The sequence below is a fragment of the Eumetopias jubatus genome, unplaced genomic scaffold (assembly GCF_037043125.1).
Source record: "Eumetopias jubatus isolate StellerSeaLion01/CBP00866 unplaced genomic scaffold, mEumJub1_p1.0 scaffold_12, whole genome shotgun sequence".
In the NCBI taxonomy this organism is placed as follows: Eukaryota; Metazoa; Chordata; class Mammalia; order Carnivora; family Otariidae; genus Eumetopias; species Eumetopias jubatus.
The window spans coordinates 96,269,446-97,183,204 of NW_028274818.1; the positions used below are offsets into that span (position 1 = coordinate 96,269,446).

Consider the following 913,759-nt stretch of genomic DNA (forward strand, 5'->3'; position numbering starts at 1 on the left):
TGTTCCCTCTCTTGCTGTCTCTCTCTCTGTCAAAAAATAAATTAAAAAATCTTAAAAATAAATAAATAAATAAAATTATACTTAGATATCTGTTTCCATCTCTGCATCTGTCAGCTTTTGGCTAATGTGCTATTTTTCTATTCTTTTTCTGAGTCATTTATTATGTTTTCCTGCTACCTCTCTTCCTGGCTCTATCTTTATATAACACTGAAACAATTAACATGTTTCAAAATGGAATTTTAAAAATTGGAATAGAGGGGCACCTGGCTGGCTCAGTCGGTAGAGTGTGCAACTCTGGATCCTCAGGGTCATGAGTTCAAGCCCCATGTGGGGTGTAAGTCTTACTTAAAAACTGGAATGGGAAAAAGACTCGTTTGTGCTTCTGTACTGGGCCCTGAGGTTTAAATTATTTGGTTACTGGTGCTTTTGTCAAATGCTGGGACCCATCTGACTGAGAATAATTTTGTGTCTCAGGATGAGAAACAGATCCTCAGCGAAGATATCTATTGCTCTCCTGAAGCCCGGCTTTTACTGGCCTCTTCTGCCATCCAAGCAAAGGTGAGACCATAGAACTGTCGATTGTTTGGAGAGAGTTTTCATGTTCAGGAGAAAGAAGTGAGTCAAGTTCCTGTCTGGTGGAGAAGCCACCAGTGAATGTCACAGGGAAGTGAAGTCAGTCTTGTCCAGGGAGGTGGGCCAGACTGTAGGCACCGATGAGTTGTGAATATCTGAGTTTCCCGGAGACAAGGGCGTCCTTGAGTGCTCCATCATAGTGTGTCTCCAAGTGGGGAACCTGCATCACAGTCACCCGCGGTGTTCATTAAAAAGTCAATTCTCAGCCCTCCCCAGACCTACAGAGTTTGAATGTCTGTGGACAGGGCCCGGAAATCTGTGTGTTAAGCAAACACTCTGGGTGAAGGCTGATTCCTGTGTGCAGTAAATATGTGAGAAACTCTCCTCTGAGACAGCTTGTCGAACTGGAGAGGGGACCTATGAGTGGGTTATAAGATCTATTTAAAGGGGTGTGCTTAGAATAAAAAACATTACATAGGACAGAAAAGATGAGAGTGTATTCTGTAGGAGGGCTAAATATCAGTTCATGAGACTCGCATTTTATTGTCATGTATGTGTGTGTGTTTGTGGGGGGGGGGTCCTTCTGTAGAATGTACTTCTTCCTGGGGTTGTGGTCAAAAGGTTTGAAGGTGCTTTGCTCTGGTAGCTGCCTGGGGAGGAGGCTTTGAAATAGCAGCTGTAGGAGGCAGAGAACGGCCCTGGGAGGCCAGCCTGCGCTGGCTCTCTGTCTGGGTCTACCTGGGACTTTGATTTCTGGCCCCGCAAGCCAGCCCACCTCCTGGAGGAAGGATGCCCCCCGGGCCGCGCCTTTTGGCAGGAGCCCTGCATGGCAAGAGCATCTCACAGCGGCCCTGCTTCCTTTACAGTATGGCAGCTACCACACCCCCCTTCCCGCACCAGCTGTCTCATCCTAGTGGAGCTGTTGCCTCAAAGAGTGAGCACGTTCGAGACCGCCGTGTGCCGAGTGGGTGTTTGGGGCCCGGTGGATGGTTCCTGATGGCTAGAAAGGGATCCAGCGCTACCGTTGATCATCCCTCCTCACTCCTCACCTCCATCCACATTCTACCAGTTCTTGGGGCCTGGCTTCCTAACCCCCTTCTCCTCCTAAAAGCCTTTGTTTTCTCTCATTATTATTTTCCGCCCTAAGTTTTGGGTTAGGTTTGGTCGGGTTTAGTGCCTTTGGAATATGTTGTAGGGTACTGTCTCTTTGTCAGACACGCGGTATAGATCTTGTCTTTCCTCGGGTAGCAGAATCTGCGAGAAAGGCTTACATGCCTTCTAAACTTTCCTTGCTGTGCTAGGCACTTAGTAGATGTCTGGTAAATGTGAGTTGGACTGAATCGAAATACAGGCTCAGACTTGCCAAATAAAGAAGGATCATGCCTATGTGTTTCATGAGGATGAGTGCTTATTTCTCAAGCTCAGGCTGAGGGAGAATCACATGAATGAAGAAGAATCATCATAATAACCGCTCGTGGACTGCCTCCTCTATGCCAAGACTGTGCCGCGTGTTAACATGCATCATTTACTTTGTGATGCTCATTCCAGCCCTGCCGTGCTACACATTATGACCGTCACTGTCATTTTACAAAGGAGGAAACCAGGGGCGCCTGGGTGGCTCAGTCGTTAAGTGTCTGCCTTCAGCTCAGGCCCTGATCTCAGGGTCCTGGGATCGAGCCCCGCGTCGGGCTCCCTGCTCAGCACAGAGTCTGCTCTCCCTCAGCCCCTCCGCCCTGCTTGTGCGCGCGCGTTCTCTCTCAAATAAATAAATAAAATCTTTAAAAAAATAGTCATAAGACATTATAAAAAAGGGGCAGACGTACAGGGCGTGGCTGAGGCTCCGGTGACATTACTCACTATCCCCCTTTTTCCATAGATGATCCGTGGTATCTCAAATATAAAAATATTCCCACAAACTTCGTGGACATAAAAACACTATACCTAGAGGCGCCTGGGTGGCTCAGTCATTGGGCGTCTGCCTTCGGCTCAGGTCACGATCCCGGGGTCCTGGGATCGAGCCCTGCATCGGGCTCCCTGCTCGGCGGGAAGCCTGCTTCTCCCTCTTGCACTCCCCCTGCTTGTGTTCCCTCTCTCGCTGTGTCTCTGTCAAATAAATAACTAAAATCTTTAAAACAAAAAACACCATACCTAATGAAACGAATACAAAATACAAACAGCATCAAAACTCATATCATTTCAGGAATATTATGAAGGGCAAAGCAATGGCTTTAAAACAAAACTATGGAGAACGGACCCCAGACATTTTGCCACTGCGAGTTTCATCACGGACTTGTACCGCAGGGATGAGGCCAAGATGAATCATCTGAAAGTTGCACAGGATGCAGAAATGTCTGGGGTCTCTCACTCCCCCTTCAGCGGAAGTGTGTTTTATCTTAATTCAGTCTCAAGCCTGAGTTGAGGGGCCATGAAGTTTTCATGGGCACCTGGGCTCCAGGGGCTGCTTAGAAAATGCATTTATGGATTATTTCCTGGGAGAAAGATAGTACCATTTCCATCCAGCTTCCAGGTCTAAGGGTCTAAGCCGTTTTCTGGGAATATTTGGTGAGCTTTGGTCAAGGGGGAGGCAGTTTACTTGCAAAATCAAAACGTGGTCCTTTTCTTTCCCGAGTGCCTGCCTGAGTGGGTCTTTCTGCCTTCCAGTGTCTTCTGGAAAGACATGGTTCCCATAGGGCAGCACCTTTTCTTTCTTTCTTTTTAAAGATTTTATTTATTTAACAGAGAGAGACAGTGAGAGAGGGAACACAGGCAGGGGGAGTGGGAGAGGGAGAAGCAGGCTTCCTGCCGAGCAGGGAGCCCGATGCGGGGCTCGATCCCAGGACCCTGGGATCATGACCTGAGCTGAAGGCAGACGCTTAACCGACTGAGCCACCCAGGCGCCCCTGCACCTTTTCTTCTTTGGGATCCCTTTTCCTTTTTCTCTCATATACGCCTGAGATATCTGTGTCCCTCTGTGAGATTCAGTTAACCCTTACGAGTGGCTTTATAGGTGGCCCGAGGACCCCAGGGGGCTTCCAGGGGACACTTAGTGTCTACTAGTCCATTGGAGTCGCTGAAGGTCTGGGGCTGGAAGGTCCGTCTCAGTGCCATGTCCCTCCCACTCGGGTTGTGCTGAGTGGTGGTGATCGTGTGTGTGCTCTGCGGGAACAGTGACACAGAGGCCAACGGAGCTTCTCCATCATCACCAGTACATCCTCTACCAAGTCCAAGGGCTTTCAGGGGACCGTGCTTCTTGCGCTCATCAAAACCCTGTGAGGGCATCTGAAGATTCTGAGCTCCAACCAGCAGGGGGGCAACTGAGCACCCGCCATGGGGAGTGATAGGTCAAGGCTGGTGGTGGGGGGAGGCAGTGGTGGCAGCTGACTTCTGACCCGGACCCTCCCCCTCCGTACGCCGGCCTCCCTCCACGGCAGTGACCCCAAGGAGGCTGCTGATGGGCCGGAGCTACTCTCCTGTGGTGGAGACGGCTCTTGTTCATCGGGGATGGTTTTCACCGCTCGTCCTGCTGGGCCCGGTGTGGGATGGAGGGAGTCTGAGCCAGGGTTTCTCAAGAAAACCCAAAAGCTTTTGTTACTAATAAATGCACCTTTCAGTCAAGTCGAACTTTCAAAGCAGTTCCCTTTGGGAAATTTATGAAGCTATTCAGAGTTTGGATGTTTGGACTCCGTCAGGACCAGTCTGGTCAGAGTCCCTGGCCTGAGCACACCTGTTAGAGGCCCCAGCACCCCTCCCCCTATTAGGCGGGCCAGAGGCCCCAGCACCCCTCCCCCTATTAGGCGGGCCAGCAGCCCCAGCACGGGGCAGGGGCCAACTGGCAGGCTCTGGGCCTCAAATCCTGTTTTGTTCTGGTTACGCAGCTTCCGAGGGAGGCTGGGGCGGATCTGGGCAGGATGATTCTAGAAACCCCAGCATCTGCTCCAAGAACACCTCCCACTCTCTTTCTCATTCCAGTACTTTATTGGGGAAATATACACATAAATAAAATGTAAAGAAAATCCATCTCTATTCTTTGCCTGGAAGTAAAATCAGAAATCTCCCTAGTATTTTTCTTCTCTGCCTTCACATTTCAGTAGAAATTGTATTTTAACATCTGCCACAATTTATTATTTTACAGGAAAATACAAACCACACAGATCTTTTACTTGGTGTGGACACAAATGGAATTCACATTTACAGCATCAGGGTTTTTTTTTTTTCCCCCTCCAAATAAATCTTTTGAATGGAGCAGCATCTACAATGTTTCCCACAGGGAGAAAGAAGTAGTCATATCTGATTTCTCAGTGTTTTTTGAGAGTCAGTAGAACAGACGTGAGCACAGTAAGGCAAAATCTCCACCTTCCCAGATGTTTCTCCTTATTACCTGTGAACTCCTTGAGGGCAAAGGGTGTGTCTCGCTTGCCACTGTGTCCCCAGCTCCTGGCATTGTCTATTGATTGTTTTGAATTGAGGAAGAAAAAGCTCTGTCTTTGTCATCTTAAAGGTCTCTTCTGAAAGACCCAGGCAAATGCATCACAGAAAAGGAAAGAAGCTGGGCGCCTGGGTGGCTCAGTCGTTAAGTGGCTACCTTTGGCTCAGGTCATGATCCCAGGGTCTTGGGATCGGGCCCCACATTGGGCCCCACATCGGGCTCCCAGCTCAGCGGGAAGCCTGCTTCTCCCTCTGCCCTTGCTTGTGTTCCCTCTCTCGCTGTGTCTTTCTCTGTCAAATAAATAAATAAATCTTTAAAAAAAAAAAGGAAAGGAAAGAAGGTTTTGAAAACACAGCGTTTTCAGATGTTGAAATCGCTGGCAGGCTCCTTGTCTTCAGGTCCTTGCCAGTCAGAACAAGTTATCTGTGGATGCCCCGGCTTCGGGTTAGTGGTAGAGCCACCCTGGTCCTTCTGTCCTGGACCACGGAGGGGAGTACGGAGCTCACTCTTATGACTCGAAGGGGCAGCTTCACTGAGCCCACTGTGTTCTAGACACTGTTCTGAGTATTTTATGCGTGTTATCTCACTTAGATCATCACCAGTCGGCGAGGTAGGTATTGTGAGCCTTCTTACACAAACACAGACATTGAGGTTGGGTGAAATTGGATAAACTGTTCACATGTCTTAGCAAAGCCTTCCTGGTCATGAGTCACGGAAACAAACGAGCTCAGTTTGGCAAAGGAATCAAAAAGGGAGGGGCAGGGAGGATCCAGGGATGTTCTGCTGAACCCACAGTCAGATTTGCCCCTAGACCCAGGAAGGCCTTGAACTTGGATCAGCAAAGAGCTGGGAGTCTGGCAAACACACCCCTGATTCATTCGTCTGGCCAGCTGCAGAATGGCTTCTTTCTCTCGGTTTCTTCATTCTTATGGAGAATGATGGCTGGCCCCAGAGCTCCTGAAATCATGTATTACAAGGCCAGCCACCTGCTAAAAACCTGATTGTTGCTTGCTCCCGATCCTAAACCCTTTACAGGGACAATTGCATCTTTTATTAGGGTTTGCACCCAGGCACACACATGTCGTTGCGAGAGTTTCTCTGTGTGTGGAAATGAAGGAGGATTTCAACCACCTCCATTTTGACTTCAAACTTTCTAATTGATTAAGGTCTTTCCACCTTATCGCTGAACTCAGGCAAAGAGCCTGCAGGCAAAGCATCCCCTGATGGAAACCGAAACTACCCGCTCGAGCAATGACAGCCCTGAGCCAGCAAGACCCCACCTGTGACTGACCCCAAGACAATGATGATCTGACCTTTACTGCCCACCTGCAGGTGCCCACTGATCTTTGCCCCACATTTTCCTTATATAAACCTGGAGGTATTTTCAGCATTTTGGAGACAGTCTGGAGATGGTAGTCCACTGTCTTCCCGGTATCCGCCTCACCAAAATAAATTCATTTCTTATTTCACTGTCACTTGTCTCTCTGCAAGTGACTAGACCTGGTCCATTTGGGACCCCCGTAACCAGATGCTCCTGCACCCCCGTGCCCCAGCTCCAGAAAGACAGCACGATGGATTCTAGGCAAGCAATGGAAGAGTCGTGGGGTTGACAAACACTAAAAATGCACCTGCTGCATATCAAGTTCACACAACTAGTAAGATTTAAATTCCTGTTTATCTGAATTTATTTCAGACTCTGGGCTTTTTCTATTCCTATAATGCTTTAAAACAAATGTTTGATGCTTTCTTTTTAGTTCCTTTAGCCTCCTCAGATGGTTATCAAGTTTCTAGAAAATTTGTTGCAGAAAGTTTGCTGGAGTGAAAGTCTTTCCTCTGGGGCACCTGCACCTGGGTGGCTCAGTCAGTTAGGTGTCTGCCTTCTGCTCGGGTCATGATCTCAGGGTCCTGGGATCAAGCCCCACATCTGGCTCCCTGCTCGGCGGGGAGTCTGCTTCTCCTTCTCCCTGCCTCTCTGCCTACTTGTGCTTTCTATCAAATAAAGTGAAATCTTAAAAAAAAAAGTCTTTCCTTCATATACACTTGGTTTCTTGGCATTCCTATGTCCCCCTCCGAGCTCCGAGCTATCTAAATGCTTGTTCTTAGCTTAAAATATTGATTTACAAACTCCAGTGTGCATCTGAATCACTTGGAGAGTTTATTGAAATGGATTGCTGGGCCCTCCCCTCAAGTCTCTGATTCATTAGGTCTGGAGTGAAGTTCAAGAATGTGCATTTTTTAACAAGTTCCCAAGAGATTCTAATGCTGCTGTCCCAGGGACTACCCTTTAAGAACTGCTGAACTGGAAAAGCCAAAGTCAAGAACAAATCCCCTAAGACACTCAATTGTCCCCGTGCTTTGTATAGTTGACCCTTGGGCAACTTGGGTTGAACTGTGTGGGTCCACTTTTATGTGGGTTTTTCTGGTAAACACAGTACAGTACGGTATATGATACATGCAACACACAAAATATGTGTTAATCTACTCTTTATGTTATTGGGCCTCTGGTTAACAGTATGCTATTAGTAGTTAAGTGTTTGGGGAATCCAGAGTTATGTGGGGATTTTCAACTACTCCCCCTGGTGGGGAGGGTGGGGGTGGGCACTTCTAACCCTTGAGCTGTTGAAAGGTCAACTGTACTAATGGAAAGGACTGAATTAACAAACATGCAGAGAAAATTCAGCCATATTCATTATTTTATTTGAGCAAATTTGGTAAAGAAATTGCTCAGAATCGTTTCTCTGAAAAGCTCTGGGTATACTCATAATTTTTCAGCAAAACTTGGAAATGGAAATTTATTTATTTTATGTTATTTATTTTATTTTTTTAAAAGATTTTATTTATTTATTTGCCAGAGAGAGAGAGGGAGGGAGAGTACAAGCAGAGCGAGTGGCAGGCAGAGGGAGAAGCAGGCTCCTTGCTTAGCAAGGAGCCCAATGTGAAACTCAGTCCCGGGACCCTGAGATCATGACCTGAGCCGAAAGCAGGCGCTTAACCATCAGCCACCCAGGTGCCTAGAAATGGAAATGTGTTAATTCTTACTGTAGAGAGCTGGAATCAGGAAATGCAACAGCCGCCATGAATTTGTAAAATGATAAAGACATATAAGAGAGAAAAGTTTGTCATTTGATATTCTTTGGTCCTTTGAAAAGGAAACTATTTTCCTACGAACACATTTAAGAATGCAAGGCCCCCAGGAGCCCTTGCAGGGTATTATGGTGTGAGGTAAACAGAAATGGCTAATTACTGGGCCACCCTGCCCGCCCTGCCCACCAGGCTTCTGGAAGTGCCCGAAGTGAGTGTCGGGGCTGGAGGTCAGGATGCAGAAGGCTGGAGGGGAGGGGAGCTGTGGCACACTCTGCATTTCACAGATTCGACAGCTGTGTTTTGGAAATCAGAATATCTTCATGAGGACAAAGTGGACTCTTGAGAGGCAATAAATGAAAACACAAGACAAAGAAGTGAGGGCTTAGAAAAAAGTGAATTAATTCTCGTTAGAAATTCTGTGTTTTGCAATAGACTTCGTTCCTACACCATTTACTTGCTATTCCTGAAGGAGAAGGACTAATTTTTAAAACTAAAATGTCTTCTGAGATGTTACATATCCTCCTGCTCAGAAACCTGATCTAACATGGTGACTTACCTTGAAGATACTTCCCTTCTACTAATTGCCTGGTAATAATTTTTGGTCAAAAGTAACACAGTATGGGGTGCCTGGGTGGCTCAGCTGGTTGAGTGTCTGACTCAACATGACTTGGCTTCAGCTCAGGTCATGATCTTGGGGTCCTGGGATTAGGCCCCGCGTTGGGCTCTGTGCTCAGTGTGCAGTCGACTTGTCCCTCTCCCTCTCTCCTCCCCCGACCCAGCTCCCATGCACACTCTCTCTCTCAAATAAATAACTAAAAACTTTTGTAAAAAGTAACACAGTATGACCATGTAGAAACAGAACGATATAAGCCTTCTGTTTTAAAAAGGGTTTATGGGTTTCCCTCCAAGAAAGGAATTATCCTCAAAATGAAAGGAAACTCTGAATCAAATCACTGATCCAAGTGCTTGTTAATGCTGTGTCTTAAAATGGCTCAGTTTGTGGGGCGCCTGGGTGGCTCAGTCGTTAAGCGTCTGCCTTCGGCTCGGGTTGTGATCCCAGGCTCCTGGGATCAAGCACCGCGTCGGGCTCCCCGCTCCGCGGGAAGCCTGCTTCTCCCTCTCCCACTCCCCCTGCTCGTGTTCCCTCTCTCGCTGTGTCTTTCTCTGTCAAATAAATAAAATCTTAAAAAAAAAAAAATGGGGCACCTGGGTGGCTCAGTTGGTTGGGCGACTGCCTTCGGCTCAGGTCATGATCCTGGAGTCCCGGAATCGAGTCCCGCATCGGGTTCCCTGCTCGGCGGGGAGCCTGCTTCTCCCTCTTACCCTCTCCCCTCTCATGTACTCTCTCTCTCTCATTCTCGCTCTCTCAAATAAATAATCTTTAAAAAAAATAAAAAATAAAAAAATGGCTCAGTTTGTGCTGAAAAGAAAATGAAATTTACAAGTTCTGAACTCTGCCAAGACCTTGGGCCAGCTGATGATCTAATCTCAAGAGAGGGTTCCAGGCAAGACCAAACTTAGTTATGTTCTGTGGTTTCCTTTGTTGTGTTTCTTTCCACCTAAAGAGATAAAGACTCTTACTATCAAACTGTTTTAGTACAGAGCTTTATAGACTTTTAAACCTTTAAAGCCCTATGAATGTGAACATTTTTTCCAAGTGTTTTAGATAGTGGTGGAAAGACACAATACTTGGTTAGGGTAATAGATAATAGTGTTCCTCATTCACTGATGGTAAATGAACACTTTGAGTTTAAATTTTCTTCCTGCCTTTCTGGATTTTTAGAATTGCTTTCATCCCTGGTGACTGCTATAATTAAAACCATCCCTTTTGCAGATATTTACAAAGTGCTTCTAACAGTTTCATCCCTGGTGACTGCTATAATTAAAAGCCTCCCTTTTGCAGATATTTACAAAGTACTTCTGACAGTTTCAAAACCTAACACACTAGGGAGTTAGATTTTCATAATCTGGGACACCTGGGTGGCTCAGTCGGTTAAGCGTCTGCCTCCAGCTCAGGTGATGATCCCAGGGTCCTGGGATCGAGTCCCACATCGGGCTCCCTGCTTCTCCCTCTGCCTCTGCCTCTCTCTCTCTCTCTGTCTCTCATGAATAAATAAATAAAGTCTTTAAAAAAAAAAGATTTCATAATCTATGGGGAAATAGGAGATGGATGCCTGATTTGAGGAGACATTCACAGAATCGTCCAATGACTTATCAAATGCTTACCGTACGAAGCTCCTGTCTTCTTGGGAGCCTCACTCTGCAGGGGCAAGGTGGTGATTACTAGAACCAAGGCCTGGCTTCCCAACATAATCTAGGCAGATCCCCTCCTCATGTTTGATCTTCATGTCTGTCCAGCACATTTTATCAGTGAGGACAGAGGCTCAAGCTAAGGTGACCCTCTGGCTGATATCCATCCACATCTGTCCAAATGCGGAGGGAAACTTCCTTGCCCTCTGTTTCCAAAGAGCACAAAACTTGGACATCCCCTGAATTCAGGACATGAGGCTCACCGGCAGGTGCCTTGGCTTCACGGAAAGCAGCATGGCAAACTCTGAAAGTGGGGCCTGGCTGAGTTTGATGTGGATCCAAGTGGGCTGATGCTCCGTGGTATGGATGGGTACGGGCTTTGCAGTGCTCTCTTCCTCATTGCTTTGGTAGCTGGAGTAGCAGAGGTTTGTCCACCAGAAGCAGCTCTGGGAAGAGGTGAAGAGCCCTTGAAACCATTTGGAGAGATGACTCTTCCAGGTGGAGTCTGAACCCTGCCGACCAGGTGAGTAGCATCCTCCAAGATACAAAGTACCTTGGACGCTACTGATTGGGAGCCTGTAATCTCTATGAATCTACTTATGACCGAAGGGGAGTCCCCCATTCCACACAGGGACATTTCTCCAACCTCCCCTGCAATACAGTGTATTTCAGAAGCATCTCACATAGAACCGCCATCAAAAAGCCATGGGAGAGATGCAGCCACTGAGGAAAATGGTCTGGCAGTTTCTCAGGGAGTTAAGCACAGAATTATCATAGGATTCAAATTAGTTTGTTAGCGTTGCCATAACAAAGTGCCACAGACTGAGTGGCTTAAACAACAGAAATTTATTACTTACAGTCTGGAGGCTGGAAGTCCAAGATCAAGGTGTTGGCAGAGTTGGTTTCTTTGGAGGCCTCTCTCCTAGGCGTGTGTCTTCACATGGTGTTCCTTCTGCACCCGTGTCCAAATATCCCCCCTTATGAGGTCACTAGTCATATTGCATTAGGGCCCACCCCAATGACCTCATTTCAACTTAATTACTTAAGAACCCTATCTCTGAATGTAGTCACATTTTGAGGTACTGGGGCTTTACAACATACATTTTTGGGGGACACATTTCAGCCCCTACTGCTCAGCAATTCCACTCCTAGATATATACCCCAAAGAATTGCAAACAGGTGGTCAAACAAACACTTGTATATGAATGTCCATGGCAGCACTATTCCCAGTAGCAAAAAGATAGAAACGACCCAATTGTCCATCAACTGGTGAATGAATGGATAAACAAAAATGTGTTTTATCCATACAGTGGATTATTCAGCCATAAAAAGGAATAAAATACTGATATAAGCTACAATAATGACATACATTGAAAAGGTTATGCTATGTCAAAGGAGCCAGATGCAAAAGGCCACAGACGGTAGGATTCCATTTTTATGAAATATCTACAATAGGCCAATGCATAGAGACAGAAAGTAGATTAGTGGTTTCTGGGAGCTGGGGGGTGTGGAGGGGGAATAAGGGGTCACTGCTAATGGGTGTGGAGTTTCTTTTCGGGGTGAGGAAAATTTCTGGAATTAGGTGGTGATATTGGTACAACACTGTGAATGAACGTAGTATCACTGAATTGTACACTTCTAAAATGATTAAAATGGTAAATTTTATGTTATGTGTATTCTACCATACATGCAAAGAGGACCATGGAAGATTATGGCTGGACACGTGGCCTGGTGTCCTTAGCGTCTCCCTACCGCTGGCACCTCACTCCCTTCCCACTTGTCCTGAGGCTGCAGATGCAAAGCCCTCTGCTTCTTTCATATCCTCCAGAGAGGACTTGCCGAAACCACTCTCCACCATCCTCTTCTCCCTCCTGGTTGGGTTTCATGTGTCCGCTAAAATGTTTTCTCTTTGGGGGCGCCTGGGTGGCTCAGTTGCTTAAGCGTCTGCCTTGGGCTCAGGTCATGATCCCGGGGTCCTGGGACCGAGCCCTGCATCGGGCTCCGCACTCAGCAGGGAACCTGCTTCTCCCTCTGCCCCTCCCCCAACTTGCGCGTGCACGCTCTCAAATAAATAAATAAAACCTTAAAAAAGATAAAGAAACTGGACAGGAAAGAAGCCCCAATTTTGATGCCTTTAACACTGCCTTCATTTAGTAGAGCTGTGGCTGTCAAAGAATTCCCCCGCAGGCCGGTTAACACACGGATTCCTGGTCCCAGCTCTAGAATTTCTGACTCAGGTGTTCTAGGCTGGGGCCTGCGACTGCGCATGTCTGATACATGTCCAGGTGCTGCTGCTGGGGACTGCGTTTCTAGAACCACTGAGGTAGGGAAAGGTCCTTACCTCCTCTAGGGATCCGCCTTTTGGCATCCCGTGCTCCCGCGCCTGGGATGCTGCGCACGCACACCGGCCCCGCCCCGGCTGCCCTCCCAGGAGGGGGCGGAGCTGTGGGCGGAGCAGGCTGAGGGGTGGGGTCTGCTTGTCACCACCTGTGGCTGGAGCTGCAGGAGAGGGAGGCTGGAGAAGTCCCGCGAGGAACCTCCATGCCGTTGTCCACAGTGACTGCCCCGGTTTACACCCCCACCCACAGTGCATGAGGCTCCCGTGTTCCCCACATCCTCGCCAGCCCTTGTTTTTTGTCTTTTTCATACCAGCCGCAACATAGTTGGATCTAGAGGGTATTATGCTAAATCAAATAAGTCAGAGAAAAACAAATACCATATGATTTCATTCATATGCAGAAACTGAAAAACAAAAATACATGAACAAGGGGCGCCTGGGTGGCTCAGGAGGTAAACGTCTGCCTTCGGCTTAGGTCGTGATCCCAGGGTCCTGGGATCGAGCCCTGCATCGGACTCCCTGCTCAGCGGGAAGCCTGCTTCTCCCTCTGCCACTCCCCCGCTTGTGTTCCCTCTCTCGCTGTGTCTCTCTCTGTCAAATAAATAAAATAAAATAAAATAAAAAATACATGAGCAAGACAAACCATAAGAGCCTCTTAATCACAGGACACAAACTGAGGGTTGCTGGAGGGGAGGGGGTGGGGGATGGGGTAACTGGCGGATGGACATTAAGGAGGGCACCTGATGTAAGGAGCACTGGGTGTTTTACACAACTGATGAATCACTGAATTCTACCCCTGAAACTAATAATACACTATATGTTAATTAATTGGATTTAAATAAAAAAATAAAAAAAATTTAAAAACTGTAAAAAAAATAATAAATGAACAAACAAAAACAGACTCATCAATGCAGAGAAACAAACTGGTGGTGGCCAGAGGGGAATGGGGGAGATGAGGAACTAGGTGAAGGGGATTAAGAAGTACAAACTTCCAGTTACAAAATAAGTAAGTCACGGGGATGAAAAGTACAGCATAGGGAAAATATCAGTAACATTGTAACAATGTTGTATGGTGATGGATGGTAAGTGTGCTTACAATGATGAGCACTGAGGGATGTATAGAGTTGTGGAATCAGTATGTTGTGCACCTGAAACTAATATAACATTGGATGTCAACTATACCTCAAGAATAAAAATTGTTTTAAAAAAGTTCTCTGAGGTGGGAATATTCCATAGCCTATCTCATCTGGGAGCAACGGAAACATCTGTGAGGCAAGATCTTAGAACATTTATCCAGACGCTGTGGCTTGCTTTTCTGTGACTTTCTATTTTGATATACTTTCAAACTTCTAGAAAAATTGCAAGAATAGAGGAAAGAACTCTCCAACATCTCTGGCCCAGAGTTACCATTGTTTATCTTTGTCCCATTTGCTTTCTGTCTCTTTCCCTCTCTCTGTAGTAGATAATTTTTTCTGGGCCATTTGAGTAATTAGCAACATCATCCCTCCCCCGTTGCTCATAAATATTTCTGTATTTCCTAGGAATGAGGACATCATCTTATATAATAACAGCACATTTTTTTAAAAGATTTTATTTATTTATTTGACAGAGACACAGCGAGAGCAGGAACACAAGCAGGGGGAGTGGGAGAGGGAGAAGCAGGCTTCCCGCTGAGCAGGGAGCCCGATGTGGGACTCGATCCCAGGACCCTGGGATCATGACCTGAGCCGAAGGCAGACGTTCAATGACTGAGCCACCCAGGTGCCCCTAGAACCACAGTACAGTTCTTACAACCAGGAAATTTAACATTGATCCAATACTGTAATCTAATCTCTGACCCACATTCAAATTTTGTGAGATGAGACCCCAATACCGTCACTTAACAGCTTTATTCCCCCAGGACCCAATCCAGGATGACACATGCATCCGGCTGTCCTTGTCTAAACCATCCTTGAGCCTTTGCTATTCTTGACTTTGTGTGACGTACCTGTAAAGGAATGGACGGGAATTGGATACTCAGGGTTCAGCCCTTAGCCTGGGGATGTGAGTTGCTGTTGCTATTGTTGCTTTCATGGTGTTGGTGGGGTTTCCTGAGTCTGAAATTTCCCTTTTCTTTGACACTTATCAGAGTAGTTGATTAGAGATGGAGACCCAGTCTTGGGTGTCACCCTCCAAGCAGCAGAACTGAAAAACACAGGGCGCCTGGGTGGCTCAGTTGGTTAAGTGACTGCCTTCGGCCCAGCATGATCCCAGGGTCCTGGGATTGAGTCCCGCATCCGGCTCCTTGCTCTGCAGGGAGCCTGCTTCTCCCTCTCCCTCTGCCTGCTATTCCACCTGCTTGTACTCTCTCTCTGTCAAATAAATAAATAAAATCGTTTAAAAAAAAAAAGGCCATGCCTTTGGAATCCTTCGGTTTATCAGCTGATGAACGTTAATGTGGGTTTGCCATCACGACCCACATCTGCCACCAGTCTCAGAGGACGGGAGTGGGGAGTTATCTGGGTCCAGCAGGCTAACAGGCCTGTGAGGTCCCACCCGTGGGGATGAGCGCAGTGGAAGAGTTGCGGAGAAGGTGGGCCAAACCGGAGAAGGCCCTGCCAGCTGTCCATAGTGTTCATGCAGCCTGTGCTCTGGCCGCTTTGAGGCCAGGATGAGGAGGCTGCCCTTTTCAGGGACTCAGGGGCCAGTCTGGGCTCTGTCACTGCTCAGTTCAGGGATGTTGTCTTTGAACAGAACCAAAGAGGCTGATCTTCCAAGACAAGACCTACAAAAAGCTTAGAAGCTGAAGGAAGAGCCAATGGAAGCTCCGGGCTGTGACCCAGACTTGTGTGCCTGTGGGTTTGTTATTCTGATCGGGGCCCGGAGCTTACTTTGGGCACTCTTTCAAGCACATCATGGGTATTACCTCAGCTGGTCCCCATCTCTGGGCGGTCGGGGATATTCAATCCCCATCCATTCCAAAATCGAGGAAACAAAGGCCCTGTAAAGCTCCTCCCCTCTCCCATGGCTCCCCCAGCTGATCTGGACCCTGAACCCTGCCACGTGGGAGGCAAGACCTCCGGGTCTCCTCAGGCTGCCTCCTCTCCCACTGGCTCTGCCGATGGGGAGGAACGGAGGGAGGAAACGTAGGGAGGGCTGAAGAGGTTTTACGTGACTGGTGCAGTTGTCATATGACCTTGGCATTTTCTGCTTGTGGCAGATGCCCAAATGTGGGCTCATGGCCTTGTGGGGTGCTTTTGTGGGTTTTTTGGCCCTCTACCCTATGGGGGCTCCTAATGTATGGTTCCCTTATCACGGTCCCCCCGCTCAACGGCGGAGTATAGCTGCCTTCTCAGTTCCTGATTGTGGCAGTTGGGGTACCTAACTCTTAGGTGGGGTCCTTTGCAGATTGTTTGGGTCAACTACCTTCCTCAAGGGGATGTCCACCCTTGCCCTGACCCACGTGGGAGAGTGCCTTGCTCTGATGAGGTTCTCTCTGCTGTCAGCTTTTTGCCTTTAGACCTTTCCAGCCAGGAGGTAGGAATCAGAGTCTGTGTCCTTAAAGTTCTGAGGGATACAATGCAGAGCTCTTCAACTCCTGCCTTGTTTCCGTCAGTGTTAGCATGTCCTGCATAGATGGCCGGCATTTCTCTTGTGAGTTCTTATCACCTATTGTTTTCAAGAGCAATTTAGGAGATAATAAGTCGAGTCTGATTTTGATGTCCTGTTAGGGAATGATGTCACTTAAACACCATGTGAGATGGATAGGGTATTTTCTCCACTTTAAGGCGAGAAAACCAAATGCCAGAGACAATAATAACCTTGTCCCGAGTTCCATAGCAAGTCTGTGTTGGAGCCTGGTCCCCTGTGCCAGGTTCTGCCCCTGGGGAAAATGATGTTCTCTTCCTCAGTCAACAGATTGTTCTGTGGCTGTGGACATGAATCACTAAACTCCTCTGAAATAAATTAACAATGTATTGTGCATGTGCTCTGGGATGGGTTAAGGCTTTACATGCATTATCAGCTCCATTTTACTGATGGGGAAATAAAAACTTAGAGAGAATAAGTGATTTGCCCAAGGTCAAGCAGCTACTAACCAGCAAAGCTGGGATAAAATCAGGGTTTTCTGACTCTAGAGTCCACACCTTTTCTTCTATAGTTTATAGAATAACTGAAGTTATAAAGTCCCCGATTGCACAGAGGGAAAGAAATAGGAATGAATATAGGCAAAGTTCCACAATTTGCTGAACAGGAGTTCCTGAACAGAAGTTCCTCCCCTCCCCCCATTATCTTTTTATCTTTTTCAGCCCTTGTGCAATAATTCCCAACAGCCTTTGACTCCAAATGAGTTGACTTTGCATTTGAAAATGGAAATTGGGTTTGGGAGATAGGGACCTAAAAAGAGACTCTCTCATTGGAGGCCAAAAGAGAGAGGTAAGAGCCTTGCAAAAGCCATTCGTGATGCAATGAACCTGTTAGGAGTTGCCCTCTGAAGCCTCCGGGCTAAGGGCAGGAAGGGGCATGAACACTAACCATATGGTGTACCTGTTGGGTAGGTCCGGTGTAAAAATGCCAAGATTTGAGTGCAAATAGATGCACAGGTAGAGTGAGTGTACAAGTGCATGGCTGAGGATTCTACGTCTCCATCTGGGTCAATGTCATATAAGGAGAGGGTACGGTAGGGAGGAGAGAGGAGAGGAGACTGTTGTTAACATATCACTTCAGAAGCAAAAGGACAGTGGGAAAAAGAACACAATCCTTCCCAAAAGCCTCTGCTTGTGATCTGGGATGTGGTCATGTGGAGCAGTGGTTTTCAAGCTGCAGGTCATGGCTGGCACAGAAAACGATAAAGAAGGAAAAAGGAAAGTAGTAAAAACAGAAAACATTAGAGCACAGTGCATGTAGTAAGGGCATTTTTCCTCGGAAAGATGTATCTCAATGATATATGTACACATATGCTGGTCAGGATGGAAGAGGGAAAATGATGTGATAGTGGGTTGCTCTAGAAATGTCTGGGTATGGTGCCCCGCTCATGTACCCTTCTGTGGTCTCCTATGGGCTGGACGGCTTGGAGAAAAGCAAAACACATGCCAATATCCGTGATGAACATGGATGCAAAAATCCTCAACAAAATACTAGCAAACCAAATCCAACAATACATTAAAAAGAATCATTCACCACGATCAAGTGGGATTTATTCCCAGGATGCAAGTGTGGTTCAATATTCATGAATCAATCAATGTGATATATCACATCAATAAGAAAAAGGATAAAAACCATACGATCATTTCAATAGATGCAGAAAAAGCATTTGGCAAAGTACAACATCCATTCATGATAAAAACCCTCAACAAAGTAGGTTTAGAGGGAACATACTTCAACAAAATTAAGGCCTTATGTGAAAAACCCACAGCTAACATCATACTAAATGGTGAAAAACTGAGAGCTTTTCCCCTAAGGTCAGGAACAAGGCAATGATATCCACTCTCACCACTTTTATTCAATATAGTACTGGAAGTCCTAGCCACAGAAATCAGACACAAAAAAGAAATAAAAGGAATCCAAATATGTAAGGAAGAAGTCAAACTTTCACTATTTGCACATGACAGAATATATAGAAAACCTGAAAAGAACCCACCAAAAAAAACTACTAGAACTGATGAATGAATTTAGCAAAGTTCCAGGATACAAAATCAATGTACAGAAATCCATTGCATTTCTATACAGTAATGATGAAGTAGCAGAAAGAGAAATTAAGAAAACTATTCCATTTACACTTGCACCAAAAATAGTAAAATACCTCGGAATAAATTTAACCAAGGAGGTGAAAGGCCTGTACTCTGAAAACTATAAACACTGATGAAAGAAACTGAAGACCACACAAAGAAATGGAAAGACATTCCATGCTCATGGATTAGAAGAACAAATACTGTTAAAATGTTCATACTACCCAAAGCAATCTACAGATTTAATGCAATCCTTACCAAAATAGCAACAGCATTTTTCATAGAACTAGAGCAAGGATCCTAAAATTTGTGTAAAACTACCAAAGACCCTGAATAGCCAAAGCAAACTTGAAAAAGAAAAGCAAAGCTGGAGATGTCACAATTCCAAATTTCCCATTTTATTAGAAAACTGTAGTCATTAATACAGTATGGTACTGGCACAATAATAGACTCATAGATCAATGGAACAGAATAAAGAGCCCAGAAATAAACCCACAATTATATAGTCAATTAATCTTTGACAAAGGAGGTAAGAATAGGCAATAGGAAAAAATTTCTTCAACAAATAGTGCTGGGAAACCTGGTCAGCTACATGCAAAAGACTGAAAGTGAACCACTTTCTCATACCATACACAAAAAGTAACTCAAAATGGATTAAAGACATAGATGTGAGACCTGAAACCATAAAAATCCTAGAAGAGAACACAGGCAGTAATTTCTCTGACATTAGCAGTAGCAACATCTTTCTAGATATGTCTCCTGAGGAAAAGGAAACAAAAGAAAATAAACTATTGGGACTACATCAAAATAAAAACCTTCTGCACAGCGAAGGAAACAATCATCAAAACTAAAAGACAACCTACTGAATGAGAGAAGATATTTGCAAATGACAAATCTGATAGAGTTAGTATTCAACATATATAAAGACCTTACACAACTCAACACCTCCCCCCAAATAACCCAATTAAAAGTGAGGCAGAGGGCGCCTGGGTGGCTCAGTTGGTTAAGCGACTGCCTTCGGCTCAGGTCATGATCCTGGAGTCCTGGGATCGAGTCCCGCATCGGGCTCCCCGCTCAGTGGGGAGTCTGCTTCTCCCTCTGACCCTCTTCCCTCTCGTGCTCTCTATCTCTCATTCTCTCTCTCTCTCTCAAATAAATAAATAAAATCTTTAAAAAAAAAAAATAAAAGTGAGGCAGAAGACATGAACAGACATTTCTCCAAGGAAGACACACAGATGGCCAGCAGACACATGAAAAGATGCTCAACATCTCTCATCATCAGGGGAATGCAGATCCCTGAATACAATGAGATATCACCTCACACCTGTCAGAATGGCTAAAATCAACAACATAAGAAACAACAAGTTTAAGCAAGGATGTGGAGAAAAAGAAACCCTCGTGCACTGTTGGTGGGAATGCAAACTGGTGCAGCCACTGTGGAAAACAGTATGGAGGTTCTTCAAAAAATTAAGAATAGAACTACCATACCATTCAGTAATTGTGCTATTGGGTATGTACCCCAAAATACAAAAACACTAATTTTGAAAGGATATACATGCCCCTTTGTTTATTGCAGCATTATTTACAATAGCCAAATAATGGAACAGCCCAAGTGCGCATTGATAGATGAATAGATAAGGAAGATGTGGTAGATATATACGATGGAATATTACTGAGTCATAAAAAAGAATGAAATCTTGCCATTTGTAATGACATGGATGGGTGTAGAGGGTATAAAGCTAAGTGAAATAAGTCAGTCAGAGAAAGACAAATACCGTATGATTTCACTCATGTGGAATCTAAGAAACAAAACAAGCAAAGGGAAGAGACAGTAAGAGAGAGAGATACCAGGAAACAGACTTTTTTTTTTTAAAGATTTTATTTATTTATTTGAGAGAGAGAGTGAGAGAGAGAGAGCACAAGAGGGGGTAGGGTCAGAGGGAGAAGCTGACTCCCTGCTGAGCAGGGAGCCCGATGTGGGACTCTATCCCGGGACTCTGGGATCATAACCTGAGTCAAAGGCACTCACTTAGCCAACTGAGCTAGCCAGGTGCCCCAAGAAAGAGACTCTTAACTATAGAGAACAAACTGATGGTTACCAGAGGGGACATAGGTTGGGGAGGGTGAAATAGGTGATGGGGATTAAGAGTACACTTAATCATGATGAGCACTGAGTAATATATGGAATTGTGGAATCATAACATTGTAAAACCGAAACTATTATAACATTGTATGTTAACTATACTGGAATTAAAAAAGAGAGAGAGATACCAACAGATTGTTTTCCTTAAAGGTTGTAGCAATTTACACTTCCATCAGGCAATGCATGAAAATACCTGTTTCTCTACATTTTTGACAATATCAGGATTAGTCTTTTACCTTTTCTTCAATATGATGGATAGAAAATGATTTCTCATTACTTTGTATTCCTCTGAGAGAAGCTGACTATCTTATTCTGCATTTATTTCGAATTAGCGTCCATATTTCCAGTGCTCGGCATAAGGATAGGACCTTTATACTGGTTTGTCCTAACTTGTTGGCATTCCACCTGTCTTACTCTTCCAACCATATTTTCTTTAAGTTTTCTTTTTTTAAAAATTTTTTATTGTTATGTTAATCACCATACATTACATCATTAGTTTTTGATGTAGTGTTCCATGATTCATTGTTTGTGCATAACACCCAGTGCTCCACGCAGAATGTGCCCTCTTTTCTTCAAGCTTTCTTGAAGTGTCTTTTGTCATCCAGGAATTTCGCCTTCATGTAGTTAAATCTCTTACTATTTTCCTTTATAGTTTCTAGGTTTCTGTTTTCCTTAAGAAAGCCTGTTCTGTTAGGTTAAATATTTTCCTATATTTTCTGACACTTTTCATGCCTTTATTTCTACACTTAGTTCTATAGTGCATGTAAAATTTATTTTTCTCTATGTTATGATGTAGGAGTCTGTGTTAGATAGAAGACATTATGCAAATGTTATTTAGCAATCAGCCATTTTTGTTCACCATAATGAAACATTTGTAATCTACAGTTTCTACTTCTATCTTAACACATTACCACAAACTTAGCAGTTTAAATGCACTTGTCGCCTTGAAGTTTTGTATGTCAGAAGCTCACTTGGTTTTTTCTTTTTTTAAAGATTTTATTTGTTTGATAGAGAGAGAGTGAGAGAGGGAGAGCATGAGTGGGGGGCGGGCTGGAGAGGGGAGAGGGAGAAGGAGACTCCCCGCTGAGCAGGGAGCCTACTAGGGGACTCGATCCCAGCACTCTGGGATCATGGCCTGAGCTGAAGGCAGATGCTTAACTGACTGAGCCACCCAGGCGCCCAGATGCTCATACAGTTTATGTCAGAAGCCCAGTATGGGTCTCACTGGGCTAAAATCAAAGGTCAGCAAGGCTGTGTTCCATCCCAGGGGCTCCAGGGATTATTTCCTTACTCTTCCAGGTTATTTCTTAGAATTTAGTACCTTTCAGCTGTCCGTTTCCTCGATGGCCGTCAGCTGAGGGTCCTTCCCAGCTTCTGGAGGCTGCCCTCTGAGTTCTTTGGCTCATGGTCCCATTCCTCCGTCTTCCATGCTAACAAGGGCGGGTAGAGTACTCTCATGCTGCAACCCTCTCTTGCCTCTTCTTCCCCTGAGCTTCGTCTTTGAACAAGTCAGTCTGCTTTCCTCTTCCATTTTTAAGAGCTCATAGGATTACACTGGGACCACCTGGGTAATCCAAGATAATCTCCCTACTTTAAAGTAACTTTAATTCCATTTGCAAAATTTCTTTTGCCGTGTAGAGAAGTATATTCATAGGCTCCAGGGATTAGGGCATGGGCATCTTGGTTGGGTGGGTAAGTGGAAAGGGGCATTATTCTGCCTACCAGAACTTCTTTTATCATATATTAAGTTTTCATCTATTTTGGGTTTGGGCCCCCATCTCTGGGCTCTGTTCTATTTGCCTGTTCTGTGCCAATTCTACATTGCTTTGATCATAGCAGCTATATGGACAGTTTTATTATTTGGTAAGACAACTTCCTCTTGATCTTTTTTTTCAAAATTGTCTGGGCAGTGCTGTCCAGCCTTTGTTCCAGACTCCTAATCCCAGCCACAGTGATTTGGTTAGTAATTTTGGAGTTGCCCTAGCAGGGAGTGAGGGAAGCAATCACTTTATTAAAAATTTCTAAACATTTTATATAAATTCTTATGCTAAGCATTTTATAAAAAATTCTTATGCTATTGGTCTCATGAACATAAACTTTGGGACTACTGTTGAGAATACAGATTTTGAAGTTCGGTGATAAACATTTTATTAGGGACTAGCTGGCTTCCTCAGATTGCTTGGGAGAATGAACCATTATAAACGAACGGTTCGACACAAAAACACACTATGTAGAGTTGCTCTTGTGAGAAGCAGCTTTGTGATAAATCAGTACCTGTGATTGACTGCCCTTGTGTCTTTGGATCAGGGGTTTGTATTTGCAAGCAGTTTGTCTTCTCCATCTGTGGCCAGTTAATGCCACAGGCTCACTCAGCTTTCCTGATTGAAGTTATAACAGCCAAATACATATTATTTTTAAATTAAGTTTTTAATTCCAGTGTAGTTGAACATTAGTTTCAGGTGTACAATAAAGTGACTCAACAATTCCACATATTACTCAGTGCTCATCATGGTAAATATACTCTAATCCCCATCACCTGTTTCACCCATCCGCCCATCCACCTCCCCTCTGGTAACCATAGTTTGTTCTCTATAGGTCTGTTTTTTTTACTTTTTTTTTGGTTTACTCATTTGTTTCGTTTTTTAAAGTCCCCATGAGTGAAATCATATGGTATGTCTTTCTCTGACTTACTTTGCTTGACATAATACTCTCTAGGTCCATCCACACCATTGCAAATAGATTTCTTTTTTATGGCTGAGTAATACTCCATTGTGTGTGTGTGTATCACACATTCTTTATCCATTCATCAGTTGATGGAAATTTGCTTCCATAATTTGGCTATTGGAAATAATACTGCAATAAACACAGGGATGCATATATCCTTTCAAATAGTGTTTTTGTATTTTGGGGTACATACCCAATAGTGCAATTACTGGGTGGTATATGGTAGTTCTATTCTTAATTTTGCATGTGTGTGTGTGGGGGGGGTATCTGTGCAGACCAGAAACCTGCCAAGTGGCACATCAGCATGCGTTAGTATGAAGGGTGGGAAGCCTTAGCTCAAAGCGTTGACACCTATTCTAGCTTGGAAGATGGATTTGACAAAGTCATTAGCTGGACGAGACAGTCTTCTGCCATGCTCACTTGACAGCCCTGAGATAGCATGTATCACTGCACAGACATTTATTCCACATTTACTGGGTCCAAACGTCAATGGCTCATCTCCTGCCCTTGAGTAGCTCACCATCCAGCATGCTAAGTGGGAATTTAAGGAGCTCTCTAGAACACAAGGCAGGGTGAAATCCAGGCCTTGGAGAGGATTTCAAAGTGGTGTGAGGTCCCACGGGCTAGAGTGACTGTGTTCGGGTACAAGCAACACTTCACATAAGAGCAGTGCTAACAGGAAAGGGTTAATTCTAAAATGACATTCTGACCAAATGTACACAAGCTTGCATTGAAAAAAGCAACAGAAACAGCTCACTCCTTCAAACAACCCATTATAGCACCATTCCTGGAAGCATGATTGAGAACCAAAATTTTTAACTACTTTTGAGTTATGAGATTAACATATGGTAAAAATTTATTTTTTATAGGTTCAGAAGCGTGACTCATTATAATGTGATCTACATTTGACATTTCTTAAGGTTCCAGCTTTTTAGGAGATGAATAATGAGAATGAGAAACACTTTAAAAGTGATGTCTAATTGTTGAACTTTCCTACTCAAGATGCAGCTAATGAACATTTCTAGTGACTAGGACTTCCAACCTGAAACACTAAGCTGGAGATAAACTGTAAACTCCACTGGTTAAAAATTATTTTCTGGGCCTTCGAGTTTAGATCAGCTTCATGAAACAATAAACTGTAGCAGTAAAATGTATTCGGTCAGAAGGCCATCTCAAGGATTGGTATCAAAACAGTAATTCAATTTCAGCATTACATGAAGCATGTGTTCCAAAGATAGCCAGCAGGAGTATTTCTTCTAACACCATGAGAAAACAATTTTGACTTCGCAATTTCAATTAATTATTTTAAAATGGGCCATTTCTGAGAACTTGTATTAGCAGTGAATTCTGTGTGCTTATAAAACCCATCTGGACCTGCTCAAGTCAAAAACTTCTGTCCACAAAATACAACATGTTAATTTTGAGTGAAACCCCAATTTGTATTCCAGAACGTCTCTTTTGAAGGTAAGTAGATTTTAAAAAACTTGCACGTTGTCCATTTAAGTGTTTAAGTACAAAATAATTTTATTCAATTACTTCCCAAATAACTAAGATTTATCAGGTGTCCATCAGGACAGGCCCGGCTCTAACCACTCCTCATAGGATTTATTTCATCCTGCTGAGAATTCTCCAACCCTAGCCGACAAAAGGCAGAGAAAAGGAAGGGGGCTTGGAAGCTGTCTAGAAATACAAGCCACAGTTTAATAAAAATAAAGAGTGGTTTTATTGATTGCACATAATTCCGCTATATTATGTATTATAAACTTTAAGGATTAGAAACAAATGACTATTTTTTAGTGAGAATAATCTAGGTTACGGCAGCACGTTCAATGAATATTACTTTAGTCCTGCAGTGGTCACAGAGCTAGCTTTCAGATAATCAGGAAGTCATCATCCAAACTATGTATTAGGCCACACATTCCGTTAAGACATTATGTTTTCTTCAGCAAACACTATTTATCATATCCTCCTCCATTTATCTTATTATAATGTACAGAGTTTAACTTTTTACCCACAAGACCTGCCTCAGGTAACTTGCATGCTGCCAAGCACAAGGCATGACACAGCAGCAAAAAGCTACTCTGCCCTCTGTATCTTGGATTTTTCATTTTTGCCTAAAACCCCACTTTATGATTAAAACTGAATGAATCCTCCCACAGTGTAATACGTATTAGGAGTCTTTTTGTGTACACATTACCACAAAGATCGAAAATGTCAAATAGTTTGAGCAAGTATTTGGCAGACCACAGAAAGAAGAGAGGACTGTGGGAAAAGAAAATGCTTTAGTGTTTTAGAGCTGAAGCGCTTGACGGATGTTATTCAAATTTCTCATCTCCTTCTTCCACATCTTTCAAGTTGAGTACTTCCAAAGAACCTTTGCCTTTTGTCTCCTTTTTTATTAGCTCATCGATTTCTCGGAAGCAGCCCGGGTCAATCAGACACACCTGAAACATGGAACACAGCTGCTCACCTCAGGAAGACGAGCAATGCAAAGGAACACAGCGTTAACTTCCTCTAGGACAAGCGCATTCCACTTTCCGGAGGTCCCTACTGCTAGAGTCCTACAGCGCAAGAGCGAACACAACGCACAGGGCAGCAGACTGGGTTCTAGTCCAGCCTTTGTCTTTTTCTCCCCCAAATTTTTATTTAAATTCTCGTCAGTTAACACAGTGCAATACTGGTTTCAGGAGAGAATTTAGTGACTGATCGCTTACATATAACACCCACTGCTCATCATAACAAGTGCCCTCATTACCCACCCCCCATCCGGCCCATCCCCCACCCACCTCTCTCCATCAACCCTGAGTTTGTTTTCTATCATTAGGAGTCTCTTCCGGTTTGCTTCCCTCTGTCTTTTCCCCCTTCCTTACGTTCATCTATTTTGTTTCCTAAATTCCACATATGAGTGAAATCATAGGTATTTGTCTTTCTCTGGCTGACTTATTTCGCTTAGCATTATACTCTCTAGCTCCACTCATTTTGTTGCAAATGGCAAGATTTCATTCTTTTTGATGTCTGAATAATATTCTACTGCATATATATACCACAACTTCTTCATCCATTCATCAGTTGATGGACACTTGGGCTCTCTCCATAGTTTGGCTATTGTTGATGCTGCTGCTACAAACATCAGGGTGCATGTACTCCTTCAAATCAGTATTTTTGTATCCTTTGGGTAAATACCTAGTAGGGCAATTGCTGGACTGTAGGGTAGTTCTATTTTCAACTTTTTTTTCCCCCCAAGATTTTATTTATTTGACAGAGAGACACAGCGAGAGAGGGAACACAAGCAGGGGGAGTGGGAGAGGGAGAAGCAGGCTTCCCGCAGAGCAGGGAGCCCGATGCGGGGCTCGATCCCAGGACCCTGGGATCAGGACCTGAGCCGAAGGCAGACACTTAATGAGTGACCCACCCAGGCGCCCTCTATTTTCAACTTTTTGAGTAGTCTCCATACTGTTTTCCAAGTCAGCCTCTGTCTTTAAATATGCATGTAAGCCCTATGACAGGCATTCACCTCCCTGTCTGAGGACCTCTCTGGATTCCCTGGCTGTAAAGTGAATGGGACTAGAAAACTATGGTTCTTTTTGTACCAAAATTTAGCATGAACATTTATAGTTCAGTGAAAGCACTGCTTTTTATTGATATCTGAAGGAGAAAAAGAAGCTTGAAGGCCCATTTAGAAATCACCTGTGAAGTTCTGAAAAGATTTGAGAACTTCAGAATGTCAGATGTGTTGCTTCACATTGAGTGGAATGCTCAACAATCCCAGTCTAGAGCTCATTTAAACCGAAGCTATTGCAAAGTCTCAAGGCATGAATTTGCAGACAATGGAATCTATACTGTGTCTGAACAGTGGGGAGTGAGGACTTAAGACCCAAGGCTTTTGTTGTGTCTACAAAATGTCCCGTGGTAGGGGGCGCCTGGGTGGCTCAGTTGGTTGAACATCCAACCCTTGGTTTCGTGTTGGGTCGTGAACTCAGGGTTGTGGGATTGAGCCCTGGGGTTGGGCCCCACGCTCAACAGGGAGGCTGTCTGAGATTCTCTTTCCCTCTCCCTCTGTCCTCCACCCCCTCTCAAATAAATGCATCTTTAAAAAGAAAAAAAAATGTTCTGTGGTATATAAGGCTGTCCAACTTTTAGTCTTATTTCCAATTTCCTCACAACAGAAGACTCACTGTAAAATATATTCTTATCCAAAATCAGCATGAACTAACAACAACAACAAAAAATCCTAAGTGTGCTTAACTACAGTTTAGTTTTACTTAGACCTTGACATTTTTACTTAGTTCTATGTAAGAGGTTTTGGAAACGTTTTATTGTTCATACCCTCTAAATGTTGGTTACACATTTATGACTAGAGAATAGATGACTTTGGTAACACGAACACAAAAGAATAAGAGTGTTTTCATCTCACAATTTCTAACTGCTGACCGTAGTCTTCACTCTCTATGACTTTGATCAGTGGCTTGAGCTTTTCTTTCAGCTTCTTCCCTTCATTCACTGGAAGAAGGAACCGGAGTCTCATGTGAGCACGTTCAATCTGCATTTTCTCCTTTAACTGCTTTATCACCTCCAAAGCCTAGCAAGACAAAATTGAAAACAATGGCATTTCTTTGCTTCGTCTGCTGCATTACCTTATAAGGGATTCAAAACAAAGCAGTTTCCATCTGGTTGAATTAGGTGATGGTTCTTAGATGGACACAGAGAACGTAAGCAACTGTAAGAAAATATAGATAAATTGGACTTGAAGATTACCAACTTTTGTGTTTCAAAAAACATCAAGAAAGTGAAAAGACAACCCATTAAATAGAAAATATTAGCATTTCACACATCTGATGAGGTACCAGTATCTGGAATATAAACAGAACTTTTACAACTTGACAATAAAGATACAAATAATTAAAAAAATGGTCAAAGGATCTAGATAGTGTTTTCTCCAAAGATGACCCACGGTCAATAAGCACATGAAAATATGCTGAAATCATAGTTATTAGAGAAATGCAAATCAAAACCAGAATGATACACCCAGGATGGCTATAATGAAAAAGGTGAATTAATTACAAATTATCATCAAAAATGTGGGTAAATTGGAACCCTTGAACACTGACTGTGGGAATGTAAAATGCCGCAGCTGTTTTGGAAAATGGTTTGGCAGTTCCTCAAAAGGTTAAATATAGTTACCACATGACCTAGCAATTCCATTTCTGGGTACGGAGAAATGAAAACACGTACACACAAAAACTTGTAATGAATTTCACAGCAGCATTATTCATAATAGCTAAAAAGTAGAAACAACCCAAATATCCATCAACAAAATATGCTATTTCTATACTTTGGGTTATTATTGAGTTCTAAAAAGAAATGAAGTACTAACATGTACTATAATAGGTATGAATTTTCAAAGAGCCACATATTGTATGATCCCATTTATATGAAACGTCTAGAAGAGAAAAGTCCATAGAAACAGAAAACAAATTTGCCAAACACTTGTGAGAGGGAGGAAACAAGGAGTGACTGCTAATGTTGACAGGGTTTCTTCTGGGGGTGATAGAAATGTTCTCAAATTAGGTAATAGGGAAGGCTGCAAAAACTTTGTGAATATATCACTGAATTGTATGTGAAATATATAAATTAAAAAAAATGTAAAATATAGAGTTGAAATGACTCTTTAAAAATCCAAGTTTTGGAGCGCCTGGGTGGCTCAGTCAGTATCTGACTCTTGGTTTTGGCCCAGGTCATGATCTCGTCTTTGTGGGATCCAGCCCTGTGTTGGGCTCCATGGTCAGTGTGGAGTCTTCTTGAGACTCTCTCCCTCTGCCCCTCCCCCAGCTCATGCGCGCGCACACTCTCTTATATAAATAAATAAATCTTTAAAAAAAAAAAAAAAGTCCTAAGTTTTATCTTTAAAGGTTTGATTTGGAAAGTTAAGAGAACTGTAGTACATTTGTGCTTCGTTAAAAAAAAATTCCATTACTCCTCCCTATAACCCCCATCATTTCCTTCCCCCTCCCCAAAACCTCTACCCAACTGCTTCTAAGTAGTATCATGTTATTATTACAGACTGACTATTTTAGTGTTTTCTTCAGAGACAACTGATTTTCATTTGGATACTTTTTGACATTAAAAACCACTCACCTGCTGTTTGGTACTCTTATTGGTTTTGACCGAATAGTGGATGTCCTTCATAGCTCTCTCAATAAGGATAACAGTGTATGGTCTCTTTGTTTCAGGGTTCACACACTTCTCAGCTACAATAGTTGCAATGTCCCTGAACATCTGCTCCAGCTGCGTATGCCGTTCTTTATCTGACACTTGAACCTCTCCTTTAGTCAAAATCTAAAAAAACCCAACAGATTTAAAAAAGCAATGTCTTTATTGCACAGTATTTGTTAACCACAAGAATAACTTGGGGAGAAAATTAAATTCCATCCTTCTCAGCTACTGATATACAAGTAACAACTTGAGCTTCACCTAAAAGGATATGCTGGATTATCTTGCCCTCTAAGATCTTATTTAGGTGGGGAAAGGAGAAAAGGCAATCTTACAAAGGTTGTAAATGGTGAAATCCTTGAAAAGAAATTCTATTTTCAAGTATATTACACTGAAAATATATAAATGGACAAAATAAAGCAACTCAGTAGAAGACTTAAATTTTGGAGGCTTGGCAAAATTGTCATGTCCTGAAAACGATGCTATACAACAAAAAAACCCAAGTAATCTGATTAAAATGAGCAGAGAACCTCGATAGACATTTTCCCAAAGAAGACATACAGATGGCCAAGAGACACATGAAAAGATGCTCACACCACTTGTCATCAAGGGAATGCAAATCAAAACCACAATGAGTTACCACCTCACACTTGTCGAATGACTAGAATAAAAAACAACAACCAAGAAATAGGAAGTGTTGGCGAAGATGTGAAGAAAAAGGAACCCTCATGCACTGTCGGTGGGAATGCAAACTGGCGCAGCCACTGTGGAAGACAACATGGAGGTTCCTCAAAAAGCTGAAAGTAGAGCTACCATATGATCCAGTAATCGCCCTACTATTTACCCACAGAAAACAGAAACACTAATTTGAAAAGATACATGCACCCTCATGTTTACTGCAGCATTATTTTTTTAAATTTTTTATTGTTATGTTAATCACCATACATTACATCATTAGTTCTTGATGCAGTGTTCCATGATTCATTGTGCATAACACCCAGTGCTCCACGCAGAACGTGCCCTCTTTAATACCCATCACCAGGCCAACCCATCCCCCCACCCCCTCCGCTCTAGAACCCTCAGTTTGTTTTTCAGAGTCCATCGTCTCTCATGGTTCGTCTCCCCCTCCGACTTACTCCCCTTCATTTTCCCCTCCTGCTATCTTCTTCTTTTTTCTTACCATATCTTGCATTATTTGTTTCAGAAGTACAGATCTGTGATTCAACCGTCTTGCACAATTCACAGCGCTCACCATAGCACATACCCTCCCCAATGTCTATCACCCAGCCACCCCATCCCTCCCACCCCCCACCAGTCCAGCAACACTCAGTTTGTTTCCTGAGATTAAGAATTCCTCATATCAGTGAGGTCACATGATACATGTCTTTCTCTGACTGACTTATTTCACTCAGCGTAACACCCTCCAGGTTCCATCCACGTCATTGCAAATGGCAAGATCTCAATTCCTTTTGATGGCTGCATAATATTCCATTGTGTATATATACCACTTCTTCTTTATCCATTCATCTGTCGATAGACATCTTGGCTCTTTCCACAGTTTGGCTATTGTGGACATTTCTGCTATAAACTTTGGGGTGCACGTACCCCTTCGGATCCCTACATTTGTATCTTTGGGGTAAATACCCAGTAGTTGCAGCATTATTTTTAATAGCCACGATATTGAAGCAACCTGTGTCCACTGATAGATGAATAAAGAAGTGGTGTGTGTGTGTGTCTGTGTGTATAAATACAATGGAATATTACCGGGCCATAAAAAAGAACGAGTCTTTCCATTTGCAATGACATGGATGGACCTAAAGGGTATAATGCTAAGTGAAGTAAGTCAGAGAAAGACAAAAACCACATGATTTCACTCATGCGTAATTTAAGAAAGAAAACAAATGACCAAAGAAAAGAGACAAAAAAACCCAGACTCTTAATTATAAGAATAAACTGGTGGTTGCCAGAGGGGAGGTGGGTAGGGAATGGGTGAAATAGATAAAGGAGATTAAAAGGTTTGAACTTCCAGTTATAAAATAAATAAGTCACAGAGATGAAAAGAACGGCATATGGTTTATAATCAATAAGACTGTAATAACACTTTTCTGACAGGTGGTGACACTTACGTTGTACACCTGAAACTAATATAACACTGTATATTTATTATACTTCAATTAAAAAAAGTGATGTTACAGGGGTGCCTGGGTGGCTCAGTCCATTAAGTGTCTGACTCTTTGATTTCGGCTGGGATCATGCTCTCAGGGTTGTGAGATTGAGCCCTCCAGGCAGTGGAGCCTGCTTAAGATTTTCTCTTTCCCTCTCCCTCTGCCTCTCCCCAACCTCTCTCCCCATCTCTCACCAAAAAAAAAAAAAAAAAAAAGTGATGTTATCAGGTTGAACTACTGTAGGATAACTATTCACTCCCAAAAAATAACGTTTTAAAGTTTAACATACTTATAAGTACTTCTACTACAAAGAACATTAGAGTCAATTATGCCGCAGATGTTAGAACTCACCTGCTTACAGATTTCCGTCTGGTCGTCTGTTCCAAATGCACTGATCAGATCTTCTTTCTTTGCAACCTGACCTTTAGAAACGTTTACAAACACTGAGTGGGTCTGTAGAACTTCATCAAGGTCTTTTTCCCTTGTGACAGCAGGAGAGAAAACCCTAAGTGAGCACACCTGAAACTTGGAAATTCATTCGCATTTAAATACAAGATGGCAACGATATGAATACCAAGAAACAACAAAAACTCCTAACCGACCCTCAGTGCGAGGGAACCATTTTCAAAACTCAGAACCGCATTTGTGTTCCCACTTATCCACTGAGACAAACGTCACGGGAGTATGCATGAAACACTGAACGGGGGCGGAGGGCGGGCTGCTGCCAGAGAATCTCGATCCCTAGATGGCAGCAGCGAAAAACTACGCACCTCGGTGAAACTACTAGGCAAAGATCTGTGATCAGGCTGTTCTGCTACGGGAACTATCTGGAAGGCTAGGTCCCAAACCTTTAATGCTATTTTGGCAAAACGACCATATTTTGGAGGTTTCTTGGCTGTAGGTTTTACGACACCAACCGATTAAAACAAAGCCCCAAACCAACAACCTAAACCACACCAACCAAATAAAAAAGGAACCCTTGATTTAGGCGCTAAGCTCGGGAAGGACAGTGATTCTCACGCTTTCCATTTCCTTCCCTGCCAAGACCCCAGTTCATTCGAAGACCAGGGGTAGGCCGCCTCGGAGGCAAGTGTCCGGCCAGAGCCCGGAGGGAGAGGGTCACTCACACGCCGCTCCGCCAGCCGACGACTTTGTTTTTGTAGCAGGCGATTTCGAAGCGCTTCCCGGCGCGCTTCATCCGTACCACGGCCACATTGGTTAGGCGGATCTGGTTGGTGGGGGTGAAGATCGACATGGTAGCTGCTCAAAGACGCTGGGTCCCGGGAACCAAGGCTAACCCGCGCCGCCGGCCTGAGGACCACCTGCGTCTCGCTGTAACGACCCAGCGGCACGCGCCTCGACCGCTATCTGCTCCGACGGCCGCCACAATACACCCAGTTGTCTTATTGCGCAGGCGTCAGGTGTGGCAGAAACCAGGAGAGGAAACGAGAGCAACAACGCCTGCGCACTGTGGCTTTTACGACATCGTTCCGCGCCCGACAGGAGAGGCGCTCTTCCTTAACGTAATATACTTCCGCCAATGAGCTAAGGAGCTCTGATTGGCTGGTGAAGTTGATGTTTTAGCGACCGGGTGGAAACGTGGCCTCGGCCCCTCTTAGTTCCGCAGAGTTCGGGGCCGCACCTACCTTAACTCTTTATTGTGGACAAATTGTAAGATTAAGAAAGTTGAGAAAAAAGTATGATGAACCCCCATGAGCCCATCGTCCTGCTTCAACAATTATCATCATTTTGCCATTCTTGTTTCATTCTCCCTCTCTATTGGAGTAGATTAAAGCAAATTATAAGATTTTAGCTTTAAATACTTCAGTCTATACTCCTTCCGGATGCACCCAACAAGATCACCCAAGGTCCTTAGTATCATCTAATAGCCAGTCCACAACCAAATTTCCCGAAATAATGTCTTTTTATAGTCGGTGTGTTTCAACTGAGGACCAAACAGGACCACAGATGGCATTTGGTGGAAGATACACCCTTAACTCGCCCGCCTTTTCCACGTTTCTTCCCCCTATGCCACGCCTGCCTAGGCTTTGCTCCCCATCGGACCCGCCCCTTGCACCTCTGCACCAATTCGGAAACGTTGGGATGCGCTCCGGCTTCCTCACCCTGAGCGGTGAGCGGTGCTTCCCTCGGGGCCCGCCCCTTCCCCTCTGAGCCAATCCGAGCGGGACCGGGAGGGCTTCGGTTTCCTCGCGCGGAGCTGTAGGCGGGGCTTCCCTCTGGACCCGCCCCTTCCCCCTGTGAGCCAATCCCGACGGGCTGGCGAGTGGCATGGCTGCCCCCAGCGCTGCGGGTACGGGGTATACTGATAGTGCTTCAAGGTAGTTTGGCGGTCTCCTGGTATCCGCGCCGGCCGCCAGGTGTTTCAGGTCTGCAGTCCTAGGGTCTGTCGGGCCGCAGGGCCTGGGCTCTGAAGAGAATGGGTAAGGGCCCCCCGGCGGGCAGAATTCGCGACGGGGGAGGAGAGAGGAACCCGTTTTTCTCAGATCCTCTCCCAGCGGAGTGGTGTCCTCGGGCCCGGTCCTTCAGATTGTACTTGTCGGCCCGGGACGGGAGCCGCTGACAGGAGGGAGGACTGAACCTTGCTTTTGACCTGGCTTTTGCCTCGTGAGGCTAGGGATGAGTTCAGAAGGAACTATGCTTCTAACCTCAAGTAAAACGCAGAGAAAACTGCCCACTCTCTTTACCCACGTGTGTTGATTGATGGCTTTTGGTTTTTTCCATGGTGGAGCAGCAACTGCAAAACCCACTTTTGTCCTTTCCACAGTGGAGCAGCACCTGTAAACCCCACATTTTAGGCTTCGCTTTTTGAAATTGCCTCCAGGTTCGACATTTGAGGCCAGATCTATTCATATATCACTCCAAAAAAATGGGGTGTGAGGTCCGTTGAGAACCCTTTACAAGTAGCAGTGGGTCTTTAAAACTAGAAGAAAGGGAATAGTTTAGTACTTTTTAAAGCTTTTCTTATGGAGCACACAAAACAAAGCAAAATTCATAATTCCACATGAAGTATTTCAACTTCTCTTACTTCCAAATGCTATATCCAAATGAAGGTACAATTTTGTATATATTCCTGCGTTAGTATTATCTTTACGATAATTTTATCATTACCACATGCAGTGGTGTATTTTATTAGAGTTGATTTTTTATAGATTTCTTCGCTGCGTTCTTGAAAATTAAGGTTGGTTTTATCTTATTTTTTATGCTTAAAATCAGGATGAGCAGCTTTATATATGTAGCTTTAAGTGAAATTATATGTATGTATCATTTTAAATTTAGATCCTTTGGATACATGGGACTTCTCATCACCTTTAATGTCATTATGGATAAACAGGTTTTACGTCTATTTGGGCTTTGCCTTTGGCATTAGCCTTTGGATTTGTTTCCAGATTGTCATCAGGAAGCAGGTAAGTGGAATTATTATTATTTTTTTAAATTATTTTTTAAAATATTTTATTTATTTATTCATGAGAGACAGAGGGAGAGAGAGAGGGAGAGAGAGAGAGAGAGAGAAGCAGAGGGAGAAGCAGGTTCCCAAGGAGCAGGGAGCCCGATGCGGGACTCGATCCCAGGACCCTGGGATCATGACCTGAGCTGAAGGCAGACGCTTAACCATCTGAGCCACCCAGGCGCCCAAGTGGAATTATTTTTTATAGGAGAGTGTTAAGATACTAGATTTACAGGGCGCCTGGGTGGCTCAGTTGGTTAAGCGACTGCCTTCGGCTCGGGTCATGATCCTGGAGTCCTGGGATCGAGTCCCACATCGGGCTCCCTGCTCAGCGGGGAGTCTGCTTCTCCCTCTGACCCTCTTCCCTCTCGTGCTCTCTCTCTCTCATTCTCTCTCTCTCAAATAAATAAATAAAATCTTAAAAAAAAAAGATACTAGATTTACAGAGAGGTCAGAGTGCAGATTTTCTAAGGTTTTCAGAAAAGCTAGAAGGAACTTTCAGTCACTTTTATGTTTGGTCTCCAGACTTTTTTTTTTTTTAATGCCTAAAGAATTTATTCTCGGTTTTTAGAGACTAAGTTATTATGGACTACGTTATTTATGTTTTCTTTGATGGGCTGTGGATGTCTCACTCTTAAGATACAGGAAGATTTTGTAATGAAAAATTAAACTTGTAAAAAACAATCTTTTTAGCATCTTCAAAGGGCAGTTATCTTCTCTTTTCTTACCACTAACTAAGGATCAGTAGATAAGTTCCTACTGTTATTCCACTAAAGCACATTATGGATGAATGTATGTATAGTTTTGTCCTGGAGGAAATAGGGATCTTTATAGTCTTAAGAACTCTGGGTCCAGGGGCGCCTGGGTGGCTCAGTCGTTAAGCGTCTGCCTTTGGCTCAGGTCATGATCTCAGGGTCCTGGGATCGAGCCCCCCATTGGGCTCCCTGCTCGGCGGGAAGCCTGCTTCTCCCTCTCCCACTCCCCCTGTTTGTGTTCCCTCTCTCGCTATGTCTCTCTCTGTCAAATAAATAAATAAAATCTTTAAAAAAAAAAATCTGGGTCTAGCCTTTAAAGGACCTAATTATACCAGGGGGTTAATATTTGAGGAGTACACCAGAAAAATTAAGAGAATAGTAAAATAGGTCAGTATCTGTGCTGGTTTTCGTCCCAGTTGAAGATGGGAAAAGATTCAAACTTGATGGATTTTGTGCAGTTGTTTATCTTCAAGGACAAGAACTCACAGAAATCTGTTCCAAAAGCAACTGGGGATTTGATGAAAAATGGTTATATCTCTCTTCAAAAGAAGGAAGTCTTTGTGTCCGGAGTGAAGATTTTCTATGGTTCCCAGACTGGAACAGCAAAGGTAAGAACTTTATGTGATACTTTTCCTTGGGTTCCCTGATCTTTTAGAAGATCCCTTAAAAGTGTCCACTCACAGTGAATGGAATTGGTCTTCTAACTTTTTTTTCATCTTCTTTTTTCCCTTTCCCAGCTTACATTTTTCCTTTCTGGGGTGGTGGGTGGGTTTTTATTCCTTGTGCCCAATTCCAGCTAATTGGTGGTATCTAAGGGTCACTGTCATGAAGGATCTTTGTTCTGAAGCTTGCTTCCGCCTTAGCGGAATGGAGAGCTCTAAGCCCATTATTGATGGTGGGTGTAGAAGTAGGGGATAGTGAAAAGAGAATGTCAGCAGTAGTGTCCAGTATGGGTCCTGACTTTCACAACTTCACACGTCTACTTTATAAAATGTGTTTTGATTTAGTAGTGTTAAAAGTGTTAACAATAGACATTGAATACTGTTTAAAGTAGATATATGCTGCAGATGTATATGCTGCTGGCTACTTTGTTATGAAGGTCACAACTATTTAGTGCTTTCTAGGAAAAGATTTTAAGGTGAACATGGAAATGAAGTTTAAAAAAACAAGGTCAAGTTATTTTTGTATAGTACTAAACAGGGTGGTACTGCCCTCTTGTGGATATTTTGTAGAATAATATTTCTTAGTTTTTCAGATCCATGGTACTTTGCTCTACATCATAGTTGAAGGTCACTTAATATTAAGTTCAACTGTAAGCAACAGAGGTGGTAAACTGTGAAAGAAATGTAAAAAAAGGCATCTGAGCAGCCAAAACAAAGTCCTTTTATGTTATTTATAAAAGATCTTATTCATAGCTTCTCTCGTGTGTTAATTTTTTCTAAAAGATCAAATCAACACTTGCAGATTGTAACAAATCCAGGCGTGAGGAGGGTTCATAATGAAAAGTACTCTCTAGTGAACCTCTTTTTAACTATTTCTTATTTTTGGTTCCTCTGATGGCTATTATTTTAACCCGTGTGTGCTGTATTTCTAGATTATTAACGTTAATTTTAAGTTACTGACTCCTTACTTGACACATTACTCAAATCTCAGTGGCTTTATTGTCGGCCACCTCTTTGTTAATATGGGTTAGATGACCCTCCTTAAAGCTGTGCCATTTGAATTTCCTTATTTTGCTTTCACACTGAATGGACTCATATTTAGGCTGGGTAAGGGAGATTAGTTTTTCCTTACAACTTTGAAGGTGTCACTTCACTGTCAGGGCTGTCTCCTCATTCTTTTGTAGATGACTTGATTTTTTTGATTCTGGAAGCTTTTAGAATCATTTCTTTGTCCTTAATGTTTGGAACTTTTCTTTTTTTTAAGTTTTATTCATTTACTTGACAGAGAGAGAGCACAAGCGGGGGGAGAGGGAGAAGCAGGCTCCCTGCTGAGCAAGGAGCCGGACTCGATCCCAGGACCCTGCGATCAAGACCTGAGCCGAAGGCAGACGCTTAATCGACTGAGCCACCGGGGCGCCCTTATGTTTGGAACTTTTTTGAGATGGTGTCTAGATTGGCGCTTTTATTGGCTGTTGTGCTGGACACTTGGCTTTTTTGAACATTTGTGAGCATTTCTGCTGATTTCTTGGGCAATTTTTTTTCCCCTTCCATTTTCTCTTTTTTTCTTCCTGGGACTCTTGTTAGCTGGATATTAGAGCTTTTGGATGACTTCTTTGTCTTAAATCCATCCTCTTTTACTTTTTGTAACATTTTCTTTCTAGGTTGTGGGATTTCAATTCCAAACCTTCTTTTTTGAATGTTTTATTTTGCCTATTATATTTTTCGTTGCAAAAACATCACTTTTTTTCAGTTTTTATATTATCTTGTTAGTTGTTTAAGAATATATCTCAGTAGGGGCACCTGGGTGGCGCAGTCGTTAAGCGTCTGCCTTCGGCTCAGGTCATGATCCCAGGGTCCTGGGATCGAGTCCTGCATTGGGCTCCCTGCTCAGCGGGGAGCCCGCTTCTCTCTCTCTCCCTCTGCCTCCTCCGGCTTGTGCTCTCTCTCTCTCTCTCTCAAATAAATAACATCTTAAAAAAAAAAAAGAATATATCTCACTGAATTAGTTTTTCTGTTCCCTGATTTATCTGCTTTCTCACTTTTTCTGTTGCTACTGTTTCTCCTTCCTGCTGCTTTTTCTTACATTCTTAGTGATCCATGGTTTTCTGTTAATATTTAGGACAGAACGATGGGGTAGCTGTTGTGGATTTTCTCTGTTACTGTGTGCACAGGTTTGTGTTCTCTAATTATAAATTTTCTGTGCTCGATGGGTCAGGGCATGCCATATTACCAGATGTTCTGTGCACAGTGGGTCAGGGCATGCTATGTTACCTATTGACCCCATATCTCTCTCTAACTACCACCTCAATTTTTCTTTCTTTCTTTCTTTCTTTCTTTCTTTTCTTTTCTTTTCTTTCCTTTTTTTAGAATAAAGCTCCTTGAACGTGTCTGCACCACTCTCTCCAAATCTCCAGTTTCCCTACTTCTGTTTTCCTTGGGCCACTCTTTGGCTTGCATGCCCCGAGTGTTCCCAGTGACTTCCATGTTGCTAATCAATTCTCACTCTTCATCTTCCTTGACACTGTTCTCTAGGTCATGCTCCTACTCGGCCAAGGCTAGTCTTCCTCACTGTCATTTGCAGATTTCTCATCTTCTTGGCCTCGAAAGATTGAGTGTCCCAAGGCACAGTCCTTGTCTTTATTTGCACTCACTCTAAGGGATCTTGTTATCTAGAGCAATTTCGCAAATTTTTCTATAAAGGGCAAGGTATTTTATTTTATATACTGTGTTTTTAGGTTTGTAGTTTTTGTGAGCCATATGGTCTTGTCGCAGCTACTTAGCTCTGCAGCTGTGGTGTGGAAGCAGCCACAGACAATGGGTAAATAAGTGGCATGACTGGGTCCCAGGAACTTTTACCTACAGAAGCAAATAGAGGGCTGGATTTGACCCATAGGCCTTGGTTTGTGTTCAGTGGTGGTCTCCCAATATGTTTTTAATCTGAACTGTTCCCCTCAACTCCAGACTCTCATATCCAGTGGCCTATCGTAGATCTTCATGGGATGTCTGGTAGGCATCTCAAAATTAGTATACTCCAACTGAACTCCCCTTTTTTTGCGTAGACCTTTTCCACTTAGAATCTTTACCATTTCAGTAAATGGCAACTTTATCTTTCCAGTTGCCTAGTTAAAGAAAAAAGAAACCCTTTGAATTCTCTCTTTTTCCTACTACCCCCATGCCGTTTTTAGCAAATGCTGTTTGTTCTACTTTCAAAATGGATCCAGGTGCCAGTCACTTCTCTGCACCCTGGCTCACAGCACCCTTTGCTTTTGTCTGGATCATAGCAGTCACCTCACTGCCTGTCAGTCCCCTTCATTCAGCACTGCTCGGCCCGTCCCCTGGCTTCAGTGTCCTCTCAGCTCAGGAGCCACAGGGACTTGGAAACCTTAAGTGAAATCACGTTCCCTTCAGCTTAAAAACCCAGCAATGACCTCCTCATTCACTTAGAGTAAATCACAGTGGCCTCACAGTGGCCAGGAGGCCTTCACATCTGGTTCTCCACTATGTCTTTTACCTCTCGTCCTTGGTTGCCACGTCTCCAGTCTTACTAACAACCTTGCCAAGCCTGCTCCCTCCTTTGGGCCTTTTCACTTACATGTTGTTCTGCTTGGGGTAGCCTCATGGCTTGTCTCGCACGTCCTTCAGGTTTGGCTCACGTCTATCTTTGAGGCCTCTTATACCAAATACTTGTCATTTTTCCACACCAGCTCTCCAGTTGTGACACGAACTACCCAGAGTTTTTGTCAGACTCCACAGGTATAAGGACCCAGTCTGCAAGACTGTCTCTGCTTCAGATGCCAGTCACTAGTCCCAGGGGCCACCTGTGCTTGTGACTGGACCAGCTATAAACTCGATCCCACAGTCCTCTCCTTAGGTTCCGATCATTTCCTAGAAGGATTTGCAGAATCAGGAAATTGCCCAACTAACTATGCTTCCTGGTTTATTAGTAAGGATACAAGGCAGAAACAGACAAATGGCAGACACGCATAGGGCAAGGTCTGCTGGTGAGGGGTGGCTCGGAGCTTCCGTGCCCTCTCTGCCCACCACTTCCTCAGCACATCAGTGTGTTCACCAACCCAGAAACTCCGAGTCCTGTCATTTAGGGGTTTTAAGGGACATTTTAAATCATTGGCCATGGATGATTGAACTCACTGGGAGCAATGGTGCTGAAAGTTCTAAGCCTTTAATTACATAGTTGGTTTTGTGGTGACCATCCCCCATCCTGAAGCCACCTGGGGCCCACCTCCCCATGAGTTATTTCATTAGTTTACCAAAGTCGGTAAGTTCCAAGGGTTTTAGGAGCTTTGTGCCAGGAACTAGGGAGAAAGACTGAATATGTATATATATATTTTTAATCTCATGCACCTGTCCTGACCCTCCCTGTTTAAGATAAAACTGTCCCCAGACCTGTCTCTCCCTGTGTTCTTACCCCTTATCCTGATTTATTTTCTTCCATAGCACATCATCTGATTAACTATGTCTTTTCTCATTTCCATGTTTGCTCTGTCTCTGCCCATTAGAACGTAAGCTCCCAGAAGCAGAGACTATGTGTGTCTTGTTCACTGTTGTGTAATATTGCCCAGACCTGAGACTGGCCTAGTAGATGCCCAGTAAAATAATAGATGCTTGGTAGGCTTGGCTTTCATCCTGGGAGATGGGGAACCAAGTGTAAAAGACTACTAAGCGAAAAGTAGGAAGACGTTTTTCAGAGTGCCTAGAAGTTAGCCGTGGGGCTAGAAGTGTTAGCTTTCCCCAGACATTTGGTTCATTTTGTCTGGAGAAGAGCTAGCGGGTGTTTTGTCTGGGGGTAAAGGGCAGATGCTGCCTAGGGTTGGTGTGCACTTGTCCTGTATACAAATTGTCTGTTGATTGGTTCTTCTCTGCCCCAGGTTTCCCTCGCAGCTTCGCTGTAGTGGCCGCTTCTGAGCCCAGAACCTCTGTAGGGTTTTGTCAGGCATATGGGCTCTCCCCTAGGGCTTTCTCCTCCCTGTCACCCTGCTTCTGTTTGCTTTCTGTCTTCCAGAAATGTGTCGCATTTCTCATATATCACATTCTCTTCCCTCTTTAGTATTTCTTATCACCTATATATTTATTCTAGTGGGGCAAGGCAGCTGGAATGTCAAAAAGCCAATTTAGATGTAGTCCCGCGTATGTACTTACAGAGTGAGAACAGCACGGTTGAATGATTGATCTCTATAAAGATGCTTGAGAAAATGGAAGAAGTGAGAATACGTGTTTGTGTTTATGATGATAAGTGTCAGTCAGTGAATAAGTTTTCCAAGATAAATGCCTTATTCCTTTGCCAGCAAGAGTAAATGAAGACTGTATTTTGCTTATTTAGCTTATTGAAGACTTTGTGATTTTTTTTTTTTTTTTTCTATTAGGGATTTGCAACAAGTCTTGCTGAAGCAGTTACCTCCCTAGATCTGCCTGTGGCTGTTATTAATCTGAAAGAATATGATCCAGATGATCATCTAGTAGAGGAGGTTGGTAATTATGTTATTTTTTTCTTCAGTCCAGACTCTCAAATGTAATTGACCTCCTGCATTCTGGGATAAATAGAATCTTCAGAATAAATTTGATTTTCATGCTAAGGAGTTTTCAGTTGGTTGCGTTTCCATTGTCAGTCAGAGGTGTTGAATATGTGGTGTGGGACCTGTCCCTCTGGTGTGTAAGTCTTTCCTGCGGCGGGGGTAAGGCTTGGAAAGGTTGGGTGGTTTGAAGTTCCCTCCTCCCTCCTGCTACGGATCTCATAATCAAGTAAGGGTGATGGATGGCAGTGTGCTGAGCCTATGAACCATGTATGAGCTGACTGAGAGGTCAGGAGCCACTTGGGTAGCAGAGAGAGTATGGGTTTTGGAGTTAGAGAAATCTCTTACTACCTGTGTGACCTCTGTGCATTACTTAAGATCTACATGGGTTTAATTTCTTCAGAGAAATCCCCTGCATTCTTCTAGCTCTACTCAGGGGAGTTTGCCTTATAGTAGGGGTTCTCAGGGTGTGGTCCTTGAATTTCCAATATCAGCATCTCCTGGGAACTTGTTAGAAAGGTGCTCCAGATGATTCTGAAGCACGTAGAGCAGGGGTTGACGAATTTCTTTTGTAAAGGGCCAGATAGTGAATATTAGCTTTGTGCAGTCATAGGCAATCTGTAAATGAACGAGTGTGGCTGTGTTCAGTAACACCTTGTTTAAAAAAACAAAACAAAACAGGCAGTGAGCTGGACTGGGCCTGTGGAACATACTTTGCCAGCCCCTTCTTAGTGGATAACCCAGCTGTGACTGTCCATTTCTTTCTCCCATAAGAGAATAGTGGAGTGCAAATGAGTATACTTGAATCTGCTCAGAATTACTTGTGAAAAATTATTAGCAACCTTTGAGTCTTTATTATTAATAATGGATTGCGTATAACTTATCTCATGACTTAGAATTTTTTTTTTTTTAAAGATTTATTTATTTATTTATTTGACAGAGAGAGACACAGCAAGAGAGGGAACACAAGCAGGGGGAGTGGGAGAGGGAGAAGCAGGCTTCCCTGCAGAACAGGGAGCCCGATGCAGGGCTCGATCCCAGGACCCTGGGATCACGACCTGAGCAGAAGGCAGACGCTTAATGACTGAGCCACCCGGGTGCCCGATGTCAGCATTTTAAAAAGGGATTTTCTTTACTGATAAGTTGTTCTTGAATATTCTTCTGAAATAATTACTTTCTTGGTTAGGTTACTAGTAAAAACGTTTGTGCCTTCGTGGTTGCTACATATACTGATGGTCGACCCACTGAAAGTGCAGAGTGGTTCTGCAAATGGTTGGAGGAAGCATCCAGTGATTTTCGATTTGGCAAAACTTACCTGAAGGGTATGAGGTACGCTGTATTTGGCCTGGGAAATTCTGCCTATGCGAGCCACTTCAACAAGGTAGGTATGTGTTGAATTATAGGGATAAATTTTCTATTATAATTAAAAAAAATTCACACACACACACATTCACATGTGTATGTGAAGTAGTCCCCAAACTTTGGTGTTTACTAATAAACTTCTTGTGTTACTCTTATTTATTTATTTATTTGACAGAGAGAGACATAGCAAGAGAGGGAACACAAGCAGGGGGAGTGGGAGAGGGAGAAGCAGGCTTCCCGCTGAGCAGGGAGCCCGATGCAGGGCTCGATCCCAGGACCCTGGGATCATGACCTGAACCGAAGGCAGACGCCCAATGACTGAGCCACCCAGGCGCCCCTGTGTTACTCTTTATAGTGGGGAATTGCTACACACATGTTTCCAAGCTTGGGGTATAGCAGGTTCTCAAGTAAATTTTTATTGAATAAAATGCTTATTCCTCCTGTTGTCTGTTGTCATAGTGACCTGGATTCATGGCCATCGCGTCCAGTCTGCTGTCCCAGGCAGGACCTTGTGGTTGAAAGATCACTGATTCTTTGGACTTTCTCAGCCGCCTGTTCTGTTGTTGAACAGCCTTTATGGCTCAAACTAACCCTGAATACAGTTGAGCTTGTTGTCTTTTAATCATTAATTTTTAAAGGGAAGTAGAAGAAAAACATTCACTGCCTTTTATGTAATAAAACATTGTTTTCTTAGATCTTTTTTCTAAATGAAGGTAACTTGGCTCCTTTTGCATTCTCTTCTCTATACTTTAAATAATAAAAATACAGAGCCTGTTTCTAGTGGTTCTAAACAGTTAACTAGAACTTTTGTATATGTACCTCTTCCCAAAATGGGCCCAGCCTGGCTCAGCTGTCTTTGGTAGAATGTGTGTAAAGGTGAAAGTGCAGATCTTTCCTTAAGCTTGTTTTCAGTCAGTTGTTACATCAAGATGTGTATTTCTGCCCATATTTTCAAAGGAAGTAGACCCAAAAAATGGTACAATTCAGATATGTAAATGTTTTGTTTAATGCCTTGCCACTCAGAAAGCCTATTTTGAACTCTTCACTGTGCTTCTTGGTAATCCCTGTGCCTCAGCTTAACTGCTTCTCGCAGTGCATTAAAGTTTTGAATTGATGAAGTCTGAGTCTTGCCAAATGGGCTGCATTTGCCCTTTGTTATTAAAATGGGCTTTGCTATGTTTTGGAACAAATTTATTTTGCTAATGAATTATGTTATTCTGACCACAACTTAGAATAGTAGTTTTCAAAGTCTCTTTTAGGTAGTAATCCTTACGTTAGTAAAAGGGTTTCTTCCCTTGTTTAAAGAGTCTTTTGCCGGATCTTATCCGATGTAACCAGTGTAGTGTTTGCAGGTTGCAGCTGGGCCTGGAGGGGCCTGTTTAGGCCAAGTTCCCTGTTCCCAGCAGCAGCCAGTGACGGGGTCCCAGAGGAACTTGGGCCTTTTGCAGAGCAACCTCCCAGCCTGTGATTTAGAGGATCGTGTTTTAGCGCCTCTGTCTTCTTGCAGGTTGGCAAGAATGTCGATAAGTGGCTCTGGATGCTTGGTGCTCATCGTGTGGTGACTAGAGGGGAGGGGGACTGTGACGTGGCTAAGAGCAAACACGGCAGCATTGAAGCTGACTTCAGAGCCTGGAAGACCAAGTTCCTTGCCCGGCTGCAGACACTTCAGAAAGGAGAGAAAAAGCCCTGTGATGGCAACTGCAAGAGAGGCCAGTGCGAGTCGTCTGCGGTACGGAGCCCCTTTGTCCGGGTCTCGCTGCTTTCCTCCTGTGTGTGGGGATGCTGGACCTTAACCTCTGCCCCGAGAAACGCCTTCCCTGGCTTCTGGTTAGAAGGAACATCTGTGGCTTCCATGGGGGCGTTTTAGATTGCGTGCGGCCTTCCGAGTGAAGCCAGTGTGGGCAGCATACTTTCCTGTTTCCCTGCTTTAATGGTTGCGTTGCCAGAGTAGCAGACTTCTCCCGTAGTGGGCGGGTCGGAGGCAGAGGCCTGAGGTTACGTGTGTCCTGTCTTCATATCCCCTAACCAGGTCTTTCTCCTGATCTCTCTTACTGAACGACTCCTTATTAGTCAGACTGGAAGGCTGCCCGTCATCCTAGATTCCTCTCATTTTGTTCCTCACAGTCTTTTTTTTTTTTTTAATTTTTTAATTTTTTAAACATTTTATTTATTTATTTGAGAGAGAGAGACAGAGAGAGCACACAAGCAAGGGGAGAGGCAGAGGGAGAGGGAGGAGAAGGCTCCCCGCTGAGCAGGGAGCTGATGCGGGGCTCGATCCCAGGGCCCTGGAATCATGACCTGAGCCGGAGGCAGATGCCCAACCATCTGAGCCACCCGGGTGCCCCAGCCCCTCACATTCTAAACATGTCTCTTTGGTCCTTGTTCAGGGACCCTCGTTCCTTGGAAGCCCGTGTCACCTGACTGTTTCACCACTGCTTGTCTTCACGGCTGTCTGTCATCCTTTGGTCACCTGCTCACTTGTGTCATTCAGGAACCACTTTACTTGCTGACTCACTTTCTCTTCACCCTTGTTCCTGTCGTTACCTTTTGGGGCAAAGCCGTCCGTGCAGGTGATTGATCCAGTGTCCTGGTCTGCCCGGTGCCTGGCCTTCGACACCGCCAACAGCCATTGTCTTTGCTGACCTTGGCCTCTCACTTCCACGGTCACTTCTGAAATTTTATGTTCCCGTGACCTTGACTCTGATCTCTCTCAGGCGTCCTGCTTTAAAATTCTTTTGATCCCATACCTTTTTCATTGGGTAGTGAAAACTGCTTACTTCACTTCTTTCCTTACCCAGTTTAGCTTTTATACTCATTCTTTTATAAACAATCTTCAATCGCCTTGCCTTCCAGTCCCTTTTCTAACCCAAATGGTCAAACCCCAAGCCAGGTTGAAACCTGCCATTTGCCTTCCTATTTGCCTGCTGCTTGCTCTTTGACCCTGGATTCCTCACCACAGGCCCAGGTGTGCACTCAGGCGTGCCCAGCAGTGTCCAGCATTCTTGTGTAAGTTCCCTTTCTCGCTCTCCAAGATCACTATTGAATACTCTTTCTCCCTGCTCCTTCCTCCAGCTATCTTAGGAAGCTGCCAGAGATCTTGTATGGTGTCCTCCACCCCATCTACACATCCTCTCCATCTCTTATGCCACAAGGAGACCTCGGGTCTGAGTCCTGTCAAAGCCACTCTGCATGCTCTGGAATCAAGGGCTTTGTCTCTGTTTTGTGTCGCTTTCTCTCCGCGGTGTTAGTCTCTTCCCCTCCACTAGATTGTTCTGTAAACTTATGGACATGCCTTGAAACCATCCTGTTCAAAGGAAGAGGAAAAGCAAGTAAGAAACAAATGTTTCTTTTATTCTGTATGTTTCAGCTGCTGCTTCATTTTTCTGTTCTCTTTTCTAGCTAGTCTTTTTGCTGTGCTTATCTCCCCTCCCATTGGCCCTTAATATTTTTTACACTGTTTCAAAAAATTGAGGTAAAATTCATGTACATCCGATAAACAGTTGTAAAGGATACAACCCAGTGGTGTTCAGTACACTCACAGTTCAGTGCAAAGCACCGCTTGTTTCAGAGTGCCCCTTTTGTATGTGTTGGTACACTTGTTCATTTTTCAGACTGGTCAGTTTCCAGCTGATCTGTGTTCATGTTTGCTGGTTTTTCTGCCTGCTCAAATCGACTGAAACCCTCTAGTGAAATTTTTAGTTTGGTTATTAGACTTTTCAGATCAAGAATTTCTTTGTTTCCTTTCTCTAATTTCTGTCTCTGTGTGTTGATGTTCTCAATTTGTTGGGACATTGTTCTCCTGGTTTCCTTCAGCTCTTGGAGCATATTTAAGACCGTTGACTTGAAGTCTTTATCTAGTAGGTCTGTGTTTCCTCAGGGATGGTTTCAGTTGATTTCTCGCAACTGAAATAGGCCAGAAGTGAAGTAAGCAGTTTTCGCTATCCAGTGATAGGCCTATCATGACCTGAGCCGAGGGCAGATGCTCAACCGACTGAACCATCCAGGTGCCCCAAGTTTCCTTTTTCTTGATTCAGTGTTTACTCGGTTCTTGTAAACCTTTGTCAGAACTCTGGGAATTAGAGTTAAATGTGTTGGTTTTTACTTAAGTTTTGGTTGTTTCTGTGGGAGAATGGGCCATTTGAGTTATCTACTCTGCCATTTTTGCTGTTATCAGCCTCGGGTCTTAACATTTAAACAAACAAGTAAAAAAAATTTTTTTTTTTAATCAAAAGTAACACTTGTATCTTTAAACCCTCAAATAGTGCTTCTAGGCTTATAATTAAAAGCTGTACTTTCTTGCCTTATTCTAATTCTTATTTTCCCAGGGCAGTCATTCTCAATTCTGGCTTTTCCATCAGATATTTACCTCTATATTCCTAACTAATAGGCCCTTCTTGGTATTTCTTGATTTTTAAAACACTTCAAAATCTCTGTCTCTGTCTCACATAGACACACACACACACAGTATCACTTCCTTCTCTCATTTTCTTTGTACAGTTGTATCACACTTTCTGGCCAGACTGTTACTTGTTGTGTCATAGTTGTGACTGTGTACCTGCTCCCATCTGTCCTGTGTTCTGTGGTATTACATGTTCGTTCCTACACATTTACTTCCCTTAGAGAGTGGCTACATCTGCTTTGATTTCTCTATAACTATCACTAATTCATTCCAAAATTCTAATGGAACTGAAAATTATTTTTCAGTATTCTATAGTTTTTGTTGATTTCTCGGAGGCTTCTCATGAGTCCTTTCTCCTCCACGTCCTTGGAGGCGTGGCTGCTCTCCAAGACTTGGTGTGGGTGAAGTCCTTCCTTTGGCTTCCTGGGTTGGATTCCCTGATTCTGGTATCTTCTATCTTATTTCTTGGTTGGCTCTTGTTTTTGGAGCACATTCTCTAGTAGGTCCCCTAGAAGGGTTGTTTTGGAAGTAAATTTCCAGAATTTTTATATCTGCATGTCTTTATCATGCCTTCACAGTTGATTGATGCTTCATGGAGTAAAATTCTAGCTTGGAGTAATTTTTTTTTCCCCCCCAGAAAATTGACCACATTGATCCACTGTCCTCTAGTTAGAGTATTGCTTTTGGGAACTTAAGTTTAACTTGATACTGAATTTGTATTACAAGATCCACTTCTGCCCCTCCCAGAAACTTTAGAAACTTTGAATAAAATCCCTCTATCTGTTCTTTGCTCTGTTTTTTCCCCCAAATTTTCTGCCTGTCTTTCTGCTTTCTCCTCTCGCACAGAACATTTATTTCTAATTTATCTGTAGATGAGAAGTGCAGCCTCATGGGGTCCCAGCTTTGACTTTGGTCTTCTGAGACTTCTGAGACTTTAGTCTCTTCTCCCAGTATTTGTTTCCTTGACTTAGCCTGCCCTTTCCTGGTCCTATCCCGCTGTCAGTTAGGTTCTCCAGAGTTCAGCAGGTACTCTCAGCTCCATCTCTCGCTTACCGCTTAGGATTCCCTTTTTAGTTCATATTTGTCCTCTTTGAATTAATCATATGTTTGGCAACTCAGTGATACATTTAAAATTATGCTATTACAATATTCTGTTATTCAGTGCTATTTTCCATAGGAGGGGTATTCAGTGTCCTCTCCCTGCAGCTGGGAGCAGAAGTCCCAGGTCATGCTCACCTACTCTGGTTTGGCTCTCTGCCCCACAGTGCTGCTCTTTCCCAGGTCCCAGGACATTGTGGTGTCAAGCCCCATGGACATTTCTCTGTCTTCATTTTACTTGCCCTCTCAACAGTATTCAGTACCGCTCCTTCTTTGAATCACTCTCTTCTCTTGACTTTCACGATACTGTTCTCATGGTTTTCTCCCTTTTTCACTTGGGATCGCCCTCCCTTATCTAACCTCTACATGGTGGAAAGATTCAGGGCTTGGTGAGAGGTTCTTTTCTTTGTTGATACTTTTTTCCCGGAAGGGCTTATCTAGTTTCATGGCCTTAAGTTCTGTCTATATGCTAGTCATTCCCAGGTTTATGTTTCCATCTCTGAAGTTTACCCTGAATTTTGTTCTCTTCTGTGCATCCTCTTTAAAATCTCTGCTTGGATGTCTCAGGCATCTCATGCTTTACAAATTCAAAATGGAGCTATTCATTTCCACTCTCTTGGTCTGTTTCTCCCCAAATCTTTCTCATCTCAGTAAACAGCACCACCATCTCAGTTACTTAAAAAAGAAACTTGAGGGGCACCTGGGTGGCTCAGTTGTTAAGCGTCTGCCTTCGGCTCACGTCGTGATCCCAGGGTCCTGGGATCGAGCCCCGCATCGGGCTCCCTGCTCTGCGGGAAGCCTGCTTCTCCCTCTCCCACTCCCCCTGCTTGTGTTCCCTCTCTCGCTGTGTCTCTCTCTGTCAAATGAATAAATAAAATCTTAAAAAAAATTATATAAAAAAAAGAAAAGAAACTTGAGAGCCATGCTTAATTCCTTCCTTTTCCTTATTGCTACATTTAGTTCCTCACTAAACCTGGTTGGTTCCGTGCCTCAAACAGAGGTCAGGAAACTTTTTCTGTAAAGGGCCATGCTTAATTCCTTCCTTTTCCTTATTGCTGCATTTAGTTCCTTACTAAATGTTCCTTTCCTAAACCTGGTTGGTTCCGTGCCTTAAACAGAGGTCAGGAAACTTTTTCTGTAAAGGGCCAGTTGGTAAATATTCCATCTTTGTGGGTCATATGGTTTCTGTTGCAACTATTAATTCTGCCACTGTATCACGAAAGTAGCTACAGATGATCTGCAAATGATGGTTGCCTTTAGATTTGGCCTGAGGCTGGCTGCACTTGGCTTGTGGGCCATAGTTTGCTGACCTCTAGCCTGAAACATCTCAAATCTATCCAGTGAACTCACAATTTGGGAGGTTTGCTACTTTGAACGATGTGTTTCTGAAGCATTGATGTTCCAGGAGGAAGAGCCCTTTGAGAGCACCAGTGAGGAAGAGTCTGGTACTGAAGACCATCAGAATCTAAATTCTGTTGTTGATGTTGAGGACCTCGGCAAAATTATGAATTATGTGAAGAAAGAAAAGGTACTGTAACTCTGGGAAGGAGTGGACTTGGATCCTGCAGTTAGCTAACATCTCTTGCGTTCTATATTGGTGTGTGGTCCACCTGAGCTCATTAGGCAGTCTTATTTCTTTGCCTCCATCTTGAGAGTGTTACATTTCTTTGCCATTTTTTAACAATTTGCTAAAAATTTTAGTTCAAATTTTTTAGAGAGAGTGTGAGCAGGGGAGGGGGGAGAGGATGGGCAGAGAGAGAGAGGATCTCAAGCAGGCTCCACACCCAGGGCAGAGCCTGACACAGGGCTGGATCTCAGGACCCTGAGATCATGACCTGAGCCTAAATCAAGAGTTGGATGCTTAACTAGCTGCTGCCCCACCTCTTTGCCATTTTTACGTGAGCTTGGATAGGATAGGATAGGCAGATTTTAGGGCAGGAGCTGAGGAAAAGGTAGATGGTTAGAGGGGCTTCATTCAGCATTGTGGCTGAAGAGATGGGATGAAGAGTTTGAGTGTGTTGAGATTCCAAGTGGAACTCTCTTGAAGTTGCTTCCCTGTCATATAGACTGAGTGGTGTTGGGCTTAGGGACAGCTCCTTGGTTTGTAGGTGCTGAGATCAGCATAGATGGAGGCTCTAGGAATCTAGGAGATGTTAGTTTGGGTTGTCATTGTCACAGTGCGAGATGAATGTGAGAATGTATAGTGCGGTAGGATTTTACACAGATTTCAGTGATCTGAAATTAAAATAGTATAATATACACAATAGCATAAAAGTATGTAGACTCAATTTATGTATGAGTTTTGGGAAATGAGAATATCCTACTAAAAATGTATCGAGTGCGTAAATTTTAGAAACAAAAGAAGTAAAACTATGGAAAAATCCAAGAAAATCAATGATAAAATTAACACAAACCCAAATGAAAGAAATCAGTAAGGTAGCAGGGTATAGTAATAATATTTCCAAACAATAACCAGTTAGAGGCCATAGTGGAAGAGAAGACCCCCCCCTCTACAGCAGCTATATAAAAGATAAGTATGTAGAAATAAATTTAAAAAGAAATGTCCTGAAATCTCTGTGATGAAAACTGAGAACATTCCTGAAAGATATAAAAATGCCTCGAACAGACATACCTCTTGTTTTTAGATACGGTGACTCAGTGTTCTAAAGATGCCGATTCTCTTTAATACATAAATTTGATAAAATCCCATTAAAAGTTTCAATAACCTTTTTTTTTTTCCTGGAGCCAGACTCATTGATTCGTATGGAAAAAATAAACATGCAAGAATGGTTAGGAAAGCCTTGATACAGTAATAAGAAAGACTAGTCCTACTAGACATTAAAACTTACTATAAGGCATCTGTAATTAAAAGTGTTTTGGCTCCTTTTGAGACAGATCGATGCAACAGAATAAAATTTCAGGAATAGACCCAAAAACATACGGGAATTTCGTATATAATAAATCTGGTATCTCTTTTCCCTGGGGGAAAAATATACTTTTAAGATAGGTGATACTGGCAACTAGATAGCTACCTGTGAAAATTTAAAATTGGCTCTGCCTCTTACATATGTTAGAATAAACTCCACTGGGTCAGAGATCTCAATGTTGAAAAAAAAATTTTTTTTTTTTTAAGATTTTATTTATTTATTTGAGGGGGAGAGAATGAGAGATAGAGAGCACGAGAGGGAAGAGGGTCAGAGGGAGAAGCAGACTCCCTGCTAAGCAGGGAGCCTGATGTGGGATTCATTCCCGGGACTCCAGGATCATGACCTGAGCTGAAGGCAGTCGCTTAACCAACTGAGCCACCCAGGCGCCCGAAAAAAATTTATAAATAACAGAGTTAGATGCATTATTTTATATCTTGGAGAGGGGTGTTCTGTATGATTCAAAATCTAGAAGCAATAAAAGATTGAATTTACCAATGGTTTTTGAAAAAGATTTGCGTGGTTATAAGCATATCAAAAGACAAATGATAAAGAGGGGAAAATATTTGCCCCTTATATATTAAAGGAGTTAATTTTTCTGCTGTACAAATTGCTCTTAGAAGTTGAAAGAAAAAAGACCTAAAACCTAATGGAAAAAATTGTCCAAAACACCTAAATAGGCAAGTCTCTAAAAAAACTCTACAAATAGACTTTAAGCATGTGAAAAAATGCTCGAATTTATTCATAATGAAGGACATGCACATTAAAACTACACTGACATTTCTCACCTACCAAAATAGCAAAAGTTCAAAAACTGGAAAGCACACATAGCTGGTGAGGCTCTGGGAAAACAGGTACTCACGCCTTGCTGAGGGGAGTCCAGAATGGTGTAACCTGTATGGAGGGGCTTTTGGCAGTCTACCAAATTCTCATGCATTTACCTATGATCCAGCAGGCCCAGTTGTGTGAATTTGCCTTGAAGATACATCTTTACAAATACAAAACAGCAAACACGCAAGGTTATGCTAAAAGCATATGTAGCAAACAACTGCCAGATATTGGTTGAAAACATGATATATCCACACTATATAGTTATTGCTGTGCAGCTGTGAAAAATAATAAGGTGTGCGGGGGAGCTTGGGTGGCTCAGTCGATTAAGCATCTGATTCTTGATCTCAGCTCAGGTCTTGATCTCAGGGTTGTAAGTTTGAACCCTGCCTTGGGCTCTGCACTGGGCATGGAGCCTACTTAAAAAGACAATAAGGTGGATCCATGTGTGTTAATGTGATTTTCATGTGGTGTTGGATTTCATTTGGGAGTTGACCTGAACATAAGATTTTTTTTTTAAAGTGTGTTTATTGTCATGGCACATTTGCAAATTTATAATTTGAGTGTGTATGTGTGTATAAATAGTATTTTGTAGCTGTGTTTACAGAAAGAACCTTTCCCTTTTTTTTTTAAGATTTATTTATTTATTAAGAGAGAGAGCATGAGCAGAGGGGCAGAGGGAGGGGGAGAGAATCTCAAGTAGACTCTGTGCTGGGTGTGGAGCCTGACATGGGCCTGACGCGGGGTTCGCTTGATCTCATGATAGTGGGATCATGACCTAAGCCGAAACCAAGAGTCGGACGCTTAACCGACCATGCCCCCCAGGTGCCCCAGAACCTTTCGTGTTCTGACGCCAGCTAACACCGAGTTCAGTTCAAATGACCTGCTGTTCAGTTCAATTCCAGTACTACCTGGAGTTAGCCTCAGACTCTGCACTTTTAGGTTATAGTCTTGCACAAGACTGCCTCCACTTCAGATGGCAGCTCTAAGTTGGGGGCCACCTGCACTTCTGATCAACTGGTTATAAATTTGGGGGTCTCATGATCCCCTCTGTTTTGATAACTTGCTAGAATGACCCAGAACTCACTGAAAGTACTCTACTCACAATGACAGTTTTAAAGGATACAAGTTAGAAACAACCAGTGGAAAAGACACAGGGCAAGGTCTGAGAGCAGAGGGGTGGGGAGGAGACTCAAGAGTTTCTGTAAATCCAGGCTCATCATCCCCTCCCACCACACCGAGTGGTCACTAACGAGGAAGCCGTACTGATTTTGAACATCCAGGACTTCTATTGGGATTTCATTGCATAAGAATGGCAGATTAGATCATTGGCCATGTGACTGAACTCATTCTCCAGCTGACCTCCCTCCCTGTTTCTTTCCCTGGAGATCCAGCTGGCCCAAAGTTGCCTTGCATGGTTGGTCTTTCTGATGACCAGCCCCCATCCTGAAGCTATTTAGGGGCCCCACCTGAGTCACCTCATTTGCATAACAATGACCCTTCTGGCACTTAGAAAATGCCAAGGTTTTTTGAAGCTCCCTGCCAGGAACTGGGGACAAAGAACAGATGTATGCTTTGTGATGCCACAGGCCTAGAAACAAAGGTAGTGAGCACTCAGATCTTGTTTTCTAAATATCATTCTTCACTTAAAGGAACCAGGGCTTCTTAGGGAAATGACTGCTTCCAGGGTTGAGGAAGGGAGAGTAACAGATGGGCCTGGGACATCTTGTTGGGCAAGTAGATGCTCAGTGACTGATGGAGATATGTCAAAAGGACATAGGAACCAGCTTGAAGAATTTCCCACAGGCCAAATTTGGGACAATTTGAGCATCAAAAATAAACATAATGATTATATAATGAACATAATGGATTCTGTTATATCTATTAAAAAAATCAATCCTTGTGCTACTCAACAAAGAGGAGGCACAAGAGAAAGTCTTTATAGAAGGTTTTCAGATAATAAATATAGAAGGCATGATCAAATTAGGAAATCACTTTTTTTCAATCCCCAGTGTAATAATTGATTTAAGCAAGGATTGGGTGAAATGCCTTTGGGGAACACATAGTCACATAGTCTCAAAATATCATCCCAGAAACTAACCCACTTAGACGTGCCAAAAATAAATAAATCAGTGGGGGGAAGATACCCTCTCAGATGTTTTGCTATTTACAAAGGATAAAATGTACCTTTACAAATGGAGTGATGGAAATCCCAGTAAAAGTTCTGGATGTTAAAGCTCATATAGCTTCCTAGTTAGTGAACACATGGATGTGGTGGGAAGGGATGATGTGCCTGGATTCCACACAGAGTCAAATTCAGCTTCATCATATGTATTAAAACGGCCTGTGTCCCTCCTGATATGTTGGGTATGGTAAGATATGTATATCATCACCTGTATAGTTCTGTGTCAAAAATGTTTAGCCTGAGTCTAATCATGGGGAAACAATCCGACAAATCCAGAAGGTGGGACAGTCTTGGAGACAACTGGCCAGACTCTAAAAAGAGTCAATGTCTGGGGCAGCTGGCTGGCTCAGTTTGTGGAGCATACGACTCAATCCCAGGGTCATGAATTGAAACCCCATGTTGGGTGTGGAGCCTACTCAAAATAAAAAAAAAAAAAAAAGAAGAAAATAAATAAATATATATTTTAAAAGATTTTATTTATTTATTTGACAGAAGGAGAACAAGCACGGGGAGAGGCAGAGGGAGAGGGAGAAGCCGGCTCCCCGCTGAGCAGGGAGCCTGACGCAGGGCTTGATCCCAGGACCCTGAGGTCATGACCTGAGCCGAAGGCAGGCGCTTAACAGACGGAGCCACCCAGGTGCCCCCAAAAATAAGTAAAAAGAGTCAGCATCATAAACAGTAACAAGGCATGGAGGGGGACAGTTCTAAGGTTTAAAAAGACTAATGAAACATAATCAAATGCATTGTATAATTTTTGATCTTGAAGAGAAAAGGCCATTGTCTGGACACGTGAGGGTATTTGAAATGGATTTTTTAGTAGATAATATTGGATCTTCGTTAATTTCCTTTGTTGTAATAATGGTATTGTAGTTCTGCAGTTCTGTCTTGCCTTTTTAGGAGATGCATTCTGCAGTTTAAGGGTGAAATGTCCCGGTGTCTACCACATGCAAGTGGTTCCTTCTACACACACGTGTATTTTATAGGTGTGTGTTGGGGGGGTGTGCGTGCGTACACGGTTTGATAGATAGGTAATGATCAAGCAAAAGTGGTGCATATAGGTAGAGGGACTGTGAGTCTTCATTGTACCTTTCAGCTTTTCTGAGGATTTGAAATAGAAAATATGGGAGGAACTGCTTTCTCCCCATGCTCACAAAACAAAACAAGAAAAACCTAGTATCAAGTGAATTATAAACTATTTATGATATTGCCATATGAGAATATCTCCCATTTTTTGATAGGACCAATTTTGAATTATATAAGGTCTTAAGAACTTATTTCATCCATAAAACATGAGGAGGGTGGTTTTATGATTTTATGCAGGGTGGTTCCATACTATAACAAATGGTAATTGAAGGAAACAAATTTAACGTTTAATTTTGCCTAAACTTTTTTCACTACAAATTAACATACCTGTAATAATATATTTAGGAAATAGAGAAAGGGCAAAATCTACCAATAATTCTGTCTCCCCGGAAAAATCATTAGTCTTTGGAATGTTTATTTTAATTTTGTTTCATATGTACCTAAATCTCTATTATAAAAATCTTTTTTTTAAAGATTTTATTAAATTATTTGAGAGGCAGAGAGAAGGAGAGAGAGTGAGAGGGAGAAGCAGACACCCCACTGAGCAGGGAGGTTTAATCCCAGGACCCTGGGATCATGACCTGAGCTGAAGGCAGACACTTAACTGACCGAGCCACCCAGGCACCCCTAAAAAATCTTTATCATGTTCTCAGGTAGTCTTTGCAACCTCATTTAAAAACCTTACAGAAAGGGGTGCCTGGGTGGCTCAGTACGTTAAGTATCTGCCTCTTGATTTCTGCTTAGGTCATGATCTCAGGGTTGCGAGATTGAGCCTCGAGCCCAGCGTGGAGCCTGCTTAAGATTTTGTCTCTCCCTCTCCCCCCCTCTTCTCTCCCTCTCTTAAGAAAAGAAAAAAAAAAAACTTACAGAAAAGTCTTTTTTTTCCCCTTCCAGAAAAGTCTTTTAAAAGTACAAACTGGTATAGCTTACTTTTGGGAAGTTATCATCAAGGCTGCTTTATTTTGAGTTTTACTGTCCCTTTCAACCTGCACAGAAGGGGAGAATTGGCAGACTCCATGACTTTTCTGGTCCTTTTTGGTTACAGGCACTTTAAGACACCAAGTCCTAATTTGGTGGTAGAATGCCCAATCCTATGTAATAAGTACTAAGTCACACTAAAGAAACTCAGTCAGTGTTTCTAATTTAATTCAAAGGTGAAATTCCTCCCCTCTTTTCTACTTTGCTGGTCTATTTGCTAGCTGCTGTTTTGGATCTGCTTAGGGCCTGGGGAATGGATGGAGAGGCAGGAGAGAGAGACGTAGAAAGTTCTTACGTGGCACTGGCATAACATGCCGCGGTGCTCTCTCCCCTCGTCGGGTTTAAAGTTGACTCTTCTTCCAGGCAGCACTGTCATTGCTTCTTTGGAGACATTGTCCATGGCGTCTCCTGACCTGGTTCCTTGCACTGACCAAGTGTACTCTGATGGTGGCTTATTCCTTCCTCTGAGCCCTGTGGCTCTGCCTTCATCTCTTTGAGTTCTGCCATCTGTTCTCTCTAGTTCCCGGGTGGTCTGCATCTAGGACCTCCCCCCACCTGCACCCCTCTCTGCTCCCACGGGAACACTCCTGAGTTCTTTATTCTGGGAGGACGGGCTGATTCCTACCCAGTGGCAGTGCGCACTTGCTGAAGAAACTAGTCAGTCCTTTGGTGTCTGGATTTCCTGGGCAGGAGTCCTGCACTGATTAGTGATGCCCTCTGAGTGCAGGGGATACACAGCAGCTTCTTTGAGGGGCCCCATTGGAGCCTCTCTCCTGGGACTTGAGGTGAGAGGTAGGCACCTACCCCCCAGCCTCTCTCCATTTGAGGCAGAGGGGGTGGATCTCAAAATATCTTACCAACATTCTCCAAAGAAGTTTTCAAAAATCCTCTGTCCTTACCTCCACGTGCTCTACCCTTTCACATCCTTGATGTGAGGGAGGCATTTAAAAAAAAATTTTTTTTTTAAGATTTTATTTATTTATTTGACAGAGACACAGCGAGAGAGGGAACACAAGCAGGGGGAGTGGGAGAGGGAGAAGCAGGCCTCCCCCGGAGCAAGGAGCCCGATGCGGGGCTCGATCCCAGGACCCTGGGATCATGACCTGAGCCGAAGGCAGATGCTTAACAACTGAGCCACCCAGGCGCCCCTAAAAAAATTTTTTTTTAATTTAAATTCAATTCAGTTAACATATAGTGTATTATTAGTTTCAGGGGTAGAACTTAGTAATTATCAGTCACATATAACACCCAGTGCTCATTACATCAAGTACCCTCCTTAATGCCCATCACCCAGTTACCCCATCCAAAGTTGGCTGGTTCTCAGATAGTCCCTTTGAAAATATGTTACTTGATCTGCCCCTCCCCCTGAAGTTGCATTTAATACCCTGTTTACATGTGTTTAAAAAATCCAAAGAATACGGCTCCCTCTCCCTAGTCTTCCTCAATCTCCTTTTCATAGGAAGCCACAGTTTACAGTTGGGCAATATTCTTCCAAGTGTTTTACTGCCTTTACAAACACACCTGCATTTTGGTCTGACTTTGTGTTTCTGGCTACACAGATGGGATCTTTTTGTACTCCCAGGTCTACAGACTGTTCTTTTTCCTCTAACATGACAGCTTTCCAGTGCTGTCAGAGAGCTCTACCGGCTTCGTTTTAATGTTTGTGTAGTGGTCCGGGACTGTGTCCCATAATGTAGTTGGCTCCTGTTGATTAACGTTTAGGTGTTTGAATACTCTTGCTCTTATAATTTTTGCAGCTGGTATAAACTTATCTCAAGAATAAGTTCATAAAATTGAAATTTCTGGATCAAAGGGGATTTTATAATTTTAATAGATATTTCCAAATTGCCCTATAAAAAATTGAAGTCATTTTTGTTTATTATAGGAGAGAGATGAGATTTCTCTATATTTTTGCCAACCCTCTGGGATTATCAGTCTTTTAAGTCTTGCCAGCCTGACAGGTGAAAAATAATAACCTGATTTTAATTTGTATTTCTTTCATTCTGAGTCAGATTGAACAAGTTTTCTTTTCCTGTGAACCATCTCTTTCTGTCCACCTGGTAGTAGATAAACTACAAGGTCTGAGGGCATAGTCCCCATGACTACTTTCGATTCTGACACCAGTTGCAAATTTTGGGGGAGGGGGCTCCTGAAAACCACCCTCATGTTTGATAATTTGCTGGAAAGACTCACAGAACTCCCTGAAAGCTGTTATCTTCATGGTTGTGGTTTGTTGCTGGGAAGGGGTACAGAAAATTGGCTAAAGGAAGAGATACGTAGAACAGAGTTTAGGAGGCATTCATTCATTCTTCTCAGGATGTGTTGCCCTCAGCATTGATATGTGATGGTAAACGTGGTTATTGCCAACCCGGGAGGCTTATCTGAGCTTCATTGTCCAGTTTATATTGGGGCTTCAATATGTAGCCATGACTGATGGACTGCCCATGTGATTGAACTCCATCTCCTGCACCCCACCCCTTCCAGTCTAGTGCGGTCTGAGGGGCCCACCATGAGTAACAGACACTGCTTTCACTCAAGAAATTCCAAGAGTTTAGACGTTACTTTCCAGGAACTGGGGGCAAAGGCCAGACTTCCCTTCAGGCAAGGCCAAATTTTTTACTACATGCTGTCCTGTATCCATTTTTATATTGGGTCATTTGGCTTCTTTTGTAAAGCTCATAACCAAAAAAATTCTTGGTTGATTGTTAAGCTATAATATCTAAAATTATTTTCTCGATTTAAAATTGCTGTCCATCTTTCCTGTTGTTTCAGCATTTTTGTTACTTATTTTTATTTTTATTTATTTTTTATTTTAAAGATTTTATTTATTTATTTGAGAGAGAGAGAGTGAGAGACAGAGAGCACGAGAGGGAAGAGGGTCAGAGGGAGAAGCAGACTCCCTGCTGAGCAGGGAGCCCGATGTGGGACTCGATCCCGGGACTCCAGGATCATGACCTGAGCCGAAGGCAGTCGCTTAACCAACTGAGCCACTCAGGCGCCCTGTTACTTATTTTTAAATACTTGCACGTTATGCTGTTGTTTCTGTCATTTTTAGTAAGTAGCTTTGTATTTCAGAAGCCCTGGCAGAGGAGCTATTAAGAATGACAAGTGTGTGGAATGTGGGTTCAGGGTTTGGCCCAGCCAGTGTGTAACTCAGTGTTCTGACGGCACAGTTTAACCCTCCCCAGCCTTAATCCCCTTGTCTGAGGAACAGGGGCCGCGCCCTCTGCCTTTTCACAGGTGTGAGTCAGATGAGAACACGTATGTGACGATGCGTCATAATCTCAGCCTGACACACGTCAAAATGAGAAGTAAGTTTGCTCAGACATTTTAAACTTTATACATTTTCCTATAGCTGGTCGGCCACTCTTTCAGGTTTTCTGCTGTTACAATTAGCACTGGTCTGATACCTTTTTTACTTTAAAGAATGTATTAATATTATCCTAGGTTGTATTTTCCCCACACTGGTACACTGGGTCAAAGCAAATGTATAATTTTATGACTCTTAATGAAGAATCTGAGTAATTTTTCAGTCGTGAAACTGTCTTAAAACAGGATAGATTTCAGTGCACGGGTAGATACCTGATATAGATAGATTTCTGGATTTTTCCATAAGGTTAAGAGGAGATATTTAAACTTTATTTGTAGTGAGTGGAGAGTTTGGAATAATTTTTTCTCCAGCTTTATTGAGGTATGATTGATAAATAAAAATTGTATATGTTTACATTGTACACTGATTTTTTTTGTAAGGTATGTTATGTGATGATATGTATACATTGTGAAATGATGATCACAGTCAAATTACCAAATCCGTCACCTCACATAGTTACCTCGTGTGTGTGTGTGTGTGTGTGTGTGTGTGTGTGTGTGTGTGTATGTATGTATGTATGTATGTATTGAGAACACTTAAGATCTAATTTCAGCAATTTCCAAGTGTATGGGTTGGAATAATTTGTGGGTTCATTTTTTCTTTGCGTTTCATCTTCTGCCCATTAGAGGGCACCGGAGAGAACAAACGAAAATTTTGGACAGCTCTGTAAATTATTTTTTGAAATGATTTTGGATTTTATGAACTTTAAGCAGTTGACTTATGATATTTTAGATTTCTCACGAGAAGTTTCTCATGAAATCATTAGATTTGGGGCAAAAATAAATATTTTTCCAATTCAGTCTGACATGAAAATAAGCCACCAGTTTTTTTCTTTATTTTAGCTTATGGCACAGTTTCCAAGTATGTCTTGTATTTTCACTTTATATTGGACATAATATACTAAACTCAGCGATGGACGGTACTACTGCCTGGCTTTTCTTTTTCATGTATTTTTTTTTTTTTTTTTTGCATTTTCTTTGGCGTCCGTTCATACATACTCCTAAAGTACTAGTTCTGCCTGATTCTTGTCAGGCACTGCACTGAGTTGCCTGAGTTGTTACAGCGGAGGAGATGCTAGTACTTAAAGAGTGTTGGGCCAAAGTACTCCTATTGTATGACCTCTTTTTGAATAATGTTCCCCGATTTTCATGGAGTCATACTGTCTCAGTCTGTGTGTCTGTTGGCAAGTTATTTTATCTCTGTCCTTTTGTTTTCTCATCTCTAAAGTGAGAGATAATAAAAATAACTGCTTATAAAGTTGTTGTGAAGATGAAGTTCATTCGCATATGCACATTATTTTGTTGCCTGCCATGTAGTGTGTACTTGGTAACTATGAACTATTATTGTATAAGAAGATGTCTTCAAACAGGATGAGTTTGGTCCGACTGGCATACCACCATGGTGTTCTGTCTCCCTTCTGTAGCAAGATCCAAGATAGTAATTCTAGGGCTGAAGAGAATTCGAGGGGTTGCAGTGACGTCCAAGAACAAGAGAGCCAACATGTGAAACGTTGGAAGGTTAAGAAGACAGATGCAAAAGCAGAGGGGTGGCGTGTTAGGGAACATGGCATGTTTGGGGAACTCTTAAACAGTTTGGTACATCTAGAGTTTCAAGTGGGGGTGGGGAAGTGTGGAGTCAAATAGAGAAGGAAGGCAGGGGCAAGATACTGGAGGGCTTTTCATTCTCTGTCATGGGGGTGTGACCTTTAACCGACAGGCGTTGGGAAGCAGTGTGATTTGATCGAATAGGACGGATGGGTTAGGGGTGTGGGGAAAGAGGGTAATTCCAGTACAGATACAGGATATTGGGAGAAATCAAAGTACACATTGGATTATCTCATTCAGTCCTCACATTGACCCTGCTGTCCATACTATTATTGTCTCCGTTTTACCATTTTGCAGGGTAGGAAGCAGGTTTAGAGAAGTAAAGCAATTTGTCCAAGGTCAGATGTCTGGCAGGCTGGTAGGTGGCGGGGTCAAGCCTAGACTCCATCTCTTTGTTTCACCCTCCAGGGGAGAAATGGTTTTTAGAAGAGAATCTGAAGAATCTGAAGTTTGGGTAGGGCACAAGGAGTCAGCCAGAGCCTGACAGTTCTTAGGTTTATTTTTTGTTTTTCTCATGGCTGTGATTTATAAATGTAGAGCAGAATGTTCCTTTTTTTTTTTTTTTTTCCTGCAGTAAATAAATGTTGTTAAATACTCCCCACAGCATGTTCCGGTTTAGCAGACAAACAGTGATATCAGTATCATTAGTTTTGGAAATAAATGGTGAATGCTTGGTAATTACTCACCAGAGAAGCATTTCAATTTACAAAGGGATCTCAGTGTGTCCACTTCTAATTATAAAGTTGCATAGTACTGCAGTGGAATAACATGAAGCTGTTCTTTTATTATTATTTTTAAGGCTTTAGGTATTTAATTCACCCAGAAACAGGTGACACATCCCTTCAACCCCAAGACACTGCCTTTAAACCAGCCTGTCTTACCCCTGGCCTGTGTAGCCAGGAGCGCTGTTATAGTGAGTTCTGGAATTCTTTTTTTTTTTTTTTTAAGATTTTATTTATTTGTCAGGGAGAGAAAGATAGCACAAGCAGGGGGAACAGCAGAGGGAGGGGGAGAAGCAAGCTCCCTGCTGAGCAAGGAGCCGGACGCAGGACTTGATCCCAGACCCGGGGATCATGCCCAGAGCTGAAGGCAGGCGCTTAATCGACTGAGCCACCCAAGCGTCCCTGGAATTATTATTATTACTATTATTTTTTAAAGATTTTATTTATTTATTTGACAGAGAGAGATAGCGAGAGCAGGAACACAAGCGGGGGGAGTGGGAGAGGGAGAAGCAGGCTTCCCACCGAGCAGGGAGCCCGATGTGGGGCTTGATCCCACGACCCTGGGATCATGACCTGAGCCGAAGGCAGACGCTCAACGACTGAGCCTGGAATTATTTTCTTAAGTCAGGTTATCCAAAATAGAATCACTGGGTCAGAGGAAAACCATTTGACACATCTGGTCAAAGTGCTTTTCAGAAAGCCCAGAAAGCATCCTTAAAACCTAGTAAACAGAAAAACTCTGAGTCCCATTGAAACCTTGTCATTTAAAAACTGAGCTGTGACAAGTAAGTGGTATAGAGGTGGGTTCCTTTCTTAGAGAAATAGGAACCTGCAGAAGGGGGGTTAAACTGTAGCAGAAGGAGTTTTATTTTCAGTACCTGAAGGAGAGTTTTTAATATTGAAAGTTGCCAGATCTAGAATCAGTTACCGAGAGAAATGAAATCTGCTTTTCTAGAGCTAGGAATAGCTGTCTGGAAGTTTTGAGGCATTCATTTATTCGGCCAAGCATTTACTGAATGCCCACCGTGTGCCAGCAAGGCTCTGGGCTTAGGCAAGCAAGGTACAGAAAAATAACCTCTCTAGAGAATCTGGCGACGGGTTTTCTGCATGACTTGATAAGGAAGGGAATCACTGGGTGATAAACTAAGGATCGACAAAATACACAGATTTAAACAATCAGAAAGATTCTTTTTCCCAGAAGAAATGTCCGTATGCTTTGGTAATGAAAAGCTTGTTCGTGGCAAACACCTGTTTGGCACCTGGCTAGGTGGAATTTTACCTTCAAATCTTTAATGGATGACTTTTTTTTTTTGCCTTGTTTATTTCCTAGGTGATAATTGGGATGGTACTCTGGTTTCTGGGATGACGGTATGAAAATGAATTAGTTGATATTGTTTAATATCTTCTTTTTAAAAGAAAATTAGCACCACTTTTGCTCCCATGATTATGTAAGATTAATATAGTCCTGTCTATTTTTAAAGGACTTTTCACTTATTTATAGTCATTCTCCTAAATGCCTAGGAAGTTAGCTTATAATCAACTTTCCTTTTTGCATGTCGGGAAGCAGCAGGTTGGAGAGGATGTGCATTTTCTTTCAGGGCAGGTGTGATGGGTTTGGGAGTTGGGAAGCGATGGAATTACAGGTTGGAGACCAGGAGATAGTTGGGCTAGCTTTTGCAGTTGTCCTGTTCTTCAGAGAAACCAGGGCATTGGGGATGGAGTGAGCCAGTCTGTGGGGATTAAAGCTTTAGAACTTGATCACGCATTGTCTAATGGGGCGTACGGGGGAGGGAGGAATCGAGGTTGCGGAATTTGCACATATTTCGTTTAGGCTGTGTAACAGCCTAACGTATCTGTTTGTCATATTATTGTATTCTGGGCAAACAGTGAAAAATGTGTGCACCCAGGAGATTAGAATTAGAGTTTGAATGGTGCTTTGCACTTCCTTGGGGAGTGTTATGAACCATTGCCTTTCTTTTCAGAAATAAAGTAACTGCTGCATACGGAGAGTGGGGGACTAAACTGCCATAGAGACAAAGAAGGATGAATGTTTGTCCTGAATGCTCAAGACCTTTCATCATGGCCTCTGATCACTTTCCCATATAAATTTTGTATCTACATGGTTGAAATGGAGTAGCAACACTCATATTTTATCATAGATAACTTCTCTAGTAATGGGACATGGGTGATGTTCCAATGACCATCCTTTTTAGGAGTATTCATTTCATAGGGCTCAGAGTTTGTTTTTTAACCACAAGAGGGTGTCTCTGGAGCTCTGAGTCCAATTTTGGATTTATGTGGCATCTGGGGTAAGCAGATAAGCTGGTGATGTTTTGTGGTGACAGAGGTTTTTGAGAGCAGATATTGCTACCTCCTGGCCATTCCTGCATGAACAGTAGGGAGTTCTAGGAACTTGTTGTGGAATTACCCCAGAGACATCTCTTTATTTATTTATTTATTTTTGAAGATTTTCTTTTTTTTTTTTTTAAAGATTTTATTTATTTATTTGAGAGAGAGAATGAGAGATAGCACGAGAGGGAAGAGGGTCAGAGGGAGAAGCAGACTCCCTGCTGAGCAGGGAGCCCGATGCGGGACTCGATCCTGGGACTCCCGGATCATGACCTGAGCCGAAGGCAGTCGCTTAACCAACTGAGCCACCCAGGTGCCCGAAGATTTTCTTTATTTGACAGAGAGAGACACAGCAAGAGAGGGAACACAAGCAGAGGGACTGGTAGAGGGAGAAGCAGGCTTCCCACGGAGCAGGGAGCCCGATGCGGGGCTCGATCCCAGGACCCCGGGATCATGACCTGAGCTGAAGGCAGATGCTTAACGACTGAGCCACCCAGGTGCCCCACCCCAAAGACATTTAAATGCTGTTGAGGTCAAGGTCAGTTCATCTTGCTCCACCACAGACTTCCTATTTAAGCTCACATCTTTGCTTTTAGATTTGAAATAGACTTAAAAAAAGCCAAAGGATTCTTTTATTTTTAAACATTATATTTTTATTTTTATTTTTTTGAAAGAGAGATAGAGAGCAAGAGAGAACACGAGAGCAGAGCGGGGAGGGGCAGAGGAGAGGGAGAGAGAATCCCAAGCAGGCTTCTCGCTCAGTGCTGAGCCCAGTGTGGGACTTGATCCTGTAACGCTGAGATCATGACCTGAGCCGAAATCAGGAGTCAGACACTGAACTGAATGAGCCATCCAGGTGCCCCGATTTTTAAATACTTTATTTTATTATTATTATTTTTAAAGATTTTATTTATTTATTTGACAGAGAGAGACACAGAGAGAAAGGGAACACAAGCAGAGGGAGTGGGAGAGGGTGAAGCAGGCTTCCCGCTGAGCAGGGGCCCAATGCGAGGCTCGATCCCAGGACCCTGGGATCATGACCTGAGCCGAAGGCAGACGCCTAACGACTGAGCCACCCAGGCTATTTTTAAATATTTTTATTTTTAATAAATATTTTTTTATATATTTTTATTTTTAAATATTTTTTAAATATTTTTTTATTTTTATTTTTAAATATTTTAAAATGTTTTTAAATATTTTAAAAGAGTAACTGAAACTTTAAAATTTTTTAAATAAAATACCCAGCATTAAACGGATTAGTTTTATAATGGATGAGAACAAATCATTGATGTTGGTTTATAAATTTTCTCACCTCTATCTGAAAATGTGTCAGCAAAATTGTTCATTAGCTTTGCATTTGGATTATATTTAGTAATTAGGAATGCTGACTTTAGGATAGATAGAACTAACTGTGGGTTTATTTTTTTCTCATTTGATACCTTTGAGTCTCCAAAATACTTTTTCACTGACTTCCAATTTTGGAGCAAATCCTTGAAGTAACAGAGAAGGTAGAGAAGTTAACTCCAAGTTTCTTTGGTTTATCTTTCTAAAAAATTTATAATATGTTTTACATTTTTTGTATAGAGAACTTTGAACGTTCACAAAAGTAGACCGAATGATACAGTGAATCCCTGTCACGTGCTGTCCAGCTTCAAACACAGACCATCCTCTCTTCTGTATTAGTTGGTTGCAGATTTCAGTCATCCTGTGATCTGTGAGATGTTTTCACTTCTAGGTAGAAAGGATATTACTGTAAGTTTGCTTACTGATTGACTAAGGACTGGGCACTCAAAATGGGCTTGGGGGTGGGGCTGCTGCCAAGGTGAAGTATGTTGAATTTCTGCAGCTCTTAGTGAGATCTGGTGAGTGTTTCCTCTAAAGTGTAACACAGACATTGCATGTTGCCTTGGAATTATTGATTAGCATTCTCCCACCTTGCAAAAAGACATTGAGGTAACTAAAAAAAATATATATGTGGTAAGATTTTAAAAAGAGAGGAAGAAATGAGTGTAAAGGGTGAAGGTCATCATGCAGTATGAAGTCACTTACAGGGAATCCAAGACAAGCATGATGTGAGGCTTTACACAGTCATCAGCGTGCTGCTGAATTTTCTAGGGGCCAGAGTCAAAAGGAAACACAGTAAGTCTTATATTATCCTTCAGATTTCTTTTTTTCACTGAAGACACATTTTCCCCACAGGATCTTCTAGAAGGAGCCTTCGGGGAGGCAGGTGGAGGAGTAATTTGGTCTCTGAGCAAATGGCTGAGTAGCTCAGAGCACTATTTTGACTTGTTTTGGGGGTTTGCAGATATAATAACCAGCAGTCTTACATTTTATTGAACTCTGTTATATATCAGGCATAGTGCCTGGTGATTTATTTCTTTTAATCTTAACACGTCCCTGCTCCCCAGATGCTACTTTCTTCCTTTTTCAGGTGAGGAAATTGAAATCCAGAGAAATAACTTGATGAATTTCGGCAGCTGTCTGTACTCAGATTGCTAAAAATAATTGACATCTAGATAAGTGGATTGTTGATTTACATTTTGTGGGTGTATGTTTGAGTAGGTAGTTACTTTTTTGGAAAGAAAAAAGAAAAATGAGACTGGTAGTTCTTCGATCATTGTCTGACTGGGAACATAATCACTTTGGAGGAGCCTGGGTTGTGGGCCAGGGTTTGCGATGAGCCCTGTCATCCACGCTCTTGTGTTTGTGAGTGGTGTGCTGTTACTCTCAGCATGCATTGCCAGGTCTGACTTTTGTTCTTTTAATTTTCATACAGAGAGAAAAGGAGCAACAGGAGGAGAAAAGTAGTCTGGTCAGGAACACGGTGAAGAATGAAGCCAGTGAAAGAAGAGCTATGATAACCCCTGCTCTCCGAGAAGCCCTCACCAAACAAGGTGCTGTCCTCAGGAAGCGCGGTCACAGTACTACCCTCTTAAGCCTTCTGATTTATACCTAAATGAGGAGGCTTAATATAGGGACTGCCAAGAGGAAAGAAGGTTTAGGAGGTCCTTCTGGGGTTAGCCCAGCAGCTGTGTCTCTGTGTCACTGTGTTGCTGTCCAGGGGCCCCGCTCTTGTTCCCGTGGATCACTTGTGTGTTGGCTGCTGGGCCAGCGCATTTCCCCTCTGCTTGGTTTATTGGGATGTTAGCATCAGTGTGGCTCAGGTATGCAGAAGGGAAATGCCATCGCGGGCTTCTTTACGAGTTGTTGGTTTATTAAGGGGAAATTATTAAATGCAGAAAAAAAGCTCATGTTGATATGAGACTGGATCAATTAGAAATGTTTTATGTAGAAGTATATCTGGGTTTTTGTGGTCATCACTTACTAAGGAGGCTATAACTTGAGATCAAATAATAGTATTGATTTCCTGTAGAAGAAAGAGTGGTCAATTGGGAGTCAGTAGACTGACCTCCTTCCCTCACTCCCGTCTTTCTGTATTTACTGAGAACCTTTTATGTGATAGTTCTGGCACTACAGAGAGACATAAGATACAGTATCTCCTTCAAGGAACCAGCCTATTAGAGGGGACAGACAGGAATATTCAGGTTATGTGTATATATTTGTGTGTGTGTATAATATATAATATATATGTAACCTTTTTTTTATAAGGATATTCAGACTATTTATTATTTAGAGTGATTTTATGATAGGTTTAAATCTTTCATCTAGCAATTTGTTTTCTACTTGTCTCATGTGTTCTTTGATTTCCTTCGTTCTTGTTTTCTGCCGCCTTTAGATTATTTTTTTTATGATTCATTGTTACATCCTTGTTGGCTTATTACTTATAGCACTGTCTTGTTCTTCAGTGGTTGTTGGCAGTTTTACACTATATCTCTGTATCATATCACAGTGTTATCTGTCAGGTGATAAACCACTTCGTACTGGAGAAGCAGCTTCAGTAGTAGTACACCTGTTTTCCCCTTGCCACCCTCTAAGCAATTGTTATGCGTTTTACTTTTACAAGTGTTATAAAACTACACTATGCTGTTATTATTTTGGCTTGAATAGCCAATTATCAAAGATTTCAATAATTAGTAACAATCTTAGGTAGGTACCACTTTGGTGCTTTTCATTCCTTTGTGTAGATCTGTGTTCTCTCTGGCAGCCCTTTCATTCTGCCCGAAGGGCTTCGTTTGGCATTTCGTGTAGTGTGGGTTTTTTGGTGATGAATTATTTCAGCTTTTGTGTATCTGAAAGACGCTTTAATTTGCCTTCATTTTTGAAGGATGTTATTTGATGGATGTGGAATTGTCGATTGACACCTTTTTTCCTTTTTCTTTTCTAGGTGTTCCACTGTCTACTTGCTCCCATTGCCTCTGATGAGGCTTGTGTTCTCATCTTTCATTTGTTCCTTTGAATGTAATGTTTTTACCCCCTGGCTACCTTTAAGATCTTCTCTTAATTACTGATTTTGAACAATTTAGTTATAATGTGTTTCAACGTAGTTTTCTTCATGTTGCTTTTACTTGGGACTTGTTGAGCTTCCTGATTCTGTGGATTTATAGTTTTAATCAAATTTGGACAAATTTTGGCCATTATTTCTTCAAATATTTTTCTGTCACTGCCTCTCCTCTTCCTTGGGGACTTCAATTACATGACTCTGACCTACAGTTCACTGATGTTCTTTTCATTATTGAAAATTCTTTTTTCTGTTCTACCTTTCGTTTTTGCATAGATTCTGTTGGTGTGTCTTCAGGTATGATTTAGTAATCTTTTTTTTTCCTCTAATGTGTAATCTTCCGTTAATTCTATCCAGTGTGTTTTTCAGCTTAAGCGTTTATAGTTTTCATCTGTAGAAGTTGAGTTTGGGTCTTTTTATAGTCTCCATGTCTCTACTTTTTGAGCCTACGAATTACAGTTACAACTGTTTTAATGTACTTCCAACATCTGCGTCATTTCTGGATCAGTTTGGTTGCTAGATTATTTCCTCATTGGTCATATTGCATGCTTGGTAATCTTTGATTGGATGCCAGATCTAATTTTACCTTATTGGGTGCTAGATATTTTTGTATTCCTATAAACATTCTTAAGCTTTCTTCTAGGATGAAGAGCAGTTACTTGGGAACAGTTTGAGCCTTTTAATCTGGCTTTTATGACTTGTTAAGTGAGACCAGAGCTTACTCACTATATGGCTAATTACTTCTGATTATTCAGGCAAAACACTTCTGTGGATTCTGCTCAATGCCTTGTGAATCTTAAGCTTCTAACTGGTACGAACAGGCACAGTTCCCAGCCAGCTGAGCACCAGGCGTACCTCTAGGCCTTTCACATGGTTCTTTCTCATTCTTGGTGAGTTTTTCTCTCACGTGTGCACTAAGCAGTACTCAGCTAGATATTTCTGGGAATCCTCTGCAGGTTCTTGAGTTTAATCTCTGTGTAGCTCTTGACTCTCTGGTACTCAGTTCTGCAAACTCTAGCCATGTGGGCTCCCTGGACTCTTGCTTACATGTCCTCAACTTAGAGAGAATACTGAGCTGTTCTTGGATTGCCTCTCCCTGCTGCATGGCCTGGAAACTTTCAAGGCAGTAAGCTCTGGTAATGGTAGGGCTCACCTTGTATGTTTTCCATCTCCCTGAGCTTACTGTCCCTTGTTGCCTGATGTTTCATGTCTTGGAAATTGTTGGTTCATATATTTTGTCCCATTTTTGGCATTTCAGGTGGGAGGGTAAATCCTCTGTTACTTAATCTTGGTTAGAACAGAATTGTACACTATGATTTTTAGCAACTGCATACTTTTGGCTTATCTTTGCATTGTGGTCAGCCACAGGTCTCTCCCTCCTGTACTTTGCAGTTTTCTTCATACCTAAGTGCAAAATTTTGTAAAACCCTATGTATCTTGGAAGAGAAGGATATAAGGAGCTAATTTAATAGAGTGTGATTTCTATGATGATGGTATGAACAACATATTATGTAGGAATCCAAAAGAAGAACTAGAATTTTTCTCTGGGAATCTTTTAAATGCTTTTTCTGCATCTGAGATTAGTTACTCAGTTGGACTAGTTCCACTTTCAAATAGATAAGTAGTGCTTTATTTATGTGCAAGATGTTTACATAAATATGGAAGAGAATAAAAGACAAAGCCCTGTAAATTGCCACTAGAGACTTGTAATCCAAATTGACATTGTTCCATTAATCATCACCCTGTGAATATGGATATTTAACCAGCGACAGATACACTTATGCCATCATCCAGACTATATTTCTCCTTTTGCCTCATTTGTCTGCAAGTCAAGAGTTTTTTTGTACAAGAGACTCATAATTGTGGCTTATTACTTAAAGCCTCGTGAAAAACTTTATTAAATGCTTTCTGAAATCAGAGTGTTCTACTTGTTTGCTCTTCTAATTTATTAAAAAAGGATGTGATTACTTTGGCATGGCTTTTCCATGCTTTTCATGTCTTCTGTGGCTCACGAATTTTAAATGCTAGGTTATGGAGTGGTGCTGAGAATTCATGTTCGGTTACAGTTTCTAGAATTTTATTTTTCATTTCTTGGGGCAGTATTTCTTTATTTTAATCTTATTTTGCTCATCTGATTCTTCATCTTTTCTCGAAGGTTACTGATGAGAGTTCCCTAGTTGTTTGTTTGTAGTATATTGTTACTTGCTTTTGCTTTATGGCCCAGCATTTGTTTTTTTTTTTTTTTCACAAAATTTCCTTAGGTCCTCCAAAAGCACGTGCATTCTGTAGTTGTTGAGTGTAGTACTGTGTATTCTTCGTCACCTTTACTGTGCTGTTTAGGTCTACTGAGTTTTTGTCTGTGGGATCTGTTAGATACTGAAAGATGTTAAAAATTTTTTTTATGATTTTGGATTAGCATATTGTTTCCTTCTGTATTTTTAGTCTATGTTATTAGATGCATATACATTTTAAGGTGTTTTATCATCCTGGTGAATTAAACTTTTAATGTTTTCTGCCACTGGGTTATTGCCTGCCATTATTTAAGGAAAGAAAAAGGATTTTTTGTTTTTAAGATTTTATTTATTTATTTGACAGAGAGAGACACAGCGAGAGCAGGTACACAAGCAGGGGGAGTGGGAGAGGGAGAAGCAGGCTTCCTGCCGAGCAGGGAGCCCGATGTGGGGCTCGATCCCGAGCCCAGGACCCTGGGATCATGACTTGAGCCGAAGGTAGATGCTTAATGACTGAGCCACCCAGGCGCCTCCCAAAAAAGGATTTTGTTACAGTTTTTTAATCACCGTTTAGTATGAGGCTTTGAATCAATTCAGTTTTGTGTTCCTTGTTTTTCTGTTCAGGGTATCAGTTGATTGGGAGCCACTCTGGAGTGAAGCTTTGCAGATGGACAAAGGTATTTATTTTTATTTAAATGTCATTTCTGTTTTATGCAACTTTTGTGTGGCTATGATCTGCAGCCAATGAATTTTACCATTTTAAAGAATAATTTACAATTAATGTAATGATTTTGAATGAATTTGTTAAATGAGTTCATATATTGATGGATGTAAAAAAAAAGACCCCTTCTCCACCATCCAGATTAAGATACGTATTGGCCATTTTCCTCACCCTGATGAGTTCTTTTGTGTCCATTTCTAGCCAGTAGCCCCTCCTTCACAGCCAGGAAACAGTTGTTCTAGTTGCTGTCACTAGTTTAGTTTTGCCTGTTCTAGAATTTCATATGAATGGAATCATAATGTGTATTTTTTTTGCAAGTGGATTCTTAAACTCAACATGTTTCTGAGATTCATCCATGTTATAGTACGTATCAGTAATTTATTCATTTTTATTGCTGAGTACTATTCAATAGTGTGAACGTACCACAGTTTTTAATCTGTTGAAAGGCAGTGGGATTGCTTTCAGTTTTTGGCTATTAACGAATAAAACTCCCACGAACCTTATACAACACTTTGTTATGAACGTATATTTCAGTTTTCTTTGCGTACATCCCAAAGTGGGAATTGCTAAGTCATAGGGTAGGTATATATTTTACCTTTGTAAGAAACTCCCAATCTATTTTTAGTGTGGCTGTACTGTTTTAAACTTGGATTGGCAATTTCTGAAAGTTCCAGTTGGAACATTTTCTCACCATCCTGTGGTATTGAAAGTCTTTTTAATTTTAGCCATTCTAGTGAGTGTAAAGTGGTATCATTGTGGTTTTAATTTGCATGTTGCAGATGACTACTGATGATGAGGCATGCCTTTTCATGTGCACATTGGCTGTTCTATTTGTGTAGTGTCTGTTGCCCGAATTAGGTTGTTTGACGTCATATTGTTGATTTGTAGGAGTCCTTCATATATTGTGGAAATGAGTCTTTTGCCCAATATGCATTGTGAATATTTTCTCCTAATCTGTGGCTTCCTTTTTTCATTTCCCTAATGGTATCTTTTGAAGTCTTAAATTTGGATAAAGGCCAGTTTGTCTTTTTATGGTTAGTGCATTTTTTTTTTTTAGTTTTTTTGTTTGTTTAGTGCTTTTTATATATCAAGAAATCTTTGCCAACTTCAGAGTCACGAAGATATTCTGTTTTTTTTTTTTTTTCCTGGAAGCTTTAGTTTTAACTATTATGTTCAGGTCTTTGATTTCATCTCGAATTGATTTTTATGAATGGTGTGAGATAAAGGTCAAGATTCATTCCTTTACCTGTCTCCTGTGTGGATAGTCAGGCGTTTTAGCACTATTTGTTGAAAAGAATTTCCTTTTACCGTTGAATTACTTTAGGCCTTTGTAAAATACCAGTCATCTGTCTATGGGTAGGCCCATTTCTGGACTCCTTATTCTGTTCCATTGGTCTGTTTGTCTCTCCTTATGCCAATACCACATTGTCTTGATAACTGTGGCTTTGTAATCAGTCTGAAATTATGCAGTGTAAGTTCTCTGTCTTTTTTTTTTTATTTCCAAGATAGTTTCCACTCATCTGGGTCTTTTGCATTTCCATATAAATTTTAGAATCAGCCTGTGAGTTTCTGTTGTATATATTTGTTCTATTTCCTCAGATTCTGTATTTGTCTATTTGGCATCCATTCATCACAGGGCCAGTTAGATTAACTATGTTTTCTTATTTTCTGTATTCTTGATGCTCTGGCTTTTGGGGACCTTACAGACCTGGGGAAAACTGTCCCTTCCAGGGCTAGCTAATTCCTAAAGATAACAACAGCCTGCCTAGAGTATGCCTTTCATATGCAAATCAACCAATCCTGAATCTTTAGCCTTCAAGTTACCTCCTTATCTAACTCACACACCATACCAATATTTTCCCTGGTCTACATTATCCCAAGGGCCAGGTACCAGATGACTAGAGACAGTGCTATAGCCTGAATTATTCAAACAAGCCAATCCTGCCTTGTTTACCCTGTCCTGGCTTGCCTTTCCTGCGGAAACCCCAATAAAAGGTCTAGGCTTTCCCCTCGCTCCTCCCTCTGCTTCCTGAACAAACCTGCTGCTCCTCTGTCACCCTGTGTGGTGTGGGTGCCCCCTTGTCTTGGGAAATGTAAGTAGTATCTTCTTTCATTGGCATTGGCCTCTCCAGGTTGGCTGGTGCTCAGTCACTTCCATAAATTCAAATCCCGTGGGTCCAAATAAGATGGCATTTTTAAACAGCTTTATTGAAATATAATTTTACCTATCATACATCTCCCGCATTTAAAGTGCACAGTTGAATGGGTTTTAGTATATTCACAGGGCTGTGCAAACATCATCACAATCTAACTTCAGAACATTTTTGTCCCCTCTGAAAGAAGTCATGCATCCAGTAACAGTCCATCTTCATTCTCCCTTCTCCTCCCAGCCTTAAAGCACCATTAATCTACTTACTATCTCTATAAATTTGCCTCACTTGGACGTTCGCACATTATGTGGCCTTTTGTGTCTGGCTTCTCTCACTTAGCATAATGTTTTCAAGGTGCATCCATGTGATAATATATATCAGTATTCTTTTCTTTTTTATGGCCAGTAATATTCTATGTATAGATATATCCCATTTTGTTGTTGTCCATCAGTTGGTGGACATTTGTTTTGCTTCCACGTTTTGGATATTATGAATGATGCTTCTATGAACATCATTATATATACAAGTTTTTTTTTAAATTTTTTTATTGTTATGTTAATCACCATACATTACATCATTAGCTTTTGATGTAGTGTTCCATGATTCCTTGTTTGTGCATAACACCCAGGTGCTCCACGCGGAATGTGCCCTCTTTAATACCCATCACCAGGCTAACCCATCCCCCCACCCCCCTCCCCTATGTATGAGTTTTTGTGTGACATGTTTTTATGTGCTTTGGCTATATACCTACGAGTGGAATTTGTGGGTCATGGTAACTATAATTATTTTTATTTTATTTTATTTTTTATTATTATGTTAATCACCATACATTACATCATTAGTTTTTGATATAATGTTCCATGATTCATTGTTTGCACATAACGCCCAGTGCTCCATGCAGAACGTGCCCTCCTTAATACCCATCACCAGGCTAACCCATCCCCCCACCACTCTCCTCCATGGTAACTATGTTTAAATCATTTGAGGGACTGCCAAACTTTCCAAGGTGGCTGTACTATTATATTTTATATTCCCACCTGCATCGTATGAGGGTCCCAGTTTCTCCACAACCTGCTAACATTTGATGTTTTCCATCTTTTTGATTATAGCCATCCTAGTGTATGTGAAATGGTTATCTTACAGTGATTTTGATTTGCATTTGCATTTCCCTTAATGACAAATGTTGACTCTGTTTATGTGTACTTATTGGCCATTTGTGAATCTTCTTTGGAGAAATGTCTATTCAGATCCTTGGCCGTTTTAACATTGGGTTCTTTGCCTTTATACTGTTGAGTTGTAAGAGTTGTTTATGTCTTCTGGATACTAGTTCTTTTTTTTAAAGATTTTGTTTTATTTATTTGAGAGAGATAGAGAGTGTGAGAGCATGAGCAGGGAGGGGGTAGCTGACTTCCCACTGTGCAGGGAGCCCGATGCATGAGGGGCTCTATCCCAGGATCCTGAGATCATGATCTGAAGGCAGAAGCTTAACTGCCTGAGCCACCCAGGTGCCCCTGGATACTAGTTCTTTATCACATGTATGGTTTAACTCTCCCACTGCTGTTGGTGGCCATGTTGCCAGGAGCTGAGTTGCTGTAGGCCTCTGGTATCTTGGCTTCTGGTGTCACAGGACCTCCACTGCTGTCTTCCAGGCCTTTTCTCAACCTGTCCTGCCCCCATAAAGAGTATTCCCCACAAAGATCTATTCTTGTGGTTTTGGTTAGCTCAAACCTGGCTGTTCTAAATAAACCAAACTTTCTTCTCCGGGCAGACTTGACTTTTTTACATTCTTTATTCCTGTTCTTAAAAATTTCTACCCTCAGTTCACACTCCTACCTCCTAATGTCTGTCTTTTACTTCGCACTTCTGTGTGTCCTGTCTGTCCTGACTGCTGCCTCTTCTTGTACGGGGCAAGGAAACAGCCTTTTGTCTTCGTCTCTCTCCTGGAATGGCCCTGCCCTCAATGCCGTAATCCATAGTTGACCTTTGCTTGGTGCTTCAGTGCCATTGATGGCTCTCCTTAATAGGGAGCCCGCTGCTCCAGCCCCTGTTGTTTTCAGAATATCCTACCTTCTCAGCATTCCTCTGAGCATTCTTTTAGTGCTGTCTGTTCCCTAGTCCTGTTGCTGTTGTTTGTGAATATTTGAGAAGCTCTTTTTCCTTTTTTTTCATTGCTGTTTTTCTGCCTTCACCCTTAGGGGCATGAATATTCTGATGATACTTCTGGCACCTTCTGTCATTCAGCCTATTTTTGTGGTCAACTCTTTTTTTTTTTAATAAACCCTTTTAACATTCAGTATTTGTCTCTTCCAATCCAGTGATTTTCGGTAATGTCAGACTCAATGCCTTCTGCTTATAACCAGTGTTTTATAACCTCCGTTCTACTATTCTAGATTAAATTCACAGATTTACAAAATATAATTTCACATACGTAATTAAGAAAGTCAGTGTTCTGCTCTAGCTGTAATGTAAGGAGAGAAAAAAAGAAGTACTTTATATTAAAATAGCTTGTATTTCTGTACAAGATGCTTAGGCACTACTGCATTAGAAGGCATAGTGAAGTAGGAACTACTCCCACCTGTTTATAATGGACAAGTTTATAGTTAAGAGAGATAAACAGATTAGAAGTTATTTTGTACAAGAGCTAATAGCAAGCCAGACTTACTTAGCTATAATAACAGAAAGTGGGAAATAACCCTAATTAAATAGGGCTAACATACTAAACAATTATAGACTATCATACTGGAACAATGAAAAATCAAGATATACTTGTAAATGAGTGGTATCTCATTTATAAGTGTTGAGAAAGAAAAATTTTCTATGTTGTAATTTGGGAGGAGTGGAGACGAATTGTCTTAGAAAATTCCTGCCTTGAAATTCCACAACTGTTGAGAGCCACATTCTGTGTCTAATTTGTAACAAAATCCTTTAAGTGACAGTAGGAACAGAGGATGAGTTAGCAGCAGAAATGGTACTAAGAGTGGCCAAGAAAAGTGTGCTGGACCTCTGGTGACAGGCTCAGAGGAAGATTTTAAAATGGCAGGCAACCCCCCCAAAATGAGTTCAATTTCAAATAATTATTGCAAGATAGATGTCTTGTCCTTATGCTATAAAAACTAACAATATATAGAATGACTGTCATAATTTTAAAACAGCTTTGATTCGTGAGAATCCTGCATTTCATATGTCTGTTTAGGTATACCTAAATACCTACCAAAAGCATCTTGAATTTCTCTTGTAATGTATTTGTAGGTGATACCTACAAATATAACACAGATGCAGGTATTTTGCTGGTGACTTAAATATTAGAAAACAGCATTATTTTCTGTGCCATGGTTTTTCAAAATGGTGAAATTTCTTGGAGAGAGTTTTACGTAAAAGAGAGTGTTCTCTTTTCTCAATTTACATGGTAGTTGCATTCCTGGAAAATTCATTGTATGGTAAAATTGTACAGAAAATGTTATTAGCAAAATGAAGTTGGAATATAGGTTCAGATAATTATAATCAGATTTTTTACAAGTATGGAGGTCTGGTGAGTCATTTGAAAGGAAGTAGAAATCCCCCCCCCTCCCCCCGCCACCTTTTATTTTTCACGGGATTTATCCTGAGCAGTACAGGAGATGTGAGACCCTTGGCTCCACTTGCTTATTGTTAGTAGTGCCTCCCAACCATCTCAACAAAAACATTTCCACGGATTTCCATACCCCCATCGGGTGGCGTTGGCTCCATTGAGAACCTCTGCCCCAGTCCATTTTCATTGCTACCCTCCCAAGTTCAGGTTGTTCTCTTGAACACTGCGGCTACTTTTTTTCCTCTCTAGTACGAGCTTCTGGTGAACCCCCCTACTCTGCCTCGCCTGCCCAATTTATCAGACATTAACTAGGTTAGTATCTGAAGTATACTTCTCTTCTAGCTACTCCCTTCTCAGAAGCTTATGGTGGCTCTTCATTACTTCTTACTTAACATATCTATTTGGATGTGTAATAGGCATCTTGAATTTAACATATCAGAAACTCAGTCAATTTAACATATCAGAAACTCAGAAACATATCAGAAACTCGGGTCAAAAACCTGGGAGTCATTTTTATTCTCCTGTTTTTTTCTTTTTCCCCCTCCCGCATCTTGTCCATAAGCACATTTTCTTTTCACATGTATCCGGAATGTGACTACTTTTCACCGCTTATACTGCTGTGCCTTGGTCCAAGTCACTGTCCTATGTTCCTTATATTATTTCAGTGATCTCCGTGCTTTTCCTGGTTCCACTCTTGTCTGTTCCCTACACAGCAGCCAGATAGATCAGATCCTGTCACATTTTACTCAGAATTTCCAGGGGTTCCCATCTCACCAGAATCAGAGTCAAAGTCCTTCCTATGGCCTCCAAAGCCCTGTGTGATCTGGTCTTCAGTGCTTCAGTCCAGCCATGCTGGCCTCCCTGCTATCCCCTGAATGCACTGAGCTCGAGCTCCTCCCTGGCTTTCTGGTCTCTCTCTGCTCTCTTAGATCTCTGCTCAGAGAGCTTCTGTCGGAGTGGCTGACGCTGCTTGCAGTTTCCCAGGAGCACTTACCGCCATTTCCTAGATTATCCCTTTTTTTTTTTTTTTTTTATGATCCTTCTCCTCTCTTTTCCTCGCAGTCCCTCCCCAACCTGAGAGTCTTTGTTTTTCTTTCCAAGACCAGGAATAGAGCCCGGCGTGTAATAATTGCTTGGTAAACATTTGTTGGATCAAAGAATTAATAGAATAAATCTGAACCCAAGAAAGAGCCTGCTTAGTGTAGTTTTGACCCGTTTGTTCAACTTTTCTTTTTCTCTTGCAACCTTCATTCATTGTGGGCTGCTTCTCTTCCCCACTGTAATCTCCACCTGACCAAATCTTACCCATCTGTCAGTCAGGAAAGCAGAAACCACCCTGGGTATTTCAGCAAGAGCAGATTTAATAAAGTAAAGTAACCCAGCGGTTACAAAGCCACTGAAAGGCCTGCGGTAGTGAGGGTCAGAGAGAACTGCTTCTGGCTCTGAGGACCTGAGCTGCCGCAGCGCTAAAGCCAATGTTCCCCGGGAGCCCGCTTGGAAGCCACTGCCGACTCAGTGTTTGTGGTATGCCCTGCGTCTGCCGGCTGCCGCCAGAGAGGTGTCATGGTCTCTCCTTTTTTGTCTTTAAATCTTGCATAAGTGCCTCTCCTTGGTGGAGTTCCTGCAGACAAGGGAGTCTGAGAAGTGTGGTGCTGGGGCTTTTAGCCCCTGCGTAGACGAGCAGGCACGGGACCAAGTATTCACAGCACAGTCTATCTTTCTGCATGTTCAGCATCAGTATACACCCTTCCCCCTATAGTTACTTTTTCAAACAATAATAGGAACAAAACATTTACTTCTGCCTAATCTGTTGCAGCTGCTGCTCATGCAAGGGAGGAGCTCTTCATTCATTCTGTTCCTTTAGAAGGGAGAACACTCTTTTGAGATCCTGTACCTAAGGATGAAATTATAAGGTTACCTATCACCGACCCATCTTCCATAAGTAGTTGGAGGAGAGGTGAGAGATAATATGCCTAGTTAACAACCGTCCTCATCTGCACCTGGTCACCCATCATGGTTGGTATTTATAATTTTCTTCTTGCACTCGGCAGGTCACATTTCCTTTGTGCTCAGTGAATGCCTGCTAGGATGGTTGGGTGATCCAGTATGCCAGGGAAGAGTTTGAGCCAGCAGTCGGCCCTCCAGCATTCTTCTCTTAACTTTTACCTGTGGTCTATGAGTCCCAAGAAATGCCCCAGAGATCCCCTTGGTTCCTGACAAAAATCTTGTTTTTATGGCATGAGGAGCTCAAAGGAGTCACGTGACTGTGTTAACTTTTAAAAACTGTGGCGAGTTTGCTACTCTGTCTTACTTAAAAGCTCACAAGTTAGCGTGGCAGAGTTTCATAGATGTTGGCAGAGGACCCTGCGCTCCTGGGCCAAAGGCAAAGCACAGCAGGCAGCTTGAACATGATGTCATGTTCGTGTGGGTTCCCTTGTTCCCCAAATGCTATGAGGGTGATGTGGAAGTGGGCCCAAGGGAATGGCTGGACGCACGGTGGGTTTATGTTATAGCTGAGGAACCCCAAGTTAGGAAATCCCCAGCCTTATGAGAGGGTTGTTTGCAAACCTGCCCAACTGTTAGCTGGGGGATAGACATTGTCTTTATTATGCTGGACAGGAAACAAATCTGCCTTCTACCCTGGAGGGAGATACTCTGTCTTCCAAGGCTGTTTGCTCTCCAGACATCCCTGAAAGCATAGCCTGCAACTAAAGCTGATGTAAGAGGTGCAGAATCATCATGGAGTATTGTCCATTAACACAGTTCCTCTGGAGTCTGGTGGAAGCATTCTTCCCTTGGGAACCTGTATACTGGAGTCAGTGTTCAAGGGATGGAAGGCAGCAATGGAATGAGTAGTCTTCTGGGATTATGAGAGGAGACACACCTGCATCCACCTCCTTAGCTGTCTCCAGTAGGACTTTTCTGCCGTGATGGGAATGTTCTGTATCTGCACTATACAGTACAGCATACTAACCATGTACCTAACACCTAACCTAATTCTTGATACCTAACCGAATACCTGCGTGACCATGTAACTATGTAACTAATAGTTGTAACTAATTAATTAGCCAGAATTAGTAGCTGTAACTAATACAGCTACTAACCACTTGTGGCTTTTGAACACTTGAAATGTGGCTGGTGTGATTAAAGAGTTGAATCTTAAATTTTATTTAATTTTAATTCATTTAAACTTGAATAGCCACACATGGCTAGTAGCTACTATTGGATAGTGCAGTTCTAGACCTTTTGATCATCCTTCCTGACTCCCTAAAGAAGCTTTCCTTGTTTCTCTAATAAAGGGGAAGTAACTTTGACTACTCTTGATTCCAAAGCTGTTTTTGTGTATCTCTCTGAAAGGAGTTATCAGTTTCTAATTAATAACCCAAGTGTTATGCCTAGGCCTTATCGCCCCACTCAAATGTATGTTCAGATTGATTTCAAAAATAACCATTTGTTATTGTAGAAACACTGTCCATGCATTGTAGAAAATGAGAAAATTGGGAGAAATAAAAATAAAGTAAAACATATTTCCACCATAGGCTCAGCACTAACACCTTAATACATAACCTTTCTGTGTATATAAGTTCATTTTAACCTGAATGAGCTCATACTGTATATACAATGAGATCATACAGTTTTATAACCTGTTTTTTCCTGGCAGAGAATCTGTAGTTTACAGGAAATCTTCGTCTCATCTAATACCCAGAATATATTCATATTTCCTGAATTAGACCCCAAATGACCATTATAACTGGTTAATCCTCACATTTCATCTGGTTATGTCTGTTAAGTCTCTTTTTTAAATGTCTAGAATTTTTTTTTTTTTAAATGACACTGACTTGTTTAATTAGGCTAGTTTTGCACAATATCCAATCTTCCAGATTTATCTGGTTGTTTGTTTTTTGGTTATATTTAAAAAGATTTCTTTAATTTGAACTCAATTTAGGTAACATATACTATATTATTAGTTTCAGGGGTAGAATGTAGTGATTCATCAGTTGCATATAACACGCAGTGCTCATTACATCCAGGTGCCCTCCTTTAATGTCCGTCACCCAGTTACCCCATCCCCCCACCCTTCTCCCTTCCAGCAACCCACAGTTTGTTTCCTAGAGTCTCTTATGCTTTGCCTCCCTCTCTGTTTTCATCTTATTTTATTTTTCCTTTCCTCACCCTATGTTCATCTGGGCTCTTCCCATAGTTTGGCTATTGTGGACATTGCTGCTATAAACATTGGGGTGCATGTGCCCCTTTGAATCAGCATTTTTGTATCCTTTGGATAAATACCTAGTAGTGCAGTTGCTGCGTTGTAGGGTAGCTCTGTTTTTAACTTTTTGAGGAACCTCTCCATACTGTTTTCCAGAGTGGCTGCACCAGCTTGCATTCCCACCAACAATGTAAGAGGGTTCCCCTTTCTCCGCATCCTCACCAACATCTGTTGTTTCCTGAGTTAATTGTAGCCATTCTGACCAGTGTGAGGTGGTATCTCATTGTGGTTTTGATTTGTATTTCTCTGATGCCAAGTGGTGTTGAACACTTTTTCATGTGTCTGTTGGCCATTTGGATGTCTTCTTTGGAGAAATGTCTCTTCCTGTCTTCTGCCCATTTCTTGATTGGATTATTTGTTTTTTTGGGTGTTGAGTTTAATAAATTCTTTATAGATTTTGGATGCCAGCCCTTTATCTGATAAGACATTTGCAAATATATTCTTCCATTCCATAGGTTGCCTTTTAGTTTTGTTGACTTTTCTTTTGCTGTGCAAAAGCTTTTTGTCCTGATGAAGTCCCAATAGTTCATTTTTGCTTTTGTTTCCCTTGCCTTTGGAGACATGTCTAGCAAGAAGTTGCTGTGGCCAAGGTCAAAGAGGTTGCTCTGTGTTCTCCTCTAGGATTTTTTTCCCCACTGAGGATGATATTCTCTGTGGGTCTTTCATGTATGGCTTTTGTGATATTGAGGTATGTTCCCTCTATCCCTACCTGGTGGAGAGTTTTTATTCAAGAAAGGACGCTGTATTTTGTTAAATGCTTTTTCTACATCCATTGAGAGGATCATAGGGTTCTTGTTCTTTCTTTTATTAAGGTATTGTATCACATTGATTGATTTGCGGATGTTGAACCACCCCTGCAGCCCAGGAATAAATCCCACTTGGTTGTGAATAATCCTTTTAATGTACTGTTGGATCCTATTAGCTAGTATCTTGTTGAGAATTTTTGCATCCATGTTCATCAGGGATATTGGTCTCTATTCTCCTTTTTAGTGGGGTCTGTGTCTGGTTTTAGAATCAAGGTAATACTGGCCTCATAGAATGAGTTTGGAACTTTTGCTTCCATTTCTGTTTTTTGGAACAGCTTCAGAAGAGTAGGTATTAATTCTTTTTTAAGTGTTTGGCAGAATTCCCCTGGGAAGCCATCTAGCGCTGGCCTCTTGTTTGTTGGGAGATTTTTAATTACTGATTCAACTTCCTTGCTGGGTATGGGTCTCTTCAAATTTTCTGTTTCTTCCTCTTTCAGTTTTGGTAGTTTATATGTTTCTAGGAATTTATCCATTTCTTCCAGATTGCCCAATTTGTTGGCATATAATTGCTCATAATATTCTCTTAGAATTGTTTGTATTTCTTTGTCTTTAGTTGTGTTCTCTCCTTTTTCATTTATGATTTTATTTATTTGGGTCCTTTCTCTCTTCTTTTGATAAGGCTGGTTAGGGGTTTATCAATCTTATTAATTCTATTTTTTTTTTAAAAGATTTTATTTATTTGACAGAGAGAGAGACAACGAGAGAGGGAACACAAGCCGGGGGAGTGGGAGAGGGAGAAGCAGGCCTCCCGCCGAGCAGGGAGCCCGTTGTGGGGCTTGATCCCAGGACCCTGGGATCATGACCTGAGCTGAAGGCAGACGCATAATGACTGAGTTCCCCAGGCGCCCCTTATTAATTCTTTTAGAGAACCAGCTCCTAGTTTTGTTGGTCTGTTCTACTGTTTTGTTTTGTTTTTTTCTGTATCATTAATTTTTGCTTTAATCTTTATTATTTCTCTTCTGGGGGATTTAGGCTTTATTTGCAGTTCTTTTTCTAGCTCTTTTAGGTGTAAGGTTAGGTTGTATATTTAAGACTTTTCTTGTATCTTGAGGAAGGCTTGTATTGCTATATCCTTCCTTCTTAGGATTGCCTTGGTTGACCTTTGATTTTGACCTGTCTTGTTTTCATTTTCATTTGCTTCCATGTATTTTTTAAATTCTTCTTTAATTTCCTGGTTGACCCATTCATTCTTCAGTAGGATGTTCTTTAACCTTGATGTATTTGTGGTCCTTCCAAATTTTTTCTTGTCATTGACTTCAGATTTTATAGCATTTTTGTAGTCTGAAAATTAATATGATCTCAGTCTTTTTGTACCAGTTGAGACCTGATTTGTAACCCAGTATGTGATCTGTTCTGGAGAATGTTCCATGAGCACTTGAGAAGAATGTGTATTCTGCTGCTTTAGGATGAAATGCTCTGAACATATCTGTTAACTCCATTTGATCCAGTGTGTCATTCAAAGCCCTTATTTCCTTATTGATCTTCTGCTTACGTGATCTCTTAAAGTCCCCTACTATTGTATTATCATCAATGAGTTTCTTTAATTTTGTTAATTGGTTTATATATTTGGCTGCTTCCACGTTAGGGGCATAAATATTTACAATTGTTAGATCTTCTTGTTGGATAAACCCTTTTATCATAATATAGTGTCTTCTTAATCTCTTATTACAGTCTTTGGTTTAAAAATTAGTTTGTCTGGGGGCGCCTGGGTGGCTCAGTTGGTTAAGCATCTGCCTTCGGCTCAGGTCATGATCCCAGGGTCCTGGGATCCAGCCCCGCATTGGGCTCCCTGCTCAGCGGACAGCCTGCTTCTCCCTCTCCCTCTTCTGCTCCCCCTGCTTGTGCTCTCTCTCTGTCAAATAAATAAATCTTAAAAAAAAAAATAGAATAAAAATTAGTTTGTCTGATGGGCATATTTCTTTATTCCTAATATTTTCTTGTAAAGGAGAAGTCACATTGAAAGTTACACTGAAACATTTTTGTACTATATAGTATAGGTCAAATTGATTGCATTCATTAATGTATGCTGTGTTATATCATTAGACTTGATAATCTTGTTGACCCACCATTAATGATGCTAATATTCACCATTGAAACAGGATAATGACAGTCTATTCTCTTTTTTGTGTAGTTGTTCTTCTCTTTGCTGCTAGAACTTTACTTTGGAATTATTAATATTAAAACATCCAGTTCCATACTAATAATGAAGTAGCAGAGAAATTAGAAAAATGATCCTATTTACAATTGTACCTAAAACAATAAAACACCTAGGAATAAACTTAACTGAAGAGGTAAAGGACCTGTATTTTGAAAACTATAAAATATTGATGAAATAAATTGACGATAACATAAACAAATGGAAAGATATTCCATGTTCATGTGTTGGGGAAACGAATATTGTTAAAATGTCCATACCACCCAAAGTGATCTGTAGATTTAATGCAATCTACAGATTTATTCCCTATCAAATTTCAACAGCATTTTTTACAGAACTAGGACAAATAATCTTAAGATATGTATGGAACCACAGAAGACCCTGAATAGCCAAAGAAATCATGAAAAACAGAACTGGAAGTATCACAGTCCCAGATTTCAAGACATACTACATCAAAACAGTGTGGTACTGGCACAAAAATAGCCATACGGATCAATGGAACAGAATAGAAAGCCCAGAAATAAACCCATGATATTATGGTCAATTAATCTACAACAAAGGATGCAAGAATATGCAGTGGGAAAAAGTCTTGTCAACAAATGGTGTGGGGAAAAGTGGACAGCTACATGCAAAAGAATGAAACTGGACTACTACTTTTACCACACATAAAAGTAAACTCAAAATGGATGAAAGACCTAAATGTGAGACCTAATACCATAAAAATCCCAGAGGAGAGCATAGGCAGTAGTTTCTCAGACATTGGCCATAGCAACATCTTTCTAGATAGGTCTCCTGAGCAAGGGAAACAAAAGCAAAAATAAACTTTTGAGATGACATCAAAATAAAAAGTTTCTGGGGCGCCTGGGTGGGTTTAGTTGGTTAAGCATCTGCCTTCGGCTCAGGTCATGATCTTAGGGTCATGGGATCGAGCTCTGCATCGGGCTCCCTGTTCAGCAGGGAGTCTGCTTGTCCCTCCCCCTCTGCCCCTCACCCCCGTTCATGTGCTCTCTCTCCCCGCCCAGCTCTCTCTCAAATACATAAAATCTTAAAAAAAAAAAAAAAAGTTTCTGTACAGCAAAGGAAGCAATCAACAAAATTAGAAGACAGCTTACTGAATGGCAGAAGATATTTGCAAATGATATATCTGATTGATAAAGGGTTGGTATCCCAAATATATAAAGAACTTAAACAAATCCCCAAATAATCCAATTAAAAATTAGGCAGAAGACATGAAGAGACATTTCTGCAAAGAAAATGTCCAGATGGGCAACAGATACATGAAAAGATGCTCAACATTACTCATCATCAGGGAAATACAGTCAAAACCACAGTGAGATATCACTTCACATTTGTCAAAATGGTTAAAATAAAAAACACAAGAAAGAGCAAGTGTTGGCGAGGTTGTAGAGAAAAAGGGAACCCTTGTGCAGTGTTGGTGGGAATGCAAAGTGGTGCAGCCACTGTGGAAATGGAGGTAGCTCAAAAAATTAAAAATAGAATTACTGTATGATCCAGTAATCACACTACTGGGTATTTACTCAAAGAATACAAAAACACTAATTTGAAAAGATGTATGTACATTGTTTTTATTACAGCATTATTTACAATAGGCAAATTATGGAAGTAGACCAAGTGTCCATCCACAGATGAATAAAGAAGATTGTGATGTATATCTACAATGGAATATCACTTAGCCATAAGAAATGAAATCTTGCCATTTGCAACAACATGGATGGATCTAGAGGGTATTATGCTAAGTCAAATTAGTGAGTCAGAGAAAGAGAGATACCGTATGATTTCACTTACAGAGAATTTAAGAAGCAAAACAGAGAAAGAGGCAAACAAAAAAACAGACACTTAAATATAGAGAGTGCATTGGTTGCTAGAGGGGAGGTGGGTGACATAGGAGAAGGGGATTAAAAGTACTTAATGTGATGAGCACTGAGTAATCACTGACGAATCGCAGTAGTGTATACCTGAAACGAATATAGCACAGTGTGTTAATTTTAGTGAATAAATAAGTAAGTAAGTAAGTAAAAAAATCCAGCCTTTTCTCAACTTCATTAAGCTACTGTTTGCTTTTTTTTTTTTGGAACACCATTTGATAGTGCTTGTCTGAGAGAATACATATTTAGGCTTTGTAAAATAATATTTTCAGTTCTGTTATTTCTTCTGTGTTTATTAGCTATCAGTCTGTAAAGAAGAATTTTTTTTTTATTATTAACTGTGGATATTTGGTTACTCTGAAATATAGTTCCTATTGGCAAGTTAGGATAAAATTCACTTTAGGTACCAGTTCTCAAAGTTGATGTTATTTTACTAGCTGCCTTGAATGGTAACAAGTTTTCTTCGCTGTATTGGAATATGATTATGTTATTTTCATCAATTCAGCCCATCACAGTCATTTTCTTTATTGATCCTAAATTTTCACAGTTTGGCTGGTGGGAACTTTTCTAGGTAACTCCCGGGTCGCCCCTCCCTCCCTCGCCCATCTCCTTTTTTTTAGTTAAAATATTTCCAACATTATTTGAAGTATAATCAACACATAAGAAATTGTATGTGGAGCATACATTTTGATGAGTTTTTTTCTTATGATTTTATTTTATTTTTCTCTTTAAATTTTTTTGTTATGTTAATCACCATACATTACATCATTAGTTCTTGATGTAGTGTTCCATGAGTCATTGTTTGTGCATAACACCCAGTGCTCCATGCCGAACGTGCCCTTTTTAATACCCATCACGAGGCTAACCCATCCCCCACTCCCCTCCCCTCTAGAACTCTGTTTGTTTTTCAGAGTCCGTCGTCTCTCATGGTTTGTCTCCCTCTCCAGTTTCCCCCCCTTCATTCTTCCCCTCCTGCTATCTTCTTCTTCCTTTTTTAAAAAATTTTTTTATTGTTATGTTAATCACCATACATTACATCATTAGTTCTTGATATAGTGTTCCATGATTCATTGTTTGTGCATAACACCCAGTGCTCCATGCAGAACGTGCCCTCCTAATACCCATCACCAGGCTAACCCATCCCCCCACCCCCTTCCCTCTAGAACCCTCAGTTTGTTTTTCAGAGTCCATCGTCTCTCATGGTTCGTCTCCCCCTCCGACTTACTCCCCTTCATTCTTCCCCTCCTGCTATCTTCTTCTTTTTCTTTTTTGTTAACATATCTTGCATTATTTGTTTCAGAAGTACAGATCTGTGATTCAACAGTCTTGCACAATTCACAGCGCTCACCATAGCACATACCCTCCTCATTGTCTATCACCCAGCCACCCCATCCCTCCCACCCCCCACCACTCTAGCAACCCTCAGTTTGTTTCCTGAGATTAAGGATTCCTCATATCAGTGAGGTCATATGATACATGTCTTTCTCTGATTGACTTACTTCACTCAGCATAACACCCTCCAGTTCCATCCATGTCGTTGCAAATGGCAAGATCTCATTCCTTTTGATGGCTGCATAATATTCCATTGTGTATATATACCATATCTTCTTTATCCATTCATCTTTCGATGGACATCTTGGCTCTTTGTACAGTTTGGCTATTGAGGACATTGCTGCTATAAACATTGGGGTGCATGTACCCCTTCGGATCCCTACATTTGTATCTTTGTGGTAAATACCCAGTACTGCAATTGCTGGATCGTATGGTAGCTCTATTTTCAACTCTTTGAGGAACCTCCATACTGTTTTCCAGAGTGGCTGCACCAGCTTGCATTCCCACCAACAGTGTAGGAGGGTTCCCCTTTCTCCACATCCCCGCCAGTATCTGTCGTTTCCTGACTTGTTAATTTTAGCCATTCTGACTGGTGTGAGGTGGTATCTCATGGAGGTTTTGATTTGTATTTCCCTGATGCCGAGCGATGTTGAACACTTTTTCACGTGTCTGTTGGCCATTTGGATGTCTTCTTTGGAAAAATGTCTGTTCATGTCTTCTGCCCATTTCTTGATTGGATTATTTGTTCTTTGGGTGTTGAGTTTGATAAGTTCTTTATAGATTTTGGATACGAGCCATTTATCTGATCTGTCATTTGCAAATATCTTCTCCCGTTCTGTCGGTTGTCTTTTGGTTTTGTGGACTGTTTCTTTTGCTGTGCAAAAGCTTTTTATCTTGATGAAGTCCCAATGGTTCATTTTTGCCCTTGGTTCCCTTGCCTTTGGCAATGTTTCTAGGAAGAAGTTGCTGCGGCTGAGGTCAAAGAGGTTGCTGCCTGTGTTCTCCTTTAGGATGTTGATGGACTCCTGTCTCAGGTTTAGGTCTTTCAACCTAAATCCATTTGGAGTCTGTTTTTGTGTGTGGTGTAAGGAAATGGTCCAGTTTCATTCTTCTGCATGTGGCTGTCCAATTTTCCCAACACCATTTGTTGAAGAGACTGTCTTTTTTCCATTGGACATTCTTTCCTGCTTTGTCAAAGATTAGTTGACCACAGAGTTGAGGGTCCATTTCTGGGCTCTCGATTCTGTTCCATTGATCTGTGTGTCTGTTTTTGTGCCAGTACCATACTGTCTGGATGATGACAGCTTTGTAATAGAGCTGGAAGTTCGGAATTGTGATGCCGCCAGCTTTGCTTTTCTTTTTTCAACATTCTTCTGGCTATTCGGGGTCTTTTCTGGTTCCATACAAATTTTAGGGTTATTTGTTCCATTTCTTTGAAAAAAGTGGATGGTATTTTGATGGGGATTGCATTGAATGTGTGGATTGCTCTAGGTAGCATTGACATCTTCACAATGTTTGTTCTTCCAGTCCATGAGCATGGAACGTTTTTCCATTTCTTTGTGTCTTCCTCAATTTCTTTCATGAGTATTTTATAGTTTTCTGAGTACAGATCCTTTGCCTCTTTGGTTAGATTTATTCCTAGGTATCTTATGGTTTTGGGCGCAATTGTAAATGGGATCGACTCCTTGATTTGTCTCTCTTCTGTCTTGTTGTTGGTGTATAGGAATGCTGCTGATTTCTGTGCATTGATTTTATATCCTGCCACTTTACTGAATTCCTTTATGATTTCTAGCAGTTTTGGGGTGGAGTCTTTTGGGTTTTCCACATAAAGTATCATATCATCTGCAGAGTGAGAGTTTGACTTCTTTGCCGATTTGGATGCCTTTGATTTCTTTTTGTTGTCTGATTGCTGTGGCTGGGACTTCTAATACTTTGTTGAACAGCAGTGGTGATAGTGGACATCCCTGCCGCGTTCCCGACCTTAGGGGTAAAGCTCTCAGTTTTTCCCCATTGAGAATGATATTCGCTGTAGGTTTTTCATAGATGGCTTTTATGATATTGAGGTATGTACCCTCTATCCCTATACTCTGAAGAGTTTTGATCAAGAAAGGATGCTGTACTTTGTCACATGCTTTTTCTGCACCTATTGAGAGGATCACATGACCCTTGTTCTTTCTTTTGTTAATGTATTGTATCACGTTGATTGATTTGCGGATGTTGAACCAACCTTGCAGCCCAGGGATAAATCCCACTTGGTCGTGATGAATAATCCTTTTAATGTACTGTTGGACCCTATTGGCTAGTATTTTGGTGGGAATTTTTGCATCCATGTTCATCAAGGATATTGGTCTGTAATTCTCCTTTTTGATGGGGTCTTTGTCTGGTTTGGGGATCAAGGTAATGGTGGCCTCCTAAAATGAGTTTGGAAGTTTTCCTTCCATTTCTATTTTTTGGAATGGTTTCAGAAGAATAGGTATTAATTCTTCTTTAAATGTTTAGTAGAATTCCCCTGGAAGCCATCTGGCCCTGGGCTTTTGTTTGTTGGGAGATTTTTGATGACTGCTTCAATTTCCTTAGTGGTTATAGGTCTGTTCAGGTTTTCTGTTTCTTCCTGGTTCAGTTTCGGTAGTTGATACATCTCTAGGAATGCATCCATTTCTTCCAGGTTATCTAATTTGCTGGCATAGCGTTGCTCATAATATGTTCTTATAATTGTTTGTATGCCTTTGGTGTTGGTTGTAATCTCTCCTCTTTCATTCATGATTTTGTTGATTTGGGTCATTTCTCTTTTCTTTTTGATCAGTCTGGCCAGGGGTTTATCAATCTTGTGAATTCTTTCAAAGAACCAGCTCCTAGTTTCGTTGATCTGTTCTGCTGTTCTTTTGGTTTCTATTTCATTGATTTCTGCTCTGATCTTTATTATTTCTCTTCTCCTGCTGGGTTTAGGCTTTATTTGTGTTTTTTTCTCTAGCTCCTTTAGGTGTAGGGTTAAGTTGTGTATTTGAGACCTTTCTCGTTTCTTGAGACAGGCTTGTATTGCTATATACTTTCCCCTCAAGACTGCCTTTGCTCTAACTGAAAGATTTTGAACAGTTGTGTTTTCATTTTCATTGGTTTCCATGAATTTTTTAAATTCTTCTTTAATTTCCTGGTTGACCCATTCATTCTTCAGTAGGATGCTCTTTAGCCTCCATGTATTTGAGTTCTTTCCGACTTTCCTCTTGTGATTGAGTTCTAGTTTTAAGCATTGTGGTCTGAAAATATGCAGGGAATAATCCCAATCTTTTGGTACTGGTTGAGACCTGATTTATGACCTAGGGTGTGATCTTTTCTGGAGAATGTTCCATGGGCACTAGAGAAGAATGTGTATTCCATTGCTTTGGGATGGAATGTTCTGAATATGTCTGTGAAATCCATTTGGTCCAGTGTGTCATTTAAAGTCTTTATGTCCTTGTTGATCTTTTGCTTAGATGATCTGTCCATTTCAGTGAGGGGGGTGTTAAAGTCCCCCACTATTATTGTATTGTTGTCAGTGTGTTTCTTTGCTTTTGTTATTAATTGCCTTATATAATTGGCTGCTCCCTTTTAGGGGCATAGATATTTACAATTGTTAGATCTTCTTGTTGGATAGACCCTTTAAGTAGGATATAGTGTCCTTCCTCATCTCTTATTACAGTCTTTGGTTTAAAATCTAATTTGTCTGATATAAGGATTGCCACCCTAGCTTTCTCTTGGTGTCCATTAGCATGGTAAATGGTTTTCCACCCGCTCACTTTCAATGTGGGGGTGTCTTTGGGTCTAAAATGAGTCTCTTGCAGACAGCATATTGATGGGTCTTGTTTTTTAATCCAATCTGATAGCCTGTGTCTTTTGATTGGGGCATTTAGCCCATTTACATTCAGGGTAACTATTGAAAGATATGAATTTAGTGTCACTGTATTGCCTGTAAGGTGACTGTTACTGTATATTGTCTATGTTCCTTTCTGGTATATGTTGCTTTTAGGCTCTCTCTTTGCTTAGAGGACCCCTTTCAATATTTCTTGTAGGGCTGGTTTCGTGTTTGCAAATTCCTCTAGTTTTTGTTTGTCCTGGAAGCTTTTTATCTCTCCTTCTATTTTCAATGACAGCCTAGCTAGATATAGTATTCTTGGCTGCATATTTTTCTCTTTTATTGCTCTGAATATATCATGCCAGTCCTTTCTGATCTGCCAGGTCTCTGTGGATAGGTCTGTTGCCAGTCTTATGTTTCTGTCATGGTAGGTTACAGATCTCTTCTCCCAAGCTGCTTTCAGGATTTTCTCTTTGTCTCTGAGACTTGTAAGTTTTACTATTAGATGTCGGGGTGTTGACCTATTTTTATTGATTTTAAGAGGGGTTCTCTGTGCCTCCTGGATTTTGATGCCTGTTTCCTTCCCCAAACTAGGGAAGTTCTCTGCTATAATTTGCTCCAATATACCTTCTGTCCCTCTCTCTCTTTCTTCTTCTTCTGGGATCCCAGTTATTCTAATGGTGTTTCGTCTTATGGTATCGCTTATCTTTCGAATTCTGCCCTCGTGATCCAGTAGTTCATCTCTCTTTTTCTCAGCTTCTTTATTTTCCATCATTTGGTCTTCTATATCGCTAATTCTCTCTCCTGCCTCATTTATCCTAGTAGTTAGTTTCCCCATTTTTGATTGTACCTCATTAATAGCCTTTTTGATTTCGACTTGGTTAGATTTTAGTTCTTTTATTTCTCCAGAAAGGGTTTCTCTAATAACTTCCATGCTTTTTTCAAGCCCAGCTAGTATCTTTAAAATCATGATTCTGAACTCTAGGTCCGACATCGTACTAATGTCCGTATTGAGTAGATCCCTGGCAGTCGGTACTACCTCTTGTTCTTTTTGTTGAGGTGATTTTTTCCGTCTTGTCATTTTTTCCAGAGGAGAATAGATGAATGAGAGAACAAAATGCTAACAGGGTAACAATGTCCGCAGAAAATATACTCTAAACAAATCAGAAAAGACCTGAAACCAGGGGAAAGAAAGGGAAAGAAAGAAAAAAGAAAAAGAAAAAGATAAAAACAAACAAAAACAGAACAAAACAAAAAAAACAGAATATGATCAAATATGATCAGGCTGGTATATAGATCAGTGCCACACACTAGATTTTGGGTTTATTTTGGTCTGTTAGAAAGTGCCGCCCAAAATTTTAAAGAAAGAAAAACTTATATATGTACAAAAATAAGGGTTCATACGATGAAGGGATGGAATATGACCGTAAAGGTGAAAATTATAAAAAGTTTTATAAAAGGAATTGATAAGGTAAGAAGTTGTTTGAAAAAAGAAAGAAGAGGATTTAAGAAAAAAAAAGGGGAGAGAATGTGATCAGGCAGGAGACTAGAACAAAGCCGTACACTAGAGATTTAGGGTATATTTTGATCTGTTAGAAGAAACTGTATCTCAGTATTTTAAAGACAGAACAACTTACATATATATGCCAAAAATAAGGGTAACTACTGTGAAGGGATAGAATATGACTCTAAAAATGAAAAATAAAAATGTTTTTTAAAAAAGGGATTGATAAGATGTTGGTTGAAAAAGGGAAAAAGAACAATTAAAAAAAGGAGAGTTAAAAAAATTAACTTTGAAAGACTAAAGAATCATGGTAAAAAAACCCTGAATTCTATGTGCAGTATTCTAGCGCTGGAGTTCTGCCGTTCTCATTGATTGGTCAACTTGGTCTTGGCTGGCTGTTCTTGCTGATCTTGTGGGGGAGGGGCCTGTTGCCTGTGGTTCCCAGATGTCTTTGCCGGAGGCGGAATTGCCCAACCCTTGCCTCCCCGGGCTAAGTAATCTGCTCGGGTTTGCTCTCGGGAGCTTTTGTTCCCTGCAAGCTTTCTGTACAGCTTTGGAGGACGAGAGTGAAAATGACAGCCTCCCAATCTCTGCCCCGGCGGAGCCGAGAACTCGGGGCCCCACTCCTCAGTGCGCCCCCAGAGAAAAGCGGTCAATCACTCCCGTCTCCCGCCACACTCCATGCTCACCTGGCCTGTGACGGAGTATTTCTATCTCTGGACCAGACTCAGTGTGGAGTCCCCAAACCCAGCAGATCCCTGCGGTGCGCTCCTGCACCGCTCCTCCCGGGGGAGAAGGGGAGTCTCCCCGGATCTGCTGCTTGCTGGGTCCCTGCTGGAGGTGCAGTGGCCCTGTGCTGCGGATCATGGTTTATGGCAACTCCGAGTTGAGAGCCTGCGCCTCGGCTCCGTCTCTGCAGCCGGCTTCCCCGTTCTGATACCCAGGAGCTCTGTCGCACTCAGGTATCCCCGGTCTTTCTGTGACCCCGCGGGTCCTGAGACCACACTGTCCCGCGAGGGTTCCACCCCCCTGCTTAGCCACTGGAGCAACATCCCTCAGCAAAGCCGACTTCTAAAAGTTCCGATTTTGTGCTCCATGGCTCTATCACTTGCCAGAGACGGCCCACGGAGGCCCCCGCCGCCCATCCTCCCAGATATCGCCTCGGATTCACTTCTCCGCATGTCCTACCTTCCAGAAAGTGGTCGCTTTTCTGTTCAGAGAGTTGTTGCTATTCTTTTCTTTGATATCCTGTTGAGTTTGTAGGTGTTCCAAATGGTTTGATCCCTATCCAGCTGAATTCGTGGGACCAGAGGAAATCCAGGTCTCCTACTCCTCCGCCATCTTGCTCTGCCCCTCACATTTTGATGAATTTTGGCGTATGTATATACTAGTGAAACCATCGTCAAAATCAAGAGAATGAACACCCAAAATTTCCTTGTGCTTCTTTGTAATCTATCCATCTTTTTATTCCTATCTCCAGGAAACCACTGATTTGCTTTCTGTCTGTGTATATAAATTTATATTTTCTAGAATTTAATATAATTATGCATTATATTCTCCTTTTGATCTGGCTTCATTCATTTGGCATAATTATTGAGGTTTTTCCATGTTTTTGTGTGAATCAGTACTTTATTTCTTGCTGAATCTATTCCATTGTATAACTAGGCCACTATTTATTCATTCACTTGTTAATGGACATATGGAGTGTTTCTAGTTTTTTGCTATTGTTTTTGCTCCTATGAAGTCAATGCTGTGAACCTCATGTATAGTCTTTGGACTATACATAGTGGACATAACACTCATTTTTCTTGGGTGTACACCTTGGAGTGGAATTGCTTAAGCATATGTTGAGCTTTAGTAGATACTATGACTAGTTTTCCAAAGTGGTTGAACTCACATTTCAATTTTAACATTAGTTTTCAGTTAATTTGATTTTATAATTTTACTACTTTTTTCCCCTTCAACAAAATTCTTCATTTTTTTTTGATATTGACATGATTACTTACTGCTTTTAAGCTACAGTGGTGGTTTTTAAAGCTTGATCTGCAGACCCTGTGGGGTCCCAGAGGTCAAAACTGTTTCCATAATAATGCTGTGATTTTATTTGTCTTTTTTGCTGTGTGGACATTTGAACTAATTTTGCAAAAGCAATGGTGGTTTAAAAAGCTGACCCCTCAGTATGAATTAAGGCAGTAAAACAAACTGTACTGGTAAGTCAAGGTACATTTGCTCTGTTTTTTATTTTTTATTTTTGTCAGTTACACTTAAGAATTAGCTTGATAAAGTGGAGAAATTATAAGCTTTTAAAATCTTTACCTTTGAATACCTGTCTTTTTAATATTCTGTATGAAGAAATGGAAAGTGTGCATAAAGCACTTTTGTTGCATACCAAAGTATACAGTTGTCTTTAGGAAAGCATTTTTACAGTAAAGCTGCAGGTTGTGCTCATGGAGTGCCATTTATTTTTTTAATTTTTTAAATTTTTTAAAGATTTTTTATTTATTTGACAGAGGAGACACAGCAAGAGAGGGAACACAGCAAGGGGAGTGGGAGAGGGAGAAGCAGGCTTCCCGCTGATCAGGGAGCCCCATGCGGGCCTCAATCCCAGGACCCTGGGATCCTGACCTGAGGGGAAGGCAGCCCCTTAACGACTGAGCCACCCAGCTGCCCCTTGGAGTGCCATTTTAACATATAAAAACAATGAAGAATGCTTATTCAGGCTTAGGTATTTGGCTAATGGTTTTTTGTTTTTTAGTTTTTTAAATAAAGTGATCCTGACATGTCAAGGAAAGTCATTGAAAGTATTTATTGCCAGTAATAAATTGGAGCCTTAAAATGAAAACTGGAATTTTGGAAAACTTGTATTAATTGTCATAGTTTGGCAATTTCCCAGTACTTAAAGAGTTCAATGATGAGATCAGTTGTGATATTAAAAAGTGTGATTTTTTAAAATACTATGTAATGTGTCAATATTTGGAAGATCTGCATAACTTTGTGAACCTTTGTTCTCCAGTGCATGATGCTATAAAATCAAATTCAAAGTGCAAGATAGGCAAATAGATTTTAATGTAACAAAATATGAAAAGTTCATTAATAGTTTCCAGATTCCATAAGGCATTTAATTTTTAATGAAACTTGTGGACTTTTGGTATAGTATCAAAGTAGAACCTTCACAATTTTCTGAAAAGGCTATTAAAGTACTCCTTCTTTTCCAGCTGCATATCTCTGTGAGGCTGGATTTTGTTCATATACCAAAACCAAAACAACATATCACAATAGTTGGAATGTAGAAAGGTATAAGAATCCAGCTGTTTTATACCTTTTTTTGTCTTGAAAAATATTTTTTTCCATAAAACCATGTTAATAGGCTTGTTATTTTATTAAAGGAAATAATGTAAAAATAATTTAAACATTTTTTGGTTCTAATTTCTATTATGTTAAGATTGATTGGTGTAAACCACATATATGAAACTTCCTTAGGATCCTCCATAATTTTGAAGAGGAGAAAAAGATTCATTGTAGTTCTTTCAGTAGAATTCATCTCATTAAGAGTGTACACTCCAAATATGTGTTCTAAAGTTCTTCGCAATAAATTGTATGTCTGTGTGACTGTGGTAGTGATTTGATATTTGTTAATATATTTCAATTAGATTTCAGTGTAAAGAATTTTAAAAACTTATTTTTTTTGGTAGGTTAATAAGCTTTTATGTTTTTCAAGGTAAAAACTTGAGGGTTATATAAAAAAGATATATTCAGGGGTGCCTGGATGGCTCAGTCGGTTAAGCGTCTGACTCTTGATTTTGGCTCAGTTCATGATCTCAGGGTCCTGGGATTGAGCCCATGTCAGGCTCTGTGCTCAGCAGGGAGTCTGCTTGAGATTCTCTCTCTCCACCTCCCTCTGCCCCTCCCCCTGTGCGTGCACACTCTCTCTCAAATAATTTTTTTTTAAAAAAAGATATATACAACAAAGTCAGAATCATTCAGTTTTCCTCTGGATCACTTAGCACAGAATATGGTAATTGTATATTAAGTAAACATATATTAAGTATCTAAAACCAGTATATTTGCCTGTCTACCCAGAGAGCTGCAGATTAATCACCATATATTAAAAGGATTTTGTTACAATAAGCCAAAAATTGATCTAGAGCTATTAGCCGTTATATTGAGTATGAAAGCTCTTTGAAAACTACTAAATGTTGACGTGAGGAATTTTTGCCTTCAGGCTTGGAGTGAACATAATTAGTATAAATGATGTAGGAGTCTGTTAACTGGGTAGCCCGTAATGAACCATGACTCCCAGCGTTCACACTCTTGCGGTCCTCTCTCACAGGACTCTGGGCGTGGCCATGTGGCCTGCTTGGGCTAGCGGGCTCTTAGCAAGCACAATGCAAGCTGAGGCTCGATAAGTGCTTGGACCCTGAGGCTTGTCCTTTTGAAAGGTTTCTTCTGAGCACCCAGCTGTTGTGCTGTAAAGAAGCCAGTCTAGACTGATGGAGTGAAATGAGCAGGGCTCCTCAGCCAGGATCAGCTGTCAGACATCTGAGTGAAGTCTTCCTGGGTGGGCTGCCCCAGCCCGGCTCCCTCTTGTGCCAGCTGCATGGGTGACCTCAGCGCATACCGCAGGGAGTGGGAAGGGCGCCCAACCGGCCCGCAGAATTAATAGAGCAAGTAAGAGATCCGTGTTGTATGAAGCCACTGAGTTTTGGGGCAGTGTGTTGTGCAACAAGAGGTACCTGGACCAGATGATAGTGGCTACTTCTCAGGAAGTGGTCATGGTTTGCTGCTGATTTGGTGGGTGTTAAATACTTTTGTGGCAACTCTCATCCTGTAGATAGGAGTTTAGATGGGAATGCTGAGAAAAGCACAGGAAGTGTGATTTATTCTTTTTTTTTCTTTTCTCAGTTCTGTGTCAGGGAGTATTTGGTTGAAAGCTGAAGGGCCTGGCAAGCATTCTGTCAAATGCTCTGTGGCTTTGCCATCCTCATTTTCTTTTTTTTCTTGGAGGATAGGAGGTTTATTTAACACCAGTGGGCTCAGAGGAGAGTGGTCCTCAAAGGTCTCACCATCTTCATTTTCTAAACTTCTATCATCTAAATGGAGTCCTGGGGAGTAGGAGATTCTTTCAGCCAGGAAAACATGACTTTGTAAGGCTACTGATGCAGGAGGACTTGCCTGTTCGATGGTCACTTTAATTGAGAGTATATTTTCCTGTCTTTACCACCGCAGTCTGGAAAAGATACATGTATTTATCATAAATGTATACATAAGCATGTACAGTATATATGCCATTTATAGTGTTTATGTATAGCCTGTGTCCTGTATGATATAGCACTTTTACTTTTCATTGTGAATGTGCCTTTATTACTGTTAAGTAACAGTGGTATTATAGAAAAATCACAAGTCACCTGTCCCAGGGAATAGGAGAAATGACAGGTGACACTGCTATACCACGGTCAGTCACTCAGCAAGTATTCTCTGTGCTTAGAGAGAAGTGAGACAGGCCTGCTCTCACTGATTTTGTAACTCAGCTTGGCGAAAGGGCCCTTCTCCTGTCTTTCCTTTGTAGTCTTTTCTGGTTTCCCTCTCCCCAGCCCCAAGTAAAACTCCAGTAAACTCAAGCCCAAATTGGAAGTTGCCTGGGTAATAGTCTTTATATCCTTGCTGATTTTTGGTGTCATTTTTCTATCTATTTCTTAGAGAGGAGTGTTGAAAACTCCAACTCTAATTATGGATTCGCCTTTCTCATTTCAGTTCTATCAGGTTTGCCTCATGATATGTTGAAGCTCTGTTGTTAGATGCATATACATTTAGGATGGTTATGTCTTAGTGAATCTGCCCTTTTATCGTTATGTAATGTCCCTCGTTATCTGTAGTGAGGATTCTTCTCTAGAAGTTCAGTTGTCTGGTGTTAATTTAGCCATCCCAGCTTTCTTTTGGTTAGTGGTTGCGGACTGCCCTCTCCCCATCCTTCTGCTTTAACTTCCTTCAGTATTTGCCTCAGAGCAGGTGTGCTGTTAATGAATTCTCTTAGTTTTTCTTTACCTGAGGATGTCTGTATATTGCTTTCATTCTGTTTTTGCTGCATATAGAAATGTGGATTGACAGCCTTTCTGTCAGTACTTCAAAGCTATTGCTCCATTGTCTTCTGGCCTTCATGGTTTCTGATGAGAACTTTCCGGTAATTCATATAATTGTTCCCTGAAGTGAGTTCTGCCAGAACACAGTAAGTCGTGGGAGGGGAGTGTCTGTAAGTCTTACTGAAATGCTCAGCCCCACGTAAGTGGTGAAAAAGCACACTGTCAGCATTGACAATAGTGTGAAGTAAGATGCATGGTGATGAACTATGCGGATAGCAGTTGGAAAAGCTCTCACATTCTGGTGAAAAAATATAATCAGATAGTGCTTGAACTTGTGATCTTATATTTAGTGAAAAGGTTCACAGACTTTGTGGATAATGCTATTTCAGGTTTATCATTCAAATCACTTGTCCTTAACAAAACTACTTTAAAATAACACATGCTCTTTGTAAAAAATAAGAAGAATATAGAAAATAAAATAAAACTTACATTCCACCTTACAGAAATCTTAAAGTGTATTTTCTTTCAGCCTTTTTTACTATTCACCTTTATGTATATTTTTACATGTTTGAAATCACGTGTATGAAATTTTGTATCAGTTTTTCTCACCGAACATTATAACAAGCATTTTCCTGTTGAAAAATCTTTTCTAAGCATAGTGACTACATAATTATAAATGAAAGTGCCATAATTTAATTTGTCATTTACCTGGTGATGATGTGGGTTTTTTCTTCCACTAATATAACTAATTATGTGAAGGATGTGTTTTTGTATGAAGCTTTGTTTGCACTTAGATTATTTCCTTAGAGTCCTAGAAATGACATTGCCAATTGAAAAGGTTTGCTAACTGTCTTTTCTTGTAATTTCCTATGAACTGTTTGTAAAACTACTAACAAAGTCTGGGTCTGTCATTTATTGGAAATATTTTTCCTAGTCCTTTTTTTGCTCCTTCAGTTGTTGTTATTGTTGATGTGCTTAAATTTTACATTTTTATTTATTTTTATCCATTTAATGTTGCCTTTGTCTTTTCTATTTTTTTTAAGCTTATGGAATTCTTTCTCACCCATAGAGTTAGAAAATAGTCACTTCTGTCTTTAAGACTAATTTTTTTTATTCTGTTAAGCAAAGTTTACCATCCTCATCATTTTAAAGTATACAGTTTGGTGGTATTAAATACTTTTATCTTATGCAGCTGTCACCACCATCCATCCCCATTAACTCTTGATCTTACAAAACTGAAACTTTATACCTATTAAACAATAACTTCCCATTCTTTCCTCCCCTAGGAGCAACGGTAGTTGCTCCTAGCAACTACCGTTATACTTTGTGACTCTATGATTTCAACTACTCTGAGTATCTCATATAAGTGAAATCGTACAGTGTTGGTCTTTTTGTGATGGCTTATTTCACTTAGCATAATGCCCCTCAAGGTTCATCTGTGTTGTAGCATGTGTCAGAATTTCCTTCCTTTTTAAGGCTGAATCATATTCCACTGTACATATATACCACATTTTTCTTTATCCATTTATCTATTGATGGACTCTTGGGTTGCTTCCATGTTTCAGCTGTTGTGAATAATGCTGCTATGAACATGGGTGTACAAATAGCCCTTTGAGACCCTGTTTTCAATTCTTTTGGGTGCAGACCCAAAAGTGGAATTGCTGGGTTATATGGTAATTCTATTTTTACTTTTTTGAGGAGCCTCCATACCATTTTACACTGGAGCTGTACCATCTTACATTCCCACCAACAATACACAGGGGTCCCGTTTTGCTGTGTCCTCACCAACATTGTTTTGTTTTTGTTTTTTGATAGTAGCCATCCTAATGGGTGTGAGTATCTCATGGTGGTTCTGATTTGTGTTTCCCTGCTTGTTAGTGTTGTTGGGCGTCTTTTCATATGCTTATTGGCCATTTGTATACTTTCTTTGGAGAAATGTCTATTCAGGTCCTTTGCCCATTTTTGATTGGTATTAGTTCTTCTTTAAATATTTGGTAGAATTCACCCAGTAAAGCAATCAGATACGAGGCTTTTTTGTTGTTGCTGGGAGATTGGTGGTTACTGATTCAATCTTGTTACTAGTGATAGGTCTGTTCAGGTTTTCTATTTCTTTGTGACTTCTTCGTACATTTTGTGTTTCTAGAATTTGTCCATATCAACTAGTGTATCTAGTTTCTTGGCGTACATTTGTTCATAGTACTCTTATATCTTTTTTATTTCTGTAGAATTGGTAGTAATGTCCCCACTTTCATTTCTGATTTTAGTAATTTGAGTCTTCTCTCTCTTTTTTTTTAGTCCCATCTAATTAAAGGTTTGTTGGTTTTTGTTGATCTTTTTGAAGAACCAACTTTTTGTTTCATTGATTTTTCTCTTGTTTTTCTGTTGTCTGTTTTATTGATCTAATGATTATTTCATTTCCTTCTGCTAGCTTTGGATTTGTTCATTCTTTTTCTAATTGCTTAAGTTGTAGAGTTAGGTTGTTGATTTGAGTCCTTCCTTCCTTCCTTATATAAGTATTTGTAGCTATAAATCTCTTCCTTAGCACTGCTTTTGACGCATCCCATAAATTTTGGTATGTGTGTGTTTTTTCATTTTCATTCATATCTGAGTATTTTCTAATTTGTCTTGCGATTTCTTTTTTGATGCATTGATAGTTTAAAAGTATGTGATTTAATTTCCACAATTTTGTGAACTTCCCAATTTTCTTTATGTTCTGATTTCTAACTTCATCCCATTGTGGTCAGAGAACATACTTTGTATGATCTCTAGCTCTTAAAATCCATTAGACTTAATTTTTGGCCTAATTTGTGGTCTATCCTAGAAATGTCCTGTGTGCATTTGAGAAGATTGTGTATGCTATTTGCTCTTGGGTGGAGTGTTCTACATATGTCTTTTAGATCTAGTCGGTCTGTTGTGTAAAGTCCTCTCTTTCCTTCCTTGTCTTCTCTCTGGCTGTTCTTTCCATTGTGAGTGGGGTATTAAAGTCTCCAACTGTATTGTAGAGCTATTTCTCCCTTCAATTCTGTCCATATCTGCTTCATGTATTTTGAAGATATGTCATCTGGTGCGTAAATGTTTAATTGTTGTGTATTCTTGCTATTTTGAACCTTTTATTAATGTATAATGTCTTTGTCCCTTGTAACCTTTTTTGTTTTTTTTTTTTTAAAGATTTTATTTATTTATTTGACAGAGAGAGACACAGCGAGAGAGAGAGCACAAGCAGGGGGAGTGGGAGAGGGAGAAGCAGGCTTCCCGCTGAGCAGGGAGCCCGATGCGGGGCTCGATCCCAGGACCCTGGGATCATGACCTGAGCCGAAGGCAGACGCCCAATGACTGAGCCACCCAGGCGCCCCCCTTGTAACCTTTTTTGATTTAAAATCTATTTTGTCTGCTAGTAGTGTAGCCATTCCTGCTCTCTCTCAATTACTATTTACATGGAATATCTTTCCATCCTTTAACTTTCAACCTGTGTGTGTCTTTGGATGTAAAGTAAGTTTCTTGTAGGCAGCATAGAGTTGAATCATGTCTTTTTTATCCATCTGCCAAAGTCTGTCTTTTGATTAAAGAGTTTAATCCATTTCAATTTAAAGTAATTACTGGTAAGGAGGGGCTTATTTCTGTCATTGTACTTTTTTTTCCTATATGCCCTATTGCTTTTTTTGTCCCTCATTTCCTCCGTTTTTGTCTTTTTTAGTTGATTTTTTAGTAAAATGTTTAAATTCCTTCTTAATTTCCTTTTTTGTGTATTGTATAGCTGTTTTTTTTTGTGGTTACCGTGGGGATTACATTTAATATCTTAAAGATGTAACAGTTTAATTTAAAGTTACTGCAGCTTACCGTTGATAACATGCAAAAACTCCACCTTTACAGCTTTGTCCCTACCCCTTTCAGTTAATTGATGGGACAGAACTACATCTTTATACATTGTGAGCACAGAAACATAAACTAGTAATTCTTTTAAATGCAGTTATGCCCTAAATTATGTAGGGAACAGGATTTGGAATTACAAACCAAAGTTGCAGTAACACTAGTTTTATACTAATAATTTTTTTCTTTAAATGTATTAGTCTCTTAAATCATGTAGAAAACAAAAGTTACAAACCATTGTCACAATAACACTAGTTTTCATAATTGACCATGTTTTTAAGGTCTGTCTAATATATCTGCTATAAAGTATTTTTCAGGAACAGGTTCTGTGGAATTATTTTTTTCCCTTCAAATGGGACATACTTTCCTATGTCTTTGTATGCCTTGTGGTATTTGAATCTAGTTATGTAGCTCTGGAAATTAGATTCTTCCCCTTCCACAGGGTTTGCTGCTTTTTGTTACTGTTTTTGTTTTATTGAGTTTTGTAGGCTCTCTCTGTAAGGATCAGGCTGAGGTGTAAACTTAATGTCTCATGTCTTTTCTGAGCCTTTCCCTGGGCACGTGTAGTAACTTTCTGTTTTTCCCCGAATCTTCCATTGCATTTGAATATCCTAGTCTTTAGTGTCTGGTTCCTGAAAGGGTGACAGTGTAAAGTGAAGGGGGATAAAAATAAGTAGAGGCCCTTTCAATCTCCTGGAAGTCACTTCAGCTGGAGGGGTAAGGCCTTGCAGAAACTGTGTGTGTGTGTGTGTGTGTGTGTGTGTGTGTGTGTGTGTGTGTGTGTGTGTGTGTGTGGTAAGGCCTTGCAGAAACTGTGTGTGTGTGTGTGTGTGTGTGTGTGTGTGGTAAGGCCTTGCAGAAACTGTGTGTGTGTGTGTGTGTGTGTGTGTGTGTGTGGTAAGGCCTTGCAGAAACTGTGTGTGTGTGTGTGTGTGTGTGTGGTAAGGCCTTGCAGAAACTGTGTGTGTGTGTGTGTGTGTGTGTGTGTGTGTGTGTGTGGTAAGGCCTTGCAGAAACTGTGTGTGTGTGTGTGTGTGTGTGTGTGTGTGTGTGTGTGGTAAGGCCTTGCAGAAACTGTGTGTGTGTGTGTGTGTGTGTGTGTGTGGTAAGGCCTTGCAGAAACTGTGTGTGTGTGTGTGTGTGTGTGTGTGTGTGTGTGTGTGTGTGTGTGTGATGGTGGTTCAACAGCATTGGCTGTACGCCTCTTTGTACCTCTCTGATCAAAAGCTGCAATTAGCAGTCAGAGCATAGGTCCCCAGTATTTTGCAGGACAGGATCATTTTTGCCCACCCTAGCTACCACAAACGGTGTGCAAGCTGTCCCAGGAACACATGCATAGCTCTCTCCCACTTGGCTGGGGGTGGGTAGCTCCTCCTGTGCTAAGAGCTGAAATTAACCATTCGAGCCTTTTCCTGGAAGTTGCAACCCTTCAGCCGACTTGAGTTTCAGAATAGTTATGTTAGATTCTGCTGGTGCACCTGTCCAGGTGGGGAGAGTGATTCCTGTTGGGTCCTCCTCCTCCATCTTCCCCGAATTCATCTCCTGTTTGTACTTTTTAAACAGTTTAATCAGTTGGAATTTATTTTGCTCTACAGTAGGAAAGAACTATCCAAGTCAGGGGTCAGTAGACTTTCTTAAAAGGCCAGATAGTGACTTTTTAACATTCGTGGGTCATATGATCTGTGTTGCAGCTTCTCAGCTCTGCCGTAGCACAAAAGCAGCCATGGACAATAAGTAAACAAATGTGGGTGACAGTATTCCAGCTAACTTTACTTGCAGAAACAGGCAGCAGACTGATTTTGTCCCATAGGCTGTAGTTCATTGACTTCTGCATTGAATTCTCCATCCTCTGTCAAAAATTGGAGTCTGAAATTTTACCCACTTGCATATAGCAGGTTAGCTGGCCACAGTGTCATGGATGCTGGCAGAAGGCATGGACAGTTTCTTATAATAGCTATCCCAGAATATCATCATTTACTGTGGTTCCTGAGCCCCCGGCGCCCATGGAGCAGCTCTAGAAGGGCCAGGTAACATCTGCATATATGTTATAGGAGGGGAACCCCAGGTTTAGGGAAAATGAAGCTGTTACAGTTGATAGTAATCCTACCTGACCTTTGTCCTAGAGGGACATCTCTTTATTATACTGGACAGTAAACATACATATCATTTGCTCCAGAGAGAAAGACACTATATTATCTAAGGCTATTCAGTATACAAACCTTTTTGAAAAGATAGTCTAGAATAAAGGCAGTCAGTGTTGCTTGCATGACATTCAGAGAGAGAGAGAGAGAGAGACCCATGGAGATCTGTCTCCCAACAACCCAATCTCCATTCCTCCCCCCTGCACCCCCACCCCCAAATTGATGTGCATAGAGCCTGCCTGGTGATGGTGTCTTGCATTCATTCTGTGTGGCTCTGATGGGCTGCAGTTGTATTTTCTCGGATTCTCATTTGCCTTGAGGCCAAGAATTCATAGATTCATGAGTCTGAGGCTATCTGTAATCCCCCCCCCCCAGATTTATAACATAGATTTAATTCTAAGTGTGTATTACTCTCAGGTCTTTTCCTTTTTCGCCCTGATTATTTACTAATTTTCAAATGTGAGAGCACTTCCTTTCAAAATGTGTTGTTTGAGGATTTGCGGTCTGGACAAGGGGGGCATAAACCCCTTTTTCCCTGTTCCTTCCTACTATGCACAACTCTGAACCCTGGAAAACACGAGAGGCACCAAATGAGAACTTTGAAAGGTGGTAAGAGGAAGGCTAACTGGTTTGAACCCTAGGAGTGGAGGAAAGATAGGGCAGTAGGATATTTTACATCTCCCCGCCTAAAGAAGAAGGCAACTCAGACCCCATGTTTCCTAATCCTTAATGTAGCAACAGAAAACCACCTAAGGAGCCTCATTCATTCCCAATATGGAATGAGAGTCCCTTTAACAGGATCAGGCAAGCCCAGTACCACTGCCAAGGGGATCGGTTGGGAGCCCCACTGACAGTAATTAGCTAGGACAAGTGGTCTCCTTCCCTCCTGGACTGAAATTCCCCTTTCCTGTCAGGAGATACCAGGGTGGCCCAGTGAAAGTGGAAAGAGAGAGATCCCTTCCCACCACCTCCTTTTCCAGCAAGTGACCTGACCTGTGAAACGCTCTCCATCCCTGCTGGGCCTGAGGCTTCTCTTCCCAGCTGAGAGATACCACGGTGGCTGAGTGGCACTGGCAAGAGGGATCAGTGGGGGAAGCGGTCCAGCTAGGGAAGCCTCTTTGCCCCTGTGGCCTGAGACTCCCCTGTCCCACTCAGTTACTGGGGCTGTCAGGGGCAGTCGGCCAGAGGCACTTTGCTACACAAGCAGCCTACCCTGGGAAGCCAGCTGGCATGACACTGTCCTTCTCCATTGAGAGACCCCCAGGGAGTCATCCTAGAGAAACCCCTTGACTTTCTCAGAGGGTAACAGCAGAGACCAGTGGGATCCCAAGCAAAATTACACTGCAAAGTTCTGAAAATTAAACTGCCATTGGAACCACAGCACACAAAAGTGGTCCCGGACCTGCATGCTCAACCTAAACAAAGTGACTGCCTGCTAGAATAAGAGAATTAAATAGGATCTAGAGTCCCCTCACATAGTAGATGGAATGTCTAGGATGCAATAAAAATCACCTGTCATGCCAAGAACCAAGAAAATCACAACTTGAACAGGAAAAGATAATGAACTGATACCAACACCAATGAATCAGATGATGGAATAATCTGACAAGGATTTTAAAGCAACTGTCATAAAAATGCTTCAGCAATCAGTTACAGTTTCTCTCAAAACAAATGAAGAAATAAAAAATCTCAAAGAATGGAAGTTATAAAAAGAACCAAGAGGGAATTATAAAATTGAAGAATACAGTAACAGAAATAAAAAAACTCAACCGAATGGGCTCAGTAGTAGAGTGGAAATGACAGAGGATAGAATCAGGGGCCTACCACATCAGTAGTATGATCTGTAGACAGCATAGCTGGATAGAATTTACCGGGTCTGAACAACAGAGCAAACCCCAAATGGGATAAAACCAAAGAAATCCACATCATGATACCAAGTAAAAAAGAAAAGATCTTGAAAGATGCTAGAGAAAAATGATATATTAACATTAATTTGACATCAGATTTCTCATCCGAAATCCTGGAGGCCAGAGAGAAGTGGTACACTTTTCAAATGTTGAAAGAAAATACCTGATGACCATTACTTCGGTATCTGGCAAAACTGTCCTTCCTGAATGAAGATTAAATAAAGGCATACATGAAAGAGAGCAAAGAATTGGTTGTTCGCTTATCTGCCCTTAAAAATTGGCTAAAGGAAGTTCTTCTAATGAAATGATAAAAGAAAGATTATTGGAACACAAGAAAGTCAGGAAGAATGATGGAAAGATCAGAAACGTGGGTATGTGCAAGGAGACAATCATTTTCCTCATGATTCTTAGAAATCATATTTGATGATTGAAACAAAAGTTAAAATACCATGTAATACTCAGAGCAATGATATTTAATTTAAAAGAGGAAAAGTTAAAGGGAGTGGAAGTGATGTTTCCATGCTTCACTTGAGGTGTAAAATGTTAATACCAGCAGACTCTGAGAGTCATGTATATATGTAAGTTACATATATATGTATACAGTATATCCCTAAATCCTGTATATATGTAAGACTTAGAATAACTACTCGAAAACTATACAAAGAGCTACCAAAAACTACGACAAATGTTTACAAAGGGATACCCTAAAAGGAAAAAAAAAGCACCACAAGATAAATTAAGATGGAATACTAAAAATGTTTAAGTAACCTGCAGGAAATCAAGAAAAGAGTAATGGGTATGAGAATGAGAGGAAACAAGCAGGAAACAAATAATAAAATAGCAGACCTGAGGACTAATGTATTAGTGATTGCTTCAAATGTAAATATTCTAAAGATTTTATTTATTTATTTGAGAGTGACATGGGTAGGTTGAGTAAAATGATAGAAAGATACATACCATGGCAACGATAACCTAAAGAGCAGGATTGCCTATATCAATATCAGATTAAGTAGACCTCAGAGCAAGGAAACATACTAGAGACAGAGAATGACATTTCATCATAATAAAAAGATAATCCACACAAAATGTGTGTACATCAAACATTGGAGGCTCAAAACTGACATAGTTGAATGGAAAAATCTTAAAAAAATAAAAAGTCACAGTTACAGTTGGGGACTGTTTGTTTTTTAAAGAGCTCAGGTGTGAATCGGGGAGGGGCAGAGGGAGCGAAGAGAATCTCAAGCAGAGTCCCTGCTGAGTGCAGAGCCTGACACGGGGCTCAAGCTCACGACCCTGAGATCATGACCTGAGCCGGAACCAAGAGTCAGATGCTTACCCGACTGAGCCACCCAGGCACCCCTATAGTTGGGGACTTTGAAACCCCTTTCAGCATCTGCTAGAACTACTTGATGGAAAATCACAAGGATATAGAAAATCTGAGCAACACAATTAACTAATAGGATCTGATTGACAGATACAGAACATACTACCCAGCAACAGCAGAATACATATGTTTTCGAGTGCCTGTGGAACATTGACCAAGACAGACCATGTCCTCGGCCACCAAACAAATCTCAGTGAGTTTACAAGAATTGAAATCATAATGTTGTTCTCTGACCATAATGGAATCAAGCTAGAAATATATAATAGAAACAAAAGGAAAATCTCTAAACTATTTGGAAATTAAACAACGCATTTCTGAATGAGCCCTGGGTCACAGAAGTCCCAAAGGAAATGAAAAAATACATTCCACTGAATGACAATAAAAATAAACTATACGTGGGATGTAGCTCAAGCAGTGCTCAGAGGGAAATTTACAGCAATAAATGCTTACATTAGAAATGAGGAAAGATAGCAAATCAGAAATCAATGAAAATCTAAATGAGTGTAAATATAAGTGAAAATCTAATTGTAAATCTAGGTAAATGTTAATGGAATAGAAGACACAATATGGTAAATTGTCAGTTTTCCCCTAATTGATCTGTACGTTTAATGCAATTCCTACTAAAATCCCAGGAAGGTTTCTGTAGAAATAGACAAACTTATTCTAAAATTTATAAGGAATGGTACTAGCCCTAAAATAGCTTAAACAGTGTTGAGGAAGAAGAATAAATTATATACCCTGATATAATACCTTACTCTAATGCTATAGTAATCAAGACAGTGTGGTACTGGTGGAGAGATGGATCAGACCCATAGACCGATAGAACAGAATAGAGATCCCAGAAATAAACCCACAAACATGCCTAACTGATTTTTTACAAAGGTGCAAAAGCAATTCCTTGGAGGAAGGATAACCTTTCCAACAAATGGTGCTGGGGCAGTTAGACATCCAGAAAACCACCACCACCACCACACCACACACACCAAAAGTACATTCACACGCACAAACACACTCAAAGGTTTTTTTTTAAACTTCACATCTTACATAAAAATTAACTGAAAGTGGATCATCATGAGCTAAACTAAAACTATAAAACTTTTAGAAAAAAATAGTTTTAAAAAGAGAAATATGTCATCCCTCTTCTCACATGCCTCTGACCCTTTATCCTTGTAGCCCTTCAGTATTCAGTTTGGACAGCACCCCTCTGGGAAGTTCTCACTGCTCCTGCAAGGCCGGCTGGCTCAGTCATCTATCTCACCGGCTTCAGTAACATCATGATGGACATTTGGCTTTTCTCTGCTTTCCCAGCATCTGGGCCTTTTCATGTTTGGGGAATTTCCTGTTAAATTAGCTTTGTTTAGCACAAGGGCCCGCTGCCTGCTACAGAAGCCAAGGAGGAGAGATACTGTTTCCTGGTATCACCTCTTGGCAGCGTGGGTGTAACAGTCATTTAGGATGGTCATTGCCTTTGCCTGAGACTTTGAGTATGGAGTGAGTCATGGAAAGGACGTGGGGCACAGAGACCTGCTTGTTGGGCTCATGGCAGCAGCATCTGCTTTTTGGGCTGGTGCTGGTGATGGTATCCAGAGAGTGGTGGCATCTACAGTAGAAGGCTTCTGAAGGATTGAGGGCTGATCCTGCTGCCAGTCGGCCTTCATTCCTGCCTTTCTAAAGATTCTATGAGCTGTGGGGTCCTTTTAGTAAATCCCTTTTCTTTTTAACCAGAGGCAGTTTCTGTTGCTTACAAAAGAATCTTGATTGATTCAAATACCCTATCATAATAGTATTGCATATTTTGCCTGTTTACTTGCCGTTTCCTCGTACTAGATCATGGTTGGGAGCTCTGTCTTATTCATTCTTGGACATTCAACATACGGCGTGCTTGAGGTATATTACCTTCTCAGTAAATAATGAAATGTTCAGGTCTTCAACTTTATTTCTCCATTGGCATGATACTTAGTGGCAATTTCCCTGTGACTTTGGCATTTAGAGGGCTTTTATTTTAGTTTTCAGTGCTGTTTGCAAGATTTGAATGTTTTGTTTGCCTTTTGGATATTTTATTGGGAACTTGAAAGAGAATTTGTAGTTAGCTTGAACAATATTTTTTCTTCCCTCCTTATTTTTCTTAATGCGAGTACCAGGTGAGATGCACCAGGGAACCTTTTTTATCAGGGCAAAAAGTAAGACTTTGTGATCGACCGACAGAGTAATCAGCTGATAGATTTTTTTTGTTATTTTCGTTCATTGTGCTTTATAATGTTAGCACACCGATATATATTACACACAGTTACACACACACACACACACACACACACAGGCTCCTTGTGTCTCCTTGTTTGTTCCTGTTAATTCCATCATATTTCAGTCGCAGTAGAGATGAGTCAACATCTCAGTTATCTTGGATGACTCTGTTTTGTCCCTCCAGTGGGAATGCCTTTGAGTGTACCTCTTTAGCACCCTTCCCCTTTTCTCCATTAATATGAGCCAAGTCACCATGACCTTATTTGCATAGCTTCCCCCCAGATTTCACTCTTACTGAAATCAAGCCTGTCTTGCAGAGTTTCTAGATGGATCTTTCTGATGAGACCTCAAAAAGCTTGATAATATCTTGTGATTCCAACCCTAAGTTGATCTGCACTGTTTCTTCATATTATTCATTCTTACCTCACTCACTGTGGTTTTACCACTCACATATTAAATAGTGTCCTTTTTGGGAAAAATCTGTTTTTTACATTCATGCTGCTTGTCCCCTTAACATTCTAAGTGTGTTCAGCTTCTGCCCTTCAGTTGACATGGAATATGCTCCAGGATGCGTTCCCTTACCCACCCTTCCTTATTCAAAACAGAGATACCCTTTCATATGAGTGCTGCTCCCCTGTTCTTGAAGCTTGTTCTACCTATCCTTGGTATTATATATTATTGTACTAGTATTATTTGAGGCAGTTGAATGGATTTGAAAATGAAAGCATCAGTGGTCTTCTCTGTAGAGCTTTCAGAGTTAATGAATCATAGGTTTATTTCATTGGGTTTTAGAAAACTTAAAGGACCATTAAAACCCAAAGCACCGTCAAAACAGTATAATGTTAATTTTCTGCATCATGCAGATACCAGTAGGGGTATTTATGGTTTGAAATGCACATTTTTTTCTTAAAGATGATGTCTTGGTATTTTGTTTCCTTGCCTTGGGGATTTTATTCAGATTATCATTTGTTTTTTTACTTTCCCAGTCGATGCTCCGAGGGAGAGGAGGTTGCTATAAACATACATTCTATGGCATTGAAAGCCATCGTTGCATGGAAACTACCCCAAGCTTGGCTTGTGCAAATAAATGTGTCTTCTGTTGGCGGTAAGTAAAAATGAATGGCTGTGGTGACCAAATATGTAACCGTCTATAATAATCCATTTCTGTTCAGCATTGCGCTAAAATTTACCTAAAGCTCTGCTCTTTCTATAATTAATCCCCCTTTTCATTCCTAATGTATTTATGCATTCGGTTGTTTTTCCTTTGATCAGTTTCATCAGGGGTTTGCCAGTTTTTTGTCTTTTTGAAGACAGATTTTAGCTTCATGAATCCTCTGCATTATATCTTTGTTTTCTTGTTCAGTAATCTACTACTGCTGTTTTTTTTTTTACCCCCTAACTTAGACTGTTAACTCATCAATGTTCAGTCTTCTATAAGTCTTTAATCAGAAATTTTCATCTAAGTACTTCTTCAGCTACATTCCATAGATTTTGATTATTTTTTTGAATATAGTTGACATACATGGTAGTTTCAGGTGTGCAGCATAGTGATTCAACAAGTGTAGCTCTCATCTGTTACCATACAACACTATTACAGTACACTTGACTCTATTCCCTATACTTTACCTTTTATTCTTATGACATATTCATTCGGTAACTGGAAGCCTCTGTCTCTCACTCCCCTTCACCCATTTTGCCCATCTCCCATCCCTCTCCCCTTCTGGTAACCATCAGTTCTCTGTATTTATAGTTCTGATTCTCTTTGTTTCTTTGTTTACTCATTAGTTTTGTTTTTTGATTACACATATAAGTGAAATCATATGGTAATCTTTATCTTTCTCTGTCTGCCTTATTTCATGTAGCATGATACTCTCTAGGTCCATCTGAGAATGTCATATGTGGCAATGTCTCATTCTTTTTTATGGCTGAGTAATATTCCATTGTACATATGTACTACATCTTTATCCATTCATCTATTAGTGGACACTTGGGCTGCTTTCATATCATGGTTATTATAAATAATGCTGCAATAAACAGTGTTACATATGCCTTTTTGTTTTCTTTGGGTAAATACCCAGTAGTGGAATTATTGGATCATATGGTAATTCTATTCATAATTTTTTGGGTAACCTCCATACTGTTTTCCCCTGTGGCTGTACCAACTTATATTCCCATCAACTGTGCACAAGGGGTTCTTTTTCTCCATATCCTTGCCAACACTTGTTATTTCTTGTCTTTTTTGTTCTAGCTATTCTGACAGGTGTTAGGTGATTTCATTGTGGTTTTGATTTGCATTTCCTTGATGATTGATGTTGAACATCTTTTCATGTGTCTGTTGGCCATCGGTATGTCTTCTTTTGAAAAATGTCTGTTCGGGTCCTTTGCCCATTTTAAATCAGATTATTTGCTTTCTGGTGTTGAATTGTATGAGTTCTTTATATATTTTGGATATTAACCCCTTACCAGACACACCAGTCTCTTCTAGTGTTTTCTCCCAGTCCTTTGACAGTTTTTAATTTCCTCTTTAGCTCTTTGGCTCATTCTTTGCCTGATGAATTCTCTCTGATTTTGTCCTTGGCTTTCTTTTATGGCTTTGTGTTATAATGGTAGGAGAAGTAAACCATCTCTATGGTTTCATTAAATACCTGTAGTTTGACATCTTTATATTCTTGTTTTTTTGTTTTGTTTTGTTTAGAGAGAGAACTTGTGAGCTGGGGAGGGGGAGGGGCACGTGGAGAGGGAGAGAGAGAATAGTAAGCAGGCTCCACACCCAGCACAGGGCTGGATGCAGGGCTGTGTCTCACAACCCTGAGATCTTGAATTGCACCAAAATCAAGAGTTGGACTCTTAACCAACTGAGCCACCCAGGCGCCCCAAACACCTTTATATTCTTTGTCTCTAGCCCTAGTCTCCCTTCTGAGTTTTCATCCTCTGTTTGCAGTTGTCTGTTGGATGTGTTCTCTTAGATGATCCACAGGTATTTTAAGCTTGATTTGTCCACAGTGGAATTTATTATGCTCTCTGTTAACCTCTAACCATTAGCTATCCAGTGGCTTAGGCTGAAAAGCTCTTCTTTCTCTAACTCACTGTATCCATTTGTATGTCTGATTCCATTTTAGATTATCAGTATTTCACCCTTTAGCAACCAAAATGATTTAATACTTGCCAGCCTAAGCCATTTCTTAATTTATCTATCATATTGGTACAAGAGCTATAATTCTTTTTTTAAAAGTGGTTTTATATCATTGATCATAAAAGTAGTCCATGCTTATTATAGAAACTTTTAGAAAATACCAAAAATATGAAGAGAAATAACTATCTGTAATTCCAGAATCCAGACAAATCATCGTTAATGCTTTGGAGTATTTGCTTTCTTTCTTTCTTTTTTTTTCCCCCTAAGTCTTCTTCTTTTTTCGAAAACATAGTTGAAATCATTCTCTACTTTCTGTTTTTTTAATCCTGTTTTTATTTTTTAAAATATAAGACTCTTGCTCTGTCATTGAAGTCTTATAGGCATAAACTTTTTGTTTTGAAATAATTCTGGATATACAGAAGAGTTACAAAGATAGTAGAATTTCTGTATATTTTTCACCTAACTTTCCCTAATGTTCAGTAAGACCTTACTTAGCTATAGAACAATGATCAAAACAGTTGTCAAAAATAATCAAAAAGAAATTAACATTGATGCAGTGCTATTAATTAAACTGGAAACTATTTGAGTTTCATCAGTTTTCCCACTAATATCCTTTTTCTTTCAGGATGCAGTTTTGGGTCCCACATCACATTTAGTTGTTATATCTCTTTAGTTTTCTGTTGTCTGCCACAGTTCTTCAGTCTGTCCTTGTTTTTCATAACCTCAGCACCTTTGAAGAGTACCGGTCGGATATTTTGTCTAATGTTTTCTCATGGTTAGATTGAAGTTACGGATTTTGGGAAGACTACCATAGAAGTGATGTGACCTTCTCAGCAGGTCCTATTAAGGGATACATAGTATCATTATGTCCTATTACTGGTGGAGTTAACCTTTATCATTTGATTAAGGTAGTGTCTGCTAGGTTTTCAAGGTGTAAATTACACCTTAACATTTTTTCCCCTTTGTGTAATTAATAAATATTTTGGGAAGATTCTATGCAAATACGCTGTTTCTCTTTAAGCATTTGTCCACTAAATTTTTCATTCATTAGTGGATTTTGCTTGCATCAAATTATTACTTTGGTGTTGTTCTACTGATTATTTTTTTTTACATTTCATAATTGGAATTCTTCTGTAAGGAAGAATCATTTCTCCCTCATTTTAAAATTTATTATTATATTAATTTGGACTCAAGAATATCCAGTACTATTATTGTTTATGTTATTGCTCATATTTTTCTAGCTTTGGCCATTAGTAGCTCTCTTGGGTTGGCTTCTGTGTCTTTTCTTTCATTTAAAACACTTGTGTATTATCTGACTCCAGAAGAGGTTCCAGGTTCATCTTATGTTTTTCCTGCCCAGCCTTGGAGTCAACCACTTTTCTAAGGAACTCTAGATCCTCTTATCAAAGAATGATATTTAGATGCCAAAATTTGGATGCTTGATATGCTCATTTCTATTGTTAGTGCTTCTAGGCCCTCTCAGCAGACAGAAGTAGAAAATATATGTGTATCTGTTGCTGTATATTAAAATACAGAACCGTGAGTTTTTACTGATATCTTCAGTTCCTATCAGCATCATAGAGCTCATTCTAGTATTCCTTTTGTGCTTATTTGTAACTTTTTTCTTTGACAGTAAGAAACCCGGCCTGGCCCTCACCTTCTACAACATATTAACCTCAACCTCAGTTATATGCCTGTGAAGGACTTTAGAATTGCAAACTGACACCTTTGTGAGAAATAAATTTATCTTAGGATGGATTTGTCTGGCTTTGGCATCAGGCTAATGCTAATCTCATAGAATGAGTTAGGAAGTGTTCCCTTCTGTTTTACATTTTTGAAAGTTTGGTAAGAATTGGTGTTGATTCTTCAGATGATTAGAGGAATTCACCAGTGAAACCTGTTTTTGGGCTTTTCTTTGTAGCGAGGTTTTTGAATACTGATTCAATTACTTGTTGTAAGTTGGTTTAGATTTTCCATTTTTACTTGAGTCAGTTTTGGGGATTTGTATGTTTCTAGGAATTTGTTCATCTAGTTTATCTAATTTGTTGGCATACAATTGTTTATAGTATTTTCATAATCCTTTATTTCTGTAAGATTGGGAGTGATGTATTAAGTTTCATTTCCGAGTTTACTAATTTGAGTCTTCTTTTTTTTTTCTTAATCTAGGTAAAGGTTTGTCAGTGTTGTTGATCTTTGCAAGAACCATCTTTGGGGTTCATTGATTTTTCTCTGATGTTTTTCTGTTCTCAAGTTTCATTTGTTTTTATTCTGATCTTTATTAAATCCTTCCTTTTGCTGCCTTGAGCTTAGTTTGCTTCTCATTTTCTAGTATTAAATGGTGTATAGGTAGGTTATCGATTATTTATTTATTTAAAGATTTTATTTATTTATTTGACAGAGAGGGAACACAAGCAGGGGGAGTGGGAGGGGGAGAGGCAGCCTTCCTGCGGAGTGGGGAGCCTGATATGGGGCTCGATCCCAGGACCCTGGGATCATGACCTGAGCCTAAGGCAGATGCTTAACAACTGAGCCACCCAGGCACCCCAGATTTTTTTTTTTTAATGTGAGTGTTTATAGCTATAAATTTCTCTGTGAGCACTGTTTTAGCTACATTCTATTCATCTTTAGTATTTTGTAATTTCCCTGTGTTTTCTTCTTTGATCCACTGGTTGTTTAAAAGTGTTGTTATTTGTTGATTTTTCAGTTTTCTTTCTGTTCTTCATTTCTGGTTTTATTCCATTGTGGTTGAAGAAAATATTTTGTATGATTTCAGTCTTTTAAAATTTATTGATACTTGTTTTATGGCCTAACAAAGGGTACATCCTAGAAAATGTGCTATATACAATTGAAAATGTGTATATTGATTTTTTTTGGGTGTATTGCTTTGTATATGTTGTAGATATTATTGGCTTATCATATTGGTCAAATGCACTATTTCTTTATTGATCTTCTGCCTAATTGTTCTGTCCATTATTTAAAATGTGGTTTTTGAATTTTATAATTGTTAATGTAGAACTGTGTTTTTCTCTTAGCTTATAAATTTTTGTTACATATATTTTGGTGCTCTTTTATTAAGTATGTATATGCTTATAATTGTTAACATCTTCTTGATGGATTGACATGTTTATCAATATATAATGTTCTTCCTTGTCTTTTCTAATGGTTTTTGACTTAGAGTCTGTTTTGTGTTATAGGAGTGTAGCTACCTCAGCTCTCTTTTGGTTACTATTTGCATTAAATGTTGTTTTTCTTCCTTTCACTTCTGTCTGTGTCTTTGGATCTAAAGTGACTCTCTTAGGCAGCATATTGTTGGATTTTTTTTTTTACTCCCTTCTGCCAATCTCTGGCTTTTAATTTTAGATAATTTAATCCATTGACATTTTGCTCTTTGTTTTTATAAGTTTTATATCTTTTATGTTGCACACTTTATTACTGCCTTCTTTTGTGTTTGATTCTTTGTTATGTACAATTTGACTTCATTATTGTTTCCCTTTCTATACATTTTTCAGTTATTTTCTTGGTGGTTATTTCTCTGGGGATTAAAACTAACCTCTTAAACTTACAACACTCTACATTTAATTTTCTTTAGTTGTGGTAGTTCTGTGAAGTTGCATGAATGCTGCATTAGCGAATACTAAACTGTGACTTTTAGGGGAAATAAAGGATTAGGTTCTTACAGTCCTCTTGTCACAACATATTTGCCATCTTACCAGTACATAACTTTGTTTTATGCTTCTGTGTAAAGTATTTTATTTTTAAAATTTTTAAAAAATGTTTTATTTATTCATGAGAGTCAGAGAGAGAGAGAGAGAGAGAGAGAGAGAGAGAGGGAGAGGCAGAGGGAGAAGCAGGCTCCCCACCGAGCAGGAAGCCCGATGCGGGACTCGATCCCAGGACCCTGGGATCATGACCTGAGCCGAAGGCAGATGCTTAACCATCTGAGCCACCCAGGCGCCCCTGTGTAAAGTATTTTATATATACTTTTGATTCATTAACATTGAACTTATGGCCAACAGCATTATAATTCATGTCTGATGAAGCTTATCTAACATACATATTTTCCCTGCAAGGCACATCATAGTCTTCTTGTGCTTAAGAACACTACACAGCACTTTAGCCCTGTGCTTGGGAACTGTTTTAAATAGCAACATCACTAACAAAATGCAAAAAATGGGACATTAAGTTGACTGCAGTATGAAAACTTAAGAAGGCAAAGAGAACATTGTCTTGTTTGACCTCATTTGGGAATGTGTGTACTAAACTCCAATTTTTTTGCTGCTCTGTGAGTGACCATGAATAACCACAAATATTGACCTCAAGTATTGATTTTGGGGTTACAGATAAATTTTAGCAAGTAGGTAATTTTGCAAATATGGAATCAGCAAATAATGAAGATTGACTTTATTTTGAACAAATACCACCTTTGGTTCAACAGTATTCAAAAACTTTGCTCATACAAAGCTTCATTCCTTCTTTTTTGTGTTGTTGTCACAACTTTATGCATTGTGTCCTCATTAACATAGATTTATGATTATTGTTTTGTACATTTGTCTTTTAAATTATATAGAAAAAAGAGCTAGAGTCCAAAAAGTTCAGTAATACAGACTTTTTTTGTATTTGCCTATGTAATAAACTTTATGTTCTGTATTTCTTTGTGTGGTGCAGATCTATCTAGTGTCCCTTCATTTCTGCTTTAAGGACTGCCTTTAGCATTTCTTGTAGTACAGATCTACTAGTGATGAACTCCCTCAGTTTTGCTTCATCTGGAAGTGCCTTGTCTTTCCTTCCGTTTTGAAGAATAGTTTTGCAAGATATGGAATTCTTGATTGACATTGTTTTTCCTTTTAGCATTTTAAATATGTTATCCCACTACCTCTTGACCTCCATGGTTTCTGCTGAGAAATTGGCTGTTAATCTTACTGAGGATCCCTTGTATGTGATGAATATCTTCTCTTGCTTCCCTCAAGATTCTTGAATCCTTTGTCTTTCAGCAGTTTGGTTATAATGTGTCTTGGTGTGGATCTCTTTGAATTTATTCTGTTTGAGTTCCTTGAGCTTGTTGGATGTGTAAATTCATGTCTTTTATCTAATTTGGGAAGTTTTTAACCATTATTTCTTCACATAGTCTTTCTTCCCCTTTCTCCCTTTCATTTTGGGACTTCCATTAAACCAGTGTTGGTATTCTTGATGGTGTTGCACAGGTCCATAAGGCTGTGTGCACTTTTCTTCATACTGCTCCTCACACTGGATGATTGACATATCTTCAAGTTTACTGATTCTTTCTTCTCTAAGCCTGCTCAGTCTGCTATCACAACCTTCTGCTGAATTTTTCATTTCAGTTATTAAACTTTTTAGTTCTAAACCTTGGTTGTCTTTTTATCATTTGTATCTATTAATTGATATTCTGTGTTTGTTGAGACATTTTTCTTGGTTTCCTTCAGCTCTTTGAGCATGTTTGAGACAATTGATTTAGTGTTTTTCCAGTAAGTGTGATGTTTGTGCTTCAGGGACAGTTTTTATTATTTTCTTCTGTGAATGGGTCATACTTTTCTTGTTTCTTCATATGCTTTGTAATGTTTTATTGAGAACTTCACATTTTGGATATTGTGATGTGCTAACTCTGGAAATCAGATTCTTCCCATTCTTCAGGTTTGTTTTTTTTGCTTGCTTGGGGTTTTAGTTGTTTGTTTGCTCAGTGAGTTTTCTAGACCATTTTTGTACAGACTCTATTCTGTGTTGTGTATTGTCTATGAAGCCTGTGTTTTAGTGGCCAGGGAACGTGTTGCCCGAGATTTCCTTGAGCACATGGAGCCAAAGAAAAAAGGAGGAATAAAAGCCCTTCCCCAGTCTTTGCAGATTGACTGTGTTTTGGGGCATTCCTTCAAAGCTTGGCCAGGCTATTGACAACCTTGCCTTTGCCTTCACTTCCTATTTGTGCTGAGCCTGAAAATCAGTTGTAGGTGAAAGTTTAGTGTCTTCTCAGGGCTTTTCTTAGCATGAAATCTGTCTGGGCATGTGTTAGGCTTTCTTTATTCCCTGGTGTATGTGAGTGCTTTTCAGTGCTTTGACTTGCCCAGAGCTCTGTCTCCCAGTGTTTCTTTACAGGCATTCAGCTAACTGTTGTTTTCTTGAACTGTAATCCTTTGGTGTAGTCAGCAGCAGATTATTTATCTACTGAGATCTGTGTGGAGTTCCTTTTTTTAAAACTTTGACTAAGAGTTTTTTGAATATAGATAGAATAAATAGTATAATGAACCTTTGTGTACATTTTATTAACACAAAGCCAGTCATGTTCCATTTATCTACCCCAGTCCTCACTATTTTGATGCAGATCCCAGCCATGATATTGTTCTGTCTGTACACACTTCAGGTGACAGATAATATAAAAAATAAGACCTCTTAAGAAAGAATATAGCCATAATACCATCATCTCATATTAAATTTTCATTGTCTTCTATTAAAGGGAATATATGTATTTCCTTTTCTAGTTATCCAGGGATAGAGTAGAAAACAAACAAGCAAACCTGAAAAGTATCTTTTTGGACATCTGGTTAAATCAGTGGTTTTCAGCTGGAGCAAATTGCTATTTTTTCCCCTCTGTGGGGAAACCTTGGCTATTTGACAATGTCTGGAAGCATTTTTGATTGTTAAAGCTGAGGGAGATGTTTCTGGCATCTAATGGGCAGAGGTCAGTGATGCTCTTAAACATCTTATAATGCACAGGACAAACCTGTACAACAAAGAATTATCTAGTCCAAAATGTCTGTTGTGCTGAGGTTGACAAGTCCTGTGTGCAGTGGTCCACAGGTGCTTTTTCAGTCAAGGGGACTGCTGGAATGTGATGGTGTTGAAATAAAATGATATAGCACATCTCCTTTTTAGTGATAGAATCTGTGCTTATGAAACTTAAAATATTATAGGATGAGCATTTGCCAAACAAAAGCTGTGTATGTGGACTGAAATATTGGATCACATTATACTTAGCTTGTAGGAGAAAGAATCAAGTGCTTTGTGTCCTAGTTCTCATTGTATCACACTTTTACAATCTCTTCTAATCTCTCCCTAAAATTCTTGATATAAGTAGTTGTATGTGTATTTGTTGTTGTTGTTTTGGAAAGTCAAGATTCAAAGGAAGTAACAGGATTTAGTGGGTAATACCCCTTACCTGTGTTACCTGTTTATAGCCAATAATGCAGTCCTTTAGATTCTGAGGCAGTAAATTTACCCAATTTTTAATTTTAATTTGAAGTTTTTTGAAAATTTTATTTATTTATTTGAGAGAGAGAGAGAGAATGAGCAGGAAGGGCAAAAGGAGAGGGAGAGAGAATCTCAAGCAGACTCCGTGTGACCTGAGCCAAAACCAAGAGTCAGATGCTTAACTGACTAACCATCCGGGTACCCCTACCCAGGTTTTAAAAAAGCCAATGATGTACTTAATAAATTCATTAATGAGATTTTAGATAAAAGTAAATGGAGAGGTTTCACTTGCCGTAGCTTCTGATGAGGAAGTACTAATACACTAACTTTAAGATTAGAATTCACCGTCTGTTTCAATTATAAATAATCTAATACACGTTAGAAAAGGCCTAGAAAAATGGACTTAAATGCTTATGTGAACGTTTCATTTATCTTTGTTTCATTTTACAGGTTCTTAAAAATAGCCCCTGAGCCTCAGTTTCCTAACTAAAATAAAACAGTAATACCTTCCTTAAAAGGTTGCTGTGAGGCTTAATTGCTTGAGGGAGATGGTGCATGTGAAAGTGCTTTAAACTGAGTATGATGTGCAGATGTGAGTTTCCCCGAACAAATTTCTTTAACTTTATTTGGATAATATGGGTAGCAGATGGTTATAGATAGATAAAATATTATTGTGTTCTGTTAATTTTCAGAATGATTTGTTGAGTGCTATATGTATAGATAGCCCAGATTTACCAGTTTGTCTCCTGTTTTTTGTTTATGTAAGTGAAAATTTTGTATTTTGAAATTTCAAATTAAGAGTTTTATCTTTCTTGAACAAATAACGTGATTACAAAAATGGGCAAAGGATCTGAGCAGAGTTCTCCAGAGAAGATATACAAATGTCCAATAAACACATGAAAAGGTAATAATATTCCCAAATTGGAAATAAATGAAATGTTCATCAACTGATGAGTGGATAAACAAAATATCCACCCAATGGAATATTATTTGGAAATAAAAAGGAATGAAGTAGTGATACATAGTACAATATGATGAACCTTGAAAACATGCCGCTAAGTAAAAAACATAAATAATATGATCATGTTTCTATAAAATGTCTTGAATAGAGAAACCTATAGAGACGGGAAGTAGATCATTGGTTGCTTAGGACCTGGGTGTATGTGTGGATTGAAGAGTGATAGCTAAGGGGAGCAGGATTTCTTTTTGGGAATGACAAAAATATTCTAACATTGATTTGTAGCGATGGATGTACAACTCTGTGAATATACAAAAAACTATTGGATTCTACGCTTTAAATGGAATTTTATGGTATGTGAATTATATTTCAATAAAGCTGTTAAAAAAGTTTTGCTTGAGTAGTAAACAGAGGCTTTTAAAATATATTTTAAATGTAGTTTGAAAGGTCACCCTTGCATAAATGAAAGTTCAAAATATATAATACTGTGAAAATTGTCCTTTTTTCATTCTTGTCTTCCACTTAGGTTTTCAGAGATATGCTACACATGTGTGAGTAGATTTGTGGGTGTGTATGTGTCTTTGTGTACGCACACACACAAGTGGCAGGATTCATTATAGTATTCTACGTCTTGCTTTTTTTGCTCCTCCTCTGTAGAGATCTTTTCATATCAAAGTGCATATAGATTTAGAACCAGATCTTAATGTGCTAAATTAAATCATTGTTTGGGAAGCAGGAAAGAAATACGCTTAAAGGGCCTTTGTCTTTAAAGTAATTACTAAGGTGTTTACCTTCCACAAAAATTTCCTCATTCTCTGTGTGTAGTAGGATTGTACTATAATTTTACCCCAAAGTAATATTTTATTATTTTTATTGCTGTGGTAAGAACACCTAACATGAGATCTGCTCTTTTAACAAAAATTTTTTTTAAGGTTTTATTTATTTATTTGAGAGAGAGAGAATGAGAAATAGAGAGCATGAGAGGGAAGAGGATCAGAGGGAGAAGCAGACTCCCTGCTGAGCAGGGAGCCCGATGTGGGACTCGATCCCAGGACTCCGGGATCATGACCTGAGCCAAAGGCAGTTGCTTAACCATCTGAGCCACCCAGGTGCACCTCTTTTAACAAAATTTTAAGCGTACAGTACAGTATTGTTCATCATAATGTTGTCTAGTAGCTCTCTAGAACTTGAATCTTACATAACTGAAACTTTATATTTGTTAAATAGCAATTCCCCATTTCCCACTCCTCTAGCCACTGGCAACCATCATTCTGCTCTTTGCCTCTGTGTGTTTGACTATTTTATAAGCTCCATATAAGTGGTATCATGCAGTATTTGTCCTCCTACGGCTTATTTCATTTTAGCATAATGTCCCCTGGGTTAATCCACGTTGTCACATATGGCAGTATTTCCTTCCTTTTTAAGGCTGAATAATATTCCATTGTATGTATGTACCACATTTTCTTTATTCACACATCTTGGTTAATAATACTGCAATAAACCTGGGAGTGGATGTATCTCTTTGAGATTCTGTTTTTAAATCTTTTAGAAAAAGGCGCAAGTGGGATTGCTGTATCATATGGTATTCTCTTTTTAATTATTTTTAGAAACTTCTAGACTGCTTTCTATAGTGGCTATACCATTTTGCATTTCTAGTAGTGCATAAGGGTTCTCATTTCTCCATGTGCTTGCCAACATGTGTTATTTTATTTATTTTTATTATTTTTTCTGATAATGGCCATAGCAGTGGGTATGAGGTGGTATCTTACTGTGATTTTGCTTTGCATTTCCTTGATGATTAATGATGTTGAGCATCTTTTGATATACCTGTTGGTCATTTGTAGGTCTTCTTTGGAGAAATGTCAAGTCCATTGCCCATTTTAAAATTAAGTTATTATTATTTGCTTTTGAGTTAATGGGATTCTATATATATTTTGGATATTAGCCCCTTATCTAACATCTAGTTTGTAAATATCTTTGCCCATTTCATAGGTTACCTTTTCACTCTGTTGGTTTTTTACTTTTTGACCTGGATATGCTTTGTAGTTGTTTTAAGGCAAATGAACTTAAACTGTTCCCCTTAATTTTTTGATGTGCTCTTTTTGCACTGGTAGAAGATAAATAGCAAATAAATAGACTAAAGACCAAAATCTTAAAGAACTGGTGATTATGTGGTATGGTGTATGGCAATATTATCAATCAAATACAATTGAAATTGGTAGAAGTTTTATCTAAAATTATATGTGTAAGATCAAAAAAAGGAGAGGGGATAAACAATATTAACTAATGAAAGAGGATATATAATTATAGATGCCTCAAAGATTTAATTTTTTAATTAGTTAATATTTGTTTATTTAATGAATATTTGAAAATTTGGAAAAATTAAATTCCTTGTTAAATTATTTATTTTAAAAAATCTACAGTTTATTCAGATTTCATCAGTTTTAAATGCACTCATTTGTGTGGTGGGTGTATGTATATAGTTCTATACAATTTTATTGTATGTTTAGAATTGCGTATCTAAAACCACAGTCAAAATACAGACCTTTTCCATCACCAAAAGGCTCCTTTTTGTTACTCTTTTTTTTTTAAAGATTTTATTTATTTATTTGAGAGAGAGAGAGTGAGAGAGAGAGAGTGAGCCCAAGAGGGGGTAGGGTCAGAGGGAGAAGCAGACTCCCTGCTGAGCAGGGAGCCCGATGCGGGACTCGAGCCCGGGACTCCAGGATCATGACCTGAGCCGAAGGCAGTTGCTTAACCAGCTGAGCCACCCAGGCACCCTCCTTTTTGTTACTCCTTGATAGCCACACCTACTCCTTTGCCCTCCCCATTCCTAATCCCTGGAAATCATTAGCCTGTTCCCAATTTCTAAATTCCTTGTAAATTTAGATTTTTCAAAAGTAATTCAAGAAGGATGTCATCGTGAGTACTTTTGTAATCATTGTAGTAATGGAATCACTAGTTACAAACCATTATCAAAAAGAAACCAGACCTATATGGTTTTATAAGTAAGTTCTAGCAAACATTCAAGGAAAAGGAATTCTCCAGAAAGCAAAGAAAATGGGAACACTTGTAAACTAATTTTAAGAAACTAGTGTAACCTTGATACCAGCCCAGAGAACAGCATGAAAAACAAAAATTGCAGTGCATTTTCACTCATTAGCATGGGTGTAAAATCCTAAACAGTACATTAAAAATACAGAGTCCAGTGGCACCTGAGTGGCTCAGTCAGTTAAGCGTCTGACTCTTGATTTCAGCTAAGATCGTGATGTCAGGGTGGTGAGATCGAGCCCTGCGTGGGGCTCCATGCTTAGGTGGAGCCTGCTTAAGATTCTGTCTCTCCCTCTCCTTGTGCTACACGGCCCCTCTCTGGGCACTCTCCCTCCCTCTCTCCCTCTTAAAAAGAAAAAAAAAATGGAGTCCAGCATCGAAAAACAACAACAAAAGATCATGGTCAAGATAGGTTTAATTTTGGGGCGCCCGGGTGGCTCAGTCGTTAAGCGTCTGTCTTCGCCTCAGGTCATGATCCCAGGGTCCTGGGATCGAGCCCCGCATCGGGCTCCCTGCTCCGCAGGAAGCCTGCTTCTCCCTCTCCCACTGCCCCTGCTTGTGTTCCCTCTCTCACTGTCTCTCACTCTGTCAAATAAATAAAATCTTTTTTTTTAAAGATTTTATTTATTTATTTGAGAGAGAGAGAGAGCACATGAGAGAGGGGAAGGTCAGAGGGAGAAGCAGACTCCCCGCCGAGCAGGGAACCCGATGCGGGACTCGATCCCGGGACTCGGGGATCATGACCTGAGCCGGAGGCAGTCGCTTAACCAACTGAGCCACCCAGGCGCCTTCAAATAAATAAAATCGTAAAAAAGATGGGTTTAATTTTTGTAAATATAATTTTTTCTTTTTTAAAATTGAAGTATAATGAATGTATAGTGTTACATTAGTTTCATGTGTACAATTTTTTGTTGTTAGAGAGAGTGAGTGTGAGTGTGGGGGGAGAAGGAGAGAGAGAATTTAAGCAGGCATTACACCCAGCATGGAACCTGTAGCGGAGCTTGATCTCACAACCCTGAGATCACGACCTGAGCGGAAATCAAGAGTCAGAGGCTTAACCGACAGTCATTCAGGTGCCCCAAGTGATTCAGCAGTTTTGTACATTACTCAGTGCTCATCAAGATAGGTGTATTTTTTTGTTGTTGTTGTTATTATAGCTGGCTGTGTAATTAGTACTCCACTGTACAAATGTTTTTGCATTTTTATTATATATTTTGGACACAGATTATATCAATTTACACTTCAGTATGTGAATATGAATACTTCTTTCCTATGTTTCCAACAAGGTTTAGTGTTTTAAGAAAAGGAAACCTTTCCTTATGTGACAGGTTGCAAAGGTGGTATAGAGAGTTCTCGTATACCCTTCATTCACCTCCTTAATGTTAGTATCTTACCTTATGATGGGACAGTTATGACAACCAAGAAATTAACATTTCTTATTAATTACAATAGGTAAAATACTATTAATTAAACTGGAGACTGTTGAGATTTTGCCAGATTTTCCATTACTGTTCTTTTTAAAGTGTTAGAGGATCCAGTCCAGTATTCTGCATTGCCTTTAGTTGTTTTGTGTCCTTAGTCTTTTCCAGCCTATGACAGTTCCTTAGTTCTCCTTGTTTTTATGGTTTTGACACTTCTGAAAAATACTGGTCATGTATTTTGGAGAAGGTTCCTCAGTTTGTATTTGGTATATTTTCATAATTAGAATGAGTTATATTTTTGTGTGAAGCAGTGATGCCTACCAGAAGGTACATGCTATCAGATGATGTTCAAGGTAGGGACAGAAGTTGTTTTGTTTTGTTTGGCTTTTGGATATCCAGTTCTAGCACCATTTATTGAAATGATTATCCTTTCTCCCTTGAATTGCCTTTGCACCTTTTGTCAAAACTCAGTTGATAATATATGTTGGGTATATTTCTGGTTTCATTTGTTTTGTTGATCTGTGTGTCTCTCTTTGGCCAATACCACACATTCTTGCATATAATAAAGACAGTTCATTTTTGTATATTGATCATATATCTTATGTACTTGTTAGGTTCCCTTGCTAGTTCTCATTAGTTCCAGTCTATTTTTTGTAGATTCTTTTGAATTTTTATGTAGACAAACATGTCATTTGTGAAGAGAGAGTTTTAGTCCCTTTTCTGGCTTCATTTCACTGACTAGGACTTACATGCTGTATAGGAGTAGTCAGAAAGGACATTTTTACAATGTTTCAGATATTAAGAGGAAAACATTCATTCTTTCACCATTAAGTCTGATGGTAGCTGTGAGGAGGGTTTTTTTTTTGTTTTTTTTTTGGATCCCCTTCATAAAATTAAAGAAATTCCCTTTTATTTTTAATCTACTGAGAGTTTTTGTCATGAATGGATGTTGAATTTTTCTTTTTTCTTTTTTTGGATGTTGAATTTTATTAGATACTTCTATTCAGATAATCATTTGTTCTTCATTCTGTTAAAATGGTAAGATAGAGTGATTGATTTTTGCATACTGAACCAGCCTTGTATTTCTGGGATAAACTACTTAGTTGTGACACATCTTCCTTTTCATGTGTTCCTGCATTCAGTTTGCTTAGTAGTGTTTTTGTTTGTTTTTTTTAGGTTTCTGTCTCTGTGTTCATGGAAGGAATGGGTCTGTAGTTTTCTTTCTTTGTAACATCTTAATGTGGTTTTTGTATTAGAGTAATGCCGGCCCCGTATAGTCAGGTCTCGTGTGTGTGTGTGTGTGTGTGTGTGTGTGTGTGTGTGTGTGTGTGTGTGTTTTAAGATTTATTTATTTATTGGAGAGAGAGAGAGAGAGAGAGAGAGAGAGAGAGAGAGAGAGAGAGAGAGTCGGGGGGAGGAGCATAAGGAGAGAATCCCCAAGCAGACTCCAAGCTGAGCATGGAGCCCGATGCAGGGCTCGCTCCCAGGATGCTGAGATCATGACCTGAGCCAAAACCAAGAGTCAGATGCTTAACTGACAGAGCACCCAGGCACCCCATTTTTTTTTCAGGTCTTGTATTTTAACCCGATAATATCTTTTAACTGGTGTGTTTAAACCATTTATACTGAAAGTGGTTATTGGTATGGTTTGATTAAATTCTGCATCTTGCTGTTTTCTATTCTCTGTGTTATTTTTTAATTTTCTGCCTGCTCTCATATTAATTGAGTATTTTAAATGATTTTATTTTATGCTCAGTCTTGGCTTATTCTTTATATACCTTTAAAATATTTCAGAGATTCTCCTAGGGTTTACAGTATACATCTTCAGTTAACCAGAGTCAAATAATACAGCACTTCAAATAATATACCACTTCATGTGTAGTATAAGGATTTTACAACAGTATATTTCTTATTCCCCTCTACCATTTTTAGAGCAATTAAAGGTAAAAAAGGTAAATATGATTTTTCTCCTCCCCCGCCCCCTTTTCCAGTGCTCATTATTTCTTTGTACAGATTCAGGTGTCTACTATATGTATGTTTCTTTAGTCTGAGCAATTCCCTTTAACATATCTTGTAATGTAGGTTTGCTGAGAAGGAAATCTCTTAGATTTTGTGTGCAAAAGCCTTTATTTTCCATTTCTGAAAGATACTTTCATTGGGTATAGAATTCTGGTTGATGAGTTTTGTTTCTTTTAAGCATGCTTCTCAGGTGTCATAGTTTCAGCTGGCTTGTTTTCTGATGAGTTGTCAGATGTAATTTTTAATCTTTGTTCTTATGTAATGTGTTTTTTTCTTAAAGATTTTATCAGTACCTTCTGTTTTCATCATTTGGATATGGTATTTTTAGGCTGTTTTTAATTATTTAAACGTCCTGGTGGTTCTGTGAGCTTCTTGGATCTGTGGTGGTTTTTCATTACCTGTGAAAAATTGTTAGCTATCATTTTTCTACTATTTCTTCTGCTTTGTTATCTCTGCTTTCTTTCTGGGATTCCAAGTATGTATATTTTGGGCCAATTCGTGTTGTCCCACAGCTCTTGGATGCTGTGTCCCTTTTTTTCCACTTAAAAAAGAAAACTTTGTGTTTTAGGTGGCTTATTGACACTGATCTCCCAAGATTTTTTTACTCTTTCCTCAGCTTTACTAGTTATTGCTGAACCTGTCAAAAGCCTGTTTTTTCATATTTAGCATTTCTTTTTGATTGTGTGTTATAATTTCCATCTCTCTGCTGAATTTACCCATCTGATCTTGCATATTACTCACCTTTTCTATTAGTGCTTTTAACATATTAATCATTGTTTTCAAAATTCCCTGTCAAATACTTTCAACACTTGTGTCAAGAGTTTGATTCTGCTGACTGCTTTGTCTGTTGGAAATGTGTTGTTTTTCTATGCCTCATATTTTTTTGTTGTGTAAAGTCAGACTTCTTATTTATTATATTAGAGACTGAGGTGAGTGTTTTTTTGTGTTTGGAAATCAGTACACCTTTCCCTTGTGCTTGGCCTTTTCTTTTTGGAGTTTAGGTTAATGAGTCAGGAGCTGGGCTTGAGTTGAGATTTGTTGTTTCTGTGCTTAAAATTCCATTAGGGGATACCTTAAGTGTGGCATGGGGACTGGTTTGACAGAATTTTTTTCTCAATGCCTCATCCATCCTAAACTTTACGTGTTCCCACTGTGCTGTCTCTCAGGGAGGGCCAATTACTGTGATTTTGCAACTCTTCCAGAAATATACTATTAGTCATTAATGGATGCTTGTTAGCCTGGAAGTGGGTGACTGGAAGAAAAGGTTGCATGTTTCTTATTGTTCTAATTAAAACCCAACCTTAGCCAGGCGCTTCTCCATCTAACCTTCTCTGCTAGATATCATGAGTTAAGCCAGAAAACACTGCTATAAATAGCTAAACTCTTAGGGGAAACCAGCTCTGATTTTATGACTTTATGGTTTTACTACTTTGATTTTATGATTTTACTACTACTGTATAGTAGATGACTAGCTGTTATTACAGAGTCCTTTAGAACTTTTGCCTCTTGTTCTCAGGCACCACACCAATCCAGTGGGCACCGAATGGCAGTGGAAGATGGACCAGCCTGAAATGATCTTAAAGGAAGCCATTGAAAACCATCAGAACATGATTAAGCAGTTTAAAGGTATTTATCTACCCTCTACAAAGGAATACTAATTAGCATGAATTAAATTGGCTGAGGAATTGCCTCTTTGACAGGATTTTTGTCCCCACTGGCAAATTTTCATATAGGGAAGTGAAAACTTCATAGAAATATTATACACATTTTGGCCTTTTTGATTTCTACTGATAACTTTCATATCCCATATGATGGAAGAACTAAAAAAGTTTAATTCAAAGCTTAGCAATTTAAAATATGGTACACTCAAGCCTGTAAGTTTTGCCTGGGAGTGTATCATCATCCTTCCTAAAAACTTTTGATATTGTTCTGTCTTGGTAAGCACAAAGCAGCTTAATAAATGGGCAGAAAAGTTTAGATCATTGGAAAAATCTTTTTTTTTAAACTTTAAATTTTTTTATTATGTTAATCACCATACATTACATCATTAGTTTTTGATGATCATTGGAAAAATCTTAAATATTATCAGTTATGTAGTGGGAAAGCATTTTTGAATAAATGACTTATAAAAAGGAGGGATTCTGTTAGTATCACGTGATTCATAGTGATGTGAAAATTCTGCCACTCAGTTTCTAGAATTTCCTGATTCAGTTTTGTTTCATACTTAAAGGTATTTGACTTTACTGGAGGTTACTTGTTCTCAGGCTTTAGCATCAGAATCATGGAAGGCTTGTTAAAACAGATTGCTGGCTCCCTTTTCCAGAGATTTGTTCAGTAGGTCTGGAGGTGGGGCCCAAGGATGTGCATTTCTACAGCTTTGCAGGTGGTATTGATGTTGTTGAACTGGAGACCACGCTTTGAGGCCCATTGCCATAGATAGATATGGTAGAATTATAAAGCGTTGGCTTTGTAACATGATAGCTGCATATCCTGAACTGATATTTGTTAGGTACCCTGTGAGATCTGTGTATCTGTCTCCACCTACCACTTGAAAGTCCTTCTCTCCTTTATTTTCCTTTCCTTTGCTATGCAACAATAAAACATGCATTTTAACCAAGGTTGTGTTGATGTAGACACTCTTGTGGTGCTAACTTCATATGTGGGAGTCTTTATAAACCCCAGTAATTATCATTTTGAAGATCAGGTGATTCTTTTATGTGAAGAAATTGTCAGGTCACTGCTTCTTGAGATTAAAGTGCTTCTGATAAGTGTGTATGTGGGTGCACATGCGTGTGCGCGCGTGTGTGTTTGTGTGTTTAAACACACCAAGTAGATCTTCAGTTCTCAGTAGACACTGGCTGGGTGGTCTATAAATTTAATTCAGTTGTAACACTATCTGGAGGTAGCACCAGACCTCACAGGGTAAGGCAGTGTTCAGTTCTGTGAGACTGCCCCATGTCAGACCCCGATCTCAAGTCCGGGTTGTTACCTGTGCTTCAGACTGACTGGCTATAAACTGGAGGTTCCCACTATCTCCTGTTCAGATTTACTGGAGTGGCTCACAGAACTCAGAGAAACATTTATTTACACTTACCAGTTTATTATAGAGGGTTTTACTGAGGATTCAGATGGATGGCCAGGTGAAGAGGTAACATAGGGCAAAGTCTGCAAGTTCCTTCTGTCCCAATGGACCTGGAGTGCATCACCCTCCTGGCACATGGAGGCACTCACCAGCCTGGAAGCCCATCAACTCTTATTGTTTCAGGAGTTTTTATAGAGCCTAATTATGTAGCCCCTCTTCCCCTTCCAAGAGATCTGTGGGTATGGTTGAAAATTGCAATCCTCCAATCACTTGTCTCTCTAGTGACCAGCCCTGTCCTGAGGCTATTTAGGGGCCCTAAGTCACCTCATTAGCTCTGGTGTGCTCAAAAGGGGCTCCTTCTGAGTGACTGAAGACTCTGCTTTCACTCAGGAAATCCCAAGGGTTATAGGAGCGTTGTGCCAGGAACCAGGGCCAAAGACCAAATACATTGCTTTTTATACCTCAGTCCTTGTTACTGTTCTTCTTTCTTATGAGAAATTGAGAAAGGTCGTGCAAATAATCATTAATCAATAATAATTTATTAAGGATAATCAGTCATTGCACCTTTATTTTATTATTTATTAATTTTCTAAGGAATGTGGAACTGTGCATATTTGTGTGTGTGCTGACTTATTTTTGTACATCTGCAAAGATGCTAATAAATATTTAAATTTGTATCTTGACTTTTAGTCTCAAGCACTTTTTTTTTTTTTAACAAATTAACTTTCTCTTCTGTGGATAAAGCAGTGTCTCTTACCAGTGTTTGGGAAAATTATAGAAACTGGTGAAGAACTAAGTTTCCACATCTGGTATCTGACTAGCAACACTCATTGTTGATTTAGTTAATATTGATTATTGATCTTCAAACAAATCATATGCCTTCTTAAAAAAACTTCACAGCGAAGTCTTGTTTTCTTTTGGATAATGTATTGGTCAGAGTTCTCCAGAAAAACAGTCAACAGGATGGAGCGTGTGCACGTGTTTGTGTGTGTGTGTGTGTGTGTGTGTGTGTGTGTGTGTGTGTGTTGAGAGAGAGATTGATTTGGGGAACTGGCTCACATGATTGTGTAGGTTTGGGGTAGACCAGTTGCTGGAGATGTAGGGAAGCGTTGCAGTTCAAATCCAGAGGCAGTATGCTGGCAGAATCCTTTCTTGCTTGGGCAAGGTTTCCTCTGTTCTATTAAAGCCTTCAACTGATTGGATGAGGATCATCCGCCTTATAGAGGGCAATCTGCTTTTATTCAAGGTTCAGTGATTGAAATGTTAATCTCATCCAAAAGACACCTTCACAGAAATATCCAGAATAATATTAGACCAAATATCTGGGCACTGTGGTTCAGCCAAATTGACACATAAAACTAAGTATCACAGATCATAACATCAGAAGTAGGTAAATGCCAGTAATTTATCTTTATATTCTAGTAAGTTTGTTTTGTTTTAGTGCTTAAAGAGCGCTTCAATAATGGAACGATGACTGAGGATGCGTGTTTCCCCGACAGCTGGCAGTCTCCCTGAGTGATTTGTGACCCAGGCAGTTTGTGTGCGGAGAAAGCAGCCCTGAGGAGTAGGCATTCATTCTTTCATTCTGAGATGTCCTTGATACAGGATGACAATTTGAGTTTTGATAGTAATTTTCTGACAGGAACATTTTTGCAAATTCACTTTAAATGGAAATAAGTAATGAATAAATCATAGGGCTGACTTTATTCGTGTTAATAACATGTGTTAGGTGAACTCAGTGAGCCCATGTTCTTTGTTGTCTGCCTAGCTTGTTTGAAGGGCTTGTCCTGTGCAGGTGTGTCTGGTTACCTTGTACTTATTTTAATCAGTAGGCATCTTAAATGGTTTGAATTTAGGTTCCCATGGGGTAAGAAACAGAAGAGCTTTTATTTATTTTTTTTAAAGATTTTATTTATTTATTTGAGAGAGAGAATGAGATAGAGAGATCATGAGGGTCAGAGGGAGAAGCAGACTCCCTGCTGAGCAGGGAGCACGATGCGGGACTCGATCCCGGGACATCATGACCTGAGCCGAAGGCAGTCGCTTAACCAACTGAGCCACCCAGGCGCCCCGAAACAGAAGAGTCTTTAAAAATATATGTTGTCTTATGGGGGAAGATAGAGGATTGCAGAGAGAAAGAATAGAGCATATCTGTGGACAAGTGAATCCTGAATCAGGGTTAAAATGCCTAAGGGGAAGTGATCCCCCCCAAATTCAACAATGACTACCAACTTCATTCTTAAAAAAGCTTTTATGGGGTATCTACTTTGCCCTGGTAATTCCCCCAAAGGATTCTTTTTTTACATCTTAATTACTTGACAAAGTGTTACCATATCAGCACAACAGCTATTCATTTAATCAACAATAAATTTTCTACAAAGGTTTTCAAGTTGGAACTGGTTGACCTTTGTACACTGACATTCTTCAGGGTGCCAGAACAATTCTTTAAAGTAGCAGTCGTCGTAGAAAACGGGTTTCTCTTGGAAGGTGTGCTGGGTGTAGACAGGCTGGCACACAGGCATAAAGGAACTCTCATTCATTGTATTTTATGTTTTCACAGAGTCTTCAGTGTTAGGATCGTGGTAACTATTTGTTAATGCTTTTTTTTATTTCATTCCAAGCTTAAATAAGACACTACTTTTTTGAAAATCTGTCTTACTGCTGTAATAATTATAGTAAACCTGGCTGTGATACTGTAGTATTAAAAGAGAAAAAAACCCTGATTATTAAAGGATGAAATACATAATTTGTAAAAATCCAGAGCTCTTCTAGAAAACTGGTAGTAGTCTGCAGCCCTCAACAAGCATGTGAACTGTTTTCTTTTTAAAAATACCATAATGGGAAAAATTAAGAAATTTTAGTTTTTCAGAATATTGGTTATGTTTCTCTCTTCTTGGCGGTCAGCAGAAAGTAATCTAAACCATTCAAATGCATGGTTGTTTATTTTATTGTAGACATTCATTAGGCAATGAGATTTTGTAACTTCACTCAGTCTTTATCAATGATTATAGTCTAAAGTTTTCTTTTTTTACAAACCTGAATGCCTCCTGCAATCAGTGAAATCTCTATGTTCTATCTTTTATTCATCCCTAGGGGATCGGGTATAAATAAAACAGGACCTCTTCCTTTCTGAATGGTGAGCCTCAGAGTAAAGATGGCGAGACTAATACAAGTCATGCTACCTCTTCTGAACCCTGTACTCTCACCTGGGTATAGTCCTGACACGGATCCTACATGTGGACTCTAAAGATGCAGATACATAACTCTAGATTTCATTTCAGCCCCTGGTGGACTCTTGTTTTCTCTCTTCCCCAAATCTGAAGTCTCTTGGTCTGGAGAGGTGGCTTAACTCCTGTGATGTAGTTACTCACGGAGGCCCTGCAGGAAGGTTCCCCTTTCTTCCACACCCATGTTAGAGTTTGCCTATTAGAGCACTGATACTATTACCTTGTGTCCCCTGGTGGCTTGAGGAAAGCAAAACAAAATTAAAAACCAAAGGAATGGGGTATTACTGATTTTCTTAGTTAGAATTTGGGTTACAATTTCCTGTAGGAAAAAAAATGAATTTGATTAGTTAACATTGAAATAGATTTATTAATACTGTAGTTTAGGTATATTGCGGTTTAATGTGGTGTTGGGGGTTTGAATGGTTACTTAATCTTCATTTTAACAATATTGTATCTGTGGGAATACAGATTTCAAGTTTAAACAGAAATGTTTTAGGAATATTATAGGCAGTTTTCAAAGAAGCAAAGCCATTTCCTTCTTTTGGTTATATTCTGGATATCCTAACTTCATCCTCTCTTTAGAGGTTCAATTTTTTTTTTTTGGTGTAGTATTCCACGATTCATTGTTTGTGCATAACACCCAGTGCTCCACGCAGAAGTGCCTTCTTTAATACCCATCACCAGGCTAACCTATCCCCCCACCCCGCTCCCCCCTAGAACCCTCAGTTTGTTTTTCAGAGTCCATCGTCTCTCATGATTCATCTCCCCCACCGATTTACTCCCCTTCATTCTTCCCCTCCTGCTATCTTCTTCTTCTTTTTTTTTTTTCTTAACATATATTGCATTATTTGTTTCAGAGGTACAGGTCTGTGACTCATCAGTCTTGCACAATTCACAGCGCTCACCCTAGCACATACCCTCCCCAATGTCTATTACCCAGCCACCCCATCCCTCCCACCCCCCCACCACTCCAGCAATCCTCAGTTTATTTCCTGAGATTAAGGATTCCTCATATCAGTGAGGTCATATGATACATGTCTTTCTCTGATTGACTTATTTCACTCAGCATAACACCCTCCAGTTCCTTCCACGTCGTTGCAAATGGCAAGATCTCATTCCTTTTGATGGCTGCATAATATTCCATTGTGTATATATACCACATCTTTATCCATTCGTCTGTCGATGGACATCTTGGCTCTTTCCACAGTTTGGCTATTGTGGACATTGCTGCTATAAACATTGGGGTGCACGTACCCCTTCGGATCCCTACATTTGTATCTTTGTGGTAAATACCCAGTAGTGGAATCGCTGGATTGTATGGTAGCTCTATTTTCAACTGTTTGAGGAACCTCCATACTGTTTTCCAGAGTGGTTGCACCAGCTTGCATTCCCACCAACAGTGTAGGAGGGTTCTCCTTTTTCCACATCCCCGCCAACATCTGTCGTTTCCTGACTTGTTAATTTTAGCCATTCTGACTGGTGTGAGGTGGTATCTCATTGAGGTTTTGATTTGGATTTCCCTGATGCTGAGCGATGTTGAGCACTTTTTCATGTGTCTGTTGGCCATTTGGATGTCTTCTTTGGAAAAATGTGTGTTCATGTCTTCTGCCCATTTCTTGATTAGATTATTTGTTCTTTGGGTGTTGAGTTTGATAAGTTCTTTATAGATTTTGGATACGAGCCCTTTATCTGATCTGTCATTTGCAAATATCTTCTCCCGTTCTGTCGGTTGTCTTTTGGTTTTGTGGACTGTTTCTTTTGCTGTGCAAAAGCTTTTTATCTTGATGAAATCCCAGTAGTTCATTTTTGCCCTTGGTTCCCTTGCATTTGGTGATGTTTCTAGGAAGAAGTTGCTGCGGCTGAGGTCGAAGAGGTTGCTGCCTGTGTTCTCCTTTAGGATGTTGATGGACTCCTGTCTCACGTTTAGGTCTTTCAACCTAAATCCATTTGGAGTCTGTTTTTGTGTGTGGTGTAAGGAAATGGTCCAGTTTCATTCTTCTGCATGTGGCTGTCCAATTTTCCCAACACCATTTGTTGAAGAGACTGTCTTTTTTCCATTGGACATTCTTTCCTGCTTTGTCAAAGATTAGTTGACCACAGAGTTGAGGGTCCATTTCTGGGCTCTCGATTCTGTTCCATTGATCTGTGTGTCTGTTTTTGTGCCAGTACCATACTGTCTTGATGATGACAGCTTTGTAATAGAGCTGGAAGTCCGGAATTGTGATGCTGCCAGCTTTGCTTTTCTTTTTCAACATTCTTCTGGCTATTCGGGGTCTCTTCTGGTTCCATACACATTTTAGGATTATTTGTTCCATTTCTTTGAAAAAAGTGGATGGTATTTTGATGGGGATTGCATTGAATGTGTAGATTGCTCTAGGTAGCATTGACATCTTCACAATGTTTGTTCTTCCAATCCATGAGCATGGAACGTTTTTCCATTTCTTTGTGTCTTCCTCAATTTCTTTCATGAGTATTTTATAGTTTTCTGAGTACAGATCCTTTGCCTCTTTGGTTAGATTTATTCCTAGGTATCTTATGGTTTTGGGCGCAATTGTAAATGGGATCGACTCCTTGATTTGTCTCTCTTCTGTCTTGTTGTTGGTGTATAGGAATGCTGCTGATTTCTGTGCATTGATTTTATAGCCTGCTACTTGACTGAATTCCTGTATGAGTTCTAGCAGTTTTGGGGTGGAGTCTTTTGGGTTTTCCACATAAAGTATCATATCATCTGCAGAGAGTGAGAGTTTGACTTCCTCTTTGCCGATTTGGATGCCTTTAATTTCTTTTTGTTGTCTGATTGCTGTGGCTAGGACTTCTAATACTATGTTGAATAGCAGTGGTGATAGTGGACATCCCTGCCGCGTTCCTGACCTTAGGGGAAAGGCTCTCAGCTTTTCCCCATTGAGAATGATATTCGCTGTAGGTTTTTCATAGATGGCTTTTATGATATTGAGGTATGTACCCTCTATCCCTATACTCTGAAGAGTTTTGATCAAGATAGAGGTTCAGTTTTAACTCATTAGTAATTTCCCTTATTCTGGCTTGGAATCCTTTGTTTTTTAGTGTGCTTTTCTACCCCATGTTGAATACCTTCTTTTCCCATGGGTCTGGTTGGGTCATTTTATGATTTTATTTTTGTGGAGGGGGAGACTTGCTGTGGGTATTATTGCTTATTCCCTCTGAGTTTCAAGCTTTAGCTAAGTGGCCACCCTTGAACAGATTTTGAAGATATTCTGATATTTTTAAATGCTTCCCTTTTGTGCTTCTGTTCTCAGTTCCAAGGGCAATTATTGTCTCTTCAGTTATTTCATTGAATCATCAAATTTTCTTTCTTCTCATGACCTTTATTAGCTTTCCCTTTATACACATGCAGAATTAACTTTATATTGATTACAAGTGGGTCAGAATTTCAGTGCAGCGCAGCATCTGTTCAAAACGCTGCCTGTCCCCCTCTAAGTACCCCCATGCCGGGGAGAAATAGTTCCAGAGAGTGGGGTGGAGGTTTCCTTAGGTCAGTTTCCCATTGGTTCAGCAGTCAAGTGAGTGAACACTCTTTGTCAGGAACATCCTCAGTGCTGAAGGTGCAAAGATGAAAAAGAGATTATTTGTGCTAGATGTTTTTTATCTATAGTTTAAGTTAGACGTGAGGTAATGCAAAAAAAAAAAAATAATAAGGGTCTCCGATAGATGGTTTTCACAAACAAGGTATGCTAAAGTATACATCCAAAAGAAACATGGGGTGGTGAGGAAGAGAGCACCACCTGCTAATTATTTTCTGAAGGTTATTTATGAGAAACCCTCCAGTGGAAGTGACTGTATCAAAGAATTGTGTGACGTTTAACCAGGAGGGTTCTTAGGAAGATCTTTGGCTGGGGACTATATTGTTATGAAAAGAAAGAAGAGACTGTTTTATGTCTGATTGACCCACACTTTAGAAATAGGCATGAATACCCTATGCTAAGCAATATATTATGTTTATTTTTGTGTTACTTGGTTTTATTGCTATGACAGAAGGATAACACTTCTGGCATCTTAAGTTTCTGCTTTGGCATCTTTGAGTGAGATAAAGTATGCTTCATAGTTAATCTGATGACTGCAGTGATTGTCCAGGATTAGGAAGATGTTCAGGATAAGAGAAATGTCAGAAACTTGCTTAAGGAGAAAAAAATCAGAATAACAAAGCAGAGTTTAATAGTAAAGGGGGTAAGGTTTAGGGAAACATGAGCATATATATATAGAGAGAGAAAGAGTGTGTGTATGAGAGAGAGACAGCGAGACAGACACTCCCTATGTGGAAAATATCTCTGTAGATTTGTTACTGAAATGTAGTGTTTGCTGTTGCCTGGACTGCCTTCCTGCTCTGGGGCATCTTTCTACAGAAATTTAGAGGATGTCTTATTTTCTGGCCTATTTCCTTGAGGACAGTGAAGGAAGGCAGGAGATTGAATCCCTAAGGGCCTTGTTTTGGGAAAGATCACTATAATAGCCTCTGGCGGTGAGCACAAAATAGAAACATGCTTTTATGAAGGAGAGAACCACGATTTTACATATTCTTCTCAACACCTTACTTTTGAGAAAATTAGGATAATTTTTAAATCCCAGAGAATCATTACTCTTTCAGGAGATTTACCCATGGGACTTTTTTTGTCTTGGTTTTTGTTTTTGTCATTGTCTTAATGGGCAGGCTGATGTTTTTCTATTCAGGCTCTCAAAGAGGACGACAGCTGATCCTTTGCTTTTACGTTTTCCTCCTTCCCTGGCTGCTCCTTGGTCGTGTCCTCTGATGACCCCTCTTTCCTTCCCTAGACATGCAAGTGTTCTAGTGCTCAGTTCACTTCTCTGTCTACAATCACTGCCCTGGCAATCTTATTCAGACCTGGAATAGAGGTACCATCCGTTTGCCAAAATATTTATTTCCCCCAGTCCATTCTTCCAGAATCCAAACTTGAATGTTGGACACTCATTCACACATATATAACAGACATATCGAACTTTATCATTCTAAAATTGAACACAGGTTATTCCTTACTTTCAAAACCTGTTACCCTCAAAGACTTTGTCTGAATTGGTGGCAGCTCTGTGGCTCTCGCCAAAAGCCTGTAGAAGTCATTAGTCCAATCCATTAGAAAATCCTATTGATCGATCTCTTCTGCAGCTTCTGCTGTTACCACCTCAGTGGAAGCCACCATCCTTTCTTGCTTAGATTATACAGTAGCCTCTTGCCACATTAGCCTCTTTGCCCCTTTGGTCTCAGTTTAGAAGCCAATCTGATCCAAACATTTAGGAGGAAATTTAGATTATGCCACCTTTCTCAAAGCCTTGCGGTGGCTACCCCTGTCTCTCAGATTCCTTGGACATGTCAGCCTGCTCCCACCTTAGGGCCTTTGCTCTGCTGTTCACTGCCTAGAGTGCTCTTTCCCTCTTTATTCTCTCAGCCTCGTCCCTCATCTCCTTCAGGTCAGATCTCATCTTTCCAGTGAGCTTCTCCGGACTGCCCTTTCTTCGAGTCAGCTGCCTCTTCTTTGGATCCCTGATCTTCCTTACCCTGCTCTACCTTTCCTGTTCCATATGCTTATCACTTTCTAATATACTAAAGATACGCATATCCTTTGTGGTAGCCAATAGCCACATGTGGCCCTTTATATTTTAATTAATGAAAATTAAATAAAATAAAAAATTTGGTTCGTCGTCAGTCACGCTGACCACATTTTAAGTGCTCAAGAGTCACATGTGGCTGGTGGCTACTGTATTAGATTGTACAGAGAACATTTGCATCATCTCAGAACATACTATTGGACTACACTGGTATAGAATTTACAGATTTATGTTTGATGTTTATTCTCTGTCTCTCACAAGAATATAAACTTCATAAAGGCAGAGGTTTTTCTCTAGATAGAGAAATTATTTATAAAATTATTTACTGTAGAAAAGTTACCTAGAACACTAGTTGGCACATAGTAGGTGATCAATAAATATATGTTGAATTGAGTGGAATTACCATTTTATTTGAAATAATTAAAAGATTGAATTTCTGTTTCATTCACAAAGTAATTATTATTAAAATAAAAATACTTGTAACTAACGTTTTTGGAATGCTTATGTGCTGGACCTGGCACTGCCCTAGGTATTTATTTCACTGAATTCTTTAAAAGTTGTGTATGGGGGTGCCTGGGTGGTTCAGTTGGTTGAGTGTCTGGCTCTTGATTTTGGCTCAGGTCATGATCTCAGTGTCATGAGATCGAGCCCTGTGTTGGGCTCTCCGTCCAGCATGGAATCTCCCTCTGCTCGTCTCCTTGCTCGTGCACTCTCCCTCTCTCTCTCTAAATGAATAAAATCTTTAATAAAAAAAAAAGGTGTGTGTGTGTAAGATTCCCATCTGTAGATCGGGGAATGGGCACAGAGAGGTTGAGTGGCTTGACCAAGGAACACAAACCAGCTTAGTGGTACAGCCAGAATTTAGACCTGCTACATGTGACTTTCAGTGCTTAGGGCCTAGCCAATGCTCAGTTATCTACTTTATGAGTTTTAGGTTAATTTTGCAGTTCAGGTTAAATCTGTCCTTCTACTCATCTGCTCATTGGGGGAATTAAAGTTAATGATATTTTTTATAAAAAGGAAATGTTATGCTTACTGCTGAGTTGTTTTGGCAACATACAGTGAGTTAAGGATCAGGTTTTTAAAAAAAACTTGATACTTAAGATCTCAGATTTCAGTTACCTAAACAGTTATTCATTTAAAAATACCGATGTAAAATATATTTTCAGAACTGCAGTTAGATAGGGATCGCAGCAGATATCACCTGCCACATTTAGATTGTTCTGATTTTAGCCTGTATTGTGTTAGTTTGATCTCTTGGTATTTAGTTGCAGTTGCTTATTTCCACATAGACTGTGTGTGTGTGTTTGTATTTGCATGTGTATAAAATAAAATCACTTCCTGGAAACTAAGGTACAAATGAGCAGTGAAATCTGACTTTATTTTCTCCAGGTTTGTTGTTGTTAAGGTGATACTGACTGGGATTCAGTCATTGTAAGAAACCAGGATAGTGGTGGTAATAAATTTTTAACGAATGTTTCTTATGTGCCAGGCACTCTGCTAAAGCCTTTTACATGCATTATCTCATTTAATGCCAACAAAAGTCCTTGGAGGTAGGGGCTTTTTACAGTTCAGGAAATTATTGTGTGTCCAAGGTGACTGATAAGTGATAGAGAGGGAATATGAACATGCTTCCTCCCACTCCCAATATGCACAAGGAGTCTGTGTTCTTCAGAGACTGTGTGCTTTGAAAAAAAACTAGAGTTAATTGATAGAAATATCTGAAGTAAAGAAGATATATTTTTATAATTCCCTTTTTATACTCTTCCCAAGTCTTCCAAATTTCTGTCTTAGATTGAGGGACTGTCATGAGTGCCTTCTACATTTGAATTGAGAACAGTTCTTCTCAACTCACTCTGTACACTGGAATCGAATGGGGAGTGTTTAAAAAAATGCCTGAGTGCCATCCCCAGAGGTTTTGATTTAATTGGTTTGGGATACCACCTGGACATTGGGATTTTTAAAAGTGCTTTGGGTAGTTCCAATGTCCGGTGAGGGTTGAGAACCCATGGTGTGTGCCAGTGGTCCCCAAACTTGTTTGCACATTGGAGTCACCTGGGGAGCTTCAGAAACCACTGATGCCTGCGCTTCTCCCCCAGGATTGTGATTTAATTGGTCTGTGCTGGGGTCTGGAGTTTGGAAGTGTTAAGATTTCCCAGGTGATTCCAATGTGCAAACAGATTTGGGGACTTCTGGTTTATGCAGTGGTTTTGGACCTTGGCTGCATATTAGTATTACTTGAAGAATTTTAAAAACTCCCATTATCCTGGTTTATGCCCACCCCAATTAAATAGAATCTTTGGCAGTGGACCTAGTTTTTGACACTCCAGGTGATTCTGGCATGCAGCCAAAGGGGAGAAGTTCAGGGTTCTTCATTTTCTCTCCTATGTACTTTTGGGTCAAGTCCATTTAGTTTCACAACTCAGAATACTTGTGGAATGAAGGGAGAAATGATTGGTCTAGAAGACGCTTTTCCGTATACTGAGCTCAGCTTCCTCCCCCCATCATTTTATTGTGGTAGAATATATACATAACACAATATTGACCAGTGCAGCCATTTTTAAGGTATACGATTCAGTGTCATTAGGTGCATTCTTAATATTGTGCAACTGTCACCACTGTCCCTTTTCAGAACTTTGTCATCATCCCTAACAGAAGTTCTGTACCCAAAAAAAAAATAACTCCTTGTTTCTCCCTCTTCCCAGCCTCTGGTAACCTTCCCCTTTCTGTCTGAATTAGCCTATTCTAGGTAACTCAGATAAATGGAATCATACATTTGTCCCTCTGTGTTGGGCTCTTTTCACTTAGCCTAGATTCATCCATGTTGTTACCTGTCAGCATCGCATTCTTTTTGCAAGGCTGAATAATATTTCATTGCACGTTTATACTAAATTTTGTTTATCCACTTAACTGTTGATAAACATTTGAGTTCATTTTCTTAAACCAACCTGAAAGAATACAGAGCTAAGCAAATTATGGAAAGTAATATGTCCTGCATTCCAGATATTAGCTAACAGAGTTCGTTTCTTCTGCTTATATTCATGTGGTTTAATTAGTATTAAAACCGAAGATGAGATTGCTGATTTTTCTGATTTACTAATTCTAGCGCCCCCCCCCCGGCCCTTGTTTTGTATTATTTGAATGATATCAAAAATGAATTTGCCTTCTATAACCAAAGAACCATTAAGAAAAATTAAAAATCTTTAAATAAGAAAAATAAAAGTGATATTCTTTCCCCATGCCTTATTGAGCTTGTTCCTTTTCACTGTGTTCTCCAGGAGTACCAGGTGTCAAAGAAGAACGTTTTGAAGAGGGGATGATGGTAAAGCACTGTGCGTTGTCCCTTGTGGGAGAACCCATCATGTACCCAGAAATCAATAGGTTTTTGAAACTACTCCATGAGTGTAAAATCTCCAGTTTCCTGGTCACAAATGCACAATTCCCTGTGGAAATCAGGTGAGCCATCCAGCTTATTAAGATACTCTGCTTGGATCTGTGTTTGACTGAGGCATTAATGTATTCAAAAAGGGCTTATTGATTACAAATTACATACACATGTTGGCTTTTTGGGGGCTGAGAGATGGGCCTACTCTTAAAAATTCATTCTATTAGGGAAGATAATATTAGTAAAAAGAATAGAGGAACAAATCAGTTGCTGGGGGAATTCAAAAGAGAATGCAGTTTTTTTTTTTTCTACAAGGGGAGAAACAGGGTAAAACTTCTCAGAGAAGCCACTGTTTAATTGGAATCTTAAAGGTAGGAAGCTGTAGTTTTTAATAAGAACCTCCTGAGAAAGGTAGGAAGTTAGGGTATTTGTGATACCATTATGTAAATATAGTTCATCTGGACCACAGAGTGTGTGAAAGAGACTGGCAGCTGGAAACCAAGTTGAAAAGGTAGGGGGTAGATTGTAGAGGACTTCAAGTGCTGTTCTTTGGAAAGATCTTGCTTCCTGCAGAGCCGTCTGCTAGCATGGTGTAAAACGGGAGAGCCAGAAAGCAGGCAACAAGATAGGAGAGTGTTCATTTAGGTAAGAGTCATAAAGATGAAAGTAAGACAGTGAGAATGAGGAGCCCTAAGACAGACATTATTGAGACATAATAGATCAGCTTGGCAAACTGCATGGCTCTGAGAGCCCAGCATGGAAGAGGACCAGTTCTGGTTCCATACAAATTTTAGGATTATTTGTTCCATTTCTTTGAAAAAAAGTGGATGGTATTTTGATAGGGTTCCTGGAGTGGTGGGGGGTGGGAAGGATGGGGTGGCTGGGTGATAGACAGTGGGGAGGGTATGTGCTATGGTGAGCGCTGTGCAATTGTGCAAGACGGTTGAATCACAGATCTGTACCTCTGAAACAAATAATGCAATATATGTTAAGAAAAAAAAAAGATAGCAGGAGGGGAAGAATGAAGGGGAGTAAATCGGTGGGGGAGACGAACCATGAGAGACGATGGACTCTGAAAAACAAACTGAGGGTTCTAGAGGGGAGGGGGGTGGGGGGATGGGTTAGCCTGGTGATGGGTATTAAAGAGGGCACATTCTGCGTGGAGCACTGGGTGTTATGCACAAACAATGAATCATGGAACACTACATCCAAAACTAATAATGTAATGTATGGTGATTAACATAACAATAAAAAATTTAAAGAAAAAAAAAAGAGGACCAATTAATGACTGGAGGGGTTCCAGCCATGTTGACTGCTAGGATTATGGGGCCCTGGAGCAGTAGAAGATCGCATAAGGAATAGGTTTAGCATGTAAGATGTTGAGTTGGTTTGGGTGACTTAGAGGGAAAGCTTTACAGATGGAGATGACCATCTTCTGAGGCCTGGAAATGACTTGCTTTTGCATTATACTTGAACTATGTACATATTATAGCACCAAAAACATTAAATTTTACTTATTTACTTGTATTTTCCCCATAAGACTGAGTTGCTTGAGACTGGTGACCCCTGCTTATTTATCTTTGTGTCCCTAGTATAGTGTCTGTAAGTTCTCAGGAGATGGCTAGTGAAATATTGGGGAAATTCTCACATAGGAATAAAAGACAATGATCTTTTAAAATTCAAAGTTGTTTTGTAAGTACTGACCAATAAAGAGTAACATGCAAAAAAGGAGAAAATAATTTTCAAATATAAAAAGACAGTATTAGAGTGACGTCAGAGTCATGGAGGACTGCCTCGTTCCTTTTTTCTCTTGCCTTCCATTTACAACTAATCAGACTCCCATAACCAAAGAAAAAAAAGTACCTCTGCATAGCACACCAGGACACCCAAGAGATGCATTTGTCTGTGCACCCAGAAGTGGGTGGATTGGGCATGGGAGGGGGTCGTGGAGTGAGGGGAGCGTCAGCAGAGGCTGCAGGGACAGGTCTGGTAGGGAGCCAGCACCACCCTTCTGGCAGGGGAGGTGGAGGCTGAAGGTGGTTGCTACAGAGCCAGATAACCTGTCGTTCTCTCTGAGAGTCCAGTGACTGGGGTGGGGAGGAAAAGGGAAGGGAAGAAGGCAGACACAGAACTGAAGGAAGGTATGTTTCCTGCTGTCTGCCCCAGGGGATTTAGGCAAAAGAACTGCCCATGGAGTTCTGGGAACCCCCCACTTGAGGATCCTACTACCGGGTCATGGGGCACACCCAAAACCCTAGGTGCTAAGCACACCCCTCCTTCCACTGTGCTGCCACCCCCCCCTTTTTTTAAATGCACAGTTCTCCCAGCCTTAGTGGGGAGTCAGCTCTGGTAAGAGAAACCAAAAACTTGTGCTGTAGCGCCACCTTCTGGAAGATAAAAGGAAGGCTTCCAATTACCAACCTGTTAAAACTATTAGAATCAAAGTAAACAAGGCTTTTACCTAAATAAGAAAGGTGTTTGCTGCTTTGGATGCAGTGGCAGAGGCACTTTTCATGAAACACTATGAAAAATCATGGTAATATGGTATCACAAAAGGAAAATGACAATTTTCTAGTAACTAAACCCCAAAACACAGACTGTTGCAATCTGATACATAATTCAAAACTAGCTATTATGATGAAATTCAACAAGCTACAAGAAAACTTAGAAAGGCAATACAATGATCTCAGGAATAAAATTAAAGAATAGAAGGAATACTTTACCAAAGAGATTGAAATTCTAAAGAAGAACCAAACAGACCTCTGGAGCTGAAAAACTCAATAAATGAAGTGAAGAATGCATTTAGAAAGCATTAGAAATAGAGCAGATCAGATGGAAGAGAGAATTAACGAGCTGGAAGATAGGAATCTAGAAATGACTCAGGTGGAAGAGGAGCGAGAACTAAGATTTTAAGAAAATAAAGAAACCCTGTGAGTTTCTCCATTAGGGGAGTCCACATTAGATGAATGGGTATATACCGGAGGGATAAGAGAGAGAGAAGGGAGCAGAGAGCATATTTAAAGAAATAATAGCTGAGAACTTCCCAAACCTGAGGAAAGAACTGGACATACAAGTCCACGAAGCTAATAAAACACTTATCTCAATGTGAAAAGACCTTCTTTAAGACACATTATATTAAAACTGCAAAAGTCAATGGTAAAGAATTTTAAAGGCAGCTGGGGGAAAAAGACAATAACTTACAAAGGAACCTGCATTAGGCTATCAGCAGATTTCTCAGCAGAAACTCTACAACCTTGGGAAGAGTGGTGGAATGATTTTTTCAAAATATTGAAAGATAAAAACTGCCTCCCAAGAATATCTGGCAAAGTTATCCTTCAGATATGAAGGAAAGGTAAAGGCTTTCCCAGACAAACCAAAACTGAGGGGAGTTCACCAACACTAGACCTGCCTTACAAGATATGTTGCAAGGAGCTCTTCAAGCCGAAATGGGAAGATGAAAGTACACAAAACTCTGATTAAGGTGGTAAATGGACAATTAGAAGACTGTAACCCTTTTTTAGAATAGTATATTAAACTCTTAATTATAGTATAAAGGTTAAAGGAAAAGCATTAAAAAGGTGTGGCTACTACAACTTGGTAACAAAATCACAGCATGAAAAGGTAATTTGTGACATCAAAAATATCAAAGAATAACAATTATCATATGGTTTCACTCATATGTGGAACATAAGGAATAGTGTGAAGGGCCACAGGGGAAGGGAGGGAAATCTGAAGGGGAGGAGATCAGAGCGGGAGACAAACCATGAGAGACTCTGGACTCCGGGAAACAAACTGAGGGGTTACAGAAGGGAGCGGGGTGGGAGGATGGGGTAACCGGGTGATGGGCATTAAGGAGGGCACGTGATGTGATGAGCACTGGCGGTTATACGCAACTAATGAACACTGCATCGAAAACTAATGATGTACTGTATGTTGGCTCATTGAACATAATAAAAATAAAAAAAAATTGAATTAAAAGGATGAAATTTTTATAGGCAAGTCTTGATTTGCTATCAGCAGGAAAGATGACTATTTTATCTAGGAGATGTTTTTTGTAATTCTCATGGTAATCACTAAGCAAAAATGTAGCGCATAGACATGATGAAACATAAGAGGGGAGACTGAGCAAATCACCATGGAAAACCACCAACTTACAAGGGTAGAAACAGAAGGAAAAAGAAACAATGGGAAAGTAAAAGATAAAATGGCACTAGTAAATCATTACATATCAGTAATCACCCAAAATGTAAATGGGTGATTTTTTACCCATTACATTGTTTGGGCAATCAATCATAGAGCACAGAGTGGCTGAATGGATTAAAACAAAAAAACCCACAAGACTCAACTATATGCTGCCTATAGAAGACTTTTTTCAGCTCTAAAGACACCTACAGGCTCATAGTGAAAGAATGGAAGATGACAGTCCAAGCAGATGGAAATCAAAAGGAGGTAGATGGGGCAGTACCTATATCAGACAAAATAGAGTCCAAGCCAAAAAGGATAACCAGAGACAAAGAAGGTCATTATATAATGATAAGTGAATCCGTACATCAAGAAGATAGAACACTTGTAAATATACAGTTCCAATACCCAAGCCCCGAAATATATTAAGCAGATACTAAGAGAGCTTGAGCTATAAATCAATAATACAATAACAGTAAAGGACCCAAATACCCCACTATCAGCAATGGACGGATCAGGAAATCATTCAGACAGGAAATCAATAAGTAAACATTGGAATTGAACCGCACTTTAGAACAAATGGACTTAACAGACATATATAGAACATTCCAAAATAAATAACTCAATTTAGCAACAAAAAACAATCTGATTGGAACATGGGCAGAAGAACTAAATAGGCATTTTTGCAAAGAAGACATCAAAATGGCCAACAGGTGCATGAAAAGATGCTCAACATCACTCATCATCAGGGAGATGCAAATCAAAACCACAGGGAGATACCACCTCACACCTGTTAAAATGGCTGTTACTGAGAAGACGAGACAACAGGTGCTGGTGAAGATGTGGTGAAAAGGGAACTTTTATACTTTGTTGGTGGGAATGTAAGTTGATGCAGCCACCATGGAAAAGAATATAGAGGAATATGGAGGTTTCTCAAAAAATTAAAAATAGATCTACCATATGACCCAGCAACTCCACTTCTGGATATATACCCAAAGAAAATGAAAACAGGATTTTGTTGAGATATATGTACTTCATGTTTATTGCAGCATTATTCACAATAACCAAGATATGGAGACAACCCAAATGCCCATCAACAGATGAGGGGATAAAAAAAGTGTGGTAGGTATACCCAATGAAATATTATTCACTGATGAGAAAGGAGGATATCCTGCCATTTGCAACAACTTGGATGGACCACATTATGGTATGCAGGTCAGAGGAAGACGAGTACTATATGATATCACTTATATGTGGAATCTCAAAAAGTTAATTTGTTAAAAAAAAAAAAAAAGTAAAATGGTGGTTACCAGGGAATGATGGAGGGTGGTGTTTAAGGGTACAAACTTGTTACAAGTAGTAAATAACCCGTAGAGACCTAATGCACAGTATAATGAATATAGATAATAATATTGTACTAAATTATGTAGTGGATGAATGTTACATTGACAGTCATATCACAATATATAAATGTAACATGCTGTACACCTTAAACTTACACAGTGTCACATGTCCAATTTATTCAATAAAAAAGACACTATTGTTTGTAAAAAGAAAGATCATACACAGGCACACACAAAGCCAGTTTAAAATTTAGCATCATAGGAAATCAGAGAGTTGGTTAAAATTGGCTCCTGGGCAATAATAAAACCAGTGACATTGTCACAAGGATAGCTAAAGTACTACTTTTTGAAGTTGTATATAAAAAGATAAAGTTAAAAGGGAAACGTTTTTAAAATGCCAGTGTATAAATTGTGTATGGGTTACTATTCCTTTTAAACACTTTTGTTAGGTTTAAAACCCCTGGGTGTTCAGATGGCTCATGAGGGAGAAGTTGCGATAGAGAGGTGTTGGGATTTATATACACACAACGTATACAAAAAGGGGAGTCTATCCCAAATTTGAGGCGTATATGTGTAAAAATAATTAAATCTGCCAGAAGTGGGGTGTAGGTAATTCTCTGTGAAATGATGATGATCATTGTTTGCTCATGCGAATGCTCACAGCCCGAAGACAATTACAGAGGGTAAATAAGCTGTGTACTTCAAAGTGTCCAGCAAAATGCCTGGCACATAGTGAACATTCAGGAATTGTTCTTGGGTCTGTCTTCCCCACTCTGTCTGGTGAACCTCCTCTTGTCAGCGGGGGGATCATGATACAGCACAATGTCCATACTGGCCTTGACTGCCATCAGTGAGAAATGGGATGCAAAGGCATTGATTAAACCCGTCTTTTAGTATTGACACTGGTAAATTGGAAGGGAGGCAAAGAGGAAGAAGTGAAGTGGCAAGGGCAGGGGACTAGGAAATTAGCAGATTTCTCTGATGTTGAACACAAGAGTTTAAAAAAATGGAAGGATACACCCTGTGAGGAGTACTCAAGAAAGAAAGAGTGCTCAGAAAAGGGAAGTTCCTTTTTTCGATGTTTAAATCATTCTTTAAGCTCCTATATCAAGGGTGCCATAGTTCAGGGGAGTGCATCCCTTCTTTAGTTATGTTTAACTGGGCAAAGGAGAGAATATGTGGGAAGTAGCCATTTTAGGTTTGGACCTCAAAGAGTTGGCATATCTTGGTTATTTATTGAAATAACCCAAAAGCTGAGATCGACAGTTATTGCTAAGATCAATATACTATTGCTAGGATCTGAGAAGAATTTCTGATAATTGATACCCTAAGAGAAGTGGATTGAAGAACATAATGTTTAGGTGTACTTTTCTTTAATGCAGAGGGGTCCTACTGGTGTGGCAAGAATATATAAGCCCAGTTGTTAGGAGTCCTAAATATAAGGTAACTTTCCTACCCCAACATTTCCCCAAAGAATGATGTGAATAGTTCATAAAAAAGTTAAAAGAAGAGCACTGAGATTTGACAGAGCAGATACTAAGATGTGTTATAAAACTATGAGTTTCAAATACTCTGGACTGTACAGTAAGTAGTGAAACAAAGTAGTCCTGAGGTGCCCCTACTTTTAAGCTAATACTTTCCTGACCTGAGACCTCTTTGAGTTGAGCTAAGTGCTCTCTCACTTTAACCCATTGGCCCAAGAGAAAATGGAAAGAGAAATACTTCTCTGAGTACAGATCATACTGTTTTATTTCCATGAATTTGGAGGAATCCAAATACCAATTGTCTCTGGTGTCTTAGTTTCTTTCAGAAAAACAAGGCAATAGATTTATGAATATAGCACGGAGACCATGAATTTTGGGAGTTACCCCTAATGTTTATATTGCTAATTCTCTACAGCAGGTCAGCTCATTCAGTTGAGCTATCAGGTGAACATCTTGCAACCATTTTTCATTGAGCATGGTCTGGAAGTAATAATGCACTCTGGGTAGCTAGTGGTTTACTAAGTTTTTTTTTTTTTAATTAATTTTTTTCCCTAAATTACTGTAGTACCACCCATACTTTGATACATTCTAAGGAGATTCTTGACTTTGCCAGTTGGCCTTCCCCCAAAGTATGTGGCTTTTTGCTGACAGTTCTCCCACCAAGGGGAGTTTTTACAGTGAATGGTCCTCAAGGATTATGGAGGATAGAAGCTAACACCTTGGGCAAATGAGAAAGCTAATCAAAGCTACCAGAATATGTAAGACACTTAGTATTAATAATAGGGCTGGTAGTGATTGGACCATAAAAGCCTTTTCTCTTGAGGAAAGGCCCTCTTAATTCCACCAAAACAAGTGGTTTTATAGTCGTATTTTTGGCAGGCATATATCTCTGAGATGTTGTAGCGTCTTATCAGTTATCTTTTCTTGTAATCACTCATCTTAAAAGTCACTCAAACTAACAACCATTTATTTAGCTCATAATTCTGGGTCCGCTGGGAGATCTTTTGATCTTGCCTGGCTTTGCTGGTCTCAGTGTTGTTCATGTGTCAGTTGGCAGATCTGCTGGGCTGGCTGGCTTATGTGGCCATGGCTGGGACAGCTGGGGCCTCTGTTCAGGCAGCGTCTTATTTTCCAGTAAGCTAGTCTGAACTTCATCCCAGTGGCGGGATTTCAGAGAGCAGCACGAGAGGGTGAGCTTCAATGCATAAGCATCATTTGAGCCTCTGCTTCTGTCGTACTTGCTCACTTCCATTGGCCAAAGCAAGTCCCAGCTAAGGGGGCACCCCCAGCTGCAGGGCAAGGGGACATGGATATAGGGAGAGGAGGAATTTATGGCCATGTTTGATAGTCCACTATGTGGCACAAGAGGCTGTAGTGGTCAAGGAGGATAACCTTGAACCACTGGGACTCCTTATTTTTTAGGAACTCAATTGAAAAAAAAAAAAGATAATTTTATGGGATGGCTGGAGGGTCGTTAGACCAAAGGTTTCAAATTGGCAGTTGATCACAAGTAGGTTTTTATTTGCCTGCACCATGTTTAAAAGTTTGTTTGTTTTTTGAGCCAACAGTTAACATCCAGAGATTTTGCATAAAATCTGAATTTCTGACTTTTGGAAAAGACAACCTGGCAAAACTTGTTAAAAGCCAAGTATAAAGTGCTGTTTTTACAGTACCAGAACACTTCACTCTTACCTGGTTTTCTTATTCATTGTACTCTGACACCGGATGTGTGGTTTTTCCACACCAAGCAATTCTCCAGTTCTCTTCGGACACCAACTGGGTGTTCTACAATTCAGTTCAGTTACGACACTATCTGGAGTTCGTGCAGACTGTATAGTTTAGGGGCCCAGTCTCACAAGACTGCCCCCACTTCAGATACCAGGCCCAGTCCCAGATTGCACCTGTACTTCTGACCCACCAGCTATAGATTGGGACTTCCCATGACTCCCTCCTCGAGTTCAATAATGTGCTAGAACAGCTCGCAGAAATCAGGGAAAACCATTTACTTATAAAGGATACAACTCAGGAATAGCCAAATGGAAGAGATGCATGGGACACAGTATGGGGGAGGGGCGCTACACTTCCATCCCGTCTCCAGGCACACTACCCCGCGTGCCCTCCGCCCCATACCTCAGTGTGTTCACCAGCCTGGAAGCTTTTGGAACCCCATAACGTACCGGGCTTGTGGAGGTTCCATTACATGAGGCAGGATTGATTTAATCTTTGTCAGTGAGCGATTAGCTCAACCTCCAGTCTGTCTCCCTCCCTGGAGGTTGGGGGGTGGTTCTGAAAGTTCCAACCCTCTAATCACATGGTTGGTTCTTCTGGCAACCAGCCCCTATCTCAAACTGTCTGGGGGCCCATTGGGAGTCACCTCATTAATAAAGTAAATCTTTTTGGTTGAAGGGGGCTATTATGGATCATAAAAGATGCTTCTCTCACCTCTGTCACTCAGGAAATGCCAAAGGTTTTAGGAACTCTATGCCAGGAACTAGGCATAAGTAAATATACCTTACCGTACAATATCACGCCAAGTGATGGTTATCTTTTTGGTGAAGCCTGTGGTTTTCAGCTTGCCAGACTGTTCCCCATTTTGTTGTAGGAGTTGCACTGTGCATTCTCTTACAGCGGAGAAGTTTCTGTCACCATTTCTAACAAATACGAAACCGTGAAAGGTACCACGTGGTCAAGGAAAATGGAAGCATATCGCTCTGAGTAAGGAAAGAAAATTCTTGCGTGTTTCATATGCAGTCTGCGTTTTGGTGTCCAAAGAACTTTCTCCTTTAGAAGTGGCTTGCTTGACTCACACTGCATCCCTGGCCCCAATATCCTTGTTCTGATTCTGTACAGTCTGTGTTTGCAGCCAGCCCTGCCAGCAGAGAGGTCCGTCACACCGTTGGTTCTACGAGCACATACCATGTCATTCCTTCTTGTAAATTGTTCTGGGCTGTGATGCCAGTGCCCTACAGGAGACACCTTGTTAAAAGCAGACCCCTGAAAGTCATCGTGTTGTAAGGTGATGAAGTTGTTGAGAGTGATGTTCTACAACACTGAGTAGTTTCTTCTCTCTGAGGACTTGTTCTTCCTTTGTGGACATTTGAAACCTATGACTGTATCTCCCTTTTTATGGTTTAGAGGCTCTTTATAGACTTTGTGTAGCTGTCTGTAGACTGACATACACTCTTAGCTTCATCTTCAGTCCCCCTTTTGTCATTATTTTATGTTTGTTTTATGTTATTTTTAAGTTTACATTTAAAATCTAATTTTTTCTTTTTTGGTAAATATTGTTGATGTACAGCTTTTCTGTGTGCTAGCTAGCAGCTGATCATAAGAAGACAGAACTATGTTCCATATTTAACCATGACACGGTTAGCACTTAACTTCCCAGACCTCCCCACCTCCACCAAATTTGTCCCTTTATTTTGAGCACCTTCTTCTGAAGCTATGTGTGAACTTCATTCTCTTTGTTTTGCTTCTTTCATCAGTATTTCTGTTACTTTGTTTGCTGTGTGTGTTGTTTTCTTTAATTTTTGCTAAGACATTTACCCTTATGTATTAGAGAACCTCTGTAAATTGGATAGCATCTTCACGTATTAGATGCTTAGTGAATGTTTGAAGAAATGCACGAGTTTTTTTTTTTTTTTAAGATTATTTATTTATTTATTTAACAAAGATAAAGAGAGAGCGTAAGTAGGCAGAGCGGCAGACAGAGGCAGAGGGAGAAGCAGGCTTCCCGCGGAGCCCGGAGCCCGATGCGGGGCTTGATCCCAGGACCCTGGGACCATGACCTGAGCCGAAGGCAGCCGTCCAACCGACTGAGCCACCCAGGCGCCCCGAAATGCACGAGTTTTAATAAAAATAGTTTTCTTGTATTTTTTTTAGCTCAAAGTGGTTACAGAAAACAGCTTCCAATGAAATGAAGATTATAAATATCACCTGATCCTTTGAATAGAAGCTTTTTTCCCCCTCCCAGCCTGTTTTGTTTGTAGTAAACATGTTGTTTAAAATATAGTCTTCTCTTATGTCTATGAATTGGTAGAATGCTTTTCAGAAATGTGCAAGTCTAGGGGCGCCTGGGTGGTATGTGCCTTCAGCTCGGGCCCCGCATTGGGCTCCCTGCTCAGCAGGGAGCCTGCTTCTCCCTCTCCCTCTGCCCCTTCTCCCTGCTCATGTTCTCTCTTTCTAGTAAGTAAGTAAGTAAGTAAGTAAGTAAATAAATAAAATCTTTAAAAAAAAAAAGAAATATGCAGGTCTAGATAGGCTAAAAGAAGAGAGAGGAAATACAGTCAGGTGTTAAGAGCTGGGCTCTGGTCTAGAAGAGATCTGGTTTGAATCTTAACTGAATCTCTTGCTATCTTAGTGACACAGGGAAGATAACTTCTCAGGGCCTAGTTTCCTAACCTGTGAACTGATTTTATAATCATGACTGTCTTATAATGGCATTGTGAGTATATAGGAGATAATACATGAAAACAGTTAGAATTTTCACTTTTGGAAAGGTAGGCTAAATAATAATTCGGTCAAAGTATACTTTAAGACAAGCACCATTACTTGAGATAAGATAGACATTTCTTAATAATAAAATCTTAAACGCCCTGGGAATATAAAACAATATAACAATTTAAAACTTGTAAACACAGTAACATAATCTCAACATTGAAAGAACTATGAGAAGAAATGGTAGGTTTTTTAATATACTTCTCTCAAACGGTTAAGCAAATTAAAATCAATAGCAGTAGTGAAGATTTGAACAACTAAATCAACAAGTTTAGGCTTTATTACAGAAATAGAGCATCCAGAAACTTTGGAATATAATTTTTTTCAAGAGCATGGAACTTGTTTGCAGACTAATTACCTAATGGCCATTAAGCAAGTTTCAGCAAAGTTTTGATAAGAGCATGATATCTGAACATGCTGGAATTAAACTATAAATCAACACAAAAAGATTAATAGAATATTCCAGTATGTTTGTAATTTTTTTTTAGATTTTTTATTGTTATGTTAATCACCATATATTACATAATTTGTTTTGGTGTACTGTTCCATGATTCATTGTTTGTTCATAACACCCGGTGCTCCATGCAGAATGTGCTCTCCTCAATACCCATCACCAGGCTAACCCATCCCCCCACCCTCCTCCCCTCCAGAAACCTCAGTTTGTTTTTCAGAGTCCATCATCTCTCCTGGTTCGTCTCCCCCTCTGACTTACTCCCCTTCATTCTTCCTCTCCTGCTATCTTCTTCTTTTTCTTTTTTCTTAAAATATGTTGCGTTATTTGTTTCAGAAGTACAGATCTGTGATTCAACAGTCTTGCACAATTCACAGCGCTCACCGTAGCACATATCTTCCCCAATGTCTATCACCCAGCCACCCCATCCCTCCCACCCCCGACCACTCCAGCAACCCTCAGTTTGTTCCTGAGAGTAAGAATTCCTCATATCAGTGAGGTCATATGATACATGTCTTTCTCTGATTGACTTATTTCACTCAGCATAACACCCTCCAGTTCCATCCACGTCGTTGCAAATGGCAAGATCTCATTCCTTTTGATGGCTGCATAATATTCCATTGTGTATATATACCACATCTTCTTTATCCATTCATCTGTCGATGGACATCTTGGCTCTTTCCACAGTTTGGCTATTGTGGACATTGTTGCTATAAACATTGGGGTGCACGTACCCCTTCGGGTCCCTACATTTGTATCTTTGGGGTAAATACCCAGAAGTGCAATTCCTGGATCGAATGGTAGCTCTAATTTCAACTGTTTGAGGAACCTCCATACTGTTTTCCAGAGGGGTTGCACCAGCTTGCATTCCCACCAACAGTGTAGGAGGGTTCCCCTTTCTCCACATCCCCGCCAACATCTGTCGTTCCCTGACTTGTTCATTTTAGCCATTCTGACGGGTGTGAGGTGGTATCTCATTGAGGTTTTGATTTGGATTTCCCTGATGCCGAGCGATGTTGAGCACTTTTTCATGTGCCTGTTGGCCATTTGGATGTCTTCTTTGGAAAAATGTCTGTTCATGTCTTCTGCCCATTTCTTGATTGGATTATTTGTTCTTTGGGTGTTGAGTTTGATAAGTTCTTTATAGATTTTGGATACTAGCCCTTTATCTGATATGTCATTTGCAAATATTTTCTCCCATTCTGTCGGTTGTCTTTTGGTTTTGTGGACTGTTTCTTTTGCTGTGCAAAAGCTTTTTATCTTGATGAAATCCCAATAGTTCATTTTTGCCCTGGCTTCCTGTGCCTTTGGTGATGTTTCTAGGAAGAAGTTGCTGCGGCTGAGGTCGAAGAGGTTGCTACCTGTGTTCTCTTTTAGGATTTGGATGGACTCCTGTCTCACGTTTAGGTCTTTCAACCATTTGGAGTCTATTTTTGTGTGTGGTGTAAGGAAATGGTCCAGTTTCATTCTTCTGCATGTGGCTGTCCAATTTTCCCAACACCATTTGTTGAAGAGACTGTCTTTTTTCCATTGGACATTCTTTCCTGCTTTGTCAAAGATTAGTTGACCATAGAGTTGAGGGTCCATTTCTGGGCTCTCGATTCTGTTCCATTGATCTATGTGTCTGTTTTTGTGCCAGTACCATACTGTCTTGATGATGACAGCTTTGTAATAGAGCTGGAAGTCCGGAATTGTGATGCTGCCGGCTTTGCTTTTCTTTTTCAATATTCCTCTGGCTATTCGGGGTCTCTTCTGGTTCCATACAAATTTTAGGATTATTTGTTCCATTTCTTTGAAAAAAGTGGATGGTATTTTGATGGGGATTGCATTGAATGTGTAGATTGCTCTAGGTAGCATTGACATCTTCACAATGTTGGTTCTTCCAATCCATGAGCATGGAACGTTTTTCCATTTCTTTGTGTCTTCTTCAATTTCTTTCCTGAGTATTTTATAGTTTTCTGAGTACAGATCCTTTGCCTCTTTGGTTAAATTTATTCCTAGGTATCTTATGGTTTTGGGTGCAATTGTGAATGGGATCGACTCCTTGATTTGTCTCTCTTCTGTCTTGTTGTTGGTGTATAGGAATGCCACTGATTTCTGTGCATTGATTTTATAGCCTGCTACTTGACTGAATTCCTGGATGAGTTCTAGCAGTTTTGGGGTGGAGTCTTTTGGGTTTTCCACATAAAGTATCATATCATCTGCAAAGAGTGAGAGTTTGACTTCCTCCTTGCCGATTTGGATGCCTTGGATTTCTTTTTGTTGTCTGATTGCTGTGGCTAGGACTTCTAATACTATGTTGAATAGCAGTGGTGAGAGTGGACATCCCTGCCTCGTTCCTGACCTTAGGGGAAAAGCTCTCAGCTTTTCCCCATTGAGAATGATATTCGCTGTAGGTTTTTCGTAGATGGCTTTTATGATATTGAGGTATGTACCCTCTATCCCTATACTCTGAATAGTTTTGATCAAGAAAGGATGCTGTACTTCGTCAAATGCTTTTTCTGCATCTATTGAGAGGATCATATGATTCTTGTTCTTTCTTTTGTTAATGTATTGTATCACGTTGATTGATTTGCGGATGTTGAACCAGCCTTGCAGCCCAGGGATAAATCCCACTTGGTCGTGGTGAATAATCCTTTTAATGTACTGTTGGATCCTATTGGCTAGTATTTTGGTGAGAATTTTTGCATCCATGTTCATCAAGGATATTGGTCTGTAATTCTCCTTTTTGATGGGATCTTTGTCTGGTTTTGGGATCAGGGTAATGGTGGCCTCATGAAGTTTTCCTTCCATTTCTATTTGGAAGGAAATGAATTTGGAAGTTTTCCTTCCATTTCTATTTTTTGGAACAGTTTCAGGAGAATAGGTATTAATTCTTCTTGAAATGTCTGATAGAATTCCCCTGGGAAGCCATCTGGCCCTGGGCTTTTGTTTGTTGGGAGATTTTTGATGACTGCTTCAATTTCCTTAGTGGTTATAGGTCTGTTCAGGTTTTCTATTTCTTCCTGGTTCAGTTTTGGTAGTTGATACATCTCTAGGAATGCACCCATTTCTTCCAGGTTATCTAATTTGCTGGCATAGAGTTGCTCATAATATGTTCCTATAATTGTTTGTATACCTTTGGTGTTGGTTGTGATCTCTCCTCTTTCATTCATGATTTTGTTGATTTGGGTCATTTCTCTTTTCTTTTTGATCAGTCTGGCCAGGGGTTTATCAATCTTGTGAATTCTTTCAAAGAACCAGCTCCTAGTTTCGTTGATCTGTTCTACTGTTCTTTTGGTTTCTATTTCATTGATTTCTGCTCTGATCTTTATTATTTCTCTTCTCCTGCTGGGTTTAGGCTTTATTTGCTGTTCTTTCTCCAGCTCCTTTAGGTGTAGGGTTAGATTGTGTATTTGAGACCTTTCTTGTTTCTTGAGAAAGGCTTGTATTGCTATATACTTTCCTCTCAGGACTGCCTTTGCTGTATCCCAAAGATTTTGGACAGTTGTGTTTTCATTTTCATTGGTTTCCATGAATTTTTTAAATTCTTCTTTAATTTCCTGGTTGACCCATTCATTCTTTAGTAGGATGCTCTTTAGCTTCCATGTATTTGAGTTCTTTCCGACTTTCCTCTTGTGATTGAGTTCTAGTTTCAAAGCATCGTGGTCTGAAAATATGCAGGGAATGATCCCAATCTTTTGGTACCGGTTGAGACCCGATTTGTGACCTAGGATGTGATCAATTCTGGAGAATGTTCCATGGGCACTAGAGAAGAATGTGTATTCCGTTGCTTTGGGATGGAATGTTCTGAATATGTCTGTGAAGTCCATTTGGTCCAGTGTGTCATTTAAAGTCTTTATTTCCTTGTTGATCTTTTGCTTAGATGATCTGTCCATTTCAGTGAGGGGGGTGTTAAAGTCCCCCACTATTATTGTATTGTTGTCAGTGTGTTTCTTTGCTTTTGTTATTAATTGCCTTATATAATTGGCTGCTCCCATGTTCGGGGCATAGATATTTACAATTGTTAGATCTTCTTGTTGGATAGACCCTTTAAGTAGGATATAGTGTCCTTCCTCATCTCTTATTACAGTCTTTGTTTTAAAATCTAGTTTGTCTGATATAAGGATTGCCACCCCAGCTTTCTTTTGGTGTCCATTAGCATGATAAATGGTTTTCCACCCGCTCACTTTCAATGTGGGGGTGTCTTTGGGTCTAAAATGAGTCTCTTGCAGACAGCATATGGATGGGTCTTGTTTTTTAATCCAATCTGATAGCCTGTGTCTTTTGATTGGGGCATTGAGCCCATTTACATTCAGGGTAACTATTGAAAGGTATGAATTTAGTGCCATTGTATTGCCTGTAAGGTGCCTGTTACTGTATGTTGTCCGTGTTCCTTTCTGATCTTTGCTGCTTTTAGGCTCTCTCTTTGCTTAGAGGACCCCTTTCAATATTTCTTGGAGGGCTGGTTTCATGTTTGCGAATTCCTTTAGTTTTTGTTTGTTCTGGAAGCTTTTTATCTCTCCTTCTATTTTCAATGACAGCCTAGCTGGATATAGTATTCTTGGCTGCATATTTTTCTCGTTTAGTGCTCTGAAGATATCTTGCCAGTCCTTTCTGGCCTGCCAGGTCTCTGTGGATAGGTCTGTTGCCAATCTAATATTTCTACCATTGTAGGTTACATATCTCTTCTCCCGAGCTGCTTTCAGGATTTTCTCTTTGTCTCTGAGACTTGTAAGTTTTACTATTAGATGTCGGGGTGTTGACCTATTTTTATTGATTTTGAGAGGGGTTCTCTGTGCCTCCTGGATTTTGATGCCTGTTTCCTTCCTCACATTAGGGAAGTTTTCTGCTATTATTTGCTCCAATATACCTTCTGCCCCTCTCTCTCTTTCTTCTTCTTCTGGGATCCCAATTATTCTAATGTTGTTTCGTCTTATCGAATCACTTATCTCTCGAATTCTGCCCTCGTGATCCTGTAGTTGTTTCTCCCTCTTTTTCTCAGCCTCTTTACTTTCCATCCTTTGGTCTTCTATATCACTGATTCTCTCTTCTGCCTCATTTATCCTAGCAGTTAGTGCCCCCATTTTTGATTGCACCTCATCAATAGCCTTTTTGATTTCGACTTGGTTAGATTTTAGTTCTTTTATTTCTCCAGAAAGGGTTTCTCTAATAACTTCCACGCTTTTTTCAAGCCCAGCTAGTATCTTTAAAGTCATGATTCTGAACTCTAGGTCCGACATCGTACTAATGTCCGTATTGAGTAGGTCCCTGGCTGACGGTATTACCTCTTGTTCTTTTTGCTGAGGTGATTTTTTTCATCTTGTCATTTTGTCCAGAGGAGAATAGATGAATGAGAGAACAAAATGCTAACAGGTTTACAACGTCCCCAGCAAATATAACTGTATACAAATCCGAATTGACCTGAAACCAGGGGAAAAGAGAGGGAAAGAAAGAAAAAAGAAAGAGAAAAGAAAAAAAAAAAGAAAAAAAAAGATAAAAACAAAAACAGAACAATACAAAAAAAGCAGAATGTGATCAAATATGATCAGGCTAGTGCATAGATCAGTGCCACACACTAGATTTTGGGCGTATTTTGGTCTGTTAGAAAAAAGTGCCTCCTAAAATTTTAAAGGAAGAAAGACATATACGTACAAAATAAGGGTTGATACAATGAAGGGATAGAAGATGACTGTAAAGATGAAAATTATAAAAGATTTTATAAAAGTACTTGATAAGATAAGAAGTTGTTTGAAAAAAGAAAGAAGATTAAAAAAAAAAAAGAATAAAGGGAGAGAATGTGATCAGGCAGGAGACTAGAACAGAGCCATACACTAGTGATTTAGGGTATATTTTTATCTGTTAGAAGAAACTGTATCTCAAAATTTTAAAGAGAGAACAAATTATATATATATGCCAAAAATAAGGGTAACTACTATGAAGGGATAAAATATGACTAAAAATGAAGAAAAAAAGTAAAAAATGTTTTTTTTTTTTTAAAAAGAGATTGATAAGATGTTGGTTGAAAAAGGGAAAAAGAAAAAGAAAAAAAAATAGTTAACAAAAATTAACTTTGATGAACTAATGAATCATGGTAAAAAAAAGCCATGAATTCTATGTGCAGTATTCCCCTAGCGCTGGAGTTCTCCCGTTCTCCTTGATCGGTAAACTTGGTCTTGGCTTGCTGGCTGTTCGTGCTGATCTTCTGGGGGAGGCGCCTGTTGCTGTGGTTTCCAGATGTCTTTGCCGGAGGCTGAATTGCCCCGCCCTTGTTGGTCCGGGCTAAGCAAGCTGCTCGGGTTTGATCTCAGGAGCTTTTGTTCCCCGCAAGCTCTCCATACAGCTTTGGAGGACCAGGGCAAAAATGGTGGCCTCCCAATCTCCACCCGGTGGAGCTGAGAACTCGGGGCTCCGCTCCTCAGTGTGCCCCCAGAGAAAAGCAGTCACTCCCTTGTCCCTGGTCTCCGGCCGCACTCCGTGCTCACCCGGCCTGTGACCGAGCGTTGTATCTGTGGCACCCGACCCCGTGTGGAGTCTCCAAACCCAGCAGATCCCTGCAGTGCGTTCCCGCGCCGCTCCTCCCCGGGAAGGAAGGGGAGTCTCCCCGGATCTGCCGCCTGTTGGGTCCCTGCTGCAGGAGCAGTGGCCCGACTGGGTCGCGGATCACAGTTTATGGCCACCCCGAGCTGAGAGTCCGCGCCTCGGCTCCGTCTCTGCAGCCGGCTTCCCTGCTCCGATACCTGGGAGCTCTGGCGCACTCAGGCTCCCCCGGTCTTCCTGTGACCCCAAGGGTCCTGAGACCCCACTGTCCCGGGAGGGTTCCACCCCCGCTTAGCCACTGGAGCGACGTCCCCCAGCGGAGCCGACTTCTAAAAGGTCCGATTTTGTGCTCCGCGGCTCTAGCACTTGCCAGAAGCGGCTGACGGAGGCCCCTCCCCCGCCGTCTATCCTCCCGAATATCACCTCGGATTCACTTCTCCACACGTCCTACCTTCCAGTAAGTGGTCGCTTTTCTGTTCAGATAGTTGTTGCTACTCTCCTCTTTGATCTCCTGTTGAGTTCGTAGGTGTTCAGAATGGTTTGATCCCTATTCAGCTGAATTCCTGAGACCAGACGAAATCTAGGTCTCCTACTCCTCCGCCATCTTGCTCCGCCCCCCCCAGTATGTTTGTAATTTAAGCAGTGTACCTCTGATTCACTTATGGCTTCAAGAAGAAATCATAATGGATGTCGAAAACATTGTGATGGATAATGATGGGAATAAAAACAAAACTTATGTGATAGATGTCAGCGAGAATAACAGAGTACAGACTTTCAAAACCTGGTCCTCTATAAAAACAATGAGAACAGTAGCAAAAATTGTCAGAATCAACTTTTTCTTAATCAAAGGTACACAACACTCTGAGGAGCATTTATTCTAGAAAATGGTTGAATCCCAATAGGAACAGTAAGCTTTGTGATATGTTAATATGTGCTATTTCATGTCCTAAGCTTCATGGTGTCTTAATATGTGCTATTCCATCCCAACTTCCCCAGCTCTGCAGTAGCCTTAGACCTAATAGCTTATAGTCAAAGTAAAAACCAGCAACCTGCCAGCCAGGGGAGGGGGCAAAACAGAGTGGGAACTCCTTCAGAGTCCCATTTCCAGAGAACTGTCATCATGTGGGTTATGTGGCAGTTCCCTGGAACCCCTTACGCACAGGGGTGGTCTTTATTTGAAGTGACTCACATTCTCTCCAGGGAAAAAGCTGTTCTCTGGGGTATTTCTCGGTATCGGCAGTTATTGGCAATCATTTAACCTCACAGCTTCCTGAGGCAGCAGTAATGGTTGGGGCAAACAAGAATCTGACTAAAGAAATTAAAAGGAAAAGCTGGGGAATGAGATGTTCATAGGGAACTTTGAAAAACTCCCAGTGTATTCTTGGGAAGCTAGAAGCTAGCCCGCGGGCAGGGCGGGCATGCCAGGGAAGACTTGACAAGGCTTTATGCTCTCACCCGTGCCTGATGTTGATGTCTTGAGCAAGCAGACAGTGAAAACTGAGGCAGAGTTGTCAACTGTCTGCCTAGGCATTGAAGGCATGCCCCAACATACACACAGAACCCTCAGCAAAGGCTGGGAGCCTTACTGGTTGAAGGCATTTAAGGATATTTCTGGCCAATCACTAGCGTACTACTAAGCGAACCAAACAGGCTGAACCCAAGAAAGAATACAGAATTTACCAAAGGACTTCAGTAACAACAAAAACAACAAACAAATAAAACAGCAACCCTGGGTTGGGAGGTATCTGATATGCAGAGTTGCACATAATATTATTTAAAATGAGGGCGCCTGGGTGGCTCAGTTGCTTAAGCGACTGCCTTCGGCTCAGGTCATGATCCTGGAGTCTCGGGATCGAGTCCCACAAGGGGCTCCCTGCTCGGCAGGGAGTCTGCTTCTCCCTCTGACCCTCTTCCCTCTCGTGCTTTCTATCTCTCATTCTCTCTCTCTCTCAAATAAATAAATAAAATCTTTAAAAAAATTATTTAAAATGAAATAGACAAAGAAGTGAGAGTATGGCCCATACACAGGGAAGAAAACAGCTAATGGAAACTTTTTTTTTTTTTAAGATTCCACATATAAGTGAGTTCACACAGTATTTGTCTTTCTGTGTTTGGCTTATCTTACTTAGCATAATGTCCTCCAGGTTCATCGGTCATGGTGCAAATGACAGAATTTCCTTTTTTCTCATGGCTGAATAATATGGCATTTTGTTTATCCATTCAATCTGTTGATAGACACGTTTTCGTGTCTTGGCTATTGTAAATAATGCTGCAGTAAACGTGGGGATGCAGATATCTTTTCAAGATACTGATTTCATTTCCTTTGGATAAATACCCAGAAGTGGGATTGCTGCATCATTTGGTAGTTCTATTTTTAATTTTTTGAGGAGCCTCCATAGTGACTGTACCAATTTACATTCCCACCAGCAGGGCACAAGGGTTCCCTTTGCTCTGTACATCCTCTCCAGCACTTGTTATCTCTTGTCTTCTTGATAATAGCCATTCTAACAGAGGTGAAGTTTTATGATATTTTGATTTACATTTCCTTGCTGATGAGTGATGTTGAGCTCCTTTTCAAGTACCTGTTGGCCATTTGCATATCTTCTTTGGAAAAATGTGTATTCTAGTCCATTGCCCATTTTAAAAAAATCAGATTAGGTTGTTTTGCTCTTCAGTTGTAGGAGTTCCTTATATATTTTAGATGTGAAACCTGAATCAGATATATGATTTGCAAATATTTTCTTCCATTCTGTAGGTTGCCTTTTTGATTTTGTTGATCATTTGTTTTGTTTTACAGAAGCTTTTTAATTTGATGTAGTTCCACTTGTTTGTTTTTGTTTTTGTTGCTTGCACTTTTGGTGTCATATCCAAAAAACTGTTGCGAAGACCTAGGTGAAGGACCTTTTCCCTATGTTTTCTTCTAGGAGTTTTATAGTTTTGGGTCTTACATTTAAGTCTTTAATCCATTTTGACCTAATTTTTGTGAGTGATATAATATAGGGGTCCAATTTCATTTTTTATATGTGAATATCCAGTTTTCCCAGCACCATTTAGTGAAGAGACTGTCCTTTCCATATTGGATAATCTTGGCTCCTCTGTCAAATATTAGTTGACCATATATACATGGGTTTATTTCTGGATTCCTATTCTGTTTTCATTTGTCTGTTTGTTTTAGCATTGTTAATTTTTTTTTTTTTTTAAAGATTTCATTTATTTCTTTGACAGAGAGAGAGACAGCGAGAGAGGGAACACAAGCAGGGGGAGTAGGAGAGGGAGAAGCAGGCTTCCTGCTGAGCAGGGAGCCCGACATGGGGCTCGATCCCAGGACCCCGGAATCATGACCTGAGCCGAAGGCAGACGCTTAACAACTGAGCCACCCAGGCGCTCCTAGTGTTATTAATGTTTTAATGTTGTTTTAATATTAGTGTAATACCATACTGTTTTTATCACTATATCTTTGTATTATAGTTTGAAATCAGGAAATATGATGCTTCCCAGTTTGTTCTTTTTTTCCTCAGGATTGCTTTGGCTATTTGGTTCCGTAGAAGTTTAGGATTGTTTTTTCTATTTCTGTAAAAAGTGCATTGGAATTTTGGTAGGGATTGCATTGAATCTATAGATTGCTTTGGGTATTACAGACGTTTTCAATTTCACCGTATTAATTCTTCTGATCCATGAACATGGGATGTCTTCCCATTTATTTGTATCTTCAACTTCTTTGGTCAATGTTGAGAAGTTCTTGAAACTAATATAACAATACACTTTCTAAGGCTCCATTACTAGAAAGGGGTTCAGTCTTGAGAGAGGCCCAAGAACCTGAGTTTGCAAGGGCTTCTGATGCAGGTAGTCCTGACCACACTTGGAGAAATACTGTTGTGAGGCTTGAAATACTGCTCTTGGCTTTCTTTGACAAAGGGCTAGGCAGCACTGTTTCTGAACTGACCATTCTGATGGAGGCATTGTGGTGCAGGGCTGGGGGAACAGACTCTGGAGTAACATCTCGGCTTGAATGTCATTATTGACACTTATGGATTGTTGAACAAGCTACTTAACCTTTTTTGAATCTCAGTTTCATCATGTCTAAAATTGGCAGAAGTAGTAACTACCTTGTTGTTTTACTATGAAGGTTTCATGAACTGAAAGAGAAGGGTGAAGCACATAGCACAGAGCACCCAGCACATGATGAATACTCAGTAAATCTTTCCCTTCATCCTTCTCTTTTCCTCCTAAATTGTTTGGCCAGACCTAACAGCCCCAGATTCTGGTTTTAATGGTATTGATGTTTGGACTACTTCGGTTATTTTGTTGTTGTTGTTTGATAGGAGCATCAAACTTACTCTCTAAGCCATTTGATATCTTGCAAATATAAATCTCTCTTCCTTTTTTCCTTGCTTTAGAGATTGGTAGGCCTCATTCTCCCTTCCAAGCCAATGGCCTGCTAATCTCCACAGGAAGGCAGAAAGGAAGAGGGATTTTTATGTTCAGTTGTCAGTGCATTTGTATATATGATTGTTCTTAACTCAGAGATTTAAAATGAGCAGGAGGAAGGATCATCCCAATAATCTTATCAAGATTCATCGGGCATTTTCACTGGGGATTGGCTTTAGGATTGTATTTCCCTTTTATTGTCCTTTTTAATTGTTCTCAGCAGCAATGGGAGATTCTCAGACACAAATTATTATCATTATTTTAAGTTTATAACATTCTCTTGCTTTTTGGGAACTAAAATGATGCTATCTCTATATACAATGGTGACGGATAAATGACCATGCTGAGAACCTCATTGCTTATCCTGGGGAATAGAGGCCAATACTAGGCAGACATAAGATCCTTGAGGCTCAGAAGATTTCTCCAAGGTACTTTTAATGTTTTGAGTCCCTTAGGAATAAGCTCTGTAATTTCTAGGGACTTTTCCTCCCTCTTCATGCTTCCTCTGCTCTTTGGTAAGAGTTGTATAAACTTCCTTGATCGTAGCATCTCAGACATTTAGTACTGACTAAAATTTCTTATTGGTACTTTTAGTGTCCAGGGCTTCCTTTTTTGCAGATGATGGAGGTTTGTAAAATAACTATGGCCTTTGGAATTTACTATTCATAATCTTAAGTAGTTATGAAGGCATAGTGAAAAGGTCAAGCCAGTTCCCATTTTGCATTAGGCAGCTTTATGACAAAGTCCTGTAAGTATCAGATAATGATAGCCAGCAGTATCCATTAAAGCAGTCTCTTCTATTTTTATTTTTTGTAAAACATAAAGTCCAGTTAAGGTAGCATAGCTTGTCTGTTATTAAAGAGGCTCCCAGCAAAAGGGATGAGGAGACAGAATGCTGCCATTAACTGTGCTCCTGTTTTTCATTTTCAGTAATTGATGTCCTTTGCTCAGTAGTGACACAGGATTGAACTTTTAAGGATTCCCTTTGTATGCCAGCATTGGAGAGGGATTAAAGCAATGAGTCTGCCAGTATTTTAATCACTTCTTAACTTTGGTCAGAGCTTCTCCACTTTTAATAACTTTGGGTTTAGACCCTTCTGATTTTTCCATATGTCAGTAAGCCAGATCATTATAAGCATTTGTTTGGCCTGCATGTCCTTAAAAAGTTAGGTTAGCTCAAGTCAACAATATCAAGTAAAAAGTAGCTTTAAGTACCTGCCTATATGTCTGGATAAAAAAAATATGGTTCTTCCCCTTCAAGGTCTTGCATTCAAAGACTGATAAGGCTGCTATTGATAGATGCAAAAACATAAAGCCCTTTGATGGTGAATTTTATGGCATGTGAATTATATTTCAGTTTTTATTTTTATTTATTTATTTTTTTAAAGATTTTACTTATTTGACAGAGAGAGAGAGCACAAGCATGGGGAGTGGCAGGCAGAGGCAGAGGGAGAAGCAGGCTCCCTGCAGAGCAGGGGGAGCCTGAAAGGGATCATGACCTGAGCCAAAGGCAGTCGCTTAACCAACTGAGCCACCCAGGCGCCCTATATTTCAGTTTTTAAAAGTGCGTAGACTTTGAAGCAAAAAAATGCATAAATAAATCCTAGGGGTAAATACAAATTCTGGAATAGTTATAGAAAGTTAATAGTGGGAGAATTTGGTCAAAGCATTATTAAAGGGAAATTTCTTTCTAGTTGCAAATTTATTGAAGAAGATGAATTATGAGACCCATTTGTTTTGTTTTTTTTGTTTGTTTTTTAAATTTTGTTTATTTGAGAGAGAGACAGAGAGAGCATGAGATGGGGGAGGGTCAGAGGGAGAAGCAGACTCCTCACTGAATGGGGAGTCCAATGTGGGGCTTGATCCTGGGACTCTGGGATCACGACCTGAGCTGAAGGCAGACGCCTAACTGAGCCACCCAGGCCCCCCTAGGTGAGACCCATTTGAAGGGAGAACAGGGAGGTTTTGGAAAGAATACAGTCTGGACTTAAAGTATAACTGGCAACTGATAGAGTAGGTACGAATGAATGACTTTCATGAAATGGGTCCGTGAAGTTGAGAGTAGTGGAGAATGAGTGGTATTCATGGAAACTGATCAACAAGACAAAGAAAAATAATCTGCAACATACATTTTTCTTGGTGATTGTGCTCCTTTATAAAGGCTTGGTTGCTGTTTTAGCTCCGCATTGCTTAAAGCTCCCTGACTAGGTCATTGTTTGCCCCCACAAGGCCGGACTTTAAACCCACCCTGGCTCTCCAAGGTATAGGTGAAGCGCTGGTGTGGCTTTGTGCCTTTCAGAGAAGGTTTGAGCTTTTTGGGTTGTTTCTTGTTCCTTAGAAAACTTTCCTCGGTGAATTGAGGATGGGAGGTGGCCTGTCAGCACAGACCCCACGTGGTTGCGGCATTTCAGCTGTATAAAGCTTGAATGGCAGAGTTCATGGGGAAACTCAAGTCTGAGACCCCTTCTAATTGCCCTGGGCTGATGGTGCCTGACCTGAAGCTAGGTCTCATTTTGTTTGTTTTCCACTAAAAGCCAGTGTTTGAAGAGGGACCAATTTTAAGTAATTGAATGCTTTCAGTTTATTAAGAACGGTGCCCAGATTGTTGATTGTTAGAAATAATCAACTGACAGCCCATTCTGTCACATTATGAAAATCATTACTTCAGTCCTTTGGGAGAGGTAGAAGCCTGTAGACCCTGTGAAATATTTAATTACCACATCTATTATAGACTGTAAGTTTTACATCACAAAAAACCTGACACAGGCATAATTTTTCCCCTATTTTTTGTTTTTTTAAATTACAAAGGAACCTCAAACCAGTTACGCAGCTATATGTCAGTGTGGATGCTAGCACCAAAGATAGCCTGAAGAAAATCGACCGCCCACTCTTCAAGGATTTCTGGCAGAGATTCCTCGACAGCTTAAAAGCCTTGGCAGCAAAGGTAAGAATTATGACATCTTTAAAAGAGAGAGAGAGAGGGAAAAAAAAGAAGTGGAGAGAGGTTTTTTTTCCTTCTCTTTTTAAAATAATAATAATAAAAAAAGAATAAAACCTTCAACCTTTTTTTAGACTTACACTTTCATTATTCAATAAATATTTATTGAGCTCTTCTTAAGTTTGTAGCACTCTGCCTTATATGTATAATTTGCCCTTCGTGTATTTAGGGAAAGAGAGACACGCTCCCAAAGTTAATTAATAAAACATGGCAAGGTAGCAGCTCATAGCAGCCCTAGAAGAGGTGCCAGCAAATAGTATATGTTCAAATATGAGGTTAATTTTCTTGAATTTCTAAGACCAAATTTCCTACCCAATAAGGAACTCAACCTCAGAATGTCCAGATTTCGTCTTTCTCTGCCAACATTTGCCCTTTCTTATGTCTTCTCTTATATCGTACTTATTTTCCTGTTCTTTTTTTTTTTTTTAAAGATTATTTATTTAGGTGACAGAGACACAGCGAGAGAGGGAACACAAGCAGGGGGAGTGGGAGAGGGAGAAGCAGGCTTCCCGCTGAGCAGGGAGCCCGATGTGGGGCTCGATCCCAGGACCCTGGGACCATGACCTGAGCCGAGGGCAGACGCTTAACCACTGAGCCACCCAGGCGCCCTTATTTTCCCATTCTTTTAGACCTCATGTAACCTTCTGATTCTTCTTTTCCATTAACCCCGTATCTTAATAGTTGGTATTTTCTGTTAGTTCTGCCTCTTCTTCTCTTGTAGCAATTCTCCTTTCCTGTCCTCTGCTTTGGCCTGCAGTTCTTCACACTTTACCCAAACATGACTGATAAGGAGAATCACTACGGGACCTTGAAAAATTATAATTTCTTATTCCTAATGGGATTTGAGAATCTGCATTTTAAGCATCCCAAGTGACTTGATCTGCAGGCCCCATTTGGGACTCACCATCCCAGAAAACCGCCCTCTCTCTCTGCCCAGCGCTTACTCTCCCATTCCTAATCCATTCCCGTCTGGCCTCAGGAAGGCGATACTCACTTCCATGCTTCTGTTGGCATTTCTGCAGATGCGCCCACCACTTTTTTTGAGTCTTTGGTTACCTCCTCCGAGCCTAGATTATCCTTTCTTTCCATTTCTTTGACTTGTAGAAATTCTATGTGACTTTCAAGGCTCAGCGTCATTATTACTTTAATTTTGAAGCCTTTTCCAGTGGCAAACAGCTGTCCCTGTCTCCCTTCTTAAGTTTTATATCTATAAACACACATTCTTTCTTCTGTTTTATCTTAGCTTCTCTTCTCTTCAACTGGATTCCTTATTCCTGTCTGAATTCCACACAGACTCTAGCACAGCACATTTAATGGTATTTGAAAGTGTTTCTTAAAAGAATGAATGGGTGGAAACTCAACAGCTCTATCGTGGTAAGATGTACATACACATTTTCTACACATTTTCTTGACTGCTCAGATGTTTAAAACTCCCTCTTCCCCCATTTTATGCTGGAGAAGTTAAATCAGTACTCTTTTTGGTGATTTGGCAATTAACACTGACATTATTGAGGCAATGCGAAGTCGGCATTTGGTTTCTGATCTGCCTTGGATTATTTATAATTAATAAAGCTAGGTGGATTATTTATAAAGCTGGCAAGCTGGGTGCTTCGTGGGTTCCTAAAATCTCTTTGTCTCTGGACTTCACCCTTAGCTCTGTCACCTTTCCCTGTTGCTGAGACAGGAGGTACATGGCCTACAAGTCAGAATGCGCTTAGATAGAAAGCAAACAGCAGGAACTGGTATTATCAGACACATCTGAGATTGTTACCTAGGCTGTATTCTGAGTCAGCTGTGGAAGATGAGAAGTGGGCATTAGTAGAATGGCTTAATAGCTTCTTTTGTTTTTCTTTTGGCCAAAATTTTCCACAAAATGCATTCTTATCTTGAAGTTACTAGCCTTTATATGTCTGCTTCAATTCTAAGTACTTTGGGTTGACTCATTGAGAGTAATACAGTAACTTAAAGTTCTGCAGTATTTTCTAACCTGTGAGCTTTTTACCTATAACATCATTATTGTGTCCATGTAACTCTGGTTGGAAAAGTTTCCTTGGGCTATTTAAACTCTCTGCTGGCAGATGGGGCGCCTGGGTGGCTCAGTTGGTTAAGCCTCCATGACTCGATCTTGGCTCAGGTCATGATCTCATGGGTCGTTAGTTCGAGCCCCGTGTTGGGCTCTGTGCTGGGTGTGGAGCCTACTTTAAAAAAAATGTTAAACTATCTGCTGGATCGAGGCAACCACATTCTAACCACTTTGTAGCAATTAGAGTTCATGTTTCTTACTGTATTGTTTACATTGCCATTTAAGAAAGAAGATCTGTGGCAGGAAGCTGCTCTTAAAAGTTTTCTTAAATTAATTGTAGCTATGTTATTTCCTTCTGAGTATCTAATATTACTTGTAGATACTATCAAGAAAGGTCTCTTTTACTGCTGTTTAACACTCAAAAATAAAACACTTACTAGCTAGGGTCAAACTGTAATCTGGTATCATTGAGTTTTTAAATAAAAACTTTTAAATAAGAGTGACTTTTAAGATATTTTCATTAGAACATCTATACTATTATCTTTTGTACTTGCTTAGGCTCTTAGTACTTGAGTATTTTTTGTTACTTGTTTTAGGCTTAGCAAGGAAAGGCATTAGAAGAGAAAGAATTTCTTGAACTTTATAAACAGAGAAATTTGATTTGTCCCAAGATTTTCAGCCTGTTTATGAGCTAATGCAACCCAAAGTAGAAGAAGGTAGGAGGATATTTTGTTTTTTGTTTTTTTTGTTGTTGTTGTTGTTGTTTTTTACTCTTGGCAAGCATAGTGTTTACACTTCCAGAGCTTTATCCTTTGTCAGAATGGTCCGTTTCAAATATGAGGAGAGAAATATATTAGTACTTGAGTATGTGGAGCTAAAAAGCAATTCCATCAAGATAACACAGCAAAAAATGTGTTAACTTCAATTTCCGTCCTCGATGGCTACTTGTCAAACAGTCCTTTTTTGAAAAAAGAGAAATCCATCTTGTACAAGACAACACTGCCTACCTTTGTGCCTACCTTTGGCAGTAGACTTTTATCAGCAGTGTGACCAGATGTGTTTCTGCTGGCACGTTATTATGCCAGCTTGAAGATCCAGTAGGATAAGCAATAATAGCGATATGCTTGAAACCTCATATTTGAAAAGAAAAAAAAATAGTTTTCTGCATTACACTTTCTTGGATATCAAAAGTGAACATTAGCACTCTTTCTGCAGATGTGAGTGTGCTCTGACCTGATGTTATTGAAGGTACTATTGTTTCATTCTTAAGAAGGGCTTATTGTATGTTGAGATAGCTTTATATCTAATATTTAGATAAAGCAATGTATCCATGTGGCCCACAGTTTGCAGATTAAAAAAACAAACATTTAATATTTGACTTCCTTATCTCTGATCATAAAAACATTACGTGTTCATTGTGGAAATTACTTGGGGGACATAAAGAGAAATATAAAGAAGCAAGGAAAGAAGTTTCCTATAAATCCAGTACCTTGAGACAACTACTGCTAACATTTAAAGTACTTCTATTTAATCTTTTGAGGGGAGTGCTTTTTTACATAGATCATTCAATTTTATATGTTGCTTTTTGTTATTAAACTCAGGTCATAGCATGTTTTCATGCTACTGATATTTCTGTGTGACCTTCATGTTAAGGACAGCTTAATCTTTCATCTCAGTGTGAGATAATAGGAAGTATTTATATATTGGTTTCTGCACCTAGTTCCTGGCACAGAACTCCTAGAACATTTGTAATTTTCTAAGTGGTAAGAACACAAGGAGCATCTCTTGTTTTAGTATTTAGTATTCCCCTGCTTATTGACCTGTTTGACTTCCACCTCCCATCGCTGATGCCAAAGTCTACTCTTGAGCCTTAGTCCATCTGATTGTGGTCTGGATCTTTTTTTTTTTTTTTTAAAGATTTTATTTATTTATTTGACAGAGAGAGACACGGCGAGAGCAGGAACACAAGCAGGGGGAGTAGGGGAGGGAGAAGCAGGCTTCCCATGGAGCAGCAGGGAGCCTGATGCGGGGCTCGATCCCAGGACCCTGGGATCATGACCTGAGCTGAAGGCAGATGCTTAACGACTGAGCCACCCAGGCGCCCCTGGATCTGTTTTTATTACCATCTTTTCTTAGGCTTTATCTTGCAAGAGCAAGATACCTTCTTCTAACCTGTAAGCCCTCTCCATGGGCACGGGCCTCCTGGGGTGTTGATTCCGTCCAGCCTGGGTTTAATGCCACTTTACCCTCCTCCACTTGAGTAAAAGGATGTCCTGGTTTTAGCCACTTTTGAAATCAGACCAAGACTGCTGTACTTGATCTCTCCAGTAGTGTTATCCAAAGCCAGTGTCTACAAACTGACTACTTCCCTCCAATGCCAGGAAGTCAGGTTTTCTCCAGACCTGACTTCTACCTACACTTGTTTTAGGGAAAGATGAATGTGTTGCATCTTAGGTTCATGTTGAGGCATCAGGTAATCAGGTCAGGCAGGTAATGGCTTAGGCGGCTTGGGGACTCAGCAGTGCACATAGATGTGACTGTCATCTCTGTAGCAGCAGGTTGCTGTCAAAGGCAACAAAGGGGATGGAATTGTCCAAGAAGTAGAGGTCTAGGGAGGGCCAAAGAAGGAGCCTTAGGGAAGACAAATTTTGAAGCTTTCGAAATGAGGAGCATAGAGAGAGTGAGTCTGGGAAAAATTTGATAAAGGCGTTGGTGCAATTCCATGAAAGTGTGGTATGTTATATACAATTCAAAGAAACAGGTTCCAGAAAGATAAAAGGGGAAGGTTAAGGTATGAGGAAAAAGAAGCTTGGTTTATCAGTTGGTCTCTAACGACTATGTCAAAAGGAAGTAGACTACAGTGTTTTGTGTAGAAGCCACCGTGTAGTGGGTTGAATGGGAAGAATGAAATGGAGAGAGTGAACAATAGATACTAATGTAATGTATATTAACCTTTTGAACCAAGAGCAACAGTATTATTTAATGAAGGAATTAAAGGGATTCCCTTTTATCAGATAGTTGTCTAAGCATATCTGCTAGAAACCAGTTTGAAAATAAATATTACTGTAATGAAGAAAATCAGATGACTCATATGCCACCAGAATTCAAAGATAAAAAAACACTATTGCTCTATCTTCCAGATCTATATATCCAGAAAATATGTGTATCTTCTAGAGTTTTAACTCATGTGTGTATGTATATGTGTGTGTATTTTACTTACAAAATGAAATCATACCATACATATTTTTACAACTGTACTTTTTATTTATAATAACCACAATTAAAATATTTATTGAAAATATCAACTTCTGTCACCATAGATTAATTTTGCCTATTTTATGAATATAACAATTTAATTTTGCCTTTGGCAGCCTTCCCTGACTCCCTCCCTCCTCTTCCCTGGTTTATATCCCACAGTGCCTATATCCAGCACTTACGAACGTGAAAGGTCCATGTCTTTTTGCCCACCATGGTATTCCCACCTTCCATCACGGTGTGACACACAATTGCCACATGATCAGAATGGATTGATCCACTGCCCTCTTGATGCGTATTTAGTAGTTCCCCAACGATTTGTCTTGGTGTGATAGTTACGAGCTTGGGATTCCAAAACAGGACTAGGGTTTGAATTGTATCTCCTACCACTTCTGGGCTGTGTAGTATCAGACATGGGGCTCAGTTTTCTCATCTGTAAAATGGGGTTAATAACAGTGCCTACCTCATAAGGTCTAGTTAGAAACATCTAAAAACATCATGGAGTGCTTGTGTTTAAATTTTAAAATATAATGCCCTCTATCCCCGATCTTGTATATGGGATTGATTTTGGACATTTTAAAAGATATAGTAAGTAAGATGGTAAATACCAACATAATCTACTTTAAGAAATAAAATATTATAGGGCGCCTGGGTGGCTCAGTTGGTTAAGCGACTGCCTTCGGCTCAGGTCATGATCCTGGAGTCTCGGGATCGAGTCCTTCATTGGGCTCCCTGCTCAGCGGGGAGTTGGCTTCTCCCTCTGACCCTCCCCCCTCTCATGTGTGCACTCTCTCTCTCTCTCTCTCTCTCATTCTCGCTCTCAAATAAATAAAATCTTAAAAAAAAAAAAGAAAATATTACAAATTCAGTTGTAGTCCCTGTGAACCTCTTTTCTATTTCCTTTCCTCTCTTTCAGAGGTAATCAGTATCTATTTTGTGTTTATCATTCCATGCTATTCTTATATTTCTATATTTACAACTCCATAAACAGCTGTTTTCCATATAATAAAACTGTATGTAATAGTATCATCCTATAAATATCATTTTGCAACTTGTCCTTTTTTTTGACCATTTAAAAAAAATAAAATTGACTATTTTAACTATTTTTACATGGACAGTTCAGTGGCATTAAATACATTCACATTGCTGTGTAACCATCACCACCATCCATCTCCAGAACTGTCTTCCCAAACTATATACCCATTAAACAGTAACTCCCATTGCCCCGTTCCCTGCAACTTTTGTTGGTTTAATATTATATTTGTGAGCTTTACTTAAGTTGCTACCTTTTGCTTTTGAGATACTGTTACTGCTACGTAGCAGTCCATCCTATCAGTATCCCACAGTGTATCAGTTGTTCTCCCGGGGGTGGGCATTTCGGTTCTTCTGAAGTTTTCAACTCTCAGTGAACATTAATGAAAGTGTCTCTTGTGTACCTGTGTGGGAGTGGTTTCTTTAGGGCCCGTAGCTAGCAGTGAAGGTTGCTGGACTATAGGATATACACATCTTCAGCTAGATTTCTTTTTTTCCCCAAAGTACTCAGGAGACTGGCTGTGCTTCAGAGGCTAGTGTAGGAGACTTTCCATTTTCTGTCCTCACAAGCAGGTGATACTGTCGGCTTTTTAAGTTTTGCTAAGCTGATGGACGTGACTTGGTGTCTGTTTGTGGTTTTATTTTGCATTCCTCTAATGGGGGAGTGAGCATCTTCTCATGTTTTGGTCCATTTCCTTAATCCCCTTTATATACCTTGCTTATTTTTGCAGTGGTTGTTTATATTATTTCTTTCAGTAATGGGTCTTTCCCTAACATTGGTAGGGTTTGTTTTCTCACTTCCTTCCAGACTCCATTCAGATAGCACCTTCTCAGAGAGTTTTTTGCTGACCATCCTACGGAACGGAGTTCCCCTCCTCGGCAGCATTGCGGTCCCTCTTCCCTGCCGATTTTTCACATAGCGCAGGTCACTGTCTGACTTGTGTGTTTATCATCCGTCTCTTCCCCAATTCGAACGTGAGCTCGCAAGAGCTGGGACGTTGTCTCGTTCCCTGCTGGATCCTCAGTGCCTCCAATCGTACTTTGCTGGTAGTATGCATTTAATAAATGTTTGTGGAATGAATGTAAGAACACATGTATGCTGGTATTCAGGTTCTCAGAAATGATGACCGCCCCACCTTGGGCTGTGTAGAGTAAACAAATGCTGAAGGATAATAAAAAGACCCTATTTATCCGACTTTGTGAGCCCGAGCAGGGTGAGTGCATCCCGTTTGTCAGCGAACCTGGGGAAAAGGACAGATTTCTGCTGGTCCAGAAAAACTCAAGTTGACAAAGATACAGGTAACCATGCTTAATTCTGCCTGTCCCCGCTCAGCCTCTGCAACAACTGGGTAACAACTCCTCTGAACCGATGGAGTGGAGACACAAACGTTCTGTGTCCGTGTTTCTTTTTTACTTGAGATATACTTACATACCATGCAATTCTCCCTTCCAAATTGTGCAGGTCAGTGATTTTTAGTACATTCACCATGCTGGGCAACCATCGCTGCTGTGTCATTTCTGAACGTTTTCATCACCCCAGCCTTTTATTTATAAGGTTAAAACTTTCTTTCTTTGTTTTTTTTGAAAGCCCTTATGGTTTGTGCTTAGGTCTTCGAATCCCTGTGTCTCTCTGTAGAGTGCGTGCTGCCCTCCAGGGCTGCTGCTCCTAGGGGTCTGCCCAGCAAACCCACACACGCTCTGTCTGGCACTCGCCCAGTTCGCGCAGTGTTCGCCCCCATCCTCTAGGTCTGCACCACCCCAGCCTTGCTGGCGAGACTGGAGGCTAGGTTCAGAATTGAGCTACATATAAGGCAGACATTGGATCTTGCAGAGAGCATTATTCCTACAAGTTTTTATGTTTAATAGCAAAGTTCCAGTAGCTCACATTTATTAAATGATGGCTTACTAAATCCTAGAACTGCTAATCTTTTATGCGCATCATTTTGCTTTATCTTCGCACATTTCTTATGAGGTAGATATTGAGAAAATGGGGGCTTCCGAAGTCGTTTGGCTTCCTGGTGTTCTTTCATTATCTTTTAGCATGTGTTTGTGGAGGTCGTCATTGCTGAGAACCTGAATACCAGCTACGGAGGCCGTCAGACTGGTATTTGGGCTCCAGTTTGGTTGCAGAGGGCTTCATTTTGTCAGCCGTTACTCTATATATAGAAGATAGAAGTTAGTTCTGCTACCTAAAGTTACCATTTTCCCCTCTCTTGTTTATTCTATGAACCAGGACAAGAAGATGCATTTCTATCTTATATAATGTGATGAGGTGGAACTTTTCATGGGTTAGCAAAAGTTTATGAAAACATTGTAATTATGGAATTCTGTAATGATCTCTTCCCAAGATATTAGTTCTGGGGGAAGATTTCCTCTGATCTGAATAATGAATTAAATTATAAATCGCCTGTTGTTTCACATGGGAAGGAAATATTTTTGGATTTAATCATCATCATAATGTCTAATTCAAAGTGCTAGGAAGACGGTGACAGTAGTCTGTACTTTGAGGAGGTGTAGATCCATGTACTATGCATCTGTACATTATGAGCTCAGCATGAAAAGGTAGACACAATTGACTGTTGAAACTAACATATTTTAGGGAGTGGAAAAATTACAAGTTTTCCTGTTTTCTTAGAGGTGTTTTTGGTTGAGAATTGGTTGGTTCAAGTGACCCCCTTCCTCCACCACTTTAGAAAGAAATGTGCTGAAACTAAAGAGACACTAATCAAATCCTCAGAATTCCTCCTCTCTTGCAATTCACCCCTTTATTGTTATTTGCTTCTAAGACTAAGACTTTTTCTTCATCCCTTGCTAAGTGCAGAATTACAGAATATTCTGAACTGTACTTTTTTAAGCGTATATTTGATAGCCATACCTCACAGAAAATGGTAAAGTGCTCTTTGCTGTTTCTCTTGGGTGAAATGCTCCTAAACTGGCATTAAAGGAACTCAGCTTGGTGGGGGTGGAATAATGCAACATCACGTCACCAGTTTAAACAAAGCCTCTGGGAGGCATTGCTCATTGCTCGGTGACTTGGTCTGCAGAGCTGAACATTGCAGCTCCCCCATTGGATGGATTTGTATGTCTAGAGGTGGGCACTGAGACCCAGCCTTAAAACAAGAAATCCTCTGAGGTGGCCTGTGGGAGGAATGCGTGAAGCCCCCCTGCATGAGGCCTCCTGCCAGGAGGTCCTGCACCTTCATCACCGTGGTCCTTAGTAAGTGCTTCCCTAAAGAGGCGCCCCAGCCACAAAAGGACCTGATCTTAGCAGCAGGGAGAGTCCCACGCTCCCACCCCAGGTCCCTCTCCTTGATCTCAGGGCACTGAGAAATACGTTTAGACCGAGAAACCTGGGAGATGGCTGCTCATCCAGAATCAGCCACGTGTTCTTGCTAAGTAGTTGAAGTGGCTTTTGAGAAAGCCTCTGGGCAGCTACCTCACTGTGGCTCTGGGCTTGCTTTGTCGACAGTACACCTCACAGACAAGAGTAGGGGCTTCCATTCCGGCCGCGCCGGCCTCTGTACTGACTCCCTCTTCTGGGGAGCCTTGGCTTTCACGGGGCTTGATTTCTAGAACGTGTGTAGCCACTTCTGAACATTTTATTTGATTACCATTCGGTACAGCGTTTACTGACACACAGACTTTTCTTTCAGATTCCATCTCCAGTTTTTGTTGTTGCTTTTTGGGTTTTTACCCTTTTGAGGCTTTTGGGCAGTGATCGTTTCACAAGAGGGTGATAAAGTCCTGTGTGACTTTCTAGGCCATGTCATCACCATTTACGTGTCAGTACCCTTCTGTATTTATTCTGTGGGCGTCTACTTTGGGCTGCCGTAGACCAGCTATGGCTCCCAGCTCTGTGTGAACCCTAGGAAATGTAGTGTTTGGCCAAGGCCTATCTGTATGGTGTCAAATAGGAAGTGTGGGGTACTGAATTGGTGGCCCTCCTGGCCAATCAAGAACATGCAGTGATTTCTGAAAATCTGTGGAGACTACTGGCAGATCATCCTATATTCATCCACACTGAACACTTTGGTAGGCCGTCTAAAGAAAGGTCTAGTCTCTAGCCACTGAATATCAGTTGAAAGTGATCAAGAAAATTTGATGAGGATAGGGTCAGCTGTTTGTATACAGTTGTCCTTAGCCAGAATTGAAAGCCACGAGAGTAGGTACATGGGGACCCTAGCCATCTTGCACTGGCAGAGTGCTCTTCAGGTGGTCCAGTGCTGCAGCACGTGCTCAAGGTGGAGGAGGGCGGAGGAGGTTATACGTTGGATCGTTGGATGCTTTGGTTACAGTGGACTTCATTGCTGTTAAGATTCAACCCTGATTCTCAGCACTCGTATACTAACAAGACGATGGGCTAGATACCTGCGTGGCCTCAGTCTTTTGACAGAGCCTGTGCTCCAGAGCCACACTCTCTGTGTTTTTAAAGACTGGCTCCACTGCTGAGAACTTTGTGATCTTAGGCAGCATCCATGTGCTTCAATTCCTTTATCTGTAAAATGGGCGTAACAGGGCACCCCACCTCATCACGTTATGTGAGGATTAGATGAGTTACTCTGGAAAGTATTACTGGAAAGGCCTATAAAACAGACTTAAGACTTAATAAGTAAATGATAACATACTTATAACTCTTCCAAAAAGGCTTAATGGAAATTTATAATCTATATTTCATTTTGAGGATTTTATATGCCCCAGATTTTAAAAATATATATTCTTTTAAATAAAAATTACTCTTTGAAAACACAGACTTAAATTTATATCTATTTTGGATATGCACATTTTAAGGCATTCCAAGTTTACCTGGTCTCTCTGCTTTGAATGTTTAGACCAGAAATGACCTTTTTTTTTTTTTTTTTTTTAAATAAAGAAAAAACTGTAACTCTTTAGAGGCAGGAGAAATTCAGTACAGGGGGGATATTCTGAAAAGAGTTTTGATACAAACATCTTCAGCACATAATCTTCTCTCTTGCTTTACTTTATGTGTGTTATCTGTGGATCCTTTTTTGTCTTGAGTTTTAAAATGCAACAAATATCTAACACTTGAAGCAAGTATATTTAGACACATGTATACACATATATATTTATAAACATGTATGTGCATGTGTTTTTTGTGGTATCTTCATGTTTATTTATATATATATATATAAGATATATATGTGTATACAAACACACACACACACACACACACACACACACACACGTATGTGTACGTACATACGTATTTTGCAGTATCTCCAAATAAAAAATTTAAGTCTCAAACATGAGAAACTGTGAAGGTCACCATATGAAAAGTAAGTTCTGTTTCTCTCTTAAGGATTCTTTTCTTTGTGAATCATTATATTCCTTCATGACCTGTTAACGTAAGAAGGAAAAAAATCCCTTGTCTTTTGCCTTTAGAACTTAGAAAATACTAGTCAAGCCTCTCATTTCTTTCCTTGAATTTTTCTCAGTTATATGATGGTGTGTTTTGGGATGGGGATAGTTTTGAAAAAAAGATTTCTAAATCAAAGTTTAAAGTTAATAAAGCGAGTGAAGTTAGGAAAGTTTAAAAGACCAAACTGTTTTAAACTTAATGAAAATGCTACTACCAATCATTAAGTAAAAGAGTAATAAACCCAATAGAGAAATAAGCCAAACATATAAACCCTTAGTGGAAAATGAAATACAAATGGCCCATAAATATAGATAAAAATGTCGGTGAGGAAACAAGGGCTCTCATACATCTCTGGTGAGAATATAAATTGGTACAACCTCATCTTTGAAGGACGCTTTTATGCTATCTATTAAAATAAAAAATGCATGTGCCCTTTGAGTGAGTGGTTCATATCTGGTCATTTACCCTGAGACATAGTTACATCCACATGAAGTAAAATACATGTAAGATTATTCATTGTGACATTATTTATAATAGCAAAAGATTGGAAGCAAACTAAATATCCATCAGCAGAGAACCAGTTAGATATTGTACAGCCTTCTTTATTACAGAAAGTATGACTTCTTTTTGACCTGAGTGTCTAAAGGTGGAGGGAGATCTTTGGCTGTTCTCCTCTTTGTACCTTTTCAGAGTGTTCTTATTTTTAAAAAGGATAACCATCAGAAGCTGCCCCAAGAAAGTAATTTTTCTAGGGAAGAGAATCATAAATACTGTTTTGTATGCCTTGTCTTTTTAGTGTTAACAGTCATTACTGAAGCTTGACTAAAGCAGAGAAGGTGTTGTAGAAGCTAAAACGCTCCTAGCAGATTGTAAACCAGATAATAGTGGGTTATAGAAATTAGGACATGTTAATTGTCTCACGTACAAATATTTTCATCTTAAGCACTTTTTCAACATTACATATTATTTGTTTTTCCTAAATATTCTACCCAACACATAAAATAATTCCCAAGACTTACACTCGTGACTGGTCATCTTGAACATTTTATTTGATTATCATTCGATTCGGTACAGCGTTTACTGGGAAACAGACTTTTCTTTCAGATTCCATCTCCAGTTTTTGTTGTTGTTGCTTTTTGGGTTTTTACCCTTTTGAGGCTTTTGGGCAGTGATTGTTTCTGCAGTTAGTGTTTAGTCAGAGTATTTGATGGAACCCCACGGGGTCTTTCCAGTCTTCAGAAAGTGAGCGTAGGGGAGGTATTTGATTCCACCATGGCACATACCAGCTCTGTTACCTTGGCTGAATGACTGAACCTTTGCTTCCACACCAGTTAAGTGGGGTTCAGAGGAGTTCCTTACCTGCAGTGCCAGACTGCATTTAGGGATTAAGTGACATAACACATGTAAAACGCTTAGTACAGTGGTTGGCGCGTGGGCTTCGTAACGTTAATGCTATTGTTAATGAAATTAGTTCAGACTTAAATAGTGATCATCTGCCTCTTAGAATAATTTTTGGTTACAAATGATTGTCAGCATTTTGTTTTTACTGTACTCATTTCAGCCAACTCTGACTTTGCGTTTATTTTGTTTCCAGTCCTGTGCTAGGCCCAGGGATATAATTGGATATGGTCGGGTGCCCTAGAGGAATTGCAGTCTTCTGGGGACAAACAGACAATTTCAGCAGGAGGTGACGAGTGCTGGGAGGATGCACAGGGACTATAAGATCATAAGGAGTCCCTGGGATCAGAAGCTTCCTGCAGGAGGTGACAGGAACTGAGTCTGAGACTTCACCATCAGTTGTTACTTAAGGCATAATGTGTAAAGGCCACAGGTTGGTACGGAGTTAAAAGTAAGCTTCCCTTCAACCCTGGTCTCCGAGCTGCCCAGTGCTCCTTGAGAGCCCCCACCGATTCCTAAGGTGCATTCCCAGTGGGAAAGAAGAGCAGAGCTGAGAGATACAAAAAGCTTGTGTGGCTTGTTAGCAGGTTCAGTTCTGCAGGTATCCAAGAGCAATGCGGTGGGTGGAGTGAGGAGTGGAATGACGAGAGGTAAAAGTAGTGTTAGGAGGTTCTTCAACTGTGGTAAAAACACACACACACACACACACACACACACACACACACACACACACAAAAAAAAAACCAACGAAAAACAGATCTATGCTAACTCAAAAAATGCAAAATGGTCTTAAAGATCTCACTGTCCACACGTTTATAGTGCCTAGCACACCCACAGTTTTACTTTTTTTATTTTTTAAAAGATTTTATTTATTTATTTATTTGAGAGAGCGAGAATGAGAGAGAGAGAGAGCACATGAGAGAGGGGAGGGTCAGAGGGAGAAGCAGGCTCCCCGCTGAGCAGGGAGCCCGATGTGGGACTCGATCCCGGGACTCCAGGATCATGACCTGAGCCGAAGGCAGTCGCTGAACCAACTGAGCCACCCAGGTGCCCCAGCACACCCACAGTTTTAAAAAATTTGTTAAAATCTGTGGTTCTAAAAACACTCCCGGTCATTTGAAGGTGAAAAAGCATTTTTTTTTTTAAAGATATTTATTTATTTGGCAGAGAGAGAGAGACAGCGAGAGAGGGAACACAAGCAGGGGGAGTGGGAGAGGGAGAAGCAGGCTTCCTGCTGAGCAGGGAGCCCGATGCGGGGCTTGATCCCAGGACCCTGGGATCACGACCCGAGCCGAAGGCAGACGCCTAACCGACTGAGCCACCCAGGCGCCCCTGAAAAAGCATTTTTTAATGTATACTCCAATTAGATACTTTTTTGACTTAAAAATTATGTTGAACAAAAACATTCATAATAGTTGTGTAACTGTGGGGTTGTGGGTGATATTTTAACAAGTTTTCCAGTTTTCATTAAAAATAAAATCTATGACAGCATTAGAGAAGAACAATTTATATTTTATCTTTAAAGTTTGCTGAAATTTTATATAGATCATTAACGTGGCAGTGGATAATTTATTCAGTAGAAATTTTTAGAACTTGATGGTCTAAATAACCAAACACACAGAGTAATATCCATTTTGGGCAGAGGATTTTCAGGGCCAGAGCTGTTTTCCATTTGAGAAAGTGTCTTTTACATGAAGCCTGATGTATATTAAGGTCAGCCTTGAGTAGATTGTGGCTTGAATGATGGTGAATAGTAGTGACACACTGCAGCTCAAAAAATGATAAATGGTTTTAAAGATCTAGCTATCCACAAGTTAATAGAATTTTATCTACCCTTTGACCTCCGACTCATATATCATCAGATTATCTGAAGGATATAGGAAGAGACACCTCTTCCAAATATAGGAACACCCTAGAGGCCGTCTCCCTTACAGGGTGTGGGTTTTGCATTACAACACCTTTTTGTTTTTAATATCCAGACTTCATAGAGCACAGGAGTCTTTCACTACAATGTTTTTAATTGATATTTACAAGGGCAGAACTTACATATTTTTTTCAAAACATAGTACAGCATTTGAAACAAAATGATAATGCAAGGAAAGTCCTGAATGACATTCCAGATACAGTTGGTAGGTCATCAGAGTCAGGTGTAGATGATCCTAAAAGCTCAGGAAGTGGCTGCCCAGGGGGCTTGGCTCCTCCATGCTGCCGACACTGCAGGAGGCCACTTTACTGCGCACGGTTGCTGTTAACCTTGTTTGTTTTCAGTTGTTAAGTCGGGGAGTACTGCTTAACATATTACAGACTGATACAATAGTTATTATATTTATGGGCATTTTACCTTGTTTTAGTTTCATTTTAAGAAAGTCTTTGGAGGTTTTAAGTCGATGTGTAACATTTTAATTTTTCTTACTGAAAACAATGGGAAATATACTTCATTTAGCATTTTTATGTATGATGTTAGGTTTCAGGAACAGATTACTGCTGTTAGCTGGAAGATGCCTGCGTTACTGTTGTTTCATGATTTTTAATTAACCAATGATATGATTAAAAAATTTTTTTTAAAGATTTCATTTATTTATTTGAGAGAGACGGGGAGAGGTAGCAGGAGAGGAAGAGGGACAAGCAGACTCCCCACTGAGCAGCGAGCCTGATACAGGGCTCGAGTCCAGTTCCCCGGGATCATGACCTGAGCTGAAGGCGGACGCTTAACCTACTGAGCCACCCAGGTGCCCCATGATATGATGGCTCTTGAAGTGTATTGGGTATGTGTTTCCTATGGCCACTTTTTTTTTTTTTTAAGGTTTTACTTAAATTTTTAGTTAACGTACAGTGTAGTATTAGTTTCAGGTGTACAGGAATTTAGTGATTCAACACTTGCATACGACACCCAGTGCTCATCAGGACAAGTGCCCTTCTTAATCCCCATCCCTGTTTAACTCATCCCCCTACCCAGCTCCCCTCTGGTAACCATTAGTTTGTTCTCTTTAGTTAAGAGTCTGTTACTTGGTTTTCTTCTCTCTTTTTGTCCCTTCGTTCGTTTGTTTTGTTTCTTAAATTCCACATAAAAGTGAAATCATATGTTACTTGTCTTCTCTGACATATTTCACGTAGCATAATACTCTAGCTCCATCCACGTCCTTGCAAAGGGCAAGATTTCATTCCTGTTTTTAAAGATTTTATTTATTAGGGGCGCCTGGGTGGCTCAGTTAAGCGTCTGCCTTCAGCTCAGGTCATGATCCCAGGGTCCTGGGATCAAGTCCCACGTTGGGCTCCTTGCTCAGCAGGGATCCTGCTTCTCCCTCTGCCTGCTGCTCTCCCTGCTTGTGCTCTTTCTCTCTCTCTCAGACAAATAAATAAATAAAATCTTTTAAAAAAATGCTTGCTAGAGCACATTGCCAATTCCGGTTGGCATTGCAACCTTCATTTTGAGCAGGCAGTATGAGGATGGATACAAGAAAGGCACATCTTCTTTTCAAGATGATTTGTATAACTCCTCCATTTACATCTTGTTGGCCAAAACTTGGTCCCTTAGCACATCCTGCTGAGGGAGGTTGGCAAATATCATCTTTTAGGTGAGTGTACTGTTGTCCTTAAATAGTTTAGTCATTCTGCTTGATAAGGAAGAAGGGGAGAATGGGAATTAACAGGTGACTAGCAATCTACATCACTGAAGTATGAAATACAAATGTTAGGCAAGTGACAGCAAAGTAAACTTATTAAGAAGAAGAAAATATTCAAGATTAAAGAAGTCCATTAATTTGGAGGAAAAGTCCCCAAATATTTACATATGGAAAATTATTGATTGATGCCCATTACCAAAGTAATCTCAGTGGTTTGGTGGAGGTGGAAGGCAGATTGTATAGTGTTTGTAAGAAGGACAGAGAACAAATGGCATCTTGGCAGGAGAAGGGAGACAAAGCTTTGGGGTTTGGGGTGGGGGGTATTATTTGTTTCTTAGTTGTAAGTGGAGGAGGCCTGGACATGAACATGGAGGTAGAGGGGAAGATGTAGACATATTTGATCTTTATGTATCTCAAATAGAGGTATGTTTTATTTCTAATTTCTAGACTAATGGTTTCATCGGTGCCTTAGGATTCTTGCATTATTGTGATGTATGTGTTAAGACAAATAATATTCTTTATAGTCATTCAGCGCAGTGTATTTAGTATTTTTTTTCTTAAATTAGTGATAGTCCTGGACACCAGGTTGGAACTAAGGTCACTTAATGATGCTTATTTGAGAGGTAGAATTATTTGTCCTACTGTGCATAAATCATTTATTTTCACCGGCCAAATGGTTCAGGGGAGGCATAGCAAGGGCACCACCATATGAAAAAATGACCATCACTTTCGATTTGTTTTTACTGGTATTTACTTTGAATTTTCAGATAGTATTAAGGGAACATTTGCTTGTGGTTTGGGGTTAGAAATGGTTGCGATCCACTGCCACAAATGGGTATCATGGAAGTCATGAGTCCTCCATCACTAAGTGTAGATTTCATCCTCTCTAATTTCTTTCAAGTGGAATAATTCAAAGCTGTTAATCTCAAGGCTCATTTTAAGAAATTTTAGCTTAGGTATTGCCATTTTGGAGACTAGAGTTGAATCTTTTTATGAGAATCGTTGTGTTTGATTTATGAAAAGAGTTAGGAGGAAAGGGAAATTAAAAGAATGGTCAGAAGCTAATTTCTTCTGCTTATTGAAACCAGAAAGAAGGAAGTACTTTCTCAAATTGACATTTGAAGACCTTTATTAGTGCATTTGGGAAAAGACGATAGTGGAGACTTTGAGTTCGGTTTGATTTATGGCAGTGGGAAGATAAACCTGCTCCTCTGATGTGGCCCGTGAAGCCAGTACATGTGGCAGAAACTCATTTGCCATCTTCATAGGAGTAACAAAAATGATGCCATTAGTTCCTTCCTAGTCTGAGATACTGGATTGGAATAAATACCATTTATATTCAGTCATTTGCACCTTCACTTCATACAGCCACACAGTGGGGGGAAAAGGTGTTTTGCCTGTGACAAGTTAGAAATGTTAAAAACCACATAAATAGAATTTGAGTTTATTAGCTTTATCTCCACCGGTTTTAAGAGTCTTTCTGACGAGATAGCTTCTAGCTTTGGAGCCTGGCGTCACATCTCAAGGTATCAGGAGACACCGACTTGGTGCAGTGCCGTCACAAAACCTCTATTTTACATTAGCATAAAGAGCACTTCTGTTTTTTCATGTTCCTGGCTCAGGATGGAAAATGATCCTCTTTTGACTTTGTGTACTTTGAAAATATCTGGTAGACACTGAAGACACTGGAGAATCCCTCAGTTGTAGGTGCATTTTTGTATGTGTAACCCATCACAGTGAAAGTGCCTCTCTGTCTTTCCCAGGGGAAAGGCAGTAATGATTTCGAGATTCCTGTTTGCCAGTGTCTGGGGATGTTGGCATTGTAGGGGCTGAGGACAGGATGGAGTAGAGGAGTACATGGACCACCTCCTGCCCATCTAAAAATAGATGGTTCCACTTAGTAGAGTTGCATTTTGACTACATTGGGTTCTTTACTGAAAGTAAAGATTATATCCTAAAAAGTCCATGTAGTAAGAAAAGTCACATTTGAAGAATTTAACACTTACAGCAAAATTTAGATTGAAGTCGGGAATTGTAGTGAATCAGTGAAAGCCCTGATAAATACTGTGGTCATAGAGAATATTAATATTAATACCATTAATACCATTTTATTAATCTTTAATTAGTAATGGGTACTGTTAAATTAATTTCTGCTTCTCTGTTCTTGCTTGTAGTAATATTTTCAGACTCCCCTACAGTAACCGCATGATAATTGCAAATTTGCAAATTTGTTTTGTTCTGCATTTATGCATAGTAAATAACGCCTTTGCTTTTTTCTTCCTCTTTGACCCATGGCTAAATTGTTGACTTTCAGGTTTCACTGTGGTTCAAGAAACCCAGAGAATAGGGCGCTTGAAATTAAAGCCTAGGGATAAATTTTATTTAATTCATTTATTGTATTTTAAAATGTTCTCCTTAACACAGAGTTAGCTACCTATGCTTAACTTTATCCCAGATGTCACCAGAATTTATCAAAATAAAAATTTCCTGTTTCCTAATAGGTTCCAAAGTGTATTTTAAGGCCTGGATTTGTTTTGTCCTTTTAACTCTTATTCCTGACTATAATCCAAAAACCTCCACTGCTCTACCTTTTATTTTCTGTCCTTTTTTCTCTTACTAATGCCTAGGTCTCTCTTTTTTTGTGACCTCTCCCTTAGTAGTGATTCAGAAATTCCTGTACATTCTCATTGAAGTGTTCACAGTTAAGGAAAATATAAATCTGCAGGTGGTAGAATTTTACGAACAAGGAACTGGTGATCGAGGAGACTATTACTGTGTCTAGAGGCGGCATCTGAAAGCAGTTATTCTCCAGCAGACAGAGTAGAGACTGGTTTGGGGGGTGGGAAACTACAGCCCTTGGCCCAAATCTGACTTGCCCCTGCTTTCGTAATAAAGTTTTACTGGAACACAGCGAGGCTCCTTGTTTACCTACTTTGGTAGGTTATAATGGCGGAACAGAGTAGTTGCCACAGAGACCATTTAGTTCCCAAAGCCTAAAACAGAATGAGTTTGTGACCCCTGAATTGGACTCAAGCATTCGGGTGCTGGGGCTTTGCTGGCTGGCTGCCACGCCCACAGCTGCTGCCCTTGGTCCTCCTGAACTTGGCTTTGCTCACTTGACCACCATTTGCTTCCTGAAACTCTTTCCTCCCTTGGTGTCTTAGAACATTTCACTCTTCTCATTTTCTTTCTGTTCCTTGCCACCTTCTCCCCCTTTAGGCCTCTCTTCACCCACTGTCATTGGAGGTGTTTCCCAAGCTTCAGTCCTCAGGCTTGCTTTGTCTCTTGTGATCTTGCTCGAGCACATCTTTCTGTGCTCCCTGCACCCCAGCCCCAACCCTGTTCCCACTCCTGAGTTCTGTTTCCTGTTTTCTAACTAAATGTGCCTCCCAGACATAGTCACCTGTTGCTCTCTGCTGGTTCCTGGGAATCTGAATGCCCGAAACCCACCTCGTCTATGTTCTCAAGCCTGCTCTCCTCCTTGTCTCCTCTCTTCCTATTAGTATGGCTGTTCTGCAATCACTCTTCACCAGGAAGAAGTCATTTTTACTCTTAATTCACACTTACCATACTTGAGATTTTCATCTTATATTTCTTGGACTTTCCCCATAACTACCAAAGCAATACATGCAGAGTATACGTCCTTTTAGTTTTATGTTTATATATACACATATGTACCACATTTTTTTTAGGTATCATACTGTATGTATTGTTTTATAGTTTGTGTTTTTAAGACAGAAAATTACTTTGTCAAATTTACTCTCATAAAAGATACAAAAGTATAAAAACTAAAACCTCCCTGTTTTAGCCCCACTCCCTTCACGCCTTTAATCTCATTTCTCAGAGGGATTTCTGTTTACTTTAGAAGCATCTTTGGGGCGCCCAGCTGGCTCATTCGGTAGAGCCTGTGACTCTTGATCTCAGGGTCATGAGTTTGAGGCCCACATTGGGTGTGGAGCCTACTTAAAAAAATTTTTTTTTCATTCACATATTTAGTGCATGTAAACTATACTTGAATTTTAAAAATACAGATTGGATCTTGCTTTACATATTGCCTATAGGTTGCTTTTTTTATCAATATATTTTGTACCTCTGTATTTGAATACAAATATAGCTGTACCCATATGGCTATGTTATTTAACCATTTCCTGATTGATGGTTATTTCTATTTGTTTGTTATTTTAACCAGTTGAGTATGTTTTTATTTTTTAATGAACTTGTACTTTAGAACAGTTTCAGAGCTATAGAAAAATTACAAAGATGATATGGAGAGTTCCCATGCACCCCTATTATTATTTCACTATTTTTAACATGTTACATTTGTATGGTACATTTGTCATAATTCATGAACTAATACTGATGCATCAAATTCATATTTTATTCCAGTTTCCCTTTTCTTTTCCAGGGTCCCACATTACATTTAGTAGTCTTGTCCCCATAGGCTTCTCTTGGCTGGTCTTTTTTCAGACCTTCCTTGTTTTAGTTGCCTTGACAGTTTTTAGGACATTGGCCAGGTGTTTTGTAGAATGTCCCTTGATTGGGATATGTCTCACGTTTTTCTTGTGATTTGACTGCAGTTACATGTTTTTGGGAAGAAGATCACAGAGCCAAAATTTATATACATTAAGATTCTCTCTGGGGGTTCTTGGGTGGCTCGATTGGTTGAGCATTCAGGTCTTGATCTCAGGGTCATGAGTTCAAGCCCCGTGTTGGGCTCCACGCTGGGTATGGAGCCTACTTTAAAAAAAAAAAAAAAAAAAGAATCTCTCTTTGGGCTGTAAAGTTCTGTGGTTTTGATTAATGCACAGTGTCATGGATCCACTGTGAGAGTATCATATAAAACAATTTGCTCCGAAAAATCCACTGTGCTTCACCTATTCAAAATTCTCCACCTCCCCCCAGATTCCTGGCAACCACCGATCTTTGAACTCTATAGTTTTTTGTCTTCCAGTATGTCATATAATTGGAATCATATGGTATGGAGCCCTTTCATACTGGCTTTTTTTCACTTATGTTTGTTTATACATTTAAGGTTCCTCCCTGTCTTTCCATGGCTTGATAACTCATTTCTTTTTATCATCAATACTTCATTATATGGATATACCACAGATTATCTGCTCCTCTAGTGAAGGACATCTTGGTTGTTTCCAGTTTTTGGTGATTATGAATAAAGATGCTATAAACATTTGCATGCAGGTTTCAATTTAGTTGAGTAAATAAATATCTAGGAGCTCCATTGCTGGATTGATGATAAGTCTATGTTTAATGCTCTAATGAACTGCTTGAGCTGTCTTCCAAAGTGGCTGTAACATTTTGTATTTCCCCTAGCAGTGGAGAGTTCCTATTGCAGCTCATTCTCATCAGCATTTGGTCTTGTTAGTTGTTTGGTTTTGGAACTTCTAGTAGCCACATAGTTATATCTGGCTGTTTTAATTTGCAGTTCTCTAATGGTATTGAGTTGAGCATCTTTCAGTATGTCTTTTTGCCATCTTTATATCTTTTTTCTTGAGTTGTTTGTTCAGATCTTTTGGCCATTTCTTAATTGTTTTCTTTTTTTAATTGTTGAGTTTCAAGAGTTCCTTGTATATTTTGGATATGAAATATTTTTATGTGCTTTGCAAATTCTTTCTTTCAGTCTTATTTGTCTCTCATTCACTTAACAGCATCTTTCTCGGAACAGAAATTAATAAAATCAAACTTACCAAGTTTTTTCTTTCATAGATTATGCTTTTGGTATGCAATCTATAAACTCATTACCAAACCCAAGGTCACATTGAGTTTCTTTTGTGTTTTCTTCTAGAAGTTTTATAGATTTGCATTCTACATTTAGGGTTTTTTAAAAATATTTTATTTCTTTATTTGACACAGAGAGAGTGCATGCGCACAGGTGGGGGAGCAGCAGCGGGAGAGGGAGAAGCAGGTTCCGCGCTGAGCAGGGAGCCTGATGGGGGACTCAATCCCAGAACCCTGGGATCGTGACCTGAGCTGAAGGCAGATGCTTAACTGAGCCTCCCAGGTTCCCCTACACTGAGGGGTGTGTGTGTGTGTGTGTGTGTGTGTGTGTGTGTGTGTGTGTGAAAGGTGTAAGGTTTGTGTCTAAATCCATTCATTCGTTCATTCAGTATGGACGTCCAAATATCCTAGCACCGTTTTGTTGAAAAGACTGTTTTTTCTCAAGTGAATTGCCTTTATTCCTTTGCTAAAGATCAGTTGACTCTATTTGTTTGGGTCCATTTCTTAGCTATTCTGATGATCTATGTGTCTTCTTGCACCAATATTATACTGTCTTATTTACTATAGCTTTTTAGTAAATCTTGAAAATGGATCATGTGAATTTTCCAACTTTGTTCTTCTTTAGAATTGTGTAGGTTGTTTTGAGTCTTTTACTGTTCCATATAAACCCTACAGTCAGTTTGTCAGTGTCTGTGAAATAGCTTGCTGAGATTTTGGTTGAGATTGTGTTGAATCTTTAGATCGAGTTGGGAAGAAGTGACATCTTAACAATATTGAGTCCTCCAGTTCATGAACACAGAATATTTCTTCTTTTATTTAGATTTTCTTTGATTTCTTTAATCAGACTTAAATTTTTTGCACGTAGATCTTGTATATAGTTGTTTTTATTATTATGTTATGTCAGTCACCATACAAGTACATCATTAGTTTTTGATGTAGTGTTCCGTGATTCATTGTTTGTGTATAACACTCAGTTTTGTTAGATTTATATATAAGTATTTCATTTTTTTGGTGCTATTGTAAAATTTTTTTTAAATTTCAGATTCCAGTTGTTCATTGCTGTTACATAGGAAAGCAGTTGACTTGTATATTAATCTCGTACTCTGTGACCTTGCTGTTCTTACTTAATAGTTCTAGGAGGGTTTTTTTGTCCCCCCCTTTTTTTTAAAGATTTTCTGCATAGACAATCATGTCATCTGCAAATAAAAACAGTTTTATTTCTTCCTTTCCAATTTATATACCTTTTATTTCTTTTTCTTCTCTTATTGTACTAGTTGGGTCTTTTAGTATCTTGTTGAATAGGAGTGGCAAGAGGGGGCATCCTTGCTTTATTCCCATTCTTACGGGGGAAAGTATCCTGTTTCTCACAGTTAAGTGTTGTATTAGCTGTGCGTTCTTTGTAGATATTCTTTTTTTTTCTTTAAGATTTTATTTATTTAATTGACACAGAGAGAGAGAGAGAGAGAGAGAGAGAGAGAGAGAGAGAGAGAGACAGCGTGAGAGGGAACACAAGCAGGGGGAGTGGGAGAGGGAGAAGCAGGCTTCCGGCCGAGCGGGGAGCCGGATGTGGGGCTTGATCCCAGGACCCTGGGATCATGACCTGAGCCGAAGGCAGTTGCTTTAACCAACTGAGCCACCCAGGCGCCACTCTTTGTAGATATTCTTTATTGTTTTGAGGAAATTCCCCTTTATTTCTAGTTTGTTGAGAATTATATCATGAATAAATGTTAGCTTTTGTCAGATACTTTACTGCATTAATTGATTTTCTGCACTAGCCTGTTGATGTGTGATGCTGAGTTTTTTGAATGCTGAACCAGCCTTGGAAACCTGAAATAAATCCCAACTGGTCAGCATGTGTATAATTATTTTTATTTTTATTTATTTATTTTTTAAAAGATTTTATTTATTTACTTGACAGAGAGAGAGCACAAGTAGGCGGAGAGGCAGACTGGAGGGAGAGGGAGAGGGAGAAGCAAGCTCTCCACTGAGCAGGGAGCCCGACGTGGCGGCTCAATCCCAGGACCCTGCTATTATGACCTGAGCCGAAGGCAGCCGCTTAACGGACTGAGCCACCCAGTCGCCCCTGTATAATTATTTTTATACGTTGTTGGATACATGTTTTCTTTTTAAAGTAATCTCAGGAGAGATGCTGGCCTCAATTTTCCTTTCTTTAAATGCCTTTATCTGGTTTTGATTTTAGGGTAATGCTGGCCTCAGAATTCTATGAGAAATGGTGCCTCTGCTTCTGTTTTCTAGAAGAGATTGTAGTGAATTGATATAATTTCTGTCTTAAATGTTTGGTAGAACCCAACTGGGCTTGCTGCTTTCTGGAAGGTTATTAATTATTCATTCAATTTCTTTAATATATATAGCCCTAATCAAATGATTTCTTCTTATGTGCATTTGGTCTTCAAGGAGTTTGTCCATTTCATCCATGTTATCAAATTTGTGGGCATAGTGTTGTTTGAGTATTCCTTCATTATTATTTTATTGCTCATGGGATCAGTAGTGATGATCCCTCTTTTTATTTTTGATCTCGGTAAATTATGTTTTCTATCTTTTTTTCTTGGTTAGCCTAAGTAGAGGCTTATCCAGTTTGATTTTTTTTTTCCTTCGGAGAACTGTGTTTTGGTTTTGTTGATTTTTCTTTATTGGTTTTCTTTTTTCACTGTCATTGATTTCTGCTCTAATTTTTATTATTTCTTCTACTTGATTTAGGCTTAAATTGCTCATCATTCTCTACTAAAGTGAAGGCTTAGGTTATTGATTTTTTTCAGTTAGAACTATGTCTTGACCCTTTGTGTAAATATTCTATTACACTGAGTTTATTTGCTGCGTAGTTTTTCATCAAGTGGGTTTGCTGTTTTTTTCTTTAACCCATCTGCTATTAAATACCACTGTGAAAACCTGTGTACATCTTTGCTTACATTTCTGATTACTTACTTAGAATAAATTCTAGAAGACAAATTCCTGGGGTAAGAAATTACAGTTATAAAAGGTTTTAAATAGATATTGCCAAATTTGCCCTTGTATCAGATGGTCTTGTCATTTCTGCACATTTTTACCAACTTCAGATATTAATATTCCATCATTACTCAGCTTTATAAAACAATAAAGTTGTCTTATTTTACATGCATTCTGTTAAGTCTTATTTTTTTTTAAAACGATTTTATTTATTTATTTGAGAGAGAGAGCACAAGCCAGGGGGAGAGGCAGAGGGAGAAGCGCAGACTCCCCACTGAGCAGGGAACTTGACGCTGGGCTTGATCCCAGGACCCTCAGATCATGACCCAAGCTGAAGGCAGATGCTTAACCAACTGAGCCACCCACATGCCCCTGACAAGTCTTATTTTTAATGTTAATTTTCTTTTCGTTGAAGTGTAACATATATTACTAAAGGATACAAGTCCTAATTAAGTGTACAGCTTGATGAATCTTTAAATAAAGTCAATCCACCTGTATAATTAATACCCTAAAGGTCTCTTTCATGTCCTTTCCCTACTAGTAACCACTATTCTGAATCATTAAATATGTCCTCTTTTATTTGGTCTAACTTCCTTAGTAGCCTTAAACCCATCAAATTCATCTGTGTTATTGTATGTAGCATTAAGTAATTTTTTTATTGACCTGTAGAATTCCATTGTAAATAGGTCACAAAACTTTTTAAATTTATTCAACTTCGATGAACATCAAGGTTGTTTCCAATTTGTGTCTATTAGGAACATTGCTGCTTTGAACTTTTTTTTTTTTTTTTACCAATGCCTGTCGTGTTAATGTGTATTTAATTATTTGTTAAGATAATTTGCTATATTTTTCTTGACCATTTGTATGTATTTTTTGTGAAATCGTGTTTTGTCTCTTAACCATTCTTTTGAGATGTTTGTGATTTTCATTAACTTGCAGCTGCTTTTTATTAAGGACTGAAGATCTCTTTCTGTGTGTACATATCTAGCTGTTAATTTTTTTTAAGTATTGTATGAAACAGGGATTCTTTTTCTCCTGTATTGATAATTGATTGAAGCAGCATCCGTTATTTGAATAATTCATTCTCTGTCCCATGATTTGTGATGGCTGCCTGCTGTAATCAAGTTTTCATATATTCATGGATTTTTCTAAACTTTCTACTGTGTTATATTGATTTTTCTCTCGTCTCATTGCCACATGGTTACTATAGCTTTATAAAACCTGATATTTATCACCAAAGACCCCTCTTCCTTCATCAAAATTGTTTTTCTTCAAAATTGTCTTGCTGATTCTTAGTACCTTTATAATACGTTTTCATATTTATTTGAGAACTAATTTGTCAGTTTTCATACACACAACCACATACAGCACACAACTTTGGGATATTGATTGGAATCGCATTGAATTTGTGGTTTAATTTGGGAAAGTTGCCATCTTTGTGACGCCGTATCTTCTGTTTATTGCTTATTTTAAAGTTGCCTGCTCTATCACTTTAATTTTCTTTGACTGGAATTTATTCTCTAATTGTGGGCTATGTTGGCTGTCGTTGGGGAATGTCAGATTTCCACACATCTTTTGAAATTGTTTGCAGGCTCTTCTTGAGTAGGAGGTTGTTTTTTGCTCACACGGGTGCTCTGACAGGCTGCTAGGTCCAGTTCCTGGTCACAAGGCTGTTTCATTATATTTTTTCAGCTAGCTTTATCTGTGTACTTTTCATTTTTAATTTCATCTATATTGCAGTGGGGATGGCTCAAGAGATGAACTTGAAGTATCCTTTTTGACTATATGTCCATTATACGTACGATTTGGTAAATAATGTGAATTAGATAAGTAAGGATTTTGGCTGAAAGGCTTATTTTTTGGCATTTTCGTATTTGTATAGCAAGTGCCATCTACCCTTCTTCCAGGCTCATCTTGCTGTCATTCCAGATTCACTTTATTATGAGTCAGACATGAGCTAGAGTTCTGTATACACAGGCACATTTTGTCACTGTTAAGCTTTCCAGGGAGGAAATTTTATAGGCTTACTTCACGGACTTAGTCACCTTCTAATGAGTCATCTCCCCCCGCCCCTCCTCCCCCCCAGCCAAGTGGAGGCACAGGGAGGTTAACTGGTGAGTTAAAACAGTCTGAACATTTCTTAACTATAAAATGTTTGCATTTAGTATATAACATTGGGACTCATGAATTGTTACAAGTAATATTTCTGGAGAAATAGATCTGTAGGATTTATTGAATTTAGGGATGTATGGTGTCTGACTAGTCCATATTCCTTTCAAATTTACTTTCTCTCATTGTTTTGACTGTACTGAGATAGCCTCCTCATACCGTCTTCTGTACACTTCGGATTCAGGTGTTTCTGTTTGTGTCTGCGGCAGGATGATGGATAGACCTTGCCTGTGGGAACATTGCCAGAGATTTTACTTTTTTGTCAATATCCGCAGTCATCCAAGCCGATGTTGTTGCTTCGGTGATTGGAGTCTGTGTATGCACCCTGGTGTAGGCGGTAACATGATCTTCTACTTCTTGAGTTTTATGACATTGTTTATCTGACTTGTATTTACTCTTCTGTAGATAGGCTACGTCTTTCATTCCCCTTGTGGCAGAGGCTTTAGACTTTAGATGTTCTCTCACGTGGAAAGTAGAGAGAGTGGCCCTATGATTTTTGTGCTCAGCTCCTTCTTCCTCTAGAAATCTTACCATTTATGTATTCTCTTTCATTTATTTGTTTTGTCTTTATTCTTTACATTCTCTCTCCCTTATTTATCTTTTTTTTTTTTTAATCATTATTCTCATTCCTTTTCCTTGCATTCCCGTGTCGTAAATTTCTGTATTAGTGGTTCTCAGGGCACAGGTCATTTTCACACAGTGAAAACTGTCCTGTTAAAATGCCAGTGGAGCCCAGTTTCCCCTTTCTCCCAACCTCCAAAGGATGGTGAAACATTGCTCCATATTACTCTTAGGCTTTTCTGAAGTGTAAATATTGCTGCCTTTTTTTTTTTTTTTAAATCCTCTAATGGGAATTTTATTTTCCTGCTATTGGATATTTATTTACAATCTCTCCTTGTCTCATTCAGCTGTCGGGGCTCTTAGCCTCCTTTGTCTTTTGCCTTTTGCACTTCTGAGCTTTCTCCTCTTGTTGGTTCCTCAAGAGATGAACCGAACCCCTTTGCCTGTATGTCTGTTTATGCGTTATAATATGTGGCTGCGTTTATGGCCTCTTCTGTACCTATACATAGATCATTTACACGGTTTCACCCTCCTCCTCCTCCTTCACACAGGCAGCATCTTCCTGCAGATCAACCATGTTGCCAGGAGAATGTCAAGCCCTTCTTTCTTTTTTGCTATTGTAAGTAGAGGCACATGACTTCAAACTCTGGGCACACTCTGTCTCATATTCAAGGGGATATGCATGGTCTTCTGAGGCTCTGCTGAGTCTACGGCAGATCTTTTTCTTTATCCTTTACTAAACCTCTGGTCTTTGGGCAGGAGAATTTAGTTTAAGCCATCTGCTATAATGGATAGTTGAGATCAGGAATATCCCCAAGAGACTGTTAAGCTGATTCAGTCTCATCTCAAGAGTCAGTACTATTAAAAAATAGGTGTGTGTGTACATGTTTTCTGATCCCACAACTTTCGTTATATTTCCTTCCACGCCTTATTTCTGTCATTAATAACACCATCTATGTACAGTTTTGTTTTTAGCCTTCTAAAAATTCAACAGTATTACATAAAAATTATCCCTTATCATTAAACATTCTTCTAAAACCAGTTATTCTCAATAAGAACAAGTACAAAAACACAAGTCCCCCTCCCCATTTCTTACCCCTTTCTGAAAATCACATCTCCATTGAGCTCTCTCCTTTTGTTAGGAGTATGCTTCCTGCTATGTTAGGATTCATAACCACTGCTCTGAAATAGCATCTTTACTGTTAAAGAGCTGTGTCATAAATCATCTTGCTCTTTCTTGGGATTGAAGCTCTTGAGAGTTTATAATATCTCATTATTATAAATAAAGCTGGAATGAACATTCTTATTTATCAGTATTTGTCCACAATTTTTATCGTTTCCAAAGGTGAAAATTTTAGAAGTACAGTTATTGGGTCAAAACAGATTTGAGTGTTTTTCAGGTTCTTTAATCATGTTGCTGTGTTACTTTCCAGAATGTTTTTACTGAATTCTGCTTTTACCATCAGTGAGTGAGTATGCCTGTCTTGCTAAGCTCTAGGCAGCATTGGATATTGCTATTTTAAAAAATCTTTGCCAATTTGATAACCCAAAATGGTAACTCATTACCGTTTCAATTTGCATTTCTTTGATTACTAGTAACTCAGTACCATATTTTAGGAGACCATTTTATCTTGTTTTGACACAGCTTCAACTCGAGTTCGTCTTGAATTGCAACTGTCAGATAAATCGTTGAAATTAAGAGCTGTAGTCCTGGGATATAATAACCTCATCCAGAATATGTAGCACTGAAAGCTGCCTAATTAGAAACAACAGAATTCTGTCTAACTCACAGTTACGTATTTTTAAACTTTTTATTATAGATTTTTAAAACACGCAAGAGAAAAGAGAATAATAGAATGAATTCCTGTGTAACTATGATCTTCACTTTGACAACTGTTGGCACTCTTCATTTCTTGTTTCATCTGTCTCCCCTGTGTTTTTGGGGTGGAGGAGGCATTGGAATATTTCAAGTCAAATAAATATATCAATTTACCCATGAGTACTTGTGTACATGACATAGAAGGGCTTTAAAAAAAATGAATGCCTTTTCCCAGTATTTTGCATATATTTTATCTCTCATAGGATTTATTATTAGAGTATATCATACTGAACAGAAAAGTGGACAGAGCTTAAGTGGACAGCTTGGTGAATTACTACAAAACGAACACACCTCTGTATTCAGCAGTAGTATTAAGAGCACCTTCACAGTCCTCCTTTTGCACCATTCATGTTTCCTCCTGGTCATTAGCCCCCCTTCTGTCTAAAAATAATCACTGTTTGACTTCTAACACTGTAAGATAGTTTTCCGTGTTTTTGAACTTTATTGAAATGGAATTACAGAGTACAGAACGGACCCTTGAACAATGCTGGGGTTGGAGTGCCGACCCCTTGTGCAGTTGAAAATCCATGTATAACTTTTGCCCCCCAAAACCAGCTACTAAAAGCCTGCTGTTGATCAGAAGCCTTACCGATAACATAGTCGATTAACACATATTTTGTATGTTATGTGTATTATGTACTGTATTCTTACAATAAAGTAAGCTAGAGAAAGTCATAAGGAAGAGAAAATACATTTATAGTACTGTACCATAAACAATTCACATATAAGTGGATCTGTGCATTTCAAACCCACATTGTTTGAGGGTCAACTATATTTTGCTTTAAATGTTTGTTACATTGATCCATGATGCCGTGTACAGTTGTAGTCCATTTATTTTCACTGTTTTATTTCATTATATGAATATGCTACAGTTAATCTATTTTACTGATGAAGAATAGTCACATCGTTCCAGTTTTTGGCTATCATGAATCATCCTATCAGTAGTATTCCTGTACATGTCTTTTGGTGTATGTATTTGCTCATTAATGTTGGCTATATATCTAGGAGTGGAATTGCTGGATCATTTGGTATGCATGCATTCACCTTTAGTAGAAATGCCAAACAATTTCTAAAGTAATGTATGAATTTACACTCCTAGTGTAAAAAAAGCAGTGTGTACCAGTAGTTTTGCATCCTTGCCACCAACTGGTTTTGTCAGTCTTTGTGGTGGTTGTGAAACAATATTTTCTTGTGGATTTAATTTGCATTTCTATTCATTGGTCATTTGGATACTCTCTTCTGAGAAGGATACTTGCTTCAAAGTTAGTGTTTACTGTCATTAAATCATAAAAACCATCCTTATTCAAGGCCATACAGGAACATTTGTGGCTTTTGCCAATATTTCTTTTTCACTTGTCTTTTTTCTTACTGGTTTGGTAGATACGAGGAAATCTCTTTTTTCACTCTATGGCTTGTCTCTTTCTTATATCATATCTTTTGATAAGGAGAAGTTGCTAATTTTAATACAGTCCAGCTTAATCAGGCTTGCTTTTCTGTTGAGTGTGTTTTAAACTGTTTAAGAAAGTTAAGAAGAGATTCTTATTTTCTAAATATTTTGTTGTTTTTCTTTCACATTTAAGTCTATAATCCATTAAAGAACTTTTTTAAGTGTGGGTGCTTTTAACTCCTTACATGAACATCCATTTCACCCAGGACTGTTTATTTAAAATATCATCCATTTCTACCTTGTTCTGTAGTGTCAGTTTTATAATAGATCAAATATCCATACTTGTTGCTCATTTCTATTTATTTGTTGAGTTATAATGGGTAATTGGTGTGACATTTTGTAAGTTTAAGGTGTGTTCATTTGATACACTTACATAATGCAATATGATAACCATGGTAGTGTAAGCTAACACTTCCATCACATCCAATAATTATCTTTTTCTTTATGGTGAGAACATTTAAGATTAGTCTCTTAGCAACTTTGAAGTTCAATATGATGTAGAATATTGTTAACTACTAATCACAGTGCTGTGCATTAGATCTCCAGAACTTTATTCATCTTGTAACTGCAAGTTTGTATCCTTTGACTAAAATTTCTCCAATTCCCCCACCCCCCAGCCCCTAGTAACCACCATTCTGCTCTGTTTCCATGAGTTCAGCTTTTGTAAATTCCACATATAAGTGATATCATACAGTTGACTGTTAAACATCATAGGGGTTCAGGGCACCAATCCACTGTGCGGTGGAAAATCTGCATATTAACTTTTGACTCCTCCAACACATATTTTGAATGTTCTATATATTATACTATATTCTTACAATAGAGTAAGCTAGAGAAAAGAAAATGTTACTGAGAACATGGAGGAAGAGAAAATACATTTACAGTACTGTATGTATATATTTACTGAAAATCTATGTGTAAGTAGACCCACACAGTTCAAAACTATGTCGTGCAAGGGTCGACAAATTGTATTTGTCTTTCTCTGTTTGATTTACCTCTCTTATTATAATGTCTTTGACGCCCATGTTTATCCATTTTGTCATAAATGGGAGTATTTTCTTCTTTCCCATGGCTGTGAGTAATATTCCAGTGTGTGTGTTTGTGTGTGTGTGTACACCACATCACAGGTTCTTTAACTATTCATCTGTGTATAGACACTTAGGTCGTTTCCATATATTGGCTATTGTGAATATACTGTTTTCATTTCCTTTGGATATATACCCAAAGAAGTTGCTGGATCATATGCCAGTTATATTTTTTTATTTTTTGAGACTCCTTCATACTGCTCTCCATAGTGACTATACCAATTTACATTACCACTAACAGTTCCCTGAACCCAAAATATAAAAAGGGTTCTCTTTTTTCCACATCCTTGTCAACACTTGTTTTCTCAAGGATAGCTGTTCTAACATGCGTGAGCAGATAACCTCACTGTGGTTTTGATTTACATTTCCCTGATATTGAGCATCTTTTCATGTACCTGTTGACCATTTAGATGTCTTCTTTGGAAAAATGTCTGTTCAGTTCCTCTGCCCATTTTAAAATCAAATTGTTTGTGTTGTTTTGTTACTGAGTTGTAGGAGTTCTTTAGATATTAACCCTTTCTCAGAAAATCATTTGTAAATATTTTCTCCCATTCCATAGGTTGTCTTTTCATTTTGTTGATGGTTTCCTTCGCTGTGCAGAAGCTTTTTAGTTTGATGTAGTCCCATTTGTCTGTTTTTGCTTTTGCTGCTTATGCTTTTGTTGTCATATCCAAAAAGTCATTGCTAAGATTAGTGTCAGAGAACTTTTTCTGTGTTTTCTTCTAGGAATTTTATGGTTTCAGGTCATATGTTTAAGTCTTTAATCCATTTCAAATTAATTTTTGTGTGTGTTGTAAGATAGGGGTCCTTTTTCATTGCTCTGTATATGATTATCCAGTTTTCCTATCACCATTTATTGAAGAGACCATCCTTTCCCCATTGAGTGTTCTTGGTTCCCTAGTCAAATATTAGTTGACTGTACATGCAGGGGTTTATTTTGGGCTCTTTGTTCCATCGGTTTATGTGTCTGTCTTTATGTCAGTGCCATACTGGTTTGATTACAGTAGCTTTGTAGTAAACTTTGAAAGCCGGAAATGTGAGGCCTCCAGCTTTGTTCTTTTTTCTTAAGATTGCTTTGGTCTTTTGTGGTTCCATACAAATTTTCAGATTGTTTTTTCTGATTTGGTGAAATCCCATTGGAATTTTGATAGGGATTGCATTGAGTCTATAGGTAGCTATGGGTATTACAGACATTTTAACAATATTAATTCTTCTGATAGTTCACCATATACTATAGGTATTTCATCTTATGTTAATTTCTGCTTTTATTTCCTGTTTTTAGATTACCATTCACTTTCTGACCTCCTGAGGTGCTTATAGATATTCAATCTTTTTCTTATTTTTAAAATTGAGGGCTCTTGGGTGGCTCAGTTGGTTAAGTGACTGCCTTCAGCACATGTCATGATCCTGAAGTCCCGGGATCGAGTCCCACATCAGGCTCCCTGCTCAGCAGGGAGTCTGCTTCTCCCTCTGACCCTACCCCCCCATGCTCTCTCTCTCAAATAAATAAATAAAATCTTAAAAAAAATAAAATTGAGATATAATTCACAGAGCATAAATTTACCTTTTTATTTATTTATTTTTATTTATTTATTTTTTAAGATTTTATTTATTTATTTGTCAGCAAGAGAGAGAGCACAGGCAGAGGGAGAAGCAGACTCCCTGCTGAGCAAGGAACCCAATGCAGGACTCGATCCCAGGACCCTGGGATCATGACCTGAGCTAAAGGCAGCTCCTTAATGACTGAGCCACCCAGGTGTCCCAATTTACCTTTTTAAAATGTATAAATTCACTGGCCTTAGTTTATTCACAAAATTGTGCAACCGTTAGCATTATTTAATTCCAGACCATTTTATTTTATTTTTTTCTTCGAAATTTTTTATTGTTTTGTTAATCACCATATATTACATCATTAGTTTTTGGATCATGATTCATTGTTTCTGCATAACACCCAGTGTTCCATGCAGAACGTGCCTTCTTTAATACCCATCACCAGGCTAACCCATCCCCCCACCCCCCTCCCCTCTAGAACCCTCAGTTTGTTTTTCAGAGTCCATCGTCTCATGGTTTGTCTCCCCCTCCGATTTACTCCCCTTCATTCTTCCCCTCCTGCTATCTTGTTCTTCTTCTTCTTCTTTTTTTTCTTAACATATATTGCATTATTTGTTTCAGAGGTACAGATCTGTGATTCAACAGTCTTGCACAATTCACAGCGCTCACCATAGCACATACCCTCCTCATTGTCTATCACCCAGCCACCCCATCCCTCCCACCCCCCCACCACTCCAGCAACCCTCAGTTTGTTTCCTGAGATTAAGAATTCCTTATATCAGTGAGGTCATATGATACATGTCTTTCTCTGATTGACTTATTTCACTCAGCATAACACCCTCCAGTTCCATCCATGTCGTTGCAAATGGCAAGATCTCATTCCTTTTGATGGCTGCATAATATTCCATTGTGTATACATACCACATCTTCTTTATCCATTCATCTGTCGATGGACATCTTGGCTCTTTCCACAGTTTGGCTATTGTGGACATTGCTGCTATAAACATTGGGGTGCACGTACCCCTTCGGATCCCTACATTTGTATCTTTGGGGTAAATACCCAGTAGTGCAATTGCTGGATCGTATAGTAGCTCTATTTTCAACTTTTTGAGGAACCTCCGTACTGTTTTCCAGAGTGGTTGCACCAGCTTGCATTCCCACAAACAGTGTAGGAGGATTCCCCTTTCTCCGCATCCTCGCCAACATCTGTCGTTTCCTGACTTGTTAAATTTAGCCATTCTGACTAATTCGAGACCATTTTAATAGTGTCTGGCTTCTTTCAGTTAGCATAATTGTTTTCAAGATTCATTCATGTAATTGCTTGAATCAGAACCTCATCCTTTGTTTTTCTAGCTGAATAATACTCCATTGTATGGATACACTACATTTTGTTTATCCGTTCTTCAGCTGATGGACCTTAGGTTGTTCCTGCTTTTCGGCTCTTACAAATAACAAGCTGTGAATATTCCTGTTCAAGTTTTAGTGTGAACCCATGTTTCTAATTCTTTCAGGTGTATCTGCCTACGATTGGAATTATTAGGTCTTATGGTAATTGTATGTTTAACTTTTTGAGGAACCGCTGGACTGAAGCACAAAAGTTTTTCATTTTGATAAATTTCAACTTTTTTTTTCATTTGTTGCTTGTGCTTTTGAAAGAGTTTCATTTCTTAGCTCTTACATACAGATCTTTGATCAATTTTGACTTAATTTTCATGTGCAGTATGAAGTAGGGTTTCCACTTCATACATTGCATGTGAATATCCAGCTGTCTCAGGACTGTTTGTCGAGAGACTATTTTTCCTCCACTGAATGGACTTGACGTGCTTGTCAGATCTGTTGTCTATGTGTGGGTTCACTTCTAGACTCAGTTCTGTCCCATTGATCCATATGTCTGTTCTTATGCCAATATCACACAATCTTGATTATTATAGCATTGAGTAAGTCTTGAAATCAGGAAGTGTGAGTCTCCCAGATTTGTTCTTTTTCAAAGTTATTTTGGCTGTTTGGGTCCATATGCATTTCTCTATGCATCTTGAAAATCAGCTCCCCCCACCCCCGAAAAATGGGCAGCTGGAATTTTGATAGGAATTTTTAATTTTTTATTGAGATGAAATTCAAATAACATAAAGCTAAACATTTTAAAGTAAAGAATTCACTGACACATTCATGATGTTATTCAATTACTACCTCTACCTAGTTCCTAAACATTTTCATCATTCCAAAATAAAGTCTTGTATCCAGTAAGTAGTTACTCTCCATCCTCCTTACCCAGTTGCTAAATCCCACTTATTCATGCTGCATAATAATTTAATATGCTATTGGATTTGGTGTGATAGCATTTCATTGAGGATTTCTGCATTTATGTTCATAAGCGATACTGGATATTTTTCTTGTTATATCTTTGGCTCAAAGGTAATGTGGCCTCAGAGGAATTCAAAAGTATTCCCTTTTCTCCTGTTAATGGGAAGAGTTTGAGAATTATTTTTGGAAATGTTTGGCAGAATTCACCAGTGAAGCCATCTGTTTCTGGACTTTTTTTGGTTGGGAGTTTTTTGATTACTGGCTTACTCTCTTTACTTGTTATAGATCTGTTCAGATTTTCTATTTCTCTGTGAGTCATTTTTGGCAATTTGTGTGTTTCTAGGAATTTGTCCATTTAATTTAGGTTATATCTAATTTGTTGGCATACAGTTGTTCACAGTATTCTCTTATACCCCTTTTTATTTCTGCAAGCTTGGCAGTATTGTCTCCATTTTCATTTCTGATTCTAGTTGTGTCTTCTCTCTTTTTTAGTATAGTTACAGGTTTGTCAGTTGTGTTGATATTTTCATAGGACCAACTTGGGGTTTCTTTCTTCTCCATTGTTTCTCCATTCTCTCTTTTACTTCTGTTCTCATCTTTATTATTTCTTTCTTACTTTTTGCTTTTGTTTTATTTTACTCTTTTAGGTACTTGAGGTGTGAACTTAGGTTAATGTTTGAGATTTTTTTTTTTTGTAGGTGTTTACAGCTATTAATTTTTCTCCAAGCACTGCTTTTTCAGTTTTTCATAAGTTTGGTATGTTGTGGTTTTGTTTTTATTTATCTCAAAGTATTTTCCCTTTTCATTTTTCCTCTGACCCATTGGTGTGTAGTGAAAAATTAACTTTACCTAAGATGTATGGCTTTTGCCCTCGGCTACTGGGAGATGATCTCTTGATTCTCGGAATGTCCTACCTGATAGGAGTATCTTTGTTTGCATGGGGGCTTTGGTCACTGGACAGTCTAGAAACATGATTTATGGTGGAGACTTTGGAGCCTTATTGGTTTCATAATTAATTTCATTATTAGTTCCAATCTCCAGAGGAACTGATAACTAAAAGTATGACCTTGAACCTCCAGGAGGGTCTGGAAACCCAAGTTTAGCCATGTGGGCAGTATGTGTTGGAGCTCCAATAAAAGCTCTGGACACCAAAGGCTCATGTGGGATTTCCTCGTTTGGCAATACTCTGATGAGAAATTGGCTGTTAATCTTGTTGATGATCCCCTGTGTGTGCCTGTTGTTTGGTGCATATATGTTTATAATTGTTACAGCTTGATGAGTTAGCCATTTTATCAATATATAAGGACCTTTCTTGTCTCTTGTAACAATCTTTTACTTAAAATCTATTTGGTCTGTTATGAGTATAGCCATCCCAGCTCTCTTTTGGTTACTGTTTGCATGGAATGTAATTTTTTTTTTAAAGATTTTATTTATTTATTCATGAGAGACAGAGGGAGAGAGAGAGAGAGAGAAGCAGTGGGAGAAGCAGTCTCCCAAGGAGCAGGGAGCCCGATGCGGCACTCGATCCCAGGACCCTGGGATCATGACCTGAACCGAAGGCAGATGCTTAACCATCTGAACCACCCAGGCACCCCTGGAATGTAATTTTTCTATCCTTTCACTTTCAACCTGTTTGTATCTTTGGATCTAAAGTGAACCTATTTTGTAGACAGCATAGAAGTCTTTAATATTTTTAAGAAAAATCCATTCTGTGTTTTAATGAGTGAATTTAATCAACTTACATTTAAAGTGATTATGATAAAGACTTGTATGATTTTTGTTTTCTATATGTCTTGCACCTTTTGTTTTCATTTCCTCCAGTACTGCCCTTTTTAGTTTGATTGATTTTTTTTTCCCGTGTACCTTTTGATTCCCTCTTCATTTTGCTTTTTCTATGTTTTTTTAAGTTATTTTCTTAATAGTAGAAAAGACATTTAATTTATAATAGTCTATTTTGAATTCCTGCTAGATTAACTTTAAGTACATACAAAAACTGATCCTATGCAGCTCTGGCTTCCTCCTTTATGTTGTTAATTTCACAGATTACATTTTTATACACTGCATGCCCATTTAACATAGATTTCTAATTACTCTTTCGTGTAGATGTCTTTCAAATCACATAGGAAACAAAAAGAGGAGTTACAGACCAAAAATAGAGTAATACTGGCTTTTATATTTATCCTAATGTGGTTACCTTTATTGGAGTTATTTTTTCATTTGGTTTCAAGTTACTGTCTGGTGTCCTTTCCTGTTGTTCTGAAGGACTCCCTTTACCATTTCTCCTAGGGCAGTCTGCTTACAGTGAACTCCCTCAGCTTTTCTTCATCTGGGAATGGCTTAGTTTCTCCTTTATTTTTTAAAGGATAGTTTTGCCAGGTATAATATTCCTGCTTGACAGTTTTTTTTCCCTCTCCTTTGTTTAAATGTCATCCCATTGCCTCCTGACTATAGTGGTTGGTGATGAGAAATAGGAGAAATTAGTTCTGAATCTTATCAAGGATCCCTCATAGGTGATAAGTCACTTCTGTTTTGCTGCTTTCAAGATTCTCTCTGTCTTTTGATTATGTGTCTTAGTATGGGTCTCTGAGTTTATCCTTTTTGGAGTTTGTTGAGCTTCTTGGATGTGTAGATTTATGTTTTTTATCAAATTTTTGAAGTTTTTGGCTATTCTTTTTTCAAATATTCTTTTTGCCATTTTTTTCTTTTTTCTCCTGAGACTTTTGTAGTGTGTATATTAGTACACTTCATGGTGTTTTATGGATCTTTAAGAAGAAATGTAAATAATAAACCTACAACCCTTCTCTTCCTTTTGGGGAAGTAAACATTCTTAGTAGCTTGATGTGTTTCCTTTAATGATTTCCTGTTGGGTCAGATTTTCTTCACTGAGTCTTAGAACCTTGTCTTCACCCTCTTTCTGTGATCTGCATTTTCAGTTGTTCATTCAGGTTGAAATTGGTTGGTTACTTAATTTATTTTGAGAGTAATTCTATAACAGTTTTCTTGCTTATCTTTGAATGTAAAGAATGTTTCATTTGGTTGCATCATGAGTTGTAATTTGAATTTACTTTCTTTGTTTATTTGACTTATCAGATTGACACATTCTGTTTTGTCTCTCACAAATAGTATAAAAGTTAGTTTAAAGCCATTTCAATAATAGGTATGGTTTCTAAGGAGTTTGATAGATTGCCCAGTTTCTAGTAGAGGTATTAAATGTTCCTTTGTTTTTAGAAACAATAGTCATCCATGAGGAATTGTTTTAATTTTGAGGGTTTTTGTTTGTTTTTGCTTTAAGTCATTCAGTTCAGAACTAACTCTTTGACAAACATGCAATCTGGTCAACATTCACTTTGGTTTTGTGAATTGAGGAGTTAGTGCAAAGGGCCACAGTGGTGGAATCTGACCTCTGCTGGTTTCCCAGCTCCTCTGCTCTTTTGGTATTACTACTGTTGCTAATTTTTTCTGACTCTGGTTTTGTTCACTTACCAGAATAGAATATAAGTTATACAACAGACAGCACTTTGCTTTGTTCATTGTTGTATCTCCAGCACCTAGAATTATGCCTGGCATAGAGAGGGACCCAGGGACTAGTGGTTGATGCCTGTGTAAACAAACGTATCTGTGGAGCAGCTGGTGGTGGTGGTGATGGTAGCTGAAATTTATTCCTACCTTTCTTTGTGCCAGACCATGGTCTAAGTCCTTTGTTTTAGTGCTTTTAAGTTTCCAGTAACACTACAGGATGCTGACACTCTTGCTGTCCCATTTTGCAGAGGCACGGGGGGTGGGGCAGGGGGCGCAGGGCATGCCTGAACTCACACAGTTGATTCCAGAACCATAGCTTAATTGTTACTCTGTGGTTCTTTTATCATCTGATACTTTTCCCTCCTTTCTGCAGTCCTTCCTGACTACTCAGGCCGGTTCTACTCTGTACTTAATCCTTTTCTCCCTCAGTTCCCTTTGATAAGCATTTAACATTTACCTTTGGTATTTTGACCTCAGTTTTCAGTCCAGGTATTTTCAGTTCATGTATTGCTTCCCTCTAAGAACAGTGTAAGTTAAAACACAAATTTAAAACCTGTCACAAAGATCTGGTTTAAATTTTAGAGGTGAACAGATATCTAGGCCTCTTGCTAGAGACCAGCCACACTTGATGTGCTATTACTTTCACATATGGCCCCTATATTACTGTGTTTGTGTGCACCACTGGGGCAGGTCGGGGGGATTTAACAGAAAATACGTGAAATTATAACATGCCAACTTCTTGACATTTTTGACAAATCACATTGTGGCATTTTACAAATAACATTGAACACTAAACAGCAAGTAGCTAAACTGTTTTCCTGAATTAAATACCTTCATCCTCATTTTTGTATTCTGTGGTATCACACTATACCTGTTCCTACCAGATAACATGCCACATTCAGAAAATTCTGCAGTAATAACCATTCCAGAGGCTATGCAAATTAAAAGTACTAAATCCCCAAACTGAAAAAAAAACAAGTTTGATTCAAATTAAATGAATACCATCTAGTTTACACTTTTTTCTTTTTTTTAACAAAAAGAAGGATAAAATAACAGTGTTAAGTGTTTCCTTTGCAAAGGAAATTCCAGCTTTCACCTTTCAAGCAACATCTGCACCCAGTTTTTGTTTTAATCTAATCTAGTCTAACACCCTTTTGTTCTTCTAGAGACCTTAGGAACTGCTTTAACTAATTTTAAACAGACTTTAAATAAAGTCTCTGAAATGATTCCATTGAGCAAGCTCCCCACAGACACAGCAAAACCCAGAATGTGAAGTTGATAATTTGAAATAAACTAATCTAATCAAGTCCAATAATAGTCCTTTTCCAGTAACCCCATAATGCTTCTCTTTGTCTACAGCGATTTGATTATAAGTATGGCATAGATAAAAAGGTATGAAAATTAGTTATTTCTGCTGATCAAAAGATACGAAGAACGTGAAAAGGAAAGCCATAAAGTGTGTGGAAATATTTCCAAGACATTTATAATAGCCCTCTTATAGCCAGAATATAAAAAGAATTTGAAAAAAAAAAATCAGAGGAAAAAGCCTGATAGAGAAATATTTAAAAACACTAGAACAAGTACTTCACAAAAGCCAACATCCAAATGGCCAGAAACATAATCAGCTTCTTTAGTAATCAGGCAAATACAAAATAAAACAATGCAAGGGTGGCAGAATTTGAAGACTCACACCACCAAGTGTTGTGAAGAAGAAAAGCTGGAACTCCGACACACTGCAGGTGAAAGGATGGTGGAATGACTTTGGGAGCTGGGCTGACAGTATCTGCTAGCATTGCGTGAATACACTTCCGGTGACCCGGCATTTCTGCTCTGAGGTGCATCCAAGAAAAATATGTGCTCTCGTGCATCTCAAGAGCGAAGTATAATAATGCTGCTGGCAACGTTATTTTGTAAGAGACCCAAACGGAAAAAACAGACAACTTGCACTAGTAGTATATTCATATAATGGAGCACTAAATGGGAATGAAAATGTCTGTACAGCTAGGTCCAACAGTATGGATAATCTCACAAACATCAAATTCCGCGAAAGAAGCCAGACCTAAAAGAATATATGTCATAATAGCATTTCATACAGTTTCCTAGAACAGGCAGAATTAAACTCCAGGGTCATAAAAGTGTAACAGCATTTTTTTATGTAACGGCTAAGGAGTGGAAGTAATCCAAATGTCTATCAGTGGGGGAACGGTTGAATAAATTGTGGTATATTCAAATAATGGAATACTGGATGACAAAGAAAATGAGAAAATGTCAACATCCAGTGACATGGATGCATTTTATATAAATATGTTGAATGACAGAAGCAAGACACAAAAGAACAATGGTTTCATTTATGTAGCTTTCAAACAGGCAAAAATCTAAAACTGTAATGTGAACATCAGGATATTAGGTGTCTTTGGGACAAAGGGAACGGATGGTGGCTGAGCGACAGGTATTTTCTTTATATTAACCCCTTTAGCTACACATACATGTTTTATATACATTTCTCTTTGTATGTTTCATTTCACAATTTTAACAGGTTAGGGTTAGGGTTAGAGAGAGCCATACTGTTTGGGTTCATATCCCAGGCTTGCTGTTTTCCAGCTGTGTAACTTTGGGAAATTTATTCAACAGCTCTAGGCCTCAATTTCATAACTGTAATGTGAAGATAATAATCAAACCTATTTTGTAAGATTTGTTGTAAAGATTGGACAAATATTGGAATCTTTGCTATGATATTAAGCACTTAAAAGCACAGCGTGTGGTAAGTGCTAAGTGATTGCTAACTCCTGCTATTGTTACTGTTGGTATCATGGCCAGTTTATTTGTTCAAAGGAATTTTAAACGCCTACTGGAGTTAACATTCTGTTTATAAATCTATCATGGCTCTCCATGTAGGTGAGTTTTTGTTTAGGCCTCAGAAAAGTTTATTTTCTTGACTGTCCATGTTATTTCACAAACTAATTACTAGGTATTTTATAAATGTATTTTACAATTGTAGGTAGAATTTTCCTTGCCTTGCATTTCATAATGGTCATTGCTGGCATCTAGTAGCTAATACTGTTTAGGACTTAACTGCTGGCAATCTGGGTTCTAAGTTCTACATGGATTCATGCTTTTTATCCTGTGTAGGACCCCCATTTTACACAGGGTAGAAACTGAGAACATGGGCGCCTGGTTGCTCAGTTGTTAAGCGTCTGCCTTCGGCTCAGGTCATGATCCTGGGGTCCTGGGATCGAGCCCCATGTCGGGCTCTTTGCTCAGCAGGAAGTCTGCTTCTCCCTCTCTCTCTGTGCTCTCTCTCAAGTAATTAAATAAAAATCTTAAAGAAAGAAAGCAAGAAAGAAAGAAAGAAAGAAAAAGAAAGAAAGAAAGAAAGAAAAAAAGAAAGAAAGAAAAAGAAAAACCGAGAACAGAGGGGTAAAGGTAGCCAAGTATGTGGTCTGGGATTCAGTCTGGCCCCAGCACCCATTTTTACTCCACTAATCTATGCCAGGAAAGCTGTATGTTTTTATACTTTTATTTAATAACTGGCCACTTTTCCTTAGCATAATTTTCTAGTTGACTTTCTTGGGTTTCCAAGAAGTCAGTTACATCATTTGCAAGTAATTATTTTTTGTATAGTATCCAATAATTCTTGTTCCCTTGCCTTATTGCTTTGATTTTAACTTTCAGGGGAAGTGTTGATAAAAACAACAGAGTGGACATTCTTCTGTTAGTCTGACTAAATGGGAATGCCTGTATTTTTTAAATGACTGAGAATGACATTGACTATTGACTGGAAAATGTTTTCTTTATGTTAAAGAATGTTTTTTTTTTTTTTAAGATTTTATTTATTTGAGAGAGAGAGAATGAGAGATAGAGAGCGCAAGAGGGAAGAGGGTCAGAGGGAGAAGCAGACTCCCTGCTGAGCAGGGAGCCCGATGTGGGACTCGATCCCGGGACTCCAGGATCATGACCTGAGCCGAAGGCAGTCGCTTAACCAACTGAGCCACCCAGGCACCCGTTAAAGAATGTGTTTTAATTGTTTAGTTACCAAATGGTCTTTGATTTGTTTATTCTATTTTGTTTTAAAATAAGGGATGGCTTTTAAGTTATATCAAATATCTTTGTGTATCTCTGAAGATGACCACATGGATTTTTCTGTGTTGAACCATGTAATGAATCATCTTTGCATTCCTAGAATTTTTTTTTAAGATTTTATTTATTTATTTTAGAGAGAGACCATGAGCCCGGGGAGGGGCAGAGGGAGAGGGGGAGAGAGAATCTCAAGCAGAAACCTCGCTGAGCACAGAGCCCGATGCCAGGCTCCATCCCATGACTCCGAGATCATGACCTAAGCCGAAATCAAGAGTCGGACGCTCAACTGACTAAGCCACACAGGCGCCCCACATTCCTAGAATTTTTAACATAGTGCCGAATCTTACCTGCTAAAATTTCTCTAAGATTTTTGTGTATATAAGTACAAATGAGAGTGGTCTGCCGTTCTCTGCCATTTTTGTTAGGTGAATTCTAGTTATGTAAGAGGAATCCAGAAGATTTGTCTTTTCAGGCGTTATATATATAGTATTTTAAAATAATTTTTGAGAAAATTTTATGGTATGGCTGCCTAATACTATTCATTAGTTTTTTTCATTAAAGATCTCAAGTGTTTCTTCTTTTTCACTAATTACAGAAATCTTCAAACATAGACAAAAGTAGAGAGGTTGATGTCATTTTGGTCATTTCTCACCTCACTTTGTTTTTCTCTCAAGTGTTTTGAACCTTGCTACTTAAAGCATGGATATTGCCTGAGAACTTGCTGCAGATGGATATAATCATTCACACATAAGCACATACATCACATCATCTTTGCCATACACTATTGGTTAGAGGCAAGTCATAGATCCTGCCCCCACTCTTGCTGTAGGTTTTCACCTATTATTAGTAATGTTCTGAGATGTTGAAATAAGCCTTTGAACATTTAAAAATTTGTCTTGGGTCCTGGAAGGGAGTTACAAAGTCAAAGGGCATAAACTTTCTAAAGCCTTTGATGTCTGTGGTCTAATTGCTTTTCAGAAAACCAGTACCTCTTTTGGTTAAAGGGTAAACAGGTGACAACACTGACAGTTCATAAATGTGCCTTTTCTGCCAACAAGATCATTAAATGACGAGAGAGCAGGAAAGAAGACAAGAGTCATTAGAAATTCTTATCATAAACACTTGAGTGATTGGTACCTGAAAACCTGAAGGTTATTTGAATTAATTTTCAACAGTCTTAAACTATTTGGTCAATTTGCTGTTCCTTACTAAATCTAATTCATTGTGTAGTTGTCAGGAGACATTTGGGTGCCTAATATAGTGTTAGAGATTATGAGTGAGAAAAGATATATGCTAGCAGCATCCATGCCCCTAAAAGGCTTATGGGAATCTTACTATATTGTGTACATTTTTTTCATCTTTCTACAAAATATAACTTCAACTTATAAAAGTTCATGCTGAATTTCACCTAAGCTGGGTTCTCATTGAAGAAATTTGAGAATCTTCCTAGGTGTGACTTCCACCAAAATAAAACCAAAGTTGGCTTTTCCTCTGTTTTAGCAACAGCGTACTGTGTACAGACTGACTCTAGTGAAAGCATGGAATGTGGATGAACTCCAGGCCTATGCTGAGCTGGTGTCCCTGGGGAATCCTGACTTCATCGAAGTGAAGGTAAGCTCTTTCTGGCCAGTGTGATCCCATGGTGCTTTGTTGGCCACGGTGAAGTTAGCATCTTTTAAAACTCTACGGGGGGGTCCCAGATGTTTTATTTATTCATTCAGAAATGTTGATCAAGAACCTGGCACTGTTCTAGGCATTGGGGATACTAACAGTAAAGACTAAGCTTTTGCTCTTTAAAGCTTATATTTATAGAGAGGTAGACAGTCAACACAAAATGAATAATTAAAAACTACATTGTAACATTAATATGCCGAGAAATAAAATAGTGTTATAGTGAGGAATTGGTTGGCTTTAAAATAAACTTTTATTGTGGAAAATTTCAAACATAAACAGAAGTAGAGAGACTGGTCTAATGACCCTCTATCCAGTCATCGCCTGGCTTCAAAAGTTATCAACTCCTGACCAGTCTTGTTTCTACTCTACCCCTACCCATTTTCTCTGCCTTACCCTATTATTTTGAAGCAAAGTCCCACATTATATGACTCATCCATAACTGTTTCAGTATATGTCTCTAAAAGATATATCCTCACTTTAAACACTTATTCAGAATACTGTTCTAACAACTGCACAGTATTAACAAGAGTCATTCAAATATCGAAAATAGAAGGTTTTAAACCTGACCAATTATTTCTTCTTAAACAGTCTTCGTGAATCTGGGTCCAAAAAAGGTCATTGATTGAAATTGGATTATTTCTCTCTTAAGTTTCTTTTAGTTTGTTAGTTTCTCTTCAATGTGTTCTCTCTCCTCGGTCCCACCTCCCACACCAATAATTTTTGTTGAAGAAAATGGATCATTTATCCTGGCTAGTTCCCTGTGTCTTTATTTTAGATTTTGCTGATTGCACATTCCTGTGCCCCCTGAATTTCCTATAGATTGGACGTAAGATCAAGAGAAGATTGATCAGGTGTTTGTGTGTGTGTTTGCATTTCAAGATTGGTTGGTGGTATTGTATACTTACAGCAGGAGGCAGTCATGTCTGGTTGTCTCTGGCCTCTTTTTGCCAGTGTTTCTTTGGGATGGATTCCTGTAAATGGATTGATGTGCCAAAGGGCAGATATTGTTTTAGTAGATATTGTGATTGGCTGTTTTAGATTTCATAAGAAAGGCTTTTCTGAGGAGATGACTTTTTTACAACTGATTCCTAAATAGTAAGAAGCAATGCGGTACACAGAGGCTTGGGGTCAGAGCATTCTGGGCGGATGGCACAGGTAGCAGTCAGAGGTCCCATGTGATCTCAGTGGGACAGCTGGAGTTGGCAGAGACACAAGGTGAATCACAGAGGTGGAATGGGGCCAAATTCTGTTAGAACTTTCAAGCAAGAAAAGAACTGGGTTTTATACTAAGTTTAATGGTAAACTTTTTGAATAGTAGGTGTACTGGGCAAAGGTCTTAAGCTGGAGTGTGATGTGGTCCGATTTGTGATTTTAGAAGATCACCCTGCTGCTGTCATGAGCAGGTTACAGAGATTCAGAGTAGGAGTAGGTAGACCAGTTATAACGCAAGAGATGTGGCTTGGGGAAGGTCGTTGGCGATATAGTTGGAGAGGAGTGGGTGCACTGGGGATAAATTTTGGAAGTAGAACCAACAGACCTTGAGATGCAGGGAGTGAAAAAACAAACAGAATCAAGAATAGCACCTGGGTTTTTGGCTCAAGCGATCGTGTGGATGCGGAACAATTTACTGAGGCGGTAAAGACCAGTGGAGGAGGGCGGCAAGTCTGAGGGTCATTTCATGAGTTCTGTGTTGGCCTCAATCATTTGAGAGATCTTTTCAATGTACAGGTCCAGGTCCAAATAAGCCATAGTTTATATAAGCCTGGAGTTCTGGGGATAAGACAGGGCTGGCCATAATAATTTGGAAGTCATCAGCATGCCATGGTGGTTAAAGCTGTGGAGTGTTACGAGGCAGATGGTTTTTTTGGACAACTAAGAATCCACACAGTGAGAAAAAGTGACTGGAAAATTCGCCCAGTCTCCGAAAGCTCCACTCTTCAGTGTACGTGTATGAAGCGGTTGTACTCCGTGTCATTTCAGGGGATATTCAGTTTCACAGCTGTCTTTTAGTAAGTCCTGCTTTCTGTGGTACTGTACTCTGGAGGGCCAGGGAGGTGGGAAGAGATGAAATGTTGGCTGTCTGAGTGTGCAACATTCCATCTCTAGTCAGGTCAAAGATACTCTTTTCTTTTGAAACTGCTCTTAATTTTAAAAAGGCTACTCTTGGCAAGAGCTCTAATGATGCAGAGATGCAAACTGCATCTGCAGTGTATGTGTCAGCTTAAGAAAACCTTGCCAGCATCAGGGATTAATGGTGTTTTAATTTATGATTTAGCTATTAAAGAATGCTGCCTCCAACGATGTTGCAGTAAAACTTCTCTATTATAAAGCAAGTTGGCTGGATCACACGGTCACCTTTTTACTCCCTCCCTCCTTTCCTTCCTTCCTTGTTTACATAAAAGAATCACCCAGTATTATTTTTAAAAGAAAGATGACTACTTCGTAAACAGTGTAATTCTCTGATGGGTATTTTTTAGTTTGACAAACTATTAACGTAACTTCTGTCTGCAGCTGAGATGTTGTAATAACATAGTCTCTCTCAAACTAGAGTTCCATTTTACTATTTTACCCTTGCATCCAACAGATATTTTTCAGCTCTCTCCACGTGCCAGGCCTCATCAAAGCACCAGAGATACAACATTTTATAGGGATATGTTGTTTGGGAAATGGATGGTCTTATTAAACAAGGCAAAGTCTACAGAAGTAAAATGAGTCACTTGGAGAGATCTTATTTAAAAATTCTTAGAGAAATACGTAATCTAATCTCAATTTTAATTTCTTACATAAATGATAAAATATAACCTGGTAAGAGTTGCATGGTAGTGATCAGCTCGTCTCTTGTAGAAGGCCTGAGGGAGAAATGGCCTACATTATCTGAACCTGTGCCATTGAGGACTGGATCACATGGTTTGTTAAATTCAGCCCTTACTTATCCAGCAGGTTAATGAAGTATCTTCCTTTTAAGCTGAAGTAGCAAAAGGGATGTTTGTAGAATATAGTATACTTAGGAAGCAGAACAAGTTCTAGAATATTTATTGGTTATATTTTTAACCATATATATTTGGATATATTGATATAGGAAAAGTATGGAAGGATATAAGACTGTTCACAGTGTTGTATTTAGAAGAAGGACAGGGAAAGGCTTAGTAATTTTATTTTTCACATTTCCATGCTCTGCGAATTATTACAGTGAGCGTCCATTACTTTTGTAATCCCAGTGATTGAAATGAAATCAGTAAAGGAGAAGGCAGGCTTTCCTGTTCAATAGAGTTAAACTGCTTAAGGTCTGAAAAAGCATTTTCATTATTGTTGTTGTCTTATTAATTAAAGTGAAAAATTTTCTAAAATGGAGGAGTTTTAAAAATAGTAATAATAAGCCCTCTCTGAAAAACATTTGGTGAGAGCTAGCAATATGGTAGGCTAAGTAACCTCAGATTCCTCCAAAAACATTTAGAAGTAACTGTGTTAAAATAAACATACTTTTGAGAGTGTAGCCATCTGTCAGGTCTGTAAGGGAGTTCCTTCGGGGCTTGAAAAAGAGAGACCACCCTGGTGGTACTTCGTAGCTCTGGTAGAGATAGGGCTTGGGTTTAAAGCACCAAACACTAGACTCTCTCACTTCCAGTGAAAGCACAAATTAGGGCAAAATTTACCCACTGACATAGAATGGTACTTGGAAGCTTGTCCTTCACCTGTGCTCTTGATTAAAAAAAGAAGTCTCCCAGGGTCTGACCTGCACAAGGGCTTGGCATTAAAATTTTAATAGTACCTCAGGGTCACATAAATGCCCTGGAGATGTGAGATTGATAATACAAATTGACCCTAGGCTAGTGATAGGCCTGGGGCTCCCTGCAGAAGCAAACACATTACTTGTTCATGTCTTTTGTCTTTTCCAGGTGTGTGTGAGCGTGCGTGCACGCACAGGGATCTCTCCTAGTCTGCACACACTGGAGTCTTGTGGGGAATGGGGAGGAGCACAGCTTTGATGCATTCCTAAAAAGTACTGATGTAGCCTGGGCCAGGTTACTGATCCTCTTTGAGCCTAAATTTCCTCAATGTTAAAATTAGAATAATAGTATCACTTTAATCGGTTTGTTTTGAGAATTCAGTGGGATAATATATGCCTGGATTCAGTAAATGTTTAGATCACTTTCCATTAAGCACATTTATTTAAACTAAATCAATAGAAGCTATTTCTTTATTATATTGGTTCCCTCTTTTCTTTCATTGCTAGTCTTATAAAACATTTTTCTGTTTTATTCCCTGTAAATGAACATATATTTTAGCTTCATTAGACTTAAATAGGCCTTTATTTGCTAGCCCCAGAATCTTAGTGATCATTATTTGCTTGCTTGTTTGTGAAAATGTGTTTCATGTTATAAACGTCTGCTGTATTGAGAAACTTTCATAGCACAATCCATTTGTAAATGAAATACTGTCTTTATATTCTCTCCCTGCATTGCACCTTGAGAATAGTAAGTGCTCGGTAATAATTTGTTGTCAGATGATTTAAACCTCCTTTACGATTTTGGCACCGTAACTGCCTGCAGAGCTCAGTCCTTGCAGAGTGCATTTTGTAAAACAAATGTCTTAGCCTGACCTCACTCCCTTTCTTTGCACAAAGGTAAAGAATATTGCCAGTTATTCACATAGTGGTCCCCAGCTTGCTTAATAACTGATCATTAAAGAGCAGAAAAATCCTGAATAATGTGAATGAAATTTTATGTTAGATCAGAAGAGGGTTCTGGAGTTTAATGACATACAAAAGAATATGTGACTTGATCTTCAGGTCATTCAGCATAGATTGGTTGGGGGTACAGAGAAGAACACGGGCAGCCCTTCCCTCTATAAGCTCAGTATTTAGAAAGAATTATACCAGTTATCTGGTAAAAGCTATGTACAGGATTATGATGAGATTGGGATTAGATTGAAGAGGAGTTCCTGAACAGAGATCAAAGACATGGTGGAAAATTTAGCCAGGTAAAAACTGGTCGCTGAGTGGGACAGTTTAGTAGGAAGGGCTCGTGCCATGCTGAGAAGCTTGGGCTGTTTTTTTTTTTGTGGGAAGAGTTATTCAAACATTTTTAGGATAGAGTGTCATGTTTTGGGTATATTGTGCAAAAAGTCATGAAGACAACATTTCTCATCAGACTATAGAAGACAAAAACAATATCAGGAGTCTTTTGACACCCAGTCAGTTTAATTAAAATTAAAAACAGACTGACAAAATACTGCTCTTCCTACAGACCTTGAATAGCCTCAGGTAAACTGTCCAAGCAGCCAGTGAAAGACCTTATGGCCTCCATGTCCTAGAACAGAGCGATCCATCTGAAAGGCACCAATGTAATGGTGTGGGTTATGCTGTTCACTACAAACCCAGAGATGCAGTTTGTCTGTTCTTCAGGAACTTTCTTTGGGTCTGCTTGTCATTCCGCAACCTATAGATTCTGAAGTGAGTGCTTTTCAGTTGCCACATTGTACCCATCTGTTTTCTTGAGTCCATTCTTTTTTCAAAATCGTGAGGGGAAAACTTGGTGGTGGTGATAGAGGGGGTGGGGGCAGGGTGGTGGTAGGATGAGAAGGTAGCAGATAGCTGTGATACAGAAAATGAAGCCTTTTTAGACAATTTAGGTAGTGTGATCAGGAACAAAGTCAGGGCAAGTCATCGGTTAGGATGTGTAGGAGTGTAGGATGGAGTGAAGTAGCCAGAGAAGAGAAGGGAGCCCCAGAGGAGGGGGCATTAGGAGCCTGACTGAGGGAGGGCTCGGGCTTCCCAAAGGTGACTCTCCGTAGACTAATTCACTGAGACCGATTTCTGCCCATAGCACTTCTGTCACAGAGAACACTGGGGCTCTGTGGTTGGCCCAGAAAGTTGCTCACACTGCCTACCCCAGAGGATTTGGTCTGGCTAAAATGAGAACTTCTATGTAAAAGAATTTGGCTAAGCATGAAGCATTATGTGAACGAATGGGAAAGTGTCACATGAAGGCATAATAATACAGCTGTGGCATTCGTTCTCTCATTGCCTTTCCAAAGCAAGTCTGTGCTTAAGGTCTCATGATTTATTATTGCTGAATAGGAAATACTAAAATATTTTCCAAAGCCCTTGTCATAAATGTAAGTTCTCATCTCAAACGTCTGTTTCAAGGAACTTTTTAAATATGAACAGTAAATTCCTTTGTATTAGCTGCTGTGTACATGCTTGTTCATATAATTCACATATCATAAACAGCATTTAAATTGAAATAAAGTTCATTTTTATGACTAATTTGACCTACCAGTAAATCATTTTTGTGTTTTGTATACATTTGGGGGAAATTTAGCACAATTTTTCAGCCATACCTAAAGATTTTTAAAACTGTTATATTATTTGCTTTTTTAAATTCACCTAATTCTCAAGCTCAGTTTAATGAATTCTGTAAATCATCGGGCTGATAGAGAAGATGCTCTTGTTTATTACAACTAAGCTGGGTCACTTCTAATTTATGTTCAGCAAAGGTCATCTTGGTTTAGCATACCAGTAATCTTTTTGAACAGCCATCTGGAGCTGAGCATTTTGCAGAGCTCATCTGAGTCTTCGGCCAACTCCCAGCTCCACCATCTGCAGGGTCACGGTCACTCTACAGTGCTCATCTGTGGGTTTTTCATAAAGTGGCACCCTACCCCCTCCAATCTGTGTGTGTGTGTGTGTGTGTGTGTGTGTGTGCGCGCGTGTGCGTGCGCGCGCACTTGCGTGCATATGCGTCCACATCCATGTATGTGTGAGAGAGAGTGTGAGTGGATGTCTTAATATTTCAGTTATTCCCTCCTTAGTAGTAGCATATCTAGAATATTCAAAACACTTGTCAAGAAAGTTTGATCCTTGAGTATTTAAAGAGCCTACAAAGTTAAGATATTCCTTATTATTGGTAAATGCATCATTATGTAACTTACCAAAAAGAGAACTTAATTATGAAACTTTGGGGTCCTATATGCCTGAGCCGTCAGGGAGAGTTCAAAAGACTTAGAAGCTTCAAGACTTGGAAGTTTCAGGAGACACATGCTTATACATGTAAGTGTGTGAGAGGGATGTATTTATAGCCACAAATGTATTTCCTGTTTGGCGTGAATCTGTGTTTATACGTATCCATTTAGAAAATGCATTACCAAGTGATCTCCTTAAAGAATAATTTCAAAGGGATTCCTAGCTGGCCCTTTACAGGAAAACCTTACCCATCTTATCAAACCTCAGCTGTACTGGAAAATGGGAGCTCATTTATTTTCCCAGTGAATAAGTTGTTCACTGAATTTTTGTGGGTGTCAACCATGCCTCCATTATTGGTCCAGGAGATTATAATTCCTTGAGAATTAATCTATTATAGTGCACAAAGGAATCTGAATGAAAAGATATGTTATTGGTTCAAATACAGTGCTCTGCCCTAGCATAGATTGTGACCGCATGAAGCAAGGGTACCTGAGCACTGCAGTCGCAGGGTGGGGATGGCATCGGCCTGGGAGCTCCTGCCTACTTGTGTGAGCTCCTAAGCAGATTTTATCATCTCTAATGCACTGTTACTTTCTTCACCTTTGCATTGGATTGGATTGGATTGGATTGGATTGGGTGGGTTGGGGTTGGGTAGATTGTCTCTAGAAGCCTTTCTGGCTTTGACACTCTTGTTGGATGACATTTAAATAGGTCTGTAATTATCTCTAACTGTTGTAATGCTTCCCCAGGGTGTCACCTACTGTGGGGAGAGTTCAGCAAGCAGTCTCACCATGGCCAATGTGCCTTGGCACGAGGAGGTGATACACTTTGTCTGTGACTTGGTGGATCTGATCCCCGACTATGAAATTGCTTGTGAACATGAACATTCCAACTGCCTCCTGATAGCTCACAAAAGGGTAAGAAGAACTCAACTATGCATTCTTCTATCTGCTCCTTCTCCTCTTTAGTTTCTCCTCCCTTTATTTTCTGCCTTTCCTGAAACAGACTTAAGGAAGCCCTCCGTGGGTGTGTGTAGGTAATGATGTGGAGAACAAAGGCCAAAGAAATACAGAAAAAAATTAAACTTCCTTACAACTTACAGTCCATTGACAAGTACTTGGGACAGGCAGGGTGACCTTCCTCCAGGAACTCAACTGCCTCAGTGTTAATACTTTGCTAAAGGCAAAAGGCAGCCTTAGCTTGACATTAGCCCGACCGCCAGGATCCTGTAAGTCTTCTTTAACATCAAAAATCCCAGGGCGCCTGGGTGGCTCAGTCGTTAGGTGTCTGCCTTCGGCTCAGGTCATGATCCCAGGGTCCTGGGATTGAGCCCCACGTCGGGCTCCCTGCTCAGTGGGAAGCCTGCCTCTCCTTCTCCCACTCCCCCTGCTCGTGTTCCCTCTCTCACTGTCAAATAAGTAAATAAGATCTTTTTTAAAAAAGAAAAAACATAGAAAATCCCTTTGGGAACTTCCTTTTTCTCTCTCCCTCCACCCCAAGATACAAGTTAGTAATCATCCTCCAAACATATGGCTCCCTGATACACAGCTGAAGGGTCTCATGACTAGGGTTTTACTAGACAGTAGTAAATGACATTATCCTAACAGCAGCTAGCCCCTCAAGGTCCTGGAAACCTTGTTTCCAAGTTCCTTAGAGACTTATGCTGTCCCTAACCTCCTCCCAACTTGAAAATACAGAGTCAGTCACTCCTCACAACCCCAGTGTAGCTCTCTTTGCCCACAGGTCCTGTCCCTGTGGTTTAATAAAACCACCCTTTTTGCACCAAAGACACCTTGAGAATCGTTTCTTGCTCTTGGCTCCTGGACCCCAGCATTTCACATCAGATAGGATGACTGTTGTTGAGACTAGATGAAAGCTACTAGACTAAAGTAGCCACAAAGCAAATCTAGGCTACTAGATGCTTTCATCTAGTAGTCCGACAAACCTGTTTGTCTGGTTTTCTGTTCAAGTTCTCCATTAACAAATACTTTGACAAATAAGTGAAATTTAATGTGATAAATGTAATAACAGGCAGAGCTACCAGGTACAAGCCAGCATGAGGAGAGAGTCTGAGATTGACCCTCATTATCTAATGTTTGTTGAGCACCCAAGTTGTGTCGGGCACTATGCTGGGTACTAAGAATACAAAGAGGAGTTAAGCAAATAATCCCTGCCTTCAAGAATGGTCTAACAGAAAAAAAGGGCAACTATCAAAACAAATGCGCCCAAAGTTTTATCAGAGCAATGATGGAAGATTAGAGTAGAGCCCAGAGGGGTGTACTTAGGATGATATGGTACCATCAGGAGAGGCTTCACAGAGGAGTTGCTGTTTGACAGGATGTCCGGTGGCAGCCCAGCTAGGAAGGACACTAAAGCAGAAAACCGTACAAGGAAAGGTCCTTGGAGAAGTGCGGAGTTCTAGCCTGTTGGGAGAACGACAAGGAGTTCGGTATGGCTGGCGGTCAAAAGAATGGTTGAAGGGAAAGGAAGGGGGGTGATGGTCAGTGGCAGGAGCCCTGATGGTATTAAATGGCGTCCTAGTTGTGCCTTTTCCTGTACAGCATGGGCAGGCACTGAAGGGTTTTAAGTAGGGGAGTGACACACGCAGATTTGAGGTTCAGAAGAGTTTCTCTAGCAACATTACAGGGGATGAACTGCAAGACTAAAAGACAGAGAAACCAGTTAAAAACTGTTGTAATAGTCCAACAGTCCGAGGGTGAAGTGATGAGGGTCTGAAACAAAGGGCGCGAAGGGAGAGAGAGCAGAGTGCTAGACTTGGTCAGATATTCAATGCAGGCTATTCTCCTTCCTCCTAGGTGAGTCGTGGGCTGGTGTCACGTCAGTACTGCCAAGTAGATGTCGAAGTTCAGGCTCTCCCCTCAGCAACCTCTGATACCACTCTGACTAGGGAGGAAGGACCACCTTCCTGCTGCTCCCCAGTGACAGTATGGGATGATGTGGGGGTCTCGTTGCCCTTAGGCAGTGGTGGAGGTCTTGGCTCTCTGCTAAGCTTCCTCTGTCCCCACTGCAGCGCGGGTGGGGAGAGGCACCTTGCTAGGGCCAGGTGGAGGTCAACGCTCCTGAGACCACAGAGGGGGGTTGGGATGGCCCGGTCCTCTGCTCCACCTTCTCTGAGAGCTCCCCAGCAGTGAGGAGGGAGGGTACAGGTCAATATGGCTGGGCAAATGTGAGAGTCTAGGATCCCCACTAGGTGCTGACTGACCTGGGATGAGAATCGGGCATTTTTCTCATGGCCTAGGTTGGTTGTTGCTGAAAGGTTTTCTGTCCTGCTAGCTAGGTTGCCCTTTTCCTGGTCCTTTGGCTAAGAAAAGCTGGTTTTTCATGGGGCTCTAAGATCTTTTTTTTACTGTTTGTGCCCTTTGGTATTTCTGGATTGCAGGCTTCAGCCAGGCTTCTGGGCTCCAGCACCCAGTGCAGGATATAAGAGACAAAAATAAAACCCAGGGAATGCACCACTGTTGTTCCTCAGGTCTCGAGATCCCTAGCCAGTCTGCCTTCTTAAATCTACCTTTAAAGTCTTATATTTGTTTTATATATCATATACAGGGATTTTAGCTGTATAGTGGAGAAATAGGAAGAAGTGCATAGCCTCCATCTTGTCCAGAAACAGAAGTCTATGACCACAGTGTTGACATTTATGGTTTTTGGTTTGGTATCTCCTCAGTGAACCTTAATGCCAGTCCACTTGGTACACTGTTGATTAGTAGATTATTTAGCAGATTATTTCCATGTAAATTGATTTTCTGTATTTATGTTAGAAGTGTCACCCAGTATGGTTACAAGGCTGCCCCTGCAATGTTACTGGAAAGATTTTCCTGTAACTTACATGAAAACATCCTTGCCTGATCCTAATCAGAGCCTTTCAGATCCCATTTAATAAGTAGGCCAGCAGTTTACCGATGGATGCCTTTTTGTTCTGTTTTGTTTTGTTTTGTTTTGTTTCGATGGATGCCTTTTTAAGGTTACAAAAAAACAGAGCTATAACCAAAAACCAAACAAAGGAAAGAAATAGAAGAACACAAAACAAAACCTAAAGACTGGAAGAATCCATAAAACAAATCATTTAGTTCATAAATAACAGAGTAGGTATTGACTGTTTAACGACCTCATTGTTTATACTGCCAATTCCAAGCTTATTGTTTCTCTGCCATATTTTTGAAACAGGACATTTCACAATGAACGTAAAAGAAAAACATAGATATTTTATTTGATTCTTAATGGCTTTCACAATCGGGGCCTTTTCGGCCTTCTTCCAGGCCCCCTCTCTGGGCCTTTACAAAGTACCGCCATGTTGCTTTTTTCCTCCTCCTTTGCGCAAGATAACCTCTTCTGCCAGAAATGTACTCACCACCCTGCCACCCCTCTATTCATCTGCTGAATTTCTGCTCCTTAAAACTGTAAAACAAATCTTCTTGGGGGCTACTTTTCTCAGATCTATATGTGCATAGATAAGGCTGCCTTCTTTAAGGAGCTTTGGGTTGTTCCTGGAAGACAAGAATGTCATCCCCAGCACTTGCTAGAGTCCCGGGGACACAGTGGATTCTCCGAGTTTGTTTAGTGAACTGACAGCCTCTTCATGGTCCCTCCTTTCCTTCTTCACTGTCTTGCCTTCAGAAAGCAGAGACATTGTTCCATCGTACTTGCTAATTTTGATATGTATTTCCCTTCTTCCTTATTTGTTCATTCATTCATTCATTCATTCAATTATTCAATAAATATTTATTCTACTGAGTTTGTTATTTTATAGGTCATCAGTGACCCGCTAGTTGTTAAATACAGTTGTTTTCCTATTCACCATTTCCTCTCTCTTTTCCTGCAGCAGGAATCTGATGCCGATCCATGCTTTTTGAAAGTCTCCCCTGTCTACTGTACTGTACTTTTCGGATTCTAGTAAAGTTGGCTAGCAGAAATAATAACATTGCCATAAAGTGCAGCACTGAATATCCTTCCATTGTGGTCTTTCCTTCTTTATCCATTTCAAAAATTTTAAATTCTCTGATCTAGGATACCATGTAGCCCAAAGTGTAAGGTGAATTCTTTAAAAGAAAAAAAAATTCTAGAGATTTCAAGCGTTGGTTGAATATTTACGTTTAGATGACCTCTAAAGATTCTGCATTAAATTAGTAAGATTTTCACAACATGGAATAGCCCCTGGAGAATCCATTATAATCTGTATTACCCTGTCCATTCCCAGAATACTCCGTGGTCATTTTTTGCATCATTTACAGTGATCTTGTTATTGCCATATGTTATATCACATGCAAAGCATTTCTTAATCGTTAGTGGCATATTTTTTTAATGGATGATTTTTTTTTACAACAGTGTTGTCATTTAGAGGTGGTGTTTAGACTCTAGAAAAGGAGTTTCTGCTCTGGATAAGACGCAGTTTCTTTAGTGGGTGGGAGTGGGGCGTTCAATGAGCTTCTTCGACTTTGGACAAAAGAAAGATGAAACAGACTCGAGGTAAGTAAGTCAGCGTGTTTTAGTTCCAGGGTTGAGCTGGAGGGACGAAGAGGCAAGTACAGATGCCCGCAGGAGACTGTCTCCGGGGGAGGGAGGGCCGGCCTGTGTGCTCTGGACGGGGGGCCGGCGTAAGGAGATACCGTCACTCTTCTGCTCCTGTGTTTTCCATTAGCAGCTCAGATGTAACCTTCGACCTGTCAGTCCGCAGGCTCATAAGACCATGATGAATACAATGTACTTAGAGAATTTTAGTTTAGAAACACTGAAGTCCTTCCTCTCTGCATGTTGGTGATATCCTATTCAAGTGGATCACTGCCAGTGGAAACCAAGTAGTGGGTGATACGTACGGCTTGCACATCCACAAAGCATTGTTTTCAAACTTAATTGCTTACTTAAAAAAATAAGTTTTATGTCTTAGTACATACAGTTTGGGATTTATAGAAAAATTGAGAAGATAGTACAAAGAATTTCTCTATACTCTAGATCTGCCTTGTTATTAACATCTTACATTGGTGTAGTACCTGTGTTACAGCTAATGAACCAGTATTGCTGCGTTTTTAGCCAAAGCCCATAGTTTAGATTTTCTTAGGTTTTACCTAATGTCCTTTTTCTGTTCTGTTCCATCCAGGAGGACACATTATATTTAATTGTCATGTCCTTTAGGCGCCTCTTGGCTACGGCAGTTTTTTAGACTTTCCTTGTTTTTGATAACTTTGACAGCTTTGAGGAGTACTCATGGAGTATTTTATAGCCTGCACCACTACTGAAATGTATCCAGTGTTTTTCTCCTAAGACTTGGGTTGTGGGTTTTTAGGAGGAAGACCACAGAGGTAAAGTGCCATTTTCATCATATTGTATCAGGGATGCATACTGCCAACATGATTTACAACTAGTGATGTTGACCTTGGTCAGCAAATTGAGGTAGTGTTTCTCAGGTGTCTCCACTGTAAAATTACTCTTCCCCTCCCCTTTCTGTACATTTATTCTTTGGAAAGATGTCACTGTCTCCAGCCCGTTTGTAAGGAGTGAGAGTTATGTTCCACATCCTTGAGGGTGAAATATATACATCAATAGGTTTATCTCTTTTCCCCAGTTCTTAATTTATTCAGTCATTTTTTATAACAGTATGGACTTATGGTATTTATTTTATACTTTGGGTTATAACCCAATTCTACTTTATTTCTTTCCTTGCTCAAATTATTCTAGCTCTGGGCACTAGGATCTCTTCTGGTTGGCTCTTGTGCTCCTTTGACATCAGTGTTCAGGACTTTATTTGTTTTTGTTTTTGAGCACTTCTTTACTTTCTGACTCTACAAGATGCTCCAGGCTCATCTTATATATTTTCTGCTCCAGTCCTAGAATCAGTTATTTCTATCAGGAGCCCTGGTTCCTTTATTGAAGAATGGTGTTAGAAACCAAGATCTGGGTGAAGGTGTGCTTGTTGCTGCTAGGGTGTTGTTTCTTCTTTTATGCCCTCTAAAAGGTATATGATAGAGCAAAGAAACTGTGTGTATATTCTAGCCTTTGTATATACACATGGCTGTAAATATTTCTACATGCATCCATTTGCATCTGTATTAAGCTAAACATTACTAATGTCTCAAACTCTAATCCATTGCCAACATGACTCACTCTAGCCTCCTCTTCCTGCTGATTTGTAAATTCCCCCTCTAACAGTGAGAAACCTAGCTCCTTTATATCAGCCATCTATTTACTTCATCGTTCAGTTCCAATATACAAGTATAGCAGTATCAGAACTTTTAACCCTAGTTAAAAGTTTAACCTCTTTTGCTTGTGTGTAGGTCCTTTCGCCTTTAGTAGTCTTAGAAGCTCCACTCATTTCCAGAATTACTTAGCTCAGCACCTTTTCCTCTTCCTCCCCTTGAGTGAAGTTATTTCATACATTCATAACATAGTTAGATTCTCACACAGTCTGCCCCTCTTCCTGGGATCCCCTGACCTCCTAAATGATTTTTTTTAATTTTCATATTTTAAAGTTCAGTATTTGGACTATAAAGTTGAATAGGTTTTGAAAAGTACATAATGTCGTGAAAAGATGAGTGAACATCTTTTCATATGCTTATTTGCCGCCTGTACATTTTCGGCGGTGAGGTGTCTGTTCAGATCTTTTGCTTCCTTTTTATTTGGGTTTGTTATTTTCTCATTGTTGAGTTTTAAGACTTCTTTATATATTTTGGATACATGCCATATATCAGATGTGTTTTGCAAATATTTTCTTCCAGTCTGTGATTTGACTTTTCATTCTCTTTTTTTTTTTTTTTAAAGATTTTATTTATTTATTCATGAGAGACAGAGAGAGAGAAGCAGAGGGAGAAGCAGGCTCCCCACTGAGCAGGGAGACCGATGTGGGACTCGATCCCAGGACTCTGGGATCATGACCTGAGCCGAAGGCAGATGCTTAACCATCTGAGCCACCCAGGCGCCCTGACTTTTCATTCTCTTAACTACCTTTCTCAGAGCAAACGTTTTTAATAAAATCTGGCTTATCAACTTTTTCTTTCATGGATGGTGCCAGGTTTCTAAACTCAAGGTCACCTAGATTTTATCCTATGTTACCTTCTAGAAGTTTTGTAGTTTTATGTGCTTAGGTCTAAGATCTGTCTTGAAAGCTGTAAGATTTATATTGAGATTTTATGAGGTTTGTTTTGTTTTGTTTTTGCACGTGGATGTCAAGTTGTTGAAGTACCATTTGTTGGAAAGACTGTTCTTACTCTATTACATTGCCTGTGCTCCATTTTCAAAGATCAGTAGACTGTATTGTGTGGGTCTCTTTCTGGCCTTTGTATTGTTCCGTTGATCTATGTGTCTGTTCTTTCACCAACACTATACAATCTTGACTTTTGTTAGTTTTATTGCAAGTCTTGAAATTGGGTGGTATCAGTTCTCCAACTTGTTCATCTTCTTGGCTGTTGGGTTGGCTATTCTAGGTTGTTTGCCTTTTCATCTAGACTTTAGAATCAGTTTGTTAATACCTATAATAACTAGCTTGCTAGGATTTTGTTTGGGATTGAGTTGAATCTACAGATCAAGCTAGGAAAAACTGACATCTTAACAATATTCAGTCTTCTAATCCATGAACATGAAATACCTCTTATTTAGATCTTCCAAACTTTTTTCACTTTTTTTCCTGCATATAGATCCTGTACATGTTTTGTTAGATTTACACATAAGTGTTTCATTTTTTTGATGTTAATGTAAGTGGTACTGTGTTTTTAATTTCAAATTCCAGTTGTTCATTGCTGGTATATGAGAAAGCAGTTAGCTAATATTTCTCAAAATACTACCTCACATTTTGCACCCATGCTGTAATCACTTACTAGCTCCAGAGGGTATTTTGTTATTGTTGGTTCTTTGGATTTTTCTACATCAATTAATCGTGTTATCTATGCCTCTCTTCCCAATCTGTGTATCTTTTATTTCCATTTCCTGTCTTATTGTGTTAGCTAGGACTTCAAGTATGATGTTGATTAGAAATGGTAAAAGGGGGCACTCTTGCTTTGATTCTGATTTTGTGGGAAAGCAACTGGTTTGTCACCATTAAGTATGATGTTCACTGTAGGGTTTTGGTAGATGTGTATCAGGTTGAGGACATTTCCCTCTATTTCTAGTTTGCTGAGAGTTTTTAATCATAAATCCATTTGGATTTTTGTTATATACTTTTTCTGCAGTTGTTGATATGATCATATTTTTCTTCTTTAGCCTATTGATATGATGTGTTACACTAATGGACTTTCAGATGTTGAACCAGCCTTGCCGTACCTGGAATAAATCCCACTTGGTCATGGTGTTTAATTTTTTTAGTACATTGTTGGATTTGACTTGCTAATATTTTGTTGATTTTTACATGTATGTTCATGATAGTTACTGTTTTGTAGTGTTCCTTTCTTGTAATGTCTTTATCTTGTTTTGGTATTAGGGCAATGCTGCTCTCATAGACTGAGTTAAGAAGTGTTTTCTCTGCTTCTGTTTTCTGGAATAGTGAGAATTGGTATTATTTCTTTCTTAAATATTTGGTAGAATTCACCAGTGAACCTGTCTGGAACAGGATGTTGTCAAGCTGCTTCTCGCACCCACCTGTCTCTCAGCCTTTCTGACCAGCTCCTTCCTATTTTCTTTTTCTCCCTCTTTTTCTCTTGGCTACTTTTGGTTCTTCATTTCTCATATCACCTGGTATGGCTGCTGTAGCCCCAACTTAACTCAAGCATCCATCACTTGGTCTAATCTCAAGTGCCAAATTCTCAAGACAAGATACATCTAGATACAAGATCATATCATCTGCAAACAGAACTATTTTTACTTCTTCCTTCCTTATTTGGATGCCTTTTACTTCTTTTTCTTGCCTAGTTGTTCTGGCTAGAACCTCCAGTAGTATGATAAATAGAAGTGATAAAAGCAGGCATCCTTCTCTTGTTAACTGATCTAAGAGGAAAAGCTTTCAGTCTTTCACCATTGAGTATAATGTTTACAGTCGGTTTTTATATATGGTTTTTATTATGTCAAGGTATTTTCCTTCTATCCCTAGTTTGTTGAGTATTTTTATCATGAAAGGATGTTAAAATTTGTTGAATGCTTTTTCTGCATCAATTGAGATAGTCATGTGGTTTCTTTTTTCCTCTTCATTCTGTTAATATAATACATTGATTTTCCTATGTTGATCCGTCTTTGCATTCCAGTAGAAAATCTCACATGGTTTGGTATATAATCCTTTTAGTATGCTTCTGAATTTGCTTTGAATATTATATTGTTGAGGATTTTTGCATCAGTGTTCATAAGGGTTATTGGCATGTCTTTTTTTTTTTTTTTTTTGTAGTATCTTTGTCTGGCTTTAGTAGGCAAGCCTCATAAGGCTGAGTTAGGAAGTATTCCCTCCTCTTCAGTTTTTGGAAAAGTTTGAGAAAGACTGGTATTAGTTCTTCTTTTAAAGTTTAATAGAATATAGCAGTGAAGCCATCAAGTCCAGAGTTTTTTTTTTAATTGGGAGATTTTTAGTTACTGATTCAATCTCCTTACCAATTATCGGTCTATTCGTATTTTCTGTATCTGTGTGATTTAGTCTTGGTAGGTTTTGTGTTTCTAGGAATTTGTCCTTTTCATCTAGATTGTCCAATTTGTTGGTGTACATTTATAATAATCTTGTATAATCCTTTTTATATCTGTAGAATCAGTAATAATGTCCCAACTTTCATTTCTGATTTTAGTTATTTGAGTCTTTTCTTTTTTTCTCAGTCAGAACAGAGGTTTGTCAATTTTGTTAATCTCTTTGAAGAACCAGCTTTTGATTTCAGTGCTTTTTTCCTCTTTTTCTGTTCTCTATTTGATCTCTGCACTAACCATAATTATTTCCATTCTTCTGCTAGCTTTTGGTTTAGTTTTTTTTTTCTCTCTCATTCCTTAAGTTGTAGGGTTAGGTTGTTGATTTGAGATCTTACTTTTTTTTTTTTTTTGGAGATCTTACTTTTTAAAGTAAACATTTATAGCGGTAAATTTCCTTCTTTGTACTGCTTTTGCTATGTCCCATAAGTTTTGGTATGTTGTATTTTCCTTTTCACTTAGTCTCTTAAGTATTTGCTAATTTCTCTTACAATTTCTTCTTTGATCCACTGGTTGTTTAGGAATGTGTTGTTTAATCACCACAAATTTGTGCATTTTCCAGTTTTCCTTCTGTTACTGATATTTAACTTTATCTCATTATGGTTAGAGGGATACTTTATATGATGTTTATCTCTTAAAATCTATTTAGATTTAATTTGTGGCCTAAGATGGTCTGTCCTGGAAAATGTCCCATTAAAACTTGAGAAGAATGTGTATTTTGTATTATTGGGCAGACTGTTATTTATTGTGTTGTTCAAGTCCTTTGTCTCCATACTGCTGTCTGGTTGTTTTATCCATTATTGGGATGGGGATACTGAACTCTCCAGTTACTGTTGTAGAGCTGTCTATTCTTCCCTTCAGTTCAGCCAATACCTGCTTCATATATTTTGATGATCTGGTACTACATATGTAAATGTTTATAATTATGGTATCTTGCTGTATTGAACCTTTAATTAATATAAATTGTCCTTCTTTCTGTCTTACAATCTTTTTAATTTGAAGCCTATTTTGTGTGATATTACTATACCACTCCTGCTCTCTTTTGGCTACTGTTTGCATGGAATATCTTTTTCCCTCCTTTCATTTTCAACCTGCATATGTTTTTGGATATAAAGGAAGGCTCTTATAGATAACATACTGTTGGAGTGTGTGTGTGTGTGTGTGTGTGTTTAATCCATTCTGGCAATCTCTGATTTTTTTTTGAGTGGAGAGTTTAATCCATTTACATTTAAAGTAATAACTGATAAAAAAAAGGGGGGAAGGACTTCTGTCATTTTGCTGACAAAGAAGCCTTATAGCTTCTTTGTCAACCCCTCTTAGCATTTTGCAGATATTATTCTGTTGTCTTTCAGCATAATGTTCTAGAATCTTTCATCATTGATGAGCTGTCTGGTGTTATTATTCCTTAGTTTGGTGTCTGCTGATAAACTCAACAATCAATAACTTTTATTAAGTTCATTTTGATAATGCTGTGCGTGCATTAATTCATTTAATTCTTAGAAAAATCCTATGAGTCATTAATACTACTTTTCTTCATATTCTAAGGGAGATATCTCAGGCTAAGAGAGCATAAGCACAATTAGAATTCAATCCCAGATATTTCAGAATACAAATGACATGGTGACCGTGACATCATACTGTCTCTCAAGTGCTACAGAGCAGTCAGACAAGATAGGGAAATGGAGGTAAGTGTCCAATGAGAACAGCGCAGATCCCCACCCCCTCACCAAGAAGCAGTTTCATGGATCTCCTTCAAGGTCAACTCTGAGAAAGTTTTTGCCACATTTAAGACCTTGTACATAATTCAGTGTTGATCACAGACTCCTCTCTCTTGGACATATAAATTTCCAGTCTGTAAAGGGAGAGAAGGAAGAGCTGTCCCTTCCTTGAGCCCTTCTTTCTTGGAGTAGGAAGGGAATTGTGTGTCTCCATTTAGGTCTTACGCAGTGGTCTCCCAACGAAAGCTACTGACAGGATATTTTGCCTTCTGTGATATGTGTGGAACTCATGCTTATCAGAGGCCTGGTTGCTTCCAGTAATTACTTTCAGAGAAAATTGGCATTTTGGTGACATTGCGGAGAGGACTTAGCTCTACTCCAACAAAATTGTAGATGAAGATTGCAATTCCAGAAATTGAGTTTCCAGATTTAAAAACTTTTTAATTGCACTTGGATATATCTAGAATTCAAATGCATTGTTGTAGTTTTGCTTCTCAAAGTGGTTCCTCAGAAAAAAGGAGGCAACTCTACTCAGCGCTCCCCTGTTGCGGGCAGGCAGGTACACTTGGGAAATCTGTGTGATCTTTGCCTCCTCTTACCCAAAGAACAAACAACACAGCTGTAGCTAAGGTACTCAAGAATGAAATTCATAAATCTGGGAAGTTCAAGTACTACCATAGCACTCTTTTTTTGTGTTCCAAAATCACTTCTCCCTCACACTACCCTGGGATTTCCTCTACTCCGTCCCAGTTCACATGTTCTTCTGAGTTATGAGGAGGCCTGGCAGCCCCTCTTCCGTCCTCTAACCAGTACTTTCCCAGGGGTTTGGTAAGTATTACTGTATGTCTAAACTTAGGAAATAACCAACACTAAGATCATAACTTCTTGAGAGTGTGAAAATTCAAATGAAATGTATGAGTCTTTTTTGGTTAGTGTTCTTTTTTATTTTTGTATTACTCTACTTGGTCCATTGTGTGTGGACTTTGAGTTTTGGTTGTAATTTTACCCAAAGAAAGGGCTGATCTTGGCCCTCAGCTTCTAGGAGGTGATTTCCAAGCTCTTGGAATGTCCTGCCTGTGAAGAGTATCCTCATTTATCTGGGGGACTTGGACCACACCTGATAGTCTAAGCCTGTTGATTTAGGGTAAGGGCTTTAGACTACACAGTATTTGTTTGACCTTTGGAGGAGCTGGAAACTAAAGTCAGCCACGCTGCAATCAACTATGGCTAGGTGACCAATCCCAATTAAAACTCTGGACATTAATTGGGGTGCCTGGGTGGCTCGTTCGCTTAAGCATCCCATTCTTGATCTTGGCTCAGGTCATGATCTCAGGGTTGTGAGATCGAGCCCCACTTAGGGGTCCGTGCTGGGCTTGGAGCCTGCTTAAGATTCTCTCTCCCTCACCCTCTGCCCCTCCACCCTCCTCCGCTTTAAACAACAACAACAAACTCTGGACATCAAGGTTCAGGTGAGCTTCCTAGGTTGGCAGCACTCTGTGCCTATTCTTGCACATCACTGATGGCTGAGATTAGCTCTGATCACTATTCCAGTGAAGGAGGACAACTGGAAACTCCATGCATGGATCTCTCCTAGAGTCCGTCCCATATGGCTCTTCGCTTGGCTGATTTTAATCTGTGTCCTTATGCTGTAATAAGCCATACTGAGTCTAACAGCTTTCAGTGAATTCTGTGGGCCCTTCTAGTGAATTGTCAAACTGAAGATGGTCTTGGGAACCCCTGAATTTACAACTGGTGACAGAAGTGAGGGTGGTCTTGGGGACTCCTGAACTTTGAAGTGTTATATCTATTTTCAAATCCCAGACTCACCGTTTCTCATGTTTCTTATCTGAAAAGTAGTGGTGACTTTGTTTACAGGGTTATTGTGCTGGCTAAATTAAGTGACAAATGTGAGGCAACTGGAATAGTGCCTTGCCTGTAATAGGCCTTTAATAAGGAGTCTTCCCTAAAGGTGCTGATAATTTGACTTTTCTGTAAAGAATACTGCAGTATCATGTGGAGGAATATTTGCACAAACTCTCTCCAGTGGTGATACTAATCAACAGCTCTTGATTTGCTCTTTTTAGCTCATATGCAGGATTTCCTCCTTATTTTTAACTCTTGGATGTGTAGAACTATGATGGCTTTGAATGTTTAGAACTTGCCCTGTAGTTACACAGTATTTATAATTTAAGACCTGGAATAACTTCAGCACAGCATGGTTGAGGCATGAGATTGATAGGCCAAATGGTAAGAATTTTTGTTTGTGGCATTTTGAGTTTAAGTAGCTGTAGCTGGGGTTATTCCATATAGACTTCTCTGTATGGAAGATACTGTTGAAACTAATGGGAAGTCAGTTCTTCATCTACAAAAAAAAAGAAGAAATGTGCTCACCTAGACTGCCTATGCTATTAGGAACCAGTTAAGATAATGGGAGGAGTATCTCTCACTGTGGCGGTTTTATTTAATTATTATTTTGCCAGAAGGGACAAAAGCTGTGTAAATAAAACAGAACCAATCAGAGGCAGAGCAAGCTAACTGTAGAGGTCTGCATATAAATCTTCTATTTCCCCTGCATTTGCCTTGAAACAGACAGTCTCTGTTGTGCTGTACTTGGGTAGAGAAATAATAGCATGCTTCTCCTCAGTGTGCTCATTGTTTATACTTCATGTTGAGGAAGGTTGAAGGACGCTAAGAATTTGGAGCCTACAGATGATTTTCTGTAGCTTTTAGATCAGTTAAACAAAGGGAGTTAACTTAGAAATAGGATACTTAAATAAATCCAGGGGTGAAAAAAATCTCTTTCCACTCCAAAATGCCTGAAAGACACCACGGTTATTATTAGTTCTGTCATTTTTCTGGTTTGACAGCTCACAGTGTGTGATAATATAATGACCATAGGCTCTTGAACACCCACAAATTTGAATCTTGGCTCTTCCACTTACAGAGGATAGGACCTTTGGCATATTTGTTACTACTTAGCTGTTTTGGACTTTTGCCCTTGTTTTAAAGATGAGAATCCAACCACATGAGTTTTGTTACACAAGTGGGTTTGTACATGAGTGGGTTATACAAGCTAGAGAACCAAACATGGTGCCTAGTGCACAGTGGGATGCTTCATAAATGTTGGTCACCACCACTGTTGTGCAGGTCTTCCCCTTTCCTCCCCCCATGTTTGTTGGTTTGGGTTGTTGATAAGATGCTCTTCCCTTGCTTTGAGAGATTGGTCATTACTATTTTACATTTTGTTTTTTAGTTTTATAAAAATTCTACATAGACAATTTAAAAAGTCAAAGTTTATTACAAAAATCAGCAGTTCCCTGTGTTTTCCTCAAACATAGCTCCTTTTCCTCCTCTCAAGCAACAACCACTTTCAACTTTGGGGTGATTATTTTGGTATTTGTCTTTATATCTCTAAATTACATACTTAATATTGCTGCTTTTCATTGTTTTTTCTCATTGTCTCTTTATACTATGGAAGATGAGATGAGGCTCTCCCCTACCTTTGCTCATCACACCCTTTCCTGTTCTCCCACTTTTGCAATGTATGCATAGCATAGTTCTATGCATTATATGACCAAATGAACACTCTTCACTGTTAAGCAGTGCAGTCTCCTATGATTGCTGTTTGTTTCCAGCATACCTTTTGGTTTCCTTGGAGTTAATATTGATCTTATTTTTTCTTTGTCTAGATCTCTGCCACCTGTATCTCCTCTCAGACTTTCAGATGTGTTGGGTTCTTTATCATGTTCATCTGTTTATTTAAAAAAATTTTTTAAACTATTTTAATTCAAGTAATTAACATATATTATTGGTTTCAGAGGTACAGGTCTGTGATTCATCAGTCTTATATAATACCCAGTGCTCATTACATCATATGCCCTCCTTAACGCCCATCACCCAGTTACCCCATCCCTCCACCTCCCTCCCCTCCAACAATCCTCAGTTTGTTTCCTATGATTGAGTCTCTTATTGTTTGTCTCCTCTCTGGTTTCATCTTGTTTTTATTTTTTCCTCTCTTCCCCGATGATCCTCTGTTTTGTTTCTTAAATTCCACATCATTGAGATCATATGATAATTGTCTTTCTCTGATTGACTTATTTCACTTAGCATAATACCCTCTAGTTCTATCCACGTCATTGCAAATGGCAAGATTTCATTTTTTTGATGGCTGTGTAATATTCCATTGTATAAATATACCACATCTTCTTTATCCATTCATCTGTCGATGGACATCTGGGCTCTTTTTCGTAGTCTGGCTATTGTGGAAATTGCTGCTATAAACATTGGGGTGCAGGTGCCCCTTTGGATCACTACATTTGTATCTTTGGGGCAAATACCCAGCAGTACAATTGCTGGGTTATCCGGTAGCTCTATTTTCAACTTTTTGAGGAACCTCCATACTGTTTTCCAGAGTGGCTGCACCAATTTGCATTCCCACCCAAGAGTGTAAGAGGGTTCCCCTGTCTCCGCATCCCCGCCAACATCTGTCGTTTCCTGACTTGTTAATCTTAGCCATTCTGACTGGTGTGAGGTGGTATTGCATTGTGGTTTTGATTTGTATTTCCCTGATGCCGAGCGATGTCATGTTCATCTTTTTAAAGGAATCTCCCCAGAGGCACTTTCTGACCCACCTGCTTTGGACGCACAGCTGTCATACTGGGACTTCCTTGAGCTCTCTCTTGTGTGGGATGTCTTGTTTTGGGGATCCCTGAATCATTCAGATGAAACATCCTCCAGTAGAGTCCTGAGAAGGGTTATGTGGGAGGTCCAATTTATTGAGAACTTAAATGTCTAAAAATGTTTTTATTCTCCCTACACACTTGATTGATAGTTTTGCTGGGTATGGAATTCTAAGTTGCATACTTGCCCCTGTGCAGTTGGAGCCACTGTCTGAGCTTCCACTGTGGTTGTTGAGCACTGAAGGCATTCTGATCCTTAATCCTTTGTGTATGACCATTTTTCCCTTGTTAGGATTTCCTTTTGTCTCCACTGTTTGAAATTTCACTGAGATGTGCCTCAGGCAGTGTGTCTATTCTTATCCTTTGTGCACCCCTTTAATCTGGAAACTCATGCCCCTGACTTCATAAATTTTTTTTCCAGAATTATTTCACTGAGGATTTCCTCCTTCCTATTTTTTCTCCTTTCTTTCAAAAACGGTGTTATTTTAAAATTGGGTCTCTTGGGCTAGTCCTTTAGTTTTTTATTTCTTTCTTTAGTACCTTCTCTCCTGTTTAGGAAATTCTCTTGAATTTTTTTTCTTAACTTTCCTGTGAATCTTTCATCTTTGCTCCTGTAGTTTTAAAGTCTAAGGTTCTTTTCATTCCTTGAGTGTTTCTTTTTATAGGGTAACTTTTTTTATGGATACAGTATTGTCTCATTTCTCTGAGGATAGTTGTTTTAGTTTAGTTGTTTGGGGTTTCATTTTGTTTGCTGTTTTCTTGCCTACGCTCTGTTTACTCTGTTACTCTTTTCCTTTGGTTTACTTTTAGTTCTCGTGTTAGAAGTTTTCTTCACATGTTCACTAGTTGTCTGCTCATATTTAAGTGGGAAACTAAAAAACGTATTAAAGTCCTAAGTGTGTGGACTGGGCTTGACTTTATCTTAGAGAAATCTAGCTGAGTCATTTCCTTAGGAAAACCCAAATAGTACTTTTCAGTCAGTCCTCTTAGGCTGGCCAGAAGGGTCTCCTGTTTTTCCCCAGGCTGCATGACCATCAGAGGTGGGGAAGTGGGCAGGGATTAGGGCTGTTCTGAACTCTCATTTCTGTTTTCAGCTCTGCCTGCTACCCCCTATGGATTTTCCATGGATTTTCTCTCTTACTGTCTTGTGAGAATAAATCTGTCTTCTGCTGGGGAGGGTGGTGGGTAGGTTGGGCAGCTGCTCAGCTCTGTGTATTGCAGGGTGTGGAGGAACTTGGGATTCTAACAGTTTCTTACACAGAATATAAATCTATCTTTGGGGCTTTTTTGGGGGTGCAGGGAGTTGGTGCTTCTTCTACCCCTACTTCCGGAGGTGACTGGTACCACCAGTTTCCAGGCCTTTGGGGAATTCTGAGGCATAAATCGGGTCGAATCTTGGATTTTTCTACTCGTTAGCTTCAGATGCGGTTCTCTTGGGTCTGCTGAGCCAGTTATTGCTAAAAGTTTGATACTGTTTTCTCCTCTCCTGATCTCTTTGCTTTTACAGGTTTATATATCTTTTAGATATACCTTTAGTGTCACTCGAGTGGGATTTCAAGAAGTGAAGTACATGCATGTGTTTAATCTGTCATCTTTGACAGAATCTTTTTAAACATTAAAATAATAAAGAATCTACTTGTCATTATTCTGTTCAATGAAATTTTCCCTCTGTGAAAGAGAGAAAATAATGAGAACACGACCCTTGATACTGCTGTTTGTTCTGGACGATGGGAGCCCATAGCACTGGCCCATCTGCTGCACAAGGCCACAGATCCTTAGCAGCCTGGCTTTCTCAGCTAGGGCCATACTTTATTGCCCTTGTGGTGTGTTTTTGAAATCATCTGTGACCTTTTGAGTTTATTTATAATTCTGCATAGATTTGCCTCTTCCCTTACTGTTGGATTTGAGGAATTCTTGAAGCAGGGTGACCTCATGTCTCAGCATACTTAACCTCAAATTTTATGATTTGGGGTTTTATTCTTCTGTTTGTGCGTCTCTGTCTTTCAGCCATATTTTTCTGCCAGTCATATGAGATTTTGCCCTTTTAGCTTCTGCCTTTTGCCTGAAACAACTTGACTTTTTCTGAGTTATTATTTAGTATTATTCTCAGATTGTCTTGAGAGGGGGCATAAATGGATTCATTTTTGTCTTAGGAGTCTGATGGCATAGTGTTAACAAATTTAAGAGTTAACTTGTTCTAGACTGAATATTTATGTCCCTTCAGAATTCACATGTTGGAGACCTAAGCCCCCCAGGGGGTATGTATTCAAGACAAGGCCTCTAAGGATATAATTAAGGTTAAATGAAGGTCATAAAGATGGGGCCCTAATCTGATGGGATTGGTGTCCTCATAAGAAGAGACCCCCTCTCCCCCACTGTGAAGCCACAGTGAGAATGTGGCCATCTACCGGAAGCTTCATCTTCAACTTCTAGCCTCCAGAACTGCAGGAAAACTAGTATCTGCTGTTTAAGCCACCCAGTCTGTGGTATTTTGTTATGGTAGATACCAAACAGCTAATATACCTGCTTTTCTTAGACTTTAGCAATCAGAGTTGTCAGTTGTCAGATGTTAGCTTATAGTTGTCATATTCGTGCACCTGACTTCCTCCATTTTAAACCAGAGTTAGAATTCTGTAGTCGGAGGAAACCAGATCTTAATTGCATTAGGGGTTAGGGAACATAGCAGCCTATAGCAAGTGACTTTTTTTTTTTTTAATGAAATCATTGCCATAGTTTTGTGAAAGTTGTGTTTCCAGAGTGTGTTTGTGTGTGTGTGTGTGTGTGTGTGTGTATGTGTGTGTGTGTATGTGTATGTGTGTATACTAGATTGAGATACAAAATATATTTCTTATTGTAAGTTGTGGTGAAAAAATTTTAAGTCTTTTGCTCTAGTTTAAGCTAATCTTTTAGTCCCTGTTAGAATACCCATGGCAAGTGATGATTGGTTGAGTGTGAGGGAAAAGGTAGACCAGGACTGTGGACCCTGCGGAGTCAGACTTTGGAATCCAAAAAGGGACCTAGAGATCTAAAGTCCAAAGGGAGAGGCATAGGGAAGAGGAGAATTCAGTTATCTGTTTCACCCAGCAAGCAAAGCAGAGAGCCCTTAGGAGGACTTTTCTCGTAGCGCCAAGCCCCGGGAGGGGGTGGGAGTGATTTATCACATCTTTCTCTACACTCCAGGAGTGCCTTATGCATAACCTCACTCACTGCACATGCCACATTATATTATAATTATTTTTTTAAATATCTGTGACTGGGCCAAGTCCATAGTTGGCATTCCATAACTTTTAGAGGAGGGAGGAATAAAAGGTAGCCATCATTATTGGCCTCATGTTACTGTCATCCACGGTAATGACACGTTTACTCCTCCACCAGCTGGAGTGTTACCCGATTCCAGTAAGGTGTGAGTAGTGTGCCGCTCCATGAGTCCGCTCTGAAAACAGCACAGTCTCTTTTATGGAGCCAATAGCAGTGGAATCACATTCTCCCTCTCAAGATGTCGGTAGAACAGGTGGAAATTTCCTTCATCATGTGGTCTTTGAGCTTTGTTAAGAGGTAAGGAGAAGGAGGCTAGGCCCTTGTATGTCCTAAGCTCCAGCATAAATGATAAGTCAGATATATTCACAAAGCCAGCAGTATTGATGTTGGGTAGACTGGGCTGGGGAGGTCACTCCAGAAGCAATTCTAATATGTCATGGGCCAAGTTCAGGGGAGTGAGGTCCTGTGGCAGGTGAACTCTCGTCGTCTAAAGGGATTCAGGAAGACTTCCCAGAGCGAAGGGCGTTTATGAAGGGACCTGAGGCATGAGTAGGTGTTAGTCAGACAGAGGGAGTAGAATAGGAATCACGTGAGAGGGCAGTTAGCTCATGAAGAGCCTCCAGATGGAGGCTTGATATTTGCACTGCAGGTTCTCAGGAATGGGGCTCTACTCTGTTGTAGAGTAGATTCTGTAGCTCAGAATCTCAGTCTGCAGAAGGTGGAAGCAGCCAAACCTGGCATCAGAAGACCCATCAGCAGGATGATGGTCGCTGAGTCCCAGAAATGAGGGCCTGTGTTAGGATCGTGTCGGGATGATAGAAATGCTGCTAACGAGGAGTGCATGGGGCCTGCCATTTTTTCGATGTGAGGGGCCCGGGAGGGGTGGGGGCACCTTTGACTCTGGAGTTCTGAGGCTCAGTACCCCGGGATGACTGATTGTTTTTATGGTAGTAGAGAACATTTGAGAGCAGTCTGTCTTGGGAGGGAAAATGATGGGGAGATGTGGATCTTGTATCTTAGATTAGAGTTTTCATAGAGGCCCTTGGGGCACCATTTCAAAGAATGGTCTTGTTAGAAGATAATTTCTCATGATTCATAGATAGACTAAACTTTTCCATTTATTTGGTACTTTTTTCGCACGAGAAACCTCTTAGCTGTTGGGTAAAAAATCAGATGTCATTGAAATTCAGCATATTTTAATATTCTGAATCCAGGAAGCTATACATTTTCAATATTTTTCTCAGCTAGAACATGAAATTGTTATTTCATTTGGTTCATAATCAGGATTTTTTTAGAAGACAGCAGCTTAACGGAACGGTTTTTCTGTTAATAAATCAGGTATCTACATATTATATATTTACACAAATGAGTTCCAAATAGATGCTTTGAGTCAAAAGCCTTTACTGTTCAATTAGTAATTCCTTCAGAGCTTCATCAGCTTATTTTCTGGTTTCTTCATTCCTGGTCATTAATCTACAATGACTTTTGAGAAGCAATTTTCTTAAAAGAGTACAAATTGGATTATTCCCCTTTAGTGAATTGAAATTCTTAACAAGGCTTTCCACTAATGAGATATTGTGTCCATGTTAGGTTAAACAGGCTAGTTTGAGCCATTTAGTTAGCATTTCAGAATTAGAAGTCATTGATTAAAGCTTCAGTAATAACTCAAGCACAGTTTAATAATAAAACAGATCCCACTCAGTGCTGCTAACACAACCAGGAAAACTCATACCAAATAAAAAGTGGCAACAACAGGAATTAGAATTACTCGTCCATTAACACATGATAATGCCAAAAAAAAAATTAACCTTCTTTCAGTGATACCGCTAAAGATAAACATGACTTCTTTATTCAGCGCTTGGCTCTTCCTCGTCCAGCATAGCAGCAGTCCCAGCAGTCTTGGGGGAAAAGAAACTCCCCTCTGACTGTCGTTCATTTGGCTTTGATATGGAACCATATCTGGAGCATGAAAGAATTTTCTTTAACTTGATAGGGAGAAAAGAAATCAGGCTTATTTTTGAATTTTTTAAAATATTTATTTGTGTTCCTTTTTTTTAATGGATGTTTTTACTTCTGACCTGACTACACTTTTTCTTTCCAGTTTAAGATTGATAGCGAGTGGTGGACATGGATCGATTATAACCGCTTCCAGGAGCTCGTGCAGGAATATGAAGACAGTGGCGGATCAGCAACTTTTAGCGCAAAGGATTATGTGGCGAAAACCCCTCACTGGGCATTATTTGGTGCCCGTGAAAGGGGCTTTGATCCCAAGGACACAAGACATCAGAGAAAGAACAAATCAAAGCATATTTCCGGATGTTGAGATTATCTGACCATAGGGTACTGAAGGACAAGAACTGATGGCCCCAGAAGTTCTCACTGCCTGCTGTGATTTTTCCAAGGACACATTACACGAGTTCTATTTCATGTAGAGGGGACGCAAGTCACGTCCCGGGGTTGCTTTCCAGAGCTCAGGCCCTCTCCCGATTTGACTTCTTAGAGGACCACCGTTCCAGGGGAAGGACATGGTCCTTAGAATGGAACCAGGGGCTTTGAATTTTAACTTGTGAGACTCGCTAGAATGTTGTTCCAGGGGGTGTTGTGAGGAATGAACTGGGTTCTTGGCCTTTGTGGATTGTTCCTCCCCAAGGTAAGTGTATCTGCTCCCTCCAGGACCTCCATCCCTTCTTTATATCTTAAGATAACACCTCCCGGGACTCATTCAAGTTGTTATAATTCTTGATTATTTTTAAATACTGCATAGATTACATTAAATTTTTGCTTAGCACCAGTCCTTTATGAAATTGAATTGGATCTACATGTCCTAGATCTCATTCCATTCTCCTAGAAATCGCCGTAGAAGGCCTGAGGGGGCGGTGTTTGCGTCGGAGCCCTCTTCCGTAGGAGGGATGCCCTGGGATGCCATGGGGTAGTCTCGCAGACAGACTCCGAGCCCCTGTACACCTTACCCACGGAGCAGCTCCCCATCTTCTGTTCCCTCTTGTAGCCTGGGCTACTTTACACAGTCTGATTTTAGGGTTCAAGTTTTTTCTCATTGAAAACATCGTTAAATACCTAATAGTTTTTAAAAATATCGTAGTTATTTTTAAAAAAAATTCCTTTATCCTAAAAATTTAATTAATAAAATCTTTTGTATAGACTAGAATTTTCTTTTGAGTGTTTATTTTAAAGATGCTTCTAGTCCCGTGGTTCGAAGCCCTATCAGAATCGACCTCTTCTTTATATATCAGCTATTTTGTAAACCCTCTATTTCCCGCTGAAGTGAAATTCCTAGATAATCTAGCCTGCCTACCCACTCAGTTGAAAACTAGGCTCTGTATTTATATCTAAGTGACATGGGATGGGATGGTGGCAAAGCATCATTGAAATCCTTTGTTCTTCTTGAACCCACCTCATCTTCAGGCTTATGTTTGGTCTCCTCCTGTTCTGGTGACTGAGACAGACGAGAGACAGCAGTGGTGCAGGGCAGTGAGGCAGCATCTCACTGAAACCCAGATGGGTTAGTATTCGCTGAACAGAAATGCAGAAACAACCTGACGTGGGATGAAGTGTTAAAAAGCAAGTGCTCGTGCTGAGGGGGGGCCGGAGGCAGAACATGCAGGGCTTTGGACCATCCTCAGCCTCTTTTTCAACCACAGTAAGGACTTCTGTGAACCCACTTTCCCTCTAAAACAAGGGGAATACAGGCAAAGTGACTAAAATCAATGAATTTTAGAATTTTGACATTTAACCGCATCTTCACAATGAATTGAGAATCATCTGTTAAGAGACAAATCAATAAAATTAACTGTTGACTTCCCATCAGAATCCATGGAGGCCAGGAGGCCGTGGGGCGGCGCCGCGCCTTCAGAGGGCGGAAAGAAAAGGCTTTCAAGCAGCGATCCTTTGCCTCAATCCTCCTTCAAAAATGCAGGGAGAAGTTAAGACATCTCCAGGTAAACAAAAAGTGAGAGAATTCACCTGCAAACCTGCCCCACAAGGAACACTGAAGGAAGTCCTCCGGGCTCTGATGAAAAGTACCCTGAGCACTAACTCAGAGCCACACGAAGAGGTAAAGAGCACTGGTAAAGGTAACTACATAGGTTTGATAGGAGACCGTTTAAATGTATTTTGGTAACTCCTGCTGTAAAGCAGTAATTACGGCACCGTGCCGCAGGACTTAAACAATGTGTAAAGATTTAATTTGTAGGACAGTAATAGCACAAAGGGGTGTGGAGGGAACGTAGGCATATACATTTTACATGGGTGAATTTTTTGATATATGAAATATATCTCGATAAAGGTGTAAAAAAAAAAAAAGCAAAACGCAAACCCTGAATATTTATTAAAACCCATATAGCACAAGAGAAGCCTCATAAATCAATGGGAATTTGGAAGAAAAAGTAATTTAGTTCTGGTCTTTATACTAAATACTAGGAAGAGTCAAATGAAAAAAAAAAAAAGCTCCCAAGAAACCTTAGGTGAAAAAGGCCTCTCTTGACCAGGGTTCCCAAACTTTCTCATGCAGGAGGGTCACCTGGAGGACTTGTTAAAACACAGATTCTGGGTCCCACCCCACAGTCTGGTAACTGCAGGTGTGCAGTGGAGGGCAGTATGTTTTCTGACACATTTGTGGTTATACATATGCTGAGAGAGAGCCCACACTTTCAGGACAACTTGTAGATACAAAAACAATGTAAGAACTCCTACAGTTTCGAAAAGTCAAAAACTTCACAGACTATGTTCAAGTATCTAGTAATATGAAACATCACATAAACTAAAAAGACAAATTGGGAAAAATAGTTTGCATGAAATAGGATAGACCAACCCTTAACTCTAAAATCTCATCGTTTCATTTTAAAAATGTTAATAAGACTTGCCTGGTTAAATAAGCAAGGGCTACAGAACATAAAGTTTCATTGATGAGGAAATAGAGTTAGCTGCAAATATGAACAGCTGTTCGCTCTCAGCAAAGAGATGCTAATTTTTTTTATCAAATTAGCAAAATGTCTACATCCTATTAAAGTAAAATACAGTTATTGCAAAGGAGTTCAGCAATATATCCCAAGAGCCTGTATTTTTGAAAAACTGATTTAAAGAGAAAAAGAGTTTTATGTTTAAAGGTATTTATTACAGCATTTTTTAGTAGCAAAACTCAGGAAACCTAAATGTAAAATATGCTAGGCATTTAATATTTCTTGAAAGAATGGCGAAGTTGTATTACACCATATTGTGTAGATAATTCATGCTTTCAACAAATGTTTATTAAACCCTGATTGTGTTCTAGTGGCCGAGGATTTCTTGGTAAGTTAAGGAAAAAGAGGGGAACATAATTCTTGCCATTATGATGCTGACATTCACCAAAGACAAAGATTCACACAATAAATGTTAGTCATCAAACACACTGTGGTAAGTGCTATGGAGAGGGACGGTCTCGATGTGAGTGTGTCAGTGGAGAGATTTCCTAGTCAGGGGAGATGTGCGCTGAGTGTGCTGGGACCTACAGGAGTCCAGATTCCAGAGGTGGCCTCAGGGAAGAGGGCTGCAGCTAGAGGACCGAACACGATCAAAGGCTTTGGGTCACAGAGGGTCGCCGCGCATCTGAGTAGCTGTAGGAAGGCCACAGTACCTGGAGGGTGCTGCAGAAGCGGTGGGAAAGGGCCAGGACACTCAGGGAAACATAATGGGTGATGACTCAGGGAGATGCAGGCCAGGCCAGGCCCTAAGAGCAATTACGCAAAGGAACACAATGATTAAATTTGCATTTTAATAAGCACTCTAGCCGTGGGATTGCAAAGTGGCTTGGAAAGGCCTACAGGGAGAGGAGTTGGTAGGTGATCCCTGGGTGGTGGCATTTGGGCAGTGTGCACCCCTCCATGCTGACCCCGGTAGTGGGGGTGGAGAGCAGTGGATAGATTGGAAGAAGACCTTGGCAGGTAACACGGATCTGGCCACAAATTGGTTAGTTTGGGGTGAGGGGGTGGGGAGGTGGGAAGAAATGTCCAGGATGACTCCTGATTTTCTGGTGTGCGGACAGGGTGGACGATGGTATCATTCTCCAGGCTGCTTCGTCCTGGTAGAGGGCCGAGGGGACATCCTGGGTCATTTGTGGACACGTGGGCTTGACTAACGTTAAAAAGAAAATCACAGGCCCAAAATGGCGTTACTTGGACTGGGCCAAGTCACCAAACCAGGGCTTAATCCTCAACCTAATCGCAGTTTCAACCAACCCCAGAAATGTGACGTGTTCTCCTCTCGATTGGGAAATTTCTGGTCGGCACCAGTGAGACCCTCCAGTCACAGGGCCTTCTCCATCCCCCAAAGGAAGATGAGGTAACCTGCATATAATAAGCTTCCCTGCACTTCCCCCTGAGGGAAGGTCAACTTGCCCGAAACAATTCTTTCTTTTCTTTTGCTTCTAACTTTCTTGCCCCACCCTCCTTCCTGTAAAAACCTTCCATTTTGTACAACTCCAAGTAGCTCCGTCTGTTTGCTAGATGGGCTGCTGCCCGATTCATGGAGCTTCTAACAACGCCAATCAGATCTTCAAGTTTACTCAGTTGAATTTTGTTTCTTAACACTTCCCAGGGGAAGGTGGAGGGAACGGTCAGGTATATGGGTCTTAGTAGCGGGGGGGGGGGGGGGGGTGGGTGGTAGGGAGGCGAAATGGGCAGATCATTGTCTTAAGTTCTACTCAAAGCCTCAAGGAGACCTGAGGTCACCTGAGGAGACAACATAATGAGAAGAGGAGAAGGCCTGCTCATGAAGGCCCAGCGGGGAGTGGCGGGGCCGAGAAGGAAAGGTCAGTTGACTGAGGGGGTCGGGACAAACCAGCCGGTGGAGGTACAGACACTCAGGGAGGAGGGTGGATCAAGACAAAACTGGTCAACCGTGGTGAGGCCAGTGGGCGGAGACCAAGGAGCATGACAGAAACGCCCTTTGGACGGGGGTCCTCCTCATCCTGATCAACACTCTTGAGTGGAGTGCTGGCCCCGAGTGGAAGGTTCGGAAGGACTTTTAACGACAAGAAGTTTATGATACAGGGCACCTGGGTGGCTCAGTCGGTTAAGTGACTGCCTTCCGCTCAGGTCATGATCCTGGAGTCCCGGGATCGAGTCCCACATCGGGCTCCCTGCTCAGCGGGGAGTCTGCTTCTCCCTCTGACCTTCTTCCCTCTCATGCTCTCTCTCTACCATTCTCTCTCTCTCTCTCTCAATAAATAAATAAAAATCTTTTTTTAAAAAAAGAAGTTTACGATACAATTGCTAAGTCTGAAACACAAAATATAAAATCCCGGTCATCTTAATTACGTAAAGATCATATGAAGCCACACACGACCGAATATGTATTATTTTAAGAGAATAACAGTCAAAGGTATGAGAAAACAGTATTTTCTACTTCTTTGTGAAGTAAAATGCTAAGCTTTTTCCTTAAATAAGATCTTGAAATCAAAACCCTCCTATAGTTGGAGTTAAATATATATTCAAAACAGTGTATTTTGTTAGCGGAAAGATTAATCTTTTTCTGTTGTCTTTCAGTGTGCTGGGTTGTTTCTCTCACTTTTTATTGAAATACAAATTGATGAGCTCTTCCTGGGGCACGATTGATTTACTACAAGTTGGCAGTGACTAATCTTGCTGGCTATTGGCCTGCTTAGCACTTTTGTCTCTTACCATTTCTTTTCTTTTTTTCTTTTTCCCTTTTTGTTATTTTTAAAATTTATTTATTTATGTATTTATTTGACAGAGACAGCGAGAGAGGGAACACAAGCCAGGGGAGTGGGAGAGGGAGAAGCAGGCTTCCCGCAGAGCAGGGAGCCCGATGCGGGACTCGATCCCAGGACCCTGGAGTCGTGACCTGAGCTGAAGGCAGTCGCTTAACGACTGAGCCACCCAGGCGCCCCCATTACTTTTCATTTAATGTAATAAAGCATGTTATCTTCATGCCTCAGTTTTGAAGATGTTTGGTACAATGCTGTAAATCCATCGCATTTTCTGGATTAAGAAAATCCTCTTGTGTGGAAGGAACCCTGTGCATTGGGTTTCTTTTCACGGATTTCAGGAATCCTGGTCTCGATGTTAGAGAAGAAGAAAAACCCCTAGGGGCCTCAGACCTCAATAGAAGGCAAGATGTTTACAACCGGTTGTGAGCCAAAGGACTCACTTCTGGGTGAGAAAAGACAATCTGAACAAGCAATCATTCTGCAAGCCTTCTCTAGGTTTTGCAAATTCTTATCAGGATGCGGTGAAGCCGCAGATAATGCCTTCGCCTTCTTCCTAATTGAGGAAGCTAGTTAAATTTATACTGTGATTATTGGATCAGGAGAAGTGGGATAAAATAACCTGGTCTGTTGAAAAGTCGAAATGTTCTTTTCAACAACTGGGCCCCCACCTCCCCTCTCCTACAAGGAAGAGCCTGTGTCCCCCGATCTGCCTGGGCTGGCCCTGAACACGGGGACCCCTGCTCAGAAGGGCGTTAGGAAATGCCAGTCTCACCAGCAAAGGCGTAAGTGAGGGCCGGGGGCAGTTCCCCTAGTCCGGTTCACTCTGAGCCGTGGGGCACATGTGACGGGAGGGGATATGTCTGGGCTGCTACAAGGTCACCTGAGCCCCACGTTGAGGGCGTTTGGGCACATCTGGGCTTAGCGGGAGTCAGGTGGTGACGTCTGCAGCACCACGGGATGTGGCCTTGGAAGTCTTGCCACTTATTGAGTGCTCACAGAATAGGAGTTCTTGGGGGAAAGGCCCCAAGGCCCCTGGGACATTGGGATTGGCTTGCTCTGACTTGTCTCTGACCCAGACCCTTTCCCAGGGACCAGAAATCAGTGCTCCTGCTGTAACACAATTTGCTTCCGCTCCCCAGGGCCCGGCGGGGAGCTGGGGTTCAGTAAGAGAAGCAAGGCCCTCTGAGTCGGGTAGAACGTGGAGGTGAGAGCTGGGAAGATAAGCCCGGAGGGGAAGGCACGGCCACGTCCGTGGATAGGCCATGGTAGCATGTTATCATTTGGTGTGGCTGATGGAAGCCCAGCGATGGTCCTCCAGGTGATGCGCTCTATTTAGCCACCAGTTTGCAGACGGTGCTGGCGGAACATAATCATAGAAATTAAAACAGTGGTCACTAACTGAGCCCCGCCTGTGTACCAGGCACTGTGCATGACCTACGCCCTCCAGGCTCAGGCTTTAAATGACAGGCACTGGTCAGAACCAGAACTCTGTGCCTCACCTCAAACTCCATCCCCCTCCTTCTGTCCAGCCACCAGACAGGCTGCCAGAGGGAGGGTTCTAGATTCCACGTCCCTTCCACCTAAACCCTTCTAGGGCTCCTTCAAGCCCCCTAGGCATGTCCAGACTCCTCCGCCTGACCCTGGGGGCTGCCTGCGCTCCGAGCCCTGTTCTCTGACACGCCTGACTGGTCCCGCGGAGCGGCTTGCAGCTCTGGAAGCTTCACTCCTGCCGCTGCTTCTGTCTTTTGTTCCCATCCTCACCTCCAACCCCCAGCCTGCTCCTCAGTTTCTAAACTCAAACTTCTGACTTTGTCACTTGTGATTCACCGGATTCAGATGACGTCATGGGCTTGCTGGCTCAAGTATACGTTTGCCTTGATCTTTTTTCACCAGAGGCGACAAAGCACAGAGCTTTTCAACGTATCTGCATAATGCATAGCATTGGAGTGTATGACGGAGTGAGCTGTTACCCTGGAGGCAGAGCGTCCTTATTCCTGTTACTCTGTGGTCGGGGCCAGAGCCTTGGGGAAGGGTGTGATGCCCCCCAAAGCAGAGGGGCAAGCCTGCACAAGCTCTAGCAGCCAGCGTGAGTCCTGACCTCTGGGTTTATGTTTGAGCCACAGAACATTTTTATTACCTTTGTACTTGACTTGAAATAATTGATGGTTGGAAACAAAACATGGACCATATTTTAATAAATTTTAAGTTTGAGGTGGTTTTGTCTTTTCATTTTTCTAAACGAGTGGTAGGTAGGGAAAATCTTTGTTTATATCGTAGAGAAACAAACTGCTCCCACAGGCATGAAAGCATGAATCAGCATGCTTTCTGCTACCAGTAGCAGAATTACCCACTAAACGTGGTTTTAAACAATAAGCATTTTTATTGTCTCATATGAACAATCTGGAAGCAGGTGGTCCCCAGGTTGGATGTAAAGAGGAGGAATCATGGGCACCTGGGTGGCTCAGTCACTTGAGCGTCTGACTCTTGGTTTTGGCTCAGGTCATGATCTCAGGGTCATGAGATCGATCGAGCCCCACATCCAGCCCCCTGCTCAGCAGGGAGTCTGCTTGAGAGTCTCTGTTCCTCTTCCTCTGCACCTCCCCTTGTTTTGCTCATGCTCTCTCTCTTTAGCCAAAAATAGATAAAATCTTCAAAAAAATAAAAATAAATAAAGGTGAAGAATCAAAGACCCAGACACATTCCAATCTTTCCACTGCATCATTTTGAACACGTTGGCTTTTGTCTTTAGGCTGTTTGTCCTCATGGTCTCAAGATGGCTGCCACAGCTCCAGGCATCACACGCTCGTCGTGTTCAAAGACAGGAAGGAAAAGGACAAGGAAGAGAGCTCTCTTCTTTCAAGTTGCTCTATAAATCAAGGAGGGGAAGAAAAAACTCCCTCTGAGACTTCTCTTTAAGTATTATTAACCATAAATGGGTCACCTGGCAAACCTCGGTTACAAAAGAAGCTGAGAGCACAAGTATCTGGCATTTTCAGCCTCTATCGAGGGAGGTGGGCTCTATTAGGAGAGAAGAACATGGACAACAACTCCATTTGCCACAGAGGATATATTCTTGCCTGTGCGGTTCCTCTCTCCACCAATCAGGAATGGAGAACCTGCTCAGTGCCAGGGTCTTGCTCTGGGGGCTGGAAGAAGAGCTTCACATCGTACGACTTGGTCTCTGCCTGGCTCAGCCGAGGACGGAAGCAGTACCCCTGAACCAGAGATGAAAATTCAGCAAGGTAAATCCAAAATACGCTTGGCACCTGGGAGCAGGACCGAGACACCAGCTTGGTCTTAGAGAATTGAGAGCTTCACAGAGGATGTGACATTTGAGCTGTGTCTTAAAGGATGAATAGGAGTTTACCAGAACAAGAAGGCAAGGAGAGGCCATTTCTGACCAAGGGGCAGCGAAGCGCATCCAGAGCACCCCGAAAGCCTGCTTTTGCTCTACCGACCACGACCATGTCTGCTCGGGGTTCAACCACCGCCAGCCCCGTCCTGGCTCTGAAGGAGCTCCACCCTTTCTCGGAGCTGACTTCACTGCCCACTTGGCTGTTCTTAGAGCAGCAGGGACTTGTGCTCATTCCACTGATTCTTCATTCAGAGGGACATGAAGTCCTTCCGGCCTGCAGCGAGTGGTCTGGGCTTCAGCCTACCCCTGTCTCGGCCCTGAGATTGGGCATATGACCCGGGGGGCATGGACCACCTCCGTGGGCATGGTGTTGGGTCCCGATGTGAGTAGGACTCAGGCTGAGCCAACTGAAGACCCTCCCTGGGTTTCTGCACAGAAGCTGGAAGAAAAGCCTGCTTTTCCTCTTTGGGCATAACCTGTAAGGATGAAAGCTCAGAGCTGCCAGCTCCCTGGTCCCAGGCAGCCTGCAGAGGCTGATCTGAGGGGCACATGGTCTGCCCGGGCTTGATCCCCATATCCAGGGTTTCCCATGCACCCCAGTCATGGGACCGACGGAGCACCTGGTTTTACTTGGGGTCATCGGGGCTGGTTTTAGCATTTGCCGTCGAGTCTTGGCGAATGCAACAGCGCATCATCGGTGCAAGCCTGTATCTGCTGGTTGTCTGCCGCCTCTCCTGGGACCTAGTGTCCCTGACCCAGCAACGCCCCCTCTTTGGTCCTGCTGAGGCTGGTTGCAGGAGGAAGCACACCTGCGAGGCCTGCCTTGGCATCTCTGCTCCCAGTTCTCTAGGACCTTTCCCCCGTGGCCCCTTTCACGTCAAGCCATCCAACGGCTCCTGTGGGTCCAGCAGTCCAGAGCTGCTTTGCTGCGGGCCAGTGTCGCTCCCAGCTACGCGGGAACTCTGTGCCACCCATGGAGGTCCCCTGGGGGCTGGCGGAGCCCACTGCAGGTCACAAAGCTGCCTCCACCTTTTCGGTCCCTTGGGATGGAGTGCTCACACCTTCCCCGTGCTTGGGGTGCACGGCACCTGGGCTGGGGCGCGGAGGTGCGGGCAAACTCAGCAATTGTACCATGTCTGGTGTCCCGAGCTCCCCTCCCCAGGCACCCACTCCCCCCCAAGCCGCGGTTCCTCCAAGCCTTCATCAGCCAGAGTCTCCTATAACCAGGGAGCTCACTGCTCTGCTCCACATTCTCTTCTCCTGAACAAAATGCCCTCCTGAGTTCTACCCCCGGGACCAGCCCATGAGCCCAATCTAGCCTGCCACCTGTTTTTGTACAGCTGCAAGCTAAGAATGGTTTTTTTGTTTTTAAATGGTTGGAAAAAAAAAAAAAACAGAAGAATATTTCATGACACGTGAAAATTATATGAAATTCCAATTTCTGTGTCCGTCAGTGAAGATGTATTGGACCTTGCCGATGCCTGACCCCTTGTGCATTGTCGGTGACTGCCTTTCACAGGATGAGCAGTTGTGACAGAGACCATATGGCCCTAGATTCTTTACCATTTCCAGAAAGAGTTGGCGGACCCTGCTCTGACCTGTCCCTTCGGCTTCCTGGTGACTTCTGTTCCATCCGAATTCCCAGAGAAAGGAACGGTCGTGGTGCTGGTACATGGGGACTTGGAGCTTACAAGGGACATAAGAGAGGCTTGCTTCCGCTCTGACAGCTCAGTACCAAAGAAATCCCTCTTCGTGCTGACATTTCAGAGGTCCGAGGGGACTAGGGGACCTCTTACGTGTCGGCTGGGCTTCTGACACCCTTCAAAGGACAGCACATGTCAGTATGTGCTTCAGACACAGAGGCTGACTCCAGGCCAGCCATGGGCTACTGTTCTTCTTCAGTGTTCCTCGGCACCGGCCTTCGGGGTCCCTGTCTGGCGCCATGAAGGAAAGCCCCCATCCTCCCCTTTCCTGAGCCAGCTGTCATGTGTACCTTGCTGTGAGGATTCAGGAAACTAACTGGGACCTTGAGCCAAGATGTCTTCGCGGCCACCATGGCAAGCTGCAAACGTCGGGGCTCCGCCAAAATCAGCCTTGCGTTAGCAGAAGATGGGGAGGTGCTGCCTCAGTGGCCACCTCCTTGGATGGACATAGGAGAAGGGATACCCGAGAACTTTTTGGACCAGCGAGAGGACAGCCCCTTCCATTCTTTCCTGGCCAAGTCACGCCTTATAGGAGGTGCACCGGAGGAGCAAGAATGCACAGAGTGGGGAGGAGCAGGGATGCAGCTCGGTGTGAGGCTTGATGCACGTCTCAAAATCCTGCAGGGAAGAGGGGAGTCCACTGTGTGGCCAGGACAGGGTGGCCCAGAAAGCTGGGAACCCGACGTAACTGCTTCGAGGGCCAGGATGGCGAGATCACTCAGCAGGGCCTATTAGAACACTCAGATTGTTGGGTGCTGACTCGTCCGCAGTCCTGAAAGTCAGGAAGGTTTGGTACCCGCCCTGTCCCCTGGCCTTCCCTTCCCCATCGCGGGTTACCCAAGTACGAAATGCTGAGCTTGTGATGGGGGAGGCCCTACCAGCGGCTGGCTGCTGGAGATTGCTGCTGTCGCTCACCCACAAGGCTGTCGCCATGCCAGGCCATCTGGTTTCCCGAGCAGGCGTTTTCCTTCCCCCAGCCAGTCTCCCCTGCCCCCGGGCTCCCCCACCCCCCAACACCTCCTCTCGAGGCCCTTCTCTTGCAGGACGCAGGACGGTGATCAGGAGTCGGCTGTCTGCCCTTGAGCGATTTCCTTGGTGCTTGCCAAGTTAAACCTCTTCCATGGTTCTCCTGATTCTCTACTCATGGCTGGCCACTCCGGGCACTCTTCGTGTTCTTTTCTGGCTTCTTAAATAGTGCTTTTGTTACGAAAAATCAAACATGATGTCCAACGAACGGTTTAAGTTCCTCAAAGTCTAAAATGGTTTAACCAGGAGGACTTTTCTCTCATAAATTATTTGAAGGAAGATTAGCTTGAATGATATATCGGCTGGGAGGGATTTCACTAAAACACTAACTGAACAGCCTCCCCACTGCTCCTGGGGGGGGGGGTAAATTATTCAACGGGATAACGTCTACTCATACACTTTACAGGGCAAACTGTTTACAGTAAGGGCATTTGTGCCTGGAACTCCTTTCTTGGCCTGTTCCAGTGAGTAATGAGGGGCCCCCTCTTCTGGAGTTCCTTTAGCTCCTTGGCCTGGAGGGGACCACTGGAGGTGATGTTGCAATCTGGCTTCTCCAGGACCAGTTGGCCACAAGTCTGTCTGGATCTGACTGCAACTAATGCGCCGGGTGCAAGCCACTAAGTAGAGCCCCACCGGGCTCTTGTTTTAAAGGCCTATTATTTTAATTCCCAAAGCTTTTACAGGGAATGGGCAGCAAACAGAGCAACGGCAATGCACTCTGTCTGCCTTCTAATTATGACAATTCATGACTCAGACTCTCAAATTGGTTATTTCTTTGGCCACTCTTGCCAGCATCCCCTCCAAAAAGCCCTTGCTGCGGGGGGAGGAATATTAATGGTGTTTGCAGCAGGGCAGAGTTGGGGCAGGGCGGACTAAAACATATTTCATTCCCCAAACCAGGAGAAATCACATCAACCCTCATCCCCACACACTCACTTGACTGTGTTCTGTTTACTAAAGCTCATGTGTCTTTATTTAGTTTTATTGGAAAATAAGAAAAGACCAAAACAGCATTGCCCCACACAAACACACCTAAGAAGAAAATCACGTGGGTGTGTATAATGCTTGTCGACTTTTCCTCATTAAGGACCATTTCCCTGCCCAATGGAATCCCGACACGTTTCCTGGAGCACCGAGGGGTGGGCAGGCCCCCTCTGCCTGGGGTGCTGCGCTCCCCACCCCCCTCCCTCTTTGGAAAAAAGCTGTCAAAGAAACTTCTTCATTTCGGGAGCCCTGATCCCACCCCTCCCTGTTTCAGGCTTCCCCCAAATAACAGCAGAAAGTTGTTGTCTAAAAGTGAGTTTTGTCGTCCCCATTCCGATGAGCAAAAGGGCGAGGTGAAGAACCCCCTTTGTCACCTGCAGTGACCCCCCCCCCCCACTGCATCTACTCCAGCCTGGCTTCGCTCCCAGCCGTGCCACCTCATCGGGCCCCACACACTCCCCAGTGACCCCCCCCAACCGAACCCACGCACTGCCCTCACCCCTCCCGATACTGGAGTTTGGCCCCCGTTCCCCCTACCTTCCTCTGCCTGGTGTCCTGGCCCAGCCTGACTGCTTCCCCAGCCTTCTCTCTCCCTCTCCGTCCCCAACCACCGTGGCCTCAGTGGCACCCCCCCCCCCGGCCCACTCAGGTCTTGCTCACCCTGCTTTCTCCTCTGAACCACAAGCCTGTTTATGCAGCTGCCGGAGAAGCCCACCGGCTCCTCACCCTTGGCCAGTCCGCTCTTGAAGTCTTCCTGAAAGGTCCGCGTCTAGCCTACGACTCTGGACCCTGGCCACATCTCGCTTGCTCTGCCGTCCCTCACGGCCGCTGCCGCCACCTGCAGTCAGGCCCTTCTCTCCCTGGGCTGGGCCTTTGCAAGTCTCCCCACCACCCTCCCTGCTTCTGGGCCAGGGGTCCCCACACTAGTAGTGATCATGCAGCCCCATCAGAAAAAATTCTAGCAGGTACTGCCGGGGCATGCATGTGAATTTACACACTGTGTGCATAAAGCATCTGCTAGCAAACTACAAAACCTTCACCAGAGCAGGGGGCGCCTGGGTGGCTCAGTCATGGTCCCGGGTTAAGCGGCTGCCTCCGGCTCAGGTCATGGTCCCGGGGTCCTGGGATTGAGTCCCGCGTTAGGCTCCCTGCTCAGCGGGAAGCCTGCTTCTCCCTCTCCTTCTGCTGCTCCCCCTGCTTGTGCGCGTGCTCTCTCTCTCCCTCCGTCAAATAAACAAAATAAAAAAACATTCACCAAAACAGACGTTTTAAAGGATGCAATACAAAATAGATAAAAATGCAAGTTCTAGTATTTTCTCCAGCAACCTGGGAATTCTCGGCCTACTTGGAGTCCTCCGGTCCAGGCTCTGGGTGCTCCAAGACCGGCCTTCTGCGACGTGGTCTGGGGCTAGAATGACCACGAACCGGGTTAAAGCAGCACACGTGGATTCTCCTACACTTCTGAAGGGCAGAAGTCTGCAACGGCTCCCCGGGGCCAGAACCCAGCTCCTTCCGGAGGCTCTAAGGAGGAACCCATTTCTTTGTCTTTTCCAGTTTCTAGAGCTGCTACCTGAGCTCACGGCCCCTTCCTCCACCTTCAAAGCCAGCAAGCAGTGTGGCAACTTCGAGCCTCTCTACCCCCATCCTCACACCACTTCTGTGGTGTAATCCCACTCCGACTCTCGCTCGTGATGACGGGGCCCCACCCAGACGACCCAGGACCATCTCCCCATCTCAAGACCCTTAACCTAATCACAACTGCAAAGCCCCTTTGGCCATGTAAGGAAACATTCACAGCCTCCAAGGATTAGGACGCGGATATTTCGGGGCCCATAAGGAGCCTCTTACACCCTCCCTGCGGCTTCTAAACATGCTGCCGCCACACCCCGTTTGCTCTGGCCCCCCATTGCCAGCGATCAGCAGGCATGCAAGGCCTTTCACAGTCTGGCTCTAGGCACCTTTTAAACCACATCTCCCACCGCTACTTCCTCCTTTCTTCTCCACCCCCTAACACAGAGGGCCCAGCCTCCCATGATTATACTTTATGTTCTAGCAATACATGCTTGGAGTCCTCCCAACAAGGCCTTGCACGTACAGGTGTTCAGGTTGCGCACTGAATAAGCAGCTGTGTGTAAGGAGGTTCACATCATGGACGTATACTAATTTATACAGAAGAACAGAGGCTTTCCCATCAAAACTTCCCTCCCATGTAAACCTTCACAGGTACACACTTAGGGGAGCTCACAATAAAATCCCTAACTGACTTTTAAATTATACAACGGCGGTGTCTTTCCTAATTCGTACATACGCGTTGCACAGCTAGTGGCAGCCCTACCCTCAAACGCAGAGCAGTTTTATCCCTGCCTTTGCACTTGCTGTACCCTTCACCTTGAGCACTCTCTCACCCTTCCCCTTTCTCGATTGCCTATTCACCTTTCAATACCCGGCCAAGACATATGGCCCCTCAGAGGCCCTCCGCGCTGCCACCTGAGGGGACTGCCCCTTTCTTTGTGCCTACTTCTAGTGTTGTCCATTGCACACGGGCTTGCGCTTTATTGGTTTAAACCAGATGCGAGCCCCCGAGCAGGGGCTGTGCCCTCCCCGCCTTCCTCTCAGCAGTACCTCTTGCAAAGCCATAGAGCTCTCTGCGGGAGAATGACTGTAGGAATTCTTCCTTTTGGCAAGCTCGCAAAATAACAGATTTCTAACTGCCCTAATTATCTTCCCTTCCCTCCTATTCAACCAGTTCTCAGAGCCCTAATATCTCATGAATACTTTTTAATGGACTCATTTATAAAATCATTCTCTTTTTTAATAAGTCAGGGGTAACTTGCCGCGTCCATTATTAATGGCCTCTTTCAAAATGCCTTCTTGACACCTCTTTTGATTTTGAAAGGCCCTAAATGGTTTTTCTGAGTTTGAACAGAACCAATTTATCCTTTTGAGTTATACCAATCTGCAACGAGGACATTCTAAATGAGTCATAATATCTATATTGCAGTTTTCTTCAAAATATTTTAGTATCTGTGATATTTTTGTCCTGATATGTGGTGTCGGCAGTCCAGTGTCCCCTCTTAAGTGACCACGGCTCCTGGGGGTCTAGAAGACTTCATATGATTTGTCTTGTCGTCGGCATTCACTGCCCCCTGCTGGGCCCCTCACTTCAGCTCCCTCCCAGGTGCCGCCCGTATGCGAGGAGCAGACTTCTTCTGCCCCATCCTACAGGCTTCAAGCTTGGCCATTGGACTTACTTTGGTCAATGGCCTGTGAGCCGACAGCACATACAGCGTATCCCAGCAGAAGCTTTGAGAACTGATGAGTGTTTCTACCAGCTCTTTTCCTTCCCCTGCTTTGCCAAGAAAGGAGCCCATCCCAGACTAGAGCTGCCCCTTTGACTTGTCTCTTTAGAATGATGAAGGCACTTGGACCAGAGCCACGGCCAAGTCAACCCGTAACATGAACAAGACACAGAAGTGTGTGCTTCGAGGCGCCTGCAGTTTTGTAGTTGCTCATCGCTGCAGCACAACGTGGCAAAAGCTGACTGTTACACATGCTTAGCATCATGCAGAGTAGAAGGAGATTCACGTGTTTGAGAACTCTGCGGAGGTTTTCTTCCTAGCCCTTGGGATCATGGGACACCTGCTCGCTTTCTAAAAGAGGTCCGCCTTGAAGAAGACTCATGAAACCTCCAAAACGCCATTTCCTGTGGGATCATGTCTCCACCTCCAGCTTGGGTATTACCATATCAACACACATCCTGGGACAGGAGCTGTACCACCCTCGAGTGGCATCGGGGAAGAATTTTCCCTTCCTCCTCTGGCCTCGGCCACCTCACCTTATCTTCTGTGGCTTGATTACCTGTGGTGACAATGAAGGTAAAATGGTCGAAGACATAAGGGAGTGGAGACCTGGGGGTCTGCTTATTTATGAGGAAACGTTGCCAGACCTATTGCTCGCCAGAGGCAAAGGAGAGAAAAGTTTGCTCAGAGAAGGTTTGATTGCAAGGAGCTTGCATAAGTGTGGGGCTCCAGAGTGCTCCCCCAAATCCACACATAACAGCAGCTTCCGGGTGGTACTTGTTGGACGTGTGACTTGATAGGGGGTCCACCCTGAGTGTCACTAGGATCACTCACATCTTGGAACCAGCAGCCCCAGTTGCTCTGATGGATCGTGTGTGTTTTGAGGTTGTTGAATCTAAACCAGGACAAACCACTTATATCTCTGTCAAGAAGGATCTGGCAGGTGCATCCTTTCCTTCTTGTGCAGGAGAATTGGTTTTCGTTGTCGATTTGCATCACCCAAGAGATATACCTGGACTTTTTAAAGGAGAAGTTTCAACACTGGGCTTTGGAAAGAAATGCCCTGCTAACTTTCTATGCTTACACCTGACTCAGAATAAAACCAGGGCGGATGGGAGCGATGACCTGTGCTGCGTGAATGCATCCTGGGCTGGAGACCTTGGCTTTGAGGCGGCCCCGGAGGTGTGAAGCAACGTGGGCCAGCAGGGTAGCTGTACCAGTCAGGGTTCTCAAGAGAAAGAGAGCCAACAGGAGATTAAATCTATTGATGGAGAGGAACAAGCTCATACCATTGTGGGGACTGAGATGGCCCGTGATCTGCTGCACACAAGCCAGAGACCCAGGACCCACCACCCAGCTGGTGGCGTCCTTCAGTCCGAGTCTGAAGGCCTGAGAACCAAGGGGGGCTCATGGGGGGGAATCCCAGTCTGTGGGCAGAAGACGAGAAATCCTAGCTTAACAGTGAGGCCAAAGGAAAGGGGGGGTGGGCGAGTTCTTCCTTCCTCCACCTTTTGTTCTATTCAGACCCTAAGGGATTGGATGGTGCCACCCACATGGGGGAGGGCCATCTGCTTTGCTCAGTCCACGGATTCAGATGCTAACCTTATCCAGAAACACCCTTACAGACGCATCCAGGAATAATTAATCTGGACACCAGTCAGGTTGACACATAAAATTGACCATTACTGCAGGGAAGCCCGAAGCAGATGCAGGTGGGCAGGTGAGGTAATGCCAGGAGCCTGGGAGGGCATGGGGACACTGGGGTCCCACCTGCGGAGTCCTGATGCAGCTGGAAGCACACAGCCCCGGGGAAGGGGCACGAGGCCTTGACAGTGTGGTTGCAGGGTCCTCCATTGTCAGCCGGACCTGCCTGGAGTGCTAGGAGAGAAACCAAGGCAGACTTCCTGAGGGCAGCTTTGCACTGGACAAAAGTACTGGGGAGGGCCCTGTGACTTGTGAGCTCTGGGGCCCCCACAGCTGTCCCCAGAATGTTGGGAGGCAGAAGCTCTGGTAGAGCAATCCTTTCCAGCCTCCCCTGCTGGCTTCCCTGGCTGTCACAGGTGTTCGTGGATTATGTGGGGTGGCCCTTGCCTGGCCACCAGAGACACGAGGGAGCCTGCAGCTCCACAGCACCCCTCGACTCAGAGAGCCCACCGGTTTCTCCCACTCTGGCAACTCCATCTGACACTCTCCCGGGCTGTTATGATGTTCATTTCCTTCCAGGTACAAATGGAGATTAGATGGAATAAAATGCCCTGGAATTATTTGACATTTTTCTCATTTGACTCCCAGCAGCCCTCTGATCATCTCCTCATCTCCTGCCACGGAACAAGATGTGAAAACATTTTTTTTTTTAAAGATTTTATTTATTTGACAGAAAGAGACACAGCAAGAGAAGGAACACAAGCAGCAGGGGTGGGAGAGGGAGAAGCAGGCTTCCCGCCGAGCAGGGAGCCCGATGCGGGGCTCGATCCCAGGACCCTGGGATCATGACCTGAGCCGAAGGCAGACGCTTAACGACTGAGCCACCCAGGCGCCCCAAAATGTGAAAACATTGATGGGGATTTGGTCTCTGTCCTCCTCTTAGGCCAAAACCAAAGTGCCCCATTCAAGAGAGAATCTTTCTTATTTTCTCACAGATAGGTGGATTCCATAAATTCACTGAAAGGCATCGATTTTTTGTTCCTGTTCATGATCAGTTTCTATCAGTTTCGTCTAGTCTTTTCCTTGCGGGGAGATGTCTGCAGGTAGGCAGCATTCAAACATCATGGCAATCATGGAGCTTTGACCATCCTGAGGTGGGCAAATGCGTTCCAGGTTAGGAGTCCGAGTGAATGTTCTTGTCTCCCTTCCATGTGGAACAGGGGCTGGTGTGGACATCGGAGGAATGCTGGTTTACTTGGCTCTGTTAGAGCTTTGGAAAGAGCCCCTGCTGTAGTTCTGCCTGCCTTAGGGGTAGCAACTCCTATCATCTGCTCCTCAAGCTCCTGAGTCTGGTTGAGGGGCAGGTACATCTCTGTCAGAGTAACCTAACAGACTTAAAATGGAAAGAAGGGCGATGAGAGTTAATAATGTCCCAATACTCTGGTGTTGTTTGCAAATGAGATATTCAGTGAATTGAATATTTGAAGTTGAGGCGTGCGCGTGTGTGTGTGTGTGTGTGTGTGTGAGAGAGAGAGAGAGAGAGAGAGAGAGAGTGAGAGAGAGAGAGAGAGAGAGAGAGAGAGAAGGGGTGAAGGACAGGGAGAGATTCTCTTAAGTCTATGGAATCTTCCCAATATAAATGCAATATTAATTTGTCTAGTAGCCATAGCACACAAAACACACGTTTGTTAGGTAGAAAATGGAATATTTAAAGCATTGGAAGGGACCCTTGAAGTGCTGGAACCCAATTCCCAGCCAGTGTTTTGGTTATTTCTACGAACCCTAACCTCAGCTTGTCCCATCCAGAATGGAAATCTTCTAGTGATGGAGACCTCACCACCGCACTCAGAGACCCACACCTTACCGGGATAAAACCACTAACCAGAGATGCTTTTGGTTGAGTTGGAGTACACCTCTCCCAGTGGTCGCCCTCTGCTGGTTCTGGTTCTCACCCCTGGGAAGTGTAGAGCCACTAAAAGCATTCACTGAGGTTCCCTTTTCCTGTCTTCTCCAGACCAACACACCAGGCACCTCCAGCACTGCCCACATGACGAGGGCTCACGTCCCTTCGGACTTCTGGCACATTCTGTCTCGTCAGTCTCTAAGCAGGGCAGCCACTCTTTCTGTTTTGAGAACTTGAGGAGCAGCCTGTTTGGAAGCCACAGGACCCTGCATTCTGTCGGGCAACAGCCCCCCTTGATTTCGTGACTACAGACATGTGCAAATAAGGGTTAATGGCCAAGTGGCACACACTGGGTCTGCTGAGGACTTCAGACTCCAGGAGGGGGACCCTGGTCCTTGAACTGAGGACCTTGAAAACCGTTGTTAATGAATTTTTTGAGATATAATTGACCTATAATAAATTGCACATATTTAAAGTGTACAATTGGATAAATAAGACCTATGTATACATCCACGAAACTGTCACCTCAATCAGGATAGTGGACATATCTGTCACCCACCAAAATTTTATTTATCCCTTTGTAAAGTGTCCTTGTCCCTCCAGGTAATCACTATTCTGCTTCTGTCACTAAAGATTAGTTTGCATTTTATACTGTTATATAAATGGAATCATATGGGATGAGATGTGCGCTTTTTTTTTTTTTTTTTTGCTCTGGCTTATTTTACTTGGCATATTTATTTTGAGATCCATCCATGTTGTTGAATACATCATTATTCCTTTTGACTGCTGGTAGTATTCCATGGTATGGATATACCCCAGTTTGTTTTTCCTTTCACTTGTTTGGATTGTTTCCAGTTTGGGGCTATTACAAACAAAGATATTATGAACATTCATATACAAATCTTTGTATGGACATATGCTATCTTTTCTCTTGGGAAATATATAGAAATTGAATGGCTGGATCATAAAGGAGGTATATATTAACTTTCAAGGAAAATGCCAACCTCTTTTCCATCTTAAATTTCTAGCCCTGGCACACAAGAGTTCTAGTTCCTCCACATCTATACCAGTATGTGGTTGTTTTAGCCGTTTAATAGGTATGTAGTGGTATCTCACCATAGTTTTAATCTGCATTTCAGTAGTGATTAATGATGTTGAGCAACTTTTTTATCTGCTTGTTTGCCATCCACATGTCTTCTTTTCTTTTAAGTTTTTTTTTTTTAATTTAAATAATCTCTACACCCACCATGGGGCTTGAACTCACGACCCTGAGATTGAGTTGCATGTTCTACTGACTGAGCCAGCCAGGTACCTCACACATGTCTTCTTTGATGAAGGTGAAGTCTTTTTTTTTTTTTTTTAAGATTTTATTTATTTATTTGACAGAGAGAGAGAGAGCCCAAGCAGGGGGAGCGTCAGGCAGAGGGAGAGGGAGAAGCAGAGTCCCTGCTGAGCAGAGAGACCGATGCAGGGCTCAATCCCAAGACCCTGAGATCATGACCTGAGCTGAAGGCAGACGCTTAACCGACTGAGCCACCCAGGCATCCGAAGTTCAAGTCTTATACCCATTTTTTAAAAAAGTGAGTTGTTTGCTCATTATTGAATTTTGAGAGTTCTCTATACATTCTGGATACAAGTACTTTGTAAATATATGCTCTATGAATATTTTCTTTTAGTGTGTGGAAAATTTTTCCTTTCTTTTGTTAAGTGTCTTCTGAAGAGCAGAAGTTTTTTTTTTTATGTTGTGTTAGTCCCCATACATTACATCATTAGTTTTTGATGTCGTGTTCCATGATTCATTGTTTGCGTATAACACCCAGTGCTCCATGCAGAACGTGCCCTCTTTAATACCCATCGCCAGGCTAACCCATCCCCCCACCCCCCTCCCCTCTAGAACCCTCAGTTTGTTTTTCAGAGTCCATAGTCTCTCATGGTTCATCTCCCCTTCTGATTTCCCCCCTTCATTCTTCCCCTCCTGCTATCTTCTTCTTCTTCCTTTTTTTTTAAACATATAATGTATTATTTGCTTCAGAGGTACAGACCTGTGATTCAACAGTCTTGCACACTTCACAGTGCTCACCATAGCACATACCCTCCCCAATGTCTATCACCCAGCCACCCCGTCCCTCCCACCCCCCCCACCACTCTAGCAACCCTCAGTTTGTTTCCTGAGATTAAGAATTTTTCGTATCAGTGAGGTCATATGATACATGTCTTTCTCTGATTGACTTATTTTGCGCAGCATAACACTCTCCAGTTCCATCCACGTCGTTGCAAATGGCAAGATCTCATTCCTTTTGATGGCTGCATAATATTCCATTGTGTATATATACCACATCTTCTTTATCCATTCATCTGTCGATGGACATCTTGGCTCTTTCCACAGTTTGGCTATTGTGGGCATTAAGAGCAGAAGTTTTTAATTTTGATAGTGTAATTTATCATTTTATTCTCTTATGGCTCATGCATTTGGAGTATACTTAAGAAATCTCTGCCTAATATTAGGTCACCAAGATTTTCGCTTGTTTTTTTTTTTTTAAGATTTTATTTATTTATTTATTTATTTATTACTTTTATTTATTTATATATATTTTAAGATTTTTATTTATTTATTTGGAAGGGAGTGAGAGAGAGAGCATGAGCAGGGGGACGGGGAGAAGCAGACCTCCCTGCTAAGCACAGAGCCCCATGCGGGGCTCAAACCCAGGACCTTGGGATCATGACCTGAGCCGAAGACAGATGTCTTAACCGACTGAGCCATCCAGGTGCCCTTTTCTCTTGTTTTCTCCAAGAAGTTTCATAGATGTAGATTTTATGTTTAGGTCTCCAATCCATTTTGAATTAATTTTTGCATATGGGGTAACGTATGGATCAAAGTTGTTCTCTTACTCTCTTTCCTCTCTTTCTTTTCTTCTGTCCTTTCACATATAGATATCCAATTGTTTCAGCACCACTTGTTGAGAAGACTACATTTTCTTCCCTGAATTGGTTTTGCATCTTTATCAAAAATTAGTTGTCCAAATATATGCGGGTCTATTTCTGGACTCATTCCAGTTCCATTGACCTACTTGTGTCTATCTTTACTCCAATATCACAATATTTTGTGATATTGTGATACTGCATCTTTATAATAAGTTTTGAAATTGAGATGTGTCCTCCAACTTGTTTTGAAATTGAGATGAGTCCTCCAACTTGTTTTGAAATTGAGATGAGTCCTCCAACTTGTTCTTTCTCAATATTGTTTTGGCAATTCATGGCCCTTTGCAATTCCACGATGAATTTGAGAATTGGCCCTTCCATTTCTGCAAAAAAGGCTGTTGGAATTTCAATAGGGATTGCATTGAATCTGTAGATCAATTTGGGGAGAGTTGACCTACTCATGATGGCATTGAGACTTTTGACCCACAAACAAGATATATCTCTTATATCTTCTATAATTTCTTTCAGCAATGTTTTGTGGTTTTCAGTGGACAGATCTTTCACACATTTTTTCAGATTTTCCCCTTAGTTCATATTTATTTATTTATTTTTAAGTTGAGCTATAACTGGCATAACATTAGTTTCCAGTGTAAACATAATAATTCGATATTTATATATGTTGTGAAATGATCACCCCAATAATTTTAGCAAATACCTTCACCATACATAGTGACAATTTTTTGGGTGTGATTTAAACTTTTAAGGTCTACTCTTTGGGCAATTTTCAAATATAATACAGTATTATTTAGAGTCGCCATGCTATTACCTTCTCATGCTACACCTCTTCATGCTATATACATCTTCATGACTTACTTGTTTTATGACTAGAAATTCATACCCTTTGATCCCCTTCACTCATTTTGCCCACTTCCTACCCTCTGTCTCTGGCAACCACCAATCTGTTCTCTGTATATGAGCTTTGTTTTTTGTTTGATTCTTTTGTTTGCGTTTTTGCTGTGTGTGCATGTGTGTGTGTATGTGTTTTAGTTTTCCACATATAAGTTAGATTGTATGGTATTTGTCTTTCTCTGACTTATTTCACTTAGCACAATGCCCTCCAGGTTGATCCATGTTGTCAAAAATGGCAAGAGTTTCTTTTTTCTCATGGATGAATAATAATCCATTATATATATATGTTATCCATTCACCTATATCCATTTTTTATATCCATTCATCTGTCTACAGGTACTTAGATTGTTTCCATGTCTTAGTATTGTAAATAATTCTGTAATGAACATATGGGTGCAGATATCTCCTCAAGACTGTGATTTCATTTCCTTCAGATATATACCCAGAAATGGGACTGCTGGTTCATATGTAGTTCTGTTTTTCATTTTTTGAAGAACCTCCATAACTGTTTTCTGTAGTGGATACACCATGTACATTCCCACCAACAGTGCACAAGAGTTTTATTTTCTCCACAGCCTTACCAGCACTTGTTATTACTTGTCTTTGATGACAAACATTCTAACACCTGTGAGGTGATATCTCATTATGGTTTTGAATTGCATTTCCCAGATGATTAGTAATGTTGAACACCTTCTTCATGCACCTGTTTGCCATCTGTATGCCTTCCTTGGAAAAATGTCGTTTCTGATTCTCTGCACATTTTCTTCATGTTTCTGTTAATAGTTTTTTTTAATAATCATTGGAAAATTTTCAGCTATTATTTCTTCAGGCATTTAACATTTTTTTCTGTCCCTTCCTTCACTTTGGGGACTATAATTACATGTATTATATATATTATTGAATTTGTTCCACAACTTACTGAGGCTCTATTCATTTTTTAAAATTCTTTTTTTCCTCTGTGTGTTTCATTTCGGATAATTTCTCTTGCTCAGTCTTCAAGGTGTATTCTGTCCTTCTACTACGTCTAATCTGCCATTAATGCATCCACTGCAGTTTTCATCTTAGACATTATGGTTTTCGTATCTAGGATTTTTAAAAAATGTATCCCATAACTCTACTTGACTTTTTGAACATATAGAATACAATTATAATGACTGTTTTAATGTCCCTGTCTGATAAATCTAACATCTTTGTCAGTTCTGGGCCATTTTCTTTTTCTTTGTTAAAAGTCTGCTTTTTTTTAAAAAATTGAAATATAATTAACACACAATGTTATTATTAGTTTGCATCATTTTTAATTGATTACCTTTTCTCATCCTTATGGGTCCTATTTTCCTACTTCTTTTTGTAATCTTTGTTTTGTAATCTTTGATTGGATGCAAGATATTGTAAATTTCACCTTATTGAGTGCTGGATATCTTTATATTCCTATATTTTTGACTTTTGTTCTTCTATGCAGTTAAGTAACTTGGAAACAGTTTGATCCTTTAGGGTCTTGCTTTTAAGATTTGTTAAGTGGAACCAGAGCAGTGTTCAGTCCAGGGTAATGAGGCAAGACCTTCTTGAACTCCCTGCCCAATGCTCCCTAAATGATGAATTTTTTCCAGCCTGACTAGCAGGAACAGGCATTATTCTTGTGCCTGTGTAAGCACCAGACACTCCTCACTCTGATCCTTTTGGAGTCAGAGTTGATATGCCTGCCCCCCAACCCAAAAAGAGGCTAATGTGACCTCAGGTTGAGTTAAAAGGAATATAATGTCTAGGACAAAGGAGGTGACATTTGCTCTACTCTGGCTTCCTGCTAAGTGGGCAAGAGCCTTGATGATATTGTTGATCTGCTCACCAAATCCAGAATCTTTTTCCTTTACACTTTTTGATTTAATAGATAATTAAATGTCTGTAATTTAAAGCTGTTTTTGGCTGGATATTCTATAGCTTGCTGTGGAATACATCTTCACTAATGCAACCTCCCCAAGGAAAATTAATGTCTCCCCACTGTGGGCAGATATGTCTTTTTTCCTAGACCGTGATCTCATAGGACTAGACTCAGTGCCTGATAGATAGTACAGAATATAAATATATATTGAATGATGCATGAAAAATGAAATTCTTTACACATATGACCAGCTTTGCCCATTTTCCTCCATTTATGGATAACAGGAGAATATGAAGAAAGGATTCTCAGAGTCTAATATGTATTAGACTTTTTTGTATGTATTAAAGCCCAGATTCTCAGGTTTTACTGCCCAGAGATTCACCTTTGGTAGATCTAGGGTGGGGCTCTGGAGTGTTTTGAACCAGCATCCTAGAATATTCTAATGTTGATGATCTGCAGGCTACTTTGAGAAACGTTGATAGAACCAGGGGACTGCTAAAATAAACATGGGGATTTCCCCAAATCTGGAAGGTAAATTTTGCAGTCACTGACCAAATTATCTGGCTCTTTATGTGTTTTTAAATGATATGGAGCAAAATCTTCTTTCCAGGATATTGTAAAAATTTGGACCTGCTCAGTCCAGTCCCATTCCTGGAACAGCAGCTGTCCTCAGATGGCCCTTTGAGGTCTTGCTCTTTTCCATGGCTCAGAAATTTCTCCCTGGCATTCCCTAGTTCTCCTTAACACTACATATTCTCTTCCCTACCAAACAGGTTAGTCTGCTAGGCTTGGCTTAAATCTTTGCTCCGAGTCTGGACAAGAGAGAGAGAGAGAGAGGCGGGGTGGAGATAGGGAAAGAGAGAAATGCAGGAGAAAGAGAGAAATCATTAAACACAGATGGTCCTTCAAGTCTTTTTCCTGAGAATTAATTCCGTTCTTCTGGATTGATCTCCTAAGAACTTTTGAAAACATTTCCTTTTGGTTCAAAAGAAAATCTATGCACTTAATCATTTGCACAGCAGGAAGGCGCCCAACAGACAAGAACACTCGGACCAAAAATGATATTGGAACAAGAAAAACATATTCTCAGTCCCATAAGCCACATGGAAGTTATGCAGAAATTAGGACTTTTTAAAAGGAAATATTCAGGTTTTTGTAAAAATCATATTTATTGTAGAATATTTAGATAAAATGGAAAAACACAAAGATGGCAATAAATGTTATTATTTACAATTCAATAACCCAGATATAACTATGGTTAGAGTTTCTATGCTTATACAAATGCACACTTTTTTTACTTAGAGGGAGAGAAGAGAGAGAGCACGCACACATGAGCAGGGGGGAAGGGCAGAGGGAGAGGGAAAGAGAGGATCTTAAGCAGGCTCCATGCTCAGGGGCTCGATCTCACGACCCTGAGATCATGACCTGAGCCAAAATCAAGAGTCAGATACTCAACCGAGCCACCCAGGCACCCCCAAACATATACTTTTTAACTCTTAAAAAATTGGAATGATAATTTTGGTCTATGTTTTCCACTTAAATTTATTATGAGCACCTTTTGCATGCAATCAAATATTCTTCAAAAACCTAATTTTAATAACTGCATTATATATAAGATATATAATATATTTATGTATATTTATACGTTTATATTGTATATAATATGTAAATAGCAGTTCTTCCTTTTTGAATTGTCTGTGTGTGTTCTTTGCCTATTTTTTTTTGGTGGGTTAGTATTTTACATACTGATTTTAAGAACCAATTCATTTTGAAGGCTATTGACATTTTGTTTCCTTAGAAATCTTTTTTCAATTTATCAAATTCCTATTTTGTTTATGCATTTTAAGACAAGGAATTGAATGATTTTTACATGGTCAAAATATGACTCTTCTAAAAGCAACATGCTTTCACTTGAATATATTGGGTCCTGAATAGAAGAAAAGAAAAAGGCATTAGTAAAAAAACTGAAGTTGAAATAAAATCTAGAGTTTAGTTAATAGAAATGTACCAATGTCAGTTTCTTGCTTTTTTTTTAAAAAAAGATTTTATTTATTTATTTGAGAAAGAGCGAGCGAGAGAGAGAGAGCAGGTGCACATGAGTGGGGGTGGGGGTGGGGCAGAGGGAGAGGGAGAAGCAGGCTTCCCGCTGAGCAGGGAGCTGACTTGGGGCTCAATCCCAGGACCCCGAGATCACGACCTGAGCTGAAGGCAGACTCTTCACTGACTGAGACACCCAGGTGCCCCAGTTTCTCACTTTTGACCAAGTTACCATGATAGTGTATGATGATGACATTGGGGGAAAATAGGTGAGGGGTATATGGAAACTCTGGATTATTTTTGCAGCTTTTCTGCAAATCTGAAATTGTTCCAAAGTAAAAGTTTATTAAAAACAAAAAAAAATCAATATTTCAACTTTTTTTTAACTTCTACTTCTTTACATTATTTTAGACTTGGGAAGTTTTTGCTTACATGGAGATCATGAGTATATTCATCCATATTTTCCTTTAATGGTTTCATGTTCTGAGGTTTAGAATTTTATTTCACCCTTGGGCGCCTGGGTGGCTCAGTTGGTTAAGCGTCCACTCTTGGTTTCAGCTCAGGTCATGATTGCAGGGTGGGGACTGGGCCCTCCTTCGTTGGGCTCCACACTCAGCACAGAGTCTGCTGGAGATTCTCTCACCCTGTCCTTCCCCCTCTACCCCTCCTCCCACTCATGCATGCTCTCTCTCTAAAATAATTAAATTTAAAAATCTTTTTGTAAAAAAGATTTTATTTATTTGACAGAGAGAGACACAGCGAGAGAGGGAACACAAGCAGGGGGAGTGGGAGAGGGAGACACGGGCCTCCCGCCGAGCAGGGAGCCCGATGCGGGGCTCGATCCCAGGACCCTGGGACCATGACCTGAGCTGAAGGCAGACACTTAACGACAGAGCCACCCAGTCGCCCCTAAAAATCTTTTTTAAAAGAGAATTTTATTTCACCCTTTTGTCTAACTGTAGTTTATTTTAGTGTTACATAATAAATCAAGATCTAATTTGATATTTTCTCATGTATTTAACTGCTTTCTCTAAAACCATTCATGTCATAATTATCCCTTCCCATTGATTTGAAATAGTTCCTTTTTACATATAAAATGTGTCTGTGTCCAACTTCCAGACTTTTGCTACTGGTCAGCAGGGTGTGGCAGGAATTGGATTGAAACTTGAAACCACCAAAAATTTGACAAAATATATAAAATAATGACTCTCAAGAGTGTAGACATAAGACAATGAAGAATGGTGATCCCTGAAGGACAGGAAACAATGAACTAAACTCCATGCTTACCCTAGCTTGCAGTCTGAGGTGAGTTTCCAGGCCATGGTGCATGGAGGGGGAAGCCATAGAGAGCCCAACAGTCTCCCTGACTTGACACAGGGCTGGGAATCCAGGGAGACCAAGTTGTGCAGAGTTTTCAGGGAAGAGTAGTGGAAAGAAGAGAGCTGTGTGGCTCGAGAATTGCTAGAGATTGGCAGAGGGTACTCAGTCCTCAGCTGAGTTCTGATCAACGTGCGCATGTAAGGAACTACCTAACATTGGGAAAGAATCCTCTGAAAATTTGGCAAGAACACATCTCAGTTCAGACGGGACCAGGAATAGTTTCTGTTCCCACCAGTTACAAAAGCGTTGGATAGAATGCTAAGGAAGGTTTTGCCTCAGGGGTGGGGAAAACAGAACAAGGAACATGTGAGATAAATAGAAGACAAGTAGCAAAATTAATTAAATTCTACCATATCATTAATAACAGTAAATATAAACAGTATAAACATCCATTTAAATAAAGTCATATATAAACACCCTTTAAGTTAAAAGGCAGAATGGCCAGATTGCACAAAAAATCATGACCTACCTATATGGTGGCTTCAAGAGACCAACTTTAAATATAAAGACACAAATCAGTTAAAAGTAAAAAGAAGGAAAGAAATAGTTCATGTCAACTCCAATTAAAAAAAAAACCAGAATAATTATATTGATATCAAACAAAGTAGATTCCAGAGTGAAGAATATTACCAAAGATAAATAGGTCATTTCATAATGATTAAGAGTTCAATGAATTAGGACACAACAATCCTAAACACCATGCATTAGAAAAGAGAGCTTTGAAATTTATGAAGCAAAAACTAATAGCAATGCAGGCAGAAATAGCTATAACCACAATTATAGTTAGATATTTCAACAATCCTCTCAATAACTGATAAACGAGTAGACAGAAAATCAGTAAGAATGTACAAGAACTTAAAGAACATTATCAATCAACTTGACTTAACTGGTATTTCTAGAATACTCTAACCACCAACAGCGCAGAGAAGAAAAAACTTTATTCTACCCTCAGGTTCTGTGGCTGGCCTAAGAATTAAACTGACATAAGAAAGATTAACAGGAAAAAAAGTACACAGATTTAATTACTATTTTTACATGTAGACAGCAGTCTTCAGATGGAAAATAAAGACTTGAAGAAGCTGTTAGTCCCCAAAGCTTATATACTTTTCTACACAAAGAGCAATAAATTGAGAGGATGTAACAAGGCAAAGGGGCTTGGGCCATGGGCAATAAATTGTGGACAAGTGACCAGGAAATAGATGGAAAACTGACAGAAGATAAGGGTTATTTTGGTAAGTTTGTTTGTACAGGTCTCTGGTGATAAGAATGCTCTCTTTTCATGGTACAGAGAAGGTAACTTTCTTTTTTTTTAAAATTTTTTATTGTTATGTTAATCACCATACATTGCATCATTAGTTTTTGATGTAGTGTTCCATGATTCATTGTTTGTGCATAACACCCAGTGCTCCACGCAGAATGTGCCCTCCCTAATACCCATCACCAGGCCAACACATCCCCCCACCGCCCTCCCCTCTAGAACCCTTGGAAGGTACCTTTCTTATGGGAAATTTTATGGTCTGTTTTTATGTAAAAAGGGGAATGTCAGAGAGCTCTTGTCATCTGCAGTTTCTCAAGTGCCTTTAGCTCAAAATAATCAATATACCAGAGTGGCATATTTGGAGATGGCATGTTCTGAACCCCTGCAATAACAAAATACATGTTATTTTCAGGATAAACCATATTCTGGACCAGAAGTTTTGATAAATTTAGAAAGATACAAGTCAGACAAAGTATAGTATCTGATTACAATGGAATTAAATTAGAAATGAGTTACAGAAAAATATCTAGAAAACCCCAAATATTTGGAAACTAAATATCATACTTTTGAATAATCCATGGGTCAAAGAAGAAATCAGAAGATAAATTAGAAAGTATTTTTGAACTGAATTAAAATGAAAATCAAACATATCAACATTTGACATTCTAAGCAGAGCTTAGAATGATATTTATAATAATAAATGCTTATATCAGAAAGGAAGAAATATCTCAAACCAATTGCATAAAATTCCACATCAAGAAACTGGAAAAAGAAAATCCAAATAAACCCAAATCAAGCAGAAGGAAGAAAATAATAGAGTAGAGATAAATAAAATTATAAAGAAACAGAAAAAAAATCGATGAAACTAATAGCATGTTTTCCGAAAAGATAAATAAAATGAATAAACTTCTAGCAAGGCTGACAGAGATTAAAAAAAGAGACAAATGACTAATATTATAAATGAAAGTGGGGACATCACTACATACCCCAAACTTAAAAAAATTAAAAAGGAAATACCACAAAAATCCTTACATCTATAAATTTTATTGATAAATAGACCAATTCTTTAAAAAACTACAAACTATTAAAACTTATTCAAGATGAAATAGATATTCTGAATAGTCCTATAGCTATTAAAGACATTGAATTTGTAGTTTAAAACCTTCCAAAAAATAAATCCCCAGCTATATTAGTTTGCTAGGGCCACCGTAAAAAGAATCATAGACCTGGTGGCTGAAACACAGAAATTTATTTTCCTAAAATTCTGGATGCTAGAAGTCTGAGATCAAGATATCAGCAGGGTTGGTTTCTTTTGGGGTCTATTACCTTGGCTTGCTGGTGGCTGTCTCCTCCCTCTGTCTTAATACAGTCTTTCCTCTATATATGTCTGTGTCGTAATCTCTTTTTATTTATTTATTTTATCATATTGGATTAGGCCCACTCTAATGAGTTCATTTTAACTTAATCACCTCTTTAAAGATCCTATCTCAAAATAAAATCGCATTATGAGGTACTAGGGGTTAGGACTTCAACATATAAACCTCTAGGGGACACAGCCCATAGCACCAGTCCAGATGATTTCAGTTGTGAATTATACCAAACATTTAAAGAAAAAACAATTCTACATACTTTTTCCTAGAAAATAGAAAGAAAATTCTTCTTCAACTAATTTTCTAAGGCCAGCATTATCTTAGTATCAAAACCAGATAAGACAGTACAAAGAAAAAAGAAACACAAAACAATATCCCTCCTAAACAGACATAAAAATACAAACCAAATATTAGTAAATCCATTTCAGCCATATATAAGAACTGTAAAACATTACCATGTGGGCTTTATTCTAGAAATGAAAACCTGGTTAAGCATTCAAAAATCAATTGAGCTAATCCACCATATTAACAGTTCATAGAAGAAAAACCACATGATCATATCAATTGGTGTAGAAAAAGAATTTAACTAAATTCAATACCTGTTCACGAAAAATCTCAGCAAACTAGAAATAGAAGGCAACTGTCTTTCTCAGCTTGATAAAGGGCATCTATAAAATACCCACAGGTAATATCATACTTCATTTTTTTTTTTTGAGAGAGAGAGAGAGAGTGGTTGGGGGTGGGGAGGGGAAGAGGGAGACGGAGAGAGAGACTCTTTTTTTTAAAATTTTATTTATTTATTTATCAGAGAGAGAGAGAGAGCACAAGCAGGGGGAGCAGGGTAGAGGTAGGCAGAAGGAGAAGCAGGCTCCCTGCTGAGCAAGGAGCCCAATGAAGGATGTGATCCCAGGACCCCAGGATCATTACCTGAGCCGAAGGCAGATGCTTAACTGACTGAGCCACCCAGGCATCCCAGAGAGAGAGAATCTTAAGCAGGCTCCACAACCAGCTCATTAGCCCAACACAGGACTTGATCTCACAACCCTGAGATCATGACTTGAGCCAAAATCAAGAGTTGGATGCTTAACCAACTGAGCCACCCAGGTGCCCCATCATACTTCATATTGAAAGATTAAATGCTTTTCCTCTAAAATTGATTAGAAGGCAGGAATATCTGCTATTACCACTCCTATTCAATATAGAACTGAAAATCTTAGCCAGTGCAATAAGGCAAGAAAAAAGGGTAAAAAACGAAAAGTAAAAAACAACAAAAGAAAACATCAGAAAGGAAGAAATAAAACTATCCACAAAATTGTTTATGCAGGAAATCTTAAGAAGTCGACAACAAAATGGCTAGAACTTATAACTGAGCTTAGCAAGGTCACAAAATACAAGGCAAACATATAAATAAAAAATAATTGTATGTCTATATATTAGCAATAAACAACTGAAAACCAAAATTTAAAATAATAGCATATGCAATAGTTTCCCCCAAATGAAATTCTAAAAAAAATTACAACATTTGTATGCTGAAAAGTACAAAACAGTGATGAAAAAAATCAAAGAGTAGCTAAATAAATGGAGTGACATATCATGTTCATGACTTAGAAGAGTCAACATTGTAAAGATGTCAATTGTGCCCACACTATTCTATAGTGTGAGTTATAAGGAATCTCCCAAAGAGAAGTCTGGCCATAGTCACTGGTTCATTTCTAAACCTTTGGCATTTCCCAAGTGTCCTTGTTATTTACGGTGGGTTCCTCAGGCCACACTTGATATTTACGCTAATGAGGTTATTCATGGTAGACTCCTTGGAACATGCGTTATCAGCCCAATATCCAGAGAGTGGGTGGGGAAAGAGGGCTAGATTTTAAAGAAATAGCATGAAGGAGTCATTTGGAGTGATAGAACTGTTCTGTATCCTGATTGTGGTGGTGGTAACGCAATCATAAAATTAATATAACTAAACACGGAAAAAGAAAAACAAACACCTGAGTGCATAGAAAACTGTTAAAATCCAAACAAGGCCTATAGTTTAGTTGATAGTATTGTATCAATGCCAATATCCTGGCTTTGATCATTGCAATGAGGTTATGTAAGATGTTAACATCAGGGGAAGCTGAGTGAATCCTACACAAGAACTGTCTACTCTATTTTAGCAACTTTGATGTAAATCTAAAATTATTTCAAAGTAAAAAGTAAAAAAAAAAAAAAAGCAAAGCAATTGCATCCTCAGCTCCCCACCCCTATCCTGATGTGCAGCCCACAACTTCTACCTCCCCCCCACCCCAGCCCCACAAACAACCAGAGGTTTGCTATCTGAGAAGTGTGTTGTGGTGGATGGAGGACACTAGTCCAACTAAGGCAGGTGAACTGTGCTGAAATAAAATGAACATTTATATTCTGAATGCAGGGACCCATCCCCAGCCTTCTTCTCTTACTAATATTACTAATAATGCCCCAATACTATAGGCAGCCTCCTGCTAAGAATCCTGACCATCCCAGGGAAAAGACTTAAGATCTTGACATCAGGGTATCTCCAACGAACTGGCCCAATCAGACCACCTTCCATGCTTGGCCGTGGCCTCAGGGTTCCCAGGTTCCAGCCAGCTTCTTAGCCCCCAACTTCTAAACATGAGTAGAACACTAAGACCCACCTAACGGCTAAGGAAATGCTCTCACATGAAAAATTATAATGCAAACAAACAGCCAGCCGGCACTTCAGAGGGAACAGAAACAACTCAGGAAAAAGAAAACTTTATAAAGAACAATCATTAATAATCTCAGAGAAGTAAGACAGCATAATACATTCATTAAACAGGAATAGAACAGGATGCTATTTAGAAAAAAAAAAGAAGAACACTCAGAACTAAAAGGAATGCTTGGAAATTAAGAGCAAAATAGAAGTCATGACGAACTCAATAGAATGTTTGGAAGGTAAAATTAAGAAACCTGCCATAAAGTAGAGCAAAGGGAGCTTGAAAATAGGAGAGAAAAGATAAGAAAATTCAAGGATTATCCAAGGAAGTCCAACATCCCAATAATGAAAGTTCTAGAGGTAGAAAACAGAAAAAGAAGGGTGGATATAATGAAACAGTCCCAGAAAATTTCCCAGAACTGAAGAGACAAATGCAAATAGGCCCATACCATGGTCTTTCATTCATTCATCTATTAGCAATGCTTACTGAGTACCTGCTCTGTGGCAGGCATTGGTTTATCTTTGGGAACACAACAGTGAAGACACAGATCAAAGTCCTTGCCCTCATGAGGCACAGACTAGTCAAGCAGACAAAACCCAACAAGATAAACAAGTAAAATTAAGCAGGAAAGGGAGCTTTAAAATGGCAAGGAGAGGACTGAAATTTTAGGTGGGATGGCTGAGGGAAAACATTGCACTGTGAAATTTCAGAACACTGAAGGTAAAAAATAAGGTTCTAGAGGTTTTTCAGAGGAAGAAAATGGCTATGAGTTTCTCCGTGTAAAACCGGTCACGGGAAGATGATGGAAAAATGCCTTTGAAAATGACTTCTGTATTTTTGTTTGAGTCGCCATAATAAGATACCACAGACCGGGTGGCTTATATGACAGACATTTATTTTCTCACTGCTCCGGTGGCTGGAAGTCCGAGATCATGGTGCCCACAGGATTAGTTTCTGGTGAGGTCTCTCTCCTTGGCTTCCTTCTTACTGTTCTCACATGACCTTTCCCTGAGTATGCACAGAAAAAGAACTGAGGTATCTCTTTCTCTTCTTATAAAAAGGACACTGAGCCTATCAGATTAGGCCTTATATTGCCTCGTGTAGCCTTTGTTAGCCCCTTAAAGGCCCATTCTTGAAATATAGTCACACGAGGGGGCTAGGACTTTAACATATGAGTTTTGGGGAAATGCAGTTCAGTCCATAACAATGCCCAGCATTGAATTTCCTAGCAAAATTTATTTTTGACACACTTGGACTTTTAAGATATATAATAATGTGTGTAACTATTTATTATTTTATCTACTTCTGTTGTTATATATTTTGATTCTGTGTCAAGTCCTTTTGCTTCAGGCAGAACTTCCACAACACTGTCAAATAGTAATCAAGCTTTTCAAGCAATTTCACAAGCAACCAGTTAAAGTAAAGGGAGAACAAAGACATTTTTGGACAGGTAAGGTTCTGAGAATACAACGCCCCCTGCCCATGTACTTTCTTATAGTTCTACCAGAGAATGTGCTGGGACCCAGAAAATACAGGACAGAGGTGAAGGGGCTCCCTAGAACGATGATGCAGGGGATCCCACACTGATACCTGTCACCATGACCATAAAGGTAGCAGGTCTCCAGTGGAGCAGGTCAGGAGACACCCGGAGAGAGTTTTCCAAGAGTATGAAATTGACAAATATTTGTCACATTGGAGTATATGGAGTTGTAGACAATTGGAGAAGTGTTTCGTTTTGAATTAATGCTGAGTATATAACAAAGTACAATGAGACAGAAGAAAGATTAGTGTTTGCCAGGGATTCAGAGGGAGAAAGGATGAACAAGTAGCACACAGGAGATTCTTAGGGCAGTGAAACTATTCTGTATGGTATTGCAATGGTGGAATACCTATCATTATGCATTTGTCAAATCCATAGATTATACAATACAAAAAATGAACTCCAATGTAAACCATGGAATTTAGTTAATACTAATGTATCAACTAAATGTACAAATGCAACATGTACTATGTACCATAGTAATGCAAGATGTTAATAATAAGGAAAACTGTGTGTAGGGAGTAGGGGTAGATGGGAACTTTATACTTTCCATTCATTTTTTTCTGTAAACATAAAACTTCTCCAATAAATAAAGTCTATTAATAAAAGAAGTGAAATGAAAAAAATCAAGAAATGTATTAGCTCCAGGGGAAACAGAAGTTGTTTCTAAGAGTAAAAGGATATATAATATATGACTGTGTAAACAGAAGGGTGTAACCCTCAAGTCCGATAGAAGCACATCGGGATCTTGCGAGATGGGAGGGCTATGTGGGAGTGGTGGGGGTGGGGCATGACGGAGAGCAAATCCTAGTCTCCCATAGTGGGAAGTCCATATAAATACTGGAAACTGAGGGCGCCTGGTGGCTCAGTTGGTTAGGAAACTGAGGGCGCCTGGGTGGCTCAGTTGGTTAGGAAACTGAGGGCGCCTGGGTGGCTCAGTTGGTTAGGCGACTGCCTTCGGCTCAGGTCATGATCCTGGAGTTCGGGGATCGAGTCCCACATCGGGCTTCCTGCTCGGCAGGGAGTCTGCTTCTCCCTCTGACCCCCTTCCCTCTCGTGCTTTCTATCTCTCATTCTCTCTCTCTCTCAAATAAATAAAATCTTAAAAAAAAAAAAAAAACTGGAAACTGAGAAGCCAAGACGTAGCCATGTGCCAGGGAATTGGGGTTGGGGTGAGCCTTGTAGAACTATGTGACTTTTGAAAGAGTATATATAACAATTTTTATTAAAAACCAAACTTTTAAATACAATTCAACATAAAAAAGTACATTCAACCTCAGGGCAACTGGGTGGCTCAGTCTTTTAAGCCATCTACCTTCGGCTCAGGTCATGATCTCAGGGTCCTGGGATTGAGCCCTGCATCGGGCTCCTTGTTCAGCAGGGAGTCTGCTTCTCCCTCTCCCTCTCCCTCTGTTCTCCTCTCTCTTTCTCAAATAAATAAATAAAATCTTAAAAAAGATACATTCAACTGTCAAATATCTTTGAAAAAATTTTTGTTACGTTTATTTTAGATTTTTTTTATCATTTTGAATTGATTCCCTCCCTACCCTCTACTATTTTCTAAATAAAAAATTATTAATTTTAAAAGTTCTTCCTCCTTTAGTGAATTCTCTTATTAACTTTCAGTTTCTTTTTGACACATTTGGGTTTTTTAGGTATTTGATAATACGTGCTAATACTCCTATTGACAATATGTGATAATATTTAATATTGCTATGCATTTGTGTCTGTGTCAAATATCTTTGCATCAGGCAGAACTTCCACAACACTGTAAAATAGTAATCATGCTTGCCACATCTTTGTATTATTCTTGATTTTATGGAAATGCCCCAGTCAAAAGTGTTCTATGCTGTAAGTTGGGTGTTTAATTAGGATATAAAATCTTTATCATACTAAAGGAGACTACTTTTAATTCTAGCTATTGTGTTTTATCATGAATAGGTATTAAATAGCAAAAGTCTTTTGAGGCTTCTTTTTTTTAAAGTTTATTTTTTTTTTCTAGTAATCTCTACACCCAATATCGGGCTCAAACACACAACCCTCAGATCAGGTCACATGCTCTTCCAACTGAACAAGCCAGGTGCCCCTTGAGGCTTCTTTTGAAAATGTGGTATGATTTTTCTTATTGGACCTAGTTTTTGTGACATTTCATAATATTAGACATCATAATTCAACTGTCTTGCATTACTGGGATAAACTCTGGGTGGCCACGACTCTTACTGTGTTGCTAAATTTGGTTTGCCACTTTTTTAATTCTATATTTGTAAGTGAGTTTTGGGCAGCATTTTCCTTCTTTCTGCTCCCCCCTTCTTTTTTTTCCAGATTTGGTATCAGGGTTCTGTTTTGTTATTTTGCTTTCTTGGGTTTTTTTTTTTTTTTTTTTTTGATATAGCATCAAAACCATTTATTCCTTGGAAAGTGTAGGGTGTTCTTGTTCAAGACATCAGACTAGACCCCATTTGCCTTTCCTGACCCTTAATTCCCTTTGAAACAAGCATAAAGAAGTACAAGGAGATGTATATGTTGGGTGGAGATTCAGGGGTGGAGAGAAACCTGGCCAGAGATGTTGAGAAACTGCTGAAGGATTATGCAGCCTTGGTCCAAGAGAGGCTAAAATGGGAGGCTTTCTCCTCGTTGGGGTCTCAGGGTAGTCTCAAACCTAGAGTGAGGGATGGCAAGAAAAGGGGGAGAGGCAGACCCTCAAGGTCAGTCTGGGGAGTAGCTGCACCACAGCTGATCAGTCCCCTGCCTGCCTCATTCCTCCTGTATGTCAACTGCAACAGATTTTTATCTGCCCAAGACTTCACTCACTGTCAGATCCACCAACTCTTCAGGTAGCATTAATGAAATGATGTTGCAATGCTTTATTAAGACTTAGAATTCTTATTTTTATATATACACAAAGATTTTAAAAGAATTTTTAGAAATAGATTTTAAATCCTATCTCTTACACATACATGAAAAGAAAAATATAAATGAGACAATTCAATAAGACATTGATTCTCAAACCTGAGCCTGCATCATATCAGTTAGAGGGTTTGTTAAAATACAGATTCCTGGGCTCCACCCTGAGTTTCGATTTAGGACATCTGATTCAGTGGGGCTCAAAAAGTTGCATTGTTATAAGGTAAAGTTCCCGGGCAAAGCTGATGCTGCTGGCTCAGGAGCCACACTTGGAGAACCACTGGATTAAGATATGACTAATACTTCATCATATTCAGAGTCCACTCTTCTGAATCACTTTTTAACTAGAAGTCATTAATGTGCATGATTTTCCCACAATTTTGGGAAACAGTAAGAGTGTAAGTGATGTAGCATTTTAAACAAGAATCCATAAAAGTATAAGGGCCACTGGTGCTGGGCTCTTTGACTGGTTTTGCAATCATATAGATTCTGTCTACTTAAAAAAATAGCTTCATTGACATGTAATTTACATAATATAAACCCATCTATTTCAAATGTATAATTAAATGATGTTTAGTATACTTACAGAATTGTGCAACCATTGCCACAATCTAATTTTAGAACATTCCCATCACTCCAAAATAAATCTCATGCTTATTTACATCCACTCCCCACTCTTGCCTTCAGTTGTAGGCAACCACTGATTTACTTTCTGTCTCTATAGATTTGTTTTTTTCTGGACATTCAGTATAAATAGAGTTAGACAATATATATTCTTTATATGTCTGGATTTTTTTCACTGAGCATAATGTGGGTTTTTTGTTTTTTGTTTTTTGTTTTTTTTTAGAAAGAGAAAGAGCTTGAGTGGGGAGAGAGAGGAAAAGGGAGAGAGAGGAGAATCTCAAGCATGCTCCACACCCAGCATGGAGCCCAGCATGGGGTTGGACCTCATGGCCCTGAGATCATGACTTGAGCCGAAATCAAGAGTCAGACACTTAACCAACGGAGGTACCCAGGCGCCCCTGAGCATGTTTTTGAGGTTCATTCACATTGTAGCATTTATCAATACTTTGTTGCCTCTTATTATTGAATGGTATTTCATTATATGAACATGCCATATTTTATTTATTCATTCACCAGTTAAGAGACATTTGGGTTTTCCCCCACTTTTTGACAGTATAATGACAGAATAAATAAGAATAATACTGCTATGAACATTCAAGTACAAATATGTGTAGACTTTCTCATTTCTCTTTGACATACATTTAGGGGTGGAATTGCTGGATCAAATGGTAACTCTATGCTTAGCATTTTGAGGAACTGCCAGACTGTTTGCTAAAGTGGCTTTACCATTTTATATTCTCACTAGCAGTTCATGAGGGTTCTGATTTCTCCACATCTAAGTCAATTGTTGTTATCAGTCCTTTTGATTATAGTCATCCCAATGGGGTATGAAGTAATATCTCATTGTGGTTGTGATTTGCATTTCCCTGATAACAAAGGATATTGAGCATCTTTTTGTGTGCTTATTGGCCATTTTCCCATTTCTTTGGGGAAAGAAGAGATCCCTTGCCTATTTTTAATTGAGTTATCTTTTTATTATTGAGTTGTAAGAGTTCTTAAAATATTCTGGAAACAGGGGTGCCTGGGTGGCCCAGTTGGTCAAGTATCTGACTCTTGATCTCAGATCAGGTTTTGATAATGAATTCAAGCCCTGCATTGGGCTCCTCACTGGGTGTGGAACCTATTTAAAAAAAAAAAATCTAGACACAGAGGCTGGGAAGATGGCAGAGGAGTAGGACCCTAAGCTCACCTCATCCCAGGGACAGAACTAGATAGCACTCACTTCAGTGTAAATAACCCAGAAAATGGCCTGAAGACTGGCAGAACAAACTCCACAACTAAAGGTAGAGAAGAGGCCCCACTGAAGAGGGTAGGAAGGGAAGGACACAGTTTGGGAGCAAAATGGACTGTGGCCATCCATGGTGGGGAAAGAGCTGGTGTGTGGAGAAGGGCAAAAAACAGAGTTATCACACCAGGGACCCCACATGGGGAAGGTGAATCCCGCATAACATTTGGCTTTGAAAGCAAGAGGGGCCAAATCTCATGAGTTCTTACAACCAGCAGGAAATTTAAAAATTAAATTTAAAGCCTGAAATTTTAAAAATTAGCAGGATTGGCTCTGGGAAAGTCAAGAGGGCAAGAAGAAACTGAGTCCCCCTCCTTAAAGAGATAGCAGGACAAAAAGCCAGGGGAGATACAGCATGGAAGCAGCAGTTTGAAAAACACCAGGAAAAGACAGTAGGGGAAGTGATTTACTCATCTCAGAGCATGTCTCGGAGGGGCAGGGATCACAGGGAGACCCCGCTAGGAACAAAGGAGCTGGCAGGCACCATTCTCCTCCCTTACCCACCCAGCATAAACACCTGGCCACTTGCAGGAATGACCATGGTGCCAACACTCACTATGTAAGCCCCACTTCCCTGTGCTTCCACAGATCCACCCTTTTCTGTCATTCTAGCCTCAGGCCTGATGCTGTGGGCCCCCTCCACCAGAAGACCAGCTCAAACCCCACCAATACCTTATCTCCTGACTTGCACCTTTTGTGGAATCTCAGTTACAATGGCAGTAGTGGTGGGTCTCATTTTGCAAGCAGACCAGTGCACACCTTGTTAAAACGTGCCCCACTCAACTGGGGACCAAACACTGCCCACAACAGGCAAAGAGAGCCTCTGCAGAGGACTGAAGGAAATAATGCCCAGGACTCAACAGCAGGGCATGAACAACACAAATAGGAGAAAATCCCTGAAGCACCAGGTCCTGGGAAACAGGGAACACTGCACTGCAGGGCATTACAGGACCTTTTCTTCATAAAGCCATTACCTTCCAGAGCAGGAGACATAGCTGCTGTTCCTAAGACACAGAAACAGACACAGAATGTTAGACAAAAATGAGGAGACAGAGGAATATGTCCCAAATGAAAGGACAGGACCAAACCACAGCAAGAGATCTACATGAAATGGATATAAGTAATATGTCAGATAGAGAACTTAAAGTAATGCTCATAAAGATACTCACTGGGCTTGAGAAGAGAGTAGAGCACATCAGTGAGACCCTTAACACGGAGATAAGGAATAAAATAGCAGAGCTCAAGGCCTCAATAAATGAAATGAGACATATGCTGGATGGAATGAATAGCAGGCTGGAAGAAGCAGAGGAACAGATTAATGACCTAGAAGCCAAAGTAATGAAAGTAATCAAGCTGAACAAAGGAGAGAAAAAATAATTATGCAAAATGAGAATAGACTTAGGGAAATCATTGACTCCATCAAACGTAATAATGTTCATATTATAGGAGTCCCAGGAGAAGAAGAGAGAAAAGGGGGCAGATAATTTATTTGAAGAAATAATAGCTGAACACTTTCCTAATATGGGGAAGGAAAGAGACATCCAGATGTGGGAGGCAAAGAGAATCCCTAACAAAATCAACAAAAGCAGACCCACACCAAGACATATGATAATTAAAATGGCAAAATATAGTGATGAGGAAAAGTATTAAAAGCAGTAAGACAAGGGACACCTGTGTGGCTCAGTCAGTTGAGCATCTGGCTCTTGATTTCAGCTCAGGTCATGATCTCAGGGCCATGGGATTGAGCCCTATGTCAGGCTCTGCACTCAGCACAAAGTCTATTTGTCTCTCTCTCCCTCTGCCTCTGCCCCTCCCCACTTCTCTCTCCTCCCTAAAAAAAAAATTTTTTAATCAGTAAGACAAAAGAAGACAGTTACATACAAAGGGAATCCCATAAGGCTATCACCAGATTTTTCAGCAGAAACTTTCCAACCCAGAAAGCAGTGACATAATGTATTCAAAGTGCTGAATGGGAAAAATCTGCAGCTAAGAATATCCAGCGAGGCTATCATTCAGAATAGAAGGAGACCTAGAGTTTTCCAGACAAACAAAAGTTAAAGGGATTCATGACTACTAAACCAGCCCTGCAAGAAATATTAAACAGGAGTTTTGAGTGGACCAAAACTGACAGTATGAAGGCAGAAAACAAAAAAGCAGTAAAAATGAATATGTCTGTAAAAAATCAGTCAAGGAACTCCCAAAGTAAAAGGATGTAAAACATGACACCATATACCTAAAACATGGAGAGGAGTAAAGAATGGATTCAAACTTAAAAGACCATCAACTTAGTATAGACTGCTATAGGGGTGCCAGGTTGGCTCAGTCAGTTAAGTGTCCAAGTCTTGATTTTGGCTCAGGTCATGATCTTGGGGTCATAAGATCAAGCCCCGCATTGGGCTCAGTGCAGAGTCTGCTTGAGATCCTCTTCCTCTGCCCCTCCCCTGGCTCTCTCTCTCAAATAAATAAATAAAATAAATCTTTAAAAAATAGAGACTGCTATATGCAGAAGGTGTTATATATCAGACCTAATGGTAACCACAAATCAAAAACCACTAATGAATATGCAAAGAACAAAGAGAAAGAAATCCAAATATATCACTAAAGAAAACCAGCAAACCATGAAAGAGAGACAAGAAAGTATCAGAGAAAATCTTCAGAAACAACTGCAGAACAAGTAATAAAATGACAACAAATACATATCTATCAATAATTACTCTGAATGTAAATGGACTAAACATGCCAATCAAAAGACATGGATAAAAAGACAAGACCCATGCTGCCTACAAGGGACTCATTTCAGACCTAAAGGCACCTGCAGATTGAAAGTGAGGGGATGGAGAAACATGTATCATACAGATGTCAAAAGAAATCCAGAGTAGCAGTACTTATATTGGACAAAATAGACTTTAACACAAAGACTAACAAGAGACAAAGAAGAACACTATGTAATAATAAAGAAGAACAAGATATATAACAACAACAAGAAGATTTAAGAATTGTAAATATTTATGCACCCAACATAGGAGTAACCAAATACATAAAATGACACACTGGAACAGATGGATTTAACAGGTAAATTCAGAACATTCCAACCTAAAACAGCAGAATACACATTCCTTTCAAGTGCACATGGAACAGTCTCCAGAACAGATCACATATTAGCCCACAAAACAAGCCTCACCAGATTCAAGAAGATCGAAATCATACCATGCATCTTTTCTGATCACAACACTATGAAACTTCATGTTGAACCACAAGAAAAAATCTGGAAAGATGGCCAATACATGAAAGTTGAATAACATGCTACTAAACAATTAATAGGTCAATCAGGAAATAAAAGGAGAAATAAAAAATACATGGAAACAATGAAAATGAGAACACAATAGTCCAAAACCTCTGGGATGCAGTAGAAGTGGTTCTAAGAGGGAAGTTTATAGCAATACAGACCTATCTCAAGAAGCAAGAAAAATCTCAAATAAACAACCTAACTTTACACCTTAAAGGAGCTAGAAAAAAGAACAAACAAAACCTAAAACCAGCAGAAAGTAGGAAATAATAAAGATTAGAGCAGAACTACATTATATACAAACTAAAATTACAATAGAACAGATCAATGAAATCAGGACTTTGAAAAAAATCAATAAAATTGATAAACCTCCAGCCAGATTTATCAAGAAAAAAAGAGAAAGGACTCAAATAAATAAAATCACAAATGAGAGAGGAGAAATAACATCCCGCACCACAGAAACACAAACAGTTACGAGAGATTATGAAAAACTATATGCCAACAAATTGGACATCCTAGAAGAAATGGACAAATTCCTAGAAACATATAAACTACCAAAGCTGAAACAGGAAGAAATAGAAAATTGAACAGACTGATTACTGCAATGAAATTGAATCAGTAATCAAAAAACTCTAAACAAACAAAAGTTCAGGACCAGATGATTTCCCAGGGGGATTCTAACATTTAAGGAAGAGTTTATACCTATTCTTCTCAAACTTTTCCAAAAAATAAAAAAGGGACAAATACTTCCAAATTCATTCTATGAGGCTATCATTCCTCTGATACCAAAAGCAGATAAAGACACCACTAAAAAAGAGAACTACACGCCAATATCTCTGATGAACATGGATGCAAAAACTCTCAACAAAATACTAGCAAACTGAATCCAACAACACATTTAAAAAAATCATTCACCATGATCAAGTGGGGTTTATTTCTGTGTTGCAAAGGTGCCTCAGTACTCACAAATCAATCAATGTGATACATCACATCAATAAGAGAAAGGATAAGAACCATATGATCATTTCAATAGATGTAGAAAAAGCATTTGACAAAGTATAACATCCATTCATGATAAAAACCCTCAACAAAGTAGGTTTACAGGGAATATACCTCAAGATAATAAAGGCCATCTGTGAAAAACCCACAGCTAACATCATCCTTAATGGGGAAAAACTGAGAGCCTTTCCCCCAAGGTCAGGAACAAGACTCTTACCACTTTTACTCAACATAAAACTGGAAGTCCTAGCCACAGCAATGAGACAACAAAAAGAAATAAAAGGCATCCAAATCAGTAAGGAAGAAGTCAAACTTTCACTATTTGCAGATGACGTGATCCTCTATATGGAAAACCTGAAAGACCCCACTGAAAACCTGCTAAAACTGATACTCGAATTCAGTAAAGTCTCAGAATACAAAACACACAGAAATCTGTTGCATTTTTATACAGCAATAATGCAGCAGCAGAAAAAGAAATTAAGAAAACAATCCCATTTACAATTGCACCAAAAACAATAAGATACCTAGGAATTAACCTAACCAAGGAGGTGAAAGACATGTACTCTGAAAACTACAAAACACTGATGAAAGAAATTGAGGAAGACACAAAGAAATGGAAAAACACTCCCTGCTCATGGATTGGAAGAACAAATATTGTTAAAATGTCTAAACTACCCAAAGCAGTCTACACATTTAATGCAATCCCTATCGAAATACCACCAGCATTTTTCACAGAGCTAGAACAATCCTAAAATTTGTATGAAACTGCAAAAGACCCTGAATAGCCAAAGCATTTGGGTTTCTTTGAAAAAGAAACCCAAAGCTGGAGGCACCACAATTCTGGACTTCAAGTTATGTTACAAAGTTGTGGTAGTCCAAACACTATGGTACTAGCACAAAAAATAGACACATAGATCAGTGGAACCGAATAGAAAACCCCAAAATAAACCCACAACTATATGGTCAATTAATCTCTGACAAAGTAGGAAATAATATCCAATGGGAAAAAGTCTCTTCAAAAATGATGTTGGGAAAACTGGATAGCAACATGCAAAAGAAAGAAAATGGATCACTTTTTTACACAATACACAAAAATAAATTCAAAATTAATTAAAGACCTAAATGAGAGATCTGAAACCATAAAAATCCTAAAAGAGAACACAGGCAGACACTTCTTTGACATAGGCCATAACAACTTCTTTCTAGATATGTCTCCTGAGGCAAGGGAAACAAAAGCAAAAATAAAGTATTGGGACTGTATCAAAATAAAAAGCTTTTGCACAGTGAAGGAAACAATCAACAAGATATTTACAAATGACATATCTGATTAAGGGTTAGTATCCAAAATATGTAAAGAACTTATAAAACTCAACACCCAAAAAACAAATAACGCAATTAAAAAGTGGGCAGAAGACATGAACAGACACTTCTCCAAAGAAGACATACAGATGGCCAATGGACACATGAAAAGATGTTCATCATCACTCATTATCAGGGAAATGCAAATCAAAACTACAATGAGATATCACCTCACACCTGTCAGAAAGGCTAACAACAACACAAGAAACAACATTTATTGGTGAGGATGTGGAGAAAAAGGAATACTCTTGCACAGTTGATGCGAATGTAAACTGGTACAGCCACTCTGGAAAACAGTATGGAGATTCCTCAAAAAGTTAAAAATAGAACTACTTTATGATCCAGTAATGATACTACTATATACTCAAAGAATACAAAAACACTAATTCAAAGGGATCCATGCACCCCTGTGTTTATTGCAGCACTATTTACAATAGCCAAATTATGAAAGCCACCTAAGTGTCTATTGATTGATTGATGAATGGATAAGAAGATGTGGTATATATACAATGGAATATTATTCAGCCATACAAAAGAATGAAATCTTGCCATTTGCAATGACATGGATAGAGCTAGAACACCTGAAACTAATATAACACTGTATGTTAACTATACTGAAATGAAAAATAAAAATTAATAATAAATATTCTGGACACAAGTTCTTAATCAACTATATGATTTGAAACCATTTTCTGCATTCCATGGGCTGTTTCTTTACTTTACTAATGGTACCATTTGTAGCATAAACGTTTTTAATTTTGATGAAAGCCAATTTATCTACTTTTTTTATTATTATGTTATGTTAATCACCATACATTACATCATTAGTTTTTGATGTAGTGTTCCATGCAATTTATCTACTTTTTATTTAGTTGCTTGTACTTTTGGTGTCTGTCATACCTATGAAAAACATTGCATAACCCAAGATCATGAAGACTTTCTCCTATATCTTCTTTTTTTTTTTAAAGATTTTATTTATTTATTTGAGAGAGAGAGAATGGGAGATAGAGAGCATGAGAGGGAAGAGGGTCAGAGGGAGAAGCAGACTCCCTGCTGAGCAGGGAGCCCGATGTGGGACTTGATCCCGGGACTCCAGGATCATGACCTGAGCCGAAGGCAGTCGCTTAACCAACTGAGCCACCCAGGCGCCCTCTCCTATATCTTCTAAGAATTTTAGAGTTTTAGCTCTTACATTCGGATCTTTGATTCATTTAATTTTTGTGTGTAGTGTTAGGAAGGGCTCCAAATTTATCTTTTTTTAATGTGATACAAAACTTTCCCAGCACCATTTGTTGAAAAAACTATTCGTTTTCATTAAATTTCCTTGACATCTTTGTTGAAAATCAATTGACTGTAAATGTAGAGATTTTGTGGGGGTGGGGTGTATTTCAATTCTCTTCTATTGATCCGTCTACTCTTATAGCAGTGCCACTTACTGGCAAAACTTATGATGCTAACACTGTAATAAGTTTTTTTAAAATCAGGAGATATAATTCTTCCAAGTGTTCTTTTTAAAGATTGTTTTGCCCATTCTGGGTCTTTTGGAATTTTCATATGAATTTTAAGATTAGCTTGTCAATTTCTGCAAAAAAGCTAGTTGAGCCAGCCCACTTTTTATTCTCGCTTGAGACTGTTAAGCATCTCTGATTCATCCCATCCACTCCCCTTTTCCTCAACCTTTTGCCTCCTATGGCTTGTGCTGTCAGGTTTTTCTTATAAGCTGTTGACACTTGTTTTGGAGGTATTGATGCAGACACTTTCAATATCTGCGTGTGTTTGGGACAGGGCAACTCTGCGATCTGTATCATTAACCAAGATAGATTGTGAGTCTTCAACTGAAGACATACACTGATTTTAGAGAAGTTAAAATGTGAAAAGAATGTGTGTCTTCGAATTGAAAAAATATGGTACCTGGCATCCTTTTTCCATCCTTGCCCCAAAGTGTAGTTTTCTGCAGAGCAGAGTGAACTTTCTAGAAAGTAAGTTGAACCATATCAACTTTTTGGCTGAAGACCTTCTGAATGACTTTCCATGTCCGTCACCATAAAATACAAACTTTCTACCATTGTGTTCAAGACTTTATGGGATCTCTTAAACAATCAGCCTCTTGGATGGCATTTCCTACAGCTCTCACTCTGACTGCTCTGTTCCAGTCATACTGGCCTCCTTGACACTCCTCAGACACACCAGGCATATTCCCATTTCAGGATTTTGCATTTGCTGCTCACCATGCATGGAACATTTTTCCTAAGATACCCACTTACTTTTCTCAGTCTCTGCTCAAATGTCACCTCTCAAAAAGGCCTTTTTGCCCAACTGATCTAGAAAAACTCCTTTACTGTCACTCTGTCTCCATTCTCTCTTAATTTTTCATTTTACCACCCACACCTCCATTACATTCTTCCTCATCTAGAATGTAAGCTCTGGGAGGGCAGAGACTTTGTCTGGTTTCATTACCCTGTGCTTAGAATGACCAACATATAGCAGGTGCTCAATCAGTGTTTGCCGAATAAATGAATAAATGAATGGATGTGCAAGCACATGGAGACAATGATGTTTGCCACCTGGTTAAAACTGGATGAACTGAACTTGGAAATGTGGGTAGGAAATGCAAACATGTGAACAAGCCTTGGACAGTAGAGAGCAGTGAAGTCTGAAAAATTGGAGGGTGCAGGCCCCATGTCAGGGGTCCCTGTTGTTAGTCATTTCCTAAAGCATGTTTGTGGTTGAATCTGGCTTAGTGTGTGAATGGGAAGGGGGGCAGGTAGAGGGAGAAGAAACAGACTTTGATCAAAGGTGAAAGGAAATTTAATAACTTGCTTGAGAACAGTAGGGCTCTTCATGAGGGTGTCAGTATCCTAGAGCTCTGGTCTACAAAGAGGAAAACATGTGTCCCAGGTGAAGTTCAAAGCAATCCATCAGTCTGTGAGAAGGAAATACTAGGGCCTTAATTTATATCCACTTTTATGAAAATAAAAAAAATTAAGCTCTGCTAATATTTGCCATGTGTACTGAACCCAGGACCCTCAATTTCTGCCTGTGTCTGACAGTCATGGTCACGGGTGCCACACAAGGACTCCTGAAGAAAATTTGGGAATAAAGACAGCAAAGGTCTTTAGTGCCCTCACTCAGTTATTCATTTTCAGAACATTGTGGCATATTGCAATTTGCTATTGACTTGTCAAATGGATATATGGATTATATTATCTAGTTTAATCTCACATAACCCTCACAAAATGGACAAATGTCTTCAAATATTTTCTTCAAAGAAGCCACAGATCAAAGCTAACACTAATCATACAAAGAAGATCCACCACAAGAAGATAGCAAAGCCGGCACTTATCACCAGGGGAGAATAATAATAATCACATTAGATTTACACACTGAAGCTTCTTTGCTGTGATCATTTATTACAGGTAGCAAAGAAAAATGCTTTTGTAGTGTTGCAAATACATTTTTAAAATTATTTAATCATATTTACTGAATCTTTGGCAGATCCTTTTACAATTTCTATTTATGTAATTTCATGTGCATAATAACCTAGTACAGTTGTACATGTAATTTAAAATTGAATAAATATGCATATGTTGAAGTTGTGTGCAAGTTTTTAAGTTTTTACTGATAAAGCTGTATAATCAAACTAGCCTGGATTCACAATCCTGGTGTGAAGCTCTCTCAGAAGGCCCAGCAAGCCTGTCTGAGCAACACCCAAGCACTTAAAGTTGAAGGGTGTGGATTATTCCTTTGTCCACACTTCCAGAGTCATGGAGGAAAGGTAGGCCAGAGATATAAACCAACCAGCATCAGAAGAAATAAGATAAGCTTTCCTTATCAAGCAACATAGTCGCTTTTTCATAAATGTGAATGACTATTAAGGATCTCCAAAATAAGGCAAGGATCAAGATGAATAAATGGAACAAGAAAACCCAGAAGAAATAGGTAATTTGGTGAAAAGAGAAATTCTATAATTCTAATTAATATCATAAGAGAGACCAGATATGCTGAATAAGAACTTAAAGCTAGAATAGCCAGACAAGGAATGAGAGAATAAATAAGATATATTTCAGATATAAAGAGGCAATCCAGGAATGTCCAATATATTTCAACAGAATATTATGTATTTCACAAAGATAAAAGAGAAATCTGGGGAGTAAATTTGCCTTTAAAAATTTTTTCCTATTTATATGAAGTATAACCTTGATACTAAACTTGGTAAAGACAATACAAATTAAAAAATTATAGGCCTAAATCACTTGTGAATACTTATTTGAATGCTCTCTATAAAATATTAGCAAAAAGGATCCAACAACACATTAAGAAAAGGATATACCATGGCCGAATGGGATTTATTTCAGGAATGCAAGGTTGGTTCAATATTTAAAAATTCATGGTATAATATACCACATTAAGAAATGTGAATGAAAAGTATCATCTAATTATCTCCATATACGCTGAAAAGACTTTCAACAAATTAAACAGCCTCTCCTGATAAAAACACTCAAGAAAAAGTCCATTTTTGCCTCAGTCATTTGAGATGTCACTTTTATTATACACTGAAATTCCATGTGTACTTGTACCTATTTCTGGATATTCTATTCTAGCTCACTGGTCTGTTTTTCTATTCATGTACCAACACTACACTATTTTAATTACCAAAACTTTGTGGTATATTTTAATACTTGGTAGGGTTAGTTGCCTCTCATAGTTTTATTTTGCGGTAGTTTCCTGTATATTATTGAATGCTTATTTTTCCATTTGAAGTTTATTATTATTTACTGATATTTTCTTTGTTACACAATATGATCTGTTCTTGTCAATATTCCTTGTGTGCTTGAGAAAATGGATTTCCTATATCAGGGTTAAAGTTTAATACACACCCATAAGGTATATGTTTTTTTATTACAATGTTAATTTTTTTACATCTTTACTTATTTTTGTCCACTTATCCAATACCACTGAGGTGAGACTTCAATCCTGATGATTTTGGGGTTTTGTCTTTTGTTCCATTAGTGAAAGATTTTGATGGTTCATGCTGTGTTTTGTGGAACTTCACCTATATATACTGTTCATGCAGCTACTTGCTGTCCTTGCAAGTTTTCTTAGGTTAACAGTATGATGGTTGGCTTCTCTTTCTTCCCACACTCCCATAAGCTTATTTTTCTGGAAAAAATTCATGGTGATCCTGAGTAATGGTTTAAAACCATTTTTATCATTTCCTGGTATCAGATCCCCTGGATCTGGGAGAGATGGAATATCTTGGGATGTGGTACTGAGACACTGTCTAGGACAGTGTTGTGCTGAGGATTCTGAGTATGGTCATGGGAGGACAGTGCGGGGGGCGGGTGGTGTATCTCTGAGGCTTTGGGTATAATGGTAGCCTGTATAATGTTGGACAAATTCTGGAGGAGCTTGACAGAAGTGAGATTAACTTCATACCAGCCCCTTTCTGTTTCTCCAGATTTGCCTTAGCATAACTGGCTCCCAGGGAGACCTCTAGAAGGCATGCTAGGAGGGGAATGAGCTCCAACATGGCTATTTGAGTGGATTCATCCCAATCCTCAAGCCCTCTAAAATCCCTGGCAACTGGTGATAAATAAGACTGACTTTTCTTATTTTCAGCTCCCAATTGCTACCCCTTTGTAACCCATTTTCTTCTCCAAGGTCTTTTTACATGAATCTCCATATTGGGGTAGCCTGGAGTGACTGGCCTCACTGCCCCCCACTTTCCTTCCATGACCTGAGAGCCATGTGGCCAGCCCCTACACATTCCATGTGTGTGTGGAAAGAGGTATTGGGACAGGGGAGAGCTGTGAGCTGTTCTGGAAAGGAACAGGAAATTGATTTGTAGACAGAGGCAAAGCAGTTTGAACTACTAAGTGAAGACCTATATTATGGAGGTAAATTATGCTGCCAACCTTGAAACAAGGAACCTAGATGACATCCATTTTTACAAAGGCTGTGTTTTGATCCACTTCAAAGAACTCACTGGGGTTAGTCTTGTAAGTTTCATAATCCACCAGCCAACTGAACTTGTGGAATGATACTTCATTATCATTAAATAGACTCATTCAGGAGAGAGTAAGAAGAATCAAAGACAAATGAGGTTTATGTCCCACCAAGTCAAGGAGAGTGATTAGTCTGCTGTCATAATCTTTGCCTTTGTGTTGTGGAGTTTCAGTCTGAGCATGAAAGTAGCACCCAGGGAGTTCACCTTGATGTGGGCCTACACCTGAGACGTGGGCATGTGTATGAGAGAGAAAGTACCCTAATGGAGAACAAGGACGTACCTGGACAATAGGCAGCTTGTCTTGTGGTTCCCGCCCCCATTTCCCCTTTCTCCCTTTTGTTTATCTTTCTCTTCTCTTCTTCCTCCTTCATCCCCTCTATGGGTGACTGGATTTTTTTCTAGAACTCCTGGAAAAAGGAGCAGTAATAAAAAAAAAAAGAAACCCTTTTTTTTCTGTGAAATTCTCTGGGGGTCATTAATAAACCAATGCATTTCTGCCTTGACTAACAGTCCAGGTCAAGCACTAGCATTTCCAGCACATCCCCAGCTCTGGCCCATAGCCCTCAGAGATTCTTACAGCAAATGGTGGCTGAGATGAATGTGTGAAGCAAGGATGCGGCAGGATTTGCATCTGTGTGCTGTAAAGGAGAGCATGACTCTTTCATTTAATAGATTGGGAAACAGAGTCAGAGAAGGTTACTGGTATGAGATTAGTCAGTTTTCAGGAAAAGGCATGATAGAAAAAATATTTGGGAATCTGGAAAGAAGAAGAATGAATGGAAAGGAATTTGGCAAATTGCAGGAAAAAAATGAAACTCAAGCTTGCAGAGGGGAAAGGCTAAATGCAACCTGGAGTTGCCTGAACTCCAGAAGGCCACAGGTGTCTCTGAAGGTGGGATTCGGCGTGGGTTCAAAATAGGAAGATTGGTGGAAAGTCTATAAGAAGAATTTGGATCTCCATATTGCCTCCTGAACCCTCCAGCTTTGGTGACTGCTTACCTTTGCAGAACATTGCGGTGTTGCTTCTTGGAAAGGTTGATGTAAATGGAATCTGGGCTCAGGGACACTGGACTGCTGCACAGCTGCTGCAATGAAAACAGGAGGTTACGTACAAATGAATATATTGAATGGTGCTGGTGTCTCGGTCCCTGGCCCCCATTTGCCACCTAGAATAACTCATAGTTGTAGTTATATAATTATAAACACAGGTATAGAAAATAAGCAAATGAACTAATAAGACAATCATTATTAACTCTGAGGTAGAGGAAATGTTATATAAGAAATTGTTTTCGTAGTACACCACTCAGCCATGAATAATATTTATATAAGCACTGAGTATTGATTTAACCAAAAATTATAACTATATTAGGAGAATGAGGGAAGATTTGTAAGAAGGTTAAATCCTCATCTCCCATATTAGGAAGTCTATGGTTGGTACCTAAAACTGAAAAATCAAGAAATAGTAGGTAAATATGTCTTTCTATAATGTGAAGGTAAACACATGTACTCACACAGCTACAAAATGGTGAAAGCATTTACTGTGTAGAGCAAGAACGGGGGATGGGAGATTTATTTTAAATTTTTGAATGTATACCTTTTCATGAAGATGGTGCCAAAGGTGAAGAAGGAAGCCCTTGCCACTCCCGCAAAGCTGAAGCCAAAGCAAAGGCTTTGAAGGCCAAGAAAGAGGTGCTGAAAGGCTTCCACAGTCACACACACAAAATAGTTCTGCATATCACCTACCTTCCGATGGCCTAAGACACTGCGTCTTCAAAGGCAGCCCAGATATCTTCAAAAGAGCATCCCTGAGAGAAACAAGCTTGACCACTGTGCCATCATCAAGTTCCCCCTAACTACCAAGTCAGTCATGAAGAAAGTAGAAGACAACAACACACTTGTGTTCATTGTAGATGTCAAGGCCAACAAGCACTAGATCAAACAGGCTGTGAAGAAGCCCCATGACGTTGATATGATCAAGGTCAACACCCTGATCAGGCCTGATGAAGAAAAGAAGGCATACGTTCGACGGGCTCCTGACTGTGATGCTTTGGATGTTGCCAACAAAATTGGGATCATCTACACTGAGTCCAGCTGGATAAATCTAAATATAAATTTTTTCACCATAAAACTTTTTTGGAATATGTATAATAGTCATTAACAGAGATATGATAAAGTGTTTGCATTATAATTATATATATTAAACATAATACATGTGTATATGTATGCATAATGTTATATGTTATATATATTATATGTTATATATATTTGTTATATATATAACAAATATATATGTTATATATATTATATATGTTATATATATTATATAATATATATTATATATATTATCATGTAGTAGGTATATATATATATTATATATATACATATGTATTATATGTAGTAGGTAGAGAGGATGTCACAGTTTGAAAGATATGTCAAAGGGCTTGCATGTTTGAGAAATGATACCTTATATTTTTAGACTTCAATTATAAAATGTTCTGAAGATTCTAAAGCCCGTCACTTCTACCATCACTGTATTTAAATGAAATAAACCCCCACCAAGCAACACAGCAATGAGAATGTAATATTTTGACCTCCCCTCTCCCAAGACTTCTTCAGGAAACATTGGGGAAATAAATTTCAGTAATTTATGAGCATGTAACTCAAATAAATCTTGAGGCCCTAAGTACTGACAAAGAAGCAATAGTCAACAATTAAAAAGTAATTTCGATGTTTACTAACATCACTTAAAAAATATTATAATGGGTCCACTCATAACCCACAGCCACAGTTTCTAGAATGTCCTTTTCTTTCTGTTGCAGTTCGCTGACACCTCTGGCTACTCCAAAGTCACCCATTCTTGAAATTAATTCTTCACTCCTTACCTGGACTAATCTCCAAGAATTGTACCTCTCCAGTTCCTGTGTCTTTCTACCCATTCTCCTGGTTTTATATCACCAAAGCTCTTCTTGTAAGGTGTGAGCAGAGAGGAAAGACAAAATTGTCTTCAGCAGGTAAAAAAGAAGAGAGAAATCCTGAGAATATTTGTTAATGAATTTTGTTCCCATCACCAATGCAAAAAAATTATTTTTAACTAATTCCTCTTTATAATAAATAAATGAAATGATAATTTAGGTGTTCTTTTGAATGTTTTCATATAAACATTCTTATAAATTATTCATATAAATTGTTATTTTAAAAAAATGGTTTAAGACAAATTAACTCATACATACTGACTCTGAAATGGAAATAACTAGAAATTTTTAACAGAAAGTTTTTAAATATAGAAATGCACAAAGAATAAATAATAATATCAGTGCCTCACCACCTGGAATTAATAGATCCTAATAGGTTTTCACGTTTGCTTTAGGCATTTTTTTTAATTTTAAGAAACAAGATGTTACATGTTAAATTAAACAAGCTGTTACAAATTAAATTAAATAAGGAGCAGTGGTCATAGGATTTGGAGAAGTTATCTAACAAGGGCAGTTGGGGGTTGGTAGGGAAGGGCAGAAGTGTTCTGAGAGTGGCTCCATGAAATCTATAAAAGAGAAGCACAAAAATTATAGCTGGGAACTTACAGCAAAAATTATAATTAATGGTGGACTGTTATAAAAAATCCTTCCTTATAGAGTTGAGCAAGATGGCGGAGGAGTAGGAGACCTGGATTTCATCTGGTCCCAGGAATTCAGCTGAATAGGGATCAAACCATTCTGAACACCTACGAACTCAACAGGAGATCAAAGAAAGGAATAGCAACAACTCTCTGAACAGAAAAGCCACCACTTTCTGGAAGGTAGGACGTGCGGAGAAGTGAATCTGAGGCGATATTCGGGAGGATAGACGGCGGGGGAGGGGGCCTCCGTGGGCCGCTTCTGGCAAGTGATAGAGCCACGAAGCACAAAATCGGACCTTTTAGAAGTCGGCTCCGCGGAGGGACGTCGCTCCAGTGGCTAAGCGGGGGGTGGAACCCTCGCGGTACAGTGTGGTCTCAGGACCCTCGGGGTCACAGAAAGACTGGGGGTGCCTGAGTGCGGCAGAGCTCCCAGGGATCGGAGCGGGGAAGCCGGCTGCAGAGACGGAGCCGAGGCGCGGGCTCTCAGCTCGGGGTTGCCATAAACTGTGATCCGCGGCCCAGTCCGGCCACTGCTCCTCCAGCAGGGACCCAACAAGCGGCAGAGCCGGGGAGACTCCCCTTTCTCCCCCAGGAGGAGCAGCGCGGGAGCGCACCACAGGGATCTGCTGGGTTTGGAGACTCCACACGGGGTCGGGGGCCAGAGATACAAATGCTCGGTCGCAGGCCGGGTGAGCACGGAGTGCGACCAGAGACCGGGGAGACGGGAGTGACTGCTTTTCTCTGGGGGCGCACTGAGGAGCGGGGCCCCGAGTTCTCAACTCCTCCGGGCAGAGAGTGGGAGGCCACCATTTTCACCCTGGTCCTCCAAAGCTGTACCAAGAGCTTGCAGGGAACAAAAGCTCCTGAAAGCAAACCCGAGCAGATTACTTAGCCCGGACCCACAAGGGCGGGGCAATTCCGCCTCCAGCAAAGACATTTGGGAACCACGGCAACAGGCCCCTCCCCCAGAAGATCAGCAGGAACAGCCAGCCAAGACCAAGTTTACCAATCAATGAGAACGGGAGAACTCCAGCGCTAGGGGAATACTGCGCATAGAATCCATGGCTTTTTTACCATGGTTCTTTAGTCTTTCAAAGTTAATTTTTTAAATTTCCTTAATTTTTTCTTTTCTATTTCTTTTTTTTAAATTTTTCTTCTTTCCTTTTTCAACCAACATCTTATCAATTCCTTTTATAAAATCTTTTTAAATTTTCATTTTTACAGTCATAATCTATCCCTTCATTGTATTTAACCTTATTTTTTGTATATATATATAATATATATATATATTATATATATATGTAAGTTTTTCTTTCTTTAAGATTTTGGGATGCAGTTTCTTCTAACAGACCAAAATATACCCTAAATCTAGTGTATGGCTTTGTTCTAGTCTCCTGCCTGATCACATTCTCTCCCCCACTTTTCAAAAATTTTTCTTCTTTCTTTTTTCAACCAACTTCTTATCAATTCCTTTTTAAAATCTTTTTAAAGTTTATTTTTACAGCCATATTCCATCCCTTCATTGTATTTACCCTTCTTTTTGTATATATATGAGGTTTTTTTTTTCTTTAAAATTTTGGAAGGCAGTTTCTTCTAACAGACCAAAATACACCCAAAATCTAGTGTGTGGCTCTATTCTATTCACCTGTCTGATCATATTCTTCATAGTCTGTTTTTTTTTTCTCTCCCCCCCCAGTTTTGGGTCTCTTCTGATTTGTTTAGTGTATATTTTTCTGGGGCTGTTGTTACCCTGTTAGCATTTTGTTCTCTCATTCATCTAGTCTTCTCTGGACAAAATGACAAAACGGAAAAACTCACCTCAAAAAAAAAAAGAACAAGAGGCAGTACTGACTGCCAGAGACCTAATCAACATGAATATTAGTAAGATGTCAGAACTAGAGTTCAGAATGATGATTATAAAGATACTAGCTGGGCTTGAAAAAGCATAGAAGACACTAGAGAATCCCTTTCTGGAGAAATAAAATCTAACCAAGTCAAAATCAAAAAGGCTATTAATGAGGTGCAATAAAAAATGGAGGCTTTAACTGCTAGAATAAATAAGACAGAAGAGAGAATTAGTGATATAGAAGACCAAATGATGGAGAATAAAGAAGCTGAGAAAAAGAGAGATAAACAACTACTGGATCATTAGGGGAGAACTCGAGAGATAAGTGATACCATAAGACAAAACAACATTAGAATAATTGGGATCCCAGAAGAAGAGGAAAGAGAGAGAGGGGCAGGAGGTATATTGGAGCAAATTATAGTGGAGAACTTCCCTAATTTGGGGAGGGAAACAGGCATCAAAATCCAGGAGGCACAGAGAACCCCCCTCAAAATCAATAAAAATAGGTCAACATCCCGACATCTAATAGTAAAACTTACAAGTCTCAGAGACAAAGAGAAAATCCTGAAAGCAGCTTGGGACAAGAGGGCTATAACCTACAATGGTAGAAACATTAGATTGGCAACAGACCTATCCACGGAGACCTGGCAGGCCTGAAAGGACTGGCATGATATATTCAGGGCACTAAATGAGAAAAATATGCAGCCAAGAATACTTTATCCAGCTGGGCTGTCATTGAAAATAGGAGAGATAAAAAGCTTCCAGGACCAACAAAAACTAAAGAAATTTGCAAACATGAAACCAGCCCTACAAGAAATACTGAAAGGGGTCCTCTAAGCAAAGAGAGAGCCTAAAAGTAACATAGACCAGAAAGGAACAGAGACAATATACAGTAACAGGCACCTTACAGGCAATACAATGACACTAAATTTGTATCTTTCAATAGTTATCCTGAATGTAAATGGGCTAAATGCCCCAATCAAAAGACACATGGTATCAGATTGGATAAAAAAAACAAGACCCATCGATATGCTGTCTGCAAGAGACTCACTTTAGACCCAAAGACACCTCCAGATTGAAAGTGGGGGGTGGAAAACCATTTACCATGCTAATGGACACCAAAAGAAGGCTGGGGTGGTAATCCTTATATTAGACAAATTAGATTTTAAACCAAAGACAATAATAAGAGATGAGGAAGGACACCATATCATACTTAAAGGGTTTATCCAACAAGAAGATATAACAATTGTAAATATTTATGCCCCTAACATGGGAGCAGCCAATTATATAAGTCAATTAATAACAAAATCAAAGAAACACATCAACAGTAATACAATAATAGTGGGGGACTTTAACACCCCCCTCCCTGAAATGGACAGATCATCTAAGCAAAAGATCAACAAGGAAATAAGGGCTTTAAATGACACACTGGACCAGATGGACTTCACAGATATATTCTGAACATTCCATCCCGAAGCAACAGAGTACACATTCTTCTCTAGTGCACAAGGAACATTCTCCAGAATAGATCACATCCTGGGTCACAAATCAGGTTTCAACCGGTACCAAAAGACTGGGATCATTCCCTGCATATTTTCAGACCACAATGCTTTGAAACTCAAACTCAATCACGGTAGGAAAGTTGGAAAGAACTCAGATACATGGAGACTAAAGAGCATCCTACTAAAGAATGAATGGGTCAACCAGGAAATTAAAGAAGAATTAAAAAAATTCATGGAAACAAATGAAAATGAAAACACAACTGTTCAAAATCTTTGGGATGCAGCAAAGGCTGTCCTAAGAGGAAAGTATATAGCAATACAAGCCTTTCTCAAGAAACAAGAAAGGTCTCAAATACACAACCTAACCCTACACCTAAAGGAGCTGGAGAAAAAAACAACAAATAAAGCCTAAACCTAGCAGGAGAAGAGAAATAACAAAGATCAAAGCAGAAATCAATGAAATAGAAATCAAAAGAACAGTGGAACAGATCAATGAAACTAGGAGCTGGTTCTTTGAAAGAATTAATAAGATTGATAAACCTCTGGCCAGACTTATCAAAAAGAAAAGAGAAAGGACCCAAATAAATAAAATCATGAATGAAAGAGGAGAGATCACAACCAACACCAAAGAAATACAAACAATTATAAGAACATATTATAAGCAACAATATGCCAGCAAATTAGACAATTTGGAAGAAATGGATGCATTCCTAGAGACATATAAACTACCAAAACTGAACTAGGAAGAAATAGAAAACCTGCACAGACCCATAACCAGCAAGGAAATTGAAGCAGTAATCAAAAATCTCCCAAGAAACAAAAGCTCAGGGCCAGATGGCTTCCCAGGGGAATTCTACCAAACTTTTATTTATTTTTATTTTTTATTTTTTTATATATTTTTATTTTTTTTAAAGATTTTATTTATTTATTTGAGAGAGAGAATGAGAGAGAGAGAGAGAGAGCACATGAGAGGAGGGAGGGTCAGAGGGAGAAGCAGACTCCCTGCTGAGCAGGGAGCCCGATGCAGGACTTGATCCTGGAACTCCAGGATCATGACCTGAGCCAAAGGCAGTCGCTTAACCAACTGAGCCACCCAGGCGCCCTCTATCAAACTTTTAAAGAAGAATTAATACCTATTCTTCTGAAACTGTTCCAAAAAATAAAAATGGAAGAAAAACTTCACTCATTTTATGAGGCCAACATTACCTTGATCCCAAAACCAGACAAAGACCCCATGAAAAAGGAGAATTACAGACCAATATTCCTGATGAACATGGATGTAAGAATTCTCCCCAAAATACTAGCCAATAGGATAAAACAGTACATTAAAAGGATTATTCACCATGACCAAGTGGGATTTATTCCTCGGCTGCAAGGTTGGTTCAACATCTGCAAATCAATCAGTGTGATACAATACATTAATAAAAGAACAAGAACCATATGATCCTCTCAATAGATGCAGAAAAAGCATTTGACAAAATACAGCATCCTTTCTTGATCGAAACTCTTCACAGTTGTAGGGATAGAGGGTACATACCTCAATATCATAAAAGCCATCTATCAAAAACCCACAGGGAATATCATTCTTAATGGGGAAAAACTAAGAGCTTTTCTGGTAAGGTCAGGAACACGGCAGGGATGTCCACTATCACCACTCTATTCAACATAGTACTAGAAGTCCTAGCCACAGAATCAGACAACAAAAAGAAATAAAAGTTATCCACATCGACAAAGAAGAAGTCAAACTCTCACTCTTTGCAGATTAGATATGATACTTTATGTGGAAAACCCAAAAGACTCCACCCCAAAACTGCTAGAACTCATATAGGAATTCAGTAAAGTGGCAGGATATAAAATCAATGCACAGAAATCAGTTGCATTTCTGTACACCAACAACAATACAGAAGAAAGAGAAATTAAGGAGTTGATCCCATTTACAATTGCACCCAAAACCATAAGATACCTAGGAATAAATCTAACCAAAGAGGCAAAGAATCTGTACTCAGAAAACTATAGAACACTTATGAAAGAAATTGAGGAAGACGCAAAGAAATGGAAAAACATTCCATGCTCATGGATTGGAAGAGCAAATATTGTGAAAATGTCTATGCTACCTAGAGCAATCTACACATTTAATGCACTTCCTATCAAAATACCAACTTTTTTTCTTTACAGAAATGGAACAAATAATCCTAAAATTTGTATGAAACCAAAAAAGACCCTGAATGGTCAGAGGAATGTTGAAAAAGAAAACCAAAGCTTGTGGCATTTTTTTTTTAAAGATTTTATTTATTTGTCAGAGAGAGAGAGCACAAGCAGGGGAAGCGGCAGAGGGAGAGGGAGAAGCAGGCTCCCCCTGAGCAAGGAGCCAGTCACAGGACTCGATCCCAGGACCCTGAGATCATGACCTGAGCCGAAGGCAGACACTTAACCAACTGAGCCACCCAGGTGTCCCTCTACTTGGTCCTTTTTTAGAGTTTCCATATCTTCTCTGAGATTCTTCATCTCTTCACTTGTTATATCTACTTTTCTGGTAAAATCCTTTAACATATTTATCACTTATTTTAAAGTCTTTTCCTCTTGAATCCTAAATGTGGATCTTTTTATTGACTGCTTTTTTTTCTCTTGACTTGTCATCTTATTTTCTTATTTCTTCACATGTATAATTTTTTTTTTATTGTACAGGCATACTTTTATTGAGATTTGCTTTATTGTACTTTGTAGATGTGGCATTTTTTTACAAAATGAGGGATTGTGTTAATCCTGCATGAAGCACGTCTATTGACACCATTTTTCCAACAGCATTTTCTCACTTCATGTCTCTGCATCGCATTTTGGTTATTGCACAATATTTCAAACTTTTTCATTATTATCATATTTGTTATGGTGATCTGTGATCAGCGATTTTGACTTGCTGAAAGCTCAGCTGATTAGCATTTTTAACAATAAAGTATTCTTAAGTTATGTACTTCTTTTAGACATAATGCCTTTGCACACTTAATAGACTCCAGTTAATATAACTTTTATATGCACTGGGAAATAAAAAAATTCATTTGACTCACTTTATTGTGATATTAGCTTTCTCATGCTGTTAGCTTTAAATGGTCTGGAACCAAGCCTGCAATATCTGTGAGTATGCCTGTATAGTGACACATTTTAGAGAATCTGGATTCTGTTATCTTTTTCTGAAGAATGTTGAGTTTTGTCCTAGGAAGTCTAGCAGATCTGCTGGCAGATCACCTGGATTTCGTGGAGTCTTGGCTTTAGGCTTTGTTAGGGCAGGTTCATTTTAATTTTGCCCTTAGTCCTGGGATGTGCTTCTTAATCCTAGGGCATGACCCTTTTTTTATTGAAAAGCCTGAAGTGTTTACCACACTCTTCTAAGTTGGGAAGATTTGAACCCTAAAGTCTGTCTTTCTACTGAAATTCCTGCTCAGCATTTTCCACCTTCTAGCTATTCTTTTCTTCTGGTCTCAGTGGAGTTTTCCCCTGTTGCATATGCATTTTCAAAGTCAGCAAGAACACGAGGGGGTATTTATATAGAGATTTTACGATTCCCTCCTTTCCCATATTTCCCCCACCTCTCAATTGCAAACTTCTCTGGCAGCTTCCAACTCTCAATCTTGCTCTTCTGCCTAGTATGACTGTTGCTTTTTGCTTGAATTCCAGTTCCCATGCTTCAGGCAGATTGGGGAGTGCATTCAGGAGAAAAGCTAGTTAAATGTGAATCTCACAAAGTTTACTTCCATCTTCCAAGGCTTGTATCCCCCTAATTTCTGCATGCTTTTGGTTACTCTCTAAGTATGTGATACAATTGTTTTAATATTTTGTTCGTAATTTATAATTGTTATGAGCAGGTGGGTTTTGTCTGATACAAGGTACCCTGCCATTATTTAGAGCTGGAAGAAAAAAGAATTAAGAAATAAAGTAGTGATGTCTACTATCATTACTTCTATTCCACATAGTGGAGGTCCTAACACACGCAACAAAACAAGAAAAAAGAAAACGTACTTGAACTGGAAAGGAAGAAACAAAACTTGAATTATTTGCAGATGATATGGAAATTGAAAACAATCTATTGAAATAATAAGAGTTAAGGAAGGATGCCAGAAGTCTGTTGCTTTCTACATATTAGCTTCAGGTCTTTTAAATTACATTTTAAGAACAATAAAGATTTGTCTTGGATTCAGAACAAATTTACCATCCTAATTCTTATTCAGATTTATCTGGTATCTTGAAGCAATTTGAGTTTTGTTCTCTCTTATTTATTATCTCTACCAGAAGAACTTTGGCTAAAAGAGAAGAGATTTCTCTGAGACCAGGTATGGAGAAGACAAGGGACCCCTTGCTCGTGGGGTATGGCATGTGACTTCCGGAATAGACCAAGGAAGCTAACCCACAATGAGCTCTTTGGAGGCAAAGACTGTATCTTGTTCACTGCAGTATTCCCAGCAGCTCGCATGATGGGTCTGGTGCAGAATAGGTCTCAATCTATGTTTACTGGAGGAACATGGTTGTTATTTTTAAATATTTGCTGGTCAGGCCTGGAGGAGGAAGTGATTCAATCTGCAAAGGAGCTCCCAGAGGGTCGGAACCATCTGAGGAGAGAGCAGTCAGAGTTGGAGGATCTTAAACTCCTGCACACAAGGAGTCAGGCAGAGGTTAGATGAACATCTGGCACAGGTTGAAAGAGGTGATTCAAACAACAGCTAGGAATTTGGACTTTGACTTTCAGGATGGTAAATGGGAGAAAAATGGAAGAGTAACATGGTAGCTAGCCTCCAAGATGGCCCTCAATGATTCCTATCTCCTGGTATTCATGTCCTTGTGTAGGCCCCTCCCACATTGAATTGGGACTGGCTGTGTGACCGATGTATTAAGGTGCAAGACATGGGTAGGTGAGTGCTAAGGCTAGGTCATAGAATGCATTGCAGCTTACAGCTGGGTGTACTGCTTTATTCACTCCGGGAGAAGCCAGCCCTCAGGTGCTAAGGACTCTCAAACAGTCCTGTGGGAGACCCATGTGGAGAGGAACAATCTGGCCAGTAGGAGCTTGCTGACTATGTGAGTGGGTCACCGGGGGGAGCAGATTGTCTGGCCCCCGTCAAACCTTCAGATGATTCCAGTCCCAATAGACATCTGACTACAATCCCACCCTGATCCAGAAACATTCAGCTGAGCCACTCCTGAATCCCTGACTCATGGAAATTATGAGAGAGAAAAAATTACTATCATTGTTTTCAGCCAGTTGGTTTTAGGGTGGTTTGTTACACATAATCTGTGAGATTTGGGACTGTGGAATTTCATTCCAGTTCTCTTTAGCTATAACAATCTATGTCATTGTTATTTTTTATTTTACTTTTAATCATTTATTTACTTATTTATTTTTAATTGAAGTATAATTAACATACAGTGTTATATTCATTTCAGGTGTACAATATAATGATTCAGCAATTGTATACATTACTCAGTGCTCATCCCGGTAAGTGTGCTCTTCATCTCTTTTATCTAGTTCACTCATCCCTCCACCCACCTTCCCTCTGGCAACCACCAATTTGGTCTCTGTATTTAAGATAGCCACTGTGGAAAACAGTATGGAGTTACCTCAAAAAAAAAAAAAATTATCATATGATCTAGTAATTCCACTACTCGGTATTTACCCCAAGAAAACCAAAACACTAATTAAAAAGATATATGTACCCCTATGTTTATTGCAGCATTATTTACCATAGTCAGGATACAGAATAAACCCAAGTGTCCATCCACAGGTGAATGGATAAAGAAGATGTGGTATATACACAACGGAATATTACTCGGCCATAAAAAAGAATGAGATCTTGCCATTTGCAACAACATGGATGGACCCAGAGGGTAAAATGCTAAATAAAATAAGTCACATAGAAAAAGACAAATAGCACATGATTTCACTTATGTGTGGAATTTAAAAAACAAAACAAAGAAAAACAAGAAACAAACAGGAAAACAGACTCTTAAGTACAGAGCACAATCTATGCTATTTTTACATTTTAGCACCTGTCTTTACACACCAGAGACAAGTATTCTGAACAGTGTCTATGTCCAGCAAATCTGACGTTGGGAAGGTTGTGTTGAGCAGCAGTCCCAGCATGTGAGTGAAAGAACTTCTCCTCTAACAAGGAGTTCCTGAAAGACAAGAATCATTGCCCTGTGTTTGTATTCCTACCAGCACAGTGTCTGCCACAATGTGGGTGACCTTTCAATGTTCTTTGAATAAGGAACAAATAAAGGTGAGTTTGTCAGAAACAGATTCTCTGGATCTCTGGTGTCTCTTCACATTCCTCTGATTTTTAGTCTTCCTGGCATACTCCTCAGCAGAGGGCAGTGTAGTGCATCCCTGAGATGCATGAAAATTCATCTGTTGAAATAGGTAATTTCCCCAAGTTTTATGGTTTTGTTATTTTGGGGATAATTGCTTCTTGCAATAAGCCCTAGATTTATATATGACCAGAAAACTACAACCACAAAACGCAGCTCGACATTTCTGAAGCTGATGTATCCAGTGGCTGTTGACAGTGATACACAAATTGATTTACCTCATCTTGGTAATAATACAATGCTACCTACATTAGCTCACTAAAAGCTTGGATAAATAGAATTTATTTTCATTTTAATTTCAATAGTAACCAAAATGTTTGAGGATAGCCCACAAAGCACTGTAATATCTGGAAAAGATAATGCAAGAACTATAAAAGAAGAATTAATCTACAGCACGGATGAACCTTGAAAATATTATTACTAAGTAAAAGCCAATCACAAAGGACCACATATTATAGGATTCCATTTATATGAAGTGTCCAAAGTAGGCAAATCTATAGAGACAGAAAATAGATTAGTGGTTGCCTGGGGCTGGGGGAGATGGTGGCAATGAGGGATTACATCTACGAGATGGGGAATCTGTTTGGGGGGTGTGATAAAAATACTCTAAAATTAGGTTGAGGTGATGCTTGCAAAAGTCTATGAATATACTAAAAACTATTGAATTGCATGCTTTACATGGGTGAATTGTATGGCATATGAATTATATCTCAAAGCTGTAAAAGAGAATGAATAATGTTCAACTAGAATTTTACATTCATCCTATTAGCCTCCAGATTAGTTTCCATCTGTGATGGAGATGATGACTTTCTGAGGATGGAACATGCCATCGCCCATACATCCTGGATGGCATGTGCCAGCAGGGATCCATGTAGAAACATGACTCTTCTGATGGTTGGCAGCTAGTCTGTTTTCTGATCATTGCCATGGTGCCGCGAGGGGTGCGTCTCTGCCCAGATAATGACTCGTTGGGATGAGAGTCAGTGATCTCATTCTAATCACCAGTCCCACTGCTGGGGCCATGGGAGCTGCCCTGGAGGCCGGCATGGTGCCCTTGCCCTGCTGGCTCCAACTAGGGGTCTAAAGGAGTTTGTGGCCACAAGAAACAGCAACCCCAGGACAACACAGGTGGCAAGGCTCTGCTTCCAATTCTCACTCAGCTTACATCCAAGAGGGGCCTTCTTCCAATTTGCATGGCAGCTCCTATGGTAAGCACCTCCAAGAAGGTGGTACTCTCTGGACCCAGTGATCTCAGCGATTGGAGGAAAAGCAAAATCCATCTTTAGAAGAAGCATCACCAGCTGAGAATTAGAGGTCTGGCTTCTAGTTCTGGCTGTGTAGTTGAGTTGACAAGATCACTCCCTGAGTCCTCTCTGACCTTGGGTATGTCACTACATCAAACTTCATATGGGAATCAAGGCTTAGAACTGTCAGGTCATCCGCAGTTCCAAATTCCATGAGTTATTGCTTTACACTCTTGGGAACATGTGCAGTTCAACTGTTGAAGGCTAACAGAAAAGGTGGTAAATCTCCATTGTCTCTTTCCTGTCTGCTATCTCTGCTGTTTGCACTAGTCATAATTTGAAAATGAGTGGTTACTGTGAATACTGCAATCTCAGTGGTTACAGTGGTTACCGCCCAGACTAGGTGCCTGACCATTTGCACCTGCCAAGAGGGGTGAGGCTGGGCGCGTGATGGGGTGCCGGGGAAGCTGCCTTGGAGAGCTGGAGCCTATTGTTTGGCCTCTAGGGTTTGCCCCATATCTTAGTCAAGGCGAAAATTCTACCCATTATATGATATTTGCAGGAAGGAAATGTAACTCATAGCATCTTAAATGGCATACTGCCTGAAAGGACATCTCGATGTGTTCTACGTGCACAAAAATGATGCTTCTTGTTCCTTTAGGGCCTCTGGTCACTTAGCAAGAAGAAAACAATGTGGCCGTCTGTGGTGGCCTTCCTCTCTTCTGCTAGTTCCCATGGTCCCAGTCCCTCCCCATTCCAGCCAACTCTGCAGAGAGCAGAGGCCCCCCTAGCAGAGGGAGGCATTGTTTGCACTCAGCAGACCTGAAGACCCTTGTGAGGAGCCTCGCTAAATGAGCCTGGATAGAAAGAACGGTTGTCAGGCTGCCAGGCTGTGATTCAGCATATGTAATATATATTCATTAGACAAAATGTGGATGATACAAAAAATAGAGAGAAAAAGTTATCCATAGTCTCACCACTTAGGAAGCCACATTAGTCAATAGTTTCCAATTTTTGAGCATTATTTTAAGCACTAAGCATTCTGCTGTGTAATAGCATACATTATGTAATGTAATTTCCACAAACATTCTTTGAGATATGTGCTATTATTTCCTAGTGTAGAGAAAGAAACTGTTTCAGAGAAGTTAGGCAACATGCCCAAGGCAACACAGCCAGTAAGTGGCAGAGCTGAGATTAAAATCCAAGTCGAATTGACTCCAGAGTCATTGTACTATGTAACCGTCCCTCCTAACATTTTGTACTATTTTCTGTCAGTTTTTTTTTTGTCTTTGTGGTTTTCGTTTTGTTCTATCTTTGCATAATTGCAGCCATACTGTGTTTTTTTTAGAGGACTCCTACCTGCCAGACTCCCGAGCCTTCAGGTCCCCTTGGGTATTAGAAAATTCACATTGTAGACAAAATCATTTCTGGAGGACTCCAGTGCACTCTACCAGCATGGAAGTTCTTTTTCTATTTGGCAGGGAGAAGTCATGATCTCTTTTTCAATCTTTCTTCAGTTCCTAATCTCTTGAAGCTTTACTTGCAATCCTTGGCCTAAAAAATCAAAGACTCAGAAGAGAGTTATCTGTATCTGGGATGATCTCCGCTGGGCTGTCCAGACAGCCCTGGCTGGGAGCCAGGAGGCCTGGCTGAATGTGAGTTCCCAGACGTGTGTGGGTGCCCTCATACCTGAGGTGAACACCAAAGACATAGGAGTACATATCCCAGTGGCCCCGTGATGGGGGTGCTGAGGAAGGATCTGTATGGGGACTCTGCAGGGAATGCAGCCAGACTGTACTATGAGGGAGCGAGGCAGGGGGCTGCAGGTTGGGGCCACGGCATGGATCTTCCCCTGGACAGGGCGCCCCCCCCCCCTAGACATTTCCTCCCATCCTCATTGACTCTTAGAGCATAATCTATCACTTCATTCCCCTCCCCGCTATCTTTTTGTTCTGTCCAGTTTTCAGGAACATCAAATAAAGGCTCTTTCAAGAGGCTCCCTTGAGGCAAACAGCCAAGAAGCAACATTTAGTTCTGCAGTTCAGCAGGTGAGCCAGCTTGATGGGATTGAGCCACTTTAATAGAGAGAGAGAGAGACTCTTCCTCGAGATTCACTGTCCTTGGCCTGATCCCTCACACTTCATAGGACACCAAGCTTAAGCTGTGAGAAAAATCTTATGAGGAAAATGTGAGCAAAAATAAAAAGCTCCAAACTCTGCTTTCTTACATCTGCTAAGAATATTTACAGATCAGATTGTGTCAGAAATCAGAGCCCCAGGAGGGCTGGGGCCATAGACACTCAGCAAGTGTGTCTTGAGTTGAAGTGAGAGAAGCTATGATGATTCTTTTTGGTAAAGGGAGAATGATTTTTCTTTTTTTTCTGCATGTTTCCAAAAAAGGGATGCCCTCTGGTCTGTGTCCTGGAGATGTAATATTGGGGTGGAAACCTCCACACCCATTCCCACCACTTACTTCTTACTTGGGCAGGTAGTGGCTGATGTACCCTCAGAACCCAACAGTCCTTGATCCACATCATCGGGAGCTGAGTCACTGGGCTTCAGAGGCAAAAAAAAGGTATTCTACCACAGCTATCTAGACCATCTGCCTCAGCTTCCGGCTCCCATGAGTAAACGCACCTGGGTCAGGATGGTGGCTAGTTTTGAGAAGTAATTGGGTATATGAGTCAGGCCTGTGGTCCTCCATGAAACTTGGCAGTGTAAGAGGAGACCCACCAGGAATCTGGTCCAAGGCATATGTACAACAGAGTTTAGCAGAAAGCTTTATTCTTTGAGATCATTAGGTACTATCTGGACCATTAATAAGAATAATTCTCTGGTACCCATTTGGCCACCCATTGTGTGCATTCTCTTATCAGCTTGAATCCTGGAGAAAATAGGGACTGATCCTTAAGCCCTTTAACCACTAGCAACTTGCAAGGTACTTGTTCTTGAACTCAGGCTCCGACTGCCCTAAACCCTGATCTCTACTTTCTCGTCTCCCAAGAGGGAAATTTTTTTTCCTGGTCTCAAAGTCCAGAAGAAGCTTTTCCCCCATCTTTGTCATATGTGTCAAACCTTTATAACTTCCTATTTTGATCTTCACATAGTACCTACTCATCTTTTCTTTTCATACTATTCTTTTCAGCTTGTCTACCCCTGCAGATATTTGTCCATCCCTGACCCACATCAAAGAGCAAATAGAGACACATCCACATCTATGATGATTATCCTTGAGTGTGATACACACATGTTGCATAATGTGTACCACACTCCCATGAATGTCCCTAGATTTTGAGCCCTTTAATATTTTTTATAGAAGCAAAATAAATTTTGCTCCAGATGTATTTTATAACTTTGTAATTAAAGTAGCTATTAAAATAATTAAATTTGGTGTTTTATAAGAAAATCTACTAGCATACTACATAGTAGGCAATCAACAAATATTTGTTATGAATGGATGAATGAAAGAAGGACATGAAGGAAAAATAAATGGCAGTAATAAAAATTTAAAAACATTAAATTGTATTTTTTAAATCACTTTTTAGAGACCTATATATAATAAAGAAACAGCATAAATAAATTATCATAGTATAAAAAGGGTATAATGCAGATGATTTACAGATTTACATGTTATTACTATAGTATCGTTGTTGAGAATTCCACTTGCATTGTTATTATATCTACATTTGGTCCAATAACAGTTAACTTTTAAATTAAGCAAAATGACCATGGATCAACTTAGCTATGCACAATGTGTACATAGACAGCACCACTTAAATTTTCTTTAAATCCTTATTTTTAAATGAGATTTATGTATAGATTTGAAAAAATGTTTTAATTAAAATAGTGAAAAATTTCAAAATAAATCATATGATGATTCATGATCACAACTATTAATGGTACATCAAAAATGGTGACATGGGTAAGAGATGCTGTGGATTGTATGCCTGTCTTGTAGACCAGGTGTAAGAGACCAATCTTTTCTCTCTTGCTCAAGAAACTATAGGACTTTCACTTCTGGTCAAGGTGGAGTAACGGGGACCAGATTTACAACCCAGCCTTAAACAAACTAAAAACAGACTACATAAAAAACACTTGAAAACACTGGACATCAGACCAAAAAATGACAGTTATCTCTAAGAGATGAAAAAAAAAATGAGGTGAGCCTTATAATTGCCCAGCTTACTCCTTTGAGAGAATACCCAGATAGTGTTGCAGGGAGGGGAAAGCCAGGCAGAGCCTGATAAACTTCCTCAGTTGGGAAGAGATAGCTGACAGTCTGGGGGTATGAAGGAGGCTAGAATTCAAAGGACTGAGCATTAGGGAAGAGACGCCACACAGAGGAAGCCTGTGATCTGCAGACGGCAGCCCCTAAGTATTGAGCTGAATACTGATTAGTGCTTGCATGTGAGAAAACTACTCAAGACTAATAAGAGAACCACCTGGAAGGATGAGAGGTAACAATGTTTGACACTCACACAGGCTGGGAATAGAGTTTACTCCTACCAGCCAGAATAGAAAAACTCATGATTCATGGGACATTGGGTGGAGTACACAAAGGGTTTTTTTTTCAGTAGAATAACTAATTCTAATCACTGCTCTGGACCCACCTAACAAATCTTAAAGACCCAACTATATAAAACCATTACCAAATAGCTGTTTTGTAGAAAAAAATATTAAGAATATTTATAATAATTAAAAAATAGCCATCACCCAACAAGGTAAAATTCAATGGATATTTATTGGATACCAATGTCTGGTATCCAATACAAAATTACTAGGCATGCAAAGAAGCAGGAAAATATGGCCCATAATAAAAAGAAAAATCAATAATCAAAACGAACACAGAGTTTACAAAGATGTTAGCCGAAGGATAATGAAGCAATTATTGTGAATGATATTCCATATGTTCACAAAGTTAAGTGGAGACATGGGAGATTAAAAAAAAAAAAGCCCTAAATCAAACTCTAGAAATAAACCCCACAGTATCTTGAAGAATACACTGGATGAAATTAAGGGCAAATTAGGCATTTCAGAATAAAAGTGACTTTTTAGTGACTTGAAGTCATAGCAAAAGAAATTATCCAAAATAAACCACAGAGAAAAAAGAAAAAAGAAAGAGCAGAGCATCAGTGAGCTGTTGGGACAACTTTAAGAAACCTATAAATGTGTTACCAATAAATGTGTAATTTGAGTCGATGACAAAGGAGGCCAGACTTCTTCACAAGCAGAAAAATATTTGAATAAATAATGGCTGAAAATTTCTCAATTTGATACAAACTCTAAACTCATAGACACAAGAAGCACAAGAAACTTAGCAATACACACACGCACACACACACACACACACACACACACACACACACACACCCTAAGGCATATCATATTCAAACTGCTCAAAACCAGTGATAAAGAGAAAATCATAGGGCGCCTGGGTGGCTCAGATGGTTAAGCGTCTGCCTTCGGCTCAGGTCATGATCCCAGGGTCCTGGGATCGAGTCCCACATCAGGCTCCCTGCTCAGCGGGAAGCCTGCTTCTCCCTCTGCCTCTGCCTGCCACTCCCCCTGCTGTGCTGTCTCTCTCTGTGTCAAGTAAATAAATAAAATGTTTTGTTTTTGTTTTTTTTTAAAGAGAAAATCATAAAAGCAGTCAGAGTGAAAAGACATGTTATATGTAAAGGAACAAGATAAGGATGACAATGGATTTCTTGTTAGGACCAAAGTAGGTGAGAGGACAGTGGAACAACATCTCTAAACTACTAAAAGAGTAAAAAACAAACAAAAAATACATTTCACCCTAGAAGCAAAATATCTTTCAAAAATGAAAGCAATAGAAAGAGTTCTTTGGATATAAAACATTGAAGGAATTAATGCCCACCAGACTCCCAATATATGAAATGTTTAAGTAATTCTTTCAGGCAGATGGAAAATAATACTGGATGGAAATATAAACCTACACAAAGAAATGAGGAACATTGGAAATGGCAACTACTAAAGCACATATGCAATGTTTTTCTTTGCTATTTAAATTTATTTAAAATATATTGCCTGTTTAAACAAAAATAATAATGGAGTATTGGATTTATAACATGGGAAAGTAAAGTGTATGACAATAGCACAAAGGTTGGGAGTGGAGAAATGGAAGAATATTTCTATAAATTCTTACATTGCATGTGAAGTGATATAATATCACTTGAAGGTAGACTGTCATAAGTTAAAAATATATTCTGTAAACCTTGAAGCAACTACTAAAATAACAAAACAAAGCCAACAAAGGGGATAAAATGGAATTATACAAGAAATATTCACTTAACACATAAGAAGATAGGAAAAAGGGGGGAAAGTGACTAAAGAACAAATAAAACAAATAAAAAACAAATACCAAGAAGATAGACTTAAATGTAAACATAATGGTAATCATAGTAAATATAAATGGTCTAAACATCCCAATAAAAAGGCAGAGAAACTGGATTGGCTATAGTGATATCAGACAAAATAGATTTCAGAGCAAAGAATATTCCCAGTGATTTAAAAAATGTTGATTTCATAATAATAAGTAGATTGATTCATCAAGAGGACATAATGATTTTAAGTATTTATGCTCCCAATAACAAAGCTTCAAAATATCTGGCACAAAAACTGATAGAACTGCAAAGAGACAAATCCAAATTAGAATGGAAGTTTTCAATACCCCTAAATCAATATTTGAAAAAAAAAATTAGACAGAAAGTCAGTATAGATATAGAAGATTTAAACAACACTGTCAACCAGGTTGATCTATATGGCATTTATAGAACATATAAAGTCTCAATAAATTTCAAACAATTTCTCAATAGAAATATGTTCTATAACTGCAATGGAATTAACTTAGAAATCAAATTAAATTCTAAACAATAACAGAAAGAGCTCTTAAAAATCTCCAAATATTTGGAAACCAAATAGCACATTTTAATTTTTTCTAAGTTTTTATTTTACTTATTTTTAAGATTTATTTATTTGTTTATTTATTTGAGGGGGAGGGGCAGAGGAAGAGGGAAATGAAGAAACAGATACCCCACTGAGCATGAACCCCACGTGGGGCTCAATCCCACAACCCCAAGATCACAACCTGAGTGGAAATCAAGAGTTGGACACTCAACCAACCGAGCCACCCAGGCTCCCCTAAGTTTTTATTTTAATTCCAGTTAGTTAACATACAGTGTAATATTAGTTTCAGGTGTACAATATGATGATTCAACACTTCCATACCACACCTGGTGCTCAGCACAAATGCACTTCTTAATCCCCATCACCTAGTTAACCCATCCTCCCACCCCTGCTTCTCTCTAGTAACCGTCAAATAGTTCTCTACAGTTAAGAGTCAGTTTCTTGCTTTGTCTCTATCTCTCTTTCTGTCTCTCTGTTTCTTTCTCTCTCTTATTTTTTGCCCTTTGTTTGTTTTATTTCTTAAATTTCATGTATGAGTGAGATCGTACGGTATTTGTCTTTCTCTGACTGACTTATTTCTCTTAGAATCAAATACCACACTTTTAAATGAACTATGGGTCAAAAAAGAAACCAAAAATGAAATCAGAGAGCATTTTGAGTGGAACGACAATAAAAATACAACATATCAAAATTTGTGGGCTGCCACTCAAGTAGTACTTACAGGAACATTTATAACACTTAAATTAGAGAAGAAGAAAGGTCTTAAACAAATAACCCCTGCTTCTACCTTTACTACTCTAGAAAATAAAGAGCAAAATTAACCCAAAGCAAGTTAAAAGAAAAGAAAAGAAAAGATTGGAATAAAAAAATCAGTAAAATAAAAAACAGAAAACAATAGTGAATATTAATGAAATAAAAGTTTGATTCTTTAATAAGATCAATAAAATTGACAGAGATTCTACATACAGTAAATGGATGTTAGGAAATACTATTAATAGCTTCCCTCCCCAAAATTTGACAACATAAATGAAAAATACACTTGTTTGAAAGATACAAGCTTTCTAAGTTTACTTAAGAAGTAGATAATCTGAAATACCCTATGTCTAGTGGAGAAATTGAATTTGTAGATTCAAACATTCACACATATAAATTTCTGGCCCTACACATCTTTATTGGTGAATTCTACTAAACATGTAATGAAGAAATAATACCAGTACCAAACAAATTCTTCCACACAGTTGAAAGGAAGGGAATATGTCCTAACACATCACCCTGATATTAAAACAAGACAAAGACATTGTTAAAACAACAACAACAAACTGCAGGCCAATATTCCTCATGAATATAGATGCAAAAATTCCAAGCAAATTTTTGGCAAATCAAATCTAACAATATATAAGAAGGATAAACGAAAGGAGATTATCCCAAGAATGAAGGGTTGGTTTAACAATTAAAAATCAACCAATGTAATTCAATCTTAACGGATACAGTAAAACGTTTCACAAAATACAACATCCATCCCTGGAAGATAACTTCAGAAAACTGGGAATGGAAGGTGGGATTTTCCATCTGATAAAGGGTATTCTATATTTTCCTCTAATTTAGGAACAAGATTAGAATATCCACTCTCACCAGTCTTTTCAACATTGTACTGGAGATTCTGGGCACAATAAGGTAATACAATGAAATAAAAGGCATCCATATTGGAAAAAAATGCTGGAAAACGAACACTACACTGATTATCAAGCAACAGTAATTAAGACAGTGTGTTATTGTCATAAAAGTAGACAAAAAGTCAATGGAATAGAAATGGAAAGCCCAGAAATACACCTGCACTTATATGGACAGTTAATTTTCAACAAATGTGCAAAGTTAATTCAGTGAAGAAAGGCTAGTCTAGTCTATTCAATAAATAGTGCTGTAACAATTGAATATCCATAGGCAAAAAAGGGACTTAAATTCATATCCTATATTATATAGAAAAGTAACTCAAAATGAATCAAGGACCTAAATATAGAACCTAAAATTATAGCACTTCTAGAAGAAAATTTTGTGACCTATGTTAAGCAAAAGTTTCTTTTTTTATAGCTTATTGAGGTATAATTTATATACAAAAAACTGTACATATTTAATATATACAGTTTGATGAGTTTGAACATATGTACCATATGTAACATATGAACACCCATGGCACCATTAAAGTAATAAACATATTCGTTACCTCCAAAAATTTCCTTGTGTCCCTTTGCTTGTTTTTGGGGTATGTGTGGTAAGAACATTTAAGGTGAGATCTACACTCTAAGTCACAACACTGTCTTAACTATAGGTACTATGTTGCAAAGAAGATCTCTAGGAAAAAAAAATTTTTAAGTCACAACACTGTCTTAACTATAGGTACTATGTTGCAAAGAAGATCTCTAGAACTTATTCAAATCTTGTATAACTGTAACTTTATACCCATTGAACAGCAAGTCCCCATTTCTCCCTCCCTCCATTCCCCAGAAGCCACCAATGTATTTTCTGCTTCTATAAGTTTGACTATTTCAGATATCTCATATAAGTGGAATCAAATGTTCATTGATAGAAAAATGGATAAAGAAAATGTGATATATACATATAATGGAATATTATTCAGCCTTAAAAAAAGAAGGAAATCCTACCATTTGCAACAACATGGATGGACCTGGAAGCCATTATGCTAACTAAAATAAGACATTATGCTATGTGAAAATGATTTTTCACAGAGGTAAAAATTTATTAAATACCAAAAGCATGATCCATACAAGTACAAATTGACAGAGTTCATCAAAATTTTATTTTATTTATTTTTAATTTATCAAAATTTTAAAAATTCATTTGTCTTTAAGAGAATGAAAAGACAAGGCACAGAAATGTATTTGTGGGAGAAAATCTTCAAAGCATGTGTGTTATACAAGTTTTGTATCCAGGATATATAAAGAACTTTTAAAACTCAATAGAAAGGAAACAAACAATGGATTAAAATGGGTAAAATATATGAACATATACTTCACCAAGAACTCATTTGGATGGCAAATAAGCTCATGAATAAGAGATCATACATTCATCTTTAGGGACAAGCAAACTAAAACTATTATATACACCCTGTAATTTATTATTTTAATCAGGTTATTTGTAAATGTTGATTTTATTTTTGCTTCTCAAATATTTCTGATACACTCACAATTCATTCCTGCATCCAGGTGCCAGGACACTATATTGATCAGGGGGAGTCAGCGGTGGGGCAGTTTTAAAGACAGGCCGACTGATACCCTTACTAGGCTTTGAGGTGTCAGGGGCATCCTCTGTGGTTCATACCCTCAATGAAATAAATCTGCCCAGAATGGTTGGGATGCTTATGGCATGTACTGATTACAGATTTCCCAGAGTTATGCTCTCATTCATTCAACCATTCATTGATTCATTCATCACTTGCCTATTGTCTTCCAGGCAATGTGTTAGATCCTGAGGATATAAAGATGAATACTACATGATCCCTGCCTTAACAAAGCTTAGAAATTAATGGGTAAAGTAAGGATGTGAGAAAAGTGCTATGTGAATTCAACTGTAATAGGGAGATTGCATAGAGGTGAATTTGGGGAAGAAGGGCATGTTGTCTTGGGAGGAACCAGTAGACATAGAGATGATACTTGGCGAGGTGATAAAAGGAAGAGCAGGTGATGACCTCTAGGAACATCAGTTAGGTCTTTTCTAACTCTCCTGTGAACTGGTTGCTATACATGTCTCTTTCCTAACCCCCATCCCCAACTTGTTCTATGCTTCTTTTGATATAATTCTGCCCTTCAGGTCTCAGCTCAATGGATCCTTTCTCTTCCATGTTCTCAGGACTCACCTTTTCTTTGTAGCACTTATTCCACCTTCAATTTCACACTTCTGCATACACTTATTTGGTTGCTTTCTCCCTACAATGGAACATAATCTCCAGCAGAAGACTGCCTCTGCCTGACTTGCTAACTTTCTCCACCTCTAGCACCGAAATGGCATCTGGCACATGGTAAGTGTTCAGCACCTTTGGGTGGGAATGAATGAATGAATGAATGTATAGTTTGAAGAGAAGCTGGAAAAACAGCTCTGAATGATACAGGTTCATAGCATTTGAAGGCTGAAGGGGTTGGTTGTGCAAGCCTCCAGAGTGCTGGAATGCTCAGGCTGAGATGTGCTGTGAGCATGTCCAGGAGAATTCCACTATCTCGAGGGACCTGAGAGATCTCAATCGAGAGGTGACTCACAGCAGTACACTTTGCCTAAGGGCTGGGCTTTGCCAGCCAAAGTCACTCCAGAATTCCCAGGAGCTCTCAACCATATCCACAGTAGATGCTCTTCTTCCATGTCCTTCATATTTCTTTGTAGGAGCCAGGCTTGTTCAATTTTAAAATAATCTTGGGCATTCTGCACAGGGGACGTGTGCCACAAAACTCATTTCCTCGGAGAACTCATGAAGATCTGCTTGAGCAGTGTGGAAAGTAAAACATTCCAGAGAAGAGGAATATAGTTATGTATCTAAAAGATCTGTGTTTGAGTGTTGCCTCAACCACTTCCAGCTGTGTGATATTTATTTGGAAAATGGGATAAAGTTGTCTTTGTTCAACCTTTTTATGAAAAGTTTTAAATTATATAAGGTCAACAAATCAATAACTGATTTAGAACGAACACAGCCATATGTGAAGAACCCAGTAATTGGTAATGTTGTCAGAATTACCACTATAGATACTGTATTGGGAGGATTTGATTCCCCAGGTTTGGGAGAGTCCAGAAAGGGTACTTGGAGCACAGGAGTAATCCAGATGAACAAGTAGGGGAAGAGTGTTTCAGGTAGAGGGAATGATGAAGCTCAGGCAAAGTCAAGGATGGAAGAGGCCAGCGTGTTCAGAGGTCTGTATGGACCAGAGTACATGGGTGTCATTGTGGGATTTTGAACACTGCAGGTCTGTGTTTGAAGACATTTCCCTGAGAGCCTACCTTTCCCGGGTTCTAGGGAGATCTTTACAACGCATACACAGAGTTAAGGAAAAACATCTAAATCTTGGAAATAAGGCAAAGAAAGAACAACATCTTCTTTCAAGGTCACACAGGGGCATTGTTGAGCAGGCCCCAAGTCATTATTTAATTATAGGGGAATGTACCTTTGACTCACTATTTGTCATTGATTGAAAGCCCAGACATTGTGGAGTTACATGTTAACTCAATTTTTTTTTCTGGTGGAGATGCAATTGATTTCTGTCTGACAGAAAAGATAACTCCGAATGTTTTACTGCACTATCAGGACATTAAACAGTTTTGTATCTAACCTAACAACTTCATTCTAACATGTTTTTTTCAAAAACCTATAAATACCCAGTTCCTCAAATGCTTTTTGAATCAGCTTTACCCAACCCTCTGATTCTCTCATTAATAAGTTGAATAAATCTTTGACGTGTGTTCATTCTATATTTGCATGAAAACCACGTTATTAACATTTGACCCCAACGTTTCAGCCAAAAATCCCCATGAAGGAGTGAGTGATAAAACTGGAAAGCCTGGAATCATTTTTGCAGTTTTAGCCTTGGGATACTTGGCTGAAAGGGGACTAGGGAGTACCTTAAATAGTGGGAAAAATTACTTTGAAGATTAGTAGGGAGTATTGCAAGTGAGGTGGACATCTTGGGAGCATGGCAGCTTTGGTCAATGGGCAGGGGAGCTGATTCAGCTAAGCATGGGTGCATGAGCTTTCTTGGGGCCAGCATGGACCCTGGCCCAGCAGATGGGACAGACGGGAGGATTCCCTGCAGCAACTAAGATCAAAGTCAGACTAGAAGCAGCGTCTCTCCCCATATGTTGCCATATGTAAATCTGTTGAAGGCAGGACTTGAGCCAACAGCTGACCAACATCCAGGATATAGGCAGCAGGTCCTGCCCCTTGTGGGAGGGTTAGCAAGGGTGTTCAGGCGGCAGGGGCCCACATTCCAATGAAAAACTGGAAACAAGGCAAAAGGTCCATCTTTCAGATCTGGCCAATGGGTTGGGGGCAGGTAAGAGTAGGAAGACTGCAGTTCAGGAACATGTGGGATCCTGGGGCTTAACCCCAAATATTCCAGATATTGTGCCTGAGATGAATAAGATCTGCCTGCGTTGTCTCATTGGTCCATTCATCCATTCAACCAGGATGTAATGCCTAGTAAATGCCAGGCTCAGGCGGCAAGTGGGAAGGTTTCTGTGACTATGGTTGATAGGGCTGGGGAAGGCAGCACCGTCATGCCATGTTTTGTCTTTCTATTGGCTCATTTCCCTTGCCTTCCCTGGGGTGGGATTGGAAGAATAACAGTATTCTGTTTACCAAAATTAAATGGGACCTAGTTATGACACCCCAAGTAGTAGACAACTGTCATTCTTGTTAACACTCAGCTCTTTTGACCACCCCACCTGTGTTGGGAGAATTCCCCACATGATGTGTCAGTGCTTCCCCAACATAAAGCTTGAGAACAAGCTTCCCCAGCCACCCTTGCAGCTGGAGGCAAGGGTGACTGAGGCTTTGCCAGTCACATGCTTCCTGGACAAACTGCACTTTGGAAGCAAGTGACCCACAGAGGCAGGGGACCAAATGGGCTCCACTTTGGCAAAGGTGATGCAGAGCCACTCAGCCTTCACTAAGCTTCTGGCAACATTATTTGTGGACTTACAGAAAGTTTACTCACTATTATGGTATCCCACATAACACTTTTTACAAATTAATTAATCAAGGAGCTCATTTACAGAAAAGGAAGTAGGGATATACAAAAAACTATTATCTCTTCTATGCCTGGCCTGACTTAGGGTGTGCCTGTGACTGATTGAAAGCAGTCAAGAAATCTAACCTCATTGCATGCTCTTCCAGAGTGGGTATATAAGATCAGATCTTGCAGTAGTCAGGATATGCCATGTTTCCATGGTCATTTCCCAATTACATGTTGTGCTGTTTATTGAGCAGGATCTCTGAGCCAAATGCTTTATGTGCATTATGGCACATATACAGTTCCCATAACAGCCTTTTTTCCACCTGAGAAACCCAAGGGCCAGAGAGGATAAGTTGCCCAGCACTACATAACTAATAACTTCAGAGTTGGGCTTGAAACCCACTCATGCCCATATCCTTTTCACTACATTATGTTCCTCCTTTTTATGAGGAACTATAGGGGGAGATTTTGTTTGTTTGTCTATTTATTTATTGAAGTATAGTTGACACACAATGTTACATTAATTTCAAGTGTGCAAGCAGTGATTTGACAAGTCTATACAATATGCTATGTTTACCACAAGTGTAGCTACCATCTGTGACCATACAATGCCATTACAATATCATTGAGTATATTCTCTATGCTATAGCTTTTATCCCTGTGATTTATTCATTCCATATCTGAAAGCCTGTATCTCCCACTCCCCTTCACCCATCTTGCCCATCCTCCCACTGAAGGGGAAAATTTTTACACTGTTTCTCCTGACTCTCCCCCTTCCCTCTCTCTACTTTTACCCTGACTTCAGAATTAGACCCATACTCCACAGTTTCAAAGGACATTTGAGAATAAGGGGTTGCTTCTGAGTTATCCAGTTAGGAAAAGGAATACTGACTCAGGTCACCTCTTCTTGACTGAGTTCAGACAAGATTAAGGAAAGAGATTTTATAGCTTATTATAAAGCAACAGTAACAAAAACAGTGTGGTATTGGCACAGGATAGATTAGCTATATCAATGGGATAGAACTGAGGATCCAGAAATAAACACATGCATCTATGGCCAATGTATTTTGAAAAGGATGTCAAGATCATTCAATGGGAAAAAAATAATCTTTTCCACAAATGGTGCTGGAACAACTGGAAATTTACTTGAAAAAGAATGAAATTGGACCCCTACCTCACACCATACAAAAAATTAACTCAAAATGGATCAAAGACTTAAGTGTAAGAACTAAAACCAGGGACGCCTGGGTGGTGCAGTCAGTTAAGCGTCTGACTCTTGGTTTTGTCTCAGGTCATGATCTGAGGGTTGTGAGATCGAGCCCCGTGTTGGGCTCCTCACTCAGCACAGAGTCTGCCTAAGACTCCCTCTCCCTCTGCTCTTCCCCACTGTGTGTGTGCTTTCTCTCTCAAATAAATAAATAAATCCAAAAAAAAAAGAAAAAAAAAGAACTAAAACCATAAGACTCAGACGAAAACATAAGGGGCAAATATTCATGACCTCAGATCTGGCAATGAAGTTTTAGATATGACACAAAAAGTGGAAGCAACAAAAGAAAAACATAAATTGTACTTCAACAAAATTTTCATGGTGAGCACTGGGTGATGTATAGAATTGTATCCCTGAAACTGGTATAATATTGTATGTTAACTATGCTGGAATAAAGATAAAAAACTTAATTAAAAAGTGTGCTCCAGATCTTAAAAAAAGAACAACATTATTAAGTAAACGAAAAGACAACCTACAGAATGGGAGGAAATATTTGCAAATCATATGTCTGATCAGGGTCTTGTATGTAGAGTATACAAAGAACTCTTACAACTCAACAACAAGTAGACAACTTAATTCAAAAATGGGCAAAATATCTGAATAGACATTTCTCCAAAGAAGAAATATAAATGGGCAACAAACACGTGAAAAGATGCTCAACATCATTAGTCATTAAAGAAATGCAAGTCAAAAGCCTAATGAGATAGCACTTCACAGCTGCAAAAATGGCTATTAAGGAAAAAAAAGATGTTTTGGAGAGAATGTGCAGAAATTGGAACTCTACATATTGCTGGTAGGAATGTAAAATGGTTCAACCACTGTGAAAAACATAGCAAACATATGTTTAAGTTAGGTTAAAACCACATGACCCAGCAATTCCACTCTTAGATCTATATCCCAAAGAATTGAAAACAAGTATTCAAACAAATATTTACAGCAGCACTATTCACAAAAGCCAAAAGGTAGATACACCCCAGATGTCCATCAACAAAGGATAAACAAATTGTGGTGTATATACATATACAATGGAATATTATTTGGTCACACAAGGGAATGAAGTCCTAATACTTGCAACAGCGTGGATGAACCTAGAAAACATTATGGTAAGTGAAAGAAACCAGACACAAAATGTCACATATTGTACGATAACATTTAAGTGAAATATCCAGAATAGACAAATCTATAGCGATAGGACACAAATTGTGTTTTTCAGGTGCTGGGGGCAGAGGGGAATGGAATGTAACTGTTTAATAGATAGAGGGTTTCCTTTTGTGGCGATGAAAGTATTTCACAACCAGATAGAGGTTGTGATGGCACAACATTGTGGATGTGTTAAATGCCACTGAATTGTTCACTTTAAAATGATTAGTTTTATGCTGTGTGAATTTCAACTCAATAAAAATTATATTTTTACAAAAGCCTAAAGCAAGATAACAGTCAGTTCCTTAGCGGAGGACTCTACCTAGGGTGTGTTGCTGGGTAGGGGTCTGGCTCAAATTTAAGCAGCAAGGTGAAGTTAATTAGGGGCATGTCCAGAGGACTATAGTGAGGAACATGTACCCTCAGCAGCCTGGGTGGGGCTCTGCAGTGGACCTAGAGGTGGCGGTTAGTCCGCGGGTTTTACGGCTCCTTGGGAGTTAATTTGATCCTCTGGAGTTTTACACGGAGGAGCTCCTCCTCCACCTGCCTGCCTCGCCAGAGAGGCCTGGCTGGGCTCCAGGACGCTCACAGCACACTTCTCCCCCTTGCAGTCTGAGCAGGCAATCTCCCCTGTGTCTGGCACGACTTCAGTGGGCTCCAAGGGGCCAGGCCGGGCTGGCTCTGGGGTGCGGCTCCCCGGCTGTGTGGACACTGCAAATCTGTCTTCTCATCCCGGCTAACAACATAGGGACCACTTTGACAGCTCCAGGGAAAGGATTTGGGACCACCTCCAGGAACATAGGTAAGCAAGAGGGTCTGTGAGCTGTGGGGACCCAGGAGGGGGAATAAACAGGCTCTGACACATCTGAGATGTGTGTCTACACTGGTCTCCTTATTTTAGACCCACAGGAAGGCTTGCAGCTGTTCTCCAAGTGTGGGGGCGGGGTGGGGTATTTTAGGGACATGTTTCTGGTTAACTTCTACTTGATCTTCAGAGCTCAACATAGATATCACCTTCTCCAGAAAGCCTTCCTAAGCCCTAAGGTGCCCTTTCTCTGTGTCCTCAAAGCATCTTGGCACTTCCGTGTAGCACTTTCTATACTATATTGTAGATGCCTCTTGACCTCTCAGTTACCCCACACACTAGACTGTGCACTCCCTTGTGGCTGGGTACCCTCCTCCAGATGTCCCCTTACCTCCCTGTCAGTGACCCTAGAGGTATCTTAGGTGTCAGCTATTGACCCGGGGAAGGAGGGCTAATCTTTTCTCTTCCTTTGTCAGGCAAGTGCCTGTTGACATGTGCACACACGTGTAGAACCCACACACGACCTCGAGGAAAGTTCAGTGTGTTCTTCAATCCAGGTCCTTAGTGATAGAATCTAAACTATGCAGAACTGAAATGGTAATGGGTTGAGGGGTGGGCACTGTGGCTTCAAACTAATTAGCTCAAACTCCTGCATCATACCAAGAGCGGGCCCTCCCTGCCCAGACCTTTAGGGTGTTGGCCCCCACACGGAGGTCCTCTTGGTTGACCAGATGTCTCACTTGGTCCTGTTTTCTATGTTCATTCTGCTTCATTTGTTTTCTTCCTTTCCCAGGCTAGGACTATTCCCTTGGTTGGGGTGTCCCAACTTCTCATTATATTAAAGTCTCCATTCATTTTACTGATGCTCAGAATGAGGGGGAGACTTAGAGCCTGGAAGCCAGAGGAGAGAAGGGAGGGGACTCTTCTCTGGGTAGGAATTTTGCTTTTTTTTTTTCCTCTATGATCATCCCAAACTACTTTAAACAACAATTCACTTATACTGCAAGTGTTAATCTCTTGCCTACAGACTTCAATGATGTACATACAAGATTCATGTCTTACTGCTAGCATAATTTTTGGACTTTATTATGCTGGAAGAGTGTCTGTCTCTTTCCTGACCTTGACTGTGACATTACAAAACCCTCTTCTATTGGTTTGGCCTTGGAGAGATCTGTTTTCAATTCCCACTTCTTATTTCCCCTAGCTGCAGCAATTAGGGGTGAGGGTGAGCAGAAATATGTTAATCTTGGTGTAAATAGGCACACACCAGGTCTTAAAACTCAAATTTGGGATTAGGGGTGTCCAGGCCACTAGCAAATGTGGGAGGTCACTGCTATAGCCCTCCAGAGGGACCGGTAAGACACAGCCCCTAGGCTCAAAAGCACAGTCTAGTGTGTTTTGGGGATCAGAGAGGTTCTTGGGAACTTACAATATAGTGTAATAAGTCTAGGTGGGAAGTGCTTGATGCTTTGAGGGCACAGAGAATGGGAGCCTAACCTTGTGCATGACAGAAGACTTCCTGGATGAGGTGATGTCTGGTTTCAGCCATAAAGGACAAATAAAAGTTACCCAGAAGCATGTCATCAGCACCCTGAAGCTCTGAATTCTCTCCTCTTTCTCAAGCTCTGGGAAGACCAGAGAGAGGCATCTGAGATGTCCCTCTGTGCTTTGTCCAGGATATTTGGACTCTGAAGCATTAGCTGGACTGAGAGTATCGGTGGATATTCCCCTGCGTCCCTGGGCAGATGTGGAGACATCAAGAAGGACTGGGGGTTCTCAGAAAACCTTAGGGGCTGACATATGTGGTACCACCCCCGATTTCTGTCCGGGAGATTCTCAAGAATGGGTCCCAGTTTGGGATGTAGGACATTGGTGGTTTCTGTCTTTAGCCTTTGCTATGTGATGGCATCAATTTCAAGGACTAAAATTTAGGAATCCAAGGGGATTCATAAGCCAACCTAGCAGTGCCTCTTCTTCCTGTGGCTGAAGAAGGGAGCTGGGGATACTGCTCTAAGTTTACTTGAGTGGTATTACTTCCCAAAGCTGGAGTTGTTCAGGCTACGCTATTACTTGGGGCAGGTTGAATCAGAGAATCTTGAGCGGGCTTGTTCAATGAACAATCTCAGATGGGCTTAGAAATGCTAAGAAAGGGGGCGCCTGGGTGGCTCAGTCGGTTAAGCGTCCACCTTAGGCTCAGGTCATGATCCCCAGGGTTCTGGGATCTAGCCCCATGTTGGGCTCCCTGCTCAGCGGGGAGTCTGCTTCTCCCTCTGCCCCTCCCCTGCTTGTTCTATCTCTCAAATAAGTAAATAGAATTAAAAAAAAAGAAAGAAAGAAATGCTAAGAAAGGTTTAGCTGTGGTGGTTGGCCACATGGAACAGAGGGCAAGAGGAAAATTAGCCAGGAATATGCAGAATTAGCATGAATGAGTGGGCTAGCAAAGGGATGCCCTTGGGGTGGATATGCTTAATATTGTTGCTTGGCCACCACTGCAATATGAATTCAAGGAAGAAATTCTGCTCACTTCCTCCTCCTCTTGCTCTTCCTTCTGTCCCTTTGCCTACTCCTCCTTTTCATATTATTATTACTGTTGAGGGGGCTGTGGTCCAAGTGGGCAGGGGGATGATATTATACAAAATAGGAAGAGGTTTTCTTTTTTTTTTTTTTTTTTGCAAAATAATATCAGTCCTACTTTGCCCTGGCTTTTAGCTGTGTCCCTGAGTCCAACTGCATACAGGACTCAATAAAGAGATACCTATCTATTGATGGGCTATACAAAAACCCAACAGAACTTCACATCACTGGTTTTCTGTACTTTGGGTTGTTCACACTTACAGTGTCCTACCTCCCTGCCCCTCAGGGTGGAAGGGAGACCATATGAACATTTACCCCTTCTGCACAAGCTACACAGGGGTGGTGGGAGCTGGGGGACAGTTTGCTGTCACCAACAGCTAGGTAGGGACTCAGTAAGAGGTGAGGTCTCTCTTGCTCCCAACCAATACCGATTCTGCCATCACAGATCCCTCCATGTTTTTCTTTTTTTTTTTTTTTTTTTAAAGATTTTATTTATTTATCGAGTCCCGATGCGGGACTCGATCCCAGGACCCTGGGATCATGACCTGAGCCAAAGGCAGACGCTTAACCATCTGAGCCACCCAGGTGCCCAGATCCCTCCATGTTTTTCTTTTAGGCTTGTGGTGATCTTCCTCCTTCCCCCTCTGAGCTGTCCTTGGATTCTTGGAGTTTTCCGAGTCCCTGGGAGAGATGGTGGTTAGCTCCATGATGGTCTTTACCTTTTTAAAATGTGCAAGTTCTCTAACCTGGGAAGGAAATGAGGGGGTCTGGTGTCAGCCTCCAAGGACGGCCTGTCCAAGTTGAGCCCCTGTGGCCCAGCCTCTGCCCCAGCTGGGTGCTCCAGGAGAGGCTCAGAGCCCAGTCACCTTAGTGTATTAAGAAGCAGGTGGTGGGGAGGGAAGCTTTTGCCAGGCTCTTGTTGGCAATGAATGGAAATAAAATGGCATTGACCCCTGGATGACGCCATTTGGGGAAACTACCTCTCTGTGCTTTTCTTTCGATGAATATGTATTAATTGTGCAGAAGTTGCATGGAAATTAACAAGGACTCTAGCCAGGAAAACATAAATCCAGTCCAACCTCACTGTGGACTATAATTTGCCTGGATGGAGTGAACCATGTGCGGGTCTTTTGGTTCGGGGAAGGGAGTGGGTGCTTTGGGCATCCTGGCAGCTCCCATTTCATTTCCCACTGAAGCCTCCTTGCAAGACTCTCATCTCTTGGCCAAAAAGGACCCTGGTTGCAGGGCTGGCTGGTGGCCATTCGCATACCCCTGACAGGACTGCCCTTTGCCCAAACCCCACTGTTTGACTCTAGCCTCCTCTCCACAATAGGTTTTCTGTGTTTGGGACTGTGGACATCACTTTGCTTTGCTTCTTCTGGCCTCAGCTTATGTCTGTATATACAGGCTTGTCTGACTGATTCGTTTTCTTAGAAGCCAATGGTTTTATTGTTGAGTTTGGCATCTCCCCCAGCTATGAGATAAGGAAAGGAAGTTGGGCCTTTGAGCGTCAGTAGATGGCCTTGCCAAGTGACAGCAGTGTGATTTAAGGAAATGACACTGCCACTCACAATGTGCATTATCCAGAGCACCCTGCTGGGACTGCTGTACTCCGAGAGGCTCAGATGGCATGGCCAGCTGTGCTGGTACCCAAGGTCAGGTGGACAGAGCAAGGCTATCCATCAAGCTGCTTGTGAGCCACTTATTACCTCCAGGAAATTCACCCAGGGATGCCCCCCTGCTTCCCCAGGCTGCTGCATTAGCCAGTGAGCAGCTTGGGCACCCAATGTCTGCCTAAGCTGCACCTCTGGGTCAGAACTTAGAGGGGGCTCCTATGACCCAGAGTTCCCCAGGCCCTGGGAACAGGATTCACTAATGACTCTTTTATCGTTCAGTCCAGTTCTTGCTTTGCATCTGTCATGCTCTCTCATAAGGCGTTCTGTGGCACAATAGTGCGGGGCTCTCAGCTTAGGAAGTGGGATAGAGAGAAGGAAGGAAGAAGGCAAGAAAACTGGGGAGAGAGGAATCTGGGGTGGCTGGAGAGAATGAATCGGGGGGCGCCTGTTTGTTCTAGCTATCTCTGCTATTTGCAAATCCTGTGAACGCTTGACCTTTAGGGCCATGGAGCGAAACCAAGATTCAGGGGGGATTCAGGAAGGCAAAGCGCTGTGCCCAGACATCAGGGAGGAGAGGGGCGTGGAGTAACACCTGGACCAAATCCACATCTGCCGGGTAAATGTGACTGTGGAAGCTGACAGAGGACAGGGCATAAAAGCTGATCACGAAGTTTCATCTGGCACCCAGGGGAGATCTCGACCAGCACCTTACGTTTGTGAAGGTGACCCCAGGTGTCACAAAAACCTCATGGGGCAGGAGGTGTGGGGATTTTCATCTCTACCTTACCACAATCAGAATGGAGTGGGCATTTTTTTTACTTGTTAGTCTGTGTTGAGCCTTTGGAGCTTTTGTAAGCTGGTGGCTCTGAATCTCGTGCACCCATATTCCATATTCATGGAAGCAAATACCTTTTCTTCAAACTGGGACCCTTTGCCTTTCCTGTGATTTAGCAAATCATGGGCAAGACTATGGAAGCAGTTGCCTCAGGGAGGCCTCTTGTTCCTGCGTCGGGTTGTGTAGTCTGATGCTGTGGGCAGGGTCACAGTGAGATAACTCCAGACAATTTGACTAGTGTGAGAAAAATAAGAAAATTAAGAAATCATTACTTGTGTATTATTCTAACGAATAAGACCACTATTTACTTACCGAACAGACTTTCCCTTGATAATAGGCCATGAGTGGCTACAGACTGTTGACATTTTATTAGAACTTCGCAGGTGTGAGTTCTACAAATTCTGCATTTTCCGCCAAGGAGTTAAGGAAGCTTGTTAATGTGGAAGTATATGCTCCCATTCATTGGAGTCAGAATTTGTTGTGGGATCACCCTGTACCAAGCGCCAAGGATAGGATGGCAAAGAACACCTGTTGCTACCCTTATAGAGTGGGAGACAATCATGTAGGAGGAAAATGGCTGTACAGTATGGTGATTGCTACAGGGGAGGCAGGTACCTTTGCCGCCTGGGGGAAGGTAGATACAGGAGGAGAGAGTGGTTCTTGGAGAAGGTTTCCCAAGAATGTGACATCTGAGTAGGGCCTTGACAGATACATAGGAGTTCACTAAAGCAGCAAGGAAGGACATTCAAGGCTGGTGGAACAGCATGTGCTAAAGCCCAGACATGTGTAAGGAGGGCCTCTTCTGGGAGTTGCAAGTGCTTTCATGTGGCTGTAGCTGACAGGAATTAGGAGGAGACCTGGAATGAGATGAGAGGTGACAAAAGGAACATTGATACCAGCAGCTTACAAAGGACTTTTAATTTTTTATTTTTTTTAAAAGATTTTATTTATTTGTTTAGAGAGAGAGAGAGAGCAGGTGGAGGGACAGAAGGAGGGGGAGAGAGAATCTCAAGCAGACTCCCCGCTGAGCATGAAGCCCGACATGGGGCTTGATCTCATGACCCTGAGATCATGACCGGAGCCAAAAACAAGAGTCAGCTGCTCACCCAACTGAACCACCCAGGCGCCCCTACAAAGCACCTTTCAGGTAGATTAAGGAGTTTGATTTTATCCCAAGCACCATGGGGTGCTTCCTAGAAAGCTTGATTCCATTGTGCTCCCATTGTAAACCCTTGTTCAAACTTCCTTCATTGCTTACTTGGATTATACAACAGATTCCTTAGATATTCCATATTGATGAAAGATCTTTTATTAAGGTGCCTCCCTCACTATGTCACAATCCAGCCTCCCTGACCATGAAGTCCCAGGCCTCATGAGTGCCCCCTGCTTACCTCTCCATCTGACCATGAACCAGTCCCTCCTCGTGAGCAATGTTGAGCTGGATTTCTTCCATTCCCTGGCCTTGCCTGGTGCCCGGTGCCCTAGAGCCTGTTCTGTTGGGAACAATCTCTCCCCCATCACATCATCAACGCCAGGTCCTAGCTTCACCACCAACCTCAGGAGCCTTCTCCAATTCCCCAGAGTAAGTTAGTCCTATGATGAGAACTGGTGTAGTACTGTGCATTTCTTCTTATTTGCCCTCATTCTCCTTTGCAACTGTTTGATACTGGTCTTTCTGCAACCTCTGGAGCTCCCCTAGGGCTGGGCTTTATATCTGATGCCTAGCAGGACACTGGACACTATTTATGGATAGATGGAGGTGGGGGGTTTCCCTTCGAAATTTCTTGTAAGAGGGGCGCCTGAGTGGCTCAGTCGTTAAGCGTCTGCCTTCGGCTCAGGTCATGATCCCAGGGTCCTGGGATCGAGCCCCACATCGGGCTCCTTGCTCGGCGGGAAGCCTGCTTCTCCCTCTGCCACTCTCCCTGCTTGTGTTCCTTCTCTCACTGTGTCTCTCTCTGTCAAAGAAATAAATAAAATCTTTAAAAAAAAAAAAAAGAAATTTCTTGTAAGAGACCAGAGGAGATTGCAAATGGCTTCCGTGAAGCCAGTGGCAGTGGGACTGGAGGTGGGGGAGGGTGTCTGTGAAGGGCCAGATCTCTAGGGTAGCGCACACTGGATTGGACTTGATGTGGGTCCTGGAAGAGTGGAAAGAGGTAAAGATGATGTGAGGGAATGCAAAAGGCATTTGCTCCCTCATCTCACACCCTTACCCCTGTCCCCTGTAGAAGAGAAGCCCATTTTGCTCTCTGTGATTTTGCCTTTTTGTCTTTCCCTCTCTACCACAGACTTCCCAAAGGAGGAAGACTTCGTAATCACCGGTCTGAGCCTGGGAACTGCATTAGTGAGCAGTTCTGGTCCCTGTGCTCAAAAAGTTCATGCCACACACGGTCACTCTGTTGCTCTTCTCGTCTTTCTGCAGACAGCCCACCTGGATAGGGTCGTTGCTTAGAGCAGCCCTTGCCAGCCCCTTGGGGGTTACTTCCTTCTGCCACCCCTCTCTATCTGAGTCTGGGCGGATGTTGGGCCAAGATTTGCTCTCAGGCCTCATCATCATGTGTTCAGTGTGGAGGACAAGACACCAGATCCTCCCTTGGAACTCCTAAACTAGGGACACTTGTCCAAGCTCTGCCCAGGGGTCTTTTGTTCTCAGTGGGCTGGTCTCAAACCACAGACCCCCCCCATTGGATGAAACGAGAGATGAATTAAGATCCTCCAGTTCCCTAATAGCCTACACTGTCCAAGTTCCAAAATATTAGGGAAACATACTACCACTTACCCATCACACCTAATACAGCTAAATAATAAGCAGAATAGAATGTGTAAGTTACCCAGAGTCCTTCCCTGCTGGGCTGGTGTTAAATTCCGTCTTCTTGCTGTTGGCTTCCTAAGTTGGCCTTAAGATTCTTTTGTTTTGAATTCAGTAGATCTAAAATTAGACCAGGAATTTTTTTTTCTTTCTGATATGTAAAAATTTGGTGTAATAAATGACAAATATGTAATATAAGGATGTGCCAATGGGCTCCAACCTACAGAGTGATCTTCATATTTCACTCTTTCTTGTAATTTCTTTCAGTCTGTAAATGTTAACATTTATATTCTCAAATGCGTAATAAGTGCTAGGATGTTCAGATTATGACTTGATCATGACTATCAGAACACTCAAATTTGGGATCTTCAAGGAAAATTCTTGTCCAGCGAGGAAAACAAAACCACACTAGATGTTTCAAACAGATGGCACTCAATACACAGGACCAGTTACACAGGAATTGGAAAGTTGAAATAACCCCAAGAATTAGTAATTGCAAGAGCAGCTACCATCCCTGGGGCTTGGGGAATCAGAGAGAAGAGGTGAGTTCACCTGGGCGAGGAGGGGCCCAAGGGAGCTGGTGCCCAGACCCCTGAGGGAGGCGTCAACCCAGCAGGACTGCCATGGCTGAGGGGACCTAGGGTGGGAGTGGAGTGTGGTACAGCTTGTGGTCTGACCACTGAAGGTCATGGCCTAGCTGCTAGTGGCACCTCTATGAGGTGGTACTGTAAAGCAAAGCTAGTATTATACCTCAAAGTACCAGTGGAAGGTCCTTGAAGAACCAGTGAGGCTGGTCCTAGCCATACCAGAGGGAAGTGGGGATAGGAATCATCCCTCTGTGGTTTGCTCCTTCCTGGCCTCCCCATCTTCCTGGAGTCCTTCTTTGGCTGAACCAACACGAAAGCCAGTGGGCAGGGGGTGCTTGGGAAGAGTGGTCTGGAACTCAGCCCCAGCATCACAGGGTGTCCGTGCGTCGCCAAAGCTGAGCGGCTGCAGGGACTAGCCAGATTCACAAAGGCAGATTTGTCGACAGGCCAATTTCGAGGCGCCACAAAATCACTCCTACCTTATACAGAGATGGGGCCTCCTGGGTTGTATTCTGATAAGCTTATCTTGCAGAAGTCTGATAAAGTTAAGCTCCCACCGATAGGCATGAAGCATGTGGACATTCGCATCTGTCAATCACTGGGCCAATCATTTGGGCCAAAGGGGTGCTGATGGCAGAGCTTAGATGGGAAGGGAGGGAGACCCCACTTCTCTCTGGGTCATAGTCTCTTCAGTTTGGACTTAGAGGTCAGGGTCATCTGGAGGGCACTTTCTGGGGATGGATGCTGCAGGCGACCTGCCCTCTTCTCCTCAGCTGGGGGCCTCCCCACAGAGCTGAGTAAGCCATTGCTTCTGCCAGGGGACCTAGCTTCCTGTTAAATCTCCACGTTTATAGCTCTTTGTTTTCTGAGGAGCCGTGGAGAAAGTTGAGGTGAGTTTTGAACTGTGGCATTGGGGGCATGGAGTCCCGTGAGGCCATCATGGTGGTAACGTGGGGGGAGTACTCCAGGCCAGCTCCAAGCAAAGGGGTGTCGAGGCCACTGTCCCTCCCCCATGTGGGCATTCTCTTTGTTGTCAGCCTAAAAACTGGGGGCTTGATTTTGTTGCTGAAAACCAGGAAAGAGACCCCAAGGATCCGAGGGGCTGTTTGGAAGGAATAGAACTTGGAATTCCCCATTCCCCTTCAGACATTTCCTTGTCAAGGGGTTCTTCTTGGGCATCTATCTGCTGTGCCAGCTTCTTTTGGCCCCAGAGACCACCTCCGTGGAGACGCCCATGAGGTGCCAAGGGACAATGGGAACACTCTTGGCGCCAGGCCCACATCTCCCCCCCCCACCCCCAGCCCTGATCTGATCGGTCCCCCTTGCCCGCTGTCTTTAAAAGACGAGAGAAGATGCCATCTGCAAGGCTCCCAGGAAGACGGAGGACAAGAAATCACATTGAACTCATGTCTAAATGGGTGATGGTGGATTCTCTGCTGACAGTTTTTATTGCCAGTGGGCATGAGGACTCTGGGCACCTAGGGGTAAAGTGGGCACAGAGAGATTTTTGTGGAGAGACACTGTACTGTTCAGTGATTTTGCCTACGGCTCAGCTGGAATAGAAAGTGGCACCTCTCTCTGACCTTTGCCAGTCTGAGCGGGCTGCGTGCAGCCTCTCTCTCTCAGAGCAGAGTCTGTGATCAGGGAGACTGTATCCAACCCACTCCATCCCTCATTGACGTGAGGCCCTGGGAGATGATTCTGCACAGTGTTTTCTCAAGATTTTTCAGCACATGCCCTCTGCAGTGTGCTGTCCCCGTCAGCCAAGATTTGGTCAAGCTTGGGGTTTGGAGAATGGAACATGTTTTCTAAAAGGGCCTGTGTCCCCCCTCCTTGCTTCCCCTCTCTGTGAAGAGTGTTCCTGGCTTGGTTTGATGCTGACATTTTACAAACAAGAAAACGCAGGCTCAGGAGGGGAGGGGGTCACACAGGTGCTCATAGCAGAGCCGGAAGGGATCTGAGGTTCACTCCCATCCCCAAGCCCCGTTCCCTCTGGGATGCCCCTTGGCACTCACTCTGAGGCAGAACACTGAGTCTGGTGAGCCCCAGATGGCTGGATGTACTTTGCATGCCTACTAGGAGAAAGTGGTATTAAACAGCACATAAAGAATTACTGTATTGGCTAAAGAAGCATCACAGGAGAGTCAATCATATGGATGCCAAACATCTGATAGACCAGTATGAGGATGAGACACTGAGGTCTCACCCAAGGCAAGTCTCCCCAAATAGACTGGCAGGGGCAAGGAGAAAGAGGTTGTGGGGACAGAGGCTCCCCGGGGGTGACGGTCTTGAACTGAAACTATCCCTGACTCAAGCCATGCTCTGGGAAAAGCAGCCAGAGAGGCAGGCAACTCTCCACGTGGGTTTGCTTTTCCCTTCCTTCCTCCACCACCTTTCTCCAATCTCCCCTCCTGGACGCATTCTGGAGAAGTACTCACAACTATTTCTCTTGGTGATCTACCTGTAAAATGCAGGTGAATGGGTAAGACATCTGGCTGGCTGCAGGCCATTGCCTTTGCATCTGGGTATCCGGAAAGGAGGCATGTGTGTGTGCATGGGCAGGTATGCACGTACATGGGCAGGCATGTGTGTGCATGGGCAGGCATGTGTGTGGGCGGACATGTGTGTGCATGGGCGGACATGTGTGTGCAAGGGTGGACGTGCGCGTGCATGGGCAGGCATGTGTGTGCATGGGCGGACATGTGTGTACATGGGCAGATGTGTGTGCACGGGCAGGCATGTGTGTGCATGGGCAGACATGTGTGTGCATGGGCGGACATGTGTGTGCGTGGGCAGACGTGTGTATGTGGGTAGATGTGTGTGTGTGGGCGGACATGTGTGTACATGGGCAGACGTGTGTGTGCACGGGCAGGCATGTGTGTGCATGGGCAGATGTGTATGTGCATGGGCAGACATGTGTGTGCATGGGCAGACGTGTGTATATGGGTAGATGTGTGTGCGTGGGTGGACATGTGTGTACATGGGCGGACGTATGTGCATGGGCAGACGTGTGTATATGGGTAGATGTGTGTGTGTGGGCAGACGTGTGTGCGTGGGTGGACATGCGTGTACATGGGCAGACGTGTGTGTGCAGTTTACAGGATGGCTCTCAGGAGACAGCACAAAGCAGAGACCACACTTCCCACTTTCCCCAGGCACTGTCCATCCAGCTCCACGTCTGGAGAGGGTGCCCCTGATGCCACCCACACCCTGGGAATCCAGCCTCCCTCCCTGGTCTGGGAGACAGCCTGTGAAGACATTGGCACTGCACCGGGTGGGCAGGGCCGAGGTCCACAGCCCTGTGCCTTCGAGTTCAAACCGCGCAGCCCGAGCCCCCCGCATCGCCGGCTGCCCTTTCGCACCTTCATCTCGGCGGTTCCTCGCCGGAGTGAGAGGTCTGCAGGAAGCTGTTCCGGCAGCTTGAGCAGTGGCTGGAGCGGCAGCAACGGCAGCAGGAAGAACAGCACCGGCACCCTCCAAATTGGGACTCTAGCCCTTTAAATCTGCTCAGTTACCAAAAAAGAAGAGGCATCAGACCCTGTTAATTAAAGCTCGCCCTGGTCCATCATTCTGAGGAGCTGCAGGGCTCTGCTCCTTCCTGATGGCTTAGAGATTCTCCTAAACTCCCAGCCATGGATCTTGGAGCATTTCCCCCGAGATCAGCAGGAGGTATGATCCTTGTCGATGGCACTCTGGGGCTTGTGTGGCTCTACATCAATAATACCACTGGCTGCATGGAAACTGCCTGGCCCCCTGTCTTTCCCCTCTTTCCCTCTGCCTCCTCTCCAGTTTCCCAGCTTGTGTTTAGTGGAGACAAATCAAGTTTTCCTGGGGGTTTGGAGGAAGGGGTGGGGAGGGGGGGTCTGGAGGTAGCTCCCAGGGTATGTGTCTTGGTCCTGGCTTCACCTAGTTGCCAAAGTGGTTCGGAGGAGCCAGGGAACATGTTTCCTCAAGCCCCGGGGCTCATGCACAACCCTATCCTCCTTGCTGGGTCCTTTCCCTTGGGGAATCGTGAAAAGGGCATAACCCTGCGTTGATTCACTCCTTAAATCAATGACCTGCCACTCAGTTGGCCTGAAGATGGATGTGTGGCTGCTCTCCTGCGTTATTGGAAAACTCATTCCTTCCAACTTTCTTTTCCATAAATTGTCCCGGCAGGAACGCCACGCTGGTACCTGTCCTCCAGCCTCCCCTTCCCTACGTTAATGCTGCTAGGCGAAAAATGCTTGGTGTAGGATTTCAGGACTTTGTAACCCTGTCCCTGTGCCTTTTGAGGAAACTCACTTCTAGCTGAGCCTCAGGTTCTGTTGCAAAGAGTTGTTTTTATTCCTGAATCTGCTCTAGTCTGGCAGAGAGGGGGAGGAGATTTATCTTCTTTTACATTGCATTTTGTAAATTGTACTCGGGCCCAAAGAACATCTATCTGCAAATCCTCCATTGATTTGTTTTCGCCCCCACATCTTCCTTCTGGGTGAAATGCTCTTCTTGAGTCATACCCGAAGGAGAGGTTTCCTTTCAGTCAGCTTGACAGGACTTTACAGCCGTCCCTGAAAGCCAGGCCCTAGCAGAGGGGGCCATTTTCACTGTCCTGAGTTAGAGTCCCTAGGAGCCCAGAGCCCGGGTCCATGGGCACTGGCGGAGTGGGGGGCTTCCAGGGGCTGACACGCACCCCCACACAGGAAAGTAGCTTAAGAGGGAAAAAGCACTTCTATTGATGTTTTCCCAGGGGCTTTAAAACACACCGGATGATTAACATCACTTCTCAAGTCTTGAGAGGGATCTGAGCCAAAACACAGCTCATGGGACTGGGGATTTTCCCCCAAAGTTCTTGCCTGCAGAGTCCTAAACCGTTCACATGAACAGTAGTTCTGGTGGGTGTAGCTAAACCCTCTCCAACCCTCCCGTGAAGGATGGGAACTTTCTCTGAGTGAATGTCGGGGAAGTCAGGATGTCTGCCTCCCAGACACTGTGGGTGCAAAGTGATTCCTATTCTCAGAATAATAAAACTCTCAGCTGTGGCAGAAACGTTCTGGTTTGGAGAGACTATTCAAAGCCTACAAATGAAGCCCTTGATGGAATTCCTAATCACTGTGCCTGGCAGTGGATCTGTGTAATAATTTGAGGATTCTGAGGGAGGCGCCCAGGGAGAGATGTTTCCTGCAAACAGAAACCCACCACGGAGGCAGGATGATGGGAGCACCATGCAGGTGAAGAAAGGGGGCCCATGGGAGGTGGGCGTCGAAGGTGTGGTGCCCACTTCAGGCTTTGCTTTTGGCTGGGGTGTGGATGGCTTCACGGAGACTTGGGCTGTCACCTGGAGCTGGGATGTAAGTAGGACAGTGGCCACTTCCCTGAGCTCACAGAGTGTCCAACCTGGGAGCTCCTCCCATGGCGATGGGTACCTCTTCTTGCTCTCCTCCTTCTGCCCCCTGGGGGCCTGAACACCTCAGGCCCTCTGCCTCTCTGGGCACTCTTGCTTGAGTCAACACTCTTCCTCAGCCACTTTCTAGAGGAAGCCAAAGGAACCCGGGCTTCGCAAAATGCCCCCCTTCAGGGTAGGGAGAGGCTTGGGATAGACGTCACCAACCATGTCCTTGGACGGCTGGGGCCTATTAACAATAAGTAAATAAGTAGACTGTTCCTTTGTGTCAATTTTTCTTTTCAACTTGATGTGTGTGTGTGTGTGTGTGTATGTGTGTGTGTGTGTAGTGTTTTAATTTACTGGTTGGCTGCTGGTTTTCAAAAAGCTGTAAATGGGTCCCCATGGAATTTGTGTAGACATGGCAACTTTGTATGGTTTTGTGGCCCATGGATATTCTTGGAATGGCCTTAGAGGGTATTCCCATTACCAGGGAGGTGGAGTGGAGAGGTCATGGCCTTGGAGGAATGGCAGACCTTCACTGGTGTCCTAGCACCACGATGTACTGATGTGAGGTCCCGGCCAGCTATTTAATTTCAGTGGGTCTCAGTTTCTTCAGTCTGTGATACCATAGAGTTGTCAGGATTAAATGGAATAACTTAACCAAAGTCTGTGTGAGCAGCTGGTACAAAAGAAATCTTTCCTCTTGTCTTTTGATGAAGACATCTGCCTCTAATTAAGCAAAGCTTAACATGAAGGATAAAACCACTTAAATAACTCCAGTGGCCCCTTCACTAACTGTGGGGCCGTGCCTCCTCCAAGGGCAGGGACCACCTCTTCCATGTCATTACCCTCCTCCCAGTGCCACTGAAACTACATAAAGTTTCACTGAATGAATACATGATGGTGTGTGGACACTTAACCTTCACCATAGCTGATTTTTAATGACTAAGCGAAATCACTTCTCACTTAGTCTACTTAAGAAATGCAGCTAAGCCAGACAGATCAAAGAGCCCTGTGACTGTAATAAATTTAGACTAAAATATATCCTTTTGTGGGGAAATTTGAGTTGTAATAAAAAAATATCTCGTGCGCTAGGACCTGCATCAGGTGCCTGTGGACTCCTAATTGCCCTTGAAGCCATTCTGATTGCTAAGGAGAGGTCAAGGTGACTTCTGCCCTCCCTCATGATGTGCTAGACTCCCTCTTCTTCAGGCTTTGAAGAAGAGGCTCTGAAGAGGGAAAGAGCTCTAGGTGGGAAGAGGCACTCACCCTCTCACTCTGGTGTGTGGAGCCAGTCAGTCACTGTATCAATCAATTAATTAGTAAGTTGAGCTTTGTGTGGACACTTACTACATAACTGAGGAGAGTCATTGATTGAATAAATATTTATCAAAGATAGCAGTAATAATAATAATTATCCCATCACCGCCACCGAACAGAAGGTCTCCTTGGCTAGGGCCTGGAGTTACCCACCTGAGAGTGACATGCACCTCTGCTCTCAAGCACGAGGACAGACCAGTAGACAAAGGGTGTCAGGGAGACTGGTGCAGGCTAGGAGAGGCAAGAGCCCGGTGCATTGTGGGGGCATAGGGGTGGGTCTACCCTAACTTGATTGACCTCCAAAATGAGTCCCCAGAGAGGTAGTTTTGGAAGAGCGTTCTTGAGAGAGGAGGCCAGTGGTGGACGAGCCACCAAATATGGTGATGGATAATTCCACTGGGCTGTGTTCTGGAGGGCCATGTGAGAAAGGAGGCTGGAGAGGTGGACAGGGGGCCAGATCCCAAAGGGCCTCTGGTGCCCACAAAGAAGGGGACTTTATTCTGAGGGACATAAAGAGTCACCGAGGGGTTTTAAGCAAGAGAATCACTTGGGGAAATTAAAGTCAACAAATGTTAACGGACAGCGGTCATATACCAAAAGCTGTATTCTAGGCTCTGAGGCTACAGCAGTGAACAAACCAGACAGAAACTTTGTCCTTGTAGAACTTTTATCCAGTGGAGAAGACAGAAAGTGAGGACAGAAAGGTGAATTGTAAATTGTAAACAGCATGTTAGGGGGAGAGAGAAAGCAGAGAAGGAGGGTAGGGTGCAGGGACAGTGATGGGGCCTCGGTGCGTGCAGTCCTACAAGGAGGGAGGGAGAAGGTAACACTGGAATATAGATGCTTGGAGGTGTCATAGGAACTTTGGCTTTTGGTGAGATGGAAGCTAGCACTAGGCTCTGAGCAGAGGGGAGACCTCTAAAAATGCTCCTTCGAACTACCGTGCTGCAAAAAGGTTGTAGGTGGGCTGAGGCGGAGGCAGGAAGGCTACCGAGGACACAGAATCCCGGTGAGAGAGGATGTCGGCTGGACAAGCGGTCACTGTGGAGGTGTGAAGAGTGCTAGGGTTCTGGACTTTCTCTCTCTCTCTCTTTTTTAGGATGGAGGCAATGGGATTTGCGGATGGATTGGATAGTTGTGTGAGAGAAAGATGAGTCAAGGATGACTCAAGCTTCGTTGGCCTCCCATGGGGATGACTGTGGGTGGAGGAGGTTTGGGAGAAGATCAGGGGTTCGGTGTTTCTCCTGTTAACTTCAAGGCGTCTGTTGAGCATCCCAGGAGAGATGTTGAGTGGGCAGTCCTGAGTTCACAGCAGAGATCCGGGCTGGATACAGCCTTGGGAGCCATCAAAGGACAGATGGTATTTAAAACTATCTCAGATGAAATCATCAGGAGACAGATTATGATGGAGAGGACTGAATTTTGAGGCATTACAACTATTTGCAGGTTTCAGAGAGGAGGAGAAACCAATCAAGGATATTGAAGAAGAGGTTTCTCTTCTGTTCAAGACAATTCACCCCCTTCCTACATTCTTTCTCCTCTCCTCTCCTGGGAGCAAGATTCATAGATCAAACCTCCTCATTGTCAACATAGCCTTTTCTCCTGGCTTCTTCCCAAACCCCTGGAGATCTGCTCAGATCTCTCTCCTTTTAAAAAGAACCCTTCTTGACCCCTAAGTCCTCCACTCACTTTTACCCGATTTCTCTCTCTCTTTTCTTTCTCTCTTTCAACATGAATCAAACAACTACTATATGCTGGGCATGAAGGATGTAGAGACAAAAAATAGAATTTATCCTACCTGAAAGACTACTTCTGCTTCACCTACATCCATAAAGCCTTGTGGATGTGTACATATAGTGAAATCTAAAGGATATAATCATAAAACAGGATACAATTTTTGTACCAAGGAAAATATAATTTAGAGTAGAAGAGCAAGATCGGAAAAAAAAAATAGAATGCACACATAAAGGTCAAAATGTTGTATAAGAATGTAATTGAGCCACCAACCTGATCAAAGAACTTTCTGGTGAGGAACGGGAAATTAGAATTCCTTAAAAAATTCACTAAAGTATAATATATATCCAAGATGTTCTCATGTCATAATTATATGGCTCCATACATTTCTACACCCTGAATACCTTACCTAACTGACACCCAGATCAAGAAACAGGACATTATTCACACCCGAAACCCACCCCACTCATTGTCATCACATCTAGCCAGTGCTCTGTCAGGACTGACAACATTGATTTGCCTATTTCAAACATTTTGAGAATTGTTTTTTGAGTTTCATCGTTTATGAGATCATATGCTAGTTCCCCAAGGAAAATGGAAGTTTTCTGGCCCTTAAGACTATTTTCGTCTGGAGTTTCATTTAAGGGACACTGAAAAAATTAGGTAGACTACCCCTTGTCTATTTCCATAACCTATTTTGGATAGCATATACAAAACTGTGCATATTTAGTGAAATATCAAATTATAAGCTCAGGCTACAGAAGAGCAAAAGTTGGCAGTTCTTTAGCATCATTTGAAGCCTGACAAGGGACAGTCAGAAGGTAAAACCTAGAGAGGGTGGGGTGTTAAATGTCAGAGAGATCAAGCAACATAGGGGCTGGGGAATGACCCTTGGATTTGGGAAGTAGGAGGCGGCTAACAGAGTTTCCTGGAATGATGGAGGCAACAGACAGATTGACAGAGGTCAAGGATGGAATTGGACCTTCAAAGTGATGGTTTGAGCGGAGACAGCTCTTCCAAGATTCATCCTCATGGCACGGAGAGAGATGGTGGCAGGCTTAGGAGACTGCAACTTCTAAGGAAGGGTTTTGTTTATTCCCCAGTGGAACAGGAGAGACTTAATCATGTTCTTGGAGAAATAGGTAGTCCAGAGATAAAGGGGAGGAGCGCCTGGGTGGGTCAGATGGTTGGGCGTCTGCCTTCCGCTCAGGTCATGATCTCAGGGTCCTGGGATCGAGCCCCATGTCGGGCTCCTGGCTCAGCGGGAAGCCTGCTTCTCCCTCTCCCTCTGCCTCTCCCCCTGCTCATGTTCTCTCTCTCTGTATCTCTCTGTCTCAAATGAATAAATAAAATCTTTTAAAAAGAGAGAGGGAGCTAAAGGGGAGAGAAAAGAAAATTAAAGAAGCAGGGCCTAGGGGTGCCTGGGTGGCTCAGTTGGTTAAGCGTCTGCCTTTGGCTCAGGTCATGATCTCAGGGTCCCGGGAGAGAGCCCCTCATCAGGCTCCCTGCTCGATGGGGAACCTGCTTCTCCCTCTGCCTGCCACTCCCCCTGCTTGTGCTCGCTCTCTCTCTCCCTGTCAAATAAATAAATTTTTAAAAATTAAAAAAAAAAAAAAAAAAGCCGGGACCTAGCCAAATTCTTATACTGTGCGTGTGCGCTCACACACACTCAACTTAGCTTGGTTTCTCCCTGTCTTTCACTTCTTTTGGTCATGGACCTCTCTCCTCCCTGATGTTCTTCTTTGTGTTGAAGCTAAGATGGCCCTTAGCAACCACACCCCCCCAAGGGGAGTAGCGGGGTGGGGGGCGTTCTAAGATGTGGTCCACTCAGTCTCTCCCTAAAGAGAAGGTCACTGTGGGATCTCCCCTGGACTTTATTTCAGCCATTTGTCAGGGCTGCAGGAGGCCTTGGGAGTGTCCAACCTGTGTCCTTATTTCTCACGTGGGGACACTAAGGCCTGAGTCTTCCTGGCAAGGTAGCGACAGCCCAAACCTCGCTTGATCAGAGCACCAACAGATGCTCGCCCTCTCCATCTCTCAAACCTGAGTGTTTCTCAAATTTCGGCACAAGTGTCAACATCACCTGGAGGGTTTGTCAGGACACAGATGCCCTGGGGCCTACCCAGAGTTTCAGAGTCAGTAGGACTGAGGTGGGGCCAAGAATTTGCATCTCTAACAGCTTCCCAGATGCTGCAGAGGTTGCTGATCTGTGGGCCCTGCTTTGGGAATAATGGGGGGGGGGAGGGCCTAAGGGCACAGGGGCGGCTGGAGGGGCAGAGGGAGGGAGGCTAGAGTAGAGCTGGCTCCGGGGAGCTTTTCCCTGGGGCTGATCTTATTTCCCTGAGGTCAGGCCTGAATGAGGTGAGGGTGGCCAGCCGCCAGCGCCAGCCGGGGAAGACGAGGCACCAAAAGATCCAAGGAATGCAGCGGGGCAGGCTGCGCTCTGAGACTAATCCCAGCAGAGTTGGGCTGTTGTGAAACACAGCTCAGGCTGAGTCAGTCCGTCCCTCCCGCCGGGAGGAAGGCACAGGGCAGCTGGCCGGGCCCACTTCAGGATCTGGAGAGCTGCTTCACCTCCCGGATCCCCCAGGGAGGGAGGAGAGCCTCGCTGAGTGTGACCCAAGGTTTTTCTTCAGCATATTCCATTATCTTGGCGCCCAGAGCGTATGTCAAGTGAATTCTGGGTTTCTGGCAGGTTATTACGCACTGAATTAGTGTGGTGAAATAAAAACTATAATAAAGCTGTAGCAGACTCTTAAATTGTTAAAATTTATTATAAAATGTGCATAGTTATTAACTGGTTTTCGCCTGTGTACATTTGCCTGTGCCTGAAGCCAATGAGATGAAAAGTAACTCTGTCAAAGGGAGGCCGAGAGTTGGCTCCTGGAATTCTCCGGAGAGTCCCAGTGGGGCAGCAAATTCACAGATTCACGGAGACCTGGGCTGGCCTCTCCCTGCGGCCTCTGCCTCTCTCGGTGCTGCCTGAGTCTCCCCAGGCTGCAAGTCACGGTCCCCTGGGAAGGAAGGCTGTCTGTCCACTTGCAGGAGGTCCCAGGCAGGCCGAGGGAGGTGTGGATAAGTGGGCCTTGCGTTTCGCCAGTGTTTACACTCCGAATGCCCTGTGCTCACCGTCCCTAATCCTGGGACCGAATGTTCCGGCGAGGAAAGCTGTTGCAGATGGGCTTCCACCACGTTCTCTCCTGCCATCCCCACAGGAATGCTTCTTCCTCTGCCTTTTGAGAACCCAGTGCAGGTGCCAAACAGTCCTCAGCTCAGCTCAGGCTGTTCCCTGCTTGGTCCAGCACCAGGGAGCCGCCCACTGGGCTGTCGGAGTGTCCCAAGCATTCTCTAGATGAGGGCAGCGTGTTCCCTGTGCTCACCTCTGTGGGTTGGAAGATGAAGTTCCCTCTGTTGTGGAGAGATAGGCTCCCTGCGCTCCTCAGGATGGAGGGGGGCCCCTGACTCCCAGTGTGCATTTTGAATCAGGTTGCAGGGTACTATCTGGACGCAGGCTTCAACCCCCTATGACCTGCCTTTGAGCTGACAGCTTTGGCCTCATTGGTTTCTAGCCTCGGGGCCCCTATTGCCACCCCAAGACCAGCTAGACTGCAAATTCTGAAGCTGAAAACACCTCTGCCTGAGAGAAAGCGAGAAAGAAAACTCAAGAGTGTTTCCCAAATGCCAAGGCTGAGAGAGTTTTCTTGCGTCTGTGCCGCTGTACCCTGGTGTTGCCCTCTGGGGGCTCATCCATCTACCTGTGCGCTGTGGATTTCCCCCCAGAGCATGCAGGAACCGCAGGCACCATCCCGGGGTACTGGGGGGCCCTGATCTTGGGTGGTGGGGGAGCGCCCAGCCTTGTATCTGTGTGGTCCACGGTGAAGTGAGAAGCCTAGAGCCAGTGTGGGAGAGCTCTTGGGTTTTACATTCCCTCCGGGAGAGATTTTCCTCCAGATTGTCTCTATTTCTTCCCCGTGTATATAGCGTAGCTGCTCCCTAAGCCTCACGGGTCAGCATCACCCTGGGAACTGTGGCGTTCGCTCAGTAGTTGAGCTCCTACTTTCTCATGGTTGTACTGCTTTTGTCGAGACACCTGTTAACCCAATTCTCTGCCCCTGGGACACTGAGGCTGCCATCCAGGTGTGGAGTTGTGGGGAGCGTAATCTGTGTCTTAAAGACAACTCGATGGTTCAGATCGCTTTCTCCCTTCTAATCGCAGAGTTGGAGGAGAAGGAAATGGTACCAGCAGAAACTGAAAACACTCACACTCCAATGAGACTGTCCCGTACCCCGAGCCCCCCTTTTCTTCCCTCTGCCCCATCAAAGCATTAGGATGGTCCATGGGACGGGGCATAGATAGGGAAAGTCATAAATATTTGGGCTCAAATATTTGGGTTTGGGTGAGTAATGGGTTTACTCCTTTTCCACCCCCCACTTGGCGCAGTTGTGCCGCCGTGCACCCAGAAGATAGCGAGATTACAAGAATCTGTAATAAAGTGAAATCTAGTTAGTTCATCAACATCGTCTCTTTGGCCAGGCAGTGATTTCCTAGTTTTAAAAGACAGTGAAATTGCCAATATGAGAGCTGGTGCCTGCTAAAGTAGATCATAAAGTGGCCAATTTAAGAGAGCCATGGTGCACTGCAGAAATCCCACATTTAGGATCCATTTAAATATTCTCCATCTCGTTCCAGAGAGGATACAAGGCAGTTTGCAAAGATGCATATCCAATTGCAAAACATAATTAAATAACAAATTAGTGGACAAAGAAAATAAGACAAAGGAAAAGCAAGACTGGGAAAGCAAGGATGGAGCCAGGAGTGAGGTTAGGACACAAAATTCATGACATCATGAATTTGCTGGAGGTGTTACTCTGGGGCAGCCCTGAGCCAACACAGAGAGGGAAGCAGTCTCTTATTGCAGACCCAGCATCTGTGTGATAAAAGCAAACCAACTGCTCAGGAGAGGCACAGCTATTCTTGTTACTGGAGGCAGAGAGAACTATTCCCCGCGGGTCCCCCCAAACAGGCCATGGTGTAATGCAATGAGCAGTGTCCTAAACTACTTGACACTCCATCTGGCAAGGAGTTTAACAGGACTGCCCCTTGTAATATTCCTCTAGGAAGGGGGGATGGTTAGGGAGACAGAGCTGCCCCAAATACTCTCTGAAGGTCCGACTCAATCAGAGTTTCAATTATCTATGATAGGCTGCTTTTCCTTCAAGCCATTCTCCATGATGAGTGATTCCATGGAATGTCAGAGGCTGCTGCAGGGCTTAAGGGGTGTGTGTGTGTGTGTGTGTGTGTGTGTGTGTGTGTGTGCGCGTGTGTGAAGGAGATGGTAAAGGATGGGGGTGCACTGGGGTTTATATACCCCAAACTATCAGCTTTGTTCTTTTCATTTTTCATATTGCGGTTCCTCCTAAGATTTACTTGAAGAAAGGGGTCCCCACTGCTAATACTAGCTCAAAAATTATAGTTTAGAAAAATAAGATGGACTTAAAGAGTGGTTGTTCTCCCAACAGTGTGAGCACTGAGCAGTGATTTTGAGGTAATTCTCCTTGACAAGTACTTGGAGGGCAGCTGCCCTGGGATGCTGGTTGGGTACAACCCCATATGTTTTAACAGTTGGTAGAGCTGGAGGTGGCACTGAAATCCTCTTACGAAGACTGAGGAGGTGACCGGGGCACCTTCCTGAGCAGAACGCTATGCAGGTTGCAGCTCCTGCCAGACCAGGGCCTTAGAACTGGCATCTCTTCTGATTGGTTGGTGTTTGACTGGCATCCATTTTGATTGGTCAGTGTCTGCACCCTGTGGGTTGTTACAAATTTTGAATATCACCCTGCCTGTGGGTAGGGCTGGGAAAAACTCAAGAATTTGGGGTCCCATCCAGAGTCCAGACCAAGGGTCTAACAACTTCCCAAACTCTGAGTATGGCAGAAAAATGTTTGATCCAGAAAAAAAAATTTAAACATCCACCTCAGTGATTAACCTCCCCAATAAACACCGATTATGTTTAACCTTGGACATCATAATTTCCTCTGATATACACTAGCCACAAATTATACACCCAGGTCCTACAACAAGCTAATTTTGCATATATATTTTTGACTCTAAGGCAGTTAAGTGATGAAGAATGTTTTCTGAATAATGGTGACATTGAGTTTCAGAATAGCTGATCTACATGCTTTCTTTTTGGCAGTAATTAGAGATTAAAGCCACTTGGCTACAGAGATATTAGCCACTACTAATTCATGATCATACATCTGTGTTCTCTATTCAAAAGAGAATAATGATCGTTCTCTGTTGGTGTTCGGTTCATCTAGGAGGGGCCTCAAGTAATAAAGATAGAAAATAAGGAGGAAAAATACAATTCTGCTTTATGCCTATGTTCATAGTTTTGGGGTTTTTTTTTTATACACCAGTTGTTATTCTAAAAGTTGGGGACAGAGCAAGAAACAGAACTGATTAGGTTCCTGCTCTTATAGAGCTTACATTCTAGTGGTGACATATGGATAATACAAATTTAGCAAATACTTTCTATTATGACTTTGAGCTAATTGCAAAATCTTCATCCAGTTGGTGTCCATCAGTTGCTTTTTCTCTTGGGTATAGATCACATTTTCCTGTTTGTTTGTACATCTGGGAATTTTGAATTGTGCCCTGGACTTTGTAAACAACATGTGTAGAGACTCTGGGTTCTGTTATGTTCATCCGAAGAGTATTTATTTGTTTGTCAGTGTGTTTGTTTTAACTGGACGGTAGCTGAAGTGTTCTTTCAATTCTCTGAGGCTTAGCTGGGCTGCTTGAGTGTGCCCTGGCCGTGTAGAGTTTGGGGGTTGACCAGAGGTTTGGCAGCATTACTCATGAGATTTGGGTCTCTCCCTCTGTGATTCTCTCCTTTCTGGTGTGTCTCTCATCCTTTCTAGCTGCTGGTGATGTCCTGAACCCTGTCTTCTGATTCCTCAGCAGAAAGACTTCAGTGTCTAGCCTCACAGGGCACTGATGCGGGGCTGCCCTCGGGTGAAAGCCATACAAATGGGAAGTTGCTCAGTGCCTTTCCATCTTTCAAGCATCAACTCCCCTTCAGTTTCCTCCTGCTTTGAGTCACTCTCAGTGCCTTTGGAACATTGTCTTTTATTTATTGCCCAGACTTTACGACTGTTATTTGTTATGACTGTTATTTATGATGGAAAGTTGATTTCATATGAGCTACTCTGTGATTATTAGGAGCAGAACTCCCAAACTTAGCAAATAAATAGATAGGTAGGGAGGTAGATGGATAGATAAGATCATTTCAGATTGTGATACATGCTACCTATGATGGCAAAAAATAGTGTCTGGAGTGTGTATGTGGAGGGGGTACTTCACCTGAGTGATTGGGGAGAGCCTCTTAGGAGGTGACATTGAGCTGAGACCTGAATGATAAGGGGAAGCCGGGCATTCATGGATCTAGGCATGAGCCCTCCAGAGGGAGCATCAGGTATACAAATGCTGACGTAGGAAGAGGCTTGGTGCATTGCAGAGGCAGGGATTCGGCAGCAGGGATGAGTGGGCAGGCGGAGAGGTGGATCACACAGGGCCTCATGGACCACAGTAAGGCGATGCATTTTGTTCTATATCTGATGAGAAATCACTGAAGAATTTGAAGCAAGGCATGATGTGACCCAGTGTTTGCTTTCTAAAGATCACACCCTGGCTCTGCAGAGAGCAGGCAGGAGTGGAAGCAGTCTGCTTGGGTCGTCTAGGTAGGGGAGGGCAAAGGTTGGGGCAAGAGTGGCAGCCCCCAAGAGGCCCTGCCATGGGTGATGGGCCCCAGCAGGGTGGAGGCAGATGAGCACTTAACAGCGGGGGTCAGCGCTGGCCATAGCTGGTCACTGTCCCCAAAACAAAGACCTAGATGAGGTTGACAGAATGTCTCCTAAGAGACTATTGCTTAGCCCAGTGGTCGTAGCAGAACAGCCCCGTCTAGCCCCACCTGTCTCTCTGTGGAGTCAGGCTTGGAGGACCTGCCCAACAGAAGTGTCTTCTTAAAATCCCACAAAATAAGGTGTCTCGGTCTGAAATTGGACACATATGGCAGAGATCAGTGCTGGTCTCACTCTGCTGCGTTTCCTGGGAGTTGGCCCGTCCTGGGGGCTGCTGCTCAGGGGGAGGAAGCTGGGTCCCTCCTGCCAACTGGCAGGAAGGCACAAAATTAGACACATGTATTTCAGAGCAGCTGGGTTGTAAAATGTGAGGCCTCCTTCTAGAATGCCGGGGTGGTGTGGGCCCTTTCCAGAGGGTGCGTGTGTGTCCCCTAGGGAGGTAATAATTGCCACCCTGTCCCAGGGACAAGGTCTCAGGGGTCTCCTGGGGTGAGGTTATCTGGGGAGCCAGCCCTCCAAGGACAGAGAGAAGGAAGGAGTCTCCTCCCTTGACATGTGTGGGTGGCCTGGCACTTTCTGGCCTGGGGCTAGGTTTTCCCTGTGGCTCCTCAGAAAATTGAAGTTTGAGATTGAACGAGAGCGAAGAGAGAATGAAGAGGAAAGGCAATAAAATAGACACACAAATTCTGAATAAATACTTGGTAAAAATCAAGACAAAGAGATACAAATCAGATGAAATTGATGAGGTGAGTGTCTAAGAGAGAGCCGAGCCAACAGAGCAAGAAGTGGAAAACCGAAAGGGGAAGAAAAGAGGAAGAAGATGGTAGAAATTTACATGAAGGATTAAGAACAAGCATTAAAAATATATAAATGATAAATGTGTATTGAAATGGAATCTCACTGGAAAGGAATGTTTCGAGAAGTCAGAAGTCAGCGGAAAGCACAATGCCAGGCGGTGCTTGGCAACAGAAGCGAGGGCTCCTTGGGGCTGATGGTCCCCTGAAGAGAGGGGACTTGTTAGGGGCAAAGGATGGGAGACGAGGGTCTGTAACCAGCTAGGGTCCCTCTTGAAAGGGTGGAGTCCAAAGGCAGTCTGGACCCCTTCCCTTCAGGCTCTTAGACAGTGGGCGGTTGTGGTCTCTCACGCTCATGAGTCTGGGTTCAGGACAGCTCCCAGAACTAGCACCTGCTCCACAAAGGCCGTGGGCAACAAGGAAATGAGGCTGTGAGGACCCACCAGGGTTTCTGTGCCTGGCAGTCTGGGGAAATATCTCAGCCTGTCTCCTTCGGAAGCACTATTGTCTCTGCTGGGTGTTGTTTAAGAGGTAAGTCCCTTATCCCAGGGACCAGGTGCTCAGGTGAGTGCCTGTTTCTCCTTGCCCCTGCCCCATGGCATCCAGGGGGAAGGGAGCTCTAAAATTCAGGTGTCCATCTGCAGTGAACGAAGACTCTCAGGCAGCATCTACCAAGTAAAAAGTAGCACCTATCTGAGGTTGCAAGAGGCCATGCAGCCTGTTGGGTGTAGGGTGAGATCAGGTAGTTATTTCATCCTGGGCTGGAGCAAAGCCCAAGTGGAGAGGTAAGTCACATCTGCAGCTTAGGTGTCTGGCTACATCTTATCTTATTTTCCCAAGCTTTTTTCTGGTTATGTCTTCATACAACGTTAGGCTTAGGCTTAGGCTTAGGCTTAGGGTTAGGTTTAGGGTTATAGTGAGCACCTGATCTGCATACACACCCTGGGAATGCGCAGAAGATGGGGCAGATCTCTGTGATGTCTCCAAGGCCAGCCAGGGAAAGAGATACCTGGGACACCAGTATTCCTGCAGTCAGGACTAAGAGCACCACCCAAACCCAGCATCTGAGGATTACCCAAGAAGACCCAGACATGAGCCCTGAGTTAAAAATGGGCAGCAGATGCCCTGCCCACAGGTACCACTGGGCATCAGTGAGGGAAGACCCAGTGTTCCTAGGGCTCTTCTTTCTTCCGTGCTTCTCAGTGGACCAGAGTCTGCCCCACCAGGAAGCAAAATTACTATTTAGGATGTAAAGAGCTTGAACCACTAGAGGCCCATCAAGATTGGGTTGGCCAAAAGAGTGTCCCCTTGGAAAGCTCTCTCGAGCTCCAGGAGCCCTAGGTAAGCTGTGGAGGACCATTGCCCAGACGTGCCAGGAGTGCTGGATCTAGAGCCGTGGGCAGGTCCTGTGCCAGGGGCTGGGGACACTCTGGTGAATGTGGGGACCACCGTCCTCTAGGGCCCTGGAGTGGGGCCCTAGAGTGTGTGACAGAGTCCGAGGGCCCTGGGTCCTCGGGCAGCCAGGGTTACCCCAGACCTATTGATGAGTCCCCACAACCATGACTAATGAACATAAAGAGCTAATGGACTCCTCTCCATTCTCAAAGCCTCTGCCAACACTGCCATGAAGAATAATAAGCATTTAGAAACTAATTATACATCTGGACAAATCTGCTTCAGTCTACTGGATTGAACATAATCATATTAAAATATAATGAACACATTCGAATACACAACGCCTGGTGGAATAGTCACTTAGGAGCTAGTGGGGGCAAGGGTGCCGGGCTGTTGACACAGAGGGGCTGCCTGGTGGGGGTGGGGGTCCCCTCGGGCCTGTAATTGATTTCTTTGTCACTGAATCTGCTACCTCCCCCCTCCCCCCACAGGCTTGCCCACACAAACCCGTGGTGGTTCTGTACCCTGATTTTGTTGTCTGGTGTTTAATCTTTGTCCTTTCCGGGTGGCAGAGATGACGTAGGAGTTGCAGGATGCAACCGGCATGCTGGTGGCCACAGTCATGGATCGGGCGGGGGTGGGGGCGGCCTTGCTGATCCCACAGGGTGGGAGGCAGGGAGGAGGGCACCACCCAGTGCTGTTGTTTCCCAAACCCCGGCCTCTAGACCCCCATCTGGACCTTTCTCTGCTGGACTTACAGAGCACATCTCCGGGTCTCTAGCTTGGATGAGGACTCAGGGCTCTCCTGGGAGCCCCCGAGGAGCTGAGCCTCCTCGGGCTGCCGGCCGGGCTCCTGCAGCATGTTCGGGCCAAGCACGCCCCAGATCAAGGCTCTGCCCTCAGCTCCCCGCGGCTTCATGCTGCTGTCCCGCACTTCCCTGCCCGGTGCCCTCAGCTGGGTGCGGCATCCCAAGGGGAGACTGCCAAGTGTCAAGGGTGGAGTGAAGGGGCGCTTGTAGGCAAGGCCTCAGCTTTGGGAAGAGCGTCACCATAGCCCAAAGGCAAATGGAATCTGGGGCCAAGGCTGTTTGTCTCTGTGCCGCCTCTAGATGAGGGGTCCTGGCCCCGGGGAGTAAGTACATCGGAGACTGATGAGGGAAGCCCGGGGGGGTGAGGGCCTGAGTGGGCCGCACACAGGCCGCTCCGGACGCCTGGGCTCCCACCATCTCAGCCACCGCACTGGCTTCCAGAATTGTCCCAGGAGCTTCCTCTCAGAGGAGACCGTGAAATAGTGGTTCTCAGGCCAGAGCCATAGCCCACAAAGAGTTTTGCCACTGCTGTTCGTGTGTTGTTGTGTTTTTTATTTTGTTGTTGTTTTAAAACTTCGATGTCGTTGCCAGCATTTAAAAATCAGCTGATTTATTATTTTCACAATCTGGATTTCCAGTTCTTCTTTAAACACTACATCTGGCCATGCTGGGACGTCGCCCCTCACGGCAAGTCAGTTGGTGACAAGCTGTGGCTACTCGTTTGGACGAGGGGAATCATTCCATCAGAGGCCACCTCCCTGCTAGACATTTAGCTTTTTTGCCTCTTTACATGACTGCCAGGTCCCTGTAGGCACTGGGGTCACCAGGCCCTGCTGTATAATAAGGAGCCAGGACCGATGCACCAGCAGTGGATCTCATACTAGTATGAATTAGACTAGTGCCTAGCCAAGAGAGGGACGCAAACCTTGTCAGCTCTGGCTGAGGCTTCAACAACAGACATTTATTTTCTCACAGCTCTGGAGGCTAGAAGTCTAAAATCAAGGCGCCAGCACCATGAGGTTCTGGTGAGAGCTCTCTTCCTGGCTCATAGACAGCCACCTTCTTTCTGTGCCCTCACATGGAGGAGAGAGAGAGAGGGGGAGAGAGAGAAGAAGAAGAAGAGGGGGAGGGAGAGGGAGAGTGATTGTTTTTTCTTCTCATAAAGCTACAGTCCTATAGGATTAGGGCTCAACACTTATGACCTCAATTAACCTTAATTGCTTCTTTAAAGGTCTTGTCTCCAAATACACTCCCGCTGGGGGTTAGAGCCACAGCCTATGAATTTGGAGGGGACACAGTTCGGTCCACAGCATACCTGGATTTCAGGATGTGCATGTGGAGGCAAGAGGACAGCCATCGGGAAGAGCAATTAAGTGACCAGTGGGGCGGGGGGCGGAGTGGAGGGGTCTCAGGCCATCCAGGCATGTCACAAAAATGGAAACAAGTACTTGAGAAAGGGATAGACTTGGCAACGGTGAAGGTTGAGGACACATGGGGATGCAGGGCTCCTGGTCCCTGGCCCACAGCTCCGGCCTCTCAGCCGTGCTGGGGGAGAGACCTTAAGGAAAACTCAGAACATCCTTTCACAAACATTTGCTTGGCTTAGCCACACTGGCAATTTACACTGGCCACTTCCAAACTCCTCTCTTCTGCCATAACTCTAGGAAGTTCTGTGCTTGGGTACTGGAGTGAGGGAGAGAGTGGCCGGTGGGGTGGTGGGGGGAGGTGGTGTGAGGTTCTTCCACACCCCATCACAAGAGCTCCTGGCCTTTCCTCAGGAGGGCCTCTGGCCCGCGAGAGAAGCTGTATGATCTTGGGAAGTTACTCAGCCTCTCTGTTTCAGTCTCCCTGATTGTAAATTGGGGAGTGACTGGTTTAGTCTCTTTTGCAGGTTGCTGTTTTGATTTGGGCACATAATTTTAAGGCCCGATGAAGGACCCGGCCCTGTGTGGGCACACAACATGAATGATCCCGCCCCGGTCCCATCACAGGCCCTCAGGAGCTCCCGCCGAACTTCCTGATCCTGGGCCTGTCCAGTCTGACCCCAGCATGTGAACCAGCCTCCTACCCCAGTGCTCCCTACGTGGGGAGGGCAATGAGAAGATAGGGCATTAGCTGATAATTCAGTTATTAGCTGCCAAAGCCTAATTGCCCTCAGGAGTATTTTCATTTTAATAGGGGACTCTTAAAAGCAGAAAGCCTCAGAGACAGCAGGGACATCATGGAAGCTAGAAGGAAGGGAAACATGCGTGTGTGTGCAAGCGTGCACGTGTGTGTAGCAGAGCTTGCCTCAGCAACCTCTGCCAGGATGGCCAGCAGTGAGAAAGCAGGTATTTATGTCTGCCCCTGCATAAGGCGGTCCCCAGGTCTGAAGGTGGGACTCATCAGGCCACCAGGCTGCATGGCCTTCTGGGAGTGTTCTCAGGGAGCTGGTGCAGCAAGACCAACCACGGCCAGGAGGCAGATGGTTGAATGTCATCCTACCAGGAAAGCCAGGCCTGGGGCTGTGGCCTCCACGGTCTGGGAGCTTCTTCTTAGGGCTGGGGAGAGGGATCCTCCAGGGAGAGCTGGGAGCCCTGGGGATTTCTCTGTCCTACAGTTGACTGGTTCTGGAAACTTCTTCTGAGGCTGGGGACAAAGGACTCTGACCAAGGCCTGGGGCTTGATTTGGAATGTGAGGTATTTTTTTTTTAAGTTTTTATTTAAATTCCAGTTAACATACAGTGTAATATGAGTTTTCAGGCATACAATGTAGTGATTCAACAATTCTCTACATTACTCAGTGCTTGTAATGATGTGGACTTTTTTTCTATTTGAGAGAGAGAGAGAGAGAGAGCACGTGCAGTGAGGAGGGGCAGGGGAAAGAGAGAGAGTCTTAAGCACACTTCCCACTGAGCGTGGAGCCTGACATGGGGCTCAGTCTCATGACCCTGAGATCATGACTTGAGCTAAAATCAAGAGTCAGACGCCTAACCTACTGAACCACCCAGGTGCCCCCATGATAAGAGTACTCTTAATTCCCATCACTTATTTCACTCATCCCTCCACCCAACTGCCCCCCGCCCCCCGCTAACCGTAGTTCGTTCTCTATAGCTAAGAGTCTGCTTCTTGGTTTCACTCTCCCTCTCTCCTTTCCTCTGTTTGTTTGCTTTGTTTCTTAAGTTCCACATATGAGTGAGATCATATGGTATTTGTCTTTCTCTGACTGACTTGATGTCCCAATTTGTTTTTCCCACAACAGGTTCCATGGGGAGGATGGGGGGACAGGGGTTGGGGGTCAGTTCATCCAATGGCTGTCCTTGGATAGGCATAGAAACCCAAGGGCATGCAGGCTCATTTGTGCTACAGATGACAGCTGGGGCCCCGGTCGGCCAGTGTGGGGTCCCAGTGGCAGTCAGCATTTCTGGGTCCACGTCTGAGTACCTTTCATTGTCTGGGGAAGAGTCTCAGCCAGGACACTGGGTGTCCCAGGGGCGGTGCTTCACCCCAGTGAGGAGAATGTGGTGAGGAGGCAGGGAGCCAGAGCCCACACCGGGGCTCACGACTGAATCCTGGGCCCCAGAAAACGAAGACAGCGCTCCCAGCCCCCAGAGGTCCTGCATGTTTGGGACACGTGGCAGGGTGCCATGTTTGCCGACCATGCTTGGGCCATGGCCTGTGTGCGAGTCACATTTGTGTGGCATGCTAGGTAAAGAGAGAGGCTGAGGGTGGCCAGAGGGACCCTAGTGGACCTCCAAGGGCTGGACAGGAGGGGCACTAGCCAGGCAGACCTGTAGCATCTCTGCAGAAAGTTAGTGCCCCAGTGGGGAGCTCAGGAGAGGAGCGGTGTTTGGGAATACAATGCGCACGTTCCTACTTCTGCCACCCACCAGCTCTGTGCCTCGTGCCTCAGTTTCTTCATCTCTAAAATAGGGATAATATTAATATTAATACCTGCATCGTAGAGTCATTATCAGGATGAACAAGTAAGCTCATGTAAAATGCCTAGAATTATGCTCGGTATGGAGTACTTAATTTGTGTCAACTACTACTAGGTATTTCATCCAATTTAAGATGTCAATGGTTGTAAAAGTCACCCTGATTTCAGAGGTGTTAAAAATAGAGTCTTGGAACTGATTAAATAGGGTATTATTTTGTGTTGATTATGAGGGGATCAGAACAAGGGGAAGCCAGATCCTGCCCCCCATGCCAGCACAGCTGCTAGGACATGATCTGACTTACAGGATCTTCACATACCATGTCTTTGTGTCGGAGGCTAGATGTGGGTCCTAGATGGCAGGGACTGGGTGAGATTAATGGTGGAGGGCAGTAAGGGGTCCCAGCAGAGCTAACAGGGCCCTGTAAGCTGGGACTGGTAGAATTACTGAACACCAAGTCCTTCTGGGCTGAACCCACTGGGACTTTTGAAGACCAAACTGAGGCAGCAGATGTCCCCTCCTTTCTCGCTATGTTCCATGCAAGACTCCCTGATTATGTTAATATCCTTGTGCTATGAAGTAAGACTAATGATACACGTCTCTTAAATTTGCTTACTATTATTAGTAACAACTTAGTCGCTGCTTACCTTACAAAATCATGACACACCACTGCATATAGACACTACATTTAAGACCAATTCCTGTAACAAGGTCATGGACCAAAGGAGTATCTGTAACTGTGGAAGTTCTAGCCATTGTGATAGGCTTAGGTAAGAGAGATCATTCTGAGTGAAGGTGGATTATTTGGAATGTCTCGCAGAACATCCTGTTAGATAGTTGACTTAATAGCATCCAACGTTCACTCAATAAACATTTACTGGGTATCTACTAATGCCACGCCCTGAGCATATCTGCAGGGACAGGGCCAACTATCACGTCAATGATCATAGCAAGGGTGGCAGAAACTCTCTTATGCCATCTTACTCAGCCAAGGAAAGATAATAAAAGGCCCCTGTCCTGTCCCCTCATTTTTAACCTGGCTTCCCCATCTCCGTATCTACTTATCTCAGCAAACACTCCTGAGGGTGAACCCCACTTAAATGCAAAACTGACCATATGTGTCTAGACCACATTTTTCCCTTTAATTTACATACAAGATATGGTGTCAAGATCCATACTTAGCACCTCCTGTTTCCAACCATTTAAAAAACTTACTGTGGAAAATTTCAAATAGACACAAAAATAGAGACTAATGTAATGGAACTAGACGTATTGAAACACAAACTTTGATAGTGATTGATATCTTTCAACCTTATTTTATTTTTCCTTATACGATATGCCATTCCACATGTAAATACTTCATCATCTTTTTCTAGCAGATAAAGATGCGTTTTGTTTAATGTAACTGAAATACTATCATCACTGTCAACAGAATTAACAGTAATTCTTCAATATCATCCCTATGTTCTATTTTCCCTATTGTCTCAATTATGTAGTTCATTCAAATCAAGATCCAAATAAGGTCCATATATCACAATTGGTTTGATAGTTCTTTTAAGCATCTTTTAATCTGTAATAGTTGCTCTCCCTTTCTTTCTATACCATTTATTTGTTATGTTATGCCATTTATATACCATATCATTTGTCCTGTAGGACTTGCCACACTCTGGTTTTGTCTTACTCTATCCTCAGGTCCTCATGTGTTATTTCTTTATGCTCTTATGACCCTATATTTATATCTGAGGGCTTGATTAGATTTATATTCTGTTCTTTATATGAAGAACACTTTTAGGTTATGCTGTGTGCTTCCTATTGCCTCACATCAGAAGGCACTTAATATTTAGTTGTCCCACTTTGTTGATGATAAGATTGAGGTTCTATCAGCCTGACTCATCCATGACCAAGTTCCCTATCAATATTACACTTCATGATTCTAGTAGACATGGATGATCATTACCTAGATCTATTATTTTATTATAGGTGGTGAAATGGTGACATTCTAAGTCTATCATTCCTTCTTAATTTATTACTTGTGATTCCTCTCTAAAGAATTTTGTCTCATCAATAGTCTATATAGAAAAGGCAGGGTAGATTGCTTGATTATTTCCTTTCATTTATCATTTAAAAAAATAATAAGCAGTGGGTGCCTTAGCAGTTACATTCATATCAGTTTTCAGAATAATGGATTGTCCCATATCTGGCCATTGGATATGTCTTCAAGTTGGCTCCTCTATCGCATGATATCATTGGGAGCTTATGTGTATTCAGGCCTGACCAGAAGTCCCAGGCTGACTTTTACATTTCCTCCCGCGGAGCTGACTACTTATAGCTGAACATGGTATTTAGAGACCACAGTATGAGTGCTAGTAGTGCTCATTGCTGCTGAGTTTTATTACTGTGAAATGTTTTCAGTGACAGAACTGGGACATGCAATTCTTGAAAGAAAAATAAATCTTGAATTCATACTAATATTCTTATGCAAATTAAGTTTTAGGGTTTTAATTCACTTTAAAGTTTTATATTTACATTTCTTTACTCCAATGCAGACAATCTTGGTTCCTAATGACATTATTTATGGCTTCTTGGTGACTTTTTTCATCCTTAGCATCTGTCTCTTACTTGGGATGTGGAATCAAAATATTATGTTTAAGTAATTTGCTTTTGTTCGTTTGTTTGTTTTTTTTGTTTTTAAGTAGGCTCCACGCCCAGTGTGGAGCCCAACACAGGGCTTGAACTCACGACCCTAAGATCAAGATCCAAGCTGAGATCAAGAATCAGACGCCTAACCAACTAAAACAGGTGCCCCTGTTTTAAATAATTTGAAAAAAATTCTTCTCTTCAAAGTTAAGCCATCGACCTGAAATATACTTGTGTCTGCAAGCTTTAGTTTATTTTTTATTTTTAGGAATTGCTTTACTTTTCCTTTTGATATAATTTTTAAATATGTAAAACTTCTGGGCGCCTGGGTGGCTCAGATGGTTAAGCGTCTGCCTTCGGCTCAGGTCATGATCCCAGGGTCCTGGGATCGAGTCCCACATCAGGCTCCCTGCTCAGCGGGAGGCCTGCTTCTCCCTCTCCCACTCCCCCTGCTTGTGTTCCTTCTCTCACTGTGTTTCTCTCTGTCAAATAAATAAATAAAATCTTAAAAATAAATAAATAAATAAATAAATAAATAAATATGTAAAACTTCTAATTTATTTATTTTTGCCATTGTAAATAGCCTCTGGCTATTATTTATTTCTTCTAACTCAGTATTGTTTCTATAGATGAAGTCTAATAAGTTCTATATGTTAGTCTTACATCCTGCAAGTTTACTAAATTCTCTTATTATTTATAATGGGTTTTTCATGGGTTCTTTTGGGTTTCCAGATATATAATTATATCATCTCTAAGGAGAGAGAGATGGTTTTATTTTGTTTCTTCATTTCCAATCTTTTTTTTAAATTTTTTATTGTTATGTTAACCACCATACATTACATCATTAGTTTTTGATGTCGTGTTCCATGATTCATTGTTTGTGCATAACACCCAGTGCTCCACGCAGAACGTGCCCTCTTTAATACCCATCACCAGGCTAACCCATCCCCCCACCCCCCCTCCCTCTTCCTGTCCAATCTTATGCTTCTAATTGCTTGTCTATTCATGTTGGTTAATGCCTACAATATACTATTAATAGTAGCAGAGACAGGAACAATACAGTGAATAGTAGTGGTGATAGAGACTGTACCCTGATTTTAGCCATTAAGTCTCTGATGCGTCCTCAAAAGTAAGAGGCTGGATGCTGACGAGTGAACTGATATGGATATATATGTATTTATGTTAAGGAAATATCCATTTTCCTATTTTACTATGGTTTTCAACTTTTTAATTTAATTGCTCAGAGCCATTTATAGTTCTTGGTTTTCATTTTGAGGAACTAGGGTTTAGGATATTTTGTTTATGTGACTCTGAGCCAGGATATGAAGGGATATCAGGACTCTTGAGGAGTAGCACTTGCAGAACTATACTGCAGGGGCTTTTGAGGAACTAGTTCCAGTTTTTAGACTTGGGTTAGAATCTTGGCTTTGCCTGGGCATACATATTATTTTCATATATCCAAATGATTTCGGATAGAAATACAGAGAAAATGAATTTTCACTTTTACAGTCCATTTAAGGGAGCATTTAGCATGTGCTTTTGTATTTTTCAGGAACCCAATGGACATTTCCTATATGCAGACCAGCAGTTTATTTTTTTTCTTTTATTTGTGCTTTTGACTACTCCTTGGTATTAAAGTATTTTAAATGATGGCAAACAGTCACTTCTGCAGGACAGTCTCAGAGTCAATAAACACAAGCACAATGGTCAGAATGTGTTGCTCATCTGCACTTTGAGCAGCGTTTTCTTCTTTGACAACACCTCTCCTATAGAAGGAGCTCCAGTGCTCACATGTTCCAGTAAATGCAACACTTAGCTTTGGGGCTGGCTGGACCTCAAACTATGCCTTGGACTTCTTGCTCTCAGCAAGTTGTACCCCACTAAAAACCACATGGCATGACCCACTCCAGTCAACATTTTGTCCAAGGGTACCTTCCAAACAGAATTATATTAAAGGGAACACTTGTGCACTGTTGGTGAGATTATAAATTGGTACAACCACGATAGAAAACATTATGGAGGTTCCTCAAAAGGTTAAAAATAGAATTTCCATAAGATCCAGCAATTCCACTTCTGGGTATATATTCAGAGGAAATAAAGTCACTATCTTTTGTACTTTCCTGTTCATCGCAGCATTATTCACAGTAGCCAAGATACGGAAACAACCTAAGTGTCCATCAATAGGTGAATCAATAAAGAAAATGTCTGGGGAGTATTTGGGCTTCCTAGAAATGAAATAGAACCATTCACCCCATACTTATGAATTATTTATGCCAAAAAATGCAGGCTTATACACTCTAATCATAAACATTAGATTTTCAGCCACCCCTTACTCCCACAGGTGTTGTAATTTTAGATACTCCAAAGGGACCAAAATCTATGAAGGACCGAGTTTGCCTGTGACCCATGTACCCCAATAGACACTAGGAGACATGGATGCTGGAATGACAACGTTGACCAATTCATGCAGACTGCATCCCAAATCTCCCTTCCTCAGAGGAAGGCACAGGGATCTATTATGTTCTTAAATGGTGGGACTGAAGGGAAGAATCAAACCTCCCCTCCTGGATACTCTTTAGGACAAATTGACTCAACTGAAAGAGCAAGAGCAACCTCCTTCTTTGGCCTGTGTTTTGTGTCTGTATCCCCATCTTGATTCTGGGTTCTGTGGGGCTGTATCTGCGGTGCATTCACTTCTGTGCCACCCCCTCTCCCATCCCACTGTGGGTTCAGCCCAGCACCCATCTGAACAGAGTGGGTGTTCAGCCACTGCCTGTTAGGTGCAAAAGGAAGGAATTAATCATGATAGCTAGCATATGTAGTACTTACTCCATGCCAAGCACTTTACAATAATCCTAAAAAGTAGGTCCTATTATTATGAAGTCCATTTTGCAGATGAGGGAAGTGAAGCACAGAGAGGTCAAGAAACTTGTCTGCAGTCACACAGCCCATAAGTGGCAAAGCCAGGATTTGAACTGCACAGTCTGATTCAACTGGCCATATTCTTAAACACATCACTACCCCTAATCTCTGCATATTATGGTTTGGTAAAAGACATGGAGCAGATGGAGCCCTTGAGTGGCCCAGTGTGCCTCACAGTGAGTGACCAGTGCTCAAGGAACATTTTAAGTGTTAAAGGAAGTGGTTGGGTCATTTGTCAAAATGAAAAGCTGAAGAGGACACTAATGTGGGTCTAGGAATGAGCCCAAAGCTCTAACTTCAAAGCTTGGGCTCAAAAACCAGCTTCTGGTTGACCTTTCAGATAATAAAGACAACTGGCAAATGGGCATGAAGGAAACATTCTAGAAATTAATTGCCCTTAGGATTCTCATGAGGAAATGAGGTAAGCAGTTAATTTGGGAACAAAGGGTTATTTTCAGTGGTATTTACTGTGGGTCCCAAGGTGCCTAAGGCCACTGGGGCTTGGGAGGTCCATGCACCATGGCTCTTGGCTTTGAGAAGCTCCTAGTGAAATGGGAAGATGCAGGTCCACCTTCTATGCAGATGTTGGCCATGGGCCGTCAGTCCCAGCCCGTGGAGGGCCGCTTGGTGTCCCCCATTGTGTGTCGGGCCAGCTATGACCTGGAGAGGAGCATTCTGGTGAGATGGTTTCTGGCTGGACGAGCCAAGTCCCCTTCTGGCTGAGGGACCAGCCCCTGGCTTTGTGTTTCTCTGGTACATCATGAGTGCCGCAGTGAAGGGCACCAGAGGCCAGCTGAGCAGCAGGAACAATCGTTCCTTATGGGGAGCTGCCACCTCCAGTGCCCTATGCTCCTGTTGAGCTACGAGAAAGTTCCAAGTAATTAAGTCGATTGGGTTCTAATGCCCTTGTGACCATCAGCTTGGACATCCTCTGCTGAGAGCTCCTGGCAGGTCCTATCGCTGTCTTGGCAGGCAGACTAGCACTGGAGGGTGCCCCTGCCCTGGCGTCCACTCTGCCTAGAGGGGACTGATGAGGGAGGCGACTCAACACGTTCAGAAGTTCTTGTATATGGGGAGGTGATTACTCTCTTTTGAAATCGGTGTTTGCTGCCAATCACAGCTTTCACGGTGCTAGGCCTTTCGTGGCAACCAAAAGCCTATCTGGAAATAAAATGTCACGTTTCTTTTGCATTTCTACTGTAATGACACAGGAAACTTGTTTTTCCTTTTTAACTTAACATGATAACTGGGGTTGACTAGAAGAGTGCAGATGTATGCGCAGCATGTGTGGGTAAGCGGGTGCTCTATAGGGTGTCTCTTTATAGGGTGTCTCTGTGGCCCCAACCTTCAGGAGTTTCCAGCCCAATCACACAGAATAGAGCCCCGGTTTTAGGGGAGAGTCCAAGTCACATGCCACAACCCCCAGAGAACCAAAGATCTTATAGTCGCGATCATCCAGAGACCATCTGGCCCAGCCCTGATCTAGATTATGCGGGTTCCTGGTCAAGGTGGAAGTTACAAACACACAGTCAATTTATACGTATGCCATTCATCATTCTAGGAACTGACATACCTTATGCACAGGGTGGAGCCTGTCTCACTGAGCTGGGATGGGGCTGACATTCAGTGCCTACCATGCAACAGATTTATAACCGTAGTTGACAACAGTGATAACGTTCGCACACACCTCTTCAAGGCTTTGTGTTTCCTAAAGGCATTTTCTGAGCCTTGTCCCCTGTGGGCTGGCTTCTGCTGGGGAATGCTTCCCAGACATGGAAATATACCTCTCATCAGAATCAGGAGGCTGCTTGTAGAGCAGGGCGCCTCTCCCCAGGAGGCGATATACAGGGGCCAAGAGTGAGGAATGGAGACTCATCTGTCCGTTGCCAGAGGAAAAGGGTAGAGGCCAGTGCCTCTCTCAGACAAGGACTCGATGCAGGGGAACCAGATCTTATTCGGGTCATCACCAAGATTCTTCCAGTTAAACTCTCTGTACTACACATCTCTTGAGACTGTTTTGTTTTCCTTTTAACTTCAGTATGGAACCAAAGAGAGCCAATATCGATTAAATGTTAGTTCAATGAGTGTTTATTGCACACCACTTATTTGAGGGTTGTCCCTGCATGGGCCGACAGGACACAATGTGCATCTGAATTCCTCCCTGCCTGGAGCTTTTCTCAATGCAGTGTTGCCAAGAAAGAGGGGGCAGAGGTTGTGGACAACAGCAGAAGTAGGCACAGCTGAGGGGTGCCTTAACCCAGCCAGGTGCCCTCACTGAGCCTAGTTGTGAAGGCCAAGTAGGGGTTAACCAGGTATTGGAGAAAGAAGAGAGATGAGGACATTAAGGGAACCCAGAGGCTCCGTACACGTGGGAAGTGAGCCGGACGGAAGCTGGTAAAGGGATACTCATCTTGGATGCTCTTTGTTTCGTCCAAGGAAGATAGGATGACTTTGCCCTGGGATTGTGAGCAGTGTCACAAGCTTAGGAGGCTTGGCAGGAGTCCTCTCCCTAGGATGGCTATTTCTAACTCTGGCCCCACTTTGTTTCTGTGGCTCGGCTGATGTCCAAAGCAAGGCAACAAATTATACTGGCAAGGTGCTGGGCTTTCTTGCAAGCTGCAGTCCTGTTGGATGCTCTATAGCTCTGTCCACATAGCTTACACTCCAGCAAAGCCCACGGGAGTGTGAACGGAAAAGTACCTGTCAATATATTAAGGCTGGTTCCAAAGACACGGTATTGGTTTGTTGCGTAATACCCCCCGGGGACATCGAGGCCTTATTAATAACTAAACATCTGTCACAACTGTAATTATTTTTCTTGTGCCAGGATTGTGCTTCTATCGTCATCCTGTTTAAACACAGAAGGGAGGGTGTGAATTATTTAGGCAACTGACTTTGAGTAAATCACCAACCAGCACTGTGCAGGCAGTAAGTTTCTGTCAACTCCTTGCAGAGTGTGTGTCTCCGTTGAAGTTCCCTTGATGTGCTCACAAATCTCTCTGAAAACATCGCTCTGGACCTCCGATGCGGCTGCCCGAGCAACCTGGAGAGAGGAAGCCTGAGAATGAGGAAAAGGGGGGCAGAGGAGCCCCCGGAGGGGGAGAGGAGCCGCCGAGGAGCCAGGCCCCCGACTTCCCCACTTGGCAAGTCTTCTCCCCCCAAACCCCCCGGAGAAAGCGCTTTCTCAAGTGTTTGCTCAGGACTTGATTGTTTTCAGCCCTCAGGTAGGGGGTGGTGCGGGGGCTGGGAGCCTTTGCTGCTGAGTGTCCGAGTGTGGGGGGCGGGGAGAGAGGAGGCCCTCTGGACAGGACACCTGGGAGGGGTCCTGAGAGGATGGGTGTCCCAACTGGGTACAGAGATTATACTGTACATCTTGAACCTGACAGGTTTCCATTGACTGTATCTGGGATGTGCGGATGGGGCAAGGGGATGGGTTTGAAAACTGACCTTATCAGGGACTGATTAGGTTAGGGGGTGCTTGTCAGGAAAAACAGCAACCGGTATCATTTATAGAGTGCGTACCGTGTGGCAGCATGGGAGGAGAAGCTTGGCAAAGATAATCTCAATGAATCTTCATGATAACTCCAGGGGAGGGTTATTAACCCCGTTTTTACAGGAGAAAAGTAAGACAGACATTCAACAACTTGCTCCAGATGGCACAGGCAAAGGTAAACCCAGGACTCCCGTCCAAATGTCTCTGAATCCAAAACTTACATTTGTAACCACTGGCTTACCTGCCTCTCCCCACTTACAGGTGAGGGGGTCAGTTCAAGGGGAGGGACTTTGTGTGCTCCAAGCCACAGGCTTCCTGGGGTTCCATTCTGCTCTCTTTCTCTTCCTCGGAAACATTCAAGGATGTAAAAACTCAAGAGGAATTTCAACTCTAGGTGGTTTTGTAGGGAGGGGAATTTTGATCTATGTGATGCTGGTGTTGATGAGTTGGTCTGTGGTGAGTCATATAATTGGATATGTTCTGAAATGGTCACCCTAAGGCTATTTGGAATGGGCTCTCCAGCCGTCTCTGCCACCAGCTGCTGGGAGTGGCCAAAAGGGTCTATGACTGAGTCTATGGTTGGGCTGCAGGGGATAAAAAGGAAGTGGGAATATCTCGGGTGACCACAGCTCTTGATTTTCAGTAATTTCTCCCAGGTGCTGGGGGCTAGACTGCAGGGCCCAGGACAGAATGCTGTAAGACTCTATCCGGAACCTTCTCCAACACAACTCATTGTTTGGGAAATCAAAGCTGGGAGTTGACAAGACCCTTGGCCAAGGGCATGGTAGGCTGAAGGGCAGGTTCGGAGGGTTGGCTCAGGAGGGTTGGCCAGGGGTTGGAGGATGACCTGGGCTGGGCCTCCCCATCCCACCTCACCCCTTCCAGGAGAGGAGCCACAAGAGGAGGAATGGTCCAGTCCAAGGGTGAATTTTCTGGTTGGCCTTTGCTCAGACTGGGGTAAGTGATAGAATCCTGGGTGCTTGCCCTGAGAAAGGGGGGGGGGCATGTTGAGGGAAGGAAGTCAGGACCGGAACAGAGAAACATTTCTGCATGTCCTGTGTGGGCTGTGGCAAATGGCAAATGTGGCTGATGCTACAGAGGAAAAGGACAGTTGTCTACCCTACTAGATATGAAGCTATCATACAGGAAGCAACAAAGAAGTCTGATGGAGTCAGCCCATTTTCGCTCAACATATTCCCACATGAAAAATATTTCCTCATTTGTTCCTGTGGCTTTAGGATTTGGAATTTTTTAGCCAGAATTCTGATGGGCATGAATTAGACGGTTTAGTTTCACTTGTCTCCAGGGGCAGCGGTATCCCAAGTGGAACGAACCTGCTTCTCTCATGCCATCTCCTTGGGGGTTGGCATTAATTCTTTTTGGACCCCAGGCTGCGGGTCTCTGTGGCTCCAGGATTGTTCCCATCACGCATTCACACCCAGGCCCACCACAAACACACATTTGCTTACTCTTTCCTTGGGGGCATACCTACACACTTCTCGAAGATTTCCTTGCGCAACGGGCAGAGCAAGATAGTTAAAAAGAAGGATGAGGTGGGGCCATGGGAGTGGGTTCCATTGTCAAGGTCTCAGCACAAAGGTTGGGCATGGAGGGGAAGGGAACATGGTCCACTGGAACATGTTCTCACATCAGTCCCCAGCAGTGAAGACTTGCAGAGCACATTGTCCTTTGTTCCTTAGCTAGGAACATCCTCCAGAGAGTACAGTACTGGGGCTAGCTTACAGAGTATCAGGAGCCTCCTCAGACCCTGAAGCATGCTGGGTGGTGGCCCATGTGGTTATACCTGATACAGGCAGAGTAGGCAAAATTATAAAGTAGGGAGGCATCTCCTTGATGTGTCCCATCTACCTGCCCCAGGTCATTCTCACACCTCCTGGTACCATTTTGGTTGCAAAGTAACAGAAATCAAGTAGTGCTCTCCTAAATGAAAAGAGGAACATGTTTGGAAGACTTCAGGCAGGGGTTGGGGGTGCAGGGGTTGCCTCATAGAATCCAAGGCCTCAGAGGTGGCTGGTGTGAGGGCCTAGGGTGATACAGAAAACCCGAGAAAGCTGCTTCTCTCTGCCTGTCTACATCTCCAGTTTCTCTGTCCATGTGAAAATTATCCTTGCCAGATCGCTGCCAATTTGGCAGCCAGCCTGAGTTGAGAGTCAGTATGGGCTCAATTTCAATCTCCCTGGACATAGGCTCATCGCTGTCCACTCCTGATCAACTCAACAGTCCAGGGGAGGAGAGGCAGAGGGTGTGAACATGGCTGCTTCCACTATAAATACAGGGATGGAAGAACAAGGCAATGACCAGAGAAGCGTATACCTTGTCAACCCAGTGCCTTGAGATATTGGTTTTTGTATCCCATTCTTGAAGTTGGCTGGCTATCCATTAAGTGCTGGTAAGGTGCTTGGTATTAATGCTCTAAGCTGGAGCATTTAAAAGAAAGTGGTCCCTAGAGGAGACAATTATCACTGATGGAACAAAAGAAATGAGGTAGATAAAGCTGGCTTGGGGCACCAAGTGCAGTGTGGAAAGACATCCTATGTAGATGGCAGGGACTGGGGAAGTAGGGTACCCCCTCTTTACCCGCCCCCAGTCTTTCTCCCAGATCTCCTGAAATTTACAAAAGAATTCCACAGACTACCTATTCCTGTCTTTGTCAAGGTGTGGGTAGACTTTCTCTTGACATACCTGAAGGAGATGACCTATAGATGGGGACCTCCTTCACTTCTACTTCATTTCTTTGAGTCTTGCAAGGGTACAAGTCATGAAGACCTGGCTTGTCTCTCCTCAGTCTGGAAGTCTGAGGAGATGTTCTTCCCCTTTCGTCCAGACTATGGGATCTGGGTCTTCAGGCCAGGTCTAGAGCTGACTCATGGATAGTCAGTAGGCCCAGAAGGCCGGCTGGAAGAGAGTCCCCAGGAACAGAGGGATGCCCAGGTGGCTTCAACAATGACAGCTAAGTAGACAGCCCTACCACTGTGGTGCTGTCCCAACCCAATCTGAAGGAAGCTTTTCTAATACGGGAAGAAATGGATGTGCACTCTTGATATATGAACTAAAAATAGCCCATGTTCCAAACAAAGTGTTTTTAGTATTTTGAAATGAAAACGTGTAGACAAAGCAAGGATTCAGAGTGCATGACTCATTAAATTGCTGACTCTGAAAGCAATGGAAATTCAAAGGGAACGTTTCTTTCCCTATTTCTCCCTCCCACCCTTGCTTTGAATAGCTTATAAAAAGAGTCTCTACATAAACAGGACCCATAAACTCCTCCATGATTTAAGGTCCTGCACAGTGAGAGGCAGAAGGAACTCAACCTCCATTGCTGGGTTACTAAGCTGGCCTCCCTATAGCTGGGCTGGAATTGACCAGAGGCCTCCCCACTCCCCCAGGCTGCCCGTCCGCATTTTCCTCCTCATCCTCTCTGCCCTGTCCGTAACAGGTGTCCAGGGAATTACATAGCCCCTCTATGGCCACAGCTTCCCCCTCTCCTGGGTTCCAGGCTCTGCTGGATCTCAACAGCACTCAATTCCTCAGCCCTAACAAGGATGCCTCATCGCCAGCAATAGCTCTAGGGGTGTCTTAGGGGAGAGTGCATATCATATGGTACCCTAATGGGATGCAGCTGTGGCACCTCTATCAACTCACTGGATGGTCTTGGGCTCATTGTGGGGTTGGGAAGGGTTGGGCCTCATCAGTCGTGTTCAGTTTTTTTGCTCACAAAAACCTTTCTAAAAATAAGTCTTATGGGGAATCTCAGTACTTAAAACAGAGAAGAGGACCCATTCTCATTGCAGCAAGGTGTGTGTGTGTGTGTGTACACACACACACTTGGGAGAATGGGGAGGTCCTCCAGGACCCCTGAGATGAACAGGGATGTGTTACCCCTAAAGAGGCTGTTGGGAGACCTCTAAATCACAAACTCTTAAGAGTTATGTAAAAATCTCACCTCCACTCACTCCTAGTTGCCATCACCTGCTTTACTTTTGATCGTCACCATGCTTCTTGAATACCTTAGCAGCTTGTTGGCAGCTTGTTGCGTCTTATATCTGTCCTGAGTCCTGATGTCATATGAGGAAACTAAGATGACCCTTGGATTACCAGTCAACATTTTCACCTCATGTTGCCTCAACTTCAACTCCAGTGACTTTCCTCCTCTCAGCCTTCACTCCCATGGCCTCAGCCATCATCTTGTCACCTTCAGGAACACCTCACCTCTGAGAGCTCCCATGGAGTACTCCTCTCTTCGACAACCTGCTTTATAGCCCTTTGCTATTGCTGTTCCTACTTCAGGATGTGGAGTACTCTGAGAGAAAATCCTCCATGGATTATGGGGTCTGGGTGAGTGACCTTACACACGCACAACCTTCAAACCCAGCGGGTCCTCGTGTAGCTCAGGGGTTCTTCTAGTGGTCAGGTCCCCTCCCCATTCTCCACCATGACTGTTTCAACCCCTATCCACTCTTCTAAAAATAATGTCACTTCCTCCCTCACAAATAAAACAAAGCTCCCAGGAAGAAACTTCTTCAACTTCTTGCCCACTCTTCTGTCACCTTTTCTGCATTCATGTTCATTTTCCTCCTCCCTGCCCATCATAGTAGAAGAGGGGTTCCTCTACAAGTCTAAGGACCACCTGCCACATGTGCATGGACGTCTATCCCATTCCACCCTCTCTCGTGAACCGTATTCCATCAATTTTACCTCCTCTATTATTCTTCAATGTCTTTCTTCTTCCACTAATCATAAACATCTCTTCTCTTATTACTTATCTTTTTAAAAAGCTGCTATGTTATAATTTTCCTCCAACTTCTTGAAAAAATTGCCTACACTGATCCTAATCCTCCACCTTTCTTTTACTTCTTACCCCTCACTCGCTCTGTCCCTGTCAGTCCACTGATCATGTTCTGGCTGGAAGAAAGGGTAGTGTTAGAGGAGAAGGAGTAATGCCAAGATGCGGGCCAGTTCAAAATTTAGCTCATCACAATTTATCGGGTGGGTTTACAAACTCTGTGTTTGTGGCCTCTGCCTACTGAATCAAGAACTTTTCACATAGAACCCAGAAATCTGTTGCCCTCCCCCCATCCCCTTTTCTCTGGGATGTTCACTGACAGCCCTGCCCGGTCCTCAGGTGCCCCAGTTGGGAGGGTCCCTGCTGCCACGTTGCCACATCAGTAAGCGTGCTTTGCTCTCCCTTGTTACACTGGCCACATCTTTTCTTCTCTTTTCCCTCCGTCCCAGCCATCCAGGTGGGATAGCAGATGATCTTAGCTGAGACTCTGACAATCACTCATTCCCCAGGAGATTGTCTGACCCTATCTTGGGAATCCAAGGATTCTGGGTCACCCAGGATGTGTTTACTTCTGATAATTCTCTGAACATCAGTGTGAATCAATATTTCTCTAAAAGTGCTTCATGGTCAGTAAAATTCAGATGATGCTCCATGGTTTATCTACCTCTTAGAGAATATCAATGCATAGTAAAATCTTAGAGATGCCTTATAGCAAAGAAAATGGTTTATCTTTGTTTAACTCAGCTTTTCCAAGTGCAGTTTGAGCCTGGAACTCCGGGTGTGAGTAAATGTGTGTGTGTAAAAGCCTAGAAATCATATACTACGTGTTTATTTCCTCTTCCTAGCACATGCCTGGTTCTCAGATCAATGCAAATGGTAAGTAACTGGTATACCCTAGGCCTAGTGAACGTTCACACCGGTATTCATTCAGACATCATAAATTGGTGTGCCAGGCTCTGTGCCGGGTGCTGGGGATAAGATGGGGAAAAGATTTTTCCTCATGCAGTTTATAGGCTCACCATAGAGCTTACGTGTTCGGATAAATTCGTGCATGGGGCAGGCCTTGGAGCATGTCACACGCACACACACATGCACACACATGGAGGTAGTGGTACAACTCCAGGGTACAACATTCACTTCCAAAACAAGAATACGATGCGAGTGGCACCCCCTGCAGTTGTACAATATACAGAGAATAAATGAATATATATCCATCCAAATATGCAGTTTGTTGTTATTAGTAGTCACGTTGCTCCTCAAGTATTTTTTTTTTAACTTAACAATTTATTGCCAACATCCCTTTCTATTGTACTGTGATTTATTTAACCAGTGCCCTTTTGATGGCTGTTTAGGCTGCTCTATTTTTGTTCCCACCAGCCGTGCTGCAATGAGCATCTTTGTGTATTATCCTTGTGAACTAGTGCAAGTATATCTAAATATAAATTTTCTAGGAGTGAAATTTCTGGGTCAGAAAGTATACACACTTTTTCTTTTGCTGGATTTGCCAAATTGCTCTCCAGAATTATTGTACCAATCTGCGTAATGGAAGGGCCTCCGAGGACAGGGGGCATTGGAGTGGAGGGGATGGCGGTAATAGAGAAGGGCTTGAAGGTGATAATTAACGGAGTAGCATCCCTTGGGAAGTGAGAAGGCATAGGGTCAAGAGCACAGTCTTCATGAAGAAAAAGTTTCTATATGCACAAAGTGTCCATTAGGGACTGCACAGAAAATATTACTAATGATCTTAGCTAAGAAGTTTTGATCACTCTTTCACCCGCCTGGAGATTTTCTCTGAAATCCTCCTTTCACTAAGGATCCATTCATTTTCTGTGTGCTTCTTCTAATAAAACATGCCACAAATCTATGATTAACTTTTTTTAAGAAGATTTTATTTATTTATTTGACAGAGAGAGAGAGAGAGAGCACGAGAGCAGGAACACAAGCAGGGGCAGTGGGAGAGGGAGAAGCAGGCTTCCCGCGGAGCAGGGAGCCCGAGGCGGGGCTCGATCCCAGGACCCTGGGACCATGACCTGAGCCGAAGGGAGACGCTTAACGACTGAGCCACCCAGGTGACCCCTGTGATTAACACTGACGTTAATAAGGGGCACCTGGGTGGCTCAGTCGGTTAAGTGTCTGACACTGGCTCAGGTCATGGTCTCAGGGTCCTGGGATCGAGCCCTGCGTTGGGCTCCTCACTTAGTGGGGAGTCTGCTTGTCCCTCTGCCCCTCCTGCTGCTCGTGCTCTCTTTCTCTCAAATAAATAAACAAAATATTAAAAAAAAAAACCAACATTGACATTAACAAGCATCCTCTAAAGTCACTCCATGCTCAATAAGCCAGTTAGACCCTAGGAATTTGATTTCTTTGGAAGGGGCTTTGGGCATTAGGATTCTGTATACCTGTCCTTCTGGCCCTTGCATGAGGATGCAGCAATAGACCAGGGTGTATCTGGAATCTAGGATAAACACAGCACACGTTCATGCAATGTCCATTTCATCTCTTGGCCGGTAATCTAAGATAGTTTAGTTGTAAACCAAAACTGGATATGTTATGGTGTGGAATGCTAGTTTTTAAGACAAAAATATTCAAAGAGGTTTCTTGCTTGCAGGGGGCTGTTTTGGACTATGACCCCATTATGCTCTGTCATCAGAAGCCCTTTTAGGAAAAATTTAGAATTGTTGGGACAGACCACATTCATCCAGCACATGCCTGGTGTTTGTAACAAATTTTTATTTAAGCATTTGGCTCCTATAGAGAAAGTGGGGCAGAGAAGGGGAGGGACAGGGGAGTGCATGCCTTAATAGTCTTGCTGCTTGCAGAAGACTGTATAAAAACAGCCCGTTGCCTCAGGATCAAGTCGGTCTTGCCCACCACAGAGTGCAAAGGGAACCGCGAGACACAGCTCTCAGGCCTGGCCCGTCCGTTGCCTCTCCTCCACACTCTCCCACTGGAGCCAAATCCTGCTCTCTACCTGCTGTCCACATGTGGCCACGGTTGGAGCCTCTTCCTCCTGGACCTCTTAATCCCTCCTTAGTCTGGCTACTATCGGCTTTGTAATAACACGCCCCCCCCCCAAACTCAGTGGGGTCATAAACTAAAAACATCTTATGCTCATGGATTTCAGTGGGATGGCTCATCCCTGCTCTGTGATGTCTGGTGCTCCCATTGGAAAGACTCAGATGGCTGGGGCCTGGAATCATTTGGTTATTCTTCATGTGTTTGGCGCCTGGGCTGAGAAGGCTAAAGGACTGGCTCAGCTGGGAGCATATGACTTCTCCATGTGACTTGTGCTTCTCATAGCATGGCCTCTGGGTTTGAAGACAAGCATCTAGGGACAACCTTCTAGAGGACCAGCTAGGACCTGGTTGGCCTTTTATGACTTTGCCTTGTAAAAAATCACTGCTGGCATATTTTAGAGCTCAAAGCAGTCTACACCTTCCTAGATTCAGGACATGGAGGCGTAGATAGCTCGTATCCGTGGGAGGAAGTTCAAAGAATTTGGGTATCCCATTGTAAAGCTACCACAGTTTCCATTCCTGGATCCTGGATCCTTCTGCTGCCTGATCTCAGGGATGGACCTCTGCTTCTAGGGGACGTGGAAGAACTGGTTGCCGGGGCGAGTCAAGATCTCCCAGTGATCGGAGAATCCCATGCGTAATTTCAAACATTATGTTAGAAAAGTGTACGTCTCTTTACGTTATCCCAACCTGGTGTGTGCCATATGGGCAGAGACAGTAACTAAGACAGGTTTTCAGGAAAAGTGGTAATAAGCGCGCGTTCCAGGAGAGAAAGTGGTGGGGGCTCCCGACATATCATCATGCGAGTGGTGCCCTCCACAACTCTAGGGGGCGCTTGGAGAGTATGACTCACTGGCCCCTGTTCCCACGGACCTCTGATGAGACGGACCTAAGAGAAAGCAATAACCGGCTCCACTGTGCTGTTAGTCAAGTGTCTGCCCCATTCCCTTTCCAGGGTAGTTTTCTCATATTGTCCTTGGGGGAAACATGTGGGCTTCAGGTCTGTTCTGAGCCAAGCCACCCTGCACCTGAGTCTTGTTACCTGCTCCCATCTGCAGGCTGAGCACCATCTCAGCCCCGTGCAGCTTCTCTTGCGGTTCATGCCCGGGATTCTTGGGACAACCAGAGGAGTCACCACCAGACTCTGTGGCAAGGGTGTTGAGGCAAGAGGGTGATTTCTTTCACCGTACCTGCTCTCAAATCCCGGCAACGCCACCAACACACAGCAGATGGATATCAATCATAGGTTTTACCGAAGGCTTAGGAGTAACCAGAGAATTTCAGTTTTGGGGGGAGAACTGCAGTCTACAAATAAATCTTCTTAGAGTCCCCCCCAAAATAAAAATATTTTAAAGGGGTCTTTTTATGTGTGGATCCCTTTGGCAGTCTGGTGAAGCCTGTGAGTTATGTTTTTAAGTGCATGAAATAGAATAATTGAGGCAACAACAAAGGAAATCAATTGTATTTAAGTATACTATCAAAATATTAAACAAAACAAATGTGTGATATAATAACAACATGGGCTTCCTTGTTGATGCATTAAATAATACGATCTAGCAGCGTGAGTAATAACTATCATAATTCTGAAGTATCGCGGTCCTAAGTATAAGCAACATTGTGGATGAGTCACAACTATAACCTCGTAGGAAAATGAGTGGCAAAGTCACAGTATCGTTCATTCCACTGCACCTTGGGGCTTGTGTTCATAGTCGGAGAAAATGCTGGATTCCATTTAGAGGTTAATGAAAATAAAGATATATTCTTTCCCAGCCAAATTCATGGACCCCTTGAATTCTATCCTCAGGCGCCCCAGGGTGAGAGTCTCCCCGGAACCCTGTCTGGTGTGCTTCTTAGCCATGTTGCCCGGCCTCAGGGGCAGCCCTGCCCTCTCATTTCTCAGAGCTAATGCTTCTTTCTTCAGCCCTTCCCAGAGCAAATCTCTTTAGAAAACCCAACCTCGGGGCACCTGGGTGGCTCAGTTGGTTAAGCGTCTGCCTCTTGATTTTGGTTCAGGTCATGATCTCAGGGTTGTGAGATCAATTCCCACGCTGGGCTCCCCTCTGGTGTGGAACCCGCTTAAGATTCTCTCTCTCCCTCCCTCTCCCTCCCTCTCCCTCTCCCCCTCCCCCTCCCCTGCCTCTCTCTCTCTCTCTCCCTCTCAAAACAAAACAAAAATATCCTAAAAAACCAACCCAACCTCTGTTACAGGACCCGTGTCCCTCTGAGTTCCCCTCCCCTCACAGGGACAATCCATAGAACTCAATACACCCTGGCAGTAGGTAACAGGACTAATATTTTGGCAAATATTACACTGCTGTATGTCGATGTTAAGGTTGAACCCAGAGAGACTTCTTCAAGAGACTTCTTACCCCAGGGCTGGATGACAGATACTGACTTTTTAGGAAGGCACTAGGCTTCAAAGCCAAGATTCATGGACAGAGAAAACTTGAACAATCAAAGGCTACAGGAGAGACTCAGACGTTTGAATTCTTCTCCCAGTGTAAAGAAGATACCTCTGACCACCTTTCAGGCTTAACGGTGAAGCTACAGCAAAAGGAAGAAGGAGCATATGACAAGAGAAGTAAAGGACACTTCTCTCCCTTTTCTGGTCATGGGTCGGAGGGAGAAGGACAAACGGTAAGAAGGAAGGAGAACTAAGAAGTCTGTTCTGCTGGTCTCTCTCTCAGCACCGGGGGACAGAGGCTCCTGCCTTACCCCTTCATGGGGACTCTGGAAGCCCACCAGACAGGGCACTTGCCCTAAGATGCTGCCTTTGGTCTAGTTAAATATGTGGAGAAGGCAACCAGGTCGTTCCCCTGAGCCTCACTCAATCATTGTGGGGCAGAGACACTAAATGAAGAGCTAACCTGTTTGCCACGGGGGAACACCAAGGTGTCCCCAGAACAGAGGATGTGTGCAGACCCCTGAGCCACACCTGGTTGGAGGGTAAAGCATAGACTCAGGGCCGTGCAGCCACATAGAGCTGAAAGATGGTCAGACAGTAAGGGCAGATACCAGGACTTCTGAAAGAGCTGCATAAACTAGAAGGAGCCCCACTTTGCCAGTTCTAAGCTTCAGGTTTGGATGTGCCAGGCGGATGCCTATGGCTATGTGACAAGACACATCACCTGGGGAGACAATATGAAGGATTAAACATTTTTTAAAATAAACTTTATTTTTTGGAATACTTTCAGATTTACAGAAAAATTGAGAAGATAATACAGAGTTCCCATATATACAACACTCAGTTTTTTTCTACTATCATTTCACCATGAGGATGGTATGTTACATTTAACGACATGCTGTGATTAACCGAGGTCCAGACTTTATTCAAATTTCCTTAGGTTTCATCTAACGTCCTTTTTCTGTTCCAGGACCTCGTCCAGAATGTGATGTTACATTTAGTTGTCATGTCTCCTTAGGCTCCTGTTGGTTGTTACACTTTCTCAGACTCTTCTTACTTTTGATGACCTTGACAGTTTTGAGGGGTATTGATCAGGTATTTTTTTTTAAAGATTTTTAAATTTTTATTTATTTGACAGAGAGAGACACAGTGAAGGTGGGAACACAAGCAGGGGGAGTGGGAGAGGGGGAAGCAGGCTTCCCACTGAGCAGGGGGCCCGATGCGGGGCTCGATCCCACGGATCATGACCTGAGCTGAAGGCAGATGCTTAGCGACTGAGCCACCCGGGCGCCCCTTGATCAGGTATTTTGAATGTCCCTCCACTGGGATTTTTCTAATGTTTTTCCTATGATTAGACTGGGGCCATGGGCTTTGGGGAGGAAGACCTTGGAGGTAAAGTGCCATTTTTATCACATCCTATCAAAGGTACATACTATAAACATGACTTATCACTGTCCATGTTGACCTTGATCACCTAGCTGAGGTGTTTGTCAGGATTCTCCACTGTAAAGTTACTAATTTTCTCTCTTTCTACACTGTACTCTTTTCAGTTTTTTTAATTAAAGTACAGTTGACATGATGTTAATATTAGTTTAAGGTATACAACATAGTGGCTTGACAATTCTATACATTACACCACACTCACCACAATTAATGAGAGTTACCACCTGTCACCATATAGCATTACCACAATATTATTAACTATGTTCTCCATGCTGTACTTTTCATTCCCATGGCTTATTTATTTTACAACTGGAAGTTTGTGCCTCTTCATCCTCTTCACTTATTTTGCCCATCTCCCCTCTGGCAACCACCGCTTTCTTCTCTGTATTTGAGTCTGTTTCTGGTTTTTGTTTGTTTGTTCTTCTGCTTTGTGTTTTAGATTCCTCACATAAGTGAAATTATGTGGTATTTGTCTTTCTCTGTCTGACTTATTTCACTTAGTATAATACCCTTTAGGTCCACCCATGCTGTCACAATTGGCAAGCTCTCATTCTTTTTTATGGCTCAGTAATATTCCACTGTATATATAAATATGTGTGTGTGTGTGTACCACATCTTTATCCATTCATCTACTGACGGACACCTAGGTTGCATCCATGTCTTGGCTCTTGTAAATAATGCTGCAATAAACATAGGGGTGCATATATCTCTTTGAATTCATGTTTTCATTTTCTTTGCATAAATACCCAGTAATGGAATTACTGGATTGCATACTATATTTTTTGGAAGAAAGCTACTCTGCTCAGTCTACACATAGGAAATGAGAAGTTATGCTCCATCTGCATCTCTGTAAGGGCAGAGTATCTACATAAATTATCTGGAATTCTGTATGGGAGATTTTGTCTTTATTCAACTATGTGTTTACATACATATGGACTCATGGATATTTATTTTATATTTTGGGTAATAATTCAATACAACTTTGTTTTGTTGCTCAGATGGTTGCAGCCTTGGCCACTGGGAGCTCTTGGCTCCTGTGTTTTGAGCACTTCCTAAATTTCTGACGCTGTAAGATGCTCCAGGCTTATCTTGCATATTTCCAGCTCCAGCATGCTGGCCTGGTTTCTTCTATTAGAGAATGATATTGGAAACCAGCATCTGAGCCTTCCGTGTACTTTTTTACTACTGAAGTATTGTTGGTTCTGGGCCCTCTCAGTGGACAGGGCAAGGAATATATGTGTGTGCGTTAACCTACGTATAGGCATAAGTACCTAGACATGTTTCTGCATGTAACCATCTGTGTCCATATTAAGCTAAACAGGGGTTATTCTGATGTCTTCAACTCTAATCCATTATCACACGGATCATTCTAGTAGCCTGCCCTTACCTGTAAATTCCTGCTTCAACAGTGAGAAAGCCATCTCCTACCATCCACCATCCATTTACTCGTTTAATTGCAACACATTCATAGTCAGATGAGCTAACACTACACCTGTGGGAAACGTTATCGAAGACAATGCTTTTATGTGCAATTCCATTTCCTTTAGTTTTACAGATCCACTCATTTCCAAAGTTACTTATGTCAACATGCCCCCATCCCTTCAGTGAAGTTGTTTCATACATTTAAATACAGATTGATTTGCCACATTCTGCATTCCATCCTGAGATTCTGCTGGACTCTTATTTTAAAATTTGCATACATTAAGGTTCACCCTTTGGCCTGAAGTTCAATGGATTTTGACAAATGCATACTGCCGTATATCCACAATTATAGTATCGTGTGGAATAGTGTTGTTGCCCTAAAAAACACCCTGTGCTCCGCCTATTCAACCTTCCTCCTTTATCCCTAAGCACCTGGCAACCACCAGTCTTTTTATGTCTCCATAGTTTTACCCTTCCCAGAGTGCCATTTATTTTATTTTTTTAAAAAGATTTTTATTTATTTATTGAGAGAGAGAGAATGGTAGGGAGAGAGCATGAGAGGGAAGAAGGTCAGAGGGAGAAGCAGACTCCCTGCTGAGCAGGAAGCCCGATGCGGGACTCGATCCTGGGACTCCAGGATCATGACCTGAGCCGAAGGCAGTCGCTTAACCAACTGAGCCACTCAGGCACCCTCCCAGAATGCCATTTAATTGGAACCCTACAGTATGCAGCCTTTTTCAGACTGGCTCCTTTCATTTACGTATAGCCATGTAAGATCTGTCTCTTTTTTGTGGCTTCATACCTCATTTCTTTTCATTGCTGAATAATATTCTACTTTAGAGATGCGCCACAGTCTGCTTATCTATTCACCCATTGAAGGACATCTTGGTTGCATTCAGTTTTTGGTGACTATGAATAAAGTTGCTATAAATCTATAGATTTATATATAGATTTATAAATAAAGGTAATGCCATAAAACTGCATGCAGATTTTTGTATGGACATAAGGTTCGATTGGTTGGGTAAATACCAAGGAGCACGATTGCTGGAGATCATAATAAGAATATGTTAAGCTTTGTAGGAAACTCCCAAACTGTCTTCCCAAGTGGCTGTGCCATTTTTGCAAGTCCCACCAGCAAGGAAGAAAGTTCTTGTTGCTTCACATCTTTGCTAGCATTTGATATTCTCATTTTTGGTTTCAGATTTCAGCCATTCTAATAGGTGTATCGTGGTGTCTCATTGTTGGAGTAATTTGCATTTCTTGATGACATATGATGTGGAGTATCTTTCCATATGCTTATTTGCCATCTGTATATTTTCTTTGGTGAGGTGTCTGTTCAAATCTTTTCTCCATTTTTTTCATTGAGTTGCTTGTTTATTGTTGAATTTCAAGATTTCTTTGTATATTTTGGCTATAAGTCCTTTGTCAGATATGTATTTTTTCAAATATTTTCTCCCAATGTGGGTTTGTTGTTTCATTCTCTTGACAGGACCTTTTGTGAGCATAATATTTTAATTTTTTAAAACATTTTTTATTTATTTATTTGACAGAGAGAGACACAGCGAGAGAGGGAACACAAGCAGGGGGAGTGGGAGAGGGAGAAGCAGGCTTCCCGCGGAGCAGGGAGCCCGACGCGGGGCTCGATCCCAGGACTCTGGGATCATGACCTGAGCCGAAGGCAGATGCTTAACGACTGAGCCATCCAGGTGCCCCTATTTTAATCTTAATAAAGTCCAACTTACCATTTTTTTCTCTCATGGATCATGCTCTAGGTATTTTATCTAAAAGCTCATTACCAAACACAAGGTCACCTAGACTTCTCCCATATTTTATTCTAGAAATTCTGTAGTTTTGTGTTATACACCTAGGCCTATAATCTATTTTGAATTAATTTTATGAACCTGTGTTTAGTTTCATTTTTTTGCATGCAGATGTCCAGTTGTGCCAGCACCATGTGTTAAAGTCAACATATGCTTTCATTCTCCTGGTGATCTTCTGGTCTCCTAGGAGAGGAGCTTGGAGAGAATATGGATACATGCACACATTTGCAAGTCACTCACCTCCCAGTTGACAAGCAATAATTCCCAGAGATAGTTCAGCATAAGTCCATATAAAAGAAGAAAACTATTTTATTAAAGGCAATATAACCAGCAAAACGTTCCCTGCTCATCATGGAGAAAGCATTTTTCCTCCTTCTTTTGCTAAGTCATACTCAGGGATGCATTTGTGTACAAGAAGTGGGTATGGTTGTGACAATAATACGACAACAGAGCCAACTGCTTACTTTCACTCTGGATTGGAAATAAGCTGTGAAATCATCACTTTTTTCCCTTGACTGGACAGGAGCCAATTTTTGGAAAGGGCTTTTCTCTTCTTCAGTTTACAGACTCACCCCCAGCCTTTCTCAGAACAACCTCTGGGAGGTGAGAATAAAGTCATGTGCTTGCAGTTACACAAGGACCTTTCATGTCAGCTGCTGGGGGCATAAGTGAAGACAGCATCCCACCGGTCCTGCTCTCCAGGGCTCACATTCTAACCCAAAATAGACTTGAGTTACAAACGCAGTTATAACAGTCACCAAGCAGCATTTTCCTGACTGCCTGCCACTCACTCTTTGGGAATGTAAGCTTCCCAAAGACTTTGAGGCATTTCTCACATGGCTGTGTGCGCAGGCTCTCTTGACTCTTGACTGACAGTTGTCATTTTCCTCCTTTCAACCATCATCTTTTACCATCAAGGTACCACCTCCTCTCCCTGAACCTCTGCTGCCTGCCATGAAAGTTTCTGTTGCTGATCCTCATGGAGGTGGCCACCGCTGCGTCACAGCTGGACAATGCCCTTGGACACCAATCAGCTGAAGGGCTGATCAGCAACACGTACAGTTTTGATTCATCTTAGAGTCCCAGAGGCTTGGGAAGCGTCTTTCTGTTTTGTTTCATGCTGTGTTTTGCCTTTACCTTCCAGTGATTCCTACCCTCCCCACCATCCTTGAATTTCAAAAAATTTTCCAGCACGTAGTCTACGTGTGAGTCTCTTATTAATTTTGTCAGGACAATGTGATCCATTTTGATCTTCATACTTTAATCAATTTAGAAAAAAATTCTTTATTTTTATTATTCCCTCTTTTCTATAGCTTGGGTTTATTCCTAGGGAACACATCTAATTCTTGGGCTGCGTCTCTATTTCTTTGCCCTCCATGCTTAATTCATTTCCTTTTTGACATGTGTGTAACCTTCATCCTTTCCTTCTGCATTTTGGGATCTTCTAAGTTTTCTCCCATAGCAAAGCTTTGATTTATTTTTCAGTGAAACATCGACTCTTTTTTTTTTTTTTTTAGATTTTTATTTATTTATTTGACAGAGAGAGACACGGCGAGAAAGGGAACAGAAGCAGCGGGAGTAGGAGAGAGAGAAGCAGGCTTCCCGCCGAGCAGGGAACCCGATGAGGGGCTCGATCCCAGGATGCTGGGATCATGACCTGAGCCGAAGGCATCTACTCTTCATTGCCTCTAATGAGCGCTTTTATTCTGCTGCCAGACGTTTCCTTCCTTTCCCCATTTGTATCTCTGCCTTTGCCTTCATTTGTTCTCTCCCCGTCCCAAGGTCACAAAGCTCATGTCTTCCTTATCCTTTATCATGACCCCAAGGACATGGTTTCTAGAATTTACTTCTGTTTCCTAAGCTGTCACCTTCAAGAATAAGCTATTTCCTTGAGCCTCTTGGGCAATACATCCTCTCCCACATGTTATGATGTTGTCTGATAGGCTCCACGTTTGGCTTGTTTGTTCTTACTGAAGCTTGGCCCTTACCAGTTTGTGGAATTTAACTAGTACCCATTTCGTCTGGGGCTCTGGGACCTGTGTGGGTTGTTCTATTTTTCTGATTGTTGGATTTCTGGACTCTTAAAGAATTCACAAAATTGACAAACACGGGCACTGCTTCCAACTCTCCATCTATAGTGCTTTTCATATATTATGTTTCGATAACAAATATCCTATTTATAATACTTTTAAATACGGAAATAGATATGGAGAGATAGATACCCTTTTAGTTACGTATCTGTATCTATCACCAATCTACCCATGTAAACTTTGAGGAGCTGTCAGCTGCTGTCTCCCTTAATATTACCTTGATGCTAGGACATGGTAACCACCTCTCAAGTGCAGGAAAATATTTTCTGAGGTTGCCAGCATGGTGTGCTACTCGCTCACTCATTCATTCAGCTCTTCTTTCTGCTTCAATTCTCTGCAAGTCTTACTCTGCAAGAAACTAGGTATGCCCCCTGGTGCATGGAATAGAAGGAAAAGTATTGTAAATAGGATATTTGTTGCTGAAATGTATTGAAATGTAATGTATGAAAATCCTTGTAGATATATGTAGATATAATTATATAGATAAAAAGTGTAATGATAGCCATTTCTCTATGGAGTGTTAACGTTACTGAGATAAATGAGAAATATGGTAGTTAATTAAGATTTCTATGCACACCTTATGTAACATAAAATATTGATTGGTCCTGTGATCGTGATAATAAGAGTACCTTCAAATAGTGTGAAGAACATTTTTCACTGGTAGTGTCCTATTTTGTTGGATAGTTTTATGAATGTGTTTGCACCAGTTGCAAGGTGAAACTTGGTCTATGTCATTAATACCATGACCAGAGAAAAACCAGATAGTTACCTAGAGTTGGCAGTCAGCATTCTGTCACAACATAATGAATGGAGTAGTGCTATTTACAGAGTGGAGTAATTTCACTGGTGTAACTATTGTATTAAATGAGATAATTCATAGAGAGCATTTAGTCCCATGTCTGGCACATGGTTTACACCTCATAACTGTTAGCTAGCACCATGGTCATTAATTGAATGTACCTTATCTAAGTTTATACTCTTCAATATATCCTTTAAAATCTACCTTATTATCAGATAAAATAAGAATAAACCGTATTCATTAGGGTAGACTTTGTCATAGTAACCTAAAATCTTGGTGGCTTAATGAATAAAGTGTATATGTCACTCCTATGAAGGCTAATAGAGATGGAGACGTGCTGCGCCATCTGGGAGCTATGCCATGGGGAGCACAGGGCCTCCAGGGTCACATAGCAAGGGAGGAGAAAAAGAGGAGACACACCAGCTTTTTTTTTTCATCTTTTTTTATTGTTATGTTAATCACCATACATTACATCATTAGTTTTTGATGTAGTGTTCCATGATTCATTGTTTGTGCATAACACCCAGTGCTCCATGCAGAACGTGCCCTCCTCAATACCCATCACCAGGCTAACCCATCCCCCCACCCTCCTCCCCTCCAGAAACCTCAGTTTGTTTTTCAGAGTCCATCATCTCTCCTGGTTCGTCTCCCCCTCTGACTTACTCCCCTTCATTCTTCCTCTCCTGCTATCTTCTTCTTTTTCTTTTTTCTTAAGATATATTGCGTTATTTGTTTCAGAAGTACAGATCTGTGATTCAACAGTCTTACACAATTCACAGCGCTCACCGTAGCACATATCTTCCCCAATGTCCATCACCCAGCCACCCCATCCCTCCCATCCCCCACCACTCCAGCAACCCTCAGTTTGTTTCCTGAGATTAAGAATTCCTCATATCAGTGAGGTCATATGATACATGTCTTTCTCTGATTGACTTATTTCACTCAGCGTAACACCCTCCAGTTCCATCCACGTCGTTGCAAATGGCAAGATCTCATTCCTTTTGATGGCTGCATAATATTCCATTGTGTATACATACCACATCTTCTTTATCCATTCATCTGTCGATGGACATCTTGGCTCTTTCCACAGTTTGGCTATTGTGGACACTGCTGCTATAAACATCGGGGTGCACGTACCCCTTCGGATCCCTACCTTTGTATCTTTGTGGTAAATATCCAGTAGTGTAATTGCTGGATTGTATGGTAGCTCTATTTTCAACTGTTTGAGGAACCTCCATACTGTTTTCCAGAGTGGTTGCACCAGCTTGCATTCCCACCAACAGGACACACCAGCTTTTAATTGCTTTTATATCCAAGGGGTATATATCACTTTAGCACACATTTCATTGGCTAGAACTAGTCATCTGGCACCAACCCAACTGTAAGAGAAAATGAGTCCTAATAGATTCTACCACAGACCAGGAAGTAGAAAATTCTAGTTTTTAAATGTGTTTTCAACAAGACTGCAATAAAAATTTCATGTAAATTATGTTTATGTTTTTTAGAGAGGTATTAATTCCAGTCAACTCTGTGGGATGGCAAAACTCACAAATTAGTACTAATTCAAAAGGAAAAATGTTATAATGTTTTGTCCCATTTAGTACATATAAGAAGTTCCTTATTTTGAAAATAGAGAGGTATTTCTAAAACAAATGTAAGTCCCCAAATTCCCACTAAACATTGGTCAATATTGGAAGAAAATCATTTTGAAGAGGAACCAAATTATTAGCTTTCTCAGCTTCTCTTCAGTCTAGAACTGGCTTTCCCTGGAATCAGAAGTAAATGGTAGGTCTGAATCAAAACTTGTCCGACATTCCCCGAAATTGCTTGTGTTGTTCAAATACAAGAGGTGAACATATTTCATTTAAAAATGGAGTTTCAAGAGACTTCTGCTTCTGGTCAAGAAACAAGAACATAAATTGGGTTTACCCTCCCACCTGAAACAATAATAACAATAGAAACTGGAAAATACACAAAACAATGGTTTTCACAGCAATACAATAAAAAATGAATGGGAAAACCTAAGAAACAGAAAAAAAGTGAGCCCTCTGATTGCCCCAACATACTGCCTGAGGAGTTTCTAGGCCTCCACTCAAGGAGGAGCTTCAAAGTGCAGGCAGTGAAAACTGATAGGACTTCAAGGAGAAACAGACATATCCAAAATTACAGTTGGAGATTTTACACAAACTTGACTTGAATAACACTACCGTTCAACTTGACGTAATTAGAATTTGTAGAATATTCCTTCCAATAACAGCAGAATGTTCATTCTTTTTTATGTGACTATGGAACATCTACCAAAATAGACCATATTATGAGCTATAAATAAATAACCTAAAAGAGTTCAAGTCTTACAAGTTATGTTCATGAATCACAGTGAGATTAAATTAGAAATCAGGCAGGCAGATAGTTGGAAAAAAAAACCCCAAATATTTGGGAAATAAACAATGTACTTCCACATACATAACCTATGAGTCAAAGAACTTGAAAGAGAAGTTGGAAATTGTGTTGAACTGAATGAAAATATAAATGCATCATATCAAAATGTGTGGAATGTAGATAAAGTAGTACTTAAAGGAAAAGTTATATCACTAAATATCCATATGGAAATGAAGAAAGGTCTCAAACCAGTAATCTAACCTTCCACCTTAAGAAATTAGAAAAAGAAGAGAAAGTAAATCTAAAGCAAGGAAGGAAAGAATAAAGATCAGAAAAAAATCAATAAAATAGAAAAACAATAGATAAAATCAATGAAACCAAAAGCTGGTTCTTTGAGAAGATCAATAAAATTTAAAAAACCTGTAGCTAGATCAAGAAAAAAAAGGTGAGGTCACAAATTAGCAATATCAAGAATGAGAGAGGTAACATCACTACAGGGTCTACAGATTAAAAGAATAAAAATAGGGGTGTCTGGGTGGCTCAGTTGGTTAAGCATCTGTCTTTGGCTTAGGTCCTGATCCCAGGGTCCTGGGATGGAGCCCCGCCTCGGGCTCCCTGCTCAGTGGGAAGCCTGCTTCCCCCTCCCACTCCCCCTGCTTGTGTTCCCTCTCTTGCTGTCTCCCTCTCTGTCAAATAAATAAAATCTTAAAAAAAAAGAATAAAAATAGAACATTGTGAATAACTTTATGCCAGTAAATTTGACAGTGTAGATGAAATCGACTTATTTCTTAAAAGACACACACCACCAAGCCCACCCAAAAATAAATATATAGCCTGAATAGTGCTATCTCAGTCAAAAAAATTATGTTTGTAGTTAAAAATCTTCCCCCCCCCCAACAAAATAACTCCAGAGCCAGATGACTTCTTTGGTGAATTCTACTGAACAAATTTAGTAAAGAAATAATACCATTTCTACATAAACTCCTACAAAAATCCCTGCAAAGCAGAGAATAATTCCCAACTCAACCAGCATTATCCCGATTTTTTAAAAGCAGACAAAAACATTAGAAGAGAACTACAGAGCAATATCCTTTATGAACATAGATGCAAAAATTCCTTACAAAATTTTGACAAATCAAATCCAACATTACATAAAATATAATACACCATAATCAAGCAGGGCAGCTTATGTCAAAAATATAAAGTTGGTTTGACATTCTCTATGTGCTGCTGAAGTGAGCACTTGGTTTGACATTCTAAAATAAAATAACAGGGGTGCCTGTGTAGCTCAGTCATTAAGCATCTGCCTTCGGCTCAGGTCATGATCCCAGGGTCCTGGAATCGAGCCCCGCATCGGGCTCCCTGCTCCGCGGGAAGCCTGCTTCTCCCTCTCCCACGCCCCCTGCTTGTGTTCCCTCTCTTACTGTCTCTCTCTGTCAAATAAATAAATAAAATCTTAAAAAAAATTTAAAATCAAATAACATAATTCACTATAACAGAATGAAAGAAAAAAAATCATATAATCTCAATAGATGCAGAGAAAGCATTCAACAAAACCCAACATCTATTCCTGATTTTTTTTTTTTTAAAAAAAAGACTTCCAGCAAACTAGGAATAGAAGGGAACTTCCTCAACCTGATGAAGAACATCTCCAAAAAAACTTATAGCTACCATCATCATACTGGTAAAAGACTGCATGCTTTACCTCTAAGATCAAGAACAAGAAAACTATACGCATTTTCTCCACTTCTATGTAACATTGTACTAAGGGTCTAGCCTGTGTAATTAGAAAAATAAATAAAAGGCATCCAGATTGAAAAGGAAAAAGTAAAACTGTCTTTATTTACAGATAATGTGGTTGTATTAATTTGTTATTGCTGCATAACAAATTACTATAAATTTAGTGGCTTAAAATACCTATTGATTGTCTCACAATATTTGTAGGCTGAGTCTGGTTAGGTCTAGCTGGGTTCTCTTTTCAGGGTCTCAAAAAGCTAAAATCAAAATGTTCAGGGGACTACATTTTCATATGCAAGTTTGGCTAGGGAAGGATCTGCCTCCAAGCTCCTTTAAGCTGTTGGCAAAATTAGTTTCCTTGAAGCTATAGAATTCATGGCAGAGAGAGAGAGAGAGAGAGAGAGACGTTACTACTTGAGTCTCTGACCTATAGATCTTTTGAAGGGATCACTTAATTAGTTCAGGCCCATCCAGGCTAATCTCCCTTTTGGTTAACCTAAAAGTCAGCTTATTCGATATTTTCATTACTTTTGCAACTTTGAAATTTAAATTTATCCCTTCACCTTTGCCATATTCTATTCATTATAAGTGAGTCACAGTTCTGCTTTCGCTGTAGAGAAAAGGATTACACCAAAGCATGGATACTGGGAAGAGGAAAGTCAGGAGAGCCATCTTAGAATTTTGCCTACCATATTCACCTATGAAGAAAATCAAATGGCATTGTCAAAAGAAAATTCAGAGTTTTACTTGATGTGAATATTTTGTTGAGCAAGAAATAAACTGCAAATGGGGAGACGTCAAAATCGAGAGATAAGACACTCGCTCTCTGCAGTTGCAGCCCAGTTTATAAAACATGAGGAAGTACATTACTTTGTAGGTTACTAGGAACTTCTTTTCAGAGGAATAGCGCTACGTAAGCTTACTTCTTTCTAGATGATTGGCTAGGAAGCTGCAAGGTCACCCTGACATGAAGAAAGCTTAAGTTTTAAGGTCAGAGACAGCATTTGGGGAAAATCCGACAGTATGGTGAGGAATAGTGGTGAAAGTGGATATTCTTGCCTGGTTCCTGACCTTAGTGCGAAAGACTTGAGTCTTTCACCATCAAGTATGTTAGTTTTAGCTTTTTTGTAGATGCCCCTTATCAGGTTGAGGAAGTTCTCTTATATTCCTAGTTTGTTAAGAGTTTTGTTAATATGGGTGGAGGTTGAATCTTGTCACCTTTTTTTTCTGCATCTATTTATGAGACCATTTGTTTTGTTTCCCCCCTCCCCCTTTGGGCTATTATTATGCTGGATTACATTGATTGGTTGTTGAATATTAAAGGCAGACTTGCCTTCCTGAAATAAACAGCACTTGGTTATGTTGCATTGTCCTTTCTGTTTTGCTGGATTTGATTTGCTGATTCTTTTTAAAGGAATTTTGCATCTACATTCATGAGAGATATTGTCTGTAGTTTTCTTTCATTGTATTTTCTTTGTCTAGTTTTGTTATCAGGATAATGTTGGCCTCCAAAAATGAGTTGGATAGTCTTTCCTTCCCTTCTATTTTCTGGCAGAGATTTTGTGGAACTGTTGTATTTGTTTCTTTAAAAGATTTGGTAGAATGGGATAGTGGAACCAGCTGGGGTTGTTAATCACAAATTCAATTTCGCTAATAGTTACAGGATAATTCGTGTTATCTGTGTCCTAGTCATGGGGCTACTCAGGTTATCCACATCTATATTAGGTTTCATCTTGGGTGATTTTGAGAATTTTTTGGTCCTTTTCATCTAAGCTCTCACATCTACGTACATAGAATTGCCTGTATTATTTCTTATCTTTTTTTTAACGTTTAGTAGATCTAGAGTGACATACTTCTTTCATTCCTGAAACAAGTAATTTGTGACCTCTCTCTTTTCTCCTTTTTCAGTCTTACTAGGGGATTGTCAATTTCATTATCTTCAATCAACAAGTTTCTGGTTTCATTGATTTTTCCTATTGTTTTTGTTTTCAATTTCACTGATTCCCCCTTGCTCTTTATTTCTTCTGCTTTTCTTTCCTCAGGAATGTTAAAGGAGAAGCTCATATTATTGGTTTGAGACTGTGTTTCTATTCTTTTTTTTTTTTAAGATTTTATTTACTTATTTGACAGAGAGAGAGACAGCAAGAGAGGGAACACAAGCAGGGGGAGTGGGAGAGGGAAAGGCAGACTTCCCGCCGAGCAGGGAACCCGATGCGGGGCTCGATCCCAGGACCCTGGGATCATGACCTGAGCCGAAGGCAGATGCTTAATGACTGAACCACCCAGGCGACCCTGTTTTTCTATTCTAATGTAACCATTTCATATTATGACTTCTCCTGTAACCACAGTTCCATCCTACAAATGCATTTTAAATTTTGTTTAGCTTAGGGGCGTCTAAATTAATTATACAATTAATTTAATTAATACAATTATTAATATATTTGCACTATGTCTATAATTTTATTGTTTGTTATGTGTTTATATCTTCTGCTTTTCACTCCTCTGTTATCCCTTCTTCCTTCTTTGGGTTATTTAAATGCTTTTTTAGTATTTCACTCTAACTTATCTATTATTTTTTACTGTATCTCTTGATATAATATTTCTGCTTTTGCTCTAGGAATTACAATACACATATCTAATTTTTTACAATCTAATTAGAATTCATATTTTTAAATTGTGTATATTAAAAATTGATTTATTGACATAAATGTTGCATAGCATAAAGTTCACAATTTTAAAGTATATAACTCAGTGGTTGATTGTATATTCACAGTGTTGTGCAACCAGCACAATTATCTTATTCCAGAACATTTCCATCACCCCAAACAGAAATCCTATACTTCCCATTTTTCTCTTCTCCCCATCCCATGGCTAATACTAATCTACATTTTGTCCATGTGGATTTGTCTATTTTGGACCCTTTTTATAAGTTGGATCATACCATATGTGGTCTTCTGTGTCTGATTTCTTTCACTTAACATAATGTGTTCATGTTCAGCCATGTTGTAGGATGTATCAGTACTTCATTCCTTTTTTTGGCTAAATAATATTCCATTTTATGAATATACTATATTTTGTTTATCCATTCATTAGTTTATGGACACTTATGTTGTTTCCAATTTTTAGCTATTATGAATAATGCTACTACAAATATTTATGTATAAGTTTTTGTGCGAATATACTTCAGCTCTTTTTGTTTATCTTAGGAGTGAAATTGCTAGGCTGAGTGGTAATTCTATGTTTAACTTTCGAGGAACTTCCAACTTTTCCAAAGTGATTATATCATTTTACATTCCCACCAGCAATGTATATCCTTGCCAACACTTATTAATTTCATTATTATTTTTAAAAAATTTTTATTACTGTTGCCATCCTAGTGGGTTTTGATCTCATTGTGGTTTTGATTTGCCTATTTCTAATGATTAAGGACGTTGACCATCTTTTCATATGCTTATTGACCACTTGTATATCTTCTTTGGAAATATAGCTATTTAAATTCTTTGCCCATTTTAAAATGGGTTATCTTTTGTTATTGAGTTTAAAGACTTATTTATATTCCAGATATCAGACCATTATCAGATATATGGTTTGCAAATATTTTCTCCCATTCTGTTGGTTGTCTTTCACTTTCTTGATATTGTCCTTTGATTCACAATAGTTGCCAATTTTGATGAAGTCCGACTGATCTGTTTATTTTGTTGCTTGTACTCCCTGTGTCATACTTAAGGAGCTATTGCCTAATCCAAGGTCATGAAGATTTACATCTATATTTCCCTCTAGGAGTTTTGTAGTTCTAGCCCTTATATTTAGATTTTTAATACATTTTGAGTTAATTTTTGTATATGGTGTGAATCAAATTTATTCTTTTGCATTATGAGTATCCAGTTGTCCCAACAATTGCTGAAAAGACTCTTCTTTCCCCATTAAATGGTCTTGGGACCCTTGTCAAAAATCTATTGACCACAAATATATGGGTTTTATTTCTGGACTCTCAATTCTATTCCATTGCTGTGTATTTCTATCCTTGTTCCTATTCCTACCCTGTTCTGATAATTGTACTTTTGTAGTAAGCTTTGCAATCAAAGAGTGAGTCTTCCAACTTTGTTCTCTTTTTCAAGATTGTTTGACAGGAGCGCCTGGGTGGCTCAGTTGGTTAAGCATCTGCCTTCAGCACAGGTCATGATCCTAGGGTGCTGGGATTGAGCCTCACATTGTTCTTCCTGCTCAGCAGGGAGTCTGTTTCTCCCTATCCCTCTGCCCCTACCCCTCTTGTGTGCTCTGTTTCTCTCAAATCAATAAATTAAATCTTAGAAAAATTGTTTGGCTATTCAGGGTCCCTTGAAAATCCATATGAATTTTGAGATAAGCTTGTCCATTTTTGCAAAAAGGGAGCTGAAATTTTGATATAGATTTCATTGAATAGGTAGGTCAATTTGGGGATTATAATCCTTTAGTTCTTTACATATAGTTTCCCTTAACTCTTTGAACATTTTATAAATAGCTAATTTAAAGTCTTTGTGTATTAAGTCCAACATCTGGACTCCCTCAAAGACAGTTTCTATTGATTGTCTTTTTCTCTGTGGACCATATGGGCAATACATTCTTCTTTATTTGAATGTCTTGTAATTTTTCTTAAATACTGGGCGTTTTTACTACTACTATTATAAAGGGATAATTTTGGAAACTAGATCCTCTTCCTAACCCCAGGATTTGTTGTTGCTGCTTGCTTTAGTTGTTGCTTTTATTTGTTTTGTGACTTATCTGAATTAATTTTGTAAAGTCTAGATACTTTGTCATGTGTAGCCACTGAAGTCTCTGTTCTGTTAATTTAATAGTTAGCTAATAATTGAGTAGAGATTTTCTTAAACTCTTGGAACCAAAAACATCTCCCAGTCTTTGTAAAGCAGCTCAGTTAGGGCATGTCTTTAACACTCAGTCAAAAAATTGATGACTATCATAGTCTTCACTTTCTGCCTGCATAAAGCCTTAAAGGTCAGCCAGAGTTGAGTACTTAGGGCCTTCCCAGGGCTTTCCTGAGCATGCCCACAGCCCTGGGAATGCATATTGTCCTCTAAATTCTTAGGAATATGTTAGAGTTTTTCAAAAGTCCTTTTCTCCCAAAGTATCTAATTTCCCAGGCTTTCCTCCCAAATTTTTTTGGTTAGTCTATTGTTTAGCCCAATTGTTTCCCCTTGGCTCAGGCAGCAGTGACTAAAATATTTGCCTGTCAATGTTTTCAACTAATGTCCCCTGAGGAGTGGCATGAGCACAAGGCAACCAAGTTAGGTGAGATAAAATCAAGTCTTTTGAGCCATCAGACAGGTCAAAACAAAATAATTACAAGTATTTGTGAATGAGGTCCATTCTGCTATCTCTACTACCAGTGCCGGGAATGTGGACTGTCACTTTCAGGGCTACTAATTATCTGGAGGACAGAGACTAGAATAAGTTAACATACTCCAAAACTCATTGTTTTTACCAAGATGCAACTATTTTTTTCTTGAGTAAGTGGGTTTTTGGGTTTCCACAAGCTTTTGGCTAATTTCTAGATATCCAAGAAAGTTCATTCTGACTTTTTTTGGCCAGTTTAAAAAAATTACTTTTTTGGAGTAACAGAATTTTAGAGTTCCCTATTCTGTCATTTTCACTGATGTCACTTGCTGTTTTATCACTTCAAGTAGAATGTAGAAATCTTACCACCACATAGGTCCCTTTATATTCCTCTTTTCTGTTATAGTTGTCTCATACATTACTTCTACATACATTGGGACCCCATCAAATAATGTTACAGTTTTAAATTTCACCCATTAAGCATATTTCAAAAGAAGAATAGTCTGTCACACTAACCCCAATATTTACCATTCTATTGTTTTTCTTCATTCTCAATGTTCTAAGTTTCTTTTTTGTATCATTTACCTTCTATCTGAAGGACTTCTTTTAGCAATTCTTTTAGAGAAGTTTTGCTGGCAAGAAATTCTCATTGCTTTCCTGCATTTAAGAATTTTATTTCACCTTCATTCCTGAAGGATATTTTTACTGTATATGGAAATCTTTGTCAATAATTCTTTTCTCTCAGCACTTCAAAAGTATTATTCTATTTTCTTCTGGCCTCATGATTTCTCATGAGAAATCCAGTTACGTGATTCAAACTGTTTTCCTACAAGCAATGCACCATAGTCTTCTGTCGGATTTCAAGATTCTTTTTACTTAGGACAGCTGGGTGGCTCAGCCGTTAAGCGTCTGCCTTTGGTTCATGTCATGATCCCAGGGTCCTGGGATCGAGCCCCGAGTGGGGCTCCCTGCTCCGAGGGGAGTCTTCTTCTCCCTCTCCCTCTGCTGCTCCCCCTGTTTGCCCCCCCTCCTTTCTGTCAAATAAATAAATAAAATCCTTTTTGAAAAGATTCTTTTTTCTTTGCCTTAGTTCTCAGCAATGTATGATGTGTTTGGCGTGGATTTCTTTGGCTTTATCTTATTGCAGTTCTCTGAAAGTCTTGGACCTATATAGGTTTGTATCTTTCACCAAATTTGGGAAGTTTTCAGCCATTATGTCTTTAAATACTTTTTCTGTACCACACTCTTTTTCCTCTCCCTTAGGACTCTGGTAACATGCCTTTTAGTATTGTCCCATGGGCCTTTTGGGCTCTGTTCACTTTTTTTCAAACTTTTTTTTCTGTGTTGTTCAGATTTCTAAAGTTCTTCCTTCAGGTTCTCTGGCTCTTTCCTTTTCTATCTCATGTGGAGCTCATCCTGTGTGTTTTCATTTTGTACTTTTAAGTTTTGAAATTTCCTTTGGCTATTCTTTATATCTTCTTTTTCTTTGCTGAGACTTTCTTTCCATTCTTTCCAAAAGTTTTTGCCCTTATTTGGAGTATTGTATGATAGCTGCTGTAAAGTATGTGTAAAGTATAAAGATAATTCCAATATCCATGTCCTCCTGGCACTGACATGTGTTTGGTTATCTTTTTCCAAGCAAGTATAGCCTTTCCTGTTTTGTTGTATTTTGAGAATTTATGATTATATCCTGGACATTTGGAATATTTTGCCATGTGACTCAGGGTCTTATTTATATATTATGGACAATGTTGACTGTGTGTGTGTGTGTGCGCACACACGCACGCACATGCTAGCAGGCAATCAGCCTGGTTGAGTTTATGCCTCCCATTCTGATTGGTTGGAATTCCAATTTCAGTTAAATTTTCAAAGCCTTTGCATTCCTATTCAGATCTGCCCTGAATAGGGCAGATCTATTTCTATTCATATCTGTGTGTGTACGTGCACATGCACACACATGCTAGCAGGCAATCAGCCTGGTTGGGTTTATGCCTCCCATTTATATTGGTTGGAATTCCAATTTCAGTTAAGTTTTCAAAGCGTTTGCATCCTATTCAGATCTGTCCCATTTGAGTGACACCAGTGGCTAGTTTGACACATGGGCTCTTATCTAACCCATTGTTCCATTCTCAAAGTCTCTATATACTTGTTAGGGTCAGATCAATCTACTCATATGGGGTTGAGACCAGAAGTTTATAAACAATTTACAGTAGTCACCTTAGCAAAGTTTCCTCATTCATGATCTTATCGGCACTTTTCATTTTCCAGGTACTCTCTGTTTTGGTCCTCCAACTAGAAAGCTACAAATTTTATTACCTCAATCTACTGTACCCTTTCTACAGTTGCACTTGTGTCAGACAAGCAAAAGGAGGACAGAGGAAGACAAGACGCAATGGAGGTCCTTACAACCCTTTTGGGACCACATATTATCCGGTCAGAGAGGAAGGTGTTCCCTCCTCTGAGTTGTAGGCTCCTACTGTCTCTCATTGCCCCTACTGCTTTTGCTTTTATGGATTGTTTGAGGGCTGAGATGCAAGAAAATAGAGAAAAAAATTAAAAAAGAAATAATGATGGTGAATTTCATCTTCTTTCTTTTAGGAAATCACCTCCCCATGCATTAAGTCAGAGCTTGAGGCATCGCCTGGAATCTTCTGTGTTGTGCTAATTCTCACAAGTTTCAGACTTCCCTAAGTTCAGGCCTGGAAATACCAGAAGAAAATAATGATAAACTCATCACTAGTGGATGGTCCTTTGAATTCTCATGTTCTTCCCCAATCTGCCTGCTAGTAGTTGTTTTTAGAGTCCTCAATTAGCTGCTCCATGCATTCTGCCCTGATTTTACACTGCGTTCAGTGGGATATATATTGGGCTCAGTATGCTTATTTCATCTTACCCAGAAGTGGAAGCCTGGCCAGTTGACTTTTTAGCAAAAGTGCAAAAACAATTTAATAGTGAAAGCATAGTTTGTCAATAAAACTTGTTGAAATGCCTGGATAGCTACATACGTATATATCTCCACGTACAAACATCCACACTTCAACCATACATTTCACCATATTCAAAACTTAACTCATAATGAATCTTGGACCTAAATGTAAAGCATAAAATTATAAAACTTCTAAGAGAAAACTTTTTTTTCTCTTCTTTAAATTTTTTATTGTTATGTTAAGCACCATACATTACATCATTATTTTGTGATGTCGTGCTCCATGATTCCTTGTTTGTGCATCACACCCAGTGCTCCACGCAGAACGTGCCCTCTTTAATACCCATCACCAGGCGAGAGAAAACTTTTGTGACCTTGGGTTAGGCAAATATTTGAAAAATACGATCCCAAAAGTATGATTCCTAAAAGAACAACTTCATAAAGTAGACTTCATCAAAATTAAGAATTTTCTCTTTGAAAGATACTGTTAAGAGGATGAAAAAATGAGCCACAGACAGAGTGGAAATATTTGTAAATCACATATCTTATAAAGGACTTGTATTCAAAACATAGAAAGAGCTCTCTAAATTCAACTAAAAAACTCAACATAAAATGGGTAAAAAATATGAACAGATAATTTACCAAAGAAGATATACAGTTTGCAAATAAACCCCTGAGAAGATAGCTAATATCATTAACCATTAAGGAAATGCAAATCAAAAATACAATGAGATGCTATCATGTACCTATTAAAATGTCTAAAATTAAAATGACTTAACTATACCAAGAGATGGTGAGAAAGTAGAGCCACTGGAATGCTCATATACTGCTAGTGGGAGTGTAAAATGGTACAACCACTTTGCATAATTGGCAGTTCTTTAAACAGTTAAACATACATATTAATACATTCTAAATACAACCATTGTATGACCTGCCATTCCACCTCTAGGTATTTAATCAATATAAATGAAAGCATGTGTTCATGCAAAGATTCAAACATGACTGCTCATTGCAACTTTATTTATAATAGTCAAAAACTGGAAGTAACCTAAATGTCCATCAACGGTTAGTAGATTAACAAATTATGATATATTCACACAATGAAATACTATTCAGTGAACTATTGTTACATACAAAATTATGGGTGCATTTCAAAATATTATGCTGAAATAAAGAAGCCAGACAACAAAAATGCATACACTAAAATTCTATTTCTATAAAATTCTAGAAAAAAACTATAATGATTCCTATGGGAGAGGGGAGAGGATGAAAGAAGTGGAGGGAAGAGATATGAGGAAACTTTTGGAGGCAATGGATATGTTTATCATCTTGATTGTGGTGATGGCTTCACAGGTATATACATGTATTAAAACTTATTAAATTGTATGCTTTATATGCAGTTTAACATATGTCAATTACACTTCAATAAGCTTATTTTTAAAATGGGTTTTTACATCATTCTCTGTGATTGTGAAATCGGCAGAAATTCCCCCAGTTCTTTGGTTTATGGTTAAAGTGCTATTTCACACATTGTCTATTTGTGTAAATTCATGAGTTCATTAATGGTCATTTGGGAAGAAGCATATTGATCACTTTACATCTACTTCCATCATATTTGACTGTTTTCTAGCTCTTCATCTTTGTCACTTCATTTATCCCACTTTCTCATTTTGTTTATTGTTCTTTTTGAGTTGAATGTTCAGTAAATTTAACTTCTATTCCTTCAGTTAAATTGTGTTTTCCTGTATATAACTGTATCTACTGATACAGACAAATAAGAGAAGGAAGCCAAAGTCATGCTTGACCCCCCTCTCCAAATAAGAACTCTACTGACCTTTTTGCCAACATCCTTCCTGACATCTTCCTGTCCATGGATACAGTTTGTTTGTATGTTTGTACATGTGTGTGTATGCAGGAAAGTACACAACTTGTAAGTGTACAGATTACCATGAACTAAACGTACCCGTGTAACCAGCACTCAGTTAACAGAACATTGCCAGCGTCTCAGAAGACATTTTCATACCCACTGCCAATCACAACCCTCTCCCCATCAACCCAAGGATAACTACTGTCTTGACTTCTTTTTTTTTTTTTTAAAGATTTATTTATTTATTTTAGAGAGGGAGAGGGGCAGAGGGAGAGGAAGACAGAGTATCTCAAGCAGACTCCCCACTGAGCATGGAGCCCAAGGTGCTCAGTGCTTGATCTCACAACCCTGAGATCATGACCTGAACTGAAATCAAGAGTTGGATGCTTAACCAACAGCCCTCCAGGTGCCCCTCTGCTGTCTTGACTTTTAATGACATAGATTACTTTTGCCAGATTTTAAATTTTATTTAAATGTAATCATGAGGGGCACCTGGGTGGCTCAGTTGTTAAGTGTCTGGCTCAGGTCATGATCTCAGGGTCCTGAGATCGAGCCCCGCATCACGTTCCCTGCTCGTCGGGAAGCCTGCTTGTCCCTCTCCCACTCCCCCTGCTTGTGTTCCCTCTCTTGCTGTGTCTCTCTCTGTCAAATAAATAAATAAAATCTTTAAAAATAAATGTAATCATGAAGCATATATTCTGCTTTATCTGTCTTCTTTCACTCAGCATTATATTTATGAGGCTCTTCTGTATGGTTTTAGGGGGTTTTAGTTCATTCACTATTGTAGAGCTATATTATCTCTCTGCTATGTGAATATATCATAATTTATTTATCAATTTTATTGTTGATAGGCATTTGAGTGGTTTCCAGTTTGAGGCTATTATGAGTAGTGCTGCTATAAATATTCTAGTGCATGTCTTTTGTGAGTATATGAATACTGTTTTATTGTTTATATATTTAAGAGAGAAATTGCTGGGTCATATACATGCAATTAAGATGCATCTAACTTTAAGTGCTGTTATACTAGACAAACTATTTTGTAACTTGACTTGAGCACTGAACAATAAGTCATAGGCATATTTACATGTCAATTAATAGTATTAACTATGTGAATGTACCATGCTTTAATCATTTAGTTGTTTATTGATGGGCATTTGCTTTGCTTCCAATTTTTCATTAATATGAGCAAGAAAATACTCCATATCCTTATAAACATATCTCTGTTCAATTGACTGGTTATCACTTTAGGATAAATGCTTAAAACTGGAATTGCTGCATCTAAGGGTATGCCCATGTGCTTATAAATTTTGATACACATTGTCCAACTCATTTTTGAAATGAGGTACAATTTACAATCTCACCAACATTGACTAAGAGGGAACATTTTTCTATGTCCTCACTCCCACTGGATTTTATGTATATTTTTAAACTCTTGTCAGTCTGATGGAATAACCTTACATCTTTGCATTAAGTTATATTTCTTTCTCTCTCTCTCTTTTTGAGGGAGAGTGAGAGAGCACGTGCATGAGGCGGAGAGAAAGAGGGAGAGAGAGAATCTTAAGCAGGTTCCATGCCCATCATGGAGCCCAACATAGGGCTTGATCTCCCCAGGTTGAGATCATAACCTGAGCTGAAATCAAGAGTTGGGTGCTTAAGCAACTGAGCCATCCAGGTGCCCCCCCTAATAGTTTTTCAATTGATTTGGTATTAGGTTATTTGTTGCATGATGATACATTACAAATATTTTCACCATGGATTATACTCTGTCATTATTAGATGACTCTCCTTGTCCTATTTAAACATTTTCATCTTGAATTCAATTTTGTCTGATATTTAAATTGTGAGCTTTCTTCTTTTTTTAATTGAAGTATAATTGACATAGAACATTATATTAATTTCAGGTGTACAACATAGTGATTTGATATTTGTATACATAGGGAAATAATCACCATAAGTCTAGTTACCATCTGTCACCATCCAAAGATACAAAGATTTACTCTCTTAACAACTTTCATATGCAATACAATATTATTGACTATAGTCACCATGCTGTGACACATTACACCCCATGGCTTACTTATTTTATAACTGGAAGTTTGTACCTCTTGATCCCCATTTCACCTACCCCTAAAATAGCAAGCACTAATCTGTTCTCTGTATCTAGGAGGTTTGTTTGTTTTGTTTGTTCATTTGTTTTTGTTTTGGGTTCCACATACAAGTGAAACCATACAGCATGTGTCTTTCTCTGTCTGACTTATTTCACTTAGCATAATACCATCAAGGGCCAGCCACGTTGTTGCAAATGGCAACATTTCATCCTTTTTTGTGGCTGACTAGGATTCCATTGAATAATATATCACATTTGTATCCATTCATCTATCAGTAGACCCTTAGATTGCTTCCATATCTTAGCTATTGTAAATGAGTTTGCAATGAACATAGGGGTGCATATATCTTTTCAAATTAGTCTATTTATTTTCTTCAGATAAATACCAGAAGTGGAATTGCTGGATAATATGGTAGTTCTATTTTCAATTTTTTGAGGAACCTCCATACTGTTTTCCATAGTGGCTTCACCAATTTACATTCCCACCAACAGTGCACAAGTGTTCCCCTTTCTCCACATTCTTGCCAATGCTTGTTATTTTTTGTCTTTTTGATAATAGCCATTCTGACAGGTATGAGGTGAGATGTCATTGTGGTTTTGATTTGCATTTCCTTGATGAGTCGTGCGTGAGGATCTTTTCATGTTCCTGTCAGTCATCCATATATCTTCTTTGGAAAAATGTCTGTTCATGTCTTCTGCCCCTTTTTCAGTCCAATTGTTTGGGGTTTGTTGTTACTGAGTTGTAGGAGTTCTGTATATATTTTAGATACTAACCCCTTATCAGATATATGATTTCAGATATCAGCTATATCATCTTCTCCTATTTAGTAGGTTGCTTTTTCATTTTGTTGATGTTTTCCTTCACTGTTCAGATGCTTTTTAGTTAGATGTAATCCCATTTGTTTATTTTAGCTTTTGTTACCCTTGCCTTTGGAGTCAGATTAAAAAAAAAAAATCACTTCCAGTACTGATGTCAACAAAGAGCTTACCCTGTATGTTTTCTTCTAAGAGTTTTACAGTTTCAGGTCTTATATTCAAGTCTTTAATCCATTTTGAGACAATTTTTGTGTATGGTGTAAGATAATGATTCAGTTTCATTCTTTTGCATGTAGCTAACTAGTTTTCCCAACACAATTTATTGAAGAGACTGTCCTTTTCCCATATTTTTGCCTTCTTTGTCATAAGTTAATTGACCATATATGCATGGGTTTATTTCTGGGCTCTCTATTCTGTTCCACTAATCTATGTGTCTGTTTTTATGCTAATACCAATACTGTTTTGATTATTATAACTTTTGTAATACAGTGTGAAATCAGAAAGTATGATACCTCCATATTTCTTTTTTCTCAAGATCAACTTAACTGTTTAGCATCTTTTGTGGTCCCATACAAATTTTAGGATTGTTTGTTCTATTTCTGTGGAGAATGTCATTGGAATTTTGATAGGAATTGCATTGAATCTGTAGATTGCCTTGGGAAATATGGGCATTTTTAACAATATTAATTATTTTAATCCATGAGCATTAAATATTTTTCCACTTATTTGTGTTTTTTTTCAATTTCTTTTCTCAATGTCTTCTAGTTTTTAGTGTACAGGTCTTCAACCTCCTCAGTTAAATTTATTCCTAGGTATTTTGTTCTTTTTGATGCAGTCGTAAATGGGATTGTTTCCTTAATTTCTCTTTCTGTTTGTTAGCTGTTAGTGTATAGAAATGCAACAAATTTTGTGTATTGATTTTGTACCCTGCAAATTTATTGAATTTGTTTATTAGTTCTAATAGATTTTTTAGGTGGAGTCTTTGCAGTTTTCTATATACAAAATCAAGTTTTCTGCAAATACTAACCATTTTACTTCTTCCTTTCTGATTTAGATCACTTTTATTTCTTTTTCCTGCATAATTGATCTGGTTAGGATTTCCAATACTATGTTGAATATAAGTGGTGAGAGTGGGCATCCTTGTCTTGTTTCTGATCTTAAAGGAAGGGTTTTCAACTTTTTGCTGTTGAATATGCTAACTGTGGGCTTGTCATATAGGGCTTTTATTATGTTGAGTTACATTTCATCTATACCCACATTGTTGGGAGTTTTACCATAAGTGGATGTTGAATTTTGTCAAATGCTTTTTCTTTATCTCTTCAGATGATGATATGGTTTTTATCCTTCATTTTGATAATGTGGTGTTGTCATGTTGATTGATTTGTAGATGTTAAATCATCTTTGTATCACTAGAATAAATCCTGTTTGATCATGGTGAATGATCCCTTTAACGTATTGGTAAATTCAGTTTGCTAATATTTTGTTGAGGATTTTTGCATCTATGCCCATCAGGGATATTGGCCTGTACTTTTGTGTGTCTAGTGTCTCTGTCTGGTTTTGGTATCAGGGTAATGATGCTCTTGTAAAATGAGTTTGGAAGAGTTCCCTCCTCTTTAATTTCTTGGAAGAGTTTGAGGAGGATCTTCAAATATTTGGTAGAATTCACCCAGTGAAGCCATCTGACTCTGGACTTCTGTTTATTGGGAGTTTTTTGATTACTGATTCAATCTGATAATCAGTCGCTTAAGACTTATTATTTCTTCATGATTCCAATTTATTGGCATATAATTTTTCAGAGTAGTCTCTTATAATCCTTCGTATTTCTGTGGTGTCATTTATTACTTCTCTTTCATTTCTGAATTTATTTGAGTCTTCCATCTCCTTTTCTTAGTGAGTCTAGCTAAAGATCTTGTTTAACTTTCAAAGAACCAGCTCTTAGTTTCATTATTCTTTTTTATTGTCATTTTATTTATTTATTTATTTAAGATCTTATTTATATATTTGACAGAGAGAGATACAGTGAGAGAGGGAACACAAGCCAGGGGAGTGGGTGAGGGAGAAGCAGGTTTCCCGCAGAGCAGGGAGCCCAATGCAGGGCTTGATCCCAGGACCCTGGGATCATGACCTGAGCCAAAGGCAGACACTTAACGACTGAGCCACCCAGGCGCCCCTTTATTGTCATTTTAATCTCTATTTTATTTATGCTTTAATTATTTTTTCCCTTCTACTAACTTTGGGTTTTGTTTATTCTTTTCCTAGTTCCTTTAGGTATAAATTTAAATTATTTATTTAAAATTTTTCTTGTTTCTTGAAGTAGGCCTGTATCTCTATAAACTTTCCTCTTAGAACTGCTTTTGCTGCATCCCATAGATTTTGGGATATGGTATTTTCATTTCATCTTTCTTGTTTTTTTTTTTTAAGTTTTTATTTATTTATTTGACAGAAAGAGAGACAGTGAGGGCAGGAACACAAGCAGGGGGAGCGGGAGAGGGAGAAGCAGGCTTCCTGCTGAGCAGGGAGCCCAATGCGGGGTTCAATCCCAGGACCTTGGGATCATGACCTGAGCTGAAGGCAGGCACTTAATGACTGAGCCACACGGGCGCCCATCTTGGTTTTTTTTTTAATTTCTCCTTTGATTTCTTCATTGAGCCATTGGTTGTTCAGTAGCATGTTGTTTAATCTGTCCATGTGTGTGATTTTTCCAGTTTTTTCTTGTGATTGATTTCTAGTGTCATACCACTGTGGTCAGAAAAGTTGCTTTATGATTTCAATCTTCTTCTTAAATTTATTGAGACTTATTTTGTGGCCCCAAATATGATCAGTCCTAAAGAATGTTTCATGTACACTTAAGAAGAATATGTATTCTTTTGCTTTTAGATGAAATGCTCTGTATATATCTATTAAGTCCATCTGGTCTCATGTGTTATTTAAGGCTGATGTTTCCTTATTGAATTCCTGTCCAGATGATCTATTCATTGGTGTGAGTGGGGTATTAAAGTTCCCTACTATTATTGTATTGCTGTCAACTTTTCCCTTTAGGCCTGTTAATATTTGCTTTATATATTTAGGTGTGCCTGTGTTGGGTGCCTAAATATTTACAAATGTTATATCTTCTTGTTGAATTGATTCCTTTATCATTATGTAATGCCCTTCTTTGTCTTTTAGTACAGTCTTTGTTTTAAAGTCCATTTGGTTTTGGGGTGCCTGTCTGTTTCAGTCAGTAGATCATGAGACTCTTGATCTCAGGGTTATAAGTTTGAGCCCCATGTTCGGTGTAGAGATTACTTAAAAATAAAATCTTTAAAAAAAATAAAGTCCATTTGGTTTCATATAAGTACAGCCACCCCAGCTTCCTTTTGGTTTCCATTTCCATGAAACATCTTTTCCCATCCCTTCACTTTCAGTTGTGTGTGTCCTTACATCTGAAGTGAGTCTCTTGTAGGTGCATATAGATGGGTCTTCTTTTATCCATACAGCCACTCTATGTTTTTTTGATTAGAGGATTTAGTCCATTTGCATTTAAAATAATTATTGATAGATATGTGCTTATTTTGTTCATTGGTTTCTGTTTTTTTGTAGTTATTCTCTGTTTTTTTTCTTTTTCCCTTGCTTTCTTCCCTCATGGCTTGATGACTTTCTATAGTGTTATGTTTAGATTCCTTTCTTACTATGTTTTGTGTATCTACTATAGGTTTTTGCTTTGTGGTTACCATGAGGCTCACATATAACAGCTTATATATAGGTGTATCTATTTTAAGTTGAAAGCAAGTTGGAATACATTCTAAAACTCTACATTTTTTACTACAAAAATATAAATCCCCCATGATTTATATTTTTGATGTCACATTTTACAACATTTTATTTGTGCATCCTTTAATTAATTATTGTATAGTTGTTTTTACTACTTTTGTCTTTTAATCTTCATACTAGCTTTATAAGTGATCAATCCACTATCTTTATTATATATCTACCTTTACCAGTAAGATTTTTAGTTTTATATGTTTTCTTGTTCCTAAGTAGTGCCCTTTCTTTTCAGCTTAAGGAATTCCCTTTAACATTTCTTGTGAGGCCTGTTTAGTGGTGATGAACTCCTTTATCTTTTCTTGTCTAGAAATCTCTATCTCTTCTTCAATTATGAATAATAACCTTGCCAGGTATAGTATTCTTGGTTGGAAATTTTTTCCTTTCAGCACTTTGAGTATATGATGCCACTCACTTGTGGTCTGTAAAGTTTCTGCTGAAAAATTTGCCAATGATCTTATGGGGGTTCTCTGGATGTAATAAGTTGTTTTACTTCTGCTGTTGTTTTTTTTTTTTAAGATTCTATTATTTATTTGCCAGATTGAGAGAGAGACAGAGCACAAGTCGGGGAAGCAGCAGGCAGAGGGAGAAGCAGGCTCCCTAATGAGCAAGGAGCCCAATGCAAGCCTTGAATCCAGGACCCTGGGATCATGACCTGAGCTGAAGGCAGATGCTTAACTGACTGAGCCACCCAGGCATCCCTCTTCTGCTGCTTTTAAAATTCTCTATCTTTACTTATGACATTTTAATTGTAATGTGCCTTGGTATGGGTATTTTTGGGTTTCTCTTCTTTGGAGCTTTTCTGGGATTCCTGGATCTGGATATCTGTTTCCTTCTCCAGGTTAGAGAACTTTTCAGCCATTATTTCCTGCTGCTTTTAAAATTCTCTATCTTTACTTATGACATTTTAATTGTAATGTGCCTTGGTATGGGTATTTTTGGGTTTCTCTTCTTTGGAGCTTTTCTGGGATTCCTGGATCTGGATATCTGTTTCCTTCCCCAGGTTAGAGAAGTTTTCAGCCATTATTTCTTCAAATAAGTTTTCTGCCACTTTCTTTCTCTTTTCCTTCTAGGACCCCTATAATGCAAATGTTATTCTGCTTGATATTGTCCTATAGGTTCTTTAAGCTATCTTCACTTTAAAAAAAATTATTTTGTTGTTGTTGTTGTTGTTGTTGTTGTTGTTGTTACTCCTTTTGGGTGAGTTTCATTAACCTGTCTTCCAGAGCACTGATTCTTCTGCTTCCTCTAGTCTGCTGTTGAAACCCTCTAATGTATTTTTCGGTTCAGTTATTGCATTCTTCAGCTCTGTGACTTTTGTTTGGTACTTTTTTACATTTTCTATCTCTTTGTTGAAGTCTCTACTCTAGGAATCCATTCTTCTTTCAAGTTTGGTGAGCATCTCTATGACCATTACTTTGAACTCTTTATCAGGTAAATTACTTATCTTCATTTCATCGAGGTTTTTTTAAATTTTTTTCATTAAGGTTTTTATCTGGGGGTTTATCTTGTTCTTTCATTTGGATTATATTCCTGTTTCCTCATTTTGCTTGACTGTCTGTGTTTGTTTTTATGTATTGAGCAAAACAGCTATCTCTCCTAGTCTCAAAGGAATGGCCTTATGTGGGAGCTAAAACTGATCACTTAACCTTGCCCTAGCTCTTGGTTGTCTCTCAGACCCTTGTGATTTTCTAAACAAACTAACTCATTTTTGATAGGATCCAGTTGAGGATATGCCAAGACCTGTGACTGTTCCAGAGGGAGGGATTTCAGCACCTAGTTTCGGACAGATTGAAAACTAGACCCTCAGACAGCAGCTTTTAAGGTATGCAAATATATACAATCCTGTGGGATCACAATTGTAAACCTGCTGTCCTTCAGACCAGGTGACTTGGAGGTGTCCTCTTAATGACAGTTGCAAAAATCAAGGGTCCAGATAAGTGTATGAGCTCCTTTCTGGGACCAACTGGCAAGCTGTAGTGAGACCAAGGGAGAGCACAAAATTGGTATCCCTGGCCTATGTTCTCTGAGAACATTTCTGTAACCTTTAAATATGTGGTAGGCCTGAAGCCTATCCCTCAGGCTGAAGCTCCAGGACAGGTAAATAGTCCTTTTTCACAGGAAGACTGGGGGTGTTTCAGTCTGCTGTCTGTGCAGGCTTGATAGCCTGCCAAGAATTTTTTCTCCAATTATTTCAGACTCATGGGGCCCTGAACACAATCCACTAGAGTTATATGCTCAATGGGCATCTGCTGTCTGGGCTGTGTGCACAGACTTGGCAGGGCCAAGGGAGTGGTGCAGAGGCAGGGCACTCCCCCTCTGGCTTTGGTGGGGCTGTAGGGGCAGTGTGGAGGCAGGATGCACCCTCCAACACCAGCAAGTTAGGGAGTCCATTTGGTTTTGGTCTTTTCTCCCTGGAGGTCAGGCTGGCTCAAAAAAATGGTGCCTGCCAGTGCCTCAGTTTCCAGAGAGAGTTCTATCAGGCTCTTGCCCTTCTGGCCGATGCTTTAAGATTAGCAAACAAATCTCCTCATATGATCTAGGTGCTTTTAATGTGCTGGTTTTATGCTGGGTCCCAGGGCAAGTGAATCTACATCTCCATTCCCTACAGCCCTATGGTTCTTCTGGACATAAGCCCCATTGATTTTTTAAGCCAGACATACTGGGGACTCATCTCTTCCATGAATTTCCCAGGGTTTGGGTGCCTGATGTGGGACACAAATTCCTCAGTCCTCAGGGAGAAGCTCCATATTTGTGAGACTGTGGGTTGCCACACCAAGGGTGGGGATTGTGGTGAGACCAGATCTCTTTCTCTCTTACCCATCTCAATGTGGCCCTTTTAGCCTTTGTTTTAGAGAAGCTGTTCAGCTAGTTTTCATGTCTTTTTCAGAGGGAAATTTTGCATATGTAGCTGTAGTTTTGTTGTGTCCTTGGGAGGAGGTGACTTCAGGAACTTACTATGCCATCATGTTGAACTGCCAATCCTGGGCTTCATTTTATTATTTGAATTGACCTACATTACCCATATTTTCACTTAAAACTTTTTTGTTTCTATTACAAAAGAAATAAGGCTTGATATTCAAATACTGATTATCCTGTTCCAATCCTACCTGGTTCTGCAATTCAGTTCTGGCACTGGCACCTGGAGTCAGTGCCAACTCCATAAGTTAAAGGCTTAGTCCTCCATAAGAGTGCCCCCGCTTCAGACATGAAGCCTCAAGTTTATGGGGTTCCCAGACCACACACACTTCTAACCAACTAACTACAAATTTGGGGGTACCCAATATTCCTTCAGATTCAATAATTAGAATGATTCAAAGAAATCAAGATAGTGCTATACTTATAATTATAAATGATACAACTCAGGAACAGCCAAGTGAAGAGACCTGTAGGGTGAGGTTTGGAATGGTTCTGAATGCAGAGCTTCTGTGCCCCCTCCCCAGGAAATCAGGGCACATCAGTCACGCAGGACACATCAGTGTGTTTACCAGCTGGCAGCTCCACCAAGCCTCAGTGCACAGAGTTTTCACTGGGGTTTCTTTCCATAAGCACAATTGATTAAACCATTGGTGACATGAGACATAACTGAACTCAGTCTTCAGCTTTCTTTTTTCCCTGGAGGTCAGGCTGGCTCAAAGCTTCAACCCTCTAATCACAACCCTCTAAACACAAACAAATTGGTGTTTCTGGTGGTGATCAGGCCCCATCCTGAAGCTCTCTAAGGGCTTACCATCAGTCTCCTCATTAGCATAGCCTTGGGTGTGATCCAGGGGCTCATGAATAGCAAAGCAATGTCTATCACTTGGGAGATTCCAAGAGTTTTTGAAGCTCTGTGCTGAAAACCAAGGGCAAAGATGAGACAATTCCTTATTATACAACACACGTGTAAAAATTTAACAATGCAGAAAATGTTTATATAGAAAACAAACGTTACTCATAATCCCCCAACCTAGAAATAGTCACTGCTGACGTGGACTGAATGTTCTTCCAGAGTTGTTTTCTGTGCACATATCAGTATGTAAATAAAATTGCTTTTATGCAAATGGCACTACATTTAACGTACTGTTTTGCAATTTGCTATGTTCAGTTATTTTGGGCCTATCTCCATATCATTACATATAAACCAAACTTGACCTCATTATTTTAAAGTGTTGTACTCAATACACCATTGCTCACTTACTAAAAGCAAACACACAAACACACAAAAACCCTTTCGTGGGAATTAGGGTCATTCCTAGGTTCTTTCTCTTTCTTTTGGAAATTACCACAATGTTTCTATGAAAATCTTTGTACCCTTGTTCAAATACACATGTAAGATGAGTTCTTATAAAGAAAAATATGGATGAAAAGACACATGCATTTTAATTTTTACCATATATTACAAAGAGCCCTTTAAATACATTTAACTCATGTACATTCCCACCAATGAATACCTGCTATCAATTCTTTTACTTTCAACTTTTTGTGTCTATTAAATATAGAACCTAGCCTGACACTTTTCTTCTTTTAAAAGGTGAGTTTTGTGGGCATTTGTCCTTTGAAAGATAATGTGTCTGTCACACAATTTATTTTTTTATTTTTTAAAGATTATTTATTTATTTATTTATTTGACAGAGAGAGAGACAGCGAGAGAGGGAACACAAGCAGGGGGAGTGGGAGAGGGAGAAGCAGGCTTCCCGCGGAGCAGGGAGCCCGATGCGGGGCTCGATCCCAGGACCCTGGGACCATGACCTGAGGCGAAGGCAGATGCTTAACGACTGAGCCACCCAGGCGCCCCAGTGTCACACAATTTAAAAATCTTTTTTCTCTTTGGTGATTTAGAATGTTTATTATGTGGATATTTAGTTCCACTGATTTAATTTACATGCTTAAAAATATTTTTCAGTTAAGCCACTTGAACAGTTTCTATTTGAATCTTTCCTCTGGAAGATAAGGAAATACTACTTTCTCAAAGCTCTTCCACTTCTTTCTCCTCATCATCTTCCTTATTCTCAGGTGATCCTTCCTGAGTCTGATACATGGTAACCTGGTAAGCTTTTGGTAAACTATGCTGTCATGTAAGTGTGATGTCATTTGTGCTGGGGTATGATGTCATGGTAAACTTTTTAAGAACATTTACATGTACAGTGTAACCTCTGAATTTGGGTGAAATCATTTTAATGTAACATCAATTCTACATATTAATGGATTTTATGGGAAATGATATTCCAAAGATTTAGCATCCAGTCCTAGGGATCAGGGTTCTAGAAGCTTCCTGCAGAGCCTTGGATGTTCAATCCAGGAAATTCAGGGGCTCTGGGGGTGGGGTGAGGGGTAATGGGGGTATATGGAGAGACTTGATGGTTAATTCTGATTTATATGTGAATAACCAATGGAGACTTTTTTAAATTACAAAACTAAGCTTTTTTTAAATACAAAAGATAAAAATACTGCATTCTTTTTTTTTCAAGGATTTTATTTATTTATTTGAGATAGCACGAGTCGGGTGGGGGGCAGAGGGAGAAACAGGATCTCTGCTGAGCAGAGCTCGATGTGGGCACTCAATTTCTGGACTCCAGGATCATGACCTGAGTGGAAGGCAGATGCTTAACTGTCTGAGCCACCCAGGCACCCCAAAAATACTGCATTCTTACAGCAAATATCAATAAGGCTGAACTAAATTGACTGAGGAATGTGCCAGTGTTTACTCCTCTATCTAATCCTGTCTCATTCTACCCCTCACAGGTGACTGGCAACCAATGTTGCCGGTTTGGTTCTTATTAAACCCATTTTTTCCTATGCTTATAGAAACGTGGGATGTTTTTACTCTTTCTCAATTTTTTATTTAAAAATTTTCAAACCTAGAGAAAAATTGCAAAAATAGTATTAAAAAACACCTATATGCCTTCTTCCTTCTCTCTCTCTCTCTCCCCACTGAACCATTTGAAAATTAGATGAGAATAAATTGAAGACATCATGACAGACTTCATTCCTAAGTATTTAGTGTGTATTTCCTAAGAATAATTACATTCTCCTACATGACCACAATATAATGATCATACCTGGGAAATTTAACATTGATATCCTGAAGTAAGTATAGACTTCCCCAAAAGATTTCCTTGATTATTGCCATAATTGCCATAATGTCCTTTATAGTTGTTTGTTTGGGTTAAACCAAGACCCAGTCATAACTGAACATTACACTTAGTTGCCAGGTCTTTAATTCAGAGCAGTTTTCCAACCTTTTCTATGTATTTTATGACATTGACATTTTTGCAAAGTCTACGTCAGATGTTTCCTTGTGTTTGGAATCAGGTTATGCATTTTTGGCATGAATGCTACATCCGTGATGTCATCTTCTTAGTGTATCCCAGAAGGAGGTACACAAGGCCAGTGTGCCCCACTATTCATTGTGCAAAGTATAATCATTGGTTAAAGTGACGTCTGCCAGATTTCTCCATATCCTGTTCTTCATCTTTCACCTAATGCAGAGGTGGGCAAACTTTTTCTGTAAAGGGCTGGATAGTACATATTCTAGGTTTTGCAGACAGAATAAGGTCTCTGTCATGTATTCTTTCTTTCCCCCAACCATTTAGAAATATAAAAACCATTCTTAGCTCAAGAGCCTTACATAAACAGGTGGATTGATAATTCTTGCTTATATCAATTCTTACTTTGTTGGTTGTAAAATGGTGACTTCTAAATTTCCATTATTCCTTCTATATTTATTAGTTGGTATTCCTCTTGCAAAATAATATACAGTGTGGTACTACTTATATGAAGAAGTAGCATGCATCTGTGCAGTATCTCTGGGAAGATACATAAAAAAGTAGTGATAATGCTTACTGGATGGGAGGAACGCAGAGTATCTGGAAGATAGAGGTTGGTGGGGGGAGATGTTTTACTGAATATTGTGCTTTACTTTGGAATTTTGAACCATGGGAGGGGACTTTGAGATGGAGTGGGAATGGGGTCGAGAAAGAGGAAGGTGCCAAAAATGACTCCAATGTGGTCTGGCTTCCAAGATAGAGGGTTATGACAATTATTGAACTAAAAGCTACAAATAGAAGTCATCAGATCTAGTGCAGAGTTGCTGGGACATAGGGAGGAACGTGATCCAAAGCATAGCAGAGGGACTGGACAGAGGCAGGAAGAGCCCCAGGGCCTTTCAGTGGGGGAAGAAGGAAGATGGAATGCAGGGTGCATGCCGTGAAGGTGGCAGGTTTATAAAGTGGGTAGCCATAAACATTATTTTTATGTGTATCTTTATCGACTTTACTACTGATGACAAAGGGAGAGAAATCAATAAATTGCACTTTTTTTCTTTCTCCAGTTAAAATTTTTTAAAAAGCTGAGGTCATGCAGATGAGGATCAAAATGTCAACTTCATTATACTGCACCAGAATTAGATAATTTACCACCTGGCCAGTCACAGGAGGTGATGCACACATGTAAGCTCAAGGCCAAATAGTACAGGAGAGAGCACGGGAGGCTGAGCTACTGGTCCTTTGCTTTCTTCCAACTTTACCAACTAGAGAAGTGGGTGAGGAAGCAGAGACTTGGTTACACTAATTGGTTTGGCTCCATGTGGAAACATGAAATCCAAGAAAAGGAGCTTTTCTGCCACTAACTTTTCCCTCAGAATGCCTATAAACATGTGTATTTCTCTACACCTCTGCCAATATCAGGTGTCACAAATATTTTTAATTTTTACCTATTGATTGGGCTAAAGATGTTATCTCATTATGGAAATATTTTTTAACTACACTTGCCTGGGCCTCACTTTTGTAAATTTGGATTCAGTTGGTTTGGCATGATTCTCATTTGTGCATTTAAAAACATTCACAAATCTCAGGGTGCCTGGCTGGCTTAGTTGGTAGAATGAGCGACTCTTGATCTCGGGGTTGTGAGTTTGAGCCCCACATTGGGTGTAGAGATTACTTTAAAAAATCTTTTGAGGGGCGCCTGGGTGGCTCAGTCGTTAAGCGTCTGCCTTCGGCTCAGGTCATGATCCCAGGGTCCTGGGATCGAGCCCCACGTTAGGCTCCCTGCTCAGCGGGAAGCCTGCTTCTCCCTCTCCCACTCCCCCTGCTTGCGTTCCTTCTCTTGCTGTGTCTCTCTGTCAAATAAATAAAATCTTAAAAAAAAAAAAGAAAAAATCTTTTAAAAATTCATAAATCTTATTCCTGATAATCATGTTATTCAGCTAAGATTGAGAAAGCCTTGATATTTTATTGGGGTGGTGAGGGGGTGTCAGCAAATGCTTTTCTCTACCTCTGATCTTCTGCTTTGATCTTTATTTGCTTTATTTCTAATCTCATCCCTCCCTTTCCCAATCAAGAAGCTGGAACACATTGAAATTGACAGTGTGGGGTCATATGAAGCTCTCTCTCCCCAGCCTCTGGGCTGTAGCTACTCCTCAGCCCCACCCACACCTCCATATCTCTGCTCTAGCTTGTGGTGCAGGTTGTATTCAGGAGGTTCCTTGGTCCTACAGCACTCTGCTGCTTCCCAAGCTCAGGAAATGTGGTCAACCCCCAGGATCCTATTTCATTTTGGTTCTAGTTGCCTGGTCTGGCAACTATTCTCCAGCACTTGTAGGGAAAGTTAAGGTTGTCCAGGTTTCGGCTTGGTTTTCATTTTTAATTTTAGTTCCTTCCTTGATTTTTGTAGGTTTCAGGGAGGAGGCTCTAAAACTGTCTACTTACATAGCCATATTTCCTGGAAGTACTTCCTTCCTTCCCTGAATTAAAAAAAAAAAGCTCAGAAGTGTTTAGGTTGAAGCGGTAATTTCTTGCTCCAGGTTTTCCCACCTGCCCTAAGGCAACTATGTGTAAACAGATCTGTTTCAACATGCAGAGACTAAATAATATGCTCAAATTTTTTCTTAATTTATAGATTTTAGATAGTATATTTTTGATTCTCTTTTCTTATATTTTGATTTATGTTCCAATTTTAGATCTTTGATTATTTACTGTATCAGTCAGATTGGGCTAGGCTATGTTTCTAATTCTATCAATTTTGCCTTATGTATTTTGAGCATATGTTATTAGGTGTGTCCAGTTTTGGAAATGTTTTATCTTCTTGGGAGATGACACTTTTATCATTATGAAATGTCATTCTTTTTATCTTTAATAAAAGATAAAACTTTGCCTTAAACTTTGCTTTGTTTGGTATTAGTGTACTTGTTCCAGTTTTCTTTCAGTTATTTTTTGCCTATACCATCCTTTTGTGTTCAAAAATCCTGTGTCTTCATATTTATTGTGTGTTTATTGTAAATAAAATCTCCTTTGACATTTTCATATTTATATCTAACAGTCTTTGTTTTGAGATTAGAATATATTCAGCCTGGTAATATGGATTGTGGCAACAGATTTATTTGGATTTCAATCTATAATCTTACTATTTACTTCTATTCATCTCATCTATTCTATGTGCCCCTTTAACTTCTTTCTTTTTGATGGAATTCATTGTGTTTTTATTATTCCATTTCCATTAATTCATTTTCTGTCACTATAGGTTTGTTTTACCTGTTCTAGAATTCATAAGAATGAAATAATATTGTACATACTCTTCTGTGTATGGCTTCTTTCACCTAGAATAATGTTTTTGAGATTCAGCCATGCTATTGTGGGTATCTAGTTTGCTTCTCTAATTGCTGAGTAATATCATTGTATGGATAGTCTATAATTTGTTTATCCAGTTACCTATTGATTAATATTTGAATTGTTTCTAGTTTTTAGCTGTTGTGAAGAAAGAAGCTATGAGCATGTAAAAGTCATATTGCAGACTTTATTTCTCTAAGAAAAATACCCAGAACTGAAATTACTGAATCATAATGTCATTGTGTGTTTCACTTTATAAGAAACTGCTAAGCAGAAAATAATTTTTCAAAATTATTGAACTGTTTACATTCCCAGTAGCATTGGATGAGAGTTCTAGTTGCTTTACATTTCTGTCAACACTTGGTATTGTCAGGTGTTTTAATTTTATCCATTCTACTGATTGTGTGGTAGTATTCCATTGTGGTTTTAATTTGCATTTCCTGATAACTAATGAAGTTAAATATTTTTTCATGTGCTAGTGACCTTTGGTATATCTTGTTATTCTAATCATTTGTCCATTTAAAGAATTAGTTGTATATTTTCATTTTATTGAGTTGCAAGATTTCTTGACATATTCTTGATACAAATTATTTGCCAAATATATGTGGCATTATGTATATAATATATATCTGTATATACAATATATATATAATTTTTCCCTGTCTGTGGCTTATCTTTTCACTTTCTTCAAAGGTGTCTTCTAATGAATAAAAGATTTTAATTTTGATGAGGTAAAATTATTAATATTTTTATTTTATTATTTGTGCTTTTTGTGTCCTATTTAAGAAATTTCTACTTACTCAAGGTTGCAAAGTTTTTTTTTTTAAAGATTTTATTTATTTATTTGAGAGAGAGAATGAGAGAGAGAAAGAGCACATGAGAGGGAGGAGGGTCAGAGGGAGAAGCAGACTCCCTGCTGAGCAGGGAGCCTGACGTGGGACTCGATCCTGGGACTCCAGGATCATCACCTGAGCCAAAGGCAGTCGCTTAACCAACTGAGCCACCTAGGCACCCCGGTTGCAAAGGTTTTTTTTTTCCCTATGTTTTCTTATGAAAGTTTTGTGGCTTTAGCTTTTACATTTAGGTGTATGATCTATTTTGAGTTAATTTCTGTGTATGGGATAACGTACTAAATTTCATTCATTTCCACATGAAAAACCAGTTGCCTAGCATGATCTGATGAAAAGGCTATCTTTTCTGCTATTGAATTAACTTGGCACTTTTGTCAAACATCAGTTGATTACATATGTGTAGATCTATTCCTGATCTATTATGTTCCTTGGATCTGTATGTTTATTCTTTTGCCAAAACCACACTCTCTTGTTTAGTTTTATAGTAAGTCTTGAAATCAGGTAGGCCTCTTCCATTTTCTTCTTTTTAGAAATTGTTTTGGCTATTATCTGTCCTTTGTATTTTTATATAAATTTTAGAACCAGTGTATCAAATTCTGCAGAAAAATATTTCTAGCACTTTTATTTGGGTTATGTTAAACTTACAGATCAATTCAGGACAGTTAACATCTTAAAAATATCAAAACTCCAATTCAGGTACATGTTATAGTGCTCCATTTATTTTTGATCTTTAATTTCTCACATCAGTGTTTTGTAGTTTTTAGTATACAAATCTTCCACTTATTTTGTTAAATTTATCTCTAATATTTCATGTTTTTGATACTATTGTGAATGCTACTATTTTTCAAATTTCATTTTCCAGTTGCTTCTTTGAGGTTTTGTTCTTGTATTCTGTGACCTTGCTACAGTCACTTCTCAGTTCTGATAGCTTTTCTTATAGATCCTTAAGATTTTTTAATGTCTATGATCATGTTGACCTTGAATAAAAGGTTTTGCCCTTTTCTTATCAATCTGTGTGTATTTTATTTCTTTTAATTAACTTATTTTACTGGCTGGAGCCTCTAACAAATGTTCAACAGATGCCTCGTTCCTGGTTTCACAGGGACCGCATTCAATCTTTGACCATTGGGGGGGATGGTAGATATACATTTTTTTTTTTAAGTAGATGCCCTTTATCAAATTGAGGAAGTTCCCTTCTGTTCCTAGTTATGTGAGAGTTTTCATCATGAATTGGGTGTTGAATTTTGTCAAGTAATTTTTATGTATACATTAGGATGATCATGAATTTTTTCTTCTCTGAATATGACAAATTACACTGATTAATTTTTAAAAATTTAGACCAACTTTGTATGCCTGGGAAAAACTCCACTTTGTCAAGATGTATTATTCTTTTTATTCATTGCTGAGTTTAGTTTGGTAATATACTGCTAAGGCTTTTGCATTTATATCCATTTTATTTTCTTGTAACATCTTTATCTGATGTTAAGAGCATAACACTGGCCTCATAAAATGACTTGAGATGTATCACCCTTTATTTTATGAAAGATTTTTATAAGATTGATGTTCATTCTTCATTAAATGTTAGGATTCACCAGAGAAGTCTTCTGGGCATAAGAGAATTTGGTTTTGGGACGCCTGGGTGGCTCATTTGGTTAAGCAGCTGCCTTTGGCCCGGGTCATGATCCCAGTGTCCTGGGATTGAGCCCCACATCGGGCTCCTTGCTCAGCGGGGAGCCTGGTTCTCCCTCTCTCTCCCTCTGCTTGTGCTCTCTCTGTCAAATAAATAAAATCTTTAAAAAAAAAGAATTTGGTTTTGTTTTTGGAATTAGGTTATAATTGTGAATTAAATTTCTTTTAAAGATATAAGACTATTCAGATTTTCTATCTCTTCTTGGATCTGTTTTGTTAATTTGTATTTTTCAAGGAATTCTATTTTATTTAGTTGTTGACTTTTTTGGAATAAAGTTGTTTATAATATTCCTTTGTTATTTTTAATGTCTTTAGGATCTATAGTAAAGCACCTTCCATCATGTCTAATTTGGTAATTTGTGTTTTCTCCATACTTATAAATCAGCTTAGAGATTCATCAATTTATTGACATTTTCATTGATTTTTTTTCTCTAGTGTTTGTCCACTTTCTATTTCATTATTTTCTGCTCTTCTCTTTATTATTTCCTTCTTCTATTTTATTTGGATTTCATTTGATGTTCTTTTTACAGCTTCTTAAAGTGGAACTTTAGAAAGTTGGTTTTAAACCCTTTCTCTTTTTTCTAAAAAAGCATTTTAAGCTAAAATTTTCCCTCTAAGCACTGTTCTAACTGCATCCCACAAATTTGAACACACTGTTTTCATTCGATTTGGTTCAAAATATTTTAAACTTCCCTTTGTGATTTATTCTTTGACTTATGCAATATGTAAAACTGTATTTTACTTATGAAATATTTGAGAATTTTCCAGGTGTCTTATCATTATTGATTTCCAATTTATTTCTGTTGTAGTCAGAGAATGTTTTCTGTATGATCTCAGTACTTTTAAATTTATTGAGAGTTGTTCTGTGGCCCAACATATACTCTATGTTTTATGAGCATTCCATGCATGCTTGAAAAGACTGTATCCTGCAGTGGTTAATGCAGTGCTCTATAAATTTAATTTGGTCAAGTTATTTGCTAGCGTTTGACAATTCTTCTATATCTTTACATGTTTTCTTCATTACTGAGGGAGGTGTGTTAAAATCTCCTACTGTTTGTGGATTTGTTGTTTTCTTCATATATTGTACATCATGTATTTTAAAGATTTGTTATAGTTACATTTGGATTGTTGTATTTTCTTAATGAATTGATCCTTTACTATTTTGAATTAACCCTATTTATCTCTGGCAGTATTTCTTGTCTGATATTAATATAGCTGTTCCAGCTTTCTTATGATTAATATTTTCATGATACATATTTTTCCATCCTTGAACTTTTAGCCTATCCCTATATGTATTTGTTTATTTAAAGAGTGGGTTTTTTTTTATTTTTTTGTTTTTTTGTAAATAGTGTATATTTGGGTCTTACTGTATTTTATTCAGCCTGATGGTCTCTGCCTTTTTTTTTTTAAGATTTTATTTATTTATTTGACAGAGAGAGACAAAGTGAGAGAAGGAACACAGGCAGGGGGAGTGGGAGAGGGAGAAGCAGGCTTCCCGCGGAGCAGGGAGCCTGATGGCAGGGCTCGATCCCAGGACCCTGGGATCATGACCTGAGCCAAAAGCAGACGCTTAAAGACTGAGCCACCCAGGCGCCCCTGGTCTCTGCCTTTTAACTGTAGCTTTGGACTCTTAAGATTAAATGTAATTCACAATATATTTAGGTTTAAATCTACCATCTTGCTGTTTCTTTTCTATTTGTCCTGGTCTTTGTTCACTTTTTTCTCTTTCATGCCTTCTTCAATATTAATTATTTTTCAAGTATGCCATTTTATCTCTTATATTTGAGATCATTCGCTTTCTTTGTGCTCTAGGATTTATAATATGCACCTTCAACATATAGCAATGTAGGGCGCCTGGGTGGTTCAGTTATTTGGGCGACTGCCTTCGGCTCAGGTCATGATCCTGGAGTCCCGGGATCGAGTCTCGCATTGGGCTCCCTGCTCGGCAGGGAGTCTGCTTCTCCCTCTGACCCTCTTCCCTCTCGTGCTCTCTATCTCTCATTCTCTCTCTCTCAAATAAATAAATAAAATCTTAAAAAAAAACATATAGCAATGTAATGTCAAATGATATCATACTATTTCATGGATAATATAAGTACCTTAAAATGGTTTACTTTTATTTCCTCCCTCCCATCTTTTGTGCTTTTATTTTGGTCATATACATTTTACTTTATATATATAAGTTCCATAATACATTGGTATTGTTTTCTTTAATCAGGCAACTATCTTTTAAAGAAACTTTAAAAAAAGAGAAAAATTGCTTGTATTCACTCACATATTTAGCCATTTCTAGCTTTATTCACTCCTAAGTTTTGATCTGCTATCATTTTACTTCGGCCTGACAGCTATAAATTCTTTCACTTTTTATTTACCTAAAAAACTTTTTATTTCACCTTCACAGTTGAAGAACATTTTTGTTGTTATTTTTTATAGCATATTCAAGGTACTGTTCCATTGTCCTCTGGCTTGCATTATTTCTGGAAAAGAAGTTAGTCAATTCTTTTTTTAAGATTTTATTTATTTGACAGAGAGACATACAGCGAGAGAGGGAACACAAGCAGGGGGGAGTGGGAGAGGAAGAAGCAGGCTTTCCATGGAGCAGGGAGCCCGACGTGGGGCTCGATCCCAGGACTCTGGGATCATGACCTGAGCCGAAGGCAGATGCCTAATGACTGAGCCACCCAGGTGCCCCAAAAAGTTAGTCGATTCTTATCTTTGTTCTCTTGATATGTCTTTTTCCTCTGGATACTTTAAGATTTTCTCTTTCTTACTAGTTTTTAGCAAGTTGATTATGATGTACCACGGTGTGTTTTTCCTTTTATCCTGCTTAGGGAACATTGAGCCACTTGGATCTGGGTATTTGTAGCCTTTTATCAAATTTGAAAAATTTTAGGCATTACTTATTCAAATAATTTTTTCCTACCTTACTAACTCTCCATGCACACACACTTCAGGTATTAAAATCGAATATATGTTAGATTGCTTGATATTGTCCTACAAGTCACTGAGCTCTATTTTTCTCAGCCATTTTTCTTTTTGTGTTTTGGTTTCTGTTGCTGTGTTTTCAAGTTCATTTTTCTTTTTCCTACAGCATCTAATCTTATGTTAAGCCCATCAATAACTTTTTATTATTAAACATTATATTTTCAACTCTAGAATTTCATTAGGTTGTTAAAAATAGTTTCTATTCTTTTCTTTATTGTGTTCATATTTTTCTTTAAATCCTTGAACATATTTATGATAACTATATGAAAGCCTGTCTGCTAATTCCATCATTCCCAGTATTTTTGCTTCTGTGAATGTTACATTGTAGAATTTCTGGATTTTGCAGTTGTTCTTTAGGAGTTTTGAAATTTCTTTGTTAGGCAGATAAATTATTGAGAATTAGCTTGACCCTTTTGATGGATTTTTAAAGCTTTGTTATGCGCAATAGAATAGCCTCTGCCCTAATGCTAGTTTAGTCCAACTACTAAGGTGCAATCTACCTGGAGTCTCTACTGTAATCCCAGGTGTTTTCCCCATTTGGGCTCATCAGAATTTGAATGCGTTCCCGTTCTTGCTTACCTCTAGGAATTGTTCAACTTACAGCTCTCCACCTTTGCCTGACCACATGGAATTTTATCCTATATGTGCAAATCTTAGTTATTAACCAGGAACTCAAAATAATCCTATGAGGATTTTCTCAGCTCTTTATGTGCATAGTTTTCTCTCTTCAATTCTCTGCCTGACAAATTCCAGCTGCCTAAGTCTCCATGAACTCTGATCTCTGTCTGCTCAAGTCAATGAGGCCACTGTGCTCTGCTTTTATTTTTTTTCCCTTTACAATAGTACAGAAAAAATGCCTCCAGGCAAAAACCTGGACTATTGTAGGGCTCATCTCATTTGTTTCTCTCTCTCTCTCTCTTTTAAGATTTATTTATTTATTTGAGAGAGAGAGAGCTCATGCACACAGAGGGAGAGGGAGGAGCAGACTCCCCGCTGAGCAGGGAGCCCGATGCGGGGCTTGATCCCAGGACCCTGGATCATGACCTGAACCAAAGGCAGATGCTTAACCGACTGAGCCACCCAGGTGCCCCTGTTTCTCTTCTTTATGGATCATAGTCCTGCATTGGCTGTCGTTCAGTTATTGATAACAGTGAACTCAAATATTTTGTCTAGTGTTCTAATTAGCAGTTGGGGACAAGTCTGGTACTAGCTCAGAAGCAAAAATTCCTCAGCTCTTTTTAATGAGCATTTTCATTGCATTCAGAAGTTTAGGTGTACAGTTATTTTCTTTTAGCACGCCAAAGATTATATCAATGGTTGTGAGTTATAATAACTTTTATCATTTCTGTTGAGGTGTCATTGGCTATTCTTTTGAAAGTTGTGCATGCATGCATGTGTGTGTCAAGACGAAAGGAATGAGCTTTTTTTCACTTTTATGAAATTTTATAATTGAAATATAGTTGACATACAATGTCACATTTGTTTCAAGTGTATAACAGAGTGATTCAATGATTTTATGTATTACACAATGCTCACCATAAATGTAGTTATGATCTGTCACCATATAACATTATTACAATATTATTGACTATATTTCCTTTGCAGTACTTTTTATCCTGTGACTTATTTTTTTAATTTGAATATAATTGACATACAATGTTACATTAAATTCAGGTGTGTAACAGTGATTCAACAAGTTTATACGTAATGCTATGCCCACTACAAATGTAGCTACCATCTGTCACCATACAATACTATTATAATATCATTGATTATTTTCCTTATGCTGTGTCTTTTATTCTCATGACTTTCTCATTCCAAAACTGTAAACCTGTATCTCCCACTCCCCTTCAAACTTTTTTCCCATCCTCCTTCCCCTCTCCCCTCTGGCAACCATCAATTTGTTCTCTGTACTTATAGCTCTGATTCTGCTTTTTGTTTATTTATTCATTTTTTAAAAAGATTTATTTATTTATTTTAGAGAGAGAAAGAGATCGGGGGCAGGGCAGAGGGAGAGGGACAGGGAGAAGGAGAGAAGCAGAAGCAGACTCCCCACTGAGCATGGAGCCCAATGCGGGGCTCGATCTCATGACCCTGAGATCATGACCTAAGCTGAAATCAAGAGTCAGATGTTAAACTGACTGAGCCACCCAGGCGCCCTGATTTTTTTTTTTTTTTTTTAGATTGCACATATGAATGAAATCATATGGTATTTGTCTTTCTCAATCCAACTTATTTCATTTAGGTACAGCCACTGTGGAAAACAGTAGAGAGGTTCCTCAAAAAATTAAAAATAGAAATACCATATGATCCAATAATTCCACTACTGGGTATTTATCCAAAGAAAATGAAAACACTAATTCCAAAAGATACATGCACCCCTATGTTTACTGTAGCATTATTTACAATAGCCAAGATATGAAAGCAACCTAAGTGTCCATAATTAGACGAATGTATAAGGAAGATGTGACAAACACATACATACATTCATACATACACTCAATGGAATATAATGCACCCATAAAAAAGGATGAGATCCTGCCATTTGTGACAACATGGATGGACCTAGAGGGTATTGTGTTAAGTGAAGTAAGTCAGACAGAGAGGGACTGGTTTCTTTTAATATTTTGTCTTTGGTTTTGGAAGTCTAATTATGATTATCTCTGTGTGGCTTCCTTTGAATATATCCTGCTTGGAGTTTCTAAGATTTCCTAGACTTGTGGCTTAATGTCTTTCTTAGTTTTGGAAAATTCTCAGCCAATACTGACTTTACCCCATTCTTTCTCTCCTTTCTTTTTCAAACTTCAATTATCTGTTTGACTATTCACCACATTCTATGTATCACTAAAGCTCTTTTCTCTACTTTTCATTCTTTTTTTTCTTCAGTACAATATTTTCTACTGACTTAATTAACAGTTCATTAATCTCTTTTGTTGAATGTGCTTTAAGCACATCTATTGAGTTATTATATTTTTGTTTCCAGAATTATTATTTAATTCTGTTTTTAAAATACATTCTAGTTCTTCCCTGGTGAATTGTCTTATCATTTATTTTCTTGAAAATTTATCTCAATTGATTTAGTGTTTGTTTTATACATCTCCAATATCTGGGTCACCTATGTTTTCCTTGTGTTCTTTCACTGTTTTTTCTTAATTTGGCCCTCTCACCTGCCATGCTTGGCAATTTTTTATTAAATGTCAGATATTATATATGAAATATTATAGTGTCTCTATATGTTGTTCTGTCCCCTCAGAAAGACTAAAATTTTCATTTGGCAGGCAGTTAGAACACATGCAGATCACCTTTTGCTGACCAGTAATTGAGATAATTTGAAGAGGGATTTGATTCTTCGAAGGCTTTTGATTTGCCCTTGTCTTCATGTATATAGTCTTCAAGAGCTTCACCTGAAACCCTGGGTGTTTATCAGTGCCCTTCCTCCTTGGTAGGTTGTAAACTCCAATTTTTGTTTTGCACATACTGTGAGACTCCTGCATATCCTCCTTCACTGTGAAGTCACTTAGCTGTTGCTGGGGTTTTTTTCTTGACCTTTCCCCCTGTGCAGCTTCAAAAGAAGCATATTTCTTTAGGGGGGAAGTGGAGCCGAAGGATGCTTTCACTTTTCTGAAGTTTCATTTCCTGTGCATTTCGGTCCCTCAGGTCCTAGCAGTCTCAGTAGTGCTGAAACCTGATTATTTTCTCTTTGTGCCTGTGATACTCTCAAAAATCTCAAAAGTCCTTGAGATATTACTTTCTTTTTGGCCTTTTGGTCCAATGCTACCTGGAAATTAGTTGATGTTTCAAAAGGAAAGGCAGCAGAGACTCTTAGATTCACAATAATGCCTCTGCCTTACTGCTGAGTTCTTGATTCCTCTCTTGAGTTCTTAGCTTTGAATCCATTCTTTTTTTAATGATCTAATTTATTTATTTGAGAGAGAGCGAGAGAGTGAGAGCGTACGAGCAGGAGGGAGGGGCAGAGGGAGAGGGAGAAGCAGATTCCCCAATGAGCAGCAAGCCTGATGTGGGACTCGATCCCAGAACCCTGGGATCATGACCTGAGGCAAAGGCAGACACTTAACCAACTGAGCCACCCAGGTGCCCTTAAATTTCTTGATATAAGTCTTTGAGTATTTTTTTTTCTCACCCGTTTCCTTAGGAAAATCTTTTTCCTCTTACTTTCATACATGGTAACAACCTAAATGAATGAATAAACCCCAGGTGATAACATTTTACCTTCTAAGTTTGTTGGTTCATTTTTCTTCGGTGATCTAGTGTTACTCCTGAAGCCACTCTTGATTTTTTTTTCCTTTGCTGATAACTTGTTTTTTCTTTGTTGACAATTTGAATTTGTCTTTATTCTAGATATTAAAAGAATTATCAGCATATGTGTCAATATAATCTCTTTTCAATAATAATCCTGTAATAGAGTAAACCTAGTGTTTTGTTTTTTTTAAGGGGCAGAGTGTGTTATTCTTTTTGTAGGTATATACTATATATTTATTACTTTGAAATAAAATAAATGCAGGACATGTTTTTCTCATTTATTTTTTTTAAAGATTTTATTTATTTATTTGAGAGAGAGAGAATGAGAGATAGAGAGCACGAGAGGGAAGAGGGTCAGAGGGAGAAGCAGACTCCCCGCCGAGCAGGTAGCCCGATGCGGGACTCGATCCTGGGACTCCAGGATCATGACCTGAGCCGAAGGCAGTCGCTTAACCAACTGAGCCACCCAGGCTCCCCTGTTTTTCTCATTTAAAATAATTAAGCGAATATTAAAAATGTTTGTTGTAGAGCATTCATATAATATATACCTAAAAAGTAGCAGGCTCTCCAATATTGATTCCTTAAAGTTAGGTAACAGACGGTATTATAATTATACTCTGTGCAAATATATTGTGTATATATGGATACAAAATTTCAAAATTTTCAGTGCCCTTTGAAATTTCAAAATTTCAAAATTTTGAAAAATTTTCTTTTTCAAAAATTGTACCTGTATGTTATTTTGCAATTTGCTTTTCCCACTTCACAATATAATATGGATTCTTTTCAAGGTAGCAAATTATTCTGGTCATCTGTTGCCATATAACAAATCACCCCAAAACTAAGTGGCTTACAACACCAATTTATTACTACCTCTTCTAGTCTGTGGGTCAGGAATTCAGAGAACAGTGGGGATGGCTTATCCCTGCCCTCGATATCTTGGGCCTCAGCTGAGAAGACTGTTACAGCAGGGGCTAGAATCGTGGGAGATGGTCCAGCTCTCCCTCCCTCCCTCCCTCTCTTCCTTCCTTCCTCTGCCTCTCTCTCCCTCCCTCCTCCTTTCACATAGCCTCTCCACACAGCAAGCTTGGGCTGCCTCACCACATGGTAACTGGATTTCTTATAGAGTGACTCTGGGCTCTAAGAGAGTGTTCCAAGGGACAGGAAATGGAAGCTTCCTATTTCTTAAGTCCTAGGCCTGGAAACTGGCACAGAATAACTTCCATATTCTATTAAAGAGGTAATAGATCCTGTTCAGATTTAAGGGTAGGGAGATGTAGTTACCAGTTCTTGAAGAGGAATGTCAAAGCATTTGTGGCCATATATAATTCGTTATAGTATAAAATTATTTACATTCTTCCTTTTTTTTTTAAAGATTTTATTTATTTGAGAGAGAGCAGATCAAGAGAGAGAGAGAGAGAGAGAGCCTGAGCGGTGGGGAGGGACAGAAGGAAAAGCAGGCTCCCTGCTGAGCAGAGAGCCCCATATGGGGCTCGATCCCAGGACCTTGGGATCATAACCTGAGCCAAAGGCAGACACTTAACTGACTGAGCCACCCAGGCGCCCCTATTTACATTCTTCCAACATGAAAAATACCCGGAAACATCTAAAGGCTTCAGGAAGTTTCATCTCCTTGTGGCCTCAGGCTCAGGCTTGAAGTCCTGGGTTTGTTTATCTAGAATAGGTTCAGGTGTGGGTGAGGCTCCCTGAAGATCTGTGAACTCCTCCCTGCTCTCCCTTGAAAACCCAACATACAAGTGAGGCAGAGATAAAAATTGTAATAGACATCACACCCAATAAGGGAGGACACGAGAGCTATTTCCTATAGCAGCCACTGATCCATAGCAATACTGGAATCCAGCTGGGAATATGTCATCAGTTCCTTAATTAGGGCCAGGTCCTACTTCTTGGGAGTGATTCTAGACTCTTGCGTTCACCTTTTGGATTCTTGGTTCCACTCTCTGAGTCATAATCTGTCTTCCATAAGAACGAACAGCCTGTTTGCATGTTGCAGGCTCTTTACTACCTTGAGAGGACTGGGCATCCAGTGGTCTCCTTTAGAGGACTGGGCATCCAGTGGTCTCCTTTCCTTTTGTATTGTCTCTGTCCCTTTTGGTCCCAAGCTAGTATATTTTCTTTAAATCATTGAGTGATCTCTTGATTCAAATTATAATTCATCCAGTAGACAAAAGCCAAACTTACATATTTCTTTAAGAATAGGCCCTTCTCTATCTTCAGCCCCTGGTGAGGCTGCTAAGGGACCATGTCTCCAAGATTCTTAGAAGCTCTTCCAGCCCCGCATCAGGCTCCCTGCTCATCAGGGAGTCTGCTTCTCCCTACGTGTGTGTGTGTGTGTGTGTGTGTGTGTGTGTGTGTGTGTGAGTGCGTGAGCATGTGCACGCGAGTGCTCTCCCTCTCTCAAATAAAAAAATAAAAATAAAAAAAGGTCTTCCAGACATGTCCTTAAAACTGTGTGAGGTCTTAACAAAGGATCTTATAGCTCCATCCTTCACTTAATCTTTATCCAGAGACCACATTTTATTGCCCTGGATTTGTTAGCTTTTGCCTGGAGATACTAGAACGAACCAGCATGTCCTGGTTCTTTCTATTTCCTCTAAATTCTACTAAAAAAAAAAAAAAAAGAATAGTTTCTTCTTTAACTCATCTCTGCTTGTCTTTTTATCATAGGCATCTAGAAAAATTCAGTTGGCCCTTTCTATGTTCTACTTGGAAATCTCCCTTTGTCAGGGTCTCTCCCATGAGTTCATTAGGTACCTTCCCATTTGTCACATTATGATGGGCAACAGTTTTGCTCACCGTCCTACGAGTGCATGGCTCAGGTACTCTCTCGTACAGCCTGCAGAAGCAATTTCCTCAGTGTCCTTCAAGTCCTCTCCGAGAGTCTTCTGGAGGCCCGTGTGGCTTTGGCTAAAACGGTCTTTCAAGGCACTGCTGTTGTCCATTGTTCAATCCCAAAGCCCATATGTTCAGTTTTTGCCACAGGAGGAATCTGCTTCCAGGTACCAAAGTTTATTCCACTTATCTGTTGCTGTCTAACCAACCACTCTAAAACCTCGAGCCACGAGGTAGAAAATGTGTGTTGTAAAGAAGCCAATGCATTCTAAATCCTGTATTTCGAAATACATGAAGAGCTTCACCCTCCAGCATGTACGCACCCAAATGATTCATCGTTTTCTGCCTATTTCTGTTCAGAATACAACAGACCCCTTCCTTCTCCTCTACCCCTGGGTGTCTTGGGCACTGAAAGTAAATGGGTTTATTGAAAGTAAAAGCAAGGAAGGAAGGATAGGGGAAGGGATAATGTGGAGGCAGGAATGACTTTGGCCATGTCAGGAAATGATGACCAGGTGGTAAGGTTGCTATTGTCCAGGTGTCTTATTTGTCATTCTGAGTCCCAAAACTAGGGGCAGGCGGTAGACCGAAGTTAATGTCTATCCCTAGCTTGCTCCTAGAGGGCTGTATTATTCTGGGTTGGAGAGAATACTTCTGCTAAACCCAGCTGCAAATGCAGGAGAAAGGGAGTTCCCTCCCACCCATTTTCTTCTATGTTGCTTTTAGCTTCCATTCTGATAATTGGTATAAAATTTTCTTTGGCATTTTAATAGGAAGGGGCAGACACACTTTTGACCCTTAATAAATATATATTGAACACATTTTGACCCTTAATAAATATATAGAAAAGTTGGAGCAAGGGTATCAGGGCCTTGGAACCTGCAAATCTCTTAACCTGGAAGTCTTAAAATAGTCGTTCTTGGTAAGAACAAGGAAATTGCATTTGGCATGCTCTCCAAAGTCTGCCCCCTGGCTTCTCTTGTTTTTGAGGTCAGCTGAGATTCGTATCTCCGGAAGAAAGATCCTTGATCTTTTCCCCAAGGTAATGTCTTTTGTATGTGTGAACTACTCAGTGATAATGACAACAGCCAACATTTGCTGAAAGCCTCCTTTATGCCTAGAACTGATCTGTGTAACTCCTTCATAAGGGACTGCTTTTTCACAAGATCACTTTTTTTTTTTTTTAAGATTTTATTTATTTGACAGAGAGAGACACAGCGAGAGAAGGAACACAAGCAGGGGGAGTGGGAGAGGGAGAAGCAGCCTCCCCGCTGAGCAGGGAGCCCGATGCGGGGCTCGATCCCAGGACCCTGGGATCACGACCTGAGCCGAAGGCAGATGCTTAACGACTCAGCCACCCAGGCGCCCCTCACAAGATCACCTTTAATCTTTACAACAACCTTATTGAATAGATACTGTAATTATCCTCATTTTGCAGAGGAGTCCAGTGAGATTTAGAGAGACCACACAACTGGTCCAAGTCCACACGGGCAGTATGCGAGGGCAGAGGACTTCTGCCAGATGTGTCCTCTTCTGGTTAAATGGGGACCCCTACATTCTACCAGGAAACTCCATCATGTGCATGTTGTTAAAATTCAACCAAGTAAATCTGAAGGTCTAGTTGGCTTTATTAAATGATTCACGAATCAGGCAGCACCCCATCTCGCATGTAGAGAGGCACTCAGGAGTTGTACAAGATGGAAGGGTTTTATAGATGGAAGGTGGGGGCAAGACAGTTATTAGTAAAAGAAAAGGACTGTGCTGGGTCAGGCTCTGGGGTTAGCACTCAGGTGATTTTCTCTTCCTTCGGGGGCTGGAAGGGCCCAGGTGGTAGGCCCTCACTGGCATAGACTGACAAATTCCTGGCCAACCTGTTAAGATTACATTTCTGAAGGAGGTTGAAACTGCACTTAGATTGGGGATGAAGCCCAGGTTTGGCAACTCAGTCAAGATGAGACCATTTTGGGCCTGTGGTGCCCCCCCATCCTTTTCTTAAACAATATATAGACTTGCCACGGGGCTTTGGTGACCCGGTTGCCATGCAGAAAGTGACAAAACAACCCCTTACGGATGCAACCGGTTGTTAGAAGATGCTGTTTGCGTCCAAGTGGAGAGATCACAGGAAAAGATCATACTGAGACCTCACCAACTCTGTTAGTCCATCTGCCCACAGCCCCTCATGGAAACCTCTGCAAATGACTTCAATGTACATCTGAACTAAGGACAAGAGACTCAGCCAGTGGCTCAGAAAGATAGTCTGGGAAGCAGCACTGGTTCAAGAAAAGATTGTCATAACACAGAGTAAAATGCTAAATGCCAAAGGAATGGTGCCTGCACTGAATGTTATGAAGACTCAGAGGAACCATGGCCAGGCTGCAAGGCCTGATTAACTTGTGTGGCTGGCTGGCAGAATCTGGCCCACATTCCCTTGGCAGCCGCACCAGCCAGCCAGAGAGGTGATTGCTGAGCTGTTTGGACCAGAGGCTTAGGGCAGTATCCCCTGCTTTGTTCCTGATTGGTGTGAGAATTTTTATATATACCTTTTCTTTGATTCTGGGAATTACAGGCACTGAGCTGGTGAGCAGTCTTTGTGCCACCTAGAGGGGGCCTGAAACTTGGGAGCCTGCAGAGGAGGGTGCTGTAAGGAAAGGCTGCAACCAGGTGGGTTGTCCCTTCTCCCTTGGCACACCCTTGGGGAGAGCAGGAACACACTGGAAGGCGTTCGACTCTGTCTACCGGACAGTCTGAGACGCATCTTGACAGGCGGGGATACTCAACCACTATACTAACGAGGAATTGCACTGAGACGCATCTTGGTGTTTTGATTCTTTTCCTTTACTTGACAACACAAACCTTCGTTGCAATGTGTAGCTGGGCCCAGGGACGGGATAGTCGACCCGAGACTGAGCTAAAAATGTTGCCCTTGAGGCGTGGGGTCTGAGCATGGACCTGGCAGAGGTCAGCACCCGCCGGCTGCAGAGGGTCTTCGAGATTTCTAGCTCACACCTGTGTCCAAACGCCGTCTCCCCCTCATCAAATTCATTCTATGACCTTGGAAAGAGAAGTGGGGGGCCAAACCAGGTGTTCTCAGACCCCAGGGGAGCGAGATCAGAGGTTGGCGTGCGAGGGCCACATACGCGCCTCACTAGATAGTGGCAGGGGTGGGCACGCTGAATCCCCCTCCGGCCCCCGGACTCGGCGTGCGGCCCTCCCCCGGGGCGCGGACGCAGGTGTGACTGTGGCCCAAGGGTGTGGGCACCGGGGACGAAGCAGTTAAGGTGGGGGGCGCTTGGGCGAGTTGTCCAATACGGAGGAACAGCAGTTTGCCGGAGTTAACGTGGGCAGCTCCTTTGGGGAGGAAAAGAAGGAGGACCGTCTGCCAAGCTCCAGCTCGCCCCCCGCGTGTGTGCCTGTGTGTGCAGTGCGTGTGTGTGTGTGCGCGAGTGTGAGTGCGCGCGCGCCGAGGCGTTCCTCAGGTTGCGCTGCCTGGAAACCGAGGGAGCCATTGGAGAGGCGGAGGGGTGGGGGTGGGGGCTCCCCGTCCCTCGGAGAAGCCGGGGCGCGGGCGGCCGAGGCGAGCCCTGAACCCCGGCTCTTGACGCGGGCGAAGGCAGAGCGGGGACGGCGCCGCGGGCGGCCTCCAGGCCCGGGGGGGCCCGCCGGGGAGGCGCTGGGGAGGAGGCCGGAGCTGCATGGAGTTTCTAGGGCGCGCAACTCCGGCGGGGCCTCGGCCACTGGGCTCCGGGGCGCAGCGAGGCAGCCGCGCACATGGGCTGAGCCCGCGCGCCGGGGCTCTGCACGGCCAGCGGGAGCGGGAGGGGTAGAGGAGCGCGCCGTGCCGGGGTGCGGGGCACGCGTCCCCAGACGGGAGCAGAGGACAAGGACAGGGAGGAGCGTGCCCGGATCGCGCTCCGAGCCGACGAGGGGCTCGCGCCGGCTCGGCGCGCGCTTGGGGAGCGGCCCGGGGCGCCGTGGGAGCCGGCGGCAGCGAGGATGCCGGCGCGGGGACGCGGCTGCCGGCTGGGGGTGTGAGCGCCAGGCGGAGCGCTGCCCGCCGGCGCCTGCAGCCGCGCCGCCCCCTCCCTGCGGGCCTCGGAGGAAGCCCCCCGCGCCGCGCGGAGGCGCCTCGGAACCCGGGCTTCGGGGCGGCGGGCCCGCGCGGCCGGCCCCGGCCCAGCCAGAGGTGAGTGCCGCCGCCCGCTCGCGCCTGCCCCCGCCTCTTGCCTCGGTCCTCGCCCCTCTCCCCGGCGCCGGAGCCCCCCGCCCCGGAGCGGGCGGCCGCCCGGCCGCGGACAACGCCTCCCATACCTGTTGGCGCGGGCAGAGGGTACGGGGCGGGCTGGGGGGCCGCCCGAGCCACCTGGCCCTCCCTTGGGGTGGCCGCTGGCCGCTCGCCCGGGGGCGTGGGGCGGGGAAGGGCCGCGGGTGTCCCGCTCGGGTGTCCCGGACTGAGCGGGCTGCAGGCGGGGCTCCGGTCGCGGAGTCCGCGGCGCCGGGGGCTGCTAGGCTGCGCGCCCCCGGCCGCGGGCGCCCGGGCGGCGGGAAGGAAGGGGGAGGAGAGGGAGCCACACGGCAGCCCAGGTAGGAGAGCAGGGCGGCTTCCAGGTCTCCAGGAAGCCGGAGTCATGGCGATCCGGAGAGGCGGGACGCAGGGTTCCCTCCACCTCCGCCCCCCAGCGCGGGCTGCTCGCCCTCCTGGGCGCACGGCCGGGAAGGTCCGCGGGCCCCGGGAAGCGCGGGGGATCACCGGGGAGGCCTCGGGAGCCCAGCCTGGGACCTGGCCGCTGCTCGGCTGGCCCCCGGGCCCTTAGCGGCTCCCTGGGTCGGGCGCCTGGGCAGGGGCGGGCTCCGGTTGTCCCGGGCAGTCCGGGTTTACGCGGTGCCCCAGCCTCCCCGGACTGGCGCGACGGGGAGTGAACTTCCTCAGACTTGGCCCGAGGGCGCCTAGGCAGCAGCAGGTAGTTCTGGGGCGGGCCTCGGGGCCAGGGCGAGCGGAGGACGCCTCACCCCGACGGGATCGTGGTGCCGAGCGGGGACCCAGGGCTGCGTTTGGCCTCCTAGGCGCCAGCCACGTGCGCCCTCTGCCCCCACCCGCAGCAGCATTTCCCACTGCTCTTTTTTGCCTTGAGGAGGCGTGTGTGAAGAAGGCGCCTTCCATCGGTTTGAATCGGTTTGAAGCCCTCAGCCCAGGTAAAAGTGTGCCTGCAGTTCCTTGGGTGCCAAGACTGGGGCGCCATCCCCAGGCCCTGAGCCTGTTTTTCCGCAGAAAAGGAGACTTTCCCGGGCTCGGAGAGGAGCACAAAGTGCTGTGTGTGGCTGTGTTGGGTCGCGTCCACTGAAGTCTGATGAGTGCTCGTAATGATGGCATTCTCGAGTGAATGAGAGCCTTCCCGTCGATAGAGTTGAGGTGACCTTCTCTAGGAAGAATGGGTAGATTTCTGCCCTTATGGATGTCCAGACACACAGCATTTGTGCAAATGGGAAAACTTCTAACTCTTAAGACTGCCGTGTTCTGCTGCTTTAACTGCTGGCTTTCAGTCAAAAAGATAAACTCTTTTTCAATTCAGGCATGGGAGCTTTGGAAAGGGTTTTAAAGACATTTGGTGTGAAATTGCCTTGAGGCTAGAGCAGGACTTTATTTATTTATTTATTTATTTGATGGAAGCGGGACTCCAGCTTCTCTCCTTGGCTTGTGGGTGGTTTTTAGTTCGTCTTTGTGGGGTGGAAGGGAGTGTTGGCGGAGTCCCAGTTGCATTTGCTGCTTGTTTATCTGAGGCTTTGACCCAAGTCTAAGGTGGCAATTCAGGCCTCTGCTGTGCTTGAGCTCGGCTGTGACACCCCGTTTAGGATTCACTCCTGGAGCTGCATAACTTTGCTAGCCTCTTGGGCTGTTGGTGGCTGCTGCTGGGAACACCCCATGGCTGCCCTGGGCTGTGTTCCCTGGGCGCCTGCCTGGTGGGAGCCCAGCAGCGTGGCCCCCTCTTCCTGAGTTCACTGCAGACGTGTGCGTTTTTCATGGCACTGACTGCTTGAAGAACAGCTCTGTTTACTGAGAAGCGGGTCTACAGCACTGAAGTTGGTTACTGGATGTATCCAAGCGGAGTAATGAAAACAAAACACTCTGGCAACACAATCCCTAGGATATTTTATTGGAGGAGCGCTAAATCTTCTTAGAATTGTGCATCAAGATCACCTTTCTCTGAACTCTGAACGCTCCTGTTGCCAGTAATCAGGCCTTTAGTGAGGGTGCAGAATAAGGGCTTTTTAGAAAGAAAGTAATTTAATTCAGCTGGTTCTGTGGAGAAAATGATAGGCAAGGCTTGACAAAGACACACAACTCCCTTTTCTCGCTGAGGGGTGCTGGGGGGGGTGAGGTGGGGTGAGGTGAGGGTGCGCGTATGTGTGGCAACTGCTTGGTTGAGTTGAACCTTTATCTCCACAGTGGGAGGCCGCTGATCAGGGCTTAAATACTGGGCAGGGTTGGGCTCCAGTCTAGAAATTTATTTCCCGTAGCAAGTGGCCTCGCGAGGGGTAGCGTGCTCCTGGGTCAGCAGCCTGGGGAGAGGTACCTGTGAGCTGGTCCTTGAGCCTGGTCCTGGGGCTGCAGTCCGCGCTTTGCCAGCCTCCTCCGGTCCTGGCAGCCCCTGCAGTGCTCATAGGGTGGCAGAAGGGGGCGCTAGTTCTCATATTGAGAGGAATTCTCTGGCTCTGGTAGGTCTTGGGACATTTAAGGTCTTTGGATACCGTCTTAATTCAGCTTTCTGAGACCCGACTTGGTACCAGACACTTTTCCACATTTGAGTTCATGTTATCCTTGTTTTTCATATTTGGAAATTGATGCCAAGGGAGGTAAGTAACTTTCCTGAGGCTGTTGCAGCTTATGGATAAGAGGCATGGTTTAGGGTTTGATTCTAAGAGGCTGGGGTTCCTGATTCTAAGCCCAGGGATCTTTCCACACTACTGCTTATGAGCCGAAGAGTGTTTTGGTAACCTCTGACCTTCCATACCTTGTTTAGTGTTAGCCCTAGAGTGGGTGCCCTATGTTTGCTGAGTGATTCTGGGTCAGCATCTCGTTCCTTGTTCCCGATGAGGAAGCTCAGGCACAGGGGAAGCTGGGGAGGGGAAGGCCCTCTCTCCGCGTGTGCCCACACTGGAGCCGCGTGAAGTTCCAGGCTAGGTTGATTTGATTATAGGCTGCTGCTTTGTGTGCACGTTTCCTGTCCGTGCCCACATTGGTATGGGGTAGGTGGCATCTTTGCCCTTTGCGCGAGGCTTAAACTGATATCGTCAATGTCTGAAATGTCTTCTCATGATGGAGAACCATCAGGTAGTGTCACCGGCAATAGCCGTTGACACTTTTTAAAACAACGTGCATCCTAACTCTCAAGCAGTGAAACCATCCCTCAAGATGGGCAGAGCATGGACTGATCCCTCGGTGGCTCCGTTTGAGGGTTGTTCTGAATATGGCTAGAAAGGAGGAAAACGAAAATACATTATTGCATCCAACCTGGGGTTTTCAAAGTGAATTACGATTTTAATCATTTTACATCTTGTTAGATTTTTTTTTTTTTTTTTTTTTTTTGGTTAAAATGCATTCAGTGCCTCTTATGTGGTTCCGGATATAGAGATGAATATGACACAGTGCCTGTCATCAAAACATTCACAGTTTAGTGGGGAAGGCAGACCGTGTGTTAGGGATACACATTTGTGAGCAGAAACGGGAGGCCTCCAGCCCAGCATGGAAATGATGTCTGAGCTGAGCTTAGAGGAAGATTATGAACCTTGAACGGGGGTCCCAACGCAGAGGAAATAGGGTGAGCAAGGGGTGGGAGGTGAGAAAGCAGCCTGGAGTTTGCAGTTCTTGGAGCTTAAAGGTGGAGGCAGGGCGCAACAAGAGAAGGGGTTGGAAGGATGGATGGAGACCTTTGGTCAGGACCAGGCCCTGAGCATTTCTCCACCTGGGGGCAGGCAGCGTGGTCAGGTTCGAGTTTTAAGTAAGTCTGGTTGGGGGCCTTGTGGAGAATGGATCTGCCAGTGAAGTTGCAGGCAACAGAAACCAACTCTGGCTTAAACTTGAAGCAAACAAAGAGATTGTACTAGCGGCGGTGATGGGGACTCATCAGACTGAAGAGCCAAAGATGGGGCAGATGGGAATTAGGTGGCTGGGGGGATCTTGGTGGCAGGAGTTACCTTCCGGTTCCTCTCAGGTGATACTATGGAAGTAAATAATCTCTAAAACTTATCCATCACCTTCATCCTAATCATCTTCATCATCCCATTATTCTACCTTCCAAAAGCTTAGAGGAAGTGTCTAACGAGCAGAGCTTTGGGTAGGTCATTGGGATGGGACAGGGAGTTTTCTGAAAGAAAGCTGGAATGATCAGTGGCATAGACATTGGACATCTCCGCCTCAGGAGGGCGAGTTGGCAGGACTTACTGATTAATTGATGTAGGGGTGGGGATAGGAGAAAGGGAAAGTATAGTGTGGCCACTAGGTTTCTGGTTTAGGTGCCGGTCTGGATAAGCAGAACAAAGGTCTGGCCAAGACGAAATAACTCACTTGTTTTCCCACCGGCGTTGTTGTGGGCAGTTGTCCATGACCAGGCTGCAGGAGAAGGTGGCGACCTATTTTAAAAAGTCTCATTAAGGGGCAGTGCTGCTGTGAATAAGGCCTGTTTAAGTAGGTTACTTTATCTCCTGCCCCACAAATCTGGATACTTGGAAAACATTCTCATTCATTCAACCGATATTTATTGAGCATCTCTGGTTCAGGGACTGAGGAACATGTTGAGGTAGAGATGGTACCCTCCAGTTCTAGTGGTGTAACCCCCAATGAAAAATAAAAATAGGCAATAAAAGTTGATGGTATAATTTGAGACAGATGCAGGGGCCACTTCAGATTGAGTAGTCAACAGAGTCCTCACTGAAGAGCCATAGCTAAGCTGGGTAAGTTGGGAACGATCTGGAGAAGAACTTCCGGTGGTGGGAGCTCCAGTGCAAAGGTCCTGAGGGAGGAACGAGCCAGGTGCATTAGAAGAACAGGAAGGAGGCTCGTGTGGCAGGAGATGAGTTCAGAGAATCAGTGGCTAGTTTGTGGGGGGCCTGGGAAGTTATTCTGTGGAGTGTGGGTCTTATACTGATTCTGATGGGAGCCCATGGAGGGTTTTAAGTGGGAGAGTCACATAATTTAATTTATGTCTTCAAAAGATCACCCTGGCAGCTGTGCCTTCTGTATGCACTATCTTGGTACAATAAAGTGAGTTTTTATCCATCAGAGTATAAAACAAAATGTTGTGGATAAGAGTAACAGATGGAGAGAAAATGCCTTGGTGACCTTAATTTAGTCGTTTCTACTGTACCAATTAATTGTGGGTGCAGCCAAAAACCACATCTCTAGTATGATTTCAGTTTCATTTAAAAACATGGTATAGAATAATGGAAAGAAGTGGACTAAATATATGAACACTGCTGTCATTACAAATGATTGTTATACTCTTGAAAATGGGCATACATTTCTTTTATAATCAGGAAAAAATTATTTTAAAATGTAGACACTGAGGGCCACAAGTGTCTTGAATGGGGTGTTGCGAGACTCCACCTACTACACACTTTTCCCCTCTCATTTCATTTCTGGAAATGTTAATGCCCAAGCCCACGGTCCTGGTTGGGACAGAAATTAGGATGTTTACTTTGCACCAGCTGTCCAGTCGGTGGCTCTTTGTTTTATGCTTAAAAAACATTTTTAGTGGGCGCCTGGGTGGCTCCGTTGGTTAAGCATCTGTGTTCCGCTCAGGTCATGATCTCAGGGTCCTGAGATCCAGTCCCACTTCGGGCTCCCTGCTCGCAGGGAACCTGCTTCTCCCTCTCCTCCCTGCTCATGCTCTGTCTCTCTCAAATAAATAAATAAAATCTTCAAAAAAAAATTCTTAGTGATGAAAGCAAACCTTTTTTTAATAAGAAATTAAAGCAACACAGAAATGCACCTTTCTGCACTCTCATTCCCAGGACCACTAACATTTCCGTACATGTGCTGTTAGATTTTTTTTTTTCGTATGTGTTTCAGATACCTCTATCTACATTTTGCTGAAGGATTTTGGAATATTGCTAAAACAAATAACCCTATCCAAATTACTCTCCAAAATTCCTTCCTGTAAAGCTTGAAACGCAGGTGACCTTTTTTCCCCTTGTAACAAAATCATTAGGAAAACTTGAACACAGGACTCCGCTAAGAGAAACTGAATCTTGCCTCTTTGGTATTCAGAGTGTTCACTGAAAGCACACTTTATACTTATAAAGAATAGAGCAATTAAATATTCATTAAAAGTTCATCTCTGAGCCTTGAAACATTATTGTCCTAGTATTGGAGTCCAGGAGTTGGTATCCTGATTGCAAACCACTTGCACTTTTCTCATTAACAAAAGTTGGCCAATATGAAAACTTAGAAGTACAAATTAGGGAGCTTACTAATTATTTTGGTGACATATTTATTACAGCAGAATATTATCCCTTGAAAACAGGAAAGGAAGAACATTCAACGAAGTGTTACTTAGGGCCATCCAGGATGCATTTGGGAAGAGCTGTATATCTGCATGGTCTCACCGTGCAGACTGGATTTGGGGTCTGACGTGCCAGGAATGAGCAGCCCCAAACTTAGTGTTAATGCGGCCGAACAGAGTGGGATTGGAGCCTCATTATGCGATTCAGCAGAACTGCTATCTTCCCCATCATTACTATAATTGAGCACGTCCTTTCTTGATGAAGAGAAGAGCGACTGTGTGCTCAGAAGAGAATGATTATGATGTAATAGAGCCATGGAGTTGAAGAGGGAGCAGGGGCCTTGGTTATCTCATTTTACAGATGGGGAAAATGAAGACCAGGGAGATATCCCCATCCCGGTGCCACTTCCCTGCACTCAGCGGTGGCCCTGTGTGGTCAGAAAATGAATTTATTTTGGCAAACCCAAGAATTAGGAAAGCACTCTGAACCTGATGAAAAATGGGAGGGTTTCTGAGCTGTTCATTCATTCTGTAGAGTGTAATCTGTTTGTGTACTGATAACAGGCCTAATTACTGTGTAAACATTTTTATAGTCTGGTAAGAAAACTTCAAACATCTGTACTGCACGTTGATGTAGCATTTCAGCCTCCAGCATTCCTACTGCTTGTTCTTAAAAACCAGTTGCTCTGTTATTTAATCTGGTCTATGGTCGATGATTCATTTCATGCACAGACACACAAACACACATTCCAGATCCAGCAGGAAGTGACAAGTGCTAATAGAGTGCTCACTCCGTGTCGGCCCCTCTCTGATGGTTAGCACTGTCCCCATTTTACAGATGAACAGATGAAGGTGCATCAAGGTTCAGCAGCTTGCCCAGAGTCCCAGGTTAGGATGTGGTAGAAGGGAGTCACCACCACTGGAGGCCCGTGACTAACCAGCTAAAAATCTCCACCTTCCCTTGCCTGTCAAAGACAAACTCTCTGCAAGAAAGATCGGGATCTGACTTTGTGAAATCGCTTTAGTTAGATCACTTTTGGGGGGCAAACTCATGGATGTAGAGCTGTAAAGAGGGGTCTGTGGGGATTGTGTCTTTGGGTCTGTCTTCTGGGTCGCTTCAGTCCCTCCACTTTATGAGACACTTGGTGGTAGCCGGTTGAGGACGGACTGTCTGCCCTCAGCCGAGGTGGGGGGGTTCTCTGACCCAGCCCTCAAGTTAGGCTCGTGGACACTAACCTGCTTCTGAGCTCCTGCTAGATCGAAGTACAGCTTCCTCCCATCTTGGTTTCTATGTTATCCGAACGAATACCAACGTTCTGTGCTTCTTACACCCAGAGGTAAATGCTGCTTTGAAAAACCCAGAAGCACAGAATCCATGGAGCCCTCAAAGGGCGGTAGGCAATAGGGAGGAATCAACCGTTTAAAAATGAGGGAAAGATAAGTGCTGGTAGCACTTTGTGGGAGTGACTACTCCCTGTAGGAGCTTAGGGGCTGCAGGGAAGAATCTCAGACACGAAGGTAAATGCAAGAGGCAGGTACTGATTTGGAATCGTGACCCACCTTCACAACTCCGGCGAGCGGGTGACCCGGCGGTGGTCTTGTGAAAGGTGATACAGACCTTTCCAGAGGGAGGTTGGCTGACCCTGGATTTGCATTTTAGAACCTAAAGTGGAGGATTTAATTCAGTGTTTCTCAATTGTCTGCACGTTGGAATCCCCGGGGAGCCTTAAGAAAGTCCCGATGCCCTGTCACATCCCAGACCAGTGATGTCGGAATCTTGGGGGGATGGGACCTCCCCCCGACAGGTGATTCCACTGTACAGTCAACTTTGAGAACCAGGGTCTAGAACAGCTTTTCTCAGACAGGTACCTGCACATCACCTGGGGATCTTGTTCAAATGTGAATTCTGATGCCTGGGTCTGGAGCAGGCTTAGAGCAAGCGAGCGAGCGAGCAAGCGAGCCTGCCTGCCTGCCTGCTTGCCTTCCTTCCTTCCTTTCCCCCCCCTTTTTATTGATTTATAATTGACGTAGAATATTAGATTAGTTTCAGGTGTACAACATGGTGACTCAGTATTTTTATACATTACAAAACGATCACCTCGATAGGTCTAGTTATTGTCTGTCACTACAAAGTTACGACAATATTATTGACTAGATTCCCTATGCCGTACATTACATCCCTGTGATTTATTTATAACTGGAAGTTTGGACCTCTTAATCCCCTTCACCTATTTGGCCTGTCTTCCTTCTCCTCCGCCCTGGCCACCACCATCAAGCCCCAGGTGCTGTTTCTGCTTCTGGGCCCCACTGGGTGGGCAAGACCCTGTGAGATGAATCAAGTTCCTGACTTACTTGGCTTCCCATGGAGGGCTTCTGGAACTATGGCTTTTCCATGATACTACAGTAATTTTGGTTCACTCAGGGTAGGTTTGGAACACAGGGGGCCTGGACCCTGCCTCCCATCTTTATATATTCTTAAAAAGACTAGAGCAATTAAATATTTATTAAAGGTCCCTCTCTGAACATGTACGCATTATTGCTCCAGTAGTGGAGACTAAAAGTTGGCGTCATGATTACAAATGACTTGCACTTACTTGTCCTTCAGGATCCAGTGCATTCTCCTGACCCTGGCCAGCATTTATATAGTCAGAATCAGAAGCTCGGAGAGCTGGGAGAGACCTTAGGAATTATCTAGTCTAAACCACGTGGTGTGTGGAGGGGAGGACTCTGAGACCCACAGTCTCAAACCAGGGCTGCTGTGGACTTGAGACCAGAAGGAGGGAAGTGGCAGGGTGAGGCTTGGGGAGAATGACCTCTGCCCCTCCCCTACCCACTGCCCCCAACACCGCTCCCAGTGCAGGGGAATCCCAGGACAGAGACATCCAGAAAGACTGCGGATATAGTCACGTTAAAGGCACCGAAGAATCGAGAGACGTACTGTTAATTATACCTGTGATTTTCCATCCCCTCCCTCCCCCACCCCACCCCACCAACTTCAGTTAGCTACGCAGAAGCTTGATGAAGTTCTCTGCGTCTGTGGTTTGAGCTGACACCTTGACAGATGTTCAGCAGCCTGCTCCCACGTGGGACACTGATGCAGGCTAACCCTACTTCATGTAAAATAATTACATTTACCATTTTTACCCCAAATATTTTCCTCCTGTCGTTGAAACAAATAAAGAACACCCTCGACAGACAGGTTTCTTGATGGCGTGGTGAATATGTTAAACCTGTTGTAAGAATAGTTCATAATTGATGTTCTTGGCATTTCTCACCCAGCCGTGACGTGTTCAGATGACTAATAAATTATATTTTGTTGGATCCTTTTTTTTTGCTTTTCCAACTCAAGGCACCTCTTTCAGCATGTCAGTGTTGATGAGGACGGTTTCCTGCCCATTGCTTTATGCTTTGTCAACTGCCTTCATGAAGACAATGGACGTGAAGCTCTGGAACTGAAATGGACATTGCTTTCTCTGGGTTGTGTGTGTTTTGCCCTAGAAGATCAAGCCTTTAAATAGAGGAGAAGACTGAGGGGCACATGGAAATTAGCATAAAGATTGAAACAGTATAATTATAGCTAATGGTTATATAAGTACTCCTTTCTGAGTCCTTCACATATGTTAACTCATTTAATCCTTTCAACAACTTGGTGAGGTAGATACCATGATTGTTTCTGTTTGTGTGAATGAGGATACCGAACCCCAGAGAAGTTAAGCACCTTGCTGAAAGTCACACAACTCATGAATACTCCAGAAGCCCTGCTGTTCAGCGACCAAGCTCTCCGACCTCTGTAATTCTCATTGCCCAGGATGTGCCAGGGGCTGTGGAAAACTTCTGCAGAACATTTTCATACATATTTCTGATTCTGACATTCGCCTCTTGGAACACTCTTTTACCTTCACATGGATGCCCACTCCCTTGTGCCACTGGAGTCGGTCCTGCTCGAGATGGCCTGCCATCTTTGCGTTTCTAGCTCTCTGTAGATGTGGGCAAACCCTACTTCATGAACAAGAGAATCCACAGCCAGTTGGTAGGGCTGGAATGTCAGTTGGGGCAGTTGTGTGTATGCTAAGTCTCAGATAACCTGTATTACATTTGACTTAGAGACTTTACCATCTTCCCATTTGGCCACACCCTGGACTTAGTTTGGCTCTTCATCCTTGGTGGCCGCCCACTGAACTCGCGGTGCAGTCTCTGCCTCATCTTGCTGCATTGTTCATATTCATTGTTCATCTCCTATTCCTCCAGTATGAGTTTCCAGTGGGGGTTCTGCACCTGATGGACAGATGGAACTCCCTGCATTCTCCCTCACTTCAGGCCTGCTCTCTGCACTGGATTTTCAGGGTCCAGTCCTTGCCTTGAATTGGACTACAATTGCTTGGCCCTTGGTCATGGGTGGGGGCTGCGTGATGGTTCCTTTTTCTCAAACCCTTGCCTACTGCATTGGTTTTCAGCTTGGCCTGGTCCTGGCTCTCCCTCTCTTCCTGATTTCCACACTACAGCCTGTTCCTTTTAGGGACTGGCAAACTTTTTCTGTAAAGGGGCAGATAGTAAATATTTTAGGCTTTGTTCTTCACCCCCCGCCCCCGCCCTGCTGTTGTACCAGGAAGGAGACCCTTGACAAGATGTAAATGAATAAGTGTGGCTGTGTTGTAATAAAACTGTATTTACAAAAACAAAGGGTGGCCCAGGTCTTGGCCCATGGCTTATGGTTTGCTGACTTCTGTAGGATAACTGTTCAGCGGCCTCTTTCTGACTTGTAACCTGTGATGAGTGTCTCTTTAGAGGTCATTAGTACGCCTTGCCTAGAGCCCTGGGCCACTGTTTCTCCTCTGAATTTCCAAGAACCCTGTAATTGTTGACCTTCCTGACCTATTACTGTCTTTACTTTGCAACCCTCGACCTTGAATAAAACCAGCCATTCACTTCAAGTTCTCAGTCAGCTAAATTGATTCCATTAAAAATTTATGTTGTTCAACAACAGCTGGGTCCCAGATTCTTTTTACTAATCCTTCTACTGAGCTCCGGGCTGATTTCTTGTCCCATTCACTGTATGTGTATTCTTAATTTCCCACTCTTCTCGCCCATATGCATTCTCAATGGATGACCTTGCCTCCTACTTGGGGGGATCATGGGCATGAACCCCATCACCTCTTCCCTCAACATCAGCCATTCTCCACCTCTACTTCAAATTTTGTCCTTCCTGTTTCAAAGGAACAGATGTCCTTACTCCTTAATAAGGAAGACTTGGCTTTGCCATTTATCTAATGGGTTTCCACTTCTCACATCTTCCTTCCTTTAGCTCATAAACACAAGTGAACCCAAGACTTTGCTTGACCTCACTGCCTCCCCATTTCCCTCCCTCTCTGTACTGCAAAGCTTCAGAGAAGGAGGGTCTGCCCCTGCCGCTCTCACTTTTTCCCCTTATTCTTGTCAGGCCCATTCACTCTTTGCTGTTGGCCAACCCTATATCACCAGCTAGACCCCAAGACCTGGCCGTTAACTGCCCACCTGCTTGTACTCACTAACCTTTGTCTAACATTGTCCCCTAAGCTCTTCTTTCTGGTTTCCTCCCTTAACTCAGACAAAGGAAACCTGAAACCATCCTCCAGGTGATGCCCTGATGAAATCTCCAGCCAGCCCAGACCACCCAGACCCTTTGAATTAAATCTGACTCCCGCGCCTGCACAGATGGGCCATGGAATGACCTCTGGAATGACCTACAGTCACCTTTACCTCATTATAATACTAATATCTCTGCCCAGGGAGTAGCCTCAGCCTAATTTACGTAACATCCGATTTTGTATAGGCATGTTTCCTTAAGGCACATGAGCGACCTTACACCAGCCTCTACAAAAGATGATAAGACTTCCCTATCTAAATATTCACCCTAATCCTAAACAAAAGAAACACATTCACCCTCTCTCGGGGAGTCAGGGCTTTGGAAGCCATTCTCTGTGATCTTATTTGCTGCAAATAAAAGTTTTCTTTGTGTGACAGCCTAACCCGGTGCCCTTCCCCAAGAAGCGAACCCCCTTTGGTTCGGTCACACCTACTGTTGGCCCCCCGCTATGTTAAGTCTTCTATACTTACTATATTGTGAACGTGGTTTTAAAAAGGTCACTGACATCCTCATTTTAAAATCTAACCATGTGGACTCATTTCTCATGCTGGGAAACATTTGACACTGTCGACCTCCCTTTCCCTCATGGAACTTCCTCCTGAATGAACTCTCCTGACTTAATTTCTCAACTCTTACCTTTCTGTATGAGTTTGCTAGGGCTTCTGTAACAAAGTACCTCAGACCAGGTGAATTAAACCAGAGGAATTTATTTTTTTTCACAGTTCGGGAGCCTGGAAGTCCAAGATCGGCTGTCAGCAGGATGGTTCCCTCTGAGGATTGTGAGGGAGGGCTCTGTTCCAGGCCTATTCCCTTGGCTTGTGGGTGGTTGTCTTCTGTCTCTGCACAATCTTCCTTTGTGTCTGCGTCCCAATTCCTGTTCTTATAAAGACTCAGTCACACTGAATTAGGGCCCACCTGAATGACTATCTTTTAGCCCAATAACCTCTTTAAAGCCTATCACCCACTAGGGTCCCATTCTGAGGCTTCATCATCTAAATCTGGGGGGACACACATTTCAGCCCATAACACTTTTGTGTCTCCATGTTTCCCTTTACCCTCAAGTGTAGGTGTTTCCAAACTTTGTGCCTTGGCCTCTTTCTTTTCATGCTCTTTGAACAACCTTCTTCCCTCCATGCTTGCACTCTCTCTTGTAATATCCAGTCTCACCGGATGTTAGATGTAAATTGTCCCACAGGTGCCACAGACTCAACATGGCCCAAACAGAATGCACCATTTGCTCCTCAACACACAGCTGGGAGCCCCCTGCCCCGCAGACACTCAATAAGAAGCCTCGTGCCGTCTCTGGCCCCCCTCTCCCCATCTGCATGGGATTTATCTGTGTGTCAGTCCGACCTTCTGACCCCATTGCCATCGCTGGTGTTCTGACCTGGACTTGAGCCAGCTCCTGCAGGTCCATGCACTGAAAAGACAAGGTCAGTGATACCGCTCTGGTCCAGCTGCGTCTCCCTGACATGAACGTTTCGGGCTCCGTAGTGACTTTCGTCTGACCTCCTTGAGCATCAAGAGCACTGTGGTCAAGTTCGGCCAGATGACAGACCTCTGTGTCTTTGCCCACGCTGCTTCTGCAGCACACAGGCCAAGTTGAATCAGACCTTCCTAATGAAGTGCTGCTCCTTGGTTCCCACAGTTGAATTTAATTTCTCTTTCCTTGGTGTTTGTGTAACACGTACCTACGCATTTACTCTTACGCTTACTGGCTTGTGCTGGGTATCGTATTTAGAATTAGAGTCCTGGGAGGGTAAAATGAAAGGAAGGCATTGAGGAACTAGATGGAACCCTTCCATTGAGGAACTAGACCTTCCTTGAGCTAACTTACTTCTTCCCCTTCTACATTGTAGGCTCTTTTAAGGGGTTTGGTGGTGTGCGTGCATGCGCGTGCGTGTGCATTCGTGTGTGGTTTCTCCACAGCTCTTGGCACCATGCTTTGCCTGTAAGGCGTGCTTAGAGGTGTTTCTTAGGTTTAACTGGAGGACGGTGCTGGGAGAATCTAGCTCTGCATTTGAGCCTCTGTGATCCTAAGACTCGGACATCAGGCCGTGTTGGTTCGCAAGGTGGTTCTCACTGCAGTAATCTTCGTCTCCCTCACCTGCTGCGTGATTATTTGCTCTAGCATCAAATGGAGTTGACAGTTCACACACTTCTCCCTCTGGGGAGGAATAGGAGTTAAATGGACTACATCTTTCCGTTGAAGGAACTGTGTCTTGAATTCTTTGGAGAAGCAGGAGAGGCAACAAAGTAAACGTAAAAATGAAGGCGTTTATAAAGGGACTGTTTGAGTACATCAGAACAGATGAATAAAGGGAGTAATTATTTGCATTAAAATCAAATAATTCACTGTAGGGTCCTCTTCAATAGGATTCCCCTCATGAATTGGAGCGAAGTTTCCAGCTCATTAGGTAATTTGCAGAAGGAGGTGATGGGCCAAGAAAACCTGGGCGAACAGCAGCAGAAAGCTCAGTCAGAAATAACGGCAAGCAGGTTGGGTATTATAATGCAAATCACCGGGAAATAGGGTTTGAGCCCTTGGGTGGGTGTAGACCGTTTATCTGCGAGGGTGTGGCAGGTTACCATTCTTTTTTTTTCCTAAGGCAGGCACCAATGGTCACATTTCACTCTTCTGGAGGAAGCCCTTTGGGTTCCTGCATTTACCAGGCCTGGTAAACAGCTGGTGCCTCCGGGAGGGAACCCGAAGCCCTTCACCTTGCAGGGGCTGTAAGGGAGTGCCTCCTACCTACCCCCCACCCCTTCCTTTCCTCCAGAGCTTCTTGCTGCATCTTGTGGGTGGGGGCTTCCTAGCTCAGGCCCATCTAGGTGCCCAAGGGCCCTCCTTGTGGTCACAGCTCTGTCCCTGGCGTTTGCCCCTGGGCCATCCCATCCTGCCAGATGCTGGCAGTCATCAGTCCCCTGGTGAGCCGGCCGGACCGAGCTAACAGAGTGGTGAAAAGTTGGAGCATCCGATTGCCCAGTTTAGATCCGGTCCGCCTTCCTTTAGAGACGTTCGGGAATATATTCCCCTGTGGGATGATGGGAACGAAGATTCTTCAATCCCACAGGGCTTTCTGAAGGAAAGAACCTCTGCCATCTGGTCACTGCTTTCTCCTATGTAAATGTTAAGTACAAAAGCAAAAGATTTGTGGCCAAACATTAAAAAGTAAGCAAATAGAAGAACATAAAATGTACTCTTTATCCCACAAAACCAGAGATAACCGTGGATCACAGTTTGGAGCTAAAATCTCCCAGTTTGTTTTGTGTGTGCGTTCATGTGGGGGTTGTGGATACTTAACAAAGTATTCCTGTACTTATTAGAAAGGGTTGTGGTGTCGGGCGCCTGGGTGGCTCAGTTGGTTAAGCGACTGCCTTCGGCTCAGGTCGTGATCCTGGAGTCCATGGATCGAGTCCCACATTGGGCTCCCTGCTCGGCAGGGAGTCTGCTTCACCCTCTGACCCTCCCCCCTCTCATGTGCTGTCGCTCTCTCATTCTCTCTCTCTCAAATAAATAAATAAAATCTTCAAAAAAAAAAAAAAGGTTGTGGTGACAGGGCTGTTGTATAGGCTGTTTCTTAACTTAATAAACTGTGGATGTCTCTCCAGATTGTTACATATGCTCCTACCTCATCATTTTTAAGGAGTGCATGCTATTACCCAAGTGGATACAAATGCTTATTTTTGACTTTGACTTTACTACCAAAAAATTTTGCACATTCGGAAGCATTTTTCTTTTTCTTTTCTTTCTTTCTTTCTTTTTTTTTTTTATTAGAGGGAGAGAGGAGGTGGGGGTGGGAGAGGGAGAAAGAATCCTAAGCAGGCTCCAAGGCTCAATCTCAGGACCCTGAGATCATGACATGAGCAGAAACGAAGAGTTGGATGCTCAACAGACTCAGCCCCCCAGGCACGCTTGGGAAGTATTTTTCTAAGGATAAATTCTTATAAGTGGAATGACCAGGTCAAGGATTTGCGTACCTTTCCTCAAGGTTGTTCCCATTCCATTTCAGGCTGGGATGTATGAAAGGGCTCGTTTTTACACATTCTCACCAACATTTCCTATTGGCTTTAGTTGCTTTTTGAGATTTGATAGCCAAAGTAGTTTCACATTGTTGTTCTGTCCTGGATTTCTGGGATCATAAGCAAGCATGCACATTTTTTTTTTCAAATAACTTATTAGACATTTGATTTTTTTGGGGGGGGATTGCATATTGATGTTTTATGTCTGTTATTCTACCCAGATGTTCTTTTAAAAAAATGACTTGTAGGCACACTTGTAGGAAGAATAGTAGCTTTTGTTTATTACATGTAAAATTTTCCACATTTGCTGTTTTATATTATCTTTAACTTCTTGCTCTAAAATATATGTAATTAAATGTTTATCCTTCCCCCTTTTTCTGAAGATTTATTTATTTGATAGAGCGTGTGCAAGTGGGGGAGGGGCAGAGGTGGAGAGAGAGAGAATCTCAAGCAGACTCCCTGCTAAGCGTGGAGCCTGACACGGGCTTGATCCCAGAACCCTGAGATCATGACCTGAGCCCAAACCAAGAGTCTGACCCTTAACCAACTGTGAAACCCAGGTCCCCCTCCCCTTTTAAATATTTAAGTTTGGGGTCAAGCTTAGAAAACTCTTCCTCATCCTCAAGATTACATATTTACTTCTAAATTTTAAATTTATCTTTTAAATTAAAAAAACACACTTTTTATTACTGTAGTGTATTGCACATAGCTTAAAGCGTTCAATAGTATTCAGCGGCTTGCCATCCTGGGGAGTTGTGCTGTGGAGCGGAGGTCCAAGGAGCTTGGGTGCAGGAAGTCTGACATGGGGTCAGGGTGGGGGGCAGTTCTGTGCATAGTCGGGCCCCTGTATCCCTTGTTTGGAGTAGGTGTCTTACCTCTGCCCTGCAGGGGGCCTGGTGTACCTTCTTACTCATTTCTGCCAAGGTTGACCAGTTGGCCCTTTGTCTGGCCTGCCCCGGGCCTCCAGTGGTACCAGGCACTGCCAGGGTGTGCCTCTCAGGGTTCTGGCCCTGTCTGGCTGCTTCCTTCCTTGAACAGACCCAAGCTGAGCACAGAATTTGTCCTAACCTTCACTCTGCTAAGGCAGTAACCACCCCCTCTGCTTTGTGACTTCCGCATCTCTCTCCCTCCTCTTTGTCCCTGTGGCTTATGGAGGAATGTCTCCCTGCCTGCCATCCTTCCTTCTTATTTGGGCAGTGTTTTGGAAAGGAGAGACGATACAGGAGTGAGATGGATTTTGCCAGTCTTACCAGAAGTCTAATAAAATATATATTTTTATCATTAAATTTTTAAGTCTGTCAACTCTTAATTTTGGCTGTGGTATGATAATAGGGATCTAACTTTATTATTTTTTTTGCAAACGATTTTCAATTTTTCCAGTACTACTTACGGGATAATCCATCCACTGATTTAGAGACACCGATTTTGCTACATACCAAATCACCATACTCATTTGGGCTGAAATTCTGATCTGTTAGTTCAGCTTCACTACCGCATTTATTCTTTTCCCAGTGCTACCCTGGCTTAATTATTAATAACTTAAAAACTCTACAAAAGGGCAAATTTTCCTTTCTTCTTTCTATATTTTTAAAATACCATTTTTTTATGGGAAGAGAATTATGATCTTTATGGTCCCTACTTATCCAGACGTCCCAGAGCTTTCAACTTGTCAAAACCACTTTTTTTTTTAATGATGCTGTTGTCATTTTTTTTTCTTTGACGTTCTTGTCCTTCTGGAATTTTCTAAGCCGGAGGCATCTTTTCCAGGGTTATAGTTTAGAAAGGTTATACTGCCAAGAAGGAAAACTGGAATGGGGATCTCTTGGCTCACCTATAACCCGCACGGTGCCATGTGTTATGGGGAACCCAGTTTGTGGATCAAACCCGGATCAAAAAGCAAAAAACCAAAACAACACGGGGGCCTGACTCATTGGAACCAGAGCTCTCCCTGCCTGTGAGTGGCTCTTACGTGGCTGGAATGGCTGCCTCGTGGCAGGCTGCTTCGTCATCTTTGGTTTGCTTCTTTCCTGTTTTCGCACTACTTTCCTAGGCACGTTTCTTGGATCTTTCCTATTTCCGTGGATCATCCCCATTCTTCTTGAAAGTCTGGGCCTTGCTATGGCATCCCGACCTTTACAGTTCATCCTCCTCCTCTTAAATATATATATATTCCATATTTTTACTCCTTTCACAACCATCTCCATTTTTTCCTCTCGGCCACTTCTAAAACTTCACACTCTTGCTGTTGTGTTTCTGTGCCGAAGTCACCAGATGCATCAGGGTGCCCCCTTGCCATTCCAGTTTGTGACTGATGTCTGGGACTACCCCAGGGACTGTCTAAAGTGGCACCAGGGGAAGTCAAGCAGAGAGCCACTGAGGTCACACTCTGTTGTCCTACCCTCCCTCCCTTGCCCAGACCTTCCTTACCCACTGATGTTCGTGAGCAGCCACACTGAGGCCGTTGCTGTGGGTCTTTGTCAGTATCCTGACTGCCAGGAGTTGGGTGCATTGCTTATGGTGTGCCAGGCTTTGTGCAAAGTGTTTTCTGGATAATCCCAGGTAATGCTCATGACTGTTCCATGAGGCAAATACCTTCTGACTCCCATTTTGTTGGTGGGAAAACTAAGACCTGGAAGGGTTGCATTGCCTAGGGTTTTAGAGCTAGAATGTGAGAGCCAGGACCAGGCTTGGGGTCTGTTTAGCTTGAACACCACTCTGCTATGCTGCTTTTCTTTATCGTGTTTAGAGGATTGGGAACGACCTCCTTCTTGAGCGAGGTGCGCTGGACACTGAAGAAGGGCCACCCTTAGAATCAGGGAATTATGACATGAAGGGGTGGTGTGTGGGGCATGATGGGGAGATGCCCACAGACAGACAGGGGAGGGCAGAGAGCATTGAGGTGGGAGAGGGCTGGCAGGTGCCCCCTTGGAGATGCCAGCACCTTGATGGGAATCTGCTTCTTTCCTCGCACTCCAGTCTGGAATCCCCCAATCCCCAGCAGCCTTGAAGCAGAAAGCACAGGCGAAGCTTCTCATTCCAACTGTTGGTGTCCTTCCCTGCCTGCCATTTCTGATCCATCAGCTTCCCTCTGATGCCCTCAGCCAAGGGCTCCTGAAGGAGGCTTCCTTTCCCTCAGTCATGGCGCCCGTTCTTGTGTTTCTGGAGTTCCCTGTGAATGCTCCCCACCTCCATTGTTCTCTGTCGTGCCTTTTACACTGCCACGTTACCTTGCCCTAGAGCTTTTGCTTTGTCAGAGGAGAAGGTTCCATGCCTCAGTTCCTTGGACCCTTCTGAGCCTCACCCTGGCATCCAGGACATTTATTTACAGACAGACTAGTGTGCATGTTTTGTAGAGCAGAGGTCCTGCCTCATGTTATGGCTCCAGAAAGATGAATAGGGCCAGCATTGATACATATTTCTGGGATAAGGAATGCCTTTAGTTGTTGCTGTCTGTCTGTCTTAGGGACAACCACTGGAGAGGTTGTCTCTGGAGCCAAGCCACTTGGGTTTCACTCCCCACTCTACTACCTACAACTCCACAGTTTTGGGCCAGTTATTTAATTCCTTGTCTGTAAACTGGGGATAATATTTTTTTTAATCTTTTTTTTTTAAAATTTTTATTTATTTATTCATGAGAGACAGAGAGAGGGGGAGAGAGAGAGAGAGAAAGAGAGGCAGAGGGAGAAGCAGGCTCCCAAGGAGCAGGGAGCCCGATGCGGGACTCGATCCCAGGACTCTGGGATCATGACCTGAGCCGAAGGCAGACGCTTAACCATCTGAGCCACCCAGGCACCCTAAACTGGGGATAATATTAATCCTACCTCACAAGGTACAACTGAGGTATTACTTAACGTTGTTTGTAGAATTCTCTGCTCCTCGAAAAATGTTCACTGTTTTCATGCATGACCTATTCTGAGGAATCTTCCTTCCGTCTTTTTGTGCCAGATGGACATGGTCTCCAGAGAAACTTCTAGTATCATTATGGCTCCATGAGAGGTCTTGCTCCCAAATTTGACTTTTCTGTTCCCACCTGGCCCTGGAGATGTGTTTTGCTCCAGGTTTTACTGTGGCAGGATGGTAGCTCCAGGGGATCTGATTTCCTCTCTGTCATGGTGGTTTTCAGGAGGACAAACTCTTTCATATCATTCATTCATGCATGCGTGCATTCAACAAGCATTTTTGAGTCCTCCTTATATGCCCGACAAAGGGCTTGATGCTGGGAGAACTTTGTGTCCAAGGAGCCCATAGTCTGGTTGTACTTTGTAGACTTTTGTTGATTTTTTTTTTTTAATGTGTCTTGAGCATAGAAAAGCCGCTCATTCTTTTAGCAGATTCCTCTGCATCACAATGTCTTTGTGAAGGTTAGAGACTGACCAAGAGGCCTCACGGGATGTCCTCCTGGTAAACTCACCATCTTAGCTTGTGCTTATTTTTGGGCTCTGCCTTTTGCTTCTGTCAGCTGGGACCCTCCTCTTGGCAGCAGATGTCCCCATGGTGACCGCCATCTTGCGTTCCGTCTTCTGTCTAGCTGTTAAGATGACCTTGTGTCCTATTTATGACATTTCCAGTGCTGTCCCCTGTCTGGGGTGTGGCATTCTGCAGAGCACCAGTGTCTGGCCTGCAGGTGAGAAGTCTGTGCCCACAGTGCCACCCTCCCTATGCCACCTGGACTAAGCTCAACATGGTGGGTTGCTCATGGGAGTCACTCTTCTCTGCCTGAGTTGTGCATAATTCTCAGGTGCATGGACCAGATATTACTTAATCTCTGGGACTCCTATCCTGGTAGGTTTGTAACTTTTTTGAGGACAGATGCGGTGACTTCTGCTCTAATACCATCCGGATCCCAGCAGAGAGATGTTCTAAGTCCCTACCACTCAAACAACTAAATGGCTGAATTGACATCCCCTGTGGCTAGATCACCTTCAGCCTTCCCCTGGGTGCCCTTAGATTTATGGAAAAATGAGAAGAAATCTCAGGAAAAAAATGAAGTCCTTGTTCTCAGCGCTATGTCTTATTTCCAAATATTCTTATGCTGTCAACTCTGAAATAATAGGTGAATTTCAAACTACTTTCCATCTGAATGATGGATTGACTGAATCTAATTTACATGCTTTTCATTTTATGTAAATTGGCCCAAATGAGGCTAAATCTCCAGAGGTGCAGTACCTTTCTCTATGAATCTTTTATAATAGTCTCTTCCAGCCAATATAGTGCTAGTTCAAGTTTAAACAAATAACAAAAAGCAACAGACTTTTAGACTCCTGCTTGATTTTGTCCATCTTCATCCATATTTGCTCTCAACTGAATTGTGTCCCTTCCAGAATTCACCTGTTGAAGCCCTCACCCCCTGTGTTGGTATCTGGAGGTGGGGCCTTTGGAAGATAATCAGGTTTAGTTGAGATCATGGGGTGGAGGGTTTATCATGGGATTAATGCCCTTATAAGAAGAGACACAAGAGAGCTTGCTTGCTCTCTCTCTCCTCCCACCATGTGAGGATACAGAAAGCAGCCATCTATAAACCAGGAAGAGAGTGCCCACCGGAAACCAACCATGGCAGCACTCTGATCTTGGACTTCGAGCTTCTATAACTGAGAAAATAAATCTCTCAGTTGTTGTTTCAGCCACCCAGTCTATGAGAGTTTGTTACGGCAGCCTGAGCAGACTAAGACAGCGAGTGAGGAAATCAAAGTGCCATCCCGGAAAACTGCACAGTCAAGGTTTGGTACTATGTGCGGTTACTTCCCACAGACGACAGTCCCTTGCCTCCCACTGTCTTTGGGAGAGGGTTCCTGACTCCGCCAACAAGAGCCCCCACCTTGCAGAAAGGTGTCTGGATGCGTGAGCAGCTGGAAACATCTGAAGAGTTAGCAGGGAAACCTTATAGGAGGATCTCAACGGAAGATCCATAAAAATTTAGTAAAATTAAATCCTTTCATATTCAACTTATTAATTAAACAAGGTTATAGTAGCCCAAAGGAGGAGCCTTAAAAAAGCAGCTGAACTTTTTGTCTAATCGCTTTCAGAAAGAACAACTCAAAATCCTCTGCCAAAAGCATCCTCTGTTGGCAGGTGAAGCTTCAGCATTCCTATGATGCTGGTATAGAATTCCTTCCAGCAGGTGTGTTCATCTGATTACCTGCGTAACCTCGATCCTTGGAGAATCTCAGGGAGACAGTTCTGTTCAGAATTAAAATTGGTAGAAGAGACGCACATCTGTCTGGTCCACACTGCTAGGTAACACTAGCCCTCATGTTCAATCCTTGGACAATCTCAGGGAGACAGTTCTGCTCAAAATCAAAACTGGTAGAAGAGACGCACATCTGGGTCCACACTGCTGGGTAACACTAGCCTTTCATGTTCGCAGGCGAAGGCTCTGTCTTCCGAGGCCTGTGGTTGCAGACACAGTGTGCGCTCATGCGTGATGGCTGTGGGTCACTGGACCCCTGGCCTTGAAGCAGCCTTTGTCTGCCTACAGGGTCCCTGTGGTCCTACCCCCACGTGGAGGAAATGACAGGCAGGCTCTTCCGTTTGTAAAATCATGCTAGTTTCTTCCTAGCTATAAAAATGAAATAGATCCATGGTATTAAGTGTGGAAGGTTGAAACAAATAATACAATTACAGTGAATGCATCACTCAGCAATAACGAGTATTTACATTTTGCTTTATGTCTTTCCAATAACTTTTCTATGGCTGTACATATGAACATGCATATGTGAACATCCGCGTGAATGCATATGAATATGCATATGAATATGGATGTGACTCGGTAATTATATAGTTGTGATTATGCTATCCATATAATTTTATGGCTGACCTTATAAAAGTAATACAGGAACAGGATAATAAAAAAACAATGTAAGTGGGTACAAATAAAAAGTCAGAGTCCCCATCAGCCGAACCCTCCATGTCCGAGGCCACTATTTTGAGCCATTCGTACTTGTTAGTGCCCTCAGTGGGTGAAATCGCTCCAGATGAAATGCTTCTGCATTTTTGGTTCTCCACTTTAAATAGAACCTCCCCATCCTCTCTCATGAAGGACAAGGGGATTCCCATTACCCTACAGCCCTCCCTGTCCTTACCTTCCAGTATCTGCTGGCCACACGTTTATTTTTAAATCTTTGAATTGATTGGCTTCATTGCTTTAGCTCACACACTTACATCTTTATTTCCTTGTTAACTTTAGTACCTTTGGCCCTCCCACCGGGAGAGATGAGGGACACCACACCTCACGTTTCTTTCTCCCCCCTTCTCTGCCAGTTGTACCATGAGACGATCATGGTGACCAACACGTGTGCTCTGTTCTTTATCTGGAATTGAAATGTCCGTGATTCGGCTGTCGGTTGCAGATTCGAAAAGAACGTTTAGGATATGATGATGATTATAAATATTACTCTGTGCAGAAACGAATCTTGTGCCATTTGTAGAAAAACATATTTAAAAAGCCTCAGAATCGAAGGGAGAGGGGAGTGAGGAGGGGAGCCCACTCTACTTGTCTTTGACATTTGATACTGACATTTAGCTGCTGCTTCTTAAGGGGCTGATCCAGCTTCAGCCCTGTGTTGGCTGTGCAGGTGCTTTTTCGCCCTGTCCTGGGCATTTTGGATCTGATTTGCTCTCACAGTGGTCTTCTGAGAGCACACCTTCTTGTTAGATTTCAGGCCCAGGCTGGAACCCGTTCTCTCACTTCTTGGATTCTTTGTATGTTTGGCTGACATAATTCATTGAGTGATTCTGTTAGGAAGTGTCTATGAATCGTACACTTTCTTTTTCTTTTTCTTTTTTTAAAGATTTTATTTATTCATTTGCGAGAGAGACAGAGAGAGAACAAGCAGGGGGAGAAGCAGAGGGAGAGGGAGAAGCAGACTCCCTGCTGAGCAAGGAGCCCGATGCGGGACTCGATCTCAGGACCGAGCCAAAGGCAGATGCTTAACCATCTGAGCCACCCAGGCGCCCAGTCGTACACTTTCTAAGTGCTTGTCTTGATTGGATGTTGCCTGGGTATCCGTTCATTTTTTCCTACGACACTTAAGCTCCTTGCTCTGTTGTCAACTGGTATCTGATGATGCTGATCTGTGTCTCATGCCAATATATATGATCGTCATTCATCAGGAAGTTGTCTGTTCTTTTCTCTAGAAGCTTTAGAGTGCTTTCTCTATCCTTGTGTTCTGAAACTTTATGAGGTTTTGGGCTATTTATGAGGTCTGAGCTACTCGATGGGCTTTTTCAGTCCGAAGGTTCATATCATCAGAAATTTTCTTCTCTTATTTCCTTTCCTTCAGGTTTTCTGGCCTCTCATCTTGAAATGCTTGTTAGGTGGATGTGGCTGTTCTGCATTAATCCTTACTGTTTATTAATGAAAATTTCTATTTTTCTATATTCTGTGTGGTGTCCATAACTTTCCCCTGTAGTTCTACTGAATTTTTTTTTTTTCTGGTAAGAATTTTAACTTCCCTGAGTTCTTGATCTCAGACTACTTATTTTTCAAAGCAGCCTCTCGGGTCTCTCTCAAGTGTTATGTTAAAATTCTTCCAAGGTGCCTTCTCTTTCCAGAATCATCCTTCTTATTTCTGGGGTCATCTTTGCTGCCCTGCTCTTGGGGATGCTGATTGTCTTCAAGGGTCGGGCAGTCCTTGTTTGGCCATTGGCATTGCTGACATTTCTGAATGGAAGTGCCAGTATGAGTCAGGTTTCCTCTTAATGGCATAGGCAGGCAGGGTCCAAGGACCCTGAGGGGGCCCCGCAGGACCAGCCAAGGGGGTCCTTGGCTTCGCACAGGATAGAAATCAAACGCAAGCTGGCAGGAAGTGAGAGCAGAGTTTACTGAAGAGCGTAAATGATAGTGTAGCAAATGGAGTGTCTGGGAGACTCGGAAAAGGAGAGGTGAGTCTCCCCATCACTTGGGGTTGGGGGCTTATATTGGAAAGGGGTCCAGGGTATGTATTCCTTCCTTTTATGAATATATTCCATTTTGTTCTTCTATACCATGGTTTTAATAGGATTTTAGGAGAGAGAAGTATGTTCCGTTTTATTACTTGAAATGCTTTCTAGAGTTAAAACACCATATTGTAAAGATTTCTGATATCATTAAAATTTTAACAAGCATCATTGATACGCAGTACACTGATATTAATCTGTGTTGCTTATCAATTTCTATACTTTTAGATTTTTTCTTCTTATTTTTTTCTTCCTTTCTTTTCTGTGTTCGTCCATTTTAAATACAACGCAATGCTATTTTTTTTGGTGCACAAATCTTTGACCATATCTCAGGATCGATTTCAAACAATAGAGTTGTTGGATCAAAGACTGAGAACTATCTTTTGGACTCTTGATACATAATTGCCGAATTGTTTTCTCCAAGCTATTGTCTCAGTGACTACAAAGTACCCAGCTCATTATATTCTCACCAATATGTTGAAAAGAAAACAGGGGCGCCTGGGCACCTGGGTGGCTCAGTGGGTTGTGTTCAACTCTTGATTCCTGCTCAGGTCATCATCTCAGGGTCCTGGGATCAAGCCCTGTGTTGGGCTCCACACTCAGTGCAGAGATTTTCCCTCTCCCTCTGTCCCTCCCCCTGCTCACACTCTCTCTCTCTCTCTTTCTAAATAAATAAATAAATAAATGCTTTAAAAACAAAACAAACACACAAGCAAAACCCCCCTAAATTGAAAAAACAGCATAAAAATTGTATTTCTTTGGTTACTTAGGAGATCAGCCATGGTTTCCATATATTTTATTAGTTGTTTGTCTTTCCAGTTTTGTGATTTATCTCTTCATGTACTTTTTGTGCTCCTTGCTTGCCTCTTAGTTTTATTTATGCTGTTTATAATGCTTAGAAGTTTATATTTTTATACCGGCAAAGCGCTCAGTCTTTTCCTTTGTGATTTCTGTAGTTACACTGCCAAATTTGAATGTCCTTTGACCATGAAAGATGGATTACATATTTATATATATTTCATTTTAGGTTTTGATCACTTAATTTTTCTTCTTGGTCTTCTCTTAAGTAGTCTCTTAGTTTTATTCATTCTTACTACATTAAGTAGAATTTCTAGGCTAGTGTTACTTAATAGTAGAGCTGATGGCATGTTGTGTTTTCCCTCATTTTAATGGCAGTATCTCTGCAGTGGTTTTCAAAGTAGAGTGTGTATGTGTATTCCTTTGGATGTAAGAAGAAAAGAGAAGGAAGAAATTACACTTCACTATTGTCCACTGTAGAGAGACCCTGACACCTTCAGTTGCTTATCTACCTGCTGGTCTGATGTGATGGGGGTGATGTGTTCAGGGCAGGTGGGTGTCCTATACATGGGGGCATTGACCTTGTTTCCACTGACTTCCTCATGCCCTTGTTTCCGGTGACTTGTGACACAAGTACCTGGTTAGGGGAATTTATAAATTATATTAATTAGTTTAATTAGACTAACACCCAAAAGGGGCAAGATGTGTGCCAAAAGCTCCAGTTTTTGGATCATGCTGATCATGCTGGCCCAAGTGGACCTTAAGACAATGGCTGAGATGGCATTTCCTGTGGTCCCCAAAGGAGACCTTCATCAGCACTTTATGAATTAAAACACTGTGAAGCCCATCAGATCGGACAAAAGTTGGCTGAAACCACTGAAAAACATGAAAAAGGCTATTTAAAATGTTGATCTGTATGCACTCTCATGAATAATGAAACCTGACCTAAATCTTTGAAACAAAATGGAAAATGACTGCAGATGGCTTTTGTACCACAGGAAAGTGTGGGGCTTATTTCAGGGCAAAGTTCTTAAAAGAGTTGTCAAACACGGAGCGTCACACAGTCTCTGTCATAAACAGGCAAATGATCCACATTTGCTGATCTTTTCTGAGATGGCAGGATGTTGTCCTCTATACACCCTTAAAGATGACACTTTAACAAAGGTTTGAGGAAATGACTTCTTTTCAAAGGAAACTCATGCTATGGAAAGAGCATTTTGAAAATCATGGTTTTGGAAATGTTTCAACCATGATGTGATTTTGTTGCAAAAAAAAAAAAAGATGTGAATGTGCTATCTATAAACTCAAATCTGCAAAGTTAAAAAATCTGGAAACAGAATTTTGTCAACCACTTAAGAATCTTCCAAATGAAGAGATCAAGTGTTTTTTAGACCCATTTGTTAAAAGTATAAAAATGGGACCGCTTGCAGTTTGCAAGATCATCCATTGACATTAGGGAAGATCAAACTTTACCAGCCAAATATCAGCAAAAATCTTGGTATGCTTGTAGGATGGAATTGCTTGTAGGATGTGAATACTGTGATTGAGTAAATACTGCCAATGACATTTTTCTTCAATTTGGATCTGTGTCTCTTTCTGAGGTGTATTTTTGGTTATAGCAGATGTTAAAATCAAGTATGGAAATACACCCAACCTAAAACCAGATATTTAAATCACTGCCTAACAAAGTGTTATGTTGAGATTTTTCAATAAGCATGAATGGTATTAAATCACATTGCTTTCAATAAAAAAATCTAATTTCTGTGTTTTGAGAGAAAAATCATTTATTTAAGCAGTGTTTTAAATTTATTAGTCTATGGTTAGTTGCACATAGATGTCTCATATTTCAGAATGTTTCCTATTTGTGCTTTTTCTATTTGTTTTAATAAACTTGTCAGAGATTTGTCTAGTTTATTGCTTTTGTTTCAATAACCAGCTCTTTTATCTGTTTTCTAATTCATTTCTTTCATTATTTCTGTTTATTTTGTTGTTGGGGGTTTTCTAAGAAGTTAGCTTTAAGACTTCTTTCTTGTTTATTTTTTCTCTTTGGAATAATGAAAGCAGATACCTCACATTTTATCTGAATGTTACTTTGCTATATACCTCATATGCTTTTTTGTATGAATTATTCCCATTTTTGTTTTTTGAAGATAGACCTGTAGTTTTATTTATTTATTTAAGATTTTATTTATTTATTTGACAGAGAGAGACACAGCGAGAGAGGGAACACAAGCAGGGGGAGTGGGAGAGGGAGAAGCAGGCTTCCCGCAGAGCAGGGAGCCCGATGCAGGGCTCAATCCCAGGACCTCATGACCTGAGCCGAAGGCAGACGCTTTATGACTGAGCCACCCAGGTGCCCCAGACCTGTAATTTTAATTTAAAAACTTTGATCTGGGAAGTATTTAAGAGAATATATTAACAAATTCAATTTTAATAAGTTCTAGGGATTGAATGTAGAATGTGGTGATTGTAGTGAATAATACTGCATTTGGGGGCCTGGGTGGCTCAGTCAATTGAATGTCCAACTCTTGATTTCGGCTCAGGTCATGATCTCTGGGTTGTGAGATTGAACCCTGCTTTGGGCTCCGAGTTCCTTGGGATTCTCTCTCCCTCCCTTTGCCCCTGCCCCCGCTCTCTCTCTCTCTCTCTCTCAAGTAAATAAATCTTTTAAAAAAATATTGCATTGTGGGGCGCCTGGGTGGCTCAGATGGTTAAGCGTCTGCCTTCGGCTCAGGTCACGATCCCAGAGTCCTGGGATCGAGTCCCACATCGGGCTCCCTGCTCCTTGGGAGCCTGCTTCTCCCTCTGCCTCTCTCTCTCTCTCTGTCTCTCATGAATAAATAAATAAAATCTTTAAAAAAAAAAAGAAGAAAAAATATTGCATCGTGTACTTGAGGTTTGCTAAGAGAGTAGATCTTAACTGTTCGCACCACAAAAAAGAAATGGTAATTATGTGACACAGTGGAGGTGTGAGCTAACACTAGGGTGATAATTGTTTTGTGGATATATAAGTGCATCAGATCGACACATTGTACACCTTAAACTTACACAGTGTTATATGTCAAGCTTATCTCAAGAAAGCTGGACAAAATGTCACTTTTAGCTATTAAAATATTGACTTTTATTCTTGTTTCTATTTATATTCAACTGTGCCAGACCTGCTTCTGAGTATCTTTACTGAAGTTTGCTTTGTGGTCTTATATTTGATAAATTTTTGTAAATGTTTATAGAAATCTGGAAAGTGATCTCTGGGGGAATGGATATGCCCACGTGGGCACACACATGCATGCATGCTCACATGTTAAATCAGCCTTCATAGGAAAATGTCTCATTATTCATTTCCTCTTTTTTTTGTCCAGGTAATTTGTCAAAGGCTTAGAGGGTGTACCTAAAGTCTTCACCAATTTTTTTAAATGGATTTTTCTTTATATTTAAGTTATCTTTACTTTCTAATATATGATGCATAGAGGTTTGGGACTATTATTTTGAATTTTACCCTTTTTAAACATAAAATGACTTTATACTTTCAATGCTTTATGTTTTGAATTGTTTTGAAGTTGGAACTTTCTTTTCTTTTACATTTGCCTTAATATCATTTCCCATAATTTTTAAAAAAGATCTTATTTGAGAGAGAGAGAGTGATGGAGAGAGAGTATGAGTGGGCAGAGGGAGAGGGAAAAGCAGGCTCCCCACTGAGCAGGGACCGCCCCCCTCCCCCCATGCAGGACTTGATCCCGGGACTCTGGGATCATGACCTGTGCCGAAGGCAGATGCTTAACTGAGCCACCCAGATGCCCCCATTTCCCATAATTTAATTTGTAAACTTCTCTACTTATTTTACTTTATTTTTTAAAAAGATTTTATTCATTTATTTGAGGAGAGAAAGAGAACAAGAGCAGGGCAGAGGGGGAGGGGGGCAAGGAGCCTGGCACAGGGCTGGATCCCTGCACCCGGGGATCATGACCTGAGCCGAAGGCTGATGCTTAACCGACTGAACCACCCAGGTGTCCCCACTCATTTTACTTTAAATGGCCCTTTAAAGGCAGCAGGTGATGGAGATTGTGTCATTATTGTGGCTGCTTCTTGTTCTGAAGGAAGCTGAGTCTTATTTTGTTCTTTTGGTAGTAGCCTGTATTTTCTACCTGGATGCTCAGAGTACTTTTCCTCATCTTTGAAATTCAAAATGCCACCAGGATACCTAGTTTTGTAAGCGTCGTCACTAAGCTAATGTGGATTGTTTTCATGTGTAAACACAGAATGCTGGATAAAACAGAAAAAAAATGTAAATATGTTTGCCTGCTTGCTTCGACTGTCCCTGCCCCTTCCCCGGCTCTGCCGTGCGTTGTAGGGACTGAGCCCTGCAAACTACTTTTCTAGACTTCCTGGCCAAAGGGAGGCGCCAGCAGGAGATGAGAAGGTGGGGCTAAAGACCGAGGCTCTGGTTTTTCTCCCTGCCTCTAGCTCCATTTGACAGATATCTCCAGCAGTAGCTCTCTCTCTCTCTCTCCAGTAGTTCCTGCCCTGAAGAGGAGAGCCCCTCCTTCCGTGGCCCCAGTTCCTGCTGAGCAGCCTCTACCATGGTTCTTTCCCCTTTGAGAGCTACCACCCCAACTCTGAAGTTCTGGCAATTCCGCCTTCTCTATGTGTCCCTCCAGACTGGGGGTGGGACTCAATTTCTGTTGTTCCGAGTCTCTGCTAACCATGCTCTGTTGGGCTCTTCAGCCTTCTAACCACTTATGTAGCCCATGGTTTTATTTTTTTATTTTATTTTTATTTATTTTTAAATATTTTATTTATTTGTTTGACAGAGAGAGACACAGCGAGAGAGGGAACACAAGCAGGGGGAGTGGGAGAGGGAGAAGCAGGCTTCCCACTGAGCAGGGAGCCCGATGCGGGGCTCGATCCCAGGACCCTGGGATCATGACCTGAGCCGAAGGCAGACGCTTAACGACTGAGCCACCCAGGCGCCCCTAGCCCATGGTTTTTAAATCCTTTTATTGATCTACTTGACTACCTGACTCTGTTTTCCTGACTGTCCTCTGACTGGTAAAATAATTTAATGTGAAAGAAAGAGAAGGAAACTCAGAGCCCAGAGAGAAGCATAGGAGTAGATGTTGCTGCAGAGTAGGAAAACCCAAAAAGGCTCTGGGTGTTGGGAGTTTTGATGTCCATGCTGAGATGAAAAGTATGGTCTTGGACCCACAATAGGCAGCAACAGGGACTGAGATCATGGTTTGGTTGTCCCTCCTTTAGCTGCAGACTAGACTCAGTCTGTCCCCTGCTCGGCAAAGTGCTGGAGGTGTTTAGTTCTGCCCAGACAATTGCTGTAAAGCCTCCAGTGATAAATCAGGACTCCAGACCGGGAGTTCAGGGAAGGGCAGTCCGAATTTATACTACCCATTGGTGCAGGCATTCCAAGCCAAGAATGAAGGTGCAAAGTGGTCCTCAACTCATGGACTGCCTTTGACACCTGTGCTGTGGGTCTGGCTCTCTGAGCCCATGCAGCTCCAAAGGCATGAGCAGCACCTGCTGAAGATACTGCTGGAGTTCCTACCCACAGAAAGTGGTGGACCACACCGGGAAACAGTTTCCTGCTAGAAAAAGTCCGAGAAGTACAAAGAGGAGGATTGGTGCCTTATGAAATTGAGATGATAGGGGCGCCTGGGTGGCTCAGTCGTTAAGCGTCTGCCTTCGGCTCCGGTCGTGATCTCAGGGTCCTGGGATCGAGCCCCACATGGAGCGGGAAGTCTGCTTCTCCCTCCCCGACTCCCCCTGCTTGTGTTCCCTCTCTCGCTGTGTCTCTCTCTGTCAAATAAATAAAATCTTAAAAAAAAAAAAGAAATTGAGGTGATAGAATGACACACTGTACACCTGAAAGAAAATTGTGAAAAAGTGGAAGGATGAAAGGTAAAAGAATAAAAATTATAATCCAAGGTTCATACTCAGTGAAAAATGAGGGGAGGATTTAGAAAGGGACCAAATTAAACTGCCGACAATGGAAAACATAGTCATTTAGATGAAAAAGTCAGCGGACAGGTTAAAACCATGAGTTAAGTGACAACTGAAAAAAGGATTGGGGAATTTAATTTTGAGGAAACTGTTTATAAGATACGTAGAGATAAAACTCTGAAAATTTTAAAAAGAATTTAAGAAATGTGGAAGATACAATAATGTAACAGTTAAGGTTTAGCTCAAGGACCAGTAACCACTCTGGGTATTTTAAAAAGGAAGGGGATTTGATGCTTACAACTTGTTGAAGGGCTGAAGGCCAGGATTTTAGGTGGGTCTCTGGAATGACTCCCAGAATAATTCACAACTGGCCTTCTAGGGGAGTTACTACTACTGAGACTGCCATTGGAGTAGCCTTCCTGTTCCTAAAACTTTCTCTGGCCCCCCCGAAAACTGGAGAGTGGACCCCTGAAGCTGTGATCCAAGGATTTAAGGGCCACCTTCACCACGACTGCTTCTTCACAGCCAGGAGGCTGGGGAGTGGACAGTGGAATATTGCTGCAGGAAAATGGCATGTTTCCATTGCCTTTCCTATAGAAACAACTGGAAGTGGTCAGGAAAAAGGTTTTTCATCCAGTGTCATGCTGGAGGCAGCCCATACCAGCTTGAGAAAGGCATTAGTTAAGTTTTCAGGAATTTTATAAGCCAGTTATCAAACATAGCCATTCTTAAATGAATGATAAATGAAACATAAATTTACCTTCTTAAATGAAGGATCAACTGACAAAAAAAAAAGGTAATAAATAGTAAAAACTCATCACTTCCTAATTATGTGACTGCATTTTCTTGTTATCTATGATTTGTGGTTAACTTAGTGGCATCTGTGGAAATGGTGTATGTGGAAATATGTGGAAATACTGTATAATGGTGTGCAGAGTAATTGACGAACGTGTGGAAGAATCTGGAAAAGCTTTGGCTGGAAGCCGCTACAATAACAGCAACAACAACTGATAACTGGGGGCTTGAAAGTAAGGTCAACCTGAAATATTGGGCAACGATAACACAGAAGAACAAAGCTATCCGAAAATGATAAACAACCCAATAGATAAAAATGAAAAGCAAATCTACAGAAGAGGAACCCAGAATGGCCAGAAGTCATATAAGATGCCTAAATTGGTAATCAAGGAAATCCAGTTAAGAAAAATGAAACAGTTTGATAATACCAAATGTTGGCAAGGCTATGGGGGAAACACGCTCTTAGATGGACAATGGGTCTCTAAATTGCCACAACCATGAAGATAGTTTTAAAATATATCCACAAGTTCTTTGGTACTCCATCTTTCAAAAGGTGGAGCCTAATTCCTCCTTCCATGAGTGTGGGCTCTACTTAGCCACTTGCTTCCAATGAATTGAGTATGGTGAAAGTGATGGCGTGTGATTTCCAAGACCAAGTCATCAAATCTCCCTCCTGTCTCTTGGATCACTTGTCTGGGGGAAGCCAGCTCCCCCTTGTCATAAGAACACTTGAGCAGCTCTATGGCAGGGACCACAGGGAAGTGAGACTTCATGAATAGCTGTATGAATAAGCCATCTTGGAAGTGGATCCTCCAGACTCAGTCACGCCTTCTGATGGTGGTAGCCCTGGTCAATGTCTTGACTGCAAACTCATGAGATCTCCCGAGCCGGAACCATCCAGCCAAGCAACTTTTGATTCCTGACCCACAGGAATCGTGGGTGAGATAGTAAATATTTGTTGTTCTAAGCCACTGATTTCAGGGGTAATTTGTTTTGTAGCAATAGAAAACTAACTCAGCCATTTTGGAGAGCAGTTTGGCAAAACTGTGTAATATTTTATTTAGGTATATAGGCTGGAGAAATGCCTGCAGATATCATTGTAGCATACTTTTAAAAAAAGATTTATTTAGGGGCACCTGGGTGGCTCAGTTGGTTAAGTGTCTGCCTTCAGCTCAGGTCATGATCCCGGGGTCCTGGGACCAGCTCAGGTCCTGCGTCGGACTCCCTGCTCAGCCTGCTTCTCCTTCTCCTTCTGTTGCTCCTTCTGCTTGTGCGCTCTCTCTTTTTTTAAAAGATTTTATTTATTTAGAGAGCGGGGAGGGGCAGAGAGAGAGAGAGAGAGAATCTCAAGCAGACTCCAAGATGAGCTCTGATCTCATGGATCGAGCCTCTTTGGGGCTCGATCTCAGGACCCTGAGATCAGGACCTGAACTGAAACTAAATGTCTCACCCTTAACCAACTGCACCACCCTGGTGCCCTACATGCTTTTTTTTTTTTTTTTTTTCAGCTTTATTTATTTAGGTAATCTTTAAATGCAATGTGGGGCTTGAACTTATGACCCCCAAGATCAAGAGTTGCAGCTCCTCGGACTGAGCCAACCAGGCACATCCATTACAGCATACTTTTATGTCAGTTGGATAATGAATAAATAAATTGCAATATATTTATACCGTGGACAACTATGGAGCAGTTAAAAATAAATTAGGTGTATGTGTATGGATTTGGATAAATCCCTAAAATTTAATATAGAGTGAAATGTGCAAGTTGTAAAAGCATATGTGTGGTGTGATATTATTTATGTAAATTTAAAGATATATACAGCAATACTATAATGTATTCTATACAGTTACTCCCAAATGTAGGAACATTTAAAACATGGATGGGAAGGATGCATTTCACAGTGGAGGGAAGGCGGTGGAGGAATAGAATAGGTGGGCAGGGCATCAATGTCATATATTATTTCTGTTAAAAAAAAATCTATACCAAATAAGGTAAAATGCTCAATCTGAGTGGCAGGTCCATGCATGCATTATATTATTTGCGGAATTTTCTGTTTGTTTGAAATACTCCTATTGCCATTGATGTAGATTTCCATTCTATTATTTTTGGGGTTTCTTCTTTGTTTTGCAAGGTCTGCCCCTTTTCCAGATCGGCTTGCCTCTCAGCAGATTGTCTTGTCTTTTTGACGTGATTTCTCCTCACCTTACTGTGCTACCTCCTAATGAATTTGCATTCTTATTTCATACACACCCTACTTTCTTGTTTGTAAGGACATAACCAGAAAGTGTAAAATTGTCATCTGTCTTGTACCCTATCATTGTTGACAGTATGTTCTTTGCTCTACATCTTCTTGCAAGGGCTTCCTCCTGTAATGATGCAGAACTTTATGCAGACCCCCACGTTGGTGTTTTCTGCTTACTCATTCCTGTCTGGTTTGCGCTCTGTCCAAACTCTGTTTGCCAATTGGCATGCCCCTGCAGGATCTTCACAAGGGAACACAATTGTTTTATAAGTGCTTAGGCAAATGCCCGGTGGGTGTCTGGCTGACATTCGTGGGGTGCATCTTTGCTGGGGGAAGATGGGCTCTTGTTGTCTCCCCATAACTTAGCTCTTGGACAGGAGACATTTCTGGGGTGTTTGAGATACTCTGCAGTTCTTCCTTCATCAAAAGTAAGGCATGAAAAACCATAATCCACGTAGGTCTTTGCTTCTAGGGTCCTCACTGAAACCTGTGCCTGTAACCCACACCCTTCCATATCTAGCCTCATTGCATTTTGGGAGGTGTAATCCTTGAGTAGCTGGAGGAATATTTTATCCCTCTGTAAATTACTTCTGAGTGACATAATATAGGGGGCAAGGGTATAGTTCTGAACAGGGTGGCCATGTTCCTAACTCTAGAGCCTAGAATGGTTTCACTGGGATGATGGACTGTAGTTTTTGAGAATATAGATCACAAATGATAAAAGATTGTTTTCAAAATAACTTAGTACATCATTCAGTTCCATGTTGTGAAACGAGTGATTTCTGAACCTGTGGACAGTGGGGATGTGACCCTGAGGTAATGTATGATTACCATAACATAATAAAAAAATAGTAATAAAAAAGAAAATTAAAAAAAAAAAAGCACTTCCCACATAGTCTGAAGGGTGATAGCCTGAGGTCATGGTTGACCATTCCCGAGTCCCTGGAATAGAGGAGAATGGGGGTAGATAAAAATCTTTTCTTATCCATTTCCCATCTGACTTTGTCATTTAGTCTCTCAAAGTGTGGGCATGCCACTGATTGTCATTCTTTTTTTTTTTCTTTTTCAAACCAGCGGTATTGTATTTTTAATTTTTAAATTTTTTATTGTTATGTTAATCACCATACATTACATCACTGATTGTCATTCAGATCCTAACTGTGCTGACTTAGTGGAAGCTTATTCCACACCCTCGCATTGGTGCTATGGGGAGTATCACTATTTTCGTGTGCCTTCACGGGTGTTTTTAGGGGAATTTGGCAAAGGCCCTATTGGGGTTGGCTGGGCTCTCTAACTTTTAGAATGCAAGGTCAACATTGCCCCTCGTATGTCTGGTAATTAGAGGATAGGAACCTCTGTGAAGTCTGCAATAGATTCTAGGCACACTCCGGGTACCTGCAGGGAGCACAAACTTCTACTGAGGTCTTGTACCCCCTTTCTAAAGTCCATCAAAGACTTTTTAAAAACCTTAAGTTATTTGAAAAAGTTTCAGACAGAGGTTAAAATGCATTTCTCTAGATTCCCCCCCGCCCCCCCGCCGCCGTGGTCCATTACCAGAAACGTATGCGGCCTAAATAAAGGACTTTAGAGTAGTGCTTCTCAAACTGTTTGTGGGGAACGATTAGTTCAAACATGAAGTCAACTGGTCACATGCTTACATGTTGGGACAAGGCTATACATTGCTATAAAAATTTCTATGCTTTCTTTCAAATCCAGTCTTTATCTCATTGCAGACCAGCAATGAGCAGTGTTTAGCTGGCCGTGGTCCACGGACCACACTTTGAGGAGCACTGCTTTAGAGGCCCGGCAGAATTACATTTTGGTACAGTGTTTGTCCAGAAAAATAGTATCAGCCTACAGCAGTGTGCCTGAATCTTTGCTCTTGTAGACCAAAATAAAAAAAAAAAAAAAAAAGGAAGGTGTATTAGTCTGGGTTCTCCAGAGAAACATAGATTTATTATAAGGAATTGGCTCACACAGTTAGGGAGGCTGAGAGGTCCCATGATCTGCAGCTGGCAAGCTGGAGACCCAGGAGAGCCAATGGCCTCAGCTCCAGGCTGAGTGCAGGTCCCAAGGCGGGAGAAGATGGTGTCTCAGCTTCGCAGTTAGGCAGAGAGAAGGATTTTTCCCTCTGCTTCTTTGTTCTCTTCAGACCTCCCGCAGATTGGATGAGGCCCATCCACTTTTGGGGAGGGCACTGTGCTTTCCTGAGGCTACTGAATCAAATGTGAATCTCACATTTGTTCAGAAACACTCTCACGGACACACCCAGAATAATGTTTAAGCAAATACGTGGGCACCCTGTGGCCCAGTCGAGCTGACATGGAAAATTAACCATCTCGGAAGGGCATCAAGTAAATGTGAGTGGGGGGTCTTCCGTTTATTACTCTGCCAGGAAACATGCCAGTTCCTTGACCCTAAAAACACAGGAGCCACCCCTTTCATTATTTATTTGTTTGATCATTTGTGTATTAACTTAAATGTTATTTCTAGTGTAGTTAACATATAGTGTCCTTTGGTTTCAGGTGTACAATATAGTGATTCAACAACCCTACGCATTACTCAGTACTCATTGAGATAAGTGCGCTCTTGGGGCGTCTGGGGGGCTCAGTCGGTTAAGGGTCTGACTCCTGGTTTCAGCTCAAGTCATGATCTCAGGATTGAGCCCCGTGTCGGGCTCAGTGTGGAGCCTGCCCAAGATTCTTCTCCCTCTGCCCCTTCTACTCCCACCCCCCACCTGCCTCATTCTTTCTCTCTCTCCCAAAAAAGAAATTAAATTAAAAAAAGATAAGTGTACTCTTTTTTTTTTTAAAGATTTTATTTATTTGTTTGACAGAGAGAGACACAGCGAGAGAGGGAACACAAGCAGGGGGAGTGGGAGAGGGAGAAGCAGGCTTCCCGCTGAGCAGGGAGCCCGATGCGGGGCTCGATCCCAGGACCCTGGGATCACGACCTGAGCCGAAGGCAGACGCTTAACCGACTGAGCCACCCAGGCGCCCCTAAATAAATAAGATCTTAAAAATAAAAAGTAACCCAGTGTGTTTTATCTTCAACCCAACGAATCCATGGCCTCTTTGCCCTGCATCCTGCTTCATATAATCTTTAGCAAATATTACTGATGGTATTATTGAGAGTATGTCTGGCATTAAATCTAGTGCTTTCTATAAGTTATCTCATTTCATATTTACAAAAATACTGTTCAATGTGTATCAGAATTTTTGAAGAGGAGAAAAGTGTTGCTGACAGAGGTTAAGTAACTTACCCACTTTGGCTAATAAGGGTAAGAGCTAGAATTTCAGTCTAACACCGGTTTTGACCAGAAAGTTCCGATTCTTTACCATGAAACTGCACTGCCTTACAGAAAATACAAAAAAAAAAAAAAAGTTCACATGATAAACAATCGTAAATAATATCTCTCAATGAGTAAAATTGCCTTTGGGGAAAAAAATGTATTTTGTTCATTTTCCTCCCTAGAAGGACCCATCTTTGAGTTTCAGTTCGGGATCATGTTTATCTTTGCCGATGAACTTGTGTGTGTTTCCTTTCCGTAGCCGAAGAGAGAATCTTAAAGCTTGGGTTTCCCCAGGTGGCTTGGAGTGAAATTCAGCCCTTAATTGCGGTGGCTGTTTTTAGCTTACTTGGGATGATGTTCTTCCCTTTCTTGAACATGACTTCGTTTATCCATGAGTATGGTTCGCTTGCCTGTTTCCTTTCCCACTAGACATGGAGTGTTTTGGGTGCAGACTGAATGCACTGAATGCGTCCCTAATTTTGTAAGCTGCCTTTTCCAGAAGCAAATTATGTTGGTATGTCAAGGGGTTTCAGTTGTGGCCAGTTTTCTCTGCAAAGTACTCGACATTTATCCTGTGGCTGAACTAGGTTGTGGTTTGGATATGTTCGATCCAGTGTAACCTTGTTACTGTGGCTGTACAAATTTGTGTGGCACCTCCAGAGCATCAGACAACCAGGTGAAAGTTTGATAATTGGAAGATGTTGATAAAATTCGAGGAGAAACTAGAATGATGAGCCACGACCAGGGAAAGGGACGCTTTCTGCACGTGTGCTGACCTCAGGGGGCCTTCTCCCCAGGTGGTGAAATTAGTGTCTTCCCATGTTTATTAGGACTGAAACATTGTTTAAAAGAACAGCTGATGAGGCAGACCGGTCCAATGGCCGATGCTGGGAGGGAAGCTGAAGCCACACAGGAAGCATTTGCCAGTGTTGTGAAATAAACACAGCCCAGGGCCCCCCAAATCAGGATCAGCCCCAGGAAAAGGGAGGGTGGTCCTAATTCATACATCTGATTCTCACTTTTAAACAATGTTTGGCCTGAAAATGAAGTTGGTGAAAAGAGGAGATGGTAATTGAAGTGTTTGTCCAGAAAAAGATTCTTGTATTTTATGTGTAAAGATAGATGCAGCCGGGGGAGGGTAAGTCTGACTTATAATCAGCTGAAGATATTCCCCATATAATTGGCCAGTGCAGTCGTACTTCGTAACTAGCATCCTGCCGTCTGTGATGGGCCTATGGATGTCCGTTTTGTTCGCTGGGGAGGGGTAAGGGTGGTTTGGAGCCTGTTGCTGGCTCTTGCCTCAGCCATGTGTCTGTTTTACTTTTTGGGGCCCAGAACATTCATGAGAGATGTCCCAGTTGTTATGATGAGTGAAAAGTACCTTTGATAGAAATAGAGAAATCAGGAAGTGTGGCCTATTTTTTAGGAAGATAATTAATTCATTTTTAGACATCTTGAGTTTGAAATGAGAGTTTGACATCCGGTGGAAATGTCTGGTGCTTAGCTGAGGCTGCTTCATCGAAATAGCACTCAGGAGGCTTGTGTTCTAGACCTGATTTCTCTACTAACCAGCTTTGTGTTCTGGATCAAGCCCTGTAAATTTTAGGAGTCTCGTTCGTTGGTTTGTAAGTCAGCAGCTCTCAGCCCCAAGTAGGGACATGCTGGTGTGCACTCTAGGTTAGAGGGAGAGAGGGCAGGCAGGGTCCTGCAGGGCTTGTCACTCAGTGGTGTCCCAGGGAAAAGAAGGCAGGAGCCCCCCCACCCCCGCCATGCCCACCCCCGATGCCTGTCGGTTCCAACATCCCGCGATTAGGACAGTTGCTATCATGAGTGTGGCTTGAGGGACAGCAAGGTTTGGGTGTCCTGAATGGTCATCCTTGGAGACTGGCTGTCTTCCTGTAATTTACACCTTGTAACTCAGCCCTTCAGTGCCTGGAGGGGCCATTGGGGCTACCCCCACTTACCGAACAGATGCAAACTTTCTAAGAAACAGCACTCTACAAGTGACTTATGTGGAGAATGAGGGGTGTGTGGGGAGAGAGCTCAGGGGTTGTTTCTCTCCCACAGAACCCTAGCAGGGAGGCCTCTGGCTTGAATGCCCCCAGTGGCGGGGAGATTACCCCTTCTGGTGCCGCCCGGTTCACCGTCCTGGAGCTCTGTTAAGAGGTTTTCTCTACCCACAGCCTGTAATTGACTCCCCATACTTCCTACCTATTCCCTAATTCCACTCAAAGGTTGATCAGTCCTCTTAGCCCCCTTTCCAGATAGGGAAGGAAGCAGAACATGCTTCCTGACATGCTCAGCAGCTCACTCACTGTCACAGAGAGTCATGTTCTCTCTGCTGTGGAGGAGCCCACCGTTTTAACTGCCTCGTCTTTGGCTCTGCTGCGCTTGCTCTTTCCATCTCCTTACCGACTCTTTCCTCCCTTTTCCCTTAGCCTGCATCACACTGTGGGCCGGTGTCTGGACGGAGGAGCTTTGCCTGGAGGGTTTGTTGATCTGGTCTCAGGGATGCTTTGATTCCCTGTGAGATTGCTGGGAGTTGCTTTGTTCTGGGACAGGTGAGGTGCCGCTCACCTTTACAGCAGGGCGGGTGGTGTGAGTGGTATCTCAGAGGCATGTGCTCATGAGCCGGCCCAGCTAGCTGGTGTCTGCATCCCAGTCAGGCATGGGGCCTGCTTCTCCGAGGTGCGGAAGGCTGTACGAGTATTAACTTAGGGCCTGCCCTTTCCTACCTGATTCAAGTGCTGTGTGAGTGGGTCATCTGCTTTACCCGGGAAAAGTGGAACGCTTGGATCTCCGCTTGGTCACAGCTAAGATGCCCAGTAGTCCCCGGGGAGCCCAACATTTCTGGGCTGTGCATTCCTGATGAGTACTGAGAAAAGAGTTTGTCGGGCCTGGGAAAGGAGCAGAAAGGATGCCTTTTTGCATGGAGCGACTTGCTGATGACCTGGGTGGATACGGGGTCCTGGGATCGAGCCCCACATCGGGCTCCCTGCTCAGTGGGAGGGAGGGAGATTTCAAGATTCACGACTGCAAGATTCACGACTGAGTGGGTAAAATGAAGTCGGGTGTAAAACGAAGAAAGCGATAGAACTTGAGAGCATTTGGGGCCTGTTCAGACCATGAGGACCCTGGCATTTTCTGACTTTCCCTCTAGAAATGTGATTGTTACATTAAAAGTGACACTGGCCATCTGGGAACCAAGGTGGCCCTCTCCGGAAGGACAGAAGGAATGAATGATGATGTCTTTTTTCTCCCCACTCCCGCTTGTCTTGCGAACAGGGAAAAGATGCCTTTCCACCACGTGACCGCTGGCTTGTTGTACAAGGGGAATTACCTGAACCGATCCCTGTCTGCCGGCAGTGACAGTGAGCAGCTTGCTAACATCTCCGTGGAGGAGCTAGACGGTAAGGGGCCCGCCCCGTCTGGGAGGTTAGCCACCCCACGGAGGCGTTTGAGGCTGTTGTGCCTCTGAGGTGAACGCACCAGGCTCTGGCCACCCGCCCGTTGTGGCCAAGTCTAACCATGGTGTGACGGGAAAGAGCTCAGGGACAGGTTCCGCGTGAATGACGTCTTCGTGCGGGAACGAGCCAGTAGCCTGCTGGTGAAATCTCTGGTGAATGCTTTGGTTTCTTTGTAGACTGACCTTGGGGCTGGCCTTCGACTACCAAAATGTGTTTTCTAGTTTATGGAATCTTTATCACCCGTGGCGTTGTCATGTTTCCACATTGTCATTTCTGTGGGGCCCAGCTGTAGGGGAGGCGAGGGCTGGAAAGCCCCGCTCTTGACCTGGGGCCGTGGTGCTTTGAATCCTGCCCAGATCAGAATCATCTGGAAGCCGCGTCTAGGTGGGAATGGACAGCAATTATTTTAATTGCCTCTGTTCCTTTGTAACACAGTGTAGCCGTGGGTGTTCAGGGCAGGGTTAGGGATGAGAACAAACCTGGGCACACCATGGCTGTATTCATCCTGGGACAGTGCCCTGTTGTATCCTCATTGGTCAGCTAAGCGCCTGATTAAATAACCACATTAAAACGAGGAAGAAGGAATTTATTTCTTCTAGAACAGAGAATTAGGTTGATCCAGCCAGATGTTTGCCTAGGTGCCCCATCTGCTGAGGCCGAGCCAGAATCCGTTTTCCCTAGTATTCTGGAATGTTATGCTCCTTGTAACAGAATTTAATTTAATTTAATTTAATTAATTTATTTTTTAAAAAGATTTTATTTATATATTTGACAGAGAGAGAAACAGCAAGAGAGGGAACACAAGCGGGGTGGGGGGAGAGGGAGAGGGAGAGGGAGAGGGAGAAGCAGGCTTCCCATGAAGCAGGGAGCCTGATGGAGGGCTCGATCCCAGGACCCCGGGACCATGAACTGAGCCGAAGGCAGACGCCTAACAACTGAGCCACCCAGGCGCCCCCTCCTTGTAACACCGTTCTAACACATGAAGTCGAAATTTGCTTTCAACAATAGAGAAGTCAGAATTACCCCAGACGGCCCACATATTCGCTTTTAAGTGGAACGGTCTGACCAGCATGCTGTGTCTGTGCACAGATGGGAGCCTCACGGCCGTTACTCACAAGAAGAAGGTGGGGAAATTCAGCTCTGGGCCAACGAAGCCACACTTGCTTCCGAGTTGGCAGGAGTTGAGGGAAGTGGAGGATGGGGTCGTCTGATAGCTTTTCCTGCTCTTGTCCGGTTTGATTGCTTGCTTATCTGAAAGACTGGCTTGTTTACACGAGCCAACGGTAGAGCCACAGAGGGTGCTGGGCGAGGTCTGCAGGGGAGGCCGGGGGTGTTATAGGAAGCAGGAGTGGTGTGGCGGAGCCTGGCTCCTCAGGGCCAGCAGGTCCTCAGTGCAGTCTGGACAGAGGCTGGTGGCAGGAGAGGAGAGCTGGACCGTCGGATCTCCTGGCCTTCTGTTGGCCAGAGGACATTCAGACGCAGGATGCAGAAGGAGGCCGTAGAGCCCTGACTGCCTCCAAAGTGAGGTGACCAGAAGGAAGGCCAAAGCTCTGCTGGCGTGTTTGGCGGGGCCCCAGGCTCCCAGCACCCTGGGGAGTCCACTCCCCGGAGAGATCAGGGAAGTGGTGCATTGATTTGGGGGTGGGTTTGCACTTGTGTTTTCGTTGAGTAGGTCGGTCCCTGGGCTCCGTCATCGGCAGGAGGGACTGAAGGCCTCGCTGAGCAGAGGCCATGAGGACGGGGCAGGAAGTCCCTAGTTTAGGATAACTCTCAAAGAGGCTGACATTACTAACCAACGGAAGTTTGGGGATCACCTGTGGCTTTCACAGACCCTGGCTCTCCCTTTCCCTCCCTCCTCCTCAACTTCGCCACGAATAATCAAGAGATGATCTCTCCTCAGGTCGTCGGCTTTTTTCTCTGTGAAATCTGGGCCACTGCCAGGGCACGCAGCTTTTCAAGAGGACTGCGGGCTGGATTTTGTCCCCCCCAGGGTGCCCGGCAGAACCACCTTCTGTGTACTTGGGCAAGCGCCGAGCTCAGGAGCATGTTTCGCTCAGGCAGCTGAGCCAGGCTGAAAGGTGTCTTCTCAGCAGGCGAGAAGAGCAGGGAGAGATTCCAACAGCCTTCAAGCCTAGGTGGGCAGGCTTAGCAGTGGGGGGCCTGCAGGGTCACTGATGGAGTCCAGCCAGACTTTATGGCCTGAGGTCTGAAGCCGGCTGCTGAAGACACTGTGTTTGTCCTTCAGGAGGGTAATCCAGGCTCTCAGCTTGGAGAAGGGCCATTTATTTTCTGATGGAAGATTCCTTCTACTTATTTACTTTTGGCCAAGGTGAACCCTGAGTTATGACTGCTTATGCTTTATGATGAGTATCTTGGGGCCTGGGCAGGGCTGTGCAGATGTGCGCTGAGTTTAGAGCAAGCAGGAGGGTCTGAAAACCAACCACAGGCTGGTTCTTGGGGAAGGCAAGTTTCCAAGGATTTGCCTGCTTGCTGTTCTCTAGGACATGCTGAGCCCTAAAGTCGTCCCGCTCGGGGCCACTCATTTATCCTCAGAGGACACATGGTGTGGTACAGTGAGTGGATGTTTTGGACACTGGTGGACATCAAAGCATCCTTTGTTATCCATTTGTTGGGTACCATCTTCCCTTCCCACACCCCCTTCCCTACCCCACTGAGGCTGCAGCCCCCTGCTTAGGGATGGCCACGGGGACAGGTCCCCCCGCGCCCAGGGATAAATGCCCCTTTCCTTCCGTGTAAAGGCCAAACTTGCCCAGTCCATGAGTGGTTACCCTCCCAGAACAGGCGTGAAAAGAGCCACTCACCATGCAGGCCTTTTCCGGCTGACATTTACTCTGGGAAGTTTCTATTTCTTCTCTTTAAACAAAGCTCAGGAGGAAATTATGCAAAAAGCCACACTGAGTTGGCCCGATTAGAGTCAGAAATCACCTAACAAATAAACTCAGCAATGATGAATTGATCGAGACAGTTCATTCATTCATTCATTCATTCATATTTATTCATTTGTCCATTCCTGTTTATTCATTCATTATAGGAATGTTTACCCAAATGCTTTCTGGGTACTGGAGGAAATCAAAGAAGCATAATATTCACTGCCTGTTCCCCAAGGAATTTGCAATCTTCCCAGCGAATTTCTGTATATACAACATTTATTAGCAGTATCTTGTACTTAAAGAGTGTATCATGTGGAATTTTATCAGACATGCGAATTATAATTTTGTAAAAGCCGTTTTCTTAATGCTCTCTATTGAATAATCTTGTGATATTATTGTAATCTTTAAATTTGCATCCATCTGAAGTTCATTCATATACAGTGTGAATATCCACTGGATGTCAATATACTTCAGTTTCTGCACTCATTCCATCTAGGATGGATATTTGGGTTTCCAGTTTGGGGCTGTTAGGATATAATCTAGTCATCCCCCTTCTGTTATGTCTACGATGTTAGGGTCCACTGTCCTCACAGTACCCTCACGGCCACTGTGAAATGTCTGAGTGTGGGTATTTCATGCCTTCCCTGCTAATCCTAGATCTTCCTTCTTTGTTTTCTGCATTATATGTCTCTTCTCACATTGTTCTCTGCACTCTGCATTCATTTTCGGGTCTGTCTTCTACATCAGTGATTTACTAGATCTATAGTCATTTTAACTTTCTTTTTTTATTACTACCTTTAGAGCATATTTTCATTATGGATGAAAGTTTCAGTTTCTTTGAAGCCTGGTTTTATTTCAGTAGTCTTCCTTCCTTTTTAAAACACTTCTTGGTCAAAATAGAATAAAGAAAAGTATTAATGCACAATTACAATTATGTTCTTGAACGTGAACACTCATGCAACCGCCACCCAGGTTAAGGACTATAGTATTACCAGCGCCCCGAAGCACCCCAGGGTCCTTCCAAATGCCTCTTCCTCAAATACAACCACCACCCTGGCTTTTTATAGTTGTTTCGTGGTGTTTGTGTTTCCCTTCAGCTTGGGGGGGGGATGTCACGCCATATCTATTCTTTTGTTCCTAGCCTTTCTTCCTTAACATATTTGCGAGACTCAGCCATGTTTTTGAGGGTAGCTGAAGTTGATTCATTTTCATTAATAGATAGTATCCCATCATATATAAATATGCCACCATTCATTTATCTGTTCTACTCTCAGTGGGTATTTAGGTTGTTCTCAGTTTGTAGCTATTAGGATATAATGTCACCATCCCTCTCTGCTGCTGCTGTAGTCTTAGGATGTGTTTTCCTCATGGCTCTGTCTTCCTGCTTTACTGGGGCCATATTTTTTTTATTCTCTCTCAACTCTTTGTCTTACTGAGGACAACTTGGACACAGTTTATGAGAATCTCTTCTGTTTCTTGTCATAATGTGTGTAGATATACACATACATATATAAAAAGCCTTCTCCCCCAAGTCTTCCAGCTGATGCTACCTTTATTTTGCATTAGAAAAATATTTTCGATATGGTCCTTTTTGCTTTTTTCTGCTCTGCTTTGTGACTCGATAAAGTTCTTTGTGGGCCCAGAATCTGTGAGCAAACAGGGTTTGTTAAGAATCTTTAGCCTTCTTTGTTCTATTTTTGCTTTATCTCGGACTTGCAATAATTTTCCCCTTGTCAGCCCCAGCTGGAGAGTCTGGTTTCTAGAAGACACTCATCTAGTCCATGGCTGCTGGGTGGATGTGGGATCTTGATTGCCCCTACTGTTGGGTTTGCTTCCTATGCCACAGAACTCTGTCACTCCTTTGTTTTTCCCTTCCCTTGCTCTTCTCCTGTTCTCAAACTAGTATCCGGCATTCAGTGACCCACGTACACCCTGGTTCTCATCTTGCTCAGAAATAATCCAGGATGGGACACAGCAACCCATGGCTCTAGTTGCTCCCAGAGAGTAGGGTTCCCTAAATGGGCTTAGACAAAGGATGCTGCTGGGCTGGGTTTGGATTGGGTTGGGGAGTAGGTCACCATGGAAAACACTTGCTATGAAATAGGGAGTGACGGCTTGATTTACTGGTCAGCTAGCCTCTGGGTCCCTGGCAGGGGCCAACAGTGGTGGTGAGTCAATGATGTCTTCCTGCCATGAGTACCACTGTAGTTCCCAGGGTGGGTGGAAATTGTGTGTCTCCAGTTTCATTGGTCTTACCAGTCATGAAAATTCTCCTCAACCTTTGACATGTGTATGCATCTCAAAATTACTATTTCTGGTGATAGGCTCATTTGTACATTTTTGGGGGTATTTTAATTTGAGCTTTGGGAGTAGATGTGTCAGTCCGCCGCCTGCTTCCATCACGAAGCCCCATTTCAGTAGTTCGTTGACTTGCTTTAGATTATTCGAGTCATTGCGTCAGCACAGCGCGCTTTCCTCAGTGACCCCTTGTTTGCATAATCCAGTGGACTCTCAGTGTTTATTCTGGATTTCCTGCAGCATCTGGCAGTGTTGCTCACATGCTTGGTTTTGGAGTTTGTCACTGCTTTGGCATCCACGTCACTAGCTGGTTCTCCTCTTTCCTACCTCTTTGTCATTGCCACTGTTCCTTGTGTGTCCCTCCTCTTCTGCCCACTGCTCACACACTGTTGTCTCCTTGGGTTGTTGTCCCTGAGGACATCTACGTGCTGATTGCCTCAGGATATATATCTTCAATCCCTGCCTCTCTCCTGAATTTTAGGGATCTGCTACCTCTAGGCCCATGTGGATATCTCGCAAGTTCCTTAAGCTCCAAAGATCCAAAGCTGAAAGGATTTTCTTTTTTCTCCCAGACTGCCTCTCCTCTGGAATTTTTCTCAGGAAATTATATCACATTATACCCAGTCAGCTACAACAGTAATTTGGGAGTCATCTTTGGTTCCTCTTTTTCCGCTCACTCTCCACATATAATTGGCAAAGTCTTGCAGATCTTCTCTCAACTTATCTCGAAACTGTTCCTTCCTCTCTGACCACATTGCTATGGTCTTGGGCCAGGTCCCCACCCCCTGGCTGCAGTCACTCAGAGTGTGACTCTTTGGGCCTCATCTACAATGTCACTCATGTATCAGTTCAGTTTCATTTCATTGGAGGGATTCTTCTCAAATACATGCTTGATTAGGTTATCCCACTGCTTATAACTTTTTTCTTTTTTCTTCTTGGCCTACAAATACATAAGTATATATTAATATTTCTTTCATCTTTAAAAAATTTTCAAATCCACAGAGGTTTGGAAAGTATGGTGAATAACCGTATACCTTCACCTAATTGTTAATATTAAAACATTTGCTTTCTTTCTCCCTTTTTTTTCCAACACACACACACACACACACACACACACACACACACACACACAGAGGCATGCATCCACTTTTTTCAGTTCTAGAATTTTAATTAGGTTCTTTTTTATAGTTTCCATTTTTTTTTTCTGTTGGAATACTCATCTGTTTACTCATTGAAACAGTATTTTTCTTTAATTATTTGGACATATTTGTCTATATTTATAATAGCTCTTTAAAGTCTTTATGTACTTAAATCCAGCATCTAGGCTCTAGGCCATCTTGGGGTTGGTTTCTACTGTCTTTTTTTTTTTTTTTAAGATTATGTTAAAACTTTCCTGTTCCTTTGTGTGCCTGTTAATATTTGACTGTCCACTGAACATTGAGAATGCTATGCTATGGAGACTCTGTGTTCTGTTATCTTTCTCTGAAGAGTGCTGATTTTTGCTCCTGTAGATAGCTCAATTACTAGCTGACTGCTTTCAAGTTGTGTAGGTTTGGTTTTATGCTTCATTAGGGTAGAGCTGTGGAAATCCCAAGGCATCCCCCAAGCCCCTCTAACTTGGCAGGGCCTCAGTCTCCAAACTCTGTCTTCTTTGTGGGTCTTGTCAGGGCTTGGTCTTAGGTTTTGATCATGTGGATCTAAAGGAGGCCTGTAGAGTATATTCTTTACTCTTGTGATGAGGTCCTTCTAGTGTCTCAGCTGGATGCCTGGGCTATTAATAAGGTTTTTCGGACACCTAGGCTGCTTCAGTTCTAGTATCTGTTTTCTCTTCTCAGCCTTGGAGCAGCTGCTTCCTGGTGAGTCCGGTTTAATCTCAACTTACACGGGGGTAGTCCAGCCTTCGGCCAAGTATTCATGAGAAACCCACATGCTGGCTTCTGGGGTCTTCTCTCTGCAGTTGTCTTCTCTCTGCTGCCTTATCCCACAAGGTTCTAGTTCCTTTAGCTACCCCAGAATATGAGCTGTGGTTGGGAAATGGTCCCTAGGCAGAGAGGTAGGGTCAACGTGGGGCTCACCAGGTCAGTTTCCCTTCTCCCTGCACCTGCAGTCATGTGCTACCTGTTGTCTACGGCCTGAAGACAGTTGCTTTAGATATTTTGTTCAGTTGTATGGTTGTACATGGTGGTAGGGTTATTCTTCGGCCGGTTACTTTGTTGTAGCAGAAGTCTGTTATTAATAATTTTATTTTTTTTACCCAAACTGGTTAAAAGTAATTTTCAACCAACATAGCACTTGACCCTTTAATAGTTCATTTTTGTTTATAATTCCTAAATGCTCTCCACAGCCTACAGCTGGGTGAGCCATAGGGAAACGCTGTAACAAAGCATAGGAAGTCCTGTGTGGCCTGGGCCCTTCCTTTTTGTCTGACCTGACTCCTTGCTTTCCTTCCAGATGGTTCCCTACTGCCTCAAGATCTTTCCTGCTTCTCTGCCTTTGTTCTAGCTGCTTCTGTCTACTGGGACCCATCTTTTAAGTTTCAGCATTGTCATTGTCACCATCATCATAATCATCACAGCCGAAGTTTATTGAGTGCTTATTCTGTGCTGGGAACTGTTCAAAATGCTTTAGATGAATCAACACCCTTAATCCTTTCAATCATCCTGGAATGCAGGTGTTATTATTAACTCCATTTTTGCAAATGTGGAAAACTGAGATGTCAAAGAACCTTGTCCGCGGTTACTAACTAGTGTGTGTTAGAACTGGGATGCTGATTTTCACCGGGCTTCACAGCCCATGCTTTTTAACTTTTATGCTATGAATCCTCCTCCCTGCTAGATGAGACCCTTTGTGCCTTCCCTGCACCCTCATGTCACTATCCTATATATCACTGCCACCACTGTGACACATGGGTGAGAACTTGCCTGATTAATCAAACTTTCAGTGGGTGGAGAGATATTTTTAAAGCTCTGTGTGAGCCCAGCGTGCTCCTCACCGAGAGCAGAGGTACACTGCAGCCCAGAAGAGGCTGGTGATGGGCATGATCTCTTGCTTTGAGCTCCTTTGAGGGGGCTGGCTCCCGTGCCATGAGCTCTGAAGGACCCCTCCCCACCTCCACCCATCGGGTCCATTGTTCATTTTCCTGTAAAGAAGAGCTCTGTCCCTCACTTCCTTTCTCTTTGTTTTCCTTTCCTCCTCTAGTTTTGCTGGTTGATTTAAAAATCCAAGAGGCACACCCTAACTTCCCGCTACGGGCTTTTCAAGAGGGCTGTTAAGGAGGCAGAGACATTACTGTCGTAAGAGAAACTCACAACTCTTAATCTGAGAAGGCTGATGGCTCCAAGTTCTCTCCTCCAGAGGAGGTTATAAAACCTCCACAAAGAACCACATCATCCGACAAGAGTGGGAGTGCCAGATACACAGCTCTGCTCCCGAGCTGAGAATTAGCTTTACAACCCGGGTCTTTTATCTATCTACGTACCTTCCTCCTAGAGGTTTGACCTGCCTTTGAGCCTTGAGAGGGAAGTCTTTGGTGGAGAGCCACGAAGCTCTGTCAGCGGAGCCAAGGACGGATTTCTCTGATGGCAGCCGCTTTCAAGGGCCCCCTCCTTAAAGGGACATTTGCTTAAGTCTTCTTAGAGTTTCCTGCCTCTTGTTCTGAAAATGCAGTTTGATAGCTGTGTCCAGGAAAGAAACCTGAGTCCCGACCCTGCCACTTTCATTTTATTCATTTGTAATTTATATGATGCCTGCTTCCAAATGTGATCGAGACATCGTATGATGAATGAAGAAACAAACTGCAAAGGCTGTTAGAACAGAAATAGAAAATAAAAATCCACATACAAAGAGGAAGGAAAAAAACCTATGACAGCCCCTTAAACTAGTGCAGTTACTGTGAATGAGTGTGTGCTCTCAACGGGTTGGGGCAGAGAGGTAACACTAGTTACCTTATTCCAATGACAGCCTTAAAGTGCCCCATTGGAAGAAGAGTCCTCTCATCTCATTTTAATTAGGAGCCCTTTGGCCCATAATAAAAATATCCAATATACAAGTATTTTGTATTATTTCAGAGATGCTGGCGGCTTTCAACTTTTTCTCACCCTTGTATTTCTGAGGATTTTTTTTTTTTTTTTTACACCTATTTCCTCTAGCGATAGTGGCTCGGGATGGTGGTGATTCTCAATGAAGGATGAGGAGCTAATTGTAGACTCTCCAGATGCAGAGAGGTGAGGACAGATTGTAGTTTACAAAGTCTTCCCACTAGCTGATTCTATGAAGCCCCTGTAGAATATGTTTCTCTGGTTCCTATTCCTAAGAATCCTGCTTGAGCTAGTAGACAGAAGTGATACCTTGGTCTAAAAGTTCAAGAGCCGGCATCATAAACTGTGACCTTGACTTGAGATATTTGAGGAACAGGATTTACCAACCATCCATGTCTGTCATAAAATAACCTTGCTACTGTTTCTGTGGAATCTTCCACTTTCAATAGAAATACATCCTAACAGATCTAAGGTAATTAAGCCCCACAGTGCTTCCCCAGATAACTAAGTACGTTAACTTGTCGAGTAGAACTGCTCAGCATTATCCATCTGGATGCTGGAGAGAGTTTGCCAGAACTCATCATTTTGATGTTGGCTTCATTGATACTGAGCTCTTTCTCCTGGTGGTAATTGGCTGACAGCAGGTTCAGCTGCTTCCTGGGACTACTCAGGGATGTGATATTAGCAATATGTTCTAACAGGGATGGCTCCCTGGTCTTCCCCCTTCACAGTGGCATCCAGGGCATCTCATCTAAGCACAGCTCCAAATCATTTAAACTCAGGTGCTGAGCTGAGACACAGCCATTTAAAAAATATAAATGTTCACTACCAAGATGGTCATTTCTACTTTCTCGAATTTTCAAGCCAAAAGAACACTAAATTTACATTGAGACCTGAATTATTATATTGCTGTGTAACAAATTACTCCAAAAACTGATTTAAAACAAAAAAAATTATTTCCAAGTGGATCAGAAACTCAGGCATGGTGTGGCCCAATGGCTTTCAAATGGTTGCAGGGAGGACTGCAATCATCTGAAGGTTTGACTGGGGTTGGGGAATCCAATTTCAAGCTCATTCACAAGGCTCTTGGCTGGATGCCTCCCTTCATTTCTTCCATGAAGGCTTCCCCATAGGACTGCTTGAGTGACTTCAAAGCATGGGATTTGGCTTTTGCTAAAACAAATGATCATGTTATGACCTTGTCTCAGATGTCACATATTGTCACTTCTGCCACATATCTCATTCGAAGTGAGTCACTAAATACAGTTTACACTTAGGGTAAGCCTCCATCTTTTGAAGGGAGGAGTACCAAAGAATTAGCAGGTGTATTTTAAAACCACCAAAGACCATATAAATTAGCTTGGAGATGGTTTCTAGCTGTTGAAGGCTAGTGAAATATTATAGAAAGTTCTGAAATCACAGTTTGCAGTTTCTTTGGTAGTGAAGAAGAGAGGACCAATGATCATTGGCTATAAAAATAGGAATTAAAGCCTACCTGTTCTTGATGGAGTAGGGTCTCTGAAGTTACCCAGATCTGGGTTCTTATCCTAGTTGTACCACTTAGCAGTTGCAACACAGATGGTTAGCTCTTTTCCAATACCATTTCTTCCTAATAACAGAAATTTTAGCTGGAACCATGGATGCTAGAATAAAGACTACATTCCTTACACTTCTTTGAGAGCTAGGTGTGGCCATTTTAGTAAATTCTGACCAATGAGATATAAGCAGAAGTGACATTGGGCAACTTTGGTGCACGCTGCCTCTTTATCCTTTCTTCCTTCTTATTACCGGAATGGGAATGTCATCATCTGACACCAGGAAGACAAAGAGTTTCACCCTTGGATGATGGAATGCTGAGCTGGAAGGAGCCTGGCTGCCTGAGGGTGGTGGAACAGAGAGAAATTAACTTCTGTCTTGTTTTTCTGTCACTCAGAGCTGAACCTAAACCCACAGAATCAGCAGCTGTATGACCACAGATGAGTAATCCAGTCTCTAAACCCGTTTTCCAATTTTAAAATTAGTGTCTTACATATAATACTACTTTTAGCAATCTCCTGCTTACTATTTTTGAGGAGGAAGTATTGTTGGTAAGGATTAGGTCTGAGGAGTCTATTTTAGAGCATTGGAGGTTTGTCCCTTTTCTAATATATATATTGGCTATATTTCCCAAATTCATCTGTTGAAATTCTAAAAGATGAGGTTCAGCAGGGCAAAAGGGGATAGAGCTAGCAGGACGGGCTGGATGGCAGAGACCCTAGAACCCTCTAGGAGGACATTAATTTCGGGTGGGTTTGTCTCAATGTTGAGGGCGGTGCACTTATACATCATGTTCATCCCTATGAACAAACAGCAAAAGCCTGGGCACACAGTGAAGCTCAGAAATGCTTGTTGAATCAATGGACGCCAGCCAGATCTTCTGATAAGAGAAGTTTGTGAGCTAATGGTTTCTGATTATTCGTTCTCTACTGGAAGTGGATTTGGGATGAAATATATGGCGGTTGATGATGCATCACATTTAGGGTCTGATGGCTTACTTCAGTGCTCCCTGAGTTTTGGTTTTATTACCTGTACAATGTGGATAATAGTATGTACGTTATAATGACAATATGGGGTAATAGATGCAGAGTGAGTTACTGTTGTGTATTTGACCTGTGGTAAGTGCCCAATAAATAGTAACGACAGTAGTAATTGTTGCTAATGCTGTCATGATGGTGGTGGTGGTGGTGGTGGTGATGGTAGTAGTGGTAATGATAATGACAAGACACACCCGAAGGATTATCACTCCCATGTCGGGGCACGTTGGGTTGGCTCTTTAGAGGAAAAAGCAAACTGCTAGCCAGAACCCTGTGCAATCGTCCTATCAGGACAGGCTCAATTCAGGATGTGAATGTGGAAGTATCTTGACATCCCATCATGATTTTCTGTGTCTTAGCTCTAAGCCCATAGAGACACCTTTCCCTCTGCCCCAGCCTCAGCTCTTTATCTTTCAAAGACCCTGTCCTCATTGGTATAGAGGTAAGGGTCTAAATTCTCAAAGGAAGGAGAGGAAAATGTACCCAATGACAATAGCTTCAAAGCCTTGGGTGGTCCTCAGAGATAGAACTAGAATCCTATAAGATCTGGGCTTTGATGTGAGAAACATCTGTGGATGGCTGAATGTTCAGGCTTTTCAAGTCTTCACTGTGATGCCTTCGAGGATCAGGAGTGAACATGACATAAATTTCCTTTTAAATATAAACTGATGTATCCCACAATACTTATTCAGTGGGTCGAAGCAGAGGTGGTGATAGGAGATGGGAGGCCTAAAATCATGGCCCAATGACCAGAACTCACTCCCCTTTGGGAGAGGGGCTTGTCAGCAATTTGAGTTCAACATACTGGAAAGCAGATTTGCATTCCTTCCTCTCTGAAGTGGGCAGTTGTATAGGACTAGTGATGGTTTCTGGAAAGGGAAGAACCCAACCATCAGTTTTGCTAGGTGTAGCTTCTGTGAACATTAGCATCCCTGTTTCCCATTGCCATCTCCTCCTTACTCCCGCAGGGTTTCCCTAACCTTATCTGGTTCAAATTCAAGGCCATTTTTGTTTTAATGTTTCTTCCAAACTTGAAACATCAACTGCAGTATTAATGGTTTGTTTGTGACACTAAAGTTTTATGGTGATAGAAAAGAATATTTTTCCCATAAAGCTGCTAAAATAAATGGCCCCAGGACCTAAAGTAATGGCGGTCCAGGGAGTGTGCCACCATTTCAGGCTCAGGTGTGGGACTAGTTCCTAGGCTGGTGCCAACTGGCTGTGCTTTGCTGGTTATTACTCTGCTGGTACCAGTGAGATGAGCCGCAGGATATGTCGCTCTCTTCAGCCATCTGGGTGGCAATTTAGCATTTCTGCCTAGAAGCATTGCAGGGAGGACGGGTCCTAAAGTTCTTGGTCTGGTGCCCCTAAGCAATTTGTACATGACTTTAGAGAGCTCAGTCTCTCCGCTATCTGACACTCAGGTAGGGAAAGGAGGGGAAGGGGAGTCTTGGGGACAAACCTGAGAGCTCAGTATTTCCTGCACCTCTAGGGGGCCTTTTCTCAGACAGCCATGTGCAATTTCTTCGCCAGCACATATTGAGGCCGAATAAACTTCTGCAAGTTTCAAGTGCATGATTGATCATGATTTTATGCTACTCTCTTTAAGAACTCTTCAGAGGCGCCATCCAGTTCTGGGAAAAGTGCCTTGAGCTGACTGCTGAGTTCTCTTGCCAGATTTTGGAGACCCTGAATGTGCAAATTAAGAAATGTGTTGTTTCAAATTTTGAATCCTCAGTGACTGAGGTTAGCCTAGAGGACAGACTTAGGAAGAGCTCTGAAGGTGCTAACGGCCAGGCCAAAGAATGATTTTAGTCAGAGCTTTGAACCTGGGGCCTCGGTATCTTCTCGGGCTTCTGAATATTTTTTGTGTTTGTGGGTAGTGCTTTTTCTCTGGGGAGAAGATGTACTACTTATGTCATATTCTTAAAGGGAGTCAACAAAAGGGTAAGAGCAATCGCTAATCTCTAGCTTGTGAACTGGACCTTTCTTTCTTCTTCTTCTTCTTTTTTTAATATTTATTTATTTGACAGAGAGTGAGAGAGCACAAGCAGGGGGAGCAGGAGAGGGAGAAGTAGGCTCCCCGCTGAGCAGGGAGCCCAATGTGGGGCTTGATCCCAGGACCCTGAGATCATGACCTGAGCTGAAGGCAGACACTTAACTGACCCAGCCACCCAGCCATCCCATGAACTGGACCTTTCTTATACCCATCACTACATCAAGGTTTCTGTTTTGTTTTGCTTTCTGTAGGAAGACTGGACATGGTGTATCAGTGCGTGCTAGCGAGGTTCTATTTGTTAATGCAAAGATGGCGTCGGTTATGTTGTGGAGAATGGACTTGGGGGGGAGTGGGTCTAGAGGCTGGGGTACCCCCAGGAGCCCATTCTCAGTCAGGAGAGAAACAGTGGGGACCTAAACTCAGCAAGTGCAGTAGGTTGGAGGGAAGTGGGCTTGGGAATTGAACAGTGCAGACACTTGGCCATGTTTATGTGATCCAATGTAATGCTTATAGTAACTCTGGGAGGCATTCTTGTCCGTGTTTCAGATGAGGGAAGTTAGTGTGAGAGTGATCATGTTGTTGGCTCAAGGTCACACAACTAATAATCGGTGGACTGAGATTCATACTCTGTTTTCTCTGACCCCAGAGCCCATACCCTTCATTAACTACCATGTTATACAGTCTCCACCATACGAGGTCTTGATGTGTGGAGGTAGGGTGGGTGAGAAGGAAGAAGACTTAGGTGCACAGCTACCTATCAAGGTCATTAGCTAGGTGCAGGTGCTGCCAGTCACTGAGGCCAAGGACAGAGGAATTTGAATGGGGTAGGAAGAAGATCATGAGAACCGAAAGTCAGCCCAGACGGCTAGTGGGCCCTTGAATAATGAATTCTGGGGCTTAGAATATTTAGCTGGGAGATAGAGATTTTGGAATTTTTATTATATTGAAGTTATGGATAAAGAAAAGCGGGCCAGAGATGGAACCTAGAGGCCCAGCATCCAGGCATTCCTTTGATCACAGGTGGTCGCTGGTGGCCAGGGGATTGGGAGGCCCCACTTCTCCAGCTGAGCCTTTTTATATCCATTAGCTGTGCTAATTTATATGCCATGTTCAGTCCCCTAGTTATCCTTCATATTCTCAAAAGCCAAAATCCTCAATCAGAAGGACGTTAAAAAAAAATGTCACTTGTTCGTGCTCAAATAATTTGCTTTATTGGTTGACAGTGCCCCTCTCTTTCTTAGTTTGAGTCAGAACTCGCCTAAACCTCTTAACTGTCTTAGATGTTCCAAGAAGTTCAGTCTGGCTCTTGGCCATACAAATTCTTTTTTCAGGGTATCATAGAAATACACTATAGTTTTCTCTGCCAGATACACCTACAAAGAGACTGTGTTACGTCCAAGGTCACCTGCCTATAATTAGGACTGCCCCAGGCAACCACCAGGCCAAGGATAGAGAACTTGACTTGTTGCCTGAAGTGGCAAATTCCAGGGACTCTGGAGTTAGACTGAACTTGGTTCAAAGCCTGGAAATGTCGTTTATCATCTCTGTGCCCTAGGGCAAGTTTTAAACACAGCTCTCAGTGTCCTCATCCATAAAATGGGGTGATAGCAGTACCCCTCTCCTGGGATGGGCTTGTGGCATGATGCCTGGCACTTGGCACAGCGGTCTGTAAGGGCTGATGGTGGTCTCACTGCCTGGCAATCTAGGGGGAGGAGTGAGAGCAGATGGAAATACTGAATTTCTTTTCGTTCTCTCCTGCCTGGCCAATTCAGAAGGAGTTGATGGATATTTTAAAGAGAAGGAACAAAACTAGATCTGTGAATCTGGCATCTGGTCATCTTTCTCTTTCAGTGTGTGTGTGTGTGTGTGTGTGTGTGTGTGTGTTTGTGTAGTTGTGTCTGTATATTTATATGATTGTGTGTTTGTATTTTGTGTGATTCTGTGTATGTTTGTAGGTTTGTGTGATTGTGTGTAGGTTTGTGTGATTGTGTGCCTGTTTGTATGTGTGTGTAGTTGTGTCTGTGTGTGTTTATATGATTGTGTGTTTGTGTGTGTGTGTAGTTGTGTCTGTGTGTGTTTATATGATTGTGTGTTTGTATTTTGTGTGATTCTGTGTATGTTTGTAGGTTTGTGTGATTGTGTGTGTTTGTAGGTTTGTGTGATTGTGTGTGTGTAGGTTTGTGTGATTGTGTGCCTGTTTGTATGTGTGTGTAGTTGTGTCTGTGTGTGTTTATATGATTGTGTGTTTGTGTGTGTGTAGTTGTGTCTGTGTGTGTTTATATGATTGTGTGTTTGTGTGTGTGTAGTTGTGTCTATGTGTGTTTATATGATTTTGTGTTTGTATTTTGTGTGATTCTGTGTATGTTTGTAGGTTTGTGTGATTGTGTGTGTTTGTAGGTTTGTGTGATTGTGTGTGTGTAGGTTTGTGTGATTGTGTGCCTGTTTGTGTGTAGTTGTGTCTGTGTGTTTATATGATTGTGTGTTTGTATGTGTGTGTAGTGGTGTCTGTGTGTGTTTTTATGATTGTGTGTTTGTATTTTGTGTGATTCTGTGTATATTTGTAGGTTTGTGTGATTGTGTGTGTTTGTAGGTTTGTGTGATTGTGTCTGTGTAGGTTTGTGTGATTGTGTGCCTGTTTGTAGGTGTGTGTAGTTGTGTCTGTGTGTGTTTATATGATTGTGTGTTTGTATGTGTGTGTAGTTGTGTCTGTGTGTGTTTATATGATTGTGTGTTTGTGTGTGTAGTTATGTCTGTATGTTTATATGATTGTGTGTTTGTATTTTGTGTGATTCTGTGTATGTTTGTAGGTTTGTGTGATTGTGTGTGTTTGTAGGTTTGTGTGATTGTGTCTGTGTAGGTTTGTGTGATTGTGTGCCTGTTTGTAGGTGTGTGTAGTTGTGTCTGTGTGTGTTTATATGATTGTGTGTTTGTATGTGTGTGTAGTTGTGTCTGTGTGTGTTTATATGATTGTGTGTTTGTGTGTGTAGTTATGTCTGTATGTTTATATGATTGTGTGTTTGTATTTTGTGTGATTCTGTGTATGTTTGTAGGTTTGTGTGATTGTGTGTGTTTGTAGGTTTGTGTGATTGTGTGTGTTTGTAGGTTTGTGTGATTGTGTGCCTGTTTGTAGGTGTGTGTAGTTGTGTCTGTGTGTGTTTATATGATTGTGTGTTTGTATGTGTGTGTAGTGTCTGTGTGTGTTTATATGATTGTGTGTTTGTGTGTGTAGTTATGTCTGTATGTTTATATGATTGTGTGTTTGTATTTTGTGTGATTCTGTGTATGTTTGTAGGTTTGTGTGATTGTGTGTGTTTGTAGGTTTGTGTGATTGTGTGTATTTGTAGGTTTGTGTGATTGTGTGCGTGTAGGTTTGTGTGATTGTGTGCCTGTTTGTGTGTGTGTGTAGTTGTGTCTGTGTGTGTTTATATGATTGTGTGTTTGTATGTGTGTGTGATTGTGTGTGTCTGTGTTTGTATGTGTGTGTGAGTGAGTGACTGTGTGTGTGGGGTGGGCAGGGGTGCTGAGAGCTTGTCCTGGTTCTGGGCCTGGCCCTGAACCTTCTCTATAGAAGCTCTGGAACTCCTCAGACCAGAGCATACACCATCATGGCTGTATGAACTTAATCAACAACATTTTGCTGATGTTACTGGGCTGGACATGCCGGGATATCTGGGGAGAGGGGTGAACCTACATTGATTATCAGTTTTGTGCCAAGTACACAGACTAGGATATGTCACTGCCCTTCATCATCATCATCGTCGTCGTCGTCATCATTACCCTGTAGAGTTGCTCTCCCCTGACCCCACCCTTCTCCCCTTTCTTTGAACTTCCGAAGCACGTGGGTCGGCCGCAGGAGAGAAGTTCTACGGGTACGGGCACTGGAAATGAGGGTGATATCCAGGTTCCCAGGGCCTGGGTGTATTTTCTCTGGTAGGTTTGACCAGGGACAGGTTTGCCAATGATTAAGATAAGAATTCTTCAAGAAGGGATGTCTTGTTTGATATACAGAGGCGATAAAGCTTGCCTTCTAATGTGACAATAATAGTGTCCCCACAGGTTGTTAAATCTTGAAATTTACCCATCTGCTCAGGGCCTCTCTTTGAAGAGTATTTATTTAAGTGAGATAAGATGTCCAGGCAGGTGCTAATGCCTTCAGGTTTACTTGGGGGCACATATCATTGCAGCGAGCTCAGAAGTAGACTCTGTCCCTTCTTTAAAAAAACAAAAACAAAAACAACCTATGAAAGTGTTTTCCTCTGAGCCTCAGATGATAGTTTTTGATTATAATATGTTTTTCGGTTCTAAAGCATTGCCCACTCACGGCAAAACACATTTGTCTTTATAGAGAAAGTGACTCAGTGTATGTGTGCTCGAGATTGCTACAAGTCACTTGGGAGGCTGATAAGTGGGGACAGCAGACAATAGACCTGGGCAGGGGGACCCATACATCATGCTGTACCTTCGTGGCCTTAACAAATTACCGGGCAGAGACAAATCAAGGACACTCTCACAATCGTGCTCTTTGCCTTCTTCCCAAATTTGATCCGTCCTGAGCAAATTCTAAGCAAAAAAACAAAAAACCAAAAATCAAAAACACACACACACCCAAAGCCCAGGGTGTTTGTAGAGAAGGCAGCTATAACATTGTCCAGTGCCGGGCTAAAGAAACCCAATAATAGAAACCTCCTCGCGAGGTTCTGCAGGGCACAGTGTGCTGGGAGGAAAGGGCATGGCATAGAAGCTCCCTGGGTGCTGGGAGGATTGGTGACTCCAGTCTGCCGTCAGGCAGGGCGGCTCAGTGGGCAGCCTTGAAGAGGAGCAGAAACCTGTTTGTCTCCCAGTGAAATGGGGATCATTATTTCGGGAGTCACACCTTGCCTCACAGAAGAAAGTTGTGAGAATAAAAGTACCCGTTATGTGGAGCTGATACATATGTGTAATGTGTAATAACCGAAGTTGTTCATTACATGTTCATACAGAGACAAAAAGTTGCATTCATTCTGCTGGTGTTCATGGCATCCCTGCAATATCCAAGCACTATATCCAGATGCTGAATGTCTAAGTGATCTGTCAGACACGGACCCTGCCTTTCAGGGCACGCCCAAGAGACTAATGCCGGGCAGAGCAGAGGGGATGGAAGGTGGCTCTCAGAATCGGGGAACCTCTGGCCTTCGTGCTTGCCGGAGCTCATGACCTTCTCTGAACTTCAGTGTTCCCACTTGGAAAAATGAGACAGAAATGTTGACCTCAAAGTTTTATTTTAATATCAAAGGCATAACATCCTTCATTCATTCAACAAATATTTGTTGAGTGCCTTCTGACGTTTCAGGCACTGTTCTAAGCTCCTGGTTACTGCAGTGAGCCAAACAGAAAGAATTCCCCACCCTCATGGAGCTTCTATTCTCAATGCAGAAGACATTGAATATTAGATGATGGTGAATTCTAGAACATAAAAGAAGCAGGAAAAGAGAATAGGAAGTGTCAGAGGTGGGGTGGAGGCTACTGTATTAATCTAGATGAGAGATGACAGTGGTCAGGGACCAGGGTGGTCACCATGGAGCAGGGGAGAAGTGGTTGTCAGATTCTGATCTGATCTGAAGGTGGATTTACCAAGGTTTGCTGACGGGTGGGTATGGAGTATAAAAGAGAGGAGGGGCGCCTGGGTGACTCAGTCGGCTAAGCCTCTGACTCTTGATCTCAGCTCAGGTCTTGAGCTGGTCAGCCCGTGTTGGGCTCCACGCTGGGTGTGGAGCCTACTTAAAAAAAAAAAACAAACCAACAACATATGAATGATGAATGGAAGGAGGGAAGGAAAGCGAGTCTGGGATGACCTCAAGATTTTTGGCCTGATCAACCAGAGGAATGGAGATTCATTTAGAGGGAGAAAATCCTAGGAGCTCAGTATTGAATGTAATTCTCAGATGCTTATTAGTCATCCACGTGGAGATTTTGAATAGGCCATTGGATAAGCACGTCTGGATTTCAGGGAAGGAATGAGGCTTATATAGGTAAAATATCTTAGGTGGTGTGTGGCAAAGGTGGGTGTTAAATAAATTTTTAACTCTTAGTAATTTTCTTCTTCTTGTGAGATAGATTCATAGGCGACAGTAATAAATAAAACAGAAAGGTCCTCTATGCCCTTTTCCCAGTTTCCCCCAGTGGTAACATCTTGCCAACTTATCATATAATATCACAACCAGGATATTGACACTGATAGTCAATATCCAGAAAATCTCCACCACCACAATAAATCCATATGAATTTAATCCATTCGCTGCCCCAGAATACTACCTAAAATAAACTAAACGAGTTCAGAGGAAGGAGCACTCATGTCCTGGGGTAGGGATGGTGTGATGGTCAGAGAAGGCTTCCCGCAGAGGAAGGCACTTGAGTTGGACCTCGGAGCATGGGAAAGATTGGGTTATGTGACAGAAAAGTCGGTCCTGGGATGTGGACGTGTGGTGTGTGCTGGGCCTTCGAGGCAGTTGGGCTTGCTCAGTGTGGAGGGTGTGGTGGTAGGCGCAGCGGGAAACAGGGTTGAAAGCTGGCGAGGCCTGGCTGGGACTTGGGTGAGCAGGTGGTTGAAAGAGCTGAGCGTGGAGGAGCAGTAGCTTAGTTTCCAGGGAAGATGGTCCAGCCCCTACGTCTGAGTGTGCTGGAGTGAAGGAACCTTGCAGGAGGCCCGCGAGGAGAGTCTTCCCGACAACCAAGACAAAAGGGAAGCAAGGCCCTTGTGGTCAAAGGGAAAAGAAAGGGACACCCCAAGGACGACTCCATTTGACATGTTGAGTGCTTAATTAGGAGTGCAGGCTCAGGAGCCCCTGTGCGTCCTGCCTCCCTCTCATTCAGTTCCCACCACTGCTTGGCCAGGCCCCTGCTGTTTTGATTTTCATTTCCAGATGAGGACACTGAGGCACAGAGAGGTTAAGTCACTGCCTCAAGTTTGCAGAGCTAGTGAGAGGCCAGGTCAAAGACCAGGCTGGCTGACTCCCGACACCTCAGAATTAACCTTGAGTGGTTCAGCCTCTTGTGATCATCTTCTTCAGGCAACAGGCTCATTTTTTTTTAAATTTTTTATTGTTATGTTAATCACCATATATTACATCATTTGTTTTGGTGTAGTGTTCCATGATTCATTGTTTGTTCATAACACCCAGTGCTCCATGCAGAATGTGCCCTCTTTAATACCCATCACCAGGCTAACCCATCCCCCCACCCTCCTCCCCTCTAGAACCCTCAGTTTGTTTTTCAGAGTCCATCATCTCTCCTGGTTCATCTCCCCCTCTGACTTACTCACCTTCATTCTTCCTCTCCTGCTATCTTCTTCTTTTTCTTTTTTCTTAAAATATGTTGCGTTATTTGTTTCAGAAGTACAGATCTGTGATTCAACAGTCTCACACAATTCACAGCGCTCACCGTAGCACATACCCTCCCCAGTGTCTATCACCCAGCCACCCCATCCCTCCCACCCCCCATCACTCCAGCAACCCTCAGTTTCTTCCTGAGATTAAGAATTCCTCATATCAGTGAGGTCATATGATACATGTCTTTCTCTGATTGACTTATTTCACTCAGCATAACACCCTCCAGTTCCATCCACGTCATTGCAAATGGCAAGATCTCATTCCTTTTGATGGCTGCATAATATTCCATTGTGTATATATACCACATCTTCTTTATCCATTCATCTGTCGATGGACATCTTGGCTCTTTCCACAGTTTGGCTATTGTGGACATTGCTGCTATAAAATTGGGGTGCACGTACCCCTTCGGGTCCCTACATTTGAATCTTTGGGGTAAATACCCAGTAGTGCAATTGCTGGATCGAACGGTAGCTCTAATTTCAACTGTTTGAGGAACCTCCATACTGTTTTCCAGAGGGATTGCACCAGCTTGCATTCCCACCAACAGTGTAGGAGGGTTCCCCTTTCTCCACATCCCCGCCAACATCTGTCGTTCCCTGACTTGTTAAATTTAGCCATTCTGACGGGTGTGAGGTGGTATCTCATTGAGGTTTTGATTTGGATTTCCCTGATGCCGAGCGATGTGGAGCACTTTTTCATGTGCCTGTTGGCCATTTGGATGTCTTCTTTGGAAAAATGTCTGTTCGTGTCTTCTGCCCATTTCTTGATTGGATTATTTGTTCTTTGGGTGTTGAGTTTGATAAGTTCTTTATGGATTTTGGATACTAGCCCTTTATCTGATATGTCATTTGCAAATATTTTCTCCCATTCTGTCGGTTGTCTTTTGGTTTTGTGGACTGTTTCTTTTGCTGTGCAAAAGCTTTTTATCTTGATGAAATCCCAATAGTTCATTTTTGCCCTGGCTTCCCGTGCCTTTGGTGATGTTTCTAGGAAGAAGTTGCTGCAGCTGAGGTCGAAGAGGTTGCTACCTGTGTTCTCCTTTAGGATTTTGATGGACTCCTGTCTCACGTTTAGAGGCAACAGGCTCATTTTTAAGGGGAGGAGTTGGTGGATAGGGAAGAAGAAAACTGAATGTCTTCAGATAGGATTTAAAAATTTTTTTTTATTTAAATTCAATTTAGTTACCATAGAGTGTGTTATTAGTTTTAGGGATAGAATTTAGTGATTCATCAGCATAAAATGCCCAGTGCTCATTACATCAAGTGCCCTCCTTGATGCTCATCACCCAGTTACCCCATCCCCTCCCACCTCCCCTCCAGCAACCCTCAGTTTGTTTGCTATAGTTAAGAGTCTCTTATGATTTGCCTCCCTCTGTTTTCATCTTATTTTATTTTTCCTTCCCTTCCCCTGTGTTCATCTGTTTTGTTTCTTATATTCCTCATATGAGCGAGATCATATATTTGTTTTTCTCTGACTTATTTCGCTTAGCATAATATACTCTAGTTCCATCCATGTTGTTGCAAATGGCAAGATTTCATTCTTTTTTTTATTATTTTTTAAAAAATATTTTATTTATTTATTTGACAGAGAGACAGAGAGAGAGGGAACACAAGCAGGGGGAGTGGGGGAGGGAGAAGCAGGCTTCCTGCTGAGCAGGGAGCCCGATGTGGGACTCGATCCCAGGACCCCAGGATCATGACCTGAGCAAAGGCAGTTGCTTAATCAACTGAGCTACCCAGGCACCCAAGATTTCATTCTTTCTGATGGCTGAGTAATATTCCACTGTGTGTGTGTGTGTGTGTGTGTGTGTGTGTGTGTGTGTGTGTAATTACATCTTCTTTATCCATTCATCTGTCAGTGAACATCTGGGCTCTTTCCATATAGAACTTTTTAGTTAAATTTGAACAAGCAGTGTCTGAGAGAGAGTGGGATAGAGCGGGAGGGTGATTGGAAAGATTTGGAATGAAGACTGTAGAAAATTGTGGAGAAGAGTCTACATAAGTTTAAGGAAGGATCTTAGCAGGACCAGCAAGGTTTACTGAAGGTCTTTTTTATTGTTGAAAATCCTGTGGATGAATTTGATGGCTATAAGGTGGAAAGTGTTCACTTTGGGCAGGTTCTGTCCCTACTAGTAATTAAGCATGTGACTTTGGGTAAGGCTCTTGACTTCTTGACCTGACAAAGGAGCGGGGAGGGTTTGGGTAGCCTCTCGGCAGTGTTAGGATGATGCTTGCATGGGATGAGCAAGGGCAAATGTCTGGTGCTTTGTACAGGAAGATGTCGCCTCTAGCTCACAGCTGGCGTCATGGGGCTGGGGAGGCCGTTGGATTTCCAGCAGCAATTAAACTGAGCCATGCAGTGGTGGCCTGAGCCTGTCCCCACTCAAGAAGAGGCATGGGGTAAAATGATGAATCTGTGTGTCCATGTCTAACCAGGCCATTTGAAACTGTAGGATCTTTAGCTGCTTTTTAGCCCAAGCCCTGTGGTTTTTCAATATTTCTTTAATGAAGGAATCTGTGATCTACCACTGTTTGTGTGATTTTTCATTATTTTGCTCAGCTTCCCTTTTATTTCTTGATTAAAAATATTTTATTTTTACCTTTCTCTTCTATTTTAAAATGCTCTAAAACTTAAAGCATCCTCTTGAAAATGCTTTCCACAGCAGCAAAAATATAATCCAGTACAAATTATCCCAATTTTCAGTGACTGAGATTATGTTTTTGAAAATAAAATTGAGATTAGAATTTAACAGATGTGGTGGTCGGCTGAACAATGTGTCCCCCCCCCCCCGCCCCACCCAACACATCCAGGTGCTTATTTCTGGCACCTGAGAATGTGTTACTTTACATGACAGAAGTTGCAATGCAGATGTGATTGTCTTGAGTATCTTGAGATGAGGAGATTATCTTGGATTATCCGGGTGGGAACAATGTAATCATAAGGGTCAAAGAGGGAGGCAGGAGGGTGAGGGTCAGAAAGCGATGTGGCCATGAACAGACATTTTTCCAAAGAACACATCCAAATGGCCAACAGACACATGAAAAAGTGTCAACATCGCTCGGCATCAGGGAAATCCAAATCAAAACCTCAATGAAATACCACCTCACACCAGTCAGAATGGCTAAAATTAACGTCAGGAAACGACAGATGTTGGCAGGGATGCGGAGAAAGGGGAACCCTCCTACACTGTTGGTGGGAATGCAAGCTGGTGCAGCCACTCTGGAAAACAGTACGGAGGTTCCTCAAACAGTTGAAAATAGAGCTACCATACGATCCAGCAATTGCACTACTGGGTATTTACCCCAAAGATACAAATGTAGGGACCCGAAGGGGTACGTGCACCCCAATGTTTATAGCAGCAATGTCCACAATAGCCAAACTGGAAAGAGCCAAGATGTCCATCGACAGATGAATGGATAAAGAAGATGTGGTATATATACACAATGGAATATTATGCAGCCATCAAAGGGAATGAGATCTTGCCATTTGCAACGACGTAGATGGAACTGGAGGGTGTTATGCTCAGTGAAATAAGTTAATCAGAGAAAGACATGTATCATATGACCTCACTGATATGAGGAATTCTTAATCTCAGGAAACAAACTGAGGGTTGCTGGAGTGTTGGGGGTGGGAGGGATGGGGTGGCTGGGTGATAGACATCGGGGAGGGTATGTGCTATGGTGAGCGCTGTGAATTGTGCAAGACTGTTGAATCACAGATCTGTACTCCTGAAACAAATAATGCAACATATGTTAAGAAAAAAAAAAAAGAAGCAGGAGGGGAAGAATGAAGGGGGGTAAATTGGAGGGGGAGATGAACCATGAGAGACGATGGACTCTGGAAAACAACCTGAGGGTTCTAGAGGGGAGGGGGGTGGGGGGATGGGTTAGCCTGGTGATGGGTATTAAAGAGGGCACGTTCTGCATGGAGCACTGGGTGTGATGCACAAACAGTGAATCATGGAACACTACATCAAAAACTAATGATGTAATGTATGGTGATTAACATAACAATGAAAAAATTTAAAGAAAAAAAAAAGAAAGCGATGTGACATGAGAACAGAGAGAGAAGGACTGGAAGGTGCCATGCTTGGAAGTCAAGGGAGGGGCCACATACTGAAGAACGCAGGCAGCCTCTAGAAGCTGCAAAAGGCAAAGAAAAAGATTCTTCCCTAGGGCCTCTAGGAGGAAGGCATCCTTCTCCACACCTTGACTGAAGGACTTCTGTCATCTGGAACTATATGAGAATAAATTTGTGTTTGTGGTGATTTGTTACAGCAGCCGTCGGAAGCTGATACAGACATCTACTGGGGGACCGGGTTGCCACATCTGTAGAAGGGGCACAATGGTCATAATTTCTCTTTCATAAGAAAATGGCCTATTGGAGCCGCTGCCAGCTCCAGGACGCATAATTCACACTGTGTGTTCATAAAACACCATCTAGACTCAGTACTCTGCTGGAGAAGTGGATGGAGCAGGATGGCCCCTGGGCTGTCACTATATAGAATTTATATAATGAGGAATGGGGACCGTTGGCCTGACAGTGAGGAGGAAGAATCAGACGGTCCTGGGAAGAATGATAAGGTGACCAAAGGGCCACATCCTTACTTCTGTCTCTTCTCTTTTGGTCATTTTCAGACATCTCACATCCTTTTGTCATTACTCTCTTATCAAAACATGCTCAGAAGAATCTGATAATAGTCATGTGCACCTCGCATGAATTCGTGACTTCCAAGGCCATGGAATTGCCGATTCCCTGAATGTTAGCCTGGGGGGTGACACAGAGGCCGGCTCCTCCATCTGTTGGATGGGCCCCGGCCTCGCTAAGGGGCATGGCCTGACCCCACCACAGAGGTCATCACTACCCCCAGGGCCCAGGGCCTTCAGGCTTGAGTCCATCCAGAGAGGCTCCCCGGAGACCTCCCCGCCTTCCCTGGTGTCAGCAATTTCAGGCAGTTTCTAGGTTTGAAATGGGAGCTTTTGTCCTCTGCCACAGATGGGAACTTCAGGTCATCTGAGAGAGGGAGGGTGGCATTTGGAGGATGGGCTGTCATGGTCCAGAGGTCCCATTGCATAAGGACTCGCTCCCTTCATCCCAAGAACCGGCAGGAGTGGACCCAGGAAGACCTCCCCTTACTAAGAAGATATCTGGTGTTACTTTTGTCAGATACCAGGAAACTGTGGGATCAGGGAAGGCAGAGAGGCCCTGTGGGGAGGAAAGACGTAAGGGGAGTCTAGAAACATCTTATGTCTGAGTTGTGTTTTGTAGTGACATTTTCTCAATTAAAAACTGTAGAGGAGGCGTCATGATATAAGCATTCCTACAAGGACTAGGAGACTCTGTGGGCGCTACATTCCTTTGCAGTTTGTTGCTGGTGGGACAGAAAAAAAAAATATCGAGGCAGGGACTCCAGAATCACGTATTTGGATCACCTGTGAGGACCCCAGCTTTGCTTCCAGCTGACTGTGACGTCTGCAGGTCGCTTCAGCTCTCTGATTTTGGTTTGCTGAACTTTGCAATGGATCACGTGCAGGACACCACGCAGGCTGTGGGCGAAGCGTGGCATGCACGTAGCCGGCGCCCAGTAGTCCGTGGCTCTGCTGAGTGAGTGTTCCTTCCACGACTGGACGGGGCTGCCTGATGCAGGGCACGGATAGACCAGAGGGCCTGGGGGAAACAGCCTGCCCACACAGCTCCTCTGGAGGGCATTGGGTTGGCCGCCTCGCCTCACTGGAGCATCTTCCTCCAAGAGAACGCATCCCACATGATGTTCTGGGGCGGGGGAGGAAGGTGAGGATGATGCCAGTCTGGGTCATGGTTTCTTTCCCTCACGTGAGAAGCAGGAGGCTGGTTGAAGTGTCTTTTCTGTGGTCTTACCCTGGGACCAGGATAAAGGCACAGGTAGCAGGAGCTGGAGTGCAAGGCAGGGAGTCAGGGGATGCAGCGTAATTTAATTAATTGGCAGTTGAGTTTTCTCTCTCTTTTAAAGCAAGGGCTAGGTTACATATGTCACGGCTGCATATGGAGTTGAGAAAAGCAGTGATCAGTCTCTCTGTCAATCCACAGTATAGAAAAGCCACCTTTTCCCACCTCCAAGCTGCTTATAAATATGTTTTCTCTGCCTGGGCAGCCCTTTCTGTCCGTTCTTTGTCTGCTGGGCATCTATTCCTCCTGTCCCCCAACTGCCACCTCTTCTGTGGAACCTCTAAAACCCACCCGGCTAGACAGATTTCATTCTTTGCACTCTGACCTGGCTTATTCCTCATTTATATCATAATAACAAATTATAGAGCCCTTTCCCCCCTTTGTGTATGTCTTAGTTCCTCTACTCAAGTATATCCTGGAAGGTGGGAACACATTTATTTTTGAACCCCTCATAGTGTTTACAACAGAGTCTTGCACATTGTAGGCACCTAACAAATATTTGTGGATGCATTGAATTGCTTTGAATTGAAATAATTGAAAGCAATTCCCAGAATTCTGAAATAATCAGACTTGAGGGATCTTTGCCTTTTCGTTTTATTAGATTCCTGTAAAGATTTATTGAATATCTACTACCTGCTAGGCACCAGGAATGCACCGATGAAAAAGTCAAGGCCTCTGTGACTGAGATGACAAGATTTCTTCAAAAAAGTAACTTTGGGTTCTCTTCTGGTGCTCCATCCAGGTTCAGATCTTCCCAAGAAGATCATAGTATAGTACACGGAGATGGAATAGCAGACACTGATGGTAACCTTTTGCTAGCGAATGAAGGCTAGGGAGAAGAACTAGAAGTATGTTCTATATTCTAGAAATATGTCCATTCACACTTATTAAGTAGAAATCCTCTCTGGGCCTTAGGTACAAAATTCTCTTATGTGGAATAAGTTCTTTTCCTTGTACCACAGCTCGATGGTCCTCTGTGTTGTCTGCATACAGATCTCGTTAGATCATCTGGAAGTCCTACGGGCTCAGAGGGAGCAGGGGCCTTGTCCAAGGTCACTCATTTTAGCCAGGAGAACCAGGGTGCCGACAGTGAGCTGGAGGGGGGTTCATATTCTTCTCCCTTCCTGTGACTTTGGCTGGCCCTCTGAGTCTCCAGGGCCTGCATCTTTCCTGCACCTTCTGGGCGCAGCTGAGGTCGGCTCAGTCAGTGCTGAGTGCTGAAGGTACAGCGATTTCAAAAAAAAACAAATGGACATTAGTCAGTTGGGAATAGGAAGAAAATCAAGTTTTACTTCCTTTTATCTGATTTACTGGTAAGGTTCAGACAGTTGAGGAAAATTGGGTTTGGGGAATATCTATGGATTTCAAATGTCTTTACTAACCTTGGTATCATGTTTCTGATAATAATTGAGAGCCAGTTGGGTTTTAGATTTCAAATGCGTTTATCCAGGACTTCTAGAAGTCTCTGAATGTATGATCATTTAATTTCTTGAATTGTTTACAAATAGATGAAACCTGACTTTTCCACTAGGGTGGATTTTATTTTCTCAACAGTGTGTAAAAAAATTATGAATTTGTCCCTCTTATTCTCAAAGGTTAAACATCCATTTAAGATCTGAAACTCACACATGGAATTCTCATTCCATGAGATGCAGTCTGTATCCACAGTGATGCAGACTGTTCTTCTGGGTATATACCCAAAAGAGCTGAAAGCAGAGACTCAAACAGATATTTGTACAGCCATGTTCATGGCTCTGTTATTCACAATGACCAAAATGTGGAAATGACCCAAATGTCTATCAAAAGGTAAACGGATAAACAAAACATGCAATGGAATATTATTTCACCTTAAAAAGGAAGGAAATTCTAGCACATGCTACAGTGTGGATAAACCTTGAAGACATTACACCAAATGAAATAAGCCAATCACAAAAGCACAAATATAGTATGACTCTCCTTACATGAGGAGGCATCTGGAGTTGTCAGATTCATAGAGACAGAAAGTAGAATCATTGCCTGGGGTAAGGGGAGGGGAATGGGGTGATTTTGTTTAATGAGTAAAGAATTGCAGTTTGTGATAATAAAAACATTCTTGACATAGATGGTGGTGATGGTTGCACGACAGTGTATATTTATTTATTGCCATTGAACTGGACACCTAATGGTTAAAATGGCATCAGAGAAATGCGGATCAGATCCACAATGAGCTATCACCTGACACCCGTCAGAATGGCTAAAATCAAAAATACAAGAAACAATAAACAATGTGGAGAAAAAGGAACCCTTGTGCACTGCTGGTGGGAATGCAAACTGGTGCAGCCACTGTGGAAAACAGTATGGAAGTTCCTCAGAAAACTAAAAATAGAAACACTGTATGATTCAGTAATTCCACTACTGGGTATTTACCCAAAGAATACAAAAACACTGGTTCAAAAAGATATATGCACCCAAAGAATATGAAAACACTAGTTCAAAAAGATAATTTGCACCTCTGTATTTGTTGCAGCCTTATTTATAGTAGCCTAATTATGGGAGCAGCCCAAGTGTCCATCAGATAAATGAATGGATAAAGGAGATGGGACACACACACACACACACACACACACACACACACACACGTACGTATATAATGGGATATCACTCAGCCATCAAAAAGAATGAAATCTTGCCATTTGCAACAGTGTGGGTAGATCTAGAAAGTATAATGCTAAGTCAAATCAGTCAGAGAAAGACAAACACCGTATGATATCCCTCATATGTGGAATTTAAGAAACAAAACAAATGAACAAAGAAAAAAGAGACAACAAAACAGACTCTTAAGTTTAGTGAACAAACTGATGGTTGCCAGAGGGGAGGTGGGGGTGTGTGTGTGTATGTGTGTGAAATAGGTGAAGGAGATTAAAAGTACACTTACCATGATGAGCACTGGTGATGAGCACTGGATGATGTATGGAATTGTCAAATTCCATTCTATTCCATGTATTGTATACCTGAAACTAATATTTATTTATGTATTTATTTACTTGAGAGAGAGAGAGAAAGAGAGGGAGAGTGAACAGGGGGAAGAGCAGAGGGAAAGGGACAAACAGACTCTGCACTGAGTGTGAGCCGGACATGGGGCTTGATCTCACAACCCCGAGATCATGATCTGAGCGGAAACCAAGAGTCAGATGCCTAACTGATTGAGCAACCCAGGCGCCCCTACAGCTGAAACTAATATAACACTATATGTTAACCATGCTGGAATTAAAATAAAAAAAATGGTTAAAATGGTTTTAAAAAAGGAAAAAAGATTTTAACTCCATAAACTGTCATCAGAGTGGCCTGTGCTTTTCAGATAGCAGGTGTTGCTTTTGTTTGTAGACAGTGGTATGGCTGCATTACAGTTTCTGTCACTGTAGACACGAGAGTGCGCTGTGTTGGGTGTATTTGAACCTTTGTGTCTGTGTGCAAGGGAAAAACAGAATGGTGCTCTCGCCTTGTGTGACTTTTTAAAATGATTAAAAACAGAACAAAAACACCCAAACAGCTGCTGTGGACAGATCTGGAAAACATTGCTACCCCTTTCACATAGGCTCACGCCAGGCACAATCTGGTGCCAGGTCAGGACCTGTTGAATGTGTGGGTACTCTACAGTGTGCAAGGCTGATCATAAAGTAATGTGAGTGATTGCCCTCCTTGAACTAAAATATTCCAGTTCAGCGAATATTAACTGAGACTCTACCAGGTGCCAGAGGGTATAGTTGATGCCAGGTCTGAGTTGAAGGGGTTAAGAGATTGTTTAGTCCCATTTCAGTGCATCGGGAGGCAGCTGTAGACAGTAATGACAGTATGTGGCAATGGATTATGTGGGGTGGTCCCTGCAGCAGGAGTATGTCGGTACAAGGCCAGAGAAGGAGGGTTCATTCTTTCTGAGGAGGCTGGTGGGAGCACTGTTTCCTAGAAAGATCTCTTGATGGAGCTGGGTTTTAAAGGACCAGGTATTTGTCCAGGATAAGCAGACAAGGCTGAGGGAACAGCAGGGCAAAGACTCCAAGGCACGATGCAGCTGATGTGCACAGATCACTCTGAAATATAGTTCAGTGCAGTGGGATTGAAGGACCCTGCAAATTAGTCATTCTTTCTCTAAGAAAGCTACCCTTGCTCCAGGAAGGACCAGCTCTCTTTTTTGGAAGCTGTCTTGAGGCCCTGGAAACATCCTCAGGAATATACTCCCTGGTGACAAATCTCTCTCTTTGGAGGGCAAGTATAGTTTCAGCATCAGCTAATGGCTGTTTTAGAGTCAAATTGGGTAGACCAGTTGACTGACCAAGCTGGTCATACTGCTGGCATCATGATGTGGTAACCAGGTTGATGTGTATTCCTTGACATGTACAAGAAGGTTCTCCCAAGTGTTTTGAGCAATGACAGCAGTAGTAGGTCCTGTGAAGACCCCCATGCTCACTGGAGAGTCTGTTGAAAACATCAGTCTCATGCCATTACAGTTAGAACTTTGGGGGAGGGTCCTCTCCAACACTGGTTAATTATTTATGCAACAAAATGAGCTGGTTGTAAGAGAGTGTCACTCATATTTAAACTTGAAACTTGATTTCAGTGCTAGAGTGACACTCAGGCAGAGCTTAGATTTGGAATAGATACCAAGTCCTATCTCCTTTGTCCCAAATTTACATTTTCCCCACCTGTCTTGATCTATGATTTCCAAGGCTAGCCGACTTTTGGTAGGAGAGGCATTTTGAGGGTGGTTCTGTTGGTTTAATAAAGGGGATGGTGTTGTTCTAAGCAGTACATGCTGTCTGCTCCAAACCCCACTGATGTTGAGGGCACATTTAGTGTTAGCTGGTGGGGGCTGAGCATGCTGAATCATTTGACAAACCACGGTTTTGGTTTTTCTATAGAATCATGTTGGCCTACTGAGCCAACTGACCTACAAGCCCGCTTAATGTGGGGATTTAGAAAATTAACACCTTAGAAAAGTGATACTTTGGAGAGTTTAGAAAGATTTTTCTGTCTTTATATAAAATATGGTAGTACATTAAAATTTTATTTCATGTTAATTTTACTACTGTGTGGGATTACTACTCGCAGGAAACAACAGAAATAAAACAATATTATTCCTGCACTTGGGGTGTGCTCCGGAGCTGAGACAGCAGAGCACCATAGAATGTTTGAAGAGGAAGCACCAGGAGTTGCCTTTAGAAATCATGGTGGGCCCCATCTTACTTGAAAGATATGAAGTGAAGGCATAGGTTGACATAAACTTGTACATGACTCTTAATTGTCAGTGTAGGTCAGGGGTCTGGGGCCCCTCAGTGTTGCTTGTCTAATTTGGTAGGGGGGTATCTGTGATGGGTTCCATCTCATTGAAGTCTGTTTTTTCTATTTCACCCTGATACCATCAATTCCTCTGGAACAGGTGCTGGCAGCTTAGGCTTCTCACTACTCATTCTTGTAGAAATGTGTTTCCCTGCATGGAGCATGCTCTAGGTATAATTAAAAAGGCAAAGAAAAAAAGTTGAAATATTGAAGTTCAATTTCAGTGTGCCTTCATAACCAACATAATTATTCCTGAGCGACAACTTTAATGTTTCCCAGGGCTGACCCACACAGACCCCAAACAGCCAGCCCTCACCTGGAGCTTTGGGGAGGCCACCTTTCTTTCACAGGGCATTCCTCTCCTGTGGCTCATTTTCCTCACAAACTTCTGGAAGCTGCCTCTGCTTTTGGGGCGCTTCGTGATGCTAGATTATGCACATGTATTATCCTGGCAAAAATATTTTCTTTCTTGCATTTGTTGCCAACCATACCAGGCAGAGAGGGCCAGGATTTTGCAAGCTCTCTCATTTGTCCTGTTGGCATTTCTTGGGCACTCCTTGGTGCATGGTTTCCATCCCTGTGGTATCTGCAATCTCTCCTTTCTTATAGATTTCCACATGAGTGGCCACAGGAACTCCGGTTTGTGGGAGGTCTTAGAGAAGGGTCCTTCTCTTTTTTGCCTTGGTGTTAGGCATTTTGGGGAACTTCTGGGAGATGGAGGTTCCAGCTAAGGGCCTGATGGCTCTTGAGTGAAGCCAAACCACCCTCGAATCAGCTCCAAGCACCCATAAAAGCCAGCCTCAAATGTCGGCTGCCCACAGGGGGTTCTTCAGCCCTTCTCCCTGTGGTGATGCTGGGCCCCATTGTGGCTCATCTCTCTGCTCTGCCTGCTGGTCTCCCCAGTGACCTCAGCTCCTGCCTTTGCCACCTGGGTCTGCTGCTCTCTCTAGTCCTTTTCTTAGTGGCAGGTGCAGACTGCCTCTCTGGCCCTGTGCTCTGCCCCTTGTCTCCCTTATCTGGGATAAGGACCACCGGCTGCAGCTTCCTGGCCTGCAGATGTTTGCCTGGTGTTGGTGGGAGTGCCCTTTGTGATGTCTCAAGTCCATTCAGTTTCCTCTTACCAGCATAGTAAGAATTCCCCAACCGGTCAAGCTTCATCTTGTCTGCACATCAGCTAAATTGTGTAGGACCCCAGGTGCTGGAAGGTGTTGTAGGACATAAACCTGCTCCTTCAATACAGATCTTGAACGTTGCATATGAAATGCTACTAATAACTGACATTTATGGAGCCTTTTCCACATGACAGATACTCGCTAGTACCTACATTGTACCATTTAAGTTGAAAACCAGTGACACCCCCATTCTCCCTGCTTCCCTCCCCCCCTCTCCTCCATAGCGCAGTTAGCTCTGGGACATGTGGTTCTGCTTGTGGGGACAATCTGATTTTGGGCAGGGGCCGGCGTTATCCACTATTACTCAAACGGAGAACAACGTGCAGCCCCGAACTCCCGTTGAAAGCAGATGAATGACAAGACTTAGATTTCTCATTGCATCTTTGCTACTATTTTGAGGGGCAGGTTTTCCTTACTGCTTTCCTAGTTTATTCAAAATATTGCAACCTCTGGGGATGGGGTAACCGGGTGACGGGCATGAAGGAGGGCACTTGATGTAACGAGCCCTGGGTGTCACATGCAACTGATGAATCACTAAATTCTACCCCTGAGACTAATATTACACTATACATTAACTAAATTGAATTCAAATAAAAAATTAAAAAACGTATTGGAACCTCCGTATGTGTGTCCCTGGGGAGAGACCACCCCATTTTGTTGGTTTCTTCTCTAGTCGATTTGGATAGTGGATGAGCTGGATGGGTAAATCGGAACACTGTTTGAGTATTTTGACTTTGGGCATTTTGTATGTTCCCTTTTGGCCCTATAAGCCAATCAAATATTCAGTAAGCACTTAATAGTAATAGTGAAGCTTACTGAGCCCTTACTTTATGGGATAGGTGTCGTGTGCATAACAAACCTTCAAAGTTGGTATGACTCCTCTCTCTTTTTAAAGATTAGGTGATTTTTCTGCAATTTTGCTCCTAGTAAGAGGTGGGGCCAGGATGCAAATGCAGGTCTTTCAGACTTCGGGGCTTGGTCTTAATCGGGACGCTGTCCTACATTGGAGTTTGTTATTCTCCTGCAGGTGGTACAGGAACAGGTGTGTGAGTAGGGAGTAGGGAATCAGCAAGGCTCAGAGGGAGAGTTGGTCCTCGCTTGCCCTTCCAGGATTGTACAGCCAAGTCAGGGAGACGAGGAAGAGACTTGATTGACAGATTTTATAACAACATGAGGCAACAAGATGAGCGAGATCCTGGTGAAGTCCAGGGTTCTGGAGCAGGGTTCTGGAGAACTGGAGAGCTTTCCCACACTTTTAGAAATGTGCCAGGTTCCCTGAGTGGGCCCTGAGCACTTTTTAAAAAAGATTTTTATTTATTTATTGGAGAGAGAGAGAGATAGAGCCCACGAGTGTGTTGGGGGGAGGAGGGGCAGAGGGCCAAACGGACTCCCCACTGAGCAGGGAGCCTGACCCGGGCCTAGATCCCAGGACCCCGGGATCAAGACCTGAGCCAAAGGCAGATGCTTAACTGACTGAGCCACCCAGGCGCCCCGGGCCCCAGGCACTTTTATAGTCTAGTTAATGAGGGCTGCTTTAGCATCCTTCTCTGCCCTGCAGCCCGGTTTGCAGGACTCCTTCTGGTGGGCCCGTGAAGGGTTTCATTTGCAAGCCTGTCTGTACAGGTGTTAAATAATTTTTACACCCTGGAAACATTTCTTTAGGAGTTGGCTCCACAATAGATTTCTGTGGAGCACATTATTTTTAAAATGCACTAGGGGAGCTCAGTATTTAAAGAACTTCTATGAAGCATGGTCACACTCTAATTGGTCTGTTCTCGAAGTTTTTATTTATTGTGTTTCTTTAAAGCAAGTTCTCACCCTTATGTTGGGGAGTGTCCTCCTCTCCCCTCAGACCCTTAATTCTCCAGCCCTTCCCCCCTAATCCTAATCTACCATTTACCACCCGGCACTCCCTCAAGCACACTAGTGTGTTCAGGAGCCCTTGACTCTAAGAAATGCTTCTCTCCCATCCCACTCTGCTCTCTGACGAAGCCACCATTTATTCCCTCTCCTTGCCCTCTCCATCATGGTTCTTAAGATGGGTCTGTTCCTTTCTACTCTCTATTCCTGTTCACCCTTTGCAGTCTGATTCTTGCTGTCACCACCATGTCGATTTAGCCCCCGGAGGGTCACAGGTGACTTCCTCAAGACCCTCTTCTCCTTTGGCTTGTCCTCTGTCTTCTGGCTCGCTGCTTCTCCTTCTTCCAACCCCTAAATGCGTCTGTTACTCAAGCTGTCTCCTGCACATTCTTCCCAACTGTGCTGGTGCTTCTGGCTTTGACCTTGGCACTCAGATGTCCCCAAATGGGATCCTGACGGCCGACTGCACTCCTAGGCTTTTGACCCAAGCTTTCCATACCTTGCTTGATGCTTTCACTGAGCTTCTCTGTGTCCCCACCTCCTCTTGGCACCCCTGCCGCTCTTGCTGCAACCAGCTCTCATAACCCCCCTGGATGGCATCACCGTGCACCCGTGGGCCAGCCTTATTGTCCTCTGTGGCTCTTCTCCATTGGTCCCAATCTTCAGGCGGTTGCTGAGTTCCCCATGGTTTATCCACCCATTATCCCAGCACACACCAGCCCCTCCCCACATCCTTCCCCACTAGCCTGCCTCCTCACCCGTTCACTGCCCTATTCCACAAGAATAGTGCCCTTCTTTGGAAAAACATCTCTGGAGGTTGTCTGCCCATTTTTAATCAGATTATTTGGGTTTTGTGATGTAGAGTCATATAAGTTTCTTTATATATTTTGGCTATTAGCCCCATAGAGGTAGGAGCAAGGGAGATAAAGGGAATGAGGAGTACACTTAGCTTGATGAGCACTGGGAAATGTATAGAATTGTTGGATCATGGTATTGTACACCTGCATATGTTATATTAAAACAGACAACCCTGTATATGTTAAACTGTATATGTTATATTAAAATATAACATTGTATATGTTATATTAAAAACAACAACAAAGGAATAGCATCTTGCCTGGCCACCTGCTGCCTCCGTGCTTCTCCTCTAGCACCCCTTATACATGCCAAATATCGGTATCAGTAAAATGTAGCTCCAGCTTATCACTGTCCCCCCTAGATCTACGCTGACCCCGGCAGTCAAGGCTTTCCACCATAACCGTGCCTGTAGAGGTTCCTTATCCCTGCTGTAACCCATTACCACAAACTTCTTGGCATAGAATAATACCAAGTTATTTTCTTGCAGTTCTAGAAGTCAGAAATTTGAAATGGATTTTGCCAGGCTGAAGTTGAGGTGTCGATAGGGCCGTGTGTTTTCTGGAGATGCTGGGTGAGAACAGTTTCCTTGCCTTTCCCAGCTTCTAAAGGCCGTGTGCTCTCCTGGGCTCACGGCCCCTGCCTTCATCCTCGAAGCCAGAAATGTAGTAGCTTCCACTGTTTCTCTCCCTCTGAATCTCCTCCCACAGTCTTTTCTTTTAAGAACCCCTGTGATTACATTTGCCCACTGGGATGATGCAGGGTACTGTCCCCAATCTCAGGCTTCCTGATAAAATCGCACCTGCAGCATCCTTCTGCTCTGTGAGGATACATACCCATAGGTTCTGGGGATCAGGGCATGAGCACTCTTGGGGAGTTACTTTTCTACCATCCATGGCACCCACGCTACCTTCCACATTGTTTTTTCTTTTTCCTCAATTGTGTCTTTTGTGCTGGACAAATAATAAGAGCATAAAAATAGCAACCAGCACCTGCGGAGTGCGTGCACCATGCCAAGGAACTTCCATGCAGAGCCTCATTTAAACCACACAGCGACTGGGGCACCCGGCTGGCTTGGTCAGTGGAGCACGTGACTCTTGATATCGGGGTTGCAAGTTCGAGCCCCACGTTGGGTGTAGAGATTACTTAAAAAAATCGTAAAAAAAAAAAAAACCCAAAACAAAACCACACAACTATTGCATAATACCAGTTATTGTCTTAGTTTCCAGATGAGGAAACCGAGCTTCAGAGAGGTCATTTGCTCAAGGCTACACACTAATGGATAGTGGAGTTTTTAAAAAATAGTTTGATTGAGATATAATTTATATACTATAAAATTCACCTGTTTTAGGTGTACAATTTAATGATTTTTCATAAATATATAGAGGTCTGCATACATTGCCACAATCCAGTTTTGGAAAATATCTGTCACCCCAGAAAGATATCGAGAGGAGCTCTAGTTCAGTGGGGAAGTCAAATATTTAAACGAATTACTACATGGTGTGCTAAGCTCAGGAGTAGTTACTCATGTACACCATCGGAGCACAGAATGTCGGGGGAGGGAAAACTTCCTGGTCCCTAGAAACACTACTTTGCCTCTTTGGCCAGTTTAGTTGGATGAGATAAGTAGCCATTGGGACCACAGACATTCATGGACACCGGCCCAGTCCTGGTCAGGCTGCTGTGTTGACTGAAGGGCCTGGGACAGGGGCGGGCAGAGCTGCGTTGATAGGCACTCCCTACAGGGGTTCGGTATTCTAAAGCCCGTTGCAAGCTGTTCTGGTTTGCTGTGAACCTGAAATCTGACATTGGAGGGCTTCAGCAGAAATGAGACCAGGGGTCACAGAGAGCAAAGCCCCCTGAGAGAGGGTGTGAGTGGGTCCTGGATCAGAGTCCTTGCTCCACCCACCGAAGACCCTTCAGCCTGGCACCCACGGTGTTTCTGGTGCCTCTGCATCTCATCTTTGTAATGGTACAGAGACTTCCTGCCTCTCTCTTTCTTCCGTGGAAGATGCAGTTGGCTGTGATCGCTCTCATCCTGTCCCTGTGAATCTTGCAAGCACTTGGATGGTGGAGTTTGACCTGCGATGACATGTCTGAGGGGGAAATCCTGATTATGTTGAGGGTTGATGCCGTCATCTAGTGTAGCTGTCCCTCTTCTGGACCTTTCCTTGCAGTTTTATAGGTGAGGAAACAAGCTCAAAGACAAAGGGAAATCACCAACTAAAGTGCTAGACTCCATTCCAGGAGCCTTATGCCACAATGTCTCCACTGGGAGATAGGAGGGATGGTCCTTATTTTGCAGGAGAGGGAATGGTGGCTCAGAGAAGAGTCCCGGCTTCATGAACAGTTTTCCACTGCTATTTCTTTCCCTGTACCCTTTTGCCTCGAAGCAAATATGCACAGTTTAAATTGCAGGCTTTCGACGTTGTGGGTGCTTGCTAAGAGTTTAGAGCAGCTGAGTTTGATTTTCTTGCAAAGAGCACATGGAAGTGGGGAACGCACAAGATGGTGTGACATTTTAATGCCCTTTCAGTGTAAATTCTACAAAATCATCAAGGTAGCACCGAGGGCTTGGCTTTAAAATAGAATACACACTGAATTATCCGCCCTCGGAGACTGAGCCCTGTATGACCTTCCTGTCGAGCTGCTGGTCCTTGGCACATAAAACTGAAAATGACCTCTTTCATTGTCTCTCTGCTCCTTTTTAAGGTGGACAAACACGCCTAAAATCCCCTGCTCCCTTCTTTGCAGTGGCCTTTTTGGGGTGGCCTGTCCCACCCCCATCCCAGTGACTGGAAAGGGGCACTCAGGAGAAAATCAGCTGGAGGGAAAACGGAGGTGGCAGGTGGGAGGGAGCAGGTACAGCCTAGGGGACAGCTTCTGCCGCAGGTTGGCCCTGCTGGCCCGGACAGCGAGCCCCATCCCCGTGCCTGGGAAGGAGCCTCCTTCAGCGGGGACTCCGCAGGCCACTGCAGGGAGTCTATGAAGGACAAGTTCAAGCGCTGGGAATAGCCCACTCTTGTTCAGCCGCAGAACTGGGTCTGCCTTCTGTTCGCTGGTTTTATTTCCAAGCATGCTGTACAGCAGTGGGAGAAACCAGTTGTTTCTTTTAACCCCCTATAATGTCTGTCAAAAAACCTATCACCTTCTGTCCTCCTTGTGAGCCAAAGGAGCAGCTTCTTTGGGTGGGCTTGTTTCCCATTTTCGGGGTTGGGATGATGTTTCCCTTGCGTTTTCCCTCCTCTAGGGCTCTGGAAGTGACTCCTCTGGTTTTAGTTCTCCTGTTGGTTTTGGGGTGTGCCAGCTCCAACTTCAACTTCAGACCAAGGTCAGCTCTGCTGTCGCCTGAGAATGGTATTGTCTCTCCTCCCCTCTGCCGGAGGACAGCCCAGCAGATACATGGTGGCAAATACATGCCGTTCTCATTCTGTTTTGCTGCCCCTGTTCCACTGCCTGTTGCTTTCCTGGGACCCGTAGCTCCCCCTGAGACCCCCTAGTTCATCCTGGGACCCTGTAGTTCATTCTGGGACCCTATAGTTCATCATGGGACCCCATAGCTCCCCCTGAGACCCCCTAGTTCATCCTGAGACCCCGTAGTTCACCCTGGGACCTCGTAGTTCACCCTGGGACGCCATAATTCACCCTGGGACCCCATAGGTCACCCTGGGACCCATAGTTCATCCTGGGACCCGTAGTTCACCCTGGAACCCTGCAGTTCACCCTGGGACCCCGCAGTTTACCCGGGACCCGTAGCTCCCCCTGGGACCCCGTAGTTCATCCTGGGACCCGTAGCTCCCCCTGGGGCCTGTAATTCATCCTGGGACCCGTAGTTCACCCTGGGACCCTGCAGTTCACCCTGGGACCCCGCAGTTTGCCTGGGACCCGTAGCTCCCCCTGGGACCCCATAGTTCATCCTGGGACCCGTAGCTCCCCCTGGGGCCCGTAGTTCATCCTGGGACCCGTAGCTCCCCCTGGGCAGCAGACCTTTACGATCTGGCTCCTCCAAACCAGGCATCCACATGGTAGAGCTGAGGTTCTTAAGGGAGGGCACCCCAGCATTATTAGGGCCTGGGGAGCAGTTCCTAACACGTGGGCCAGGCCGCAAACAAGGAGCCAACCAACAAAAATCCTTTCACGATCCTTCCGTTGTGTGCCCTGGTGGTGAGGCATTATTGTCCAGAGAGACCTGGTTGGCTTTTTGGTGGGTGGGCACTAAAGTTTCCCTCCTGTGGCAGGCTGGGCAGGGCTGGGCAGAGAGAGAGTTCGTGGGGGTGGCCTTCGCCGGGGCTGCGTGTGTCGTGGCGGCCACCAACGTGCCGTGAGCTGTGTTTCCAGCGTTTATGACCTTCTGACTTGAAGGTCGTAGAAATGCCTCTTTGCTAGAACTTTGGTCTTCACTTGCTTCTGCATGGGCATCCGGTGGGAGTTACAGAGACCCTGTCCCAGAGGTGGCAGCCAGATGCCATTTTAACCCGAGACCAACTTTCGTTTTTTGAGCCCAGCACGTGCCCGGCACCCCTGCATCTTCTGTGCTTTTAGGAGAAAGGCAGAGTTTACGGATGAGAAGGCACAGGCGAAGGAGGTGAACTAAAACCCATCCTGTTCCCGAGGGCGCACTGTCTAGCAAGGGGAAGACACTGGGCGCCCAAAAAGGTGCAAAGTGTGAGTGCTCATGAAGGGGAGGCTGGAGGGAGCTTCCTGCATTGCAGTTCTGTCTCGCTGATATAAAACCATATACCACGGAAGCATGAAAAATCGCTGTTTTATTTCAGTACTTGATAATAATGAATCTCTCTAATGGAACTATTCTTCCTTTTTTTTTTTTTTTAATCATACAATAAGAACTCTATTACCCAAAGTGTTTCCAGTTCTACTGAAGCTGTCAGGAATCGCAGTGCTAAATTCAGTCCCTGACTGTAATAATCAAATCACTCCCTGGTGTCTGATGGCAACTCTTTCTCTGCCCCTTTTCATCCCCTTTCCCCACTTTTCATTTTTATTTTTAATTGTTCTCCCCCCCTTTTTTTAATGGGTTTAGTTTTATGGGGATATTAAGTCTTTGGGAAGAATGTACGGGTAGAAATCTTAAATAAATAAGATTTACTGGACAGTTCAGTACGCTACGCCCTCATGTTCCTTCCTCTATTCATTTTCCCCTTAGATATTTTGCTCCAGGTTACATAATTCTTCTCACATTCAGAAAATAAACTCTTCGTCTTGCTTAGCCTCACTGCAGCCCTGAGCGGGAGGCGTGGAGCTGATTCGGGTCAGATTCTGCCTGGTCGGGCAGGCACAGGTTAATGGTGGGTCTGAATTCAGTGTTGCCCCAGAAAACACAGCTCCTGGAGAGACGCCTTTGCCTTCAGTTAGTTGGCACTACCTCTCTTGTCAACCATCATAAGTAATGTTCTGATGAGCTACTGTAGGAGAAATCTTTGCCTGTATTTGTGATGGTTTTTTTTAAAAATCCAGACTTGTACCAGCAAAAACACTGGGTCAGTGTGTAAATGTTGAGGGCTCTTATTACATTTTGTCAGATTGTTTCCCTGAATGTCGCCAATAACTACCGCCACCAACCGTGTTTGAGAATTCCCATTTTACTGCGCGTTCAAAACATTGTGTTTACAATTTTACAGTTGTTGCCAATTTGGTAGTTTTAAATAACAGGGTATTTTTGCTTTACTTTGATTACTAGTGGGATTGAATTTTTTTTTCTATGCAGTTAATCCAAGTGTTTTCCTGCATTCTTTGATCCGTGTACTGTTTTGGCGAGAAGGTAGCTCTTGCCTGTTCCAGGATTTTGTTTCTCAAACTGACTCTATTGAATATTCAGCCATGACGATTTTTCCCATTCACATAGGACTTTCTCTTATACGTGTGTAGTTTCCTGTTCTGTGGCCTGCATGCATGTATGTGTGTGGGCATATATCTGCATGCACGTGAGTGTGTCTGTATTGTATGTTCGCACATGTGTGTGTCTTCAGGAATTTTAATGGAAATGTGGGTCGGGGTACCACATGTTACACCTCTGCTCCCCATGTTGACTCAGAAGTTCAGTTGACTCTTGAGTGACGGGCACTAGACTCAATTATGGATGACCATGTGGTTACTGCTAGAGAGCCAATTTTTCATGCTCTGTGCTGATGGTCAGATCTTAGTGACTGAAGGTAATTAAGAAATAGAGTGAGAGCTTATTTAATGCATGCAAATTTGAGAAAAGGGCATGCATTGGACGCAGAATTCGGATGGGGAAATCCAGGTGGGGCATTTTCCAGTTTTAGTTGTGTGGTCTCTGCATCCAGCTGCGCCTGGACCGGCAGCATCTGCATCTCTGTCCCCTGTGACTTTTCACCTGCAGAATAGAACAGAGTCAGTCAATTTAGCCAAACTCCCCCTACCGAGCAAAATCACATGGTGGACACGATGCCTATTACAGACTGAATATTTTTATCCCACTCAACCCCCACAAATTCATATGTTGAAGCCCCAGCCCGCCCCCCCCCCCGCCCCCTGCAGTGTGATAGTATTTCAGGATGTGATTAGGTCCAGATGAGGTCATGAAGGCAGGCTCCCCATGATGGGTTTAGTGCCCTTAAAAGAAGAGGAAGAGACTCCGGAGCTTTCTCTTTTGGCCATGTGAGGACACAGCAAGAAGGTAGCAGCCCACCAGCCAGGGAGTGGGTCCTCACTGGGAACCGAATCTTCTGGCACCTTGGTTTTGGACTTCCAACCTTCAGAACTGTGAGAAATAAATATCTGTTGTTTGAGCCCCCAGGCATGGCATTTTGTTACAACAGCTCGAGCGGACTAAGATGGTGCGTTGGAGCTATTGTGTTGTGGGGGCAAATCCACTAATGTCCCTAAGAAGGACTTAATTACCATGCCGCCCCTATTCTTCCAAATGTCTCCTTCTGCTTTTTTGAAGGACACTTATGTTTATCTAGACCCTGTGTACTAAAGCAAAATGATGTTTTTTTGTGGAAACATCTTCCTCGAACCTGCTATTTTCTCCACGGCCAGGGTAGAGATTCCCACCCAGTCCCCCACTCCCGGGGAACAGAAACCGATAAATCACAACAGAGGGGAAATCGTTGCTTCCAGGCACGCTGGTTTGGACCCGAAGATACCTGTTACCTCTCACTTTCTTCCCCCAGACCTTCCTTAACCGTGACCTGTGAACCTTTTTATGGCTTTCTGGCCAATTCACTTCTTTGGCAGAACTTAGCACCTTTAGTTTTGATTTTTTTTTTTTTTTTCAGTTTCCCATATTTTGCTCTTGGAAGAGCACTGGTAGCCATAGAAACAGTGATGTCAGGGCCAAGGAGAGAGCTTTATTGGCCTGGGCAAGTGCTTTATAGAGTTGTTCTCTCTCTTTTTTAAAAGACTTTATTTGTTTATTTGACAGAGAGCGAGAGCAGGAATACAAGCAGAAGGAATGGGAGAGGGAGAAGCAGGCTTTCCCCTGAGCAGGGAGCCCGATGCGGGGCTTGATCCCAGGACCTGAGCCAAAGGCAGATGCTTAATGACTGAGCCACCCAGGCGCCCCTAGATAGAGTTGTTTTCTATAGTAATGTTTGGGGCTGGTGTTAGTCATACTAGGAGCAGCAGGTTGCCCGGTCCCAGACTTGCTGCCACCCCAAGGCTCCTAAGTTCTGTCACTCCCTGCGAGGCTTTCCTACCCTGAGAATCTGGCTGTACCACATTCTGTCTCCTGACATTTGGCCACGTCCTATAGTGGAGTGGACTCAGCCTTAGGGGGAGGCCGGAGGTGGGACAGGCCCACAGCGTCAGCAGTGGGGAAGCAGATACCCCCAAAAGGCATTTACTGTCACCTCTCTGAGTCCCTTCTGGTGTTCTCACTGTTTGCTCCTAACTTTTTGTCACATTCACACATTGCTTAAAACATGCGGAAAAGGTGCCTCTTTCAGAGAAAGAGCTTGGGAGCAAACGCTCAGCTACACTGGCCCTTGCTTTATTCTGGGATCGGAGGCACATCTGGCCCAACTCGGTGCCCAGTGCCCACCAGAAAGAGGATATCCCCGGCCCCAGGTCTTGTCAGACCTCAGGAGCAAGAAGACAGGTGAGGGAAAGAAAGTGACGGGAAGGTTAAAGCTTCTTGCCCCGTGCTTCCTGGGGGTGTGCATGCCGATCCGGCTCCATCTCCTGAGGGTTCTCCTTCCACCTGAGGGTCAAGGCACCCTCCCCTTGGGATGTGCTCTATGACGGAGAATACTGACCCCTCCGAAGGTGCCCACGTCTAACCCCCTGAGCCTGTGAATATATTCCACATCGTAAGGGGGAGTTAAGATTGCAGATGGAATGAATGTTGCTAGTCATTCCAAGATGAGGAAATTCTCCTGGATTATCCAGGTGGGCCCAACATAAAGCATCCTTAGAAGTGAAAGAGGGAGGCAGGAGAATCAGGATCCATGGGGCGCAGGAGAAAGACTCGACCAGCTTCGCTGTTGCGGGCTTTGAAGGTAGAAGATCAATTCCTGGAGGCAAGGAATACGTGCAGGCAGCCTCCAGCAGTGGGGCAAGTCAGGGAAACAGACTCTCCCCCAGAGTCTCCCGAAGGAGCTCCGCGCTGACCACGCCTTGGCTCTTAGCTCAGGGAGACCCATTTCAGATTCGTGACCTCTAGGCCTGTAAGACAGTAAATTTTTCTTTTTCCTGTTCTTTTAAGGCACTAAACTTGTAGCAGTTTGTTTCAGCAGCTGTAGGAAATGGATGCACAGGCCTTCTCAGAAGATTTGGCCTCCCACTAACAGACTTCAGCCCCTTACACCGTGTCCCCCATGGACTGTATCTCCTTGGGGTTCATGAACTCCAGGACAGGAGCCCTTGCCTGGGAAGTGAGAGTCCCACCGACTGCAGGTGCACGTTGGGGGTGTGCCTGGAAAGGGCTGTCCAGGGCACCAGGTGTGGGTCTCCCTGGAAGAAGAGGCTGGGATGGAGTGTGTGAGGCTCATCAGGGAGCGGGGAGGGCATAGCGGCTGTGAAACGTAAGGGGCCAGGAGCAGGACTGCACAGGGGAGACCCCCACCGTGATGTGAGGATCTGATAAAGCCTTGGCCCGACCAAGGGGCGGTTCTGTTGTATGGACCGCAACTAAGGAGGCCCGCGTGGGGTAGAAGCGGCCAGGCCCAAGCACCGCCGGCTGGGGCTGCCCAGGGAGGGTGGCCATGGCCCCGGAGCCCAGGCGGGTCCTGAAGGTGCAAGCCGTACCTGCAGGTTCCGTCCTGGAGGGAGGTCCCAGCGGTGCCGGGCAGCCTCTCAGAGTCCCCTCCTTCCCTGCCAGGTTCCCCTTTCTCATCACTCTTGCTTTTCTGGGATTCTGAACACCCCAGTAAAGTATTAGCCCTTAAGCTTTTTTTTTTTTAAACAGCTTTACTACAGTATAATTAATTATTCCGTAAAATTTACAGCACTGCGCAACCATCACCAAAATCCAATTTTAGAATATTTCCATTACCCCAAAACACCCCTCGGGCCATTGGCTGTCATTCCCTCTTGCACTTCTAGCTCCGGGCAATCACTAATCTGTTTTGTGCTTCTCTCGATTCTCTCTCGATTCACCTTTCCTGGCCCATAAGCTTGGGCCTCTGGCTTTGTTGTATGGGGAACCCAAGGAAAGCAAATGATCCGGAAAATTCCTTGGTCTTAAAGCATGGCCACTAGGCCTCTTCTGACTCAGAGTGACCATCCTGGGCAACTTGCTACAGTGGAGCAAGGATGATGTGTTAACAGATTTTAGTTATTTTTAATTAGGACACGAGCTGCATTAACAATTATCATAACGAGGCATGATAGAACACGCCCTAGTGCTAGAAAGATTTCTGCCCAAATAGCCCCCTTGTCTCATTTGCCTTCGGAGTGGAAATTCCTCGTCGGATCACAGGCTCCATGAAATGAGGGAGGGCCCCGAGGGTGGGGCTTTCTCTGGGGGCCCTTGGCAGTCTTGTTTGTATTTTTTGTCTTCCTAGGCAGAAACTCCCCTCCAGGATTTTCTCCCCACATGGGTGGGTGGGAAAGGTGTTTTGTGCTGGAACTGTGTACAGGTTAATATGTTTCCCCTCTTGAGCAACGTATGTTCATTTTAAGTAAGGTCTTCAACATCTTGACCCTGAAGCATGAGCAAAGAAGGGCTAGAAGCTATTTTGGAGTGGCTGTGGTGGGGGACGGAGCGCTCCTCAGTCAATGCCCCCAAGGCCTTCCCTCCTCACTTCCAAACTGGGTAGGTTCAGCCCCTCGGGGGGTGTTTAAGACAATGCAAATGGTTCTGTGGCATAAAACAGTCCGGTGTCTGGAACCCATAAAACAGGTTATTTGCCAAGCATCTATTATGAATCGGGTCTTAAATTATCTATAAAGCAATTTATTGTGCCTTTAATGCGGACCGGGAAGTGCCAAATGCTTGCTATCATTCTCTTCCGTACTCCTCATGCAGCACTCCTGTCTTTCCATGTTAGAGATGTGGGAACTGGCCCAGCTAATGGGGGGCAGAGTGTTAATTCAAACTCAGGCCCGACCCCCTTTGCCGGCTGTCATGTCCTCAGCCAGCAACTCAGATGAAGAAGCCAGTGTTCAAGGGGCTCACGTTTTAGAAGCATGGGACAGAAATATGAGCAAGCACATCCAATTCAGTTTTGTAATAATAGCTACCATTTGTTGAACATTTGTGATGTGGTTTTTTCGCGTCTTGGGTCTGTTATCTCGTCTAATTCTTTTTTTTTTTTTAAGGTTTTATTTATTTATTTGAGAGACAGAATGAGACAGAGAGAGCATGAGAGAGTGGAGGGACAGAGGGAGAAGCAGACGCCCCGCCGAGCAGGGAGCCCGATGCGGGACTCGATCCCGGGACTCCAGGATCATGACCTGAGCCGAAGGCAGTCGCTTAACCAACTGAGCCACCCAGGCGCCCTATCTCGTCTAATTCTTGAGAAGATCTGTTGAGTCCTTTCTATCCATCTAATAGTTTTTGTTTTTTAAATATTTATTTATTTATTTTTAGAGAGAAAGAGAGTGAGCACGAGAGGGAGGGGCAGAGGGAGAGGGCGAGAGAATCCCAAGCGGACTCCATTCTGAGCACAGAGCTGGACACGGGGCTTGATCTCACGACCCTGAGGTCATGACCTGAGCCAAAACCAAGAGTCAGACGCTTAAGTGACTATGCCACCTAGGCACCCCCATCCATATCGTTTTATTGATGGGCGTGCTGAGGTTCAGCGGATTAAGACAACATGCCCAAAGCCAGGAGACAGGAGACCTACTACTCCACATGGTCTCTCATAGGCAGTGATGTAGGAGAAATGGAGCTCTGTAGGGTACAGATGACAAGCTACTAGAGAGAGGCAGGTGGATGTGTTTCAGCGGAGCCACAAGATGAGTAGATGTTTGTTCACCAGGCAAACAGGGAAGGGGATGGAAAGGAAGGGCATTTCACGCAGAACGAAGAGCTTCGCAAAAGTGAGGGTGTACAGAACACTGCCCTGATTTGAGAAACTGTACAAGGCTCCCCCTGTCTGGAGCATGGATTTGAGGAACGTAGCTTCCCGTGATGGTATCATGGATAGGGCAGGAAAAGCGGGGCAAAGACTTGAGGTCTGGAGGGGTGGGAAGGGACAGGTCAGGGACAGCCTTGAGGGTTAGGCTACAGGGAGCCTGAGTTAATTTTGTTGGCAATGGAGAGCCTTGGGGAAGATTTAATTAGAGGCGTAACAATTAAATTTTCATTTTGGAATGATTACTCTGACAGCTCAAAATATCTTAACACAAAATAATTTATTCTTCACATGTAGCAAGATTCCCAAGGGACGTAATACCTACAACAGAAGTCTTATCGGGGTGGGGATGGGGGAGAACAGGAAAAATGGAACTGACAACATGTACCGAGAGCCTTCTAAGAGAACCCTTACCAGCAGGCCAGGAGGTTTGGATGGTGGGACTGAAAGAGGGAGAGGGAAGGGGTGGGGTAGTTTGAGCAAACTTCTATACCTCTGAATGTCCTTTTTAGTAGGATAAAGGGGGATAGCATGGTGAGCGGGCTGGGAAGGGTCCCCCGTGGTAGATAGGATGCCTAGGGGAGGGAAAGCATCTTCAGCAATGGAAGCCTCAGGACATTGCTGGAACACCTTCTTTGGACTGTGTTTTTAAATTTTCTTGCTTGGAATTTTTTTTTTTCTTGTTAAGTATCTCAGGCACACAGAAAGGGCATAAAGCATAATTTATAGCTCAGATAACTTTTGCATAGTGCGGTGACCAGCATTTTCTTAGTTCAAGAAAGAGACTATGAGCTTTGAAACTATTATGCTAAAGGAGAGAATCCAGACGTAAATGGTTCCATTTATGTGCAATGTCCAGAATAGAGAAATGTACAAAGACAGAAGGTTGCTTAGGGCTGGGGGATGGAGGATGATAACAGAAGGGTATGGGGTTTCTTTTTGAGATAATAGAAATGTTCTAAAGTTGACTGTTATGGTAACCAGATACACACAGATCCATGAATATACTGAAAACCCCTGACAGGTAGGAAAAAGGAAGGAGGGAAGGAGGAGGAGAACAGGACCAATTTTAGAGCTCTGGGTGGTGATGCCTCCCACCCCCCAGCCGCTAGCCTCCCTTCTCACCCCGTGTATTTACTTCTTCTCTTTTTGCATTTTGTGTAAAAGGAACCAAAGGGTCTATATTGTGTCTGTCTATATTCTTTAGCTCAACGTTCTGTTTGTGGATGCATTCGCATTGGCTTTTTTAAGAGTAGTGTTTTTCCCCGTTACGAATTAATACACATACATTGAAAAAAATCCCTAGAAAATGCAGAAAAGTAGAAAGAAGGGTAAAGGTCTCCAAGTATTCCACCGCTGAGACAGAACCACCATTACTGTGAACATATTGGGGCATTTCCCTGCCAGCTCCTTTTGCTCTGCATGTTAATTTTTACAAAATTGCCAATAGGAGGTACATCCCTGTGGTTTTGACGATATCTTCCATGGATGTGCTTCAGTGATTAAGTGTTTTATTCACATTTAGTATTTGAAATATATTCCAATCTATTTAGAGCTATAATGAAAATAATGCACAATCAAATGCATTATAAATCAAATTTATCAGAAACTACAAGTATGAGAATGTGTATAGCTTGGTTGATTTGTGATTGTATAAAGTTTAAGAATAACTTTTCTCCTATAATCCCTGTTTTATTTTTTAATTTTTTATTGTTATGTTAATCACCATACATTACATCATTAGTTTTTGATGAAGTGTTCCATGATTCATTGTTTGTGCATAACACCCAGTGCTCCATGCAGAACGTGCCCTCTTTAATACCCATCACCAGGCTAACCCATCCCCCCACCCCCCTCCCCTCTAGAACCCTCAGTTTGTTTTTCAGAGTCCATCTTCTCTCATGGTTTGTCTCCCCCTCCAATTTACTCCCCTTCATTCTTCCCCTCCTGCTATCTTCTTTTCTTTTCTTTTTTTCTTAACATATATTGCATTATTTGTTTCAGAGGTACAGATCTGTGATTCAACAGTCTTGCACAATTCACAGCGCTCACCATAGCACATACCCTCCCCAATGTCTATCACCCAGCCACCCCATCCCTCCCACACCCCCACCACTCCAGCAACCCTCAGTTTGTTTCCTGAGATTAAGAATTCCTCATATCAGTGAGGTCATATGATACATGTCTTTCTCTGATTGACTTATTTCACTCAGCATAACACTCTCCAGTTCCATCCACGTCGTTGCAAATGGCAAGATCTCATTCCTTTTGATGGCTGCATAATATTCCATTGTGTATATATACCACTTCTTCTTTATCCATTCATCTTTCGATGGACATCTTGGCTCTTTCCACAGTTTGGCTATTGTGGACATTGCTGCTATAAACATTGGGGTACACGTACCCCTTCGGATCCCTACCTTTGTATCTTTGTGGTAAATACCCAGTAGTGCAATTGCTGGATCGTATGGTAGCTCTATTTTCAACTGTTTGAGGAACCTCCCTACTGTTTTCCAGAGTGGCTGCACCAGCTTGCATTCCCACCAGCAGTGTAGGAGGGTTCCCCTTTCTCCGCATCCCCGCCAACATCTGTCGTTTCCTGACTTGTTAATTTTAGCCGTTCTGACGGGTGTGAGGTGGTATCTCATTGAGGTTTTGATTTGGATTTCCCTGATGCCGAGCGATGTTGAGCACTTTTTCATGTGTCTGTTGGCCATTTGGATATCTTCTTTGGAAAAATGTCTGTTCATGTCATCTGCCCATTTCTTGATTGGATCATTTGTTCTTTGGGTGTTGAGTTTGATAAGTCCGTTATAGATTTTGGATACTAGCCCTTTATCTGATGTCATTTGCAAATATTTTCTCCCATTCTGTCGGTTGTCTTTTGGTTTTGTGGACTGTTTCTTTTGCTGTGCAAAAGCTTTTTATCTTGATGAAGTCCCAATAGTTCATTTTTGCCCTTGCTTCCCTTGCCTTTGGCGATGTTTCTAGGAAGAATTTGCTGCGGCTGAGGTCGAAGAGGTTGCTGCTCTGTGTTCTCCTTTAGGATGTTGATGGACTCCTGTCTCACGTTTAGGTCATTCAACCATTTGGAGTCTGTTTTTGTGTGTGGTGTAAGGAAATGGTCCAGTTTCATTCTGCTGCATGTGGCTGTCCAATTTTCCCAACACCATTTGTTGAAGAGACAGTCTTTTTTCCACTGGACATTCTTTCCTGCTTTGTCAAAGATGAGTTGACCATAGAGTTGAGGGTCCATTTCTGGGCTCTCTATTCTGTTCCATTCTGTTCTGTTCTATGTGTCTGTTTTTGTGCCAGTACCATACTGTCTTGATGATGACAGCTTTGTAATAGAGCTGGAAGTCCGGAAATGTGATGCCGCCAGCTTTGCTTTTCTTTTTCAACATTCCTCTGGCTATTCGGGGTCTCTTCTGGTTCCATACAAATTTTAGGATTATTTGTTCCATTTCTTTGAAAAAAGTGGATGGTATTTTGATGGGGATTGCATTGAATGTGTAGATTGCTCTAGGTAGCATTGACATCTTCACAATGTTGGTTCTTCCAATCCATGCGCATGGAACGTTTTTCCATTTCTTTGTGTCTTCCTCAATTTCTTTCATGAGTATTTTATAGTTTTCTGAGTACAGATCCTTTTCCTCTTTGGTTAGATTTATTCCTAGGTATCTTATGGTTTTGGGTGCAGTTGTAAATGGGATCAACTCCTTGATTTGTCTCTCTTCTGTCTTGTTGTTGGTGTATAGGAATGCCACTGATTTCTGTGCATTGATTTTATAGCCTGCTACTTGACTGAATTCCTGGATGAGTTCTAGCAGTTTTGGGGTGGAGTCTTTTGGGTTTTCCACATAAAGTATCATATCATCTGCAAAGAGTGAGAGTTTGACTTCCTCTTTGCCGATTTGGATGCCTTTGATTTCTTTTTGTTGTCTGATTGCTGTGGCTAGGACTTCTAATACTATGTTGAATAGCAGTGGTGAGAGTGGACATCCCTGCCGCGTTCCCGACCTTAGGGGAAAAGCTCTCAGCTTTTCCCCATCGAGAATGATATTTGCTGTAGGTTTTTCATAGATGATATTGAGGTATGTACCCTCTATCCCTATACTGTGAAGAGTTTTGATCAAGAAAGGATGCTGTACTTTGTCAAATGCTTTTTCTGCATCTATTGAGAGGATCATATGATTCTTGTTCTTTCTTTTGTTAATGTATTGTATCACGTTGATTGATTTGCGGATGTTGAACCAACTTTGCAGCCCAGGGATAAATCCCACTTGGTCATGGTGAATAATCCTTTCAATGTACTGTTGGATCCTATTGGCTAGTATTTTGGTGAGAATTTTTGCATCCATGTTCATCAAGGATATTGGTCTGTCATTCTCCTTTTTGATGGGGTCTTTGTCTGGTTTTGGGATCAAGGTAATGGTGGCCTCATAAAATGAATTTGGAAGTTTTCCTTCCATTTCTATTTTTTGGAACAGTTTTAGGAGAATAGGTATTAATTCTTCTTGAAATGTCTGATAGAATTCCCCTGGGAAGCCATCTGGCCCTAGGCTTTTGTTTGTGGGGAGATTTTTGATGACTGCTTCAATTTCCTTAGTGGTTATAGGTCTGTTCAGGTTTTCTATTTCTTCCTCATTCAATTTTGGTAGTTGATACATCTCTAGGAATGCACCCATTTCTTCCAGGTTATCTAATTTGCTGGCATAGAGTTGCTCATAATATGTTCTTATAATTGTTTGTATTTCTTTGGTGTTGGTTGTGATCTCTCCTCTTTCATTCATGATTTTGTTGATTTGGGTCATTTCTCTTTTCTTTTTGATAAGTCTGGCCAGGGGTTTATCAATCTTGTGAATTCTTTCAAAGAACCAGCTCCTAGTTTCGTTGATCTGTTCTACTGTTCTTTTGGTTTCTATTTCATTGATTTCTGCTCTGATCTTTATTATTTTTCTTCTCCTGCTGGGTTTAGGCTTTATTTGCTGTTTTTTTCTCCAGCTCCTTTAGGTGTAGGGTTAGGTTGTGTATTTGAGACCTTTCTTGTTTCTTGAGAAAGGCTTGTATTGCTTTATACTTTCCTCTCAGGACTGCCTTTGCTGTATCTCAAAGATTTTGAACAGTTGTGTTGTCATTTTCATTGGTTTCCATGAATTTTTTTAATTGTTCTTTAATTTCCTGGTTGACCCATTCATTCTTCAGTGGGATGCTCTTTAGCCTCCATGTATTTGAGTTCTTTCTGACTTTCCTCTTGTGATTGAGTTCTAGTTTCAAAGCATTGTGGTCTGAAAATATGCAGGGAATAATCCCAATCTTTTGGTACCGGTTGAGACCTGATTTGTGACCTAGGATGTGATCAATTCTGGAGAATGTTCCATGGGCACTAGAGAAGAATGTGTATTCCATTGCTTTGGGATGGAATGTTCTGAATATGTCTGTGAGGTCCATTTGGTCCAGTGTGTCATTTAAAGTCTTTATTGCCTTGTTGATCTTTTGCTTAGATGATCTGTCCATTTCAGTCAGGGGGGTGTTAAAGTCCCCCACTATTATTGTATTGTTGTCAATGTGTTTCTTCGCTTTTGTTATTAATTGTCTTATATAATTAGCTGCTCTCATGTTAGCGGCATAGATATTTACAATTGTTAGATCTTCTTGTTGGATAGACCCTTTAAGTAGGATATAGTGTCCTTCCTCATCTCTTATTACAGTCTTTGTTTTAAAATCTAGTTTGTCTGATATAAGGATTGCCACCCCAGCTTTCTTTTGGTGTCCATTAGCATGGTAAATGGTTTTCCACCCCCTCACTTCCAATCTGGGGGTGTCTTTGGGTCTAAAATGAGTCTCTTGCAGACAGCATATGGATGGGTCTTGTTTTTTAATCCAATCTGATAGCCTGTGTCTTTTGATTGGGGCATTTAGCCCATTTACATTCAGGGTAACTATTGAAAGGAATGAATTTAGTGCCATTGTATTGCCTGTAAGGTGACTGGTACTATATATTGTCTGTGTTCCTTTCTGGTCTGTGCTGCTTCTAGGCTCTCTCTTTGCTTAGAGGACCCCTTTTCAATATTTCTTGGAGGGCTGGTTTCGTGTTTGCAAATTCCTTTAGTTTTTGTTTGTCCTCGAAGCTTTTTATCTCTCCTTCAATTTTCAATGACAGCCTAGCTGGATATAGTATTCTTGGCTGCATATTTTTCTCATTTAGTGCTCTGAAGATATCATGCCAGTCCTTTCTGGCCTGCCAGGTCTCTGTGGATAGGTCTGTTGCCAATCTAATGTTTCTACCTTTATAGGTTACATATGTCTTCTCCCGAGCTGCTTCAAGATTTTCTCTTTGTCTCTGAGACTCATAAGTTTTACTATTTAGATGTCGGCGTGTTGACCTATTTTTATTGATTTTGAGAGGGGTTCTCTGTGCCTCCTGGATTTTGATGCCTGTTTCCTTCCCCACATTAGGGAAGTTCTGTGCTATAATTTGCTCCAATATACCTTCTGCCCCTCCCTCTCTTTCTTCTTCTTCTGGGATCCCAATTATTCTGATGTTGTTTCATCTTATGGTATCGCTTATCTCTCGAATTCTGCCCTCGTGATCCAGTAGTTGTTTATCTCTCTTTTTCTCAGCTTCTTTATTTTCCATCATTTGGTCTTCTGTATCACTAATTCTCTCTTCTGCCTCATTTATCCTAGCAGTTAGTGCCCCCATTTTTGATTGCACATCATTAATAGCCTTTTCGATTTAAACTTTGTTAGATTTTAGTTCTTTTATTTCTCCAGGAAGGGTGTCTCTAGTAACTTCCATGCTTTTTTCAAGCCCAGCTCATATCTTTAAAATCATGTTTCTGAACTCTAGGTCTGACATCATACTAATGTCCGTATCGAGTAGGTCCCTGGCAGACGGTACTACATCGAGTACGTCCCTGGCAAACAGTACTACCTCTTGTTCTTTTTGCTGAGGTGATTTTTTTTGGTCTTGTCATTTTGTCCAGAGGAGAATAGATGAATGAGAGAACAAAATGCTAACAGGTTAACAATGTCCCCAGGAAATATACTCTAAACAAATCAGAAAAGACCTGAAACCAGGGGAAAAGAAAGGGAAAGAAAGAAAAAAGAAAGAAAAAAAAAAAGAAAAAGAAAAAGATAAAAACAAACAAAAACGGAACAAAACAAAAAAAACAGAACAAAACAAAAAAAAACCACACAGTATGATCAAATATGATCAGGCTAGTGCATAGATCAGTGCCACACACTAGATTTTGGGTGTAGTTTGGTCTGTTAGAAGGAAGTGCCTCCTAAAATTGTAAAGAAAGACTTATATATGTACAAAATAAGGGTTGATATGATGAAGGGATGGAAGATGACTGTAAAGATGAAAATTATAAAAGATTTTATAAAAGGAATTGATAAGTTGTTTGAAGAAAGAAAGAAGATTTAAAGAAAAAAAGAATGTGATCAGGCAGGAGACTAGAACAAAGCGATACACTAGTGATTTAGGGTATATTTTGATCTGTTAGAAGAAACTGTAGCTCAAAATTTTAAAGAGAGAACAACTTATATATATATGCCAAAAATAAGGGTAACTACTATAAAGGGATAGAATATGACTCTAAAAATGAAAAATAAAAAAAAATTTTTTTTTAAAGGGATTAATAAGATGTTGGTTGAAAAAGGGAAAAAGAAAAATTAAAAAAAATTAAAAAAAATTAACTTTGAAAAACTAATGAATCATGGTAAAAAAGCCATGATTTCTATGTGCAGTATTCCCCTAGCGCTGGAGTTCTCCCGTTCTCCTTGATCGGTAAACTTGGTCTTGGCTTGCTGGCTGTTCGTGCTGATCTTCTGGGGGAGGGGCCTGTTGCCGTGGTTCCCAAATGTCTTTGCCGGAGGCGGAATTGCCCCGCCCTTGTCGGTCCAGGCTAAGCAATCTGCTCAGGTTTGCTCTCGGGAGCTTTTGTTCCCTGCAAGCTCTCGGTCCAGTTTTGGAGGATGAGTGTGAAAATGGCCTCCCAATCTCTGCCCGGAGGAGCCGAGAACTCAGGGCCCCGCTCCTCAGTGCGCCCCCAGAGAAAAGCAGTCAGTCACTCCCGTCTCCCTGGTCTCCGGCCGCTCTCCGTGCTCACCCGGCCTGTGACCGCGCGTTTCTGTCTGGCCCCCGACCCCGTGTGGAGTCTCCAAACCCAGCAGATCCCTGCGGTGCGCTCCCGCGCCGCTCCTCCCGGGGGAGGGAGGGGAGTCTCCCCGGATCTGCCTCTTGTTGGGTCCCTGTTGGAGGAGCAGTGGCCCGACTGGGCCGCAGATCACAGTTTATGGCCACCCCGAGCTGAGAGCCTGCTCCTCAGCACTGTCTCTGCAGCCGGCTTCCCCGCTCCGATGCCTGGGAGCTCTGCTGCACTCAGGCACCCCCGGTCTTTCTGTGACCCCGAGGGTCCTGAGACCACACTCTCCTGTGAGGGTTCCACCTCTGGCTTAGCCACTGGAGCGACGTCCCTCAGTGGAGCCGACTTCTAAAAGTTCCGATTTTGTGCTCCGCAGCTCTATCATTTGCCAGAAGCAGCCGATGGATGCCCCCTCCCCCGCCGACTATCCTCCGGAATATCGCCTTGGATTCACTTCTCCGCACATCCTACCTTCCAGAAAGTGTTCGCTTTTTTGTTCAGAGAGTTGTTGCTACTCTTTTTTTCGATCTCCTGTTGAGTTCGTAGGTGTTCAGAATGGTTTGATCCCCATTCAGCTGAATTCCTGAGACCAGACGAAATCCAGGTCTCCTCCTATAATCCCTGTTTAAGAATATCCTAAGAACAGGTAATTCACTAAAACGGTTACCATTTGCAAGTACCTATCTATGTGAATCAGGATTTTTCTCAATACTGAATAGCTAAATTAAAATAAGTGAATGTCACCTGAAGCTGTCATTGAACAGAACCTTTCATCCACACCCCTCAATTTAAAATTTAAGTTTTCATTAAAGAGCCTCATTGTTATATTAGTTGAGTTTTTATAAGAGCAGGTGTTATAACCGGAGCCTCAAAATACATTGATAATAATCAAATACTGCTTTTATCTCTTTTATATGTTGAAAGAATATATAAAAGGATTTGTTGCTAAAACTTTGGAAATTAACTTTATGTATAAAATTGCATAGACAGTTGGGTTTCAGAGTATACTTTTTAAACTAGCAAAGTAATATATATTCATTATAAAAGATGAAAAATAAAGATAAGAAGAGAAAAATAAAAATCACCCGGAATCCTGCCTATCATATATAACCATTATTCACTCACAAACACGTCTTCTGTGTCTGCTATTTACACAAAACTGTTCTAGATTCTGGACTTACAGTGATGAAAAGACAAAGTCCCTGCTCTTATAGGTTTATATTTTTGACAGGGGGAGGTGTACGATAAATAAACACAATGATTTTAGCTACTGGCAAATGCTATTGAGAAAGTGAAACCGGCTGTGACATGGGAATGGCATAGGAGGTGCAATGATGATGGTCAGGAGGGAACATTTGAAGGGGGACCTGAAAAATGAGCAGTTGTCTGTCGTGGGAATATCCAAGGGCAGAGCATTCCTTTAACTCAGAACTCACAGCTGGGAATACATTTGCACTTTACTGAGAGCCTGAAGGCCAGGGTGGCAGAGCATAGTGAGAGTGAAGAAGTTAGAGAGGGACCAGATCATGTAGGTCCTTGCTAGCCATGGTACCAAGATCAGATCATACCAACATTTTGAGTGGTTCCTTAGAGTCTTTTCCTTTTTGTCATATTTTTAATATTTGATATTTTATCATATATGGAGGTGTTGGATAATGATGGTATAGGAACAGTTTCAACAACTTTTCCATGATAGATGATGTCTGCATTTGGGTAGATTACTAGTTTTTATTTCTTATAAAAATATAGAAACTTCAGTCATTCACCAGGCTTCCCGGCTTCCAGGTGGCCAGATTTGAGAAAAATATCATCGGGGGTAAATCTATTCCCCATGAAGACCGAGTAAGCAGGTATAAGAGAACCTTCGAAGACTAATGATGTAATGTATGGTGATTAACATAACAATAAAAAGTTTAAAGAGCAAAAAAAAAAGTAAAAACAATGTTTAATATCTGAAAAAAAAAGAGAGATCCTTTGATATGGGACATAGAAAGAAATCTGCAACATGAATGGAGAGAAACATCCTGTAAGAAGTAAAGAAAGGGCGTATTTAAAAACAGATTTTTGTTCAAAAACAAATTTTAGTCAGCATCTGTTTTAGTCATAAGGAAACTTAAGACAACCAGAGACCCTAAAACAAGAGACAAAATATAAGAAAGATAAGCTTATATGATCAGGCAACAGACCAAGATGAAAATGAATTTGGCAAAATTTAGAAGAGAATATAAGGAAGCAAGCATTTGGAGGCAAAGCTGGTACATAGTCTTAGAAGTGAGGAACAGAATGGATATTACAGGGAACCTATTTCATGATAAGGAAGATGGGTTTGCGAAAAACCCTAGAACACAGAGCACAAGGGCATGAAGCTAACTCACGAGGCTGTGAATACAGGGGGCAGACAGCCAAGACCCAGTATGAGGATAATTTAAATTGTGAAGGAGAGTTCAAAACAAATAGTATAAGAGCTGCTGTGTTTCAACAGCAGGAACATTCCCACCGGACTTTTTGGGGAATGTGACAGAATTACTCTAAAGTTCATTTGAAGAATATTACTGGAAGAGCCAATTAAGTCAGTAAAAAAACCAAAACCGAAATGGTGAGTGGGTGCTTGCTCATCCATATATTAGAATTCACTTTAGTGTTTTTACTTTATTACTTCCTCTTAATTTATTTTTTTAATCTTTTTCCAAACCCTGGTGTCGATGGCTGACTTTCCATAGAATTCACTTTAAAACTATATTCAGTAAATATGATTAGGAAAATGGGTTCATGTTTGGGAAGAAGTTTGTTAGTTTCTTTATGTCACTGAAGCATAAAATAATCTGTATTTGGATTAAAGAGTTAAATATAAAAGATGAAATCATGATGAGCTGTCAGAGATGGCAATGTAGGTGAAATTTGTATAAACTTGGGTTTAAGAATGCTTTTCCAGTTATAACCCCAAAGTCCTAAATTATACAGGAAAAATTTGGTAGGTTTGAGTTATAAATGTAAAGCATTCAAAAAAAATAAAAAAATTATGAACAAATCTTTTTAAAAAATATTTTTCTTGTTTTTTTTTTTCTTTTCAAGATTTTATTTAAATTCTACTTAGTTAACATACAGTGTAATATTTGTTTCAGGTGTAGAATTTAGTGATTGAACACTTCCATACATCACCCGGTGCTCATCATGACAAGTGTGCTCCTTAATCCCCATCACCTGTTTTTACCCACCTCCCCCCACCCACCTCCCCTCTGGTAACCATCAGTTTGTTCTCTATAGTTAAGAGTCTGTTTCTTGGTTTTCCTCTCTTTTTTACCCCCATGCTCATTTGTTTTGTTTCTTAAATTCCACATATGAGTGAAATCATATGGTATTTGTCTTTCTCTGACTGATTTCGCTGCGCATAATACTCTCTAGCTCCATCCATGTTGTTGCAAATGGCAAGATTTCATTCTTTTTGATGGTTGAGTCATATTCCATTGTGTATATATATATATATGTATATATATATATATATATATACCGCATCTTCTTTATCCATTCATCAGCCAATGGACATTTGGGCTGTTTCCATAATTTGGCTATTGTTGATAATGCTGCTATAAACATCAGGGTGCATGTACCCCTTCAAATCAATATTTTTGTATCCTTTGGATAAATACCTAGTAGTACAATTAATTGTTGGATCATAAGGTAGTTCTATTTTTCATTTTTTGAGGAACCTCCATACTGTTTTCCAGAGTGGCTGCACCAGTTTGCATTCCCACCAACAGTGTAGGAGGGTTCCCCTTTCTCCGCATCCTCGCCAACACCTGTTGTTTCTTGTGTTGTTGATTTTGGCCATTCTGACTGGTGTGAGGTGGTATCTCATTATAGTTTTGATTTGTATTTCCCTGACGATAAGTAACATTGAGCAGCCTTTCATGTGAAAAATTATGAACAAATCTGTTTGTAATAACTAATGATAATGACAAACTGAAGTAAAATATTTCCAACATATAATAGAAATGTTTATTCTAATACATGAAGTCTTTTGGCAATCAGTAGAAAAATACTCCTAACAGAAACTGGGCAGAGAATGTGAACAGGCTTTGCATAAGAGGAAAAAAGTCAAAAACACCAGTAAGCCTTCAGAAAAAAACCGGTCAGCTTTATTGGTAATAGAAATGCAGAATAAGACAAGAAAATGTCAGTTTCATCCATTATCTTAGTAAAGCTCGGCGGGGGGAGGGGGGGAGTGTAGATATCCAATGTTGGCAACGCTGTGTGAAAATAGGCATTTTCATTCTGTTTTTATTCTTTGTTGGTGGGATAAAATTGTACAACTTTTTGGTGTGAAATTAAACAATATGTACACAAGTTTAAAAATGTGAATTGCTTCTGGACCCAGCAATTCCATTTCTAAGAATTTTATCTTAAAAAATAATTGTAGAAGTTTAAAAAATACACACAGAAGCTCATTCCACACTGTAGCAAAGAAGTGGACAAGGAACAACCTAAACATATACTGTTCACCCTTTTGTGAGCAGTGTTCTAAAGTCTTTACATATGTTAATTCATTTAATCGATACACTGTTATAATCCCCGTTATGCTTAGCAGGAAACAGGCACTGTGTAATGACTTTGCCAAAATCACATGGCTAATAAATGGTGGAATAGGAATTTGAGCTCAGGAAAATTTTCTTCTGAGCCCAAGCTTTTAGTTATTTCATAGCATAATATAATATATAATGTATAGTATAATTCCTATGATGTCCAAAAAAGAAGTCCAATGATCGGGGATTAAGTCAACCATAAATCAGTTATTCATAGGATAGCATGGTGTACAGCCATTCCAAATAAAATTTTTTGATATGGGAATTTAAAAAAATCATGATATTTTGTGAATAAAGGAAACTGGAAACTACAAAGTGTATAGTTAAATACCATTAATAAGAAAACTAGTACTTTTTAAAAAATTTTATCGTGTTATGTTAATCACCATACATTACATCATTAGTTTTTGATGTACTGTTGCATGATTCATTGTTTGCGTATAACACCCAGTGCTCCATTCAATACGTGCCCTCTTCAATACCCATCACCAGGCTAACCCATCCCCCCACCCAGAAAATTAGTACTTTTATAAGAAGGATATGCCTGGGAAATGCAGCATGAACAATATGAAAATTACCAGTGTTTCTTTTTGGGTATTGGGATTATGGGTGCTTATTTCCCCCTTGGTACTTCTGTGTATTTTCAGCATTGCCCATGTATTGCTGCATTTACAAAAAATGCTACTAACTAATAAAAAAAAAAAAATTTCACATTTCACATGCAAACACCTTTCAAATTGTTTAGTAGCCCTGTTTTAGGGGAGAAGAAATAAAGCTCTTTGTGTTAATTCTTAAACGGTGTGCAGCAGTGTAAATAATTTAGTGTTTGCTGATTACAATGGAACAGAGATGCACCTGCTATTATTTGAAGTGGTCATAAAACTTGGTGTGAGCTGTAGGGTTCAGGACGTGATCCTGGTCCTGGAAAGTAAGCAGAGAAAGGGTAGTCACTTAGGGAAGTATCACAGGATACCCGGCCCAGGGCCCCCCAGAAACCTCCCAACAATCCTCAACCTACCTGGATGCTGGAGTCTGGGGACAAAATAATTAAGGGAAAACACACAATTCCATTTAGCATGACCTACTCAGTTTTTGGCATAAATTTAAAGTAACTTTTTTTAAGGATGGTAATTGGTGGTATATATTCTCAAAGCAGGAGTAACCAAGGATGTTATTTTCATAGACGTCAGACTACACAAGTGTGTTTTCAAAATCTTGGGTCACGCCTTCAGTCTCTAGTCCTTTCTCTCAACTGCATACATGCTGTTCCGGTCTTTTCAGGAACATTTTATTGCTGAGAAGCCAGGGTCAGTCGGATTTTTGTTCCTTTCTAAGTATTTTTTTCCCCTCTGATCTTTGAATGGTTTTAATTTTTCCAGTATTTTAATATTTTGCCAGCGTATGTCCATGTGAGGATTTCTCTTCATAGACTATGATTTTTCTAAAGGTCAAGAAAAAATGTTTTCTATTCCTTTTTTCATTAGTTTGTTGTCTGTTGTTCTGTTCTCTACTCTTCCAAAAAATCAATTATCTTTATATTGGAGTTTTTAAATTGATTTTTGATTTCTATCAGTCTCATTATTTTTATTTCTTTATCCTTCTGCGTTCTGGAGAGCCTCTCAAGTGTATTCTTAACATTCCTGATTTGATTTTTTTTATCAGTGTCTGTCTTGCCTCACCTCCATGTGGATTTTTAAATGCATTTTGATTTCTTTTCTTTTTAAAAATTTTAGAAAAGATTTTATTTATTTGAGAGAGAGCGAGCATGAGCATGCGCATGAGGGGAGAGGGGGGCAGAGGGAGAGGGCGAAGCAGACTCCCCACTGAGTGGGGAGCCTGATGTGAGACTGGATCCCAGGACCCTGGGATCATGACCTGAGTGCTTATAGGCACTTCACATGTTTTTGAAAAAGAGCCAGGCACTCTAATATTTCCAGTTCGCAGACAAGAATGAGGCCCCGAGAGGTTAGGGTATTTGTTTGTCTTTGTGCAACCTAGTAGGTGGTAACGCCAGGATTCACCCCAGGTAGTCCCGTTCCAGAACCGGGGATCTTAAGCGTATGTCCCCATGTATACTGCCTCAAAAATGTGTCACCGTGTCCCTGCCACTCCCTCTCACTCCCCACATTTCATATTCATTTGGCTCTTTTGGAGTTGATTTAGCTGAACATCGGAAAGCAGGAAGAAAGACAATGAGATAGGATGGCCAAGGACATTGGGGTGCATTGAAGTTCATTTCTTGGCAGCCCAGTTTTCTGTTTTGTGAAGACTAAGGGTGGTTAGTAGAGGTTAGCTGAAGCATCCTGCCAGTCTTCTCAGCTGGCTGTCTTTGTTTTTTTGTTTTAAATTTATTTTTTATTATTTTATTTTATTTATTTTATTTTATTTTATTTTATTTTATTTTATTTTATTTTATTTTATTTTATTTTATTTTATTTTATTTATTTATTTTAAAGTAGGCTCCACGTCCAGTGTGGAGCCCAGTGTGGGGCTTGAGCTCACGACCCTGAGATCAAGACCTGAGCTGAGCTCAAGAATGGGCCGCTTAACTGACGGAGCCACCTAAGCACCCCACTGCCTTTGTTTCATGAGCAGAGCCTGGGGGACCGTGAAGCCAGACCTCGGTAGATTTTGTCAATCCAGCCTTACAGTTGGTGATGGGATAATGGGGGGTGGGGGGGGCGCCTCTAGACCTGGGCTGGAGTTTGACCATTGGCTTGGTCTTTGAGAGTGAGCTGAGCTTCCATCTTTTTGGCTTGTGGACATTCATGGGAATCTGGGAGAGAGGCATTAGAGGCTACTGTGGAAGCCTCTACTCCTTATTCTTCAGATGGTTCTGGACAGATTCTTCCTTCCATGTGGGTGCCTTTGAGACTCTAAAGGTCACCATAGGGATTGGTGAGGGCTTGATGACCTAGACGCCCTTCCCTGGCTGCAGCACCTCTTAGACTGACCCTGGTGATTAAAAAAAAGTCTGCCCAGCCTGAATAAAAGCAAGCATGGGGTTATGGAGCATCTCTCTGCTTTCAGTGTTGACTGTACAGTATGTGGAATGACAAATCTGGCGCCTGAGGACCCTTCTGCTCTTCTCTGGCACAACTTTGATGAATTTTTTTGTACTTCCTTGTTCTTTTTTAGGTTGGTGCCATGTTATAAATGTAGCAGTTGGTGGAAGGAAGAATTGGTGGGAGTGGGTTATTTTAAGGGGAGGGGTGTGTAGCAGGCAGGGAAGAGAGAGGAGAGGGTAGGAGAGAGGGGGAAGGAGAATGGTTTCTATGTATAAAATACTTGGAAATCCTATCCTGTAGACTTTGATGTCAGGACAAAGTGATCCCTCTTGAAAAATTGCACCTTATTTTAGGAAAAAGCCTGGTATGGTTTGATAACAGTGATGTTTTTATCTAATCTCAGGTAATAAATAAAGCAAGGTACCTGCCATCCTTTGCCAAAATTCAAATGTCAAATTGATTATGTAAAAGCAGAGAAAGCCAAGTCTTTTATAAGAAGGTTTCTATCTTTTTATGGCCATTCATCGTGCTGAAGTAAAAAGCCTTGAAAATATTGAAATATCTGATTACAAATGGCTGGCTTCTTCTTGGTCTTTTGAATTACTCAGACATGTTCTTCCACTTTTAACTTCTAAGTGTGTTGCTTGCATTAAGAATGGATTACTGAGAAGGCCAGTGCTATTTTTAAAGCAATTTAAGAAGAAACTGGAATTTTCTTTTTTGAAAGTCTTTAAACAATACAATATATTTCCCGTAACCAGGGAGCCTGAGGTGCCTCCCCTATAAAGAGTGAAGGAACCCGCCTTTCTAGAGCCTCTGGGGTTTTTACGAAACCTGATACTGTACTAGATCACAAAGAAAATGTATTGACTCCCTCAGCACAGAAACTGTGCAGGCCGCCTTCTCTGGGAATAATGTAACAGAAGTCTAAAGAAGCAAGCCTACCATCTGATAATGAAAAACCAGCAAAAGGAAATCAAATAGAGAAAAACAGATTATTTAGACAAGAAATGAGGTCATTTACAAATGACGTGGCCAAAGGTCACTGAAAACTTACACAGAGGTGATCCATAGCTTAAATAGTTTCATTATTGAAGAAAATAAATAATTCATTCAACTAAGGAATTTTAAAAGATTATCCTTCCTTGCAAAAAAGTGAGAAGGAAAAACTCCAACATACCCACAAGTCTATTAACAAGGCAGTGTGGTCAAGGGTGTGGATTTTGGAGAAAGTCTGCTAGAGTTTAAATCCTTGCTTTCATCCCCTACTAACTGTGAGCCACTGGGCAAGTGACTGGGATTGTCTTTGCCCCAGTTTCCCCATCTGCAGATAGGAATAAAAATATCTAAGTCATGGGAATTAAAGGAGAAAATGCAGGTAAGCTGCCTAGCATAGTGAATGTCACACAGTTAAGAGTTTAATATATGTTAACTCTTGTTCACTTCCCTGCTCCTGCCTGATGAATATCCACTCCCATTTGGGTCTGTCTGCTGGTGCCTCTCTGATTCTTTCTTTCTTTCTTTCCTTCCTTTTCTTTCTTTTCTTTCTCATTAGTGAATCACTTTTGGTTCTAAATAGGACATCTTCTCTTTTGGTAACAGTGTTACTGAGATATAATTCAGGTACCATATTACTCACCCATCTAAAGTGTACAATGCAGGGGCATCTGGGTGGCTCAGTCATTAAGCATCTGCCTTTGGCTCAGGGCATGGTCCCAGAGACCCGCATTGGGCTCCCTGCTCCATGGGAAGCCTGCTTCTCCCTCCCCTACCCCCACGGCTTGTGTTCCCTCTCTCGCTCTGTCTCTCTCTGTCAAATAAATAAATAAAATCTTAAAAAAAAAATAAAGTGTATAGTGCAGTGGCTTTTAGCCTATTTACATAGTTGTGCATCTGTCAGCGTGATCAATTTTAAAACATTTTTATTACCCCATAAAGAAATCCTGTACCCGTTAGCCTTCAGCACCCCACACACTCCTCATGGCCCCCCTGGCCCTAATAACTGGTCTGCTTTCTGTCTCTATGGATTTGCTTGTTTTGGACATTTTATATGAGTGGAATCATTCAATATGTGGCCTTTGTGACCGGCATCTTTCACTCAGCCTAATGGTTTCGAGATTTCGTCCGTGTTGGGACTTCATTCTTTTTCCTAAGTTAAGTAGCATTTCATTATATGGCCATACCATATTTTGGTTATCCATCCATCAGTTGATGGATGAAATATGACATCTTACAACTCAGGATGACTTCATTTTATTGTCTTTCTTCCTTGATTTGCTTACTCATTCACCAAACACATTTCTTTAGAGGCCATAAAACGTTAGAGGCTATGTTAGCCACCGACGATAGGATGATGAATAAGATATTATTCTTGGTTTCAGAATGCTTATTCTCCAGCAGTGGGAGAATGATGGATCTAAGTGTGTGTCTGTGTCTAAGTAACTGAAGCGCGTGCCTAGTTCACTGATGGAGAAGGCAGTGGGTATTCTACCTTGAAGGGTCATAAAGGAACGCACAGAGGAACAAAGCCCCGAAAGATGAGTGTGTGTGCATGATCACAGTTGCGACAGATGGTCAGACAATCCATGCAGTGCTGGCGGTCTGAACCGATGCATGAGGGCGCCTAACAATGCGCCACGCTGGGTGACAGGGCCTCTTAAGTGATTTGCCTCGCGGAGGGTAAGGCTTGGGATGGAGTGAGTGGCGAGAAAAACAGCTGGACACACAGGTTGGGGCCAGACCATGAAGTACCCTGTGTGTTAGGCTGAGGAGTTGATTTTCACCTAAACTGTGTGGGACCACCGAAAAGTGAGGGAGAATTATGAAGAGCAGAATGGGGCGGGGAGCGGCAGAAGGGAAGAGGCTGGTTAGGAGAACCTCTTTGCCCAAACCCGCTCCACTTGTGAGAGTTTCCATCCTGCCCTCCTCTTCCCATCAGTCACCAAGCCCTGACAGTTCTATTAGTTTCAGTGATTAGACACTGCTCACTATGCCCACTTTTATTGCTTCACCTTAGTATTTTTTTTTGTATTTTATTTTTTAAACTTTATTTATTTATTTAGTTGAAGTATAGTTGGCATACAATGTTGCATTAGAACATAGTGACTTTTCCCCCAAAGATTTTATTTATTTATTTGAGAGAGAGAGAGAGAGAGAGAGAGTGAGAGCGAGAGAGAGAGCACATGAGACGGGGGAGGGTCAGAGGGAGAAGCAGACTCCCCGCGGAGCAGGGAGCCCGTCGCGGGACTCCATCCCGGGACCCTGAGATCATGACCTGAGCTGGAGGCAGTTGCTTAACTGACTGAGCCACCCAGGCACCCCCCAACGGAGTGATTTGACAAGTCTCTACATTATGCTGTGCTCACCACCAGTGTAGCTCGCACCTGTCACCATATTGTGCTATTACCATACCGCTGACTAGATCCCCTATGCCGTGCCTTTTATTCCCGTGAGGTACTCCTTCCATAACCGGAAGCCTGTATCTCCCACCCCTCTTCACCCATTTTGCCCATCCCCACCTCGCTCCCCTCTGTGTTGCCTTCATGTTCTGGCTGAGCAAGTCTTCACACCTCCAGTCTGCCTCTGCTCCAGACTGCCCCTCACACGGCCGCCACGGGTCTTTAGCATGATCTGATCATGTGACTTTCCTGCTTCAAAATCCCCCTGGCCCCTTGTTGCCTGCAGTATGAGACCCAGACTCTAGGCAGGTCACAGGAGGGCCCCAAAGACTTCCATTATCCTTCACCCCCTGTGAATTTGTGACTTGCAGTGTGATCCCAAGGCTTCTTTTAAGAGGGAGACAGGAGGGGCCCAGTGAGAGAGGGAAGGGTGATCACGAAAGTGGAGGGTCAGAGAGGAATGAAGATGCTGCGCTGGCTTTAAAGATGGAGGAAGGGGCCACAAGCCAAGGAACACAGGTGGTATCTAGAAGCTGGAGAAGGTAAGGAACATTCTGCCCTAGAGCCTCTGGAGGGAGCACCGCCCTGTGGGCACCTTGATTTCAGCCCAGTGAAACCCCTTTCAGTCTTTTGACCTCCACAACTGTCAGGCAATACATTTGTGTTGTCTTAAGCCACAAAGTTTGCGTTAATTTGTTACAGCAGCGATAGGAAACTGATACAGGCTCACGCTTGGGGCTCAGAGTTACACTACCAGCTCCATCTCCTGTGACCTCTGCCCCTGGTTCTGCAGACTTCCTTCCTTTCTCTCTTTATTCACAGGCCATTGTTCTCTCTTCTCTCCTGTGATTTGTAGCCTCCGCCTAAATTGCTATGTGGTTCTCTATTGGTTTTTTTAAGGACCCAAAGTCTTGGATGATGGTACCAATTCCTCCAGGCTGTTAATCATGTTATTGTCTCCACTGCCTGTTTGTATGCCTTCATTACCTCCCTTATTATGAGGGATTGTAATTATTTGCTTATGCTTCTCTCTCACACTAGACCACGAGTTTCCCCAAAATGATAATAGCCATTTTTTTATGCCTGGTTCCTGCTTTGCAATAGTCACTTCAAGTTCTTTGTTTGGCGAAGAAAAGAAAAAGATAGAACAAAATTAGAAATAAGAATGTGTATATGACAACAGCCATGATATTTCAACATGAGAACATAAAACGAATGCTCATCAGGTTTTAATCTTTAAGTAAAGGAACACTTTTTTTAACCGAAAAAAATTAAATTTATAAAAGTAGGATACTTGCCGAGGGCAGGGTAACTCAGGGCTAAGGAAGAGTTTATACACTTTATCAAATTCTCCCCTTTCCGTGAAACAGCTGATAGAATCACAGTGAATTCTTTCCAATTTTCAAAGTATAGATGACTCCTACTTTTAAAAAGCCCTTCTGAAACATGGACAAATTTACCAAATTTATTCTATTGGGTAATCATGATCCGTAATCCAAGCCTCAATAAAAGTTATTTCAGAGACAAACAGACAAAATAAACACATCTTGCTCTTTAATTACCCAGCATTTTGAAAACTGGTGATCTGCAGAACACTGTTCTGGGAAATGTAAATAGATGTGCTGGAAAAAGGTTCCATAGTCAAATCAGTTTGGGAAATGCAGCACACTCTCTCCCTGTCCTTGAGATTCACGGTGCATGCCAGCTTCCTCCACTGCGCAGGCATGCAGTGGAGACTGGCCAATGTCATTTTAACCCACCATTTCTCAAGCTGGAGAATAATCCCTTCTAAAAAAATCGTTACACATTTAATAACATCTTGCTGAAAAGCCGATAGAGGCATAAAAGTCCGAAAGAATTTATTAGTGGACAGAACATGCCTCTCTGCATTCAAAATATTGCATCCCCAGATGGGAGAGGCTTGTTTTAGGAATGCAAGAGTAAGTAACTCAGAATAAAGTAATTCATTGACCTAGTACATCATCGTCATAGTTTTAGAAACAGAAGAAAAAGAATCTTAATACATAGTGAAATGACTTCCTAGAATCCAATACTTATTCCCAATTGGGGGATAATATAATATCCCACTTGAAACCAGGAACCAATGTTTAGCTGACAGAGAGAACAGAATCATTGTCCATAAAGTAGGAGTACAGCAAAAATGTCTATTTTCCCCACAACATTATGAATATTTGGAGCTTTGGCCACATGGCAGGCAGGGATAATAACCATTGTGGCATCCACTGGACATCAACTCCAAAGGTTGGGACACTAATATGCATTCCAGTTTCCTAATAATCTGTGATGATTCTCATCCACAACTAGATTCACACCACTCCTGAGGCTGATTTAGGTTTTTAACCTGAACATTTTGGGGGGTTAAAATTTTCTTACTTTTAGCCCTGATCATATATAACAGCATCCAAGGACCACTTATTTGTTCTTCCCGATTCCTTAGTGTCTCTCTCTCTCTCTCTTTTTTTTTTTAATTTTTCCTCAGCTCAGGGCCTGCGGTCCTGGAGGCAAGGAGAGTCTTGGTGGAAAGAATGCTTAGTTACCCCTCCTAGCTCAGGGTGGGGGAGCATTGTCTGTGTGTGGTGGGGGGCAAAGATGAAGCATCCTGTGGATTGATGCTTCCTGCTGCTGGCCCTTATTTCTTACCCCCGCACCTGATTCCTGCATCCAGCCTTTGATCAGTTACAGTCTGGGAAGCAGCAGTTACCCTGCTTTACAAAGTCCTCTGCCCAGGGAGAGCCCGGTGTCGACCTCGTTCTTTGGCAAGTTACCACAGTTTTGGCCCTTGTTGCGCATGGTTCTGTGGCATTACTATTTGGTGTCACAAAGTCCGCTCTCGGAAAGGTGGAAAGGAGACAGACACACACATCTTTGGGCTTTATTAGCTACGTGACGCTTCTGCCCTCATAAAACATTACAGGATAAATTTTTGAAAACGTGAAAATCATGGATCTCATTCACATATAAAATGTGTCTAAGATTTTATTTAGGTCCTCCATGAGGGAGCCAGTAAGGGGATACAACTTGTTCCAAGGAAAAGTCCAAGAACCACACATGTACAGGCAAGTGAGGAATGCTGATGTGGATTTACAAATGGATGCGAAATGGATCCATCCACTGGGCAGGGATCGCATTCCACAGGATGCTGCTAATGTGCATCTCTGTGGACGAAAATCTCTTGCACTATTATTGGTTTTCTGCAATTTACAGACTGTATAATAGCTCAAAGTTGACGAAAGACTGAAGACCTGGAGAAAAGTGTGTTAGACAAGATACCTAGGAATCCTTTTCATCGTTTCAAAGCCTTATAGTTTCCTTCAACAAAAAGCAGAACAGTAATAATAATAAAATAATAATAATAATAATAATACCCTCTTGCAATTCCTAACTGGCTGAAACAATCACTTCCCTTTGCGAAATTCCATCAAGCTCCAGTTGGTTCCATTTTCATCTTCTGAACACCCTACCCGCCCATCACTTTTTAGCAGATGGTACTCGAATTTCTTTGGTTTGGGAGCTTCTGCTCTGGCTGTCTTCTTGCATATTTGCATATTCGGGGTGGGTGTGGCCTTTGCCGCTAAGCTCCTCCCCCTTTCCACTGTGTGGTCCTTAACTACTGCTACTCTAACAATGATCACAAACAGGGCGGTTTAAAACCACACAGTTTTATTATCTTGTAGTTCTAAACGTCAGAAGTCTAAAGTGGGTCAACAGGGCTGTGCTCCTGGAGGCGCTGGTGGAGAATCCATGCTTTGATTTTCCTGGCTTCTAGAAGCCGTCTGGTCCTGGGCATGAGCCCCGCATCAGTCTGACTCCGCTTCTGTGTCGTGCATCCCTTTCTGACTCTTCTGCCTTCCTCTTAGTAGGACCCTTGTGATTACAATGGGCCCACCCAGATAACCCAGGAGAATCCAGGATCCTCAGGCACACCCACAAAGTCCCTCTGCTGTGTAATGTGACATATTCACAGGACATGGACATCCTTGGAGGGCCACATTCTGTCTACCAGAACCGGGCTTATGGGTCTTGAGAGGGTGAGTTCTGCACACCCCCCACCCCACCCCTCCGCAGCCCCCATCTTGAGGGTCTTTCTGGGAAAGCTTCTGGAACAATCCTGAAAAGTCTCTGGTATTTCCCCACCTGTCTACTTGTCACAGCTCATCTTCCTGTCTTCTTTTCCTTTCTTCTTAAGGCAGTCTTTAGCATTTCCAGCAAATGCTCCTTCCTTTTATGTGTTGGTAGACATTTTGCAAGAGAGGAAGCTCTATGCTTAGACTCAGGTGAGCTTGCTGACCGAGGCCCATTGCCTACAGAATGCCAATTTCTCACACCCATTCACAGATGCCTTGGCTCGTACCTCCTGAATGCTTTATCCTCCTACAAACTGCAGAACCCCCTCAGACAATCTTTGCGTTTTCTTTGGGGGCACTGAAGGAATATTTTACTACAACGTGGAACAGAGGGGTAGGACGCAGCGGGGAGAGAACCAGAAAATCATCCAGTATTTATATAACAAATGCTATGTTTATTTCTCTCCAGATATGGTGGAGGACATAAGCAATAAGCAATATTAATCATAGCCGAGGGTTATTGAGTGCTAAGTGCTGGAACTGTATCAAGCACTTTAAATATATTCACTGACTTAAATGTTCTCAACACTATGAGGCAAGGTACTGCTACTTTCTTAATTTTACAGATGAGGAAACTGAGGCACAGGACTTCAAAGAATTGCTCAAGGCCATACAGACAGTAAGGGCCAGAGCCTGTGTCTTTGATGAGTATGTGATGTGTAAGATTAGGTCAGTCTGTTTGGGGAAGACAGTAGAACAGCAGACTGCTTTTCCTCTGGGGTTATACCGTTGAGAAGAGATGATCAGGGGTTGGGATTAGTCATGGCTGGGAAATGGGCACTAACAGGCATTGAGGATTTTAGAAAGGTTCCTTAGAAAAGGTGGGATGCCCCCTGCTGGGTGAGCAAATTCAATTTTCTTCAACTGAACTCAAGTCATAAGGTCAGTTTTTAATGATCATTTCCCTCTGCTCCTGTTTTAGATCTGTAAAAGACTTTACTGGGGGGAAAAATGTCAGTTTTTCTCTGCTCAAGGGGATTCTGGTTGCTAGGCAACCTATACTTCAAATTTGGGAATCTTTTTCGACTCTAGGGATAGCATCCTGGCAGACTGGACATTCATAATTTACTATGGATGGAACATTAAAATTTAAAAATGGAGAGACTGTAAATGTTAGTTGCCCTGCATGCATTTTCAAAAGAAATCCCGATGAGTGTGTTTCACAGAGATGTTTGTTGCAACTTGCCTATTTGCAAATATACTCAGTATTCTTAATCATTTTGCACTCTGAATTGGCTAGTTAGTAAATGCAATTGCATGTCAACCACTTTTTGTTCACACTGAGTCCTCTTCTCTTCCCTTCCTGACTTCTTATATTTCCTGTCACCAAATCCTGTATGTTTCACCTTTGAAATGCTTCTGGATTTAATTTCTGCCTCCTTTTTTCTAACTGGCAAATTCAGGGATACCTCTAGGGCTTATAATTTTTCATGTGGATTATAGTAGGCTCCAAACTCATCTTTTTTCTTTCACCCCTTCTTTATTCATCTACTCTCTTCCCCTTCCTGCTTCCCCTGAGTAATCTTTTTAAAACATAGTTCTGATCATATTACTCTTGCTTAGCAACCTTAACGGTTCCCTAGAGTCTAAGGATAATCTAGACTCCTTGTCCTGGCATTCAGTGCCTTCACCGCCTGGCTCCACCCAGCCTTTCTCTGCTACTTTGCCAATGTATTCTCTCTTCTGGCCACACAAAACCTGGGGCTATTACCCATACAGTTGTCATATTGTTATGCCTTTGCAGAAACCGATCTCCCTGTCAAGAAAGAAGCGCTTTCCTTCTTTTCATCAACACTGGTTTTCAGCCATTGTTCAAAGCCCTTCCCATCAAGATTTATTTAATCATATACTCATCTATATTCTTATAGCATTGTTAGAACACGTCACATTCTATTATATTTATTTGGTGATACGTTTCTCGTACTAGACCAGCATATTTTTTAGACAATGACACACTTAAACAATGATGCCTATGTATGGGACACAGTGCTGTGTGCAGGGCCCAGTGCTCCAGCCCTATCTAATCCCTGGTCCTCTGCATTTTGCGATGCATGGAGATTGGCAGCAGTGTAGGGCTAACACAGAACCTGTTCTCTTTATTGTTTTGAAAGCAAGTCATTTGCAAACATACCTACACTTACCTGTGGCAAGCAATAAATGGTTTACCTTGAACTTCCAACCTGTGTTCTACAATGCTCTGTCCAGAACAGAGACGGTGCTTTATCTGTCTTTGTAATCCATTCACCTTATACAGTGCCTGTTACAGAGTAGGGACTGGAAGAGTCCTCACGATGTAAATATATTGAATGAGCTGAACACTTGTGTTCTTATTGATCTTTTTTCTGTGGGAATAAGTTTAGCTTTCATATAATCATAGATAAAAGTTATAGAAGTCCTTACTTTGAGGCAGGTGGTATGCTAAGTCCAAAGACTAGTGGGTCATCATAAGGAGGAGAAGGCCACACAAAGGGGCTCTGCTGCCCCAAGTGGGATTAATGTAAGCATCGAATGGAATAATAAATGCCATTGATAGAAACACATTGGAAAAAATATATATATAAGCACTCTATATATGTAAGTACTGGTACATATATATAGTTTATATATATTTTTCATTATGTTTATACCAATAGTAATATATATTTATGTATATAAACATATAAAAATATATACACATATATATATGAAATACTTGCATCAAGCAGTGGTCATCCATGGAAGAAACATTTTTTTTTTAAAGATTTCATTTATTTATTTGAGAGAGAGAGTGAGAGAGAGCACGAGAGTAGAGTGAGGGGCAGGGGGAGAAGCAGACTCCCCACTGAGCGGGGAGCCCAGTGCGGTGCTGGATCCCGGACCTGAGCCGAAGGCAGGTGCTTAACTGACTGAGCCACCCAGGCATCCCTGGAAGAAACATTAGATGAAAGGTCGAAGGGGGAATTTCCAATAGAAATTTCAGGTCTTCACTATCTGAACCTGCTGATCATCACTGTTATTGTGGAGATCCGGATATTGTGGTGTCCCGATGTGAAGCAACATGAAGCTCACAGCACCAAGTGTGGAGTTGTCTCCCCACCGCCCCCCCCCAAAAAAACAGTGAATACGAATCTAATCAAGTCTCTAGACCCAACTTCTGTTTATAGGAAATCTGAGGGACAAGCTAAATAACGTCACAAAGTCTTCTTGGGTGTCACACCCACAACACTTCTAACACCAGACGCGTGGGTTTATTTCTAAATCGACCAATTCTCCCACACCACCTGGGTGTCCTGCCATTCAGTTCCATTGTGACACTGTCTTTCTGGAGTCAGTGTGAGATGCCAAGTTAGGGGCTCGGTCCCACAAGATTGCCCTCCCTTCAGGTGCCACCAGCAAGTCCCAAGCTGTCCCCTGTACTTCTGGCTGACTGGCTATGGCTCCTTGGGTTCAGTAATTTGTATAACAGCTCACGGAACTCAGGAAACACTTACCTTCACCAGTTTATGAAATAGTGAGAGAGAACGGTAAGAAAACAGATGAACAGCCAGATGAAGAGATACATAGAGTGAGGTCCAGAAGGGTCTCGAGCACGGAAGCTTTTGTCCCGGTGGAGCTGGGGTATGTCAGGTGTGTGGATATGTTCACTAGTGGAAGCCTCAGGGGCCGTGTAGTTTGGGGATTTTTATGAAGGCTTCATCACATAGGCATGATCAATCTCCAGCTCCTCTCCCCTCTCTGGAGAATGGGGGGTGGGGCTATATGTTCCGAATGTCTCATCACAGGTTGGTCTTTCTGGTGACCTGCCCCCGTCCAGGAGCCCACCCAGTATCGCCTCATTAGAACAAAAGATACTCCTACCACTCAGAAAATTCCATGGGAGTTGGGAGCTCTGTGCCAGGAACAGGGTCAAAGGCCAAATCTTAGCAGGAACTGGGGTCAGATAAATATATATATATATTTCTTATTATTTTGCAGTGGGGCTATCTATAGGACAGATGACCTAGTTTCTGTAACAAATTAAAATGCCTTGAAAAGAGTGGGGAGTAGGGAAGAGGAGGGTGTTCGGTTCTAGATGAAGATGGGTAATATGTTTTGTTTATATCCCAATGTGATCATATAAAATGACACTGTGAGACAGGGAGATGGAATTATGGATAAGAATTAGGTGATTCTGAGGAATTATTATTTTGTTAGTGTGGTAACAGTGTATGGTTATGTAAGACAAAGTTTGTTTTTTATAGATGTGCACTGAAGTATGTAAGGATGAAATGACATGATACGTGACACGTGCTTTACAGTGTTCCAGCAAAGAAGGGGTTAAAAGGAGAGCTGCAGTACACACATATGCATATATGTATATAGGATATTTATGCATATTTATGCATATATATGCATGTATATGTGTATATGTATATTTGTAGATATTTACCTTCCACTTCAGTTTTAATTTCTACAGTGGTCAGTTCAATTATCCTCAAGTGTCCGATGAGACAAGACTCTGTTAGAAAACTTGCCAGTTGCAGTTGATGGTTTAATAGCACTTACCTTGACCTGTTTGGTTTTCTGGGGCAGATGTGTTCTACGGGGCCAGCCATCCCTCTGAGGCAGAGTAGGGATGTTCAAGAAAACTGTACATCCTTGAAAAAGAGCTTTTAATCTCAGGCATATTAGTCTTCATGTGAATGATATTAATTACCCATGAAATTTATTTAGTCTTCAGAGCTGCTCTGGTTAGACATATAAAGAGAATAATAAATAGAATATTTTTCTTATCTACTTCCTTTTGTTATTGAATGCCCTTGAAAGTCATAATGAGGAATTTATTTTAAAGGATTTCCCATCCAGATCAACTTTCCACCTTAGTAGTCCAAGTAAGATCTTACTTGCACTTGAGAAAATATCTAAATCTTAACTTTGTTAATTTTAATCTAAAAAAATTGCCAATTTTTACTTAGCATCTTGTTTGTTGCAAAGAAAATTATATTTTGTGTTGAAGTCAGTCTTTTAAAGTAAGGCATAATGTCTACAGACAAAAATTAAAACATGAGAAAGCTTGGATTTCAGATTTATCAAACAAATTTGACATAAAATACAAGATAAAAGCATTTCAGAGCTCACTGTTTATTTTTTAATGAACTCTAAATTTGACAAATTGAGTTTTGCAACCCCTGGTTGAAATAGATGTCTATGATATGCTTAAAAGGTACTAACCATGTGAAAAATTAAAATGAGAATATGTCAGAAAACCCATTTTCAAATTAGTCATTACAGTGATTATATGTTGGACATCACTCAATTTGATCTCTCCCACGAAGATTTTACTGTGGTCACATTGCCCGCTGCCTCTTCTTTATCAGGATTTCCCTTTAATACAGAGTTAAATAATTCTCGGTGCAGCCCGGGTCCTGATCCAGATTTGCTGGAAGAAGTCTTTCTTCCTGTGCCTGACCCTGCCTTTGTTTCCGGTCCTTCGCTTATTCTTCAAGGATTCACAAATTGTCCCTCACCCGGTACACATTGGCCCTTTAGCTCCCTCTGACTGGCCTACGGATTTTTCCATTGCACCTTCAGCATGTTATTTGGAGGAGCTAAATGCAAACACACCTCCCTATTATGCTTTCAAATTGGGGCCAGTGAGATCAATGAAATTAAAAATTCGCAGATCAGGCTACTGATCAAATGAGCTGTGTCTTCCCTCTCTGAGCCAAAGCAGTTGTCTGGAAAACAGGTGGTTGGATTGGAGTGAATTATTTTTTTGCTCTTGCTTCACACCTGCTGAAGGTGCTAATGAACACTGACCTGTCCACATAGCAGAGAGCTACAGCAGGAAAAAGCAAACAACTTGGTTGCCTTGGTGGCTGGAGTCCTGGGGAATGACTCTCTTCCCTACAATAGGGTCAAGTCTCCAGAAAATGTCCTGTTTTAATATAGAGTTTAGCTTACAGGATTTGAATTCCGAACCTGTCAAGTATAGTAAGAAATTACCCACAGAAACCCTGAGCTATTTGTCTGTCTAATGCTGACCCTCTGGCTGGGCCTGCCAGGGTAGCCTGCGAGGTCTTATTTCTATTTACCTTCCTAAAATGTGTCTTCTTTTGTGAATGTCCTCCTCCCTAAGTCAGGTTAATCCCTGGAAATAACAATGAGAAGAGTCCACATGGTCTAATCAGGGAGGACAGCATCCTGGTACATCACAGCGCTCACATGTTCAATGAATCAAAGAATGAATGAGTGAATGAGTGAATGAATGAGTTCATGTAGTTTTTTTTTTTTCAAGATTTTATTTATTTGACAGAGACATAGAGAGTACAGATAGGCAGAGCGGCAGGCAGAGGGAGAGGGAGAAGCAGGCTCTCCGCAGAGCAGGGAGCCTGACACGGGGCTCGATCCCAGGACTCTGGGATCATGATCTAAGCCAAAGGCAGACACTCAACTGGCTGAGCCACCCAGGTGCCCCGAGTTCTTGTAGTTTTTATAGTTTTGTCATAATGCCTAAGGACTACACCCATGCATCCTTCCAGCACAGCAGCAGACGAAGGTATGAGTTAGATGTCACGTGAGGATGACTCTGACAGTCAGCCACCCCAATTACAATAGGTGTTTCCACTTAGTCACTGTGGTTTATGCTAACTTCAGGCACATTATTCATGACGATACGAGCTTTTGGAAAGGAGCAAAACCAAGCACCATAGCTCTCCAGGGAGAGTGTTCCTGGGCCAAAAGAAAGGAGGGGAGTCAGATACCAGACAGGATAGAGAGTTCCCCCTCAATTCTATCCTGACATTTTGATTTTCTTGGAGGATGATCACCTGGTGTAAAGCAAGATGGTGCAACCTTGGGCTTTTCTGTACCAACATTGAACAACAGGAAACTTCTAGTCTTGCAGAGTTCTAGAATCTTCAAGTCGGAAGAGGTCTTAAGGGTTACCTCTACCTTCCCAAAAATGTTTCTACAAAGTCCTAGTCTGCCCTGCCTCTCCATAAATACCTCCAGGACCAAGAAACTCCCTCGTCAGTGTGGCGGCCAGTTTTTATCTTTGGATTATTCTTTTTGGTTGCAAAGTTGTTTTTTATTTCCAGATGAAGTTTGCTGTCTTCAGATCCACCAGTTTGCCTCGTCCTTGTGACGAGACTGTACAGAATCAGACGACACCTGGTGTCAGGTGTCAGATTATGTTCCTCAAGAGTCTTCACTTGTTTCTCAGATGGAATGCTTTCTTGCCTCCTCACCCTATTCTGAATTGCTCTTTTTTTAAAAAATGTATTGAGATATAGTTTCCATACAATAAAACTGCACATATTTAAAGTGACTTAAAGCAGTTTGTTGAGGTTTGATAAATTATTTATGCTTAGGAGACTACCACAGTAATGAAGACATCAGAGGTTTCCATCCCCCCAAACTTCCATATACCCCCTGAAAGCCATTCCTTCCAACGTGCTCCCTGCTCCCTGTCCCCAGCTGATCTGCATTCTGTCACTACAGATTAGTTTTCATTTTATGGAATTTTGTATTAATGGAATCATACAGTATATATTCTTGTGTCATTCTGAGATTCATCCACGTTGTTATGCATCACAGTTCATTTCTTTTTATTGTTGAGTAGTATTCTCCCGTATGGATATGCCACAACTTATTTATGCGTTCACCTGTTGGTGATGTTCTTTTTTTTTTTTTTTTAGCCCCATAAGAATGCCAAATAGAACATTCTTGTACAAGTCTTTTTATATACATATGTTTTCATTTATCTTGAGTAAACACATAAAAATATAGGTGGTCCTATAGACTAAATGTTTGTGTTCCTTCAAAATGTACGTGTTGAAATCTAAGCTCCAATGTGAAGTTATTCGTGGATGAGGCCTGTGGGAGGTGATTGTGTGGTGAGGATGGAATCTTCAGAAATGGGATCAGTGCCCTTGCAAAAGAGCACAGAGAGCTTCCTTGCCTCTTTTACCATGTGAGGACACAGCAAGAAGTTGGGCATCGATGAACCAGAAAGCGGGGTCTCACCAGACACTGAATCTGTCAGCACCTCAGTGTTGGATCAAGCCTTCTGAATTGTGAGAAATACCTTTCTGCTGTTTAAGTCACCCAGGCTATATTTTTGTTATAGCAGCCCAAATGGACCAAGGCAGGTGGTTGTATGGCAGGTAGATCTTTAAGCTTTTAAGAAATTACCAGGGTGCCTGATGGTTCAGTCAGCAGTGTGTGTGACTCTTGGTCTTGGAGTTGTGAATCTGAGCCCCACGCTGAGTGTAGAGATTACTTAAAAAATAAAATAATAAGGGCGCCTGGGTGGCTCAGTTGGTTGAGCGACTGCCTTCGGCTCAGGTCATGATCCTGGAGTCCCGGGATCGAGTCCCGCATCGGGCTCCCTGCTCAATGGGGGAGTCTGCTTCTCCCTCTGACCCTCCCCCCCCTCATGCTCTCTATCTCATTCTCCCTCTCAAATAAATAAATAAAATATTTGAAAAAAATAATAAAATAAAATAAAATAAAATATAAAATAAATTGCCGAACTGTGTTCCAAAGTGGTTGTGGCGTTTTACACTCCCATGATCAGTGTATGAGATTTCCAGTTATTCTATGTCCTTGTCAACACTGATATTATTAGTCTTTTTAATTTTAGCCATTCTACTGGGGGTGCAGTGGTATATAATTGTTGTTTCTTTTTATTTTTTTGAGATTTTATTTATTTATTTGACAGAGAGAGACACAGCGAGAGAGGGAACACAAGCAGGGGGAGTGGGAGAGGGAGAAGCAGGCTTCCCGCGGAGCAGGGAGCCCGATGCGGGGCTCGATCCCAGGACCCTGGGATCATGACCTGAGCCGAAGGCAGACGCTTAACGATGGAACCACCCAGGCGCCCCTATAATTGTTGTTTCTATTTTCATTTCCCTAATGGCTAATGACAGGCATCTTTTCATGTGTCTGTTGGCTATTTGTATTTCTTCATTTGTGAAGCTCTGTTTAAATTTTTTACTAGGTTTGTTTTCTTATTAAACTGTAAGAGCTGTTTATATATTCTAGATTTATATCCTTTGTCTGATGTACGTGTTGCAAATATTTTCTCCCGGTCTCTGGCTTGCCCTCTTATTTTCTCAACAATGGCCTTAAAGTGCAAATACTTTTATTTTTATCAAGTAAATGTATCATCATTTTCTGGTCTGATTTATGCTTTTTGGGTCTGATAAATCTTTGTCTATCCCAAGGTCATAAAGATTTCTTCTATTTTATTCCAGTATTTTATAGTTTTTAGCTTTTGTATTTAGGTCTGTGGTCAATTCTGAGTTCATTTTTATTTATGATATGAAGTAATGGTCGATAATTTATCTTTCTTGCCATGGGTATATCCAGGTATTACAGCACCATTTATTTTATTTCATTTTATTTTTTCATCTTTGCCAGTGTCCTTTATTGATTTGTTTTTCTTTTTCAAGTTTTTATTTAAATTCCAGTTAGTTAACATACAGTGTAATATTAGTTTCAGGTGTAGAATTTAGTGATTCATCACTTACATACAACACCTAGTGCTCATCACAACATGCACTCTCCTTAATCCCCATCACCATTTATTGCATCCCCCACTCACCCCCTACCAGCAACCCTCACTGTGTTCTCTGTAGTTAAGAGTTTGTTTCCTGGTTTGCCCTCTTTTTTCCCCCTATGTTCATGTATTTTGTTTCTTAAATTCCACATATGAGTGAAACCGTATGGTATTTTTCTTTCTCTGCCTGACTTCTTTCACTTAGCATTATACTCTCTAGCTCCATCCACGTCATTGCAAATGGCAAGATTTCATTCTTTTTTATGGCCAAGTGATATCCCATTGTGTGTGTGTGTGTGTGTGTGTGTGTGTGTGTGTGTGTGTGTATCTGTGTGGCATCGTCCCCATCTTTCTCCCAGAGATCAGAAAACATCAGGCATGACGAAGAGCCCCAGAGTCTCAGCTCCAAGATGGGGCCCTTGGGTGATTCTCAGCTCAAATTTAGTCATTTGTGATTGCCATGTCTTTAGCAGAGATTCAAAACAACTGAGAAATCTAGATAGGTCCAGATTCTTTGATCTACTCAGAGGAAAAACAAACAGCTATTTATTAAATTTTACCATAGATTTGAGATAAACTGAATAATTGAGCTAAGAATAAATACTGATCCCTTGCACCTGTGGGAACTTTTAGGTAGACTGATCAACACTGAATAGGACTTCACATAGTCACTTCTTTATCCTTTCATCTGTCAATGGACATTTGGGCTCTTTCCATAATTTGACTATTGTTGATAATACTGCTATAAACATTGGGGCACATGTATCCCTTTGAATTAGAATTTTTTTTATCCTTTGAGTAATGTGGTGCAATATTGTAGCACCATTTATTAATTAAACAAACCAACAAAAAACAATCTTTCATCACTGAATTACCTTAACACCTTTGAAAAATATCAGCTGACTAGATATATGTATACTTTTATTTCTTGGCTCTTTATTCTACTTCAGTGATCTATAATTCTATTGTATATATTTTTTCATGTTCTCTGCCCATTTTTTATTTAATTTATTTTTTAAAGATTTGTTATTTACTTGAGAGAGAGAGTGAGAGAAAGAGCACAGGAATGGGGGAGGAGGAGCAGAGGGAGAGAATCTTCAAGCAGACTCCCCGCTGAGTGCAGAGCCTGACTTGGGGCTCGATCTCACCACCCTGAGATCACGATCTGAGTGGAAATCAAGAGTCACATGCTTATCCGACTGAGCCACCCAGGCACCCCTGTGTTAAGAATTATTGCATCTTTGTTCATTAGTGATTTTTTCCCTTTTCTTTCATTCTTTCTTTCTTTTTCTTTCCTTCCTTCCTTCTTTTTCTCTTTTCTTTCTTTCTTCCTTCCTTCCTTCCTTCCTTCCTTCCTTCCTTTCTTTCTTTCTTTTTTTTACTGTAGTTTGCTTTTCCTGTAATTCTTTTGTCCACTTTTGCTCCAGTTCTTGCTTGCACACAATGTACCAGGGCTGTGCGTGTCTGGCTGCTGGGCACCTGTCTCTGAGTGTTCTCTGTCAATGGTGGCTATAGGAAGAAGGGACAAATAGTCTGAAAGCAGCTGAAAAGATACGGAAGCCCTTTCCTGGTAGACATCTCACATAGCCTTCTGGTATCCTTTGTGGGCAAGGATGACCCTACTTTTACTCGGGAGAGTCTTAGAAAGCTAAGTGATAAGCAGCAAGGCTTTGACCCGCGGCTGTGAAAATGCACGCTCTTGGATTTAGCCTTTCTACAGGTGTCCTGCCCTCTGCCTGGTCAGTCAGCCTGGGCTCTGTGGGTCTGTTCCCTGTACATTGCCCTTTCGCTGATGAGTCTGTGACGGTGTTGGAGAGTGGTGGCAGTAAACAAGGGCCAGGAGCCAGGGACACTGCTGGGCTGTCTCCTGCTCTCATTCTGCTTCTGCTCTGCTGCTTCAGAGCTATGTGACCTGTGACAAATGTCTTGATCTTTCTGGATCTCAATTTCTTTGTCTTTTGGACGGAATAATGATACCTTCCTGGTCAGACTGTGTGTGTGTGTAGGTCTATGGGTGAATAAAGGATAACTTTTATTGCTACTTTAATATTTAAACTCTCTGAACCTGAGTTTGCTCTTATGTAAATGTAATAATGTGTAAACATGAGAACCAGTGTTATTTTGGAGCTAAGATGAAGTGATATAGCGCCTGGTATGTGGTAAATCCTCAAAATATTCTTTCCATTCTGTCCCTGCTTGACTTTTGAGGCCTTGTTGTGGGCATTTTTTTTTTTTTTTCTGTAGGTCAATAAATTTGGACTAAAAACATATCAGGCTAGATAATAGAGGTTTTCATGTTTTTTTATTCCTTCATTTGTCCATTCATTCATCCAGCCATTTATTACACATCATCTCTATGTCAGTCACCAGGCATTTTAGGAATGTTATTTTGTGACACTTTTAATGATTTGGAGGTCTATAACTCTAGTTACTGGCTCTGAAGCTCTTACGGGAGTTGGGATGACAAGTTTAAATCAGCCACTACCTAATCTTGACTATGTGAAGTCCTATTCAGTGTTGATCGGTCTACCTAAAAGTTCCCACAGGTGCAAGGGATCAGTATTTATTCTTAGCTCAGTTATTCAGTTTATCTCAAATCTATGGTAAAATTTAATAAATAGCTGTTTGTTTTTCCTCTGAGTAGATCAAAGAATCTGGATCTATCTAGATTTCTCAGTTGTTTTGAATCTCTGCTAAAGACATGGCAATCACAAATGACTAAATTTGAGCTGAGAATCACCCAAGGGCCCCATCTTGGAGCTGAGACTCTGGGGCTCTTCGTCATGCCTGATGTTTTCTGATCTCTGGGAGAAAGATGGGGACTATGCCCCTGGGCCTCATATCCAGCCTGGCATTCCTGAGACTTTGGGTTACTTAAACATGATCATGAATTTTTTAAATCCTTTTAAAGATTGTTTTGCAAGTGGTTGTTACTGTTGTTCATCTCCTTGGCTTAGAGTGGACCTTGTGATCAAAGCCAGAGTGATGGTTGCCAGAAGACCATGAGATGCTTTCTTAACTAGGTTCAGAGTCATTAATGCCAGAAAGGGGCAAGAGAGTGGAACTAAATGGCAGCCAAAGAGAAGTTAGAGGGAGAGAGAGGGTATAAACAACAGGAAGTGGGAGCCATAGAGGGTGAATGGCAAATTTCACTTTTTTAGGGAGCATATTTCTCCTTCAAGTCTTTTTTACAAGGAGGTGCAGTGTAATGAGAGTTTTGGTCCTTCGTGCAGTGATTATGTGTTTCTCTCCCACCACATCAAGTATGTGGAAATGTAGAGGAGAGGGTGGTAAGGACATAGATATCATCGTCTGCATCCTTGAAGAATTCATCATAAATGGGACACAAAATACACTACTATGAAACCGACAAGTGAAGGGAACTATGCTAATTGTATCAGCCAGTTTATAACGAAGACAAATATGATAATAGGCAGCATTAAACTGGCATGGAGTCAGAACACCATCCCTTTACTTTGCTAGTTAAAATCCGTAAGTCTGGTTTTGAAAATATATTGGAAGAGACAGATGGGCACAATGTCTAGTTTCTTGCAAACATTATAAATAAAACATTTCTTGTAATCCTTGGAATTTTGTTTGGTGCATTTTAAAAGGTCTATATTTTAAAGCCCTGAGCTGCAGATTCACTAGAAAATGTAATTTTACTACTGATGCTAAACATAAATACATATCCATGTAATTTTCTACAGCTTGAATAACTTGTTTTTTTTTTTTTCAATGTATTCACAGTCCGCTTCAAAAATAATCAACTTTTGCTTCCCCGCCCTGAAGATTATTGAGTTTGTGGACTGTCAGGGTGAATATTGCATCCCAGGACCTCTTCCCAGTTCATGATCCAAATCACTCTTTGTATTTTTTCTTTCTTTTTTCTTTTTTTGAAGGGTGTGTTGAGAAAATGTCAACTAATTTTAAGGTTAACTAAGGGGGAGAAATAATTTTGCTGTCTAAAAAAAGCTACCATGAGATCCCCAAACTATATAAAAATGGTTTCTATCCATGAACATGGATTATATAGATGTGACAACAGACACTCTCTTTTTTTCTTATTTTATTTTATTATGTTATGTTAATCACCATACATTACATCATTAGTTTTTGATGTTCCATGATTCATTGTTTGCATATAACACCCAGTGCTCCATTCAGTACGTGCCCTCTTTAATACCCAGCACCAGGCTAACCCATCCCCCCACCCCCTCCCCTCTAGAACCCTCAGTTTGTTTCTCAGAGTCCATAGTCTCTCATGGTTCGTCTCCCCGTCCGATTTCCCCCTGTTCATTTTTCTCTTCCTGCTATCTTCTTTTTTTTTATTATTAACATATAATGTATTATTTGTTTCAGAGTTAAAGGTCTGCGATTCAACAGTCTCACACAATTCACAGTGCTCACCATAGCACATACCCTCCCCAATGTCTATCACCCAGCCACCCCATCCCTCCCACACCCCCACCACTCCAGCAACCCTCAGTTTGTTTCTTGAGATTAAGAATTTCTTGTATCAGTGAGATCATATCATATGTCTTTCTCAGATTGACATATTTCGCTCAGCATAACACCCTCCAGTTCCATCCACGTCGTTGCAAATGGCAAGATCCCATTCCTTTTGATGACTGCATAATATTCCACTGTGTGTGTGTGTGTGTGTGTGTGTGTGTGTGTGTGTGTGTGTGTGTGTGTGTGTATACCACATCTTCTTGATCCATTCATCTGTTGATGGACATCTTGGCTCTTTCCACAGTTTGGCTATTGTGGACATTGCTGCTATAAACGTCGGGGTGCACGTACCCCTTTGGATCCCTATGTTTGTATCTTTGGGGTAAATACCCAGTAGTGCAATTGCTGGGTCATACAGTAGCTCTATTTTCAACTGTTTGAGGAACCTCCATACTGTTTTCCAGAGTGGCTGCACCAGCTTGCATTCCCACCAACAGTGTAGGAGGGTTCCCCTTTCTCCGCATCCCCGCCAACATCTGTCGTTTCCTGACTTGTTAATTTTAGCCATTCTGACTGGTGTGAGGTGGTATCTCATTGAGGTTTTGATTTGGATTTCCCTGATGCCGAGCGATGTTGAGCACTTTTCCATGTGTCTGTTGGCCATTTGGATGTCTTCTTTGGAAAAAGTCTGTTCACGTCTTCTTCCCATTTCTTGATTGGATCATTTGTTCTTTGGGTGTTAAGTTTGATAAGTTCGTTATAGATTTTGGATACTAGCCCTTTATTTGATATGTCATTTGCAAATATCTTCTCCCATTCTGTCGGTTGTCTTTTGGTTTTATTGACTGTTTCTTTTGCTGTGCAAAAGCTTTTTATCCTGATTAAGTCCCAATAGTTCATTTTTGCCCTTGCTTCCTTTGCCTTTGGCGATGTTTCTAGGAAGAAGTTGCTGCGGCTGAGGTCAAAGAGGTTGCTGCTCTGTGTTCTCCTTTAGGATGTTGACGGACTCCTGTCTCACGTTTAGGTCTTTCAACCATTTGGAGTCTATTTTTGTGTGTGGTGTAAGGAAATGGTCCAGTTTCATTCTGCTGCATGTGGCTGTCCAATTTTCCCAACACCATTTGTTGAAGAGACAGTCTTTTTTCCATTGGACATTCTTTCCTGCTTTGTCGAAGATGAGTTGACCATAGAGTTGAGGGTCCATTTCTGGGCTCTCGATCCTGTTCCATTGATCTATGTGTCTGTTTTTGTGCCAGTACCATACTGTCTTGATGATGACAGCTTTGTAATAGAGCTGGAAGTCTGGAATTGTGATGCCACCAGCTTTGCTTTTCCTTTTCAACATTCCTCTGGCTATTCGGGGTCTCTTCTGGTTCCATATAAATTTTAGGATTATTTGTTCCATTTCTTTGAAAAAAGTGGATGGTATTTTGATGGGGATTGCATTAAATGTGTAGATTGCTCTTGGTAGCATTGACATCTTCACAATATTTGTTCTTCCAATCCATGAGCATGGAACGTTTTTCCATTTCTTTGTGTCTTCCTCAATTTCTTTCATAAGTGTTCTATAGTTTTCTGAGTACAGATTCTTTGCCTCTTTGGTTAGATTTATTCCTAGGTGTCTTATGGTTTTGGGTGCAATTGTAAATGGGATTGACTCCTTAATTTCTCTTTCTTCTGTATTGTTGTTGGTGTACAGAAATGCAACTGATTTCCGTGCATTGATTTTATATCCTGCCACTTTACTGAATTTCTGTATGAGTTCTAGCAGTTTTGGGGTGGAGTCTTTTGGGTTTTCCACATAAAGTGTCAGATCATCTGCAAACAGTGAGAGTTTGACTTCCTCTTTGCCGATTTGGATGCCTTTGATTTCTTTTTGTTGTCTGATTGCTGTGGCTAGGACTTCTAATACTATGTTGAACAGCAGTGGTGATAGTGGACATCCCTGCTGCGTTCCTGACCTTAGGGGGAAAGCTCTCAGTTTTTCCCCATTGAGAATGATACTCGCTGTGGGTTTTTCCTAGACGGCTTTTATGATATTGAGGTATGTACCCTCTATCCCTATACTGTGAAGAGTTTTGATCAAGAAAGGATGCTGTACTTTGTCAAATGCTTTTTCTGCATCTCTTGAGAGGATCATATGGTTCTTGTTCTTTTACTAATGTATTGTATCACATTGATTGATTTGCAGATGTTGAACCAACCTTGCAGCCCAGGAATAAATCCCACTTGGTCATGGTGAATAATCCTTTTAATGTACTGTTTTATTCTATTGGCTAGTATTTTGGGGAGAATTTTTACATCCATGTTCATCAGGAATATTGGTCTGTAATTCTCCTTTTTCATGGGGTCTTTGTCTGGTTTTGGGATCAAGGTAATGTTGGCCTCATAAAATGAGTGAAGTTTTTCTTCCATTTCTATTTTTTGAGACAGTTTCAGAAGAATAGGTTATTAATTTTTCTTTAAAAGTTTGGTAGAATTCCCCTGGGAAGCCATCTGGCCCTGGGCTCTTGTTTGTGGGGAGATTTTTGATTACTGCTTCAATTTCCTTGCTGGTTATGGGTCTGTGCAGGTTTTCTATTTCTTCCTGGTTCAGTTTTGGTAGTTTATATGTCTCTAGGAATGCATCCATTTCTTCCAGGTTATCTAATTTGCTGGCATATAGTTGCTCATGATATGTTCTTATAATTGTTTGTATTTCTTTGGTGTTGGTTGTGATCTCGCCCCTTTCATTCATGATTTTATTTATTTGGGTCCTTTCTCTTTTCTTTTTGATAAGTCTGACCAGGGTTTATCAATCTTGTTAATTCTTTCAAAGAACCAGCTCCTAGTTTTGTTGATCTGTTCTACTGTTCTTTTGGTTTTATTTCATTGATTTCTGCTCTGATCTTTATTATTTCTCTTCTCCTGCTGGGTTTAGGCTTTATTTGCTGTTTTTTCTCCAGCTCCTTTAGGTGTAGGGTTAGGTTGTGTATTTGAGACTTTTCTTGTTTCTTGAGAAAGGCTTGTATTGCTATATACTTTCCTCTTAGGACTGCCTTTGCTGTATCCCAAAGATTTTGAACAGTTGTGTTTTCATTTTCATTGTTTTCCATGAACTTTTTAAATTGTTCTTTAATTTCCTGGTTGACCCATTCATTCTTTAGGAGGATAGTCTTTAGCCTCCATGTATTTGAGTTCTTTCTGACTTTCCTCTTGTGGTTGAGTTCTAGTTTCAAAGCATTATGTTCTGAAAATATGCAGGGAATGATCCCGATCTTTTGGTACCAGTTGAGACCTGATTTGTGACCTAGGATGTGATCTATTCTGGAGATGTTCCATGGGCACTAGAAAAGAATGTGTATTCTGTTGCTTTGGGATGGAATGTTCTGAATATATCTGTGAAATCCATTTGGTCCAGTGTGTCATCTAAAGTCTTTATTTCCTTGTTGATCTTTTGCTTAGATGATCTGTCCATTTCAGTGAGGGGGGTGTTAAAGTCCCCCACTATTATTGTATTGCTGTTGATGTGTTTCTTTGCTTTTGTTTTTAATTGGCTTATATAATTGGCTGCTCCCATGTTAGGGGCATAGATATTTACAATTGTTAGATCTTCTTGTTGGATAGACCCTTTAAGTAGGATATAGTGTCCTTCCTCATCTCTTATTACAGTCTTTGGTTTAAAATCTAATTTGTCTGATATAAGGATTGCCACCCCAGCTTTCTTTTGGTGTCCATTAGCATGGTAAATGGTTTTCCACCCCCTCACTTCCAATCTGGGGGTGTCTTTGGGTCTAAAATGAGTCTCTTGCAGACAGCATATCGATGGGTCTTGTGTTTTTATCCAATCTGATACCCTGTGTCTTTTGTTTGGGGCATTTAGCCCATTTACATTCAGGGTAACTATTGAAAGATAGGAATTTAGTGCCATTGTATTGCCTGTAAGGTGACCGTTACTGTATATTGTCTGTGTTCCTTTCTTGTCTATGTTACTTTTAGGCTCTCTCTTTGCTTAGAGGACCCCTTTCAATATTTCTTGGAGGGCTGGTTTCATGTTTGCAAATTCCTTTAGTTTTTGTTTGTCCTGGAAGCTTTTTATCTCTCCTTCAATTTTCAATGACAGCCTAGCTGGATATAGTATTCTTGGCTGCATATTTTTCTCATTTAGTGCTCTGAAGATATCATGCCAGTCCTTTCTGGCCTGCCAGGTCTCTGTGGATAGGTCTGTTGCCAATCTAATGTTGCTACCATTGTAGGTTACAGATCTCTTATCCTGAGCTGCTTTCAGGATTTTCCCTTTGTCTCTGAGACTCGTAAGTTTTACTATTAGATGTCGGGGTGTTGACCTATTTTTATTGATTTTGAGAGGGGTTCTCTGTGCCTCCTGGATTTTGATGCCTGTTTCCTTCCCCACATTAGGGAAGTTCTCTGCTATAATTTGATCCAATATACCTTCTGCCCCTCTCTCTCTTTCTTCTTCTTCTAGGATCCCAATTATTCTAATATATTTTCATCTTACGGTATCACTTATCTCTCGAATTCTGCCCTCGTGATCCAGTAGTTGTTTATCTGTCTTTTTCTCAGCTCCTTTATTTTCCATCATTTGGTCTTCTCTATCACTAATTCTCTCTTCTGCCTCATTTATTGTAGCAGTTAGAGCCTCCATTTTTGATTGCACTGCATTAATAGCCTTTTCGATTTAAACTTTGTTAGATTTTAGTTCTTTTATTTCTCCAGAAAGGGTTTCTCTAATATCTTCCATGCTTTTTTCAAGCCCAGCTAGTATCTTTAAAATCATCATTCTGAACTCTAGTTCCAACATCTTACTAATGGCTGTATTGATTAGGTCCCTGGCAGTCGGTACTGCCTCTTGTTCTTTTTTCTGAGGTGATTTTTTCCATCTTGTCATTTTGTCCAGAGGAGAATAGATGAATGAGAGAACAAAATGCTAACAGGGTAACAATGACCCCAGAAAAATATATACTAAACAAATCAGAAGAGACCTGAAACAAGGGGAAAATAAAGGGAAAGAAACAAAAAAGGAAAAAAAAAAAAAGAAAAAGAAAAAGATAAAAACAACAGCAACAACAACAAAAAAAACCAGAATATGATCAAATATGATCAGGCTCGTGCATAGATCAGTGCCATACACTAGATTTTGGGCGTATTTTGGTCTGTTAGAAGAAAGTGACTCCCAAAATTTTAAAGAAAGAAAAACTTATGTATGTACAAAAATAGGGGTAAATACGACGAAGGGATGGAATATGACTGTAAAGATGAAGATTATAAAAGATTTTATGAAAGGAATTGATAAGAAGTTGGTTGAAAAAAGAAAGAAGAGGGTTTCAAAAAAAGGGAGAGAATGTGATTAGGCAGGAGACTATAGCAAAGCCATACCGTAGAGATTTAGGGTATATTTTGGTCTGTTAGAATAAACTGTATCCCAAAATTTTAAAGAGAGAACAACTTTTATATATATATATATATATATATATATATATATATATACCAAAAATAAGGCTAAATACTATGAAGGGATAGACTATGACTCTAAAAATGAAAGATAAAAATGATTTTTTTAAAAAGGGATTGATAAGATGTTGGTGTTAAAAGGGAATAAAAAATTAAAAAAAAAAGAAAAAGAATAAAAGAAAATTAAAAATATTATCTTTGAAAGACTAAAGAATCGGGGGGGGGGAAGCCATGAATTCTATGTGCAGTATTCCCCTAGCACTGGAGTTACGCCGTTCTCATTGATCGGTAAACTTGGTCTTGGCTGGCTGTTCGTGCTCATCTTTCGGCCTGTTGCCGTGGTTCCCAAATGTCTTTGCTGGAGGCAGAATTGTCCTGCCCTTGCCTGGTCCAGGCTAAGCAATCTGCTCAGGTTTGCTCTCAGGAGCTTTTGTTCCCTGCAAGCTTTCCTTACAGCTTTGGAGGATGAGAGTGAAAATCGCGGCCTCCCAATCTCCGCCCCAGAGGAGCCGAGAACTCGGGGCCCTGCTCCTCAGTGCGCCCCCAGAGAAAAGCAGTCAGTCACTCCCGTGTCCCCCGTCTCCGGCCGCACTCTGTGCTCACCTGGGCTGTGACCGAGCATTTCTATCTCTGGCACCCGATCCCGTATGGTGTCTCCAAACCCAGCAGATCCTTGCGGTGCGCTCCTGCGCCACTCCTCCTGGGGGAGGAAGGGGAGTCTCCCCTGATCTGCCGCTTGCTGGGTCCCCGCTGGAAGAGCAGTGGCCCAACTGTCACCGATCACAGTTCATGGCAACCCCGAGCTGAGAACCCGCGCCTCGGCTCCGTCTCTGCAGCCGGCTTCCCCGCTCTGATGCCTGGGAGCTCTGCCGCACTCAGGCACCCCCGGTCTTTCTGTGACCCCGAGAGTCCTGAGACCACACTGTCCTGCGAGTGTTCCACCCCCCGCTTAGCCACTGGAGCGACGTCCCTCAGCAGAGCCGACTTCTAAAAGTTCCGATTTTGTGCCCCGCGGCTCTAGCACTTGCCAGAAGCGGGCCGACAGAGGCCCCCTCCCCCGCCGTCTATCTTCCCGAATATCGCCTCGGATTCAATTCTCCGCACATCCTACCTTCCAGAAAGTGGTCGCTTCTCTGTTCAGAGAGTTGCTGCTATTCTTTTCTTTGCTCTCCTGTTGAGTTCGTAGGTGTTCAGAATGGTTTGATCCCTATTCAGCTGAATTCCTGAGACCAGACGAAATCCAGGTCTCCTACTCCTCCGCCATCTTGCTCCCCCCCCCCCCCCCACAACAGACCCTCTCTTACCTGGACGGTCATTCTTCCCTGAAGTTCATGCTGCTGAATTAGTATGTTGAGAGCACTTAGGAACTTTATTCTTATTGGCACAATCCTATCTTCTTTATCCTGCCCTGACCATTTGTGCCAAGTGTTTGGAGCTTGGGGTAATCAATTGCTATAGCTCCCTTGACATGACCATGATGTTTCATAAATATTTCACGAACTCTTAAAAATGTCGCCAAATGACTCCAGTCAGACTAAATAGTTTGGAAATTAGACCATTAGACCACAAGTGGACCCTGTGGATTATTTTCTCCAATATTTGCCTTGAAGGGAAGGAAAAACCATCTCAGAGGTATTAAGTGGTTCTCCACATCCACAGATCACATGAGTAGTAGTGTCAAAACTAGAACGCTTGTCTACTTACTCTTCGTTTGGTATTCTTTTCTCTATTGAATAACTTTGGTAGCAGCCCTAGATACTTGGTTAATTCTAATATGCTTGCTGGTACCCTCCCTTCCTCACTTTCTTTCATCCAAGTGTAATTGACATACAATATGATATTACTTTCAGGTGTACAACATAGCAATTCAACATTTATATGTGTTATTAAGTGATCTCAATAAGTCTAGTTACTGTGTCACCATACAAAGTTGCTACAATATTTTTGACTATATTCCCAGTGTTGTACATTATATCCTGGTGACTTATTTGTTTAGTAACTGCAGCCTGTACCTTTTAATCCCCTTCACCCATTTCTCCCATCCTCCTACCCACCACCCCTCCAGCAACTGCTGGATTATTTCCTGTATTTAAGAGGCTGTTTCTGATTTGTTTTGTTTTCTCCATTTGTTTTATTTTGTTTTTCTCTTTTTTAGATTCCATATATAAGGAGAATCATATGGTATTTCTCCTTCTCTGTCTGACTTATTTCACTTAGCTTTATACCCTTTAAGTGCGTCCATGTTTTTTTCAAATGGCAAGATTTCATTCTTTTTTATAACAGTAATATTCCATTATATATATATATTAGATATATATCTAATTATATATATACTTATCTATATCTATCTATCTATCTGTATCACATTTTCTTTATCCATCCATCTATTGTTGGACACTTGGACTGTTTCCATACCTTGGCTGTTGTAAATAAGGCTGCAATGAACATAAGGATGTTGTTCTTGACATCATTATGCTACAATTGTTCCCATCTGAGTTGATAATGCAATGCCTGTAAATTGCTTAGAGCTTAGTAAGCCATCAATAAATGTTAACAATTCTTAGTTTTCTTCTCTCCCTCCTTGTTTTATTACTAAGTGCTTTACTTTTATTTTGATAGTTTCATGCTAGAGGTTGCCAACAAGTAGACTTAAACATAGCCTTTGAAGAATACTTGGTACATTTACAACTCATTTGCCACTCCCTCTGTTGCCCATCTTCCTCTCTCGTTTGCTGGAACTCTTAGTGAGAAGGGATAAAATTGTTAGTTTTTATCAGTTAGGAATGCATCTGACAGCAAGTAACAGAAATGTTGATGACCAGTGGCTTAAATCACAAAGATAATGACTGTTCATTTAATAAGAAATCTGAAAATAGCAGATGCAGCGACACACTGATGCCCTTAAGTCTTTAGGCCTTTCCCAGTTTTCTACGCTATCGCAAATAGCTGTTAGCTTTTCGCTCTCACATTTGGTGCTTCATGGTCTCAAGATGGCTGCCTAGGTGTAGCATCATGCAAACATCTGCCCCAAGGAAAAGATAGGGCCTAATACCTTCACCTCCTGAGACTCTGTTAGAGAATAGAAGCTTTCTTCTCATGTATTTACTAGTTAGAACTGCGAGACGTGGACAGCCCTTACTGCACGTGAAGCTGGAAAAGTGAATATATAGCTTTTCATTTAGTAAAGGATGGTAAAGGGAGGAAGGAAGTTAGGAATGGCTGCTAGGTCAGCCAACTAAAAAGCTCTATCACGGACAGCAGGATGCATGCCCTTCCTCCCTGCATTTTATCTGGTATGTATTCAGCCTTTTATGATGAGACAGCCTCAATCCTGGAGTTCTGCATATTTCCAGACAATTTTAAGTGTGAGTACTATAGTGAAAGATCTTCTTTAGACATCACTTAAAAAATCTGAGGATTTGTATCTGTTTCTGTAAATTTCTCGGTTCTGCCATCCTTAGACCTGAGTTTATGGGCAGTCACCTTGAAGAAGTTTGAAACAACAGGTTCTGGGCGGTGTATATGGGGGGGTGCGGTTTGAACCCACACTGAATCTGTTTTTTGCTGTCAGGCTCTTCAATCTCATATCTTGGTAAGGCTTCTGCTTACTTGCTTATACTTTTTCAAAGCTTTTTTCCTTTTTTTTTTAAACCACCAATTTAGAAACCGTGAAATGCACAGATCTTCAGTGCCCAATTTGATGAGTTTTAGTAAATGTGTGTGCCCATGTGATCTCATTAATATATGTACCCATGTGACCATGTGTATTCATAACAAAGTACCACAAACTGGGGGTTTAAGCAACAGAAATTTATTGTCTCACATTTCTAGAGGCTGGAAATCTGAGATCAAGTTGTCAGCAGGGCCATGCTCCCTCTGAAACCCATAAGGGAGAATCCTTCCTTACCTCCTTTTGGCTTCTAGTGGTTTCCAGCGATCTTTGGAATTCTTTGGCCCACCGCTGCATAATTCCAGTCTCTACATTCCTCATCACATGGCCTTCTCCCTGTGAGTCCCCTGCCTGCACGTGACCATCTTCTTATAATGACACCCGGCACCTCATCTTAACTAATTACATCTATATAGTGGCCATATTTCCAAATAAAGTCACATTCTGAGGTACTGGCAGTGAGGACTCCAATGCGTCTTTTGGGGGCATGGAATTTACCCCAGAACTCCATGTGAATATATCCATCCATGTTACTATATTACCCCATATAATACATTACACAGGGGATAGGGGTCAATAGACTTTCTCCGTAAAGGACCTGATAGTAAATATTTTAGGATTTGTGGGCCATATTCTCTATTGTAACTATTCAACTCTGTCTTAGTAGTGCAAAAGTAGCCACAGACACGTGAACAAGCAAATGTGGTTGTGTTACAATAACATTTTATTTACAAAAATGGAAGGCAGGCCAGATTTGGCCCAGGGACTGTCCTTTGCTAACATTTGCATTAAAACATGTCCGTCACCCCAGAAAGTGCCATCAGTTCTCCTTCCTGTTCAGTCCTCACCTCCCAGAGGCAAACATTTGTGCAGCATTCTGTCAATACAGATCAGTATTTTGCCTGTCTTTGGACTTCATATAAATGGGATCACACCACATGTGCTCTTGGGTGTCTATCTTCATAATGTCTGGGTGATCAGCCATATTGTTATGTATATCAGGATTGTCTTCTTTTGCCCCCCCCCCAAGCTTTATTGAGGTATAACTGACTGGAAGTTTGTATTCTTTGACCAACTTGTTGCCATTTCCCCTAGCCTGCAGCCCCTGACGGCTCCTTTTCCACTCTGTTTCTCTGAGTTTGGCTTTTCTTTTAGATTTCACGTGTAAGTGATACCATACAGTATTAGTGTTTCTCTTTCTGGTTTATTTCACTTAGCACAATGCCCTGAAGGTCCACCCACATTATCACAAATGTCAAGATATCCTTCTTTCTTGTGGCTGAATAATATTTCATTATATATATAAAGACCTATATATATATATATATATATATATAGAAAATATATATATATATTTATCACATCTTCTGTATCCATTTATCCATTGATGGATACTTGGGTTGTTCCCATATTTTGGCTATTGTGAATAATGCTACGATGAATGTAGGAGTGCAGACATTTCTTTGAGACAGTGATTCCTTTTCCTTCAGATATATACTCAGAAGTGGGATTGATGCATTATATGGTAGCTCTATTTTTAATTTTTTGAGGAATCTTCATACTGTTTTCCATAGTGGCTACCCCAATTTACATTCCCACCCACATCCTTGCCAATGCTTGTTATCTTTTCTTTTTGATAGTAGACATCCTAACAGGCATGAGGTGATTTCTCATTGTGGTTTAGATTTGCATCTTCCTGATGAGTAGTGTAGAACATCTTCTCATATAATTATTGGCCATTTGTGTATCTTATTCAGAAAAATGTCTATTGAAGTCCATTGCCCATTTTTTAGTGGGTTATTTGCTATTTATTTATTTATTTGCTATTCAGTAGTAAGAGTTCCGTATATATTCCGGATCCTAACTTCTTAACAGATATATGGTTTGCAAATATTTTCTCCCATTTGGTAGGTTGCCTTTAAACTTTGTTGATGGTTTTCTGCACGGACACTTTTTTTTTCTTTAAATTTTTTATTGTTATGTTAATCACCATACATTACATCATTAGTTTTTGATGTAGTGTTCCATGATTCATTGTTTGTGCATAACACCCAGTGCTCCACGCAGAACGTGCCCTCTTTAATACCCATCACCAGGCTAACCCATCCCCCCACCCCCCTCCCCTCTAGAACCCTCAGTTTGTTTTTCAGAGTCCATCGTCTCTCATGGTTCATCTCCCCCTCCGACTTACTCCCCTTCATTCTTCCCCTCCTGCTATTTTCTTCTTCTTTTCCTTAACATATACTGCATTATTTGTTTCAGAAGTACAGATCTGTGATTCAACAGTCTTGCACAATTCACAGCGCTCACCATAGCACATACCCTCCCCAATGTCTATCACCCAGCCACCCCATCCCTCTCACACACCCCCCACTCCAGCAACCCTCGGTTTGTTTCCTGAGATTAAGAATTCCTCATATCAGTGAGGTCATATGATACATGTCTTTCTCTGATTGACTTATTTCACTCAGCATAACACCCTCCAGTTCCATCCACTTGCAAATGGCAAGATCTCATTCCTTTTGATGGCTGCATAATATTCCATTGTATATATATACCACATCTTCTTTATCCATTCATCGGTCGATGGACATCTTGGCTCTTTCCACAGTTTGGCTATCGTGGACATTGCTGCTATAAACATCGGGGTGCACGTACCCCTTTGGATCCTTACATTTGTATCTTTGTGGTAAATACCCAGTAGTGCAATTGTTGGATCATATGGTAGCTCTATTTTGAACTGTTTGAGGAAGCTCCATACTGTTTTCCAGAGTGGCTGCACCAGCTTGCATGGACACTTTTTATTTAGTTTAATGTGGTTCTACTTGTTGATTTTTGCTGTGTTGTTGCCTGTGTTTTTGGTGTCAGAGCCAAAAAAATCATCACTAAGATCAATGTCAAGGAGTTTTTGGCCTGTTTTCCTTTAAGAGTTTTATGATTTCAGGTCTTATGTTTAAGTCTTTAATGAAATTTGAGTTGATTTTTGTGAATGATATGAGTCCAATTTCATTCTTTTGCATGTGGTTACCTACTATTCTCAGCACCACTTATTGAAGAGAGTATCCTTTTCTCATTGGGTATTTTTGGTGGTTTTGTAAAAAAATCAGCTGGCTATATATGTGTGGGTTTATTTCTAGGCTCTCTTCTGTTTCATTGACTTGTGTGTGTGTGTGTGTTTGTGCCAATACCACACTGGTTTGATCCCTGAAGCTTTGTCATATAGTTTGAAATCAGCAAGTTTTATGCCTCCAGCTTTGCTTTTTGTACTCAAGATTGCTTTAGCTATTTCAGGTCTTTCGTGGTTCCATATGAATTTTTGGAGTGTTTTTCTGTTTCTCTGAAAAATGCCATTGGATTTTTAAAAATTGGTGTATATATTGGGTGTTATATGCAAATAATAAATCATTGAACACTACATCAAAAACTAATGATGTACTACATGCTGGATAACGGAAAGTAATGAAAAAAATGGTGTATAACGTATTAGTCTAAGGTGTACAACATAATGGTTCAATCGTTCAATATTTGTATATATTGAGAAGTGATCACTGTAATAAGCCTAGTTAACATCTGTCATCATGCATAGTTACAGAATTCTTTTCTTTTTTTTTTAAAATTTTATTTATTTATTCATGAGAGAGAGAGAGAGGCAGAGGGAGAAGCAGACTCCCCGCTGAGCAGGGAGCCTGATGTGGGGCTCAATCCCAGGATCCCAGGATCACAACTTGAGCCAAAGGCAGACACTTAACTGACCGAGCCACCCAGGCGCCCCAAGAATTTTTTTTCTTATGATGACAAAAACTTTTAAGATCTAGTCCCTTAGATTTTTTTAAAAGATTTTATTTATTTATTTATCAGAGAGAGAGAGAGAGAGAGAGAGAGACAGAGAGAGCACAAGCAGGGGGAGCGGCAGGCAGAGGGGGAAGCAGGTTCCCCTCTGAGCAAGGAGCCCGATGCGGAACTCGATCCCAGGATCCTGGGCTCATGACCTGAGCCACCCAGGTGTCCCAAGATCTAGTCCCTTAGACTAGAAATATTCAATACAGTATTTTGAACTATAGTCACCATGGTGTACATTACATCCCCAAGACTTATTTATTTTATAGCTAGAAGTTTGTACCTTTTGACCCCCTTCACTCATTTCACCCCCTGCTCTGCCAACCACCAATCTGTTTTCTGTGTCTATGAGCTCATTTTTGTTTGTTTTTAGATTCCACATATAAATGAGATCATAGGGTCTTTCTTTTTCTCTGTTGACTTATTTTACCTAACATAATATCCTCCGGGTCCATCCACATTGTCACAAATGGCAGGATTTCCTTCTTCCTTGTGACTGAACAGTATTCCACTGTGTATATATGCTACATATCTTTATCTAGTCATCCATCAGTGGACACTTTTTCCCCCCATAGCTTGGCTATTGTAAATAATACTGAAGTGAACATAGGGATATATGTATATCTCTTTTCAAATTAATGTTTTCTTTTTTTCCCCAATAACTACCCAGAAGTAGAATGGCTGGATCATATGGTAGACCTATGTTGAATTTTTTGAGAATGCTGCACAGCGTTTTCCATTAGTGACTGCACCAATTAACACTATTACCAACAGTCCACACAGGTGCCTTTCCTCCACATCCCTACCAACACTTTTTTGTGTTGAATAGTCATTTTAACAGGTATAATTTGATATCTCATTATGGTTTCAATTTGCATTTCCTTGATGATCAGTGATGTTGGGCACCTTTTCATGTACCTGTTGGCCATCTGTATGTCTTCCTTGGAGAAATGCCTTTTCCAAGCCTCCGCCCATTTTTAAATGAGATTGTTTGATTTTTTGCTGTTGGGTTGTATGAGCTCTTTATATATTTTGGATATTCATCCCTTATGAGATATATGATTTGCAAATATTTTCTTCCATCTGGTAGGTGGTCTTTTCATTCTGTTGATCTTTTTTTTTTCTGTGCAGGCACTTTTTAGTTTGATTGTAGTCTCACTTGTTTTATAGTTTTAAGTGTATAGATCTTTCACCTCCTTGATTAACTTTATTCCTAAGTACTTTATTCTTTTTGAAGATAATGCAAATGGCTTTTAATTTATTTTCTGAATAGTTCGTTGTTAGTGCATAGAGATGCAAGTGATTTTTAAATGTTGATTTTGTAGCCTGCAACTTTACTGAATTCATTTTTAGTTCTAAAATGTTTTGGTAGCATCTTTAGATTGTCCATATATAAGATCATGTCATCTGCAGAGACAATTTTGTTTTTTTCCTTTCTGATAATTATTAATGTGGTTTATCAAATTTATTGATTTCTATATGTTCAACCAGCTTTACAGCTCAGAGATAAATCCCACTTGGTCATGGTGTATGATCCTTTTAATGTGGTGTTGAATTAGGTTTGCTGACTTTTACATCTATGTTCATCAGGGATATTGGTCTGTAATTTTCTAATCTTATAATGTGTATGTCCAGCCATGGTGTCAGGGTAGTGTTATCCTTGTAAAATGAGTTTGGAAGTGTTCCTTCCTTTTCAATGTTTTTGGAAGAGTTAGAGAAGCATTGACACTATTTTTTCTTTAAATGTTTGGTGGAATTTACCAGAAAGCCATTTGTACCTGGACTTTTCTTTATTGGGAAGTTTTCAATTTCCATACACATTGTTGATCTGTTCATAAATTATATTTCTTCATGATTCAGTCTTAGTAGGTTGTGTTTCTGGAAATTTATCCATTTCTTCTAAATTATCTAATCTGTGGATGTAAAATGGTTCATAGTAGTGTCTTATGATCCTTTGTATTTCTGTGGTATTGGTAGTAGTGTCTCTTCTTTGATTTTTGATTTTATTTATTTGAGTCTTCTCTCTTTCTTATTTAGTGTATCTCAAGGTTTGTCAATATTGTTTATCTTTTCAAAAAAACTAACCCCTAGTTTCATTGAATTTTTCTGTTGTCTTTCTAATTTCTACTTTGTTTACTTATGTTCTGATCTTTGCTGTTCTTTTACACCTTTTGTTTTCAGTTTCTTGATGTGTAAAGTTAGATTGTTTATTTGAGGTCCTTCTTTTTTTTAAACATAGGTATTTATTGCCATAAACCTGCTTTTGCTGCATTGTACAAGTTTTGGTATATCATATTTCCATTTTTGTTTGTCTCCAGATTTTTTTTTTCCTTCTTAATGTCTCCTTTGACCCCTTGGTTCTTCAGGAACATGTTTAATTTCCACATATGTGTGACCATTGTAGTCAGAAAAGATGCTTGATATGATTTCAGTCTTCTTAAATTTCTTTTTATTTATTTCTTTTATTTTTTTAAAGATTTTATTTATTTATTTGACAGAGAGACACAGCGAGAGAGGGAACATAAGCAGGGGGAGTGGGCGAGGGAGAAGCAGACTTCTGGCTGAGTAGGAAGCCCGATGTGGGGCTCGATCCCAGGACCCTGGGATCATGACCTGAGCCGAAGGCAGACGCTTAATGACTGAGCCACCCAGGTCCCCCTCAATCTTCTTAAATCTCTTAAAACTTGTTTTGTTGGGCCAACATACAATCTATTCTAGAGAATGTCCTGTGTGTGCTTGAGAAGATTGTGTATTCTGCTGCTGTTGGATGGAATGTTCTGTATGTGTCTGTTAGGTTTATTTGGTCTCACGTGTATTTCAAGACCAATGTTTCCTTATTGATTTTCCATCTGGATGATCTATCCATTGTTGAAAGTGGGTATTGGAGTCACCTACTCATTGCATTGTTGTCTGTTTCTCCCTTCAGATCTGTTAGTACTTGCTTCATATATTTAGGTGCATCTGACCTTGGGTGCATCTTTTTTTTTTTTAATTGATGAGTAGTATTCTGTTGCATGAGTACTTCAAATCGATTATCCACTCTCCTGATATTGGACAAGTTGTTTTCAGTTTGGGGCTGTTATGAAGAAAGCAGCTTTAAACATTTTTGTACAATTTGTGTGTGTGTGTGTGGGGGGGGTATTCTGGTTTATCCTGGATAAGTACTCTGGGGTAGAATTGCTGGGTAGGTGTATGGTCGGCTTTGTAAGCCACTGTCAAACAGTTCTGCAAAGGTGTTACACCATTTTACATGCTCACCAACTGTTATGAGAGATCCTATTGTTTCATATCCTCATCAGGTCTGGTGTTGTCTGTCTTTAGTTTTAGCCAATCTGGTTCTTTAATGTTTGGTGATTTAATGCGTACTGATATCCCATTGTGATTTTAACGTACATTACCATGATGGCTAATGATCTTGGGTGGATTTTCTCTCTCACCATCTCTCTCTCTCTGTTTTTTCCCTCTGGTTCCTTCTCCCCCTCCCTTCCATCCCCCTTCCTTTCTTCCTTCACCCCACTCCTCCGCTATCAGTTCCTGAAAGAGGGATGTTAAAATCTCCAACAGTGATTGTGGGTTTTTCTTTTCCTTCCTTTAATTCTCTTAATTCTTTCTTCACGTATTTTGAAACTCTGTTATTATGTGCATATGCATTTATCTTAGGATTGTTGTGACTTCTCGATGAATTGATTCTTTTAGCATTATGAAGTGTCTCTATCTCTTTTCATACATTTTGCTTTAAAGCAACTTTTTCTGCTATTAATATAGCCACACCAGTTTTCTCCTTTCTTTTACTGCCCTCCTATCTTTGTCTTTAATTTAAAGTGCATATCTTGTACATGGCATATGGTTAAGTCTTGACATTTTATCTTGTCAGGAAATCTATTTTTTAATTGGAATGTTTAGTTGACTTACATAAAATGTAATTATTATATAATTGGATTTCTTTCTACCTTTTTGTTATTTGTCTTCCGTCTGATCCATATGTGCTCTTTTCTCTCTGTTTCTCCTTTCCTGCCTTCTTTTAGGTTAATTGAATATATGTTTTGGTATTTAATTTTAATTTATCCATTACATACTTAGCTATACTGCTTTGATTGTGTGTGTGTGTGTGAGATCTAGGGATCACAATATACATCCTTTATGGTTTAGTATGATTCCACTTCATGTAGAATCTTGGAAATCTGCAATATACATCCTTTATGGTTTAGTATGATTCCACTTCATGTAGAATCTTAGAAATCTGCAATACTATAATTATATATGTAAACAGTATATTACATATAGACAGTATGTTACCCATATATGTGTATATACGCATAACATTATATTCTCCCTGTCCTGTTTGGCAATGCTGTCATGTACTTGGCATCTACATATGTTATGAATTCCTCAATATTATACTTTATAAAACTTTCACGAAATGGTCAGCATTTTTCTAAGTGAAGGAAGAAAAATAAGCTTTTTTATTTACCCAATTATTTATCATTTCCAGTGCTCTTCATTTATTCCTATAGATGGAGTTTCCACTGGGTGTCAGTTCCATTGAGGGCTATGGGAGACAAATTCTTCTAGCTTTATTATGTCTGAAAATGTCCTCATTTTGCCTTAATTTTTGAAAGATGGTTTCAGAGGATACAGAATTCTGGGTTGAAAATTCTTTCATTTTTTTCCCAGTAGTGTATATATAATACCACATAATACTACATGGTACTACTATGTACCGTACAATACATGTTATAGTCTATATATTTTATACATAACAAACATATATATACACACACACACACACACACACACACACACAAACACACACACACTGTACTTATGTGTATACACATACACACAATCTTGGAGCTGAATCTGCATTGCCTGAAAACAATTTCAACTTGTAGACTTGTCTCCACCACATTACAAGAGTCACCACCTTTTTAACCCAGAATAGTTGATCTTCTCTGCCTAGCAGCCTGCCTCTTCATTCTGCCGCTTCCACGTTTCAGGGTCTGTTACCTGTAGCTGGCATTTCATGTCTCAAATTCTAGCTACTTTCAGCCATGTTTAGTTGTAAGTAACCAAAAACCAGTGTCTTAAACAAATAGGATGTGTTTTTTTTCTTCCCTGGGAAATCTGGAGGCAGAAGTCACTCACTTGGGTTCCGGGAATCCACGACCCCAGTCTGGCCTCTCCATCCTTCCCTACCACCCCCTTATGTCATCTTTCCTTTCTTTCTTTCTTTTTTTTTTTTTGCTGGTCTCTTCATGGTTGCAATACGAACTGTTGAAGCTCCAGGCATGGAGACCTGACTCTGTTGAGAGCAGGGAGGAGGGAGATGCTGGGTGGCCACTTGTCTGTCCTTTTAGTCAGCAAAGCTGGAGCTAGCCCAGAAGCCCTTGCCAGTTTCTGCTTCAGTTTCATTGACCGTGACTGGGTGGCCTGGTTACCCCTACTTGGAAAGGAGGCTGGGAAGGTGAATGTCCTGCTTCTTCTGGCTCTGTGGTGAATGGGTATGGAAGGAGGATGGGGCCGTGGGTGTGGAGACAGCCTAGCATGGGCGCCGCCCCAGCAGTGACACGGCTTCCTTTCTCTGCATTATGCCCCTCTTGGCTCTCAGCATCTCGGGCTGTAGGGAAGTGAGACGTATCCCCTGACTATAACAGTGCTTGGGATCCACAAGTTTATTCTATTACTTCTCAGGGTTGGAATGGTTCAAAGATGTCCATATCGAGCAACTAACTATAGCATTGTATACAAATAAAATATTCTTTTTTTTTTTTAAAGATTTTATTTATTTATTTGAGAGAGAGAGAGAATGAGAGATAGAAAGCATGAGAGGGAAGAGGGTCAGAGGGAGAAGCAGACTCCCCGCTGAGCAGGAAGCCCGATGCGGGACTCGATCCCGGGACTCCAGGATCATGACCTGAGCCGAAGGCAGTCGCTTAACCAACTGAGCCACCCAAGTGCCCCAAATAAAATATTCTTTAATGTTGATGATTTTGACCGATGCCCCCTCTTCCCTGCGTCCATCTTGAGAATTCAGAGGGGAGCTGATAATCTTAGGGTGGCCTCAGTGGGAGGACCACGTTCTTGTGATCGGCCCTCACTGTGTCATTTCTAATGCAGACTGACAGGACGCAGGAATGCCAGTTGGACGTGTTTGGGTTGGTTGCCCAGACCAGCCCATGGCTTTCTGTTCATTCTTATCCATCCTTCACTTGGACATCTCAAAGGAACCTCCAAATTATCCACATCCGCTCCTCTTCCTGTGTTCCCTGGCACAGTGAGTGACAGTCTACCTGTCAGGCTGTTGAAGTCACAAACTTCAGAAACATCTGTTTCTCTCACCTGCCCTGACAACTATCACCAAGCCCTGTTGCTTCTTCCTCCTAAAGATTTTCTGTGCCTGCCTTCTTTAACTGCCTTGCACATCGAGTTGCTGAAGCTGGTGTTGGGTATGGTAAATAGAATACCCAACGAAAAGCAGCTTAATCCGTAATTGGCTCTTGATTTGTTTCTTTTAAAATCGCACGCAGTGAGAAGGATGAGTGAGGACAGGTCCAGGGCTGATTTAAGTGAGTTAGAAACGTCAGTGAGGCTCAGGTACTTTCAAAACTCCCACATCAACTACCCTTTTTTTTAAAAAAATTTTTAATTGTTATGTTAATCACCATACATTACATCATTAGTTTTTCATGTAGCGTTCCATGATTCATTGTTTGTGCATAACACCCAGTACTCCACGCAGAACGTGCCCTCTTTAATACCCATCACCAGGGTAACCCATCCCCCCACCCCCCTCCCCTCTAGAACCCTCAGTTCGTTTTTCAGAGTCCATCATCTCTCCTGGTTCGTCTCCCCCTCCAACTTACTCCCCTTCATTCTTCCCCTCCTGCTATCTTCTTCTTTTTCTTTTTTCCTAACAAATGTTGCATTATTTGTTTCAGAAGTACAGATCTGTGATTCAACAGTCTCACACAATTCACAGCGCTCACCATAGCACATACCCTCCCCAGTGTCTATCACCCAGCCACCCCGTCCCTCCCACCCCCACCACTCCAGCAACAACACTCAGTTTGCTTCCTGAGATTAAGAATTCCTCATATCAGTGAGGTCATATGATACATGTCTTTCTCTGATGGACTTATTTCACTCAGCATAACACCCTCCAGTTCCATCCACGTCATTGCAAATGGCAAGATTTCATTCCTTTTGATGGCTGCATAATATTCCATTGTGTATATATACCACATCTTCTTTATCCATTCATCTGTCGATGGACATCTTGGCTCTTTCCACAGTTGGGCTATTGTGGACATTGCTGCTATAAACATCGGGGTGCACGTACCCCTTCGGATCCCTACATTTGTATCTTTGTTGTAAATACCCAGTAGTGCAATTGCTGGATCGTATGGTAGCTCTATTTTCAACTGTTTGAGGAATCTCCATACTGTTTTCCAGAGTGGTTGCACCAGCTTGCATTCCCACCAACAGTGTAGGAGGGTTCCCCTTTCTCCGCATCCCCGCCAGCATCTGTCGTTCCCTGACTTGTTAATTTTAGCCATTCTGACGGGTGTGAGGTGGTATCTCATTGAGGTTTTGATTTGGATTTCCCTGATGCCGAGCGATGTTGAGCACTTTTTCATGTGTCTGTTGGCCATTTGGATGTCTTCTTTGGAAAAATGTCTGTTCATGTCTTCTGCCCATTTCTTGATTGGATTATTTGTTCTTTGGGTGTTGAGTTTGATAAGTTCTTTATAGATTTTGGATACTAGCCCTTTATCTGATATGTCATTTGCAAATATCTTCTCCCATTCTGTCGGTTGTCTTTTGGTTTTGTTGACTTTCTTTTGCTGTGCAAAATTTTTATCTTGATGAAGTCCCAATAGTTCATTTTTGCCCTTGCTTCCCTTACCTTTGGCGATGTTTCTAGGAAGAAGTTGCTGCGGCTGAGGTCGAAGAGGTTGCTACCTAGGTTCTCCTTTAGGATGTTGATGGACTCCTGTCTCACGTTTAGGTCTTTCAACCATTTGGAGTCTATTTTTGTGTGTGGTGTAAGGAAATGGTCCAGTTTCATTCTGCTGCATGTGCCTGTCCAATTTTCCCAACACCATTTGTTGAAGAGACTGTCTTTTTGCCATTGGACATTCTTTCCTGCTTTGTCGAAGATTAGTTGACCATAGAGTTGAGGGTCCATTTCTGGGCTCTCGATCCTGTTCCACTGATCTTTGTGTCTGTTTTTGTGCCAGTATCATACCGTCTTGATGATGACAGCTTTGTAATAGAGCTGGAAGTCCAGAATTGTGATGCCACCAGCTTTGCTTTTCTTTTTCAATATTCCTCCGGCTATTCGGGGTCTCTTCTGGTTCCATATAAATTTTAGGATTATTTGTTCCATTTCTTTGAAAAAAGTGGATGGTATTTTGATGGGGATTGCATGGAATGTGTAGATTCCTCTAGGTAGCATTGACATCTTCACAATGTTGGTTCTTCCAATCCATGCGCATGGAACGTTTTTCCATTTCTTTGTGTCTGCTTCAATTTCTTTCCTGAGTATTTTATAGTTTTCTGAGTACAGATCCTTTGCCTCTTTGGTTAAATTTATTCCTAGGTATCTTATGGTTTTGGGTGCAGTTGTAAATGGGATCAACTCCTTGATTTGTCTCTCTTCTGTCTTGTTGTTGGTGTATAGGAATGCCACTGATTTCTGTGCATTGATTTTATAGCCTGCTACTTGACTGAATTCCTGTATGAGTTCTAGCAGTTTTGGGGTGGAGTCTTTTGGGTTTTCCACATACAGTATCATATCATCTGCAAAGCCACACCAACTACCCTTAATGTGTCCGTGATGTTGCCTTCCCCTGGGGGTTGAAAGATGGCTGTGACAGTTCTTGGCATCCCCTGCAGACACAGCCTTGTCAAGCAGAGGAGGGCATGTCTTGCTCGTGTCACTTTTTATGAATGAGGAGAATCTTCCTAAGGAGTTCCTCTACAGTCTTACTCCCAATGGGCATGACTGGGTCATTGTCCGTGTTGTAGCTGACGGCTGCTGGAAAAGCGAGTTTCTGGCATGTTCAGCTGTTTCTGCAGGTCAGGAGGAAGGTTGGAACGGGGGTGTAGAGGGAGGGAGTGTTATTTTGGGGAGACCTTCCTTAGGACCTGCTGCAGACACACCCATCTCCCACCTGGACTTTCTGGTCTTCCCTTTCAAGCCATTCTCCCCACAGTCGTGCTGCCAGAGAGGTCTTTCCAAAGCGTGTCATTATCTGGTTAGCTCATCTGCTTACTTGTTTATTGTCAGTTTCGCTCCTAATTATGTAAACTGCAGGAGGGAAGAGAACTTGCCTGTTCTGTTCGCAGCTTTGTCCCCTGGCATGTGGCCTCACACATCAAAGGTATTAATGTGATTTTTAGGTATTTGTTGGCTGGCTGAATGAATGGAATGCAAATCTGATTCTGTCAATCCTCTCTTAAGGCCTCCCATGCTTTCCCGTGGCCTCTCAGCTGAAGTCACATCTTCTGGAAATTGCAATGTCTTTCACAAAAAGGTCTGTGCCTGCCTTTCCATCTTTCCCCCACTTCCCCCACTTCTCCACTCTTTCTCCAGCTTTCCGGAACTTTCTTCAGGTTTTCAAATACACACCATGTGTTTTCTTCCGTCTACATGCTTTCCTCTGACTGCCTAGAACTGTTTTGGCTTCTCACTTTGCTTGACTAAGTCCTCTAGAAGCAAATTTCAGTTTAAATGTCATTTCTTCTGGGAAATCTTCCAGAAGTTTCTCTCACTAGGCATTGTTAGAAGCCCCTGTGTATCTCCCAGAGCACCCTGGACTTCTCCATCTTAAAAGTTGTCACATGCTATTGTAACTGCTTAATTGTGTTTCTCTACCACCATGATTTTTTTTTTAAATCAGCTTTATTGAGATAAAATTCCTATTCCATACATTGACCTATTTAAAGTATATGATTTAATTGTTTCTAATATATTCACAGATTTGTACAGCCACTACCCAAAATCAATTTTAGAGTATTTTCCTCACTTTCCCTTCCTCCCCAAAATATCCATTAGCAGCCACTCCTCGTTTCCTTCCAATCTCATTGGCCCTGGGTAGCTACTACTCTACTTTCTGTCACCAGGACTGTGCTGATTCTGGACCTTTCACAGAGTGGAACTTAACTTCTTTGTGGTCAGTGATTGTCTGGTCCGTTCCCACTGGATTTCCAGTGCTTAGCAGAGAGCTTGGCATGTGGGTGGGCCTCAGGAGATATTTGTTGAATGATTAGTTGATTGAATAATTGAAAATTTAGACACTTGCAAAGCCAATCATTCCCTTTTCTTTACATGTACTTACTGCTGTTTTTATCACCCTGCATTGATGTTTTTTATGTACTTGTTTATCTTCCTAGATCAGGAGTTTCTGGAGGACAAGAGCCATGCCTGATTCATCTTTGTATATCTCTGTTGAGTACTTGGCACGCAGTGCCCCAACAGATACTTGCAGAATGGGTAAATGAATGAATGAATCAGCTAAGACCACTCATTCCCGTATCATCCGTCAAGCCCTCCCACAGGGACAGGTGGGCTCAGGTCATTGTTTGTTCATGCTGCCAGTGTTTATTAACAAATGAGGACATGATTTTTTACTTCGCACCAGCATTCTGTAAATCCATGTCAGTCATGATAATCACCCTGCTCTGTGGCAGAGGCTGTGACTTGGTAAACCTGGTATCCTCTCGAGGCCCTGCACACCCCTTTACACAGACTTAGGGCTTCATCAAATGCTGCAGTTTTAAAACCTATGCCTTGGGAGTCTCTGAGGCCCTGGGTGTCAGGGAGAGGGCCAGTAGGCCAGATGGGGTTGTGATGTCCAGTTCTATGATCCGGAGGCATTTTAGTAGGAATTGGTGGTTTTTGAATCTCTACCATCCAGAGGACTCTCACTACGGGTGTCTGTCCCTCCAAGTGAGGCAGTCACAACACAGAACCCTCTGCTCGAGTCGGGCACCTGTGTTGGTATGGTGGTGATGTGTCTTGATGCCACACAGACGGCTTCGAAGGTGGAGGAAGGGGCTGTGGGAAGCCTCTAGAAGCTGGTAAAGTCAAGGATTATCCCCTGGAGCCTCCAAAAGGAACCATCCCTGCCAACACCATGATTTTAGCCCCATACCACCTATTTCAAACTCCTGGCCCCCATAAGAGAATAAATTTGTGTTGCTTTAAGCCACAAAGTGTGTAGTGATTTGTTACAGCAGAAGTGGGAAAACTAACATATTGCTCCTACCTTGGTTGCAGCTGTCCCGAGCACAAAAAGTTTATGCTGGTCAAGTGGGAGCATTCGTTTTTGAACTCAAAGTGAGGCTGTATTCGTCAGCGTGGCCTGCCATTAACAAAGGGCCACAGCCTGGGTGGCCTAAACAGCAGAAACTTATTTTCTTACAGTTCTGGAGGCTGAAAGCCCAAGATCAAGGTACCAACAGGGTAAACGTCCAGCAAGAGCTCTCTTCCTGGCTTGCAGATAGCTACCTTCTCATTGTGTTCTCACATGGCCTTTCCTCTGTGTGCCCATGGGGAGGGAGAGAGAGAGAGCTCTCTGCTGGTGTCTCTCCCTCTTATAAGGACACCGGTCCCATCAGATTAGTGCCCCACCTTATGACCTCATTTAACCCTAATTCCCTCTGCAAAGGCTGCCTCCAAACCCAGTCACACCAGGGGTTATGTTTCAACATGAGTTTGGGGGGCGGGGAGGGGACACAGTTCAGCCTAGAACATGGGGCCTCTGTGGCTCTATTTGTAACAGAAGGGGCAAAAGTTCCTCAGGCCATTTTCATTGCAGGGGCTCGGTGCTATTTGCAGAGAGGGACAGTGTGTGGTCTGGGTGCTAGCATGACCGTGTCCTCAAACTGATCCCCGTGTGAGCTGACCTTGTGCTTCTGTCGTTCAGGACTTCACAGACTAAATTGGGGGTATTTGAGGATTTTTTACTGAGCATGTTTGGGTGGTCCTTCACTGATGGCAAGCGTAACCCCTTTGGGCCAGTCATCAGAAATGTATACTGAGAACATCAGGAGTTAGGGTGCAGAGTTCTTGGGTGAAGGTCCATTTGGCGCTAAGGCATTTGTCATTATGCTGATCGGGTCATATGTCTCTCTCTCTCTCTCTCTCTCTCTTTCTTTCTTTCTCCACCCCCCCCCCCCCCACGCCACTGCCCTCCTTAGTAAAGGAAACAGTCTATCTGGTTCTTAGTCATGTTTTCATCTTTCTAGGGGTTCACACCATTTTATATGTTCCCAAGCCCCAGTCTTTTCTGATCCAGCCTGATGCTGTACTGTTCAAAGGTTGCTTCCAACACCATCCCAGGGACACGTCCTCATGGGACCCCATCCTGCAGACTCCACACTAGTGCCCAGTTCATGAGAAAGTTACTTCTGGCCAAATTTCATTCTCCCATGCTGGGATATGAACTGTTAGTGGTTCATGGCTCAGGTGACCTAGGAAACATGAGAGCCTCATCTCAGGAGAGCCACACACCATGACTGTGGTTTCTGGACACCAAGCCTGGGTGAGCGAGGACCAGCTCCCAGGCTGACACCAGGCAGCGTGCTCTGAAGCAGCTGATGGGCTGAACTGATGTCCCGTGATGGAAGCCACAGGCCCAGGGAATGGCAAAGGCCTCCCTCCCCCGAGAGAGCCTCTTCTCTGACGACTTTCTGGAAATCAGCGCTGACAGCAGGCAGACAATTCCTGACCAAGATCCCGCCACCCCACTCCCCACCCCAGAAGCTCCCGAAGGACAGAGTGCAGACAAGGCCGGTGGAGGAACGCATACTTGAGTGTGATAGACCCACAGTAAAGTCACACCGGCAGGCGGGACCGCTGTGGCCCAGAGCTGTTAGAGGCAGATCCTTAAATAGAATTCTTGGAATGCAATTTAGATCCGCCAGCAGAAAGTGTCAGTCTTAACATTCACCATTTTAGACTGATTTATAAGGAAAGGGGCTCAATTCTGCTAGCCTGCGGAGCTGAGCGTAAGTGCTGGGTTTTTATCCTGCTCGGTTGGGTGTCTTGATTTATACTCAGCTCGGAAGGGATGTGGCTTCAGGCACTGAGAAAACAACTGTGCACTTGAGTTTATTTGTCCAAGTGGCCAGGGACAGTTTGGGGACAAACAGTGCCTTATTTGGGGTTGTTGACTCTTTCTATACCTGTCTTCCATGGGGTGACCTCAGATAACCTGCTCCAGCTTGGAAAAACCTGAATCGGCTTATGCACAGCCCAGGAGAAGCTTGTCCATGGCCTGAGGAGAGTTTCCGTCCCCTTCATCACCCTAATGAAAACTGACAAAGACTCCAGGCCTGTCTGGGCCCCTCTCTATTGGCTGGTGGCGGGGCATTGAGTTCTGAGGACCAGGATTCTCCTGAGGACCTCTTGCTTCCCTGAGGGCAACATGTGCTTGCCTTGGCAGCACCTCAGATTTCTGCTTCTGGAAACATAAACACAGATTTCTCAGAGTTATCCCCATGACAAGGCTCCTGGACTTCTGTGTGCTGTGGTGCCTGAGTGTTTCCTAGAAGGGAGACAGGTTGGGCCAAACCCTGTCGTTAGCCACAGGAAGTGGAGGGGCATTGGGTGGATTGCAGTGCCCTTGGAAGGCTGGCTTCTATTGGCGACCCTCTTGGACCATGAAAGGTCCAGTTTCATGAAGACGGTATCTCAGTGGGGTTCCCTTAGGAAATCCGACATCTACAGAAATGGGCAGCAAATGTGATGGTGTCCCCCTTGAAGTCACAGTCATCCTGGCATAAGCAGCAAGTTCTGTCCTTCTTCGCAGGGAATGCTGGCCTCATCATAGAGGAGGCAGAGAGCCTGATGAATTCCCCTCCCAGCTGTGGATTCAGAAGGAAAGTGTATGTACTGGGCAGGAATGTGGGTCCAGGTACTTGGCTGGTCCTCCGGTCACACTCTGAATGTTCTCTGGCTGGTCTGAAACACGTGTCTGAAGGACAGGATGTGGAAGTGGGGATAGTGTTGGACAGGGGACCTGTGAGCATGAGGCAGTGCTGATGGCAGAATCCCCAACATGAGGTGTGGCTCTGTTATGGTCAGATTGTGTCCCCCCAAAAGATATGTTGGCGTCCTTAATCCCTGCCCCCAGTACCACAGAACACAACCTTATGTGAAGATAGGGTCTTAACAGAGGTAATCAAGTTAAAATGAGGTGTTTACCATGGTCTCTAATCTAATATGACTGGTGTCCTTTTGAAAAGGAGAAATTTGGACAAAGACACGCGCACAGAAGGACACCATGTGGAAGGTGAAGGCAGATATCTATAAGCCTACAAGCGAAGCAGCACCAAAGATTACCAGACTGCATTAACTCCAGAAGTTAGAGGAGAAGTAGGGAACAGATTCACTGCATTCACAAAGAACCAACCCTGGGGGGGACCTGGGGTGGGGGGCTCAGTTGGTTAAGTGTCGACTCTTGATTTTGGCTCAGGTTGTGATCTCAGGGTTGTGAGATTGAGTCCTGCATCGGGCTCCGCGCTGGGTGTGGATTCTGCTTAAGATTCTCTCCCTCTCCCTCTGCCCCTCCCTAAAAAAAAAAAAAAAAAAAAAAGAATCAACCCTGCCAACCCCTTGATCTCAGACTTCCAGCCTCCAGAACGGTGAGACAGTAAAATGCTGTTGTTTAAACCACGTGATCTATGGTGCCTTGTCACAGCAGCTCCAGCAAAAGGATACAGGGTCTTGCAGGTAGTGAGGAGCTTGTGAGAGGCCAACTAGGAAGCTGCCAAGGACTGGAGGGCCCTGTGCTCAAGGGCGATAGTAGGGTCTGCTCAATGGATGGTGCCTAGTGTTTCCATCCTTGGGAGTGGCAGCCTCTCAGGACAGGCCCGTGACATCATCATCCTCTTCATCATCAACATCATCACAGCTGATCTTTCTTGAGTATCTACTATGGTGCCTCATGTATATGCTTTACGTGTCTTTTTGTTTGTTTGTTTGTTTTTTGAAGCAGTCTCTATGCCCAACATGGGGCTTGAATTCACCACCCTGAGATCAACAGTCGCACGCTAAATAAACCAACCAAGCCAGCCAGGCGCCCCTATGCTTTACCTGTCTTATGTCCTTGAGCTTTTACAACCTATAGGGTCGATGTTGGTACTATTCTCATTTTACAAACGAAGAAACTGAGGCACAGAGAAGGAAGTCACTTGCCCAAGAGCATATGGCTGATAGGTGGCGAAGCCTAAATGCGGTCACTCCCGGCCCTATTCACGATGCTCCAGTTTGTGTACATTCTTTCTGTTCCTTCAAGGTCAAGCTCACCCTCTCTGCATCTTTGTGTCGGCTGCTCCCCGCTAGGTTGCTTTCCCACTAGATTTCTGCCTGGCCGGCTCCTTTTTCTCTCTGGGTCTCACCCCGGTGCTGCTTCTGCAGGGAGAACCCCTTATCCTCCCAGTCATCCCTGCCCACTGCATGTTTTATTATTATTTTTCTCAACAGCCCTTGCCACTGTCTGCAACTTCCCTCTTGCTCACTAGTGAGTCATCTGTCATAGCCCACTAGCACGTAAGAACCAGGACCTTAGCTGGCTTCTTCTATCCTCTATCCCAGAAACTAGATCAGTTCCTACAGCAGAGAAAGTGTTCAATAACCCAGTTATTGATTAATTATTCAAATAATGTGGGCCTTTTCAACCAAACTGGAGCTTGGGCTCCATCTTGCACATGCAACAGATTTGTGAAGGTCTTCTACTAAAACAGAAGGCAGCCTCCGTTCATCCTTCTGACCCTTCTGCAGTGCCTGGGAGCTGGAGGAAGCTTTAACACTGGGTCTCCCCCGCGCCCCTCCGCTGTCCGTCACCTGCCAAGGGCGTGTAAGTGGAAAGCAGAGGAAGGGAAGTTGGCTTTGTCATTGGATGGTGGTTACCACCCTCCCCAGGTGGCAGAGAGTCTGGGGCCAGTGACCGTGGCCTTGGGTCAGTCAACCAACACAGCTCCAGGTCGAGCTCGTCCTTGAGGCTGCTGTAGTCCAAGTCCACTGTGCAGGGCCCTGGGAGGTGGAAATCCTCTACCCTTCCTTGTAGGGAGATTCAGGAGGGTGCTACCTGCCTCCTCAGCTGGAGACCAGTTGCCGTAAGGCTGCAGGGCAAGACCCCTGTGCGTGGGATGGGCAGCCATGCCCAGCTCTGGAGCGCCCTAGACTGTATGTGGAGAGAGGCAGAGCCATGTTCTAGCCTCTTCTGTGAGTCGATGAGCTCCAGTGGGCTGCCACCTACCAGGTGCACTCTGCCGTTTCTGGAGCCTGGCTAAGGCCACCCCACTATTCACGTGCAGGGCCAGCTCACATGTCTCAAGATCTTACCAGCGCTGCCTCAGTCCGTTCAGTGGATATTTATTGAGCACCAATGGGCCTCCCAGGGTTGGTGCATGAGCCGGAAGCATTGGGGCAGCTCGGGCAGGTGGGGCAGGGGGAGCTCTGGCCCGGGCACTTCTGAGCCTACTTCCCTGGCTGTTCCTCCAGGGTTCCAGAGGAGAGAGTGAGCCCCTTCTTTTCTTCCCAAGGAGAGCTTAGTAAGCAACCTGACTTCGGCTGTAAATCTTACAAAAAATAAATAGGTGTTTGTCATTTGCAGAATATATTCTGAGTAGCAGAATAGTCCGTTGTCTTGACAGAGAAGTCTGCTCTTAATTCAGCAAAAAGCTGGTGTCTGGTGTGTGGCCTGGAATGGGGACGATTTTGCCGAGAGGCATGAAGATGGTGGGCGTGGCCCAGTTTGGGAAGAGGCTAGCACACCAAAGAGGGGGTCTGACCTTGCTGGGCTCTGGCCAGGCCTGAAAGAGCAGCCCCATAAATGCTTGCTGAATTAGTGAGTAGGTAGGAGCCAGTGGGGACACCGATGCTGAAGTGAATTGTGGTGAGATGGGCTGTTTGAAACCCACAGGTCTGGATGGTCCAGTCACCAAGCAGGGAAGGGTTCGAGGGTGAATTTTTGAGGTTGAGCTATATAGGACAACACTGAAAACTCTGGAATGTGTTCAGGTAGAAAGAGCAGAATGACGAAGTGTTTTGTGGGTTTTGTTTTGTTTTATTTTAAAGAGACAGGAGGGGCAGAGGGGGAGAGAGAGAGAGAGAATCTCAAGCAGGCTCCATGCCCAGCCCGACGTGGGGCTTGATCTCTTGACCCTGAGATCATGACCAGAGCCAAAATCAAGAATCGGACGCTTAACCGACTGAGCCACCCAGGCGCCCCTGTTTCTGTTTTGTTTTGTTTTGTTTTGTTTTTTCGTAGAATGTGTGAACAGTCCCGATTCTCTGCTCCAGGGTTAAAAAAAAGTATCCCAACTCATTTTTCCATTGAGGGAACCTCATTTTCCATTCAAGTGACACGAGAGAGGAAGGGTAAGGAGCTAGAGGGAGGGCACAGTGAGGAGACGGGTCGGCCAACGGCTCTGCTGCATGCTGTTTTTATCAGGCATATTGTCATGAACCAATTTTCATGTTGAAATGGCTTTCCTCCCTCCAAACAAATGACTTTTTATGTTGTTGAATGGGATGGCAGGCACCTTCTTTGAAGATTAGCTAACTCAGTTCTTTGCCCGTGCTAAAATACGTACCTTGGAAACCCTTCTAAGGGCAGAGTCTGTGACTGGTTTGCTCCTCACGGAGGAATTGATTAATAAGAGTTGGGAAAAAACAGTTTCCAAAAGAATTGGGGATAAGAACAGATGGCTTCAAGTTTTGTGAAAGTAGATTTCCACTCCGGGACTTCAGGTGGCCTCAGGAAAATGGACCCCAGAAGGGAGAGGGCATTTTAAGTGAAGTTTTCAGTTCATTCATTGCTTTTGTTGTTCTTGTTGTTGTTAAGATTTTATTTATTTGAGAGAGAGAGAGGGAGGGAGAGAGAGAGAAGGAGGGGAGGGGCAGAGGGAGAGAGAATCTGAAGCAGACTCTGCACTCAGCACGTGGGGCTTGATCCCATGACCCAGAGATCATGACCTGAGCTGAAACCAAGAATCGGACACTCAACTGACTGAGCCACCCAGGCGCCCCATTTTGGTTTTATTTTTTAAAAATAATATTTGGTTATAAAATATAAAATCAGGGGTGCCTGGGTGGCTCAGTCACTTAAGCATCTGCCTTCTGCTCAGGTCATGATCCTGGAGTCCTGGGACTGAGCCCCGCATCGGTCTCCCCGTTCAGCAGGTAGTCTGCTTCTCCCTCTCCCTCTGCCTCCCCTCTTGCTTGTGCTCTCTCTCAAATAAATAAATAAAATCTTAAAAAGAATAAAATAAAATCAGACACACAGATGCATTTGTAAATAAAGTATAAGGACCATCACCAACTGCCTGCAGTCATCTGAAATATCACCACTCTACGATAATTTATCTCTGCATTTTGTTGTATTTACTTCCTGTCTTTCTTTCCCTAGGCACGGATTTTTACAGTGCAAATCGTATTGCTTATGTAATTTTTATCCCAGTATTTAAAAAAAATAGATTTTCTCATGTCATTTAGTAGATGGGATTTTTGACTGTGCGTTATATTTGACCATGCGGATGTAATTAAATTGACATCACACAGTTTTTTGATTTTTTACCATTTTATTTTCAATAATTTCAAATAGAAAGATTCAAGGGTAGTACAGTGAACTCCCATATATCTCTCACCCAGCTTCTCTGATTGTTGACATTTGGCCATATGTGCTTTACCAGTCTCTCTCCGTCGCAAATATATATAATTAGTTTTTCTAAATCTCTGTAGAGTAAGTAGCAGATATGATGTCCCACTACTCTTGAATACTCTATGCATATTTTCCACAGTCTCCTGGTTAATCATGATCGTATCAGCAGAATCAGGAGACTAGTATCAGGCAGGACCACCACGGAATCCGCACTCACCAGTCAGATTTCCCAGGTATCCTAGTTACCCTCTTTCTAGCCGACTCATCCAGCCCAAGAGCATATTTAGCACTTATCTGTGATGTCTTTCTTTTTCCTCCAATTTCAAAAGATTCCTTGGGTTTTGTGTTTGCTTTGGGTTTTTTTTTTTTTTTGGCTCTCGCCATGTGGACATCTTTGACATCATAGGCCACTTATTCTGTAACATGTCCCTCCTTGGGTATGTCCAGTACCCACGGTTGGATTTAAGTTTATGCAGCTTCTGCAGAAATACCACAGAAGCGAAGATGACATGTCGCTCTCACAACACTGGGTCAGGTGACATATAATGATGATCTGCACCATTACTTGTGATATTAACTTTGATCGCTGAATTAAGATAGAGTCTGCCAGACTTCTCAATGTTAAGTGACTCTTTCCCCTTCATAATTAATAAGTATTTAATGGGGAAATACTTTGAAATTTATCAATATCTGGTCCTCATCAAACTTTCACCCTCGAGTTTTAGTAACCATTAGGGATTCTTGCTTGAATCAATAATGGCGTTGGTGATTACCAAATGATTGTTTTTTGAAGCCCAACATCCCTTGTGCATTTATCGGCATAATGCTGTAAGCCAGAGGCTTTTATTATCTCCATTCATCCATCCACCCATTGATATCTGTATTGGTTCATCAATTTCCATTTTATTCAATAGATCATTCTCTCTTCCGGTCATTATTTATTTTCATGTTAGTTGCAGCCCCTTCAGGCTTGCTCCTGGATCTTTTCAGTATAATCTCCTCATTGAAAATGATGGTCATACAACACATAATGTTTAGAAATTTATTTTCTCCTTGACAATAAACAATGAGCATTTTCCATGTTAGTAAGACTTTACAGTGTGATTTTTAGTCAGCGCACAGTGTCCATCAAATGTACTTCATGCTTTAGCTTTCCTGGTGGGTGAGAAGGTCTGAGAGAGACCCCTCTCACAGGCGAAGACCCTCATTTCATTAGACGGGGACACACAGTGTTATCAGAGGGCAGGAGCAAGTCCCGTGTATTTGGGTACAATTATTCCCAGCTTGTAACTGATTGTGCACCTTCTAGACAGGCACTGTCTACACAGGATGCAGAATTATTCACTGTAGGGATACCTTTCATATAAAAAAGTTCCAGCAATCTATGTACCCATCAGAAGGAGATGGCATATTGTATAGTAGTTTAAGCAATCTCAAGTTATATGGGTCATATGTGTAGATGTATACGTGCGTATATGTGTGTTTGTATTCATTATATTATGTATGCATGCCCAGCACCCACCCCCCCACACACACCCACACCCACACACAAGCACGTATCTTCAGAATGCAGATGAAAGTCCAAGACAGCAATAAGAACTGACGTGAATGATAGTGATTACAGTTGGATGGAAGAGAGGAAATAGAAAAGTGATCTATAAGGGGTTTCAAACTAGTGTATGTAAATTATACTTCCATGAAGTCATGAAGACATCTGAAGTAAATATGATGTAATGTATAGACTTGATAAGGGGCTGGGTTAGGTAAACACATGTTTACTATAATATTCTCTTTTCTGGACTTCTATGTGTGAAATCTTTTATGGTAAGAAGTAAAGATTTTGTTTTTAAAACATGAATGGGAATGATCAGTACTAAATTCAAGATAGTGAATTTATCTGTGGGGTGAGGGAAATAGAATCAGGGAGAGAGATAAAGGGAGCACCACTTGTATGTGTGAAGCCTAACTTCTTTTTGTTTTTCTAAAAAAATTAAATCAAAATTGCAAAATGTTAAGATTTGACTTAGTTTAGTTGGGGGTTTACAGGGGTTCACTTAGAGCATTCTCTAGGCTTTTCTGCATTTATAAAAAACCGTGCCACAGAAAGGAGAAAATAAGGTTCTAACTCTCTGGACAGGAAGGAAGTAATGGAATTTATAGCACGCGTGGCATGTTAGCTCTGAAAAGCAGAGCCTGAGGCAAGGCTTAAGTGCTAATGTCTTTGGGGAGGTACAAACCCAAGGCAACAGAATGAGGGAAAAGAGAAGTGAGAGAGGGAAGGATGAGAAGCAAACACCAAACAAAGCATTGCTAGATTAGCCACTGTTTTATGAGGTCTTAACTGTGCAGGATGTGTCCACATAGGCTATCCAGAAACACTGTCTGGGGACAGTCTACTGGAGAGAGGAATGGACAGGGAATTCACTTCCTAGCTCTCTCCTTCTCAGTTTTGTCAAAACTGACTTTTCGGGGAAGTTAATACTCATGTACTTCTGGAGTGGGTCATCTAGCCCTTCTGGCCACCACGAGGGAGGCAAGATTGCATACGCAGTGTAGTGCTTCATCCGAGTTAGGAACTGTGAGGGAGTGAGAGAAACTGGCAGTGGCCTCAGGCCTTGGGGCCATCTGGCCCTAAAGGAGCCTGCTTTGAGTCCCCATTCAAACCAGGTGGGCTGGGACACCTCTTTTGTCGAAAACATGAGAGGACATGAGGATACATTTTGCAGTAGGTAATCTTACCTGGGAGAAGGGGTGAGGAGCCGATAACCTCTTTCTTTTCTGAGGAGCCCTTGGAGGACTGCAGGATTCACTGAGGCTTTGGGGATGGATTTGGGAGGTGGGGTTGGGAGTTTGGGGAGAATCATGAAGGACTTGAATAGAGGCATGGGGAAGGGATTGTGTCTGGTGACAGAAGTGGGGAGGCTCCTTGGGATGCAACTTCTAGTTGGGTTGAAGAGGAAAAGGAGACTCAGGAGGGCTGATGGTCTGGAGAAACGCTGGGGGTTGATGGTTTTGGAAGGCTGAAGAGCAGCTGGGTGGGAGTGACACTTGGAAAAATAGCAAGTTGTGGTACAAGAGTGAAATTTTAGAGCTTAAATTTCGGAGTTGGAGCTATGTTGGGCAAGAATGAGGATCAGAACGTGGCCATGGGTGAGGCAGTGGGGGTAAAAGATAGGAGGGAAGGAGCAGTTAAGGATTTGGAGGTCACTTAGAATAGCCCAGGAGTCTAGAAATGGAGCAAGATTGTTGTTCTGAGGCATGGCAGAAGTTTAAAGGCATGAAGAGGAATGATTAGTAAATTTAGCTCAGCTCTGCACCGGAGGACCAATGTAAATGATGAGGAACTGTTCCAACATTGAGTCACCAAGGGACGCCAATTAACAAATGGGGTCAGCCATTTTATCTTTGACACTAAACTGAATCATCACCGTATAATCTTGAATCCAATTACTATCCATCTGTAAAGATCTTATGCATTTTCCTACTGCAAAATTAGTTTCTTCCCATGACCCCTCCGTACCGCACCCCTTCCACCTTGCATTCCCCCCAGTCCCCCTCGCCCCTCAGCTTTCTTAAGTGGGGTTATTGTATCACATAGTGCTGTCACGCCAGCCTGGGTTTCTGCCTCTCTTCCCACCTGCCCTATCATGAGTGCTTGCAGGGCAGATCTCACCCTGCGACGGGTCCCCACCCAGCCTGGTCCCTGATGACCTGTGGGTGCTCAGCACGTTACAACTAGGGGGTGCTGGCAGCAAGAGGGCTGTAAAAGCAGTGGGCAACTTGAGGACCATGGGTCACTTTCCGTTTGATGGTTGACACGAGCTCTTTGATGAGGTCATTTCCTGGTTTCTGCCCTTCCCCACATAACCTTCTCTCTCTCCTCAGATTATGTGTTCCTTGTACAATATTTGGAAAACCATAATAATCACTCTTAACCCTTAACCTTCAGTGACAACCACTATTGATGGCTTAGTGTGTATTTTTACAGTCATACATTTTATTTGTTTATGTGAATAGCTAAGACATTCATGGCACACATTTCAAAAGGCAGAAAAGTGTATGTAGTTAAAGTGTCCCTCAATTTCTGTCCTTCCTCCCTCCACCCAGTTCCCGTCCACAGGGGCGTCGAACCATGGTTGTCTGATTCCTGTATATTCACCCAGGGATAGCCCGTGTACAAGCCAAGTTTGTGCCATGGGTGTGTTTTTTTTTTTTTTTAAGTATTTTTACACAAAAGGTAGTATTTGATGGACACCTTTTTGCATCTTGCTTTTTTCATTGAACAACACATCTTGCAGGTCATTCCACATCAGGATATAAAGAAGATTCTTATTTTCTTTATGGCTGCATGGTCTTCCATTGTTTGGGTAGAGTGTACCCGATTTAACCAATTTTCTGTTAGTGGGTATTTGAATTCATTCAGATCTCTTTAATTTTCAGTGTTTTATGGTGGAAAATACAAGTGTCATGTACACTAATGGGGACCCATCACACAGCTTTAACTTGGGATCAAGCTTGTTTCATCTGCACCCAATCTGCCAACCTTCCTTCTCCCTCTATGATTTTACAGCAAATCCCACACATTACGTCATTTCATCTGTAATTGTTTGAGTGTAGATTTCTAAAAAGAAGGACTGAAAAAATCCTAATATCACACCTACTGTGATTAACAGTAATTCCTTATTACCATTAAAATCTGATCTTTAAACAAATAAATAAATAATGTTGCAACCAAAGCCATGGCTTATCCTTCCTCTTGTATGTATGTGCATAGATACTAGTAGGGTATGCGTCTACAGGTAGAACCATTTAAAGTGTGCTCTATTTTTAATGGAATCGAGATTGCCCTACTGCACTTCAAAGAGATTCTACTAATATGAAGTCCTCCCCCCAGTGTTTAGAGGGCCTGCTACCCAGAACTTTATCTCCCACAGTGTGCTCTTAAAGTTCTTGAGCTCTACCTGCCTCCCCGGTGAAATACATTATACAAAGGTCATTTTACTTTGCATTTCTCTTATTATGTGTTAGGTTGAACATTGTTTTATGTGTTTAAGAACCATTTGTAATTCCTTTCTTAGAAACTATCTGCTCATATTTTCTGAAGATTTTTCTTTTGGTTTGTTGGCCTTTTTCTTATTGATGTATGTAAGAGCTTTTTTAATATAAGGGAAGTGGGCTCCTCATTTGTAATATACACTGTAAGTATTTTCACCTTGTTTCTGATCTTTGATGTCACTTGCTATAGTTTTTTGACATGACAAGGGTTTTAATATTTTTAAAGCTTTTAAAAATTAGGTAGAATTATCGTTCTTTTATAGCTTTTGGTATTCCCTCCTTAGTACAGCCTTTTATCTGCTCTGAGATGATACAAAAATTTCCTTTTTTTTTTTCTTTTACAATTATGACTTCATTTTATATATTTAACCTTTGATTCTTCTGGAATTTATTTTGGTGGAAAGTGTGGAGGATGGTTTTATTCTTGTTTTTTTCGGGTATCTACTTAGTTGTCCTGACAGCATTTATTGAATCATTATTTGAAATGTCACTCTTGTCATATGCTGCATTTTGTATTAATCCAGACCAATTTCTGATCTTCCTACTCTTTTCAACTGAATGGCTTATTATCATAAATTTAGCTAATTACCTATTGTTTGTGGTTTCCCATTTTTATTATTAAATATAAGGCTGTGATACATATCTTTGTGGATGAATCTTTGTACACATCTCTTTTAGGATAAATTCCTACAAATGGAATCACTGTGTCTAAAGGTATACACACCTTAAAATACCTTTATTATGGAAATCATCAAGCATCCTGAAACACAGAGAGGATAGTATAAACCCTTGAGTAGCCATTTCTGTGCCTCAATGATTTTTAACGTTTTACTTCTCCTATTTCATCCATCACCTCTGCCCCCCAAGCATTTTAGTCCTAGAGTATTTTATTTTTTTATTTTAATTTTTTTAAATTTTATTTATTTATTTATTTGACAGAGAGAGACACAGTGAGAGAAGGAACACAAGCAGGGGGAGTGGGAGAGGGAGAAGCAGGCTTCTCGCCGAGCAGGGAACCCGATGCGGGGCTCAATCTCAGGACCCTGGGATCATGACCTGAGCTTAAGGCAGATGCTTAATTGACCGAGCCACTCAGGTGCCCCCGTCCTAGAGTATTTTAAAGCAAAGCCCAGACATCATATCATTTCATCCATAATCACATCGGTGTACATCTCTAACTTAAATCAGCAGGCTTCTCTATTATGATTATCTCAAAAGTGCCCATTTCATATTTGCTCTCATCAGGATTCACACAAGGTCCAGATTTTTAGGGCTTTTGTAATTCCTGCCCCTACTGGCCTGATGACAGAATGCGCCAGTTTACACCGCACCTGTCGGAGTTGCTTTCCCCTACGTCCTCGACGGTTCTGGGCACATTATCAAACAAGCCTTGCCGACCTTCCAGGTACTGTGGCCAGAAACCTTGGAGCCCTCCTGCCTCTTTCCTTCTCTCACATCCCATGCCTTCCTTTTCAGGGTATTCTGCTGGCTTTACCTTGAGATCCATCCAGAACCTGATCACTCCTTCCTTATCTGCTGTGTCCTTCTCTCTCACCTGGATCTTTGCAACAGCCTCTGTTATCTCTAGAGTGTGTTCACACGGCAGCTGGAGACCTCCTTTTTTTTTTTTTAATTGAGGTATAATTGACATATAAGATTATATTAGTTTCAGGTGTACAACGTAGTGATTCGATATTTGGTATATCGCAAAATGATCACAGTCGCCTAGTTAATAACCTGTCACCACACGTAGTTACAAAATTTGTTTTCTTGTGTTAAACACTTTAAAGATCTACTTGCTAGCTACTTTTGGATGTGCAATACAATATGATTAACTATGGTCATGCTGTATGTTGCATCCCCATGACATTTATTTTATAACCGGAAATTTGTACCTTTTTTTTTAAACTTTTTTTTTTTTAAGATTTATTTGAGAAAGAGAGAGAGAGTGTGTGGGCAGGGGGAGGGGCAGAGGGAGAGAGGAAATCCTCAAGCAGAGTCCCCACTGAGCATGGAGCCCGATGTGGGGCTCAATCCCAGGACCCTGAGATCACGACCTAAGCTGAAATCAAAAGTCAGCCGCTTAACTGACTGAGCACTGCTCTTCCCACCTCTGGTAACCACCTGTCTGTTCTATGTCTCTGTGAGTTCATTTTATTTGTTTGTTTTTGAATTCCAAAACAAAGTGAGGTTATATGGTATTTGCCTTTGTCTGTGTGACTTACTTCACTTAGCGTTAAGGCCCTCAAGGTCCATCCTTGTCATTGCAAATGGCAAGATCTAATTCTTTTTGATGGCTGAGTAGTACTCCATTACCTCATCTTCTTTACCCCTTCATTCACAGATGGACACTTGGATTGTTTCCGTATCTTGGCCACTGTACATAGTGTTGCAGTGAACAGGAGGGGCCTGTATCTTTTTGAGCCAGTGTTTTCATTCTCTTTGGATAAATACCCAGAAATGGGATTGCTGGATCAGAGGGCTGTTCTATTTTTAATTTTGGGGGGAAACTCCACGCTGTTTTCCACCATGGCTGCACCAATTGACTCTCCCACCCACAGAACACAAGGGCTCCCTTTTCTCCATAGCCTCGCCAACACGTGCTATTTCTTGTCTTGGTGATAATAGCCCTTCTGACAGGTATGAGGTGATACCTCATTGTGGCTTTGATTTGCATTTCCCTGGGGATTGGTGATGTTAAGCACCTTTTTATGTACATATTGGCCATCTGTATGTCTTCCTTGGGCAGAGGCATCCTTTTAACACACAAATGAGACCGCATCGCTCCTTTGCTCAGCAACCTGCTATGGCTCCCACCTCACTCAAAGTAAAACGCAAAGTGCTGACAATGGCCTATGAGGCCGTACGTGATCTTCCTTCCCACCCTTACCTCTGTGATGCCACCACCTGCTTCTTTCCCCCTTCACTCACTCCATCCCACGTGGGTCCCCTGGCCTTCTTTTGTTGTCCAGTGTATTGCTTTAATTCCTTTCATTTTTTTTAACTTTTCAGAAGTAGATTTGGGTAGATGTGTGATGTACAATCATAACTTAATATTTTCCAAGTTCTCAACTGATTAGTGCAGCCCCATGTATTTAGTAATCTTGTCTTTCTCCATGGGTTGAAATGTTGCCTTCATTGTGCCGTTTACTTCCATGATCCAAAAGTCCACATGGACGTGCGTGGCCCCTCAGCTTCCTCCCAGCAAGGTCGCCTGCTCTTCAGGAGAAATCAGGAATGGTGTGTGTGTGTGTGTGTGTGTGTGTGTGTGTGTGTGTGTGCGCGCGCGCGTGCTTGCACGTGCATGCACGTGTGTGTTCTGGACTAGCTGACTTACTCCCTTGTGACTCACTTAGGATTAAGTTTCTGAGTAGAATTCCTAAAGCAATTTTCCTCCTTTTCTGAGCGGCCCTTTTCATTGTGGAGGGCCGGCCTGGGGTCAGTCTGCCTCAGCTGATTTCAGTGTTATTTCTCACACTAGGGCCATTGTGAGGCTTTGAAAATAGTCTTTTCAAAGGTGCAGACTCATTTTGATAGAGAAGCAGCATGTTAAAACAAAATGAGAGAGTTGGCAATTTTGAGGAAATAAATTGCTTCCTATTGATAATGGGATATTTATGCAGCCTGCAGCGGAGAACAATTACTTTCATATCCAGGCTCTTTATCAATGATCAGGACGGCCAAGTGGAGTAGGAAGGAATGTGGCAGGGAGCTGATGGAAAGGCTGCTCTGGGGGAATTCAGTGAGTGAAAGGAGGGACCCTTATCCTTCGCACCCTTTCCCAGGGAAGCTTGGGCTCACGTTGCCTCACATTTCATCTGGCTGCATTTTCTGAGGTGAGTCTATTTGTGAGGCCGGCGGGAACGAGACTTGGGCCATATTTCTGTGTGTCCTTGCATGTGGGGAAAGGAAAGACATGTTCAATGAGTTAGAATTGAAAGGTTACACAACAAAAGGAATCATTTTCTGGAGTAGAGCCAATTTCTCCAACTCCTACCCTTTGTCATTTTGCTCTGAGTCCCAGGGCCATGGATGATTTGGAAGATGACTTTATGAGAATTTTTGTTGCGGGGGCTGAGCTCCCCAGGCAAAGTGTGCTCCCTGCCACGGGCAGCTAGGAGTCTTCTGGACCCTGTTTTAGGCACGGAACCTGCCTTGGTCGAAGATGCTGCAAAATGGTTGAGTTAGGAGTGGAGAAGTTAAGGTAAACATATGGGACCGTCACTGACCTCTGGTACTGCTGGGGTCAGCGTGGAAGACCGGTGAATGCCTGTGGCCAGGGGAGGCTGCCTGCTTCTGCGTCCTCCCCAGTCTGTGGCTGAGGTTCTTCCAGATGGGGCGGATGGCAGGCGCAGGTAGCTGGAGGGTTTAGGCCTGCAAGGACTAAAGCTATCTTTCCACAGGTGTCAGGTGTTAAGATTGGTGGGCCCATAGGGTTTACAAAAACAAAGACTTTTCTTTGTTCTTCCAGAAGGTGACATCCCTTGGGGGCTCCAGGAAGGTGGTTGTTGAATAGATGGTGGTACGGAGGTGGGGAGCGTGTGTGGTGTCGCCAGCAGTGAATGGGAGCTAATTGCTCAGTGGAGAAGTAGGAAACAAGACGATCCCACCACCAGAGCCATGATAGAGGAGGTCATCGATTCAGGGGTGACAGAGAGATCCTAGGACAAGCTCGGGAGGCTGCTGGGGGAGAGTCTGATGTGGTGATGTGGTTAGTACCAGTGAGTAATAACGAGACAGAGGCTGTCCTGGGGGAACCAAGACAGGCACAGGCCAGGGCTTCTCCAAGTGTGGGTCCTGAACAATTCCTGCATAGCGAGATCAGTTGAGTGAACTGGGGTGTGCGTCAAAAAGAAGAAAGACATAGAATAGGAAATACCAGAGCGTGTCCCACCTAGAAAACGGTGTGTACCATTTTGGGAAGTGTGTGTTTGAAGAGGTAGAAAATGAGGTTTAGGGGTGCAGACTCTGGGACCGGAAGGCCTGGGTTCCGATCACTGTCCTGACACAACCATGTGGTGAAGGGTAATGACAGAATCCTCCTCATGAGCTATTGTGAGGAATAAATGAGCTACTATTCCAGGAGTGCTTAGACCAGCACCTGGTATAGACCGAGCACATAATCAATGTTAGCCATTACACGGTGGTTGGAACCAGAAGAAATTGCTGATATTTGACCATTTGTTACCTATACAAAAGCAATTTTATATGGTTTCAACCTAATATATATACACGCGCGCGCACACACGCACCTTCTAAGAGTATGATAGCTACATTATGCATCTGTCATGATGTGCAGTGCATTTCCTACTGTGGGTTGGAATAAAAAGGCTGTGTGCTTTGCTGGCTTCCCCTGGCAAGGGAGAGGAGATGAGGCATCAGTTTTCAGTTTTATAGGGTTTTGCTCTGCAGGTGCCCATGACATGCCCTTTTACTGTCCTTATTTGTGTCGCCCTTCCCTTCCTTGTCATCTAAGGATGGATGGGTGTGCTGAGCAACCTAGAGCTCAGTAAGCTCCCCTTACTGTAGTGGGTCACACAGAAGAGCCCACCTCAGGTTCAACCCCAGGCCTCCCTCCTTGCTCTTCTTGAGCCCTGCGTGCTGGGCTGCACAGAGCCTTCTCCCTCCGCATGAACCCCCAGAATCAAAACAAAGCTGTACCGCCTTTAACAATAATAATCTTTTCCTCATTAAAAAAGAAAAACAATCAGAACCCCTCGTGTTTTCTTGGGCTTAGATGTTGGTCTTCGGTTATAAAGGTGTTTTCTGCTTCCAGCCTAGGAGAGATGACAGAGGTCAAGGGGAAAGACTTGGCGTCTAGAATGATACCCTGCAAGGGTCGGAGAGAGAATCTGACTTCCAGCCCCTAAGCCGTCCTCCACGTTCCCTTCCCACTGCGGGTTCCGTGCAGACCCCACCTCTTCCCAGTCGGACGCCCTACTTGCTATTCTACTTTGGTTTCCTGGGACATGGGCCCCCAGCGCCTAGAATGGTGCCTGACACACAGTAGGTGCCCAAGAAATATTTGTTGGATTGAGCTGAGCTGAATAATCCGAAGAGAGATTTTCCTTCTCAAGAGAATTCCTAAGACCCCGGGGAGGGGATGGGGTGCGAGCCACTCCTGAGAGGTCGCCACCTTCTCTCCACTTACTTTGCTTCTGGTTTATTTCTGGAACTTGGATCATGTTCTTTTGGCCTCCACATGGGCGCTAAATCCACAAAATGGCTTTGTTTTCTCAGATGTTAATTATTCTCTGATCTCAGGATATTAAGGTTTATAGCACAGGAACAGCATGACTTAATGAAAAATTAATTGTATTGATTATTACCATGTTGTTCACAGATAAATTCCACTCGATTTGCTGCTTGCAATATTGCCTTTCGTGCCAAGTGATCCGGTGCCTACTTTCTGTCTTGGGCGGCTTGACTCTTTTTCGCCGAGAAGGTCCTTGGTGCTGTGTGAGAAATGGCTCCTTTCATGCAGAGGCGCCAGACTTGTCCCTCTGAGGCTGTTCGGTCTGCTGGGCCGTGGGAGATGGTCTGTCTCCTCCTGGGACAAACTGCCCAGCATCCTGCCCCAGAAGCAGTCCGAGTCTGGGGTCGGGAGCACAGCTCCCCCCACACTCCCTACTTTTCTTCTCGTGTTCTCGTGTCAGGGGAGCTCTCTTCCCCTCTGAGCCTCAGCTCTGTTGTGTCAGTGGCCCGTGTGTGTGTGTGTGTATGTGTGTGTGTGTTGTGTGTGTGTGCGCGCGTGCGTGTGCGCACACATGTTCCTGGACACCTCCTTTGGGCCAGGCCTGTGCTGAGTGTGGGGTTTACTCAAAGTCTGTGACTACCCTGCAAGTCTTTTCAGACAATATCTGAATTGTCTTCCTCCCCTTGAAGCCCCCCTTTACAATCATCTGGATCTTGAACTTCAGGAACAAAAGCCTCTCTAAGTGATAGCTGGATGAAAGGTGTAACTCATAGGAGATTGGGATTCTGTGCATAAAAATGGTGTGAAATGGAGGGTAGGGTTAATTGATCCTGCCTTCTGGAGAGTGTGATATTGTGATAAAATAGGAGATACATATTTGAACTTCTTTCCTGGTTCTGGAAGCTCCTAAAATCCTTGGAATCTCTGGAGTGGCTAACCAGATGACTGGTGGCTCAGGTCCTTGGATAATTGCAGGATGGGGGCTGGTTGCCAGAAAGACCAAGGTGTGATTAGAGGGTCGGAGCTTTTAGCCCCAGCCCCCAACATCCAGGGAGGGGAGAGGGCTGGAGAATTGAGTTCCATTACCAGTGGCCAGTGATTGCATCAGCCATGCTCACATTGTGGAATCTCCATGAAAACCCTGAATAACAGGGTTCAGAGAGCTTCCAGGCTGGTGAACATATTGAGGTGCTGGAAGAGTTATGTGTCCAGAAAGGGTATGGAAGCTCCACACCCGCTCGGGCCCCTTCCGTACCTTGTCTTGGGCATCTCTTCCATTCGGCTGTTCCTGAGTTGCATCCCTTATAACAAACCAGGAAGTGTTAGTAAAGAGCTTTCCTGAGTTCTGTGCGCCATTCTAGCAAATGATCAAATTCCAGGTGGGTTTGTGGGAACCCCAGACTTTAGAGCCACTGGTCAGTCAGAAGTACAGGTGGCCTGACTTGCGACTTGCGTCTGAGGTGAGGAGAGGTTTGTGGGGCCTGACCCGTGGGGTCTGCACTCACTGTGAGTAGTTATTGTCACGGGTGGATGAAATTGTTGGATGCTGGATTGGTATCCAGAGAGTTAGAGAATTAGTTGGCATGGGACCCCCCCCACCCCTGCCAGTTGGTGTCAGAAGTGAGTAGAAATGGATCCTAGTGGGCAACTTGGCAATATGTATGAAGTGCCTTAAAATGTTCCTGCCCTTTGACCCAGGAATTCCTTTCCTGGGATATCATCTTAAGGAAAGGATCATCAAAACCCATGAAAATTTCCGTACAAAGATTTCCATGGCAGCATTATTTAAAAGTAGAAATGATCTGAATATCCCACACTAGGAGTTTGGGGAACTCAGTTGGGCTGCAGGCATAATATGGGACACTATGTAGCCATCAGAAATGATGTTTTAAAGACTAATAAACAACATGGAAGATCGAAATGGTTGTGTGTTAAATGGAAAAAAAAAAGCTGTAGAGAGTGCAGGATCCAAATTTAATTAAGAATATTTGTATGTAAAGGGTTTGAAATAAAATGCTCTAATATATTAAGCATGGTTATTGCTGCCTGGTGAATTAGATTATTTTTTTTTCCTTATACATTTTGGGAGCATTTTTCATTAAGAAACATACATTAATGTGTAACCTGGGAAATGTTCCATTCCTGGGCGGGTCCAGCTCTGGTCTTTTGACCCCAGGGGTCAGGGGCAGAACCTCTCAAGACAGAAAACTGCCCTTCCTCTCTCTCTTCACTCAGAATGTCTTTTTGTCTAGAGACCCTCCAGCCATTCTCACCCTCATACATATTCACATCGAATTTTAATGATTTTCCTTTCAGCCCTGCCTAGAACATTCTGTCCAACACGGGGTGCCCCTGGCTGGGATGGGCTTTCATTGTTAGTGTCTGGTCTAATTTGCTTTGTTCTTGTACTGTTGGGGAATTTTCCATCAGCTTAAGCAACCTGGACTGCCGAAATCCATTCAGCTTTATCTGTGCAAGTATAAAATTTGGGGACAGATAAACTCTCTCCTAGCTCTTAAACCCTTTGAAATGCCCCTAACTTCCTGACTGCCTGTGCCACCCAATTTTAGGAAAGAAATGATTATTTTTCATGAGCTGGGATACTGAGTCTTTGTCTAATTTCACCACTTAGTAAATTACTGAGATGCTTTTCTTTCTGAATGCCGGCTAGGCAAGGAGTTGGCTTTGCTTTTAAATTCAGGGTGCCATTTGGGTCATGAGGTAATGAAATTGGCCAGGAGCATGGGGATACCTGAGATATACAGTATGAGCAGCACATCACTGGCCCACCAGCCTTAAGTGTTGGGCCTTCGATGTTTTTCAACACTGCCTCTTGTCTGCTCCCAGGGTTTACCAGTGACTCAGGGCGAGTCTGGGGCCTCAGTGCTCAACTCCGGATTCTAGCCTTAGATCACAGAGGCAATGATGCTGTCTGGGAGGGATGGTGACCATTGCCAGCTATATCCTTTTGCAAGTGCCTCCCAACAGCAGTCCTTGCCTGCAACCAGGAACCTGAACCCAAAGAGTGCATCACTTTTGCCCCCTTGCTCATGCCATGCCCCTGCTGGAAAGCCCTCTTTGTTGCATTGACTAGGATTCTCAGCCTCCTTCCAGGCTCTCCTAAGGCTCACCTTGCTTTGTTCAGGACGGATTATGCTCAGAGGCTGAGATTGCCTTTGCCAATAATTTATTTAATCAGGTTCACTGTGGGAATTATAATTTATAATAATATTTCATAAGCCAACAAAGCATATGTCTCCTAATAACCCAGTAAAGAAATAACATACTTCAAGCTAGTGATAGATTAATTATGCTATTGTTCAGGCAAAGAGGAGATGAAAGAAATAAAGCCCAAATTTAGTTGGAGGTGTACCTTTCTATAAGTTGGTTCTCAGTAGGGTCAGTCCTTCCAACTAAAAGTTGGGTATCATTCACTGCTGGGGCACATAGCTAGCAGGTGATGGTACCTGTGTTGGCAGGCAAGGTAGGCTGCTCTGAAGGTTATTACTCCAGGGACTGTTACATGGCTTGCTCCACTGCTTACGAGGAGAAATCTCACCAAGGCAGGAACAGGTGTCCCTTCTGTTCTTGAGACTGCGGCATGGTTTAAACACCCCCGCTAACCAAGAGTAGCCTGGCCACGGCAGCAGCAAGTGTCTCAAGATCTTTGGAAGGCTATATAGATCAGCGAAGAGTAGCCTCGCCCAGACCAAATACTCTCAAGGAACCGGTCACACCTCTTGGTCCATCATGTGATGGACGCCATTGCCATTACTATGGTGTCAAGGGCGCAATGGTCCTCTCAGCTTCAGGTGCAAGAGTTGGATAAGAAGGTCCTAATATTCAACTTCAAAACAATTTCATCAAAACAAGTCATTCAAAACAAATTCAAACCACAAAACAGCTTTGCCCCAAACAAGCTTGCAAGACATGGATTTGAAATCCTAACACGTCAGTAGGCAACACACCTCCTCCCTGTGTATTTCCGGGTGTTTTCTATTTTGGCTTCTCTCTCCTCTCTCCTGTGCATCCTCTTTTTTTCTCAGGTAAACCTTCCGTCCTTTAAGCCTCCTTTGCGAAACACGACTCCACTTAAACAGATAAATGAACAAAGACATACAGAAATGCCTCCGGGGTTGGGACCCCTCTTAACTGTGACTCTCCTGTGTTCCACTGTAGCGCTCATTACCATCTGAATCTGTGGAAGAAGCCCAATGAACGAGCACTTGTTGAAAGGGATGCAGTCACACCTCAAACAGCAGATAACCTAGGAGTGAGGCTCCTTTAGCCCTTTGAAGACAGTACCAAGAAAAAAATCCAGCTTAATAAAGCGTGCTATACAGAGCAGTGGCTGAGCCCCACCCTGCCCCATCCACCTGACCGTCCCCAGTCAGTGTTATTCAATGCCGAACACTTCTGACCCTGCCTCCTCCCAGCACAAAGGTCCTCCTTGGGGACCCTGAACTCCTGGCTGTTGGAGCCCTCGCCCCTGTGTTCCCTAATTATTGAAAACAGCTAGTTGTATTTGCGGACTGATTGAGTAGAATTAAATTGGAACTCATTCACACTAAAACCCGCACTGGGATTGAACCAGCGTTTTATAGGCAATTACGGTCATTCTGTTTCCATTTTCCATTCTGGTTGTATACTCAGTATTACTGTCAGCAATAGCTAGTTCCTTATTTCCAAATGCTCACCAAACCTGGCCGCCCGGGTATCTCTCCGCGCCCTGTACTCCATGTGGCTGAAGCACCCCTTCCCTTCCCACTCTGAAAACACATGCTTCCTCCTGAATTCTCTCTCAGTTGATGCCATCAGCCCTCAACCCCATCAGGCCAACTAGAAACCCCAGTATCATCCTCAAAGCCCCCTCTCCTAAACCCCGGACACCTGAGCCCTCCCAGCTGACCACCTAGAAAAGACCCTCGGACCCTGCTAGCAACTCCACGTTGCCAAGCCCAGGCTCCTCATCTTCTTGTAGACTCTGTGATGAGGGCTCCCGGTGAGGGCTGTGTTTCTCACCCTCAGCCACCCGGGTGTCAGATCCCTCAGTTTCAAAAATAAATCTGATCCTGGGGCTCCTGGGTGGCTCAGTTGGTTAAGCATCCAACTCTTGATTTGGGCTCAGGTCATGATCTCTGGGTCTTGGGATCGAGCCCCGCATTGGGCTCTGGGTTCAGCATGGAGTCTCCTTGTCCATCTCCCTCTGTTGCTCCCCACCACTTGCGTTGTCTTTCTGTCTCTCAAATAAATACATAAAATCTTAAAAAAAAAAATCTGATCCATTCTTTTCTTTCTTTCTTTCTTTTTTTTTTTTTAATTTATAACCACTGAGGGCTCCATGGCCTACAGCAGGATTTTACAAACTAACTATAAAAGGCCAGAGTGGACCATTTCAGGCCTTGGGGGCCAAACCATCCCTGTCACAACTTCTCAGTTTTATTTGTGTAGTACCAAAGTAGTACCCAGTAGGCAGCAGACATAGTGTGTAAATGATGCGTTCCAAAAACACTTTATTTTCAAAGCAGGTGCTGGGCCAGATTTGGCCATGGGCCATCATTTGCCAACACATGGTCTGCAGGGTACTGCGCGAATGGCTCCCCAAGGCCCTTTGCGATCTTGCCCTCATGTGCTTCTTCCCCTCATCTCTTAATGTCAAAAGATTCTGGTGTGATCTTTCACAAGAGTTGGCTCTCATGTGGAAGGATATCCATGGGTTTTCTGTAGGCTTGTAGATTGCTCTTGTCATTCTCTGCTGTGACCATCCCATCACAACTAGAATATAAGCTTCTTATAGCTTGGAAAGTTTCTTTTGCTACCTAACTGTTCTAGCACGGCATATGGCATGCAATAAGTAAACAGCAACTCTTAGTGAATGAACGGCTGTATTAATCATCTCTGAATATTCATTTGTCTTTCACAGAGCAGGTGGAGATTCTTCTAGATCTCTTTTGTCATTGACTCAGTCCCTGTCCTATTAATTTCTCTGAATAAAGACCTTGAGGTTCCTCTCTTGTATTTTCTGGTGCACTTATGTTGGTATTCAATAATTACCTCGCTGAATCGCATGTCTCCAGTTTTGCCATTTCTCAATGATGTGTATCAACAAAATGCATCTTGCTCATTAACAGAACCATCGCTTTTTGTGCTTAAAGCCCACATTCTTCCTAAAGACACATTTCTGTAGAGACTAGACAGATTTCGCATCTAACAGGGGCTGAGATAGGAAAAACTGTTGTTCTTCATTGCCGATTGGGAGCTTGCAAATTAGCGCCGTGAATTTCAGCTGATTCTTCGAGGCCAATGAATTCATTAGCCAACGAATATTGACTCTGGCTGGTGTCTGGTTTTCATCTGATGCACACTTTATTGGGGCGGCCTGCCCGATGAGTCTGTTCTGTATGATAGCCCTGCCTCTGCCGTTGTTCCTGCCCGAATTGGCCATGTCCCTGGGGTCGTCATGGAACTGAAGCCTGGTTCTTAGGGGCCACCGGGTTGGGATGCAGGTGTTACCAGTGGTGATCTGATGGTTTTGAGAAGACACGCTTGCTGGTGTAACGAGAAGTAAATCTCTTGGGCTCTGGAGCAGATTGATTTCTAGTCCAGACCTTGCTTGGCTCCAGAATATCAGGGAGGAGAGGTGCATTCCCCTGTGGGAATGCAGACTTCGTTCTGGGAGATTCCCTATGCAGAGAGCAGATTCCTTTTGCCAGAAGGTGTGTTGTATGACGCTTCCTTTCATAGTCCACAAAAGGTGGTTGGCCGGGCTCTCATCGCCATCACCATGGCCCCTTCTGGAACCTGCAAAGGCCTCTTGCCGGTGGGTGAATTGCCATGCCGGTGTCTGATATGACCATAAAACTGACTTAAAGACCAAAAGCACAGCACGCTTATGTAACTCTGAAGCACCAGGGACTTTAGCCCAGAGAGGGGATAAATTCCAGCAAAAAGCACACCGCATTACGGGGTTGTTCCTGAAACCTGATCTGTGGTCCTCACTTCCCAAGGATGTGGAGAGTGGCCAGGGCCCCTCCGTGTGCCAGCAGGCTGCCTGTAGCCATAGGCAGGGGGGTCCGGCCTGCTTCTGTGTCTCGCTAGTTTTATGGGCATATTTCTCACACCCTGTTCTGCTATTAAAAATAAAAATAAAACAAGGCACACATCACATGTCTCCGGCTGCAAGACCCATTTCCTTCTAATAAGCTTCTCATTTGCCTGGGCTTTCCCTACCCTGGAAAGATTAAATCTCCAGAGGCTCCCATTATGGATTTCTAGTTCTGTACTTTTTTTCCCCCCTCTCTGTTATTTTGAAAGAAAATGAAGTTAGTGAGCTTTGTCTGCACACACACACACACACACACACACACACTCTCTCTCTCTCTCTCTCTCTCTCTCTCTCTCTCTATTTGGGAGTCAGGAGCAGAAATTCTGGGCAAACAGGGAAGTGCAGCTTTGTCCCACTTACCTGGGGGCCACAGAAAACAGAACTCTGAGCTGGTTTGTACCTGCGCTGTGCTGTCTTGGGCTGGAGCAGGGCTGGCCTGCTTACTTACAGCAGATGGCAAACTATGGGGGTGTGAGGCCTCAAGGGATCACGTCCCTTCCCAGCAGGCCAGCTCTGCGGTGGCCTCCGTCTGACTCCTGCAGCCCAAGGGTGAGGTGGCTCTAGGAGTAGCCCGGGCAGTGAGGTGGGGGTCGGGAGGCACACCCATCAAGGCCTTTATTTCTAGGCCAAGTTCACACACATCGTCGCTCAGGCCTCTCTGGGGTGTCCAGGGTAAGGATACAGCCTTGTTCATTTGTGAGATCTAGGGCATATGCAGGGGAATCACAGGAATGAGGCCAGACCCTGTCACCCTGTCAACAGAAGGGGATTGCCCCGTCAGAGTGATCGAAACAGCCAGGGAGCTCAGGATTGAGTCAGAGGAATGGTGAGTGGAGATGTGCCTCGGGAGAGGAGGACAAGGGGCCGAGCTCGGCGTGCAGCCGGCAATCCAGGTGGCCCACCTAAGACCCTGGCCTCTTCTTTGACTCCAGGCCAGGCCCCTGTCATCATCTGACGTTTCCTACTCTTGCACGGTTCATGCCAGCTCTGAAGTAGAGCCCCATTAGAGAGGCTAGAAGGAGAGCCAACCCAACCCATTTTTCAGATGGGGCAATCGAGACTGAGGGAGAAGCCTGCCCCGGGTGTAGGGCAGGGCCGGACTGACTTCCTTGTGGGCTGACTCCCACCTTGGGAGACCCTGCATCTGCATCCTCCTGCTCTCGGCATCTGGGCTCAGGCCACATGAGGCCGTGGTCTCCGCCCCACTGTCCTTGAGTGTTGTGTGCCATGACCTCATGCTGAGCAGTGACTCTAAGCTCTTTCCGGGCCACCTGGGATTTGGTAGGAAAACATATGTCTGCCTGAGGGAATCTTGGGCAAGTTTCATGGGCGAGAAAAGCCTAAAAGTGCAGACAAACCCCTTGATTCAGAATTTGGACCAGACTGAAATTTTTTCTTTATCCTCAATGGAAAAAAGAGGGGTGTTTGAACAGTAGATTAATAGGGTATGAAAGAGAACACAGGCTTCCTGTTCTTCTCTTAAACACTTTAACAATGTCCACAGATCCCCAGGAAAGGTCTGGAAGGACCTTAGGGATCCTCGTGGCCAGCGCAGCTCATTTTACACATGAACAATCTGAGGCCTCAGGGTTTGGCTGCAGACCTAATTAGCTAATGCGCCTGGCCAGGAGCCTAAGGTCCCAGCTCACAGGCTGCTCTTCTGTCTGCTGGAGCCCACACTTATTCTCAGAAAGCACTGAACGTGCAGAATTAGTATTAATAGTGAATTTGCAGTCTGTGTAATGCCTCCTTCAAGGTGTCGGTGGGAATACAAAGATGAATGAAGTGTATGAAGAGATGATTTCTGATACATGCAAGATACATACAAGAGATGCATGATTTCTGCACCAACCATCGTATCTTTAGATGGGATGGGCTGACATCATGAGAAAGGAACGAATGAACCACTGAACAGGAGCAGAAAGGGAGAGAACGTTGGCCATGGTGGGCAAAGACATTTTTGTGGAACCCATGGTTCCTGACTCAGCCTTGAAGGACCGACAGGATTTGGGCAACTAAAGAGGAAGGCAAGGCATTCCAGGTGGAAATCCTGGGGTGGGAGAGGGCAGCAGTCTGAAAATCGGGCCCCAGAGGAATCAGGTCCTCAACCTTGGAACCTGTCAATATTTCCTTGAAAAAAAAAAAAAGGCTTTTGCAGATGTTAAGTTGAGGGTCTTGAGATGGAGCGCTTATCCTGGGTTATCTGGGTGGGTCCTAAATGCCATCACAAGTGTCCTTAGAAGTGGAAGGCAGAGGAAGATCACAGACAGAAGAGGAAAAGGGCAGTGCCTGGGTGGCTCAGTCGGTTAGGCGTCTGCCTTCAGCTTGGGTCCTGATCCCAGGGTCCTGGGATCGAGCCCTGCATCGGGCTCCTTGCTCGGTGGGAAGCCTGCTTCTCCCTCTCCCTCTGCCTGCCGCTCCCCCTGCTTGTGCTCTCTCTCTATCAGATAAATAAAATCTTTATTTAAAAAAAAAAAGAGGAAAAGGCGATGTGGCCATGGAGGCAGAGATTGGAGGGACCTGGCCACAAACCAAGGAATGTCGGCAGCCAGCCACCCAAAGCTGGAAGAGGCAAGGGACAGATTCTGCCCTAGGAGAGCACAGCCCTGTCCCCACCTTGATTTTGGTCCAGTGATCCTGATTTCGTACCTCGGCTTCCGGATTGTGAGAGAAGAAATTTCTGTTGTTGGGCACCTGGGTGGCTCAGTTGGTTATGTGTCTGCCTTGGGCTCAGGTCATGATCCCAGGGTCCTGGGATCGAGCCCCATGTCGGGCTCCCTGCTCCACAGGGGGTCTGCTTCTCCCTCTCCCTCTGCTGCTCCCCCTGCTTGCACTCTCTCTCTCTCTCTCTCTCCATCAAATAAATAAATAACATCTTAAAAAAAAAAGAAATTTCTGTTGTTTTTAGCCACAACGTTTGTAGTGATTTGTTACAGCAGCCCCAGGAAATTCGTACAAATGGGAAGGGGCCAGAGCTTGTTTGGGTAAGGGTGTGGTTCCAGGTGTTGTCATGGAGCATAGTCAGCTATTTCAAGAAGCAGTAGGTAAACGGGTTAGGGCCAGTGTCTTGGGTTCGTTTCAAGAGTTTCTGTCAGTTTCCGCATGAGTCTTTCCTTCCTAACTGGAGTGTAGGACTCTGGAGAACGGTGGTGTCCCTGGGTAACATGTTGTTGGTTCTCTGACGTACTTACTTCCATGCTCCTCAGGTACGGACAGCCAATTCTTTTTTTTTTTTTTTTTTTTAAGATTTTATTTATTTGAAAGAGGGAACACAAGCAGAGGGAGAGAGAGGAAGAAGCAGGCTTCCTGCTGAGCAAGGAGCCCGATGTGGGGCTCGATCCCAGGACCCTGGGATCATGACCTGAGCCAAAGGCAGCTGCTTGACCGACTGAGCCACCCAGGTGTCCTGGACAGCCAATTCTTGCTGAACAGCGTGGTGAATGTTGGCAGTGACCATACCTGCTTGCGCCGGGTTTATCGATGAAAAGTCAAAGCTAGCCAAGTCTGGTGCCCAGACACCACTGATGAACCTGTCATTTTCAGACTCTGATCTCGAATTCTCCACGCCATGCCTCGTGGCAGTGTGATGTGTTAATGCTCAGCCAACCCAGGACCGACAGGCCACGCGGGCTCTGGAGGGAGGGGTTCTGGGCCGAAGGCAGAACAACTCAGGCTGGGGTCAGAGGATGGGCGATCACCTGCCGAGTGGAATGGCCTTATTGATATCAGACCCTCTGCCGGCCCGGAGAGAATGTGATTAAAGATGCCTTTTTTGGGCTTTTATGACACTCTTATCGATCTGAGGTTGTTTATAGCTGTAAAATAGCTGTAAATTAGAGGATGAAATAAAAACAGCAGGATAGTAACTCCTGTCTTCCTACGGGGTTAAAAAAAAGCCTTCTGTACAGCTCCACCTGCAGCAGGGGGCTGACACACGAGCCTGCGGAGGGGAATCTCGTTCTTGTTTCCCGCAAACGAAGAGCCCAGGTTAAGAGGCAGCGCTGTCCTCAAGGCTGAAACCTAACCTGCTCGTTCCTGCCCAGGAAGTGTCTTCAGCGAACACATCTCCGCTGGGAGCACTGTCGAATTGTGCGGCGACCGTGGTGTTTTAAGGATGCTTGGGGCTGGTTTTCTTTTTTCCTTTTCCCCTTCTCTTCCTTTCCTTGTTTTTCATTCCCCTTTCTTCCTTTTGTCCCTCTTTTGGCCGCTCTTTTATCTGATTAAACGGTTCTGACATATTAGTATTTGTAAGGCCGTTAGGAGTGGTCAGTAGAGGATCACTGGTAATTTCAATGCAACAGACCAAGCCATGTGACCATCGGACTTTGTTTGCTTTCCCCTTGTAGAGATCCGAGAGGCCTTTCGGGTTCTGGACCGAGATGGGAATGGCTTCATCTCCAAGCAGGAGCTAGGAATGGCCATGCGTTCTTTGGGGTACATGCCGAGTGAGGTGGAGCTGGCCATCATCATGCAGCGCCTGGACATGGACGGTGAGCCCCGGGCGCACAGCGTGTCCCCCAGGATGAGCCCCGGCTCATCAGTGAGAACTTGGCTTTAAAGGGCCTTGCACTTGGGGTCAAAAGGCTTGGGGTCATGTCTTGGTTTACATTTGAGGGCTAGATCAAGGGTGTTCCAACAACACTCCGTGCAGTCCCTGCGGCCTGCAAAGGTGGTTCTGGGGCCACCGGAGGGAACAGGGTGAGGGAGGCGGTCTGGCTGCTGGAACAGTCATCACAGATCTTTCCACCTCTCCTCCCTCCCTGGTCAATAGCTTTACAGAGATAGAGTGCACATGCCATAAAACTCACCCATTTAAACGGTGTGATTCAATGGCGTTTAGTGGATTCACAGATTGGGGTAACCATGCTGTAATCAATTTTAGAGCATTGTCACCACTCCAAAAAGAAACGCGACCTTTCAGCTGCCACCTCGCGTCCCTCTCTCCCCCAAGCCCTAGGCAACCACTAATCTACTTTCTGTTTCTTTGGATTTGCCTCTCTCTGGACATTTCATATAAGATGGAATCCTACAATGTGTGGTCCTTTGTGACTGGCTGCTTTTACCTAGCATGATGTTTGCAAGGTTTACCCACATTAGAGCATGTATTTGTACTTTTTTTTTTATGGCCAAATCATATGCCATTGTATGGGTATAATAACAGTTTCTTTTCTCTCTGTTTCACTTACTGGGTTTCTATATACAGCCTCCCTGGGGAAAAGGGTTTCACTGTATTTTAAAAGTTCTAAAAAGTGACACGTGACATCTTTAAGGTTCTTTCCTGTTCCAAAACCCTGAGGCTATCCCAAACCAGTTGTGACCCTCCTGACATTTAGATTCTGCCTCGGCTGAAGGTCCAAGAAAAAGCCTTCTTCTTCTTCTTCTTTTTTTTTTTTTTTTCCAACACACACTCACCCCCTTCTGAAAAGCAGCTCAATCCCAGGCCTAAGGGGGGTCCAGAGTGGTGGGCATTGGGACTCTCACGTAGAGCATGAAGTAGACAAGGAAAAAGCAGGAAGAAGAGCATGGGGTCAGGAAGTCCCTTGGAGGAAAAGACCGTGGTAGGGAGATGTTTGCTTGGCCTGCAGCTGATTGGAAGAACCAGCTCTCTCCTGTTAGCTTGCTGGAATTGCTGGAAGGATGATAATAAGGGTGACCATATGGTGAACGAACTTCAGCGCCAGCCACCAAGTGCAGCTGTGGACATTTATTTTCTGGTTCAGGGAAGGGATGTTTCATCAGGGGTGTTCAGTGGTATAAGCAGCCCAGCCTTGTCCTTACAACTCTGATTGATTGTGACTCACCATGTCTTTGCAGGACTGATTTGACCTTGCTTTATATTTAGCTGCTTGCTTTAGATATTTCTGAAAAGCTGGAGCAAAGCGCATATCATATAGCAAAATCTGTTTTCCATTGACCCCCATCATCATTTCGGAGATACATTTCCAGAAAAAGTTTCCTCCTTAAAATGATAGAAATCTTAAGCTACACTTCCGTTTTTGGAACGAAGATTCTGTGCTTTTGATTCTCTGCCCACAACTCCTTATAACAAAACCTAGTCGAATGGACTACAAGCAAATGGAATTAGCAACATTTAATAAAAACGAGCCAGCCCTATTGTGGGCGAGTTACTCCTCTGAAGGGTCTTCATCAAAGTCCATCCGACTTCTTTGCGTAAGTCCGTCCGACTTCTTTGCGAATTCACTCGTTGGGTCTCAGCTCACAGGGAGTTTTTACATTGTTGCAAATCCTCCCTGAGTCCATGAGGTCTTGGAGGCCCAGGCGTTCTTGTGTGTCCCGGGTGTGCAAGGGACCCACTGGGACTCGGGCAGAGCTCCATATGGGATTCAGTTTAAGAGCTTCCAAAGTTCTGCCCATTTATTTACAACTTGCATCCTCAGCTACCAATGCCAAAGGCAGAACTTACCAGAACTTAAAAGGACTAAGCAGTTTTCTTGTAGAGAACTTCTATTCATCCCTTTAACAAAAGCTCGGGTTTAAAAAAAAAAAAAAAAAAAGCTGAGGTCATCAGCTGCTTCATGGTGATGAAATCAGGTCAAAACACCTTTCTTTACTTTTGAAGCACAGCTTCTTTGAGGTTTTGTTTTGTTGCTTACAAAAGATTTAAGGCAGCAACACGAAGACAGAACAGTGATGTACGTAGAAGGAATTGCTCCACCAGTTTATTAACTGCCTGAGTGTTAAAGAGCTAAGTGAAAGATGCCCAGTCTGAGGCTGAAATGTGTGTCTTCAAGAGTTCTGTGAAGGAGGCTGGTAAGTGGGATTTCTGGGGTACTGCATTCCGGTTATGGATGGACTGTGTCTCATGTCCTTTGCTTAATGGGCCTTTTGAGCTTCTGTTAAAAAAAAAAAAAAAAGGTCCAATTATATCCTTGCTTTCTAGCTTCTGTAACTGGGGGTTCTCCACAGAGATTCGGCCTTACTGAATTAAGCTATTCTTTGGCATGAAACTTGTGGAATGGCAGACACTTTTTTTGGGATACTGCTCAAAAAGTGGGGTGTTTGGGCTGGAGCTTGGGGCTCTTAGCTGTAGGCTGATGGTGCCTCCGGGCTCATAGACCCTGGTGTCCGGGGGACAGCAGGAGATGGGGCAGTGCCTCTGTCCACCCCAGCTGGCTGTGATTAGGAGCAGGTCTGGCCCACACACCGACCTTCTCTTTCTGGGGTCCCTGCCAGTTTGCCCGACGGTGAGGTCATCCCTTTGGCATGAGGGATTTAGCCTGAGTGTGTCTGTGCAACTGAAGTTGACACATGAGGCTTTCATTAGGTGGTTCCTTGGGAGTGGGGTGCCTTGCCGCCTCAGCATGTAATAGTAACCTGCCTGGATTAGGGAGCTCGGCAGGATTTCCTGGACACGGAGCCTGCAGGAGCCAGACAGTTCCAGTCTGTGTGTGGAGCTGGTTTTCCGGAGGACACAGTGCGAGGCAGGCTGTAGGGTCTGGGATTGCTCTCTTGGCCTGGGGCCAATTTGCCTTAAGTGCTGGGACTCTGTATGCGTGTGTGCGTGTGTGTGCTCGTGTGCGCACACACACACACACACATACACATGTGCTGATGGGCAGATCTGCTCGGAGTTAAATAAACAGAAAACCAGAATTTGTGCCCGATGCCCATTGCTTCCTCTTTGGCCCTTGGCGGCAAAGGTTCTTTCTTGTAACTTTTCACTCAATTGCACACTCCCTGGTGCTCGCGGTTCTTCTCCCCTTTCCAGCCTCTACAGCTGAGATGACTTATGCCCTAGCACCAGGAGGGAGCCAGGATTTACCTTTCCTGGGTGCTTTTTGCCAGGATCTCACCTTCAGCCCAGAATCTGGACGCCTGTAGCCTTCTCCATCAGGCTCGTCGGGAATCGACTTTACTCCAATGCATCGCAGTCCTAGTTAGGTACCATCCTTGGAAGAATGGACAAAATAGCTGCCCAAAAAAGTGTCTGTGAAGCTGACATCTTTCAGAGAAGTGGGTTGAGAAGGGCTGCTTGCAAAGGACTGTGGGCTCTGCCACGTCCCGTCCACTCCCCTCACCTCTGTGTTTCCCACAGCAGCCCCGGGGACCCCCAGAGCTTCCAGCCTCCTTCACTGGGGAATAAGGCCTTGGGATCTTCAAGACCCAGCAGCTATTTTTGACTGCTTTCCAGCTTTTAATAGTTTCGCCGACCACACCACTGTCGCCAGCAGCTAGCTTTGCAAATAGTTTCCCAAAACACTCAAACCAGGAGACATTCTCAGCAGCTCGTGGCCTTTGCGAGGGCCCCAGTGGCAGGTGCTCATGCTATCGTCTCCCCCTACAAATTCCCCTCAGGGATCCCGCACTTACCCCGCAGACGTCCCTCATTGAAACAAAGGCAGACCCTGCCTTCTTCCTCCTCAAATTCCTTTCTGCCCCTCAAAGGTGCAGAATCTCGTGAGATCCTAGCAAATGTGGGGTTTCGAAATGACTTCCTACCTCTGAACAGGTTCGTGGTTTGTTTTCAGACCCAGCTCCATGTCGAGAGTGAGTTGGACTCCGTTTAGTTCGATTTTTAAAAGAATTTATCTGACGGCCACTGTGTGTGAACTTGCTTATTTCTGTGGTCGGCAAGATTCACTTTGGGCTCGTTTTGAGACAAGCCACTGAACCGCAAAGAACAAAACTGTGGCCAAAGTCACACAGGAGAGTTAGCAATGTCCTTGCTGTCAGCCGACCTGTTCATTACAGGGATATCCTTTGCTGATGTGTCCCAATTGGGACCTCTCTGTTATCATTCGTGACCTCCTAGAAGACAAAAAGTACCAGCTTAATTCAGAGGAGCGCTCACTTCTGCCCCACATTCATCCATGTCCGGGTCCTGATTGGGAGGCTCTGGGACAGCCATCGGTCTGTTTTGGGAGCTGGGACACAGGCTTCTTTCCCGTGTGTGAGGGAAGGTGCTTGTCCACAGGCTGCACGAATGGAAACGCCTGGTATGAGGTGGAAGCTGTTGGGGCCATAAGCAGAGGGTCCCAAACCTGGTGCACGTCGGACCACATCCAGGGGGTGTGCTTAAAACAACAACAACAAAAAAAAACAGAGCAGTAGAATCAGAAACCACAGGGTGGTGCCTGGAAGCCTGCATCCTGTAACAGTCTCATCAAGTTACGTACAGCAGTGTGTCCATTCATGCAACTGGGGGACCTTTGGCTGAAAGAAAAATCTAAAGCTTGAGAGAAGTCTTCAAGCCTGTGGATATTTGTATGAGCAAGAAGGTCTGAGTAAGAAGTAAATGCCTCTAAGGCAGAGAAGGAGCTTTTCCTTTGGGAATTTGATAAAGCAAGAGGACAGTCTGTGGTCAGTCAGCCCTGCCTGAAAGCAAAGAGGCCTTCCCAGTCAGAGCTCATACCTACATAGATGCCCCAGCTTTCTCCCTCCTCCGTCTCTGGGACCTGCAGAATAGGCATCACCTCAGAGTTTGCTTAAAATCCACCCCAGACCTGCTGATTCTGAGCCTGCAATTTTTTTTTTTTTTTTTTTTTTTAGGATTTTATTTATTTGTCAGAGAGAGAGAAAGAGCGAGCACAAGCAGGGGGAGCAGCGGAAGGAGAGAGAGAAGCAGACTCCCCGTTGAGCGGGGAGCTGGATGTGGGACTTGATCCCAGGACCCACTCTGAGCCTGCATTTTAACGCAAGTCCCAGGTGGTTCATAGACATGGGGAAATTTGAGGAGCGCTAGTCTAGGGCACACTTTGAGAAGGAGGAAGCCAACCCAACCATGTTTCCTCATTTGAGGATCTCTTCGCAGAGTGCAGCCCCTTCCTAGTCCCCTGCCGGAAACTCAATGTGCAGGATTTGAAATTTACAAAGCCCAAGTCCTGTTGGAGGTCAGTTACAGGGATGTATCCAAATATTTGCATTTGTGAATAAGCATAAATAGCATTAAACTAATATACATTTCACTCTGTGTTAGTGAATTATTGCTGAATTTATTTTGATCTTGCTGTGCTAAGTCTTAACTGGGTAATGATAATAACGACCAACATTTATGTCATGCCCACCATGCCCCCAATAACAGTAGAATAGCAGTAATACTCGTAATACTCGCTAATACATGCAGAGTCTTCACCATGGGCCACGCTCTGTTCCAGGCACTTTATTTATGAACTTATTTGTCCTCATATCAGCCATAAGTACTGAGTAGTCTGATTCTCATTTTGTAGGTGAGAAAAATGACCTACAGAGGTTTCACGTTACTTGCCCAGTTCGTGCTGTATGAATCAAGATCTTAACCACATATCTTTTTTTATTTTTATTTTTTTGAAGATTTTATTTATTTATTTGATAGAAAGAGAGAGCCCATGTAGGCAGAGGAAGAAGCAGGCTCCCCGCTGAGCAGGGAGCCCCGATGTGGGGCTCGATCCCAGGACCCTGGCATCATGACCTGAGCTGAAGGCAGACGCTTAACTGACTGAGCCACCCCGGTTGCCCCCTTAACTACATATCTTTTTGTGATTTTAGTAGGTACCGGTCACTTACGGTGACAACAGGACATTGAAGCAGTGACTGAACAGAGCACACATACACATGCACATACTCGAGAATCATGACATTACCTAGGTATTTTAAACCTATATGTGAATATATTGGTTACCAATTCCCGCTCCAAATCGTCTCCTGCTGTCACCTTTGGCTGGATGATAAAATCCAGCCACTCCTTAGGTTACACTTGTATGAGTCAAGCCTGACCCTAGAACAAAATCTGTGAATTAAAGATGGTGTCTTTGGGTTTCTTGTTGCTTTAACGAGGGGAATTGTATTTAGGTCCTCTTGGGATATATAGTGGTGGTGGATGTTCATGAAAAATCTACTCCAACGTTCCCGGTCCTGAAACAATTCCTTCTTCTGTGTTAACCCAGGAAAAGTCCACCACCTTAATCTTATTGACAGTTGGCCACACTGATGAATCCCAAGTTCCAGCTAAGACCAAACTGTTTGAGCCACTTCTAGCGACTCAAGCCAGCGTTCATAATAAAAACAATTTCTGGTATGAGTACCCATTTCAGTAAGAGCCTCCTCAGCTGATATTATATTCTGTCTCCCTTGTTTTAACACCCTGGAATCCGTGGCTACACCTGTCCCCTGGGGTTACACTGATAGAAATTAGCAGCATCTCACCTCTCTACATTCTCCCATAGCAGACTTGAAACTCCTGGGATGTCCTGATCTGATCATAATCATGGGTGTAAAGGCAGCAAAATGTGGTGGGAGTAGGTCTTGAAAATAGGGAGTAGATCTTGAAAACAGCTTCAAAGAAGCTGCCTCAGCTGTTTCTTCCAGGTCTTCAAGCTGGTCTTGGCTCAGCTCAGGGAGATATCAGAGAGGGCGCGAGGGAGACTTGGGCATTCTGTTTTCTGAATCCACCCAGAGGTCCCCCTTCCAAGTCACAGGTTCCACTCCTTTCCAATCAGTGTGCTAAATTTTATATCAGAGATCTGGGGAGTCTGTGACCTCAGCTTACCACTCTGCAGACCACACAATTAAACTTGGGGCCTTCCTTGCAGTTATAGGAAGTGAGTGATAATTTGGGGCCAACCTGAAAACACCCTTGTTCTCTGTGACCGGAGCTGAGTTTCATGGCCTGAGCTTGTCTGTCCATCTGTTCTTCCTTCCTTCTTTCCTTCTTTCCTTCCTTCCTTCTTCCTTCCTTTCCATCCTTCCTTCCTTTTTTTAAAGATTTTATTTCTTTATGAGGGAGATAGAACAGGCAGGAGTGGGGAGAAAGCGGCGAGGGAGAAGCAGACTCTCCACTGAGCAGGGAGCCCAACACTGGGCTCAATCCCAGGATCCTGGGACCATGACCTGAGCTGAAGGCAGGTGTTTAACTGACTGAGCCATCCAGGCGCCCCTTGTTTTCTCTTTCAAGGGCACTCAGAAGCAACTATCCACCCCCCCCCCGAGTCCTTGTAGTCATTGTTGCTACCGTAAAGGTCAAACATTGGAGCTACATGGGTCTTTAGAAACCTTGCTTTTGATAATTATTTTATCCAAAAGAAACCACAGGTGACAATTAATTATGATGCCAATCATGCCAAGGATACCAGTATCCCATTTTTCACTGGCAAGAAGGTCAACACTTCTATTCTTAAAGAACAGTGACAAGCAAACCACTTAGGAAGGTGGTTTGCTCCTGGTACCCCACACTGTATCATGAAAACAGAAACCATGCTGGTTTCCTAGAAGCAAGAGTATTATCTGGAGCACAAGAACCTGCTTACAATCCTTCATACATAAATAACATTTCTCTTAGGCTAGGTTTACCAAAAGGAATATGTGAGAGGGCCTGTCTCAGGACACCCTGACCAGTATAGAGTATTATTTAACAAGTCGTTACTAATATGATTGATGAAAAATGGCGGTTCATTTTACTCTTTTTGTTTTATCTCATAAGTGAGATGATACATTTTTTCATAGGTTGATTGGGTTTTTCCTTTTGAGGATTGCCTGTTTTTGGGGGGTGGGAGTGGAATCAGTTTCAGTAAGGAGAGGCTAATTTGTGCGGACATAATAAATAAATCCCCCAAATACCAATGGCTTCATGTCACAAAATAAAAGTTATCACTCATGGGATATGTCCATTGTGAGTTGGCTGGGTGTTTCCTCTTTGTCATCCTCACTCAAGAGTTCCGGCAGAGGGAGGCTTCTGTCTGTTTCCAGCATAGCTGTAGTAAGGGAAAGAGACCAAGTGGACCACATAGTGATTCCTGAAGTTTTTGGTCACTTCTGTTCACTTTCTCATTAGCTAAAGCAAGTCGCATGGCTGTGCCTAATATCAAGGGGTTTGGGGAAGTAGAATCCAACTACATGCCCAGAAGGGAATGAACTGGAAATTATTTGCTGAACAACACTCACGATGATCTAAGGACCTGGGGCTTTTCTTTTTCTTTTTTATCAGAGTGTTACATTTATTGTAAAATATTTATCTCAGGGAAAACTTCTAGAAATTCTATAAATAGGGGCAGAAATGATTGTCATGGAGATTTTACACAATCCTTTCGGAATGCAAGTAGACAAAACTAAGTAGCAATTTGAATGACATTGAATATGTGTGTATATGAGTATGTGTAGGTGTGCCTGTGTAATATAAATATTGTGTTCCAAAAAAGAGAATATCCTTCTTTTTAGAGCAATTCTTGAACATTAACAAAACTTAGCTAGGTATTAGACCACAAGACCACCTAACTAAATTCCAAAGGACAAACATTATATGCACATCCTTTGGCTATAATGCGATAAACCAGAAATTAATAAAAGTTTGAGTAAGGATCCCACCCACTTGGAATCTAAAAATTAAAAACCAAAAACCTTTCAATTTAATGAATAATTCCAAGATTCTTGGGAAAAAAATGCAATCAATTGACAAATATAGCATATTTAATGGAGAATTAAATAGAGCTGCCAGTAAAATAAACTGGAAATGAAAAAATATGGGAGATTTAAAAAGGAATACTTAATACAGTTTTGTAAAAATACATTTGAACATCTACATGGAATGGAGATTTTTTTTCTGGAAAATAATGCATTATTGAAATGGATTCAAGCCCAAGTAAGGAGTCTAAATCGGAAGTTGCATACTTGCAGCCTTCCCAGCCAAATACAGCTTACAGCCCTGTTTTATTGGGCTCACACCTCATTTTATAAAGCAGAAAATCTCATATTAAAAATATGCACTTCTCTCTCCTCTTAAAATCCAGGAGAATTTAACAAGACTAGACCTGAACTCCTTCACTACGGTAATTTGGTGGACTTGAGTAGCTGTCTTCTCTAGGCAGGGCAAATCCCACCGTCTCCACTGTTCCTTACTGTCTTAAACATGCCTGCCCCCTTTTGATGGGCTAGCTTGGTCCCTGTGGACTTTGGAGTGTGGCAGTCAGCCTGGATTCCGGACCAGGGAATGGTGAGGGGATCTTCCACTGCTATGGCGATTCATTCTTCTTTTCCTTTAGTTGTTGTTGTTGTTGTTGCTGGGTTTTTTTTTTTTTTTTAGGGTTTTATTTATTTGAGAGAGAGAGAGAGAGAGGGAGAGCACAAGCAGGGGGAGGGGTAGAAGGAGAGGGAAGCAAGCAGACTCCCTGCTGAGCAGAGAGCCTGACGTGGGGCTCGATCCCAGAACCCTGAGATCATGACCCGAGCAGAAGTCAGATGCTCAACTGACTGAGCCACCAGGTGCCCATCCTTTCCTTTAGTTTTAATTCTGCATTTTGGGGTTTGTGTTATTTTCCTGTGCTTTTTTTCTGTTTTGCTTATTGTCCTTTCCAGCAATTTCAGTAGACTACTTGCTTTATTTTAATTTTTTATTATTTAATAATTAAGGCAACTAAGACGGGAAATTTGCCACTGAGAAGAGCGTTAGTCACGTCTTTTGTCTTTTGGTCATTTTGTTGTTTCACTGTTTGCTTTACAATATTTTATCGTATATTTTCATTCCCTTTGCTTCTCTGCAGATTTTTTAGGAAAGTGTTTTATAATTTCCAAGTCGCTGGAATTTTAAGTTTACGTTGAAATTTTCTATTATTTTTATTACATTGTGGAAAGTAAACGTGATCTGCTCTTTGGGAGGATTTTCTTTGTAACCGAGAATATGCACTTTTATGAAGGTATCTATAGTATGAGGCTTTTATATATGCATAGAAGTTACCTTCATATTACCTGTATCTCCTCCATCTGTATTTTTGGTTATTTTATCTGAGATAAGTTACTTTGATGTGTTGAATTCTCCTACTGCTGTTGCCATGCTTCCTTGGTTTACTTCCAGTGATTTTTATTTCAATTTTCTATGCTCTGTCTGCCCTCATAGTAGCTTTTATCTTTTATCAGTATAAAAGTTCTTTAGATGCTTTTGAGTTATACTTTTGCTTTCTGTTAATTTTTGCCACATAACCTTTTGCCCATGTTTGGGTAACATTTATTGTTAAGTGCGGTCATTGGGGGACATTCACCATTATACAGCTTCTTCCAGGAACATAGTCTGGTGCCCTTTCTGTGAGAAATTTTTACACAACATATGCCATGCTGTTTTAATTTTTAATTATTCTGAGAGCCTTTTTATGGGCAAGCTTAACCTATCATTTATTTCAGAACTTTTACGTTGGGTCTTAATTCTGTCATTTTGTTTTATGCTGGTTTCCATGTGTATTATTTGTCTTTCTAAACTACAACGGGTTTTTTAAATTGAGGTATATCTGGCATACAACATTATATTAGTTTCACATGTACAACATAATGATTCGATATTTGTATATGTTGTGAAATGATGACGGCAATAGATCCAGTTAACATCCGTCACCATACATCGTTGTAATTTTATTTTCTTGTGATCAGAACTTTTTAAATCTACTTTCATAGAAACTTTAGATTATGTAACACAGTGTTATTAACTCTGGTCACAATCCTGTACATTGTATCTCCATGACTTATTTATTTTATAACTGAAAGTGTGTAACTTTAACCCCCTTCACCCATTTCACCCAGCTCCCCATCCCCCACCTTTGGCAACCACCACCAGTCTGTTATCTGGATGGATTGATCTGTCTGTCTGTCTGTCTATCTATCTACCTACCTATCTGTTATCCGTCTGTCTGTCCATCCATCCATCCATCCACCCACACATACACACCACATTTTCTTTATCCATTCATCCATTTGGGGGGACGTTTGGGTTGTTTCCATGTCTTGACTGTTCTACATAATGCTGCAGTGAACAGGGAGGTGCATATATCTCTTCAAGTTAGTGTTTTCATTGTCTTCAGATAAATACCCAGACGTGGGATTGCTGAATCATATGGTAGCTCTATTTAAATTTTTCAAGGAGGGGCGCCATGCTGGCTCAGTCCATTAAGCGTCTGCCTTCGGCTCAGGTCATGATCCCAGGGTCCTGGGATCAAGCCCCGCATCGGGCTCCCTGCTCAGTGAGGAACCTGCTTCTCCCTCTGCCTCTGCCTGCCGCTCCCCCCCGGCTTGGGATCTCTCACTCTCCCTCTCTCTCAGATGAATGAATGAATGAACGAATGAATCTATCTTATCTTTCTTTAAATTTTTTGAGGAACCTCCAATACTGTTTTCCATAATGGCTGCACCATTTACAAGCCAGCTAACAGTGCATGAAGGTCCCTTTGCTCCACATCCTCACCAACACTTGTTATTTTATTGGTAATGGCCATGTTAGCAGGTGTGAGGTGCTGATTCACTGTGCTTTTGATTTGTATTCCCCTGACAATTAGTGATGTTGAGCACCTTTTCATGTACTTGTTGGCCATCTGTAGGTCTTCTTTGAAAAAAATACCTATTAAGATCCTCTGTCCATGTTTGAATTGGATTGTTTGGGTTTTTGCTGTTGAGTTGCATGAGTTCTTTTTATATTTTGGAATATTAACTCCTTATCAGATATACGATTTGCAAATATTTTCTCCCATGTGGTCAGTTGCCTTTTCCTTTTATGGATAGTTTCCTTTGCTGTGCACAAAGGTTGTTTTTTTTTTCTTTAAATATTCTCGCAGTTGTGTGGGAGGCAGATATCCTCCTTTCCCCTTTTCTAGTAATGTCCGAAAAGGTCTGGTGAATTTATCTCTAACGTCAGTTACAAATTAATAACAGTCTTTTTTACGGAAGGTGAGAAATTAAATGTTTACCCCCTTTGTCTTTTCTAGTCTTTGTTAATTTCAATATATGGTAATTATAAGTGTACTTCCCTTCCTTTTATTTTTATAATTTTCGTTATTTTCAGTTTTAAAAAATATTATCAGTTTTATGACCATTTTGAAACAATTATTTTGCCTGCACATTTATCTGATTTCTGTGCTTACCCCCTGTCATATTTACCTCATTTTCTGTTTCTTTTTTAAAAATTAATATATATCTGTTCTGACATAAACTTTCCAAAATTTCCTTTTTTTTTTTTTTTCTCCCCAGGAAGTTTACCTCAATCCTACATCGGAGTATATTAAGTCTGAGAATATTTCTCTTGACACGAACAGCTTGATTTAGGTGCTGAGTTCTTGAATTTTGGCCTCTTTTAAGGTCCACTGATTTCTACTCCATTATTTTGGGGTTTTAATGTCAAGAAGCTCATGGCCATCCTACTGTTTATTTCTCGCAAACAACCCACTTTGTGGTGACGTCATCATCGTCATCAGTGAAGGATGAACTTCTCACCAGTCCATTTCCTTCTCTGGGTTGTTGCTGTTCATGGTGGTTGGAGCGATGGTGGTCCCTGTTCTTAGGGCTCCTTGTGATGTGATTCACACTCTCCATGTTTAGACTGAGTTTTTTTCCTAGAAAACATTTTTTTTGACCTTTTTGTTTTCTTTTTTGCTCCATAGATGTTAGTCTCTCTTTCTAGCCTCATGTGCAGGTTCGATCCTGGGCTGTGGTCTCCACATTTTTCCCTCATAGATGTCCGTTCTCCATCTTTTTCTTCAGTATTCTGTATTTCATATATATATATATATATATATATATATATATAATGACATATATATATATCTTTTATATATATTATATCAAAGGATATCTATCTATCTTTTTTTCCTTTTCACTACTTCAAGGCTTTCCAGTGATCACTGGATTTTATCCCGGTAACCATGCTTTCTCATGTCTGTGTATTCTTTTCCTCTTGTTTTTCTAATTTGAAATCCTCTGTGTTGTTAAGGAAATAAACCGGATACCTCCCAAACATTCTTTGGTAAATCTGTTTGACAGTGAGGTAGCTGATGAGTTTTGAGACAATTGCTGGTGACTTTTGAGCCACCACATTCGCTCACAGGTCTCTGGGTTTTCAGAGTGGAGGCAGATCCAGCTTGTCCAGGGCTGATTCAGGATCAGGCTGGACTAGGTTCCAGCAGAGATGAGCTCAGGACAGCAGTTGGATCCCTTTCAGCACCAAGCAGAGAATGGGGTGATGTGAGGGAATTATATTTAGGAACCTAGGAAATGGAAGAGAAAGCTGAGCAGGTGTCTCCTGTGGTCCCGGTATGCCTGGGGTCCCTATAAAAAATGCTCCCTGAAATTTCCTGATCTGCACTATGTGGGGTCCCTGTTTTGTTTCGTTGTTGTTTTCTTTTTCTTCCTTATTTCATTCAGTGGGTGTAGCTGTTAGATCAAGTAATGCTGGTAATCTCAGACATTTTTTTTCTTGTGTCTTTTTTTAATGGAAACCTCCCCAGAGTTTGAACTTAAACTTGCAAATGGCCTTGATTGCTGTTTGAGATGGATATTAGTTATAACGGTAAGGTAATATCCAATTCTTGGTTTACCTTTTTTTTCTTTAAATCAGTAGTGGCTATTAAGTAACTTTTTGGCATCTACTGAGATAATCATATGGTTTTTATTATTTCGCCTGTTGGTGATACATATTATTTAATTGGATTTACTAAAATTAAAAAAACTCCTGCAGTTCAGGGATGAGTCCTCCTTACTGAAAATTGAGTTTCTCTCCCAAAATCCTGTTGTGTTTGTCTAGCTGTGTTTTATTTTTTAAGTTTTGCTTACACATCTATAAAAAATAATTGATCCATTGCCTTTTCTTTCCATTTGATAGGTTTTTGTATCAGGGTTTTGCTGAACTTATAAAGGTATTTGGGAGTTTTCCATCTTTTTATGCAGTAGAAGAGATTATAAAAAATCACTTTTGAATATCTGAACACATTCCTGTACAAATCATGTAAACATAAAATAGTTTGGGGTGTTCTTTACCAGTAGGTAGTTTATATCATATTTACTAACCTATTCAAATGATCCTTTTCCTTAGTCAATTTGATTTTGTTCCTAGAAATTGCCCATTTCTTTGGGATTTCAAATGCGTTAATATAAATTTCTGCTTGTCATTCTTTATATTTTATTTAATTCTGTAAATATATCATCTTTGTGATTTCTAATTTTATATATGCTTCTCTTTTTTCTTAATTTTGATTTCCAGATGATCTTCCTTGCAAAGATATTTTTTTCTCTAAGAATTGTCTTCTTTGTCACTGTCTTTTTTTTAATAATTTTTTTTTTCCGTTTGAGACAGAGAGAGCACGAGAGCGGGGTGGAGGGGCAGAGGGAGAGAAAGAATATCAAGCAGACTCTGCACTGAGTGCGGAGCCTGATGCGGGGGCTTGATCTCAGGACCCTGAGACCATGATCTGAACCGAAATCAAGAGTCCATTGCTTAACTGACTGAGCCACCCAAGTGTCCCTGTATCACTGGTCTTGATTAGCAGTGAGATTAGTTCAGTATTTGGACAGGGGGTTTACACTGTGGATTTTAATTGTGCTAATAGTTTTTAGTTTTGTTGTATTTTTTCCTCATTTCCCCCAGCTTCCTTTTCATCTCAGCCTGTACCAACAGATTTCTATTTTTTAATTGTCTCCTAATTCAAACACTATACAGTGCACTCTTCTTGACTGTTCAGGTTGGTGAGTTGTGACAGTTATCTGTAGCAGTGTAACTCACACCCCAGTGTAAGATTGGAACAAAAAAATTCCTTGACAAATTATTTTTCCCACTCCTGTGGCTTAGATATTCATTTCTTAATAGTGTCTTTTGATTAGCAGACATTTTAAGTTTGATTTAAGCCAATTTATCACTTTTTTTCCTTTGGAGTTTAGTGCTTTTTGATTCCCATCTAAAAAATATTTTTCTGCATCAATGTTAGAGAAATATTTGACTGCATTTTCTTCCAGAAGATTTATGGTTCTTTCACATTTGGGTCTGTGATCCACATGAAATTAGTTTTTGTGGAAGGAGCGTGGTACAAGTTGAGATTCTATTTGCCTTGCACAAGTTTTCGGTTATTCTAAGCACAGTTTGTTAAAAAGACTTTGTTTCCTCTTTGAATTGACCTGGAACCTTGATTGGATATTGATTGAGCATCGATGTGGCAGTTCTTGGATTCTCTGTTTTGTTCTACTGATCTGTGTGCTCTGTTCTGTACATTAACCCCATAGTGTGCTGATTCCTGTAGTTTTATGCTGTCTTGAAATCAGGAAGTATGAGTATATGGTATATTTCCAAAACTGTCATGGTTATTCTAGATCCTTTGCATTTCCACACAAATTTAAAAATCTTCTTGTCAATTTTATCAACAAAATGATCTGGGGTTTGTATTCCAATTGTGTGAAATCTATGGATACATGTTAACAGAATGAACATACTAACAACAGTAAGGCTTCCAATCTGCAAAGGGTATGTCTTTTCATTTTTTTTAGCTCCCAACAATGTTTTGTCTGTTTCATTTGTGCACATCTTTCATTAGACTTATTCCTAGGTACTTGATGATTTTTGATGCCATTGTACATTGTACGGTTTTTAATATCACTTTTAGATTGTTTACTACCATTATGTTGAAAAACAGTTGTTGCTTTTTCGACAAATTTTATTTTCTTTTATCTTGCTAGTTCTACTAGTTTTTAATAGCTTCTACAGGATTTTCTACAGACTCAGAGATGTCTCTGACAGTTTTAATTCTTCCTTTCTAAGTTTTATGCCCTTTATATTTCTTTTCTTGCCTATTGCACCAGCTAGAATTAATTAAAGTGATAAGAGGAGACACTTTTATTTCTTTGTTGATCTTTTATTTCTTTGTTGATCTTTGTATATCTTTCACCACTTAGCATGTAGTTAGCTGTAGGCTTTTTGTTGATGTTTTCGTCAGATTGAATAAGTTCCCTCTACTTCAGATTGCTGAAAGTTTTCATCTTGAATAGGTATTGAATTCTTTCAAATACTATTTCTACATCTGTTAAAATGATCATTTTTTTCTGATGTTCTGTCAGTGTAGTAAATTATATTGATAGATTTTCACACATTAAACCAACCTCATGTTCCTAGAATTACACCATACTTTGTCATTTTGTATTTTCCTTTTCAGACACTGCTGGATTTTATTTGCTAATTATTTTGTTAAGGATTGTTGCATCTGTGTTCATGAGGTATATTGGTCTGTAATTTTCTTATAACATCCTTGTCAGGGTTTGGTAGTAGGTTTATGCTGGCTTCATAAAATGAATTGGGAAGTGTTTTGTGTTTCTTTTTCCCCCTCTTCAATATTCTGAAAGAATTTGTATAAGATTGGCATTTTTCTTCCTTATATGTTTATTTGAAACCATCTGGACCTGCCTGGAATTTTCGTTGTTAGAAGGATTTTTTTTCCCCTAGTATTATATCATAAAAATTTTCAATCATGCAGAAATATTGAATGGAGTGAACACCTGTAAACTCATTCACTGATCTTACAGTACTAAATTTGCTTTATCATATACCTATTCATCTCTCTCGATGAGAAGCTTTTTATTATAAAGTACTTTCTTTGAAATCATAGAGCTATTTAGATATTCTATTTCTTTTTGCATTAGTTTTTGTCACTTTTGTATTTTAAGAAATGTGTTCATTTTAGTAAATTGTCAAATTTATTGATAAAGTTCTCTTAACATTTCTGAATTATCTTTTTACTATCTACAGGATCTTTCATTCCTAATATTGTTAATTGCTTTTACTCTGTTTTCTCTTCATCAGACTTATAAGAGGATTTTCTTAATACATTTTAAAACTAACTTCGACTTTGATAATTCTATTGTTTGTTTTTATTTCATTGATTTCTGCTTTTCTTTTTAAATTATTTTTTTTAAGTTACTTGGATTTAATTTGTTCTTCCTAACTTGTTAGAGTGGAAGCTCAGATCATTTGATTTTAAACCTCTTTTCTAATACACGTATTTAAAGTCTCAAAGCTTCAGCTACATTCTATAAATTCTTTAAAAAAACATTATAGTAGACATTATTACATGTTCAGGGAATTGGATCTGATTTGAATAGACAAAAGAAGTGAGACAGACTAACATTGATTGCCAACTTCCTTCATGTGGTTAGGAGGCATATACCCATTTTACAGATGAGAAAGCCAAGAGCATATTAGTTCATGTCTTGCCCAAGAAGCCACAGAGCTGGTAAATAACAGGGCTGGGATTTCACCTCTAGCCTTTCTGGCCTCCCACTCTGCTGCCACCCAGAAAAGACAGATCCTGGAATGTTGTAATAACGTGAATGACAACAATGCTAGCAATTACTTGCTTCTACAGAGTATTTGAAAGTTTGGAAAGTGTCCTCAAGCCTCTCTCCTCTCATCTTTTCTGGCATTCTTGTAATGACCAGTATGGGTGGGTGCAGGCCTGCATAGTTGGGTTGTGTCTTGGGAGAAAAGGGGACTAGAGAGAGAGGAGGCCACACCCTGCTTCTCCGGGTCGCATAAAGAATGCTTCATTGTCTTCTGGCATTCGAGATGTTTCTTATTCCATAAATCACGATGTGTTGCTTTTTTTGTTGTCAGTGTGTAGTATTTTCTAATGCCCTAGTGCGTTTTCCTTCCTTCCTTCCTTCCTTCCTCTTTCATTCATTCATTCATTCATTTATTTTTTCTTTACTTTTGACTTTCTGGGCTGGTTAGAAATATCATGCTTAGTTTCTACAATAGAGATGTTATAGAAATCTTACTGTCATCATTAAATATCATCTAGGTATATTATGGTTATCATTGCCATCAGAAGACATACCTTGGATGAATTTGATCCTTTGAAATTTACCATGTCCTTTTTTGTGGCCCAGCATTTCGTTCCCTGTGCACTTGAAAAGAATGTGTATTTTCTATTATTGGGTGCAATATTCTACAAATGTCAGTTACATAAAATTGGTTAGTAGTGTTCAGATCTTCTATATCTTTATTGAATTTTTTTCTTCTTTTATCAAGTACTGTCAGGAGGTGTTAAATTCTCCAAGTATTGGGGCACCTGGGTGGCTTAGTCAGGTCTCAGGATCCTAGGATCCAGCCCTGTATCTGGCTCCGTGCTCAGCAGGGAGTGTGCTTCAGGATTCTCTTTCTTCCTCTGCCTCGCCCCCCCACCTTTTCCTCTCTCAAATGAATCAATAAATCTTAAAAAAAGATTTCTCCATTTGGGCTTGTCTATTTCTCCCTTTAGTTCTGCAACTTTTGTGTGTATTTTGATGCACTATTATGAGAAGCAAGCACATTAGAAATTGTGGTGTTTTCTTTATAAATTGTTTCCTTTATACATTTCTTTATAAATCTTTATCATAATGAAATGTTTGATAATACTGTTTGTCTTGAAGTCTACAGCTGTATGGTTAGTGTGTGTATGGCTAACTTTTCAGCTGTTTTACTTTCCACTTGTTACTGTCTTTATATTTATTATAAGCTGCAAATAATTGGGTCTCCTTTTTATCCAGTCAACTAATCTTTTAAATTAGTGTCTATTTATGACCTATGTAATTATTGGTAAGGTTCTATTAAGTCTGCCATATTGATGCATGTTTCCTATTAGAAACACGTACTCTATGTTCTCTTTCTCCTTTCTTGCCATCTTTTGCTTGAAAAGAGAGTGTTGAAGTCATTCTATTTTTTCATTATTTTCCTTTATATATGTGTATTTATTGATCTCTCTAGAGATTACAACATGCAATAACTTACCACATTTTTTCTTCAAATAATCTTGGGCTACTTCATGAGCAATGTAAGAACCTTGCAATGTATAAATGTATGTTGTTTTGTATTTTGCTTCTCCATATACTATACTATATCTATCAACATTTTACCTTTTCTGGTGCTCTTTCTTCCTTCTTGCATATTTGAGCTTTCTTTTGGCTTCATTTCCTTTCAATGTAAAGGTGTTCTGTTAGCATTTTTTTTGCTGCATTTCTGTCAGAGAAGAATACTCTCAGCATTTCACTGACAAAATGTCTTTTTTTTCATTTTTTATATTTTTATGGTGATAAAACACATGTAACGTAAAATTCACCATTTTGAGCACTTTTAAGCGTATAACGCACTAGCATTAAGTACATTTATGGAATTATACAACCATCACCACTGTCTTTTTTCAAAACTCTTCCATCATCTTAAACAGAAACTGTGTAACTATTAAGCAATAATTTCACATTACCCCCACCTCTGGTAATCTCGAGTTTGCTGTCTGTATGAATTTGCCTATTCTAGATACATGTGGAATCACACAATATTTGCCCTTTTGTGGTTGACCTAGTTGACTTAGCTTAACGTTTTCAAGGTCCATCCGTGTTGTAGTGGGTATCAGAACTTCATTTCTTATTATGGCTGGGTAATATTCTGTTGTATGTCTGTAGCACATTTTTTTAAATCCATTTATCTGTTTATGGACATTTGAGTTATTTCTACTTTTTGGCTACTATGAATATGCTGGAATGAACATCAGCACATCAGTATTTGTTTGAAGAAAATGTCTTTATTTTATCTTCATATTTAGATGATCGGTAAAAGGTAGACCATTCTAGGTTAACAGTTTTGTGTTTCTTTGGGTATTTGGAACATTTCATTTTATTAGCTTCTGGCCTCCATTTTTCCTGATGAGACATCCACAGTTATTTTTTCTGTTGCTATCTTTTGTCATCTGCTGTGTCTTCTCCTTCGGCTGTTTTGAAGATTTTTTGCAAGTTTTTGGCAGCTTGTGCTATTGCCTGAGTATGATTTTCTTTGCACTCAATATGCTTGATGTCTGTCAAGCTGCTTGGATCTGTGGGTTGATTTCTTTCATTAATTCTGGTGCATACACAGCCATTATCTCTTAGAATATTTCTTCTTTTTTTTTTATTCCCTATCTTTTCTTCTGGGATTCCCAGTGATATACTTGTTAGGCTATTCGATACTGTTCCTCAGATCTTCAGTGCTGTGTTCTGATTTTTTTTCCCACTCTCCTTTTATGTATGTGCGTTTCAGTAGATACTTTTTATTAATGGGTCTTTTTATTTGCTGTGTCTAGTCTGCTTTTTTAGCCCATCTGATGAGGTTTTCATTCTATTCTTTTTTTTTTTTTTAGCATTTTCTTTCTTTTTTGGGGGGGTGCATGCATGCAGTGGGGGGAGGGGCAGATGGAGAGGGAGACTCTTAAGCACACTGGGCCTGGAGCCCAACGCAGTGCTCAGTCTTACAACCCTGAGATCACAACCTGAGCCGAAATCAAGATTCAGTTGCTTAACCGGCTGAGCCACCCAGGCGCCCCTATTTTTAGCATTTCATTTACTTCCTTTTTGTAGTTCCCACATCTCTGCTGAAATTCCCCATTTGTTCACATATTTTCTCTCTTTGCCACTGGATCTTTTCACAGACCTGTCATAGTTATTATAAAGGCTGGTCATAAAAACACCTGGGCCACCTCCTAGGTGTGCTTCTTGAATTTTCCTCTCTGGACTGTCAGTCATACTTTCTTACTTTTTTTCATAATTTTTATTGAGTGCCAGATATTCTGTGTAAAAAACAAAGCCCTGTAAGACTGAAATAAAGAAAATTTACCCTCAGAGAATGACAGGACTCCTTCTGAGAGGCATTAGTGTCAGGGACTTAGTCAACCTAACCTGCAGTTGAGTCGGACAGGACTTTGGTACAGCGTTACTTAGATTTGGTTCATGGGAACTTCAGAGATGTCGAGGGAGGTGTCAGGACTTTCTGTTCACCAGGGCTTATGATCTGAGCTCTGACGAGATCTCTTGATGCTTCATAGCTGGACTGCCAAGCTTTCTGAAGGCTGCCAGCTTTTTGGACCCTGGGGAGTTGTCTCTGCGCTCCAGTTCCACCCCAATGGGAGCTCTCTCTCCATTCTGCCGCCTTTTCCTGGTCCTTGGAGAGCAGGTGCAGATGCTCCATGAAGCCTGGCGGGCCTCAGAGGGGTTTCTCTCAGCCCTCTCGCCCTACCCTGAGGCTTTGCCCTGCTCACAGCCTCCACTCAGCAAAGGTCCATGGGATGGAGTTGTGATGGGGACAGAGTGCTCTGCAGCCAGGCTCCTGGCAACTGGAGGTGAATCTGTCACAGCAGCCCCACAGGCAGACGTCACAAGTGTGTTAAAAGTGAGGTTGATTCCTCCTTCATCCCCCATCTACCACAAATGAAAGTAGCTGGGAGTCTCTTCTCTCCTAGGAAGGGCTCATCACTTTCTGGAATTTAGTTCATTTACATGCCTTTGATTCCTTAGCTCTCTGATGGATGAGAGGAAGAGAGGGAGGGAGGAAAGATGGAAGGAAGGAGGGTTGGCTTGTGACTTATCCCACGTTTCTCATGATTGGGTGAGGACGATGATCTCTTGTGACTTTCGGCATCCAAGCCCTAAGGGGAATCTCCTAGTTTCTTTTCACTTCTCTTTCAGAGCTGGTATTTTCTAGGAGTTTCTGAGAATATGAAGTGGATTCGTTCTAAACATTTCTTGTGGTTTCCGGTGTAAAATTTGTTTCCGGAGTATGCTGTTCGTACAGATTGTTTTTTCAGTGAAAAATCCTCTCTTACATCCTACAGCTAAAACAAACAGAACCACCGCCATAAATTGGCCCTCCAATGAGAAACGAAGGTTCATTTGCCAAACGAGAGGGTCCATGGGTTGCCCTTAGCCCACACTAATCGTGTCTCAGATCGGCTAAGCGAGGCTCTCCTCCCATCCTCAGACTAGCCAGAACTCATCCAGTGCTGGTTTGAGTGGGGGCATCTTTCACATGCCAGGTATCCCTGCCCTGCCTTCTGTTTCAATCAGAGCCAACCGCGTGCATGATGCCTGCCTGCTCTAGGGCGCCCCCAGCAGGCACTTCCTCACCCCTCTGCTGACACCTCTCCTGTGCCAAATGCTCCAGGGACTCTCCCTATGACCCTCACCACACCCTCTGCCCTCCACCTTCAGAGCTAATATCCACTTCATTCATTCCACGGACAGCTGTTGGGCACCCTCTGTGGGCCCAGTACTGTTCCGGGCACTTGGTGCGGGTCTGCGAATGACACAAAATCCCAGCCTGCACCGAGCTTGCCTCCCAGTGGGAAAATCCTCATTGGACCTCCCTCAATTCATCTAATCCTCACAACCACCTTATGAAGTAAGTTCTTGGATTGTTCTCATTTTCCAGATGAGAAAATGGAAGCACAGAGAAATTCAGTAAATTGCCCAAGGTCTCCCCAGGAGGGGCTGTTTCCTGCCCAGCCCTTGTGGCCCCTGGAATGTTCTCACCCAGAGGATCCACCTCCAGGCAGTGCGGTGGCTTCGGCGTCCGTGGGTCTGGGCTCCAGTGTTCTCGGCTCCTCCGCATAAGTCACTGTTGCCAACATTTGTCTGTTTATGGATTTTCGGGGCATTTGCACAAGGCAAGGGCAGAGGGTGAAGTAGACCGACACTGCTAGTCTGCTCCGGGACAGATTGGGTGTCTTTGAGGCCTTACTTAGGACACATTCTACCCACGTGGACCAAAATCTGGGCTCGCTGCTTGTGATACAAATGTTTGCTGCCGTTTTTTTTTCTGGACATGAGCGCAGGTGGCCTCTTTCATGAGTTTTTGTTTAACCCCGTTCCCTTCTCTCAGTGGCTGCAGATAAAAATCACTTTAGGAGGCTACCACCAAAGAGAATCATTTCTTATGGTGAGCTCGGAAAACAAACATTTCACCAAAATTTGACTGATCATATGCTTTTCTAACACCCTGACCCTCACTCCCCCAAGCCTCAGAAAGGGCACGCACTTAGCACAACTGGCAAATGATGAATAGATTCTTCCCGAATTTGCATACCTATTCATTAGCTAGGATTGCCATGGCAACTGTGCCTTCCAGACACAGACCTGTGGGCCCTGCACAACTTCCTTCGGGAAACAGTCTGGAAGCCTCTTACTACTCTCCTAGCTCTTGACGGGTGGAGAGAATTTTAGGGACAAGAGCCTAGAGGTTTCCAATGGTCTGTAAGTGATAATTACCAATAGTCTATAAGTGGACACAGGAAGGATGGCATCTTGCTGGAAAATGGTGTGCAAAACCACGGCTTTGGTTCCTTGCCTGCCTGTCCTTGGTGCGGGATAGCCAAATGCAAACACAGTGGGTGCACTCTTACTTCACTGGTGTCATTTTTCTGTGTGAGATCTGGGACTTCTTTGGGAGGAAAGAGGGTTGGGAGTAGGGAGAAAGTGAGGGGACAGGGCTGGAGACTTTGGAAGTGTGTCCTAAACTTCTCCACGCCCCTGGGTCCTGGCCCAATCCAGTGGCCTCAGAGCCTCCTTCACTCAATCTGGAAATGGTTCTGGCTCGGGAAATAAGAACTTTCCAAGGCAGAGCAAACAGCTTTCAAGGGGCAGCTGCCTGATGCTGTCTTCTCGGTCATCCTGGAGAAGGAAGTGAGAGCTGGAGAGACAGCTCAGAACCAATGTCTTTGCTTTAGCTGGACACCAAGGCTGCTGCAGGTTTGCACTTCGAAGTGAGGTCGTCCGCCACCTTAAGCTTTCCACCCCTGAAGGCTTTCACTGAGCTTGATTATATATTAGCCTGGCGCTGAGCCTGGCTCTGTTCGTAGATTCTCAGAAAGTATGGAATGAATGAGTTGGCCTCATCCACAGTGGGCGTTTCTCTCCTTTCCTCCTGATACTGCACCAGGCATGCTAATCTCTTTTGGCCATAAGTGCTTCTGCCCTGTGCTCTGGAGAGACCTCTGCCCCCTGATCCTTGAGAACTTCGTCTGCCTTCCATATTCTTGTGTTTGTTCTCTCTGCTGAGCTTAGCTTCCCCTCTCCTGCTTTTATATTTCTCTGTTGAAATCTCATCTCTGATGGCTTGAGGCCTCAGAGCTGGCTCAGGGGCCGTTAGGGACATGGCAGGGGAGCCAGGGATGTGGGGCAAGAAGACCCAAGAGAACTATTTGATCAAACTATCCGATGGAGGACTATCCTCCCCAGTGACCCTCTGCCAGGGTCCCAGGGAGTCTGAATGAATCAGTGCAGAGACAGAGCTGGTCAGCGGCTGCGGATGGACCTGGGCAAGGCCACCCGGGAGAGGCAGGGGTGATGCTGTCGGGGAGGGACCACTCATTTCCCACCCCGTGTTTACAAAGCACTTTCTCTGAGGCCACTCCCCTGCAAGGTGGACTATAGCCTGTTATGGCACAGGTTATACAAGTAGACAAAAAACTATAATAAAATAGTAAAGCTCCAAGATTTTCTGAGGATAAGGAAACGGCTTCAGCTGGACTCAAGTGTGGAATGTTTCCAGTATATGGCTTTACCTTCCAGCCTGATTGACTTTATTCCTACTTCTCGTGGTTAATTTTATGGGTCAACTTGTCTGGGCCATAGGGTGACCAGATATTTGAGGATGTGTCTGTGAGGGTGTTTTCGGATGAGATTTTCATTCGAATCAGTGGACTGAGTAAAGCAAACTGCCCTTCCCAATGTGGGTGAGCCTTATCTAATCAGCTGAAGGCCTGAAGAGAACCAAAAGGCTGATCCTCTCATCATTAAGGGGGAATACCTCCAGCTTGCTGCTGGAGCTGGAACATCAGTATGCTCCTACCTTCAGACTTGAACTGAAATATCATCTCCTTTTGGGTCTTGAGACTGCTGGCTTTTTGTCAGGAACTACACCATTGGTTTTTCTGATTCTTGGGCTTTGATATATCTATAGCTAGATTTATAAACATAATAAGTCTCTCTCATATCATACATGTATTTTCTTTTTCTTTTTCTTTTTTAAATAAGTGTTCCCATTTATATACAGAAGACAGACTGTACAGGCCCAGCCTGGGCCCAGGAGGGGTCACGCACAGACAGGCGGCAGAGGAAGGGCTATCCCTCCCTCATACATGTATTTACTATATGACCATCCTATTGCTTCTGTTTCTCTGGAGAACCCTGACTATGCAGATACCAAAGGTGGTCCTAGCGGAACAGAATTTTAAGGATGAGCATTCTGAATTAGTTCTGGAGTTTGAATTGGCTCTCTAATCTGATTAGATATAAAGATGCTAATGACGATTTCCAGTGATAACAGAGCACTGATGGTCCTGGTATGATCTGGCAATGGAGATATGTAAAATAGCATCATTGGATCCTCCTAATCAACCGCTTATAAGAAGCAAGGACCTGGCTGATTGTATATATGAAACTTTCAAACCTTTTTGGCAAACTAATGAATATAATGAGATTGGCTGTTTGTTCCTAATGTTGCTGGACAAAGCAGGGAAAGTGAAGGATGAGCTCAAGGATTCAAATTCTCAGCTCAAGTGCCACATAAATGATCTGAAAGCTTCCACGTGTGCCCTGAAGGAGAACCTTACCTCTTACAGCTGAAGGGCTGAGATTGCTGAAAAATGAAACCCAGAATCTCATCCTGCAATTGGCTGAATTACAATGCGAGTTGCATTTCCAGCCTCATAGAATGCCTACTATTGAAGTAAGGGCATTGACTGGGAAGGCGTGGGATCCTCAAAGTTGGAATGGGGATGTATGGGAAGATCGTGATGAAGCTGGAGACATGGAGCCCCAAAAATTCTGATGAGTCTTCTTTGTCAGTGGAAAAAGCCTCCCCATCCCCTGTGGGAGCAGTATTCCCACCTAGGGGATTAATCCTGAATTGTCTGAGGAAACTGTAATGCCTTCCCTTGAAGAAATTGTCATGCAAGATGATGTCGAGTCTCCTCAGGAACCCCCCCCCCACCTTTACTTCTGGATCTATAATTAGACTTGAGTCCTAACAGCATCCTAAAGACAAGGTATAAAATGTGACCCGTGAGGAAATGTGCTGCAATCCAAAAGAACTTCTTGAGTTTTCTAATTTATAGACAGAAATCTGGGGAACATGGGATGGAATGGAAATTAAGGGTGTGGAAAATGGTGGAAGGAACAGAAAATTGGATTAGGCTCACTAAGCAGAGATTCTGCATTTAATGTTGCACTTGGGGAGTTAGAAAGGGTGCTAGCAAATTGGTTTCTTGGATACAATATGGACCAGAAGGTGGCCTACAGTGGGTGAGATGGAAACGCTGGATCTCCCTGGATTTAATGTGGTGGAAGGCACTGCATGGCTTAGGGAGACTGGAATGCTACAGGGGACTTGTCATTTAAGAAATACTCACCAGCACTGGGAGGGTCCAGAAGACATACCTTTCACCCATACTGTGAGGGAATCCCTGGCATCCCTGAAGATCTCTGTGGTCACTCTTCTCTGAGGGCCAAACTTTATACAGTGGGAACTGTAGTCAGTGAATTGGGAAACCCAGGGTGGTGGGGCCCAGTGGTGACGTTCAACTGCCAAGGCAAGGTGGGCATGGTTGCTGTAATGGACAGTAAAGTCAAAGAAGCAATCAGAAGAGTCTGACTCACATACCTAGTCGATCATAAAAGTGAAATAGATGGGAAGCCCACTAAAGTCTTACTTGATCTGTATAAGCAGAAAAGTTCTAGCTCGAGTGAACCAAAGTCTGATCTGAATCATAAAGGCAGAGTTATGGTCCCTCTATCAATTCCCAGGCATGAACCAGTTTACAGACCCAGAGCCCTTAAATGAAGGGGAGGCCAGGTCCTCTTGAGGAAAGACCTCATACACTGACCAACTTTGTACCGTTAATACGTCTCCCAGCCTTCTCCAAGGGGACCCAAGGCTTTTTACCAGGGCAACCACACACTGGGGAAAAGGAAATCATCAATCCTTTCAGAGATGGTGAGCACTGGCTCTGAACTGACACTGATTCCAGGAGAACCAAAATGGCATGGGGTCCACCAGTTAGAGTAGGGATTGATGGGTGTCATGTCTGTCTCACAGTGGCTCAGTGGATCTCTGAACCTATCCTGTGATTATTTCCCTGGTTTTGGAATGAATAATTGGAATAGACGTACTTAGCTGGTAGCCAAATCCCCACTTCTTCCCCTGACTATGGAGTGAGGGTTATTATGGTAAAAAAAAAAAAAAAAAAAAAAAAACCCAACTGGAAGCCTCTAGAACTGCCTCTACCTAGGAAAATAGTGAACCAAAAGCAATACTGCATTCCTGGAAGGATTGCAGAGATGAGTGCCACCGTCAAGGTCTTGAAAGATGGAGGGATGATGATTCCCACCCACCCCATGCCCATTCAATTCATCTATTTGGCTTATGAAGAAGACAAATGATCTTGGAGCATGACAGTGGATTTTCATAAGCTTAACCAAGTGGTGGCAACAATTTCAGCCACTGTACCAAATGTGGTTTCATTATTTGAGCAACTTAACACATCCCCTGGTACCTGGTATGTAGCTAGTGATCTGGAAGATGCCTTTTCCCCCATCCCCGTCCAGAAGGACCACCAGAAGCACTTTGCTTTCAACTGGCAATGCCACCAATATACCTTCACTGTCCTAGCTCAGGGTATACTAACTCTTCAGCTCTGTGACATAATTTAGTTTGTGGGAATCTTGCTCATCTTTTGCTTCCACACGATACCCCACTGGTCCATTATATTGATGACACTATGCTGATTGGACCTTGGGAGCAAGAAGTAGCAACTGGTCTAGACTTATTGGTTAGGCATTTGCATGTTAGAGTAGAAATATGGGAAATAAATCTGAAAATTTCAGGGGTCTTCTACCTCAGTGAAATTTCTAGGGGCCCAGTGGTGTGGGACATGCTGAGATAACCCATCTAAGCTGAAGGATATGTTGTTGCATCTGGCCCCTCCTATGACCAAAAAAGGGGTGCAGTGTTTAGTGGGCTACTTTGGATTTTGAGGCAACATTTTCCTCATTTCAGTGTGTTACTACTCCACCCTAACATTTCCTCATTTCAGTGTGTTACTACTCCACCCTCTTTGCTGAATGACCTGGAAAGCTGATAGTTTTGAGTAAAACCCAGAACAAGAAAAAGCTCTACAGAAGGTCCAGACTGCTATGCAGGCTGCACTCATGGGCCAAATGATCCAGCAGATCCAATGGTTCTTGGAGTGCCTGTGACAGATAGAGATTCTGTTTGGAGCCCTTGTCAGGCCCTGAAAGGTAAATCATGGCATGGGCCCTTAGGATTTTGGAGCAAAGCCCTGCCATCCTCTGCGGGTAACTACTCTCCCTTTGAGAAACAACACTTGGCCTGATACCAGGCCTTAGTAGAGACTGAATCCTTGATTCTGGGCCACCTTATTACCATGAAACCTGAGCTGTCCATCATGAACTGGTTGTTATCTGACCCACCAAGCCACAGAGTTGGGAGTGCACAGCAGCATTCCATCATCAAATGGAAGTGGTATGTATTTGTCTGGGCCCAGACAATTCCTGAAGACACGAGTAAGTTACATGAAGAAGTGGCCCAAATGCCCGTGGCCCCCACTTCTGCTACACTGACCTCTTTCTTTCTGCTTGCACCTGTGGCCTCATGGGGCGCTCCCTATGATCACTTGACAGTGGAAGAGAAGACATGGTTTGCAGATGTCTCTGCACGCTAGGCTCATACCACCTGAAAATGGACAGCTGCAGCTCAGTAGACCCCTCTCTGGGTCATCCCTGAAGGATAGTGGTGAAAAGGAAACCTCCCAGTGGGCGGAATGTGAAGCAGTGCGCCTGGTTGTTGACTTTGCTCAGAAAGAGAAAGGACCAGACATATGATTATACACCAATTCATGGGCTTTAGCCAGTGGTTTGGCTAGATGGTCAGGGACTTGGAAAGGAACATGATTGGAAAATTGGTGACAGGGAGATTTGGGGAAGAGATATGTGTATAGACCTCTGTGAATGGGTAAAAAACATGAAAATATTTGTGTCTCATATGAATGCTCACCAAAGAGTGACCTCGGCAGAGGAGGATTTTAATAATCAAGTGGTTAGCATGACCCATTCTGTGCATACCAGTCAGCCTTTTTCCCCAGCCATCCTTGACATTGTCCCATGAGTTCCTGAAAGAAGTGGTCACAGTGGCAGCGATGGAGGTTATGCATGGGCTCAGCAACGTGAACCTCCACTCACCAAGGCTGACCTGGTTACAGCCACTCCTGGGTGCCCAATCTGCCAGTAACAGAGACCAGCGTGGAGTCCTTGATATGGCCGCCTTCCCTGGGTGATCAGCCAGCTACCTGGTGGCGGGTTGATTATACTTGACTGCTCCCATCATGGAAGGAGCAGTGTTTTGCCCTTACTGTTCCATAGACACTGGATACATATTTCCCTCCCCTATATGCAGTGCTTCTGCCCAAACTGCCATCTGTGGACTTACGGGATGCCTTATCTACTGTCCCAGTATTCCACACAGCATTGCTTCTCATCCGGGAACTCACTTCATAGAGAATGTGGTGTGGCAATGGACCCATGCTCAAGGAATTCACCGCCCTTACCATGTGTCCCACCATCCTGAAGCAGCTGCTTTAATGGAACAGTGGAAGAACCTTCTGAAGAGTCCGTTACATGCTGGCCCGGTGGCAGCACCTTGCAGGGCGAAGGCAAGGTTCTCCAGAAGGCAGTGTATACTTGAATCAGTAGGCGGACAATATGTGGCTCTGTTTCTCCTATAGCCAGGATCCGTGGGTGCAGGAATCAAGGGGTGAAAATGGAAATAGTACAGTCCACTATTACTCCTAGTGACTCTGGCAAAATTTTTGCTTCCCGTCCGCATGGTCTTATGCTCTGCTGGCCTGGAGGCCTTAGTTACAAATGGAGGAGTGCTTCTACCAGGAGGCATGACAATGATTCCATGGACCTGGGAGTTAAGCCTGCCACCAGCCACTTTGGGCTCCTCATGCCTCTTAATCAACAGAAAAACAAGGGTGTTTGATCCAGACTACCATGGGAAAATGATTGAACTGCTATTCCATAGTGGAGATAAGGAAGAGTATGTTTGGAATACAGGAGATCCTTGAGGGCTCTCTTAGTATTACCATGCCCTGCAACTAATGAATCATTGAACATTCTACCAAAAACTAATGATGTACTTACTATATGTTGGCTAATTGAATTTAAATAAAAAATAAATAAAATCAATGGAAAACCATAACAGCACAATCCAGGCAGGAATACTACTGGCCCCAAGCCTTCAGGAATGAAGATTTGGGTCACCCTACTATGTAGAGAATCACAAGCTGATGGAGGTGCTTGCTGAAGGCAAAGGGAGTGCAGACTGGGTAGGAGAAGAAGGTTACCAGCTATGACCACGTGACCAGTCACAGAAATGAGAACTGTAACTGTCTTGCGTATTTCCTCCTTATTTTGTTATGAATATATTTGTGTGTGTGTATAAAAAATATATATATATAAAATATCTTTGTTTCTTTCCTTTCTTATTCCCTCATCATGTAACATGTTTATTGATTTTATATCATAGTATTTAAGTACTGTTAATGTTCTCTGGTAAAATTTAAGTTATTGGCTATCAAGAAGAGTAAACATTCAAGGGCTTACTCTTCTGGGGAGCGGGTTAGGACATTTTTGGTTGTGTGTGTGTCTGATTTTCAGATGCCTCTCTTCCTCTGTCAATCTTCCCTGCTTGGCTGGAGGTAATGTCTTCTTCCTTCAATTTTCATAGTATTTAGTTGATAACTCTTCTGTATCTGTTTATTCATAGATTTTATCTCATGGGACTATAGCCTTCTTCCAGGTATGATCTACTGCAATTTACATTTGGCTCCCCCGGCTCCCAGCGCAGTGCCCTGTAGGTGGCAGATATTCTGTAAATATTTGATTAGTGGAATAGAGGAATGACCATGGACTTGGCAAGCAGGGTGTCAGGGAACAGAATCTGATGCCAGGTTTCCCATAAAATGGGCAGCTGTGCTGATCCATTTTGGGGGATGGTAGGGGAACAGGCCACACAGAGTCAATGATGTGGGCCCTGAAGGGTCCTGCCCCCATGACTAGGGCACTGTATGAGATCCAGCTTAGACTGCATCTTCTCTCTGGAAGCAGTTTGGTTAGGCCTCCAAATGTGATCTTTTTCTTTTCTGAGCCTGTAATAGGATTTTTGATATCTCCTCTCTGCTTCATCTTCTTAACCAACCAAAGGCTGGTTTTGACTGTCTCATCCAGAAAGACTGCTGTGGTTGGTAGTTGTATTCAGGTTTTATGTTCCCTGTGGGATGGTCAGCTTCTTTATCTACATCTATCTGTCTATCCGTCTATCTTTCTATCTATTTATCTATCTATAATTGAGATATAAATGACATGTAACACTGTAGTAGTTTAAGGTATGCAACATAATAATATGTATGTATTGTGAAATGATTACTACAAGTTTATTTAACATCCATCATGACACATAGTTAATTTTTTTCTTTTTTCTTATAATGAGGACTTTTACGATCTATTCTCTTAGCAACTTTCAAATGTACAATGCAGTATTCTTGACTAGAGTCACCATACTGTACATGACATCCCCAGGACTTAATTTATCTTGTAACTGTAAATTTGTACCTTTTGACCACCTTTATCCATTCCCCCACTCCCCAGTGTCCCTCAGCTTTGGCAACCTTCAGGTGTTCCCTGTGTCTTTTTTTTTTTTTTTTAAAGATTTTTCACTGATAGGACTCCACATATAAATGAGATCATACAGGATTTGTCTTTCTCTGTCTGTTTCAGTTAGCATAATGCCCTCCATGTTGTCACAAATGGCAAAATTTCATTTCTTTATGGCTGAATAATATTTCACTCTCTGTTTGTATGTATATACCACATATATATACACACGTTTTGCTTATCCATTCAGAATGGCTAGCTTCTTAAGGGCAGGGACCTGTCATACTAGGATTGGATTCCCTTGGTTCTTAACTGACTCCTTGCACCTAGTAGGTGTTCAGCAAGTATTTGTGGAAAGAGAGACTAAATGCAACCTGAATCCCACCTCTTAAATGTTCCTAGAGAAACACTCTTATGATAACACTGTCTCCCCTGGCGAAGGTTCAACACCCCACACTTCTCGTCTGGAATTGTATGTTCTTAAAGCCACAGGGAACTATAAAAAAACGCAGAACTCATTGGAGGCTCTCGACCTGGTTCTGTTTTAACCTTCTGGGCGAGCTCCATCAGGCGCTGGGGCTGGTAGTGATTGTTTTATTTCACAGCAAAGCTTTATGAACCGAACTCTTAATAGGACTTAAAGCACTGAGGCATGATGGTTGGGGAAGGCCTCCCAGGAACATATGACAAAGTTTGGTCCCCTCGGAATGAAGATGCAAACACTAAGGGGGACAAGATTAAAATCTATAATATTGTAATTATAGATAGTTAACCCAGGATTATACATGAAATTTTGAAATTAATACTTTGAGATCTTTTTTTTTTTTTTTTTTTGAATGAGAAGTTTTGGGCACTTTGGATACGAAGTCCTACTTTATAGGCCCATAATAAAGTCAGGGAGCCCCTTACCCCTTTGAAGAAGACAGAAGCAGGGGATGCAAATGGATTCCAAAGGGGTGCAGGCAGACTCATGGATCACAAAGAGCTGTGCAGAGCAGGTGGGATATATTTAGAATTTGAGGGTGCCATCAGGGAAGAGAACCCGGCTGAGTCCTGAGGTCTCCACCTCAGGAGTGGACTGGCGGTCAGACAGAGTCTCTGCCCCAGCACACGCCAGCCCTATTCTGGCCTGGCCTCTCCGGGAGGCCATATAAATATGATGCAAGTCGTCTTCTAACTTTTTGGGAAGGGAAAGATGAGGCTGTAGTAACTGTTTTGCGTTCTTGGCAGCACGTCACCTTCATCTGCCCTCTCCCTTCACGTGTGTTGTGCTTGACTGACCAAACTGGTCTTGACAGAGAGGCCATTTGCTTTGTAGTGACAAGAGCTTTTCCTAAAGCAATTAGAAAATACCAGGTGGAAGAGAGTAGAAAAGAGGACAGGCCAGGGCCAGGGGAGTTGCCTGGAAACCATCAAGCACTGGGATTCTCCTCTGTGTTCCATGTGGTTCGGGGTCTGTGTGCCTGGCAGGATGTTCCAGGGGCCTCTCTATCCCCCAAAAGGCCATGGTTGGGCTCTCCCTCCATCCCTGATTGCTTTTGTACTCATGCCATTTATATAAGACCTTACTTCATTTGTGCTGCTGCATATGCATTAGCTGTAGGATCATAGGGTCTCGGGGTACAGGGAAACTAGAGAGGAGTATGGTAGGCTGAAAAGTGGCCCCCCAAAGATAATCAGGTTCTAACCATCGGAACTTACGTTCTCTTATTTGGAAAAAAGTCTCTGTAGCTGTGACTACGTTAAAGATCTTGAGCTGGGGAAATTCGCGTGTCTTATCAGGGTCGGCCCCGAATGTAATCGCATGGCAGTAGAGGGGTATTTGGCACACACAGAGAAGGCCATGTGCAGACAGAAGCAGAGTGGAGTGATGTAGCTACCAACCAAGGAACTCAGCAGACAGTGGAAGCTGAAAGAGGCAAGGAATAAATTCTCCCCTAGAGCATGCAGAGGGAATGCTCTTGATTTTGACCTAGTGATACTGATTTCAGACTTCTGGCCTCCAGAACTGGGAGACAGTAAGTTTTCATTGTTTTAAGCCACCAGGTGTGTGATAATTTGTTATAGCAGGCACAAGAAGCTAATAAAGAGTATCACTTATCATAGCCACTCACCTAGGAAATGATCTTCTAGAGAGGCCCTTGATGAATGTCTGCCTGAGCAACCCCCTCCTGCACCTAGTACTTTCTCTGGCAGCCCATTCCATGATCCACGAGTTCTGATGGTCAGGATGGTTCTTATGAAGTCTGTAATTCAACACATATGGCCTCAACCCCTGCCCTGGAGTTCCCTGCCCTCCCCATGTGTTTGACGTCTGCTACTCTGGTTGACTAGCCGCATTGTCCCTGATAGGGATGTGATTTTCACTGTACTCAAAGGTGGTGCTGAATGCTACCAGAACTGAGAATCGGTCTACTTCTGAGAGTTTTCAGTGTGTCTATCCTCAGCTTCTCCACAATCATCAATATAATAACCATGATGATAAAAATAGCACTGTTTTGTGTCGACATATGGTTTAACCTTTTTGGAGGTTTCATTACCATCTGTGCAAGGTAGCTCGGTGAGTATTATCATAGTCCAGTAGAAAAATAGGGACAATGAGACACAAAGAGGAAGAATGATTTGGCCCAGATCAGTAAGTGATTAATGTTAAATCCATGATTATAATTCAATATCCCTTCAACTTTATCATGGTCTATACCACAGGAGTCCAAAGTGGTGCAGTCTAGGGGCTATGGAAAAAAATCCACTGAAGCTTGGGAAGAAAATACTAGAATTTACTCATATCTTTTTTAATGTAAAATTAAGAAGAAAGCTGAGCTTTTCTAATATTTGGCAAGTAAATAGTATAGGCATATAGTTTATGAATAAGTGAATGGCATGTATATTTTAGAATCTTTTACTGATACACATACAAAAGAAGCGTATGCTGTTTAAAAAGTAGAGAGATTGCTGTTCTTCCCTACCATTCTCCTTTTTAGCCAAAACTGATGATTTGAGATTTGATTCAGAATGATATTTTTGCATGAACATGTGGACACAAATTGGCTGGTGATGAAGAGATGACTAAATTAGTCTGGTTTAACTCACTGTCTAGTAGGGGAACCAGATATGTAAACAGTGACTACTTACTATACAGTGCACGTAGAAGCAGAGAGAGATGGAAAAATTTGAAAAATTTTGAAATTTGGAATTTTGAAAAATTAAGGTTATTCCACAATTTGTGAGATGGGATAGAATCAGCTGCTTTTCCTTGTCCTTGACCCCTGGTTTTTATTTGCCACTTTATGCAGATTAGGGAGGTAGCAGAAGGTGGCCTGAGGTCACCCTTGCTGGATCAGGGCCCGTGTAGACAGCATGCTGTCATGGACACATGGCAGAGGCAGGCCATTCAGTATATCACTGGGCATCCCATGCTGACTTCACCTGAGCAAAGCATTAACCAATTCCCCTATACTTTTAGAGGGGCAGAGAGACCCGATACAGCTTTTACTTTTCTCTACAAAATATTGCTCTGCGGAGTGTGCTGGAGGCTTGGGAGAGCCATGGAAAAGGGAGTGAGGGGACCCATTTGTCTCTGTAGATGTCAGACTCAGCTTGAATTTCTGCCTCTATTTTCCTATCCCCATCACTGGACCAAAACATAGAAGTAGCCTGTCCTTCCATTTCAGATTTATTTATTTATTTTTATTTGAGAGAGGGCATGAGCAGGTGGAGGGGCAGAGGGAGAGGGAGAAGCAGACCCCCTCCTGAGAAAAGGATCAGACTCAGGGCTTGATCCCAGGACCCCAGAATCATGACCTGAGCCACAGGCAGATGCTGAACCGACTGAGCCACCCAGGCGCCCCTGTCGTTCCATTTCAGGCTAGTCTTCCTTGGGGGAGTAAATGTTTAAATAGTTCCCTCTTTGGGGGCTCTTCTCTCTGTCTCATTTTCTTATCTGTGACATGAGGGCGTAAACACAGTACCTACTTCATTGGGTTGCCATGAGGATTAAGCGAAATGGGTGTTTAAATGTTTTAGAACAGGTGCCTGTTACATAGGTGGACAGAAGGGGTAAGCTTGTGTTATCACTGGTGTTATCCAAGTGACCAATAAATGGGTGGCTCTAGTGCTGGCAGAGGTCTAACTCTTTCCCTCTGGGGGCCCTTTGGAAATAGGCTCCTGGAGTTCCCTGAACCTGAGCTCCTCGGATACTGAGACCTCCCACCCTTTTCCACTACGACGACATCCGTAATGACCCTTCGGATTCCTTAAAAAGTTTCTATGTGTCATCAGCTCCCCAGGACAAACGAGTGTCCTAGAAAGGGGCTTCCCAAAGGTTGGTCCTTCCTGACTTCTGGCACTCCCTGGCCTTTGCAGAATTCCACTATAATTGTATGGTTTCTATCGAAAATTTGAATCCCTGTTAAAATTCACAGAGTGATTGTCACCAAGGGCAGATCAACTCATGTATAGTTATATCTGGTTATACAGCAGTAAGCAGAAAAGGACGGTTGGTCCCTGGAAATCTTTGCTTTTCTCGGAAAAAAAAAAAAAAGATATACGTACTGAAAAGTGGGGAAGATGGCTACCCTAGAGAGGGAGTAACTAGTTTTCACCAAGGCATTTGACCAATTTACTTTTAGTATGTAAAAAGTACTGAAGGACAAGATGGAAAAGTCGAGACAGGATGCTACTAAATTAGGGAGACTTATAACCAAGTGAATAACTATGCTCCAGGGCAGGCTCCCAGTAACATGCCACAGGGCTTTGTCTCCAGCTTTCTTTCACTTTACAATTTTAGCAGCGATTTCCTGAAGCAAGGGCATGATGGAATTAGGATCCAAAAAGATCTTGACAGGCCGGAACAATTAGGCTGAATCCAACAAGCTGAGATTTATCAGAAACAATTGTAAGGTCTTGCCCTGGCATCTAAACAACCAACTCTATAAGAATAGGAGATGAAAAGCATGACAAGAGGTGGACGACCGTCAGCACAGTTCCCAGTGTTCAGCACGAGGTTTGACATGGATCCACAGGACGATGGGGCTGTCAACAACAGAGTTTCACTTCTAGACTGTGATGCCACAGATACAGTATCATGACAAGGGAAGTCATTCTTCCCTCCATCCTTGCTGCGTAGACCACGGATGGAGTATGGGGATCAGTTCTGGACCCTTGACCTGAAGATCCCATGGAACACACGTGGAGGAGAGAACCAGGGTCCCAGCCACACTCCGTGTCGTGTTCTCTAATGAATCACGGATGGCATTGGGAACCCTTGCTCCAGAGAGAAGATTCTGTGAAGACATGATGGTTGCCTTCCAACATTTTAGGTTGTCCCTTAATATTTGAAGGGCTGTCATGCTGAAGAAGTATCCAACGTTCTGGGTGGCCTCAATGATTAGAACAAGGGTGAATGGGGGGTAGCCACTTCTATGGAGGCAGAGTTTGATGTGAAGTAAGGGCTACCATAACTGCTAGTGTTTCCAGCAATCCACAGGTGACTGGACTGTGTGGGAGGACACCTCAGAACTAGTAGTTAAGAGCTGAGATGGATAGTCAAGACTTAAGGGTACGTTGTGTTGTTGATTTAGAGGTGGTTCATGGTTTTGCTTTTTTTTTAAAAAAAAAATCCAAATGTATAAGTTACAGAGATCTTTAAAATGTAATAGCCTGATGTCTGTTTGTGCCTAAACGTGGTGGCCCCAGAACCACATAAATCAGGGCCAGGATTTTTGCATCATGGAACACGAAGGAGATGATCTTGTGTTAGAAGATTTGATAACAGGATTTGCAACCACCCCTTCCTGTGCTAAAATAATATCGTTATTGCAAAATATAAAGTTTTCAAGGGGATTACATCACCATACCTTGTCAGGATGAGCTGGCCACAAAACCCTTCCCCACCTGGCTGGCTGAAGTAGCCAGTCTAATAGAGTTGTTTAGAATTGCCCATCTGGCAAACAAAAGTGCCTGCCAAAAGTGATCAGTTTTATATTAGCCTAATTGGTTCTGAATAGTTTTCTCAGTAAAAGGTTCAATTGTACCTTGACGGTTCATAGAATCTTCGTAGAACAAGACATTTTTTTTTCTTATTTGCTATTAAGAAGGCATGTATCCAATTGTTCTATAAAAGCCGGGTACAGTAATTCAAATATACATTCGGGTAAACTATCCAAGGTAGACTTTTTCAGCCGTATCTATATAGAATGACATAGCTTTATTGACTCTCGTGTTAAGTCTGGAGGTAAGATGAATTCCTGGCTGGTTAATTCAGCCTCTCAAGATGTCAGAATTTTAGGGGTGCCTGGGTGGCTCAGTGGCCTCAGCGCCGCTGCAGGGCTCCGAACTTGACCTGAGTCGAAACCAAGAACTGGACACTTAACTGCATCTGCCTTCGGTTCAGGTCATGATCCCAGGGGTCCTGGGATCGAGCCCCGCATTGGGCTCCCTGCTCAGTGGGAAGCCTGCTTCTCCCTCTCCCTCTGCCCCTCCATCCTGCTTGTGGCTCTGTCTCTCTCTCTCGAATAAATAAATAAAATCTTTAAAAAGAAAGGATGTCAGAATTTTAAGTTACAGCTCTGCAGTTCTCTTGGCTTCTCCTCATGGAGGCAAGACGTCTGACACATATCCCACCTTCACAGCACAACAGCCAAAGCAAGGCGTGTCCCCTGTGAAGAGAGAGGACACCTTTTCCCAAGAGACCCCCAAGTCTCTTCCTTTACAATGCATCTCATGTCACACCATTTTGAAAGATTACTACATGGTTTTGCAGATGTTCAAGCCTGCCAATTCATGCAGTCTGAAAGCTATTGCTCTAGATTTATTTTTTTAAATATTATTTTATTTTTAATTTTGATTTTGATTTTTAATTAATGTGAAGTACAGATTTTTAACTAACACACGTGTAGATTCTTGTAACTACTAATACATACAGAATAGCTTGATCATGCTAAAACATCTCATGTTTTCCCTTTGTGTCTAAATTCATGACAGGTATTGGGCTCTAGTTTTTTTTTTTTTTTTTTTTTTCCTCGTAATGTCTTTGACTATTTTTGGTATCAGGGTAATGTCAGCCTCATAAAATAAGTTAAGAAGTGTTCCTCCTCTTTTATTTTCTGGAAGAGATTGTGTAGAATTGGTATTATTTCTTCTTCAAATGTTTGGTAGAATTTGCCAATGAAGCCATCTGGGCCTCAACATTTCTTTTTCAGAAAGTTTTAAATTATGAATATAATTTTTTCAAGAGGACTATTTAGCTTATATCATTATGTCTTTCATCTTTGGTGAATTTTGTGTTGTTTGAGGAACCAATACATTTCCTTTGTCTTTCTTGCTCAGAGTTGGTATACCCCTATCTACATTGACAACCCTGTCAGATATGTTATAATTTTTATTTTCAGCCATCAGGCATTTTTAAAGAACAAAATGCGATAAGTATTTACCCAGATATTTACCATTCCTTCATTCCCGATGTTCTTAGTTTCCCGCTGGAATCCTTTTCTCTCTGAGGAAGTTCCTTTAAAAATTATGTTCGAGTAGGTCTTCTGACAATGACTTTCTCTGCTTTCCTTCATCTGAAATTTTCTTCGTTATACCTCCATTCCTGCGGGATATTTTCACTGGATCTAGAATTGGGTTGACTGTTCTTTTCTTAGCACATTAAGTCTGTTCTTCCATTTCCGCCTGGCCTCCCTGTCTTATGATGAGAAATCTGTAGTCCTTTGAATCATTGCTTCCATACTGATAATGCTTCCTTTTCCTTTGGCTGCTTTCTGGATTTTTTTCTTTACTCATCAGAAATTTGATTATGGTGTATCTGGGCTTTTTTTTTTTTTTTTTTTTTTGAGATTTGTTCTATTTGGGATTCACTGAATTTCTTGAGCCTGGTTGTTTGTTTCTATCAACAAAGTTGGGAAATTTTCAGTCATTATTCCCTTATATATTTTTTCTTCTCTGTAGCCTCTTTTTTTTTTTAAAGATTCTATTTATTTATTTTAGAGAAAGAGCACGTGAGAGAGAGTGGGGGTGGGGGGAGGAGCAGAGGGAGGGGAAAAGAATCTCAAGCAGACTCTGCACTGAGCATGGAGCCGCTGCAGGGCTCCGAACATGACCTGAATCGAAACCAGGAACTGGACACTTAACTGACTGAGCCACCCAGGCACCTCTCTGTACCTTTTCTCATCTCCTTTTGGGACTCTGATAGAATGGACATTAATCACAGTAGAGGAGAGGGGAAGGACTCATGATTTTTATTGACCTGTGTACAAGTTCACTAACTTTTCTCTCATTCCCATTTTGTAATTGAGCTTATCTCTAGAGATCTGTTGTCGTTGGCTCTTTTTTTTTTTACAGTTTTATTTATTTTTTTCAATGAATACAGTGTTTAAGAATGACTAGAATTTTTTTAAATTAACATAATGTATTATTTTTCTCAGGGGTACAGGTCTGTGATTCATCAGTCTTACACAATTCATAGCGCTCACCGTAGCACATACCCTCCCCAATGTCCATCACCCAGCCACCCCAACCCCCCACCCCCTCCACTCCAGCAACCCTGTTTGTTTCCTGTGATTAAGAGTCTCTTATGGTTTGTCTCCCTCTCTGGTTTCATCTTGTTTCATTTTTTCCTCTCTTCCCCTATGATCCTTAGCCTTGTTTCTCAAATTCCACATATCAGTGAGATCATATGATAATTGTCTTTCTCTGATTGACTTATTTTGCTTAGCATAATACCCTCTAGTTCCATCCATGTCATTGCAAATGGCAAGATTTCATTTTTTGATGGCTGCATAATATCCCATTGTGTATATATATACCACATCTTCTTTATCCATTCATCTGTCGATGGACATCTAGGTTCTTTCCATAGTTTGGCTATTGTGGACATTGCTGCTGTAAACATTGGGGTGCACGTGCCCCTTCGGATCCCTACCTTTGTATCAGTTAGATTCTTATTTATATCATCTATTTCTTTGTTGAAACATTGTCTTTACATCGCTCTCAAGAGCATTTGCCCTCACACATTGCACTCTCTCTTTAGTGGTTTTGTTAAAGCTCCTCCCCAACCCCCCTGATAATTCTAACACATGTGTCTTTGGCATTTGTAGATTGTGTTTTCTAATGTAGGTTGAGACTTTCCTGTTTCTTCATAGACTGAACAATTTCGTATGATACTCGGGACATTTTGAATATTATGTTATGAGACTCCCGGCCTTTTAAAAATCCTGTGGAGAATGTTGATATTCTTGTTTAAGCAGGCAGTTGGTTTGGTTGGGCTTAAGCCACGAATTCTGACCAGCTTTCTTTGGGTTGTGGTGCCAATGTCTGTTCAGTTTTCAAATCCTTTGCCTTGCAGTTCAGCTCTATTCTGCTTGTGTACCACCCACTGGCCATCCTGGGACCTGAGTAGCAGTCAGTCCTGTCTTTCTGTTCAAAGTCTATGCGCTGCTCTTTAAGGTCAGCTGCGTGAGCAGCTCGTGGGCGAGCCCAGGATTTCATAAACAATATTGTGGGGTAGCTTTGCCAAGCTCTTCACTCTCCCAGATCTTCCTGATCCTTTCCAGCTCTTGTCTTTTTTATCCCTACAGCCAGAAATATGGGGCTCTATTTGTCCCATTCTGCTCCACAATTTCCATGGCTATGCCTTCTTGGTCCAAATGACAGGAGAAAAGAAAGAAAAAAGCATCAGGAGTTCCCCCCATTCCTGAGACAAAGGCGCCTCTGATCAGCTCCCTCAGAGCTTCTCGGCGCCTACAGATTACTGTGTACTGGGCCTGCGGGACTGAAGAAATGAAAAAAAAAAAAAAACACATTAAATATTTCCCTCACTCTCTCTCAGCATTGGCAGACCCCTTTCCCACCCAGGAGTCAGAATTAGAGGGTTTCCTGGAGCTCCTGCTGTCCACACCAATGCCCACTTCCAGGCTGCACACTGCATTGCTTCTAGCTTGGGAACACCAGAGGAAAAATATAGGAAACTGTGTGCTGGTATGGTCGCACTTCAGATTCAGGTCGTCTTCCCCAATTGCCCTCCTAATGTGTTTTCGCAGAATCTTTACAGAGCTGCTCCACACTTCCTGTCTGGGCTTCATAGCCATATTCGGTGCAAGAGATAGGGTGGAATGTTGTTCCATCTACCCATAACCAGAAACTCTTGGAAAATTTTCACAAAAGTTTTCTTCAGCCTAAGTGGTTAATTGAATGTCATGTCATAAATTCAGTCACTATACGTGAGCTATCGAGAAATCGGGTGTCTCTAAAATACTGAGCAAATGCCACAGGACCCCCCCCCCCGGAAATAGGAATATCAGCTATTATGAGTCTTTCAGGGTCTGTACCTATGAACACCTGGGTCCATGATTGACAGCCTTCTCAATCTTGATAGCTAAGCTCTGAAATCTATTACAATTCAATTTGTTTTCTTATAATCAGATTTCAAAGTAAACTAATTTCCAATTTGTTTCCTTTAAATTTAACTTAACATCCTGATTTTACTGGATTTTTCCTTTCAGGAAGCTTCCGTCAATGCTGAAATCAGTAGCGAGCTCCCTCAGTACTAGTCATGTCAGGATTTTTGGTTCGGTCTGTACAATTTCCTTGGCATTGCTCTTATACATCATCCCTGCAGCAGCATTGCTAAGGAAGAGACAGGGTTAGTGTCAGAAGGAAGTAGTCCCTCCTGACCTAGGGTGGGAGGTCTAGTTCTTGGGAAGAAAGGAACAGAGAAAGACCCTGTAGTCCATAGATTGGATGGTGTTCCTAAGTGGTTCCTTTATTTTCCTTGATAAAGATTTTTTTAAGAGACCATTTAAAAGAGAGAAATTCTGCATGTCTTGTATATCCTCGAATTCTTTTTCTTTCTTCCTTCCTTCCTTCCTTCCTTCCTTCCTTCCTTCCTTCCTTCCTTCCTTCCTTCCTTCCTTCCTTTCTTTCTTTCTTTCTTTCTTTCTTTCTTTCTTTCTTTCTTTCTTTCTTTCTTTCTTTCTTTCTTTCTCTTTCTTTCTTTCTTTCTTTTTTAGTTGTTTCATACACTCCTAAAGTCTCCATTTAAAAATATAAATGAAATTGGATATTCACAATCCAGGAAGCATAGCATTTAGGTTTAAGTCCACATTGAAAACCTAGAATCTTCAATGAAATGGAAACGTGTAAAAGTGATTATACTCGCCCCTGTTGACAGCCGGGTTTTTGTTTTTGTTTTTAAAGATCTTATTTATTTGACAGAGAGAGAGAGAGAGAGAGAGAGACAGCCAGAGAGGGAAGCACAAGCAGGGGGAGTGGGAGAGGGAGAAGCAGGCTTTCTGCGGAGCAGGGAGCCCAGTGTGGGACTCGATCCCAGGACCCTGGGATCATGACCTGAGCCGAAGGCAGACGCTTAACTAACTGAGCCACCCAGGCACCCCTGACAGCCAGGTTTTAAAGCCAGACAGTTCCAGCGGTGGTTTGTTTTCAACTTCTGTTTGTTTCATGCAGAATGGTAGAGCTTTTGTACCTCACTGGCCCTTGTGTTCCAATGTTTCTCATTGTGCCCAATGCCTGTCATCTACATGGGACAATGTATTTTTCCCCCTAGGGAATTTGGTGATTTTTTCAACAATTTCAGTGCAGAAGTCATCTTTCAAATCCCTAATCCCTTGGCCTTCTGCCCAGTGTGTGGACACGGTGTTACAAATACACCCGTGGATGTGCTCTCCACGTTAGCCTTCGTGGAGAATGTTGATATTCTTGTTTAAGCAGGCAGTTGGTTTCGTTGGGCTTAAGCCACGAATTCGTTAGCCCTAGCAGCTAACACACAGTATTTACTCCTACTTTGCGCTCAACTGAGCTAATAATTACTGGAAGTAGAACCGTTGAACTTATCATCATCCAGGGACTCATTGGGGTGAGATGTGTAGCATATAGAGATATTCAATGTGTTGTGATTGTTTTTTCTTAATATGTATTATGGCGATAGGGCCTCAGAAGGGCAATTTTCTATACAATTCTAATTTTGTGTGAAATGATATGGGTGGTGGTTGTAAAACATTCTATCTAAGATGGGTTGGTGCCAAGGAGCCTCTTACTTCTGTACAATTTGGAAAGCTGGAGTACATGTTCCACAGAGGATGTCCTCAAGATTGAGCGATACTCTTGGTCCAGCAGAGCCATGAACCCTGAAGAACTATTTCATAAAGACACTTACCCCATTAAAAAAGAGAAATACCTTACTGTTTTATTACAACCATATGACATGCTGTTATAGAAGCAATCAGATCTTCCAAAAACAGGGGACTGATGAGAAAACTATAGCTCTCTATAGGGTGTTAGGTGGCCAATTATGTTTTAAAGATTTTTAATAACATGGGAAATGTTCACCATGGAACAGATAGGAAAATATTACTTCAATGATTTTATTTATTTGCTTAGAAGAAAATACTGCAATGTTATCTCTGGGTGGTAGGTTGATTTTTAATTGCATATTTATATTCTGTATTCTTTTCCATTTTTCACCATTATAAATAATGCCATGGCAAACAATATGGTACAGGGTTTTCTCTCCAAATTTCTGATGAAGTCCTTAGGACAGAGTCCAGAAAAGAAATTACTGAATCAAAGGAAAATAATATTAAAAAGGAACCTTTTATCTCAATGGTATTGCCAAATTAGTATCCAGAAAGGCTGTGCCAACGTCTGTTACCATCAGTGTGAACGTGAAATCCCAGCAAACTGTGCACTCAGTCTTCTCACTTAAAAATACAATCTTTGCATCCTGGGGATGTGGGAAATGCTATCTCATTATTGCTTTAATTTGCATTTATTTTCATACTATTGAAGTCAAACATTTTCCACATGTTTACCATTTGTATTTTTCCTTTGTGAATTATGTGTTCACATCCTTTAGCATTTATGCCTTAATGAGTTCCTTTGTATTTGAAGAGTATTACCCTGTTCCCATCTTCATTGCATACAGTTTCCCTAGTTTATTGCTAAATATTTAATTTAGTCTCTGACGTCTTTAACATACAGGGTATGTTGGCAACTCTGTGGATCTTTACTTCTCTGCTTTTCTTTTAATGATTTTCAGCTTAGAAAAGTTTTTTCCTGTTTTACCTACGTATTCTAATGTATGTCTTTTGTGTTTTACAGTAAAATATGAAATGAGGAGCAAAATTGGTATTTCTTTCCAGATGCTTCTCTTCCCAACACCGTTTGATAAGGAAACCTTTTTTCTACTCAGTTGTTTCTATTATTTGTATTTACCAGGACTTAATTCTGGACAGTCCTGCTTTATCTCCTGTCCACTCTTACATCAGTACTTTTTTCATTATTATAGTTCTGTAATACATTTTATTATTAGATATGGCATTACTATTCTTAATTATTTTTAAAGCTTTTCTTGGCCTGTTCACTCTTCCAGATGACCTAATGAGTCACTGGGAAACTTCCCCAAAAAATTCCGTAGGGATTTTTATTGAAATTGCATGAAACATCTAAATTAATTTAGGAAGAATTAACATCGTTACAGTAATCTTTCCATCAAGAATAGTATTGTATGCCCTTTCCTTTAAAGGCTTTTTTAAAAAAAGTTTGTTTGTTTTTTATATTTATTTATTTAAGCTATCTCTACACCCACCTAGGGCTTGAACCCACGACACCGAGATCAAGAGTCGCAAGCCCTTCCGACTGAGCCCGCCAGATGCCCCGGAAAAGCTTTTTCAATATCTCTCTAAAGTTGTATAGGTTTCTTCATATGAGTCCTAAATATCACTTTCAAGTTTATATCTGGTCGTTTTGTCCTTTCTGTGTGATTAGAGAGATTTTTCTCTTTGCATAATGGTCATTTGCTCTATTATTTGCTTAATTACCACTGGTTAACCATGGCTGGCTTTGTGATTAAAATCAGATTGCCAGCCTTCAGATCCCAGCCCGCTCAGGGTTGGCCAGTGCACACAGGGCATCATCGCCTCTCCTGCTTTCTGCTTGCTGACTGAAGTCGTGAAATAACATGACCCGTCTTGTAAGTGTGCCTTGACGGTTAAGCGAGTTCCTTCACGTAATCCCAGGCGCTCATCTGTTCTGTTCTTTCTTTGGAATGCCGTTGTCCTCCTCAGGTGAAGTGCCTCCAGCCCCAGGCTGCTCCTGAGCGCTCCACACTTACCGTCCACAATCCAGTGTGTCTGTGCATCTGTGTCCGTGGAAGTTAAGCTTTTTAGTCCCTGAGAGCCCTTGTGTCTTTTTTTTTTTTAACTTTTTTATTGTTATGTTAATCACCATATATGACATCATTAGTTTTTGGTGCAGTGTTCCATGATTCATTGTTTGTTCATAACACCCAGTGCTCCATGCAGAACGTGCCCTCCTCAATACCCATCACCGGGCTAACCCATCCCCCTCCCCCCCTCCCCTCTAGAACCCTCAGTTTGTTTTTCAGAGTCCATCATCTCTCATGGTTCGTCTCCCCCTCTGACATACTCCCCTTTTCTTCCTCTCCTGTTATCTTCTTCTTTTTCTTTTTTCTTAAAATATGTTGCGTTATTTGTTTCAGAAGTACAGATCTGTGATTCAACAGTCTTGCACAATTCACAGCGCTCACCGTAGCACATATCCTCCCCAATGTCTATCACCCAGCCACCCCACCCCTCCCACCCCCAACCACTCCAGTAACACTCAGTTTGTTTCCTGAGATTAAGAATTCCTCATATCAGTGAGGTCATGTGATACATGTCTTTCTCTGATTGACTTATTTCACTCAGCATAACACCCTCCAGTTCCATCCATGTCGTTGCAAATGGCAAGATCTCATTCCTTTTGATGGTTGCATAATATTCCATTGTGTATATATACCACATCTTCTTTATCCATTCATCTGTCGATGGGCATCTTGGCTCTTTCCACAGTTTGGCTATTGTGGACATTGCTGCTATAAACATTGGGGTACACGTACCCCTTTGGGTCCCTACATTTGTATCTTTGTGGTAAATACCCAGTAGTGCAATTGCTGGATCGTATGGTAGCTCTATTTTCAACTGTTTGAGGAACCTCCATACTGTTTTCCAGAGGGGTTGCACCAGCTTGCATTCCCACCAACAGTGTAGGAGGGTTCCCCTTTCTCCACATCCCCGCCAACATGTGTCGTTCCCTGACTTGTTAATTTTAGCCATTCTGACGGGTGTGAGGTGGTATCTCATTGAGGTTTTGATTTGGATTTCCCTGATGCCGAGCGATGTTGAGCACTTTTTCATGTGCCTATTGGCCATTTGGATGTCTTCTTTGGAGAAATGTCTGTTCATGTCTTCTGCCCATTTCTTGATTGGATTATTTGTTCTTTGGGTGTTGAGTTTGATAAGTTCTTTATAGATTTTGGATACTAGCCCTTTATCTGATATGTCATTTGCAAATATTTTCTCCCATTCTGTCGGTTGTCTTTTGGTTTTGTGGACTGTTTCTTTTGCTGTGCAAAAGCTTTTTATCTTGATGAAATCCCAATAGTTCATTTTTGCCCTGGCTTCCCGTGCCTTTGGCGATGTTTCTAGGAAGAAGTTGCTGCGGCTAAGGTCGAAAAGGTTGCTACCTGTGTTCTCCTTTAGGATTTTGATGGACTCCTGTCTCACGTTTAGGTCTTTCAACCATTTGGAGTCTATTTTTGTGTGTGGTGTAAGGAAATGGTCCAGTTTCATTCTTCTGCATGTGAGCCCTTGTGTCTTCTGATTTCACTCTTTGAGAGCTCCGATTTCCTTCCTTTCTGTTTCTTTCTCCTCTTAAATTCTTCCTCCTCCCATGGCAGTTCGGGGGGAGCCAAGGGCCCCAACTGCTGTTGGGTCCCCTCCCTCTTGTCACCACACCTCCCTGAAATGAGCTGCAATTTCTTGGTCTGCCTATAAGTTTCTGCCCTCCTTCTCCACCAATGTCTTCTTGGGCAGTGGGAAACGCACAGGTAGAGGGGGAGCCCCCCCAATGTCCATCTTGTGGCTGAGCAGAGAACAGGTGCCTCTCTTCCACTGAGGTTCCAGCCCACAGAGTAGATTTTCCCCAAGTGTTTTTGGAGTCAGTGGGGTCAGGAACCACCCACCAACCTGCTGCTGTGAACAGGTGTGGCCCTTTCCCCAGAGGTTTCACAGGTGAAGCAGGCAGACCCTCTCCACCCTCCCTCCACCTGCCTTCTACCTTTCCTCTGGGCGCCCCCACCTGCCCAAGCCTGTGCGCACAGCAGAGGGGACTTGCCAGGAGGTTGGGGGGACAATGACTGACGCTGTCTTCTCCAGAAGTCCCTTGGCTCTTCTGTTCTGTTAAAAGATCTAAACGGTGATTGCTGCTACACAGGAAAACTATTGATTTTCTAAGTGTTTGTTTGTACTTCGCCACTGTTACCTCACTCCCCAGGATAACGGTTGTGTGTTTTTTTCTGGACAATCACACTGCCCTCCGAGTGGTGATCCTCTTGTTTTCTCCATTCCTGTGGTCGTATTTTTTACTTCTATTGCACGTCGTATTGTTGGCCAGCATATTGGGAACAATTAGAATAAAAATGATAGCGAGCATCCTGGGCCCTTGCTTATCTGAATGGGGATTCTTTCCATGTGTGAGGATGTCTGCCGTTGTCTTAAGATAGGTCACTCTTACTTTTTTAAGGAAGAATTATTCTTTGCCCAGTTTAAAAAGTCCTAAATGAATATTGTATTTTACTCAGATCCATAGATATCAGCACTTTTAAAAGTTGTATCTATTGATTTGATTTATCATGTTAATTGATTTCCCTAATATTAAATTGTACTCAAGTCCTGGAATAATCTATACCTGGCTATGGTAAGCTGTGCTTTTGGTATATTTTAAATTAGATTTTCTAGTTCTGGCTTCAGGATTTTTATATGTATCCATAAGGGAAGTTTGTCAGTTGTTTTCCTTTTGTGTATTTTGGTATCAGAGTTACGTTGACTTTTCCTCTTCTGCTTTATCCTGGAACAGTTTATATGACATGAGGAATATTATTTCTCAACAACATGAAAAAACGAATGCAATTATTCCTATTTGAGAGGATTTTCAGGTGATTTCATTAGGATTACTTTATAATTCCTTAAGTCTCAGTCCATTTCTTTTCAATCTTTACTTAACTCAGTACTGAGAAATTACCCCTTTTTTATAAAAGCACTAGCTTCACACCTGAAAGACTCCACCAAAAAACTGCTAGAATTGATAAATGAATTCAGTAAAGTTGGAGGATTTGAAATCAATGTACAGAAATCTGTTGCATTTCTAAGATTTTTTTTTACTTTTTTAAGAGCGAGAGAGAAGATGCCCATGAACGAGGGGCAAAGGGAGAGGGACACAAGCAGACTCCCCACTGAGTGAGGAGCCTGACTTGGGGCTCCATCCCAGGACGCTGAGATCATGACCTGATCCGAAGTCAGATGCTTAATCGACTGAGCCATCCAGGCGCCCGAAATCTGTTGCATTTCTATACACCAATAATGAAGCAGCAGAAAGAGAAATTAAAGAATCACTTCCATTTCCAACTGCACCAAAACCAATAAGACACCCAGGAATAAACCTAACCAAAGAGATGAAAGACCTGTACTCTGAAAACTCTAAAGCACTGATGAAAGAAATTGAAGATGACACAAGAAATGGAGAGACATCCCATGCTCATAGATTGGAAGAACAAATACTGTTACAATGTCTGTACTACCCAAAGCCATCTACACATTTAATGCAACCCCTGTCAAAACACCCAACAGCATTTTTCACAGAGCTAGAACACACAATCCTAAAATTTGCACGAAACCACAAAAGATCCCAAATAGCCAAAGCAACCTTGAAAAAGAAAAGCAAAGCTGGAGGCCTCACAATTCAAGACTCCCAAGTTATATTATGAAACTGTAGTGATCAAAACAGTAAAATCAGGATGGTACTGGCTCAAAAATAGACACATAGATCAATAGAACAGAATAGAGAACCCAGAAATAAACCCACAACTATATGGGCAATTAATCTTCCACAAAGCAGGAAAGAATATCCAATGGGAAAAAGAGTCTCTTCAAGAAATGGTGTTGCAGGGCGGGGGGGCGCGCCTGGATGGCTCAGTTGCTTAAGCCTCCAACTCTTGGTTTTCGGTCAGGTCATGATCTCAGGGTTGTGAGATCGAGCCCCTCATCAGTCTCTGTGCTCAGCTCAGAGTCTGTTGGAGATTCTTTCCCTCTCCCTCCCCGCTGCTTCTCTCTCTCAAATAAATAGAATCTTTTAAAAACTGCTGTTGGGAAAACTGGACAGCAACGTGCAGAAGTATGAAACTGGACCACTTTCTTAAGCCATACATAAAAATAAATTCAAAATGGATAAAGACCTAAATGTGAGACAGGAAACCATCAAAATCCTAGAAGAGAACACAGGTAGTAACTTCTTTGGCATCAGCCTTAGAAACTTCTTTCTAGATAACCTCCTGAGGGAAGGGAAACAGAAGTAAAAATAAACTATTGGGACTACATCAAAATAAAAAGCTTCCGCACAGTGAAGGAAACAGTCAACAAAAATAAAAGGCAACCTACAGAATGGGAGAAGATATCTGCAAATGACATATCTGATAAGGGGTTGGTATACAAAATATACAAAGAACTTATACAACTCAACACTCCCCAAAAATGAATAATCCAATTAAAAAATGGGCAGAAAACACGAATAGACATTTTTCTAAAGAAGGCATACAGATGGCCAACAGACACATGAAAAGATGCTCAACATCATTGATGCTCAGGGAAATGCAAATCAAAACTACAGTGAGATATCACGTCACACCTGTCAGAATGGCTAAAGTCAACAACACAGGGAACAACAGGTGTTGGCAAGGATGCAGAGGAAGGGGAACCCTCTTGCACTGTTAGTGGGAATGCAAACTGGTACAGCCACCCTGGAAAACAGTTTAGAGGTTCCTCAAAAATTTAAAAAATAGAACTTCCCTGTGATCCAGCAATTGTGGTGCTAGATACTTACCCAAAGAACACAAATACTAAATCAAAGGGGGGGTACATGCTCCCCAATGTTCATAGCAGCATTATCTATAATAGCCAAACTATGGAAACAGCCCAAGTGTCCATCAACTAATGAATAGATAAGGAAGATGTGGGAGCTATATATTTACACATACACATAAATACACACACACACACACACACACACACACACACACACACAGTGGAATATTACTCAGCCATAAAAAAAGAACGAAATCTTGCCATTTGCAATGACATGGATGGAGCTAGAGATTATTATGCTAAGCAAAAGAAGTCAGTCAGAGAAAGACAAATACCATATGGTTTCACTCATATGGAATTTAAGAAACAAAACAAATGAGCAAAGGGGAAAAGAGAGAGAGAGAAACCAGGAAACAGACTCTTAAGTATAGAGCACAAAGTGATGGTTACCAGGGGGGAGGTGGGTGGAGGGATGGGTGAAATAGATGATGGGGCTTAAGGAGTGCACTTGCCGTGATAAGCGCCGAGTGTTGTATGGAGATGTTGCATCACTACATTGTACATCTGAAGCTAATATTACACTGTATGTTAATTAACTGGAATTCAAATAAAAACAACAAAAGCACTAGTTTCACAAAAAAGTTTCTTTTAAAAACGTATTAGCTTTATACAAAGTATTTCATAATTTTTATTTCTTCTGTATTTGTTGCTACATATCTTTTCTCAGTTGTAATTTTATTTGAATTTTTCTAGATTTGATATGCCAGTAATTTATATGTTTTATAGTTTTTCCCAAGGAATTTGCTCCTTTCTTTTTTGTACGCTGGTTACCATATGTATGTATATGTGTATTTTCCAATTAATTAATTCTGCCCTCACTCTGATTTTACTATACCTTAGCCCATTATCTTTATGTCTAACTTCTTTTCTAAATTTTTCTTTGAATGTTTTCTTTCCTATTTTTCTGCAATCTTTTAAAATAATGAAATTATTTTTAATGCTTTGAATTTACCTCTGAGGAAAGCTTCGATTAATACCTACGTATTTGAGATATGTGATGTTCTTGTCATTTTCTTTAAAATTTATCTTGAAGTTGTATTCTTTTCTCTTGGAATTTGTATTCTTTATTGATCAGGAGAGTATTTTTCAACACAGAGAGGTTTAGGGATTTCTGTTTAAATATTAAATATGATTAAGTCCTTGTTTCTTTGAGTTTGAGTAGGAAAATGTGGCCTCCTAATATCAGCTGTAGAGAAGTAGTTGATGTTCTCTCTGTAATCTTTCATATAATCCTGTATTTATAAATGTTCCACGAATATTTTGAGAGGTGTAGTGTTTGTTTGCTGCAGCATTCCGTATACAGCTGATGACTTAGTTATTGCAGTTGTATTGATTAAATTATCATTTTGGAAGCCAACATGGCCTAATGCAAAGAGCAAATGTGTGGAGTCAAATCCACCGGGGTTCAAGCCTGGGTTTTGTTATAGTCAGTGGAACAATCTTGTATGGGTGGCATTATCTGGACCTCCTTCATGCCTTCGTGAATGGGGACACCTATTTCTACCTTTCAGTGTTGTTGAGAGAAATAAATGAGGCCCCTTAAGTCAAATCCCTTAGCAATGTACCTGGCCTGTAGTTGGTCACAATTAATGGCAACTATTATTAAGTTTCAACACTTGATCTACTCTTAACTGATGGAATATCAGATACTTTTATCTCTCTCAGCTCAGGAAAATGTCTTGTTATGATTCTTTTGAGTAGTCTCCTGATTTTCTTTCTTGTGAAATTCAAGTCTCCAATTTCTCTTTTTCATCTCTGTCATTTTCTCTTTCATCATTTCATTTCTGTCTTATTTCCCTCTGTCTTTATTTAGAGTAAGTTAGGGCTAGAGATTATTCATGCAGTTGTCTCTGCAATTGCTTCCTCCCACACACATAATATATTTTCCAAATAGCATTTCTGTTTGTCTACATAAAATGAATACACTAATATGCTACTTTTAAGTAACACACAGAGGAGTGTACTAAGTAGAAGTGCATTAAGTAGAAAGTTTATAATGTGCAGGTTTTGGTTTTCCCAGTACACAATGACCTCTCTTTTCTGCCCTTTCCAATGTGTGCACCCCGCCCTTTCTTGTTTGTTTATCATACTGTATGGAGGCACTACTCCACTAATATATTTTAGACGTTATAACACACCCCCCCAAAAAAAACCAGAAGTTAAAAAGAAAGAATACAAATAGATATGGATGGAGCATGTGATATTTTTTCCGGCCCCACAAATGTTCTTGAACATCCTTTGCTTTGCTCTCACCATGGAGACCACTGTCCTAGATCATATCAAATTTCTCTTCTTTTTACTTCTGCAGAACTTCCTTTTCCATAGCAGACACACACTTGTGATTCCTTGTCTCTCTTCCCACCAGAACACAGATTTTCAGGAGGACAGTGGTGATGTCCTCTAAGTTCACACCCTTGACTTTCTTATTCTGCTATGGTCAACTGATATTTCCAATGCTAATGTAAAGTGTAAATGAAAGCATCTTTTTCTATTTTCATTTCCCTACATTATCTAATATATGTAAAAACTCTGTGCTTGGGGTTCAGCTCCTATGGGAAACTGGCTTTCCAGATGCTGGGTTGCTAGAGGCAGGCACACTGCTCTGGGTTGTCTGGGCCTCAGTTCTGCTTTTACCAACGGGGTGAGGATGGGATGGTTCAGGAACTAGAAGGGGTGCTTGGGTGGCTCAGTCAGTTAAGCATCTGCCTTTGGCTCAGGTCATGATCTTGGGGTCCTGGGATTCAGCCCCACATTGGGCTCCCTGCTCAGTGGGGAGCCTGCTTCTCTCCCTCTGCTCCTTCCCCCTGCTCAGGCTCTCTCTTTCTCTGTCTCTCTGTCTCTCATAAATAAATAAATAAACAGACAAATAAATCTATCTATCTATCTATCATCTATCTATCTATCTATCTATCTATCTATCTATCTATCTATCTACCGATCTATCTTTTTTAAAAAAAAGGAACTAGGAGAACTTGATAGATATAACATTCCATGAATAGAAGCAGTGAACGAAGAGACAGTGCTAGTCCTGTCAAAATAATGGCCAAGCCATGGTGCAGCACAGTTAAGCATCCCAAATCTAGGAAGGCCCTACCTGTGTCACCAGCAGATGCAATATCTGTGTTAGGACCTCTGAATCATGAGAAGCCAGCATCTTTTCCTACTCAAGGTGGAAAAGTTGATTTCGATAAATTTCTGTGGCTTTGGCTCAATGACTCAAGAACTTATGAGTGCAGAAAAGGACTAACATAGCAGGCTATCCTTAGAAAGGCCTGCTTGCCAGGTTAACCCTTGGGTAGTATCCAGGAAATTGGATCTGGGGAGGGATTCCATCATACCTAGAATAGATCAAGCGTGGCTCACTGTGCCCAAACTGTTTATGTATACAATATAGTTTATGCTGAACACTTGCTTTTCTTCTGGGAGTCTTGAATGTTAGTACCATGCAGGCACAGAGTGCCTACATGACCAGCGCCCCGGAAAAATCCTTGAACACTGGGACTCCAAGGAACTTTCCCAGTAGATAGGATTTCATACATGTTGCCACTACTAAATGCTAGGGGAGTTAATAAGCATGTCCTGTTGACTTCACTGGGAGAGGATTCTGGAAGCTTGTTCCTGCTTTCCTCCAGACCTCACCCCATGCATCTTTCCTTCCTGATGATTGTGCTTTATATTCTTTTGCAGTAATAAATCATAGTCAAGAGTAGAACTATATGCTGTCCTGGGAGTTCTCTTAGCAAGCCATTGAACTTGGGGGTGGGTCTTGAGATCTCCCGTATATATCCCCCCTTCCAAAGCAGGTTGCTGCTCCTGAGCCCCTTCTATGTAAAAATTCAAATGTGTTGTCAGGTTTTACCACCACCACCCCAGGTCCAGTAATGAGCCATACAATGTCCCTTTCTCAGCAGTCACCCTACCTGGCCCTCTGTGGCATTTCACGTCACTGGAGACTAACTACCTGCCCCTTATTGAATGTCTCCCTTGATTTCCAGGTCCCCCTCCCTCTTGGTTCTGCTCTCAGACATTTCCTTTCCAGGTCCCTTCACCTCTTCCCTCTTATGTAGAGTGTAAGACATCAAAAAGGTGCTCTTATGTTTCCATTTGAAGCCCCCCAAACACAGGAACGATACTGTAAGTGCTGAGTTTCCCAAGAGCCCACTCCTCTTTATGTGTTAGCTCAGGCTGCTGGGGCAAAATACCACGGACCAGGGGGCTTAGAGAACAGAAGCTTGTTTCTCTTAGTTCTAGGGTGATTGAGATCAAGGTGCTTGGCAGAATGGGTTTCTGGTGGGAATCCTGTCCTTGTCTTGTAGATAGCTGGCTGCCTTCCTGCTGTGTCTGCACATGGCCTTTCCCCTGGGCCGTCTGTTCTGGTACCTCTTCCTCTTCTTGTAAGGATACCAGTCCCACTGGGTCAGGGCCCACCTTTATGACCTCATTTAACCTTAGTTACCTCCTTAAAGGCCCTGTCTCCAAATACAGTCCTATTGGGGGTTAGGGCTACAACATACGAGTTTTGGAGGGGGTACAGTTCAGTCCCTAACACTTTATAAGAGGTTGAGTTTGAAGTATTAGGCAAAAGAATTTCACTGGAGAGAGTTGATGGTGGGCTCCAAGCTTTCACTAACCTTCCTGGAGTGGGACGGAGGTGTTTCTCATTCAGTTTGAGCAAAAGATGTTTCCAGAGAGCCACTTATAGAGATTGACCTGTGTTTGCTTGAGTTTAAAGAATATAGGGGCTGGTGTTTGGGCCACATACGAAACACCTACAGGCCTGGGCTGGAGCTGGAGCTGCTGCCTGATTTGGGTAGCCAAGCAGAGATAGCTGGGCTGCACTGGCAAGGATGCCTAACACAGGGGCTAAGGAGCCGTCAGTTTGGGGTTGCCTTGAGGACCAGTGAGGTCTGATAGCATCCCAGGGGAGAGAGAGACCACCAGAAAGCCAGGGGTCTTTATTTATTATTTTTTATTATTATTTCACCTCATTGTGTATGTTTCAGCTGGTTGGTCCTGATGCATGTGGTGTAGTCCTGGCCCTTCCACCGCTTTCTACCCTAGCTTAGGTGCATCAGGTGCATTCGTTTGACTTCCATGGGAAGCAACAAGACACGGTCCTTAGCAGGTTAGCTTCCTGCACTTCTTGCTAGGTGGATCATGATATTTGGAAGCTTGAGGAGGGAGGATGAGGCCGGGTGGGAGTGAATGCCATCCTCCCACGCTGCGCCACTTTGCTTGCTCAAGATTCGTAAAACAACGTACCCAAATGGAGTTTTGCATTCAGAGTCTGCTACATTCTGTGGAACACAGCGGGTCTGGGAAGCTGCCCACCGCTGTCCCTGAGGGCATGAGAATCCAGAAGGGCAGTCTGATGTCACCGTGCAGGCCTGGACCGGCCTGGTTTATTAGAGCAATTCTTTTTAGTGGAAGGGGTTTCGGATGCCTGGAGGGCTGTATGTGAGAGGCCTGGGTCCTCTGGGAACTGACCATCCAAGGAGGATCACCGAGACCCGACAGCAGGCAGAATGGCAATTTGGGGAAGAAATGGCTTTTAGGCAATGGTCGTTTGTATTAAAGCCCCTGACGGCCATCTCACCCAGTTTCCTGCTAAATTCCTTCCTAGGTGGCCGGATAGGAAGACATACTGAACTCTCAAAGTTTGTAGACAGATACGAGCCTATGCTGGGATTTACGCCGGAATCTCTTACGCACAGGGCTGCTGGGACAACATGGAGGCCAGTATCAGAAGTCCCAAGCTGAGTCTCTTGGCTGGCACATATTAGCTGTGTGGCCACAATCTAGTTACTTTTAACCCCTTCCTGCCTATGTTTTCTCACAGGTAAAGTGTGGAAGAGGAGAATCTTTTCATAGTGCTGGGATAGAATCAGACAAGATGATAAATGCAAAGCCCTGAGCTCAGAGTCTGGTATACAGCGCGTGTTAAATATAATCCTTCTGAGTACTTATGATCTCTAATGGTTGACCTGAGACCCAGCAGCCAGACCAGAGGGAGCAATTTAGATTTCACTTTGCCACTATATCCCAGGCAGCCGTAGCACTCCAGGCCAGGCAATGCTGGGGTCAGGGGAAAGAGCGTTCCAGACAGAGTCCAGCTATGACCCTGTTTCCACAGAGAAGGCCCGGGTGTCTGCCCACAGTTTGTCCAAGTGCACACACAGCAATCCACTCCCAGGGTGGAATCCCAGCTCCGCTCCCTGTGTGAGCTTCTGCAAGCTATAGAACCTCTCTGTGCCTCAGTTTCCCCATCTGTACAATGGGCTGCTGGAAACCTTCAGTGAACTAATGTACGGATGTTTCCGTAAGCAATGCACTCCACATTGTGAGTGTTCAGAGGTAGGTATTTTGATCATCATCAGACTTTTCAGACCTTGCTTCTGCCTGGGCATGGTTTTTATATGAGGGACTTAATGAAAAACCTCCCTCTGAGATTCTATTTGTCTCATTTCTCCTGGGATGGATGGAGTGGGGGGGGGGGACTTGGGGGCCACATTTCTGGGAGCAGCATAGATAGCCTATGGGGTGTTCCCAGTTCTGTTTTTCTGTCAAATGAGGATCTCCTGAACAGATCTGTTTTCTAGTCTAAATCTGAATAGAACCTTTTACTACTGGTTGGACTGAGATTGAGCTGTGAATTAGGATGAGTCTTCATTTACAGGAGGCCTGCAGAAAATGTTCTACGTACACACATATATTCAGGGGCCAAAGCTGAGAAAATCCCAAGAGAGGTGTGGGGGCCCCACCTGGACTATTTCTACAACTTGTGGGCCTGCAGGAATCTATGTCCCTCTGCTCCATAACAGTAAAAAAAAAAAAAAAAGTCAGGGGGATCATATTTGATCATAAAAAATCTGAGGTTCCAAGTGTCCTCTGTGAAATAGTAAGAAGCGAATTCTCGCACGAACTGGACCTCTCCTCCAAGTCTGTGCCGAGACACCTGTACCCTTGCACTGACTGCAGTTGGCACTGCCCATAGGGCCCTGAGCACCTCCTCCCCAGAACTTTCTCTCTGGCCAAGGATTTGAGTAGCAAACGGGCTGTTCCCCTCACAGGGGCCATCATTTCTGCTTGTCATCTTTGGGTTTGGTGTTCTCAGCCAAGGGCACCATCTGTGAACACTCCCTGATGACTTTGACAGCAGCTCAGTTTGGACCCTTGAAATACATCAGTTCTACACCGCTTCGCTCCCAGCTCCCTGGGGCGGGGGGTGGGGGTGGTTTCAGAGAGGTGGGTGGTCTCTTTCCTCCTACCTGGAAGGTAGACTCTTCAAAGACAGCCTTGTTCTCCTGGCTCTGAGAATCAGGGGTTCTGCTACATCCTATGGACCACCCCCTCTTAGACTCCCAAGTGAGAGAAAGCAGTACTCACTACACTGTGGCCAGGAGCTTGAGTGACCCAGCTTGGTGGATAGATTTTAGTTAAGGTCTCATTAGGGCTTCATAGAAAGTGATCCGTGCCCTTGAGCTTCCTAGCCTTTGTGAACTGTTAGATGTTGCCATGGGTGACAGACATTTGGGATGATGCCCAGTGCTTATAGAACAACATTCCAGAGGGAGGGCTGGAGAAAGGGAGCCATGGTACTTAGGGCATCTTCTTGTCCACTGTTTCTGGACCTCCCTCCTCCCCCTCTTCCTCTTCCTCTTCCTCCTCCAACTCCAATTCCTTCTCCTCCTTTTTCAGAGCCACCCCACCACCAGGAGCTTTTTAAGACATTGGTTTCCCTAGTCGCCTTACCCTGTGAGATTTTAATAGCACAGATACACTGTACATCTGTTTATGTTCTGTGGCCCGAGGAGAGCCACAAACGATTGTAATATCTAAGATTGTTTGTCTCCCAGGAATCCATTTTCACCTCATTGAGGGTGTTACTGTTTCTATAGAGAATGCATATTCTAGTCTGAGATGTTTTGGCCATCTAGCACCAGATGAGCGGGAGTGATTTGGGGTGAGCCGAGGGTCAGTGCAGGTGTTTAACAAGCGCGCATCCGTAGGAGACTAGGAGCCACAGGGAACTAGCCAGGAAGACTGGGCCTTTCTCCTTTTCCTACAGCTTCCAATTTCCCACTTTCACAAATACTGGATGACTATTTTGGGGCAAATGTATTAGTCTGCATTTAAGATAGTTTCCTTGCCTTGTATTTTTCTTAAAAAAGTGAAGTTATCAGGGCAAAAGGGATCAGCACTTACAGCATCTTAAATACTATCAGCCCAGTATCCGGGATGAGTATACCAGGGAGGCATAAGAGAGCCTAGCCCTTCTCTGTATCTCTACCAACATTGAGCAGTATTCTTTCTAGAAGTATTTGCTAATTTGAGAGGCAAGATGATACCTCACTGTTGCTTGATTAACCTTCTCATGATGACCAGTGAGGATGGAATTTAATTAATTAATTAATGTTCTGAAGGTAGAATTTAATTAATTAATTGATTGATTTTGAGGGTGAAATTTTAGATCCTCTATCCTGTTGAATGGTAAGGGGTAAACCAGTGATCTCCAGTAGCCCAGTGATTGCCCCACCCACTTGGTTCTAAATCTTTTCTTTCTCACTGACTTGTCACTCCTCCCTCCCCGCTTGGGTTTTTTTTTTAAATCTACACTGCCGTGTGTTTCTGGACTTCTTTTTCTGAATTATTGGCATCTTGATGATGACATCTGCTCAGCTTTTTGAAATAGGTTTTGAATGAGGGCTCTTTGAAGGCAGTTGCACTCTGGGAGTGGATTGATGTGTGTGACTTTGGCAACCTTGTGTGTAGACACCTGGGCTGTCTGCACCAGCTGGGCTAACATGTGGTGAGCTCTTGGTGGAGACGCCCTCTTGAGCAGTCTAAGGGTGCAGAATGCCATGCTGATGAGTCACTGAGGCTTGGACAGTACCTGGAAGGTCTGTTTTTATTTGAGTTGGCTCAAGTTCACCTTTTGGTGAGGGTCAGATCTGGCATGAAAGATGTGGAGCTGAGCAAAGGAAAAACAAGCAAGAGATATCATTCATTCATTCTGTAAGTACATACTGAGTGCCTGCCATTGTGTAGAATATACAAAGAAGTTTCAGACTGGGTCCCTGACCTTGCAGAGCTCACAATGTAGGCAGGAAATGGGCATGCAGATCAGTGACTGAGATACAGGCTTGATAAGTTGTATGACAGATGCACATGAAGGTAGATGAGGAAACAATTCTGTCTAGTGAGATGAGAGTCAGAAAGAAAAACAAAAAGGGAACATGATATTTAAGTTCCGTCAGAGAACAAGGTGATGTTCGTCAGGCAGACAAGTCAGGGAAGGCATCCTGGATGGAGGGAACAGCATGTACAGAGGCATGAAGCTCAGAAAAAGCATGGCATTTTGTGCAGAGGTGGGGAGCAAAAGACAGCGAGAGGGATGGTGGGACTTGAATGCCATCCTGGAGTGGTTTCCTTATTTTTGGTCAAAGATGCCACTTACGTTTATAAAGCATCATCAGTTATGCTTTGGGGGGGGTGAACTACTGTATGGGAGACAGTGTGGAGGTGCGAGTGTGAGAGCAGAGAGCTACTCCGCTAGTAATGTTGTAATTATAACTAGGTACATTAATTCTTGCAGACCACAGTCTTCAGAAAGGGACTAGTGATTGAATTGACAAGGAAGATAGAGCAGCACAGGCATGGGAGGGGTAAAAGACTTGATGTCTCAATTTATGTGTGGGTGACAGGATGAAGGAAGAGACGGGGATGAAGCTGCAATTTCCCTCATGTGTACAGCTAGGCAATTTGAGGTCCAGAAGGTACAGCAGTTGTGAGGGTGGCCATTTGAGTGAGGGGTGCTGGTTGGGCATTTAGATATGGAAATACTGGCAAACAATTAAGAATATATGGTATTGGATGGATTAATATTGCCAGTTTCTTGTGTTTCCCTTGATATTTTAAGGATGTTGGACAGTTTTCAGTGATGCTACCGGCTCTTCATTGATTGAGGTCATGGCAAGAAGAAAAGCGTGGTGATGTTTATTTCATCGGGTGCAGTAGGTCAATTTCAACAACATTATTTTTTAAGATTTTATTTATTTATTTGACAGAGAGAGACACAGCGAGAGAGGGAACATAAGCAAGGGGAGTGGGAGAGGGAGAAGCAGGCTTCCCGCAGAGCAGGGAGCCCGATGCGGGGCTCGATCCCAGGACCCTGGGATCATGACCTGAGCCAAAGGCAGACACTTAACTGACTGAGCCACCCAGGCGGCACCCCCTTTTTTTTAATCAACAACATTTCAACTCACACTTATATTTTCTCCTTCCAGGGGACGGCCAGGTGGACTTTGATGAATTCATGACAATTCTTGGCCCCAAACTGGTGTCTTCAGAAGGTCGCGATGGTTTTCTTGGAAACACAATAGATAGCATATTCTGGCAGGTGAGTACGATTTTTTTAAAAGATTAATTTGACAGTAGATGTGTGCCTGGGACTAACTTCTGACTCTGAATTCTTGAGCTTCTGTGCAGCATGTGAAGATCTCTTCTGGGCTAGAGTGACATACATTCCTTGAACTGGATGTCTAAGTAGAGGTCCATACTAGATCCTCTGAACGAAGTATCAAAACTATACCATTTGAGGTTTGGATGAGCGAACTATCTCCCTATTTATTCCTTGTACCAGAAACAGTTTTACATTTGGGAGAAATGGTATTCCTCCACTTCTGATTCACAAAAGTTTCTTTCTTGGGAACAATTAGAAAGTACACCATTGGTATTGCCTGAGCCCTGTTCTGTCCCTGGTTCCAAGACATTCTTTTGCTGAGAGGATGGCCAGGTTGCCTCATGTGTTTAGATCCTATTGATATCCTTGTCCTTAATAGGACAGAATGGTTTTATCTAAGAATTTGTGTTCAGTGCTTCTCAATTTGCTCCTATTTCTGTCTCGTAAAAGCTCTTAGGACATTTCAAATATCTATGTTCAAATTATTAAGGTGCTATGAATCATTTTTATATTAGTTCTTTAGTCTTAATATGTGCCTATCAGTTCATGATTATGGAATTTGGGAAATGGGTTATCAACCACTGTTTTTAAAATCTGAATGAAATCATTTGCCAAGTTAAATTGAATTGATGGTTATACATGTAAAACATCACTCCAATATAGTGAGGTTTCTTTAATTTCTTGATGTGTTTTTTTTTTCTTAACCAAAGATAATTCTCCAATCTAGGTAAACATTGCAGTTGACATGTATCTCTAGTCTTATTCTGCTACCCATCTTGCATATAACCAACAAGCAGTCGTTAAGAACATATTACATGCCCTATAGTCTGTCACTGTGGGTTTCACAAAAGACATTGAAGACATAGTCCTGGCTATTTAAGAAATTGGTTGGAGAAACACTCTTAAGAGAGAAAAAACACAGAAGGGATTCTTGGTGTGATGGTTCCTAGACTAATCATTTGTTAACGGCCTCAGCACCTCACACGTTGTACACAGTAGATCCTTAATAGCTATTTTTTGAATAGAATGAATAGCAGTTCCAGAAAGGAGACAAATGTGATCTTGAGGGGTCAGGTAAGGCTTGGGGAAATGGGGTACTTGCTTCAAACTTTGAAATATGGCAGGACGTGACAAAGGAATAAAAAGGGTGTTCCAGGTTTGTCATGATGGGTTTGCATAGGGTGGAAGCAGTGAGCACAGGGTAGTCATTGACCATGATGAAGGTATAGTTTGAAGGGAAAGACCTCAAGCCTCGCTGGCAGAATGGTTTTAGGATCTGAGCAAAGAGAAGACCGAGATGATCCCAAGGTCCCTGAGTGACAGGGATAAGGTCATGGAGAAAAGAAGTCTTTGTGTGGAGTTGAATTCTAAGTTGGGCACGTTGACTGTAAGGTGAAGATCAGACAACTAAGAGAGGGAGGCAAGTCCTTGCCCAGCTGCACGCAGGAGCAGATCAGGGATGAGAGGCCAGGGCTGGAAATCCAGATTTATTATCCATCAGAGCTGGTGGGTGAAATCATGGGTGAGGATAAGCTCATCAAGAGAAGTTGCATAAATGAAGATGAGCAGAGAAGCAGGACCTGGTTCTGGAGGGCATCCAGGGGCAGGTGAGAGTGAGACACAAGAATGTGTCCCCACGCTGCCTCCCCAAACTGTGGTTATGATCAGCCCTGACTCTCCCCAGAGAAGGACCTCCGTGGTTCTACTTGTCGTGAGACAAGAATATTTCACTGCTTATGTAACCCTTCAGGTGTGACTCAACACTTGGAAGGACAGACAGGTAGAGGCCCTTGGCAGAAATAAAAACAATGAAGAAGATGGGGAGACACTGTTTCTCACCAAGCATGTTTCAGCCCATACAGATCCACTCTGGATGAACATTCCAGAATTCCTTCCCTGCCTGATTTCTTTCTTCTCTGCTGTGTTTTATTCCCCACTCTGAGTGCTCTCTCTGCCCTTTGCCTCTGCCTTCATGGCCCTCTGTAGCCTGGAAGAATGCTACATGCCTTCTAGGCTCAGAGCATTCTTCCTGACCCCCACCCTGGAGGGCAAGGAGCTCCAGGTATTTAATCTACACCTGATACCTTCCACGTTCTTCAGAGTTGAACACCTACACAAGGAAATATTTCTCTCTCTGTCTTGACTGCCTCTAGCATAATTTAGACATGCTATGATGCTCACAAATTCTCTGTTTTTGCTTTATTAAAGACCCTCTTCCTCACCCTGGGAGACAAACAGGAGGGGGAAAAGTGAATAAAGGGGGAAAATCCCATTCTGAAATATTTAAATGAATGCAGGAATGCTTGGACGCTGTGGCAGTGGCTTTCTTCTCCTGCTGGTCCTCACACAGCTCAGAATTTTATGACTAGCAAAGGAGAACAGAGACATCTATCAATTCTCAGTAGTCAGCTGTACCCTCCCACACTGCCCCCCGCCATCTGTCTATTCAGAGACAGCGTGCATAAATGGTACTTAAAACATCCAGAGCATCCGGTCCTTCCTGGAAAAAAAAAGTCCATCTTCCCAGTGCTTGAGTGATCTTTCAGGTTTAAGAGAAAGCTCTGTGTGTGTGTGTGAATGTTCGTATATGCATGTGTACGTGTGTGTGTTTACTTTGCTACCGTGCTTGAAGATGATATAGAAGAAGAGTAGCAGAAGGGTGGCTTTCTGCCTCTGAATATCCAGGCAGGGGATATGGATATCAGGAGGTACGGATACTCTAGCAAAGAGAAGATTGTTTACGTAGGGCACTCTGGCAAGGCTTCCCACTAGGGATAAAGTCACTTTCTTGTAGAGACAGATAGGATGGTGTACTTGGCAGGGCGCATGAGCGATCTGTTTGCTGCAAAATATATTACACCATAGGTTGTGATATAAAACAACAATAAATATGTACAATATCATGGTTTCTCTGGGTCAGGAATCTGAAAGCAGCTAGCCACAAGTGGTTCTGGCTCAGCGTCATGAGGTGCCAGTCAAGATGCTGGCTGGGGCTGTGATCATTTGAAGGCTCGACTAGGGCTGGAGGAAGTGCTTCAAGGTGGCTCCCCCATGTGGCTGGCAGAGTGACGTGGGCTGTTGGCAGGAGGCCTCCGGTCCTTGCCACACGGACCCCTCCCTGGTGCTGCCTGAGTATCTTCATGATATGGCAGCTGGCTTCCCTCAAAACAAACGATGCAAGAGAGCACAAGGCAGAAGCTGTGGTGTTGTTTATGGCCTCCTCTTGGAAGTCACACTCCGTCATTTCTGGAATATCCTCTTGGGTACACAGCCCATACCTTTTCAGTGAGGGAGAGGAACACCTCCTGGAGAATACCCGGAGGCAGCGGTCATCAGGGGCCATCTTGGAGACTGGCTACCGCAAAGGGTAAAGACTCTATAATTGGCTTCAGCTTCTGGTCTGACATTGCCACCACAGACTTTGGTTTTTCCCAGCCTTTGGTTTCTTCCTACCTCAGAGGAAAACTGTGACCACGGCTGTTCTCTGTGTTCTGAGAAGTGATCCTAGAAGGCACTAGGCTCATCTTGCTAATTAAGTCCATTTTCTCGTGCTCCCTCCTCACCGGCGTTCTAGCCCACAGTGCCAAGAGGAAAATAAAATCAACTGGGATTCTGCAACAACAGCTTCTTCTTCTTCTTTTTTTTTTTTTAAGATTTTATTTATTTATTTGACAGAGAGAGACACAGTGAGAGAGGGAACACAAGCGGGGGGGTGGGGAGGAGAGGGAGAAGCAGGCTTCCCGCAGAGCAGGGAGCCCGACGCGGGGCTCGATCCCAGGACCCTAGGATCACTACCTGAGCTGAAGGCAGACGCTTAACGGCTGAGCCACCCAGGTGCCCCTGCAACAACAGCTTCTTATCAGTTGGTACTCATCCCAGTGTGATAGTGAAGGCTAGCCTTCACTATCGGTTTTTTATGTATCACAACCAAACCTGATGCATCAAGACTTCACTAGTTTAGACTTTCTGTCTTGAGAAGTAAAACACATAAATATTTAAGCAAAGGGATCTGTTCACTGGATGCCGCTGGGTGTATGGGAACGCATCCATCCAAGGCTGGAGGTCAAGAAACGGGAAACTCATAGGGGCTCCCTGGGTTCTGAGCAGGCTCCAGAGTATTGCCTGAATGTCCTGAGCCTCGCTTGCCTGTGCATATGCCATATGCCATTGTCATAGCTTGCTTGTCTCGCAGCTGTGTGCAATGTCCAGGACACTGTAAGTTATCCTCACGTAAACGTGCGTGGGACACCCATCCCCCGATGTGGTCCAGATGAAGGGCTGCCACACTGACTCCTCCAACCCCAGGCCTGCTCAGCTTCCCTTCCAGCTGTGCACTCCTCCCCATCTGGTGGGAGAATACACAGCAGATGTAGTAAAGTACCTGCAGCTGTTCCCCAGGAATCTCTCCAGGCTTGGCCTCTGTCCCTCCATCCCAGATCCTTGCTCTGGTCTCATGCCTTCCCTGGCTTTCCATTTCTGTTATGGTCCCAGACTCCTGATCGCTGACCTGTGCTTTGATCCAAAGACTAGTCCTTCCCAGCCCAGGTCCCAGGCTTTTGCTTGGGACATTTATGTGCTGGCCCCAGGGCCATGGCTGAGACGAGCAGGGAGCTGTGCTTAAAATTCTTGACTCATGGGCAATTGAGAGCCCTTGATGTTCCATACTCACAACATATGAGAAGAGCACTACGCAAAACTACATTATGATCCAGATCTGTTATGCATAAAAGTAGGGGAAAGAAATGTAGCAAAACATTAACAGTGATATGTTATATGTGGTAGGGTGATAAGTGATCCCATCTTTCTGTATTTTCTGAAATCTCAACAGTGGGCATGCATTAATTCTATCATCAGAAAAAGAAAATTAAAGGAAAGGAAATGCAGCTCCTAGCTAGTCAAGAATCTATTAAATATCTACAAGTTTTTCATCTGTAAAACTGAAGATTGCCTGGCCCATGAGGTTGACTGTTGGTAAAGCTTGCAGGACAAGCAAACGAAAAAACAACAGGAATCATAGTCAATCCTGTGAGGCATTTGTCGCATGGGGCCAAGACCTAGAAAACACCAAGATCTTTACTGTTTGAATGTTAAGAATAAATTGCATTCCAGGAGGCTGTCTCTCCTCACATCAAATCTGGCACCAACAGGGTCATTCTCCCCCCCAATATTTTGTCAACGTGCCACTCTGTCAGAGTTTTGGATCCCAAACTGCTGCTCCCCAGATCATCATCGAACAGAACCTAAATAGCTTTCAGAAGCGGTGCCCATCACAAGGGCTGTTAGATTGACAGCAAGTGCTTGAATCCCCAAAGCGATTTTACTTGTGAAATATGGAGTCTGGAAAACATTAGCAAAGCTGTGGGTCTTGAAGTGTGGTTCTTTAAAGGGCAGCACCAGCATCACCTGGAACTTGTTAGAAATGCAAATATCTGTGCCCCACCCCAGAAACACTGACTCAGAAACCCGGGGGGTGGGGCCAGCAGCCTGGGTTGCAGTGAGCCCTTCAGGTGACTCGGAGGCTCCTTCCAGGTTGAAAGTCCATGAGCCACTGAGATTTCCGGGAGGCTGGCAGGACATCTGGTCCCGCTTACTCGTCGGAGCCAGACCTTGGTGGGTGGGGGTTTTCTTTTATTTATCCATATTCATAGGTGTAATTGGTTGTTAGCCTGTAAGTTTTAACTTTTTTTTTAAGATTTTATTTATTTATTTGAGAGAGAGAGAATGAGAGATAGAGAGCATGAGAGGGAAGAGGGTCAGAGGGAGAAGCAGACTCCCTGCTGGGCAGGGAGCCCGATGTGGGACTCGATCCCGGGACTCCAGGATCATGACCTGAGCCAAAGGCAGTCGCTTAACCAACTGAGCCACCCAGGCGCCCAAGTTTTAACTGTTTTTAAAAGGTGGGAAAAATCACATGTCAATAGGTAACTAGTTTTCGAAGTAGGAAATGCCTTTCTAAGCATTAAAGCAATGGAAGAATCATACATAAAAGTATTAAACTGGGGCGCCTGGGTGGCTCTGTTGGTTAAGTGTCCAACTCTTGATTTCAGCTCATGTCATGATCACAGGGTCGTGCGTGAGATCGGGGCCAGCGCAGAGTTTGCTTGAGATTCTCTTTCCCTCTGCCCCTTGCCCCGCTCTCACACATACACTCTCTCGCTCTCTAAAATAAACAAGTAAAATCTTAAAAAAACTAGTATTAAGCTATTAAATTGAAAGAATATTTCAAAAATGAACAGGAAAAATATGGCAATTAACGGAATAAAGCATATGTGAAGAGCTTTGCTAAAGCAGTATGAAGACCTCTTAACATGACAATAGACCGTGAAATAAGGAAAAACAGTCCATTGGTCAATACTTTCAATAAACATATCAAAACAATTCAACCTCACTAGAAATCTAAGAAATGTAAATTAAAATAGTAATTGGATAACGGTTTTCACGTATCAGATGGGAAAAGAATAAAACCAGGGTAATACTAAGTGCTGCCAAGAGTAGAATAAAATGGATCAACTCATCCGCTACTGGTAGAAATGTAAATTGTACAACTCTCCTAAAAACCCTCTGGTGATACTTGGCTTCAACTTTTCAAATGTTAAACCCTATAATTAAAGATAATTCTAAGACTCTGTCATATGAAATTAGAGATGTAGAAAAGGCACTTACAAAGATGGAATACGGTACAATTATTTAAAATAATGTTTTCACTCTACAGTCGGTAGAGATTGAATGCACAGTCTAATTACATTGCTGTTCTACATCTGTTATATATCCATTTATATTCATAGACAAACACTGGAGAAAATGCAGTAATTCTGACAATGTTAATTATTATGGGCTGGAATAAAGGTAAATGTCATTTTTTTCTTGATCCTCATTTCTATTTCCTGAAACTTCTACATTGGACTGTATGATCTATTCTGTTATTAGTCAATGAAATTAACAAAACCTCAAGTTAACAAAATTGTATTATAAAACAACTGTTTTCAGTGGTAGAAACAAAAACGTGGAGTTTCTAAGACACAGGCCCGTTGTCGTGGTAAACAAAGCACAAAGTTGGTATGAGAGTATAAAAAGCATATGATCAAAATTGTAGCCATCAACCTCCAGAAGGAAAAATTCATGGAGGCCTCTGAATGGCGGCCGCCCACCCATATCTCCCGTGTGGACCTCTGCTGTGGAAGGCACTGGAAGCTCAAGGCTAGCTGTGGCGCCCCCTCCCCCCGGCACGTCAGTCACCTTATATCCAATTAGTATGTTGAAAACTCACACTTTAGGAGAATGTCTAAATCAAATCTATAATCAGGAAAAAGAATTGAAAATAATTTTTAAAACCCTTTCTAAATAAATTCATGACTGGTTCTTGAGTCCGTGGCTGGGGTGGGCTAACAAGTGACCTCAGCCAGGAAGAGGAGAACGTTACGGTCCCATTCTCAGGAAAGTGCTGACACCAGTAGCTTCATTCTTGTATCCAAATAGAACCTTCCCAAGTTTTGTTTGTTTTTAACAGGTGTTAAAACAAACCTGTTAAGCAGGTTTAACAGGTGTACAACATGGTGAGTCCACGTCTCTGTATGTTATGCTGTGCTCACCACAACTATAGTGTTAGAGCTCCTCTTAATTGTAATTTGGAACCCAGCCTGGGGCTTGAACTTACGACCCCGAGATCAAGACCTGAGCTGAGATCAAGAGTGAGATGCTCAACTGACTGAGCCAACCAGGTGCCCTGAATCTTCCCAAGTTTTATTTTTTTTTAAAGATTTTATTTATTTTTTAAAGAGAGAGAGAGTGAGAAAGAGAGCACAAGAGGGGAGAGGGGGAAGCAGGCTCCCTGGTTTGACCCCAGGACCCTGAGATCATGACCTGAGCCCAAGGCAGATGCTTAACCAACTGAGCCACCCAGGCGCCCCAAATCTTCCCATGATTCAGGCAAAGTTCTTTTCTTTTATTTGATCTACTTACCCTCAGAGGGCTAACCCACAGGGTCTATATGTAATTTGAACCCTATAGACTCCCGGGACAACATAGAATTCTCATTCACATTTACCTAAATGTGGAGGACAGGAGAAAAGGAAAGATGGTAGGCAGGCTGGTTCTATCAAGGGTAGACTTTTGCATGGATGTGCACAGGAAGCAGAGAAAGGAGCAAGGCAGGCGTGAAAGCTGATGGAGACCTCCCAGGGCCGGGCAGACAGATCCTCAAAAACCCACAACAAGCAGCACCCAAAGGCAGGCTTCCATAGGGGATGGGGGTCCCTGTGCTGCCGTGTCCTGGAAACAGTTTTTTAAAAAATAAAACACTTTATCAAATTATGATTGTATTACATGTACATGTAAAGCTGTGCTTATTTAATATACAGAACTCAAGAGTTTGGAGGTAAGTATACTTTGGTGAAACCGTCACCACCATCAAGATAGATAAACAAATCTATTCTCTTCCAACATTTCCACTCCACTCGTTGTTGCTGTTGCTATTCTGTGTGTGTGATAAGAACATATAACATAAGATCTACCCTCTTAGCAAATTTTAAGTATACCATATTGTTAGCTACGGGCACTATACTGTATGGTCGATATCCAGACCTCCTTGATCTCGCACAGCTGAAACTGTGTCCCCTTTGACCATGACCTACCCACTTCCCCTGCTCCGGGCCCTTGGGAACCGCATTCTGCTCTGCTTCTGTGAGTTTGACTCAGATTTGTAAGCAAGGTCGCGCAAGTGTGTGCGAGGGACACCTTCTGGCCACAGCTCCAGTGATCTTGTTGCCCCAAGACAGAGTTTCTGAGGTTCAGAGACTCAGCGGGGGAGGTGGAAGGAAGGGACCTGAGCCAGCCTCCCAAATGGTGCATGGGCCCTTCTCACCGAGCTCCTGACCCTCTCTCTGCCAGACTCGGGTTGTATATTCTTCTATTTTGACCACTCTGAATAAGATTTTAATTCTGTCATTGTATGTTTCTGACCACTTTCTGCCAGTATTGGGGTTTGGGAATTTTGACTTTTATCTGGCTTCCTTACTGAATTCTCTCCTTAGTGGTCACGTGCCTTTCAGTTGATTTTCTTCAGTTCTGTGTAACTTTGCCTACAAATCGCTGTGACTTGGTTTCCTCCCCTTTGACACTATATATTTGAGTTCCACGTGTATTGACTGAAACCTGCTTATTAGTTACAAATGAGAAGGGTGAGATTTGGTGTTGATATTAGGAAATTAGCCTCTTACTTCCCAACAGTTTGTTTACTATGAATATATAATAGCTTTTAGCAAATGCCCTTTGAATCGCTCATAAGATCACATGATTATTCATGTTTAACTTACTGATATGATATAATATCATAATATTAAACAATTTTTACATTCCTAAGATTAACATTAGTTGTCATGGTAGGTCATTTTCTTAGTGTAATATGAATTTGCAATGCAATTTTAAAATTTGCAATTTTGATTTCTTCATCCATATTTATAAATGAAAGCAACCTGTGGATTATACAGAACTGTAAGTATCATTGTTAGGTTTTGAAACATAATTATTCTGCCATGGTAAAATTAACTTGTCAAGTATCTATCATTTTTTGTCATCTACAGTAAATTCTATACTGTGTAGATTTATTTATGACCTTAAATTTGAGTGGGCTAGTTCATAAAACTGCCTGGATCTAGTGGTATAGTTTTTGTTTTGGTTTTGGGGGTCTTTTTTGGAGGCATTTCTTTGATAACTTTTAATTGTTCTTTAGTCTATTTTTAAAAAATTTTTTTAAAAAGATTTTTAAAATTTATTTGACAGAGAGAGTACACAAGCAGGGGGAGCAGCAGGCAGAGGGAGAGGGAAAAGCAGGCTCCCTGCTGAGCAGGGAGCTGGATGCGGGCCTCGATCCCAGGACCCTGGGATCATGACCTGAGCCGAAGGCAGATGCCTAACGAATGAGCCACCCAGGAGCCGCTTCTTTAGTCTATTTTGAAAATTTATATTATCTTCAGGAAGTTTCTAATTCCTCGAAGTTACTTAATTTATGAGCATGTAATTGTACACAGACTTGTTGAAAAATTTCTTTACAAGTATCTTTTTACCATTACTACATCTTCTCTCTTATTTTTCTTATTTTCCAGTTTTATTGGGAAATAATTGACATACAGGACTGTATCAATTTAAGGCATACGTCACAATGATTTGGCTTACATACATTGTGAATTGATTGCTAAAGTTAGTTTGACACCTGTCATCTCATATAGATACAAAAAAAGAAAAATATTTTTTCCCGCTGATGAGAATGCTCAGAATCTACTCTCTCAACAACTTTCAAATACCCATACAGCAGTTAACTATAGTTATTAGGCTGTACCTTATATCCCTGTACTTATTTACCTCATAACTGGAAATTTGTACCTCTTTTTAAAAAAATTTTTAAAAATTAAAACAAAATACTTCATCTGAGTATATTTGACATGCAATGTTATATTAGTTTCAGGTGTACAAGGTAGTCCACAGCTCTGTGTTATGCTGTGCTCACCCCAAGTGCAGGCTTACAGTTTCTCTTAATAGTAATTTTTGTTCTTCTTATTTTTTAATATATGCCATAAAGTTATTTATTTTATTGATTTTTTGAGAAATTTTTAAAGACTTTATTTTATTATTATTTTTTTAAAGATTTTATTTATTTATTTGACAGAGAGAGAGAGAGAGCGAGAGCAGGAACACAAGCAGGGGGAGTGGGAGAGGGAGAAGCAGGCTTCCCGCTAAGCAGGGAGCCGGATGCGGGGCTCGATCCCAGGACCCGGGGATCATGACCTGAACCAAAGGCAGACGCTTAACGACTGAGCCACCTAGGCGCCCAAGATTTTATTTATTTTATTTATTTGACAGAGAGAGACACAGCAAGAGAGGGAAACGCAAGCAGGGGGGAGTGGGAGAGGGAGAAGCAGGCTCTTCTGCAGAGACTGATGTGGGGCTCGATCCCAGGTCCCTGGGATCATGACCCGAGCCAAAGGCAGACGCCTAACTGACTGAGCCACCCCGGCGCCCCGAGAAAATATTATTTAATAGTTTTTCCTATTACCTATCTTCATTTCCTTCCTGCTTTCTTTCATGTTATTATTGATAAATTTCTGTGTTAAAGGATTATTTTATTTAGTTTTTAATGAATGAAAGAATTTAGCTATGACTTTCCTATTAGTGTAGCTTTATCACCATGCTGAGATTTTGATGGGTAGTGTTATCATTTACTATATGATCGGTCATTATAGTTAATATGTTTTTTCACTCCATAGTTAACTTCAGAAAATATTACTGACTGCTTTGTTTAACCATTTGTTATTAATTTCTCATTTTATTATTACAGTGTAGTCATAGAATGCCACTTATGTAATCTCTTCTTCATACAATTTATTGCACCCATCTAATGGGTCTCAGTATGTGTTCACTTTCTGCAAATGCGATTTGGTAATTGGATAAACTACCTTCACAGTTTGTAGGAAACAGAACGATATGCCCCCTTTCACTAATAGTTACATTAAAATCTTGAATGTCCTGGTTTATTTTCTATCTGCTCTGTCTTGGATTGATAGTGGTGAGTGTCTCAGTTCTGTTTCTTTCATTTTTCTCTGTGAGGTGTGTGCGTGTGTGTCGTTGATACTGTCATTCATTCTTCGGTCCATTGATTGACTCATTCAACAAATGCTTATTGAAAGGCTCTTGTTGGGCCAGCGTAGATACAGCTGTAAATAATAGTTTAAGTGTCTTGCTTTCATGGAATTTATATTCTAGTGTAGAAGGGGTAGGGGAGAGAGAGACATTAAATACACAGATACTAATCTCAGATAATATTCAGTTCTATGACGTACACAAAACAGGATCCTACAACAGAGGCAGTCGGGGTGGGTACTATACAACTTTAAACAGAGAGGGAAGAGAAGATGAGGAGGAAGTGACATTTGGACTCAGCCCTAAACCATGAGAAAGCTATAACTGTGCAAGCTCTGGGGACAGTGCTCGTCAGGGAGAGGCAACGGCCAGTTCTAGGGCCCCGACATGGGACAAGCTTGACTAGAGCTGGCAAGCAAGGGAAGCGTGGTAGGAGATGAAGTTGAAGATGTCAGTAGAGACCAGCTCTGTGGGACATCATAGACCTTGTGTTGGGACATAGGTGCAGCAGAAAGCGGCTGACACAGGCTAACAGTGATGCAAACGCTCCCACCAAGTCTCTGTCGCTGTGTACTCCTGTTCCACAAAGGGCTCGGGTCTGGTGCGGTACCCCTCAGGCTCCAGCTGGTTCATTGTCCTGGAGCCCCAGGGTGTCGCCCTATCCATGTGGCTTATGTCCACATGTGCATTCCCGCCATCAGAAAGAAAGGGAAGGAAAAGGGGAGCACAGGTCTTTGAAGAAGTTGCACGATCACTCCTACTTCTGTCCCATTGGCCAGAAGTTAGCCACATGGTTGGCCAGGAGTTGGTCCTGTTGCCACACCCAGCAGCAAGAGATGTCGGGAAATGTAGTCTTTCCTCTGGACAGCCATGTTCCCAGATTTTAAAACGGAGGGCTTTGTTGCTATTAAGAAAGCCTGAATTGACGCTTAGGGAAGAGCTCTTTGTCTCAGGTCCCAGCAAGACAAGGAGTTTGGATATAGTTTTATGTAGAAATAGTACTCATTGGAATGTTTTAAGCAATGTAATGGCATGATTTGATTTACACGCAAATGATATCTCTGCTGCAGGGAGCTAGACTGGAGATGGGCCCTCGGGAAGTTACTTCAGGAGTTGGGAGAGACGTGCTGAGGGTGGGAGCAGCTGAGGTCATGAGAAGGGGACAGGCACAGGTGTTGTTTTGTACGTAGAGCTCTTCACTAAATCAAATTGTGGCATTTTCATTATGTATCCATTATTTCCATTTATACCTACAGATAGCCTTCTCGGCCCATCCATCATTTTTGTCTTAAACGCTCCTTTTCTGATATTAATACTAACTTCATCTCATTTTCATTTTATTATTGCTACTGGCTATATCCTTACCCATCCTTTTCCTTTAAGAAATTCTACTTTTTAGGTACCCTTCTCTTTAAAAGAATCATAGTGTCAGATTGGTTTTTATAAGCCAGTTGGAGAGAATTTGTCTTTTAACAGACAAATTTAATAGAATTTGTCTTTAATCTTGGCAATCCTTTTATAACTGGTGTTTGTTCACAGTTCAGTGGTCCTATATTATTCTTTTTGATTTTAAGCTGTGTCCTTTGTTTTGTCTTTTGCATGCTTTGTCTTTTAAATTAAATAATGTTATAAACCTTTTACTGATTTTTACTTTTATGAAATATGTAGTTAAAGTGATATTTGTCTGAATATTAAAGTCAAAAGAATAAATAACTGCTGACTTTTCCTAACACAAAATCTGGCTTATATTTATTCTCTGCTTTCACTTTCCACTTATGTTAATCTGGCATTATATATTCTGTCTGTTTAAAATTTTTATTGAAATGGTTATAGATTCACATGCAGTTTTCAGAAATAATTTAGAAACATCGCAAGTACACTTACCCAATTTTCCCCTTAAATGGTAACGTTTTGCAAAGTCATAGTACAATATCATCAATGGGATTTTGGTACTGATAAAACTCACCAATATTCTTTAGATTTCCCCAGTTTTACTTGTACTCATGTTTGTGTGTGTACATGTTTACTGCTATACAATTTTATCATATGTGTAGGTTTGTGTATCTACCTCCACAATCAAGATAGTGAACGGTTCCATCACAACCCACACCCCCAGCGCTGTCCCTACCTGCTGCCAACCACTAAACTATTTTTCACTTCTAACATTTTCTAACATATTAACAACACCTCTAACAACTTCTAACATAACTGTAAAATATTTTTTGTAAATGGAATCATGCAGTATGGAACATTTTGGGATTGACTTTTTTTCACTCAGCATAATATCCTTGAGATTCATTCAAGTTGTGTGTATCAGTACTTTGCTCCTTTCTATGCTGAATACTATAGCACAGTATGGATGTACCGCAGTTTATTTAACTGTTTACCTGTGAGAGACGTCTGGCTGTTTCAGGTTCTTGGCTATTATGAATAAAACTGCTGTTAACATTGGTGTGAAGGTGTTTGTATAAGCATAAGTTCTCATTTCTCTAGAATAAATGCCCTTGAGTACAGTTCCCGGGTCATAAAGTAATTGTGTGTTTGGTTTTATTCAACACTGACGAATGGCTTCCCAGTGTGACCACCATATTTTATATCTTACCAGCAGTGTGTGATTGGTTCAATTTGGCCGTATTCCCCACCAACTTTAGTACTGTTGCTGTTTTCATTTTAGCCATTCTGGTAGGTATGTAGTGATATCCCATTGTTTAATTTGCATTCCCATGATGGCTAATCTCTTCTATATCATCTATTATGTCCCCTTCTGTTCATGTCTGTTTATGTCTTTTGCCCATATTCTCGTTAGATTGTTGCTTTTGCTTGGTTGGCTTTTACTGTTGAGATTTGAGAATTCTTTATATATTCTAGGTGCTACTCCTTGGTGAGGTAGGTTACTTGCAAGTATGTTCTCCCAGCACACAACTTATCTTTTCATCCTCTTTGCATGGGCTTTGGCAGAACAAAAGATTTTAATTTTGATAAAGTCCAGTCTTGCAACTTTTCCCATTATGGATCGTGCTTTTGGTGTCAAGTCTAAGAACTCTTGGCCTAGGCCTAGATCACAAAGATTTGCTGTGGTTTTTTTTCCCTACAATTTACATAGTGTTAAATTTTACATATTAAGTCTATTATTTATATTGAGTAAATTTGTATGTATATATAGACATATATAGGCAGACGTAATATATTTTATACAGACATATGTAATATATTTTATATAGCTTATATGTATATATGTATATATAAGTCTATATACATATAACGCTATATTCTTCACATGAGTGAACTCATGATCTGTCCTCAAGTTCCCTTCTTCTAACCTGTCATCTCTACTATCCCAGCCAGCAACTTTTTTATTTCTGCAATTGTATTTTTCAGTTCTGTAATTTCCATTTGGTTCTCTTCAATAACTTCTATTTCCTCGTTAAGATTTTCTCATTTTTCACTTGTTTCAAGAGAACGTGGGATCAATTGTTGAAGGATTTTTATGATGCCTTCTTTAAAATCCTTGTCAGATAATTCCCCAGTGTCTGATTCACATATGTATTGGTGTCCATTAAGTGTCTTTTCTCATTCAAGTTGTGATTTTCTTAGTTCTTCAGATGATAGGTGATTTCCTATTGTATCCTAGACATTTTGCCTAATATATTAGTGGATGCTGGGTTCTATTTAAATCTTTTTTTAGGGGCAGCCATCCTGTTTAGGATTAACATGCAGGTCCTGGCTTACCTTTGTGGGCCATGGTTCCAAATGACAGCTTCATTTCACAGCCTTTGTGGTGATATTTTAGTCTGCTTGGTTTATCTGGTGCTGCGGGGCTTCCCACTCATCCCTCCTCATGCTGCTTGAGGGGTGGAAAGGGTTTTCTTAGGCCAGGATGATGCGTGTCTCTCTGTGGCGGCAGAGAGCCTCAGGCAAGAGGCTTCCTAAGCCAAGTGCGTCTTGTGATGGGATTCTTTCCTAACTGTGGGGGACAAAGAATCCTTCTCAGGTCAGATGTTTATTGAGATCCACTTAATCCAATGGATCCACAATGAGATCCATTTCACTGTTGACTTCAGTCTCTGGGCAGAGGTGGAGAGTCTCAGGCCCACAGGGACAGAGGCTTCTTGGGCTGAGCCAGTGTTTGGGTGGAGCTCCCTCTTGCTGGGGTCGTCCTATTATATTCCTGTGGGAATTTCAGGCCTTCCGGGGAAGGAGAGCACTTCCCTTAGCTGTTTATCATTTATCATCTCTATTGTCCATTGTGGGTTTGCCCTGTGTTGTTTGAGGAGCTCCCATTCAATATGGGTGAGGAATGAGCCTACCCATGCTGCCTCCCATTGCTATGTTTGAGGGACAGGAAACATCAGATCTGGATAGTCTCCTTCCCTAGGGTGGGAAAACGTCAGATGGTCTGCCACTATGTTGTCCTCTGGTGCTGGATCCCAAACTGGTGACTCACCTTCCTCTTAGCACATTTAAGAGTTCTCCTTTGGTTATCTCCTATCTTGTTTCCATGGGTTATAGTGGTATTGGCAGGCAAGTGGGGAGAAATGGGTCTATATCACGTTTTCCCAGCTAGAAGTCCATATTATTAAACAGTTCCTTTTAATCATTAACTATTCTTTTTCCAGAATATTTTTAGTGTTTGTGTTTCGTGGTTTTGCATCCATATTTACAACAGTTTATTTTACTTCTCTCTGAAAAGCTTCTGTTTACATTATCATTTCTTTATACTCTAAATTTCTTTAAGATTTTTATTTATTTATTTATTTGAGGGCCAAGGGAGAGAGAGTGTGTGTGTGTACAAGCAGGGGGAGGAGCAGAGACAGAGAATCTCAAGCATACTTCTTCCTGAGCACAGGGCGACTCGGTGTTCTCATGACCATGAGATCATGACCTGAGCCGAAACCAAGAGTCGGTCGCTTAACCGAGTGAGCCACCCACACGCCCCTATACTCTAAATTTCTTGTATTTGAGTTGTTAATTATAGTTCTCTCAGTTGTCTGGAGAAAGTTTTTGTAATTTTTCGTAGTGGGGATCAGGGGATTTCTCAAGAGACATGTTTTTAAAGCCCTTTGCAGATTTGAAAAGATCCTTCTGTAACTTTGCTCCCGAAATAAGAATATGGTTGAATATATAGTTCTTGGGTCATGAAATGTTAACCTCAGTGTCTTATAATCATTTCTCATAGTATTTCACATAGAACCTTCCAGATGCTTCCTGGAGGGGAAACTGAAGTTCCATGGTCAAATAAATTGTAGAAATGTTTCATACTTCATGCAGTTCATCTCTTGGAGTTCCAGAAAATACAGCAACTTCACGAAAACTCTGATACAGAATTCTTTTTGGCAAACTTGTTCAATTTTGTTTGGTCTATTATTTCTCAAAGGATGCAGTGATGATGATGGAATTTCCTTCTGTGCTTTGCCTATTAATATTTATATCCTCAGTGCTCTCAGTTAGAAGTAAAAACAAACAAAAAAACCTCACCATGGATTAAAGGACAGAGATCTAACTTAGTGAGGTGTCTGGAGTGGGCCGTTGGAATAGAGGCTTGGTGATGTCATCCTGAAGCTTGGTCTTCTGTGCCACCATCTTCAGCGTGTTGGAGGCTCCCCTTCATCCTTGTTGCCCTCTGGCTGAAGAATCGTTGCTATAACTTTAGGCACCAGAACTGTGTTTGCAGTGGGGTGACACATAGCAAAAGGCCTTCTTTGTGCTAATTGTTCTCTCTCTTATAAGGGCAACCTTTCTCAGAAGGCTCCTGGCTGGTGTTGCCTTTAAATGTCATTGGCTCAAACAGAATCACATGTTTGCTCACAGATGCAGGGGGACTTGAGAAGATGGGTACCTGGCAAGGAGAGATGTGATCACTTGCCTAGCTGAGATCTGTTCTGATCCACCCTTGAGGCTTGACTCATTGGTCTCCCAAATCAAATCAGGTTTCTTTAAGAAAGGAAAATGGGAGGGGAGTGGTTGCTGGGTGTGTCACAAGTAGTGCCTGCCACAGTCTTCCTCTAAGGAAAATGGCAGGTGGAATATACCATTGGAAATTCTTCAGATGTGTGTTCATTGATTTTTTGTAGTTTATGGAGAAGTTGGAAGACAGCTTGACTATATTCCTTGTAGAGAACCTGTTTTGTTCTGCCTGATATTTATAATTTTTATTTACTTAAAAATCATGTATTGGGCAGAATGGGTTTTTTTGGGTTTTTTTTGTTTTTTTTAGTTTGCCTGGATCTCAGGAAGCTTTTCTGGCCTTCCTTCCACCTGGCACAGCTTTCTAACATTCTCTTTTTGATTATTACTTTTGCTCTTGTTGTTTCGTTTTTCTCCTGTGCAACAGACAAAATCTTTAAGTTGGACTTTTTTTTTTTTTCTGTCTTCCTTGCTATTGGTCAGCTTCTCTTTTTCTGTTTCATTTCTTTTCCATCCAAGTTCTGAGAACTTTTAACACTGTTCTGCTTCATATGACTCCTGATTTATGGAGTGTATATCCTGCTGTGTATGACCTTCAATGTAATTTTAATTTTGCTCTTGGCTTTTGAGTTCCTTAACATTCTCTTTTCTCTTATTGAAATCCTTTTCTGTTTCTTTATTTCAACTTTTTTCTCCTCCCATGGCTTCCTACTTCTGTTCCATTGGGACCAAGTCCTCTTGGATGTTTTAAAGACTCTACCGTCATTTTTTTGTGAACAGTGATTTCCCGCCCCCCCCCCCCTTAATCAGGGTAATGTTTATTTTCCCTTGTTTTTCATTATCTTTTTGAAAGTACTATGCTAACATTTTTTTTTCCTAATCCACATTACCCCAGCATCCTGGGATTTGTCACAGAGCATGGAGGTAATTTAGTGTGATTTTCCAACTTCTCTGGCCGTGTGTTTTTCCTCTTGTGGCTCAGAGGGTATGATTGGTGGTTTCTTTCTACATCTGTCCCCAGGAACGTGGTCCTTAGTGGAAGTTCCTCGCAGATTTTGGCCTGTGTTCTTCTTTTATCTTCATTTCACAGTTGGTACTGACTGTCTTTCCTTTTTATTTATTTCTGCGTGTATTCTTTGGGGAAATTAGCAAGGAAATCTAGTCTGACTCTGGGCCAGCACTCCTATCCAGTCGGTGGGTACTTGGGAAATCCCCCAAGAGGCAGTGTGCAGTAATAGGGAAAAGCACAGGGCTTCCAAGCAAGCAGTCTTACTCCCAACTTTGCTTCCTGCATGCTGTGTGACTGTCAGCCCATCACTGGACCCCTCAGAGCATCAGCTTCCTTGACTAATAGGAATAGCCACGTGACAAGTTCTCTGAGAAGATAAAATGGGATACTGCATCTGAAGTGCATGACACACTGTGTGTTCAGCCCCCTTCCTCCTGTACCCAATGCTCTCCATAGAAATAGCAAGCATCGAGTTGAACTTTTGGTCAACCAACTCTGCTCTCATGACCCAGATTCTGTCTGTGCCTGGACCCTGTTCTCGCAGCCAGGGCATACTTCATATTTAGAGATGCTTTCCACAGGGACTGTGGTCTTGGGATGCTCAGTAACCCCCTCCCTCCTCCCCTGCCACCTCTTCTCTGCCTGGCAGGACACTCCCAATCGATGTTCCTTTTTGAGAGGCAGCCTAGCATAAAGTTAGGATCCCAGGCTGTCTGTAATTTCCAGATCTGCTCCTTATGACCTGTGGGACCACAGTCTGACTCCCTCTCCTTCTCTCTGCTTCCTTTGCCTCATCTTTAAAATGGGGATAATGATTTACCTTCCTCATAGGGTTAACTGAACTGTGTAAACCCCTTAGAATGGTACCCAACACCTGGAAAGCATGGTATCAGTGTTTGCTATGCTAGTGCTGTTGGTGAGGATGATGATGATGGTGAGGATGATGGTGATGGTGATCATGACGGTGAGGATGATGGTGATGGTGATCATGACGGTGAGGATGATGGTGATGGTGATCATGACGGTGAGGATGATGGTGATGGTGATTGTGACAGTGAGGATGATGGCAGCCATCGTTATTAGACTCTTGTGGTGTAGACTGCCACATCTGGGCACACTGTGTTCTGCGGCGTGATGCACCCTTCCACTGCCACCCCTCCCCTGCCCCACTGCCTGCACCTGCACCCCTGTGCCTGTTGGACCCCAGGGGTTGGGTCTGATCTCTCTCCCATCTGTCCCTCCCTATGATTGTCACCTTCTCCACGCCCAGCTACAGTCACCCAGCACTGTGGCAGATAAAGGATGGAGACTTCAGAGTCCCTGTCTTTGGAGACACTGAATAGAGACAAGCCCACCATCCAGGAAGATTTAGACGTTTATCTGCCTAAAGGCAAGAAACTGAACCAGGTGATCCTTCAAGGTCATGCTTCTGTTCACAATCTTTCAAAGACTCCACTTCTCCCTCAGGACCGAGTCCGAATTCCAGAATGCTGTTCCATCTGCCCTGCTTTCCTCTTCGGCCCAGCCCCTGGCAATCCTCTCAGAAGCCTACCCAGCAAGCCTCCAAAATTGCCCATGGTCCTGACCATACCGCACTTCCCTGCACCTCCACACTTTCCCACTGGCATACCCCTTTGCCAGGACAGCCCCTCCCTTCCCGCCCTCCTCCCTAGACCCCATGAAACCCTTGTGCCCCCTACCCTGTGGCACAATCTCTGTTATCAGTCAGTCCTCACTGAGGAAGCACACTGTCTGCCCTGCCCCCATGTCCTTACAGTGTCCTGTGTCAGCTTATGTAACAGCCCACGGGCCACCCCGCCTGAAATCAGTGGTTTCTTGCGGTAACAGGATGCTGAGTAAGCACCACTCATGACATCAACAAAGCACAACTTTATTTTTGTCCCCTTTTGCCCCTTTAAAACATATCTCGTTACAGGCATGCCACTCTGCTCCTAGATGAAAACCCTGGTGGTTCTGTGACTTTTTTTTGGTCCACAAGACTTTTAAGAATTAAATATTTTACTCATACAGGAAAGTACAGAGCAAATATACCGGGGGTGTTATATAACAAGTCACCCATATTGAACAAATAGTAACAATATTTGCTTCAGAATTTAAGAAATTAAATATTATAGACTTGGCTTCTCTTATTATGTTAAAGTTGCTTTTTATCTTCTCATATCTTTGTACTTTTGCTATGTGTATATGTTCTGTAAGCAATAATTTGTTTTACAGCTTTACATAAAAGGGAGGTACCAATGGGAGGTAACACCTGGCTTGCTCAGCCGGTGGAGTGTGTGACTGTTGATCTCAGGGTCGTGAGTTCGAGTCCCACATTGGGCGTAGAGACTTCCAAAAAACAAACACCCCCCCCAAAAAAAGGTATCAACAGGAGGTGACACCTGCAACCCCCTTAAGCTGATGTAGCCTTGAAATCAAGACTTTCATTTCCACATTACCAAATTCTCACACACTGTGTCTACAACAAGATCTCGTCTTCGAGTTTCATCTGAATGGAGTAATACTGCAACTAGCTGGGTATTTATTTTTACTCAAGAGGCTTTTTATGATTTATCCATATTGCTGTGTGTAGATTTAGATCATCTTAAATACTGAAAAGTAGTCCATTGTACTATCACTGATAGATTCGATGTCATGTCATTGGTCATTTAAGATTGTCTGCAGGTTTTTAACATTATAAGTAGTCCTGCTGTTGCAGTCGCTTTAAGTCCCTGTGCATGAGTATCTCTAGGGCAGACACTTGGAAATGGAACTGCCCTGGTGTGGGGATGCACATCCTCAGCTCCATTAAGAATTGCCAGAATGTTTCCTAAAGAACCAGTTTCAATTTATAACCCCACCAATACTTTATGTGCGCACCCACTTACTGCATCCTTGGGAACTAAATCTTTGCCAAGATGCAGAATGTGAAATGGTATTTTGTGGTCATTTTAGATTGTTCTGCCTTTAATACTGGAGGGAGTGACCATTCCCCCCACGTGCACGGCCTTTTGGTTTTTCTCTTTGGTGATTTGCCGTGTTCATATTCTTTGCCAAATTTTCAGTTTGGTGGTGCATCTTTTTCTCTTGATCTGTTTGACTCACTGTTCTACTCCTACCTCTGGGTGACTCAGTGCTTCTGGGTAATAGCAAAGGTAGAATAATTTAAGCCTATATTGCTGCAAACTCCAGCCAAATCACCACAATCCCAGAAGAGAGAGCGCTTCCATCTTTCCCCGGGAGAAGAATCTAGAAGGAATGAGTAAAATAAAGTGTGACTGTGTGACTGCAGGATTTGCAACTCCATGGTTTATTTCTTCAACTGGCTTAGCCAGTATCACTGGATGCTGAGGCTCATTAGCACTACTCAGATACTCTTCTGAGTTCTCGGGGGCAAGTGAACACTGCTATACGTACCTCAAATTATTACCCTTCATAACATCATTCTTGCTGTTTTGGTTATGGTGACTCTTGAGGGGAGCTCACTAAATTCTCTCTTCATATTACCATTTATTTCATGGATTGAATGGGTCTCAGTGCTAGGGCAACCCAGAGTGGATTATGCACCTTGCAGCCTTGACCAAGCATTTAACTTTACTTGGTAGGATTCCTACTATTTTCTCAGCCTCCTCATTTATACGGTCACACTTCTGCCTGTTCTCTTTTGCTCTCTCCTGCACTTTCCAGTAAGATCCGATTCTTTGTGCAAGGCCTGACTGACCTATTCTGTTCTACTTGAATCTACTAACTTTGCTGGCTAGGTAGCCAGGTCGTTTATCTTGACCTCCTTGCAAGAGATTGTTCCTTTGATTCATTGTTTATACTTAATAATTTATAGAAAAATTTTGAGATTAGCTAGAGATCCATCTATGTCATTAGTCTTTTCAAACTAACATTTTTTTGGTTTGGTTTTATTATCTTCCCTACCTTGGAGATCATAATTTATTCATGTCTACTCTCTGACATTACTTCTATTCTACTTCTTTTCAACATTTCTGTGTATTTTTTTCTTGGGTCTGTCTTTAGAAGCAGCAGAGACTTGGATTTTTAAAAATTCAACCAGTAGTCTGTCTTCAAATAGATAAATTTAATCCACTTTATGTGTAGGGGTCGGGGAGGACATTAGAGACACCTTCGGAATCATTTATTCTATCCTTATTTTGTGTTTGTTTACCATTGGATAGATTGCATTCTCTTACCTGTTGAATAGATTACCCCCCCCCACACACACACACACAAACACACCTTTTTTTTTCCCCCGAGTTGGAAGCTCTAAATTTCCATTGTTTTACATTTTAAAATATGTGTTTTGGGGTGCCTGGGTGGCTCAGTCAGTTAAGTGTCTGCCTTCGGCTCAGGTCATGATCCCAGGGTCCTGGGATTGAGCTCCACATCAGGGTCCCTGCTCAGTGGGGAGTCCTTTCTTCTCCCTCTCCCTCCCCTCGCTTGTGCTTTCTCACTCTTTCTCTCAAATAAATAAATGAAATCTAAAAAAAAAAAAAATGTGTTTTAACATTCCTTTACAAAGTTCAGAATTATTCAGTGTCTCTATGATCCTTATAAGTAAGACAGTGACTGCCACTTCCATGTCCTTGTTGATTGTTCTCTGGAATTTGGGTGACCCTGAGGCTATCAGAGACGCAGTATGACCCCCAGGGCATCCTGGCCCATGCCCTGGTGTGAGCTTTGTTTGCTTCCTCTGGTCTCCCTGGGATTAGCTCTGTGTGAGCCCAGGGGGGTGGGGGAACCTGATGGCCTTTTCTGAGTAGGGGGGCTGGTGTCAGTGGCCAGTCTCAGCAGGGATCCCCACTCAGGCTTCTCATTTCATGTGAGTTCAGTCTTCTTTTCCCAGCAGGGCAGGAGCTCCCTGCCACCTCTGTCTGTCATTATACCTGAAGCCATCAGGCTCCTCACATTCAGCACAATTTTCTGCCTTGAATTTTGGTTCAGTTTTTGACAAGAGGAATGATGACGTTGTTCTTTAATGGGACTGTGCCTTTCCTTTTCCTTACTTACATTGGATTGGGGTCGGGAGTGGTGCTCAAAGCCTACCCTTCTGGTGCACTCCTGCCCGATTTTTAGCTTTTTAGCTTCCTGAGGGTAAGAACTAGTTCCTTTTTTTTTTTTTTTTTTTAAGATTTTATGTATATGTGTATGTATGTATGTATGTATTTATTTATTTATTTGAGCGAGAGAGCATGAGTGGGAGGGGCAGAAGGAGAGAGAGAATCCCAAGCAGACTCCATGCTGAGCACAGAGCCTGACATGGGGCTCCAACCCAGGACCCCAAGATCATGACCTAAGCCGAAACCAGGAGTTGTATGCTCAACCACCTGTGCCACCCAGGTGCCCCTCATGTCTGTGTCCCTTTAGGAACTCTATGCTGGGCTTATAAAGTAGATGTGACAGGTCTGAGAGTTTATATGACTTGCATGCTAGTGGTGAGCCTTACACAGTTCCATGAATGTTGGCAGAAGATACAAGACTCCTAGTCGGAGACAAGGACTATTGTTGACAGCAATAGCAATGGCCAGAGTATCATCATCTTTAGCTGGTTCTCCAAGCCCCAGTTTCCACAAGGTGACACTAGGAGGGCCTGGTGTCACCCACTTACAATTACAGCAGGGGACTCTGAGCTTAAGGAACCCAAATCTTTTATAAAAGGCAGTGAGCCTACCTGCCTTGATCCTGGAGAGACCTGCCATCTTCATCATACTGGACCATGATCAAACTTGCCCTTTGGAGGGAGACATTTGTATCTTCAAAGGCTATTCTTTCTACAAATGTCCTTGACAAGATAGTCCCAAGCAAAGGCAGTCAGTTCCCATGTTGTAAGACATGCAGAAATGTGAAAGGCCCAGGGAAAATTGTCTCCCAGCTGGTGGCTGCCCAATAAAGTCTTCTCTGCAATGCCATTATGTGCATGATGTGTTATGATAATGGTGGTGTGGTGAAAGCAGAGTAGTCATAGAAATGAGGGTGGGTCTTTAGTGTTGCCTGTGGCTCTAGGAGCCAACAGCAACGAATGCAGAGAATGGAGAATTCGGTCTCCATTTGTGTGCATTGGGAGGATAAGCTGGTTGGCAAAGGCCTGTCAAGAATGGGTCCCAGAGGACCCCACAAACTCTGCTGCTCATCCCTGGAGGCATAGCTGGTGCTCCCTCCAACCCTCAGTACTCAGGCCACGGCTGCTCCTCTGCCAACTCCATGAAGAACTCTCTAGAGTCCCTGATTTTTTGCAACATTGGCTCAAGATTCACGATGCTAGGTGAATACATCTGGTTGGACAGAGAAGTGGGCTCAGATTCCCACCGAGACACTTACGCTGGGGAAGTTGTGAGAGACAAGAAGGAAATTCAGATCCTGGGCCTGTACTTTGCTTTAGCACACATCTTTGGTAGCAGCTAATGTATGTATTCGTTGGCTTTGCTGTGATCCGTGAGCAGATAGGCATGAAGACAGATGATTTTGTTTTCTTTGCATCACTTTTTGTAAGCATGGTGTCACATGTGTCTATCCAGTAAACCCCTGCAGGTGTCTGTCACCCATGTGACAGACCTGTCAGGCTGAGTGCCATATACCAGCCTCTCTGACTATAAAATCTGGTGGGAGGAAGCAGATTTACCGGGTTGTGAGTCCTCCTTCATCAAGCGCACATATTTTCAAATAGGATAAGTGTCAAAGGCAGGACGTACTTCACCTCCCATTTCTGGGAACACCTCAGTCCTTCCCCTGGCTGGCCCTCTTTTCCCAGCTGATGTCAACCTGGGCCAGTTTCCATGTAGGAATCAGCAGAGGCAAACATTGCTCAAAGACAAAATCCTCTGATATTCCTGCACTTGGGGAGGGGGCAGTTTGGGAGAAAGAGCAGAGCTCAGCACTGGGAGAGTGTGGTCCCAGACCATCCCCTTCACTTACCTCTCTGAAGTAAGGGCTCCCTAGGATGACTTGTCCAGCTGCCGAATTTGCCTTTTCTTCTGCTTCCTTGGTCAGCCCTGCTCAGAGACACTGTGGTGTCCATGACCTTTCCGTCCTCACCGTGACCAGGTGGGCAGCTTTGTTCTTTACCCTCGTACATTTCACAGCACTTTATCCTATGATGTTTTTGTTGTTGTTGTTTTTGATTGAAATCACTGTCCAAAGACACCGCTTTGACCTAGGCCCAAATACCACCCCCCCAAAAAAGGTTTATGTTGAGAATCCACTAAATCGGTTGCTTATTCATAGTTGGAAATTGTCTCTCATGGAACACTAAGTCTGGCATAATTGGGGTGTACTCAAGATTTCAAATAGAAACACCTTCATGGAGCTAATAATCCTGTGTTTCATACTGGAGTTATCACAAAGAGAAGATGAAGGAGCAAGAGGGTGTGAAGTTTCATGCATAGTAGAGGGACCGAGAGCCACAGAGCCTTCAAGAGCACAGGTGTTTCTCATGAAGCACACGGTAGATGTTGGGTGTTGATCATGTCAGGAAAATTAACAAGGGATGATGGACAGAAGAGAGAATATAAATATTGGTTCTGACATTGGACTTCATACTTTTTTTTGGAGTTTTTAAATTGAGATATAACTGACATATGACATTTTATTAGTTTCAGGTGTACAACATAATGATTCAATATTTGTCTATATTGCAGAATGATCACCACAATAAGTCTCGTTAACATCCATCGCCACACATAGTTAGAATTTTATTTTCTTGTATGAGAACTTTAAAGATCTATCCTCTTAACAACTTTCAAGTATACAATACAGTATCGTTAACTACAGCCACCACACTGCACATTACATCCCCATGACTTATTTGTCTTACAACTGGAAGTTTGTACCTTTTGACCCCTAGTTCTCCCACCCCACCCCTCAACTCTGGCAACCACCAATCTGTTTTCTGTATCTATGAGTTTGGGTTTTTGTTTGTTTGTTTGTTTTTAGGTTCCACATTTAAGTGAGATCATGCAGTATCTGTCTTTCTCTAATTCACTTAGTGTAATGCCCTCAAGGTCCATCCATGTTGTTGCAAATGGCAAGATTTCATTCTTTTTTATGGCTGAATAATATATATATATATATATACATACATACACACACATTTTCTTTATCCCCTCATCTGTCAACAGACACTTAGGTTGCTTGCATGTCTTGGTTTTTAAATGGAAGCTCTGAGACACATTGATAATTAGCATCCTTTTATACCCTAAACTGCGGAAGTCCCTAGCACTTTTCTTAATGTGTGTACAGTGTACATCGGGGTGCAGATGTCTCTTCCAGTTGGCATTTAAACTTCATCCTTTTTAATGACCTAGAACACAGAATGCCACCGACCAGAGGAGTCAATGTCAGATGGTGGCAAGAGTCTAAAACATGGCTCAAATTCCCTACTAAGTGTGGACCTCTGCTGTGGTGCTGTCTCTGGGCCTGCTTGTTTGGGGTGGATCTGCCCAGAAATGCACGTGTATGTGTGCACAGCATCCCTCTTTCTGACGAGAGGAAACTGAGCTAGAGACTAATTGGATTCAGTGGAAGGCCCAGCTGTTATGAAGCCCCACTGTGGGTTCCTGGCTGGAGGACAGGACCTTCCTCCCCCAGACAGAAGGTTAATGGGAAGAGAGAACAGCATATCTCAGGAGCCTTGGTCCCAGCTCCCAGAACTGCTGCCCCAATGGACACTGTACTGGCTTCCAACCTAATTGCTCATCTAGGCAGAACTAGCCCCATCCAGGCAGGAGCTGTGGGGCTGCAGAGCCATGAACAGAGCCGGGACCAGGTTGTGACCCGCTTCTCTCCTCCTGGTGTTGGGCAAGTTTCTTCCAAATGGCAGCAGGGCCGGTGAAAGAACATCTGCTCCTACATTTTCCAAGTCACAGCTGTCTCTGCTGATGGCTTCTTCCTTAGAACTTGCTGGTATGGGTCCACTTATTCTTGCCAACTCATCCAGGTCACAGGGTATCGCACATCACTGTTGTCCACCAAATCCGGTCCTAGAGCCTTAAGGGATGGAATGATCAGTTAGAATAGTAGCAGAAGAAAACACCCTAAGAAATCAGTGGAACAAGCGCCCCCCAGCCTGGGAGAGCTGGCCATTCGTTCCTTCCCAGGGGCCGAGAACAGAGCACTCATTGTGCCCTTACTGCAAGGGTGATCCAATCAATAAAGACGATCACCGTGTTTACTGCATATTTGGTTGAATGGCATCTATTCAGACTACATAGGCAAGGTCAGCCTGAATTAGTTAGTGAGCTCTCATTACATAGGCATTTTCAAGAAATGGGATTTTATCACAGTATTTTACCATATTTTTGTATATCTAGGTAATTGGAATTAACTGCTACTTTTAAGAAGGGTTTTTAAATGGAAGCTCTGAGACACATTGATAATTAGCATCCTTTTATACCCTCAATTAAACTGCCAAAGTCCCTAGCACTTTTCTTTCTTCTTAAGTTACTTAAATACAGCTCTGTAATTTTATTTACCCGATTTGTTTGCTCCAGCTGCTCTTCTTCAGTAATAATGAAGGAGACGACTTAGGCCATACTCACATCAAATCATCATAAATTCTAAAACCTTGCCAAGTCCGAAATTCTTAATGAGGGTTTAGAGTTTACAAACGCATCTTTGGTTTCAAAAGCCTACATCTTGGACAAGGAAAAGGACACATTTCTGCTCAAACCGCACAGTGAGTTTGCTGGGTACTGGCTCACAGACCCGTATCTACTAGTTTATCCATTTTTTTCCTTCAGTGCAAACATCAGAAACAGGAAACACTTGAAGCAGAATTCAGTTTTTAGGAAATGCACCCGTTAAGTAGTGCAGGATAATTTTTTTTCAAAAATGCATTGAGCACCTACTTGTGCTGGGTGCTATTGGCTCTCAAAGGGCCCACCACCCAGTTTGGGGTGTGACCTGCTGGGCAGCTCTTGGGGCTTAGTGCCGGCATCGTGGTTGGTCCTTTCGTGAGCTAGCATCAGATGACCGTTCTGAGCCACAAAATCTGGGGATCAGACGAGATCACAAGAGACCACACTCTGACCATGTTCTTTGCAGGTCTGCAAACGAGCCTCTCCTGACTGCAGCCTGCAGTGGAGATAGCCAATGATGCTTGATTGCTTTACCGGAATCAAATTAGGGGAGTGAAAATGCTTGTCAATCACTGCCAAGCACACGTGCTCAAAATCAAAAGCTGCCCGGTAATCAAGGAAGAGTAGCTGATTAAAATCTGTTACATTCCTAAGTTGAAAATTGATGGCTCCCTCCTTGCATACCTTCTAAATCTCATCTGACAGCTTTGTCGGGCATCATTTATCATTTGTGACACAATGCCAACAGAGAAGTGGACACACCTTTGACCAAATTATCCCACTTTGGCTGTTGTCCTGTGCATTTGTAGAAGTGCCTGAACTTTCTCCCAGCAGACATAAACAGATGAGAAGGTAAAAATGTTCTCCTTTCAGATATCAACTCAAACAATAATAATAAAAAAAAAAACCCTTCCATATGATTCCCCCAAAAGGCCACGTAACTCGAAGTCTGTTGGGCAAACCACTTTGAAGTCAGGTACGCACGAAATTGGTTTTCATCCAGGCGTGCAACAAAATGCAAATACCCGCTACCGAAGCATCCTATGGGAAATTCAGAACTAGCTGAATGCCGGTGTTAAGGGTTGGACCTGGGTATCCATGGAAGGCTGAAGGTTTCAGAGAGAGATGAAAATTCCAATATATCAGGGTCCAGATGTCCAGAGGCCATTCTGTGTCCATTTGTTGGGTTCCCTTGTGGGTATTAAACCTCCATTCACCAATTTTTTAATTAGATTGAACTTGGACAGACAGCTTAAACATCAGAAACTGTTTCTACACCTGTCCTATGGGGATAATGATATGACACCACTTCTTGTGGTCATGGGGATCATGCAAAATGTATGTAAAATACCTAGTTTGGTACTTAGCATGTAGTACGTGCTTGATAAGTATTTGCTGTTTTGATTTCTTCCCACTTGCTTTAAAATACTAATCCTGCATTGGAACCTTTTAAGGTCTGTGAAATTACTGACATGAACTATCTTTGCCATGGAGAATTGTCTTTGAGGTTTGGGGAGGGTGTTACTACCTGGTGAGGTGGCTAGTGCATTCTGACATCATCTGTCTCCTCTTGTTGGTGACTTTTTCCCCCAGCTTTATTGAGGTATAAGTGACACATAACGCTAAGTTTTAGGTGTACAGTGTGATGATTTGATATATGTATATATTGCAAAATGATGGCCACAGTAAGGTTAGTTAACACTTCATCACCTCAGAGTTAACATTTTTTTATTGTTGTTGAGAATAGTTAAGGAATACTCTCTTAGCAGCTTTCGAGTATACAATACAATATTGTGAACCTTGGCATGGATTAGGTCCCCAGGACTTATTCATCTTCTAACTGGAAGTTTGTACCTTTTGACCACCTTCACCTATTTCTGTCACCCCCTAGCCCTTGGCAACCACCAGTTACTCTATGAGTTCAGCTTTCTTAGATTCCACATATAAGTGAAATCACACAATATTTGTCTTTTTTGGTCTGACTTCTCTTTGCATAATGTCCTTCAGTTTCATCCATGTTGAAAATGGCAAGATTTCCTTTTCTATGACTGAAAAATATTCCAATATATATCATGTTTTCTCCGTCCATACATCCATTGAGAGATGCTTACATTGTTTCCATGTCTTGGCTATTGTGGATAATGCTGCAGTGAACATGGGGATGCAGGTATCTCTTTGAGATAACGATAATTCTTTCCTTTGGGTAGATATTCAGAAGTGGGATTTTTAATGGTATTTCTATTTTTAATTTTTTGAGGAAATTCCATACTGTTTTCCATAGTGGTGGGACCGGTTTGGACCCACCAACAGGGTTCCGTTTTGTCTGCATCCTCTCCAACTCTTGTGATCGCTTGTCTTTTTGGTAATAGCCATTCTAACATGTGTGCGGTGATATCTCATTGTGGTTTTGACTTGCATTCCCCAATGATAAGTGATGCTGAGTACCTTTGTATGTACCCGTTGGCCATTCTTCTTTGGGAAAAAAAAAATGTCTCTTCAGGTCCTTGGTTTTTGATCTCTCTTATACTGTACCTTCCAGTAAACACACTCATTATTCCCCCACTTTCCAGTCTTCTTCTGTAGCTACGTGTCTATAATTCCCAGTCATACTACAGTATTGCATTTACTTTCCTTTGCTCAGTTCCTAGTTTGCTTATGAGACCTAAAATGCCTTCCGGGTGTTTCTCACCAGTTACTTGTGTCTATTGGGAATTCTGGGTGAACTGACACAGCCTTGGAACTTAGGCGTTCAAGCCAGCTTGAAATTAGCTCTCAATTTTGCAGAACCAATTACCCTCAGGTCCCTCATGCTGATGGAAGTGAGTTTTAAATTGTAGGTCTGGCTGCTTAGCAAAGACTGGGCTTTGTCAAATGGGAGAAGGCCCGGGTGATGCTGGCTTGAGCTCTCCCGTGACTAAGGAGCACTTCTTCTCTGCTTTTTATTGAAAATGTCCTGAGCTTTATTGCCTAAGTGTTAAAGCACAAGGACAAAGTGGGAAATTACTTTAACTTCCATTCAGAGTGCTATATTGCCTCCCTGTTTCCAGAGGGCACAAAAGGGCAGCTGGCTGTGCAAGAAGAGGGTGTATTTTGCAAATAAGTGTCCCTAAAACTCTAGTTATGATTCTATGTCTCATTTTTTAAGGGCCTGATGCCAGAATAGCTGTAAGAATGTTTGCTTGCTACAAACTTTTTACTTGTTCTAACGTATTGGGATTATGATACCACTTAATATTATAAAGCAAATTGACAAGTAAAAAAATAATGGTGTTTGCATGGTCAAAATAAATTTGTTTCATATTAGAAGGATACTGTTTGGGCGCCTGGGTGGCTCAGTTGGTTAAGCGACTGCCTTCGGCTCAGGTCATGATCCTGGAGTCCCGGGATCGAGTCCCGCATCGGGCTCCCTGCTCAGCGGGGAGTCTGCTTCTCCCTCTGACCCTCTTCCCTCTCGTGCTCTCTATCTCTCATTCTCTCTCTCTCTCTCAAATAAATAAATAAAATCTTTAAAAAAATAAAAAAATTTAAAAAGATACTGTTTTATGATAGAATTAAATAACTTTTCAATCTTGGGATCAGAAGGGAGCGACCATTTATCTAAATGAATCTTTGTATGAGATCCCAACCACGTGATTATCTGACCTATGTTCGGTTTTATCTACTGCCAGAAACTCTTTCCTTGGATAATGCATCATATTTTTGCTGTGCTCCATGAGAACTCTGTTCTTTGTATTATGCCCCAGTTGGTCCTGGAATAGCCTGCACCCATTGATCCTACTCCCAATCCAATAGAACAAATCAGAATTAATTCACCTCTCTTGTCCCTGACAAGCTATAAAATATTTGAAGGCAGCTTTTACATTTGCCCTGTCTTTTCTCTTCTCCAAGATAAACTTCCCTAGTCCTCTCTTTCCTATGTACCATCCTGTTGACTTTGTCCCGATAATGCTGTGTTTGATCCTCGTTCCTTGTAAAGGAAAGCATCTAAAAATGAATAAACCACGTCAAGTATTACATAATAGTATGCTTTCATGAGTAAGGATTTTATAGCATGTGTCAGGAGGAAACACGTCTTATCATTTATTACGTATCCCATGATGTATTTATTTATTTGGTTGTGTATACTGTACCTTGATAAAGAAAATATTTAGTCTCAGAAAAGTACATAATCACATTAAGATGAAAGAATTTGTTAGAAAGAAATTGGGTCAAAAGGCAAATGATAGTAGGAAAAATAAAATGATGTCAAAGGTAAGATTAATACCCAACACATGTCAGACACCCAGCTCCCCACTTTCACAGCTGAAGCGAGGAGGTAACTCTAATCAGTTATATGATTCCCAGTCTCCAAAAGATAACAGCAACCTCAGTACTCAAGAGAAATATAACCATTTTTGGTATTGAGGCATTTTTTCTGTGGCTGCACGTGGAAAGGACACTGGATGGAATATTTAGAGATATAATTTCCAAAATGCCTTTTAGATGTACAGTTCTATGAATTTTGATAAGCTTATATACATGTGTGTAACCACCACCACAAGAAAGCTATAAAATACTTCCAACACCCCCCCAAATTTCCTCATGCCGCTTTGGACTCGGTTCCCCCAGCCTCAGCACCTGGCAACTACTGATCTGATCTTTCTGTCCATGGTTTCGCTGTTTCTGTCATATAAATAGTCATATAGCGTGTCACCTTTTCATCTTCTTTCATTCGGCATAATGCTTTTGAGGTTCATCTGTATTGTGTCTATCCATAGCCCATTCCTTTTTATTGCTTCACAGTACCCTCCTGTATTTATTGTATTTATTGCTTCTTTATCAAGATCAAAAACCAAGGACCTGAAGAGACATTTTTTTTGCTTCTTTATTGTGAAATGACTATCGCAGTACCCTACTGTATTTATGGCTTCTACAGTGCCCTACTGTAGCTTGCACCCAGTTTGTTTATCCCTTCACCAGTTAGCGGACATTTGCACTCTTCCCAGTTTGGAGTGTGTCATAGCCCATCTGGGCTGCTATAACAGAAATACCATAGCCCAGGTGGCTTAACAACAACAGGAATTTATTGCTTACAGTGCTGGAGGCGGGGAAGTCCAAGACCAGGCACCAGCAGATTTGGTTCTGGTGGGACCTGCCTCCTGGTTCATAGCCATATTTTCAGTGTTTTCTCGCATGGCAGAAGGGATGCGGGAGCTCCCTCGGGTCTCTGTTATGAGGGCACTAGTCCCATTCACAAGGACTCCATCCTCATGGCCTAATCACCTCCCAAAGGCCCCACCTCCTAATACCACCTCTTTGAGGGATAGGATTTCAACATAGGGATTTTAGGGGGACACACACATTCAGTCCAGTGCAAGAGTGATTATGAATACAGTTGCTATTAATATTCATGTACAAGTCTTTATGTGGATGTATGTTTTCATTCAGGAGGTGAGAATCTTAAGCAGATTCTGTGCTGGGCACAGTGGGGCTTGCTTTCACAATCCCGAGATCATGACCTGAGCCGAAACCAAGAGTCAGACACTCAGCCAACTGAGCCACCCAGGGGTCCCTGTTCTTAAACAGTTCTTAATAAAAGTCGATGACATTGTGTCAAAGAATATTCCAGAAACAGCGCCCATTAGGGAAGCTGAACCAAGGACATATCTCTCATTGTTCTGACATAATCCAGTGGCGGGTTATATGCATTTAGTGTTTGGTTGTTAATTGTTGTTGTTTCTCTTTAAAGTTTTTACTTATTTTTAAAATTCAAGTATACTTAACATGCAGTGCCACACGAGTTTCAGGTGTACAATATAACGATTCAGCAACTCCACTCACCCCTCAGTGCTCATCATGGTAAGTGTTGTCTTAATCCCCTCCACCTACGTCACCCATCCCCTCACCCACCTCCCCTCTGGCAACCACCAGTTTGTTCTCAGCGTTTAAGAGTCCGTTTTTCATTTGTCGCTTTTTTTTCTTTGCTAGTTTATTGTTTCTTAATAAACTCAGAAGCCCTTCTTTCTTTTTTTTTAAATTTTTTTATTGTTATGTTAATCACCATACATCATTAGTTCTTGATGTAGTGTTCCATGATTCATTGTTTGTGCATAACACCCAGTGCTCCACGCAGAACGTGCCCTCTTTAATACCCATCACCAGGCTAACCCATCCCCCCAACCCCCTCCCCTCTAGAACCTTCAGTTTGTTTTTCAGAGTCCATCGTCTCTCATGGTTCGTCTCCCCCTCCAACTTACTCCCCTTCATTCTTCCCCTCCTGCTATCTTCTTCTTTTTTTTTCTTAACATATATTGCATTATTTGTTTCAGAAGTACTGGTCTGTGATTCAACAGTCTTGCACAATTCACAGCGCTCACCATAGCACATACCCTCCCCAGTGTCTGTCACCCAGCCACCCCATCCCTTCCACCCCCCACCACTCCAGCAACCCTCAGTTTGTTTCCCGAGGTTAAAAATTCCTCATATCAGCGAGGTCATATGATACATGTCTTTCTCTGATGGACTTATTTCACTCAGCATAACACCCTCCAGTTCCATCCACGTCGTTGCAAATGGCAAGATCTCATTCCTTTTGATGGCTGCATAATATTCCATTGTGTATATATACCACATCTTCTTTATCCATTCATCGGTCGATGGACATCTTGGTTCTTTCCACAGTTGGGCTATTGTGGACATTGCTGCTATAAACATCGGGGTGCACGTACCCCTTCGGATCCCTACCTTTGTATCTTTGTGGTAAATACCCAGTAGTGCAATTGCTGGATCGTATGGTAGCTCTATTTTCAACTGTTTGAGGAACCTCCATACTGTTTTCCAGAGCGGTTGCACCAGAGAAGCCCTTCTTTCTTGAATGAATTAGATGTCTGGTAGATATACTCCTGACTTCTGACCGTAAAATCATGTTGTCTGCAAACGGGAGGAAGTTCTTAGTATTGTTTTATAGAAGTTTGGAGGTAAAGAGCACACACAAAGGATCGAGCTTTTCCAAAAGTAGTATTAAGCAATTAAAGACACACTTTAAAAAAAAATATGAACCAGTAGACATTTCTGTTTTTCCCTGAATCCTTAAAAACTATTTCTACCAACTTATACCCCAGTGGTATTTTTAAGGTGCTGATTTTGAGTTCAAACCAACTCAATAAAACTATCTAATCCCGTACAGATTACTCCCTAGGTAATAGAATCCTGCATTGGCCAATATTGGAAGAGCCGTATCTAAAGACCACCTCATTTAGAATATTGTCTGAGAAGCTCAGACTTGTGATTTATATAGAGGAAAACACACATACACTTTCAATGAAATGTTCCGTAAAGTAGATGTAGCTGTACTTTGGAAGGGAATGAAGAGTTGTCCTTTTGAAAGTGATTTAATGGTCACAGGATAAAACTAGGTAGGGTCATACCCATGGAGTTGATGGAAACCCCCTTTCTTTAACCCTTACCCATTTCACTCACCCCCCACCCCCCACCTCTGACAACCACCAATTTGTTCTGTGTATCTATGAGTTCAGGGTTTATTTTTTTTTTGAGATTCCACATATAAGTGAAATCATACAGTATTTGTCTTTCTCTGTCTGATGGAAACACTTTTAAGTTCACAAGGAGCTAGACCTTAAGCTTGGTGTGAATAGGGTTCATATCATTCTTGTTCATGCTTATATCCTTAGTTTCTAGCTCAAAACCTGTCACATAACAGGCAAAGAATGAATGAATGAGTGAATGAATAAATGAGTGTTTCCTGGACTCAGTTCAAAAGCCGCTTGGGCAATCTGTAAGTATTTAATGATATTAAGTAGGCATATGCCCAGAAATCCCAGGCTGGGTATTCTTCCTAGAGATGTTCACATAGAGGACTGTAAAAGAGCATATGTAGGAGGACGCTGATTATGGTCTGTTTGTGGGACTGAGTTGGAGGTAGCCTAGGTGTCCATCCCTAGGGTATGAATAATATGAAATACTTTGCAACAATCCAGATGTGCATGTACTGCAATGTGGATAAATCATAAAAATGGATTCTTTAGTCACAAAAGTAAGAAACACAATGAGATTCATAGCATGATACATTTATGTAGTTTAAAGCACATGGACATTTGAAACAACAAATATTTTGAGGCATTGCATGGATTCTGGGGGCGCCTGGGTGGCTCAGTCATTAAGCGTCTGCCTTTGGCTCAGGTCATGGTCCCAGGGTCCTGGGATCGAGCCCCACATCGGGCTCCCAGCTCGGTGGGAGGCCTGCTTCTCCCTCTCTCACTCCCCCTGCTTGTGTTCCCTCTCTCGCTGTGTCTCTCTCTGTCAAATGAATAATAAAATAAACAAAATCTTTAAAAAAAAAAAAAAAGAACATGGATTCTGGAGCCAGAACTCACGGCTCCAAATCCCAGTTCCACTACTTACTGCTTATCTTAGGTGAGCTCCTTAGTTTCTTTGTGCCTCAGTTTCCTCATTTGTAAAATGGTGACACCTCATTGCATTGTTATCCAGATTAGGTGAGTTAATGTATGTGAAGCATTTAGAACATATAATAAGTGCCCCAAGAGTATTATCTGTCCTAATTATAATTACAAAAGAATATGTCTAAAGACATATCAAACACATTAGAGTGGGTGACCAAGGGGGTAAAGGAAAAGGAGTAGAATTTGGAGGTGAAGAGGGGAGGGGGAGAAAAAAAAGGGAAAAGAAAGTTATTTAGAGCTTACGGTTGGGGCATGGGACCTTATTTTGTGACACTGGGGAGAGTAAACCTTCCAGGTTTCCCTGGTATCTGAGATTCCAAAACTTCAAAACCACTTTCAAGTCTTAGATACCTATGTCTAGACCTGTCCTCATGACAGTATTTGAAAGCCAAACTTAGATCCTTGTATAAGAATGGATTGTAGCTGAATCTTTCAAGGTTGCTAGCATTTTGAGTAAGTGTCGCATTGACGAGAGTGCTGATGATCTCTTCTGATTTCACTTTTCCGTATCACTTTGTTAGTCTCATCAGGATTTGCCTTATTTGTTTATTTCACTTACTTTATTTTTTGGTTTGGCAGTCTCTGACAAGTCAGGCACAAGAAGGGAGAGACCCACATCTGCATGCTATAGATACAACTGGTTTTTAAGTGTTCAGCAATTTGTAGGGAAGATATGGGAGAAAAGTCTTTTCCTCAAGGCAGCCAAGATGGAATTTTAAAAGTCACTGGATAATGAAATGTTACTAGTGGAATTTGAACTCTTTCTAGTCAGTCTTATTGTTTTGAGCACCCAATCTCACCATTGTACAGGGTTAAAATGAGGGGACATGTTCAGTCTTTATATAGTCCAGAACGTTCATCCAAATGTTAGTCGCAAGCACAGAGGGACCAAATATGACTTGGTCTTGGTCAACAGCTCCCCAGCATGGAGGTAGTGTTCGTAGTGAGGTTTGTTAAAGTAACTTGCTTCTACTAACATTAGCTTTTTGTGCCTGTGTGTGTGGATTCAGGTTATTCCTATAATAACTTCCCTCATTGTCATTTGCATTTTGTATCAGAACTTCGTGAAGAAACAGAATGCCCCCAGGTACAAATGAGGAGGCGTCAATGCAGAGACAATTCACATAGTGTAGGCAGGTTAAGGAACAAACGAGATTGTGAGGCTCCCCGCGACTCACACAGATGGAGGATGTTCCTACTCACCGAGCGCTGGAGGGAAAGGGTTACTGGAACCCCATTGGAGCTGGAAGAGGAGACACCCAGGGGCAAATTCCACTGCTAGAGCAGCAAAGCCCTTTCAGAAAGTGAACAGGGGAGAAATACCCTGACCTCTCTCTTCAAATGCCCTCAGATTTCCTGCCATTGTCGCCCATTGGCCTCACCCAACCAGAAGCCAGTTGCAAGGTTGTCTAGGAGATGCAACCCTGTGGTATCAGCTTCCCAGGCCCCAGAACAGAGAGAAGCAGAGAACAGATTGGGGGGATGGAAAATAGAGAGTTGTGAGCGTACATTTCTATCTTTCTTTTTTTCTTTTTTAACGAAGAGAGGAGTTTGGGGATTTCATTTAACAGTACCCATGGGAGTGTGGGACAAATGTGAACAGAATCTGCTAAGTATTTTATGGCAGGAAAGGGATTGCAAATTACTGGTCTATGAGGCTGATTCCCAGGGTAGAACTATAGGTAATGTTTTCCTCACATATATCTCATATGCTATCATTGAGCACAACTAGGTTCTATTTATAAATACATTTGGTAGGGAAATTTCTGTTAAGATTTAAATATCTGTCTTTAGAAGAGAGGTCCCCAGGGAATGTAAGCTCCATTTCCAATTCTTTGTCTTCTTTGCCATTGTATACCCAGTATCTCCCACAGTGCCTCCTGGCATTGTGAATGAATGAATGGTAAGTGATCTTCATATACCTTAAATAGTCTAGGTATGGATGCATTGGATCCACATCGAGTTCAAAAAAATATGATAGTGACTTTGCCAATTATGTAAAATTCTTTAAAAACAAATGATCTTACAGGGTGATGGGTATTAAGGACGGCATGTGTGGTGATGAGCACTGGGTGTTATATGCAACTAATGAATCATTGAACACTACATCAAAAACTAATGATATATGTTGGCTAATTGAACATCATAAAAAAACAAAAAAACAAAAAAAAATGATCTTAATATTGGGACCAGATGGACATGTAGGTGCCTGCACCTTGATGGTAAAGTGGAGGGTTTATAACTAAGACACATCACGTTCAGTTTGCCAAGGAATGGAAAAGAATCAGGATGAGAAATAGATTCTGGTCCTATGAGCCATGAAGTTTGACCATGGTCCTCTTATGCTGATAGAGATGGGGGTGGAGTGGCATTTGTCTCTTATCTTTGCTGTAAGTATTCACTGCACATACCCTTCCCCCCCAAACAATCAAATGTAAAAAGTCCAAAGCCTAGAATATATCAAGATGCCCTAAACTTCAAATCTCTTTTACACATATAATATTAAAACTTACCAGAAAGGCTGGTATGCTCATATCCTTCATGTTTTGGGAGAAGATTCTTAATCATTTTGACGGACATTCTGACGATGCTACTAAACCCGATTAAAAAGGAGGCAGGCAAATCATTCAGGTTGCTGTTTGTCCTAACTTCTGATAAGGCCACAGCTTCCTGTAGAATGGGTTACTTTAGGTTAAGCAGCCTATACTCATCTTTTATGACTTGCAAGCACCCCAAAGTAGAAGCAGCTAAAGGCTTAACACTCCAGGTCACCCATCACAGGGAAAACCAATCTGAGAGGTCAGGCGATGTGTAGGGAAGTGATCTGAGGATCTAATCTCTCAGTCAAGAAAAGGCTGTGGGCAATGTCTATTATGAGGTTGGGTGGGAGATAGAACCTGTCAAGGTACACGGTGATGGGTCAGGTCTCCTATTGGGGAAGAAGTTCCCTTTTGCTACATTTCACAGATAAGCTTACATGAAGTCTAATGAAAGGAACTCTGTCATGAGGCTGTTGCCATTATGATTAGTTCTAAAGGTTGAGCATGTTGTCCCAAAGTGTGTTCTGCCCTTTCTAGGGGACCATAGACGTAGGCTTGGAGAATCGAGACTGTTGTTTTCATGGATCCAGACAACATTCCTAAGATGGGTGGGAGAGTCAAGTCCTCCTGAGAAGAAGTAAAAGGGTCTCCCCTTCTTTCCAGGATTGTATATTCCAGGTGTTGCTGGGCCAAACTAATAAGGCCCCTGACAAATGGGAAGACTATCCTCAGGGGCCTTGCTGAGTTGTTCTCAGACAGGCCAAGATGAGAGCAGGGTGACAAGCCCAACTCCCAGTCCACTAATGTCCATCAGGAGATGTAGGACTCTTTCCTACTGACCTCATTCCCACTATCTGCTGCTGGCCAGTGGCCCCTGAGAATGGATTGCCCCCAATCCAGTGATTCATGCATTAGAAACCAGATGATGGAATTAGCAACTCTCCATGGAAGGCCTGGTATGAAAAGCTATACTGTTCTTGTGGATTTAAGTATCATCTGTATGGAAAGAATGATTATTGCCTAGGGGAGAATTAACCTGTGTGTTTCCCAAGTCACAAAGACTGGGCGTTTTTATTTATTTTTAGTATTTTTTTATTTTTTAAAAAGATTCTATTTATTTATTTGACAGAGAGGGAACACAAGCAGGGGGAGTGGGAGAGAGAGAAGCAGGCTCCCTGCTGAGCAGGGAGCCCGATGCGGGGCTCGATCCCAGGACCCTGGGGTCATGACCTGAGCCGAAGGCAGATGCTTAACCGACTGAGCCACCCAGGTGCCCTGACTAGGTGTTTTTAAAATAAGTGCCCATGGAAGAGAGAGTGGAGCGGAGAGGAAGGAACTGGAATGGAGCACCAGTGGATCTGGGAGTAAGATGCCTTCATCCACCCCTGAGTATGGTGTGGCTTCTCCAGCACTTCTATCTCAAGGTCGGGCTTGGTTTTCAGGGCAAGTATAAGACAAAGTATATGGTGCAAAATGGAAGGTGCAGAAACAGACCCACATGAGGTCTCTAATTAGTTCATTTATGGCAACGGTGAAACTACAGTGAAGGAAAGATGGCTTCTCCAGAGGTGTTAAATCTGGACCCCTATCTTATACAATGAACAAGTATCAACTCCAAGTACATTGTAAATCTCAGTGCAAAAACTAAAAATAAGGCTTCTACGGCTTTGTGCAGTGGTAGTATTGTGACAGTGAGGTTTATCCAATGCACAGTTATTGCTACTTGAAAAAATAGTAAGGCTTTTAAAAAAGAATATGGGAGATATCTTTATGAACTTGGAGATGCAAAGAGTTTTTAAACAGGACACAAAAAGCATTAATCATAAAGGAAAAGATTGATGATTAGGACTATATTAAAAATAAAAACCTCAGTTCAGGGCACCCGGGTGGCACAGTCGGTTAAGAGTTTGACTCTTGATATCAGCTCAGTCTTGATTTCAGGTTATGAGTTCAAGCTCTGCACTGGGCTCCATGCTGGGTGTGGAGCCTACTTAAAAAATAAAAAGGATAAAGTTAATTCATGCAAAGACACCTTTAAGGCAAGTAAGATAAGTCACAGATTGGGAGAACATACATACAAGCATACACACACACACACACACACACACATGCAGGCATACATATATAGAAGGACAGCTCCAAAATATATGTAGAATAACCAAGAAACCAAGAAGACAAATATAGGTGGCCTGATAGAAAAATAGGCAGACTCGAATAAGCACCTCACAAAAGAGTAGATTCCAATGACCAACAAACTTATAGGAAGATTATCAATCAATCATCAGGTAATGTGAGTTAAATTCACAGTAAGAGAGGTTCTAGTCCTGATTAAGGAGTGTGCACTCACAGAATGTAACTGAATAATGTGCCTGGTGCAGCTGTCTGTGATCTCAGAGAAGTAAACACTAGCAGGTGGATTGGGGCACTCGAAGTACCACTGAACTGGCAGTGACTTGTCTGTCATTTTTATTCTCTGATGTCCACCAAGCCCAGACTCAAAGATAGCCCCAAGCCCCCAAAGTGCACACGAGGTGCAGAAAGAGAGACCTGTGGAGAGCCCTTCTTTTGTTTTGGTCTGCGGGATCAGAAGCAGGCCCCCACAAGACAGAGAGAATGGGGGATGCCCCCCTTTTTGTTTGTATGTTTTCCATTGTCTTCTACCCCTACAGTAGAGGAGGCTGTAATGGTGCCAGCATCGTGGTACCTAAGCCTTTGTGCCAGGACCCTGGGAGGAATCATTATTTTACCTACTTCCTCTACTGTCCAGCTGGTTGCATTTTTCCCCCCTCTCTGTATCTTCTCTGTCCTTCCTGCAGACCCAGCTGTGGAAAGTATACAGTAGAGCAAGGAAGTTAAAGCTCCACTTTCTAGCCAGAAGGCCAGGGAGGGAGGCCCTGAGCACACCCAGAGGAGGGCCTTGAAAAAGCAACAACATAAAGTCATGTGAGCTTCTGGGCTCACTCCCAGATTGCACATGCACAGATCTGATTCTGAACAGCATAGTAAAGGCTTTGAGGACTGATTCATAGTACAGATAACCTCCCAGGTTGCAGACTGGCCAGTAGATTGCACACCCCCAGGACAGATCTGAATAGCACTGCAAAGGCTTTGTAAACTGAGCTGATTTTGGAACCGCAGGGAGTAAATCAGAACTTGTGGCCTTGGTATAGGGCAAAGACCTTCATGACCTTTGGTTGAGCCAAGTTCTTAGATATGACACCAAAGCACAACCCGTGAAGGGAAAAAAATGAATTGGACCTCAACAAAAATAAAACTTTTAATGCAAACCAATGGGATATCAACTCATCACCAGTCGGATTGGCTATTTTCAAAAAGGCAAAAATAGCAAGTGTTGGTGCAGCTGCGGAGAAAAGGAACCCATGTGCACTGTTGATGGGAATGAAGTGGAAAACAGTACGGAGGTTCCTCAAAAAATTAAAAATAGAACCATAAAAAAAGCAGTTCCACTTCTGGGTATTTACCTGAGAAAAACAAAAACCAACAATTCAAAGAAATATATGCACCCCTATGTTCATTGCAATATTTACAATAGCCAAGATATGGAAACTGCCTAAGTGCCCATCAATAGGCGAATAGAGAAAGATGTGTGTGTGCATGTGCACACATGCACACACACACATACACACACACACACACACACAATGGAATATTATTCAGCCATAAAAAGAATGAAGTCCTGCCACTTGTGACAATATGGACCTACCTAGAGGGTATTATGCTAAGTGAAATAAGTCAGACACAGAAAGACAAGTACCATATGATTTCATTCATATGTGGAATTTCAAAAACAAAACAAATGAACGAACAAAACAAAACAGAAATGGACTGATAGGTACAGGGGACAAAGTGGTGGTTACTAGAGGGGAGGGGGTTGGCAGAATATGGATGAAATAGGTAAAAGGGATTGAGAAGTACCAACTTCTCATTACAAAATGAGTAAGTCTCCAGGATGTAAAGTACAGCATGGGGAATTTAGTCAATAATATTGCAATAACTTTGTATAGAAGGAACAGATGGTAATTAGACTTTTCATGGGGATCATTTCATAATATATAAAAATATCGAAACTAATAGGAAATTGTATGCCAATTATACTTCAATAGGAAAAAAATAATGAAAATAAATAATCAAAAGTTCTTGCTTTGTAAAAAAATAATAATAACACTAATAAGAGAATGAAAGGAAAATCAGAGTGGGAGAAAATATCTGTAAGTTACACATCAAAAAGGGACTCATATTCAGAATATACAAAGAACTCTCAAAAATCAACAGTGAGTAAACAGCCCAGTGCAGAAATGGGCAAAATACATGAGCAGACACTTCACCAGAAAAGATATTTGAAAGCAGAGAGAAGAATAAGCACACGAAAAGACACTCAACATCATTAGTCATTAGAGGGGAATGCAATTAAAACCACAGGCAGGCAGATACACCTGTCCAGATTGCCTAAACTAAAACAAGCAAACAAATGAAACAAAGCAATAAAAACCCTGATAACACTAAATGTGGGTGAGGATACGGAGCCACTGGAACTCTTAGACATTGCTCATGGAATGCAAAATGGTACAACCACTCTAGAAAAAAATTTGGCAGTTTCTTACACAGTTGAACATATGATTCACATATGACCCAACAACCCCACTAAGTATTTACCCTAGTTGAGTTAGAAACCTATGCACACACATGCATTGACTTGTGCGTGAACATTTACAGCAGCTCTTTTCACAATTGCCCCAAACCGGAAATGACCTACATTATCTATCAGCTGGTAAACGGATCAACTGTAGTGCTTTTGTAATGGAATATTGCCCAGCAACCAAAAAAACTGAGTAAACTATTAATATATATAGGAATGTAAGTGAATCTCAAGGCCTTTAGGCTGAATGAAGAAAGCTTGTCATAAAAAAAGACATATATGATTCTATATATAGGGCACTCTGGAAAAGATAGGATTATAGGAACAGCAGATAGAGGAGTGGTCGTCAGGATTTGGGGGTGAGGGATGCGTTTGACCACAAAAGGATACACAAAACTATTTGCTGGAGGAGGGAACTTTTCAGTATCCCGATTATGGTGATGGTTATAATAGTCTATCAGGCCTTAAGAAAAGACCATGAGTTGGGGCGCCTGGGTGGCTCAGTCGGTTTAGCAACTGACTTCAGTTCAGGTCATGATCTCAGGGTCCTGGGATCGAGCCCTGCATCAGGCTCCCTGCTCAGCGGGGAACCTGCTTGTCCCTCTCCCTCTGCCCTTCCCCCTGCTCATACTCTCTCTCTCTCAGATAAAAAAATAAATAAAATCTTAAAAAAAAAAGACCATGACTCAATCAGGTTTATAGAATTGTACATAACTCCAAGAAAAATCCCCACTAGAGCCATATATGTGTGTGTGCATGTGTGTGTGATAGGGTGGTTGTCACGCAGATATATGCATTCATCCAAACTCACTGAGCACTTAAAATTGGTGATTTTTGTGGCATGTCAAATATACCTCAAAGAAGTTGAATAAAAATATTGGTAAATCAAACAAATCATAATGAAATACCACTGCGCCCTTATCTGTGTGGTTAACGTGCAAAAGGATGGCAATACCAAATGTTGGCAAAGACAAGGAGTGGCCAGCCTCATTCCCTACAAGTGGGGGTATGCATTTTTTGGAAAACTCTGTGGTGCTTGGTCCTAATGCTGTGCGTTCCTGTGCCTGAGAATACCTCTCATTGTGTACCTTATGGAGGAGAGCACACAGAGCCCCAAGGCCGTGAGTGCCAGTGTTCAAAACAGTACCGTCCTAGCTCTAACTGGCGACAACTCAGCCATGAGAAAGAGTGAAGAATAAATTGGGTGCTCATTCTCTGCAGTACTATATAGCAATGAAAGAAGACACACTGTAGGCAGTGAAGGTGCATGACACGAACAGCAGGCCGAGCAACCTTGCCAACTTCCCAAACACCGAATGTAGCATATGAGAACGAAGAAAAATGTCCCAGGCTTTTTTTTTTTTTTTTAAGGTTTATTTATTTATTATTTGAGAGAGAGGGAGAGAGAGAGAGACGTGAATGAAGGGAGGGGCAGAGGGAAAGAATTTCAAGCAGATCTCCCCGCTGAGGGCAGAGCCCGACACAGGGCTCAGTCTCATGACCCCAAGATCATCACCTGAGCCAAAATCAAGAGTCAGACACTTAACCAACTGAGCCATCCAGGCATGCCCAAAATTTCCCAGTCTGGAAATGAAAACACTTCTATGTTCCCTCCCCCATTCAAATAATCAACAACAAAAATCCAAAGAATCAACCAGCTCATTTCTGTCTAAGTCACCCCCTGGAAACTGCATTCATATGTCCGAGAACTGGTTACTTAATCAGGGGCTTGTGATTGGTAAGCTAAGGAAAGCATCTGGGGTTTTCTGTGATCAGTACAGGTGACAGTAAGCTGAGGGGGACTGTCGAGGTCTGGGAGTAGTGTCTTTGGGGGGTTGAGCTTTTGGAGGGTGAAATATTTCATTCTTGAGGTCCCTACTGCAAAAGACTTTGTTTTCTTTTTCAACCCTTTTTGCTTTTACTTTTATGCTTTTATATCAGATTGCCTCATGTTTTCATCGTTCCAGAATCGATAATGATAAATTTCTTAGAGTCAAGATAAATTTTTAGCTTTAACCATGAATCAAAGAGTCACACTCCCACCTACCTCCTATCCACCTCACCAAAAAGAGTAAATCAAAATTCTTTCACAGAAAATAAAAGAGGATTGTCAATCAGAGCCGAGGGGCTGCTAGATTATTCCAGTGTCCTAACCATGACTTTCGCTAAGATAAAAACAAGATGATTAATTGCAGATTCTCTTCCGGTGTCTCATTTAGCTTTCCTCACCCTCGACCAATTCATAGAGCTCCCTGTGAAGGGAGGTGAAGGGACCAGCCATCACAAATAAAATAAAGATGCTCCTGGCTCACCGTATCTGCATTGCTAAGTTCAATCAAGACTTTGCATTGGCATAACACAGAAGCATAAAATTTTCAGACACCCATATCTGCAGTCTTTCTGGTTGCAGTTCCTCCCCTGCAGCATCCGTATGTGCTCCAGTCATCCCATCCATCACAAAAGGAGTTCTTTTCTGCTGTTAGAATTCCAGAGATGGGAACTGCTCAGTCTGCACTCCCTAGGCTGGGGATTTTCAGCGAAACCACCTGCTGTGGAGTCCCCTGGCTGCCAGACTGCACAATGGCTTTCAGTCTTGAGCCCCCAGGCCCACCCGAAGTATGTCATATTTCTAACCCTCCTCCCAGGTGTGGCAGTCCACCCATTTGCCATTACTAAGTACATCATAGTCAGGTTATGATAGAATCTGTCTCCAGCCTGGGTGGCTCTTCGGAGTCCCAGAGCATCCTGGGCCCATTGAGCCTGGGCACCGTCAAGCCCTTAGGTCCGTCCTATATACTGGCCCAATATTTTTTTTATTTTTTTTAAAGATTTTATTTTTTATTTGAGAGAGAGAGAGAGAGAGAGAGCACATGAGAGGGGGAGGGTCAGAGGGAGAAGCAGACTCCCCGCTGAGCAGGGAGCCCGACTCGGGACTCGATCCCGGGACTCCAGGATCATGGCCTGAGCCGAAGACGGTCGCCCAACCAACTGAGCCACCCAGGCGCCCCAATACTGGCCCAATATGAATTGGTTTTTGAATCTAAAGAAACCGTGTTCCATGTCCCACATAGAGCAGTGGGAAAAGCACTCATGTTGAGGTCCAACAGACCTGGGTTTGAACCCCAACTGTACCATTTACTATGTAATCTCTAAATTTACTAACTTACAGTCCTCACCTATAAAGTAGGAACTGTGGCCACCTCACTGACCTTTTTGAGGCTTAAGGAGAGAACATATATCAAAAGGTCATCAGCCTCTCTCTCTCTCCACTGTAGCATTCCATTAGGATACAAACCTTCTAAGACAACTCTCACCCTAAAAACAACAAATGAAACTCTGTTCACACCCCTGCCCCCTCCAGCTTATAACTCATTTCTCTTCTCCCATCCGTGGATAACCCTTCCGAAGAGTAGTCTGCACTCACTCACTGCCATCGATTCTGTCCTCACATTGACTCCTGAATCCACTCTGATCGGCCAGATTTCCATCCCTGCTACCCATTAAAAGCTCTAGTCAAGGTCACTGATGACCTCTATGTTGCTAAATCCAGTGGGCCATTTTCAATCCATCTCTTCTTGGCCTCCCGGCAGCCCTGGCATGGTTGGGTCATGCTCCCTTCCTTAAACACTCCTTCCACTTGTTTTTCAGGATGGCACGTGCATCTTTTCTCCCTCTCATCTCCTTCTCCAGCTCCTTTACTGAGCCTCCTCATCCCTTGGTACTAAACCCTGGAGGATCCTGATTGTCCTTGGACTCGTTTCATTGTAGACCTCACCCATGCCTGTGGATTTAAATACCTCTATATGCTGAAGGTTCCCAAATTCATACATTCAGACATTTCCTCTGAATTCCAGACTCCTATGACATCCTGTCTTAGATATCATCACTTGGTCACATCCTCTCTTAGATACCGCCACTTTGTCACGTACCGCATATCAGCAAGTCCTACTGAAACATATCCAGCGTCTGGCTACATCTCCCCATCTTCTGGTCCAAGCCACTGTTGTCTTTTGCTTAGATTAGTGCAGTAGCCTCTTCACTGATCTTCCTGTTTCTGCCTTTGCCTGCCCCCATTTACTAATGCAATCAGACTTAAGTTACAATGTGAGATAGCTCATGTCATTCTTTTGCTCCCCCTTTGTCTTTTTTAAAAGTTGAAATCCTCCATGGTGTGCCTTCTGCTACCTTTGCTTCCACTCTCACTCTGCTGTAACCGCACTGGCTTCTTGGCTGCTCCTCAAACACATCAAGCAGGTACCTGCCTCAGGGCCTTTGCACTGCAATTTCTTCTAGCTGGAAACCTGTCCCCAAGACACCTCAGGGCTCATTTCCTTGTTCTCTTTAGATCCCTGCCCACATGTTAGAGAAGTCTTTGTTGACCATACTGTATTAAGTAACCACTCCTTCCCTCCTTACCCTCTCCTGGCTTTCCTTATCCCTCTTGTTTTGCCTTAATTTTCTCCATGGCACTTTTCACATTCTTTCATAAAATATGACTTTTTTTTAGTTTATTGTCTTTCTTCCCTCATTAAAAAATAAGCTGATTCAGCAACTTATTCTCTGTTGCAGTTTCTTCATCTAACCAAATGGTTTAAAGAGTCCCATTTTTTAGTCACCTCCCAAGGACACTGTGAGGAGTAGACATGATAATATATAGAGAAATGCATCGGAAATCACTAAAAGTGCTACCTGCATGTAAGGCATTAGTTCTGTCATTACCATTATCAATAAAGAGGATTCCAGGGGGTTCCAGCTTCTACCCTCCTTGGGTACCTGCCTATAGGAAGGCTTCTCTTCTTACAACTGGAGAAAAAGCCAGAATGTCTCCTCATATACCAACAGACAGGATAGATGAAGCTGCTGAGGGGCCACAGAGGCCAGGAAATGGGATGAGTGGCTGTGGGCAAGCCACGGTGTGCGTCAGAACCTCAATTTCCAAAATATAACAAAAATGAGGTATTCATTCATATTTCCTCTGCAAGGCTCTCAGATTTGCTAAGATCAGGAAAAAAATAGGCAAATGCTTGGTCTACAGAGAAACCTAGCGAAGTGACGAGGTGCAGATTGCTGATACAGACCCTATAGCCTTGGGTGTGTTATTTTACTCCTCTGTGCCTCTGTTCCCTCCAAGTGTACAAAAGGGTGCTAACAGAACCCATCTCTTGGGGTTGTCGTGTGGTTAACTGCAAAGCACTTAGAACAGTTCCTGGCTGTTCTAATAAATGTTACCTGTCTTTATTATTATTGTGTTAATATTTGTAGAGTATGAAGCACCATACAAAAATGTTTTTTTGTATTATCATGTGTTCTTTGTAGCTGGGGCCGCCAATTAGAAGTGGTGAAAAGATTAGGGGCATCTCATTGACCCACATCTATTGAGCCATAGCTACCCACTAAAAGCATTTTAAAGAGATGTGTAACTAATGACCAAAGTCAAACTGAAATAAATAAATAAATAAATAAATAAATAATATATATTTAAAGACTCCCCTCTCAGTCCTTCAGAATTCTTTTGATGTCCTTTGATAACTCTCTTAGGGAAGAATAAGTGGCAAGATTCAAGAACTCTCTGATGTACAGTAAGAGATAATAGGAAAGTTGCATCGGCATGAGTTTGGTTTGCCCCCAGACTGTGATTAGAATTGCAGATTCCATAGGGGTCTTCCCAAAAGGATTTGGGGTGTGCATTAGATCTTTCTAAGTGACTTCCCTTCTTTGAATCAGAGTTTCCACATTGTAAATTTGAGAATATTAATAACTGGCCTAAAATAATGGCAGTCACTCTCCAGTCCCATCCCCCCCTGGGTTCTCTAGCAATAATGAATTAATTGCAGTTGTTCCAGTAAGCTAAGTTCTCTCTCACCTCTGAGCCTAAGCTGTGTCTTTTTCCTACATTGCCAACCTCAACCTCCAACTTGCAAGATTTCAAGACTGTCCTTAGCTTTTACTTCCTCTGGGAGAGGGGTCCCTTCTCTGTGCCCCTATAGAAACATATGCCTGCTGCCATGAAAGCACTTACCCCATGAAATGGAAATTGCTATCTGTCATAAGCTTGCAGGCCCTGCTAAGCATTTGGCCCCTGGGTACTCAGCACAATGCCTAGCACATAGACAGCACTCAGTATATATTTCTTCCTCGGGAAATTTTATTTACAATTATTCAGTGTACTTTTACACACATTTTGGAAGACTTAGTAAGCCAATAAAATGCCATAACACTTTAGAAAGCTAAAAGCACTATGAAAAGAATATATATTAAAAATGAGACAGACCTTTCAGAAAGACTTTGGTGATGTACTGAAGACAAAAGAGGTAATGGCATCTTTCCTCCTGCCAGTGTTACAGCTAGTTTATTAACCTGGAGCAATCATTTAATCTCTTTAAAATAGTAAACCTATTCTCTTAACACGAAAACAGTGCAGGACACAGAGATGAACAACGAGGTGTAGGAGGGAAGCCATGGGCACTGACAAGTCAAGGCAGAAAGTACAGAGGACTTGGGCACCTGGGTGGTACAGTCGGTTAAGCATCTGACTCTTGGTTTTGGCTCAGATCATGATCTCATGGTCGTGGGATTGAGCCCCACACGGGGCTCTGCGTTCAGTGTGGAATCTGCTTCAGATTCTCTCCCTCTCACTCTGCCCCTCCTGCTAGTGCGCGCATGCTCTCTCTCCGTCTCAAATAAATAAGTAAATAAGTAAGTAAGTAAGTAAATAAATAAATAAATAAAATCTTTAAAAAAAGTATAGAGGACTGAGACACAAAAGAAGCACATGGGCATTTATGAAAATTTATAAGGGGAAGCACTTCTACCACTAGAGGAATCAAAGATTTTATGGAGATAACTTGAGGCGTGAGTAGAAGCTGGACGGGTTCAGATGGACTTTGCATGTGAAGGTGAGAAGGATGCAGGGAACCCACAGTGCTGAGCTGACAAAAGCATGGTGGGACCTTGGTTTTAGAAAGGATAATCTAGCTGGCTGGGCAAGGTGGACCAGTCCGGAGCCTGGAGCAGAATAAGGATGCTCCTGCAGTCATCCGGGTAAGGGCTGAGGGGTCTCATGTAGATGGAGGGCAAGGCATGAAAAGCACAGACATTGTAGAGGAGGAAAGGATTTCTTTTTTTTTTTTTTTAAGATTTTTATTTATTTATTTGAGAGAGAGAGAATGAGAGATAGAAAGCACGAGAGGGAAAGAGGGTCAGAGGGAGAAGCAGACTCCCTGCTGAGCAGGAAGCCCGATGTGGGACTCGATCCCGGGACTCCAGGATCATGACCTGAGCCGAGGGCAGTCACTTAACCAACTGAGCCACCCAGGCGCCCTAGAGGAGGAAAGGATTTCTATAGGAGGCCCCTGGGAGGATGTGGAGGCACCAGGGGCGAAGCCAAGAATGCGAGGGTACTGAGCTTGCGGATTTATTTCATGGCTCGGGAGAGTGCCACCAAGTTGCTTCTGATTTCTTCAATTTAGCAATTGCAGTCAGCATATCCAATTCAACAGATCAGTGACGTGATTGAGATGCAGGGAGGAAGCTCTTGGAATGGGTAGGCTAGTTCATTGTTCATGCCTCAGTGAGCAATTGTTTCCCTCCGAGGTGCCCCAGAAAGCAGACTCGGTTCTGGGTTGGCCTGCCCTGATTCTTCCTCGGCATTCAGCAGCTGCATCTGTTAGTTTGGGCAAGTGATTGATGGGTTGAGCCTGCCTCCCAGTAGGGGAGTTCTGGGGGGGGGGGGGGGCGGAGGCTGTAGCGGTTTGAGAAACTGGAACACAGAAAAAGCTGGAGAAGGAAGAAGATCCACAATTGTTCAGGTCCTTGAGTGCATTGTAAAGTCAAGTGCCTTGGCTCAGGGCGAGCCAAAGCTGATGGCTTTTCCGGTTATTATCTGTGTGGTCTTAGTACGGAATGTGACACCTGCAAGTCCAAAGAGGATATTTTGAGATGCTGTAGCAAACCAAACTGCTCACTGAGTTCCTATGGAAGCTGGGAAGCCTTATTTCTGATATTTACTTCTTCACTGGAAGTGAAGTATTTTCCTGAGGCTACCTGGTGCCAGAGTGCTTTGATTGAATTCCGGTATGGATCCCAAAAAGCTGGGTGGTGCCCTAGGGCAGCCATGGAAGTCATCCTTAGTTTAGAGCCTACTATGTGCCGTGCAGGTTTTAGGCATGTGCAGTGAATGGAACAGAGAGAGAGAGAGACCATAAACAGAGAGATGTCATTTCCTGATAAGTGCTAGGGTGAAAATAAAGCAGAGCGATAGGGTAGAGCCTGGGGGCTAATGGGGCATGGCTGGTGAGGGCAGGCCTCCTGTAGAAGGTGACATGGCTTGGATAGGAATGAGAAGGTGGAGCTGGGTTTATCGAGAATTGTGGGAATGGTGTTCTTTGCAGAAGGAATAGCAAGTTCAAAGTCCTAAGGTGGGAAAACTTGGCATATGCCCCGAGCAGCAAGACAGCTGGGTCTGGCTAGAGTACAGTGAGGCGGGTAGGTGGGCTGGGGAAGACTAGGGGGAGCATGCAGCCCGTCCCAACCAGTGGGGAAGCCATTGTGAGTTTGAGCAGGCGTGTCCTGATTAGAATCAGGCTTTCAAAAGCTGACTCCGGTGCGTGTGCATATCACAGGGGTGAGGGACAGAGAGAGAGAGTGGGAAGTAGATTCGTGCAGCAAGAAATAATCTGGAATCTCAAAAGGCCATGGTAGTGGGAGTCAGAAACCGAGATCCTATTCTCAACCCTTCTACCCTTCCGGGTGGGACCTTGGACTAGCCCCTCTGCCTCGGCTTTCCCATCTGTACAATGGCGGACTTGGAGCGGGTCCCAAGCAGGATCCTTCTCCACTCGCCCAGGCCTGAACTGTGGGATGAAACAGGTGTGAGCAGTCATCCATAAGGAGCTTTTTTCCAGATGGTCGAGGAACAGCATCTTTCCTCTGCGTGTCCATTATGTTTATGGCCAGCCCTTCAGTCCAGACTGCATAGAAAACCAATCCTAATGGATCCCTGGGTAGCATCAGTGAGGCCTTCCTCAGATAGTCATGGTTCCCTTGTATCAGGGGAGTGAGAGTGAGACTGAGCACTTTGAAGGCCTGTCAAGTGAGCCCCTGCTCCTCCTGCTACCTGGCCAGGGGAAGAGACTGCCCCCCTTCCACCTACCCAGAGCGGGTCTGTGAAGGAGGACAGCCCCTTCTCTGCAGAAAGTCACACCTTGGCCCAGACCCACTGCTGAGTCACCATACTGCTTACCATCTCCCTAAGGGGTGCTTATTCGGTGTACCCCTCCTGTCATGCTCCACTGGAAGACATGTGATCACCTGGACAAAATCTGGGAGTCAGTCCCCCCAGTGAATATACCAACCATTACGGATCTACCCTTATCTCTCTACCTCCCTGGAACGGGGAAAAGGAAAGCACACCCACAGCCTCTCTAAGAGATGCCTGTTTCGTGAATTTTCTGTCTTCATTGCTCATGACTCCTTTGGCCTTCCTCTTATCAGTCTAGGTGTCTTGCTTTGGGACTAGATATCTCAAATTCATCCACACACCTACCCGTTTCTGTCTTTGTTCTAAATTAGTCCTAACTAGAGGGAAAGGCAAGAATCCTATGGTTGGCCTGGAAGTTTCCCTGGAAGACTTGAGCCCAAACCCGAGGATGGATAGATTCAGAAGGTACTGGGGGGGGGGGGGCGGATATGAGGTCACATGGTCCATAAGCTACAGCAGTGGGTTTTAGAAACTGCCAGGAATCATGGAGAAAAGCTAGCTTAATCTGTTCAAATAGTAGTCCTTAGAACAAGTCACATGTCAACAGCAAGAGGTTAGTACAACCAAAAAAGAGGTGAATTTGAATAGTTAGGGGCCATTTACTCCTGTTGATTTTTCTGATCACAACTGCATTATGGGAACAGTATTATAATCAGCCCGATTTATGTGGATTTTTTCTTAGGGAAAAAATAGCTTCAGTACAATTTTTTTTTCATTTTTAAGTCCAGTAATATTTTCAGAAATTCCAAAACAGCCTATGGCATAGGGAAACTGTGTGGTGAGTGGGGGGGCTTAAATTCCTGCTCTAATTTTTATTATAAGTACTGTAGCTTAAACAAGTTGCTCGAGCGTTCTGATTCATCGTCTAGTCTGTAAAATTGCCTTAGCTCACCATGTGGTCACATTGCCTGAGATCACGAGCAGAAAACTCCTAGCAAGAGCTGGTACCTGGTAGGTACTCAGTCAGTGGTTATCATTTGTAATGGCGGCCACTTCCCTCGTGTTACAAACTTCCTTCCTTGCCATCACACACCTGCCCTGGAATCAAAAGCAGGAGGCCTGGTTCTGGTCTATGTCAGGTACTGCCCTATGCCTAAAGCCTCTTTTCCATGTCAGGGAAAAGCAAAAAAAGGCCTTGCCGTGTTCACCTCGCTAAGACAAGTGTGGAAAAATTATGTCTCATCTAAAAAGTTCTTGGAGCCCTCTGGATGTAAGAGAATACATAAATTCAGACTACCTTTATCATCACCACTATTTTCATATGAATTGGATCTTGTTACTCAAGGTCTTTGGAAACAGACAAAAATAGACGTGTGTGAAGATACCCTGATTTCCCTCCCATTGGAGGGACTTTTTCCTCGTGATGTTATTCAGCTAATTAAAAGAAAATGAACCCAGAGCCTGCCTTTTCCCGAGGGTCTGCTATTTCCAGAAATGCTTTGGGACCCGAACTGCCTAACTGATCTACAGAGTCCGCACTCAGGCTTCCGCCAGGGGCAATCCCCAGAGCGGCCTTTACCCATTGCCTGTCCTCAGCAGAACCCCACTGAGTGGAGAAGGCCTTTAGGTGCCCCCCAGAAGCTTCACTCTCTTACCTCGTCTGACCTCCTGGAGCACCTCTGGTCTGCCCTTGTTTTCATCCTGTATTCAGTCTTGTCTCGATACTTCAGTGTGTCATTTGTGTCTTGTTTACTTCGCTAGATTTCAGGGTGGTCACTTTAAAGAGAAGCCATTAATGTAGGGTTTTTTTTTTTTTCCTCCCCTCATTTCCAAAGATGCTGGGAGGCAGGTACAAGATTGGCGCCCAATTTCTTCATCAACATAGCTCAGCGATCAAAGGGAGGGTAGTAAGTATTTGTAAGCAAAACAGATTATAAACCTGGGACGTTTTCAGTAATTGACTGATTTGTAATTAATTAATAACCAAACAGAATTAGTTGTTTTAAAAATAACTTGGGAGCGCCTGGGTGGTTCAGTCAGGTAAGCATCCGATTCTTGGTTTAGGCTCAGGGGATCTCAGGGTTTTGGGATGGGGCCCTGTGTCAGGCTTTGCTCAGCGCGGAGTCTGCTTGAAATTCTCTCCCTCTGCCCTCCCCCCACTCATGCTCGCATGCTCTCTCTCTCTTAAAATAAATAAAATCTTTTTTAAAAAAGGAATAACCTAATCAGACACAATAGGCAAATTATTACACAAATTTACTCAGCAGGGTTGTTCAACACCACAGACATGTTGTATAAGCGAGATACTAGTTTGGGTCACTGAGCCTCCTCCTAGGAGGAAGGCAGTAAAAGTTTACTACTCAGGAATAACTACCTTCATGCCTAGAGCTTTGGTCTGTTTATTTTGAGTTTAACTCTTTCAGGTTTGGGAGTCTCAAGCTCAGAAAGTTGAGTTAATTATTCTTAATCAGCTCAGGGCGCACCATGACCGCCAGCTCATGAAAGGGTCCTAATTAAATAACGTGTATGCGTACTGGGGGACGAGGGGTTCCCCACACCATCTTTACTTATTTGATTATGTTTTCATCCTCACTCCCCCATTTTCATTCTAACTGTGTATACCTACTCTGGGAGTTTTGATCAGTGCCTTTGAAAATAATAATAAATTTTTGCCAACTCTAACTGGATTTACCAAGGCCCTGTGGTTGTAAGCACTTTTATGTACTTTATCATTTTTAATCCTACCAGCCATACTATGAGGTAAGTTCTTTTGTTGTTCCCACTTAACGTGTGAGGAACCGGGGCACGGAAAACATTCAGTAACTTTCCCAAGATCCGCATTTGATGGCAGGGAAAGGACTCACTCAGGTAACCTATGTAGAAAACCTGGTCTGTACGCACTCTGCAGGACTGTATTTACCATATATCTAAAAATTTAGTGTGTTGTTTTGTATAGTTATGTTTTAAAAATGTATTTGAAACTTACCGTGCTACTATAAATCTCCATCCATACCTTACTTTTTTTCATCCTGTATTAAGATTTAAACAATTGCTAAATGTACCCCTAGGTCATTGATTGCCATATAGCATTCCATCATACACAACCATGCCAGTTAACTCTTATTTTCTTAGTGTTGGACACACAGAATGTCTCCCATTTCCTAATCCCCAAATATTGTTGACATAAACATCCTCATACTTGTCCCTCGATAGACCTGTGTGAATTTCCTTAGAATATCTCATTTGGAACAGGATTGCTGAGCTATGAAATACCTACAGCCTGGCAGATTAATTTCTGGTATGGTGACGCCAGCTCTCCCACTAGCAGTATAAAAGATTTTTTCTTCTCTCAATTCTCATAAACACTTATCTGACTTTCCAAGTTCTACCAGTTTGATTATTATAAAGTGGTATAACATTGTTGTTTTCATTTTCATTTCATGAAATTGAGCATCTCTTCATAAACTTGTGGTTTGGTTTACCCTTCTGTGAATTGCTTATTCACAACCTTTGCCCATTTTCTGTTCTGGGTCTCTTGTCTTGTTGTGTCTTAGATACCAGCTGTTGGTCAGTTTTAGAGGTTGCAAGTATCACTTCTCTGTCTTCCACCCTTCAGTTAGCTTTCTGGTGTCCTTTGTTGAATACATTTCCAATATGGGTATAATTATATCTGCTGACTCTTTTGCTTCTGTGATTTAAATTTGGAGTTTTGTTTTTTTTTTTAAATATCTCCTCTGGTGACACCTGGGTGGCTCAGTCAGTTAAGTGTCTGTCTTTGGTTCAGGTCATGGTCCCAGGGTCCTGGGATCAAGTCCCACATTGGGCTCCTTGCTCAGTGGGGAGCCTGCTTCTCCCTCTCCCTCTGCTGCTCCCCCTGCTTGTGCTCTCTCTCTCTGACAAATAAATAAGTAAAATGGAAAAAAAAAACCCTCTAGACATCTACTTCTGAATATAATGTAGTGATTTTGTATAAAATTACTTATCAAAAATATCTCTTATTCAAAATGAGTAACTTGTTTCCCCTGTGGGGGGAGAGACCATGGCTTCCATTCATTCAGCCCCCTTTTGCATATTTTTATCAGGCAATAGACTAGTTAAGAAAATTATTTCTGTGTACTGTGTATTTTGTACCTGTTTACACTTCTAAGACTGATATAACTGATATTTTGGAAAACAAATGAAGAGGAAACATCCTATTAAAACCTAATCAGGGGGCGCCTGGGTGGCTCAGTCGGTTAAGTGACTGCCTTCGGCTCGGGTCATGATCCTGGAGTCCCGGGATCGAGCCCCGCATCTGGCTCCCTGCTCAGCGGGGAGTCTGCTTCTCCCTCTGACCCTCCCCCCTCTCATGTGCTCTCTCTCTCTCTCTCTCATTCTCTCTCTCTCAAATGAATAAACAAATAAATCTTTAAAAAAAAAAAACCTAATCGGCACCAAAACAAACAAACAAACAAACAAACAAACTCATCCATTTTGGATAAAACTTCTATCATGAAGAACTGTACAAGCTGGATAAAGAGCAAAAAATCAGATGTTTGAAGACATTGGAAAGTAACCAAGGCAACTTAAAACTTGAGGGTCCAGAAACTCAGAAAAGAGGGTGGAACACTGAAGTGAGACTGACATTTGCCATAGCATTTTATCTCTAGGGAATTTTCTATAACAGTATAAAGGTAGAATGGAAAACAATGGCTTTGAACTTGGAGAATTCCCACAGGGATGAGTATACAAAATTGGAGTTGAGGGCCACTAAGTCAGCCTGAGCTTGAAGGGCCACTCTCCCAGGAAAAAGAACTGCATGAAATTATACTTCAGGGCATTTGCCAGCTTATAAGTTGTAAATATGCCAGCTCAAGATATCTTTCTAAGTTCTAAGAGGATATATGTTAATCAGAGATTTTGTCAGTCTCACAGAGCTGGGGAAGGAAAAGTAGGAGTTCAGGGTCTGCAAAGAAGAAGACTCAGTGAACATCCCAGGCTTCCAGATAGACCCTTAAAGGGACCTGCCCTAGAAGTAAGGAAAAACGGGAGGAAAGCATGAAACTCATCTTGACTGGCTTAAGACATCAGTCTGTGCTCTGTCTACCTGACAGAATGAAATTGAATCCTCCATGAATCAAGGATAACTAGACATGCCAAGAGATGGGGCCATATGACCAAAATCCAGTAGAAAATATAGGCAGTGGAAACAGACCCAAAAGTCAACTACATCTGAGTTATCAGACACAGCTTCAAAATAACTATGATTAATATTATATTCAAGGAAATAGACAAAAAGATACAAAAACTTACCAGAGGCCTGGAATCATTGTTTTTGTTTGTGTTTTAAGGAAATGTCCAAATTAAAATTCTGGAAATGAGAAACATAATCAGTGAAATTAATAACTCAGTAGATTTAACAGCAAATGAGACACAGCAGAGAATGGGATAAATGAACTGGAAGGCAAACAAGAGAAAATACCCAGACTAAAGCAAAAGAAAAATGATGATAAATATGGAAAGATGTAATTAAAAACTCTATAACGTATGTGTAATTAGAGTATCCAAAGGAGAATTGAGAGAGGACTGGGAAGAAGCAGTATCTGAGGAGCTGCCAACTGAAATTTTCCCAAAACTGATGAAAAAATATCAAGCCACTTGTGCATTTTACAGCTTAGGAGTTGGCCAATGCCTTGAGGTAAAATTCATGTCCATTCAAGGAGCTTTTTTTCTTTCTCAGAAGCTCTATGAACCTTGATCAAGATAAATACAAAGATTATCACATTTACGTACATTGCAGTAAAACTCATGAAAAATAAAGACAAAAAATCTTAAAAGCAGAGAAGAAACATTCTCTTCTAAGGATTGACAGCACTGACAGCCGACGTTTCCATAGAAATGATAAAAGTCAGAAGCCAATAAATGGAATCTATAAAGTGCTGAAAGAAAAAAACTACTATTGCAAAAAATCTATACCCGTAAAAAATATCCTTCAGAAATGAAACTGAAATAAAGACATTTACAGACACACAAAAATGCAGAAAATGTGTTGGCAGCAGATCTGAACTAAAAGAACTGCTAAGGAAAATTCTTCAGATAGGAGAAGAATGATCCCAGATGGAAATGTGATGATTCAAGAAGGAATAAAGAGAACGAGAAAGATAAAAATGTGGTACATATGTGGGCAAAACTAATGAACATTGAGTGTTTTAACCTATTGATACAATAATATATGTGGAGTTTTAAATATGCATAATTAAAAGCATGGTAAAAAAAGTATAAAAAGGAAAGGAAGTCGATTGGGTTATAGTGTTGTAGGGTCCTTGCATTTTCTCAGAAGTGCTGAGTGTGCTAATTCAAGATCATGCTTTATAGCTCAAGGATACAATTAACACGGTATATTTAAGCCCAAATCTATCAGTAATGACATTAGCTTTCAATGGACTAGATATCCTAATAAAAGGTAGATTTTTCAAACTGAAAAATCCAAGAGCCTGTAGCTTATAAGAGACACACACTGACTATAAATATAAAGCTGCAGAAACATTGTAAATATAAAGACAAAAAATATGTACCCATCAAACAGAAGCCAAAACAAAAGTGGAATAGTGATATCAGTAACAAAGTGGACTTTAAGACAAGAAGCATAACTAGAGATAAAAAGTTCAATTCCACAGGAATATGTAGCAAGCCTAAGTTTCAAAATTTATAAAATAAAAACTGACTCAACTAATAGGAGAAACAGATCCACAGTCGTATTTCTCAACCTCAGTACACTTTTTAGTAACTGCTAGAACAAGCGGGCAGTTCATTGGTGAGAATGTGGGAGTTTTGAGCATCATGAATAACAACTATGTCTTAATTGATAATAAAATTTCACCCAAAAACTGCATGTTGTATATTGCCTTCAAGTGCATATGAAACATTCACCAATAGAGACCATGTGGGGGAGTTAAAAACAAGTCTCAACAAATTTCAAAAGTGAAATAATGAAGTATGGTCTTTGATCACAATGGAATTAAGCTAGAAAACAATAGCTGAAAGAGAAATTAAATATCTCTTTCTATTGGTCATTGGTCTTATGAATTTATAGGAGCTTTTAATATAATCAATAAGTTAGTGTTTTTTAATGTAATTTAAGTTGCAGTTTTTTGGTTTATCAGTTGGCTTTGTCTTTTTAAGTACATAGCAAAAGTTTCTATTAAAAATTCTTACGGAGGGGCACCTGGGTGGCTCGGTCATTAAGCGTCTGCCTTCGGCTCAGGTCAATGGGATCGAGTCCCACAACGGGCTACCTGCTCGGCGGGAAGCCTGCTTCTCCCTCTCCCACTCCCCCTGCTTGTGTTCCCTCTCTCGCTGTGTCTTTCTCTGTCAAATAAATAAATAAAGTCTTAAAAAAAATTCTTATGTAATCAGATTTGTAAATCTTTCTTTCATGACTTGTGGATTTTGTGTCATAGTTAGGAAATCCATCGCCACTCCATGTTTTTCTGGTACTTCTATTTATTTTTTTACATCTAAATATGCATCCATTTGGAACTGATGCTAGCATATGGTGTGAGATATGGAGGCAGTATTTTTTCTCTAGATAACCCTTCTGTCCCATAACCATTCATCTGTTGATGGTCATAAAAATGATTTCCAGGATTTTGCTATTACAAACCCTTTGAAACAACCTTGTAGTTTTGACAGTTATCTATGTAGAGGCATAACTGAGGGATATATTTTTTGAGGTGGATTTGCTGGATGAAAGGATTTAAATTTATCATTTAAATCCAGTGTTGCTGGGGCGCACCTGGGTGGCTCAGTTGGTTAAGCGTCTGCCTTCGGCTCACGTCATGATCCCATGGTCCTGGGATCCAGCCCCGCATTGAGCTCCTTGCTCAGCGGGGAGTCTGCTTCTCCCTCTCCCTCTGCCTGCTTCTCCCCCTGCTTGTGCTCTCTCTCGCTATCTTGCTATCTCTGTCAAATAAATAAATACAATCTTATAAATAAATAAATCCAGTGTTGCTCTCATGAAGTATGATGCAGTGGGAGACACAGGCTTCCAGTTATGGAGTGAATAAGTCATGGGAATAAAAGACACTGCCTAAGGAATAGAGTCCATGATATTGTCATAAGCGACGTATCAGGACAGATGGTAGCTACACTTGTGATGAACATAGCACAGTGTATAAACTTGTTGGATCGCTATGTTGTACACCTGAACCTAAAGTAACATTGTGTGTCAATTATACTTTAAAAAGAAGAAGTAGAAATAGAAGAAGAAGAAGAAGTAATAGTATAATGCCAATGCCATCCTTGCTCCTTGGAGATCTCCAAGACAGGGTTCAGGAAGGAATCCATCAGCCCATTTGGATTTCCACCTTAGCAACAATCAGAACCCCACCTTTTGATCTCAGTGTGTTGTTTTCTAGAGGTATGTAGCACACAGGGTGAGAACCTGGACTGGGGATCCAGGCGCCTGGAGGTGAACGCCAATCCCAGCTCCACCACTTCTAAGCACTGTGACTGGGCAAGTTCTTTCCTCCTCCTGCCTCATCTTCCTTATGTATGAAACGAGGGATTATCGTGACTGTTGTAACTGCCATCTATGAACCTGTGGTCATTACTGTATCGCTAGCGCCCCGCACCACATCTGGCATATGGCAAGCACAGAATAAATAATGCCTAGTATCACAAAAGATACTACCTAACACTAGTAATCCCTGACATGACTTGCCCTTGTCTGTCGTTTGTGTAGCAAGAAGCTTAACATTTTCACCTGCCTTTCCTCGGTCCTCTTATTCTTTTATTAGAACTTTGCTGGGGCGCCTGGGTGGCTTGGTCAGTTAAGTGTCCGACTCTTGATTTTGGCTCAGGTCATGATCTCAGGGTTGTGGGATCAAACCCTGTGTCAGGCTCCGTGCTCAGCGGGGCTCTGCTTGAGATTCTCTCCCTCTCCCTTCTCTCTTTCTCATATAAATAAATACATCTTAAAAAAATAACTTCACAGTCCCATCCATGTTGATGTAAAAGTTGGGTAATCCTTTCTGATGGCTGAGTAATATTCCATTGTATATATGGACCACATCTTCTTTATCCATTCATCTGTTGAAGGGCATCTCAGCTCTTTCCACAGTTTGGCTATTGTGGACATTGCTACTATGAACATTGGGGTGCATATGGCCCTTCTTTTCACTACATCTGGGTCTTTGGGGTAAATACCCAGGAGTGTAATTTCTGGCTCATAGGGTAGCTCTGTATTTAACTTTCTGAGGCACCTCCACACTGTTTTCCAAAGTGGCTGTACCAACTTGCATTTCCACCAACAGTGTAAGAGGGTTCCCCTTTCTCCACAACCTCTCCAACATTTGTTGTATCTTACCTTGCCATTCTAACTGGTGTAAGGTGGTATCTCAATGTGGTTTTGATTTGAATTTCCCTGATGGCTAATGATGATGAACATTTTTTCATGTGTCTGTTAGCCATTTGTATGTCTTCTTCGGAGAAGTGTCTGCTCATGTCTTCTGCCCATTTTTTGACTTGATTATTTGTTTTTGGGGTGTTGAGTTTGAGAAGTTCTTTATAGATCTTAGATACCAGCCCTTTATCTGTAGTGTCATTTGGATGGGACTGGAGGAGATTATGCTAAGTGAAACAAGTCAAGCAGAGAAAGTCAATTATCATATGGTTTCACTTATTTGTGGAACATAAGGAATAACAAGGAGGACGTTAGGAGAAGGAAGGGAAAAATGACGGGGGGGGAAATCGGAAGGGGGAGACGAACCATGAGAGACGATGGACTCCGAGAAACAAGCTGAGGGTTCTAGAGGGGAGGGGCGTGGGGGGATGGATTAGCCCGGTGATGGGTATTAAGGAGGGCACGTGTTGCATGGAGCACTGGGTGTTATACGAAAACAATGAATCGTGGATCACCACATCAAAAATTAATGATGTATTGTATGGTGACTAACATATAACATAATAAAATAAAATAAAAAAAATAACTTTACAGAAAATCTTTTTTTTTTCTTTTGTATTTTTTGTTTCTTTCCAGCATTCCACTTTAGTTTTAATCCTTCAATTATTCTTTCATCCCAAAAGCGTGGATTAACTGCAAAATGTGGCTGTCTCTTGCCCCTGTAAGCCTCGTGCCATCCTGATGGGAAACCACCATGCCTCCCTCAATTCTTGATGGATCTGTGAGCCAGTTCATCCTGATGGTGTTCCTCCCCCTCACATTCTCCTCTGCCCACCTGCCCTAGACCCACACACATGATGGCTGTCATACCCCCTAATGGGAAGCTCTTGGAAGCACCAATAAATGAGACCTTGCCCTGATTCCTGCTCTTTCTGTCCCTGACCTCACTTCATTCATTTACCAAGTGTTTATTGAGCACCTTCTTTGCTCTAGGCACCGAGGATATAGCCCTGAACAAGCAACAAATATTCCAGTCCTTATTCTGCGGAGTAGGAATAACTACTTAACGCTCTCTCTGGAAACTGTGGATATAGAATGAAGGTCCAGCATTCCCGATGGAGGGTAAGGAGGAAGCCTGCTTGGCTTGTGGCACGAGGAGAGAATGCAACCCCCATCCCTATGATACACTCGATTTTATCTCTTGGGAACCTTATCCATTTTTTGTCTGCTTAGCTATTTCTTATTGTGCAAGCCTCAACTCACATGTTGCCTAAAATGTCAAACGTCCTCTGACTACATCAGTCTATGTTGAATAAATACAGACATGGATAAAATAAGTGTTATTCTGGAAAAGGACAACCAGGTTGATGGAAGCATAGGCTCTCTCACTTGAGCAGTGGTTGATGGGACCTGGATTTTTTTTCCTGAAGAAGACCAGATAAGACATGGATGCAGCTTTCAAATATTTACAGAGCAGCCCAGTAGATTTTGGGATTGGGGAACAAAATTGGGAAATGCTTTCAGGTGGATGACAGGGGCAGAATACCTTGGGAACAAGAGCAGCTTAGCAAACAAGACGCGACCATCCACACTGAGCCTTTGTCACAGTCTACATCTGACACAGACAGTCTTGGTGCCCTGGAGGCCAGGGTCCCTGTTGACCTCCTACCGGAACTTTCCAAAGACCCAGGGACTCAAAAGTAGTATCACTGGCCCTTCTGGCTTGGCGTTCAGTGCCAGGGGAGTAAAGCAAAGCTTCATGCACATCTATTTTTAAGCAGTCAGATTTATGCAGCCATGCCTAAGCGGCCCTGGGTACTATTTATTGTTAGATTAGACCCGTGCTTTCTGGAAGCCTTTTTCTAACTCAGCAGGCTATGCCATTAGAGGCCTGGCATGGTTTCTAGTCATGCAGAGAAGAACTTCCAGGGTATTATTTTAAGAACATCCCAGTCCTCTGCACAACTTTACCCAGCACACCCGGGAGTCTCTACTACGCTGACAAGTCAACCCTCCCCACTTGCCTGCATTGTCAGACTGAGGTTATAGGAACAGGTTCCGTGAAGAGCAGAAACTAGAGAAAGCACATGTAACCCATAGCCTGCATTTTGTGGCTGAGTGTCCCCAAACGTCCATTACCACTGGGCAGATGGGTAGCTTCACTTCACTCACAGCTAAAGGAGGGAGAAGGGGAAAGCGGTGGCTTATGCTGTGATGGGAGGGGTACGTCTTCATTCATTCCTCGACAGCTGCTGATTCATTCTCCACACAGCCTTGCTCCTCGCAGACAGGCCTCCCCATTTCTCACTAGGGCCATGACTACCTTGTCTTTCTTGCACTCTTATGAGTCTTTTCTGTTCTGCTTCCTGCTCTCTGTTCTTCATTGCAGCCCTCTCCCGTCTAGGAATGGCTAAAACAACTCTTTTGCTAGATGAATGTAACTATCAGCAGCCCTCTGTCCGGTTGTTCTCCAGAAAATTCCCCACCACTGCCTTGTGTGGGTCCACACAAGCCTTTGAGCCTACAGACCCAGAGACGGCAACATCTACACTGGGGATATCAGCATGACATATCCCAGGAGTACTGACAGCTCTCCCCAGGGTGTCCATTTATTCTGGTCAATAGAACCGTCTCAGACATTAGATGCAAGGAGAGTTCTCACCGAATATCATCTTTCTTTGATAATTCAAGTTTTTTTGGGGGGGTTGTGTCATGAGAACCACTGGAGATAGAGGTCGCAAACTGCTGACCCATGAGCCAGATCCAGTTGGATGACAGGGGCAGAATACCTTGGGCACAAGAGCAGCTTAGGCAAACAAGATGCGACCATCCACACTGAGCCTTTGTCACAGTCTACATCTGACACAGACAGTCTTGGTGCCCTGGAGGCCGGGGTCCCTGCTGACCTCCTACCAGAACTTTCCAAAGACCCAGGGACTCAAAAGTAGTATCCCTGGCCCTTCTGGCTTGGCGTTCAGTGCCAGAAGACATGGCACTGAACAGCCCTATTTTGCCCGGCAAATACAAGTTAAAATTTTTGGAATTGGTTGGCAACATTTTAAAAGGCGGTTGATTCTACATAAAAACTCATAAAAACTGTTCTGAAATGGGCAGGCCTGTGTTTCCCCCTGGTAACCATGATGAAGCTGAGCATAGCTGTTGTCTTTGGGCTGGCACACGTTTCCTCTGTCCCTGCCAGCCCAAGCGCTCTGCACCCACCCCATCTCACTACGTACGTTACCTGCCTGGCCCTGGGGTTGACACTCCTTGATTCCTCCAAGGCCAGTAACTGTCAATACTGTTGTGAGCCCAGCACTGTTTAGAATATCTTACTTTAAAAAGTCTCTCGACATAGGGTGCCTGGGTGGCTCAGTTGGTTAAGCGACTGCCTTCGGCTCAGGTCATGATCTTGGAGTCCCGGGATCGAGTCCCGCATCGGGCTCCTTGCTCAGCAGGGAGTCTGCTTCTCCCTCTCACCCTCTTCCCTCTCGTGCTCTCTATCTTTCATTCTCTCTCTCAAATAAATAAATAAAATCTTTAAAAAAAAAGTCTCTCGACATAAAGGAGCTTACATTCTCACTGGGAAATAAGTTAATATATTTAGGTAGAGGAATTAGAGAACATTAAAAACTTGGAAGTGCCTATACAACTAGCTTGTGCATTAATTTAAGACATTTTTTCCAGTTTTATTGAGATGTAATTGATCTACAGCAATTCTGTCAGTTTAAAGTGTACCACATAATGATTTCACTTACATATATTGTGAAATGATGACCACATAAGTTTTTTTTTTATCATTCATCATCTCATATAGATAGCAAAAAAAAGAAAATTTTTTTCCTTGTGTGGACAATTCTTAGTATTTACTCTCTTAACTTTCAAGTACGCCAACAGCAATGTTAACTGTAACCATTGTGTTGTACATTAAATCCCTAGTACTTACTCATCTGGTAACTGGAACTTTGTACCTTTTGACCACATTCCACCAAAACCCATTCTCCCTACCTCCTATTTCTGGTAACCACAAATCTGATCTCTTCTTTTATAAGGTTGGTTTTATTTTGTTTTATTCCACATATAAGTGGGAAATCTCACTTAAGATCATGCACTATTCACGGCGCCTGCGTGTCTCAGTTGGTGGAGCGTTTGACTCTTGGTTCCGGCTCAGGTCATGATCTCAGGGTTGTGAGATCGAGCCCTGTGTCGAGCTCTGCACTCGGTTGGGAGTCCGCTTGAGGGTCTCTCTCTCTCTCTCTCTCTCTCCCTCTCCTCCTCCCCCTCCCCCGCTCACATACTCTCTAAATAAATAAATAAATAAAATCGTTTTTAAAATTTGCAAAAAAGATCATACAATATTTGCCTTTCTCTGTCTGACTTATCTCACTTAGTGTAATACCCTCAAGATCTATCAGTGTTGTCACAAATGGTAGGATTTCCTTCTTTTTTTAACGGCTGAATGATTTTCCCTTGCATAGACATACCACTAGTTCTTTATTCCTTCATCCACTGATGGACACTTAGGTTGTTTCCATAGCTTGGCTGTTTTAAGTAATGTGGTTGTGAACATGGTGATGCAGGTACCTCTTCAACATACTGTTTTATTTTGGGGGGAAATGTATCTCTAGAAGTAGAATTACTGAATCAAAGAATAGGAAGCTCCATACTATTTTCAGCTGTGGCCGCACCTTTTGTTTTGTTTTGTTTTTGTTTTTCTGCATTTCCCCAATGATTACTGATGTGAACCACCTTACATGTATATTTCTTTTTTGGGAAAATGTCTATTTAGATCCTTTGTTCATTTTTTTAAAAATGTATATTCAATTTAATTAACATAGAGGGTATTATTAGTAGTTCAGTGATTCATCAGTTGCATAGAACACCCTGTGCTCATTAAATCATGTGCCCTCCTTAATGCCCATCACTCGGTTACCCCATCCCTCCCAACACCCCTCCAGCAACCCTCAGTTTGTTTCCTGCAGTTTAGAGTCTCTTATGATTTGCCTCCCTCTCTGATTTCATCTTATTTTTCCTTCCCTTCCCCTATGTTCATCTGTTTTGTTTCCTAAATTCCACATATGAGTGAAATCATATGATATTTGTCTTCCTGACTATTCTTTTTTATTGGATTATTTGTGGGGTTTGTACTATTGAATTCTTTGAAAGCTATGAGTTCTTTATGTATTTTGGAGATTAACGCTTATCAAATACATGGTTTGCAAATATTTTTCCCATAAGTTGTCTTTTCATCTTGTTGATTGTTTCTTGTTCTGGGCAGAAGCTTTTTAGTTTGATGTAGTCCCACTTGTTTATTTTTTATTTTGCTGCTTATGTTTTAGGTGTTTCACTGAGCTTTTACTGACTGTCAGGCACCAGAGATTCAGAATTGAATAAGACAAAGTGCTTGTCCACGAAATCTTGCAATCTAATGGAGAAAATACACAAGAAAACCAACCATTTCTTTATAATATCATAAGTGCATTAGCTGGAATTATGAAAAGTAGGGACTATGCAGGGGGAGACACTTATAAGAATAACTTCCCATGCCTCTTTGTATCCTGTGTACCTGTCGTGGTCAGGTTGTAGACAAAAGATTCTACTTTATGTAGTTGTAGAAGTCTTATCAGGGAATGTAGAGAGCTCACAGGATTGTTAGAAAGGTTCAGCTTCCAAGAAGCACTTCCTGTATCACACTACAGTTGAGGGCCTCCAAGGAACCCCCACTGCCTTTACCATGACAAGGAAGCTGGTGATTCAAGAAGCCATTTGCTGAATCAAGCTCCCACCACAACTCCCAGCTCTGAAATCATACTACCAGGTTCATAATCCACACCAGCAGATTGCATGCTCCTCTGCCCATGCATCTGTCTCACTTCTAAGTCAACAGGTCATATAAGTACATTAGGTTAGTAGACCCCCGGCTGCAAGACAGGCTCAGAAATAAGTTTTAGCTCTCCAGACTCTATAATCTACAATATGGGAGGACATAACAGAAGAGCATTGGCAAGACTACTGATTGAGCTGGTCTATACCACCTGCCACTGCAAACCTCCCCTCGTCGCCCTCCTCAAGGAGGATGCCTGTCTAGCCATCCACAATTATGGCTGGGATTGCACTCCATCCATCAGATATGTCAGATCTGAAAAGGTACCGGAATTTTTGGCCTCTAACAAAGCCAGGAAATTACGGTCTGTCGGCCAAATCGAGCATACCACCTGTTTTTATATGGCCCAAAGCTAAGAATGGTTTTCACAGATGAACATGTGCCATTAATTTAATGATAGGGAATACTACATTTGAAACCCAAGCAAGCAAGATGTTATCGCCTCTCAAAAAGGAGTTTGATTTTTCTCATCCATAGATCTGTATTACCAAAAAAGTACTCTATTATTATTACATTTTTAATTTCATTATTTTATTTTATTTTTGGTAATTTGTTTTCTCCATTGCTGTGGAAGTACTTACATAATTTCCTTGATTTTTGCCGCTTTGCACACAAAGCTTAAAATATTTACTGTCTGGCCCTTTACAAAGAAGGTGTGCAGACCCCTGATCTAAGAAGAATGCATGATGTCACAGAAGCACCAAAAAGGGACATCTAAATTAGACTGGGAAGTCAGAGAAGTCTCTGGCTTAGGTTATGCTTAACCTGGAATGCAAGTAAGATTTTTAAAAATGGAGAAGGGAAGGGAAGGAGTTTAGGGCACAAGAAGCAGCATGTGAGAAGCACAGAGGTGTATGGAGCTGAGATGACAGGATTATACTCATGCCAAAAATGCAGTTGGACTCCTTCATTATACCAAACACAGCAGTGATTTCAAAAGGGGTCATAGACCTAAATACAATAGCTGAAAATATAAAATCCTTAGAAGAAAATTAAGGAGCGAAATCTTCATAATCTTGGGTTAGGTGAAGCCTTCTTAGATATGCCACCAAAAGCACAAGTGACAAAAGATAGATAAATTGGACTTCATTAAAACTAAAAATTTCATTTAAAAAATGTCAGAAGATGAAATTGTCAAGAAAGTGAAAAGACAGCCCTCACAATGAAATTATATAAGTCATACAGCTTATAAAGGACGTGTATCTAGAATATGTGAAGAACTCTTTCAACTCAAAAATAAGAAGACAAACAATGCAATGAAACAATGGGGCAAAGCATCTGAAAAGACAGTTTTCCAAAGAAGACGTATAAAAAGCCAATGATCACATGAAAAAATGCTCAACATCGTGTCATTAGGGAAATGCACATCAAAACAGCAATGAGACCTCTCCATGCTCCCTAGGATGGCTGTGGTAACAATTTTAAACAAATAGATAATAATGAGCACTGGCAAGGACCAGTGGAAATTGGAACTCTCAGACACTGCCACATGAATGTAAATCGTGCCGCCAGCTCGGAGAACAGCCTGGCAGTTCCCCTAACAGGTAAACATAGTTGGACTATGTAATCCAGCAATTCCACCCCTAGGTAATATCCAACAGGAATCAAAACACATGTCCAGACAAAAACATATATAAGGGTGGCCATAGCACCATTATTCATAACAGCCAAAAACTGGAAGCAACCCAAATATCCATCAATGGATGAATGGATAAACAATGTAGTATGTAATATGTCCATACGATGGATATTATTGAGCAATTAAAAGAAATGAAATAGGATCCATGCTACGATATGAATGAACCTTGACAACATCATGCTAAGTGAAAGAAGCCAGACCAAAAAAAGGTAACATATTGCATGATCCCTTTAATGTGAAACGTCAAGAACAGGCAGATCCATAGAATCAGAAAGGAGACTAGTGGTTGCCTAGGGCAGGGAGGGTGCAGGTGGGAATGAGAGGTGATGCTAAAAGGAGGCGTGTGTCTTCTTGTGGTGGTGAATATATTCTAAAGTTGTAGAATAAATTATATGATTGCACAACCTTGTAAATATACTGAAATCGTTGAGTTGTGTAGTTTAAACGTGTGAGTTGTATGGTATGTGAATTATATCTCAATAAAGCTATTTTAAAAAATAAAATGAGTTCATGGAACTATAGGAGTTTTCTGATGGGGAAAACAACAACAATGCAGTAGAAAAACAGCCAGAATAGAGACATAGGTGGTGTCCAGATAACACAGGGCACCGCAGGCTCATCAATGCGTTCTCAATTTTATTGAGGCACTGTAAGCAAGGCAGTGACCTGATCATATTTGAATCGTAGGTCACTCTGGCAACAGGATGGAGGATGCATTACAGGTGGAGCGAGTGGAGGTAAAGAGAAGAGGGAGGCTACCATAGCCGTCTCATCTGGGAGTGATCAAGCCAGAGGGAACTTAGACTCAAGAGACTAGAAACAAGGGACTCGAGGTCTCGATGTTACCAAAAGGACAATATATTGGGAGTAGCACATAAGAGCTCTAGATGTTAGAAAATAAAGTCAGAGAACTATTTTAATTAGCAGTTGCAGAGGCGGAGAAGTTAGAGGTAATAACACAGGTCAGTGTGGATTTATAGGTTGGAATTTCTGAATTATATTCAGTGGCAGAAAGATTAATGACATCACAATTATTCAGTTCTAAAGCCTTCAATAATTGTTGTGGGAAAAGAACATATCAGATTTTTTTTTAAAATAGATCAGTTAAATGCTACTTAAGTGACATATCTAAAGTATATGAACATAGAATAACAAAACAAGAGGATTGGAAAAAAATCACATTCAAAGACTAACCAAAAAACATTATTGCGACAAAGAGAGACATTATTTGGTGATAAAGTATTTAATGAACCAGCAGGATAGCATTCTTAAAAATTCTGTGCATGTATTATCGTAGCTTCAAAATATATAAAGCAAAATATTGATTAAATATGGGCAGGAATTGGCCAATTATAGGAGGACATTTTAACACACTTTTCTAAATGATTACTAGTTTACAAAAATTAGTAAAGATTCAGAGGATTTTACCTAAGATCTAAGAGGTAGATTAAAGGGAGAGAATGAAATATTTTGCATTATACTTGAACTTCCTCCTCTGCCAAGGATGTGGGAAATAGGAAAGAGCTTTGCTCCCATTGTAATAACTAGAAAAATCTGGAGAGACTACAAAAGTCACAATTTTTCTTGAACCCGTCAGGGAGCTGAAGCTCCAGAGCAACCACATAGCCTGAAATGTGTGGAAAGAGAGGCACCCCCCCAAGGACAGATGGACACAAGCACTGAATCACCACTAGGGGGTCACAGAGGAAGAAAGGTCTGGTGCCATATTAGTGAGAAAGAAGAATTCAGCAAAAATTTCTAATGAATTTCTAAGTTCTGAGGGTGGGCTAGCGTGAGAATATAGGTTGTAAGCACTCCCAGGCCCTTCGCCATGGGTCTCCATTGTGCTCACATGAAAGCAGAAATGCTCAAAGGAATTCCATTGTTTATCACAGAATACATATTGGAGGGTGCCAACCCCAAGCCGGAAAAATACACACAGAGTAACAACCATACATACACACACACACACACACACACACACACACACACACACACCCCTAAATATCTCACCTAAAGATAAGAATCACACTACTGAATGGAAGAAGATATTTGCAAATGACATTCAATAAAGGGCTAGTATCCAAAATATATAAAGAACTTATATAACTCAACTCCAAAAAAATACAAATAATCCAATTAGAAAGTGAGAAGATATGAACAGACATTTCTCCATGGCAGACATACAGATGGCCAACAGACACATGAAAAGATGCTCAACATCACTCATCATCAGGGAAATGCAAATCAAAACCACAATGAGAGATCACCTCACACCAGTAAGAATGGCTAAAATCAAAAATACAAGAAACAACAAGTGTCGGCAAGGATGAGAGAAAAAGGAAGCCTCAAGCACTGTTGGGGGGCGGGCAGACTGGTGCAGTCACTGTGGAAAACAGTTTGGACTTTCCTCAAAAAATTAAAAATAGAATTACCATATGATCCAGTAATACCACTACTGGGTATTTACCTAAATTAGAATACAAAAACACTAATTCAAAAAGATATCTGCACCCCTACTTTTTTTGCAGCATTACTTACAACAGCCAAGATATGGAAGCAACCCAAGTGTCCATCAGTAGATGAATGGATAAAGAAGATGCAATGTACATATATACAATGGAATATTACTCAGCCATAAAAAAGAACGAAATCTCGCCATTTGCAACAACAGGGATGGATCTAGAAAGTATAATGCTAAACGAAATAGGCCAGTCAAAGAAAGACAAATATCATTTGATTTCGCTCATGTGGAATTTAAGAAACAAACAAAAAAAACAAAACGAACAAGAGGAAAAAAAGAGAGAAACCAAAAAACAGACTCTTAACTGTAGAGAAAAACAGATGGCTACGGGGGGGGGGGCGGTGGTGGATGGGAGATGGGTGAACTAGGTGATGGGGATGAAGGAGTGCCCTTGTCATGAGCACTGGGTGTAGTATGGAAGTGTTGAATCACTGTATTGTACACCTGAAATTAATATAACACTGTAGGTTACCTACGCTGGAATTAAATACTTAAAAAGTTGTTTTTAAAAAGATAAGAATCACAACAGGCCTCTTACCAGAAACTATGTAGATCAGAAAACAAGAAGTGACATCTTTCAAATGCTCACAGAAAAGAATTTGTCAATCCAGAATTCTATGCCCTGTGAAAATAGTTTTTGAAATTAAAGGCAAAATAATGACTTTTTCAGACAAAAAGGGCCTTGAGGTTTGATTACCAGCAGACCTGTACTATAAAAAATGGCCAAGGACAGTCTTGAAGCAGAACAAATAAGATGGTGAGAGAAATTTGGGTTTACATAAAGAAATGAAGATCTCTGGGAATAGTTGAAGTGCAGGGCGATATAAATTTAATATTGAATCACTTTTTAAAAAAATTGACCTTTTAGGGCAAATATAGCTCTAAGGTATTGTGTTTGTAGCCCATGTGAAGTTAAATGTATGACAACAATAGAACAAAAGCTATAAGAGAACAGTTGGGAGAATACTGTCTTCAGGTTGTTATATGTAATGTATCATGGTATTATTTGAAGGTAAATACATCGTAGGCAAATTGCTGAAAATCCAAGGTAAAGAGAAGTCATGAAGGCAGACAGAGAGAAAAGGAAACAGTATATAGAGAGAAATAAAATAAGGTAGAACTAGTTAAAAGCAAGGAATTAGAAACATAAACTTCATATATAGTTTTATCTGTATTGGTGGGACCACAAAGACCCTACAGAAAAATTCACCAGTATTGGTCTTATTCTGATTCTGGAGATGGATCATGGCTTCACAGGGGTTGGTATACAGGTGTTTGGTCTACTATGCTTCATAGCTTTGCAAGAAACGTGCATACATTCTTTTGTGTGTATTAAATATTCTATTAAAAGTTTCAAAATTATTTAATGTCATGTCTTCCACCAAGAAGATGTAGCCTATATCTGGAAAAGTAGGTTCTGGGGTGAGGAGTGCGTTCTATCTGCTGCTACAGGGGAAAAAAAAAAACAAAACAAACAAAACCCAAAACCTGAATTCCCCGTGTTAGGCTGCAAGCTTCTGGTTACAGACTCATTAAAGGCAGTGGTAATATTGGTGACTTTTAAAAATCAAGTACCCTTGGGGGCGGGAGTGGTGTTGTCTTTTGTGATGCTCTAAAAAATGTGTGCATCTCTGTTGGGCTCTCTCCGGGAGGGATGTGCGCGTCCTTATGAGCACTTCCTAATTTTCCATTGAATCTGAAAATTATATGAGAATATTATCCCTGAGCCAGGTCATTGCTCTAAATCTACTTGGCATCCAGGAAAAAAAAAGGCAATGAACTAGCTCTCTATTTAAATTAGGTAATCACACTGTCTGCCCCACAGAATCACAAGGAAGGCAGGCAAGTGTGGGCTGCAGATGGAATTGGTTTAATGAAGGGTTTGGAATAATGGAGTGAGTCTTCTGTTCGGACCTTGCTTGAATGACACACACTGTTGAGGTTAATTGGATGAATCACATATGCTTCCTTCCTGTTTTAATCACAAGTGCATGGGGAGTCCCCATTTCCCAAATAAAATGCATTCTTCCTTCCAGCTAGATCTAGTTTGAAGGTATTGATTAGGTTTGCAATTTTACAGGGCCTGGGAGAACCAAAGAGCCACAAAAAAACCAAGACTCAACAGAACACAGAAGTCATTGTTCTGAGGTTGGCTGTGGGCTTTTTCCGCCCTAGAGAACAGATGTGCATAGAGATGTCGTCTCTGCATTGTGAGGCACATCAAGCCCACTGTGAAGCTACTCACTCGTTTATCCACAGAAAACAGTGGGCAGAGCTTGGGCCAGAAATCAAGAAAGGGCTCCCAACAATTACCCATTGCTTAGGCCTGGAATTCAAGCGGCAAAAGTTGTCAGTATGTACTGTCAAAAATATATATATATATATGTATATGTATATGTTTACTAGTGTTCTCCCACTTTAAACACAGGCAATACTCAAAATTGTAGCTAATTAGTTGTCACCTTAGGCAAACCTGTGTGTCTCAGTTTTAACTCCTTGAATTCATTCATCACACACTCATTCAGAAGGTAATGCATGCTAAGTTCTATGTACTGTCACAGGACTATGCCAAGTTGTGCACGTGGGAACCAGATATTACATTCAAACACTTCAGAGCCAGCAGAGCAGAGAGCAAGGTAAATCATTAAAACGGAACCCCTTGATGCTCTTATTATGTCTTCTTTTAAAAAAATTTTTTTTATTATGTTATGTCTTAGTATGTCTTCTGTTGCCTCATAGTACTCACTCAGTTTGCAGTCCATGAGGGCAGGACCACCTCTGTTTGGCTATCAGTTACGTCTGCAGTGCCGTGGTCAGAACAGTAAGAATGCAGTAAATGCTGCCGAGTGGGAGTGTTCACGCGATGCTCTAGGATCCAAGGGAGTCTTTCCTAACCCGAGTTGGGAAGTCAATGATGACTTTACAAAGGAAGGGATGCTTGGGTTGAGTCTTCAAGGATGTGTGAGAGTTTCCAAGGGGCCAAAGTAAAGAGTTTTCAAGGCCAAGGATGGAGCATCTGCCCCAGGCCACACATGGAAGAGCATTTCTTCATCTGCTTTTAAAAGCTTGCGTATTAAAATTCCTACCAACTCTAATATGCCATCACCTTAATCTTCACATGGCAAATATTTCTTTTTTTTTAGGACTGTATTTTATATAGCTTATTTTTCAGTCAATACAGGGTATTGAGTTTCTCTGAACATTACAGTACGTCACTTAAGAAAACCAGTCCGTTCCTAATAATGTGTGTATTCGGTTGTTTTTTTCTTCTTTCTATGGCAGTTTTTCTCACTGCAATATTTCAGAGAATCCTTTTGTGCTGAGGTTTGAGTATCAGTAAATAAGAATCTTTCGAGGGTGGCTGGGTGGCTCAGTCAGTTAAGCGTCTGCCTTCGGCTCAGGTCATGATCTCGGGGTCCTGGGATCGAGTCCTGCATCGGGCTCCCTGATCAGTGGGGAGTCTGCTTCTCCCTCTACCTCTCCCCCCTGCTCGTGATCTCTCTCTCTCTCTCTCTCAAATAAATAAATAAAATCTTAAAAAAAAAAAAAAAGAATCTTTTGAGAGACTCTATAGAGAAGCTGTGCCAGGATGCGGAAGAAAGAACAAAGCTATATACCCCAGAAGGTTCTTAGAGTTATTTCAGCTGATGGGTTAGATTCATATCCGTCAGCCAATGGTAAATGAAAGGAAATTCTTTAAGCCCCTATTACGTGTCAGGCAGATGGGCTCAATGAAACCACACAGTGGAGAAGGTATATTTTATGTCCATTAAGCAGATGAGGAAACAGTCCTTCAAAGGTGTTAAGTAACTTGTCCAAGGTCAAACAGGAAGGCAGTGATGGAAACAAGATTCAAAACCATGTGTGACCATAGCTGAAGCCAGTGCCTTCAATTGAGGGGTCAGTACAGGTGTGCCTGATGAGTGGGGTAGAGGTATAGACCAGTGTTTCCAAAACTGCTCCTCGTCCCTGGATTCCATCCTGCAGGAAACACACGGTGATGTCATTTTCCTTGGATAAATAAATTTGGGACACTTTAAAGAGCTTGTTTCATTGCAAGGTTTAGCAGAACCTTCAATATGCTTATGAACATGATAACTTTCCAAGGTGGGGGAAAGCGTGTATTTACTCTGCAATCTTTTCCAACCACGGAACACCTAAAATTTTTCTGTCCTGTAGTGATCTGCTTGATGTTTCTCAGAACCAGGTTCAAGAACACAAGTTGAGAAATACTGACCTAGGTAATCACACATCACACGCCTTGGACATCCCTTTTTGTTTGAGTTTAGCTTTGGCTAGGTCTTCCTGAGCCACTTGTGAGTTTATACCATATTCTCATGACGTTCTTAATTTTTCTGCACATTCCTTTCTCTCTGTCTCAAATGCCCTCTCTTTACCCAGTGCATGGGGTCTTTTTGGAAAACCACTCTGCTTTGGTCCCTTTTCTGCCACCGTTCCCCTGATCCCCAATCTGGGCACTGACTCCTCTGTACCCCCAGAATATCTTACCACTTAGAATTCTAATAGGCCCTTTCCTTTCTGTCAACTCACTGCATGGCAACAGCATTGAGATCAGGGATGATGTCTTTGTATATAGATTCCCACCACCTAACACAATGGCTGGCTCATAGTAGGCACTCAACCCATGCTTGAATGAATGAATTTAAAAATGAATGAATGAATGAATCAGTCAGCCTCACTGGTTTGGGAATGCGTGGGTTAAATGAGTTTAAATAGCTCAATTGGAGCCAGGTGGTGGAGAACCTTACCTTCAAGGCTTTCAAGTTTTTACCTTACCATGTAAGCAGTGCAAAGCCTTTCAAAGATTTTGAGTGGGAAATTTGAATACGGTGTCTTAAAATGGCATTTCAAGAAGATGAACTGGGGAGGCCGGTTTGAAGACGAGAGGTCTGTTAAGTGTGGCAGCGTCCAAGCCTTAGGTGATGATGGCAAAGACAGGTCTCATTGCTTATTTATAGTATTGGCTTTAGATGGATGATGAGGTAAGAGCTGGAAGTATATTTTATTCAAAAAGCAGATAGCATTATGGAGCAGTATAAGGGATACAAAGATGAAAATACATCATCCCTCGTGCTCCAAAATCTCGTAGACTGATCAAGATCGATCCAAATTGCACGCACAAAAAATAAACTACGGCAAACTCTAAGTATGTTATATAGTGGAACAAAAAAAGGTGAGAGAGCTAGAGAAACCATGGAAATTCCAACTGAGGAGGTCTAAGACTGTCTCACAGAGGAGGGAGGACTTGGCCTTGGGGGATGGATGGCATTCCAAGGGAGTGGGGTCTGGACTGAGAATCGAGTGGGCACCAAGAATGATAAGTGATGAGTCTCAGCCAGTGTCCTTGATTGAAGCTGGATCAGGTTGGCCCTCTCCCTTTGGGGGATGTGCATTTTCTGCCTGGAGAGGTGAGGAGGCCTTTGTCCCCCATACCCTCTTTGAGAATTTCAGGCATAGGGCCAACTATGTATTCCTCCCGGCTTTTCCATTTCTGTGCTTAAATGCAAAACAAAGGAACAAAAGCCTTGACATGCCTGAGTTGTTCTGGTGAGAAAGCAGTCTACATTCACCATCTCCACCATCTCCTTGAATCATTGGAAACCCCACAAGCCCTGAGTTATCGTTGCCATTTTACAGATGAAGACATCTGAGGCTCAGAGATGTTACATATTTGCTCAATTTCAGTCTTGGATCAGCTCAATTTTGACAAGTCCTTTGATACATCATTTATTAGCAACCTGCCTTACAGTTGGACAGTCTTTGAGAGCCTTCAGTTGGACAAAGATGGCAAGAGATGCTTTTTTCTCAGGTCTTCATAAAAATAATTCGCACGGGGCATCTCCAGTGTTTTCACATTGGTGAGGATGGTCGTGAGAGCCTATATTTCTATATGTTACAAAACACTTGTCTACGCACTGTTTGGTTTGATCCTTATGCTATCCCTGTCTTCTGGGTAAGTCAGAGATTATCATCCACATTGTATGGGTGAGGAACCTGGAGCAAAATGAGGAACCAGAGAGTATTATTTTGCAAATGTGTGCCATCAACCCTAGAGGCATTGCTCCTAAGTCTGGATTTTCAGATCCTGGGGTACTTCAAGTTCCCCAGCTCTCCATCCCAGTCCCAATGGTACTGTTGGGTCCTGAGACCACTCCAGTGCTTCGGCTGCTCTGGGCTCTAGGCCTCCAAATCTCTGGGAAGCACTTTCTGAGCAAGCTCAGTTCTCTCCTGCAGGCTGCTATGTCCATCTTCTTTAGAGTGAATGTGTTGGTTTTTGCGTTCTCTGCTGGGTGGAAGGTGGGAAAGAGGACCTTTTGTCCCCGACTCCCTGGGTAAGGAACTCAGCTGTTCTCAGACACCAGGATGTTACCACTTCAGGATGCTGCCCACGGCCCAGGAGAAGAACCTCAGTGGTTGGTCAGCACCCATACTGCTGTCCCCCCTCACCCCACCCTTTCTTTCCTCCTCTGCCTGCTCTGTGTTTGACCCCTCTCTTTGATGCTTAAAAAATATCCATGTATTTCAACCATATCCTCTGCTTGGCCACAGGTGATTCACGGTCTTTCCTTCCCTGGACTGAGAATGCTTGACCAGCTACATCTGCATCCCTAGTACCGACTCAGGATGCTCTCTCTTAGATGGCCGTCCTAGGCAACTTTAATGAGCACAAGCCTCTGGGCTCCTGAAGTCCACCTCTAATCTTGGCTCAGCTGTCATAGCCCATGTTAAGAAAATAACCTTCCTTAGCATTGATTTCCAGGGAAGTTCACTATGGCGACAACCTTGAGATCTGCTAGGCTGGGGGGGGGGGTTGAGGGGGGGAGGGACGGGGCCAGGAGGAAAGATGCCATTGCCCTACTGCTTTAATTCGTCCCCAGAATTGGTGCAACTTGGGTTGTGTCTTTTTAGCCACTAGGTACGTGTTGGTGCAGATGTGCAGGGACAATGAGGCCCCCTATTGGGGGAGGGGGGTTGGGAGGATGGGTCTGGAAATGTCTGCGTCCCTGGAAATCTCAAGCATGGTCTCCTATTATCTTGGCCTCAGGGCCCTGCTCTTCCTCTTGGTCAGACTGGTGTGTCTCATCTCTACTTTTTTTTTAAATAGCTGCTTGACATCTGCCAGGCTGTGTCCCTATTCCTAGACCTTTGGTTTCAAAGCCTTGTGTGATTATTTTGAGAGGAAGAAGTGAACAGGGAGATAGAAACTGTCACGAACCTAATTGGCTCACCTCTCTTCAAAAGGCAGGGCTGTTGAGGTGGCTCATTTCTTGTCTCATTTTAAAGGAAGGAGGCACAAGTGTTGGTTACAGTTCATCTTTGTTCGATCTCTTGCTCTGAGGAGATTGAACCTATCAGAGGGTGAGATTTAGGCCTATAATGGAGATTTAAGGTTATAAAGAGGAGGAAACAGGCTTTCTTGAAAGTTTGCCTGTGGAGGCCCTAATCTCTCTCTGATTTTGTCTTAAACAACACACAGAGGTGATCATGTACCCATGTCCTGTTGCCACCATGCTCTGTAGGTCGAGTATATAGTCTTCAGTAAGACCTGGAGGCATTCTGTAAACTTTAATCTTAGAGATAACAGTGTAGGAAATTAATTCTAGTTTTGCCCCTTACCACCTTGTTATCTTGGCCCCTCTCTTGAGCTGCCCCGTGCTGTCATCGGAACCAGAGACCGCCGTTCCTGGCGTGCCCCCTCACAGGCTTGTGATGAGGACCTGATGGACAGTGTGTGTTGAAACCACTTGCAACTCGTGTGGTACGGAAGGGACAGGAGTGACTCTGCCACTGTCAGCCTCCCCTCTTGTAAGAGAGAGAAGCCAGCCCCTGACTTCTGCAACTAGCCCCTGGGCAGTGGGCCCCGTTGACTCCTCAGCTCACACATTGTCCCCAGAGGGCGATGGACCCTCCAGTCTTCTGAATAAGGCCCTGCTAGAGGAGCTTCCAGAAGCTAGGCCGCAGAATCCGAAGGGTTGCCGTAGGGCTTTGCCTAGAGGCCAGCCTCCAGGCGGGGCCTGGCTGACTTCCCACCTCACCCCTCACCTCTCCCTTTTCCAGGTGGACGGCTGTCAGCAGCAGCTCAGGGGATGAGGTAGCCCTGGGGGAGTGAACACATCTGGTCTCTGCGTCAGCTTGTAATGGGAAGTAGTCCCTAGTTCATCTGCACGTATTTGTGCAACCTCCACTTTATAGGTGCTGGCTCGCCCCCAGCTCAGCACCCCAAGCCTTGGCCCCAAGGAATTCTTGGCTCAGCTCCTGGGGCCAGTCTGAGCCGAAACTGCTGAGTCTGTGAGAATCCCGTGTGCCGATTGTTTTTACAAGGTGATGTCCCGAAACCCAACACTGAAAAACCCAACTCAGAGCTGCCAGATCCATAGTTAAGGCCCTAATGGAATCGTTGGACACCGGATTCCCGGATCCAGAAGATAATCCCCACCCCAAACCCACTGCGCACCCCCCCCCAATCGGACGTGCTGTTTCTCGGGTTGCACAGACAGAGCTTCCGTTCTGCCAAATTCTTGGGTTCGCACTCTCCTGCCAAGGTCAGCAGGAACTCAGTTAATCTGCTGGGTGAGTCCTAGCTGAGAAACAGCCAAAACTGGGGAGAAGTAACTCATTTCACAAAACTCCGTACCTTGCATTCAAGAGGGAACCGGATCAAGCCACATTTCCGACGTCAGTCTCCAACAGGCACCTATTTTGGCGTGGCTGGTCTCTCTGCTTTCAAGCTGCTGCAAGAGGGAAAGTTGCAACTGTAGGAAAAAGGCAAAGTGCATTGGAAACACTTGAGAGCCTGGAGTGAGAGCGAGCTTTGCCTCAAATTGCCAGGCGCTTTGGTTCGACAGAGCACGCCGTCTGCTGTCCTAGGCCGAGACTGGTTCTGAGAAGCCTTTGCTGGGCACATTCCACAAAGCCTCAGGTTTCACAGGAAGGGGCCCTGGCTTGTCGGAACCTTCTGGAACATCTGAGCAACCAATCTGTCTTCTGCTCAGCTACTCAAGCCTTTTTTTCTCTCTGCCCTCCTCACGCCCACCCCCCAGCTTCTCACTTCATCCAGAGCATGCACTGAAATCCACTTTATAATGTCTACTTGTTCAGTCCTGGAGCAAAGAGGCCAAGATCTTAGATGAAACCCCGTTGCACTCAGGCAGCTTGCAGAGGGGAAGAAAAGAAAAAGAAATCCCAATAGCCAGAGGTTGCCCTCTGACCACAGCTTGTAGAACTCAAGGTCCCCGAGGTTCCCTTGACCATGGTCTTTTGTGATTCGGTGAAGCCCCTTCCTGTGTGTGAAAGACAGAGTGTCACCATTGTCTCCTGATCTTCATCCTCACTTTGCCAGGGCGGTATCCTGAAAAATCCCATTTTTTTCTTCTTTCTTTTTTTTAAAAGATTTTATTTATTCATTAGAGAGAGAGAGAGGGAGAGCGAGCACAAGCAGGGGGAGCAGAGGGAGAGGGAGAAGCAGACTCTGTCAAGCAGGGAGCCAGATGCGGGGCTTGATCCCAGGACCCTGGGATCATGACCTGAGCTGAAGGCAGACACTTAACTGACTGAGCCACCCAGGCGCCCCGAAAAATCCATTTTTTTCTAGTGTAAGAATGCAAGAGAGTCTACTTTGGCTAACGGCAGGGAGAATAATGTATACAGAGAGGCCCTTCTGATTTAGTGAGTCATTCGTACCTCAATACATCACCCTCTTATCCTAGGCAGAATTTTAATCAGAGGTGAATCTTATTCACGGGCAAAGTTATCCCGTTTTTCATCCGTGCACCCACCTGCTGAGAAATGCTTAGGATTTTCTCTCTGCCCAGCTCCTGGGGTTCTTCTAATCAGAGACAGAGAGCTGAGGGGTTTGCGACCATTACTTTTATTGATATTAATATATCACAATGTTCTGGAAATGTCAGGTTCTTCTGCCTCTTGGGTACTAAGCTGACAAAAATGAAGGAACCCAGCCCATCTCAAAAAACTAAAGGAGGTAGTACTTGATAAATAGCAATCAGATGAGTAACAAGCCTGATCACCAAGCCCCGAATTCCACCCTGGTTGTTGAGGTGAAGTCCCCGAGGTGGATGGCATGTCCTCAGATAGATGCCAGGATCTCTGTGCATTTGAAATGTAAAATATAAGCAATCCGTGATTTCCTCCTAGGCTAATGTGATTCCTAGTGAATGTGTAGAGTTGACAGGTTATTTATCAAAGTGTGGGGCCTGGCTTTGGTTTCAATCAGGGACCAAAATGCAGAGTTTGTGCCTGTTTCAGCAATCCCAAAATGACACAGTCATGGGCCACTGGAGCCAGAAAGGACTTTGAAGATAAACTTGTCCCAGACCTTCATTTTACAGACGAGTTTCTGGGTTTGCTCAAGTTCACACAGCAAAACAAGTGACAGAGCTGAGCCTGGAACCTGATTTTCATGGCTTCAAGCCAGGGGCTCTTCCCCGTCTCCCCCTGCAAGTGTGTTCCTGGAGATAAATCTTATAACACCTGGCAAATCACATCAGCTGGGCATTTTGTTTTCTGTTTGGGAAAACTTGGGGTGCGAGTAACAAAAAACAAGTCTTATGAAGCAGAAAAAGAGTATATTGGGAGAGTATTAGTAACCCTCAACATTCATAGGAATGCTAAAGAAGCAGGCTGAACAAAAAGGGGCAGACACTAAGTTGTACTATCAGGAGGACTAGATTTCAGGAAATAATTAGCAGGGGGAGTCTGCTCGAATGAATGGGTCCTTTTTTCTGCTTTCTCATGACTCCACTCAAGAGAGACTTTGATCTCCAGCTAGTTCACTGATATTGCAGGCTAAATAAATGTCGTTCGGGGTTGTCCAGCTCAAGCATTCGGTGGATTAGAGATCCTGGAGAGAGGGTCTGGTTGGCCCAGCTTGGATTACCTGACCTGCTTCCAGAAAGGAAACATTTAAGAGCTGGTATGTGGCTCTGCCTGTTCTCCCCTCACCATGTCCAAGCCTTGGGATTCATATCAACATGGCGGCATCAGAAGCTAATGGAACCTTTGTCACCTGGGTCTCTGAGGGATGGTCATCAACAGAGTCTTCAGGGGTTGTTACAACAGCATATCCTAGACTCTCAAAACCAGTGCACCCACTTATAAAATGCCCTCCAGAGTGTTGATATAAAGGACACGCAGAGATGTGAAACATCCCACCACATAACTCCGTGAGAAATCTGGCTTGCAACTTAAAGCACCATCACTATGACAAAAACCTGGGGGTTGCCTCTCAGTTTACTCCAATCCTGTTCAGATGAGCATCTGCCTAATTCCACCCCATCAGTCTGACCCAGATTTACAGGATGATTCTTGGCTAGAAAGCCAATGTGTCTAGGACGTCAGGCACAAAACACCTCCTTTAGCAGCCAGCTTGTTTTTTTTGTTTTGTTTTGTTTTGTTTTACCAGCGAGCGTTTGTATAAAGGAGGAATCAATGGTGGGTTTGTGTAAGAGACATCTGCCTATTCCTACACACATGATTTTATCTCAAGGAAGTTCTCTCTGACCAGAAAAGCTGGTTTGATGCAATGGGAAACTGAAAATGAAATATCCTAGAGAAGTCAGAAGATTATGTATGCAGAAATGAAACACGGAGGAGCATAAAAATACACAACTGGAAGTTGCTGGATTCCCTGAAGAAGAAAGATAAAGCTTTAACGTATAGTTATAGATAAATGAATTAATTGGATTAATGAACAATGAACTATTGGATTGACTGAATCAATGAATAATGAATTATTGAATTAATGAATTAGAACTAATTGGTTCATCAGGGGCTCTCCCAGTTACTACATATACTTTATATACTTCGTTAAAACCTCCTGATTTCCCTTCAGTCAGAAGACTCAGTTCATTCTCTGGGAGGTGGGCTGGGGGCAGATACCCAGGACTTGACATTGTCGGCTCAGGCAGGCTGGGTTGACTATGGGACGAGCCCCTGGCTCGTTCCCTTTCAGAATGCGGAATGAGAAGGCCATTTCTCTGCTGGCCTTTCCCCATTTCTTGAGGATGTGGTGAAGATATCAGGTCAGGCACAGGGGAGAGGGTTTTGAATAAAATGCAGCCAACTTATGCATCATTATATTTATTTTTCAGTGCATTTTCCAGGGTTCTTGAAACATGTCTGCTTTTCCCCTAAAACTGAGAACTTCGAAAATTAAGCAAAGTGATTTTTGTTTTCCATTCCGGGCCAAACTTCCCAGGTCACCTTTAGGTTTGGTCTTTCTCCAGGATCCTCAGAAACCTTTTGATGTTAACTTTTTGATTTATGTTCTGTCTCCCATTTGGCACTGGGAGTAGCTATTCTTGACCAAACTCTATGCTGTGTGGATTGGGTCTAAATTGGAAGAGAGATAACTCCAAAGTGAAACAATGTGATTTTTAAAGAAATTAGATGATGTAAGTCTAGGAGAAGGGTACAGGTTTGCAACACCGAAGCTCAAATTTGTGGGAGACTGGAGCCCAAAATGGGTAGCTTTGGGTGGAGGTTGGGATGGGCACAAAAAGGGCTGGTAGGTGGGAGAGAGAAAACAGGATTTAATCTGACTCGACTGCAGGTGGGACATGAGAAGCCAAGAGAAGCCATGTGTCTGAAGGATGAAGAACCAAGACAAAGTGATTAGGACAATACTTCGAAGCCTAGACCCAAGACCCACAATAATCTAGTATAGGAAACATTTCCGGTTCAAAGGAGCAGGGTTTTCGCGGCACACGCATGCACACAGGCCTTTTGTGAGTCTTTTATCTCCAGGACTGGATATCATCAAGATCCAACACTGTGAGTCCAAACTGGCAACCTGACGAATCATCTTAATCTTATAGACCGGTAGAGGAAACAGCAGGTGCACGGCACACGTTACCTATATGAGCTCTAACAGGGAAATGGACTTGTTTTCACCTGCTAGGGAGATCTGCATCTGAGAAGTCACAGATCGAGGGCTGAACGTTATGCCCGGCAGATAGTAAGTGCCTACCGTAGATTAGCCAGTACTGTTATTCTAAAGCCATTCAGCGCTCGGCAAGAGACCTGGCAAAGTAGGTATGATCACTAACCCCGAGGAAACTGAGGCCTCGAAGTGAGGCAGTTTGCCCCAGAGTCACACCGTAGAACTGAATTTGGAGTCCAGGTCTTTTCCTGAGTCCCAACCCTGTTCTTATTCACCACATCATTGTTGCCATGGAGGCCCTGCGTGGTGTTCTTTCTGGTTTATGCATGGAGAGTCACTGACCTTTGCAAGCGAGCAAACAGAATGCTGCCATTCACATTGCCCCCCGATTGGTCATTTGGGTTTGCCACACAGGAATGCCTGATAATGGCTTCACAGGGAGGAAGATGCCTTGTTCTGTCCACCCTTGCTACGAGACACATCAAGCCTTCGTTGTTGTTGTTGTTGTTGTTGTTTTAACCTCATTTCTGTTTAAAAATAAATTGATTTAGCAATTTGCACAGTGCCTCCCTGGACCATACTTCATGAAGTAGAAATGTTCAATTACCCTAAGCGGAAAAGGCCAGATGAAGCATCGCATACAAACCACACCCACGCCTCGGCTCCCTCTCCATAGGCAGCCGGGCCTGGCCGGGGGTGAAAGCACTCTGTGAAAGGCAGGGCCACACCAGCCGGGGCAGCATGGGGCGGGCCCTCCACCTCCGTCCCCGGACCCACGCCAGGACCCCTCCCCATCCCAGATGCACAACGGCCAGCCATGGAGCAGAGCTGCAGGGCTCAACACACACACACAGCCATTGCTTTCTGCAGAAAGGGACACTGTTACCTGTTTGCCACCTGAGCGACCCAGCCATCAGCTGGGCTGTGGCCAGTCTTGCCTCCCTGCTTTCTGGTTTACCCTGCACCCCAACGCTGTCTTGACACCTGCCTATTTCCTACGTCATGCATGCTCATGAAAACTTGCATTATTTTGTCTGTTTGCCCGTGCGTGTGTGTTTATCTTGTTTCCAAGGATGCCCCACTGGCTCCTTGGTGCTAGATGCACCTGTCTCGTCACTATCGTGCTCCCAGCATTTACACGGTGCGCCATCTATATAACTCCTGCTCTCTGTTATTTGTCAAGTCAACAAATCAATCTTCCATTCTGCTTTAACATGTCATCATCGGGTGCTGTCCTCCTGGCTCTGGACCAAGATTTCTGCTCTTTTCTTTTTTCATCATGCTAAGAACACTTAACTTGAGATCTACACCCTTAACAAGTTTTTAACTATAGCAGTGTTTTTGACATCGGGTACAGCGCTGGGCAGCGGATCTCTAGAGCTTACTCGTCTTGCTTAACTTGAGTCTTTCTGCCCATTGAGCTTCACCTAACCTTCACCTGTGCTTGCTATCCTGGGCTTGGGAACTCCAGCGACACTCCTGGATTCCTCCCTGAATTCTGAATCCCTTAAACAGCTCCCCACACGTTCCAAGTCTCTGGATCAGTGTCTGAGCTCTCCCCCTCACTGCATCCTGGCTCCTGGCCCCGGAAATACATCGTCTACATCTGAACGGCACTTTCCAAATCCTGGAAAGCAGAAAGTTTTGCTTAGACTCCACAGCGTAAAGTGTTTATGTTAACAATCCACAGAAGATGCCAGAGAGTTTGCACCAAGGACGCGCCCACCCCCCCCCCCCGCAGCAGTGGCAGAGAGTGTCCCCCTCACAGCATCATACAGTAGATATTTTTTTTAAAGTTCTGCCCATCTGTAAATTCGTTAAAAGTTTCTCATTTAAATTTGCCATTTTTAAAAGATAACCACAGATCTTTGCATTTTCTTTTCTGTGACCTTAACTGTGTTACTTATTGATCTTGAAAACTCCGGTACTCGGGACGTTAAATGTTTGTCTGCCACAGTCACGGGAAATATTTTGTGAGTTTCCTTTTGTATTTTAGTTTTGTTTCTCTTGTTTTTGACATGGTAAAATTTTAAAGATTTAAAGTTGACAAGTCTAGAAATGTTTTCTTTTGTTGTATTGCGTTTCTGATTTTCAAAAAGCCTTTTCCCCTCTAGTGCTTAAAGAGTTAACCTTTCCTTCTCCTTTTTATTGTTTATAGTTTGATTTGGTAAGAAACCTGAAATTCTGCAATCCTTCTAGGGCTTAGCTTCATTTACATGATGAGGATTTCACTTGATTTTTTTCCCCTGGAGAACCAAATATCCCAATGTGTCTTTCTGTGTCTAGACAGATTCTATGCCATGGATACATATGTTGATTATTTCACCATTACCATATCGTGTCAGTTATTCCGAACCATATTATACACTTTAATATCTGGAGATACTGTCCTCCCAACATTATTCTTCCATGTTTATTTTGCACATGAACTTTTGAATGCTCTTTCTAATTCCAAAATAAATATCATTGGGGTGCTTATTACATTACTTTAAGAACTGACACCTTTAAGATATAGGCTCTTGCCATTCAGAAACATGGAATGGTTCTTTAAATATTTGTTTCCCCTTTACAAATTTCAGTAGAGATTTTTCACTGTTTTCCATCAAAGTCCCATACGTTTCTTGTTAGCATTATTCCTTGACATTTTATGAAAAGTGGGGGAAGGGGGGAGGGGTGGCCTTGGAGGAAGAGCGAGAGAGGAAACGTGTGTGTGTGTGTGTGTGTGTGTGTGTGTGTGTGTGTGTGTGTTAGTGGAATTTTTTTTTTCCCTTATGTTTTAGTATTGGCTACAGATAAGCCATTGGGTTTTGCTGATTTTTACTGATCTGATTGAATTGGAGTCTCTTAATTTTATGGATATATATGATTAGACAGAGTTCAGTAATTATAATTTGGTCTCCTCATTTCTGATAGTTATGCCCCTTATTTCTAGAATAAGATTCTAGGCAGATAGCCTCTTCCCCATCCCCATCGTGCCGCCATATTCCATCATCTTCTTGCTTCTGATGTTGCTGAGACAACTGCTTTCTGAACATGATTTCTTTGAGGGTAATTTGTCAGCTGTCAGTCTATCTGTTGCTTCTTTGAGGATAATCTCATTTTTTTCTCTGGTTGCTTTGGAGAGTTTGCTTTGTCTTTGCATTTTGCAGTTTTACTATTGACAAGTTTAGTTGTGGATTTCTTTTCACGTGTCTTCCTTGGACTTTGCTGCACTTCTTCAAACCACAGATCGCGTATCTCAGCCTTTAAATGCTCAAGTATTGCCTGTGACCCATTCTCTCCTCTCCTTCTGGAACTCTGGAATTAGCCTTCTGTCAGATCTTCTCACTGTATGTGTCATAGACCCTCCTGCCTCTACCTGCTTATTCCGGAGTATGTCTTCTTAATGTATTTCAGTTCATCTATCCTTTCATCGGCTGGGTCTAATCTGCTCTTACTGAGCTCTGAGTTCTTCATTTTGGGTTATTCTGTTTTTTCAGTTCTACTCTTTCTTTTTTTTAATTTTCGGCGTCTGTATTATTTTTTTATAGTTTCCAATTCATTGCCAAAATTGTCACGTGTGGTTTACTTCACCACGAGCATTGTAAACCCCATTGTTTTACAGTCTGTGTCTCTAACCTCAGTCTTGAAGTCCCTGCCGGTCTGTTTCTGTTCTCGATTGTTCCTGCTGGTTCTGGCTCACCGAGTGTTCTCTCTCCACATGCCACATGATTTTCTATTGTTTGCTGGACACTGGATTCAAATACTACATACAGTGTTGAGCCCTGGAATGATATTATCTTTCTCTGGCCCCTCTTTCTTTTTCCAGAGCAGGGTCTTCTTGCATCCTGTTGATATTGAACAAATGCTCAAATTCCATCTCTCTGTTTTCTTTAGGAAATAAATTTCAAAGGTATAAACTTAGTCTGAATACTCACAGTTATGTTCCCTTTACCTCGTGTTAGAGTCATCTTCCACAGGTTCAATGTAAGATTTTTCTTTCCCAGCTTTTTGCCCTTGTACAGGAAGAAATGTATGCAGAGCAGGTGCTTACCAATGGACAGCTCATGTGGCAAATCCCTGGTTCTGCTCCTTGGACCTTTGGGCGCTGGGACATCATCCTGATATATCCACGTCTGAAGGATGCATTTAATTCCAGAGCTGCTTGCAAATTTCCAGGGTTTTATTTATGTTTTGTTTTGTTTTAGCAAATCTTCATCTACTAAGGCTCTGTAGGACGGGAGATGGACGGGGTCTACTCACAGCCTTATTTACTGGTTCCCTGAAACATGGGAAAGGTATAAGACAGGAACCCAGCCCCAGAGCGTTCCGTTCTCCTCTCATGCACACGTGCTCTGCTAATGAAAATTCTTCTCTCAGGAAGCTGGCCAGTCTTCCTCTGCTTGGAAACAGAGTGTTATGTGGACAGAGGAAGAGGCTAAGGTGGGAGTAAAGGAGGGGAGGAGCTAACAGCTCCCTGTACCCACCTGCAGCCCAAAACAAAGTTGTTTGCCCAGCTGTTCTGTTGGTTCAGTCTGTGGCTCTCAGGGTTTGAGGGCCGTGCTGAGGGTTTTCCAAAGCCTTTTGCCTCCTTCCTTTCATGCTTTAAAAGAGGAGGCTTAATGGACCTACACGATGCATCCTGTTATGTTTGTTAATCTAGCACCATGGGCCTTCAGTTGTGAATTCCTTCAAGATTCTGGTCTAATTTCAGTTTATTGGGTTTTTTGTTTTTTGGGGGGGTTCTTTCACAAGTATGTTAGTGAGAATTTGGGAACTGTTGCATCAGGACTGGTAAGCTGATTCCATTTTAACCAGCTCAGCAATTTTTTTGGAAACCTAATCTTTTATTAAACATTAGGAAGTGCTGAGCTTGCAAGAGAGAAACAAATTCTCTGGGGACATGCAGAATTAATAAAGAGAGATGATAGTTGGTGACAAATCGGCCCTCAATTGCCAAGTTTATAGAGTCACAGATTTTCCAATATCCATATTGTCTATGAAGTTCGGTGTCCTGCAAGGAAATAGGACATTACCAATCAAGTCACGTCCTTTCTCGCATCTGGGCAATGACTCCAAGTGAATGGATGGTTAAGAAAAAATCTAAGCATATATTATTGAAATTGAAAGACATGGTATGTGTTATTTTTATAATAATTGGTGCCCTTTGTAGAATTCAATTGACTTCTGAGACATAGCAGGCATTGTATAGGCATTCTCCTCCTATTTCAGATAGCTTACAGAGATCATTATTTTCAGGAAATAAACATTTTAAGATATTTCTCAGGCCAGCGTGGCACCAAGCTTATTAAAAATTGAAATTTGTAACATCCATCCAGAAGTTTAGAATCTCCGTTAACAATGTTGCGGAAACCATTCCCACATAGCTTTGTCCTTGGCTGGGATGGTTGTGGAATCGTAGTCTGTCTGGACCCAACCCTGGCCTCAGTGGGTGAGCCTCTGGAAGGTCTAATCCTTCTTTTCAGCTGTCCTATTAAGGTAATTTTGTTCCCCTTCATACAGTTGTGTTATTCGACCACAGCTCTTAAGAGGCGGTTCTGTGGCCACATGGCATGAGCGTAATATTTATATCAGAATTCAGTCCCCGTGAGAGAAAATCGGATTTTCACCGCAGCGTGGGGAAAACCCACCATGCCAAATTTAATGCGTATGAAGTGCTCCCGCAAAGCCCAGAAACAAAACAAGTCATAAGTCGAAAGAATAAAAAATCAGGATCATCGTAATTACTTGACATTCTTCCGAAAGTTCTAGTCAATTCCAAGAAATAAAAACGAGGGGAACAATTAAAATGAGATAAAATTGTCAAGAGAATCACTAGAAGTAACACTAGAATTAAAATGAGAACCAGCAAGGTAGCCAAGTGCAGTGTAAATATTACAAAGCCAAGTCTTACATAGCAAAGCCAGTCAGAAATAGGGGAAAAGATTTCATTCCTAAGAACAACAGTAATATAAAGCCCACAGGAATAACCCGAATGAGAAACATACAGACTTACACCAAACTACTAAGAACTAAAAGGAAAGATGATTGCATGAAGAAGCCTAACATGCCCTCAGAAAGCAGAATAAATGGGGTAAAGACATGGGTTTGCTTTTTTGGGTTAATGCATGCATTAATGCAGTCTGATCATCACACTGTCTCTGGAAACAGCTTAGCACAGTGCTCAAGAGCGGGCACTCTCTAGCAAAACCGCTCACACTGGATGCCCACCTCTGCCACAGCCGGGTGGCCAGGCCAACTTCTTGGCCTCTCTGTGCCTCAGTTTCCCCATCAAGAAAATGGGAAGATAGTAATAGCTATTATGTAAGGTTATTAGGAGGAATGAAAGTGTTAATATTTGTAAAGTGCCTTTCTGACACATAATACATGTTTGTTAAATTTAATTGACTAAAGCAGACTAGAGACTTGTGCAGAGACTACATCTTTCTGACCCTGGTGTCCAGAGATCCCTACTTGGTGCCTGACACAGAGAGGCTCAATCAATCAGTGTTCCCCGAAAGGCACACAAACTGGTCTACATTGGGTTCTTTCATTGCTATTTAATTTTTGCTGACTTGATAGACGCTGTATTTTGCTTCGATGTCTATTTCTTTGATTATTAGTAAAGTGGATAGATTTTTTTCCCCCAAAGTATCATTAGCCACCAGTTTTTCTGCTGTCACTCATTTCGGTCCCTGGTTTTTTGCCTTTTCCTCATTTAACTATTGAGGCCCTAGGGTTTATCTCATAAAATAAAGACCCAACATCCTCTGTCGTAAGTGTTGCAGATACTTTTCCTGGCTTGTTGTTTGTTTGGCATTTAATTTCATCTAGGCTGGTCTTTGACGGCAGAGGGTTGACATGGAGAGACTTAGAAGTGCAGACCTTTGAAAAACACTGACTTCCATTTCCTTTTATTCTTTATATGGTCTGAGTTTTAAAACTATTAATTCTCCAATCCATCTGTACTTCTTTTGGTGTGTAAGGTGAGGATTACAATGACCTTTTTGTCCCCAAATACCTAGCTTTTAGGAAACTTAAAATGATAATGGGGTATGATGTGTCAAGGTGAATCTCCACTTGAAGGACTCTGACACTGTCTCTCCAAAAAGCCAACACGCTCCATTTAATAATTTCCTTTTTTTTTTTTTTTTTGTCCAGGTAATTACTTTGGAATACTACTTTTGCAGTCCACATTTTCCCCCATAAACATTTTAACCCAGTGGTTTTCAGCCAGGGATATTTTGCACATGCACACACACACAACCCCCACCCAAAGGACATTTGGTAATGTCTGGAGACAATTTTTGATGGTCACAGCTCAGGAGCGGTGGGAGAAGTGCTCTTGGCACTTAGTGAGCAGAGGCCAGGGATGCTGCCAAACATCCTCCAAAGTCCAGGACAGTTCTCCCCCCACTACAGAGAATTATCTGACCCAAAATGTCAATAATGTCGAGGCTGAGAAATGCTGCTTTAACCCGAAGACTGCAATCTAGCTAAAATAAGATGTTTCTGGGAAATCTGAGGCTATGTTTGCAATGTCAAAAAGAAAATAACCATGACAGGAGCCCTTAGGGTTCCCTCTGAGCCTCTTTTGTTCTTCTCATTCCAGATTTGACCCTTTGTGGGAAGGGAAGGGCAGGTTTGAGGAAAGGCTCAGGAAATACTATTGGGCCAGAGGTCATCTTTGAAGGATTTGTGAATGTTTCCCCTGCAAATCAGGTTTGCGCTACCTTCCAGGGTGCTGCCCAAGCTAGACATTATGAAGTCGATAAAATCTCGCAGGATTTATCAAGCTTGAAAAAATTGGCCTCGTATATTCTGTCAAGTTTTCCCAGGATTTAAAATCCCACACCTACTGAGAGTGTGTCCTGGTACCTGATATCCTAACCAGATTCCCAGGTCCTATGGGTGGATTTCCCCTTACTGACTTAAAGCATCTCCAAAGCATAGCCTACATTCTTATTTATACAGGGGTTTATTTCTGGACAAACCTATTACTCTGCAGATTTTGCTGATTTAAATATGGCAGCTTTATAAATATGTTTTAATACCCAGTTGAACAAGTCTTAATTATTCCTTCCAGCATCACTCAACCAAATTTTTTCTTCTTCTTCATATTCTCAAGTTCTTATTTTCCCAGATGGAATTAGAATACATCTGTCATTTCATTAAAAGTTTCACTGGAATTTTGTTTGAGAACGTGTAAACGAACAGAGGAGGGTGTCGTCTCAGACATTGAGGGTGGGAGGGTAAGTTGGATGAGCCTTCTGGAAAGCAACTGGGCAGCACATATTAGGTAAGGGTCTTTAAAATATTCATGGTGTCCTCGACCAGTAATTCCACTTCTAGGAGACCAGAGCCACAGGAAAAAAGTACACAGCTGTTTGCTTTAGCCCCATTTTTAATAAAATAAAAATAGAAGCAACTGAAGAGTAGAAGAACATTTCTCTGTGATGGTATCTCCAATCAGTGGAGTATTAAGCAGCCATTAAAATTATGTTCACAGTAAGATTTATTGAAATACTCGAGGAAGGCATTTAGAATAGAAATTTGCATTAAGGGCTGGAAGCAAAGTTGCACATTTGGTGTTAACAATGTTAAAACGTGCAGGTGCATAGAAAGATGTTGGAAAGAAATATGCCAAGTGCTTTTAGTAGATAAGTCTGGGTAAAATATTATGGGTGGTTAGTTTTCTTCTTGATAATTTTCCCTATTTTATACAATAAGCATGTGTTGCTATCTCAATACAAAGTTTTTAACAAAATATTGATGGAATCAAGGAGAAGCACAGCATGCGGTCAGAGGGCGTCAGCAGCCTAAACCCCGTGGAAAGGAGGAAAGGAAAATGAGTCTGGTCAGGGAGCTAGAGCAGGTGCTGGACCCAGGCGTCACTGGCAGAAAAGACCCACAATGCACAGTGACTGCCCTGGCTCACAGCGGATGTGCCCACCTTGGATTCTGTTCCTAAAAGTTCTGTTCTCATTCTCACTCTCTCCCCTTGTCCATGGGGAAGGGAGGAGAAGTCACTTCCGATTCCCTCTAAGTCAGGCAGGCACTGTTGTATCTTTCCCAGAGTGTAGACCCTAAAGTGATCCGGTTCTTTCCCAGGCAGCAGGGGTCCCTGGCTCGGTGGTGCCTCCTTTGCCTTTGTCCCCTGCCTACACCTCCCCTGCCCTGGCCATTGTGACTCCAAGCTTCTGCTGCCATTCTCAATCCCCCAACCAGATTACTTCCTCCCTCCTTCTCAGCAGGAGCCTCCCTCCTACTTCAAGAACAACAGGGAGGCATCAGAGGTGAACATCCGCGACTCCCTTTGTCTGTTTTGTCAAACTCTGTGTCATCACTGTGCCCACTTCTGCCCCAGGCACTCCCCCCCCAACCCCGGGAGGCCCTGGATCCTACCCCCCTCTCCTCCTTCCCCCCCAGGGCTCTGCCACATCTGTTCACCTCTCTCTGTGCCACTCCCCTGCAACTTCTTATCTCCAGGCTCCCGACTCTTGGCCCATAAACTCGACAATGACTTCCTTCTCTTCCAACCAATCACCGTATGGCTTCCGTCTCCTCCACTTTGAAGGCATCTCGGCCTTCATCCTATGACTAGCATCCTAACTGGGAAACTCAAGGATTACCTTCAGCCCTTCTCTTTCTTGACCTCTGGCTATATTTGACACAGATACTCCCTGGCTTTTTTTTTTTTGAAACTCCTTCCTCCTTTTTAAAAAACAGAACAGCTTCATAGGGTTATAATTCACATACCATACAATGGATCCATTCCATGTGCTATTCATTGGCTTGACTTTTTTTTTTTCCTTAGTCTCCTCTTCTTCTCCCAGTGTCCACCCTCCTCAGCCCTCTTCATATTCTTCTTTTTTTCAACCTATTTTATTTAAATTCAATTCATTTAACATAGAGTATATCATTAGTTTCAGAGGTAGAGTGCAGTGATTCACCCGTTGCCTATAACACCCAGTGCTCATTCCATCAGGTGCCCTCCTTACTGCCCAGCACCCAGTGACCCCATCCCCCCCCCACCTCCCCTCGTATTATATTATTCTCATATTTGAGGAGGTCTTCTTACTCAAGCCCAGAATCGTAACCTGGCAATTCCATGACTCTCGTGACTCTGCCTCTAACCCCCCACCTCAATCCTCTGCTGCAGGCTTCTCGTCGCACCTTCCAAATGCACATATCCACCCCGTTGTCCTACAGACATTTCAAATTCTGTGGGTCCCAAATTAAACGTGTCTTGCCCTTCAAGCCCACTCAGCGATTCTGCCACCAGACATATTCTTCCTCTGGTGCGACACATTCCGCATGCACACATCAGCAGCAGCGTCTGTCACTCGAGGGAAGCCTCATTATTCCGTGTTCCTCCCTCACCCTCCATCTCGGACCTGTCACCAAGCTCTGATGAGCCTAAATTCCTCTTGTCTTGTCTGCATCCCCCCATCTCTATCTGCACTGCTGCCATCTTAGATCACACATTTTCACCTCTTGCTTTGACTCTTGCAGAGACACCCCCCCCCAAATCTGTCTAGTCTCCCTTCCTCCAGATTTGCTACCAGGGCTCCTTCCCAAGAGCCATCAGCGGGGTGTACCTAAAGCACTTCACATAACAGATCAAGCCCAAACACACGAGTAGAATGGCAAGGTCCAGTAGGAGCAGCACCTGGTCTGTCTTGGCAGCCTCACCCCTCTCTCCTCCTCCACACCCATCTCTCCCCACCCATCCCACATGGCCGATGTTCTCCCTACGTGCCGTCCTATGTAACCTTCACATATACTCTGTTAAGGGCGCCCGGGTGGCTCAGTTGATTAAGCATCTGCCTTCTGCTCAGGTCATGATCCTGGAGTCCTGGGATCGAGTCCCGTGTCTGGCTCCCCACCCAGCGGGGAACTTGCTTCTCCCTCTCCCTCTGCCTGCCACTCCCCCTGCTTGTGCTCTCTCTCTTTCTCTGTCAAATAAATAAATAAAATCTTTAAAAAAAATAATTTCCCCTTAGCAGGATCTCTCTCATCCTCTGAGATGTAGGTTGAGGTAGATACTCTCCACTAAGTTCCCACGGTGCCTTGTATCCTAATCCTATTTTGACATTTCCACATTTTTGTGATCTTGTTACATGGTCCTGTGCCCCGGCAGAACGTGAATTCTTCAAGAACAAGTACCTCTGGGCTACTTCTCAGTCCTCTGGGACCCTCAGTATCTGATACTACACCCGTGAGAAGAATGCAGGCAATAACGGTCTGCTGATTAATTGCATGGATGGATGAATGAACGAGTGAATGAATGATTGAGCAAATGAACCTTTTCAACACAAGGACATGACTTGCTCAGGGGAAACAGGAGTGGCTGAAATGTCGGACATTGAAAGGAAAAGCCGGCTCTGTCAAATCCCTTTTGGGGCACTTGAGGCCAGCATACTCTACTTTGGCGGCCATGACTTTGAGTTGTCATGTGGACCCAGCTGATTTAATAATGAAGCTTTCAAAGGGGACGCCTGCCTCAGGGGGCGAGGACTTTGTAGGTCACCGTGAGATGATGAATCACTGCCTTCAAGCAGAGAAAACTTGCTACTGTCTTTGAGATATGTGTTAGAATTGTGTTGGGTTATTTGTTAGGACTCGGAACCCACCCTGAATGTTTGAGCTAGCTATTTCTCTGGACCCTCGGATTGACTTCTTTGTGCCATTCACATTCTAAAATTGTGGCTATGTTTGCTAGAATGAAATCAAATCGACTCATTCTACTGGCAGCCAGGATGGTTCTGAGCCTGTTACTATGGAAATGAATTTTTTACTTCTGTGGTTCCTTCCTGATTTTCAGGCTGTTACAGCAACATTTGCAATGCTCCTGTGAATTTCTCCCCAAAGAGAGAAAAGGGATGAAAATAGAATCATAGGCATAGAGAGCCAGGGATTTGTAATAGTCAAAAACATTGGGCAAATCTCTTTGCTCCAGGTCAGTGCATCCTGTTTATTTGTTTTGTTTATGGTTTACATGCTAAGCTCAGCACTTTCCTGAGCTAGCTGACTCTGCTCTGACACAACTCACTTTCTAAGACAAGGGCAATGTTATTTTTTTCAAAGTCCCACCATACACTCCAGCACCAAGGGACTGATCCGGCCCAAGTTGGGAGCATGTGGACTTCATGGCCCCAGTGCCCACCTTCCCCAGGCCCAGGGTCTATGTCTGTGTCCAGTTTTTTTTTGTTTTGTTTTGTTTTTAATTCCGGTGGGTTTTGTGGCATTCTGAGGCATAGGAGGGTAATGCTTCAGCCTCGTCCAGTGCCCTGACAGAGGGAAAGGAAGCAGGGAGTCCCACCTTTAGAGATGTAGAAAATGCTTACATATCCTCTTGTTCATCATACTCCTAAGAAGACATAGGAGGAAGGGAAAAAGAGAGATTTACAATTTAGGGACTTAAGATGCTCCTGAGTTCTGAAACATTGGAAGGTAGCTTCTCATTCCTGCTGCCATTCTATAATGTTGGATAAACAGGGGTTCATTCATTTATTCCTATAGCATCAGTTACTTCTGAGTACATATTTTGTGCCAAATACTCTTCTAGATACAACAGCGAACAAAGTGTATGTACGTGTGTGTGTGTGTGTGTGTGTGTGTACATGTACCACGATTCTCATAGAACTTAGTCTGGTGGGAGAAAGAGAAATTGATCAAATAAATATATAATAGATCTTTGATGAGTGCTATGAAGAGTGAGTCAGATGAGGGAATAAAATATGGAGGGGGTCCTATTCCAAACTGGATAGGAAAAGAAGATCTCTCTGAGAGATTAGTAGCAATCCAGAACAAGTTTAATATATCAAGATGGGCAAGATGGCTAATATGACTGAGGCCAAAGTGTTGGGATGGGGATTAGGAGACACAGTTGGAGTTAAGCGGACATTAGGTTGAATACTGGCCCATCAAAAAGGTCCGTGTCCTCATCTCTGGAACCTGCTGCTGTGTTACCTTACACGGTAAAAGGGGCTTTGTGGCTGTCATTAAGTTAAGACCTTTAGATGGGAGATTATCCTGGATTTTCCTGGTGGGCCCAGTGTCATGACAAGGGTCTTTATAAGAAGGAAGCAGGAGAGTTAGATAGAGACAACACAGAAGGAAGTAGAGGTCCGAAGCAGATGCTGGGCTCTTGCCTTTGAAGTTGGAGGAAGGGGCCATGGGCCAAGGGTTGCAGGAAGCCTGGAGAAGCTGGAAAAGGCAAGGAAACCAATTCTGCCCTTTGTCCTCCAGAAAGAACACAGCCCTCCTGACACCCTGATCTTAGATTTCTAACCTCCAAAGTCCTAAGAGAATAAATTTGTGTTATTCAAGCACTGAGTATGTGGGCAATTTGTTACAACAGCAACAGGAAACTAAATCAGGGGTCAGATTATGTAGGACCTAGTATTCTTATAGGTAAGGATATTGACCTTTAATCTGAATGTGAATCAAAACCACAGAATGTTCTAAACAAAGGAGCGCCATGACCCAACCTGTGTGTTTACAGAGTCCTTGTGGCTCATGAGTGGAAGACAGACTCCAAGAGGGAGAAGCTGAAGTCTGGGGACCAGGGAGAGAGAAGTGGTGTTGGGGTCGTGGGGGAGGGGGTGAGAAAGAGCCAGATCGGGGATGCTTTAAAGACAGAGACAGCAGGACACGCTGATGAACTGGATTGGAGGGGGTGCAAGGAGGAGAAGTAGGGAGAATCATTCCTAGTAAATGGCTAGAGCAGCTGGTGGGGTAGAATTGCCAACACTGCAATGCAGAAGACTGGCAGGGAAAGAGCTTGGAGGTGTTTTATTGTTGATTATTTAATTAAAAGTGTTTTTTGTTATTTTTAGAGGATGTGAGAGCTTAAGAATTGTCTGGGATTTAATTTTGAGATGGTCATTAGATGCCCAAATGAGAAGTTTAGTAATCAGCTTTACGTACAAGTCTAGAACTCAGATGTAAAATAATAGAATATCTATATAATATCTGTATTATATAATATCTATATAATATCTGCCTCTGGTTCCTGGCACAGAACTCCTAAAACCCTTGTCATTTTCCTAAGTGATGAGAGAACTTGGAGCATCTTTTGTTTTAATATTTAGTCTTTGACCCAGCTTCCTGACCCAGAGCTCCTAAATCCCTTGGAATTTTCTTGGTGGTAGGAACATCTTCTGTTCTATTGAGCAACTCTTGGTGGGGTTCTGGATGGTGGCTGGTCACTAGAAAGGCCAACCCATGCATAGAAGCTTGAAACTTTCAGCCCCAGTGCCATCCTCCTCTGGGGAAGGGAGTGGGGCTGGAAATTGAGTTAATGATTGATCATGGTCATCGATCAGTTAATGATTGATGAAGCCTTTATAAAAATCCCAAAAGTATAGGGTTCGGAGAACTTCCAGTTTGGTGAATGCATTCACATGCCATGGGGACAGAGATGTCTATGTTCAGGACCCTTCCAGACTTCACCCTGCATGTCTCTTCATCTGAAGGTTCTCCATATACTTTATCATATCTTTATTATATAATAACCGGGTAAACATAAGTAAGTGTTTCCCTGAGTTCTGTGAGCTGTTCCAGCAGATAATTATATGCAACATGGGGGTGCTCAGGGGACCCTCCAGTTTGTGGCCAAGTTGGATAAAAGTTGTGGGTAACCTAGGGATCTACTACTTGGCATCCGAAGTTGGGAACAGTCTCATGGAGTTGAACTGTGGGGTCTGCCCTAACTCTGGTTAATGTCAGAATTGAATTGGATTATAGGACAACCAGCTGGTGTTGGAGAGAATCACTTGGTGTGAGAGAAAACCCACACACCTGGGGTCAGAGTGCTGTGAGTGTAGTAGTAGGGGTGAGTAAAGGAGAAACACGGGAGGAGTGGGTCTTTCCAACTTATCAGGGTTGGACCAGAGAAATAAATGCAAGAGTCCTTAACAGAGAGCCACATGGGCAGGAAAGGGAAGGAAGAAAAGGGGTGGGAAAGGAGCGTGCGCCGGAGGGGGGCTGACCGTTGGGCTACTCCTGAATTTAGAGGCCAGCCGGAACCATGTGGCCACAGAAAGGGAGAACGAAGTGCACTCGTCAGTAATGATGAAGCAATTATATCCCTTCAGAGCCGGAATAGAAGCTGGTAGAGGAAATAGAAATCAGCCCTAGCAGAGTGCCATAGAATGTGGAATTAGCACAGCACCCTGTGAATATTTTTCCCAGCCTTACCTTTGGTTGATGAGCTCAATTTGAGGATCAAATTAATCAGCCTTGAGCAACTGTTGGAAAATGTGAAAATCTCTCACCTCTGCTTGGTGTGGCTTTCACTTACCATCTGCATTCAGAGCAGAGATGGGTATAGCCCAAATATGGTGTCTTCCCAAGGGGCTGTTAATTCCCTTCACCTTCAAATCTAATCAGGTTCTAAGCCTCTCTCACGGGAGTGGCAAGAAATTAGATCTCAGCCATGTTTCAGGAGTGCCTTCTAATCTCTAGAAGCTTGAGAACCCGAGTGGTACCTGAAGCCCTTCTGTAAAGTCACCATAATCACCTTCCTCCCCGTGGCTGTGGGATGATGTTTGGGAGCTTCCTCTCTGCATCTCTTGGACTCCAGTGTCCTTTGCATTTGGCTGTCACTCTCTAAGCTTGAGAAAAGACAGGCCAGCCCTACAGCCATCCTATAATCACCCCATCTGGGACAGTAGCTACAAGAGGGGCCACATCTTTACAACCCGTGGAGACCCCACAACTCCTGCCTTTCTCAGCCTCTGGAAGAGAAGCTTGTACCCAGGGGAGACCATTTCTGCCTTTCCACTGCTAGCAAGAATTTCTCTCCCTTCCCCTACAAGGGCCTTCTCCTCTCCCACAGTCTTCACAGGGCAACGTGGGCGGAGTTATCTTCTGGCTGCCAGACCGCTCCCATTTTTGGTGCCGAAACTACAGCCATTAACGGCCCCCAAGATATGGTGTCCCCGACTCAGAGCACAGAGAAAATATTCTTCCGATGGGGAGAGAAAAATGCATCTCACCTTTTTCTGCAGCAGTTCATTTCAAGATTTTATGATTTTATAGAACTCTTAAACTGAAGAAATGCACTCTTGAAATAAGGCAACTCTGTTTCTGTCTCCCAGTGTCCCTGGACTTTATTCTTCCATCATCATGGGGGAAACATGGTCGGATTTTTCTGGTCACTCTTAGTAAAAATGTTCTGCGCTATGGTTACTTTAAGTCGAATAACAGTCTCATTTCGGTCGTTAACGTGTCTGACCAGAACTGTAAATTGGATTTAAAGGTACCAGTTCTCCCAGCGCCCTGCCCCGGGTTTGGGCTGGGGGGCGGGGGTGGGGCGTGGGGAGTCGGAAGTTAGGAAAGGAGCTCTGTAGACGTGTCCTTCTCCCACCTGGTTCCCCCTCTGCTCTTCCTCCAGCTCCACAGCTGTGGTTTCAAAGCCAGCAAGGACTGGGGCTGGGGTACAGTGAAGAAGAGGGGGTCATTCCTAGCAGCTCTCCAGACTTGGCATCTGCTTAAAGCCTCCTCTTTCTCATGTGGGCATTTTCATGTTTTCCAGAACAACCACTGCCCTCCATCGCTCATGACCTCTCCCCTCCAGTTCCCTTGGCAAGGCAAATCCCTCCCCATCCTAGCGGCCGCTTCCTTCTGCCCCAGCCCCTGGGGACTTGGGTGCTACCTCTACCTTCTCTGCACTGAGGTCCCTCGTCCCCTCTCGGTGGCTGTCTCGGAAAATCTCCCTGTTTCTCTTTTCCTCTCACACAGCACTTCTGATACCAGATGTGTGGGTTTTCCACACCAGCCATTTCTGTTACTGACTGCCTGGGCATGGCACCAGATCTCACAGGATAAGGGTTCAGCCCCACACAACTGCCTCCTCCCCCCCATTCAGATGCCAGTCGTAAGCTCGGGTTGTCGGTCACCTGTATTTCTGAGCAGCTATAAGTTGGGATTCCCATGACCTTCTCCTCGGGTTCTATAATTTGCTAGCAGGGTTCACAGGATCCCGGAAAACAGTTTACTGACTATTGCCAATTTATTAGGAAGGATACTTTAAAGGATACAAATAAACAGCCAGATGAAGAGATACCTCGGGTGAGGTCCAGAAAGGTCCCAAGTGCAGGAGTATCTGTTATCATGGAGCTCGGATATGCCACCCTCCCAGCACAGAGATGTGTTCACCAACCTGGAAGTTCCCCAAACCCCATACTTTGGGGATTTTTAGGGGGGCTTCATCATGTAGGCATGATAGATCATGATCTCAATTTCCAACCTCTCTTCCCTTCCCGGAGGATGTGGGGCTGAAAGCTCCAAGCTCCTAATCATGGCTTGGTTGTTTGTTATTAACATTTTCTTCATCGCTTTCTCTTTTTTTCAGCTTTATTGAGATATATTTGACAAATAAAGTTATAATGTATTTAAAGTGCGTTAACATGATGATTTGATATATGTATATGTATACATGGTGAAGGATTCTCACCAGGTGTCAATTAACACATCCATTGCCTCATATTTTTGTACCTGTGTGTGTATATGTGTGTGTGTGTGTGTGAACACTTAAGGTTTACCCTTTAGAAAATTTCAGTTATATAATACAGTGTTGTCAACTATAGTCACTTTGGTATATATTTGATCCTCCGACCTTACCCTTATAACTGAAAGTTGTACCCTCTTATCAGATTCTCCCTATTTCTTCCACCGCGCATCCCCTGCCCCTGGCAACCACCATCCGGCTCTCTGTTTCTATGAATTTGACTTTTTTGTTGTTTTAGATTCCACATCGTTGCAAATGGCAAGATTTCATTCCTTTTGATGGCTGCATAATATTCCATTGTGTGTGTGTGTGTGTGTGTGTGTGTGTGTGTGTGTGTGTGTGTGTGTATACACCACATCTTCTTTATCCATTCATCTGTCGATGGACATCTTGGCTCTTTCCACAGTTTGGCTATTATGGACATTGCTGCTATAAACATCTGGGTGCACGTACCCCTTCAGATCCCTACATTTGTATCTTTGGGGTAAATACCCAGTAGTGTAATTGCTGGATCGTAGGGTAGCTCTATTTTCCACTTTTTGAGGAAGCTCCGTACTGTTTTCCAGAGTGGCTGCACCAGCTTGCATTCCCACCAACAGTGTAGGAGGGTTCTCCTTTCTCCACATCCCCGCCAACATCTGTTGTTTCCTCACTTGTTAATTTTAGCCATTCTGACTGGTGTGAGGTGGTATCTCATTGAGGTTTTGATTTGGATTTCCCTGATGCCAGGCGATGTGGAGCACTTTTTCATGTGTCTGTTGGCCATTTGGATGTCTTCTTTGGAAAAATGTCTGTTCATGTCTTCTGCCCATTTCTTGATTGGATCATTTGTTCTTTGGGTGTTGAGTTTAAGAAGTTCTTTATAGATTTTGGATACTAGCCCTTTATCTAATATGTCATTTGCAAATATCTTCTCCCATTCTGTCAGTTGTCTTTTGGTTTTGTTGACTGTTTCTTTTGCTGTGCAAAAGCTTTTTATCTTGATGAAGTCCCAATAGTTCATTTTTGCCCTTGCTTCCCTTGCCTTTGGCGATGTTTCTAGGAAGAAATTGCTGCGGCTGAGGTCAAAGAGGTTGCTGCCTGTGTTCTCCTTTAGAATTTTGATGGACTTCTATCTCACATTTAGGTCTTCCAACCATTTTGAGTCTATCCTTCTTTTTAAAAAGCTGAATAATATTCCATTTTATATGTATATGCCACATTTGGGGGCACTTAGGTTGTTTCTCTATTTGGCTATTGTGAATAATGCAGCACTGACCATGAGAAAGCAGGTACCTCTTCAAGATAGTGATTTCATTTCCTTCGGATATATGCCCAGAAATGGGATTGCTGGATCATACAGTAGTTCTGTTTTTATTTTCTTGAGAAGCCTCCATACTGTTTTCCTTAGGGCTATTTCAGTTTGCATTCCCACCAGTGATGTACAAGGGTTCCTTTTTCTCCACAACCTAGCCAAGACTTGTTATCTCTTGTCTTTTTCAGAATAGACATCCTAACAGGTGTGAGGTGCTATCTCAATGGGGCTTTGATGGCTTGGTCTTTCTGGTGACTAACCCCCATTCTGAAGCCACCAGGAGATCCCAGGAGTCACCTCATTAGAACAAAAGACACTCCTATCTCCCAGGAAATTCCTAAGGATTTATAAGCTCTGTCAACAACCGGGTTCAAGGACCAAATACTGGAACCAAAAAAAAAAAAAACCTCTCCTATTGTTCTTAGTTACAAGGTTTTAGAAGCTTAGTGCCAGGAACCAGGGGTAGGAACCAACATAAATGTTTTCTGTCATTTTACAGTGGCCCCTGACAACCCCATACCAGCTCTGTCTCGTATGGCCCATCTGACTCGTGAGAAACTCATCTTGTTTGCCACACATCCAGTTTGCCCAGGACCATCCTGTGTATGCCTGTTTGCCCAGCATAATGCTTTCATGCTCAGAAGTGTCCCGTTCAGGATGAAAAAGCGATGTGGTCCCTCTGCCTGTTTCCACAACTTCTGGGAGCGGAGAATACCCAACACCATCAGCTCCCTTCCTTCTCCCTTCCTGTCCTCTACCACTTAGCAAGCCTTTTAGACTTCCCAGGGAGACCTGAGACCACAGTCTGCTCTGTGCTTGAGCTGCAAAAATCCCACTGGGGACCCTTCTCAAAGCTTGAGAGGAGGGGCAGGTGTCCCCCACCCCTGTTTTGCAGGAAGGAGAGCTCACAGCCTGCTGGTGGCTCTCTCTGAATATCCTCTCCCCAAAATGGTGCCAACCCCCATGATGTGGGTGAACATTGAGAGCCCAGTAACAAGCTTCTCTCACCTTCCTTTTTTTTTTATTAAGATTTTATTTATTTATTCATGAGAGACAGAGAGAGAGAGAGAGAGAGAGAGAGAGAGAGAGGCAAAGGGAGAAGCAGGCCCCCAAGGAGCAGGGAGCCCGATGCGGGACTCGATCCCAGGACCCTGGGATCATGACCTGAGCCGAAGGCAGACGCTTAACCATCTGAGCCACCCAGGCACCCTCTCACCTTCCTTTTGATAAAGGCTTCACAGTGCAGATCCACTAGAATGTAAGTTACACAAGGCAGAGAGCTTTATTTCCTTCCCCATCCAGATTGGAGCTTCATACATAGTAGCCATTTAGTATTTATTTGTGCAGCAAAAGATAAATGGGAGTGTCTGGCATCTCACTTTGGAACGTAGTTTCTATTGTCTTTGGGTCATAGCTCAAACTCCATTTGAGCATACCATTAATCATGGCTGTGTGTAATTTTATGTAAATGCATCTGTGATAATATCATATAGATTAGCAATTTTTTAGTGCTGCTTTATTCTTTTCCTTCTCACTGAACCTCCTATTCCTTCTCTTCTCTCCCATTTTTCATTTCCCTCAACCCTTGTTCATCGTGTACATATATACAAAATATACATTTACACACATGCAGTGCGCACACTCACACACAATTTTATTTTCTTTGAGACCACATTATACAAACTTATACCCATTGTATTTTTCTTAGTCACACCTTATGGATATCCTTTGTCATTTATTAAGTACTCATATGCATGAGGCTAGTTACTGGCTTCTTGTCTATTCCACTGGCTTATTTGTCTCTCTCTTTTTTTTTTTTTGGCCAATATTATGTTGATTTGTTACAGTAATAGTTCTCAAAGAATATTCTGTAACCCAGCAGCATCAGCATCACCTGGGAACTTGTTAGAAATGCAAATTATTGAGCCCCACCCCAGACCTAGTAGATCAGGAGCTCGGGGTGGAGGGGAGGGGGCAGGGTCCAGCAATCTGTTTGAACTGTTTTAACAAGTAGTCCCAGGAGGTTCTGATGCATGCTAATGTTTGAGGATGCTTTCAAATGGTTTTCCAGTACATGCTTATGTTTTACTCTATGTCATTGAGCAAATTACCCCTAATTAGCTTCTTTATTCCAGACTTTCTTGGCTCTTCTTGAACATTTGTTCTTTAAAATGAACATTAAGATAATTTCAACCAATAAAAAAAAGTTTGTGTTTCCAATGGGAAATTGCACTAAATTCTATATTCATGTTGAGATAATTGGCATTTTGGTGACATTGTTTGTATTTGAGAATATAAAATGTCTTCTCATTTGTCATAAATTAGATTGTATTGGTTTCTTTTCATGAAAATTCTCTGACTTTCTTGTCAGATTTATTCCTAAATAATTATAGTTTATGATCACTATATTGGGTTAAACAGTTCTTCCATAAATTGGATTGTATTGGTTTCTTTTCATAAATAGTCTCTGACTTTCTTGTCAGATTTATTCCTAAATAATTAGTTTGTAAGTACTATATTGGGTTAAACAGTTCTTCCATTTCGTCTATTTCTAGATTCTCATTTCTAGAATTGAGAGAGAACCATAAGTAAATATCTTGCATGCAGTCACTTTACTAAATTCTCTTGTTAATTCCAGTAGTTTGTAATTTTCAACAGTGACATTTCCAGCACAAATGTAACTTTTTTTTTTTTCCTGCATATATACACTTCTCCACTTTGCTGCATTCACTAGAACTTACAAAGCAATGCTGAACAAATCATAGTGAAAGCAAACACACCTGTCTGGTTCCTGTTTGGTTTGAAATGGCTTTACTATTTCAACATTTGGAATAATATTTACTCTTGGACTTTGGTGATCTTTAATACATGTAAGGGGTTTCCTTCTAGTTTTCTTTCATGAGGATTTTTGTTAGGAATGGCTGTTGATTTTTATCAGATGTCTTTTCAGCACCTATTGATACATTTGTATGCTTGTTTGTTTCCTTTTAATGCATCGTTATTTTTTGGAGGTCTTTCTGCTGCATGAAGGAAACACTAATTATTATTTCAATCAATTTTTCTGTCTTACTAGTTTTATTTTTAAAAAGAAAAAGAAGAACAAGGATTCTTTTTTTGTTAATTTAAATTCAATTAGCCAACACATCATACATCATTAGTTTCAGACAGTGCTCAACAATTCGTCAGAAGAACAAGGATTCTAATTGCTTAGTCGGATAGGTGACCTGAAGCAAAGAGGCTTGGGGGGAGACAAGTGAGACTGATCAGCTCCAACACAAATGCAGGCCACCTGCCTCTTGGAGCCACTTCGTCTTTGACCAGGACGCCAAACAAAAGTACAAGTAAAAATTAATAATCAGGACACCAATTGTGTAGGAGGTCAGAGCCCGAGTTTCCATGTAAGACGGGTCTGGGTTCAGATGGTGGTTCTGCCCCTTGCAAACTGAACTTCAGGTAATAAAAATGGTTAGCATGTATTGCATTCTTACCATGTTTTTCTAAGCATTTTATGTGGATCCATTTTGGTTACTTGCTTCACTTCACTCTATCACATCCTTCCCCCTTGCTAAACAGAGCATTGTGGCTGCTTCAAAGTGTTGTAATATACATCGCAAGGGATTCCAAAAAGTTAGCTCTATACTCTCTGTTAAGAGATCTTAAGAGAGTCTTCTTTTTTCATAAGAAGACTTTTCTTTCTCCTCTTTAACTGCTGAAAATTCACCTACCATGAAGCACAGGGAGTCCCCTTGTGTTCCTGGCCAAATGCCCCAAGTCTCTCATCTGATAAATAGATTCCCATGGAAGTGGGGCTGGAGGTTTCCTTTGGACTTTCCTTTGGCCTTTAGCCTGGACTGATAAGCAGACACAGCTTTCCTACTGACCATGGTCTGTGGGCACTACCTTTTCCTCGTCACAGTGGACTAAGCAGGAAATAACAAAAGTCACGATCTCCTCATGCACTCTCCCGCGGACAGACGTTCCTGGGGTTCCTGGAATTCGAGCTTGACTAGTGTATGGGGTAAGAGCCTACCTGGGGTCCCCTAACACTTCCCCCAACCCTTTCTCCCCTTCCCAGGTAAGACTGGTGGCTCCTTACTAACCCATTTTCTGCATGCCCCTGATGGCCCCTACTTACTCAGTGGCTGGAGCAGAGGATTCGGGACATATGTCCTACCTTTCTTCCTGGTATCAGGGTCCCAGTGTTTGGCTTCTGGCTACTACCTCCCACCATTGGCTTGTAACTGGGGGCTGTCCCCTGCAACCCAGACCCTAACTAACTGGCTTCATTAGACCGCAGCTCAGTTTTACTCCCTCAGTTGGCTTTCCACTGCATTTCCCAGTCTGTAGAATGACTCACTGCTCTGCACCCAGAGCCTTCATTGACTGCAGTTCCTGCCTGGAAATCCAGTGTTCCCTGTAAACTGACCCCGGAGACCCATTGGCAGAGTCTGATGTGGCCCACACTTTGGGGTGGTTTGTCCCAGTCCCGGTGGAACTCCAGACTCATGCATCACTCCTTGCATTTGCCCATCTGCTAACTAACATAGCTGGTGCTGCCAGCCACTGGGGGCCTCATGTTACCAATCCCCTCACCCCATCCCCAAATGCACATAACTCTCCTGACTGTGCGCTCCACCTTTCTTGATTTGGCTCCCGCATCCCGCTCTGAGCCTTTATCTCCTTGCACTTCCCACTGAACCCTGGTCTCCTTTAGACCCACCTTTTACCATTACAAGTCTCAGAAACCCCATTAAAAACCAAAAGCTTTGCCCTGATCTCTTCTTGCTAGAAATGGCCCAGGGGAGTAGAGTGGTTCTCTGTTCCTCCAGACCTGGTTGCTACAATGACTGGCAGCTGTATACAAACACCACCAAAGCGCAAGGCTGTCCCAGTCCACGTATCAGCTGGTCTGCACGCTCTGGACCGCAAGCCAGAGCACGTGAGCTTAGCGGCCGCCCTGCACACATGTTTGCCTTTGCTGGGGGTGACCTCGTTTCCCTCAAGGAATAATCACCTTTCAGATTCCTGTTATTAATCTTAATGGCAACGATATCCTCTTAGGTCTTCATACTTGACAAATGGATCTCTCTGCTCTCCAGAAGGCAGTGAAAGAATCTGGAAGTGTTTCTTGACCTATAATCTGTTACCGAAACACATTTTTTATTGATCACATCTCTGCTTACAGTGCAATGCAGTCAGATCAGTTGAACAAATGTGTCAGTGCTTAAAATCCTCATTTGGTTTGCAACAGAGCAGTTGCTACAAGCTTATGAGTAGGGACCTGATAAAAAGACCATCATTCTTTCCCCTATAGAACAAAAACTCAAGGTAGCATTATACTTCTAATTGGAAAGTAGACTTAGCACAGGGAATCTCAAACCCCAACCTCCAAGATTCTGAGCCAGTAGGTTTAGTGGGGAGCCCAGAGCAGGTGATTTTTAGTAAATGGTTTTGAACCACATCTTTGAGAAGCCCCAGATTATGTGAGAGAACTTTGGACTCCAAAGTTTAATTCCAGCTCAATGACCTTAGGTTTCAAATCTTGGATTTTCATTTCCAATCTATAGGAGGGGACTAGCAGTAATGTCCCCTTGTTATCTTATTTTCATGCAGATTGCATTGACAGGCAACCAACCTCTTTGAACAGACTGTGAATGTATCCATAATGAAAGTCATCAAAAATCCTATGAATTTAACTCTGGGAAGTGCCATTAAGCCTTATCCAGTTACCTCTGTTGAAAAGTAAATAAGGCACATATTAGAGACAGCAGTAAGAAAAACTTAATGATAAGTAGTTAGTAGACAGTCTATAACAACGTAGCAATCTGGTGTGGATAATGAAGGGATGACATTAATGGTCTCTGAGGATATAATTTATTGCAACATAACAATTTATGTACAGAATAGTGACATCAAAATTGCAAGGAAACAATGTATTCTGGTAGTAAATTAGGAAAATGACATATATAGATCTTTGAAGAATTTCTAGAAATGTTTAAAATAAAAGCAAAGTTTGGCACTTAAAATGATAAACTTGAGGTAAAGGTCCTTCATTCAGCAACTATTTACTGAACATCTATTATGTGCCAAGTACAGAAGAAATCTGCCTTCACGGAGCTATATTCTAGTGGAGGGGATAAGTATATTATGGATTGTATTGTCATGAAGATCATACTTACAGTCAACAAACCTTTGGAAAAATGAGTGGGAGAAGAAGTAATATGGTAAAATATAAGACAGTAACCACAAGTTCCATGTGGCTATCTAAACTTAAATTTAAATTAATTAAAATTAAATACTATTAAAAGATCAGTTCTTCAGTTGCATCAGCAACTTTGAAGTATTCAACAGCCACATGTAGCTAGTGGTTACCATACTGGGACAGTATAGAGTCGATATTTCCATTATTCACAGTAAGTTCTAGTGGACAGTGCTGATCTAGAATACGGTAGAAGACAAAATATAGTATGGTGGAAAATAAAGCAGGACAGGATGACAGATCATGCTAGGAACAAGGGAGTTGTCATTTAAATAGATCTGAGAATATCCCTTAGAAGGTGACATTTGAAGAAGGGCGTAAAAGAGAGGAGAGCAAACCATGAGACATCAGCGGGAAAAGCATTCCAGGAGAGGGAACAGAAGACACAAATGCTTTGAGGAGGAGACAAGTCTGGGGCAGCCCAAGAATAGTAGGGAGATCCATATGGTGTGGGGCATATGGAGGGGATGAAGTTAAAGACATAAGGTGGGGAGTACCACCTTACCTGCCATAGTGGGCATGTCTCTTCTTGTTTGGAGAGCCACTCCACTGTTGTGTGGTGCATAGACAGAGTACAAGGGCTGAAACAGGGACCAGTTAGGAGACTTTAACAGGAGAGCTGACCCTTGAACAGTGCAGGGGATTGAGGGTGTGGCCACCCCACGCAGTCAAAAATCCGTGTATAACTCTTGATTCCTCCAAAAGTTTTTTTTTTAAAGATTTTATTTATTTATTCATGAGAGACAGAGCGAGAGAGAAAGAGAGAGAGAGAGAGAGAGGCAGAGGGAGAAGCAGGCTCCCAAGGAGCAGGGAGCCCGATGCGGGACTCGATACCAGGACCCTGGGATCATGACCTGAGCTGAAGGCAGACGCTTAACCATCTGAGCCACCCAGGCGCCCGATTCCTCCAAAAGTTTTAACTATCGATAGCCTATTGTTGACTGGAAGCCTTACCAATAATATAACAAGTGATTAACATCCATTTTGTATGTCATATGTATTATATACTGTATTCTTAACAACAAAGTAAGGTAGAGGGAAGAAAATATTAAGAAAATCATAAGAGAAAACACATTTACAGTACTGTACTGTATTTATTGAAAACATTTCTCATGGAAGTGGCCCCATGAAGTTCCAACCTGTGTTGTCCACAGGTCAACTGTAGTCTCAATAAGAACTCGTGGTGACTTGGACCAACGTGGTAGCAATGGGTGGGAAGAAATGGTCAGATTGTGGATATTCTGTGAAAGTAGAGATAAGGTTTTCTGGGTATCAGGTGTAAGAGAGAAGGGTCAAGGATGAGCCAACCAGAGTTAAGGATTTGGGCTTGAGCAGTTGGCATGACTGACTTGGGTTTACTGAGATGTACAAGACTGTGGAATAAGCAAATTTGGTGGCAACCATCAGAAGTTGAAAGTAGGGCATGGTAAGATTGGAATGCCTTTTGGACATGAAAGTGGAGAAGTGGAGGAGACAATGGGACACATGGTCTGGAGTTTAGAGGAAAGGTCCAGGCCAGAGACATGTCTCTGATAATCACCTGCATCTTGGCCATGAGACTGGAAGAGACCACGTGGCATGTCAAGGGTAGGTTGAGAAGAGTTCCTAGCAACCATCTGCGCACTTGAACACTATAAGGTCTCCGTGATGAGGAGGAACCAACACAGGAGGCAAAGAAGCAAAGAAGGAGGGAATCCAGGGGTGTGGTGTCCCAGAAGACAAAAGAAGGGATTTCAAGGTGTCAAAAATGTTGACAGGTCAGATAATCGCACTTGCTTCCTGATTTGCTGGATACGGTTCTGGAGTCCCACCTGTTATCCTGTCACAAGTATTAATGGTGTCTCTTTTCATTGTCAACATCCACATTACAGTAAATTATAATAGGCTGTCACCCTACTAATCGGTCGAGTGAGAAATGAACCGTTGGATTTAACCACATTGGAATAACCACAAGGTCACTGGTGACCTTGACAAGAGGATAGGGGTGGCGTGGTGGAATGGGATCCTGAGAGAACAGGGGGAGGAGGTTTGGGAGACAGTCAGCATCGTCAGCTCTTTGGAGGAGTTTTGCCATGACCAGAAATAGAGTGGTGGCCGGAAGGGAAATGGGGTCAAGACAGGTTTTGGTTTTAGCTTTTGTCCTTATAATGTAAGAAAAGTAACAGCTCATTTGTATGCTGATGGGGAAGATCCAGTAGAGAGGAAAATTGATGATGCAGGATAGAGAGAAGACATCTAGAGAAATGAGTGGGGCTGAGCTACGGTGCACAAGAAGGGGGCGCCTCACAGGGGCACAGAAGAGAAGGACAGGTGTACTGGCTCAGGTGCAGAGCAATGGGAGGGCGCGGTTCGGGATCTTGCAAATGTTCTCTTATACCTGATGTAATGCTTTTCAATAAGGTAGAAAGCTCAGGTCATCTGTTGAGAGGAAGAATGGAGGTGTAGGTGTGGGGAGGGGAGAGTGAGGGCAGAGGAGAAGGTGCGGACCCCTTGTCTAGGGGGCCAGGAGAGCATGGACAGGGAAATGTGGTGTGGTGGCTGGGCGGCAGCATCCTCTTGAGGATGGGGCTGGTGAATTTCCACTGAGACCAAGGCCACCTGGCTGGTGTTTTTCTCCAGCCACATTTAGCTGTGTGGGTGCAGGCCTGGAGAGGTAGAGAGCTCGATGTGCCCAACATTTGTTTGAGAAAGTCCTGCAGGCTACAGAGACCAGGGAAATGAGGCTTTATGATAGTTCACATTAATTGGAAAAAAAAAAAAAGGTCAGTCTGTGTTAGCAGATGTGTTTTTTAAAAAAACTCTTTTATTCATTAAAAATTTATTCTGTAATTGATGTTCGGCTGGATCTGCTAAAATGAATAAATAAAGCTGTATTTGATTAGCTACAATATTTACATTTCAACACTTAATGAGCTAACAGCTATTAAAAGAGTTTGTTCTCTTAAGTAGATTGAAAATCTTCGTGCAATTTTGCTTACCTTTTTGCTGAATCATTGCTTCCACGGGGTGGGTTTTCAGCCAGCCAGGGCCCCGAAGGGCTGGAATGGAGATTCCCCAGAAGGCAAAACAAGAGCCATGTAGGCAATGTGTCCCCCAACGACCCAACACCTGGGGTTGGGCTCCAGGGTATAAGAATTAAGAATAGAGTGCCACCTGGTAGTAATAAGCAAGTCTTTCTTGACCAATTGTGCAAGGTTCAACCAAATTGTCCACTAATTAATTAGAATAAGTAAAGTACCAATTCATGAGATTTAACCATATTTTATGCTTGTTTTCATTTGCCTTTTCATCAGCATCATCCTTGGTCCATTTTTCTTTCTCAGTCCATCCCTATTTATCTCACTTGAATAGTTCTTTGACTTTAAGATGGGATTATGTTTTCCTATTTATAAAAGTAACAAAGATGCCATATAAAAATTTCAGAAAATACACAAAAGTAGAAAGGAGGGGGAAAGAGCCTACTATTCAAAGACAGCCACTAGTAATATTTTGTCTTTCTTTTTAGCCTTTTCTTAAAAATTAATCTCTAATTATGAATCATTTCTAACATTCAGACAAGCACAGAAAATAATTAACAGGCAATCCAGCTTAACAGATGTTAACATTTTGCTATATTCGCTTTAGAGCACTCTGTTTTTTAAGAAATAAAATATAGATCCAGGTAAAGCCCATGTCTCTTTCTCACCCCTCATTTTCTCCCCAGAGGTAACTGCTATCCTTGGCTATTGCCTACAGCTCAGTAATCAGTGGCCGTCGAGGTTTGGGGTCCCAGTTTTGGCAATGTGAGGTTTGGTGGGCAGAGCTTCAGCCCAGCCCATGGAGATGGCCATTTGCCCCCCGCCCCCCCCCCACCGCCCCCGGCTAAGACATTATTGGATCAGCCAGGAGCTTCGCCCTCCTACCTTTCCATGGCATTTTTCAGCTATATTACAAGATCTCATTTTCTCCTTCTGACAATGTATAATAACCCAAAGCGTGGAGTGTAAAATGGACTACCTCACACAAATATTCAAATATACACAACACGTTATAAGAATGAAATTATTCCGAGGTTCAAATGGTAAAGTAGCCCCATCTGCTCTCTTGACTTCAGATTCTCACTCAGAGAAAGACTAGTATATGCCTAGTATATGAAGAGAGAGCAATGATGCATACAACAGCTTTAGAACCCAAGGCCAGAGATTGACCATGCATCAGTAGTTAAGGAATATTTTTTCCAGGTCTCAAAAAAGTCTAATGAACTCACTGGCATACAGTGCCCCCCAGTAATGGTAATGGTTAGGTCCTGGGAGAAGCACTCTGCCCCTCCTGCCATTGTGGGGCTCACTCCCACTGAGGTTGCTGAAAATGGAAAGAGATACCTCACCCACTTGTGTCTGAAAAAGAGATCATCCAATCTAAGAGGAAAGGATTCAGAATGACAATGTGATCAGCTGAGCTGGCCTCTCCTTGTCTCCTTCTCTGCCAGTGCTGAACAGCCCCCTGCAAGTGCAGGAAGAGAGGGACCAGACGCTGGTCCTTGCCTGGCCTGTGGTTTAGTGATCTGGGCAACCCAACCTAATAATGTCAAGGAAGTTTGTCATGGGACTTCCCAAGGCAGTTCCTGCTAAACCGGGAAGTGTCCTTCATGTGGTGGCCGTCAGTCCTCTCTCTGCCTTTGCCGTGGTCATTACCAGCATGAGGGAAGTAGGTGGTGATGTTGTGCCTGATGGGACTGGGGCAAAATAGGTGATCTTGACAAAGGTGAAAAGGCAATGCTACGGAGCAAGTTTAGTCTTTTTAATAAACGGTACTGCAATAATTAGATAATCCACACACGAACACAATTTGGATCTGTACCTTAGGCTGTATAAATAATCAACTCAAAATGGATCACCCCTAAATGTGAAACCAAAAACTATAAAACTCCTAGAAGAAATTATAGGAGAAAATTGCTGTGATTTTGGGTTAGGCAACAATTTCTTGGGACATCAAAAGCCTGATCCGAAAAAGAAAAACAGAAACCTGATAAGTCAGATTCCATTAAAATTAGTAATTTTTGCTCTGCCAAATACACTGTTAAGATAATGAAAATGTCAGCTACAGACTTGGGAAAAAAATACTTGCCTATAGTACATTCTACAAGGACTTATATACAAAATATGTAAAGAACTCTCAAAACTCAATAGGAAGAAAACAGTTTTTTTGAAAATGGCAAAAGATTGGAACAGACATTTCACCATCAAGGATATATGAACAGTATAAATGCAGATTAACACCACAATGAGATACCACCATACACCTATTAGAATAGCAGCAATAAAATGAGAATGACAAGTGTGGGTGAGGATGTAGAGGGGTTGAACTCAGAACTGCAGGTGGGGGTTATAAGATGGTATGACCACTTTGGAAAATAGTTTGGCAGTTTCTTAGAATATGAAATATAGACCTATCAGAGGACCCATCCATTCTGCTCCCAGATGTTTTCCCAAGAGAAATAGAAGCATATATGTATGTATGTGAATGTTCGTTGCAGCTGTATTTGTGATAGCCAAAGACTGGAAACCACCCAGATGTCCACGGACAGGTGAATGGATAAGCAAATTGAGGCATAGCCAGTCAATAGAGCCCTACACAGCAATAGACAAAAGGAACCATTGATAATGTAACAACAGGGATAAATCTCAAAATAATTATGCTCAGTGAAAGAAGCCAGACATAAGAAACTAAACATAATATATGATTCCATTTATATACAATTTTAGAAAATGCTAACTAATTTATAGTGGTAGAAAGCAGGTCAGGGACTGCCTGGGGATGGAGAAAAGGCAGGGAGGGGAAGTATGGAGGGATTATGAGGGACACAAAGAGACTTTGGGGAGGTGACTGATATGTTCACTATATTGAATGTAGTCATGGTTGCATGAGTGTATACATATGTTAACACTTACCAAATTGTGCATTTAAAATATATATTATTTAGTATATGTAGATTATCCTCAGTAAAGCTATTTTTTAAAAAGATGGACTCAAATACAAATAAAACAAAGAAAAATGGGAAAGGGGAAAAAGGGAGGGATAGAAGGAAAGGAAAGAAGAAAGGAAGGAAGGAAGGAAGGAAGGAAGGAAGGAAGGAAGGAAGGAAGGAAGGAAGGAAGGAAGGAAGGAAGGAAGGAAGGAAGGAAGGAAGACAGGCATGCTAACTGGATTGGGGTCATGGCTGCTATTGGAAACTTGGCAAAACAGCACAGAGGGACACTTTCAGATAAAAACACACTAAATAAATGATTGAATAAGCAAACAATTGTCTGGATGCACACGACTAGCCAAGACTGTTGTGTCTAACTGATAGAAGGATTTTGGGGACAAGGTGTGGAAGAGCAAAAGGAAGATGTTTATGACTTTTAGGACAAAAAGCATCTATGGAACTGGATGAAAGGGAGAGAGAGAAGAAGTTCAAGGTGGCCTCAGAAACTGTCACTCTACCAGTCTCATGTGTGACGCAGTGTGACCAAAGCCAAAAGTGGCAGGATAATGGCAGAACTGGTCATTACAGAACTGAGTTCCCATTTTCCAAAATGGGAACCTCTTGAGGAGTGAGTTCTGAAAGCCACAGCCCTTGCTGACTAACCATGACCCTGGCATAGTCATGGCTTTCTCCTGGTCCCAGTGAACACTCCCTCGCTCTGTGGGTGGGGCCACAGTCCTTCTAAAAGAAAAAGAAGATACACCACCACCACCCCCCTCCCCACTGGCAGAGCAGGAGGAAGTGGGCTCAGTGAAGAAAACATACAGTTGGTAGCATATTTCCAGAAAAAAATTCCATTTTATTTAAAGATTTGTTTCTGTGCATCTAAGCATATATTCCTTAGGTAATCTCAAATTAAAACAAAGAAACTGCTAATTCTAGTTGCTAGAGGTTTTTAAAGGTGGCTTGTTATTTCTGTTATTTCATTATTAGCTTGGATGTGGTGTTTTGTTTTTTCCTACTCCTTAAAAATTCTGGGCATAACTTCTTTAATTTTCTGTTTGTATTTTCTGGCCATTTATTTTCTAAAGTCAGTTTGTATTTCAAAGGTTAATCTATTCTTGGGCCATAAACGCAGTGTTCAGAATATTATCACTTTGTATCTTCTTTTGCTATTTTTTAAAGGTTTTATTTATTTATTTGAGAGAGAGGGAGCATGCAAGAGAGCCCGAGCAGCAGGGAGGGGCAGAAGGAGAAGGAGAAGCAGACTCCCCACTGAGCAGGGAGCCCGATGCGGGACTTGATCCCAGGACCCCAGGATCATAACCCAAGCTGAAGGCAGACACTTAACTGACTGAGCCACCTTTCTTTTGCTATTAATACAGCAAATCCTTCTTTCTCCCCTCACCCTCAATCATTTTGATTATAGGATGGCGATAGACTTTGTAAATATAATTTTTAAAAAATTTTTCACAACAGTTTCATTGTAAAATACACATAAACATAAAATTTACCATTTTACCATTTTTAAGTGCACAGTTAAGTGCCACTAAATATATTCATACTGTTTTGCAACCATCACCACCATCTCCCCCCCAGAACTCTTTCTCGTCTTGTAAAACTGAAACCCTGTGCTCAAGAAACACCAACTCCCCATTCTCCCTACCTCCCAGGCCCTGGCAACCACCATTCTACTTCCTGTCTCTATGATTTTGAGTACACGAAGTACCTCATAAAGTGGAATCATACCATATTTGTCTTTTTCTGACTAGCTTATTTCCCTTAGCAGAATGTCCTCAAGGTTTATCCATGTTTAGCAGGTGTCAGATTTCCTTCCTAAGGATGGATAATATTCCATTGCATGTATAATAGACCACCTTTGGCTTATCCAGTCATCTTTCAGTGGACACTTTGGGTAGCTTCCAATTTCTGGCTATTATGAATAATGCTGCTATGAACATGGGTGTACACATATCTCTTCAAGTATCTGCTTTCAGTTCTCTTGGATATATGCTCAGAAGTGGAATTGCTAGACCATATGGTAATTAAATTTTTAATTCTTTGAGGAACCACCACACTGGTGAAGTGTACCACTTCACAGTCTCACCAGCAGTGCCCCAGGGTTCCAATTTCTTCACATCCTTGTGGTATTTTTTGATAACACCCATCCGATCAGGGCTGCTGTGTTATCTCACTGTAGTTCTGGTTTGCATTTACTTGATGATTAGTGATGTTAAGCGTGTTTTTATATGCTTATTGGCCATTTGTGTACCTTGGGAGAAATGTCAGTTCAAGTCCTTTGCCCATTTTTGAATCCAGTTGCTTGTTTTTTGTTGTTGTTGTTGAGTCTTAGGAGTTCTCTGTAAATTCTAGATATTAATCCCTTATCAGATATATAATTTGCTAACATTTTCACCCATTCTGTGGGTTGCCTTTTCACTCTTGATGGTGGCTTTCAGTGCATTGAATTATAAAACTTTTATGAAAACTAATTTGCCACTTTTTCCTTTTGTTACCTGGGCCTTTGGTGTCATATTCAAGGAATCATTGCCAAATCGAAAATTATGAAAATTTTGTCCTGTTTTCTTCTAAGAATTATATTGTTTTAGGTCTTCATCTAAGTCTTTGATCCAGTTTGGGTTAATTTTTGTAGATGGTGCTAGGTATAGTTACAACTTTACTTTTTTGCATGTGGATATCCAGTTTTCCCAACACCATTTGTTGAAAAGATTGTCCTTTTCCCATGGAGTGATCAGGGCACCCTTGCCAAAATCATTTGACCAAATATGATAGGGTTTATTTCTGGGCTCTCTATTCTACTGCATTGGTCTGTACACCTGTCTTATTGTAGTACCACACTGTTCTGATTACCGTAGCTTTGTAGTAAGTTTTGCAATCAAGAAGTGTGAATCTTCTAGTTCTATTCATTTTCAAGTTTGTTTTGGCTATTCTGGGTCTCTTGAGATTCCATATGAATTTTATGATGGGTTTTTCTTACTGGAAAAAATGTCATTGGGATTTTGATAGGGATTACACTGAATCTCTAGATCAGTGGGTAATATTGACATTTTAACAATATTAAAGCCTTCTAACCCATGAATATGGGATGTACTTACAGTTACCCATGTCTTCTTTAATTTATTTCAGCAATGTTTTGTAGTTTTTATCATGCAAATCTTTCACCTCAGTTAACTTACTTTCTAAGTATTTTGTTCTTTTTGATGCTATTGTGAATGGAATTATTTTTACAATTTCCTTTTCAGATTGCTCATTGTTTGTGTATAGAAATATAACTGAGTTTTGCACGTTAAGTTTGTATCCTGCTACTTTGCTGCATTCACCTATTAGTTCTAGCAAATTTTTTTGTGTGAAGTCTTTAGGGTTTTCTATGTATAAGATCATATCATTTGCAAACAAAGCATTTTATTTATTCCTTTCCACTTGGATCCTTTTTTTTTTTTTCCTAATTGCTCTGTCTGGAACTTCTGGTATTATATTAAGTAGAAGTGGTGAGAGTGGACATCTTGCTTTGTTCCTGATCTTAAAGGAAAAGCTTTCAGTCTTTCACCATTGAATTTGTTGTGGGTTTTTCATATATGGTTTTATTATGTTGAGATTATTTCCTTCTGTTCCTAGTGTTTGGGGTTTTTTTTTTAGTGTTTTTATCATGAAAATGTGTTGAATTTTGTCAAATGCTTTTTCTGCATCTTTTTTTTCTGCATCTACTGTGATGAACATTTTTTTTCCCTCATTCTCTTAATGGTGTATTACACTGATCCTTTTTCATATATTGAACTATTCTTGCATTCTGGGAATACATCCCATTTGATCATGCTGCATAATCTTTTAAATATGCAGCTGAATTCAGTTTGCTAGTATTTTCTTGATGATCTTTGCATCATTGTTCATAAGGGATATTGGTCTGTAGTTTTCTTATAGTGTCTTTGTTTGTTATCAGAGTAAGGCTGGACCCATAAAATGAGTTAGGATGTGTTCCCTCTTCAGTTTTTTTGAAACATGTGAACAAGAATTGGTATTAGTTCTTCTTTAAATGTTTGGTAGAATTCTCCAATGATGCCATCAAGTCCAGGTCTTTTGTTTGTCAGATTTTTAAAAAAGATTTTATTTATTTATTTATTTTAGAGAGAGAGTGTGTGAGAGAGAGATTGTGAGCAGGGGGAGGGGTAGGAGGAGAAGCAGACTCCCCAGTGAGCAGGGAGCCCAATGCGGGACCCAATCCAAGGACCCTGGGATCATGACCTAAGCCAGAGGCAGACGCTTAACCGACTGAGCCATCCAAGTGCCCTGTTTGTCAGATTTTTGATTACTGATTCAATCTTCTTTCTAGTTATAAATCTATTCGGATTTTCTACTTCTTTGTAATTTAGTCTTCGTAGATTTTGTGTTTCTAGATTTTTGTCCATCTCTTCTAGGTTATCCAATCTGTCAGCATATAGTTGTTGATTGTACTCTCTTATAAACTTTTTTATTTTATAGAATTGGTAACAATGTCCCTGCTCTCATTCTGATTTTAGTAACTTGAGTATTCTTTCTTTTTGTACTTTACCTAGCTAATGTTTTGGCAATTTTGCTGATCCTTACACAGAACTAACTTTTGGTTTCAGTAATTTTCTCTATTGCTTTTCTATTCTCCATTTCATTTATCTCTGTTCTAATCTATATTATGTCCTTCCTTCTGCTAACTTTGGATTTAGCTTGTTCTTTTTGAATTCCTTAAGTCGTAAGATAAGTATGTTGGTTTGGAATCTTTCTTATTCTTTAATGTAAGCGTTTATAGCTATGAACACCCCATTAACACCATTTTTGCTGTGGCCTGTAAGTTTTGGTATGTTGTGTTTTTGTTTTCACTCACCTCCAGGTTTTTTTTTTCCCTTACTTTTCTTGTGATTTCTTCTTTTACCCATTGATAGTTTAAAAGTGTGTTTGCCACAGTTTTTTATATTTTCCAATTTTCCTTTTGTTATTCATTTCTAACTTCATCCTGTTGTGGTCAGAAAAGATACTTTGTATAGTATCTATAAACACTTAATTTGTGGCCTAACATATTGTATATCCTAGAAGATGTCTCATGCACTTATTTATTTATTTATTTGCTGTTGTTAGGTAGAATGTTCTATATATATCTACCGGATTTAGTTGCTCTATTGTGTTAAGTCCTTTATTTCCTTACTTATTTCTGTTTTCTTGTTTTATCCATTAATATAAGTAGAGTATTAAAGTCTCCAGCTATTATTGTGGAGTTATTTCATGAAAAGTCTTACAGAGCTATTATTATAAAGTCTATTTTGTCTGATATTAGGATAGCCACCTCTGTTATCCTTTGGCTTTTATTTCCATGGAATATTTTTTTCCAGCTTTTCACTTTTAATTCATTTGTGTCCTTGGATCTAAAGTGATTCTCTTATAGACAGCGCATAGTTGATAATATGTTTTAATCCATTCTGCCAATCTCTGTCTTTTGATTGAAGGATTTAATTCATTTACATTTAAAGTAATTACTGATAAGGAGGGGCTTCTGTCATTTTGCTCGTTTTTTTTTTCTATATGAGTTACAGCTTTTTTTTTTTTTATCTCTCATTTCCTGCATTACTGCCTTCCATTGTGTTTAGTGTTTTTTTTTTTAAACAGGGAAATGTTTAAATTCCTTTCTCACTTTTTTGTTGTTGTTGTTGTTGTATATTCTATAGCTATTTTCTTTGCGGTAACCATGGGGATTACATTTACTACCCTAAATTTATAATAATCTAATTTGAATGTATAGCAGCTTAACCTCAATAATAAATAAAAATAAAAACTCTTCTTTATAGCTCCATCCCCATTCCTTCTAGGTGTTGATGTCACAAAAATTACATCTTTATACATTGTGTGCCTCAAAACATCAACTAATAATGCTTTCAAATTCATAAGTATCTTAAATTATGTAGAAAACAAGATTTGGAGTCACAAATTAAACAATAATACTAGCTTTTATACTAACAATTTTTAAAAATTTTTCTTAAATTGTGTAGAAAACAAAAAGTACAGTTACAGACCATTGTTAAAATAATATAAAGACTGCTATAAAGACTCTCTTTTTTCTTTTGCTTTCAAAAGTTTGATTATAATGTGTCTGGGTGTGGGTCTCTTTGAGTTTATCTTATTGGAGTTTACTGAGCTCTTGGTTGTTTATATTCATGTCTTTCATCAAAGTTGGGACGTTTTCAGCCATTATTTCTCCAAATATTCTTTCTACCCCTTTCTTTGCCTTCCTTCTGGGACACCCACAATGCATATATTGGTCGTTTTGGTGGTGTCTTACAGGTCCTATCAGCTCTGCTCATTGTTTCTTCAATCTTTTTTCTTTCCGTTCCTCAGTCTCAATAATTTATGTTGCCCTATTAACAAGCTCACTGATTCTTCTGCCTGCTCAAATCTGCCTTTGAATCCCTCTAGTGAATTTTCAACTCAGTTACTACTTTTCATAGCCAGATTTTCTTATTGGTTTCTTTTCTAGGTTTTCAAACTCTTTATTGATATTTTCATTTGTTCATACTTTTTTTTCTCTACTTTCTCCACATCTTCCTTTAGTTCTTTGAGCATCTTTAAGGTGGTTTTTAAAATTCTTTGTCTAGTATATCTACCATCACATCTTATTTCAGGAACAGTTTCTGTTGCTTTAATTTTTCCTTTGAATGTTTCATACTTTCCTGTTTCTTTGTTTGCCTGGTGATTTTTTTGTTGTTGAAAACTGGACCTTTGAAATGATAATTCAGATTATTCTGATTACTCTGGAAATGAGTCTTTTATGTTTCTAATGGTATTTTGATACATTTTGTGGTTTTGTGTTGTTGTAAGTGGGATTTTTTTCCTCATATTTTATGATAGACTTCCTCTGATATATAGGATAGCTATTGATTTTGTATGTTTATTTTCATTTTACATCACACTCTATTAGTTCACACAGTGTTACCCCAAGTGCTCTTAGATTTTTCTAGTAGACAAATTATCTGCAAATAACGTAATTTTTTTCTTTTCTTAACATAATGATTTTTTTTCTATTTTATGCTTTTACTATATTTGTTTGAAATTCCAGTGTAATGTTAAATTATTTTGAAGTTGGAAGGCATCCATTATTACGCCTAATTTTTAACTGGATCATCTCTAGTCTTTAGCATCCAGTAGGATATTGACAAGTGGTTTCAGGTAGATAGTCTCAATCATGTTAAGGATTCTGTTCATTCCATTAATAACTTGTTAAAAGGTTTAAAAAGTTTGAAACAAATATTGCTTTTGAGCAAATCTCTTTCCAGCATCTATCAATTAAACACATTTTTGAGGCGCCTGGGTGGCTCAGTTGAGCGTCTGCCTTCGACTCGGGTCGTGATCCCAGGGTCCTGGGATCAAGCCTCACATTGGACTCCCTGCTCCGCGGGGAAGCCTACCTCTCCCTCTCCCACTCCCCCTGCTTGTGTTCCCTCTCTCGCTATGTCTTTCTCTGTCAAATAAATAAATAAAATCTTTAAAAATAAAAAATAAAAAAATAAACACATTTTTCACCTAAACCATTTTATATTAATAAACAAATTAAAATAAGTAGCAAAAAGAGGAAAATCTCTGTAGTATGTTATTAAATATATATAATAAAGTAGGACATATTACAAAGATAATGCAAACTAGCATGTGTATTGCATAATACATATATATGCAATAAATATTTTAAAACTTGTCTAATACTAAATAATTGGTGCATTCCTCAGAAAACTTCTATTAATACACTTTTAAGTTTTATTTGCTACTCTTTCCAAAATTGGTAATTTTTATTTGGACTTTTTTCACTTAAATAAAATGAGCATGTGTCATGTCATTAAATATTATTCTACAAAAGCAATTTTAAGTTAACTTTATATTGAATCTAACATATAATAATAAAAGTGCACAAATCCTAACATATAGTTCAATGAATTTCCATAAACTGCACACCTGACCAAACAGCACCCAGATCAAAGAGTGAAATATTACCAGCACTCCAGATGCCCTAGAAGTGCCCCTCCTAGTCATGCAATGCCAAGGTTAACCATGTGACAAAAGTATGTTTTAATGGCTGCATAGTGAGTGAGAAGGAAGAGTAATAGCAGATGAAGCCAGTGAGGCAGTGAAAAGTCAGATAAGGTAGGGCTCTGAGAACCACAGTGGATTGGTTTTCTATTGCCACATGACAGATTGCCACAAACTAAGTGGTTGCAGATAATACAAACTTGATGTCTCCCACTTCCCATTGGTCAGGAGTCTGGGCATGGCTTAGCTGGATCCTCTGCTCCGGGCTTCACCAGGTGTCAGCTGCACTGTGGTGCTCATTTGGAGTTTGGGCTTGTCCAGGCTCATTCTGGTTTGTTGTCAAAGTTCAGTTTCTTGTGGGCTACAGGTCTGATCTCCCTGTTTAGTGACTAGCTGCGGGCCAGGGGCCACTCTCAGCACCTAGAGGCTGCCCACAGTTCCTTGTCATGTGGACCACATGTCACAGTGTGGATATTTGCTTTTCCCAGGCCAGCAAGAAAAGCATATCTCACTGGTTTCGCCTATTTATTTATTTATTTATTTATTTATTTATTTATTTATTTAAGTAGGCTCCACGCCCAGCATGGAGCCCAATGCAGGGCTTGAACTCACAACTCACAAACCACGTGCCCTTGGTTTCACCTTCTTTTAAAGGTTCCTGTGATTCAGTCAGGTCCTCCTAGTGTAATTTCCATTTTGATTAACTCAAAGTCAACTGAACCTAATCATGGGAGTGATATCCCACACCAAAGGGAAGGGGATCATAGAAGACTGTGGGTCACTGGGGATAATCTTTGAATTCTACCTATCACATAACAAAGAGAAATTTTTTTTTTTTCTGTTTGCTGTGAGAGGCTATTTGAAGGATCCTAATCATGGGATAGGAGATCTGATTTAGATGTTAAATAAAACTAACATCAATAGAGGATCCATAAAGAACAAAGCTAACTGGGTGCTATGTGGAGATGTAATCTCCAATTATTGGCTTCAATAATTAGGGGAAAATGGTACCGTTTTCTGAGGTCAAGAAGGACAGGGAGGTGAAAATGTAGAGCTCAAGTTGGCACAGGCTACATTCTAGATTCCTGCTCTAGTTAGGCATCCAACAGAGTTCACAGTTGATGGACATACATGGAGCTCGAGGGAGAGATCAGAACTGGAAATGGGATTGAGAAATTATCAGCTAGAGTAGACTGTCAGCTCCAGACACTTGACAAGAGACCAGGAGGGAAGATCTAGAGAGGCCAGCAGATCAGTGCAGATGCCACAATTTCTTAAAGTACATTTCTTGGTCTTACAATCAGGCACATTGACAGATTCTGCCTGGAGTCTTCCCAGAAGTAACCTCATTGTTTTGCAGTATATTTTCTATGGCATCAACTTAGCGGTTTTTTTTTTTCTTTATAGAACCTCTGTTGAGGCAAGTTCTGTACACTTGAGTTCCTATCATTGGTTGGGGCTTCTTTTCTGTCCATTTGCTCAAACCTTCCACCTGAATTTCTAGTTTTTAATAGTTTCTCGTCATGGGCAGCTCTAATATGCTTGCCATGGCTGGGTTCTTTGATAGGCTGAACCAATGGAATTATAAGTAACCAGAGTGCCTTACTTAGAAAAAACACTGAGCAAAATTTGGGAATTTGGATACTGGTCAAGATAACATATCCAAACATTTGAGCTTGTTAAGATTGCTTGAACCTTTCTGGCAATTACAGATCTAGAATCTGGAATAGATTCATCTGTCTATTGTAGCTCAACCTGCTCAGGCCTAACAGGATAAAATAAAGTGTCCAGCATGAGCTAATCTTTACCTAGCCCTACCCTTGATTGTTCAAGGAGGAATAAGCCTCACATCTAGAGCTGCTCATAGCCGGTAACTTTGCTGATCACAAGAGGCTAGTTGCTCCAGAAAATTAGACACATGATCTCTCTCCAGCCCAAGAAGGTCAGGGAAAGATCAGATGACCACATGTTAGAAAAATTAGTGCTACCCGCTGAGAAACCAGGCATATTTCACACACCAGGAGCTTCCAGGTTAAGTTCCCCCAGTTCCTGCCTGTTCAGATCTCTTGGGTGGCCAAGGATTTGCCCCCAGTAGATCAGCAGCCCCAGAAGCCTCTAACGAAACTGCCCTCGGTGCCATTAGGGATCTGGAAAGGTCCATATCAGGTTAAAATGAAATACCTGAGGCAGGAAACCCAATCAGCATTTTGGGACATTATCCTGGAATGCAGATTTGATAGCTTACCGAATCCTTCTGAGAGTGGGGCTCAAATTTGTCACCTGACTCTTCAATAATAGCTGAAGGGATTAAAAAGGAGATTTTATAAGGACAAGAAAATTAAATAAACAGAGCTTCAAACAAATCATGGACAGAGCGATTATGGGCACCTTGAAGTCAGGGAAGATTTGGTGCCCGCCGCAAGTAGAAACCCAAGAGATGTTTATGGAGTGACTGACTCATTCTTGCAAATGCATCACACACACAGATACACACACGCACCAATTTGCTTTGTACGTTCTGGGATCCAGGGTTAACCAAATGTCTCCATGCGTTAGGAATTAGAGACGACCTTGTGGCGATATGGATAGAGAATGTCTGTTCTGTGACTGTTATTTCCTTGTTCTGTCTCTGTGTATCTGATGCAAATGTTCCTCTTTGAAGATCCTCATAGGACTAGGTGTTAATCTAATAATCCAGGCTACCTTGAATTAGGTGTTTTCCATTATCCCTGTTGGTATACCAATCACTTGGAGTTCTCTGTGAAGTCTTCCCCTGCTGTAAATGTCTCCTCAGCAAATTCTCCCTCTGTATTCAGTGAGGAGAGCACTACAGACAGCTCAAGCACTAAGTGGCCTAGACGGAGGACTTCCTGGAAGCGTCCATTTATGTGCACCCATTGCTCTGAAGACTTCCTCCCTGCCTATATTCTTTCACTTTGGACTACCTCTCCTGGCAGTGGTAGGTGGCTTTAAAAGCTTGCAGCATAATGTTGACCTGGTGATCAATGTCACGCCATAACCATGGGTCTGTGTCATCCTGGGCTCAATTAAGGTAAACTACCAGCAGTGGCTATTCCATCCTACACTCAGCCAAGTGCATTGATGGGGGCAGTGCCAGGGGGCCAAGAAGGGCAATATTGGATTTGGTTCTGGTTTGATATCCTTCACTGGTGCAGCAACTTTCAAGTTTTAAATGGGAGGAGGAACCAGGTTAGATGAATTTAGGACACCCCCAGGTATAAGAGTCAATACTCAGTCTTAAATTCAGATAGGCAAGGCTCATGTTGTAAATTGGGAGTTGGAGGTTGGAGTGGGAATCAAAGGTCATAGGAGCCTCTGGAACAACCCACAACCTTACCTTCAAAGATGGCACTGAGTGATAGGGAGAGTGGGCTGAGGGTTGAATGAGTGTCATTCAGTAAACAGGCAAAGGAAAACTGTTCCCAAGGAGAGAGGAGTCCTGCCACTCGGAGCTCAGGGAGTCTCGTTTGGTTTAAATCTTCCACAACATTTTATTCATTGCCTTATTTCTTATGCACCAGGATTCTGCAACTCTCTGGCCTGCTTTCTTGATAACACAAATACAGAATGAGCAATGTTCCCACGAACACTGTGTGCTCTTTGGAGCCTCCGAGCCATGAGGAACTCAGCCACTACTTATTACTTATGATTTCCTTTTCTAATTATTGTTTCATATTTTCATCAGACATCTTGGTTAAAAATACCTTTGTCCTTGGCCCTTCTCCAATGGAAGAAGTAATTAAACAATTTACATTAGAATTAGTGCAAGTGCAGAGCCCTTGCCTGTGGGTGTGGTCACTCACTGCCCCCTCCAGCCTCAGCTGCTGGCCTGATGAAGTGAGCATGGCAACCCCATCAGCCCAGAGGGTAGAACAGACAAGGGAAAAGGGGTTGGTGAAGCAGCCAGTTGGCTGGAGACGGGAGTGAAGGAATGGATGGGTGCAAACCTCCCCCTGATGATGTTCAAGGGGATCACTCCTTTGAAATGCCCCAGGCAGCACGCTCTCGCCAGCCTGGATGAGCAGCAGTCCCAGGCAGCACCTGCCAGCCCCTGCATTTAACTTTCTTTGATTCACAGACTGAATTCCCACTTCACAAATTTCTTACCAGTTCTTTATGTTGAATTCTAAACTCTGAGCAATATGGCATTTGCTTTGATGGAGCCAGGAACATGAAGACACATAATGAACACATCTTGGAAATTTGAATATTTCATTGTCTTATAAGATTACAGAATATGGATACACCAAAATTTCTTTAGCTGTTGCCCCATTTGTGAGATTATTGAACTCATTTCCTTTGTGCTAGTTACAAATAACTAGGATAGATATCTTTTACATAAATCTTTGAACTTTTTTTTTAAAGAAAGCTGTTCCATTTAAATAACAGGTTTCTACACTTTAGCCTTGAGAAGTTCACACCACACATACACACACCATGATCCTGTCCAAAAGCAAGAACATGTTAATAATTTTTTATTTGAATATTAATGTATATTCTTGGGAAAACAGATATAAAAATACAGAAGAGTGGAAAATAAAACAGAATAAATGGTCTGGTCCATTTTTTTTCATTTTATTTTATTTTTTTAAGATTTTATTTATTTGAGAAAGAGCATGCACACACAAGTGGGGGAGGGGCAGAGGGAGAGGGTGAAGCAGACTCCCCGCAGAGCAGGGAGCCCGATATGGGACTCGATCCCAGGACCCTGGGATCATGACCTGAGCTGAAGGCAGACGCTTAACCTACTGAGCCACCCAGCCGCCCCTATTTTTTCATTTTAGATTTTTTTTACCTCCACATACAGATACATGTATGTTCATATATGTAACTTTTTTTATTCTAAAATGCCTTCAACTCTAAAATATGCCATCCATGTATAAAGAGCCTTTGGGGAGCGGGGGTATGAAACAAATCCTATAAACACTGCATTAAAAGCATATGTAGTCAGGATGCTTAATGCTTGCCACAGGACTCAATGCTGGCTAATGTAAGCTACTACAAATAAAAGAAATTTATGTTAAGATGTGGGTAGCTCACAGAATTGACAGGAAGGCTGGTGAGCCAGGCTTGAGGAAGTTATAGGAAGTATGTGAGGCTGTATAGCCAGCACCACAGTCCAAACCCCAGCACAGAACTCTTCCAGAGGACTTTTGCTGGCACGCCTGGATTCCTAGTGCTACCAGGTGCCATGACATTACTGCCTGAAGTCAAATGGAACCTCCATGGTGGCTTCTTTGTAGCCCTGGCTCCAGACTGAAACTCTGGGGTGGTCTGTCTGATTGGCCAAGCCTGGGTCACATGCCCAAATCCCAGTTGCATGGGAGGTTGGTGACATCTGTAGTTCTTAGGGCTTTTTATGTGAGCTGGATGTTATGTCCCCAGGCTTATAAGATAGAGGACTCTCCAAACACAGGAAGAAATTTTAGGTTTTGTATTAGGATTCTCCAGAAAAACAAAACCAGTAAGTGGTATATACCACACACACACACACACACACACACACACACACACACACAATACATATATATATTTTTATATATGGAACATATATATGTATATGTACACCCCATGCACACACAAGTGGGGGAGGGGCAGAGGGAGAGGGCAAAGCAGACTCCCCGCGGAGCAGGGAGCCCGATGTGGGACTCAGGCTCCCTGCTATAATACATATTATGTGTACATAAATTAATAACTATAATAATTATAATGATTATTAATAATTATAATAAATCTTGTATATTTGTGTACACACACACACACATATAAAAGGGGACTTGTTATAGGAATTGGTTCATACAGTTATGGAGGCTACGAAGCCCCAGTCTTTCATCTGCAAGCTGGGGACCCAGGAGAGCCACTGATGTAATTCATAATTCAGTCTGAGTCCAAAGGCCTGAGAACCAAGACCACCAATGTCTAAGGACAGGAGAAAATGGATGTCCCAGCTCAAGCGGAGAGCAATTGCTCTTTCTCCACCTTTTTGTTCTATTCTGCCACTCAGCAAATTGGATGATACCAACCCACAACAGTGAGGGTGGTTTTCTTTACTCAGTCTACCAATTGAAATGCTAATGTCTTCCAGAAGCACCCATACAGACAAACCCAGAAGTCAGGTTGGACCAGCTATCTGGGTATCCCTTAGTCCAGTCAAGGTGTCACCTACAATTAATCATCGCAGATACCGTGCATCATAAATCATCAGATTTCTATTAGAGGAGTAATTCTCCAACTTTAGCAAAGAATCCCCTGAAGAGCTTCATAAAGCATGGGTTCTTCATAGAGCTGTACCTCTTGAGATTGTGAGGGTCTAGTGTGAGACCTGCACACCTGCATTTGTCATAAGTGCTCAGACGATGCTGATGCTGCTCTTACAGACCACACTTTCAGCACTATTTTAATTTTGTTAAAGATTTTTATTTATTTATTTGACAGAGAGAGAGAGCACAAGCAGGGGGAAGCAGGCTTCCCGCTGAGCAGGGAACCTGACACGGGGATTGCTCCCAGGACCCTGGGGTCATGACCTGAGCTGAAGGCAGACGCTTAACCAACTGAGCCACCCAGGCGCCCCTTCAGCACTATTTTAAAGCACATATTTATTTTTAACTGCCCATGGCATAAATCGATACATATAATTATATATCACTTTCTTCTCATTAGTACAAAGTTTGAGTTTAAACCATATTACATTTGGTATGAAGAGTATTCTAAATCACTTTTAGTCATTGGTGGTTCTTTATACAGAATCTCCGGACAACACACAGCTTTTTACAATATATACCCCTTGTCATGACAGCTTTAGCATTGTTTTGAATTACAGCATCATGTTGAGATGTATTGAAGAATTCTGAGATTTTGTGCTATTCATATGTAGTGAAGCCATAGTTTCTTTCTCTTTCTTAATTAAATTCTGTTTAGCTTCACATTGAATAGTTTCTTTTGATATCCTGACATTCACAACAAATGAATCAGCCACATAGTATCTCCAAGTTTGAAAATTTCTGTGATCTTTTGAGATTGATGTGGCCATGTCTGCTGCACTTATTTGTATTGTCTATGTGAAACTGCCAATCTTCCTTGTTCAAAGTAACTTTTTTATTGCTATACGATTGTGTACTTTTTTTAATTATGAAAAAAATTTTAAATAGGAAAAAGAACAAGACCTTTCTCACAAACACCAATGTAGGCACTGTGCAAAACTAATAAACATCACCAACTTCCTGCATTTGCTTCTGACCTTTTCTCTCCTCTTAAAATAAATAACATAGTAGTGATCTAGTTGATACCCCTTTTGTATGCCATTTCAACACCTCTCCCCTGATGACGTTTTCAGAGGGAATCATTGTCATGAGTTTGGGGTGTTTTTTGGAGATCATTTTTAAGCAAAAATCAAGGACCCAAAGTTAAAATTCTACCATCTGCTTGGCTCCTACTCCATACCCTACACACACACACACACACACACACACACACACATCAATTTAGGGTGATTTATATACCCAAAAGGCCAGAACTATTAAGAGTCCAGAGGAAAAGTGGGAGAATATCTTTACAATCTAGAGATAGGCAAAGGGTTTCTGGACAGAACACAAAAATCACTAACCACAAAAAATTGATACATTGAACTTAACAAAATTTAAAATTTCTGGTCTTTAACAAGAACCACTAAGGATATGAAATAGCAAGCCACAGATTAGGAAAAAATACTTTCAATTCATCTATCTGAGAAAAGACGTATGCAGAATAGATTTTTTTTAAATTGCTCAAACTGAATAATAAAAAGACAACCCAATAAAGAATGTGCACAGTATTTGGCCACTTCACAAAATAAAATACTGTGTAAGGGCCAGTAAGCCCTATAAATGTAAAGATGTACAAAATTGTTTGTCTCAGAAAAACCGCAAGTTAAAACAGCCACGAATTACCTACCTCTTCCCACAAAAAAGGCTAAAGTTTAAAAGACTGACAATACCAAATGTTGGCAAGGAGGTAAAGTAAACATGATTCTCATACATTGCTGATAACAATGAAAAAATGGTATGACCACTTTGGAAAACCGTTTGCTGTCTTTTATAGAGTTAAACATACACTTACCCAGTGACCCAAGCTTTTCTCTCCCAAGTAATTTCCCAAGAGAAATGAAAATATAGGTCTGTGAAGTGTTGTGTACAAGATTGTTCATAGCAGCCTTAATCACCATAGCGGCAAACTAGAAAAACCTAATGTCCATCAACAGGAGACTGAATAAATAAATAAAATTGTAGCAAATATATACAATAAAGTTCTGTTTGGTGATTAAATGGAACGAATGAATCATGAACTACCAACATGAATGACTTACAACGATTGTGTCTGCCCCTTAAGATTCTATAGGATTTAGGGCGCCTGAGTGGCTCAGTTGGTTAAGCGACTGCCTTTGGCTCAGGTCACGATCCTCAGGTCGATCCCTGGATCGAGTCCCGCATCAGACTCCCTGCTCGGCAGGGAGTCTGCTTCTCCCTCTCACCCTCCCCCCTCTCATGTGCTCTCTCTCTCTCTCTCTCATTCTCTCTGTCTCAAATAAATAAAATCTTTTAGAAAAAAAGATTCTACAGGGTTTATATAGAACCTCTTTTTTTCTTTAAATTTTTTATTGTTATGTTAATCATCATACATTACATCATTAGTTTTTGATGTAGTGTTCCATGATTCATTGTGCATAACACCCAGTGCTCCACGCAGAACGTGCCGTCTTTAATACCCATCACCAGGCTAACCCATCCCCCCACCCTCCTCCCCTCTAGAACCCTCAGTTTGTTTTTCAGAGTCCATCATCTCTCATGGTTCATCTCCCCCCTCTGATTCCCCCCTTTCATTCTTCCCCTCCTGCTATCTTATAGCAGCAGTGTCCACAATAGCCAAACTGTGGAAAGAGCCAAGATGTCCATCGACAGATGAATGGATAAAGAAGATGTGGTGTGTGTGTATATATATATATATATATATATATATATATATATATATATATACACAATGGAATATTATGCAGCCATCAAAAGGCATGAGATCTTGCCATTTGCAGGCGGATGGAACTGGAGGGTGTTATGCTGAGTGAAGTAAGTCCATCAGAGAAAGACATGTATCATATGACCTCACTGATATGAGGAATTCTGAATCTCAGGAAACAAACTGAGAGTTGCTGGAGTGGGGGTGGGGTGGGAGGGATGGGGTGGCTGGGTGACAGACATTGGGGAGGGTATGTGCTATGGTGAGCGCTGTGAATTGTGCAAGACTGTTGAATCACAGATCTGTACCTCAGAAACAAATAATGCAATATATGTAATATAGAACCTCTTAATAGACCCTTTGTCTTATATGGTCCACAGGCTTTGCCTTCTGTCCCTGATTTGTGCAGGCTCACCAAAGCCATGGCTTATGGCCATGAGGATTGGCAGAACCTCTTAGGAAGAAAGCCAAATCAGAGCTTTCCTTAATTCCCTGGGTTCTTGCCTGCCTCAAATCTTAGAGTCTGAAGAACCCTGACTTTCCTGCCAGTTCATATACTTTTGTTGGTTTTTGTGCATCAGGTATAGAGTTGAATTAATCATATTTCTCAGTGTATGGCACAACGTCACCTTAGATCCTTACGAAAAACCTCCCTCTAATTTATTTCCTTTTCCCACTTCCTGTTTTGCCTCCATCCCATTTTATTGTGCATCTGTTAGGGTAAAGTTTGTATTTTTGTTTTGAGTGTATGTACTTCTCATGGACATAAATGGTATTGTATTTTCTTTCATTTATCAAATACTTACTGAACATACCCAGTATATGCCAGATGCTATTCTAGGCACAGGGATACAACAGTAGTAAAAACTGACAAAATCTATTTCATTCTGTCCTCCTTTACTCTGTGCTTTGAAGATTTAGCCATGCTGCTGTGTGTGCGTCCAGCTCACTACCGCAACATAACCTGACAACCCTGGGAGTCACTGGGGCTAGCTAATCACTATTATCACTTCAGTATGGATCCTTTTAGAATTTCTTCTGTGCTTAATCCCAGGGAAAAATACTATTTGTTGAATTTTTTTTCCATAAATACCATACTCGTTTAGCATTTTTCCTAAAATTTAGTTTTTTTTATTTATTTATTTATTTATTTATTTATTTATTTATTTATTTATGAGAGAGAGAGAGGGAGCGTGCACGCACAAACGGGGGGAGGAGCAGAGGGAGTGAGAGAGAGAGAGAATCTCAAGCAGGCTGTATGCTCAGTGCAGAGCCCAAAGCAGGGCTTGATCCCAGGACCCTGAGATCATGACCTGAGCCAAAATCAAGAGTTGGATGCTTAACCGACTGAGCCACCCAGGTGCCCCATAGCATTCTTGGTTTTAGTTCACTCAACAGTTTGTCAGTATATTGAGCAATCACACCTTTTAAACTATTGTGCAGATTCCATATTAAGGATATCATGTATTTTAGTTGGCCATTTTCCTGTTGATGGACACTGGGTTCCAGTGTTTATTTTTCTTTTGCAAAACTCCTGCAGGAAACATGCCTGTTCTTGCCTCCATGCGCACACACCTGGGAGGGTTTCTCTAGGGGAGATACAAGGAAGTCAAACTGGTATGTTATAGGCTTTGCACATTTTCAACTTTGATAGATATTGTCAAATCAACTTTAACATTTGCTGTCCCAAAATAGAAGACCTTTGCTCACCGCATTCTCTCCAACCTGCAATACCATCAAATGTTAAATTTTTTACCAACTTGATGGATTAAAAATAACGTCTTATATTTTTTTTTAACTTTCATTGCTTTGATTTCTAATAAGGTTAAACAAACAGCTTTTCATGTATGCAGTGGTCACTCATATTTCCTCCTTAGGTATTCATTTTCCTCTTGATTTACCCATCCTTCTCTCTTTATACTCCCTTCACATAGTCTGGAGGCTAATCCCTTGCTGATTATGTTGCAAACATCTTTCACCATGCAGAGGTTTTTAATTTTCACTTAGGTAAAGCTCTTTATCTTTTCCTTCTGGCTATTGTTTTTGTCTTGTTTAAGGTGTTTATCTCAACATATATTCATAATTTATAATTATATATTAACATATGTTAATATATTAATAATATAATAGTTATTTTATATAATATGTTTGCTTCTGTTTTAGAATTTATGTGTATTTCATCTACCTGCAACTTATTTTTATAAATATCATAAGCATGTAACTTTTTTACATCCCAAAGAGATAGGCAGTTGTCCCAACTCTACTGAATCCTTAACCTAAGTGATTCGAAGTTCCACCTTCATACTAAATTCTTATATATAGTTGGTATATTTCTGAACTCCATAATCTGTTTCACTGATCTAGACTCTATTCTATTTATGTACAATACTATGTAGGTAGTATATCTGGACATCTGGTAGTGCAAATCTCTGCTCTTCTATTTATTTATTTTTTAAGATTTTATTTATTTGCCAGAGGGAAAGAGCAAGAGAGAGCACAAGCAGGGGAAACGGTAGACAGAGGGAGAAGCAGGCTCTCTGCTGAGCAGGGAGCCTGATGCAGGACTTGCTCCCAGAACCCTGGGATCATGACCTGAGCCAAAGGCAGCCGCTTAACCAACTGAGCCACCCAGGCGTCCCTGCTCTTTTATTTTTCATCTTGGATGCTTCCTGCTTATTTTCTTTGTCACACACATTTTAGGATCAATTTAATATTTCCCTGACAAATCTGGTTTGGATTCTGATTGGGATTGAATTGAATGGTTCACTAATTTCATAATGGATATATTTAAAATAGCAAGTCTTTTCATCCATGGATATATTGTTTCTCTCGCTTTAGTAGAGATTTTTGTGGCCTTTATAGCTATTTTAATAGTTTTTTCTTAGATTCATTCCTAGGTACTTGAAATTTTTTCCTATAATAAATGGCATCTGCTTTACCACTGTGCTTACTAATGAGTTATCGTCAATGATGGGAAAGTGTTGAGTTTTGTGTGCTGACACTATATCTAGCCATCTTGGAGTACTTTCTTATTCATTAAAATTTCTGTGAATCTGCTGACACGGGTTTTGTTATGCTCCTGACGGTGGCCTGTCTTCTGATTTCTTCTTCAGCTGTGCTGAAGACAAGCAATCCAGGGCCAGATTATCATAATTTTCACCTCTGTTCTTTAGGTCTGCATTTCTGGTAAGCTTTCCAAGTTCGTTTTCTATAACCTGAGTTGGAGTCTACACATCATTGGCCCTGCTCTTTATTACCTCTCCTGCTGTTTTTTCTATTATGTTTTTAGAATCCTTGAGTTTCTTTTACTTCTCTTGGTGAATTCCTTCCCTTTTGTTCTTAACTTAATTTTTTTATCCCAGTCTTAAATCATAGCTTTTGCTTCACGGATAAAATTTTGGTGTGTGTGTGTGTGTGTGTGTGTGTGTGTGTGTGTGTGTGTTCCACTGAGAACACAAAATAAATGCTTTGAATCATAGCTTTTGCTTCACGGATAAAATTTTGGTGTGTGTGTGTGTGTGTGTGTGTGTGTGTGTGTGTATTTCACTGAGAACACAAAATAAATGTTTTGTCAGCCTTTTTTCTGTAAGGAACCTTCTCAGTGCTATACCTTTTCTCTACCTCTATGGCTACCTCTCTTTCTGCTATGCAGGAATTTTCTTTGCAGTTTTTATTTTTTTCCTGTTTATCCTTCAAAGAGGAAAGATCCAGCCTTGGTTGGTGATCTCAGGGCACAGAATGGAGGGATTCCTCTTTTATTTCCTCTGGCCTTCTGGGTGTCAGCAGGATTCCAAAATCAGTTCTTGACCTGAAGAGACCACCCAGTTTCAAGATGGCTGCTGACGCCAAATTTGATTAGCAAAGCATAAATTTGATGCAGTCCTGAGGAGGAGAACCCATCACCCTTTCTTCTGATTATGGGAGTATCCTTCATTTCTGACTAATCTGACACAGTTTCAAGTCCTTTCTTAACAAGAACAATATAGAGGAAGTGGAATTTCTGAAGCATCCTTCTCCTAGGGTGTGTATTCTTAGCATCATTCTTGAAACTGACTTCACTTCTGTGATAGTTAATTTTATGTGTCAACTTGACTAGGCCACGGTGTGTTCAGATGTTTGGTCTAATATTAATTCTGTGTGTGTCTATGAGGGTGTTTTTGGATGAGATTAACATTTGAATCAGTAGACTGAGTCAAGCAGACTGTCCTCCCTAATGTGGGTGGAACTCACCCCTTCAGTTAAAAGCCTGAATAGAAAATAAAAGCTAAGTAAGAGAAAATTCCTCCTGCCGAACTGTTTTCTAACTGGGACATCATTTTTTGCCTGCCTTCAGACGTGAATTTAAATATGAGCTCTTTCTAGGTCTTGAGCCTTCAGACTGGAGCTATGTCATCAGTTGTCCCGGGATCTCCAGTTTGCCAAATCACCCTGTAGATCTTGAGTCTTGTCAGCCACCTCCAGGATTATATGAACCAGTTCCTTGCATTGAATTGTATAACCAATTCCTTATAATAAATAGGAGATAATATATGTATCTCCTGTTGGTTCTGTTTGTCTGGAGAATCCTCACTAACACAACTTCCCAAGGAGCAGTGCTTGGTGCCTTTCCTGGTCAGCAAACAACTGAGCATCCTTGTTACTTTCATAACCATGGACAGGGTCTTGTTCTGGCTATAACCTCAGCCTAGTATCTCCCAAGGGTCCTCTAATCTCTGTAAGATAAGAGAATCAGAATTGCAAAAAGTACACCATTTGAGGGGTTTCAACTTCCCTAGTCCTTGACATAAATAGATACCCAATGAGAAGGGTATTTTTCTTCTCAGGGTGATTCTTTGTTGGCATATCCTAAATACCCCAGTCATTGCTGGAGATCAGCTCTCCTCCTGTGTGGTTACTCCTGGTGATCAGAGGCAGGTGAGATCCAGGATAGTGCCATCTAAATCCAGCAGGAAAACCTAGGGCAGCACCAGAAATGATGAGTCAGAATCACCCGGATTCTGAGTGCTGGGTCCCACCACTAGAGTCTCCATTCCTAACCAGTTCCCCCGCAGTGCTGATGAACCTCGGCATTAAGGTTCAGGACTAGAGAGAAAGGGCTAGAGCCAAAATATCATTAAGGAAACAATCAGGAGCCTTGCACAAAGGTGAGGAAGCAGAGGGAAAGGTCGAAGAAAGACCAGGACTTAGCAAGAACAGCGCCAAGATGTCAAGGGTTTGTTTTCATTGGACGCCAGCCTCTAAAAGTGGAGATGGGGTGGGCTAGATAACATACCTAGAGTAAAACACAAGTGTGAAGGAAACCCTGCCCAGGCCCCCGCCTCAGTCATTTCTTTCTGGCAGGTGGGAAGAGTGACAGAGTCTGCCAGTATGGATGTCCAAAATCAAATGTTCAATTGACATAGATTTTCAGACTTAGCTTGCTTTATCAGGAGACAGAAGCATTGTGAAACCAAATTAATAAGGCACATTACAGAGCTCAGATGGGGGAGAGGGTGTTGCCTCCTGTTCATAATGTGTGATGTTTCCGGTAAGTCATAGATCCTTAGGTTAAGGCAGAATTTATTATATGAAGCTATTTCATATGTATTGACAGTGAATCCATTTCACCACCATTTCTTAGTTTAGGTCCCCTTCCTTTTCTTGCCTTGTGCCCTCCTCATCGAACACTGTAGTTCCCTCTGTTGCTCTATCCTGGATCTCAAGAGAGAGATCTGGGGAGATCCCTCCCCAGCATCTTAAAAACTTTAATTAGCTATTTTGATATATTCCCTAAGAACTCCAGAGTCTGATTCATCAAGATGATAACAAGAAGATATTTTCGGAATTTGTTCCAATTTAAAGGGCTAAATTATTTCTTCATTTGTTATTTATCTGCCTGTGGATATTCTAATGCCTGATACCAAATTTACACTCGAGAAGCCAGCTCTCCACGAGCCAGCTTTTCCAGGGTGAGCAGACCATAAACTTGGAACCCGAGTTGTGTCCGTTAACACGTCTTTGAGTCTTTATAAAGGAGTCGGGTGAGACTAAATGAGAAGAAGTTGGGCATGACTTCAAATCTTTTCCCTGCAAAGAGCAAATGTCAGCTGTGGGGATGGATGGACATCAGACAGGGGAGGAGGTTGATTCCATCATGAGGAATCCACCCCAAGCCTGGAGCTTCAGAAATAGAGCTTTTCCACCCCAAGAAAATCAGGCATCCTCTCTCTTTTAACCCGCCTGACAAAGAAAGAAAAAACATATCACCGTGTGCTCCTTGTGCAAAAGTGACAGAACTCTCCCCCTTGACAGTCCATCTCTGTCAACACCAGAATGTCAAGCGTGCCACCAGCTACATAGCTGCTGAGACCAATGCCTGAGTAACCTCCGTACTAGGGTCTCGTCTGCTGCCCTTACCCTGGTTCCCGGTATTTACCCCCCGTAAATACCAATCCACAAACTGAAGCACGCCGTGCACACTCACTCAGGCCATCTGTCACGCAGGCTTTCGTCACAGCCTAAGAAGAAAGAGGAGGCAGGGGAAGAAGGTAACATTTATCGAGGGCCTGCTGGTGCAAGGCAGTGCACCAGGTATTAAACACACCTCATGTCCCAGCAGCCCCTGAGGTGAGCGGAATGGATTAGCCCCATCGTGTCCCCATTTTACAAATGAGCAAAGCAGGGCTTAGCTTCACCACGAAGAGCGTGGCTGAGCTCTCTCTCATAAACGAAAATGATATTGTACTTATGTAGGACACAGGGGTGTCAGGCACTGTTTACTTAATCCCCATAACTGTCCTACAGCATTATCATGATCCCCACTTTACAGCCGCCAAGACTGAGGAGCAGGGAGCTTAAGGAACTTGCCCTGAGTCCACCGGGCTGGGAACAGTAGAGCTAAGCTTTGCATCCAGGAATTCTGGCTAAGAGTCTGCACTCTTAACCACTTCACAACACCAGAGGGTTTCTAGTGACAAAGTCCTGGAATGGACTTTGTGCTCACACAATAGTATGTGACGGAGCCAGAAATTGATCTCATTTGTGTCCTCCTACTGCATCAGATAATTCAGAGCTGGAAAATGTCAACATTCAGGGAGGCCTGGTCCCTCGAGAAGTGGCCTTTATATAGACAGGTAACTAGGTTTTGCTGACCCCATTACCAGAGCTGTCATCAGATTTTAGTTAATGATGACTGTACCCCTCCCCAATTCTCTCCAAGACTTCGCAGGAGTCAGTTAATAAAGACTCTTTTGGGGGGCCCCTCGGTGGCTCAATTGGTTAAGCGTCTGACTCTTCAGCTCAGGTCATGATCTCAGGGTTGTGAGATGAAGCCCCACATCAGGCTCCATGCTTAGTAGTAAGTCTGCTTGAGATTCTCTCCCTCTCCATCTGCCCCTCCTGCCCATGGTCTCTCTCTCTCTCTCTCTCTCTCTCAAAATAAATAAACAAATCTTAAAAAAAAAATAAAGACTCTTTGGATTTAGGATTTAGAAATGCCAGATCCCCTAGTGAGTCCAACAGTGAGTTAATTCTCACTCCACCTAGAAAAGCCTTATCAAAATCAGTTTGATGTTTTCTTTCCTTTCCCCTGCAAATTTTTCTAGAGCTAGACCTGTGGTCACCACTCATTGGCAACATCATCAACAACAAACAGAGATAGGGATTGCGAGGTTTTGCTCTGAGACCATGGCTCTGACACCAGAAAGCCCACTTGATCCTGCTCAGGTAAATGGCAGCCAGGGCTGGACTCATCCAACCCTAGTTTTTGGCCTCTTATGGAAGGAAGACAGAGCAGGCATGAGATGGAAATTGCATTTGACTGCCTGTGAAGAGTGCTAACTATAATGACATAAGCACATGAGGATCTGTTTTTCTCACCTAAGGAGGTGGTCAGAGGAGGCAATGTTTGCTATTGGTTCAGCAGTTCAAGGTTGTCAGGGCTGGAGGTCTCTGCAATTCGCTCGTTTTTTTTTCCTCATTGTCTCAAGATGGCTGCTGCAGCTCCAGCCATCAGGATTAGGCAGGAAGAAAGCAGAAGGAGGGACAGAAAAGGATGCCCAACTACATAACTTCCTGTTCAAGAGCTCCCCCAAACTCTACTTACTGAGTTTGCATATGTCTGTGAAAGTCTGGGCACCTAGGCACCCCAACAATATAGGATGAAGGGGAGAGTAGATGGTGGTTAGGCAACAAGCAGTCTCTGCTGCAGAGTCCTGTTGGCTTAGGACTAGGTTGTCCTTGTTTCCAGCATCTCAGCGCTCCCAGTCTCTGCTGCCCCTAGAGAAGCCCTGAGCACCTGGGCTATTTCAGCATCCTGGCTGCTTGGACCAACCTTCCAGGACTCGCAGAGCCCAGCGCAATTCAAACTGAAAGAACAAATGAAGACAATCTATATTTCTAAAACTTTTATTTTTAAATGGAGAAAGGACTGATTATTGGAAAAATTTTTACTCTTACTCATGATTGATGCATTGGTGTGGTTGTCTGCCACTTTCTGTATTGGTGGGTCAGGCTGGTGGTCCGGTGCACCTGCACCACCCCAACTTCTAAGAGATCTTCAGGAACCACAGAAAAAAAATATTTAAAGAGGGGGAAGGTAACTGTCTCCTTGCTAATCAAGGGGTGGGGGAGAATAAGAATAAGATACAGAGATCATGAAGTATCAGATTACTATAAAATCATGTTTTTTACTCACATTTCTTACTTTGAGCATGCCCATCCACACACCTCTGCCTTTTTATTAGTTAGTGCCTAGCCAAGAACAAATTAAACACCCTCTCACCACCTTAGAATTCTGGGACGTCCAGGATTTTCCCTCACTGATTTTCCAAGAAACATTGCAAAGCAGATAAAATCTAAATAGATTTAAGGTAGGCTAAAATGCAGTGTTACATTCTAATGTAGTTAGGTTATAATTTAAATGTAATTCCACGGAGATATAACTCCGATGTTAGGGAATGCTGGGGGTGTAGGGAAGGACCTGTATGCTGTTGTGGATCATTACTTACAGAAGTACTCATAGTTATGGGGTGCAAAGCCAGGAAAGCTCCAAGAGGCCCTATTATTTATTTTTACCTTGCTAAGTGTATTAGCATGTTATCAAAGCTCTCCATAAGAAGCACAGCTTGCTGGCATTCGTAAAACCTGCAAATGGAAGCAGAGAAGCTCATGTGCCGGTGCATTTCTCTGGCTGGATTCCAGGATGCACTGAGGTTTTCTTAATTTAGAATTGACTGTAAATTTGGACATCTTGCTCTTGTGTCACCTGCCATGCTGCAGGCATCCCAGGAAGAAATCAGCTAAGCCACAGGGGCAAAATACCAAGAGTGTGACTCATCCCCTGATTTTCTGAAACAAGTGTCAAGTCCCCCGAGGATGGATTCTGTGTCTCTGGGAACCCACACAAAATGGGAGCTGTCAACATCCGAGGAGAAATTTGAAAGGGACACCCAGCACATTGGCATCAGCTTGTGGGACAGTACAGAGCCCCCACCTGTGTATTCCCTTGGGGGAAACACAAGCAGCCCAGCAGGGCAGCTTGGCATTTCTTTCTTGAATCATCTGAGTTCCCATGCTCAAGCTGTGATTCTCCAAATGTCACACCCAGTGAATCCTGCCCTTCCAAGGCAGACACATGGCCTGATATGCCCAGCCTACCCCCAGTCTCTCTACGTGAGGTGTGAGCCAAACACCTCTCCCTCGTTTAACACCCAGAACCCAGGGTGAGCCTTAGACCAGGATGGGCTGGGAGATGTTGGTCTTGTTGCAACTGGCTGGCCGCCATTATGTTCAGTCTTTGTTGGCGAGAACTGAGGGGTCGTTCAGGCCCCTTCCTGTGTACACAGAAAAACAAAGAATTGAGGGTCTTAGAGTCCAGGGAGGGGCAGGGCACAGGAGCTGCCTTCTGGGGAAAGGGGGGTGGTCCCCATATTCTGCTTTTAGTGGCCCAAGGGAGCAGCCCTTTTTGCCCTTGGGTCCTGAGAACTACTGCCCTATCCTTCACTTCCTCTCCCAGAATTCGATGTCATCCCCTACCCTTGTGTCCTTCTAAAACAGCCCCTGTTTGTTGCTTAACTCAGTTTGGATGGATTTCTGCTTTTTGCAGAATTCCTCCGCTAAGACAATGAAGATCCCTTGGCTGTCATTTTGTGACACAGGCTTCCATGATTTTTTTTTTCCTTTTAAAAAGGGCATTCTTTCAGGGGAAGGGGGGTTTCCTTCCTAAATACCCAGAACACACCCTGTAAAATGTAGAAAGAATACCTCGTAACTGTAGCTGCCCCCTGCCAAAATACTGCCACATACCTAATGGCAAAACGGTGCTGGTGAAGGCGGTCACTTTTGTTTCCTCCGTGCCAGGCACAACAATAAGACATTTTAGAGATGCAAGTTCATTCCATCCTACCTGCAACTCTATTAGCATTATTATTCCCATTTACAGATAAGGACACTGCAGCTTGGCTCTGAGAGGTTCAGTAAATGCCCAAGAAGACCCAGCAATTCAATCACAGGTCTCCCTTCCAAGAATGTCTGTGTTTCTTGCCAGTACACACGTATTCTCTGGACAGTTTTCTTCACGCACTTGGCTCTGCAGGATATTAATATATGTGTGTTTCTGTTAGAATGCTTTTGTTGCAAGTAGCAAAAACACCAATTTGAACTGGCTTAAAGAGTAAGGAAATATCTCTGCGAACAGAAATCTGGACTTGAATGAGCTTCAGGGTTGGTTGAGTCAGCAGCTTTGACCCCCTTCCTCCCCCTTTGTGTTGACACCTGTGCAGATGGTAGTCTCCACATATGGCCATAGTACCACATGTTCTGCAATGTGACCTTGGCAGTCCCCCCATAAATAGGTGGTCCACCTTCTCACTCCCTTGAGTCTGGTGAACTTGTGACTTGTTTTAAGCAACAGAATGCAGTGGAAGTGATGTTGTGTGCCCTCCACTTTGAGGTCAGAAAGGCCATGCAGCATCTACCTTGTTTGCTGGAACACTAACACTTGGAGCCCTGAGTTGCCACGTAAGAAGTTCAACTACCCACAGTGTGGTGGCTGTCATGCTATGAGGAAGCTAAACCACACAAAGAGGCCATGGGTAGGCTCCATCCTTGGCAATTCTAGTCTTGGAATACTCCTAGGATCTGCCAGACTTGTGAGTGAACAAGCCTTCAGATGATTCAGCTCTAACTGTCAAGTCGAGTCTTTCCAAATAGACCCCAGACATTGTGGAGCAGAGGCAAATCATGATAACTAGAACGATGTCATTTTCCTGCCAGTAACAAAATGATGGAGCTGCTCCAGACATCACATCTAGACCTGACAATGCCCAGAGCTTAAGGAGGGGCTATCTCTTTCTGGGGCGTGCTCTCTCTCTCAAAGACAAAATGCTTCCCAGGCCTCCTGGCAGGCATCAGAGCATGTCTCTTTGGTCAAAAGTGAGTCACATGCCCACCTGGGACAGTATAGGATGGAGAGGACCTCAATATCTCTGACAGTACTACCTGAGAAAGGTTTCCCTGTTTAATTATTGGCAAACACTAGACTAAACTGAACTTTTATCTATAAGACTGCTCAGAAACATTGATATAATTATATTTGTCATTTCCAGTAGGGGAAACTATATGCCATATTTCTCATTCATATTTACCTGAAAGTCTATTTATTTATGTAGTTATTTAAGAAGAGCACTTTGCTTCCTGGAACTATCTTCTACAGAACAAAATTTGGAAAAAAAAACAATACAATTAGATACAGCATTTCCATTAAAATCAGAAACATGATACATATGCCTATTAATACAACTATCATTTAACATTAACCAGTGCAACTAAATAAGAACTCTGCCTCCATTTAAATAAAGAAATCAGTACTTTTTTAAGAATAAACATACCCAAGGAGATGAGAGACCTGGACTCCAAAAAGTATAAGGCACTGGTGAAAGAAATTGAGGACACAAACAAATGGAAAGATATCCCATGTTCATGGATAGCTAATATTGTTAAATATTGGAAGAGCCTATATTCTAAATGTCCATAATGTCCATACTACCAAAGCAGTCTATAGATTTCATGCAACCCTTACCAAAATACCAACAACACTTTTCACAGAACTAGAACAGATAATTCTAATATGTGTATGGAAGCATGAAAGACCCTGAATAGCCAAAGCAATCTTGAGAAAGAGGAATAAAGCTGGAGGTATCACAATTCCAGATTTCATGGAAAACAAAAAAGGAAATTAGACTTTTTGCCTCCTTTCTTACCTCTCCCATTTTTACTTTTTGATCTTTATTTATATAATATGGGATTTAGATCCAATTTAATATGTTTAAATTATTGGTTTTTCATATTATGTCTTTCTTTTTAAGAAATAGCCACCTTATTTGCATTTTGCTTTATACTCATGTTCATAACATTTTAAATTAAATTTTAGAGTGGATGATTTCAGTTCTCACAAACCGTTTCTTTATGTCCTGCTTTCTCCATTCCCAAACTCCTCATTTTATTAATCTCTCAGTGGGCTGATGTGAATTTCAAATCATTTGTTTAGGAAGAGTGGTGGATTTTATGCTTTCTGAGCTCTTGAAGAGCTGTTATGAGGTCTGCTGTCTTTGAGGATGAATCTTTCAGGTGTCAAATCCTTTTTTTTTTTTTTAAAGATTTTATTTGTTTATTTGAGAGAGAGAGAGCACGAGAGGGAAGAGGGTCAGAGGGAGAAGCAGACTCCCCGCCGAGCAGGGAGCCCGATGCGGGACTCGATCCCGGGACTCCAGGATCATGACCTGAGCCGAAGGCAGTTGCTTAACCAACTGAGCCACCCAGGCGCCCCTCAGGTGTCAAATTCTTAAGTAAAAGCACTTTCCCTTAAAATCTCAGTGGTATCTCTCTAGTGTCTCCTGGAGTTTAGAGTTGCACAGGACATGTCCAAGAGGGCCTGGTTTTCTTTCTTGGAAGTTAACCTATTCTTTAGGCCTAGATGTTTTGCAGAATTTTTTCTTTATTTTTGCATTTCAAACATGTCATCGAGATATGTCTAAGTGTTGGCATCTTTCAAATTACGTTACCTGATTCATGATAAGCCCTAAAGATCTAGAGAACTAAACTTTTAGGAAATATTTTTGTATTCTTGTATTTTTGGTTATTGCTTCTATTCTATGTCTTCTTGGTTCTTTAGAAATAATGGTTTTCTGTATATCTCTATTCTATGTCCTTTGTATTTATCATCTTCTCTCATATGCTTTTCGTCCCTGAATCCTTCTGTCTGTATGTCAGAGCTAATGATATTTATTTTGCCATCTGATTCACTGAGTCCATTTTCTCTCCTCTAAATCTTGCTCTTTATTGCTTCTGTTGTCATTTCTGCTATGGTGTTATTAGATTTTTAAAACATTACTTCTTATATATTAACTAGTTTCCATCTAATCAACAAATATATGTATATAAAAATACCATGGGGCACACAAAGCAATTTCTGTGTAAAGTTTACTTTTATTTCCCATATTTTTCAAAAGTATGTTTTCTCCAGTTTTCTGAAGTGCTTGGTTCTCCTGCAATTTTTATATCTTGAATTCTTTTTCACACGTTTCAAACTTTGTGTGTTCATTTCCTGCAGGACACCCGGCCTTTGCATAAAGAAAGATAAATAATGGAATAGAATTTGCAATAAACTAGCATGAGCCTCAGTGAACCAGCAACATTTTTGAGTGTGGGGAGAGCCAGGAACATGGGCAGGTGGATTCGGGGAGGTTCAGATATCTCTGTAGGGCTGTTTCTCCATGAAGGGTAAAGCCAGTGAATCTGGGTCAGCTTTTCTTCTCTTGTTTGCTGTTCGACCCGACCTTCGCTCGGACCACATCTAGCTGCATGGACTTTTCCTTTGTGCTGCTTCCTGCTCCCATGGTGTGGTTACCCTTGCTCTTGGAGTTTCCAAGTGTATCAGTTAATGCTGCACAATGATGCTGCGCAAGAAATCACCCCAAAACGCAGTGGCATATAATAAGACGCACTTATAGTGATGTTCATGGGTCTGCCAAGTCAGCCGATCGATGCCGAGGGTCAGCTGGGAGGCTCTGCACCCAGCGCGAGTTGGGTTTCACGTCTGTGCCACTTGTTTCCATCCTGGGCCCAGTTAGCAGAGACTCAAGGAAAGGTTTTTGCATTGAGATGTCATTGGCACAAGAAGGTGGGCCCAACTGCCTCTGCATATGCCACCTTCTCTAACAGCTTATTGTCCAAAACAAGTCACCTGGCCAAGTCCTGCACCACTGAAATATACTCCAGGCATAGTGGAAGTGTGGGGAGTAAGAATTTGCTTTGCAATTATTCACATTATAACACCTAGTTCCTCCCTGGTGTGACAGTCCCCAGTGGCAAGGAGCTTCTAAGGAAATAGCCTTGGTCTACCCCATTGCCGTTCTGATACCCTCACATCCCTAAATCCGGCAGGGTTGGTGTGCTTCCTCCAGAATCCTTCCTCTTGACTCCCTAACTGTCCTGACATGATCTCAGCCTGCCTTTTTAAGTGTCTCTATGGAGCTGCTGATTTTATGGCCTCAGTTATCTTGTTTCTATAAAATGTTTGTTTATCTTTAGCTGATTAAAATTTCTTAGGCAACAAATAAAATTTTAAAAGATGAGGTCGAGATGTATAATTGAATCCGATAAATGTAGCATTGCACAGCTTAGCCATGTGCTCAATTTGTGATCTGAGAGGCCATGCCACCTGCTGTGCGTGTGACCTGGGTATTAAAAGGGAGAGGCTACAGCTTAACCACAGTCTGAGTTTGTCATCTGGTTCCTAAATTGGAGAGTTATACCACTTACCCATGTGCCATCTCTGTGCTCAGGTTACTAAAACAGAGTTGTAATTCCTAACCACATGCCTTAGCTGTGATTTGGTGAGACAAACAGAAGGATGCGTAACTTACCCAAGTGCCATATTAGTGATCTGGTTACTAAACAGGGGACCATACAGCCCAACCAAACGTTGTATTTGTGATCTGTTACTAAAACAGTCCTGCGCCACATTCCCACACACCATGATTGGGTTCCTAAAACAAAGGGCCATATGGCTTAACACAGTCGGCATTTGTGATCTGGTTCATGAACAGAGAGCCATGGGCTTCACCCTGGACTCCTGTCAGGCTGTTTTCCTGGAGGAGGAAGGTCTCTGAACTGCATGGGGTTTCCTCTGGGAACTAAAATTGGGTCAAGGGTATTCTAACTAATTGTGGATTCTAAGGGAAAAATCACCACCTTCATTTCCATTCTCAATCTCAGAACAAAGTACCTTAGTTCTTTTAACTTTCAACCCGATGGGTGCTAATAGTTCTGTAGCCGGGAAGGGACACGTAGCCTTACATTGCTGTTCTTTTCTCTCACTTCTGCATACTTGTTTCTTTTCTGCCCTCCGTTCAGCCGGGACCCATTAAATTTTGGTCTTCTGATTCTTTTTGTTGTTGTTGTTCCTTTTTTCAAGCTTTTACCTAAATTCCAGTTAGTTAGCATACAGTGTAATATGTAGGATTTAGTGATTCATCACGTAGCATGTAACACCCAGTGCTCATCATAACAAGTGCTCTGGATATTTTTTTATTTATTTTTAATTTTTTATTGTTATGTTAATCACCATACATTACATCATTAGTTTTTGATGTAGTGTTCCATGATTCATTGTTTGTGCATAACACCCACTGCTCCACGCAGAACGTGCCCTCTCTAATACCCATCACCAGGCTAACCCATCCCCCCACCCCCCTCCCCTCTAGAACCCTCAGTTTGTTACTCAGAGTCCATCGTCTCTCATGGTTCGTCTCCCCCTCTGACTTACTCCCCTTCATTCTTCCCTTCCTCTATCTTCTTCTTTTTCTTTTTTCTTAACATATGTTGCATTATTTGTTTCAGAGGTACAGATCTGTGATTCAACAGTCTTGCACAATTCACAGCACTCACCATAGCACATACCCTCCCCAATGCCTATCACCCAGCCACCCCATCCCTCCCACCCCCCACCACTCCAGCAACCCTCAGTTTGTTTGTTTCCTGAGATTAAGGATTCCTCATATCAGTGAGGTCATATGATACATGCCTTTCTCTGATTGACTTATTTCACTCAGCGTAACACCCTCCAGTTCCATCCACGTCGTTGCAAATGGCAAGATCTCATTCCTTTTTGATGGCTGCATAATATTCCATTGTGTATATATACCACATCTTCTTTATCCATTCATCTGTCGATGGACATCTTGGCTCTTTCCACAGTTTGGCTATTGTGGGCATTGCTGCTATAAACATCGGGGTGCACGTACCCCTTCGGATCCCTACATTTGTATCTTTGTGGTAAATATCCAGTAGTGCAATTGCTGGATCATAGGGTAGCTCTATTTTCAACTGTTTGAGGAACCTCCATACTGTTTTCCAGAGTGGTTGAAGTGTTCTGGATATTAATCCATCCTCCATCTAGCCCATCCCCCGCCACCTCCCCTCCAGCAACCCTCAGTTTTGTTTTATGTAGTTAAGAGTCTGTTTTCTGGTTTGCCTCTCTCTTTTTCCCCCCTATGCTCATTGGTTTTCTTTCTTAAATTCCACATATGAGTGAAATCATATGGTATTTGCCTTTCTCTGACTGACTTATTTCACTGAGCATAATACACTCTAGCTCCATCCATGTTGTTGCAAATGGCAAGATTTCATTCTTTTTGATGACTAATATTCCATTATACACACACACACACACACACACACACCCATATACACACATACCACACCTGCTTTATCCATTCATCAGTTGGTGGACATTTGGGGTCTTTCCATAATTTGGCTATTGTTGGTAATGCTGCTATAAACATCAGGGTGCATGTACCCCCTTCAAATCAGTTTTCTTGTGTTCTTTAAGTAAATACCCAGTGGCAACAATTGCTGGATCGTAGAGTAGCTCTTTTTTTTTTTTTTTTAACTTTTTGAGGATGCTCCATACTGTTTTCCAGAATGGCTGCACCAGTTTGCATTCTCACCAATCATATAAGAGGGTTCCCCTTTCTCCACATCCTCGCCAATACCTGTTGTTTCCTGAGTTATTAATTTTAGCCATTTTGACCAGTATGAGGTGATATCTCGTTGTAGTTTTGACTTGTATTTCCCTGATGATGAGTGATGTTGAGCATCTTTTCATGTGTCTGTTGGCCATCTGTATGTCTTCTTTGGAAAAGCGTCTATCCATGTCTTCTGCCCATTTTTTAACAGGATTGCTTTTTGGGTGTTGAGTTTGATAAATTCTTTATAGATTTTAGATGCTAACCCTTTTCAGCTACGTCATTTGCAAATATCCTCTCCCACTCTGAAGGTTAGCTTTTAGTATTGTTGTTTCCTTTGCTGTGTAGAAGATTTTTATCTTGATGAAGTCCCAGTAGCTTATTTTTGCTTTCATTTCCCTTGCCTCAGGAGACATATCTAATAAGAAGTCACCATGGCCAGTGTCAAAGAGGTTACTGCTTGTGTTCTCCTCTAGGATTTTGACGGTTTCCTATCTCACATTTAGGTCTTTCATCCATTTTGAATTTCTTTTTGTGTACAGTGTAAGAAAGTGGTCCAGGTTCATACTTCTGCATGTGGCTGTCCAGTTTTCCCAACACCATTTGTTGAAGAGACTGTCTTTTTTCCATTGGATATTCTGTCCAGCTTTGTTGAAGATTAATTAGACCATATAGTTGTGGGTCCATCTTTGGGTTTTCTATTCTGTTCCATTGATCTCTGTGTGTTTTAGGGAGGTCTTTTTGATTCTTTATCCTGTATCTGGTCACGTTTTCTTCATCCATTGGGCATCCCGTATTTTCCATTCTTTAACTGTGATGATTATCCCTGGTTTTTATTCAATGCATCCTCTTGCTTTAACTTCCATTATGGCCCATTTTTTGAGTATTTCCATTTGCCATGCTTCTCTTTGTGCATGGGGACTTTCCTCAACGCACTGGCTGTCTTACCCATTTCTTAAGACAACATGTGCTCATTCTTCCATTCCACCAATACTAAGCTAGGGCTAACTTTTGCTGGGTGCTGTAGAAATAAAACCACCAACAGGCTACATCTCTATCCTCAAGTATCTTCTGGTCTATTGGACAAAACAGAAATGCCAGCAGGCAATTTTCATACACCGTCGTAGGTGTGATGACAAAGTTGGGTATGAAATAACAGGGATCACATGTGAGGGGAAGCACATTCAACCTCAGAGGACTCAAGAAAGCTTACCATAAGAGTGTCAGAGAAGGTAAGACCTGAAGGAGGAATTTGTTTAGAGGAGGACACAGGCCAGAGCATGGTGTTCCAGATACAGCAGCCTCTGGGTGCTCAGGAGGGTCAGTACGTTGAAGATTCTGATGTAGGGGTAGGATGAGGCAGGATATGATGGCAAAGCCAGATCACAGAAGTATATAAGAAGCTGTGTTGAAGAACTTAGATCAATGATGAAAGAGCAAGAGAGTCATCGGAGGGTTTACATCAGGTCACCTTGGCTTCTGGGACCTTGTTTCACAAGGAGTGCCTTGTACCCAGAAAGGTCCCAGTCCTTGCAGACAGGATCAAAGTAAAGCCAAACCTCATCCATTGTTCCAGCTGAGCAGAACTACATTTACAGGTGGTTGCTGCCTGACTCTTCTCCCCCCAACTCCCAGCCCATCAGACATGGCTTTCCTCTCTGATCTGAAGATAGTCACTAAGAATTACTTGTCTGGGGTCATGGGCGTGGTAAAAGGAACGATCTAGAATGAGATAAGTAACGCAATGACATCTCATCCTATCGCTTTGCTGAATGCCAGATGGAAGCTGTCAAGAGAATCCTAAAAGCCTAAATGACAGTCTTTAAATGAGAAAAAAAAGCAGGTATGCTGTAGCCACGAGGAGCTTAAATTTCCCTGCTCTCAGACAGAATTATGTGTCGGCCGACTTCAGCTTCCAGCCTAGATCAGAGATGGATTCTATGAGCCTAAATACAGAGATGAAATTGGATAGCACATCATTAATAGGCCTATCAAAATGGTGTCTTATATTTGTATTACCTTGCATTTTTCATTAAAAAGATTGAACATTCTTATTTTATTTGATACTCCCCAAATCTCTATGGGGTGGCTTCTTACAATTATTGTTATTATTACCTCATTATTACTATTCTGATCATTTTATTATTAGTATTATTGTTATCTATTAAATGGATAGAGAAACACATTCCAAGCTATTAAGTGACCTGCCTAAGGACACTCAGCTAGTGAGTGGCAGACTCCATCTTCCATTATAATTCTGTTAGTCCCTGCATGGAGGACATTTCTATCAACCCCTTTCTGCATTTTTTTGCAGAACTCAGCTGATTAATCTCATTTTCCGGAACTGCCACAGTAGCCAACTAAGGGGTGGTAAATAGACTCTGGACTGGGAATCAGTTGAGTCTTACCTGTGTGATATGTGACCAGGTGACATCGGATACACTTAACTTTTCTTGCCACAACAAAACCGAGGTGCAGGCCAGCAAAATGCATAAAGTACAAGGAGTGCGCATTTTAGAATAAAAGGAGTGTTATCCACAGAACAACCCTATGGTATAAATAACACTGTATGTTTCATAGGGGAAAACTAAGGAACAGAGAAGTTTAGAAACTTTGACTGGGTCACACAGCCACTACATGACAGTGTCTGGAGGGAAACCAAGGTCATGGGACTTTTCTCAGTGTATTCCTGCTGAGGATTCACACACACACACACACACACACACACACACTGGTTTTTCATTATGCCTTCACCTTCAGTCAGATGCTTCATACATGCTCACCTTAACACCTAGTTCACATTAATAACACAAACCACTTGGAGCCTCACCACATCCCTTTAGATGTGCAAAAGGGAATTGTGTATGTTTTTATTCTCAAGACTTGCTATGAGGACACAGACATTTTTCCTAGGCCTCCTGCTTGTTTCTGATTGTCCCACTTCATCATCCACAGATACTGCAGATTTCAGACATCTCCCAGGGGTTGCGTAGAGTGGGCTCCCTGTGGGGACCCATCACCTGGGTCTCATGGGAACCCGCTGTTTGGGAGAGTGTTCACAATTTAGCCTCGGCCCCCAAACTGGACGGTCCAGTAACTGGGCCACCCCCGCTTGACAAACCACAGCATCCTCTGTGTCCAAACTCTCGAAGATGAGTTCTTCCCACACCTGAAGTGAGCTCTTAGCAAAATACCTTTATTTTATCAACAAAACCCAAACATAAACCTTTTTATTGCTGTGCTAACAAATTACCACAAACTGTGGCTTAAAGCAGCATAAATGTATTCCCTTAGCGTTCTGGAGATGAGAAGTCTGAAATCAGTTTCACTGGGCTAAAATTAAGGTGTCCACAGGGCTGTGTTCTTCCTGGCGGCTCTGGGGGGACATTGTTTGTCTTTTCTAGCTTCTGATGACTGCCTGTCTTCCCGGCATGTGGCCCTTCCTGTATCTCTAAGGCATTGTTACTTCATCATATTACCTTGTCCTCATGCATCCAACCTCCCTCGGCCTCCATCTTATCAGGACCGTTGTGATTACATTTTGGGCCCCCCCAGAGAATCCAGGATAACCTGCCCATCTCAGGCTCCTTAACTTGGTCACATCTGCAAAGTCCCTTTGACCACAAAAGGGAACTGATCTGCAAGCCCTGGGATCAGGATGTAGATATCGTTGGGGCTGTGATTCAGCCCTTCCACAGAACCCACTTCTAGGAGGGCTGGAAACTCTGTGCTCTGGAGTCCTCACAGCTTCTCACTCCAGTGGGACAGGTCAAGCCAGTGGAATGGTACTGAGATGAGTGAATTGCTACTCAGTCTAAGGCTCCAATCACCGTGGCAGTTGAGAGTGGGAGCAGAGAGCTTTTAATGTCCTCTGCTCTGAGCTGCACTCGGATACCATATCTTTAATCTTACCCTAGGGAAGGCACTGCAACGCAGCAATGATGTCCATTTTGAAAGGAGAAAGGTTTTCCTGATTCTTACCGTGAAATGTATTACTTACAGAACAGTGTGCCCTCGCCCCCTGCCCTCCAGCCCCTGCAGCCCAAACCCCAAGCACGTGCCTGCCTCAGGGCCTTGGTACTAGCCATTCCCTATACCTGGAGTTTGCGCCCTGCAAAGAGGCACAGCAGCCACCTTCACCCCCTCTATGTCTCTGCCCAAATGGCACCATCTCACGGGGACCTCCCTGATGTCCTCATTTAGAAGTGAACAACCACCACCGCCTCCACCCTCCCCCTGCCAAGAACACCCCAGCCTCCTTCTGGCTTCACTGGACCCACGACACACCTCACCATCTGACATTCTGGTCACTTCTTTCTCTCCATGCTTTTGGTCTATCTCAATTATACTCCGTGAGGACAGGGAATTTTCTCTGTCCCATTCCCTGATGTATCCCCAGGGACTAGAACAATGCCTACCACTTAGTAGGTTCTCAATATACATTTGTTGAATAAGTGAGAAAAAAAAAAGCATACAGAGAAAATAAATATCCCGGCCGTAGTCAGAGTCTGAGGTTGACCCGTGTCTGTCCCCTGTCACAGGGGAACCTGGCCGGCACCGTTTTAACAGCCACACTGGGGAGAGCGAGGTGCACACCACAAATCCAAGTTCAGATTAAAAGAGCAGAGTGTGAGGCCCTGGCAGAGGAGAACAGAAGGCATGTGCTAAATCCGAACTCCTAAATCTCACTCCCTTGCTCCTTATCTTTGGCTACATTACTTAACCTCTCTGCGCTCCAACAGCTTCATCTGTGAAATGGGCATGAGGTAGCCTGCCCTTCCTCGGGGCAGTAACCCACATGAGGCTCCAGTGAGGCCAGGTCTGCCATGCACCTGTCACAGAGGAAGCTTACCCTCCATCTAGCCTCTCCTACCTGCTCCCAGACAGTCAAACTGGAAACTAGGCACTGGACATCCGAACAGTCCAGTCCTACTGGGTGTCTTGTCTCAGATTTGCAGCCAGAGGACCTAGCAATGGGCACAGATCCTAAGTGAGTTCTATTTACAGATCTTCACCTAGGAAGGCAGAGCCAGTTAAAATGCAACCCCTTCTGACCCATACAGCAGTGAAACACATCTACTGTGGAGCCTGGGTTCTGTGAACAGAAGCCACACGGAGTCAAAGTGGCTGTGGACTCTGGCCACACCGTGTCAGGATGTGCATCAGGACCGGCGTTTCCTCCAGGGCCGGGAGACTAGCTCATCTGCTCACAGCACTGCTGTGGCTGGTCTCTGTTCAGGGCCATGCTGTATAAGCAATACGGACCTGGCACCATACCTTCTTTGGCAGGCTGAGCCGCCACACGTGGGAGCCCAGGACAAATGAGGGCGAAGGCAGGGACAACCAATACACATCGTGCTTCGTTGAGTGCTGGGTGGGCAGTGGGAAATGGGCCACTTCAGTGTCCCCTCTAAGCTGCCCCGTGGGAGATGGCCTTTGAGGAGGAGCAAAAGGAGAAGCACCCACCGGGAGAAGCTGGAGCCGGGTCCGAGCTCCTCCAGGAGCAGGGACGGGGGAGGGACCCCTGCCATCGTGCTAGCCGGGGCAGGTCAGGGCAGCTCCTTGCTTGCATTCGGAATGGTGAGTCTTTTCCACAGGGCAAAGCTTTTTCCATGTCAGCCGTCGATTCTGAGCCATGTGTCTGCCCCATAGGTCTGGCAGTTAGTAGAAACTTTCTTCTGGAATGTGGCAGCAAATAGGTACTCCATCTCAGTTCTGGTGGGATGATGGGTCTTCATGTTTTTCTGCGTCACCACTGTGTTCCAGGGGGTGTCTTCAGGGGGGCTGAGCCGTGTGTTACGACCCATTCCCCGTGCTGACCTGAACTGATTCCTTGTGGGACTAGAGAACACGGTACACTCCTTCCCTCTGTCCTCATGCCCCCCACATCAGGAGCGGGGAACCCGCACGAGTCAGACGGATCCCGTCACAGCCTGACCCCCGCTCTTGCTTTCCAGGGCCTCCAGCCACCTCCCATTCCTGTGCCCAGCCTGCTCGTCTTGTCCAGGACCCAGATGTGTCCGCCCCTTTGCTCACAGTCCTTACGTTCCAGTCTCCCTGTTCAGTTCTCCATGTGGGAAAATCTTGGAGCCCAGAAGGACTCGGGATGTCTCCCTGGTTACACTGGTGTCTCCTGTAACTTCACCTCAGGACACCACAGGCTGACGGCAAGACGCACCGTTTCGGGGGGAGGTCTGCTTATTAGACCGGAGAAGCTGTGTTGTCCATGGTGTGGGAATGAACGGGAAGGCACAGGCAGGAAACTCTGCAGGTCTAATGACCTTGTGTGGACTTGCCACATCGGTGCTCGGGTCACACTTAGACAATGCAGCAGCTCTATCCCACTGATTCACGTAGCTCTCTCTTGGTAAGATGATGCCTTTTGCAGATGGGTAGAGAAAAGAATGGTAGTGGGCAATGTTCCAGAGAGTATTTGGCCCATTCTTCTCTCCAGAGGAGAAGGAACTGTGTCATCCAGTTAATCTCACACCTTCTATGATGAATGAGTTTGGATCCACGTAAAATCTGGTCAGGGAACCCCAGGCCCCCAGGCTTGCCGTCTCCCTACAGAGCAGAGCGCCCAGCAGAGAGCAGAGGGCTCTGTCCTTCCAGCAGCCAGGTATTTCATCTTATCAAGAATTCAGGACTTCACTGAAGACTCGGGTACCCCTGAGGTTCCTCTCACAGCAGGAAAATACATTCAATTACCCTGCTCATGCACCTTGCAATGAGAAGAGAAGCTGAACATGGGAAGTCCCATTGCACAGGGGCTTTTCCTGGTCTTCTGTCGGATTTTGGGTTTAGGGACCTTGAGCGGGGAGAGAAGGCACGTGAGAAAGACTCTGCTTGGAACAAACAGAGGATTCACATTTATTCATTCAACAAACATCTGTCCTGCATCGGGCTGGGGCCAGGCTCTGTGACAGGACTGACTGTAGACACTGTGTAAGGCACAGTGCCTTCAGAGTGCCCGGCATCTATTGGCAGAGACCCATGAACAGACAAAGAACTCCCAGTGGGAAGAGCAGTGATAAGGGGTTCCGGGAAGCCTGAGGCACCGATGGGTCCCACCAACTCCTCTGTTTACGCAGCTGTTTAGAGACCATGATTCCCAGCATTCAATGATGTGGAGAGCAGAGCGTGAAGGACTGGCATGTTCGTTCCATCACCATGGTAGACAGCCACATGGGGGCAGCATGCCCTGGGTCTCCCTTCTGTACTAGAACTTCATGTATCTTTGTACAAACTTGCCTGAGCATGGGAATCCCCTGCAGCTTTGTTGCTAGATTGCTAGGTCCCACCCCCCAGAATCTCTGATTCAGTAGGGCCTGGGGTGGGGTGGGGGAGGGGTTGGGGAAACTGCATTTCTGACCAGTTTCCAGGTGCAGCTGGTGCTGCTGGGCCAGGAAACACACTTTAGAACCTCGGTGTTAGGCTAAAGGAGGATGGGCAACAATCTTCCCACCTTGAAAGAACCATGCTTCCTGAGCAAGAGAGAATCCGCATCCACAAAGTGGCACTTGAAGAATGGCCCCAGGAATTGCAGATGGAGCTTGGGGATACCCACAGCTCCTGATGTTCAGCACGGATCCCACCAGGCAGTGAGGGGCCAAGACATCCCACCTGGTCTCTTCTGCAAGTCCTGCATGTTCTCATTCCCTTACAGGTACCCAGAACCAAGAGCAGCTGTAACATCGGATTAATTACAATGGAGCAGCCCTAAGGAAAAGGATACAGAGGAGGATCATGCCTCTGAAAAGTGCATCAGGGAAAAATTATAGAAGATGCCTGCCTGATGTTCTTTAATATTTTAATCTTTAAAAGCAATGCAAGACATTTTGGATCAATTTTTTTTTTTTTAAACAACCATAACACTCTGGGCACAAAGGAAATGGACTAAAAGGGTGAGCGTGGAAGGAATCAAACAACACTGCGGAATTAAAGCCGTCACTGGACAGAGTAGGAGCAAAATTAACCATGGAAGAAAAATCAATGATGTGGAATACAAAGCAAAGAGATGAAAGCGATCAGAGAAAAGGTGGGAAATATGGAAACAATGGGTAGAGATTTTAGAATCATGTGTGTTCCAGAGGAAGGGACCTATTCGATGGAACAGGTTGTTCAGAAACAATCAAACGGTTGTCCAGAAACAGCAGGAAGCTGAAGATGACACTGGTGTAACAATTAAAAGCCCCCCTCACAAAGCTCCAGCTGAGATCACTGTAAAAACATATAACTTAACACAGCACGGAAAACATTTTTAAAATTTCATGGGTAATGCAATATTCCTACCGGGGTCCAGGAAGAAAAAAAGAAATGATCAGCCAACTAAAAATTTAGACCATCACCTGACCTCTTTGCTCTTCCCCCACATTAAGCAATAGAGGATCCAGAGAAGTTTCAACAGAGCCTTGAGGGGAAGATTTGTGTGATTCTAGAATTTTATACCAAGCTAAGTCTTCTGTCATAGGAGATGGTGGGACCAAAGCATTTTCAGATTATAAGAACTCAGAAAATGTAGTGTTCGCAAATGCTTCATTATCAAAGTATTTTTAAAAGTTCTCTTAGCAGATATTTGGATGAAAATCAGGGATGGGACAGTCACAGAAAAATGGAAATGAGCATTGAAATCAATTAAATACAATGAAGTGGCAGTAGCTGTTAGAAATTTTGTTGTAAAATTAAATGCAGAAGCCAAATACTATTCTAGAAAAAATGCACATGGTAGGCAATGTGTCATAATAAATCTCCAATTAAACTTACCAAGACTGTAAAGTGTTGGATAAGAGGTCGGAAATAAAGGTATTATAAACTTTCTTATCATTTGCAAGGAAAGATAAGAAAATGCAATTTAATTTTTTGAATTTAATAACAGAAGAAATTATGGCTTAAGTAATGCACTTGATAAATGGAAAGATATCCACCAGTATAATCAAAACTAGGACAAAGGTAGGTTTGGGGTTTTATTTTTTATTTTTTGCAAAAGACAAAAGGCAAGGAAACCTTAGGGAAAGCTGAAGTCTAGAAAGTAGAGGATGAAATAAGAAAAGTACAGCCAAATATGTTTATAAAATATAAAAATCTAATTAGCCTCCACCGTTGGGAGGCAAAGAATCTCCAGTTAGATTTTTTTTTTAAATCCAACTCTCTTCTCTTTATAAGAGACAAGAGACATTCTCTTTAGAAGACACATGCCTTTTTATTTTTTTTTAAAGATTTTATCTATTTATCTGACAGAGACACAGCGAGAGAAGGAACACAAGAAGAGGGAGTGGGAGAGGGAGAAGCAGGCTTCCCGTCCCGCCGAGCAGGGAGCCCGATGTGGGGCTCGACCCTGGGACCATGACCTGAGCCGCAGGCAGACGCTTAACGACTGAGCCACTCAGGTGCCCCGACACGTGCCTTTTTAAAGAGACATGTATTTGGGGCACCTGGGTGGCTCAGTTGGTTAAAGTATCCAACTCTTGATTTCCGCTCAGGTCATGATCTCAGGGTCCTGGGATCAAGCCCCCCACCGGGCTCCATGCTGGGCACGGAGCCTGCCTAAGATTCTCTCTTGCCCTCTCCCTCTGCCCCTTCCCCTCCCTCTCTAAAAGAATTTAACAATAAAATAAAAATAAAGAGACACGTATTTAATATAACCCAGAAAGTTTAAGAACCAAAGGGGAGACAAAGATTTAGCAGAAAACCCATTCAAAAAGAAAACAAGCAGAGCCATGTTGATGTAAAAACAGATTTTTTTTTTCAAATAGAAGGCACTTAAATTTTTTAAAAATTATTTTGGATTATATATGCCCGATAAATTCAGTATCATTTGACGGCACGGCTGATCTGAAAAATAATTTGATGTATCTTAAAACTTTAGGCTCCTAGGTTTTTGTTTTGTTTTTAAATTTTTATTTACTTTTAATTCCAGTATAATTATATATATAGTTATATACATATATTCCAGTGTAATTATAACACACGGTGTTATATATAGTTCCAGGTGTACAACATAGTGATTCAACAATTCTGTACATTAGTTGGTGCTCATCATGATAAGTGTACTCTTTAATCCCCTTCACCCAGTTCGCCCATCTCCCCACCTTCCTCCCCTCTCGTAACCACTCTATTTAAGAGTCGGGTTTTTTTATTGGTCTCTTTTTGGCACTTGAATATTTTTTTAATGACTGATTGTGTATATTGATAAAAGGTATACTACAGCCCTGTACCCATTTCCCATGTGTGGGGTTTTTTCCCCCACACTACCAAGCAATTCTCCAACATCAGCTGGGTGTGCTACAGTTCAACTCAATTCTGACCTGATCTATCTGGAAATGACATCAGATTCCGGAAGTTGAGGGCTCAACCCACAAGACTGCCCTCCACTTCAGTTGCCAGCTGCAAGTCCAGATTGTTACCCGTACTTCTGACTGGCTGCCTATAAGTCAAAGGTTCCCGGGACACCCTCCTTTGGGTTCCATTAATTTGCTAGAGTGGCTCTCACAACTCAGGAAACCAGTTTACTCACTAGATAACTGGTTTATTGCAAAGGTTATTAAAGGATACAAATGAATGGCCAGATAAAGAGATACATAGGGTGAGATGGCAAACAAAGGAGCTTCTGTCCTCATGGAGTTTGGGGCACATGGAAGTGTCCTGGCTCACTAACCTAGAAGCTCTCTAAATCCCCTCCCTTTGGGTTTTTATGGAGGCTTCATAACATAGGCACAGTTGATTAAAACTTTGGCCGTTGCTGACTGAGTCAACCTCCAGCCCCTCACTCCTCCCTGGAAATCAGGGGGTGGGACTGAAAGGTACAACCCTCTGTAGATGATTGATTCCCCTGGCAACCGGCTCTTCATCTTACAGGGATTTCCAAAAGTTGCCTCAGTAACATAAACTCAGTTGGGGTTGAAAGGGGCTCGTGAATAACAAGACACCCATTTGTGGCTCGGAAGCGGTTGCGGGAACGGAGGACAAGAGATGAAATATCGTAACCAAAGATGCTCCCATTGCTCTTTTTTTTTTTTAATTTTTTTATTGTTATGTTGCTCCCATTGCTCTTATCAATTCCAAGAGTTTTGGGAGCTGTGAGCCAGGAACGATAAATGGAAGACCAAAATATACATTTATTATAAATCACAGTATCACATACACCCATTTTGTAATGGAGGCTGTAAGCTGTTTATCTTGATGTTCTCCCAATGCCTTTCCTGGGCTTTCTCATACTCCATACCCTTTTCCTTTCTGATGACTTTTATTATCACCTGTATGCAAATGACTTCCAAAGCCGTATCATCAGCTCATATCTAGACATCCCCCTGGGTTTTCTGTTGGGCTGTCCCTCAGGAACCTCCAGTGCACACATCCAGAATTCACCTGGTCACCTTTCTCTCTGGCCTGTTCTTTCCCTGTTCCCATCCAGCTGAACAGAAAGCACGGGCGTCATCCTGATTGGCTCATTCTCCTTCACGCTCTGCACACAATGAATCATTAAGTCTTGCCAATCACGCTCTTACGTGGCTCTCTTACGTGGTTCTTCATTCTCTCTGTCACCATAGCCCACTGTTAAAAAATGATTGAAGAAGACAATTTAGGTGATGATGGCAAACTCACACTTCGTGAAGCAGACAGTTTGCATTCTGGGACGGAAGACAGGAAGCTTTTATAGGATAATGCATAACGAACAAGGAAGAGAAAAATTGGAAATATCTGATTGGCTGGGGACACACACAGTCAGCCCTGTTTGGGGTGAGAAGGCCCCGCACTGGCTTGGTGTGGGGGAACTGACTGACTGGATGCACTGCACTTCTCAAGAGGAACATCTACAAGGACGCAAAATTTATCTAAGTTCTGGTTTGCTGATACGGCATCTCAGGCGGGAGTGGCTTCCTCCTGGACCTGGAACGTTAGGTCAACACCACCAAGGTTTCTAAACCTATTGCCTCAATAGCCTCCTATCTGGTTATCTTGCCCCTTATACACCAAGGATAATTTTTCTCAAGCTCAAACTCAATGAAGCAATTTCTCCAGTGAAAATCCTTCAAGGGCACCCCATTCTACCTAAAAGATAAGACAAAGCTCCATTCCTCAAAAAAATTAAATCTAGCATTACCATATGACTCAGCAACTCCACTGCTGGGTGGTATATACCCAAGAAAGCTGAGAGCAGGGACATGATCAGGTATTTGCACCCCGAGGTTCATAGCAGCATTATTCACAGTAGCCACACGGTGGAGGCAACACGGATGAACCTAAGTGAAATTAGCCAGTCACAAAAGGACAAACACTGTATGATGTCACTTACATGATGTATCAGATTCATGTTAGACTGTCTACAGGAAGTAGAATGGTGGTTGCCAGGGGCTGGGGGGAGCAGAAACGGGAATGGGGAGAGTAGTGTTGAATGGATGTGGAGTTTCAGTTTAGGAAGATCAAAGAAGTTCTGGAGATGGATGGTGGTGATGGTTACCACAACACTGGGAATGTCCTTCTTGTCACAGAATGTATGCTTTTACTGACTAGCACCCTCCCCATGGCCCTCCCCTTACCCCCACCACGTTCTGCTGCTCCCAGTTCTGTCCTCCAGGAAGCCCTCTACAACGGGCTGCCTTCCCCAGGGGTTCCCAAGCCATCCTGTGCTTTCCCTGTCATGGCTCGTAACACACTGAATTAAAATCACTGATTGGCTTGTCTTTGGAGAGCAAGATTCATGTCTTGCTCACCTTTGCATCTCCATCAGTGTCTGGCATGGAGTCAGCCTCCATAACTCTTTACTGAATTAAGAAATTTTGCACTAAGGAATAGCCTCATTTAAGAAATATTAGGGCTGTAAGATACAGTTCTCTTCATAGATTTTAATATGTTATCCATGGTCTTTGACAAATCAAGTAGTCCCCAGAAAATAAGGTTATAGGAAACAGCAGATTATAAATGTAAGGCTACATAATATAATTAATGAAGATAAATATGTTTGTGTAGTTGACCCTGCAGAGATATCATAATGGAAAACTCCTTCTGTTTCTAGAAACTAACAGATGTACAGGCTGCATTCTTTAACCATGATCCACTACAAACAGAATAAAACAACAAAAACCAAATCTAGAAGAAAGAAAAACAAGTACGATTATAAATACAAAATGGGATATCAGAAGTACTGAGAGAAATTTAAAACTGTGGTACTAATGCGTGTGGCTACATACTAATCTTTTGGCTGGTTTTCTGAAAAAAATACATAATTCCAAAATTGACTCAAGAAAAATTAAAAAGCTATGGGACTGATAATGTAAGGAATACTTGTTGGCACTGTGTCCATAGTATTTGACAGTGACGTCTTTCAAACTTATAAAAGAGATCTATTCTGACAATATAGAAAACTTGGAATCCTACTTAATTAATTTTGTTAAATATTGTATCCTGTTATTAAAAGATGACCCAGATGGCTGAATAGAAGGAAAATGGAGATTTCTGGAATCTGTATCTTGTCTTCGCTTTGTCAGACTCTGGCTGATTCTTTTCACCTCATTTCTGATTTTCAGTGAATTCTCAGCTGGTTAGGGTTTCTCCAAGTCCTCCAGCCCTTCAACTGGTCTTCCAGGAAATGCTTACTCATTTTCTCAGAGTCTCTTTGATTTTGTCACTCTTTGTCTCTCTGATTGTGGCACATTGGGTGGGAGGGTGTCCGAATTTTCTCATCTGTGACGTCCATCACCCTCACCCTGCATTTTGCCAGCCTTTTCCCAGCACCCAGGCTAACAACCACATGTTCCCCTATCAGACTTAAGGGGCAATAAGACTGCAGGTCAACCCTGTGTGTTTCATAATTCACTCTATAGTCAATAAACTACGATGCAGAAAACAAATCCACTTCATACACCCATTTCGCTTCTTCTTACTTATATAAATGGCTTTGAATTTGAGTCATTTAGATTTCCAGCAAATTTCAGTGACCTCGTTTCATTTGTTAGAATAAGGGCATATTTAAAGCAAGGTAAGGTTTGCTTACAAAGAAAGCAGAGAAAGAAAAATGTCTAGAACTTTCTTTCACTTCGATCCAGACTAACTTAAAATATTATTCTGTATTCACTCTTGGCTGAGTTATACTGCAGAAATCCCAAAGTCTTCGTGGCCAACATAAGGGTTTATTTCTCTTAAGTCACAAGCCCTTTATGAGTTAGCCCCACGTTGTATTTATTCCAGGGACCAGAACGAAGGAGCAGCCCCTATTTGGTGTAGGTGTTTTTGTGATAGAAGGGAAAAAGAAATGGCAGAACACAAGATGGCTTTGAGACTTCTCTTTGGACATCCATCACTTTCATGTATGACTTTCCCTGGCATTTAATTGGCCAAAGCCTGACATCAGTGGGCAGGGAAATAGAATCCTCTCACACGTTGGGGAAAGAAATAGTTGGACATAATAAAACCTATTACAGCCCATACTTTTGCACCCCAATATTCATTTTCCTCCCTTCAGCCACAAAATATACTCCTCCCTCCCCAAGGGAAACACCCGAAAGTCCCATCCAATTATAACATATAAGACTCAAGATCTAGAATCTCATGATATACATTGAATCTGGGTGTGGCTCCTCCTGATTGGAGACTATATAACTAAAAAGAAAAAAAAAATCCCCCCACTCCCGCCACCACACTCAACATAGAAAGGCAGAACAGACTCAGGCTAACTACCCCAAACAATCCTATCCAGAAAGGAAAAAAAAAAAAAATGGAAGACAGATAGCAATCAAAAGGTGCTTGGAGAAGTTCTAAACTCTTGTTGAACAGACCTTGGAGTGAGGAATATTCCTTGATTAGACCCTAGTTCTGCTTCCTGGAAACTGCTCTTGAGTTCACTGCATGATTTCAATCAAGCATGGTTCCCAGCTTTGCCGTCTGGGAGATCCATCCCTTTGCACTAGTCAACTAGTACTCATCTGATGAGAGCATTAGAGAATATGCCTTGCTTGGGGCCTTATTGTAGCTTATTCTCCTAATGGCTTGTGCCCATAAAAGGTTGGGAGCCCAAAGATCTTTTTAAGTTTTGAGCAGTTGTAGAGTCTTTTAATTCCAGGCTGTTGGCACTTGCCCAGTAGAGCTCTCTCAAAACCTTAGTCATTTTTTTTTAATCTGTTTGATTTCAATTGTTTTCTGCTAATAGCCACATCCACAATTATTTTCAGACATAACTCTCTCTAAACTTAATAACCAGCTTCCTCGGAGAGTCACTTAACATATTCAGAGGTTTTAATAAGGAATGCTTAGATTTGTTTTGTCATTTATAGCATTTCTCAATTTTATCTCTTCCTAGTTGAAAACGAAAAACAATTGCTTCTTTCCATTCTGTAAGACCAGGAATTTCTGAGTCGTCTCTATTCCTGGCTTGCAAACCAACCAATTCTTTCCTGAACATATCTCTCTTTTCCCCCTTTTTAAAAAAATTACGATAAAATTCACATATAACATTACATTAGCTTCATATGTATAAGATAGTGATTCAATATTTATATATATTGCAAAATGATCATCACAATAAACTGAATTAACATCCATGCCCACACACCATTACGCACTGTTTTCCTTGTAATGAGAACTTTTAATGAGAAACCTACTCTTTTGGTTTCAAATATGTAACACAGTGTTATTAACTCTGGTCACAATCCTGTACATTGTATCTCCATGACTTATTTATTTCATACCTGAAAGTGTGTACCTTTAACCCCCTGCACCCATTTCACCCACCGCCCACCCCCAAATCTGGAAACCAGCAGTCTGGTCTCCGTATCTATGAGTTCAGGGGTTTTTTGTTTGTTTCGTTGGTTGGTTTTAGATTCCATATATAAGTGAAATCATACAATATTTGTCTTTTTCTGTATAATTTCTTTCACTCTGAGCTCACCTCTTTCTTGCGGGACCCTGTCAGATACAACCAGTTGCAACCATGCTGTTCCCCAAACTTCTTACCTAAAGCCACAGACTCATTCGACATATATCTGTCCTTCAAGTCCTCACAGGCAATGACTTACCAAAAGTTGTGTTTCTGCATAACATACATGGGTCTTTATCCTTCCAGCCTCCAATAACATTTTTCTCATTTCCCACCACTCGGCCCTGGAACATCGTATTTTAGAAAGTTTGTTAGGGTAGCCTCTCACTTCCGTGTATTAATTTTTGTGTTATTGACTTAAACCAACTGAGCAAACAAGCCCAGAATCTTTATGGCTGATCACAACAGAGGGCATTTCTTACCCACATTACTTTTCCTTTGTGGGGTATCTGCAGGTCTTCTCCACTGTATCCTTGTTCTGGGGCCCAGACAGAAGGAGTAGCCCCCACGTGGGACATGCTGTTCGCATGGCGGAGGGGAAAGAGCACATGATCGAACCGCAGAATGACTCTTAAAGCTTTTCACTGGATGTGGCATATGTGACTTCTACTCACATTTCATTGGCCAAGGAAGTGATAGAACCAAACCTGACAGAAATGGAGTGGGAGAGTATAATCCTCTCCCTAGGACAGGAGGAACATACCTGGGGAAGCTACACTTGCCCTTCAGCTTCTCTTCCTCATAAACATGGCTTTGAACTTGCCTTTTATCTTGTTAGAACAAGGTACATCTTTATTTTTAAGATTTATCTATTTATTTTACAGAGAGTGGGGGAGGAGGGGCAGAGGGAGAGAGAGAAGCAGACCCCATACTGAGCACTGAGCCCAATGCGGGGCTCGATCTCACAACCCTGAAATCATGAGCTGAGCCGAAACCAAGAGTCACACGCTCAACTGACTGAGCCACCCAGGCGCCCCAAACAAGGTACATATTTAAAGCAAGATGGGAATGGCTCCTTGGGAGCTGTATCATCTTTAGAGACATGTGCATTGTCTGAAGGGCAACACAACTCCAAAGTCCGTGAGGTGTGCAGGGTGTGCGGAGGTGACAGCAGATGGCTGGGTGAGTAGGAAGCCAAACTAGCAGGTGGCGTCTTTTTCTCCAGGACTCTCAGTTGAGGGGGATATGTTGCGCTCGCTGTATTCCCACTAAGTCCCCTGCAAGTTCTCGAGTATGCTTGGAGCTGAACGTGACAGACAAACTGCTCAGCTGCTACCCAGCAAAGCTGGGAGAAGCTCCTGGAGAGGAGCTTTGGGGTGTTAGGGCCATGGGTCATGCCCCAAGCTGGCTTCTCACCCCCGTGTGCCCGAGACCATCTGACTCCTCTTTCTCTTCACAGTTCGACATGCAGAGGATAACTCTGGAGGAGTTGAAGCATATCCTCTACCACGCCTTCCGGGACCATTTAACGATGAAGGACATTGAGAACATCATCATCAATGAGGAGGAGAGCCTGCAGGAGACGTCGGAGAACTGCCAAACAGAGTTTGAAGGAGGTAGGTACCCCTGCTTCTGCTTTCTACTTGCTCTGGGCTCAGCGCATGCCTCCACATCCTCTGTAGATGGAAAATGTGTTTACAGTTGGGGCTGGGATGCCTTGTACTGAAGCCAAGAATCCAGGACCCAGGTTACAAGATCCTCGCTGCAAAAATGCAGCAGTTTATTTATTTCCTTTCTGTTTCTTTCCCTAAACTCTGCATTTTTACAGGACCTCTAGTGACCCTGTCTTTCCTCCAGTGATCCTCTGAGGTCTGTGATTAGATATGCAGCTTTGTGGTGTTTGCCTTTCCTCACTGGGGGCCACGTGGAGTGGTACCCACGGCCTGTCTGGGCTGGTGGCAAACTTCGATCCAGTCCAGTGGTTAACTGTGTGACCTTGGCCACCAGGTGTGCCTTCTCTGAGGGTGCATCCTTGCCTAGAAACATCAGGATAATTACACCTACCTCTCAGGACCCTGAGGTATGGTTTACCTCTGTGCCTCCCTGAGGGTGCTGCTCAGAAAGAGCCCCCTTCATGAAAGGACTCTCGTGAACTTAACCATGGAGTTTCAGAAGAAATAAGGTTTTCCTGGGGCCAAAATATAGACCCATGAGAGGCCATTTTGGGGGGCTCATGAAAGAAAACTTAAGAAAAAAAAACCCCACCAACCTGATCCCCTAATTAGTAGAAAGTTCCAGGTAAGCTAAATAATGGAATTCCTCTTTCCAACTTTGAAAATCAGAACTACTATAACAACGCTGGTGCATCGGGAAAAAAAAATGTTTAATTACATTAAAACAGGGTATCAGGCTACCAGCAATTTTTCACTTGTTCAGTGCTGAGATTTCTTAAAGAGGTCAACCTATTATTTTCCATTCTTTTTTTATGAACACTTAAAGAAATCAGTGTACACAGTGGGTAAGCTCTCATGTGGCCACCAGAATAGATTCGGCTGCCTGGTCTTGGAGCTGCCACATTCAAGCCGGCAGAGCACTGTGGCAGGGAGTCTACTCGGGACAAGGTTAGTCTAGGTGGCCACAGTGGCTCATGCACGCCCACGGGTCCTGTCTGGGCTGCATCGTGTGCAGGATTAAAGGCCATGACAAGAGGAAATAGGAAGGGATGCTCATACTCCAAGGCGATAAATGAAATTAACTCAAGCCTGGGAAATAGGGAGTAGTGGGTGGGAATGGGCGTAAACCTGGAGAGCAATGCCCCTTCTAAACTCATTCAAATTTAAATTTTTCAAAAAATGCTGTGAATGGCAAACGTAACCCAGTGGTTGTACAGAGGCTGCCTTGCTTGGCCTCAGTGTGACCCCGGGGCTGTAGCATCAGTGGCTGTATTTGGAGTTGCACACCCAGAGCGGGATGGTCACAGCCAAGGCCATTTGCAGAAGGGGGGAGGGGGGACCCCAGGAGGGTTAGTGGAGGGAGGGAGGCAGAGATGGGAGAAAACTTGGATCTTGGATAAGTTTTCCTTGGTCTCCCCCATCGGTCTCGTTCCTTCCTGTTCAAACAATGGAAGCACCTGGGGGCTCCAGCCCCCACTGTCAGCAAACACTCTTGAGATGGGTGGGAAGAGTATTTCTGGGCATTTTGTTTTCCACAGGAGCCTTCGTCTGTGGATCACTGTTTTGTTCAGAGAAATGTCACAAGTCTTAGTAATTTGGGAAAGGTCAGACTGTGCACGGGGAAGTAATCTGAACTCTAAGCAATGTCTTTTTATTATTCAAGAGCTCATACATTAATAAAGTAAGGGACTAAGAAAGGGATTTTTCCAAATAGAAGTCTTACGGAGTCTGCTTTCATTGCTTCAGACTTATATAACATTGGCAACAGCTACCATTTGGGGGACGGGGGTAATTGATAAGTTCCAGACTTATAACATTGGCAACAGCTACCGTTTGGGGGTAATTGATAAGTTCCAGTCACTGTACTAAATGCCTTAAACTTTGTGGTCTTATTTAAGAAAAGAAACATTGCTTTATAATTAGTAGATTGCTTTTTTGAATGACCTCTGCAACCTTGATTACATAATCCATTTGCTTGTTTTGACATCAGAGAGTTGGTTTTTTTGGTGTGTTTTGTATTTTAAATATTATGTCAGTGCTGTTTGGCCCCAGATGCAAGCTCATTGCTTTGTGAGGTTTAAGATTTTTCCAATCTCGGATAGGATCAGAGTCACTGGTGGATATATTTAATGCCCACAGCCCTCTCCTTGTTCAAGAAGGGGCTTCCCTGATTGTATTTTTGGGCAGAGTTATCTAGGAAGAGATGCCACACAGGCATTGAGGCCCCCGTGCCCTAGAAGAATGCATTTGAGACTCAGTGGCTGACCTTGACCTTCCCGCCCAGGGAGCTCCTCCCTCCTTCTCTTGTTAAAACTTTGCTGCAGGGCGCCTGGGTGGCTCAGTTGGTTAAGCGACTGCCTTCGGCTCAGGTCATGATCCTGGAGTCCTGGGATCGAGTCCCTCATCGGGCTCCCTGCTCGGCGGGGAGTCTGCTTCTCCCTCTGAACCTCCCCCCTCTCGTGCTCTCTCTCATTCTCTCTCTCTAATAAATAAATAAAATCTTTAAAAAAATAAAATAAAACTTTGCTGCAGCAAGAAACAAACAAACAAAACAAAACAACTTTGTAGCAGCAAGTGTGTACCCAAAGCCAGGAAATCCATGGGGACTGGGAGTCTTGCGCCCCTTAATGTCAGAGGAAGACATCAATGAGAAAGAAAAAAACCTAGAAGTGTAGGTCTTTGCCTTAAAAGATGAAAGGGCACATCTATCTCTGAGCAAGGAAGAAGGAGCTGGTCAATGAAACTGATGTTGTGTTGGGGTGCCTGGGTGGCTTAAGTGGTTAAGCGTCTGCCTTCGGCTCAGGTCATGATCCCAGGGTCCTGGGATCGAGCCCCGCATCGGGCTCCCCGCTCAGCAGAGGGTCTGCTTCTCCCTCTCCCTCTGCTTCTCCCCCTTCTTATGCTCTCTCTCCCTGTCAAATAAATAAATAAAATCTTAAAAAAAAAAAAGAAAGAAAGAAAGAAACTGATATTGTGTGGCAGAGGGAGAATTTACTCAAATAGCTCAGAGCACAGCAAGGTTGGATTCTGGAGTGTGGCACAGCTTTGGAAATGCGGATTTGCACCATCCGTGTGACGCAGAGCCAGTTAGACATTAACAGGAGACCTTCCACGTGCCACCAGCATCGTTTTACTTTAGTGATTATACTTTTCCCTTTTATAGATCTTGGGTCTGAGACTTGTACAGAGGTGTTCCGTTTCTGTCCACTGAGTCAGGACACAAACATCCTTCTTTCCATATGAGTGGAAACATAAAGGAGAAATAGACCAGGAGCTCAAGGGGTTGTGGCCCCCGTGATGGCAGAGGTTTCTGGATTTCTTTTTCTCCTTTTAGTTTTCCTTTTGGCTTGATGTTGTTGTCTTTATTCGTTTAAGGTTTAGGCCAACACAGACCACAGATATATGCATGAACACACACACACACACACACCAGCCCCTGACACATTCTAATCTGCCTTATCTTTACGGAAGACAGGGCTCTGTGACCATAAAGAAGGAGGAATGTTTCCATCTTCTCCCAGGGGAAGGACAAGAGGCAACAGGATGAGACTCCAAGCTACATAGAAGGAAAGGTTTCCTGACTTCTTCAGGAAACTCTGAGATGGGGGTTTATGTCACGTGTAGAACCCGTTTTCCTGGAGCACCAAAAGAACTCATTTACAGAAACCCTTATTAAGGCAGGGAAGAGACTAGAAGAATCTAATTCAAGGGCTCTGAAGGAGACCTTACCTTTATTCACACCTGGCTTCTGGATGAGAAGTTACTCGGATTGAGTCAGGCACCTGACCGGCTGTCACCTACCGTGCCGGGTGCTCTGGGCATGAGGTCATTGTACAGCACTGAAGTCAGGGGCTCTCTGGCATAACCACTGGCATAACCCACAAGCCCACAGCCTGTAGGGCCCGGATCCCATGAGAATACTCAGTATGACAGCCCTCCCAACCCCTCTGATCTTTTTGAATTCCCTCATTCAGATAAATTATGCTCAGTGTTCTGAGGTGTCAGTTTTCACTGTTTGTGTTCTAACCATTTGGAAAAATAAATGGGTCAGCATCTACCCAAATGGGTTGGATACAAAAGTATGTGACCCCCCACAATGTGCACTATCTATGCTATGGAAGAGTTTTAAGACATTTTGCTTCTGTTTCACCCCTTACAATCACCAGACATTTAGCTTTTGGGGAACATAAGCTCAGTGACACTGAGAGACACATTCATATTTCATTATTTGGTTCCAGTTGCTGACATATGTGAAACTGAGTGGTCTTGTGGTTGAATCATCTATTTGCCTGTCACCGGCTCCTTATTACGGGTTCGCATAACAAATTCTACTATATATTAAGTTTGATTTACTGCCTCCAATATGTTTACTGCTTAATTCATATTGATACAGTCCAGGAGGAAACTGCCCAGCATGCCAGCCAGGTGCTGGTCATTTGTTAACATGTGCAACTGACCTGCAAGATTAGTTCTGCGGCCCCACTGGTCCAGATGAGGAAAGTGAGGCTCAGCAGAGTGGTGTCCTTTGTCCAAAGTCAAATCGCGGGTAGGGATTTGAACCCGGGGCTCTCTGACACAGCCCTGCCCTGGCCTCTTCATTTGTTCTTCTGGGTCCTTCAGCCAGACGTAGGCATTTCGGACTCCTTACAGAATGGCACTCTGTCATTACTCATTTTCCATTTCATCGCCAGTGAAATCATATTATATTTGGAAGTTGAGTAGAAGCGCAGCAAGACTGTGTGCGAGCCCTTTCAAGACACATCCCCCAAATGTTGTCCCTAAATGGAATACCAGCTGTCAGATTTTTCTAGACATTCTGACAACATGCACGACAGAAGGAAGTAAAGCAAAATCATCAACGGAGGATAGTTTCTATGAAAGGCATGGCAGAACAGCTCTGCACCGTTCAGGGATGGGATGATGGACAAGAGAAATAAATGTCCAAGGAGGTGACACAGGCCAGGTAGCCCCCAAAGCATCACTGCATGGATGTGTGGGTCATGTTCCCAGCCCTGTGTAGACTAGATATGTGCTCCTGGATAAGTTATTAATTTTTTAAAGATTTATTTACTTATTGGAGAGAGAGAAAAATAGAGAGATTGAGAGAGAGAGAGAGAGAGGAGGGGCAGAGGGGGAGAGAGAAAGGAGAGCATCTCCAGCAGACTCCCTGCTGAGTACGAAGCCCGATGCAGGCCTCCATCTCATGACCCCGAGATCATGACCTGAGCCAAAACCAAGCGTCAGACGCTCAACCAACTGAGCCACCCAGGTGCCCCGACCCTGAGGAAGTTATTTAAAAACTCCCTGGGTCTTCTTTTCTTCATTTGTCCAATGCAAAGATTGGACAATGACAGTCACATCCAGATTCAACGATTTCTGGACTCATTGGAAGGTCAGAAAGAATTTGCAGCCAAATCCAAGGTCTCCAGCTCAGCCATCCCTGCTGAAATTTGCAGTATTCCTCTCAGGATGTCAAGTTCACACCCAGGTGGGGAGCCTTGCCCCATCACCTGGCTGTGCACATTGGGTATTTCAGGCCCATCCAAATGAAAAGGGCATAAGATGTCATCTCTACCATCTGCTCCCATTTTTCCCGGTGCTATGACGTTCCTTAAATAAACCCTGTTCTCCTTGGGTAAAGGTAGCAGGTTAAGGTGTAGCTGAGGTCCATGGCAGGTAGTGAGACAGGAGAGAGTTTGCAAAGAGATTTGGGGCTTCAGAAAGGAAGGGATTTTTCTTCTGTTTGGGAATCCGTCCCAGCAATCCTGGAGGAAAGTTTTCTGGAGCCATCGGTGAGGAGGGTTGAGAATCTGAGACACCAGACAGAGAGCTGGAGAGCTGTTTTGGACAAATACACTTGGTGGTTAAGAACTCCAGCTCTGCACTCTGGACAAGCCTGGCTTAAAATCCTGCTGCACCATGTATTCGGTCATTTGCCCAAGACACTTAAATAAATATTCAGAGCCTGATGTTCTTCGTCCGTGAAATGGGAATCCTATGATGACCTCATGTGGTTTTTAGGAGGACTAAGTGAGGTTAACACATGAGAATATTTTGTACGATGCTTAACACAGTAGTAAACACTCAAAACAAGCAAACAAACAAACAAACAAAAACAAAATTAGCTGGTCCCTAGCCCCAGGTCTGTTCTTCTTTTGTTTTTTCCTGGAGATGTTGTGAGCACCCACTGCTAGAACGCCACATCTTTGAAGGATGGGACAGGGACCAAATTTGCAGGGTTTGCACATTCTTCTGGACACATTCATTCCTAGAGTCATCATTGCCAACATTGAACTTACTAAAAGTACTGGTCAATACTCTTGGTTTTGAGTAGCAGAAAGCCCTTGAACTAAAAAAGCACTGGCTCAGATAATACAAGAAGTCAAAGGGATGAACTTTGACTGACCTGGATCCAAAGAGCTCAAGCGACATCCTCCCCTCCCCACCCCACCCCCAGTCTCGCACTATCTCATTCCCAATCTCTCTGTCCTTCTTTCCTGTCTGCCAGCTTCATTCTTGAGTAGGCTCTCTCAACCCGAAGGGACAGAATTGTCTCCCTGAAGACTCATCTCCATTCCAAGAAGGGGCTCCCATCAATCATGCTTGGCCCATGTGCCTCGCCCTGGACCAAGCCAAGAGCTTGGCACACTCTACTTGGCCAGTCTGGTTTGCTGCAGTGGGAAAGGTGAAGCGCTGGATTGAGAGTTCCACTAGGTGGAGAGGTACAGATCCCCAAACCAAAAGATGAATTTTGTTCCAAGAAGAGGAAAGGTCTGTTGGAAAGGCTAAAACAATACCTGGTCCACGGTGGAACCCTCAAAGCAAGACACAGCTGTCTGATGGCGAGAAACCCGAGATGATTTTGTGGTCGAGAAGGAACCAGCTCCCACCCCCAGAAGGAGAGGTGGCCGCTCTTCCCCTTAAAGGGCATCATAAAACATACAGGCCTTGCTCATCTTGTCTTCGGGGCTCACCTGGGATACCTGAGCATTCCTGATTTCACTGATGTATAGAAAATTCTCTTTCAGAGGCTCTTAATTAGTTCCACCTTAGGCTTTGGAAATATTCAGTTTCATAAAATCATAAAATGTTGGACCTGGAAGGATCACAGAGCAATAATAGCTCCCAGACCTGGTAGTTCTGGCTCCTTGTGAGAATCGCCTAAGATGGGTTTTATATTGTTTTGTTTTTAAACATTCCTGAGCCCCAAGCTCTCCGCCAGAAATATCACTTACATAGGTCTGTGTTGGGGCAATTAATCAGAATTGTTATGATTCTGGTTTGCCTCATTTGGGAGCCAGTGCCTCCAGACGTGCAGCCCCATTTCTAAGAGACTGAAGCCAGAGGGACTATGAACCCCACCTATCCAAGGTCCACCCAGCCGGTCAGTGGCAAAATCCGTATGGACTCCCGCCTCCAGGAGAAAATCCAAGAGTCACTGCCTGTCATTTGCCGAGTGGAGCAGTGTGAATCTCTGTGAAAATGAGAAAGCAAAAGGCACAGTCTGTTGCTAGAGCTCACAAACCCAGGTCGTGCATAGCAGCCGGGAGTCTGCAGGTGCTGAGGACTTGCTAACAAGCTTTCAAGAAAACTAGAGACCCCACTTCTATGTCCTCCTGTGTCAGCCTCCCCCAACTCACATTTCATCCCCATGTACTTCCAGGGCTCCTACTTTGTCAACCCACGAGACTAGAAAGGGAGCTCAAGGCCTGATGGGAAGACCAACATGAAAAGGATTGCCAGCAGCATGATGCATTCTTGCCATTTTCACGTTCAGTTGCAAGCTCCTCAAAAAGAGTTACCGTCTGACCCGGAAATTTGACTCCTAGATCTGTCCCCAAGAGAGCCAAAAACACATCCACACAAAAACGTGGATACGAGTGTTTTAGCAGCATTACCCATTAACAGCCAAACACTGGACACAGCCCCAATGTCCATCAGCAGGTGAATGGATAACCAAAGTGTGGCACAAAAAGAAATAAAGTAGGAATGTTCCCTACAGCATGCATGGGCCTGGCTAAGTGGAAGAAGAAGACACAAAAGGCTACATGTTGTATAATGTATTTGCAATGCCCGGACTAGGTTTTTGCGCAGAGACAGGAAGTAGATTAGTGACTGCCAGGCGGGAATGGAGCGTGACTTCTAATGCGCGTGGAGTCTCCTTTTAGGGTGATGAAAACATTCTGGAATTAGGTAGTGGTGATGCTTTCACAGCCTTGCAAACGTACTAAATGCTACTGAATTGGTCACTCGTGAAGGGTAAATGTGCTGGTATGGGAAGCCATCTCAATTGAGGAATAAATACATATTGAGTGTTAGACCACTACAAAAATGTTAAAGGATCAGGCTCTTAGAGAGCAAGATGTTCAGGAGAAGCCTCCTAGGAAAGTAAAGTTTGGGGTAGGCCCAGAAGAAATGAGAAGGGAGGTCAGCAGGCACCCCTAGCAGCAAGAACGGGTGCCTTGAGTCTTGGGCAGCATTGCAGAGTCTCGTGTGGGGATGCCCTGAAGCAGAGGTTGCCGGACAGGGAGGTGCAGTGGTTCGAGGAGCAGAGGAAAGAGATCGGAGGTCGTCTGTGGTCCTCCCTCCTGAGCTTTCGGAGCTGGATGGAACGCACTTCCCCAGCAAGAAGGGCTTTGCAGAAAGGTTGCAGGCATCCGTGATACGTCCTAAGTGCTGCTGTAGCAGGGGGGCGGGGGGCTGAGTCTCGCTGCCACCCGGAACGAGTTAATGAGGGAAGGGACCACAGCAAAGGTCTGGGAGCACTGCTTGGATGTGCATTCCCAAGCTGGAGGCTGCTGGGAACAGGAGAAAAATGAGCAGACATTTCGTCCAGCCCTGAGGGGATAGGAGCAAGTCTCGCATTTCTTTAGCAATTCACAGTTGGCCGTAGCTTCCACATTTTTTTTTATTAGCTCATTCATCTTTGAGATAATTCTTGACACCAGCAGAACGTTATCACTAGCTCCTTCTACAGAGGAAGAAACTGAGGCTCAGAGAAGTTTGGTCCCTTGCCCGGGGCTGCTCCTAAGTGGTGGTTAAGAGAAGCCCTAACCTGGGTTCACAGTTCATGCTTGGCTAGGCTGACCTGTAAGTCTTGTTGCGGAAGCAAAGCCTAGACACGGAGAATAAATAAAACCCCCAAACTATAGCACAGTGCAAATATATGCTAGCCAAAGACAGGCCTTAAATGATTATCAACAAACACATTAATTCGTGGCGGGTTGTACTCCGTCAGCCACATCAAGTGTTTGATGTGCCTTCTCTTCCGATCTTTGTATTGCTGAGCTTTCTATTGCTAAGCAAATATCAAGAAGACAGAGTTTGTGCAGAAGTTTTGAACCTGGGTCTTAGAATCAGACCTGGCTCCAGCCCCACCTCCACCATTTGCCAAATGAACTTGGACCCCACTTCTCGGAGCTTCAGACTGCTCACCTGTCAAGTGACGGTCACACACCCAGCTCACCAGGACGGCCACTATGTAATTTTACGATGATATACATAAAGCACACAACGCATGCGTAGCCCGCTCAGGCGGTGTTCAAGAAGCAAAGGGGAGCTTTTAAAAGGTTCACCAACGAGAACTGGCATTCACTGGGCGCAAACAGTATATCATTAATCTCCACAACAAGGTAGGTTTTATTGGTCCCATTTTATAGATGAGGGAATTGATTAAGGCTGGAGGAAATTCGCTTGCCCGAGGTCACACAGCCAAGATGTGGGATAACCATGTTTCAGACCTGGGTCTGGCTCTGAGGTCATTACTTTTGTACCCTGCCACCCCATTGATGGCAACGTGAGAACTGGAGATCAAAGGACTCGCATGGAGGCATGGAGGCTGAATGACGGGCTCAAATGGTGATGTATTTCAGAGCTACGGAAGGAGCTGCAAGCCACCACTCCGTTTACAGGACTTTGGTCTGGATCCCGACTTGCATGGCCCCAAGCACGAACTGTTAGGTTCTCCAGGCCTTTCCTCCTTCCTTATCTCTCCCTTCCCACTGCTTTGAAGGATTTTCAGATCAAAGGTGCAGCCCCTCTCCAGGGGAATAATCCTGTTGCCTGTAACCTTGTTTTCTGAGTGTCCTTCACAAAGAAGGGCTTCAGCCAAAAATTTCTCCTTCTGCGTAATCACACAATTTTTCTTGGCCTTCACCAGCCCTCAGGACAGAAAGGTAGATGACTGCCTTCAGAAGCATTTTTATGCTGAGGAGCTGCCCAGAATAAATTAGCCAGTCCTCAGAAAGTGTTAGATGCGCTACTTCCATATCCTCATTTTATTTTCTGCTTTGGTCCTTTTCGTTCTTAAACACCACATCCTCTTTTTGTTCCTGAGGGCTGGCACCTTTTTACATTTAACCCACTCCTGGGGGGCGGGGAGCGGGGGGAGGCATATCTCTGCACCAAGGAAATTTTCTTTCTCCAGGTAAGAATTTGTAAGATTCTAAGACCCAGACATGATCAGCAAGTTGAGAACTGAACCGACAATACTCCCAATCACCCAAGGGAAGCAGAAGCCCAGGGGATCCAGGATTAAAGATAATAGGACAGCATCTAAGAGATGGTGGCAGAAATAACCAAGTATTGGAGAGGGAGCCCAAGGCTGCACCAGGGGGCCCTGGGTCTCTGTGAAATGTGGCTTGCTGGAGAAACCTTCCTGGTTGATACAATTTTTAGAAACCCCCTGACAAGCCCCCCGAGACCCCTTCCCTCAGGGAAAGCTCTGTTTGTCCTTGGAAACATCAGCGGGCTTCCTACTACTTCCCTGTTATTTCCAGGGATCTCAGAGAGGCCACCAAATGTCAAAGGGAAGACGTACTTGAAATTGAACCATTTTTAGGTTCTTTAAAGGCATGTGGACCCAGGGCGCCTGGGTGGCTTAGTCGTTAAGCATCTGCCTTCAGCTCAGGTCATGATCCCAGGGTCCTGGGATCGAGCCCCGCATCGGGCTCCCTGCTCCTCGGGAAGCCTGCTTCTCCCTCTCCCACTCCCCCTGCTTGTGTTCCCTCTCTCGCTGTGTCTCTCTCTGTCAAATAAACAAAATCTTAAAAAAATAAATAAGTAAAGGCATGTGGACCCTACCTTGACCTTGCTCTTTTGCCAGTCTTCTTTCCTACAGAGACTGCGAGTAATGTGAAGGAATTTGCATTTCTCCCCCCGCCCCCAACCCTCTCTGGGCCATAATCTGACCTAAAGAAAAACCACTTTCCCTCCGCTGGAGGTTTGTAAAGGTAGAAGGACCCCTTTTCAAAATGGAAGGTGATCTAAAAATGTTCTTCTGCCCTGGCATTGGGTTTCTTAACATCTGAATCTAAAGAACCATCTTTCCCAAAACTCCCCACCCTATGTCCCTAACACACACACACACACACACACACACACACACACACACACACTCACACTTGTCAGCCCCCCGCCGGCAACTCAAACTCCATCAGATTCTTTGGCGCCACCTAGTCCTACTGAATCGAAAATTCTGGGGCTGGGGCCCAGCAATTCCCTAATCACCTGGAGAATTTATTAATTCATGAATTCCTGGCCTCCGCCCCCAGAGATTTTGATTCAGTAATTCTACAGTGGGACCCAAGAATTTACATGTACATCAGACTCCCAGATGGTGCTGATGCTGCTGGTCCAGTGAGTAGCTCTGATGTACATAGCTTTCCACCTGCCTCTAGGGCACAGATTTCGGCCATATGCTAAGTGGTAAATTGTGTGCAAAGATCATGGATGGACAGACAGATGGGAAAGGGAGGGGGTATGGACTAACAGAACAAAAAGAAGGAAAAGAAGTTCTGGCAGGGGAAAGCAATTCCTGGAAAAGAGACCTGTTCTTCCTCAACACACTTTATCAAAGCTTTTCTTTCTGGTGATTTCCATTTCCCTGTGTCTGGTCCCAATTACTTTCCCACTGATTCAGACCTACTAATGGTTTCTCAAGGGCCTTATGAAAATGGTGGCACAAGACCAAGCCCAAGAAAAAAGATTAAGAGGACACAACCCTAGGGCCCAAGGTCAGACCTCCGCGGTGCAACAGGACATGGCGGCAGGGACACTGTGGCTCTGGAACGTCTGCGAGGATTTTGTGCCTCCCTCCCTCCTTCACACTGGTCCCGTCCACAGAGCACGTGGTCTCCACTTCTCAGATTTCACCAGAATCACCTAGTTAAACATAGATCGCTGGCCCCATCCCTGGAGTTTCTGATTCAGTAGATTGGGCATGGGGTCTGGCCTGAGCACCTGCATTTTTAACAAGCTCCCAGGGACGTGGATGCTGCTTGCCTAGGAACCCCACTCTAGAACCACTGGTGTGCATACCTGAAATCATACCAGAAGTCATTTAGAGTCATTTTGACCAGCGGCCACCAAGAACAATTCTGGGGGCCGGGGGGGGGGGTTGCGGCAAGTTGCTTCCAGCCCGGTGCCAACAGGTAGGGAAGCATCTGAACCTGGCTCTGCCTGCAGCAGGTGACTCAGAAACGGGAGCCCGGTGCTCTGCAGAGGGGGACACCGTCATGCCTGGATGATGCCTTTTGTGAAACCCTCAAATGTTGATGTATTTTCTCACTCAGAAAGTCCCTGTAACTCTATTGGATCTGGAAGTTTATACCTCCCTCTGAACATCACATCTCTCATGGTGTTTGTTATAGAAGTTTTACTGTTTCCTACCATCTGCCAGAAGAGGTGATGTTCAGGCTCCGAGAACGGTCCCCGAGACGCTTGTTGATGGGACCGGTCTTCAGCCTATGGACTGGGCTTGCAGAGGAGGAGGTCAGCCTGTCTCACTATGTCGCTTCTCTCTTCTCTCCCCCTCCCCTCCCTCCCCGTCTCCTTACCCTCTGCTCCCCCTGCAACCCCAGTGCATTCCCAGAAGCAGAACAGACAGACCTGCGTCCGCAAGAGCCTCATATGCGCCTTCGCCATGGCCTTCATCATAAGCGTCATGCTGATCGCGGCCAACCAGATCCTCCGGAGCGGCATGGAGTAGCCCCTCCCCCCGCCGCCGCGTCCCCGGCTCACCGTGCATGTGCATGCCCTGCGGGCCGACGCTGTTCCTCCGAAAGCAGACACGGACAATGCAGACAGGGCACAGTGGAGTGAAGAACCCAAGGCTGCGGTGCAACGGGTGTTGCCAATCCACTTCATCTCCTTGGCAGGGACACAAAAGGGCTGTCTTAAATGCTTTAATGGTTTTGTTTCCTAATGCAATAAAATAGCCAGGAGTTCCCAAGGACTGCGTCAGTCACCCCCAGGAACTTGGAAGAGAGACTTCATTCTCATCTCGGACTTTTCCAGTGGCCATCCAGGCTGGTGGTGTAAGAGAGCAAGAGGGAGGCGTGGACGTGCAGTCATTTCCATGCCCCGTTGTCTCAACCCCCCCGGGGTCAGCTGAAGACTCCCGGCTGAGGGAACCCTCAGTCCCCAGAGGCTGACTTCCGGCTTGCTCCCGAAGAGGGGGCCTTCCATCCCACCCTGGCTTCCTTCCTCCACCCAGTGGAGCCCGTCCCCTCCCCCCAAGGCGTGAGGGGAAAGCCATCGAATGGGGTGCAGTGCCTGGTGGTGTGCAGGTGGCACCCCTCGCTTCCATTCTTACTGCCTTTTCTACAGGACTCTTGTTGGCAGAGTTGGGGAGCTCTCAGTTTCCGTCGGCACTTGGCTTTCTGTTCCTAGAGCCCATCGCGCACCAGCATTTTGGAATCTGCAGAGAGCCTTTCTCCCAGCTTTGCCCCCTGTGCTGCCATTAGTGAAAAAAGAAGCATACTCGTGGACATCTCTACAACCTAGACACATAGACAGACGTATGCATTGGGCTTCTTCATGTGTGACGTCATTCTTTCCTACTCGCTTACTCCTGATATAAGCTTGTCCTCCGACACGCATCCCTGCCTCCTTTGGGTGGGCCAGGTAGTTTCGGGGCGGGGAGGGGGTGCAGGGAGGGACCGAGACCAGTGGGGAGGTGGTGTTGCAGCCCAGCCCACCCCCCAGCCGTCAGAGGAGTCCTGGAGCCTGAACCCACCCATCCATGCCAGAAGACCCCTGTAAGTTCAGGTCCTTGAGCATCTTTTCTTCTTCTCGTCCTAAAATATGCTTTGTTAGTCTTCCCCAGATAAAAAGAGAAATACAATCCACAGTGGAAAGATGGAAGGATCAAGAGACTATTTTACATAACACCTTCCAGCACTCAGATTCTACAACTGACTCATTTTCATGAGGAAACAAAAAGATGTGAATCAGCTTAGCCAGCACGACAGGTGATTCGCTCCTGCCTGCAGAATACTTCTGCTGGGGAAGGGACCTGGATCCCGTGGTCCGTGTTCAACACCATTTCAAGTCTGTAATTTCCCGACTTCTCCCAGAGGCCCTGTCAGCCACCATTATTGATTCGAGCTTGCATAGTCTGATTAGCCGATAATCTTTCGATGTGATGTTTTCCTTTGTACTTTTCCAAGCTCGGGTCTTCAGTTCTGTAATGGAATTGTCTTGCTCCTTTCTCTCCATTGCATCCTGAAGCTACATGCTTTTCCCGCTCCCTCTTCTCCTTTCTTCCAGTACTGAGGTGCCAGAATCTTTCCTCTCTAGGTTTTGCGGTGTGGTGTGTGTCCCTGGTCCCCTCTCCCAGACCCCCACCCCCACCCCGCCTCAGTTTTCTCCCTTACTGCCTTCTCTGACTCGTCCTTTTAGGGTCTTTTTCCGGTTCACCTCTGCAAGCGCTTCAGGCAACAGCCAGGGGGCAGCTGTAGAAACTTCCCCACTGTGGGAGACTGCAAATATTCATGATGAGCACAAGTAAAACTAGGGTTTGAGCCATAGTCCGGAGGATGGAGCAGGTGTAAGCTCCTAAGAGCCCCGGGGGCTGAGGGTCCCCCTGGGAAAATGCCTGGAGTCCCGCACATCCAGGCCAAGGAAGGCAGCAGCCTGCCTGTCCCTCTCGCCCACCCTGCCCTGCCACGGTACACACTGTTCATCTGCCTCTTCTCTCTCTCCCCCTGCCCGACTCACCATGGTCCTCAGGATCGGCTTCCAGAATGAGGACAGGTCCGAACACAGAGCACTAACGCATAAGTCAACTTCGTCATTAGTTTTTGCCCAAAGCAGCTTATCTCCCCCAACCCCCCAACTGGACTTGGACGGGAAGGACCCCGTGAACCACTAGACCATGTCCTCCTGGGGAGCCAAAGCAGATTGAATAAAGACCCCAAGGGATGACTTCTAAAGGAGCCTGCCCCGTGAGAAGGGATTGCGATGCTTCTTCAAAGGCTGGCTCTCTGCAAGTTCTTCTGCCTCTCACCGGAGAACGGGGTCCCCGAAGGATGTGAGACTTAGAAGAGATTTTAGCCACGAGGCGGGGCAGGGATTAAAAGGAGTTCTAGAGAGGCAGCGACAACCTGTTCAAGGCCTCAGCATCCTCTCCCTGAAGAGGACCCTTTTCCCCTCCCAGTGACCAGTAAGCAAGCCCATCCTACCCAAAAGGGATTCGAGGAGCATGCATCCCTTGTGAGGAGAGAGGACAACATGGAAGCTCTAGAACTCTCTTGGGTGGGTTAGAGTTGACCTCCCGCCACGGTGGCCTCCACACGTGTGGCACCCAGGGGCTGAAGTGTGGGGAGATAGCCCAAAGGTAGTTGCATTCCTGAGACTTTGGGAGCTAAGAACTCGTCTCTGTGACGTGGCCCCTTGGCTGCTTTGCCTGGACAGTCTGCTAGGTGTGACGTGGCCCCTTGGCTGCTTTGCCTGGACAATCCCAAAGGTGTTGGGATTCTTTGTAAGGCTTAAGAGGTTAACTTTCGGCAGGTCCCGTCCATACCAGAGGTACTTCGGGTCCTCGCCACAGCTACTTATGATGCTCACAGATAAAGCATGGCTCATTCTTGCTGTAAGAACCGGTGTGCCCCTAGACCACACAAGCGATGATCGGGGAGGTATTTTGCTAGGGGGACAAGGCATGTAGACCCTGATCCCCTTGGCTTCACAGCAAGCTGTCTCCTATCACTCCAGACGCAGACAGAGCCCCCAGACAGGACCCAGCATGGGAACTATTAGAAGTGGCTTCCAGAATGTGCGTGGGTCCCACGTGACCAATCTGTAAAAGAAAAGGGGGGGGGATTATGTTGCTATGGCAACCCTTGCATTCCACCCTGAGTTTGCCAAGGCACACAAAAATAGGGAACATTTTCTTAAAGAACACTTGGGCTCTGCCTGATTGCAACCTGACTCCCCGCATCCACATCCCACTGGTGGAGTAAATTACACTCCAAAAATCTGGCGGTTTCTCTGCCTTTTCTTGTGTTTTGAAACCACCCTTCCATTTGCTCAGGAGAACAGGAACTACCTGAGAGCCGGGTGGTATTCTGCCCACCCCACCTACTCTCCCCCTTCCCAGGGCCCGGAGCAAAGACCCCTTCATCTGGGCAAAAAGGCAGAAATGTCGTTTGGAAGGCAAAAAATATTTTAAGCTTCAATCTTTAAAAGCATCTGTTTGCCTGTTGAGACGCTCTCCCACAAGCCAGAAATGTGAACTGAAGTGAACTGAGGTTTACATGTGGTCTTAGGCAAGCCCAGAGGCTTCAGAACTTTCTAGGTGTTTTATTTGCAGAGAACAAGATGTGCACCACGAGATGTGTTCTTTCCCGATACCCGTTCCTGCCTCCAATTTCACATGACAAATGGTCTATCTTGTGGTTAGCGAAAAGAACCGAGTGAAAGATGGCAAGCTCCTTTTGACAGTGATGCCCCTCCCATCCTCCCCTCTACAGAATCATAAAGTGATATATCTAAGAACGGGGAGGGAGAAATTTCTCTTTTATTCCCAAATGCCTTCTCTAGGCTTTAGTCCAGACTCAGGTTATAAATCAAAGAGAGTTTTGCTCTTAACTCGTAGCTGGCAGCCTCCCCGGGACCATGACAGAAGAGTAAGGGGGTGACCGCCAAGCACAGGTCCTTGGGTTGGCTGGCCTGGCCATGTGTGGCTGCATGTCATGAAACCCCGTTCCATGATGCCATTGCCCTCCATCCCTGCGGAAGCTGCTGAGCTCTGCTTCTCCCAGCTGGAGGTCCCAAACCATACTGCGTCAATCTACTTCACTATTTCTCTGAAAGCCCATAGCGATAGTATTATTCACCCTGCTCCATGGAGATGTAGGGAGATCTGGAACCCCACTGCGAGGAGGGGTCCCTTTTCTGATAGTGCCATGACAATACAGGCGGGCCGAGCCTAGACTTCCAGACTGTGGCATACACTGGTCGTATTCCCAGGATGACTGTCCGGAGAACAGCTGTCTGCTTTGAGCTGAGATCGGAACTTTCCCATTGGCCTCTTCGGTGATCCTCACAGGGCTAAGGGTCCATAACTTAAAGGCATTGCCATAGCCATCTTCCCCCACCACCTCATTACTCAACTGTCCCAAAGCGCGGGGGGCGGGGGGGGGGGGAAAGAAACCATCAGAAATAGAAAAGTAACATTATTCACCAGCTAGGGTTTTCAACTTGAATTATTTAAAGTGATGGAGAAGTAGAGGAGGATTCGGGCTGCCCCTTGTGGACCCTGTCTCCACGACAATTTAAATGTCAGAACCGTTCAGCTTCACTTCATACTTCCTTTGACTAAGTCACTCAGGGGACAGTCCTTAGTCATGTGGCCTTGCCATAGACACTTGGTTTGGGGAGGAATAAGGTCAAATGCACAAACCAGCCAAACATTTCTTAGTAGCCTGTGCTCATTGCTCATGCGCATGGCCATGGCGCATGGCTATGGTTTCTACTTTATATCGGTTTGGGACCCTCTTTTATATGGTCTCGAGGAACATGATAACAAAGCTCAGAAAGTCTTCATGACAAAACTAATTTGATTCCGTTGGCTTGAAATAATAGCCACCAAGAATCAGGTGTCGCCAGTCCCACGAAAGGCAGTCCTCTGAAACCGGAAAAGACTTGCCCAGCCCCTGCCCCCTGCCCCTACTTCCGGTGACTTATCAGTTGAACATCCACCTCTTTTCCTTGAGCGTGATGGGTTGGCTGTCAGAACCGTGCTTCTCACAATGTTAGAAGTTACTGTCCACGAGAAAGTGTTGCAGAGGCTGGAATTTCCCAGTGGAGTAGAAGAGCAGGCTAATTAGGAAGGAATATTCCAGGGAATGAAAAATTCAAGTGTGCTGTTTCTCCATTGCTGGACTTGTAAGAGCAAAAGGAAAACTGTAAAGGGCTGCAGAGGCTGGCCTCCGGACGTTTTCCCTGTGTCTGGCCTACTTTGGTAACATAGAAGGGACTGAGGGCCACGGGGTTGCTGCCCATCAACCCAATCCTTCTGACATGTGGGGCAAGCATCAAGAGGAGGCTGGTGGGTAGCTCACCTCTCCTTGGGGGATGCGGACATCTGCCGAGCTCAAAATGCGTCTCCCAGGGTTTTCTGTCTGGGCTCAGACCCGTTGAATTAGGCCAGGAGAGCAGAGCTTAGAACCAGAAATATGGGAGCACGATCATGTGCAGGACCCCACGTGTTGCTGCCACCCACCAGCCTGATGATTTTGAGTGACGTTTGCTTCCTGGCCATGGGTTTCTCATCTCTAAAGCAAGAGGAAAGGTAAACCAGGAGAGCCCCCCCCGCCCCGTGACTCTGTTTGTCTGAAACGAGTCAAAACGATGCCTAGACTTGAGAGGGTCCCTATTCCCCCATGAATGGTGTCAGGGACTGGCAGTTCTTTTTACACGGCAGCTCCCAAGAGGCAGTTGTAATAAAGTATCTCTTTTGGTGTCCATTGTCTGTAGATGAAACGATGCAAATTGATTTATGTCAAATGTGTGGTGTCTTGCAAGTAAGAGGTTTTGTTTACTCCCTAAGGTCTTGCTGACTCAAGGGAACATCAAAGATGGGCTTTGTGTCCTCATCTTAGCCAGTGTGAAAAGTAAGGGGATTTGATCACTTTATCGCAGATCTCGTGCATCAGAATTCAGGAATAAGTAGGGTGAAACAAAGCCAGATCCCAGGAAAAAATGTGTGTTTCTCCATCTGAGAAAGCCTAACTGGAAGCTACTGAATAAAGAGCACAAATCCCAGACCAACTGACTTTCCTTCCTTCCTTCTTTCCTTCCTTCCTTCTTTCCTTCCTTCCTTCTTTCCTTCCTTCCTTCCTTCCTTCCTTCCTTCCTTCCTTCCTTCCTTCCTTCCTTCCTTCCTTCCTTTTTTTCTGGCCATTCCTGTATATGTGATAGTGGTTTATAATTATTCGTAACACTGCAGAAGGAAGAGAGTCACTGTCTCATGATTGTCAGGAATAACATTAGCAGTCTGGGGAGACCAGCCACTGCGATCGTCTTTTGAAGACTGAGGGATGCTGAGCACAGACGCCTGGTTTAGATGCACCCCAACCCTGATGAGGGGTGGAGGGCAGGACGAGTGGCTGCTGGACCCGTAAAAGTCCCCAGTCCTTCTGCCCCATGACAACATAACATCCTAGGTCTCTGTCCCTTTTCTTCTTCCTAAAGTAGACTGAGGCTTTTATACAAGCTTGTTTTTATACAAGTCCTACAGTTCTTCCCCGGAAAGACCCAGATTGGTCAGGAAAGGGTCCTCAGCTCCTGGTAGAAATTTGCTCCTGGCAAGCCAGTATCTCCCAGCACTCCTAAGGAAAATCAACTCATATTCTTCCTTTCTGACCTGGAAATCTGGTTTCAGGGGTCCTTGAAAGGTTTCTTAGTGGGGTTTGATTTTTTTTCCCCCAATTCTGAATCCAGGAAGAAGCTCTTTCTCCAAGGACTAACCAAAGGCAATGCCCTTGGATGGAAATCAGATCCAGAAAGTCTGGTCAGGCAGTGGGCTGGCGAACTGTCATCTGTTGAGGATTGGGGGTGGGGGTGGGGGCTCAGTGAGCCTAGGAGTCATTAGACTTAAGACGTGACTTGTTTCTCAAAGCACAGTATAGTTAGTGGCTGGATGCAGACGAGAGCACAGCTGAGGACTGTTAGGACCAGTATGCCCGGAGCCTGGCAGCTCTCATATCCAGAATGGGCCACTAAGACTGAAATCCTGGGTCACAGTCTTCCCATTTACCTCATTCATGTTCCTTTTTTTTTTTTTCCATTCAGTATTAGGTGATGATTTCTGCTATTAAGTGATGAGAGAGTCAGCAGACTAGTCAAAAGAAAATCTTTATATAAAATGTAAATATTAATATAAATTAACTTGGCATGCAACTTACTAACCCAATGAAATATATATTATTAATATGTTCTCTTAGTGTATAAAGGAAAACTGACTGCCATATTTACCAGATGTTTTCTGTAACCAAACTCGTCTGTAAATATATAATCTGTATAAAAAAAAGAGTCTAATTTACCATTATTTATGCAATAGAAAAAAATAAAAGTTTTTTTTTTTCTTTTGAGGAGAGATTCAGTTCATTATCGGTGGTGTGATTTGCAAACCTGCCACGAAATTCGTTCCTGTGACCCTGAGGGTTAACCAGATCTCTTTGGACGCCAGTCCGGCATCACCCGCTTGCAAGAAGCCACCGGCAAGGGGATCCGGTCTCTCGGTGGGGCTTTGGAAGAGAATGATTGACATCAGGGCAACTAAGCTGACTCTGGGCCATGTGGTGAGAAATAGGAAACATCTTCTGGCCGGGGGCAGACATGATAATTAAGAAAACTTTGCAGACACCCAAGCTAATGGTGTCATCCTTTCAGGATTCCATTTGCCAAATTCTTCCCTAGATTAGCGCTGGGGCATGGCAGCGCTTTTCCTCCAGCTTTTGGGATTTGCAATGTTATTTGGCACAAAAAGAGACACCCATTCCCTTTTTTCAAGAAGTAAACAAAGGCCACCAAAGGCTAAATGGCTTGATTAAGGACACTAAGTGAGATCCTGCTTCATTTTGGACCAGAACCTTGGCCTCCTGACCCCAGACACCATGAGGGCATCTTACATTTTCCTTACTTTTCAAAAACGTTATCCCACATTTTCCCAAATGTCTTGTACTTAAGCCAAAAAGCTGAGTTTCCATTTGGGTAGAATCTCCCAGGAGACCCTCTTGTTAAGTGTTGCATTTTATACACCTTCTCAGGGGAAACTTACAAGGTAAAATCACTAAGCATTTGTTATTGTTTAAAAATTCTAAAAATAGAGTGTTCTAGGCATAAAACACACGTTTTTCTCTCTGCTGAAGGGGGTCTCTGGCAATTTCCAGTGATAATGACTTGGATTTTATCCTTTCTGATCTGATTTTTGATTTTTTTTTTTATTATAAAGGAGCATTTAGTCATGAATATTTATTCTCCTGGGATAATTACCCCAGCAGGGACTGTCCTGCAGGATAAAAGTCCTACTAGGGGGCTGACAAACCCCTGACCACAGAGATAATGAAGCCTGAACATTGGCCCAAACCTGGCCCTATCCAAGGTAAAACAAAGTGCTCCCTCAAGTTATGAACATACCTTTGAATGCCACTGGGATTTTTCCACAATTTTCGTGATAAGTGAATTTCAGAGGCTTTTCTTTGTTCATCTGTGATCCAACCATGTGCCCAATGAAAAAGCTGTTCCCGTATCTTCTCCTGCCAATTCTGGAAGGTCCACCTGTAGTAAGTAGCTTAGCCTTGGGCTGCCTGGGCTGACGTGTAGACCTGCCATGTTTCTAGGCGTATCTTATACACGTTGGTTTTATTTCAACCCAGCACACCTAGGCTTCAATCACTGAGCAATGGACAGAGGGAGGACGCCAACATGTTCCAGCCTACCCTGCTAAGCGCCCCCCCCCCCAGGTCCTGGAGCATCGCACTTGGAGCCATGCTCTAGCCCCCAAGCATCAGCCACTGTGTGGCCAGAAGGCTCTTCTGGCTTGGGAGATGTTCAGCAATCAGCCCTGCAGCTGTGCTCAGGGTCAGCCAGAACCCTGCTCTCACTTTCAAGTTTCCTAGGATGAAGAGGGAAGATGCAGGTGCCTCCATGCCGAAGAGCTTCGGGGCTGTGGGAAGATGCAGGCTCAGACCCTTCGGGGTACATTGCCTGAAGTGGCCGGCCAGGGATCAGGAGCCATTTCCTCCAGTGGCCCCTGAGAATTGATCTCGGGAGGTATTTGCTGGGAGGGGTCTCCAGGCTCTGGGCTGCAACTGTAGCCCACAGGCCCTGTGCCCAGCAGCAGAGACATGTGTGGGGCTGCAGAGACCTCTGCTCTCCCTCCCAGGGAGGTGCCGCCGGCTTAGGAACTGGAGACTCTTGATGGGCTTCCCTCCTGCCTTTCCAATGCCAAAGCCATAGCTGCCAGGCTGTCCCTAGGAAGCCGAGGGGTGGACGTGGTGTATGCCGAGTAGATGACATTCCCCTTCCCCCGTTTTCCCTGAGATTCATCTGGATGGCAATGGGGTAAAACTGAGCAGAAAGAAGGGAATGGATTGTCTAGTGTGTGAATGAGATCTCAATAAAGCTGTTATGAAAAATGAGCACGAAAGAAGCCTTGAACAAGAAGCAGAAGCAAGAGGTGGTCGCCCGGGGATGGCTCCGAGCCTCTGACATGTACGTGAGCCTCGGGTTGTGATCTAGGGTACCTGGCTTCTCTCGGTTGCCTGGGGCAGAAAGCCCTGCGCCTCAGATGCAATGGCAGACCATGCATGAGCACACCCCCTTGAACAGGCTCTGCTCTCCCCAGCCTTTCGGAATGAAGAGGAGCAGACCTGATCTTCACGTGTTTGAGCCTCTGTGGTCCGGGAACCACGTGGCCTGGTTTTTTCTTGACCAGTGTCTCTCCAGCGCCAGCCCTCTGTTCCTTCCACCAGGCTTCTCTTCCAAGGGTGAAGCGTTGAGTCAAGCAAAGAGAACTTGGGTGGGGGGAGCCCTGGAGTGTCTGCAGTGCCAGCATGTAAGGGAGGAATGGGGTGCTTGTGTGCGGGGCAGCGGCGGATTATGCAGACTCCAGGTCATCTGTAACCGTGGATGAACAGATGACCTCAGCCCCGTGACTAAAACAAGCTTCTTAGCCACACAACAACTTACTTTGCTCGTCATTTTATTTCTAGCACCTAATATTGTGCCCAGCACATAGTAAGTCCTCAATAAATACGTGCTAAATAAATAAACAAACCGGATTGCCTCAAATTGCCCAGTTATCCAAATTCGCTGCTGGCACAAGGTTCCTGTGCTCTCCCTTCCCGCCAACACCTTCCTTCATCCCCCATCCCTGCACCCTGGTTCCCATGCCTTTGTCAAAATCAGGTAAGCCTGGGTTTCCATGTTTGTTGATTTCTTAGTTTTTCCAGCCTGTCTAGGAATTCTTCATCCTCTTCGAGAAGCTAGGTTCAGCCCCTTCAGCCTCTCGAAGCTGGCATCTGGTGCCAAAGAACTGGGCTCTCCTCTGGCTCTCCCATCACCCTCCCTGAAAGCCACAGCTTCTGTCCCCTTGGCTTGGTCTCAGCTGGGATCAAGGTCTTCATAGGCATAACGCACAGCCCTCCTGGGCTGGGATGGATGCGGTCCTGCCCCCTGCTCTACAAGACTCCCTCCTTTGACTTCCGCAAGGTCTCCCTTCTCACCTGCCGACCGCCAATCCCACCGGGTAACACCAGCCTTCGCTATGTGGCCAGTGCCTTAGAGACCCGTTTGGGTAACTGGCAAGTGTCGACCGGGTACTAATAGGATGCAGATAGAAATGTAAACCAGACACCGGGAGCCTATAGTCTAGTAGAAGGAACAGACAAGTAAGCCTGTGATTACAGCCCAGGGTCAAGAGCCCTAGGGAAGGATTCACCACAGAAGATTACAGCAATACAAAGAAGGGGCATCACTCATGTTAAAACATGTTTTTATTTTAAATTATGAAATACTTCAAACATAACAGTATACCTATCATCCACATTTAATAGACATCAGTGTTTTGATTGAGATTTCTCTCTCTCATTCTCAAACCGGGGATGGCTCCGAGCCTCTGACATGTACGTGAGCCTCGGGTTGTGATCTAGGGTACCTGGCTTCTCTCGGTTGCCTGGGGCAGAAAGCCCTGCGCCTCAGATGCAATGGCAGACCATGCATGAGCACACCCCCTTGAACAGGCTCTGCTCTCCCCAGCCTTTCGGAATGAAGAGGAGCAGACCTGATCTTCGCGTGTTTGAGCCTCCGTGGTCCGGGAACCACGTGGCCTGGTTTTTTCTCCCTCCCTTTCTCCTACCTCCCCTCCCTCTCTTAAGAAATCAAACCTCAAGGTGCTGTGGATACTGCAGTTCAATCCTATCATTCACCGTTCGCCTCCCTCTTCTGATATGACCACCTACTTGAAATTGCTTGTTCCCATTTATATATATGTTTTTAAAGATTTTATTTATCTATTTGAGAGAGAGAGGGAGCACAAGCAGGGGCAGAGGGAGAAGCAGGCTCCCCGCTGAGCAAGGAGCCCGATGTGGGGCTCGATCCCAGGACCCTGGGATCACGACCTGAGCCGAAGGCAGACACTTAACTGACTGAGCCACCCAGGCGCCCCTATTTATATTTTTTGTAGGGGAATTCTTAGAGGGGCAGGACGAAGAAGTTAGCCAGGCAGAGGGATCAGCATATGCAAAACCCAAGGCATGGCATTACTTGGCTGAGAGACTAGTTGGAAGACTTCGTATTAATCCAAGGGAGATATATGATGGTGGCCCTGGAAGGTGAGAGTGGGGATGGAGAAAGAAGGCAGGACCTGGAGAGATTTGGGAAAATGAGTCCACAGTGCCCGGTGGTTGATTTGGTATGTGGCTTGATGGAGAAGAATGGCTAAAGCACACTTAGGTTTCTGGTTTGAGAAGGGGTGCAGGAGTCACTGAATTTAAGTCATGATTAATTTGAGGAACTTTTAAGGTATCCGACTGACATCAGGTAGCAGACAGAGAGATTTGGGCTCAATAGCTTTTGCTGCAGAAAAACAAGTGGCAGTTTGGTCCGTCTGCCCTGGAAAAGCTAGAGAAAAACGCAGCCACCTAAGCAAATTTTCAAACCTTTCCCATCCATGTCTTCCTTCCTTCTCCACCTTGTGGCAAGAGAGAAAACTGCAGCCTGCCTGGGTTAGTGGCCACCGTTCAAACATTGGGACGTCCCCATACCCAGAGTTCAGGTAAACTGCTCACTTCCCTTTCAGTTCTTTGGTATCATACAGACCCAGCATCAGCCTGCCTCTGCGGGAACTGGGCAGATGAGGAGGTTTCGTGCCAGTGGCAGGCTGGAAGGTGAGAATAAAATCAAAGCCATTTCTGAGAGGGGAAACCGGCTGGTGTCATGGAGACAGGGCAGGGCGCCTCAGTTTCCACATTACAAGAAATGCTGCTGCTGGACTTTGTCCTTGTTTCCTTTGTAGCCACCAACTTACCAGAAAATTTGGGGAGAAACTCTGTAGGGACTTCCTAGGGTCTAAATAGGCAGCAGTGGTTGCTGTGGGATCAGAACACCATCCTGAGAGCGTTGTTCTGCCCAGCTCAGAGCCTTGTTCTGAACAGCCCAGCACAGCCCTGTATAAGCCCCTTTACAATGTGCACACCTAAGCAGTTGGTCAAGCAAACTCTCCACCATGAGCCCACCCTCCCACCACACACATGGCTAATCTTGACCTTAGCTCAATTATTTAACAGATTCATTGCCAAACCTGGGTTTTCACAAATGATTTCCAGGAAATGTGAGGGTTGAAATCAAGTTGAACTCATGTGGTTTTGCTCTTGAACTTGAGGTTCCTCTGTGATTTCTGGAAGATCTTGCTGCTCTGACTTCAGCAACCTCTGCTGTTGCTTGTTCTGACTCTGGGAAGCTCCGAGGTAATCTATCCTATTAAACCCAAATAGAATGTTGGCAAGAGGTTCAGCATCAGCCCACCCTAAAGAATAGTTTTTGTTGCCTAGGAAATATAAAATCAAATATCCATATCATTGGAGCGAATTTTTTTTGCTTGACTTTCTGAAATAATATGCTTTGAACTCCCTTCCCAGAGGTAAAAAAAAAAAAAAAAGTGAAATTTCTTTAGTTGACTCATTTTGGCAAGACCACTGCCCCTGTCTTCTCTCAGCAAGTTTGGAGACTTCAGAATTTTTATGAGGGTGTTTGAGCACTGAGCCGTTTCTCAAGTGTCCTCACTGCAACCACATATTACCACATGTCACATATTGAAGCCCTGGGAATCAGTTTACACCCACTTGTCAGGATAGAAACCTTTAGTGTGAAAACTGATGTGAAATATGAGACCCTCACAACACAATTTGATTACTGGAATGACTTCTGGTTTTATGTAGATGTTCCTTAGTTTCCAAATACAGTAGTCCCCCTTATATGTGGAGGACATATTCCAAGACCCCCCAGTGAATGCCTGAAACCACATATAGTACCAAACCCTATATATACTATGGATTTTTCTATACATGCATACCTATGATAAAATTTAATTTATAAATTAAGTACAGTAAGAGATTAATAATAATGATAGAATAATTATGACAGTATATGTAATAAATATATTCACGTGGTCTCTCTCTTCCTCAAAATATCTTATTTTTCTGCACTCACCCTTCTTGTGGTGGTGTGAGATGATAAAATGCCTACATGATGAAACGAAGTGAGGGGAATGAGATAGGCATCATGACGTAGCACTGGGGTACTATCATCTGCTTTCAGACCACAGTTGATACGGGTGACTGACACAACAGAAAGTGCAACCATGGGTAAGGGGAAACTACTATATATCTTAGCTTAACTATTTGTTAGTAACTGTCTGACAAGTTACCCATCTGCCATTCCACAAAGCAAAGAAAGGCAGCTATTCATGAGGGATTTCTAGTGTCTTATCATGGTATTTTTTTCCCCATGCTTTTCCTTACTTCATTGTTTAATCTTAGTGTAAAAGCCACTCAAGAAGTTATATGCATGACTAAAAGATAATGCTTCACTGTCCTTCTCCTGAATTACCATTAAAATAATCATGAAGATGTAAAAATAGAAGGGAAAATATAATACTGGAAACCAAAGATAAGAGTTTAGAGGGAAGTTTCTAATAACTACAGAATCAATGAGACTAAATGAAGAAATATAATGGATTATCAACTCACATTCCACCTTCTGAGCCATAATAACTCTGACAAACTACAAGTAGTAGGGAGTCTACAGCCAGCTTAAAGTAGAACAAGCTATGTCTCATCTCTCTGATTTATTTTTTTAAGATTTTATTTATTTGAGAGAGAGAAAGAGAGCAAGTACGTGCAGAGGGAGAGGCAGAGGAGAAGCAGGCTCCCCGCTGAGCAGGGAGCCCAATGCAGGGCTCAGTCCCAGGACCCTGGGATCATGACCTGAGCCGAGGGCAGATACTTAACCAACTGAGCCACCCAGGCATCTCCATCTCTCTGATTTAATAAAGGTCCCTTCTCTTCATTACTCCCTACAACTGTGGTTTAGGGAAGCCAGAAATTCTCCATCATAGGGATATTTGCTATATTCTCCTTGAACTCATCTAGGGAACACAGACTAAGGCCTAACAGCTGATCTCTCATCAGAAACCATGAAGGCCCAAAGCTAATGGTATGATATACTACAAATGCTGAAAGAAAAAAAAAAAACCTCAGTTGCAAATTCTATATCTAAGAAACTAGAGAGTATAAGTGCATTTTTGTTTGTAACTCCTCTTTTTCTATCTGATTTAAAAGACAACTGCATAAAGGCAATAACTGTAAATCTATGTTGATGGGCACATAATGTGTAAAGGTATAATTGGCAAAAATGATAGCATGGGGGAACCAAGATATTATAGGAGCAAAGTTTTTGTATACTATTGGGAAACTAAGTTGGTATTAATCTGAACTAGTTTATTATAAATTAAGATATTAACTGCAATTCCCAGGGAAACCACTCAGAAAATAATCCCCAAAATAAAGTAAAACAAATGATAAGGGAATTAAAATGGGTGTACTGGAAAATCATCTCTTACACAAAAGAAGGCAGGTAGTAATGGAGGATTTAGGAACAAAAAAGACATATAGGAATAAATACTAAAATGACAGAGATTCTTCCTCATTGGTAAATACATTAAACATAAATGGATTAAACTCTCTAAAAGGTAGAGTTTGGCAGAATGGATTTACAAAAATGATCCAACCATAGGCTGTCTGCAAGAGACTTGTTATAGATTCAAAGTTACAAATGATAAGTAAAAGGATGTAAAAAGTTATCCCATGTAAGATATCACAGAACATGGTGAAGTAAGGAGATCTAGAAATCTGTCTTCCACCTAAACAACTATCGAGCTGGTCGAAACTGTCTGAAATAACTAGTTCAGAACTCCGACATCTACTTGAACATTTGTGGTGTCCATGGAAGAGCTTGATAAAGAAGGTAGTAACCTTCAATAAATTCTAGTGAGTTATGGCCTTTTGCATAGTGGTTACTAGCCCCCAGCCCCACAGTAGGCATCTGTGGGGAGAGCAGTCAGCATTCTGGATGTGGCTTCTTGGAACCAACATGGGCAATAAGAATCTTGTCCTCCAAATACCAGGCTTGTGTGTTTTAAATTCTTATAGTTGCTTTTGATTGCTGAGGGGCCAGCACAGAGGCTGGCTGTTGTTCCAAACTTCACAGATGGAAATGGTTCCCAGGGAATTTAAAGAGATAGTACTTGTGAGATCATTTCCCCCTTTTGGAACCAGACATTGAAGAAATTCTTATCAGGTCACTGGCTGACCATAGAGATAATGGAACAGAAACTTCAGTGACCACATACAATAAAGAATACACACTTTGGAAATAAATTTTGGAAAAGTCACAAATGGAAGTCTACAACCCTCAAACAAGCAAGACTTGGCGATCTCTGAGGAATGGGAGAATTAAATCTCCAGAGTTTCAACAACATAATACTGCAAATGTCCAGTTCCCACCAAAAATTACAAAACATACCAAAAAACAGGAAATTTAGTTCATTCACAGGGGGGAAAAAAAGAATTTGACAGAAATAATTCCTGAGGAATCAGATATTGGAAATATTAATCCAAGATTGCTAAATCAATTGACTTAACCAGGTTCAATAGCTAAAGAAAACCATGGACAAAAAACTAAAGGAAACCAACAAAACAGTGTTATGAACAAAGAAGAGTATCATTAAAGAGAAATTATAAAAAGGAATCAAGCAAATTCTGGAGATGAATAGTCCAATAACTGAAATGAAAACCTCACTGGTGGGGTTCAACAGCAGATCTGAACTGGAAGATTAAAGAATTGGCAAACTTGGAGATAAAAACTTTAAAATCATCCAGTCTGAGGAACAGAAAGAAGGAACAACAACAAACGAACAGAGCCAAAGAGACCTGTAGGACTCCATTAAACATACCAACATATGTACTGCAAGAGTCCTAGATGGAGAAGAGAGGGAGATAAAGGGGAAGGAAAAACATTTGAAGAAAGAATGGTCCAAATTTCCCAAATCTGAGGAAAAACATGAATATACACATTCAGGAACCTCAGCCATCTCCAAGGAGGATAGAATCAAAGAGATCCACATCAAGAAACATCATATGCAAACTGTCAAAATTCAAAGACAAGAAGAGAATTTTGAAAGCAGCAAGAAACAACTCGTCACGTACAAGAAATCTCCAGTAAGATTAATAGCTGATTTCTCCTTAGAAACCGTAGAAGATAGAGACCAATAGATAATTCTCCTTTAAAGCCCACGGAGAAAATATTTTTCAATCAAGAATTCTCTATGTAGCAAAATTACCTGTTAAGAATGAAGAAATCCAGACATTTTCAGATAATCAAAAGCTGAAGAAGCTTATTACTAGTGGGCCTGCCATATATGAAATATTAAAGGGAGTCCTTCATGAGGAATTGAAAGAACAGTAAACCTTAACTTGAACTATAAAAAAAAAAGAATACTAGTAATGTTAGCTACATAGGTTAATATGAAATCCAGTATTATTGTACTTTTGATATGGTTTGCAACTTCTATTTCTTCTATATGATTTAATAAGCAATAAATAATAGGTTAAAAATAATAATGATAAATCTTTGTCATTGGGCATGCAGAGCATAAAAACATAATTTGTGACAATAGAAATATAAAGGGAAAGGGAAGGAAATGTCGAAAATGTAGAAAAATAGAATATATACTATTGAAACTAATTTTCTATTATTCAATCTAGGATGTTATCAGCTTAAGGTATTAATTATAATCCCAAAGTAATTCTTAAGAAAAGAACTAAAAAAAAAGAAAGAAAATGAAACAAGGGAATCAAAATAGTACACTGTAAAAAAAAAGCTAAGCAACTAAAAAGGAAATAATGGAGGAATTGAAGAACAGAAAACATATAAGTGACACGTAAAATAAATAGAAAAATGACAGAAGTAAATCCTCTTTTATGAGTAATCACATGAAATGTAAATGAATTAAACCCCCTTGTTACAGTGTAGAGATAAGCAGAATGGATAATAAAATAGGATCCATTCAAATGCTATCTACAAGAGACTCATTTTAGATATAAGGACATAAAGAGATTGAAAGCAAAAGAATGAAAAAAGATCTTCTATGAAAATAGTATCCTAAAGGGAGCTGGCTGGTTATACTAATATGAGGATTTAAATAGGCTTTAAATTAAAAAAAAATAGGCTTTAATTTTTTTCAAAGTTTACGAAGACAATGAATATCACTGTATATTGATAAAATGTTTGATACCTCAAGAAGATATAACAAGTATAAACATATACAGACCTAATAACAGAGCCCCCAAACATATTAAGAAAAAGAAAGAAAGAAGAACTGAAGGAAGAACTAGACAGTTCTTTGATACTAGTTGGAGAATTCAATACCCCACTTTCAATAATTCACAGAACAATCACACAGATCAACAAGGAAGTAGAGGTTCTGAACGATACCATACACTGGGTAGACCTAAAGACACACACAGAACATTACACCCAACAACAGCAGAATACACTTTTCCCCAAGTGCGCATAGAACATTATTCAGGTTTAAACACATGTTAGGATGCAAAACAAACAAGTCTTCATAAATTTTTAAAAATTGAAATCATAAGAAGTATATTTTGTAATCACAGTGGAATGAAACTAAATCAATAAAGGAAGGAAAACTTGAACATTCACAACGATGTGGAAATTAAATGTCACACTTCTAAACAACCAATTTCAAGAAATGAATCACAAGGGAAATTAGAAAATATACTGAGACAAATGAAAGTGAAGACACAATATACCAAAATTTATGGCATGCTGCAAAAGCAGTGCTAAAAGGGAAATTTATAGCTGTAAAAATTAAAAAAGAAAAAAGATCTCAACCAATAACCTAACTGTACATCTCAAAGCACTAAAAAGAGAAAGTAAAATACACCCAAAAGTAGAAGGAAGGAAATAATTATGACTAGAATATAGACAAATGAAATGGAGAGTAGAGAAACAATATGAAACCAAAGGCTGGTTCTGTGAAAAGATTTTTTTATAATGGACAAATTTTTAGCTAGATTAACTACAAAAAGAAGAGAGTGAGGTTTTAAATTTCTAAAATCAGAAACTAAAGTGGGATCATTACCAATTTTACAGAAATAAAAAAGATTATAAGGGAAAACTATGAACAATTGTTAATATCCAATTTAATAACTTAAAGAAGAAGAAAAATTCCTAGAAATGCATAATTTTTGAGACTGACTCATAAAGAAATAGAAATATGCATGGACCTAAAGCTATAGGAAGGAGATTAAATAAGAATTCAAAAATATCCCAACAAATAAAAACCTAGAGTGGATGGCTTTATGAATTCTACCAGGCAGTTATAGAAGAATTAACCTAAATCCTTTTTATAATGTTCTAAAAAATTGAAGAGAACAAAATACTTCCTAACTCATTTTATGAAGCCATCATTTTCTGGATACCAAAGCCAGACACAGAAAACACACACACATAAACACTATGGACCAATATCTTTTATGACTATTAATGCAAAAATCTCCACAAGAAAATACTAGTAAAGCAAATTCAGCAGCATATTAAAGTGATTATATACCATGACTAAGTATAATTTATTCTTGAATGCAAGGGTGGTTCAATATATGAAAATCAATCAATGTAATACACCACATTAAGAGTATGAAGGAGAAAACACATGATCATCTCAATGCGGAAAAAGCTTTTGGCAAAATTCAAAACCATTTCATGATAAAAAAAAAGAAAATAAACAACAACAAGAACAAAAAACTACGAACAGAAGGGAACTACCTCAATCATGATAAAGGCCTTGTATGAAAAACTCACAGCTAACATTACACTCAATGGTGAAAAACTAAAGCTTTTCCTTTGAAATCAGGAACATGACAAGGCTATTGGCTTTCATCACTTCTATTCAATATAGTATTGGAAGTTTTAGCCAGAGGAATTAGGTAACAACAACAACAACAACAAAATGAATCCAAACTGGAAACGAAGTAAAATTATTTTTGTTCACAGAAGGTATTATCTTTTATGTAAAAACCCTAAAGATTACACACACACACACACACACACACACACACACACACACACACAACTGTAGGAGCTAATAAATTAATTCAGCAAAGTTGAATGATACAAAACCAACGTGCAAAAATCAGTTGTATTTTTATACCCTAGTAATGAACAATTCAAGAAGAAAAGAAAGAAAACAATTCTATTTGCAATAACATCAAGAAGAATAAAATACTTAGGAATAAACGAAATGAAATCAGTAAAATATTTGTACATTAAAAGCTACAAAATTGGTGAAAGAAATTAAGACATAAATAATTTAACGCAATCCCTAATCAAAATCCCAATGGTGTTTTTTCTTTTTTTTTTTCAGAAATGAGAAAAGCATTCTTAAATTATGGAATCTCAATAGCCCAAATAATTTCAGAACTTACTACAAATCTACAGTAATTAAAAGGGTATGGTTCTGGCATAAAAACAGACATATAGACCAATGAAATAAAATAACCCTCAAAATAAATCTTTACATACATGGTCAATTGACTTTTTGATAAGCATGCCAGCACCATTCTTGGGGAAAGAACAGTCTTTTCAACAAATGGTGTAGAGAAAAGTGGATATCCACATGCAGAAGATTGAAGTTGGATCCTTGCCGTATACCATATATGAAAGTTAACTCAAAATGGATCAAAGACATAAAGTTAAGAGTCAAACATAAAACTCTTAGATGAGAAAAATAGGGAAAATATTCATGTTATTGGATTTGGCAATGATTTCTCAGATATGACCCCAATTGCAGAGGCAACAGAAGAAAAAATAGATAAGCTGGATTTCATCAAAATTTAAAAATTTTCTGCATATTATCAAGAAAGTAAAAACACAACCCATAGAATGGGAGACAGTGTTTGTAAATCATATCTCCAATAAAAGATTAATAATCAGAATATATATATATATATATTTTAAAAACCCCACAACTAAAGACCAGATACCAAACAACCCGATTTAAAAATGGGCAAAGGCAGAAATAGACACTTCCCCAAAGAAGATATACAAATAACCAATAAACACATGGGAAGATGTTCAACATCATTAGTTACGAAGGAAATGCAAGTCAAAACAAGATACCACTTCACATTCGTTATGATGGCCATTATCAATTAAACAGAAAATAACATGTGTCGCTGAGAATGTAGAGTAATTGGAACCCTCATACCCTGCCGCTACCAAACAAAATAGGTATGAGTACAATAATTGTTACTACAGACAAAAAGGGATATATAATGAAAAAAAGGACCAACTCCCCAAAAAGATACAAAAATAAATACACACATACCTAACAACAGAGCTCCAAAGTATTTGAAGAAGCAAAACTGACAGAATTGAAGGAAAAATGTATAATTTTACAATGATATTTGGAGACTTCAATAACCAACTTTCATTAATGAAACAAAAACTAGATAGAAGATCACAAGGAAATAGAAAACTTGAAAACACTATAAGTAGACCTATTAGGCATCTATGGAACACTATACCCAACATCACAATACACATTCTTATCAAGTGCATATGGAACATTTTCCAGGAAAGCCATTTGTTAGGTTATAAAATAAGCTTAAATAAAATGTTAAAAAAATTTAAAATCATACCATGTATGTTCTTTGACCACGGTGGAATGAAATTAGAAGTCAGAAGGAAAGAAATTTGGAACATATATAAGTTTGTGGAAATTTAACAACATACTCTTAAAAAATGAATGGGTCAAAGAAAAAAATCACAAGGGACATTAGAGAATATTTTGAGATGATGAAAATGGAAATGTAACATACCAAAATGTATGAGATTCAGTGAATACAGTGTTTAGGAAGGAATTTATAGCTGTGAATGCGTGCATTAAAAAATATCGGCCTCTAATCAGTTACCTATACTTCCATCTTAAAAAGTCAGAAAAAGAAGAGGAAACTAAACCCAAATCAGAGGAAGGAAGGAAACAAAGATGGAGGACATATATAAAGTAAATAGACAACAGGAAAACACATGAAAAATCAGTTTAGTTCTTTGCAAAGATCAACAAAATATACAACCATTAGTTAGAGTTACCACAAGAAAAAATAGGGAAGTTTCAGATTACTAAATCAGGGATAAAAAGGGGGACATTTTTACCTACTTCGTAGAAACAGAAAGGATTATGGCAGAACACTATGAACAATTGCCTTCTAACTATTTAGAAGACCTAGATGAAATGAACAAATTCCTGGAAATACGTAAACTACCAAAACTGACTCAAGAAAAAACAGAAATCTTTTCTGAACTTGGCATTTTGTTTTGTTTTAAAGATTGTATCTACTTATTTGAGAGAGAGAGAGCATGCACGCACAGACAAGCATGGGTAGGGAGAAGCAGACTCCCTGCTGAGCAGGGAGCTTGATGCAAAAACTCAATCCCAGGACCCTGGGATCATGACCTGAGCTGAAGGCAGACACTTAACCAACTGAGTCACCCAGGTCCTCTTGTACTTGAGATTTTGAATTGAACTTTTCTATGATAAGACATCACATCAGTAATCAAAAACTTCCCAACAGAGTAAAGCCCAGGACCAGATGGTTTCACTGGTGAATTCCACTACATGTTTAAAGAAGAATTAACATAATCCCTCTCGAAATCTTTATGAAATAGATAAGAGAGTACTTCACAACTCATTTTATAAGACCAATATTATCTTGATTCCAAAGGCTAGACAAAAGCATCACATGAAAAAATTACAGATCAGTATTCCTTTTGATTATGACATGCAAACTCTCAGCAAAATTCTAGCACATCAAATCCAGTAGCATATAATACAAATTATACCCTGTGACTAAGTGAATGTATCTTAGGAATGCAAGATTGTCTTATGATCCAAAAACATCAACTAATGTAATACTCCATATCAATATAACAAAGGAAAAAACCTAATGAACTTGTCAGTACTCTCAGGAAAAGCATTGATGGGGCACCTGGGTGGCTCAGTTGGTTAAGCGTCTGCCTTCGGCTCAGGTAATGAATCCAGGGTGCTGGAATCGAGCCCCACATTGGACTCTCTGCTCAGCAGGAGCCTGCTTCTCCCTCTCCTTGCCACTCCCCCTGCTTGTACTCTCTCTCTCTGTCAAATAAATAAATAAAATCTTAAAAAAAAAAGGAAAAGCACTGATAAAATCTAACACCCTTTCATGATTAAAAAAAAAAAAGCTCAAAAACCTAAGAATAGAAGGGAGCTTTCTCAACTTGATAAAGGGCATCTAGAGAAAACGGACATCTGAAAATTTACTTAATGCTGAAACACTGAAAGCTTTCTCTTTAATATCAGGAACTAGATAAGGATATCCACTCTTGATACTTCTATGTAACGTTGCACTGGAGGTTTGGGCCAAGAGAATTGGGAAAGGGAGAAAAAGTCACTCAGATTGTAAAGGAAGAAGTAAACCTATCTTTGTTTCCAGATGCAATAATCTTATATGTAGAAAACTTTAAACAATCCATACACACAAAAAGTATTAGAACTAACAAATAAGTTCAACAAAATTGCAAGATACAGTATTAATATGTAAAAATTGTATTTATATACACTAACAATTAGCAGTCCAAATATGAAATCAAGAAAGCAATTCTGTTTACAATAATATCAAAAAGAAGAAAATACTTCAAAATAAATTTAACCAGAAAAGTGCAAGGCATGGGGAGTGCCCAACTGGCTCAGTCAGTAGAACATGTGATTCTTGATCTCAGGGTCATGAGTTTAAGCCCCATGTTGGGTGTAAAGCATATTTAAAAAACAAAAGTGCAAGGCTTATAGTCTGAAAATTACAAAATATTGTTTTAAAAAAATAAAAGTGATCTAAATGGAAAGACTAGTCTATATTCATGCATTAGAAGATTTAATATTATTAAGGTGGTAAAACTTCCCAAATACAGCTTCAATGAAATTGCTAACAAAATTCCACTGCCTTTTTTGCAGAAATTGGTAAGTTGGTCCTGAAATTCAGATGGAAATGCAAGGGACCCTAAACAACAAAAACAATCTTGAAAAAGAAACATCACATTAGAAGACTCACATTTCCCAATTTCAAAAGTTACCATACAATCACAGTAATCAAAAAGGTGTAATACTGGCATAGGGATAAATATATAGACCAATGAAATAAGCTGAGAGCCCATAAATAAATCTATACATTTATAACCAAATGAGTTTTGACAAAGGTGTTGACCATTCTATGGGGAAAAGAATAGTTTTTCCAATAAATGATTTGGGGACAGCTGGATATCCACATGCAGAAGAATGAAGTTGGTCTCTTTTCACATCATATAGAAAAATTCACTCAAAATGGATCAAAGAGCTAAACTAAAACAATGAAACTATTAGGAGAAAAAAATAGGTTTAGATCTTCATGACCTTGGATTAAGCAACATTGTTTTAGATATGGCACCAAAAGCACAAGCATCCAAAGGAAAAAACAGATAAATTGCACTTCATAAAAAATAAGAACTTTTATACATTGAAGAAAACTATCAAGAAAGTGAAAAGACAACCCAAGGAATGGTAGAAAATATTTAGAAACTATATATCTGATAAGGATTTAGTATTCAGAATATATGAAGAACTACCACCATTGTAATAGTTCTTTCACAAGAAAAAGAGGAATAATTAAATTTTTAAAATAGGCTAAGGAATTAAATGTTTAACTTCCCAAAGAAGATATGGTCAATAAACACATGAAAAGATGCTCAACATCATTAGTCATTAGAGAAATGCACAGTGAAACCTGAGTGAGATATCATTTCATACACACTAGGATGGCTATAATTTTTTATGAAAATGACAAGATTTGATGAGGACATGGAAAATTTGGAACAATTTCGGCAATTCAATTGTCAACAATTTTATACATTCTGGTGGGAATGTAAAATGATACAGCTGCTGTGGGAAACAGTTTGGCAAAGTATTAAACATAGAGTTACCATATGACCCAGTAATTCTATTTCTAGGTATATATCCAAGAGAATTGAAAACATATGTTCAAACAAAACCTTGCACAAGAATGTTCAGAGTAGCATTATTTATAATTACCAAAAAAAAAAGAAATGACACATATGTCCATCAACTGATCAACGAATAAACAAAATGTGGCATATCAACACAATAAAATACTATCTAGCTATAAAAAGGAATGAGGTACTGATACAAGCTCCCACATGAATAAACTTTGTAAATATTATTCTAAATGAAACAAGTCATGAAGTAACAAAAGATCATATATCATACTCTATTTTTATGAAATGTCCAGAAAGGGCAAATCCACAGAGACAGAAAGCAGGTTAGTGATCGCCAGGAGTGGCAGGAGTGGGGAATGGGAATGACTTGTTATAGGTACAGGGTTTCCTTGGGGGGTGATGAAAATATTCTGGAACTAGGTAGTGGTGATGGTCATGCAGCATCGTGAGTATACAAAAATACCACTGAATTATTACTTTAAAATGGTAAGTTTTATGTTATGTGGATTTTATCTTTTAAAATTACAAAAAAACCCACATTAAAACAAACAGTAGAGATCATCAATAAAATTAAAATTTTGTTCTTTGAACAGATCAACCAAAATTGACAAATCTTTAACTAAATTGAGAGAGGGGGAGAAAAGAAAAACTTCAAAGTCCTAAGGAGTGAAAGAAGTGACATCACTACCGACCTTACAGAAATAAAAAGGATTATAAAGAAATACTATGAACAACTGTATGACAAACACAAAGTATCAAAACAGAATCAAGAAGACATTGAAGATAAAATAAACTTATAAAAAGATTGAATTAGGGATGCCTGGGTGGCTCAGTCATTGGGCATCTGCCTTTGGCTCAGGTCGTGATCCCAGGGTCCTGGGATTGAGCCCCACATTGGGCTCCCTGCTAGGCAGGAAGCCTGCTTCTCCCTCTCTCACTCCCCCTGTTTGTGTTCGTGCTCTGCTATCTCTCTCTGTCAAATAAATAAATAAAATCTTAAAAAAAAAAAAGATTGAATAAAAAGTTTAAAACTTCTCATAAAGAAAATCCGGATGGTCCCACTGGTCAGCTCTATCATACATTTAAAGAAGTTTTAACATCAGTCATCCTCAAAATATTCCAGTAGATGAGGAGAAACACTTCGCATCTCATTGTACGAGACTAGCATTCACCTGACTCCAAAGCTAGTCAGAGTTCACAATAAAAAGGGAACTGCCAACCAATATTCATTATAAATATACAATAGCCCTCAACAAACTATTGGTAAACCACATCTAACAGCATATAAAAAGGATTATACACCATGACCAAGTGAGTTTTATCTTAAGAATGCAAGGTTGATTTAACATCAAAGAAATCAGTTAGTGTAATACACCATATCAATAGCATGAAATATAGAATCCTCATGATCATGCCAATAGTTACAAAAAAGGCATTTGATAAAATTCAACATCCTATTTTATGTTAAAGACACCCAACAAATTAGGAATAGAAGGGAGCTTTCTCAACCAGCAAAAAAAAAACCCATAGCTAATAGGGTACTTAATGATGAAAGACCAAAAACTTTCCCTCTAACATCAAGAATGAAACAAGGATGTACATTCTTACCACTTCTTATAAATATTGTACGGGAAGTTTTAGTCAGGGCAATTAGGGAAGAAAAATATTAAAAGTATCCAGTCTAGGAAGGAAGAAGTAAAACTATCTCTAAATAGTCCATGTTTAATGATCAGAAGACTTAATATTGTAAAGATGGCAATATCCTCAAATTGTCTACAGATTCAACACAATAATTACCAAAATCCCCATCTGGCTTTCATGCAGAAATTGACCAGCTGATCCTAAAATTCATATGGAAATACAAGGTACCCCCAAAGAGTCTAAACAATCTTGAGAAAAACATTGGAGAATTCACCAATTCACATTTCAAAACAATTAAATGGTAATAAACAGTACAGTGATACTGGCATAATGATGGACATATATATCAATGAAATAGAATTCAAAGTCCATAAATAAACTATGTTTATGGTCAACTGATTTTCAACAAGGATGCCAATAAAATTCAGTGGGAAAAAGAATAGTCTTTCCAATAATGGTGCTGGGACAATTAGATATACACATGCAGAATAATAGATTTGCTCCCCTACCTCACATCATTCAGAAAAATTAACTCAAAATGGATCAGAGACCGTAGTATAAGACCTAAAACTGTAAAATTCTCAGAAGAGAACTTAAGAGTAAATCTTTGTGACCCTTGGTTTGGGCTAGGCCTGGGGTGCTGGTATATTCTTTTTCTCTAAATAGGTGAGAGACCACACAATGTTCATTTGGCAGTAATATAAAACCTGTATTTCCATGCTTATTCAATTTCACTATTTACAAGATTAAAGAGAAAAAAGTATAAGAAATCTTACCTCACACCATTAAAAACATTTATTTGAAATGGATCATACATAGTCTTCTCTGTGGAAGATTAAATAATAAACCTTCAGTAAGAAAATACAGCAAAATTCTTTAGGACCTCACAAATAACCGAGGAGATCATAAATTGGTATATGTATCCGGAGAAAGCTTGCTGTCTTCGGCCTTAAATTTATATATACTCTTTAGGGGTGCCTGGCTGGCTCAGTCAGTAGGGCATATAACTCTTGATCTTGGGGTCATGAGTTTGAGCCCCTCATTGGGTGTAGAGATTACTTAAAAATAAAGTCTTAAAAAAAATGTATATATACACTTTAACCCAACTATTTCACTTCTTGTTACAAGAATATTCATTACAGCGTTATTTCTGCTATAAAAATTTGGGAAGCAGTTTATATGTCTCAATAGTATATTAAATAAACTATGAAATATCCATACAATAGATTATAATGCAGCTCTTAAAGTTATAGAATATTTAATGCATAAAAATATTTACACAATAATGTATAAAAACCATGTTCAAAGTGTATATAATATATTTTAATTTTCATATCCATGTTTTTTCCCTGTATAGACAGGAACCTTGATAACTAATCACAAAGATGGAGGACCCATGTCTCCCTCCCCTCCTACTTTCAGAATCCTAGTCAAATGTCATCAGAGGTAGAGAAAGGCCATCAGAGACCCTGTGGTTTTGACAAGTGTCCAGAAGATGGAAGGGAGGTTATATTAGTGGGTAAATGAACACGGCGGGGGCAGGGGAGGGGTGTCCAAGCACCAGAGGCTGGAGAGAAAGCTTCAGGGAAGAGAATGTACATTGCTGGATGGACATGGAGAGACCCTAATCTTGAATTCCATGTGCAGAGTGCATGCTGGGTCGATAGGCAGAGAATGTAAAGGACTATTTACAGAATGACTTTGTTAAGTTGGTCCCACCCAATTAATACAATGTGGGAGTTAATTTTTACCATATAATTTACCAAAAATAAATGTTAAGTCATGCTATCAGTGTTCATGACAGTGATTGATAGCTTCATATATTATTGGTAGAGCTATCAACTGGAGAGGGTTTTTTGGAAGGCAATTTGTCAGTACTTATGAAAAATTGAAATATATGTATTATTCAACCAGCACTTCCACTTCTGGCTTTTAGACATCTGTCCTACTCAGTGGGCATAAAGGTACATGTTGAAGATGCACATCATGGCATTTTTTAGAATAGCAAAAAAAAATTGAAATTCAAATGTCCATCAGTAGGGCAATAATTAAATACTTGATGGTGTACCCATTCTGTGGCAATTTTCTCAAGCTTTAGAAATAATCATTTATGTACAGACACAAAAGGATTTCTAATAAATATTGTTAAGTTGTAGAACAGTGAATGCTTTATCAACCAAATAATGGGAAAAACCTCAATTACACACTTTTAATTTGTGAATATCTACTGATATAAAGCATGCCTAAGGATGTATACCAAATTATTAACAGTAATTCCCCCTGGGGAGAGGAGTTGGGATAATGGAGGAGATTTAATTTTTAACTCCATACCCTTCTGTAGTTCATGTTTTATTTCAATTAGAAAATATTGACTTTTGTTTAAGATTTTATAAAGGCACACCATGATTACATTCATATATCACTGGTGTACTTTTATTAAATTAAGCAGTGGGAAAAAAATTTGCTGTGCTAAAGAGTCTAACTAGTGAAAGAACTCTTTTTTGAATTTCAAGGATAAAGTAAAAAGTCTTATATGTCTACAAATAAATAATAAAAAAAAGAGGTGGTTTACCTCTAAAGGAAAATAGAATTGGACTGTTCTAAGAACCTCTAGATATCAGAAAACAATATAGTGCTATCTATATTCAGTGCTGTCTGATAGACCTTTCTGTGATGAGAATGTTCTCTATCTGTCCTCTCCAATACAGAAACCGCACGTCACGCATGGCTATCATGAGGCTATCAATTCTTGAAATATGGCTAGTTCAAATGAAGAACTGATGATTTAGTTTTCTTAATATTAATTCTTCTAAGTTGAAATTTACACAGCCCACATGTGGCTAGTGGTTACTCTACCAGAAATAATGTACACTTAAAAACAATCCGGTTGTGTATCAACAACCTGAGAGAGAACTCAAACGTATCTGCCTCAAAACTGAGGTTTCTGGAGGGGAGGAGGGTGGGGGGAGGGGTTAGCCTGGTGATGGGTATTGAGGAGGGCACATTCTGCATGGAGCACTGGGTGTTAAGAACAAACAATGAATCATGGAAAAGTACACCAAAACAAATTATGTAATATATGGTGATTAACATAACAATAAAAAATTTAAAAAAAACACTAAAAAAAAAATAAAGACAGTGTGAAAAAAAGAAAAAAAAATGAAGATCTTGTCGCATAAAAGGACCAGTGATGAAGCCCAGAAGAGCTCAGTGGAGCTGGTGCTAAGTAACTGTGACCCCAAACTCCCAAACTGAAAGAGATCTATATAGTAAAATGAGAGCAATGAAAATGTAATAACATTAAAAATGATTACTATAAGCACTTTGCTAAGTATTTTTTAATCTCATTTAATCCTAAGAATCGCCATATGAAACAGATTTTATTATTAATCCTGGTATGTCGTCAAAACAATGGGGGTTTAGAGAGTTTAACATCATTCTCAAGGTTACACAAATCATGAAAGTAGCAGATCCTTGATTTAAATCTAATTCTCTGTGACTCTCAGATTAAATTAATGAAGACCCAAGAAGAGATGGGAAGGGGAGATGTTAAGAAAGGACACTTCTTCTCCTCATTTTATACGAAGGGAGAAAAAGCTTGCAGATTTTTCCTAACTTGGAATTATAGAAATAAAAATTTAAGAATGTGTTTTTAAAATGTAATACTTGTTTCAAAAAGATATAAACATCTAAAAATATTGCAGGATGTAATAGTAGACCGAAACTCTGTAATGATTATTTTGAAACAGACGTGTCAATATGAACTCATGATTTTTCATTTTAACATATCCCCTGGCTTTGGGGCACTTGGGTGTCACAGTCTGTTAAGCCTCTGACTCTTGGTTTCGGCTCAGGTCATGATCTCCGGGTCATGGGATTGAGCCTGTGTGAGGCTTGCACTCAGTGCAGAGTCTGCTTAAGATTCTCTCCCCCTCTCCCTCCCCCTCTACCCCTCCCCCTCAAATAAATAAATAAATTAAAAAAAAAAAAACATATCCCTTGACTTTTTCCACAAAAGGGTATAGAAGAAAAGATGTTCTTATAGCAATGAGGACACCTGGTGACCAGAGTTTGGTTTCTCAATGCCACCAAAAGGAACAGGTTGATTCTAGAGGCTGGGCTGGGAAAATACAAAGTGAACCTGGGACATATTGTTGTGTCAGTTTATTAAGCAAATTTCAAAGAATAGTGGAGATGCACCAGAGTTCAGCAGGAAGGGATGCCACTGGCCAAATCTGGAACAATCTGAACATCAAAAAGAGAAGAGAGACTATGATGGCTTTTAACATAATGAATAAAAAATTATGAGTTAGTAACATTGGGAGACAGAGTTGGTGGGGTTAAGGAGAGAGGTGAAAAGAGAAAGCAAAGATGGGAAAATGTTAATTATTGAATTTAGATCAAGGGTATGCGTGCATCCATTTCACTATTTCTTCCAATATTTCTATATGTCTAAAAACTTTAAAGACATGGGAGAGAGGATTACAGTAATTAAAATTTATATAATAAAAAGCAGATAACAAATATACTTAAAAACATCTTAAAGCCATATGACAAATGAGCTCCCTACTAGAGAGAGGAAACGCTCATCATTAAGATCAACAAAAAATATACGAGACAAAATGGAGTAACTAGGACTGATCCATCCTCCATGAAACCATCACAAAATCAAACAAAAGGACAACTGTATGACACCTTGGCTCTAAGACACTGGACATCAGACAGAGCCTCGTGAGCTTCCTGATTTGAAAATTTGGAGCAGGGCACTTGCAGATGGTAGGGTGGCTGCAGGTCACGGGCAGAGGACCAAAGGGAAAACAGCCACACAGAAAGGACTCTGAGGGTCTGCAGAGAATTTCCTGCAGGATCCAGTTGCTGATCATCAAACATCTGTAAGGACACTATCAGATTCTGGGAGTCAAATCCTCAAATAATGCCTGTTCCCAACATCCAGGGTAGAACCTCATAATTCACCAATTATGAACATCAATTCAAGTCCTGAATTAGTTTTTTAGGATGGCTGTAACAAATGATCACAAACTGGGTGGCTTAATACAGCAGAAATTTATTCCCTCACAGCCCTGGAGAATGGAAGTCTTAAGTGACGATGTTGGTGGGGCCATGCTCCCTCGAGGGGAAAATGCTCACTTGTCTCTTTCTAGCTTCTGGTGCCACCAGGACTCCTTGGCAATCCTTGGCTTGCAGCTGCATGATTCCAGTTTCTCCCTCTATCTTCACATATGACCATCATTCCTGAGTCTGTCTGCTTCCTCTTTTTTTTTTTTAAAGATTTTATTTATTTATTTGAGAGAGAGAGCACGAGAGGGAAGAGGGTCAGAGGGAGAAGCAGACTCCTTGCTGAGCAGGGAGCCCGATGTGGGACTCGATCCTGGGACTCCAGGATCATGACCTGAACCGAAGGCAGACGCTTAACCAACTGAGTCACCCAGGTGCGCTGTCTGCTTCCTCTTCTTATAAAGAAACCAGTCATTGGAGTCAGGGCCCACCCTAATTCAGGATGACCTCATCTTAATGAATTACATCTGCCAAGGCAGATGTATTTCCAAATAATGTCATATTCTCAAGTTCCAGGTGACATGAATTTTGGGAGGGGGAAATTATTCAACCCAAAAAAAGTACTAAGCAGGGTTTTGCCTCAGCAGTGGGGAAAAGTTAACCCTAACTAAGATGCTGATTTGGTCCCACCTAACAAAACTTAAAAGCAAGATCAAAATGTTAACTCTTTTAGGCTAACTCAAGTGTATTCCAGAACAAAGTTCAAAAATTTTGTTAGTAATACAAAAATATCCAAAAACTAACAAGGCAAAATTCACAATATTGGTCATCCAATAGAAAATTATATTTGAAGAAATAATGTGTAATACTTTCCCAAATTTGATGAAAACTATAAACCATAGATCCAAGAAGTTCAATGAACTCCAGACACACACAAAAAAGAGTATTATACTATGTTGCTTAAATCTAGTGATAAAGAGATTTAAGCATGGGGGGGGAGATATTATGTACAAAGAATCAAAATAAGAATAATTGCAGATATCAGGAAGCAGTGTAGAAATGCTTGAAGAAATATATTTAAGATGGTGAATAGAAAGATCTGCTCACCTGGAATTTTTTATGCAGTGACAATATCCTTCAAAGACAAAGACAAAATAAAGAAGTTTCAGACATACAAAAGCTGAATGAATTTGTCACCAGCAGACATGCTCAATAAGAAATATAAAGTGGTCCTTAAAGCAGAAGAAAATAATAAAGATCAAGCAGGAAAATGAATGAAAAAGAAAACAGAAAAATGGTAGAGGAAATAAATGAAACAGAAAGATGGTTTTTGGAGAAGATAATAAAACTGACAGACTTCTAGTCAGACTAAGAAGGAAAAGAAGAAAGAAGACACAGATTGCCAATATCAGGAATGAAAAAGTGATTATCAGTACAGATTTTAATAGGTATTAGAAGGGGGAGTTTTTAGTTAAAAATCTTCCCAACAAGGAAACTCCAGCCCCAAATGGCTTCAGTAGTAAATTTTACCAAACATTTAAAGAAGCGTTAATACCAAACCTACACAAACTCTTCCAGAAAATGGAAAAGGGTAGAATAATTCCCAACATTTTCCATGAGGCCAGAATTACCCCAATACTAAAACCAGAAGAGGATATTAAAAAACAAAAACTACAAACCAATATCCCTCATTAACTTATAGGCAAAAAAATTTAATGAAACATTAGGAAATAAAATCCAATAACATATGAAAAATGACACATCACAACCAGCAGGGGTTTATCCCAGAAATGCAAGCTTGATTTATCATTTGAAAATCAATCCATGTAAAATCATCATAATTACAAACTAAAAAAGAAAAGCATATAATGATTTCAGTAGATGCAGAACAAGCATGTGACATTCCAACTTTTTGAGGAACCTCCATACTGGGTTCTAGAGGGGAGGGGGGTGGGGGGATGGGTTAGCCCCGTGATGGGTATTAAAGAGGGCACGTTCTGCGTGGAGCACTGGGTGTTATACGCAAACAATGAATCATGGAACACCACATCAAAAACTAATGATGTAATGTATGGTGATTAACATAACATAATAATGAAAAAAAAGAAAAATCATGTGACAAAAACCCAAATCCATTCTTTTTTTTTTTAAGGTTTTATTTACTTATTTGACAGAGAGAAACACAGCAAGAGAGGGAACACAAGCAGGGGGAGCGGGAGAGGGAGAAGCAGGCTTCCCACCGAGCAGGGAGCCCGATGTGGGGCTCAATCCCAGGACCCTGGGATCATGACCTGAGCCGAAGGCAGACGTTTAACAACTGAGCCACCCAGGTACCTCCCCAAATCCATTCTTGATAAAGACTTTTGGCAAAGTAGAAATATATGGAAACCTTTTCAACCTGATAAAAAGTAGTTACAAAAACCTACAGCTAATATTGAGACATAATGGTATCAGACAGAACACTTTTTTGCTAAGATCAGGAACAAGACAAAGATGTTCATTCTCACCATTTCTGCTCAGTCTTGTATCAGAGGCTTTAACCAGTGCAATTTGGGAAGAAAAAGAAATAAAATACATCCAGATTAGAAAGGAAAAAAGAAAGATGTCTTTATTTGCAAAATACATGATTATCTACATGGAAAATCCAATAAAATCTACAGAAAAAGCAACTAGACTTTAACAAGACTGGAGGATCAAAACTTGGCAGTTTTCTTGGTTCAATGCTGGCTTATGGGCTTGCAGGCCCTTTCCTCAATGTCTCTACCGCTTGGAGCTCCTGCCAGTAGTTACCACAAGCTACGACAGGGCAACTCCCCCCTACCTATTCTGTGGGCTCCACAGAACCCTACTGCAGGGGCTCCTACCATGCCTCCCCCTGCCAGGCCCCCAAACCCAATGCCAAGCTTCCTTCCACGAGGGAAGGGATTTATTGAGTTTAGTGCTGTATTCCTGGCACTTATGACAGGTGTCTTGAGGATAGGAGATGCTCAAGCAATTATGGAATAAATTTCAACCAGCTCCTGTTTTTTGTCATAAGGCCATTTTGCTCTCCCCGGATCCAGGATGTGCCACAGAGAGTCACAGAAGTCATAGAAAGGCATCATCGAAAAGAATAGTTAGTAGTATCCCATTTTACAGGCTCAAGGTCATGTACCAAGCTCAAGGTCATGTACCAAGTAGTTAATGGCAGAACTGGGACATGAACCAGGTCTCCCAAGTCCCGGCCCTGCCTTTTTCCTCACCACTTCTCCCAGCAATCTGAAAGGTGCAGAATCTCACTTCCCAGAGTGGTGTGAATCCAGGCAATGAGGATGTTGATAAGTTTGCTCAAAATGTAGCCCAGGGAATGTCACTGTTAGAGATCACCCCCTCCCTTGGTCCCTCCAGCCCAAACTCCTAACCCTTAGCAGTAGGGTTCCGATTGCCAGCCAGCTCAGGCTGTGGACCTGTGGAGGGAATGAGTTCATTCCTGTGGTGGGTGAAGAGGGACATTGTCCTGGAGAAGGAAGGTTCTCAAAACAACATGGAAGCTGGGGAGAGAGGCTGAAGGGAAAGCCATTCCAGGTGGCAGAAGCTGCTATCAATCAGTCAAAACAACTGCCACCAGATGGGGGGGGGTGGGCAAAGAGGGGAGAGGAAAAGCAGAGGGAAAGGGGGACAGAGGCCGGACGGAGAGAGAAAGCAGCTCCTCCACTTGCCGTGCCTATTATCCAAGAGGGGCTCAACAAGCTCACAAGTCTTCGAGGGGGGCTGCCCCCAAATATCACTCCATGCCTGCAACCACAATTGTTATTCCACTATTAGATATAAGTTGAGTGGGGACTTTTCAGCTTCCAGAAATCTCCTATGAGAATGCAAATATTTCTTAGCAGGAATTAGATGCCAGAGGTTCCCAACTCTGCTGCACATTCTAATTATCTGGGGAACTTCGAAAAAATACCGATGCAGTGCTCTACCGCAGACCAATTACATCAGAATGGGGAGGGGGAGGAGTGCCCAGACCATAATATTTTAAAGCTCCCCAGGCAGTTGTAGTCGGAACCAGGGAGGGTTGAGAACCTGGACTACTTGACTACTCGCAAGTCAGCAGAAAGGAATGTTAGAAATCATGGCAGCCTTTTTTGGCAGATGGGGAAACTGAGGCTTGGGGAGTCTGCATCAGAGACCAAGGCTGGAGAGGTGCCCAAGGTCACTCTGTTCCCTCCTCCATCAAAGCTGTCTCTGGAAGCTCTGAGAACATGGTATTGAGGAAGGGGAAGCGAGAAGAACGGGATGGATGGGAGAGGCAGGTGTGAGGTTCTGGGGTGGGACAGGGTATCAAAGCGCCAAATTGACGCCAAGGAGAACAGCCCCCAGAGTCACTGTTTTGTCCACAGGGTCCTGGCGAGCATTGGGGTTTGGGGGCACAAGACTTCTTCTCTCCCTTGCTTCCTCTTTTCTACCTTCCCCTTTTCCCTAGATGGCCTCTATCGAATGAAACTTGCCTTCACAGAGTTTTCTCCCCCAGCCACCCAGCAAATCACGTCCTAAAGTGAGGACTTTGCAGATGAGGTGTGGAGCGCAGAAGGACAGAGGGACCTGCCGGGGGTTATGCAGCAGGCCCTTCTCAGGGCTGGTGGTGTTCCAGGCTCCTGCCCCCAGGGTGGAGGGCAGGCTCAGGCTGGCGGCGGCCCTCCTTCTATTGGAGGACGGACTTCTGCCCACACCAGCAACCTGGGCACATCAGGACCCCGGGGGAATACGCTTCTCTGAGCCACCCTGCCCGTCGCGGGTCCCCAGTGTTCCCAGGTCCTCCCTAAAGGTGGAAACCCGCGGTGGGCAGAGGATCAGGCAGATGGCCAGACCCCAGCATGGAGCCTCTGGGACCGGAAGAAATGCCCGGGAGTATGGCATGGAGGGCGGCATGGAGGAGGCGTCCGAGCGGAGCGTGCCGGGGACCACGGAAGGGGCTGAGCTGGGTTGGCTGGAGTGGCCCAGAGAGCGAGGGCCGACGGGGGGCAGGGCAGGGCAGTGGGCAGTGAGGTCCTCGATGAGGAGGACAGAGCAGGGCAGGGCAGTGGGCAGTGAGGTCCTCGACGGGGGTGGGGGACAGGGCAGGGCAGGTCAATGGGCAGTGACGTCCTCGACGGGGGGAAGACAGGGCAGGGCAGTGGGCAGTGACGTCTTCGACGGGGGGGGGCAGGGCAGGGCAGGGCAGTGGGCAGTGAGGTCCTCTGCAGAGCGCAGGACTCAGGGCGGTCTCAGCCCCTTGCCCCTATCCTCTAGCGACGGCCGCCGGGCGCCCTCTAGCGGCGATGACTGCTCTCTGCGGCCGCCGCCCCCGCGGGACTCGGGACCGCCCACCGCCAGCCCCGCGGGTCCACACCCCGCCCTGAGCCCGCGCCGGCGGGGCCGGGCGGCGAGCCCAGCGTCTTCACCCCGCACCCCGAGGCCAGCCCATCACTGCAGGGGCTGTTGTCATTGCTCCTGCTGCTGCTACTGCTCGGTTGCACCCCCTTGGGCCCTGTGCTGGGAAAGATTTTGCTTTTATTAAACAATACTTAGCATTTCTCCTTTTAAAAATGATCGGAATTCCAGGTGGAGTGAGATCAGCTGAGGCAGCAGGTGTGACACCAGGGATCTGCTTTGACAATTTTGCAGCTGAAAACAAAGAAAGGTGACATTTGGCTAGGCTCTGCTGCCGCCAGCATAACAGAGTGAGACCCCGGGCTCTCACACCTGCGCCCGCCAAGGCCAGGAGCACCACCACCCCCCGCCCCGCCCCGCCCCGCCCCGCCCCGCCTTCCCACCCAGGGCTGGCACCAGGCTGGGTGCACGCTCGAGCCCTGGGACCCGCCACCCGGCCTGCAAGCCTGCTGTGAGCACCCGACACATGCCACCTCACCTACTTCTGCTTCCAGTCAGCCTCCTGCACCCAGACCCTGGCCTGGATCTCTCTCTCTCTCTCCCTCTCTCTCGCTCTCTGGCCTTAGTTTCCCCATCTGTCACATGGAGCTCACAGTTCCTGCCTGGCTTACCTCAGTGAAGTAGAGAGCGTGTATGGCTTGTGTTGTTGCCTGCTCCTGGACTCCCTGTGTCACTGTCCTCGATGAGCACCCCCCCACCGCCCACCCCCGCACGGGTCCACAGTGAGCACTAGGACTCACCTCCCACCCTCACTGAGGGGGATTTGCACATGGCGAAGAAGAACGCCGAGTGGCTGGCTCAGGGGTTCTAGAAGTGGAGATGCTGGAAGGCTTGTTAGACCCTAGCTCGCTGGGCCCACTCCAGAGTCTCTGAGGCCGGGGGCCTGGGAGCAACCCCGAGAATTTGCATTTCTACCAGGCTTCCAGAAGCTTCTGAGGCTGCTGCTCCTGGGGCCACCCTTGGAGAACTGTTGAGTTAGCTGTAGGGTTTTGGGCGCCAGTAAGCACTACCTAAATGATTGAGGAAAACATCAGAACAGCTTTCTTGAACCTTCGTAACACCCCTGCACCAGACACACAGGTAATCAAATGAGAATAGAAACCTCCAGCCCCAGGCTCCAAAAACCGTTATGAGGACTGAGCCTCCTGTAGAGCTTTCCACAAAACCCTCTCTTAACATCCAGCAAAGCATTAGTGAAACCCTCACCGGGATCCCCAACAGACATGGGACAAGGCATGGAAGCAGGTAAGGGCGTAGGCATGCAAGTAGCAGTGCCAGGTGCCCCAGGAGGCTGACTGCGTAAGGCAGAAGCTTGACGGGCATCTCTGGGTCTTAGTCCCTAAGGCAGGGGTGTGGATCCGGCTGCAGGACAGAAACCATTACCAAGACACAGCCCCAGAGGCTACAGCAAGGCTGAGGGATGGAACATGATGGATGAAGGTGGCAGGTGTGAGTGCCTTCATGTACGAATGTCTTCTGCCCTGCCCATCGAGAGGCTCCTTCCTTCAAGGCCAGGGCCATGCCCATCTTCAGAGAAGCACAGGGACCTCAGCTAACGGTGCAGGTGAATTCATGATCTTTGCCAGCCTCTGCGCCTGGCAACCCTACTGGCATTCTGGGCCGCTCTAGTTTATAAAGCTCACCCTCCCGTTTTTGTCCTTTTTTAAAGTTGGCTCCACCCCCAGGGTGGGCCTTGAACTCATACCCTGGAGATAGAATAATTCCCAACCTTTTCCATGAGGCTGAGAGCAAGAGTGGGATGCTTCACCGTCTGAGCCACCAGGCGCCCCAACTCACGGGCTGGATGGGAGAGGCAGGTGTGAGAACAGGCAGGTTCAACCCTCCCATTGAACCTTACTCAGCAGCCACCTCGGTTGGCCCTCCGTGTACTGACAGTTATGATTGTCCTGAGTTTAGAAATCAGGACCCTATGTTCCCCTCATTTTTACTTAAATGCTGAAGCTATTAATGCTGTAAGTTCCCCGAACTCGCAGAACAGTGTCTAATGTCTAAGCAGTCCTCCCCCTGCCCCCCGCCTCGGCCACAGGTTGAGACTCTCAGCACCCTAGCCTTGCTCCCCACCACCCAGCAGCATCTCTAACAGCCGCTGCCCATTGCTGGGTTTTTCTACCAGCAAGACCTTCCTGCAACCCCGGGCCCCAGGGCCTTAGCACTGCTCATGTCACTCAGTTCCTTTTTCATCCGGTTTCCCTGTCTTGAATTGTGCCCCTCTGGGATGCAAGAGCACTGATCTGGCAGCAGGACACCCCACTTCTCGCCTTATCCTCTGTGTGACATTGTCATATTTCGATCTCAGTCTCCGTGTGTATTGGATGTTGACAGTAACTCTTGCCTGGCCTGCCTGGCCAGGAAAGAGTTAACTCAGCAGGCCAGGTGACCCCAAACCCTGGACATTCCAAAGGTCTTCAGGACTGGCTCTTTCCAGCTCCCCAGAGATGACCTCTGAGCCTTTGGAATATCCTGCCTGATAAGAGCGTCTTTGTGTACTTAAGCTAACAATGGGATTTATGGTGAACCCTTGCTTTTGTTGGCCTGGGCTCTATCATTTTGACCTCTGGGGGTGGGGGTGAGGGGCTGGATACTGAACATCTAAGGTCAGTGAGGTGCTTCATGCCTACATGACCCCCAACACAAATCTTGGACAAATTTCACATGGGTTTCCCTGGCTGGCGGTTCTTTCTACATGTTGCCCCACATCATTGCTGGGAGGATTCAGTGCTGTCCGCATGACTCCGCTGGGTGTGGCCAACTGGAAGCTTCTCCTGGTCTCTCCTGGACTCTTGCCTTTTTCTGTTGCTGATTTTCAGCAGTATCTTTCCATTGAAATAAACCATAATTTGGAGTGTAACAGTTTTTCTGGATCCTGAGTGTCTATCTTGTGAATCATTGAACCTAAAGGTGATATGGGGGACCCCCAACACACTGCCTTACAGGGCAATGATGTTGATGATCGTGCTTAATCCGTATTATGTCTGATCGCTTTACAAACACTTGAAGAGAGAAGAGCTGTCTTGAGGTCACCGAGTAAGTAGGGGGCAGGTTGTGAGGAAAGCGTTGAAGACGGTTGGCCTCCAATAAGCCCCAAGGGGAGGAGTTCATACCTGCTGTCAGGACGCCATTCTTCCTACAGATCAGAGATGAAGACCCTGAGGGTCCAGGACATACCCTCTTAGGCCACCCTAGTGGTCAGACCCAGTGGTAGTTTGGAGAACCATGCCCAAATCATAGAATGGAGTTTGCTTGCCAGAGGGGTCGAGCTGGAGCCTGGAGGGAAATGCCTGCTCCCCATTCCCCATCCCTCCCACTGTGTCTTCACCCCCACACTCATACACACTCACAGCCTACCAGAACCATGGCAACCCCTAACTCCTACCAGCCAGTGCTGGATTCTCTGCATAGGAATCACTGGAGAATTGGATAGAATCAGAGTTTCTCAGGATGCTCTCCCCGGGGTTCAACCAGTAGGGTTGGGGCAGGGCCCAGGAATCTGAATTTTTAATAGCTCCCCAGATGGAACAATGGGAGCTACTGATGACTCTGTATCACCAAGCTGGAGGCACAAGCCTTCTTCCACCTGAAGTTTTGGTTTTTTTTTTTTTTAATTGTTTAAAATGCCCCCTTTTTTTAAAAAAAAATATGTTTATTCAAGTATAGTTGATACACAATGTAACATTAGTTTCAGGTGTACACAACGTAGTGATTTGGCAACTCTATACATTATTCTAGGCGCCCCACATGTGTAGCTGCCACCTGTCACCATACAACGCTATTACAATACCCTTGATTGTCCTCCCTGTGCTGTACGTTTTGTCCCCATGACTTAGTCATTCCATAACCGGGAGCTGTACCGCCCACCCCCCTACACCCATTTTGCCCATCCCGCCAGGCCCATCCCCTCTGACAACCATCAGTCTGTTCTCTGTATGTATAGGTCTGAGTCTTCTTTTTGTTTGTTTTCCTTCTTTTTGTTTGTTTATTCAATTGTTTTGTCTTTTTAGAGTCTACATATAAGTGAAATCGTATGGTCTTTGTCTTTCTCTGGTTTATTTCAATTAGCAAAATACCCTCTAGGCCCTTCCACGCTGTTGCAAGTGGCAAGATCTTCATCTATCTCACATCTTCTTTACCCACTCGTCTATCAGTGGACACTTGGGTTGCTTCCCTATCTTGGTTACTATGAATAATACTTTAATAAAAATGTGGGTGCATATATCTTTTTGAATTAGTGTTTTCATTTTCTTTGGGTAAACACCCAGTAGTGGAATTATTGAATCATGTGGTAGTTCTATTTTTGATTTTTTTAAAGATTTTATTTATTTATTTGACAGAGAGAGAGAGAGAGGCAGAAGCAGAGGGAGAAGCAGGCTCCCAGCTGAGCAGGGAGCCCGGTGTGGGACTCAATCCCAGGACCCTGGGACCACGACCTGAGCAGAAGGCAGATGCTTGCTTAACTGACTGAGCCACCCAGGGGCCCATCTATTTTTTATTTTTTGAGGAACCTCCATACTGTTTTCCAGAATGGCCACGCCAGTTTACATTCCCCCCAGCAGTGCACGGGGGTTCCTTCTTCTCCACAGCTTCACCAACACTTGTTATTTCTTATCTTTTTGACTTTAGCCATTCTGACCAATGTGAGGTGATACCTCACTGTGGTTTTGATTTGTATTTTTCTGATGGTGAATGATGTTGAGCATCTTTTCATGAGTCTCTTGGCCATCTGTTTGTCTTTTTTCCAACCGGATTTTTGAAATAATTCAGCTTTATGCCTAAACCAAATATTTAAAATCTTTGGTTTTTCTAAAACCTGTAGACAACTCAGTTTAGCCCCCATAAACAAAAACATTCAAGAGCAGGTGTGCTCGCCACCGTGTGGTGCTTGTTGGAAGCGCTAGGCATCAGCACCAAGCATGCTGTGTTCTGGGCAAGCTCTGGATCCTGATGACAAGGCCAAGCCCAGAGATGCAAAAATTTGTGAAAAGGCCACAGTTGGGTTCACAACACTGAGCAGGGGCCAGTGGGAAAAAATCCAAAGAAAGAGAAGGGGAGGAGAAGAAGGCAAGAAAGAATGAAGGAAGTTAGGAAGGAAGAAGGTAGGAAGGAAGGGGGGGAGGGAGAAAGGAAAGGAATGGGGAGGAGGGAGAAATAGGAGAAAGGCATTTGACAAGCCAGTAGGGACTGTCACAAACACTAAAGGAAAAAAAATTTGTTTTGCCTTCCACAAAACTTGTAGGAAAGCTGCCCTAGTAGATCCTGGTGCTACTGGCAATTACTGAACAATTAAAGACGGTGATTTGGGAAAAGGATTATTTACACAGAGTTTTTTTTAATTAACATGTATTATTTGTTTCAGGGGTACACATCTGTGATTCAACAGTCTTACACAATTCACAGCGCTCACCACAGCACATACCCTCCCCAATGTCCATCACCCAGCCACCCCATCCCTCCCACCCCCCACCCCTCCAGCAACCCTCAGTTTGTTTCCTGAGATTAAGAGTCTCTTATGGTTTGTCTCCCTCTCTGGTTTCGTCTTGTTTCATTTTTCCCTCCCTTCCCCTATGATCCTCTGCCTTGTTTCTCAAATTCCTCCTATCAGTGAGATCATATGACACTTGTCTTTCTCTAATTGACTTATTTCGCTTAGCATAATACCCTCTATCTAGTTCCATCCAAGTCATTGCAAATGGCAAGATTTCATTTTTTGATGGCTGCATAATATTCCATTGTGTATATATATATATATATATATATATATATATATATATATATATATATCACATCTTCTTTATCCATTCATCTGCCGATGGACATCTTGGCTCTTTCCAGAGTTTGGCTGTTGTGGAAATTGCTGCTATAAACATTGGGGTGCAGGTGCCCCTTTGGATCACTACATTTGTATCTTTGGGGTAAAGACCCATTAGTGAAATTGCTGGGTCATAAGGTAGCTCTATTTTCAACTGTTTGAGGAACCTCCATACTGTTTTCCAGAGTGGTTGCACCAGCTTGCATTCCCACCAACAGTGTAGGAGGGTTCCCCTTTCTCCGCATCCCCGCCAACATCTGTCGTTTCCTGACTTGTTAATTTTAGCCATTCTGACTGGTGTGAGGTGGTATCTCACTGAGGTTTTGATTTGGATTTCCCTGATGCTGAGCGATGTTGAGCACTTTTTCATGTGTCTGTTGGCCATTTGGATGTCTTCTTTGCAGAAATGCCTGTTCATGTCTTCTGCCCATTTCTTGATTGGATTATTTGTTCTTTGGGTGTTGAGTTTGATCAGTTCTTTATAGATTTTGGATATTAGCCCTTTATCTGGTATGTATAAGACAGAGTTTTTAATGCCAAGGAATTAGATCTGTTTTGAGAAGAGATTCCTTACAGAATTTTCATTAGCTGTGTTTTAAAATCTGTATTTAATGTTATTTTTAACCCCCCCTGCCCCCATCTTCAGTAACTATATGTGGTGATGGATAGTAACTAGACTTACTGTGACCATCATTTTGCAATATATACAGATATCGAATCATTATGTTATATAAGGTGGTCTAGTACAATATCAGTTATAGCTCAGTGAAACTGGAAGAAAAAAAAGGATGAGAAGAAGTTTGAACTTTGAATTACCTATTTAACTAGAAAGATTGCCTTGGAATAAAAGGAACTATGTCACCGTGAGCTAAGTTTACTGTCACTAGCCCACCCATCCATCATGTTGGGCAGAGGAGCTCCAGAGCGAGAGGAGGTCAAAGTGATGAAATAATGTGCATCTTTGCACTTCTGAGACCCTGAATTTCGACTCGACTCTATTTTTATAAAATTGCAGCTCATTTATGGACCCCAGGAGACACATACAAACTACAGAAAGCCTTTAAGTCAGAATATCTTGCCTTGAAAAGAAGATTTCAGGGAAATGTGGAGAGATAAACAATATCCCTGACTCAAACTTCTTCCCCGCCAAAGTCACCCACACAGAAACACACTTGTAATTTCACTCCTAAAATTTGAAATGAATAAAGCTCAGGTCCCACGTGCACCTGAGTCAGACTTGGCCCAGCCAGTCCCCTCAGGTCCCACCAATGGCCAGGTTTGCATCTCTCCCTGCTTTGTTTATAAAGGGGGTTGAGATGGTCCATCTTGTTTTAGCTTCTAAGTGGACACAGTACCACAAACTGACCACCAAGGTAAAGACACGCTCTAGAATATTTGAGGAAATTCCAGATGACTCTTTGAACAACTGTCAACAACCTGATTTTTCAGAATTGTTACTTGTGGTTGACATTTGAGACTGGAGACCATGAGACCTGAAGCTGCAGACTGCGGGTGATAAATATTTTTTAAGCGAGCCGGGGAGTGGCACCAAAGTGCCAGTGTCCCTGGAAAAGGAGTCTGAGGGCCCGAGCATCTGTTTCAGGATCACGGCCTCTTTGGTGTGGGAATGGGATCAGGAAGGCCGTCTGACATCTGACTGTACTCCTTCTACCCAGAATCCCATGAATAACAGAGGAGATTGCTTTCAGAGGGGAAAAAAATGAGTGAGTGATACCTTCTCCCGGCTCTGTTCTAGACTTCTGTACCCAGGGGGGAGGGGCTGCCTGAGTCAGGGCAGGGGGATGGGCAAGAGGCCCCCGGGAGAACTGGGGGGGACAATGTCTACCCTGATGGATGGGGTGGGAGAAGCCTCCTGGGGCTGACTTTAGGCCCTGGGGAAGGGACCCCGGAAGAGGATGTTAAGAATGTCAAGGAAAAATTACAGCAGACAAAGAGGAACAGGCAAGGGAGACTTCAGTCAAGGCCGCTGCAATAGGGGCGCCTGGGTGGCTCAGTTGTTGGGCGTCTGCCTCCGGCTCAGGTCATGGTCCCAGGGTCCTGGGATCGAGCCGCGCATCGGGCTCCCTGCTCAGCGGGAAGCCTGCTTCTCCCTCTCCCGCTCCCCCTGCTTGTGTTCCCTCTCTCGCTCTGTCTCTCTCTGTCAAATAAATAAATAAAATCTTTAAAAAAAAAAAAAAAAAGACCGCTGCAATAGGGGCGAGAGATTGAACTCAGTGCCGCTGAAGCAAGAGGCAGGAGAGTTTCTAAGCAATGGGGTGAGCTGGTGCAGAAGCCTTGGAGGACACTCTGGGGGAGGCCAGTGGATGGGCTGTATCAGCACACAGAGTTACTCCCAAGTTTGCAAATGGTTTTCTCTGTGATTTGGCCATCTGTGTTTGCTAGGTGGCACCCATCTAAGTTAGGCTCCTACCCCCACACCCAGAAACTGCGGGATAAGGATGCTGTCTCCCTGGATGACTACAGTTCAAAGGGATGGCTTCCAGGTCCGTGAGAAAGACATCCCTGTGTCGGAAAACTGGCAAGAGGCTGGAGAGGGTGCATACATATTTCCAAAGGGCAGAGAAAGAATTTTCATTGGCACGCTTTGTAAAGAAGATGCTCTTAGAAAAGGGAGGTCAGGGGCCTAGAGGCAGGAAGAAACCTGTCCCAGTTTAGGGGAGCTTGGTCAGCCAATGAAGCAAGAGGTTCTGCTCTCAGGGGAAGGATCATCTCAGTTATGGCACTTAGTCTCTTGCTCACTAGATGGCACTGTGTTTGTTCCTGAAACCTTTGTGAAGGAGGCTCGGACACGGGCAGGGGCCAGAAGTTTCCAGAGTTCTCTACTCAGTGGCATACTCCCTACGGTTCTCTCTAAGGTGTCCATGGTGCCTTGAACTCCATATTTAACCTTAGAGTTTGTCTCGAGCACATTTGCCAGTCCTATAGGCAACTTTATGAGGGTCCGGGGTTTCCTGGCCATGCCCACCTGTGAGATGTGGGCCCAGTAACTGGCTTCTGGCCCGGTGCCCTGATGGGCCGAATTAAGCAGCCCTGGATTCCTAGTGACCTTGGGTCTGTCGTTGTAGCCACGAGGGTTGGTCCTTGCTCTGTGGCCCAGATATTGACCTGTTTGTTGTATTCAAGGGATAGGATCCCAGATCCCAGACATTGTTTGCACAGCTGGATAACCCACCCCTTCCCCATATTTTCTGGAGGGTTAGTGGACAGCTTTGCCTTGGGAGAAAATTATGGCAGGTCATTAACTAGTGGTTTTCTCTGTGATTTGGCCATCTGTGTTTGCTAAGTGGTATCCATCTAAGTTAGGTTCCTACCCCCCACCCCTGGCTTTTATCCTTTATAAAATCCTGAGCTCAGGGAAGGGCCTTCACTAGCTATCCTGCAGCAAAAATCTAGAAAGAGAAGTATCTCTGAGAGCACAGAGAAGGAGGGAGATTCTTTATCCCAGACTTGGAGAAGGCTAAAGTATTGGGAACCCTCTTCCTACCCCGTAGATACATCCCCAGTAACTTCGACTGATGAGCACAAACATGGAATTTTTAGAAAGACCCCACCAAAGAGCTCCTTACCCCTCGCAAGTGTCTGAAGTGGGCCTTCAGGGCCTGGGCTGGGGTCCAAGGCTGGATCCATTTAGCTGATTCTCCTCATACACGAAAGGGCTCTAGACCAGCTCTACACCCCCAAACCACAATTCCTTCCGCCAGAGACAAGCCTTCCAGGTGAGGAGGTTGCCTTTGTCTTAGCTCAGTTTCCTTCAGAAACATATGCTGAGACGAAGATTCAAGTGCGGGCAGTTTATTTGGGATGAGCAGAAAACCAGTAGGAAAGGGACAGGAAGGCCACCCCCCGCAAAGCCAGCGACTCCTCAGATGACCTGAGCTTTAATTTGCGGGGGAGATTCAGGGAAATGGCATGAATGCCTTCCCAACATTCTGCTGGCTCAGAATTCTCCCACTTGAGCAGGGAGAAAGCTGGATATTATTATATATGACTCCTATCAGGCATCGCTTGGTGGCTGTTGGAGGCCCCCAGGCAAAAAGACATTGGAAGTCAGCCAGAGAACCCTGTGGAAGGCCTGAGGGCCACCAGCAACATCTGTTACTAATTTTCCTCTGTGAGGGAGTGGGCCTGATGGGAAAGGCTCCCCCAGGCCCCATGGGTCCCAGAGGAGGACCAAAGGGTTTCCTCTCTGTAGTTACAGAGAGACCCTGGGGCAAATGCTCAACCTGGGATCCAACCAGAGAAACGTGTTGAAAATAGGTCGTCCAAGCAGGTGCACAAGCAAGCATCTTTGGCCCAGTGGGTGGCCAAATGGAACTTGGAACCAAGAAAGCTGAGAGCAAAGAGTAACAGGGAGAGTTTAGTTACCAGAACACGTTGTAGTCTGACAGCTTCGTGCAGGGGCTTCCCGAGGGCCGGCTGGGGAGAGGCAGGTTCCCAGACTCCCTTTCCAGGGACCCTGGTATGGGAGTGGGCTGTGATGACCCCTGAAGTCAGCACTATTCTGGGATATTGTGGGGCTAGATGGGCTGGTCATGGGAGTCGGGGTGGCCAGATCGGATGAAATACAGCCCTTTGCATGGTGTCGGCACATGAGACATTTTGGCCACTGTTCTTTTACCGAAGTGTGTTGCTGTTACTGTTATTATCAGTGGCCAGGCGATTATCCATTGAATTGCTGCCTGCTTTGAACTCACTTGGGATTTGGCTCCAAGAACCTTGTCTGGCATCAAGCAGTGCCTTGGGAAGGTAAGACCTGGACAAGAACTCTATCTCTGCTGTTTCCTTTTCTTTGTATTAAGGAGGCTCCACGCCCAACGTGGGGCTTGAACTCACAACCCTGAGGTCAAGAGTCAAATGCTCTAGCAACTGAGCCAGCCAGAGACCCCTGTCACTGCAGAATTCAGGAGTCTGTGAACTCGGACGGGAAAATAATTACGCCTTTCGGTGAAAATAATTATGCCTTTAGTTTCTTCTGCCTCTAAAGGAAATTTGGCATTTCCTTCAATCATGAAAGTCGACAACCAACCACAGCAGGTGCAAAGTACCTGCACCTTTGTCACCAACAGAGATCATCATTTCGTGTCAAATTAGTTGTTGCAGAAATCTTGCGATGTATACTCATACAACTTTGTTTTTTTTATTTAAATTTTAGTTTTTTAGAGGGGGGAGGGGCAGAAGGAGAGAGAATCTTGAGCAGGCTCCGCGCCCAGCGCAGAGTCTGACTTGGGGCTCGATCCCATGACCCATGAGATCATGACCTGAGCGGAAATCAAGAGTCAGACGCTTAACCGATTGAGCCACCCAGGCGCCCCCTCATACAACTTTGAAATTATAGTGATTAGATCTATCACACCTTTTATTTAACATATAAATAAATATGTTAATATTGAAATATTAATATTAATATTTCATTATATTTATTAATTTATTATTAACAATAAATACAATTAGATATTTAAACAAAACATAAATTAACATAAATATAAAACATATAAAAAGGTACTTATATTTCTATTTCATACAATTTGTGTATTTCTGTATAACTGGGTTTCCTTGTAGTCCTAGGTACTTTCTTTTACACATTTCTAAAACGTTATTCTAAGAAGGGGTCTACAGGCTTCCACAGACTGCCAGAAGGGTCCACAGCATGGAAAAGGTTAAAAATGCCTGGCAGGCCTTCAAATGCCAGGAGGTGCAAGGTCAACGCCGGGCTGGGACCACCTGTCAGACCAGAGACCAGAGCCCACGGGGAAGGTAGCACAGAGTTCTGGGCTCCTCCTTCTCCCCACGCCCTGAAAAGTCACTCAAACGCCACAACGCCCTGGTTTTCTTGCAACTCTGTTTTAGAGAAATCCCCAGGGGCGCCGGCAGGGGGTGCGGCTGCATCGCGGAGCCGGAGCAGCGGAGGGGAGGCAGGACACGCTCGGAGCCCGGGCTGTTCACGCGTCCCGCCCCGCTGCACACCATGTCGCCGTGCTCGGCGTCCCTGGCGACCGTCCGCACACCCCGGCCAGACCCCGCCGGCCGACCCCGCCATTTACTCTCCTCCTAACAGGGAGCCGGGAAGTGGCGTCAGATTCCCAGCAGGGGGCGCTGGGTACGCAGGTGCATTTCTCCCCGAAAAGGTTTGCAAAGACCCGGGACTACCAGCCCGCTCCCTTCTGCTTATTTCTCCCTTGCCGGTCTTCCCCACGGTCTGCTTATCTCGCTCCTTCTCTTTCTTTCTCTTTCGTTTTTCTGTCTCTTTTGCTGTCTCTCTGAATGTCTCTCGTCTGCGTTTCTAATTCTGCTTATTTCTCCCTGTCCTTCAGAACGTGGTTCTTTCTCTTTCTGGATGTTTCATTACACACACAGACACACACACACACACAGACACACACACACACACACAGACAGACAGACACACACACACACACACACACACACACACACACACACCCCTCACAGCTCCCTCCTGAGGCTGCGGGCAGCAATTTGAGGCTGGGGATCAGAGTGCAGCTCCTGAAAGCAGGGACCCTGCACTGGGATCTCAGGGGGTGGGGAGCCTCTCTTTCCGGCTCCCATGCAATCGAGTGCTCGCCCCGGCAGACTCGCTGGGGACGCTGTGCACCTGCAGCCTGCAAGGTGGGACCGTGAGATAGGCACAGGTGTTGGTGCCACACAGATGATTCTCCATCTAGCACTGATGAATGAGCGTGGCCAAGCTCCCTCACTTCTCTGGGTCTTGGTTTCCTCCTGCAGATGAGCCTCACCAAATCAGGTTAAATACTTGGTGTCAGCAGGGTTCTTGTGGGGCCTCAGGACGTGTGATAGGCAGCTCTTGAGTGGCACCTGGTGATTGTTGCCTCTCGACATCCAGGCCCTCGTGTGTTCCCTTCCTGAGTGTGGGCCAGACCTAGTGATTGCTTCTAGAAAGCAGAAAATGGCAACAGTGGTGGGATTTCACTTCCGAGGTTAGGCTACACGGGATTGTGATTTCGGTCTTGCCTGCTCTTTTTCTCTCGGGTGTTCTTGCTTGTTCTGATGAAGCTGCCATGTCAGGAGCTGGCCTCTGGCCAACTGCCTGCAAAAAACGGAAATCCTCAGTCCGACTGAATCATCCCAACAATCATAGGTCTTGGAAGGAGATCTCCCCCTAGTCCAGCTTTGAAATGACTCCATCCAGAGCCAACATCTGAGTTGGAGCCTGAGAGAGACCCTGAGGTAGAGGACCCAGGGAAGCTGCCTCCAGAAGCTGACCCAGAGAAACTATGAGATCAAACATGTTGTTTTAAGTCTCTAAGCTTTGGGATCATTTGTGAGGCAGCAATGGATAGCTAACACAATGCATGAAAGATCTTGTATTAGCTAGGGTAGGTTAACGTGTGGTAACAAATAGACCCAAACATGTACTGGCTCAACAAAACATTCTGTGGTGTTCACGTCAATGAGAAGGGGCTCTTTCATGCAGTCATCCAGGGACTGAGGACCTTTCTGCCTTAGGGCTCCACTATCCCCTAAGATCCCACTGTTGTCTGCATCCAGCCCAGAAGGGGAAAGGGAGCATGGTGGAGGCAATCTCACTTCTCAAGCTCAGCCCCAAGGAGTCACCCATCACATCCACTCTCAGTGTCCTGGGGGAAATGTAGTCACGTGATCTCACCTATTTTTCAAACGAGACTAGGAACTATATCTTGGATCCTCTTGGATCCTCTTGGAGGGAATAGATGTGGGTGGTAGGTAGAGGCGTAGCCTAAATCCTCAATATCTGCTGGCTAAAGAGAGCCTCGTGTTGGGCTCTTCTTCTCCAGGTCACCTTGAGTGACACTGAAGTTTCCAGGAACGTATTCCTGAGAAGTTCTTGCCTTTCTCATCTCATCCAGGTCCATGTGTCCTAACGCTGCCTAACCAAGGCCTGGGGTCTCTCCTCTTTAATGGCCCACCAGTGTTCAGGTGATGGGTTCTCCAGAGTATCTGGTCCGCTTCAGGGAGAGGTCGTTGTGTGCTGCAGTGCTTCATTGATAATTCACCTGCAAAATGATGAGCTCCAGGAGGTTCCCACACCACGCCACGTCTGTACCTTCAGGGTTGAACCATTGCACCTGACATTTTAGACCGCCCTGAATCAGGTTTGCTGAATCGGCAGAAATTTTGTCTCTGAATTGGTAAAGATGTGGTTCAATGCCATAGGGCAAGAATCCCAAATAAGTGTTGTGTAAACAAAAGGTTTATTTTTTGCTTTCTTTTTCTCCCATGTAAAGAAATCGTTAAGTAGCAACCCAGGGTTAGTACTGTAGCTCCATCAGGGGTACAAGCTGCCTTTATTTGCTGCCACACTGTTCTCAAGGTCACCTTAGAATTACAATATGGTGCTGCAGCTGAAGCCATCCTGTCCATGTTCCAGGCAACAACAAAAAAGGAGGGGTCCAGGGCCAAAGGGTATATCTCCAAGCTGAATGGGCCTCTATTTTCTTAAAGATTTATTTATCTATTTTAGAGTGAGAGAGATAAGAGAGCAGGGGGGAAGGCAGAGGGAGACGGAGAGAGAATCCCAAGCAGACTCTGTGCTGATCATGGAGCCTGATGCGGGGCTTGATCCCATGACCCTGAGATCATGACCTGAGCTGAAATCAGTCTGCCGTTTAACTGACTGAGCCACCCAGGTGCCCCTGAATGGGCCTCTTTAAAGAGCATCCCCAGAGGAATGACTTCTACTTACCACTCAGTGGCAAGGGAGGCTGGGAAATGTGGTTTCCACGCTGGGCATCTTGCTGCACCCAGCAATACCAAGGTTCTCTTACCAAAAAGGCTCCGGGAGATTGGCTAGACAGCCAAAAGCTTCTGATATATCTTCTTACTCCTTAAGGGAGCAGAAAGATGGATTCCTGTTGATCTAAATCCCAACTGGCTTTTCCATAATAACCATTAATGGTATTGACTAAACTGTCTTTATCATTGCCCTCTTATGGCTCCTGCTGAAAAATGCCCCCAGGCCATGGCTCCATTGTTATAGCTAATCATGGCCAAGTGCAAGAGAATGGTAGTGCTATCTCTGGGACAGATGGACAGCCACTGGCCAGACCGTGGCATCCAGTGCCTGAGATGTTTGGAGAGACAATGTCCATGAAGCACTATTATAACAGTTTTAGATTACAGAAAAGTTGAAGATACTACAGAGAATTCTCATAACACATCCCCCAACCCACAATTTCCCTTAGTATCAACACCTTTCTTAAATATGATGCATTTGTTATAATTAATGAATCAATATTGATATTTTTAATTTTAATTCTAATTTTTTTAAGTTTTAGTTTTAATTCCAGTGTAGTTAACATACGGTGTTATATTAGTTTCAGGTGTACAATATAGTGATTCAGCACTTCCATACAACACCCAGTGTTCATGACAAGTATACTCCTTAATGCCCGTCACCTAGTTCACCCACCCCCCAGCCCCCTGGTAACCATCAGTTTGTGCTCTATAGTTAAGAGTCTGTTTCTTAATTTATCTCTTGTTTTTTTCCCCTTTGCTTGTTTTGTTTCTTAAATTCCACATGAGTGAAAACATATGGTATTTGTCTTTCTCTAACATTTTCTGCTTAGTATTATACTCTCTAGCTCCACCCATGTTGTTGCAAATGGCAAGATTTCATTCTTTTTTATGGCTAAATAATATTCCTGTGTGTGTGTGTGTGTGTGTGTGTGTGTACCACATATTCTTTATCTATTCATCAATCAGTGGACACTTGGGTTGCTTCCATATCTTGGCTATTGTAAATAATGCTGCTATAAACATCGGGGTGCATGCATCCCTTTGAATTAGTGTTTTTGTATTCTTTGAGTAAATACCCAGTAGTGTGATTGCTGGATCGTAGGGTAGTTCTATTTTTAAATTTTTGAGGAACCTCCATGCTGTTTTCCACAGTGGCTACACCAGTCTGCATTCCCACCAACAGCACACGTGGGTTCCTTTTTCTCTACATCTTCTCCAACACCTGTTGTTTTTTGTGTTATTGATTTTAGCCATTCTGACAGGTGTGAGGTGATAGCTCATTGTAGTTTTGATTTGCATATCCCTGATGATGAGTGATGATGAACATCTTTTCATGTGTCTGTTGACCATCTGGATGTCTTCTTTGGAGAAATGTCTGTTCATGTCTTCTGCCCATTTTTAAATTGGATTATTTGGGTTTTGAGTGTTGAGTTGAATAAGTTCCTTATACATTTTGGGTACTAACCCTTCACCAGATATGTCATTTACAAATATCTTCTCCCATTCTGTAGGTTTCCTTTTGGTTTTGTTGTTTCCTTTGCTGTGCAGAAGGTTTTTATTTTGATGTAGGTCCAATAGTTTATTTTTGCCTTTGTTTCCATGATATATCATTATGAACTACAGTTGATAATTTGCTCAGATTTCCTTTTTTTTTTTTTAAACTCAATGTCCTTTTTATTGTCCCAGGATCCCATCCAGGACACTACATTGCGTTTAGTTTTCACGTCTTCTTAGGCCCCTCTTGATGGTGACATTTTTGCAGACCATTCTTGTTTTTAATACCTCGATGGTTTTGGGAGTAATGTGGTCAGCTATTTTGTAGAATGCCCCTCTACTGGGATATGTCTGATGTTTTTCTAATGATTTGCTTATGGTTCTGGGGTTTTTTTTTTTGTTTTGTTTTGTTTTTTTTTTTGAAGACAGCAGAGGAAAGTGACACTCATGCCTACCTGATACCCCCATCCGAGCTTTGGGTGGATGGCTCTGTTTAGAAAGCAGATTCTTACACTGAGCTCAAAGCTGTAGCCTGGCGTCCATCCATTTGGCCCCCTTCTGACTCTATGGGTCATAAAGAAGAGATCCAAACTATCTCCCATGGACGTTCTCCCACCCCAACCCTTGGTGGTCCACTGAGTCTTCAAGGCAGTGACCATTTCTGCCAAGTTCCACACACTTGGTTTCTTCCTTTATAAGACGTGATTTCCAGGCTCATTACCACCCATTCATTGAGTGGACTTCAAGGTGGCAGGACAGTCACTGGATTTTCTGCACCAAGATCCCACTGGCTTCTTTTGGAGCTTGTTGACCCATATTAAGGCAACTATTAACTAAAGCTCATTTCATTTTTATACTAGATGCTTGCTAAGCCCTATCTCCCCAAACATGCATTAGTATAGCAGTTGGCTTTTTGGACCAAAGTGCAGGAACTTCAATTTATCTCATTAAAGCTAATATGTTACAACCCCATTATGTATTATATATATGAAGTTATGGGTATCTATATGCAAGGAAGAAGTAGGGAAGGATGTTCATAAATGCAATGAACGGTGTTTCAAGGTCTCTCTGGGTGGTGGGATTATTGTTATCTTCCTCTTGTTATTACTCACTTGCATTATCTAATTTCTCTAATCTGCCATCAATTAATTTGTAAATTACATTATTTTTTTGTTGTTGTTCTTGTTTGAATCAGATTATTTTCCTAGCCCGCAGAGGACTTTTTGAACCATTTCAGGCAGATTGGCTCCTCCCCTGTGAGTCCTCAAGTGTGCATGTGTTGGAACTTTAAGATGATAAACAGGGAGAAATTGGAGGTAGGAGGCCAGAATCTAGGGCAGCACTGGCTGTTCTAAATCAGCGGCTGCCTCGTTGGGACGAAGGTGCTCCAGGGACTCGGGGACGTGCTAAATGAAGTCAATGAATCTCAGCTTCTCTGTCATCTGAGGATCTGTGCAGGGAACCTAGACACAGTCCTGGTAACAGCCTAGTCCTCCCCCTCCTCTCGTTATCTGGGGTTTTTATGTTAGGACAGAGGCCGCAGAGCAAAGCCACCCGCATAGATGGTGTAGCCTAGTGGTTATGAACACATGCTTCATAGTAGGGTCTGAAACCCACACCTTCCACTTGCACACTCCGTGAGATCGGGACCAGTTCTTGATCTTTCTGGGCCTCGGTGTCTCATCTGTAAAGGGAAAATGGTAGCAGCTGCCAAGAGGTCTCTGGGAACGTGCGCACGCCCACACACAGTACGTGCTCAGATCGCAGTGGTGGTTGTAGTTATGGTGATAATTACACTTTGGTACCCCACTCTCCAGTCCTACCAGCAAAATCCCACCAAGTGTCAGCAGTTAGCACCAGCCTGATGAAGAAACCAACAGCGATCCAAGGAAAGCAATAAAAACAAAAAATACCAAAACTGGAACCCAAGCCCAAACCCAACCTTCCCTGCCTTTGAGAGAAATACTGGCTTGCACTCACCTTCGTCAACCTCTGGGCACCGGTGCCCAGCCTCCTCCCGCCTCTGGGCAATTCTTTGTGGGTAAAAACGATCTTTAAAGAGTGCCTAACTTAAAATAAAATAAAAAAAAAAAAACTCAGAACACAAAGCGAAAACACACAACAGCAACCAACTTCCCACCACAACAACCCAGAGCACAGACTCTTTCTTCCTCAGAGGTGGTGGCTTTCCTCCGCTAAGCTGTCCTCACTCATTTTGATGTCACAGCTGTCAAGAGCTGGGCCCTGACTGGCACTTCGGGGAGATTGTCGCAAGCACTAGGAGAGCCTCAGACAGCAGGGGCTGTCCATCAGGGTCAAGGTCAGGGTCAGGTCAGAGTCAGGCTGGGGATTGCCTGAGCACAGTCTTGGTTGGTGTTTCCAGCTTTTTCTCTCCCCAGGCTCCAGCAGACAGCCATTTCCTCTGACCTGTCACCTGCTTCAAGCTTAGCACTGTGCTGGTTACTCATTAGAACCTCATGGAAAATCCAGAAAGAAACATAGGTTTACTCCATGGGCCAGAGCAGCACTTCTACCCTCTCAAAGAATTCTAGAAATGGCCCCAAGGCACATTTAGAACCTCATCAATTCGGGCAAATTCATGGTACATTGGCACCGGGCTTCTGTGAGCGAAGGGAATCTCAGTATGAAACAGTGATCCAGAAATGTAGTCTCTGCGCACACCAGAACTGGAACATTCCTCTGGTTCACGATGACACCAGATGGGGGCGCTCTTCAAAGAATATGTAAGAAGTGGGTATGAATAACCGAGGGGTGGAATGCGTGTCAAGGGGGTTTTTGGAGGCACTTAGAACCCGGGCAGTTAAATAGCTTTCAGTTTACATTCTTCATTTTCTAAGGCTTCTTCGTATGAGCAAATGTATAGGCAGCGTTAAGTATCACGAATTCTGAATTAGAAAGAGGTTGTGGCCTCTCATGACCCTGAGAAATTTGGAGAAGTGACCTTGGGCGCTGGAACGTGGCTTGGTGCCTTGCGCCAGGATGGGGAGGTTTCATTGTTGTGTGTGTGATTCCAAGGGCAAAATGTCTGGGGGCAAATTTAAAAACTGAGCAGCCTAGGGGCCCCGGGGTGGCTCAGTTGGTTAAGCGTCTGCCTTCGGCTCAGACTGCTGGGATCAAGCCCCGCATTGGGCTCCCTGCTCAAGGGGGGGAGCCTGCCTCTCCCTCTACCCGCCGCCCCCGCTTGTGCTCTCTCTAATAAATAAAGTCTTAAAAATAAAACAACAAAACCGAGCAGCCTGCATATTCTTTTTTGTTATCTGCATGGCTGCATTATGAACACCAGCCTTATAAATAACAAGTGATCATGCCCAAGGCTTTTGCAGAAACCTCAATGTCTGAAGTTCATGCTGATGTCTGTTTATCCAGTGCCTATCCAGTGTGGCCACTGGAAAGCCCGCTTTTCCGGCCTTTCCGAGCTGCATACTGGGTATGAACCCAGACCCCCTGGGACTGGGGGAGGGTTATTGTATAATGTTACCTACCATTGTACTATATATTTGGTGAAAAGAGTAGTCCAGTTCATACTGATGAAGCTCACCGAATCTCTAAACCTCACTCTGACCAA

General features: G+C 42.2%; 3 protein-coding genes and 1 pseudogene across 5 annotated transcripts; 3 read left to right on the forward strand and 1 right to left on the reverse strand.

Moving 5' to 3' along the window:
• Positions 1-24,741: 24,741 nt before the first annotated feature.
• On the reverse strand, positions 24,742-33,074 carry SBDS (SBDS ribosome maturation factor). Its single transcript, XM_028110272.2, has 5 exons — positions 32,746-33,074; positions 31,970-32,099; positions 29,379-29,579; positions 27,658-27,822; positions 24,742-25,687 (listed from the first exon to the last, which is right to left on the reverse strand). Exons 1-5 carry the CDS (start codon positions 32,871-32,873, stop codon positions 25,559-25,561), a joined length of 753 nt encoding a protein of 250 aa, XP_027966073.1. The 5' UTR covers positions 32,874-33,074; the 3' UTR covers positions 24,742-25,558.
• Positions 33,075-33,885: 811 nt separating this feature from the next.
• LOC114214540 (S-adenosyl-L-methionine-dependent tRNA 4-demethylwyosine synthase TYW1) lies at positions 33,886-247,513 on the forward strand. Of its 3 annotated transcripts, none has more exons than XR_003610443.2 (17): positions 33,886-34,059; positions 34,916-35,043; positions 36,298-36,447; positions 41,883-41,984; positions 43,216-43,410; positions 44,899-45,120; positions 50,294-50,416; positions 67,711-67,828; positions 72,189-72,241; positions 112,386-112,504; positions 130,695-130,804; positions 144,361-144,538; positions 170,180-170,315; positions 215,864-215,974; positions 223,751-223,918; positions 245,354-245,902; positions 247,079-247,513. XR_003610443.2 is itself a non-coding variant. In XM_028110270.2 (16 exons), exons 1-16 carry the CDS (start codon positions 34,056-34,058, stop codon positions 245,573-245,575), a joined length of 2,139 nt encoding a protein of 712 aa, XP_027966071.1. In that variant the 5' UTR covers positions 33,886-34,055; the 3' UTR covers positions 245,576-246,373. The 3 variants fall into 3 exon arrangements, 1 of the variants encoding a protein (XP_027966071.1); XR_003610445.2 differs by lacking the exon at positions 247,079-247,513 and adding an exon at positions 246,676-246,748; XM_028110270.2 differs by lacking the exon at positions 247,079-247,513 and having other exon boundaries at positions 245,354-246,373.
• Positions 247,514-368,961: 121,448 nt separating this feature from the next.
• On the forward strand, positions 368,962-857,559 carry CALN1 (calneuron 1). The gene is made up of 6 exons (XM_028109767.1): positions 368,962-369,080; positions 475,851-475,975; positions 615,429-615,572; positions 676,586-676,698; positions 844,358-844,514; positions 857,432-857,559. The coding sequence occupies exons 1-6, from the start codon at positions 368,962-368,964 to the stop codon at positions 857,557-857,559; spliced, it is 786 nt and encodes a 261-aa protein (XP_027965568.1).
• On the forward strand, positions 717,546-717,666 carry LOC148162868 (U4 spliceosomal RNA; annotated as a pseudogene).
• Positions 857,560-913,759: the final 56,200 nt, after the last annotated feature.

Bases quoted from the DNA above. Each gene is read 5' to 3' on its own strand.
- SBDS (XM_028110272.2), bottom strand. From the start codon at position 32,873: ATGTCGATCTTCACCCCCACCAACCAGATCCGCCTAACCAATGTGGCC. The intron at 29,580-31,969 runs GTGAGTTCTAAC...GGGTTTTTTTAG, and splicing joins AGACGGAAATCTGTAAGCAG to ATTTTGACTAAAGGAGAGGT. The intron at 25,688-27,657 runs GTGAGATGAAAA...TCCATGTTTCAG, and splicing joins ACGGTCAGCAGTTAGAAATT to GTGTGTCTGATTGACCCGGG.
- CALN1 (XM_028109767.1), top strand. From the start codon at position 368,962: ATGCGGCTGCCCGAGCAACCTGGAGAGAGGAAGCCTGAGAATGAGGAA. The intron at 676,699-844,357 runs GTGAGTACGATT...TTCTCTTCACAG, and splicing joins TAGATAGCATATTCTGGCAG to TTCGACATGCAGAGGATAAC. The intron at 844,515-857,431 runs GTAGGTACCCCT...CTGCAACCCCAG, and splicing joins CCAAACAGAGTTTGAAGGAG to TGCATTCCCAGAAGCAGAAC.
- LOC114214540 (XM_028110270.2), top strand. The intron at 130,805-144,360 runs GTATTTATCTAC...TGTGTTCTCCAG, and splicing joins CATGATTAAGCAGTTTAAAG to GAGTACCAGGTGTCAAAGAA. The intron at 170,316-215,863 runs GTAAGAATTATG...CCTCTGTTTTAG, and splicing joins TAAAAGCCTTGGCAGCAAAG to CAACAGCGTACTGTGTACAG.